Source organism: Lepidochelys kempii, chromosome 12 (assembly GCF_965140265.1).
Source record: "Lepidochelys kempii isolate rLepKem1 chromosome 12, rLepKem1.hap2, whole genome shotgun sequence".
NCBI classification, from domain to species: Eukaryota; Metazoa; Chordata; order Testudines; family Cheloniidae; genus Lepidochelys; species Lepidochelys kempii.
Genome location: NC_133267.1, coordinates 18059437 through 19212869, shown reverse-complemented (window position 1 = coordinate 19212869; position 1153433 = coordinate 18059437). Strand labels below are relative to the sequence as shown.

Genomic DNA, 1153433 nt, shown 5'->3' with positions numbered 1-1153433 from the left:
GAGGTGGGGTCACTGCCGAATATCGCGTCCAGCTCCGTGTAGAACCGACAGCTCATGGGCGCAGCAGTTTGCCTCCCATGCCTTGTGGTAGGTGTTCTGCAGCTCTTTCACTTTCAGCCTACACTGCAACATGTCCCGGTCATGACTCCTTTCTGTCATGCATCGTGAAATCTGTCCGTACGTATCATAATTCCTATGGCTGGAGCGCAGTTGGAACTGGACAGCCCCCTCTCCCCAAATGCCAATGAGGTCCAGCAGCTCGGCATTTCTCCAAGCGGGGGCTCGCCTGGTGCATGGAGCACGCGTGGCCACCTGGAAAGATACCCTGAGACCACTGCACACATCACCGAGCAAACAGGAAGGGGACTTTCAAAATTCCAAAGGAAGGTATGGGGTGGGGATGACGGTTGCTCACCTGAGGGCAGGGCAGTAGAGTTCAAACTAATGACCAGAGAGGCGAGAACAGGCATTGTGGGACACCTCCCGGAGGCCATTTGCAGTGCTGTAATTGGCCAGGGAGTCTACACTGGCACCACGGCGCTGTAGCCCCGGTGCAGAAAGCTCTACGCCCAGTGATGAGCTGCCAAAATCTTAACAATGGGTTCCCTCCTCACCCCACGAGGGGGTCGTTGCCCACCCCCACCTCCCAGGACACCTGCCCCATCCAACCCCCCGCGTTCCTTGATGCCCCCCCAGGACCCTTGCCCCACGCGCCCCCTACCCCTGTCCCCTGACTGCCCCCAGAACCAGGCAGGAGGGTCTCGTGTGGGTGCCCACCCCACCCCGCTCCTACGAGCCAGAGGCACCTGCCGGGGGGTGAGGTGGGGAGTCCTGGCGGTGCTTACCTGGGGCAGCTCCCAGGAAGCATCTGGCAGGTCCCTCTGGCTCCTAGGGGCGGGGGAGCGTAGCTGTGGGGGAGTAGGGGGATTCCCACAAATCAGCTGTTCAGCGGGAAGCCTGGGAGGGCTGAGAAGCAGGTGGCGGCTTCACACTCAGGCTGAAGGAGGTGGAGGTGAGCTGGGGCGGGGAGCGGTTCCCCTGCGCGCCCCCCGCCCCGGGTTACCTGCTGCAGGTGGCCCTCCTCACTGCAACTGCGCAGTTTCTGTGCACTAAGTGGCTTGGCAGAAAGCTGCTTTACTGCGCAGAAACTTGCCAGTGTAGACAGGGCCTAACACCTACATAGTGCCATAGAAGTTCATGTAGCCTAATAAACATAAAATGAGACAGGGCCCTGCCCCAGGGAACTTACAGGTACAACACAAATAACTTAAGGATGAGGAATGAGAGGGAGAGCACAATGGAAGGGTAGGCAAAAGCAGTAAGTATAAAGAGAGTGGAAGAAGGATGTGGACAAGGTGCTTTGTGCACAGGCAAGCAGAGACTGTTCCAAATGCAGGAACCTTTGTGAAAAAAGGCATGAAGCCGAGATTGTCAGGAGCCAGTTGTGCAGGAGCATGAAAGTGGAGACAGAAAAGGTTGTCTAATCACTTTTCCACGTAAGTATCAGAAAGGAATGGATAGCAGAACACACCAGTGTTTGGAAGTGAAGTGCTCTGGAAAAATTAGATTGGCCTAGATATTCTAAGTATGTGCTATGTTTATATGTGATATTATTTATCTAATCCTCCTGGGGCAAGATTACTCCACAATTAAAAATCTGTCAGAAATAATTTGATACAATGGCTACATTTCCCACCCCTCCACCCTACAAATACGTTTATCTTCATAGCACACAGTTACCATGGTTTCTAGGTGCTAAAGATAGCATTGGGCATAAAATTCAGGTACTTGTTCAGAGCCTCTTTTAATTTTGTATATCACTAATGACTTGGAGGTGCAAATAGCATGCAGAGACACAGGAAACCAGTGTCAAAATTATTGCATTGTGTAGATTTGGCTATCTAAACAATTTCTAATCTGTCAGATACTTTGATTCAAATTTTTTCAATCAATTTAACACACATCTAGTAATGACTCATAGGCTTGATTCTGGGCTAGTCTACACTGGCAATGCTAAAGCTGCTCCCAGCGCTCTTAAAAAAAACAAAACAAAACCAAACAAGCCCACCTCCACAAGGGGCACAGCTACCAGCAGTAGGAGCGCTGGCGCACTGTCTACACTGGCTCTTTACAGCGCTGAAACTTGCTGCGCTCAGGGGGTGTTTTTCATACCCCTGAGCAAGACAGCTGCAGCGCTGTAAAGTGCCAGTGTAGACAAGCCCTTTGGGTGATATACCAGGATATTTTTAAACTCTACTAACAACCTGCCAGTTTACTAACTATCAGGTATGTCTGGTGATTGCCATTAGACTAGCTATATGCAGTGTAATTATAACCAGGTCGGTCACAGGATATTAGAGAGATAAGGTGGGTGAGGTAATACCTTTTATTGGACCAACTTCTGTTGGTGAAAGAAACAAGCATTCAAAAGTCTCACAGAGCTCTTCTTCAGGTCTATAACCCACTAATCCCCTCTTTTTGTCCTATGACTGCAGAGGTGTTAATGGGCCACTAATTTGAATGGTCCCTTACAGCATGTGGTCACTACTTATGCTGAACGATCTGTTCCACCTTGCATTTTGCTGTGATGCTGGGAATTCCTTTCCTAGACCTGATGGAAGAGCTCTCTGTGGATCAAAAACATGTGTCTCTCACCAACAGAAGTTGGTCCAATAAAAGATATTATCTCACCCAACTTGTCAGACAAGATTTATGTTAAGGTCAAAGATTGCATCAATTCATTCCTGACTAAAACAAGGGACTTAATGTTGCCATAATTATATAACCTGTCCTATTTTTGTCTTGTGAGCCAAAATAGCTCTCATAACTGCTCCACGCATTACATCATAGTCAGCTATTCCTGAATTACTAGAGGAAACTGCATTTCTTCAATGCTAATTCATGGTGATGTTTAATTAATCACAAGACATTAAACACCAGAACTTTTAAAATCCCCAATATACAATTTATGATCTGACTAAATTATTAATTGTAATAGTTTTCATATGTCATTTTAAAACATAACAGCTAGATTTACAGTGCATAGGTGTTGACTTCCTCACTGACCTTTAGATGTTCAATCTATAAATCACAAATTAGCACATATCTGGTCCTATGTTGGCACCTTGTATAATTACAGTTTACAAGCAGCATTCAAATAAGTTTAAAAAAATATTGTAGTGGGTTTTTCTTTAAGTTCTTGTGCATCTAAAGGGGTAGATTTTACCCTGAAAGTAAAACACTCCCCTCTGAAAATTTCAGTTCACATTCTATATACACTTCATGTATTATAACACATTACTTGGGAGCTAAGAATTTTGTTGTGAAAAACAAATTGATGCCACAACCACCCTCTCTTTTCCACTGTGGAGTAAGCCCTAGGACATGACATAACAAACACAACATTCCTAGTTTTTCATGCACTCTTCCAAACATCAGGTACTCTGGGCATTATTTTTAGAGTAGATCTGAGAAAGAGGTTTGATTTTTTAAGGCCACTTTTGAAACCTTCCCCTTTATTTACAGTATTGTGTGTTTCAGAGTAGCAGCTGTGTTAGTCTGTATTCGCAAAAAGAAAAGGAGTACTTAAGAGACAATACAACCACCTCTGATTTACGGTGTCTATGAAGCAAAGACAGATAATTTCCAAAATACAAGGATGAGTCCATGGGCAAAGGATGTGAATGAGGATGGTGCATTTATTATATTTAGGGTGAGACTTTTCTATTGGCCTAATTCCGCTCCCAAAAAGCTAGAGGCATTTTAGCATTGATTTCAATGGGAGCAGAGTTAAGCTAATCCTGAACGCTTTTGAAAATCTCATCCATAGTGGACTTAAAAGACAGGATGTCTGTCACTACCGGGTATTTTTCTCTTTCTTCAGTACTCTATGCTCCAGGTACCATAGTTGGACACAGTTGGGCTACTGATCAGTTGGGCTACTGATTAGGGTGACCAGATGTCCTGTTTTGAACAGGACAGTCCAGTGTCTAAGGCCTCCTGCAGGTGTCCCAACTTTTTCTTAAAAATGGGTGAATTGTCCCATATTTTCTGCCTCCCATCCCCCGTCAAATCAGTACCAGCAGGTCCTGCTGCTGGCCAGATCACTGCTCACCAGCTGCCCACCCACCAGGTCAGTGGCGGGCGTCCAGTGGCCAACAATGGGGGTGGGTGTGCAAGGCTGGTGGCAGGGTGAAGCTGCAGCACGAGGGGCCAGCTGCTCCCCCCAACAGTCCATCAGCACAGCACCTGCAGCTCTGGAAGTGCGGGGAGGAAGAGGAAGCGATTTCCAGCCTGTTCCCACCCTGAACCTGCAGGCTCCACAGCAGCCCCCCCGCCAGGCAGGGGCTTAGCACCCTCTTCACCCGCTCCCTCCCCCACCACGCTAGGTCCTGCCCCCAGGGAACTCAGAGCTGCTCCATCCCTGAGGCACCCTCTCCCACAGAGCCACCTCACTGGCCAGGCTCCATGGCTGCTGAAGCCCCTGCAGCCAGGTTCTCTGGGCTTAACCCCTTCCTGCCTGCACTGTAGCCGGGGGACAGGAGGCGTCTGGGTTATGTCGGTGGCCAGAAGCAGTCTGGGGGTGTTAGCTGCCTTTTGACACTGTACGCAGGAAGGGATGAGCTCTGCAAAGACACAGGCTGGGTCGTCCCCCATCCTCCCCTGTGGCTGGAAGCAGCTCCTGCCCCTTCCCTTCTGCACAGCGCCAAAAGGGTGCTGCTGGCCATGTTCTGATATGAATCCTGGCAGAAATGGGGGGGGGGAGAATGTGATTCCACATGCCCTTCCCTATCCCCACCCCCAGCATTGCCTCAGAAAAGACACAGCGCCTGGTACTGGGAGAGGCGGGTCCATCCCAGGGGCCCAGCCAGACACAGAGGGTTGAGAGCACTGGGCAGGGAGGGTTGGTCGGTCCCCCTCCCTGTGAGAGAAAGAGAGAGAGGTGTAAGGGGAGGAGACGGGTGTGTCACCCCTCCCCCTGTGACCCCTGAAGTCTTAAAGGCAAGGTAAATAAAAAGAATTCAACTATGCAGCATTTCTTCTTAACAGGGGCTCAGTCAACTTGATGTTAATTTAAATGTTTGTACTGCATAGTTCTGATTGATTGCCATTGAACTTGCTTGAATATGAATAATTTTAACCAGGTGTCCCATATTCAGCATAGGGATATATGGTCACGCCCCTACTGATCGATCATACCCTCTATGGAAACATTTGCTCTCAATTTACATGAAAATTGTAAACTGGCTGGTTATTAAGAGACATTCCTAACACTAAACACCACTAAGATGCTTATTTCTACTAGAAATGAGAGTAAGCCTCTCCAGCAGAGCTAACTCTCTTCAGGCTTTGGAGAAATTAAAATGAGAATTGATGACTATGTTGGGCAGTTGCATGAGCTGTGGAACTATCCTGAGGACAAAGCATGTTGCTGATGTAGCATAGTAGAACAGTGTAAGGGTGCCCCTCTAATATATTGTAGGTCCTTTTCTCTAAACCTTCTTGCTTGTGTGTCAGACACAGTGTGAAAAGGTTTCAGGTGAGTGGGTTCCTCAGGCCATATCCTCAATGACAAAGAGAGCTTTTTTTAATACCTTGACTTGCAACAGTAGCACACAGCCTCTTGACGATGAGACTTGGTATAATAATAATCATCTTTTGCCTCTGCTTGCGTCTTGTGCAGAATGCCTGATCACTTGTGATCGTTTAACACCTACGCTGTCTTCTTTATTCTTTCCTCTAGCTCCCCATAAAGTGGTGCATTGATTTTTAGCTGGTCCCAGTGATTTACATTCCTTAAAAAAAAACCTCAGTATATTTGATCCTCATGCCCTCATAGGTATTTGCATTCTGACACCAAACATCTTTCTGAGGTGCCATCATTGCACCATAAGTTATCTGGTGACTGAGTCATTATCATGTTGGTGATAGGGTGTGCAATTCACCACTTCAGCCTCAGCCCATCCCACCCCACCCCACTTTCAAGATCTGGTTCTGCAAAATGCACTGCAGAGTAACAGGGTTCACTAACATGGATAATTTGCAGAACTGGAGCCTTTAAATAATTTATTGAAAAACTTCTTTTCCAGGAGTCTATGTTTTAAAGCATTCTCTGTCCCACTAAGACAACCCCTATGTAATGATACCACTTTGCTTTTACATATTGGATTTTCTTTTTACATTATAGGCCAGATTCTGAACACAGTTTTTATAAAAGGAACCTTCATTGGCAAGACTCTGAATTCACACTGGTGAAATTGAGATCAGAATCTGGGCTCATGTATTTTTCAAATATTTATTTTGCTAATCTTATTTTCATCCATTTGATTAGAGCCTATGGTCTGGGGAGGGGTGGTATTTTTATAGATGAGAATTTCACTATAGCTGTTTATGTGTATTATAGCTAAACAAACGTTAGGGTCCAGTTCTAACTATCTTCAATTAGGGACAGATTCCGATACTGTTATCCCTATTGGGTAGCACCTAACTTCACAATTAGCTCCATTGACTTCATAGAATATCAGGGTTGGAAGGGACCTCAGGAGGTCATCTAGTCCAACCCCCTGCTCAAGCAGGACCAATCCCCAGCTAAATCATCCCAGCCAGGGCTTTGTCAAGCCTGACCTTAAAAACTTCAAAGGAAGGAGATTCCACCACCTCCCTAGGTAACACATTCAGGTGCTTCACCACCCTCCTAGTGAAAAGGTTTTTCCTAATATCCAACCTAAACCTCCCCCACTGCAACTTGAGACCATTACTCCTTGTTCTGTCATCTGCTACCACTGAGAACAGTCTAGATCCATCCTCTTCAGAGCCCCCTTTCAGGTAGTTGAAAGCAGCTATCAAATCCCCCCTCATTCTTCTCTTCCGCAGACTAAACAATCCCAGTTCCCTCAGCCTCTCCTCATAAGTCATGTGTGCCAGTCCCCTAATCATTTTTGTTGCCCTCTGCTGGACCCTTTCCAATTTTTTCACATCCTTCTTGCAGTGTGGGGCCCAAAACTTGGACACAGTACTCGGTGAGGCCTCACCAATGTTGAATAGAGGGAAACAATCATGTCCCTCGATCTGCTGGCAATGCCCCTACTTATACAGCCCAAAATGCCATTGGCCTTCTTGGCAACAAGAGAACACTGTTGACTCATATCCAGCTTCTCGTCCACTGTAACCCCTAGGTCCTTTTCTGCAGAACTGCTTCCTAGCCATTCGGTCCCTAGTCTGTAGCGGTGCATAGGATTCTTCCATCCTAAGTGCAGGACTCTGCACTTGTCCTTGTTGAACCTCATCAGATTTCTTTTGGCCCAATCCTCTAATTTGTCTAGGTCCCTCTGTATCCTATCCCTACCCTCCAGCATATCTACCTCTCCGCCCAGTTTAGTATCATCTGCAAACTTGCTGAGGGTGCAATCCACAGCATCCTCCAGATCATTAATGAAGATATTTAACAAAACCAGCCCCAGGACTGACCCTTGGGGCACTCCACTTGATACCGGCTGCCAACTAGACATGGAGCCATTGATCACTACCCGTTGACACCTGACAATCCACCTTATAGTCCATTCATCCAGCCCATACTTCCTTAACTTGCTGGCAAGAATACTGTGGGAGACCACATCGAAAGCTTTGCTAAAGTCAAGGAACAACACGTCCACCACTTTCCCCTCATCCACAGAGCCAGTTATCTCATCGTAGAAGACAATTAGATTAGTCAGGCATGACTTGCCCTTGGTGAATCCATGCTTACTGTTCCTGATCACTTTCCTCTCCTCTAAGTGCTTCAGAATTGATTCCTTGAGGACCTGCTCCATGATTTTTCCAAGGACTGATATGAGGCTGACTGGCCTGTAGTTCCCAGGATCCTCCTCCTTCCCTTTTTTAAAGATGGGCACTACATTAGCCTTTTTCCAGTTGTCTGGGACCTCCCCTGATCACCATGAGTTATCAAAGATAACGGCCAATGACTCTGCAATCACATCCACCAACTTTTAGCCCTCTCAGATGCAGCGCATCCAGCCCCATGGACTTGTGCTCTTCCAGCTTTTCTAAATAGTCCCAAACTACTTCTTTCTCCACAGAGGGCTGGTCACCGCCTCCCCATGCTGTGCTGCCCAGTGCAGTAGTCTGGGACCTGACCTTGTTCGTGAAGACAGAGGCAAAAAAAGATTTGAGTACATTAGCTTTTTCCACATCCTCTGTCACTAGGTTGCCTCCATCATTCAGTAAGGGGCCCACACTTTCCTTGACTTTCTTCTTGTTGCTAACATAACTGAAGAAACCCTTCTTGTTATTCTTAACATCTCTTGCTAGCTGCAACTGCAAGTGTGATTTGGCCTTCCTGATTTCACTCCTGCGTACCCAAGCAATATTTTTATACTCCTCCCTGGTCGTTTGTCCAATCTTCCACTTCTTGTAAGCTTCTTTTTTGTGTTTAAGATCAGCAAGGATTTCACTGTTAAGCCAAGCTGGTTGCCTGCCATATTTACTATTCTTTCTATACATCAGGATAGTTTGTTTCTGTAACCTCAAGAAGGATTCTTCAAAATACAGCCAGCTCTCCTGGACTCCTTTCCCCCTCATGTTATTCTCCCAGGGGATGCTGCCCATCAGTTCCCTGAGGGAGTCAAAGTCTGCTTTTCTGAAGTCCAGGGTCCATATTCTGCTGCTCTCCTTTCTTCCTTGTGTCAGGATCCTGAACTCGACCATCTCATGGTCACTGCCTCCCAGGTTCCCATCCACTTTTGCTTCCCCTACTAATTCTTCCCGGTTTGTGAGCAGCAGGTCAAGAAGAGCTCTGCCCCGAGTTGGTTCCTCCAGCACTTGCACCAGGAAATTGTCCCCTACACTTTCCAAAAACTTCCTGGATTGTCTGTGCACCACTGTATTGCTCTCCCAGCAGATATTAGGGTGATTAAAGTCTCCCATGAGAACCAGGGCCTGCGATCTCGTAACTTCCGTGAGTTGCAGGAAGAAAGCCTCATCCACCTCATCCCCCTGGTCCGGTGGTCTATAGCAGATTTCAGTGAGACTAGTCATGAAGTAAGGTGCTGCTGGAATTATTAATTTAGGATACTTCTAGACATTAATTTAACCCTACACTCTTTTATACACAATTGCTGTAAACATGCCTAAAAGCCTAAACAACAAGCAATTTACTACATCCAAACAAACAGTAACAAAACATTTATAAGTAAGGCCCTACTTAACTTGCACTATTGCAGATTCTGCAATATTAGGCTACCACTGCAGTTTTGACACTGGGAGCTCTGGCCACCCTACGGCTGAGAGCAGGAGCCTCCACTGTCAGCTGGTGACAGCCCTAGGGCCCTGCTCTCAGCCCCAGGCAGTCAACAGCTGGACATTTTGGAAAATTAAAAATGGACTTGATTACAGCAAATAAGGTCCATTACTACTTTTCTGCAGTTTTCCATGGCTTTTGTCCAACTCAGCTGCAATTTTTTGCTAATCATCCTGAAATTCAAGTCGGGCCTTATTTAAAAGCATTTGATCAAAATACTCAAATGAACTAAACGCAGGAGTGCTTAGACCCATGTTGGTCAGCTCCAGCTTGGTCAGGCAGTTATTAGCAATGAACCCCTCAAGAGTTTACATTTCATACAATTAACGAAGTGATCTATTTTTTTTACAGGTTTTGGCCGGTTTGGGATCCTTGCTGATTAAACATACACAATCCTCTCTCATTAACTATCCCTGGTATCTGGGGCCTCTTCTTCCTTCTATCTTATCAGTTACCTTTCAGGTTCAGCTTTTCCAATTAAGTCATTCTTTCAAGGCTTTCCTACGACTTCTAACAAAATCTGCACTTAACACACAAAGTGCAAAGCATTTTTTCATTAAACTAAGCTAACTGAGCCTGAGGAAAGGGATTGGAATCTGGCCTACAGTCCTAATTACAGGTTGAGGTAGGGTTTCTGTACCCATGAGAAGCCAACCACTGCTAGGAATAATCCATTACTAAGAAATGGATAATCCTTTTCAAATTTATACTTAAAACAACAAAAGGGCTACAGGGAAGTATATATAAATATTAAACTTAATGTAGCCATTTATACTCCAGATCATGTAAAGCAGGGAAGTGGGAAGAATGGAGAAGAACCCAAAAAAGGAATCAGCAGACACTTGTATTGTAGTTGGGTTCTTTAGTTACAAGATTTAGTCATTGCTTTTCTTTCCCTTTGCTTCTCTTCTTTTTTTTATTATTTCAACCCTCTCTTTTCACTCTCAGTGATTTGTACAGATCAATGACACAAGATACCACACTTCATATAAAAAAAAACAAAGGGCCTGACCCTATTCCCATTGAAATCAATAGGAATTGTCCCATTAGTTTATATGGGAGCAGGCACATAGGCGGCAAGTTATATGGGCCCGTGGTGTCCGTGCGCCACCAATATTCAGGAACGTGGGCCCGGCTTCACCAATGTTTGAGCTTAAAATTTTCAGAGCCATCCCGTCCACAGGACAGAGTGAGGAACCGCCCCAGGCTCCACACCTTGGGGGGCCCCGCACTTCAGGGAGACACAGGGCCCAGGGCGGCCTGCACAGTTAGCGGGGGGCCTAGCACCGGCAGTAGCGAGCCACCCGGCCCTAGCCCACCCTGCTCTGCCCCGCCTCTTCCTGCCCCTGCCCGACCCCTTTCCCCAAACCCCCACCCCACCTCTTCCAGGCCCTGCTCTGCCCCCACCCTGCCTCTTTCTGGCTTCTGCCCCCTCCCCCGAGTGACACTAGGTGCCAGCAGGGTGGGCTGGGGCCAGGTTGCTTGCTGCTGATGGTGCCAGGTCCCCCACTAGCCTCCCAGGCTGCCCTGGACCCCAGGTCCCCCTGAAGCACATGGCCCCCCACAAAGAACAGGGCCCAGGGTGGTTGCCCTGGTCCGTATGATGGACGGCTCTGCTTGGACCCGTTCTAGGCACCACCAAAAATTATACTAATCTGGCACCCATGGGCATGTCAAGTGTTAAATTTTATTAGAGCCAAACAAAGTGTGCAAGGCAGGCAGGCGAGAAGGTGGCCTGAAGCAGCTGGAATAAGCAGTCTGTTCCAATAAAACTGACAGCAGTAGCGTCTGGTTTTCAGGAGCTTTGTCAGTGTAATGAGAGCTGAAATAGTGATTTCTCAGTGTTTTACACTGAGTGACCTACACTCAGTCTGTATGGCTGTGAAGCCTGCTGACTACCTGGGAAGGGTACACCAACTGAGACTGGCTCAGGAAACAAAAAACAAACAATGTTACATTTTGAATGAGATAAATATGAAAAACTAACAACGTATCAAATGAGAGGAACAAACGAAACAAAAGAGTGCGAGTCCAGAAGGACCCAGCAGTATCTTTGTTTTTCTTATTTTCAAGCTGCCTGGAGATTGAAGTGAAAAGACCTGTGGTGAGGACCTCCTGCTGGTATTACTGCCCTTGTCCTGCTGTGCTTAAGTACCAGACAGGCCAAGCCATGCCACCAGGTATTTCTCTTTATTAGGCAAAGGTCACATCTGCGTGATCATATTCTATGCAGCTAGATAGGAGAATGCTGGGGGAAAATTGCACCTGACAACCTGTAGACTTCCACACATGCTGATTTACTTCAGAGGAATGCTGTGAGCTGCTAATTCATAAGGGACAGATTCTGAATCCTTTATTTTTGTTGGATAACCTCTTACTCTCCTCTTAGTCCTAGTAAGGTCAGTGGAACTTCTTGTGAACTTCTTTATGCAACCTAAACAGGTATATCAGATTCTGGTCCTAACTGTTTGTAAAACACTAAGAACAATCTGAGCTGCTACAGAAATTATAATGTAATAAGATTAATTATTGAAGTATCATATACCATATTCTCTCATCTCACAGAATCCAGTGCAGTCTGAATAGACCTCTATGCTTTAAAGATATCAGTAATCAAGGATCAAAATCTTCAGACTTTCTTCAGACTAGTTCAATTCCCAGTGAACTCAAGTTCTAGAAGGTTGACTAAGATGAGAAAGCAGACATGATCACTGGAAATCTGTGAGGGCCTAAAAAAGGGGGAGGGGCCTTTAAGAAATGACTGGGGAGAGGGAAGGAGAACAATGGAAGGAGAATTTGAAATGTTTTAACCTTTGCCTCTTGTAACTTGACAGAAAGCCATTTTGTCTATGTAATGGTCCTCACTTAGGGGATGGTTGGGAAGTATGGCCTAGTGATCACAGCCATGACCCAGAACCAGCAGGGTTATTGTTGGTAGAGCCCAGACCCAGGCCTTTTGGAGCTACCAGTGGTCTGGCAACTGAGGCTGCTTAAGGCTGTCCTCCCTGGGCCACTATTCCCCACTCCCCTCTACTGGGCCAGCTCAGTCCAAGGCTTTCCCTGCTGGGGTAATCCACACCAAGAAAATAAAAAAGGGATTACCAATGTCCAGGGTCCATGCAGGGTAGAGGGGGATACTTTCCTCTCTGACACAACTGCCCCAAAGAGGCCCTCCTTGAGGGAGGACCCACCCCAGAAACAGAGACTAATCAGCCTTCCCTCTGTTCTGCTGGAGCTGTGAAGTGCATGTCTGCCCCCACATGAGCTGTTCCCCCCATCTTTTAATTCCTCCACCAGATGACACATTGGCTGCAAGTGTGGCAGGGTGGGGCTGGCTGAGCCCAAAATAATCCCTTAATTTCTTGTTGCCCAGTATAGGGTTTGTACACCCATCACACCCTGCCATGGAATAACAAGCTGCTGCTGATATTTCATGCTGCACTTTTCTGACACAGTCTTCTACTAGGAGAAAATCCATTAACCTTTGTGAGTAATAGGGATGACACATGCATTGCATGGCCAGAAGTGCAGCTTCTCCATTCATATCTATACACAAACATAAGAATCGGAGCTTTCTCTTCAGGGAGGAATGGTATTTCTGGTCAGCATCTTGAGTTTGCTCCATATGAGAGATGAGTCCCTTCACCTAGTTAAATTTATGGGATCAAGAGAAGATAAAGGAGATGGAAGCCTGAATGATTCAGGGATCTTCAGTATTAGTATGATCAGAAAAAACTAGGTTGTGAGCAAATACAAATTCAATAAGATCCTGATTCAGGACAGTACTTGAGCACATGCCTAATTTTAAGTATTGTTTGCAGTGTTGTTGTAATCATGCTGTTCCCAGGATATGAGAGACACAATATGGGTGAGGTCATATTTTTGATTGGACGAACTTCTGTTAGTGAAAGAGACATAGAACTCATTTAAATCAATGGAAGTATTCATATGCTTAAAGTTAGGCATGTGTTTAAGTATCTTTCTGAATCAGGCCCTAACAACACTTTGATGAACTGGGATCTGAAAGTGAATGCGAAAAATCCAGACAGGCTTTCACCCTAATCATTTCTAAGCACCTGTCCATTCTAGAGGTTGCATAGGAAACGAGATATAGAAAATACCACACTGTTTACAGGAGTGAATAAAACATACATACTTGGCACACTTTAATGATCCAGTAGATCAACTTACTTTCATTTCCACTGTTCCATTCTGTGTGACAGCCACACACAGATGATCTCCTGCTAAGTCACCAGCAGCTGAAAAAGAAATTAACTGAGGCCTCCTGTATGCACAGAGCTCTTTCAAGTTGGTAGAGAGCTGCAGGGTGAAAATGATGAGTAGAACAACAGTATTCACTGTCAGCTTTCCTGCCAGGTCTGAGGGAAAGAGCTGCTGATTTCAGAAGCAGAGCTGTAGCCAATCTCGCCTGTAACCAAGAAATAAAGAGGGAAAGGTGAGAAAAGAGGAAAGATGGGGGGGAAAACTAGGAGAAAAGATGAAGAAAATGCTTGTAAAAGGAGGGAAGAGCAAAAGAATAATGTGTAGAAAGCTGGGAAAGGTGGGGAGAGAAAAAGGAGAAAAGAGGTAGTGGAAAAAGAGACTATAAAGGACATCAAGGAAAGATTGACACAAATACAGGAAAATTGTTGTCCAAGTCCCCAGCAATCAGGATTCCATTGTTCTAGGCACTGGAACACTGGAATTGGCATGATAGCTGGAGGCAGATGGGATTCGGTACATAAGCAGAGTCATTTAGACCAGTGGTTCTCAAAGCTGGTCCGCCACTTGTTCAGGGAAAGCCCGTGGCGGGCCCGTTTGTTTACCTGCCGCGTCTGCAGGTTCGGCCAACCGCGGCTCCCACTGGCCGCGGTTCGCCGCTCCAGGTCAATGGGGGCTTCGGGAAGTGGCACAGGCCAAGGGACGTGCTGGCTGCCCTTCCTGCACCCACGAAAGCTTATGCTCCAATACCTCTGTCTATAAGGTGCCACAGGACTCTTTGCTGCTTTTACAGATCCAGGCTAACACAGCTACCCCTCTGATACTATATCTATATAGTGTGTGTTCTCTCTCACACACACACACACACACACACACACAATCTCTGTACACAGATATAATTTAATCTAGTCTAAGAAATTTATGCAGTTAAATGGGAAAAGAAAGGAGACAAAGTTAAAATGCCCCATCCCATTTATATTTGTTATTAATTTATTTTGTTTTAATTGCAAGATGTGAATTCCCAGTGAAATTAGAATGTTCTTATGAGATCTTACAACATGCAGCAAAGAAATTGTGTTCATAAACTAAATGTAAAACTTCATCTGAGTGAATTAAGTGTCAGCAAATTCCCTATTATTTTAATAGAACACATTTGCCCAGTGCTGATAATACACTATCACACTTCCTGCTCCCAGTCATTTTGAACCTTAACAAGACTGATGACACTTAAGAAAAGTCAGCCTAGCCTTATAATTCATGTAGCTTTGGAAACTAAAAATAAAAATCTATCCTGACTAAAATCCTGATCGTACAATTAGATCTCCATTGAAGTCCAAGTCTATTCCAGACCAATCCCCCATGCCCTTGGGAGGTTATTTCACATTCTGTTCAATTTAGGATATTTTTCCTGATATTTAGTCTAAATTTTCCTTTGCATAATTTGCTTTAATTACTCCCAGGATTATATGAAACCAAACAGCTTTGGTGAATGATCCCTGCAGGCCTGGTTTTTGCATAAGCAGCTTGAAAATGCTCCATCAACTACTAGATAGCAGAGCAGAGCAATCAGCAAGCTCCTCTGAAAATCCTTCTTGTGGATTTGGGGGACATTGGGCCTATGTTCCAGATATGACAGATTAAGGATGCATGCTAGCCAACCCCCAAGTATCCAGGAGGGGACCAGGATAAGATTCATGGGGTCCTCTGCACCTTTGAAGACTGCAAAAGTGAAGGCATAGGTATAAGGCCCACCAGTTGGATTGTGGGAAATGGAGTAAGTGGGCCTTGGAGATTGAATACTTTAAGTTTTACATGAACTTCTAGCCCATGTTTGTGCAAGCTGGGGAGAGCTTAAAATTTTGGGTACAGTTTCAAGTTTTGGGTGGGGAAAAAAGGAAAATTTAATGAACTTTTTTCCCTTTTTTTCTGAAATTCAAAATTTCATTGAAGTTTGAAAAATTTCAACCAGCTCTACCCAAAATATTTACATAGTAGTTCTGTCTTTTCTGCCCTGGGTCACCCTAAATATTTCTGTTGCCTCCTTTGTGCCTTACATTTTTCCAGTGTTTGTAGAGAGGTCTTCGGTTCTGAATTCTCTAATAATCAAATGTCTTGCAAAATAAAATTCTTACTAGGGAGCATGCAGGTTAATGGGAGTTACAGATGCTCAGCACCTCTCATGATTTGGCCTATAAAGAGGAAATTTTAAAGACAGAAATCTTGAAGAAAAAAAAAATCTTCATTTGCAATGAAAAAAAAAACAAAAAAAAACACAACCCAAAAACAACCTACCCACACTCCAAGCATGGGAGAACTATAAAACAGAAAACCATGCCCAACTGTCATCATCTATGAGCATTCTCAGTAGTTACCTGAGATTGGCTCTTTTAGCTAGCTTGCACAGAAGCTGGCTTGTGGAAAGATGCAATTGCTTGCTTGGCAATGATCAAAGTGCTGTTGCCAAATCCCAGTGTTTGAGTTCATTGCCAAGCAACTTTGGAATGTTACCATAGTGCTAGGTGTGGTCCCATGAACCCCTGGTGCCAGCTGGCAGAGAGCACAGGGGATGCACAGAGTTTTACAGGGATCTCCTGGGTCAGATCTAAGCATAATAATTCATTAGAGGGTGGCATGTGAGGTCTCTAGTGAGAGTCAGTAGTCAACTTGTCATCATAATCACTGCAAATATATGCACAGATAATATTTAAGAAGTTGTGGCTTTATTGAAAATGATGTTCTTAAGGCAAGTTACCAGGAGGTGATATACCTCAGGAATGTTCCTTTCAAGCAAGTGGTACAGACACTTATCTGCTTTTTGGTCAATGTGTAGTGGGTATTGTCCACCTCACAATGCATGTCTATTTGTATACTGAGCCTAAGGCTCAGCAGGAGATTGCGACACCAACAAGAGAGGAGAGCCACAGGAACCAGCAGGGGGGCTTCCTGTTAATGAATATGAACAATGGATTGTTAATATATCTGGGGCTGTCAACAGAGACCCTGGTCCTTTCACCAAGGAGACAAGCTACCAGTGTCTCAGGAACACAAGATCACAGTCAAGCTTGGCTGTAAAATGCAGGAAGAACTTGGTCGAGCTTTGCTCTATAAGACATGAAAGTATCTACTTAAGGAAGTCTAGGTTCTAGAATGTGCCTTATGAATATTTCTACTTGCTATCACTTGTATCTCTATACCTTATTGAATAAAACTTGTATTTGTTTTCCCTACAAAAGTGTCTAGGTGCTAATCTAAGGTGTAACTGGTAAACTGGGGTGCACTGCTTCTTTGGGAGCAGCAAATCTGCAAATATTGCACGTATCAGTGGAACAGGGGCTAGACTCTCCAGGGAGATGCTCAGAGGGCTCGAGGATTGGAGTGTGCCCTCTGCTAGCTTGTGGAGAGAGACAGCAGAGCCTGCTTAGGTCTAAAAGGGAGTGCTTGTGTTGGCTGTGGCCACTGGAGTCACGGAGCTGACCTCCAGCAGGCACAGACAGGGTTCCTCACACTAAGGGCAGATGGTAGCGAGATGTCTCACAATCCTGGGTACCCCTGCAAAACATCACTCTAGGTTGTTCATCACAGGTGAGGCAGCATGGGCAAATCTTGCACCACCATGCCAGTTGTATGGAGAGAGGATTTCAGTTTCCTCAATTGTCTATCCAGCATTTAAATTTCCCTTCGCAAAAGGATTAGATTTAGTCTAAACCAAGCCAGGGAAGTTCAATGGAGAAAGCAAACTATATACTGTACATATACCTTAGTACTATGGCTCTCCTGTTTCCCTTAGGCTTAAGCCCTCCTACATCCCACCCTTTCAAATTTAAAAAGGTATTTCCAACAAAATGGAGAGCAGTGACATTTCAGCCATTTGATTTTGCCTGAGGATATTAATAGTAAAACAGAACACACAGTCCACCATGTACACATAATTATGTCAATTGTCCAGTACCCAGGAAAAAAGGAAATATAGGACTACATTGCCATGGAGACAAAAGTGTTAATTTCCATCCGTTCTAATGATATTCAAGAGGACAAAGTGCTATTGTAGAAGCCCCTGAAGCAGTTTTAATGGACCAAATAAATAAATATCCCTCAAACTCATCACAATTTTTTTTAAACAGCAAAAGTAACATTATTTTAATTATATCTACATTTTACTGAAAAATTTCAATAGACAAATAGTAAATCTGCTCACTACAAAAAGTTAACTCTATATTCCCATCTGCCTTGTGTCATTTTTTTAGATTGGAATTTTTATATAACTTACTCTAATTTTCTGTAGAAAAACCTTTGTCAGTGAAAATGCACAATGCCTAGAGCCCTGTTCTCCCATGGCCTGTTACAAGTAAATCCTACTGAAGTCATTGGGGGAATACTCATATCCTGCTCTAAGATTTGAGCATTCTGACTTTAGGACAGCAACCATTTCACCATATCCTAAATTAATCTTAGGTGAGTTTAAAAGATCAATTTGGTGAACAGGTGCAATGTTGATGGTCATATTAGAAATGAAAACAAAGGGTTAGAGAGAGAGGGGAAAAATTAGGCATACTGATTTTCTACTGACCGCAAAGTTGTCTTCTGAAATGACAAACCCTGCACTGGGAAGCTATGTGATTTGTATAAACATAAGGAGTTGTGTGCATACGAACAGTGGCACGCTCAAAACCTGCAGATGTAATTCAGAGATCAGATTAAAATGTGACCCTGTAGTTCTACAATCCTACAGAATATCACTGGCAATTTATGCCACTTAGAAGAGTCCTTAGGAAGTTTTCTACTAGTAACCTTAAAAGGTAGCAGATGTGTCTGCTACGTATTAAAGTAGGTCTCTTCGGTGACACAATGACTGATGAAAAGACATGTTCAACTCTAGGAAAAGAAACCTTGATACAAATTAGAAATGCAAGGATCTGGAGTTAGATACTCAGGATCCAAAGCCCATTGAAGACAGTGGAAAGATTCCCTCTTACTTCTATGGGTTTAAATCAGTCCCTTAGTCCTGCATTAGTCCACCCATCTCCTTACAAATATGTAGCTGCCAACTTTAAGCAAAACTCTCTGCTCAGATCTGGATTGTGACTCCCATAGATTGTGTCGAGGTGTTACGAGGATGAACATTAGAAGATCATAGATGTAAACAGCAATTTACAGACATATAAAAGGGACATACCACTCATGTGGAGGTTTTTGTAATCTGAGTCAGGTAAATAAAAATCCAAAACAATAAAATATCAAGCATAAAATTGAACATTTTATGTCTGGAAGCTGGAAAGTTGTGAGAAAGCAATAGGTAAGAAAAGGTGATTTGAATAAAAGGGCAAATGTCCATCCCAGGACAAAAAAAAAAAAAAAAAAAAACCACACACAACCCACATCTACCTCCCCAAAAGGATTTAAAATGTAATTTCAGGAGTTCCCATTTTCCTCTGCAGAATGAGAGAAAGATGTAAAGTTATTTGATGCATCAAGCAAGGTGTATTTTATTCTGAATAAATGGGATATAGCTGAACCTTCCACTAGAATCATATCTGAGCCAAAGCTAAATTGTCATTAGGAAGCAGGTGTATTCACTAGCAAGGCGATGCCTTGACATTTTCTTCATGATAGGGAAGATGAGCTTTCTAAGGGACAATGAAAGCGTTAGTCACCGACACTTTCACTCTGCAACATAAACCCACTGAGTTACACACACACACACAGAAACTTAAACAATGTCTGCTCATGTACTTACTAAAATGCCATTATTTTGTCTTCCATTTCTTCTCCCTTCCTCAAATCAATGAGAAGGGCCAAAACCAGAACATCAAATCTGAATACTGTATTGCCACATTTCAGGGGTTGTCAGTTCAAATCCCAAGTTCCAAAGCTTCCGTTTTCTTATATTTTAGTTCTGGGTTAGCTCCATAACTGGAAGAGACCTCTTTTTCTACCTCTAATAGAGATAGAGCCAAGTGATAGAAATCTAATTAAAAGAAATCTGACTATGCATGATTTCTGCCATTTGATGCCAAAGTCTCATGAGAAGAGCTCGCAAGATTTCAGTGCCATCAAAACTAAACCCCAGATTCTCACACTATTCTGTGCGAAACTGTCATACTAGCAGAACCCTGAGGTGGACGTGGATTTGCACACTGCTTCTTTGACCCATCTGTGGCTAATTCTGATAAATGGTTTATAAATAATTCAGAAAAGCTTATTACATCTCTTCGCTTCCAACATGCCCAAATGCCATCTCTTATGAGAGTTCATTTTAAATCTTGCCGTTTTAAAAATTAACTCTCAGATGTTATCCTGCCTGCTCTAACAAGTCACAGACCTGTCACTTTTTGAAAAAAAACAGACTAATTTATTTCTATGGGAATCACAGATTTCAGGACACTAATCAAATATTAAACTCCATTAAATCCCAGTCTCTACATCTGTACCCCAGCAGCCCATTATGGAGAGAGAGTTACCATGTTATACAACCTTGTGTTGCTTCTTCAAAATTTGGTACCTTAGAGACTAACCAAATTATTTGAGCATAAGCTTTCGTGAGCAACAGCTCACTTCATCAGTGTAGCTCACGAAAGCTTATGCTCAACTAGTACTAGTACGCCTTTTCTTTTTGCAAATACAGACTAACACGGCTGCTACTCTGAAACAATGCTTCAAATTTCCAGTTCTTGGTCTGCAGATATTTAACTCTCTCAAGCAACAGACATGCAGTGCACAGCTGCTAAACTGAATTGCTTTGAGATACACAAGTAGACTTCTTTAAATTCTAAAATAAGGATGCTTTTATTAATCTGACTTGGAAAATATTAAATAGAGATGCAATCTCCCTGAAGACATCTAGCAAGGAGGACAGTGATTTCAGTTTGCAACTTAACTCAGAATCCACTTTGTACTCAGAGCACAGGAATATTTGTCAGTCACTCACTCAGCTGAACATTTTATTTCACAGAAGAGTAGAATTTTTTTTCCCCCCTTACATTGTTGTGGGGATTAATTCCATCTCTTTTCTCCCATATGAAACTGGACCAGCCATGACCATGCAAGGAAGGAGCTGATTCAGTCCCAGAGAAGGCATTCCCAACCAAAACAAGTATAAATAAGAATGCTAGAGGGCTTTACAACCTGGGACGGCCCAGCTGGCTGCTTTCATATGTACCATGTTCACAGAAAGGGTAGATATTTTCCCCACTACCCATATTAAGAACACCAAGTTTTAAAAGCTTCACAATGGTCACATCTACTGTCACATCTTTACATATATTCAGTGTATTTTATTAAATCTATAGAGTTTGTGTGTTGATGTGACAGGGTGTATGCATGTCATCTAGGAGTTTGGGAGGGACCCCACTGTCTCAGGAGATAACAGCTAGGGCAGACACTTGTGGTGAGACAGCAAAAGCATCCCAGCCATCAGGGCAATATGCAGGATTCACATGGGGATAGTTGCTCTTTAAAGGCCTGATCCAAAACCCATTGAATTCAGTGTAAAGATTCCCATTGACTTCAGATCAGGCCCTATACATATACGGGCCACAGGCCCCAGGTCCCACCAGTATTCTAGAAAGCAGGCCCAGCCCCACCAGCGTTTGAGCTAGGGTACAATCAGAATTTTACTCAGAAGGGGGGTGCAGGCTACCTTGCCAACCACCCCAAATTAGAGTGGTGTTTCAACCTGGCACATGGGATTGCAGTGCCTCTCCAATTTGGACCCGCCACCCCTCCATCATGCCATGCCTACGTAAGGGGCTTTACCCCCCGATGCCCAAGTACAGGAAGCTCTGCTCCTTAAACTCCTGCCAGAGGCCTTGGGCCCTACCAAAAATGTTACAACAAATCAGTTATAGTCCTATAGGACCCTTACCTGCAAATTGCAGGGCTGCTCCATCTTCCCTTGATATCATTGGGAATTGCAGCTGCTCATTACCTCTCTGGATCACTTATGGCCATGTTTCAGAGGAGCTCAGTGCATTAGGAGTGCACAGGAGACGGAGTAGTTTTGGAAATCTGGCCATTTCTGAGTAGCTTAAATGGAAGCCTGGCTCCTTTGAAAAATCCGGCCCTGACTGGAAGATGAATACTGCAAAATTGGTCCTGAGCGCTTTGCAAAAATCTAGGTGAGTCTAGGTAATTTCCCCTCTCTATTGGCTGGCCCACATAAGTGGTTAATGAGTCTGTTAGAGCCACCAGCTAAGGGATTTAGGTAAAGAGACATTTAAAAGCAGGAACCTTAGACACTTAAGTCCATATTTGGGCTCCTAAATAGTGTTCTGTTCTAAAGAGCCATAAACTAGTTTGAATTAGCAAGCGGCTCCTTTTTCCTCACAGGGTAGGAGCCTTCTGTTTTTCAAAGCTACCATTTTATGGGTTGTATTCTCATACCACCATGTAGGTATCTGTAAGGGATATACTTTGATAGATCAGTGCAATGTGCAGATCTTCCCATTGAAGAGATACAAGGAATAGGAATAGATGGTCCAGAGCATTTTTAAGTAACTGCTGCTATTTTCCCCACAAGCTACCTGTACACACTATACAACATAAGCGATACTGGCCCCTACAACAAAAGCAAGAGAATAGGCCGAGTCTACCCTGCATGCTGTGTCAGGAAAAAAAATTTGCTGGGCTTTCTATTTCTAAGCTATACTAGATTATCCTCTGTAGTAAACACAGAACTGAATGAGCTCACATTGGAAAAATAGCATTTATTTTAGTGAAAGGAAGTGTATTAGTACCTACAAATCAATTCCTTATGAGATGGAGGATCTGCACACACAGCTCCTTAGATGTTAACAGCAATCAATGCATTGTTTTATAACCACCAATCAAGCCAGCTGAAGCCTCTGTGTAGCTTGCACTCTGTCCTCATTAAAATGCAGATACCCAAAATCTACAGTATGGCATGAACTCTTACATTACTGAGGAACCAATTTAAAAGGACATGTATTTGCACATAGTATGCTTTCAACATAGCAAAATGCTTATTTAAAGCCATATAGTTCCCTTTGAGAGGGAGAAATTTATGCTTAACCTGATCACCTCCTATGCAGACATTGTCAGCACCTCTCCAGCCAGAAGGACAAGCCACTGCAATGTTAACTTTTGAGTGAGAAATAAGTGGGAATCCTATCCATGAATTATTTAAAAAAAAAAAAGTGACTGACGGCATTTTGAGGTAGCTCCACCATAACAAAAGAATTTGCTTTCAGGGGTAGCCATACCACAACAAAACAATTTGCACGCATATCACACTGAGAAAAAGTATTTAGTAAGGAAGCAGATTTTGGTTTAAAATTTCCAAGCAATTATGAATAAAACCAACTATTTTTAACATTACAGAAAGCACCTGGACAGAGTCCTATTGAGTCTTATATGTAATCATCTAGTACAGAAATAGAATGACATGCCTACAGTTGTCCAGCGACAATAATAAAATTACATCACTTCTATGTCCTAAATTTCAGCTAGTAGAGGAGGTACAATGTGATGACCTCCATATATACAAGCACCCAGTAGGAATATTAAGTGGCTCCAGATATGGAAAAGGACGGTTAAATTGAAACTGATGACTTTTATAATCTACGAAAAGCAACACAAGAGTTTCAAGAGAAGAAGTGTTACTGGTGATGGAAGATTTTAATGCAAAAGTAGAATTGGACTGGAATTCCTGAGCAGGAGCAACAGGCAGATTTGGACTTGGTGAAAAAAAATAAAAGGAGAAAAATTATTCAATTTTTGCCTGAATAACAATCTGGTTATAATGAATATGTTGCTTCAACAAAGAAAGCTGAAGAGGAAAAAGACTTGGTTATTACCAGACGGGCAAATGAAAACCATGATCGACTTTATGCTTGTGAATCGCACATAGAAATCAAGTGTATTGTCATGCAAATCATTTGCAGTCAATATCAGATCAGATCATAAATTAGTGCTGGCATCAATGAGGTTGGGCCTGAGAACAATCAAAAAAGTCCTGAAAAATGAGATTCATGATATGGACAAATTGAAAGTCAGATATCAGAAAAGAATACAAAGAAGCTGTGCAGAAAAAACAGGTCTCTGGTGAAAGAAGAAATGAATGTTTAAGAGACATGAAGCAGTATAAAAATGGGATTATGAGTGTTGTGCTACAAGGACAAAATGAAGAAAACAAGGTGAATTTCAGAGGACGTGCTGCAGTTGAGTGACAAGTACAGAAAGCTAAAAGAATAAAAAGGAAGATGCAAGTCTAAAAGCTAAGTACAATAGGTTGACCAGAGAGTTAAAACAGAAAGCAAAGAGACACAAACAACTGGATCAGTGAACAATATAAAGAAGCAGAAGAGTATGTGAAGAGAAATGTAATACAGGGGTTGTATTGCAAGGAAGAAGTAGTGATTGTGACACACGATTTGAAGATGTTGGCGAACACAGACAAGCACGAGCAGATAACTGAGGGCAAACAAAGTGATGGAAAGAATATTCTGGGGGGAACTGTACAACGTGCAGAGCTCAGGAGATGAAATTGAACTGAAGAAGCTTCCCAGGGCAAAAGAGAAGAGCAGATGCTGGACTACTTAGAAGTAAAGAGCTCAACAGAAAGTTGACAAAGAAAAAGGCTCTGGGAAGTGACAACATAACTGCAGAGCTGCTAGGAACACACAATAAAGGCAAAGCACAGGTTATTTAACAAGAGCTACAAACAAGAGCAAATGCCAAGCAAGTGGGGAAAAGTGATAAAAAGTATCAATGGGTGAGGAGGAGCGAGTGCAAGAACTACAGAAAAATTACCTTACTGAGCATGCCAGGAAAAACATTCGCCAAGGGTTCATCTACACTAGCAATTGTATTTGCGTACATGTCCAGAGTTATGCCATAATCCCGCAATGGTCCACACCTAAACCCCAGAAGCGCATGCCTGAAGGCTAGTGGAGGGCGGGCAAGCTAGCATGCCTAAGAGATATGGGCGAGTACATGCCTTAGGGTTGGTCTACACAGGGACTTTACAATCAGCAAAATCCACCCCCATGAGAGACACCGTTATATTGACCTATCCCCTGGTCCAGACAGTGCGGGGTCAACGGAAAAATTCTTCCATCGATCTAACCGCTACCTCTTGGGGGAAGTGGGTTACCAGTGCTGATGGGAGAACCCCTCCCATCACCATCGGTAGTGTCCAACTGAAGCGCTACAGAGACGCAGCTGTAGTGCAGCAGCCTTGCCAGCATGGTAGTGAAGTGTCCTGTGGACATACTTTGTCCGGGCACAGCCCGGTACCTGTGCCGGTTTGCAGTGGATGGGGGTAAGGGGCATGTAGGAGGTCTCGAGTTTCAGTCGTCCCAACAATGCACTGAACCCTTTTCTTCCTGACCCTTACCTGATCTATAAAGGTTCCTGTCCCCCTTCCCCCCCCCATCAGTAACAGCATGCTGCGCTGACCACATCAGAATCAGAAGACCTTTCCGCTGCTCTCTTTACAGATCAGTGCAGGGGATAATGGATTCAGCTTAGAGCAGCCACTTAGTCCGGCGACCACACGAGTACCACATCAGCATACACCATCCTCCTCACAACTTCAGCTGGAGCAGCAGGAAGATTCGCCTCCAGAGAGAAATTTCATAGAGGTAGGAGCAGGTGGACATTCAGAGGACTCTGGCTTCATTCCAGCCTCATTAAGCACTTGAGGCTCCTGTTCAGTAAGCCCGAACAGTCACTTCAGCAGACTTGTCGTACATGCCCCTTCTGTCAGGAGCTTGACCGGATGCTGTCAAGTGCTCCACGTACACAGCCTGAAGTGGCTCACAATCCCCACATTGTCCAATGGGCTGCCAGGGCCAGGAGGCAGCAGGGACCTGGGGGATGCCCCAGAAGACAAGCAGCATGTGATTCAGCACCTCTACCTGAAGAAGCCAGTTGAGGAAGCCCCCTGATGAAACTGAGGTGTCCCCCAAGCCACAGCAGGAACCAGACCCCAAGGCTGGTAAAGTACAACAGACCTCCATCCTCCCCACCATTATCCTATCTTGCTCTGATGCTAAATGCTGGGTTTTAAGATACAGGGCATTTGAATTACTGTACACTGACTTTTCCTGTCTGGACAGCGAGCCATGCGTTATGTCTCTGAGTCTGAATTACAAGTGCTGAAACCCCAGAATTGTCACACCCCATCCTCTTACCAGACTCCTCCAACTTTCTCCCTCATCCAGCCCTCACTCTGCTCTCCATTCCCCCCACCCCACACACACACAGAGTCCTCAAGCAAGACACAGTTATAACTCACTTGTGCTGTTGATTTCTGGTTAAACACTATCATGCATGCAGCTTCTAAAAGCACTTTTAAAAATAGATTAAGGGGAAAAAAATCATTGTGCCCTCGTGTCTGCATTTCTCAGCCAGCAGTCAGGCAGCCATGGTCCTGGGGCTATGCAGGCAGAGGCAAGGGAGGGGAGGATTGGAAAGGTCCCAGCTGGGGATAGGACAGTTGTGGAAAACTTATAGTTGGTTGTCTAAATTTAGTAAAGTAGTCTCCTGTCCCTTGAAAGGATACACAGTTTCAGAGCTTCTCCCGTTACCCCAATCTTACCTCCCCCTTACAAACAGGAGATGTGCAGAATGGGGGAGGTGGTGGGAACTGAAGAGGGAGTTAGGCCCAGGGTGGGGAAGGGAACAGAACACAGATGTAGAACACTGTGGCTGTCTGAAAAAAAGTTAGTTGCAACAGTCATTTCATCCTTGGAAGATTGCAACATTTTTACCATCCCTGTTCTTGTCTCTTCTGGAATGCTGAAACATATCAAAATTGTAACCTTCTACAGCCAAGTTATATGCTATAGGGAGATTTTTCAGCTTCTTCCAATAAATAAATAAATAAATCACAATGTTGTCACAGGGACCTCTCACTGCTGCACCCTGCAGGCTCTCTCTCACTCCAGGAGCTGCATCTTCCTCTATGTGACTTGGCCCTCCACGCAGGTCACTATGGTTCTCCCCTTCTGTGGTATTCAAGTCTTCCAAGAGCAACTGTCCCAGATAGTCTGCTTCCTCTTCTCTGGTCCATTTCACTTTCCCAGTGGCTATTAGGGGAACCTGGTCCTGCCCTAGGTTCCAGCTCAGGGGCCCTTTCATCAGCAGCCAGTGTCCGCCCTACCCCATACCTTGCTGCCTTTTCTACCTTGCTGGCTCTCCCCCCCCCCCCTCTGGGTTTTCCAGCCCAAACTCCCCCCTCCTGGAGAGTAATTGTAAACTACCTGTCTCTATAACCCCAAACATGCTTTCCTTCACCCAGGGAAGGACTGCAGACTACTTCTTTGCAACCCCCAGCTGCTCTCAGCCCCTGTGTTTTACACAGACCCTTCCTGTTCCTGTCCAGCTGAGCCCATTTAATCAATCCCTGCTCCCTGGCTCCTCCTCCAGGTGCAGGTTGGAGGGTTAATTGGCCCACCTGGCCACGTTAACCACTTCAAATCTTGGGTGGACACATTTTATCTTTGAAGTGGCCGGACCTTCAACTCCTAAGAGGGAAACCATGCCTCCAGGAGGGCAGGAGCATCAGCATAGAGACAGCAGAGGCAGACAGAGAAGGACTTGGAAGAACTGCTTATAGGGTTGGACAGGAGAAACCAGGAGCAGTTTGAGTTCCTTAGGGTACAGGAGGAATGGGCTCTTCAGCAGCAGGAGATACTGATGAGGTGATTCATGGAGCAGGAGGTACACCTTAGGGAATGGGAGCATTATTGAACTGGTGGTCAAACAAGATCAGGGTCTGACTGCAGCTGAGGCCACTGAACCAATATATCAACAGCAACCACCACATCCTCCTCCCTCCTTTTCCAGTTGCCGCCCAGGGTGCTGCTAAACCACAAGATCCTGTTTTAAGGATTACTTCACTCTGAATCACTGGGAGGAGAACATGGAGCCTGCAGGACTCTCAGGAGCTCATCCTCCACTGACATCCAAAACTCTGCACACGGGAATCCCCAAAGTGAACAAGAAGGGAATGATGAGCCAGTGGGAGTCCCTGAACCCACCCTCCAAAACCCATGCAAGAGACATCCCCAGTTTTCCCCATGAGTAAATGTTACCTATTGTCCCTCCTTGTGAGGAGGAAGGCAGTAACATTTGGGCAGTGTTTCCAGTTGTATTCCCGTACTTTTTTGAAGATTTGTGGTTGATCTTTCTTTTTAAAAATCTTTCAGTTACACATTGCATCTCATACTTTTTATAAATGTTATACATTCCTTTATTTGTGTGTAGCCTGTCCTTCCTAAGTATGATGAATTGAAGTGAAGATGTTTTAAGGTTCAAAACTGGATCTCACAATTCACAGCACATGAAATTGAATGGTGTATCAATATCTAGTGCCATTATACTAAAAACACTTTTCCGTCTCCCCATGCCAAAGGTTCAGAAATATCTGAAATCCCAAGGATACACAGGAGGGATGGGGTAAATGCAGTTAGTGTTATGTGCTTGCAGAAAGCACTCCCATCTTTCAATGCAGCAGAAGTCTAAAACACAAAAAATGGGGAGATGAATGTCTTTATGACTTAGTTCACATGGAGAAAATCTAAACACAATTCCAGTAACAATAGAGGCAATGACAGCATCTGCCACTATCCTGTACAAAAGTGGCCCCTCCTTCCACCACTCCTCCCCACCCCTGAAATCTTACTCAGTTTCAACCACAGTAGGGATTAGTGCTCCATAACAGTTACTAAGTACAAATAGCCCCACTGACACTGAACAGTCAAAAATCCAAATGGCTGCATACTAACCATCAAGCAAATCTTCACAAGCTCTTTAAGAGAGAGTGAGTGCTCACAATAACAGAGGTTTGTAAACAAACGAGAATAGTGAAGGCAGAAACATTGCATAATGACCCCATTACAACTCAGCCACCACCCTCCACAGAACAAACCAACCTCAAGTTGATAACCCACTGGAGGTGCTCTGTTATAATTGTCTTTACTGTGTACAACGTCACAGCAAATAACCTTCAGATATAGGGAAACAAAACCATCACAAAGCTATGTAGCCTCACAAGCACATACCAATGTTCCCTCATGTGCATTGCCAGCAGCTGTACAGCAGATGTCACCTTCTGCCTCCCAGCTGCCAAACTGTACGCACATATGGCATCCTTGATTCCCTTGCCCATAAGGAACCAAGACCAGTGTGCACATTGTTGGGATATGACTTTCTGAAATGGTAGTTCCAACATTGTGTAACAACACAACAGTGGCAGTGTAGACATGGGTATGAGCATGTGCACAGCATTATACCCATGTCCTGCACAGCATATGTAGACACTTAGCATGGGTATGAGGAGCATGTGCAAGCATATACATGATCCAATACACGAGTATGCACAGCAGTGTGGATGTAATCCAAGACTTTACAGAGAAGAATGAAGAGGTACTATACCTGGAAGTGGTGTTTGCAGAGGAACAGGCCAGATTCAGATCAGGACAAAGTACAAAGGATCAGCTGTTTGTGATAAGACAGATATCAGAGAACACGTAAAGCACTACCAAATCCATTACAACAGCTTTATAGATATCAAGCAGGCACTTGATAGCATTTGGCAGAAAGGGTTAAGGCAAGTCTGGAGAATGTATGGCATCCCCAAGAAACTGATCAAGCTGAAAGAAAATATCTACAGCAAGTCAACAAGTACAATGAGAGCAGACATGATGCTGACTGAATGGTTCAGAATGACTACAGGAATGAGAAAAGTATACATGTTATTGACAGATCTGTTTGACTTTGTATTGGAAGCAATAAAAGCTGTAGCACTGAGAGATGAAACAGGAGGAGTTAAGTTATGTGGGAGGACAGTGCATAACCTTATGTTCGCAGAAGATACTGATCCCATCGCATTGACCAAGGAGGATTTACAGAGAATAACTGACAAGATAGACCAGGAGAGCAGAAAATTCAGCCTAAAGATCAGCATGGAGAAGACAAAAATTATGACAACTGGAAGACAAGAGGAAGAGGTAAAGATGAAAATCAAAGACAAAGAATTAGAACAAATGAAAAAAGTGTATACCTTGAAGGACTGGTATCAAAGAATAGGAATTTTGAAGACAATATTAAAAGAGGAATCCAAATAGCAGCTGTTGCACACAGAAAACTCTGTAAGATCTGGAAGGCTAAAGACATTTAAAAAAAAATGAAAATCAGCATATATGAGACAATTGTCATGCCAATACTACTGTACGGGTCATAATGTTGGAATATGAGAAAAGACAATGAAAAAAATATATTGACTGCAGAAAAGAACAGGCTGAGGGGAACACTGAGAGTTTCAAGACTACAGAAAATAAAAAAAAACTGATAAGAAAATGGCTAGCACAAGAAATAATGCTGTCGCAGAAGATCCAGTCAAGATGATTGTGATGGTTTGGACATGTGTCAAGAATGGACCCAAAAAGAATACCATAAATGGCAATACATACCAGATTGCAAGGAACTAGAAAGAGAGGATGCATTGGATAGACAGGGTGAAGAATGACACAGATCGAAAAGGTTTAAAGATTAACTAAGCCATGAAGCTGATATAAGACAGAAAGTGGTGAAAAAAGTTCATTCAGCCCCATCTTCCCTGCTGAGATGATGAATAGGAATCAAAGAGGAAAGAGAAGAAAAGTTACTACATAATTTTATTTCTGTAGCTTTTTCTGAAAGAAGATCAAGAGTAAAAAGTGCCAACAGCAGAAGGATGAGCATGTCAGAGAAAGTTATTCCTTTTCTCCATTAGATCACATGTCCCAGTGTAATTTCCTCCATTTCTTTTATTTTGTGCTAATATTTTCTGTAGCAATGTAAGGGCAAGAAAACCAGGTAGATTGTCAGTATTAAAAAAAATGTTAATAGAAGGGTCTGATTTGCCAATGCCTTACACCCTGTGTAGTCATCTGTACAAAGTGAGTATAAAAGCTATTATTCTGATTGGGTAGAATTTTACACCCCTTTGCACATAACTACACAAGATGCAGTGAAGAATCAGGTTTCAGAGTAACAGAATCAGACTCTGTGTGTTTAGCCAGGTTGTGTTAAAAAAATTAATCAAAAACATTTTTGTTTATTTCCATTTACTAGAAACAAAACACTGTTTTCTATACAGCCCTTCACCAGAGTATCGAAATTCTAAAACTGAGACAAGTCCTGAATGCAGACAGGCAGACAGACAGAATCTGGAGCTGTTGTGGGGCTGCTGATATATTACTGTGGCTCTTTGGCAATGTACATTGGTAAATTCTGGTTCCTTCTCAGGCTCAGATTGGCCACCCCTGTCTTAGAGGGAGCTGAGATCATGTGCATATTTTTACATGATAAAGCCCGTGATATAAAAATGCCTGTCTCAGCACCTCCTCACCAAATGATTGACTTACATTCAAATCGTAGGAGGCAGTGATAACCATGGAAATACACAGCTATGCCATTATCACTAAAGTTACAGTGTGATCACAGCCACTGAGAAGGCATAAAAGGTAAATTGTTCAAGCCTTTTCTGAAAATTGAAGAGGCTCTGACTGTTTAGATATTGCAGTTCCCATAGAATATAAGAGATGTTTTGCATCGCTGATTTTTATGACATTCCAGAAGCAAACAAGTAAGCAAATACATTATGTTCTAAGTTCATTTGTAATCGAATAGCAAATATTTTACAAGAAACAGCAATACTTAGTGAATTAAATGCACTTTTCATTACCAATGGCAAGATGCAAAGCTGAACGATAGAACCAGCTGGCAATACGAGCTGAAGATCACACTGTTTGCACCTCCTTAGCAAATGAGCTGGCACCACTGCCTATCGTGATGATCAATATTGTCTCTGTTCAGTTGTGTTCCTGATCAGTCCGTCTGTATCCATCTGTTGCCTCATTTTATATTTAAATTGTAAGCTCTTTGGTGTAGGGACAATCTTTTGTTTTGTATTAGTACAGTGCCTAGCACAGTAGGGTTCTGTACCATGAACAGGGCTCCTAGGTGCTATCAAAATACAAATAATTAACAAATAAGGCATATAGACACAAATATCTCTACTTAGATATATATACTCAGGACCCTGTTCTGAAAAGTGTTGAGCACCTTCCACTCTTATTGAACTGACTGGGAAAGGATAGGACTCAATACCACACATGACCAGGCCAAAGGCACACACTGGGAAGTAGATTAAATCTATTCTAGAAATGCACACATCATAAGAGTGCACATCTTCTGAAATGACCTCCATACAGCCATCAGATGGTAACAACTAGAACTGGTTCAGTATGTTAGCTAAATACAACATTTGACATATATTGCAGGTATTTGTGGACTAGCAGGTTCACTGAATAGTGTTCAGCCTGCTACAGCACTGGTCAAATAACAGAAAAGATTATTCATAAATAAATTATTTGACAAAGACAGTGGCATTCATTGAACAAGATATTTGCCAAATACTATTTAGCCAGTTGCAGAAACAACTTGTGGGCTCTACCAAACTGATCTGTACTTGAATTTTGATCCGGTGATTTATTGTTGAGGGCTTTAAATTTCATTAGCCTATGTCAGAGTCATCTAATGCCCCCATTATTTTCCTATGTAATTTAAGTAAGTGGGCCTCTCAAGTCACCTCTTCTACCCCCACGCTAGCTAAGAATTAGTGCAGACATGTCAAAGATTAATGTGTGACACACAGAGGAAAAATTCATGCAGGAGACATGGCAGATTGCCAATACAGGTGCTAGTCTTCTGACAATGCAAAGCCTTGACAGCATTAACCTTGCATGCAAAATCCCATTCAAAGGAAACAGAAAGAGATTTTAAAGTAATGAAAATAATATGAAGGGTGGATGGGTGGAGATGTTACATGAGAGAAACATGAATTCATAAAAAACCTGAAAGAACAAATTACATTATGGATCTACTCACTTCTTATCATGCTTGCAAATCTTTCAGTGAAGACCAAATAACCCATCGTATATATCTCACATACTTCCCAGCAGAGCAGTTACAGTATTAGGATGTGTTCCTGTAAGTTGTTCCTTGCGTACAGGTCCCTGTGCCTAGAATATGGAGCTCCATTGACATCCATTGTGTTCTAGGTAGACACAGAAATCTGACCTTGTGGAACAGATTACAGGATCAGGACATTAATGTGAAATCAAAGTGGTACCACTAATGCAGCATCAGGTTCAAAATCACAACCCAGTACAACATCAATAGAAGTGGCTCATACAATGTATGAGCCCTAACAGTTTATTTGCCATCATATTGGATCCAAGGGAGATGCATATGGTACATAAGATGTTTATAGCCTCACAAGAGGTGGGGACAAGAAGGCATCGCTTGGAATCTGAATTAAGTTTAGGATATGATCTGGATTCAAGACCAAATGGGGAACAGTATTTGAATCTGATTGCACCAAAATCATATGATCTGATCTTGCAAAAATAATGAGTCCACAAAATAACAGAAATCTCATGATTATGTGAGATTTCAGCTGCTTGGTGTTTTCTATTTGTTTATTTCATTTTCTTTCTCTTTTCAAACTGTAATTATTTTGGTTTCTGTCACCCTTCTAGCTTTTACCCTTTTCACAGGTGAATTCTGATTCTGGTCTCCCTGATTGTAACCTTACATCCATACCACTTTTGTACTGTCAGTTTTCAGTACATTATTGAATTCCAGTCAGTTTCCTTTAACTAGAGTTACTCATTTCTTGCAGTAACTAGACAAAACTAAACAAGTTAAGAATGGAATGGCAATTTTAACTCTGAGTTTCCTTACCTTTGCCAGCTGAAATTTGATCTGTGACATTTAGCTAAAATATTTAAGAATGGCAATAATCAATTCTTCTCTCTGAATTAGCTAAGATGAATAAACATTGATTGCAGCAGGTGGTTGCTATACAGAGCTAGATCACATAACTCCAGCGGTCACTGTGCAAAACAAGGTTTTGTTTGTACAGTTGGTACAAAATTAGAAGTTGTATTAAGGACACAAAGGACTTGAGATACCAGCCTATTTCATATTTTTCTTAATGAGCTTCACACTGTGAATCTTGTATGTTAGATTTTGTTTTAATGGCTTGTACCAATATTTTTTCAGTTATCATGGTGCTGGAGCTTATTCTGCCTTTGGCAATTATTATTATAGCCACCACTGGACTAAGCAATTCAGGTAGGTGACAAGCCTAGAAGTCCGCGGATTTACAAACAATAGGCCAAATACAGCAGGGTGGGATTTTCAAAAGCATTCAGAGTTGGTCTAGCTCTGCTTTCACTGAAGTCAATGATAAAACTCCCATTGACTTTCAATGGGAGCAGAGTTAGGTCAAGGGTCATTCGTAGACCCTATTCAAGCAGAAGTAAAAGTGAGTATCACCTGAGCAGGAGCTGCAGAATTTGACCCAATGCAGTCAAATATGCGAGAGGATGAAGTCAAATATGGGATAAGATAGCATGTACATATCAGAGTTTAGTCTGGGCACTGTCCCAACTGCTGGAGTCCCATGAGAAGCAAGTGATATCTCTTGCACTACCAGGTAATCTATTCTGTTGGACCTAAACGCTCCCTTCCCTGGAGACTCACAACCGCATTAATGATGTAGGAATGGCATGGGGAGCAAGAGACAGGAAAAGGAAGGAAGAGAAAGAAGAAGATTTCCCCCTCCCTGTATTTGCATTCTTTGTATTTAAACAAGATTTTAAGAGGCATTCTGACAATTAAATATCTTTGCAATGATATTGTCAGAATGGTCACTCAACCACATTAAAAAATACCACATATTGGTGATTCAAACTCAGTCCAACAGCAGCATTAAACAGTCATAAATGATAACAAATGATCTCATCCAATACGTCAAAGGAACAGAAAACCTCCTTTCCATCCCCCACTACCTCTAGTTATGGCTTCTTCTGTATGGACACCCTCATCTCACAAACTTCATGTAACAGAGAAGTCTGTGTTTTGTAGTCCTTTATGTTTTCCCATCAAAAGCAAAAGAGGCCAAACTGAAATGAAAAAAGAACCTTGCTGAAATCTTAAAAGGCTCAATAGAATTAGGCACATCCATCTCAACCCAAACACTGCATTCCCAGGATTCAAGCAGGAAATGGAATTCTGTCCTTTTTGAGAGATGGATTGAGCTCCTTCTCTAACCAAACACCATTATATACAAAATTCATGAGATCCATTTCTAAAATCTCCAAGGAGTACAAAGCTCAATAAAAAGGAAAAGAAATGTATTGGTCTTACAAAAGGAAAACACATTGGCCATTCTTGGGACAGATCAATCTCTGAGATACATCCAGCACTCTCTTGCTTTCTAAATCACCACATACTGAAACTTTATAGATTTGTTCCTAAATTTTTTTCACTGGTCAAGGAATATGTTAAAAACTCTTCCTCAGTGGAGCATTATTTGTAAAATTCTAATATTAGGGGTCTGTGGAAGACCTTCTATGAGTCCTTGATGTGAGAATAAAGTTTCTGTAATCTATCTGTTTATTTCAGAACTTGAATTCAATATCCTTCTTCTTTTTTGAGAAGTCTTTACCTCACTGTAGTCAATGGTTATTTTACCATTGACTTTAGTGGAACCGGGATTTAAACTGTAATACAGTGACGAAGTGTTTCATCATGCATGTCTAGAACAAACTGACAAAAACCTCCTCCCCCTGCCCCATATGATTCCATGTAATGTGTAATTTAGTCCCGCAAATATTTTAGTGAAGTTAGCAATTTGAACAAAAAATTTCACCTATGACCTGAATAGATACCAATATGAGTGGGAAACAATTTATAGGTCATAGTCTGAAGGAAGAACATAGGCCTTACAGCACATTCTATTACTTGAGTAATATCAAAGGAGTCCCTGAGATTTAAATGAGAATAAATACTCTCTCTCTTGGTTAAAAATATACATCAGGTTAAGATGTATTACACAGTAAAATATATGATCAAATTCACTGCTTTTGAAAACATAAACTAAACTGAGAGAGAGAAGACTTATTCAATACAGATTTTTTAAAATAATAGATTGAAAATCCCCACGGACCTTTATTAAAATGTAGATTGGACACTGCTAAATACAATTCTGGAAAAACCAGAAAAGTGTCCAAACCATTGTGTAGTTCATTTAAATTCTTTTTCTTCTGCTTTTATTTCTAGGGTTGAAATATCTCTAGTGATCTGAGTTCTAATGACCATGATCCTCTTTCATAAGGAAGATTGTCTGTTCTGTTGTATAAGTGAAGTGTCACTACCAAAATGCATATTAAGTTTTCTCTTCAGAGCTCTGAAAATCAAGCCACTTAAGTGCCTAACTTTAAGCACCAACATATAAAATGTCCTAGAGTTTTATATCTCCCTTATTTTTCAAAGAGAAGTCAGTACATATTTTTAATTATTTTCTTCTGGGCAACTTTCATAGCCAGACACACATTGCCACAAATCATATTGGGCATCATAGAGAAAATCTTTTTAATTCCCTTAGGTTTTCCTATTTACTTAATTAAATCTCACCTCCCATGGATAACTGGCAGAAATGTCTGGTTTAGAATTGGCCGTTTTGCCAAATTCTTACATTTTCCACTTAACACAAATTTCAATACACAAATGTTGATACAAACAACTTTAAAGCCATTTTAAAGTGTAGCTATGTTTATGTGTAGTTTTTGTCCTTTCAACAGCCGTGCTGCTGCAAGTACTTTTTCACTAGAAATATCAGAGGTGAACTTTAAAACAATAAATGGATCAGATGATTCCAAATACGAAAAAATAGAGCACAAGGGCAGGCAAATTCACCTCTGTGGACTGCACTGTGGTTCTCTTATCTGGGCATTGAATCTCTTGCCAGCTCTTCATTCATTCCTTCTAAGGAACTGCCATTCATCAATAAGTGTGGAATGAAAGCAGGGTGTGACACAATGATCCTCAGGGTGGCTCTGAGGTGAATTTATCTTCATTTTTGTAAAGGGCCTTGGATTTTCATCAAGTATTTCCAGATGCTCTATTCAAATAAATTATATCAATCAAATAGGATGTTGTGAGAGGCTGGGCACAGCTGGCCAATCTAATGTCATTGGACAGGGAACCATATTCAACAATTATAGCTAATAAACTACAAAAAGCAAAGGATCCCAGCAATAAAAGGGTGAGCAACAAAGGAACGTCCCAGCAATTCCAGCTAATCAAAGATATGACCTCAGTTCACAGTGCAAAAGAAAAACTTCATAAATAACTCCATAGGCAAAATGTGCTGACTCACTGTGGGATAAGTCTTATTGCTGTTCATCTGAATATTTTCCCCTCTACAGCTATTATGGGCCCGGTCCAAAGCCCAGTGAAGTCAATAGGAATAGGAAGTCAATAGGAAGTCAATAGGTCCTAAACCAGCTATAATTTAATCTAGTGTCATGTTTGATTTTAAAGGCTAGTTTTAGTTTTTCAAATGCTTTAATTTCAAGAAGCACCCACATGGCACAGAAAGAACAGGCTTCTCTGGGTGCTCTTAGCACTCTGATACATCTTGGTGATCTTTTCAGAAATGAATTTCCTATGCCTTCCGGCTAAGGCTAGCACAATCCAGAGGGCTCTTTTTCTCAGTACAAGTTTGCTCACTGAAGTCTTGGTTTTCTGCTCACCATTTTTTAAGCCTTTCTCAGTGTTTCCTATTGCCCAGTTTATTCAGATGTGACACTGATGATAGAAGTCGTCAGGGAAGCAGTAGATCTTCCCCTGTGGAAACTGTTCTAACCCTTCTTTATATGCTTTTGGACCAATAGTCAGTTATTTGTAAAAGTAAAGGGTAGTTTCACCTGCTTCCTACACAGGCAGGTATGGTTTAAGCACAGCACTAGAAAATTTCAGGAAAGTTTTTAGATTAAAAAGACTGACTGTGAAAGCACAAAGAAAATAAAAAACTAAGAAGCCGACCTTTCCCCTTCACCTTTCCATACAACTGTCTCTAAGCTTTAGCACTGAAAGAAAAAAAAAACATTCTTTTCTTTTTAAGCCAGGGATTTATCTGTAAAAGTCCTCTGACTTTAATAGCATAAAACAGCAAAAAAGCCTCAGTTCACATTTTAAGTGGGAAAGCTAAAAAAATCAAATATGGTTTTGCAAAGTATAGCAGGTTAGTCTGCATGTAATGAGGTCACACTTTCAATGTCACTTCTCATTTGGTGGACTGTTTCACTTCTTGAGTCCTCCGCTTCTCAAAGGACCCTATACTGCAAACATGTATGCACGAGTGGCCCTATTTGCCTTTTTAAGTGGAAAAAAGTTATTAGTGATCTATTTATAAATTATGTATGATCCCTTTTGGATTATAGAGAGGAGAATGTTATAGCTACCTTGGAGATTTAATGCCCAGTTCCCATTAATTTTCATGGGAACTGGACATCCAAAACATCCAATCTCACCCACATACAAGGTAAAGCAGAGATGCCAAAATGCTCTCTGTTCAAACTGACTAATATAGAAATTAACAGATCCAAGTAACCACACATAATCACCGTCTGGACTGGAGAATCAGAAAAACTGTAGGAGATGTTAATTGTACTGTCATGTTCTATGTTCCCACAGAGAGTGAACTGTGTGTTTTCCATGATAAATAGAATTTGTAATTCATCATGCACAGATTGAAAACTGATTTTAGTTGCTGAACTATGATAGGTGTAGAAATGAATTATTAATAACAAAATAATAACAATATAAAATATCTTAATTAATCTCTCCTTCTTTCCACCTTCCCCCTTCCTCTCCACGGAGAATTCAGATACTTATGCAAAGTACAGGATTATCTAATGGGCTGGATTTATGTTATTGCCCCTTTTTTCCAGTGGAGGAGAAATCAGTGATCCTGAGTATTGGCACACCCTATGTGTAACTTGCTCTATTTACACATGTATACCTGCCCAGCAATGAGATGACCAAACAGCACACAGAACAATTCTTTCTTCCAGAATCTGAACCCAGTATCAGTGTCCACTTCCCAGGGAACCACTCTGCCTCATGAGTTTACTCTAATCAGGAACCAAAGCAGAGAACAAATTATATTGCACCTCTCACAGTTCCCTATCTCCACAAGCTGCCTCTACACCAAACTTTGTATAACCCAAAACTAACGACAGCACAGCATGTCTTTCCAAGAGTCAAAACTTGCCTGTATGCTAAGAAAAAGAATTTGGAAGACAATGAGTAACAGCATTACCTGGTGACACCTGCCATAACAACATATTTAAATTTTACCCACTCTTCATTGTGTTATCACTTTAAATGAATATTGTTTTAAAATATTGCCTGTTTTCATAGTGTTGGGATCAATAAATATCTATTATAGCTTTTGAAATATAAATTAAAGCATACTGGATATTGAAGGGATAGTGTCAAAATAAATGTGTCATGGTATTTGAAATGTGTTTTCTTATCCATGTCTCTAATAAAGCCATAGGAAATAATTGTGCCAATATACCATGACATTTGCCTGGTTTGGGGTTTTGTTACAAGTTTAAACATCAAACTAGGTTTGCTCATATTCACAAATCTTATGTGCAAAACCAGTGATATTAATATCTGTGACCTGGAGCCCAGGACAGGGATGATGGCACTGACCCAGCAAAGCACTTACGTGGTGCAGAACTTTAAGCACTTGAGCAGTCCCATTGGCTTTTAAAAAAGAATTAAACAAGAGAGGTTTTTGTAAAAGAAAGATTAAGGAGTATAGTTTCATATTAATGTAGCATTATTATTTGCCTAGCTCCCATTGATGCTAATGGGAACTGCATGCTTCAATCAATGCACACAAATCTGAGTATCTCTCAAAATGTGGTGGGTGATAGCTGACTGGACTATTGTGTTTACTACAAACAGAAAATGGATTTGAACTCTACAATTCTGCTGGCATTGTTTTTATGAACCTCTTTAACGCAAATCAGTTATAGCAACACTTTTGCTTCTATAAAAGGCTTTCATCTGAGAGGCTCCAAATGCCCATCAAGTGTAAACACACTGTCGAATAATGGGAAACAGATATGAACAGCTAAATGATTTGCCCAAGATTTCCTGTCCACAGCAGAGCCAAGAACAGACCACAGGTCTCCTGGTGCCCACTACTGTGCTTTAATGTTTCCTCTGGAATTAGTTAAAACCATGCTTTATAGACTTTGCAAACATGTTTGAAATTAGAGTCTGATTCAAAATACATCAAAGTCAATGGAAATCTTCAGGTTATAAATTGTCATAAACTGTTGATTTATAGCTATGAATGCTGCCTGTATGCACTTCATTACCAGGTATGATTGTGAGCATACTGCTGATCTTTTGTTTCTCTTGTATAATGGACTAATTATATTTTGTTTTATATTTTCATCTTTTTATAATTCTGAGCAGTTTTCCTGTGATGTGTTATGGATCCTAGGTCTATTCTGCTTTAAAGAGAGAAAATAAAGAGACATTGAGCTGCAGTATTATTCAATCCAAATCAAATGATGACAAAGATTTTCTTAATTTAACTTAAAATTAATATGTTCATCAGTTTAGATTGAAAAAATAAATCATTTTAGACTTATGAGATCTGCTGAATGTAAAAATTAACCTACTTAGATGTACTCCAGATATTCCATGGGTTAAAAGTTCTTTCCTATAATCACTGACATTTGGAGTAAGTAACAGGTGACTTCTTGGGCTAGGTTGGACATATCTGTTTCAACAACCATGTGTGTCAATATTTATTCAATTCCTGTTTACTGTATTTTCAATTGATAAAATATTAATAATATAAGATTTGGGGTTCTACCATCAGTAATTTGGAGCAATTACCTACTGCAACAAATATACATAGATACTTTTGTACGTGCAAATGCTCAATATGCAGATATAATTGCATGCAGACTTTGGGCATCAACTTTATGAAAATCAGACTCTTTCACTTAAAGTTTTCTTCCAGCTCTGAAATGAAAGAAAGTTTGTCTCATGTTCTAAACAGAGGCTGGGAATCACAGCTCTTGGTTTCCATCTTGTTGTGCCACTGACTTGCTGCATGCCCTCTGCCAACTTATTTCACTTCTCTCTGCCTCAGTACACCCATGTGTAGAAAAGATGTGATTTTTTTTCACTGAAAAACAACCCCATATCAAAAGGAACATTGTGCAAACTGCTTTCAAACAGAAACAATCCATAACCAAAGTTATACAGACTGGAGTTGAGAGGCAGACCCTCAGATGATGCAAGTTGCATAGCTCCACTGGCGGAGTGTAACATCAGAAAGAGAAGAAAGCTGGACGTTTTACATAATACCTGCCAATAACCATGGGAGACTGCCCTTTTACATCCTGTAGTTTAAAAGGCATTATTCAACCTCTCTACAAAGACATACAGAAAATTAAAATTATTGTCCAAACATAATTCACAGTAGAGATGAATAGATAATGGGTTAAATATTGTTCAACAGCAAATAAAATATCCACAATTAATAATTCACCCAGATCTGATGCACAGACGTTTCTCCAAGGCTCCACTGTCCACATGGTCATTTGTCTGTGCCTCTATGAGAACCCCAAGCCTCTAATAATTCTCCTTTCTCCCTTTATTTCTTTTATGTTTTGATCTAATGTTTCCTGATAGCTTTCTTCTTGCTGTTGATGAATTTGGGTTGAAACACATCTAACCTGCTAGGGAAGCAGATTCAACAAATGCTGCCTGTTTCTTCTGTTGTTTTTTTCTTTCTCTCCAGTTAGTATGCCAGCTATAGTCTAATGAATCATAGCAATGATTTAGTCTTCTAAAATGTGTTGATTTTCCTTGTGTGAAAAAATGCCCTTCTTCATTTCACCTTTTCATCCTATTGATAGCTCTGCATGGAATAAAACCGTCAGGTCAATTAAATTGGAGAGATCATTCTAGCCTGATTTTGACAGTAACTACAATCCTAAAGACAGTTTCCGACTCTGCATGATTGAAAGTGAACTGTGAATTCACAGACAGACTAACTACCTTATCATCATGAGACATACTTGGGATTTGATGTGGGAGGGACTGATGTCAAAGCCTGCACTTGTTGTTTACATTTACAGTGGACTGTTATGTCCCTTTACTTGATTGTCTTTTGTGCCTTTTACTTTTAGTGTCTCATATTTGTATAACTCTGATGTCTATACTGGAACATGGTGGGCAGTACCCTGTTTTCACCTTAGCCAGATCCAGCTTCAGTGTTCATCTCATATTTTGACATTTGTCAGTGTTTCTAGAACAAAATCTTGTCCTAGCCCTGAAACTTCCTCAAACATGAACCATATCTCTCTAACCTAAACACAGCTTCCACACTGCCATTTGTCATTGTAATTTATTCTGCATATGTATTACTCTTTGTGAAACATAGTACTGTCTGAGTTCAAAGATTTATGCCTATTTATTCCTAATGTCCTAGTTTTTCCAATATTCTCTTTTATCCCCCCTTGCAAATGTGATAAATGCATTTTTTCAGCTCTATAAAGCATCACATAAAGTCTTTACCTCCCCTAACCTGGCACTACTCACCTTCCTCCCTGTTTCATGTAAAAGTGAAAAGGTGCAAAGCCCAAACCATAATAAACCCTTGAGCCTTCCAACTGGAAACAAAAATAATAAAGCTAAATAGAACTGGTATACTGTCTCGTTATACAACATGGCACAGGGAGATCTGAAGCACTAGATAGTGCTTTCTCACATTACATCAAGTTAAGTCGAACTGCATTTATAAGTAAAAGCCTTTGGTTTTGTTCTGATATGTAATGAAGACAAATTTTGAAATTGTGGAATTTCCCACAAAATGGAAATTCCAGTTCCCACACAGCTCTATATCAGTGGTTCTCAAAGCTGGTCCGCCACTTGTTCAGGGAAAGCCCCTGGCCCGCCGGACCAGTTTGTTTACCTGCCGCATGCGCAGGTTCGGCCAATCATGGCTCCCACTGGCCGCAGTTCGCCACTCCAGGCCAATGGGGGCTGCGGGCCAAGGGACATGCTGGCCGCCCTTCCCGCAGCCCCCATTGGCCTGGAGCGGTGAACCACGGCCAGTGGGAGCCACGATCGGCCAAACCATCAGACGTGGCAGGTAAACAAACCAGTCCGGCGTGCCAGGGGCTTTCCCTGAACGAGCGGCAGACTGGCTTTGAGAACCACTGTTCTATATAACACAATATAACTAAACTTATAACCCAAAATGGGAAACATCCCCCACATAATAGCAGATGCAGAAGAAACACCATCTCACTACTCCAAATAGAACAACAAACAGCAACACCCAAATAAGAGGTGTCAGCTATTTAAAGGTGTAATTGCAATATAACGTTGACCTCCACACAACTGTAATTACAGTCTATCAACTTGAGTATTATCAACCATCAATTTCAAGGTGGGGGTGGGGGGAAGGAAGTAGGTAAAAATGGTTGTACATAGCATAGCAAGCATACACTGCATTCAAGCATGAAGTGAGGTGATTGATAGACACCTGGCATGCCTGAGAGCATTTATCATGGGCTCTTAGGACAGATTTGAAATGAAAAGAGTGAAATTACAGGGGCTTATGAAGGTCCCTGGATGTATGTGCCTTTCTTTCTTCATGCAGAATTTCCAACATAAAGGTGGATTGAGAAAATAAAAATACAGGATAAAAGCACGTGTTAATTGTATAATAGTGATGAATCTGCTCCCCGTAGCCCATTGTCTTCCCACTGGCCAGAACCAGCTGTGACTCCTGAGCTGGGCCTCTAGCTGGGGTCTCCATTCTCCAAGCAAATGGTTGGGGGTCCCAAGTACCCTCGCCAGTCCTCTGTAACAACAAACTCCCTCTCCCATCACCTCGTTAAACCCATAGCACCTAGGGAAACTGAGTCCCACCCCCTCTGCATGCAAACCATTGGAAAACCAAGAAAATCTCCCATAGGAAACAAGGAAAAACAATAAAGCATGGATAAAGCTAATTGGACCCTTGCTTGGCAAGAGGATCTCATTTCAGAATAGGCCAGCATTCCACAAGTCCTTTCTCTAACTCCTCTAAATCCATCTTACGTTGGCAATGCACTCGTGCTCATCTGAAATTAGCACACTGCCATTTTAACATATGGACATATGCATTAACATGCAAAAAAAAAAAACAAGCAAATGTAAGCACATCAAGGTCTCGGCACTGGGAACCAAGGTTCCAGCAAACAATATCCAGGGACAGCTTTGGAACATACAGGTCTGAAGGGAAAGAACATCTCCCATTCCTTCTTACAGCTGGAAAGGCTATAAAAATCCAACTCTTGATGCCATAGATACAGAAGGTGAATTTTCAGTGAAGCAGGGGGGAGCATATTAAAATATCTGTTCATGAGCAGCTCGCTGTGGAAAAACAACCCGTTGGTTTGGGGAAAGTAAAGATATGGAAACCAGAATGAGCTTCTAGCTCATTTCTGGAGAATACCAGCTACACCCTGAAAGGAGGTATTTCAGAATTATATATGAATGCTGGAATTCCTGGTTTGCTGTATTGTCAGCTCTGCTAGTTAGAATACTTAGAATCATAGGATTAGAAAGGACTGCAAGGGCCATCTAGGCTAACCCCCTGTCAGGATGCAGGATTTGTTGTGTCTAAGGGTACATGAAGAAGTACCATGTCACCTCTTCACCCCACCCCGACTTTAGTAATGCCCTCTAACAGGGCTAGGAGGAAACTTGTAACCAGCCAGTGGTGCTCGTGTTGCTGCCCACTCCCAACTTTCACTAATCTGCAAACCACACCAGTCTGCAGATTACTAGGTTTTCTACTGTACATTTGTTCAATGCAGAATTTTTTTTTAATTGTGTGCATTTGCATGCTCATTAAACAGTAAGATTCAATCATCTGTACTGGGTCTCCTTGCTAGTAGCACAGATCAGAAAGGTTCTACTTCCTTACCCATGAGAGTGAGAACAGTAATATTAAATTAAAAGGAATCATGCTATTTGTCTGGAGATGATGGAAGAACATCAAACAAAAACACCTGAATACATGTGGAAGTGAAACACTGATTTGTCAAAGTGGAGAAAAATAGTAGGAAATGAGTATGATAGAATTCAATTTCCCCTAATCATTTAATTAAGACCAGATCTATCTAATAAAAGCTTTTCATTTATTTAGTTAATAGATCTATGTATATATTCTCTCAAGCAGCACAAAAATCTGTTCTGGTTGCCACTGACAAAGAAAATACATTCTCCCTCAAGTATTGAACTCTGTTACTCAGTGCTGCTAGCGGAGACAAGAAGAAAGCTGGCATCTGTCTGAACAATCTGAAAGGGGGCTATTAATAAGTAAACGCTTTTTGCAATAATATGCTACAACTGAAAAGTTGCCTTTATATAAGACGACTTTCTGCACTGTGGCTATATCTACTTTAAGGAATTTTACAAAAAATACCACTAGTTACATCTCAGTACTAACATCAACAGGGGGCCTAGTGTAGGCAAGGTTCTGATCACATTCAGAGTTTTGATTATCATGTCAGTTAATCCCAATTAGAGATGTTTTGCATTTGTACTGCTTCAAATACCTGTATTTGGAATCCTTTGGTCAGACAGAATAATCAATAGGTGATGCTAAATGATGAGGTTTGTAGCATGTTTTTCCCCTTGAGATGTCAAGTCATTTCTGAAATAGGCTATCACCGTCAATTAGAGGTGCGCATAGAATTTGCATTAATAATTTGACAAATGTCCACCCCTTTTTTTTTTTTTGCTAGTTGCTTGTGAACAGATTGTGATTCTCAAAAGTACATGTTATTCAAAATTAGTTGCTGAATAATTTCTGCAAATTATTCTTGGGTGTAGCTCATTTGCAAAGAGCTTGTTGTGGTAACCACTTGAAATTCAAGTTGGCTTGCTTGGCTATGTAACTCACATGGTGTGTCTCTCACTAAGTGGTGATCAGATTAAATGTAAGTGTTTGTGATTACAAATTCAGAATTCCTGTCCTGCAAATATTGTACAATATTCACATAAAATGTGCTTGCATCAGTGAATGTTCCTACTAATGAACTCCTTCACTAAGACATTCCCAGAGAACAAACACAAAAGGACCACAAATTCTGTCAAAGTGAATTCATTTAAAAGTTCAAATGATTATTCATGCAGATTTTTTGCAGTTTTCACCCAGCTGTAAAGTCAACCAACATAGATTGGTCACAGCTGTAACATCAGGCCCATATTGCTTTCAACTACCTGAGAGGTGGTTCCAGAGAGGATGGTTCTAGACTATTCTCAGTGGTAGAAGAGGACAGGACAAGGAGTAATGGTCTCAAGTTGCAGTGGGGGAGGTTTAGGTTGGATATTAGGAAAAACTTTTTCACTAGGAGGGTGGTGAAACACTGGAATGCGTTACCTAGGGAGGTGGTAGAATCTCCTTCCTTAGAAGTTTTTGAGGTCAGGCTTGACAAAGCCCTGGCTGGGATGATTTAATTGGGGATTGGTCCTGCTTTGAGCAGGGGGTTGGACTAGATGACCTCCTGAGGTCCCTTCCAACCCTGATATTCTATGATTCTGTGATATGGGATTGATGTCTTTTACTGGCAATATATTCCCAAGTAATATCATAAATATAGTGGCCTCATAGAGTATTTGTGAGAAAGGTTAGAAGAAATCTCCATTCTGGACTCACTTTCCAATTGATACAAAAGTGTCTAGAATTTTTTAAACCTGGAACTCTAGAGACTTTGGAAATAGCCCAAATTTGGCAACTTTCAGGGTATGCTGCAAAAAACACCAGTTTAACAGGCTTGGGTTTTGCTTCCTAGATGATGTAATAGGTACGTGGCTGGCTGTCAAGTTCCTGTGGAACAGGTTTTAATGCTGTTGAAGTTTAATTTAATTGTACTTATTTTATTATTAATTCATGTTAAGGTACCTAGAGCTTTGCATAGGTGTCTTTGGTGTTCATTTGAAAATGAAATAAATAAATTTCACAGCAAATTGCTGGGTGCATCTGTTCCCTTGGGATTTCTCTTTTATTGTTTATTTATCTCATTTCTAATGGTGGACTCTATTCTATCTGTGTTCATTATATTGAGAGGGCCTAGTTTTCAAAAAGAGTTCAGTACCCACAAGCTCTAATTGAGAACAGTAGGAACAATAGCAGCATTAGCGTCCTGAGCACTTTTGAAAATCTGGACTTGAGTTTATTGTAAGCTGTTAATTATAGTAGTATGTTATATTGTACTGCATTAGTCTGTAGGCTATATTCTATTGTATGCTGCCTGAAAGCCTTTGTATCTGAATTTTAACTGTGTTAAAGGATTTTTACCCTGGAATTTTAATTTTATAGTGTTGGGGGCTTGAGAGTAACTGTGTTAAAAGAAATAAACATTACAAACAGCTAAATAGCTTAATAATTTAGTAAATACAGAAACAATCAGTATACTTTTTGCAATTACAATGTACAATAAAACAACATAACAAGGAAAATCTTACTACACTGTACACATGAAGCAATTAAAATAGAATTTCAGTGGTTTGAGCATTAGCCTGCTAAACCCAGTTGTGAGTTCAATCCTTGAAGGGGCCATTTAGGGATTTGGGGCAAAAATTGGGGATTGGCCCTGCTTGGAGCAGGGGGTTGGACTAGATGACCTCTTGAGGTCCCTTCCAACCCTGATATTCTATGATTCTATGACAGCTGAGTGGAGTGAGGCACTCCCAGCAATGGGGCTGCCATGTGCTCAGGACAGAATAGAGAATTTCAACACAGAGTGGAATATCATATGATGAATGAATGAAGATATGACTTCAACATTAATTTAAGTTTCCCATTTTCCCAAAAGATCTTTAATGCTCTTGCCATTCAGATCACTGTGAGAATCCATCTCATCTCAAAATAAAACCTATTTTGGTTTCCAAGCTGACTGAAATGCAAGAAGTAAATAAACAACAGAAAGAGTGAAAAGTAAATTGCATTTTTAAAAAAATTGTTCAGGTTTAATAGGACTTGTGAACACAGAGAAATTGACCAGAATTGCTCCTCCCCATGTGGACACTATTCCAGAATAAGAGTCAATCTATTACCAAATAATGAGGATTCTTCCAAAGTGGAATAAGTATTCTGAAATAAAATCTTTTTTTTTCCAAAGTAGAATATCTAGATAGGGAGCTATTCTAGTCAATTTCCCCTAGGTGGCAAGCTAGTAATCCAAGGTATTATTAGTAACATAAGAAAGGAAATGTGCTTAAAAGGTGTTTTAAACTGTCCATACCTATGCTATTGATGGACATGAGGCTTCTCAGATGTCATTTTTGTGTTATTCATCTCAGGTGAGAGCTGCATTTACTGGACCAACAGAAGACACAGCAAGATTCTGCCATCTGTCAGTTACCCATTTGAGGGTAACAGGTGTAACTGAGGGTTGAATTTAGCCCATTCTGTGGAAAATGTCAGCTGACTGTAGTGGGAAAACACATTCTGTACTGTAGCTACTATAGTGACATTCACCCACATACCCAAATACACTAGAGTCACCAGGAAAGAGCATGATTCAGGCAGCTCTGTGTCTCAAAAGTGACCAGGAGAGTAGGCAAAAAATAGTCTTTGTGATTTTCAAAAATGAAAACAATCAAAAAAATTCATGGAATATTTTGAAAAATTCAGAACCCAGAAGAATGAAAATGCCTTGAAATTTTTTAAATTTAATTTTTTTTAAAAAAAGTTGTTATTTTTCAACCAGCTCTAATAAACTAGACCTTTTGCTTCAGGGATTAGACGGAATTTATTCCTGCATCTTAGTCTCAGGAATCCACAATACAGTCCTCTCCCAAACAATTCAGAAAGATTCTGTACTTCCTCTCTTTTTGCCATGCTTTTTAGCACATCCCAGTTGGAAGGCTGTCCCCACAGGACCGGCAGCGTATGTTTCAGAATAAAACAAAGCTATTTTCTCAACAATTGATTATTATTAAGAAAAAATCAGCATGCATCTGTAACAGGGAAAGGAACAGTATAACTCACTACACATGAGAGATAACCTTTCAATTTACAGGAAAATGAGAAAGTGTTTGAAATCTGTATTAGCAAAATCTGCCATTCTGAGCATGCTGTGCATCTAGCATGTGTTTGTTCTTAGCAGAGCTTGAAGACTTCAGGGAGCATTATCGGGATCTAAAAAAAAAAAAAAAAAAAAAACTCTACACAGAGCAAAAAAATGTGGAGTAATACTTCACTTTTCTGGGAAAAATCTTTAATAGCTGTGGCCATCATGTCTCTTTAAACGGTTAGTACTAAAGGAGAATCAAGAGGTGATTAACCAGTGTGAACCAGTGAGAATCTCAAAAATCTGGCTTCAGGTTGTACACTACAGAAATGTGCACTGATCTCTCTGTACTATGTGAAAATTAAGGTATGCATAATGAGTTGAAGAATATAGCAATTATTTATGAAAAAACATCAAAAAAATCCTTCTCTTTTCTTTATGACTGGGAGTCTTGTTTTCTCTTCTTCGTATCTTTGTGCTATCTCCATGTATTTTATGCTCAATAGCATAATCAGCAGAAATTATCAATGGGCTTGATCTCATGCATATTGAAGTCAATGAAAATTCCCATCGGTCTTAATGAAAACAGGAGCCAGGCAGGCCCAACATCAGGTAATAATCACTATTAAACCTACCTTAATCATAGACTTAGAATTTAAGGTCAGATGGCACCATTATATCATCTTGTCTAATCTCATGTATATCGCAGGCCATTATATGTCAACCCATTACCCCTGTATTGAACCCAACAATTTGTATTTAACTAAAGTATAAACTTGTGTTTGGCTAAAGCATACCTTCAAGAAAGTCATCCAGTCTTTGTTTGAAAGCAAAATGATGGATAAACCACCACTTGATAGTTTGTCCCAATGGTCAATAACCCTCACTATTAAAAATGTGTGCCTTATTTCTAAAGTGAATTTGTCTGTCTTCAGCTTCCAGCCCTGGGTGTCTTGTTATGCCTTTTCATGCTAGATTAAGGATCCCATTGTTCCTGGTATAGTCTCCCCATGAAGATACTCATACACCATAATCAAGCTATCTCTGAGTCTTATTTTTGATAAATTGAACAGATTAAGCTCTTTTAAATATTTCATTGTAAGACATTTTTTCCAGCCCTTGAATAATTTTTGTGGCTCTTTTGTGCACTCTCTCCAATTTTTCAACATCCTTTTAAACCTTCTAAGGACTTTTATTTGTTTGTTTCCCTCCCTTTTTCATTGTGTGATTTTATTTATTTGCTTTAGGAAGAGAAAGATACAGAAGCATATAGAAAGGGTATTTTGCTTGTACATATTACACTTCAGCCTCAGTATCAGCATAAACTTGGAGGACCAGATCTCAAGCTAATGTAAATAGAAATAACTCCATTGTGTAGTTATGCTGATTTACACCAGCTGTGGAACTGTCATGGAATTTTTATTCCCAATGTTGATAAAAGCTAGCTTTGGGGGTATTCTCTCTGTGAAAAGGGGCCAGTTTGTGTTACTGAGTGCAAGCGTGCATGCACACATACAAAGATTAGGCAGTTTATTAAAACAGCTTTTCTTGTTTGCTTCCCCTGAGATCTATATGACTAGCTTGTTCTTCAGTGTCAGTCCAGTTGCTTTTGAATTTTGTTATTGCAAACTGCAGATTTATGCAAATCTCTTTTTTATTTTTTTAAAAAAAGAGAGAGAGATGTTTATCCACTCTGCAATGGCGTGCAAGGAATAAGTGCCTCCAATAATTGTCTTTGGCCAAACGCTGCTTGCCTTAATTACAAAGATGGGCCCATTGGAGTCAAAGGGACAAAAAACCCTGTCCTTTGAGAAGTGTGTAACTGTCACTGAATGAAAGCAGGATTGTATGCATGTATCTTAGGGCAGAACTTAGCTCAGTAGGACAACTCACATGAGTTGAGATGAGTAGGATTTCACCCATTAAAAGGATATATACCTTCAATCACAGTGGACTTCAATAGATGTTGTGGGTTCTCTAGAGCAATCCATTCTGACCCAATCCTCCTTCCATTGAATCTAGTGACATTCACTTCAGTGGAAGCAGGATCGGGCACTTAAACAGAAAGTGCAGCCTAAAACATTGTCAAATACAATGTATTTTGTAACAAAGCCCAACATAAAACTGATTGTCAAATAAAAAGCATTTTTCAAACAATAATTGCTCTTGGCTTCCCAAAGTGTCAGCTCTGGAATTTTTGATTTCCTTTCTGCCTGGTCTATTTTCTCTTTTGTGTACAAATAAATCATTTTTTCACATTTTCCCTTTACACCGCCAGGGTAATTGGAAGGGCTTCAACAAGGCACATTGTTCTAGCCTATTGTGTGAGACTAACTAAAAGTGTTAGTTCAATGTCATCTTTAAATATCTTTCAGTGGCTGCTTAAATCACTAGCCTTGTATAACACAGTTGCTGACTACTCAAAAGCCCTTAAAAAGGTTGCTCCATGTTGGTATTTCATAGTATTGAACAGAAAAGAAACTAAGACTTCCATCCTGAGCATTGTGAAAAGAGCTAAAAATAGAGCAAAAGTCACCTACACCAGGATTTTGCAATCTTTTTCTGGGCAACATGAACGATTCATTGAAGTAACTTTTGGTTACTGGCTCCCTAACTTTGTGGACAGCTATTCAGCACGTTGCCTGGATAGACTAGAGCTTTCTTTGAATAGAAGAGCCTGAGGTTCCAAGTTAAAGGCAATGACAAATAGAGACCAAAATGTGTCTCATGAAACTCTATCATTTCCCCCACTCTAACTGACACCATGAGATCCTAGTAAACTCAGGAACCGCTTTCGAAGTCTGTGAGGCCAGAAATCTGAAGGGACCCGACCTGGACAGATTCTGGCCAATGATTTGCAGTGCCTCAGGTTTCGGGTGCCCTAGGCGGGACCCATTAAAGGGGGTCTGACTTTTAGGAAGTCCTGAGCACCTGCCCTCTCAAATCACCCGTGGCCGGCCCCGGACTGCGCTAAGGCGCGGAACAGACGCAGGCGGGGGCTGGGATATGAGGGGGGTTGTACCACCCAAGCAACTCACAGCCCGCCTCAGGCTGAGCGCACTCACTGCGGGCGGGAACGCGGCTCTCCGCCGCGCGGCGGGGCTGCTCTCCTCAGCAGGCGACTTTGCCGCTTCAGGGCCGAGCGGGACCAGGGGGGCCGCTCCTCTGTGCCCAGTCCCTGCGCTGCTCCCGCTCCCACACTCCCGCCTGCCGGTCCCCGCCTCCCGCCGGCCGGCCAGTGGAGGAGGGGACGGGGCGGGGGATGCAGCCCGCCCTGGAGTTGCTCCGGCAGCTCGCGCAGAGGCTCCAGAGCCCGACTCGCCTTCCGAGCCGGCAGCGCCCAGCGAGCGGCTTCCCGGGCCGGGCCGGGATGGCGCGTACCTGTGCCGTGCCGCGCCCTCAGCCCAGGGACCTGCCCTGGCTCAACCTCTCCAGCAGCCCGGCGGCGCTGGGCAACGCGTGCGCGGCCGGCGCGGGGCAGCTGCTTCAGCACCACGGCCAGTTCTCCGCCGGCCTCTCGGTGCTGCTGGCCACGCTCATGGGGCTGCTGGTGCTGGCCACCGTGCTGGGCAACGCGCTGGTCATCCTGGCCTTCGTGGTGGACCGGAGCCTCCGCACCCAGGGCAACTTCTTCTTCCTCAACCTGGCCCTCGCCGACCTCCTCGTGGGTGAGTTCTGCGCCCGGCGGCGCGCCCGCGGGAGCCGGGCCCCGGGACAGGCTGCGGGGCGCGGGCTGGTCGGGACGGCCAGGGGCAGGGCCCGGCCCGCGCTGGGACCCCCGGGCGATGCGGAGCGCGCAGAGAGAGCCAGTCCCTGGGCGCTGCAGCCGGGGTAGGGACCGCTCCCGGGACGGGGCAGGGAGCGGGGCAGCAAGGTGCCCAGCTGGGGTCTGTCCTCAGGTTAAGTCCCTCGGGTTAACGCCCGGGGGGCAGGGCGCGTGCAGACACCGACCCCGCCTTTCCCAGGGCAACAGGGAGCCAGGCTGCAAGCCGCGGCTCAACCCCAGCCAGCTGCCATTAAACGGGTGGGTCCTGCCCCGATGGAAGTGCCGGGCGTTGTAACACAGGAGTACGCGGAGCCGGGGCCCGGGGGTGCTCCTGCGGCGCTGAGCTCTCTGTCCGCAGGTGGCTTCTGCATCCCTCTCTACATCCCCTACGTGCTGACGGGCGAGTGGAAGTTCGGCAAGGGCTTGTGCAAGCTGTGGCTGGTGGTGGATTACCTGGTGTGCACCGCCTCCGTCTTCAACATTGTCCTCATCAGCTTCGACAGATTCATTTCCGTTACCAAAGCGGTAAGGGACAGAGCCCTTCTACCATGACTGGAGCTCTACGCCCCTAGCTCAGCCTGGAGCTTAGGGGGAGACTCCTGGGTTAAAAAGGATGAGATCAGACATGCTAATAAATGCAAAAGAGAATGTGGGTTTTTGAGGCTGTCACTGCCTCGCCTGGTCAGCACGGTCTGCATTACCACTGCTTGCCAACCGTGCTCCAGCCAGCTCACGGGGACTGAATGCTACCTTAGCAAAACAAAGCAAAGCTTAGAGTGGTTTGGTTTGAGTCTTTAATTTAGGAGGAACTTGAACCTTAACAGACAGTTCACAGAGGGACGTAGATTAGCTGCCTGGAGGCTGGGTTAGAACAAGGGCAGAGAGGTATAGTCTCATTCACAAAAGGGTATGTCTACACTTTGAAATTAGGTCAAATTTATAGAAGTTGTTTTTTTAGAAAGTGTTTTTATACAGTTGATTGTGTGTGTCCCAAGGGTTGGGGTAGTGGTGGCTACACCCGCTAGAATGGCATGCAGTTCATCATAGAAGCAGCATGTCTGTGGCTTTGAACCGGAGCAGCCTGTTTGCCTCTCTGGTTTTTTGGTAGGCTTGCCTGAGCTCTTTAATTTTCACACGCACTGCTATGGGTCCCTGTTACAGCCTCTGTCCTTCATGCCCTTGGAGATTTTTTCAAATGTTTTGGCATTTTGTTTTTTCAAACAGAGTTCTGCCAGCACAGATTTGTTTCCCCATACAGTGATCAGATCCCATACCTGGCCAAACAGGAAATGAAATTCAAAAATTGGCAGGCCTTTCCCTGTCTACCTGGCCAGTGCATCTGAGTCAAGAGCACTGTCCAGAGTGGTCACTATTGAGCACTTAGGGATAGCTCCTGGAGGCCAATACCATTGAATTGCGTCCACACGACCGCAAATTCAATCCAGCAAGGCCAATTTCAGCGCTAATCCCCTCATTGCTGGTGGAGTAAAGAAAAAGATTTTAAGAGCCCTTTAAGTAAAAAAAAAAAAAAAAAAGGGCTTCGTTATGTGGACGGGTGCAGGGTTAAATCGAGGTAACGCTGCTAAATTTGACCTAAACTCATAGTGTAGACCAGGCCAAAGAAGCAGTTGTACTTGCCTGTACAAGCCATGATACAAATACTAATTAAAGGCCACAACAGGCATGTGAAGCAGGGAAGTTCCCTCTCCCTCATTTTATAGCAAGTCAAGGACCAGCATAGGATTACAATCACTGTTCCCTCTAAACTGTGTATGTGCATGTGCACAGATCCTAAACCCCGCGCACACAGTGAAACACTGCCCGCACCCAAATTTGCACAGAAGCACAATAATTTACACAGAAGAAAGTTTTTGCACACACAGCCTGTCAACAATTTGCACAGAAGAATTTTTTTTGTGCACAGGGCCTGTCAAAAATTAGAGGAAACATTGATTACAATTCAGGCTTCTGACCCCGCCCCCCCTTTGCCCATTGCTATAGCCCTCACTTCTCTCAATATTTGGGCGTTCACTGAAATACACATTGTGGATTGAGAACAGTCATTTTGCAGAAATAGCATGCACCTTCTTGCCTGGCCAAGTTTTCCTTTTGTCCTTCATGTCATTGCTTTTCTTTGGGAAGCAGGAAGTTTTCCCAACATATTGATTTTCATATCCAGTTTATTACAAGTCACAGACTGAGGCACTAATATTTGGAAGACATGTGGGGACCTAATAATTTTTGGTGATCATAACCTGTCATACCAAAATTAAACATTACAGCCTTTCCTACAGTTTAGTAAGTGTGTACGGAGGTGTTCTGTAAACTCAACTCATCACTTGAAAATGTAATACAAGTTACTTAACTAATGCCACAGAAGAAAATATAAAAACTAAGAAATGAAAATTCACTCCCACAATATCCCTCAAGCAGGCATCACAACTACAGCAACACACATGCGACCTCTGACTGGGGCTAGAATAGGATCCTTTCCTCAAGAATTCATATGTTTCATGCAGTCCGCAGCAGCCTTAGTCTAGCAGCTCTTAGGAATGGTGCAAGGTGCAATTCTTTTTGCACAGAACATGGACAAGCAAACAGCTAGAAGGGTGTCTCTTTTATTAAATGGTGGGTGTTGGAAAGGGAGTAGCAGGAATAGCTTTGGTTTGTTACAATGTGTTTAGTAAGGAAAGTTTTTCATTTTTGTGTGCCCAGCATGTACAACAAAAATAAAACAGGAATCCTTAACATTGTAGTTATAGGTTATTGGATTGTTCTGGGGAGCACAATCATTTGTTACTTTTTTCATTGCTTAGGTGAGTTACAGAGCTCAGAAGGGAATGACTAGAAATGCTGTATTAAAGATGATAATCGTATGGATTGCAGCTTTTCTTCTCTATGGACCAGCCATCATCAGTTGGGAGTATATTGCTCAAAAAACTATCCTCCCTGAAGGAGAGTGCTATGCTGAATTCTTCTACAATTGGTATTTCCTAATGATTGCTTCCACTATTGAATTCTTTACGCCTTTCATTAGCGTTACATACTTTAATATAAGCATTTACATCAACATAAGGAAACGCACTCCCATGAGAAATGAAAACCTAGCACCTGATCAAGAGGACTGTGAAACAAGTTTCCAAGGGAAAAAAAGAGAGCATGTAATATTTTTTGTAAAACCTACTGCCAGACAGAGAGATAAGAAAAGAAGAGCAAGTAGCCTTTCACCCACTAGACCCTGTAGTTCAAAGCTCAGCCTATGTAAACTTGATAACCAGACCCTAGATTTTAATGTCAGTCAAGATTTACCACCCTTACAGGTGGATGTTGAGACTAAAGAACCCAGGGGCAGTCTTTACAAAGCTATAGAAAACATTTGCAACACCACAAGAAGAACAGATATTGCCAACAGCATGGCAAACAGAGTTAGACTTTCCCGGGACAAACGAGTAGCCAAGTCTTTAGCAATTATTGTCTGTGTGTTTGGTTTGTGTTGGGCTCCTTATACACTTCTGATGATCATTAGAGCAGCTTGTCATGGGCAATGTGTGCATCATTCTCTCTACGAGACTTCATTTTGGCTTCTGTGGCTGAACTCAGCCATTAACCCTGTTTTATACCCACTGTGCCACATGAGCTTTAGAAAAGCTTTTATAAAACTGCTGTGTCCTGGTAAGGCTAAAATTCATCCCCGCATTTTTATGTAAAAATATATAAGAAAAATGAGCTTGTTATGTAGAAACACTAATTGCTTCTAAAAGGAACCTACTAGTGCTGCTTTGGTTTAGGTCCATGAATTAGGACTACCCCTGGTTACTTTAAGTCAGGGTAGACTTAGGAGAATTTAAAGATCAATAAAAATACAAATAAATCAGAGAAAGATTTATAACATTGCAATGCTAATGCATCACAACCAGAAAGTGATCCTATCTAGTCTGTTTTCATTCAAAGCAGAATGACATGCAAAAAGGCAAACAGCATTCCTATGAAAAAAATAAAGTAAGAGTTTGCAAAGTCTTTCACCTTTAAAACTTTCAGGTGTTAACAGGTTAGGATTTTTTCTTAAAATATGATCTATAACCTGATAAAATTCCCTTTAATTACTTTGCAATGATAAAGTGTAGACGACATCTGCAGGCCATAAAAATTCAGAGTACAGAAAGTAAAAATACTGCAAGAATTAATGTAAGCTAAAAAATAGAGTCGAGTTTGAAAAAAAGATGTATTTTTCAGAAGGAAGAAACTGGTTAAATTTACAGTATTTTTATCCATCCACTGATTTATCCCTCCATTAAAATAATCAAAATGTACAAAGTTTAAGAAAAGATAAGCTGTGTGTGGACCTATCAACGTGTAAGCAGTATTGCACCAAATTACTGTATGTACATTTATAAACCATGCTGCACTAAGGACCTAATTCAAAATTCACTAAAGTCTTCCTTGGCTGAAGTGAGTTTTGGATAGGGGACCAAATATCTGTGCATGTTTTTAAAAAGAATATCACACCATCGTGCTCTTGCTTGTGTATAATGCCATACCTAAAACACAGCAGCCTATCTATTTTATACCTATGTAAGTCTATAAAACAGAGTTAAAACTAAGTGAATACAGAACAATCACGAATGAATAAAATGTATTTGATAAGTAACAGAAAGGTTTAAGAGTTATTAACACTGGATGGGTATACGGAAATGTGTACTACTCTAAATATGAATGTTGATGTTGCTTATTTTGGGGCTATTGAGAGAAGAGATTAATAGAAGGAAGAAAAATGTGGGCTCATAAGAGTCTAATTCTAGTTTTGTTATTTTGTCATGTTAGCAGTCTGTTAGTACAGAGTCCAGCATAATGTCAATGGGCATTAGGGTCAAAGTTGCAGAGAAATATAAACATGTGCTCCAATTACATGTGGTAGTATAACAGTATATATTTACCCTACAGGCATCTTTTTAAATCTATGAACAGTGCTTAAAGTGATCCTAAATGTTTTTATACATCTCACTATCCACAATGATGGTCTCAAATAAAAATTAGTATTAGACTAAAATTGATTTCCTGCTACTGCAAGATTTTAAGTGAATGAAAATATGTTTAGACAGATATTGGCTGAAATTCATTTTTAAAAACTCAAATCTTTCAAAGCCTAGTTATATACAGTCAGATCAGACACATTCAGTGAAAATCCAGGGAAACACCCCCAAAATAAAGTAAAAAAATATAAACATGCAGTCTGAATCCTTCAAAATGTACATCCTTTTGCAGATAAAAATGGTTTGCCTTTTTTAAAGACTGTGTCCAGTGGCCCATCAGAAAGTTACCAGTGGTAAGTGAAACTATTGACACATCAGGCCCAATACAAATCCTTACTAATCTTTTATTCAAGTCCACCTCCTACCCTCCCATCCCCATCTCATCCAGCGAAGACTGTTCTCCGCAGAGTCTCTACCCAGGCGGGGCTTAGGAGATGGCAATAGGAAAAAAAAGACATTGAAAAAAATCTCCTTTTCTCAAATATTCGTATGGGAAACACTACCAATCAAGCACTTATATTATTTGGAGCAAATCCTGTCCCTAGAGGACAGCCATGCTGTGCATTGAGGCAGGCAGGGGAGAGAGAATGACCAGCCATGGAATGTCAGTGCATAGCCATTCCATAACCAATGAGGTAGTTGTGTAGCTCATCTAGATAATACTTTGTCCTGCCATGAGAGCAGGGAATTCCCTTCCAGGCCTATGAAATACCAGTCCCACTACTCTCGCCCTCCTAAACCTATCTGTGAGAGTGAAATGCAGGAAGCCCCCACAGAAGACAGAGCTCCACAGCATGCTCCCCAGGCCCACAAAAAGATACTGCAGTGGTTCTGCTGCGTTCAGGTGTGTCTGTGTTAATTGGAGAGGTGAAAGCATGATTTGGTTTTTTACCTTTTCAGTTCTCTCATCTTTCTCCCTTCACCTCAATGGGACAAGTCAAATATCGCTGGACACACTGAATGCCAGTCACATCTTCTACACTTTAAGCACACTGATCTGAGCAGTGAAACCCATGAAAGGATCAGTTTCTTAGCTTGCAGGAGAATGTCCCCCCATGAGCATCCTGTGTTGTTTTGCAACTACTTCCCCATTGACAAACTGAAAAAAAATCAGTAGGTGAATAGCAGTATTCATATTTGTCCATTACCATAGCAGACACACGTTAATCAGCTGTTAAGACCCATCTTGTATTATATGCGGCCTGTGAACCACTGTTTTGAAATCTGTTACTTACAGTAAACTTATTTTTTTTAATAAGTTTTATTAAATTAATTGTTTAAGTCATAAAATAGCCTACTTAATACTTATAGCAGCAGCCTGGTTCCAGCATACATGGTTACTTTGGAAACAGAAAGGGACATGGTAAAATGGACCTATTCCCAAGACTCTGTTAATTGTGCTCTTACTTGGATATGCAAAAAGAAAAGGAGTACTTGTGGCACCTTAGAGACTAACCAATTTATTTGAGCATGAGCTTTCGTGAGCTACAGCTCACTTCATCAGATGTTTACCGTGGAAACTGCAGCAGACTTTATATACACACAGAAATCATGAAACAATACCTCCTCCCACCCCACTGTCCTGCTGGTAATAGCTTAATTGCAAATGAATTGCAAATTGGATACTATTAATTTAGGCTTAAATAGAGACTGGGAGTGGCTAAGTCATTATGCAAGGTAGCCTGTTTCCTCTTGCTTTTTCCTACCCCCCCCCCAGATGTTCTGGTTTAACTTGGATTTAAACCTGGAGAATGGTCAGTTTAGATGAGCTATTACCAGCAGGAGAGTGAGTTTGTGTGTGTATGGGGGTGGGGGGGATGTGAGAAAACCTTGATCTATGCAGGAAATAGCCCGACTTGATTATGTAAAGAGTTGTCACTTTGGATGGGCTAGCACCAGCAGGAGAGTGAATTTGTGTGGGGGGGTGGAGGGTGAGAAAACCTGGATTTGTGCTGGAAATGGCCCACCTGTTGATCACTTTAGATAAGCTATTACCAGCAGGACAGTGGGGTGGGAGGAGGTATTGTTTCATGATTTCTGTGTGTATATAAAGTCTGCTGCAGTTTCCACGGTAAACATCTGATGAAGTGAGCTGTAGCTCACGAAAGCTCATGCTCAAATAAATTGGTTAGTCTCTAAGGTGCCACAAGTACTCCTTTTCTTTTTGCGAATACAGACTAACACGGCTGTTCCTCTGATACTTGGATATGCTTCATGAAGATCTAGCAGATGGGCCTTTAGGACTCCTAGGAGCAGGATAGGGTCTGTATTGTAAAACAAACGGTGACTCTTATTTCTTAGCTCCACACCACCATCACCTACAAACTCTTACGATAAAGATGACTCACTAAACTTTTCAGACTGAAGATTCGCTAGCGCTACAGAATAGAAGTTATGTTCACAGCTTTCTAGCATAAAAGTTTGTAGACAGACTGTTCTTGGAAGGCCAAAAGATGCCAACAATAAACTTTTCCATAGAGGGCACAACTGGTAATTTGTAATCAGTGCATCTCTTGCAGATTTTGAGGCACAGCATAAGGTATCCTTTCCAGAGCTCCACTATTAAGAAATTATACATTTAATAAAGGCACCCATCACCATAGCACAGAATCTGCAGGATCAAATCAGTTGCCTGGATTGCCAGAGATTTCTAGGTGGTGTTCTCTCACATGCATTAGCATGTCAACATAAACTTCTATACTAATTGCCCAAATGGGTCTACTGCTGCTATTTGTACAAGGCTAATAAAACAGTTTTTGGTAGACATTGGGACTGACTATTAGTCCTTAAATTGAGTCAGGATCAGGCAGAGGACAGAATTTTTAGTGAAATTCTGTTGCAGAATGAGACCACCAGTTTCTTAGACTGACTAGCAGCTAGCCCATTAGCCAATTTTGTAAGCCTCCTGATCTACTTTTAATTTTCCTCACCCCTTAATGGATAGGGTATCAGGCTGGGTACTTCCTTTAAATTCTAGTGGGGTATTTTATTGTATGACAAATCTCACAATAGGTATTCTATAAAACAAAAAATATATACACACAAACTTTGAGCCAGATGCTAATAAGTGAATGTGGGTTAGTGTTTCTTGGCTGAATTCTGATGTTAGGTAGCCATTTTATAATCCTGCCATCTGTATTCATTGAAACACCAGTGTATGCTCTCCCCATTAGTTTGAGTTAAACACACTTAGATTTTATGACCCCACCTGTGATTCAAGAAATTTACTTTTGCTTTTATTGTAACAAACATTAAATGCAACAGCAGACAGACATAAAACCAGAGTTAATAGCAACTTTATTGTTTCAATGGTGCAAAATCATGATACTGAATAAACTTGTGTAATGCATTTTCCCCTAAATTTACAATGGTTATACATATACTATATAGATCACAATTTCTCTATTTTTTTATACTATTTGAAACAAAATTATCTTGATAAATACGCCCTGTGCACAGTACTGGCCCTCACTGAATGTCACAGAGCCCTAATATGTAAAATATAATTTTTGTTTCTGAGCATGGTGTTTTAAAACTCTCTAAACATGCATTAATATATTCTAGTTTTTAGGGAAAATATTACACTTAGACTTAACTTGCACTAAAAGAAAAGCTCAAGCAGAACCCAACAAACAATAGCCCCCAAAATCAAACGCTCTATTAAAAAGAAAAAAAAAAATCAGATCACTTTGAGATGGATAGCCACTGTCAGGTTAGAGTTCCATAGTGCTACAGAAGCGACAGTGAACAGAGACAGAAAAGATAGGTCATAACTTGGAATAGAAGAGCCCTAACATGTCATATGAATTTTAAAGAAACAGGTCCAGTCATGCTAACATGATCAAATCTATAGTTGCTGGTCCAATCTGAACACCTTTTAAATTTGTTAACATATTGAACACAAGTGTTTGGAAGTGCTGAACTGAACACATCACATTTAAATGAATTGTAACCTAACTTGGCATTTCTGAAAGGCACAGTCTATTAAATCTATCATAATAAAAAGACATACTGTGTGTAAATGGAAAGACAGAAATAAGTACAGTGTGTGCATGTCTGTGCAAGTGTGTCTTCTTTAAAGGACAAGACCTTCATAAATTGGCCCTTCAGATTCTGGTGATTCCCTCCTCAAACGCAGGTGCTCCAGTGTGTTATGAAAATGTTTGTTAATTTGTTCAGTTTCTTCAGTAGATTCAAGGTTTGGAAGGTCTTCTCGTATCTTTTGTATGAGCTGATTCAAAACCTGAATTGTCACCTACAATAAATATATAAATAGCTAAATCCTACTATTAAATGACAACTGAGCACATTTAATAGAGATCTTAGTTCTTTTTACCCACAGACTTTGCCTCCAAGTAAGTGCAGTTAGGGCACAAGAGAGGTAATCTTGCAGCTCTACCAGAGGCTTGTGTGACAATGATTTTGTACCGCCATTTACCCATCTTTAAAATAGGTACAATGTTTACCTCACCTCACAGGAGTCTGCAAAGACTAATTCAACAACATTAAAATACTTCAAAATCCCTTGTAAAAAATTATAGGGCCAATTTTTATTTATTTCTAGGAGCTTTTCTAATAACCTTAGACTTAGAGCAGCTTCTATTGTAGAGAAAGCAGTCCCTGAAATCTGGGATTCTCAGTGGCGCTTAAAAAAGTCTGGCATCCAACTCACTGGAATTCAATGGGAATTGAGTATCCTTAAACTCATCCAAAAACCCACCCTAACCTTTACATAAAGTACAAGCCATACACAGGGAATCATTTCCTCCATTGTTAAATGCAGCTGCCTCTGGGGTGAAGCACAGCAACTATTTAACAAGACAGTACTACAGGACAGAAATCTGGAAATCTATTGGATTTAGCATATCACTGTAGTCAGATGTAAGAGAATTGATTTTCACAGCAGGATCTATTGAAAGCGTCCATGCAGTTTGGGCAAACCAGAGGAAAATGCTTCAAATAAATCACAGAAAAGGTAGGTCCTCTGAAACTAAGTTTTGAAGTTGTGCATCTTGGAAGGGTATGTTAATTAAGTACAAAGCAGCCTCTGAAGTATGTTAACCACTGAAACCTAATTAGGCTACAAACCCATGCAACCTGACTTCACAGTAGCATTATCACGAAGCGTACAAACTTCAAAGTTACCCCATACTCATTTTCACAACCACATACCATATTGCATCTGAAATCCATTTAAAGTCAGTATAATACCAGAAGCCCTACTGATAAAATAAAAGTTTGCATGTGAAACAAATTAGAACCAGTTCTCCCACTGGGAAGAATAGCTCAACATTCTCCTCTAACAGTTGTCTCTCTCCTTTCACATGCACACAAGCAAGATGTGCAAAATTAAACATGCTATCTACAACTAAATTAAAGTTAAACTTTAGGAGTTGAGTCCTAATAAATTATTATCCAGCCTTAGTTGCTTATTTTATATTCATCTTCACTTACAGCGGGCTAATGGATAATACAAGAACTTTTACTGAACATCTACATTTTATATTATAACCTGCTCTACACCTAAAAATAAGGCTGACCTAGCTACAAATCACCCAGGGCTGTGAAATTTTCAGATCCTATGAGATGTAGTTAGGTCAACCTAATCTCCACTATAGAATACTTCCACTGACCTAGCTACTGCCTCTCGGGGAGGTGGATTACCTACATCGACCAACAATCCTTCTGTCAACATAAGAAGCGTCTACATTACAGCAGCACAGCTCTTTCCTCCATGGAACTAGAGACAAATGGCAATTGCAATGACTTGGAAAAAAGGGGATCTTTTTCACAGACATAGAACTGATCCACTACTTTGTCAACCAAGCAATTCTAAGTAAGAGGTGCTATGAGATGAATTTAGCTCACATCATTAGGAGAGTTGGGTATAAATTGTAGTGTAAGAAAAACTTCAAACAGGGCTCTATTTTAAAGAAAAATCCTATGGTTCTCCATTACATCTTCACTTACCACATCATTTTCCTTTTCATAAAAATAGATGTATCTGTTCAGAATTTCTATAAAAAGCTGAACTTGGAGTGAAGGATCCATGCACTGATTTGCTATCTTTAGAGCCTTTTTCAAGCATTCCATTACTCTCTTTCCTCCGTGAAGCTAAAGATAGAGAAAATAAAATGTTTATACATAGGGACAAACATAAGCCTCCAATACCATTTCAACCAACACCTGAGTGGCCAACAGTCAAAAACACCTGTGTACCAGGAATCTTGCATAGCCTGAGCACAAGGACATGCAAAAACCTACATAAATTCACCCACCTATTAAGACGAATCAAGCACTCCTTGAGATAGAACTATGAATGTACCCAACACTTCTTTTAAAGAGCTTTATATTTACTGTCTCAGATCACTTTATCAGCATACACACTTGCCCACTGGCGTCCACTCTAGCTAAGGTGGCAAAAGCTTTCATTATAAACCCTATGAGTTTATCATCATACTAAAACTTTCTGAAAGAGTCACTAACTGGGCTGAAGTTTGTTGCTTGATCTTTGCAGGAAGGGGCCTTTAAAATTTAATTTGAGAAAAAATCCCTTCAACTACACGAGACTAAAGGGTTAAATTTTCCCCTTTTAAAAATGTAATTACAATCTTTTCTACATATGAAACAAGACCACAGTAAAGTCAGACAAGTATGCAACTTGGTCAAGTCCTCAACAAGGATTGCTGCTTTGAGTCTGAAAAAATGATTTTGGAACCCACTTGGTCATTTTGAAAGTTAACTGTGCAGTATTCACAATAAAATAAGTCTTCAGTAAACCTATAAATGAACACTTCAGTATGGCACTGTGGCTAATTCAGTACTCCCATCCAAAGTCAATAGTTTTTTCTACTATTTTAGGCAATACTGGGTCTGTCCTTAACTACATGCTTTTCAAAATTTGCACTATTCAGCTGTTCATAACATTTTAGTTACAGAGCTTACTTTACTTTGTAGTTCTCATCAAGCCAAGTTTTAGGAAAGTCAAATTTAGTTGTTTTGTAATAGATAATATAAAACAGACTTTACAAGATCATAGCTTATCTAAGGTCTTCATAGACATGAAACCAAAACTCTTAAGAAAGAGTCAGACACCCAAATTCTGGGAAAATACCTAAAATTTGCGTGAATATGCCCTCCTACCTCCTCTCCATTTTTGTCAGTGTTTCGGCCAGACCAAAACAGATGGGCACAGGTGCTTACAGCCCGGCACTGGTCTGGCTTCTTAAGCAGCTTTGAAGCAGCCAGTGCACACTGAGTCCTCAAAGGCTCATGGTTCTCCTCACTGAAGCATTTCATCCTTTCAAATGTTCCAATTATCAAGGTGATTGCAGCCAGCTGTGCTTTTGAATCACTGATTTCATCTTCATACAGAGAGAATGCCTAATACAACCAAGAGAAGAGAAGAGATGAAACAAAGTTACAATTACTGTTCTTTACTGCAATATTAGCAAAGGGAATGTAAGCGTGTGTTCTAAAAGCTCTCTGAAGCTTTGTGGGTGGAATTCCATACACACTTTCAGGCTGAATACTTAGTAAATAGGACAGATTAATTCCAGCATGGATAGAACCAAGCTAGAAAGCCAGAAACTGAAAAAAAAAAAAAAAAAAAAAAAAAAAAAACAAGAAAGCTTGTCTAAAGCTACCTAAGAGAGACGAAAAAAACTAAACGAAAAACCTAGTGGCCTACAACAAGTCAGCTTTAAAATACTCTCAAAGCTTTATTAAAGCTTTGTTTAACCTTTAGTTAAAATGCTACTTAAGAAAAGGAGCTTCCTATTACAGACGGCCCTTGGTGCAGGCTCCACTCTATGTCCAGAATATGTAAAATTACACAGGGGAAGAAAGCCAGTAAGGAGTAAATCAGTGACCCTGGGTAGTAAATCCCACTGACATGAATGTATAGCATTAAAACTATTTGTAAAGCAGCAATGCAAGTGTCTCATGAGGAAAAGACCCTCTTATTTAAAAAGACTGGGCACATACATACACACCTGACATCAGTCTCATTTTCATAAAACAAGATTCTATACACAAACTTTTAAAAGTCACACACCAGCCACAATTAGAAAGTGAAGCATAGCACATGCTGAATGTCTCAGCTATCCAGACCTGGCATTGGAAACACAAGGCAATCCGGGGGGTGGGGGGGGGGGGATCATCTTTCAAAAGGTTATCAAATGGGGGGGGGGTTAAGAGGAAAGAATACGTTGGCCTCAAACATTCATTGTTTTCCAGTAATCTGGTCAATCTGCAGTAAAGTTAGCTCAAGCAGTTATTCAACAGGGATCTATGAAATAAATGAGGTTCATTTTCAGATAAAAGGACTATTTGAAATAAGTTTTGTGGAGTTTAGCAGCAAGACCCAGTATGAAAACTCAACATTGCAACTTCTGAAGCTTATTGTAAATGTCTTGGGGTTGCGTCACATCGGACAGGTAGCTGGAGTTTTGGACTAAACCTAGAAAACTTGCTGAAGCAGCATTTAATGTAGAAGAAGCCCTATTTTCCAATGAAAGGACTGCTGGATCAGCACGTGGCACTGCTGTATTCCAGAAGTTGTTGAATTAAAGCACTTGTTCAGGCAGGGAGAAGCTAAACTTAACATGGGGCTGAAGGAGTAAAAGGGAAGATTTAGGGGTCTCTTCCTGAAGAGGATCAGTTGCTAGAATCACACCTTCAGTGATCTTTGCAGTTAAATGTCAGATTTAATTTCTATAGCCAACCAATAACAAAGACAAACTAGCCACACCAAGTTTTTAAAGCAATGCAGGTGAAGAAAAATATTCAGCAAAATCATTGTTACCTGGGACATGAATTCATAGGCCACTGTTTCGTGGTTTTCAAAACTAGTTTCTCCAGCAGCCAGTGCTCCTTGGAGAAAGAGCCGCAGAGGCAGCTCTGCCAATTCTGCTTTGATTAAAGCACTGATGGTCTGATGTGCAAATGAGAAGATCTTCTGGCATTTCTTTTCCCATTTGTCATCCTAAAGAAATACAGTTAAGTCAAAGCTTGGACTAAGCCATTGCAACAGCAAGAAGGGAAAGATTCAGGAAAGGGAAGTAATCAAAACATGATCATTACTCTTCTTCTCTTCCTCTCTCAACTGATCTCACTCAGCTTTGCATACTAATTAAGAAAGCAGAATGTTTAATCACATTAGAGCAGGTTTACCACACAAAATCTGTTTGCACTTCTGTATCCTGGTCTAGAATTCTCATTAGTCTTTCACAGAAAACCTTCCATTTATGACAGTTCAAAAGTAGCACTAAATATGACCTTCCCCACCACATTTTGGAGCTTGACTTTCAGAAATGTATACCCAATTTTTGGGCACAGTTACCGTGATTATGCTTAATACTCACAAGCAAGTCAGCCCAACCACAAAACAGTGAACGTGCACATGATGTAAAGAAAAAAAAAGTCGTGAACAGGGGTCATTATAAAATATAATCTTAAATTACGTGAGATTTCGAGGCTCACCCTAAAAATATTTTGATGAGGAATGTTCTAACATCTCCAATACCAATTAACATCATCATACAAAGTGTGGAACAAACATTTTACTGCAACAAAAAAGTCTTTGGATGAAGTGAGATTGCTAATTTTCAAGGGACCCAAAGTAGAGTAAACTCTGCAGAATTTTTTTTTTAGTATGTACAATTTAGTAACTACAGCATTATAATTAATCTGAAAGAAGGAATTATTTGCTTTCAAAAGGGCTAACATTTTTAAAGATAGTTTATTTTAACTTTATGCACTTTTAGAGCTATAGGTATCTAGCTTGATTTTAACAGCAATTTCATTGCAGTCACCTGAAGTATGCTCCCTTAATCATTCGCTGCATGATATCAGAGCATTAAAGTCAGCCACCTTCAGTCTCAGAACATAATCCAGAACTATCCAAGTTTACATCCAACTTTTGTTTCATAAAAATTTTGGGCAAACAGTTTTAGATAGGAACCTGAGTGGATTAAATAAAAAAACTTATTTCTCTCTTGACTGCTTGAGAAATTGATTTGCTTTCTTATTTAATATCTGCTTTAAGAAGATGAAGAAATCCGGTTTTAAGACCCTGTATCAAATTTTGAACTACACAGTAAACTTTAGCCAAACAGAAAGGATTTTTAGGAGGGCAGGACTAGAAGCAAGTACGCAAAATGTGCATATCTCACCACTTTGGAATTCTCCTTGTAGCGAAAGGCAAGCTGGTATGCAGCAAAAACCAAGGGTGCCAGTGTGAAACGAATACGTTGGTTCCCACCTGCGCCAAAGTGTTTCCGGGCAGTGTTCAAAATCTATAATGAAAAAAGGACTAAAGTTATTTTCGTAAGCCTAGAGATATTTCCATGTTTGCCTTAAAGAGGACTTAGAAAATGCACATTATTTTCTTTTCAATTTAATACCATACATAAAACTCTCCTCTCTACCGCGGCATTTTTAGTACACCACCTCCACTGTGAATTTAGTTTTGATTTAAAATTCAGCTCTCTAAACTTAGTTTAAAAATAACTAGTTGGATCCAGTGTCTGTTTGGGTTTATAATGATCACGATGTATATATTAAGAACAAGAACTCAAGTGGATAATGTACTCCAGATTCAGTTTACTGCTTACTGACTGCATGACTTTATTAAATCAATTCTTGAATACAAATGCTACTAATACCCAAAAAAACCCCACATTTGAAGTAACGGGAACATGCATAGTGAAAAAAGCCACATCACACTACTTGTATCACCCATGTACAATCACTTGATTGTAAAAGTAAAAATAAATCTCAAGAGATGCTTCTGTCGCCTTTTTACCTTCCTTTCCTATATTGATAGTATTTCACACACAAAAAAGTCAAAGAACATTAAGGTTGCAAAGTTGAGCATTCAGATGTTTGGATATGTCAGAATTAAGGTTCCTGGGCAACTTTATTAACAACCATATGGCTCATCAGCATGGTTGAGCCTTTACATGGACAGCACATGCCTCTGCCACTTGAGCTAACTGAGAAACTGGTAGAGAAGGCCAACCTATTACAGCTAAGCAAACCAGCAGTAGCGGGAGAGGAGATGCACGCTTTGCTAGTGGATTTCACAACTACTGGCTGACAGCAGAGGAATGGTGAGACTCAGAAAACGTGAGTTCCAGTCCAAGATCTGGAAGCATGGTCTAGTGGGCTACTTGTTCCATTTGGTTTTAACATTTAAAGACATGATCATGTCTTTATTTATTGTAGACACCTGTCCCATATAGATTTGGCAATACTGCACGTTGTCTATGACTAGACAGCACAAGAGGATAGATTCTCTGACTGCCTCTATGTTCACATATACCCAGCATACACTGGCAGATGCAAGGCAGTGCACAGATATTGTTTCTTCAATTTCAAACAAGACTGAAGGTCACTTCAGACAACTTGGCCCATATGACAGAATATTAACTGCTGTAATCACTCTTGGACTTCTGCAACACCAAGTTTTACACAAGAGTCAACTTGTGTATAGAGAAGTCTACGTGCTCTCCACCCTAATCAGTATTATTAAACTAAGATCTAAAAATTAGTTCCTTTGCTTACAGCTGCATTAAAATGTACCTTATAAACAAATGACGGTTTAAGTTATTACCACAGGTGACATGCTGAAGAGCATGAAATGCATGTGGAAGTGTTAAAACCATACCAGATACTGTTGATCAGGATCATCTGAATGTAGAAGATGAATAAATCTTCCCACAAGGCTCTGCTCATCAGCAAAGTCCTCAGGGTCAGGGTCTTCAGCAGGCTGATCTGGTTGGTCCTGGATCAGTGTTGACACCAAATTCATAATTGCATCAACCTGTAAAGAAGGCAACAAAACATATCCAACCAGGCTTAGAATGGTATCAAACATGTAATAAACTACAAACCTGAGCCAAGCCATTCATCAGATCCTATCAGCATAAAAAAGAGTTACTGGTCAGGAACATACAAACTCTTTACATTACTATCTTAAAGAGCAATTCACAGCACTCAAAACACACTGGGAAAAGAGACTTCATTATTATTTTAAACTAAGGAATCTTTATCCTGCTCTGAAGGGTGCCCCTCATAATACAATAGCACCCACTCTGCATGAACAGAAGATTTCATCTCTTCAAATATGTGTAAGGTACTTTTTTAAAAAGTTGTCTAAATACCTTCGATTAAAACAAATAAAAAAAAAACAATGGTAAATCTGCTTTTAGCTAGAGACTTTACATAGTCACCTCCCCACTTAACTCCCACTCATTAATTAGCCAATTTCCTCTGATCACATCTTGGAGGCTTAGGCACACTGGACCAGGGAGATGAGTGAAAACAACCTAGATAATTTTGGAGGGCGAGTGTAACTCTACCAAGCACAGTAAAGAAAATCATGTGCTAATTAAGCTGTGGTTAGACTGTGGTTTTGAGATACCACACACACTCAGCCACGTACATGAAGTCAGTTAGTGTTGGTTTCCAAGACTTCACACAGACAGAAAAAACACTGAAGTTTGTGATAGTTAATATTTAGCTGTATCCTTTCATACCTGTTCTTGGGAGACAATTACTGTGTTATAATCCAGTACATTGCTAAGCACGTAACAACTCATGCTCTTTCTTGACTCATAGTCAAAGTACTCAAAGAGCGGGTGGAAGTGCTTTAGTTTCAGAACGGTCAGGATATTGTTGTAGGTATCAACCGGGATCTTTAAAAGTCGTGTTAGCTCTTTTGAAACAGCACTGCTTGTTGCAATACTGGAATATAAGTAGACAAAAAAATTATTAGAAATCTCTTATGTTGACTGATATTAAAAAAGGAGTAGTAAAAGCTAAAGGTGGAAATAAGTGTTTCTCAACAATATAGTTTCACTGTTCAACATGTGTTCAACCACTTGCTTGTAGTGGGACAGAAAAATCCCTCTACACAGGCAATCTTTGATGGCAATTAAGGTGGAAGTTAAAGGCACAAATCCTGCCTCCAGCATACATCCCAAGTAGCAAGGCTACACACTAGGAGTTGGCCTCCCAGACCAGAGTGGTAGTAGAACTGCATTACAGCTATCATTCCAACTGGAGGACCAGAACAGCCGTGCCTATGCCATCCTCCCACCTCTTCTTCTCCTTTATGAGGAGGAATGGCCAATACACATAATTAGATCGTTGTGAACCTGTACAAAGGGAGGCCCTAAGATAGCGAGCTCAGCTGCATGTAGGTCACGTGAACCTGTGTAGAGACTTTCCAAACCCTGCCCCCACTTCACAGAATGGAATCAATTACACTGTAGCAAGGTCCTCTGTGCCTGAATGTGGGGAGGAGGGTTTGCCCATAAATTGTCTATTTACTGGCAGGAGAGAGGGGACCTGAGAAGTAGTATTTAATAAGATACCTGAACACCACGAACTGAGCTAAGCATCTTGTTCAATTTAGCAATAGTCACAGGTAAACGGGAATACAAGAATTCAAGTCTGTAATTTTTAGAGATTAAGAAATTTGTTGACATTACTTTAATACTGTACAGCGTGAAGGGTTTCCTCAACTCTTCCTAGAGTTGCATTTGTTGATTTTCTTCAGAAACCAAAAGGAAACCTTGAAGATCATACCATAGCCCTTTCAGGAATAATCCTGTATTCCTACAATGTAAAACTTGAATGCTGTCCACCCCCCAGGAATGTCTTATAAAAGATCTGTGTACCTAAGATAAAGGTTAGCACCAATCAACCACCTAATTTATTCAGGGTCTCTTCAATACGTGGTCTTCATCAGTAATTTCAGGATATGTCGACTCTGCATTTAGACACCCACAGCTGCCCTGTACCAGCTGACTTGGGCTAAGGGGCTGTTGAATTGCAGTGTAATCGTTCGGGCTCAGGCTGGAACCCAGGCTCTGAGACCTCACACGGTGCGAGGATCCCAGAGCCCAGGCTCCAGCCCAAGCCCGAATACCTGCACTGCAATTCAACAGCCCCTTAGCCTAAGCCCCACGAGTTAGTCAGCTGGCACAGGCCAGCCACTGGTGTCTAACCGCAGTGTAGACATACCCTTAGAGACCAAATCATCAACCTGTATAACACTGCATAACATAACATAACACTGTATAACATTTTACAGTCTACCAAACAAATGAATAGTTAAGATAACATGTCAATCTCCTCTTTTTTTGGCTGACAGGAGGGTGTTTAAAAAAGCCAAACTAAATACAGTTGCTCCCAGAAAAACTACAGAAAAATTTCATACTTAAGAAAATTAGTGTTCACTTACTGTTCCAGATTAAGTTTATTAAATATTTCCACAGTTGTCTCCAACACTTTATCAACATAGTCAACACGATCTGGATAGCATTTCATAGCTAAGTTAATAAGCGATACTTGCAATGACACCACGTCCTCTGAAGGCATATCTTGTCTAGACTGAAATTTGAGACAGCAGAAGTTAAATTTGAGAGAAACGTCTAGTTTGTTAAAAACCAGATTTGCATCTTGTATTCAGAACACACCTGTATAACAGTGGCCACCTGCTGCGAAAAGATGTCAAAAAGCTTAATATCTGCTGGGATCCCTGGTCCATCTTCACGGTGAGCAAATAAAGCTAACCTGTGAACAGAGGAAGGAAAGAAGCTCATTCAGGTTAGATTCTTCTTACTTTAGGGAGACAAAGGGTTAAATACACACAAAGAAAAGAGTAAAACATGTACATAGACTCAATGTATTAATACCTACTGGACATGAGTAGGAAGTTCGTGAGAGAGATCAGAAGGCACAGCAGTCTTCATAAAAGTAAACAACTAGCACAGCCTGGGAAATACTAGTCCCAAGGAAAGAGATTGAGAATGAATGGTGACAAACAGGGAGCAAGGAAAAATAAAATAAAGGAGGAGAATGGGAGGTCTCAGTATGTTTTTGAATTCATGCTCCTAAACATGGGGCATACATCCTGCACCTCCGCAGCAGAGAACAGTCAGACAATGGTCATATTCTAATGCAGCCACTATTTCATGTTATTTGCTGAGAAAACATCATTTACTTAATCTCTGTACTGGTCTCAAGAGAAAGGTATATTGGAGATAAATACTGACAGCTGGCTGTACACTCATGAAAGAAGTGAGATCAGCAAGTCCAGGACTTTCACTGCTTGTGCAGGGCAAAACATGGAGACAAGATTATGGTTGGAAGCAGTGGTGATCAATTTATTTCCATGTTATGGAGAGAATGCACATCTGCTAAGAATGCAAGCAAGACAAGAGGGGATGTTTATCTGTTCTTTATGTCATGTAATTAGCTGGAATTATGCCCAGTAGTTACAATTCATGCTCACAGCACTGTTTCAATATTTAAAGTTACAAGGGAGAACAGGATGTGTTAGAGGGGGAAAAAACCACTTCAAAAAGAACAGGAAGCCAGTAACATTTGCTCTGCTGTGCAACAACAATACAAAGACTTTGCCAAGCTCCACGTGTAAGTGGGGGAATAGTTCTGCTCTTGTGGGGAACTTTCCTGGCTTCTGCACTACCCCGGTGAAGTGGGCTAGCGAAAGGATCTGAGTCCTCGCTTTCACTTCCTTTACCCAGTGGCCTCCCTGCCCTTGAGGACTCCCTTTCCACTCTCCTGTCTGGCAGAGTCCTCGTAACCCCAACAAGGCTGGGCCTAGGATTCCTGGGGGGCTCGACCCCCAACCCTGCTGTGGTCACCTAGGACAGGGGCTAGGGTGCCCCACGCCGGGGTACTGTGTCTGCACTGGGCACTTCTCTGACCCACTGACCATTACATACAAGTTAAAGCAAATGCAAGTTATATAATCAACAATTCAATTTAAAAAGAATAAGGGAAAATGAGGAAGGTTAAAGGAAACATCAATCCGCTCTGTGGCAGGGAACATCACAAACAGAGCCTCTGGAATGTCAGGGCAGTTCACAGACTGTTCCTTGTAAGTCCCAGGCCACCTTCTCAGGCCCTGGCTGTGCTGCAGGGATGCTGTGCATTGGATACTTGCTCTGGTGGTGGCCACACGTTCTCAGGCTCTAAGTGGCAGGACCCTTCTTCCCAGTGTCCCCCCCTCACCCTGTCGGGGTTACGATCCAAGCCTGGCCTGCAGAGCCTCTTGGCTGAGGCGTCTCCCTGTGCTGGGCCTGCTGCCCAGGGTCCCCCTCACTCTCCTCAGCTGCTCATCGCATCCAGCTCTGGACTGCTCCAGCCCCAGCTCCATCACTCTGTTTCAGCACTGCTGCTCTGCCTCCAGCTCCCTGGGCTGCTTCTTTGGCCCCTCTGCCTCTGGTCGCTGCAGCTCTGCTCCCAGGACAGGTCTGCTCTGCAGGCTGCTTCTGTGACTCTGCTCCCAGCACTGACCTGCTTCCTGGGCTGCTTTTCTGACCCCTCTGGCTCTGGTTGCTGCAGCTCTGCTCCCAGGGAAAGTCTGCTCTCTGGATCTGGCACAGCTCTGCTCCCCAGCTCAGCTTGGGCCCCTGCTTTCTTCTTAGCTCAGCCCCACTCTGTCCAACCCAGGCAAATCCAGCTCACATGGACGACAGGACCTCCCTGGCTTCCTGACTCCCTGATTAGCCTGCTTGCCCTGTCATTCAGGCTGACCTGGAGCATTGGCCTCTCCCCACTGTTCCTGGGGGCTGTCAGGCTCAGGGTCCTGATTCCCCATCCACCCATCCCCCTTTTTAGTACTGGGAGCTAGCCATCCAGAACACCCACACTGAATGTTAGTAAGGGGGCAACAGTCCCCTTACACAAGCAATGCCACTTAATTACTTTCTAACCACTGTGCCATAGGAGTTCTTCCACTGCCTCACTAAAAGGGGTCTTTTGGGGGGGAGGAGAGGGAGAAAAGTCACCCTCACGGAGTGTGCATGGAATCAGCATGTGCCAGCAATGCCCCTCTGCCATGTACATTGGCCAAACTAGACAGTCTCTATGCAAAAGAATAAATGGACACAAATCTGACATCAGAAATCATAACACTCAAAAACCAGTAGGAGAACACTTCAATCTCCCTGGTCACTCAATAACAGACCTAAAAGTGGCAATTCCTCAACAACAAAAACTTCAAAGAGACTCCAATGTGAAACTGCAGAACTGGAATTAATTTGCTAACTGGACACCATCAGATTAGGTCCGAATAAAGACTGGGAGCGGTTGGGTCATGACAAAACCTAAAACTAAATTTCCCCCTACTGTTACTCACACCTTCTTGTCAACTGTCTGAAATGGACCACTCTTACCATTTCAAAAGTTATTTTTCCTCCCTTGGAATCCTGCTGTTAAGTGAATTGTCTCATTAGACTGACCTCATACTTGGTAAGGCAACTGACATCCTTTCATGTATTTATACCTACTCCTGTATTTTCCACTCCATGCATCTCACGAAGTGGGTTCTAGCCCACGAAAGCTTATGCCAAAATAAATTTGTTAGTCTTGAAGGTGCTACAAGGACTCCTCGTTGTTTTTGCTGATACAGACCAACATGGCTACCACTCTGAAGCTTTAAACCAGTTACTCATCTGCAATACTTGTGACATCTGGAACAGGATTTCAAAGTTCGCTCAGACTTATTACAGAAAAGGCAGGTGAGAAAGGTCCATTTGCCATGCTCCGTTTCCCAACGGAGGGAGAGAGAAGGGCCTCAATGATTTAGTTTAGAGGCTGCAAGGGTCCATGAGCCAGGATCAACCCATCCTCACACTTCGCACAGCTACAGGTGCATGTTTGCAGAGGAGCAGGCAGCTCCCTGAAAGCCAAAACACCGTCCCTTCCTGATTCTGCAGTGGCCTCAAGGCAGCTGGCCATGACAGTAGAATATATGTCAAGTGCTGCAGAATCCGAGTAGAGAAACAGTCCGACAGCACTGGCCACAGTATCCTGGCCAGCAGCAAAACAGAAGGCAGCATTTGCACACTATGGACAGAAATAATCATAAGTCAAGGACCCCAAAGCTACAAACCAACTTGACCACTTCTCGTAAGACTCCCTGAACAGAGGGTTCTGATAAGTGTGGTGGGCTAGAACTTCTAGAGGTTTTCCTCCCCACAAGCATCTCTCTGTCTCAACTGTGTTCAGCTTCAGTCAGTTGCCTCTCTACATCTTGAGATCATCCAGATACTGGGATAGCTGAACAATGGTACTATTTATGCCAAAATGTGTTGTAGAGCTGGGTCCTGCCTGCATAACGCTGGCATCTCTGACTATGCTGCCTCCCATCTGCCCCCAATGGCTTCCTGTAGATGTTATTATGAAGGAGGAAATGGGGGGACAACTCCGAGTGAGTGGTCTGCAGTGAAGGAGCCAATCCTGCTCACAGTCTGACTTGAGAAGAACCATGGGTGCAATCTCTGGGCTTTTCCATTAACCCCTGAATTTGCGCTGCAATTACACTATAATCAAAAGCATGAGTTGCCAAAGACAGATCCAGTAATAAGAGAATGGGCATCCTACTTTTGCCTTCAGCCAAGCAGGGGTGATCCACCAGCACAAACAGCACAGTTTATTTTCCATTCCTGGCCTGCATCCTGGCTAGGAGGTGTCCAGAACATCAGAAGTAGCTCCTTGCTAGATTCCATCGCCATCACAAAGGTTAGATACCAGTCAGCAGCCGATGAGTTCCATAGGATCCAGAGATTTTTTTCTTTTTTAGTTCTGGTCAGACTTATGTGATTTATGGTGGGAGATTAGTCTTCTGAGACGTTGTCATGAAACTCTCTGACATCTCTTGGTAATGAATCTGACCTCCAGCTTTTGCTGCACAACAGGCCTCTTTGTAAGAGATGGAAGGTTACAGAGCAAATACAAGAGTTCAGCAGCTAATCCTGCTACCTTCCATTACACTTCTTTTAATAAAAGGTAAGAGCCCAACCATAAGTACCACATGAAACTAAGCTGCATACCTATCCCTGCACACATTTAAGTCATATTTGATTGGACATGAGGCTACCATGTGGCTACATACCATAGATGTTACTATGGTCTCCATACTAGACTAACATTTCATGAATATGTTGGATGGTTATAGAATTCTTTTGTTCGGCTGGAACCCAAGACGCATAACCTAAATATCAAATTTTACTTGACATAAATGAAGCCATGGTAATCTCAGTCATCTCTGCTGTTCACTTCGGAAGCTTAGCCCTTTTAGTACTTAGATGTTTCTCTATTAATAAAGTAATATGTTTATATTGGAAAATCCGAAGAATAATAAGATCTTTGTTTTGACATGGCTGTATAGAGACAGCGATTTGACTCTCCAACTGCACTTCCCATTCCCACTGACACTCTGTATACACACACGACACAGAGTACCAATTTGCACCCCATATCCCCAAACTGTTGGATATGCCCCCTAGAGGGCACGGAGGAACATTCGAGGGGGAGCGACTGGGGCCGGGGTCAGGAAGGGAGCACCACCCAGCTCTACTCCTGGCCCCAGCCCCACCCCCAGCTGTGGCCTGAGACTCGGTCCCCTTACTCTTGTCTGCGTCACCCCTCCTGGAGCTGCAGCCCCACTCCCGGCTGGGAGGAAGGGGGCAGACAGGAGGTTGGGGGAGGGTCACTGGGTAAGAAGTTTGGGGAGCACTGCAGACAGCAATATAGGCCAAAACATTTTCTTTGGTTTATTCAGATATTTATAGTTCAAATAAAATCAATAGTTGCAATTAAAAAAAAATTAACAGATACCAAGAAGTGTAAAAAAAAAAGCTCTTTTAGGAACAAGAGGAGTAAAGCTCTGCTGATAGACTATGAAATTAAGAACAAAATACTTTTACCTCCTCAAAACATTCAAGACATACAAAATATGTATATACAAATAAATGCTGGGATCTCACAGATGCTCAAACAAGAGACTGCGTAATAGATAGTTTTGGATATGCAGCCACCTCTGATGTGGCTGCTGCTTTGTTTCATGAGTTCACATCAGAGCTCTTAAATCACTGTGACTAAGTTCATTCATTCATTTCCTGGAGATAACCAGAAAAATCCATCAACCAGAATTCACAAGTCACCAATTCTCCTGGATGGAAAATGCAAAGTTCAAAAAAGAGCAGACACAATCAGTTCTTTAAATACTATATCTATGACTAAGGAAATAAATATGAAAGCAATATACAGTAACATCCTTATCCAGTAACATGAAATCATTCAAGACCAGCTATTCATGGATTTTAATTAAAACTGAAATTTGGAAGATTCAGAAACAAGGACGTTAAATCAACAGTAGGAGAAATCAAAGAAATAAAAAAAACAGTAGATCCTCAACGGTTTGTGCTGAAGCTATTTAGTACTGTAAATTCTATTTAGTCAATATTTATTCCAGCTAAATCCTTCCTCATACTCACCTGTCAATTAAAGCGATGATAATGTTTTTCACATTCACATTTTGGTGTAATTCTGCACAGGCTCGGAGAAAAGGGTTAAGGGTCTGGAGATGAAATTCGTCTGGGAAAACCTAAAATTCATATCAAGAATTACCAGCCTTCACAGCAGTATACACCTTTAGTTATTCATCTCTCTGGAGAAGTAACATGATAAAATTGCTACTAATTTAAAGAAAATAACTGCAGGATAACTGCACTTCACACTATGCAAGAGAAGTCTTGGTGTCACTTCAGGGCAACAGGCAAAATGCGAAGCAGAAGTGGACTGGACATGAAATGAAGCAGATGAAGACTGCATAGGTCTCACAGCACACGAGCAAAGCTGTTACCATCAATCATTTGTAATGCAGACACCTTTGTTTGAACTTACAAACTTCCATAACAAAAAACGCAAAGGAGAGGAAATGGGATACATTAGCTGCAGCTTCGAGAGTCACACCTCCAGTTTTCCCCACAAGCTGCAGAGTGTCAAAGCATGGTGCTAGTACCAGGAGACTGAGAGGGCAGCATATGGGAACAGGGCTCAAAACAGTACATGATACTCCCAGAACCCCAAACAAAAACTGTTCCATCACCTATGAGAAAGGAGTGACAGCAACTATGGCCCTGTTAAGAATAAGAAGGGACTGGAATGAGGAAAATTAAGTGGCCTAATGCTCAAGAAGCAACATGCAGATTTAGCCAGTGGACCAAGATGAATATTTTGACAGCTAGTACAAAAAGTATATAGAAGAGTGAGTGAGTGTGTGTATGTATATATATATTACACACACAAAAAAGTACTACTTCCCAGCGTCAATTATATGGGCCAATAAACAAAAACCTAAGGAAATTCAGCAGTTTAGTGTTTTGTTTGTTTTTTTATGTAGAAACAGGTCAACTGCTTAGCCCCCACCCCTCCACCTCCCACAAAGAAAAAAAAAGACCCACCACACTGCAATACACCCACACACTTTACATTTATTTTAAACAAACATCAAGTGAATGTTTATGCTACTTTTTCTCCTTTCTGCAGCTTACCTGAATAATACATTCCATGAGATACTCCTGAGCTAGAGCATCCCTGCAGTTTACTACTTGCTCCAATATTCCAGGCAAAACTATCTGTAAAGGAAGGAAGATGTTGCAATATTTTTCCCCCCATTGACTTCCTCAGGCTATACAAATCCTGAATCAGATTTTTAAAATGTTATAAAGTTTCAGTCTGCCTACGCATGTACAAACTTTAGAGTTTTACAGCAATAGTCAGATTATCTCACTAGATATCAACATATAAATCCCGGCTGTACACTGACACTGAAATAGTAACGAAGAATTTAATGTCCATTCTTACTGAAAACATAAAATTAAATTTTTCAAATTGAGGCACATGCACACGCTCGCTCGCTTTCTCACCCTCACTCACTGGGCAGATTACAAACATACCAGTGTCCATTTATATAAAATCTCTCCCATTTTAATTAAATGTAATTGTCTTCAGTGGCATTTGTCATGGTTTACAAAGCATTTCTCATCTATTACTTGAGAATGTCCAGATAGCTCAGGGGACATTTCAGATTTTTGGATCATCTGCATTCTCTAGTATTGACAGTTTTTTTTGAGGTCTACTATTTTGAACAGGAATGTAGTCAATTGCTTGAATGCTTTGAAAGGTATCATTTTGTTCATCTTTTTGGCTCCTTTCCCTGTACACATGCATTGCATGTATGCTTATAAAGGGAACTAGTATTTCCCAGTACACAGATTGGGGGACTGGGAGGCAGGACCTCAGAGTCGAATGGCCAGTTCTGTGTAATCTTGTGCATATATCACTTTGTCTTGTTGCACCTCATATTAACCTACCTGTAGGTAGATTTACTTACCTCCTGGAGCATTATGAGATTTCATTAATGTTCTGAGAGCTTCAAATAAACAGCGCTACAAAAGCGCCAAATATTATAGTGATTTTTGTGAAACTAATAACTTTCATAGACAATGGAACTCTTGATTCATGTTTCATTCATCTGGTAAATATGGATACAGTTAAGTGTTAGATGAAAGAAAGCTCACCTGTTTATATCTCTCCACATTAACACCTTCCAATTGACTAAGGCGAACCAAGTTTGTTCCCACTAGGATTCTCAGTTCCTGCCTTTCCCGCTCCCTCTTTTCTCTATCTCGACTGTGTCCTTGGTGTTGCATTCGCACCCAGAGTTTGTTCATCTCAGCAAAGTTCAGCAGCACAAAATCCATGGAATCACTGATGTCGCCGGTGGTTTCTTCGCTGAAATCAGGTCAGTGGTTAAAAATAAGAATGTTTTGGCTTCTATCCTGGGGGGAGGGGGAGGGTTGCGCACGTGTTTACAAAAGATGCATGTTCCACTTTCCCCTTGAAAGGGGAAAGAACTTTAAAGTGAGATCAAGAGGAATTTTAGTTTTAGGAGAATGTGACAAAAGAGAAATCTACAACCAATCAAGTACAGATACAATAGACCCAATCTACATGAACACTTGAACCACGTTAGAAAAAAAATGGTGTGGACAGGGTCAGTAGCATAAAGAATAGTTTTTTTAGCACACTTTGTCCCCATCCACAAAGGCTAGAAAACATTTTGCAGACCAGAGATGTATTTGAAACATTAAATATTCTCTACAGTAGAGAGTTTATAGTCTACATTGTGAAGACTAGAGCCCATTTTATCTTGAATCCTACTTTTTACAGTTAGAGAAAACACAAAAAGCTTACATCCCAACCTTAAAGCCAATAAATTAGTTATTGGCCAAGTTCTATGAATATTTCTGGGTGCATGGGGGAAGGAGGAAAATGAGGATGTCGTTTTGACCAGTGAGGCCATTTTAAAGCTATACTTAAGGGTTTTTTTTGCCTAAGCATACAAAGCATGTCTTAAGGTCACCTGCCAGGAATTAATCCATCAGGTCTTCACTAGAGACTGGACTTTCATTGTCTATCCAAAGAACAATTACAAAAAATAAATTCTATTTAAAATATGCACCTATTTCAAGCCTTACAAGATCATAGAGAACAAACACTATTAATGTATTCTTCGTTTAAGGATGAAGCCATTCTGAGCTTGCATCACATTTCTCTTACTCTGTCTGTTCGCCTTCATCTGGTAAAATATTCCTGGTACACTGAAGAAGGTAGTTTCGAAGAAACAAGCCTCTTAGAGGATGCTGGACACCACGGCACATTTCCACCAAATCTTTCAGGATATCTTTTCTGGACTGAGGAAAGGACTTGACATAGACAACACCTACTGTTATCAGCAGATAGCTAGGGGGAAAAAAAACAGTTGAAGAAATTCTGATTAAAATGGTGGATTAAGTATTATTGAGAAAACTTGTATTGATACATGAATACAATACAGTAACCTGGTCAAAGGCAGGTCTACCCCTCTCGTCTCACAAGATACTTAGAAAGGATGAGAAAGAATTAAATGAAGTGTGTATGTGAAGTGTGGGGCACAGATTTTGGAGTGGGTGTGCAAAGAAGTTTATCTAAGTGTGGGTAGTAACAACAAATACTTGGCCCTATTACAGTACTGTATATATTCAAAGCATTGTACAGATGTTAACTAATCAGTGCCTACAATGCACACCCCTTTTGCCTGCTGGGCAAGAATTATTTTTCCCATTTACAGAAAGGGAAACTTAGGGCATGTCTACACTTATTGATAGATTGGCACTGCTCCAATCAATGAAGTGAGTGTCGATTTAGCAAGTCTGGTGAAGACACTAAATCAATGGGAGAGCACACTCCCATCAAATTTAGGGTGACCAGATAAAAGGGACAAAATATCGGAACACATGGGGGAAGCAAAAAAAAAAAACACAAAAACAACCACCAAAGTGGCCAAAGCTGCAATATCGGGACAAATATCAGTTGGGATGCGGGACAAAACTAAAAATCGGGATGGTTTTTAAAAAAAAAATTAATTATGGGACTATGATTTTAGAAGGGAATTGACATTGCGCAATACCTTGCAGAACTAGTTAACCTAACCCTACAAGCAACTCCTCTTAGGAAAACTTCTGTATTTGCAGAGTATCCCTGATGACTCGGCATGAGCACAGGGGTCCACTCACACAATACCGCTTGCAGGATCGGAAGCTAAATCAACAAGAGGATAAGGAACACTATGTATTTGGGGCAATTAATGAAGTTAAGACTTTTCAGTAGTCTCAAGTGTACTGTATCTGAGTTCAGTTATTGTATCATTGGATAAGCTGAATTTTTGTTTCATCTTCTTTAGTGAATCTTACTAAGAGATACTAAAGATACTATTAAAATGAAGATAGAGACATGCCACAGTTCTGTTTTTTAAAAAGTATGTATAAACTACAGGAATATTTAATATTATATTAAATGTGATATTATAAAGTGTTTTTTCTATTCCCTATGCCAACAACTGAACATAAGCAATTGGAAAAAGAGACCTCCCACTTATCTTTACAAATATAGGGCCAGATCCTCAGCTGTGTGCAATCAATTTACACCAGCTAAGATTTGGCACTTATGTCAATTAGGCTTACTAAGATCAGTACAAGATATTTGAAGAAGCAGTTAAATAAAAAATGTAATTTCTAACAGCTGATTTATATTAAAAATTAGAGTCAGTGAAACAATTTTTTTTTAACTTTATTTCACTAAATTGCTAATAAAACAAAGTACTTGAGTGGGAGAATCCAACTACTAGTTACAAAAGCTGCATTTGGGGCTTAAATATCTCAAAACAATCAGGGGGCTCCTGTGTTATCAGATAGAGATTTTCTTTAGAGTACTTTGAAATCCAGGAGCAGGAGACAACACAAAATCCAAGGCAAGAATTTTCCCTGAGCAAGAAGTTTTAGAAAAATAGCATTCATTATTTAAGAAAGTTTTGTCAGTGCTCATTTACTTACAGTCTTGGGATAATATTTCCAGCATACTGTACTAGTTCATAAAGATCTGCCACTTTCCTTCCCTTGGCAAATTCATCTGTCAGATATACCTCCAAATAGTGTAGCTCATCAGAAATAGCCATATCTTTTCTCTTATGGTTAAGGATTAAACATTAATATCACTACAACAGATATGCATACCCATTTACTTAACAGTACCAAGAGGAAGATACTGCCCAAGGAGCTTACAATCTGAAGCTAACAGACAAACAGTAGGAGTCCAGCACAGGGAGCTGAAATGGTTTCTCACAGGACATCACTACTGAAAGATTGAATTTACAAGTTGAAATATTTGAAGGAGAAAGGTATTCAGCATGCAGAGGAGTGAGAAAGTATTGAGGGCAAGGATACTGCAGTAGAGGGTGGAAGCAAAGGCACATAGGACTAGGCAAAATAAAGAGTGGTGCAGAAGGTCATGGCTTTCACAGAGCGATATCCCGATCCTTAGCAGCATATATAAAAAATTAAGGCTGTAAGAGTATAGAGTGGGGAAGTAACACCTCGCTTCTCTGCATGTCAACAGCATATTTGCTGCATGAAAAGTTACTAAATGTTCCCTCAATTGATATATCACATCAAAGAGAAGTAAATGTAGTAGTCTCCCAGCTTTTAGAAAGAAAAAGCTAAACCACACAGGGGCCAAAAAAAAGGAAGCTAATGCCTGCAGCATGTGCTTTTGGTGTAGGCAAGACCGTTGTATTGACTATAAAAAGACCACCTAGTTTTCTAGGCAAAATCTAGGTGCTCCATAGTTCTAACTCCTTGCTCACCACACTCTGTAGTTTTTAATAATGCCATACAGAATCTTCTAAGAGATCAGGCCCACAGAGTTCTGAAGTGATTACGGACTACTTTGTTCATTCTTGTTGTATAGTACAATCTCTTTCACAGTGAGCTGGTGTGTTTCCTTCTTCAGCTTATCTGGATAGACAACAGTTCCAGCAGAGATAAAGAAAACTGAATAAAGCAATGTTAGGAAAAAAAATGATTTTACAAGGAAGAGTCCAAAGGGATATCATGTTACTCCTAGGCGCACAACTACACAGATTGCAGTGCACAGTACCTCAAATATTCTCCCATCAACCATTCAAAAGATACAGAGTTCATAATAGCTCTTTGGAGATAGCATAGAAGTCCGCAGTTCACCAAGCATGTTGGAGGCATGTTTCAGAGCATCCATAAGCTTGTTTTTGTCCTAAAGATTGAGTGTAAGAACAAACATTAGCAGTGTTCACTTGTCGTTCCCCAGCCTAGACAACAACTGCAATTTGATTTGTGAAGCAAGTTAGCTTTCTAACATGTTAAAAACAGCGTTGGAAAACTAAATGGGTAAAAATGCAAAAAAAACCCAAACAAACCCAAAAAGCCAAAACTGAAAAACAATCTACTTCAAATCCAATTATTTTAAGTAACTTGTTCACCATCTAGACAGAGAAGTAGTGAGTGTTTAACAAAAAAAAAATGATGTAAGTTTTGTTTTGAGTGTCTTTTGATATGGGGATATAGTATACCTGTGGGCTAGTACATGAAACACTGGAGAAACAGCTTATTATTTACACTAGTGTGGCAACCCTCACCCCTCCTCTCCCCAACAAACACAATCCCACCCTGGAAACCAAAGCAAGACATCTTTACAACTCATTAAAGTTCTAGACCCAAGTCTGCTTTCCAGCTCAGTCTAGTGATGAAGCACAGCACTATGCCCTAACAGATAAAGATACAGGGTAACTCACATTATTAGTGGAAAACTCTGCAAGAATTTGGATTAGATTCCCATGTCCATCTCCATAAAAACACTGCTATTTTTAATGTGTGTGTGTGGGGGGGGGCAGGGGAGTAGTGTTTTATTAGATCGTCGAGAACAAGGAGGTATATTTAGAGAGTTCCATATAATTATCTGGACCATGAACCTGCATGCTTCTTTGTATGAATATAAAACAGACTACTGGGTGGCTAGGGATTAAGTCTTAGGTCTACAGAGTTTAGGAGCATGGGATTTCAAAATGTCTTTAAATAGTGGGACAAGTTCTCCTTTCAGTAACACGGATGGAAAATATAGTTGCAATTTCTCTGCGGGTTGTTTTGGAGATGCCAACACATCAAGATATGAACAGAGGAAATTCATAATTCTGTTGGTGCTCCTGTTTCATCCTCTTTGGCTGCAAGCACAAGACAGCAGTTGGCCAAGGACCACTATAAGCTTTCATAGACTCAAAGCTTCTCAAACTCATTTTAAATTCAGCTTTAAGTTTTATTCATTCTTTTGGAGATAAAGCCAAGTTCTTCACATATGCTAGGCTTCCTACTGTTTATGCACCTCTCATCTTCCCTCCAACTGTCTCTTCAAGTTTCATCCAGCAGAGGAAAAGAGATGAAGGGAGATCTCAGTGCAATGTCACTCATTAGTGCTTTGCATCACAGTACAATCCATTAAGGCTACGTCTACACTACCCCACGGACCAACGCTCCACGGAGCAATGCACTAGGGTCAATTTAGCAGGTCTAGTGAAGACACGCCAAACTGACAGCAGATCGCTTTCCAGTCGAACCTGGTATCTACCCCGAACGAGAAGGGTACAGTAAGTCGACGGGAGAGTGTCTCCCATCAACCCAGCATAGTGTGGACCCACGGTAAGTCGACCTAAGCTACATCAACTTCAGTTAAGTTATTCATGTAGCTGGAGTTGCGTAGCTTAGGTCAACTTACCACGGTAGTGTAGACATAGCCTAACTAATGCCACAACTGCAGCCCTTGGAAGGTCCCCAGTATATGCTATAGGAATAGTACTCCTGCACAGCAGCATGTAGAGGACTGCCCTGCTGAAAATAAATTCAGCAAAATTCTGCATCTTGACTGGAGGGAAGAGACATGGAAAAGCACTGTGCAGAAATACACACTCAACATACTGAAAGTAAGGGACAAGCAGGATGTGTTCTTACCATGTTATGGACTACTTAGTTTCACAAAAAAGGAAAGAGCAACAATAAAACCTTTGTGAAGATAATCTAAAGAGCTTTTAGGCTTGTAGGCACTTGCAGATTTCCACCTGAGAATACTTATTCCCTCACTTGCTGCATGGAATAGCAGCTACTCGGACATTTTTACATTTTGCTGAGGGAAACTAAGTCAGTAAAACTTCTGGCCTATGAAATGAAAAAAAAATATTCCTTCCATTTATTTCAGCAAGCAGTGGCACTAAAAGAAGTGCTCCAGTTTCACCCATTGCTGGAAGTGTCATTTCCATTGGATATGAGAGCTTTGCTGCCAACCTTCATACTGTGCTGGGTTTCCCCACAACAGGAGAGTCAGTCAATGCTTGTATGCTCAAAGCAGATTGTAAAGTTTATCATGCTTCCAACTGAATCCAATGCATCAAACTGCAGCTCATGGGGTAGGAGAGAAAGAGTTCCTTCCAGCTTCAAGAAATTACATTCCACTATTTTTAAAAACAAAACAAAAACACACACACAAAAACATTTCTTACCAAGCATCGCTTCATCTGGAAAGACTGGACCTTTACAGCCTGAATGGCTTCATCCAGGAGCTTTTCCTGTTCATCTTGAGGAGATTGCTGTGTTGTCGGCTAAGGAAAGAGAGAGAGACACAAGGAAAAAAATTGACTCAAGTGTAACTATTTATGGTTTGTTCTTCTCAAAGTTGCATTCCTACCATTTTGACTATGAAATGTCTGCTAGGCTTCTGCAAGACTAATCCCAGTTCTACAATTCAGAGTTATTTATCATTGTCCTTTCTCCTAGGGTATGTCTAAGCTCCTGAGACTACACAGGCATAGATAGGTCGGTATAGCCCAATAAACTCAAGCTGGAACAGCAGAGAAGGGCTATTAGGAATGAAAAACTTACCTTATGAGAGTAGACCCAAAGAGTGTGACTTGTTTAGCCTGACTGAAAGAAGTCTGAGGGGAGATATGATTGCTCTCTATAAATACATCAGAGGGCTAAATACCAGGAAGGGAAAGGAGTTATTTAAGTAAAGTGCCTATGTGGAAACAAGAACATATTAATATTAACTGGCCATGAACAAGTTTAGGCTTGAAATTAGACAAATGTTTCTAACCACCAGAGAAGTGAAGTTCTTGAACAGCCTTCCAAATGGAATAGTGGGGGCAAAAAAACCTAATGGCTTCAAAACTGAGCTTGGTAATTTTATGGAGGGAATGGTATGATGAGACTGCCTACAATGGCATGTAGCCAACCTGCAACTGCTAGTAACAAATATTTCCAATGGCTGGTGATGGGACACAAGATGGGGAGGGCTCTAAGTTACTACATAGAATCCTTTCCCAGGCTTCTGGCTGGAGGGTCTTGCCCACGTGTTCAGGGTCTAACTCAGGGGTCGGCAACCTTTCAGAAGTGGTGTGCTGAGTCTTTATTTATTCACTCTAATTTAAGGTTTCGCGTGCCAGTGATACATTTTAAGAAGGTCTCTTTCTATAAGTCTTTAATAGACAACTAAACTATTGTTGTATGTAAAGAAAATAAGATTTTTAAAATGTTTAAGAAGTTTCACTTAAAATTAAATTAAAATGCAGAGCCCCCCGAACCAGTTGCCAGGACCCGAGCAGTGTGTGCCACTGAAAATCAGCTCGCATGCCGCCTTTGGCACGCATGCCATAGGTTGCCTACCCCTGGTCTAACTGCCATATTTGGGTCAGGAAGGAATTTTTCCCCAGGTCAGACTGTCAAACACCCCGGGGGGGGGAGCGGGGGGGTTCACCACTCCCACAGCATGGGGAACACTGGACTTGCAGGTTTAAACTAGTGTAAATTGTGGATTCTCTGTAACTTGAAGTCTTTAAATCATGATTTGAAGTCTTTAAATCAATTCTTCAACAAAAAAAACTTCAAATCCAGACTCCAGCGAGAAACTGTTTGAATTGGAATTCATTTGCAAATTGGATACAATCAACTTAGGCTTGAATAGAGACTGGGAGTGGCTAAGTCATTATGCAAGGTAACCTATTTCCCCTTGTTTTTTCCTAAACCTCCTCCTTCCTCCTCACCCCCCCCCCCCCCCCGACGTTCTTGTTAAACCCTGGATTTGTGCTGGAAATGGCCCACCTTGATTATCATACACATTGTAAGGAGAGTGGTCACTTTAGATAAGCTATTGCCAGCAGGAGAATGGCGTGTATAAAAGATCTTCTACACTTTCCACGGTATGCATCCGATGAAGTGAGCTGTAGCTCACGAAAGCTTATGCTCAAATAAATTGGTTAGTTTCTAAGGTGCCACAAGTACTCCTTTTCTTTTTGCGAATACGGTTACTCTGAAACCTGTCACTTCTACAGAGGAAGAGCTTTTGGTTATGTAAGGTCATTTTTGGAAGCAGGAGAGGGGAGCACCATGGGCAGTCATAGTGAGAACATCCTCCCACTTTGCTTCTCTACAGCAAAGCCACTGGATATGATGGAAACAAGTCTAACACTCACCAAGGCTCAGCAGGGACCTGCGTGAGACATTTGGCCAAAATAAAGCATGGAGAGGCTATTGGCTGCACCGCCACTGCCATGCAGAGCGCATTCAGAGGCAACAGAGTATGGCAGCTGCTGCTGCTCCCCTCCCCGGAGCATTAAGAACAAAGTCCCATTCAAAACTGTAACATTTATCTTTGTGCAGAATTACAAGTTACTCGGATAGCAAAGTTTACCAGTACCAGATGGCTCTAACTGGGGCAAATATTAGAGAAACAGAATACTAAACAGATCACAAGTGCAGTATACATTTGTAGACAGTGAACATGTCCTCAGTAAGTGACCGTAAAATATCTTTCATGTGTTCAAGGACTTCTGCTCCCCCACTTCACAGCTTTGCACCCTGATGAATCCAGCAAGCTTCAGCTCTGAACTAATTTGGGTCCTTCTCTTTGATTTAGATATCAGACAACCCTTCAGAGCCCATTACTGTTTCAGCAGAGAACAACCAATCTTTTCACTGATACCAAGACTAAAGGGATCATGACATATCCATGGAGATACTAGAAGTCGCTGCGTCAGTAGCATGCAGCTTGGATGATAGACTTAAATATTTGGTACAATATCATGAGCACATCCAGACCAAGGAGACACAGATACAAGTACTCCCTAGCCCTACCCCAAATACAATCTCCCTTGTTATTTGCCAGGTTAAGATCTCATTTATTGTATCACATTTTCTGCCCATATACAGAGCAGAAAGAGACTTAGTCTTCTACAATGTTTTGAGGCTTTGTACATTAACACTGATCTTATATAAATATTAGTATCACCTGCGCCTTCACTTCTGAACTAGAAGAACAGGGTTGTGATTTAAACTGCCACATTCCAAAATCCCTTTCACAGCAAGCATCTTCTTTATTTCTCCATTGCAGAATTATAGTAAGTCAGTTCACAAACAGCAAGTTTGAAACTTAAGCAAAATATATTAAAGGCTGCAATATCCAAAATCCAGCCCAATAGATCAGTTTGTATTAAAATATTCAAATTTCTAACACATCACCCCCTACCCCATTTCCTGGGAAGTGGAGACAATTGTTTGCTTCAAGAAACTCCTTCCTATTTGAAAGCCTTGTCACTTCCTTATTATTATTATTATCCCTTTTTATAATAGAGGGCTACACTTATTACAAAGCAAACACCACGAGGAAAGGAGGAGGGGGAGATGTCTACTGCAATTTAGGAATAATTTAATTCACAAAAGACTGAAGCAGAACCACAAGCTACTGTTTTTATCATGACTAATTATGAAAGTTAAACTGCAGTTTTTTGTAAGTGTTATTTTTGTGTAACTAGTGACTGTATTTTTAGGGTAATGCCTCATTTCATTCATGTACAGATAAGCCTTAATTATGATTACCTAAGATTTCTACCCAAATTCTGTGCCCTATTGGACAGTCCAAAAAAAGGCATTGCTCCCTCTAGGCCAAGGACGCATTCTGGTGCAACACATCTTCCCCTACCTTGGTCCTGGCCAGGCCTTTTAACAAAGCAGCGTGACACACATACCTCTGAAACAGTTTAACGCAAGGAAATTTGTTTCAGGAATAAGATGTCCATAATTGCAAGAACACATCTATTTTCCCCCTCACTGACTAAAGTGTTTGGGTTTAAAAACCACATAATTCGGCTTTTCCCTTTTCATCTGAAAGGAGTGAAGTTAATTATATACCAGTTGTAAAAATTCAGGGCTGAAGATAAATGTTGTTCATACATATAAGCCACAAAGTATATAGTGCTAAAGCAATGTCTGCAGAGGGAGATAGTCACCTATCCAAAACACACAAGAATAACTGCAGAAAATTCAAAAGTAAATATTTGATGCCATTACAACTTAATACTATTATAATTCTACTGATTTTTATTCAATGAGTAAATCCAAGTTAATATTTTTATTTTAATAAACAGATGTGATGCAACTGACTCCCCAGCACAGTCAAGTCACTACCACTATTCAACCTATAATGTCATCAAAATTAACTTAGAGTCAGATATTCACATAACATTTTATGCCCATTCCCAATTACGTCTCTGAAGGACAGAGATCATTCCCCAAGGCCTAGTGCAGTCTCCAGCGTTAAAGAGAGATAATAAAGTAGTAATAACAAGTGCACTAAAGAAAGACACTTCATTAGTATGATTAACACATAAGCCTTGTCCATGCTAGGAGAAGAGTTGTACTAGCTATCACTATGTTTAAATATTGGATAGTGCAATGGTATATTGGGGTAGGAGGTCAATGCTAGCAGACCATAGAAATATAGGGCTGGAAGGGACCTGGAGAAGTCAGTTTCCAAGATGTAATTCCAGTCTGGTCAGGGACTTGGTGTGGTCCTGGGAAAGTCTGTTAAGATCAGTTCCCATTTTTAAAATGATGGGAATACTACCTCAGAGGGACAGGACTTGAAGAATATGACAGATGATAGTAGTGAGAGACTACTTACCAGCCAAAAAGAAAGATAAAATATGAGGTAAGAATCTCTATCAAAGAAATCCAGGGACAACACCACCCTGACAAGAAGCCCAGCCCTACTGGCCATCCTCAAAGGCTGGGAAGGAGGAAGATTCCTAGCAGAATATCCAACCACACATCCTTGTCTGTGCATTATAACAGCTCCCAGCTAGGATGCTAGATACACACGAGGCTCCATTCTTGCCCCCCTCATATACTAGAAAGAATGACGAGCTTTCCATCTTTTCTCCACGCTCCAGAGGATCCTGGCTGCTACATATAGCAAAGAGAAGAAAATGAATAGAGTCTCCACTGCTCTACTTCGCCCCCACGACTCATCTCCGTTTTGGGGGTTTGCCTCCCTGTAACCCCACAGTCTGCCTCTGACAGTCACTAGCTTTCCACAGACAGCAGCAGACAGTGGAGATTCCCAGGATTCTTGATAGCATCACTGGGTCCCACAATGTTCTTGACAGCAACACGAGTCAGTATTAATTTCACTCAGCTACTGCTTGGTAAAGCTATAAGCAACGTCTGCAGCCTGGGAAATCTTTCTACAGACTCAGGAAGACAACACTATATCGAAAGCTGTCTTTGTAATGGTAAGGGCTAGCTAGAATCCATTTTCTTAAATCAATAGCAGAAGTTAATGATGTGTACCAGGTCAAGTTCCTACTCATACAAGGCAGGGGGATTTCTTCAGGCACTGTTATACCAAGAGACCTGTATAGAGCTATGTATTTCAGAAGCTCTAATTTATGTGGTGTTCACTGTCATAGTAACTGACCACTTGGCAAATATGAATTTTTTTTCACCGATCCTTGTACCTTAGAAAGTATTAGCTGCATTTTACAGATGGGGCACCGATACAAAAAAATCTGTAAGAGTGGGAATCAAATTGACACCCGTTCCCTGTCCGGTGCCTTAACCACAAGACCATTTTTGCACAAGGACTAATTACTAGTACGACAGCAATTGCTAACAGATTTAGCACACTTCCTCAGAGAGTAATGCCAGGGTCAGGAAAGTTTGTTCTACAGTTTGGTCTGCTGGTGGACTTCATGGCACCCTCTCTCTCTGCAGAATATTAAAGTAATAAGAGCATCATCTTTTAGAGCCAAAATTTCAGGTGTACAAATGCACTCTGATTAGCATATGTAAATCAGGTGTTTTCATGCACACATGAAGAACTCTTCCTTTGCATACACAACCATAGAATTGTGCTCCAAAATTAGGCAAGCCTTTTGCAAGCTTAAGACTTCTAAAAATAAAATCAGGTTCTTACTTTCAATGTAAAATTACTAAGCCAAAGATGCAACAGACAACAAGACTGGCTGCATTTGAGTCAATGTATTTAATATTAACACTACATTTAACTGAAAGAGAAAAAAAAGTATTGCAAGTGACAGTATATTCTTATCTAACTCAATTGCTGCAAAAAATAATAGCATAATTTGATGTTCTACAAGGGTGCCAAATATACAGCTCAGGGGCTGGGTACTACCTGCATGATCTATTTGTATTGCTCACATGATAACCAGATTGTGCAGAATCTAAGCTCACGTGTACACTCTCTGCTATTTTCTTAAAAAGTTGTTTAGCCCTCAGGGCTGCAAAGAGTGCCTTCCAAATATGAACCACGTGTAACCAACTGCATGATGTCTGCCTCATTTGAGTATCAACTTTGGAACCCACTGACACTACCACATGAGCTGCTCCACTGCTCATCATCCTCACAGCTGAAACAGAAATTTTCAGCTTTGAAAAAGAGCTCTGTTCACATTCGAAAGCTTGTCTCGCTCTTCAGCGGAAGTGGGGCCAATAAAAGATACTACCTCACCCACCTTGTGTCCCTAATACCCTGACACCAACACAGCTACAACACTGCATACAATTATACTATTTTTGAACAGTCACAATTTCAGCATTGCTTATAATGTCCACTGTAGCTCTTCAACAGCAGAAAGTTAGTATATAAGCCCACTGAAGAGAAATATTTTCTGTTTCCATCCTATGTCAGCTGGAAAAGTCCCTTGCTGCAGGTTTGCTTTTTTTTTCTTCCCCCCCTTTTCCTTTTTAACTTCTGTATCACTTTGAAGTATTTATATTAATATGATCTGAACAAAGGTTGTTTTTTTTTATTTTTAATACTAATTTTGGCCTGCAAAAAGTGTAACTGTTCTAAAAACAGAGTGGTGAAGATACTAAGGTTCTTGTTAAATTTAGAAGCCTAGATGGAATAGTGAGCAACTGGAGTCACTGACAATTAAAAAGTGTGTGACTAGTTAGCAGAACTGTCTATCATTCAATAAGCAGTAAGCGGAGTTGTCAACTAGTAGGGGACTTTGCTTGGAAGAAGCTTAAAGACTCCTGGAAGGTGGGCCCGGGCATCTGATGTGGTTGTATAAAGGGTTAGTCTGCTTTACTTATTTTTCAGCCTTCACAACCTGCATTCACTAAGGCAGTTCATCTAGTTCTCATTCCAGCTGTAGTAAGTATGAAAGCTGCTGATGAAGCCTGCAAAAGGGTAACACAGTATATTACCGGGTATCAGAGTTTGACTCAATATCCTTAAAGTTTAAGGAAGTGGTAAGAAACAAACAACTGAATGGATTTAAGCACTGAAACTAAACTACAGCAATATAAACATTGCAAAGCATTAGAAAATGAGAAAAGATTCATGCTCATCTCAAATAGAAAACTGGGTCCTTTTAGATTCTTCAACATCAAAAATAAGAGAGTTTCATTCAGTATCTATTTGAAGATGAAGACTAGAACACTGATGAGAATTTGATGATCCAAGAAGTAAGATTTTCCAATGACATCAAATTCCAGCTCCGGTAAGTCACTGTTCCACGATGCCCAGCAATAGAAACTTTTCAACATGGACTATAGTGGGGGAGGGGGGGGGAATCAGTGTGTGTTTCTCTCACACACACATACAATAATGCTCTAAAAAAACTGAAAGACAAAGACTTGGACTTGCCATGACAGTATAAAAGAAGGTTGAAACTATCACCACCACCTTCAGTGCAGCATAATATGAGCAGCATAATGAAAAGACGGAAAGAAGCACTTTGCCCTGAATATAATCCTCCAGACAGATTTGAATTTACAGCTGTGCAGGTCTATTACTTAATGCTCTAAGTGATGAAACTGAGGTAAAAAAATTAAAGGAAGAAACCCCAAACCCAACCCCTCAAATAATTTGACATTGACATAAAATGGTTAATTGAACACCAGAAGCAACTCTAACAACTACAAGCATCTATGTAGTGAAAAGTGTGTTCCTATATTATGCTACTGCATTCAGCATATTAAAATAAAACTCCAGAATGTTATGTCCAAGGTGTTGAAGATGCTATCCAGGATGAGCACAGAAGAGTATAAAAAGGAAGTCTCTGCTGTTTGTTCAGACAATAAAAGATTGTAAGTTCTCTGACAAAACTACCCAGAACTTTTGGCATATGAATATTTACCACATTACTTAAACCTCATCAAGAAAGGAATAGCACTGCACAGTCCCAAGACACAACAGAGAAGGACTTTTGAGTTTCTAAAACCATAAGGAAGCAGATTAGCTGAGTGAAATAAGATTTATGCCTCAGGTTCCACAATATTTTGCAGAAGTTCCTAAAAGATTGTTTATCTACATTTATATCCGGCTACCTTGTGTTGAAATCTACACTGAAATTTGCACTAAGCGCAAAGACTGATCACAACATAAAAGTAATTTCACAAAAGCAACTGAAGGTGGCTTCAGATGGACTTGACAGATTACAAGATGAACACACCACTGTCAGTGTCACTGGAAATATGGCTGCATAAATTAACAAAGTTTTGGACCACATAAGGACACAGTTCAGAGAAAATATGGAACCTTACCATTAGTCTATATGACTGATCACAAACACAAAAGCCAATTGGTTGTCCCCAGACAGGGAAGAAGAGGAAGTTACACTACTAACAGAACATAATTCTGAGTTTCTTCCTTCTCTTCTACAGTTTAACATTACAAAGGGGAATGTGTCACATTTTGTTGCATCAAAATGCTGGAAAATTATAGAAGTCTCTATACTGAGCAGCTGAATTCAGAACTACCAGTTTTTAAAAAGCCTTACATTTGAACAAGTTGGAGGAAGGAAACTGGCCGAGTGATAAAATTCAGTAAATTTGAAGAAAGATCACTATCTACAGGCAGATACGAAAGAATAGTAAGCCTGATTAGTTAGTAGACTAGGATGCTAACTATTTACTCCTGGGGAAATTCTACGCCACAGCGCATGTGCAGAATTCATGTCTATCACAGATTTATTTGCTTCCTTGCAGAAAAAGGACTGCCTAACAGGGAAGCTGCAAGAGCAGTCACGGACCCACTCCCTAGCAGAGCAGATAAATCATTTCAGCACCCGGAGCAGCCAGCAAAGAGAAATCACAGTGGGGTTGGGAACACCCCACTCCGGACCTCTACCCCATACCCAGATCACCCTCCACTGAATGCCCTACACTCAAACTCCCACCCTGATGCCCCACCCCTTGCACCACCCTGACCCCCACGCCACTGATTCCCAGCTAGCTGCACCCAGACTCCCAACTCACCAACACCCAGACCCTCCTGCTGAGCCCCCCCACACCTAAACCCTCCGTTGAGGCCCAACTACCTTCACCTGGAAGCCCCTGCAGAGTCCCATTGCCTCTGTACCTGGAACCCCCCCAACAAGCCTCTGTGCATCCAGATCTCCTCACACCTAGACCCCCCACTGAGCTGCCTGCACCCAGATTGTCCCACACAGAATCCTCTCACCCCACACCTGGATACTCCCTGCTCCCTCCACACTTGGATCCTGCCTGGTTGAGGCTGCCTGCCCCACACCTGATGCAGAGGACCGGGGCCCAGAGTGTTTCTGGGGCAAGTCCAGGCCCTGTGCTGTGTCAGGGTCGGGTGCAGCCTCACCACGGAGTCTGGGTCCCGGGATGGGAGGCTTGCAGGGTGACCTCCCACCTTCAGTAAGCCAGTGGCCTGTGCTCTCCACTGCCATGCTGGAGCCTCTGCATTTATTTATTGACAAATAAAACTTGCAGAATTTTAAAATATTGTGCACAGAATTTTACATGTTTTAGCACAGAATGCCCACAGGGGTAAAATTATTGTTTTATTTACAAAACTACAACCTTTTCATTTTGGACAATATGTATCTTGTGTGAGGAATGGATTATTACAACGTGAATGATGTAGTGTAAGTCTGATGTTTAATTTAATAGGAAGAACCTGGTCATCCTAACCACCACCTATTCCCATTCTCCCCCAGAAGAGGTTTTTTTCAGATGGGTGGGGGGGGAAGAACCACAACAGCCAGGCACAGAATAGATACAGATTTTAAAATGAAAATGTTAAAAACAAAACAAAGAAAGCTACTGCTCTGCACTTCCCATAAACTTAATATTTTAGTCTGTAAGATGAAAATTTCTCTTCTGAACAGATTGTAAAGTTCACAGACCTTCATAAAGTGCATAAGTTAAAGCAACTTACTAGATTTTTTTTTAAAAAAAAAAGAAAAATATTCATCTGTGTAGCAGCTTTCATCGCTACACAAAAGAAAAGGGTGAGGTTACAAGTCCCCGTAAAAAGGGATTTGTAATGCCAATAAATCTTATGTTAGCATTACTTGGCTGGGCATGCAAGTCAGGAAATGATAAAGGAGGGTTGCATGTGTAATTCCAACTTTGCTCCTTTCGAAGGTCTAGTCTACATCTAAAAACTTAGGTCAACCTACAGCACTCAGGCCTCTGAAAAATTTCATGCCCTGCGTGATGTAGTTAGGTCAACCTAACCCCCATAATAGACGCAGCTAGGTCAACGGTTCTTTCATCAACGCAGTTTCTACCTCTCTGGGAGACGAGGGTGATTTACTACAACAATGATCAACCCCTTCTGTCACTGCAGTAAATGTCTACACTACAGCAGCATAACTGCAGCTGTAGTACCTGTGGTGTAGACATATCCTAAGTATGTATTTTCAGCTAGTCTCCAGGTGATCATGTACCGTTCCTCAAGTACAAAACGCATTTTTCTACAGCCTAACTAGGTAGCTAAGTTCCCTGTAAGCTGTGTGGCCACAGAGCAGCCTTTTAGCACTACGCAGGTGCTCAGGGAAACCACCCAGGCAACTGCCTCAGCCAGGGCACTCCTCCCCCAGCCCCAACCCTACTGTGGCCAGGGCGTTCCCCCCCCCCGGGCTCCAACTCTGCCCCGGCCAGGGCACCTGGACTAGTCAGTTCGCACCTACCCTGGCTCAAACATACCTGCAGCGGCCCGAATGCAGCCGCAGCCAAGGTGCCACTCCCCCGGTACAAACCCAGCCCTGGCCCGGACCTGCCAGGGGAGGGGCACCTAACTTGCAGCCCCAGCCCTGGAGCTGCTGCGGCAGGGAGAGGTGCCTTTCCCCACCAAGCCCAGGTGCTGCTACAGGGAGAGAGAGTTGGGTGGAGTTCTCTCTCCCCCCATAGCCCTGGAGCACTCTCCTACACCCCCACCCCAGAGCCCACACCACCAGCCGGAGCCCTCACCCCCTGTACCCAACCCTCTGCCCCAGGTCCACCCCAGAGCCCGCATACTCAACTGGAGCCCTCCCACAGCCCTGAGCCCCCTCCCACATGCCGAACCCCTCGGCTCCACCCCCACCACATGAATTTTGTTACGTGCACCAATCTGAAGGTGATGCATCACACATCACCTCCAGATTGAAGCACGTAACAAAATTCATTCCGCATGTGAGTGGGGAAAAATTAGAGGGAACACTGCAAAGTAGCATCTTTTTTTTGTTCTTACACGTTCACATGAATATCATAATGATCGCTATGAATTTATAAAAAAAGTTGTGAGTTTTCTTCTCTTAAAATACTGGTATGTATTTTATTAAATTTTGTCACTGAGTGTTTACTATATAAACACTTTTCAAGCTGCTTCTACTGTAGGTGGTATTCAGGGGATCAAACAATAAGCTACAGAACTAGTCTGGATAGTGAATGCTATATACCATTATAAAGTGTTACACAACAGACTACAGATAGAACATAAAAGTGGCCATATTGGGTCAGAACAAAGGTCCATCTAGCCCAGTATCCTGTCTTCTGAGAGTGACCAATGCCAGGTGCACCAGATGGAATTTACAGGTAATCCTCAAGTGATCCATTCCCAGCTGCTGGCAAACAGAAGCTAAAGACACCATCTCTGCCCATCCTGGCTAATAAGCATTGATGGACCTATCCTCCATGAATTTATCTAGTTCTTTTTTGAACCCTGTTATAGCCCTGGCCTTCACAACATCCTCTGTCAAAGAGTTCCACAGGTTGACCGTGCTTTGTGTGAAGAAATACTTCCTTTTGTTTGTTTTAAACATGCTGCCTATTAATTTCATTTGATGAACTCTAGTTCTTGTGTTATGAGGAGTAAATAGCACTTCCTTATTTACTTTCTCCACACCAGTCATGATTTTATAGACCTCTCTCATAACCCCCCAGTAGTCTCTTTTCTAAGCTGAAAAGCCCGTCTTAACAATCTCTCCTCATACAGAAGCCATTCCATACTCCAAATCATTTTTGTTGCCTTTTTCTGAACCTTTTCCAAAACCAATGTATCTTTTTTGAGATGGGACAACCACATCTGCATGCAGCATTCAAGATGTGGGCGTATCATGGATTTATTTAGAGGCAATAGGATATTTTCTGTCTTATTATCTATCCCTTTAGTAACTATGCCAAACATTATGTTAGCTTTTTTGACTGCCACTGCATGTTGAGTGGATATTTCCAGAAAACTATCCACAATGACTAAGATCTTTTTCTTGAGTGGTAACAGCTCATTTAGACCCCATCATTTTATATGTATAGTTGTGATTATGTTTTCCAATGTGCATTACTTTGCATTTATCAACATTGAATTTCATCTGCCATTTTGTTGCCCAGTGACCCAGTTTTCAGAGATCCTTTTGTAGCTCTTCGCAGTCTGCTTGGACTTATCTTAAGTAGTTTTGTACCATCTGCAAATTTTGCCACCTCACTGTTTACCCCTTTTCCCAAATCATTTAGGAGTATGTTGAATAGGACTGGTCCTAGTACAGACCCCTGGGGGACACCTCTATTTACCTTTTTACATTATGAAAACTGACCATTTATTCCAATGCTTTGTTTCTTATCTTTTAACCAGTTACCAATCCATGAGAGGACCTTCCCTCCTATGCCATGACAGGTTACTGTGCTTAAGAGCCTTTGGTGAGGGACCTCAGATGAGGTCTAAGAACAATTTGCAGTGTACTCGAAATTTAGCAGACTGTTTGGCATAAAGTGGACTAGTAGAAAGTATGATGAATTACTGAATGGTCCAGAGAAGGTACATCTCGTAACGCAACAGAACATTCAATGAGGGAAGGAGAGAAATTCAAAATCAGTATAAGGAAATACTTTTTTCACACATGTAATTAAATTGTGGCATTCACTGCCACAGGAAGTCATTGATGCCAAGAAGTGAACAAGATTCAAAAGGGACTGACCATTTATTTGGATATGAAGAATATCCACAGTTAATACAATTTTACTGAAGAGATATTAAACCTTATACTTCAAGGCTTAAGCCAGTGGTTCTCAACTTACTTACCATTGTTGGCCACATCCAATACTACCTGTATGGCTCTAAGGATGTCACATGGGTCACAGCTCTGTGCTGACTGGGCCACAGGTTGAGAACCACTGGCTTAAACCAGTCTCTATTAGGGACCTTAAAGGGGAGCAGATTATCCCTATCTGCTCACTGCAGAGTTCTTACGCCTTCCTCTGAAGCCTCTGGTGTCAGTTGGCTACTATTAAAAATAGGATACTTGACTGGATGAACATCTGATCTAAGTACTAAATATATAACAAAGGATGTAAAAAGTTATGTGATCATTTAGTTAACAACTACCACAATGTATTTGTAGAGGGAGATAAGGCTATACATTGAACTTGTATCTTGTCACTGCCTGACTGGAATGCTTAGCCACACAACCCCAAGACCTCTAAGCATGTTTCAAATGAAATGTACCCATACACCTTGATAGATTTACCATAGGGTTCCTGCCCTACATATCTTAGGAAGTCTGTGGGAGTCCTTTTTCTCCTGCAAAGTTTCAGAGCTATGTAGCTTTTACTTCATAAGATGTGCAGCAAATAAGACAAGCTCTTTACCTCATTCACTGAACACTACCACTAGTTTTTTCATTCCATAGCACAGTTAGTCAACACCTGAATGTGCAGTGCTTCCTGCCTTAACTGTACGTTACAAGCTTAGCAATAATACACAATGCAAAACATACTGAGCATATACAATTTTAAGCACATCACAACTTTCAAGTCCACTGAAAATAAGACGCTACCCGATGAATGCTATCTCCATGCCAAATTTCAAGTTTGTCTCCTCACCCACTTCAACAGTATGGCTGTTTGAAAACAAGAACAAACCTATCAAAATATTTTCACTGTACATGTGCTCCAATTAGTGAACTGTTTTTGTTCAAACTACCCAAAAGAAAATTCAGTTTTAGTCAGAGACCCAGACCGGAAACGATCAGCCTGAAAGATGAAAACTATGGAATATTATGAGTGACTGTAGACAGCACATTGGAGTGGGGACAGTAAAGCCATCCTAACCGTAGCTTAGGTATTACTAATACTTTTACTGTGCCACTCCTGCTACTGGCAAATTGCACTTAAACTTTAACCACAAAAGCATTATTAAGGCACTGCTATGATAAAATATATACATCCCATGTATAGTCAAATATTTAGTTGTGAAATTTAATGATACCTAGGTATTTCTCTACTAGTGGATTAACAGTTCTAATTTGCACTAACAACTCACATTTTAGTCAAGAATCTCTGAGAGGTTTATAAGCATAAATGAGCCCCAGGGAGGAAGGCAATCATTCTTCTACCCATTTCACAGCTAGGCAGACAAAGAAGTCACAGGCCAGATTTTCTCCTCAAAATATCAGCATCAAAGCCAGCCACTGCATTTTCAATGGAGTCACTGCAGAGCCACAACAACATAACAGAGCGCTCAACTGGACCAGACCCAGTAGCACCAAGCTAAAGGAATTTCAGCCTTAACAAAAAAAAAAAAAAAAAACCAGGGATTTTCCCACCTCATTCAAAGTATATAAAAAAGATCTCAGCCTCCACAGAAGTGGATTCACAGTCATCAGCCTCAGAGTGAGTAGAGCACTGGAGGAGGGAAGGAACCACTTAACACAACAGTGACATGATGGCAGAGGTGGGCTGGTTTTAAAGCTAGACCTTGCTAGGTTTGCCAAGCCGGGTGGCCCGAGCAAGGATAGCGTTGTACTGCACTTGTTCCTGCCCAGGGCACGCGGGCACAGACCGCCCACGCCCAGGAACCGCCCCGACCCCACTCCTGCCGGCACAGACCCCTCCAGGGCAACAGGGGGAACGCGGACAAGGCTGCCTCTCTCCCCATCCGAGAGCCAGGGCCTGCCCCTCACCCCAGCGCAGCAAGGCCAACCCCCGCCCCCCGGCAGGGCTGCAGCCCCCGCCCGCCTCCAGCCGCAGGCCAAGGCAGCTCCCAGCCTGCCTGAGCCCCAAGCCGCCGCCGCCCTCCAAGCTCTAGCCCGCAGGCCAGCCCCGCTCACCATGATCGCTCGGAGCCCGCGGCCAGCACCAGTCCAGACAGTGTCTCTCTGTCATGTGACTCCACAGCCTCCTCGAAGCCCCGCCTCCCTGCAACAGCGACCCCTCTTCATTGGCCGACTCCGAGGAAGTCAAGGTGTCAAGGCTGATTGGTTCTAGTGAGCCACGATTGACGCTCGGGATAGCCAATGAGTTTCAGAAATACGCCCCGCCAAGGCGGCGGCTCACCTCCCCCGCCTGTAGTGCACGTCACGCCCTCAGGACAGGAGCCGGTGTGCGGAAGGGGCAGGGCCAATTGTGGCGAGCGGCGCGCGCGGGGAAGTGCGGCCCATGGAGGAGCCCGGAGTGATCCAGCGGCTGGCGCCCAAACTGGGCATCGCTGCGCCCGGAGTTCTCAGGTAGCGGGCGCGGGACACGCTCCCCAGCGCCTCGGCGGGGCCGGATGGGACCCGTCCCCGGAGCCGCCGGGATGTCCTAGACGGGAGTGGGGGCTCGGGGCCCATTTCCCTGGGGCCCGGATCCGCCCGCCCGCCCGCCCGCAGTGGTCTCCTGCCCCCTCGCGCCCCCTGGGCATGAGGGGTGGGTTCGCGCCCCGGCGGTGGCGGCGTTGTGATGGTGGGTGGCAGGATCCCTGTGTGACGGGCAGCACCTTGGGTCCGACGGGAGCCATGGGAGCATCTCTTTGCTGTTAAATAATAGAAGGGATGATCGCCCGGAGCGTTTACACTGTAATTAGGCTTGGCAGAATTCGATTTGTAGTTATCGCTTCAGCAATCGCTGGTTTATTTATACGCATTTTTTTTTATCAGTTCAGATTGTCTCAATTGCAGAAAATTATGGGTTTTTAATTTTGTTTTAGATTATTTAAATTTTCACAGTTGCAGGAAATTATGCTGGGGTCAGACAAACAATGGCAGTAAAAGTTGATTCAAAAAGTTAAAGCTTGGTAGCCATTGAAACACAAATTGTCAGCATCACATGTCAAAATATACGAAGTAATCTTCTTAAATCAAACTTAAGTTCTCAAGCAGCATTTTTCATATGCTATCTGTAAAGTTTGATTGTTGATGGAAATTTGTTTGGTCAGTTTGTATGTGTACAGTGAAATCACAGTGGATTTTTACTTAGTAAAAAGAAAAACATTGATTTTTATCCACCCTGAGTGGAATCAATGTTTACCAGTAAAAATGTAATCTTTCCAAGCCTAACTACTAGCTTTTAAATAGCACTTTTCATTAGTAGATCTCAAAACACTTTATAAAGGTCAATATCTCCATGTTACAGATGGAGGAACTAAATCAGAGTCATTTACACATGCACACACAGAGGCTAAACTGGAACAGAATCCAGGTATCCTGAGTCCCAGTCCAGGGCCCTATCCTCTAGGCTATTCCCATAAAGCTCCTTGTGCAGAGATGCGATTCCTGGATATGTCACTTTATTCCAGAATAATTAGTATGCTCAAAGTGCACCAACTATTCTGGAATAATGTGTCCACACAGGAAGCTATTCCAGTCAATTTCCCCATGTAGAGAAGTCATAGTTCTTTGCTGTTATGGTTGTAAAAAAACCATAACCTGAATGTAACTATACAGTGTACAAGATAAATAATAATGTGTGACTGAGTTTGTAGGGAGCCTGACATTTATAGCTCTGATGTGTCAACTGCCCCACTTATTTCAGTGGGTGCTAACTCAGATACTAATAACTAATTAACTGTTGAAATTTAAAATATCTCACTGCTCAGAACATGTAAGAATGAGGAGGAAGTATGCTACTATCAGAGCTGTAGGGCGAATCGGGACAACAGCTCCGGGCCCTGCACTTTGGGGGGCCCCCTGCGATTGGCCGGCGCAGTCAGTCCCAGAAGACAATGTGCAGCAAATTCCCAGTTCCGGCCGGAGCCCTGAGCCACTATGGCCAACAATAGCTCCGCAGTAGGCACCGGCAACTGCCAGCAGCAGCAGGTGGCCCAGCACCAGGCCGGATCTGTCCTGCCATACAAGCTGCTGATGCAGAGTGGGGCCCCCAAGCCTGCGGGGGTGGATTTGCAGTGGTGCTAGAACATTTTTAATAGTGGCGGTGCTGAAAGCCATCCACCACCACCACCCTCCAGCTGAGGCAGGGAGCAGAGCCCCAGGCGTGTGGGGCTGGCAGCTGGGATCCTGGGGTTGCTGCAGCACCCTATGCACCCCTAGTTCCCACCCCTATGCTGATTTGACCTGGGCCCTGCACCCCCCTAGGGATGGCCCTGGCTACTGTGATTATAAACGCAACTTAGATTATGTCTGCACTTAAACAGGCCACAAAACTTCATCCACCCACTCATATAAGGGACCACTAGCCTCTGGCTGAGTTACTGAAGTCCTCAAATCACTGTTTAAAGACTTCATGTTACAGAGAATCCACCATTTACACTAGTTTAAACCTGCAAGTGACCCAGGCTCCAGGCTGTAGAGAATGGCAGAAAAACCGTGGGATTCCTTTTGCCTATCTCACCCCTCGGGGAAATTCCTTCCTGACCCCAAATGTGGCGATCAGTTAGACCCTGAGCATGTCGGCAAGACCCAGCTAGACACCTGTGAAAGAATGTTTGGTACCAAGTTTTACAGAAAATCATACTGCTGAACTGATGGAAGCTACTGGCTAAGCACGTGGAATGGGAGTTTATTGAAGTGCTAAACCAACTTTTGACAGCTGTAGTCTCTGTTTTCTTCATTTCAGTTTATTGAACTAGGTCAGTTCAACGATGAGTTCATTGAAAGTTAAGGAACCTTTTCTTTTCCAATCTATGAATAAAAACAAGGCAGGAGGATAAGATCTAGTTCTAAAATCTTGAAGGACATAGTGACCAGAAACAATCAGTTTAATTCATTAACTACAGATAGTTCTTCCTTTATTTAATAAATAAGTTTTCAATGCAAAACAGTTTTGATGAAAAATTTCATTGTGTCCTGAACACTTACGGTAGTTTTATTTAATAAAAACATGTAAAATGCTGGTTTTGTGCATTTTTAATTGTATTGAATTTCCATCCAAATAGAACTTGACACAATCACAAGTAAAAATGTATCATCTAGTAAATAAGAAATGCATCATTCACCATTTTCTGACATAATAAATGTAAAAATTAAGCTCTATAATTGCTTAAATAAATGCATATAGATATAGTGAATCCTCCCGGTTAGCAAAAAGAAGTACCAAATTTAATGTGAAGGCTGTATTTAGTTGCAAATCAACATGTTTTAATGGTTACCAACCATTGAGAATCAACTTTCTTTTGGAAAATAACTAAAGTACAAATACAAATATGATTTAAAAATTTGTGATCTAAATCAATCCATTGTGGTAGGGCTCCGTGTGAGTGCAGGAAGGAGTATGCTTGTGGTAAGCCTGTTGCAGTATTGGGACCACATTGGTTAAAATACTTGCAAGCAGATCTGTGCTAGGATTCCTGTCATTGCTAAGCCTCACCTATAAGAGCAATGGTGGGACACCTTAATGCAAAAAAGCAGAATCTTGTACAGAGAAGACCCTTGGCCTAAATGATTCTTCCCATTATCCACTTAAACTCTGCTGCCTTTTTAAATCTCTTATAGGGACGCACTTGTCTCTTATAGCTGGCCTAATCACAGACTTGAACTGAAATAACTACATTGGTTTTAATTCACACCTTAAATTAAATTTGAAATGAGAGAGTTCATGCATAGGCTGGCCCTGAAATAACTAAAGGTGTGAATTATAATAGATGTAATAGTTGAACATCACTAACACCTGCAACTAAATCCAATCTCTTAACTTCTCTTCAGTGCCTAATCCAGGGAAAAAGGTAAATTACTTTTAACACTACTCAAAATTACTTTGAATTCCTTTTAACTACTATTTGACTGACATTTCTGTAGGCTACAACACGCTACAGTGCATACACAGTTATGCAAATCAGCCTGCCAGTGCTTCCAGGTTTATTTAACTGACGTCCTATTTTTCGTAATCTTTTTTTATTTTGATTTAAAGCAGCCAGTCCTGGGTATGTATGTTTGCATTCCTGCAGATGTAAGTGCCAGCAGTCTGTATCCTCAGTAGTATTAACAAACGGCATTTTGTGCGTGTGTGTGCTCATGTGGGGCTATTTTATAGAAAAGCAGAAGAATATCTGCGACTGTCCCAGGTGAAGTGCACAGGATTATTGGCTCAGATGACAGCAACAAGCAATGCGGTGATGTGCCTGGACCTAGCAGCTGGCTATATGCAACACCCAGTGGACAAAGTAGGACACAATACGTGACATGGTTCTTTGTTCGTCCTAACTCTTACCAACTCCCATAAAACTTGTACAGTGTTTAGTGTATATGATGAGGCAGCAAGGAAAGACTAGTAAATTCCCATTTCCTCACATTACAGACCAGTCTGCAACTGGGTCCTTCCAACAATCCAGTACTATTCCAGTTTTCATCAGAGGTTAACAATGGAGAATTGAAGACTAGAGTCTCCATTACATTCTGTTGTGAATTGACTTCTACTGCCCCTGACTGAGGGTTCCTTAAGGGTGGTAAACCGTAAGCCGATGTGCCCCTTTATTGTGAGAAGTGATGCAAGGGGGCTCTTAAAGCTACCAAAAGGAAACAGTGGCTACATATGAGTCCCTCTGCCCCGTGGAAGCCTGTGGATGTCCATTTGCAGGACTGCCAGGCAAGACAACTGTCTTTTTTTTTTTCGGTGATGGTGGGGACAAAAGACATAGCTGATTGTCCATGTAATCTTTTTTAGATTCCTCCTCCATACATGGGAGAGGTTTCCATTGCCTAGATTCCCATGAGTAGCACTGACCCGTCATACAAATGCTCAGTGATCCTGGTATCTTAGTTCTCTAAAAGGCAGTTAAAAGGGCCAAATCATTTTCCAAACTGCAGCACCGGTATAACTATCTGAAGGTAACTCTGCATTGAAATGTGTGTTGTTCCTTTGCCATTGTGTATTTTTTTCCTCTTCATAGGGCAGCCTCATGTGTGTAACAGATCTAACCAAACAATGAGCAAACAACAACAAAACTATTTAAAACAAAAATAGAAGATGGATTGTATTTTATTCTATTTAGATGGGTTAAGTACCAGAAGGGAAATTCTGCTTACACATGAAGTTTTGTTTTGTTTTTCAAAGAGCTACTTAGTTAAACTCTCCGGTTTGAACAAGAGGACTTACCAGAGCTGTATGAAGTCTTTTGAGTGTTTGCTAGGTTTGAACTCTAATCTGGGAATCCGAGATTTGGCTGTACAGTTCTGCTGCATGGAGGCAGTGAACACCGCTTCAAAAATATTACAAAGGTAGGGCACATAACCTTTTATGGCCATCATTTTATCATCCATTTCTATTAAGAAATGGAAATGCTTTCTTTGTTTTTAAATAAGACTGCTAAGTGTGAAAAGCCTGATTTTCAGAGGTACTGAGCACCTGCAGCTCCCACTGATCTCAGTGAATGTTGAGTGGTCAGCACCTCTGAAAATTAGACCACTTATTTAGGAACCTATGTTTGAAAAATTTAGACCATTTGGGAATAGACTGCAGGACTCCTGACTCCCAGTCCAATTTCCTATCCACAGCCCCACACTTCCTCTCATTTAACCCTACCTGTAGCCCTTTCTCAGTCAACCTTGCAGTTCCAGAAGATACATACAAATGAAAGAAACTACATGTTGAGAGAAATGTATCCATTCCAAAATGAATCCTACATTTTCTTGGTCAAACCTGTTGAATAAGAAAACTTCACAAAGTTGAGAGTCCCTTCACTTAAAACCCTCTCCTCTGTGTAATATCCACTTTAACAAAAGCAATTGTTTAACAGGAAATTACAAAAAACCAATGACAACAACAACAAAAAATGGAAGAAGGGGAAGCCAGTAATAATGGCTATCAATTAGAAGATAGAACTATAGAAAATTAATCAAGGAAGCAAAGGGACATAAGGAGACATCTATGGCCAGCAGACTTAAGGGGGAACAAAAAGTAGGAACAAAAAAATCCTGACAGTGGGGTTGGTACATTGCTAAATGGTAGAATTATCAATAATAATGCAGAAAAGGCAGAAGTGTTCAATAAATATTTGGTCTGACAGGGTGGTCGTTGTGGATAATCAACTGAACCTGAGCTCCCAGTGTGACACTGTGGCCAAAAGGGCTAATTCAATCCTTGGATGCTTAAACGGGAATGTCAAGTACGAATAGAGAGGATATTTTACCTCTGTATTTGGCAGTGGTATAGATGCTACTGTCCAGTTCTAGTGCCCACAATTCAAGAAAGATGTTGAAAACTTGGAGAGAGTTCAAAGAACAGCGACAAGAATGATGAAAGGATTAGAAAACCTGCCTTCTAGTGACAAGCACAAGGAAATCCATCTATTTAGCTTAGCAAAAGAAGGTTAAGGGGTATCTTGATTACAGTATTAGCACCTACATGGGGAAGAAATATTTAATGGTGGGTTTATCCATCTAGCAGAGAAAGACATAGCACAATCCAGTGGCTGGAAGTTGAAGCTAGACAAATTTAGTAGGTAAATAAGGCATATTTTTTAACCTGAGATTATTAACGATCTACACAATTTAGCAAGGGTCATGGCAACTTTTAAATCAGATTGGATGTTTTCCTAAAAGATCTGCTCCAGGAATTACTTTGGGGAAGTTTTATGAGCTGCGTAAAAGAATATCTGACTAGATGAACATAATGATCCCTTCGGGCTTAGAATCTATGAATCCTGGGCTGCAAAGAACAGTCTTCACTTATGTAGCTGACACTCTTCATGGCTGCATCATATTTAAAGATTAAGGCGATTGAAACTTACCTGTAGATGTTTCCTTGTATAAACAATACACCTGTCAGTCTGACAACAATAGACTGAAATAAATGGTCTGTTGGCTGTTTCATAATACTCGGAGAATGAAATTCACCTCTGTGCTGAGAACCCGCAAAGCCTTCTGCCATGCTTAAGCCCTATATTAAGTGGGGATTAAATCGTTACAAGAACTATGGGCTGGCCCTCTGCACTGGGATGAATTGAATCCAAAGTGGCTTATCACATTTTTTAGTGATAATTTATAGATGTTAAATACTAGGTTCCATTGAGTGTGGTGAGTAGGTAGAATAGAGACTGTGCTGACTCCACCTTGTCCCCTCTGCCTGATTTCTTGATCTGAAATAAATATCACACCTCCCACCCCCCGTATCTCAGGATGTGCTGCCATCCCTTTCCCCTCTTTGCCCCTTTCTTCTGTTCTCAGCCAGGAGTAGAAAATGTTTGTCCCTGGCTGAGACAAAGAACTAAGCAATCTTGTACCAGGTCTTTGTTCAGCTCCAAAGTAATAAACTTCACAAGCTTTGTTTAGAAGCAAACTGGCTGTGTAGTAAACACCGCTGCTCTCTTTTAGGTATGAATCCAGTCTCTCTGAAATGCAGCAGATGGATCTTGATTTATCAAAACCCTTGTTCACAACAGCTGCATTGTTCACAGCCTGCAGGTATGCTCTTCATACAGTTACATGAGATTCCCCATTATTCTAACTGCGAGAGCACAAAATCACATTCTTGGATTTCCCCGCAACACATGCATGCTGTACATGATGATGAAAGATTTCACAAGTGTGAAGTGGCTGTTACAATGCAAACAGCTGCTCCAGTCCCCAGAATTCCTTAATATCCTGAAGCACCATTAGGTGGTTAAATGTATCTTGTAGCACTACTCTCAGAACCGCAGATAGTCTTGACAGCCTGCTGAGGCTAATGTCTTCCTTGTAGCAAAGTATTCAGCCTAGATTGTGTTTTGCCTTGGAGAAAGAAAACATTAAATCAAACACTTAGTCTTGTAGCCCAAAGGCAAATCACATGATTTTATAATAAATGTTGCCACTGGTACTTAAAGTATCAATGGATGGATGATTCTGTAATGTGACAGTCATCTGAAGATCTGTTGGGTGTGTTTGACCTTCTATCAAACCTTTCCCCATGTTAATTTTTCCCCTACTATTACTCACACCTTCTTGTCAACTGTTTGAAATGGGCCATCCTGATTACCACAACAAAAGTTTTTTTTTCTCATGCTGGTAATAGCCCACCTTGATTGATGAGTGTCGTTAGAGTTGGTATGGCAACACCCATTTTTCATGTTCTCTGTGTGTATGTATGTATGTATATATAATATCTTCCTACTGTATTTTCCACTGCATGCATCCAGTGAAGTGGGTTTTAGCCCACAAAAGCTTATGCCCTAATAAATTTGTTAGTCTCTAAAGTGCCACAAGTACTCCTCGTTCTTTTTGCTGATACAGACTAACATGGCTACCACTCTGAAACCTGTCAACATAAGAATGTTACTAGTTAATATCTTGCATTTGGTGGGAAGCTTGTTTATTTGCCAAGATGGACTAGAGTGTATTTGAGTTGGTCATATTACCAACAACGATGTTTGTGGAATGTGCAGTGGTAGTGAGATGTTTTGCATTCAAATTGGGAGCCATTGCAGAAAGGCTAAAGACTGACAAGCTCCAATTAAAAATAACGAGGAGTCCTTGTGGCACCTTAGAGACTAACAAATTTATTTATACCCAAATAAATTTGTTAGTCTCTAAGGTGCCACAAGGACGCCTCGTTATTTTTGCTGATACAGACTAACACGGCTACCACTCTGAAACCAAGCTCCAAATAGTCATCTGTTTCTCCACCTCCCCTACCCCTGCAGGCAATCTTGCCTTTGAGACATGGAGCCCTCTAAAGAGAGAGCTGCAACAGCCTGCAAGTTAGTGTCCAGCAGACAATGACTCAAGAAAACCCACATGGACTTTTACTGAACATGAATCTTCTCCCAAGCCAAGAGTTATACATGTTAGAAATCTTATGAACCAGTCTGGCTTTAGGGGTGTTGTACAGTTCATCAGATGAGCTTTAAAAATGAGCACCTGTCTACTGGGGTGAAAGTCCCATTTGACTCATTGCAGGAGTAGGATTGTTTACCCAGTGTCCTGGCCAAATTACAACTTGTAGAACTACTTTCTTCCTGTTTAAATTTCCCCCTGTAATTTCAACAAGGTGTGAAATTTTTCACTTCCTGTTCCAAATTGTTACATACTGTTAGGATTAACTGATCATCACAACTTCCCTGTATGGCAGATGGATATGGCTTATCTCCTTCTTTGCAGATGGAGAAACTGAGGCAGGGAGGAAGTCCCTTGAGCAAGGTCACAAAGTGAGTCAGTAGCCAAGTTGGATTAGAATTTTGGAATTCCAGGCCCCAGCCTTCTGCTTATTCTCCCAGGCAGCGCTGCCTATAAATGCATTCATTGACCTGAGTTATGTGTGTTTGAATGTTGCTTCCTTCAGAAAATAAACTAACTTCCTGTTTTAGGTGCTTGAAACTAAAAGTGGATAAGAAGAAAATGGTGGATACCTCTGGGGTGAAGAAGGCAATATTTGATCGGCTCTGCAGCCAGCTGGAGACAATTGGCCAGCAGATCAGCAGTAAGTGTTCAGTGCTTGCAGTCTCATGGTCTGGAACGCAGGTGATGTAGCCATGCTGTTGGGTCCCACAGGGCAACATCCTTCTCTCTCTGCACTCTTTCTTGGGGTGATCTCCTCTGCTCCTATAATTTCAACTATTCTTTTGGTGCCAGCTTGTCTGTCCACTCCTAACTTGTCTCCTTCAATTCACTTTCTGATCACTGCCTGTCTTGTTCCTCAGGGATGTCATGTCAGTCTGTCATCTAACTCACATAACGCAGGAGCCATGTCTGACTCCTCCATGGTGCTTACCCCACACATGGAGCAATACAAAACTTACAGCTCTTCCTCTGCAATAGATCAAGTTCTGGCCTTTTCTTTACTGCCACACAGCTAAAACTCTCTTCTAGGTCCTGCTCTTCTCCTGCCTTTAGTAGTGCAGCTGCCACCTCTGACTGACGCTCCTGTAGTCCCACTCCATTTCGTATAGTGCAGCTGCGAAGATCATCTTCCGTACTTGTCACAGAGCCCCTGTTACAATCCCTCTGTCTTGTCCCTCTCCAGTCACCAAGTCGATGTCCTCACCTTCCTTGTACAACTCTGCCCCATCATGATTTATGCACTTTTTCCTCGTACTCCACCATTGGCACCCTCAGCCCCCATCCCCTGTCATTGCACCTCCTACCATAATGCTCATCATGCAGAGAATGTCCCACTTGAACTTATCCATAAAGCCATTGCCCTCTCCTCCTTGAAAACCCCTTCAAGACCCACATCTGTGGCTGCTCCTACAAGAAATTAGCCCATTGCTGAAACAGGGATTGTTGATGCCACTTTCAGCTGGGAAGTTTGCCAGGGAAGACACTGTTCTTGTGTGTGTGGCTTGCACCCAGCACATTGCAGGTGCTACTGTAATAGAAATACATTGATTAAGGTGATGGAGAAATCAGAAGCAAGGGAGGGTCCTGCCAGAGTTACCAGCAAAGGTAAAGGGGGGAGGGTACATAAGTATGGCATGAATGTGAATCATTAGGTGCTCTAGTACCCCAATGACTGTCCACAATTAAATAAATAAAAGCAGCTTTCTCTTCTTTAATAGGAGACTGTGCTTCACTGACACCTCAGCCAACCCAAAGCCAAAAGACTTTGCTTGAATGCATTGAAAAGGAAGAAGGTAAGTTGTCTCCTAATTGTGAAATTAAGCTTTGTTCTTCTGCTGTTGCCTAATAATGGCCAGATGTTGGAAATGCTAAGAGAGCCTAGTGAAGTGGGACATGACCCCTATGGGGTCATGAAGGAACATTCAGGGTACTGCGCAGCAGGGCCTGAGCCAGCCTCCGGGGGAGGACAACCCAGTCCCACTCCACCTCTGCCACAGCTCCGACCCCCAGCCCAGCTCCGACCCTATTTGGAGCGCACTCTGCCCCCCCCCCCCCCGCACACACACACACAACCCAGTTGTAACTCCACCCCCAGCGCAGCTCTGCCCCCCGCCACAACTCTGCTCTGCCCCCCAGCCCAGCCCCGCTCTGCCCTCATTCCCTTTCTATCCCAGCCCAGCCCCGCCTCTATCCCCAGCTCTGCCTTAAGCCCAAGCTCCACTGCTCAGGAAGTCTTGGGTGTGCAGCAATGGAGGGGGGACACGGACCACAGGCGCCGGCTTTCTCCGGGCCCTGGGGGTGCTCAACATCCCGCTCCACCCCAGGCCCCACATCCACCCGACCCCTTCCCCCAAGCCTGCCCCGCCTCTTACCAGGCCCGCCCCCACCTCATCTCTTCTTCAAGCCCCCACCCCACCTGGTCCCACGCCGCCCCACCTCTTCCTGTCCAGTTCCACCCCTTCCCCCCAAGCGCATCCTGTCCCCACTCCTCCCCCTCCCCCACAGCGCCTCCTGCACGATGTGGAACAGCTGATTGTGGCAGGCAGGAGGCACTGGGGGGGTTGAGTCTATCCATAGGGCCGCCGGCAGATGGGAGGCGCTGGGGTGGGAAGGGGGGAAGCTGGCTGCTGGTGGGTGCTAAGCACCTATTAATTTTTTTCCACGGGTGCTCCAACCCTAGAGTACCCATGGAGTCAGCGCCTATGGCGCGGACAGATTCCATTACTAGTAAGCGGGGGGGCGGGGGGGGCACTAGAGGAAAAATTTGGGCATCACTGGCCTCGTGGAAGCACCATTACGTTTTTGTGGAGCAAGTCTAGTGGAACTAGGGTAGCCTTTTCCACTCAAACAAAAAGACAAATACGTGAAGGTCACAGTGTTAAACAAAACTGCAGCTTGATTTTTTTTCCCCAATGATTGATGGTAGTCTTTGTGTGCATGAAGTAGACTGGCATGTGTACATTCCAGGGGCCTGAGACTCAGCATTAGGCGCTCTCTGTAGGCAAAATATTATGCATGATAGATAGCGTTTCCTGAAAGTTTTTTGGGGTTTTTTTGCCCCCATAGAACATGAGGATGAAGTTGAGACCCCTCGCAAGCGGCAGAAAAGTGAAACCGAAGCAAAACAAGATTATGAAGAATGGAAACAGAGAATCCTGGAAAATGCTACTAAGGCAAAAGGGGCCAATGTCTGACTTCAGTCTCTGGAGTGCCACCAAACACTGTCACTGCCTCTGGTTTATAATTTTAAATCCCCCTTCACACTAGTGCAACTTGGTAGCAAGTGAATTTATGGATGGTAACCAGCAATTCTTATTTATTTGACTGGCAAGATTTTAAATTGTTAAGCCTGTCATTTTACTAAGTGGGACCAGCATTATTGTGACACACTATTACTACACAGTTGGCCAAAGTTTGAAAATTGACCCTGTGATGCCTTCCCCTCGGACCAGTGCAGACCTCAGCTCTAGGACATGGATAGCCTTGCTACTTTTAAGCAACAAACAGGCCAAATAATGGTGCGGTATTAAGTGATCTCTGAGAAGGTTGCACACTCTTGTATTCCACATTGAAGCTTAAGTCATGGTTACTAAGCTATATGGAAAGGGTCCGTCCATGAGGAAACAACTTGTGTCATCGGCAAAACAAAACTGAGGAATTGAGACTGTTAAAACTTTTTTATAGCCATAATATCTGATTAAATAAATTTTCTGCTGTGTATGTGGGACCTAAATGTTTTTAGAAAGCAATAAAGATTCTTTTTCTACGTCTGGATCTTTAGTTTAAGAATTTGTATATGGTCCTAGGGTTGCTTCTGTGACCTCCTATCACTTTTATTGTATAAATACCATCAGGATCAAAATCTAAATGGGTTTAAAGAAACTTTCTGTACTTACTTTAAATGTTCCTTTACGTCAAGTAATAAGGTCTACAGATCTGTGATAAGAGGTACTTCAGTCTGCTTGCAGCTTGGGAACAGAATCAAACCTGCCAGTCAGCGGCAGCAGGAGAATGCCCCATCCTCTGACGTTGGCTCCACTTGAGACCGCTTCCACAGCCAGCATAATTCAGTTTTTTTTTCTCCTACATTAGATTAACTATACTTTGACGAGAAAACACAAGTTTATTTTATGGCAGAGCATGGGGTTAACGTCTGAAAAAATAAACCCAAATCTTCGGATGTCACTTTCCATCTCTGCTCTGGGTGACCTGTTTGTCTCCAGGGTGAGCGGATCTGACTAGGCTCTGTTTCTCAAATAAAGGACCCTTTCAGGTAAGCCAGAACATTTCCTATTCATTGGGCTAAAAGACAGTGGGATTTTCACAGCTGTGTGCCTCCACTGTTGGAAACAAGGTCAGCCGTTGACTATTTACATTGAAAATGAGGTTTATGGAAAAGTTGTGAAGACTATTTGTCTGCAGCAAAAGTACAATCATGGGTCTTGTCTGGGAAAGCTAACTGAATAAACTTATCTGCATAAAGATAGTAATCATACTTCCAGTCCATTCATGTGGACATCATGATGACACCTACCCCAGGAGTTCAAATGGGGAGTGCTGCACCAAGCAGAAAGAGGTTCCACAGTTGCGCTCTCTACACTTGTGGGGCAGGAGTCACTGTAGTTGCCTTCAGGAAGCACAGAATGTCAGGGTTTGTACAAAACTTTATTTTGTGAACAGGCTGAGAAGACTATAGTGCTTGGATGCTAATACACCTTAGGGAGTTGGGCATTCCTCTGCTGCCATAGACTGATAGCTGTGGTTCTGCACTCAGGTTGAAGTAGCCATTGTAACAGAGCTGTGGAAATTAGTACAATAAAGTGAACGCCTGTGTTTCAGTCTCCTCTCGCCACCCCACATTTCCACACAGGGCCCTGGTATAAAGGACACAACTAGCTTTTACAATATAATGCATATATGAAATTAAAATGAGAGGCCCATCTCCAAGGTTAACAAGTAGAGAGCCAGCGCAGAACCTCATCCTTCAGAGCCACAGCATGGAATTTACAGAGGCAGGGTAGGTAATCCTGCATTGTCACCTTTGGGTCATCCTAATAAAAGGCTGCTCTGGGCCCCCAGCATAATTAAAAGAGCCTTGTACACCGTCTGAGGTGTGGCACCCTCACTCCACTGCCTTACAGGCTGCAGCACTGCCAGGAATGGCAGTGCGCTGGAGGGCTGCAGCCCCACACCAACACTGCCAGTTCATTGACACTTCACTTGTGAAGCAGTGTTCCTGGGGGAGCTTTTGGGCTGTCCTCCCAGAGCCTGCACTAAGGGAGTCCTCCCAAAGCTGGGAATGGGGGTGTTTAGGACCCTTTTATGCTATGGAAAGGGGCCAAAGTCTCTTTTAATCCACTGATTCATCCGTATGGGGCTGTGGAACAAAAGTCCCCTCTGATGTAATAAGGATGAAACCAAAAGGGGTTCTATAGAAACTTCTGGGTTTTTTTAAATAAATTGAAAGAGCTCTGCAGAGAGGTTAACCCCAGGAGATTGGGGGGGAAGGAGAGACAACTCTCCAAGTTGTGAAAGCCTGGCCTGCTACCATCTGCGGGATGGATATTCTGAAGGGCCTTTCATTTTAAGAATTAAGGTCTGATCCTAAGATAGGCAATTGAAAAAACTAAACATCAAGGAACAGGGTGCAGCCTGCAATCCACGTAAAACATATATCATGAATAAGGCTACGTTTTAGTCACAGATACATTTAGTAAAAGTCATGGGCAGGTCACAGGCAGTAAACAAAAATTCACTGTGCATAACCTGTCCATGACTTTTACTATATACCCCTGACTAAAACTTGAACAGGGGGCCATGGGTGCTTGGGGGGTAGGAGTGGCCCTGGGGGAGGTGGCCCAGGACCCCCAATGGTGCTGGGGGTGGCAAGGCTGGCAGGGGCTACCTACCCAGCTCTGCATGTCCCTGCAGCTCCTAGGCAGCAGATGGGGCCAGAGGGCTCCATGAGTTGCTTCCACCACAAGCACTGGCTCCGCAGTTCCCAGCCAATGGGAGTGGTAGGGGCGGGGCCTGTGGGCACGGACAGCACGCGGAGCCTCCTGACCCCTCTGCCTAGGAGCTGCAGGGCCGTGCCAGTGGGACCTGGGGACCCACACTCCACGCCGAAGTAAGCATCCCCCTGCCTCTAGCCATGAACCCCTTCCCACACACCCAAACTGCTGCTGGCCCAGGGTCAGCACTGACTACTGCAGAAGTCATGGAGGTCATGGAAAATCACAGACTCGGTGACCTCTGGGACAGACTTGGAGCCTTAAGCATGATTAAGTAAGGGCATTCATCCATTATCCATTTACAAAGACAAGATAATGAAGAAGAGATGCTGATTGACCAGCTTTTTAAGAGATAAGTTTGCTTTTCTCTCTCTTCACCCACTCTGCTCCACCCCATTTTAAAAATTTAAGCGTAAAAGTGGAAGCATTCCTTCCTGTCAACTTACATTTGTTTTGGGATTGGTTCAAGTTAAAATTTTAATAAGTTGATTCAGGAAGAGGCCAGACAAATGCCTGAGGAGCAGGGCAAACACTGAGCAGTCTCAACTCACTAAGACTAGCTGTAAAATGAGATTCCAGAATTTTTTTCTAAATCAGATTTCATAATATCAAAGGAGGGTCCACACTCTGGGCGAAAGTCAGATGTAGCAGGCTGAAATTCTGTTGTAAAGTGCTCACCAATGCTGCCTTTACTGTATTTCAGACTAGAGAGAAATAGGCCAGTTACATTTTTGCTGAGATTTATTAGTGTTAATGTCATAACTATGCATACTAACAATAACTATTTACCATGCAATGTCACTGGGGAGGGGAAATGTGAACAAGCTTGGGCCTTCACAGAAGGTGATCCATTGTCAGGATTTTTTCATGTAACTTTTGTTGCCCTCTGACATAATGCCAAAAGTGCTGTACAAGTCCAGTCCATCTGGAAGTGAAGGGAGACGTTCTAGAACTGAAAAGCTAGACAAGCTTAACATTAAACTAGTGTAAGCAATTTTTAAGGTCTTGATGAGGGCTGGGAGCAACAAACATTTTAGGCAATTGAAAGGCAAAGAGTTAATGGGAGTAAAATTGTGATTTGATTAGGCTGAATGTGCAGACGTAAGCTGCTACTGTTAGTGATAAATTATTTTAATCAGCTCACATAGAGTGGTGCAGCCTGTAGGTTAGCCACAAAGGAAACAGTGTGTCAGCCACCTCTACCAAAGTGCCTGATAAACACTAAGGAAGCACAATTGGTACTGGGATTGTGTTCTATGGGGTGACTCCAGTTTTATAAGCATCAGAAAAAAAAATTGGTTCTTGAAATTAACCTTTTTCTTGACAATACTAACTTATTTTTGTTTTTAAACAATCAGAAAAAGGGCAACAGCTCCCATGTGACTGAAACAGAGTCAAAGGCTGGCAATTCACTGATCCCCTACCCAGCAGCTGAACAGAAACAAAAACCAGTTCATCCGTTACAAAGCAGTAGTTTTTCTGTTACACTTCATGGCATTTGGCAAAAGTGTTGAACTCAGATATCAGCTTAGAAAACTAAGCATTCAGGTCCCAGCTACAGAAAACTATATTTAAAATGTATCCCCTGAAACTCACACCCAGAGGGGAGAATAAAAGAACCTCTGTTCCTGGGGAGGAGGTGACACCTAACTGCACTGTATTTCATCCACCAGATTGTCATCCCAATTGTTTTTCATTTGTGGTAGTTAAACCTAAATTCATACCAACACAAGGAGCTATTTAATCAGTTTGACCCATTATAAAAATATAGCAGTAGGGGACAATCTGTCTTAACTTGCTCCAGGTTTTAAATGCCTCTGAAAGCAGTAGGTTTTGTTTTAGAGGATAAGGTGGAAGACACTTTTTCTTTCTACTCTGACTAGTTGCCATGCATTATTGTGATGCTTTGGTGAAAAAAAAAAAAAAACAGGGGGGGGGAGGAGGGAGGGAGGCAGAAAAAAAATGAACCCCTTCAGAAGAAAATGTAGAAAAACTGCATTTCTCTACCTCAGTTTTGTCCCTGGGTATTTTGCTTTAAGTAACAATTATCTTTGGGGAAAATAGAGCACTATTATCCCTCCAAATCTATCACCACTGTGGCAATGCCCTAAAAGTGATCGTACAGCACCTCATTAACATAGAAAGTCCTAAGGTATCCCACTGCTGCTGACCAGGTGCTTGCTGCTATACTCCACCCTTTGGATTCATATCAATAATCAAAGACTTCCAAAAGAAGTGGGTCCCACTCAAGGAACTTAGCTGCTAATTATAAGCATATCAATATAGCTATAAGTGGAGTTATATCAGGAATATTTATGTATCACTATGTCCAGTAGCTGAGAGCTTGTAAAACAGAACTATGGAAACCCCTGTTTTATAAAGATTAGTAAAATTCATTCTATGTTGTTGTGCTCTGAGGCAGTTCTGGTACCTAAACACACGCCTGATACATCACATGAGGATGGCAGAAGTGGTGGTGGGAGAGAGAGAAACATCTAGTCCTTTTCTCTCTGCTTCATCTCTAGCTCTAAGGCTTATAGCTCTTCCACAGCAGCTTATGCGAGGTTGACAGACATGCTCGGAAACCTTCTCAGACGATTGGCAGCAGCTACCACGTAGAAATGTTTCTGTGAATGAAACAGAAAAACCTAAATGTGAGCATAACGGAGCCAAAGCATACTGTGCAATTAACATTGGGTTTTTTTCATTGAGGGACTCCGAATAGTAAATGCAGATTTTCTCTAGTTCCCAGACCTCTGCACTGAATACTACACGGAACAGTCTTCAGTTGTGTCACTCCAATATTGACTACCCATTAAAGACAGAGTAATGCACCTATGTCAACTGAAAAGTAGTGGGAGTGGAAGGTTCATGAAGTTTTCGGGGAACATTGGGGGACTAATCAGCACCAGTTCTCACATCTTCTGTTGTACCTGTCAGCCTTCGGGAAGCCAGCTATCTCTAAGTAAACCTCCATTCTTTTGCAGCTCCTAATTAAATCAGGGTTACACTTAAAATAACACAGTCCCCTTCCTCACAAGAGAGTCATGTAAATAAACTGTCATAGAAACAGCCACAATGGATTAAATAGCTTAATCTCCTGTCTCTGGATAATAGCCAGCGTGTTACCAACTCACATGCAACAGACATTAATTACAACACTTTAGGGACCCAAGGTGTCAGCATGATCAAAGGAAAAGCAGCTATCTGCCATTAGTGTAACATTAACAATGCTAGAAGAGTGACACTTGAATCCCCTCCAGTGGGAATCATGAAATGCTTTGTCCTAGAGAATCGACTCTTTGTGGCTGTAAAACAGTGTTTATACAATGAACAAATGGCTGTATGCATCTGTTAGCAAATGTGTAATAAAATAACTTGGGATGAAGACATTTTTTAAATGCAACAAGTAGCAGTAATTCTGGAGTCTGGGAAAGTAAATGACATTTGGTCTTCAGGGTCTAACTCATTAGGAAGGTTTTGCTACTCTCACTAGTGAGTTAAAACTGGGTTGGATTTCGTCCTCTTCCTATAGGTTAAATGTTCCAGGGTTGTGGTGTCCCTCCTTTGCAGAGTATAATTATTGATCACCTTTTATGGAAATTCCTACATATTTACTGAGAATGGTTCAAGAATTAGCAAGAGATTATCAGTGGTCCTGAAAGTATGCAACTTTCCATCTGGCTGGATTGTGACACAAGAAGGTCAAGTAATTTTCCCAAGGTTGTACAGTGAATGAGGGACTCAGGATGGATTTGAACTCAGCTTCTGCTTGGTCCTAGACCTTTGCAATGAATACTACACAAAATAGCTTTCTGTTGTTACATTCCAATATTTTCTATACATTAAAGACAGGCTAATGCAACTATGTCAACTGAAAAGTAACTGCTTTTGCTTGGAAGGTTACACGTTTAACATAAAATAAATAGTGTCTGAAGCCTTTGAATCCCTAGAATTTTACACCTAATTTTTTTTGAAAAATCAATCAGAAATAAGAGTAAAAATTTAGAAAAAAAAATATCTAAACTCAGAGATGCCATGACTTAAAAGGGGAAGTGAACACTCAAATCTATAACTGCAAATATAATTCCAAAATTCATACTGCAAGGGAGTTCTCCATGTTTAGAAGAGGACTATGACAAAGAAGAATAAGGGCCCTGACTGCACTGAACTAGTACGATCACTCGTCTTCGGAAATAAAGATGACAGATTTTGTATATTTACCTTCCATTTTCTATGAGCCATATAACTCTGTAGCAGCAACTGGGACTTCAGGCAAAGCTTGGATTTCTTGGCTTTGCCAGGCAGATCATTTAGCCATTCGTGTTTCAGACACTGTGCTGCACTCATCCTGCAACTGGAAAATAAAATTTGTGAAGGGCTGTGATGTAAATGTTGCTACCACTATTGTGATTTACAAATAATCTCTTTGTCTGCTTGCAGTGGAATGGTTCAGCTGCTCTTCACTGATACCACATGTGAAAGGTTGTTTTTTCTAAATGAAAATAAAAGTAAACATACAAAAAAAGATGGGGGTAAGGCCCTTTATAGCTGTTAGTTATCTCAGCGTAGAGAGCCTGCGTGAAGACCAATTCTCACTCCTACCCTCCAGGTGGGACTAAGTGGTGCTTAGAGGTGTTTTAGGTTCTTCTGCACTTGGGTTTATGCCTGAATATTGTGTAGCCTTGTTGCTCTATTTGGATGTGATTTTGGAATGTGAATGGTAGAACACATGGCATTTAGGTAGGACTGTGCCAAGAGCATCAAAGAACACAGAGATATTAATGTGTGGTGATATGTAGTCCATCTCCCCTGACAATGCAAGAGCGTTCCCTTCAGTATATTTAAGGAGGATCACAGATGCCCACAAAAGTCAATTAACACTAATGAGAGCATCCATGTGTAAACAAAAGGTATGGCTTTCAAGTATTCCTCCTGCAGCTGGCTGGAAACTTATAGATTCTGTTTCAGATTCAACTATCTGCACAGAGCTTGTCTTTGTGTTCAGTACTTTGAAGATGTGACAGCCAAAAGGTTGGTTTATAACTGAAACATAATTTAATTGTAATAAAAATAACTACGGTATGCAGACAATCAGCAAGGTGCTCAATCGAAGGTCATTTCCATAGGTCTTTGAAAACATATGGAATGCAAGAAAATCCTGGATCTTGTCTTTTGGGGCATCCTTTGTGCAATTTTTTTTCAAAATTTGAACTTGCCTTTGAACTTTGATATGAAAAGATAGGGCTAAGTCCTGCCTTTGGCTCACCTGCCACTCAAGGAAAAAGGTGTCAGCAGAACTGATGTTTAGCAGCCCTTTGCATAATGTGAACAGCCAGCCAGAATCCCTCCTGATGAACAAGAACATGCTAGGAGATAGGACAAGCTGTTGCACCAGGTCATCCCCAGATGTCTCAGGAGGGAAGAGTTTGCTGTGCACTGGTCATTCCTCTTTCTCCAAGAGAGTGAGCCACAGCCTGCTATTATGCCTAGTGAGCAGCTGGCAGATCCAACAATGCTTCTTGCTTATAATAATAATAATAATAATTAATAATCATCTGCCCTTAAATAGCATTTTTCATCCCCAGATCTCTAAGTCCTCTGCACAAACTTAAATCCTTATTAATTCCTTTTTACAGATGGGAGTCTCTCTCTGAAGTTAATATCCCACAGCAAGTCAGTGGCCATCAGGAGCAGACTCCTTGTCTTCTGACTCCTAGCTCTCTGTTCAAATCCACTAAATGACAATTACTCTTCCAGTTTAATGCCCATCTTAACTTTCATTGACAAGTTAGTATTAAGAACTTTATTATTAAATCTCATTTGCATAGTTTAGCTGAAAGCATAGGCCTGGGAACTCTGGGCACCCCCAGGTTTTATGCGGGACCACTGACCTCATGCCCAGGCCTCCACTCCTCAGCCCAGGGCTTGGGTCCCAGCCTCCGGCCCTGCTACCCGGCCACTGGCCCTGTGCCTGGCTCTCTGCACCAGGGCCATGCCCCGGATTCCACTCCCGGTCTCTCTCAGGTCCTGGCTGCTAGCCCCTCTTCCCAGCCACTCTTCGGACACTGGCCCCACTCCCTGGCCACTGGTCCAGGGCCCTGCACTCGGCCCCCCCACTCCTGGGGCTCTGCTCCCAGGGTCCTGGCAGCTGGCTCCACGGCCGAGGCTCTGCTACTGGCCCCACATGTGGGGTCCCAGCTGCGGGCCCCATGCCCGCCCCCAGCCTATGCCCTGTTGCCCTGTCTGGGTCCCCCCTCCCAGAGACATGGCACTGCTCCCAGCCCCAGCCTTGGGGGGAGTTGTGGACAGTGGTAAGGGGGCTGGCTTTCAACACCCCCACTATTAAAAGAGTTCCAGCACCACTGGCTGACAGTCTGGAAAAAGCCAGTGTTCTAAGAGTTCCTGTTGGCAGTTTTCTCCTAAAACAATGTGAAACATTCCCATCATTGGTAGAAGGAGTCACTGGACATATGTTCATCAAGGGAAGACGAGGCCGCTGGACCATGTTCTGTCCTGCAATGCAATGTATACAGCTCCCTTTGACTTCAATGGGAGCTGAGTGTATGACTCCAAGAACAGAATTAGGCCCCAAATGGTTCTTTGTACCTATCCAGTATATGGAAGGCACTTGGATTGGGAATTATGTCACTTTCATAACTGCAGCTACTGCTTATCACCTTTTGTATTTTGAGAGACATTTTTGCAGTTTGTATCAATGCTCATAAAGAAGCCAAAGTGATGACAGAACTAGCTCCTGGACATCTGTGAAAGGTTCTTAAAACAAAACAAATGATTCACATTTCCTCTGCTTCAGCTCTCTTGCAACAGGCACAGTTACTGGGAGAGCCTTTACCTTGATTGAAATACGTTGACATTTTTCTTTTAAAAAATGAGGTTTGTGTCACTACTGAGCTGCCTGGTAGACACAAACATGGCAAAAGAAAAGTCATAGTACTAACTTTCAATGATTGGCTGCCACACATACATTTAGCTAGGAAGGACTCATTCTAAATGGTAGGGCTGCCATGACAAACATAGAAGAAGATACCTCTTCTCCTTCACAAGGAGTTTGGAAATAAAGTCTTTTGCCTCTTCTGAGAGTTGTTCAAATGCTTCTGCATCAAAATCCCAGCTGCAGTTCACTATGTAATTCATTGTCTCTGCGTCCGTTTCTCCTAGGAACGGTGATAAGCCACTAAGCCTTTAAAAAGGAGAGAGAGAGAGAGAAATGGGCAGCTAATAATGGGAAGCATGCATTTCTCCTACGTATCCTCACTGTGCTCACTGCTGCTTTAGAATCACACCAGTCACTTAGAAAAGAGGGTTCCAGGTAGATACTGTCCCAAAGGCCAGTGCAACATGTGCTATGGTGGGGCTTGGCTACCTGGCTCAGTCCCTAACTACTCAGGTCAGTGGGTTTGTAATAACTAGGAGCATGGTGGCACAATAAAGCTCAGTCAGGGGGAAGGAATGCTTCACGTTGCCCATTTGCAATTCACTCAGCCAACTCCAGGGTCAGAGTGAATGGATACCCCAGGAATTGAACTCAATGCGATGTGAGCACATGATCAACTGCTTCTTCAGACAAGAATAGGACTGCTCAGTTGCCTAAAGCTAAGCAAGCACATAAGTGCTGAACTGAGGCCTAAATCCATATTTATTCTGGATTAAAATACTGTTTGAAATATAAAATATTGTCTTCAATTAGTCTCTAAGCCCAGATTTGTTTCTTCAATCATTTATGACTGGATTCACCTACAAATTTTTTTTGGCTTCTACATAAACTTAAATAAAAAATGACCCAGTCCACTGAAAACAGCTACAAAAAAATGTTGCAATGCTGTGTAGTTAGCGAGCCTGTAGAGATGACCCCCCCATGGCTCGCAGCCTAAACTCCGGGGGAGAATTTTAATCCCATTCGTGGCTGTGAAGTGAATTTTTCAGGCCCAGGAAGTAACTCCACACAAGACAGGAATAACTCTTGTGTGCATGTTGGGAGCAAAAGTCCTTTTGGATCAGGTTCCCAAGGGCCTGATTTAAAATGAAAAGATAAGTCTGGGACCTCAATAACTCATTGAAAGCAGAAGTTTTGTTAAGTTTCAGGCAACTGATTACACCTTGTCTAAGTAAATTAAACTTAATTTGTTTTGTTTTTATTAACTAATTAGACACCAAGAAGGCAAAGAGAAAACAGAGGGTTTAAGTATTTAGAATGAAGATTGATTGTTTTTCAGGTATTTAAAGTTGTTTGGCAGTGATGTTCCCTTTCTTTGCCTCTCTCTTTTGGATAATGAAGTGAGTGCAACAAGAAACACACTCTCCCTAGATGGGAATCTCTGAATAGGCTGCATTCCAGCTCTGCAAATACCTTCCACTGGCCTTTCTTACAGAGCAGATGAAGCCATGGCCATGACCCATACAGAAGCTTACTCACAGCATATACGTGATGACGCCTACACTCCACATGTCAGTTGGGAACGAAACAAAGTCATAGTTCACCACTTCGGGAGCCAAGAATTCAGGAGTGCCAAAATTAACTTTCAGCTTCTCACGAGGTTTGTACCTTCATCAGAAACAAGAAGGGGCATCAGCACTGACAGCAGACTAAGTACATGCACTGCACACTTGCAAAAAGAACTGTCACATTTTTCATACTGTAGCAAAGCTGGACAGGTACATTCTACATCTAAGTCTTCAAAGATGCAGAATTTCAGCCTGTGCATCCCCACAGAGAGTTTTTATAATTCACAGTCACTTCCAATTAGTTTGATCAAATGTTTAAGTGAATCAGCCATTTAAATCTGAACAAAATCAAAGAAACTAAATCATTTGTATTAACTTTTTGTCTCTAGTGAATCATGCTTCTGGTGCATATTTTAACTTTGGCACTCTGCTTCAATTCAGAAAGTCACAGTTATAAACAGCTCATTATCCATCATTTAATTTTCCTAATTTAGACAGGTGGTAGTATGGCAGGAGAAAGAGCCAGAGAAAGACTTAGGACAATAAAAATATGGTTGCAACTAAAAGTTGCATGATTACATTAGAATCACCGCCATGTCTTCTGCAAGCTGCTGTATGCCCCCATGTGGTGATTCAGCTAATAAGATCAATCCAAGTCACAGGAGCAGAGGTGGATGAAATAGGCTGAGGGCACTACAGTTGGTTTTCTATGTTATTACAGACAAAAATCAAATTGGAATAGCTAACATTCAGGCACATGTAACCCAACCTCTGTCACTTTTATAGATACTATGTTTGAGTGAGAAATGTCTGGCACAAGTTCTAAAGACATCATCCTCAAACTAGAGAGACAAGGTGGGTGAGGTACTATCTTCGATTGGACCAATTTTTGTTGGTGAGAGAGACAAGCTCCATCCTCAATCCTCAAATTGGCAGACACAGGGCTTAATTCGTATTGCAAGTACATGATAGAGTAACCTATACACCCCCATGTGGCAACAAGCTTTCCACAAAGAGAGGACAGCTTTAAACTCTTGCTGGTCTCCAGAGGAGACTCACGAGCAAAAGTCGTTCAGAAGATGCACTGAATCAACTTCCATTTTTAGGCAAGTTTGGAGATATTTTGCTCAGCAGGATCCCAAACCATAATTCACTGTGTAAAAGTGCTCAGATCACAGAGTTATGGACACAATATAAATGCCCAGATGGAAGCCTGAGAAGAGATCATTATTTGATTTTAGTAACCAGCAGGTTGGTTTTGCAGGAAGTGAAAGATGTTAATAATTTGCCAGTTAATATAAGGAAGGGCACAGTCTTGCAATCATCACTCAGTAATAACTCCTATTAAAGTTAATGGGAGTTTTGCCTATGTAACGAGTCAGATCAGGCCATAAATGTTTGTTGTTTTTAAAAGACTATTTCTTGCAAGACTATGTTTCCAAACTGGCTTTAATAAAACCTTTTCTATTGGGCACCCCTTTCCCTAAAGCTGTAATTTTTTTTTGTGTACATTTTTTTCTATTTTTATAAAATCCTTTTAAAGAAAAAAGCTCTTTGAGCTGAAAGTACATGGGTTTGTATAATGAGAACCCCACAATGTTTAGAAAATATTTTTTTAGGTAAATATTATTATTATTATGCTACCATAAGAAGTTGTTGATTTCTTCTCTGGAGGGACTAACTCATGCCCACACCTCCTGTTTTCACTCAAATATTCCCTCGCCTTTTCCTTTAGGAAAGAGAATCATGCTTTATAGCTGCTTATGTTTTTTCCCCCATATTCTTATTTTTTTTCTGTATATAAAACTGAGGACCCTCTTTCCTGGTCACTGCAAATATGTAATAATAGGCAAAGTCATAATGAAGAGGGCAAAGAGGAGTCCTTAACATAACTGACTCAGATGCAAACATCATCTATATCACTGAGCCACTTCTGGACAACCCTTTGGAGGTACAAAAAGAAATAAAAATCCTTGAAAAATGAAACAGCAGCATATGGGTTAAGATGTAATGTTTACATAAAATTTCCTTTGGCACAACAGCTATGCATCCTCTGGTAAAAGCAGGGCTAATGCTGGTAACATTTCCTAAGGTGAAACATAAAGAGTTAAAAAATTATTTTAGAACTGTTTAGTGAAATCCTGGTTCCACAGAAGTCAATGGGAATTTTGCCATTAATTGCAAGGGATCCAAGATTTTACCCACTGGCTTTCCTCTGGTTCAGTGCAAGTGAGGGCAAAACATAGATGCAATGGTAATAGCAAGGCCTGTCAAGCCCCTGAGAACCCGGAAAAAAGGATGGGTCTGGATTTTTATTTAAGTTAGAGTGGTCAGAATACAAGTGGCCCTGCAAGAGAACTGGGTCAGCATAGAATTGATATAAACCATGACCTGTTGTTTACCTAATCAAATAATCTCTACCTACAGAATTAAGTTAACATTTCCTCAGGATTCAACTATTATTCTGTTCTTACAAACTCATGGTCACTTGCTCCACTCTGTAATACCAGACTCTCAAAAGAGCTGTGCTCCTTTTAGATGTAGTTCCATATTAACTGGAGAGAGGGATGAGAGCTAGCAGATCATAGCTGCCACCCACCCAGACTTAGACCAAGGGACTTTTTCACAGTCTCCCTGGCTGTTTTGCAGAAACCTTCCCTATGGTATAAGACCCATTCCTGCACCAAGGATATAATTGGCCCTTAACAAATGATAAGTAACAGCTCTGCTCTCTCCTCTTAGTCTTAGGGAGAGAATGTGGGATGGTGACCAGGGAATATTTCCCCACATGCCTAGTGTTAAGTAATAAACCTGGGGCAGGCACAGAAACAACCAGGCCTCCTTCTAACCATGTCCATGTGAGAGGTGTTAAATCCTGTACCATTCGGCTGATGTAAATGACCAATGTAAAAACTGGACCACTGCTCACAAATGATGCTGTCTATAGGTCTCACAGGCTTCAAATACTGAACTATGTTAAACCAGAACAACAGAAAGTGAGCATTGGTACATCTTTTGCTTGACACATTCATAGGAGTTTGACAAAGAAAACACTTATCAAGCCTCCTATTAGTCCCTCTTCCTGCTGTTGCAGGAGTGTTCTAGAACATTCTCTAGTATTTTGTCCATTGTAATTTTAAATGTCCCAAGACGTGGGGCTTCTATGTTTTCCATGGACGGCCTTGCTAAAACTTAGTATCCCTCACTGTTAGGCTCAGATTGAGCATGCATTTTCCTTCCCTTAATTGCATTCTATTACTCGATGTTTCACCACTATTTACTGGACCAGCTAATTCCTCTCTCTCCTTGCTGTTTACCCTCTAAATATTTATAGGTGTTTATGCCTCACCTTAGCTGTCCTTTAGCCAAACTACCCATATTAATCTTTTTTGCCTTTCTTCTTAAGTCTAGTTTTCTGATCATTTTTATTCCTCCACTCTCAGTTTCCACCAATTAAGCAATATCTTTCTGGTAATGTGGTTTCTAGAAGTGAAAACAGTATTCCAGGTGCAGTCACACCAGTTCCAAAAGAGAGATCATTACCGCCCTGCTCTGTGATACCTTTGTGCGTAAAGGCCAAAACTGCATTCTCCACATTGCAGCCATTTCAGACTGCAAACTCATGGCTCATTTCCTATACACCCTCATCCCTTACCCTCATCCATGAGAAGCAGACATATTGTGGCAGATGAGGGATAGAGACTGTGGAATTAGAGCTAATCCACTGTATTCCTGTTTCAAATGAGATAGTTTTGTCATGCATTTTACCATCTGTCTTGGGGGTTTTAGACTGAGGCCCAGCGCTGCAGAATCTGAGCACCTTCAATATAAAATCAATAGCAAAGGTGAAGTCCCTAATGGACGTCAGAGTCGCTGGGGGAAAAATCTCTATTTGAGACATTATTGTGTGTAAATGAGAATACTAATACAACATTAGCCTGCACAAATGTCACTGGAAAAGACAACATGACAGTTAGTGCACTAAGTTGCAAATTCATGCCTGCAGGAGCATATTGCTTTGCTCCTTCATATTTCAAAATCACTTTAGAATCACTGAAATGTGTGAACAAACATCACAAGAATGAAAGAAAAGAAAATGTCAATGGAAAAGAAAATGTCAATGGATTTTGAGTGGCTCATAGTTGAACTTACCTCCTAGCTAAACCAAAGTCAATAATTTTAATCTGGTTTCCAGTGTGATTTATACATAATATGTTTTCAGGCTAGAAAAACAAAAAAGAATATTTTTAGTTAAATAAATGACAGTGAAATTGCACATAAGACACACTAACAAGAAGAGTAGCCAGAAACATGACCTGAAGTGCAAAGATACAGAACTATTTCAGGAAAAGATTTTTAAAACAATGCTAGTTCACTTCTTTGTTGGTTCACATGTGTCAATCTCACCTTTACGTGGTTTACTACAATGGTGGTTGTATTTTTCCCATTCATTTCCTAAGGCTCTGTTCTATCCTGGCACCATGTGCAGAATACATTATACTGATACAAATATATATTTGAGCCCAACTGTGGTGAAGGACAGCATGGTTCATGGGCTGGTTATGGGGTGCCTAGAGGGCTTGTATAGGAAAAATTACTCTATAAGTCTAGTTGGGAATGTTACCCACAGATCACTTGTTGAAATGCTCCCTTCATTTTTCCCCTTAAAGGGGAGAGAATCAATGATGTGGCAAAAGAAGCAAGGATAAATATTCAGAGGTTTATTGAGATCAACTTTTCCCCTTGGTCTGTTATTACCATGGGAGGGTGATTTTTGGGCCCCATCATCCTCCTAACTAGCTCAGTAAAATGTGTGGGCTTGGATCTCTCCTTCAGGGATTTCATTCCTTACTGCTGCCATGGGGAGTAACTATTTTCCCAGATTTGGCCATAGCAGAGGTATCACATAACATAATTTAAAGGGGTCCTTTTTAGGGGAGGACTGAATGGACACCTTTGTGTGGAATGGTTGAGCAAGCCAGGTGGTAGACGCTATAACACTGGGTTTATTCAAGAAAGTGCAGTATCTTGAGAGACCAGAATGCAAACAAGGAATGAGCCTATTACAGCTAAGTAGCATAGAATCATAGAATCATAGAATATCAGGGTTGGAAGGGACCTCAGGAGGTCATCTAGTCCAACCCCCTGCTCAAAAGCAGGACCAATCCCCAATTAAATCATCCCAGCCAGGGCTTTGTCAAGCCTGACCTTAAAAACTTCTAAGGAAGGAGATTCTACCACCTCCCTAGGTAACGCATTTGCTTTTCCATCAAAATTAAATTTGTGTGTTCTTTTTTGGTGACGTTTTCAGTCTCACTTGTCAGGAGGCGAATAGAGAGTTACTGGGAAGCCACTTAGCTATCCAAGGCTCAGCACCTCACAAGACCAGGTCCTCAGTCCAACTATTATATTTATTATAAATATTATAATTATTTCACATGGATATTGTGGTTAGGGCATTTGGAAAAATGTCCATTGAAACAGATTTTGTAAAGAAAATTGGATTTTCAACTAAACAAAGTTCTAAATGGGAAGTGGCTCCTTTCTGCAAATAATTCCAGCTTTTCATTGAAAAATCAAAAACAATTAAAATGATTTTCAATTTTGGGGGTTTTCAACAAAAAAACAAAATTTTCCACAAATCAAAACACCCACAACACTTTCCAACCAGCTATAATTACAGTAGCAACTGCACATCAACCACATAGGGCTACCATTGTGCTAGACACTGTATAAACATATAGAAAATGATAGTCCCTATGCGCAAAGAACTAGTGGAGAATTGTCACTAGAACATGTTAGTTTACAATGGCTCAGTTCCAGATTGTCAGTGGGAGACACAGACAAGGACAAACATGAGAAGAAGCAAAAGAGAGGACAGGTCTAATAACACAAATATAGAGGGGATTCTAAACCCTCTATTTTCTCAGGTGACAAACCAAGGCACAATGCAATTCTACACAGCTATGAAAAGCTTCTGATCTGAAAGCTGTAAAAGCAGAGGAACCTGCTGTTTATTTAATCATCTTTAAAATAAGCTATCAAATTTAAGAAAAGATTAAACATTAAAGAAAAAAATTAATTTTCCAGGGTTAATTCACAGTGGCCACTGAACTAAATTAGTTTATGTCATTCCAAGATGAAGGGGATGACAAATTACCCTTTATGCGCAGCTCCCATACATACAGACTCTCCATACAGCACAATGTACAGTTTAGCCAAAGACCTGATATCTGTAACTACTGACCTTCAGGTCTAAATGGAGAATATACTGCTGATGTATGTAGTGGACTCCTTCACATATTTGTTTGGTAAAAAGGATTGCATCCAACTCAGTTAGATGGTAGTTCTCATCTGTGATTCGGTCAAATAATTCACCACCATCAACACTAAAATATTGACAAAGAGAAATGTGAAAAAAATACACATATTCCTTGTTAGATTGGGGGTTAGATGCCTAGGCACTTTGGAAAATCCCACTAAGCCCCTATCTTCATCTTTAGGTGCCTAAGTCCCTTTAAAAATCTGGCCCTTTGTCTCTGTCCTGCTATTCTTCTTCACACTCTCTCTGTTCATTCAGTACTAGCCTTCTCAAAGTGTCACCAGACACTCTCACTGCTAGTGGTGCAAAGGCAATTCCTGACTTTTTGAACAGCGTTTATGAACCTCTCCATCAAAATCATTCCTACTTTTTGTTTCTAACTTCTCCAAAAACCACATTGTTTTCTCTCTTCTCTGTCTCTCTTCAGTTCCCTCTCCCTCTGCTATTTCTTTAATTTAACTCTCATACCCTTAAAAACTTTCTAGGTACAGTTCATATAGAAAATGCAGTTGTGTTGTATCTATGGGCCAAACCCGCACTAATGAAAAATAAAACATACTGATGTTTTTCTCAGAATAACAGACCTGTCTGAAATCCCTCTATACTCTCTGGGGTACAGCTGGTATTCTTACCATTTCTTTAAGTTCTGATATTGTCAAATATGTGATTTTCTCTTAAAGAGTTTGCTTCTAAAAATGAAAGAAGCCTTCACCCAGGTTGGGAAACACTTGTAGTATTCCCACCCCCTCAGCCCAATGTATTTTCCTCCATTTCTACTACTGGCTTGAGCAACCACCAAGTTCAAAAGAGCTGATGATTCCTAATTAATTTTAACTTACTATTGATTTTAACTTACTATTCCATGATCAAGGTGAGGTTGTTCTTGCATTCAAAAGCATCATAAAGCTGGATCAGATTCACATGATTTAACTGGTTCATGATGTTTATTTCATTTTTCACTTCCTCCTGAAACATTACAGACAGGAAGATAACAATAGTGACTAGCAACCAGCAGATGCTCCTATTGGAGCATGACCACGAACACTCTTGTGCGCATTCAAATACAAACATTCACACAAAAACTAGCCATTCCCCAAACATTCATGCCAACCGATTCCCTGCACACACCAGTGTTAGTGTAAGCAGAGTCTGGATGAGCTCTCCCCTGACATCTAGTGGTGAGCTGTGGAAAAAGACTTCAGAAGCTGATCTCATTTGCATGGACGCACCCACCCTGCCTCGCTGCTCATCATGATGGGACTGCTTGCCCAAATGATCACTTGTGGCCGGTGTTGGATCCCCAGTCTCCTTGTTATTGGGGCAGGAGTAATAAAGCGTTGCTATCCTTGTTGTGTGAACCGAGGGCAGCAGAACTGTACCTGCCATATCAAAATGGAGGGACTCACCCTCAACTGAACAGCACTCGCTAGACAGAGGACATGGGTTCCAAAGCCCAATGAGTTGAAAGAGTGTGGGTACATGTACCTGGTGGTGTAGACCCTGTTTAAGGGTCCATTTGACCCTTCTTCTCTCTATGGTATAATAAAAGAGCCAATTTAGACTCAATTGAGAGTCTTGTTACATGCTGCAGAGCTGAAATCTCTGGTATCTAGGTCTACTCTGGGACAGTGTCTCTACTGCAAGAGACTGCCCAGTGTGCACCAGCAATGAGTCTCCCCCACTAACAGCTGAAATCACTGAGAGCTGTGTTAAGTGTCGGGGGGCCCTGAAGACATCTTGGTGAGCAGGTAGCTGGTGGAGAGGCGTGGCAAGCGGCCAGCAGGGTGGCTGGCGGAGAGGGCCAGAGCAGAGCCCCACAGAGGCATGGCAATCGGAAGTTGGGGCAAGAGCAAGTGCCCAAGCAGTGCAGCGTGTAAGATGCCTCCTTTCCCCCCCACCCTCCACACAGGGTGGGAGGTGAACTCTGTGGATGAACCTCTGAACTCTGGGGCTGCACTGGCCAAGGACAGCAACTGTGAGTGGGGTATAAAGAAGGGACGGGAACATTAAAGGGACTTCTGGGTTGCTGGACTTAAGACCCTGAGGGGAAAAGGACACTGCCCAACTTACTTGGGGGTGGGTCTTTTGCTCATGGTTTGTGTTTATGAGCGGTGTATTCCCAAATTAATGCTGAGTTACTTCTCTCCTTTTATTAAAAGTTTTTGCTACACTCAAACTCTGTGCTTGCAACAGAGGATGTATTGCCTCTGAGAGGCACTCAGTGGGTGGTGTGTAATTGTCCCAGGTCACTGGGTGGGGCTCGAGCCAGTTTTGTGTTGTATTGTTGACAAGGAACCCCTAGATACTGAACCCGGCCCTTGTTGCTGCTGAATTCACCTGGCAGAAGGCTTACATTAGTGAACACCAAAATAAGAGGACATCAAACCTGGTCAGATCAAACAGTCATATAGGATTCAAGCAAGTAGTTACTAAGGCTGGTTTTGTCACACTTGATACAATGTTGAGTGGGAAAATACTTTAATAAGGAAAGCGATTCGCAGGTGCTTGTAATAAGCCAGATTTACAGTGTCTGTCCATGGAGGTTCACAAAACCATACTTACCCTTTCCTTTGCTCCTTTCACTTTTATTATTTTGGCTGCCAGGTTAAGACCAGTTGACACCTCCGTGCATTTGTGAACTTGACCAAAACGCCCCCTGTTGATACAGAGAGTAAAATGACTTTAAAGTAACTTGCTGCAGAAGCCTTTCAAACACCTATTCTTATCATTGATTAAAAATAGCCTGGTACAAAGTGAACAGAATCAGGTGGTCTGTAGCATGAATCTCCTCTTTCTCTCAGCTTATGAAGGATTAGTTTTATCTTTCCAGCCAGTTGTTCAATTCTTACATGAAAATATTATGCTCCATTTGTATTATTACATTACACAATGACATGGTAACCTGCTGATATTCTTTTTTGGTTCTGTAATTATACACTCCTGCTGTCCTTCAGTGATGCATAGTGGGGTATATTAACAAGGATATTTCTGGTCTGATCACGTAACTTTTAAAATTACATTAAAGCCAATAACTACAGGGCACACATTTATTGCATGATGTAAATTGTCTCCTACCTCACCCATGCACTTGATTTTTAAGCACCGTCTTTTCTCCCACTGCATCACCATCATGCTTGGACCTGTTCGGCCATATTTGCACTTAACTCCACCTGGAAATCATACTCTTCCAAATTACAAATAAGTGCAGAAAAATGAAAGGGCCGAAGGGAAGTGCTCACCTCAAGAGTGAAACCCAGGTGCTATGTCAAAATAATGTCAGTTTGAAAACTCAGCCATTAACACCCTTTAACATGCTGTTGTTTGTGTGACTGGGATGAAGCTGACAGCTTTGCTTTTGTTGGTCACTGGGCCACTTTCTAGAAGGAAGGGGGGGCGGCTGTATGAATGGAATGTCCTGCATCTCCCAGAGAGGGGGCTAATCTTCATGGATGGAGACTAGCTGGAGCAGCAAGGAAGGTGTTAAATGAACAACTCAATGGGAGGGTGCTACAGCGGTAAATACATTACAAATTTAAACTCAGTGAGTCGTGAACAATTGAACCAATGTGACAAGGAATGTGAAGAGAAGAAATTTTCAAGTGCTTAGATACCACTGCTTGGAGTCTGGGTAATAAGCAAGAGGGTTCGGAAGTTCTCAATGATGGGAAGAAATGTGCTATAATTGGCATTACTGAAATCTGGTGAGACAATAATGGAAAAGCAAATTAATGGATAAGAATATAATTAATGCCAGTAAACATGGTTTTATGAAAAACAGGCCTTGTCAAACAAACCTTATTTCATTCTTTGAGATTATAAATTTGGTGGATAAAGGTAACTGCATAGATGTACTATAGTTATACTTTTGTAAGGCAAATGACTTAGTACTGTATGACATTCTGATTAAAAAATTAGCACTATAAATATCAATAGTGAACACTTTAATGGATTAAGACCTAGCTAACTCCATCTAGCATTTCTAGTGGAGTACAGTACTAGGCCGACACTATTCAATATTTTCATCAATAATTCTGAAGTAAATATAAAATCACTGCTCATAAAATTTGTGGTTGACAAAGATTGGCGGAGTGATAAATAATGAGGACAAAGCACTTATACAGACATACAGTCTGGATCACTTGTATCCATTCTAACAAATGCATTTTAATACAACCAAATGCAAAGTTATACATCTAGGAACAAGGAAGGTAGGCTATACCCACAGAATGGGGACTGTAAACTGGAAAGCAGTAACTGAAAAGGATTTAGGGGTCATAGTGAACAAGCAACTCAGCATGAGCTCCCAGTGCGACTCAATGTCAAAAAGGGCTAATGTGATCCTTGGGTATATAAACAAGGGAGTAGGGAGGTGATTTTACCTCTATATACAGTGTTGGTGAGACCGATACTGAAATACTGCATACAGTTCTGGTGTCCACATTTTTAAAAAGATGTCAAAAAATTGGAGAATACGACTTAAGAGTTCAATCCATTTAGCTTATCAGACAGAAGATTGAGTGGTGATTTGAATACAGTGCATAACTACCTTCACAGAAAGAATACATCAGGCATTAAAAGGCAGGTTGGTCTAGCGGAGAATGGCATAACAAAAAACAGTGGCTGGAAACTAGAAGTGGACAAATTCCAATGAGAAAAAAGGCTCACTTTTTAGCATTGAAACAAAATTGAAACAAAATACCAAGGGAAGTGATGGATTCTCCATCTCCTGATATCTTCAGATCAAGACTGGATGACTCTCAAGAAGATCTGCTTTAGCCAAACACAAGTTACTGGACTCAATATAGGGGTAACTGAGTGAAATTTAATGGCCTGTAATATACAGGAGGTCAGAGTAGATGATATCAAAGTCCCTTCTGGCCTTAAACTTTATGAATCTATGCATTTACAAGGTCATCTAAGAGCTGCAGATCTACATGTGTCACCAAAAGCATCCAATGAAAACTATGTATTTGTAGATACTCTGTGGGCAATGGGTAATTGTAATCATCCTAATAGCTCTTTTTCTGTGTATTTAAGCTACTGCAGAGATGTTGCTAAGTGCACCATTCACAGCACAGCATTACAGAGAGACAGACTTACCCTCCTAATACTTCATGCCGGCACACTGAGTAGCACGTTGTTATCTCTGTGTGTTTGACGCTCACTATGCGATGGTCAAAGGGAGCAGGAGAAGGAGGGCTGTCATCTACACAGGAGACAGTTCATTCATTGATTTGGTTTTCCACAAATCATTGCGCATTACTTTCATCATCCCCCCCCAGTATTTTCACTTCCCAGGATACAGCTGTATCAAGACGTCAACCAAGGGCAACCTGATAGGTTAGTTAACTACAAACAGGCCTGTACCACCTTGGTCATGGTTGTATGCCTTTTGGCACCTCACTCACTCTACACCTCATCAAAGGTAACGTTCATCATACTCCCACCACTCAAATATCCCTGTCCCTCAGAGAGTCCCCCCAAAGCCAATCTGACCACTGAGACTGGCATCATCACCACAGTACCCCATTGTTTTCTGGAGCAGATGCAAACAGAAATATGGTTCTCCCCCATCATAGTGTTGTTCAGCACAGCTGTGGGTGAGCAGCCTGTACGGGGGAATATCAGAGGGCAACACAAGGACTCAAGATATCTTAGATCCAGCCAGACAATTGTTAGCCATTTGCTTTTAGCAATATTCAAAACAAAAACCCTGGCATTTAATAAGGCTCCCATCTTTCTTCCACCTTTTCACTTTACTAGGTCCTCTAACCAGCAAAGCACTTAAGCAGATGAGTAACCCCACTGTCTCCACTGGATGGTAGGAGTAAAATGTCATGAGTGAGGCACCTACCTAACACCTAATGACTCACAACCACTTACTCATTCAGTGTCAGGAGAATGCCTCTCCCAGTAGCAGCGATCACTGCCATTATCAAAAGACGAAATCAGTTCCTGGGGAGATGTCCCAATAAAGTAGCTGATCCAATTTAGCATGACGCAAATAAGGGCCAAATCCCAAAGTCAATCTATGCGTAGAACTCGCTTTGACATAACTGGGAGTTCTTTGTGCAAAGCCAGGGAGAGACTGGGCCATAGATGTTACTGATTAATTTAATACATGCTCATTATAAAATAGCTGCACAGTGTATATTACACCTTAAAATTCCATTTGCGCATACATGTTTGCACCTATCAGCCACTACTGTAGAACCCAGACCTTGATCAGCACACCTCCTGGGGCATGCTCCATCCACTGTGGGCAGAGAGTACTCCTGTTCTTGCAGCAACCAGAGTGTGATCACTAACGTGCTGCCCAGAAAAAGACTTATGGCCAGGGGTATAACTAGGGACAAAATGAGACCTTTCCTGCAATATTTTACACTCTCTTCACCTGCTAATATTAATGTGTGGTTTGTACACCCCTTCTCTTACGTGATAATAAAGGCTTTTATTCAAAGAAATAAAGCTTTAAAAGTATCTCTCCTTTTTCAAACACATAAAATTTCATCTCATTTTATTTTAAAAGGATTATTATTCCAATACAGCCTTTAAATTGAATCCTAAATCCAAAAGAACATTTATTCTGAGACTGCAACTGAAAAGGAACATTAGAATAAAAAGTAAGTCCCATGAATGTGAATAAAGTTGTTGTCTGATGCAGTCAAGTGTATGCTTGGTGCCTGAATAAATGCTCTCAAACTAAGGCCTTGGCTACACTTGCGAGTTACAGTGCAATAAAGCTGCCCAGAGCTCTGTACCTCACTCCCCATCTACACTGGCAAGGCACGTACGGTGCTTTGTCTCCGCGGCTCCAGCGCTGCTGGTTCTCCACCTCCCGCAGAGGAATAAAGTTTGTTACGCCGCCACTGGTGAGCTGCGGCACCAGTGTGGCCGCCCAATGCACTCTGATTGGCCTCCAGAAGTGTTCAGAAGTGTCCCACAATGCCTGTTCTAGCCACTCTGGTCTAGTCTGGTCTGGTCATCAGTTCAAACTCTACTGCCCTGCCCTCAGGTGACCAACCGTCAGACCCGCCCTTTAAATTCTCTGGGAATTTTGAAAATCACCTTCCTGTTTGCTCAGCCAGGCATGGAGTGCTCTTAGCAAATCTTTCCAGGTGACCATGCCTCCACGTGCCAGGCAAGGCCCAGTATGGAGCACTGGAGAGTTGTTGGACCCCATCAGTGTTTGGGGGGAGGAAGCTGTCCAGTCCCAGCTGTGCTCCAGCCGTAGGAATTACAATACCTTGGGGCAGATATCAAGGGGCATGTGGGAAAGGGGCCATGACCGAGACGCACTGCAGTGCAGGATTAAAGTGAAGGAGCTGCGGAGTGCCTACCGCAGAGCCCGTGAGGCAAACAGCCCCTCAGGTGCTCCCCCCATGACCTGCCGATTCTACAAAGAGTTGGACATGATACTTGGGGGCAACCCCACCTCCACTCTGAGCACCACCAGGGACACTTCAGAGCGGGAGGAGGAGGAGAAGGAGGAAGCGGGAGTGGGAGTGAGGGTGCTGGGGCAGGGGAAGACATTCTGGAATCCCTGGAGGCATACAGCCAGGAGCTCTTCTCAAGCCAGGAGGAAGGTAGCCAGTCACAGTGGCCGGTACTTGGTGGAGGACAAACAGAAGAGCAGGTTCCCAGTAAGCAGCTTTTTTTTCGGGAAGGAATTTTTTCAGTGCGGGCTCTTTGGGCGAGGAGGGTTAGGGCTGCATGCATGCCTAGATGAGGAATAACGCATTGATGTGGTCTATCACTTTGCGGTAATCGGCCTCGGTAATCTCTTCAAAAGTCTCATCCAGAACGTGGGCAATGCACTTGTGCAGGTTTATTGGGAGAGCCACCGTGGTCCTTGTCCCAGTTAGGCTAACATGTCTGCACCACTGTGCCACGAGGGGTGGGGGGACCATTGCTGCACACAGGCAAACTGCATATGGGCCAGGGCGGAAGCCACATTGCAGTAGAAGACCCTCCCTTGCTTCCCAGGTCACCCTCACAGCGAGACATCTTCCAGGATGAACTCCTATGGAAAATGTTGGGACAGCATTCAGTGTAGGTGCTCCCAGCAGCTGTTGCCTCTCCCCAAGGCACAGAAACCAAGAGGACAGTACAGCCGTGAAACAATCAGTCCCCCTTGACCCTGTGCTTACTTACCATTTTGGGGCTCCCGTGGGTTATGTGTGCTCTCTTCGGGATGGGAAAATTATTCTATTGTGTAGACTGTGTATGCCCTCCTTCAGTTCAGGGGAATCATTATTCTGTCTAATATAAACAATGCTGCCTCTGTTAAGTGTTGCATTTTGCCTTTACAGATGCAACCTTGAGATCTCAGCAGTCCATGTTATCACTGGCCGAGAGACTGCAAAGACTCAGGAAGAGGCCACGAAAAAGCAAAGAAGACATGCTGCAAGAAGTGATGCAGCAATCTCTTAAAGAGAATCAAAAAGCACAGGAGTGGAGGGAGAGCGAAAGCAGGATCCGCCAGGAAAACGCAGTGCACTGGCAGCAAAGCACGGAGCTCCGGCAGCAAAGCACGGACTGGCTGATAAGCATAATGGAGTGCCAAACGGACTCTATCCAGGCGCTCGTAGCCATGCAGGCAGAGCACTACCATGCCTGCCCCTGCCTGCAGCCACTATCCCAAAACTCTTTCCCTTGTGCCCCCATGTCACCTCCAACCCACTTTCCCCAACATCTGGGTTCTTATCGCCACCAGTTGCTTCACCACCCAGCCCTGAAAACTATGACCCTTACCCACTGCACTCAACCCCCATCCTGAATTATAGCCATCCTGAAGTGCAGCACTTATTGCACAGCACTCCAGACAGGAAGGCCGAGTATGAGAACAGGACATATGCAAATCTGTGATTGAACCGTTCCCCACCCCACCCCCTTGCCCTTTCTGTTTCCCAAGCAGTTGTGTTTCTTTTCAATAAATGGATTTTCTGGCTTTGAAAACATTCTTTATTATTGCATAAAGTAAAAGATGCCTTAGCCCAGGAAAGAAACAGGCACTGCAAGTCAGCTTAGCAAACACAGATTCCTACTAACATTGGAACGACTGTACTTCACTCCTGTGCAGGGCACCAGACATTACTGGTGGCTTTCAGCCTCAAATTGCTCCCTCAAGGCACCCCTAATCCTTGCAGCCCCGAGCTGGGCCCCTCTAATAGCCCAGCTCTCTGGCTGTGCAAATTCAGCCTCCAGGTGTTGAACCTCGGAGGTCCATGCCTGAGTGAAAATTTCACCCTTCTCTTCACAAGTATTATGGAGGGTACAGCTCACGGATATAACTGCAGGGATGCTGTGTTTGGCCAAGTCCAGCTTCCCATACAGAGATCACCAGCGGCCCTTTAAATGGCCAAAAGCACACTCCACAGTCATTCGGCACCGGTTCAGCCTGTAGTTGAACCATTCCTTGCCGCTGTCAAGGCTCCCTTTGTGGGGTTTCATGAGCCATAGCATTAATGGGTAAGCGGGGTCTCCAAGGATCACAATGGGCATTTTGACTTCCCCTACTGTGATCTTCTGCTCTAGGAAAAAAGTCCCAGCCTGCAGCTTCCTGAACAGGGCAGTGTTCCGAAAGATGCGTGCGTCATGCACCTTTCCAGGCCAGCTTGTGTTAATGTCAATGAAATGCCCACGGTGATCCACAAGCACCTGGAGAACCACAGAGAAATATCCCTTCCGATTAACGTACTCAGAGGCTAGGTGGGGTGGTGCCAGAATAGGAATATGCGTCCTATCTATAGCCCCTCCACAGTTAGGGAAACCCATTTGTGCAAAGCCATCCACAATGTCCTGCACGTTACCCAGAGTCAAGGTTCTTCTGAGCAGAATACGATTAATGGACCTGCAAACTTGCATCAACACAAGTCCAACGGTTGACTTTCCCACTCCAAACTGGGTCGCGACCGATTGGTAGCGGTCTGGAGTTGCCAGCTTCCAGATTGCAATAGCCACCCGCTTCTCCACTATCAGGGCAACTCTCAATCTTGTGTCCTTGCGCCGCAGGGTGGGAGCGAGCTCCTCACACAGTCCCATGAAAGTGGCTTTTCTTATCCAAAAGTTCTGCAACCACTGCTTGTCATCCCAGACTTTCATGACGATGCAATCCCACCACTCAGTGCTTGTTTCCCGAGCCCAAAAGCTGCGTTCCACGGTGCTGAGTGAGTCCGTGAATGCCACAAGCAATCTCGTGTCATACACGTTACATGACTTGATATCGTCGGATTCCTCACTGTCACTTTGGATCTTAAGGAATAGCTCAACTGCCAAACGTGACGTGCTGGCAAGACTCGTCAGCATACTCCTCAGCAGTTCGGGCTCCATTTCCCGCAGACTGAAACGGAACACAGATCGCGCTGCACAGAAACAGTTGAAAGATGGCGCCAAATGTGGACAGAAACACAGGAATTGCTGGGATGTGAAGCAATGCAACACGGGGTGTTGGGACGGGACCCAGAATGCCCCGCACCCCACACCCCCTTCCCACAACCCACGACGCCAGAATGGGAAGAGGTGCTCTGTGGGATACCTGCCCATAATTCACCACTCCCAATGCCGCTGCAAGTGCCGCAAATGTGGCCACGACAGTGCACAGGCAGCTGCCAATGTGGAGACTGCAGCGCTTTCCCTACTCAGCTGTACGAAGACGGGTTTAACTCACAGCGCTGTATATCTGCAAGTGTAGCCAAGGCCTATGACAATAGCACTAATGAGCATGTTTCAGCTATTATAGTGTATAACATATGCAGGAACCCAAGAATTCTCAGTGTAAAAGTCCCCAGGTATGATTGTGAGCTACTTACCAATGATTACTTCATCCTCCTTGCCAAATGCTTTGCTGGTTTCTACTGATGTAGTGTTTTCTGGGGCGTCTCCTGTATGTTGATTTGCATTGTCATCTTTTTGTCCTGTGTATGTGCTTTCTAATTCCACACATTTTAATTCTAATTCAGATCTAGCATCCTTTGTGGATTCTTTCATTGTTTTTGTTGTTTCTTTAGGGCTTTTCATTTTGCCACCGAGATCTTTTTTAGTATCATTTTCCGCTGTGCTTTGAGAGGATATGGACTTGCATTTTAATTCTGATTTCTCTAGGGGCTTTTTATCAGTCGAGACTTTGTTCAATAGCATCTGTGGCTTCCCTAATTTGGGTTCCTGTTCATTGTGTTTATTAGCAAGCTTCACCCCTTTTACTTCTTGAATTGGGTCAGTTCTGGTGTTTGGGGGGCACGGATTGTGTTTAAATTTGCCAGTCAGATGTTTAATTCCTTCAACTTCCAATGGTGAGGACAGAGGGGATTTTACTTTGGAACTTGTACCTCCATGATCACCTAGGCTTCCTTCCTTGGCCACTGGAATCTTTTCTTGGGTTTCAGTCATCTGCACATTGATGGAAATCCTGCAGAGCAAACATTTTCCTTTTTATACAGATAAATAGCCTTGCTAGAGTAGTGGAAAATATTTTTTACCCTTTGTTTAAATCCCAGTTTCGTAATAATTTCCCTACTAAAAATATCAGATACTGAAATTGCTAAAGACAATAAGAAAATGCAGTATTTCAGCAATACTTCAGGATAAATTTACAACATTCTGAAGAGACTCAGTCCCACACAATCTGATTTTAATAGCTATTTTAACATGCCAGCTTGTATAGATGTCTGCCCTCTGCTGGACATAAAATATAACATACCTAAAGCTCAGATTTTGTCATGGATATTTTTAGTAAAAATCATGGACAGGTCAGGGCAATAAACAAAAATTCACGGAAGCCCATGACCTGCCCATGATTTTTGCTAAAAATAGCCCTGACAAAATGGGGCAGGTGGAGGATCCAGCACCCACAGCGGCTGGGAGCTCTGGGGTCCCCCCTGCTGCCTGGTGGCTAGGAGCTGCTGGAGGCCTGCCGCCAGCAGCGCCTGAAAGCTGCAGGGCTGCCTGCTGACAGCTCCAGCCCCAGGGCAGAAAAGGTCACAGAGCTCTCTGGCAGGCACGGATTCCGTGACTTCCGTGACCACGGTGACATAATCGTAGCCTACCTACTCCAGCATTCACCAGCGCCTCTGTGGTGGGGAGCCTTTGTATTTAGCGCTAAAAATTGTGGTCTGGATTTTTAGAAGTACGTGCTAGCTCTTAAAAACCTGGGTGCGTGTGTTCTAGTCCCCCTGCAGTTAGCTGAGAGCGGAGGTGTGAGAGTCTGCATTCATGGGGTGTTATCGAATATTACTCTTTTCACAGTCTGCTATTGAAAATATTATGTTGTACACCTCGGCTCTTTTGGCTCCTCTGTTTTGTTAATATTATTTCCTTTAGCATTCCTGCCACTAGAAACTTTTAAACATTTTCATTAATCTTATGTTGTCTGGAGATAATGGGATTATAAAAAACCTGCTATATTCTGAAGTTCTCTCAGAGATATTCATATAATTAATAAACTTAGAAACAGCAGCAGGATCAGGCTCTGCAAGAGAAATTGTGGAATCCCCATAAATGGAGGTTTTTAAGAATAGGTTGGACAAACACCTCTCAGTGATGGGCTAGGTATACTTGGTCCTTCCTCAGCACGGAGGCGTGGTTTAGATCAGTGGTTCTCAAACTAGGGGTGCCGCTTGTTCAGGGAAAGCCCTTGGCAGGCCGGGCCAGCTTGTTTACCTGCCGCATCCACAGGTTTGGCTGATCGCGGCTCACGCTGGCCCTGGTTCACCGCTCCAGGCCAATGAGGGCTGCAGAAAGGGCAGCCAGCACGTTCCTTGGCCCGCGCCGCTTTCTGCAGCCCCCATTGGCCTGGAGTGGTGAATCGGGGCCAGTGGGAGCCGCAATTGGCCAAACCGGTGGATGTGGCAGGTAAACAAACCAGCCTGGCCTGCCAGGGGCTTTCCCTGAACAAGCGGCACCCCTAGTTTGAGAACCACTGGTTTAGATGACCTCTCATGGTCCCTTCCAGACCTACATTTCTGAGTACTGCAGCTGGCTTCAGTGAGGCGACTGGACATCAGTAAGGGCTGTAAAGTTGCATCTGAGGGACTATAAAACTGCAGGCAGAGAATGTCTCTGGTGCCTAGAAAAGGAAACACCTATCTAGTTTCCTCAAAAGTATTGTCCTTCTGTAACAAAGATGTTGAAAAGAAACCTTTTCTATCTTTTGCATAACAAGTCTGTAGTTTTGTTCTCATTTTTACCATCTCACTGTCATTATAAGCATGTGATAATGTTGTGATAAATGAAAGGGGAAGGGATAGCTCTGTTTTAGGGACACCCAGCCAGCCAGTTACCTATAAATCCCTCTTGGTAGTTGTTCTCTACTTGCTTTACCTGTGAAGGGTTAAAAAGTCTCCCTGCATAGGTAAAAGGAAGGGAGTGGGCACCTGACCAAAAGGGCCAATGGGAAAGCTAGAACTTTTTAAAATTGGGAAAAAAACCTTCCCCTTTATCTGTCTGTGTTGTTCTCCCAGAGAGCAGAGACAGGGCTGGAATTATGCTATAAAAAGCTTTGGGCCAGGTATGAAAAATCACCAGATCATACCTAGAAACTACTCATTTGAAACCCCAGATATGTAAGTAGATCAGGAAATGTCTAGGAAGATGCGATTAAGTTTATCCCTTTTATTACTTTATGGCTTGTGGACTTCTCTGTGCTAACCCAGGTGCTTTTGTTTTGCTTGTAACCTTTAAGATGGACCTCAAGAGAGCTATCTTGATGCTTAATCCTTGTAATTGTTATTTTTTTTTAATCTAGCGAAAAACCTAAGTTCCAAATGTATTTTCTTTCTTTTTGTTTTTAATAAAATTTACCTTTTTTTTAAGAACTGGATTGGATTTTTGTGTCCTAAGAGGTTTGTGTACATGTTGTTTAATTAGTCTGTGGCAACAGCTGATTTCCTTTGTTTTCTTTCTCAGCTCTTTCCCGGACGGGGGGTGGGCGTGAAAGGGCTTCAGGGTACCCCACAAGAAGGAATTCCCAAGTGCACCTTCCTGGGTTCTCAAAGGGGTTTTTACAGTTGGGTGGTGGCAGCATCTACCCATCCAAGGTCAGAGAAAATCTGTAACCTTGGGAGTTTAATACAAGCCTGGAGTGGCCAGTATTAATTTTTAGAATCCTTGCAGGCCCCACCTTCTGCACTTGAAGTTCCAGAGTGGGAAATCAGCCTAGACAAATGTATTAAGAATCTGTAGTTCAGTGGTATTAAGCTAATAAGTCAGCTGATGCCAGCTTAGAGCAAACATTGCTATGACTATCTAGACAAGTCTAAACTTGGCAGGAAAACCTGGGCATTTCTCTAACAATTCCAAACATTGGAACTCTGTTCTTTTTACGTTTCTGTAGAGGCCTATTGACTTCAATGAGAGCTGCACCCATGTAACCAAGCGCAGAATTTGGCCCACTCATTCAGACTTCACATACAGAAAATATCTCTGTAGGCACCCTGACTACAAACTCCTCCATAAATAAAGTGTAGGAAGATGCATGTTCTTTTCACATTGTTATTTAAGAATAAAAATGCAGAGTAAATTTTAAGTCTGATTATAATGAAATGTTGTGTGAAGTTTATCGAGACATCAAACAAACACACTTCCTTTGCATTTACAGCCCTTGTGTTCAGGGGGTTCCCACACCCCAATCATGTGAATTTGGGAAATGTGCTGGAATAACATTCCTGGAATCTTCTTTTACTTAGCCACACAACTGGTTATGGAAATGCAAGCTTCCCCCACTCTGCCCTGCCACATCCTTACACTGGACCTCTTCTAGAGGTAAAGGGAAATATAGTCTCCAAGCCCTGCCACAGCTTAGCCTTTCTTCTAAGACTGGGGTGCCAATTGCTGCCATTTGCAAAGATGTTTTTTCTCATGTGGATCTGTGTGTACTGAGAAGTAGACCAAGACCACTTCCATTCAGTTTATTAGTTTGGTTCTTCAGTCTCCGGCCTTGTCTACACTTACTGGGGGTTTGACATGCAGCGATCGATGCATCGGCAGTCGATTTAGTGGGTCTGGTGAAGACCCGCTAAATCAATCACAGATCGCTCTCCCGTCACCTCCTGTACTCCACCTGAATGAGAAGCGCAAGGGAAGTAGACAGGAGAGCGTTTCCAGTCAACATCACGTAATGTGGACCCCATGATAAGTAGATCTAAGTACACCGACTTCAGCTACGTTATTCACGTAACTGAAGTTGCTTAACTTAGATCCATCTCCCCCTGTAGTGTAGACAAGGCCTTAATATGCTTGTATTGCATTCATCTGGGAATACTCCAGCACCTGAAAATACCTGTAAATTGCACAAATAACTAAAGACTACCTAGAGAATAAAGTGCCTGTCTTGTATTTAAGGCACCAGAATGCATTTTAAAAGGAATATTTTCAAATGCACACATACAAAAAAGCAGTCAGTTTTTGGTCTGTGTTCAAATGCTGACTTGTGTACCTGCACATCGGGATAATTGTGTATACACAAAAATGTACATGAGCCTAAACTGAACATGCATGGTCATGCACAGACATGTTTTAAAAATGGGATCTCCATTTTCATTTTTTTCCCATAATGCAATTGCAAGTTAAATCACAGAACTTTTCTAAAGTCCTAACCAAAAAAAAGGACAAAAAAGGGTATCTGATACTAAATATGTCATATGTTAAAGAGAAAAAAAAGTTAGAAAAAGAAATGTTTGCTCACATCTTTGTATGGCCAATGCTTAAAATGGGCTGGGTCATGTGGTCACAGACCTAACCAAAAATACTGACTTCTTTGAGGTGTGCAAAGGACTATTATACATGGGATTGAACAACCTGCCCAAGCCCTGAAATTTTATCACACACTAAAAAAATTCTATCCTCAGTCAATGGCAGACTCCTCTTGCAGACCTATTAAGCCCCATGTGTGATATTTATAGAAACATCCATGTTAGAAAGGAGTCAGCCATTTACAAGGTTCAAGGAAATGAGACACACGTAGAGCAAACCCATTTCAAACCTCCCTGACTCAGAACAGATGTGTAATATTAGTAATTAGCGCTTATCAAGCACTTTCTATCTACAAACATTATCTTTGTATAAATTTATAAGCCACCACGCTGGGCCTAATTCGTCTTCAGATTAACTGTTTACATGGTTCCACAAGCTCCTTTTCTAACAAGGCTTTTTTTCCTACGGTTTCACATATGAGCAAGACTGAATCGTCCTTTTAATAATTTGCCTATTATTAACACATGGAATGTTTCAGATCACACAGAGAATTACAGACTAGATCACTACCTTGTACGTATCACTTCACACCCTGCTCTGGATACAGACTTTGATGTGGATGGCACGGCTTCCATGGACATAGCACTGAATGTAGAGGGTTTGTTTTCACTTTCTTTTGATTTCTGAGTGATAGGATTTCTGTGGTGTTCTTCCAGTCCTGGTGCTCTGTCCATATCAATTGCTTCAGCAGTAACATTCTTGTTCCCCACAGGGCCATGATTTATGAAGGGAAGACCATGGTTTGGAATCAAAGCTTTAATTCCAGTGCCTTTTTGTGGCTGACAATTCTTAGAGCTATTTGTTTTGCCAGAACCTGCTATTTTTTGCAGCTGTGTTGTCCTTTCTTTAACTTGTGGACTGGAGTCAACTTTGGAGACTACAGCGTCAAAAGAGTTTACTTTTTCACATGCTCCGTTAGTTTCATCCAACTTTTCTTCTCCTTTGGGCTCTAAATAAGAAATAGTATTATCGTAATGTCACAGCCTTCCCCTGACACAAGAAAAAATATTACATAGTGGTATAGGTTGTAAAAAATAGGGAGGTAGCCAGGGATGTTGGACTCTATCAAAAACCTACCATCATAGTGAAACTAGGCAATGATGCTCATGTGAAAGGACTAAAAGACACACAAAAAAGACTTAAGCTTAATAGAAGCATGTTTGACATTTCTGACACTGACACATGCAGGTTAATAAAATTACTTACTGGCATTGCTAGCTTTTCAGCAATGGTAAAAGTAAAAATAGAAACTGGATTTCTGAATAACTAAAAACCAAACTGATAAGAGAGAGATAAGGTGGGTGAGATAATATATTTTATTGGACCAACTTCTGTTGGTAGAAGGAATGAGCTTTGGAGCTTCACAGAGTCCTTCCTCAGCTCTGGGGAAGGTAACCAGAGTGTCCATGCTAAATACAAAATAGGACAGGTTGTTAGGCATGCACGTGTTGAAGGAGACTACTTAAAATGAAGTAGGCAATTACCACCTCTGCCCTAGGACAAAGGAAGATAAGTAGGAAGACCTGACCGGACCTGAGGAAGAGCTCTGTGAAGATCAAAAGCTTGTCTCTTACACCAACAGAAGTTGGTCCAATAAAAGACATTATTCCACCCACCCCGTCTCTCTCAGACCCTGGGACGAGCAGGGCTACAACAACACTGCAAACTGAAAATTGATAAGAGTCAATTGAAGGACGTCCAAGACTTTAAGTACTCTATGGGTCAACATGACATGTTGTTCGGACTCCGAAATCCCAAAAGGCACACCCATCCCAGTGTCCATACTATAAGAAGTAGCACTGACATTGCAAATTGGGACAGGAGGTTTCCAGGAGACACTAAGACTCAGAACACTGCCTCTCTCCCCTAGGGTTTCTTGGTCCCCACTGGAGCTATTCCAATAATTGCAACTGCTCTTAATTATTAGTGATGGTGCATAAAAAGGAAGGGCAGTCTAGATGGGACATGACTTCCATTTCATCTAGGTTTCTACTTGCGCAGGCCCTAGAAATCAATGTGATTTTTGTTTAATTTTTAGTTTAACACCTCAGCCCAAAAGTACTGAGGGCTTTTGAGTCAGAATTCTGAGCAGCAGATTCTTTAGTTTATGTTATTTTCTAAGCCAAGAAACCAAGACAATTTTTGGCCATGCTTGAGAGGAGCCTCTGGTGACGTGGGGAGGTGACTGTAACGGGGCACTATTCACAGTCACATTCACCCCGGTGTAACTCCACTGATAACAATGGATACAATGGATGACTGAAAGGTCTGAGGTCTGAATCCCTTTTCTAACCCTATCCCCTGAGACTTGTTGAAAATATCTTCGCTGACCACGTGAGACATTCCCAGTTCAAAAATAAATCTGTATTTCTGCTTCTTCACGTGCTTTTTTCCTCTATGACTTTACAGATTTTCTTTGTGTTCTTGCGATTGTATCCCTGGTGTCTTCCAAACAGACATTGCTCTCTTTTAATTAAGCTAACTACAACTGCGAAAGCAAAGAAATACAGCATTAACCAAACAAAGATAATGGCTGCTATTCATTTTAATGAACTGTTGCTATTGGATTTGGTTTGGCGGTTTGGTTTTTTTGGGAAAGGGAGTTGTATTTTTGTTTGTTGTTTTTTTGTGATGGTATCAAACATTCAACACACGCTTTTCTGAGTACTTGATAAGTCCAGGTACTTAGTTACAAAGGGATAATTCAGTAGTACCTACATATATAGGAGAATATTGAATCTTCTCTTCCCAACCTATCTCAAATTCCACAGTGGATATGTTTATCATACATACAGGCTTACATATACCTTCCAAAGACTCTTTGCTTTCAGCCTGGACTCCTCTGTTGCTAGATACATGCTTTGGTTTCGCACCCTTCTCTTCAGGTTGATCTTTAGTCTAAAAAATACAATTGAATACACAATTAATTAACAAAGTTAAAGATGTCCATTTCCCACTGGGTCCCTCTAATTCTCTACCAGTGGAGGCAGTTACACACTATGAAATTGGTGGTAACGACTCAGCTTCATTGCATTCTCAGTTTGCTGCTGCTTCTTTATTTCCCCCTCTATGAGGCTTCCTGGGGCTCCAGGGATGTGAGGCATCTCTCCACCATCTGCCATTACTGTGAGGAAGTCTTGTCTGTGCTCTCCTTGAATCAGCTCTCCAACTGCACCGGCACTACCCTCTAGACCTCGCAAGCCCTGCTGTCACCCTACAAGTTAGCAATTGGCACCCCTTGCCCAACTCTCAAGCCCTCCGAGTGTCTTCCTTGAGTGTCCAGCCCAAGTCCACTGGACACTCACAGTATTCAGATTTGCTGCTTCCAAAGAAACAGTGTACCCCAGTTTACCAGGTCCACCTCAGATCACTGCTCCGCTTGACACACAGCACAGAGGAGAGGAAAGTGATCAGGAACAGTCAGCATGGATTCACCAAGGGCAAGTCATGCCTGACTAATCTAATTGCCTTCTATGACGAGAAAACTGGCTCTGTGGATGAGGGGAAAGCGGTGGACGTGTTGTTCCTTGACTTTAGCAAAGCTTTTGACACGGTCTCCCACAGTATTCTTGCCAGCAAGTTAAAGAAGTATGGGCTGGATGAATGGACTGTAAGGTGGATAGAAGGTTGGCTAGATTGTCGGGCACAACGGGTAGTGATCAATGGCTCCACGTCTAGTTGGCAGCCGGTATCAAGTGGAGTGCCCCAAGGGTCGGTCCTCGGGCTGGTTTTGTTCAATATCTTCATAAATGATCTGGAGGATGGCGTGGATTGCACCCTCAGCAAGTTTGCAGATGACACTAAACTGGGAGGAGAGGTAGATACGCTGGAGGGTAGGGATAGGATACAGAGGGCCCTAGACAAATTAGAAGATTGGGCCAAAAGGAGTCTGATGAGGTTCAACAAAGACAAGTGCAGAGTCCTGCACTTAGGACGGAAGAATCCCATGCACCGCTACAGACTGGGGACTGAATGGCTCGGCAGCAGTTCTGCAGAAAAGGACCTAGGGGTTACAGTGGATGAGAAGCTGGATATGAGTCAACAGTGTGTCCTTGTTGCGAAGAAGGCCAATGGCATTTTGGGATGTATAGGTAGGGGCATTGCCAGCAGACCAAGGGACGTGATCGTTCCCCTCTATTCGACATTGGTGAGGCCTCATCTGGAGTACTGTGTCCAGTTTTGGGCCCCACACTACAAGAAGGATGTGGAAAAACTGGAAAGCATCCAGCGGAGGGCAACAAAAATGTTGAGAGGACTGGAACACATGACTTATGAGGAGAGGCTGAGGGAACTGGGATTTAGTCTGCAGAAGAGAAAAGAATGAGGGGGGATTTGATAGCTGCTTTCAACTACCTGAAAGGGGGTTCCAAAGAGGATGGATCTAGACTGTTCTCAGTGGTAGCTCATGACAGAACAAGGAGTAATGGTCTCAAGTTGCTGTGGGGGAGGTTTAGGTTGGATATTAAGAAAAACTTTTTCACTAGGAGGGTGATGAAACACTGGAATGCGTTACCTAGGGAGGTGGTGGAATCTCCTTCCTTAGATATTTTTAAGGTCAGGCTTGACAAAGCCCTGGCTGGGATGATTTAGTTGGGGATTGGTCCTGCTTTGAGCAGGGGTTGGATTAGATGACCTCCTGAGATCCCTTCCAACCCTGATGTTCTATGATTCTAGATATGTTTATAGTGAAGTCAAGTATAAGTGTATCAAACAAAGCATAGAGATTTAAATTGCAGCAAATAGCAGTATTGGAAACAAATAGTTACATGTGACATAAAATCATAACATTCATTCTATAGCCTAGATTTAATTAACTAGATACTCATGTCTTGTAGAGTCAGGCTCACCCCAAATCCTTGCAGCACTTTATAGCCACGTTAGCTGTGACCCTTCTTTCATGAGAAAGACGTGCTGTGAGTGTGCCTTCTAGGTGAAGGATTCAGTGTGTTTCCTGGCAGCCCAAGATATAACAGAACAATCCTCTCTCTTTTTTTTCATAAGCAGAACACACACACAAACCCCCCCGCTCTTGGTTTCATCTTGCAGATTTCACCATCTCTGATTTTGCCTGTGGCTCAGTATATAAATAGGCATACACTGTGACGCATTCAAGACACAATACACAAACCACCAGACAGGGAGATAGGTGTCCGTTACCTCCTGCCTGAAAGGAACATTTCCAAAGTATGTCACCTCCTGGAGACATGCTAAAACTCCGAGACTTCGGAGCATAAGTTTTAGTGTGGACACATAATTCCTTAATATTATCCATCCATACATTAGCTATGATTATGGCAAGCTGTGGGCCACTTGTGTTCATGACTTCACATGCCACCATTCAGTGAACTATTATGTATAGATATTTCCTAGGGGATCCCTGTAAAACCCTATGCACCACCACCACCCCCCAATGCCCTCTGCCAGTTGGCATCAAGGACTCCCTGGGTCACATCCACCAATTTTTTTTAAATCTTTTTTCTAAAGCAAAATCTTGTGGAATAATAAATTAGCTCATAGGTCTCAAAAAATGTTACTTGCCAAAACTACACCTGGGGTGATTTTTCTCCAATATACAGTTCTATCACATAGTTTTTAATCTAAGACAGGGGAGGCACCAGATGAAGAAAATGTTGGTTTCATCCCTTCTGGCTCTCACGGAGAGATAAACTGCACCTCTTTACACATTTAATGTTATTTTACCATGTAACCCCCAAAAGGACCTTCCATTCATTAAGCCATAGTGAAGTAATATAGACAGGCGGCTATCCCATTGGGCGCCAATCCTGCAAACACTCACCCACATGCTCCAGCCCATTGACCTGAATTCTGGGGTACTGAAAAATCTAGATCCAAATTATTTTTGGCTTAGGTTCATCTCTTTCTCTGGCTGAAGAGACACCAATCTCAGGTGGCGAATGTTTGTTGAATGCTTTCTGGGTGATACCCAATCCTTTCTTTAACAAAAGACACGTTGAAACCACGTCGACTGTTCATCCTAGCTCTAATATTTAGCCAATGATAATGCAGACCATAGAAGAACAGCAAAAAGTAGTGAAAATACATGTATTGGCTGGGAAAATATTAAATATTTGAACCAGAGAAAGGATAATTTAGAGTGGAGAATTGACCTGGTCTCCTACCCTACCCAACTACTGAGTGTGGCAACAAGCAAGAGCTTCTGAACCTCCTATATATTTGAACACACAATTCCAGTTACATGCCTTTTGAAAATCAAGTCCCATTAATATTAGCATAAGGGTTTGAGGTGCTATGTGTGTTGACCTTGTATACCCCAATGTTGACATAGTATAATAAGTTTTTTTCCCTCTCCCTCCACCCTCCACTAAAAAAGTTTTCAAATGTCATTGCCACTTTTAACTAAAACACTCAGTATGCCCATGACAATGGTGACACTGTGGGGATCTTTATTCTTGTCGAATCCCCTTCTGCAAGCGAGACTGCCATGTACCACACACTCCAGCATTGTTTTTTGTAAGTCAAGAGTCAGAAGTTTTAGACATTTACTTATTTTATGAATTTGAGGCCAACCCTGCATTCTCACGCAAACAGTCCTAAAGATGCCACTGAATCCTATTGTTGTGTCAGCAAGCAGCTACTTATAAAAATAAAAACATAAGACCCCCTCCGTCACTGATTCATAAATTCGAAGAAGATGATCACAATGGTCCTTAGTCTAATCTCCTGCACAACATAGCCATACAATTTCAACAAAATAATTCCTAGAGCAGATCTTTTAGAAAAAAACATCCAATCTTGATTTTAAAAAGTGTCAGTGATGGAGAATCTGCCATGCCTCCTGGTAAGTTGTTCCAATAGTTAATTACTCTCATTGTTAAAAATTTACACTTTATTTCCAGTCTGAATTTGTTTAGCTTCAAATTCCAGCCATTGAATCATGGTACACCTTTCTCTGCTAGATTCCAGAGTCAGTTGTCAAATATTTGTTCCCCATGTAGATACTAATGCACTGTAATCAGGTCACCCCTTAACCTTCTCTTTGTTAAACTAAATAGGTTGAGCTCATTGAATTTATCATTATAAGTCAAGTTTTCTAATCCTTTAATCTTTCTTGTGGCTCTTCTTTGAACCCTCTCCAATTTTTCAACATCTGTCCTGAACACGTAGTAACGCTGGATAAAACCACTGCTCTGCTATATGGTGCACTATCATAAAGAGATGGCTAGGAAGCAGAAACAAGCAAGTAACTGGTTATTTTATTTGCAACTGTAGTGCAAAAAGCCTTCTGGAACCTTTTGGGTTTTAAATTAAGTTCTTTATGCTCCAGTTTTACAATGTATACAGCAACACACAAATGAAGGGATGTGGCTGGTTAATTAACGTTGCCCACCTGTCCAATATGTATTTGCTTTCCTATAGGTTTCAGAGTAACAGCCGTGTTAGTCTGTATTCGCAAAATGAAAAGGAGTACTTGTGGCACCTTAGAGACTAACCAATTTATTTGAGCATAAGCTTTCGGCTCAAATAAATTGGTTAGTCTCTAAGGTGCCACAAGTACTCCTTTTCATTTTGCTTTCCTATAATATACTATAACCACATATGAGTTGTCTCTCGTGCATCACAGCCATGCTACCTTCAAAATCCCTCTTAAAAATATCTTTCTTCCAATAAGTCTTTCAGTGAATGTAGCAAAGAAAGAAATTTAAAAACTAGTTTACCATTTTGAAGTTGTTCTTTACCTGGCCATCTAGTGTACTATGTACTTGCCTGTCGAATTTGGAGAGTACACCCCATGAAGCAGGATCCTAGCTGTCTCCAGGTATTACATAGTTCCAAGAACTTTGCAAGTGCTAGTAATAATCATATCTTTAAACCTAAAGCACATCAATTTTTAGAACGCTTTTTTCATGTCTCCTACTATTGTACCACACTTCAGTTGGAACAGACTGCAAGTACTGGCACCATGTAAATGTCTGACGGGGTTTTTCAGTGATCTCAACCCAGTTTCCACTGGAAATTTAACCAAAAAAAAAATCTCACAATCTGGTTCAATTGTCAGCCTCTGAAAGAGTAGTGGTTCTTCATATCTGTATAGAGATGGACTGTTAGAGCTGTATCTGAAAATTGGCACAACACCCTCCTGATCTATACTGAGGTCTATTACAGTCTCATTTTTGTAAGAGCTCAAATTCACATTCCACCCATATATTTTAATTGTTGTTTTTTTCAAGTTATTTTGATTTGATTTTTGATTTTCAAGTTATAAAGCCAGGAGCATTCACAGAGTATTCAAATAATTCCATTGCAAGTAGAGTCATTCCTAATGCAATAATGTTTTTACCACCCCATGTTATGAGACCCCCAGGAATGAGACCATGTCCCACAAACACCTCATTGTGCAGATTATTCTTTGTTTCTCATGATGGGACACAAATAGTAGTGAATGATGACAAACAAGACTCAGTGAAACAACAGATATTCATTATAAGTGCCAGTTCATTTTTTTAAAAAGAAAACTAATGAATTCCAAAATATCCTACTGACACTATAAACCATTTCCTGCCCATTATGCTTCATAATTAAGAAATGGTTATGAGTTAGTGTCCTGCACTCTCAGCCCTATTGATCCAATGGTTCGATGAAGTCAATAGAATTGCACAGATGTAATTGGGAAGAATTAGGTCCATGTTCCATTGAAGTTACTGAAATTGTATGAACATAAATGAGGGCAGATTTTGGCCCTTGATGCCTAAATTGTCATGATCAGTTAGAAAACAGAATCCCATTCTGTCACTTCACAGTACATTAACTATTTATTATTCTTTATCTAGGGCTGGATTCCGCAACTAACTTGGACGTCATTGGCCAGGATGTAACTGAGGGCAGATTTTGGCCCTTAAATTGTCAACTCCTTGATGCAGAGACCTAGTCTTTACACCTATTTGAAACCTTCCTATCATGTTTTCTGCCCTATACCATTTATTCTTATGCCTACTACTGAGAGAGGAAAGCCTGAAAACACACATGCATTATGTACAAAGTTAACAGGAAAGCCTGGAGCCCTTCTCCTTAACAAGAAAAGGATCGTGAACAGTAAAATAAAACCAACCTCCATGAGGATTTCAACCAGACTCCCTTTCTTCCAGGGTACAATGCCTCTCAGAATGAAATCCACTACTTTAGAATTTTTGAATGTCTCTCCCACAAATGTAATGACTTTATCCACAGTATCAACCATTTTTTCTATCTTTTCCAGCCTCTCCCTGTGCTTCAAGGCATCTTGCTGTGTAGCTCTCATCAGCTTCAGCATTTCTGAGCACGCATTTTCGGTCTCAAATGGGCGAACGCTGTCCCCAGGTTTCAGGCCTCTTTTTGCTGCATCTGTCTCAGCAGCGGATGCTTGGGATGCTGTTAACTTGTCAATGTTCTTTCCTAGGTCGTCAATGCCTCGGTTCACCTTCTGTAGCTTGCCATTCAGGTCTTCTTGGGAACTCAATAATTTATCTACCTTTTCACTCAAAAGATTCAATTTTTTGTCCATTGTGCTTAAATGGTTCCCTCTTGCTGGCTGCAACCTAGCCACTGCATTTCCAGGCCCCTTTCCATGCTCCATGTTATCCTCAGACATTCTGCCCAGACAAGGAGCCAATGGCAGTGCAATTTACTTGGCTCCTCATTAAGTGTGTAAATTAGAGGGTCGTTCTCTGAAAGCTCATCTTCCTTAGTAACTTCCTTACCCTACAACCAAGGATAAATTCTTTGGCTTATTAGAGATGCTAGGAGTGTGTCATTGATCAGCCATTGTGTGAAAAGGTTTCATTTTTGCATTATCTGTTCCTTACTGTGTGCTTTCAATGAGGGAGTTAACTTGGCAATGGACTGTTTTTTCTTGGGCCCCCTTGACGTCACAAAACCATTTAAAATTCTTTCTTGAGAGGCTGTTGATAGGCAAGCATCTTAACAATTGACTACGCCCAAAGCGGATATCTCTGGGTGTGGGAAGGAGCAAGGATTTCATGCCAAGCCTTGTTTTCTGATATTGAAAAATACCCTTTAAAATGTTTCTCTTTTGCCACAGCAGAGAAGTATAAAAGTGAATTTAGTGGTGTCGTGCTAAGGCTGGGAAGATTTCAGCCTGGTAGAACACATGCATAACATCCAGCACAGACGCACGCTGTGCTCTTTAGGTTGGCTGGCACTTGAACTTAAAAATAGAGCACAATAATGACAATGATCTGAAATACGTATCTGGCACCAGGATGTCTCTGTCAACTGAAACGTCTAAAATTAAATTCTTTCTACAGTGCCATGAAAGTGCACAGTGTAAAAAAAAAAAAAAAAAAAAAGACAGTGAGGCATGTCACAATTGCTTTCATAATTGGCAGCAAAATAATTAGTCTGGAGTCCTTTATTTGCTATTGATACACTTTTTTTTTCTGAAGTGCATGAGTGCTGACACCACAAAAACAACCATTGTTCTTTGGAGAGAAGAGAAACCTCTGTTTAGGTTCAGAGATAGCCCACACCATGGCAGAGCTGAGCACCTCACAAACAGTGAGTTTATCCTCACAGCAACCGTGTGAGAAATGGAACTACAATTATTTCAGTGTCACAGATGGGGATCTGAGGCACAGAGCTTAAGCGACTTGTCTAAGGTTACAGAGGAAGTCTGTGGGAAAAGCATGAACCAAATCCAGATCTCCTCAGTCTCACTTCAGTGTTTCAGAGTGACCTTTCCTGTCTCCATACACAGTGAATTAAAGAAGTTCTGGTCTTTCACACCAGTCAGTGTTTGGGCCTGACCCTAAGAATGATGGCACATCATAATTCCCACTGAAATCAATGGGCTTTGAAGTGCTTAGCACCACTTCTGATCTGACTTTTCAGGGTGTGGGGAAAGTAATACTTTAGGTGAATTTAATTTTTCATTAGAAGTAGTTCTGGAAAGTAAAGTCCTCTATTTACCTACAGGAAAGATACAGAAGGGGGAATAACAATAGAAGCATCCCAACCAAATATACCAAATATACCAACCATCTTAACAATGTGCCACAACCTTTGTTCTGGAGGGACCACTTCTCTGAGTGAGAAAGTACATTTGTCTTCATGTCCACTATTCCCTTGGTCTGCCTGATAAGGCTCCAAGTAACTCCATTTGATGTGGTGAGTTCATGATGTCCACTAGGACCTGGTCACAGAGGTCACTAACTTCTTTCACAAAAGACACCAAACAGGCATCACATAATGATTTTCTGCCTGCCAGCCTGGGCTGGATTGAACACTGCGATAAGACTGTGTGTGAAATCCTGCCCCTTTGAAGTCTATGGGAGTTTTACCACTGACTTCAGCAGAGCCAAGATTTTACCCTTTGTTTACACTCCTGATCAAACCACTCCCACATTGTTTTTTCACTGTGGTCTTGATTATATGGAAAAAGGCAAGTTTAGTATGTAATGGAGATTTCCCTTGAATCTGAGCTCCTCACAGCTTGACAAATGTCTCAGTCTCTGACATCATGAGGCACTCCAAATCAGAAAAGCACTAAATTCTAGCTCAGCTGCACATAGAGACTTGCACAGCACAGTGCTTTCCTATACCATGCCTGACTCCAAGTTATTGACATCAAAGCCTTACTTGCAAGAGGACACCTACAATTTAAAATAAAGGTAAATATTGGAATTCCAGAGGAAGCTGGAAGTCGAGTGAATATGCTACATTTTTCTATGACTAATGAGTTAGATTCTGGAGCCCCCTACTTTCCAATCCAGGTCACACTTTGAATACATCTTAGATATTTATGAGGTGACAGTTTCTTCTCCCAAAATGGGTCAGGTCAGTTTCCAAGAGTAAGAAAAATGGATGTTTAAAATTATACCCAATAAAGCACCTAAACAGTCTCATTATATGATTATTTAGTGATATTGCAAGAAAATTTTATTCTATAGGGGGAAAAAAATCAGAGATAGGATTTAAGGGTATATACTCCATTAACTCCCAATGCCATTAACTGAAGTTACATAACAAAATAATTGCAATGCTATTTGTTAGTGTAATCATGCTGTTCAAGAAGCAGAGTGTCTGAAAATCAAAGCACAAATCATAAACTAATGACACACAAATGCTGTCATATTGATTTTCGTGTCTTTATTTGTTTTTTTTTTAAATAAACCAAAGACTAGAAACAGAGCGTAATGATTAATGAACAAAGATGTTTTGTTCACAGATCCAAGAAAAAAGCAATTAAGTCCAATACCATACTCTCAGTAGACACATTTCCACTGTAACTAGATAAAACATAGAGAAAGGAGAAAAGCTTCCTTTTTGCCTACATAGGGGGTTGCTATAGTTGCCTTAACTGAGGTGACAAAGTTAACAATGCACTGGCTAGTATGATTTAGCTCCAGTCTGAAGTAAATACATGCTGTGGCTCAGAAAGTTATGTAGGTTCCAAAACACTGATTGAGTCATTAAAATGACTGGGAACTAATATAAAATGCTATTTCAGTAAAACAGATAGCCACAACATTAGTTAAGCACACTAAACATAAAAACTCTCATTCAGCTCAGGAACTCTGCCCATGTGTTAAATATTTTAGATGCCTTGAATTAAATACATTCATGTAGCACCAGCATTCCAACAAAATATATTTCGAGATTAAATTCTATCAAGTGCACAAACAGTAGGTTTTGCTAGGAATTTCTTTACAAATAACATCTAACTTTGCACTGTTATGGAAAAAGAAAACAGAAAGGCACTAAAGAGTTCAGAATGCCTTTGTTTTGGTATATTTAAATCAGACAGTTAGTAACAAATACTTGAAAATGCAGGTCTAGGTACAAACAGGCACTTACTATCACATACCTACCTTTGTGCACAAATACACATAATTACCATGACTGCATTATCACAGTAATTGTGCATGCAGTTGGGATAATATGTAAATACAAACATAGGTGCACAATTGCACGCATGTATATTTGGAGGTGCAGTTCTACCCAATGGAAGATGTGGCCCTTATTAAACTTAACTGAATGTTTCACAAACGAAATTCCTTTGGTTTGGCATGGCAAACTAAACACCTACATTAGTAATGTCCCATCATCATTTATGAATGATTATTGTTGTGTTTACCAGAAAATAGCTGCTTACATGGAGTAAATGAAAGGCAGTTTTCAATTACAATTTATGATCACTAATCAGGGAAATACATATCAGGAAATTTTAAAAGCACCAGGTGAAAGAAGTATGATCCTGTGAGATTCTGGAGTGGAGACAGCATCTCTAGTGCTCTAGCAATAACTAGAGCAGGCTGTGGAGCCTACTCCAATTCCCGCTTTGTATAAGGCCAATGGAGGTGGCCCTATGCTGTCCCTCTGTCAGGCAGGGGAGGAAGGTGCATGCCCAATACACTCAGCACTACAGGGGATTCTGGGCTGCAGAATATAGGCAGCCTAGGATAGGCTGGTAAATTAGATGAACTCGTGGGGGCTACTTAACTTACAACAGGGTGGGAGAGGGTGAGTGGGCCACAGTGGCCACCAGCAGAGGCAGAATCCAGGCTGTTCAACCATGGCAAAAAGTGACATTTGCCCCTCTCCGTCTGGGCTGTGCCTTCAGGTGGGACAGCACAGAATCTGTCCCATTATACTTACCAGAAAGCTTAATCCTATCAGGGGTGCAAGAAAGCAGCACAGTACAGAGGATGTCCAGCTCTATGTAATATGCACTCCCTGCCAATGCTGTCTCATGCATAGAAGGGTGAAACATGACCACAGACTTGTCCCATCCAAACGTGCCCTTTTAGCTAACAATAATGCAACTTAGCTCCCATCCGTTGTGTGCCCATGTGCAGCCAGCCAAATTATGCTCTTCTGCTGACTCGGGGGTTGGAGAACATGGGGGGAAAGCATAATTTGTCCCGGAATTTCTAGCCTATAGTGAGAAGTTTCAAATGACTGCCACGTCAGAGCTTATTAAATTCAGCTGGGTCAATTAATGTTAGTGCTACGTATGTGAAGTAGATCCAGTAGGTAACAACGCATTCAGTTCTGGGGGTTATTTAGTAAAGAACTATCTTCACAAACTGAATTAAAAGTTGATGAAAAAAGAAAATTAATTGGACCAATGGATTTGGCTGGTTATTTTGTCTTTGGAAGGATAACATGTTCAGACACTGGTAGGAATCCTTCACTCATTTCACTTGGAATGACAATAGCACATATTTTTTAATCAGGAATTTGGTGTAGCGCTAAATTTTGCATTTTGCTTGAGTAGAGCTAGGAAGGCACTCACTTCCACTAAGGCCATGTCTACACTACCACTTTTGTCGGTATCACTGATGGCACTCAGGGGTGTGAAAACACACACCCCTGAGCGACATAAGTTACACTGACAGACGTGCCAGTGTGCACAGCCCTATGTCAGCAGGAAAGCGTCTCCTGCCAACATAGCTACTGCCACTTGTGGAGGTGGTTTTATTATGTCGACGGGAGAGCTCACTCCCGCTAGCATAGAGCGGCTACACAGGCAATCTTACAGTGGCGCAGCTGCATCAGTACAGCTGTGCTACTGTAAGCTCGCTAGTGTAGACATAAAAGAACCCTTCAACACATTTTTTAAAATACATTTAAATCACTGGACTTCATATTGTAAAGCATTGTGTGAAAATTTTTGGATAACATAAAAAAAAAGTAAATTACCATCAAAGGCTGAGTTATAGTTAATTAAAAACTCACTTTGCCATTGGCAGGGTCTACCACCAATAGAAATAATACTTATCACTTACAAATTACCATTATATGACGACAACCTTCTCTCCCCCCGAAATGTGAACCATCTTAAAGTGACATACCAATACTTAACAATGGTGAAGAGTCCCAGACTTGTGTATTGTAGTTCTCTGCTTATCTGCAAGCCAAAGTATATGGTCAGCAGTGAGCCAAACTGCTCAGCTAGTGTTCTGCACCTTAACCCAGAAGCAGCATTTAACTTCCTGCTAGCACCATTTATCCCAATTGACCTCTAATGACATTTCTCCTGAATGGTAACAAATGAGTACCAGGATTTTGCAGAATAGCCTACTGCTCTCCCTCCATTACAAGCTGGAGGGACTGAAAAGACTGTTATAGTACTTTCTAAAGATTTCCATGCACTAACTAAGCCTCCCAGTAGGGAATGAAAGAGGTCAGATGTAGACAAGGGAAAAATTCAGCCCCAACAGAGACCAAAAATGAGCAGCCATGAGATGATTTTAACTTTAATTCATTACTGTCATGGGCTGGATTTCAATCAACAGCCTAGCAGTAAAAGGGTTTTTATGACATTACCAATTGTCAAAGCCATTCTGGTATGATACACTTAAGTATTTTGTAATGCACTTATACATAAGGTAGAGTATGACTTATTCTAGTTATGTCTCTTTAATCTACGTGGAACACAAGACCTTCACCACTGGCTCCCATCTTTGGAGTCTTAATTTCTTCCTATGTCATTTTAATAGCTTTCAGTTCTGTTTCTGTTGTGCATTTCCATGTTGCTCTTGGTCTACTTCATCTCCTCCTATCCTTCGGATTCCAGTCCAGAGCTTGGGTTGTTAGGGTCTTTCCTCCACGTGTCCTAGCCATCTCTATTTTTGTACCATCATTTCCTGTCCTAACAGTTTGTTTCTTCCTCCAAACCTCGTCATATGTGAATTTTTTCCAACCATCTGATATTGAGGATTTGTCTAAGGCAGCTGTTTTAAAAACTTGGAGTTTAGCTAATAAGATCTTGATAGAGTTTCTAAGTGTCAGTGCCTTATAGTAAGACAGACTTTACAGTGGTGTTAAATATTTGAAGTTTGGTTTGATGGTCAAGGTTTCTGTTTCTCCAGTGTTGCAAGGGCACATCTGGCTTTTGTTATTAGGTAAAGCTTACTTCAAAATAATTCACAGATCCAATTTATTGTAATAAATTAGGAAATCTTAAGATTCCCTAGACATTCTTGATATGTTTTTTCTTACATTAACTTTTTTTTTTTAAACCTCTGAAAACCATCTTGAAAACTCTGCAGTTGATATAGTAACTTACAAAACACCCTCTTGTCAACTCTGGCCATTGCTTTGCCTTTCCAAACAAATGGACCTGAAATGTAATGCTATTAGGTGTTTGCTCAGTTAAGTACTGTGACAGGGTCAAGCCAGATGGCTACAGGAGAGTGGTGGAAGGTAGATACATTAGCCCCAGGTTAAGCAGGTCCCTTTTCCCTGGGTAAGATAACAGGGACTATTCCAGAACAATCAGGAACCTGCTAGACCTAATTAAGGAAAGCAGGCTAATTAGGACACCTGGAGCCAATTAGGAGGCTACTAGAACCAATTAAGGCAGTAGGCTAATCAGGGCACCTGGTTAAAAGAAAGACCTCCCTTCAGCTAGGGAGAGGCATATAAGGAGCTGGGAGTGAGAGGACATGCTGCTGGAGGACTGAGGAATACAAATGCCATCAGGAAGAAGGTCCTGTGGTAAGGACAAAGAAGGTGTTGGTGGGAGGTCATGGGGAAGAGACCCGGGGAGTTATAGTTGTCACACAGCTGTTACAGGAGACATTGTAGACAGCTACGATCCACAGGACCCTGGGCTGGAACCCAGAGCAGAGGGCGGGCCCAGGTTCCTCCCATTCTCCCAACTCCCTACTTGTCACAACAGGAGTTGACCTGGACTGTGAGTCATATCAGAGGGGAAGGTCTCAGGCCTGTCCCCAACCCACTAGACTATGGAGATTGTTCTCCTTCCTTTTCTCCCATGCTGGCCAGTGATGAGGTTAGCTGAGTGAATGGCAGGTTTGAGCCAGTGGCAAAAGTGGCCAAACTGAAGGCTGCAAATCCGCCGGAAAGCGCAGGCCCACCAAAGCGGAGGAGGAACTTTGTCGCAGTACACATATGATCTCAGAATCATTAACAATATTTTAAAAGAAATGTACATTTGGAAGCTCCTGAAAGTTCAGATTACTTTAACAGATGAATTATGATATCTCGATTACATGAAAATCCACAGGAGGTGATCAGATATTTCTAGATAACACTGTTTAGTATTTTCATGCATGACTGAAAAAGATATTCTATTGCTTTTCTCTAGGCTATTTTGCCTCTCAGAAGGCAGACTGACCAACAGAACACCTGTTAATGGTTCATATTCACTGACTTTGCCCTACAGCTTATTCTCACACAGGAGTCCGATATCAACAGCAAGCCGGAGGATTAATGTATCTTTCATTTTCAGCCTTTTCATTTTTTTTCCAGACAGCTGCACTAATATTCACTGAAAAAATTCAAGACAGCATGTAATGTTCTTCTTCAGTTGGGTACATTTATGTTCCCCTGTGTTTTCACATTCCAGTTACATCTTCATTCAAGTAAATCTCCTCTGAAAAGTGAATGTAAAAATGGCACTGCTGGGTTCTGACATTTATTATTTTCCAGTGACTCCATATCAGATGTGGTCAGTTTACAGTTTATATTAAAAAATGCTTAATCTAACTGCCAGCCATACAAATTTAATCTGGGATTTGGGAAGTGAGCAGAGTTATTTTCTTTCTCACTACTAACCGGAATTCTGCCAGCTATGAAGACCTGTTATGCTTTTGTGGGTTTCCACAGGTAACTGATTGGAAGCCATTAAACACTGATGGTGATGATACACAAGAAGAAAAATGATACTACTCACTCCATTAGTTGTGTAGGCTCTGCAATAAGGCCAACATGAGTAAAAAGGAGTAAAAAGCAGGTTTGTTGAGTAAGAAGGTGGTCTTTTCTAGATGGTCAAGTTTCAGAGTAAAATAGCACTCATATATCTGGGTCTTGCTCCAAAGCCCATGGAAGTTAATGCAAAGACTCTCACAGACTCCAACATGCTTTGGATCAGATCATCGAGAAAGGTCTCCAAATTGCCAGCAACATGTTCACTACTTGAACTGCTGGAAATCACCAGCTTTGCATTGCGTTTGGTATTATGCTTTATTTACCTTCTAATCTGGAGAAAACAACAAGGTATTTCATCTTATATGCACATTTGAATTCAGAAATTTTAAAATCAAGCTATTTTAAAGTGTTTGAATTTAATGCTGCAATAAGCAAGTTTTCTAGCAAGTGACATGGATCTTCTTATGTGGCATCTCCAATACAGGATGTATGCAACAACAGAACCCCATTCTAAACAATCTTCTGTTAATCTGTTTGTGGCTGAATAGTCCTTTTGATCGTCCCAGGATCCACTCCATCATCCATCCAAGATCATCTTTTTCCTGCCTCATGTTCTGCCATTAACTTTCCCTCCCAGTGCCCATGAACATATACTACCCATTGAACCCCTGAAAATGTGACCTGCAAATCAAATCTTTCTTTTCATAAATTCTCTTGTCTAGCGTTTGCTGACTTCTAGTCATCTCCAATAATGGAGATTACATTGATCATTTAATCACAATGCTTTGAACCAACTAATTTTGTATAACCCTCAACAGTGTCTTGATACAGTTTGCAAAATCACTGAAAAAAACATGTAGCAATGTTATAACTTTCCAATGTTTAGCAAACTCATTGGGGTTTATCTGTACCAAGACAGCTGTTAACACATTACTGTGGGAATATACTACCTCCATGATGATTCTTCTTGCTTATCCATTTGTTTTTTCAGTAAAAGTAGAAGGAATTGCTACAGCACCATCAGATCCTCTTCCATCAATGGTTACTGAGAAATCTCTATAACCAGCTTGGTGGACTATTTGATGTAAGTTTAATTTTCAGCAGTGTTTGTGCATTCTGGGTACTTAACTTGAGACATACAGCGTCTGATTTTCAGAGATAATGAACACCGACAATGCCAACTGACCTCCAAATCAGACTTGATGCATTTCAAGTTGGGCACCAAAAATGAAAGCTCCCAAAGTTAGTGCCCAATTTTGAAAATGTAACCCTTAAATTCATGGTGTGAACTCCAATACCAGACCACTCCAAGGCCAGACTCCACACCACATTAGGTTAATAATGTGTTCAATATCACCCATAAAATGGTGGACATATTCAGATGGTTATTTCTCATAATTGGACTAGACTTGGGAGTGCCACTATATGGTTTTGGAAAAGTTTACCAATAGACTTATTGTAATATAGAGATTAATTCCAAGCTGCACCATAACTTGAGCAAACTTGTATCAAATTGTCTCTTCCTCACATTTCCACCCCGCACATAGCAGTATCATTTTGTGTTAACAGCTTTTTTATTTTAACATGAATTTTTGATAAAGATATGCATGAGTTTTACTCTTCTCACTAATAACAGAATATCTATACTACTGACATTACAGAGAAAGTGTCTCTTACTTGCCATCTTTTCTATAATGAAATTTTTGTGTTCTGTGGCATATTCATTTGCTGATTTAGATCTCTGTGGCATTTTGATCAGACGTCATTCACAAGTACAGGAATAATTGATCAGTTCAGTTGGGGCTTAGTCTCAATAATGCATGATGAGTAACAAGCAGTTCTGTAAAAAGGATTGAGAGTAAGAGTCTAACTAACACTGGCGGATTTTGCAAGCTTCTCCCCATCAAAGAAAAAAAAACCTTAAGCCAGTGGCCATCACCACCAGTGAAGGTTAAAAAACATGGCACTGTATCTTCTTTGAAATACAAAATGCTGTATCCATTACTGGAGACAGTGAAAAGTTCTAGAGATAATTTCACAATCATTTTAGGAAAGTAAAAACAAAAAAAATATAGAAAACATAATAAAGGATGTCATCTTTAGAGTAGTTTAGAAAAAACAAACACACACCAGCCTCCAAGCCTTGCTATAGCAACAGCAGGAAGGCAATGCAATTGTGTTGCTTATTAAAGCAGACGCTCTAAAAACCTTTGGCTGTGAATATGGTTTGAATTAGAGCTTCAGTGATGTGTGTCAGAGCATCACATCCTTTTTCTCTTTCCCATTTGAAGTTAATACCCCATGGAGGTTAAACAATAAATAAATAAACCCTAAGCAACAACAGTTCTTAGTGCTTGTGCAGGCCTTTACATTTTAAAAGCACTATGTACACACAAATCACTCCTCACAACTTTCCTCTGACACTGGATAACATTAACAACCCTCTTTTTACAGGTGGAGAAGTAGGCACAGAAGGGATATACGAAGTCACTGTCAGAGCTGGGATCAGCATGCATGAATTCTTGGTTCCTAACCATTACTCAACCCACTAGACCATGCTGTCATAACCCAACTTCTAATACACCCCTGAACACTTGGGCTAGTCTATTTTTATGTGAGTTAAGCAAGTGCAGTCTCATTGGTGTCATGGGGAGAACTAATATGATGCCTGTCTACAAATGTAACCCCAAATCATATGGTCTTCTTTTGCCATCATGTTGCATTGCAAGCACATGCTACCACTCAGTGTGGGTGGAGTTGACATTACTGCTTTCTGTGTCCCTGTACCTACACAGAAAGTTGGAGGGAGGAGAAGGAAAGAGTCTGGAGGAGATACACAAAGTCAATCTATATGCACATGGCATGAATGCTAGCTGCAGATGCAGCATCTATATTGTCATAAAAATAAAGGGAAGGGTAACCACCTGTCTGTATACAGTGCTATAAAATCCCTCCTGGCCAGAGGCAAAACCCTTTCACCTGTAAAGGGTTAAGAAGCTAAGATAACCTCGCTGGCACCTGACCAAAATGACCAATGAAGAGACAAGATACTTTCAAATATGGAGGGGGCGGAACAAAGGGTCTGTCTATCTGTGTGATGCTTTTGCTGGGAACAGATCAGGAATGCAGCCCTACAACTGTTAGTTAGTAAGTAATCTAGCTAGAAATGTGTTAGATTTCCTTTTGTTTAATGGCTGGTAAAATAAGATGTACTGAATGGAATGTATATTCCTGTTTTTGTGTCTTTTTGTAACTTAAGGTTTTGCCTAGAGGGATTCTCTATGTTTTGAATCTGATTACCCTGTAAGATATTTACCATCCTGATTTTACAGAGGTGATTCTTTTACCTTTTCTTCTATTAAAATTCTTCTTTTAAGAACCTGATTGATTTTTCATTGTTCTTAAGATCCAAGGGTTTGGGTCTGTGTTCACCTGTACAAATTGGTGAGGATTTTTATCAAGCCTTCCCCAGGAAAGGGGGTGTAGGGCTTGGGGAGGATATTTTGGGGGAAGATGTCTCCAAGTGGGCTCTTTCCCTGTTCTTTGTTTAACACGTTTGGTGGTGGCAGCATAGGGTTCAAGGACAAGGCAAAGTTGTACCTTGGGGAAGTTTTTAACCTAAGCTGGTAAGAATAAGCTTAGGGGGTCTTTCATGTAGGTCCCCACATCTGTACCCTAGAATTCAGAGTGGGGAAGGAACCTCGACATATATAAATGGTTCTCTAGAGCATGTTTAGTTTTAGAAACATGGAGTTATTACCCAGAACACAGTAAATGAAACAAGGTGGCAGAGGTCAATCTAGCAAGAACCACACAAGAGTGTACAATTAACAATCAAATGTATCAGCACCTAGAAACAGAGCCAGCAGGCAGCAAGGAGGGACTAGGACCACTAGGAATGCTGGATTTCCAAATAACATATTTGCAGATGCATGAAAGCAGTGGAAACAAGAACTGAATCTGCATCCAGAGCTGACCATGGGGGATAAAAAGGAGAACATGAAGGCAAAATCTTTTTTTACTATTTCAGTGGGAGCAAGGGGAGGATGAGAAGTGAATGAGACACTATTTCCAGGAATAATGGCTGAAACACTGGAACAGCTGATAAAGGAGATGGATGAGTACTGTAACCCCAGACAGAGTGAGACTGCAGAGAGATACTGGATTTTTTTATCCTGAAACCAAGAAGCAGAAACGTACTTACATTACAGAGCTGTGAACCCTGGTGTCCACATGTAACTTAGGAGACATTAAAGATTCCCTATTATAGACAGGGTTGTTTGTGGGACATATTATCACACTTTACAGGAGAGATTATTGAGACACACAGATCTCACCCTAGAGAAATGCCTCCAAATAGCAAGGGCAGCTGAACTGTCCAGGGAAAGGATCAAAACAACAACAGCCATTAGTACAGAACAAGAACGGGATCAAGTTCAGGGAACCCAGGAAGTAGGATAGAGACAGACTGACTGAGAATGCAGGTATAGTCTAGTGCATGTATTGTGGAAAGCAATATGAAAGGCATAAAGAAAACTGCCAGCAATGGTATAAAGGGTGGGGAAAACAGAACCACTTTCAAGCGCTGCAGCTATCCCAGAAAGAAAAAAGCAGTAGTCCATGCACTGATGAAGGATATAGATACTTCCAGTGAAGAGGAGAATATCTACAGTGTGACTTTAGCAGATTCAAAGACTCTCAGATTAAACACGCTGCAGAAGGCTGCCAGTCATTCAAGTGCCATATTTGCAACTATGCTATTGGATCAATGACCAATTCAGTTCCAGATGAGTTGTGGGGCCAGCCACAAAATAATCCCAAAAACACTGATACACAGACTAGAGAAAAGTACAAAGTGCTGGTAATGGACAATAAAACCATTTTGAGGCCAGCTGGCAAATGCAGACTATTGATAAGACTATATGAAACAAGAGCTGTGATCGCTTGGAGTTTATAGTAGTTAACACATAGAAGTAACACCTACTGCTGGACAGCAGGGCAGTGCAAGCCATGGAATTGATCACAGTACAACACCAGAATACCCTCAGTGTGGGAGAGGAAGGAGAACAGGTACCAGGGGCCCTGCGCAGCATTCAAACAGAATTTAAGAAGATATTTAAAGGAAATGGACATTTAGAGGTCAAGCCGAAGTTGGAAATAGATCCCCATACGCAGCCTGTGAGACTGCCAAAGCAGAGTTCTATTAGCTCTGGTGGATCCGCTGAAGAAGAACCTGGCAAGCCTGCGAAGAGAAGGCATCATTACACCCATTGAAACTAGAACAGCGTGAATCAGCAGCCTGCTTCTGGTGAGAAAACCTTCCGGTAAAATGAGAACCTACACTGAACCAAAACCACTTAACAGAGCAGCGAAAAGAAGTTACTACCCATTACCAACAACTGAGGACATACTACCTGACCGTCAAGGGCAAAAGTGTTCACTGTTTGTGATGTCAAGACAGGGGTTCTGGGAGACTGATCTATCCAGACACCTCACAACCCTTGCTACACCTTTCACCAGGACAGCCAGGTACAAATGCCTATGTCCATCTGCCCAACCCCAGAGATGTTTGTTTGTGGCATTTGATCCTTGAAATCTGGCTAACTGTGGAGTATTAACCATTTTACTGCCTGTAGCCCATTCTGGTTTTTGTGTAAACGGAAGCAGGCACTAGAGAGGGACTCCCAGATATCAAGATTGTAGCTGATGACATTCTTATTGCAGGAGGAAATGACAATGAAGAAGCAATCTGCAATCATTATGCCAACCTGCTAAACAAGCCTCTGAACACTTGAGACAGTTAACACACAACAATGTAGCATGGGAATGGTCAGAGACCCAAGAACATGCATTTGAAAGAGTAAAGAAAATAATAAATGAGACACCAATCCTAACATACTACAGCCCTGTAAAGCAGCTGAAGCTGCAACATGATGCCTCAGGAGGTGAACTAGGAGCAATGCTGATGTAAAGCCAGCAGCCTATTGCATTTGCACATAGAGTCCTGACAGGCTCAGAGAGGGGATACGACTCAGATAGAAAAGTTGCAACTGGGTGTGCTATTTAGAATGGAACGATTCCATCAGTTCACTTGTAAGCACAAGGTGGAGATGCAGTCAGATTACAAAACATGAGAAAGCATCATGAACAAGCCACTGTTGAGTGCGCCCCAGTGACTACCATGCATGTTACTGACACTCCAGGGTTATGATGTGAGGATAAGGCACCGTGAAGGGCAGATACAATGAGCAGTGTATACCTTCCAGAATACCACACAGGCTGCTGTATGGAATAGGAGATAGAGCCTATCAATATGCTACAATACCTTTTCATTTCTAATGGGAGGCTCCAGGCAACCCAACAAAGCATCTAATAGGAGGGGGTGCTACTGGCTGCAGAACAGTTCACGCCCCTGGGCTGGCCAGTTTACCAATGCCACAGGAGGTCATCCCTCCTCCTCAGAGGGTGAGGGATGAGCTGTGAGTGCAAGATGGGATTTTGTTTGAAGCAGAGGCCCCAGGGCCAGCCTTATGGGTCGGTGACCGCCCAGGGCACTGTGGTAAGGAAGGCGCTGTGGTCAAAAGGCAAGGAGCAGGGCAGGTCTAGGGTGCAAGGCCATGGAAGAGAGTTTGGGGTGATGGGGGGGGAAGGCATGGGAGCCCAGAGGTGATAGGGGGTGCGGAGTCTGGGGAGGCAGCAGGGGCAAAGAGCAATGGAGGGACAGGTGTGGAGCCCGGGAAGGCAGCAGGATCCAGGGGCAATGGGGAGAGCCCAGGAAGGCAGCAGGACCTGGGTTCAGTGGGGGAAGGGTGGGGAGCCCAGGGAGGCAGCTGGGGCCTGGGGTGATGGGGGAATGGATGTGGAGGCAGTGGGGGCCGGGGCAATGGGGGGAGGGCCAGGGGTGGCAGTAGGGGTTGGGGCAATGGGTGGGTAGCTCAGGGAGGCAGCGGGGGCCTGGGGTACCAAAATACAAGTTTGCCCAAGGCACCATTTTCCCTAAGGCCAGCCCTGGGAGGCCCAGTATGACACCACTCAACAGATCAAAGACAGCAACATGGTGGAAGCAAGTCCCCCACCAACAGTGATGAAACAGAAGTGGGAGATAGACTTGAAGACCAGCGTACTTGAAGGACTATAAGGCCAAATAAACCACAAGAAGCTTGGTGGTAATAGCCACACCCAGGGGTTGGCTATGTACTAGTAACCTCCGGCCCCAGCAAGTCAGCAAACACCGGCACAAGAGACACAGCAACAAAAATTGTTCAATGGGACATTGTAGCAGCCTGCCATGGAACTTCAAGGGAGCAGCACAGGTTGCAGGAGGGATGGGTTTGGAGCAGGCATGAGGAAGTCAGTCAGTGCGCTCATGGCACAATCGCTAGCTGCGAAGGCAGCATCTCTGTGAATAGTTCTCTTAATAAAGAGCCAGTTTAGTGGCTGGTTTAGTGGTTTAGAAACCTGGAGACCTCTCATGTTATTACCTTGCAGGCAGAACATAAAAACACTTTTCACTGTATATCTATGTGCAATAACATGAATTTGCAGGTGCTTTGTAAACACGTTCCAATCACATGTGGAGTTGTCTGGTGCTGTAAATCCTATCATAACACATTGTACACAACAGTAATCTGAGCTGTCCACTTATGTGAGCAGCAGCAGCCCAGCAGATCACAACATACTAAGCCAGAAAGAGACAGTCTCTTGACAAGCAGACACAAACAGTAAGCTTGATCCCGCAACTACTGAAGTCAATTGCAAAACCCTCACTGGCTTCAATGTGTGCAGAATCAGACCCAAAGCTACAATCTACCATGTATCATATTAGCTGAGATCTGGTTAGCATTAATATCCAGCTTATTGGTCAAACTCTACCTTCAGATTAGTTCTCATTCACTTTAATAAGACCTGTGTGCATAAATCCAAGGGCAGAGGTTGACATTATGTGTTGCCCTCTTTAGGTTTGCTGTATGAAGACTATTAACCTTCCCCCATATGCAGAGATTCCTCTAGCATCACATGAATTCAGCTGTGAAAAATCTTAAATGGATGAATGTAGGGAAGGTATGACTGTAGGTTACCAGTGGTCCTGAGTGTTGTAGCCAAAGGTTTCCACAAACAAAGTTCAGTTTAGGACTCATGAAAGCCAATAACAATACATAGCTCTTTTATAGCTTTTTTAATCTGCAGAATGCAAAGAATTTTACAACAGAGGTCAGTATCATTATCCCAGTTCTTGAGATGGGAAAACTAAGGCATAGAAGGGGTGAAGTGACTTGCCTAATGTCATCCAGTAGGCCAGTGCCACAGCTGGAGGTAGAATGCAGGTGTCCTGAGTCCCAGTCCAGTGCTCTAGCCACTATACCACACTACCTCTAAGCAACAAAAATCCAAGCCACAAAAGCCCCAGGAGAGCACATAACTGCAGCTCTGGAATTTAATATTTACTCAGTACAACCCTAAGTGCAATTTCCTTCAATACATAAAAACCTAGATTATACCAGCCCTCACTAACATATTTTGCATTATGTATTAACTTCAGGAACATATAAATTAATTCCTCAGAAATCTGGCTTAATTTAATTGCATTTCTTTTTGACAGGAGTCATTTTAAAAACACTGCATGCTACATTTCATGTTTAATGTCACGTCATCATTCAACATGTATTTTACTGAAAGAGAAATTAAAACAAGAATATTAACAGAAAATTATTTCAAATTTTACCATAGGCAACTTAAAGATAGCATTAGTCACTCTTCATGAAAAAGCAGTTGGGTGGTATATGTCATTCAAATAAAGGGCCGAATTCTGCTTTCAGTTACACTGGTGTAACTCTGCTGGCTCTTTAACATAAGAACAGCCATATTGGGTCAGACCAAAGCTCCATCTAGCCCAGTATCCTGTCTTCCGACAGTGGCCAATGCCTGGTGCCCCAGAGGGAATGAACAGAACAGTTAATCAACAAATGATCCATCCCCTGTCACCCATTCCCAGCTTCTGGCAAACAGAGGCTAGGGACACCATCTCTGCCCGTCCTGGCTAATAGCCATTGATGGACCTATCTTCCATGAATTTATCTAGTTATTTTTTGAACCCTGTTATAGTCCTGGCTTTCACAACATCCTCTGGCAAGGAGTTCCACAGTAATCAAGAACAACCAATCTCCTTGATCATTCTTTGATTATTAAGTGATCCAATGATAAAAAATGTTTCACAATAGCTCTGGCTACATTAAAAGCATTACATTACACACAGTGGAGTCCCTTAAAATCTTCAGGTGAAATCTTGGCTCCATTACAGTCAATAGAAGTTTTGCCATTTACTTCAATAGGGTCAGGATTTGACCTTTGGTATTAAACATATTTATGCTATTTGTAATATTTACTGTACTTAGATTATGGTATTATCTCAAATGTCATGCACCTGCTTAAATAGTTAAATGAGATAAATGAAAAAAATTTAAATGCCTTCTGTAGGAAGCTATTTGGGCAAAATAAATGGATTTCTTCTTCCAAACAGTCTGAAAGAATGTCCAGAAAACAATTCTAGGTTCTGTTAGACTCCCATGTAAACAGTATGCCCTGCAACTTTTTAATAGTTCCTTAAAAATCTATATTCTATATACAGATGGGTTTTCTATTTCCATCCAATAAGGATATTTTCACCAAAGGAGAAACTGACTGACTGTGCAGTGAGATAGTGAAACTGACTGTATTGAAAGGGCTGTCAAATGTGTCAAGTAAAAACAAAAATAAAAAAACACAGAGTAAAATATTGTTTCCCCACTAACTTCCTTCCACTATAACAATCTAAGTGTTACTTGTAACTGTCGATCTAGGACTGAGAAGCAGCATAGTCCAATGGAGAGGTTACTGGATCGGGAGTCAGGAAACCTGAGTCCACTTCCAACTCTACCACCGACCTGCTGCATGACTTTGGCAAGCCATTTCACCGCTCTGTGCCCACTCCTCCTCTCACCCTTGGTCTGCCCTGTCTCTATAGATTGTAAGCTATTTGGGGCAGGTCATGTTTCTTGCTATAGTGTTTGCACAGTACCTAACACAATGAGGCTCTGATCTCAGTTAGGGCGTCTAGGTGTTACCACAGTATAAGTGATAATATGAAGTACACATTTTGCAGACATTCAGTATGCAATGTTCAAGTTAACTGTGTCCCTTTAGCAGCATGCCAAATAAGCAGACACAATTTGGCTGCTTGTAAAATTGCCCCAATAAGAGCATGATTGTGCTCTTATTTAAGTCCATGGTAAAACCCTTCTTTGATTTCAGCTGAAGTAAGGGGGCAGGTCCATTACTGTTAGTGACAAAATTGTCTCAATTTATAAGTATTTAGCTAATACTTAGGGGAAAAAATGCTCTGTTGTGATGCCCACCAAATCTGTGATTAATTTCTCTTTTCCCTCACAGTGATTATGTCAGGCTCTTGTAATTTTTTGCACAAGTATTTAGCTTTTATGAGCCACTTCTTTATTCTAAAATCTCAGACAGTTATGAGATCCATTCTAAAGCAAATAGCTGCAATAATGCAAACAATTCACATCCATGTAATTTTATGGCTGCTCAGCATACTAGTCAATATGTTTGTTACTTAGAACCTTGCAAAATAGACAATGTTTATTTCCTCATGTCAGGTACTACTCCCATTGACTTCAGTGACAGTTTTGCATAAGAAAGGACTACAATATTTGGAAGATAGTATCAAACTTACACAGTACTTACGAAAATGGTGACTAGTGTTATTTCAAAACTAAATTTAAAGTTTTTAAAAAGTCCCTTACCGTAAATCTTTTTATGTAATCAGACACACAAAATCCTCCCGTGCTCAAACAAAGGGATCTGTGCAGTGAAGATTCCTGATACAAAGCTCCCATTTTTTTTTAGCCTGCGTGGCAGTAACCCAGGTAGCCTGAAGCTTTTTACTGAATTAAGCAACGCCTAGTTAGATCTTAATAGAATTCTGTGTGTGTGATAAACTTAGCATTTCAACTTATCTGACACTACACCAGGCATTTCAATCATTTCACTTCCTTATCTGTAGTGCTAGGTTCTATCTGTATCCTTGCAGCTCATTTCCTGCATCACCGATAAGAGAGGAAACAAACTCAGCAGAAGACGATGGCCAAATCACTTGAAGTCAATCAAGAGTCCTCTGCTTTATTGTTTTTGCCCAATTTAACTTTTTGTGCTTATATTTAAAAACTTTGGTTGTAGCTGTCATTCACTAGCGTTGTTCCGACATGCAGTGACAGACATTAATGCAGTATTCACATCACTACAATTGTATCAGTACAGGTGACCTTTAGAGGGCAACAATGTCATAGGAATTGAGGAGATAAAGGTAAATTGTCAGCCTCCATATATGCATTCTAGAGAATTCCTCACACAGGTACATCCACCTGCATACATGGTTTAGATAATTTAATACCTGTGCTCAGACAAGTATTAATTTGCACCTGCAAAATCCTCCATGGTCAAGTGGTTTTACAGGTGTAAATTAACATTTAAGTACACACAGGTGATGAACTATTTCAAGTGCATTGCACCCATAAAGCAAGGACATGTATGTGTCAAGCAATTTTGTGAACACACAGCTGGTGGCCCATAAAGGCTCGTTTAAACATTTTCCCCAAAATTGAAGTGAAAAGCACATTTATGCCAATATGCATACAAACTGAGCCCCCAGTAAATTACTGCACCTTTATTTTGTTTTAGTAAGAATTTAATAAGTTTTTAGACGGTAAGTTCTTTGGAGCAGGGACCATATCTTTTCATATTTTTGCACAGTGCCCAGCACAATGATCCTCATGGGGCCTATGGACATTATTGTCATATAAATGTTAAAGTAAGACCACCAGCACATTTTCACAAAAAGAAAAAAAGACATTGGAAGACCTGAGAAGAGAAGTAAGTTTTGCAGAAGTAATGACTGAAATCTACTTGCAGTTCTGTGCTGTGGCTTCATTTTGCCTCTGTTAACGCAATAAATGATAGTAACTAATAGTTTTAGCTCTTTGCAGGTGTGACATTATCTGATTAAAATATGACCAGATAGATCATTGTTGCAACCACTGTTATATATTTGCAACAAATCTTGACAAAATGTGGCATGTAAGATGTCTACAAAAAGGTTATGATTTGCTGGTTATGATTATGCTATTTGTATGCATGGACCATTTTTGTATTTGAAGTTATGAATATTGGCCCCATACCTGGATTTCAAATGTTTGCTCCTGGGGTAACACCCACAAGGTAACTAGCCAGCACATCATGAAGGGACTATTCAAATTGAGTGGCCCATCAAAAGAACATTTAACTAACAATGGACCATGGGAGACACCCATCTACACTTAATGGAATTTCCTGCTGTGACTAGGTGAAATGCAGGGACATGGGACTTGCCCGTGTGACTCCAAACTCCATCTTGTTGCTATAATTTTTCACAGTAAGAACAATGGGATTCCCTCCACATGGCAGAAGATATAAAAGGTCCTGGAAACCCTTCCATTTTGCCTCTCTCCTGCTCCAGCCTCTGGAATGTGGACTTATACTAAGGTGAGCATTCTAACCAATGGACTAAGGGCCTTCCAATGATTTGGAAGCAACTAGAGACTTATTAAGCCAGCAGTTTATTCCATCACTGTTACAAGCCCTGAACCAAGAACTTTGCAATTACTGTATGTATTTGATTCCTTTATCCAATTTTAACTCACCTTTCTTTCTTTTTATGAATAAACCTTTAGATTTTAGATACTAAAGGATTGGTATTAGTGTGATTTTTGGGTAAAATCTAAGTTGTATAATGAGCTGGGTGTGTGATTAGTCCTTTGTGATCAGAAGAACCTTTCATTTGATGAGACTGGTTGTAAAGAACCACTCATCTCTCAATCCAGTGGTTCTGGAGGGAAATAAGAACTGGAATGCCCAAGGGGAAACTGCTTTTATGACTTCTTGTTAGCCAGTGTAGTAAAACAGGAGTTTACTTTGTGGCTGGTTTGGTATATCTTATGAAAGAATAACCACCAGTTTTGGGTTGTGTTTGCCCTATTTCTCAGCAGTTCATCCTGAATTTGGCATCCTCAGTGGTCACCCACTGAGGCACGATTACCACAAGCAATTATGTCTGCTTGGATGAGTGCATTGTAAGAAACTACTTACCTTAGATCAGTGGTTTTCAAACTTTTTTTCCTGGGGACCCAGTTGAAAAAAATTGTTGATGCCCATGACCCAGCAGAGCTGGGGATGAGGGGTGTGGGGTGTGGGAGGGGCTCAGGGCTGGGGCAGAGGATTGGGGTGCAGGAGTGACAGCTGTGGGGTGGGGCCAGGAATGAGGGGTTATGGGTGTGGGAGGGGGCTCTGGGCTGGGGCAGAGGGTTGGAGTATGGGAGGGGGTCAGGGCTCTGGGCTGGGGGTGCGGGGTTTGGGGTGCAAGAGGGGCTTCAGGTTGGGGTGGGGGCTCAGGACTGGGGCAAGGGTGTGGGAGGGGGTCAGGGCTCTGGGCTGGGGATGGAGGGTTTGGAGTGTAGGAGGGCCTCTGGGTTTGCAGGAGGCTCTGGGCTGGGGCAGAGGATTGGGGTGTGGACTTACCTCCAGCGGCTCCCTGTCAGCAGCGCAGCCAGGGTACAGAGGCAGGCTTCCTGCCCTGGCACCGCGGACCGCACTGCGCCCCAGAAGCAGCCAGCAGCAGGTCCGGCTCCTAGGCAGAGGCACACAAGCAGCTCCGCACGGCTCTCGCCCACAGGCACTGCCACCCCAGCATTCCCAGCCAATGGGAATGCGGAGCCGGGGCTCGGGGCGGGGGCAGCGTACGGAGCCCTGTGGCCGCCCTGCCTAGAAGCCGTACCTGCTGCTGGCCGCTTCTAGGGTGCAACACGGTGTCGGAACTGGTAGGAAAGAGCTTGCCTTAGCTGGGCAGCACCACTGATGGGACTTTTAACGTCCAGTCGGTGGTGCTGACTAGAGCCGCTAGGGTCCTTGGGTGCTGAGCAAGGTGACCCAGTGCCTTACATGCCATGACCCAGAACTGGGTCACAACCCGAACTTTGAAAAACACTGCCTTAGATTACATTGGGAAAGAGTAAAGTAGGATCCTTATATACAAAGTGATAGTCCTTTACTTAGGGCCAGTGACTACAGTGGAGATGCATGAGTGTCACTGAAGACAGCTTTTGGAATTAGCACAGGCTATGTCTTCACTGATGAAAAAAGGTGTGTTTTACTGTGGGGTAACTAATGAGCATTAGCTATCCTGCAGTAAAAACATAGTGGAGACAAGGCACTGTACTTTTATCATGAGGAAAAGCTGGTGAGGTTAACCAGGGGTGGTGGGTGTCACCTATCTCTCTTGTGGTAAATTCTACAAATGTCTTGTCTTTACTTAGGATTTTCCAGCAAGGTAACTATTGCCATTCGTTATCTCACTGTATAAAAAGTCACCTTTGTGTCAGTGCAGACAGCCAAAGAAATAACAGGTAAGGGAACGATCGTCATGTGGTTAAAACCAAGAGACGGACTGGTCCAGGACACTTGATATGCTGAAACAATCACGGCCTGTCTTGCAAATGGTCTGTATTTTGACCTTGCTAGGCATGTTTTTCAATTATGCTAACCTACATCAGAATAGAGGCCATTTTAACCTTCAGGTGAAGGGGTTGGAGGAGACCTGCAAATGGAGAAATCGGCTTAGGGCTTTGGATGGTGCAATATAAGCTCTTGGGGGGGGGGGAGCATATCTATTGTGCAATATTTACAGTACATCTTGACTTGTGATCTATACAGCTTACTCCTGACTAAATTACATGCCCTAAGAGTCAGGAAAGATGGGCTCTGGATCTGGTCATAGACTTCCTATGTGACTTTGTACTTTATCTCTGTGCATCGTTTTTCTCAGCTGTAATACTGGGTTATTAATACTTTCCTATCTCACAAAGCTTTACAAAGTTTACAAAGCTTTTGGAGATCCCAGGATTTACTATCTATTAATATTCTATATTATTCTTGTTACTATTATTAAAGATAGCACTAGACTAAAATCTGAGACCCAAAACACCACCAAAATTCAGGAGCTTCAAAACCCAAATCAGTACCCAGGTGCATATTTTGCAATCTAGGCAAAATCCAGCCCTTAGTCCTCTGCTATATGGACAGGAGAATTAGCCACCAAGAGAAGGGCTCCTAAGCTATTCTGCCTGCACAGGACAAGATAGTTCGGGGGCCCTAGGACCGCACACTCAGCAACATTCCTTACATCTGCTCAAATGAAGCTCAATGTATGCTTCCCTACCCCAAATGTCTGCTACCAGACAACACCAGGAACTCAGGAACCAAGAGGTTGAACACGGCCCCTGTCCTAGGTCTTAGGGAAGTCCTAGATTGCAACCCTCACAACCTTAAAGGTGCCCTGTGCAGGTTCTCATTTGATAGAGGCCCAGTTTCCTGATAAATAGGAATTGGATGTGGATTTAGGAGAAGGCATCCCATAAAGAAGTTCGGGGACAGGATTGAGGCTCCCAATGTCTGGTTCAGTGAGGAGACACCCCCTTTTCAACTCCCCCTAGTCCTCATATTAAGAGGGGGCCGTTGGATCCAAGCAGTGGGCTGGAAACAAGCTGTGGAGAGGTGAGGGGCAGGGGGCCGATGGCAGACCTCTACCAAATAGAAATGACTGTGGAAGGAATGATAACCTGCACTGTATGAGTTATGTTGGGTAGTTCCCAGAGGAGTTAAGTTAATTAAATAACATCCTAGTTTAAACCACATCCCTTGAATCTTGTGTTTCTTCCCGGATGTCCAGGACAAATGCATCATGCTTTATTCCTGCCTGGGTGCAGCACTGAGGAAAGAGAAAAGGCTCCTTGCATCCATACAAGATAGGACAAGGTTTTTATTCATACAAGGCAGAGTGTGTTTTATAGTGTCACAAATGATACACAATGAAAATTAAAATGCAGCTAATTTTGAGAGGGTACAAACAATTGCACTGTTGTTTTGTATTTTACAAAGATATTGTATTACTTAATGTGGCACCAAAAGCATGTAAGCATCAAGCCAACTGGGCAAGCTTGCACGACAAAGAGAATCCGTTAGGAAATTTGGCAGAGAGACTGGAACAAGCAATGTTCAGCCTGCAACCTTCCATTATCGGATCTAAATACAGAAGGGTAGCGTAAAATGATACCTTACTGCAGTATTATTAATAATTAAGAATATAATTATGATGCTCAGATCCACCAGCTTTTCCACTCTCTCCTTTTTAACATTTGTAAAGACTGAACATGAAGCTTACTTTTTACCTTCTATTTGGCTCCTGTAGTTCAGACTGTTGGATACTTTACACAAAGATGCTAAAAGCAACTAACAAAAGCGGTCATATAACAATAAGAAAAGGAGTACTTGTGGCACCTTAGAGACTAACCAATTTATCTGAGCATGAGCTGTAGCTCACGAAAGCTCATGCTCAAATAAATTGGTTAGTCTCTAAGGTGCCACAAGTACTCCTTTTCTTTTTGCGAATACAGACTAACATGGCTGTTACTCTGAAACCTGTCATATAACAATGACATTCAGTTTGCAACAGAAGAAAATCAAATGATCCAGTTTGTTGTACTAGATCAGCAAACAGAATAACAGACATAAGGCCATATTTTCCTCTCAAATGCACCTATATAAATCCAGACTAATTTGTCTGGATTTACACCAGTGTAAATGAGAGCAGAATTTAGTCCTCAGCATTCATATGTAGATATTCTAAGAGTTAATTACAAAAAGCCCCATTTTAAATGTAATATTCAATGTGCAGCCAGACAGTATGTCTAGAATAAATGCAAAGCTATTATAAAAATGACAGGGGACTGAAACCTTGACAAGTTGCTTACAAATTCCTGCTACTGTGTGAAATATGAAAACAAAAGTGACACAGAAAAATCAAGTTACTGCTCTAAAACAAAATATGGCCTTCATCTTTCAGAGACGCACATAGAGTCTGCTATCCTTAAACTGAAGTTTCTTTCTTTCATACAAGATATCTGATATTTCCCTTAGTCACTGAAGTATGCGGACATTGGTCAACAGGGTTACGATATGCAGAGTGAAGATTAATACAGGACAAAAAAGTAGATTAAGAGGTTTGGGTTTTTTAGAACCAGATGCTGTGAGGTGCTTAGCAAGCAACTCCCACTAAAGTCAATGCGAAATGAGGGAGAATTCAGTCCTTATAGGTGACTTCCCTCACCTCCCAGGATCAGGCCCTTACCAAGTGCTGACAATGTGCTCAATGCTCTATAGACTGAGTGGGAGCTATGGTCCCTGCCTCAAGGAATTTATCATCTATTATCGTTCTTTATCTACAGCAGGTTTCAACTATGTGTAGTTCAGAGCAGACGTGACGTAACTTGCTTGCAAAGAAATATACAAGAAGAAGCTTCAGTTCTTTTGCCCATGTTCTCTCCCACAATTCAGTATACAGACCATAGGAAGGTTAGCACTCCCTGCCCAAAAACTCAAGCTCTGATTAAATTTTCTGAAGCCCATATCAAACTCAAACTCAGCTTCCAAATTCTACCAACACTTACCCTTTCATTCCGCTTCCATCCACACAGAGTAGAACTGGATATCAGCATATAGCAGCGTTCCCAGGACAGACACAAGGACACTCAGATGGATGCAACAAATCACTGTGTATGAGAAAACTTTAAAAAAAAAAAAAAAGAGAGAGAGAGAGAGAGAGAGAGAATCAGTATCTGATCAGAGCAAGTACTCAAGGGTTTCTGAAAAGTTTTTGCAGATGAGACATCCTCTAAGAACAAGTGATTCCTGGATGTCAGAGTCTCACTATGAGTGAGCATATTTCTATAGCTGCTTCACTCAGAATGGATTAATGTTAAAGGTCAGGTCTGAAAGCCTCCCCACCTAATTAATATTTATTTTACACTGTGGATCCCCTTACATAAGAAATCTTCCCTGAGGCCATAAGACTCTCACATTTTATTCCATTGTTAAACCTTCAGTATCCTGCTCTCACTATTTGCTTCACAAAGGAAACACATTAGCAATAACAGCTTCAGTGGGACTTCTTCTATTTAAGTAACTGATACCGGGACAGATTCCTCCCTGAGGTAACTATTAGCTCATGCAACTTTACACCAGGGATGAATTTGCCCTGTAGACTACGAATAGTTATAATTGTTGGCAGTTTTCTCATTCTTGAATTACTCTGCCAGTGCTCTGTATGCCAAAATGGGTGGGCATTATGTCTACAGCTGAGTAAATTAGGGAAAGCCCATCCAGCTAGCAAACACTTTAAAAAATTAACTGCAAGCATGCAAGCCATAAAAGCAGATTAAAAGCATCATAAAGGCCATATTTTCACATCTTGCTCCCGTCAAACATTTGCAGCTAATTATACATGCAAAGCAGACTTTACAAAGCAATTCCAGCCCTTATGGCCAGGGAGAGGCTTCTGGAAGCAGACCTGGTGCAATTTCACTGAGCGAGGATAGAGGGCAGAATTGGGGAAACCAGGCGGCAGTTCTGTACCACCAAATGGCACACAGCCCTACTCCATGGGAGCAATCCTCACAGCAGCAGGCAGAGGATTAAAGGCAAGTGAGATCAGGGCAGCCCAGGGAAACAGATGTGAATGGGGAGGTATAAGGCCAGATATTATGCCTCTGCATGAATCTAGTTCTCCACTCTATGACAGAAACACAAATACAATCAGGTAGAAAAGGAGGACTTGTGGCACCTTAGAGACTAACCAATTTATTTGAGCATGAGATTTCGTGAGCTACAGCTCACTTCATCGGATGCATACCGTGGAAACTGCAGCAGACATTATATACACACAGGTTTCAGAGGAACAGCCGTGTTAGTCTGTATTCGCAAAAAGAAAAGGAGTACTTGTGGCACCTTAGAGACTAACCAATTTATTTGAGCATGAGCTTTCGTGAGCTACAGCTCACTTCATCAGATGTTTACCGTGGAAACTGCAGCAGACTTTATATACACACAGAAATCATGAAACAATACCTCCTCCCACCCCACTGTCCTGCTGGTAATAGCTTATCTAAAGTGATCAACAGGTGGGCCATTTCCAGCACAAATCCAGGTTTTCTCACCCTCCACCCCCCCACACAAATTCACTCTCCTGCTGGTGCTAGCCCATCCAAAGTGACAACTCTTTACATAATCAAGTCGGGCTATTTCCTGCATAGATCAAGGTTTTCTCACATCCCCCCCACCCCCATACACACACAAACTCACTCTCCTGCTGGTAATAGCTCATCTAAACTGACCATTCTCCAGGTTTAAATCCAAGTTAAACCAGAACATCTGGGGGGGGGGGGGTAGGAAAAAACAAGAGGAAACAGGCTACCTTGCATAATGACTTAGCCACTCCCAGTCTCTATTTAAGCCTAAATTAATAGTATCCAATTTGCAAATGAATTCCAATTCAGCAGTTTCTCGCTGGAGTCTGGATTTGAAGTTTTTTTGTTTTAAGATAGCGACCTTCATGTCTGTGATTGCGTGACCAGAGAGATTGAAGTGTTCTCCGACTGGTTTATGAATGTTATAATTCTTGACATCTGATTTGTGTCCATTTATTCTTTTACGTAGAGACTGTCCAGTTTGACCAATGTACATGGCAGAGGGGCATTGCTGGCACATGATGGCATAGATCACATTGGTGGATGTGCAGGTGAACGAGCCTCTGATAGTGTGGCTGATGTTATTAGGCCCTGTGATGGTGTCCCCTGAATAGATATGTGGGCACAATTGGCAACGGGCTTTGTTGCAAGGATAAGTTCCTGGGTTAGTGGTTCTGTTGTGTGGTATGTGGTTGTTGGTGAGTATTTGCTTCAGGTTGTGGGGCTGTCTGTAGGCAAGGACTGGCCTGTCTCCCAAGACTTGTGAGAGTGTTGGGTCATCCTTTAGGATAGGTTGTAGATCCTTAATAATGCGTTGGAGGGGTTTTAGTTGGGGGCTGAAGGTGACGGCTAGTGGCGTTCTGTTATTTTCTTTGTTAGGCCTGTCCCTCTGCCCCCCCCCCCCCCGAACTCACTCTCCTGCTGGTAATAGCCCATCCAAAGTGACAACTCTCTTCACAATCTGTATGATAATCAAGGTGGATGAGCTATTGCCAGCAGGAGAAAAGGAGTACTTGTGGCACCTTAGAGACTAACCAATTTATTTGAGCATGAGCTTTCGTGAGCTACAGCTCACTTCATCAGATGTTTACCGTGGAAACTGATGTTTCCACGGTAAACATCTGATGAAGTGAGCTGTAGCTCACGAAAGCTCATGCTCAAATAAATTGGTTAGTCTCTAAGGTGCCACAAGTACTCCTTTTCTTTTTGCGAATACAGACTAACACGGCTGTTCCTCTGAAACCTGCCAGCAGGAGAGTGAGTTTGTGTGTGTGTCCCTGGGGGAAAAAAAAAGGGAGGGGGTGAGAAAGCCTGGATTTGTGCTGGAAATGGCTCACCTTGATTACCATGCACATTGTAGGGAGAGTGGTCACTTTGGATGAGCTATTACCAGCAGGAGAGTGAGTTTGTGTGTGTGTATAGGGGTGGGGGGGTGAGAAAACCTGGATTTGTGCTGGAAATGGCCCACCTTGATTATCATGCACATTGTAGGGAGAGTGGTCACTTTGGATAAGCTATTACCAGCAGGAGAGTGAGTTTGTGTGTGTGGCTTTTGGAGGGGGGTGAGGGGGTGAGAGAACCTGGATTTGTGCAGGAAATGGCCCACCTTGATTATCATACACATTGTGAAGAGAGTTGTCACTTTGGATGGGCTATTACCAGCAGGAGAGTGAGTTTGTGGGGGGGGGGGGGGCGGAGGGTGAGAAAACCTGGATTTGTGCTGGAAATGGCCCAACTTGATGATCACTTTAGATAAGCTATTACCAGCAGGACAGTGGGGTGGGAGGAGGTATTGTTTCATGATCTCTGTGTGTATATAATGTCTGCTGCAGTTTCCACGGTATGCATCCGATGAAGTGAGCTGTAGCTCACGAAAGCTCATGCTCAAATAAATTGGTTAGTCTCTAAGGTGCCACAAGTCCTCCTTTTCTTTTTGCGAATACAGACTAACACGGCTGTTACTCTGAAACCTGTCAAAATAATCAGGTAGGTATATTTTAGGGGGTGGAGGGGTTTTCTTGGTTTGTTTATTAATTCAGGCCATAATTTGTGGCTGCTGAAAAATTTTATTTAAAAAATATATTTTTCCCCTTTCCACAAGTGCTGTTCCTCCATTTTAGAGAAATGACTTCATTAGATCAACAAGTGTAAACTCTTAATAGTGTTATGTTCAAAAACACATACAATAAATGCTGTGCCTTGACATCAGAATACAAGCAGCAGGCCACCTAATCATGTACAGATCCCAGAATGCACATGGGTCCAACCAGTCGCATTACATTTATCAATGAAACACAATAGGAAGTAATTTGTTTTGCTTTTAAATATGCTTCCAACATGGGAGAGGCCTGATTGTAAGCACAAAGCAAAGGGGATTTGTACTGCAGAACCTGGAGTCCATTGTTTCTTACCGGCCTCAGGCTCTGATTCCTGCTGAGGCTCGGAGCCCTCCTCAGACTCATCAGGGGAGGGGTTCTTCAACCATCTCCTCTGGCTAGAGGTGCAGGATCACATGTGCCACTTCAGGCTCTGAACTGGGAGCCCTTGACTTCACCCAGTCAAGCTGCACACAGAAGGGCAATCTACAACACGCCCTCCTCGAGAAACTGTTGGAGTCTTTTCAGCTCCTGTACAGGAGCCTTAAGTGCTTTATGCCTTCCCAGCTCTGGGCTGGAGTCCGCTGAACATCCACCTGCTCCAGCCACTGTGAAATTTCCTGGCAGACATGAATGTTCCTGCCGCTGCAGGTGAAATCATGGAGCACAGTGTACTCTGACCACACATTGATCAGCACCCAGGTACAATAGGCAGGTCAGGCAGCTGCTTTCAGAGCTGGATCCATTGTCACCTGTACTGAGCTGTAAAGAGTGCAGTGGAAAGCTATTGTGATGTAGTCAGCACAGCACACTACTATCAGTGAAAAGGGGCAGAGACCTTTATAGATTAGGTAAGGGTTAGTTGAAAGGGTTCAGGGAATGGGGGTAGAGGACTATTGAAACCTGAGACCCCGCACACGTCCCTTACCCCCATTCACACTGCAAACTGGCCACAGCCTAAGGCGTGTACTTACCTACACCCCTCAGGCATTCTAGCTAACTCACCCTTTACTTGCCTCCAGACACAGGCCTCTGGGGTTTAGGTTTGGATAATGGGGGGTTATGGTACAACCACATGCATGGACATGCACAGTCACGAGTGTGGATGTGGTGAAGTATGTCATTTTCTGTAATGCTCGTAACCGGAACAAGTTATTCAATAGCTGGTTATTTTTGAATGGGGAATGTCACAAGCTGTGTAAACTTCACTTGACTCTGAAAACACCTGAACAAAATCTGTGGTACTCCAAAAATAAAACAAAATGCCCCACAGTGAAAGTGTGGACACTGACCTTCTCACATGTGGTAATATTTTAGCTCATATACTACAGCAGCTCTTCTTGGTCTTGTAACAGGTTTTTCCAATGATGGGAAAGAAGAAAGGGAAATTAATTGGCTGTCATTGATGTTGTATAATAGATTTTCCCAGGCTCTCAGCTCTCGCTTGGTCTACCCTGTTCCGCATTAGGTATACATTTCATTAACACAATCTTCTTCTATGACTCTAGCCAGAACAACAGCAGCCACAGCAGTCCACTTGGTAATGAGTTCCTCTAACTCAAATGGTCAATCAACCACAGAAGCTGTGGTTTCTGTGAATGAGATGCACAGAAGTACATGTGAAATGTCGAAGCTTGTGGAATGCTGTACGTATAGGTGGAATTAGCTTCATTAATCTCTTTACATTTGGAGCTGGAATACGGAGGCATACATACTAGGTGTTCAGTAGCACACACACACTCTCACATCCTTGACTTCCAGTTGCACGGTATTTAAATTAGTGAGAAGATGTTCTGTTGGGAGACACGAATGAGGAAAGCTGGCTGTCTTTCCTGTCACATTACAGCCTCCTCACCAATCTAGCACCCACACAATTGCTGTTGGGATTATTCTAGGGCTGGACAGCTGAAATGAGAAATCACATCTCCTCAGAATGGATCAAGGCAGTAGAAGAGGTGACATTTCATTTTCCTGGCTCTGCATCCACAGCGGGAGGTGTTAACTAATTTAGTTTGCTAGGTGGGCTATAGGAGAAGGTATGATACCCAATGTTATGGCTGGGGGTAGTGTGAAATTGATTTTGGTACTGTAGGGCTGCTGGATATCTAGTCAAAGGAGAACATCACTAACTTTGTTCAGTCTAGCCCTTGGAAAGCTTCCTAGTAAGATGTGGTTCCTCACTCTGAATAAACTGTGAGAATTATTTGAGGATCTATTTTAATTAAGATGAGCACTTCTGAGCCCCCCTACTGGTGGGTGCATGGTCATCCTAACAACCTGTGAGATGCTGAAGATGCATTAACTTCTCTGTAGCCATCTCCACACAGGGAAAATCCCCTTTTGGGGCAGAGGATGCCCAAAAGATAACAGTACCAGGGGACGCCTAGGCAGTTCATTGCCTGGGAGCCAGCAAACGGGGGAACCCCAGAGGCATCAGGAAGAAATAGCACCTCCATCCAGATGGCCTGTGTCTCACTCAGCTCACACAGGGTTTGGGGAAGGAACTGCTGCCCATTCTACAGGGGAGAATCCTGCCCCTCCTTCCAACCCATTCTATCCTGCCCTCCCTGAATGCACCCTAATTATCTCTTCTCCAATCCCCCAGGCTTTCCTCTCTTCCCAAATATCCCCCTTCTGTTTGTCCTTCCAAGTTCCTTCTGACACCCCTGCCCCAATCTCGCCAAACATACTTCTGCCACAGAGATCTCTGAAATGTACACAAGATGGCCCCCCTCTACTCTACCCAACCCAAAATCCCCACTTGTCTCAGTCTCCTTCCCATCTTTTCCCCCTTAAATTCTCCTGTTATCCCATCCTCTGCCTCCCCACTGCCAGTTCACCCTAGCTCTGGTGTCTACCTTCCCCAAATCACCTCTTATAACCCCAGACTGATTCCCTCAGCTCTCCATATCAATACATCCTTGATCTCACCTTGCATCCCCAAGTTTCTGACTACTGTCTGGTTCCCTCCTCTCCCCAGCTCTCATTCATCCCCCACACAGCTCTCCCTTTGTGTCCTCTCCCTCCAACCCCAGTTCCTCTGAGGCCCTTGCTACATAAGCAAATTCCACAGCAAGTCATGCTGGCTAACAATGAGAACTGACCAATTAAACCCTAAAAATTACTCATTTTCCTTAGACACAAAGATATCTCAGTAAGCTGTTACACAGTTTTAATCTCTCCATGGCCCTTTAAGTCAAAGTGTTTGCCTTAAGAGTTGCTGTAGTCATAAAAACAGAACTGAGAACAAACCACTAACATCGCCTTAAAAATACCATAAACTCATGCAAAGAAACCCTGAAACTAATCATTGAACAACAACAAAGAAAATGAACAACTAGAAATAGGAAGAAAGTAAGCGTAGGAATATGCTTAGAAATAATAAGAATAAGCATAGAAATAGGAAGAAAGTAAGGTAATAATTTCACCTTCGGAAAAACAAATTTGTATTATTTTATGAAAGAAATTTGTAAAACAAAAAAAACAAAAAATTTGTTATAAAACAAATTTGTATTATTTTATTTTTATATTTTATTATTATATGAAAGTAAGCATAGGAATATGCTTAGAAATAATAAGAATAAGCATAGAAATAGGAAGAAAGTAAGGTAATAATTTCACCTTAGGAAAAACAAATTTGTATTATACCTCATACTTCCATTAATCACTCCAGATATATGCTCAGTGCCCCATTTTTGTGATTTTTCCCAAATTCTAAATTTTCAAGGTAATTTGGAAACCAACATGTTTAAGTGATCTCAGATGTTCAAAATGAAATATTTCCCCTCATCCTTTCCATTTACTGTGTATTTTTACTTTTGATATTTTTAAAATTGGATTTTTTTTCTGCAAAGTTCTCTCATATCAAATTTCACACATCCAATAAAGTTACTGGAAACTAACAATTTCACATGCCACATTCTCCAGTGTGTAACTGCCACCTGTTTTGAAATCATGGCTACTGAACATTATAACCAATATTGATATTAAAATATGTGTTTCCTGTTCTGAAGTCTGGGTATAACTTGTACTTCCTTAACCTTCACTGAACTACATTTAGCTGCACATTCATCAGCTGTGTGTGAATGCGAACATCCCTGTTACTCAGTAACAGAGTCTCTCTCTAGCTGGTAGATAGCACAGTGAATGTTGTAAGCAATACAACACAAGTTGCCAGCTTCATAATCTGGCCGGTGCCAAGACATGTAAGCTAAACATTTTGGATAGGATGCCTTTTAGATCTTTGTAAAACAAATGGGAGCGACAATGACAGACAAATACATTGGCTAGTGATCAAACTTCTGGATAATCCTGCACCCTCTGGGACACACTTCTTCCATATCAGGACTGCTACTGAGCATTTCTGTGGATTAACGTATCCCTGAATTTTTATCTTAAGTTATGTTTACTACATTTCCCCTAATTTTCACCTTCCAACCAAACTCTCCATCATCGCTTCCTAGCTACCAATTTTAGATACTTCTATCTATTTAAACTGTAAGGTCATATCACTAAAAAAATACAGTTACAGGGTTACGTTTCAATGTACTCTTTGAAAAATTAAAAAGTTAACTCGTCTATGTGTAAGGCCCCCCTGACAAACCAGAAAATATATTTCCCTGCCAATTTTCGTCAATTTTTTTTTAAACTAGTTTTCAACAGATTAGCATTCACCCTGAGTAAAACTACAGGCTCAGACCCTCGAACAATCCTGGCACAGATTAAGTCCATTACACAAAGTCAGCCAAAAAGGGGCTTAATGACAGCTTTAAGAAGGGAAGATGCAGTTAGTAGATGCAACCAAAAATCTACCCCAGGGCCCAGTGGGAGACTAATTTGGAATCAATAAACTGGCTTGATCAAAGTTAAAGAAACTAAGGTTAGTCCCATCCAAAAAATCACAAGCGGCTTTTCTGGATAAACAACAGCTCCTTGGGGCACCAACACAGGAGAATTCAGATGTAAAGAAATCTAACATATCTTCTCATGTCTAAAATGCCACATCCAGAAAGTGGGCACTTGCTTCTCTAGGTAAATTAGAGGTCCCAAAGTGTGGGGAACGCCCCCTTAAGGGGGCATGGAGGAACATCCGGGGGGGCTGCGGCATAACCCGGGGAGGGAGCGCTACTCAGCCCCTCCCCACCCCCAGCTGCATCCCTGACTCCTGGCTTCAGCCCCAGCCTATGTGCGGCTCCACTCCCAGCCCAGGGCCAAGGCTGAGCGCAAGGCTGGAGTGGAGCTGCACCTGATGGAGGGCTTGGCTGCCAGCCCCCACCACAACCTGGCTGCGGTTCCACTCCCACCCCAGCCTTGGCCCTGGTCATGCCCAGCTCTCGGCCCTAGACCCATCCCCAGCCTCAGCCCCCTTATCCCTGTCTGCACCCCGTCCCCCAGAGCTGCAGCCCCACTCACGACCCTGGCTCAGGGGGCAGGGGAGGCAGACAGGGATAAGGGGGGTGCGACTCTCAAAAGTTTGGGGACCACTGAGGTAAAGACTCTCCTTTAATATTGAAAGCTCTCTGTATCACCAGAAATAAAGGAGACAATAATAGAACTTCATCACTTTCTGAGAAGTTAACTGATCTGACAGTTTTGGCATAGAAGGAATTCTGCTAAGAATCCAATAGACTTCCCTCACTTGAAAACCAATAGACATTTGAACAAAGCCTGCATATTAGCTATTACTTCTTTATCATTCACCCCATCTTTAATGCTGAGTGATCCTGGGTTTCCATAGCCTCAGTTTTGTGACTTTGTTTTCCATAACTGTGAAGTGACAAGGTGCAAAAACTCAACGTAGTGCATGTGTAGCAAGTTTTCTCAACCAGGAAGCATCTAATCAATCTCATTGTAACAAAAAATAGAAGTCTAATGCCCAGTTGTGTGTGTGTGACATACCCTGCAATGTATTCCTGGTATTTCCAAAATCTATTCTAGCACCTACCAAAGGTATCTAAGGCAGTGAAAGAGTTCTAGTGGGACTTCTACAGACACGTCTTTCCCCATCACTCCTCACTCCCCAGAAAATGCAAGAGGGATCCCTAAAAGGAAGGCCATTTTCTTTGAATAGCCTCATTGCTAAGAACCAGCTTTGTTTACTTACAGTTTGGATTAGCACTAACAGAAATTGCCATCCTCTTTAGAGTCCCCAACATGCAGATTCTTCAAACATGGCACCAAGCCTCAAATGCTTTAAGGGTCTGAAGTGACTTCAGCAAGAGTTAGATCAGGCCCCAATTGCAAGCAATACAGTGTATAAGACTTCGCCTCTGGGAACGAGACCCTCCAGTGAGACAGTGTACACCTACAGGTCTTCCCCCATTAGGTGACAGTAACAGATGTTAGGAACCTTTCGAATTGCAGGTGGGCTGGTACCAGGCTCTTAAATCTGTGCCCCTTCAAATTTCAGAGACATGGTAACTGGATTCAAATCCCTGAGCCCACATGCTAATGTTTTGGTCCTACATCAGGAAACCAGTTTTGAATATAGCTGCACACCAGGTGAGCTGATTTCATTAGACTAAAAACTCTTAAGACTAATTCTGAAGATCTTGGTACCATCTAGTCTAAACCTAAACCCTAACTGGTCTGGAATCTGAAAGCTGAACCATTGCTAAAACCTAATCTGAATTCACATCTGAATTCAACTTCCTTGTCTCACCCATAACTGTAATGTCTGCATTTTTTCTGCTGTTGTCCAAAGCATAGAAATCAGTGAGGTAAAAGCAACAACAACATCACTCTGTAATTTGCAAGCCTAAACTGATGTTGTTAGGGAAGAAAGGCAGCCAAACTGCTTGAAAAAAAAAAAGCTGCCTTCTCGCCAGCATCCAGTCAAATTGACACAGCCATCGCATAGCAATCACACATCAAGATGTAGCAAAATAATCATTGTTTGAATATGATATATTCTATTTTTTAATTCATTTTCTGTTTGACATATAGCAGTGTGTGTATGTTCCGGTAAGGATCAGGAGTGGTTTCCTGGGAAAACAGAGAGTACTCATATATGCAGGATCTTCACTTTACTCCATTAAAAAGATACTAAAATACCCTCAGTTTAATTTCACTTATTTCTAAGTTGTTGACTTTCATTCTGCCCAAGTTGCTTAGCGGGTTTTAAAAAAAACAGCGTAGTATTTCAAACTTCATTCCTTTAGGAAGTTTAACTGTAGACACTGAGTAATTTTAATGAAAGCCCCAGCTGTCGCTAAACTATGTACAATAGACAGCTGTTCTTTCTTTCAACAGTTTCTTATGTTCATGTGTTATAATTTCAGTGACCGCTTGTGTGTTAAAGAAACAAACTATTAACATTATGAGTATGACACATGGTGCAGCTACTCAATACTGATTACATTCTCCTGTCACCCAGTGTATCTTTTGTGAGAAAACTGTAGCTGTAATTCATGAACAATGCTATCAGTGAAAATAAAACTAACTTATCCCTTTAGAAAGCTTGATAATAAAAACATATTTTAGCACATCAAGAATTTTAAACTTTTAAGAAAACCAAACTCCTTTTAAAAAAATGTTACCTTCCAATTTAGTGTAACCTGGCACAGTGCAGCGAGGGCCATAAGAAATAGCAATGGACCTAACAGTAGCACATTACCATTCATCTTAAGGAGTGATGTTACAAGATAGCCCAAAGAAATAAATGTTTGGCCCCAGAGTATAAGAGAGACAAGGTAGGTGAGGTAATATCTTTTAAGTTGGTCCAATAAATGATATTATCTCATCTGCCTTGTGTCTCTCAAAGAACTATATGGCATTGAGAATGAACTCCCTTCTCATTCCTTGGGTTGGAGAAGCACGGAGAGAGTTTACGCTATCGTTCTCCACCCATGCTGTACGTGCTCTGCAGGTCAAATAAAACTGTGTACTAGTGCTGTCAACTGGCACCTTTCACAAGCACTATAATGCATGTGTTTAGATAATTTTTTCTCCCACAATGGGCTGGCTTCCGGAAGTGCTGATTACAGCTAGTTGGAACGTTTTCAACAAAATGAATTTTTGCCAAAATGTGCAGTTTCATCAAAGCTGAAGCTTTTCACTGAGACAGAGCAGTTTTAATGAAGTTTTCACTGGGCAGGTTGAAAGCAAGCAGACACAGCTGGGATGTGGGAGGCTCAGGTTCAAATCCCTGCTTTGCTTGATTCAGTGATCTGGTATGAAAAACTCTTCTGAAAACCAGGCAGCAGAGCAGGGAGTAAAACCTGGGTCTCCCACATCCCAGGCGAATGTCCTAACCCCACGCTACAGCTACACACTCACACATATATGCACACCCTTACCTCCCTGAATTGAAAAGCTCAGGTTTTGAGCCAGAGAGAGAAACTGACACAATTCCATTTTTGCAAAAACATTCAACAAATTTTGTTTTTGTTCCACTGCAGAACAATAACTAATTTCAAACCACGCCCCCCCCCCAAATTGCCATGAAATAGGATCATCATCCACGGGTCAGCTCTAGCACTGAGCACATGGAATGGCCGTTGTTCTCAATAGAAGTTGTGAGTGTTCAGCACTTTCCAGGATAAGGCACGAAAGGAGGATGCCAAGCCACACCAAAAAATTAATTTAAAATATTTAACAATAAGGCTTTGAAGGGTAAGGAGAAGTGAGACACAGAAATAATTGCAGAAGAGTATGACACTAAAGGCAGCAAAGGGGCCTCTGCAAGGAAAACAGCACTCACCTCTGGTTCCTAATTATCAGCTGCAGTAGCACAAGCCCTAGCTCAGAAGATTGTGGCCCTCTCCCTACTGGTGGATACACCGAATAGGTGGCAGAGAAGAGAAGCTCACGAAAGCTCATGCTCAAATAAATTGGTTAGTCTCTAAGGTGCCACAAGTACTCCTTTTCTTTTTGCGAATACAGACTAACACGGCTGTTCCTCTGAAACCTGTCAGAGAAGAATATGTAACTGGTGAAATGCTCCCAGCTCAGGAGAAGCTGAAGGAGATTGAAAAGGAAACCAGTGATGATAGCACAATTTCAAATTCAAATCTGCACACAAATATGTTTGCTCAAATAAGAGCTCTCATTTTTCCAACCACTTCAATCTTTGGGAGGTGGGAAGGGGTAAGGAATGCACACACTACTGTGCCATGCCTTTCGTGTGAGTGACACTGCTTACCTTCCACATCTAGTTTCATCAACTAGCAGCTACAAGCAACACTTTGTAGCAGCAGGAAAAAATCTGACTTTTTCTAATGGTAATAATTTTATTTACTGATTGTAGTCAGCTCCATCTATATTTCATAAAGCTAGACACAAAATATGGTGCATATTCCTGGGGCGCCTAAGAATTATTGGAGTACATTAGTTAAGTCAATGTGTTCTGCTTCAAAATAATGGAAGCAAACGACAAGTCATTGGAATAGTCAGTCAGAAGCCATGTTCAAAGTAGACAAGTCAAAGTAAGAGAGAAACAAAATCCTCCTCTTGGCTCTCATCTCTGATGTTCTGCCCTCCCTATATTCTTGAATCATCCCTGGATGTTTAATATGAGTTCTGAAGAGGTAGGGAGAGCGGAATACTGAAGTCAAATTCAGCTGACTGGATCTGCAGGGAGAATTTGCCCTAAAATAGCTTGAAAATTTAAGAGAAATGATGGAACCTATACAGTCTAAAATAAAAGTACTTACAGAGGATTAATAGTGGAAGAACAATTTCACACACAGAGAGAGTGAAACAACTTGCTTTAATATTCTGTATACTAGTTTAGTGAAAGGAATCCCTCTCATTGTGATGAAAGGCATAATTCACTGAAGTAGGAGAATATGAAGTGACCAGCCATATAAGTTCCATCAGCCTCAGTGGAGGGATCGTAGGAAAAGCTAGTACTGTTGTGCTCACTTGGGAAAGGGGAGATTTTTTTTCTGTTTGTTCTGTTTTTTAAAAGAGGACGTTAATCTAAAAACCCTGAAGTTAAAAGTGAGGAAGTTAAAACCCTCAGACTCAGTGTACAGAAAACTTAATGAATCACAACTGAGTCACAGAAAGCAAACAAAGCAGGAAGGCAAGAAAAAGCAGCATTGTTAAATGGTGAAGTGATACAAGATTTAGACTAGAAAGGACAATGCGGGACTTCAGAGGCACCTAGTAAAACTAGGAAAATGGCCAGCATGCCAGATGAAATCAGCACGGATAAAAGCAAGGTATTACATCTTGACAGGAACCATTTGAACTACTTACAGATTCCTGGATTCTAAGTTATTTGAAACTACAATGATGCCCATGTCTTTTTCCTGAGTGGACAGTTCATTAAAAGTTTCTGCTCAATGCACAGTAACTGTCATAACATTTGGTTTACTTTTAAGTGTAAACAATGGGATAAAAAATATGCCATTGCAACAAATATGGCAATTTCCTGCAATATTTTTGGGAGATTTACTGTATTATGTTTATGTATCATTGTGGACCAGGGATTGTATCTAATTCCATGGGGTAGATGACCAGGAATGAAGAACAGTGATGAGGTGATGAGGCAAATTCACCCTGGTTATAACACCTCCAGAGAAGTACCACCATCATCCTGAGGGGCTCACCTATACTTGTTCAAACTGGATTCAAGAGATCAACAGACAAAGAAAGAACTTTTGAATAAATAGCCTGAGTTTAAACAGACTCAGGGCCTGCTTTCCAACCCAACAAACGAACTGGACCTTCTGTCCAAGGGGTGTCCCAATCCTTCCTGGGAAGGGTTGGAAGGACTTGGACCTACTGAGGTCCCATAAGATTGACAGGTGACCTCTGATAAGCTTTTAGCGCACATATAGAAACTTTTATTTTTATATATATTTTCTCTATAATGCTTTTACCATAAGAATAAATGTGCTTGTGTCTAAAGGCTGTGTAATAACTTATAACTGCTGGCAGTTACATTGTTCATAGCCTTTGAAGAGAAACAAAAAGTACATACTGACCTGTTCAGGCAGTCTGGCTTGCTGAGGATATCACAATGGAGGCAGGGAACTTGCAGCCTGGAAAACCCAGTCAGGAGGAAGAGAGATGCGAGTCTCCACCCAAGAGAGGTGATGGCTGAGAAGCCAAGACCTAGAGTTGGTGCCCTTGTGGGACCATAGGGAGAGAATATAGGTGCAGTTGCCCTGAAGCGTGACAGTCATTATATAGATCAGTGGTACGCTCTCATCTAGAATACTGTGTTCATTTCTGTGCACTCTATTGACAACGATATAGCAGAAATGGAACTAAAACAGAGATAGGCAACAAAGGTTACAGTCTTAGAAATATTTCCAAATTAGGAGAAACTAAAAAAAGTGGGACTATGTAGTTTAAAGGAGAGAAAAATAAAAGTGTGATTCTATTTATTCACAGTACAAGAATACGGTAACATTCAGAGAAAGTAATTTTTTTAAATGTATGAGAGAAAATGTATGTATTTTTATACTACACATAATTTGCCTGTGAAAATCATTGCCACATAGTAAGGAGGCCAAGAGTTTAGGATTCAACAAGGGATTTGACAGTTGTATGGATAATAAAAACACCTACATAAGAATGGCCATACCGGTCAAACCAATGATCCATCTAGCCAGTATCCTGTTTTACGACAGTGGAAAATGCCACAGTTACATTCTAGGCTAAAAGATTCATAAGTAATAATGATTAGCTCATATGTTAAAGGGACATAAACCCTCATCTTGCAGGGCAGAAACCAGCCATCAACTGATAGGATTGGGAAAAAAGATCCTCTATGAGCTAATTACTTAACAGCTGCCCACTACAGGATTTCTTGCACCTTTTTCTGAAACATGTAGTAGTGGCCACTACTGAAGAGTGGATTGTGGATTAGATGGACCTATGGTATGACAATCCCTAAATCATACAATAACATGCCCCTCCCATGTGGAATTTAATCTAATCACATTCAGTACTGTGATTGGGCTTGCTATATGGAAAATAACTCTCCTTAAAACGAAGGCTGCAGAGTTCTTATGTGGACTTCTTCCTCTGCCTCCTTCAGTGTTATCCAGACTACTGTTGTGTCAATACCTCCCTGAGACAGGTATGTATTATCACTGTGGTTGGAGTGGAACTGCTCTGGAGTAATTTATCAATATTATAAATTGACCTAGTTATTGGATTATTAAATCAACAGGGCTCTTGGGAAACAAACAGGAAGATGAAACAATGATTCTAGGTAAGACAGCACCCTAGCAAACTGTTAAGGGGCAATGCAAGATAACTTTGATGCTCTACCTCTGAGCCCCTGGGGAGCTCACAAAGTGGTTTTGGGCAGCAGTACAAAAGGACCCAAGAAACTGACAAAGGACTGCTGGCTGTCTGGAAAGTGATAAACTCTCCAGGGAAGGAGCAGCAGTTTGGGAGACAGTTAAGGGAAACAGACTAACATCCAGATGCCAGAAGCTGGGGTGACTGAAGAAACTGAGGCTGCTTAGGGTCTCTATCAAAGGATGGCAAGACTCTAGGTAAGATAGACATGTGTAGACCTTTTGTTGTTTTAAAATCCTATTTTCTTATGCTTTATTCCTACTGGTATGATTAAACAATACTTTGGTTTAAGCAGGTTGTCTGAGCATTATAGTCACACCACTGGTCACAGACTGCTGCAAAGAACCAGCACAGGTACCGAATCCAGTTGAACCTGCTGGATAAGCATGGTTGATAGACCAGATCATGGGCTAGAGTATCTTGTGTAAAAGTATGATTCCACCCCAGAGACGTTAAAGGCAAAGGCCAGTCAGCTGGAGGGGGTGCAGTCAAAATAGACCAGAGAGGGGACATAGGTGCAGCTGTAGCCGTTACAGTGACAATCACCATTTTACAAATGAAGAATGTGAAGCATAAACTGGTTAAGTAGTTTTCTTTGGGACCTACATCAAGTTTGTGGCAACATCACATAATCTACATCTCTTCATTTTAAATCTTGTCCCCTCCCCACAGGACCATCCTAACATGTCAAACACATTTTCCTTTCTTGTTTTCAGGATCTGTCCTATATTCAACTCCTTTCCTATTAGCACAGGAAAATGAGTAGATGTTTCTGAGAATAAAACAAAATAATTCTTAAGCATTTGCACTTTTTTAAGCCATATTTGAAAGTTAGAATTGCTCTCCTTTTATCTGTGATATTGATGGACAACAGATGGTAGAAATGAGCAATGATTGTCTATTCAGGTATTTCTGCACTGCAATAAAACACCAGTGGCTGGCCCATGTCAGCTCATTCAGGCTCATGCTGCAGGGCTATAAAATTGCAAGATACATGTCTGGGCTTGGGCTGGGGGGGTCCTAAAGCAGGGTCCCTGAGCCCAGTTCCAGCCTGAATCCAAACAGCTACACTGCAATTTTATAGCTTTGCAGCCCAAGCCCTGTGAGCCAGAGTCAGCTGATACAGGCCAGCTGCAAGTGTTTTATTGCAGTGTAGACAGACCCTCTGTGACATAACATCACAGAAACAGTTGATGACAGTCACTCATTTTCAGTTTGGAAAGCCACTAATAACTCCCATTAACAGCATTTCCAGCTCTAAACTTACAGCTAAGATAACCAAGTGCTTTTTTAAAAAAAACATTAACATCTTTGATGCACTTGCACTGAAAAAGCAAGCAAGCTAAAATGATTATTTCTAGTTCCAGTAGCAAGTACCCATGGATTTGCATTACTTTTCTAGAATTATGCTGCCATCTAGCAACAGAATAGGGCATATGCAAAGAAACCGTGAACTAGAATTTGAGTTATGCATCCATTCTATTTTATATTCTGACCCAGTAATACTGTATTGTAATATCTCTTGCAATATAAGGCACAAAGGCCAGATTTTTCAAAGGTAATTAGGCATTCTTCCACTCAATATTGCAATGCCTGACTTAAGTGCCTGAGCCACATCTGAAAATAGGGCAGAGCAGCGCAATGCCTCACTCAACACCTTTATAAATCTAAGCCAAAATGTCTTGTTTTAAAGCACATAAAGGTGTAATGATGGTTTTGGATTTCAGGGTTTGGCATAAATTTACAATTACACCGCAACAGTTTGGGACAGAAACAAGATCAATAACTGAGTAATGGTAAGTGAAGGAATTAAAGCAGATGTTAAAACAAAGTTTTCCACGACACGTTTGGCAAAGACTACAGCTCAGGGGTCTCAAACTCCTGGCCCAGGGGCCATCCTTGGCCCAACAACCTCCCCAATGTGGCCCGCGGGGCTCCACCAATTCTGGGGCCGGGTCTCTGCCTTGGCCCCGCCTGCCGCCCCCGGGCGCTCCCCCACCCACGTCCCCTGGGCGATTTACAATGGCCCGGGCCCCGCCCACCACCAGCAGCGCAGCGCCCCGCAGCTGAGCAGCTTCCCGCGCACTCACTCCACATGTCTGCTGGCCCCGCTCTGCCAGGGCCTCCGTGCACTGCCCCACCCCGAGCGCCCCCGCGGGCAATGGGAAGCTGCGGGGGCGGTGCCTGGGGGCAGTAGCGCGCGGAGGTGCCCCGGTCTACCGCGCCTGAGAGCCCCAGGGGAGCCCCGCAGCCCCTGACCCCGTCCCAGAGCCTACACTGCCACATACCCCCTTCTGCCCCCAAACTCCCTCCCAGAGCCTGCACCCCAATCCCCTACCCCAGACCTCCTCCCTCACCCAAACTCCCGCCCAGAGCCTTAGGCAGGTGGGAAGCGGAGTTGGGGGGGGCGCTTCTGGGCATCATGAGTGACATTATTGGCCCACTGGGAGGATTTGAGGACTGGCCCTGACCCTAAGCTAAATTGAGTTTGAGACCCCGGTATAGCTACTCAAATTGGCTCAGTTAAATGTCACAGCAAAAGGGAGGTAATCATAGAATCATAGAATATCAGGGTTGGAAGGGACCCCAGAAGGTCATCTAGTCCAACCCCCTGCTCGAAGCAGGACCAATTCCCAGTTAAATCATCCCAGCCAGGGCTTTGTCAAGCCTGACCTTAAAAACCTCTAAGGAAGGAGATTCTACCACCTCCCTAGGTAACGCATTCCAGTGTTTCACCACCCTCTTAGTGAAAAAGTTTTTCCTAATATCCAACCTAAACCTCCCCCACTGCAACTTGAGACCATTACTCCTCGTTCTGTCATCTGCTACCATTGAGAACAGTCTAGAGCCATCCTCTTTGGAACCCCCTTTCAGGTAGTTGAAAGCAGCTATCAAATCCCCCCTCATTCTTCTCTTCTGCAGGCTAAACAATCCCAGCTCCCTCAGCCTCTCCTCATAACTCTTGTGTTCCAGACCCCTAATCATTTTTGTTGCCCTTCGCTGGACTCTCTCCAATTTATCCACATCCTTCTTGAAGTGTGGGGCCCAAAACTGGACACAGTACTCCAGATGAGGCCTCACCAATGTCGAATAGAGGGGAACGATCACGTCCCTCGATCTGCTCGCTATGCCCCTACTTATACATCCTAAAATGCCATTGGCCTTCTTGGCAACAAGGGCACACTGCTGACTCATATCCAGCTTCTCGTCCACTGTCACCCCTAGGTCCTTTTCCGCAGAACTGCTGCCTAGCCATTCGGTCCCTAGTCTGTAGCTGTGCATTGGGTTCTTCCGTTCTAAGTGCAGGACCCTGCACTTATCCTTATTGAACCTCATCAGATTTCTTTTGGCCCAATCCTCCAATTTGTCTAGGTCCTTCTGTATCCTATCCCTCCCCTCCAGCGTATCTACCACTCCTCCCAGTTTAGTATCATCCGCAAATTTGCTGAGAGTGCAATCCACACCATGCTCCAGATCATTTATGAAGATATTGAACAAAACCGGCCCCAGGACCGACCCTTGGGGCACTCCACTTGATACCGGCTGCCAACTAGACATGGAGCCATTGATCACTACCCGCTGAGCCCGACAATCTAGCCAGCTTTCTACCCACCTTATAGTGCATTCATCCAGCCCATACTTCCTTAACTTGCTGACAAGAATACTGTGGGAGACTGTGTCAAAAGCTTTGCTAAAGTCAAGAAACAATACATCCACTGCTTTCCCTTCATCCACAGAACCAGTAATCTCATCATAAAAGGCGATTAGATTAGTCAGGCATGACCTTCCCTTGGTGAATCCATGCTGGCTGTTCCTGATCACTTTCCTCTCATGCAAGTGCTTCAGGATTGATTCTTTGAGGACCTGCTCCATGATTTTTCCAGGGACTGAGGTGAGGCTGACTGGCCTGTAGTTCCCAGGATCCTCCAGGATCCTAATCAATAGGAACATGTTAAACCAATATTATTAGTTGCATAATAGGATATTATATTAGAATACTTTTGGAGTTTGCCAGCTGGAATGGCGTTAAAAAAAAACATTTCCATTCCTGTTAATACATACCTCTTACCACAGGAATACTTACTGCTGTAATACTGTACTAATAGCAAGGGTTGATGTTACAACGTTACAGTTGTTTGTATGCCTACTTTGTTACAATATGCATTTATCTTATGTGAACATAACATTGAAGTCAAAAAGAATTCTATGAAGGTTAATAAGAACTATCCATTTTGAAGGGGAAAAACAAAGTAACTTAATTGAATAATGTAAGCACATTACAAGAAAATAAATATTTGTTTTACTCTCAGTGGGAATTAGGACCATGGTACCATAAAGGAGAATTAACTCAAACTGGGCCCAAAATGTGGGTATTATAAAATAAACAAGTCCAACAGAAGTGCTTCCATTTTTTAAATTCAAATTAAAACTTATTTTTTATGTTAAGACTCTCCTGTAGCGATTGCAACCTAAGTATAGAATCTGAAAGTGAAATGCACTGTAATCAAAAGTGAAACTGATTTCACTAGAATGAGTTGTCCAAACTAAGACAAAAAAAGTTAAAAGTAATGAAAAATAAATTGAACATACAAAATTCCAGATTTAATGATTTACAGGGGGATTAGTAACTTAGCTAAAGACATTTGTTAGTTTGCAGTATATAATTTAAGAAGACTGTCAAAATATGAGAAGGGTGTGATTTAGTGGTTTGAACATAGGACTGGAAGACAAGATCTTAATCTAAATTCTTGACAATGAACTGCTGTGTGACCTTGGGCAAATTACTTAATCTCTGTGCCTGTTTCCCCATTTGTAAAGTTGTACTATCTACTTCAGAGGGGTACCCTAAGGATTAATTTGCGTTCTGTAAAGTGTTTTGCCTATGAAAAGCTCTATATATTATTTTCATCCTTATTATGAAATAAATACAAGTGCATGGATAGACAAGCTGTTGGCTTAAAAATCAGTCTCTGAAAGATGCTCAATGGAAATAGGCAAGTTCTTAAATTAGTGCTGTCCCCATTAACCTGTCCTGAAGATGGATTTATTTTTAAAGCTATGATTTAAATTCCAGATCACTGCTGATTCTTTGCGCAATAACTCTCCACTGAACTGTTGGTGAAGACTGAACATTTATTTAGTAATTGTATATAGATAAGAAACAAAACAGTCCAAAAAGGCAAAGTGTCTTAGATTTCAGACAGAACATTTAAAAGTCTGGAAAGATGGTTCTTTATGTACTTTGCTTACTGATATGATCAATACCACTGACATCAAGATAAGAATGTATAGCACTATACTATAACCCAAGAATTAGCAAGTGTCTGAAACTAATGTATGTGAAATAACAACAGTGATTAAAAGGCCTCATATGAGCTCACTCAGATATGCCTTTGTATCAAAATAATCTAAATCTAACGAAGAGGTAGGTTAAAGTAAAGGCAAAGCAAATAGAGTATTTCCTGCTTTCTGCCCCTAACTATAATTGTATTCTAAGTATCTTTTGCAGTAGCAGTAGAAAAATCGGTCACACTCTTTAAAAGAGTCAAATCAACTCATTAAATGATCTGGAAAAAGTGTGAAAACAAAGAAACAAATTTCTTGCAAGCCTGAGAGGCTCAGAAATCAGCCAAATGACTTGCCCAAAGTCCAGCGATATAACCACGTGAACAGATTAAAAAAGGGATAAAGGGTGTGAACTTCTGCTTTCATAATATACCCCACATCATGTGTCTCTTAATAATTTTATTCATTACAATGTAACAAAAACACATCAGAAGTAATCACAGAATGACAGCATCAGTAAACAATTCTGGAATTCTTAGACATTCAAATAATTTTCCAGAATGAAAAAATATTGCATACGAAATACAACTCTAAATGAGCTTTTATGCCAAGCTATTCAAACAGATTATTGACTTAGCTGTTATAGATGTGGTGAGATTTCATGAGCAAATTCACAATGCATAATTTAACAGACTAACTTCCTCCACTTTGAAATTAAACAGTTTTCTTTTTAATTTCTTAATTATGAATAGTTTTGTGAGCATCTTATATACACTACATGTACTGTCCGTTAGTCTGTCTGGTCAGGTAAATAACATGGCATTGCTATGGCTTTCCAATTAGATGAGTATATAACCATTGATGGCAGGAATACTCTCAAATAAATAAAATAAATAACTATTTTCCATGAGTATGTGTAGGAGGAATGGTAATAGACTGTTAAGCTCTTTAATATTTTCTCTTGTGCACATGTGCTCTTTTAATATATCCTCTTGAGCTATTCATATGAATGATTCCTATTATTTTAAGATTTGGAAATTTTTCATTTTGGTTTTGAAGGACATTTGTAGGATGGATTAAGACTTGGCTCTAAAAGTGTTGTAGCTGAAACCTGATATTGACATTAACGATAACCAATTCGAACCAAACACTATGATGCAGTATTTCAGCACATGCGAACTAGGCTTATATACACAAACACAATCCAGTATGCAATCTTTGGTTAAAGCTATGTTCTGTTGTCTGTATGTGTCCAAAACCCTTAACCATGACCTAAGCTTAGCTTCTCACTTTATAAAATTAAAAAACTGACATATGCCACAAATCAAAGGCTTAAAAGTTTCAGCTTTGGCCTCTTAAATTCTCAAGAATCCTCAATAAGATTAGTTAGTATAGGTATCACCCCAGCTGCAAATATAGGTTAAGGTATGTGTGCTTATACTCAAACCTCTGATGGAGACATAGATTTGTCCATCTTTCATGCATCATTGGCATCTAACAGATTAGCGAGTAATCCAAAAAGAGCTGCAAGAATGCATGCATTTCTCCTTCTCATTCCAAAATTTTACCTACCAGAATCTGTGGTCTCCATTCACTGGCCACAGCAAGGTGAGACATAACGGTGCATGTCTGTCAGATTGTACAGATCAAGTTTGTCCACATACTACCAAATGTAGGAAGAGTTTAAATGAATGCAGAATGCCAGCTGTTTAATTTCAACTGATTTCATAAGTCTACAACACTAATTAGTATTAACTTTGTATGCTTTGGAAAATAAGTATGACCTCCCTTGAATTATACTCTGGGGATGGGAAGTGAGAAAGGAACATTGCCAGGTACTGGACAGACTGACACAAGTCTAACCTCCATGATTATCTGTAAATTGGTGGGCCAACCCACCAGCCAGGTAAGTGAAACAACACGCTTTATTTTGCTCAGGGCTTTAATAATTTAGAAACCGATTTTAAAAAATAAAACAAAGCAACTAACAACAGCCTCACTGCCTTTTAGGGTACTGTCATAGGGCTTGCCTCCAAGGCTTCACAGTCCTTTCAGTTTTCCATGCAGGACTTCCAAACCATCCCAAGTGGAGACTTCCAGCTCCTCCCAGCCAGCTCCTGCTTCTTAAAAGGTGTCCTCCTCTCAGACCTTCTACTGGCAGGTGTAGAGCCCCCATTACCTTGTACTTTTTTGACCTTCAATCTCTCCTAAGAGACAGGAAGCCTTGTGTGTATCTGTAAGGCACATGTCTAGGAAAAGATGGGTGAGGTCATATCTTTTATTGGACCAACTTCTGTTGGTGAGACAGACAAGTTTTCGAGCTACACAAAGCTCTTCCGAGGATGTGAAGAACTCTGTGTAAACCAAAAAACTTGTCTGTCTCACCAACAGAAGTTGGTCCAATAAAAGATATTACCTCACCCACCTTGTGTCTCAACTGTCCTGGGACTAATACAGCTACAACCACACTGCACAGGTGATTAGGAAAGGTTATGTGACCTGCAACTGTAGCTCCCAGTTTTAAAGGGTCCAAGAGGCTCACTGGAATCCAGGCACATGTGAACCACAACCTAGTGCCCTGCTGTTTCTGATATGGAAGTCAGAAGGCAAGATTAATTTTGTAGAATAACACACTTGGTTACGTAACAATGTGCAGGGGAGAAAGGGAGGTACCTATTCTCAAGATGCTGCTAAGGCAACAAATGCCAACTAAATGATTCAGTCCTCGAGATTTCTTTTTTACTCAGCAAAGTAATGTAGCAACATATCAGACAGTATTAAATGAGTGAATACTTTTATCTTAATTGCCCTGAATCAACTGAAAGGATAATTCACTTTCTCGTTTACATGCTATTTATAAACTGTAAAAGATTAAACGAAGCTCTGAGGAAAATTTTAGACTTCCAGATTAATCCTGAGAATTCTGCCTCCAGAACCTTATTGTTCCTCTAATTATTTTAGAAGACAATTGTGACCTAACATTTCCATTTACTTTCATCTGAAAAAATCTGATTTTTTATATGAAGATGGGAGCTAAAATACCCATAATTGAAGAACGCAAGAAATACAAATCTGGCTACTAAGTATTTTCAGAAGATTCAGAGGGAGGGCCTAGAACTCCGCACTAAAATAAGAGGTGTACAAAAGACAGAGTTGCATCTGAAAATGTTACACACTGTAGTCTTGCTTCTCAGAAAGTAAATGTTTTCCACTGAAGGCAGCTATTTTAAACAGGCGCAGCTACATTTAAAAGACATTGCATTCCCACCCTCCCACCCACCCCATAATTTAGCAGTCATTAGCTTTAGGTTACTGCTTTGTTGATAAGTACATGGATTACTGCAGTGCATTTATTTAGATTTCAATGCACTTTAAAGTGCATTCATTTACAATGATTTGCTTCAGCTACCAACCCTAGCAGTCATCCTATCATATGGAATTCCACTCAGCTAGTCTGTCTTCCCTTACTACTTGCCACTGTGGCCATACACAGATTTGGAAAGCAGAAAACGTATATGTTAAAGTGAAGAAAACTGTCTTGTTTGTGATTCCTGTATAGATCAGCAGGTTAAGTGTTGTTTCTTTAAAAGGACATCATTTTGTAATAAACAGTTTAAAATTAAAGTAATTTTCCATACATTTTACTTTTCCACTTGACAAATTTCCATTTCCTCTCCCCCTTGTGGTTCAATGGAACTGATATTAACATACCTTTTTCCTTTTAATCGTGTACCAGTATTGAAAATATCAGCAGGGTTTGGGAATTTTTTTGTTAGTAAATCTTTGTTCCCCTCTATTGGCTAGTTCTGCAGCAAGGCCTCATTAGCTATTGTTCACCATAAAAGAATACTGCAATTGTAACCCTTCTGCCCGTCAGAGTTGGCAGCAACAAGGGCCGGGTTCAATATCTAGGGGTTCCATTCCAATAACACAATGCAAACCGGCTCGAGCCCCCACCCAGTGACCTGGGACAAATATATACCACCCCCGCTGGGCGCCTCCAAGAGGCAATACTTCCCCTCTCGCAAGCACATAGTCTGAGTGTAGCAAAAGCCTTTTAATAACAGAGAGAAACAATGTGGCATTATGTTGGGGAAACACCACCAACAGGATTCATAACACAACCCATGAGCAAAAAAAAACCCACCCCAGGCAAATTGGGGCATGCCCTTTTCCCTTTGGTTCTTGAGTCCAGCAACCCCAAATCACCCAAAGTCCCAAAAGTCCAATGCCCCAAAAGTCTCTGTCCCTGGTCAGGGCAGCCCAAGAGTTCGAAAGTTTATCTGCGGAGCTTTACCTCCCAACCTGGGTGGAAATGGGACGGGGGTAAGAGGCACCTTACATGATCTGAAGCTGACCGCCCCATAGCTCCATAGTGGCGCTCCGCTCCGTCAGCCGCCCCACAAACTCCTTCGCTCAGCTGCACTCCGCTCCGCCAGCCGCCCCACGAACTCCTTCGCTCCGCTCCGCCAGCCGCCCCACGAACTCCTTCGCTCAGCTGCGCTCCGCTCCGCCAGCCGCCCCACGAACTCCTTCGCTCAGCTCCACGGCCCACAAGCAGCTCCTGCCATCCACACACTGATCCGCGTCGAACTGCTTCACCAGCCGTCCCGCAAACTGCTCCACCATATATCTTCAGGCTCCCCCACTACTTAACACAACACTCAGTGATTTCAGCTCTTAGGTGAATTCAGCTTGTAGTAGGGGAGCCCCAGTGCTGGTGCACTGTCAGCCCAAAGTGAGCTCAGCAGCCTATAACTAGACTTCTAATGAAATCAAAATTAGCTCTGATATTCCACAGTGGAGAGAGGAGGAAGTGCAATTAGCATGTAAGGCCCTCACCAAGGGGCCCATGCCACCAAGTATTAATACTTGTCCACAGCCTCTCTCTATTCACACAGTTTTGGAACCCATGACCCTTGCTTAGCGAGTGCTACTTAGTTGATGGTGAGTCCCTCCATCATAACAAAAGGCCACGTACAGTTCCAAGCACAGTTCCCATAATCTGGGTAATATCAATTTATTCTTCCTGCCCCAATAACAGAGACACTGGGGATCCCACAGCAGCCAAAGTGACCATTTGGGCAGCTATGGTCTCATTCTAGGCGTGGTGGGTGTGCCTATGCAAATGAGATCGGCCCCTGAAGTTCTTTTCCACAACTTGCCACACCTCACCACCAGATGTCAGGGTGGAGCTCATCCTGACACTGCTTACACAATCTTTTAAAAAAGCATTTTGATAAGGCTTTCTCCGAGACTAACAATATTAAGGGAGGTCTAACCTGAGATCTAAGATACTTGCCTGTATCCCTTGAAAATAGCCTCATCTTGAATAACACTGAGTGAAAGGTGCAAAAAATGTGAAGTGTCATTTAATGTTTCACAAAGACTTTATCATAGCTAGGAGAGAGTCAATTTAGTAGCTATGTTACTCCTGGGAGAATTCTTCACCAAAAAATTAAAAATTCTGTACACAATATTTTCAGATTCTGCAAAATTCTGCATATTTTATTTGTCAAACTAACACAATATAATCACACCAGTTTCAATTATTTTGGTCATTTATTTCAAAATACCTGTCAGCAAGTATGTCTGTAACAATACAGACAACAAAAAAGATTCAGGAAATGTTTTTTGCAAAGATTCCTTTTTTTGACAAAGATTCCTTACTGGGCATATTTATACAGAACTCTGAGTAATAATTCATTTAAACTACAATATAGAACCATATTTCCTGCACCCCTCAGCAGCAGTGCAAAGGCTTGGGGGAGTCGGGAGTAATGGAGGAGATGAGGGAGAGGGAAGTAATTGCTGGGAAGGAGTCTAGATTTGAACTTGGAGGGTCGTTGGCTATGAGTGGGAAAAGTATGGAACAGTTTTTTTGCAGGGAGCAGGGAGGGATTGTTATGGAGCTTCCCCCATGCAGACCCTGGCTGACCCCTAGCCTCTCCCATTCAGTCATGCACATCTGCCCTTGTCCCCTTGTGTTCCTGCCACTCCTGTCTACGTGTCCCTCCACCCCCACTCAGACATCGACTCCCTCATCCCCCTGTGGCCATCCCCATGTGTCTTTGTTCCTCCATTCAACCACCCCCGCATCCCTATGTGGCCCTGCACCCCCTCCCCCATCATCATGTGGCCCTGCACCTCCCTCCCTCCTGCCTGGTGGCCCCGTGCCTCCACTCCCATTCAGCCCCTGCCCCAGTCTGTCCTCCCCCACTAGCCTTTATGAATCTGTCTGACCCCCCAGCAGTCCCATGCTGTCTCCCCACCTGGCCCGACAGGCGCTGTGAAGAAGGCAAGCTCTCTCTCTTCCACAGCTGGCTGGGAGCTGCTGCTGTTTTACTGCCACAGCACCCTTTGGTAGGCAAAAGGCAGAACCACAGCAACTTTCCAGCAGCAGCTTTTTTCTTCAAAAAAAATTTAAAATATGCACAGCTCATTAATTATGCACACGCAGTGGCACAGAATTCCCCCAGGAATAATACTAGGTGTAAAATGAGCTGCAGCTACTCAAGTAGCACTGTAGTATTTAGAGAAACACTCTGTACTCTGTTTAACAAATGAGTATCAATATAATTAGGATGTTTTTCCAAAATCTATTTTTGACCCATAAGTTCATAGACTTTAAGGCCAGAATAGACCACCATAATCATCTAGTCTGACCTTGTGTGACCTCAGCCACCCACTCCTGTGACAGACCCCTAATCTCTGGCTTAGTTACTGAAGTCCTCAAAGATTTTAAATTACAAAGAATCCACCATTTACACTAGTTTAATCTGAAAGTGACCCAGACCCCATGCTGCAGAGGAAGGCAAAAAATCCCAAGGGTCTTCCCAGATCTGACCAGGGGCCAAATTATTTCCTAAGCCCAGATATGGTGATCTGTTAGACCCTGAGCATGCACGCAAGACCCACCAGCCAGACACCTGGGAAATAATTCTCTGTAGTAACTAAGAGCCCTCCCCACCTAGTGTCCATCACCAGTCATTGGAGATATTTGCTGCTAGCAGTCGCAGATCGGCTACACGCCATTTCTAGGTGATCTCATCATACAGTCTACCTCCCATAAAGTTATCAAGCTCAGTCTTGAAGCCAGTTAGGTTTTTGCCCCCACTACTTCCCTTGGAAGACTCTTCCAGAACTTCACTCCTCTGACAGTTTGAAACCTTTGTCTAACTTGAAGCCTAAACTTATTGATAGCTAGTTTATATCTCATTGTTCTTGTGTCAACACTGGCACTTAACTTGACAAGTTTCTACGGATTCATATTGATCAACATTCACATGTGAATGTTACTGCTAGAAACTGAACACTCAAATGACTGACTACAAAAATATAATTTAGACTCGGTAACAGGTACCAGCTTAAGATAACAGAGTGACTGTTCATGCTAGTCCTTAGTGTTGTTGTAGCTGTGTTCATCCCAGGATATTAAGACATACAAGGTGAGTGAGGTAATATCTTTTATTGGACCAACTTCTGTTGGTCCAATAGAAGATAACCTCACCCACCTTGTCTCTGCTCTTTCTAGAAATACAAACTAAAGAGAATCTAGTGGTTTGCCTGCACCATAGAAAAACCTATGTTCTCTCCTTAGAAATAATAAGAAAAGGGAAAGGCTGGGAAGATCCTTATAGTGGCGCTGAAACGGGGGGGTGGAGGAGACCTGGGGGCTGTAGCCCTCCCACTTTTTAAAAGTGGACAGGTCTGGCCTGTTCACTTTTCCCCCATGGCAGACCCTGCCTGCTTCCCTTGCCCCTCCCCCTCCCCCTCGGCCTCACCCTCTGACCAGGCCAGCAGCTGATGGAGCCTGGCTGGGAAGCCCGGGCAGTTGTGGGAGCCACATGGACCCTCTATCTCCTTGCGGTGCAAGGGGACTGAAAGCAACCCCTGGCCCATGTCCCTGTCCTCAGGGCTCCCCGCCTGGTCCAGGGCAGGTGTAGATGGAGGGTCTGCAACTCCACACTGGCTCCCCTCAGCTACCTGTGCAGCTCTTACAGCCAGGCTGCAGCTCCAAGGCCCTGTGCTGCAGCCAGAGCCGGGTCAGGGAGAACCACACAGGCACCTGTGGGGAGCCTGGGTCCCTCCACCTGCCCTGGGGCGGGGGTCTTGGAGGGCTGGGACACGAGCAGTGGACTGCTTTTGGCCCCACCCCGGGCAGTGGAGGCTTCCTGGTCCCACTGTTCTCTGGGAGAAGAGGAGGGGCGGGGTGATGCCTCAGGTGGGGGCAGGGCCTCCAGGGCACCTGGCCCTTTGTCCCCTCATTTTTTGGAAGGCTCTGATGGATCATTACTAACTGAAGGAGATGCAGCTGGCAGCTACCAGGTGCAAAATGGTTACTTTAGGACTTCAGCTGTTTGACTCTGCTAAATTTAAGGAGTCTGGCTCAGAAAGGCATATCTGGGATAAAAAGAGAATACTATATAAAGCGAACTCCGTACTAAGAAGAGTTCCCATGGAACATGAGTCACCACGCAAGGTGATCCTAAAAAAGGAACTGCTTTGCTTCCATGCTTATCCCCACTATATCACGTCTATAAAATGAAGAACCAGAACCACTGATCAAAATACTGATCACAACCATCTTCAAAATGAATAACCGTTCTTAAATTAAAAGGAAAATAAGGTCAAGACACCTTAAATAAGTCCTGTTACAAATGTACTTAATTTCCAGTTCAATAAAATATCAGAATATCAATTTATTAAAAGGTTAGATGAACTATACATATGTAAACTGTAATATAGTTGAAAAATCTGAAATATATTTAGTTCTAAAAGAAAATCATTCTTTCAGAAAGTATTTAAAATATTGCATTTCTGGGCAGCAAATCTAACGAAGTGCTCTGGAAATGGTGCATTCTCTCTGTGCATTCATCGAGCATTAGTCTCCAAAGCATAAAGAACTCAAATGTTGACAACGTCGCTTCTTGCTGATGTGTAGCACACAAAAGTCTGTGAGCTCCAAAACAGCAGCACAGTTTTAACAGGGAAAAGCTATGGTCCTGGTTGATGAAGACAATATGCCTCCTGGGAGTCCATGACACCTTGAAAATATGCTAGCCACACTGCATACAACAAAGTCAGTTGTATGTGGTGAGTTAGAGAATAAGTCTTTGATTGATAATTTTTCTGTTTATTTCCGCCAAGGCCACTGAAAACACGAAAGCCTTTTCATCTGAAAGGTTAGCATACATGTCAACTTCTTTTTCTTGTTTCTCTGTAGAAGAAGAAGAAGAAAAGTCACTATGAAACAAAAGCTTTTCTCCAGCTCCTGTATCAGAAGTTTGTATATAAATTACACAGATACTAAATTACTGTTATATGGGACAACATTCAATATTAGTATTGAAAAGTGGTATTAAAGATAAGCAGCTCCCGTCAGGGAAAAGAAGTCACTGAATCAACAGTCTGAAAATATATGACACAAATGCCTATTCTTCAGTGACAAGAAAAGATGACTCAGCCTAACATCATATGAATGATTCCTAACACACAAATGAGAGAGTAGTTAATGCTGCCTAATGCTTCTTCCTCCAGGTGAAAGACAACTCTCTACATGTTACATTTAAAGAGCACCTTTCTGAGAGGACATAAATGATGTATTACAAAATGAAGGTTTCAACACCTGTAAGAAGTAGGGTAGTCCTTTCCCTATAGTATAGGTAGGAGAGTGAGATTCTGAAAGGTTAAGTAAATTGTCCAAGATCACTGAGCAGATTAGTGGCAGAGCCAAGAGAAGAACCCAGAACTCATGACTCAAAGCCCCATTAGGGGTTTCAGATTTCTAGTACTTCAGGAACACTAGCCTTTTCCTGACATGGGACATGTTAATACCCCAGGGAGCCTGCTCCATCCAGACAAGCCAACTGAGAGTGGAGGGGGCTGCAGGTGGGTCACTTAAGTGCAAGAGTGAGCCATCAAGGAGCTCACCTGCTGCAGCACTCCAACCTTGCAAGGCTCTCCTGTGGCACACATAAGGTCCATAAAACGAAGCTTTGTCACAGCCACCTCTTTTAATTCAGCACTCCACCCACCCAGTCTATCCCGAGCTCCTCCCTGATAACTGCCCAGCATTACAGAAGCTCTTTCGTCAGCTTCTTTTTGTCAACTAGCCAGAAAGGGCTAAGTGAGGCTGAGCAGGGGCTAACATGCATTGCAGGAAGGAGAGCATACTTGGGTAGTCTAGCACTCCATGAGGGAATCTGCACAGATCCCCTATCTTCACCCCCTCAAAGCACTCCCTCACCTGGGTCTTTCCAGAGGACTGGGAATGGGGCTCACAGCTAAGGGGGATCACCACCGCATGGGCTTAAAGTTTGGCTTATTTTAACCTATCAGTGTCCCTGTAAGTATATAATGGTGTCCAGACACACTCAGTATTTAGATTTCAGTCTGGGACCATTTGCTGATTTAAGGTCTTTTCTCCCCACTCAATGGCTCAACATTAAAGTCTGTTGAAAGCTATTTAGCAACCTCAAAGCACCTACACAACTATGCTTCCCACGTTTCACTACACAGCAGCTTGCTTAGTGAGGTACTTGGAATATCAAAAGCCAGCACAGATGTTCTAATGCAAAGCTATAAGAAGGTTGTTTTAGTTAAGTACTAGCATTCAAAACACATTCAATTTTGGGAATACAAGTCACTGTAGCTGGATCCCTGGTGAGGTGAGATGCAGTACCATCTGCTGCATTCAGCTTGAAGTCAGGAACTAAGAACCAGAGTGAAGTGAGCTGTAGCTCACGAAAGCTTATGCTCAAATAAATTTGTTAGTCTCTAAGGTGCCACAAATACTCCTTTTCTTTTTGCAAATACAGACTAACTGGCTGCTACTCTGAAACCTAACAAATTTATTTGAGCATAAGCTTTCACTTCCGATGAAGTGAGCTGTAGCTCACGAAAGCTTATGCTCAAATAAATCTGTTCGTCTCTAAGGTGCCACAAGTACTCCTTTTCTTTTTGTTCCAGAAGAAAGCATTGTAAGTGCTAATTATTCTGTATGAAATACTTCTAGCTTGCAGTCATCTTTTTTCCTGTTTCACACTACTCTAACCCAAACAAGCTCAGCCATCCAAAATTGTTAACATCTTCAAAGAAGGGTTTCTGAGTTTCCTCCAACTCCTTTTTGCTAAGCATGGCAGGAGATTCAATGTATTCAAAATAAAATGTATTTGAAGTACCTCCTTTTCACCATGAACATTCACTTGGAATTCAAATGATTGTAAAATTAATTTTACAAAATTACTCTCATTTATTTACAGGCTTCTTAACCAAGTGAACATTTTTTCCAAGATGTTTTCAAATGAATAGCTATTCCAATGGAAATACAATTTTGAAGAACATAGTGAAAAACATTGCCAGATGATTCTACTATGAAGCAGTACCAATCATCAATGTAGAACTTGTAAGTTATAGCCATTCTTACTACAGTTTCATCCTTCTCACCAGCAACTATTGAACATTTTATAGTTGGTTGACCTTTTCCTACCGGCTACGTACAGCCTCTGATTTGGAAAAAACAATCTGATATCCTATTAAAACCTTCCTCATCTGAAGACAGTCTGACTCAGTTCTCTATTATTCACACTTGAGACTTCTCTGCAGGTATGCACAACTATTTTTGTAAGACACCAGAAATGAGAAGAAATCCTTTGCTGCCAAAATGGAAAATTACACACATCAAAATTTCAGCACACCAAAATAAAGAGAACTCTATCCTAGCTAACAGTGATCTTATAGTGAAGGGTCAAAACTGTGTAGGGCCTAGCACACCACCTCAGCAGCAATCAGAAAAGATTTTTTAAATGCTCAAGAAATACATATAAAAGAAACAGCCACACACACTCTTTGCAGGGTCTAGCAATGTGTTCTCCTCAAACACAATAAATGGCCCTGTCATTTCTAGAACCAAAATTCCAGTGAGTTTTGGATAAGGAATTTTAAAAAAAAAACAACAAAAAAACTCTAGTGAAATCACTATGGAAAAAGTTCTTTTGTTTTTACAGTGAAGACAAAATATTTAAGTTTCAAAAGACCTAAAAGGGCCTATTGCATAATATGGACTAATATCCACTTTTTTCCCCCACAGATGACATAAGATTTTGAAGTTACAACAGCACAGAAGAACAGCCCCAGCATGGTAAGCTTCCAAGAGTGCTTTTTACACTCCAGTAATGTTAAATGAAAGTTCTGGATGTTCTAAAACATGTAAGGGGAAACTTGCTCTTTCTTCACAAATCCTCATATTTGTACGCCAAGCTTTGGGATGAAGTGTTTATGGCCCAATTGAAATCCTCTAAAAATAAAAGGTAAATGAAACGCCAACAGGCTCTTGGTACCAGCAGTTCCAAGAGGCACAGCCACAAAGCTGCACAGTAAAGGGCTGAGAAGTACTTAGAGATGTGCATATTTGATGTCTTACAGTGTTGTTAAGCATCGAGACCGGGACAGATCCAACAAGATAAATTGAGGGTGGTTTTTTCAAAGCTGCATAAGTTACTTAGGAGCATTAATTTCATTAGAAGACAACAGGACTTGTGCTCCCAAGTGACCACTTTTGAAAACCCCCACCCTCTATTACTATTATTACCAGAAATATAATATAAGACAGGTCATAAGTTTGTCAAGAAGCTCTTGCTATTTCTGTCCAATTGCTCCTTACCAATCCTGACTGTATTATTTTCTTTGACAATTAATCAGAGCACCCTAGTTTGTGACTGCAGCGAATAAGGAGTTGGAATGTGTTTTCCTCAAACGCAAGAAAACTATAAAATCGTAACACCAATTCCTTTGGCACCTTCATTTGGAGCATCCCTATCTTGTCTGAAGTACCATGTGAACCAAGAGCATCTGAAGAGAACTAGTTGTGAGATACTTAACATACACTCTCATTATTAAGGAGAGTGTGAATCTCCGACATAGCCCAGTATCTTACTTCTAGCAGTGACTTACACTGGCTGCTTCAGAGAAAAATGAATCCATGTGGTCAGCTGTGTAAAGGTTCATCATGGAGACAGCAGGAAGAAGGAAATCCTCTCTGACCCCTGCAGACAATCTGCTTAAGCCTAGAAGCCTATGAAGGACCACTGGATCTTATCAGAAGCAGATGTTTGCAACAGTTCTTGCTTCTCTGAAGGAAATGAGTTACCCTTGCCATAAATAACATTACCCAAGTGTTGGTCTGGATAGGAAAACTAACAAGTCACTACAGCATGAGACATTTTTTCTTCCTTCTCATAGACGTTAAGGTCACAAGGGACTATCACGATCATCTAGTTTGACCTGCTGCACATTGCAGCAGGCCACAGAACCCCACCCACCCACTCCTGTATTAGATCCCAACCCCAATTGAGTTACTGAAGTCCTCAAATCATGATTTAAAGACTTCAAGTTTCAGAGACTCCACTATTTAACTAAGGCTATGTCTACACTGCACATCTGATAACGGCATGGCTGTGCAACTGCAGCCACGCCATTGTAAGGTGAGCAGTGTAGCCACTCTTTGTTGCTCCCAGCGACAAAATAAAACCACCCCAAGAGAGGGGCAGTAGCTTTGAAACCAGGAGAGCATCTCTTGCTGCCGAAGCACTGTCCATACCAAAGCTTTTAGTTGTTAAAGCTTTTGTCGTGCGGGGTCGGTTTTTTTTCACACCTCTGAGTAACAAAAGTTTTAACAATGAAAATGCAGTGTAGACAAAGCCTAAAACAGGTCGCCAGTTGGATTAATGACAGCATGCCATTAAAAAAAAACCCCAAAACCAAAAATAACTTTCCCCAAATAGGTTTTCTAATTCTCATACCTCTTTCTTCCTCACACTTTTTGGCTGAGGCACTCTTAGGTCTTCCTCGTCCCCGTCTGCTATGATCTGAATGGCTGTTAGATCTGGACCTTTTTCTGTTTTCTAAGTCTTTATTTACTGCAGAATTTATCTTCTCTCGCTTAACTCTCTCTGTTCGTCTCCTTTTGGCCTCACTCTTGTTTTCTGTATAAATGAATAAAGAAAATGTTTGCTTTTATGTCTTTGTTGTTATTCAGTTTCAGCACTTTCCCCACCCCACCTCTTCCCTTAGGTCTCTTAACAAGAATGATTAGTTGCCTGCACAGTAGTAACCTCTCAAGCAGTTCACAACACTTGACTGCATCTGCACACCATCCGCTGAGCTGAGAGTTGAAAAAGTTGTTCTAGGCAAAGGCACAGACATACCCCTTTTTTTTTTTTCATCACAAAGATCAAGTCTTAATTATGACGACATTTATGTAGCATTTTGCAATAAATAAGGATCATCTATTAGCAATACAGTGCATAGGAAATGCTTAGTTCTTAAGTCAGTGAAACTAACTGCACAGATCACAATTTTAAAATGTTCCTGATGTATCACTTCTGATGTACTGAAAGTCACTGCTTTCATTCCAGGTGTTCCCAATTACTATTAAGAAATGGATAAAGAGGCAAACACTAAATCTTCATTTTTTGTCTTGTTTTGCCATCACTCCTGAAACCATTCTCATATTATACAATTCAACATAAGACACCAATTCAACTGTACACTCAGTATGTACGACAGCAGCACCTAGAGGCTCCAACTACCATCAGGACCCATTGTGTTAGGGGCTGTACAGACACGGGCTATGGCTACACTTCAGAGCTTACAGCGGCACTTCCAGTGCAGACGCTCTCAGCGGATGGGAGAGAGCTCTCCTGTCAACTTAACTACTCCAGCCTCCGTGAGTGGCGGTAACTATGTTGGCGGGAGAAGCTCTCCCGCCAACATAGCGCTGTCCACACCGGTGCTTAGGTCAGTGTAACTTACGTCACTCATGGGGGTGGCTTATTCACACCTCTTAGCAACAGAACTTACACCGACTTAAGCTGTAGTGTGTACACAGCCTTAATCAAGCTGCCTTCACACTTTTCACATGCTAGTTTTGGGAAAAAACTTCCAAATTTTGCACCCGAGAGCTTTTGGTATTTACCTGTTGGATGTCATTCTACTACTTTCCTTTCGTCCCACCTCCCAATTTACTGTAGACTAGACATATGCCACAACTAGATGGCAGGACATAGCTTGTGAATATATTAGACAGGAGAGCCAGATATATTCACTTTCCCACTGTAATTACACAAGAGCCTTGCATAATCATAATAAACCCTTTAACGTATCTAATTGGGTTGGTAACTAGTTTCATTTATCAACCACTAGCTAAACAATGGAAAAAACACCAATCACACCTTCCAAAACAAGTTCCACAGTCATTCCCACACTGCCTCCAGCTTGCAAGAATCAACATGTCTGACATCACCACTTTATATTTTCCTAAAGCTCACAATTGGAACATTTTCTCTTCAGATTAAATTAAAAAAACTCTCTAATCTGATCATGTAAACCTTGTAAGTGAAGAACTTCTACAATTCTAAATCAGATTCTTTGGGGATCTTTCCTGAAGGGGATTTATTCTAATGTCCTATTAGTGGTAGACAAACCATTAATAAAGAACATAAAGGAGAACATGAATCATGCTAGAACGCACATCCAACTGATTCCTTTGCATATACATCAACAGAAAACCTCGAATTCGGGAAAATATATTTTTTTATTTTACTGCATACTTTAAAAATAACATCTTAAGTAGCTTTTAGTTTAAGAGCTTCCAAAATACATTTGTTATACAAAGCATTAAATGACATTCTGCTATTTCAGGACTGAGTTAATAAATTCAATGCAGCTCATTAAAAACAAAAATAGGAATTTACTTTTGAATAAAACAACTTCGGTCATCGAGTGCTATGAAATCTGGCTTCTCTAGACATTTATCTTCTAAGTAGGATTAACAGAAAGCTTTCCGTAGGGAGTATATTTGCATGGTGAATAAGTAAGCAGCTAACAGATAAACAATGAATAAAATGGCACGTTTCAGAGTAGCAGCCGTGTTAGTCTGTATTCGCAAAAAGAAAAGGAGGACTTGTGGCACCTTAGAGACTAACCAATTTATTTGAGCATAAGCTTTCGTGAGCTACAGCTCACTTCATCGGATGAAGTGAGCTGTAGCTCACGAAAGCTTATGCTCAAATAAACTGGTGAGCTGTAGCTCACGAAAGCTTATGCTCAAATAAATTGGTTAGTCTCTAAGGTGCCACAAGTACTCCTTTTCTTTTTAATGAATAAAATGTCACTACCACCCGTACACAGGAAGGAAGGCTGCAAAAACACCACCTTTTGTCTTTCACAGTTTGTGAAAGATTAACTTATATTCAAAGTCTGCCTTGCCCCAGTGTAAAGGAAAGAAGAACGGACAAAAGTCCAAGTTTATAATATAGGAGGCCATACGCTTTTCATTGTTTTTTTTTTTTCCAAAGCAGAAATATGAAAGGGAAAGCCCCTCAGTAAGGTTTACCTGCAGTGGGTGGTGATTTCTCAGCACGTTTGGCATGCAAGAGCTTTCGACTAATAAATATGTAGCCACAAGGGCACGATTTGCATGCAACAGGAACCTGAAAGAAAGTGGGGAAAATAAGGTTTTGAAATATCACAAGAGTTCCTCCGTTAAGAAAAAAAATCCCAAATACAAGGCACATGTGACCTCCAAGATATTCTTCACATTTTGTTTATACCCCAAACAGTATTCCGTGTTATTGTGCATTTCATAAAGTTTCATAACAGGGTGGATTTGATTTAAATCACTAGTCAGGAAGACTTGATTTAATAATGGATTTCTACATAAAAGTGCATTCTTGTTGGTAGTTATAACTTTAATACATATTCTTCACAACTCAGAGATAGATGTGGTTTCATTTGTAGAAGGTACACACTATACATTTTTAAAGTGATTTATTTTGAAAACTTTTCAGATTAGTTTTACAGCAATATCAGAAAATGAATGATTGTTTGGTTATTTCATTTACCAAAGGTAACTGAAGCAGATATTTATGAAGTCATTGGGAGGTGAACTATTCAACAGGTTAAACATTAATATTTGGAGGATTTTCTTGCCATGCTGTATTAGGAGGAGAACATCACCAGACAGACATTTAAATTGTTTCATTTAACTAAAACAACATTATGTATTCTGAATTTTTTTCTTCCACAGCAAACATATAATATTTTAACAAACCAAGCATATGAATGTTTGAATTTAGTTAAACATTCAAGTTTTTTAAAATCAGGTTTGTATTTGTTAAAATTGTTTTTAACTAAAAGAGTTAAAGGAAATATTAAAAAAATTAAATTGACTATGTAAGCCAGGTCAACATGAAAAACGTAAAATATTGGCTTCCGCAGCTAACTCAGTTGTCTTCACCTTCATTTTTCTGTTTGGTCATAATCTGGAAAAGAAAAACGAGCTTTCCTGCTTTTTCAGGTCCCAAATGATTTCTCAATTTGGAATGAATGAATTAGTCCAAAGTAAGAAAATATTCTCTCTTTGTACACTGGCAGAAGACACTACTGCTGTTAAATGTGAGATCATCACTTCAACCGTCTCTGAATCCACTGCTTAAGTGACTTCCACCAGTTCACTGGTGTGACTTTTTTTAAAAGATCATCAGCAAACATATATTTCTTGAATGGTTCTTATTCCCAAACTGGGTCTCTTTTACGGCCTGCTGCCATTATAGGTTTACCCTTCTAGAGAGAGAATGGTATGGTAGATCTCAAATCATATGAAGACTACACTCAGAAAGACCTCAAGACTTCTGGAATATGCTGTTCAAACAGTTTCACTTTTGTTTCTACTGCCTGTCCCTCCCTTCTCACATTTATCTTCTCCTTGTCCAGATCTATTCCGCCCCCAACAATCTTCTATTCATTGAACTTTGAAATTTAGCACTTTTAGAGAGAGGTAGAGGATTGAATCTGTGTACACAAATTTGCAGAGACACAACAGGGTTGAGGTCTGTTATTTCTCACCTCTATATATTATTTATTTCAAAACATTTTTTCTGTTAACAAGCATGTTATCTCTGGAGACACAAATCCAGTTTGAGAACTGCAAAACTAAGCATCTCTGATGGTATCTTCTAGACTAAGCACTGAGTCCCATTGGGTAGATAGAAAGATTAACCTAAATAATCTATACAGAAGCCCCTGGAGCCCCATAAAATTGGGTCCCTAATCCATGAACTATTGGAACTCATTTACAAAACTTTTCTTAAACATTACATGATTATATTGCCTGGTACTATAGTATTAGAATTTATGATCCCTATTCTATGATTAGATACCTTTGCGCTATAATGTATTTTAATTAAAACTATGTTTAGATAGGTTTTTTCCTCAAAAAGTATTTTATCAAAAAATCGGATTTACATAAAAAAATCTGATTTTTTTTTTTTTTTTAAAAACACTGATTTTTATCCACGCTGTTTCATAGTAAGTAGAGGAAACCCAGCACTACCCCATCTGGCTGAATACTTGCAATATGGAAGAATTTAGAACGATATGGGAAAATTCTAGAATGCTTACAGCTACAAGGACAGTAGCGTATTCCTTCCTTATTAAAAAAATGTTAACAAAAATTCTTTCCTTCAACAATTAAAAAAACAGAAAAAGTTACCAAAGCACATCATCTACATTAAACATGTTGCAAATCATGGCTTTAGGAGTCAATCAGGAGTGCATTGTGCTGCTTTGATTAGATCTGTATCAAGACAAAGTTATGCAAAGGACTAAAAAACACAGAGGAAACTAAAAAGATTTGGAAGAAATTAACGTTCAAATAAAACAGTGTTAACGCAGGATACCACACAAAAGAAAAAAACAAAAACATGAACATGTCAAAAACATCGAGACAAATCTCTTCAGGTTCGCTGCTGCTTCTTAAAACCATCAATAATGAAAGTATTTACTGTTTATACTTTACCTGATGCACAGGAAACCAATTTCAGTGTGCTTCTAACAGAAGAACAAAATGCCATAACCAAACTGCTGGTCCATACAAAGGAGAATTCTCCTGCTACACAGGCCACACAAACTGTGTTATTGCTTTCTGCAGCACAGCTACATTTTCTGTGCTTTGCTTCACACGTTTATAAGGACGTCACATTTAAGAAAGGTTTCAGAACAACAGCCGTGTTAGTCTGTATTCGCAAAAAGAAAAGGAGTACTTGTGGCACCTTAGAGACTAAATAAATTGGTTAGTCTCTAAGGTGCCACAAGTACTCCTTTACATTTAAGAAAAGCATTTTTTCGTTACCAAACTTGAAGCATGCAGTGCAATTCTACAAACAGTTCACTTAACTAGTAAGCCATGCAGCTCATTCAAAACGTAGTTGGTTATGTTTTTAAATTAAAAAAGTGTGGAATGGAGGAATACCTCAGAATCAATGGCATGCATTATTTTTACATACAACTCACATATTTTTCTGAGTAAACCTGGCAATTATTTAAGTTTTTTATTCTTTGAAAGAAACACAATTCTAGCAGGTACTTTTTCTTTTCTTTGTTTTTTTTTAATTTAACCCACCCACACAGTTTTAAAAAGCTGCATTCTTTGTAAAGCTGTCCCAGAAGTTTACAAATAAATTTTCATACAAATTTTAATCCTCTTCTATTGTGCAACATCTGATCTCATCCAGACAACTGTGAGGCAGTTCTATTAAAACTTAAAAGGGAAATTCAGGAAGTCCTTGTTTTGCTTACTTGTTCATGTGCCACATCAAAGGGGAACACATCTCTTGGAATAGCTGCAAATGTTGCAGAACCAGTACAGGGAGCACAAGATTTGATCTTTTCGTAGAGCCTACATAAATAGCTATTTTTAAACAATAACTTTTTTAGTCTAAGCTTGTTAGAGGCCAAGTGGCAGTTGGTTTCCTTTGCTGTACTCTTAGGCATCATCATCCTCATGTAATTTAGACTTAATAACTGATCACTTCTGTTTATACCTCACACTTTGATCAGGAGAAACCTCATATGAAATTTAAAAAAAATGTACATTCAAAGTATTCAAGAATACCATCCTTCTAGAGACCACTGAACCAATACTATTTCACCAGCCCAAAAAATAATTCTCAAAACTTGCTTTCACCAAGTCTTTGGTATTAGGATATAGCTGGCTATAATTGTTGTTTTGCACATGTAACCAAATTTTGAGAAGGCGGCATCAGATGGTTATTGAAAATTAGAATTTTTTTCTATTGTATCTAGCGGTTATACTGCCTAAGAGTGGTAAAATAGACAACTTGAAACCTAAACAATTTCAAAAGAGTTAAGTAGTTTCAGTTGCTGCTTCTACCACCAGTACCTCTGCCAATTTTTGTAATTTTCCAATCATTTTTACAAAAATGTCTCTCACAAATTATTGCATAAAAGACCCACACAAACAAAAGGAAACTGATTACACAGAAGATATACTGACCATACTGAAAATGCTGTCAAATGCATAAAACTTAAAAAATAATTTCTATAATTGTTCAATTATAGTAATCTTAAGTGTCACAATTAAGAGAAATAGGCAAAAAAATTCAGAGCAAGTGTGATTTTTAGATTGATGATTTAACTTTAATGGAAAGACTTTTTGTACACAAGGTTTGGCCCGCCCCAAAATCTGACTAACCTACCAGAGATTGCGTTTGCATTTAATAAGCCGATTGTCTGATAACTGTGCTGCAATATCAAGAACCAAAATAATATATTTATTTTTAGATATAGCTGAATGATTGATATCTGAAGTTAATTAAGGTGGCACAGGATTTCTATTCTACTCTGCTTTTGATCACTCCAATCTCTCTGATATTCACCTTTTCAGACTTAATCTCTGCCTAAAGGACTTTTTTTTTTTTTTGGGGGGGGGGGGGAGGCAGGGAGTTGAGCTTAAAGGGAAAATGATACTAGATGATTTTGAATATAAGTACAGGTTGAATTTTTACATAGTTGCTTTTCAGAGAAATGCTGGGCTCCAACATCTTTGAAAGGAAAGTGCTATAAAAGTGCAAAATATGGGTTAAAATTCTGTGAATGCTTACTAATAATACATAGTGAATCTATCCCACAATAATAGTCAGAGTTTGCTGGACCATACCCTACCTACTATTCTATGCCAAATTTTCATTTAATTCATTTGCATAACAAATATTAAAAAATAATCTGTTCTTTGTTTCACCCTATTAACGCCATTTGCCTTGGGCTCCCTGATTTACTCAACTATGTGGGTTTGATTTTGTTTTCACACCACATATGGTGAGTGGTTCTAAGCAAGCTCTTACACTTAAGGTGTATGCAGTCAATATACTAAATCGCCTCGAGAGTTTGAATTTAAACTATTTCCATGAAAAGTTCCACACACACATTACTGGCAGCACAGAATTCTGGGCATGTACCTCAACACCCCTGTTCTGAGAGTAGTTGAGAACTGGTAGCACAGACTGACTGCCCAAGATGAGAACTTCCTCTATGGAAGGACTGACAGATAGCTATGGGTGACTATTCTGGGGAATATATAACCTAGCCACTTACATATAAAGCTGTGGGTTCCATTGGTGCGAAGGCAAGAATTTAGCTTCTTCTACTGTGTGCACAAGGGTTCCGGAGCATTGAGAAACAATCAGGCCACACTAGCAGCCTTTGGGCTGGAACAGCACATATGCATGTAATTCCAGGCTAGCAGCAGGAAGAGCCTAGCACAGAAATTCAATTTGGACATGCATACCATTTACTTTAAGCAGAATGAATTTAGATTAGCAGGACCTTTAAAAAAACAAAAACAAATTAATTACTTGCTCTTATAGCATCATAAGCCCCCAACAATATTAGACTGCAAAAAGTCTTACACTGAAATACCTTTATTCATTTTAATTTCTTCTTTTATCACCCAGGATGACAATTGAGCATGTTACTTGCTTCTCCCAGAAACAAAATATAATGCCAAATTGAACATGTCAGCATATTTGCAAGCAATGCTCATATTAAAATTTTGTATTAAAGCTAATGTTAAAATTATACAATACACAGGTTAAGGAAACAGTGTCTGTTCATCTGGGTGTAGTGCTTAGATTAGTACAAAATCTAGTTTAAAAGTCATAAAATATATAATCTTACATAGTCATAAGTATATAATCTGCAGTAACCCAAATTTAGGTGAATAAATTTAACGATAGAGTTTAGCTATTATGCTCCAAATATTCAGGTACATCACTCATGAAAAATTATATAGAGTTGGTTGTAGAAAGCAAATACAGGAATCAGTGTAGATTGTCCCTCAGTAATTGAGCATTTAGGATAGGTTGTCCTTTAGTAGATATAATCCATCAGAGAAGTATTTCAGTTACTTTCTGATTTCACTTCTCATGACCCATAGAATCATAGGACTGGAGGGGACCTCGAGAGGTCATCTAGTCCAGTCTCCCACACTTTTTTTTTTAAAAAGTTGAAGTTTCATTTATTAGGCAGACCATACAAAGAGATTCACTTAGATTTCTGACTCTGTGCTTGTGCCTTCAACACTTTCACAACAATCTTCCGCTCCTCAATAAGGAAAGCTTGTTTGATTCTGTCACAGACACATTTAGCACACATAGCAGAGCCTATGGCGGTTCCAATATGCTTCTGTGTTTTTGACAGCCTCATAAGGACTTAAGGGCGCACAGCACGAACACCCCAAAGTCTTCCTGGACACACACCACATGCAGACTTTGGCGCCTTGCCAACTTTCTTAGTGTAAAGGTAAAGAATCCTGTTACTTGTTACAGGTGTCCGGGACAGCCTGGTCTTCTTACAGGCAGTGTTGTAGGACAACCTACAATGGTATGTCAGATGCTGAACCATTTTTTATATCGGGTGCCAGGACTAAGTATTATTCTAGCCCATTCCTGAGAGATGTTTGTCTAACCTGCTCTTAAAAATCTCCAATGATGGAGATTCCACAACCTCCCTGGGCAATTTATTCCAGTGCTTAACCACCCTGATAATTAGGAAGTTTTTCCTAATGTCCAACCTAAACCTCCCTTGCTTCAGTTTAAGACCACTGCTTCTTCTCCTATCCTCAGAGGTTAAGAAGAAAAATTCTTCTCTCTCCTCCTTGTAGGAACCTTTTATGTACTCGAAAACTGTTATGTCCCCTCTGTCTTCCCTTTTCCAGACTAAACAAACCCAGTTTCTTCAATCTTCCCTCACAGGTGATGTTTTCTAGACCTTTAATCATTTTTGTTGCTCTTTGTGGACTTTCTCCAATTTGTCCACATTTTTCCTGAAATGTGGCGCCCAGAACTGGACACAATACTCAAGTTGAGGCCTAATCAGCATGGAGTAGAGCGGAAGAATTACTTCTTTTGTCTTGCTTACAAAAATCCTGCTAATGCATCCGAGAACGATGTTTGCTTTTTTTTTTTTTTTGGCGCAACAGTGTTACACTGCTGACTCATATTTAGCTTGTGGACCACTATGACCCCCAGATCCCTTTCTGCAGTACTCCCTCCTAGGCAATCATTTCCCATTTTGTATGTGTGCAACTGATTGTTACTTCCTAAATGGAGTGCTTTGCTTATTGTGCTTATTGAATTTCATCCTATTTACTTCAGACCATTTCTCCAATTTGTCCAGATCATTTTGAATTTTAATCCTATCTTCCAAAGCACTTGCAACTCCTCTCATCTTGGTAGCGTCCGCAAACTTTGTAAGTATACTCTCTATGCCATTATTTAAATCACTGATGAAGGCATTGAATAGAACCAGACCCAGATCCGATCCCTGCGGGACCCCACTTGTTATGCCCTTCCAGCATGACTGTGACCCACGGATAACTACTTTCTGGGAACTGTTTTCCAACCAGTTTTGCACCCACCTTATAGTAGCTCCATCTAGGTTGCATTTCCCTAGTTTGAGAAGGTCATGCGAGACAGTATCAAAAGCTTTACTAAAGTCAAGATAGAAATATGAAAGCATATCCCAAAAAGCCTAGCCTCCCAAACAAGACTTGAGGATGAACTGAAATGCCTTAAAACTAATGTAAGTCTATTGCAAGTAGAAGCCAGGCAAGAATAAGCAAATCAACAGTTAACTGTCATACAATTTAAAATTTTTCTTTATAAAAATAGGACACTGTCTGATACAGGCCTAAAAATAAATCGGTTAGAGTTTTATAGGATCTAATATGAAATAGAAACATTTTTCAGTAAGTTAAAAAAAATTATTTTTATTTAAACATTCTCTTGTAGTGCTGTACCATTCTGCCAGTGGATTACAAAAGAGTGAAACTGACTAGTCATTTCCATTGTTCAAAATTAGTACTATGTAAACAGTAAATAGCAAGGACAAGTTAGTTAGAAATAAAATGGTAATAATCCAATTTGGTTATTTTTGCTATGTAATTTTTAATGCTGTTGCAATACAATTCATCCCCAGGGCAATACATCAGTAAGAGATGATCAACTTGTGGAGCAGTAGCTCACAAAACTCCCTACAGATTTGAGTCACACTACACTAGAAATCCTTCTGATTAAGGTCTCAAACTGGTAAACTGCAGCAAAGGGAAAGAAAACTACTGAATCAGTATCACACATTTGAGAGTATTAATCATCCAAAGGCAAAATTGTATTTGTACAGTTAATAAATTGTTTAAAAGTTACTAATATCTTAAGTGTAAATAATTATATATTCTTCACAAAAACCTTCTGCATAAGACAACTCTATAATGCTAATCAATATTTCCAAACGTTCAGATTATATTCCAGATAAAGACTAGAAAGGCAAAGGCTATATTGCACTAGAACACTGGCTCAGAATTAAGCACCATTTAGAAGTGAGTTTATTTTAAACTCAGGAAGCTAGCTCAACTTTTTCATAACTGAATGCATCTGGGCCACAAACTTCCTGAATTAACTTTGCAAAGGTTCAACACCCAGTCAACGTTTTAACTCAGAAAGTCAAGAGATGACTACTCTAACTATCAAGAGCTGGAGAGTGGACAGAAGCAACAGAGAACATTAAAAACATTATATTTAGTGAGGAAGTCCTTGTTGTGGAACACACCACACAAAGCGACCAGTCTTAAGACAAGTGGAAGCAGTGTGGAAAAGGGCTGTGACCTTCTGAACTCTATGCAACTAGATAAGAGGTAAGCCAGGATAAGCACATTGAACATGCCCTGTGCCATGCAAGGAGAGGGCAAAGCAGACTTTTAATGGGATTCTTGAATGATGATGAATTATGAGGTGAGAAGCAATTACTGAATAATAAATCAGACTTCCATTAAGAAAGGTGAACCAGGTTCTTGTGAAAACAACAAGGAGTCCTTGTGGCACCTTACAGACTAACAACTTTATTTGGGCGTAAGCTTTCGTGGGCTAGAACCCACTTCATCAGATGCATGGAGTATCAGAATCCCTTTTCCTACCACCTAAGCTGCACTGTGTTACTAACTTTTTCATACTGAGTGACTTGGACCTCATCAGACAAACAGAATCCCATTTTGTAAGTGGATGCACAGTGCAAAAAAAAAAAAAAAAGTTCTGGGTTATTTTTAAAAGCTCTGTTCTCCGACCTCACTCTGTGTCCCCCAGCTCTCCTCCGGTCTCCTCAGAGGCACTTTTCTCAGCTTCCGGAGCACAACACTCCAGATAAATAGCAAAGTAGCAGCATGCCCCTTCCCAAAACAACCTTGTAAATCCTAAAGTGCTGCAGTTATAAACGCATCTGTCCTGAAGGACGTTTTATTAAATAATGGAGGCGAGCGGGGATTGCAAAGGTGAGTCCCTCTCTTCCCCTGCCAACCCCTGATGGACATGTGCAGGGCGCTGCAGAGGTTTGGGATGAGGAAAGCAGCACTGCGCGGGCTTCTCCCTTACAGGGGGGCTGAACGGGGCAGGCTCAGTTAATGGGTGGAAGGGGGCAGGCTCGGTGCCCCTTGCCCAGCCGAGGTCTCACCTGCTGGTCGCACTCCGGGCAGGACTTGGTGGCCATCTTCACTTTCTTGGCCCTACTCGAGGACATGCTCTTTGCTGCTGCTGCGGCGGCGGCGGCGGCTGGGTGGGAAAGTGGCCGCCCCACCCCCAAGGGACGCGATGGAAAGCGGGGCTGGCCGGCACGGCGCGCGCCACACACCTCACGCGGCCGCCCGGGCAAGTGCACTCTCGCCCGCGCGACCTTAGGACCCGGCTCGCGCCCGAGCCCGCGCCCACTGCCGCGAACTCTCGGGCCCAAGCGCTCCCGCGTTACTCTCCTCCCTGCCGTCACAAGCCACGCCCCCGACGGCCGCAGCTGCAGGGCGGGATTTAACGAGACCCCGCCCCGTCAAGGGATTGGCCCGGGCCCGGACGGCAGTCTCAGGCAAGCGGGCTAGGGGGAAGTGGGTACGGCGGCGCGCGACGCTTCTTGCTCTGAGGGAAGGCGGGGGGCGCGGGCGGGGGGCGCGGGCGGGGGGCGCGGAACCGGCCGTGGGTTCAGATACAGCCCATTCCCATGCCACAGTGGTTCCGCGTAGGGCGCTGCAGCGTGGCCGCTCCGGGGCCGGGGAGAAGGGCGGACGCTTAGCCGCCCGTCCAGTTCTCTCAGCGCCCGCGGCTCCCGGCCGTTGCCCCCGGCTCAGCCAGCGGGAGAGGACGGAGCGCTGGGGCTGCGGGTGTAGGCAAAGAGGAGAAATTCAGTGCTGACAAATAGCAGGGCCTGTAACCAGGGAGAACAAAGAAATCGCGTACTTGCAACACCCACTGCGCTAACGCGAGTTTAATCTTGTCTCACGAGTACCGTTGCAAAATTCCTTTTGTGTGGAGCCCGGGCAGCTCCTGTCGTTGCTTCAGGGAAGGTGTGGAATTGGGAGTCGGAAAGTGGGTCTCCAGGAAGATGGTTTTCTGAAGTGGTTGAAACTAGAAGAAAAACATTTTGAAAATCACTGCGCTGTTCGTTTTTATAACGCTCTCAGCGCTAAGGGTTATCTCCCCCGATCCTTCAATTTCGATCTTACACAAGTAACACGTCATTCAAGGATGGTCACTTTAGGCATCTTCCTTTCCCAGTTGACTGTCCGTCCCATAACTATTAGCAGCAATCATAATATGAGGGAAATTAAAAGACAAGTTTACTCTTATTTCCAGTATTAAAGTATAGGCTAAGTATGAATAAGAAGAATAGGGGTAGTAAAACAGGAGTGGAATTAAAATCTTTTATATACAACAAAAACATTTTTTAAGATTTTAAAACAGACTATACAAGTCCTTTGTACCAAGAAATCCAGAACAAGAAAACTCTGGGGGTGAGAAGTGAATTTTTATTTTGCTCTATTCTGTTTTACTTTGATGTTTCTTTCTTTATTTTTGGGTGCCTAGTGCTTCAGCCTGGGTTATGCACACATTATACACTTGCAAATTCAAAATTGTTTCTTTTAATCCATTTCAGTCTATTTTCTAAATATTGTGCCCGGTATCTGTAGCAAAAAATCAGTAAAATTGTCCGGTAGATTGTTTTTATATATTAGTATTTTTGAGGGGGAAAGTATAGAGAATAAGTGTTTATACCATAATATAAATTTATTGCTGACCAAATTTCTTTTTGAATAAGCTTTCTAAAACAATTTGAGAACATAATTTAAATGTTTTTTTCACATTTGAAAACTAGGTCAAGAAATAGCTCTTAGTCTGAAACTGTTGAATTGTAAAGGGCATTTTTCCCCCTAAAAAAAGTGTTTATAGATGAGCTCAATCTCTGGAGAGAAAAAAGAGGGTGATAGTGACAGTGCTGACAACCTTAACCATAGCCTTGGATGACTTTTCTATATATTGTAAAGGGTGTAATGAGGAAAGAGGAGGGAAAGTCTCCATGGAAAATTCACGTTGAACATTATTGTTTAAGTTCTACTGAAGTAGAACTGCCAACAGTATTATCGAGCTGTACTGGGACTGCAATGCTTCCACATGGGTGGCAATCCATGTATTGTAAGGCTGGCTCTGCACACAATGCAACACAGGAAATTTGGAGTTACATCTCTATTTTGGACTTTAATTCACTTTGCGTTGTCTAGATATTGAAGAAAATCTTAGGATAAAGGTGCTCTTACTAAGAATCTTATCTGTGTTTTCCTTCAGGCAGAGAAACATAGGGACACACTGGAGGATACATTTTTAAAAGCTGATCTTTTTTTGTTATTGCTAGTTTATTGCTCAGTTAAAGTAATACATTGATAAGATGGCTTGATGCAGTCATTTAGTTCCTGGTGGAAAGGAATCAATACAGGGAGTGAGGTATTTAATTATTTACCAGGACAGTGCAGCTTGTTTTTTCCACTGGTCAGATTAAAAAGACACTGTTCTTTCTTCAGACCAATCCAAACAGAAAAGGATTAGAGCTTCTGTTAACTCCTCATAGGATAGATCTTCCTACAGTTCACAGGCCTACCATCCTATCTCCTTGCTGCCATTTATGCACAGACTAGTGCAGGGAGTCAGGTGCCTGGTGCAGTTAAGCTAGTACACCATCCTATAAGGATCCCTGTTGATTCACTAAACCTAATTGTTGAATTGCTGGCAACGGTTTCAGAGTTTCTTTCTTGGGGGAACGGGAGTAGGAAGAAAAAACAAAGAAACACCTACCCTGGACTGTTAACCACAACTTCCAGACAAAAAAGAACCAACCGTAATGGTCTTCTGCTGGAAGCTCATAGATCCAGTCAAGTTCTAAAAAACCCTTTGTAGGTACTTCCATCTGCTTTGTATCTTCCTTTGCCCATGTTGTCTTTTTGGAAAGCAGATGGGCATTGCGCAGGCCAGGCGCAATGCTAAAATGGAGAGAGCAGGTATAATGGAGGGCAGGTATTCTGCTGAAGAGAGCTGTGTTCTGAGCTCAAAACTGTGAGTCTCCTGAGTTCTGATCCCAGCAATGACACTTATGCCCTTTGTGGCCTTGGGCAAGTTACTGAAAACTCCCTGCCTCAGTTTACCTATCTGTAATGGTGATGATACTCAGAGTGTTGTGAATATTAATGAATTAATGTTTATAAGGCATTTTAAATGTGAAAAGAGTTAAGAATTATTCTAATAAAAAGGGAAGGATAACCCTTGTAGGTGGAGGCAGGGAAACTAATTAAAATTGGAACATATACTTTCAAGTAATTAAAAGAACATACATACTGTAGGTCAGCAACATATTCTTTATTGTGCATTTCTGCTAAGTGCAGACTTAAAATGGCTGTGCTTACTTTTTAAGGCAGACTGTGAAAATTTACTATATGTCCTATGAAGAGCTACGCTGAATACAAGACGTATAATACTCACTCTCATAAGCAGTTTACTACTGGGTGACCTTCTCCTGTTTATTCTAAGGGAGTCCACATACTGACTAGTTAGTACAAAGAAGATATAAAATGAAATGCAAACTATGGCTCAGGAAATAGATGGCTATCCCCACCCTTAGCAGTTATTTGAAACACAGGCCCAGATAGTCTCCTCCTGTAACAAAGTCCACAGGAGGATTTTGGAAAATATCTGCGGGGACCCCCTTGGGGAGATTCTCTCTCCTCCCACTCACACATATACTGTTGGGGGAAGAAATTGCCCGCCCTTGGGGAGGGAAAGCTGCTGTCCTGCCCCCAAACACAGTGGGTCCATGTCCACTTTTGACCCAGCATGCCAGTCCCTGCTTCTTGAATGCATGACTCCAGTGGAGCCACACTGCCAGAGACTGAGCACAAATGTCCTGCCTGAGGGCTCTTAAAAAAAGATAATATAGCCCCCGGGTGGCCATATGGGACTGGAAATGGGGGATGACTTCTATGACTGGACTTATTACTAGCCTGCCCAGCACCTCACCTCATCCCACCCCACCCCTTCGCTCTCCAGCCCTTCCCTCAATACAGTCCCGAAATCATGGAGAGCCTTTTATATTATCTAGAGAAGAGGGGCACATGGTGCCATGGAGGCAATTGAACCCCTCTCCCACACAGGGGAAGGGAGAGAGTTCCATACAGCCGGTAATTTCTTTTTATGTATCTTCAGTGTTTACAAGGGATCTATCATAATCTGCAAGCAGTCTACAATAATGAAGTCAATGTCAAACTGAATATGTGAGTGGTATGATAAGTGACATAATACTGACAAACTGATGAATCTATTCATATTTTGTAAGATGTATGGTATAAGGTAAAATAACATAAGAACATTATAAAACCCTTAAATGTTAACGTACCCAGGACCGGAATTGACTGATCTCTAGGATTAAAACACAGATTAGGGTGTGCCATAGCTATTCTAGGTCATAGTGAAGTTTTGAATCTACATTTAAAAACAGAATAGACAAAGTTTTTATGCTGATGCTGAAAATCTAGGTGATAAGCTCTTACATTATACCCAAAATACCCAGTTCAGATCCAGACAGGTTGTCAGGTCAATTGAAATCTCCGCATTGTTGCTGTCATTCCTTTAGGGATTAGTAACACTAATTTCACGGCCCACTTTGTCCATGGTTGCTGGTGTTAACAGAGACCCCTATCAGAGGTTTTCTATTCTTTCCTATTGCTTCTAGTTTTACTCAGTCTTTCCTCCTCATTCACTACCCATTTCTTATCCTTGCCTGTTAGTTGTTTTGGAGAGATGCCATGGCTTCTCCACCTCTTCCCTTTCTCGCATTGCTGAATAAATTTACCTATCCATATTAACTATCAAGTCATGGTTTTGATTATTCCCAGGTTTCAGGTCTATTAGATCATACTCTTCCATGTTTGCTAACATCTGTCTGCTGTGCTTCATGTCCTGATATAAAGTTACTGAATTGCCTACCCATTCCTTGTTATTCCCTTCCTTGAGAGTACACTGAAGCACAGATTTTCAAAGGTATTTAGGCAGCTAGAAGTTAGGTGCCTAAATGTCTTTGAGGATCTGGGTCCAGGTCTCTGAGATTGACTGTTCTCACAATGCATTCAGATTCAGCCTGTAGCACGTTATTACTAGCGTAGGCCTTTCTCCATACCTGCATAAAAGGAAAAGCATGTTTATCTTTGCTATAAACTGGGATTGTAACCAAAGGCACAAATCCATGCTATGCAGACAAGAAATTTCAGAGTTTTGTTTCTGAATCAAGATTAGGTTCAATGAGCCAGGAGTCTTATGCTGCTTCTGTTACAAGAGAGATGATTATTTATTTCTTTATTTACATGAATAGAGAATACATAGCGGAAACTGTTTTGTCACACAAGATTTCAGAGTCTTTAACAAAAACAGTAGTGTCCTGCTTTGCATGAAACATTATCTACTGGAGAATGAAAGTAATACATAAATCAATATAAATCTATTGAAATATCATTTATATCAAAACAAAGCATTAATGAATGATATACAGGATGCTGATAACGTTCAGTTTACAGTTCAAAAATATCAATTCAACTATACTGTTACAAATGAAACAAAAAAACGGTTCCCTTACTCCATGTAAAGCTGCTGGTATTCATTCTTTAGGCAATTAATTATTCATTACTGAGACCTTCTGAATAATGCATGTGGTTTTCAAATGCTTTCATTACTTTCTGGCTTTCTTCCCTTTTTATGATTGTGTTCCTTAATATATTCAACTGTTTCACATTCAAATGGAGTTACATTTGTTTAATACATGGTCTCGTAGATTCTGTCTACGGAGAAAACAAATCTAAGCTCTGAAAGTCAAATACTAGCACCATTTCAGACAGCAGCCCTGGGCCCAGTCCAGCATCCAGAAAGACACTAAGCGTAACTGAACCCTTTGGCTTCAACAGGAATTAATGGTACTCAGCATATCAGTGGAAATGCTGAGCACCTTGATGAACTGAGACCCATATGAAATGTGCCTCACAAGAACTTGAAATAGCAAGCAAAAAAGTGATGACACTATTTCCATCTCATTTTAGATCTCGTATGAAAAGTCTTTTCTTGTCCTTGTCTGTTCTTCTTTGTGTCTCTCTTTTATTATGTCATGTAATCTGAACACTGAAGTGTTTTGGGATTTAGAGTTTTTCCTTCCTTTGATTTATTGGAATGCTTTTATATAGAAATTTACGAAAAGAAGCCTCTGTTACACTACAGAATCTCCAAGTGTAAAAGTACTAAGAACAACACAAATCTAATAATTATAATATTAAATTATCTAATCTACAGATTAGTAAAAAGAACCACTGTATAAGTTTAAATAAAAAATGCCTCTTTTCCCTTCCCATCCCACCTCAGCTTCATCCCTCCAGATGAAAGAATTATTTATTATGTGCAAGACACTCCAACTGGAAACTGGCAGTTTCTCCCTCTCTCTGTGTGTTATCCCTGCCTGAGGGGAAATGATGAAGGCCTTACATTTCTAGGGTAACTTTCATAAAATATATTTCAAAAATACTCTGAAACCTTTCATAAAATATGTATACAATAAGTTCAGTTTCACTTCCTCTCAGCAGCTTTAGTCAATCTAAAAGAATTCTGTTCTTTAATACTGGTTTTCTATAGTCCAGAGAGGGGCCTGTGGACCCATGGGATGAAAGAGTTTTAGGTCACATCTACACTACAAATTTTGGTCAACACGAGTTAGGTTGGTGTACAGCCGCTGAAGTATATATATCACTCAGCTGTGTGCATACTCAGCTGCTTGTGTTGACAGTGTGCACTAGGAGAGTTTGTTGATGGACATAGTGAAAAAAACCTCCAGGTTGCTGGTAGTATTCACAGAGCAGCTGCAGAAGGTGGAGCAGTGCTTCTGGGCCCAAGAATCAAGCACTGACTGGTGAGATCACATCATAATTCAAGTTTGGGATGAAGAGCAATGGCTGCAGAACTTTTGAATGAAAAGGTCACATGCATGGATCTGTGTGCTGAGTTTGCCCCAGCCCTCCCTCACAGCAACACCAGAATTCACAGAGGAGAAGCAAGTGGTGGTCATGCTCTATACGCTTCCAGTGCCAGATTGCTATCTGTCGGTGGGAAATTATTTTGGAGTTGGAAAATCCACAGTGGGGGCCTGTGATTGGGTGTCCATCCTACACAAGGCTTGCATAGGTAAAAGGAGCAAATAACCCTTTGACAGGCTGCACTGGGAGAAGAGTCAGGGCTGATAAGTTCTAATTGATGATGAACCCTAGCTGCACAGGGGCAAGCTGAGCTAGTATAAGACCAGGAATTAGAGGACAAGAACTCCGCAGTCATCCCTGAGAGAGGAGGAGGAGGAAGAAGTCTAGGGGGCAGGGGCATGGGCCCTACCAATAATTGGCAGGGGTACAGAGCTCCACCGGGGTTGGGGTGGGGAGAGCGAGTTCCTTCAGCCCTGGGACTGCAGTGAGGGTACAGAATGTGCCCCTCCAAAAGTGGTCACATTTTTATTCCTGCACAAACCCCTGCTAGGGGGAAAGTAAGCCCTGGGATCCTGTGTTGGACAGTTGGACTATACACTCTGGCAAGAGTCTGAGGCGCGTGAAACAGCCACAGGGAGCAAATATAGCTTTGATGGTAACCTAGAGGCGGACTGGAGCTAGCGAAGAAAGGGAGAAAGCAGCCCAGAGAAACAGCAACGGGGTCTGGGATTGCATAGACTGTGGCTGGTAGTCACAGCCTGTTCCCTAGGCTGGAACCTGGCATAGAGGGTGGTCCAGGATTCCCTTACCAAGCCACTGGAGAAGAGGAATAGTCTGGGCAGTGGAACGGAAGACAGCCTGAGACAGATCATCCAGTGGGACTTTGATACCCTGGAAGGGGAAGTCTACCAGAGGGCCAAGCCACAAAGAGAGAGCAATTGAATTCAGAGAGAGACAGGGTGAGCAACCAAAGGAGGAGGCATAGACTGGTCCAGAGCTAATCCCCAGATGTGGCCACAGAGAGGTGCCACAGTGGTGAGTAGTAAACCCTTTGACAGAGCCCTCCCTTGTCGTGAAAATGTGTAAGGCTATTAATGGTCTCCTGCTAAGCAAGACTGAGTTTCAGTAGTGTGCAAGAAATACCAGTGGATTTGCACCAATGGGGTTCCCAAGTTGTGATGGGGCAATAAACAAAACACATATCCCTATTTTGGCACCAGCCCAAATTGCTACATCAACAAAAAAGATACTTTTCCATGGTTATGCATGTGCTAGTGGATCACTGGGGTTGCTTCAAAAGGTGCATGATGCTTGCACCTTTAAGAACAGAGGGGCTGTTCAGAAAGCTGCATGCAGGGACATTAATTCCCAAACAGTAGATTACCAATAACGATGCAGAAATGCCAAATAGTGATTCACAGCCTACCTCTTGCTCCCCTAGGTCATGAAGCCATAGATTGGCTATCTGGACAGTGCCAAGGAACAATTCAACTTCCAGCTCAGTAGGTGCAGAATGACTGTGGAATGTGCTTCTGGTCGACTGAAGGGACACTGGTGGTATTTACTCACTAGCTTAGATCTCAGTGAGAAAAACATCCCAATGGTTATAGCTGGATGTTGTGTACTGCGTAATATATGTGAGGTAAAGAGCAAAAAGCTGCTGTTGGGGTGGAGGTACAAGGTGAAGTGGCTGTCCGCTAAAGATGAGCAGTCAGACACCTGGGCTAGTAGAAGAACCCAACATAGAGCTATGTGTTTGAAGCAGGCTTTAAAGGTTCATTTGCATTGTCTGCCACAGTAGCATTCTCTCTTGCTGGCTTGAGATAGTCTGTCTTGGATAATTTAAATAATGTATTTTGGGGGGGGTTTGCCTGCTGGTGTCTGTTGTGTTGTGCCTTCTGCAAATGATAAATACTGCTGGACCTGGGGCTTTGCTTGCTGCTATGAATTGTGTGGACCTTGCTGTAAGTTTATAAATATGGCTGGGTGTTTTCCTGACACTGAATACTGTGGTGCATGGTGTGTGTTTATAGATACCGGGGTGATGGGGCGGGGGATTGTTTTATGACTACTGCTGTGCATTCTGTAATATCTGTTGTGACCTAATAAAGATACTTTGATTTTTCCAAAAATACCGCTTTGAGGGCAAAAATTTGGTATAAAAAATCAAAGTGCAAACACATACAATGTTATACAAACTTCTAACATAACAGGATGAAACTTTTGAAATCCCTATTGAAAAAAGAAGTAAACATTTATGTCCATTTGTGTTAACAAAAAGGTGATTTAGTATAGTCCATTGTGGCTACACATACACCAATCTGGTTTTCACAGGTCAGCTAATGTGACACTTTGGTTTTCCTTGTCCACTGGCATGGAGTGGTAGGGTAAAGATTCATTCCATAATACCACGTGGTATGGCAAGGGCTGTAGGGAGCAGCGACCATGGAGTTCTCCAAGTAGTGCAAAGGACAAGCTTTGGACATGTTTTGGACAAAAGTTTTAAGATTCTACTGTATGACATTGCTGAGACATGCTCCAAGTTTAGAAAAGCAAGCACAGACCAGTTCCTCAGAGATAAAAGGCAAACTGACATGTCAGCCAGGTGTCAACAAAGTCAAATGGATTATCACCTCGTTAACCAGCTATTCTTTGGCAGGAAGAAAGGTGTGAGTAAGAAATGTACATCTTGTCAGATTTGCTGTCACCTGAACCCCAGCTGGAGATGATTCTCAACAAGGAGGAAAAGATATAAAAATGAAGAACAGAGACCCTAAATTTCCTCTCTTCCCTCATTTCTACTCACAGCATCAACAACGTTTGAAAGACTAAAGAAGGCTCATTGAACTGGGGTATTGGTCCTGGCTGAAAGAATCTAGCCAGACTGCTGTAAGCATATGGTGAGAGAAACCTTTTGCTTTAAATTCACTTAGCTTGTTAAGCGAGATATTAGTTTGTGTTTTACCTTTTCTTTCTTTGTAACCAATTCTGACATTTATGCCTCATTACTTCTAATCTCTTATAATCTATCTTTCCATAAAATACCAGGTTTACAATGGTGCCAGTGACACCATGGCACCTGGCCCGCTCCACTTGAGGCCCCAGGCCCCACCAGTTTTTCTCTTCCCCAGTCCCTGCCCCCTGCCCACTGGCTGCCCCTATTGGCTCACTGGCTGGCTGAGGGCTCCTTTCCACCCCCTGGCTGGATCCCAGTGCAGCTCCAGCTCCTGGCGGTTTCCGCTACCTGCCACTTGGGGGGGAGGGGGGCCACCTGCCTCTGACCTCAGAGCCAGGCTGCCTGGGACCAGTGGAGAAGCTGGGCCAGTCTCAGCCAGTGCTAGGGGTGGGGGGGCTTGGCTTGGCCCCTCCAGGTAGGGTAGAGTGACCATACTTCCTTACGGGATGGCCAGGGGCTCACCTGAGCCCCCCTTACCCTCCCGCCCACAGGGCTCGCCAGAGCCACTGCACCTAGGGCTGACTCCCTGCAGCTCCATGCCCTGTGATGCCTGCAGCTGGGGCTGAGAGTCGGAACTCCGAGCCAGGCACTGGGGCTGACCCGTCCTGCTCCCAAGCTCTGCGAACTGCTGTCCGGACTGGAGCTGACCCCTCCTCCCCAAGCTCTGTGTGCTGCAGCCAGGGGCTGTGGCTGACACTACCCCTCCCCAGCCGAGTTCTGTGTGCTGCAGCCAGGGGCTGACTCCCCCAGCTCCGTGCTGCCCATAGCAAGAAAACTGCAAGAAAACCAAATTCTCTCTCTTACCACTATCGTGAGGACATGGAATATGGGAATTAATGTAGAACTGCCCTTTGCTAAACACCACTTGCTCCCCTATGTGCTCTACCATGGAAACTTGTGTTCATATGATTTGCACAGAGTACACAGATTGCTGGTTGGTCATGACAGTTGATCACATATTGACCAGTTTGCAAAAAGCAACCACCATTGACATCTATACATCATGAGCTTGTAATGAATGTATGCCATGGGTAGTTTGGTTCTGTACGACAAAAGTTTTGTATGGAGGACCAGCAACATAAGGATATTTTGCCGTCCTGTAGGGGATCACAAAACATTTTACAAATATTCATTAACTGAACATCACAAAAATCTTTGTTGGGGAGATGACGGTTATCCTCACCTTACAGGTGCATACACTGAGTTTGAGTGACTTGCCCAAGATCGCAAAGCAAGTCAGTGTTTACTTTTGGGGTGAAAACCTGACTCAACTAATGTCAATGGAGTTTTGTCATTAACATCAACAAGGCCAGGATTTCAACCCAGGACTCCAACTCCACCATATTGTCTGATAGGCACCCCTAGTTCCCCTCAGATAAAATATTTATATTTAAAAGTACATTAAGAGGGATGTACTATAGGTAGATGAAGGTATATTTATAATTATGATTATAAAACCAGCACTTATTTACCTATACTATTAAAAAAAATTACACCTAAAAGAAATTTAAGATCTTTTCATAATTCCTTCTATTTTTTTATCGTTTACTTTTTGCATTTTTCAGCTTGGAGAATAAAATGAAGCGATTCATTTTCATGTCATGTGCATTTAATTACAAGTCATTTGCACTTTCATGTTAACAAGTCCTATTCCAATGCTATAGTGCATGTGTTACAAACACAGAGGATTGTATTTATTCTTAAAAACATCTACTGGAATTTTAAACAATTGAAACATTTCTATTTGTTTGATAAAAGCTTATTTTAAATCACTTATTGTGCAACAAATTTGACCTTAAGTGTCCCTCTAATTCAATTTGAAACCTTTTATTTTAGAATTTTATATTGATCCAGCAATAAACTATTAATACTTTGATCTATTTCATTAGTAGTCAAAAGCAGGCTTCAATAAATGTTCATTTTTGGATATGTTAGTGAGGTATTGCTTTAAAGGAATGTTGTCAAAGTCAACAGGCCCCAAATGTGATCTCTCCCCTTTCAAACGATAAAAAAGTAGCATTACCATAGTCTTAAAATCCATTTTCCACTATGGAAGAGGTCATCAGCCTGTACAAGACAGGCTACAAGTATCTTAAAACATGAATGTTTGTTTGAACTGCAACCAAACAAATCCTGAATTCCTAACACATGGTGCTCCCCAGTGTCTCTTGTTGTTGATTTTGGTTTTTTTGGGGGGAAGGGAGAACTGTGTTGTTAACCCTAACAGCATAGAAAGTGTAGTATACAACAACAAACAGATTACAACATAGTTACAAAAGAACATAGCTAAAGAAGGTTGCGGGAGGGAGTTTATTGTAGGGACCTAATAAGCATCTCAAGGAAGAGAGTAAAAATACCAGGAGAGTCTTTGCAGCACATAAAGAAGGAACCCAAAAGAAATTTAGAGCTTACAACATTATACTGCACAGAACAGAAGACTAAATAGCCTGGTGATGTGGTCAAAGAGAGAATGAACCAACAAGGATCTCTATCCTATGGGACAGGGAGAGCAAGTGCAGCTAAAACAGAAAACCTCCTGTCTTCCCCAACAGCTTTCCTTCTATGCATCAGCTTGGAAAGAAGAACACAATCCCTACCTCCGAGCCAGGACAAATGAGAAAGGGCCTCCTCCCACATAATAGCCTGGAGAGGAACCATAGAGACCACATGCACCTGTCCACCTCCCCCTAGAAACCTCTCTTTCCTGCTCTTGCTCCCGGTCCCCCTGAAGTAAGTGGCCAAACTTCAGCTGATTTTAATGAAAATACGAATGAACCACCAAGAGAAGAAAAGAGCCTTGCCCTTCCCATCAGCTAGTAAGAATAAGCAGAAAGAGAGGAAAACCTTTCATTTTCTGAAGGGGGAGCTAGTCTAGGAGAACATGCTGGAATGGGAAAATGAGTGCCAGAAATTGCTACTGTTTCCTTGAGCACTTATTGTAATTTAACGTCCGTCCAACCTATGAGCTGGCTAATCATCATCAGCACGCGACAGATGCGGTGATATATAGATGAAACAAGAAATAAACTAGAAAGTCAAGTTAAAATTTAAACTCCAAGGAGATAGGAAGCAAGGGCTGGAGAGAGGGGATCGGTTTTTGCCAAATGGACAGGGACAAACATCAGCAGAGAAAAGAGATTATAATGTTCCTAATACGTTAAAACAACAGCATACAAAAAAATGAAATTGAAACAAAAGGAGTATGATCTAATACTTTAAGTGGGGTTTTGGAAGCCAGACTTGCTTTGTAATCCTAGGGAAAGCATTTTAACCTCTCTATATCTCAGTTTTCATATCCATGAACTGGGAATAACACTATTACTTACCCCAAATGTCTGTGTAGTTTAACGAACATCTGTAAGGGGCTTTGAGACTTTCAGATGACAAATGCAAAGTAATCGTGTTTCTAAAATGTAAGTGTCCTTTTAAAGTACTGCCTTACTCGGTCCTAGCTCCAAGATGATGCAGCAAAGGCTCGTACCAGTCTCCAAACCTGCTGCTAGCTCTCATGGAGGATACCGGATATCTCTGCTGTTTTTTTCTCTAAAGAGGGGTGGTAGCAGGGAAATAGCTACATTATTTATTCGGCAGTCGCCACCTTTATTTAATACCATACGGCATCTTTAACGTGCATCGGCTCCCTCCACCCCACGATTCCTTTTCAGCCTACAGCCGACACAAGGAAGATACATGACGTACGCAGCCCTGCTTTGAAGAGAGTCTGGATAGGGTAGTTTGTTGCCTCATCACCTGATGCTGTGGGCAGGCGCTGTGGAGAGTTTGTAAGAACTACAAACCCCACCAAGCAGTGCGACGGGTAGTCAGGCTGGTGCAAGCTCTGTTACTTTTTGCATGCTTGGGAAGCAGGCTACTAGTAGCAGAGGGTTTGGGCGTGTGGTGGTTTGCAGTTGTGAGCTAAATGGCTTTCCCCGGGACAATGTATTAATGCAGAGATCTTTTTTGCTTTTATTTTAATTTTTTCTCCAACGCTAAACTATTGCAATGGTGGGATTTATTGATAATCTGGTGGCACTGCAAGATCAATTGTGCCTTGCAATTAAGTTCCAAGAATCTGGATGTGGGGGAGACTGCAGAGAACTGAGCATGCACTTGTAACTGTGCCTGTCCACCGGAATCTCTTGTCGTTGCACCTTTTATTTGTCTGTGTAGATTTTTAATATTTCCAATTTGTAAAAATAATATATTATTATTTGGAAGCGACTACCCGCCAGGAGCATGCATCGGTTTGCAGTGCTTGCCAAGCAAACTGCGGCAAGCCCGGGCTGTAAAGGGCCACCCTGCAGGAATGGAAGGAGAGACGTGGCTTTGCGGTGTATTGCCTCGCTGGTGAAGGGAAAACAGCACCAGCAGCGCTTTACGCAGCGCACTTGTCCGGGGAGAGAAAGACTGGTGCGTTGGAACAGCGCTGCCAAGGCCTCTGCGGTGAAAATCAACGAGAAGACGAGCCGGGAGAAAATCCTGACGCTGGAGTCCATGAACCCCCAGGTGAAAGCGGTGGAGTACGCCGTGAGGGGCCCCATTGTCCTGAAAGCTGGCGAGATCGAGAAGGAGCTGCGGAAGGTGAGGCGCGTGGCGCGGCTGGGATGAGCGCTCGCGCTGGTTCCCGGACCACTTCCCTCCAGTCCTGGGTGCCCGGCAGAGGGCGATGGGCCAGGTGTTGCTCTCTATCTGCCGGGGGCCGTGCTGGGCCAGCCCCTGGCCCCTCCTCCGATGCCGCAGCTCCTGATTGGGGCTGGGGGAACCCTGGAAGGAAGGCACGTTCCTGCACGTTGATAACCAGCGGCAGAATTAGCAAAAGAAAACGTGGTAAATATCAGACACAGCCTTGGAACATCTCAGCGCTTTCTCAAGCCCCCTACTTCCCCCACGCTTGCTTCTCCTAACATTTTAGGAAATGGCTTTGTAACCACTTCTAGATAAGGCATTGACAGGGTGAAAATGCGGTGCGGTGAAGTTCTATATAAATGGACGGGCAGGTTAAAAATTAATACTTAAAACAATTTTCTTACCTTTGTTAGACTCTTACATTAGAACTTAACTAATTTTCGCCCCATACCACGTTTTGTTTGAAGTTGAGTGAGGGTGCTGCTGAATGAAAGCATGTTTTTGTTATCACCCATTTTTGTTAATGGATTTTGTGGGAAATGTCTTGTCATTTTATGTAACTTCACAATACCTAGAGTAATATAGCCCTCATCCTGATTGGTGACATGGATGCTAGGGCAGAAGAAATAAATAATATCAATACTTCCCCCCCCCCTCACTCCCCCCAAAAATACTCAGTTAACTGTCCTTGTTCTTTTAAAATCTTAATCTAATGTAGTGTAGCACTATATGTACAAGAAGTGTTGTTATAGTTACAAAACTAGCCAGGCCTCTTTGGAGGTGGAAGAGGAAAAAGACAATAAACAAATGCTCTCTCCAGTAACATTTGTTACTGTCTCCGGCATAATTGAACAGGTCAGCTGACATATACACTGTGAAAGTAGTATTATTTTTCTTTTTCTGCCTTGGCCCTCTAACTCTCTTTGGTGTAATCCAGTGCCCCTTTGTGTTTACACAAAAAGGTGAGTGATTAGTTTTCCCTATACAGTGGATGCATTTAAAATATTCACTCTGATTTTAGAGCTACTATATGTTTAAGTGGTGTTCCCAGTTTTAAATATCGGGAATATCTCTGAAACATGTATTATCACTAGAACTGAAAAGATCTTAATCACATCCACTATACCCATCGTAGTTTTGAATACTTCAGGTCCCTGCTATTCCCTTCTTCTTTTTTCAAGCTGAAGTCATTAAGGCTATGTCTACACTACAGCTTATGTCAGATTAATTTGTCACTGTGGGGTGTGAGTAAACCAACTCCGTGAGCAACATAAGTTACACCAACATAAGTGTTGATGTGGACAGCGCTGTGTTGGTGGGAGAGTTTCAGCTACTGCTGCTCTCAAGGGTTGAACTAGTTAAGCCAACCGGAGAGCTCTCTCCTGTGGGCTTAGAACAGTGGTTCCCAAATTGGGGGTTCTCGGGGAGGGAAAAATTCCCTAATGGCGGACAGAGCTGTCCCTAGGGACCCTGGGCAGCACAGGGCCAGCAGCCCGGAGCCCCTGGACTTCCAAGAGCTAAGCAGATCAAAGCAAGCATATCTCTCACACTGAGGAGATTTGAAATTCAAGACTCCTTATAAGAAATCGAAAGGGAGGTGGATATTTTTTGCTGTTTTTAAAATTAAATAGGCAGCTAGTATTGTTTTTTAAAATTATTATGAAGAACAAGTTAAGCTTTGTTGTAATGTGCGTTCTTTGCTTGGACTTCTCAAGACCTGAATGCTTGTGTAAGAGGAATACTTGTGTAGGATTTCTCTGCCTCTTATGCAGTTTGCTCCCTCTGTGCTATCCCTCCCATGCATTACATTCCAAAACATTTCTTGGGGATTGGCCTCTAAAACTTGCTTGCAGGATTCTCACCCTCACTCTGTCATACAATGGAACTCTGTGCGATCTCTGGTTTTAGGAACAAAATATAAACACTTCCAGCATATTTGGTGAGTGTATGTTTCTTTTGCTAACTAGTGTTGTCCCCTACCTTGATTATGGTTGGAAAAAGCCTTTTTATGTAACCTGGAAAACAAATGAATATATTTTCCCAGTTCTTCCATCCTTCTCTCTGTAAGCATATGCGTCCATGATACACAAACTACCTGAGAGTTCCTTGTTAACATAGGAAAAAGTCACTGCTAATGGTTTTTATAAAATGTAATTTTCACCTGTTTGGTTTCTGCTTATGTGGCAGATTTTTCCATGTAAAAAAACAAGTTTTTTTCTTTCTCAAAACAGCACAATGGAATATTATCAATGACCATCTGTATTTAGGTCCACATGACTATGCATCGGCTGAAGACAGATAAAACAAACATAGTTTACTGAGCCAACTAGTGCCTAGTGGGAAGGGGAAGGAGCAGGATATGTGAAAAAGCTGAGTAAGTGTATCTGCAAAGAACGTTGTGATCCACCTAAATATGCAAAAGCAGCTGCAGTCAACACTTTCCTCTCTTGCTTTTGTGCTCAAGTTGATCACTTCTTTCCTTGAATCCTTAACAGCATTCTGAGAGGCACAATTATGCACTTTTAACATCTATTTCTTAAACAAACCCCCAGCTAGTAGAATGCTGTTCTATACAAGCAGTGGGTGGCTTTTTATGAACAGAATGATAAGATGGAGAGATGGCAGATGGAGTGTCTTCCCCTTCTCTCTGTGTTGAGAAGGGATGCCAACCCCTTGTCAGTGAGGTTCATACCCCCCAGGCACCTCCATATTAATGACAGGTTTCAGAGTAGCAGCCGTGGCACCTTAGAGACTAACAAATTTATTTGAGCATAAGCTTTCATGAGCTACAGCTCACTTCATCGGATGCATGCAGTGGAAAATACAGTGGGGATATTTTAAATACACAGAGAACATGAAATACACCACACACACTGCAATGAGAGTGATCAGGTAAGGTGAGCTATTACCAGCAGGAGAGAGAAAAGAAACCTTTTGTCGTGATAATCAAGGTGGGCCATTTCCAGCAGTTGACAAGAACGTCTGAGGAACAGTGGGGGGGAATAAACATGGGGAAATAGTTTTACTTTGTGTAATGACACATCCACTCCCAGTCTTTATTCAAGCCTAAGTTAATTGTATCCAATTTGCAAATTAATTCCAATTCAGCAGTCTCTCCTTGGAGTCTGTTTTTAAAGTTTTTTTTATTGAAGAATTGCAACTTTTAGGTCTGTAATCGAGTGACCAAAGAGATTGAAGTGTTCTCTGACTGGTTTTTGAATATTATAATTCCTGATGTCTGATTTGTGTCCATTTATTCTTTTACGTAGAGACTGTCTGGTTTGGCCAATGTACATGGCAGAGAGGTGTTGCTGGCACATGCTGGCATATATCACATTGGTAGATGTGCAGGTGAACGAGCCTCTGATAGTGTGGCTGATGTGATTAGGCCCTATGATGATGTCCCCTGAATAGATATGTGGACACAGCTGGCAATGGGCTTTGTTGCAATGATAGGTTCCTGGGTTAGTGATTTTTTTTGTGTGGTTGCTGGTGAGTATTTGCTTCAGGTTGGGGAACTGTCTGTAAGCAAGGATTGGCCTGTCTCCCAAGATCTGTGAGAGTGATGGGTCGTCCTTCAGGATAGGTTGTAGATTCTTGATGATGCGTTGGAGAGGTTTTAGTTGGGGGCTGAAAGTGACGGCTAGTGGCGTTCTGTTATTTTCTTTGTTGGGCCTGTCCTGTAGTAGGTAACTTCTGGGTACTCTTCTGGCTCTGTCAGTCAGTCCTGTTAATGACTGCTCCTCATTCTTAGGAAGTGCATGTGTTCAAAGTTGCCTTTTTCCCCTCCCCATCTTCTTTTGCATAAGAGGTTGAAACTCTCTGTTTAATATAAACTGTGCCATAGTTATTAAGAAGTGACCAACAGTCTCATTAATTTTTTTCAGTCCAATTACATTTCATATTGGCATGTCAAGCTGAACACATTACCAAAGTATTAAATAAAAAGCCTCTCCCTCAGGCAGTCTGTCCTGGATAGGTGTCCACTGCGTTTTGGGAGATTTAGCCTGGTGTCTTCATCATTTTATTAGGTTTCAGAGTAACAGCCGTGTTAGTTAGGCTCTAAGGTGCCACAAGTACTCCTTTTCTTTTTGCATCATTTTATTGTACTTTTCTGAAATGGTGGCCAGTAGTGTCCTATTCACTTTGCAGTATCATTCTTTCATTTCAGGGTTACACGCCGTTTTTCCTCCTCACTTTTTGACGGAAGAGGTTTTGATTATTTTTGATAATTGAAGAAAATGTTTTTTCTTGAACTCCCTCCTATTTTGGACATTGGAGTTTGCTTATTTTTTTTTTAAGTTTCTCTTGCAGTGTAATGTATGTGGGTCTAACCCTGAAGACCACCTTGAAATTCCAGCTGGAATAGAATAAGATCGCTTGCTTAGTTGTGCAGGTGGAGCACATTGTATGTGAACTGCATGGATTTCACTGGATTCCAGCTTGCACCAATGTGAAAAAAAGTGAAGTTTTTAATCTGTAGATAATGGGCTGTCCGAAATGTTAATTTGGTTTTTGACTAAATGGAAATATATAAAATTTTTTTGCAAAAAGTGTCAGCTTTCTGCAAAAGATTTTTACTTTTGTTGAAAAACCAAACACCCCCAAAACTTTGGCTGAAAACTGATTTATTTATTGGGAGATGCCACCAGTTTTCTGTTGTCTGGGCTCCCCAGCTGGGCTGTGTCTCCCTTGATGCACCATGGTGGCTTAGCAAGCAGGAGAAGACTGTGTTGTATCATGGGAAATGTGGTCCAGCCAGGAGGACTGGGCCATTGAGAAGAGGTGGGCCATGAGGCACATGAAATGGAGCTCTCATGAGACATTGCAGTGGCATTTTCAAATAGAAATTTTTCAGATTTTGACCAAAATTTTCCGCAGGAAAAACGTCACTTTCTGACCAACTGCAAGATAAAATTTCCATGCTTTGGGTCAAGGCTACCATGTAGACCCTTTCCGTGTTTGAGCACCATTGTGATAGTGAGAGTAACTCTGCTACTTCTGGTAGTAGTCCCTTTGGTAGGAGTAGGTTTGAATTTCAGAAGGGATCGAGGCAGTGTGCTTTCAGGGGAGGGCCTTCAACATCTACAATTTGCTTCTCCCAACTGCTAGAAATTGCTGACTTTCGAGGCCTGGTGCAAAGTTCATCTCCTCACTTTGACTTTTTCCGAGGAGAAGACTAAGCAGCACATGGTGGTGGTATAGTGATTGGAAGAGGCAGGGTAGGGGGATTCTGTTTTGTTGACCCTTTTTAGTGCTGAGTTGGAAATGGATTTTTTAAAATAAGATATATGATGGTCATATTTTTAAATTAAAAATTAAACAGAATATATTGAAGAGCAAAATATTTGTTGTAGAAATGCATGCTCATTGTTGACCTCTCCTACTTTTCAAATCAACACATTCTTGGAATGGAATTTTCTTTGATCTATTGTTACAAAAGTTAATTTAATACAAATCACCATTGTATTCTGAAGGATTGAGCTCAAAATACTCCCAGTGCTGAGATAGTTTCATCATTGCCACCATCCCAGAAGTCTTATTTGCAATATATGTAGGAAGCATTTTCAGACCAGGGTGAGTAAAGTTCATCCCGTTGAACTCCACAATAGGGTCTGCAGTCACTCACCTTTAAGGAGACAGTGGTGTCCCATCTGATTCTAAGCACCCAATGCAATGTACTCCATTTTAATGCTGTTTTATTGTCACCTCCCAGCAATTGCCAGTATGTGTCCCCCAGCCTCAAATACATTCCCCCTAGTTTAGACAAAGTTTCAGTGCCCCTTTCCAGAGTAACAGCCGTGTTAGTCTGTATTCGCAAAAAGAAAAGGAGTACTTGTGGCACCTTAGAGACTAACCAGTTTATTTGAGCATAAGCTTTCGTGAGCTACAGCTCACTTCATCGGCTGCATACTGTGGAAAATACAGAAGATGTTTTTATACACACAAACCATGAAAAAATGGGTGTTTATCACTACAAAAGGTTTTCTCTCCCTCCCACCCCACTCTCCTGCTGGTAATAGCTTATCTAAAGTGATCACTCTCCTTACAATGTGTACGATAATCAAGGTGGGCCATTTCCAGCACAAATCCAGGTTTTCTCCCCAACAAACCCAAATATTCATTAAAAATGTTATTTCAGTTCAGGAATTAAGTACCAACTTCCCTCCCTTGCTCATGTCATTCACTGATTTTTTTCTCATGAATTCACCATCTTGCTATTTGTTTAAACCCCAACTTTTCTCTTATTCTAGCTACTGAAATGTGAGGTATTATACCTAAGCCTATGTACATTGGTTTTCAGAATGTGGGGATGGGATTTCTACCACTAACCCAACATCACTGGTGTTCTGTTCATTGTGCGAAAGCAGTAACATTTTAGTGTCTAACCAATTAAAAACATTTCAAGTCATAATCTCTTGAGTCCACAGAACATGTTCCTTTTGATTTATAATTCTGAAGAGTGATTATGACAAAACTCCAGGTTTCATCTCTATTGTGCCTTAATGATGATGTATCAAAGGGGCTGAAGAAAAAATATTCTGTCTTTTTAATGATTGAATAGGTATCACTTGCAACCTTTCTTCTTCCCCACCCTCCCATTCCCAAATCATGCTTGATCAACAACAAAGTTTTGGGATGGGGACTACATGGCTCAAGAGATTGGTAATGGGTCCTAAAGCTTTTCACCTATGGGATGCTAGTTTGGGTTGGTAGTGACTGTAAGTGGCTACTTTCTGATTGCTGCTTATTGGCTAATATGATATAGGAGGGATTGAGCAAGTCCATATCCCAGTAAACATGTGTCCTCGTCACAAAAAGCACCAACCTCTTGACACTAACTGGTAGGCCAAGGGTGGGGAAACTCTTGCCAGCATTATGCATCTGGCCTGCAGATTCATTTTGTCCGGCTCGCAGCAAGTCTCCACGCCGCAAGCCTGAAGCCTCGGTGTCGTCCTTCCCCCCCCCCCCCCCCCCCAAGGCTGGAGCCACAAGCGCCGGCTCGCCAGCATGTCTCTGCAGCCCTTAGGTGGAGGGGCGATCAGGGAAGCTCTGTGTGCTGCCCCCACTGCCAGCTATGCAGCTCCCATTACCCAGGAACCGTGGTCAGTGGGAGCTGTGGGAGTGGCACACACGGGCAGCGTGCACTGCGCAGAGCCGCCTGGCCCCTCCGCCTAGCGGCCGGACATGCCAGCCACTTCCGGGAGCAGCACAGAGCCAGGGCAGGCAGGGAGCCTGCCTTAGCCCCACTGCACCGCTGACTGGGAGCTGCCTGAGGTAAGCACTGCCCAGCCGGAGCCTGCACCCCAAACTCCCTCCTGCAGGTCTGAACCCCCTCCCACATCCTAACTCCCTCCCAGAGCCCGCACTCCCTCCCACACGCCAACCCCCTGCTATAGCCCTGAGCCCGCTCCTGCACTTCAAACCCCTTGGCCCCAGCCCAGAGCCCCCTCCTGCACCGCAAGCCCCTCATCCCCAGCCTCACTCCAGAGCCCTCACCTCCAGCCGGAGCCTTCAGCCCCTCCATTACCGGAGCCCCCTCCCACACCCCAACTCCTCATTTTTGGCCCCACCCCAGAGCCTAAGGGGAAGACCTGAACCTCCATGACCCGCCCGCGGGGCTGGAGCTGGAAGCACCTGCTTGCCCTGCTGCAGGGGGAAGCCCCGAGCCTCTGCCCGCTGTGGGTCTGTGTGTGGCTCCCGGCTGATTTTTTTTTTTTTTTTTCTGTGGGTCAATGGCCCCGGTAGAAAAAAGATTCCCCACCTCTATGGTAGGTAAAGAACTGAGTGGGCCTGGAGATTGAAGTATGTTTGAGGGGTAAGAGCTACAGCTCAGAATTGAAATGTGCAATCTGACAGTAGTAGCTTCTAAAGTGAAACTGTCAAATTAAGTCACACGTTGTATACAAATAGTTCTTTATTCAGTTGTCAGTAACAACTTATATTGGTTCAAGTGAAAAAATTTATATTCATTTTACTCTTCACTATTTAAGCCGTTGGTTTACTTTCTGCACTTAACTCTGTTTGGACAATGGCAGTAATGAAATCACTTCAACTTTAATAGTCCTAATTTCAGGTTTCATGTGCTGTAATGTTTGGGTTAAAAGTACTGGTGTGAATGTTTGTTTGGTAACTCCTTTTCTTTTTTTTTTTCTTTTTTCCTTTTGAGGTTTTTAAATTGCATGGAAACGTCTCTTCTGACTTACTAGCCTAATTTAAGGCTAAATGTGGGTTGACAGTGTCCTGGAGCTGTGGAAAGGTACAACAACCAACAGTTTAGACACTGACATGCAGATATATGATTTGACATTCAGAAAAAACCACAAATGAAATGAATTATTGATCACACTCAAACACAGGATGGCTAATTTAATATGAAAATTGATGTTTAGCCTAATATGTCCTGAGCAGGGGGAGAAAGCGATAGAGAAACCTCTCCTGGAGATAGCTGTTGACCTCATCAAGACAGTCAGAACTGTTCTTCCTCATTTGCCTGCACATGTTATGTAAAAGGAAGATACAGTAGTGCAGTGGTCTCCAACCTTTTTACGCCCACTTTTTGAATTTAAGGGCAACCCAGGATCTACCCAGCTCACTCCATCTCCCCCCTGCCCCGTTACTCACTCTCCCCCACCGTCACTTGCTTTCACCGGGCTGGGACAGGGGTTGGGGTGCAGGAGGGGATTTGGGGTGCTGGTTCTGGGAGGGGGGTCAGGGCTGGGGCAGGGGCTTAGGGTGCAAGAGGGGGTGAGGGGTGCAAGCTCTAGGAGGGTGTTTGGGTGCAAGAGGGGGCTCCGAGCTGGGGCAGAGCATTGGGAGCCGGGGGGGGGTGCAGGGTGCTGGCTCTGGGAGGGGGGTCAGGGCTGGGGCAGGGGGTTGGAGTGCAGGAGGGGACTGCAGGCTGGGGCAGGGCGTTGGGAACCAGGAGGGGGTTTGGGGTACTGGCTCTGGGAGGGGATCAGGGCTGGGGGTTGGGGTGCAGCCTCCCGCTGGCCGGCACTTATCTTGGTCGGCGGCGCAGCGAAGCTAAGGCAGGCTTCCTGCCTGCCTTGGCCCCATGCCACTCCTGGAAGGGGCTAACGCACCCCTGCAGTCCCTGCGGGGGCAGGGTGCACATGGCTCTGCACACTGTCCTTCTCTGCAGACACCACCTCTAAAGCTCCCATTGGCCACAGTTCCTTGTTCACAGCCTGCGGGGGCAGTGCTTGCAGGCAGGAGAAGTGTGCGGAGACCTCTGCTCCCTCGCACTCCTGGGGCTGTGCAGCCATGCTCTCCGCTTCTGAGAGCGGCGTGGGACTGTGGAAGGCAGGAAGATCGCAGTTTTCTGGGAGAGTCCCCGGGATTGACCAGTCGATCAAGATTGATGGGATTGACCACTGGAGTAGTGAAATCTTGCTTTCTGTAACACTGGTGCAAACTGATGCAGGTTAGGATGAGAAAGTTGAATCGTTTTATGATTTTGGTAAACGTTACTTGTTTGATGTTTTTCTGCATAAAATCACGTTGTGAACAAAGAGAATGTTATGCGATATGCCGTTAGTTTTACAATTTGCACAGAGACCTTATTTCCACTGCTTTGATAGTTAAATGGAAAAACGTTCTTCAGAAGAACATGCAACTTTTAAAAATGTTCCCCAAACTTCTAATTTATTTTTCCAGGGTAATTACACCATGCCCTGATAAACACTGCTATATGTGTTCAGCAGAATGCAATCCACAAGACACAATAATTCAGTCTTCTCATGAAATATAATGGCAAAATCTTTTCCAAGTTATTCCACTATAATTTAGGAGTTTCTTTAATGGAAGGCCTAATCACATGTCCTGAGTATTATGTTATTCCTTTATTTAAAAAATGTTATAATTAAATCTTACATATTTTTTTTTATGTTCATAGACATTCCTCTGACTGGAATCTCGCTGGTACATTTAAATAAAAATAATAATCTTTTGCAACATACTCCTGTTGTTTGTAGCGTAGCCACTGGCTTTTAGTACCACCAATTACCTCATCCTACTCCAGGGGACATTAAAGCTCAGCACTGCTATTTCAAGTCAGAATCCAGACTCCTCATTCTCTTTCCCCATCAACTACAGTTTTTGTCAGCTTGAATTACACATGCATAACACAAACTCAAAGCCATGCTCTGTGGTAAGCAGGTCAGGTTTTTTTGCTTTTGAGAGCTGGTTTAATAACAGAAGATTAGAATGCTAATTCAGGCCTTGAAGTTCCTATTAGTTAGGTGCCCGAGGGTGGTGCTTTTTAGGTCTTTTTTTTTTTTTTTTTAAATACTTGGCCTCTGGGGTACCCAGCTCAGTCGTGGTGAAAATTTTTTGTCTTCTCTTCCCATTAGTTATGTAGCCTTCTCTTATTTGTGCAATCCACAAAACAGACAGGCCTGGTTTATGTAAGGAATTAAAAAAAGAAATGGTTCTCTAATGTGGCACCGCTAGAGAGCTGAGACCTGTGAGAGGAGCGAGGAAGAGATGGAGATGAAGGTGAAACAATGAGAGAGACAAGAATGGGCAAAGACTGAAAATAAGAAGCATTTGCTGATCTGGCTTCTTAAGAGGTAGTGGGGATTTCAAAAAAAGGAGGAGTGCTGCAGCGGTAGAAGAGGCAAACTGAACCTATTCCAAAGGAGATGACCCACAGACTGAGGAAAGGGAATGTTAATGGGGATGATGGAACCTTTTGTTTCCAGGTTGCCTGTTGAAATCCAGCCCAAGAAGGTAGCAACTGAAAGTTATTGCCTGTCATAACTTCAGTCCGGTTCCAGTCAAAACCCACCATCCCTGCAATTATCCCTCTTGTTGACAATCTCAGCAGAAGGGCTAAAGAGCAAGCCTTTCATCCCCAGATTTGAGGTGAAGCACTTGGACACTTGCACAACAGCTTATTGTGTTCACTGGTTCTTAATCTCCCCTTCACCCGCCTCTTCTCCCCCTCCCCCAAAATACCTCTTCAGTATACAGAGCTGTCAATGCAGCTTCTATTTCAAGACCCAGACTTGCACAACTTCTGGCCCTTTCTTCATTTAAAAAAAAAGGGGGGTGAGACCTTGAAGCAGAAATGGAAAAAATTACAGTTGTGTTATGCATAAATTTATTCCTGTTTCCTACATTCCTCTGAAAGGATTCCACCGCTAACTGTTAACTCCAGAATGAGGAAAGGTGAGGGCATGTGTGGCAGACGGGGTTCCAAGGAATTGATGTTTTTTGTTGGTTAACTAACTAGGGCTCTCTCTTTACTGCTAAAGAAAGGTAGGTTTTTACTGTTAGATAACTAGTGTGCATTAGCCATCCAAGTGAAAAATCACAGTGGAGGCAAGGCACTGTAGTTTTACCATGAAGTAAGTTAGGTGAGGTCAGTCATCGTCGGGGGGGGGGAGGGGGGTATAGTTGACCTTGCCTAGCTACCTCATGGTAAAAGCTTCAGGTATCTTGTCTCTACTGGGATTTTACAGTGAGATACTTACTGTGCTTTTAAAAAACTACAAACCAACTCCTGCATACACTTTTTGGCAGGGAAGTCATAGCCTAGATTTAAGGAGCAGGTAATATATTTACTTTTCTGCGATTCAGACGCTAACTGCTATGAGGTTGGCTAGACCTCATTAAACTAATCTCTTCCCCTCCCTCCTGTGACAGGTTAACCTGGGAGCTCCGCCTTATGTGAGGAAAGGCTAGACTCTTGCACTTCACTAGATGAAGAAGTGGCTTCTGTAGGCCTCCTTTAAAAAAAAAAAAAAACAATCAAGGAATGCTATGGCATTCATGGATGAAAAGTGAGAAGATGGAGGGGTCTCTAGCTGCATGGCTTGTTTTTGTTGGTCATTTGTCTTGTTTGTCAAGATGTTTCTGTTCCAGTTTTGTTAATATATGGCTCGGGAACTGTCATGTGGTCCCTTTGAAATGTGTTTTACAGCTCAGAACAAGCATAATATAGTATCTTACTCTAAGGCAAAATTCCACCTCTTACACAGTGAACCAAATCCAGCCTCATTGTAAGCAAGAGCAACTGCCATTACTGTGAGTAGGAATTTTGGCTACATTTTCCAGAGTTGATTTTGACCATTTCTTTGAGCCTTTTTATTTGTAATTTTAAACTTAAAATCAAATGAAGATGGTCTTTGTTCTCCGTGGACCTCCAACTTATTTGAAGAAAGCAACATATTACCAATCCATTATTTTATTAGTCAGAAATGATACTGGATGCTGAGGAGCAGGAATGGATGTAATACAGATTCAGTAAAACTGCTGAACCCTAAAAATCAGATTTTGAATTATGAAGGATCTGTAATTCATTCCAAGCACTTCTCCTGTCAGCATTAAACCCAGAACGCTCTGTCTTGACAAGCAAAAAGGGTGTGTCTTTTAAATTGTGTTGACTTAAAATTTTGAAAAATGTATTCTTTGAGTCTATTGAATCGGGATAAGTTAAGACCTTCAGCTGCGTCTTCCCTCTCTACCTGTTCCATTTCAAAGGAAGCTTGAATGTTATCGTTTTCCTGTCTCTGAATGGCATCATCTGCAGTAACAGAAATCGACTAAGATCTTAAGAATTCACATGCCCATGGGGACCATTATTACCTTCACCACATCTAGTCTCTATGCTAATACCCACTGGCTTCTTGATAAAGAAATGTAACCGTAACAGTCCCGTTCATAACACTTGATGCAGACAAAAGAAGACAGTCCAATTGCCTGGTCCTACAAACCAGTGCACTTAAAGTTTTATTTTCTATTCTTTTTATCCTTTTAAAGAGAGCTCTGATTACAAGCTAGTGTTCAAGTGCTTTCCTTCTATTCTCGTAATGGATTCAATTCCTCATAGGAGAAGTATGGCTAGAAAAAGTAGCCAGCTGTTTAGATTTCACAGATCAAGCATTTTAAATGCTAGTGTTTTTACTATTAACTTTTACATTAGTTAACACCTAAAATCTCCAATCCTAGTATCTCTGCAAACACATAATATAGTACGACACATTTTCTAGCCATTGAGCTTGCAGTCTAATGAGACAAGACACAAACGTTAATTAGGCAGACAGTGCATAAATAAATAGTCAAAAGAACTAAACTTGTTTACATTTTTCCCTGTTTTTTATTTTCCTCAAGTCATCCTGCTTCCCCTCCCTTCCCTCTCTCCTGTTTGGGTACCCCAGTCAACCTGCTCCACCACTGATGACCCAAAATGCTCTCCTTTCATCCTACCCACCTCACAGATGTAGTTTCAGGTCCAGTCTGGAGAGGAAGAAGGCGGGGGGGGGGGGGAATAAGTTACAGAATGGCCAGAAATGTATAAAGGCCTTGTGGAGGATCTCTAGGGTAGATAGAGGCATTATGGTCTCCATTGCATCATCTGTTGACATTTCCTGACTGGCTTCTCTTTCCCCATGGCCCGCCAGCAGGTTCTATAACTATTCTTTTACCTGAGATAATATTATGGGGCAGGTGTGTAAGACACTTGTTGCTTTTGGGCAGGGTGAGTAATGCATGTGATTATGTGCAATTTAAGATTTTTATCTTTCCACAAAACTGTGTTCTGGTATGTTGGACTGCTTGTCTCTGGTCATTTGCAGTATGCCCCTGCAAACAAAGCTGTCATAGAATCAAAACTCTCTGAACCCAAAGGCTCAGTCTACAGTGGGGCTTTCAGCTGCGTTATAACACTGCTTTATGAGACCTGTTTAAAGTTGGCTGTGGCTGAGCTGGGTTCTGATTATGACCTCATGCTTCACTGCTTATTCAGACAAAACTGTTAGACTAAGAAGTATGTGGTTGGGCTCATGATTGAGCTGGCTAGTGTGGACAGGGGCCTGATGGATGTGAAATCCATTTTAAAAGTGTATTGTAGGCTTGGTGTCTACCAAGGCCACCATTTAAACTTGATTTCACCATAGTTTAGCCCTGTCAACAGAAGCTGGATCAAACTTTATCTAAAACCCAGTTGGGCCATAATAGAATCTAGCAACTAGCTATTGCTAAATTCTGTTTGTTTCGTAGTGCAGGAAACGTTCTCTCTAACTTCTAGGCATTGTTGGCAGCATGGTTCTTTAAACTTGGGTCAATACCTGTGTAGACTAGGCCTAAAAATACTTGTAAAATATTTCTAAACTCTTCCTAAACTGGCATGTAATGACTTCAGATATGTGCTTTAAAATACATTTATTTTACTAGAGTTTGTTACTCATTATGCCAGTGTAACACTATGGAGGTTCACCCAAACCAGTAAGAGGTTGTGTCACCACCTGCTGTGTGACCCAGAGTCCTTGTGACTCAGAGCCCTGATACCATGCTCCCAGCACAATGGCCTCAACCTGGCTTCCACCAGCCTGATTACTCCTTAGGGTGAGACCAACCGCCTTTCCAGTCTTGATCTCCCCAAAGCCATCTCCCCTGTAGTGTCCAGTCTCTCTTACTGGACCCTCACAGAAGTTAACTTTACTGCCTCCACAGAGACAGATCATACAGCCTGTTAATTTAGCTGAGGACTTTGTCTTTCAGTTTGATACACAGAACTGAGATGATTTTGTAATAAAACAAGAATATGTTTATTAACAAAGAACAGATATTTATGTGATAAGCAGGGATCCTAGTTTTCTATGATAAAAACCCCCAAATTCTCCAATAGAAAAACATAAAAATCTGTGTTTTTCTGCGATTAAAATAAAACACTGAACTTTAGTTTCCCTAGCCACAATATATGTAGGTATCAGTAGAACAAAATGTTTTATTGTTATATTTACAATTTTTAAGCAAGTTCGAAGCCTACCACCAATGTGAAATTTGTCCTTACCAAACTCAGTGACATGGTCTTATGGGGTGATTTTTTTTTAACGTTTTCAGCATCTTTTCATAACTTCAGTTACAATTACAACAGTAACGGAGGCTGAAGTGAAAAATGAGTTGCATTAAAACACGAATCCCTATACGCCATTGAATAACCACTGTACGCCGGAAGTGGTTTATTGGAGTATGTTTAGCTATGTAAATTTAAAGCACAATCAAAATTGATCACAAGAGGGGGAGGTAGCGCCCATTGTATAAGTGACACTGGAACTTTCAGTAAAATTTAGTTAATATATGTTTTTATTTTTTTCACAAAATGTAAAAACTAAAGATTCTCTGTAAAAATGCAAATTCTTTGTTTTTCCATCGCAAACAGATTTTTAGGATCCCTGGTGATAAGTAAGAATAAAAGACATAGATATGGTTAAAAGTAAAACAAAAGAAAACATGCTTTCTAGTGACTAAAACTTAACTTCAGCACGTTGCAGTCTTTGTTTAAGCAGGTTTCTCAGTTCCAGATACTCTTGGTTTTCAGGCCAAGAGGATCCACTTTTCATTAGCTCAATGGGAACTACTTTGTCCCCTAGACCAGTGGTTCCCAAACTTTGACAACCTGTGAACCCCTTTCACTAAAATGTTAAGTCTCACAAACCCCCTCCTAAAAATGAATATTTCCAGGGATTTTCTCCTTTACCTCAGTATAAATTATAAAAGCAGTGATCTTGGAAATATAAAATTTGTTTTTATGACATGCTTATTACATGCTATTTATTATTAATTATTTTTTATCGTTACAGTATTTTTATTATGAAAATGGCAACACTCTTCCAAGATCTCACTTTCGTAGCTTGTATCACTTTGAATAAGCCTGTTATCAGACAAGGCTCCTATGTTTCATCAAGGAGTATCAGATGTGAAACAGCATGGTGGTATTTAAGAAGCCAACTCATAAAGAGTTCCTCCTACACAAGCATTCAGGTCTTGAGCAGTCCAGGCAAAGAATGCAGTTTACAGCAATGCTTAAACTTGTTCTTCATAATAATTTTAAAAAACAATACTAGCTGCCTATTTAATTTTAAAAACAGCAAAAGATATCCACCTCCCTTTCCATTTCTTATAAGGAGTCTTAAAGTTTAAATCTCCTCAGTGTGAGAGATTTGCTTGCTTTCATCTGCTTAGCTCTTGGAAGTCCAGGGCTGCTGGCTCCGTGCTCCCTAGGGACAGCTCTGTCCACCATTAGGGAATTTTTCCCTGAGAACCCCCTATGACATTTCATGAACCCCCGTTTGGGAACCACTGCCCTAGACAATAGATGCTAACATGGCTCTTTGCCCTTGTTTATACTTCCCAAAGTCTACTGTCTCCGTTTCAAGAGCCAGGAAGGTTTTCTAGGGGTGCAGGCTCCATCTTCAATCATGATTATTAAAATGTTTTTTCCTGCTCATTTAGCTCTATGACTTTGTTTGCCTTCTATGCAAATGTATTTTTCATTGTCCTCTGAGGTATTACCTGGCTCAGTTTACATTGTAGACACAGGAAAAGAGGCAAAATAACTTTCCTTTGTCTAGGACAGGCAGGGCTTATGCATTGCTTGCAGAGTATCTTTAAAAAAAATTTTCAGCATACATTTATAATTCTTTATACATCACCTGTACATATATTACATGATCATACTAATAACCTGCAAGTTACTGGTTTGCGTATGATACCTTATGCAACACCTTTTATGACAATAAGGTGTTGATTCAATGAATGTGCCCAGCCTAATGGGAGTTGTGATATGGTGTGCCCTCTGCCAGTTAGTACTGAGGGGCAACTAGGGTCACAGCAGGATAGGGACATCGTTCCTTAACTAAGCACAACCACTGTTCTAGCTTAATAATAATAACAACAATTAATAAACAATAATAATTATTAGCATTAGCGGGGAAAGAGGGAAAATTTTTCCAAGGACATCAAAGTGCACCTTTTTTCTTTGAGTCTGTGCCCAGAACTACACACACATATAATTCAAGTCCATCTTTTGTATTGCAAATGTGTGGGTAAAACTAGAGGCCGTGCTTTGAAAATGTGTCCTGTTTTTCTTTTGTAAGGTGCTTTGAGATCTGTTGATGAAAAATGCAGTGAAAAAGATATTACTAATTATTGTTATTGTATTATAATAAATAAGAAATAAATAAGCTATACCAGTTAAGTGGTAAAATAAATGATAGAAAAACTTGGTGTACTTTAGAACTAACAGCGCATTGTGAATTGTCTCACTTCAGGGAATCAAAAAGCCTTTTACTGAGGTCATTAAGGCCAACATTGGTGATGCACATGCAATGGGACAACAGCCCATCACTTTCCTTCGTCAGGTAATAATTTTATAAAATAATATTGTTTCTAATTCTGTTTCCTCTATAGAATATCAAAAAATTTCAGAAACCGTGATTTGCTAGAAAAATTTCTTGTAGCTAGACATTTGATTCTCCCAATATGACTGTAATGCACACCTACTCAATTGTTTTTTCACTATGTTACCAGTTGTGCTTTATAGCCTATGCATGTTGCATGCTTAATTGTTTGTTTGCTTGTGTGAATGGACGTTACTTCCATACATACAAGGGATGTGACACATGGAGCTACCAGTTCAGCTTTTCCAGTAGTGCCTCTACCATCAAAACTCCATAGTTTGCCTTCTAGTAGTCCCCACTGTGGCCCTCTTTTGCATGGGTCCCTCTACAGTATTCTCCCTCTTTTATGCCCCTGAAATGTCCACCTCCTGGCCCTTTGCTCACATCCTCTTCCAGCAAACCAGTTATTGGTAATATAGGTAAGGAAAACATAGACTGTTTTTAATCCAACAGTGTCCTTTTAGGGCCTGACTTTTCAAAGGTGTGGACAAACAGTTGTACACACCCAATTGCAAGTGCCTGATTTGTGTGTTCAAATACCACTTCTGAGCCTGCTGACCAAGTATTTGCATATGCATGTGGGGAGTTAAATGCATAGCAGACCTCTGTTCACAAATAGTCAATCTGAGTGTGCACAAGAGGTATTTGCATGCATAAATTGGGTTGCAGGCATCTTTTAAGGACCTTAATATCTTAACATCTCTGGGCTAGTTTTGAAGAATGTGTTTAGCATCCAGGCATGAGTTATATTGTGGAAACTATACCAAAACAAGAACAACTAAAGACTTGTAGCTACAAGTACATTTTCAGTGAACATCTTGTGCAATTATGCATGTAAAATCTTCAAATTGCATTTTATTTATTAATATTATGGCATCACTCAAAGGTCCCAATCAGGATTGGGGCCACATTGTACTGGGCGTTGTACAAACACAGATGATAAAAACAGTGCAGCTCACCATGTGATATACATACATGCATTAATTCTGCTACCATCTCTGACCAGCCAGGATACTATGGCCCATCCATATCATCCTGGTGAATGCATGCAAAATGAGGCAGAGATTGAGACAAATGAAAGCTGCTCTCAGTAGGGACCTCTTGATTTCCCTCACTGTGGCTTAAATTTCTTCATCATAGTTTATTTCCTTCAGAGCATGGTTCCACTTCTACCTGCTGTTCTCCCTTCATTTCTTATTTAAATACCTTTAGCAATTCAAATTAGTAAAATAAAGACTGCAAAAGTTATTTCAGAGAAGTATGACTAGGGCTGGGAGACTGGGGTTCATTTCCCACTTCTTCCATAGACTTGCTGAGTGATCTTGGGCAACTCCTCTTATCCTCACCTGTAAAATGGTGCTAGAAATAGCTATTCCTTTATCCCTTTTTCTGTTGAGATTGTACATTTTTCAGGGCAGGAATGATCCCTTACTATATGATTGTACAGTGCTTAGCCCAGTGGGGCCCCAATCTCAATCAACTGTAATACAAATAAGGAAAAAGAAATTTGCTGCTCTTAGCATTATTAATTCGGTTCCAAATTCTGATGACAAATATGTACACTTTTTATGATTTTTGGGGGTGGGGGGGGATTTATTTTTCATTGGTTTGAGACCTAATCTATTGATATCCTTCACCTCAAAGGAGCTAACTTTCATATTAACAACTTAAACATAACCAGTGCCATTGAGCAACTGATAGCAATAGTCAGTTTACAAAGTTTTTCTTGGTACTGTAGGTGGTTGCACTTTGTACATACCCAAACCTGTTGGACAGCCCAAGCTTCCCAGAAGACTCAAAGAAGAGAGCGAGACGGATCTTGCAGGGGTGTGGAGGAAATAGCTTAGGTAAGATTTTTATCTAGCCTCATTTGTTTTTAATTATAGGTCTGTTATTTTCTGTTTTAATATCTTAAGCTTGTGTAGTGATGGGCCTTTTAGAAAGGATGTAATTAGATGAACTTGGGTGGGGAGGAAGTGGCCCAAGAATCGTGAACGCGGAGTGTTTACAAGACTCTCTACTAACAAGATGGGGTTGATGCAGAAGATGGTAGGCAACCATTGGTGCGTAGGCACCGACTTCTACTGTTCCCGGTGGGTGCTCGTCCCTGCCCCTGCCTGCCTCTTTTCCGCCTCCTCCCTTGAGCGTGCCGCGTCCCTGCTCCTCCCCCCTCCCTCCTGAAAAGTCCTAAGTGCCACCAAACAGCTGTTTGGTGGCGGGAAGCACTGGGAGGTAGGTGGAGGAGCAGGGATGCAGCACACTCAGGGAGGGAGGAGGAGGTGGGACAGGGAGTGAGAGGAGCTTGGCTGCTCATGTGTTCAGAGCACCCACTAATTTTTCCCCATGGGTGCTCCAGACCCAGAGCAGCCACAGAGTCCGCGCCTGTGCACTGGTGCATGCTGTTGAGAGGTCAAGCAGTAAGCAGACTTCTCAGCAAGATTGTTATTGTATACACATTTCTGGATAACCCATTATCATAGTATATGGGCACTCAGAAAAATGACCCAAATTCTGTTCATTTGTCTAAGGCAGAGGTTCCCAAACTGTGGGCTGTGGCCCCAAGGTGCGCCACCAGTGCAACTGCATTCTCCAGTCAAACTGTTTGGTTTCAAAGATCTTGAAGCATTTCTTTGAGTGCACATTACTAGGGCTTTCTATCATTATGATTTTTTACATTAAAAGGAAAAGGAAAAGTACATACTTTATTTACAGTGTTATAGTTTATATGAATATAATCATTAGTAATTTTCCTCGAGGTGTTAATAGTGAGGCGCAGTGCCTACTGGAAAAATGTTGGGGAGCCCCTGGTCTAAGGTATATAAATTGCACATACACCTGGTTGTAAAATGTATTCTACCATTGTCCTTGTAGTCATTCTAATGACAGCTGAAATCAACCATGTTTACAAGACAAAATAACCCTAAAAGAACATGTTGAAGCTCCAAAACTGTTGTCTTGAACCTCGTGTCCTCCCAAAGGCCCATGTGTGTATTTAGAAATAAATAAAAACAACTTGGGCTGTCGATTAATCACAGTTAATTCCCGCTATTAACTCAAAAAAATTAATCGCACTGTTAAACAACAGAATACCAATTGAAGTTTATTAAATATTTGTGGATGTTTTTCTACATTTTCAAATATATGGATTTCTATTACAACACAGCATACATAGTGTGCAGTGCTCACTTTTATTATTATTTTTGATTACAAATATTTGCACTGTAAAAATGATAAACAAAAGAAATAGTATTTTTCAATTCACCTCATACAAGTACTGTAGTGAAAGTGTAACTTATAAATATAGAATTTGTTGGTTACATAACTGCACTCAAAAACAGAACAATGTAAAACTTTAGAGCCTGCAAGTCTACTCAGTCCTACTTCTTGTTCAGGCAATCGCTGAGACAAACAAGTTTCTTTACATTTACAGGAGATAATGCTGCCTGCTTCTTAGTTACAATGTCACCTGAAAGTGAGAACAGGCGTTCGCATGGCACTTTTGTAGCCAGCGTTGCAAAGTACTTACATGCCAGATATGCGAAACATTTGTATGCCCCTTCATGCTTCGGACAACATTCCAGAGGACATGCTTCCATGCTGATGATGCTTGTTTAAAAAAAAAATGTGTTAATTAAATTTGTGACCGAACTCCTTGGGGGAGAATTGCATGCATGTCTCCTGTTCTGTTTTACCTGCATTCTGCCGTATATAGCAGTCTCGGATGATGACCCAGCAGAACATGTTCGTTTTAAGAACACTTTCACAGTAGATTTGATAAAACGCAAAGAAGGTACCAATGTGAGATGTCTAAAAATAGCTACAGCTCTCGACCCAAGGTTTAAGAATCTGAAGTGCCATCCAAAATCTCAGAGGGACGACGTGTGGAGCATGCTTTCAGAAGTCTTAAAAGAGCAACACTCTGATGCAGAAACTACAGAACCCAAACCACCAAAATGGAAAATCAACCTTCTTCTGGTGGCATCCGACTCAGATGATGAAAGTAAACGTGCGTCGGTCTCCTCTTTGGATCGTTATTGAGCAGAACGCGTCATCAGCATGGCCCCATGTCCTCTGGAATGGGTGTTGAAGCATGAAGGGACATATGAATGTTTAGTGCATCTGGCACATAAATATCTTGTGACGCCAGCTACCACCATACAATGCGAATGCCTGTTCTTATTTTCAGGTGACATTGGTTACAATTGACAGGAGATAATGCCCGCTTCTTGTTTACAAACTTTTTGTCTGAGCAATTGGCTGAAGTAAGGCTGTGTGGATTGGTAGGCTCTAAAATTTTACATTGTATTATTTTTGAATGCAGTTATTTTTTTGTACATAATTCTACATTTGTTCAGTTCAACTTTCATGATAAAGAGATTGCATTACAATACTTGTATTAAGTGAATTGAAAAATACTTTTTTTTTTTGCAGTGCAAATATTTGTAATCAAAAATAAAGTGAGCTCAAAACACCCAAAATATTTAAATGGTATTCTATTATTGTTTAACAGTGCAATTAGTCATGCAATTAATCACAATTAATTTTTTTAATCGCTTGACAGCCCTAAAAACAACCTTTACCTACTTGGGGTGCCAGTTCATTTTTGGCCATCTAGAAGCTCAGCCCACTGCTTGTATCTGGGAAGTCATATTTGAGTTACTATTTTAAATATAGGTTTCAGAGTAGCAGTCATGTTAGTCTGTATTCGCAAAAAGAAAAGGAGTACTTGTGGCACCTTAGAGACGAACAAATTTATTTGAGTCTCTAAGGTGCCACAAGTACTCCTTTTCTTTTACTCTAAATATAGTGCTCTAGCCAGGGCACAGAATCTGAAGAATCTGACAGACCCGATAAACTCCTTTCCAGTATGAAAAGAGACTAAGGGTGACATTTCAAAGTACATATTAGAGTAACTGATGTGTCTATTAATTTTTGTGATTGTAGTGCCTCATTGTTTTATTATTTTATAGCACCTACTACGATAGCAAACAGAATATAATTAGTGATTTGATTAGCAGTCAGGCACATTCAGAGAATGTCAAACAGTTCATCTAGTGTCAGTTCAGCTTTCATTTTTGTCTTTTTGTTTACATGTAGTTCATAATTTCATCTTTTTTTGTGTTGGTTTTTATGTGGTCTTCTGAACTCCTCTCCTAGTTCAATTTAGCAGATTTTTTGCTTAATGTTTTTACATTTTATGGAATTTGTTATAATCCCATATACTAAACCAGGGATTCCCATCGTGGTCTGTTGAGCACTTCCTGGTGGTTCATGGAGAAGAGTTTAAACACATGGTGCCAGCTCGCCTCACTTCCAGCTGCTAAATTGCATTAAAAAATAAAAATACTCGAGTCCTTTCCTATTAGGGGTCTCTTGTGATCTCATGCTATGAAACAGTGAGCCATGCTATGAAAAATAATATGAATCCGTCTGTGGATTAAACTGACCTTTTGTACAGCATGCCTATGCCTAAACTACAAGCTGGGGAAATGTTTTGTTTTGTGGCTCATAGGTGGTTAGTCACCGAGGTCGTGGAGGTCATGGAATCCGTGATTTCCAGAGATCTCTGTGACTTTAGTCTGTGGTGGTCGGGAACTGCAGGGTCCCACGCTGCCCACGGGGGCAGGGAGGAGGTGGCGGGGGCACCCCACAGCTCCTGGCCACTGTGAGGAGCGGGGGAACCCAGCAGCTCCCGGCCATCAAGGGCTGCAGGGGAACCCCCAAGCTCTGGGCTGCCAGGGGCCCCCGGAATTGTAGGCAGCAGGGGTGCCATGCTGCACCGCTCCCGGCCGCTGCAGGAGGCAGGGGTACCCCACAGCTCCTGGCCACCACAGGCAGCAGGAGAGACCTGAGAGCTGCGGGCTGCTGCAGGTGGTGGGGGCCCCCACAGCTCCCAGCCTTGGGCAGTGGGGGACCTTGGAGTTCCAACACCCAACCCGTCGTGGGAGCACCCAGAGCTCCCAGCCTCTGCGCAGATGCCCTGCTGCCGAGGTGTGGAGACCTGCAGATCCCCTATTATGTCACGGATATTTTTAGTAAAAGTCACGGACAGGTCACGGCTTCTGTTAATTTTTCTTTATTGTCTGTCACCTGTCTGTGACTTTTACCAAAAATATCCATGACAAAATCTTAGCCTTACTCCTAGGTAAGGCTACAATTTAGTCACAGGTATTTTTAGTAAAAGTCATGGACAGGTCATGGGCAATAACCAAAAAGTCACGGCCAGTGACCTGTCTCTGACTTTTACTAAAAGTAACCCTAACTAAATCTTACATGCTGAGGGGTGGGGGTGTTGCAGCAGATGTTGCTGCTCCTAGGGGTCGGGGACAGCCTGGGGCCCTGCCGCCACCGCTGCTGCTGCTCCTGGGGGTGGGGAGGCAGCCCAGGGCCCTGCCGCCACCGCTGCTGCTGCTCCTGGGGGTCGGGGGCAGCCCAGGGCCCTGCCGCCACCGCTGCTGCTGCTTCTCCAGGCTGGGGGCGGGCCGGAGCCCTATCGCCGCCACCGCTTCTCCAGGCTGGGGGCGGGCCGGAGCCCTATCGCCGCCACCGCTTCTCCAGGCTGGGGGCGGGCCAGAGCCCTATCGCCGCCAGTGCTCTGGGCGGGGGCAGCCTGGGATGCTGCTGCTGCTCCTGGACCGCTGTTCTGGGGCACCGTCCGAGACAAGTTGCCTGCAGAACAGTGGCTGGCCCAGGGCCTCCCCAGCTGCTCAGGTGGCCCTGGGGTTAGCCACACCAGCGGCTGCAGGAGGCCTGGAGGTCCTGGAAAGTCATGGACTCTGTGACCTCCATAAAAGACTTGCAGCCTTACTCATAGGTAGTAACAGGCACAGTGCGGCCTCTATATACTGCAGGGGCAGCTGATGCAGCTCTTAGATAATACTTAGCACTGTATAGTACTTCACATGTTTTGAGGAGTGTTGCAGACGCTAACTATTAAATCCTCCGAAAATCTTTGTCTTCTGCCTTCTCTTGGAGGTCTCTCTATTTGTAGAGCAGTGGTCTCCAACCTTTTTATTCCACTTGATCACTTTTTGAATTAAGGGCAACCCAGGAACTGCCCCGCTCCCTCTCCCCCCCCGCCCAATTTCTCACTCTCCCCCACTCTCACTCACTTTCACCGAGCTGGGGTCACGGGTCGAGAGGGGGTGCAGGCTGTGGGCTGGGGCAGAGGCATTTGCAGTCTGGGAGGGGGCTCCGGACTGAGCCTGGGGCAGGGGGTGTGGGCTCTGGGAGGGAGTTGGAGTGCAGGAGGGGGTGCTGGGCTGGGGCAGAGTGTTGGGGTGCAGGAGGGAGTGGGCTCTGGGAGGGAGTTGGGGTGCAGGAAGGGGTGTGGGCTCCGGGAAGGAGTTTGGGTGCAGGAGGGGGCTCCAGGGTAGGGCACAGTGTTGGGGTGCAGGAGGGGGTATGTAGTGCTAGCTCTGGGAGGGGGGTCAAGGCTGGGGCAGGGGGTTGGCATGCAGGAAGGGGTATGGGATGCTGGCTCTGAGTGGGGGGCAGGGCTGGGGTTGGGGTGCAGGAGGGCGGTATGGGGTACTGGCTCTGGGAGGCGTGCTGGCCGCTTCCTGGAGCGGCATGGGGCCAGGGCAGGCAGGCAGGCAGCAAGCCTGCCATTACGGCAGCCCCACTGCACCACCGGAGATTGCACTCAGCTGGGAGATTCTCTAGGATTGACCAGTTGATTGCGATCAACCGGTTGGTGACCACTATTGTAGAGTGAATCATAGAATCATAGAATATCAGGGTTGGAAGGGACCCCAGAAGGTCATCTAGTCCAACCCCCTGCTCAAAGCAGGACCAATTCCCAATTAAATCATCCCAGCCAGGGCTTTGTCAAGCCTGACCTTAAAAACCTCTAAGGAAGGAGATTCTACCACCTCCCTAGGTAACGCATTCCAGTGTTTCACCACCCTCTTAGTGAAAAAGTTTTTCCTAATATCCAATCTAAACCTCCCCCACTGCAACTTGAGACCATTACTCCTCGTTCTGTCATCTGCTACCATTGAGAACAGTCTAGAGCCATCCTCTTTGGAACCCCCTTTCAGGTAGTTGAAAGCAGCTATCAAATCCCCCCTCATTCTTCTCTTCTGCAGGCTAAACAATCCCAGCTCCCTCAGCCTCTCCTCATAACTCATGTGTTCCAGTCCCCTAATCATTTTTGTTGCCCTTTGCTGGACTCTCTCCAATTTATCCACATCCTTCTTGAAGTGTGGGGCCCAAAACTGGACACAGTACTCCAGATGAGGCCTCACCAATGTCGAATAGAGGGGAACGATCACGTCCCTCGATCTGCTCGCTATGCCCCTACTTATACATCCCAAAATGCCATTGGCCTTCTTGGCAACAAGGGCACGCTGCTGACTCATATCCAGCTTCTCGTCCACTGTCACCCCTAGGTCCTTTTCCGCAGAACTGCTGCCTAGCCATTCGGTCCCTAGTCTGTAGCTGTGCATTGGGTTCTTCCGTCCTAAGTGCAGGACCCTGCACTTATCCTTATTGAACCTCATCAGATTTTTTTTGGCCCAATCCTCCAATTTGTCTAGGTCTTTCTGTATCCTATCCCTCCCCTCCAGCGTATCTACCACTCCTCCCAGTTTAGTATCATCCGCAAATTTGCTGAGAGTGCAATCCACACCATCCTCCAGATCATTTATGCTTTTGAGTGACCTGCCCAAAATTAGTGGTAGCATCAGGATTAGAATTCATTGTCTCCTGATATCAGTCCCATGTTAGGTCTATTAGCCTGTGCAACCTGCATGTGAAATTCTTTGTGTTTCACAGAGTATGGATGATCTTTGAAAAATGTATAGACTCTGCAGGAATCTTTTCCCAGAATAAGTGTATTTCAAAGTATTTGCAGCTTGTCAGTGTAAGCAGGGTTCTGATTAAGATTGCTGAAAGCAAGAAAGCCATCTTCAGACAAATGATCATTCTGAACATTAGCATTTTAAAAAATATAAATGACTAAGCTTGCAAAACTTACACAAATGTCAATGGATAAACAAACATTTTGTATGTTAGTGACTGGAATGTGATTCTATAGTATGGTGTGAGTTAAAGAGCAACTGACCCTCTGATTAAGTGTAACAACAAATATTTAAAAACTGGCAGCGCAGATCTAAAAATGAATATCGGAATTTTTCTGTTTTCAGAATAGTGTGTCAGTCACCAATCTCACTTGGCTGATTAGCCCACTCTAAATACTTGTCTAAAATGAGGTGTGTACATTTTTCTGACTGGGAGCTGCCCCGCCATAGTGCTGAGGGTTCAACATTTCCTTTTTTGCTGCTTCTTCCTCTTATTTTTTGTGAATATGGCCCTTCCACACATACCTTTATGGTCTGAGGAACTGTGCTCAAATTACAGCTACAATAAAACTGGCTTCTTGAACAGGTTTGGCAGTCCAACGTGGAAGTGGCCAAACTGTATTTCAAAATCATTTCAAAATCAGCTTTATCTGGGCCAACCCATTCTAACTAACACTTTCCACTGTTGCTACCATTGAGGGGAAACTTTAGGGCTGCTGGTATTTTAACAGCTGTTGACTTACCTTGCTTAGAGCAGGTGTAAATGAAATGGTAGTTAAAAATGTTGTGTTTACAGTGTTTTGGGTGAAACCAGATAATCACTATACTCTTGAATGAACTGTTGCAGAAAAATGATTAAAAAAAAAACAAACCCACGATATTACTCCTGGGGGAAACTTTTCACAAAATGATCATTCCATATGTGACCTCTCAGTCCTCATCCTCAAAGAAAACCTGCACCACACCTTCAGATGAGCCGAATCCAATTACCCCACTCCATCCAACAATCTACTTAAAGCCAAGAAGGTCTTGCAGCTTCATGGCGTTGTGCTAAATTAGCTGTGCACTTACCACTTCAGCCTCCATCAGCTCTGGGCCTTATACCTTGAATTCATCTTTCAGTCTGCTGCAGGTTTATTTTTTCCGCATACTTAGCAATGGTGTATTTAGGACCCAATAAACTGCCTTTATTTAAGACAGTTACAACTGTGATTATAAACTTCATCAGAAGCTTGTGTACCATAACCTTACACAGTACTTTTGGTTAGCCTAGCTGCTTCACCTACAGATAATTGAAAAGCGATTTAGATTGGAAGGCAGGATGGTTCTCTGTTGTCACATGGTAATCTGAAATTAAAAGTCTTAAAAGTTTCAGCATGTTTTAAAAAACCTTTATTTTATTATTCCATTCACACAGGTTTCCTCCATTCCTTCCTCTTGTTATTTAAACAGCAGGTCATTTTAAAAATTAAATTGGTTGACCTTTTAGGTGTCGTTCAGTGAAATGGCTGGGTGATTGTCAGAGGGAAGAATTGGGTTTTTATCCATATGGCAAGGCAAACTTCAGATAATTCATATGGGCAATCCAATATCTCCATATTTATTTTGTCTTTCAGAGATGCTTATTTCAGGTTTACAGCCATGGCCGTGTTCCTCTTGCAGCCCTGTGAGTGTATTACCTCATTTCCTCTTTCAGAAAACTGCTGTGCTGGGGAAATAATAAAGCTCTCCTACATCCAAACTATCTCATAGATACCACTGTACGGCCCAAACCTGGGCATTTAAGATTTGCAGATTGTGTACATATGAATATCTTCTCATGTTCTCTGTTTCTCACAGGGTCTTACAGTGCCAGTCAAGGTGTAAACTGCATCCGTGAAGATGTTGCTGCATACATTGAAAGACGAGATGGAGGAGTTCCTGCAGATCCAGATAATATATACCTTACCACAGGGGCTAGTGATGGAATTGCTGTAAGTGTTAAAAGTTTGTGTGTACATGTATATATTGTGTGGTGCATTAGACAGATCCCTTAAGAAATATAGACTATAGAGCATGATTCTCATCTTCTTTGCACAGTTGTATGTCTGATCTCTCACATACGCCACGCCAGTGATCCTGATCTGATTTATGTTGAAGTCAGTTACGTTATGTGTGAGCAAAAGAGAGGAGTTCTGAAACAGGCCCATGGATACTAAAATCTTCATATGGCCGTCTAAAGCTTTTTAAGTGTCTAAATATGGATTATTAGCCATCTTGGCTTGAAGATTTTGCTGTACATGACTAAGGGCTTGGCTATACTTGAAATGCGTTGCTGTAGTGCTTCAGTTAAGATGCTACTTCTGCTGATGGGAGGGATGTCCCATCAGTGTACATAACCTACCTCCACAAGAGACAGTAGCTAGTAGCTGTATACGCTGGCTGCTAGATCAGCTTAACTGCACCACTCGGGTATGAATTTTTCACACTCCTGAACAATGTAGATAAGCCAACTTAATTTTCCAGCGTAGACCAGGCCTAAAATGTGGAGACACTAAAGCTTAGAAGAGGATGTTATTCACTGGAGGAACCAGACCCCACAGACTGAGAATTCTTGGAGAGCTTTAAGGAAACCATGTGTTACGTAGATTCAGTGGAACCCGCACTAAGGGCCACCTTCAGTAGCCAGCCTTCTTACATTAAGCGATTCACTTTAAAGTATCCCCAAAGTTTCCAAGGCAGTTTTTGTTTGTTCTTTAGCTGAAGATCATCTCTACTAGGTAACGAGTATATGTTGATCCTTTGCATGGTTGCTGAAGATAGATTTCCTTGTATTTGCTTTGCTGTAGTGCATATTTTAATTTTTTTAATTAGTTTGCAAAACTTTTAAAATGACATCTTGTGGCACAGTTTGGTATTACAGTACTCTGATTTATAGCAGCTTCATTGATTCATCCAGTGTAATGGGTTTCCCAGACTTTGCAATTCCAGGGGCTCTACTGGCAGTGTGACAGGAGTGTGAGCATCACATGTTTTTCCATAAAACTTTATCAGATATAAATGCATATAACTATATTTGATTATACCGGTACTGCCTTTGTTGCTTGTTTGAATTTGCCAGTGATAAGCCTGCAGTTGATGAGTTTCAACTTCAGCTGGCAGTTACAGCAAGAGGGCAGCTGTTGATTGTTTTTAAAGGACTCTCTATGTTGTGTTCGGCCATTGTTATGTGCTAGTAATTTTTGTTATAAAACACCTTAGCATTCTCCATCTAACAGTTGGTGTGAAATGTTTTTTGACTTAAAAGATAAACATCCTTCAGTATTCATAACTAGTAGTGTCACTGTCATGAAGGCTGGTAACTTTGTGCTTCTGTAACTGAAATTTGTCTAAGGCTTTGCGTCCTATAGAGCGGGAGAAAGTCACACAGCAAGTTGTTCCAGAATATACTGTGATTTCCACTGTCATCTGTTTTTTTGTTTTGGTTTATTTTTTTTTTTTCCTTTAAATTCCTAAACTTTTCCAGACTATTCTAAAGATCTTGGTCTCAGGCGGAGGGAAATCCCGAACTGGAGTGATGATCCCAATCCCACAGTACCCCTTGTATTCAGCAGCCATATCTGAACTAGATGCCATCCAGGTGAACTATTACCTGGATGAAGAGAATTGCTGGGCACTAGATGTGAATGAACTTCGTCGTTCCTTGAATGAAGCCAAAGCATACTGTAATCCAAAGGTCCTTTGCATCATCAACCCAGGAAATCCCACTGGTTTGTAATGGTTTCATTTAAATGTTTCAGAGTTTGTTTTGTTCACCCGTTTTTTCTTTTTGCTTTACATGCTTAGGACTTGCTTGTGACTTATCATTGCACATGTATAGCTGGACTTTAATGATAAAATTAGCGATTCCACTCTGAAACTTAGTTAAGCGGTTTTTAATTTACTGAGATAATTTACCAGCTAAGCAAGCAAGCCTGGGTTCAAAGAACATATAAACCCAGGTTTAAGTGTTGTGTGTGCATGCTAAAGAGGTTTGGGCTTACCCATGTAAGAGCATGTGTAAACTGCAATGAAAAACATATCCAAAGAAGACTAGTCTTACCCTCAGCTGACTTGTTGACAGGGGTCTAAAAATTAATGTCTCACAAATTCACTGTCTCCTATAATTTAGACAATACATCTCAATTGTGATTGGAGGTTCCCCACCCACCGCCCCCAGACATATTGTATAGAGTATATATAAGTGATTGTAATGAGTTTTATGTACCAACTTCCATAGCATTTTTTTTTTTAAGGTAAGAGGGACAGCTTATTGAAGAGGTAGCAGCCTTCCTGGTTCTAGACTGAAAGACTGTGTACATGTTCTCTACTAATTAACCTGAATTGCAACTTTTCTTCTCTCACTTTAAATTATAGGTCAGGTTCAAAGTAGAAAGTGCATTGAAGATGTTATACATTTTGCTTGGGAGGAGCAACTCTTTCTTCTGGCTGATGAGGTAGTAGAGCATTAAGACTACATACCTTTCTGTGGTGAACACACCTGCAGTGCAACAGAAGCACTAGGTGCTCGGTTCTCTTCCTCTGTGCCCAATAAGTGTGATTGTTGATTTCTAACATGGAGCATGGATTCTCCCAGTGTTACCAGACTAAAAGTTGTGAACAAAAAAGCCAGCTTCTCGGTCCTAAAGAGTTAATTTGAAAAATTTAGTGTGCTAGACTTGACCTAAGCAAAAAGGGTAGTGGCTCCAATAAGGATGTAACTCCAGAAAGAAACTGGAACAACATCTGAGTCTTGACCTACATAATATAGGGTGACATTAGCAATTGGTTTAGATAATTAAAAGGAGGGAAACTGAAGCCAGGGGTGGGGTGGAGATTGGGAATTGAGTACACAGATGAAAAACATAAAAGTTAAGAAATAATATACAAAATCAAAGTTCAATACTCTTCTTGCAAGGGATACTCAGTTAAATATACTGTAAGCTATACATTTGTTATGCTTGAAGTAACTGTAACTTCTCTTTTGTAAAAGCTTTCAAGCATTCGTACATCCCAAACTTTCTTCAGCAGCTTACATTCTGTGTAATATGCTGTCATTTATTCACATTTGGGCAGAGTGCATAATGTTTCCTCTGATTGTGTAGGTTTATCAAGATAACATTTACTCAGAAGAATGTCAGTTTCATTCCTTCAAAAAGGTTCTGTATGAGATGGGACCAGAGTACTACAGCAATGTAGAGCTAGCATCCTTCCATTCCACCTCCAAGGGATACATGGGCGAGTATGTCCATCTTCATTTCTTTATTGTATAACCTCTTGCACAGTATTTAGTAGAATAGCTTCCCCTTACTTCTTGTCAAGCAGGATGATTTTTTCACATTAGTGAGCTGAGTGTCATCTTGTATCTTCTGGTACTGTTACCTAAAAACTAGTAAACAAGGAAAATGCATGAGTTTATATATGGAACATTGTATAACTTATGGGCTGGCCCAGTGGTTTTGCAAACTTTTTATTTAATGGAGTAGTTTTTAAAAAAGAGAGCACCTATCACAGACCTGGAAAAGAATGTGAACCAGGCACTCCTTGATCTGCACAAGCTGGCAACTGACAAGAATGACCCTCATTTGTGTGACTATCACAGACCTGCCTCCCATCCCAACACCCCAGTCCTACATTAATAGGTTCCTAAAATAGTTATGTGTGCAGCCTACCAGGGATGGCACAGTGAACCTCTGGACTACTGACTAGTTCAAGATTCACTGGATCAGCCTGATTTTATAGAGGGGTGGAATGTGTGTGTGTTTGTTTCTTTTATGGGGGGATCAGGGGAGGGAAATGGCAGCTTCCTGATCAAATGGATTCTGTTTCTGCTGTACACGTTTGCTCTGAGGAATAAATATCCATGTTAATAGCTAGACTAACCTCGTATTGAAGCTGCATATGTTAATGTCTAAACGTCACACCCAATATTTTCTTTGATGGTACTTAGCTACCATTATACCTTACCCAAAACAGAAGAAGATATTTAAAAATGTAGGTTACATGTATTGATGCTAAGCAAAATGCTCATGATTAATATAAAGTTCAGCTGGATGCTCCCTCTTTTTCCTCTCTTGGGGTTCTTTTCAGTAATAAACATTCCAAATTATATTCATTTTTTTCCTCTCTCTCTCGCTCTCTATCTACTGTATTCTCAGGTGCGGCTACCGAGGGGGTTATATGGAGGTGATTAACTTGCATCCAGAGATTAAAGGACAGCTTGTTAAACTTCTCTCTGTTCGTCTCTGTCCTCCAGTCTCTGGACAGGCAGCTATGGATATTGTAGTGAATCCTCCAGTACCAGGGGAAGAATCTTATGCACAGTTCATTAAGGTCAGCTTTAATATTGTTTGTGTATTTCTTAACCCTATCCCATACATCACCAGGGTGTGATGAGAAGATACAGAAAGCTCCATCTCAGCTTTTCTTATGGTAGAGCCCTGTAATAACACTGGCCAACAGGACTACAGAGTAATTTCTAATACTCTTTGTACTAGTAGCTTCAACATCTTGGTGGAGCCACAGCTCTTCCATCACATGTTTGTGGCTTTTCATTGAGTTCATCTGCTTTTAAATATAATTTCTTTCCCCTGTGGCTTCCATGGTAAATGAGGGTAGCTACTCAACAAAGCTGGCTTCTCTGAAAACTGCACAGGAAAAATGAAGCTACTAAGTGAGGGTGACTTTGTAAGTGAAACCATATGGTACCCTTTTATATTGAATGCTTATTTGAACAAAGAATAGTAGCTTCTCATTTGTACAAATGCTCTACCAAAGTCAGCTCTAGTGTATAAATGGAGTTAAAAATGGATAAATGTGGCCCATTATTTTAAAAAGAAGAGTTTTTACATTACATGCAAAATCAATCTCATTGTAGTAGAGATCTGTCAAACAGAAAATGCTTAGCTGGTTTTAATTGTGTGTTTTGGTGTGCGTGTGTTTTTCTTTTTAAAGACAGCTCTTTTTATCTTGTAACTATAGCCTGGTGAGCAGCCTGGATAGCTTAAGATATTGTTAATTAGACATCACTGATTTGTCTTAGGATCACCAGCCCAGATTGATGGTGACCGAAAGTCATCATCATCTGAAGAATGCTATTCTGTGACCTTTTGAAAGGAGTTTCTCAGTACTGTTCCAAATGAACAAGTGTTCCTCTCACAAAAGCCCCACCTGGTATCCTGGTAGGTAGTCTCAGCAGAAATCCTAAAAACTGAATGAGTATGGAGACTGAACTACTCTCTCATCCCTGGAAATTGGTCCTGCCAAGTCAAGCTTGAGGCATATTGAAAATACAATTTGAGAAGGCTGACCTGCTGTACCTATTCTGTGGTTAAATAGAGAATTCCAGGAATGTTGTTCTAGAACCATTGTTCCAGAACCTTTCACAAATGCTAAATTCAGAAATGTACTTCCTTAAAAATGATACCATCTCCCCTCTACACACAGCCTGTGGACTAGGCCTCCCACTTGAATTCAGGGCCTTTCAAGGGTAGTGTCTGCAGCAGTGACTTGGCATCGGCTTTGTTACACATGCAGAACTTCCTCTTGGCCACAGAACCGCAGAAGCTCCGTTCCAGCAGTTTGGGGTGTTATACCAATTAAATAAAAACCAGCAGGATCTTATTAAAGGGAATAAGGCAAAATGCCACATTTATTATGAATACAGAAAGAATCATAGTCAGCAGTTAGTTATAGCTATAACATGCCATTCAATTTCATATTCATTCACACACACACACAGGTTCTGCAAGGTTGTTATCATAGTTACCAGCCTTAGAGTTGCTCGTGCCAAGTCACTGGCCAGGTGGCCTGGACACGAGGAGGGAGAAGGGCCTTGTCAGATGCTCATCTGATGCTCCTGGAAGTTGCTTTGCAGAATCAGACCCCAAAGTTCTCAGTTTCTAGAGTCCATTTTTATAGGAATTTATTCCTATGCCAATCTATAGGAATTGCTTCATCATGCTGTTGCTGAATCAATCAGCAGATGGCACATTCCTGACGGCTCCATGCTGCCAGATGTTATCTTGTTCTTTGGTTCTCCCATTCTTGAGGCTGTTGGGTGGATTCCAGTCTGCCCTCGGGGGTCCTCTGGTTGTTTCCACTTGACGCCTTCTTCGGCCGGATGGACACTGGATTCTTAGGCTGGCACCTCCCTGATCATTCATTTATTATCCACACCAAGCATCCATCCACATACATCCTCTATCTCTATTTTAATCACAATTGTTAACAAAGCGAGATGAATACAACAAAACGGCAAGGAGTCTCTGTGTGCTGTTTCTGTTGTTACAAAGTATCCCTTTGAGTCTTTCTCTGTGTGAATAGTTGTTACAAAGTATTGCTTTGAGAACAGACTCTGTCTTAGGATGTACTAACACAATTAACAGCTTGAAAGTTTCACACAGAGAGGGAGAGAAACAGTAAAAATACGAGACCAAAACCCAAGAGAGCTCTTAATTAGTAATACCCTGGAATTTAAACTATGGGGAATCAAACTTGTTAGGGGGCTTATTCCTTCACCCGCTTACTTCCCTGGTCCTTCTCGCATGAACAGAGAGCAACAATACCCGAAATCCAAAGGTGCAAACAATTCGATGTTTATTGGGGTGAACTTCCAGCAAGCATTATTCCAGTTTCCTTCCTTAGTATCCTCCTTCCCAGCTCTGACACCACAGAGCCTTACACCTGTGTCCCTGTTCCCATTCCTGCCCTTAGCCAAACATTATTCCAATTTCCTTACCCCCATTCCCTGTTCCCATTTCCCCCTTTAGCAAAACATGATTGCAATTTCCTTACCCCCATTTCCCCTCTTTAGCAAAATATGATTCCAATTTCCCCACCCCCATTCCCTGTTCCCATCTCCCACACCCACCCACTCACTTCCTGATTGACTGCAGGCTATATAGTAAAACTTGAGTTCTGCTTTGCTATACCTTAACCAATCATTTTCCTGAAATTTAACTAACCAATCCTAACATATTGTAACATGATTATGTAACCAATTATATCCCACCACCTTAATTAGTTTACACCCAGCAAAATGAATTATACAGCAGACAGGAACAATCACAGAACCAGACAGAGATTATACAGACAAACAATAGCAAAGTGGGAACTATAATGACAAAACAATACAGAAGTTAGGATTTCACATCCCAGCTATTGATAAGTGGGTTCTTGCCAGACAGGATGCTATCAAACTAAGTTTCCTTTTACGTTTTCTAGGCACTTCCCTTTCTCTGGAGGTGATAGGCACTATCAGGACAGGATTATATTCCTAAAAGCCCAATAGCACCTTATTTCAATGTGACTAGTCTGGAATGTGAGGAGGTGACCGGTCGCTTCCCAGCTTATAGAAAAGGAGTACTTGTGGCACCTTAGAGACTAACCAATTTATTTGAGCATGAGCTTTCGTGAGCTACAGCTCACTTCATCGGATGCATACTGTGGAAACTGCAGAAGACATTATATATACACAGAGACCATGAAACAATATCTCCCCCCACCCCACTCTCCTGCTGGTAATAGCTTATCTAAAGTGATCATCAAGTTGGGCCATTTCCAGCACAAATCCAGGTTTTCTCACCCTCCGCCCCCCCCCCACACTTATGGCTTCCTCTGCTGCTTAGCCAAAGGCCTTAGCCTAAGAACAGGGCCTCAGACTGTCACAGTAAGAGAAGGCCCTTACACCAGCAGACAGTGATTTTGATTCTTTCTTTTATACCTCTAGAACTAGCCAAGTGATAAGAATACACCTCAATTCTTAAAGTACAGGCCTTTGCAGAGAGGCCTGAATATCTACATCCTAACAAAACTCATTTGTGATTTTAATACAGAACTTCTTTAATATGATCCAGCATAACAGGGGCACTTTGATTGTATAGCACACGTCTGCAGAAAAGGCACTGAAATTACAATGATCTTATTCAGTGGGGGAAAAAACTGCAAGTCACAAAACTTGCCAAGACCAGAACAATGTTAAACCTTTGGGTTTGCATTCAGTGTTACACCAGTGTTACAGGAAATATATGCCTTTTGTCATCTTCCAGCAGAGGGTATTTAAAATGGAAGACTTAGATTTGACTAGTGAGTGACTGTTGCATTATGATTGACATCACTTTTGGTCCATTGCCATTTGTCTTGGGTATTTGTTATTGCTAATCTTTGATATATTCTATTTACCTCTTACCTAGTAAGGAGTGTTATTGCTAATCTTTGATATATTCTATTTACCTCTTACCTAGTAAGGAGTGAATGTAAGGAAACATTTTGTTTTACCAACTGCAAAACTATTGAACCAACCTACAATTCATCATCTAAGGAGAAATTCAACTGTTTTCTATTCTCCCTCCCCTCCTTTTCTTTTCAACAGGAAAAGGAGTCTGTTTTGGACAATCTTGCCCAAAAAGCCAAGCTAACAGAAGACATGTTTAATAAAGTGCCAGGAATTCACTGCAATCCACTTCAAGGAGCTATGTATGCCTTCCCAAGGATATTTATCCCTTCCAAAGCCATTGAGGCAGCAAAGGTCAGTCAGCCATTGTCCGTCTAACCTCCCCACATTGTTATTGGTTGTTATCCATGAGGGAATTTTATGCCCTGGAGTAGAACAAGTGCTTTCCAGCTACAAACAAAGACTGGCAATTGCTAAGAGATTATATCACTAATAAACAAGTGGCAGGCAGTCCTTTCATTTTCCAGTTCATTTCTGATTGGGGCTCAGTTATACCTGTGTTACTGAGACCAAAAGTGGGGTCCTTTGTGAATTTTATGAGCTGAAATAATGCCTCTGAATGACGTAGTATATAGACTGGGCATGTTGATTTGACTAACTTAAAATATAAGAACTTCCTCCAAATTATTATTCAGGTGATTTACTACTCAGCAGATGTTTTGGGAAAATCCAGTAGGAATGTCTAATTATTTGTGCTCTGGGCAATATTGTAAGGATAGGCATGTAGGAGTTAATTCATCAAATATTTTTAATACCTTTAATCTGTTAGACACTTCAGTGAAATTGGGTTTAGAACACCAAAAAACTCTGTTGCGAGAAGTTTCTATGTCTCAGTCAATCAAAGAAGGGAGTAGTTACGTAAAGACAGAGCGACTGGCTAATTCTGTTCTGTTGAGCTGGACTGATTGAGAGCCTACAGTGTGGAGTGGATCCATGTCACCACCAACGGGAGTTGCTGTGCATCCATGTAGTGAAGAAAATGAAAGTGCAGGAGAAACGTTTGGAAAGAAAAATGACCATAAAACTGTATTTTTTGCATTATGATTTCATGTTATGATCTGGAGATGAAAAATTACTCCAAAAATTCAGTCTCTTTTCTCAGGCTCATAAAATGGCCCCTGACTTGTTCTACTGTATGAAACTTTTGGAAGAAACTGGAATCTGTGTTGTACCTGGCAGTGGATTTGGCCAAAGAGAAGGAAGTTACCACTTCAGGTGCAGTATCTATTTAATAGCAAATTACAGCGTATTATAAGAATCCAGTTGTTAGAATCTTTCTCTTTACTAAATAAATAAAACTGTTAGAGTTCTTATGGCATGTCCATGGTATAAAAACAGACTTGGACTAATTCACATTGTTTGTGACACCAGCCTCTTTTTTTTTTCTCGGGCATACTCTATGTAGCTAATAATTATATCTAGAACAGTAGGACTGGTTTTTGCCATGTCATTCGGCTTCATACAGTATTTCCCCAATTTGCTGACATCAGTTCCAAATATACAGAACAGAGCACAGTGAGGTATCTAAATGAACCCTCAAGGGATCAGAAAATACTGGTTCTTAGAAGAAGTGATCTTTAATTCTGCTGAAACCATGGTCTACTTTTAAAATGGTTATCTTACGGTATGGCTCTATACTGAAAAGTGATAGTGAAAATTGCACCACCTCACTCAACGGTTGCAGTTCCTGTGTACCTTGAGTAATGTGTGCTCACTTTAATGAAATAAGGTGTGGGGTTTTTTTAGCTATTTTTGGGCCTGACTGCCGCTAATACTTGCACTAAGCAGCACCTTACTCTGCAAGAAGTATAGTTATCTTTTGGGGACTACTTGGGGAATACGGTGTTGCTGAATGTAAGTGTTGTAGAATCCAGACCTTTGTTAGTATTGCATAATTAGTATAACGGGGAAAATGAGCTGGATTGTATTTTGACTTGCCTGGCTCCAACAAAACTGTTAACTGAATTCCAATTGCAGGGCCAAATTTTGCCCTTCATTATACCTGTGGAAGCCCATGAAAACAATAGGGTTGCTGTGACCCAAGGATCTCATGATGTCAAACATATGGCACAGGAGTGCATAAGGGTTACAGTTATCCCCTAGGTCTGGTATTTACATTCTAGTTTGTCAAAGAGTGTCATGTAAAATTTCTACTGAAAGCCTGTGGTCATAATCTTAGTGAAATGTATGTGTGAATATATATTGGAAACTATATTTGTAAGGCCTTTTAGTTAAAGGCAGGTCACCCAGAAGTGTAGCATGCCTTGAGACAGATTCCACCAAACAGGAGATGGGAGACACTTATCTCCTTAGCTGATCATTGTGTATTGTATGTCTTACAATAGAAGTCTATTTGCATACTGAGTCAAATGCTAATGAAGAGATTGCTGGGACTTCAGAAGGCAAATTAACAGAAAGAGATAAACAGTGGGGGATGAGAGGACCCTGTTTTAGAGGTGAAGAACAAAAGACTGGGCTAGTATATCTAGGGGTGCAGAAAGATGTGTTGGGGGAGACAAGTTGCCAGCAGGCTTGATCTCATGAAAGGAGAGTCTCAGCCATGCTGGTTGAAAAACACTGTGAGAGGGAGTTGGGGTAAGCAGTACCATAATAGACATAAGAATGGCCATACTGGGTCAGACCGAATGGCCATACGGAGTCAGACCAAAGCCCAGTATCCAGCCCAGTATCCTGTCTGCCCACAGTGGCTAATGCCAGGTGCCCCAGAGAGAGTGAACCTAACAGGTAATGATCAAGTTATCTCTTGCCTGCCATCCTTCTCCACCCTCTGACAAACAGAGGCTAGGAACACCATTCCTTACCCATCCTGGATAATAGCCATTAATGGGCTTAACCTCCATGAATTTATGCAGTCTCTATGCAAAAGAATAAATGGACACAAACCTGACATCAGGAATCATAACATTCAAAAACCGGTAGGCGAACACTTCAACCTCTCTGGCCACTCAGTAAAAGATGGTTTCAGAGTAACAGCCGTGTTAGTCTGTATTCGCAAAAAGAAAAGGAGTACTTGTGGCACCTTAGAGACTAACCAATTTATTAGAGCATAAGCTTTCTGAGGAAGTGAGCTGTAGCTCACGAAAGCTTATGCTCTAATAAATTGGTTAGTCTCTAAGGTGCCACAAGTATTCCTTTTCTTTCAGTAAAAGATGTAAGGGTGGCAATTTTGCAACAGAAAAGCTTCAAAGACAGACTCCAAGGAGAAACTGCTGAGCTTGAATTAATATGCAAACTAGATACCATTAACTTGAGTTTGAATAGAGACTGGGAGTGGCTGGGTCTATTTCCCTAAGTTAAGTATCCTCACACCTTCTTGTCAACTGTCTAAATGGGTCATCTTGACAGGTTTCAGAGTAACAGCCATGTTAGTCTGTATTCGCAAAAAGAAAAGGAGGACTTGTGGCACCTTAGAGACTAACCAATTTATTTGAGCATGAGCTTTCGTGAGCTACAGCTCAATGCATCCGATGAAGTGAGCTGTAGCTCACGAAAGCTCATGCTCAAATAAATTGGTTAGTCTCTAAGGTGCCACAAGTCCTCCTTTTCTTTTTGGGTCATCTTGATTATCACTACAAAAGTTTTTTTCTCCTGCTGATAATAGCTCATCTTAACTAATTAGTCTCTTACAGTTTGTATGGCAATTTCCAACTTATCTGTATATATATATGTATCTTCTTACTATATGTTCCATTCTATGCATCTGATGAAGTGGGCTATAGCCCACGAAAGCTTATGCTGTAATAAATTTGTTAGACTCTAAGGTGCCACAAGTACTCCTATTCTTTTTATGAATTTATCTAGTTCTCTTTTAAATCCTGTTATAGTCCTAGCCTTCACAATCTCCTCAGGCAAGGAGTTCCACAGGTTGACTGTGCGCTGTGTGAAGAACTTCCTTTTATTTGTTTTAAATCTGCTGCCCATTAATTTCATTTGATGGCCCCTAGTTCTTATATTATGGGAACAAGTAAATAACTTTTCCTTCTTCACTTTCTCCACACCACTCATGATTTTATATACCTCTATCATATCCTCCCTTAGTCTCCTCTTTTCCACGATGAAAAGTCCTAGTCTCTTTATCTCTCCTCATATGGGACCCATTCTAAACCCCTAATCATTTTAGTTGCCCTTCTCTGAACCTTTTCTAATGCCAGTATATCTTTTTTGAGATGAGGAGACCACATCTATATGCAGTATTCAAGATGTGGGCATATCATGGATTTATATAAGGGCAATAAGATATTCTCCGTCTTATTCTCTGTCCCCTTTTTAATGATTCCTAACATTCTGTTTGCTTTTTTGACTGCCACTGCACGGACATCTTCAGAGAACTATCCACAATGACTCCAAGATTTCTTTCCTGATTAGTTGTAGCTAAATTAGCCCCCATCATATTGTATGTCTAGTTGGGGTTATTCTTTCCTGATTAGTTGTAGCTAAATTAGCCCCCATCATATTGTATGTCTAGTTGGGGTTATTTTTTTCCAATGTGCTTTACTTTACATTTATCCACATTAAATTTCATTTGCCATTTTGTTGCCCAATCACTTAGTTTTGTGAGATCTTTTTGAAGTGCTTCACAGTCTGCTTTGGTCTTAACTATTTTGAGCAGTTTAGTATCATCTGCAAACTGCCACCTCACTGTTTACCCCTTTTTCCAGATCATTTATGAATAAGTTGAATAGGATTGGTCCTAGGACTGACCCTTGGGCAACACCACCTCTCCATTCTGAAAATTTAGCATTTATTCCTACCCTTTGTTCCCTGTCTTTTAACCAGTTCTCAATCCATGAAAGGATCTTCCCTCTTATCCCATGACAACTTAATTTACGTAAGAGCCTTTGGTGAGGGACTTTGTCAAAGGCTTTCTGGGAATCTAAGTACACTATGTCCACTGGATCCCCCTTGTCCACATGTTTGTTGACCCCTTCAGAGAACTCTAATAGATTAGTAAGACATGATTTCCCTTTACAGAAACCATGTTGACTTTTGCCCAACAATTTATGTTCTTCTATGTGTCTGACAATTTTATTATTTACTGTTGTTTCAACTGATTTGCCCGGTACGGACATTAGATTTACCGGTCTGTAATTGCCGAGATCAACTCTAGAGCCCTTTGTAAATATTGGCGTTACATCAGTTATCTTCCAGTCATTGGGTACAGAATTTACCTGATTTAAATTGTCCTGATTTAAAGGACAGGTTACAAACCATAGTTAATAGTTTTGCAATTTCACATTTGAGTTTTTTCAGAAGTCTTGGGTGAATGCAATCTGGTCCCGGTGACTTGTTACTGTTAAGTTTATCAGTTAATTCCAAAACCTCCTCTAATGACACTTCAATCTGTGACAATTCCTCAGATTTGTCACCTACAAAAGATGGCTCAGGTTTGGGAATCTTCCTAACATCGTCAGCCGTGAAGACTGAAGCAAAGAATTCATTTAGTTTCTCCGCAATGATTTTATCATCTTTAAGTGCTCCTTTTTTATCTCGATAGACAAGAAGACAGCTTGTTAGCTGAGTTTAAGCTTTAGAATTTGTGTTATGATTTTGTTTTATATGTAACCCTTTGTTTCTAATATTTCTGTTTTTACTATCCTATGAATCTCTGTGTTACATACATTAACTTGCATTCTCTATAAACAAATCTAAGTGCTGTGAGTTAAGTGGAGCTGTGATCTGAGGTGTAACTAGTAAGCTGTGATGTGCTGTTCCTGTGGGAACAAAGGATCTGGTCATTCTATGAGAGTCCAGTGGATAAGGGGCTGGACATTATACAGGGACGTTCTGACGACTCAGGGGTTAGATTGTGGCTATCGCTAGCCTGGATGAGGGACAGCAGAGCCCAGGTGGACTGAGAGGGGAGTGCTTGTGTTGCCTATGGCTGGGAGAATCAGCCCTGGCAGGTACAGACAAAGTTTCCTCATTCTAAGGGCAGGTGTCCGGGGTTACTCATAAACCTGGCAAGTGTCACAGTTGTACCTGTGTAACTGAGAGCAGAATTTGTTTTGTAGAATTTTTTTACTGGTGAGAATACAAGAGCTGGAAGGAACCAACTCCACTTGCAGATAGCTGAGTTTGCAGGGCTGGCTGTTAGAAAAAACACATTTCACATGTAAACTGAACAAGCTTGATACAGAAACGTTAAAATAATAAACATAGTACCCCACAATGTAATTTTTGTAGTCTCTTTCCAGAAGTTAAGATTCACAAATGAAAAGTAGACTGTCTATTGGAGGCGGCACTTAATGAGGTTTTGCTCTATTTAAAAAAACTGAGATGACAAGCCCCTGAATTTTAATACACAGGTTAATCAAAACCAGGTGTTCTGTGTACAGTAACTGTAGCTGTAACATAAATTCAGAAAATAAGGGAATCTTTTTAAAAGCAGGTTGCAGGAAGTTAAAAGTTCTACTTTCTGTGCACCGTTTGGGAAATATATCTCTGGGGGGGTTGGGGTGTCTGTTTCTGGTTTCCATTTCTTTAATGTTTATTACAATGTATCTTATCAATTGTTTTGCAATAGTGTTTCTTCTCTTTCCCAGAATGACCATTCTCCCTCCAGTAGAGAAGCTGAAGATTGTGCTGGAGAAAGTGAAAGACTTCCACATACAGTTTCTTGAAGAATATGCATGAAAGAGATGCAGACTTCCCCCCCCAAAGCAAATGCAAAAAATGAACAATATGTGCTGAGAATGGGCTGTTCATCTAGTTAACTGCATTTACAATAGATAGAGCCCATATGTGGGTAAAACTTACACTTACCTGAACAATTAAACCTAATGTCTGGTGTGGGAGATATTGCTATACAGAGGTGGGTTGGAGGGGGAACATGAAGAGGGAAGGTGAAGAGAGAGTCTAGTAGACTATTTTGTGCCTTGATTGGAAGTTTATATTCTTGACTTACGCTTCTGGCCTAATTGGTTATGGAGGAAAGTCACGTATGAAAACTATTGATATCGTCTTCTACAAAGCAGAAATGCAGATGGCCAATATATTTGCTCAGAAACATCCATTTCCTGTTTGAGATTTTACCCCAAAAAAATCCTAAAATCTATATTCTGGGTGTGGTTGATTTATTATTGTTTGAGTATAAAGTGTTACCCACATCTGATCAAACTGGCAGTTGTTAGAATGTTCATAAAAATCTCTGGCAGATTATTTTGTGTGACTAAGTTCTATTGCATCTGAACTTTACATTATTTCTAAATAAAATCTGAGTGGAGACAGGCAGTTCTGAGGGCAGAGATAGTACATATGATGTGTTTAGAGTCTTAAGAAATTGAAACTCAGTGAATTATGACCACAAACTAGTTTATCCACACACAATTCAAGCTAGAGTAGACTAGTACGAGAGAACAATAGCATTGAGCTTTTCATCTCATAACCACTTTGTTAAAAATATAGAAAAGCTGAGGAGTCTCCTGTTCATATATGCCATTTGTGTATATTGATTATTACAAGCAACCAACTTCAAAGCAAATGTGAACACTGTTAAGGCTTAAAAATAATAAGGTCCAACACAAAAACTTAAAATTGCAGCACCTCTTGATCCTCTGAGAATGATTCTTTGGAACTTGATGATTAGGATATTAGTTATGGGAGAAGAGTCTTTCGCTTTTCTGGTTACTGGTTTGAATCTAGCCCAACTCTGTAAAGACTGAAAGATGCTTCCATCAGACAAATGTTTGTATGTAGCTTAAAGGAAATTAATTGGTGATTTCAGTCTTGTTCCCAGTGAAAGTGACTGTATTGCACAAACTACTATGTATGGCATTCTTGGCAGGGAGGTTAACGGCCAAATGGACATGCAGGATTGGGCACTCTGAATTCGAGAGGGCTCTTCCAGAACAGGATAAGGTATTGTATAGATGCTTGTACCACCTGTGCCATTCTTATTTTGTGGAGGAACAAAAAAATTTAGTCTCGAGGTAGGCTGTCAATTTGGCACCTTTTTCCAGCACAAACACAGAACTGAAAACTCCCACTACCAATCACGGAGATACCAAGTAACTTCATCAAGTTTTGTCTGAGTAGTTTGTGCAGATCACTGTTTAGCGACAGCATCTCATTTATTCACATATTAACTTAGATCTTATTCTTTAGAAATAAATTAGAAATCTTGTTTGTTTACTGACATTATTTTGTTAGTAATACCTGGCTCAGCATGTGGTGCTAATAAGGAAGTTAAAATCTTGGGAGTTGATTCAAGTACAGGGACTAGTGAATTAACACATTGGATAAAAGGATGCGGCAGTCTAGTGTGTTAAGGATAAAGATGATTATTGGCCACATCTCTTACAACAGCATCAACTGGAACAGACTGCAGTTAGAAACTATGAAAATATCAAAAGGATGCCCTATAGGGAATTAATCAGTGACTTCCTTTCAATTGCTAGTGGACAGATATCCAAAACACAACCTCAACTGAAAACGGGACACTGGGGAGTAGTGTTATCATGGAGGCCTGGAGACTGAACTAAACTTTTAACTTTGAAGAGATGGGTCTCATCTCATCAGTTGTATCTCACTGGGAGGGTAGTCTGGAAAAGCTCGTGTTGCTGCCACCCATAGATAAACAGAACGCTTCATTTGGCATCTTTCATAAGCACTAATATAACTACAGAAATTTAAAAGTAAAAAAATGTAATAAGAGGTCAAAACATTCACATTTAAATAAAAAATTATCCAAGTAATTACATTTTTTCTTGCTGTTGAAATTAGTCCCCAAGTCAAATCTGGTTTGGGGCTCACTGCTTGGAAGTGGCTGCCATAACGGACATGTAGTTTGAAAATTCTACAATCTAATAATGGAAGTTAGTATATTTTTTTACACTTTTGTAACAGCAGCTTTTTTTCATGGGGTAGTATTTGTAGTCTAACAAACCAATAGATTTTATATTTACCTTGTGTTTACACCTGATATTCCTGAAAACAGTCCAAGGTTTACAACATACGAGAGACATTCTATATGCATGTTGAAAGCTGCTTTTTTCCCCCCAGTCAGAGCAGCAATCCTTATAGGTAAATTTTAAATCTAGGATAGTGACCTAATTTTAGTTTTCTAAACATTATATGATGGTGCCTTTTATGTTTCTGACATTGCAAGGGAGAACATTTGTTTTGATGTATCTCCTAGAGAAGGGTTAGGGCTTTCTACTGTTCATCCACAATATTAGTATGTACTGTGGCAAGCTACAGTATGCAGGTACGTTTTTGTGGGACATAACTGAAAAACTGAGAAACAAAGACTTACATTTTCATTGTCTTCAATGTTTAACAGACCATCTCTATCTTTTAATGCATGTTTCTAGGTTTCATTTACCTACAGGTGCTCCTTAATACTGTACTTAGATTAACTTAGATGTATCAAAGATTTCAGAACAATAAAATAGATGTCAAAGATGTGGTAGTATTTAATCTTCTGGGTTGTTTGAAACCAAATGTCCAGTTTGTATGGTGAAATATTTATTAACTCCGTGGTCTCTCACAATAATAAATAATTTGATCAACATAATGTATGGTTGATTTCATACTTCCTCAGATACATCATTCAGTACACTTGTCAAACTTCTGTTAGCAGAGTTCCCTCTTTCCCATGCTGTAGATGGCCTTAATTAAGAATTAATTCAAAATTGAAGGGGGCTGATGTCAGAAGATAGTACTGAAGTCAATTGGCAGGAAGCAAAATTCAGCCCATTGATAGAAGAAAAGAAATCTATACAATAATTAATTTTAAAAAACCCTTAAGTATCTTTTTGAAATACAAGACCTGGGCTGCATTATACTACATATGAAACTGAGAGCAGCAGTTAATCTCCAGAGCTGTTCCTGGAGCCAAAGAAGAAAAGGGGGCTAGATCCTTGCAAGTTGGAAGAGGAATCTAAATGTGCTACTTAAGCAAAAAGCTAGCCCTTATTTCCCTAAATACCTACATGTAAGCCAGCAAGCTACAAAGTCCTTGCCTATCATCATCTATAGAAGCTCTTCAGGGAAATGTGGCAAGGGCTTTTGGAGCAGGAATTGTGTTTATCATCTGTTTGTAGTGGATTTAGCTTAATACCATCCTGATCCTAATGAATGATTTACTGAATAAGCCATTTAAACCATCAGTTAAAGAGATGAGTCATCCTAGTACCACTTACAAATGAACTATATGCTGTAAAAGACAGAAAAAGTTCTCTGCCTTGATCATGTAGTACAATGAGATAGACCCAGTGCATGAGAAGGAAATCCAGCCAGCCAGCCCTTTAAATGGATTCCTTTCTAAATCCCTGCTCCAAAGAGTGTAGGACCAAGCTGTTAATATCATGGTATACTCCAGTCTCCTAAACCAAAACAATTACTTATCTTCCTTTATTCTTATTGCTGAATAAAGAAGAAGGTGCCCTTATTTCTGCAGTTTGAAGTCTATGTTTGTAAGCTGATATTAAGTCAAAGAGGGTAGGAGGGAAAAGTCTGGCAAAAGAATTAGGTAAACAAATGTATTAATGGTATCATTGCCTGGACACCCAAACTCATAATTTTAAATGAACAAGTGCCCAATCACACACTCTTCTTTACATTATTATGTTTTCTGATTAAAAAATGAAGGTGAGGTGGGTTTATCCCTCCTAGCCCTGGGGAGGTGGGTAGAATCCCAGAGTGCCCCCCTCCTCTCGGCCCAGGCAGGGGGCGCCCCCCAGTGTGACCCCCTCCTCTCGGCCCAGGCAGGGGGCGCCCCCCGGTGTGACCCCCTCCTCTCGGCCCAGGCAGGGGGCGCCCCCCGGTGTGACCCCCTCCTCTCGGCCCAGACAGGGGGCGCTCCCCGGTGTGACCCCCTCCTCTCGGCCCAGGCAGGGGGCGCTCCCCGGTGTGACCCCCCTCCTCTCGGCCCAGGCAGGGGGCGCCCCCCGGTGTGACCCCCCTCCTCTCGGCCCAGGCAGGGGGCGCCCCCCGGTGTGACCCCCTCCTCTCGGCCCAGGCAGGGGGCGCTCCCCGGTGTGACCCCCCTCCTCTCGGCCCAGGCAGGGGGCGCCCCCCGGTGTGACCCCCTCCTCTCGGCCCAGGCAGGGGGCGCCCCCCGGTGTGACCCCCTCCTCTCGGCCCAGGCAGGGGGCGCCCCCCGGTGTGACCCCCCTCCTCTCGGCCCAGGCAGGGGGCGCTCTCCGGTGTGACCCCTGCTCTCGGCCCAGGCAGGGGGCGCTCCCCGGTGTGACCCCCTCCTCTCGGCCCAGGCAGGGGGCGCTCTCCGGTGTGACCCCCCTCCTCTCGGCCCAGGCAGGGGGCGCTCCCCGGTGTGACCCCCCTCCTCTCGGCCCAGGCAGGGGGCGCCCCCCGGTGTGACCCCCTCCTCTCGGCCCAGGCAGGGGGCGCTCCCCGGTGTGACCCCCTCCTCTCGGCCCAGGCAGGGGGCGCTCCCCGGTGTGACCCCCCTCCTCTCGGCCCAGGCAGGGGGCGCCCCCCGGTGTGACCCCCTCCTCTCGGCCCAGGCAGGGGGCGCTCTCCGGTGTGACCCCTGCTCTCGGCCCAGGCCGTGTGGAGCCCTGCGGGGGCGGCTCCGGCCGCTGCCCCCGCGGCGGAGGAGGGGGAGCCCCGCGGCTATAAGCGCTACCCGGGCCGGCAGGAGCGGAGCGGAGGTTGCGGCTCTCGCTCGCTCAGCCATGCCGCCGAAGAAGTACCTTGCCGCGGGCAAGAAGCGCAGCGCCGACTCCGGTGTGGAGACAGAGCGGGGCGCGCTGACCCAGGAGCAGAAGGACCAGCGGATCAGCCTCTTCCTCAGGGGCTTCAACCAGCAGGGTGAGGCGCTGCCCCGGGCCGGGCCCCTCCCCGCGCGGAGGCTCTGGCCGGAGAACGGGCAGCTTGGGGGGGGCTGTCCCCAGCCAGCCACTCGGGAGGGGGGCCGAGGCCGGGGTGGTGGCTGCTGGGCCTTCTCCGTTCCAGGCCCGCGCATCTTCCTCTCTCCCGTCCCGCCCGCTGTCTCTGGGGCCTCAGCCCGGGGCGGTCGGCAGGTGAGTCTCCGTGCGGAGCGGGCTCGGCGGGAGGCCGCTCTCCCGCCACGCGAGGGCTGGCCCAGGGTCTGGGGCTACCGCTGCTGGCCAGACGATTCGCCTTCCTGGGTATCGGGTCAAATCCGATCCCTCCCGCTGCAGGGCCAAACCGGAGCAAGTGGCTTCCCCTGAGCAGCGTTACTCGGGGGGGCGCCGGCCTCGGCCCGCTCCGCATGGTGAGGTGGGCGCTGTGAGGGACCGTCACGGTGACTGATGCCAGTTAATTGGTAGCGTGAGGGAGGAAGGGGGATATTGATCACACTGAGCAAGTGCATCCTTGCTCTTGTGGTGGGCGCTGCCCGTTGTATTAGTACAGAGTGGCCCACTTCCTATCCTCCGCTAGAAAAGGAGGCAGGTAGCTGAGAACAACAGCACAACTTCCAGTTAGAAAATACGACTTAAATGTTTGGTTTGTTTTCTTTACAATCCCTTCCTAGATTTCGTTCACTAAGGCTGATGCCTTAAAAGCGGAAATGGCGAAACACTTGAAAGAAAGACACAATGACAAATGGAAACGCATTCATTTTTAAAAAATGAACAAACATGTGAGCACTAGTAGATAAAGTTTGGATTTGTGCAAACAGGATGTAGATAAAGGGAGTTAGCATCTTCGTAGAATTCATGGGTCTGTTCATGTTCTTATGAATGTGGAAACTTTCCATCTGCACTTTCAACTTAAGCATTGGGGCACAGAACTACCCTGTACAACTTCTATTGGGATGACTATTGTCTGCAGAACGAATAAATACATGTATTTACATTTGATTTCTAACTACATAATTCATGTCTAGTTAAAAAAAAACATACATGTGACATCAGTCCTGATATGTTTCAGAGTAGCAGCTGTGTGATGAAGTGAGCTGTGCCTCCCGAAAGCTTATGCTCAAATAAATTGGTTAGTCACTAAGGTGCCACAAGTACTTCTTTTCTTTTTTCAGTCCTGATATGTAAGCTTGATGTTATCAGAGGCAACAAGCTGACTTATTATGGTCTAAGGATTTCTAATGAAATTAGTTGAACTAGACTTCTTGGAACTATTCCAGTAAAATCAACAGAGGCCTTCTAATATTTACTGACCATCTGCACTGAAACTAATGGGAAATGGCTACTGAAGTCTACATTTGATCAGATCAGTCTGGCAATTCAAACGGCATGCAATACAAGGATAAAGAAATATAGCTTTGGCAAATGCACAACTTACTAAATGTTAACATTTGATATTATAAACTGCCTGTCAAGGCACTTAATGACTAACCACCATTGAACAATAGCCTTCAAAAGAGGCCAAACTACTAGTTTAAGTTGCTAAACAACCATAGATTTGTTCAGCACCTTTGAAAAATCAACCCTTAGACTTTTCCTACTAGGTGTGACGCTACAAATTGGTTTGCTAACTCGTATGCAGGTAATAATAGCTTTATCATCACTCTCTTTAAATAAAGAAATACACTTTATTTACCTAAAATGTTGTTAAACTTAATTTTATGCAGTCTCTTTCCTTCCCTCCACTTAATGGCTAATGGCTTTGTAACCTTGGGCAAACTGGATAATCTATCCTTCTCTCATCTATCTGTAAAAATGGGATGGCTTTCCATATTTTCCAGGAGTGTCCTGAGGCTTAATTAATAGTGGTGAGACACTTGACGACTAAGGTGATGAGGACATATAAGTACCTCAATAAGGATAATGCTAGTTTTAAAACGTTGAATTGTTTACCAGTTTGAGGCCAGTCAGATACTAGGAACATGTAGCATTGCATAACTTAAAATCTGCATGCTACAAGGGGCCACAACAATGGTTCCCTCAACCCACCCAGCAATATTGTTAACCTATCCAGCTATATTCTCAGCCCAGCAGAAGCAGCTGTCCTATCTTGGGGCCTCTTCTTCTGCCCTTCCACCCCCACGAACATGATACAGTTCTGTGGTGACCTAGAATCCTATTTTCGACGTCTCCGACTCAAGGAATATTTCCAAAATACCTCTGAACAACATACTAATCCACAGAGGCCTCCCTACCAACATTACAAAAAGAAGGATTCTAGGTGGACTCCTCCTGAAGGTCGAAACAGCAGACTGGACTTCTACATAGACTGCCTCCGCCGACGTGCACGGGCTGAAATTGTGGAAAAGCAGCATCACTTGCCCCATAACCTCAGCCGTGCAGAACACAATGCCATCCACAGCCTCAGAAACAACTCTGACATCATAATCAAAAAGGCTGACAAAGGAGGTGCTGCTGTCATCATGAATAGCTCGGAATATGAACAAGAGGCTGCTCGGCAGCTCTCCAACACCACTTTCTACAAGCCATTACCCTCTGATCCCACTGAGAGTTACCAAAAGCAACTACAGCATTTGCTCAAGAAACTTCCTGAAAAAGCACAAGATCAAATCCGCACAGACACACCCCTGGAACCCTGACCTGGGATATTCTATCTGCTACCCAAGATCCATAAACCTGGAAATCCTGGGCGCCCCATCATCTCAGGCATTGGCACCCTGACAGCAGGATTGTCTGGCTATGTAGACTGAGACAAACACTTACAAGATCTCTATCAAGCATTCTTACAACTACAATACCCACCTGCGGAAGTGAAGAAACAGATTGATAGAGCCAGAAGAGTTCCCAGAAGTCACCTACTACAAGACAGGCCTAACAAAGAAAATAACAGAACGCCACTAGCCGTCACCTTCAGCCCCCAACTAAAACCTCTCCAACGCATTATTAAGGATCTCCAACCTATCCTGAAGGATGACCCAACACTCTCACAAATCTTGGGAGACAGACCAGTCCTTGCCTACAGACAGCCCCCCAAACTGAAGCAAATACTCACCAACAACCACATACCACACAACAGAACCACTAACCTAGGAACCTATCCTTGCAACAAAGCCCGTTGCCAACTGTGCCCACATATCTATTCAGGGGACACCATCGCAGGGCCTAATAACATCAGCCACACTATCAGAGGCTCGTTCACCTGCACATCCACCAATGTGATATATGCCATCATGTGCCAGCAATGCCCCTCTGCCATGTACATTGGTCAAACTGGGCAGTCTCTACGTAAAAGAATAAATGGTCAAGAATTATAACATTCATAAACCAGTCAGAGAACACTTCAATCTCTCTGGTCACGCAATTACAAACATGAAGGTCGCTATCTTACAACAAAAAAACTTCAAATCCAGACTCCAGCGAGAAACTGCTGAATTGGAATTCATTTGCAAATTGGATACTATTAATTTAGGCTTAAATAGAGACTGGGAGTGGCTAAGTCATTATGCAAGGTAGCCTATTTTCCCTTGTTTTTTCCTACCCCGCCCCCCCCAGACGTTCTGGTTAAACTTGGATTTATGCTGGAAATGGCCCACCTTGATTATCCTACACATTGTAAGGAGAGTGTAAGGTCACTTTGGATAAGCTATTACCAGCAGGAGAGTGAGTTTGTGTGTGTGTGTGTTTTGGGGGGGGTGAGAACCTGGATTTGTGCTGGAAATTGCCCACCTTGATTTTCATATACATTGTAAAGAGAGTGGTCACTTTGGATGGGCTTTTACCAGCAGGAGAGTGGGGTGGGAGAAGGTATTGTTTCATGGTCTCTGTGTATATAATGTCTTCTGCAGTTTCCACAGTATGCATCTGATGAAGTGAGCTGTAGCTCACGAAAGCTTATGCTCAAATAAATTGGTTAGTCTCTAAGGTGCCACAAGTACTCCTTTTCTTTTTGAATTAAGCTGAACTTCTAGTCAAACTGACTGACCCCTGTAAATACATGATCTTAACTCTTTAACTGGAACAAAGGTACTACCCAACAGGCAAACTATTAATGCACTTGGAAGTGTATTGTACACTGAGCAACAGGTCTGTTTGTTTTTTTTTATTTGAAGCCAAAGACAATCTTCAAGAAATGAAGAAAGAAATTGATTCACTTATGCAAACAGCTGAGAAAGCTTTTAGAGTGGAGTTACTGAAGATGCCCGTTGCTGTCAGAAAAATGAAAAGAAAAGACTTGCTTAGTAAGTGTGGTTTTCTTAGCATTATCCATGCTATCTATAAGCATGCATTCCATCTACTTTCATGTCTTAAGGGTAGCGCTAAACCTCCCTGTAAACCAGTTTCTCAAATGGGTTCGTGGACCTCTCGGGGTCCCCAACGGTACTCCAGGGCTTCTGTGGGCCCTGCTCGTCTACACCTCCCCTTTCCTTCCTCCCTCAACTCCTCTCCCTCCCTCCCAGCACCTGCACACTGGGGAACTGCTGTATCTCCCAGAGGCTACTGAAGCGAAACCGGGAGATTTTAGGCGCCAAAAGTCCAGAGGCGCAGTGGGGGCAAGGCAGGCTCCCTTCCTGCCCTGGCTCTGTGCCGCTCCCGGAAGCAGCCGGCATGTCACTGCGGCCCCTGAGGGAGGGCCAGAGGGTCTCCGTGCGCTGCTCCCATCCCGAGTGCTGACTCTGCAGCTCCTATTGGCGAACTGCAGCCAATGGGAGCTGCAGGGGCAGTGCCTGCAGGCAGGGGTAGTGTTTGGAGACCCCCTGACCCCCCTGCTAAGTAACCGCTGTCAGAGAGATGTGCTGGTCACTTTTGGGAGCAACGTGAGGTAAGCGCTGCCTGGCTGGAGCCCGCACCACTCACCCCCTCCTACACACCAACCCCCTGCCCCAGCCTGGTGAAAGTGAGTGAGCGTAGGGGAGCGCAAACAACACAGGGAGGGGGGATGGAGTGAGTGGGGGGTGGGAAGAGGTGCAGTGGGGCCTGGGGGGAAGGGGTGGGGCCTGAGGCTGAGTGGAGGAGCTTGAGGGTCCCTGAAAATTTTTATATCAAAATGGGGGTCCTCAGGTTGCTGAAGTTTGAGAACTGCTGAGTAGACTGTTATTTGCTTATTACTTTTTGATAGCTACTTCCTTGATTGAGTTAATTTATTACATTTTAATTGTGATGCAATCATACATAAAGACTAGAAATTATTATTCTGATCAGCTAGTCTGACCTGTATAAAACAGGCCATAGAACTTCACCCAAAAACTCCCGCATCAAACCTAGAACTTCTGTGTGAGCTTCTATATATTAGAAAGACACTTTGTCTAGATTTAAAGACTCCAAGCAATAGAGCCCTGTACTATCAAATCTTCTCACCATGTAAGTAACTAGGCTTAAGACGGTTTTGATTCCAACTTCTACTTATGAAATAATAGAATCAATTCCATCTGTGATAGACAGCAGCAGTAATTTGCTGCTATAGGAATATTGGTTTCAGAAGTTTCTCTTCCCAAGTGACAGGTTTCAGAGTGTTCTCTTCCCAAGTGAAACTCTCATATGGGACCAAATCAGGATATGCTTACGGAATCTAAGGTTAATCAAAGTGGATCTGGATGCCTAGCTTCTGCTAAAATCCCAGTCTAAAGTAGTTACAACTGTGACTAGTGCCTTAAATGTAAACTTTCCTTCCCTTTTCTTTCAGTTACAAACCATGTTTTGTGAGAATATACGTAGCTCCTTTAGAGGTATCAGTACCCTAGAATAGTGGGGAAAGCTGGTATCTGAGCTGTTGGCCTTCAGAATTGAAGGAATTATGAAATGAAGGGCTTGTCCAGATATTGAATTAGTGTATGACATATTGGGGTGTAAATCTACAGTGCACAAGCTTTCCGCACACTAACTGTCCATGTGGACCCTGTTGATCTGCACCATAAGTTCCCAGATGCACTTTGACCTACTCCAAAGTAGCAGCAAGGTCCACATGGATGGTTAGGGCATGGAATGTTAATGCTCTGTAGATTCACACCCCAGCTTGCTGTGCATTCTCTCCATCAAGACAAGCCCTAAAACTCTCTTTTCGGGCTTGAAATTGTACAAATGACATACCAACCCAATCAAGGTCAATTTCTTGCATCAGTGGTGCATCACAGCTTTCTCCCCAGCTGCATAACTTGTTCTCTTCCAGGCTCTCGCCTTCATCTAGAACAGGTGTGGGCAAACTACGGCCCAGGGGCCGCATCCAGCTCACCAGACATTTTAATCCAGCCCTCGAGCTCCTGCTGGGGAGCAGGATCCAGGGCTTGCCCCACTCCAGCCGGGGAGCAGGGTTGGGGGCTTGCCCCACTCTGCACGGCTTCCAGAAGCAGCAACATGTCCCCCCTCTAGCTCCTACACATAGGGGAAGCCAGGGATCTCTGCACACTGCCCCTGCCCCAAGCGCTGCCCATGCAGCTCCCAATGGCTGGAGACTGCGGCCAATGGGAGCTGCAGGGGTGGTGCGTGTGGACAGGGCAGCATGCTGAGTCAGCTGGCCATGCCTCTGCATAGGAGCCAGAGGGGGAACATGCTGCTGCTGCTGCTGCTTCTGGGAGCCGCTTGAGGTAAGCGCCGCCCGGAGCCTGCGCCCCTGGCCCCCTCCTGTGCCCCAACCCCCTTCCCCAGCCCTGGTCCCCCTCCAAACCCCTCCGACGCAGGCCAGAGTAACCTCCTGCATCCCCAGCTGAAGCCTTCCTCCCTGCCCCAGCCCAGAGCCCCCTCCCACACCGTGAACCTCATTTCTGGCCATACCCCAGAGCCTGCACCCAACCCCCAATTTCATGAGCATTCATGGTTTGTCATACAATTTCCATATCCAGATGTGGCCCTTGAGCCAAAAAGTTTGCCCACCCCGATCCAGTTAAGCAAATAGTAGTTACTGTAAACAGGGTATGTATGTTTGTTTTTTTTTTCCCCTTGTGTAACAGACCTGCAAGGAGGAGAGGAAGCTGCTGTTGTAGCTGCTGCTGTTGTAGCGGTAAGTGTTTGTAAATTGTAGCAGAACTTTAAATATGGAAAATTTTAAATTCTTACTGACAACATAAAGGAACTTTAAAGGGAACATTCTTTGCTATTAGCTTAATTTAAGGAAAAAAAAAAAAAAGTGCCAAACAAAAATACGTGGCAGGACACAATGGCCTATAATAGTGTGAAACTACTGCACATTGTATCTGACTCTTTTAGGGTAACTTACAGATATTGTTGCCACAACTTCAAGTTTAGTTATTCACTCCCATCCTGTCTTGTGCATGTGACTGAAAATGGATTTGCTGAAAGTTTCCAGCATGAGGTAAAGATTACGATCTCTGAAAACACGTTGTAAAACTTCACTTTACAAACTTAGTCACCCTCTCCACTAAGCTAACATAAATGTGCATCTTGGGGAAATTTACTGATTGTACAGATTTCACTTTGTTCTTTAAATATCTTCTAGAATGACTGCTCTGTAGAGGACATTCCAAATAGCAGGCTGGTGAGGAATTGCAGCAAAAGAGGTGAATGATTTCATGGCATGGATTACCAGTATCTGATTTATTTTTTTATTAGTGGTATGAATTTAGTGACTGCAAAAGCAGTATTGTTATTAAGACTCCCTTTGGTACTCTGAATGTATAATTTATTACAGTAAAGCCTACATAAGAACAGCCATACTGGGTCAGACTAAAGGTCTATCTAGCCTAGTTTCCTGTCTTCCGACAGTGGCCAACGCCAGGTGCCCCAGAGGGAATGAACAGAACAGGTAATCCATCAAGTGGTCTATTTCCTGTCACCCATTCCCAGCTTCTGGCATACAGAGGCTGTGGACACCATCCCTGTCCATCCTGGCTAATAGCCATTGATGGACTGATCCTCCATGAACTTACCTAGTTCTTTTTTGAACGCTGTTAGCCTTGGCCTTAACAACATCCTTTGGCAAAGAGTTCCACAGGTTGACTGTGTGTGTGAAGAAATACTTCCTTTTTTTTTTTTTTTTAAACCTGCTGCCTATTAATTTCATTTGGTGACCCCTAGTTCTTGTGTTATGAGAAGGAGTAAATAGCACTTCCTTATTTAGTTTCTCCACACCAGGCATGACTTTATAGACCTCTGTCATATTGCCCCCTTAGTAGTCTCTTTTTTCCAAGCTGAAAAGTCCCAGTCTTATTAATTGCTCCTCATATGGTAGCAGTTCCATACCCCTAATCATTTTTGTTGCCCTCTTCTGAACCTTTTCCAATTCCAATATATCCTTCCCCTTAGTTGTCTCTTTTCCAAGCTGAAAAGTTCCAGTCTTATTAGAAGTCCCAACAGATATTTGGGATTGCAGGAAGGGGGAAGCAGAGTGGTGCAGCATTGTGTTGGGCACTGTAAAAATATCTGCTAAGAGATTACAATCTGAATAAAGGGTGGAAGGGAACATAGGTGAAGTGAGTTTCCCAAGGTCACAAAAGTCAGTGGCAGAGCTGGGAGTAGAATGCAAGTCTCCTGGGGAGTCCCATTCCGGTTACCTATCTGATGGACTACTCTGTCTGTAAAAGAATAAGTGATCACTCTGTATCTGACCTATCAGTCCTCATCCTTAAAGGAAACCTGCACACTTAAAAGATGAGTTTGGGAGTTTACATTCATAACTTTATTAAAACCATGGTTTTTAGTCTCTAGCAAAGACACTGGATTTATGGCTTATTACAACAATCTGAACCCCACTAATCCCCTTTTGTCCTCTGACTATAAGGGTGTTAATGGGCCACTTCACCTTGAATAGTCCCTTAGAATGTGTGCTAACTACTTTTGCTAAACTGTCTGACCTTGTATTTAGCTGTGACACTCAGTACCTTTCTCAGACCTGAGCTCTGTGTAGCTTGAAACTTTGTCTCTCTCTGCAACAGAAGTTGGTCCACCTCATCTCTGTAAAAGAGTTTTTTTTCTTTAATCTCAGAACAGGTGCAGTAGAAATGTTGCACCTCTGTCAGGGTCTGAACCTACTCTGGAGGGGGGGTTCACCTCTAAGGGTGAGAGAGTCGCTTGGTATCCTTGGCATCCCAGATATGTCAATGAGGGTGGAGATCCATATACAGTAGTTATGATGTTGGGCACACTTGCAATCCACCTAAGCATTGAACTGAGTGCCAAATGGCCATCAAATGGTGCAATCAATTGCTATTTGTCTACTAACAGTCAATGTAGAGCTAAATGGGCTTGTTGTGGTGCCCATCGCTGGAGCTGTTAATATTCCTTGTATTTCTAATCCACTTTGAATTCTTTTTTTTGTTTGTTTGTTTTTTTAGTTAAGGTAACTACAATTGTTGAATATAAAGATGAGGAGAATGTGCCTGCCAAGAAAGCATCTCAAAAGGTATGTGTTAAAGGAAAATAACCAGGGCTAGAGCTGTCCTGAAACCTGAGACTACCTCAGTTGGTCCCTGGTCAGTTGCCTGCTTGTCATCTTAAAATAAACTATTTAAAAAAAAAGAAAAAAAAACAACTTAATTCAAAATTAGTTGTGGTCCAATATGCTTATTTTAATTAAATTTAATATAAAATCCTATTGTGAGCTTGTTTGGTAATCAACGGATAATGAATTAATAAAAGTATGTACAACAATCACCGGCTGTAAATTCAGTACTATTTAAGTCTCCTCCTAAAATTGAATAACTTTCTGGTAAGGGTCCATCCTACTGAATCATTAGGGGATATGATGGGACTCTAAAGTCCCTAACTTGATTTTTCTGTTAAAACATAACTGTTTGATGCCCACTTTATGTTCAGTAGATACCTCTCCATATTTGAATGGGTTGTTTTTAGAGACAAACAGTGATAAAAAGCATTGCATCTGCATCAACTTATCCAATCTAAACTCTGTCCCACAACTCAGGGACTTGGTTTTGCTCAATGACTTGCAAGTTTCAACTGGGCATTATGACATGGGTCTTCTCCCCCATATCAAGCAAAAAGATGTGCCAAAATGGCTCATTCGAAAACAGTGTTATGTGGTGTACTGAACTGTCAAGACAAGCAAGACAGTAAACCGTTCTGTACAATGAAGCTATAGCATAGGGATTTCATGTGCCTCAGTTTACTCATCTATAAAGTGGGTATAATTCCCTATTCAACAAGGGTTTTAGGAGGTTTAAGTCTTCATCTGAAAGTCTGTCCTATTACATTTAATGTAATTTATTCTAACAATGCTTTATTTATTTGTTTTAAGGTGTCTAAAACAAAATCACTGGTTTCCTTAGCTTCTGGCATACATCTCAAAGAAAACCACTCTCTCTCTCGGTAAGACCATGATCTTCAGTAGTTTTTGTAATTTATTTGGACTGAGTGGCTTTTCAAAGAAACAGCAGTGTAGATTTTTTTTTTTTTTAACTCTGCTAAGGAGAAAGAATTTAATGAACATTACACAAGCTGGATCAGATTTTGTGATGTACTCTGCTGAAGTAAATTTGAATCAGATGACCCCCCCCCCACTCCCCAAAATGGGGTGGCCGCTAAAGGGTTATAGTGCAATCCATTTGAATGTATACACTTGTGCATACAATTGTGTGTTTAATATAAAAATGTCTGGTTTCAGAGTAGTAGCCATGTTAGTCTGTATCCACAAAAAGAGCAGGAGTACTTGTGGCACCTTACAGACTAACAAATTTATTTGAGCATAAGCTTTTGTGAGCTACAGCTCACTTCATCGGATGCATGCAGTGGAAAATACAGTGGGGAGATTTTATATACACAGAGGACATGGAACAGTGGATGTTACCATACACACTGTAGTGAGAGTGATCAGGTAAGGTGAACTATTACCAGCAGGAGAGGGAAAAAAACCTTTTGTAGTGATGATCAAGGTGGGCCATTTCCAGCAGTTGATAAGAATGTCTGAGGAACAGTAGGGGGCAGGAAATAGTTTTATGTTGTGTAATGACACATCCACTCCCAGTCTTTATTCAAGCCTAATGTAATGGTGTCCAGTTTGCAAATTAATTCCAATTCAGCAGTCTCTTGTTGAAGTCTGTTTCTGAAGTTTTTTTGTTGAAGAATTGTGCCTTTTAGGTCTGTAATCGAGTGACCAGAGAGATTGAAATTTCCATCCCATGATCAACCTCCGTCTGGACCAGTCCACACAAGAGATCTACTTTCTGGACCTTACAGTGCTAATAAGCGATGGTCACATAAACACCACCCTATACCGAAAACCTGCTGACGGCTATACTTACCTACATGCCTCCAGCTTTCATCCAGACCACACCACACGATCCATTGTCTACAGCCAAGCTCTAAGATACAACCGCATTTGCTCCAACCTCTCAGACAGAGACAAACATCTACAAGAGCTCTTACAACTACAATACCCACCTGCTGAAGTGAAGAAACAGATTGACAGAGCCAGAAGAGTACCCAGAAGTTACTGACTACAGGACATGCCCAACAAAGAAAGTAATGGAACACCACTAACCGTCACCTTCAACCCCCAACTAAAACCTCTCCAGCATATCATCAAGAATCTACAACCTATCCTGAAGGACAATCCATCTCACTCACAGATCTTGGGAGACAGGCCAGTCCTTGCTTACAGACAGCCCCCCAACCTGAAGCAAATACTCACCAGCAACCACATAACAAAAACGCTAACCCAGGAACCTATCCTTGCAATGAAGCCCATTGCCAGCTGTGCCCACATCTATTCAGGGGACAACATCATAGGGCCTAATTACATCATCCACACTATCAAAGGTTTGTTCACCTGCACATCTACCAATGTGATATATGCCAGCATGTGCCAGCAATGTCCCTCTGCCATGTACATTGGCCAAACTGGACAGTATCTATGTAAAAGAATAAATGGACACAAATCAGACGTCAAGAATTATAACATTCGAAAACCAGTCGGAGAACACTTCAATCTCTTTGGTCGCTCGATTACAGACCTAAAAGTGGCAATTCTTCAACAAAAAAACTTCAAAAACAGACTCCAAGGAGAGACTGCTGAATTGGAATTTAATTTGCAAACTGGACACCATTACATTAGGCTTGAATAAAGACTGGGAGTGGATCTGTCATTACACAAAGTAAAACTATTTCCCACCCCCTACTGTTCCTCAGACTTGTCAACTGCTGGAAATGGCCCATCTTGATTATCACTACAAAAGGTTTTTTTCTCTCCTGCTAGTAATAGCTCACCTTACCTGATCACTCTTGTTATTGTGTGTCTGGTAACACCCATTGTTTCATGTTCTGTGTATATAAAATTTCCCCACTGTATTTTCCACTGCATGTATCCAACAAAGTGAGCTGTAGCTCACGAAAACTTATGCTCAAATAAATTTGTTAGTCTCTAAGGTGCCACAAGTACTCATTTTTATAATAAATAAAAAAAAAAAGTCTACAATTTAAAGATTAACTAGATAACATTTAATGGAGGAAAGTAGCCTTTTAAGTAACTTGAAATGTTACAGTTAATAAGAATAACAAACTGTACGGTAATACTTTTTGCTCATTTTTACTGCTGAAAGTGATTTGCATGAATATCAGTAGTGGAATATCTATTTGAGCTACTTACAGCAAAAATGAGCCGAAGTCTACCCTACTCTTCTTTGGTTTGCGAATCGGAGGGACTGATGTCTCCAGTCAAATTGGCATAAAAATCTGTGCAATTACGTATTGCAACTGTTCACTTTTTAAAAATCTGAATGTGTCCACTAGTTCAACATACACCTTCTGTCCTCTTTTAAAGTGTACTCTAGATGCTGAATCAACTCCTACTATACATGAGAAGAAAACTAGAAAGCCTTAACTAGGTTTAGTTATTCAGATTCCTAATTTAGTATTACAGATAATCTTCAAATCCGTAAAACTAGTCAGCTCCTCAGGCAGGCAAAACCTGTTGTGTCAGTCTCTGGTGTATGGTTTTTCCCTAATGTTCAGTAGCATTTTGCTCACACCAGGTCCTGAAGCAAACTCGCTCAATTCTGTGTGTGGGGAGGGCTTCAATCCCTCGCTCCAAAATCATCTTTATGGGCCCATTAGGATCCAAAACTAGAAGTGGCTGTTCTGACTGTGGTTCAGATGTGGCTTCTCAAGAATTCTTGTGAGAACTGATTTTAGGAATACTTCCTCCACTTTTGATTAAAACTGCCAGGAGACTGAATTGGAACCTTCACTTAACTATGTCCAGAAACTGTGCGCTCTCAGCCAGTTTCTAATACAAATAAGCCTATATTGCTTCTAGCCCCCTCGACTTAAATAGGCTAGATTCTGGTGGATTATATCTTGCTGTGTAAAGAACTTCACATTTGCTGTGCCCCCCAACCCCCCCCCCCCTTTTTAAAGCAACATTAAGTAGATAACTACAGAGTACTGTAACATTGTCTGATTTAGCAGTCTTCTGCTTAGGGAATTTAAAATATCTGTTTCATAACTGGAACTCTCTAGACTAAAAGCACTGTACTGTGTAAAAGCAAATGATCTTTTTCTGACAGATCTGCATGCTCTACTCCAAATGTGAGGCATTTTAAGGCTCCTACTTCTGATCGCACAGCTGCAAGCTATAAATCTGCTCCACGGGTTTCTAGAAGGTAAGCCTTTCAGGTCATAACACAACTGATCTTTTTTTTTTTTTCTTTTTAAACTCTCTTACAACCATATATATCTGGATACTAAATAAGGAATACTCCTTTGAACCATCTAAGGTGCCATAAGTACTCCTTTTCTTTTTGTAAGTACAGTGTCTGTCACTGCAGGATTTTAGGAAAGGTAGGTGGCTTTTATCTATAAAAGGGCTCTTGTTCATGGAGGAGGATGGGGGAAGAGACTGAAGTGGATACAGTTTACACTTGTGTTGAAATTCTGGAGGTACTGGCTATGTTTTCATCGTTAAGGTTACATTCTGAAGCTGGCTTAATGGGGCACAAACTACTCGCTTTCTCTACATGTGTTGACTATAGTTTATGGAAACACAACAGTTTAGAAACAAATTTTCAGTACTCTAATTTTAGCTGAAATAATTCACTCTTGGTTGAAAATACTTGCAACATTTTGTTTAAATTCATACAAATACTTCCAGTCAGTTAAACTATACATTGTAGCTGGAAATGTTCTTAAAATTGGTAATTCTGAACTTGCTTCTGGCAGAAACAACCTTCTGAAATGAAATCTTTTACAGTAAGATAGCTAAAATCAGCCTTGAAGCAACAAAGTGGTTCACAGCATTACCCTGGCCTGCTATTATTATGTCATTGTATCAAGAGTCTGTCTCCATCAGGTTAAAGATGCCTGAAACATTATACTTGCTCTCAAGTATTGGAGTCTGCCTTTTACTGAATCACATTGGCTCTTATGGCTCTCTCTGTAGGACATGAAATTGCAATTTATTAGAGGTGAAACTCTGTTCTTGTATTCCACTTCTAGACTACCACAAATAGCTGTCTCAAGAACTGTACCTGTGAGAGAAAAAGTCCAAGCCATGTCACTAAGAAGTAACTCAGTGCCTCGGGAAAAAGCTGTTCCTTTTGTAAATATACCTCTGGCTGATGGAAAGGTAGTAAACCTTAACTTTTCAATTTCACCTGCTTTAAATGAATCTTTCTGGCAGATACATAAACAAAGGGTATCTGGAAATTTTTTTTTCCTGTCTTTGCTAGCAGTAGTAGTTGCTAGAGTTAAGTGAGCAGCTTGTAAACAAAACGGCATTTCAAAATGGTCACTTTCTGAAATGACCATTTCTATTAACTTTCCATATTATAACAACGTAAGAATGGCCATACTGGGTCTGACCAAAGGTCCATCTAGCCCAGTATCCTGTTTCCTGACAGTCGCCAATGTGAGGTGCCCCAGAGGGGATGAACAGAACAGGTAATCAAGTAATCCATCCCTTGTCACCCATTCCCAGCTTCTGGCAGAGGTTAGGGACACCATCCCTGCCTATCCTGGCTAATAGCCATTGATGGACCTCTCCTCCATGAACTTACCTAGTTCTTTTTTGAACACTGTTATAGTCTTCACAACATCTTCTGGCAAAGAGTTCCACAGGTTGACTGTGCTTTGTGTGAAGAAATACTTCCTTTTGTTTGTGTTTTTTTTTTTAAACCTGCTGCCTATTAATTTCATTTGGTGACCCCTAGCTCTTGTGTTATAAGAGAGTAAATAGCACTTCCTTGTTTAATTTCCCCACACCAGGCATGATTTTATAGACCTCTATCATCCTTTCCCTTAGTTATCTCTTTTTTTTCAAACTGAAAAGTCTGAGTCTTATTAATTGCGTCTCATATGGCAGCAGTTCCATACCCCTAATCATTTTTGTTTTCTCTTCTGTACCTTTTTCAATTCCAATATATCTTTTTTGAGATGGGACGACCACATCTGCATGTAGTATTCAAGATGTAGGCATTCCATGGATTTATAGAGAGGCAATATGGTATTTTCTGTCTTATTAGCTATCCCTTTCTTAATGATTCCCGACATTGTGTTAGCTTTTTTGACTGCTGCTGCACATTGAGTGGATGTTTTCAGAGAACAATCCACAATGACTCAAAGATCTTTTTCTTGAGTGGTAACAGCTAAATACTGCATTAGTGTCTGTCTAGTAAATGAGTTAGATTCTTGTCTGAACACTTGGACCTATGATGAAGGTTTCTAGGTATCATTCCAATGACTATACTGACCAGGATTAGTGATGTGAAATAAGCATTTGATGTATTTCCCCTACACCTTCACAGAGCTGTACAGTCTAAAATAACTGAACACTTGGACTAAAGAAACTCTCTGTGAATAACTTGTTTCAGTCTGCACTACTGCTGACTTTGAAAGATGGGATTCTGGTTGTGAAAGTTGATGGATATTGGTTAGCTAACAAAACTTATATCTCACTGTGCCCTGGGTGTGCTGAGAACTCTTGTTCCTTGAATTATTTCCACTTAGATTTGGCTCCCTGACCAGCAGCAGCCCTAGTTTAATGGCCCATTAACTTGTGTTCATAATGTCAGTCATAACTAAAGCCAGTGATAACTTGGAAAGAGACATGTACAGACTAACTTTTTGGGCAGAATTTCTTTTGAGCCAATAAAGCTGTTCACTGAAGTTGAGTTAAGGCATATGTTTATGGTTGTAAGAAAAACTGATATGGTGATTCATGTGAAACATGCTGAATAGTTTTATCTCAAAATTAATAACTTTGTGATTATGCTCAGACTCTCTGTTCTGCTGGTGAAGACCTCCGTAACATCAATGTCGAGTTGCTTAATGATGACACGGTTCAGCATATTCATAATCTAGTGGTAAGTTTACAGAACCACTGTCTTGTAAATAGTCTAAGATTGCACAGCAGTCCTGGCACTTCGTCTTCAAATCACCTATGCAAGGAGCAAACTATTTCTAGTAAGGGAGAAATGTTGCTGCAACATTGTCCCCTTACTAGAAAGAGACAGGCTTTGTATAGGTCTATTATATTGAGTCCTGTCGGTGACATTGCTTCTAAAGAAAGGGCAGAATTTTTCTTCTCCTCATGCCTGCCTGCCTGCCATGTGAAGAAACTCTGCTTTTCTCACTAATATCAATGTGTCAATTTGCAAATCAAAACAAAGACAGCTGAGTTTCACATCATGTATACTGATGGAGTACATCACTCTCTGAATAAGAACTATAAGGGTCCCATCAAATCTGTACTAAGCTTGGACAGTAACTCCTCCCCCAACATTCTGACGGTGTGCTTATATACCTCTCTCCAGGAGAGAAATTGTACTCTGCTGCTAACCACCACTACTAATTTTATGCCAACTAGTGGCCATCCTCCAAGAGGTTTTTGTAATGGGGACTCTAAGACCTGGCTAGTATGTAATATTAGAAATACAGTGAAATATCCATAGGTAATGAGTACTATATGGAAAAGTGAGCCACCCTTATAGATGGTGGGACCTTACTTTAAATTATATGAATTATAGCAGACTGAAGATTTGACAGCTACAGTATTGGCATGCCTCTGTCTCTATTGCAAGCACAGGGTGGGGAGGTGTCTTTTTAAAAAGCTAAATACTGGGCAGCAGCTAGATGGTTCTGCCCTCTCTGCTAATCTGTACATTATCCTACTACTCTACTGCTGAAGATTTGCTCCTCAGTTTAGCTGTCTTGCAGAGTTTAATCAACTCTAGTTTTAATGTCTGCCAATAAAGTTGGTCTAAAATGGCTTTCTTTCCCCCCAGAGCCAGTTGACTGTTTTATGTGGAAAAGCAACAGTTAAACCAAGTTAATGGAGTCTACATGTGTATCTCTTTTTCTCTCAGTTGTGTATTATATAAATATTCTGTGCAATTACTGCTTGTCTGTTTTAAATGTTTACATAGAACTGAATATCTTTTTAATAAAGTTTTATACTGCATATTAAACTTTCTATGTATAGAAAGACTTAATGATCACATTGCTGTAAAATTAGTATGTTTTTACAACCTCAAAGCCATGTTACTAGTTGCTTCCTTAACTGAAAGATGAGGCTGCTTCCTATTCATGTTAGTTTAATGAAGGGACAATTTTGTATCCTTTCCAGATTGTTCATCTCTATTCTTGACCACTTGCGCTCAGTAAATTTTATACATAGGAATATATAGTAAAATACATCTGTTACATCAGAAGCTAGTTCCCATCATTCTGAAGTTATGCAGCATTAGTGCTAAGCACCAATTCAAGGTTATGTAAGGTGATATAAATTCACTCTTTTAGAACTGCTTAGACCTACCTATGTGCAAGTCTCAATTTGTAACTTGTATGCTGGGACATGCATGGAGGGTGTAATGTAAATTAAAGAAGGGTGGATGTCACTCTAAGCTCCTATTAGGCTGTCTTGGTATTTCTCTAGTCTAGCCCATAGTCATCTGACTAAGACCAGGCTACACTCAGAGTAAAACCCTAAGTTAAATGAAAGGCATTTGGGCTCAACTGTATCGATCAGTTTCTCACTAGGCTTCCCTAAATTCATTTTTGCAACTGTTCTAAAGTTTTCAGTTTCAAAACTCCTTGATACAGCACCCTGAAGCTTTACTTGTGTGTACTGTGTTGACATGAGCTGCCAGTTCTTTATCTTGTAACCCTTATGGGGTTAATGAGCCTGGAATTCGATTATCATCAACAGGATGTCATCAACCATTTCAGGTTTCCCTCTTGATCCAAAGAACAGTTGTCCCTTGCAGTCTTGATTATAAGAAGCCTCTATATTAGAGGAAGCTTTTCTTTCTGACATCAAGCTGTTGGATAACTAGGAGGACAATAGTGTAAAATTAGCAGTGGATTGTTTAGCAGTTGAAGAGTAAAAAATAGCAACCTTCTGAACAGTTACTCTGACAATCTATATCTGATAAAACCTTCCACTTGAGTTGACTTTCAACCAAAATTTTTTTGCATAGTAGGCCGTCCTGTAAACTTCCATTCAAGTTTGGAGCATAACTTACAGAAGCATGTTCCACTAGCTAAACTTTAGTGTTGCTTCTCACAACAACCTCACTTGGGTGCAAAGATGAACTGGGCCTTAACACAAGGGTCTGTGTTGAAATAAGAGCGGGACTGCAGCCTGATCAGTCTTACGAGAACTCTAGTAGCTCAAAGAAAAGGAGTACTTGTGGCACCTTAGAAACTAACAAATGTATTTGAGTGTAAGCTTTCGTGAGCTACAGTGGTCCTGTAGTGGCTTTTTACGTGGGTTTCCCTTAAATGTACACTTACTATTCTGCATATTTCCTAGAGTAATTCCTTCACTGGAAATAGGCATATATTTAAGTATGGTGAGAGGCAAAGCTGTGCTGCTGGAGTAGCTTTTTAAAACTAAGGGACTTTCCTAGTACTCTGCCTCTGTTACAGATCTAGTGCTGCTCATGCCAATCTGTGTCCTCTATTGGTAGAGGATTAGCAGTGGAAAGGCTGAGCTAATTTCTCTAACTTCAGTAGCCGTTCTTATGATCCTTTATTTCTGTTAAGAGCATAGGAAACTTTGTCACATTACCTCTACTTAATGCAGCTTTTGACACTTCTGCATCACTGGTGACCCTTTCCCACTAGAATCTTTACTTAAAAGGCATCTGCCTTGTCTGTCATAAAACTACATACATAACAGCTTCCCTTTCTGGTTACATGTTCCAGTTAATGAAACTAGCCTTATTTTCATCTCTCTTTTTTGCAGTGTAAAATTGCCAATTATAATCAAAGGGAAACAGTCCTTGCAGACTCTCAAACATAAACAAACAAAGGAGAATGTTATGTTGGGAAGTTGAGAATATTAAAAAAATAATTGTGTTCTCTTGGTTAGGTTGGGTGGGATTACCATGGCATTGGGGGAAGAGTTAGTTAATTTATTATCAGGGTTTATGTTCTCCTCCTGAGTCTCAGTAAAGTTGGCAAGAGCTTCAACCTTGGCCATAGAGTTCCTATAGTTAGTGGTAATAGACTCTTTGTTACTATTTCACTCCTTATAAGGGTAGTTTTCTCACACCTTTTGTATTTCCACTCTGAGGGCTTTTCTAAACATGGAGATTTTCCTGATTAACCCTGTAGGTGGACACACTCTGGGAATAAATGAGGAACAAGTCAACTTGCAGACAAGACCTAAGGTAAAAGGGGGGGGGGAACTCCTTTGGAAGTCAGAATTTTGGTACTTGTGATCTGTCAAAACAATCCTACAGCTCTTGACTGCCCCATTCAATACTAGTACAAACCAAATGTCCATGTCCTAATTTGCAATACCCCCCAATAAGATGATCCAAGCCATGTCAATAATGCCATCTCCACCACCTCAAGAAGAAGCATATAACTGTCCAAAGATGATGTATAGAACTAGGATTGCAGCTGTTCTACAGCTGTGGAATATCCTGAGAAGATATTACCACACATCTTGCCATTAATTTCAGAAATGCAAGATCTCCTTTTTCTTAAGTTACCTATTTCAGAAATTGAAGCTAGACGATGTGATGGTGGTAGGGCAATGCAGTAGGGGGAAGAGGAAAATGGATTAGAAAAAATCCTTATGCTCACAGAGGGATTGGAAAGGAGGTACAGTGAGTAGCTAGAACAGCTCAATTTTGATCAGTCTTAGTAACCTCCTAGGTGCTCAAATACAGCAGTAATATACAGTGTACATAAGTAAAATAACTGTACCCCATTTCCCAGAATATTCTTGAAAATGTTTCTTTAGGGTTGAAAGAAGCTTTTAATCCCTCTGTATGAGGTAGCAACACACTAAACCCTGATCTGCACTAAGAACTTAAATCAGTATAGTTTTCTCTCTTATACATCTCGGATTTTTCACATGCTTAAGTATACTGTTGTAAATTCCTAATGTAGACAAGAGGTCAATAGAATTCTTCTCCTGTTGGAATAGGTGCTGCCTATTGGGGAAGTGGATTACTTATGCTTATGGGAAAATCTTGGTGTTGGCGTAGGTGTAGTTAATGTCTACGCTGAAGGGCTATCAAGGTGCAGCTGCAGCATTTTTAAGTGTAGACATACACTTATGGTCTAGGCTTATGGAGGGTGAGTTTGTGACAGCTGGGCAAGATAAAGATAAATAACTTGGCATAAATGGTGAGTAGGTCCTCAACGTTAACACACTGTCTATGCTCTTTAATCCTAGTGGACCCTAATAAGTAATTCAGAAGAACCAAATTACTGCCAAGTGACATTATCAAGCTTGTTAGGACACTATCCTACAACACTTAGTACTTATCTTCAACTTGTTTCTCTTGCAAGTCATTACCCAAAACCATATAATCAAAATGCTGCACAATTGTTGCTAGGGAAGTATATGTTTACATGTTTAAACTTGATGTACTTAAACAAGCCTAAGCAAGTATTATGAACTTAAGCACTGATGTGGGAGGAGGAGTCATGTGCAGGTCAGTTCATTCTACAAAAATAGACTGCTCCTTTAAACATAAGTACTACTTACTTCCCTGCCTACCTCAGCACCTGGAGCTGATCAATACCCTTTTCAGTGCCTGGGTGGGAATCTAGACTCTTAAAAAGCAATCATGTTCTATTTCCCTATGCTGAGTACTTGTAATGATGCTGCATTATTGTGGTTCCACTGCATAAGCATAACATCACTAACCTGAAATAAGCAGTAAGATCATCTACACCAGGGGTTCTCAAACTTCATTGCACCACCACCCCTTTGTGGAGCCTGAGCCCTGATGCCCTGGGTGGGAGGGAAAAGGGGCCACAGGCCAAGCCCTGCTGGGGGGAAAGGGGCTTGCAGCTTGAGCCCCATTGCTCCAGGTTGGGTGGAGGGTGGAGCTTAGACTTTAGCTTCAGCTCTGGGTCCCAGGAAGTCTAATGCTGGCCCTGATGACCCCATTAAAATGGGGTCATGACTCACAGTTTGAGAACCACTGATCTACATTTTTAGAATTAGGGAGATGAGTATTACAACTCAATGTAAATATCTTGATGGAAGTACAAGAATTCAGTGGGGATGGGTAAAGCTAGTCTGTCCTGTCCTAGTTCTCTAATCACTCCTTCAGTATGTACTTTGGAGGATCCTCTTCATCCTTCCCCCAGTGCTTTTGGGGGAGGCATTGTGCTGTTTATCCCTTCTCTTGTCCCTTTACAGGTTCTCAAAGTAATCTCATTCAGAAACACCAATTCAACCACCATCTCTGCCTCCTGTCCAAAGTAAAATTGCACCCTGCTATCTTAATCTTTCTCCCCTCTCCCTGCTGCTACTTTCTTAATCGCTGTGGACAACACCATACTCCTGTCTGTCACCCAGGCTTATCACATAGGTGTCTTTCACTTGAACCGCTCTCGCCCCTTGCATCTAAGTCTTATTTCTTTCTGCATAACCTCTCTAAGAGATGTCCTTTTTAAATCATTCACACAGCTAAAACTCTTCTCTAAGATCTCATCTCATAGCTTGATTACTACAACATCCTCCTTTCTGGCCTTGACAACATCCAACTCTGCTCATATTCATTCAGAATGATACTGCAAAGATCATTTTCTTAGGCTGACATTTTGAGCATGTCATCTCTTTGCATTTCTCCACTGGTTTCCTCATCTCTGTTGCATAAAAGAAGCTGCTTGTCTTTACTTTGAAGGCCCACCCTACCTATCATCTTGCCTTTGCTGTTTAGATGTTGACTCCTGCCTCTGATTAGCCTGTTGTACCAGCCTCCATTACACACACACTAAATTTTCAAATGAGCATGTTCATGTTTTCTCTTATATTGACATCCTAGGTGGGAGGAGCTCCCTGTGAACATCTGCAAAACTAATTATTGTCCTTCTCACTGCTGTCTACAACTCAAGAACAGTTTGATGCTATACTGGGGCCCTGTCACATTGTCTTGTATTTTTTTTTTGTACTCCTATGTCTGCCTAGCTGTTGTTACTTCTTGTTTTGAACTTAGTCTCTGCTCCAAGGAACAAACAGTGTTTGGTTTGTACAGTGCCTCACACAGTTCAGCCCAGGTCTTAGTGTAGGACTCCTAGCTCCTGGGGAATATAAATAAATAGATCTCCCACAAACCTAGTTTTATACTACTGTATTTATATTAAGTAGGCATATTTTTGAAGATAGTTTAATGCCTGATCCTTGAATTTTATTTGGACTTCTGCCTACATGAAGACAGTTCTACAAAAAAAAATGCAATGAAAATTGAAAGTAATGATGTAGTGATGGAATTGTTCTAATTCCCATCTGGTGGTTTAGATACTATTCCCCCCCCTCCCCCTAGCCGCCTTACAGAAATAGGGAATGCAGTGTAGTTGTAGCTGTGTCAGTCCCAGGATATTAGAGAGACAAGATGGGTGAGGTAATATTTATTGGATCACTTTCTGTGGGGGAGAGACACAAGCTTTGGAGCCCTATAGAGCTCTTCTTCAGGTCTGGGAAAGGTGCATTTAGCTGTGATGCTCAAAGTAAGGTGGAACAGACTGTTTAGCCTTTAAAGTAAGTAGAACATAGTTAAGGGTCTGTTTATGCCAAGGGTTAGGCTAATTATCATATACAGTCTCTTAAAGTCACCCATCTTCAATTCTGGAAGGATGTTAAAAAAGCCTTGTTGCCACTCTAAGGACAGTGGATTAAAGACATATCTCAAGACTTGCCTAATATCAAAGGGGCACTAAAGGGGCACCCAAAAGCTAAGAGCTGTTGAACAAGGAACAAAAAAATCCTTAATTTTGAGAATAAAGAGGATTTGGTTTTGGATGTCAAAGCTATTTTTCTAGCATCTCCATATTGAGAGGTGAAATCTTTTCACGCATGTTTAAAGATTTAGAAGGCAAGGAATTCTAGTGTAAGATTGAAACCACCTGTATGCAGGCCAACCAGTTCTTATGTTAATAAATTCAAAAATACTTTGATTAATAAGGAAAGCTGCATGCAGGTAGAGGTACTTAGCACTGAAATGGCTTTTCATTTGATTGTGAACTCCGTGGGGCAGGGACAAAGGTTGTACATAATGTAGTCAAGTACAAGGCTGCGATTGTACTAGGACTCCTAGGCAGTATAGTAAAACAAATACCAAGGAACTAACCAGTTAGAATCAAGTTTAGTGTATCCTTTTAGATAAATAAAAGTGTGACAAGGGGAAAGGAGTATATTATACACCAACTGCTTTTATTTACTTTCAGAAACCTCACAAGATGGTAAAAAACTTTTACAACCACTTCTAATTTAGTCTTCTGTTGTTCCCAGTCAGCTCTAAACCCATTATGTGTGAAGCCCATTTATTTACCATGCATCTAAAATGATAGATACAGGCTATGAAATTCTTTATTCTATTGCAGCTTATGCAGGTGCAGCCAAATACCAAGCCTCAGGACAAGTTGTACACAAACTTTACAATGTAGAATTTGAATTTAAAATATGAAACTTAAAATCTACACAACTGGTAAAAATCAAGCACAGATACGAGGACAAACTTAAAACCCATATGAAAAGGAGTCTCGTCTTCCTTTCAAGTGCTTTATTCTGCTACAGAACAGTCAAAATGAAGATGTAAGCTTTGTGGTTAGTTTAAATTATACACTCTGTAGATACTATAGACCAATTTAAAGGTTACACATACAGCAATAGATGTCCCTCGGTTCATCTGGATTGCTTATACAATCCAGCTGGATTGCTGAAAACAAGTCAGGCAAAACTTGAAAGAAAATCCTTGTGCAACATTTTAGACAAATGTTTACTGATGGGCACACTGTACCCCAGGTCCATGATGAGTGCTTTCTTCATCAGAACTATCATTGTAGGCTTCACGTCTCTGACCACCTCCTGATCCACGAGTGTTATCAAATTCCTGAAGATCTACCTCTTCTGTATCACCAATTACAGTGGGAACTTCTGGTCTAGATGGCAGAAGATCTTCAAGTTCCTGCCAATAAAAGGAGTACAGTTAGTGGTATATCAAAGCATAGGTGTCAATATTTGGCACACATCTCTCCTGTGGGGGCATTCATGTTAGGTTAAGAATGTCTTACATAGTTATCATAAATGGATTAGCAATCTTAAAATTCAGCAGGTGTTTGCACCACTTTGCATTGGTTAAAATCCGTCCTTTTCACTAGTACAACTTTCTCATATAGACAAAGCCGTAAGCAGCAAGAACTGATGGGTCAGAAATAAAAACAGCAGCCACTTTCTTTCATTTGTCCTAGTAATTGCTACTATATCAAGAGAGCAGTTTTCAAGTGCTTTTATATTACACCTGCACCCCAGAACACCAACCCTCCTGTGGTTTTTCATGTAAACTAACCAACTTCAATGGAAAGTTTTAAAATCACTTGTGCATTGTAAACTACATTGAACAATTTGGCTGTACTCGAATCCAAATATAACTACTCGAAAGAAAGTGCGTGGGGCACAATACAATGAGCCCTTAAGACATCTCAAAAACACATTTTTGATCAAACTGAAGGAATACTTACTGAGAGCTTTTCCGGGCTAATCCAGTTATTTTCAGGAAACTGTACATCAAACTTTATGTAAAGATCTCCTTTTTCAAAGGGATTCCGATATTGTGGCATTCCTTCACCTCGAACTACACGAACACAACCTATAATTAAGGACAGAAAAAGATCAATCAGTTTAACGGAAACCTGTACTGTACCAGCTTTCCGTCTGACAAAGTAATATCTCTGCATTTCTATAACAGTGGCTACAAGTTGCAAGAGCATGAGAGGTTTCAGAGTAACAGCCGTGTTAGTCTGTATTCGCAAAAAGAAAAGGAGTACTTGTGGCACCTTGAGACTAACCAATTTATTTGAGCATAAGCTTTCGTAAGCTACAGCTCACTTCATCGGATGCAAGTGAGAATAATTTGATGATACAACATTTCAAATAGTACAACCACACATGTATCTAGATAAAAATTCTTATATCAAATCAAGGTTTACCTGGTTCAATTACTTTTCCAGGAGGATATTTCACCACAATCTGACGTCCATCCAGGTGTTTGAATGTGAACTGAAATCCACACAGTGCTTCAACAAGTCCTATCTTGTGTGTCATATGCAAGTCATTTCCTTCCCTCTGGAACACCTAAGAATGAGACAATCATCATCATCATCTTTATTCTAATACTTATTACTGTCAGATCTTTAATTTAATCCTGAAGTAATAAAATCCATAAACTATAAAATTTCTACTTTCGAAAGTTAGCATTCATGTAAAGATCAAACTACAGATCTACACCAGTTCTAGCTTTCCACAATTAAGCAGGTCCTAAGAGTTGCATGTTGTGCAATATGCAATAGTATATAGATGTTAATTTCTGCGACTCTAATTTGTTTCTAATGAATATGGAACCAGAGCTGTAAAATGCTCTATGACTGTAAAACAGACTGAGTCTTTCCCTGACCCAAAGATCTTCTAATCTAAAGACAAATGACAACACAATGGAGACCCAGTAACAAAATTATATATTTAAAGACTATTTCACTTAGCCTCAAAATGTTCATGTAGAAGCTAGCTGTTGATCATGCCACTATTTTCAGATTTAAAAAAAAAGGGGGGGGGGGCAAGACAGAGTGTTGTTCAAAGTCCTCAGGACTAAGCCCAAACCAGTTGTGGATAGTTGCTTTAACTCATCTATATATTCAAGCAAGATCACAGCTGCTTTAAATTTTCTGTAATGAGGCTTTTACAGAGGTGTGAAGTGAATGAAGGATTGTTAGCCCATTGGCATGAATCCAGAAAGGTTGCTTCTTTTTCCTTTCACACCTCCATTAGAGATACCTGAAGTTGTTCACTGCTTGCTTGCTCACAATGTACAGATATTTAGTGTAACAGCATATAAAACTTGGTTCATGACTTCATCCTCAAAGTTATCCTTTCTTGCACAGCAAAAAAAGACTTGCTGGAAAGTTTTTCTCCAGCACTTGTTTTTCTCCAGCACTGTCCTTGAAAATAAAATATGGCAACAGTTTTATGCTGACATGTGTGAGAAGACAGCAGAGTTTCTTCCCAAGAGCAAGTAGTTTTTGGAACCAGGAGATATAGTCTCAGCTGGCATATCAACCATGACAATAATTTTAGTAGTTTCATTCTACCTGCAGACTCGAACACATTCAAGTAAAAGTCATTTTCTCAGCTTCTAAACCCAAATTTAAGAACCTGCCAATATCTTAGTTTCTCCCATCTTGGAAGAAGTCAAGTGATTGAGAAGCATTTTTCAGTACCACAGTTGAGCTATTCAGGCCTCAAGCTCCAAATGCAGTTTAGCTACCATGATTTTACTTAGAGTCAAGTGGCAACAGGAGACCTGTATTCACCTTTCCTCAAGCTTTTCAGTACATTTAAACTATGGTACCAAAATGATTTAATGCTTTAGTGAGCATCTCTCAAACTAGGGCCCATGGGCCCTGCTGATCAACTCCCCCTTCTCCCTCCCAGTGCCTGCTGCATGCCGGGGGAACAGCTGTTCAGCAGTGTGCAGGAGGCACTAGGAGGGAGGGAGAGGAGCAGGTGCAATCATGTCTGGGGCTGCGGCCCCGTTGATCAACTCCTTCCCCTCTCCCCAATGCCTCCTGCACACTGTGGAACAGCTGTTCCCTGACATGCAGGAGGTGCTGGGAAGGATGGGGACTCGCTCAGGGGATGGGATGGAATCATGTCTGGGGCCAAGGGTCCTACTGACCAACTCCTCCCCCTCCCTCCCCGTGCCAGGAAACGGCTGTTCAGCAGCATGCAGCAGGCGCTGGGAGGGAGGGGGAGAAACGGGGACAGGGCATGCTGGGAGGGAGGGCAGAAAGAGGTGGGGAAGAGGAGGGGCAGGGGCAGAGAGGGGGCAGGGCGTCTGGGGGTGTGTGAAAAATTTGAATCAAAATGGAGGTCCTTGGGTTGCTAAAAAGTTTGAGAACCACTGCTTTAGGTTCCTCTCAAGCTCATATAAACAAAACACAATATCACCATTTCACCACCACACTAACAATTATGCTAGCAATCTTTTGTCCATATATTCTTAAACTGCAACATGCTTATTAAAACGCAACTGAGGACTGACCTACAGAGTTACCAGTAAATATGGTCATAGCAAAAAGGAGAAAGCCACAATATGTTTTACTGTCCAAGACAATACAGCAGCAGACATAGCTAGATCAAAAGACCAAGACTGAGAAGGCCTCTGCTTCAAATCCTGGAATTTCTGACCTGTCATTAGTGCTGGCAGTACCTGACACTTGAAGTCACATTGTTTATCCTAGTTGCCTTCCTTTCCCTTCACCCAAGCACAGCCAAGAAGTTGGGAGGAGCACAAAGTTGCAACTGAACACACAGGGAAACCAGACAGACAGCTGTAGGAGAGGCTGGGTCAAGTGCTTTGGTGTTGGAGTGCTACTCCAGCATGAATCATTTAAAGATTTTTCAGATACCTGTATTACTTCAGTTTTTAATTCAAAGCTTTCCTGATGGATGACTAGAATTTGATTACTGAAATATGTATGAACTTAAATTCACAATACTGCATTGTGTTTATGGAACACCAGAAAAGGAACAGCTTGCACCACACAATTTCACACAATAGTTTTATACGCTGTTTTCACAATACTGAACCATCACTTATGTTTCTTCATCTAATACTCTGAACTTTGCCAAAAATAGTTACCACATTAAAGAATGGAAAAATTCTCCTGGACTTTACTATATACTGCAACTTTCCTTAATTAACATGTTCCAGTAATTTAGCATCGTGTACTGTGTCAGAATCAGTTTTATAGTACCTAGTTCAAATGTATGAAAACCAATATTCTCCAAGGTACATACTGTGTAGAAATATGCCAAGACAGAATAAAAATGCAACTAGCCAAATGCAGGTCTACAGTTTGGGTAGAAAAGAGGAGGGGTCCTATGATGAGTGCAATATCAGCACGACCATACTACTTATCTGGGTTAATATCTCCCAACGCATTTGTCACACTTCCTAGGTTAACAGAAGCAGACAGCACAGTTTACAGCAAGTGAAGATTGAGGGAGATTCCCCATTTTCATCTGATAGCCTTTGGAAAAACAAAAAAAACAAAAAAAAACAAAAAACCCAACTCCCCCCCAAAAAATCAGCTGGCTTTATACTCAGCTTTACTTACTGTATGCCAGGGTTGAAGCAGGTGCACAACAAGGACAGGACATTCATAGTGGTAAGTCTGCCAAGGGTAACCCTGCTTCAGTTAGGAGAGTAACTTTTCATGACCATATTGAGACAGTGGGATGCTTGGTGTGCTCATCTGCATGTCTACAGACAGAACCTTCTAGCTCAGAATTATAGCAGTTACCACTAGGAACAAGCCATGTATGCTAAGTTCAGTTTCTCTCCCTCAGTTGTTCGTTTAAAGTAATCTAGGAAAGTGTATAACAGTTAAATATTTCTAAGGAAAACCCACCAACTTTACTTCACCTATCAAGTCACAAGTTACCTCATTCTCCTTTTCTTGGAGCAGGAGGACAATATCTCCCGGTTCCACTCCTGGGGCCTGATCTGCTTCTCCAGTAAATGTAATCCTCTGCCCATGTTTCATGCCTTTATCTACATGGACTTCAAGAATCTTTACTTCTTTGATCACCTTCTTCCCTTCGCATTTTTTACAACGGTCTTTTTCATTAATAACTTCACCTAGAGAAAGAAGGATTGAAAAATCTAGGAATGTTTTTCTTCCTTATTTGAGGATACAGTACCACTTATTTCACCATACATTGGGGAATGTGTCCAAGAGAACCAATCTCAAATCACTTTGGAAATTTTTTTCGTTTAGTGTTATTAGTGTGTCCCACAAGGGGAAAGCTAATAATTTAATGCTATCCTAATGAGAAGAAAGAGACCCAAAAGGCACTGAGAGGCATGAGATTATCTGCCATCCCACAAAATTATTTTGAAGAGTTACAACTCAGATTGTAAGCCTGATGGAACAAGAACCATGACTTCCAATTCCAAACAGCATGACCATTTAAAGAAAACCTGCTAGACAAAATAAGCTTTGTCTATGGCTTTTATTGCTCTTCATGAATAAAAACGGCCCCCTCCACTCCTAAACAAAAAGTTACAAGGAGTCAGGTTCTTCCTTTCCTCATTTTGCTTGGGAAACCTATGAAAAATCTTTGAGAAACCTGAATGGTAATGGGACATAACTGAAACTAAGATTCAGTTCTCCTTTCTGGGGTGTGGAGGCTGAGTTTCAGACCATGGGGAAAGGCTCTGGCAGGAGAAAACTACACTGCTAAACATAGCAGCGTAAAAGTGGGAGGCACTGCTTGGGTGTGTAGAGAGCGGTGTAGGGTATTTACCTCTGGCAGTTCAGGTATGTAGGGCACTCTACTCACCTAAGCTGTCTCTCACCATCTACACTACTATTTATACCTGTACAGATGGTGAGAGACATCACTGTAAGTGTACACGTAACCGGGGGGTGGGGGTGAGGGTGGGAACACGGGGGAGAGGAGAGAGAAAAAGCAGCAGGTCAAGTTATAGCTTAGCGTGACACCACCATTCAGGTTCTCCTGCAAAGAGGACCTGACATTCTTAGTGTATATGTTCACTCTTAAAGCATTTTTTACACCCTGACAATCAGTAAAGAACAAACAATTGTGCTTTGCCTTTCACCTTTAACAGGAGAACTTTGCCTTCTAGAAGACTGCAGGGTGGTTATCCAAAAAATATCCAATACTTCTTAAGAGCTTTTTTGTTTTCTAGTTTATTTGGATATACTTTTAAAGGACAGATATTTAATACGGAACTGCCTTCATTATAGTAGACCAGAATAACCAGAATGTATTGGCAAAATATCCTGTACAATCCCATCGCTTCAGTTGCCGGTACAGTGCCTATTGCTTTTTCCATTTAAGTACTGCAAGCAGAAGCAATTGTTATGTTCAGATATTTAGCTACTCAGAAATTAAAGCCATACTCCTATGTGAAACAAGTGCACAGAACATTAGGATGCAGCAGGTGTGTCCAGTCCTACAGGAACTATGCATTTACATTAAATCAGGCAAAGTGACAAAGCAGCTAAAAACAGGAAACCACACTGTTTTTCAATTCTTTGGTAAAAAGTTTGACTGGTTATAGAATAAAAACAGACCACCAAAAACTAAATTTTTATTGCAGTTCAGCATTTTCAGCTATTACGTCATAAGTAATACAAGCACAAGATTTCAGACAAATTAGTGGTGTTTTGTAAATTAAGAAAGATCCAGGAAATATATGCAAGGCGGAGGATGTTTAATTCACTACCACATATGAGCCCAAATCAGCAAAAGTAATATAGAATATAACACTACTATTTCCATCTTTCAGAAAGTTGTATATGGATTTTAACACTTGCTTCTGAAAGAGAAATAAATTGATAATATTTTGGATCGCTGAGAAGAGTGGATACAAAAATAATTGATTTTTGTATCCCACTTTCTCAGCGATCCAAAATATTATCAATGATTTTTGTAGCCAAAGAACTTTAAATTAAATACAGGTTTATTTTTAAAACTCTATTTAAAACTAAATTTGAGATGACATGTAAGTTTAGGCCTAAATTTACTATAATCATTTAAATAATTTAAAATAAAAAATATCAAGCAGTATGTTTGGTGCCTAGTTTGAAGGAAAGCTTGCTTTCCTCTTCCAAACTACGAATAAAACTAGGTGAAAGAGGATGAGATCTACTAGTTCTAAAATTTTGAAGGACATGACCCCAGAAACAAATCGATTCAATTATTAACTACAGATAATACTTCCTTTGTTTAATAATTTTAAATGCAAAACTGCTTCCATTAACTTTTTTGTTATATTTCCAGCACACTGAAGGTAGTTTTATTTAATAAAGCCATTTAGTGCATTTAATTGAATTCAAATTTCCATCCAGAGATTGACAAAAGATACAAGTAAAAAATTAGTCTAGTAAATAAGAAACGGATCATTCACCATTTTCTAACATCATAAAAACTATAAATTTGAATGCAAGTTTCCTAATTGCTTCAGTGTATAGATATAGTGCATCCCCTGGTTAACAAGAAGCAGCACCCAATTTAATGGGAAGGCTATATATAGTTGCCAATCAACATATTTCAATGGTTGCAAATAAATGACAATCACCTTCTCTTTTGGAAAATAACTCAAATGAACAAATGCAAAACATTGCTCTAAAATGCTTTGATTTAAATCAATCTATCCTGATGCTAAGTTAAATTTATCCCATAAAAGTAAATGTTTTTTTACAGTGCTAGCACCAGACAGCAAGACACTGGGGCAAGCATGTCCAAATATTTCTAAGCAGTAGCACCTGCTATTCAGGTTCCAATCCTCCTCTAAGCAGACTACAAATTTTGTTCCTGTTCTGATACATGAAGAAATATCCCTGACAGACTAAAATCAAACTTCACTAATTACAAACAAAATCTAATTCAGAAATCCTCCAGATGAGATATGACAATTTACTATTGAACCTAGATTCGAACCACATTAAATATTTTTAAAAGCACAGGAAACATTTGGCCTACCTTCTCCATTGCAATCAGAGCACACAGACTGCATCTGCTGAACCATCCCAGGAGCCAGCTGTCTGATCATGATACGTACACCTCTACCTCGGCAAGCACTACACTTCTGAACAGCTCCAGACTTCCCACCCTGACTAAATTGGAAAGTGCCAGTTAGATTATAATTGAAGTTATTTTGAGACTATATGGAAAATAAATACCAACCTTCCGTTTTACACCCCCAATTGCACTGATGCAGTGTCAGTTGCAATTAGGCTAATCTATCACTGAGATACAGAGGACAGCTCTTCAAGATTTCACAAAGAGCGCCATTAATTGCATCATTAAGTTAGATTTTGGTATCTTCATGCTTCAATACTTGAACCGGTTCCTAGCTTACATGTGACGAATTACTACACTTCATGCTATATACCAATTTGAATTAATAGTTTAACACATTTAAGAGTAAAAGCAGCCAAGAAGTTCTAGCACTGTTAATGAAAAATATAAAACTTACCCATTACATGAACTACAAAGGACATTCTTGCTAAGCTGTAGTTTAGTTGTCTTTCCATTATATAGATCTTCTAAAGACACTCTAGAAAATAAAGAAAATTCTCCAGTATTAGCATTCCAATAATCACTTTGGGAAAAAGTCATTCTAATAGTCTAGTTTAGGTACAAGCTATTGTCTAAGACAATTTAGGGTAAAACTAAAAATCACAGCAACTTTCAGCCTTGTCTACAAATACTTCTGAAAAAAAACAACAACCCAGACATATGTAAAAGAGACAAACAGGAAGTTTTTGAGCAAGTAAAATTCTGTACACCAACACTGTAACAAAGGCTACATTAAGATAAGCAGTTATTAAAAACAGAGAACCCAATCTTTTAGGATTTTAAGTCAAACTTTGCAGAACAGTTTCATGTCTGGTGAAATCCCATTAGAAACTATGCAACTGTAAATGTACATACTTCAAGGAAAAGCTTTAGATTAGTCAGAAGCCAGAGCTGAGGTTAGCTGTCTAGTAAAAGCCAACAGGAAACAAATTAGCCTAGTCTGAAGAATTAAGAAGGGTTTAAAGGAAATCTAAAACAAGTCTCTCAGATGGGTTAACACAAGGAAGACAATTCCTAGCAGTTCTGGATAATAGTTATAGTTTAATATTTTCCTTAAGAATTCACACTAGGAGTTTAATTTTATCTTATTCATTTCCATTGGAAAAGTGTTTTTGTTGATATACTGTTGGTATGTTTCCATGACCACTTTAGCAGTCAGATTTGCTAACATTGAACTACAAGGTATCTAATGCACTAGAAAAAAAAACCTAAAACCATTTGGGTCTTATCAGTATAGTTAAGCTACTTAAAAGTAATTGTCTAACAACATTAGTTCAGAATTTTGCATATTTCCAGAGACTTCAGAAATCACTCAATAATAAATGCAACTCAGTTTATTTTGAACTGCAAAACTTTGCTTCTGGTGTCAGGGTTTAGAAAGAAACAACTAAAAAGAGTCATGAGAATACAAAAGCTAATTTATAGTTTGCTTGTACAGTACTAGTTGCTAGACAAAGTAGCTGGCATGCAAAAATAAATATTACACTAAGCACTTAATGCGAGGAGTGGCCTAGCCCACAGAATAGCAGAGGTGAAGGTCAGAAAGAAGCTGGTCAGCCTGCAAAAAACAGCAGTGAAAATATGGTGTAGGCTTATGAAGATGAACAGGGATTCTAAAAATCCATTTGCCATGGAAAAAAAACAACAACACAGAATTTGCTTTTTTACAGGGAATCTTTAGTTTTTATATTTTGTAAAAAATAAAAAACACATTAACTAAATTTTACTGAAATTCCAGTGTCACTTATTCCAGTGGTGCCCAACTTTTTACACAAGAGAGCCACATAAATTTAAGCACAACCTTATGTGCACCAAACAGATTCTACACATTTAATAACATTTCAGCGGACAGTGGGAACTTTATATTTTGTGCATTTGAACAAAATTCTGAAAATACAGAATACAGAGATATTTGGTATATGTAAGAAATACAAATTGCAATTCTATAAATTTTGTTTTATTATAGTGATTGAAGGCACTCAGACTTCAAACTGATTTAAATATTGTAAATATATATCAATAAAACTGTGTTCAAATGATATATATAGTGGATAGGGAAACTAAAGTTCAGCATTTCATTTTAATCACAGAAAAACATGGATTTTTATGTTTTTTTAAATCGGAGAATTTTTTTTTTTTTATCATGGAAGACAAGGATACCTGAAGATGAGTAGCTGCAACTGATTTGCTGGCAGTAATTTCTGCTCTGCATAATTAATGGAAAATCATAAGATATTTGCACTTGTTTTCACACTGGTCCCAGGATAAGAGTATAAATACCTAAAAAAGTAACCCCATAACACACTCGTCACTCTACTTCCCCAAAAGATTCAACTAGTGAATACTAAGTTGTTCCATATGTTCTGACCTAAGGAATGCATGACTAGTTATGTTAAGAATATAACTAGAGAAAATAATTCTTACCAACCATTTATTAACAAGCTAATGAATGGGGCTGCAGAATTTCTAATCAACAGGATCCCAACAAAACATATAGGTTGTAGGCTCCCAATGAAATGAAAGACAGTCATTTTCAATTCTAAGGGAACTAATTCTCCATGGACCAAACTTCTAGGTCCAAATAAAACATTCAGGTTAGATGGTGAATACATATCACCAGATTACTCGGAGGCTGGAAGGCTAACATGTCCCACTGAACAACTTCAGGCATATTTATGATCAAATAATTTAAGACAGTCATTTGTGCAAATCAGTCAAGAATGGGCAAGATTTAAATGTTTATAAAAAGAAGCAGAGTTTATACACTGACTATAAAGATATGGACCTTAAGACTTGAAGTTTCAACCACATGTATTATTCTTTTAAAACACTACTACCAAAGGCAACCTTTTAATGCAGGAAGATCCATTTCTTTTAACTTTTGCTGAAATCTAGAAGTAATGCTTTCAATGAATTTGAGTTGGAAACAGTAGACCTTTTGAATGAACTGAGGCCCACTAGAGCATCAACGATTATCAGACAAGGTTCACCTTCACCATATCTTTTCGGAAACTTAAGTGAGAAGAATCATAGTATTAAGATACTCACTTAAGTGGATGCATCATATCTTCTCCTCTTCTTCTACCATTGCGACTTCTACTCTGACTACCCATGAAACTGAACAATCCACCACCAAAAATGTGGGAGAAAATATCGTCCATTCCACCACTTCCACCGCTACCTTCTCGAAGACCCTGTTCTCCATATCGATCATATAACTCGCGTTTCTCAGGATTTGACAGAACTTCGTAGGCAAAACTTATTTCTTTGAACTGAAAAAGAAGTCAGGAAAAAAAGCCTGTAAGTTACTTTTACATATATAAAAACAGATTTACTTGGAAGACAGTCACAAAGGAAATGCTAGCATCTGATTTATAGCCCCACTTTATCCTTTTATGCATGAGGGAGTGTACAACCCTAAATACTCTTCCACTTCAGAACATTCTATTGCAGTCTATATTTTGACCTTTAGAACAGGTAGATTTGGCTGTGCTTGTATGCATCCAACCCTTTTCTTCTGTTTTACCATGAAGGATGAATGTGTCATCCTCTTTACATCTCTCTATTGATTTCTCCTTCACTGCCCAAGTACAAACTTCTTATCTTTACCTCCAAGGCCTTGTCAAGACTGGGATTTAAGTATGTGTGGTTACCACATTAGCTAAGTATTAATGTTACTCTTAAAGTTGTAATCTAGACAAAGTCTAAGGTCCTGTCTTGATGGACAAAATGGATGTTTTAATCATGTTAGCTTAACAACTGAAGAGCCCTCAACAGTTGTTAAAACAATAACCTGTTGTAGTCTACACAGTCAACTAACATGGCTCCAGATATGCTAGTCTTCTTAAATATTAAGAGGACTTTTCCGTCATGTTAACCCAACACATTTGAGACATCACTGAAACATCTTTTTTCTTTCTCAAGACAGGTTACTTAACTAAGCCTTGCATGTCTAATCTATTTTATCTTGAAGGTGAGCCCTGTATTCATTGTTTGCATCTCTTTCAAATACCTCCACTTCCATCTCTTATGAGTGGAGAACACTTCCATGAAAGATCTGCAAAACTGCTGCCTTACTCTTCAGTTCCCTCCTAAACATTCACCTCTCCCATGATGCCTCAAAGCACAGCCAGCTGACTCCAGTTAGGCAGGCGGTGAATGGAGGCTTTTGCTTACTATACAGCAACTCATTTTATGTTACTTTGTCCTTGGCCACATTTGTCTCATCCACTTCAGAGACTGTTTCATAAACTAGATTATTATTTCTTTGGGTCACTGTCTTTTTGTTACTGTGTACATGAACAAGTCCTAATATCGCAGGGCCCTGAATCTCTTGTTTGGTGCCCCTAGATACAATGGCAATACAAATAAATACATTTCAAGATAAAAAAAAAAAAATCTTACTTTGTCTCCTGCATTTGGATTCTTATCAGGGTGGTATTCCTTGGCTAGCTTTCTGTATGCCTAATTGACAAAAAAATAAACACAAGTCATTAAGTCTGTGATGGATTCCAGGTTTCAAAATAAATCAAGTTGATTAACTGAACCTGTACTCTACAGAGAACGATACAAACATCTCCTGTAAGTGTACAAACAGCACCTACTTAAGTCAATAATCAGATACAAATATTCCAAGGTCAGAATTTAGCCATAAAGCAAAAGTCCACTAGAATAAAACAAATGAAGAGAGTCCTCTGCAATAAAACAGAAAGTACCTGATGTTTTATTTTACTGACTCAGTATTAACTACCCATTTATGGATTTGGCACATTAATGCAGTGCATAGAATAACTGAGGTACTACAAAACCTAGCATTTAACTGTTGATTTTCTGTATTCTGGTTTAGGTGTTACACTGAAACTGAACTCAACCAATTCTTTATACAGCATTCATTACTGACCTAAAACTGTAATTTCCAAATATGAATAAAGGGTGAGGATTACCATTAGCTGGAGGGTATGGATTTGCATACCCTAGTTATTAAACCATCATACTGGATGTAAATCCTGTCCTGATTTGTCATGCCCCTCAGAAGTCCATCAACAAAATGGCTGCCTCAGGTTCTCAACCCAACCAACCAACCCACCCACATAGATAGTTTCTTCATTCTCTTCCCTACATACTTCTCCAGAAAGATTTAGCGCCACTTTGAATTAAGTATATGGACAGAAGTAGTGGACTCTAATCTTTTAACGCAATTGTTCTGAAAGAGTAGCACAAGGAAGTAAAGCAGGATCTCTAAAAAGTGGTTTTCAAACTGCTTCTTTCCTTTTGAACACTTCTGGCTGTACCTGAGCAACAATATTTTGCATACAGCTTAGCATAACCTACATTCCTACTACCACTTCAGCGTTATGGAGCTGAATTTAGTTGGGGGAAGCTTTCACTACACTTGTCTCAAATCAGTTACAATAGTTACTTGTGATTTAGAGGGAAGAAACTTTACTAATATAAAGAACGAGGAGTACTTGTGGCACCTTAGAGACTTAGCAAATTTATTTGGGCATAAGCTTTCGTGGGCTAAAACCCACTTCATCAGATGCATGGTGCGTAGAGACTGTCCGGTTTGGCCAATGTACATGGCAGAGGGGCACTGTTGGCACATGATGGCATATATCACATTGGTAGATGTGCAGGTGAACGAGCCCCTGATGGTGTGGCTGATAAGGATAGGTCCTATGATGGTGTCCCTTGAATAGATATGCAGACAGAGTTGGCAACGGGGTTCTATTTTTAAAAATAGAAATTTTTAAAAAGTTAACTGCTCAGAGAGTAGAGACCTAAACTTCTCAAGAACAAGAAAAAGCAAGGTGTTGAAAAGGATTTACACATGTTTTTTCCTTTCTATAGTATAGTATTACATAAAATCTCCACGTCATTTTCAACTGACCTATTTTTCTAGAATGCTGCATTTGAACTATATTTGTATTATTTTCATTTAAACTAAAAGCTCTTGGGGTAGAGAACACATTTCCCTCTTTTGTGCAGGGATGACTAGAATGATACTTACTCCTTAGGGAATTCTGTGCCAAAAAAAATTAAAATTCTGCACCTAAAAATTATGCGCACAGTATTTTAAAATTCTGCAAAATTTATTTGTCAATAAATAAATGTGGGTTGAGCATGGCAGTGAGGAGCACAGGCCACTGGCTGCAATGAGGTGGAAAGATCACCCTGAAGACCCCCACCTCCCCCGGCACAAGGACTTGGCAGTGACGCTGCACCTGACCCTGACACAGTGCAAGGGCTGGGCCAGAAACACTCTGGCATGTAACCTCATGTGCCTCCCCATGCCTCACCTCTGTTTCGAGGGGAACAATCCCCCCGCCCACCAAACTTCCCTGTCATTTTCTGCAGGGAAGCACTGGAATTCTGCTGGGGGAGGGGCGCTGTGGGGCATTTTCTGCAGGCACGTGGTCACACAGAATCCCCCAAGAGTAGATACTGCTTTATAACTAGAGACCCATCTTTTCACTGCATAATTACGAAATATTCTGCATTCATGCATGTAAAGAGGGGATATGAATGCTTACTGTAAAACTTAGCCAGCGTAACAAAACAGAGCCTTGATTATAACCCAAATATTCTAGAATACACTGAAAAAGTCAACTGCAAAATCCCCAGGCCATGTCAACATGGAGTATACCAGTAAAACTCACTGTGTGGACACTTTCATTCTGGTATATGTGATATAAGCAAAACCAAAAAGTCACTTTTATACTGGCATAGAAGAATGTCCAAGTAAGGGGTTATACCAGTATAGTTATCAGTTTAAAAATAAAATCATACCTTAGCTCATCCTAGTATAACATTCCTGTTTAGACAAACCTTTACTAGATCACTATGGGTATGTCTACACCTCAGCTAGGAGCAAGCCTCCTAGCCTAGCTAGACAGACTCACACTAGTGTGCTAAAGATAGTAGTGCTGACATAGCTATGTGGGCTGTTGAGCCCACCCAACCTCCTGGGTCTGAGCTCAGGTGGCTAGTCTGAGTCTCTGCTGGAACCACCACAGCCCCACTGCTATTTTTAGCATGGTGGTTTGAGCCATTTAGTTGAATGGAATTACTCAAGTCCATAGTTATTCAGAGAAGTATTTTCAGGATCTGGGCCTATATTAGCATACTACTTCAGCCCTAGAAGATAAAAGATAGTACTTAGTACAAATTATTCAGCACTGAAGATTGTTTTGCCATCTCACCAGCATCATGATGATAAAGCTATTTTGCTTTGCTTTCACTTTTCTTTTCTGCTTTGGTGTAAGGGCTTGACACCAGATTAAAACAGTACCTAAATACATTGTCTCAGTTGCATTAGGGTAGCTTGTAAGTATGTTCTCAATATTTGGACACTCAGTTAAGTCTAAACTAATTAATGAGAGAGGATGCTCTTGGCACTGGTAGAGACAGTTGGCAACCTTACCATTAACTGCTAAAGTACTTTTTAAGCAATGTTGAATCTATATTTTGGACTATATAAGTGCTTTTATAGGTATTAAACAGTTGTGTTCCGAGGTTCTCCATTCATGTAACGAACAGGATACCCAAAACAGGCTTCTTTCTGTAGACTGATGATATTTGGCTATGATCAGCTCATAGCTTCCTTTCATCAAGACACTTCCACTTTGTTGTTTCATAATGATCAATACCCACCTCAAACAAATTTGGCTATTACATGGAGATATATAGTTCGCTTACAATGATGGGTGGTACTGCTACTGTGATCACAGGCAGTGAATAGTAACTACTTCGCCAAGGCTCTAGTGTAGTTTTTAAATGATGGGTAGTGCCGTTCTCTGGGGGAGTGGGAAGGGGAGGAGTGGCTTGTACACTAGAACATTAAATGGAACCAATAAGTGTTTAGATGTCAGTGCTGAGTACAGGGTAATGAAGATCACAAAGCTCTAGGCTCTTTTGTTCAGCTTCTTTGTTTATTTTCCCTAGGTGCTTTCAGCCTGGCAAAGATCAGCTCTATAAGGATGGGACAGGAAGACCCGAACGGAGCCTGTGCCGTTGCTGAAGCAGGTCAGACATTGGTACTGGCTGGAACGTATTGCACTCCAGCGGGTTTTACAGCTGAAGCCTTTAATTGTGAGGGGATCGGCCAACAGAGCACCACGGAGATCCTACCTTATAGAGGAATAGGAGACGGGGGGAGTCTCCCCCTGGTGCTCGGTTACCATTCTGGGCATCAAGTGAGGAGAGAAGAGCAGGCGGCTCTAGGGCAGGGAACCCTGGCGATCCCCTCAGGTACAGCGGGGATCCCAGAACTCCTGGCTAAGATCCCCTCCTCCCACCGGCCACCTGCGCCCCAGCTCCTTCCTGCTGGATGCCTTGGCCTCCCTGCGGCCTAGTCGCCTCCCCAGCGCCGGCCTGGCGGGCAGGCCCAACCGGCTTCACCGCACGGCCTAGCCTGGAGGCCTGGACTCCAGCCGGCCTCCCGCCCAGTCTGATCCCGGCCAAGGCCCGCGACTGCCCGGCCCGGGGCCTCCCCGCTTCATCGTGACCTCCCGGCTTGGGGCCTGCCCGGCCCGGAGCCTCCCCCGCCCGGCCCGGTACCTTCTTAAGCTCGTTGTCGGTGGCCCCAGGCGGCACGCCCAGGATATCGTAGAGCTTGGTGTCGGCCACGTTCGCCATCGCGGAGGGACGGGGCGGCGCAGGCAAGACAGGCCGAGGGGCAACGGAGCCGGCAGCGAGGACGAGACCGGGACCAGAATGAGAGAGGCCGCCACGACGTCACCCACGTACGGATAACGTCATCGCGCCGCGCGACGCCACCCTCCTCCTGCTGCTGCAGAGCCCCGCTCCTGCCTGTCCCTCAGGCAGACGCCCCCTACCGGAGAGCCGCGCCTGCATCTCAAGGCCACGCCCCCTCCCGCCCCCGGCTTGCCTCGTGGGTCAATGCTGTGTGCCGGAGCCGGGCAGGGGCCCGTTCCCCCGTCGCTGTCCAGCTGTGGGCGCGTCGGGGGGGCACAGACAGCGCCATGGGTCCCCCTAAAGACGAAACAGACTCCCCGCCCCTGAGTGCAGGCGGCCCTCGGCTGAGAGAAGACATGGAGCAAAACCTGGAGGGGATTGTGCTCTTCTTACAGGTGTAGTGAGTCAGGCTGTGCTACACCCAGAGTTACACTCAGGAGCGTCCATTACAAAGGGGCGGTTTTAGCTGTAGATGCGCCTCTCAAGCTTTTACCTTTCAGTATGAAATTTTCCGTGTTTGCTCAGCCCCTGATTACTTCCTTCCACATTTCATAAGCGTTATTGGAGTTTCCCCTGAGATGTGTTGAGATTTACCTCTACCCCACATAGGCTCACAGTAAATAATCAACAGGGAAAATGCCGAGCCATGGAATAGAAGTTCCAGAAAACTTTCGGTGGTGGTAAAAATGAATCCAATATCACTTCTGTATTTTTTTTAATCTTCAGTATTATTTAAGTTGTGTTCTCTCGTTTTGTGTCTTTCTCGTGCAGTTTAAAGGAAGGGGTCATACGTTAGGATTTTAGTAAGTTGAAAGCTATAGTTCCTATAATCTGTGTGAGTAAGTGGTAAACAATGCTTGCTATTTTAGGGAAGTTTCTGAGTTAGCTAATTCTGACACATGAAGCACCATTTAGAATGGGGTTTAACCATGAGATTTGAACCATATCTGAGCTTTTCCAGGGTAAAGAGGGTTTGGATAGTATGTTGATACACATGCATTTTACAAAGGTGGGTCAGTCTGTGCTGCAAAGTTTGGGTCTAGATGTGGTCCAAATTTCTCCAAAATACAAGTAGTTCATCTGCATCACATTACATATTATAGGTGATTATATTGGATTATTATCATTTAGTGCAGTAGATTTCATTTTTTTGCTGCTAGGATTGTATTTACTGCTTCAGAAACATCTTCCTAATATCTTGGTAGTTATAATAACATTTGTTTTGGCACCTTGTGCAAACATTAGGTATTATGGCAATGTTGCACTGGCCCACAGAGTAATCTCCAATGAGACTTCAACCAGACAAGTCTTCCCCCCCCCCAAAAAAAAGGGGGGGAGAGGAATCCTGTTAGCATTTAATGAAAGGCTTCTCTCTTTACATCTTGCATAAAGACCAGCTGCTTAGCCTTCTTCCCAGGTGAGGTTTCAGAGTAACAGCTGTGTTAGTCTGTATTTGCAAAAAGAAAAGGAGTACTTGTGGCACCTTAGAGACTAACCAATTTATTTGAGCATGAGCTTTCGTGAAGTGAGCTGTAGCTCACGAAAGCTCATGCTCAAATAAATTGGTTAGTCTCTAAGGTGCCACAAGTCCTCCTTTTCTCTTCAGAGGTGTTTGCCTCATTAGAGTGTTCTAGAATGCAGTGTAGGGGCTAGTAGCTCCAGGAAAGGGAGGCACTTGAGGCAGCTGTCTGTCTGCATATGTGCAGAGTAGCCTTGTAAAGAGGGGTGAAGAATTATCCAGCAGTCCTTCTCTTGCTCAAGTTTTGAGGGAGGGAGTTGGATAAAACCTTGAGTTCCCCCGTGTCCGAAGCCTGAGGTGAAGATGTTCCTACTGGTACCTCCCCTACTGCCTAAGGAGAAAATGTGAAGAGGCTAAGCCTTCAGAAGGGTATGTAGGAAAGGGAGAGCTGAAAAGCAGGGTGTTTTGTGCAACATGGCCTTGAAGAGAGGACCATAGAGGTACTTTGAACTGATTTATTGCTCTGGGGTGTGGGTATTTGAATTGATTGGCTGCTGTGAGGGAAGTGGATTTGAATTGATTCAACTGTCTGTCCTGTTCTCTCTCCACACATTCACACAAGAACCTGATAGGGATGTGCCGGAAGAAGCTTCATGCCTCCTCCCCCTAGTTTAGGAGGAGGGGGAGGGAATTTCTGGCCCTTCGGTAATGGATCCTGCTTGTAGACCTAAATGCTGTCATATCTTGTTTATTGTGCTTTTCACATGAGCCAGCAGGGAATAATCAACAGGGAAAATGCCGAGCCATGGAATAGAAGTTCCAGAAAACTTTCGGTGGTGGTAAAAATGAATCCAATATCACTTCTGTATTTTTTTAAATCTTCAGTATTATTTAAGTTGTGTTCCCTCGTTTTGTGTCTTTGTCATGCAATTTAAAGGAAGGGGTCATACGTTAGGATTTTAGTAAGTTGAAAGCTATAGTTCCTATAAAGTTCCTTTTAAAGTGAGTCAAATGGTAGCTGACGGGGACAGGACAGCAAGTACAGAGAAGCCTGTCTCTGCACATTTGAAAGAGACATGCCTCTCCCCAGAGATATTTCCCCTTCCCCACCTGTATGCCCGCCCACCACACTGCAGACTATTTGAGGCATGTGTCTTTTTCCTTGGGAGGCCCTTGTTGCCTCCTTCCAGTGCTGCATTATGCTGTGCATAACCAAATGTCAAACTACCACATAATCCAACAGCAAATACATAGAGTAAGAAAATAACTTTGAGAGATGAAAGTGTTTTGAGCCTACTTTGAAATGGAGTAAAGAATCAACAGCCTGGATGAGCAAGGTTTTACCAAACTAAAATAAAATAAGCCAAAGGCCAAATATTAAGCAATAGCAAAGAAGGATTTCCTTCTGCTGGTATCAATGCCAGTATCTGTCCATCAGGTATCTAGGTAAAATATAAGCCATGTGCTAAATGAAAATATACCATTTATATACCCCAGGTATTGTTATCTTTGTTCTGGTTCTGTCTCTACCCATTCTTTGTGTCATCCGTTCTTCTCTTACATCACCACCCCCAACAAATTGATAGTATACAAATATAATAATGCACTGAAAGGGAAATGCATTAAAACCATAGCAGCTGCTACATCAAGTAGCTGAGGAATTTCCTTAGTATTACCTTTTAAAAAGAAATGATACAGTCTTTACCACTGCCAAAGAGGTTGTGTACAGCAGGACTCGGTTAAAATGAATGGTACAATTCACATCTTTCGGCTGTTTCAGGCTGTTTGCAGACTTAGGTAGGCATTAGGTAGAAGCATTTTTTTTTTAATTAAAGCTGAGTTTCCAATTTCATCATGTGACTCCAGAAGCTGCTTATGACTTAATCTGACCCTGGCCTGTACCCAGATGCTCCTGTCCAGTTTTTACACTGAGCCCATTACAAGGTGGGACAGAACTTTGTGAGTTTAGAGAGTATGATGTGAAGGCTCAAATGCTGTAGACTTGATCAATAAGAATTACATTTGCAATTATATATTACACCTCTGAGTCTCAGTGCCATGGTTTAAGGAGCTCCCTGTAGCAAGGGTTCACAACAGATAACACTTTGCAGGAGGTACCCAGTATCTTGAAGGATCCCTAAGTGGCAGCATGATAAGGGCCTGACAAATAAAGGTAAAAGACAATTTTTAAAAAATATTTAAAGTTTCAAATATGGATCCTGTTCCTTCAAACACTTATACATGTGCTGATCTTTTAAGCATGTGAGTAATCACATTGAAATCAGTTGCTTAAAGTTAAGTGTGTATATAAGTGTTTGCAGGTGGGGACTATAATCCCAAATTTCAGTCAGAGAAAATGTAGCTAGAATTCTCATGGGAAGTAACCGTACAGGCAGGATTATAGAAGAGGTGACTCTATTTTGCATTCCTTGTAAACATCAAGCTCCCATTTGACTTGAGACGATTTTGTTTGAAAAGACTTATGAGGTTTCTTTTTTTTTTTTTTAAATGTGCCAAGTGATTTAGCAAAAAATCTACTAGGATTAAGAATGGTTTTATGAAACTTTTTTTTTAGAATTGTTTGTATGAGAACAAGATTTATTTCCTTTTTCAAATTTTAAGCATTCCTCTTTGGTATTGGAAACTGAGACATAACAGTATTTTGTTAGAGAATCAGAAAGTGAAACTGATCAGTCTTGTTCAGGGGTAGGCAACCTATGGCACGCAAGCTGATTTTCAGTGGCACTCACACTGCCCGGGTCCTGGCCACCGGTCTGGGGGGCTCTGCATTTTCATTTAATTTTAAATGAAGTTTCTTAAACATTTTTAAAACCTTATTTACTTTACATAGAGCAATAGTTTAGTTATATATTATAGACTTATAGAAAGAGACCTTCTAAAAACGTTAAAATGTATTACTGGCATGCGAAACCTTAAATTAGAGTGAATAAATGAAGACTCTGCACACCACTTCTGAAAGGTTGCCGACCCCGGGTCTTGTTTCACTGTTAAAGAAATGCAAAGTTCATAAAGTAAATAGATTGCAAAAATTGATGAAAAAATATTTTAAAAATATTTTAATTTTAATAGTCTACAATACTACTAGTAACACATAATAGTGCTCCTTCCTTCCTTTCCCTCCCTCAAAAATGAGAGCTGATGCAGTACCTTAAGGGCCTGATTGGTCTTTGCCCTGCTCCTTGTGTAAACATTATACCAGTGCAAAGTGGGTGTAAAATGCTACCAAATTAGAATGTTAGCATTTTACATTCACTTTCTAATCACTTTGCACTGGTGTAAATAATGGCACAAGGTGCATTTGGTTCTAAATCTTATACCTATCAATAAACCTCTCAATGGAAGAAAAAAGTTTATCTCCATTCCTGCAATGATATTACAAATACTAAGGCCATGTCTACTCTATGGGTGCTGTCGCACCATAGTGTAAATGCTTCCGACAGTAATAAAAGGGGTTTTTCCATCTCTGTAAGTAATCACCTCTCTGAGTGGTGGTAGCTAGGTCAATGGAAGTATTTTTCCATCAACCTAGCCACATCTACACCAGCTGTTGGTCGACATAGTTACAGTGCTCAGAGTGTGAATTTTTCACACCCCTGAGTGCCATAGCAATGTGGTGCTAATTTATAAGTAGATCAGGTCTAATTTTTTTGGGCAGATTTCCAAGTACCAAAATAACTGATAGATTAATGGGCGAAAGAAGCTGAACACGTAGACAAAAGAAAAGTTACTTTTTGAATTCTTTATAATATTCAGGGAGCAACTAACAGGATAGCAAAACCCAAGAGTTTTTAGAAAGTCTAACTCCTTTTAAGCATCACAACACACCTAAAGGTAATTATGTACTTTATTCATTAGAAAAAGAAAATAAGGGAACATCAACAAATAGTGAAAAGTAATGAGATTCTGTCTGTATTGCTTGGATGGGCTAAAGGGGGAAAGAGAGTCCAGGGGCTTCTTCCCTCTCACTCAGGACTTGTTTTCAGTGAGAGTTAGTGGGCATAAAGCCAGTGTATAAATGTACAGTGCACTAGACTGTTGTGCGTTAAGTTGTCATGTGGACCCTGCTACTGTGCACTAAAAGTTCTGTAGTGTACTTTGATATAAAGAAAACAGCAGTACGTTAAGGTGCACAACCTGAAGCAAATACTCAGCAGCAACCACACAACAGAACCACTAACCCAGGAACCGATCCTTGCAACAAAGCCCGTTGCCAACTGTGTCCACATATCTATTCAGGGGACACCATCATAGGGCCTAATCACATCAGCCACACTATCAGAGGCTCGTTCACCTGCACATCCACCAATGTGATATATGCCATCATGTGCCAGCAATGCCCCTCTGCCATGTACGTTGGTCAGACTGGACAGTCTCTACATAAAAAGAATAAATGGACAGAAATCAGATGTCAAGAATTATAACATTCATAACCCAGTCGGAGAACACTTCAGTCTCCTTGGTTACTCGATTACAGACCTAAAAGTTGCAATTCTTCAACAAAAAAACTTCAAAAACAGACTCCAAGGAGAGACTGCTGAATTGGAATTAATTTGCAAGCTGGATACAATTAACTTAGGTTTGAATAAAGACTGGGAGTGGATGGGTCATTACACAAAGTAAAACTATTTCCCCTTGTTTATTCCCCCACCTCCCACTGTTCCTCAGAGGTTCTTGTCAACTGCTGGAAATGGCCCACCTTGATTATCACTACAAAAGGTTCCCCCCACCCCTCTCCTTCTGGTAATAGCTCACCTTAAGCGATCACTCTTGTTATAGTGTGTATGGTAATAACCATTGTTTCATGTTCTCTATGTATATAAATCTCCCCACTGTATTTTCCACTGAATGCATACGATGAAGTGAGCTGTAGCTCACGAAAGCTTATGCTCAAATTTTTTAGTCTTTAAAGTGCCACAAGTACTCCTTTTCTTTTTAAACAACTTTTAATACACTATAGCAGGGTCCACATGATCAGCTAGTGTGTGACAAGCTAGTGTGTTGGAGATTTACATCCCTGCTTCCCATGCATACAGGCCTGATCTACATCTAAATATTAGATCAATCTAGTTACTTCATTTATGACTGTGAAAAATGTCATTCAGTGTGTGACTTGGTTAGGTTCGCTAAACCCCAACTGTAGACCCAGATAGGCTGAAAAACTCCTTCTGTCAATGCAGGAGGTGTCTATGCTACAGTGGTACAGCTGCAGGGCTGTAACTGGGCTGCTGTAGCTGCTGTGGTATAGATATAGCCTCAGGTCACCCCTCCATTTAACCACAGCACTTAGATACGTTTATAGTGAAAACAAGTAAAAGTTTATTTAACAAAGTATAGAGATTTGAGTGAGAGCAATTAGGAAACAAATGGTTACATATAAAATAAAATCATAAGATGCATTCTAGAGCCTTGACTTAATTTCAGTATATTCTCATATCTCATAAAGTATTGCTCGCCAGTGTTTTCTGGCCAGACAGGCCGTGGTCCCTTGTTTCTGAGACAAGCCACCATTGTCAGGTTATCTCCTAGGTGAGGGCTAGAATCTTGTTCTCTCTCTTCCCTTTTTTTTTTTTTTAATGCAGTTACAGACTATTGTGTCTTCCCCCAGGAGGTCTCCTGTTCAGAGTCTTATTTTTTGGGTTCCTTTGTCTTTGCAAATTCTCAGGCTCACACCAGGCCAAGACATTAAACACAGGTAGCCTGTGTCCACGGATGTTCATTGTTCTGTAAGTTGATGGATTTATTTCAGAGGCTCACATGGACTCAGATGACAAGCTTTACTTTAACAGTTTTGGAACTTATTTTACGTATCTCTTAAACAATTTTCTGTATAAACATTTTTCAACTATTATGACAACCAGTGAGCCACTGGCTCTTGGTAGAGACCTTGCATGCCTCCCTTACGTAAACTTAATATGTGTATATCTGACCCAGGGGATCCCTGAAAAACTCTTTGTATCCCTCTGCCAGGTAGCACCAAGGTGTTCCTGGGTCACGCTTCTGTAACATCATGTGGAGCAACTACTTATAGGATCTAATCCAGAAACAAAATATGCATGAGAAAATTTAATACAAAACTAACTGCAAATGAACAAATGTGGTGGTGGTGGTATTTTTTAAATTTGTATGTTCACAAATAATTTTAAGCAGAAAGGAGGACTACATTCATCAGATAAATTATTTGCAACGAATAACTCAGCCCACCCTGTTAGACTTCTGGAGGCTGTCATCCCTGTGGGGCTTTAAACTCTGGGCCAAGGTCAGCTGTATTCTCCTTCATACAGCTTGCATTACCAATGGGGATTATACTAGACAACAAGTCTTAAATAAGGTTATAGTGGGAAATAAATAACATTTTAGTTAAGACTTACAGTATGAAACAGTTGAAAACACTAGTAATAGAGATCTAACACAGGGCTCAAAATTATCCATGCCACTGGTGTGAAATGGTATTGCCAAATTTTGTAACTTTTTTAAAATTATCACCTTTAGCAGTTTACGTGGGTTGTTCTATTAATCACTTTTCTGTATAAACTTTATTCTCTTATCTTTTCAGAGTTTGCAGCAACAGAGTTTCTTTTGTTTAAGGAAATCCTCTAGCATTCCCACACTACGTAAACATTTGAACTGTAAGTACCCAGTCTTTTAATATTTTTCAACATTTTGGGATTACAAAAAATTGTCTGTATCCTTGGAACACTTTATTTTAACCTAATGTCCTGTGGATCCTGGTGCAACTCTTTCCTTGTAATTCTAATTAGGGGTACCACTGTTTCCATTCCTAGAAGAAGAATTTCAGATTGTGATGAGGTGCTCAGTATTGAAGTGTGTGTGTGTGTGTGTGTGTGTAAAAGTAGAAATTCAGTGCACATATATAGCCCCTGTCTTGCATGTGTGCAAATATCAGAGGTTGCATAAACATTGGAGTTTGTACATTCAGAAGTCGGGTGAATGTACGCTTTTGAAAAATCTGTCCCATTAGAGACTGTATTCTGCAGACCATACAAACTGGTTAAACTATGAAGGGAAATATTCCCATTGTTTGTTTTGTCTGAGGTTTATTTAGTCTATTATTTAATCTAGCTGAATGCATACTCTGAACAAACAATTTTCTGTGTTTTAGAGAAGCATAGGAAGGATATTTTCCAATGATACAAGGGAGTATCATAGCAATAATAAAATTTCAAACTTATCTAGCCTAGGGGTTCTCAAACTTCATTGCACCGTGACCCCTTCTGACAACGCACATTACTACATGACCCCAAGAGGGGGGACTGAAGCCTGAGCCAACTTGAGCTCTGCTGTCCTGGGGGTGCCAAAGCTGAAGACTAAGGGCTTCAGCCCCAGGCAGGGGGCCTATAACCTGAGCCCCACTGCCCAGGGCTAAAGCCCTGAGGCTTGGGCTTTGGCCCTGAGTGGTGGAGCTTGGGCTTCTGCCCTGGGTGGTAGGGCTCGGGCTTCAGTCCTCGACCCCAGCAAGTCTAAGCCAGCTCTGGCGACCCCATAAAAATGGGGTCATGACCCACTTTGGGGACCCAACCCACAGCTTAAGAACCACTGATCTAGCCCCATTCTTCCCAAATTATTTCATAGATATATAATACTGTATAAACTGTACATACATTAAGGTGTGCAGTGTTATACTAGGATCAACACAGCTACATTAGAGAAACAAGGTGGGTGAGGTAATAGCTTTTATTGGACCAACATCTGTTGGTGAAAGAGACAAGCTTTCAAGCTTACACACAGCTCTTTTTCAGGTCTGGGAAAGGTATTCTTAGGCGTGGTCTAACCTAAAAAGTTAGGTTGTCCCAGCTGTGTTGCTCGTGGATGCGAAAAATTCACATCCTTGAGCAATGTAGTTAAGCTGACCTAATCCCTGTGTAGACAGTGCTAGGTCACCAGAAGAATTTTTCCACTGACCTTGCTATCACCTGTTGGGGAGGTGGATTAGCTATGCTGAAGTGCTGCAGCTGTGCCACTGTAGAGTTTCAAGATTAGACAAGCCCAAAGTGTCACAGCTAAGTACAAGGGTAGAACAGATAAGGGGATACATGTTCAAGAAACTATTCAAGGTGAAGTTGGCAGTTAACACCTCTACAGTTGTAGGACAAAGGAAGGTTAGTAGGTTACAGATTGTTGTAATGAGCCTTAAATCCATGATTTTTTGGTATCTAGCAAAGTTATGAATTTAAGTTCTTAGATTCATCTTTTGAAAATGTTGTTGTGCAGGTTTGAAACCTGCGAGGGTCCTACACATGCCTATCACAACATGTGGTGTACCTCATCCAGTGCACTAAATGCATCAGCAACCTCTATGTAGGTAAAAAAGAGACAATTACTACACTCTCAAATGAACTCACCCAGAAAAATGATAAAAGACAAACACACCGTTATCACCCCATGTGAGTACTTTTTACAAATGAGCACTCCATATTTGACCTCTCTCCTCATCCTCAGAGATAGATATTATGGGATGTCTTGTTCCTAACATGATAGTGCTGCCATCTGCTCCAAAAGCCATCCTCACCTTTGTGCAATGTGGCTGTGAGAGAACCTGTGCAACAAGCAGACGCCAGTGCCGCAGGGAAGATTTGGTATGCGCTAATGCATGTAACTGGGACAGTGATGAGTGTAGCAACGGAGTATTAAACACAACAGACACGCGCTCTGAGGAAGAGTAGAAATGTTTTAGCTATGTGCGAATTACTGTGACTATTTCTGAGAGTAAATATAGCTTGAAGGGGTGTTGTGTTAGACAATCAGTAGTTCATAGTTGTATGCATGGGTTACATAAGAGTGCATGGTTATACTTCATTCGTACAGTATGGGCAAACAAGACATTCTGCAGCCCTTCTTCTAAGAGTCATTATTGTTGTATAAGCAGTTTACATGTACTGTCATATTCAGTGATAGTAGGGTGATAATTACAGTTGGACTATGTGTGCTTTAGACTTATTCTTCAGCCAAGCAGATAACATCAAAACTGTATGTTTTATAATTAGGGGGTAGGGCCTGTTTCTATGAATTATAGCCCTTTTTGTTCATTTTTTTAAATGGATTTTTTTTGGATTGTATGCCCGATAATGTTTAAACATTACGTGATATAGAAAAACGGCAGCACGTTCAGCATCTCCATCTACCCTGGTGCTGACTGCCAGATATGTGCCTAGTGCAGTAGCAATGAAATTTTCTAGCTAACTAGAAACTAAGATTTCTAATTAAGGTTACCCCTTAGTGCCCCAAATGGGTTCAGGCTGGTAGACTAAAACAACAAGTAGGGAACGGGGTAGATGCCCCTTGGTGATAATGGGGTATTGTGAGTATACACATCAGAGGTGCCCTGTAAAATATTTCTTTTGTATTAGGTCTACAGGGCTTCCTAGGCTCAATTTGCATAGCTTTTATCCAACCAGAAAGGAATTTTTCACTGCTTGGGGGGGAGAAGGTGGAAGAGGGGAGAGCATTCCAGTTTTCCTTAAAATTCAAGGTAAACACAATATTTCAAGATTTTGAGAAACCCTGATTTCTCACTGCTTTCACCTGCACAGCTCTGCTGCTAGAACAATTCTCATAATTTTACTGATAGGGTATGAGAAAGTAGTAACCACTTTATTAGAAGTGGAAGGACCTCAGTAAGCAATTATCAAGCATTCAAATCTTTTGTCATGAAAGCTTTCTGAGGAGTACTGTCTGTCAAAACCACTAGAGACTGAGGCATTCTTTAGCAATAATGTGTCTAGGGGCAAAACAGTTTACTTAAAATTATTTAATTCAGTGAATTCAGTCGGTTTCAGACTATTGTCAGCAAATATTGCTTTACTGGTATACGAAAATGAGCAGAGATCCTTTTTGCTGTCTTCTTTCAGTCACAAAGCAACAATTTTGACTTCTAGAGTTTCATTATTTTCTGGTGAGATGATCCAATAAAAGTCCTGTATTGGATACAGAGCTCCATGTACTGATACCTTAATGTAGCGTGTAGTCATGTTGTAAGACGGTTCCACTCTGGAAAACTCCAAGCCCGGGGCAACATTCCTCTAACCAATTAAGAAGTGGTGTTTCATAGCTGTACCCTAAAGGGCAAGTTGAGGCTCATGCATGAATTCTTTATGAGCTTATTGAACCGCCCCCCCCCCCCCCCCACACACACACTATTGACACTGTTTTAGCTCTAAAGGTTACATTGTGATTTGGACTTCAGCAGCAAGCAAGACTGTATCCCACAACAACTGTGGTGCTAACCTCAGCAGGAGCTGGTGCTTTAACATATCTCTCCTGGGTTTGCAGAATTTCAGAAATAATTTTTAATAACTAATATTAGAATGAGAATAAATTTTATCTGCAGTTTATTTTATAATATGGGCCATGTGTCTAAAGCATTAGATTTACCCCCTTGCTCTTAACTGCCACCAAACCTCATAGCCTTTGTGAGCAATACATAACTTATTTAAAAAAATCTTTACTACTAACCCCCCAAGTAAAACAAAATAAGTCTGCAGATATTCTTTGTCATTTAAAACAATGAACTACTAGTTCACACATCTGTTCCCTTTGTGTTTTCTGAGAAAACAAAAAATAACGGTGTTAACTTATATATCCTCACACTTTTCCTTGACTAATGAGTCATTTTTGACCTATAGTGTATAAAAAAGCCAGAACAGAAAGTCTGTTTTGTACTGTAATGACCTTCTCTGCAGTTCCAGAGGGAAAAAGGCCTGCAGCAGACCTAAAATGAAATCCTTTTTCCCACCAGCACAAAACACAATAAACTTTAATAAGGTCAGACAGCTAGCTAGCTTTTCAAATAGTAGCACAGCTTGGTTTTCAGACCCACAGTTTGTTGCATTCTTCATTTCAATGGATGGCAACAGATGACTGAGAGAATGCAATGAGATGGTTCTTTCAGAAGGTCAGGGATTCAGAAGATAATTTGCTCTCGATCTACAAAAGGCTGGTTTCATTCACAGACATGAATGCTACCAGCTACGAGTTTTGAAGACTCCTTTTCTAAGGCTGTGATGGTCTGTGGTCCATTGCATTTCTAGGACCATTTAGGTGGCAGGTCGTGCTCTAGAGAATTTTCCTCAATCACTGCCTCTTGCTGGATGCTGGAATTGTTAGTTTAAAACACTAAGAATGATGCTCCTTTTCACTACAGTATTATTATAGTGGCTGCAGCCTGTGCCACACCACAAGGTGTGTAGGAATGGCAGATGAGCCCCAAAAGAAGAAAGTGGCAAAGGTTTCCTCCTCTTGCTAACAAGCATCAAAGAAGTCTTCTGCCTTGTAGTCAGCCTGCAGCCAGGCACATTAATAGGGTCTCAAGCCAGTCTGGGATTGTTTAAGACCATCTCCCTTGGACGTGCAAAGAAGCTCCCTTTTCCCCTTGCTTCAGGAGGCTGAAAACTGCCCAGGGCTATTTTGGCAGCCAGTGTTCCTGATTACAGACCTTGTCTCCCACATTTACCTCCCAGGCCAAGGGATAAGGATTCAAACCAGGGAACCTGCAGACACCTGACAACTCCCACCAACCTCCTGGCCCTGCACCCTCTAAACTTGGTAGACCGTGTTCATCTGGGCTACTACCTGCTGTCAGTTAGAACATCCTCTGGATTCCTCTGTTAAGGTTCTCAAACCAACAGAAACGAGTGTCATGGGGCAGGCACCCAAAGGAAAAGCTGCAATTCATCCCCTGGGATATCCACAGGCAAACTCCTAAGCTCCCAGCCATTAGTTCCATCAGGACAAGAAAAAAGATCCCAAAAGACATGAAATAAGGGCAAAAATATCGCCTCTCCTAAACAGTGGGCGGTGTATTTCACACCCCCACCCCTCTGAGTCTGAGCCAGAGAACTCAGCTTGAGGAAAAGCTGCCCACTGTCCCTCAAATTAGGAAATGCTCCACAAAGGAGTGAGGATGGTCTTTTTTTCTTGGATTTCTGTAATGGGTGATGTGACCATGTTTAAAGTGATTGATATAAGCCATATCTGTGTGAAAGTGATTTGGAAGACTTCCTCATACTGACCTTATTAAAGCTATTTGAATTCTATTGCCTCATAGTGATGGGCTCTTATCTTTCCTTTACTATCATGTTTCTCTTTTCTCCCCATCTTTCCTCTTCTCTTGTCACTAAAGGGGTGACTTTCCCTCTGTCTGTAGTCTTGAAATTGACTTGGGGAAAAACTGAATCAGAAAATACTGTGAACTCTTGCTCTTTGATTTTAATTTGGTTGTTGTCAACCTTCCCTTGATCTTGCCACCAGAGGGAGCTTTTGTTTGCTAAATAATTTTACACACACACACGCATGCACACACACACACACCTTAATGTCAAAAAAGAAAGAAAGATCAGCAATTATTCATCTGTTGAAATTGAGCATTCTGGTATTTTTGTCATAGCTGATAAATTGTCTCCGCAGCAATTTAACCCCCCCCCCCATACACCTAAGAACAAAATCTCATCTGTTACATCAAATTAACTCTGGAGTAGTTCCACTGAAATTGGTGGGATTTCTCTTCATTTATGAAAGTGAGATCAAAATCTGTCCCATGATAGGTGGTCAAGTAGCTCTGGCAGTACATTACATTGTATTGTGCAGAAAATCTGTGTTTGGATGCAATCCATCACTCCTATCTTTGAGCTGGCATGGAAGATAATAGCAAGAAGAATAAGGTCAGAACTTCAAAAAATCTAAAGAATACAAGCTAGAATCCTATAGGTAAGATGTGGAAGGAGAAAATTTCCTTGATGAACTTCAAAAGATAGGAATTGGGGATCTGAGATTGACTGACTGATCTTTGGTATATATTTTGCAATAAAACACAAATTCAGAAATGTGCATGTGCAGTAGCATACAGTACAAAGGTGCCCACACTTTGGGTACCATTAGGCAAGCTGCTGATGCTTTTTAATTTTTTTTGCTTTAGTGTAAAATGTAAGCAGGGATGTTGTTTCAGGGCTCCTGAGTGTAGCCAGGGCATGTAACATCTCATCCCCAGATACCTTTGTTAGACCCTAATGTTATACACATACATTTGGCTCCCCTTCAATTCCAATTCAGTCATTTAGGGAGTGGGAGGAAGATTTGTCAGTCACTGACACAGGAGTGGAGAAGACTCGCATCTAGGGGACAAGGAAGGCCCCTAAGAGGAGGGCTTTAGGCCTTTTGTATGTAAAGGAGAGAGGAGGTTGTCAGAATTTGAGGAGACTCCCAAAATAAGGCTGGAAGAGCCGTAGCTTAGGCAGTTAGTAGGCAGTCCAAGGAGTTGGGAAGTCCTGGATGGAGAGGAGAGGGGCCCTGGATGTTTTACTTTGCATAAGATTGGACCTTCAAAAAGAGTCAGACTTCTTGAGGGAGTCTGTCACCTTATGTTCTCTTGACAGTGAACCTGAACCTTTCTGTGGACTTTATTCCAATGTTCGAACATGCACTAAATAGTTCAGCCCCATAGAGTGTCAGCAACTTTAAGTGCTCTAAACATTTTTAAGCAAGATTAAATTAGTCAGGAGGATTATCATGTATGGGGAAGGATTATGGTAGCTAATATACGTGAGAATCACATTATAATTCCTTTTGCTGCTTGTGGTGGTATTTTGAGGTTTATTTTCCCCCAGTTGAAAACCCAAGAGGCACATTAAAAATTAGAGAAAGAAATAGCCATCCTCCAAATGGGAGGAAGATTTATCAATGTTTCCATTACAAGGTGGATGCCAACAACCACCTACTGGCTAGTTGTACGAACATCCTCTACCAGCTAGTTGAGCTATTGAGAATGGAGACTGTGTTCCATTCTGCCATCCTAAAGTGTTTGGGGAAATATCTTTTGATTTGTTTCTGGTTTTATTTAAATAAGGGGGAGAGCTTAAGGGTCTGGTGAATGGAAGGCTGGGGAAGAAAGTAAATTTCACACTGAGAACTAAAATCTTTGACACAGGAGACCCAAACTCAGAAATGATCCCAGGACTTCCGTTTGCTAGGCAACAGACAGAGGTGATCTAACTGGCCAGGGTGGTATGAATATCCTCTTTTTTGTTTATAGTATTCCAGACTGTTAGGGACCTTTGTTCTGCCCTTTTAGAGAAGTAAGCACCATAATTGTAACCATATGTGAGTGGGAGAAATGAGAAGGAAATGGTATTAATAGCTCCAGAAGAAAAAGGCTGCTGGGAGAAAAGAGCCCCACTCTGTGGAAGGTCAAGTGTGGGATCATAGAATTTAAGGAGCTACTGAGTTCTGATCCTTCAGTTAGGATGTCGAGCACCCATCCTGAAAATAACATTTCTTGCAAGTGTTTGTTTCCGAAATTGTTAATAAAACAAATCCATCTTAATGTGCCACTAAATTTTATCACCTCAAGAGTGATGATAAAAAACAGTTTGAAACATGATAAATGGAGCATAATGGCCTTTTTACTCTTCTCTCCATATTCAGTTACAGGTTATAAATATCTTATCTTCCATTTCCAAGAAAAACATAACCTAAACAATTACGGTATTATATCAGTCACATTTTTGTTGTCTTTTTAGCTCACAATTAAACTAGATGTGCCCTTTGATCTATCACAGTTATCTTTTCAGTGCTAATTCACTTTATAGGTTTTTTTTTTTTAAACCTGGGAAAATTATATCTTTTTGTAATTTAGTTTTCACTTAGTATGTGTGAATCTTCAGCATTCAGATACTTTAAATTGGCTTAGCCACATACTTTTGTTGGTATTTTGGCTTTATTCACCAAAATAATGAATGAAATCCCTTTTGAGAGATAATTAGGAAAATTTTTTTTGTCATGGTGGAACTCCTCTTATATGGTAGCTTAAAAACAATTTTGCCTGTCCTGTACTGGGTGCTGTTTTCATCTAAATTACACTGTGAAATTAAGAAAGTTAGGGTTTTCTATTCTTTTATAGGCTATATATGTATAAAGAAAACCAAGTAAGTCCAAACATTGCAGTTGTAATTTAAAATATTCTAATGAAATATCTACTAGCTGGGTGCTGGACCAGCAAAGGACTATGATGGGTGTCACTGAGATCTGAGTGCCTGAGCTGTAAACACATTATCCATCTCCCTTAACAAAATGGTGCATGTTAGACATCTGGAGGGAATTAAACCAACATAGGGAGGATACAATAGTTGTTTACATATTTCTAAAGCCAAGTTTACCCAAGGTAACTCCATTTAAATCATTGTGGTTGTGTCCACTTAGGTCAGTGGTGAATTTGCCCTCTAGAATCTACATTTTAGAGTGTCTTTACAGGATGACAAATTTTGTGAGTAAATTCTGGTTCACACATAAGCAGGTTAGCATGATCACACTATATGCATAATAATCACAAGGGATTTGCGTGTCACTTAAAGCAAAAGTTATCTTAGTTGAGCCAACAACCTAGAAAAACTCTCTGCATTTTGCAAAAAGAAAAGGAGTATTTGTGGCACCTTAGAGACGAACCAATTTATTTGAGCTCATCCGATGAAGTGAGCTGTAGCTCACGAAAGCTTATGCTCAAATAAATTGGTTCATCTCTGAGGTGCCACAGGTACTCCTTTTCTTTTTGCGAATACAGACTAACACGGCTGCGTCTCTGAAATATCTCTGCATTTTATATTTCTCTCTGGTACTGCTACAAGATGAGGATCCTCAAGGACTAGTCTTTCATCGTTAGTAGTTTGTCAGCTAAAACCTGCCTGAAGTGAATTTTGTGATAAAACTTTAGCGTTTGATGGCCCATTTTAATATCCCGAACCACACAAGTTGTCAGATGTTTTAAACTCTATGCAGGAAATGTCTACAAGTGGTGTAGCAGATAGGTTACAGATCAGGCCCTTAGTTGTGCTTGCAGAACTGTGAGGAAGGATCCTGGTTAGCCTGTAGATTATTACTTTTTATGTGCATTGCTATTAATTTATTACCTTATTAAACTTTAATAGAGGTTGGCTGCTAATGCAACAGAAAAAACAACAGAATGCCAATGGCCTCTAATTCATTCAGTTCTATTAGTTAAAACCAAAACCAATCACGTTTAATCAACAAGCTGATTTTCTTCAGTCAATGCAATTACAGTACATGGATTTGGCACATAGTCAATTAACAGAGCAGCTGGCCTACAATGACTGTATTGATAATCTCTCAAATAAGATGCCCTGGCAGAGATAAAGCCTCATAACAATAAATATACTGCTTCCAGATGGTGAAATGAGTAATGAGCCCGGATGCCCTCCAGCACTGCTCAAGCCTGCAAATGCTCTACCTTCAGCACTGCGTTTCTTTGTCAACTGTGGGAACTTATGGACAGAATTAGCTAAATGCTCCAAAAGGAAGCATCTAAACTGTTAGTGTGTGACACAGAAGGGTTATAGACTGGCACTTCCATAACCCCCAGGGAAGTTCCATTGCTAGTGTCAACCTGACAGAGAGGGCAAAGAGCCTAGCTGTGATGCAGCATCAAAGTGAGCAAAATCAAATAATAATTTCATCCCTTGCTGGCAGAGTCTGTGACAAAAGAAGTGTGATGTGACTAGGGGAGATCAGTGGAAGAAGGAGCTGTCTGCAATGAAATGTTTTAATCTGGCTTTGGCAAGGAAATGTGTAAGTTCAGAGAAACAAGGTTTAAAATAAAAATGATTGCATAAAAATCAGAGGATATTTTTCTGGTAAATATTTGCTCACCTTCAGTGTTCATTATAAGTGAAGTGTTAGTAGTACTGACCTGGAGGAGGTGCTGTTCCGAGCTTTCCCATACATATGCTTGCGAAAACTCTTTTTCTGGCCTGCAATGCCTTTGCTTTCCTAGTTCTGTGCCTATGCTGAGCAGGGACAACCGATGTAGCCAATGTGTGGTGGTTCGGAGATTTGGACAAACATCCACTGGCAAATAGACTGAGACCAGATTTCACTTATGGGTTCCAGTCTAGGTTAGCTTACATCTCTAGAGTTATAATAATGCATTAGCCAATTGTTCCAAGAATACTCATTACAATGGATTTTAAAGTAATTTAGAAGTAAGACTTGAGGCTTTCTAAAGTGTGAACAAAAACCGACCTACCCGATCCTTGGGTGTACTAGACAGGAAAGAGAGCATAGGGAGACTGTTCCATCTGTTCAATTGCAAGAGAGGATTCTAAACTCAGTGCTTATTCGAGCCAAAATGGATACAAATTGATAATTCTTAAAAATAAATAAAAGGATTTTTAAAATCAAAACTAGTTTTTTTAAAATGTGCCTATTTTAAATTTAAAATAGGCAACCTGTGTTAAGCCCTAAATTTAGTATAATCTATTTAAAACCATTTAAATTAAACACAAAAAGTAATACTAAGTAGTACATGTTTGCTACCAAGTTTTAAAGAAAGTCAGACCGCTGGGCTGGTGGAAATCACTGACTGAGCACCTGGAACCAGAGTTTGTTGAAGTGCTAAAGCAGCTTTTGACAGCAAGTAACCTTTGCAGACAGAATATTTTCTTCATTTTAGTTTACTCAATTAGTTCAGTTCAATGACTAGTTAATTCAAAGTTAAAAAATCAATTGAGATTTGAAAAAGCAGGAAATTTATTCCAAGAATAAAATAAGAGAGAAAACTAGATGTGAGGATAAGATCTACTAATTCTAAAATTTTGAAGGACCTGATGACCAGAAACAATCAGTTCAATTCACTAGCTACAATTAATTCATTTAGAGTTGCCAATCCTCCAGGATTCTCCTGGAGTCTCCAGGAATAAAAGATTAATCTTTAATTAAAGATTGTCATGTGATGAAACCTCCAGGAATACGTCCAATCAAAATTGGCAACCCTAAATTAGTTTGCTTTTATTAATCAATTTTAAATGTAAAACATGCTTTAATAAATTTGTTAACACTTTTCTTATGTATCAAGCATGTTTAATTTGATAAAATATTTAAAGTGGTGGTTTTGTGCATTTTTAATTTAATTTGAATTTCCATTCAAGCAAATCACGTTTTTTTTAAAAGTCAACTAGTAAAAAGAAATGTATCATTCCCCATTTTGTAACATTGTAAAAATCAAGAATCTGAATACATGTAAGTTATACAGTTGCTTAAATAAATGTGTATAGGTATCGTGTATCCTCCCAGTGAGCAAAAAAAGCACCAAATTTAGTGTAAAAGCTGTATTTAGCTGCAAATCAACATATATTAGTGGTTACCAAGCAATGAGAATCAACTTTTCTTTAGGAAAATAAAGTTCAAATACAAAACATGATTAAAATCGATGATTTAAATCAAGGGGTTTCTTTCTTGCTGTTTTAAATCATGATTAAAATCAGTAATTTAAATCTTTTTAATTTAAATCCCATCTTTACCTTGATTAGAGCAAGGGGATAAGAAATGACTGTCAGTGTAATAGTCACAGGGGACCCTGGCAGCTCCAACCAGGCCATTTAAAAGTCAGGCCCCTCGGCCTCAGCCCCACCCCAGAGCCTGCACCCCTAGCCAGAGCCCACACCCCAATTCCCTGCCTCAGCCCAGAACCCCCTTCCACACTCTGAACCCCTAATTTCTGACCCCACCCCAAAGCCCACACCACAACCCTCTGCCCCAGCCCAGTGAAAATGAGTGAGGGTGGGGGAGAGCGAGCAACCAAATGGGGGGGCATGGAGTGAGTGGGGGTGGGGCCTCTGAGAAGGGGTGGCGTGGGGTCTTGGGGCAGGGGCGTTTGGTTTTGTGCGATTAGAAAGTTGGTAACCCTATGTATATCACAGGCCACCAATAGCACCCACACGCTAAATCCAAAAACCAGTAAGATGACAATAAGGAGAAACCCTTAAGTCCTAAATCCTCTGGCTTGTCCAGAGCTATTCCTTTTTAAAGGAGACCTGTGAATAGAGTACCAGTGTGATGTACAGTCTGCATCCATTGGGGGCATAAAAGCTCCCTTTCTTAGGTATCCAAAGCACCTGTTATGGCTACTGTGGTTTAAATACATGCTTAAATCACCAGTCAAAATTCAGTACACAAACTCCACAAAAACAAAATAAAAATGGCCATGCCAACTTTAAATCCACCCCCGCCCCCCAAAAAAAATCAAATGGAAATGAATCAGTAACAGATGTCTCTAAAATGTGCCAGCCATCTTGCATTAGCCATTTTCATATTACACAGATGCATACTTACACACCTCAGCTTGCTCTAGGATGCTCTGGGACTCCAGTCAAGAATCCCATTCATGGGAAATGCCAGGAATGTGCATGAACTCTAATAATACTGAACATTTTAACTAAAAATTGTGAAACAACTAAAATTCACATTAAATAAATGAAGGCATTTCATCTATACCGTCACATGAATCTTTAAAATTAGAATGCTGTGTCACCCCATGGCAATAAGTTGTTTTTTTCTCTCATAAATTATTCTGTATATTAAGTATTTATGATATCCATGGTAGAAGAGATCTGTATGTACAATATACACCACTTTAAGGCTTGTTAATCATCTTAATTATAGAGTCTGCTTTCCTCTCATAAAAAAGGCAGAGTTGTATTACTTTTCACAATCTGTCCCTATAAATTAACTACCTCTCTGTTTTTCCCATACATGTTGCAGTGGGGGAGGTTTAGATTGGATATTAGGAAAAACTTTTTCACTAAGAGGGTGGTGAAACACTGGAATGCGTTACCTAGGGAGGTGGTAGAATCTCCTTCCTTAGAGGTTTTTAAGGTCAGGCTTGACAAAGCCCTGGCTGGGATGATTTAACTGGGAATTGGTCCTGCTTTGAGCAGGGGGTTGGACTAGATGACCTTCTGGGGTCCCTTCCAACCCTGATATTCTATGATTCTATGTCTTTTACCATGCTGCTTTTTTTACTTATAAATAGACACTGTCAGATTTGTGCATAAGTAATTCGTTTATTTAAGTACAGAACAGTTTTGGACATCTAAAAATCTTTACATATTTCATTTCAGTATATTATGGTACACTCACATTCTGTAAAATCTTCCAAACAAAGCAAACTACATTGCACGAGGCTTAGTGACTTGATAATTGTCTTATTAACCTGCAAAAATTAAGGCACTCTGAAAACCAAAAAACCTAAGCCATGATGCTTTATCATCTGTTCACAGAAATAGCTTAAAAACTAATCATCACCCAGACAGCAAAGCCATGGAGAAAATTCATTAAGAGATCAGATTTTATGTAATTTAAAATAGGGCATTAGCAAATTGAGTCTTTTACGTACACTGTTATAGTGACCCTATGGGTAAATATCAGAAAAGGTTTGTACACAGCTCCTGCATTAGGGGATTCTGTTCTGCTCTCATAAAAAGGGAATCTTAGAACACAATTGGGCTTTTTTTTTTTTTTTTTTTGGTCAATAAAATAGGGGTTTTTTTGGTGGGGGGGAGGAAGGGGGACAGGATGTGCCCAGCGGTACATTGTGTATTCTATTCTTCCTGCTCTTGTACTAAGGGAAATAGATCAGTTATTGAATCAAACTTTTTGTTCTGTCTGTATAAAATGGACAATTAAGAGGGGAATTGAACTCTCCCAGACCTGAACAGTTTCAATGCTGATTCAGTGTTATGAATGATTGTAGACTGCTTTGCTTTTCTGTGTTTAAAAACCCTTATATATCAAGCTTAGCTCTGTCCGATGGGACAGAAGAAACAGTCCCTCCTCCTCTCCCAGCAGCAATATATTTACGGCCTAAAAATGTTCGATTGGAAATTCAAAAATGTTTGTTGTAACTGTATGCGTAATTTACATATATTATTGCTGCGGTTGCACCTGCAAACCTGATGTTTGCATGTAAATAGCCAGTTATACTACTAATTATTGGTTAAAAATATTTTAAAAAGTGAAGATTAAGAGACTTTCATGATCAGATTCAGTTTTCCCTGAATGCCACGTTTGGTCTTCAAATATTATGGAACATAAAAACGGCTATACTGGGTCAGACCAAAGTAGCCCAGTATTCGGTCTTCTGACAGTGGCCATTGCCAAGTGCCCCAGAGGGAATGAACAGAACAAGTGATCATCAAGTGATCCATCCCCTATCGTCCATTCCCAGTTTCTGGCAAGCAGAGGCTAGGGATTCCATCCCTGAAAAATCATTCATTCTTAGTAGTTCTGCTTTATACATTTAGTGTGAAATTCACTCCTAAGCAGAAAGTCCGCCCAAAATTTATGCACCGCGTAAATTCAATTTAAGCCCTGTATGTTGCATGGGCCTTATTCTGGCATTCTGCAAAGAGGTGAATTTCGCCTTAAGGACCTGATTTTGCCAACCTTAATTTGGAGTCAGTGAGCTCTTCGTGATGTAAGGTACTACTTTATCTGAATAAAGGTGGCTGAATCAGGCTCCAGATTATTTCATATTAAGTCTGTGTTAAGATTTTTAGTAACGTACAACTAAACGATACCTACATATGTCAGTTATCCCCTGCACAAATAAGTTCATAGCCTAGCCACTAACCAACTTGTAACCCACACTTAAATAAAACAGCAACAGACCATGTCAAGCCAGGTAGATACCATGCATAGATATTAGTTGTAACTATTTTTCTATCCCCGATATCCATAAACTCATTTTTATAGCTAATGAACCTTTAAAGAGAACTTATCTTGTCTATGCCCAACGAAGAGGCTAAAATCTTCCTTATATCCTAGGCTAATAAACAGACTTACTTAGGAATTACCATACTAGATCAGACCGATGGGCCATCTAGCCCAGTTTCTCATCTCTGACAGTGAATAGCACCCAGATACTACAGAGACAGTGCAAGAAACCTCATAGCAGGCAGTTGTGGGATATTTCTTTTAACAAAAAGTCTCATTATAATCTCTAATAGTTAGAAATTGGCTTACAGTGTGAGACATGAATGTTTTGTCAGTTCCGATACACTTATTTTTTAGCACTGACTAATATAACTCTGGGTATTCTTGTTATCCATATAATAGTCCAATTCCTCTTTGAATCTCGCTAAATTGTTGGTCTCAACAGTATTCCATGGCAATGAGTTGTAGAATCTATCAGTATTGCAAATTACTAAATGAAACAACATTAGTAGACATCCATGTAGGGCCCAATCCTCCAGTCCTAATGCAAATAAAACTCATGTGGGCCTTTTACCTGCATCAGAATCACTGTTCCCTATTAGCTGTGTGCATAAGCACGTGCACACACATACTAAACCCCACGCACATGGGGAAACACCGTGCGCACAAACATTTGCACAGAAGCACAACAATTTGCACAGAAGAAATTTTTTGCGCACATGGCCTGTCAAAAAGAGGGAACATTGATCAGGACTCCAGGATTGGCCCCAAGAGTTTAAATTAATCTTTTTCTTTTCTCGGTTATATCCCTGCCCCTTGATTCAGTGCAACACTTCATTTTTTTTGGTATTTATTTATTTGTTTGTTTATGGATATCTTTAATAAAGTCTCTCTCTGATCCACACCCTTTATAGTTTTGGCATAATCAATATATGGTTACTGCTGGTTTTGACTGGCTTTGCTGAAAAGCCAGCAGTTATTCCCCCACGCCAAAAAAACTTCCATGAAAACAAACAAACAAACTCCCCACCATCTAGAACAAAGGAAAAGGAGAATTGGTAATGCTTTTGCAGTTACATTTATGCAAAGGCTTGTCTGCCATCTGCTGACCTTCTCCAGTGTGGTGATGAAGATCATTTTCCCTTGCAATCTTCTTCAAAGCTTGACTGGCTGAAAACAACAAGATACTCATCTTTGATCTTGGTAAAAGCAAGTTGTCTCTGCTGGTGCCTCCTTGCTGATGAGGTCAGCGAGAATGTGAATGTGATTTTGTTGTTGTTTTAAACCAATTCAAGGTTGCATTAATGAACAGGCCCCAAAAGCCTACTCCTAGGGGGTAGCTATTTTGAGCATGTTATTTAGGAGATGGGTAGACTGCAACAAGGGGAGCCAGAGACACAGGAAGACCCTAAAGAGCAGCTAGCCAGCCAGCACTGGTCACATCGTTGCAGCAGTGCCAGTTTGCATAGGAGAGGAGCTACAGCTGTATGTTTAGTGGAATAGCAGAAAGTTGGAGAGGTTTGGAGTGAAGAGACTGGTTGGAGGGAGGAACTTCAGAGCTGGCTAGGGGAAGATGACAGTGTGGTGAGTGCACTGCAATTTTGGGTGCATCAGAAAACAAGGGGATTAAAATGTAAGGGTTAAGAAAACAGGATTGGACATTGGCTTGACCCAATTCTGATTGTACTTCCAAGTTGGTTTTGATAGCAGATGGCCTGATCATCCCCTCCTATTGGAAAAGACATAGGATGAGAACTTTCTAAAAAGAAGTCTCCATGAGGATGTATGGTATGTTGGGAGCTAAAATTTGACTCTCCACTGAAAAGCTACCCCAAACCTGGCACATCATCTTAGGATCTGCAGGAGGCCCTGTGCCAATTCAGCAGCATTGGTCCCAGTGGCCCTACTGTTTCCTTGGCAGCGTGGCTTCACTGGAGTCACAATACCAGGAACTTGCTTTGGTTGTAGTTTCCCCTGGATATCCTGAAGGTCAGGGGAGATGTCCAAAAATGTTAATACAGCCTAGTGCTTGTATTAACTCGTCTTTGTAACTTCCATGGGGTTGGAGGGGGATGATTTCCATTTCCCTTGGTACTGAGGTTCAAGTCCCCTTCCACATGTAGGAGTTAAGATCAGCGGTCCTCCATACATAGGTCTAAGAGTATAGGATTTGACCCTGAGCAGGAGGTGTTTTCTGTGTAATCTTCTGGTAGATTTACAGTACTTGGGCCAAATTGTGGCAAGTGCATAACGACTCCCTCAAATCATGTCACCCACATGGTGTAAAAACTGTGCTAATGTGCATCCATTATTCTTGCTGTGAGAGGCCACAACCCCATCACAGCCCACAACATGCACAGGAGGCTATATGCAAGAGCTAAAATTTTGCTGGGGACCCTGGACTGTGATTTTTTTTTTTTTTTGGTGCGTGTGCAGGGATGAAATTGAGCAACTTTTGTTATGGTTGTGTTTTTTCTTTTGTTTTGGTTATTTTGCTGTGCACACAGCCAAAATTTGTCCCAAGAACAGCCTGTGTTATTGCTTAAGTAACTGAGCTAAACCTCTTTTCTACTGCAGATTCTCTTTCACTTCAAGGTCTCCAAGTGACAGAGTGATCCTTCCTTAACTTCGGTTCTGCTTCAGTTGAAAGATCAATTTCACTTTTGTTTTATAGTTATCTTTATTTTCTGCTTCCAGTGCACTAACACTGTGGCATTAACTTTCCAACACTGCAGGGAAAAAATCTCTTTTCATTAACATCTCTTAAAAAAAAAAAACCCTGAAAATATCTGCAAAATTTTGAAAAATCTGAACCTTATTAATATTAGGGTTCATAAATATGATTTAAAAAGCAAAACAACCAATCAAGTGAATTTTGAGTAGAATTGGTCCAATATCAGAAAACATTTGCTAAATATGTTGTTTGGTCAATTTTGCCATTTATTGTCAATTTATAATTTGAAGAGTACTCAACTCTAATTTTGAGTTTAAATCTACTTGACCGAGTCTCTTAAATGTTAGAACAGGTAAAGAAAGAATAAATCACATGGTGATAATATTTTACTTTTAATGGAGCATGGGCATTGTTTTCAGTTCTGTAAGGCTGCAGGAAGGCAAGCCCAGGGCAAGGGGTTTGTCTTGTAGGGAGGTTTCCTGAGCAGGGGTAGGATCCAGGGATGAGGAGATCTGTGGAATGGATTGCTGCGGGGAGCCCTCCTCTCACAGGACATCTGAGTTGGGTCAACTGGGGAAGAATCATGGGAAAGAAGTGAGTCTGAAAACTCTCAAGTAGATGGCTTGGAGAGTTGGGTTCTGGGAACAGACTGGAGACAGAACTCGGGAGGATGAGCTGGAAATGATGTCTCTGTAAGGGGGCATGGAAAACCACTGTGATTCTGTTGTATCCTGGGATTTTGGGAAGTGTGGTTTTATCACAATGATTCTGTAGATTATATCATGGGTACATGAATAATTTATGCTTAAGGCGGGACTTTGAATGAACACCAAGAGAGGTTGTGTTCCTTTTTATGGAGGGTAAATGAAGGGGAAACTGAGGCAGATATAATGGTTGTGCCAAAGCCTGCCACGAGGGGATGCTTGAGATAGGAGAGCCATCTCCTTTGAGATATATGCAGGGAGGTTGTGTGAAAGAAGAGCTAGACGTTAAGGGATACGTAGGGTGTGTAGGTTCTCTGCATAGGGTGAATTTCATCCTCTGTATATAAAGAGGATAGCTTATGAATCTAATTATCGCTCTATTCTGGTTTATAATGACGTCAATTTGAGTGTGAAGTTACAGAGGAACAAAGTGGGGACCATAAATCTTCACTGAAGAAGAATCCTGTGACTTCTCTGGTGTTAGGAATGTTTTTATCACTCAATTATTCTTCCTTAATTTGCAATTTTCAAAAAAGACTTGAGAAAACTGAAAGGGAAATAAGAAAGTATGTACATAAGGTAAAAGAGCAAACTGTGTCTGAAAGATCTTCAGGTCAAAAGTTCAAATACGATGTCTGTTTATGGCATGCAGTTTTTTTAAATGCCCAATCACTTTATGCATGGAAGTAGAATAATTTACATGAGCAAATCTCATTTGCATATTCTGCTCCCTTTGTCTGCAGATTAAGTTTATGCTTCTATCACTTGCATGCAGGTGAGAGCAAAGAATATTGCATGTGTATACAAAACTGTGTGCCAACAAATAATACCCACATTTTGAAAATTTGGTCTTCATTATCATTTTATCTAGACATTTGCTCACGAACAGGTGCTGTCTGTAACAAAGCTAGTTTTGAAGAGAGATATTAATAAAATATTTTGCTGCCACCACTCTCTCATTGAGGTTATATTACTTATTCAATAAAGAAAATTCCCTGATCCTTCTTAGATCACTCTTGCAATGCAGCATGATATTATTAATGATCTGGATGATGGGATAGATTGCACCCTCAGCAAGTTTGCGGATGACACTAAGCTGGGGGGAGAAGTAGATTCGCTGGAGGGTATGGATAGGGTCCTAGAAAAATTGGAGGATTGGGCCAAAAGAAATCTGATGAGGTTCAGCAAGGACAAGTGCAGAGTCCTGCACTCAGGACAGAAGAATCCCATGCACCGCTACAGGCTAGGGACCGACTGGCTAAGCAGCAGTTCTGCAAAAAAGGACCTGGGGATTACAGTGGATGAGAAGCTGGATATGAGTCAGCAGCGTGCCCTTGTTGCCAAGAAGGCTAACGGCATATTGGGCTGCATTAGTAGGAGCATTGCCAGCAGATCGAGGGAAGTGATTATTCCCCTCTATTTGGCACTGGTGAGGCCCCATCTGGAGTATTGCATCCAGGTTTGGGCCCCCCACTACAGAAAAGATGTGGACAAATTGGAGCGAGTCCAGTGGAGGGCAATGAAAATGGTCATGGGGTTGGGGCACATGACTTACGAGGAGAGACTGAAGAAACTGGGCTTGTTTATTCTGCAGAAGAGAAGAGTGAGGGGGGATTTGATAGCAGCCTTCAACTACCTGAAGGGGCGTTCCAAAGAGTATGGAGCTAGGCTGTTCTCAGTGGTAGCAGATGACAGAACAAGGAGAAATGGTCTCAAGTTGCAGTGGGGGTGGTCTAGGTTGGATATTAGGAAACACTATTTCACTAGGAGGATTGTGAAGCATTGGAATGGGTTACCTAGGGAGGCCCAGCTTGACAAAGCCCTGGCTGGGATGATTTAGTTAGTGTTGGTCCTGATTTGAGCAGGGGGTTGGAGTAGATGACCTCCTGAGGTCTCTTCCAACTCTGATCTTCTATGATTCTGTAATATGGAGTGGATATCACAATTAGCTGAATCATTTTCTTTAAAAGAAAAGGAGAACTTGTGGCACCTTAGAGACTAACAAATTTATTTGAGCATAAGCTTTTGTGAGCATCCGATGAAGTGAGCTGTAGCTCATGAAAGCTTATGCTCAAATAAATTTGTTAGTCTCTAAGGTGCCACAAGTTCTCCTTTTGTTTTTGCGGATACAAACTAACACGGCTGCTACTCTGAAACCTGTTATTTTCTTTAAAGTTTACCCTAAAACTAAAGGCGACACTTTATTGCCAAAGGGCATGATGAATACAAGGGAAATATGCAGTATAAATACATTCTAAAAAGTGCAAGCATGTGTGACTGTTTAAAACAACCAGGAAAGGATTAATAATTGTGTACCTCTCACATGAGCCAGCAGCAGGGGATTTAAGGGAACGGTGTATTGTCCTTCCACCAGTGAAGACAGGCAAGGGTCAGGGAAAAGCCTCTGGGAACTGCAGCCAGGCAGGGCAGGGGAATTGCTTTGTTTTGGTGTTACTCATGAGTGCTCTGTTTAACCAATAAATTGTGTCCTAAGGCAATGGCATGACAGTGGTTTGTTCCAGGGCTGATGAGAGAGCCCACTAGCCTATGCCATACCTGATAAATATTTTAAAAAGTAGAACAAATATAAAGTATTGTGTATAATATCAAGCAAGGAAACAAAACAACCTTGGTTTTCAAAACGTATATGCATGCCTTGTTTGCATGTGTGCTTACATGCACTAATGCCCCTAATTGGTCATTGTGAGACCAAACACTGTACAATGGCAGTAATTATACAGGTAAATTTGGGCAAATGCATGTACATTTTTTTCTGAATTTGCATAACTATTTGAAAATTAAATCCTCAGATCCATACTGAACAGCAGGATTCTTTTAAAATAAAGTAATATTATATGTAAGGCTGCTTCAGCAGGTCCTTAACATTGCCTAAAATACTAACTGCAGGTGAAAGTAATTGACTTGTCATCTTTTCCCACACTATATATTTCTCTGAGTAATCTGACTACCTTTCTGACTGACCTTCACCCCTTGTCTCAGATCCAAAAGACGGCCCCTTTCTTTAGGGCTCCCGAAGGACTGATATCTAGCAGGCCTCTCTTCCTCCTGTTAACAATATTCCCTGGGTTTTCCAAGCCTCTTTCTTCCCTTTGCCCTCTCTCTGAGCTGTATTGGTGGCACGTGGACCTCAATACAGCTCCGTGTCACTCGAAAACTGGCTCAAAGATGCAAAATCTGCATACTGTGGTTACCTTAGCAACCCTCCAGTGTTATCCCTTTGGAATTTCCAGGGCAACAGCGCTTCATTCCCTCTTTCATTAAAAATTTGTTTTAGTTCAGTGTCTCAGTGCACTAGCTTTTCACTCTGGAAATATGGGTTCAAATCTATGTCTCAAAAGAACGTGTGTTCGGCTGTCTTATACATCCTTGTTCCTAGTGGAGAAAAATATTCGCTCACATCACAAAATCATTTGGTTATTTGGAACAGTCTTGTACAATTGGCAGCCTCTGGTTGTCAGAGCTCCAGGATCTGAAATAACATGGATTTTGCAGATCAAGATTGAGATGCATGACCACAGCTTGCAGGGGAAGCTTATTCAGCACCTGCCTGCCTTTTACCTGGTTTTAGATAATGTGTTTACAATATGGTTGTTGGTCCCAGCATATTAGAGAGACAAGGTGGGTGAGGTAATATCTTTTATTGGACCAATTTGCGTGTGTGAAAGAGACAAGCTTTTGAGCTACACCGAGCTCTTTAAGAAGCTTGTCTCTTTCACCCACTGAAGTTGGTCCAATAAAAGATATTACTTCACCCACCTTCTCTCTTTAGATAGTGCTTGTGAAGTAACAGCACTCTGTTCTCCCTCAAATCTTATCAAACAAAATAAAAAGATCAAATTAAAAGATGATAAAGGAGAAGTTCACCTTCTCTGTTTTTTAAAAAAAAAAAGCATACAGGGAACCTTTGTTTTATTTGTGTCCTTTTGAGTCTGCAGTTCCATGCTGGACAATGAAGCTAGCTTTGTAAGAAATCTTGGTCTGGGTGTAGGTATAGTTTTAGAAGATAAACAAAAAGTATCCGAACACTTTCCATACAGATTTACAAATTAGGTGTTAGATTTGTTTTTCCATCACAAATGTCTGTGTGCCAAGACCAGTGATTTGACAGCACAGTATTCAATATCTAATAAAATATATAAATAGTGATGAACTGAACTATGGGTAGGGTTACTATTAACCCAGCTTGAAGTGTCTACTCTAGGAGACCAGCAAAATGTGATTGCATGGGTAGAGGCGTTTGTTTAAATAAAGTTCAAACAGAATTGTACTGGAAACCAAGACCGAGTCAGAGGTGGCTCTGAGGGAGTACGTTGCTGCAGTTTACTTTAGGCATAGTTAGTATACAGTCTATAGAAAGAAAGAGCACAGGCCAGAATATGCAATGCACATTTTACATCGTGCTCTCCATCAGTAGAAGATGCATGGGAGCTGCTAGGTTTCCTGAGAAACATGAGGCAGAACATTGTTTTATGAGCCTACCTCACTATTTCATCTCTTCTCACTCTGTACTTTGATTTGCACCAACTGAGTTTCCCAAAGGATGATGATCTTTGTATTTTTCTGTTTCTATGTGGATTGTGATAATTGGCATGTTCTCCCTGAGTCTGTCTGCCGTATGTCCTGGCTTTTCCTTCAAGTCACTCTTTAAAACACATTTCTTCCAGGGAAGCATAAAACTCTAGACACTGCCTCTCTTTTAAAAATAATAAATAAAAAAAAATCAAAACCAAAAACTCATCACTAATAAGCGGCTTGCTGCATCTCTTATGCTTTGCGTTCATTCCATTTCCCATCTCTTGTCTCCTCATTATCTATTTAGACAGCAGGCTCTTTGGGACAAGGACTGTTTTTGTCTGCAATGCATCATATATGCTTTTGCTGCTGTGTTAATAACTGTGAAGCTGCTTATATTACTGGTTACGATACCTGGTTCCACAATGCACAATCTCGAAAGATGTGGCAAGCGTGCTGTGCTAAGATAAGGATAATTCTCCTCCACGAATTCATAAACCTGGATCTGTTGTTTGAAATGAGAATGATACACCACTAGCTGGTGGTCTGTGCCATGTCTTCATGTCTGTGCCAAAATAACCCTAACTACATTGCTGTGAAAAGAAAAGGAGTACTTGTGGCACCTTAGAGACTAACCAATTTATTTGAGCATAAGCTTTCGTGAGCTACAGCTCACTTCATCGGATGCATACTGTGGAAAGCACAGAAGATCTTTTTATACACACAAACCATGAAAAAATGGGTGTTTACCACTACAAAAGGTTTTCTCTCCCCCCACCCCACTCTCCTGCTGGTAACAGCTTACCTAAAGTGATCACTCTCCTTACAATGTGTATGATAATCAAGGTGGGCCATTTCCAGCACAAATCCAGGGTTTAACAAGAACGTTGGGGGTGGGGGGTAGGAAAAAACAAGGGGAAATAGGTTATCTTGCATAATGACTTACCACTCCCAGTCTCTGTTCAAGCCTAAGTTAATTGTATCCAATTTGCAAATGAATTCCAATTCAACAGTCTCTCGCTGGAATCTGGTTTTGAAGTTTTTCTGTTGTAATATCGCAACTTTCATGTCTGTAATCGAGTGACCAGAGAGATTGAAGTGTTCTCCGACTGGGTTATGAATGTTATAATTCTTGATATCTGATTTGTGTCCATTTATTCTTTTACGTAGAGACTGTCCAGTTTGACCAATGTACATGGCAGAGGGGCATTGCTGGCACATGATGACATATATCACATTGGTGGATGTGCAGGTGAACGAGCCTCTGATAGTGTGGCTGATGTTATTAGGCCCTGTGATGGTGTACCCTGAATAGATATGTGGGCACAGTTGGCAACGGGCTTTGTTGCAAGGATAAGTTCCTGGGTTAGTGGTTCTGTTGTGTGGTATGTGGTTGCTGGTGAGTATTTGCTTCAGGTTGGGGGGCTGTCTGTAGGCAAGGACTGGCCTGTCTCCCAAGATTTGTGAGAGTGTTGGGTCATCCTTCAGGATAGGTTGTAGATCCTTAATAATGCGTTGGAGGGGTTTTAGTTGGGGGCTGAAGGTGACGGCTAGTGGCGTTCTGTTATTTTCTTTGTTAGGCCTGTCTTGTAGTAGGTGACTTCTGGGAACTCTTCTGGCTCTATCAATCTGTTTCTTCACTTCCACAGGTGGGTATTGTAGTTGTAAGAATGCTTGATAGGGATCTTGTAGATGTTTGTCTCTGTCTGAGGGGTTGGAGCAAATGCGGTTGTATCGCAGAGCTTGGCTGTAGAAAATGGATCGTGTGGTGTGGTCAGGGTGAAAGCTGGAGGCATGTAGGTAGCGGTCAGTAGGTTTCCGGTATAGGGTGGTGTTTATGTGACCATCGTTTATTAGCACTGTAGTGTCCAGGAAGTGGATCTCTTGTGTGGACTGGACCAGGCTGAGATTGATGGTGGGATGGAAATTGTTGAAATCATGGTGGAATTCCTCAAGTGCTGCTTTTCCATGGGTCCAGATGATGAAGATGTCATCAATATAGCGCAAGTAGAGTAGGGGCATTAGGGGACGAGAGCTGAGGAAGCATTGTTCTAAGTCAGCCATAAAAATGCTGGCATACTGTGGGGCCATGCGGGTACCCATAGCAGTGCCGCTGATTTGAAGGTATACATTGTCCCCAAATGTAAAATAGTTATGGGTAAGGACAAAGTCACAAAGTTCAGCCACCAGGTTAGCTGTGACATTATCAGGGATAGTGTTCTTGATGGCTTGTAGTCCATCTTTGTGTGGAATGTTGGTGTAGAGGGCTTCTACATCCATAGTGGCCAGGATGGTGTTATCAGGAAGATCACCGATGGATTGTAGTTTCCTCAGGAAGTCAGTGGTGTCTCGAAGGTAGCTGGGAGTGCTGGTAGCGTAGGGCCTGAGGAGGGAGTTTACATACCCAGACAGTCCTGCTGTCAGGGTGCCAATGCCTGAGATGATGGGGTGCCCAGGATTTCCAGGTTTATGGATCTTGGGTAGTAGATAGAATATCCCAGGTCGGGGTTCCAGGGGTGTGTCTGTGCAGATTTGATCTTGTGCTTTTTCAGGGAGTTTCTTGAGCAAATGCTGTAGTTTCTTTTGGTAACTCTCAGTGGGATCAGAGGGTAATGGCTTGTAAGAAAGTGGTGGTGGAGAGCTGCCAAGCAGCCTCTTGTTCATATTCCGACCTATTCATGATGACAACAGCACCTCCTTTGTCAGCCTTTTTGATTATGATGTCAGAGTTGTTTCTAGGCTGTGGATGGCATTGTGTTCCGCACGGCTGAGGTTGTGGGGCAAGTGATGCTTTCCACAATTTCAGCCCGTGCACGTCGGCAGAAGCACTCTATGTAGAAGTCCAGTCTGCTGTTTCGACCTTCAGGAGGAGTCCACCTAGAATCCTTCTTTTCGTAGTGTTGATAGGGAGGTCTCTGTGGATTAGTATGTTGTTCAGAGGTGTGTTGGAAATATTTCTTGAGTTGGAGATGTCGAAAATAGGATTCTAGGTCACCACAGAACTGTATCATGTTCGTGGGGGTGGAGGGGCAGAAGGAGAGGCTCCGAGGTAGGACAGCTGCTTCTGCTGGGCTAAGAGTATAGTTGGATAGGTTAACAATATTGCTGGGTGGGTTGAGAGAACCATTGCTGTGGCGCCTTGTGGCATGTAGTAGTTTAGAAAGTTTAGTGTCTTTTTTCTTTTGTAGAGAATCATAGAATATCAGGGTTGGAAGGGACCCCAGAAGGTCATCTAGTCCAACCCCCTGCTCAAAGCAGGACCAATTCCCAGTTAAATCATCCCAGCCAGGGCTTTGTCAAGCCTGACCTTAAAAACCTCTAAGGAAGGAGATTCTACCACCTCCCTAGGTAACGCATTCCAGTGTTTCACCACCCTCTTAGTGAAAAAGTTTTTCCTAATATCCAATCTAAACCTCCCCCACTGCAACTTGAGACCATTACTCCTCGTTCTGTCATCTGCTACCATTGAGAACAGTCTAGAGCCATCCTCTTTGGAACCCCCTTTCAGGTAGTTGAAAGCAGCTATCAAATCCCCCCTCATTCTTCTCTTCTGCAGGCTAAACAATCCCAGCTCCCTCAGCCTCTCCTCATAACTCATGTGTTCCAGTCCCCTAATCATTTTTGTTGCCCTTCGCTGGACTCTCTCCAATTTATCCACATCCTTCTTGAAGTGTGGGGCCCAAAACTGGACACAGTACTCCAGATGAGGCCTCACCAATGTCGAATAGAGGGGAACGATCACGTCCCTCGATCTGCTCGCTATGCCCCTACTTATACATCCCAAAATGCCATTGGCCTTCTTGGCAACAAGGGCACACTGCCCTTTGAGAAGCAAAGTGTGTGTTGTAAATGGCTTGTCTAATTTTAGTAAAGTCCAGCCACGAGGAAGTTTGTGTGGAAGGTTGGTTTTTTATGAGAGTATCCATTTTTGAGAGCTCATTCTTTATCTTTCCCTGTTTGCTGTAGAGGATGTTGATCAGGTGGTTCCGCAGTTTCTTTGAGAGCGTGTGGCACAAGCTGTCCGCATAGTCTGTGTGGTATGTAGATTGTAATGGGTTTTTTTTACCTTAAGTCCTTGGACACTGTTACTGAGGTTGTCTTGAAGTTAACCACAATAGGCCAGAATCTGTTCTAATTTACACCAATGTAATCTGGAGTAATTTAATTGGATTTACATCATACCTAGATCAGAATCTAGCCTAGTAATTGACTGGGAGAAACTATATGAAAAGAAAAGACACATGGAGCCTGATACTACATTCACTTAGACATAATTCTATTGAACTCAATGAAGTTACAATGGCATGAAACCAGAATAAGTGAAAGAAGAAGCAGAGCTCATGATGTTGGGGGTGGGTATTTGTATCAAACATTTTGGAAATGGTGTAAATGAGCAGTTAGGTTTTTTTTTGGCAGTACAGTCCTTGAAATGATGCCAGGGTTGATGAGAGCCTGAGATCTCCTCCTGCTAATGCATTGGTTCAATTAAGGCTTCCTGGATTTGTCTTTAACCTGTGATTTCAATTCTGAACATACAGGCCAAGATCCTGGGCCTCACCATGGCCCCTTTGTAAAGCTGCTTAACCAACTAGTGGAAGATCCACTCCACCCAGTGTGTGGGAATCCTGGGGCGATATAGAGCTTTCTGTGCTGACTTTTACCACCTCCCTCACAGTCTCGAACATAGGAAATGTTTTGGGGCTGTACTACTTCATTCCAGTAATCCTCAGTTCACATAATGGCTGGCACGAGTGGCTGTCATAACTTGGTCCCTTGTATTGGTTGATATAAAGGTGCCATTAAGTCCCCTTTCTCCTCTCGGCTGAATGACTTAGAGGAGCGTGTCGGGAGCTAAGGATCAAGCCCTCAAAGTATTTGAGACGCATAGAGGGAAAATCTAGTATCCTGGCACACAGTGCCCATTGGCACTAATTCTTAAGTAGGTTCCTGAGTCACAGTTCATCAGGAACGTACATTGCAATTCTGTTCTAAATTCAGCTTTTGGTTTTATAACAATACATAAAATTAAAGCCCTGTCGTAGCACAATAAATACTAAGGTAAAACAAGAAACTCTGACCCTGAAGCAAAACCAAAAAGTTAAGAAGATAATTCTCTGCTTCACCAGCTCCTCCTTTAAAAAAAAAAAAAAATCAATCTGGACACCTGCCGTGGGTAGTTGCCACCTGCTGTTCCCGTTGCTTTATAATGGTTTCTTGGATAGCTATTAAGCAGATATTGTAATTACAAGATTATCCAGAATCCTCAGTCGTTGGTAATGCCATTAGCAGTTACCATTTTGTCACATTTATCCCAAGTGTTCTCATGTTGTTATAATTGCTGGGTTCTTTAAACCCCCGTGGAGGAGCAGACAACAAAAGAATCATATCAGTGAAGTCTCAACATGGCACAATTCAAATAGTGATAACATTGGCACTCCCCTGCAATGGGAGGCACAGAAGAAAACAAAACAGTAATGTGGGGCAAAAATGCCCTAAAATCGATGGGAGAAGAAACTGTGGTTCCACACTATTCTCCCTTCTGTTTTCAGAGACTGCTGAAGCCCCTCCTTGTGCACTCTCCAGGGTAAGCTAGTGGGAAGTTGATGCCACACACAGGAGCAGGTGGAGATGTGGAACAGCCTCTTTCCCAAATATGCCCCTGCTTTTGCTGAGTTCCACCCTTCCCGCAATCTCCTTATAGAAGGAGAGGAGTCTTGGGGATAATATTAATAAGGATGGGCCCAAGCATAAAGCACTGTAGTGCATGCTCGCACTGGAGTCAATGGCAGTTTTGTCTGCCAAAGGACTTCAAGGTAGGACCCAAGGAGATGCTATGAACTGGACAAAAGGAATGTAATGATTGTAAATACACAATGCTTCAGTTAAATACCAATTATTCTAATATTTTTTATATATATGCAAGAATGTATATGAGGACATTTCCACTTTGAGCTTCGAACAGCAAAGCATTGGGTAAAATGTTCAGAAGTGCCCAAGCGACTTAGGAGGTTAATGGCAACATTTTAAAAAATGCCCAAATTCCATTTTCATGAGGTTTAGGCTCCTGCGTGCCTCAGTCACCTTTTGAAAATGGGACTTGGGCTCCTGTGTCATTTAGACACTTTTGAAGCTTTCACCGTTAATCTCTGCTCTTGGGATTTATGATATCAACTGAATCCTTGTTCGAATATCCATTCTTATAGTAATCATTTTTACTTCTGTAGCCCCTTGTGCTGAATTTTACAAAATTTAATTAAGCTTTGCCTTTTGAGGTAGTATTGTTATCCCCATTTTATAGATGGGTAAATTAAGAGCTTTGTCCAAGGCTATGCCATGAACTAGGGTATATTTACTCTAGGAAAAAAAGCATTGTTTTTTTTTTAAAACCCAAGGAAAGACAAGATTGATTGCCTCAATCAGCTAACAGGTGCTACAATACAGCTTGCATGTCAACACTGTCAGGTTTTTAAAATGTTAGCGAACAGTTTTTTGTTTTGTTTTTTGTTTTTAAACCAACACTTTTATTTTAGCCTAGACATACTCCCAGGTCTGCAATTATGGGTAAAGCCTAGGGTTCCTGACTCCCAGTCCCCTGCTCTTTCCAGGGCGCAGCACTTCCTCCGAGATATGTTACCTGTAATATTTGTGACAAATGATTGTCACGGTTCCTGGGTGGACTGTGTTTCAGACCACTTTTAGTTCCTCTAGAGCAAGGGTGGGCAAACTTTTTGGCCCGAGAGCCACATCGGGGTTGCACCACTGTATGGAGGGCTGGGTAGGGAAGGCTGTGGCTCCCCAAACAGCGTGCCCCCCTACCCTCTCCTACTTCCCACCCCCTGACTGCCCCCCCTCAGAACCCACAACGCATCCAACCCCCCTGCTCCTTGTCCTCTGACTGTCCCCACCCAGGACCCCCGCCCCTAACCACCCCCCGGGCTCCACCCCCTATCCAACCCCCCCGTCCCCTGAGTGCCCCGCCCTCCGGGACTCCCACGCCTATCCAACCCCCCTCCCCGTTCCCTGTCCCCTGACGACTGCCCCCCCCCCCCAGAACCTCTGCCCATCCAACCGCCCCCTGTCCCCGGACTGCCCCCTGGGACCCTCTGCCCCTTATCCAACTCCCCCTGCCCCCCCCCTTACCACGCCGCTCAGAGCAGCAGGAGCTTGCAGCCCCGGCTCCGGAGCCAGCCACGCTGCCCGGTAGGAGCAGCGGGCCAGAGCGCTGGCAGCGCAGCAAGTTGAGGCTGCGAGAGAGGGAGGACCACAGGGGAAGGGCTGGGGGCTAGCCTCACCCTCCAGAAGCTCAAGGGCCGGGCAGAATGGTCCCACGGGCCGTAGTTTGCCCACCTCTGTTGTAGAGTGCACCCCTATGAGTACAGGCCTCACGATCTTCACTCCTCTCGGGGCGGAACCCTGCAGTTAACCATTCTGGGACAGGATTTCTGGGTGTCAGCACCACTCTTACCCAACTGTGTTAATGTGACGGGCCCAACTGGTAATGTGGCTCAAAAAACAGTAGAGGAGCAAAGAGATTCAAAATAAAGCACTATTTATTCTTTCCCCCAAAGATGCAGAGCAGAGGGTGAAACAGCAAAGTTCTGTACACATTTTCCCCTACCTACATCTTAATCTTTCCTTGCAGTCATTTGTAAGTTCCCTCAGCCCAGCTAACCCTCATCTCTGGCTGTGAGAAGTGCACTGTCCTGCCTGCAGCCTGTTCTTTGACTGTGTTTCTGTCAGCCTGGGTGTCTGCCTCAGTCTGTCCACTCGTACCCGCTTCTTCCTGATGCCAGTATCTTTAAGGATCTTTTAGGATCCCCTTTGTGCCTTGGCTTTTAGGCTTAGGAAGAGTAAACCATGCTACTCTGGTGGAAGCCCAGGAGGGGCATTCCCCAATTAATAACTCCACCAACTGCCATTGCTCTCTTACTGGCAAAGATAAAGCTCCTTGTTTTGTTTCCTGTTTGCTTCCCCCTTAACAGTCTATTTTTATTTGACTCCTGGCAGTCAAGCAGGTTAATATCACACAGATAACATGGGGGCACATTATATTTATTAAAAAAAAAATACACATAACTCCCTCCTTCTTCACAGTGATTAAAATGGGAAACTGCTGGTCCTGGTCTCTTGTACTCTGGGCTGGCAGGGCAGAAGCTGGGAGTACTGCAGAGGCAGTCCACTTAGCCCCAGAGGCAGAGTGTGAGCACTCAGGAGAGCCTGTGTTGCCTTATTTAGCACCAACTTTTGGCTAATTAAGAAGCAGCACTGGGAAAGGGAATCCCATCTATGGGCTGGATTCTTGGTTACTGTGGGGCAGGGTCTTTGGGAAAGAACATCTAAATAAAGCAAGGGGAAATGGTGAGATCATTCAGGCAACAAGAAGAATGCTTGGTAGCCTGTGGCTCCCAGGGAGAAAATTGGGAATTGCTAAAGGAATTTGTCACAGATGATCTTGAAATTACAGAATAAATGGCTGTTCATGCCCAGTAAGATGGAAGTTCTCTATTTCTGTGATGGAAATGTAGCTTATATCTGCATGATCTTCAGTGTAACTCCCCTGAGGTTATGTCCAGGATGAATTCGGCCAATTAAATGAATTTGCTTCCTATGAAGATGGGATTTCTGTAAATTTATGCATTGCTGTAGCATATTTGAAAAAGTAAGTACTTTGAAAAAAAATTTCCTGTCCAAAAACTATTAAAGACTGCTTTCTGTCAAGTATTTTAATTGAAGGTTTAACTGTTATGTATGATAGATGCTGGCTCTCTGCATAAATAACTCCTGCTCTCCTTACTTAAAAAGATATGTAGGCATTTGCCCCATTTGATTGACAGATTTCTTAACAGATACTGAGTAGGGTTTTGATTATGAGCAGTGAAATGATACTGGGATTGAATTTTGTGTTCTGTGCATCAGGTGAAATATCTGTAAGCAAATTAAGGCCTAGTCTATGAAGAGAACAGATTGCAAGAAGCACAACAAGCTGAATTTCTGACCTAATAATTTTAAAATAAGTACTGAATTAAAGAGAAGGAGCTGGAATCTGTCCAATTTTCAACAGAGGAAAAGAACTAATTTTTCCTCTTATCTGAATAGATATTTTTTGAAGACGTTTTTGAAGCTGTTTACTTAGGAAATAAGCTTCATTTGACAAGGTTCCCACAAATGTAGTCTATTAGCTTATGGAAGTTTATAAATAACATGACTGACCAAGGACTTTGATTACGGAGAAACAATAGAATTTCAGTTCAGCTATTTACCAATTAGCTAATTAAAATAAGGTCTATGACACTGCAATTTACTCTGAACTCCTCTCTCACTTTTAGTGAATTTGGCTTGAGAAGCACTTAAGGACAGCTCACTAGCTACATAATGATCCTTATATAGACAAGAACCTCCTGTCACTTTCCTTTTCTCCCTACAACACAAACAATGCTGCTAAATTTAGTTGGTCTTATTTCCACCCACAATGATTTTTTTATTGGGTTTTCAGGTTATACAGACAAGAAATATGTGAAATCTAAGAAGGTATAAGAGATGGATAAAGCAATATAATTATATATATCAGGCTTGATACTACATACCATCATACATAAAAAACCTAAACATTTTTATGTAAGTCAAAGCTGAAGGAGAAAAACAAAATTAGATTGGGAAGTAAAAATTGCTCACCGAAGTAGAAGAATATAAGCATAAAATAAAAGCCTAAAATAGAGCTAACAAAAGTAATGGACTTTTAGTATACCAGCTCCTGCTGGTAATAGCTGTAATTGTAAGGAGAGTGATCACTTTAGATAAGCTATTACCAGCAGGAGAGTGGGGTGGGGGGAGGTATTTTTTCATGCTTTGTGTGTATAAAAAGATCTTCTGCACTTTCCACAGTATGCATCCGATGAAGTGAGCTGTAGGTCACGAAAGCTTATGCTCAGATAAATTGGTGAGTCTCTAAGGTGCCACAAGTACTCCTTTTCTTTTTGCCAACCTATTATTTGTTTTCCATTTGGAACAATCGGACCTTTTTATGTGCCTTCACCCTGTGCTAGTCAGATTGCTGTAATACCTTTCCTCACGCACTTGTTGTTTGTGGAGAAGTCCCCTGCTGGAATGCTCCCTGGAGCTAGGATCACTGAGCACATTACTATACGCTGAGAGAACTCCAGAGGCATCTTCCAGTGCAGCAGCACAATTGTATTCCTTGTCTTGTGTTACTCAAACAGCACAAGAGGCTGAGCAGGCTCATTCTGAAACTCTTCAGGGTCACGGGTGTGTCCTTGACTCAAAGGACTTTTCCACTGTCTGTTCAGGGTAAGGTTGTGGATGATGCTTAGGCAAGTGAACAAAGTGCGGGAGAAGGTCCAAAGGAACTTTCTTTGCTTACACCTCTGCAGCCTCATTTGCCTCAAGGAGGCATAATACCTCCTGGAGCTCCTTGTGGTGCAGCTCTGCACTGTCTCCACTGTGGGCCAGTGCCTTAAAGACACAAATGACCTCTCAGCTGAGAGTAGCATTTAGGGTGAAATGAGTAAAATTCATCCCTTCTGTAACTCTCTAGTGAAACCAGTGAAGTTACACCGAGGGGAACATGACCCACTATGATTTGCTTCTTTAGCACCTCATCTTTTGATGTATGCTTCCTATGAAACTTCAGATCAGTGGGCCAAATTCTGCTCTGATTTATATCCCATGCGATACACCTTTGTGACCACACTGACATTATTGGTAAGTGAAGACAAAATTTATCCCAGTTGACTGGCTTGTTAATTTTACATCCAGTCTGAAAGTCCTTGTGCCAAATGTTGGAGTGCTTGCTCAGTTTTTATTTGGTTCTTAGGCAAAATTTCAAGTAAAGCCAATGGGAGTTTTGCTGAGTAAAAACTGAATCAAGACCTCTGGATTTAGCCTCACTGATGTTATATATGCTTTAAAATATTATTTGGTTTTACTCTGTTCAAAGTGCTTCCAATTGTTCACATGAAAAGTCCTGTAGAAGTGGGAGTGTGGTATGATGCCAGAAACATAGTCACATTTGCTTTTCTTAAGTTGACTTTTTTTCCTCTCCCAAATTTTGACTGCCACTCCAAAATAAATGAAAAGAGGAGCAGCTCTGTAGGAATCTGAGAGCACTGAATAGGAAAACTGGATTACCTCATATAATGCTCCTCATTGATTGATATTTTAGTTATCTTTTTTATATGACTTAATAACATTTAACATAGTAATTAAAATTTAAATAATACATTTTCCTGCACAGCCATCTAATCTTCATTAAAAATGTAAAGATCAACTAATAACATTTTGGGCATTAGACTGATTACCATGGATTTTAGAGTCGCAGTCAATTAGTTTATCACTTACTGAAGTCCTAGGATATTTATATATGCTCCTTGCAGTTTATAGAAGCATCCTTTGGATGTGTCGATTCCCTTTGTTGTTGAGTAGGTTAGGGTAGGTTTAGACTTCACAATGCCAACTATGTGGGTATTGGTAGTAAAATCAGTAGATTAAGAAGGATAAGTTGTTGTTTTTTGCCCAGTACAGTCACTGGATGAGATTCTCTATTTGTTTTACATTGCTTAGGCAATGCAAAGCAGCTGGAAAGCTGCCCTAATGGAGGCAGCTAGGAATTCATTGTGCATAGGGGATTTTCCAGATGGCCTAGCTAACTTTGTTACATGTTCCTAGCATTCCAAAACATAAGTGGTTTTCTGGGAGCAAGCTTGGTGGTAGAGGAGACCAGACAGAGTGTGCTATCCTAAGTTACTGGAGCAATCACTAGATGTGTTGGAGGCCATGCTGACCCAAGCACTAGGTGGTGGAGCCAAAAGCTACTGATGCTCCCACAAATGAGGATCTAGCCAATAAGAATTCTGTGCTCTTAGGTCCGTACCAGAGAGTTAGTGCTGTGGGTCGAATATATAATATAGGATTAAAAACTGAGTCAGTTGCCAACTTGGAACATGTGAATTGGTGAATCAGTGTTTTTAATGGCAGCTCCATAAACAATGTACAAATGAGGATGATTGATAATCACATTTAGAGCATCTTCAGTGTAGATCTGGATTCATTTAGGTCAAAATTAAAGGAGAATTGTGCAGTCTGTGCGGCACCAACTACTCTATCTTGCTGCAGCTAATTGCTGCAAATAGAGGCTTCAGAAGGATACTCGAGTGCTTTGTGCCATTGATTATCTTTCAGATCTCCGCTCTAAAGTGTAAAAACCTTAAGTATACATGCGGGAGTGTTTAAAAAAGCTGAGAGATAGGAGCTTATTTGGGTTAGATCACTGTCATGTTTTTACTAATTGGTCTTGTCCTACTTGTTGAGTTTCTTTTTTTGAGACTGTGTCCAGGAAGTATCTGACTTGTAGGTACAAATAGGAATCCAGAGATGGGAGATTACAATTTAATTCTGAGCTGCTTCAATATCAGTAGATATTTGCCCTGGAAAAAGTCTGTAAGAATCAGCAGATGTTTTGTCATCCCCTTATTTGAAGCTAGCACCTTCCAATCCTATATGAAAATCTGTTGTCTGCATATTCAGGTACTCAGTGAGAATTCTGGCACTATGGCAACGTTCTCAATGGCCCTTTATTTCATATTTGCAGAATGGGCCTTTAGTAGATTATTATGTGATCTCCTGAGGGAGCAAAGTGTCTTTACATCAAATCAGTTTGGAAAGAATAAAAAGAGATCAATATATACAGTATGCTCCCTCTCTCCTTTCCCCTATGGTACTGTGGTTTTGAGTCTATAAAATGTTATCATTTCCAAAAGTAACAAATTGCAGTTGCCCAATTATAGAATTTCTAGTTGGGGAGGCTAGTACTGGAGACTTGTATGGCCATTTGTTTTTATTTCTTGAATCTCAGTAAGCTGATGCTCAGTCTCTTTCTATGTCATATAAAATTGCTGAATAGCCTGTCTAGTTCTACTGCCTATTTGGTATAAAAGAATACTGAAAAGACTTGTAGGAAGAACAACACATAGGGAAGCATACTAAGTTTGATCAAATAGACTCAGGCACATATAGTTAACAGTAAGAAATGCTATCTTTTGAAGGCCTTGATGTAAGGTAATTAAAAGCACATGCAGATTTAGTTCAGTTGAATAAAGTGATGTCAGAGTGGATAAAAATCCGTGATTTAAAATATCTGATTTAAAAAAAACAATTAAATTAAATAACTTATTCTTTTTTAAAAATAAATTTGAAATTAAAAACCCATGTTAAGGCCCAAACCTAATATGCTTTATTGAAATAATTTAAATAAATTAATTTTTTTAGCATCAATGAGTCCTCCTCCAAATTTTAATGAGTTAAAGGTTTCTGCTTTTTAAAGTATATACAGAACCGTCTTTTATCTTTTGATGTCAACTCAAGCTTTATAAATATGTCACAATGTCATATACTGCATTAACTCTTTACATCAGAGCCAGTACTGGTATTTACATTTTTTCCAAATGTAAGTACTTTCAATCTGTTTTGTGCAGAAAAGTTTTTGCCTTAATTATTTTGGGTTTCAGTTAGCAGGTGCAGAGACAATACTTTCTTCATTTGCACTAGTTCACAATTGAGACACTGATTGGTAGTTGTAAAAGCAGAAATACTTTCTCCCCTCTCCAATCTATGGATCAATCAGTTGGAAGAGTTTCAGAGTAGCAGCTGTGTTAGTCTGTATTCGCAAAAAGAAAAGGAGTACTTGTGGCACCTTAGAGACTAACCAATTTATTTGAGCATAAGCTTTCGTGAGCTACAGCTCACTTCACCTGCTAATTCTAAAAAACTTGAAGGATATGGGTCAGATTTCCAAAACTATTTAGGTTTCAGAGTAACAGCCGTGTTAGTCTGTATTCGCAAAAAGAAAAAGAGTACTTGTGGCACCGTAGAGACTAACCAATTTATTTGAGCATGAGCTTTCGTGAGCTACAGCTCACTTCATCGGATGCATTGAGCTGTAGCTCATGAAAGCTCATGCTCAAATAAATTGGTTAGTCTCTAAGGTGTCACAAGTACTCCTTTTCTTTTTGCAAAACTATTTAGGCACCTGAAGAAGCAGATAGGCATCTAGTGAGATTTTTCAAAAGCGCCTAAGCAGGTTAGGTGGAAAGGAAATTAGACACCTAACCTGTTTTTAGGCACTTCTGAAAATCCCATTAGGTACCTGCTTGTATTTTTAAGCACCTAAATAACTTTGCAAATCTGTCCCATAGTGATCAAAAACAATCAGTCAGTTCAGTAACTACAGTTAATACTGCCTTAGATTAAGAAATTAGTTAGTTTTAAATGTGTTATGTTTTGATAAACTTATTTTTTCTTATGTATCCAGCACATTTAAGCTAGTTTTATTTACATAATAAAAACAAATTTAAAATTCTATTTTTAATTTTTAAATTGAATTAATTCCAGTTTCCATCCAAATGCAGCTTGACACAAATTATGAGGAGGAAAAAAGATAGCTGGTAAATCAGAAATGTGTCATTACTGTTTTTTAACAGTGATGGAAGTTGGGTGGCTCTCCACAAGAATGTCTTTGATCTATGGGCAATCACACCATGTCATTGAAGCTGTTGAGCTTGAGAGCTTGTTGAGCTTTTGGTTCAGGCTAAATAAGAGAACAATTAAATGTCCCTTTGTTTAGTGATAGCTGAAACAATGGAAATGACCTCCCATGGACTAGACCATATGCAAGAATTGGGCAGTGGATGAGCCATGGGGTCGAGGAGTTTTCCTGCAGGCCCAAGTGCTAATGCAGGCTGTGTATTGATTTGATTGCAGCCGTGTGTCTATTTCTGTGTGAACTGGAAACAACCATGAAGCAGAAAACCAAGGAAACAACAAGAGAAGCTTTTGTAGTGTGACCTTAAGAGAGAGATTTCTGAGCAGAGCGCTGGCTAGAAAGAAGTTTAGAATTGTGAGCAAGAAAAGTGCTTCTTGTTGTTTGAGTCCCACTGTGTTCAGGGAAACATGACTTTTTATTACAAAGAATGTACACACAGGATTGCATGAAAGAAATACCTGATCCTTATCAATTTTTCCTCCTAATGGAAACCCAATACAAGACCCACAATATTGGTTAACCTTTCAGGCCAAGTAGGGGGTAACAAATATTAAAAAAGCAAAAATCAAGAATCTGAATAAATGTGTGTTGAGCTAACTGCATAAATAAAAGTGTATAGATATACTACATCCTCCTGGTTAGCAAAAGTACCAAATTTAGTGTAAAGATTACAGATAATTGCAAATCAACGTGTTTTGATGGTTACACCAGTGAGAATGAGCTTTCCTTTAGGGATATAAAAAGGGCAAATGCAAAACAAGATTAAATTTGATGATTAAAATAAAGGTTATGTATTTGCTAATCTGAATCATGATTTAAAAGGGTGATTTAAATCAGTCCACCGTGGATGATATGCATACTTCAGGCATTACTCCTCTCTTTGTTCCACTGCTGTTAATTGATCTGAAGTCCATTCACCCTTTCATGTGGTTGTTTTGTGGAGACTTGCAAAGATGTTTTGATTCATGAAAATGTGCTGTCCATTACTGTGCTGAGGTCTAATTTAAAATATCTTGGTGATCAGATCATTGAGTTTTACACACAACTTGACTGTGTTCCTGATATGTCCTGTTGGTTTAGATCTGTGAGTTTTGATATCATAGACAGCAGAGTTATCTTCGGAAAGGATTTCATACAGTATTCAGAAAGTTATTTCTGTGGTGTAATGTTTGGGTATTAAAAAGTTAGCATATGAAATAAAGGTATTTACTGACACTGCTTAGAAGGTGTGCAGCATTATATGATCTCCCAAGTCTAATCTCTTACATTTTTGTTTAGTTCTCCGTGGTTTTGCTTACTTTTTGAGCCCTTTTTACTTTCCTGACAGAAGAGCACATCTAAAAAGTGACAGATTTCAGAGTAGCAGCCGTGTTAGTCTGTATCCACAAAAAGAATGGGAGTACTTGTGGTACCTTAGAGGCTAACAAATTTATTTGAGCATAAGCTTTCGTGGGCTACAGCCCACTTCATCGGATGCATAGAATGGAACATATAGTAAGAAGATATATATATATATATATATACACACACACACACAGAAGGTGGAAGTAGCCCACGAAAGCTTATGCTCTAATAAATTTGTTAGTCTCTAAGGTGCCACAAGTACTCCTGTTCTTTTTATCTAAAAAGTGATTCATCGTATTGCAACTCCGTCTACAGACATCTTTTTTTTCAGTGTGATCTTGTCCATATTGTTTATCTTTTGTACATACAGTGCTTGAGCTATTTTCTTTTGTGCAGGATTTTCCTTTGTGCAGGTGCAACTATATTAAACTAAGTGATCCCTTTATTGGGATAATTGAGAATAGGAAGGACAAGCTTCCCTGAATCACATCCCCTTCACAAACCTAGGAAAAACAGAGGACTGCCGTTGTGCAGGATGTTGAGTGCCTCTTAAGAGGAACTAAGCAATCTCAACTTCCATAGACTTCACTGGAAGTTGAGGGTGTTCAACACCTACCAGGATCAAGCCCTTGAGTAGGAAGAATAATACCTTAATAGCTAACTTTAAGGGAAGTTTCTTCTTTATTGCAAATTTGTTCTTTATTTAATCCTCAACCCTTGTTTTTTATTCTGTTGACAGAACCTTTGGTCACCGTAATCCGTAAGAAGCGCTAATCCATACTGGTCTCTGTTTATTTATTTATTTATCTCCATACAGTTCCCGTTTGACCTGTTGTATCTCTGAATTTAGCTAAGTCATAAAATATGAATTCAGAGCTCAATCTGTTGAGCTATCTTGATGTGTTTCCCCTGGTTTGCTATGAGAGCAATTCTTGGAATTTGAGCATTTTCTGTTTTAGGTAAATTCAGTACAAAAGGTCACCTAGAATTTCTTGGATTTTGTTTTTTGCTGCTGAAATAAAAAGCTGAAATGAGGATGCAGAATTTAATTAAATATACAGGACATTTTTGCCTAACTTCCTTAAGAGTTATACACATCTGAAGTCAGAATTTCGACCTATCTATCTAAGGGACTTGCATGATGTCTCTACAATTCCTGTAGCATCTGAGAGCATCACAATTTTTAATGTATTTATCCTCCCTATATATCTGTGAGGTTGGGAATTATTCCCATTTTACATGGGGCATCAAGGCACGGAGAGGGTAAGTGACATACCCAAGGTCACACAGGAAGTCTGTGGTGGAGCAGGGAATTGAACTTGGGTCTCTTAAATCCCAATTTAGTGTTCTGTGCACTGGACCATCCTTGCATTGATTGCACTGGGACTTGGCTGCACATTGGTGAAACCCATAGCCTTTTCAGTTGCTGTTTTCTTAATGCGTATTGGGGCAGCAGTGTGATATGGGGAGAGCAATGAAATCTAAATTCTGACTCCAGCGCTGACATGGACTTGCTGTGTGACCTTTGAAAAGTCAGTGCCTCCGTTTCCCCATCTGTAAAATGGGGATGATAATACTAGCCATACCTTAAGGGTGGATTGTGAAGCTTAATCAGTTAGTGATCAGTTACTTGTGCAGTCTCATTGAACTCAGTGGGGGACTACTCATGTGCATAACTGCTCAATAGTCTGAGAGTCACAATAAGGCCCTTAGCATTTGTGAAGCATGTTGAGATCCTCAACTGGAGGGTGCTATAGAAGTATTAATTTATTATGATTATGTACCCTACATTTGAACATTGCAGTTATCTTTTGTTTTTAGTTCTTCCAGCACTAGCAATGAATGCAGCAGAGAATCATTAAGGGAACATCTTGCACTGCATGTGATATAATGCTATATGAACTGCTTTCTTCTCTTATTTCCAGTTCCTCAAATGTACATGGGTATGGGAGATAGTTAAAAATCATTTTTATGCTAACCTGTTCATCTGTTCCCTTGATATCTATGAAAATATGTCTGTTGTTAAACCCCTTGTTGAAAGGATTGGGAGAGAAGCTATATATTTTAGAACTTGTAGTCTCTCTTTCTCACATTTAAAGTAAAAATGCACATATAACCTTTTGAGCTTCCCATTCTGTCATGGCTCGGAATGATCAAAAATGGAGTTTGCAGCCTTTGATCTCTCTCTTTTTACCTGCTTCTGTATCCAGCAAGTATAAATGAAATCTGTTTCCATTTTCTCTGATTTTCTGCCTAGTTTTCATCAAAGCTGACTTCTTCTACTGGCTTTAAACAAGTCATTATTTTGGTGGTTTTTTTTTTTCTAAAAACATGTCATAGGTTGTTTTCTTCAAGAAATGGCATTTATCTTGTATAGCTCAGTAAGTCTGGTCTTGCAAACTACCTTCTCCCTGGCATTGTTCCCTTCACCTTCCACCCTGTAGATGAGTCACTGGTCATACACAGAAAACAGTTTTTAGGCTCATAATACATAATTTGCAGTCACTGGTACATGTAGCAGTGATGGGTACCTCATGCTTTTGTGACAGTTGCTCTAAGCTCCACTTCCTTATTTTATGCTTTCTTAAGAGACCCTACCTTCCGTTCAACTGGGCACTGCCTCTTTCAATATAGAACTTGCTCCAAATTCCAATTTCACAATCAGACTTGAGATCACAAGACTGAGGTTTAGAATAGCTCAACCTCCATTGTGGGATAGAGCTTGCCTACTTAAATAGAGGTTGGGCACCAGCTGTTAGTGCTTGAGGTCTTACTCTTATGAACTAGTGCTGTTGCCTGGAAAGGTTTGGAACCACTGTCCTAATATACAGTAAACAACCGAGATTGTCCTGAACCAAAACCTTAGACTCAAACATCCCCTGTCCTGGGGAAATTCTGATCCAGATCAGAACTTTCCAGTTGGGATCCATCCCTGATAAATATTAAAGCAGGTTTATGGTCACACATATGTTTCCTCAGTGTTGCTGCACATGTCATCAGACTTCAGTTATTGCCCTAAAGTTCCAATGATCTATGCAGCAGAAGCAGATTTCACTCTGTAAATTGAAAACAAGCTAAAAAGCACAAAATAACCGTATAAAAATAATGTACAGGCTTACCAGAATTTACTGTCTGTCCCCAACATTTTCAGTCTCTTGGCTGGTACCAGCCTCTCTTCCCCCCCCCCCCCTTCTGTGTTTGTATCCGCTTAAATAAAATTCACAACTGATACAAAGCCATGCTGATGCTTTAAAGGTGTCTTGTCTCCATTTCTCTTTTTTCCTTTATTTTATCTTTCAACAATTCCTGCTTCCCTCAGAACTCTCAGCCCTTCCCTCTCTGGAGCTTGTGTGCCTATGCTTCCTACTCTTTAGAAAACAAAGGAAATTTATTTACCTTTTAATAGGCTCTTTCTCCATTCCAGGGCATGTTTCCCTCTCATCCTCGTTTCTGTGTGCAGACAATTTCATTTACTATTTTTTGTGGCACCACACAAGCAGTATTTTCAATAGGGGTATGCTCACAACTATCAGTGTGAGGAGTGGTGCCTCACGAAGGAGTTCACCATTGCCTTCTTTCTGCCAGGAAAGGGCACTTAAATTCGTCATCTGAACTCCATAAGAGACCCATTTGCAGAAGCTGCTGATGGACATGCTGAATCAGCACATCCCCCACCAGGCCACTCAGAATACAAGCCTGTGTTCGCACCTCCAATCTTTGAGGCTGCACTTGTCCACCCATGGGACACTTGGTGGGCTGTGAGTTGAGTGCCACTGAAACTTCCCTCTGGGCAGGCTTTTTGCCTCTGCATGTATAGTTCCCTCTATTATCGATTCTAAATTTACTGCCAATCAAATAGCCTCTTACTTTTCATATTATGGGAGGTGGTGAAAGAAGGAGGAACAGCTTAGATAGGGAGAAGACCTTTCTGTTTTTATATCTGTCAGGATCCCTCTATTATTTTCTGTTTCCAGCTTTGGTTGGTAAAGAAATCCCACCATCCTTCTGACCATTTTGGTTGTCTTTCGCTGGACCTCTTCAATCTAATGCATAAAAGAGCTTGTGTTATTGAATACTACATCCCCCCCCCCCCCCCCGCTTGAGTCTATCAGTTGTGACTTTGCCATCTAAGATCGTGGCATATTGCAGGCTCCCATCACAGTATCAGTAGAGATGGTATGTAGTAAAGGCTCTTTTCCATTTTCCCCCACCCCTACTTTTCCCTACACGGTAGAAAGCTTTCTGTAGTAGAAAGGAGTGAGGTAGTGACAGCACTTGTCCCAGTGACAAAAGCAAGTGCTCAACAGTTGGACGAGGGTATGTTACCAGAAAAAGATCTGTTCTTATGTATGCGGGGAGTCATACTCTTGTCCCGCTTTTCCCTTAGTGTCAGTAAAGCGGGGACAGTTATTTTGAATGTGCTCCTGAATTCACTATTTCACCCCTTGTGTTTTTCTGTGCTATGGAAATAGTGCTCGCTAGTCAAGATCAGTGTGTTTCAGAGGAGAATTTTATGGCCAAAAGTTTTCTTTTCTTTTCTTTAAATGATGTGAATGCGCTTTTCCAGGAGCATGATGCATACTAAAACTGGAGAAAACAAGTAGAATCTTTTCAGTGTCTAATGTAATGTGTGAAAGGAGGACTGCCTTGCTCAGGAAATGTTAAGTACTGTCAAACTATTTGTAAAGTAAAGGGTATGTACACAGTGACAGTTAACATTTTAACGCTGTATCTTGAAAACATAATTATGACTTTTCTTATGGGACTAAACATCTGCTTTAAATGTCAGCACAACAGTAAATCTAGCACTTTGAGTTAAGGTTATAAATATGAACCAAAGCTGTAAACAAAATGGCTTTAAAACGTTCTCCTTGCATGAGAATTTTGCAACCAAATGCTTCATCACGCTGAGTTGTTTACTGATGCTATTTGTAATACATATGCACAAAATGTTACATATGCACAAAATGAAAATAACAATGAAATCTAAGCTGAGCAATGTGTCTGATAGTATTTATATTGCAGTAAATTAGTATGAAGAAAATGATGCACAAAAACAAATGAGATCATTTGCTGTTTCATCTAGAAAAATGATAATAGTAAGCACAGTAAATTGCAAAGTGCTTTTACAAAGATGAACAGTAAATATTATTATTACTAGCCCAAGGTCACAAAGTGAGTCAGTGGCAGAATGGGCAGTAAAACCCAGGTCTCTGGACAGCAAGTCTGGTGCCCTAATCTAGTGGATCTTGGCTGCCTTCATCTAGCTCTGTTCAATCAGAGCTACCTTGTGACTTGATTGCAGTACAGCTTTTATAGACCAATTCAGTTATGCACAAAGAGCTGAATTTGAAACTTTTGAGCCCTCTGTTAAAAAATTCAATGACATGCTGGGCTTCTAGAGGTGGATTTCTGGAATTCATTGATGTTACAAAATCCCTGGTGGGTCATCCTCACTGCCCATTCACTTACTTGGTGCTGTGGATAGGTGCCAGAAATTCCGAGCTTCACAATGCGGCACAATGTTATCAGTCCCTGTCTGTCTGTCCCCTGCTTATTGCCTCTCTTGGTGCCTGTGACTCTTCCCAGAGGATCCTGGGGTAGTGAGGTACCTCACTTCCACCCGCCATTAGTGTGAGGAAGCCTTGTCTGTTTCTTCTGTGGGTCAGCTCTCCAAATCCAGCAGACTTGGGGAACACAAGCACTTCCCTCCAGGCCTACACAGGCTGTGCTCGCTCTCTACAGATTAGCAATAGGGCACATTTCAGTCCCCAAGTCCTCCCAGTATCTCCCTGGAGTGTCTTTCCCCTGTTCTTCTGGACACTTGCAGTATTCACAGATTTGCTACTCCCAAAGAAGCAGTACACCCCAGCTTGCCAGTCACAAGTGAGATCACTGCTCTGCTTGCCACACAGCACTTAGACATGTTTGTAGGGAAAATAAGTAAAAGTTTATTCAACAAAGTATAGAGATACAAGTGATAGCAAATACAAGTCTTAGAAAGAAATAGTTACATATGAAATAAAATCAAAAGATGCATTCTAGAACTTAGACTTACTTAACTAGATACTTTCATGTCTTATAGAGCAAAGCTCACCCAAAGTCCTTCCAGCGTTGTACAGCCAGGTTTGGCTGTGATTTTTTCCATTCAAGACACAAGTCACACTGTCAGCCTGTCTCCTCAGTGTCTGCTTACTCCCCTAAATGTCTGGGTGTCTGTCTGCTCTCCAAGATTATATGAAAACAATCCATTGTCCTTATTCATAAACAGAATGCCCTCTTGCTGGTTGTGTTTTCCTGTATATTCTTTTCTTTTATATTTCCCAATCTCTGAATCAGCCTCTGGCTCAGAATGTAAATAGGGCAATGTTGTGAGGCTCACTGTACACAATGACTAGACAGGGAGATAAGCGTCTGCAACCCTCTGCGTGAGAGGAACCTGTCTTAGACATGTCACGTCCTGGTTATTTGCCTTAAGAATATAATTTTTCACTATAGACACAACTCCTTAAATATTATCTGTACATACATGTAGCAATGATTATGCTGATGAGTGGGCTACTGCCTCTTGGTAGAGAACTCACATGCCCCCTTTTATGAATTATTATGCATATATCTGACCCAGAGGATCCCTGTAAAACTCTTTGTATCCCCTGTGCCCTCTGCCAGTTGGCACCAGGGGTTCCTGGGTCACAATGCCAATTAGGGCTTTTCAGGAGCTAAGAGGGAAATTCTTGATACACCTCCCATCTCCACCAGCATGCCAACTAGGGAGTAGAAAAGGAGAATCTGATTTTGCTCACTTACACCAGTGTAAATTAAGAGCAAGTCTAGTGAAGTCAGTGGAGGTATATAAACATATAACTTCTGTAAGTAGGGTCAGAACCAGGCACAGAAGGCCACTCTGTACTGCCTCTCTCCAGTTTGTAGCAGGAATACATTATGTGCAGTAAATATACAGAATTTTCACCATTTAGGTGGGAAACTGCATGTGCATAACTGGAGAGTGGATATAATGTGCCTTTCTCTAAGGCCATGACTATCTTCTGCTCTGCACCTCTCACCAAGTCATAAGAAATCAGAGGAGGTGGGAATTGATTAGGCTTGCCACACATCTCTCCAAAGGTCTGCAGTTCTGAAAGGACATGTTTATTTGAGGCATGACTTCCTTGTCCCTTATATAAAGCTCTAGGACAAGTCAGTGCTTGGAAGGGTGAGTTGTGTCCACTCTCCCATTATGTGAATGCTGCTTCCCCACCTTAAAGGATTTTTCTGGTTTGCATAGTTAGATACAATAGATGTCTCTTTATACAAGGCTACTCCTTTCCAAAGATTAATTTTAAAGTCAGTTGACTTGTGTGATGTGTAAAATTAGTAAAATATAACTGTTTTATCAGTATTCCTAACTCTTTCAAATTAATTAACTACAAATGAAACCTATTAAAACCCAAACGTGTAGTCATAATGTAAACGTAATCAGATTCGGCACATTTCCCCATATGCTTGAAATGATGGGTTATCCAAACTGCCCTGTTGGGTTATTAATTTCCTGGATATCCAGATATGTAGGTCTTTACTTCAGACAATAGACTGTTTTGCAAAACATTCGAGACTAACCAATTGATTTGAGCATAAGCTTTCGTGAGCTACAGCTCACTTCATCCGATGAAGTGAGCTGTAGCTCACGAAAGTTATGCTCAAATAAATTGGTTAGTCTCTAAGGTGCCACAAGTACTCCTTTTCTTTTTGCGAATACAGACTAACATGGCTGTTACTCTGAAACTTTGCAAAACATTGTCACTTCCTTCAGGAGGTCAGTTATATCTCCTTTGGCAGATTTCTCACTGTTAGGAAACCATGTTTTTGTTGTAGGGTCACTACAAAAACTAATTTCCCCCTACTGTTACTCACACATTCTTGTCAACTGTTTGAAATGGGCCACCCTGATTACACTGGCCTCATTACCACTACAAAAGTGATTTTTCCTCCCTTGGTATTCTACTGTTGAGAATAGCCCAATTCCACCTTAATTGAATTGTCTTATTAGCACTGACCCCTCCACTTGGTCAGGCAACTCGCATTTTTTTCATGTACTTTGTATTTATACCTGCCTACTTTATGTTCCACTCCATGCATCTGATGAAGTGGGTTTTAGCCCACGAAAGCTTATGCCCAAATAAATTTTAGTCTCTAAGGTGTCATGAGGACTCCTTGTTGTTTTTGCATGTTTTTTCTGACTTCCCCAGGAATAGCTTGTGACCATGGATTTTAGGCACTTCAAGGATCCCTGCAGAAAATACATTTAAAAGTGAGTGAAAAGGTTTAATACTGTATATAGGAATTAAATAATTCTGAAAACACATAACATTGTAGATACTGTAGGAATGTTTTTTAAAAAATCAGATGATAGAACAGACACCCAAAGGGCCACATTTTCGAAAGTAGCCCTTCTCAGTTGCATGTGAAAATTTCTCAAGAAGTCTATGGACACACTCTTACCAGATTGCGTGTCCTTATTTGTTACACGAATCCAGGTTTTTGCATGCAGAATTTCAAAAGCCTTCTTTTGAAAATTTGATGCAGGCTTCGTCGGTTTTTAATTTTCAATTCTTCCAAACTCTGCAAGAGCAAATGGAAACAATGTCTGCTGCTATTTCGGAGTCCTTCCAGGTTACATTTCCTTCCAGATAACTAAAGAGATCATCTTTCTCTTTCTCCATCCATTAAAGGCCATAATGCACATTTTTTGCAGGCACCACTTAGTTGCTTTTCTTTTAAAATATAGCCCTAAAAGTTACGAAGTGTCATCATAATAATTACCCCCTCTATTGATGGGCAGGACCAGACTTTAGCAGAAGAAAATCTAGCAGCTGTGTGGGATCTGCAAAAATGGCCCTATATCCTCCCCTGGAGATGGACTGGAGTGGGAAGTAGATAATGGCCTAATCCTTCCTTCCAGCTACATGGGCTTGTTAATTACACCAAATACAGGACAAGCGAGAGTGTTAGGCTCTGGTCAGATAAAACAAGGTGCATAGACAGGAAAACCCTGTTACTGGTAGCAAAGACATCAGATCTGTTCTCAGAGATAGCAGGACCCTAAGAGCAACCAGGCTTGGGTAGAATGCTGAATCTGAAGTTTGTTCTCTTTTTGTTTGTTTGTTTGAGTTACGTGTAAAGTCAAACTCCATGCAGAGAAAAGTTTAATCATATACATCATGTGTACACTTCATTGGAGGCAGTGTCCTACCTGTTCACAGGGACTTATTTATTTATCTAAATAAGTACAGTACCTGTCCCCCTCACGGCCCCCGTACTGCACCTTCCCCCTTGGCCCTCTGCCCCTTCCCCCCCCCGCGGGAGGTGCGGTAAGGGGGCCATGAGGGGGATGGGTCCCCCTGCTCCCGGCGCGACTGTCAACCGGGGCAGGGTGTCCAGGGTCTGCAGCGATGTCGGCAAATGCTCAAATAAATTTGTTAGTCTCTAAGTTGCCACACGTACTCCTTTTATTTTTGTGAATACAGACTAACACAGTTGCTACTCTGAAACCTGTTAAAGAACAGAAAGTCAAAGGAAAGAATATATCTACAGAAGAAGCAGACTTGTCTATGACTGCAAGGAAAATACTCATCCCTTCATCTCTTCTCAATAACATCAGAATCCCAAGGGATATCAGTTCTCCAGTTTGATGTCACAGAATAAAACCTTTCAATGGCATCAATATAAGAAAATTAGATCATGAGATGGGTGATAAACTCTACTGGTAACAAATGTGGCAAACATTGCTGTAAAACAGTGCAGTGTTTCAATGACACTGAAGTTATTTGGACTATATCAAAAGAAGCCTGTTATTTCCAATTTTCAGCTTTATATTGATGCTAGTAAGACTTATGAGTATTGCCTTGGGTTATAACGACAATCGAATTTTTCACCCCTTTCACAGTGTCATTGTGCATCTGATAGTTTTGTAATTTAACCTTCTCTCTCTTATCCAGCTATGCTCAGTCTGAAAGGGTTCTACACATTAGATATAAACCACAAAATCAGAAGTGGCATTTTTCTCATATAGCCTTCCTGTGGCTGCTGGGGAAAAAAAGAGAACCTTGTTTAATTTGGTTTGCTAAATGGCCCTTCAGTGAGGAATGCTGCAGTGCTAGAGATTAGCTATTAATACTGGGACAAGGTCTTCCTTTAAGAAATCAATAAACACATCTAACCTTAATAATCAGGTCTGCTTGGTAACCAATACAGTCACTTACATAATATATTACTGTTCATGACAGCACTGCAGATGGCCAGACTTGTCTAGAAATCTCTGAGCATGGGTGTGGATTCCTGTTGGAGAGTATTTTTTGTTATGCTCTGTGTTGCTATTCTCTGACCCTAATTCTCATAAAGGGCCCAATTCTTCTCTTGAAGTCCATAGGAGTTTTGACAGTGATTTCAGTAGGGACAGGAACTATGTACTGTTGTTATGGGTGTAATATACAATACCATGAATACTAAATAAAATTACCATAAAAAGAAAACGGCCATTTTAGAATAAGAGGAAAAGAGAGAAGACAGAGCTAGAATGAAAGATGCAGAGATCTGTTCATCCAAAACTTTTAGAAAATGCCTAGTGCAGCCATTTATTATTTTGTACATTGTTTGCGTCCTTCAGTAGTGGTGACTGTGCTCTGTCATCCTTGCTGTGTCATACAGTAGCCTCTTTAAAACTTGTCTCCTTTGTGAATATATCTGTTTAAATGTCTAAAAAACTAGTAGGGAGGAAAAATACCAACATTGACCCCAAGATGTATTTGGGTATTTGGTATGTATGACTGAAGCTCAGAACTGTCACACTCTTTTGCAGTTTCTTAGTCATGTTTGCCCCACCCTCCCATTCAACTTCCAGTCAAGCTCTTCCCCACTAATGTTCTTTTACCATCAACATTTTGTAATATTAAGATAGCTCTCAAAATTCATTGAAAAACGGATGGCATCTTGTTTACCAAATCAAGCCAGATTTGTACTTTCCTTCCAGTTGAAAGGCAGCATACTGTACACTCTTTTCTGTAATAACACTCTCCATTCACAAAAACTTCCTCTGTTAATTACATGGATCCACTAAAGAGCATCAGTTGTGTACAACAGCACTGGACTAGTCGAGCCAATTTCTGCTCTCACTGGGTTTAAATCTGGAGTTAGTTCAGACTAACATTGGTGTGATTGGTTTCAAAGTAGCAGCTGTGTTAGTCTGTATTCGCAAAAAGAAAGGAATACTTGTGGTACCTTAGAGACTAACCACGCATCCATGATGCATGCATCCGATGAAGTGAGCTGTAGCTCACGAAAGCTTGTGCTCAAATAAATTGGTTAGTCTCTCTAAGGTGCCACAAGTACTCCTTTTCTTATTGGTGTGATTGAGGTCAAAGTCAGGCTACTTATCTTTACCTCCACTGGAAAAACAGAGTTCTCTGTGGACCTGCTTTTTCTTACCAGTCCGCCACAGTCATTAATATTCTTTATGGAAAGTCTTTCTTTATTACTACAGTACTTATTTTTCCTCCTTTGCTAAAAATGTACAAATGTAGATCTGCTATATTGCTTATTTTCCATCTCCTCACACTTTGTTTGTCGGTCGGGATTCTAATGCTTTTAATTTCCACAGTGCTGCTGCCTGAAGCTATTGCCAAAATGCTGCACATACAGGCATTATCCTCTTGGAGATGTCAATGATGTAAATTAGCTGGGATACTGATAGCTTCTAAAAGCTCTTATGCTCAACAGGGCATTTGCTGTCCTGTGTCATTTCTTAAGTCACCAAAGACAGTTAGCTTTGCCTTTTATGATATAATTCACTTTCATCATTGCATGATCCCAGGATGACACATACAGTCTGTTGTGTCCATATTGCTTAAGTGACCACAATTACGATGATACAGAGTTCATTCTAGGACTGCACTTAGCAAAAGTAGTCTGTGTTTTCTGGTTATTGAAATCTAAAGAAGTGTAAAAAAAACTGTAAATGCTCTGTTTCCTTAATCATTGATTTATGAATACATAAAATAACAAAAATCTTTGCAATTCAAATAGTTCAATTTCAGTAGCTGTTAGAATGGCAAAAGGGTCATTTTATTTAGCTTATTTTCAGTCTTTTTTTTTTAAAACATTTCATTTCTGCTCCTTTTCCTGCAAAATACAGCACCAGATCCTTTTATCTGACTGAGCTGCACAAGGCTCTCGGAGGAAGTTAAGGTTGTTTTAAGTCACTTTTGTGACCTCTAAATCCTGAGGCCAATCTGTGCTGGTCCATGGCATGGTACAAGTTATAGCAGGCTAAGGGCTTCTCTCATAAATGTTAGCTACTCACAACCCCTTGGGGGTCTTTCCAGTTGCCTGGGATCACCAAGGTTGGGGATGTACTGCTTCCTCCTCTTTTATTTTATCCCTGGAGAAACAGAGACACAGAGGCTGGGATTTTCATGGGACCTAAGCGAGTTAGGAATCAAAATATCATTGAAAATCAATGATAGGTTTCAGAGTAGCAGCCGTGTTAGTCTGTATTATATAGCAGAGTAGCAGTATATCAGAGTAGCAGCCATGTTAGTCTGTATTCGCAAAAAGAAAAGGAGTACTTGTGGCACCTTAGAGACTAACCAATTTATTTGAGCATAAGCTTTCGTGAGCTACAGCTCACGTCATCGGATCCGGATTATTTTACAAGGGAGTAGCATTCTCGAGCAATTGGAGAAGAGGCAAGAAATCAGGACCTTAAGGGGTTTTATTCTGGGCTTAGCTGTTGACTTACTGTGAGACCTTGGACACATCTGGTAACCTTTGTTTGTTTCATTTTGCATAGCTGTAAAATGGTGATGATAATTCTTCCCTAACTTACAGGAGTATTGTCAGTTTTTAATATTTAGAAATAAGATACTGTAACCTTTTTGAAGGCTACATTGTTGTGTATGGGAGAAGGAATGTTTGAAAAGGACATACAGGATTAGATCGTGCCTTTCAGCCATGGGCATTGTAAACAGCAGCGCAGAACATCCCAAGGGGAGCATTGGGAAGCAGTCTGCCTCACAGAGGGAAAATGCATCCTGGAGCTCCCCGGCTTCACTATGGGGAGAGTGATTTGGTATAGTGCTTTTAAAGAGTACGGAATACTCCTCCACTGGCCAGTTCCGCTAGCTGTATTCTTGTGAGGGAGGAAGGAAACTGAGTCAGGGTTTCATGCCACTAGCTCCATTTCTGGTGAGTTGCTCATCTGGGGAGCAAGTTGGTAGCAGTCTTTATGCAAACCTTAGCACAATGACTGCCATTTTGGGCAACCCTTATGTTAGCTGCACAACAGGGTATCCTCCTTCCCACTGTGTGGACACATTTAAACCTGTCTGCCTTCCTTCTGGACTTTGACCTAGGATTTCAGATTCACTAGATTATTCCTGAGAGAAATTTCTGAAACTTTATATAAAATAGGAACTGCATAAAAATAATGGGACAATTTCTGCTTTCAGATGCACCAGTAAATCCAAAGTAAATCCTTTACACCAGCCTATCTCAGAATAAAATTTGGCCCATTGTCCTTTTAAAAACATCTTGTCTTCACATTTTCAAACAGCTTATCATTAAAGAAAATTCACTTACTTTTCAGGGAATACTATTATTTATGGTCAATATAGTATCTCTTGAGGTTTCCTTTTTCTGTCCCATGGGGCAAAAAAGTAATGCTTTTGGGGGAGAGTTTGAAATGACTGCTAGAACTTAAACTGATAATTGTGAGGTTTGCTGTACTGAATTATTTTAAAACTTACACCAGTGTAAATTAAGAGCAAGTCTAGTGAAAACAGGTGTAGGGGTTGTTATCCCCATTTTGCAGATGGGGAAATTGATACAGAGAGCTGCCCAAGCCCACACAGTATGTCAGTGGGAGAGTTGGGGTTTGAATGCTCAGCCCTGTGATCATTCATGCCTCTCTCTTATTGGTAAAGAGAGAGCTAGAGACTGTTAGAGGAGAGGAGAAAAAGTAATGAGAGAATATATGACTGATGTATCCGTGGAATAAAAATTGCCTTACAGACTACAAGCTGCCCTTGGCCAAGGAAACCATAGTTTTTTGTCCATATTGTTTTGATAGACTTTGAGGAAAGTGTGTGTGGGGTTTGGTTTCTTTAATAAGGTGAAGCTCTGGGGCAGGGATTGGTGTAGGGTAAGAAGAGTGGATAGAGAAGAGACTGGATAACCTTAAAGCTGACAAACAATCAAGGAGATGGTGATAGTTATTGTCCCTCAGCAACCAGAGCAACGTTTCACTGGGGATGGATATATGTCCCCTATGGAGCTGGGGGAGAGGAAGATTCCCTCAGAAGTGTCTGCTGAGTTGTAGTGAGACAAACCTTGGGAATCTGTGGAGAGTTATCCTGAATAAGGACTGAATGAAAACGGAGTTAAGGACTTAGGGTTTGGCCAATGAAAATAAAAGCAAATGCCAAGTAGGTGACTTTATTTTATTACTACATATAAAGTAGCATACAGATTTTAAAATCCACTTGGAATTAAGTGAAATGGAAAGGGACATATTTTTCTGATTTTTTTGGGGGGGGATCTCTCTTCCTGTCCTCCTACACACATTTTCCTCACCCTGTCCTTATCTCTGACCTCTTTGCCTTCATACCTCTTGGAAACTACATGGTTGTGGCTTTCAAAGACATTTTCCAACTGTTACATCATCTTAATGTGTGACTCAAAACCATCTGTTTTATGAAATGATGTGATGTATCCATAGATGCCATGTTAGGCTCTCTTCCGGGTGCTTGGTAAGCAGGCTTTATATGAAATATGGTCCCTTTGTGATGACAGAACATTGCAAAGGGGCCATAGCAGGGTGAAGAATTTGGTCCAAGAGTTCTGTTCCCAGATTTGCTATTAACATGCAGTGTGACTTTGGGTAAGTCACTTCAACTCTCTGAGCTTCAGCTTTCCCAGCAGTAAAATAGATATAATGATGCTTACCCTTCTTTACTGAAGCATTCTGGGAGCTATGGATGAAAAACACCATGCAAATGCTAAACATTGTTCTTCTTATATATCAAGTTACACTGTTAGATGTTAAAAAGGAAAAATCTCTCACAAGTAATGCAGATATAGTTTGGTTCAAATAACAGGGGAAATCATGATGAAGAAGGAGCTGAGGTTTTCAGTAAATAGTGTCTTAGTTCAGGTCTGGACTATTGCTGGCAATTTTTAACAGCACTTCAAATTTGTTGGTTTGACACTAATGGATTATAGTCCTGATTAACAAAAGCAACCAGGAGGATTTTGTATGTGACTGTATTTGTCAGAGATGATCTGATGGCACCATATGGCCATTTGAACAGTTTCCTATATCTTGGGATGAGAGCTTTTATTAGTGTTGACTGGCCAACTCCGTAATATATTTATTCCAGTGGCTGTAAAATAAATGGTTTGTGACTCTTTGCTAAATTAATTATTTTTCTTTTAGTAATGTTATCTATTTTTTTATTCATTTTCTGAAAGCATGTAATGTCGTTTCGGTAGACATGCTGTGAACATAATTGTGTATGTTGCAGTAACTGTTCCACTTAAAAAAAAACAACAACAAAAAACAGGTGTTAAAATATTTCAGCAGCACATGGTGTTTGTGGTGAAGTGATATCTTATACTTCTGAAAAGAAATTGGCTATATTTCCATGTTAAAATAGATATATATACCGTATTTCCTCATGGTTCTTTGTCATATTTCTCCACTCTGCAATTGGTGTGCAGACCTGGGAACGAACTGATCTTGCCATTTGCCCATGAGTCCTAGTTGTTGTTCCCCGAGTTTAAAAAAAAAAGACTTGCTTGATGATGATATTTGTTTTGTACTAGCACACAGGAGCCCCAGTCATGGACCAGGACCTCATTGTGCTAGGTCCTGTACAAACACAGAAGACAAACACAGTTCCTTTCCTGAGATTAGTTCTTTATCAGCTAGGCAAGGATTAAGATAGTATTCTTGTGCTCAGGACCCCACTGGAGCAGCAAGTCAGCAGTAGAAGGCAACATTAGAAGAGTAGAAGGCCCACACTGTTTGCTGCTATCTTAGATCCCAGGGAGGAGACAGAACACACTAGAGCCATGGCATCTTTTTCAATCTCTCCAATTGTGTCATGATGTGACCAAGAGAAGGGGAGGTGGTGAGTCATCCAGGATGCCTGGAGAGTCAGGTTTTTGGTAGATCCAAGTTATTTATAGTCTGAATCAATCCCTGGTTTTAATGAGGTCCAACTTGGGTCACCTCTTCCTGGTACTTGCTAATCTCATCTCATTTTTGGCTCTAAAGCGCTAGGCCAGGATTTTCCAAAATGGGTGCCTAAAGTTAGGCTTCTAAGACGGAAGCAGGGGACGGATTTTCAAAGTGCTTCACTACCCAGCAGGTCCCTCTGACATCAGTGGGAGTTACTCCTGTCCCTTCAGCAAGAAAGTAAGGCTCCTTAATATTTAATATTTTAACTGCCATATTAATCTGTCCTATTTAATGAGCTCTTCATGGTGGTATCTAGTGCCAACAAAATTACAGAAAGCAGCAACGGCTAAGGACTCTCCTCTCTCTGGTATGATGCAGTTGGGAAGTATAAGCAAGTTAACAGTATCAGATGTTTTGTTTTTAATTGTGCATTAGTTACTCTCTTCTGGATAGAAGTATTGCCAGGTCATTGAAATTGTTCAAAGGACACTCTGTATTTGCAGAAGCAAAATATAAAATTAATGTTACCGGTCTGAGTAGAGTCTTCTTGAGCTCATCCCATGTTGTAAGGGGGAAAGGAAGGGCCAAATCCTCCTCAAAGGCCTTTCAGGAATGGTTACTGGTAAACTAACAATGTGTTAGAAAGGTTTCACAGAATGTAACTGAATGCAGGTTTTAGTCCTAGCTGTTTCCACTGTGCCACATTTGGACTGTGTAGGAAAATTTTCCCAGAAGTAAACTATACAAGGTCTTAGGCAGTAAGTACATCTCATTCTGCTGACCCAAGCAAATGCCTGAGTAATAACTGAGCAAGAGTTACATGCCCAAGACAGATTATTCATGCATGACCTCAAAAGATCAAACTAGCTGCTGTAATCTGTCCATCATTCTTGTGAATGACATGCTGGATATTAACTATTGATGAATTCTCCATCCTTGATTGGCATTCAGGTTAGGTTTATTTTTGTCTATGGTGAAAGAGTCATTCCTTTTGCACAGGTCTGAACTGCTTTCTGAAATAATGTAGCTGTGGCTGGCTTGCAGTTATTTGTGTTAGATGTACCTTTGGCTGCATGCTGCAACAAACCATCCATTCCTGCTGTGCAGAAGAGGCATGAGGCAAAATAGTACAGGTGCAAAGGACAAAAGTCAGAACAGAGCTCTTGCTAGGGAGTGTCTCTTAATTATCTTGTTCAGTACTTAAGCAGTGCACCTTTAATGACCTGAAGATTTTCCTTTTACGTTTTTATCCTGCTGGGTAATTTTTGTGGTAATAAGATAAATGTTGTTTTTTAAGGTCTGGTATTATTTTATCTAAATCTTTGTGATTAAAACAAATAACTTAGAACAAGATGTCAAAGTACATAGCTGGGAGCAATGCCTGTGATATCTTAGGCCTTGTCTACACTGCCACTTTATAGCGCTGAAACTTCCTCGCTCAGGGCTGTGAAAACACCCCCCCGGAGTGGTGCAAGTTTCAGTGCTGTCAAGTGGCAGTGTAGACTGTGCACAAGTACTGGGAGCCACTCGCTTCGTGGGGGTGGGTTTTTTACAGTGCTGGGAGAGCTCTCTCCCAGTGCTGGTGCCACGACTACACAGCCACATTAAAAGTACCCATTGTGTTCTGGCTCAGTTAAGCCCCAAAGGCCATCTCTTCCTCCCCCCCCCCGCCCCCCCCCCCCAAAAGTGTTGGGTCACATTAAATGTAAAGTGTCCATAGCCGCAGTTTCGTGAAGGATGTTGTCCTACTATTTCCAAGCCCTAATCTCTGTTTTGAGCCACAACTCATTGTTTAAAAGGAACACATTAGTAGCTAACACTTTTCACCAAGAATTCCCTGCTTCTTTTTTCCTAGCTGCCTCTGCTAGTGACTGTTTTTCAAACCTGTTTAGTTCACAGGCTAGGGCAGTGGTTCTGAGCCTATTTACCATTATGGGCCGCAGCCAGTACTACCTGTATGGTCCTGAGGATGTTACATGGCCGCAGGTTGAGAACCATTTGTTTAGGGGCTTGATCTTTCAGTTGGGAGCTGAGTGCCCTGTATCTAACTGGAGACAACACACACCTCACAGGATTAGGCATTGCCTTTCTATGTCTATTTTGTGGTGGTGTCAGATATCCCTATAAAATCTTCTAAGTAACTGGATGCACTTAAGGGTTTTGGTAAATGCTTCTCAAATGATCAGCAGATAGTCAGACTTTAAAAAATCATAAGTAAGAGGAAATATTCAGAATAATTAATAAATTATACACCCCTTCCACCCTTCAGCTTTGTGAGTACTTGAAATGTGGCTCAGCATCAGAAATTTTGAAGATTGAGCTCCTCTCCGATAAAATAAAAACACAGTAAGAGCTGACGCTGGTGTAAGTCTTTCCATTCAAAGATCCAAGGTGCATAAACATATTATGCAACCCATGAAGCAGCCTTAACATACCACACTCATGGAAAAAACAGGAAAAGTAGGGGGAAGAAAAGAAGAGAAACTAATATCCGTTTTTGTGTGGCATTCTGGTGTACTCTCCCATCCTAGATGGGTTTGATGGCCACACAAAAGGACACAGGGAGTGTGGACTTCTAATTGTGTGAAGCTCAAAGGATCTGTGAGGAATCCTGGCTCCAACTCTATGGGCCTGGTCTACATGAGAAAATTTGGCTGGTTTAACTACATTGGTCAGGGGTGTGAAAAATCCACACCCCTGAGCTGGGTAGTTACGCTGACCTAAGTCCCCATGCGGACAGCACTAGGTCAATGGAAGAACTCTTCCTTCAGCTAGTTACCGCCTCTCGAGGAGGTGGAGTACTTATGTGGCTGGAAGAATCCCTCCCGTCGGCAGAGGTTGTACCTACACCGAAGCACTACAGCTTTGCCGCTGTTGCGTTTTAAGTGTAGACAAGCCCATAGAGTTTACTGCTCTGCCCTTCTCTGCTACTACAGCTGACTCTACTTCCAGGGTGCTGGTGGCCCTTGGTCCGTGGCTACTAGCCATGGAATTCAGTGGGCTTTGTATTAGGCTTTAGCACCCCCTTCAAAGAGATGGGGGAAGGAGAAAGGAGTAGAATCCACGCTTTTGTTTAATAGAATTATGGTTTTGGTTATTCTGCTATGGCTGCCCAAGGCCTACAGGCAGGCCTATCAATTGGTTAACTGATTACAGCATATATCTATTTTGTAATTCACACCTCTGAATAATTCATATCTTTAGACATACAAGGATGGGTCATGACCTGTGGGTCTTAGTCAGGTAAAATTCTCCATTGACTTAAGTGAGGAATTTCCCCTGAGTGAAGCCTGCATGATAAGGCTCTGTCTCTCTAAATTCATATATGTGATCTGCTTAGAAAGAAGACCATTAATCTGGAAATATTTTTTAAAATTCTACTCCCCATTAATTCTTCACAAAAGAAGAAGCAAAAGCTTGTGGGCTGCTTTTTAACTTCAGCTCCTGTGTCTAGTGGTGTTGCCATGGAACAGTTATTTGCCTTTAGTTGTGTTTCCTTAGGGGGGAAAAAAAAGGTTATTGAAAAGGAAGTGTTTTTGTGTTCTTGTTTCTCTTGTTGTTGAGCATTAGCATTCACCTGCTGTACAGTACTAGCTCTGTGGGTGCTGCTGAAATGTTGTCATTAATTCCTCCTGGTGTTACACATCTGGCATTCTGCCTAAATGCAGTAATATGCAGAAGTGCAGACTTCGGTGACAAACTAGCTATGTAAATCAACATTCAAAATAGGGGTTATATAAATACAATCATAAACAGTGCACAGCATTTTAAATCAACCCGACCTTTTTGTTTGGAGTTTTGTGACTGAGAAATGTGTATGAAGTACATTTGCTTTAACAAAAGTCTTTCCCCTTTTATTTAAGCTGATGTCAAGACCTGAAGCAAAATCACTTTGAGATGTCAACATGTAGAATGAATTCCTGTATGTGTTATAAAAAAAATTCGGAATTTTCACTTTACTAGTTTCATAAAAGACTGTTTCAGAGTAACAGCCGTGTTAGTCTGTATTCGCAAAAAGAAAAGGAGTACTTGTGGCACCTTAGAGACTAACCAATTTATTTGAGCATGAGCTTTCGTGAGCTACAGCTCACTTCATCGGATGCATACCGTGGAAACTGCAGCAGACTTTATATACACACAGAGAATATGAAACAATACCTCCTCCCACCCCACTGTGGGAGGAGGTATTGTTTCATATTCTCTGTGTGTATATAAAGTCTGCTGCAGTTTCCATGGGAGGAGGTATTGTTTCATATTCTCTGTGTGTATATAAAGTCTGCTGCAGTTTCCACGGTATGCATCCGATGAAGTGAGCTGTAGCTCACGAAAGCTCATGCTCAAATAAATTGGTTAGTCTCTAAGGTGCCACAAGTACTCCTTTTCTTTTTATAAAAGACTGTGTTTCCCAAACAAAACTGTCTCCATTTCCACTGTGATGAGCAAAACAGTGCAGGCTTTCTAAGCTTGCAGAGTTGATCACTGCTCCAGGGTCTTTCAAGAAAGAGTATAACTCAGCTTTCTGTTATCACTGCATTATTCTAACCAGTTTAAAATCTTGATTATTAGCATACAAGTGTGAGAGCCTGACCTAAATGGAGAAGTGGCTTGGAGAAAGTCACAACCTCTGTGATAGAAATTGGACTTTTTTTAAAGCCTACACAAAATATTTTCAAATCTGAGATACTTTTTAATTAATTTATGTTGCGTTTGATTTTTACATAGACCTTCTGTAGTGTCACTGTAGCTTGTGGAGTTCTATTCACAATCAATAATAAATGTTAAGGACTAGAGAAGATTAATAAAAATCTTGCACAGGTGCTGCTCCCTCTGGTAAGGGCAAAATAAACAGAATGTCTTTGCTCTACCAGATTGTTTTCCATCACAACAGGAAAAATAAAAATGATTTGGCTTCATCCTCAGGCCCTGACCTACTCCACTGGCTTATTAAACATACAGCAGACCCAAACAGCAAGTGCTATTCGATATGTCCCCTCTCTTCATGCTAACTACAAGTTTCACTACCATGTTTAAGAGACCTGGCATTTATTTATTTTTCATTTTATTTTTAAGAATCTCTTTTACCCTGGTAAATGTTTTCACGAGTGTTTCTTCTCCCCACAAATCAGTCTTTGAACCATCTTTTCAGGTACTAATCCAGCAGTAACTGAGATTGCTATCCAGTAAACAATTGGCAGCCTCAATTTACTGGATGTATTGACAGTGTTTAATGAAGTGAGGGAATCTAACATATTGCTTCAATAGAATTGTATGCTTTATTACCTTCAAAGTAATGCCATTAGATTCAAGGGAGAGTTAGCCATCACCTCAGAAAGGACAATATCCAGTGATTATGATTTAATTGTCACCTAGTTTGCATTTAGAATGAAGCATAATCTAGTTTCATGCCTCCTTAGGATTTAACCTTCTTAGAAGTTCAGGCTGGTGGCTGGCTTTGCCAATAGACCTGAAAGAAGGTTCATGCTTTGGATTGTTGTAGTTTCCACAGTCTAGTGCTGTAGAAGTTGAATACAAGTGTTTATGTGGAAATTGTCTGCTTTCTTTTTGACTTGTTCAGATGAGCCTGGTAGCACAGAACATGGACATAGTATGCTCCTAAAATAAATAAAACACTTGCATATTCAATGATAAAACTATTTCTCCATAATACAGTTCCAGACATTAACTGTCAAAGAATTGATTCATTTATTCTAATTTTACTATATTCATTTTAGATTAAGGGGAGACACGCTCTTGCGTCTCAGTTTTCCTTTCTTTAAGAAAGCAAACCATTTTAATAGGAAGTAACCCCTGGGAGCTCTGACATCTGGAAGGGCTCACCTGCTCTTTATCTGACATCTGGGGTGGGAAGGTGATTTTGTGTTCCGAAACCAGAATTTTAGCATGGTGGTTTTAAACACTGTGACAAACACCTGAAAAGCTGTGGTGCCCATTACATGGTTCAACTGTTGCACCTCCATTCTTGCTCCCCAGACACCTGTGCAGGAAGGGTGTACCAGGATGGGGTTCAGGGCCCGTCAGTGCACTCCATGTCTTTTTAGCATGTATATCTTGATCTGTCTTCAATCTCTACCCATCCTTCCAGCTCAGATTAATGAGTAATCTGTAGGTGGAGATGGGCATAGGGGACTGGTGTTTTGCAGGTGCCCTAGCCTGGCCAGAATAAGGGTACAGTCTAAGGCTTCGGACCTAAAGCAATCATCAGAACCTGTGTTTTTGAGTCAGGGGAGTGGAAGTGCAGAGAGCCTGCATCTTGTTCATTATCTTTCTAACTGCTGGCAGCATTGTCAGTCTCAACCATTCAAAATTCATGTCAGACTCTAAAATACAAGATTGGTTTAAAAATTATGAATATTGTAAGAATGTTTTATTTTTTAAATTAGCTTTAGATTTTCAGAGCCTTTAAGGGGAAGCTGCCTACCTTCAAATTGTACATGAGCATTTAAGATTCAAATTCAACCAGAAGAACATACACAAGAATGTGGGTCTTTTTGGTCACTGCTCCATGGGGGAATACACTAACCTTCTCCTATCCCAAGAGGTGGGGCAGCCGTCATTCTACCTCTTTCCTCCTCCCTTGTCATGGTTGTGTCTCTCTCCCTTTCCCACCTACTCTTCTGCTACACTTAATTTTTCTTCTGTGTTCCCCGCCAGTGTCTTGTCCCTAGTCCATTCTCTACAGTCACCTGCCATGTTTTTCCCTGCTTTTCCGCTATACTACCCCTCACATTCCTCTTTGCCCCCCCCCGTCTTCCCTTCTGTGGCTTTATTGCGGGGTAGAGAGTGAGGCTATTTTCTGTCCTCCTGACAACTGACCCAGCTAGGACCCAACCCTTCTCAAGTTCAGGTAAAATTGCAGAGGATTGCTTCTAAAATGTGACCCAACTGAAGTGGTTTTCAGAAACAAACTTTTTGGGCCAGACTGTGAGATTTGAGGTCAAGTAACCTGGGCTGTAACAGTAGAGGTGGCAGAGGGAAATTCCATGTATCTGCAATCTAATTTCTTCAAATTGGTACAGGTCTCCAGCCCCTCTGCGTGGGTGTTCCTAGGGGGTGGGAGCAGTACATGCTGCTCCCTTCACACCAGAAGTGACATGCAAAGGGGTTGGAACAGAAAAGAGAATCTGGCCTCATGCATTTATGTCCTACTCTACCCACTACCCAGCAGCAGCTCCTGGGCACAACCACCCTTACAGTTATGGAACAGGAGCCAGGAGCAGTAGGTGACCGTGGGGGGACAGCTACCAGCCAAAACCCCGTGACTTTTAACATTTATCTTGCAATGTGTATGTGCTATGTACCTGTTCGTTGGTTTTTCACAGCACTTTTCTCTCGCTGGTCAGATCTGACCCATAAACAACATGCATTTCTTTGATTAAAATCAACTGGTAGAAATGACACATCGGTAATAAAAAGACATACAAAGACATGAGGTCTTCACTTTGTTTGTCTCCAGGCTTGACTCTCTAGGATCAAATAGGCTTATAGAAATTAAGCTGTTTTATCTGCTGTATTTTGGATTATCAACAATGGCTAGATAAGGGAGAACAAATTGAGAATTCAAAAATGATTGTTAGTGGTGATATATAAAGCAGATGGAAAACAGATTTAGCTAAGCTGATTCTGTAAAATGGAGTGTAGCAAAAGAAACTGAGTGAAAACAGCCTTTCACAGCTACACGCATTTCGTATTGGAGTCCATTTTTATCAGCATTTATCTTCTACAGGGACAGTTAAGGGAAGAGAGAAGCAAAAACCTTGCAAATATCACTCAGCTAGCTCATAAACTGATAACACAATCACATTCAAAGCAGGAATAGACAGATGATGACAGATTTTTTTTATAGATAAACGTATATAGTATTAACATATGTAAATTACTTAACTGTTCCAGTGGGTTACAGTTAGGGTAGTCTTAAATGTTTCTCACTGTAACCCCAAACCATGTAAAATGTCTGTACGTTTGGCTTTGTGAGGGATTGGAACCTTTCATTTGGTGAAATGAGCAAGCACTGGGGTGATGCATGGATTTGTGTTGACACCAGGTGAGAGCAAGTGGCTTTGTCTGAATTTTGGCATGAGTATATTTGAATATGAAAAGCAGAGTTGAAAATAGAGGAGGCTCAAAGCTGAATAAAATGTTTGCATGAGGCCTGAATTGAAGTCTCTCATTTTCACTCTGCTCTGGTCCCAACTTCATTCTGGCTTTTCAGGCACCAGTGAGAAGTACTATTTCAACATTGTTGGTGAAGCATGTAGGCAGTAGAGCATGTGATGTCTGCAGCATTCAGCTATATAGGAAAGTTGAGCAACATATGATTTATTAAAAGAATAAGTGTCTTTTTCCTGAGTCACTGCTGATACACAGGTCTTTGCACAGTTAGGAAAGTCACTAACAGATGGATAAGGTGGGCTTTTCAGTACATAAAAATGATGTGAATTTTGGCACGAGTTTTGTTCTCAAAATTTGTTATGCAAATGATAGCTCTTCCGTCACTTCTTTTTAATTGTGTGTTGAATGTAGATGACAATATGTATACTGCTTCTTTGTCCTTAGTACACTTTATGAAGACCACGTTCTTCCTATAAAGCAAGAAAATGTCATACTTTTTCTGTATAAATTAAGATTCCTGTGATCCCTGAAATGCTGCAGCATTTTAGAGCCAATCTCGGTGTCATGATGAATCACAGCTATATACAACTCTAGATACTTCCCTGTACCCCTTCCAAGAGTCTTGGATTGTCCCTCTTATCTCATATTTATTAAAGGGTAAAAAATTGTAGGGCCAGTTAACAAGTAGTAAATCATGCAGCAGACAGTAGCATTGTGATGTTTAAGCTATCTCAGTATCAAGGTATAGATTGGGGTGGCCAAATTGTAGCTCACAAGCCACATACAGCTCTTTCACAGTTAGCATGGCTCATGGAGCCCCCCTCTGCCCAGGCCCCCTCCATTCTTCACCTACCAGACTTGGGCAGGGGAAAGCTTGGGACTTCCACCTTGCAGCAGGGCAGAAGGCCCAAATTGCGGCAGGCGTGCCCCAGCTCTTGCGCTTCTGAAGATTGTTGTGTGCAGCGTGGAGGGTCAGTAAGTTTGGCTACCCCTGGAATAGATGGCAGTATCAAAAGTACCACTACTCACTAAATGTTGGCTTTTTAGTAATGACTGCCTGGGGAAACACATCTAGCCAAATTCTGACCTGGTCTACACACATGAAACATACTGAGAACAAATCAAAATACTGCAGAAATGAGTGGATAGGAGAAAGGGTGGGAACAGTGCTATGGGCTCCTTGACGTTTTAAGCATCCAAAAGATTGTGTTTTTCTATTAAAGCCAAAAATGACTTCTAAAATGCATATCACCAATTACATCTGGGTCTAAAATCCTAACAGAGGATGCTGGATTCTCTTTTCAAATGGCTGGTCTTAGAATTTCTCTTTAGTGGCAGTGTTTTGTTTCACGGGAAATGGAATTCAGGATGAGAATTGTTTTCTTGAGCTGAAAGTCTTACAGATAACATTTCAATGAATGTCTGCACACTTTCATTTACTGTCCATGTATATTAGGTAAATTAAGCTGATTGCATTGCTTTGATAGAGTGGCATGTACCATTTTTAACAGATGATACAAGTAAGTTGAAGTTGTTCTGATTCTTGGGTTCAGTAATAAAGCAAACAGAGAAGGAGTGTTCCTAACTTTAAATAAACCCCATTGCTATAAAGGGACAGAAATAATAGTTTTGTTCCCCACCATCAAATCATACCTGGTCAGGAAATCAGCAATTAAAGTCTCATTTGTTTTAATCTTAAAAAGGAAAAATAGTCTGTTTTATACACATGCCCAGCAACTGCTATGTCCTCGCAGTGCAGAAACCTCCAGTAACTGAATTAAATTTCATTGCAGTCAGCACCAAAAAAAAGTTTGATTTATGTCTTTATGTACATTTAATACAGGATATGTCCAGTAACTGAGAACTGTAAGGTCACATTTAGTGAAAGAGTAACAGTTTCTGTGTTTAAAAAAAAAAAAAGAGTAAAAAGGCTAACGTATGTTAAGTATTCTTTACAAGTTACAATGTACACACCAATCACTGCCTGTTATTCAATGCTGCTAATGGGGACACTGAAAGAGGCTTACTGTACATGTGTTAAATCTTGATTTAATAAACAGTTTGTATTAGTATCAAATTACATCAAAAGAGTCTAAAAACCCATGATAATTATTTTACAAATTGTCTTGTGCAGTAAAAAAAAAGTCTAACTTGCAATTTAAAAAAAAGTATGAAATGTGCATTTTTGCAGCATGGACACAAGTGCTAGAAAAAAGTGCTAAAAAGCTCATTCAGTTACTTTGATTTCTCTTTGTCCCCAACAATTTCATACACCTTAGTTATCACATAGATCTCAAAGTGTAACACATAGCAGGCTTCATCCTGTGCTTTCTGTGCAATTCAGACACCCATTGAGTGTATCCAGCATGGATTTCAATAGGGAGGGTGCGCTGCATAAGGAATATAGTGCTAGGATCACTACAGGAGACAGAAATATATAAGTCAGTCAGTCAGCGGAGTTTCTTTATGCAAGTAACAGGAAAAAACAGAGCGCCTTAGTTATACACCTGTGAAATCAATGGAGTTGCATGGCTTTAACACATGGCAGAAATCAGCCCACCCTATGCTTTTGAAAATCTACCATCTTCCTGAAAGAAGCTTCTGTGTAAAGTCTGTATCTACCAAGACGTACTTGAGAATTGGGTTAAATTTTAATCCACAACCTGCAAAGGCCATATATTCCCAAAGATACTAAAATGAATACTGTATAGCCAAGATAAAATACTGTTAAAAGGCAATAGACCATTTCACATATTTCTCACGGAACACAGAGACTAAGGAAGCAATATAAAAACTAGTCAAGATGCAACATAACTCGTCTTAATTAGCATTTACCAAAGTAACTCTAGCTGCAATTTGATAAATATGCTCACAGACATCTGTGTCAAAATATGTGGTGCCTTTTACCACTTTTACTTAAACTAGTTGGTCTGAAAACTAATTATTTAACAAAGGAAGAGAGAAATAATATGAAAGGGAGGGCAGAAAAATAATCTAGTCATTTTCACATTTAGTTAAAAATATTCTTGATAGTTCCCATGCAAAACCTTCTGTTTTGTTGCTCAAACCAAGTGGCAGCTTGTGGGGGATGGGTGCAAAGTCCACCACTGCAACAATTATTGGTTATGAAGATCTTTCCTTTTAAAAATATTGGATACAGTAAGCTAAAAAGTGTGTGTACCTATACACACACTACATATGGTGTATTTTTATACAGACACAGTGTGTGTCAGATAAACCACACACCCACACATACCAATTTTACCTTTAACAGATTAAAAGTCAATAGATAATGAGCCTTGTGCAGCATCCTCTCGTCCTCTCACATAAATTTCACAAGGAATCTCCTCCATCACCCTGTCTTCTATTACCTGCTCAGGGCAGTCATGGGCCTGTTTAAATGTGTAACTACTTTTCTTGAAGGTGCTATTAAATGTTTTCATTGGCTGAGGTTGCGCAAAATCATTGCGGAAAGGAAGTTCCATGGAACTGAGATTGGTCCTGCTTTGTTTTATACTGGAAGCTTGAGAGCCACAGTGATGGTCATGAATACATCTCGAAGCAATAGAGGAGCGTCTCATTTTCTGATAGTTCTCAAGTTCTTCTGATAAGTCAGCCAAGTCTGTAGAAATCTCTTTATCCCTTAATGAGAACAGTTCATAATGTGGAGGATCAAATACTTCTTGGAAGCCAGCTTTATTAAAAGCAGTTTTGCAGGCCATAACCTTTTTGCGAGGCTGCTTTACTTGCACCAGAATTGAAATTATGAGAAGAACCAAAACTATCCCTGAAGTAATTCCAATGATGGTTCCATGAGTTTTGGTGATTTGTTCAAACAGTCCAGTTTTTTTCTTCTCTGCAAAAGAGAGAGAGGGTTAGCTTTTGAGTCTATCTAAAACGTCTGATCAGAAATAATTCAGTAAAATTTCAGGTTTGATTTGGTATGCAAAGATTTAAGATAATGAAAAGTGTAAATGATAGGGTGGGTCATATGCTGATGTCACTCATATGGGTGCAAATGTCTATTAACTATTGGCTCCATTAATGGGCACTGCATCCCTGTGAGGGAGAGCAGAATTTGGCCCTGTATGCTTTAAGTATTAGTCCTTACTCAGACAAAAATCACTGGTTACTCTGGAGTTTTGTTTCATAAGGGATAAGCAAGAACCGCAGGACTGAGCCCACTCAACAGCATGTAATTTCAGGCAAGTTTTCGATGCATAGGACCATGCTCTGCTCTCATAGAAGTGTGTGCTATTTTCCTGGAGGTTCGTACAAACATTCATGAGGAGAATATGGCCCATAGTTTTGGGGGAAAGAAGTTACATTAGAACAACCTTAGAAATGTAATGGACTTATAGATTTGTGGGATTTGCCATATTGAATCAGTGCAATGGTTCAGCAAATCCAATACCCCTGCCTTCAGCAGTGACAAACACCTGATACTTCAAAGGCTGCTGGGATCCTCCCCTAATCCAACAACATACCTATTTAATTGGGATGTGGGTTCCTTCCTGACCCCTGTGGTAATTAGTTTACATTCTGAAATCTAAAATTTGATTAAACAGCATATCATTACTTTAGCTTGTATAGCTACAAATGCTCATATACAAAGGGCCCAATCCTGCATCCATTGGTGCTCATGGCAAAACTCCTATTGATTTGAATGGAGGAAAAACCAGACCCCAAAATTATCTAGTCCTTTAAAAAACAATATAAAAAAATCCAACCATACTATTTATCTTGCCTTCACTGGATGGCTTCGTAACTGGACTAAATTGTACCTACGTATTGCATTGCAAGTTATTTAACATTCCACATCATAAGATCAGTTTAAAAAATAATTTCTTGATAGAACTTCCTATGGAAGTACACAAGATGGCAGTATCTGATTACAGCAAGTTTCCCACACGTAAGAGACAAATTTTTAGCAATATTTTGCTCTGGAAAAAGTATTTGTCCTGAATGACTAAAAGAAATTTGTATGAATACAACACACTGTTCATTAGAAAACAGTAAAAATATTTACTGCTTTCTGGGTTTGCGTTTTGTTTTTTTTCCTGTGATGCTAGGTATTAAGAATTCTGTTCATGTATAAAGCTAAAATATAATGGGGAATGTAGTTGAGCACACAGTAGTTAAAAATGCTGGGCAAGATGGTATTGCTTTGTTGCTATATATTTAATAAATAAATCTGTCATATTGCAGTAGGTTTGTGAAGCATTCTAGGAAAGGTGTATATTTCAGAAAAGCACCCATAGTTCAGGAAAACATCTCAGAAAACCATTTCTGATTGGAAATGTGTATTATACTTGCACAGGCAGAGCTTCAGGTGCAGCAAACTTGATTTTTATTATAGAAACTTGGGAGCCACTGATCAGTTTTGTTAACTGTAATAAATAAAACAAAGATGCTGTGACATGATACATTTTAGCTTAGTAACTACATTTATATTTTCACACTGTAACATAAAGGGGCCTCCTTCAAAAAACAAGGATTTTTCCCACAAAAGCATCAAGGTTTAGGAATAGATGGTAGCGGTACAAATCAGGCAAATACAGAAGCATATACTTAGTAGGCCCAATGTTCTGTGTAAAGTTTAAAATATACTTTGTGAAGGGCATGTGATGTTTCATTTATAGGGCAGGTACATTCTTCAACCCTGCTCACAGGCGTCTTGGTTTTAAATTAAAAATTTGGAACATCTCCCTGAGTTAAGTAGAATAGCTGTCTTCAGCACATTTGCAGGAAAAGATGTTTTATGACTTTCTTAAATGAAAGGCTAACCGACAATCCTGGATCACCAAGGTTATGCTTTGCACTATATTCACCTTTGCAATGATTTTCATCCCAAGGGTATGCACAGTTTTGAATGCCATTGCAGACCAAAGAATTATTGATGCACATGTTGCTATGGCAAAAGTAACTGCTGCCTGAGCATGGAGCTGCAGGAGAGAAGGAAAAACAAGTTATGAGTTGCCAAGAGCTCACAGAGTGCACAAAGTCTGTGAAGAAACTTTATATTTCTCAATATGCATATTCCTTCTTTCACTGACTGATCTAAGATTTCACATTAAATGAGTTTTCCTGCATATCCCTTATTAAGTAGTTTAGTATACGCCCATTTGGGGTTGCTTCTGGATGCACAACTGACACTATGAACAAAATAGTACTGATCCAAGTGGTTAGCAATAAGAGTCATACACTGGTTGGCCACCCAATGCATGTGATGGAAAAAGCTTCTATAGTCTTAAATGCCTGTCTTATAGCATTATATTGCATTCTGAATTACTTGTTGATTATTGAGATTGCAGTGGTGCCCAAAATGGTCATATGCTTTCCAAACTCACAGGAAGTCAGTTTCTTCCCTGAAGAGTATACTTCCTATCTATACAGAATACCATAAGTGCATCATGCTTTACAGATGAATGAGATATGACAAATTCCTGCTCTGAAACATTAAAAATCGAAGGGAGACGCGGTGTAGATCTGAGGCAGCTAAGGTTCCTACCCTTCTTCCAGCACTTCCAGAACCTAGGCTGTTAAGTGAAGGTCAGATTCCATTTCCTGCAGACTGGGAGCTAACAAGTTCCCCAGTTAAGGTCCCTTTCCTAAGAACTCTCTTCTTTCTCCTCCTCAGGAATTCAAATCTTGGCATTTTCAAAGAGAACATCTCTGCTGATATCAGCCATTGAGACAGTCCATATGAAGAGAGATGTAGCTTGGCTTCAAGCCCTATAGAGCTTTGTAGATTAAAGGAGATACCATGAATAGAATCCAAAAGCAACTGGGAGGCTAGTATAAAAAATACATTATATAGCTAAAGTGGCAATCCATTGGTAACAATAATAAATAGTAGCATTCAGCAGTTCTATACTGCCTGCCCTCTGATGATCTCCAAATGCTTTATAAACGTTTAGAAATGCCTGTCAGGTAGGCAGCAGTAGTGTAAACACTCTAACAAACCTGCCACCTGTGGCTTAATGGTTATTGCTATACTGTATACAGTGGTCATTTGGACCTTCATGGTGAAAGAGGTAAACTCCTGCTCATTAATGGGCCTTTTTTATTAGAAGATAATAGAGGGTTTAAGGAAGAGCAGCCTTTAGCTGGCAGCTGTTTATAAGAAATTTGAAGAAATAAAATAACTATACGTTCTCTCTAAAGAGGATTTTAAATTTCTATCATATTACACGCCCTTGACATTAGAACAGTGTCAAAGCATCCATTTTCATTAAATAAATATAATTTTCGCATTCTTTCTGCTTTTGATATTCTATCCATTATACAGTTTTCTGTTCCATTTTTCTACATCAGTGTAGTATTTATACACTAGAGATTTCTGTAAGTCAGTTACATATCAGCATTGATTTTAATGTAAGGACAGTGGTGTCCAGGAGAAGGTAGTGGCTTGTCTTGCTCACATGCCAGTTTATTACATATTTCCCAGATGATAACTCATGCTTGAGCATCTGGGGTTCACAAATGCTGAGGTGAACCCAAGAGGTAAGTGATGGAGAGGATGGCAAGTGGGAAAGGGATAGAGTTCTGCCATGTGTTCCCATCAGTTAAACCCCTGGACCCTAATTACTTCAGCTGGAGTTTTGCCTGAGGAATTAATGGAGGTTTTAAGCCTATATTTCTTAACCCTCTAAATTTGCCTTCCTTAAAACTGTCTTTGTACTACCACTTCACATGACCCCATTTCTTACTGTGCTGAATTCCACAGGCTCATGCGCACTGCTTCTGAGCTTTATTTTCATGTTATCAATCAGTTCCTCTATATTGGAAAGAAATAGATCCATAGACGATCATCTGTTTGTAGTCTCAACTCTTTGGATCATAAAGCTTTCGTCATACATAATTTAGGAACTTTAGAAAATGCATGTTACCCAATTTTTATGTTAATAGTAATGATATTTAAAAATACTGAAATTACTGTTTCACACACCTTCCTTGACTGGGTGTTGCAAAAATTTAAATATCTGGAAAGTACTTTGAGATCCTTTTGAAGAACAGTGCTTTATAGTATTAATAATTCATGGAAAGTTGTGGAGAAGAGTCACTGTATAAATTAACAATGAGAGGCTTAAGGCAGTAGAGGCGGAAGGGAATATGTGAGGTATTGCCTTTTCAAAGCAACTTCCACTTATCCATTTAATTTCTTTTTGCTATTTAGTTTGAATGTATAGTGATTTTGAGCTAAATATGCAAAAGAGCTGAGCACCCAAGTGTTAAGCATCCAAATAAGTGGCCACATTTTCAAGAAAGTTCTGTTCCCATTTAAGTGCATAAATAAGGGTCAGTTTGTTCTCAATGGGAGATGCTGGATGCTGAGCTCTTTTGAAAATCTGGCCATTCATTTATTTTAAGTGCCAATAGTGAAGAATAAGATCAAGGTTTTTGCCTGCTCAAACTCTGGCTGCTTCTTTAACTACAGAACCTAAGTTATGAACACCAGAGTTACGAACTGACCAGTCAACCACACACCTCATTTGGAACCGGAAGTATTCAATCAGGCAGCAGCAGAGACCTCCCCACTCCCCCATCAAAAAGCAAATACAGTACAGTATTTGCTTAAAACGTAAAGGGAAAGTTTTTAAAAAAAGATTTGACAAGGTAAGGAAACTGTTTCCATGTTTGTTTCATTTAAATTAAGACGGTTAAAAGCAGCATTTTTCTTCTGCAAAGTTACGTGTCAAAGCTGTTAAGTCAATTTTCAGCTGTCTTCAGTAAATGTAAACTTTTGAAAGAACAACCTCCATTCCCGAGGTGTTCGTAACTAGTATTTAACTAGTTACTGTTTTATTGGAAAGAGAACCTGTTCTCATGCTGGTGCCCAAGCCACATCCTTACATGCCCCTTCATCCTGAATGATAAGGAGGATAAAACTCATGCGGCTATAGCCTTTATGAATATGACACTGGATCAGCTACTGTTCTGGTTGGAAACATGGAGGTTAGACTGGATAGAACCAAGCACTGAATAGCACAAACAGAGAAGGACCTTAAGTGATTCAGACTGAGAAATGGGTGCATATCCAGCATTTCACATAGCATATATAAAGAGAAAAAATCTGCCCATTAGAGTGGAAATGTTGGAGATCCAGATCAAAGCTACACTATTAAGCTTCTTGGACTGAGAGCACATGTGGATGGAAGAACTGACTAGATTTTTTTTTTTTTTATATATTTAGAAGAGATAAAATTGATCACCTACTCCTGCAAGCTGTAATTTCTGGAACACCAAAGAAACATTAGTTGTTGGATAGAACTGAGTGCTTTCTGAGGGAAGAATAACTATGTGCTGGAAATGGCCCACCTTGATCATCATACACATTGTAAAGAGAGTGATCATTTTAGATAAGCTATTACCAGCAGGAGAGTGGGTTTGTGTGTGGGGTGGGGAGAAGGCCCTCCTTGATTATCATACACATTGTAAAGAGTGATCACTTTACATAAGCTATTACCAGCAGGAGAGTGGGGTGGGGGGGAGAGAAAACCTTTTGTAGTGATAAACACCCATTTTTTCATGGTTTGTGTGTATAAAAACATCATCTGTATTTTCCACAGTATGCATCCGATCAAGTGAGCTGTAGCTCACGAAAGCTTATACTCAAATAAATTGGTCAGTCTCTAAGGTGCCACAAGTACTCCTTTTCTTTTTGTGAATACAGACTAACAGGGCTGTTACTCTGAAACCTATGGGACATAGCATCAGACCAGGAATTTGATGAAAGCTGAATTTTTTTTTTTCAGTAATACTTTCTCTCAGCCATGTCATTTTGAGGTTGACTATAAGGTGTGAAATTTGACTTTGTTTGAAATATACCTGGATGATTTATTTTAAACAAACATTCTTTCCTTTTTCTGTCCCTAGATTTTTTTTTAAAGCATTTTGATTTTGAAATATGTACATTACCAAGAACTGAGAGAATGTCTTGGAAGAATAAAGAGCTTAGTTTCTTTTGCCAAGGAAGATCAGTTGAGTACCATGCAGTTTACTGCAAATGGAGAAGGGGAAAGTCTTTTGAATGAGAATTTAAAAACAGGTTGTGTGGACATTGAAGACCTTGACATTTTCCTCAACAGTAGAGATCTGCCCCAATGTACTTGGTCACAATTTCAGGAGACTCCGCTCATGATATTGGGCAACCAAGAGCCTGCTTACCCCTGTAAATGAAATTGATTTTTCATGACATGTTCAGTTTTCAAGCAATTATGAATGAACTAGGAGCCCTAGGTCTAGTTCACTGGTTCTCAAACTTCTGTATTGGTGACCCCTTTCACACAACAAGCTTCTGTGTGCAACATGCGCCCCCCCCCCCAATTAAAAACACATATTTAAATATTTAGCACTATTATAAATGCTGGAGGTGAAGCAGGGCTTGGGGTGGAGTCCAACTGCCCTGCTTCAGCGACCCCCCCACATAATAACCTCATGACCCTCTGAGGGGTCATGACTCTGTTTGAGAGCACATGGTCTAGCCATCATCATCATCATACCACCAGGCTCTTACATAGCATTTTTTATCTGAAGATCTTAAAGTGCTTTACAAAGGAGGTTAGTATCATTATCTCCATGTACAGTGAGTGTTAATACTTGGTACACTGATTCTTGTGTCAGAATGTTGTATATGGTAGATGAACACTGAATAGCATTTAGCTATGTTCACTACTTATCTTCAGATAGTTTAACGGTGCTTTTCTAAAAGAGGATGATGTCTCTCTGGATAGTTGCTTGTTTGCTGAATATGCTAATGAAAATGTCTTCTGTTCCTTTCACGAACTTAGGCCCAGATTGTGCTATTTAATGACAGGGGTGGTATATAGCCATCCCACCTCTCAGAAAACTAAAATAATTATGCCCCAGAATGCACAGTCTCCCCCTTTGCTACCGGATGTTCTGGGGAGTTTTTCTGCACCCAGCCAGCTTCATGGACTGGTATGGAGAAGGTGCAAGACTGACTTCTCTCTGTTGCCTCTTTCATTCTAAAAGGAGGTGGTTTGTAGTAGCACATCTGCCTGGATGGAACACACAGGCTGCACTCTACCCTCCCCATCACTTATATTGGAAAGTTGTCAAGAAGGGCAAAGGAATTAGAAGGCTCCTTGCAACCTCTCTTTGCTGCAAAAGGGGCAAGGACCAACTGGCCCCATCAATATATTCTCTTCTAATAGTACTAGCAGTACCATGTATAATACTTGGCTATCTATTCAGGTTGCGTAACATTTCCTATTATAGGACTCTGTTTTCAGTAGCAAGTAACTGTGCAAAACCCAACTATCTGAGCTGAAAATTTTCCATGGTGGGTGTCTGCCTCAAGCTGAATTTTTTGAAATGTCAGCCACAATGGTTCAGTTGTTTCCAAGAAGATGACAAAGTAAAAAAAATATAATTTGTCTGTTAAATTCGGAAGGATTTCTTCCCCTTTGAAATGAAGTTTTTTGGTGGTGGCCTTGTGTCAGGGATGTGACTTCTGCCATCCCTGTGAAAATCTGCCCAACTGCTAAGTCTCTGAAAACCAAAAAAAACAAACCCAGTTTGTACATGCTCAGTAGAGACTTAGATTACTAAACTGTTCTGTCCCTACTGCGTATGCTCCCAGCTCCTAGTGGCTGACTGGACTGCATATGCACCATCCCCACAAGAGTGACTAAGGATGCTTCAGTCTAAGGCTACAGGGGTAAAGCTGGACTTTCCTGGTAATTGCTGCTCCAGGCTTGGAAGTAGCCAGGCACTGGAACTGAGAGCCATAAGAATACTCCTACACAAAACTACACTGAAGAATGTTATTCAGGTTGCAAAAGCAAGCACTCAAAAGTTAGGGAATGCCAGATTTAAGGTTTCTGGTACACAAGTGTCTTTTATTACATGATCTTTTTTCCACAAGACCCCAGCTCTGGGGTGGAATCAGGGTTGTGTTGTAAAAGCAGCTTTTTTCTCTATAGGACCCTCTCTCATTTGTTGATTAAGTTGGAAGGTACCTACCAAATGAGAGGGAATTACAGGAAAAGAAAGGTGGATCTCATGGTTAAGAGAATGCCACTCTGGTGGACTGGATTTGATCCCTGTCTCTGTCACACAAAGTTCCTATGTGATGCTGGACATGTCATGTAAGCCAGAATTATTCACAGGCAGGTCACTAATTAAGAATTCCTCATTTTCTGGATGCCCCCACTTGAGACTCTGGGGCCTGATTTACAGAAGTGGCACTTGTTCACAACTGCAACTGAAGTCAATAGGAGCTGTGCCTGAATACAAAGTGCTTAGTACAGTACTCTGGTCCTAGGCATTTCACAGTCAGCACCCAGACCTAGTGGATAATTTTGACCTTTAATCTCCACGAGAAAACAGACTACAATACTAAGGTTTAGGGCCACACACTGAAAACTGAGGAGAACACAAAATTGAGATATGATCATTCGGTGCACTGAATAAGTGGAAAAAATAGTATGTAATCACTTCATTAAGATCATAACACATATGCACAACAAGGCTAAATTAAGGTTTCACAGGCAACCTTAATTCTGGCATTTCCTTATTTTTGAGTGCTTGACTTTGCAAACTTAAGGTTCTTTTAATATAGGTAGTTGTGTTCATAAACTGTATCAAGGGAAAAAACAAAACATTCTATTTTATCTCATCCCCTTTAGCTGAGTTACGCTATTTCAGTCACGTCTGCAATGGGTAGTTGTGAACTGAATATGTCATGCAGAATTAGTTCATTTACGTAAACCTCTTCAGAAATATTGATTTTTTTCATGGATGAATTCATATAATTACAAATCAGTAGCTAGGTAGAAGAGAAAGTGCTCAATGATCTGAAAAAAGAATAAGCACATAATTTCACTATTCTGAGCACTGAAGTTTGCTTATAACAAGGATATTTTAAAAATGATTTTTTTAAGATGCATGAAATGCCCTGTTTTATTGGCCTTATTTTTTTAAAATCAACTCATTATCTCTCTCCTTTTCCTGAGATATCAAACCTCAAGCTGCGAGATAGGCAAGAACAACTGTACATATCTTTACAGACTTGCTTTTGGCAAAGATTTTTTGATTAGCGATCGGCTTTTTCAAAGAGAGGAGTCTGTCTTTATACCTGTTCATCACTTCAGCTTGTTGGAGAAGCAAGAATGGAAAAAAAAAATCAATATTTATAATATGAACTGATAGTTTGACCTGTAGAAACTAATCTTATAATGTCAAAGCTAGAGCATAGCCTCACCAGAACTACCATTATTATTATTATTAATCATTGTAGCTGAGGAAGAAGTGAACTGAAGAAAGCAAAACAGCTTTTGTAATTTTGGTTAGCAACCAGTACCTAAAAGTGGTAGTTACAGAAAAGGAATGGAAAAGTATTAAAACACTAGACAAGTTTCTGGAATATCATCTGTAGTTGTTTCTTAAAGTAGAAATATCCTATTCCTCTTAAAAATTACCGTCACAACAGAAGGATTGTTTCAGGGCAAGTAAATTTTTATATGAGTGTATAACTTGAACTCTAATGTTTTATGAAACAATAAAATACCACTATAAAACAGATAAATTTAAAAAAGACCAACCCTGCAAGGTGTTGAGCAGTATCACTACCAGGATCAGGCAAAGAAACAGCAGCATTGTCAATTAGTTTTGCGCTCTCTCTACAACCAAACCTGTACAATATCTATTATTCAGGTCACAGTAGTTGGAAACTTAACATTAAGAAAAACGCAAGAATGATTGTGCTAGTGTCAAATGGCAGGCATGCAATAAGCAAACTCTGTGCTAGGTTTCCTGTGCTGTTCTTCCAACATACCTCATGCCTGCTCTACAGTTCCAAGCTCTGGCCTCTCTTGTAGTGAGCCTGCCAACTGTTTCAAATTATCTGGTGTGATATGGATGTGTGTCCACATGGGAACAGACTGAGGCTATGCAACTCATCCAGATTAGGGGTAAAGTATGCAGAATAAGGGGTAGTATATTAACCTACTATTAAATGTTGTCCCACCTAAAACATCTTGAATCATAAGTGTCGCAAACATCATCATTAAACTTTTTACATGCAATCCCTACAGAATCTCAGAACAGCATTCACAATCCTGGTCTTAACCTATGGAGTCCTTAACAGATTGGGACCTAACTCACTCAAAGGCTCCCTCACCATCCAAGAGAACTTTGCTCCACAGGCAACGCAGCAGGGGGAATCTAGATTTAGATTATCAGATGGTGGGGAAGAGCAGGACCCTGGCTATGGAACTCCTCTCAAGAAAAGGCTTAGCATCTGAAACTGGCTATTACTGGGTTCAAATGTAAGGCAGGCCTTTATGAGAAAATCTGCCCCTAGGAACAGTGTCCATGAATAATAATCAAGTGAGTATTTTGTTCCCCTCTGACTAGGGGGTGTGTGAACTGAGAATCAACTTTTTTGTTATGCCTGGTGCTCATATAACACAAAGCTGATGCTTTTTCTGAAATACATTCAGCGCTTGGCCACTAAGATAACGGAGGATGTACTTACGATCAACAAATGAAGTGAACAGCATTCTGAATCTGCTGAGTCTGCTACCCTCATCTGCCCACATCCGTACCACTCCTGTTCCCGTCTGCAGCATCACATCGTTTGCTACTGTGCTGCAAAACTTTGCCTTCAGGTTTTCAATGGAACTGCTTCCATCATACACAGCTACAAAGTTTCTCTTGCATTCATTTGAGTGCTCCATTTGGTAGTCCAGGAATCTCAAATAAATCTGTTTAAAACAAAACCCCACAACCTCTAAGAAAAGAGAAACAGAATGCCTTAGTAATAAAACAGGACAGAATTTTTCTCTTAGCCTCCCAGTAGACCTGGATTACACAGTATTCTGTCGTCCTTGTATAGGCACGAAACTCCAAGTTCACAAACTCTCGTATTGTATGCTTACAGTTTCAGAACCAGTGATTCCCTCACAAAATGACATCATTATGGAATATTATTTGCAATTATTTTATCCTAAGTATCAATAAATGACAAGAACTTCCCAATGAAAATTGACTAACTTGTTTTCTCTACGTAAGCGTACAAGAAAAGCAAAGCTTGTAATACAAAAAATGGTGCAGGCTGAAGAGAGCGGCTTTCAAGCACATTCTAGAACAGATGTAAGCAATATACAAGAAGAATGCATGAATTTATTTTTCAGGATTTTGGGAAAGGCTTTTTTCTGTGGAAGGTTTCTGAACTTTAGAAAGACTGATTTAAAAAAACAAACCAGAGAAATCTAGTTGAAGAATCCTAAAGTAAAAAAAAAGGAAACAAGTCCTTAAACTCAGCATGGAGGCAGACACAACCTAAATAGAAGCAGGAATGCAAAACACGAACGATTCAAGTTGAAGGGTAAGATTCAAGAGGTTATGTGAGCCAAACTGGTATCCCTCAGAGGCTGGAAATCCAACCCAAAGACAAGAATGAGGACCATATATTACAGCAGACCATACATAATAAGGAATAGGAAGACTAAGGTGGAATTTGAAGTGCAAACAGACAAATTTTAAACTATTTTCCTTCAGGTGCATCTGCAGCAGAAACCTGTGACCCTGCCACTGGGCACTAAAAGTTCTGTAGCGTGCTTTCACATATTGCTGTTTGTTTTGACATACTGCCATTTCAAACAAAGTGCGCTACGAAACTTTTAGGGTATGTCTACACTACAATAAAGCACCAGTGGCTGGCCTGTGTCAGCAAATTTGGGTTTGGGGCTATAAAATTGCAATGCAGATATCCAGGCTTGGGCTGCAGCCAGGGCTCTGGGTCTCTGCTGCAATTTTATATAGCCATACAACCTGAGTCAGCTGACACAGGTCAGCTGCAGGTGTCTTATTGCAGTACACTAAGGGTATCTCTAAACAGTAGCAAGGCCCACAAGCAACTTAATGGGTAGCAGGCTAGTATGTATTCCCCCTAGCACCCTAAGCCATTGCAACTCCCAGTGTTCTTCACAGGCAAAATGCGGGTAGTATGCCCCTTACGCACCATGTTTGAAAGCCAGTGTCTCCCATATTTTTTTTTCCCCTTAATGTGAGAAAATACTCTCTCTAGTAGTTTATATCTGAAACTTTTTCACTGTAACCTACTTCAGTCTGTGCTCAGTATTGCAAATTGTAAAGTACCATTTAGGTGAGTGTTTCATGTCTCTCCTCGCTGTCCCCCATTATTACAGCAACTGTAGCTTTTGTTCATATCCCGCTGAAGTCAGACAGCTGCAGGCGCTCAGCATTTAGCTGAAATATGTAACTCTCATAACTATTGAGTAATTGGATTTTTATTCCTGCTATGAAACTATAATGGAAGGAATAAAACATTAATACTCAAGCTAGCACTCACGTTGCACCCTTGCTCTGTGCTGTGTACACAAATCAAGGGCACAATTTTTTCCAAAAAGTTTCTGCTCAGTGAAAGATGCATCTGGTTTCTGTGCCTATTGAAAAGAATTTTCAGGATTTCTGCTGCCCACAGAGAAGTTAATACTATTAGAGGCTTCCTCATTAGAATGTTGATTAATATATTATAGAACTTTTCTGAATCCTTGAAGGTTATTTCAGAATATCAATGATGCATAAGCTTTTTTTAAAGTCTTCAGTGACTGTCAATTTTCAGATTTATTTTTTATTACAGAAAAAAATAAAATCAAATTTGGGAAATTGAAAACCTTTTTTCTTTTTCTCATAAAAGGACAAAACACCCAAGGCTGTTCCATACAACTGTTCAATGTCAGAATCCTGTCAAAACCAGAACTCAGGAGACCAATTTTTAGCTCAACAGTTTAAAAATAAGTGTAAAGCTCAAATCATTTAGAAAAATAATCTAGTCTCAAGAGCCACTCAACTACAGAACTGGCTTTAAGCAACATTCAATAATTATTAAAATAATTTAGGCATGGAGTACTCCAAATAGAAAACAAGACAAAAAATGATTTTTGAAAAATCATTTCTGGAATGACAATTTCTGTAACTCACTCCAGGATAGAGCTTTTGGGAGTTATGAGTCACTTCCTCAAAACGTGCAATAAAGTTATTTTTTTCTGTTGTTACCCGACTCTCTTGTCCCCTATTATTCTTATGGTTTAGGTAGTTATTTTTGGTACTATTTGGGAAGCTGGAGAACTAGGGCTGTTGGAAAGTTTTCTGTCTAAACTGATTTTTCAACTCAATTAAAGAAAGTGTCTGTTTTCTGTGAAAAACTTGAGTTTTTGCCAAAGGTTTCAGCCAAAAAAAAAGTTTGTTGAAAACCAATGTCCATTTTTTTTGTGGGGGAGGGAAAGACACCACCCATTTTCTGATCAGCTCTACTGAAGAATATTTATATCTCTTGCATATGTACCACAGAAGATATATTTGGCACCCTGGGTCTAATCCCACAAAGTGCTGGCTACCCTCAATTCTTCTGGGAGTTGAGGGTGCTCAGTACCCTGAAAGATCAAGCCCCCTTGACCTTCAACAACTGGTTTTATTTCCAATAGGGTAGAGAACATTTATTTCCTTTCCCTCTATTTTTTTTTCTTGCATCATGCTATTTTTTATCCTATCACAAGTAGGCATGCAGCTTAAACAGCTATTACTTACCCTATAGGAACTGTAGTTCTTCAAGATGTAGTCAGTGTGGATCCCACTGTAGGTGTGCTTGAGATAGGATTCTTTAAAAGTGAGGATGGAGGGAGAGTCATGGGATCCACACTGCCTACATTATCTTGAAGAACCATAATTAGTGTAGGGTAAGAAACTGTTTACAGCTTGAACTGTACTGTAGGGGACTAGTAAGCAGTATCCCCATTCCCCTCAGGATAAAGTTCCTGCTGCATCTATTGAACAATAATTGTGTACTGCTCTCCTGAACTTGGCATCTAACCTACCAGCTAAATTCCAGCAAGGTCAGTGGTTTACTCCACATCACTGCATTGCATATAAAATTCTCATACTTATACATTTCTGAAGCAGGTGGAGTGAGCCTTGATGTTCGGTGGGTGAGGTACACCAACTGTCTAACAGTGAGATTCAAAATAGTTAATTCAATGCAAGTCATTGTGATGAGATTACCTTGGCTATAGCCAGAAAGATGGGACAATAGTCTGATTGCTTCATTACATTGACAAGAGTAAACCAAAGTCCTGGATACATTTAGTGTGTGCAACTTTTCTCCTGTGTTGTGTGGTTTTGGTTTGAATTAATTTTGGGTGATGTCTTATTAGCATTATTTCGCTCTGAAACACTGCAGTAGGTGTCTAGCCATAAGCGCCTGAAGCTCACTTACTCTGCTGGCTGAAGAGATAGCCACAAGGAAGACAGTCTTCTGAGTGAGGAGCATTCTGTGAGCTCAAAGTGGCCCTCATGGACTGATCTAGCAGCTGTAGTTTGAGCCAAGTGTACCTGCATTTATAAGCCCTGGAAGAAAAGGTGGATCACTTCTATACAAAAGAGACATCGACCTTGATGGAGATCAGTCAGTCATAGGATGGCCAGGGTCTGAAGTCCAACATGAGGCATGGCTGTTGGTGCAATGCACTTTGCCCCTCTGCACAGGAGGATTAGCATTTATATAAATCTCCTTCCATGTTTTGAGAGTGTGAAGGTAAGATTTCTTCATAAATTTGGTGAAAGAAAATTTTAGAATATTGCAGCTTGGACACTCACCGGGTTCTGTCTCCCTGCCATGTTGAGTATGAGAGCGGAGGGAGGGACACAGCCACTCCATCCTTTATGCCCTGTTACGGGAGGACGAGGAGGCACAGGGGCTGTGCTCGACCCTAACTGCCACAGCTATTGAAAGAATCCAGTCTTGTGTGCATTAGGCACAAGTACAGCTACAATGACACATACTCAAAGAAGAATCTCAGAAACAGTTACTTGGTTAATGCATAAGATGGTAAAACTTCAGTGACACACTCATATGTAGTAATCCACAAACTGAATATGTAAGATTCCCACATGCTACAAATGTGACCAATTTTAGAAAGGAGGTTCAATGGTATATGTTTGTTAGCAGGCCTGATTCTTTTCCCACTGAATCCCATGGCAAAGTTCCCACTGACTAATTGGAGTGGAATAGGACTCTGTTTCTATACACAGACTCCAGTTCTGTAGGCACAGGTATAGAGGTTCCATAAATTCCCGATTTTGCTCACATATCAGGTAACAAACATTACCTAAGACTACCCTTTGTCTACAGCTAACTGTACCCATTAAACTGGAGGCCAAGTTGCAGGCCCTTTAAACATGTAACCCATAAAATTATCAAAGTGTCTGAACATTATAAATTTCAGGTCCGGGAACAGTAGCTGCATCAATGGACCTGCAGTTACATTTATTTCAGAAACAAGTATCTATCTTAATTTCCTCAACTGCCAATAGCTAATTAATTTAAATGAAAGTGAGACATTTTGTAAATAATTACTAATGACCATTCCCTATTACTAATGGGCTTTAGAAGCCCATTATATATTTAATGATATAAATGGCCTTGCCTTAGCATTTGGAGTAGCCTTAATTGTCCATATGCAGTCAATTGCTTGTCCAGGTTTTGTTTTCTCTTCTTGTTCTACTTGACTGGAACGTACTATTCCATCAGCTCCTGAAAGCTCAAACTGGCAGTCTAGAAAGAACATACAACTTGCTGTCAAATGCAACATGAGTGATTAAAAATTTCATGTACAAATAAATTGGTATTGTAATACTAGACCTGGGATGGGATTTAAAATACCTCCTAGGTAAGTGAAGTCTGGATCTGCAACAAAAGAAGTCACAAATCATTGGGGCTGGCAGTTGAGAATCACTTCAAGGTTTAACACAATCTAGAGACAATCTATTTCCTAACACACCACAAAATATCAAGTGCTAGAACAGATATTGAATCAATGGGAGAGATGTGATACTCTTGTTACCTGAGGCTTGATTCCATGATACATGACCATACCTCACTAAGATGGTTTAATATTTCTAATATAATGGAGGTGGTTAACACCACACTAGAATTTCCTTTGTTTTTTATTCCCACCTAATCCTATAACCTGATCTGCACTGATGGATCCCTGCACCTGTGCTGGCTTACACTAAAATCAACAGAGCTCCACAAGGGCACAGGGATATACCTGTGCACATCAGACTGCAGGATCAAAGGGTATATAAATAGCTCTGTACAGCATCAGGTAGAAGAGGTTTATTAGTTCAATTTGATGTTGCAAGATCAGAGTTCTGGAATTACTAGTTACTCAGGAACATTACAACAAAGGGTAAACAAGCAACAAGGATCAAGATTTTCCCTTGGATACACGTCTCCCATTGATGTCACTGGTAGCCACAGACATGCATCTAAGGACATAATTTAGCCCTAGGTTTCTCTTGAACTGTGTTCTATACATACCTGCCTGGAAATTGTACTGCTAATGAGTTCAGAGCAGATTTTTCCAAAGAGGTCCACAGCAGAGGAGCAACAGAAAGCTCCAGCATTTGTCTCTTCATTTCAGTGGAACCAGAATTTGGTCCAAAATGAGCATGCACCATTGCATGTGCAAGCACTCACATTTTCATGAGCAGTTTAGTATTTTTCCCCACACACAACTCAACAGGTGAGCCTTGCAAGTTACATGTGCATGTGTTGCACAGGCAAAACCTGAATTTTTGTATACCAGTGTTCCAGTCCACAAACAGCTCCACAAAGTGTGTGGGCAAATGGTAATCTATTATTATTGTGCAGATGCTAGTGTTTGCCCATGCAATGGCTGCATGTCCATTTTGGACCAAATCCTGCTCCCACTGAGCTCAAGGCGCAGAATTTGTGTGGGCCTTTATCTATAAAAGGGATTTACAGTTAAACAAAAAATGCATAAATCCTGATTGACTTAAATACTTAAGACAGTTGGGAAAATTCCATCCTTGCCCACTACCATTGAGCTATATAGTCTGGCACATATGTTCACTGTAGGGAAACCTCTGCAAGTCAGAGTTTCAACCTCCTTTCTGAATTTGCTCTTCCTTGTGAATTTAAGTCAATTACTTAGTGTCATTTAAGTGTTTTGTGAGGCTTAATTTCTTTTTCTGATTTTTGTTCATTGTCACTGGTACTTTAAATATTTAAACATATTGTGAAAATGTAAAAGAATGAAAACAGAATATAATGGTTCTTTCACAGTCATTACAGTCCACCACAAAAATAAATATGTGCGTGGCAGATTTAGAATACAAGCCCGAGCCTTGCTAGCACTAAGCTAACTTGGTTTTGAGAATGACATATTAGTTCAATTGCTTTGGAAGGTAGCTTGGCGCACACATCCATACAACCCCTGCAAGAACATTTTAGCACATCCCACACGGTTCCCAAAGGTTTAGTGACCCATGCTAATCGGAACAGCACGAGAAACTAAATCCACAGAAGAGTGAAAACAGTTCTGTTGAACACTTATACTAATGTATAATATTTTCCTATGATTCTGGAGATGAAGGGCATGTCTGGGAAAGAGAGGAAACATAAAGCAGTTACACCTGTGTATATAACACTTGTCGCAATAGCTGACATTTATATTTTGCTTTTGGTCCCAAAGGATCCTAAAGTGCTTATAACTATATGTACAGTATCTAAAATACAGCCACCTGGAGCAGAGCATTCTGCACAAGGACATTAGATCAAATCCTCTCTCACCAAAGGTGCCATAGGAACTTTATTTCCACACAGAGCAGAAATAACCTCAGTTTGTTTTTTTTTTAAAAATGAGCTTGCAACCAAAATATTCCTCTTCTCCGCCCTGCCCCCATAATGTGCTCAAATCTGCCTCAGCAGAACGAAGAGCTGAGTCAACACTCTTAGGATTTGAAACCACGGTTCCAGAGAATCTACGTATTTCAAAAGCTGATGCTTAGCCCATTAAGCCATTTTCTCCAGCTTTGCATGCCTGAGATTATACCCTAGTCCAGACGTGGGCAAACTACGGCCCGCAGGCCAACCCTCCTGCCTGGCCTGGGAGGCTAGTCCCCAGCCCCTCCCCTGCTGTCCCTCCTCCCCCACAGCCTCACCTCGCCGCACCACCGACACAATGCTCGGGGCGGTGAGCTCCTGGGGCAGTGCAGCTTCAGAGCCCGGCCTGACTCAGTGCTCGGTGCTGCATGGTGGCATGGCTGGCTCCAGCCGGGCTACAATCAACTGGTGCTCCAGGCAGCACGGTAAGGGGGCGGTGGATGTTGGATAGAGGGCAGGAGAGTTTGGGGGGGGTATGGACAGGGGTCCGGGCGGTCAGAGGGTGGGGAACAGGGGGGTTGAATGGGGGTAGGGGTCCCGGTGGGGGCAGTCAGGAAGGAGGGGAGATTGGATGAGGTGGTGGGGGGGGTTGAATGGAGACAGGGGTCCGGGGGGGGGCAGTCAGGAGACAGGGAGAAGGGGTGGTTGGATGTGGCAGGGGTCAGTCAGGGGCAGGGGTTCCGGAGGTGGTCAGGGAGAAGGGGGGGGTTGAATAGGGCAGGGCAATCAGGAATGAGAGGAGGGGTTGGATGGGGTGGTGGGGGTCAGTCAAGGATGGGGGTTCCAGGGACAGGTGAATGGGGAGGGGGGGACGGGACGGGACCTCAGGAGGCGAGAAGCAGAGGAGGGTAGATGGGGGGGACGGGGGGACACACATCAGGAGGCGGGGCCACGCCTGGCTGTTTGGGGAGGCACAGCCTACCCTAACTGGCCCTCTATACAATTTCCGAAACCTGATGCGGCCCTCAGGCCAAAACGTTTGCAGGCCCCTGCCCTAGTTGGTACATTTGGTACCAGATTCTGTTTGCCTCTAGTCAGGGGCACACAGCTCAGGATCAAAGAGGGTGTAGGGAAGATGCATTGGCACAGGGAGACAGCAGAATCCATATTCTTGAGCTCCTTGAGTGCAAGCTGCACTAATCCTATCACTTTACATAAGCAGGGAAGGGGAGAGAACTATGGCCCATTGCACACAGATTGAGCTACTGGTCTGAAGCCTGCAGAGGGACTATATGCTACACATTAAAAGGAGGCAGCAAGTAGGAACATGCTTCTTCTAGCACCTTCAGAGACAGTCTGTATGCCTCATTACAGCTGCTGAGGTAGCCCTTCCATGCTATATCCTCCCTGCTATTCCTGCCCCATGTAAATGATGGCTTAGAAGCCACAACATGGCCCTAGCTTTTGACTAATATGATGCATATTGGAGAAAGCAGCACAGTTTAAACGCTAGCCTTGCTACCCTCTTTTAAGCCATCTTAAATTTCTTTATCGTGTTCAGTTTCTTAAACTATGTTTGTGAGGAAGTTCTCAAGACTGGGTTAGCTTAGTGCTATTACGAAAAGTGATTGTGTGGTAAATAAAACTCTTACCATTCTTAGAGTTGTTAGATAGGCTGTATACAAGCTGTGAATCAGCAATTATGCTCTGTTGTTTCCAGGTTCTTACCATGATTTACAATTGCTTGTGTAGACAGGGCTACAGACTAATGCCTTCCATAGGCATGTTGCCCTCTTTGGAAAAAAATACATATTTACACTATTATACACGTATGTTTTTCTTCACAGATTAAGGTGGCTCTGAAAAGGACCACAAATGGACCGACTGAGGCATCCTTACAAATGTGGATTTTTGACCAAATGTTAAGAACTCTTGAGTCCATGTGAAAACGTGTCAGATCTTATTATGAAGCTCTGAAATAATCAATAGTGATTTGATGGATACCAATTTTAATATGTTTAAAGAGTTACCACATAGTCTCAGTAACCAATTTTCAAACATTAGTTCAGTCCACTTAGTATCTCTTTAAAAAAGAAGACATGAGATGGGCATAGTCCACATCACAGACTAAAGGACTAAATCGGTCAGGTGCTGTGCAACCACTATGAGGTACTGAGCACCCTCCACTCCCAGACTGGCTATGCCTAGGATTCTTTGTGCATTCCTTCAGTGCTATTCTAGCACCCGTGCTAAAAAGTTTGGAATGGTAGTGTAGACTGGCTGCTGCTGTTTTTGATATCATGTCAAGCTAACACAGGTAACATGGTGGGGAAATTTCCAGGGGCTAGTTTACCCCGACATTCCTACTACAGCACCCATGGAGCTGTGCTGGTTGTAGAACAACTGTGGGAGAATTCCCGAAAACCCTCAGCATTGACCTCTTTACTCTGAAAATTAGGGCCTGTAATTTTCCACCAGGTTTAGCTCCCCCAGTTTCAGCAATAGAGGAAGCTGTAGGGTTGACAGTGCTCAGATGTTTTTGGCCACCATGTTATCTAACCCTGCTCACAGCTGTACCAGTCACGAAATACAGCTCCCAACTGCCAGTATAAACAGCTACTGAGTTCATGGCAGTAGATGGAACTGAGATTTTAAAGTCTTGAATTTGTACCTTGATATTAGTTTGAAATTCTGTCCGAGCAAAAACAACAACTAGACGATGTAAGAAGCTATTTAATAAGGTATCTTTACCTGGTATAAACGAGTATTTTGCTTGAAATCCCTCTCCTTCTAGCTCCTCATCCGAAGTAAACTTTATCCACATAAACCTCCCTGTTGATCTAATTAGTGCAGGACTTTTCAGACCACAGTAACGATCGATGAGAGGGGAAAAACCAAAAGGTCCATCTCGAACTTCAAGGTGATCAAATCGACATTCAAATGAGGGTTCTATGTAATAAGGTTCATCAAAGGTCAACTCAATTCTTTGGCGTGGAGCAGCTACAACACAATAAAAGTTTCAACACAGTATTAATTGATAACGTATGAAACACTGACACTAGGCAGTGAAATAATGAAGCAACAAAACCCCAAAAAAGTGCAAAAATCAGAGGCATGTGACACTTCTCAAAGTCAGTCTAGTAAGCTTACTGAAGTAACTGACACCCTGTATAATTAGAATGCCTTCTGCATAATCAGGTAACCTTTGCATTTTTTCAGTAGGCTGTAAGGTTTTATTATTTTAATACGAACATCACAAAGACCTTTACCCCCCACAAAAAGCTTAAAATTATCACCTCTAACATACATACACAAAACACATTTTAACAGCCTTAGTATTAAACTACAAAAATCAAATAAGTCAGTATTTTACAACTAATGGGGAGATAACACAGACAAGGCAGGGAGAGAAAGGGGAAAAAGATGGGCGGGGAGGGAGTCGAAAAGGAGGTCTTGACTGACGGCTGGGTCCTTGGTGTTCATTAGTCAAATGTTTCTGAAAATGAAGCCCAGATTTCTTCCAACTCACTGTTTTTCAAACTCTTCAACTACATGGGTGGAAGGTGACTCTCAATAGTTCTTTTCGTAACTGAATCTTTACTGAGAGTTTAAATAGCTCCTACAATATACACCAGGATGCATATACACATTCATTATTCAAATGTGGGTGTCTAAAGTTCGACACCCAGGAACTTGATCTAAACCCCAATGGAGTCAAAGGGAGTCTCTGACTTCAATGGGCTTTGAATCAGGCCCTTCATCAGGCACGAAGTGCAAGTACCCAAGGTTCTTTTTTGTGCCTTTCTTGTGGCGCCCACCTACTCTGTGTATAGTTTGAAAATGCTTTGTTCTAGCAACAACACTGTATGGAATATGGGTGACCATTTATAAAATTATTGATACCAATATCACAAAGTTGCAATGAATCTTACAAGATATGCCATGTAAGGTATCAGTGGAAAAGTTATTTGCTAAATAGGATAATCTTGTTTATATGTATATATATCATCTTTGTATCCTGAGTTATTATAACTTAATATATGAGATATATTTGAATCTCAAATTTGTGCTGTGTTTCTGGGTGACACCCCAGACAGATTGGAATCAGCAATATCCAGCCTGCTTCATGGCTCATCGAGGGCAATCAAGAAGCAGCCAGGGGCTACCTACACCTATGAGTCAGCAGGACACGTAGGAACATGCCTGTGGACAGGGGACTCCACATTCTTTTCCATGCCCATATGCTGTGAGCTTGTGTTTGGGGCAAAGGATATAAAATGGAGAAAATGCAGCTGCCTTTTTGTCTTCAATCCTGCTTCTCACCTCTGGAGTAACTTCTCTACAAAGATCAATAATATCTTGGTCCTTTGAATAAAGGACAGAGTGACCCATCCAACCTTTGGATGTGTTCCAGAGGGACTTCACAAGCCAGCCAACTCACCAATGCTGCTAAAAATCTTATATATGGACTCTGAAGTCATATGTATGTATCTGATTGCTTTCCATCATTTAACAACACTCCTCTTTCCTTTCTTTTATAATAAACTTTTGTTTTAGATAGTAAAGGATTGGCTAGCAGCGTGGTATTTTGGGTAAGATCCAAACTAGTAGTGACCTGGCAAACTAGTAGTGGCTGGCCCTTTGGGGATCAGAAGAACATTCTGTATAGTGAGTAGAGTTTTAAACAAACAACTTCTCACTTTACTGGACCTATTTGCTGATTGGGAGCCAGAGATTGGGATGCAATAAAGAGGGCTGTGTGATTTAAAAGATTCTTGATAACCAGCGTGATGGATCAGGAGCATGGCGTGTAACTGGTTGGTTAATCTAACGACAATGTTAGCCACCAATTTTGGGAGAATCTGCTCTCCTTTTTGCAGCCTGCCCTGGGTATTTTCATTGTGGGCTAACCTAGGCACCTCAAGTCACACTAGGTATATACTATACCAAATTAATCTGTTAGACTTTGACTTGTGGAGTAGAGAAGCAAGGAGCTGCTTTAAAATCTACCAGCTGGCAGTGATACCTAAGGGACTATATACCACCTGAAAATTGCTGGAGAGCATTGTACTCGCCCATGCCCCCTCCACATCCTTGCACTGGGAGCTGTAGGGAGGGAGGCAGAGGAACCCGCTCTCTGCCTGTTGGGAACTCCCTCATGCCAGGGAAATTTCCCGCTAGGAGTCTGTGGCCAGTCTCAGCACATTCCACGTGGCCTGTGCAGGGCAAAGGGATCAGAGCATGGCAGAATATCTGCCTCAAAGTATATTCAGTCATAAATAAGACACAAAGGACCATAAATGCATTCAAGAGAAAACCAAATATACTATACTTATGGCTAAGACACCACTGAAACTGAAAAGTCACCACAGGATATTGTAAAGGAGACTTGCAGTGACACAGGAATACTTAGTTTCATCACTTGAGGTCTGAGGACAATCCCACTGAAGTCAGTGTGGGGGTGAGTGGGGGTCCTTTTATGGACTTAACTGGTTTTATATGAATCCCTATGAGAGGAATCTATTCAGTGTGGCCCAAGTCCTGCAGTCCTTATTCAGCAAACTCTCACTGCAGTACATTTTTTGAGTTAATGGGATTTTTTTTTGCCCCGTCACATACAACCTTAACGGGGAGCTCAGCCACACTGAAGCACCCTAAGTCTGCAAATGAACAGGCTACAGGACAGTCAGATGCGTGTCTCCCTGCGGATACAGGCGAGCACAAGGTCAGCTTTGAGATTCTGTGTGACACCGAGTTGGATGAAGATGGGGATAGATACTGTCTTTTTGAAGTGGTGGAGATGGCAGAGTGTCCCTTTCAGAGTGCATTAGTATTGTAGGTCAGTGGTCTCCAGAGTGGGGTGTGCAAGACTCTCCCTGGGGGTGCACAGCAGGGGGAGCTCAGTCTTCGGCGGCACACCGGCGGCAGCTCGGCTCTCCCTGCTCAGTCTTCAGCTGCAGCTTTTTTTTTTGCTTCCCCAGAGCTGGCCCTGGAGGTGCGCGATTCAAAAAGTTTGGAGACCCCTGCTGTAGATGATGCGACAGTGGGGAGGAAAGCTAAAGACTTCTCCTTTAAACTTGTTATTTCTATGCTTTCAAGGATTTGGGAGGGACCTGATACATCCCTAACTGTCACTAAATAAGGGCTTTGTGTTAATTCATAAATGTTTAAGTATTCCAGGAATTTGTAGTTACTGTTTTGCAGCCCAAACGTGTCCCCTCCTTACTCAGCCTAACATCTGCAGAAGCAAATGAACGTATTACCAATATTGTCCAAGTAACTTTACTTAATATAAACAGAATAGTAGAACAGTTCCACTTCCTATACTTTCAACAGTAAGAATACAATACACCAAAGGAGGAAGAGGATGTTAGTACCTTCCAAAATGTAGATACACTCCTGGTTTGGTGGGTACAAATTAGGATAGTTTGGTGAAGCAAAATGGCCTCCATTGCTTGTCCGAACCCAGTTGTCACACTGTGTAGATGGTATGTGATTTACTCCAATATTCTGCCCACCTTTAAAAAGAAAAATCACACGTGTATACTACAAGAGACAAACAAAAACCATCCATTTGGAACAGTATATCTTAGGGTGTGGCACTAACTGTCAGAGGGAAGAGACAGCTGGTGCTACCTGCAGATCCTCTTATACTAGCCAGCTGTCCCTATTTAGCAAAGGGATTTTATTTCTGTAAAAAGCATATTATAGTTTAGCAGCATGGCAGATCCCACCCACTATTTTGGAATATCAAATCTGCATAGTTATTACTGAGAAGTGGTAAGGAACCTGTGATAAGAGTTAGAATCTTGAGTACATTCTTCTTTTCAAGTCAGTCACTGTGGCATGCAATACTGCTATACTCCTTTACAACGAACTAAAATGCTACAGAAACCCCCCCCACTCAATATTACCACCCAGTTTTCTTTCACGCTCATATGCAAGTTTGACCTATTAAAGTAAAAGGGCAAGGCTTAGCAGGACTGGATCCTTGATTTCTCTGTTTACATTACTGCTGTTGGCCTGATTCAGGATTGCACTCAAGCACATACGCTTGAATTAAGACCTTCATCTATAGTATGTGGTTCATTATAATATTTACAATGTTTAAAATAGTTATTGCTAAACGTGGCAGTATTAATAATAAAACAAGTTGAAGTAATATTGCACTAGTGTCGAGAGGGTATGGCTACACTATGAAGTTAGGTCGATTTTATAGAAGTCAATTTTTAGAAATCGATTGCGTATGTCCACATTAAGCACATTAAGTCGGCGGAGTGTGTCCTCACTAACCGTGGCTAGCATCAACTTACGGAGCAGTGCACTGTGGGTAGCTATCCCACAGTCTCTGCCGCCCATTGGAATTCTGGGTTAAGCTCCCGATGCCTGATGGGACAAAAACATCGTTGCGGGTGGTTTTGGGTACGTCATCAGTCGCCCCTCCCTCCATGAAAGCAACAGTAGACAATCGTTTCGTGCCTTTTTTCCGTGCAGACACCATACCACGGTAAGCATGGAGCCCGCTCAGCTCAGCTCATCGTCACCACTGCTGTTATGTCCTGGGTGCTGCTGTCAGCAGATGATGCAGTACAACTGCTAACCGTCATCATCCATCGCTTCCGCAGCAACTCTGCTCTCCTGCTCTTGTAAATGAACTCCATCTCAATAGCAAATTTCTCCATGTTGTCGTCATCCACTGCAACTCTGCTCTCCTGGTGCCATGAATCCACCTCGCAGGTCCTCTTGTCGTTCTGTATAAATATCTCTTCTTGTGGCATCTGTCGTCATCCTCCGCTTCCGCTGCAACTCTGCTCTCCTGCAGACACCATACCACAGCAAGCACGGAGCCCGCTCAGCTCACCGCTGCTGTTGTGAGCATTGTAAACACCTCGCGCATTATCCTGCAGTATAGCAGAACTGGGCTAAAAGATGCCAGCACAAGGACGATTTTGATGAGGACATGGACACAGACGTTCCTGAAAGCATGTGCTGTGGCAATTGGGACAACATGGTGGCAGTGGGGCAGGTTGATACAGTGGAATGCCAATTCTGGGCCCGGCAAACAAGCACAGACTGGTGGGACTGCATAGTGTTGAAGGTATGAGATGATTCACAGTGGCTGCAAAACTTTCGCATGTGTAAGGCCACTTTCCTGGAACTCTGAGTTGTTTTCCCTCACCCTGAAGCGAAGGAATACCAAGATGAGAGCTGCCCTGACAGTTGAGAAGAGAGTGGCGATAGCCCTGTGGAAACTTGCTACACATGACTGCTACCAGTCAGTCGGGAATCAATTTGGAGTGGGCAAATCTACTGTGGGGGCTGCTGTGATCCAAGTAGCCAATGCAATTATTGATGTTGTGTTATCAAGGGTAGCGACTCTGGGAAATGTGCAGGTCATAGTGGATGGCTTTGCTGCAATGGGTTTCCCTAACTGTGGTGGGGTGATAGACTGAACGGATATCCCGATCTTGGCACCAGACCACCTTGCCAACCAGTATGTAAACTGCAAGGGGTACTTATCAGCGGTGCTGCAAGCACTGGCGGATCACAAGGGATGTTTCACGGACATCAGCATGGGATGGCCGGGAAAGATGCATGACGCTGGCATCTTTAGGAACTCCGGGCTGCTTGAGCAGCTGCAAGAAGGGACTTACTTCCCAGACCAGAAAATTACCATTGGGGATGTTGAAATGCCAATAGTTATCCTTGGGACCCAGCCTACCCCTTGCTCCCATGGCTCATGAAGCCGTACAAAGGCAGCCTGAACAGTAGTAAGGAGCAGTTCAACTATAGGCTGAGCAAGTGCAGAATGGTGGTAGACTGTGCCTTTGGACGTTTAAAAGCTCACTGTGCTGTTTGCTGACTAGGTCAGACCTCAGTGCAACCAAACATTCCCATTGTTATTGCTGCTTGTTGTGAACTCCATAATATCCGTGAGTGTAAGGAGAAGACGTTTATGGCGGGGTGGGAGGTTGAGACAAAATCGCCTGGTGTCCGATTTTGAGCAGCCAGACACCAGGGCTATTAGAAGAGCACAGCAAGGTATGCTGTGCATGAGAGAGGCTTTGAAAACCAGTTTCATGACTGGCCGGGCTTTGGTGTGACAGTTGTGTGTTTTTCTCCTTGATGCAAATCTGCTCCTTTTGTTGATTTTAATTCCCTGCAAACCAACCACCCTCCCCCCTTCGAAATAAAGTAACTATTGTTTTGAAACCATGCATTCTTTATTAAACAAAAAAAGGGAGATAACTGACAAGGTAGCCCGGGTTGGGTGGGGGAGGAGAGAAGGACCAGGCCACATTGCTTATTGTAGCCACACTACAAATCAAACTGTTTTAGTGACAGCCTTCTGTTGCTTGGGCCATCCCCTGGAGTGGAGTGGCTGGGTGCCCAGAGCCTCCCCCCACCACATTCTGGGGCATCTGGGTGAGGAGGATATGGAACTTGGGGAGGAGGTCAGGCGGTTCTACAATGGATGCAGCAGGGAGTCCGTGCTCTTGTTGGCTTTCCTTCAGCTGCACCAGACGCTTTATCATGTCCCTTTGCTCCCCCATTAGCCTTAGCATCACCTCCTGCCTCTGCTCTTCACGCCCTGCCTTTGCTCTTTGCGCTCACTTAATGCTTTCCTAGCCTCTAACACTGAATGCCTCCATGCATTCAGCTGTACCCTATCAGTGCAGGAGGACTGCATGAGCTTAGAAAACATGTCATTGTGAGTGCGGGTTTTTTTTTGTCTTCTAATCTGCGATAACCTCAGGGACGGAGATGATAGGGGGAGCCTAGAAACATTTGCACCTGGCGGAAGATAAAAAAGGAGAGTAAAATATAAGATGATACATTTCTGAGAACAAAAGGGGAGACTCTTTCACAGTGAATCAAGCAATTCACAGCAGACAGCACATGTTCTTTACATACAAGGTCGCATTTTGCCTTTTATATTGAGCACCTGCTGGTATGGGGACACATCACACATGGCTGGGGAACAGAATTCAGTTTCCTTGCAGCCACGGTAAGACAAAGGGTACGTGGCGTTGGCTTCTTATGCATAACATGTGGGAATGGTTTCAAACTTCAACGCCATCCTTTCCCATAGCAAGTAATGGGTTGGATTTCACATTTAAAAGGAGGGGCTGCGGTTTTCAGATGGATGTGCAGCACACATCTCCCCACACCCCACCGCATGGCTATTCTCCGGGATGATCCCTTTTAGCCAAGCGCAAACAGCCCAGCATGAACGGGGTCCTTTTACTGTTCCCTTACAAAAATCACCCTATTTCAACCAGGTGACCATGAATGATATCGTTCTTCTAAAGCTAACAGAGAAAGATATAGACTGAATGTTGCTTCAATGTGACCAAAACCCAGGACCATTTGCTGCCATGCTTTGTGCTGCAATGATTCCAGAATACTTTCAGAGTACCTGTACCTCCAGGAGAGCTTCATGGAGATGTCCCGGGAGGATTCCCGCTCCATCTCCGGACATGTGAACAGACTTTTCCCAGTAGCTGTACTGGCCGCGAAGGCATCCCAATTCTTCAGGGCAAATCAAACATTAAACACTATTGCTTTTAAACCCTGTACTGTAGTTACAAATGTGCACTCACCAGAGGTGCTCTCTAGCTTTAGGGTTGAGGATCCCGCCTTCGGAGGGTATTGGCTCCAGGGTGATGAAAAGGTCCTGGCTGGCGGGGAGAATGGATTCACTGCTTGCCTGCTGTGCATTCTCCTCATCCACAAAATCCTCCTCCCTGTTGCGTGAGACTTCCCCCTTGCAGGTGTCCACAGACAGTGGTGGGGTAGTGGTAGGGTCCCCTCCTAGAATGGCATGCAGCTGATCATCGAAGTGGCATGTATGGGGCTCTGACCTGGAGCGACCGTTTGCCTCCTTTGTCTTTTGGTAGGCTTGCCTGAGCTCCTTAACTTTCACACAGCACTGCTGTGTGTCCCTGTTGTGGCATCTCTACACCATGCCCTGTGAGATTTTGGCAAATATATTTGCATTTCTTCTTTTTGATCGGAGTTGGACCTGCACAGATGCTTCTCCCCATACAGCAATCAGATCCAGTGTCTCCCTTTTGGTCCATGCTGGAGCTTGTTTGCTATTGTTGGGGGGACTACGTGGTCACCTGTGCTGCGCAGTTTGCCACACTGATCAAACAGGAAATGAAATTCAAAAGTTCCCAGGGCTTTTCCTGTGTACCTGGCTAGTGCATCAGAGTTCAAAGTGCTGTCCAGAATGGTCACAGTGGAGCACTCTGGGATAGCTCCCAGAGGCCAATACTGTCGATTTGCATCCGCACTACCCCAAATTCGACCTAGCAAGGTTGATTTTAGCACTACTCCCCTCACCGAGGAGGAGTACAGAAGTCGATTTTAAGAGCCCTTTAAGTCGACGGAATGGGGTTGTTTGTGTGGACGCATTCATTTTAAAATTGACCTAATGTGGCTAAATTCGACCTAACCCTGTAGTGTAGACCAGGCCTAGAAAACTATGATCCCTGCCCTGAGGTTAATTGGTTTGATAAACTAAGATACCATACCAGATCACTCCCTGGAGCTATGCACACAGAAGGGGCCCTCCAGGCATAGATGTCCCTGCCACCTCTCTACCATCTTAACACCATGGATATCCCTTGGTGGAGTTTAAGATCTGCAGGCTTGGAAAGGGTAGGGCAGGACAACTGGGTTTCTGCTAGATCCTCCCATTCTCACAGGGGAAACAACCATAATGTACTTATGCAACTTTCCCTTATACACTGGAGAACTGGGCTTTTGAGGGGGATTCTATGGTGAAAGGAGTTCCTAGCAGCCTCTAGTAGGTCCCTCCAAAATAGATAAGAATCTTGGGAGAATTCTGGAGACTGAATTCTGCAGAAGAAGTCAAAAGAAATTCTGCAAGCGTCAACTCAGAGAAATTCTCTCTCTCCTATGCAGGTTATTCCAATCTAAGGGAGAAACTGGCTTGTAATGCCATTTGCCTCTTCCCTACCCCCAAATGGGGATTATCTCCTAACATTTTGAGGGAATGCAGACATATTAAAAAAATTGGAAAGGCTTGCTGACATACACAAAAAATGGAGGGCTCTGTACTGTTTTGTTCTACCTATAAGGACTGAACTGATCTGGATATGAAAAAGATAGTTGGTTATTTGCAGTTAACTTTTTTATTTTCATTAAGAGTTGTATTCATTTGGCAAAATGAAATGCAATAAATAAGGAAAAATATATATAAAAAACTGAAGTAAATCTTACAAAGTGAAATATCCTAATGAGAAAGCATTTTGGATTTCCGGATCTACCTAACTTGCTTTATTTACAATTACAAAAAACAAATTTCTTTTAAAGCAAATCTTATCAAAACTGTACCTTGTGTCTTCTGTGCCACAGCAATCCCTTCCACTACAAGTATTGTTATTAACAACACTGGTGAGAGAAACAGAACAAGACAGACATCAGTAATGAAAGCAGAAACCAGAAGTCTTTCTGCAGCCCTTACTCAGGCAACACCTAAATGAATCCAAATCACGAGTCAAAATACACATACCGGTTTATTAAAAGCAAATCAGTTATTTTAATTCCTAGGAAACTTAGTGCTCGTGAAAAGTGCTGGATTTACAGTCCTGAAGATAAAGGACTTTAATCTACTTTTGAGACAAAGAAGCTACTCAACATTCAGAGCCGTAGGGATGTTCCATATAGAAGTAGAAATTGAAGCATCTGGTATTTTCTTTGACAAAATCTTATTTACAAGGAACATACAAAATCCTGCTCCTCTGAATGCAGGAGGAATCAAGAACACAAACCCCAAGCCTCTGTTGCCAATATCAGACCCAAAGTACTGTTTAGTTTTCCCAGGGTCACTGTGCATACAGGCTAATGCTTGGCCTTCTTGCCTCTCTCTGTTCTAGTCTGTTCTCAGTTTGTGTGTTCTCTCAAACCCTTCCCTGCCACACACCCCTGCTATTCACAAAGCCCAGTGGCTATGGGCTAGTTTCTGGGCAGACTAAGGGTACGTCTGCATTATAAAGAAAAACCTATAGCACCAACTCTCAGAGTCCAGCGCAATTGACTTGGGTTTTGCTATTTTTTAGCCGCACAGCTATGTAGATGTTCCCACTCAGGTTGGCCCCTGGGCTCAGCCACCCATCACCATCAGCAGATTTCAGAGCCCAGGCTCCAGACCAAGTGGGAACATCTATATTGATGTTTTTAGCCCTGCAGCTCAATTGACTCGGACTCCAAGGTTCAGTGCTCCAGGTTTGTTTGTTTTTTTGATGTGTATGCATAGCCTAATATTGAGCAGCATGGTGTTACTGTGTTTGGAGGACGGATTGCAATTATGCCACTATAAGGGCAGCCGTTTCTGTCTAAACTAGCATTAATGATGCACAATACAGTGGTACAGAGTTTTACTCTGAATGGGTGCAATTGCTAGAGCTCACAACCTTTGTGCACCACTGCAAGCACTCATATATGCTAATAAATTGTGTTACTAGTGTGGCAGATGCTTGCACCATCAGCCTTTTCAAGTATAGGCTTGTTCCATGTTCTCTATTTGTATAGCCCCCCCAAATACAACTGTTGGATGAGGTCACCTTTGCTTCTCAAATTGCTTGTCTGTGGTCTTTAGGCTTTTCCCATGCATCATGTGAGTTGCAGCATGAGCATCAACAGCACCTATAGAGAAAGGATTCTAATCCAGGTCTCTGAGTGAGGCCTGAATGGGGCTTTGGCCTCAGAGTGGGGGAGGTCTGGAGTTTAAGGATAATTTACCTCACCTGGGACAACTCAAGAATGGAATATTCCTAAACATATTCATAGGCCACAAGAAGTAAAAGTAAAGTAAAACCAAGCATATTAGAAAAAGTGAGGGGAAAATATTCCAACGAACCAACCAACCATTTAAAAAAAAGCAGAATCATCTTTGGGCATGTATACACTAGAAATTTTTGCCACCGCAAATTACATCATCTTAAAGTTGCTGCAGTTAGTATACCACTTGTGCATGTGCAAACTTAACTCCTTGCGTCAGCGCTGTGTGTACTCACCAGGAGTGCTTGTGTTGATGAACAGTGGATACGTATCAGCACACTGTCTTCTGGGAAATGTTGGCAATGCATGGTGGGGCAGAAACGAGTCACACGGATGACTGGGAGCAAGGGGTCAGTTTCCTAGCATGCAACTTTCACCATCCCAAAATGTCATCTACATCCATGATATTTTCCCCCTTTTAAAAAAATCCCAAACACCTGTGTGACCATTCTTGCTATCCGCCATTTAAGACCGACGCGTAGAGTCCGCACAGCTCTGCATTAATGTCACGAGCGTTGCAAGCACAAGATGCACGATCCTCTAGTATTGGCAGAGCTGCAACAACAACAGAATTGGGGGGGAACATGACAATTTCATGGAGGGCAGATGGGTGTGGGACATAGGGAGAACCAATTCAAGGTGGTTGGTGTTTCTGGAGCAACCGCAGGTGGTTGAGTGCTGCTTACGGGCCCAAGAAGCAAGCATTGACTGGTGGAATTGCATCATAATACAGGCTTTGGATGATGAGCAATGGCTGCAGAACTTTCTGATGTGTAAAGCTACATTCCTGGATGCATGTGCCAAGCTCACTCCAGCCCTCCCGCACAAGGACACCAGAATGAGAGCGGCACTGACACTGGAGAAGTGACTGAAAATCCCACTGTTGAAACTCGCAACACTGGATTGCTACCAGTCAGTGGGAAACCATTTTGGAGTTGGAAAATCCACATGGGGGGGGGGGGCAGTGTCATGCAAGCGTGCAGAGCCAGAATTCATCTCCTGCTACATAGGACTGAGATTCTCAGCAACGTGCAGGACATAGGGGATGGATTTGCAGCAGTGGAGTTCCTGAATTGAATTAGATGGCACTCATATCCCTATTTTGGCACCACACTACCTTGCCACAGGGTGCCATCAACAGAAAGGGCTACTTTTCTATGGTTATGCAAGCATTGGTGTATCACCAGGGATGCTTCACCAGCATCAATATGGGTTGGTCAGGGATGGTGCATGACGCTCACATGTTTAAGAACTGTGACTGTTCAGAAAGCTACCACCAGGGACTTGCTTTCCCAACCAGTGGATTACCACTGGCGATGTTGAAATGCTAATAGCAAACTTGGGGGAGCCAACCTACTCCTTGGTGCCCTGGCTCATGAAGCAGTACACCAGCCACCTTGACAGCAACAAGTAAAGATTTAACTCTGGCTCAGCAAGTGCAGGATGACAGTTGAATGCACTTTCAGTAGACTGAAGAAATGCTTGCATTGTTTAAGATTGATTCTCAGTGGAAAAAAAAACATCCCAATGGTTATAGCTGCCTGTTGTGTCCTGCATAATATCTGTGAAGCAAAGGGAGAAAGTGTCACCTCAGTGGAAGTGGAATGGCTGTCTGCTGAGTTTGAGCAGCCAGATACAAGGGCTACTAGAATAGCTATATTTGGTTGGGGAGTCTTTGAAAGAGCCCTTTAACAGTAAGCTACAATAATTCATTGTGGTGTATTGTGCTCTACTTGTCCCTGCGGTTTGATGACTGGTTAGGAATTGTGTGGATCATGGGGCAGATCTATGAATATAACAGAATCAAGGCACCTATTAATTTTTATGGTGTACATTTAAGATGGTATTTGTTACTGGTCCTACGAGTTGTGTCATACTCAACAATAATTAGAACGTTCTTTCAGTACTGGTAGACATTCTGCAGCATATGTTGGGAATGTATAAAGATGAATTCTTTTCCAAACAATAGAATTTTATTGAGTAACAAAAACAGGGCAAAAAAAATTCTGTGCAAGTTAAAAGCAAATACATTAAAACTTAATAAATGTATGGAACAGAGCTAAAGAAGGTGAAGGAACATTCATGTCCATTTTAGATACACACACTGATCTGTGAGAACCCTGGTTGCAGTATGTGAAGTCAGCATAGTCACAACAGAAAGTGAAAGTTAAGATTTAGAACTTCATTCCCTTACTCCCTAAAGTTTTAAATTAGACATGCTTATTGACACTTCTATGACTGTAGGGCAACGGTACTGAATACTGGCACCATTTTCCACGGGCGGTAGAAATTTTAGCTGATACCTTACTCGACGGTGACAAAGGCACAGAGAGCACAGCTGCTACTGGCTTCCAGAAGGCACCTGCGTCCATATGTTGCTAGCCCGTTTACTGCAATGTTGCCCAAAGTTATCTCCAACTGGCATGGGAATGCATCCTACTGAGGAGAGAGAATAAGGTAGCCATCCTTAGAAGCCTAAGGGAGAGGATTGCAGAGTACCTCCATGAAAGTTTCATCGAGATCTCTCAGAAGGATTCAAGAGACATCCCTGCATACATAAACAGCTCCGCATGGCCCTCCCCTCTAATTGTACAGGGGACTGAGAAGCAGATAAAAACCTCTACCTCTCTTTGTTTTGGTGCTACCTCTTCTAGTAGGAGTAAATTAATGAAAAGTTGATAGCTGTGTCCTGTTAAGTTGGGGGTGCCATCAGCATAGGTGCCAACTCTGGGGGTGCTCTGCACCCACCACCAGCCAAGCTCCCCTCCCCTACTTCCTCTTCTCCCTCCGCCTGAGTGCCACATCCCCACTCCTCTGCCTACCTCCCAGCATTTCCCGGCCACTGCCAAACAACTTCGGGGTGGGGTGGGGAGAAGGAGCGGGAACGTGGCATGCTCAGGGAGGTGGTGGGAAGAGGCGGGGCTGGCGCTGGCATAGTCAACTGGGCAGTTTTGTGCAACCATGGAGGGCTTCTAAGATGTGCTCTCCAACCTGGGCAATCCGGAAAAGGCATTTTAAAAATTCATAGGGTTTTAAAGGGTGGAAGGAAGGGCTTCCTGTATCTGTGACCCCTCAGCAGCAAAGTTCACAATTGTGACAAGACCAGTCAGAGTCAAACATTGTGGGACAGCTGCTGGAGGACTGTTAGGGTCAACATAGGTAATGCAGAGTCTACCCTCGCACTGCATCAACCTCAGTACATCAACCATGGCTCAATGCCGCTTGAAGAGGTGGTGTTACTGTGTTGCCGTAACACAGCACTTACATCAGTGGGAGACAAATTTAGGTATACGCATGTGCAAAACTAGGCTGACGCAAGGCAGCTTATGTCAAACTAACTTTGTAGCACAGACCAGGCCTCAGTCCTAACCCTGTGTAGTAGCTCAGCCAGCCGAGGCATAATCTCGCCATTCCAGAACAATGAATTGCATTTACTCAGAGGTTTGTCATCTTTCATGAGGCTCTCCCCACCACCCTCCTGTCAACATACCAGCAGCTCAGTGGCTCACACTGAATCAGCCTTTCCCCACCTCCCCCCTGTGATTTTCCCCACATTGTTTTCTACACAGCTGCCAGTTGTAAGCTTTGAACTCTTAGACATGGTCAGGGTGGGTTTGCATTGGCATGTAAGCTAGGAGGTCATAGATCATATTCACACAGATACTACCTGAATGTTAGCAATGTAATCTGTCCCCAAAGCCTGATTATAGGTTCTGACTTTATTCAGGGTTATATGCATCTCTGCTCTCCATCTCCTATCACTTCCCATAATAATTTACCTATACAGGTACCTGCCTTCCCTCACAGACAACAGTTTTTCCCCCTGCTGGGCTGGATCATTACTGTGTAGCCTTTTGTGTCCCAACTGATTTATGAATCTTTCAAACGAGGGTACCATTCCTAGAGGCATCTCTGCCTCCCCTGGATTAATTCAGTCAATAGGACAGACTCGTCCATAGCCTCCAAATCCCCATGTGTACAGTGATTCCATATTGTCATTAATATGAATCTATAACAAATATAATTTCCCAACAGACGGTATCCCATATGTTACAGATGGTAACAGCCCTTGATCACAACTCATCTGCCTTGGACTTGGAAGAGGCATTATAGAGAAGAAAGTCTATAGCCCATTATTGGTCCCCAGAGCCAAGTTTTTCCACTAGTTAATTATTTAAAAAAAAATTAAACTCACACACAAAAAAAGCTATATTTTTGACATTTTAGTTTTCAGAGTCTACGTTGTCGATCTAATGGTATTTACTTTCTCTTGTACAGGACAAACTCCATTCTGTTTTCATATCGTTTGGGTCTTTTTGTTTATATCTTTTTAAATTGTGAAACTCAAGGACATGTAAATGTTCTACAGAGAGACTAATGATAATGCATATTTTTGTTCCAGATATATATTTGAACTCTAACCTGTTACAATTTTTCTCCACAAAGCAGCTTGACAGCTGCTATAAAATTATCTTGATTTTGATAATTTCTCTTCTATATTGTCTATAGGAACAGGAGTGCTAAACTGAACTTGGCTTGTATCTCTGTATTAGGTATAGTTCCACAATTCCATGTTAATAATATATCCATGCTGTGCTACTGAATTTATGGTCTCCTCTAAAAGATGCAGCATGTCTGAGCTTCTGCTGGGTAAGGATGCAGCAATCTCAGAGAAATCAATTTTACCCCAGTTTTTATAGCTTTGTACTTCTTCCTACAAGGCAAAAATTGGACAGAGTTTTTTTCAAAAAGAATGAATCACATATCATTAGAAAAATAGAGACTTTTCATAATTAATTCAGTATTTCAGACAGCCAGTTTCTCTCTTTTTAGGTACAGATATCTACTATGGCTGTCACTTTTATTATATGCCTTTCCCCCAGCCTTTAAAAAAGAATCAGTGGGTGTCAATGTTTATTTCAGTGGTACTTGCTCAGTGCCTCACTTGCATTCTGAATGAAGACAAAACTAGGCTCTGTATTTCAGTGCCACTATCCAGTGATTTCCCTTCTTTAAAGGGTGCTGTTACAGAAACAAACCTCCTGGAGGATTTAAAAAATGTGATTGGTTTTCACTACAGCTCATGCTGATTCTATAAATAGTTGACAGCTCTGTGTGCACGTGCGTGTAAGAGAACAGGGCACATATTCTGCAGAACAGCATGCAGTAGCAAATAAGCTGGCAATTACAGCAGAAAAGTGGGTTAGACCAGCAGTTTTCAAACTTTTTGAGCAGAACCCTCTCTTTGAGTTACAATTTTTGGTTGTGCCCCCCCTCAACCCAGACAAAACAGACCCACAGCCAGGGTGGCCCACGAAGGTGAATGGGGGTGGATGTGGCACTCCCTCCCCAAGCCCCACAGAATATTCCTCTGTGCCCCCCTAAAGGGGCACTGGGTGCACCCCACACTTCAAAAACCTCTGGGTTACATAGACATTTGCTTGCATTTACTTAATATAGGGCCACACTTCCCCTTTCCATTCATTCCTTTTCCCTCCCTATCTTTCTTTCTTACCTTCTTCCTCTTTATCCTTATTCCTTTCATCTCTTGCTATCAGAGACTCTCAGTCCTTGCAGATGTTTACAAGGCATCCTTTCACTGTTCCTCCTACCTCTGGTAATTATATAAGGGAGAAGGAGCCTCAGAGATGGAACCACATCAGCAGCGAAGACCCAGTTCTCTCAGGCAGCAGTTCTCAACTGGGGGTCTGCAGCCCCCGGGGGTCCGCAAACTGGTTTCAGGGAGTCTGTGAAGCAGGGTCAGTGTTAGACTGGCTGGGGCCCCAGGCAGAAGCCCCGAGGCCCTCCCCCCGAACCTGCAGGACAGAAGCCCCAAGCTAGAGAAAATCCAAGATCCTGTTGGAAGGGGCATTAGTGAGATAGATCGTTCTGAACTAGTCTCCCAGTATGGCATTTAGGGCTCAGAGCCACCATTTGGAGAAGATCTAAAGAGGTCCTGACTACTTGCATTAAAGGTCTCATGCCATCTTCCAAAAACAAGGCAGTTAAATTCCAATTTATCAAAGATAACAGTCATTACACTGTATCTGACTGAAGTGCCCTGCTTTTATAATAGGACACAGTATTATTCTTTCCTTCCTTTTTTAACCTATTATGTAGAGTTGCTCTGCACCAGAAAGAGCTGCATTTCAGTGGGAGTGCAAAATGAATTCATTATAGTATATAACCCCAAATTCCACTCTGATGCACACTGTACAAGGGAGTAACTGTCTACAAATACTGGGTGTATGTGGCTAGTGCATATGATTAGTTTCTCCACACCAATTCAAGACCACATTGTACAGATCTCAAGGATTTGGTTTTTTAGACAGTCATGGTTGGTTGTGGGACACCTAATAGAAGAAAGTAGGGGATGGGAGGCAGCTGCTTTAGGGGATGCTCCCCTGATAACCCTACAAATCTTTAGTTAGCAAAGATCAGAAAAGTTAATGCTACTTTGAGACAGCATCAATTCTGCCCCATGATGTGTAAAACCCAAGAGAGGCTGCTGGGGAACCACTGGCAGTATCGCTATTGAGCCAACCACACTTCCAGTGGGGAAGAGAGGACTGCAAAGGCACTTCCATTGTACATGGATCTGGCGTTTTCTGCAAATCTCAGTTCCCTGGTTGTGAAAGGCCATGTTGCCTGCTCATTCGACAGCAGGAGTCACATTACCAAAGGAAAAGACAAGTAATAGATCGCACACATTAAAAAAGAGGGCTGTGAGCTTTTGTTTTGTTTTCCTATCACTACTTTTTCTTTTTTCTCTCCTTCCTGACTTTGCGTGGAATCATTTAGCCACTATAGCTTTGGGATTCTTCAGCAGAGAAGGCATTATGATATATATTTTTATTCATTACTACTACTCAGGTTTTTTAACAGGCCTGTGTTGTGTTATCAAAATATTCATCTGAAATAAATTTTAAAAATGCATTGTTGGAGGGGGAGGGGAATGGCTTCTTTGTTAGCATTTTGTTGAATCATTTTAGAGAATGTACAAGAGATGAAAAATAAAATATTTGTTTCTTTATTGAAGTACAGAGAGTTAAAGTCACAAGCATCTGGCATCTTTGTATATTAAAAATAAAAATGTAAGTAACTCAGTTTTGCTCTAAAATAGATTGCAAGAACAAACTGAGTACTGAAGGACAGTGCTTAAAGAGATATGAGTGCATTGGGCACTTGATTTGACATATGCCTGTTCCTATCTGGTGAGAAGCATCCTCCTGATTCTACAGGCACAGCTCCACACTCCCATCTGCTGCATGGCATATCTCACCTCTGTGTTTACTGTGTGCTCTGGGGATTTGCACATACAGAGCCAGCAAAGAGCAGAGATGAGAATCTGCCATGTGGCTCAGAGCAGAATCTTACATCAATAATGTCAATGCGGAATCTGCACATGCAGGGAAATCTGAATATCAATCTTGAGAGCAGCCATGCAGACCTGAGAAACAGTATGGAAAAATTCTATTTTTAAAAGAAACACTTTGTCACTTAAAGAATATTCTATCTATATCTATATCTAGTGGTAGTCAGGATCCTAGGGATAAGAGTGATGCAGACACTGCTTACTGAAGGGTTCACTGTTTTATCTCCACGCTAGACCTTCTGTGCCAGGAAGTACCAGATATACATATAGCACAGACACAGTAACTGGTGAAACACAGGTCATAGATGTTACAGAGAGCCTTGCCAGGAGGTCTACTATTCTCTGACAGATACAGCAAAGAATAGCACATGCTTAATCCTAATGGAAACCACTTCTCCCCCTTTGGGAGCAAAGCTTTTGCATATACATAAATCTAGCTAATTTGGTCTGTGAAACTAACATTAATCCTAGCACGCTGTAACTGCTAAGAGGACTACCATAGCACACACATCCATTGATTTTTCTATCTATGTCCAACATTAATTTTAGCTGTTAACGTAGTGGGGGCATTTACTGTACACAATATCCCTTCTCCTTCCCTCCTCTTCTCCTTGTAGTAGCTCCTAGAAGCCCTAACCACCATTCGTCCCATGGTGCTATGCACTGTACAGATACCCAGTAAGACAGTCCCTACCTGGAAGGCATACCGTCTAAATAGACAAGAGTCCATGGGAAGGTAAAGACACACTGTGGAGTTTGATGAACAAATATCCTGAACACGGGGTCATCTCTTTTCCTTTCAGAAAGCTGGTCTGTGCACAAATGGCCTGCTTCATGCTGTGTTTAGCTCAGGAAACGGACAAGTGGTAACATCTGGGTCAGTAAGAATTCCCAGTCTACTGCCTCATAATTACATTGATTCTTGTGGTTTACCTAATGCACAGTTTCCCCATTTTCTTGTGGTCTCACAACATATTGCAAGCTGTTGAATGAGTAGGCATCAGAGCAGGTGACTAGAGTTTACCCCATGAGTAAGTAGCTCTAGTGGTTTATATTGGTTTTCTATGTTGCACAGCTCTATGTGGCAAGGGAATGACAGAATATGGTAGTAGTTGAGCAGGTGTGAACCAGGGGAAGATAAGTCTTTGCTGGTTTGTCATTCACCTCTGCCTCGAGCAGGAGTGGGCAAAATATGGCACACAGGCTGGATCCTGACCATCTAACATTTCAGTCCAGCCCGCCAGGCTCTTTGGCTGCCCCCTCACGATCTCCAGCGCAGCGGGGAGCTCAGGCAGGCTGCCTGAATGCCATGGCCCCAATGGGAGCTGTGAGGATGGTGCTAAGGGCAGCGCACAGAGCTGCCTTCCTCCCACCACCAGGGGTGCACAGAGACATGCCAGCAGCAGCTGGCCACTTCTGGGAGTGGCGTGGGGCCATGGCAGGCAGGCAGCCTGCCTGAGCCCTGTTGTGCTGCCAGCCAGGAACCACCTGTGGTAACCACCTGTGGCTCTCGCACCCTCTCCCACATCCCCAACACCCTGCCCCAGGTCAGAACCCCCTCCTGCACCCAAACTCCCTCCCAGATCCCACACCCTCACCTGCACCCTAACACTCTGTACCAGCCCAGAGCTCCCTCCTGCACCCAAACTCCCTCCCAGATCCCGCACCCAAACTCCCTCCCAGATCCCGCACCCCTCCATTAATATAGTGGCAATGTGCGGCCTATGATGACTTACCAAAACTCGTGGAGTGGCCCCCCCTGCAAAAATTATTGCCCACCCCTTGCCTAGAGCGAATCAAGTTTTCAGACTTTTTTTTTTTTTAATTTTGCACTACTAAAGCCTTATATCAAAAGTGAGCTTCATCAGCTTGGAAAGCTACTAGCACCTTCCCAAAATGCCAACTTTGGCAAGAATAAGGCATGCCAGTGAGATGTTTGAATGCACCCAGAGTTTTGTACATACTCATGTTGCAGTTATATGTCACTCCAGTTGTTTCCAGGATAATTCCTCTCAAGACAGCTAGAGAGGCAAGTGGGAGCTCACTGAAAGCAAGTTAACTGGTTTCAGGGAGTAAATACAGTTCTCCCAACCTCCTTTACTCAAAACCAGTGGCAGATCAAGCCATGCCTGAATGGATAGACTAATCCACATTTCTAATGGTCACCTTCAGTTTTCCTCAAGAGGGACAGCAAAATTTCTTACTCCCTCCTCCCCCAGAAATACACAAGCAACTGTAGGGTGCCTTGTTGTTTCAGTCAATGCAGTCCTGTTTACCCTTGACACATCCACAAGCATATCCTCTGTTGGAAGAAGAAAAACGTTCAGCTTCCAAACATGGGCTTTATTTTGTGAATGCATTTTTGTTCATTGTTTCTTCAGGCTGCCTGTGGCAGTGGGCTGCTGGGAAGGCTGCATATACATGATGTGCTGGCAAGGGGGCCCCAGAAAATTACTTGTTAAAATTCTGCCATCAAATTAAAGGGATGTCAGGGTGGTTTCCTTGCTGTTGATAGAGTTTACCTGCTCTCTGGCTATTGCTAGAAAGGACTTATTCCTGGGATTCCTAAAAATACTTCTGAAGAGCAGGTGTTTGATTTACCATATAAAGCAGGAATAGAACAGATTAAATACCTGACATTTACAAAGACAGGTACAAAGACTAACAGCGGCTTGGAGAAAGACATCTTTCTGTTCCCTCCTATTTGCATCCTCAGACTTTTTCCTTTACTATCAGTATAGTCAGTATATTTTTCAGGAGGGGGAATATGCCCAACACATTTCCAGCAAAGTCCACATGAATGAATTTGTTTGGGAATTGCTGTTGCCTCACACCTTGTTTGAGAACACAAGTTTGTCTAAATGGAAAAACGAATGATTTTTCACAGTCCCTAACTCCTGCTCTCCATGAGCAGACAATGGTCCTGGTTCCTGGGTATTATCATAGGCAAAGGAGGGAATTTTTGTGATGGGCACTTATTAAAACATTGGTTTTAACAGTGCCACATATCAGAGCAGGGACACTTACACAGGGTCTGTCCTGTAAGAACCAGGAAATGGAGTGGAGTTTATACCTGGTCAAATAAATGGGGAAAACCTTCACAAAAAACAGTTGCTTTTTTTTTTTTGTTTGTTTAAAATTTCCTTTAAAATTTTTATTTATTTTACCAGTTCCAAATTAAGCTAGTCTTCAGATCTTAGGATATGAATAATTGCTGGTAATACATTGAGACAGGCCACTTACATGGTATTCTATCTAATTCTGCAGATACTTAGAGACAAGCAAATTGGTGGGAAGTTGTTCTGCATGGAGGAGTGTGGCAGCAAGCTTATTTATAAGGCTTGCATCCCCATAGTATTTAGGGCACCATATATAAAAAGAGCATGTTTTGTTCCAAGAGGACACATGCAATTCAGGGTATGGTTATTTCCTTAAATTAGATTATTTTGTAAATAAGATTTTGCCATTTCAGGAACAATTATACAGTTTTCAGTAGTAATTGCTCCCAGAAAAGCACTCTATCTTCCACTGCACTGAGCTACGCAATTGAGATAGGTGAATATCAGACAGATGGAATGAGAAGCTGCATATTTTAATCCTTCTGTAAAGTCTCTCTCCATAAAATAAATTGGGGAAAAGAGAAATAGAAAATCATGGCTTTTTCATTAGTTAAATGATGATTTTTATTACATATTTCAAAATCTCCCTTAGCATCAATACTAGATCATTCTCTGTTCTCATTACAATTGTGGGGGCATGGATCAGCATTCACATCGCACTCCCAGTCAGTTCCCACCTGGGCCAGGTTGGAAGTTAATAATCCCAACAGTGGACCAAATTCGGTTATGAATCCTGGTCACATGCCACCCGAGGCACGTTGTGCATATGCCAAGACGACTACAATTGTGCAACCGAGTCACACACTGAATTTCTATAAATATAAAGAAGTTCTCAATAGTTTTGCTGTAAGATTTTTACCCAGTGCCTGTGCAGTTTTAGGGAAATTAGTAAATCAAATAAACCTTTGATTAAGTTAAACTACTATAAGAGAGCAATACCCTTCATATACTTTTAAGCTTGTAAATGCATTAACAACAAGAATGAAAAATACCACCAAGCATACGTAGGCACAAATAAAGCTGCTTTTGGGGCCCAATCCTGTAATTCACCTCCTGCTTAACTCAATGGGACCTGCTTGGTACTCAGCATTTTTAAGCCTTGCTGCTGAGGTCATATGCAGTTCCCATTATTTAAGTTCAAAATAAAGTTTTGTAATTTCTTGACTGCCCTCATTCTGAAATTTCCTTCATTTAACTTCACTGGGCCCTTGTAGCTCTTACTTTGATTTATAATTGGACAAATGACAGTCTCCATATCTTTAAATATTATTTTCTCTACTTAACTTCAACTTTATTGGCTCATTGTAGCACCTTTTGAATCTGAAAACAGCAAGATGGGATTACAAGCCTTAAAGTGGAATAAAGCATTAATCTCCGTTTATGGGTAATTAGGTATTAAAAATTATGCCAGAATGCAAATGATGGGCTGCGGAGAATGGCAGTGTTAATCACACCAATGTGATTTTAAGGTCCATGCTCTTGCAGCCTGCCAGAGATGGAAGTTAAATACTTGTGCATCTCTGAAAAACTGGGAATGCCAACTTTCAAGGGGTACAAATGTTTACTTCTAGCTCTGCTGTTTGAGAAATACCAGACCAGAAAAATCCCACTGATCCCTCTGGCTAGCACTGTTTTTTCCACACTATTCCAGGATTTAAAATTTACCAAGTACAATCATCAATTCATAATTTTATGTCAGTATTTATGTTTTTGGGTTTTGTTTTTTTTAATTTGAAGGGGTTTGGGTTTTGTTTGTAGGGAGTGTGTGTGGTGGGGAGAGATGCATGGGCTGACCAAGGGAACAAAACCACCCTTAATCTGCTACATTTCAGGGAAAATAAGATGCACTAAAACTAAAAAGATAGATATATTTAGTTTCAGGTTCTAAAGGATGAAGGAATCATGACCTTAATTATAAAAAGAGGCCTATGTCTCCCCCCTGAGAAATTCAAAAGAGTTGTAATATGCTATTTTAGAGTTTCCTCCTGCACTTGACCAGCTATGTTCCACGTACTGCACGTCAATCAAAATGGCTAGACCAGAGCATTTGAAGATCTCATTGAGATACGGTGAGGTGAAAGCATGTCACTTTCTCAGGCTAGTGGAGTATATAGGTTCTCAGATAAAAATCCCATTGGGAATTGGAGTCTGGTTGTTCACACAGAAGTAGTGTGCATCACTAAGAAAACAGGTCAGCATTGGTTGGGCTCCACTTCAGCAAAGCCTGCAGTGGTCATAACCTTAGCACTATCCTGCTCCACCATTTCTTCCAATAAATATTGGCTGTCACTTGGTGGAGCAAGGTGGGAGCATATTAATACCAGCTGCCTCAATAGACATAAGAATAATCTTCAGATCTTTTACTCAGTATTGTGTGTAAGTGGCATTAAAATCAGATTTGGGGGGTTATTTAAGTCACAGCCTGCATTACTGATAGTGAAGAAAGTCCATACAGTAAGCCCTGAGCAATCAGAATAAGATAAAAACTACAAACTGAATGATGGCCCTGATTCTTCCCTCAGATTTGCAACCCAAAATTTGTTTGATGGCTGACAGCAAAACACTTGTGTGTTTCACAACGCCAAGAACAGAAGAGCAAAATGTTCTGAAATGTTATGGAGAATGATTTGCCACTGAAATACCGTCAGATCTGATGGAAGATACTAGTAATTAATATATGTTCAAAGCAGGACTCTCCCTCAATTTCAACAGGAAGTTCTCTTAAAAACAAAAAAGATGGCAAGACAGCCCAGTATTCTCACCAATTCAAGTAGATATTTTGCAAACTTTTAAAATCCCTTACAACATGCAACTTAAAATAGTAAAGATTAATTTGAGAACTGCTCATAACAGTTCAGGCACATAGTTTTAATTTTAAAAGTGTTTATAGGAACCTCATTTTTACTTTGTATTATTAGATGTAATAATCTGGCTATAGAAAGATTTCTTCTGGAGAGGACAGAAGACAGCACATGATGTCAAGTAATCAGAGGCAATTTCTGGAGTCAGGGATGAACAGTGTATTTAGAATTAAGAGCTCACTAACATTTCAACTCTGTGCAGTTTATATATTTAACTGAGCATATTCAAGTCACAGACACCAAATAAAAACTCTTACAAAAGAAACTGAAAAGGGTCTTAAGAAAATCTTATAACAATCTACTGGAGACTCTGTAGTGTTTATAGAAGATTGTAGACACACACGTCTTAGGAGACAGTTTACACCCACACATACACAGGAAGCGCACCCACTCTACACATGCAGGATTAATTGCATTTGGGAGTATAATTCAAGAAGCGTTTATGCCAACTGTATTTTATGAACACAGTTGTCTTCGAGAGAATTTAAAAAAAGTCACTGAAACAAAGATTTTAGATTGAAGACACCCTCCTTTGCTGTCTAGCAACAGCAGAAGAATGTTAATGTAATAATTAAAGAAAATACATTACATTAAAGACAAAACATGATATTTGCAATAAATATTTACCTAGATGTAGAGGTAAATAAATGAGAAATAACTTAGTTTGCCAAAACAACTGTAGTGTAAGAAAAAGAACTGCATGTGATACGCATGTATTTTGGGTTTACAACAGACTTCTTTGCAACTTTCATATCATAGATCACTACACAAGAGATATTACTTTCCACCTGCAGTATCTGCCTTTGTGTTTTACCCTGTTTCAAGCAAGCAAACATTCCTAAACAGTATTTCCTAACAAAATGTTCTATCATTTAAACAAAGGATCAAAGGCTCCCGGATGGTTCAAATCAGCTATTGCTACAAAAGATACAAAATGCTGCAAATTATCTGTGAGGCAAAGTTAACTGTCAGGTCTGGCTTCATATAAAATAAACCTTCCTCCCCACTGTCGAGATACATAAGACATGCTATCACAGACACTGAGATGCTCAGATAAGGAGCCTGGTCCTAAACCTTTACCTCTGAACATGGAGGAGTAAAACTGAAGAGAAAGCCAAAACGAAGGTGGATCAGGAGGCAGATAGAACTGGGTAGTTTGTGACACTCTACTGATTGTGTGTTATTTTGCTAAAACCAGATCTTGCGCTAACAAGAGTGATAAATACCTGACCAGAGACACACAGCGTGTTGGAGTGTTAGCAAAACAGGAGTAGTTTAGTGGGAAAAGGAGGAATATGGAGTTCTTGATTTTCCTCAGATCCATACTATGCATTTCAGCAGTCACTGTTACCATAACCGTCCCTCTGGTCACCCCCACCCCCACCCACTCAGCAGAATAAAGGCAGCCGGCATCTGGCAGGGCTTCTGGATGTGTCCATACATGGTCCCTTCCCCACCACTCCCTATCCTGTTCTCATATAGCCACATATTCAGAAGTGGTCACTCCTTTGGGGCCGTCCAAGCTCCGACCGCGGGGCCCGATTTTCAGAGCTGCTGAGCACACACAGCTGCCCCCAGCTTCAGCCGGAAGTGCAGGCACTCAGCACCCTGAAGAGCCAGGCTCTGGTGTTTCCCGCCGGGCCCCCAACAGCAGCAAAAGCCACTGGGCTAGGGGTACCCTGAATACTCAGCTCTCCGCCCACCTGGGCTCAGGACGAAGCCTCACCCGAGCTCGGAGAGCAGGTAGCTGGACAGGGGAGAACCAAACGCCCGGGCACCAACCAGCGTCCGGAGCAGGGTCTTGCTCTGGAGCGGCCGCCCAGACCCTGCTCCCGAAGAGGCGAGGAGGACTAGAGCGTGCGCAGCCGCCGGGCCCGGGGAGCCGAGGGAGAGGGCGCGGCCGTCCCGGGGGTTGGCGCAGGTGCCGCCGCCCGTCCCCACGCTCTTCCCGCCGCGGGGCTCCTACCTTCCAGTACCGAGCAGAGTTTGTCCAGGGCCATCTTCTCTCCGGGGCGGGGGCGGCACGTCTCTGCCGCTCCTGGCCCAGGACCGAGCGCCGGGGTGGCAGCGAGTCAGAGGCGAGGCATAGCCACGTCCGCACGGAGCCGGGGGCGCCGGAGCGCAGCAGCGGGGGAGCTGCCCGGTGGCTGGTGCAGCTAGGCGGGTTCAGGTCTCCGCCCTGGCCATGGCCGGTGCCCCGGGCTCAGGGGAGCCGCCCCGCTGGCAGCGAGCTCAGCCAAACCCCTCCGAGCCTGGAGCCTTCGCTGCCGCCGCGCTCAGTCCCATCGAGCGGGGGGTGGGTGGAGGCTGCCGCCGCACAGAGTGCCGGGGCGCGCTGCTCCCCCCGGGGTCGGCAGCTCGGCGGCTCCCGGTTCAGCTGCAGCCGCTCACTGAAGCTCATTTAAAGGGGGGGGGGGGGGGGGTGTTTGCCGGAATGAGCCGCTTGTACGCATGTTCCCTCCCCCTTCCCGCGCCAGCAGGGCCGCTCCCCTCGGAACCCGCCCGGGCAGGGGGCGCCCCACACAGGGCTAGCGGGAGGAAGGCAGCGGGTGCGAGAACGGAGAGCTGTGAGGAGGACGAGGGGAGGCTCCCGGCGGGCACGTCCCAGCCCTGGGGCGAGGGGAGGCTCCCGGCGGGCACGTCCCAGCCCCGGGGGGCGCACAGGTGCCGGCAGCCCTGCCCCGCTCCCAGGGATTTCCCCCTCTCTGGGGAGGGCCGTGTGGAGCACGGGCAGTGAGAGGGAGAAGGTGCTGGGCCCGCCGGGGCAGGTCCCCGCCGCTGGGGAGCCCACGGTGAGGCAGGAGCCCGCTTCCTCCCTCCTCCCCCCCAGTTGGCCGGGGTCCCTGCCAAGTGAAGGGCGGTGTCCGTTCAGGGTGGAGCAGGTCCCCGGCGCCCGGTAGCTGCAGAAAAGCAGCGTCAGCAGTTCGGGGAGGCAGCGCGTGGCCGGCGCGGCGCCTCGCCCCGCTCCATTGTGCCGCCTGCAGCGTCGGGGCCGGGAAGAGCCCCGCGCACGCTGCTGCCTGGCGGGGAGTGACGGCTAAAATGGAGCGATGATTTTACATGGAGTTAATAAAAAGGCGCACTTAGCTGGCTGCCTGGCCCCGGCTCCCCGCTCTCGGGCTAGCTGGCGGGGGGGGGAGCTGTCAGGGAAGGGGGGAGAAGAATCTCCTCAGGCAGCGAGGGAGGCAGTGGGCTGGCTGGAAGGCACTTTCGTCGAAGCAGGGACATGATTATGGCTCTCAGCTGAGCGAGGAAACCGCGGGTCGTAGAATCAAAGCCTGGCCAGCAGAGAGACCTGCCCTGTGTCTACAAACTCGGCTTGGTTGAGTGAGCGCAATGGACGTGTTCGGCCGTTTCAGGCTTGTGGTGCTGAGCTTTTTTAAACAAATAATGGAGACATGAAATGGCACGTAGCGTGTTTCCACTCCAGCCACTCGCGGCTCGGAGGATGGGCACAGCTGTGAGGGGTTAGATTAGTAACGGGCTGTAAGTACTCTTCATATGCGCGCAAGTGCTTTCTCAGGTGAGCAGCTGGGCGGCACATGTAAATTCATTTAGTCCTTTTCCGTCTTCTTCAAATGTCACAAGTGAAATACATTAATTGGGGGTGTCTCCGCCTAGTTCACAGTGGACGTTTGCCTTCGTTCCAAAAGTACCCCACTGTTGGGTGGGCTTGACAACCGTTTGTTCAGGAACCGCAAGAAGTGGAATAACAGGACTCTATCAGGTCATAGATATGTGGAGAACCTTGCCTCAAAAGAGTTGCTAGTTACTGCAAGTTTTCTTTTGTTTTTATGAGCATAACATATCCTCCCCTTCGCTGTTAGATTCTCCCCTTAGAGGCTTCCCACTATTGCTGCTTGTCCCTGCAAATTTGCTACTATATTTTGTGCCATATCAGACTACAGGTGATATGTCTATCATGTTTAAAATTAGCATCTGGTCCCCTTTAGTCAAAACAAAAATAGCATTATCAGTTTCTAGAGACTGTTTAGTTCAATATTTGCATTTTTTTCCCAAGGGCAACCCATGCAGTAGTGTATTGTGTTGTAGTTCTAAACTTCAAAGTAGTCAAGAGCACCCTACTCTTGGTCCCTTCCTGCATTTCACCTGTCAGTGTTCCAGTACCTTATGCAGCAATTTGGAACTGACTTCAGAGCTAATAAATCTAGCAAACTGCCTGCAAATTAGATGGACACTTGCAACTGTTGTATTTTACATATATTTTGTACATATGTAGTAGTAGGATTTAAAATTATATAAAATACAAACATAAAATCCTAGTACTACTACACTGTGAAGCACAGACTCTACTGTGGCCATCTCAATGCAAACCTGAACTTGTTTTTGGCACTACAGTGATGGATACTATAGGAATATTTAAACTAGACAGAGTAAACTTGATCTAGAAGTGAGAGACAAACATGCCCCCCCCCATGATGCCAGTTCATAGTATTATTACAGCAGAAGCATACTTTAGTAGTGAATTTGTTGAACTTCTCATTCTATGATTAAAGGTGCTATAAATGTGCAATGTATTACAGCTAAATTCTGCAAACACTATTGAAGTTAGTGGGACTACTCATGTTTGTGAAGTTAAGCAGAAGCATTTGCAGGATCAGACTAATGGCACAGTTGTAACAGCTGCTGAGCTATAATAAAACACTGTCTTGCTTTTGCATTAAAACTGATTTTGTGCCGCCTCTCTTCCAAACGCCTCTACCCTAAAATTGCCAGAAGTCCTCTGTTTCAAATTTGCTTTGAGTTCTGCTTTGTTTTTGTTGTAATAGTGTTTGAAATAATGTTAGAGGCATGCTGAGTAGCAGATGGGTGCCTGTTTATTTTATAAATCACCAATAGTCTATAGCCAGTGGACAATTTTGGACCACATTTGAAGTGCTTAGGATATTCTGTGTTTTATGCTAGGCACATACAAAAATAGGTGTTAATCATAGAGAGTTGGAGAGGAGTTGGGAACTTGTTTAGTGATCATAGAATCATAGAATATCAGGGTTGGAAGGGACCCCAGAAGGTCATCTAGTCCAACCCCCTGCTCAAAGCAGGACCAATTCCCAGTTAAATCATCCCAGCCAGGGCTTTGTCAAGCCTGACCTTAAAAACCTCTAAGGAAGGAGATTCTACCACCTCCCTAGGTAACGCATTCCAGTGTTTCACCACCCTCTTAGTGAAAAAGTTTTTCCTAATATCCAATCTAAACCTCCCCCACTGCAACTTGAGACCATTACTCCTCGTTCTGTCATCTGCTACCATTGAGAACAGTCTAGAGCCATCCTCTTTGGAACCCCCTTTCAGGTAGTTGAAAGCAGCTATCAAATCCCCCCTCATTCTTCTCTTCTGCTGACTAAACAATCCCAGCTCCCTCAGCCTCTCCTCATAACTCATGTGTTCCAGTCCCCTAATCATTTTTGTTGCCCTTCGCTGGACTCTCTCCAATTTATCCACATCCTTCTTGAAGTGTGGGGCCCAAAACTGGACACAGTACTCCAGAACTATTTTATTGTCTGGGCTTGTCTGACAGACTATAAATGGCTTGTATGAAAATTCTTAGTGAGATACAGCCCCCAAATATGAGATGTTAGAGGCCCTTGTGTTTTCCATCTGCTATCATAATGTAAACATATTTAATGTCATGTTGAAAAAGTTATTCAGTGTAGAGTTAGGAACATCACAATTTAGCCAACTTCCTAAGTCTCACAGAGGCCTCCGGCAATCCTTAGAAAGTTTGCCAGACAGTTGGCCAAGTTGCAGTGCCCCCACATGCATACTCTCTGTCACGTAAAGCTTTACGGGATCATTGCTTCTTGCCTGCATACACATAGCCAGAACAGTACCTGAGAACAAACATTGAGACTTCAGGACAGGTTTATCTCATTAGCGACTTATTTTCCATTTTCCATTGGTTGAGTGAGTCCATCCTTCTTTATGGTTAAATGTCATCCACAGAAAAATAAATACTTTTCCAGGTTTGAAGGCAATCATTCCCCTCTCCTCAGTAGAATTTAATGTGTCACTGATTACATGTGCCTTAGGCCCAGAATGAGCCCAGCTCCTCTTCGGCCCAGCTCATAAAATGTGGGCAATAATGTAGAAACAAGGGTTAGTGTATGGGATCATGTATACTTGGCATCATAATTTTTTATAATAATGGTTTAAAGAGATCTACAGGTATTTATAAATCCATGTATAAAACTAATCATTGTGGTTAATATTTTTAAAGTGACATATGAAAATTTTATTCCAGCATCTTCTCCAAATTTATAGCCCCAATAAGAAAAAAATGTTGTAGAGAAGAATGGAGGATGGCAGTGGTACAGTCAGCAAACCACTGTAGTGGCTTTTCCCAATTTAAGATGTCTTGTAGCTGTAGATCTCTTTATCCAAAAATAACACCACCTAAAGGGAAAATGGAGCAGCAGGCGCAATTAGTTGTTGGGGAGAAATTAACTGTTGCATTCTGGGAGATGAGAACAATGAAGACTCATATTTATTTCAGCAACCATTTGTCAGCTGGCTAGTTGATGGTTTCTGCATAGGTGAGATTTCACATTGAAGAAGCCTCCAGCTAGCATTGTTCACCACGGTTGAGTATTGTGGATGTGTTCTGAAAGTTTATATAGTTAGAACAAGTTCTCACCACCCAATTACTGTGAAGAGCACTTGGAAATACACAGTCTAATTACAGTCACATCCTTGATCTTACTGTTAGTGATGGCAATCTTGCTGAAAATTTTTGTTTTTGACACCTGCAGTATGGAAAGCCTAAGTAAGGTAATAAACATCTTATTGTAACTTAATGTTTAACAATAAAACAGTATTTAATACTGATGATATGTAATGCTTAGAATGTATTGTTCATTATCATTATAGGGAAAGCTGTGTGTTGCAACTAGAATCTGTTTCATAATAAAGCTTTTATTAGAAAAGCTTCTAGTCTGTTTACAAATAAAACTTTAAAAACAATCTGAGTATAAACTGATGCAATGTTGGATTATTGAGTGTGCAAAATATCCTGAAACAAAATCGAAGAGAGGCATAGAACTGACTCATTCAACTCATTGAGATGTTTGTTAAGAAACTGACCAGTACACATGGGATATGTCAGATTACCTTATATATACACATACACAAGAAGCTGGTACCAGTGAAAGCTTCACAGATTAGTAGAAGTATATCATGGATGGTTCTCCTCCTCTTGTATGAGAGCTCATTTTTAAGTGTCATGACAGTTACAGAAATAAATTATTCTAACCATGATCTACGATGGACATAATCAGTTTAGTTTACTAGCCCTGTTTTCCTCTACTAACAGCTCAATGTTGACAGGAGAATATAGTATCAGAGGTTAATGGGTGACAACAGATTATGGGGCAGTGACCACTCATACAGTGAAACAGACCAACAAGGCTACAATATAAAGATAGCACCAACGATAATATTTGTTTGCACTTAAGCAACTAACATGCTTGATTTAATAAACATTTATTATGAATGCACATTAACAGATTTAAATACACAGTGAATCATGTAAATGCAAACCATTTTAAGAACAAAGGAAAACTGTATTACATAAAACAAAAGCATGATTGTTTTCAGGGAACATGTATTACCATTGCTGCAGTCTAATCTGGATGATGGAAAGCTATCAACATTTTGAATATACAGAACTGAGCTTCTCTTCAGACATAATCATCACTCTCTTCCTACAGAATTTGGGGACAGTAGCATAACATGCCCTCAAGTAAGAAGTTTACATCAAGGACTTGATATGAACTATAGAATACCTCAGCCCTTAATCATGAATGGCCTCTGGGGTGGAAACAGGCAGGCAAAACATAGGACTCCACCCCAGTCTCCCTTACAGGTTTTTCTATAAACTTCCCCCCAAGAAAATCAAATTCCATTCATAATCTTGATGGCTATTTGCTTTCATAATTAAATTTAAGTATAGTCACATTGATACACATCAGTACTCAAGCAAAATTCTTCTGATCACATCCATTCTAGGAAGGCATAATTTTTACATATTTTGGATTATGATAATTAATTTCTGTATAAACTTAGGTTTTATTTATTTTTTAAAATTTGAATGCTTCATGCCTAGAACTAATATACATCAACAGTACAGATGTCCAATGATTAGTTATTTGGCTATTAGCTTTGTAGATTTAATTTAGTCATTCAGTAAATAAATTCTCATCTAACTATTGCATGTAAGGATTAAAACAAAGGAAAAAAGATCTAGACACTTTAGATCAAGCACCCCAAGAGTACAGTTATAGTAATTGATGTAAAATGTCTCATCTGATAATCTGCATTAGGTTAATTTACAGACATATAATTTATATTGCAGAAATGACAAGACCAATTCCAGCGGCACTAAAGGATTCTTCTCAGTGAAATGCTAACTTTATTTACACGTTACTTCTTTTCCGTCAAATGTTGTACTGGAACAAGTGGCAGTATGTAAACATTGGAACAAATGCAAAAAAATCCCTTACTAAGAAAAATAAATTGACAGTGTTGTTAAATAAAGGCCAATAACTGCCAGTATATACAAATTGTTTACTGAAAGCTCATATTGAGACATTCAGGTATGATTTTAGTGCTTTTCAAATAAATACCAAATAATGCAACATGTACAAATAACACACTAACAATACCTCAGCTCCCCCAATCTCCTTTACAAGTTGGAATTTCGTATTTTGATTAAGCAAATGAATAGCAGCTCCTTCATAGATCTTAAGGCATGTTACATAGCATCAAAATGGAACCGATGGGCTTCTTGTCGTTTCTCTCGGTCATCTGCTTTCTGAAAAATAAACCATAACACTTTATAGAATACAAGAAACAGCATAGCACATACCTTGCATTCTAATAGAAAATTAGTTGTCAACTGCCACAGAATGGCTATTTTTTCAACTCTGTCATTCAACAGAAGACAAAAAGCTAACTATCTGCCTCAACAATTAATACTTAATAGGTGTCAGTTTATAATAGCAATAATCTGTTCAAAATTGGCTGCTGCCGTTAATGATGAGATGTTTTAGTATTAATGACCCAATGCTTTGGGTTATTCTAATGAACGTTTTTTTCAAGGATTATTGCTTAAGTGGTTAAATGAAAAATGCTTTGAAGTGCGCTTTTATGTCATCTGCCTTGTAAAAGATGATAAATATTATTAGGAATGGTGAATTGGCTCTGAAGCAACCACACGTGGTCCCAGCTCTTGTAATTTAAGAACTAGATTATTTTAAAATTACTGTTAAGAGAACCAAAATTGAAAAATTTGACAAAAGGGACAGTAAGACTGTAGCAATTCAACCAATAATAGCATTAAGAACTGCAGATGAAAAATTGGGGCTCCACTTTGTTTGTGGGCATATGCATGTGTATAAACAGTGAACAACTGGGAAGGTAAATACATTTCTTTCCTTATTTGAGTGCTGTACATGTAGATCTGTCAAAACAACAGTGTTACTGACATGTGTGTGTTTATGGATAAATAAGGAGAGTATTCAGCTTGTACCTATATCTGTATGGTCTCTAGTTACATGTAGTAATTTTCCATGTATTTTATTTCCTCTCTCCAGTCCAGAATATTTTACCTATGTACTTCTTTCCAGGGTTTACTAATGTTGGATTAACTTTATTGGGAACTGAGATTAGCCTTATGTGACAAATAAACTGTTTGTCTGCAGCTACAGAGTCCTAACAACATTTCTAACATATACACGAGCAAGCAATGAATCGCTCTTTCAATTTATCCGACTTGCAAAATTCTTCCTGCTTGCTACTTGAGGCTAATACTTTTATTTTTAAGAGTGAGTAAAATATTGTTGGCTTGTCACCATCATGACATAGGCATGTGCCTGAGCTGGTAACCTTTCACAACAATTTTACTAGGTATCTATGCTATATCTCTCTCTATATTTCTATAACGAAAACTAGGTTGTGGGAAACATGGTATCACCTGCTCTGGCTCCATTCCAAAGATTTCGTTGTCACAGACCACACAAGTGTACAATTGGGCATCCTACTGGATTGTGTTCTACTAGATTTTGCTGTTTTAGTCTTCTGTGACAGGCTTACAGTTCTCAGTGTAGTTAAAGCATCCCCCCCCTTTAAAAACAATTTCCATTCAGTTGTGTTCTCTCTTTCTTTCATGCATTCTGAAAGTGTTAAAGACGATTTCTGAATTGACAATAATAATACTGATAGTTAAGTTTTAAAGTGCTGTCTATGTAAACTGATTAACCATCACATTATTCCTATGTGGTATCATGATCACTATATAGATGGGGAAACCAAATCAGTGTCTGAGTGATTTGCTCACACAGCAGGGCAAAGGGAGGCTGAGAATGCAGGAGTTCCGGGATCCTTGCTCATCTGACACCTATCTGAATGTTTAACTGGCCTTTTAGTTCACAAACACTGCCAGGCATACCAAGTCAAAAATGCAGTAATTTTATTTGACAGCTGTAATTACGGTATGCTAGGTAGCAGCACTTATTGGCTATCCTGCCAGTTGAATATTATTGTGCACTGAGAGTGGTTAAGAAAAATGGGACCACTTTTCTTTTGTGACATGAAAGAACCCTCTCAAAATGCTTCTTCAAATCAATGAATTTCTATACACTGTAGTGTATTTCAGCTATATACAACAAAACAACCAGTATGTCCATGATAAAATCACACACACGGTCTTAAATGTTAATGTTAGTACACTCAGTGAGGACACAAAATGACAAGGGATGTTTCCCTTCTCTCTGAATTACCAGCAGAACTAAAGAAGTGTAAGCTGGGGGTTTACATGTAGTTTTATTTCCAGACTCATTCCTTTAAATTCTGATCAAAGGCTGAGAGTGCAAGATATTCATCCTGGATATGAACTAGGGTGACCAGGTGCCCCATTTTATAGGGACAGTCCTGATATTCTGGCCTTTGTCTTATATAGGCACCTTTTACCCCCCACCCCTGTCCTGATTTTTCACACTTGCTGTCTGGTCACCCGAATATGAACTGAACATTTTCCATTTAGTTATGAATTATGGTTTTCCCTGAACTATCAGCACTTACCTGTTACTGCCAAATTTCCATTTTTATGACTCAAAATTAAAACTAAATACCAAATATCTGTTTCTAAGGTTTCAATAAGTCCTAAATTTTCCTAATTTTGTGAACAATAATATAGTCTGATACCTTTCAAGAATGAGAGGATTATTATAGATTGATGAATTTAGTGAATATCCCCCAAAACTTTTCAAACTGAAAAACACTGTTCAAAACAACACAGCTTAGGGCATATATTAAAATATTAGGAAGTTTAAAGTACAGTAAAGATACATGTAGAAAATCATTTCCACTTAATTAAGCTTACCTTTTCTTGCCAGTGCAATATGCCAATTATTGCTAAGATAAAAACACAGACTCCAATTAGGGCTATAGCTGTGAGCAGCACAATGTTACTTGGGGTCAGGTACAGCTTGGCACTCCAGCTACACAGAAGAGGAGAAGCAAAGGAAACCTCAGTCACTCTTCATTAGGAGAAAGAGTAGATTCAATAGAGATTATGTTTACAAAAATATAAAGGTAGTACGGTGACCCACGACTTGGTCTTCAAAAGCCAGGGGCTTTACTGAAAGACCTCCCCTAATAATGTTTACTTACAAATATAGGGTTTAATATCATTGCCATTTCCAACTAATGCCATCTCTAAGCTTAGTTTCTATTGAACTACTCATAGAAGTGCTATGGTTAGCCGCAGGGACTGACTCTTTCATTTAGGCACTCCTTAACGTGGCACTTCTTTTGCAGTGGGCATGGAAGGGAGCAAAATAAAATGCACAGGATAAGCCTCCAAAAAAGCCGTGCCTGAGACTTAGGTGAAGGGAAAAGAGCAGGGAAACAGTCCACCTGGCATGCTGCCTCTTTTGCCAAGAAAGCCCCTTTGCTGCAACACGGCACTGCAGGGGACTTGGGGAGCAGTCATTGTACATTTCCATCAGTCATCTGCATATCTACACTGTTCAGAAATTAATGCTGCATTAAGTTCCTCTCTGTGCCTACGTAAGTATCAGAACCCACTGTACAGGCATGGCAAGGACAGCCAATGACAGCTGTGCTTCCAGGGAAAAAGAGAGGCCAGGCAGCATCATGGAGGGTCATCACACTGTAGAGTAGTACTTCATTTCCTTGTAGATAATGAAGTGGGGGTTTCATAGGGTACGGATGCCTTGCTTCCTGTCTCCTCCACAAAATCCTGCATTTGGAGGGGAAATTTATAAACAAGTCTGCCTGACAAACTTTGTGGAGTTTCCTGAGTGCTCTTGGTTTTACTCTATCAGGGAACAATGTGACTTTAAATCAGGTTACAACAGGGCATTTCTATGAGATACAGAAATAGCAACAATTTCAGTATTTGTGACAAACATTTTTGCACATCCCATACTAGTAGAGTGTATTAAGAGACAAAGTTACTTAATCTTTCTAATCTGTTTTATTCCACTTTTTTGTACTTGGGTATTCATAACAATTGATTTTAAATCATGTAGTAAGTACCTTATGTACAGTACACTACGGACTATGAAACTAGAAAGATTTTTCACATCAGAATAATTTTTCACATTGATAATAAAGGTGTTTAAGATCCAGAAAGCTTACTCCTGAGTTGTAGCACATTTCTGTGCCATTAAAGACTACGTCCAAAAATATAGTTTTATTGGTTTCATATCCATCAGATGTGCCAGTGTGATATGGTGTTTTATGAAAACCAACCCTACTGATCACAGGGAGTTAAAAACAAGATGTCAGTAAAAAGAAAAGGAGTACTTGTGGCATCTTAGAGACTAACCAATTTATTTGAGCATGAGCTTTCGTGAGCTACAGCTCACTTCATCGGATGCATACCGTGGAAACTGCAGCAGATATTATATACACACAGAGATCATGAAACAATACCTCCTCCCACCCCACTGTCCTGCTGGTAATAGCTTATCTAAAGTGATCATCAAGTTGGGCCATTTCCAAATGGCCCACCTTGATTATCATGCACATTGTGAAGAGAGTTGTCACTTTGGATGGGCTATTACCAGCAGGAGAGTGAGTTTGTGTGTAGGGGGGTGGAGGGTGAGAAAACCTGGATTTGTGCTGGAAATGGCCCAACTTGATGATCACTTTAGATAAGCTATTACCAGCAGGACAGTGGGGTGGGAGGAGGTATTGTTTCATGATCTCTGTGTGTATATAATATCTGCTGCAGTTTCCACGGTATGCATCCGATGAAGTGAGCTGTAGCTCACGAAAGCTCATGCTCAAATAAATTGGTTAGTCTCTAAGGTGCCACAAGTCCTCCTTTTCTTTTTGCGAATACAGACTAACATGGCTGTTACTCTGAAACCTGTCAAGATGTCAGTACAGTCAGATAAGGCTGTAAGATAACTATAGCCAATCAAATGTAATCTCATTCTTTCCTTAAGTACAAATTGTTTGATATTGATTTTACTTAAGTATTTCAGCAAAATTAGCTGCAAGTGCCTCATTTGTGGTGATGGGATATAATGTTTTCAACCTGCAAACATAAAAATGTTAGCCTTTTAGAGAGCTGACATATTAGGCATAATCTACAGAATTTCTGTAAAAACAGATGGATTCACAAGAAACTGCATCCCTCCCTATCCTGCAGCTCTCCAGCACCTTCCCCTTAGGGGGCAATTTATCAGCCTCCCTGATGCCCTTTTCTGACTTTGTCTATGGGAGGAGTGATCTGGGCTTGCGATGTAAAGTCCACGTCTGCAGTATGGTTAGCTTAAGTAGTTCATTTCCTGCATGTCCAAATATTAACACAAAACCCTCTGAGCCATAGGTCCCTACATCCAAAAATCTCAAGGCACTTCACAGCCATTTATTTAGCCTCATACCTTTTTTACCTATAAACTGAGGCACAGATTTGTTAAGTTTTTGTAACTTTAACTACTACTTGGATCTTTTAAAAATATTTAAGTTATTCTGAAGAAAGATAAATTCAAGCCCATCACAAGTTTGTCATATTTTCAAATAGGAATAATCCACCTTTAAAGCTCACATTATTTTAAACATTCAGCTCAAACTTTGTGACCAAATAAGACATTGCCATTCAGGCCTCGCCTTCCACTCTCTGCTTCAAACTCCAGTGGCAAAATCTTCTAAGGTATGTATTACTGCTTACCTCTTATTATATATGCTTAAAAGTACAGCATTTTTTGTTTCTTTTAAATATTACATGATTGTTGCATGTAGTAGTTCAGTGCATATCTTATTTTTTTAAGTGACTCGCTCAAAGGCAGAAATTAAATATAGACCCCTTTTTGGATTAAATCAAAATTTATTGACCAATAAGGTCAGTCTCTGTAGTCAATAAACCTTGAAATAGACTGAAAAATGAAACCAATGTGTATTTTATTTCTAAATAAATTTGCAGAAAACATTCCTTCAGAAACACAAGGGGGGCAAATAAAAGTGCCCAAGAGGTTGGTTGTAGCTGAAAGTGGTACAACAGAATTTATAAAAATATCAATGGCAGTGAGACTGTATAGAAACTTAATTATTGCTAATTTGAAGAACAGTACCCTTGCATTACTTGCAAAGTACGCTTTGTCAATGAGATTTTATTTTTAAACAGGATTCCTAATATGTTTACAATTTTTGTATTTGGAGATGTGCGCATGTATTGTTGGCATGGGTGACTAAGTGCTGGCCATGGCCCCAGTTCAGCAAAGTACTTAAGAATGTGTCAAATTTTAAGCATGTCAATACATTAATACATTTTAAAGTTGGAAGAGACTATCATCATCATCATCTAATCCGACTTCATGCACAACATAGTTCATAGAATTTCACCCAGTAATTCCTGCATCAATTTCTGTTTGCACTAGTGTGTAATAATCTTTTAGAAAAATATCTAAGTGTACTGCAAGGCAGGCTGTCTTTCTAAAGAGATATGGTCTGTCTCACTGAGAAGTTAGGGGCTTTATGTAGAAATCACTGGGGAAGTTCTATCACCTGCGTTATACAGGCTATAATGGCCCCTTTCTGGCTTTAAAATCTATGAATCCTTCCAGACCTTCTACTACAGGACTACCCACATGCTTAAACTTAGACAAATGCTTAAGTACCTTGCCAAACTGGGGTCTGTTTGCATAAACTGCTCAATATTCTCCCATTTGGAGTATTAAAATAAGCACTTGTGTAAGTCTACTTAGAGAGATGAATTGAGTTGCCCAGAGTCACCAGCAGGGCAACGCCAGAGCTGATAATGAAACTCAGCTATTCTGAGTCCCAGTCCAGTGAGCTATTAGGTCCCACTGAATTGAGTCAAGAAGCAAGTAATTTACCTGACTTCTTATTCTGGCACCATTTGTAGGCTAGCCAGTAAGAATCAACCAATTTTAAAATAGCTTCTAACACAGCTTATAAAATTAAGGAGATAGCCAAACAGATCATAGTGTTATCCTTGAGGAAATCCCATGGTCCAGTTACACATTTTTTTAAAAAAAGGGCAAAAGTGTCTTTTATATACTTTATATAATAGACTGTCCACTCAATTAAAAATTTAAGTCAGTCAATCTGCTAATATACAATGAATATTTGGTATCCTACAGATAATATTATATTGCATAGAAGTACAGATAGAAAGAAAAATGGATCTTTTAATACGTGAAGTACACATAGGCCTAATGCCACCCACTCCATCCAAACACCCAGAACTAAGGAGAGGTTCAGATCCAGAGCTGGACATATTGCTCATGCCTATGTCAGATTTGAACTCTTGGGGTGAGGAGACTTCCATCTATTTTTAATGATAGCAATGGAGCACATGGAAGGGCAAATTTCCAAAACAGGGTACAACTGGCGGACCTACCCAAGACGTGCACACACCCACTGTGGTTTAAAAAAAAAAGGTACAACCATGGGTATAAACAAGCAAATGTAGTAATAGTGTAGCTAGACTCTAAGGTCCTGCACCTGCAGTGGGCCTGTTTGTGGTGCACATGTGGGGTTTTACAAGTGCACAGATTTAACTTTGAAGCCTTATGAGGATGATTATGTATCAGTCAGCACTGTTCTATATTTCACTGCTGATCAATGCAGCTACTCTGGAAATGAGGGTGACTCCTGAGTAGTAACCTTTCCCCCTGGGATTTGACCCATCTGTTCTCAACCCATTGTGCTTAGCACTGAAATTTTGGCCCTTGATGTTTGGTCTTTGTTCACCCAGTCTTAAAAATGTTTTGGCTTTAAGAGACAGGGAAGGGAACTTTTATTATGAAGAAGGATTAGGGAGAAGAGTCTGATGACAAGGGTCAAATTTGTCAGAAAAGGGGGATGTTTAAGCTCCACTCAATTGCAGAATAGCTGGATGTTTCACCTAAATTGATCATCAGTGAAATAGTAAAGTGTAAACTATAAATCTTCATTAGGATTCAAAGTTAAAACCCCCTTGAGATGAATTAAGCAGTTCTCTCTAAAGTGATACTGTTCAGTTTGACTGGCTGCAGACTTGAGAGAACAGACCATTTTGTCCTGATAATTTGTATATTTGAAGAGAATAGAGGATTCATTCCTTAGGCAATTTCTTCCTATTTTATTATATTACTGGAGGAAAGAATCAATTCTGTCAATAGAAGAATGGATTAATATCCTTAATGCCTGTTTATCATTGGAAAAGGCTATTCAGAGAGAATGATGATTCACTGGGACTTTTGAGAAAATGTGGAAGTACTGCTTGGGGATTTAAGGAATCTGAAAAGGATTTAAATACAAATTAGGATTGCATCCCGTATACTTCTCTAGGCTGTAGAAATAATTTTTTTTTAAAGGGGTTTCTTTCCTGTTTAGGAATATCAGATGTGTAAAGTCTGGTCTTCCCTTATTTTTGTAGAGGACATCCTTGATGTGTCACAGCAGCTGCACTGTGTGCACTCTCATCTTAACTGAAAGCAAAAGTACAGAGGGATGCGCTTGAATCTGTATGTTTGACTCCGTAATAAACACTTCCTTTCACCAAAATGTTAGTCACTGAAGTTATATAAGAAAGTTTTAAACAGCCTGATTAAAATCATCTTCCTCTCAACTGCTCATCTTCTCTCTTGACTCATGATATCATTTCACTCGTTTTTCCCATCATTAAAACCTCCAGTCATGGGGTGTGACTGGAGCTCAAGAAGACATTCCCAAGCTGTCTTTAATTTAGCTATCTCGGATCCCGGAGCAGTTAAGTCCACACAGAATCCTGGTTAATTACTTGTAGGGCTAGTCTGCACTAAAGCACATGCTGGTGCAGCTACAGTACTTTGGGACATCAGGTAGCTAGATTACAGCTAGCTCAGGTATGTCACCTTGAGCTGCAATCATGCTATTTAAATGAAATCTGGATATAATCTTAGGAAATGTCTATGTGTAGTGAAAGTTTTGAATATGTATATTTCTCCTGTTTTCACATAATCTCCAATATTGAGTTCCACCTATTGTCAGTCTACAGTGTCCATATCTGCATGTGTTTCCTCTATGAGAAAACTAAACCCAATAATTTGAAAGCAAGAGGATTTAGAGAGATTTCTGTACGTGGGAATCTTTAAAATACATAAGGCTAGAATGTTAAATCTTATTCACCTGACTGATGTTATTCTTGTGCTTAATCACTAACGCAACATAGTTTATATAAAAGGGATGTCACATCTCATCTCTTCTCATATTTGATTCTACAGTAAAGTTATAATGCTGAAATTGTGATATAAGAATAATTTCATTATATATAAAATTGACTTCACTGCAAGATCAAGCAGAAGAGAAAGCAAGAATGTGACTAATCAAGTATTTATTATGAGTAGGGGTCTACCAAATTCGCAGTTGTGAAAATCACATCACAGAATGTGAAATCTGGTCTCTGGCTGCCCGGCTCTGAAGGCAGAGTGGAGAAGAGCTGTTGCTGGCCGGGTACCCAGCTCTGAAGGCAGTGCTGTGGCCAGCAGTAGCAGAGAAATAAGGGTGGCATGATATGGCCACCAGCAGCTGCTGCTCTCCGCTCTTCAATACCTCTGCTGCTGCTGGCGGCATTGCTGTCTGCAGAGCTGGGCGCCTGGGCAGCAGCTGCAGGTTTCCCGCCGCTTAGCTTCAGGCAGCGCCACTGTCAGCAGCAGCAGTGGAGAAGTAAGGATGGCAATACCACAACCCCCTAATAGGCTTGCAACCCCTTTTTGGGTCAGGGCCCCAGTCTGAGAAACGCTGTGGAGAAATCACACATTTTTCATGGGTTGGTCACAGTATAAATAGCAAATTTCGCGGATGTGTTACCCATCTGCGAAATGTGCTATTTATGTCCTGACCAATCTGGGAAAAATGTGTGATTTCTCCGTGATTTAAGTAGACCCCTAATTATGACAGATATATTCAATAACAGCAAAAGTAGCACAGAAAAGTGCTGGCCAAGTTCAGGTTTTTGGTATAAATGTTTTTATTCTAAATTGATTTCAATATGAAAGTCCTCCTTCAAGGAACCCTCTGACCCTTAGCTACAGGAAAATACATGTATCCATGGCAACACACACCATGTGTTGAAGGACTGAATAGAACCTTTGTATCTAACTGGACACACTGAATGTATATCTGATGAAACCAAAAAAAGCCTATTTTCCCCATGACAATGCTTGCTACTTGGTCAAAAAGAAAGTTGGCAGGTATGTTTTCATTTATTGGAAAATACTTAATGGATGCTCACTGTAAATATATAAAACATTTATGCAAATACCTGTATGTTCAATAATTTAAAGAGAAAATACCAATATTACTATAGTGTGAAATGCGCAATGTATTTTAAATTTGACTGTCATGATCCACAAAAGGAAATAAAGCTATATACTTATTTACAAGAATCTCTCATACAGATGAGGGAATACGTACACATATTCCACATAAACATGTACACATATTCTCTCTCCATCTGCCTACTCCCCAACAATTTAGCAATGGTCACAAATGAACACATCTATAATATACCAAGTATGACACACTGACAATATCCTGTAATAGCCTGAACAAACTTTATGGAATTAAGATAAAGTTTATTGAATTAAGTTAAACCTGACTGAATTAGGGTCAATACTTTGGGGTACATTGTATAAAAAATGCAATTGTGTGTTATTGTGGCATTGTATGTACCTTCTCTAGTAGGGAAAGGGGGATGCTAATGTACTTCCTCCGTTATCAACCCTTTGAAGCCACCCACCTGGAGAGGTTTGCACATACTCGTTCAAACTGAAATCTCCAGGGACCAGACAAAGCAATGGTTTTTGGACAAACAGCCTGGTTTTAAATTGGCTCAGGGTCTTCTACCTGATACAGCAAATGGACAGGATCCCTGGTCCATGGAGGGCTCTGATCCTTTGGGGAGGGTTGGAAGGACAGGGCCTCCTGAGGGCTCATGAGACTGAGTGCTTGTTCTGAGCTGAAGCTGTGATGAACTTGTAACCACAAGGAATCCCCCTTATGTGGGGTTTGAAGGACAGCTCCTGTAAGAATCCATGTTAGGATAGGGGTGAACTCTGGTAAGCTTATTAGCACGCATATAGGTTCTTTTATTGTTTTCACTGTGGAATGTTTTTTACCTTAAGAATGAAGTAGGCTTGCACAGGAAGTGTTGTGTTGTGCTTTATAACTGTAGCAATTACACCTCTCAGTCTTTGCAGAGAAAGCAGGCAGACATACCTGGGCAGCCTATCTCTGCTGGGATTGACACAGTGAGGACAGGGAATGGTGCAGTCTGGAAATAGCTTGGTCAGAAGGGAGGGAGAAACGTGTCTCCACCCAAGAGAGGTGACAGCTGGAGTGTCTGGAAACTAGAGTGGCTGCCCTTGATGGACAATAAAGGGGGAACACAGCTGCAGTTGCCCTGAAGGGACACACCAAGTTCTGAATATGCTAATCTGCTCTTCAGATGATCAAATGTAACTAGCTGCACATGAAAAGAAAAGACCTTTTCTGTTAGAATTTTTATTAAACCTTTTCTATAATCATTCCACCATCATTCATTCATAGTCCATGACACACAATTACAGTTCTGCATCCATAGTATCATTTTCAAAATCTACTTCAAACGATTACATTACCTTCGAGGAACGTTGTGTGGATATGGAATGACTATAAGTTGGGAGTTCGGGATGATAGCTGTCCATTCCTGTTTTCTTATGGACTGAAAGAAGGAATGAAGGTATATCCACTTCTTACAAACTAATACAAATTTTAAATATTCTGAACTTTTCTGATTAAGGTTATACAAGAAAAAACAAAAAGCTCAAACACAGTTAATTTTCCAGGAGACAGGAAAAAAATAGTTATAATTCTCTAACATGAATATAAAGATTTTTTTATCCTGAAAGATCCCAAAGCAATTTACAAACTGAATAAAAATGATACACAAGGATCACTTAATCCACCACTGAAATACCACAATCTCTGAGGTGAACCATGGCAGTGTTTAAAAAGTGCACATTAGCACTCCAGTTTAGAGCAGGAAGTGAAGAATACGCAGGGGTGAAAGTAAGTCTAGGGACTTACCGGTATGGGGCTGGGCTGGGGCCGGCTGTGGCCCCCGGAAGGGGCGGGGCTGGGGGAGGTCAGAGCCAGCTCCGGCCCACCCTATACCGGCAAGTGCTTCCTTCCCCCTCCCCAGGGTAACAGCGGCAGCCAGGGGCTCTAGAAGCGGTTTAAAGGGTCCTGGGCAGTAGCGACAGCCGGAACTCTGGGCCCTTTAAATCGACCCTGTCGCTGCTTCGCTAGGGCTCCGGCTGCCACTACCGCACCGGCCCTTTAAATCGTCCCTGGAGCCTGTTGGAGCCCTGGGGAAGCGACGGCGGCGGGGCTCTGGGGACAATTTAAAGGGCCCAGGGCTTGGCCACCGCTACCGCCCCATGCCCTTTAAATCGCCGCCCCAGCCCCACCGCTGCTACCCCAGGGCTCCGGCAGTGGGGCTCTGGCAGCAATTTAAAGGGCCAGGGGCTCCAGCCACTGCTGGGAGCTGCAGGCCCTTTAAATTGCGCCTGGGGAAGTCGATCCACCCTGGTACGGCGCACCGGCTCTTGCCGGTATGCCATACTGGGGCATACCAGCTTACTTTCACCTCTGAGAATATTATATCCAACTGATTCAGTAGGGAAATTTTATATAGGCAGAATTTAATTATCCAAATGTAGTCAGGACACTGGAGTAAACAGTCCTATTTTTAAAAATAGCATTGTGAGACCTTTCATCACCACAAGTTGTCAGGATCGTGGTTTCACATTTCATCAGCAGGAAGGTTCCTCCAGCAGAACCGTTCCCCTTGCACCATGCTGGTAAAGAGTACAATACCAATTCAGAGGGAAGCAGGTGATTCAACAGGTGACAGACATTGTTTTCCTGCCCTACCCTGGAATTCTTGAGTGTTTCCCAGCCAAGTACTGAGTCATGTGGGCCTCATCCACCTGGGGAGATCTGATGGGATTACAATATAAATTAGTGTGGTTGCTGGCATAATAATTGGATTCTTAGAGCAAACTGAAATGTTATTAATATAAACCAGCTCTATTTTTCTATGCAAACAGCACACAAACGCGTACTTCTCTGTTTTTCTCATGAGTGATATTTTTGTTTTATTGTTTACTTCAGAGGCTAATGAGTTAAACTATATGCTGGAGAAAATGGACACACAGTAATCTTCAGCAAACCGTTTTCAATACCCATGAAAAATGTTTCTTTATAATTCTGAGTTCTGAAAGAGAGCAGTCCTAAGAACAGCACCCCCCCAAAACTTCATTGGGCAAGGAAAATACCAGAAAAAATAGTTCACCCATGATAAATCTCAACTTACCTTTTCTCCTAAAGGACGAGGAATGCCAACATATAAGTGATCAAGGAAATTAGCACTGCGTCCCAAACCTAGCACATTGTAAGGCAACTGGAGAGCGAAATGAGCTGACTGGCTAAGTTGTCCAGCTAGAATTTAATTAAAAAAAAAAAGGTGTAGTGAATCTACTGCTTAAGACTTTCATCACAATAACATATTTTGACTGCAGTAATAATAATGTTTTAAAAATTATAAGTAAACAATACAATTATCTGTTCTTAAGTGACAGATCCTGCATTTCCAAATAATCTGTGGGCATTCAACATGAAGAATAAACTTATTCCACTAACAATTTCAGAACTAGCCACCAAATGTATACTGTAGACCAAATCTTCCTCTGATTTAAACCTGAGTTACATTAATTGCAAGCCAGGGCAGAAATTGGCTCCATTGGTAATAGATAATTATAAACAACTGAACACAAAGAACCATTTGCCATTAACTGAAATCATGAAAAAGATACACATTTTTCTTAGCTAGCTTTAGATTCATTAACAACATATGATCTCCAGATATATTACTTTCTGCATTTCAGCAAAATCTCTTACAATCTTTTCATCTTCTACAAGCACTTCTACAGCATATACTAACTTGGATCAAGTGTGTATCCTTTGTTTTCTAAAAAGCCCCTTATTAAAGGATTTGTTTATTGTTTCCATAACAGGAACAAGATAAACAATAAAACCACTTCAGCCCTTCACCAGGATAACAGAAATAATTTCAACCTGGAGAAGGGGACTGGCCGGTGACCACATGAGGTAAATTTTCAAAGTGTGAGAAGTAGTTTTCACAATTTTTTTTTTAAACAGGAATTTGAGTGTCAAATTCTTGCACTGCTTTGACATGCTCTGATAGGTTATATTTTAAATCAAGTATCTCAAATTAAGCAATAAGACATGACGGGTTGTGAATTTTGGGTGCAATAATTCACACCTTGTATGTTAGAGTAGGAGGCCGCAGGCTGAGTTCTATTTATGCAACTAGGCAGGAATTATTATAACATAATTCAATCCCTGCAGTCCTTTCTTAGACAAAAATAAATATACTCCACCACCAAGGGAAGTAATCATTGGCAGGATGGTAAAACTTGAGAGCAAAGAGATCAAGATATTCTGACATGTTTTCTATTTTATTTTATGGATTCTGAAACACTGTTGACTTTATGACCCTTGGAGTGTTTAAAGCAATTGAACACTTTCATTTTAATTTCAGTTTGTATTGGCCTGTCACTCTGTTTAGCGTTTAGCTGCATCCCTTGTTGCCACGAGTTGTCAGCGATATGTAATTTTACTAGGGTGGACAAAGCCTTCATTGCTTATCCTCTGATGGGGCAATGCCTTAAGCCCTGATCTTGCATCAGGTACAGCTGAACTCAGCTTTATTACAGAAAAAAAAAATTTCTAAAACTTAAAGTTAAACACATGGATACACTTTTGTAGAGATAAGGGCTTAGAAAGGAACCAGACTATCTTTGAAGAGCATGTTTTCAAATAACCAACTAGTTTTGTTTCTTATTTTAGCTCAAAGTATAGTTCAGTTAAGGGGGTGGGGGAAAAAACTAGATCAGAATCTAATTGATTTAAATGAGCTTGGTTTCAATCCAAGGTGTGGAAATTTCACAGGAGCTGTCAGCAGCATTAGAGCTGCTCCAATTAAAGGCAGAAGGTAAGTTCAGCCCAAGTCAAGATGCTGAAACACAACATAATTTGTATACATGCCTAAAGGAGTGGGAAGCTGATTTAAGATACCCATGTCACACTTTTTGCATTTGGGGAAACCAGATTTTTGGGGAACTCAGCTGAAGAGCAGCCACTCTTTACAGTGTGCTCCACATCAAGCCAAGACGACATATCTGCTGGATTTGCTGCTGCTTACCGCAGCAATGACTTTGACAGTCACTTCTGAGTTTCTATTTTCCAGCTATGTTCATACGGAAAGTAGAATTCAACCATGGCATGGTACCTACGTGACCTCTGCTGCATGACGGAGAGGGAACACAGAAGTGTGGTATTCTGAGACTCACAGGATGGACCCCCAGTTTCCCTGCAGATACGGAGTCTCTACCAGTTTGGGCAGGACATCCCTGGCTCCCTTTGCAAGGCGGAAAACCAAATACCTCCAAATATCCAGGGCCTCGCATCATGTATATTTTAACTTGAAGTTTAACTTTTTTTCCCTAGGGAGGGTACCATAGGCCCAGTGACTATTGTCTTGAATTGCCAGCTTGCCTTAGAGCTCTTCGGCTTGTAAGGCTTATATTACATTGTACAAGGGGGTAGAACTGGTGATGATTGCCACAGATTTAAGATGTTACCGTGTTATGACCTTTTCTTATACAGCTGTGAGTTCATGGATATCATTTCATACTACATGGTTTAAATGTGCAAATTGTGGAGTTTAAAAATTATCTATTAAAATGAAACTGCATTTTTGTATTCTTGGTTGGGAATCCCAAATATCAGTCAGGCAGAAATTGCAATTAACTCTACTGTAATAAGGATGAATGAATTATAGTATTTATCAAGGATACCACAACACTAAATAAAAAAAATATTAAAATGTTTGTTCCTAAATAAAGAAAGAAACTACATATGACATCTTTAATATGACATATGAATACACAGGCTGAGAAAAAAAGAAAATGATTATTTAAAAAAATAGATTTTTGGTAAAAGGATTTAATTTAATTTAAAAGGATTTAATGTCTTAGCTTGTGAGACAGGACTGAAAAATTACAGGCTTTCCCACAAGTCAGTGTGGTGCAGGAAGACAATTAGTCTTTTAAAAAAGAAAACTTCCTCTTTATATCATGGAATCTTTTATTCAAACTGAGGTGATCTGGTTAGTATTGTATTTATCAACGAAACTGAAAAGTCACAGCATAAAGAAGCAAATGAATTACAAAAGTGCATTGCAACAGTGAAGATTTTATTATTGGAATGCATAATAGCAGCAATAATGAAAAAATATCAGGGAATCTGTATAAGATGCAATACAAGTGTCAGACTTGCCAGCACATACTGATCTCAACTATGTCTGACTCAGGTCGAAGGATGTGAGAACATAAGAGAATGCAGCAAAAATTCAATCAAAAACAATCTTGGATCTTTCTGATTTTGAGCATAATTGTGTTCACAAATCTAAGAAGTGGACATTTTTCCAAAACATAAGGGTGGCTAACTCAATATTTGCCACAGGACTCTTTGCCGCTTTTACAGATCCAGATTAACACGGCTACCCTTCTGATACTTGACACCATGCAAGGCACTGCATTTAGCCGTATGGAGTGGAAATCCATCAACCTCATAAAGAAACTTGCACAAGTACAGACAGATATCATCTTCCTTTCCAAATGCAAACGGATGGACATCATACCAACTGAAGGTGAAAAATCCATTGCTATCTATATATTGCACAGACCACAGTGAGAGATTATGCCACACACTATCAAAGAAACTGAGGAACCACCTGATCAGCATCCTATACAACAAACAGGAAAGAGCTCTCCAACCTGGAGACTCTCATAAATAACCAACCTTCCATACAAACGGACTTTACTAAAATAAGACAGGAGATCTACATTACACACTTCACCTCTCGACAAAGGAAAAGGGACTGTAAGCAATTTAAAATCCTACCTGCCACATGGGGCCACAACAGTGGTACCCATAACTCACCCAGCAATATCGTCAATCTATCCAGCTACACTCTCAGCCTGGCAGAAGAGTCTGTCCTATCTTGGGGACTCTCTTTCTGCCCCGCCACCCCCACAAACATGATACAGTCCTGCAGTGATCTGGAAGCCTACTTTCGCCGTCTCCGACTCAAAGAACACTTTCAAAATAACAGTGAACAGCACAGTGAAATACAGATACCCTCCCACCAACAGCACAAGAAGAATTACTCCTCCTGAGGGTCGAAATGACAGTCTGGACCTATACATAGGATGCTTCTGCCGACGTGCACAGGCAGAAATTGTGGAAAAACAACATCGCTTGCCTCATAACCTAAGTCGTGCAGAATGCAATGCCATCCACAGCCTCAGAAACAACCCTGACATCAAAGAGGCTGATAAAGGAGGTGCTGTTGTCATCATGAACAGGTCTGACTACGAAAAGGAGGCTGCCAGACAACTCTCCAATACCAAATTCTATAGGCCACTTTCCTCAGATCCCACTGAGGAATACACTAAGAAACTGCACCATCTACACAGGACACTCCCTACACTAACACAGGAACAGATTAACATACCCTTAGAGCCCCGAGTGGGGTTATTCTATCTACTACCCAAGATCCACAAACCTGGAAATCCCGGATGCCCCCATCATCTCGGGCATTGGCACTCTCACTGAAGGACTGTCTGGATATGTGGACTCTCTACTCAGACCCTATACCACCAGCACTCCCAGCTATCTCCGTGACACCACTGATTTCCTCAGAAAACTACAATGCATTGGTGATCTTCCAGAAAACACCATCCTAGCCACCTAGCCATTGATGTAGAGGCTCTCTACATAAACATCCCACACACAGATGGAATACAAGCTGTCAGGAACAGTATCCCTTCCAATGCCACAGCACAACTGGTTGCTGAGCTCTGTGACTTTATCCTCACACACAATTATTTCAAATTTGGTGACAATATATACCTCCAGACCAGTGGCACTGCTATAGGCACCTGCATGGCCCCACAATATGCCAACATTTTTATGGCTGACCTGGAACAACGCTTCCTCAGCTCTCGTCCACTCACGCCCCTTCTCTACCTACGCTACATTGATGACATCTTCATCATCTGGATCCATGGGAAGGAAACCCTAGAAAAATTACACCACGATTTCAGTAGCTTCCACCCCAACATCAACCTCAGCCTCGACCAATCTACACGGGAGGTCCACTTCCTGGACACCACGGTGCAAATAAGTGACAGTCATGTTACCACCATCCTATACCGAAAACCCACTGACCGCTATGCCTACCTTCATGCCTCCAGCTTCCATTCTGGACACATCCACGATCCATTGTCTACAGCCAAGCGCTGAGGTACAACTGCATTTGCTCCAACCCCTCAGACAGAGACCAACACCTACAATATTTTCACCAAGCATTCTCAAAACTACGATACCCACACGAGGAAATAAGGAAACAGATCAACAGAGCCAGACGAATACCCAGAAGCCTCCTGCTGCAAGACAAGCCCAAGAAAGAAACCAACAGAACTCCACTGGCCATCACATACAGTCCTCAGCTAAAACCTCTCCAACGCATCATCAGTGATCTACAACCCATCCTGGAAAACAATCCCTCACTTTCACAGGCCTTGGGAGACAGGCCAGTCCTCGCCCACAGACAACCCGCCAACCTGAAGCATATTCTCACCAGCAACTACATACCGCACCATAGTAACTCTAACTCAGGAACCAATCCATGCAACAAACCTTGATGCCAACTCTGCCCACAAATCTACACCAGCGACACCGTCACAGGACCTAACCAGATCAGCCACACTATCACCGGTTCAGTCACCTGCACGTCCACCAATTTAATATATGCCATCGTGTGCCAGCAATGCCCCACTGCTATGTACATCAGCCAAACTGGACAGTCTCTATGTAAAAGGATAAATGGACACAAATCAGATATTAGGAATAGCAATATACAAAAACCTGTAGGAGAACACTTCAACCTCCCTGGACACACAATAGCAGATTTAAAGGTAGCCATCCTGCAGCAAAAAACTTCAGGACCAGACTTCAAAGAGAAACTACTGAGCTTTAGTTCATTTGCAAATTTGACACCATCAGCTCAGGATTAAACAAAGACTGTGACTGGCTAACCAACTACAAAAGCAGTTTCTCCTCCCATGGTGTTCACACCTCTATTGCTCGACGAGGGCCTCATCCTCCCTGATTGAACTAACCTCGTTATCCCTAGCCTGATTCTTGCTTGCATATTTATATCTGCCTCTGGAAATTTCCACTACATGCATCCGACGACGTGGGTATTCACCCACGAAAGCTTATGCTCCAATACCTCTGTTAGTCTACAAGGTGCCACAGGACTCTTTGCCATCAATATTTTCAAAGACTTTGATTTTATCTCAGTATTTTTATACTTGTAAATCCATTGCTTTCAATTAAACAAACTACAGAACAAGCAAAAAATAGAAAAACAGTGACCAATGTGTATTTGATAGTAGTGTCTTCTCGAGTCCCACATACGTGGGTGACATGATATTGCATTTGGGATTTTAGAAAGCACCAGAATGCTTTAATAATGTAAGCTACAGCATAAATAAATGCATAATCTATTATGATGATTTAGATAATGTATTTTACACTACTAACATGAACTGAGGCACTGTATTAGTATTAGGGCCAAGTATTTTGTGTGCTCATAACTTCTAAATTGCAATTTTTTAATCACTCACTGTTAAGAATACTACTTAATGATAATTTTCCTTTTGATCTTCTTTTGGATACTAGCAGCTAAAGAAATGTGTCCACACAAAAAACATACAAACAACAGTATATAACAAAATGTAGTTATGCATTATAAACTTCTGGAGACAGGGACTTCTATTTTCTGTCTGAGTCTGTACTATGATGTACAGAGCATACACATAGGTGCATAAGAATATCTGTGCTCACAGTGAGTGTTCGAAGGATAACACCATAGCATTAATTATGAATCCTTCTACTTTAAGTCAGTTTGTGGAAAGCCTGGTACTTGAATAAGCTATTTATATTCTGCATTTTTGATTAATGGCATCGCACTGCAACAGTAGCAGAACTTCAGCACGTGCTTGGTTTGATATTCAGAGTCAATTCTTTGTTGGGCTGTGAAGGGACAGTACCACACACTGTTCTCTGGGAACACCTCCAACTGACCAAGGACCAGCACTGACAGGTGGCAGTGAGAACAGCACCAACCCCATCTCTGTCAGATGGCAAGGGAAACTTGAGGGGGTGTAAAATGGGAAATAAGGAGATTTGTGGGGCTCTGAGGGCACTTTGAAAGAAATGGCAACCACAGTTTCTTCCAAGAATGTCTTTTGATGTGCCATAGAAATATCAAGTATTGTTGAGGTATATAATATAACCATAAGAACATGCCTATTGTGGAGACCATTTGTGCTTTGAAAATTTATGTTTTCCTCTTAGGACTAAGATGCTATAGCCTTGGCTGTTAGAAGAAAGGTGTTCATTGGGACCATGCACAACGCTCTGCAATACCTACTGTAGGATTAGGATCTTCTTATATTTTGAATAATTTATCTGTAACCTTAACAAGTCCAAAAACTCAGCAGCGATGTGTATCAATACCTTTTTTCAAAGCAGTGACCTTAGTGAGCGGTTTGCCCTGGAGACAGTCTGCTCACAGAGAGGAGACTTCACCAGAGTCCTGCCTGGCTTCGTAGGGAGCAGTTCCACAGCATCGCCCGGGGACTCCATGACAACTGGTGGCAGGATACTGTTCAAGGACAAGGCAAAGTTTGTACCTTGGGGAAGTTTTTAACCTAAGCTGGTAAGAATAAGCTTAGGGGGTCTTTCATGTGGGTCCCCACATCTCTACCCTAGAGTTCAGAGTGGGCAAGGAACCCTGACATGAGTGGAAATGGGCATGAATTATCAGTAACTGTAGATAAGACAGTAGTGTATATAATACATATGGAAATTCCTAGAAACTAATGTCAACCAATTTTCACTTTTCTCTCTGAAAACTACTGACATATGCTTTTGTGGCCGTATCAGCATTTGTTTCAGAAAATAACTGCAGTCTATTTTATTCAAGATGGGGAAGTATAGTAACTCCCCAAACGCAGCCTTGAATGTTTTTTTTTTCCTCCATAAATATTTACTGTTTCGAAGTCCAACGCTGGCACAGCATCCCTATATTTATTCTTTATGGGCTCAGGTTCTACTATATTTCAGTGAGAAAGAGGTTTTTCTTCTAGTACTGCATTACAAAGAGGATCTCTCTTGTAGAGTGTGAGAATGTAGAGGGAGAAAACGGTGAAGTCCAGAAAGGCTTAACAGCTATCTCAGAAGGATACAGGGGAGGAAAATTTTGAGACTCAGAATGTGAGTGGTATTATTTATCATTTTGGGATTGAGCTTTCACACAAAGATGGATATCACCAGGAACCAAACCTGTCAGATATCTATTTATAAGTTCACATTTGCACATCACAGGAGAAAACAATTTTTTCAATTAGCGAATAGGCCAAATACTTTTCTCAGTCTCTCTCTCTCTGTCTAATTAGGGGGATCTTGCCTTAAAGATGATACCTAAAGTTTTAGGCATATTAATTCATTGGGGCTGGCAGTTTCTAGTATGATGGTAATATTATTAGTACAAATGCAAGAAATAAGAGTTCCAGGGATGGGATTCTCAACTCTCAGATTTAACTGAGGAAGATCCATTTCTAATTTCTATTAAAATATAGTATTGGGTTTTATCAAGTTACTTTCTTGGGAACATTATAGTGATGTAAGAGAAGTTATCATGTAAATCCTGAGATTATATTTGATCACTAAAGTGAAGTTCTACTTACTGACATCACTGTTTTTAAAACGTGAGGGTAATGTAAGTGGTTCATTTTGGTTCTTGAAATTTTGTTTAATTTTGCATTTTTGCACCCCCTAAATTATTAATTTCTCTTCCCACTTTCAGGCAGAAGTCCCCTTCTTCCCAGCAGGCTCCTACATAATCATAGGGTTGGGGCCAGAAGCAGCTTCCTGTAGAGACTGCTTATGACGACTTCTGAGATGCCCAAGAGGGAAGAGAGAAAGGCATACTTTGTGGCTTCCTCCTTCCCCAACCCCTCCAGATAATCTGGTGCAATGTGAGGGAAGGCTGAGAAGAAATACTTTGCCAGGGTAAGACATCACAGGGGCTTGTGTTCCAGGATGGACAGGGGTCTTGGTCTCTGTTGGAGTTTCCCCGACTTGTTCCCTGCTGGGGTATTTGCTGCCTTGCAGAATGAGTAGGGGGAATCAACTCCCTGAATGAGATCCTGGAGGAGCCATAAAGGTCAGGTGAATCCTATGGTGGGTGTGTCTCTTTGAACTGTCTCCAGGCTCCCTGTAACCCCTTCCTCAAGAGCTGCAGTGTCAAGAAGTCCCCTACTGCCCTACAATTCCTGGAAGAGGAGACCTGTAAAGTAGGAACCTGTTAAGTTACTGCTAAGGGTTACAAGAATCATAACATAGCACTTAAATTTTCAGATGGAAATGTGATTTTTCAAGTTGATGGAGTTCACTGAACTATGGAGTCATTACAGCAGCTCTATGCACAAAAATGCAGTCAATAGCTATTCTGATACTTACAACGCTGTCTGATGGTTATATCTGAACATTTCATTTGTAGATCTGTAATTCCCTTTTTCTGGGGTGAGGAAGGAGTACAGGGTGTTTCTTTTTTTTCTCTGCAAACGTCACTTTACCTCAACTAAATCCATGTTTGTCTGTCTGAGCCACATATTAATTTTTGTATTATCTAGTGCAGATCGTATCAGCTGGCTAAACCAAAGCATCCAAGATCAACTGGATGCGTACACTGTGGACAGTTCTATGTTGGAACTTAAAGGGAATGTATTGTGATGCTGGGAACTCCACTTATTGTGGGCGTAATGTGTGAGCTGAGGTTGGTCTGAAACAGTGAGTTTCTTGCATTTTAATGACTGCGGATATGGGAAATTCACTTGAACAATCTGAAGTCTAAATTAATGAAGATTTTTTAGTTTGGAAATAATAAAATGCTGTTTTGAAACTAAGGTCTCTGTTTAAACCTCTGGAGTATCCTTTTCTTTATTACAGGTATTTTAGAGCTGCAATGTTTTCCTATAAAAAGGAGACATTAACTTTAATTTGAGTTAAATACATTGAAATAGGATAGGTAATTTAACAGTCAGTTTTCTACACAAATGTTTTTTAAGCCACAGTATTTCTTTAATGAGGTATAGCTGTGTTGTAGTATTTTATAAGTTCTTTGAAATGAAACATATTTTAAATTATTTTTATTGAACGTCTATAATCTGCACCACCGGATAATTAAAATATAAAAGCTGAAATATTTAACTGGGATTTATGCTTTCAATCACCTGTTATAAATGTAGGTATGTTAAGTGCATTATTAGGCTAAGGAAACAAGTCCACTAAGTTTAAACAAGTTTACATATAAAAGCAACTATTTATTAAGAAAAATTGTTCACTCTGCTGCTTCTTGTCCAAAGATAACAGAAATTGAAACATTTTACTTAAGTCCAGTCAGTCACCAAATTGCCATATTCATAATCACTGGAAAATGTGTTGACATTTACTTTAATTCCCATTTATTGGGAAAAAGGCAGGAAAAATACAGAAAATATACTGAGTTCATTTAAAACATTAGGAAGTCTTTATTATGGCTTTTAACAACAGAACTTCCAAATTATAGCCCAATTTTGCCAATGTTACTCAAACTTGAGTACTGTCTTACTCCACAGGTACTCTCCCTGCTTTCAGTAGGACTATTCAAGAGGTAAGATACTACTCAACATGAGTAAATGGCAGAATCAGGTCTTAGATACACTGTTAAACAAACCCTATTTGCTTACTCTTTCCTTTTCTAATCAGTAAACTATCTTGCCTTTCCTACTGCTTGTGTCATAAAACAGAAAACCTTGTAAAACCTAGAACGTACCCTGAATCCTTCCTTCAATCGTTCAGGGCTCCAGCTCTGAAGAGCCTGGGAATTCTGTGATCTCAAATAGGATCTTTAAGAGGTTACCACTGAAATAAACCTAAGACTTCACTCACTTTCACGAAGGGCTTGTATTAATAGAAGATGCACTGGTTTAACTTAGATCATTTTAGTTAAATCAGTGCAACTTAAGTGTGGACTCTCTTCTATCAGTTTATAACTGGTTTTATGGGTTTAGTTTGAACCTATAAATTTAGGCCTTACCTACATATGTGAGCTGCTCTGGTATACCAAACTGTTTTTTTTAAACAGAGGTATTTAAACCAGCCAAACCCCTTATTTCGGTTTAAGAGTAGCTCTTTAGGTTTAAATTAAACCTGTTCCCAATGAGTTAAGCTAAATCAAAAAAGCCACTCAAAGCAGGGTCGACATTGGGGACCAGCAATTTAATTATTGGTTTAAATTCACACCTTGTTTTATACCAATGCAACTTTGTTTAAACAAACCCTTACTGACACAAGCACACAAAGTTCCTATGGGTTAACTAAACCACTGTTAAAAAAAAAAAAATCACACCTTAAGTTAAACTGGTACAACTCTGTAGGTAGATCAGGCCTGTGGAATAACAGGTTTAAAGGAACTTTCTTACCTGGAAAGAGGTACTGGCATATATGAAAGAGAGAGATAATTTGAAGGTCTCTTGCTGCTTTCTTTTCTAAATTATCTGCCCTTTTTCTTCCTCTCCAGCTCCATCCCTTTCCCTCTGTTCTTGTTACTCTATTTTCTTGCCTTCTGCTTCTCTTTTACTCACTATGTACTCTCTCACTCTTTTCCTCAGTTCCCTCTCCATGTTTTACACACAATCTCTCTCCTCCTTCAAACTCTTCTCGCCTGTTTTTTTTTTTTTTTGGTTCTTACTCCTATTCAATCTCTAGAATTCTCCTCCCATTTCTTTTGCTTAAATGAGGGATGGTGCCAGGCCTGCACTATCCACTTCTCTAAAAGCTAACCTGACTTTTTATGGGAATTGTCAGCCTCTCTAGATAGAATTTTCTGTAGAGCAATATAGCTGTGAAAATGCAGAGTGGCCACAACCTGCTTTCAATGCACATTTAAGTCACTGTGCAGTGAGATACTCTGGATCAGCCAGAAAACTAAGGGAGAAGGGGGAAGCTCTTTACCAGAAACATCTGAATGATTAAAAACACAACAGCCACAAAAACAAACCAACCGAAACCTCAAGTTACCATGTATATTACGGATCTGTAATTACTTGTAAATTTGGAATCCGTTGTGGAAAGATTTCAGTGGCATCCGGCCATTGTGCAGCAGAAGTATGGACTGGTTTACACATAGTTTCTAAACAGATTTAGTTATCATTGGAGACCCCTTGTACTGATACTATTAGTTTAGATTAGAGGGCCCTAAATTAATTTATGTTAAATGCACGCCAACATTCTTGAACTCTGAGGATTTGGGGAATCTAATACTCAGCTCAGTGTCATTTTCTCACTAGCTAGGAGGTGTTAGCTGAGGAGCCTGAGCATCTTTCACCTCAGGGAGGAAGGATGGTCCACTGGTTAGGGTGCTACCATCTGACTGGGGAGACCTCAGTTCAAGTTCCTTCTTTGCCACAGGCTTCCTGTTTGATCTGGGGCAGTTACTTAGTCTCTCTATGCTTCAGTTCCCCATCTAGAACAGGATTAATTCTCTACTCACAGGCATGTAGGGAGGATGAATACATTAAAGATAGGCACTCAGATACAATCGTAATTGGTGCCATATAAGTACCTAAAATCAATTTAGCTTAATTAATTAAACAAACCAATGTAGGCTAAATTGATTGAAGCTAAGTCCATAAAAGGGGTTTTCACTGATACAACTAATCATTCTATATGGTTTCCTAATATTTTCTTTAAAACCTTATTTAGTTTCATCACTATTAAATTCTACAGGACTTTTCAGAAAGGAAACTGAGATACCGTAATACTAGGATATTTAGCATTTAAAGGAGAACTGTTAAAGGGGGATTTGGTTGAGATATTTAGGATTATGAGGAAACTGGAACTGAGCAGGCCCTCCTTTTCTTACTCTGTCCATCACACAAAAAGGAAATTAATGTCAGTTAAAATTAATAAAAGGAAATACCACACACAATGTATAGTCAGACTTAAGGTGGTTAGAGAATCAGATACTATAGCTGGGTTTTAAAAAATGCTGGATAATTTCATGGCTAATAACATTTGTCTTTATGCATGTTAAAATTAGGGAAATCAAATTTTTTGCTTCAGGGTGTAAATTGATCATTTGCAAAGATCAAGAAGGAATGTTTTCCTCTGCACAATCTTGAGGAAGTGGGTAGGTGCCTTATGATTTAATTTCTTTTGCTTTCCTTTAAGAGCATCAGACATTAGCCAATACTGGAATTAAGATACAGGACTTAATGGTTTAATGGTCTGATACAGTTTGGCTTGACCGTATATTTTTAAGTCGCTGACAACTCTCCTGATTTAAAAAAAAAATTACTTAAAATAAAAAGTATCTTATACAAGTTCGCAGGTTTCAAATATTTGATGTGTTGCATTTAAATCCTCTGTTGGATTTATATATAAGTCATAAAGGATTTGGTAGTCACTTATTATATTTTATTTGCATATTCTCATTTTTTGTGCTTAGAATTGCAAACTATTTGTTTGAAATGACAAATGTGTGTCTCAGTGATACGGCTGCAAGAACTTGAATCAAAGATTAAAAAGTAAATAAAGGGAAATTATTGAAAGCACTGTTTTAGTAAGCTGTTACAGCTTTTTGCAGTTCTGAGTCATTCCTAGTATGTGTTGGTTCTCCAATTAAAATATAAAAAGTTTTAATTAGATCTAAAAGCTGATATTTAATTTATTTATTTAACTATTGCAACTATGAACATGCCACTCATCCTTCAGGCAAGAAGTTGGGGGTTAGAAACCTCCAGCTTTCATCCAGACCACACCACATGATCCATTGTCTACAGCCAAGCTCTACAATACAACTGCTTTTGCTCCAACCCCTCAGAGACAAACACCTACAAGATCTCTATCAAGCATTCTTACAACTACAATACCCACCTGCTGAAGTGAAGAAACAGACTGACAGAGCCAGAAGAGTACCCAGAAGTCACCTACTACAGGACAGGTCCAACAAAAAAAGTAACAGAATGCCACTAGCCATCACCTTCAGCCCCCAACTAAAACCTCTCCAGCGCATCATCAAGGATCTACAACCTATCCTGAAGGATGACCCATCACTCTCACTGATCTTGGGAAACACGCCAGTCCTTGCTTACAGACAGCCCCCCAACCTGAAGCAAATACTCACCAGCAACCACACTCCACACAACAAAAACACTAACCCAGGAACCTATCCTTGCAACAAAGCCCGTTGCCAACTGTGTCAACACAGTTGACACAAATGGACACAATGGACGTGAAGAATTGTAACATTCAAAAACCAGTCGGAGAACACTTCTATCTCCCTGATCACTTGATTACAGACTTAAAAGTCACAATATTACAACAAAAGAACTTCAAAAACAGACTCCAATGAAAGACTGCTGAATTGGAATTAATTTGCAAACTGGAGGCCATTAAATTAGGCTTGAATAAAGACTGGGAGTGGATGGGTCACTACACAAAGTAAAACTATTTCCCCATGTTTATTTCCCCCCCTACTGTTCCTCATACATTCTTGTCAACTACTGGAAATGGCCCATCTTGATTATCATTACAAAAGTTTTCTTTTTTTCTCCTGCTGGTAATAGCTCACCTTAACTGATCACTCTCGTTATAGTGTACATGGTAACACCTGCTGTTTCATGTTCTCTGTGTATATAAAATCGTCCTACTGTATTTTCCACTGTATGCATCTGATGAAGTGGGTTGTAGCCCACGAAAGCTTATGCTCAAATAAATTTGTTAGTCCCTAAGGTGCCACAAGTACTCCTGTTCTTTTTGTGGATACAGATTAACACAGCTGCTACTCTAAAACAGAGCTTCTGAGATAGACACTACTGCTGCTTCATGAATGAGCAAGCGATATGTAGAAAATGTCTGTCCTGTCCCTAGTAGTGACTTCACCATACTTCTGAGATTTTGTTCAGCTTCATCACCTAGATCACTAGCACCTCTGCCAGAGATATCAAGCTGGCTATTCTTTATTACATAAATTAGTACTACTGCGATTATGAAAGCAGTTGGGTGAAATTTCTTTGACTTATTAAATTTTCACAATAGTGAAAATTTCCTCGGTTGATTAAAGATGACATTCCAGATACAAAATCCACTAATTTACTTTCAGATAGTAAAACAAACAAACAATACAAAATACTCATTCTAATTTTACAATGCTATAGAAAGTAGCCTGAAAAGGTTACTCAGTCTGCAGATCCTTGGGCAAGAAGAACCACTAGTGCAATTAAATTGCACTAAAGTTATAGGCCACCAATAAAAGTGACATAGGTTCATAGACTAGCAAAGAATAGTAAAAGGGCAGAGTATACAAGTAGTAATAAAAATCTTCTGTTATGATTGTACAATATCATTTGTAAAAAATTGTTTGTAAATAACCTCCAGTACTGAGCATAAGCATCGTGTATTGTTGATATAATATCTTCTCCCCTGTTATCTGTTTTGAGGGGCCAATTACTTTTTTAAACTAATAGTATCAACAACCGCAAGCATTCAACAATCTTGAGTCAGGCCCCCAAAATCAAAAGACCACCTTAAAACATGAGATTGTAATTAAGTTTTTTGCTTTTGCTTTTATCTGCTTTTTGATTTTTTTCACCTGAGGGGGAAGCTGCCAAACCCCAATTTGTGTGTGATAATCTCAGGTTCTTAATTAATCCTTCAATGCACACACAAAAAAGTAGGACTCTGTTTCACTTAACTTCTTATATCTACTGAAGCATGGGGAACTGCCTCACTCATATGCACCTGGCCTGCTCTACCCCAAATGTACTGTTCCCCACTTACCCTCTTTCTTTCCCCTCTTTCTTCTCAGTCTCATACCCATCACATTCTCCTGCTCTGCCATATCATATTTCCCTGCATCCCCCTCAGTCTGTCTCCTGTTCCCCCTAAACTCATCTCAATCTGCCTCCTGCTTCCCATAGTCCTCATTTCTCAGTATCCTGTCTAGTTTCCTAACATACTCCTTTTCCTGTTGCCTCTTCAGTCTCACTTACAGAACCTCCACAGTCACTGACCCCAGTCTGGCTCTCACATGAGAACTAAAAAGGCCACTATTTTCTTTGAGGGCAGCTGGTTGCTTCAGTCTCATTTACAGTACTGGGAGATGGTGGCCATCTTGGATAAAAACCTACACAACTTTGCAAACATCATTATGATCACCATAAAACAGCAAGCATGGGCAATATTGGAGCTAGGGCTGCCAGTTTTGATTAGACATATTGCTGGACATTTCATCTCATGACAATCTTTGATTAAAAATTCATCTTTAATTCCTGAAAACTCCAAGACAATCCTGGAGGGTTGGCAACCCTAACTGGACTAATTCTATTACTCAAATAATGGTCGAATCTCTTAAACAGAGCTTTTTAATTCTAATATCCTGAACTATAGGATTCCAGCTTAGGTTATTGTTTCAAAAGGCTTGGGAGGGGGAAAACACTTCAAGCAACGTTACTTCAATTAGTCACCAAAATATAAGATTTTAAGAAATGACTACTGATTTGGGGTTCCTAATCACTCTCTGAAAATCAGGTCTCTTAAAAACATCTCAACTTGGGTATCCAAAAATTGAGGCACTCAGTCACAAGTTATTTTTAAAATCTTGACTCTAATGTAGAATGCAAACTCCTCTTCTACACAAACAGCAAGAGCACCTTCCCTTTCTATTAAATCTGAAGCTAGATATTTCTGCTCTGTTCCCACTGTGGGGATGTTTAGTCTCTGTAAGCTTAATGGCCCTTGGCTGTGCCTCATGCTAAGCTGTAATGCCCGACAATTGGTTCCATTTCAAATGAAAAATGAAAAGAATAAATTAAAAAGGGACGACAGAGTCATTGGTGTATCTTGCTATTCTGAGGGGTTTTTTTGCTATTGGGGATTGGATCAGGATTTCAAATAGCTGTGTAGTCAACTCACACATTCTGCTCTACTGATGTTTCACTAAATAGGCTTACCTAAACTGTGATTGCACAATATCTGTACTCTGTAAACTGTAATTCCATTTATGTAGGTTCAACTAGGCTAGTTCAAAAATCCAATATCACACCTTATTAGTTCTGTTTAAAAGAACAATAGAAAATGTTGGTTTTAAATATAAATGCAATAGCCTTTCTTATACTAAGTTATATTGATTTCAATTAAGCAATGATGGATGGTGAGGTGTAGTTACCCTAAAATAATTACATTTCTTACCTAACCAACTACATACTTTCATATCTATTATGTCATAATCCACCTTTTTGTTTTAAGTCTATTAATATACATTCAGATTGACTGAAAACTTAGTATTACACTATCGTGTAGCTTTTGAACTAACTAAAATGTGAAAGTCACTATATTAAGGAATTGAAAATGAGTTGAATGCATGTTGGTAAGTACAATATGGTATGACCATCTAACACAATCTCCTCTTCTAGATGCTATATTTTGCTCCTCATTTACAAAATATTGCATTTGTCAAAGGCTGTGTTACATTTACCAAAATCCTAATTGACCAAAGATGTTTGTGTGAAGCAGTTTGTCAATACCACATATCCAAGCATTGCTGAGTTTTAAGAATTATCTTCATTTTCACTTGTTGACAAGACAGATGGCTTTTCTAGTAGCTATGATCCACCATGTAGAACACAGCATCAGATTGGTAGCCTGTAGGCCCAAACAGACTTCTATAATTCATAGATCACCATTTTGCTTTTACATTCAAGACAGGACATTCAAGTTTGCTTTTTCTAAATCTTGGACACATATAAATGAGTAAATATCTCAACTAGGGCTGTCAATCGCAGTTAACACTGCGATTAACTGAAAACACAATTAATGTGTTAATTTATTTAATATGTTCATCACAGACCTCTGGACCAGGAGGGAGGCATCAGCTGTGAGGGACTTGACAGTGTCTGGTCAGGTGCAGTAACCCAAGCCACCACTGGAGGGCAGGAAGAGAAGAGGACAGAGGAAGAAGTGGCTCTCATCCTGGCTGTGGCAGAGGCAGGGATCCTGACCCCCTCCTCCCCAGTGCTCTACTCCATTGTCCCTGGTCAGCCACTTCCTCCCGGGACCATACCCCGCCCCTCCCATGTGCCGTGCCCCATTGCCCCGGCCAGCCACTTGCTACTGGGACCAACTCCCCCCATTGCCCCTGGCCAGCCACTTGCGCCCAGGACCAACTTCCCCACTTGTGCCATGCCTCACTGCCCTTGGCTAACCACTCACTCCTGGGACTGACTCCCCCACCTGCGCCATGCCCCATTGCCTCCAGCCAGCCACTTACTCCTGGGACCAATCCCCCCACTGCACCGTGTCCCATTGCCCCATGCCAGACACTTGCTCCCAGGACTGCCCCCCCACACCTCCTGCACTATGCCCCATTGCCCCTGGCCAGCCACTCTCCCCTGCGACCACCCCCCATGCCATGCCATTGTCCACAACTGGGCCCTTGCTCCAGGGACCGACCCCTCCCCATGCCCCAATGTCCCCAGCCGGCCCTCGCTCTGGGGAATACCTCATAGAGAACACGGGCCTGGCAAGCTCAGCCTCCATGCACCAGCCTCTTCTCCCCCACTGCATGTGGAATCCTTAAGATATAATCCACCCCCCCTTGCAAACAAGGGCTCACTCTGCTGAAGGAACCCCACGCAGCTCAGTAAAAGTAGCATAATTGCACTGTTTAACAGTGTGATTAAAACTATGATTAATCGCGATTAATTTTTTTAATCGCTTGATAGCCCTAATCTCCACAGAACTGCAAATTAGTCTGGAAAAGCACACTCAGATAGGGTGGAATAATGCAGATGGCTGCAGTAGGCCACATACAATAGAAATAGAACAAAGCCAGTTCACACAATGGTGTCATAATTGCAGCTACAGGAACCCCTTCCCCACCCCACCCTTATATGTTGAAATCCTAGTGTGTGGTTTACTACTCCATCTTCAGTGCTGCATGGTGCACAGCAGTGATTCTTAAAGTTTTCAGGGTAGTGAGCCATTCAAAGTTTAAAAAGAAAAAATTCAAGACCCCCCTCACACTGATTATATAAGTCAGAGGAAAAAAGTATCAATGATAACAATAAGCCTATATAATTGATTTGTGTGTGTTTTTCAACAGGTAGACAAAAAACTTGACCTTGAAGGTTAAGGGTGTGCAGGGAGTGGAGGAGCAAGATTTTCCTTGCTTTAGTTTGTAATATAATTTCCAGCCTCCCTGCTTGCCTTTCTTGACCCCTTTGGGAACTGTGATCCACTGACTGAAGAACACTTGTGTAGAGCATGAGCTGAGTTCAGAGTTATGCAGTAATGATAACCAGCTCTCTGGGAAATCAGGATGGGGTGGCTCCCTTTGTTTCCACCCTGTCTGGAAAAAGTCACTGGTTCTCTTGTTCACCTGCTCTACAGCTAACTCCATCCAACCTCCTTCACAGACCCAAGCAATTCTGGAGGCAATTCCTTTCGTCCACCCTTTTGAGACTGAGTCTCTTCACTCAGGCTGCCATAGCAGGACAATTTGGGGCAGGTGAGAAAGGTGAAGGGGGGAGAACACAAATCAATGTTTGAACATTTTCAACTTACAAATCTAATGTTTGCAGTATTGTGAACTCTCATAATATTTGGTGTTTTTCTTAAAGTCACAGCTTTCATTTAAAAAAAAAGTTTAGGTCACATGATTGCTGAGAAGAACTGCAAAGTATATCCACTAAAGGCTTATAAACTACAAAACTAAAGAATTAAAATGTATTTATTTTACAATCTTATAACTTTTTGAGGCATGACTTTTATGATTTCTTAGTATTTAAGGATGGTAGTATTGTATTTGATATCAGAAATTAGAATGAGCTTCCTAATCAAATTATAAACACAAGTTTCTCTCTCAATAGAAACACCAAAACTCGTATTAGGTAACCATCTAAGAGACTAGTAAGAATTGTTTATCTAGTAGAGATGGATATTAAACAAACAAAATTGCACATGGTCCTTTCATTGCAGCTGCAGAAGTAGGGATAAGAAAGATATCACTTCACTTAAAAACACAGGTTAATGAAGAAAAAGCCACCCACAAAAACAAGCATAATATGGAAGTGTGATTCTCTATGTCCTCCAATTTAATATTTAGTTGTAAATTCAACTTATTCCACATTAACCCTCAGCCCCCTATTACAAACACACACACCATCACATTTAATGTGTTCTAAGGGAATACTGCAGTGTCATCAGATATCTATTAAAATATGGCATTACATTTCACTGTTGTCTAGTATGATTTGCAATGCACTGTTTGTGTTTAAGTATGTTAGTAAAATGGATGCAACAAATTTGTATGCAGATCACAGTCCAAATACAATGATAAACATAAGGACCCAATGCAGCAGTAAAATAATAGAGGCAATCCAAGTTGTGCAAGCCCAGGAGGGCCACAGGTGCTGCCTCAACAACAGGTGAAAGATTAGTTTGCCATGAAAGGTTTAAAAAACTCCAACAAAAACATAAAAGCTTGGAGTTGTAAAGGTGTTCAGAAGATAGTGCTGAGCCTCGATAAAGGGCAAGGTACTGAAAAGTTACCTATGTATAAAGGGTAGGGGTGACCTTGTATGGGGAGATTTTGGCAAACCAGTAAAGTGCCTGAAACCACTATTGCTTATTGCGAAAAACAGTCATGTCAGCAGGCTGTAAATTGGCTATGCAGCAGCCTGAGCTTAACCAAGGCAGGAAGGGAGGGGGGTTTGGGTGCCACAGAAAGGGCAACATGACCCCCGCATCCTTCCTGATAAAAATTGTGTTGAAATTGCCGATACATTGATTTTAGGGGCCTCAAGGCGTCCAAACTCTGAAAAACCACACCTGGTTAATCCATGACCAGAAGGAAACCTCTTACTTGACCTTTGAAACTGCTCGCTTAACAAGTTTTCTTTAAGTGACATGTCATTGTATTACTAATGTATAAATAAGGGAAAAAAGTTGGAGGTAGTGCAACTCTCTCTCTGGATGCATCTTGTGTTCCCCACCAGCAGGCAGGCTGTCGCTGTGCCACTCGAGAGCCACACTCAGCTTTGGTAATTATCGACGGTTGGGGGTGTTTTATTAACCTGTTACGGATGTGTGTAAGTGCTTGAGACTAAGTAAAGTTTAGCTTTAAGTGAAAGCACTTTTGTGTTGTCCTGTTTGTGCCAGCCATCTAGCGGTTGGACGGCCATGTCTCCCCTGATTTATTTCCTGACACCACCAGACTAAAAGTTACCAAGAGTTTTGGGTAGAAAGAACCCCAGGTAACAACCTCTTGTGCCCGTTTCTCATTGTCAGAGGGTCAACAGATAACAGAATTTAATGCTGATCAGTCATCTTTATGTGAATTCTTACCGTGCTTCCTCAGCAAAGTAGTACAGTATGGATGAGGAGAATCTATAGAGAAACTTTCTGCAGGGGTGTCAAGGTTCCTTCCCTACTCTGAACTCTAGGGTACAGATGTGGGGACCTGCATGAAAACCCCCTAAGCTTATTTTTACCAGCTTAGGTTAAAACTTCCCCAAGGTACAAACTATTTTACCTTTTGCCCTTGGACTTTATTGCGGCCACCACCAAGCGTCTAACAGGGAAAGAGCCCGCTTGGAAACGTCTTTCCCCCCAAAATCCTCCCCAAACCCTACACCCCCTTTCTTGGGAAAGGCTTGATAAAAGTCCTCACCAATTTGCATAGGTGAACACAGACCCAAACCCTTGGATCTTAAGAACAATGAAAAAGCAGTCAGGTTCTTAAAAGAAGAATTTTAACCGAAGAAAAAGTAAAAGAATCACCTTTGTAAAATCAGGATGGTAAATACCGTACAGGGTAATCAGATTCAAAACACAGAGAATCCCTCTAGGCAAAACCTTAAGTTACAAAAAGACACTAAAACAGGAATATACATTCCATTCAGCACAGCTTATTTTATCAGCCATTTAAACAAAACAGAGTCTAATGCATATCTAGCTAGATTACTTACTAAGTTTTAAGACTCCATTCCTTTTCTGTTCCTGGCAAAAACATCACATAGACATCCCCCCCTCCAGCTTTGAAAGTATCTTGTCTCCTCATTGGTCATTTTGGTCAGGTGCCAGCGAGGTTATCCTAGCTTTTAAAAGGGTTTTTCTTCTGGCCAGCAGGGATTTTAAAGGTGTTTACCCTTCTCTTTATATTTATGACAAGGGGTAATTAGGAGCTTGACCAGCGATACAAGATAGGGACTGCCGCAGGTAGAGGATGCATGGTACATCATCATTCACAGGGAACTCTCTTAGGGATTCAGTTATTAATGGCAATATTGGAGTAATCCTCTTTTTTTGTAGTCATGGAAAGTGGATGGACCAATTAAAACACAAACTTGTAGATTAAGCAGAAGCTTAGAAATTGATTCCTTTAGATTATAGGACTACATAAAATCAAAATAGGAAAAAAAATTAGATCACGGAGCTCATCTTTTCTCTGTGCAGGGATGCTATCTGAAGATATAAAGTGGATATCAATGGATTTGCAGGGCTCTACCTAAGGTACAGTACACAACAGAGGGATAATTTAAGAATCTTTGTACAATTCATTAACGCATTTGTTCTGGTTAATCCATACCTGTTGATTCTTAATTTAAAAAGGACCTGACTTTATTCATGCTGTTTTGGAAACACAGGAACATCTGTTTTGGAGAAAATCACTTCTTTAAATAATTTAGTGTCTAAGGTGCCACAAGTACTCCTGTTCGTTTTGTGGATACAGACTAACACGGCTGCTACTCTGAAACCTGTCACTGATTATTAAATCAAATGCTTTAAAGAACCATATATCCCTGAAAAGAAGGCTAAAAGGATGAATATTGGGGTTTCTACTTTTTACATCTTGCATTAATGATATGCCATTTTAATCAGCAGCAGAACTGTTAAATATGCTGATGACACATATGCAAAAATATTAGAGTACAGCAATAATTTTTAGCAGTACTGGTTCTATCATCTTATCTGCTTTGTCTAATTAAATCACTAAGCAAACATGTATTTAAAAATAAAAACAGAGGAAAGGCAACTGTTTCATTCAGCGTCATTCAGCTCAAACACTTTCTGAAACACCAAAGTTGACAATTAAACCTCTCAGCTAGAAGGCAGCTTGTTAAATAATCCTGACAGTTTAAAACAGTGCCCCCCCAAAGCAATATAAAAACTAAAAAAAAAGAAACTTCCATTCCCCCCTCAAAAATGAAATATTCGTAGAGGTTGTGTGTCATATTAACTAGTTTTAGCATGTCATGTTTCAACTGAACCTGACCGTGTGCTCCTTGGGGCAGTAGTTTAGCTTGAATTACTCTGTAGAACACTGTGAAAACCAATGTATAAATAAGAATGCCTACACATTAGAACTATGACAAATATCAATAAGACTAATGTCACTAATGGTGCAGCATTTTGTTTTATTTTTAGAAACCTATTATTACTACTAATTCTAATATGGCGAACAGAGGAAACATGCATCTGTGATCCAACCTAAGCCCTCCAAAAATTGATAGCACATTTTTTATGAGGAACATTTCAGATCCACTTTCAAACCTGCTTACAGTGGGGAAAACAAGATATTTGTTGAGTGAGGTGAGCTTTTCACCTTGAAGTTTAATGTTCTGAACGATTATGCTGCTATTGCTCCAAACGATTCCCTCTGGCTCCAATGACAGGAAAGAATAACCATTACTTACCTTGTTGCACAGAAAACCAATTGCTTAAAAACCCCCAAAACACCTACATCCCCGGGACCCCCTCAAAAAAATCCTGTATCCAGGCAATTTGCAAACTGAGTTTTCTTTGTAATTCTCTAGTAAAACATAATTTCCTGCCATGTAATTAAAATGTTGATTTTTACTATATAATAGCATTTTTAAAGAATAGGGTTTAAAAATGTTAATGTGTCAATAATTCAGCTATCCACTCAATCAGTTAACTTTGGTATATAAAAAGAGAGATTATTACTTAGTTTACAGCAATTTTTATATCAGTGCCTAAGTGACAATTTATTGAATGAATGCATTAAATTTAAAACGCTAATCAATGTTATCGTATGCCACATTCCATCTATGAGTAAAGAAGAGATAAAACAAAATTCCTTGATCATTTATACTTAATCACATGTTAACTGTTGAAAAGATGTGAGTGGGTGCTAAACATCTGAATCTGTTGCTTAGGTTTAACCTATAAAATGATTGCATGTAGGAGTTCTTTTAGACTACATCCAAAAGCATTATATGCTTTTTACTGCTAGACGGTCCTTTCACTGAAGATTTCTGTGGAGGACTGGAAGCTAACATCCTCATTACAGCAAGCAAAATCACTCATTATACAAAATCATTACTAAAAAAATTGTCCTCTTTCTATAGCTGGTTAGCTTTACTGAATGCACCTTCTTTTTTTCAGGACGGTTTCAATTTACTTTGTGCTCCGCTTCAGCTACAATACACTGACTGATGGCTTGCACTGTTGCTTAGAATTCTATTCTTCTGCTGCAAAACACTGTTAATATTATGTTAAGCATTTGTTCTAATTCCATAAAAGCACGGAAATTCAGAGTTAAGGCTGGAAATCCAAAGTAACATTCATCCTTAACCTACTGTATGTAGTCAGTTTAAAATATTAAAAAAGAAAATTCATTCATTTCTGGAAATAGTTCAAAATGTCTGGCTGAAGTCTCATTTTTTCAAATTTAAGCTGGATTCTGGGCAGATCTTGGGCACAAGGCAAATCTCAGGATTCTGGGGCACAAGCTTTAAGTCATTTTTGTGCTTCCCCAGTACGGAACTGTTGAGCCCAGGCTGGTCCATATGCATAGCTTAGAGCAGCCTAAAGACTGCTGTAAATTGTGCTGTGCCAGAGGTTGTACTGGGCTACAAAGGAGGGAATTGTTGGGGTGCAAGGAGGGAAAGAGGGAAGGTGTTGTAGAACTTGGTACTGCAGTATTCTGTGCCACCCAAGCGTCTCTTTACACAAGGTGAATCCTCAGATCCACTGTGTTTAAATCTGTTTTGTGCCAGGATGAAATGGTACAAAACTGAGTGAAAGCACTGGAGAACCATGGCCTCTAATTGTAACAGTTTTGCTGCAACTGAATTTCTCTCAAAGAGGTATGGGTGCAATGGTTTAGGCACAGGACCAAGATTCAGAACCAGCTCATTTCTAATGGCCATTCTGACAACTACTACCCCCCAGTAGCCTTAGGCCAGTCACCTTCCCCCCATTTGTAATTAAACAGAGGCTACTACTATTTACCAATGTTACAGGGGAATTGTGAGAATATGATAAAATTAGTAAAGAGTGTGAAAATGAAAATTCCATGCAAGTGCTAGTTATTCTTACTCTCACTTTTTACATTATTCAAAAAAAAAAAAAAATACAGTCCTGAAATGGGCTGGAGGAACCCTGTTATGAGTTGAGATAAAACGTCATTAAAACTGATGTGAGAATGCACCCTTCATTTAAGATAGTTGTAAAAGATGGCTAAGGGGCCACATCTAAAACAAGGCCTATTAAAATCTACCCAGAAACAAGTACCATGTGGGTTGGAGGTTCCACTGGGTATTGTGACCACATGTGGGTGTGCGAGAGAACACACAGAAACTGAGAACAGACAAGAACAGAGAGGGCAGGTGCAACAAACCTCATTGCCAACTGTGACCGCATATCTATTCAAGGGACACCATCACAGGACCTAACCACATCAGCCACACCATCAGGGGCTTATTCACCTGCACATCTACCAATGTGATATATGCCATCATGTGCCAGCAATGCCCCTCTGCCATGTACATTGGCCAAACCGGACAATCTCATCACAAAAGAATAAATAGACACAAATCAGACATCAAGGATTATAACATTCAAAAACCAGTAGGAGAGCACTTCAAGCTCCCTGGACACTCAATAACAGACTTAAAAGTGGCCATTCTTCAACAAAAAAAACTTCAAAAACCGACTCCAACGAGAAACTGCAGAACTGATATTAATTTGCAAACTTGACACCATCAAATTAGACCTGAATAAAGACTGGGAGTGGCTGGGTCACTACAAAAAATAATTTTCCCTCTGTTGATATTCACCCCTTCTTGTCAACTGTTGGGAATGGGCCACATCCACCCTGACTGAATTGGCCTCGTTAGCACTGACCCCCCCATTTGGTAAGGCAACTCCCATCTTTTCATGTGCTGTATATTTATACCTGCCTACTGTATTTTTCACTCTATGCATCTGATGAAGTGGATTATAGCCCATGAAAGCTTATGCCCAAATAAATTTGTTAGTCTCTAAGGTGCCACAAGGACTCCTAGTTGTTTTTGCTGATACAGACTAACACGGCTACCCCTCTGAAATTAGTTATGTTTCCAGTAGTCTGGCACCTCGTATCCAAGAAAAGTTTAGACTAGAATTTCAACATCTTATGCTATTTAATGGATAGCGCGAGTATAGAATGAGGGAGGTATTTGTATTATTATTTTTCTGTTTGTATGGATATAGAGTATACAAGAGGTTCCAAATTAACAATCCTGGAGACCTCCAGAAGGGGCTTAGCATAGGCCGTAATAATGAAAGTTTCTTCAAACTACCATCCTGATTTGCCTCAATCCCTGAACTGGAAGGATCACTATGGGATGACAGGGTAATTAGGTTGCCATGAACCACTCAGTTCTCAGCCTCTCTACTAAGGCTACCATTCTAAGGGTGTAATTTTGTGTGTGTGTGTGTGTGTGTGTGTGTGTGTGTGTGTGTGTGTGTGTGTGTGTGTGTGTGTGTGTGAGAGAGAGAGAGAGAGAGAGAGAGGAGGTCATATTTCAATTGGAAAATTAACAAAGGAGTTATTTGCTCATGATGACTTGTACCAGCTCTTTTTAGAGTCTACTTAGATAATGGATCATTTTTAGATAGGAACTACTGGATTTACTCACCTTCTAACTATACAAAATGAGTAACAATGATACAGTTCTTCTCAAACACTTTATGCCAAGTTACATCTAGAGCAAGATGATGCTAATTTTATAAATTCCAGGAATTGGTTTTTATTACAGAAACATGATTAGACTAATTCTTATGACACCCACAGCCTCCCTATGGTATTACCTCCAAACAGACCTTTAATCATATTTTTAAAGCTAGTATTTTCAATTCATCAATACTTAGATCCCAGGACTTCAATTTTGGTTAAACAGATTTGTGGCTTCATGTCATTACTGATCAGGAGATGCAGGCCAATGAGACACAGGGATGGATTTAAAACAGCAGGTCCCACTTCATTAACTTTAACAGGGGTGAAGGAGGCTATCCATATCCCCCTTCAAAATACAGGCATTTTATTGGGTCCAATGCAGAGTTAAATGGCCCCAGGCCTTTTAAATCTGGATTGGAACCCTTCAGACTAACCCTTTAAACTCAGCCACTTCTGAATCTTTTTGCCACTTCCCCCTCAATGGGGAATGAGAGACCTCAGCGTGGGAAAACTAAGGTTTCCCCTTCTCCCTACAAGGTAATACGAACACCAGCTGTATCGTGGGTCTCCATTCATGTTTACCCTGAGAGCTCGGCTTTTTAAACTTCTATCCACACTGGCCACAAGCTGAGATGAATTAAATATTTCCATGGTAAATGATTTTTTGTTTCAGTTTTCACCAAAAAGTTTAGTAGCAACTAGACATCTAACTTAATAAATGCCAGTGAATGTCAGGTAGGATCAAATGCTAAAATAGGGAAACAACAGGTTAAAAATTACTTATACAAGTTAGATGTCTTCAAGTTATCAGGGCCTGATGAAATACATCCTAGAATACTGAAGGAGCTGACTGAGGAGATATCTGAACCATTAGTGATTATCTTTGAAAAGTCATGGAAGATGAGTGAGATTCCAGAGGACTGGAAAAGGGCAAATATAGTGCCAATCTATAAGAAGGGGAATAAAGACAACCCAGGGAAATACAGACCATTGAGCTTAACTTCAGTACCCAGAAAGATAATGGAGCAAATAATTAAGCAATCAGTTTTTAGACACCTAGAAGATAATAAGGTCATAAGTAATAGTTAGCACTGATTTGTCAAGAACAAATTGTGTCAAACCAACCTAATAGCTTTCTTTGATATAGTAACAAGTCTTGTGGATGGGGGGAAGTGGTGGATGTGGTATATCTTGACTTTAGTACAGAGAGTACACTTATAAAGTTTGCGGACAATACCAAGCAGGGAGGGATTTCTAGTGTTTTGGAGGATAGGATTAAAATTCAAAATGATCGGGACAAACTGGAGAAATGGTCTGAAATAAACAGGATGAAATTCAATAAGGACAAATGCAAAGTACTCTATTTAGGGTGGAACAATCAGTTGCACTCATACAAAATGGGAAATGATTGCCTAGGAAAGTGTACTGCAGAAAGGGATCTGGGGGTCATAGTAGACGACAAGCTAAATGAGAATCAACAATGTAACACTGTTGCAGAAAAGGCAAATATTCTGGAATGTATTAGCAGAAATGTTGTAAGCAAGACAAGAAGTAATTCTTCCATTCTACTCCATGCTGATTAGGCCTCAGCTGGAGTATTGTGTCCAGTTCTAGGCACCATATTTCAGGAAAGATGTAGACAAATTGGAGAAAGTCCAGAGAAAAGCAACAAAAATGATTAAAGGTCTAGAAAACTTGACCTATGAGGGAAGACTGGAAAAAATTGTGTTTGTTTAGTCTGGAAAAGAGAAGACAGAGAGACATGATAACAGTTTTAAAGTACATAAAAGATTGTTACAAGAAGCAGGGACAAAAATTGTTCTCCTTAACCTCTGAGGATAGGACAAGAAGCAACTGGCTTAAATTGCAGCAAGAGCGATTTAGGTTGGATGTTAGGAAAAACTTCCTGTCAGGGTGGTTAAGGTGGAATAAATTGCCTAGGGAGGTTATGGAATCTCCATCACTGGAGATTTTTAAGAGCAGGTTACCAAACACCTGTCAGGGATGGTCTAGATAATACTTAGTCCTTCCATGAGTGTAGGGGACTGGACTAGAAGTCCTCTCAAGATCCCTTCCAGTCCTACAATTTTAAGATTTTACTTCCTAATATTAAATTTCTATCTATTCCTTTTAACCTAAAAATTGGGCCTCCAGGATGTGGTGAGGAAAAAAAAATCCTCCCCTAGACATCCTGTCCATTTGGCCCAGAGGCAAAAATTCCTTCCTGATCCCTAAACAGGTGATCTGTTCAGACCCATAGCATCCTGAAAACGGAGGCTGGCAATACCTCAAATATAGGACAGGAAGGGATAGTAACAGTAGCATTAAAATAACTGCTGGACATGCAGGAAGGCTTTAAATACAAAGGAGACTGTGAATGAGTGGTCAGAAAGTCAACTGTCTCATCTGCCACCAGCACATTCCTTATATGTATTCTGAGCCAGGAAGAGAAGAAATGTTGAAGTGAGACTAAGCATGTGGGCTCCTCCTTCCTATAGGACCCAACGGGTTGGCCCCCTGCTGGTCTGACCTGTGCCCACTGAGACTAGGGGGCCCTCCAGACATTTGCAGTTGTCTTTGTACTTCACATTGCCATAACTCATCATCTGCAAAGAGCTGCTATACATGGAACATAATATTTATTTCAGATAATCAAATCACTGTATGGAAAGCATCTGATGAAGTGAGCTGTAGCTCACGAAAGCTTATGCTCAAATAAATTGGTTAGTCTCTAAGGTGCCACAAATACTCCTTTTCAAATCACTGTAGTGTATACCAGTGGTGAAAGTAAGGCGGTACGGGCCAGTACAGAATACCAGTAAAAAGTGGCTGGCTGTACTGGGCCCTACCGCTTTACTTTAAAGCGCTGCCGTGGCAAAGGACCACAAAGGACCCTGCTTAAAGCACTGCTGCAGCAGCGCTTTATTGTCGCTTCCCCTTTTGCCCCCCCCAGGCTGCCAACTGGGGGGGCATAAAAGCTATTTGTAAGTAATGTGGGTTTAAAAAAAAAGGGGGAAGATTCAGAAGACTGCCAACTGGGGAGTTGCAAAAGGAGTACGCAAAAGCTTTTATGGATTAAATTGTGCCTACCTCTGCACAAGTGCATATATATATATTTGAGAACACAAGGAGACTCCCTCACTTGCATGAGTGTGGGCCGTGCAAAATTCTGGTCTTTGTGCTCCTGCTAAGCAACAGCTGGGGGAGTCTAAAAAACACAGTGGCACCAGACTCAAAGCAGGGAGAGGACTATCATCCCTCCCCTCTTACTCCACAGCAGCAGGGTATACTGGAACTACTCAGATCCATACTCCCCAAGTGTTCTCAGAGTCACTAAGCTTGTCTAGGACACAGTGTTTCTGGGAGAATGTGCTTCATACATCTTGCAGCCCATCATACATCCACCAATGTGAACAACAGTTTGGAACCAGAATCTTGCCGTAAAATAAAAACAAAACAACTCAATTAAAATAAAGAAGTTGGGAAACGCAAGCATTAAGATTCCTACGTCTCTTCAACTACATTGCACTTGTTTAGTAATTTGTATTCCTGCTTTTCTTGTTAAATATGCCAGAGTTTAAGGCCAGAAGGGAATATCAGATCATCTTATATGTCTTAATACGTTTTTATTTATGATGTTAATTTACAGACTCGCTTGCAAATTAACCAAGTAGCAGTCCCTGTGCCTGTCATTCCTGAAAGAGAGAATGTGCACTGTGAGGTCAAATAGTAAGATTTTTAGCAGATGCCTACTAAGCATGCACAAATATTTTTTCACTTTATTATTGTCCAACCAATTTGTTTCAAATGGGATTCTAAAGTTCTTAATTTTTTAAAGCAAAGACATTCACTTAAAATAAATCCTCTTCTTGTAAGCTTAGTCCTAAAATGAGAGCAAACCAGTGTCAAAAGAAAATGGAAAACCTCAGACAACATGGCTTTTATGAAACAAATGGAATCTCAGCCAATTGTCTTTAAAGAATATATGTCACAATTTCTGCTTTTAACTATGCTATTTTGTGGATCATAAAGCATCTTTTAGCAAGGACTTTACAAATAGAAACTAACAACGTATTTTTGCAAGCTGGTTGTTCTTTTCTCAGATATGAAAAATCACAATATGAAATAGCGCACTAGAATCCATTCTGCAAGTAACATTCCATGAAGTAAATGTTTATCAGTTTGTCTATAGTCTCCATTTTCTTCACTATTCTTAAAAACAAAGATTCATCTAAAATATTTTAGTATTTTGAACCCATTTAATAGGATAATAGGCTATGCTAGATGGATAGATCATTTAAGATTCTTCGCACAGCCCCTCCAAAGCAATATCCTTCCTTTCATATCATTCTACTTGATAGTTTAGTACCATCAACTAGTGCTCACAAATACTACTTTATTGCTTGAGTTGCTTTTTGATTGGCTGTTACATTAAGATTCCAATCGACTATGTCTTCTAAGGTAATAAGAATCTGCACATCAGTAACTCCGTTCAGAGGACCATTTGCTGTATTGTACAAGTCAGGCAGATATTTCCTGAAAATATCTTATAACAAAGTTTAGTTATAGTTTTATGGCTACATAATTGCTTCAGAAAATAAGGCTGTGGAATGTACACACAAAAACTATATAGCCTCAAAAATCTATTAAAGTTGGAGAAACTCATCAAAACCAACGTTATGAATTATCATATGGGATCACCATAATGGCCACCATGCACTTTTAATACAGTTCTGTTGTTCCTTAACGCTACCACCCAGAAGAAGATTTATCATGATTTGGTGAAGTTTCACAACAAGTGAAGGTTTGTGTATATTGCAATACAGCAGTATCTGCAGACACAGGGAAGTACTGATGTCATTGTCCAAGGCACTGGTAAGACCTTATTTGGACTGTGTACAATTCTAGTCACCCATATTCAAGACTGATGAATTCAAACTGGAACAGGTTCAGAGAAGAGGTACTTGATCAAGGGAACTGAGAGCTTAACTTGTGAGGAGACTAAAAGAACTTAGCTTGTTTAGCCAAGCAAAACAAAGGCTGAGAGGGGATATGTTTACCCTCTACAAATATATCAGGGACAGTGAAGAGCTATTTAAGCTAAAGAAGAATATTGACACAAGAACAAATGCGCATAAACTGGCCATGAAATTGAGCTGGGAATTAGAAGGTTTCCAATCACCAGAGGAGTGAGGTTCTGGAATAGCTTCCCAATGGGAACTGTGGGGGAAAATAACCTAATTAATTTTAAGGTAGAGCTTGATAAATTTATGAGTGGGATTGTATGAAGGTTGTCTGAAGTGATGAAGTATGGGTTTGGTGGCCTTGGGAGCTTTCAGTTAATATTCTATAGTTCCTAAAATCTGATGCTTCAGGACTTCAACCAGTCAACTATATGGATAAGGAAGGGGATTCCCCCCCCTCCGATGTATTATGTTTTTGTCTCCTTCTTCTGAAGGATCAGATATAGCCATGGCTGGAGATGGGCCACTGCTATGGGGTGGTAGCGAGAATTTAATTTTTTTTCTTGAAAACTCAAAATTTTTTGCCTGAAAAATCAAAGTGAAATATTTAGTTTCACATCAGATTGACTCAAACTGAAATATTTGGGTTTGTTGAACCAAATGAAAATGCAGAAAACCAGTAGAGCCCTTGAGTATCTGAACTCCTGCAATACTGCATGGGTTTGAAGAGTGGGGCCCAGTTTCCTTGTTGATACTGAGGGTATAATGCAGCTCTGGTGAGTCCATTCTAGTCGAAGTAGATGGTACTGATGAGGGTGCCTTGGGGGCGGTGCCAAGGATCTATAAGAAGCATGGTATCTTCCCAGTACCAAGGTCATCTTAGTGGCCAACTTAGATGTAGACTGTATAGAAGTAGTTGTGGGAACTGTCCTCTTAGAGAAGGAATTATTCGATGCTGTAGTGTCCTGCTTGTGTGGCACCGAAGGATTCAGTATTGTGGCATGCTTGCTGCCTTTTTTCTCTGTTGAGCACAGAGCCCAGGCACAGGATCAGTACCGAGAGTGTCTGGAACCTTAGATGTACTCACTGTGGGATGTGAGGTTTTCGCTGCAGTCTTGTTCCATGGGGACCAGTCTTTTTGAGGTGGACTCTTTCTGTGGAGAATGACTCTGTTTGCTAGAGGCCTTGTCCATGGATTTACTTTGGGTAGACCCAGGTGAACATGCTGAAGTTGGAGGGGCACAGTGTTCAGTCAGCGAGCAACATCCAGAGGTGTCTCCTGGCCTAGATCTGAGGCCATTTGGAGGGAATGCTGCATCATTAAGAGTCACAGTTTTAGCTCCTAATTTTTTCTTGCCCTGCCCTTAATAGCAGAGCAGATATAGAACTTTTGTGGGATATGAGACTCTCCCAAGCAGCAGATACATCAGGAATGCCTGTTGCTGACTGGGATGGTCTCCTGGCAAGAGACGCACCACTTGGAGCCTGAAGAGCCTGGCATACCCAGGGGAAATAGGACTGTATTATTATTCACAAGCAAGAGTGAGAAAGAGCCATGATTGGATAAACAACTGACCCAAGTGAGTATAATTAAATCTAAAGAAACATTATGTTGTGGTATATTTGATTTATAGCACACCTCACCCCCCAAAGGAGATAAAGCTGCTCAAGTTGGTGACTTTTGCTAATCTTTCCTCCCCCCCATGAAATACACAACTGTTTGCTAAAGAAAGGAGAGTTACTTATCTGCAGCCTTAGTTCTCTGAAAATAAGTAGTAATATGGTTATATATTCCTTGGTCACATGTCCTCTGGCACTTCATGAAGAAGTTGATTCATAGCTCAATAAAGTCTTTTTGCCTCAATGCACATCAAGAAGCAAATACACTCACTTCACTGCATAACTGTTAGTTTCTTTTTGACTTGGGTCCAGACCTAACCAATACAGTGACCTAACTTTAATGATGTAATCCAGGGATAATATTTTCGAAGACCTCAGTTAGGAATTAATTCTCAAAAGGAAGTGTTATAAATAGGTCCACATTTCTGGAGACTCACATAGCACAACAGACATACTGGACAACAAAAAGTATTCTATTAACAACTACAGGAGGTGCCTATTAGTGGACTCCAGTCCTTCAGCTTTATTTCCGTGTAAGAGATGGAGATACCCAAACAACAAAAAGATGAGTAAAACATATGGCCAGATGTAATTACCTTCCAAGCGGTTTTCAGAAAAGATGGAAAAAATAGATTTTTTTTTTTTTTTTTTTTTTTTTTGCCAGAGACAGCATTCAGATTTTAAGCACACAAGACCAAACATGTTTGTTGGCAACAAAACACAACGAAAACGCCAATCATTAAAAATATCTTTCTCAACACTATCTTAACAACATATATCTTAATAACCCTAACTTTCATGTCCAATACTTGCTTCTCAGTCATTCAAGCACAAAAGACAAGACATCCAGACACCAACTAGACAAGATGGGAAGAATAAGGCTGTCCAGTGTGAAATAAAGTAACAGACAATGTAGCATTCAATCTCCTTCAAAACTTATGCTGAGCCAAAATGGCTTTAAAGAAGAGTAAGCAAACTCTATATTTAAGATTTACCAATGTCTTCAAGTGTGATTGATCTGAGGTGGGCTACAACTCAGGCAGCTTTGACAAGCCTCTCAAGTTTTAAACTTGATAGAGGACAACAATTAGAGATGCAAGTTGTCAGTCAATAAGAAACTATCCCCTTAGGGTACAGTCTGATTTTAATATAGTATGTTAGTGTAAAATTAAATGAAAAAGTGTCTGAACTCATCATGGAGTTCTGAATGCTTCTAGCAGAAAATAAGAGTTCTTTTTAGATTCAGGTCATGAAGCTTGCTTTGCAGTGATGAAGATGGGAAATGAAAAACACCAGCAGAATGATTTACTAGTTAAGATGAATTCCGACTATGTATTAGGAAGGAATTTTGAATTAGCATGAAATATTACTTCATCTCATTAAAAATGTAGGCTAACATTTTCAAATTTAATTTGTCTGAAGTTAGGCACCTACATCCATATTTAAGAATGTAGGAAAACAGAAACTGCCATACTGTATCAGACCAGTGGTCCACCTAGTCCAGGATCCTGTCTAAGAGTGTTTCAGAGGAAGGTGCAAGAAATCCCACAGTGGACTACTATGGAATAACCTGCCCATAGAAGGTTTCTTCCTCTATCCATTAGTGATTGACTTGTATGCTTTAGCATGAAGATTTATATAGATCATAAAAAAACTATTTTTAAATTCTATCTATTGAAATGCTGGATGTTCTCAACCATACTAGTATCTATGACTTTTTTAAAATTTTACTAAGCTCTTCATCACAATGAGGCAATGAGTTCCACAGGTTAATTATGTATTATCATAGAATCATAGGACTGGAAGGGACCTCGAGAGATCATCTAGTCCAGTCCCTGCACTCATGGCAGGACTAAGTATTATCTAGACCAATGGTTCTCAAACTTTTTTTTTGCAGACCACTTGAAAATTGCTGAGGGTCTCGGAGGACCGCTTAATGATCTTTCCAAATGTTGTTTGTACCATTAGCTAAGTATTGTAAAGCGCTTTGGATAAAAGTGCTAAAAAAACCCCACACAAATAATAAACAACTTTTTTTGTTCTACAAATAAAAGCACACAACTCATATTTTAATATGAGTAGTCTCACCTTTCTAATGAGATGGATGTGCCCTCTCTCCCCCGCTGCAGAAGCCCCCGAGCTGGGGCTGGGAATGTGGGCTGTTTCTCCCTGGCAGCTGCAGCCCTGGAGCTGGGGAAAGTTGCCTCTTTCTCTGGCCACCGCAGCCCTGCACGTCCCAAATTTCCCCCACCCCCTCTTCTCACCTCACTGCCCCCTCCTGTTGGGTCGCCCTCAAAGTTATGTAAGTATGATAGAATTATAATTATGTAGTAGTAGAAATAAAGATAGACAAAAGAGTATATAGGTATTGTAAAAAGGTATGAACATCAGTTCCATGCTGTTGAATTTCACTCTGTAACAAATGCAAGGCCAAAGTGCTAATTATTTCAGGCCGGTACAGGACAAAAAGTCTGTGCTGGAAAGTGATAAGAACTTTGAGGAAACAATGCTGTTCTTTAAAACAACACCCTGATGCTCTTCCCCCTTGTCATGCCTATGTAAATCTTGGTATCCAAAGAGGGAAAAATAGATAGCGGAATAAAACTTGTTAAATGAATCAAGAGTCATAGATTGCGTTGTTAAGTAAAAGAATGAATGATGAGTACATGGAACTGAGAGCCTGAAGCAGGGAAATAATTGGTTAGTAAATGGTGCCAGCCCAATCCTAAGAATTTCAAACTTGGTATCGATGGGCCGAAGAATATGCAAAGTGGAGACAACCAGGTGACCCCCAGAGGGTGAACCGGAATCCACCCAAAACACATCAAGGAAGAACAAGAAGATAACACCTAGCCATCATGGAACCATCATGGATGTACCACCTGCTGATTGAGCTGATTGATGGTCATCTCAATTGTAAATTCAGCATGATGAAGCAACTTCCATAGACTTGTATTGAACCAGAGACCTACAAAAATTGGGTCCAGGGACTGTGTTCTTTGAGTCTGGTTCTACGACCACCCTCCAGGAGCATCGGATGCGCATCTGACAACAACTCGGCTCCACTCTCGTAACCAGGCCACCTGGCTAGTGACGTGGCACGAGCAACATCTAGGCTGGTAACTATAACAACCTTTATGTAGAACCTGTGTGTGAATGTCTGTGTGTGTGAATGGATCTATATAGAAATTGCATATAGGAATATTTTGTTGTATTTACAATAAATGTGACATTTGCCTTGTCCCTCTTACAAGATCCTGTTGATATCATTTTTATTAGTGTAAAACTCCCACCTACCCTCTATTCCCCCCAAGGCCACCACCTCACCTTACATGTGTGTCTTCTCCAGGGTCCAGGCACCTAATTAGTGGAGCCACGCAGGCGGGAGGTGGGAGGCCCTTCATTAATTAGGTGGGAGGCCCTTCATCCTCTCATGTGCGGCCACCCAGCTACACCCCTTAGAGAGAAATATCCACGAACCACCTGAACGAGGCTCGCAGACCACAGTTTGAGAACCTCTGATCTAGACTATTCCTGAGAGGTGTTTGTCTAACCTGGTCTTAAAAATCTCCAGTGATGGAGATTCTACAACCTCCGTAGGCAATTTATTCCAGTGTTTACCCACCCTGACAGGAAGTTTTTCCTAATGTCCAACACAGCCCTCCCACTGCTTCTTGTCCTATCCTTAGAGGTTAAGAAGAACGATTCTTCTCCCTCCTTCTTGTAACAATTACAAGGAGAACAATTTTTGTCCCTGCTTCTTGTAACAATCTTTTATGTACTTTAAAACTGTTATCATGTCTCTCTGTCTTCTCTTTTCCAGACTAAACAAACACAATTTTTTTCAGTCTTCCCTCATAGGTCATGTTTTCTAGACCTTTTATCATTTTTGTTGCTCTTCTCTGGACTTTCTCCAATTTGTCCACATCTTTCCTGAAATGTGGCACCCAGAACTGGACACAATACTCTATTTGAGGTCTAATCAGCATGGAGTAGAGCAGAAGAATTACTTCTCGTGTCTTGCTTACAACACTCCTGCTATTATCTCCCAGAATGATGTTCGCTTTTTTTGCAATAGTGTGACACTGTTGACTCATATTTAGGTTGTGGTCCACTATGACCCCCAGATCCCTTTCTGCAGTACTCCTTCCTAGGCAGTCATTTCCCATTTTGTATGTGTGCAACTGATTGTTCCTTCCTAAATGGAGTACTTTGCATTTGTCCTTATTGAATTTCATCCTACTTACTTCAGATCATCTCTCCAGTTTGTCCAGATCATTTTGAATTTTAATCCTTTTCTCCAAAGCACTTGCAACCCCTCCCAGCTTGGTATCGTCCGCAAACTTTATAAGTGTAAGAAAGTATTTATTTTTATCAGCTTTAAATTTGTCATCTTAGTTTTGTGTGTCTCCTTCCTCTCATACTCAATTAAAGGGTAAATAGAAGTACCCAATTTACCTTCTTTATAACTTCCTATCATTTGTTTATACCCATATCACATCCTCTCCTCTAAAAAGTCCCTATTTAACCAATTTTTTTCATGCAGATGTTTTTGACACTCATCTCTGGACCCCTTCTATTTCTCTTATATCTTTTCTGAGTTAGGGTAACCAAAACTGAACACAGTATTCCAGGTGAGGGCATACCACTTATTTGTATAATGGCATAATAATACTTGTCATAATAATGGCCCATTCCTTATATGTCCTAATATTTTGTTTAATTTCAACTGCTACACAGTTTTTCAATGATGTGTCCATAATGACACCTATGTCTTTTTCCTGATTGGTTACAGTTAATTTGGAACCTGGTAATGTGACTTAAATGAGAGATACAAGTACATGGCCCCTCAGAAAAATCAGGCCCCTTATTTAGGTGGCTAGATATGGATTTACATGGTTAACTTTAGGCATCCAATTTTGCAAATTTGACCTTAGCAGACAGTACATGAATCACCAGTACTAAAAAACTCAACGATCCTCCAACATGCATTGAACAATACCAGAAAAAAATCTACATTGTGTTTGTTAAATGAATTATCATACATGTAAAAGGGAATCAAAATGATTTTATTTAGTGAGTAGCATGTGCATTGTATTCCACAAAAATAAAGATCCTGACTGAAAGTTTCTAGCCCATCACTACCCTCGATCTTTTACAGCTTCAGTTCATGAAAGACTGAAATTATACCTAACAAACTTTTCATGACACTGCCCAGTGCTCAGATTCTGACAGAAAGTGGAAGCTATTCAAACTCTGTTTGCAAAGGACAAATGAAAGGAAGTAATTACAGTCGTCACAATAAATATGTAAGATGAAAACTGAACGGAAAACATACTGTATTTGTGCCTTGTATACTGAAAGAACTGTTCAGGAACAAACGGACCCATTTAATCTTTTAGTAGATTTTTTGTAACCTCCTGTATGTTGCTGATGATTACGTGCAGAAAGATCATAATTACATGTACAGTATTAAGAAATAAATACTGGTCCTACCTGAACCATTTTTCAGATACCCATTTGCATCTACAGTTGTGTACATGATATAAGGTCCAGGCTGATTCACACCAAAGGGCTGCAACACAAAGATGAAATTAAGCATCCAAACTTTGATTCAATTTTTTTCAAGTTTAGAAATTAGCACAGCTAAAATAACAAAATAAAACTAAAGGCGAATTTCTGTGGCTTCATGGTTAAGATCACACCTTAGATGTGGATATCTCTTCAAATGTTTTACTATATCAGAGTAGAATTCATTTTCAAAATATGATAATCATTTTGCTATCTATAAGTAATGATACTCCTTTCAGTTAATTCCTAAACACACTTTTCTAAAAGCTTTATTGTAAAAATACTTTTATTATACATGATCAAAAATGATAATGTATAAAAGTGTTCACTCTATCAAGTGCTCATTCCATCATAGTATCTTTAGTTGTGGTTGATTTGACTAAATGCAGTCAAATGAAACAATGAATCCAGTCAGTTTCATGTAAAAGCTAAGTCTGGAACATTCTGCATCATTTTCAGATGCTTTTAGTCAACGATGCAGAAAACAGTATTTCCAGTACTGATGCTGTTTCATCAACTACTGCAAGTGTAAAGGGAATGACTGACTGCAACCTGACAGTTTGATGGAACTGTAGAAACTAGTGTCAGAACTTAAATGAGTTGATTATCTAGGGTTTAAAGTCACAGACTGTACAATCTTATTAGAATCTATCTTAAATTCTTTCCCCAAAATGAAACCAAACAACTTGACCTTTTTCTTGTAAAGGACATAATTTTGAGCTACTTGGCCATTAGCCAAAGTAACATGCTAGCAATCACTATATAAGGTCTTTTCACAGTTTCAGTGTTAAGTATGGTTGCCCTGACAGCCATAACTTATCGGGACTAAAATCATACATATATACTTTACATAACAAAACCTTAAAAATTATTCAAATTATTTGACAATTTGAATACCTTCTCAGTGAGACATATTATGGAGTGGTGAGTGTCAATCCATAAGTAAGGCTGCAACTGAATTCTATTGTAATCTGATTTTCTGTAGTCCTGACCCGCTAAAATCCACAAACAAAGGAATACAGGCTTCAAAATTGATGTGTCACATCTGGGGCTGAGGTTTAATTTTTTTTTTCCAAATTGGAAGTAAATTCAAGAAGATATTACTGAATGATGACATCTCAGGAATCGAGGTATTTACCAGAGTTCAAAAATTCCATTTTTTTCTGCCATTTTGTAGGGAAAAAAAAGGAATAAAACTTAAGTTTACTGTAGATCTCTGGTTGAACTCCTGAGCAAAGGACTCACAATTAGTTTGATTAAACTCTAATTTTAAAAGATTTTAAATGGTAATATCAGAATGGCACATTGGCTCAGACAAGCTAAAAGTAGGTCTGATGACTGCTGGAAAAAGACTTGTACTGTAACTATTGCTCTTCAAGATGTGGGTGCAGACCTGTAATTCCACTCAGGTGTGCGCACGCTTAGTGCACTGAAACCGGAAGATTTTGCCTAGCAGTAGTCATATAGGTAGTGCTCACACCATTTGACTCTAGTCTCTCCCCACACAATTTAAGGGCAGCACTGCCCTGATCCCCCTGAGTTCTTTCACTCCGAATATCAGGAGTAGAGACTGATGTGGAGAGAATGGGAGATCACAGAATACATGTCTGCACCCACATCTCAAAGAACAATTTACAATACAGGCACGTAACAGTCTTTTCTTCTTCAAGTGGTTGTAGACGTGTATTCCACCTAGTGATCCATAAGCAAGCACTCACAGGAAGTGTGGTTCAGAGTCTACTTAAAGAATGATTGCAGGACTGCCTTCCTGAAGTTTACATCTGACCTAAATGCAATCTTAATCACATAGTGTCTGATAAAAGTATGTGTAGAAGACCAGGTAGCAGCCCTGAAATTGTCCACTGAGGAATGCTATGTATGTAGGTTCGGCACTCATTGAATGACCCTGCAATCTATGCGAAGGCGTGGTCTGAGCTATTTCATATGCTGATTATATGTAGGAAGTTATCCACCTGGAGACTGTTTACACAGAGACTGCCTGACCCTTCATTTGATCTGCATAGGAGACAAACAGAAGAGGTGATGCCCAAAAAGGCTTAATTCTCTCTAGGTAAAATGCCAAACATCATCTTGAATTGAACATGTGAAGTCATTGTTCATCTGCACTGCAGTGTGGTTTAGGAAAGAACACCAGTAAATAAATCAATTGGTTAAGATGAAGCTGTGAAACCACTTTTTGACAATTTTGCATACAGCAGTAGGGCCACTTTGTCCTTGAAAAACTGGTTCTAGAGGGACTCTGGCATTAAGACTTGTACCTTGCATGTGCTCCTTGCATATATTATGGCCACAAGGAAGGGAATCTTCTGGCACAGAAGTGACAGAGAACAGGTTGCCAGGGGCTTGAACTGAGGTCTTACAAGAGCAACCAGGACAGTATTAATGTCCCACAAGGGAACCAGTTCTTTCTCAGGCAAATGGAGACTAGTGACTCTCATGAGAAATCTTACTACCCCGGGGTTTGAGAAACTTGACTTCCCTTGGATAGGTAGATGAAAGGCTGAGATCACTGCTAAGTGAACCCTCAATGAGCTGATTGAGAGACTGGAAGACTAAAGGTGTACTAAGTACTACAAATGTTCTGAATGCAGGCCAGCATCAGCTGAATCTTCTGAGCAAACGACCAAACTGAAAATTGCTTCCACTTGGCAAAAAAAAGTCACCCTAGTAGATGGCTTCCTGCTGCTAAGCCACAACTGTTGAACAGCTTCCAAACATTGTTCCTTCTCCTCAAATACCCATGCAGCATCCACATCATGAGATGTACAGTGTTCAGTGCTTGATGCAAAACTCGACAGTGGTGCTGAGTCAGTAGGTCGAAATGAAGAGGAAGAAATATGAGAGGATGAATCAACAGATAGAAGGTCGGAGAACCAACATTGCCCCGGCCAAGCTGGAGCAATTAGAATCAGTTTGGCCTGATCCAACTTCAGCTTAAGAATGACCTGGGATGACTGGAATCAGGAGGAAGACATACCTCAGAGTCTATCCCCAACTGAGTTGGAAGGCATTGGTTAGGGACCCTGGGCTGAGACTTGCTTGAGAGCAAAATTGATAACACTTCTTGTCTCTCATTGCAAACAGGCTGATAATCAGAATGCCCCACTCTGCAAAGACTGATCTCAGCACACTGGTCTTCCGAGACCACTAGTAATCCAAGGGGAAATTCCTGTTGAGATGATCTGCCAGTTGTTTCTGGATCCCTGGTAAGTGAGTGGCTGTGGGAATTATGATCTCCTTGATACAGAGCTTCCAGAATTTCATTGCCTCGTGACATAGCTGGTGGAGAGCACTCCATGTTGATATTGAGGGAAACGTCTAGTTCCGACCACAAAACCTGCACCTTCAATGTCCCCAAATGCACTCCCCAACCTATTGAGGAGGCATTGATGACTGTCGTCCTGGTTGGAGGAAGACAAATAAATGGAACACCTTGGCATACAATGCCCTTAACTGTCCACCACTACAGAGAATACAGGATTGACTGAGGCACTCTGTTGTGCCTGTCTAATTATTGACAACTCAGGTGACAGAACAACCTTAACCATGGTTAAAGAGGATGAGGGCACAGTCTTTGCATGAAGCCATATGGCCTAGTACACTTAGGAAGACACAGACTGTAGTTGACAGTTGAGACTGCAATTGAGGAATTGTTAGAAACTGTTCATTCAGCAGAAACGCTCTCAAACTTGTAGAATCTAGTAGAGCCCCAATGAACTCAATTTTTTGAGTTGGTATTAATGTCAACTTCCCTTTGTTCAAGATGAGACCCAGACGATCGAAGAGACATAATGTGAACTGGACATGAGAGGATTTGCTCCCAGGACTAGCCTCTCACTAACCAATTGTCCAACTATGGGAAGATATTAATTCCTTTCTGAGGTAAGCTGTCACTACAACCATGCATTTTGTAAAAATGTGAGAAGCTGAGGACAGGCCAAAGGGAAGTACAGCGCACTGACAGTGGTGACCTCCCACAACAAAAGGGTATAAATACCACCCCCATCTTCTAGTCAGCAGGAAAGGCAATCCAGAGATCTTGTCTTAATGTCACCCCAACTTCTTCCTGTCCATCCCTGTAAACTTTCCCCCTTCTCCCCATCTGGGAGCCTTTAAAGGGGCAATGCCCCTTTTCTTCCAGCTTGCTGGACAAAGACCCAATCGTATCAAGGTTGCAGTGGGCACATTTATGTAACTATTTTATGCATTCATACGATAGCATTGGTAGCAGACTCACAGTTATGGTTTTGTTCAGTTTTTCAGACAAAGGGGGATTTACATCCCTTTTGACAGGCATGAAAATTATTGTTGTTAATAACCAAAAAGATATTATACTCTCTTAGGGTGAATAATTAATTTCCTGAAAAGTTACAAGTGCAATCAAGCAACATACTAGGAATTCAAAGGAATTGAAAATTACTTCCTTCTGAAAATTCACAGCCAGTGTATAATGCTTTCTCAGATTTCTCTAATGTCAAAGCTTTGTCTGAAACTGTATGTGCAAACAGTAGCTTAAAAATTATTAGCATTATTCATTACTATTGTTTTATTTACTCAATAAATGCTACTTGATAAAAGTTTGTCAAATGCCAATGTGTAAAATTTTAAAATTTGATGTTTAATGTTCTCTTCTGCGGGAGAAAAAAAGGTGTTAAAATAATAAAGTAATTATAGAAAACTGAAAGGGATTTGTGGATCATTGTACGATGAATGGTAACAAATGAGTTTGGAGGAGGAATGGGAAAGACTGTTGAATTATCCATCATATTTGCGTACACAGGAAAGGAATTGGAGAAATGGTGTTTAAGAGAGAGAGATGAAAAGGTTTGGTTTTTACTAAGTTGAGTTTAAGCTGATGCATTAACATTCAGCAACAGGTCTCTCAGAAAGACAGCTGCAGATGTAAGACTGAACAGAAAGGGAGAAGACAGAGGGAAATTTGGCAGTGATCTACATAAGTAGCGACATAAGTAAGGCCCTACCAAATTCACGGTCCATTTTGGTCAATTTCACGGCCACAGGAATTTTAAAATTTCATGATTTCAGCTATTTAAATCTGAAATTTCTCAGTGTTGCAATTGTAGGGGTCCTGACCCAAAAAGGAGTTGTGCGTGTGTGTGTGTGTGTGGGTGGTCGCAAGGTAATTGTAGGGGATGTTGCGGTACTGCTACCCTTACTTCAGCACTGTTGCTGGTGCGCTGCTGCCTTCAGAGCTGGGCAGCTGGAAAGTGGCAGCTGCTGGCCGGGAGCCCAGCTCTGAAAGCAGAGCCACCGGCAGCAGTAGCACAGAAGTAAGGCTGGGCATGGTATGGTGTTGCCACCCTTATTTCTGCACTGCTGCCTGAGGGCCCAGCTCTGCAGCCAGCAGCTGCCACTCTCCGGCCGCCCAGCTCTGAAGGCAGCAGCACAGGAACAAGGGTGGCATGTTATGGTATTGCCATCCTTATTTCAGCACTGCTGCTGCTGGTTGTGCTGCCTTCAGAGGCAGGCACCTGGCCAACAGCCGCCACTCTCCGGCCGCCCAGCTCTGAAGGCAGCACAGAAGTAAGGGTGGTAATACCTCAATGCCTCTAAAATAACCTTGTGACCCCCCTGCAACTCCTTTTTGGGTCAGGACCCCCAATTTGAGAAATATTGGTCTTCTCTGAAATCCATATAGTATAGGGTAAAAGCACACAAAAGACCAGACTTCATGGTGGGAGACCAGATTTCACGGTCCATGACACGTTTTTCATGGCCGTGAATTTGGTAGGGCCCTAGACATAAGTTGCATAGACGTAACAGTGCTGTAGACAAGCCCAGATACAGTAGCTGAAGTCATGAGAACAAGGCAAAGAAGAAGAAGGCAGTGACCAAAAACACTTATAAGAGGGACACTTATGAACAGTATGGGTGTGAGGAGAGCTGAAAGTACAAAGTGAGTTTCATGCTGATATTGTCATAAAAGGTTACTTATACTGTAGCAAACAGCTCCTATACTTTTTTGTAGGGGAATTATATTTACATTCAGTGTTATTTAAGTGGCTGCGATGGGGTGTCTACCCCACACAAGCTCTGCAGAGATAAATTAGGCCCATTAACCTTAGGCTGCACCTGGAGGAAACCTAGGAAGTGCTAGGGCCTAACTACAGATCAAGTCCAGCTAGAGGGGAGGAGCTGGACAGTATCTAAAAGAGAGGAAGTTGGCAGGCCGGAGGAAGAAACCTGCAGAGGCACTCCCTGATACACAGGGGAAGAGCACAAAGCTGCAAGGACAGAGTAGGAAGCAGTCAAGGAAAGGAGCAGAAAGGGCTGGGAGAGTAAAAGCCCAGAGCTGCTTGGCTGAAAGTCCCTGAACTAGAACGTGGTGTAGAGGATGGGCCTGGGTTCCCCTACCAGCCACTGGGGAAGTGGCACAGACCATCCAGTGGGCAACAGACTGCCTGGGACAGTTTACTTCAAAGGACTTGTGATCCCCCAGAAGGGAGAATAACTTTAATGTGACTTAGCCAGAGGGCTAAGCTATGAAGAGGACAGTGCTGCTGCTCTTCGCGCATGAGAGGCCACGGAGTAGCTGAGGGGAATGACAAACTGCGTAACCACAGGATGGGGTGTCAGACCAGGTGAAACAGCTAATTCCCTGGATGAGCCACAAGAAGGATACTGCTGAGCTGTGAGTAGAGCAGTCCCCGTAACAGTGGCACTGAGTAATAAACTTTCCCCAACATCTGTTTATTAATGTTCATTTCTGATGTGATTCCCTCTTTTTTATTCCTTCAGCTGACTTTTTAATATTGTGAGAATGGTTTGCTATTTCACATCACAAAATGTCTCCTAAATAAGTACATAGATTTGATTGGAAAGGTGGTTCCATATGTAGCAATTTCTTGACTCCTAAATACACTAAATACTCCTAAATACAGTATAATCAATGTCTTGTTAAAATGAAATTCTTATACATTATATAAACCTGAATTATTTTTAAAAAAAATCTGTTAATTTTACTTTCTTCAAGCTCCTTTTCCAGACCTAGTTGTACTGTGAATATGGAAAACTGCCAACTAATAATAGCTAGCTGGGTGGCTATTAGTGATTACTGATAGAAATTGTTCATTATCTTTTGTAAAAAGTCTGCAGATTTTGGATGTAATCAGTCTTGAGAACCACATGTACTTGTTAGTGTTACTCCTACTCTTCCGTTCCCATTCCCTTAGTCAGTTACACCCACTTGTTGCTCCTTGTCTTAAGTTAGACTGTAAATTCTTCCAAGCAGTGGCTGTTTCTTGTATGTTTGTACTGCAGTCAGGACGAAGGGGCACCATTCAGACTGCGCCCTTTAGAAATTAATTTCATTAACAATGTAAATAATTATACTTACTGTTATTTTACTAGGACAATCGTTAGAACAGAGGCCACTAAGAACTGTGGAAAAACAGAAACGGGGTTTATAGTTATTATATTGTCAAACAATTTTACATTAAGCATTACCTCTCTCTGAAATCTATTAGTGTAAAGCATCAATTCAAGCCCCTCTACATAGGTATACTTAGCTTGCCTCTCTTGTAAAATAGTTAATGAAGAGAATAAACATTTAAAAAGACTATTGATCCATTTAAATTATGTCACTTTGCAGAAGTTAATAAGCTAATCACTGCTCTATCACACTTATTACACTAACCAATCAGGTAGTTGCAAAGATAGATTTGCCACTTAAGAAAAATGCAAACAAATTAAAATGTATGCTAAAAATAGTTGCATTGTATACTGTGCTCATTATCCTTCATTTCAAGTATACGACTACTCCTACAGTTTACTTACTTTTTTTATCAGATTAAAAAAAGGAATCAGTAAACTTCAAGGTAGTAATAAAACTGTTTATATTTGTGAAAAATTATAATATATCTATCAAACAAATTCCTAACAATCATTTATCCCATCAGTTAGAAATTAGTCTTATTGACAAATGTATGTAGTTGCACGTAAAATGTAACTTCCTCGTGGCTTCCTGTAACACAAGTGAAAGTCTGCCTCTCAGATTTCAAATGGCTGCAGATTTGGGCTCTGCCATTCCAAACTAGGTCTCTGCTGTGTGTGTGGGGTGGGGTGGGGGGGGGGGGGGGGGAAGAGAAGTGCGAGCTCCAGACTTGAGGACACTCCAGTGAAAACACCAAACCTACAATGTACAGATAATTGACAGTTCTGTGCATCTATGCCATTGAACTTGGGTGATGCTGTTGAAAGTCTCCCCTAGTGTCTAGCTGAGATTTGGAACACCAAGTACTGACTTCAGAAATAACTAAAAAAAATTCACAGTTGAATCTTTGGCATCACAGAACACTAGAATTTAAAATGAATGGCAGGAAGTACTACTGGTCATTTCATTTAGCAGCACAAAGATCTGGAAAAAACCCAACAACCACCACCCCCAAATCTACTTATACTTGATTTTGAGCACTGACCTGATTCACGATGTCAAAAGATTTGAACTTCGTTCAAATATGTAACAGGATCATACTGTTAAGATGCTTATGTGTTTAGTCACTACTCTTAATTTACTTTACTAAGAGAAGTTTACTTACACAATACTTGGTCCCATCTATAAAAACTCAACTCAATGATTGTTTTATGGTGCGTTGTAAACCGTTACAAAAAGCATGCAACATAGAAATCTAAGTTTTTCCTGAGTCAAACTATCAGTTAGTCCAACTGTAGACCAGAAACAGCAGAATATTGTTTTCTGAACTTTCATTCAGTCTAATACAATGACAAGCTCTTGTTTAACTGGTAATCAATTTATGATTTCTACATTCATTATTGTTATGGAGGTTAATCTGTGCTCAAGTACAAAATGGCTAGCTCACTGAAAGAATGGTTTGGGTAAATTAGCTGTGTTCCTGTGATTGAACAATGTAATATATCATAGCCTAGTGCTCTAAATATACTGGGATATAAAAGCAGTGTCTGAATAATGCAAGAATATATCAAATTTACAGCTAGTATTTTGTATAGGACATACAACTGTAATCTACCTTTAAAAAGTAGTATGGGATTATCGGAGTGTATAATGAACATATTTTTATTATATAGGGTTAACACGCTAACAACATTTAATTTACCTTGAGCTTCTTCTTAAATAGTTACTCATTAGTAATGCTGGGGCCTGTTTGCATTTTTTAAAAAAATTTCTATGTGGTTTTAAACACATACAACTCCTTCACCCACAAAACAAAGCATGTGTACACAGAAGTATGTGAGACCCTGTTACCTACATACATGTATAAAACTGACTCATGCATTGTTATATGCAAACATGGGATTTTTGTAGAAGTAATGGTTGCCCCACCTTCTGATTACATGAAAAAAAGCAAACAATTGAAGGGTATATTTTTAAACAGATTTTCTTGAACATAGCTCTATTTCTATTAGCAGAAAGTTGCTCCCCTACCACACATGAACTTAATGAATCAAAAATATGAAATATATGATCAAACTTGTTACTTAGATAATATTGTAATGTAAACACACTTAAGTGTCTACGGTGTATGTTATTTATCTTTTAAAAAGCCAGTTTTTCTTTTCAATTTAACCAGAACCTTCTGAAATACTATTTTGCAGATAATTGGCTCATCATGTGAATTAATCACTTGTACGGTTAAATTCTGTGCTGCACCTCTGAGAGGCGTAGCACAGACCTTACAACCCAGGATGAGAACGAGCAAGGTAGCTTTGAAAGCTTGTCTACATTGTAAAGCTTTACCATTTAAACTAATATAGTTATACAGATGTAAGGTCCACATGGGTACTTTTTTCTAGTAAAAGAATGGAGTTATTTGGTTAAGCTTCCCAACCAACATGCAGTCAACTGAAAAAAGGCATTATGATACTAGAATAAAAGTGTCCATATGGAGGTTTATAGGCATATAAATATTGGTTCAAATTCACAACATAGGTTATATCAGAAATGCATTCCAATGCAGACCAGGCCTAAACATCTTTTTACTCTCCCAATCCTGGAGTACTTTGCAGGGGGATTATGTTGGATCATATTAAAGAAGTTCTGTATTAAAATCACAAATGAGTTTGAGTCCCCATAGTTTAAATTCCAGGGTATTACTAATTAAGAGGTCTCTTGGTTTTTGGTACTGTTTCTCTCCCTCTGTGTGTGAAACTTTCAAGCTGTTAATTGTGTTAGTACATCCTAAGACAGAGTCTGTTCTCAAAGCAATTCTTTGTAACAACTACTTACACAGAGAGAGACTCAAAGCAATACTCTGTAACAACAGAAACAGCACCCAGAGACTCCCCGCCCTTTTGTTGTATTCATCTCGCTTTGTTAACAATTGCGATTAAAATAGAGATAGAGGATGTACGTGGATGGATGCTTGGTGTGGATAATAACAATGATCAGGGAGGTGCCAGCCTAAGAATCCAGTGTCCATCGGCCAAAGAAGGCGTCAAGTGGAAATAACCAGAGGACCCCCAGAGGGCAGACTGGAATCCACCCAACAGCCTCAAGGATGGGAGAACCGAAGAACAAGATAACATCTGGCAGCACGGAGCCGTCAGGAATGTGCCATCTGCTGATTGATTCAGCAACAGCATGATGAAGCAATTCCCATAGACTGGCATAGGAAGAAATTCCTATAAAAATGGACTCTAGAAACTGAGAACTTTGGGGTCTGATTCTGCAAACCAACTTCCAGGAGCATCAGATGAGCATCTGACAAAGCCCTGCTCCCTCCTCATGTCCAGACCACCTGGCCAGTGGCTTGGCATGAGCAACTCTAAGGCTGGTAACTATGATAACAACCTTGCAGAACCTGTGTGTGTGTGGGTATGAATGAATGTGTGAATATGAAACTGAATGGAATGTTATAGCTATAACTAACTGCTTACTATGATTCTTTCTGTATACACAATAAATGTGGCATTTTGCCTTATTCCCTTTAATAAGATCCTGCTGGCTTTTATTTTATTGGTATAACACTTTGTGGTCCCCAGAGTACTTTAATCAGCCCTTAGGTGGCCTAAATTGCAGCAGTGCTGCATATGGTGAGGCTTAGTCCCTGACTGCCTTTCCTGTTCCGAGCCCCACAACCAGGATGCTCCCTTCACCAGGGCTTGTGAAAGGGTCCTTGGAACGCAGCCTTATGACTGTCTTCTTCAGTTTGTGTGCTGGGAGATCCTTCCCAAACTGGAACTCCCAGTGTAAAGTCTCTAACACAGAAGTAAAGCACAGAGCACCTGTGGTATTTTAAAAAGTTACCATTCCATTAAACTTAACTAATGTAGTGCTCAATACAGATTTTTTTCTGCTATCTTCCCCTTATATTTCCACAGTACTATTTATCCTTAATATAAAATATTTACTACTGTGAATGTATATTCAGAGCAGTAAAATATATTTATCTCTTGGACCTTAGATTCTAAGTTAGTCTTTCGTCTCCACTTTCTTTTAAATATTGTCCAAATTTAAACAAAATTACCATGGGCACTACAATCTTTAAGCACAACACTGTAGACTAGAGTTTCTGCCTTAACTTTGCATTTCCTTTCCCCCACCTCATTTTAAGACAAACTGTTAGTTTTTGAAATGTGGTGTTCAAAATGACCGGCCCTTGCCTCACATTAGAGTCAAACGGTGTCGTCAGATTACTCTCAGTAATTTTAAACCTTTTTTCTAAGTTTGAAATGAACTCAGTTAAAAAACCCAAGTTAATAGGAGTTTGATAATAAACCTGCTTCTGACATCCTGCCAATTTTTGTGGTTTTACAGTAATGTTTTCCTTTAAGGTATTTCTTTCTTCCCTGTTGCTGAGTGAAAGACCTACACAAACGAGGAACTGACTGAACACTCAGGCAAAACAGTTAAACTGACAATAGAAAGTGTTATCAAGGTGTGCACAATAAATAAACTTAATAAAAAAGGTATTTTCCATCCTAATTTCTTTAATTTATAGTAGCATTTGGTGTTACTTGAACAGAAGTGTGATTTTTAAGTTGCCCCTTTAAACAGTGATGTAAAGTCAATATTACATCTCTCTCAGTAACAGCTTGGGGAGACACATGATTGAGGAAATAGCTTGCTGACTATGAAAAAGAAGTCAAGGCTTTCATCAGCAGATTGCAAATTAATATCTCATTCACTTTTTATTTTCTTTGCTCCTTAATACCAACATCTGTTCCTGAGCATACTTCATCCTTGTGCCAAGACTTAAAACTGGTTCAACCATGTAAAACACTGATTAAATAACGATACTCTAATAACCTGGTGACAAATCTGTGATCTTTCAGAGAAATTCTGATTCTACAAAATTGCTCTTTTTAAAGTAATCAGTAGGTCTTCAATTTAAGATGTAAGAAATACCACTTTAAAAGAAAAACAAGGGAAATGACAAATATGCTTTTTACAGGTTGTATATAATTAATTTACAATTTCTACTTCCCAGTACATCCTTAAAAGCACTATTTAATTTACATTTTTGCATAGCTGGAATCTGGGGGAAGTAAAATGGTTGTGTAAAAACAATTATATACTACATTGAATGAATTACTCTCTTACAAAGTTAAACACTGCACAACAAATTAGTTTAACTAGGTGCACTGATGTAAATTAAGTTAGTGCTATAGTATGAAAACAGATCAAAGATAAGCTCCAAGTACACCTCTAACTGGGTGTCATCAACTAAAAGCAGAAGTTATAGGGGTTGTACTTTCAGTTCTTTTGGAGAGAAAGAGAGCCGAGAGGAGCCCATATGACAATGGATGGGGAAGCCCAAAGATACAGGTGGAAACACAATTAAGGCCATATCCACATTATAGGGAGTGTAGTGACACAGTTATAGTGGTATAATCGCATACCATCCATGTAGCCTACAGCAATGGAAGAGGTTTTTCTGTTGCTGCAGAAAAACCAATTCCCTGAGTGACAGTAGCTTCTTCCGTTGACCTGAGGGTTAGCTTGGCGTAGCTATGTCACTCAGTGGTGTGGATACAAGAGCCTCCAGTACTCTCCCTCAAATCAAGCATCGCTACCATTTCTTCTTGTTTTTTCCCTTAGCCGACAAACATAACCATATCCTTCTCTAAACTGTGATTAACCAGCTAACCCTCTTCCCAGCCCTAGCCATTGCCAGGCACTAGAAAAGACATATTCAAGCTGAATGACAGTAATAAAAAGTTATATGTCATCTGCATACTGATGGCACTGTCCTCACCTACCACCTCACATAATTACACTATTGCCAAATGCTTCCCTCACAAAAATAAAATAAAAAAAAAAAATTTGAAAGGCCTTTCTCTGTTATACTACAGACTAACATTCCAAATTTGTTTTAAAAATGGACACAAAAGAAAACGTTTCTTAGGACCAACACCAAGAACGTATGCCATCTTGATCAAATTATATTTGGATTACTCTACAGTCTCTGAAATACGTCATTACCTGTTAAACTATTCAACATCCAAGATCCAAGTACAGGGATTTATGCTACTCTTCACACTGTTTTAGATGTTAAGGAAATTAACTGTACTAGGGGAAACAAAGAACTCTAATTTATGTTTTTGCATATAAGAGAAGAATATTTTCAAATAATTTGTTTTAAAATATGTTTACTATATTTGTAAACTTTCAGTCCACATATACTCTGGTAGTGATTTCAGATCTCAATTTTTTTTTAATGTTACCCTGTAAGTAACCTTCTGCAAGAACCATGAATTCTGTTCTTAAGAGACTGAGATCAACTTCCTCATCTTCATGTATGAAGATCCTGAGTGTACGCTCTACTTTACTGAAGAAATGTACATTGGTACTGTTCACATAGTATGTGTGCTCAGAAGCAGCAAATGGTATTGATGTATTACTCTAAAACAGGGGTCTCCAAACTACGGCCCAGGGGCCGGATCCAGCCTGGGGCTTCCATTTGTCCGGCCCTCCAACCAACAGGGGAGAAGCGGTTAACAGCTGAGCAGGCGCGCCGTGCAGGCAGGGTGAGTGACCACCGGCAGCAGCTCACGCGGGGCGGCAACACAGCTAAGCTGTGTGGAGGGTTGAGTGCCTCTGGGAGCCAGTGTCCCCACAAAAGGGGAGCCAACTTAGGGGAGAATCGTTGCTGCAGCCGAGCAGGAGAAGCAAACAGGCAGGCATAGATATCCATCAGCAAAAAGCAGGCAGACTGATGAACATTTACAATCAATTTTGAGGACAGGGAACACTAACTTTGAACCACAGCTAAATGCAATTTTGTCAGAAAAACATCAGTACCATACTTCTCATTAATTCTAAAATAATATGTCTTTATTTTTGAATATGTGTATTTGTATGATACAAATGTGAGTTTTGAGAAATAAAATAAAAAAAATGTGAAATGATTTTTAATGTATTGACAAACATTGTGTGTGATTTCACAGTACCTGCATTGATTAACTTTTATACCTGATTTAGTGCAACACTGACACGAGTAGAGTAGTGTTGTTTTTTAAACAATTTTGCATATATTTAATTTCTTTCACAATTGCTTCGGCCCGCGAAGCCCCTTCAAAAATCTAACATCGCCCTTGTCTCAAAGTTTGGAGACCCCTGCTCTAAAACAATGCTATGTTAATGATGATGATAATTACCTCACACAAATATGAGCCATGGGCTACTGATAGTGCTATCTTCTGGAAAATGATAAGCACCTTCCTAGGATGTCAGAGGACATTCACAAATGTCTCTGTATTACTTAAGGCTTAGATGTTGGTGTTACAAGGGGGACACATCAGGGCAAAGTCAGCTGTAGCAAAGGACATCCTAGTGTTTTTACAAGATGGCCTGATTAGGGGGCTCAAGGCTGGAAAGAGAAGTAAACCACTGCAGAACATCACACTGTAAGAAACCCATGAGTATCTTTCACTGCTGTCAGATAACAGATCCTTGAGGACTACCACTCTTGTCAGCTCCGTGGAAATATTTGTGTGTCATGGTCTTGATCTGTGTTCTACAAGTTCTAATAAAAAACAACTTTCAGTTTCATGATTGATATCTCTTCCTCTTCTCCCTGAAAGTATCTTGCCTACTCTCCACCTACTGATCCAAGGGAGTTTTGAGGCTTGGCATGCTCTCAATGAAACTCCAGTTACACGTTCTAGTTTTGCAAACTATCCAGGCCTCCACCCCCAAGGTTACCACAATCTCTCATAAAATAGAAAGTAGTACTGTTGCTCTTCTGGTTGAACTCAAGCATTGTAAGGGAGCAGAAACACATAAATTGGATGTGAACACCACCTAATAATGAATAAAGATGTATATAGTAGAGGCACTTAAAGCCTCAGGTACAACTCCTCTCATTACTATGCACTCTGTTAGAACATGAGTGATTTTGTGGGTGGAGAGATCACACAGCTTATGAGAAGGTCTATAAGGCTCTTATAAAGTCTTACACTTACACTTCCTCTAATACTGTAGAGTTGACATCTTCATCCCTGCTGATGCAGTGTTTGATAGAAGGGTGTTATGGAACAGGTTGCTCATGTAACCCTTTTGAATTCTACATAGGTAAATGGAATCCTCCTCCCTCCTTCCCTAGAGATGACTTATTACTTTCTATTTCACACTGTGAAGGCTGTCTGACATGGAGGGGACTGAGAGGGGGAAAATTCTCTTTCTTGTGAAGTCACATTCTAGGATCCTTCATGTCAGACAGTCTCACCTCTCCTCAGATGATCACAATATATCCAGAATTGTTTTGTTTTTTTATGACTATTGCTTACTTGTTAAGTAGTTGAAAGGGAACACTGCATTTCATTTGAAGGCTTTGCTATGTATGGTTCTAATTGAATAGAGCTTTTTACTTTTTTTTCATCTTTAGAAGCTATCATTCTGGAGGCTTCTTGCTGAGTGGTGGTCCTAAGCACCATGACATCTGACTGGCCTCTATCTGTCATGGAGATAGAGAATGCTCCACTGTGACGACTGTCCGACAGAGGGGCCAAAAATGAAAATTCACAGTTTAGACAGAATTTTCCTTATCTTGCTTATGGAGTCTAACTAGCTAATTTTTGTAATGAGGAAAGTAGTATGGTCTAGTAGTCAGTATAAGACTACTAGTCAAGAGTTCTGACTAGGTGACAAGTTACTTAACCTCTGTGCTTCATTTTACCATCTGTTTAAAAAATAACAGAAATAGTACTTGCCTCCCTCACACAGGGGTTTAGTAAAGTTTATAAAACATTTTAGTATCCTTGAATGTAAAGTGTTGTGGAAGAACAATTATAATAATTTAATTCACTAAATAACCCCTTTCATTTATTTTTTTCTGTTCTGCTGTTTGTGTGCAGCTAAGTGACTTGAAAACTGGATTGCTGATGGTTAGGAGAGTCAGATGTTAATTGCCTCACACAAATATGAACCATGGGCTACTGGGAGATCAAAAGTGTGTGTGTTCCAGTTGCAAATGAATCAGGTCTCAGCACTGAGATTTGAAGGTTAATGAGAAGGGGATTATAATCACTGTTCCTTCACAATCTTTACCACTTTTAGGAGCTGCTGGGGGAAAAGCATATGAAGACACTTCTGAGATAATTGGACGAAGCCTCTACTTTTGAGTGTCTCTTTCTCATGTAGCATACCCATTTTGATGAGGTAGCTCAATATCAGATGAGGGCACAGTGTGAAGCACCCCACATGGAATGGAAGGGAAAACCTGCCCAGATTTGGGAAACCCCAAAACAAAAGAAGCTTTTGATGTTGGATGGTTTTCCAGAGAATCCCAGCTTGGTTTTCCAACGCTTAAGAAAGGCAACAATGCCCCCCGCTCCTCATGTGTAATCTCTATGCTGGACCCTGGAAAAGCAGCAGCTTCAAACAAGACACAAGCTAGAAGGAGGAAGTGCCATATTCCTGCGTTTACAGCCTTAGCAAACTGCTATGTGTGTCTGCTTCCCAAAGAGCTTACCAACAAAATATTTCTAAGATATCAGTGTTTAACCTGCAATTCCAGCTTCTTTAGGTGGACTCTTAGTTGCTCTCCAGACGTGTTTTTGGAAGTTTGGAATATACAGCAAATCAGAATCAGGTGAATCATCAGTTCTAGACAAGCTGCTAGGGAAATCTAGTTTCAAGTAGATTTTACGTAGGTGGGTTTTTGTGCATCAACTCACAATGGATTCCCAGTGGAGAACAGACTTCCACAATAAGAACTGCAGTCAATACTCTCAGGGCTGAGGATGACATATCCAAGTTTCTCTGGAAACCCACCCAAAACCAAAAGCTTCTCTTGTTTTTGGGTTTCACGAGTCATCGATTTTGGCCTGGTGTCAGTGTGGGAAGCTTCCAAATGCCTGCTCAACTGTCTCAGCACAGACTTCACCTGTATGATGGTTGGGAGCCAGCTTCTCTACAATCTCTTCAGCTGTCTCAGTGTGGACCATACCCACAGGCCAGCTGGGGGCCCCAATTTTGCCTCAGCCTGCTTAATTGTCTCTGCATGGACCTTGCTCGTGTACTGGTGGGAGTCAAGTTTAACTTCAGCTTGCTCAATTGTCCTGGTATGGACCTTGCCCACAAGCCAGCTGGGAGTTGAGTTCCTGCAGCCTGCTGTCTCTGTCTGCAATTGTTGAGTGGGGAAAAGGAAGAAAGAAGCAATGCTGGCCTTCAAATTCTCTTAGAAAGTAAAAAAATTTTGAGTTTAGCAGTTCTGAGAAAACTTTTTAAGCTAATGAAGAAGCAGAAAAATTTATTTAAGAATCTTAAAAGTTCTGTGAAAATTCTGCTATAAAGGAAAATATGGAGTCTGCTGCGTGTGCCACTTGTAACAAGAGAATTCTGGAGAGTTCCTCCTAAGGGACAAGCCTAAGCCCAGGCTCAGAGTGAAGATATGATCTGCCATGGACATGGAGAATGCCCCACTGTGAAGACTGTCTGACTTGGAGTGTACTGCAAATATTATTTTAAGATAGGGTTAGTCAAAATTTGTGTTTAAAATACTTGACAGTGTTCTTTTAAATGCAGATAATAGAATTAATTAAAATAGAAAAACAGGAAACAATGATAAATAACTTGTCAGAGTTCTGTATAGTATTTAGAATTCTTCATCTGCAATAGCCCCCTCCATTTTTAAGACTTACTTTTGATACACTAATACAACTATGCTTTTCTTTTCTAGCATTATCTCACTTAGTATAATAGTTAAAGTATTCATACTGCTTTCATGAAGTCCCATTTGTATATGATTTTATGGTGATCACTTACCAATAACTTTAACAAAATAAGCATCTGCTTCAAAGTTATTCTTTAATGTGTGGATGGCAAAGTCACTTTTGAAATAGCCTTTGCTTAGTACAATGATATCCAAGATTCCCTGTGAGGAAGAAATCAAAAGATTAGAATAAACTAGCAAACTAAATAACATCTAAATACAGTAAACATAAATCCTCTTAAAGAGAGAAAATATTTCTCAATTTATGTGCTTAGTGAGATTTATAGGATACCAAACAACTGTGATTTCATATTAGGATTCTAAATTATCTAGATTAAATAATTACATGTAACAAAATGGAATCCGTTTCCTTCTCCAACCTCTTATCCCAAGTCAGAGGAGAGGGGAAAATGAGACCATAAAACCGCTTTTTCAGTTCTGAACAACCTTTCCCCTTGACATCTCCATTCCTCAAAGCCATGTGCACCTTGGATAGCTGAAAATGACTCCCTCTGGAGCCCAGTGGTTATAGAACAGCAAAGGGGCGTTCTTCCAAATTGTAGGGAGAGTGGTCACTTTGGATGAGCTATTAGCAGCAGGAGAGTGAGTTTGTGTGTGTGTTTTTGGAGGGGGGTGAGGGGGTGAGAGAACCTGGATTTGTGCAGGAAATGGCCCACCTTGATTATCATGCACATTGTGTAGAGAGTTGTCACTTTGGATGGGCTATTACCAGCAGGAGAGTGAGTTTGTGTGTGTGGGGGGGTGGAGGGTGAGAAAACCTGGATTTGTGCTGGAAATGGCCCAACTTGATGATCACTTTAGATAAGCTATTACCAGCAGGACAGTGGGGTGGGAGGAGGTATTGTTTTATGATCTCTGTGTGTATATAAAGTCTGCTGCAGTTTCCACGGTATGCATCCGATGAAGTGAGCTGTAGCTCACGAAAGCTCATGCTCAAATAAATTGGTTAGTCTCTAAGGTGCCACAAGTACTCCTTTTCTTCTTCCAAATTCTGTTTGCTTATGAGCAAACTCTGTTCTCAACTTAAATTGAGGTGTTTTAACTATTTGCATATAAAGTAGGTACTATTTAAAAATATCTGAAATACCTGGAATAATTATAGTATCAGCTGGCAAATGATGAGTTTTTAAATATCTGCTATATATAAACAAACATGTAACCAAGGATTTTATTTATTTATTACAGTTGACACAATCAGCTTAGCTTGAAAACCTATCTACCTGAATACCTGATTCTAGTAATGTTTTTGTTAAACTAATCTTTGCAAGGACACATCAAAAAATTAAAGAAAAAATAAAACACCCAATTTTGTGTGGGAAATTAATTTAACTGGTTTACTACCTATGCAACTTTCAAAGCACAGGTGCTCATCAGATACTCATGAAACTACTCTGTCTATAAGCACCACACACTATGTCATCATGTCAACTCTACAGAGGACAATTTTACTTTTGAGTTGAGAGGCTGGCTGGGTGAATTACCAGCAGCTGACACTTGACTTGAACAAGGGACGGTGATCTCTCCTTCAGCTCGAAGCTCTCTAAGGAGTGAAATTGGAGATTAGAATGACTCAAAACCATCACAAAGTTTTACCCCAGCGGATCTTGTCTGAAAGGTATATTGGCTCAATGACGGCTGTGGAGCCAAATTAGCAGATATCCAGATACTTTTGAAAGAATGGCTTTCAAAGGTAGCAAGGTTAACTCCTCTGAGCATGCGCTTTGGTTTTCTGCCATGATTTTCTTGCATAATTTGTTGTTTCATTATTGTATATATTAATGTAACTAAATATCCCCAAATGAGTTACTTAAAAAGGAAAGGAAGAAAAAGATACAAAAACCATTTTTGACTACGTTTTGGACACAGCAAAGAATAACAGTTGGGAATCAGACATAACTGCCTTGAGGATGCCCTTCAAACAGAACTTGTTATTCAGAACTTGTCAAGAGTTATTTATGAACATAGCTTTTTAAGAAAAATCTAATTTAAAAAATGGTGTCCTATGAAATCGTGAATTTAAGACATACAAGTCAGTTTTGAAGTACTCTATTTTTAGGTACAGTAACAATGGAAGTGTCACTATTTTTTTAAAATCAGTTACAGACAATAATTTACACACAAATGTCTCTGGCTGAAACAGATTTTGTTTTCTAGGACCCAGCTGTCTCTAAGGCTCAACCCTGTGTAAGGTGTCTCACCCCAGGAGAAAACCAAGTAAGGAATTTTAGTTACTTCCATGTTCACTACGCACAATTTTTATCTTGGGGGGTTAGGAACAGGGAAAGGGGGAAATAACTTACTAAAGCTCTGAAACTTATTGCACTGCTGACAAGCACATGGAGGTGGGAGAGAGATCTACACTCTTCCTACTCCCTGGGGAGAGTATCAGGCACAGAGCCCCACCTTTTCCTCCTGTGACTGAGCTATGATGTGGGGAGACCTAATGGAGCCACATGGGGGCAAGGGTTTTACTCCATTTTACGACTCTATCCACCAAATAATGGTAAATTATAAATAACCTTGTTTAGGGCAGATTATGAAGTTTATATCAGAAACCTAGATTTTCAAAAATGAGTTCTCACAAAGCACAAAAATGTGTACTATGCAAATCATGTACTTCATGCACAAATGGCCAGTTTTTAGTATGATGGTTTGGGTGACTGGATTTGGAGCTTGTCAAAGGTAATGGTCAAGCGGAAGAAAGGAGTCCCTGCTAGATATGGGTTGGAGTGCTTCTTGAAATGCACATGGAAGGATTATAACAACAGACACTAGGGGTCGGATAGAGTAATTCTGGTGGTTGTAGCGGGGGTACAATGCTGTAATGAGTTTACTTGGTCTAAGATTTAATATTAATTGCCAAATTCTCTTAATGCAGCCATAAATTATTTTTCAGTCAACAGAGTTGTACATCTGGGTATTTTGGTTAAATAGTCATAGAATAAGCAGCCTTTTTTTTACTTTAGTGATAAGAATATCAAAGGGCTGCTGAACTCCCTTTTTAGTATAAATGTAAAAAATGTACACCAAAAAGTTAACAAACATGAATCTATTCAAGGTATTTGTATCACTTACTGTATCAATCAGGCAGTTCTTTCATGAATTCTATTGCTTACCCTTCAACTTTAAAGGACTTGTTTTATTTAACTCATTAGCTTTCATTAGTTTTTTAGATTTTCAAGTCAAATACTAAGTAGTAGTACTTTAGAATGAAAGCTCAAATAGGAATGGGCAGATGGCAATTAAAAGCAGAAACGCAGTGAAGTGTGTTGAACTCACATCTTCATAAATGTCAAAGAACGTTGCCAGCACAGCATCTTTGATTTGATTTAGATCAGAGAGCTCCCAGTAGACTTTAAACATACGATGTATATTCCTGCAGCTTGCATTGTTGCATGGAACATTCTCTAATAAAAATGCCTGCTGATTGCTGTAAAAGAAAAAGCCATTAACAGCTTATCCTATATAAAGAAAGTCTGTATATCATATTTCGTCTGTAATCTCTGCTAGCTTAAATATTTATAACTTCATATCTCTTGAAAAACGACTATAATAAAAAGAAGCTAACAACTGAAGGATACTTTAAATCTACATACTACTAATCACCCCTGTGAAAGGCAACTTGTTTCACTTTATCCCTGGAGCAGAAGTCATTTATACTAAAGTGATTAAAGGATTAAAGGGAGAGTGGAGAAGCCTTGTCCAGGAGTAGAAAGCACTGTTGATATTTTCCAAGCCAATTAATAAACATATTGTAATGCTCGATAATGTCCAGCCCAACTGAAAATATTTCCTTTAATAAAAAATGTAACTGACATACTGCATAAATGAAGAAAATTAGCCTCCACCCTTGTATCAATATATCAATGACTTCATGAATAAAATTATTCTCTTAAGATTTAGGAATTTTTTGTTCAAATTTAAGATTACACTAATTTCCTAATCAATACATTTTTCATTACTATTCTAAAACAATAACTTCTATAAACCAATGGTACAATAACAAACAAGATATAGAAATAAACTGAATTAGACATTTGCTATCCTCCAAAAAGACACATAATACAATGAAGTTGTGATAGGACAACAAGGAGAACAAAACCTGGGTACTAACTCATCAATATCATCATTCTACAGATTTAACAAATGCATAGACCTTTGCCTTATAAAGTCCCCCTCTCCCCTGTTTACACTAAGTTTTCTCCTGAAATTTGGGAGAAAGCAGCAGTTTTCTACAAAATCCAAAAGCTTGATGTTTGTAGTTTAAAAATGTTAAAACAATATCCAGAAAAGTTTGTGAAATGGGAGGTGGGGGCAAAGCTCACTCCATGCTCACAAGATCTTACAAGTTTGCCAGTGTATCAGGTTATTTGTTACATTTGGATATGATATGCTGTGGAGGGAAAAAGACAATGGGTAGACAACTGTAGCAAGACTGATAGATGACAATACTGGTGTTTCTATTGCACTATTCATGTCTCTCACACAGTGACTGACTCCTCTAAGATGGGGAAGGGTCCAGTGCACATAGATTAATTACCTGCTGTCCAGTGGGCTTAAGAGAAGCCCACCTGGGCTTTATAAAAGGGGAGACAGCTGCAAGTTGTTAGCAGATGCCCGCAGATATTTCAGGAGTAAGAAGGTTCCTGAAGGGCCCAGAGTCAGCAAAGGAAAGGCCTGTGGAGAAGGCCGAACTCCAGGCAAAAGGTGCAGCTAAGAAAGCGGGAAGACAGATCCCCAGGGAGGAGAGCTTGGTGCTCGGGTGAAAGAAAAGAACTTTTAAAGAGAGGACAGACCCTCAGGGAGGAGGGACTGGGCCAAGCTGAAACAGGGATGAAGACTTTGTAAGTTTAAGATGTGTTCTGAAAGACTTTGTGCAGGACTTAATAAACTGGACACCAGAAAGGAATGTTCTGAATATCTGGCCTGTGTGGACTTTTTAGGAGAGCCCAAATTAAGGGCACAGCAGAGCCATGCTAGCCAGCTGGGATGCTAAAAGGTGCTTGATAATCTGTGATGTACTTCACGAACATTAGCTAATTAATACTTACAAAACTTCTGTGAGGTAAATAGTATCTCCATTTTACAGAGCTGGAAAAAAGGTAAGCCAAAAAGCCAATGTGACTTGATGCCCAAAGCCATAAAGGAAGTTGTCACAGCAAGGGTTAGAAAAGAGGTTTTGTTCTTGGCTTCCAGTCTTGTGCTCCAGTCAAGCCTTTTTTTCGCCCTACCCCTCTTTTATTTTAATAAAATACAGGCTGGCTACTTGCTAGCCTCTCTTATTACCTGGCTACAGAATGAGTTTCACATTTAGGTTTAATTAACTTGAGAAGGATTTAAAAAAAATTTTTTTTAAAAAAAGTTGGACAAGGCATATTTAGTTGCCTGGTTCAAAAGCAGTATTTTAAAAAGGGAGAGAGATTCTGGCAACATATAAACCATCATGAGAATAAATAATTCTGCCTAGTACAGACATGGAGTAGCAGCGGAGGAGACTTTTCACAGCTGTCAATAGAAGGAATAATGTAGGCAACAATACACAATTCTGAAACATTAATATTTGTATTGTGGTAGTGCCCTGAGACTTCAATCTAGATCAGGTCCCCCTTTTGCTGAGTGCTTTCCAAACACATAGGAAGAGACAGACCAGGCCCTGAGGAGCTTAGAACCTAACTCATAAAATACAACAATATCCTAAAAGCTATGCATCATGTTACATCAAGAGAGAAGTACACACAGAGAGGTAGACATCTAACTATTACAGACAACATAATTTTAGGTGTTTTTAAACACTTGAATCCCCACAGTATATAGGTGCCATATATACAAATTAAAAGTAAAACTTCCATCTAAAGAGCTCTAATCTCTAACATTTATTAAATTTGCTTCAGAGTGACATTTTTGGCTGGGTCTCCATAAGAGACAATTCTGACTATTCTGCAGTCATTGGCTAGTGTAGCTGCAGGAACTCTCTGTACTGAGGACCGATCTAATAGAGATTTGGATGAGTCTGCATTTGAGGCACAGTTTATTACAAAGAAGTGAAATATGACAGGGAAAGGGCTTAGACTTGGACCATCTTGTAGGAAAACCAGAAGATGGCATGCTTGGTTGCTTAGAGATGATCCTTCTGTCTTGATCTCAGTAAGACAATGTTGTCCAAACCCTTGTGTGGGTCAAAAAGGCAGAAGGTCTGAATGAGTCTAAAAGAATCTGTACTGCTTTGAAGGAATAGCCCACCACATATTTAGAGTTTGCTGTTCAATAACCAAGCTTTCAGGCTCAAGTAGTCTGGATTGGGAGGTATGAGTGAGACCTGGGTTATGAGACTTAAGAGTGGAGACTTCAATGATATTTCCACTAGAGCTGAATACCACTGCCTTCTTTGCCAGTTTCGGGGTTACAGAATGGATAACATTTTCTCCTTTTTTATTTTCTGATCATTGTTCCCAGCGAAGAGTGCAGGGGACAGTAGATTTTGGCAATCTGTGACCCAGAGCACACATTCCCAGCGACCTCTGGTCTTCCCAAGTAAATAAGTTTCAGATTTGTCTTTCAGTTGGACATGAATACATCCACTGGGGGATAGCTTCCCTCCCCAGATATTAGCTGGGATACTATTTGGTTCAGGGACCATTTCACGCTGTCAGATTGTTTTTTCACTATGTTACTCTATCCTAGTGATCACTCTGATGAAGGCAATACCGCTGCCTGCCTAGGAGATAATCTGCATCTTTTTGGCATTTAGAGTGGAGTACTATATATTCCTTGTCAATTTATGTATGCTACAGTCATTGCCTTAGTTTAAATTGGGCAACATAAACCCCATCCTCAGGTGGTCAGGAAGAAAAAACCTGACTGCTCTCTTCCTTAGAAAGCTGGGGCTCTGGAGCATCTTTCACGTTGACAACATTATCTGTTTATTGCAGTGCCCTAAGAATGCTCCCCCAATCTCAAGGACTACCATCCATAGTCTATATTTAGGGGTGTGGATTGAGGATTTTCTTTGAAATCCTGTTTTCCAGGGCTTCGAGCCAGAACTGGAGCCTGGCCACTCAACTGCCATGGCTCTCACTGGCAGCCTCATGGAATCCATGGATGACTACCACAGGGCATTAACTAGGGATATTTTCTCTCTCATGGACTTAAATTTGTTGTGCTTCTGTGTGTGTGAGAGAGAAAGCTTTTTAGGTTGTCACAGCTGGACATTAGGGCCTAGAAAAGAATGCACTTGGCAATGAGAGCTCTAAAGGCTGCTGAAGAAGCTTCTAAGTTCCTCCTGAAGGGTGACTTTTATTCTTTCTGTGTACAATGTATTTTGGGATCAATTCCCCTGGTAGGAATATCATGCCCTTTGCCATGGATGCAACTGCTGCATCACCTTTAGGGAGGATGAAAAAAGAATATTGGAAGAGGGCATAACACAATGCTGAGAGAGCACAGATCTTCCTCCTGGGAAGAAAAGGCAAGTCACAAAGATTCCCTGCAAGTGTCTCCTCAATGAATAAGCACTTCTTGGCTTTCTGCTTGCCTCATTTAGCCTGCTCCACCAAAAGAAAGTTGAGAGAACAAGCGCAAAGAAGCCCATTTGGGAGGAATGCCCGTGAAACTTTGATCCCTTTTGGGGGGAGAAGAATGATTTTTGGGGAAAGATTTTGCTAGCTGCTGCCCCCAAAACAGATTTAAATGCTACATTTGCAATGGATAAGATGGCAGTACTGAATTGCTGCTCTGCTTGCAACACCACCAGCAGAAAATTTGGTAAAAAAAATCAAAGGGGTGTGACTGAGACCTACAACTTCCCATACTAGTCTGAAACGACCTCAAGTATCTACTGGAAGAGAGAGACAACAAAATGTCTAAGATTGGGGGAGAGGCTGAAATCCAGAAAAACAGTTTGTTTTTGTTTTTTAAAAAACAACCACTCTCTTATCTTGATCAATAGCGCACCTCAAACTGTTATGTGAATCCCTCTTCCCTGCTGTATTAATACTTCCTGTACAAAACAAATGACTCAATCCTTTGTTTATTGTTACCCTCCACATTTTAATGAAACTTTTATAAAACTATGAGCCTCCTTTAACAATTTTGTTCTTGAAAAATATTGTCAAGAATATTTTTGCATTTATATCTAGTATGACTCATCACCATTTTATTACCTCTGCAATTTTTCTGACATTGTACTGTCTAAACTGAATACCACACAGCTCATTATCATAAAAATGGTAGCATATTATAATTTCTTTCTGTATTATATTAGTACCTTGTCACGTAAGGCTATTATATGATACGGTGTGACACAGCTCGAGTATAACATATTGTTTCAATTTATCTTTTTCATCATATTTTGATACATTAATTTGTAAACGGATGTTTGTTACTTGGCAAGAAATTTTACGAAGAGGCTTTCTCCCAGTTTAGTTTCCAACCACAATATTCTGTTTTATCATTTAATGTAAGTGATTAGATACTAATGATTAAGATAGATGATTTTTCAGTTTTGAATTGTATCATAGTTCAAGAATGACTATTTACCCCATATATGATGGAAACCATAGAAAACTTATTTACTAATGTATGCTACATTTTCCTTTCTTGGTTGTCTGAATGCCTTTCTGTTGAAGCACGTAGTCAGGAAATATGGTACCATGCCAAAAGAATATATTAGAAACTCACAGTATGGACAAGCAATAATGGAAATTACATTGCAAAAAAAGAAACACTAAGAAAAGATATTAATAATAAAATGGCACTGAGAAAGGCAAGAAAAACTGGAAGGCAGGCAACATTGCAAATAAGCAGATGATGTAAAGACAAACAAATATATGTTGAAAGGTGAGAAGCGCACAAGTAGAAAAATGTCCAGTAGACTGAGGACAAAAAAACACAAATTCACAGATGCTGAGTATCTCTCATGGATGAGCAGAGACCAGAAACAGTAGTAGTTTACAGGCACAAATATAGGTTTTGTCTGTGCATATTTAGAGGTCATTTTTTTGTCTTGATAAAAAAAACTAGTACACAAAATTAAAGGATAAATAGAGTCCCTTGATTCTGAATATGCAAAAAGCAACAAAAAATAAACAACCCCAAGTAATAATAATGAAAGTAGTATTATAACTAACAAAATATGAACAATTGTGAAAAAGCCTCAACCATGATTAGAATTCTCCACCCAATTATTTAAGTAAGGGATAAAAAAAAAAATGTGTTAAGAACAACAATGTCTATTATGGCCATCTAAACATATGTAAACTCTCCAGTATTCACCTAAGTGTTCTTGGCTCTCACAATAAAGTCTCAATAGATTAAGAACAGCTATATCCCAGTTTTACAGCTGCTTGGTATATGTACAGTAATAACTTATAGCAAGTTTGTGACAAGGCAATTTCCTATGATTTTAATGACACTTGGTAGCTTTACTATCTCAGAACAAATCTTTTGAATCTGACAAAGGAAGAGAGTCCCTAAATGGCAAAATGATATCTCTTAGAGTCTACAATTCAAGACAAAAAAAAGGGGGGGGGGGAGAATGAGGGTAGAAAATGAGCAGACCATAATATAATGATAAAATGTCAAGTCAATGCAAGTTATGCTAATGTTAAAAAAAGAAAACATAGCAATTAAGTTGAAGTACTGATATGCAGCAGAGCAATATAAGCCCATCAAGCAAAGGAACTCTGATTTAAGACTGCCACATTACCCGTAGCATCCTACACACAACATTAACAAAATATTTAGCTCTCCAGCCAGAGAGAATACGCAGATTGGTATAACTAATTTATTTACCACCTGCATAACATTATTCCAAACAATTTATGAAGTACAGTCAAGGGAATGTAATGTCTAGTGTAGTGTTACCTTCCAATAAAAGGCTGTATATTGCTGCAAAGCTAGATTTAGCAGGGCCAAGGCTTAAATCAGAATACTTTTCTTTCATGGTTTTGTATAACCTTAACGTTATTTTAACATACCTTGGGGGAAATAGTAGTAAATATCCACTGCTAAGTTTCTGTCCTTGTGTCATTCTATGAACTTTATTCTGTGTACTTTCAAATGACTGCCTGTTACCTAAAGGAAATCTGAATAACTAATATCTAGCTCCAGACATTCATGATCATATATATTGGCCTCTATTTTTTAGATTTACTCAGTTCTAGGTTGCTCATCTAGCCTGTATATTAAGGGATATCCCTTGTTTTACCCTACATCTGACAGCCTGTAGCCAACAAGAAGCTACTAAGAAACATTTGATGAAATACGTTTTCAAGTAATGCTGATGCAAAGGATCATACAGAGTGTTGCAAATCTATTATTTTGTAGCACAAAGAGAATACCATGAAGAGAAGTTGCTTAAAAATATGCTCTGTTTTGTATTTTTATCTACTTATTGGTTATTTACTTCAAATATGGTTAGTCATGTTCAATTTCCTAGTTGTGAACTATCTGGTTCACTGCTCTTAGACTGCTATTCATGACTAAGGTCCAAATATATATATACACACACAGTAACGTGACGATATACTGTTAGTCAGTAAAAATGCTTAGGTTACTACATTTGAACAAAAATCCTTGGAAAATAATTTGTTAGGTTTTATGTTAATAGTTTAATACCCATTTTCCATGCTTTTGGGGAGGTTACATGAAAAGCTGTGTTGAAAGTAACTGGTTACCATTAATTTTATTATAGCTTAGGGAAAACTCCTAATTAGGAGACTGAATGTAGCAAATAATATAGAGATGCATATGCAGTACTTAAAAGAAGTTTTGAATATTATTAGAGTCTCTAAAGACAGAGTACAAAGAAATGAATACATTAGAACAATACTGAAGAGATTAACTGTTGTATAGTAACTGGATTTAAATCCTTTTATCTCTTTATTATCGCTTGAATATTAGAAATTCCAAGAATTTAAATACAATCCTACTCAAAAGAGAGAAGATATATGCATTTGTATTGCCTATTGTGACAAAGCTCTGTCCTTGCCTCCATGGGTCCCGCGTTTCCTGGAGGATTTTGCTAGCCTCAGAGGCTTAGTCTGACCCTCCACATAACCCTTCTCTCTCTAGAGACAAGGGTCACAGTCTACTGAGCCATTTTCATCATAAGCCAGCAAAGGAGGTGTCAAGGTTCCTCCCCCACTCTGAACGCTAGGGTACAGATGTGGGGACCTGCATGAAAACCTCCTAAGCTTATCTTTACCAGCTTAGGTCAAAACTTCCCCAAGGTACAAAATATTCCACCCTTTGTCCTTGGATTGGCCGCTACCACCACCAAACAAATACTGGTTACTGGGGAAGAGCTGTTTGGAAACGTCTTACCCCCAAATAATTCCCAAAACCTTGCACCCCACTTCCTGGACAAGATTTGGTACAAAGCCTCACCAATTTGCATAGGTGACCACAGACCCAAACCCTTGGATCTGAGAACAATGAAAAAGCATTCAGTTTTCTTACAAGAAGACTTTTAATAGAAATAGGAGTAAATAGAAGTAAAGAAATCCCCTCTGTAAAGTCAGGATGGTAGATACCTTACAGGGTAATTAGATTCAAAACATAGAGAATCCCTCTAGGCAAAACCTTAAGTTACAAAAAAGATACACAGACAGAAACAGTTATTCTATTCAGCACAATTCTTTTCTCAGACATTTAAAGAAATCATAATCTAACACATACCTAGCTAGATTACTTACTAAAAGTTCTAAGACTCCATTCCTGTTCTATCCCCGACAAAAGCAGCATATAGACAGACAGAGACCCTTTGTTTCTCTCCCTCCTCCCAGCTTTTGAAAGTATCTTGTCTCCTCATTGGTCATTTTGGTCAGGTGCCAGCGAGGTTACCTTTAGCTTCTTAACCCTTTACAGGTGAGAGGAGTTTTCCTCTGGCCAGGAGGAATTTTAAAGGGGTTTACCCTTCCCTTTATATTTATGACAGGAGATGAGGAGAAGTTATCCTTCCTTGCACAGTCTCTGTTGTGTCTCAGTGATTAATCAGGGGGCAAAGGTGGGGGGGGGGGAGCCCGGGCCCACCCTCTACTCTGGGCTCCAACCCAGGGACCCTAATAGTATCAGCTATGGTAGCTGACCTTTTAGAAACATGACATGTACAATTCCCTGGGCTACTTCCCCCACAGCAGCCCTCACTTCCTCAAGCTCCACTTCACACTTACCTCAGGGCCTCCTTCCTTGTGCCTGATATGGTGTGTACTACTCAGCCTCTCCAACAGCGCAACTTCCTCCCACAGCTCCTAACATGCACACCCACCTGACTAACTGGGAGGCTTTTAACTAGTTTCAGCCAGTCCCTGATTGGCTTCAGGTGTCCCAATCAACCTAGCATTCTCCCCGCCTTCTGGAAAGTTCTTAATTGGCCCCAGGTGTCTTAATTGACCTGGAGCAGCTGCCATTTCACTTATCCTGGTACTAGGGATTTGTTTAGCTTGGAGCTAATATATCTCCCACTACTTTTCTATAGCCATCTGGCCTTGCCCCATCACACTATATATAAATCTATAAATTGGGATTCTAATCTGCAGATTCTGATTCAAGTATTTAAGTAAATCATCCTTCATAGAAAAAAAAACATAGCAGCCCACTCTGAATTAAAACTCTTCAAGTATAAGAACTTTTGGGGTTCAAAGGCACATTTGGAAACAAAAAAATGAATTTATTTATTGAAATATATTCATGCTGTCAAAGTTACAAGGCTATTATTCAAAATCAATAGGATGTGGCAGGAGATGGAACAGCATGGTCTTATTTCAGATATGAAAACACTTGAGGCTAGCCATCATTTTTCTTCTTATTTACTTGGAAGGAGAGTGAACCCTGATAATCTCAAAACATAGTATTTCTACTCCAATGTTTTGCAGAGAATTGTAAAAACCCACTTTGAACCAATTTTTCAGAAGGATGTTAAAGGCATATGATCAGTTTTATCTTTATTCTTCCATGTCAGAAAGCCATTGCTGTAGATCAGCATGGTCTCAGATGAATAAAATGCTGCATGCCCCCTTTAATTCCACTAAATTACAATATCATAGCAATTAAAAACTAGGCTTCCTGGACTCTAGCACAGACTCAAGTCAAAGGTTTAGAAAAAAGCTCTTATTACTTAATCATAGTAATCAATCACTGAAATTAGATCTGTAGTAGTAGTATTAAAGTTGTAGGAAAAATAATTAAATAGCTTGATCCAAAGAGATGGTTCTTTAGTAACTAGCTGAGGTTTCTATTTTTGTTTTATTTCAAGTAGAGTTTAAAATTTAATTCTTATGGTCTATGTGAATTCCATGGGTCCTTTGAGCCAATGATGCATTTGTTTAAATCTGTCTAAAACAATGAATTAATAACACAACTAAAAGTAAAATATGACAGGGATACCGGGCCTGCAGAAAAATGTCGTTTTATCAAGGCTTATTCTATTTGAAAATATTAGGAAGCTGCTTCTGCGATTCTTATGCATACAGTTAAATATGCTGCATTTTTTCTAGTATTGTATTTCTCAGCTCTTAATTGCACGTCTGTGCTGTCCCCGCTAAATCTCTTTGCTCCTCTAGCCTCTCATTTTTTCCTGAGAAGTCTGACAGAACTCCCCAGCTCTCTGAGTTCCTCTGATCTTTCCTCACAGCTTGTCAGCACCCTTATCTGCAATTTTAGTTCCCTCGGTCAGACTGTGCGCCTTACAGCTTTGATGCATTAAAGCCTGCAAAGCATTTTTGTATGATAAAACCAATATTAATATCTGATACTTGTGATGCTGGATGTAAAAATAATATATAGGAGATAAATGGGAACTAAAATTATGTGTTCCAACAGGTTTCAGAGTAGCAGCCGTGTTAGTCTGTATCCGCAAAAAGAAAAGGAGGACTTGTGGCACCTTAGAGATTCACAAATTTATTTGAGCATAAGCTTTCGTGAGCTACAGCTCACTTCATCGGATGCATGCAGTGGAAAATACAGTGGGGAGATTTATATACTTAGAGAACATGAAACAATGGGTGTTACCATACACACTGTAACGAGAGTGATCAGGTAAGGTGAGCTATTACCAGCAGGATGGGGGGTGGGTGGGTGGGGAACCCTTTGTAGTGATAATCAAGGTAGGCCATTTCCAGCAGTTGACAGGAATGTCTGAGGAACAGTGGGGGTGGGGAATAAACATGGGGAAATAGTTTTACTTTGTGTAATGACCCATCCACTCCCAGCCTTCATTCAAGCCTAAGTTAATTGTATCCAGTTTGCAAATTAATTCCAATTCGGCAGTCTCTCCTTGGAGTTTGTTTTCGAGGTTTTTTTGTTGAAGATTTGCCACTTTGAGGTCTGTAATCGAGTGACCAAAGAGACTGAAGTGTTCCCTGACTGGTTTTTGAATGTTATAATTCTTGACGTCTGATTTGTGTCCATTTATTCTTTTACGTAGAGACTGTCCAGTTTGGCCAATGTACATGGCAGAGGGGCATTGCTAGCACATGATGGCATATATCACATTGGTAGATGTGCACGTGAACGAGCCTCTGATAGTGTGGCTGATGTTATTAGGCCCTGTGATGGTGTCCCCTGAATAGATAGGTGGACACAGTTGGCAATGGGCTTTGTTGCAAGGATAGGTTCCCGGGTTAGTGTTTTTGTTGCGTGGTTGCTGGTGAGTATTTGCTTCGGGGTGGGAAAGCTGTCTGTAAGCAAGGACTGGCCTCTCTCCCAAGATCTGTGAGAGTGATGGGTCCTCCTTCAGGATAGGTTGTAGATCCCTGATGATGCGTTGGAGAGGTTTTAGTTGGGGGCTGAAGATGATGGCTAGTAGTGCTCTGTTACTTTCTTTATTGGGCCTGTCCTGTAGTAGGTAACTGCTGGGTACTCTTCTGACTCTGTCAATCTGTTTCTTCACTTCAGCAGGTGGGTACTATAGTTGTAAGAATGCTAGATAGAGATCCTGTAGGTGTTTGTCTCCAGCTTTCATCCAGACCACACCACACGATCCATTGTCTACAGCCAAGCTCGAAGATACAACCGCATTTTCTCCAACCCCTCAGACAGAGACGAACACTTACAAGATGCCCCACTGAGATGTTTTTTCTCTCTCATGCTAAAGTTAGATTTTGATTATATTCAGATACATAAACTGATAAATTAAAGAACAAATTATTGCATTACATTCAACTGGCATTTATTTGTTCAACTTTTTTTTGTTTTTAAAAGAGGCATAAATACCATTCTCTGTTATTCCCTAGCTTCAGACTTAAAAGTGCATTGTTGTATACACTACAACTATCCTTTGTACTACTTGCCATGTGCACCAAAGTAGTGGTCAAAAAGGGAAAAATGTTAATCGGAGGCTTGGCAGTAAAATATTTAGACATCTATAAAAGTGATGGGATGTTTTGGAATGTCGTTATCAGAGAGCTCTTTATTTCCCTTTTCTTCCATATTTGAACATTTCTCACCAAAATATTTTATATGTCACAATCCTTTAGAAAGCTGCCCTTTTGAAAAATGATTCAACATTATTTTAATTAAACTTGTTTATCTGACCTGGCAATGAGTTATCCAACTTCTAAGCAAATACAAAATAGTCAGTTTATGTATTCCCAAGTATTGTCTTCCAATCCTTGTGATCAGATTTTAAAGGTTCCTTATCAATATTTTTTGGTTGGGAGTGGCACAAAAGGTCCATCTAACTAATCTAACTATGGCAAAACAATAAAATAGTTTACAAAAGAAAAATACAGCCAATTGAAGGAACTGAGTGGTAGGGCCATGGCTTCTTATAATACTTACTGTTTGAACATTTGGTATCATGAGAGAGCATGTGTGCAGCTCAAACAGTCAAAGCTTTCAAGAGAGTTTTGGTAAAGATGTGGTATGAGTAGGCACATATAGAAATTAGAGCTTACAGACAATACTCAAAGAATAATTACTGGTTTGGTTATTTCATCCTGTTTTTAAATTGATTTTTGTTTGAAGCATAGCTCACATCTGCATTCTAGCTATTATTGCCTTCCTGAATCTTTTTTCTTCACTTCCTGCATTTTAAATAGGTTGACAACTCTGAAATTATCTTTAATTAAGCAGCTGTGTTCAATTATATCTTAAAAGTCAGAACAATTTCTTTCCCTGAAAAGTAACATACTTTCTTAAAATTTTCAGTTAGCACTGAAAATATGGTCTGAATTAATAAAAGGACTAAAATTGTCTTAGCACAACTGTAATACCCCATACAAATAAGAATAATACTAGTTGTTTGTCTTGGTTCCTGCAGTTAATGTTTTCCTTTATTTCACATTCTTTTTTGATTATGGTGTTTCATGACCTTGTCCTTCATTTATTTTCTTAAGAGCTGTTCTGATGTGGCAATTACAGCATCAAGAAGCACACATTATATTTGAAAGAATGATACTTATACTACACATTAAGAGATCAGAGCATATAGCCAAAGAGCATAGATTGACACATTCAGGATGAATGTGTCCAAGAAGTAAATCCACTAATCAAAGCCTAACACCTTTTTTAGCCACAGAAACTCCCCACAATTTATACACTGAATAAAAAAAAAAAAGCACTATTAAACCCATTATAGTAGTTGGAAATTTCATTGACTTTTCCTATCAAAATATTACAGGGAAAAGGTCTACACAATATATTATAGAGGTCTTCTGATTTACATGTTAACTCAAATTAATGTTAAAGGGACATACACAAAACTTAATATACTCCTGTATCTCCTTTCACTTCAAGGGTGAAATCTTGACCCCACATATGTCAATGGGATTTTTGCCATTGACTTTAAGGAGGCCAGGATTTTACCCAAGATATTTTAAGAACTTCTTTTTCCCTGTCAGTATCAGTGTTTACTCACTTCTTGAAAAGCAAACTATAATCCAAAATTTAAAAATCTATTCGACTCTTTGATTTACCACTTTTCATATCAAACTGAATATACTTTGCTTGCGTGGCTACATAAAATAGCATTTTATATTTATATAGTATCTTTCTGACCTAAGTGTTTTATAGAACACTACTGAAATGCAGCCACCTCTAAGAATACCAGGCTGGAAACAAAAACAAACAAAGATAGGATGGGAGGCTACCAAAGCCAACTGATAGTGTTGGAAATAGTTCGGTGGTGTCTCCAACATTCATGTAAAAGCTGACGGCACTCAGCCTTTTAAGACGAACCAACCGCATACAGTGCACTGTATAGAATTTAATGTATTTACATCAGACGGATAAAAGGGCTCAACTGATTCTTTCAGACAGTGGTTCCAGAAGCCCTTCTTTAGCCAAGCACTTAAGCATATTCTTAAAGTTAGGCACATGCTTAAGTTATTTGATTAATAAAGATAGACTTTGCTGAATCAGGACCAGGAAGTGGAGGTATTTCAAATCTAATACTTGGACTTCTAAACTATAAATTGAAAAAATACTGAATAATTTTAAAAGGTCAGAACCAGTACTTCTGACGTAGCTTCATCAGATCATGATTTCACATAGCAAAAGATTTGCAATATCCTGCTAGGACAGGAAACGCAGCACTAAAATAATAGGGTAAAGGGACACACTGGACGTGACCAAGAAAGATTTCATTTGTATATATTATAGGTGTTCTTTTATTTGCAGAACTACAGCATTTACAGAAGCAGTTACTGCACCCAACATGATGATACCCTTAAAAAAAAAAAATTGCATGCATTCTTCCTACAAAGACTCTGTTGACCAAAGATGCAATATGTAGAAATTTTAACTTGACATAAGAAAATCAACTTTGATTTTGTCTGCAGCAAAACAATGTTTTCAAATTTTTATTTCTTGAAACAACCAGTTGATCATAAAAACAGGGTGGATGTAAAAGATAAATACATGAAGCAATATCAAAAGCATCTTCTTTTCCAAAATGTTAGACTATGTAGAAGACTCTGTGTGTATGTCTGTGTGGACAAAAAGAAGAGTTCTACTGAGGTACATTTCTTATGCAGCTTGCTGTGCTTGATACTGTGGTTAGGCAACCAGCAAGGTGTGTACTTCTACAGTACAGTGCCTATCATATGAGGATATCAGAAAGCTTTAAAAAACTTTACCCTGACAATCAGACTATGTAAAATTGACTTGCCTCACATATCTGAGCCTATGAGGCAGGTAATACATATACATCTGACAAATGGGGAAACAGAGAACCAAATTCAGAGACAGAGTCCATGGCAGATTAGGAAACAGAATCCAGCTTTCTTAATTTCCAGTCTTATGTCTTATCCACAATATCTCCATAATTGATAACATTTGCCAATCTATATAATTCTGTCATCCCAGTCACTGTTTGCCATGGAAGTCATCCTGGTTTAAGATGTTTCTAAAGCAAGCAAGCATTTTCACCAATCCTATTCACATTAGGAAAACCCTATTCTCCAGCAGCCTGGAATAGTCAAAACTCCAACCTGGACAAGTAAAATTAAAACAATGCCAACTGTTGATCTTATTAATTTGCGCTTCTAAATCTTGGAAGCAGTCAAGTATTGTATCCAACTGGAAATGCAAATGAAACTGGCATTCTCCCTCAATTTCTCTGTAAAAATTACTTAATAGCAAAAGAAAGTGAGTTGGTCACTTGGCCAGTCACTTCACTAAATTCCCCCACTGGCACTGGCGATATATTTATGCCATTTTGGGACAAATGAGCATAGTTAATTATGTATGTATTCTCTCTAAAGTAATTGTGAGCAACAATTGTTATTTTTAAGGTGGGAGGTCAAGTTTTCATTTTCAGCCACTGGCTGAAGACGCAATTTACTGAATGCAACCAGTATGTTTGAGTACAAGTGAAATCAGCAGTTTGTCCTTGGGGAAGTGACAGCTCATCCACACAAACATCCTACATTAATCAAAAATATTAGACCAACCCAATTTGAGGTCCAGACTATCTTTGGGACAATGAAATTTAAGAAAATTCTCAGATCATGGCTATGCCATTTCCCCCCAAATATTTACAATAGTATCTTTACAATCATAACCTGATTGAAAAATTATTTAGTAAGTCATCATAAAACGCTACATAGTACTTTATGACAACCACAGAGTAAATACATCAGCTCCACTGAAAACAATGATAGCTATAGAGCAACTTCCCATAACTTCCCATGTTCTATCCATCTGTATCTGAAAACCCCAAACTGTTGGAACTAAAAATACTGAGGGCGACATTTATTCAAAACATGTCCACAGATTTTCATCTCCCTATTTTTTTCCCAATACTGTATTTTAAAATAATGGCCACAACTGGAATAATAATTATCTCATGAAAATATGACAGAGACAGGAACAGATCTCTTGACTCTCAGTCTTAGACTTTTTAATTATGAGATCATATTTCTTCAAATAGTATGAGAAAACAAGGCAACACTTTTTATCTAGCAAGCTTAGCAATTTAAAAATCAGGGTTCTGCAGAAATTCATTCAGATAATTAGAGCTGATTAGTGTTGATCTATTACTCCTAGTATCACATATGATAAGTTAGATGCTTACAAAGTGTGTACACTAGAAAGAAAAATTGACATCCCCTAAAAATTTGATTCTACACAATATGGGTTATCTCAGATTGGTAACTAAATCACAAATGATCAGCTAACAATTAGAGTAGTGAAAGGCAAGCTCCTAAAGATACAACAGCAATTTTGAACTTCCTGCTTTCTGAACATATGTATTAAAATTAGCAGAACTTTTTAAAAATGCTTCTATTGTCTTCAGTATTTGTTACAGGTCAGAGATCAAACACATATCATACACCTAAACCAGATTTTGATTATTCCTCCTTTAGAAGAGTAGAGCGGAAGAATTACTTCTTGGATCTTTGCAAAAAGAAAAGGAGTACTTGTGGCACCTTAGAGACTAACCAATTTATTTGAGCATAAGCTTTCGTGAGCTACAGCTCACTTCATCAGATGACTTTTCTGATGAAGTGAGCTGTAGCTCACGAAAGCTTATGCTGAAATAAATTGGTTAGTCTCTAAGGTGCCACAAGTACTCCTTTTCTTTTTGCGAATACAGACTAACACGGCTGCTACTCTGAAACCATTCTTGGGTCTTGCTTATAATACAATACATCCCAGAATGATGCTTTCTTTTTCCAACAGTATTGTATTGATGACTATTTAGTTTTTGATCCACTATAACCCCTAGATCCTTTTCTGCAGTGCTCCCTCCTAGGCAGTCATTTCCCATTTTGCATTCGTGCAGTGGACTATTCCTTCCCAAGTTTAGTATTTTGTATTTATTCTCATTGAATTTCATCCTATTTATTTCAGACCATTTCTCCAGTTTGTCAAGATAATTTTGAGTTCTAATCCTGTCTTCCAAAGTGCTTGCAATCCCTCCCAGTTTGGTATCATCCACAAACTTTATAAGTGTATTCCCTATGCCATTATCCCTATAATTTATGAAGATATTGAACAGAATTGGACTTAGGACAGATCCCAGTGGGATCTCATTCGATGTGCCCCCTTCCAGCTTGACTGAACAATTGATAACTACAGAGTATGTTTTTCCAACCAGTTGTGTACCCAACTTATACTAGGTTCATCTCGGCTTCATTTCTCTAGTTTGTTTATGATAAAGTCATGAGAGACAGTATCAAAAGTCTTACTAAAGTCAAGATATATCTACTGCTTCTCCCCTATCCAGAAGGCTGGTTACACTGTCAAAGAAGGGTATTAGATTGGTTTGACATGATTTTTTCTTGACAAATCTCTGTCAACGGTTACTTATTACTTTATTATCTTTGGATGTTTACAAAGTGATCAATTGATTATGTGCTCCATTATCTTTCCCGTTCCCGAAGTTAAGATTGAGCTATAATTCCCTGGATTGTCCTTATTTGCCTTTTTTATAGATAAGTACTATATTAGCCCTTTTCAGGTCCTCTGTGATTCTCTCCTGTCATCCACAAATTCTCGAAAATGCTAATGACTCAGAGATCTCTTCAGCCAGTTTCTTAAGTATTCTGAAGAACTGGTTTGCAAATGCAATAATGCAGAATGCAGGGATGCCTACTCATTTGTCTTAGTTAGAAAACCCTGAACACATGTCATAAGATCATGTCTAGACATCTTGTAATAGCAAACAAAACTGCATTATATGCTGACTTCTGATTGTTTATCTCCTCTCATCTAACTTTCATCTTGGTTCTTATTAATATCATCGACATTCAGTATTATGTCCGACTCAGATGAATTACCAAATTTAAGAACTTATTATTTTGCAGTTTATAGTAATGAAATAAAGAACAAAATTAGTTTTGTGTAAAGTGGGGCATGAGAGAAAGAAAATATTCTGAGGGAGGTAGGCTGGGTGTTGTTGTTCTATCCTATATCATGCAGTGTATGATAATTAATGTAGAAAGTTTTCATTTGCCCACATAACCTATCTTTGTTATGTTCTGAGCATAGTGCATTCATTGATATGTTTTTAACCTAAATTAGGGTACGAATGAAAAAGGGTTGGTAACCTAATAGAGCTCCAAGACAACACTAATCCGTATCACAGAATCAACATCATTTGACACCACAAGTAATCTGTAATCAAGAGAAGCACAAGACTAGCTCACTGGGACACTGCAGTTGAGACTTCGGTTCATTGGCAGGGCAGGAATATGTGGAAGAAGGCTAGAAATACAATTTAGGAGACGGCCACATCAGCCAAAGAGCAATTTCAAAATGAGAAAGCAATGTGGTTAATTTTCTTAGGCCTGGCCTACACTTGAAAGTTTTACTAGCATAGCTAAATCGGTTAGGGTTGTAATTTTTTTTATTGACATTGTTATGCTGATAAAAACCTTACTGTAGATGCACAGATGCAAACTTATGACAGTTTGGGGAACATTCATACCACTGTAACTGTATTCACACTAGAGGTTTTGCTGGTATTCCAGTGTAACTATACATATCAGGAAAACCTTCCTAGTGTTAAGAAGGTCTTACTGCTCTTCCATCTTCCTAACTTTTAGTTCTTCTTCCTTTTCTTCAATCACTTTTCATGTAAGTACTTTTGTAAAAGCCATGTAGAATAGCACAACAAAAACAAAAGCAGAGAGGCAAATAACTTATCACAAATTATGCCACTTCACATAGTCTAAAAATAATTCTAATGTAAATTAGATGAGGGCAGAGCAGGTGGGAAACAGAATGTAGAGGATGGGATCTCTGTAGCACAGCTGCCTTACAGTTGCTTCATTACTCAGAATTAAAGACTTATTAAACCATCCAGGCTGCTCTTCAGGGGAGGGAACGTATACAAAAACTGAAATTTGGAGCAACCTTCAACATGTTTAAGGTACTTCCAATTCTTGGTGAAGAGGGGCATATTTGAAAGCCTTCTTCCCTCACTTCCACTAGTAAACTGTGTCTCTTTCACCTCTCTTTGCTCCCATTACCTCTATAGATTTGAAAATTTCCCATTTCCTTTTCTGTGTTCACTCTTCCTGGTTTTTCCTCTCTCATCCTTTCCTTCCTTCTTCCCCTGACATTCTCCTCCATTCTTTTTTTTTTCTGCAGCACAAGATCATGTTTGTTTTTTCCCCAAGCTCCCTCCTATCCTTCTTCTCCACCAAAAGAAAGTTCTAAAAGTACCACTTTTTAATTTTTATCTTAAAAATAAATTAAAAAATTAAAGAAGTTAACTATTTACTCTCCATTCCTTTAAAACAGTGTAATTTTCTTTTCCTTTGTCCATTTGTGCCATCATAATCGTAACAGTGAAATAAATTATAGACTAGAACTCTACAAGATTTCTAATTGTTTAATGGGTTTGATTTGCATAGATTCCAGTTCCTTGAGATTTGCAGGTTCTTGTGAAACTCTTAAAGGCAAACTAATTCAAATTACACCTTCTTTCCTTAAAATGCTTGACTCAATTTTGGGCTTGAGTAAGAGCAACTGAAAGAGGAAGCACTCTGAAAATAAATAGTAAAATGGTGGTGTAGGTAGTGGGCTACTTGTCCCTTGCAGATCATGAAAGTTTTGCGGAATAAACTTAGGGAAGTAACGTGTAAGCACAATCCCCACTCCCTGTGCAACGGACACCTGATGGTTGAGGAAGGGGAGGATTCTGGGACAGAGTTACTGTTCAGGATTTTCAATACTAGCAAGAGGGTTACTTCTAAACTGAAATTCGAATGTCACAAAACTAATTTCTGACGCTACTTATCCTTGCCCTGTATCTTTGTTCTTACATTCTCTCTGATATGAAGTACATCCCTATTAAAAGATCCAGCAAAGTCTACCTTTAATGACTGCTTAAGTATTGAATTGTTTGAAATAGCATAAGACACTTCCTGCCTCTCAGAAGAAGGAAGTTTCTTTTGTTGGTACATTTATTTTTTCATTCATAGAAAGAGCAATTGCCATACTGGTCAATCTAGTCCAGCATCCCATCTCCAAGCTTCAGAGAAGGTTGCAAGAAGTCCCTCCAGCAGACAGATGTGGAGTAATCAGCTGCCAATGGAAGTCTCATTCTAAGTCCTAATAACAGTTAGAGATTGGTTTAAGTCCTGAAGCATGAGGTTTTATATCTGCCCCCCCAAAACTATAATGTCTCTGGATAGTCTTGTTATCCATATAAATGTCCAATCCCAAGTTGAATCCGGCCTAATTCTTGGCCCAATGACATCCTACAGCAATGATTTCCACAGTTGAATTATGCAATGTGAAAACAATGCTTCCTTTATCAGTTCTGAATTTGCTGCCAAGCAATTTCATTGACTGATCCCTTGTTCTTATGTTAGGATCAGAGAGATCAGAAGCTCTTGATCTACTTTCTTAATATCCTTCCATTTTTAATACCTATATTAAGTTCCTTTTATTGAACTCCATTCTAACATAAACAGTCCCATTTTTTTCAATCTCTCATGATACAAAAGTTTTTCCACATCCCTAGCAATTTTTGTCACCTTCCTCTGAAACCTCCCCACCCCTGCTTCTCTAGAAATCCAAAAGATGAACCGCTGGGTAAATTTCCACCGATATCCATGGATGTTAATTTTTTTTTTAACTGGGGATGAATTTTGCCTCTTGAGATGTGACACCAAGTTGCCCGAAGGATTAAAAAGGCACTATTATCTGCATCTTTAAATTAAGAATTTTGAGCACAGAATAATCTCTCTTCCTCACAGGCTATATTATTTACATTCTTACTCCTTAATAATTCCTAACTGCAAGTCCTCTGGCTTTGTGGAGGCACACATGTAGAACAAGAGACATTTTTATTTGTAAATTTATTTTTACACAGTGGGGACAGATTAATTTAACAGGAACTCTCTAATGATAACATTATAAATGTAAGAGTGACTGGGAAATTGATCAGCTCCCTATTAATGTAATCCTCGAACACCCTATAGTTAGGCTTCCGTGTCTGTCATTGAGGTTGCGGAAGCCACGGATTTCTGTGACTTTCTGCGACCTCCATGACTTTCGCAGTGGCCAGTGTGGCTGACCCCAGGGCCATACAAACAGCTGGCTCAGAGGCCAGGGCTCAGGTGGCCCCGGTGACAGCCACAACGGCTGCTGCTGGAGCAGCTCCACAGCCAGCTGCTTGGGTGGCCCTGCAGCCAGACACATCTGCCGCTGTCCCAGTGCAGCTGGCCCCAGGAACCGCCCAACCTGCGGCCGGTGCGGCTGGCCCTGGAGGGTGGTGCTGCTGCCCCACCCCCCTCAAGAAAAAAAAAGTCTGTTGAAATATATCACAGGTGAGATATAACCAACCAGTGACCTAAGTGCATGGACCCATGTAAGCAGGAGACAAACAAACCCACCCTCAGAAGCAAATAAAATTATTTTCAGCAATTCCTGGGGTGACTAAATTGTAATCAAATAATATGGTTTAAAATAATCAAATGCTACACATTTATCAAAATATCTACCTTCTTACAGTATCATTTCATAAAAAATATTTGATTAACACTGCTCTCCCTTCAGTTACACTGAAAGTGGTAGTAGATATATGCCTTTGTTGTAACAATTCCTATGTAACGTTACTTAACGGAATGATTTGTTTGTCTGGAGAGACCAACATCCAGATTTACACATGGTAATACTTTTATGCTGTCCTGAGGGAAGAAGTTATGAACTATGTAAACAGAGTTCCCAAGTGACCCACCACTTGCACTAGCATTCAGGTGCTAGTGGCTGTCCAGAATTTGCTATGGCTTACTAAAATCTGTATAATCCACAAAGTAATAAACTAAGAAGAAGAAACTCAATCCATGTTGTGTTGTGTATTCTGGACCACCAGTCTTTTGTTTAGAAGCAATACAGATGCAGTGTCAGGAGTTATAGGCCCTTTATCTCTAGAATGGTTTGATAACAATTAAGCCACCTCTATCCTACACAAAATGTGTACCGTTTATGAGATTAAATTTTTAAAAATTTAATTTGCTTAACATTTTATTTAAGCTTTGGAAGGCAAAATGCTCACATGCAGAAAGGTCTGCCTGGAACAATGTTTTTATTGATATGTTTTCCCTTTACTCATGTCTTGTCTTTCTACATAGAAAGCCTATGTGAAGAGAGTAGAAGAGACAGTACAGCATCACTGAGCCCTAATGCAGAGCTGGACCCTTAGTGTCACACAATGGGAACTATGGGATAAAGAGATAGCAAGATTTTAAATTTAAAGCACCATTTCCTCTTAGGGAGGAGATCTATTCTTGACAGCCTGCTACAAGGTCTAATGCTAGCATGGCACACCATTCATTACCTGTGTTTCAGCCTACACATGTTGATGCCCAAGGATAATATAGGTTCAAACACTGGATGTGGCCAGAGTAACAATAATACTGTGGTTTGTAATATGTATGGATAAAAAATTAGATTAAGGTAAGTAACACTAAAGGAAGGAACATATATAGCATTTATGGATCTGTAGCAGATATAACACTTGAATAGAACTCCCCAACAGAATGATTTTGTATTGACTCAAAATCTTAAAATAGGTGCAATGAAATTTCAGAAACATGGCATTGACATTTTGGAAATATGTTCAGAAAAATTAAACAAATGTTTGAAGAACCAGTGTTGCATTTTCCATTACAACCATTGACTTTTTAAAGGTACTCTATGAAAAACAAGCAGTACAAGCCAATGACAAATTAGGTAACTGCCACACTAAAAGAGATAATTTAACTGGAATTCTTTCTATTACATTTATTTAGGGCTCTAATTCATAAGTGTTCTTCCTTTACAGCCTAACTTTTCTGAGCTATCGGAAATAAAACATTTCTCTTCAGTACAGCAGGATTGGATAAATATAAAAATTTAAAAAAATAATTTAAGTTTAATCATTCTTCCATATTTTATGATTTTGTTTCAAATGACATTTGAAAGAAAAAGGCTTCCTTCTTGTGTGGTACAATGTGGGTAACGGAAAAGTAGCACTGATTGGCAAGACAGGAGTGGGAGCCTGTGAGTTTCCCATTTGTTTCAAAAGGAGACTTGTCAGTGCTTTACATTATAATGGAGTATTTGACCATTCTGTGAGCAACTCTGCCATATTATACAACTGAGCCTTTAAAAAACAACAGCAACTTGATATTAAATCCTGATTAGAGTATGTAGTCCACTTCACTACACATACATTTGTGGGCTGAGGCCCCTCTGACAGATGGCATGGGACATGACTTGGATCCCAAAAGGAGAGGAAGTGCCAGAATGCTACTATAGGGAATATAAGATTGTTCATAACAGTTCTTTTAAAAGAAGTTTTGACCTGTGTGTGCTCCACTGTGATACTGAAATGTTGGCACTGTACAATGATTTACTATTGACTCACGCTGCAGGAAACTCATTAGACTAATTAATATTTCTCTTTATATGTAAAATACACCTTTAGAACTAAGAAGGATGAACTATGTGTACACAAGCAATAATACAATGAAGATATTTAAAACAATAAAACCCTAGTATCTTACAAACCATTTTTCAAGGAATAGTTCATTTATAACTAAGATATTTATTCTCAATTTCTGTTAGAGCTGCAAAGCAAAATGCTTAGTATTCAATAATGATTTTATTACATTTAATTATAAATTGTATATTACAGACTGATTCAATAACCATTTTTCAGGGGAAACAACTGGATGGCGAAATTCCATTCCAGGTAGCAACTTCAAAGGAAAAAATAATTGCCTCAGGAGATTGATTAAAGACTGAACAGACTTCAGTGAATTGCAAATATAAATTGGTTTGCTTGCTAAGGGCCTCTATCCATTAAAGAAGCATTTTATATGTTAATAAGTTAAATACGCAGGATTTCATCGATTCACACAGAAAACGTGGATTAAAGGTTACTCATTTACATTTAAGCAGGTGTAAAGATTTTCTCAGAACAATTAATGGTGGTAAAGATTCTTTTTGATCTCTGAAAGACTTTTTTTCTCAACTATTCAGGGGAAACTGTCATTTTACTAAAAAAAAAAAAAAAAAAAAGATGTCCATCACTCCCTCAAACAATGAGTATTACAGAAAACTAACCTTATTAGTTAATATGAGTAAAAACAAGTTACTTACCAGTAGCTGAGAGTTGCCTCTGTGCATTCACATTTGTGAGATTATATGCCCTGGTGTCAAGCTGCGGAACTGGTTTAAAAAACACTCTTGCTTGGGAAGTGCAGAGGAGATTTCATATGACGGCAACACTGTCCTGACATATATGAGGAAGTGTGCTCCCAACCACCTTGGTTTCTCTTCTCTAACCACAGAGTCCTGATAATTTATACATAACTCTGAGGCAGAGGGAAAGATGGGCAGGTAGCATATATGCACAGATGCTATTCTTGAAGAGGAACAGTTACTGATAAGTACTCTCTGTTCTTTGACGGTCTCTGTGCATTTCTGCTTGTAGGAGATTCGCAAGCAGTGCTCCACCAGGTACACAACACCACTCTCCCAAACAGGGTGTTGTAGCACAGTGCTAAATTCAAGGAGTAATATCTGGTAAAAGTGTGCACGGAACTCAAGTTGCTGCTTTATATCTCTCTGATATGGGAACCGGCCATTGATGCCACGGATGGTGTGATGGCTCTCGTGCAGTGGGTCGTGAAGCCATGAGATACTGGTTGTTTAGCTAAGATGTAGCAATGTCCGAAACATTCTTCCAACACAGTATGAAAGTTTCTTGTAATGTGTTCTCTCGTATCTCTCCTCATATGCTAAAAAATGATCCATTACTTTTTCTAAAGAGCTTGAGTCTTTTCCAGGCAAAATTTTTTTTATTAGGTCTTGGGTGGGGCCTTAATTGGCTCCAGGTGCTCCAATTACCTTGTAAGTAACCTTTTCCTAGTCCACAGGGAATAAGGTCTTGATCATCCTAGAGTTTATATACCTCCCTTCCACCACTCTCCTGCTGCATCACCAGGGTGAGAGAAGATAGATTTGCCCTTAACATAATTGTGATGAGCAAATATTTTTGACATATAAACCTTCATAAAGGCTAAGTCCTGAGTCTTAAGGTGTACAAGCTACTCTAGGACTGTAGAGACCACAGCTCAAGACAGAGTGAGCCCTTTACCACTTGCCTAGATAGTAAATAGTTTATATTTTTGTTTACAATATTTTAGGGTGGACGCCTTCCTGATTTGTAAGAGGAAGGCTTAAACCCTCCAAAGCAGAAACTATCTACATAAGTGAGCAAATCGTCCTTTAGGCTGCAAGATGGAGAGCCTCTTGGGTTGGGACGCAGAATCCTTCCTTTCCACTGAGACGAAGTCTGGAGACAAAGGCAGCATACACACTGATTCACTCATCAGCTATTAGAGATCTGGATACTGTGCTGACACCGCCATATTGGGGCTATTAGTAAAGTGTTTGCTCCATCCAACCTAATCTTCCTTATGACCCTGAGTATGAGGGGAACGGGAGGGAAGGTATATATAAGATGTTAGCTCTGGTCCAGCAGAAATCCACCAAAGATCTTTTGGTATTCTTGTGCAGCACACTTGGTATTTGGTGTTTTGTTCAGATATGAAGAGGTCTATTACAGGGTTAGCCCCAACTATAAAATAGTTCACTGGCAACTGCTGGTTTGAGGGACCACTTATGTTGCTCCTGAGACCACAGCTGAGCAATTTTACTTTCATGTTTTCCTCCCTTGGAAGATGACGACTTAATGGGTGGATTTGATTTTGGATGCATAGTGTCGTCTGTAAGCACCTATATTAAACGATGCTGCAGAGATAGATGAAAGGCTATGAGGCCCCACCAAACTGCCTCTAGACCTAGTATGTTGATATGGAGATTGGATTCCTAGGTGTTCTGTAGGCTGTGTACTTAGAAGTCTTGGCAAAGGGCTATGACTATCCAGTGTGTAGGGAGAGACCTGTAACCTAATGCTTCAGAGGTCTCATGTTCAGATGAGCAAAGGGAGTGACATAGGTTGATGAGGCCATCAGGCCTACTAGTCTTAGGAAAAATTGTGTTAGCTCTACAAATTGTTTCCAGAAAGTTATTGGAAAATTTCTTATTTTGGGGAAAAAAACAACAAAAACTTTCTCTTTTGGATGAAAAAGCTCTGGTTTGAATCTAGGGCTGCTCCAATGAAGGTGATTCTTTGTGTGGGATGAAAGGAGGATTTCTGCCAGTTGATTACCAGTCCCAAATACTAAAAGAGGTTGCACGTGTATTGGATCACAGAGGTGAGGTCCTGCTGAGAGACGGCGCTTAAGAGCCACTAAACAATGTAGGGGTAGACAAAGATTCCTTCACATCTGAGGAGTGCAGCAACCACAAGGAACTTGGTGAAGGATGAGAAAGGCAGCACTTTCTCTTTTCTTTCAGCTCATGTCCAGCTTGTTGGGAGATATGACGGGTGTCTGCACCTAAAATTGATGCAACCAGAGAGGTATTGGTACCAGGCAATTGGTATGGCAATGACAACAGTGCCAAATGAGGAATAGGCACCAAGGGGGTGCTTCCTGAGGTTGTCATAAAGGCTATTGAGGAGGCTTTAATAGGCAGTGTTGGTTTGATCTTTAAGACTGCTTTTAACTTAGCTGTGTCAGGCTGTGTTAAGTGAGGGATTCGCTCACAGTAGCGGGCTAAGCAGATGCTGGTCTAAGGCCTATGGTAAAACACAGCATGGAGGCTGAAGAGGCAGTGTGTCTTGAGTCCTGTGTTAGAAACTCTTAGCACAGACGCTGGTCTTAGTACTCCTGACAGGCATGGAGTATCAGGCTATTGGCACTGAGAAGCCAGGTAAGCCTGAAGTTTCTCTCCTTTCTAGTGTGGGGAATGACGGTTCAGCAAACTGTACACAGAGTTACTGAGTGGGTTTTGCCCAGAGGTCAGAGGCACCATATGTGGGCACTGGTCTATAGTATGACTGCTGGACAGGAGTACCAACTCTTCAAGCCCTTACAAGGCTGACTGCCCAATATGGTCCAGGTCTCAGGGCCAAAGGTTTATAGATTCACAGACTTGACGGTCAGAAGGGACCATCATGATCATCTAGTCTGACTTCCTGCACATTGCAGATCACAGAGCCTCACCCACCCACTCCTGTAATAGACCCCTAACCTCTGGCTGAGTTACTGAAGTTCTGAAATCATAATTTAAAGACTTCATAATTTAAAGACTACAGAGAATCCATCATTTACTCCAGTTTAAACCTGCAAGTGACACGTGCCCCATGCTGCGGAGGAAGGCGAAAAACCCACAGGGTCTCCCCCAATCTGACCTGGGGAAAAATTCTTTCCCAACCTCAAATATGGCAAATCAGTTAGACCCTGAGCAAGTGAGCAAGACCCATTAGCCAGAGACCTGGGAAAGAATTCTCTGTAGTAACTCAGAGTGGTCCCCATCTGGTATCCCATCACCAGCCAGTGGAGATACTTGCTGCTAGCAGTTGCAGATCATATTGTAGGAAGTCTCATCATACCATCCCCTCCATAAACATATCAAGCTCAGTCTTGAAGCCAGTTAGGATTTTTGCCCCCACTACTCCCCTGGGAAGGCTGGTCCAGAACTTCACTCCTCTGATGGTACGAAACCTTTGTCTAATTTCAAGCCTAAATTTATTGATGTCCAGTTTATATCCATTTGCTCTTGTGTCCGCACTGGCGCTTAACTTAAATAACTCCTCTCCCTCCTTGGTATTTATTCCTCCGATGTATTTACAGAGAGCAATCATATCTCCCCTTAACCTTCTTTTGGACTGGCTAAACAAGCCAAGCTCTTGGGGTCTCCTCTCCTAAGGTAGGCTTTCCATTCCTCTGACCTTTCTAGTAGCCCTTCCCTGCTCCCGTTCCAGTCTGAATTCATCTTTCTTAAACATGGGAAACCAGAATTGCACATAGTATTCCAGATGAGGTCTCACTAGTGCCTGGTATAATAGTAACAACACTTACCTGGCTCTAATGGAAATACATCGCCTGATACATCCTAGGACTGCATTAGCCTTTTTCTTTGGCTGCATCACACTGGCGGCTCAGTCATCCTGTGATCAACCAGTACACCCAGGTTTTTCTCATCCTCTTTCATTTCCAAACGATATGTCCCCAGCTTATGGCAAAAATTCTTGCTGTTAGTCCCTAACTGCATGACCTTGCGCTCTGAACTATTAAATTTCATTCGATTTATATTACTCCAGTTTTCAAGGTCATCCAAGTCTTTTTGAATGATGTTCTGGTCCTCCTCTGCATTGGCAATACCTCCTATCTTTGTGTCATCCACAAATTTCATTAGAACACTCCTATTTTTTGTGTCAAGGTCAGTAATAAAAATGTTAAATAAATTGGTCCCAAGACCGATTCCTGAAGAACTTCACTAGTAACCTCCTTCCAGACTGACAGTTTACCTTTCAGTATTGTGGAAGGAAGGATGACTATCTACACTAAACTATCAGACACTATTATATTTACAAGAAATCATTAAGCTAGAGAAAGGGAAGTTCTAGCATAAGGACATGAAGGAGAGTTCAGTTTATGTTGTGCAGCTGCAGCAAAGGAACTGAGGTATTTGGGAGAGGTGCTCCTTTACACAGTCTAGGGTGATGACATTACCCTCGTGTGAGATCTCTTGTGCACCACAATAGAGATAGCTTTTCAAGGGCTGCTCAACATTAGGGGTGCCTTCAAAGAACAACCTCTGATTAATTACATTATATTAATTATATCTATAACTAAAAAAAATTAATCGTGCTTAAAAAAATTAATTGTGATTAATCGCAGTTTTAATTGCACTATTAAACAACAGAATACCAACTGAAATTTATTACATATTTTGGATGTTTTCCTACATCATGTATATTGTATTCTGTGTTGTAACTGAAATCAAAGAGTATATTATTTTTTATTATAAATATTTGCACTGTAAAAATGATAAACAAAAGAAATAGTATTTTTCAGTTCACCTCATACAAGTACTATAGTGCAACCTCTTTGTCGTGAAAGTGCTGTAGATTTCTTTTTTGTTATATAACTGTACTCATAAAACAATGTAAAACTTCAGAGCCTACAAGTCCACTCAGTCCTACTTCTTGTTCAGCCAATTGCTAAGACAAATAAGTTTGTTTACATTTACATTTCTTCTTATTTACAATGTCACCAGAAAGTCAGAACAGGCATTTGCATGGCATTTTTGTAGCTGCATTGCAAGGTATTTACGTGCCAGATATAATAAACATTTGTATGCCCCTTCATGCTTTAGCCACCATTCCAGAGGACTTGCTTCCATGCTGATGACGCTCATTAAAAAAATGTGTTAATTAAATCTGTGACTGAACTCCTTGGGGGGAGAATTGTATGTCCCCTGCTCTGTTTTACGTGCATTCTGCCATATATTTCATGTTATAGCAGTCTCGGATGATGACTCAGCACATGATGTTCATTTTAACAACACCATCACTGCAGATTTAACAAAACGCAAAAAAGGTACCAATGTGAGATTTCTAAAGATAGCTACAGCAGTCGATCCAAGGTTTAAGAATCTGAAGTGCCTTCCAAAATCTGAGAGTGATGAGGTGTGGAGCATGTTTTCAGAAGTCTTAAAAGAGCAACACTCTGATGAGGAAACTACAGAACCCGAACCACCAAAAAAGAATATCAACCTTGTGCTGGTGGCATCTGATTCAGATAATGAAAATGAAAATGCGTTGGTCTGCACTGCTTTGGATTGTTATCGAACAGAACCCATCATTGGGATGGACGCATGTCCCCTGGAATAGTGGCTGAAGCATGAAGGGACATATGGATCTTTAGCACATCTGGAACGTAAATATCTTGCGATGCCGGCTACAACAGTGCCATGAGAACGCCTGTTCTCACTTTCAGGTAACATTGTAAACAAGAAACGGGCAGCATTATCTCCTGGAAATGTAAACAAACTTTTTTGTCTGAGCGATTGGCTGAACAAGAAGTAGGACTGAGTGGATTTGCAGGCTCTAAAATTTTACATGGTTTTATTTTTGAATGCAGGTTTTTTTGTACATAATTCTACATTTGTAAGTTCGACTTTCATGATAAAAAGGTTGCATTATTTCTATTAGGTGAATTGAAAAATATTATTCCTTTTGTTTTTTACAGTGCAAATACTTGTAATCAAAAATAAATATAAAGTGAGCACTGCACACTTTGTATTGTGTGTCGTAACTGAAATCAATATATTTGAAAATGTAGAAAACATCCCAAAATATTTAAATAAATGATATTCTATTATTAACAGTGCAATTAATCGTGATTAATTTGTTTAATCACTTGACAGCCCTAATTATATTGCAATACAAAAGAAATACAGTTACTAAGAAGATATAAAAATGTCCATAATAAATAAAAACCAATGTATTTTTTCCATAGATTTCAGATTCATTTTTATCTTCGCTGAAAATAAAAAGCCTAATAAGGGAGAAAATGTCTTCCCTGCAAGTCTGTTGCCACTGGAGATTGGATGTCAATACTGCCTTTTCAACAGAGCCTCAGGGGATCTGTGGTAAGGAAATGAGTATTACCTTTCCTCTGCAGGAAAAATATGTTGCTATATTTTAATTAACTTCACCTACTGATTTGCATTACACAGTAACAAATGCTATATTACGCTACAGCATATTACACTATGGCATGAAGGTAAAATTAATTCTAGCAAGCCATATGAAAATATTGCATGCAAATTATGTCTTTACAATATTTTAGTTGCCCTATGCTTATAAAATGTACTTGAAAATGTAATTACACATAAGTTAATATAATGGAAGAGCAGCAGCACTATTTGAGTCATGGTCTAAGGGCCTGATCCTCTAACCTTATTCTTTCCCACTGTTTAACCCTATCCTACCTTGCATCATGTCAAAAATTAGACCATAAGCTCTTCCTAATAAGGATATTTTCTTTCAATTTGTCTTGCAATGCACCTAGCATGCTTTTGGGCACCATAATAAGTAATAATAATCCTGATCAATTGGCATCAATGAGAGTTCTTTGGAAGGGTTTTTTTTTTTCTTTCCAAATGGGTAAATAAAACAATGTACTTTTCACTAATGTTCCCAGAAATGGCTGAACCATTTTAACTGGGTAGGGGAAGTCAGCCTGAGGCAGACATGGAATTTTCCTGGCATGGCATGTAAAATTTACATACAAATGCTTTAAAGTCAGCAAAGTTATAAGCCATTGAAAAGTAGAGTTGAACGAAAATTTTCCAGGGAAACTTTTTTTTCCCAAAAAAGATATAGATTTGGGTCTAAAATCATTAAGCAAACATTAAGCAAATCCATGCCCAATTCACTGAACCGTTTCAGTAAAATTTGCAATGTGTTCTTGACATTTTTGAAATTAAACATTTACTTTAAGATTAAATGACTTTTCATTTTGAAATGTACTTCATTTTGTTTTTAATAAAAGGTAAATCTCAAAAAAAGAAATGAAATGTTTCAGTTTTGGTGAACCAAAACATTTGGTTTGATCAGAAATGAATCTCTCCACCCGCCTCATGCCCCCCCGCAACTTTTGGTAAGGACAGCAAGCAGAAAAATGATTATTCACATAGCTCTACTTAAAACAAGGTCTTAAAATGGAAGAGTCAGGAAGCCACACTACCAAATCCACCTATAATTATTATTATAATTGAGCAGCCTTTGAAATTACTATTGGTGGGTACTACTTTTGAATGTGGAGGACAATAAAATGGATGGATTTTTAAAATTTGTACTACTTGCAAATACTAGTATCCTACTGGTCCTTACAGCAGGCTGACAGGATACTAAATATAGTTTTACATGATAGACCTTCAATCACATGCATTTTAAAAATTCCTTTTAATATGGATTAGATTTCATGACCATCTCAGTAATCTGAGTTTATGGAGCTTTTAAAATGTGGATTGTAGGGATTTTTGAAAGTATTACAGGGACTTTGAGATGCTTTTTTCTTTTCTGGTACTATGATAGCACAGAGAACTAAGCAACAGAGTGTGTGTGATATTACAGACATATTTTAGAAAATGATGACAGTGGATGTACTGGGAAAGCAGTTTGGGAAAGAAGGATTTTGTATCACCTGTTTGAAGAGCTTGAAGAGATGGACTGTAGGAGGATAATGGAAACTAACAGAGTTGTCTGTGTGAATGGAGCATTTGGGGGTCTCTTTCTGGCTGTATACCTGAACCTACTTTATATGCTGTAAAGAGCTACTGAGTGTGTGGAATTGATTTTGCTTCCTGTTTCTCTCGAACCTTTTTATTGTGTGATAACACAGTAATTAGGTAAAATGAGGTGTTTTATGTATTAAATCTTACTATTAAATCCTAAAGCACATATATGCAAGAAGTATATATGTACTAAGTACAACATTTGCATTAGAACATAAGTGACTGGGCATAATGTCTTCTGGAGTACTGTGTGCTCTGATTTCTTCAGCTGGTGCAGGCTATTAAAATCCAGAGAAATTGGCTCTTCTAAATAATCCTACTCTTCATACTACTATGTGTGGATCATATTGGGACAGCATTATTGTGACAAAGAACTGGAGATACTGAGCAGAGAAGTGTGTGACAACCGCAATAAAATGTACTTATAGTTTTCTGCATTAAAATTAAGTGGGTCAACAACTGTTTGAGGGTGAAGTAGCTGCCTACGGGGGAGGCGCACACTGACTACCTGAATGGAAAGGTAGCGCTGGGTGAAGGCTGATGAATCTTGCCCATATGCTCAGGGTTTAGCTGATCGCCATATTTGGGGTTGGGAAGGAATTTTTCTCCAGGGCAGATTGGAACAGGCCCTGGAGGTTTTTTGCCTTCCTCTGTAGCATGGGGCACGGGTCACTTGCTGGAGGATTCTCTGCTCCTTGAAGTCTTTAAACTACGATTTAAGGACTTCAATAGCACAGATATAGGTGTGAGGTTTTTTTTGTAAGAGTGGCGGGTGAAATTCTGTGGCCTGCATTGTGCAGGAAGTCAGACTAGATGATCATAATGGTCCCTTCTGACCTAAATATCTATGAATCTATGAATTTTGTGTAGGAAACTCACCTCCACTCCCCCAGTATGGGGACTAAGAGCTATGTGCTGACATCAGAAAAAGTAACTTCTCCATTATGATGCCTGTAGCACTCCTTGGGGGAAGAGTAAATGGAGAAAGAGAGTTGGGGCGAAGGAAAGAGGAAAGAAGCCATATTTGGGATTAAAGAACAAATGGGGGCAGAGATTGAAAGGAGAAAGAAAACAGAAAAACGACAAAAGTGACTGAGGAATAGAGAAGGGAGTAAAAGAAAATATGGAAAGGAAGGAAACACGGGAAAAATAAGACAGCGAAGATTCACCTTATCTAAATCTAACTGTAAGTGTCTTGGAGAGAAAGAAAAGATGAAAGAAAGGGAAATTACTGGGTTGTGAGATGGATTCAATATACACAACAAGGACAAAGACATCAAACCTCAGCACTAACAGAAACAAATGGCAGAAAGAAACCAGACTGCTGAACTTTGGAGACTGGAAAATGAGCTGAGCTTTCCATAAGTCATAATGGACAGTGAACTCCTATTTAAATCACTGTTCAGGTGCTCACTGAGAACTGAGGATAAGGCAGGTGAAGGAGACTCCAATGTGAGCAATTCATCAGACTGAAGCAGTGCAAGTTCAAGAAAAAAACTTGAAGATATTCACAAATAAATAAATAAATTCACACTCCCAGAGTTTCCCAGTTACCCCCTACACAGAATTATCTTCCCTATTAAACAAAAAATAATTGTATTGCATTTGAGAGCCCCTCTATTAACTTTAATTAAGCTTGGAACATACACAACTATTGGCAATATAACAGATGCCTCTAAATCAATTGCTTCCCCAAAATACAAGATGATCTGGTGATCTAGAACACTGAAGCAAGAAGTCCTTTTTCCCCTCTTAACTTCCCTGTGCAGTTGGGCATGTTGAGCCACAATCTGGCCCTATGCTATGATGTATTTTACAATTTTCATGCAAAATGTAAACCTTTTAAGAAGGAAAATGCTTAGTAAATATAAAATTAACTATTCATTTTATGAAGAAGAGTGAGGTAATCTAACACTAAAAATTTCATACACATTATTCTAATCAATGGTGTAATTCTTAAAATTGCATGAACTGATATTTGGATATATGTTTTGATAGTGTTTTTACTTTTAGCTTCATACATACTGTACCTTCCAGAAGTATTCCTTAGTATGGCAAGAGCATCTGGGTAGCCATCCATATTGTAATCTCCAATGTGAAGAGTAATTGGAACTGAGGATTGATTGTTTTCATACGGCACAAAACCCCAGACTGCATCCTTATTTCTGAAGTCCTGCAACACTGGTATCCACTGAAAAAGCAACAAATAACTGGAGTTAGAGGTGTACGTTTTATTTGCTAAAAGTATCTGATGCTATTAAAGAGATCATCATTTCACATCTACTACTGTTCTGCAGCTCTTTTCACCAAGGAATTCAAAACTCTGAACATTCCTGTGACGGAGGTAATTAATACATAGGGATTATTTTATCTGCCTCTGTAGTGGAACAAGGTAGCTGTTCAGCCCTATGAGGTAGGTGTGTGCCATCTAGGTGTGTGAGCACCCACGTGCACAATCATCAGAGATTTTTTGCCTTAGTGGTATCCATAGGTTTGGCTGTGGCACCCCTTGAGTGACGCACTTATGCACTGGTATATTAGGCGCGACCGGCCCTACGCCCTCTCAGTTTCTTCTTGCCGGCAACTCCAACAGAGGGCAGGTGGGTGGGTAATGGAATGGACATGAGCAAAACATCTCGAAGAACAGTTACGAAAAGTTGGTAACTGTTTTTTCATGTTTGAGTACTTGCTCGTGTTGATTCCATTCTATGTGACTCACAAGCAGTATCCTCGGAAGTGGGCTTGTAGTTCACAGTCTTGCGGCTTGTAACGTTGCTCTATCAAAGCCAGCATTGTCCCAGGCATGCTGGGTAAATGCGTAATGGGACGTGAATGTATGGATGGACAATCAGGTGGCCACTCTACAGATGTCCTGGATCAGCACTTGGGCTAGGGAAGCTGCAAAGAGTCTTGTACCTTTGTTCAATGGGCGGTTACGATTGCCGGAGGTGGCACCTTTGCCTGATCCAGTAAATGCAGGCAGTGATTTAAGAAGAAATTCTTTGAGCATACACTGGACGACCTTTCATCCTGCTGGCCATCGCAACGAATAATTATGTTGATTTGCGGAATGGCTTGGTCCTTTCAATGTAGAAGGCTAGCGCCCCTCTGATGCCTAGGGAATACAGCCAATTCGCCTCCTCTGACTTATGTGGCTTAGGAAAAAAGACACATAAATAAATGTCTTGGCCAGTATGAAACTATGAGACCACCTTGGGCAGGAAGGCCAGAGTGGCTGCAGCTGGACCTTGTCCTTGTAAAAGACTGTATAGGGCGGTTCAGAGCAGTGTATGTGCGGAATGAATTTTGTTATGTGCACCAATATGGAAGTGATGTGTGTGCACATAACAAAATTCATATGATAAGCGTGGGGCCGAGGGTTTTGGAGTGTGGCAGAAGATTTAGGGCTGGGGAAGAGGGTTGGCTTGTAGGGGGTGTGAAGGCTCCGGCTGAGGGTGCAGGCTCTGGGGTGGGGCCAGGGATGAGGGGCTCAGGCAGAGGGTTGGGGTACAGAGGTGTGAGGATTCTGGCTGGGCTCTGGGGTGGGGCTAGGGATGAAGAGTTTGGGGTGAGGAGGGTGCTCCGGGGATATGGCAGGGAGAGGACTCCCCCCAGTTCTTTCTCCCTGCAGCAGCACCTGGGCTGGGGAGGAGAGGCACCTCTCCCCGCCATGTTAGCTCCGGGGCTAGGGCTGCAGGATAGGTGCCCATTCCTTGGCCCCAGCTGGCCCAGGCCGGAACAAGGATCAGGCCGGGGGAGAGAACCCCGGCCTCACCTGGGTCTGGGCCTTCCTGTCTGTGCTGCGCCTGGAGCCAGGCCGCACTGCAGGATGTAACCTGAAAATATTATGTCAAGCACCCAATGGTCCGAGGTCAGCAGCGACCAGGCTGACAGGAAGGGGCGCAGGTGGCTGAGGAAAGAGTAAGGTGGATCCTGGAAAGTGACTGGGGCGCCATCCTCGGCACACCCTCAAAATGCCTGCTTCTGGCTACCTTGGCTTCTGGAAGGACCAGACTGGGCAGAGGAACGGGAAGACGAAGGGTGCTGCCACTTAAACCCCTTGTCTCTGTCCTTTTTTCTGTAGGTGCTTGTTTGGGAGACATACCAGGATTTCGGCAGAGGAGGTGGAGGACAGAACAGATTCCTAGCTTGTTGAAGGTGGCATGGGAGTCTTTAAGGCCATGGAGCCATACATTAGTTAACTCAAAGAAGAGCCCTGTTCCCTCAAACTGGAGGTCCTGCAGGGTGGTCTGCATCTCCTGGGACAGCGCAGAGGACTGTAGCCAGGAGCTGTGCCTCATGGCCACCGCAGAGGCAACCACCCTTGCTTGGCATGGAGTCCACTGGGGAGGGCTCTGAGGCAGGAAGAAGTGCATCCTCCATGAGGATGACCCTCAAGCAGATAGCCCGCTCCTTTTCAGTTTGAGGGCGAAAGCTTTTGCAGATCCTGCACTTGTCTTTTCTATGGGACTCCCCCAAACACTTTAAAAAGCTATCGGGGGGTTGCCTAATGGACATCAACCTGCTACACGATGAGCATGACTTAAAGCCTGGGGAACGGGGCATGCCCCACTCCGAGATGAAGTCCCAGCCGGGACGCTAACTACTAAACTACACTAACACTTAACGTAATGGTCTAACTAAACTAAATAAAAAGGAGACAGAACAATGGGCTGTAAGAACTGCTAACGCACTTGCAATGCAAGACAAGGTGCTCCTACCAACCATCATGGGTGGTAAGAAGGAACTGAGAGGGTGTAGGGCCGATAGTACCTAATATACCGAAGCATAACCGCAGCACTCAAGGGGGCACCACAGCTGACCCTACAGATACCACTAAGGCAAAAAATTTCCCATTACTGTGCACATGAGTGCGCACAAACCCAGAATGGAATTGACGTGGGCAAGTACTCGAAGAAGAAATATAATTCCACTATCTGGTATGAAGCCATGTCACCATGGTAAACAACCATACTCTAGTGAAAAGTTCCATGGGATCTTTAATCTTCATAAGTCATTTTACACTTCACTTGAAAGATAGCACTTCCAGCAGAACAGAAGAATACCACCCTAAGGGAGCCTTAACACCACTTCCTGTAGCCCGTAGGTGTTTCTTAAAGATCTCTCATCCTGACTTTCCTAATCTGGTAAATCATGATGAGACAAGTGCACAAAAGAGCAGTATGGCTGAAGGCCATCAATTAGATAGTTGCTCTTAAAATATAGGGCCAGAACCTGGTCCCCCACTTTGCCCTTTTACAACATCCCAGAAACTCAAAGGGACTGGTCTTATCAACTGAAAATTGCCCTAGTGTTGGGGAATCCCAGGTACTATAAAGCCTGTACAGTATAGTTGACTCATCATCACTTCACTCTTTCAGCGCATGCTGCAGATCAGTGGTCTCCAACTTTTTTACGCACAAGATCATTTTTTGAATGTACGATCAACACAGGATCTACCCTGCCCCTTCCCCGAGGCCCCACACCACTCACTCCATTCCTCCCTCCCTTCATCGCTCGCTCTCCCCCACCCTCACTCCTTTCACCGGGCTGGGGCAGGGGACTGGGATGTGGGAGAGGGTGCAGGCTCTGGGCTGGGGACGAAGGGTTCTGAGTGTGGGAGGGGGCTCCAGGCTGAGCCTGGGGCAGGGGGTTGGGGTGCAGGAGTGAGGGGTGCCAGCTCTGGGAGGGAGAGTTTCGGTGCATGGGTCATATGGTCACACTGCACCTAATCTCATAGAATTCACTGGACATTTCATGAGTTTTACTGTTTATTGGTATCATTTGTGGTTTATAAATACAAAATCATTTAGGGATTATCACAAGTCAGTGTAACATTCTCAGCTGTGGGGTGTGCATTGGCTGAGCCTGGGGCAGGGGATTGGGGTGCAGGAGTGAAAGCTCTGGGAGGCCGTTTGAGTACAGGAGGGGGCTCCAGGCTGCAGAGTTTGGGGTTCAGGAGAGGGTGAGGAATGTGGGCTCTGGGAGGGAGTTTGGTGCAGGAGGGGGCTCCGGGCTGGTGCAGGGGATTGGGGTGCAGGAGGGGGTGAGGGCTCTAGAAGGGAGTTTGGGTGCAGGAGGGGGCTCCGGGCTGGAGTGCAGGAGTGGGGTGTGAAATGCAGACTCTGCCTGCCTGCCCTGACCCCAGGCCGCTCCCAGAAACAGCTGGGTGCTGACACGTCTCTGCGGCCCCTGGAGGAGAGAGGGCAACGGGTCTCCATGCGCTGCCCTTGCCCACAAGTGCCACCCCTGCAGCTCCCATTGGCAGGTTCCTGGCTAGTGGGAGCTGCGGGGATGGTGCTGGGGACGGGGGCAGCACGCAAAGAGGCGTGGGGCCAGGGCAGGCAGACAGCCTGCCTGAGTTCCACTGAGACGCCGGACTTTTAGCAGCCAAGAGATTGCGATCGACTGGCAGAGGCTCCAGGATTGACCAGTCGTTTGCGATTGACAGGTTGGTGACCACTGCTGTAGAGATTGTGCTCGAAGTGTGGCTGAGAGAAGGAAGTGTAACAGGAGTTCTGTTGCATGCCATTTATCCCTGGATGCTGGAATGCTTCCTTGGGGCTGTAGTCAGACAGACACAAATTTCAGCAGTCCTAAAATTTTTCAAATTTCCACTGGAGCCAAATGAGTTCTAAGACTAGGAGGAAGCATAAATGGGACAGATGTTTTTGTCTTGCATGAGCACAACTCAAGAAGGCTTAAGGATTAGACCCATGGTCTGAAATACTGTTTTGTTATTGTTTCTGAATAGAAAATGTTTGCACATGCTATTTACCAAATTTGCACTATCATGAAGATATACAAAACTATTTATGATTGCCTAAATAAAAGGGTCAAAAATTAAAATAGAAATCAATAAGTAGATTCCTCTGTTCTGTTTTTCAAAAATTGTTTTGCATCCATATACCCATTTGTTTTGATAAATATTTTTTGGTTATTGTAAGCAGATTGACTTTTGAAAAGTCTAGGACAAAGAATCTGAAAATGAGAAACAGAAGGTGTCAATCTTAAGGGCATTACATGCGTACACCAAAGTAATAACAGATTCCCGAACATTAATTTGTCAGACAGAAAATATCCAGGAACTATGGTGCAAAATAGTATCTTAAAAAACCACTGGTCGAGTCAGAACAATGAATACAAGTTTTACTTCACATGGCATCATTCACTCATACAACCTTTATGGCCAAAACACAAGTTTCCATACCTGTGAAAGACCTATCATATAAATTTTCACATATCTGAAGTGATTTTAGAGAAACTAACCCATGTATACTCATTATAGCACCTCATTGAAAAGAAATTGCTGGGAGGAAATATGAATTATTATTCTGTTTTCACCCTCACAGGAATATTATTTCATAAACAGTAGCCTTATAAACTGCAGGCTCTGATTCCATGGGGTGCATATATTCTAAATTACCGAACACATTTAAAGTACTTTTATATGAGTCAATAAAATTAGCCTATTGTTTTCTTCTGCCAGTGATGACACAGCAGATTATCATTAGTCTCATTATTTGCTATTTTAGCAGAAAATGGTCTAAGGGGTTTTGGTGATTATTTTATTACTGTAAAACTGACATGCAGATTGATGGATGTAATGAGGACATTACAGTGCTACTGAAAATCTTCCGATTCTATGACTTCTGTTTACAATGTAGAAAAAAAATAGAAGGCCTCCAAAGAGGAATAAGTGTGCCTTAAAAACAAAATAAAACACAAAATATTATGAGACAGATAATAAAAGAGACTTATTTCTTCAATTCCTTTGTTAATTTCCATCATATGGCATCATTGGCACCATATTATCCTAAAACAATTAAATATTCAAACATTTTAAGTCCTGTATTTTATACAATGTATTTACATGCTTTAGTTTAATTTATTCTAGGCAATGCATAAAATTTAACTCTCAAACTCTAAGTGTGTATATATATATTTTTAAAGGAGTAAACAGGACAGTTGTTTATTCTAAGAAAGAAAATGGATTTACTTATAAGGGATGCTCTGTTTTCCTATTTATGAGCAACTATTAATGGCAAAATATCTAAGCTAGATGACAAAACTGAACAGAAAGATTTGAAAATAATAAAAATTCCAACCACATTTTTTTGTTATCTCAGTTTTCAAGACCACTTTACATAATTAAAAAATAAAACTCACCTAGGGTACAATTTCAAAAGGTGTCTTTGTGACTTAAGAGTAGAGCTACTGAAACACAGGATTTCTGTTTTGTAAGAAATTTGAGTTTGTCGGTTGGTTGATCTGTTTTAGAACTCAACAAAATATTTGAAAATTTTCATGACCTGGAATCGCTTCAAAAATTCATTTTGGAAACAGTGTTTCTGGACCAAAATATATTCCCCAGGGTAGGAGCTGCTGACCGAAATTGACATTCTTGCCAATTTGACCACTGCTATTAGCTACCTAGGCAAATAACACAGCGAGCCAGCTGATCCAGGAGACTGGAAGCCTTGGGGTCCCTAGCCCTGGAAACCCATCTCAGGACCTCCAGACTCCCAGATCCATGATAGTAATCCTGGAAGCTCTGAGTGTTCCCCAGGTTTCTAGGCTCCCTGCTTCCAGGCACCATAGAGACAGGCATTGAGGTTCCAAGAGCCAGGCCTCCTAGGGTTTCTGGAATTATCAGGGTCCGGCCTGCACAAAAGCCCTGGCATGGGGCGGGGCTAGTCCAGAACTGCAAACCCTGGAAGCCTGGGTCTGCGTCTCCAGCGCAGTTCACATGGCCAGGATCCCCTGTTGAGCTGCCAGGGAACCAGGAAAGTTTGTTGAACCTGACTGGCTTTTGTAAGAAATTTCAGGTTCAACAAACGCACATTTTCCAAACAGCTATACTTTGGCACCTAAATCCCAATTCCAAAAGTGACTTAGGACCCTAAATCTCCTTGACTTTCAGTAAGACTTTGGCTCCTAAGAGCCCAAATCACTTTTGATAATGGGACTTAGGTACAGAGTTGGTCACCTCATCTCAAAAATGTTATTGCAGAATTGCAGGGGGTGCATCAGTGTAAAAATGCATGTCTATGATTAAAAGCCATTGTTCAGATGTGTAAAGGGTGCAAAACATTGTGAAAATTTAGCCCCAAATATTTTGCTACTTGTGATAAATGTAAAAATTGACATATCCTTTAAAAACAGTTTATTTAAACAGGATACCTCAAATATTTCATTCTTTTCTATATAATCTATGCTAATGAATATTTTACATTAAAACAACTCACTTATTTAATGAGCATAGGTCATTAAATACTCATTTGATGAATGCAGCCTGAATTTTCCAATTTTTCAACCAAAAACTGGTCTTTAAAAGGCACCAATGCTACTACATTGCTCATTTCAGGCATCATTTTGAGTGGGTGGTAGGATACTGGTAAACCAAGTGCCACCTCTGGCCAAGGCTCTAGGCATTAGCTAAGAAGTGACAGACTCATAGATGGAAACCAAACGAGCTCCCCTGTATGTTAGTTTTGTACAAAATAAGTATTAGTCTTATAAGAATGTATTTAGACTGAAATTTTGTAAGTTGCTGCATTCATTAATCTCACTTTAATGTCTGTATTCCATGCAAAAGGAAATATGTAAGTTTTGCTTTATAACTTTGAAAACATTTGTTCTGATGTTGTGAACCCAGGCACAGGAATCGTCCCGCCCCTCCCCCCCAGCCCATCCAGGAGGACTAACATAAATTAAGTGGGCCATTATAAGACAAAAGCTTTGTTAATTGCCCCATCTACCCATGGACAAGAACATGCAGAAGGCCTCATCATTTTATTAATGGTATCAATAATATTTTTTTCAAGTATTTTTTCTTTTCACTAAGAAATAACGATGTCCTTGGTAAATAGTTTTTCTTCTCCCTTTAAAGATCTATAGATTGTATTCTATCAAGAACACAACTTCTAACCAATTATTAAAGAAAAAACATTTCTTCCCTTCATTACAAGCTAATGTTGCAGGAAATTTGTTTTGGAGTTCTTCTGGGTTGTTTTTCTTATTCCCTACATTAAACATGGTATTCAACTTTGTCTCTGCAAATGGAAGCTCAGAATACCTGATTCAGTCCTGGTTTAGATAAGTAGATGGCACTTTTTTGACAAATTACATCAGCACAGGCTGGCAGTAAATGCTCAGTTTGCCCATCCCCATCTGCCAAAAAAAGAGAAAAAACAACTTTATCAGCTCATTAATATTTGCAAAACCAAATGTTCTTCTAGAAGAACATTAAATTAACTGTGCATACAGAATAGCCTGTATAAATCTTGATAAAATATAAAGATTAGACAAGTGTCAAGAACAATTAGAATTTTTGAAATACTTAATCTTGTCAACATGTCATGTAGTTTGACTTTTGTTTGAAGCTGCAAGTGCATTTCTCTTTGTTAAAGAAATATTAATTTTGATCCATTATGCAGAAAAGTTCCCATTTCAAATCTTAAATGTAAAAATACATTTCAACAGAAGGAAAAAAGAGTAACTGACATTGGCCAAACCAGACAATCTCTACGCAAAAGAATAAATGGACACAAATCAGACATGAAGAATTATAACATTCAAAAACCAGTCAGAAAACACTTCAAGCTCTCTGGTCACTCAATTTCATACCTAAAACTGGCAATTCTCCAACAAAAAAAAACTTCAAAACCAGACTCCAGCGAGAAACTGCACAATTGGAATTAATTTGCAAACTAGACACCATTAAATTAGGCTTGAATGAAGACTGGGAGTGGATGGGTCATTACATAAAGTAAAAAACTATTTCTCCATGCTAATTTTCCCCCTACTATTACTCACACCTTCTTGTCAACTGTTTGAAATCGGCCACCTGATTATCACTACGAAAGGTTTTTTTCTCCTGCTGATAATAGCCCACCTTAATTGATTAGTCTGATTACAGTTGGTATGGCAACACCCATTTTTTTCATGCGTATATCTATCTATCTATCTCTTCCTACTGCATTTTCCACTGCATGCATCTGATGAAGTGGGTTTTAGCCTGTCATAAATATAAAGGGAAGGGTAAACCCCTTTGAAATCCCTCCTGGCCAGGGGAAAGCTCCTCTCACCTGTAAAGGGTTAAGAAGCTAAAGGTAACCTCGCTGGCACCTGACCAAAATGACCAATGAGGAGACAAGATACTTTCAAAAGCTGGGAGGAGGGAGAGAAACAAAGGGTCTGTGGGTCTGTCTATATTCTGTCTTTGCTGGGGATAGACCAGGAATGGAGTCTTAGAACTTTTAGTAAGTAATCTAGCTACGTACGTGTTAGATTATGATTTCTTTAAATGGCTGAGAAAAGAACTGTGCTGAATAGAATAACTATTTCTGTCTGTGTATCTTTTTTGTAACTTAAGGTTTTGCCTAGAGGAGTTCTCTATGTTTTGAATCTAATTACCCTGTAAGGTATCTACCATCCTGATTTTACAGGGGGGATTTCTTTATTTCTATTTACTTCTATTTTTATTAAAAGTCTTCTTGTAAGAAAACTGAATGCTTTTTCATTGTTCTCAGATCCAAGGGTTTGGGTCTGTGGTCACCTATGCAAATTGGTGAGGTTTTTTATCCAACATTTCCCAGGAAAGGGGGGGTGCAAGTGTTGGGAGGATTGTTCATTGTTCTTAAGATCCAAGGGTCTGGGTCTGTAGTCACCTAGGCAAATTGGTGAGGCTTTTTACCAAACCTTGTCCAGAAAGTGGGGTGCAAGGTTTTGGGAAGTATTTTGGGGGGAAAGACGTGTCCAAACAGCTCTTCCCCAGTAACCAGTATTAGTTTGGTGGTGGTAGAGGCCAATCCAAGGAGAAAGGGTGGAATATTTTGTACCTTGGGGAAGTTTTGACCTAAGCTGGTAAAGATAAGCTTAAGAGGTTTTTCATGCAGGTCCCCACATCTGTACCCTAGAGTTCAGAGTGGGGGAGGAACCTTGACATAGCTCATGAAAGCTTATGCCCAAATAAATTTGTTGGTCTCTAAGGTGCCACAAGTACTCCTTGTTTTTTATTGTCCTCATAGTTTGCCTTTGAGAATGACTAGTTTTTACAGCAGTCCATCTCCACAAACAATGCATTTCATTTTTGAAGTGATTTGTGCTGTGAGTGGAGCACTGGATAGACAGACATGCAAAAGTTTGTATATATAGACACCTACATGGGTAAAAAAAAAAAAAACAGTACTCAAGTTACGTCATTACAACAGACAGCTGCTCTTGGCTTCTTGCACAAGGCAAGTCTGAATTCACATAGTTCACAATTCTTCAAGAATGTCACTTTTAGCACATTTGTCCCATACATTTCCAAGTACTCAAAAGTAAAATTATCCCTATTTTACATATTGAAATGAGGATTATATAACTGCCCTATGAAAGTTACCATGAGATCGAGATGCTAAATTGAGGTGAGCAAGTAAATATGTGTACAGAACTCCAGATAGCTATCTTGCAGACTTACAAGATAGAAACATTATAGAGGCATACCACTGATACTTCCTTAGACCTGGCAGAATGAGCTGTAAGACCACGGAGCATGAATATCCAACTAACAGAACTCATCTCAATACACAACCTAATTCATTTAGACAAATGCTTTCTGTTTATCTTGAAAAGATTACTGACTTCCAGATGCCCTAGTTCTATCCAAATAGAAACTTAAAGCATATAGTAAAACACCTGTGAAATACTAAAAAATTATCTAAAAACTGAAGCCTGATAAATCTCACAATGTTAAAACTTTAAAACAGAATTTAGCTATTTCACTGACCATAAATCAGTATTACTGCAGATCTAATTTAACAGGCATGAAAATAACAATTCCACTAGTTTAACTACATCTCTTTTATTTAGCCTTTACATCTTAAAGATGTATAGATACAAATGGTAGACAGTACTGCAGCCTTTCCATTATGTAATTAAGATTTTTAGCAGGAAAATTACTTTATATTAAGAAAACATTTGTTAACAGAATGGCAGTTTGGGGTTGATTTATTTACATTTAAGCCTCACCAGCACCACATTTTAATCATGCACGAAAGGTTTATATTTACGTTTTCAGATAAGTAAATGGAGATCTGCAAAGTATAGCAAAAGGATTGTCCTGGATGTGCAGAAAGACAAGACACCAGGGATGTGGTTTAACTAGGCTGAAATTTTATTCACTTAACTCACCTGAAAACTATCTGGCAGTAACTCTTATGTGTAGCCCTCCTTGTCAGAGGGCTGCTGTCAGCACCACTTCACACTGGGTCAAGGCTGTTGCTGCAACCCCGCTGTCATCCTCTCATATGAGTTTGGAGCTGTTCCACACACTGAGAGCTCCAACCTCATCCCCCCAACTTCCTTAGGGGAAAGCAACTCTCTAAGTCTACTTCTAATTACAGTTTATCTGGGAACAGTCACCCCACCAGCCACCAGGAGGTGCCAGCAATTAGCATGGCTGCCTTCCGCCACCCCAAGCCGGGTTTCCATCTAGTTAGCAATTCTCTCCTCAGCATCAGCCAAAAATATATTCACTCCCCGATCAGACAGAAGTACCACCCCATCTTCCCTGAATAACTTGAGGCACTAAATATATTTTGAGTGTGTAACCACTGATCCTCCCTGATCATGTGCAAATTTAGCCACCTCCTAATTCACACATCTTCTGGCCTTGTCAACCCATGGAGGCCTGATGGCTCCCAGGTATACCTTCTGTTGAAGCATTTTATACCAGTTCACAATTACCCTTGGGAAAAGGTTGTGGATCTGCCCTAAATCTTTCTTTGTCCTGATGAAATTACAAAATCCCCTTACAAAATCCCAATTTGTTTTAATTCAGGCGCACAATCATTATTTCAGATGACTGCTTCATCTGTCATTTTAAACTAATAAGCATAACAAACTAAATAAGATTTTATGTCCAGAATCCCACAATTACCAAACAGAACATGGAAAAAGGACGTTCGGGTACTCCAAAAAATTTTTAATTTGAAGCATAAAAGGAAAATTCCACTGGGAGTGGTTTTGTTAAAGGGAAAATTCTGAGAAAAGTACAATTTTCTGCAGACAGGAGTTTGCTTGTGTACAGGATCTGGAGAGGATGTATGATGAGGTTTTACCATTCTAGGAGAAAGCAAAGCAGAACAAAAACATCCCACAACGGCTGTTAATGTTAATTTGGATCAATTTTCCCCAAATGCCACTTATGCATGGGGGGAAAAATACCAAAAAGTAACAACCCAAAAACCCAACACATCACTAAAATACAAAATGTACGCATACAAAAAGACCATCCCAAAACAAAATAAATCCAACCCTCCCACTTCCCCCCAAATCAAATAAAACATGTTTTTACATGGACAAGATTAACTATATGTGCAACAATCTATAGGCCACTCAATGTAAACTTTAGCTTGCTTTCATATAGATTCAAGTCCATGTAAATTGAACCAACAGTGTAGTGTGTTCTACATGTTCCTTGAATTAAAATAACTAATGGATAAAAGGAAACTAGAAAAATGTTTTTAACTGTCAGAACACAAATTTTTAATTATTACTAGACACTAGCACTCCTTTTCTTTTTAGCCAAAACTAGAATCTCAGTTTTTGATCCCTTCAATTTTTTTTGGTTTGGGGGACTGTGAACCATCCGCTGATACATTTTGGTTGTGTGCCAGATTAAAATTTGAAAGTGATTCCAGTTTGGATCTGGTGAAAATTTCATCCAATGAGATTTCAATCCAAAATTGAGGAAACTTCGAATTAATCTGAGTTGTAGCCTTAATTCAGTTTGGAGTCGTAACCACAACCTAAACATTTTCTGGGTTTGAAATCCACTACACTCTGGCCACTATCCTCTCCTAACACAGTTGACATTTTAACATGCATGTGAAAGACCAGTCTTAGCCCTTCACAATACCGTCCCCCAACCCATGGTACAATTTTGATCCTTAGTGTTGAGATTCAAATCATCAATACAGATAAAGTTTTGCAGAAAAGAATGGCAACACATACATATGAATTGTAAAATGCATACTTATCTCAAATTTTATAAAAATATATTACACAGACCTTATGAAACCCAGGAACAATTTGAGAAAAATTCAAAATTATTCACTAGCTTTTATGCATCCCATTTCCAAAAACAAACTTCATGGATGAAAAGATATTTTTATAATAACCTGCCCATCTCTGCAAATAGCAGGTACATTTATTAAATCATTTTATCAATCTGATCTCTAAGCACTGTGACTCAAAGTGTGTACTGTCTAGAAAATAATTATTGGGAACATAGCTTTAAACATGTAATGACAATAGTTCTATCAGAAAAATTACTTGCAGATGAAGTTTTCTAATTAATTATAAATATAAACACTTTCACTTAAATGGCTCAAATCTTTTCAATTTATCCTAAAGTCAGACTTGAGGGGATAATAATAAATGTTTGAAGTTAGATTATAAACATTACAGTTACTAAAGGAAAGTTATAATCTACTATAAAAAAACAAAACACAATATTATTGTAGCCTAAACATATCATACTCTAAAACAAAATCACATAGCAAGTGGTTTTCCAAAGAGACCTCCCAGTCACTTTATGAGATTCACTGCTCTGCTGGCATCTAGCTTTTCAGTAAATTACACATCTTCACCTTGGCATAGTCCTGTCATCTGAATTATAATGGTGACACTAGGATCTGTGTGGTTTCAGCTTGAACAGCAAAGAAATTGCTGCTGCAGCTTTGTTAATTTCTTTCCCCCTCAAAGCTGTAGCAAATGATAATCATCCAGCACTGACATAAACCCTTTGTCAAAAAACTGCAACCCTGTCAGCTTCATCGGGTAACAGCTTCCATTCTTCATGAACATGATGATCTACCCCATACATGTTATAAATTTTATGTAAACAATTATTTCTAATCTAGACAGGAGTTTGTGCAGCAGGCCGTGTAAAATAAACAAAATTACAAAGTCATCTACTGTCTTTTATTTGTAACTGATTCCAAACTTAACGTTGGTGTGTCAGCATTTGAAATGAGAATATACTCACTGACTTTATTTTACTGATTACAGTATAAGAACTAGTGTTTAAATGATATACCTCTAACCCAGGGGTGGGCAAACTTTTTGGCTTGAGGGCTGCATCAGGTTTCGGAAATTGTTTGGAGGGCCAGTTAGGGGAGGCTGTGCCTCCGCAAAACAGCCAGGCGTGGCCTGGCTCCTGCCTCCCTGCTTCTCACCCCGACGGCCCCTGCACCAAGACTGCAGCCCTATCCACGCTCCCTCATTCCCTGCCCCTGACCGCCCCCAGAATCCCTGCCCCGACTGCCCCCTGCCTCCCCATCCATCCCTGGCTCCTTCCTGACTGCCCCCACCCGGGACCCCTGCCCCCATTCAACCCCCATTCCCCACCCTCTGACTGCCCCACCCCCTGACCACCACCCCCAACTCCTCTGCCCTCTCTCCAATCACACCTGCTCCCTGCCCCCTTACCACGCTGCCTAGAGCACTGGTGGCTGGTGGTGCGGCCCAGCTGGAGCCAGCCACGCCACCGCACAGCACAGAGCACCGGGTCACGCCGGACTCTGCAGCTGCGCTCCCCAGGAGCTCGCAGCCCCATCGCCCAGAGCATTGTGCCAGCAGCGTAGTGAGCTGAGGCTGCAGGGGAAGGGGAACAGTGGTGGAGGGGCCAGGGGCTAGCCTCCTGGGCCGGGAGCTCAGGGACCGGGCAGGAGGGTCCCAGGGGCCAGATGTGGCCACAGGCCATAGTTTGCCCACCTCTGCTCTAACATGTCTCTGATTTGAAATTATTATGTGTATGCATTTAATACTATCCTTAATTACAATCACTAGAATTTCTGCAGGATCCTGCCTAATTTCAGTGCATAGGATGGGCTGTTGCATAATGAATCAAACATTTTTATAGTATTTACTTTTATCTTCACTGATCAAGATGTTGATTCCTACATCATTCACTGCACATTGTCCAAGTGCACTGAAGATGCAGATCCTGCACTGTAAATTCAGAGTAAGTCATTTGATATCAATGGATTTACACAATGGTAAAAGAAAAGAGAATTTGGTCCAACATGATGCATGGTTCCACAGAAACCCTGCCACTCTGCAAAGGTGTTTTACATGCTTTCCAACCTGTGCCCACAATAAAGCTGGAGACTTGTGGAAATCAGTACGTAATTGAAGCCTATATCATAAAGTACAGACACAATGAGCCAGAGTACATGTTAAGAGGATCACAGTTAGGTCTTCCATAGGAACTTTTGGAGTTGTCATCATATTACTTTTACTTTAACTGGGTACTCAGACCAGTTACACCTTGATCCTACTTTTGCCTTCCTTAATGTCAGAATTCAATTTACTCCTTTCTGAAACACCTGACAGTGATTACTACTCACAAACTACTCCAAATATGTTAGGTGAAAACAATGTTTTTGGAAAATGGTGAAAAATTTAAAAAAACCCATACACTAAATTAACAGTCTAAAACGCTAAGAGAAGTGTAAGCAGCTAGGTTCTAATCTGAGTGCAACATAATTGCATCGGAATCTTAGATACTGCAAAATAATCTGGCCCTGAGCATCTTCTATTCTCTTTGTCCTTGTGGCTATAGATGCTAAAAAAGCCTCTGTTGCGTGCTGCCTTGCTCACATATCACAAACAACAAAGGACTCTAACATACCTTTCTCTACAGTTCTTTACAGAGAGGTCAGAGAAGAAAAATTCTCCCAAGTACCAGAAGGAAAGCTGGTTGTTCTCCTGGGTGAAAGAAAGACTATGCAAGAGACATTTGGTTCTGAAAGTCATAGGTATGGAAGAGTTATTATTTCCATTTAACTGAAGTTATTTTTAATGCATTTTCATATATATATATATATATATATATATTATGACAGGGTCAGGCCAGATGGCAACAGGAGAGTGTTTTTTTTTGTGTGTGGAAAGCACTAAAGGCATTTTTATTTCACATACAAATAAAAAATCCGTACAGCTAAACAAAGCGTGGTGTGGGGCTGCAAACAGCGCTGCCCCACAGGAAAGGGCTAGCGGCCAAGTCCCTCCAGTCCAGGTCGAGTCCCCTCAGGAGCAGTGGGCCCTGCAGTGGCTGGTCCTTAAGACATGTGCTTTCCTCGTAGTTAGGCCCCATCTTGGGAAGCGGCGGGTCCAGGTTCCCCCGCCCGGGGTCTGGCCCAATCCCGGCTCCCTCCCAGGCCACAGCCACTGCTGGAGGCAGGGCAGCGGAGCAATGCGCTTGCCGGGCTCGGTCGAGGGGAAACAGGGACCAGAGCTACCAGCCCAGGCTCCCACCCCCAGCGTCATTGAGGCAGCTTCTTCTTGCTCCTCCTGAGAACCGCCCCCACCTCAAATCCATCCCAGCTTCGCTCCCCTGCGGGCGGGCGAGTTCTGGGGAAACTGGGCCAGGTCCAAAAGTTTGGGGGGTGGGTGGGGGAGTGCCCCCTGGCAGGGCAGAGGGAGGGGTGGCGCTAGGAGAGTGTTTGAAGGCAGATATGTTAGTCCCAGGTTAAGTAGATCCCTTTTCCCTGGGTAAGGTAACAGGCAGTTGCAGAACAGGCAGGAACTTGCTGGAACCAATTAAGGCAGGCAGGCTAAGTAGGACACCTGGAGCCAATTAAGAAGAAACTGCTAGAATCAATTAGGACAGGCTAGCTAATCAGGGCACCTGAGTTTAAAAAGGACCTCACTTCAGTTTGTGGTGTGTATGCGAGGAGCTGGGAGCAAGAGGCACTAGGAGCTGAGAGCGAGAAGGCACACTGCTGGAGGACTGAGGAGTACAAGCTTTATCTGACACCAGGAGAAATGTCCTGTGGTGAGGATAAAGGTTTAGGGAGGAGGCCATGGGGAAGTAGCCCAGGGAGTTGTAGCTGTTGTGCAGCTGTTACAGGAGGCACTCTGAACAGCAACAGTCCACAGAGCCTTGGGCTGCAACCCAGAGTAGAGGGCGGGCCCAGGTTCCCCCCAAACCTCCCAACTCCTGATCAGACACAGGAGGAGTTGACCTGAACTGTGGGTTCCACCAGAGGGGAAGGTCTCTGGGCTGTTCCCCGACCCACTTGATGGATCAGCAGAGACTGTGGGGATTGTTCTTTCTTTTCCCCATGCTGGCCAGTGACAAGGTTATCTAAGTAAAAGAGCAGATTTGAGCCACGAAAGTGGCCAAACTGAGGGCTGTTGTGAATCTCTGAGGAGAGCAAATCGGCCAATAAGCTCAGGACCCACCAAAGTAGAGGAGGATCTTTGTCACTATGTACATTAGTTCATTTTTGTTTTACTCTGTATATGGTTCATTCTTGTTTTCCTAATCCCTGTCACTTCGTACATTCGTTTCTTCCTCTTTCACCTTGATCTTGCCTTTTAAAATTGTAAGAACAGTAATAAAATAAGGAGGTAAAAATCCTGTTGTGACAGTGCTCAAAACACGAAAAATATTGTCCTATGGGCAGTCAGGAAGACAACCCACAGTACTGAGCTTTATATTCAAATAAAATAAAGGTTAACTTAGTGGCTATTAGAAAAAAGAAAAGGAGTACTTGTGGCACCTTAGAGACTAACCAATTTATTTGAGCATGAGCTTTCGTGAGCTATAGCTCACTCATGCTCAAATAAATTGGTTAGTCTCTAAGGTGCCACAAGTACTCCTTTTCTTTTTGCGAATACAGACTAACACTGCTGTTACTCTGAAACCTGTCATTAGTGGCTACTGATTATCTTAAATCTTTCTTCTAAAAAAGTATACGAGATGTGAATCACAACATCTCAAGCAGCTGTAAAGAGCTTTTATGACTGTGTCAAGGATCTCCAGGCATTACAGAACTCCACAGCTTTCTTGTTTTTAGAAGCAAATCAATTCTGATTCTCTAAAATCCCTGACTACACCTTTCCAAGGAAACTGTGCTAGCAGCTTGATAACAAGAACAGCATTTAACCATTGCTCAACTGAGAGCGGCAAACAATACTTCCCTGGGCAGTAAGGACAGGGTCTAACAGCCAAGGTCATGCCATAGCTGAAATGGTGAGATTTTAAAGAACAGAGAGTTAACTGGAAATTAAATAAAGAAGAGAAGCATGCATAAAAAGACCGATATAGGACATGAATTTCTGCTAAAGTTTATGCTGAAACAGATAGCCTGGCCACTGTTGAAACAGATGGCATAAGGCCTGGTTGCACAGCATGAAACTATCCAATGTTCTACAGATAGTTGACTGTTGTGACAAAGTGTACCACTATTGTCTGTGCTAGCAATAAAAACATGAGGAAAAGCAAAATGCTGACTGCTGTACTACTGAATTTTGGTTAAGGGATTTTTGTTATTGTTAAGCAAATAATATTGTCAATGGTATTTTCAATGTTGATGAGATCAGACTGTTTAACAAGGAAAAACAGACAAGGGTCATGCACTGTATCACCATGAGTTTACCGCTTGCAAGAAAGCAAAATAATCCACAATTGTGCCAACCTACCTAGCACTGTGGAAAAAATAAGTAATACCGAAGTGTTTTTTTAAAAGACATTTGCACCGTGCCAGCAACTTACACCAAATTGGCAAATGAGGGGAAAACAGAGAAAATTTTTCAGGAACAGTCACTGATCTGGAACCAAAACTCAAAACACATGGGCAAAAATCGTATCCTTTCTGCAGGCAAGTAAAAAGCTCTTTCAAGAGAGTTTGGGGAAAAAATAAATTAGGGCCCTTATTTTCTTCTCTGCCTATGCTGATGGAAGGGACAAAAACATAAGGGATCCCTGCTGAGAGGTATGAAAGGGAGGATGGATGGAAATGGTTGCAGCTTTTGCCATGGATGCTGCCTTCCCTTTCTATCAACGTAGCACCTCCACAGGGATCAGGACATGTGGAGAGGTGGGTAGGAGCACGCTGCTTTATGTGGCATCTTTCCCTTCCAGAAGATTAGCCAACAAATTAATGCTGATCTAGGTAGCATTGTTTTGCTGTTATTCCTGCCTTGTGCTGAGCTGCTCCCTAGGATGGAGTGTTGGCTTCCAGTGAAAGTGGCTGAAGAGTTTGTTGATAGTATTACATCTCCTGCCGGTGCTTTATGACTGGAAAGGGGTGGCTGCTATTTCAAAAGAAAAGAAGTTTCTGTGCATCTTGCAGGAGGAAGGATGGTTTTAAGGGAATAAAAGTTTTAAGGGAATTTAAGGCATGCACAAGAGAAAGAGCAACATGAGATTGGGAGGTGGGCACTCTGGAGGAAAGTGAGAGACTCATGAAGGGTGAATTGGGAATTTCAGGAAGGAATTTAGAGCCCATTTCTCCTCAAAGGTCACCCAATCCTCTTATGATTCTCTTACCCCCACCTCCATATTCCCCCCCACAACCTGAAGGTGGAGAAAGGAAAGCCATATGGGGAGATTGGAAGCGGTACAGTGTGTGGAACAGCATGAAACCTCAGAGTGCAGTTCATCATTCAACACTGTCACAATGAATATTTCCTTAAGTGTTTTAGAATACTGAAAGCAAAACCCCTCCACCCTCTAGTTAAATTATTGTTGTGATTGTAAATATCAATTGATTTAACGGAAAACCCCTCATTAGAATTTTTGTCCAAAAAAGGTAGAAATTAAAAAAGGTAAGGTTACACAGAAATATGAAAGTGTACAGTTAAGGTAAGTTAACAACCTTAACACTGTGTTGCTGCCTACAGAAAAACCAAAGAACAATTATAGCCTCAAAACCACACTTCCACATTGCTTCAGTGACTCCGCAAATGGAGTAGTTATCAGCCTGAAGTATCTCTGCACACTGCCATAGCACTGGAACTGAAGAGTACCTGTCTTCACATCACTAAAACTACTACTTCTTTCTTCTTTGAGACCACACAGAGTTGCTGGAAAAAGCCAGGCTTTTACATCTTTTCAGTCAGGACAATTCCCCCCAAATGTACAAGGTTTCAAACATAAAAGTGTTGTCTTACTGGATGTCAGGCTCCGTAGAGAGTCCTTTAAGCTGGAGACAGGGACACTGTTCATCCTAGTCACAGTATACAAACACATTTTAATTGGTGCAATTGTGAAAGGGAACAACTAAGTTGTAAAATGGCACAGGAGCACAGTTGTAATACAAATTTGTGTGTGGTTAGAAACCTCTTAAGGGAGGGAACAAAAATTAGGTGGACACAATGTGAAAGAGAAATCACACTTATTATATAGAGGTGTAAATACAAAACTAAAGCCACAACTCCATAATATGACTCCTTATGCCAGAGGTCTTCAATCTGTGGAGAACGTCCCCCTAGGAGGGCACAGAGGAATGTTGGGGGATGGGGTGGCTGCACCCTAAACCAGCCCCCCACAGGGGGTGGGGAAGGAGTGCCGCCCAGCTCTGCTCCTGGCCCCAGTCCCCACCCCCAACTGTAGCCCCAGCCTCGGCCCCTTTAACCCCTGTCCATGTCCCCCCCCATCTTGGTGCTACAGCCTGACCCCGGTTCCATGGGGGAGGGCGCAGACAAGGGAAAGGGGAGGGGGGTGCAAGGTAAAAAGTTTGGGAACCACTGCCTTAGGCAGATTGAACAAATATAGTGTATTTCAGATTTTGACAGCTATAGGCTTATTATAGATTTTAATTAAAAATCCTTCATCAAATTACATTTACCTTTCATGCAAGGTGCAACAGGTATGTTGGGTTAAGGACAGAGTTAAGGTTATTTGGGTAATCTCAAAATGTGCATTTCCATACTTTATAATTTGTTTACATTTAAGTATAATTAACTCTGAATATCCAGGCTAGCGTTTCTTGTTTTTATCATTTCTTTAAAAACATTCTTTTAGGCGTTTTTTTCGTTAAGTAACTTATATTTTTATAACCTTAATTTCACATTAATTATTGTGGGGGCAGGAAAGGGGGATTGCCTGACAATCATAATATTGTTATTGGAAAACTGGCTTTAACATCAAAGGAATCTAACCATTCTCAATTTTCTTTAAAAGTACAGCTAAGCAACTTAAATATAACAATGTCCCCAGCCTAGGCTTTGTCAGTGAGGAAAACTTTTCAAAGTTATCATGAATGAACATGAGCCTATACCATTCAGTAGGAGAGTACACAGATCAGGCAGCCCTAGCAGAAGCAAAGAAAACAACAAATGAGAATAATGATGAAGGAGGAATGGAAAGAACCAACGAGGAGGTTGGTATATGCTGCCCTCAGAAAATCATCAGAATCTTGTCATCTTTGTCTACAGCACAGACTGTGCAAACACAGCGTGAGCTAGTTTCACTTGGGGAACTACTTAACACAGTCAGCCATACAAACAGTACCTCTTCACAGTCTAAATAAAGCAGAATTACTGATTTAAGCGAGCTCAAACATTTAAATTAATTAATCAAATGTCCATGATGAAACTAATTTTTAAATCTCTACTGAAGCGAATAGATCTACTGAATGAACAGTAAGAGGCTCATTAATCCATGCAAATCAGTTTTTATTCACTTCATTTAAGAGACACACTTGGTTAATCTAAACTCAATGGCCATTAACAAAGCCCAATTATACAGAGTCTACATGCCCATTATTTTCATAAACTTTTCCACAATGGAGCCAAAGACAGCTTTCTATACTAACACGACTTAGCAATTATATAATGCTTTTTACCCAAAGAACTGTAAAGCACTTTACAAAACCAAGGTAAGCATCATTATCCTTATTTGAGAGATGCAGAAACTGGGCCACGGTGATGTGAAATGACTTACCTAAAGACATACAGTAAGTCAGTAGCAGAGCTGGGAAGAGAACACCTTAACTCCCAGTTCCGTGCCCTATTCATTCAACCAACTACTCCCTAATGAATTTGTTTCAGATTGAATAAAATAACGAACACTTATATAAGTTATATAAGCACGTAACTGCCTTGTTTACATATATGAAGAGCACAGACCCTGTACAAACTAGAAAACCTGATGGTAAATTGTGAAGATTATCAAACCCACAGAGGTTATTTTAAACGGTCAATTTAGGAATCACCTTTATACTCATATATTGCAACTTAATTGAATTTATTCTTTAACAACAAGTACCAACCACCTAATAACTTCCATCTTTTGTACTCTGGTGAATTGTGTAAATTTCTCATAATTTTGCTATTTGTATAGTATAAAGAGATGAGAAAAATATGTCCTATTAAACAGAAGAGCCAAAAGTTTCCAAACCTGGTTGTTTAAAGTTGGGCTCCAAAATCCACACTAAGGCATTTAAATAGAAATTGCTTGATTTTTCAGAGGTTCTCCCAAAATGTGAAATCCCAAAACCACTTTTTAATAACAAATTATAAAAGAATCATATCTGACAACCATGATTCATACTAAAGAGAGTATGGGTATCTCATGAAAGCCTCTGCTAACATAACAGACAGCAGCAACTGAAGAATTAATCATTTTTGCTATAGCAACCACTGCATTGCAATTACCATAGTGACATGGGGAGAATAGAAAAAAATAATAATGAAGAGCTCTTACTTATTTGGCTGACAAAGTGCTCCAAAGAAGAGTAGAATTCTCCAGCGCACAGCCCTTCTCACCTTAATCACTTCAGATGCCATTTATAGTAAATTCATATCTCAAAGCTTTCTCTGATTTTTACTTTTATTTTTTTTAGAAGGGCAATACAATGTTGTCAATTGTTTTTCTGTCCTTTTGGTCAAGTTAATTATAAACCATCACCATCATGTTCTAGACCAAAGAGCAATTTATTTGATAGAGTCTGGTTTTCATCAAGTTGAAGCCCTGAGGTCTAGTACATTTCTGAGCAAGCATTTGCATGCCTGTTTTGCATGCATAATATCAATAATCTTTATTAACTGATTGAGATATTTTAGGAATTTTACCTCAGAAATACTGCTAGAACAGTCTAGGGACACTGTTATTAAGGTTAGATGTTAATACTTGTGACAGATAACCATATTATGGATATATGGTACAAAGTTTTGCAGTAAACACAGCAGTATCTCTGTTCTAAATACCCACTTATATAAAAATAATTTCTACTTAGCATCCTTTGTCCCAGTAGCTCAGTTTAAGCATGGGGAACTTATCCAAGAAAAACTGACTGTGTAATAACCCAACAAAAGCCTCTTTAAAGATTTTTTCTTTTTTACAATAGTTAAGGACATCTGTGAGACGGGAAGGGGTCATTTAAAGAAATTATGCCAAATGTCCATACATAGTTGGAGACAGGAACTAAAAAATGGTTACAAACCTTCTGTTGTTCTTCGAGATGTGTTGCACATGTCCATTGCAGCATGTGCATACCCAGAGCACAGTCGCCTGAAATTTTCCCCTCCATGGTACCTGTTGGGGCAGATCAAGCGCTCTCTGCCAGCCCATCCTATAACACCTGTATAAAAGCGCCCAGTTCAGTTCCTTCTTTCTGGAAAACTCCGACGTGAGGGTCAGAAGGGTAGGTCGTGGAATGGACATGTGTAACACATCTCAAAAAACAACAGCTACAGAAGGTAGTAACCGTTTTTTCTTCTCTGAGTGATTGCACATGGGCATTCCATAAAACCCAGAATGCAGCATTGTAGGGAGCAGAACTGGTGATACTTTCTGTTGTACCTGTTTGAAAATAGGTCTATCCAGGGAGTCCCCCACTGCTGGAAAATGCCTCTTGCCACATCCAGGCACAGAGACCACTCATGATGACTGGAGAAAGACCTGTTGAGGTGATCTGCCAGCTCATTTTGCGCTCCCAGAAAGTAAGAGACCTCAAGGCTGATTGAGTGGGCTATGTAAAACTCCCATAGCTGCATTGCTTCTTGAAAAGAAGGGAAGAGTTAACTCATCTTTGCCCACTGAGGTAAAACATGGCTACAGTGCTGTCCGTGAGAAAAAACAAGCTCTGCCCATAATGTGGAGCAGAAAGGTCCAAAAGGCAAGACAAACCACTCTAAGTTCTCTGATACTGATGTGGAGTGAAAATTCCTTCAGAGACCAAAGGCCTTGAGTTCTGAGGGGCCCCAGTTGAGCTCCCTACCATAGCACTAACATGTCTGAGACCAGGGTCATTGACGGTTGAGGGCGTATAAAGGGAAAGCCCGCATAAACTGTGAGTGGGTCCAACAACCAATTTAGAGAGAGACGAGAACCCGTAACCAGTACAGTGTCCAGATGGTGGCAGTTTGGGAGTATAATGTGGCCAGACACACTGGAAGAAGTATGAGGTGCATCCTTGTGTATTGTACCACGTATGTGCACAAAGCCATGTGAGCCGAGAGCCACATACAATTTCAAGCTGTTGTGAGTTGATGACCTTTGAGGTGTGTTATCAGGGAACTCTGGGAGGTAGGCCCTGGCCCCAATTACCTCTATCCTTCGCATAAGAGTAAGGTTAGACTTTTCTACATTTATCAGAAAGCCTTGGGCCTTGAATGTTGAGTGGATGAGTCAAACATTGGACACTATCTGAGCCTTGACCAGCCCTTGACTCGCCAGTTGTCTAGATAAAGATAGACCGGAACCTCCCCAGGAAAGCCACCACTACTGCCATACATTTTGTGAACACCCACTTTGCTGCAGACAGGCCAAATGGGAGGGCTGTGAATTGGTAATGTGAGCAGTTCACTACTAATCTGACGCACCTTCTGTGTCCTTGGTATGTTGATACATGAATACAGGCATTTCTCAAATTGAGGGCGACGTACCAGCCTCTGGGATCCTGCAATGGGATAATGGATGCCAGCATGACCATGAGGAACTTTATTTTCTTGAGATAGTTGAGCTGAGGCAGATCTAAAATTGGTCTGAGACCTTCGTTGGCTTTTGGGATTAGGAAATAATGGGAGTAGAACCCCTTCCCTCTTAAATTCTGCAGAACCTTTTCCACGGCTACCACTTGAAGAAGAGACTGAACCTCCTAGACCAGAACTTCTATACGAGTGGGTTCCCTGAGAAGGGATGGGGGGGAAGTGGGAAGGAGGAGTAGAAATAAGCTGGAGGGTGTATCCTACTTCCACCCTGCTCAACACCCAACGGGCTGTGGTCATACGTAACCAAGCACTGAGGAAGTAGGACATACAGTTTGCAAATCAAGGAGAAACAGGGATCACAGAAACTGGTATGGCATCCTCAAGTATCCCATCAAAACACCTGCTTAGAACTCCCTGGATGTCTGGGTGGGGCATGCGATGATGTTGAGGTAGAAGGGGGTGTTGACCTAAACCCCATTTCTTTTCCTCTGCCGGTCCTGATGGGCAGCCAGGGCAGAGTACCAGAGGGGCAGCTGAGGCATAGAATTTTCTTTACTAGAACAGCTAGCTGCCTTGGCAAAATATATTTTATGCAGAAAAATACAAAATTATGCGTGACTGAGGAATTCTGCGCGTCCACAGATGCTCAGAATTCCCCAAGTAACACACACCTAGAGTAGAATGCACATGTGCAATCACTAGAAGAGCAACATTAGTTAAAACTACTTTTTGAAAAGAAATGTGTTTTTGTTAAAATGCAGGTATCACCAAGGTAAACCACTTTACTGGATCAGACAAGAGGACAATAAAAGCCCAAGATACTTAAGACCCTTGATAATCCACCAACTCCCTATTTAATATTTCAAGACTGCACACTAATGATCTATGTTCTTATGTGTAGTCCCAGCACTATGATCTCAGGAACGGAAACTGAAACTGGAATTAATGTACATAAAAGTTAGTTATTAACAAATACATACAACAACCAACAAAATTCCAATAAGATAGCCATTGAAGTCTAGATCTCAGAAATCAACATTTCATGACTTTTTCCTCAAGTTCCAGATCTGGTGAGTTAATCAGTCTGGCAAGCAGTCATCTTCCTAAATAAATATACATGTTCACCTGGGGAATATAAGAACATAATTTGCTATGAACAGTAACCATGGTCCCAGATTCTATGGATTCAGGTGTACCAATGATTCTTAAGTTGTTAATGTCTGATTTGAAGAAAACTTGTGTGGGTGGGTCCAACTTAGTATACGGCAGTGATAGTTAAACCCCATGTTCAAGAGCCATAAAACACTGCAATCCATTAAAAAGGGCTGGTAAATCAGCAGGAGCACCATGAAGGAATGTTAACAAACCTAACTGGCAATAATGCCTAATTCCACAAATAGTGGGGTATTTAAAAAAAGCAGCAAGGGACCTCCCTATACTGTTTCCTTGTTTGACTTAGGACCGCAGAAAAGCTCTACGGCGGCTGACTTATCTGAATGTCCATTATTGGGGTTTTTTTTGTATTTAAAAACATAACTGAGCTTTGGATGCAGAAAGTCATTTCCCCCCATTTTTGTACTTAAGATGAAGTTAGTTTTAGTTTACAATTAGATTACAATTATATATGTTCTTTTTTCTTGTGAATTGCACTGTCACACAGACTAGTGTATTTCACAAATCTGGTAGGTGTAGCTTTATTCTGTTTTACAGATAGCATTGTATTCTGAAATCAAGTAATCCATGTTACTGATTATCAATTTTAAGGCAACAAGGGAATTTTGCAAAGTATGAAACTTTATACATAAAAAATTAAAAAATCTTTGTACAGCAGTAACCATAAATAAATCAAATAATTAAATAATGTTGCAAAGCAATTTCCATTTCAGCAAAACAAATTAGAAGTGTTAATGGTAACAAGTTGCCATCTTTGCTATTTGATGATTCAGACAGCAGAAAGGACGGTCTGTAAGTGCTCAATTTTGATTTGGGCAACATATACTACTCCACCATACTTGTAAGGGATCCCAAATGATAGTGTGCAGCAGGGAACACTTCTCAAATTTCAACCCTATATTAAATAAGCAAAACAACTACACACTCCAGAATAGAGCTTCACAATGGTGTGACCTCTTCCTGATTTGTAAACCCATACTCTTCATCTTCGTTACATTTGTTAGTTGCTTGTAAAAAGTGTATTCTAGGCTAAAGTTCTACTTTTTCCAGTTGCACAGAACTTGTATATGTTTTAGAAATTTAACTCAACCTTCACTCCCTTAAAAAAAAAGAAAACCACCCAAAACAACCATTTTGGTTCTATTTGCAACTTTATCCCATCCACAATGAACAAACAGCTTAGAGGTTTAAGAAGACATACTTGAACATCTGAAGAATTGATCCTTCAATTTAAGCAATTTAAATTCTAAACAGAAACAAAACTGAAAATGTAGGATATTTTACTTTGAAAGAGAGCTATTGTGTATGTACAATAACTATTTCTAATAAGGATTTTTACTACACAGCTTCAATAAGTCTCCCTATTGCAGGTAAAACTGAAAGGATACATGTATAACATTGAAGTATCTAAATCTGTACTTGCACTACAGATATTAATCCCCCAAAAGCTCGGTTACATTTAATCAGGTGAATGTATTTCACAATTATTTACTTGTTACACTAGACTTGAACTTTTTCAGCTTCCCATGCTATTTAAATTTTTGTACTTAGTTTTAGCCAAATGGAAACAAAAATAAATGTTAGACAAAAAAGCACATAATCCCAAACAAAAACAAGAAGAAAATGGGAACTTTAGAATTAAGTTTATAGTTATAGCCTTCCCTTCAATGACTGTGCCGAGATATTGTCAGTGTAACGTTTACTAGAATATGGAAATTTCTTGCACAATGATAAAGGTTAAGGTTGGAGTTTTATACTTAAGTGCTTTTCTAAACAAATTTTAGAAAAAAAGTGTTTAAAGATCTAAAATCATTAACTGAACATGAGACCTTAAACTTACAGGTTAATACATACTTTTTGAAAATGAAATTTTTGTTTCCAGTTGGCAAAGATATGAGTTCAGAAAGCTGTGTGCATAATGTATTTGAAGCGTTTTGCAGAATATATGAGTTCTAGAAATGTGAAGTGCAAAGAAAATGGAGAGGGAACAATGCCCCTCTGCCCACTGTCTCCGTGGGGGAGTGAGGAAGTTTGACCTGATCAGTAGGAGAATGGTCCACACTTGGGACCCTGATAAGGGTAAGGTGGGGAGCGTGTATGTTCAAGTACACTGTAGCCTTTCCCTCACTGCATCTTTCTTCCTGCCTTAAAATGCATTTCAGGGGAGGGAGGAGAGCTTTCTCTGCCACCCTAGTAGTCCAGGTTTTAGATTTAAGGAATAGAATAGAAATGTAATGTTGGGAATTAAAAGGGAATGTCTAATTCATCTCAGCTTACAGTCAGTGTCCAATGTGGATAGAAGTCTGAAAGGACCAACTCCTTGGGTAAACACGAATGAAGACATAGAATCTGGCTGGTATTCCTAATAGCTTGTAAGGAGAAGGGGTAGACCGTAAGTCTTTGCAGACTGATTCCCATAGTGGGACAAGAGAATTCAGAGGTAGTCTGAGTCCAGTGAGTTAGGCTGAAGGATGACAACCCTGATTTATTGGCTATATGGAATAAGGCCATTTAATGCCATGCTGGACTCCATTCAGGTGTCTGGTACTGACAGGAGGGGAGACCAGGAGGCTGCACTCACTCCCATTGCTATTCCAATTAAAATGAATTAATAAGTTGTGGCCTCTGCTTTAAAATCCATCCCCGAATTTGTGTCTCATTCACCTGCATATCCCAGTCAACTACTATTTTGTATTAAACAGTTTTCTGTTCACCTTAGCCTTCATATTTCCTGACTTTGGTTAGTTCATCTACAAGCAATGTTTACTGAATGCCATACTTCTGTATTTGATTAAATTCCATATAGCAATACCACTGTCTCTTTGAACCAACAGTTTGAGATGCTCAGTTTTCACATATCTGGAATGTCTCTCCAGTGGTTCAAGTATATATTAAGGACGGTTATAAAATTAGATTCTTCTGGTCAGGTTTTTCTACTTTATCTTTCACACATTATCTACTCAACTTTTAATTTACTAAGATATTGATTTAGATTAGTCACAAAAAGATCAAAGGGAAGAAAAAATAATTATGCTTAAGAGTGCTGTTTTAGTTTCCAGAGGAAAAACAACCAAAGACACACTTCTGAAAGTCAGTTTGCTTTTAGACTCTGTACATTGCAACTTCACTGGTATCATCTTTTCAGAGAAAAAAAAATGACCAAGAAACCTTTAGCTGTCTCTCTCAAATCAAAAAGGATTTAAATTATTTTCTTTCTTTTACAAAATAAAAGTGCAAGAAACTTCTCACTTTTTCTGTCCTCTCAACCTAGCTATATCAAAAGAGCCTAAAACAATATATTGTTACATTGTTTCATAATCATGTTCAAATTATGAGAAGCTAAAGCTATCCCTGAGCTTTCTCTGGGACTACAGTATGTGAAAAGTATCTTTTCAGTTTGTCTCTATAACAAAGGGAACATGAAAATCTACAAAGCTTTTTGATAGTAATTAGAACCAAATTCTGCAATTACACTGTGGCTTAATATTGAACATCTAATTTTTTATTCTTCACTCAACAAGTTAGATGAACATACTTCTTATATTTCCTGAAAAATATGCTCACAAAATTAGAATAATTTAAGAATGTTCAAGATCCCAGATATCCTGGGATCTAAGTTAATTTAAATGTCTTATCAAATATGACAAAGTTTCTAAAATTATGATGCATCCTTTGGCCATATTAAGTCACTTCCGTTTGCTACAACACATGGTGAGAGAAATCCTATTTCAGATGGCTCCTTAGGACTTACATCTTTCAAAAGAAAGCTGACGTACACTTTGTGCCTATTAATATTCATGGCATCAATCAAAGCCATCTGCTTTTTGGAATCATTAACAGCCATGTCAATCAGGGCAATACAAAACTGTGAAAGCATGGATAAAAAGCATTTCGGAATATTTTGAGGTTTTGTTCTTTCTTTCAAACTGCATACAATATGCAAATGTTTGTAGATGGCCTAATTTTAATTAAAACTTTAATTTTTAATGACTTTTGCACAATACATTAAATAAAATTTTTTAGCATAACCTCTAAGTATCATTGAACTTCTACTTCACTTTGTTATACTATATATGAATTCTGTATTCAGCAGCCATACCACAGACCAGCAAAATTCAGTCGCCTAGGAGAGGTGATCTTTAAAGGTCAAACTAAACTGTGCTAAAAAATCTTGAGGATTTTTTAAGTATCACCATAAAACAGAGGAATCTTCTGGCTCTAATACGGGCTCTCTTCTTACTCCCTCAAGAGCATCACTGTAAATAAGGCAAAAATTGCTGTACCACACGTCAGAGCAACTGTCAGGGTTCCCTCCCCACTCTGAACTCTAGGGTACAGACGTGGGGACCCGCATGAAAGATCCCCTATGCTTTTTTCTATCAGCTTAGGTTAAAAACTCCCCAGACACAAATTCTCCCTTGTACCTTGGGTTTAAGTAACGCTGCCACCACCAAGTGATTTAACAAAGAACCAGGGAAAAGGACCACTTGGAGTTCCTCTTCCCCCAGCAATCCACCCAAGCCCTTACACCCCCTTTCCTGGGGAGACTTGAGAATAATATCCTAACCAATTGGTTACAAAATGATCAAAGACCCAAATCCCTGGGTGTTGAAACAATGGAAAAATCAGTCACATTCTTAAAAGAAGGATTTTTATTTAAAAACAAAAGAAAGGTAAAAATCATCTCTGTAAAATCAGGATGGAAAATACTTGACAGGGTATTCAGATTCAAAACAGAGAGGATTCCCCTCTGGGCAAAGCCTTAAAGTTATGGAAAACAGGAAAAAACCTTCCTATTTGCACAGGGAAAATTCACAATGAAAGATAAACTAATCCACCTTCCCTGGCTTACCTATACTGGTTGCAATATTGGAGACTTAGATGGGATGGGTTGGAGAAGACGGATTTCTGTCTGGCCCCTCTCAGTCCCAAGAGTGAACCCCCATACAAAACAAAGAGCACAAACAAAACCTTCTCCCCTCCCAAGATTTGAAAGTATCTTCTTTCCCCATTGGTCCTGTTGGTCAGGTACCAACCAGGCTATTTGAGCTTCTTAACCCCTTACAAGTAAGGAGGAATTCTGGGCTACCCTTAGCTGTATGTTTATGACAGCAACCATGTCACAACATCTAAATACGGGCTCAATCCTGCAAATACTCATTAATGAGGGTAAAGCTAACTATCACAAGTAGATCCACTAATATGCAGTAGCATTTGCAGAATCAGGGCCATAAGACTGCTAGTTACTGCAGTGGGACAAAGCACTATCTATGGAAATCATCTAATTCCAGAGAATAATTTATGTGTTTATCTTCTTTAATATGTGCATCACCTGAATCATTGTTTAAAAAATTGATAGCTGTAAATGCTACCGTGCGAACAAATAACATTTTAGCACACAGTCAAAAAACAACAAGGTGCTGAAATAAAAACATTATCAAACTGAGATCAAATGGATCACTACTTGAAATGCCTCCCAACATATTCAACATACACAATGTATGAGATTTTGCTTGATTATAAACCTTCAAATTCAAGTCCTAATGTAAGTTAAATTAAGTACAATTTTTGAATGGACTCTACAAGGAAAATTTTGATGAACAAAACAGAACTAATTTTAACATAATGTCCTTTTGACTATTAAAATATACAAACAAAAATCCATGCATTTGGAAGTATTACTGCTGAATGGAAAAATCTAGACTAATTGTTTCTAATACTCGCAAAAAAAAAAGGATTTATATACAAATTAAGTTTATACCTTTGTTCTAAAGCTTTCTGAAACAAACGTTGATTAAAATATTAAGAATCCTGATGTTTCAAGCATCTTTAAAGAAGTCATTTTAATTAATTTAAATGTTGGTCCTACTTTCTTATGCATATGAACAGTTTATGGACATTTGCGTAGATAATGTCTTCTGAACAAATTACTTCTTAAGGAAACAATTGTACGTCAAACAGCAATAATTTTTAAAAAATGGTAATGAAGAGCAACATGAATATTTGCATTATTTCTATTTGTTTATTACTGAGAGTGGCGTTCAGCCCTATACAGTACACAAAACCAACACGCTCTGTCCCAAAGAGTTTACACTCTTAAAAACTAGACATATGGATCTCCCAGTGTATCCTAAAGCTGAGGAAGACTTGTGGGATTTTTTTTTTAAAGTTATTTATCAATTCGTGTATTGTGACCATTGCAAGAAAAACTGGCTATTAAGAGGGTCATGAAATAAGAGGGCAGTGGCCTGATGAAATGGGATGACGAGGGCATTCCAGGTATGCAGGGTAATGTGACAAAATGCCCAGAGAAGAGGACTATGGATAGGAAAGATGAGGTATTATAAATGACAGAATAAAGGGGCAAACAGCAGAAGATGATATCCAAAATGCAGATAGAGTAGAGTTGTGAAGGGTTTTAAAGGCAAGAATGAGAAGTTTAAACTTGATGCAGTAGGTAAGAGGTTGGCAGGGAAGGTTTCAAATAAGGGTTTGAAATGGTCAGATTGACAGGCAACATAATTTTGGTGGCTACATTCTGACTAGGGTGGAGAAGTGTAATGTGGGTGAGTGAAGCTGGAGAAGAGGTGATTTTGATAACTAATATGTCCATATCGACATATTCAGTAGGTTGTGGAGAAAAGTGGCAAGATCTAAAATGCTGCAGCTGCCCCGCTCTAGCACTTCAGCGTAGACGCTCAATACAGAAACAGGAGGGGTTCTCCTCCTGTTGCTATAGTTAATCCACTTCCCCGAGAGGTGGTAGCTAGTTTGAGAGAGGAGAACTAATGCTGAGAGAGCGAACAGAAGACATAATGTGAAGAAAGGGGGAGTGATGAAAGAAAGAAACAGTGAAGCTGAGGAACATGGGGATGGGGGAAAGTCAGGAACAGGTTATGACAGATCCTGTTGTGAGCAGTTACATTAGAGTGGACAGGGCAGAAATCAGGATGGAGGGAACCCAAGAGGTTAGAGGAAAAAAAGTCTCCTCTCTATAATATTCTTCATAGTCATCTAATATTACAGTCTTGACAATTAAATACAATGGACAGTTGTTAGGGCACATTTAAACATCCGAAGTGACTCTGTACATAAGAAAGGATTCCCAACAGATGAACAGCATGACGTGAAAAAGCAAACCCCAGCTAGGAAAATAATGAGGTCAACACCACAGTAATCAAGTTCGCTGAATACAGCAACAAATTAAATTAATAAACTATGCAAAGTATTCAGTCTTTAAAATTCCAAATCATCTTTTACAAATCTGTTAAGTTTATTAATCTATACAAGCCATAATTAGTTAATGAAAATTTAGGATTAATTATCCTAAGAGATTAGGTGCATTTAAGCTCCTAAATGAAGCAACTAGAAGTCCAAGAGTGGTCATCACCCAGTAGCTGTTAGCGTTCTTAACTTGACTACATTCTGATGCACTGCTTTTAAAATATGATTTGAGTATATTTGATCTATTATTTTCCTCCTATATTCTATTTCTCATTGCCCAATACGTACTCCAATAATCTATACCTTTACTCAATGTTTAAGGGCCAGATTTTCATAAGAGTTTAGCATCCAAAAGCTTCTAATTAGGCATTCTGGAAACTGCGAGGTGCGGAGAACTTCAGAAAACTTACCACTTTATTTAGGTGCCTAAAGGGAAGCAAATGTCTTATGAAAATCTGATCAAAAAGGCAACAGAGAAATACATGGTTCTACAGACTTGCTATGTCCTCACATAGCTTTGAGCCATTTCATTTTTTCAATAAAATACTGATGAATATATGAATAGAATCTAATCCCTAATAAACTGCAAATATTTATATTGAAAATAAAAAGAAAATAATATTTTAGTTCATAATATGTTCCATTACTGCTTTTTAAAAAATAGTTATTATATCCAAGTTTAGACCCACTAGACAAAAATGTCAAAAATGTGCTTTAAAGTAGTCTTAATAGGGATTTAAGACTCAATCCTGCACACAGTTTACATGTGCTTAACCTCAGGCAAGTAAATAGTCCCACTGAAGTCAAGGGTTAGGGTTGCACCGGCGTAAGCAGGTACAGGTCTGAGACGATGAACTAAAATAGTCACTTCCAAATTATCAAATCCTTCTGCGTGCACAATACTCGTTGACTTCAACAGGTGTTCTATATATAGAAGGAAAGGAAGAGTGAAGGAATACAATACATGTATTATATGTCTACATGACTATGATGCCTGCAAAGGAACCACTGCAATCTGTTGGGTAAAAGCTTAACATGCGTTTTAAAATATATTATATATATATAAAAATATAACTAATTAATAATAAAAATAAATGTGTGTCAGATAGCTTAGGGGGAGGAATAAAGGAGGAATCTCACCAAAATCTGCAAACACTGATTGTCCAACAACCATCGTATCTTCAGGTTTTTGCTTTATATCTGTGACTTTGGAGAAATTCCCATCCTATCAAATACAATAAACATACACCATAAAAAATGACATTAATGAACTGTAAACAAAGCAATGAAAATTTGAAGTGTAAACTAAAGACTAAAAATAGTTTTTAAAAAAAGGATTAATAGGTGAAAAACGGTCTTTTAACTGAGAAAACTTGTGCTGTTTGGAATACTAGAGCCTGAGCCGCCAAACAAATCTGATGTGCAGACCCTTAGTCCTGCATGGAATCATGGAAGTCAACAAGACTCCATGAATGAATAGGAGTATGCACATTTAGATCTGTTCTTAGGAAAAGATTTAGTCACTTCATTGGGATAATCATACGATAAAGGTGTCTAAATATTCAAAACAATGAATATTAAATTACATTAATGAATTAAGACTTACAATTTATTAAATTACTCTATTAATATAGAAATTACCTTCCAGATTATTCGGATTATACTAGTGCTGTGTAGGGCTTGTTTCAACACCATGCAATATTATGAATTAAAACCTGATCCTGCAAAGCGCAGAGCCTCTTTCCAGTCCTACTGAAATAACAGGATTAGAGGGCACTAGGTATAGTGCAGGCTCAGGCCCCAGCTGTTGAACAAAAATGTTACATATTAAAATAAATAAAAAAAGATCTGAGGCCCAATGCTCCAATTACTTTACTGGGAGTTCTCCTCACCGGAGTACTTGAAACCTGTAAAACGCAACATATTAAGTAATATCTTGAGTCAAAATGTAACAGGTGTGACATCTCAGAAAACTACTGCAAAAACACCATGAAATATTTAACATTTCATCAAATCTGAAATATATATTTTGGAAATTTAGGAATAAAAAAATTAAGAGTTTCTCCCACTGATTCAGAGTTTTCTCAGTTGTAATTTATGTTCAAATTGGACCATCACTTATTTGGACAGTTTTTGTGTTTTAACCTCCTGTGTATCTTTATTACACTCAGACAATTTATCTGACTCATCTCCCTTTTAATAATGTTATCTGTTTAGAAGGTATATCCATAGAACTAGTTTTACATGAGGGATTAAAACTGAGTCTGATCGCTATTGTTACTTTGGAGATTGTCCATATTTTTCTAACTCAGACACTATTTAGATTTATAGACTTAGCTCTCTAAATGAGGTTTCGTTGGGGATAGTTTTCCCTTGACATTTGATTATAGCTAATTTTTTTCTTGGAGTATAATTTGTAACTGATAGTGGCTCAGAGGACAAATTAATCAATATGGATGCAAAAACAAACAGAGTGATTTCCCCAGAACGGTAAGCTCATATTGTTATCCATGAACAGCTCCAGTAGAATTATCTGACTGCAGTGCTGAGTCTGTAATCCTTACAGATGCTACTTATCTCATTGCAGTAACGAGGACTAGGCCCTATGTCAAGTGACCAGAAAAGAAAGAAAGAGGCCAATACCTCTAAAGCATTTTATGGTAGATTAAAGGAAGAATATACTTTGTTTCAGATAAATTTTTATCTTTAATCAGAAAGATGTATTATGTCTTAAAGTCTCTGAAGGATCCAGTATCCAAATTGTTCTTCTTAACTGACTTGAATAAATTTTAGATTTTACATTTGAGTCCCCTATAAATGCTGCATGTGGTTTTTATTTATGTGGTAGTTAGATTGCAGCCATTTGCACTGAGAACATATAATAAGGCCTTCCAAACACTGAATTCTCATGTCACCTTTGATCCCCTGATGACAGAGACAGAAATGTATTTCAGATTAAAAGGAAGAAAATACTTAGTTCCTGAAACAGTAAAATTTATGTTTCTGGGTGACTATAATTCTACTCAAAGACACAGATTTGAGTTATTGACTCTAGGTTTTCAGTAACCTTGATGCCAAAAAGTTATATTTTATCCAATAAAGCTTAGAAAGCAATGCCTACATACATATGCATGGACTGCACTAATGACAACATATTTTAAATTTATATTTTTTCTTATAATTAAAAATCATTACCACCAATTCTTCCCAACGTCTAAAACAGAAGCCAATCAACATATATGATAATTTAACTACAAATATTTATTTACTGGAGTTTTAATTACATGTAAAATATTCTCACTTTTGAGAATATTTCTCACCATCTTAATGATATGCAGTTTTTTATTCTAACTAAAGACTGTAGTATTTAAAAGACATTATGCTTTTTATTCCACTAGCCATTCAACAGTGTATGCTGGTTTTCAGGTAAGGGGAAAAGCTCTTCCAGTGCTGTAAAAGAAGCACACACACACACCCCCCACGAGGGGAGTAGCTACCAGCGCTGGGAACGGGTGCACTGTCTACACTGCCACTTTACAGCACTGAAACTTGCATTGCTCAGGAGGGTGTTTTTTCACACCCCTGAGCGAGAAAGTTTCAGCACTGTAAAGTGGCAGCATAGACAAGGCCTTAATTAATTGTACTTCATCCATCTTTCCTGAAATAGTTCAGTTAATTTAATACATGCAATGAATCATTCTATTTTTCTTAATTCTTTTATTCTTGTCTGTCAGATTTCTATAGCTGACATTTGTTTTTCCACTCCAAATGGCAAATATTTACTGGTTGAAGCCACAAAAAAGTCCAGACACCCCAGAAGGAGAACAGAAGGCTTAAACCCCAAAAATATACAGTTAAATCAACTAATTGTATACTATGTCATTGTACTACACAAATATATTTAGGAAAATCTTTTATGAAAGCTTGTAATGTTCTGAACTTGATAGTCACTATGAGAGATGTATACAGACCATGGTTATGAATTTATGTATTTGTGTATACAGAAAACTGTGCTCACAAGTTCATAGCAAGGGAGGGTGGGGAGCAATCCATCAGGGAGGGACACCTTCCAAGCCAATTGTTTACATGAAACCAACTTCAGGCACCCATCCATTGTCCAGCCCAGGAAAAGACAACGATGGAGTATTAGAGTTAATGGGAAAACATTGTGACATCACTAGAATTTCCCCACTTTGAATTAACAGGAGTAACCATGCCACCATTTTTATCTCAAGCAGATCTGGTGTGTCAACTGTGTGGAATGTGTGTGCCAAAGCAAACTGATAACAGGGGACTGGTTTCACACCATTGGGGGGGGCGGTGGGGGGGCTGCCAAACCAGCGAGGAATAGCTTCAGAACTCAGGAAGACTGATTTGTGGAGACTGGGACTGGAAGGGTTGTTGTCACCTTGCAAAGAGTAACTTGGCTGTGTCAGGCATTTGAATCGCAGATGCACAGCACCAAGGACCCTGAAGTTATAGGGCAGGCAGTGACACAACCCTTTACCAGTCTGGGTGTTCCCCAAAATGTCTCAATACCTCTGTTTAATTTCAGGACATTTTCCTGAAACTATGGTGATAGGAATTTGCAGTGGTGGTGGTGGGAACAATATCCTTGATATAGCTCTGGCATCAATACTTTATCACAGTGGTTTTCAAACTGGGGTACACGTACCCCTGGGGGTATGCGAGGAAAAATCCTGTAATGCCAGACAACACTTTATTTAGTACAGAGGTTTTCAAATTGTGGGGCACAGAGGAATGTTTGGGAGGGGAGGGGCAAGTGGCCTATTTCAAACATTTTGAGCTGAGCCCCTGCTTTGAGTTACAATTTTTGATTACATCTCCTTCCCCAACCGAGACAGGTTGAGTGGTCTGCTAAAGTGAGTCGGAAGTGTGTTGTACCAATAAAATAAAAACCAGCAGGATCTTATTAAAGGGAAAAAGGCAAAATACCACATTTATTGTGAATACAGAAAGAATCATAGTAAGCAGTTTGTTATAGCTATAACATTCCATTCAATCTCATATTTATTCACACATTCATTCATACAAACACACACACACCCACACACACAGGTTCTGCAAGGTTGTTATCATAGTTACCAGCCTTAGAGTTGCTCATGCCAAGCCACTGGCCAGGTGGCCTGGACATGAGGAGGGAGCAGGGCCTTGTCAGATGCTCATCTGATGCTCCTGGAAGTTGGCTTGCAGAATCAGACCCCAAAGTTCTCACTTTTTAGAGTCTATTTTTATAGGAATTTCTTCCTATGCCAGTCTATGGGAATTGCTTCATCATGCTGTTGCTGAATCAATCAGCAGATAGCACATTCCTGACGGCTCCAAGATGTTATCTTGTTCTTTGGTTCTCCCATTCTTGAGGCTGTTGGGTGGATTCCAGTCTGCCCTCCGGGGGGGTCCTCTGGTTATTTCCACTTGAAGCCTTCTTCAGCAGATGGACACTGGATTCTTAGGCTGGCACCTCCCTGATCATTCAGTTATTATCCACACCAAGCATCCATCCACATACATCCTCTATCTCTATTTTAATCACAATTGTTAATACAACAAAAGGACGGGGAGTCTCTGGGTGCTGTTTCTGTTGTTAGAGTATTGCTTTGAGTCTCTCTCTCTGTGAATTGCTTTGAGAATAGACTCTGTCTTAGAATGTACTAACACAATTAGCAGCTTGCAAGTTTCACACATAGAGGGAGAGAAACAGTACCAAAAACCAAGAGACCTCTTAATTAGTAATACCCTGGAATTTAAACTCTGGGGAATCAAACTCATTTGTGATTTTAATACAGAACTTCTTCAATATGATCCAACAAGTGGAGGTGACATTTCCTTCCCAAGCCCCGCTGGGTTGCCCTGAGCCACCTGATATCACCACTCCCATCCCCAACTGTTTGTCCGTACTCCCCTAAAGGGGTGGCCCCACAATTAAAAAACCTCTTAAAGATGTTGCTAAATGGAATGCATAAATTTGAGGGGGTTCACTGAACGGCAAACAGTGTACACAGAACACATGCAATCTACACTAAAAACTGTATTCAAATATACACAAAGTGCATGAAATAATATTTTTATACTTTTCATTAAAGACTTAAAGGGGCACATATTGTTCTTTATATTATTGGTATTTTAGGAAAAACTAATTATGAGTACCATTAAGTAATGTTAAAAAATACAGTCTTGATTGACCATTGCATGTCTCTCCATTTTACCATTCTTCAACACAAAGCAAAGGTAATTATGGTTAGATGAAGAAGGTGCATGTCTTTATTCTCATAATTTTGATGCAAAGCTGTGTTAAAAATTTACTACACAATACATTTAAGTGATAGTGTATTAATCTCCCCTCCCATGCTAATGCACATGTTAAGCAAGGCATGCATAAAAAAGGCCTTGTAAGAAAGTTCAAAGTAATATTATATTGTACTTAAGATTTTATAGATTTCTTACTTCTATTACAGCCTTAATTTACAATATAAACTATAAAAGGTGATCACTGCTAGATTTGGTAGCATGGCTGCAGCACATGTTGCTGTAGGGGAAGTTAAGATTTTAGTCTTAACTGAATAATAATCCTGAATCTAGATTCTCATTTATACGAATACCCTTTGATGTTCTGGTAGAGTAAAGGAGCTAAAAGAGCTCCCTGAGCCTTGGTCTATACTAGGACTTTAGGTTGAATTTAGCAGAGTTAAATCGATGTAAACCTGCACCCGCCCACACGATGAAGCCCTTTATTTCTACTTAAAGGGTTCTTAAAATCGATTTCCTTACTCCACCCCTCACAAGTGGATTAGCGCTTAATTTGGCCTTGCCAGCTCGAATTTGGGGTACTGTGGACACAATTCAACGGTACTGGCCTCTGGGAGCTATCCCAGAGTGCTCCATTGTGACCGCTCTGGACAGCACTCTCAGCTCAGATGCACTGGCCAGGTAGACAGGAAAAGAACCGCGAACTTTTGAATCTCATTTCCTGTTTGGCCAGCGTGGCAAGCTGCAGGTGACCATGCAGAGCTCATCAGCACAGGTGACCATGATGGAGTCCCAGAATCGCAAAAGAGCTCCAGCATGGACCGAACGGGAGGTACGGGATCTGATCGCTGTTTGGGGAGAGGAATTCGTGCTATCAGAACTCTGTTGCAGTTTTCAAAATGCCAAAACCTTTGTCAAAATCTCCCAGGGCATGAAGGACAGAGGCCGTAACAGGGACCCGAAGCAGTGCCGCATGAAACTTAAGGAGCTGAGGCAAGCCTACCAGAAAACCAGAGAGGCGGACGCCGCTCCGGGTCAGAGCCCCAAACATGCCGCTTCTATGATGAGCTGCATGCCATTTTAGGGGTTCAGCCACCACTACCCCAGCCGTGTTGTTTGACTCCTTCAATGGAGATGGAGGCAACATGGAAGCAGGTTTTGGGGACGAAGATGATGATGATGATGATGATGAGGTTGTAGATAGCTCACAGCAAGCAAGCAGAGAAACCGCTTTTCCCGACAGCCAGGAACTGTTTCTCACCCTGGACCTGGAGCCAGTACCCCTGAACCCACCCAAGGCTGCTTCCTGGACCCGGCAGGCGGAGAAGGGACCTCCGGTGAGTGTACCTTTTAAAATACTATACATGGTTTAAAAGCAAGCATGTGAAAGGATTACTTTGCCCTGGCATTTGCGGCTCTCCTCGATGTACTCCCAAAGCCTTTGCAAAAGGTTTCTGGGGAGGGCAGCCTTATTGCGTCCTTCATGGTAGGACACTTTACCACTCCAGGCCAGTAACACTTACTCGGGAATCATTGTACAACAAAGCATTGCAGTGTATGTTTGCTGGCGTTCAAACAACATCCGTTCTTTATCTCTCTGTATTATCCTCCGGAGAGTGAGATATAATTCATGGTCACCTGGTTGAAATAGAGTGCTTTTCTTCAGGGGACACTCAGAGGAGCCCGTTCCTGCTGGGCTGTTTGCCTGTGGCTGAACAGAAATGTTCCCCGCTGTTAGCCACGGGGAGGGTGGAGGGTTGAGGGGGTGGCCACGCGGGGGGGGGGGGGGGGCGGCAAAATGCGACCTTGTAATGAAAGCACATGTGCTATGTATGTAATGTTAACAGCAAGGTTTATCATGAAAGAAAGAGTGTAGCCACTGTTTTATAAAATGTGTCTTTTTAAATACCGCTGTCCCTTTTTTTTCTCCACCAGCTACATGTGTTTCAATGATCACAGGATCTTCTCCTTCCCAGAGGCTAGTGAAGATTAGAAAGAAAAAAAAAACGCACTCGAGATGAAATGTTCTCCGAGCTCATGCTGTCCTCCCGCACTGACAGAGCACAGACGAATGCGTGGAGGCAAATAATGTCAGAGTGCAGGAAAGCACAAAATGACCGGGAGGAGAGGTGGCGGGCTGAAGACAGGGCTGAAGCTCAAATGTGGCGGCAGCGTGATGAGAGGAGGCAGGATTCAATGCTGAGGCTGCTGGAGGACCAAACCAGTATGCTCCAGTGTATGGCTGAGCTGCAGCAAAGGCAGCTGGAGCACAGACTGCCACTGCGTAACCAACTGCCCTCCTCCCCAAGTTCCATAGCCTCCACAACCAGACGCCCTAAGAACGCGGTGGGGGGGCCACCGGCCAACCTGCCACAGAGGATTGCCCAAAAAAAAGAAGGCTGGCATTCAATAAATTTTAAAGTTGTAAACTTTTAAAGTGCTGTGTGGCATTTTCCTTCCCTCCTCCACTACCCGTCCTGGGCTACCTTGGTAGTCATCCCCCTATTTGTGTGATGAATGAATAAAGAATGCATGAATGTGAAGCAACAATGACTTTATTGCCTATGCAAGCGGTGATCGAAGGGAGGAGGGGTGGATGGTTAACTTACAGGGAAGTAGAGTGAACCAAGGGGCAGGGGGTTTCATCAAGGAGAAACAAACAGAACTTTCACACCGTAGCCTGGCCAGTCATAAAACTGGTTTTCAAAGCTTCTCTGATGCGTACTGCGCCCTCCTGTGCTCTTCTAACCGCCCTGGTGTCTGGCTGCGCGTAACCAGCAGCCAGGTGATTTGCCTCAACCTCCCACCCCGCCATAAACGTCTCCCCCTTACTCTCACAGATATTGTGGAGCACACAGCAAGCAGTAATAACAGTGGGAATATTGGTTTCGCTGAGGTCTAAGCGAGTCAGTAAACTGCGCCAGCGCGCCTTTAAACGTCCAAATGCACATTCTACCACCATTCTGCACTTGCTCAGCCTGTAGTTGAACAGCTCCTGACTACTGTCCAGGCTGCCTGTGTACGGCTTCATGAGCCATGGCATTAAGGGGTAGGCTGGGTCCCCAAGGATACATATAGGCATTTCAACATCCCCAACAGTTATTTTCTGGTCTGGGAAGAAAGTCCCTTCCTGCAGCTTTTGAAACAGACCAGAGTTCCTGAAGATGCGAGCGTCATGTACCTTTCCCGGCCATCCCACGTTGATGTTGGTGAAATGTCCCTTGTGATCCACCAGAGCTTGCAGCACTATTGAAAAGTACCCCTTGCTGTTTATGTACTCGCCGGCTTGGTGCTCCGGTGCCAAGATAGAGATATGGGTTCCATCTATGGCCCCACCACAGTTAGAGAATCCCATTGCAGCAAAGCCATCCACTATGACCTGCACATTTCCCAGGGTCACTACCCTTGATATCAGCAGATCTTTGATTGGGTGGGCTACTTACATCACAGCAGCCCCCACAGTAGATTTGCCCACTCCAAATTGATTCCCAGCTGACCGGTAGCTGTCTGGCGTTGCAAGCTTCCACAGGGCTATCGCCGCTCGCTTCTCAACTGTGAGGGCTGCTCTCATCTTGGTACTCCTGTGCTTCAGGGCAGGGGAAAGCAAGTCACAAAGTTCCATGAAAGTGCCCTTACACATGCAAAAGTTTTGCAGCCACTGGGAATCGTCCCAGACCTGCAACACTATGCGGTCCCACCAGTTTGTGCTTGTTTCCCGAGCCCAGAATCGGCGTTCCACAGCATGAACCTGCCCCATTAGCACCATGATGCATGCATTGGCAGGGCCCATGCTTTCAGAGAAATCTGTGTTCTTGTCCTGATCACTCACGTGACCGCGCTGACGTCGCCTCCTCGCCCGGTATTGCTTTGCCAGGTTCTGGTGCTGCATATACTGCTGGATAATGCATGTGGTTTTTAATGTGCTCCTAATTGCCAAAGTGAGCTGAGCAGCCTCCATGCTTGCCTTGGTATGGTGTCCGCACAGAAAAAAGGCGCGGAACGATTGTCTGCCATTGCTCTGACGGAGGGAGGGGTGACTGACGACATGGCTTACAGGGTTGGCTTCAGGGAGCTAAAATCAACAAAGGGGTTGGCTTTACATCAAGGAGTATTTCAGGCAGGACTTCACAGAGGGTTCCAATAAGAAATGGTGCACCTAAGTTATTGTTCTTATTGGAATAAGGAGGGTTAGTCTGGCCTCTGATTGATACATGGCTAGATTTACCTCGTTGCACCTTCCCTGTTAGTGACTGCAGTGTGACCTAGAGGAATGAGTCCCCTAGACGGGGGAGGAGACAAATGAGTACAAAACAAATCTGGTCTATTTCTTGTTTTGATCCACTCCATCTATCTTTTACATCTTTGGCTGGCAGCAGACGGTGCAGAAGGAGTGCATGCCATCCACATCTCATGGCTGCTCGGCAGAAGATGGTGCAAAGGACTGCTAGCAATCCGTATCGCCTGCCTGCTCACCATAAGATGGTTCAATAGGACTGACTGCAGGACTAAAGAGAATGACCTGGTCAAGTCACTCCAGATTTAGTCCCTGCACCCATGTCTGCCCAGGCGCTCGTGGCCGATGTGGCCAGGAGCACCTCGGACTTGACGATGACGGCTACCAGTCGTACTGTACCCTCTGCTGCCACAAGGCAAGGGGTTGCTGCTACTGTGTAGCAATGCAGTACCGCGTCTGCCAGCACCCAGGAGACATACGGTGACGGTTACCTGAGCGGGCTCCATGCTTGCCGTGGTATGGCGTCTGCACAGGTAACTCAGGAAAAAAGGCACAAAACGATTGTCTGCCCTTGCTTTCACAGAGGGAGGGAGGGAACGGGGGCCTGACGATATGTACCCAGAACCACCTGCGACAATGTTTTAGCCCCATCAGGCATTGGGATCTCAACCCAGAATTCCAATGGGCAGCGGAGACTGCGGGAACTGTGGGATAGCTACCCACAGCGCAACGCTCCGGAAGTCGACTCTAGCCTCGGTACTGTGGAAGCACTCCGCCGAGTTAATGCACTTAATGCACTTAGAGCATTTTCTGTGGGGGGACACACACTCGAATATATAAAACCAATTTCTAAAAAACCAACTTCTATAAATTCGACCTTATTCTGTAGTGTAGACATACCCTGAGAGTACTCTGTACAAGGGGCCTTCCTGTCATAAGGGGTCTATGGTGGCACTAGACCAAGTCTCGGTTGCAGGGTCAGGGCCTGAGTCATGGCTGGAGGGTACTGTGTGTTGCAGCTATTTTATTATTTAAACATGAATGAAAGGCATAAAATTTAAAGCTACCAAAACAACTTAGGACACCTTCATGGCTCATAGCTGTACTACAGCATCATTATCTCCTCAACCCCTCTGTCCCCACTCAAAACCCCCACACCTCCTCATTATTTCTATGTTTAGATGTTTTCACATCATTCTAGAAGTGCCTATCTTTACCAGACTGATTCCCAATTGAATTTTTCTCCATGTTCCACTCCCTCCAGGCTCAGCAATACTGCCTGAATTGCACAGTATTTCCACAAGATCTCCATGCCATTTTGTGCACAAAGCAATGGATAATGACATTATCAAATTATATTTTACTTAAAGACTGCCTATTCAAACCTTTCATTTTTATCTCATACTACCTAATGGTTTTTTTAATTAATTGTTACAAGCCAATCTGGATTGAATCACGGCTTTTAATAGAGACATCTTGAAAGCAGATAGTCAAGAAATGGACTTCCTGCCGAAAAAGATTGATGCCTTTTGTTTGTTTTTCCTTTTTACTCTGAGTTGTGCTGTGATAGCTACTTGAGAGTTTCCGATCTATAATTAGAGACATGTTCTATAGGGAAAAGTGTGTCATCTAAATATCTGACTCACAAAAGTCTTTTATTCATGCCTTGAAATCTTTTTAGCCACATTTAAATCAAACTAAAAATATCCATGCCTGGAGGCAACAAGGAAAAATTACTCCTTAGAAAAGCTTTTTCTTCATAAACCATCATGCTGACAAATTAAATGACAGTAACCTCTTACAACAGCTGACACCACCACAGGAGTCCTGTTAACATGTGCATTAGGGTAGACTGATTGGTTTAATTGGCAGTCATGCTAAAATCCTGCAGAGGAACTGATGCTGAGTGAATCATCTCCTCCAGCAATATTCAGCAGTTTGAATGCAACAGTGCAGCTACGATCTCTTAATGTCAGCTCTGTTTATTCTTGAAATCAGTATCAGGTGACCTCTTTGTTTTATATTTCTTAAAGCTATGTTTTAGCATAAGATGTTTGCTGTATTTTATTCCTTACCTTATTTACCCATGTTTCAAACTGAATTTGTTGGGAATTTGATAATGTTGTAAGGAACAAATCTGAAACAACAAATGTAATACAATTACAAGATTTAATATTTAATTATACATGTACTTTTAATCCTATATATATGTAAATTAGTTTACTTAGTAGTCCAGTGGTTTTCGAAGGCATAAACAAACAGATCAAAACATTGTAAAAAAAAGAGCTTGTTTTCAGCCCTAAGCCTCTACTTGTACAACTACAACTGTTTGAAAATACACACTTTTGTTACACTAATGCCTGTGAATGTATACACATACCTAAACAAAAACATAAAAAGATGTACACACAGAAGTAAGTGTTAGAAAACCACGTGTACAAGTGAAGAGTTATGAAATTCCTCATTAGGGAAGAGAGGTAAACAATTCTCAAAACTGAAGAAAACATCACACAGAATCTTTATCATTTGCTAAACATCATAATGTTTTTCTAGCTTCTCTGGCATCGAAATTAGCTCTACACTGATTAGCCCCCCCCGCCCAAAAAAGAGACATTTTTTCATCAGAACATTACTGCTTACAGAAGAATCTATACTTTTGATTGGAGGTATTTTGGGAAGATTTCCAAAGAGGGAAAACGGGAGGAGGGAAGGGAGAAGGGAAGTGGGGAAAGGATTTTGGAAAGAATGACGACAACCAAGTACTATATGTATTAAAACGTTTTAAACACAATCACCTTTCAGCAATCTGATGGCCCATTTTGTTATTTTTTCCTTCTTCCATTTACTATTTTAAATTTAAAATGGCAAAACTATTTCACTACTTAGGTAACAGAGCTCCATGACTGCGCTCAAGTGTTGTCACTATTCAGGCTATGATACAGTTGTTCCTTTGTATACAGTAAGAACCCTCAAAGAGTTACTGTTACATTCATGCTTTTCCCTGATATCATCCTGAAGAAGCAGACAGAATGTGTTATACGAAAATTTAAAAGCCACATTAAGGATAAGTGTCCTGTTCGATTAAAGAAACCTTTTTTAAAAAAAAAAAACCCTGAAAGCTACAACATTTACTCTATCTTTCTAGACCCTTAAAAATGTCTATCAAGCATTTAAGACTTATGAATGGATGACCGTCTGAAAATGTGACTCACAAAAAGATACCCAATAGTTAACTTTTAATAACCAATTGTTCTTTACAATTAGAGCTTTTAAAAATATTTATTTAAAAATACCAGCAAAGATGACAAACTAATTAAACATCCCAGTTAAACTAAGATGCAGTCTAGCTCCTAAATCATTCTAGTAGCTTAATTTATTATGTTAGTATAATGATAACATAATGACCATTTTACTCAGTGCATATAAATGGAAGACCTTAAAATGATAATTTGCTTTATTTGAATTTTAAAGCTGTATTAATCCTTATGAATTTTAAATTGAAATAATCAGGACTAATGCATAAAAATGTGATATGTCAGAGACTTTTTTCCCCCTTTTTTAAAATTTACTTATTGTAGCTTTGAAAACAGAATTTGAACTTGGCAATGTTTTACCTTTTGTCTGTGGAAAATCATGGTTTATATATAGAGTCACTGAACATGATGCTGATATATACATTAAAATATTAAGAACCTAGCCACAAAAGCAAGGATAATCACTTATTAGAGCCATGGGAATAATCCAGTGATTAGTTTAAAAAAAAAAAAGATATTTTTTCTTCACTTCTGCTGTACCTGGGTAAGGCGCTACCAAATTCGTGGCCATGAAAAACGAGTCACAGACTGTGAAATCTGGTTTTCCCTCATGGAATCTGGTTATTTGTGTGCTTTCACCCTACACTAAACAGATTTCACAGGGGAGACCAGCATTTCACAAACTGGGGGTCTGAACCCAAAACAGGGTTGGGGGGTGCAAGGTTATTTTAGGGTGGTCATGGTATTGCAACCCTTACTTCTGTGCTGCTACCTTCATTGTTGGGCAGCCGGAGGGCAGCAGCTGTTGGCCAGGCACCCAGCTCTGAAGGCTAGTGCTCACCAGCAGCAGCACAGAAGTAAGGGTGGCATGGTATGGTATTGCCATCCTTACTTCTGCGCTGCTGCTGGCAGCGGCTCTGCCTTCAGAGCTGGGCTCTTGGCCAGCAGCCGCCGTTCTCTGGACACGCAGCTCTGCTGGCAGCAGTGTTGCCAGCAGCAACAGTGCAGAAATTAAGGATAGCCGTATTGCAACCGCCCCTACAATAACCTAGCAATCTCTCAACTCCTTTTTGGGCCAGGACCCCTACAATTACAATACCGTGAAATTTCAGATCTAAAGATCTGAAATAATGAAATGTACAATTTTAAAAAAATTCTGTGACCATGAAATTGACCAAAATGGACCACGAATTTGATAGGGCCATACATATGTGGCCCAGTCAAACTCTCACTGAGAAGTCAATGAAAGACTTAGGGATTCTTAAAAGTAAGAGCAATTTTAACATTCAAAACATTAATATCCTCTCCACACTACAACATTTAAGCACATTTGCAAACAGTAATTGTCATGGTTGGCTCTAAACATTTTGTGTGTCTCCATACCACATGTAGAATACCTGGTGAGTAACAATGGCAGCTAACAGAGTTTCTTCTTTAGCAGAGACCTTGGCTGGCTGTGACACATGGCTAGAAAGGGTTACACAGCTTGCAGGCTGAATGACCCAAAGCTCACCTTTAAAGTCATGTTAGAAAGGTATGTGAATGATAATTAGGGCCATTCATGCTAAATAGGCTCGACCTTTGAAATGCAAACGTATATTGTTTGAAGTAATACTAATTGTGTGCATCTTAGATGCTATTCCTAAACAGACAGTTCCTGTCCCTCACTACAAGTACTGATTCAGAGATCAAAAGGGAATATTAACATTTGGATGAATCTTGGGTAGAATAATGTCATTGTCTATATGTCTCTTTGAAGTCTGTAAAAGACTGCCTAATGGATAAATTGCCCTATGTTAATTTGTGTAACTAATTACTGATGGGTTTGAGAGTGGTATCTGTATCAGCAAAAAGAATGAGGAGTACTTGTGGCACCTTAGAGACTAACAAATTTATTTGAGCATAAGCTTTCGTGGGCTAAAACCCACTTCATCGGATGCATGCAGTGGAAAATACAGTAGGAAATACACACACCCCATGAAAAAATGCGTGTTGCCATACACACTATAATGAGAGGTTTCAGAGGAACAGCCGTGTTAGTCTGTATTCGCAAAAAGAAAAGGAGTACTTGTGGCACCTTAGAGACTAACCAATTTATTTGAGCATGAGCTTTCGTGAGCTACAGCTCACTTCATCAGATGTTTACCGTGGAAACTGCAGCAGACTTTATATACACACAGAAATCATGAAACAATACCTCCTCCCACCCCACTGTCCTGCTGGTAATAGCTTATCTAAAGTGATCAACAGGTGGGTTGATCACTTTAGATAAGCTATTACCAGCAGGACAGTGGGGTGGGAGGAGGTATTGTTTCATGATTTCTGTGTGTATATAAAGTCTGCTGCAGTTTCCACGGTAAACATCTGATGAAGTGAGCTGTAGCTCACGAAAGCTCATGCTCAAATAAATTGGTTAGTCTCTAAGGTGCCACAAGTACTCCTTTTCTTTTTACTATAATGAGAGTGATCAATTAAGCTGTTTAGAAAGCAAATGATTACATCAAAAGCCTATTGTTTAACCAGGACTGTGTGGTCAAGTGGATGCTAGGACACTGTATACAAAGACCCTTGGGTCCTGATTCTGTCATCTCAGATCTGCTTAGGCTTCATTGAAGGAAGTTTGAGTTGCAAGACTGAGGTCCCAGTTATGCTGGTATGCCCTGAATATGATATTTTGACATTGGATTATGACCTATGAACTCAATTCTAAAGGAACTCTTTGCAACTACAAAGCTCACCATCTCTGCTATGAATCTGAACCTTAATGGACTGAACTCATGTCTGTATATATATTGATCTTTTAACCATACTCTCTCTCTTTTGTTTTTTTAATAAATTTTCATTTAGTTAATAAGAATTGGCTGTAGCATAAGATCTGAAATATCCAGTAATGTGGGAGGTAATGTGTCTGATCCTTTGGGATTGGTAGAATCTTTTCTTTTATATGATGAAACAAGATTTACAGAAATTTTCATCATATTTGACGTGGGTACCTGGATGGAGGCCTGTGGCTGGATCACTTTAAGGGAACTGTGTTGTTTGGACTTCTGAGTAACTAGTAAAGTAATAAAGAAGCTGTTTTACACTGGCTTGGCAAATTTAAGTATTGTAATATCTGCCATCTTTTTGGGGTTTGGCTGCCCCATTCTTGCAGTTCACCCTAATTGAGTGACCATAACTGGCTCTCAGTCACACTGGCAATATATCAGTCTTCACATAACCTGTTTGGTACACTTTTGCATAGTGCATATAAGACCTACATCCTGGTGCAAGTGCTAGAGAAGCCAACTGGGGGGGAGCTTTTCTTGACCTGCTGCTCACAAACCGGGAAGAATTAGTAGGGGAAGCAAAAGTGGATGGGAATCTGGGACGCAGTGACCATGAGTTGGTTGAGTTCAGGATCCTGACACAGGGAAGAAAGCTAAGCAGCAGGATACGGACCCTGGACTTCAGGAAAGCAGACTTCGACTCCCTCAGGGAACGGATGGGTAGGATCCCCTGGGGGACTAACACGAAGGGGAAAGGAGTCCAGGAGAGCTGGCTGTATTTCAAGGAATCCCTGTTGAGGTTACAGGGACAAACCATCCCGATGTGTCGAAAGAATAGTAAATATGGCAGGCAACCAGCTTGGCTTAACGGTGAAATCCTAGCGGATCTTAAACATAAAAAAGAAGCTTACAAGAAGTGGAAGGTTGGACATATGTCCAGGGAAGAGTATAAAAATATTGCTCGGGCATGTAGGAATGAAATCAGGAGGGCCAAATCGCACCTGGAGCTGCAGCTAGCAAGAGATGTCAAGAGTAACAAAAAGGGTTTCTTCAGGTATGTTGGCAACAAGAAGAAAGCCAAGGAAAGTGTGGGCCCCTTAATGAATGAGGGAGGCAACCTAGTGACAGAGGATATGGAAAAAGCTAATGTACTCAATGCTTTTTTTGCCTCTGTCTTCACGAACAAGGTCAGCTCCCAGACTGCTGCACTGGGCATCACAACATGGGGAATAGATGGCCAGCCCTCTGTGGAGAAAGAGGTGGTTAGGGACTATTTAGAAAAGCAGGACGTGCACAAATCCATGGGGCCGGACGAGTTGCATCCGAGAGTGCTAAAGGAACTGGCGGCTGTGATTGCAGAGCCATTGGCCATTATCTTTGAAAACTCGTGGCGAATGGGGGAAGTCCCGGATGACTGGAAAAAGGCTAATGTAGTGCCAATCTTTAAAAAAGGGAAGGAGGAGGATCCTGGGAACTACAGGCCAGTCAGCCTCACCTCAGTCCCCGGAAAAATCATGGAGCAGGTCCTCAAAGAATCAATCCTGAAGCACTTACATGAGAGGAAAGTGATCAGGAACAGTCAGCATGGATTCACCAAGGGAAGGTCATGCCTGACTAATCTAATCGCCTTCTATGATGAGATTACTGGTTCTGTGGATGAAGGGAAAGCAGTGGATGTATTGTTTCTTGACTTTAGCAAAGCTTTTGACATGGTCTCCCACAGTATTCTTGTCAGCAAGTTAAAGAAGTATGGGCTGGATGAATGCACTATAAGGTGGGTAGAAAGTTGGCTAGATTGTCGGGCTCAACGGGTAGTGATCAATGGCTCCATGTCTCGTTGGCGGCCGGTGTCAAGTGGAGTGCCCCAGGGGTCGGTCCTGGGGCCGGTTTTGTTTCATATCTTCATAAATGATCTGGAGGATGGTGTGGATTGCACTCTCAGCAAATTTGCGGATGATACTAAACTGGGAGGAGTGGTAGATACGCTGGAGGGCAGGGATAGGATACAGAGGGACCTAGACAAATTGGAGGATTGGGCCAAAAGAAATCTGATAAGGTTCAATAAGGATAAGTGCAGAGTCCTGCACTTAGGACGGAAGAACCCAATGCACAGCTACAGACTAGGGACCGAATGGCTAGGCAGCAGTTCTGCGGAAAAGGACCTAGGGGTGACAGTGGACGAGAAGCTGGATATGAGTCAGCAGTGTGCCCTTGTTGCCAAGAAGGCCAATGGCATTTTGGGATGTATAAGTAGGGGCATAGCGAGCAGATCGAGGGACGTGATCGTCCCCCTCTATTCGACATTGGTGAGGCCTCCTCTGGAGTACTGTGTCCAGTTTTGGGCCCCACACTACAAGAAGGATGTGGATAAATTGGAGAGAGTCCTGCGAAGGGCAACAAAAATGATTAGGGGACTGGAACACATGAGTTATGAGGAGAGGCTGAGGGAACTGGGATTGTTTAGTCTGCAGAAGAGAAGAATGAGGGGGGATTTGATAGCTGCTTTCAACTACCTGAGAGGTGGTTCCAGAGAGGATGGTTCTAGATTATTCTCAGTGGTAGAAGAGGACAGGACAAGGAGTAATGGTCTCAAGTTGCAGTGGGGGAGGTTTAGGTTGGATATTAGGAAAAACTTTTTCACTAGGAGGGTGGTGAAACACTGGAATGCGTTACCTAGGGAGGTGGTAGAATCTCCTTCCTTAGAAGTTTTTAAGGTCAGGCTTGACAAAGCCCTGGCTGGGATGATTTAATTGGGGATTGGTCCTGCTTTAAGCAGGGGGTTGGATTAGGTGACCTCCTGAGGTCCCTTCCAACTCTGATATTCTATGATTCTATGCACCAGTCCTCCTTCGTACCAGCTCTCAGTGCAGCAGGGCATCTTTGACAACATTATCCCATTATTGCTGGTGATGCATTGCATGTGCCTGTTTTCCATGAATTATGCCCTACTTAGCCAAAATGGGATGGCTGCCAATGCACACACATGGCTCACGGGCTGTTGTGAGGCTGAACTTTCATTTTGTTGTAAATGGGTCAGTTGATTGTGTCAATCTATTTACAAAACACTGTTGTGTTTTTAGTGTAGAAAAGCCAGATTCATAGGCTACGCAAAGTAAATTATTCTGAAGCTGTTATGAAGTTCTTAGTTCTGGAAGTTCTTGGTTTAAGGTTTGTTTTTATCCTAATTTTTTTTATTTGTAAAAATTAGCATAGACTGACAAAATTTTAACATAGTTATAGAGCTCTTTTACATAGACAATGAAATAGTTTTGCCATTTTTAAGCACAAATCATAATCAGGTGCCTTTGGTAATCTCATGATTCTCCCCATATGACAATATGGTACTGTACAGAGGCATAGCCAAATAGTTTCTCTCTTTCTCTCTAAAGTAGACTAAGATAATATGGATGGAGTGTGTTTACCAAAATTCCAAGAAATTAAATTAACACTACTGAGAATTAATGTATACAGTAAATAGTTAATTTAATCTCCACTCTTTGAAGCTTTCTGAGTAAGTATCTGTGTATGCCATTTTTTAATAACAGTCCTTTTTCCAAGCAAACCATTCCACTATATGCAGTTATGAGTTCACAAATAGGACATATTTGCAAGTTATGAATTAATAACAGTTGCAATCCTGACGACAGCTATTTTAAAAAACAGTCCATAAGACAGTCTATTCTTCATTAACTCCCACGAATGGGCGTTAAACATTGGACTACCCTCCACACAGCTCAGATCACCCCATTTGGAAATAATTTTTTGATCAACAAAAACACTCTTCCCCCACATTCCTATATTTTCATGCAGTTAACCCAAGAAAAACCAAACAAAGATGGGTGGCAGGCAGGGGAACTGGAACAATTTGTACAGTGGGAGTGCTGAAAGCCTTTGAACCAAACTGCAAACCCTATAAATGATGGAAACCGCTTCAAAGCAGGGAGTGCTGCTGTACACCTAGTTCCAGCACCTACAGTGGCAGGGTGCATCAATACATTAGATTTTACTTTTGGAAATTTGGATTCAACTCTAGTTAAGGTCATAAGCAAAAAATGATTTTGGAGGCCTCATACTAATCTTATTACAAGCACAACACGCAATTTGGAATGACTAATGGTCTTTGATCAGGTGAGGATAAAGACTGGAAAAGCAAAATGCCAGTAATGAGATATATGGACAAAACGGTGAAACAAGTTTCCCCACACATCTGCTTGCCATTAATTTTGGCCCGTCAATACATGTAAGCCCTCCTTTTCACACAAATACCATTATTTAAAATATAATGAATCTTCCTGGCTAAAGCTTTGCCTTCAGTTTGCCGGAACAAGTAAAACGTCTTATAATGTAATCCATCAAAAAAGGGATGACTCTTGCCTATAGTAATCCTGGTGAAATGAGGTTTACAGGATTGAAGCTATACATTAATATGGATGATGCAAGTCTGCCAGTAAAACCTGCAAAGGAAGTGTGGGCATATTATCTACTGTTAGAAAGTTAAACGCCCTAGCCATGAAATAATGCTTATAGGACTAACTGAATGTAATTACCCTTTTTTTTAAATTTTTTTTTGTTTTGGAACTGTACCGAATACCAAGTTATTTTTTTCTCTAAATTAGAAAATACATTAAACCAATTAAATCAATATTTTAGGCATGATTCCTTTCATCCTACAGAGTCTCTCATTCAATAAAGTTAATGGAAGGCCTGCCTTTTTTAGTATGGGATCAATCCTTTCTGTCTTCCTTGAGAATTGCTATATAAATATAGCTTGTCTTACTACTGGTATGTGTTTCACAATACATGCACCAACTAACTTCACACATGGCTCATCCTTGTTTTATAAAGACAGGTTTCAGAGTAACAGCCGTGTTAGTCTGTATTTGCAAAACGAAAAGGAGTACTTGTGGCACCTTAGAGACTGACCAATTTATTTGAGCATAAGCTTTCGTGAGCTACAGCTCACTTCATCGGACGCATCCGATGAAGTGAGCTGTAGCTCACGAAAACTTATGCTCAAATAAATTGGTTAGTCTCTAAAGTGCCACAAGTACTCCTTTTCTTTTTGTTTTATAAGATTATTTTGCATTCGATTGGGTCTGAACATCAGTTTACTCCCATGTTAGTTTGTATTATTTTCCTCTAATATTTGTAATTTAGAGTGCATGTCTTGTTCCGTAATATTTTCTAAATGCTTGTAGTGAGTGGAAATATGTGGTGAATTAGTTTTTTCTAATATAAAAATCAAAGATTTTCTTAAAAAAGTTTCAGCTTGATGCAGATTAAATTAGTCATGTTATACACGACTCAAAATATAATTTCATAATGGGAACAGAGATTTATATTACTGCTACTGGGAACTGCTGTAACACTAGGTGGCAAATTAAAAATAAAAAAGAATCTCATAAAATTCATGATGATAGGACCAGAATAAAAAATAGCTCTAAAATGAATTAACTACTGAAAAAACTAGAAAGAAAATACAATGGCTTGTATGTCACTTAGCCTAATAATACACATTTCAGCTATCTAGTGTGTGGGAGGAATAAATCTGGGGATTGAATCTGAGACAAACTACAAAAGCTAATGAAAAGATTATAATTTAATATGTCTGAATTGTTTACTACAGAGGTGGGCAAACTACAGTCTGTGGGCCACATCCAGCTCGCGGGAACGTCCTACCGCGCCCCAGAGCTCCTGGCCTAGGAGGCTGTCCCCCTTCCCCTGCCGCCACGCTCTGGGCAGCAGGGCTGCAGAGCCCGGCCTGACCCGGTGCTCCGTGCTGCCAGCCACCGGTGCTCCAGGCAGTGCAGTAAGGGGGCAGGGAGTGGGGGGAGGAGGGGTTGGATAGAGGGCAGGGGAGTTCGGGGGGTGGTCAGGGGTGTGGATAGGGGTCGGGGCAGTCTGAGGGTGGGGAACAGAGGTTGAAGGGGGGCAGAGGTCCCAGGGGGGCAGTCAGGAAGGAGAGGAGGGGTTGGATGGGGGGGCAGTCAGGGGACGGGGGATGGATGGGGCAGTGGTCCCAGGGGCGGGAGGGGGCAGTCAGGAAGGAAAGGCGGGGGGTTCGATGAGGGTGGGGGCCAGACCATGCCTGGCTGTTTGGGGAGGCACACAGCCTCCCCTAACCAGCCCTCTATAAAAAATTTCAGAAACCTGATGCGGCCCTCAGGCCAAAAAGTTTGCCTGCCCCTGGTTTACTATGTTAAATGAAAATGTGGAGGTGAATACATTTATAAAGTCCTTTTTTAGCTACTGCAGTATATTGGGAAGGTCTTCCATTCTGGATGTTTCAAGAAACCTTGGGCAAAGTTTTCAAAGGTGACGGCCTAAATTACAAACCAAAGTCATGCATGCCTGTATGGTTTGCACAGAGATCATGAGTAGCATACGGTCTTGGGTAGTAACTAAGTAACTTTGATTTATTCAGCACCTTACCAATCAATTCAGTATCATTCAGCAAAAAAAAAAAAAAAAAAAAAAATCCTTGCCCTTAGGGCCAGCATTACTTCTACCTTTTGTTCCCCTTTCTTCCACATCCTCCTTTCTCTATTTTCTCCTTCTTCCTGGTCTTTGAGACTTCTTCATTGTCTCTGCATTTCCCTGCATACACTGTAGTAACTTTCAGTTTCCCACTCAAGCCCTTTTCCCTTTTACCGATAAAATGAGCAAAACAATGTGACATACCAGGGTACAATCCAGACTAATGGGTAGCTCTGTCACCCCACCCTCTAATCTAGGATGCCCTTTAAAATGGGTACAGCATGCAAGTCACTCCCAGCTATGTCTCTGTCTGTGCTGCTACCAGCCACACCTTGGCTCTTTTCCAGTTTTAGGTTTTTCCTCAGAAACGTATGTCCTGAACTGCCCAGCCCTCTTCAGGACAGTACAAGTTTAGATAAAGCCCCCCATTTCATCAACAGAAATAATATGAGTACATCTTGTTGCCCCAAATGGAGTTTCCCCCACACTGCAATTTAAACACACTGGATTAGATATAAAATAATACAACACATTTATTAACTACAAAGAGAGATTTTTTTAGTGAGTACAAGAAATGACACACAAAAGGCAGAAATGGTTACAAGGAAAATAAAGATAAAACACAACTGGCTCCTAATTTAACACACTATGTGAAATTCAAAGCAAAGTTTTCTCATCACATCCAAGACCAAGAATTTCACACCCGAGTCACTGTTTTAGGCTTTATGCAAACGGGCATTGGTTTACACACCATTTACTTATCGAAGGTCCCCTCTGCAAACACGAAGGCTACAATTTTTCTTAAGATCCTGAATTTACCACCTGAGCCCCACACAAATGCATCAAGTGAGCTGGATTCAGTCCACAGACCAGCGTTTCACAACTCCGGGGTATGCCATTCTGCTGATCATTTTTGTGCAGTCTCAAAGAACTAAAACACAACCTGAAGGTCCAAAGCAAGTGAAAAGGAACTACAGCAGTGAAAAGGAATTAATCTCTTACACTGTCTGTGCCAACCCCAATAATGAAATTTCATTTTCTGAAACATGAGAATTCAACAAAAAATGATCACTTAGAATGCTAATTTAGATAAAGCAATTTTTATGTGCTCAGAGTTGCAGCTGTTTCTCTGTTTTTAGATTAAACAAAAAGACTGCTAAGCAAAACTATGCCATCAGTTCAAATAGCCGTCTTTAGACCGCCTCTAGTGAGGATGCTCCAAATGTGACATGAACTGGGAGATGGTGACAAAGGCTTTGCATTCAGTACAGCATCAACAATCCCAACTGAATACACAACTTTAATCCATTTCCTCTCCCTCTGACCCCTCTATTTTAAGGCTATGGCTACACTACAGTTTAGGTCAGCAGAATTTGTGTCACTCAGGTGTTTGAAAAAACTACCCCCATGAGCAACGTAAGTAACACACATATAAGTGCCGTTGTGGACAGCACTATGTTGGCGGGAGAGCTTCTGCCGCTTGTGGAGGTAGTTTTATTATGCCAGTAAGAGAGCTCTTTCCTGTAAGCATAGTGTGTCTACACATACAGCCGCTGCAGCGCATTTGGTGAAGACAGGCCCTTAAAAGTAGTAGCAGGTTCTCTCCCTGCAGGACCCTGATTATTGCACTGAAATCTTGCATGATTCTGGTTCTTCTTTAGGTACAGAAAATTATGACTGAAGAGGAAGCCTACGTCATATATGATTTAATAAAATTTTCGGGCACCATTAAGTTCTTTAATATTGTTGATGAAACCTGCTGGAGGGAAAGAGGAGTGGACAGACATCTGTCAGAATGAACAGTAACATTTGGGTTTCAGAATTTTGAAGAGCTACTAATATTAGTATATGTTATTCAGACTTGTACATGCATCCCTAGATTTAAACTGTAGAGGTCATGTTTAAAATTAACAATTTTGAATCATTATTTGCAGTGTCAACTAAACTTCACCCCTATTCTGACATACGTAGCATACTACAAATCCAAAAAACGAATTCACTAAAAACTGACAAGCCTTTAAGGGTGCCCTACCGTATCTTATGTCTGCAGTTCTGCTAAAAATACTAGCATTTGAATATGCGCCTTTTAGTCTGAAAAGCACAGAGAATGAAGTATTTGGCACTGGTTAAGATACTCCATTCAAATGCTGATGGGTTTGATGGCAGTAGACATAGGGATATTTATAGTCTAAGATTGGATAATCAACAAATGAAAGCTCATGTATATTAACTATCTGAATTGTACAGAAATTACATTCAACTAGTACACTACAGAGAAATGAAATCCTTGATACTTTGAAAAAATCTCAAGCCAGATGCAGGCAAATTTGCTGTAATATATGTTTTTCACATCCTAATCTAATGGCTGGAATTAAAGAAAGTATTACAGTCTGAAAAGGACGTTTACCACTCATATACATGTAAAGGAGATGGTAAATGGTGAAGCCTATGTTTTACTTTTATATTATTGGTTTAACAAGTAGCAATCAATATAAAGTCACAAAACTGATGGAAAAGTTTAAATTAAATTCAAAAGGTTTGGAATAAACCACGTGAACAAAAAATTAGCAAGTACTGAAAGTAGTATAGGATTGAACGCTGGCATTTTAAACAAACCATTCAACACATTTTTACAGAATAAGGTTGTGGTAGTCTCTGCCAACAGAAAAATGTGGTCTTGAGTGTTTACATTCAGCATCCTCACTTTTACAAAAAAAAGTGTCGGGAGTAAGTGACCGGTCTTGCCCAGTTTTTCAATTTAAGTAGGGTTACATGGCACAGTGGTGAAAAACCTGGCAGCCAGCCTACACTAGTTCTCTCTCACCACTGGCAACAACGCTGTGAGAATTTCCAAAAATCTTCAATCTAAATGCAGCCTGGGAGTTCTGCCAGAACACTGAAGTTAACATCCATAATCTTGTATGAAGCCACATAGGAATTTTTATAAACTATTCACTTAAATTTAGCCATTTTTAAGATTAAGCGTTTTAATATTAGTTTCAAGTTAACAGATACAAGTTGAACAAAGATCACCACAATTTTCACTAATCTTCACAAGTCAATTACTTAAGTGAATTAAAACACCTGAGTACAGTAACTGCCTGGTTTATATTAATGTCATATAAAAGCACAGTGTTTAACTGAATGAAACTTCAATAAATAGAATGAAAAGATATTTGAATTTGTTGGCTTTCAAGATGTTAAAACTACTTTGCAAGCTACCACTTAAAACTTATAATATGGTCAAGGCCCCTAATACTCTGGCAGGGCAGACTATATGGGCGTGAACTGCAGAGCACACCAAAATGTTGTGCTTTAACTGCCCTGTGTGGACACTGCTAGCACCAGCTAAAAGTTACCTAGTTCATAAGGACTCAGGACTTGTCTACACAGGCAATTAATGGTGCTGCAATTTTCTCGCTCAGGGGGGTGAAAAAACACCCGAGTGAGAAAGTTGCTGCGCCGTTAAGTCCCAGTGAAAAAACATCCCCCTCAGTGCAGCAAGTTTCAGCACTGTAAAGCGCCAGTGTAGACAGTGCCCCAGCGCTGGGAGTTATGCCCCTTGTTAAAGTGTTTTTTTTAGAGTGCTGTGCCACCACCACACAAGCCACATTTTTGTGCACTTTTTGCGCTTTAAATGGCAAGTGTAGACATAGCCTATGTTAACATGAACTTGGTATCTTTGAGTTGGATCCAGGAGCATCCACACAGGGCAGTTAAGAGTGTAACACTTCGAGGTATTCTAAAATTCACACCCCCATAGCCCACACTGTAGAGTAGTATAGACAAACCTTCTGTGTCAAGCAGGACCTAAATTGCCTGGCAAGATGTCTTGTTTCTGTTGTACTCTCGTGGCAGCTTCATTTAAAATCAACCAATCTTCAACAGTAACAGTCAATTCACAGATACGCCCAGAATAGCTCCCACTCCCTCAGATAGTGACTAGGCATATTTTCCAGAATAGCTCCCACTCCCTCAGATAGTGACTAGGCATATTGTAGCTACAAGTGTCTGCTAAAATGATCAGCCATGAAAGCGTTCAAGGTTGACATTTAAATATGACAATTAAGCTTCAGAGCTAACACCCTCAATGAGATAAAGGGAACAGTTCATACTTCTCCAAAGTATCATTTCAAGCCCAACTGAAGGTGGAGGAAGACAGTATTGCAGTGATTTATATTCAGTTCACATTTAGGAGGTTTTGCCCCACCTCTAAGGGCTAGAAAGGTTGTTTTGTTTGAAACAGATTCTAGAACACAGCTCTGTAGTCATGTTTGTGGGTGTGTGTTGACTTCACAGCAGCAGAAATCTTAAAAATTAAATACATATTTCAATGGCTCTGAGGGTTTCTCAAAGAGTGACCTGGGCAGAGTTTTTGTTAAATTGTGTACTGTGTGGTGCTCTTTTCAATGGTTTGTCTAAGTGTTGTGTAGGGACCATAATTAGAGGTAAATTAAAATCACCAAATGTTCAAACTTTTGGGTCATATGGAAATAATTTAATACATTTCTTCATTAAAAGTGAGTACCTAAACTGGATTTTTGTTCATTGGCACATACATTCTCCATCAGTCTGGTTCATAGTTACTGATGTGCCATTCTAATAAGCAAAAAATTAGATGTACTTCTGATTGTAACTGTGAAACTCGTACAATAAAGAAATAAATCCCAAGCAATTGGTTGTTAGCAACACATAAGTAACTAGATCGTTAACTGCCCTGAAAATGAAGACACAAAGGGTTCGTAATTTTGATCACATACAATCTATAGTACAGCAAGAGGGGAACATTATTAGAAATTTCAATTTGCACGTACATGCATATGTTCAATGCATGCACAAGCTTTTGAATTTACTACATATACAGTAGAAATTAACATATGTTCATCTGCTGGAACGTTAGAATTATGCAAAGTTCAACACAACTAAAGATTGTTCAGAATGCCACATGCTTCCCTTCAGTTCTTATTACTCCTTTCAGCTGTCTCACAAGATATTAGTGTAAGATCCAATTTTACTTTCAGTCTATGTACATTGACACTTGGAAGGATGATTCCCGTTGGACAATTCCTACTGCCTGTAAAAGGCAGCAGGATTTGTTATGGTCAGTAATAAAGTGCTTTGCAGGGAGGAAGTAAAATCCTTTTCCAGCTTCCCTCTGCAATTCCTCAGATAGCAACCTTTTATCTGCATGAAGAACTTTTCTCGTAAATGGGTTCATGCATGTATGTCTTCCTTCCATTGTATCTGCAGCAATAAAAGTCTTAGTGTAGATCACTATTTGCCTTTTAATTCTCAAAACTGTTATAAGTGGCAAAGAAGTGAAATTTCATAGCCTGAAATAGATTTTGAAATTAGGTTTTAGACTGATTAGAAGTGTTTTAGAATGAGCATTATTTATTTCAAGTACATTGGTTTTCTTCTGAATGATGTATACGTGTGTTTTGCAGAGGTCTTTCTGCATGGCTTGTAAATATGCAAATTTGAGTCATTTAATTTAGATATTATTGGCATACAGATACATAATTAAGTTAATTTCTTGGTTTCAATGGGTTATTTAATCATTGATTATGTTGTGGAAGTATATCAACACCTGTATCTAGGATCTGCGGCCCATTGTGGTTGGCACTTTACACACAAGTAATAAAGAGAGTTCCTTCCCGAAAGAACTTCCAACCTTAATGTATGATGAGACACAATAGGTGGATAAAAAACAAATATAGTGAAGCGGGGAGGGGAAGAGGAGGAAGACAATGTAACTGTGAAGCGATCATGATAAACATAATGACCAGTAGGCTCAGCACAATAATTGCCTACCTGTTTTTGTCAAATGTTTTCTAGACATCATGGCACAGGATAGTTTTATGATATTTGAAGGACAGTGTTGTAGTTTTACAAAAATGTGTCTGCAGGAAAAAACTGATGAGGGCAGAAGCCTGGATCATTGACAAAATGGATGACTTGACAATGTTTTAGAGCCAACAGGTACAGCAGAGCTAAAATGTCAACTACGATCAAAATTCCTGTTTATTCAGGTATTTTCCCTTTTGATTATACTTATTTTAGAATTTCATTCACAGTACTAAGTTAAAAGAACATTATTAAGTAAGATTTCAAAGTCTAGCACTCAAAAGTTCAGAAATGCCTGTGCAACCTTAATTCAGCCCCCGGAGGCAAATGCATGATGACAGAGTCTTTAATTATATGACCATATACTAACTTTTTCATAAGACATCAGAATCAACCAATGTCCAGAATGGACCTGCTCTGGGGATGAATCAGGGTTGTGTAACGAAGACTACCATCCGTAGGACTCTTGCTTCATTTGTTGCACAAATTGGAAGGTGCATCGTGAATGAGGTAGCAGATTGGTCTCATGGTTAAGGCAGACTAAGGCTGCTCTAGAGAATTGGATTTTACCGTTTCTGCCACAGAGTTACTATATGATGCAAAGCAATTAATGTAAACCAAACAGGTGGACATTAACTGTGTTCCTTGTTTTCTGCATGTCCATCTTGAAGCACTGGGGTCTCATTTGCAAAAGTGATGAGCACAATAGAGCCTATGCTATGAACATATACAGCGCTATATAAAGTTAAAGGTGCTTGCTGTCTCAAATTGGGGACCCAAAATTAGTGGTTACTTCTGACCTTAATCTCTGTCTCTAACTTCACATTTGTAATATGGGATAACAGTCTCCCTTCCCAAAAACTCCTATTCTCACATCTGAACTCCCTAAACCAATCTCAGTCTACCCTCTCTCCCAGCAGAGTCAATGCCCAGCCATTTCCAGTTTCCCCCTCCTGGCTCCTAATACAGTAACTCCTCACTTAATGTTGTAGTTATGTTGCTGAAAAATGAGACTTTAAGTGAAATGATGTTAAGCGAATCCAATTTCCCCATAAGAATGAATGTAAATGGGGGAGGGGGGGTTCCAGGGAAATTTTTTTTTGCCAGACAAAAGGCATTATATACATTTTAAACAAGCAACTTAATACTACAGTCATCATTGTAGCAAGACAGCAAGGCAGGGCCTCTGCTGTGCACCACCCTCAGTTGCTTTGCAGGCAGCTGGTGGCCTTGCAAGCACTTGGTGTAGAGCCCTATTCCCGAGCAGGGTCTTTGGGCCATAAAGCAACAGTGAATCACTGGGAGTGCGGGGGAGGAAGAAGCGTGCACGTCTTGTGTGTTTACAAACATACTGTACGTACAGTACTATAGTTGGGTGGTGCCCCCGCCTTACTCCACACAGGCACAGCCCACTGGCACTGGAGACAATGAGGCAGGCAAGGAGGCTGAAGGCGCTGGAGGCTAGGAGAAGCATGTTGCACAGCAGCAGCAGCTTCCTCTACTCTGCAAGCACCAGAGGCGGGGGGCTCAACCCTCAGCCCACCCACTCCACCCCTTCCCCCAAGCCCGCACCGTTAACCCACCCCTTCTTCCCCCCCCTTTACTCTGCACCACCGCACCCTCGCTTCCTCCCCTGCCTCCTGCCCATGGCAATCAGCTGGCTTGCGACCTTCAGGATGGAGGAGAGATGACTCGGCGCACAGCCTCCCCCCTCCCTCCCCTGCCTCCTGCCCATGGTAATCAGCTGGTTTGCGGCATTCGGGAGGGAGGGGGAGCCTGCACACCGAGTCCTTGCTCCTCCCCCATCCCTCCAGAATGCCGCAAGCCAGCTGACTGCCACAGGCAGGAGGTGGGAGGAGGAGGGAGAAGGCCCTGATCCCTGGGGTCTGCTGGTGGGTGGGAGGCGCTGGGGAGGAGGTGTAGGGAAGCTGATGGGGGGCTGCCAGCTGTGGGCAAAGCAGGCAGCCAAACAACATTATAGTGAAGCATTGCACAACTTTAAATGGAGCACACTCTGAAATTGAGCAGGGACTTAAGATCGAAACATTGTTAAGTGAGAGGACGTTAAGTGGGGAGTTACTGTACAATTTCTCTCTCCAGCTATTCCTGGCCTTCAGTTGCCCACCTCTTGATCCTCTCTCCCTGTTCCCCACTGGCTTCTTGTCCCAATCTCCCTCCCCAGACTACTTGTGCAGTGGTACTGGAACATTTTTTACAGTGGGTGTTGAAAGCCAGTAGTTCCCACCCCAAACTTTTTACCTTTTCACCCTCCCTTACTCCTGTCTGTGCTCCCCCCACCCTGCAGAGCTGGGACCAGGAGCAGGACCATGGCTGGGGGGGGGAAGAGAGGGAGAACAGGGGCAGAGGCCAAGGCTGGGACCCGTGTGTGGGGCCAGAGCAAAGCCCCTGCTGCAGGGCCAGTACAACCAGGACCCTGTGTATGGATTCCAGGTGCCGGGGTCATGAAGAGAGTGCTGGGTGCGGGACCAGCAGCAGCCAGGAGCTGAGCCCCTGGGCACAGGGCCAGGAACAGAGCCCCGGGCGCGGGTCCAACTGCAGCTCCAGCGACAGCTGGGACCCCATGTGTGGGGCTGGGAAAAGAGCCCCAGATGCGGGTCCAGCAGCAGCTGAGACCCCATGTGTGGGGTAGGAACAAAGCCCCGGGTGCAGGTCCTGCAGCCAGGAGTCAGGACCCCAGATGCGGGGCCAGGAGTAGAGCCCTAGGCCAGCAGTGCTGGGACCCTGGGCACGGCATGGCAGGCGGGACCCCGCACAAAAACTGGGGTTGCTGCAACACTCCCTGCACCCCTAGTTCCTTCGCCTATTAACTTGTGCAGCGTCATTATCGACTCCTGCACAGACTCTTTGTCCAGCCTGTTCCAGCTCTTCCTCCACACCTGAGCTCCTCATCTTATCTTTCTCCCCTTACCTCCCTCAGACCACCCCACTGGTTCTCAGGTCTGGTCTCTTCCCCTCCCTGGCTTCACATCCAGTAAGTCCCTCCCCAGCTTCCACCTACTGACTCCCAGTCCTCTCCACAGTTTCCCTTCCCAGTCTCCATGTGCAGCCAATATTAGTCTCCCCTTCAAGTCCCAATTTCCCTCATCAGCCTCCAGTCCCAGTCCCCCTCTCTCACCCTTGCTTCTTCTCCCAAACTATTTCCCTTACCTGCCCAGCTCTTGCCCTCTGTGCATTCATATCAGGCAGCTGCCTCCTGTACCAGTGCTGAGCTCAGCAACAGGTGGGTGGGTGGTTTGAAAGCAAAAATGATAGGAGTCTCCCTGCTCTCAGTTCAGGTGCCCAAACAGAGCATGGCTCACAGCAGTACAGGGTTGTACTTGCAGAGAAATCCTGCTCAGTCCAAGGCTGGAGCATGCTCAGCATGGATGAAATTTTGTGGGAATTTAGCTGCAAAAAATCTACAAAGTCTCTACTGAGCATGTGCAACCCGCAATTTTTCAAAGGTAAATAATTTGGCCAGATGTTTACTTAAACAGTGTAACTGTATGGCACCTACTTCTCACAAGCGCCCCTTCTGCGAACTGCAGCTGGTGCTGCGGGCTCCCCCACTCAGCAGCACCTCCTCCCCCCCCACCCCCCAATTCAATCAGGGGTATTTATGGTAGAAGTCATAGACAGGTCCTGGGCCATAATTTTTTATTTCTTGCCCATGACCTGTCTACGACTTTTACTAAAAATACCAGTGATTAAATCATAGCCTTAGCTATATACAGCTGAAACCAGGACTTTATAATGGGAAAAGTCAGGCAATCTCAATAACAGGCACTGTTACCAGTCCCAGCTACAATAATCTTTTCCAGTAGAAAAGACAGGCAGGGAAAAACAAAGGACAAAATTTACTTGTTACTTTCAGTTAGCATCTAATTATCCTTGTTATTTTTTCTAGTCTCTTCTTTGCATGTTATAAAAGCAGAATGCTATTTATAGGTTAAGATGAGTGTTCATTTCACTAATGATTGACTTGACCTTTCTCTTTAATGTCAAAGGGCTTTATATGAGAACTGAAACCTTCAGCATTTCAGGACCTTTACTATTTTTTTTTTTAAATTGCCTCCAGGTACCAAATGAGCAATATACATGAGCAGCATTTTAAAATTAGTTTTATTCAACTAACAAAAATATCTTAAAAACTGGATACATATGAAAAAAATAAACTGATTAAGCAAAGGAAGTATTACTTATAATAAGTGAATTTAACTTATTGTTTCTCATCAACATTTCCTTCAAGACTTTAGAACTATTAGATCTCATTCTCTCACACCTTGATTTTATTCACAGATTGGAAAACAAGCTTTTCTACTTTTTCCAACTCCCAATCACTTTCTCAACTTTGAAAGAACTAGTCACTGAACTAACTAGTTGAATAAACCAAAATGAAGAAACTACCCTCTGCAGCTGCAGATGAGGTTATTGTTGTCAAAAAGCTGGTTTATCACTTCAACAAACTCTGGTTCCAGGTGCTTAGCCAGTGACTTCCATCAATGTAAGAATCTGACTTTCCTTAAAAGTTCAGCAGGAAACATGTACTGCTTAAATATTAGTATTTCTATTTAATTTAAATGACAAATATAGAAATTTCAGACCTCAGCATATCTTGTCATAATATCAAATTTAGTTTTAAATAGATTTTTTAAAATATATTTAATTTAAATTAAAAATCTAATTTTTTAAGTTAATTTTTAATCCACTCTAATGTGGTGAGTAATTTTTGGGCCATAACTCCTTTGTGAGATGTTTGTTGCAAGTACTTGATATTCAGATTGTAACATGTCACCTGGAATGTTTTTATGGCCTAGGCAGATTAATAAAACTTTTACAATTCAGACTCAATGGCATACACACTTATACATTTGCAATTCATTTTCTATGAATATTTTGCAATATTTACATAGAATTAGATGTTTGATCAAGTTTTTCTTCTAGAAACTCATTTGATGAAGTATTCTTGGAAAACAAAAGGGATGATTTCAGAATACATGAACATTTCGAAGGCTTAAAAATTTAACAGTCACATTACCACAAGTTTAAACCCTATATCAGTGATACTCAGACCTCAGTGATTCACGAGCCAAATTAGCGATCAACATTACCAAGAAGAGCCACAGTAGTGTGAATTCATTGTTTCATTTACTGTAGTACTATATATTCATATTTAAACAGTATGAAGGGAAATATTTAGTGTGTGTGTGTCTATATATATATAAATAATATATATATAAATTCTCACAGCAAAATGACCGACCAAAGTATTATTTGATCAACTACCATTGGTTAATAACATAGTAAAAGCACCCTGATTGGTTAATAATTAAATCACACAGTGTTTTAATATCATGTGCTGCAAAGAGCTGCAGGAGACACATTAAAGAGCCACTTACTCAGACTGAGGCTCAAGAGCTGCAACACTGCCCTATATTAAAGTAAAGGCTCTAATAATTATAAAGAAATATTTAATTCCTTTACATTTTTAAGAATTAATGCAGCAAAAATGATATATTAACCCTCAAATATCATTTAAACATTCACATTTTTAAATTAGCTCTCTACAGATATATTATGTTTCTGATTATGTAAAGCAACGGGGACTCATCCTTTGGGATTTTAACAAAATTACGTCAATCCTCACACTGGAAACTCCATTGATACTTGGAATAAAGCTAGCAATATTTTAATGAGCACTCTGCATCAGCAGTATGAACAAAAATCTGGCTTTATATAGATCTCTGTAAGGCCAGTCCCAAATTTTTCAAGGAGAGAAAACTAACTCTTAAAATAAAAGGTGAAGGTTGCCCTTCTACCTTTCCCAAGCTGCACTATGGGCTAACTCTAAAACATATGTATGTCACAGAGCACCAGAAAGAGGGAAGATTAGATTTAAGTGTATACTTTACCACCACCCTCAGCTTGGTGACAGGAAAACACAAAAAAAGAATTCATTTTTACAAAAGTAATAAGTTTCATCAGTAAATAAACATTGTCTCTAACAATATGAAGCTCCTTGATTTCAGTCTTTAATAAAAAAATCCATTTATTCTATGGAAATAAGTCTCACATTCTAATTTGCTCAAAAGCATTCATCTGAAAGAGTACCCATGCTAAAGAAGGAATCCAAGGGCACGGCTACACTTGCAAATATAGAGTGCTTTGAGTTAAACCAGCCTTCGTGGAGTGCAGTAGGGAAAGCACTGCAATCTGTCCACAATGGCAGTTTCAAGCACACTGGCGTGGCCACATTAGCAGCTCTTGCAACGGTCACAGAGCAGTGCATTTTGGTAGTTATCCCATCATGCAAGTGGCTGCAACATGCTTTTCAAATGGGGGTGGGGAGGTGGGGTGGAGCATGACAGGGTGTGTGTATGTGGGGAGAGAGACAGTGGGTTTTCGGGGGGCTGAGAGCATGTCAGCATGCTGTCTTGCAAGTTCAGACAGCAGCAACCCCCCCCCGCCTCTCTCTCTCTCTCTCTCTCTCTCTCTCTCTCACACACACACACACCAGTAATGGTTGCTTTGTCTCGGAGCAGATAAGCATGCCAGCTGTCAGAAATGGAGCTTTCAAAGGGCATATCCGTATTCCTGCAGCGATTCCAAAACAATGACAAGAGTGGCCACTTGACTTAAGGGGATTATGGGATGTTTCTGGAGACTGATCAGAGCGCAGTAATGCAACACCTCGTTCAAACTGATGCCTGGGCGTTTCAGCCAAGGCGCACCAAGCGTTAATCTTCTCGCCGAGGTGCAGTACCAGGAGCACTCTAGCTGTGGAGGCTCTGTGTGTCTTGCCAGTGTGGACGGATAGTGAGCAAGGGTGCCCAGGGCTCCTTTAATGTGCTCTAACTCGCAAGTGTAGCCAAGCCCTAGGAGTGTTCTGCAGCCTAGACTAAATGACCACTAAGCTTTTTTGGTTCTATATTCAAACCAATGTGTCAAAACCACCTAAAGTTGCTAAAGAACAACAATGCAAAACCAAGAATTATAATGTAAAACTATATATACACATTTGTGTTTATCATCTTCTCAGATCCACACATGCTAGGAAACTGCAAAGTATGATTATTATGCAGCCCAGAATTAAAAACCGTGTAAAAAAAAGGGCAAGCGTGCCCTATAGCACCGCCTGTCGCTCAAGAGTAAATCTGCAGCATCCTGTGTCAGTTTACCCTTCTCTCATTGCCCCATGATAACTCCACACCATCCAAACATTTTAGATGCAATTCCCCTGCTGAGGCTCTACTCTATTAAGTCCAAATAAAGTCTCTTGCATAGAGGCTCAAAATAAAGTTTCTCTGGCCTCCAGTCTCTGTCCCCCATGTTCAGGGGATTGCGTAACTCTCCTTCTTGGGGCCTGTACTTCTAGACTCAAATCAGCTCCTCTGGCAACTTCCCCAGTTGCTTCCTTCAGGAACCCTTTCAACAGCTTTCTGTGTTTCTTTCCCTTACCTCCCTGGGCTGAAAGAGATCCATAGGCAGCAGCCTTTCCCCTGTCACTATCTCCCCTTTTGTAAGGCTCAGGTACCTTCCTTTAAGCCAAAGTGGGTAGGCAGCAAGTAACTATCACAGGCACACTGGACTCTGTTCCCTCTTGAAGGGGCCACTCATCCTGTGACAAACCTCTAGGCTCTCCTAGTTCTATACAATTCTCCAGACCCTGGCTTTAAAACTCTAAGAGGCTAGGGGTTGGTGGGAGAAGAGAAATAACTTTATATTGTTAGCTACATGCATTTTACTCATATGGAAAATACCATACTTAACATAATTCCTTACTCTGGCCATCTAATCTTGACACAATAGCAACAGTAAGGTCTACAGACTAAACAGTTAAGAGTCATTGGAAGAATAAAGTAGACAGCTATCAATGTTCTTAAACACTTTGCTCTGTAAACATTCTGACTTAGGGTACGTGTAGACTGCATAGTCCTTACAGCAGCATGTAGAGTATATATACACTTCATGCTCCCCTAGCACCCATATAAACAGCAGTGTAGACTTGAGGCATTGTTTAGCTAAGTAGAATAAAGATGCACCAGAAGCCTTAGGGTATGTACCCTACCCAGCTCTCTACATGCCCAAGCAATGCCTCATCCCATTTACCCTGTTATTTGTAGTTTATTTTTAGTATCCTGGTGCTTTTCCTGCCAGAGGGAAAGGCTCCAGCAACGGAGAAAGGCTCCAGCAACGGAGAAAGGCTCCAGCAGCTCCCCACTGCTGGAGCCTTTCCCTGTTGCTTTCCCTTTGCTAGAGCCTTTCACTGAAACCTGCAGCTAAATGCTGCAGTGGGGACACAGCCTGCTTCTCACTGCAACATGTAGCTATGTACCCTATGCACGTCTGCCAGTGGTGTGCAATGTAGACGTAGCCTTAGAGTCATCATTTTATCACTATTTTAGTGATTAGCAATTTTTAGGTGCTTCCGGATCAACCACATTCTTCTTACATATTATGTAAGATTAAAAGAATTTTAAATTCAGGAAGAAAGACAGACCAAGTGTGACTGTTATTTCCTGAGTTTTGCTGTGTCCAAACTTACAGAATCAGGGCAAATTTAAAGGATTTCCTACCAAAACACTAAGTCTTGTTTTCCAGCGGTTGTGCCTCCAGAAACCCACATTGCATGGCTACAGAGTTATAGTTGGGGTGCATATACACAGTCTTTGAGCCTCAAGTTTCACAGGCAACTGTATGAAGGGAAAGAAAGGATTTGGGCCCCTCCATGAACAGAATTTGAAGATAATTATATGACAACACCTAACAGATGCTCCAGAAATACATATCTGTCTTGCCAAGCTTTATGAATAACAAAGCAAGGATTATCTAGGGTTCACCTAATATGCTGTATTTTCATGCCTTGATATCAGGTTGATTATACTCATGATCAAAACCACACAACATTGTCTCATTTCTTACCCGTTATACTATATCAGCCCATTCCTTGAAAAGACTGAAAGTGTATAAGGGTGTAACTATATGATAGAAGACTTTGGATAGACTTAACTTCCTTTGCCTCAAGTGCTCCAGGTTATCCACAAACATCTTGATGCTTTCCTAAAGACCCTTCATCCTGAGACACATAGTACACTTATTTTCCTTTCTCCATTTGACATCAGAACTATTCAGTGTTCCTTTGTATGACCCAAGTTGCTCATGAAAGAAGCTATTCCTCCATTAAGAATTAGCTACAATGGTACACTTGAATATTGTCAAAAATGAAATTTTGTAGAACAATTCTATCTGTAATCAGGATATGGCAGTGAGTTAAAGGCTTTGTCATCAAGCCTTTTCTTCACTGAACTAACATATTGCTTTCTGCAACCAGGCAGAAACCACTGACCTTGTTTGTGGATTGATGCGTACCCAAATTTTGCAAAAAGAAAAGGAGTACTTGTGGCACCTTAGAGACTAACCAATTTATTTGAGCATGAGCTTTCGTGAGCTACAGCTCACTTCATCGGATGCATGCCGTGGAAACTGCAGCAGACTTTATTTATACACAGAGAATATGAAAAAATACCTCCTCCCACCCCACTGTTCTGCTGGTAATAGCTTATCTAAAGTGATCATCAGGTGGGCCATTTCCAGCACAAATCCAGGTTTTCTCACATATTCTCTGTGTATAAATAAAGTCTGCTGCAGTTTCCACGGCATGCATCCGATGAAGCGAGCTGTAGCTCACGAAAGCTCATGCTCAAATAAATTGGTTAGTCTCTAAGGTGCCACAAGTACTCCTTTTCTTTTTGCGAATACAGACTAACACGGCTGTTACTCTGATACCCAAATTTTATATCTAAAACCCTGCAAATCCGTGGACCCTGTTTGCAGATTGGATGTGGATATCCGTGGACCCTGTTTGCAGATTGGATGTGGATACAAATTTTGTATCGATGCAGGGCTCTACCCATAGTCATTCGCGCAAGAGGGGAAGGGGCAGGAGGGAGCTAAAGAGACAAGCAGCTCAGGACAGGTCTGCTCCCTCCTCCCGCTCTCCTCCTGTGAGCAATGCAGACTGGATGTCACCTCTACTCCTCTTTCTCTCCCCCACCCTGGCGTGGCGTTGGAGAGGGAGTGAAGAACTCCAGGAGGAGTAAACATGAATCTGGGGGTGGGCCTGAACAGATGGGGGGTGGGGCCAGAACTAATTTCTGGGCAGGGGATTGGCAAGAGCTCCTGCAGCAGGGGCCAAAAATCACATTGCCTAATGAATTTCAGAGCGTGGGCAACACTAAATTGTCTCACAGACACACATATGGGATGGGTGGTGGAATTAAGTAAAATCAGCAGTCAAACTAAAAAAATCACAATCTTTTTAAAAAAATCATGATATTGTGGGGTTTGACTCATGATTTTGATAGCAAGAGGGTCTCTATTCATGATTTTCATCTCTTGAGCTTGGCAGTACTATAGAAGTCAAACCTGTGTTACCATACATGTATGTCATGTCTATTATTACACATGAATAATCACACAGAGGATTTTTTCTGTTTCATTTTTTAAAAACAAGGCAATTACATGCAAAACTATGTTAAAAAAACATTAATAAGGTTGCAAAGTACACAAAAATTAGGAAATGCCAGGATTAAGATTGCCTGTGCAATCGTTCATTTGGTCCCGTTGTGTGTATACATTGTGATACAGTCTTTAATTATGTGATCCCATACTGCATCTGTCTCTGTGGAGTACCTTAGATTTTTTAAAAAGGATTTTTTTTTTCAGTTTGCATCATATGGACATCCACACAGATCATCAGTAGGATTGGAACCTTTAGATCTACCACACAGACCTTTGTCACTTGAGCAAACAGAATAATAGTTGTGGTAGGTTTTCATCCTCTGTGTGGACCAATACTAGAAGGGGATGGGACACTTTGCCAGTGGTTACACAGATATTTGCTGATGCCAGAGGAATGGGCAAGAGTTATGAATCTTGGGTTCTATTCCAGGCTCTGAAGGAAAATGTGCTTACTGGACAAAGATCTCTATTGCCTCCAAATGAGACCCCTTCTGCTTTGGCCCCTTCAACCTGTCCCTGTTACTGTCCATGTCTCCTCACTCCCCCTTCCCCCACAACCCCGGCTCCTCATCCTCATCCCATTTTCCACTCCTCAGCATTCTCATCCCAGTCTCAGTCTCCTTGCCCAGCAATTCTTAGTCTCACTGCTTCAGACCTCCTGTCACAGTTTCCACTACTCCCAAGTCTGAGTCTTCTTGCCCACCAATTCCATAACCCCAGTCTCTTTGCCCAGTCAGTCCATGTTTTCTCCCATACTCAACTGTTAAACAGGTCTGTTTCCATATCCCCTTCACCACCACATTAGAGCTTTGTCTACACAACAGACCTTACAGCAGCACCACTGCAGCGGTGCTGCTGTAAGGTCTCCTGTGTAGTTGATCCATGCTGGCAGGAGAGAGCTCTCTTGCCAGCATAATTAAACCTCCCCTAACAAGCAGTCTCCTGCTGACATAGCGCTGTCCACACAGCCACTTTTGTTGGTGAAACTTTCGTCGGTCAGGGGTATGTTTTTCACATCCCTGACCAACAAAAGTGCTAGTGTGGACAAGGCCTGGTTCTCAGTTTCAGTTTCCTTCATCTGTCAGGCCCATTCTCCCGTAGCTCTTCATCTGATGACAGTCTCTCCCGCCCCATCTGCCAGCTCTCTCTCCCTCTGTCCTGAGCATACCAGATGTGGATAGAATCTTCAGGGAACTTAGCTGTCAGCATCTAAGGGCTTGTCTGCACTGCCCGCTGGAAAGGCGGGCAGCGATCGATTGAACAGGGGTCACGTAGTCACGTAGCTGAAATTGACTAGATGGATCACCCCACCCTAGTGTAGACCAGGCTTAAGTCCCCACTGAACATGTGTGAATGGTTATTTTTCAAAGGGGTAGAACTTGGTCAGATGTTGGTGGATTTTCACAGGGACAGCAAAAGGCACATCTTTGATACAAAGTCCAGTCCCTCCTTTGAAAGTTCAAGTCCCCACTCCCAAGCATAGAGGTACTAGAGCTTTTCAGAGAAAGGGTAGCCACTTTTTTCTCTCTTTCTTTTTTTTTTTTTTTTTTTTTTTTTTTTAAAAGCATTGGTAAAACATTTTCCCCTTGCTCCATTCTCAGAAACAGCTAAACTATTTTGGCTGAAGTTTTCCAAAAAACTCTGCCTGTGGAAGATAACTGGCATTGGAAATTTCAACCCAAACAGTTGAAGTTTGGCAAAGTTATAGGTAACTGAAAACAGGGTCATACAATGTAAGTATCAGGCAACCTTAATAATAGATGGTGTTTCTAGCACCAGCTAAATTACTATAGCTAGCAAAGGAATGTGTGTCTATATGCCACCACCAAGCACAGAATGAATCTCTAAGGGCATTTCCATTAGCTACCTCCCCTCCGTATATGATTTTGAGTGTTGCCAAGAACTAATCCTGCCATTTGACTATTCTAGGCTAGGAGAGAGAAGTCGAAAAATAAAACCATATACTGTACGTAGATTTTAATATACCACCCTAAAAAATAATCACCGTACAAGTTAACTGTTTATAGGCCTTAACACTAATAAAAAATTCATTGCATAAGGTTTATAGAATACTTTGAACAAAAATGGCCATTGCTGAAACATAATGCACACTCTCCATACTAACTTAATGTATTTAATTCTTCCAGTTTGAGTCTCGCACATAAAGACCTGGTCCAGCAGTGTTTCAAAACTGCAAACAAACGTTTGACTGTGAGCTAGGGCAGAAAACTTAGTACCTGAGACTCAGAATGGAATTATTTAAATCAACCTGTCGACTCTTCTCTTTCCCTTCACGATCAGATTACTAATTGAAATAGACCACCACACTTTCATTTCTTAACTTCTTTTTTCCAAAAGTGTATTTCATACATTTATGAAAGTTACTTTATGAACGGAATACAGGCATCTACAAAGAGAACCTAGCAATTACAATACTCATTTGATATGCAGGGAACCAAGGCAAGACTAACTGTGAATGTGAGAGTGCGTTTGAACAGGTATAAGTCACATATGTACTACACAATGTACTCATTATGGTGACCTAAAGCTAAATTTTACATTTAAACTCATACAAAACACTGTACAATTTGTAAAGCTGAGACAAGTTATGTATAATATATGCATTTGTAAAACACTAAAATTTAAGTTGATTATAAGATTCTCTATTCAGAAATGGAGGAATTATGTAGAAGATAATGTAAATGAGAGTTTCACATGTAATCGCCCATGCATCAGTGGTAGAACACACTCCAATATAGAGAATATAAAATGGAACGGATAAAGAGATGTTAATAGAACCCTTGTGCACCAAGTCACATTTAAATCCGGTACCCTAAGCAATGAAAATAAGCATAAGCATCAATATTTCAAGTATCAAGATAAGGGAAAGCCCACAACAGAGGCAGTTAACTACTCAAGATTTTACACCTGGTACTTGACAACATACTTGAAGTGTACAGTCATATTCACAAATCACAGATCTCGTTATGTCTATATTAAAAATTTATGTGGGTTAAGGGGTTCCAATCTCATGAGAGATGTGATTACATTCAAGTTTCCCTTTTTTAAAATGCAAAAAAAGTTATTTTTTGTCCAAGATGGTGACAATGAAGGTGGTGGCAAGGGGAACTAACATTTCAGCTATCTGCAGAAAACAAACTAGAGACACTGTTTCTCTTTAACTTCCCATGACAGTGGGCACCTTTAACCAAGTATTCACAGTTACAAGGAGCACCGACAGAACCACTGGAGAGTAAGAAATGTGGTTTTAACAGTGGCCACTAAATCATCTCGAGTTAGCTGTAGTTGCAACATTTTGTTAAAGCGGAAAGATGGACGAAAGAAAGGACGAAAGGTGTGCTGGTTGGGAGACATCTTTTCTAAAAGCTTTTACTACCCTTATTCAATTTGGCAGACATTTTGAAAAAAACTGAGCCATTTAATTTACAGAAGTTAGTACCTTGCATTCAAAAACCTATAAAGCTTTGTAAAAACACGTTTTTGAACCACCGACACTTTCTGGAATGTATTTAAACTTGCTATCAATAATATAATAGTTGTAAAGAAAAGTAAATTACAAGTAACGAGTTACTTTAAAAAGAAATAATATTAATAAGGCATCCATTAAATTGAATATACTGTAGTCTATTACATTCCTTTTATCATGTAATTGTTCTTTCCTGTCTGACAGCTCAGAAATCTACTGTTTATTATTATTGAATGCAATAGATCTGTTTTTTAAAAGCAAGATTAGTATCTTTATGGCAATTAAATAAAACATTACAATATTTGTGACTCACCTGCAGTGAAGTCTCTATTCAAATCTATAAAAGCATGAGAGTGCGGTATGTACATTTTATTCTTAGTGTCCAATGCAGGATGCCATGATAAATTCCTGGGTGACAAAGAAAACAAAGCTATTCTTATGTGTTTACGATTTAGGACTTGTCAACCTTGATACCACTCTTTAAAAGATTTTGAAATACACAGTTCTAGCTTTTTGTAGCAAAATTTCACTAATATTCAGGTTTTTTATAGGTTTCCTAATATATTGAGAAATTCTTGACAATATTTACCTAAAATACTGTCAATACAATGGCTTACCTTGGGTACTTTTAACCTTGTTTCTTGTAATACCTGGCTATTTAAACTAACTTGATTCAGACTTAACGAAGAATTACAAACACCCAAAGGAAATGGAGCATAATTTCAGAAGTCTTACCATATTTCAAATCAAAACAAACAAAACTTGCTTTGCTTTCATAACCTGTTTTAATCAAATTATTTTGTGAAGTCTTTACCTTGGTGGCATTTCAAAAGATCAACAAAACCAGAAATAAACATGCTGACAAAAGTAGTTTGTGCCTCTTATGTTTAAGCACATTTGTTTTGCTAAAAAACTGAGTTTTCACAGTATAAGTAATATAATCTCATTAAGCAATAGACCAGACAGGTACTATAGTATCTGGGTACTGACATATTAAAATTATTCTGAGGCCGTTAAGAGTACCCTGCATGAGAATCCATAACAAGAAATGGAATGGAGTTCATTACCAGGAAGCCTTGGGTACAACTGAAGAGTCACTGATTTCAAAATAAGTAGGTTTGCAAATTACAATGTTCATTTATTTTAAAAATTCTCAAATTGAATTATGACCATGTTACATTAACCCTAATGCAACATTTCATAAAAGAGAGAGTCAAATAGTATTTTACAACTATGAATGATGAAACCACAGCAAATAAGGAGATCTGTGTTTTTGTCCAAGATCTGTCAGATTTCCTTGGTGATCTTGGTCAAGTCACAACCTCTATGTTCTGCAGTTTCATTTGTAAAATAGGGATAATCCCTAACTAGCTACCTGCCAGCAGCGTTGAGAGGTTTAACTAACTTTTATCAACTGTTTTAAGAGTCTCATGTGAAATGGGGCTGTAAAAGTATAATTATGCCTCCAAACATTACAAGAATATGGTGCTCTTATTTGAAATCTATTCAATGCGCCGTTGAAAAAATATCTATTTTTTTCATAATTAGAAAGCCTCTCACTATCACAGTTAGACAAAAAAAAGCCAAAGTGTAAAGCAAATAAGAAGCTGTATTTAATTGGTAGTTTAATTGATAGTCATAGACAGAATAGTGACATATCAAAGTTGTATAACATTTTTCATTATGACATCCTTATATAATTGCTTATAACTGACATGCATTAACTGTTTGGGCTGAAGTTTTCCATGCTCAGTCTCTGCCTCAGGTTTCTAATTTTAAAATTTTAGCAAAAGAGTTCAGAGAACTGTTTGAGAACAAGTCTAGTGAAAAATAAGTAGTATAAGTTGCAGAAAACCACTACTTGCACAGCAGCACTTGTTAGTAGCTTGCACACTTCATTTATTGAACGCTCCAACTGAACTGTGCATCTGCCCTTGCTCTGCAGTGGCCACACAATGGTACACAAATAAAACTGATCCTCCTTCCCTGATCCTCAGGGAAAGGTGCACCATGAGTTGAACGTCGTCTTTTCAACCAACTGGTTATAATAATTCTGTGCACTATACAAGACACACTCATTGAGCAAGTTCCCATATCACTGTCCTCTGAGGAACGCAAGTATTACGTCTCTCCCAACTCTACCCCATTTTACAGACAAAATATAAGTTGCACAAGGTCACTTCTTGCAGAAGCTGTGAAGATAACCTGGTTCTCCAATGAGGAACCCAAGTCTCATTCACTTCACATGCTAGACAGAATCTGTCACATCATTATGCTTGGTTATGATGTCTATAAAATGGGGCCACTTCCGCATAGTTAACCCACTGGTGAAGTTACATAACCCCTACTACTGCTGCCAAATAATGGAGTTAATGTTAACAACAGACACATGAACAAGCTTAATTCTATTACTTCCTAATTTTGAATGCCTGACTTGTCAACTTTAACATTCTTTTAACAGATTTTTGTATAGTTATGTTACAGTGGATTAAGAGGTTTCAGGAACAAGGGTTAGCTTACTGGACTGGCTTTCAACTAATTTTACATTTAATTATTGGAACTATTATTCAAAGAGACTAAGGCAATATTAGTCCCCTCCTTTGTTCCATTTTCACCCCTTTCTCTCTCATATGCCTACGTTTACCCTTGCAATCATTTTAAAGAGAAGGATTTATTGAGATCCTACATTAAAAAAAAAAAAATACACGGGGATGACTTTGGCCCAACATATCTGCCTGGAAGAAAGGGCCATTTGTTAAGTTGCTGAAACACAGTATTTTAAGTTATAGAAAAATGAATGTGCAGGAACCACTCTAGTTACCTAAGTAATGTGTTAGGAAAATAGGTAAAGAAATACTCAGGCTGCAACAAAGTGCACAAACTAAAATTAATGGGAATACAGATCTGGGAAAGCATAAAATAATCTGTCACAACAGTCCAGTCTGAAATTCAAGCTGTGCAGTTAGTTATAAGTTACCCAAAGTATGAACCATAAATCACCATAGCACCATATCAAGTCAGAACAAGGTACAGTATCAGAATATTTCTCAGACAATGAAAAAGTATCTCCTTCACTTGATACAATAGTTCAAAGGGGAAGAACCAAAACAATTTTGAAATTTTACAAGTTACAAACAGACTGTAATGCAGTTACTATTAGTCAGAAGGGGGTCTGCTTGTAATCCCTAGGTTCAGTCAGAAGTGGGCTTTCTTTGGTAAGGTTTATCTGTTGTAAAATTATTTGCACGCTAGGATCTGTACAACAAAAACAAAAACCTCAAACCCGGCACCCCAGGCAGTCACCTGTCCCTAAATCCAGCTCTTCCTAGAATAGCCATTTGGAGGTCTTTATTGGCTACTTTCAGGACGCAATACAAATCTCAGGTATTTGGCAGGCTTGATGTTGCCTGTTTTGTGGCCACCACCTTGTTTACTATTCCTTACTCTTAGTATGAATTTAGCACTGATTCCTTTCATCCATCATGGGATGACTTCCTCAAGGGCAACTGGATTAGCCCTTGTCCCATTTCGTTGGTTCAGATTAGCTGCATATTTGAATAGCTACCTCTTCAGGTTGATTTTACAGTTTTATGTTGTTTTGCCCATATCAACTAAAGGGGCACTCAATACAGAATCCCACAGCATTCAGTGTCAGGGGAAACTAATGCTCAAGCACCAATACAGAGAAACATGAAACCAGGGAATAGGAATCTACTGTAGCCTACCCCAGATTCCAGAGGTATCTTCCACAGAAACCACAGAAACGAACACAGTACCAAGCCAGGCATTGCCTTATGACGTGGTTCCTACTTTTCTCCTTGGTGCAGAGGAGGGAAACGTGTGCTGCAAATGGAGTTTCCCCATCTCAATGAGCTTGCTGCATGGAATCAACATAGACGTTGGTGCACTCGATAAAAGCACTCTCTTCTGTCTCATGCTGCTATACTTTTGGGAATGTGACCAAAAAGGTTTACGACAACCCTCAGCATCATAGCCTGCTACCTGAGACAGCTTTGTTGCGTTTCTGAGCAAAAGACTAAATTTGGGCAAAGAGTCCATCTGACTTCTATTGACTACTCTACACATAGACGCTGGAACATCACCTGGCAGCCTCACCAGTACCCTCCTCTTTTCACAACTGGGGCATTTTACTGGTATTTTCCAGCCCCCAAATCTTTATCAACTTCTAGCTAACAGGCGTTGGGTAAAATTAATCATTAGGGAGTTCAAAAAGCTACACGCATTTCACTTAGTCAAATACTGAATTTGAAGTGTATTCTATATTTTATACACAATTTAGATTTTGACGACTGAGAATGTGTTAAACAACTTTAATTACTGTATTTTAAGAAAAGTGTGTTTGTCTTTATAAAGTCATTTAATAGTTTTCTATAGCATTCACATCCAGGGAATGGTCATTGTTACTTATATAAGATAACGTTGTGTGATGCCGCACTGGGCCTGTAAACTGCACCACAGACGCCAACTTTCTATTGTGCCAGGGGATTCTCAACCCCCAGCTCTGCCCCAGGCCCCACCGCCACGCCACCCCTTGCCCCCAAAGCCCCACACCACCTCTTCCCACCCCTGCTCCACCCCAACCCAGCCTCTTCCTGCCCCATTCTGCCTGAGTGTGACGCATCCTCGTTCCTCTTGCCCACAGCTTCCAAACGCCACGGAACAGCTAATCGCGATGGGCAGGACGCAGGCGGGCAGGAGGTGGTGGGGGGAGGAGGGGGAGGTGCTGATAGAAGGGCTGCCTGTGGGTACTCAGCACCCACCATTTTCTCCCCCATGGGTGTTCCAGCCCCGGAGCACCCATGGAATCAGCGCCTATGAACTGCACCATTATTTTCAAATCACCAGTGCATCTCCAAGTGATTTTTCATTGCTGTTAGCATTATCTTCTATCTTTTTAAACCATTGTTTGGTGCAATAAAAGCAGCAGGGCTTCATTATGACAGTCAGCAAGACAAAAAAGGAGCTCTGGCTTGGGGCAGCACAACTGAATTTCACAGGGAGACTTGTCTTGTTAAGGTGTGGAAAGGTACAGAGTAGTTCTAAGGCTTCTTGAGGCCTCCAACTCCAAAATCTAGTGCAGAAATTTCAATCTTCTTACAATTCCTATTTTGGAGATGGGACTACAGGTTATGGTTGAGTGCTGATTGCATGCAGTGCTACAAAGTGCTACAGGTTATGGTTGAGTGCTAATATGCATCCACAAAGAGGATTTGGGGAGGGGTGGTATTTAAGAGAGTGCAAGAATTGCAGGAAATTAAACAGCTGCACCCAGCCCAGAAGTGAAGGCTTTGTCAGGGGCAGCAGGGGAAGGAATTCCCATGGGATCTTTTAAGACTTGCCTTCCCTGTTTATACCTCACCCCCCTAATGCGTGCACAGACTCCTCATAAACTTGGGAGAAGCAGGTAGTGGGACTTCTTGGCTGGAAAGAAGGGTGTTGTAGACGGTCTACTGGTTTATCCAAAGGGAGGGCTTATAAACCCTTTCCACTGCCCAAGTGTAATCCTGTGTCTGGCAGTAACAGCCTTCCTGGTCCTTCCCTTCAAATTAGGGTAGGAGCATATTTCTGGACCCTGCTGGCCACATTTTTGGAGCTGAGAAAAACTTTTTCTCCTGACTACCAGATTGGCCTGGGAGATGTGGATTTTTTTCACCTTCCTGTCAGCAGGCCACAGACCCAGCGGGCAGTTTAGGTAGTAAGGTGGTCATGTTTTTGCAGCTCAACAGATGTCCAGTGCATGTGAGATTCAGTTCACTGATGAACTGGAACTGAAATAAGAATTAGGGGAGGACATTTACTAAAGATGGTGGTAAAAAAAGAGATGGGGCTCTTCATGGCTGGTACAGCAAGGAGCCAGCCATTCCCACCCACAACATATCCTCAACCCTTGTCTGAGGGGAGGGTAGTGGAATCACAACAGTGTTGCTGGAACCAGGTTAAAGGTCTGGAGACCGCAAGAATGGTAGCAGCCCTGACTAAGGGCTCGTCTACACTGGCAATGCTACAGTGTTGCCGCGGCAGCACTTTAACATGGTTTGTGTAGTCACGGCAGAGGGCAGGTGCACTGTTTACACTGGCACTTTACAGCGCTGAAACTTGCTGCGCTCAGGGCAGGTGTTTTTTCACATCCCTCAGCAAGAAAGCTGCAGCACTGTAAATTGCTGAGTGCAGACAAGCCCTCAGATGGTGCAGATTACAGGAAGAAGGTATGCAGCAGAGTCATTGCCTGATAATTTCCCTAGGCTGCAACTTAAGTTAGTGAAGTTGCAGCCTAGTTAGGCCACATTCCTCATATGTCTTGTCCTTTTTTCCTCTTCAATGAATAAATACTACACTTCTAAATAAGTCTGGACACAATCTAGCAATGAGAACTGAGTTGCAAGAAGCAGCATACGCCTAACTCAGATAATATAAGGACCATATTTAAAGTGAATACAGAACACTGGCAGTTTTAGCTTTTAAAGCTCTTCATTTGTTGCTTTCTTTATTGCTACTTTCCACAGGCATGACTCATTTTTTGTTATCTAAAAGAGTCTACCTTTGAATGAGAGAGACAGAACCATTGTTCCACTCAAGTGGGTTTCCAAATCATTTCCCAGCTCCACCTATCTTCTTCAATCTATAAAGACTTAATATTTGTAAAGCTATTCTGGGGGTAAGTTACAATTCAGAGCAAAGGTGACCTGCTCTCCTTTGAGCTCACATTAGTGTAATAAAAAGGGAGAAAAACCAAGCCCTGTCTACAGTAGTTTTTGATTAAAACATGTTGTTCATGTCCATCTTCAGAAAACTAAACTTTTCTATCCATGGATCATACTTCTTTCAAGTGGAAACTACAAAGACATAATTTAACAGAACTAGAAAAAACACGTCTGTGATTATATGAATTGTATTTAATATGGAACTGTCTGAAGATTGTACTGTAGGTGATCATAGAAAATAGCTGCCTTAATTCACCGTGAATAGCTGCTCTTCGCTACATTTCTGCTCTTTCATGCTGCAGTTTGTTTAATTAGGCAGGCTTATTTCCAAGCTCTTATTAAAATGCTCACATCACCATCCTGGTTCATGTTTTTCAATCAAACAAATATCCACAAATATTTCCAAGCTTTCAGGTTCCAGCATGGCAAGCCTTTCAAAGGACAGTGTTTGAATAAGACGTTATTTTTCATATGCAGAAGTCTTAACTATTACATTTGGTAAAAATCCAACTCAATGTTAATCAGACACTACATGATGGGTGTTAGTAGTGATTCAGTTATTTCAAACATAGCTCTAATTAGGTTTTCCCCAACACCCAAAATAGTTCTCATTGTCTGTAGTTGTAAGGGTTAAGATCAGCAAATATCAGTATCCAAAGTGTATCTTCCATAGATTTAAGATTTAACTATGAAACTTTGAAACAAAACACAGAAAAAACCATCCTGTGCAATTAAAAACAGATCTACTGAAATTATATTCCAGAACATTTACTTCTAGAGAACTATAAAACAATTAAGAAAATGGAGAACTGTTGAAATCTCCATGACAAGCCTAAACTTTTTCCATTAAAAACTAAACATTGGTTTTGTAAGGAAATAAAATAAAGCTATATTTTCCAAACATTATCAAACAGATTATATTCTGACCTATAACATTCAACCTTCTTTTGAACTATTAATCTATTTCTTTGTACCAAGGTGCTGTTATAAATATTTCTTCACAGAATATTAACTGTGCTGTTCTCCTACAAAGCTGATAAAATCTTCCAATATAATCACTGCAAGGTTACACTTACTGTCATGAACACCCTTGGGGGAATTTGCAGGCTTTGTTCCATAAATCTCAGATTTAAATAAAAGTCAACTTGATAAAATTCAAGCTGAGATTAATGGTCAAAAAACTGTCTTTTAGAAGGGCATAAGGACTTCCAATTATACATTTGCAGGATTTAAAAATAATCACAATATTGTTTCCAGTCCTATACTGTAATTCTTTGTTTATCAAAAAAGATCTAGAAATCTTCAAATAACCCTGTACTAAAAGGAAATGCTCTTATTGAGAATGATATTAAAATGATGCTACTAGCAATGATTACATTTTGAGTAAATGGGTTACACATTTGCTAAAACCTCTTACTATCTATCTTGGACAACAACATATCAGACTAATATCAAGAATAAAAAAATTATTTAATTATACATTGCTTAAGGTCCAGGAAGATGGAAAGTTAGAAATGCTGATGTACGGTTTCTATGGAAACAGGTATAATCTGATTGACTTCTCTAGTTCTATTGGGCTTCTCTTAACACAACAGCTAAAAAATGCCCCAGGGAAATTCAAAACACTTCACAACAAACCATTTCTTTTAAAGTGATGAGCATCAGTGTTGATTATATACACAAAAAAACCCCAAACAGCTGTCAGAGACTAACTACATCTGGATTTACTATGCAGCAAATATCATTGTACATTTTCATATTAATACAAACTACTAAATAATCAGATGTTAGATAATACTACAAAGTTCCAGTTAAAAGCTGAAAAAACAGTGCGTTCTGAGACTCAAAACTGCTATTCATTACTTGTGATTTAATTTAAGCAGACACTACTAAAAAACAGAGGTGTGAACAGAAAGAGGGGGCTGTTCCAGTGAAATGATGTAATGCACAACTGATCTAGGAGCCTGTGTCCTAAATGCCTAATGAAATTGACAGGAATTGAAAGAACTCAGTACATCAGAAGATCAGACCTAAAGATGCACATATTAGTACATAGGTGCCTAAAGCTAAGTACTCACATTACTATTTGTAGAGGGAACCAAGTTTGAATTTTTCTGCTTGGGTGTGTCGGCCATTTTTCTTTTTAAAAGGATTTTGAATTGTTTTCAGAGTTAATATAGCTGTGAAAGTGAGATGTGTTCATTTCTACTTTCATGAACCACATTGCTATCGATGTTCTGATTCTAGACTCTTGTTTAGCAGTTATTTCTTTTCCTCCACTGGTAATGTATAGTAGGTGATGTATGTTGTCTGTATCTGTACAGGGTAGCAATATAATAGGCAGAGAATACAGCTTGATTTTCCAAATAGGTTAAGCCTTGTTGTTCAACAGGTATTCCCCTCAACCTTTGTGAAGGCAACGTGTTAAATTTTTCATTTTACTGAGTTACACCCAAACTAAATAAACTTTATACATAATCATGCAATATCAATTGCACAGTCAGGTAAATTCTCTTTAGAAAATTAAAACTTTAAATTAAATTGTTGGGTACAAACTAAATATTTCATATTTAAATGTACTAGAATGTTTATATAAATTACTTTAGCTGGTCAGGTCAATTCCACAGTTTTAAACACGTGGGACTGTTTTGTTACTGTAGTATTCTCTGTAAATTAAGAAAGTCCACAAAACTTCAAAAGAAAAGAAAAAAAGAATATATACAATGGGTTGGGTATTTTTCCCATGTACCAGGCTGCTAGCAATTCACATAGAAAGCTTCATGTGCTGAGCTCAAAAGAATTCACAAAGAAAACCATGATGGACTAAGGTCCACAGAAGAAAAGCAGCATATATATAACCCTCTCCTGAGGAAATCCTGAGCCCCCCACAACAGTGGGCTGTCTCTGCTGCTTTTCTGCTGCACAACTTTTGATACTCCCCCACCTTCTGCAGAGCTCAGGAATCCTACAGAAGAGAAGTAGAAGTGAGAACCAGAGCTAATTTGGGTTATCCAGGAACTCTGGATGTTAAGAGTTTTGCAAGTTACAAGGAGCAGTATGGACCACGCAAAAAGAACATTAGCTTAGATCGCCAACCAGTCAAAGTACTGAAGCATGAAACTTTTATGTGCATAAAACTTTGATGAGCTCAACTCATTGAAGTTAAGTGTAGGACCGGCTAGAGAATTTTAATGCACTTATCGTTAATTATTTTTAAATTTGTGAAGTTCATTACCCAAAAGTTGTTGGTTTTATACCTTGTTGCAAGTTATAAACTAAGTAATTATGGATTTTAAAAACTGAAAGTAAGTACAAAATGAATCTGATCTGAGTATGAATGATGTGCAAAACGAATCTGATGTAAATATGAAACAAGTTACATTACTCAAGCCTTCTCTGTGCTGCATCTCTCCCGAGTACCTCTCCAGTCACAACCGAAAGTCACATTGTTCAGCCAACTCTAACCCCTCCTTTCGTTAACTTCTCTCTTTCTGCTTCCAATTCAAAAACTTTGCCCTACCTTCTAAGCTCTATATAATTTTGCCTCTACCTACATCTTTGATCATCTCCAAGTTTTCCTGGTCATGACCTACAAGCAGCTGCTTTTTATCTTCACAGTTCCTTCACGTTCACCTCCAATAATCACCTTGGTCCCCATGCATGCTGTCCCCTAACCTCAGAATAAATTCCCTGATCACATAGGCCATGTAGCTTCTCTTTCCTCCTTCAATTCTCTCCTTAAAATCCAGTTCTGCTATCTTCCCAATTTGTACCATACTCTTGTAAAAGGCAAAAGTGTAAATTCTGAGTTTGGGCCTAGTTGCCTATTATAGAGATCCCTATTCTATACAGACTTCAGACTTTCTGTCTTCAATGAAGTTCCTCTATCTAGAAACCAGAATACTTTCCACATATAATTTCATAAAGAACATGAAGTGTAGGCTCTATATACCCTGCTTAACAGTTGTTCATGGAAGGATTATGCTAGTAACCCAGAATGACTCGAATTTATGTCCCAGGTAAGTCCCAGTCATAGTAGGTATTACTAGCTGAAGTGATCCTTTTCTTCGCCAGGTAGGATTCATAAACTAGCACTTTGGAAGGGTGAACGGTCTTTGAGCTGCTCCTCCAACTTGTTAAGCTGCAGAACCAGGACCATGTTTAAAGTAACTGAGAGCATACTGTGTCAAACAGGTTTTTGATCTAAATTCCCAAAGAAAAAGAAAAAACAGTTCTTTACTATTAGTTTTCTTAGCTAACCTCTCATTCTCATTTTCCCTATAGGCATTTTATTTTTTTAAACTGTCTCTACTATCTGATGGGGATGCATGTGCTTTTATCCTGCTTTTGCTATATTAGCCATGTCTACAACATCTTCTAATCACCAAGAAAGTCCTTTGCTCAGGGTATAACCAGAAATCCCAGATAAAGTTTAAATTTTTATTCCAGTATTCACTAGCAAGTCTTATACTGAAACCAGCTTTTTGTTGAAGAGATTCATATTCTGTTCCACTGTTCTTGAAATTCTAACCACCAGACACCCAACTATAAGTTTGCAGTTAGAGAAATACAGAAAAGGACTTTTATTTTCTCATTGCTGCTCTAATCCTGAGGAAAAATGCATCTCTCTTCCTTGATAGATCTCTGCTCTTTTAGGATAGGTCTGCATTTGAAACTTGGGGTTTTTAATCTGAATTCCCAAAGAAAAATAATGCAGTTCTTTACTATTGGTTTTCTTGAAGTATTTGGGGTGTGATTCCCAGGTTGAGACATACTTGCAATAGCTCTTATAGAACTAGCACACTAAATATAGAGTGTAGCCAGGGTAACATGGAGAAGGGGAGAAGAGACTAGTCACCCCAAATACTTACCATTCAAGACCCTAGACATATACCCTCTTACACATAATAGTTTCTCCATGCAGACATATTTGACTTGGTGAACATTAGATACTATAATGATAGGTGCTATAGAAAACCCTAAAAAAAAATATAAAAGGTTAAAGAACAGTCTTGGGGTAATTAAGTCAAGTGGTCTTCCCTGCAAATATATAAGATTAGGAAAAGGAAGATATAAACCATAACTGAATAAATATGGAACAGTTAACTTAATTCTGATGCATACATTCTCCCAACATCACCACACCCACATAACAGTATTTAAAAAGGAGTCAGATAAAGCTTTTAAAACAAAACAAAACCCCTACAAATTTGGAAGTAAATGTTCTCTTGTAAATTGCCTCTTGCTTAAATACAGCTATTTCAAAAGCTAAAATTCAACAAGGTATTACTGCACGGGAATTAGTACTGGATATTTAAAAGCAATTAAAATTCAATAAAAAATGGAAAAAACTTAATATTTTCATATTGTGCATTTGATCTCTTTGCTGTAGTGTAGGCGGAAGGTGCAGAGAGCCCCAGCCTATTCTTATACAGGAGACTACTCCCACAAGGAACCAACAAGTAAGTGGAAGGGAGGAAAAGAAAACAAGACAATTATAGACTTAGTCCAACAGTAATTGGTGTAAACAAAAACCCCAACAGCATTCACTCAGTTAAAATTTGTTCCAAAGGCTTTAGGCAACACAATATCAGGAACTAATTTCATCTTTAGGCAATATTTTACTATTAATCCCTGAACCAGCCAAGTGTACCTCTGTGTATGTCAAAACTATACATACTTTATGCCTCAATCTGAGCACATGAAAAATATTGCACACATTTTTCATGTCTGTTCCCTAATCACTAATGAACAGCACACTGGTATCTTCCGACATACTTTTGCATTTACATGAATGGAATCTTGGAGTGTATTAGGCCAAATATAAGTTATAGACTTCAGTGTGTACACAGATGACAGGTTTTTGTTACATATTTGCACAGCACCAATCAAAAAGACTCTGGCATCTATGTTCTACCATAATAAAAATAAATGAAATTGAATTCATTACCACTGTACACCATAATACACCTCTACCCCGATACAATGTGACCAATAGAACACAAATTTGGATATAATGTGGTAAAGCAGCACTCCGGGGGGGAGGGGCTGCACGCTCCAGTGGATCAAAGCAAGTTCGATATAACTTGGTTTCACCTATAACGCAGTAAGATTTTTTGGCTCCGGAGGATAGCATTATATCGGGGTAGAGGTGTAGTTGCAAGAAACCACCATGTACTTTCTCATACCAGCCACCGTTACTCAAGTTTTAGGTTCTTGAAACCGCCACAGAATTTCTAGTTTATTACACAGAAGTGCACAGAAATTAGATCCTGTGTGCCACAGAGTACACAGAACATTGCTCCTTAAGATATCAAGAGGAAGAGGGCCAACACAAGAGCTCCATGTCTATACACCACCCGCTCAACATGGAAATTTCATGCACTTATACTTACAGTAGAATTGGGTGTGCCAACAACTGATATAAACATTCATGTTACATGCTAATAAATAAGTAAACATTTTAGCTTACCTGCCTATCAGTATCTGAGGCCTATCTGACTCGTTTGTGACACCAAAGACATCAGGAATTAAATCACCATTGAAGCTGAAAATGTGAAAAACAAGCTGTGTCATCTTATCCTTTATTAAAAATGTTCAGTCTGACTATTCTAAATCATCCCTTTGTATTTGGGACTCTAAGAATTGAAAAACTTGATTCTGTGCATTCTTCTCTGAAGATTCAGTTCTAGTCTGCACTACAGTAGAACATCAGAGTTATGAACAGAGTTACAGACTGACTGGTCAACCACACACCTCAGTTAGAACCAGAACTATGCAATCAGGAAGCAACGGGGGAAGAGGTGGGGGGTTGGAGAGAAGCAAATACAGTGCAGTACTGTGTTAAGCGTAAACGACTAAAATGTAAAGGGAAAGTTTAAATCAACATGCCCACAATCCCTACCCTAACCAGACCTATTAGAATGATTACCTACCAGCCACCATCCTTTTAGCAGATCTCTGCGCCTGTCTTCTCCACTGTCCTACCTTAATCTCCCCACAGTCCTTATCAGTTGTGGTAGCCTCCCTGCTTCTCCTAGGTCAATGAGGACTTTTAACCTTTCCTACAACATACTCTGAAGTAAACAGCCTCAGCAAACATGAAATTTGAGTTCACCAATCACTGTGACTGTGCAGAAGGGCTGTTTATTTGAGGTTGCAAAGATGACATAAGTAGTATGACAGATGCATGGAATATCCAAAGACTATAGTATCTACTTTATACATGTAATATGTATCTGTTTGGTCTAGGGATTATATTCTAGCTCCACTGGGGGAGGTACAGGAGTTTCCTGCAGGAACTAAGATCACTTGGCAGGGACAGGGATAATTAATGCGAATCAGTAGGCCTGTAACAAGTCTAGAGAAACCTCCACCCTGGGGAAAACTGCATGAACTGATCTGATTGATGTCACCTGGGCAAACAAACAGTATAAAGTGACTATCTGGCTACATGGAGAGATTACTCTCACTGCATCCAAGCACTGACATGAGACTGTGACAAGAGATACAGACCTCATGAGAGGACCTGGAGTACTACGAAACCTACCACGGTCCTATGTAGCGGCCAAGTATTATCTGGTAAGCATGCATGTAAGCTGTTTATTGTTTTCTCTGTAATGCTTTTGTTCTGAATAAATACTTGGTTTTATGAACACTGGCCAGTCATTTTGTTAACCCTGTCACTGTCCCTGAGAGACGAGGACTGCAGATGTAGAATTAAAGACCAATCTATTGAGGTGATCACAGTAAATTGAAGCCTAAATGCCTGGTCTAGAGGCAGCAAGTCATGAGACTTCACCTCGAGGAAATGCGACAACCTACAGCCTGGATGATTTCATGTTGTGTTTTTAATATCGGGCACATTTCAGACTTAAGATATTAGGTGTTTTAATTTGACATTGTTAAATAAACTAAACACTTAAATGTTAAATATTTTTTAATATTTAACATTTATGTTCTAATTTATTTCTGCAAGTTTTGTTCAAGGTAAGATGCCACACATACTTACTCCATAATTAGAGGCTCATCATGAAAAGTTTTATTTAACACAGTCTTACGATTATAATCTGAAAACAGAGAAAGCATTCACTTGATTAAATTGCACACATTTTATGACATTAAGACACCCAGCCCTCATTATACTATATTCTTTATTAACTTTAGGTCTTCCAAAGCTATTTAGTGATTTTGTTTGTTGGGCTAGTGTACAGATCATCAAAAGCGCAGCCAGCCTTCAGCACAAACAATTGTCACAATTGTTCAGTCACAATTCAGTCACAAACAACTGACAGCTTTGAACTCCATGTAAATTTTAATTGCCAGCACAAAGAAGAAAGGCAATTCAGAGACCCAACTCTGGAACTTACCATCTATAGCAATGTGGGGGCTCAACAAAATTACAAAAATAACCCTTACTACAAAAGTCCATTTCTACCTAGGTTAGTAATCTTATAAAATAATACTAAAACGTAGATTGAAGCATATGAAAATATGGTTAATAAGGATAATCTGAACCCGTTGGGACAAAAACTTGTCCAGATATAACATATGCACAAAATGTACCTGAAAAGTATTCTTTATTCAGTGTTTCAGAGTAGCAGCCGTGTTAGTCTGTATTCGCAAAAAGAAAAGGAGTACTTGTGGCACCTCAGAGACTAACAAATTTATTTGCGCATAAGCTTTCGTGAGCTACAGCTTACTTCATCGGATGCATTCAGTGGAAAATACAGTGGGGAGACATATACACAGAGAACATGAAACAATGGGTGTGATCATACACACTGTAAGGAGAGTGATTACTTAAGATGAGCTAATACCAGCGGGGGGGTTGGGGGGAGAGAAAACCTTTTGTAGTGATTATCAAGGTGGGCCATTTCCAGCAGTTGACAAGAACGTCTGAGGAACACGGGGGGGGGGAGGGAGGGGAATAAACATGGAGAAATAGTTTTACTTTGTGTAATGACCCATCCACTCCCAGTCTCTATTCAAGCCCAGGTTAATTGTATCCAGTTTGCAAATTAATTCCAATTCGGCAGTCTCTCCTTGGAGTCTGTTTTTGAAGTCCTTTTGTTGTAATATTGCGACTTTTAGGTCTGTAATCGAGTAACCAGAGAGATTGAAGTGTTCTCCGACTGGTTTATGAATGTTATAATTCTTGATGTCTGATTTGTGTCCATTTATTCTTTTACGTAGAGACTGTCCAGTTTGCCCAATGTACATGGCAGAGGGGCATTGCTGGCACATGATGGCATATATCACATTGGTAGATGTGCAGGTGAACGAGCCTCTGATAGTGTGGCTGATGTGATTAGGCCCTATGATGGTGTCCCCTGAATAGATATGTGGACACAGTTGGCAACGGGCTTTGTTGCAAGGATAGGTTCCTGGATTAGTGGTTTTCTATTCTGTGGTTGCTGGTGAGTATTTGCTTCAGGTTGTGGGGGCTGTCTGTAAGCAAGGACTGGCCTGTCTTCCAAGATCTGTGAGAGTGATGGGTCGTCCTTCAGGATAGGTTGTAGATCCTAGATGATGCGTTTGAGAGGTTTTAGTTGAGGGCTGAAGGTGATGGCTAGTGGCATTCTGTTATTTTCTTTGTTGGGCCTGTCCTGTAGTAGGTGACTTCAAAAGGTTTTCTTCCTCCCCCGCCCCGCTCTCCTGCTTGTATTAGCTCATCTTAAGTGATCACTCTCCTTACAGTGTGTATGATAACACCCATTGTTTCATGTTCTCTGTGTATATAAATCTCCCCACTGTATTTTCCACTGAACGCATCCGATGAAGTGAGCTGTAGCTCACGAAAGCTTATGCTCAAATAAATTTGTTAGTCTCTAAGGTGCCACAAGTACTTCTTTTCTTTATTCAGTGTGTTGTTTAAGACTGTAGCACAATGTAAATTGGAAGGAGTAATTATTAACGAGGAGACTATGTGGAAGTGTAAACTGGCTGGGTGTCCAGCACTGCTCCCCCCACAGACCTCTCAAACGCTACATCCAACTGTCCCTGGCATATCTCTGTCCATCCCTGCTCAAAGCAGTCAGTTATATTGTTTCCTTTCACGCTGCACTTTCATTTGGACCCATCTTCTGTCCCCCACTTCCTGGGCGTGCACTAGTACCCTGCCCTTCCATCTTCTACACCTTCTATCTCCTGTAGGTATATAACCTCTCCATTAACACCATTCTATGCCTCTCATTCTCCAAGCTTTCAAGGTCCCCTAAATCCCCTCTCAGCCAACTGGCAAGGAGGCCTGCATCTTCCTGTTTGTACCTCACTCCATGTCAACCCTTCATATTCCTCCCAAATCCTCTGGTCATCTCATGTCCTTTCCTGGACATGCTCCAACCCATTTCCACACTCTGCTACTTCACAATCCATTACCCGCACTTGTAACTCAGCCCGGCAGCAACACTACTTGAAGTCAGTAGTAGCTCGATTTATACTTCACAAATATTTTAATATTGATTGTTTAAATATTGCTTTTAAGGCACTTAAAGACTCTTTAGCCTTCCCATCCCTCCCCAAACCTTCCCCGTAAAAGCTGCTTCTCAGCAAGGTCAACAAAAATTGAATAACTTGGAATTTCTAAACCAAACCATTTTATTAAATGTCATGAGCCCAAAAATGTTAGCATAATGTTGACAAATGAAGGAGAGATAAATTTTCATAACACTGTATCCTATTTCTTACGCATCTTCCCGAGATAAACTTTAGCCTAGGATAAAAATAATTATTCTTGTCGATGCGGGGGAGTTGGGAGGAGGTAGAGGCAGCAAGAAGGGATGGGGGGGGTAGAGAAAATAAGGTTTATATTAAGAAAATAGCTCCAACTTGAACTGTGAGTTGGCTATTGCTACTCCACAATAAAGAGACTGATTTTTTTACCCTCCTACCCACTGTAGTTCTACTACAAAATTTTATGCAGATGTGAAACTGCAGATCTGCTATAGATGTTTAATCAGTATTTCTGTTATAAACAAATAATGGTTATGTTGTCTAGTAAGTTATAAATAATAAAAAAATAATTAAGTTAACAATAGCACCAACTTACCTAATGTTTGATTGCGTCCCCAGAAAATAATAACTGATAGTTCATCGGTGACATGATTTTGTGGTTGTGTTGTCAGGAGGACATCCATTTGTGAATCACCATCATAATCTCCAGGAACCACACTGGTTATGACATCCTGATTTCTACAATTATAAAATTAAACATTTAAATGTGCAAATGGATGTGAGATTAAAATCTGTTGTCCCCTAAAATATTGAACATCCATAGACTAATAATTTCTTTTCTTTTTGCAATGGGTATATTACATGAAATTTTGTAGAATGAAAGTTTTAGCCCTAAGTCTTGGCAGACACTCTTCTCACACTCCCCAGTACTTGCAAAACTTTACTAGTCCCACAGTATAGCAACTTATCACTGCGGGCCCCTAAAAGCTCTAGTATAGACACAAGGAAACCTTCTAGTTTGATCCCAGTAGCTAGATCATAAAACATGATGTCTAAGCAGTTGGGACCGAAGCTGTAGATTGGGGCTTCAGAAAGCCCCATCTTTTCTCCTTTGTTGTGTCTTATTCCTTCTCACATACTATCTTTTGTTTTCTGCTGTCGTTCTTTTGGTCCACACACACATTGTTCCTTGAGTATCTGGGCTTTGTTTCTAAATGAGAAGCTTGAATGTCAGTGCACCCGTACTCATGTGTTGGCATGTGCAAATGTGTGCCTATTCTGTGCATGAGTACTCAGTTTGTTCAAACTCATATACAGTTATGCACATACATGCACATATGAAAGATGTAAATAAGGATATTCAGTTTTCTGTGCACACAGTAGATGGGCACTTGCATAGGAACTGGAAATAAGGCCCATATTCTCTATTAAATAAGTGAAGCTGAGAGGGGAATGTATCTAACTAAACATAAACCCTATAGATTACGAAGTTCTTATTTCCCCAACTTCTCTCAGAGGATGCATAAAATTTAGGCAAGTACAGAAAATACCAAATGGCCTTTCCTGACATCATTAAGCAAACTCATCTTTCAAGTTTAAGCTTGAATTCTAGCAAACAAACTGAATCATACACTTAAATAGACAAAAAAACAACGCAGAAAGAATCTTAATCATGCTCCCACCGAATCTTGCTTCCAATTCAGTCAGTCTTAACCAAAATGAATGCTTCCATCACATCATCATCAAGATATTATGTATCAATACTTACATTGACAACTTGACTTTGGGTTTAAAATAGGGCTCCTTTTGGTCTGCCAGAAAGATAAGTAATTCATTACCTAAAAAGGAAGCAAATATATAGCATTAAATGAACGAATAAACCCTATTAGATACTGGTTTTATGAGAATGAACACAATATTTAACAAGGTATGGTTGAGATGGTTTGCACTCCAAATATAATTGCTCCTCCCAGCTAATGAAGAAAAAATATTCAAAGGTGACCAAGTCTCATTTCTTCAGGGCCGGCCCACAACATTTTGGCACCTGAGGAGGGGAGCTGAAATGATGCCCCCATGCCTCCTCGCTTGGGCCAAAACTTTGAAAGGTCTCAATTCTTCTTCCTGTTCTACAACTCTCATGCTACTGCTCTGCTACCTACCCAATAAAGGAGAACAACTTAAAATACCCTGTTCAAAAATTTTAAGTAACACTTAACTTTCAAATGCCTGAACAGCAAACATAACTTTTCTTGTCTGCATGGTAAACACTGGCATTTTTATCTGTTTGAATAATCAAAGTGGTGCTTTCCGTGCCTTCTTGGTTGCAAAGATTTGAACTGCTTCCTAAAGGTCCACAGTCTGGATCAGCTCATGCTCTACTGAGATGGTTGCAAGGCCGACCAGCCTCTCCTGCGTCATTGTAGAGCGTAGATGTGTTTTTATTAATTTCAGCTTGGAGAAGCTGCGTTCTCCACTGGCAACTGTTACAGAAAGTGTTAGAAGTATGCACAGAGCAACAAAAGCATTTGGAAAGAGGGTGGTCATCTTATTTGTGCACATATATTCCAGAACAGCCTTTGGAGTTGATCCTGCTGAAATGTATCTTGAAAGGGCTTTCAGTTCATCACCTAAATCACTCGCATCAATATTGTGCATGTCATCATGTGTCAACACTGTCTCTAGTGCCCTGCACTGCATTCTTCAGGAATAGTGAGGAGTTTTGGAATATCATACACCATCCCAAATATACTGCTGTGTTTCCTGAGCTGCATGAAACACTTCAACTGACTCTATTGCACAATCTAGCACTCGGTTAAAGAATTCAACTTTGAATTGTTGTTTGGGGTCTCTTATAGGATTATCCCGTGCCTCGTAATCAAAATGTCTTCTTCTTCGGTGACTCTTGTATTCTTGAATGGGTGGGAAGATAGCTTCAGTATAAAGTTCCTCTGCCAGCTTCTGTGCATTCTTAAGAATGTTTTGAAATCCCTCATCTTGCTTTGTCCAGTTGTTCCATTGCTCCAGATATATCAAGGTCAACAGCTAGAATCATAGGATATCAGGGTTAGAAGGGACCTCAGGAAGTCATCTAGTCCAACCCCCTGCTCAAAGCAGGACCAATCCCTTGGAGTCTCTTGCTTACAACATTTATTTCAAACAGTATTTCATGCCACAACACTGAGCCACATGGAAATTTGAAGTTATGTATGTTTCTGGTGATTCCATTTCCCTCTGCCACTGTTCTCCCACAAACAGTTCCTGTCATAGCATTATCCTCCATAATGGCAATTATGGCATTATCTATCTTCCCAATTTGGCGTTTGATAGGGTTTATCACCTCCACTCGACTTTCCCATCACGTGGCACTCAGTGATTTCAGTGTCAGAGAGGATGTTCCCAGATGCTGCTTCAAAATTTGCCATCGATGAATTGATGCAGAGAAAAATACACAGATGCTTTGAATCACATTAACAAATTCAGAAGCCTCACTAGAAACTTATGCTGCATCACTGACCACCAAGTTCAATGAATGAGAACTGCATGGGACAAAAAAAGCTCGAGGGTATCACTCTTGGACCTGTGTTTGCACTCCTCTCTTCTTTCCTCTCATGTTGGTACTATTAGCGTAGCCCTGACCTCTCATGTCAGCTATCACAATTCCTGTATCTTCCAGCTTTCTAAGAAGCACATTTGCCACACTAGCTCCTGTAGTATCATCAATGTCAATAAATTCTAGAAAATGCTCTCTGACAGTCACCGTTGCAGGGACATTTTCACTGGGTTCTGTTGTTGTTACAAAACGCACCATTAAAGTAATTTGTTCCATATGGCTGATGTCAGGTGTGCAGTCCAGAACAACAGACTAATATCTTGCTGACTTCAGATCTGCCACAATCTTCTGTTTGACTTTTGTTGCCAGTAACTGTGTGATCTCATTTTGAATTTTTTTTTCCACGGTAGTGCTGAGTGTACATTTCTTGGGTGGTGACTCTCCTCAGATGCTCCTGGAGTACGGCATCAAACTCAGCCATCAGCTCCACAATTTTAAGAAAGTTTCCATTGTTTGGCACATACAGCTGATCTAAAGTGCCACGCAGTGCTAAGTTTTACTCTCAGAATGGCAACGAGCCTTTTCAGAACATTTTGCCAGTAAAGAGACTCTGATGCAATCTTTTCTTGATGCTGGTCATCTACGGTGGCCTTTAACCTTAGTCTCATCTCAAGCTCTTTCCACCTATGGAATGCTCTCTGGTGATTTGCTGCCTTCTCATGGCATGCCAGATTTCTAGCCAGTTTCTTCCAGTCCTTTTTTCCTGTAGAACCCAATGTGGCTGGAACAATAGACTGGAAGAGTTTGCAACAAAAACAGTATGAGGCATTCTGGGTTTTTGCACACATAAGCCATGGCCTCTCCACTTTGTCACCATTGGGGATTTCACACCAGTAATGTGTTGGATAGAAACTTCTATTTTCGTCGTCTTTGGGGAACATGAAGTTTTTCACTTGCTGTGGCCCATGCAGTACAGGGAAGTCCCTCAGGCTACTGCTCAAGAGTGTCCACAGTCCTGGATCATCTAGACTTAAGGAACTAAACTCAGCAGAAGTTGTTTCTTGCGCCTCCACCACACTCTTCTCTGATCTACACTTTTCTTCAGGAATGTGCATGGTTACATCCATTTGAGATGGAGATATGGATGCGGCAGTAGCTGCCATTCACCTGCACTCTGACTAACTGGAAGATCAGGCATCTCCTCACCACTCACACCCTCACTGAGGCCGGAAGGCTCACCGTGAACTTTTGTATATGTATCTCAGGAGAGCTCCTTCCTCCTTAGATAGAAAAGCTTCCTTTGCTTTCTTTTTTTCTCCTGAATGCTGCCCCAGAGGGGCGTTTTCTTCTTTCAGTCATGACTGCTGTTCTGTGCCAGCTATAGTGGCTCTCAACAGTCAATTGAAGGGGACAAATAAGCAGGTTGGTAGCAGGGCCTGAGTGAGGGAAGATATCAGCGTCTTAAGACCTAACTGGCTCCTACTACTTCAGTTGACTGCCTGTTCCCCTCAAAGTGGGTTCAGGAAAGCAGCAGGAAACAGGAAGCTCCCTGAGAAGCTGGTGTTAATCAGTCCAGGCTCCTCGGGGTGCTAGAGAGGTACATAAGAGGTTCCTCTTCCTCTCTCTGCCTGCAGCTCCTTCTGCTTTCTGTTATTCTCTCTCACCTTTTCTCCTGCCTGCCTGTTACGTCTCTTGGGCCCTCCTTCCTCCAGCACAGCACTCGACCATCTCTGTGCATCTAGAGCAGAGAGAATACATATGCACCACCAGCAGACACAATTTTCTACACTGAATCCTAGTAGTGCCCCCCCCCCCCCCCCCCAGGTACCCAGTCTGGTACCTGAGGCGGCTGCCTCAGTTCTCCTCAAAGTAAGGCCAGCCCTGCATTTCCTTTTGCTTCAAAAGAGGTAGAAGGGGAATATTTTTTCACCATGGCAATATGAGCTGCATTTCAAATGGAAGTGAACTTAACTCAAAAAAACCGCACATTCTTGCTTCAGTCACATCCAGATGCTTGATCCAGGTTTTTGCAGCAGAATCAGAGCAGCTATCCTGGGTTTTCTATTTAGTCAGTGAAACTACAGGGACAAAAATTGCCTAGATTCAGAAGGATCCAGGTGCCTGTTCTGGGTTTTTGTGGTACTGCTGCACCAAGGTCTGGATTTATTTGACATACTGGAAGCAGCTAGATTTCTTCTCTATTTCTGCAGTAGAATTAGAGATGTTGGGTCTGAAAATTGGCTAGATACAAGTGCCAAATTTGGGTTTTTGCAGTGCTGTTGCACCCGCATACTTTGGGATCTAAATATTCTTGATGCAATAGGAGCAGCTAGACTTATTCTCTATTCTGATGATATAACTTGAAGGCTGGAGTTGAAAAAACCAAACCAAAACAGTAGGCTACAGGTATCGCCAGCTTTTATGTTTAGCTCTGGTGTAAGAGAAATTTCTTTCTCCTTTCATATATCTAGGGGAGCGGGAATCAAGGTATCATGCAGTCACTCTAGTTTGAAACTAGTCTAGAAAATGGACCCTCAATTAGCGTCCAAAGACAGCATTCTAGAAGCAACACTTGGCCGCTGAAAGTACCCTGAGAATGATTAGAGCTGGCACGGCTCCTGGAGCTCTAATGTTACAGTACTTCCAATGCATAGCAGCCAGACCACCAACCCCCTCTTTGTACTGGTCTTCAGGTAACTATTAGTGAAAAAAGCTGTGTTATTTTAGTATTTTGCAAACCTTGTGTCAATGAAATTTTAAGTTCAGAGAATTCAAATAATCCAATTGGAAATAGCAATATTTACTTATTTTAGATGGACTTTTTCAGATAATGCCTAACCAGAAAAGAGGAACATGTATATGCAATTCTGCTGTGCAGAAGCAACCATAAGTTAGTCATCTTATGCAAAACCTTAATGTTTACATACATATATCTGAAAAATAATGAGCCAAACATCAAATATCTTCTAATATAATCACACAATTATCAGTATTCCTTTTAACTCTAAAATAAAATTTGTTCACTGCATAGTCCAGCTGAGTACTTCCATACAGCCATGTTTAGGACTGCTAGTATTTAAACAATCCAACTAAACTTTGAAATTAATTCACACCTTTGCTGCTGCCATTGTACATTTGGGAACAATTTTCTGAAAAGTTGAATGAGCAGAACATGACTCAAGTCATTTGCAGTGTAAATATCTTATAGCTGTGAAGGACAAAAGCTTCTATTTTTAACATGGCAGTTGGCATCTGCAAAAGACACTGAAATTTGATTAGAAAACTATGTATTTTGCCATTTGTATGTATCCATGATTTCCAAATGTCCTTTTTTAGCATGAAAACAAGTCTTTCATCTCAACATCAGTAGTTTGATTCTGATCTAAATATGCAGTAGTGATTGGACACTGTTACAATTTGGCAGCTGTTGTGTGGCCTAAATGAAATTTAACCCCAGCAGGTGGACTTTCCCATCATAACTTATACAATTTGACACCAAGAGTTTGTTTAGACTAGAATCCCAAGGCAACCTCAAAAGGCCAAAGCTGAATGAAAAGTGATTTACTCTATGAGCCTCAGAGATGCTTCTTCCCACAATAGGGTAATATATTAGCAAGACCAATAAGTAAGCTTGCCTTGCCACAACCCATGTTGTATATTTTCTGTCTTCACAGTTAGATATTTAGTTCATTTCAAAATCACTAAGTTTATTTAAAAATAAATTTAAATGATCTTACAGTATTTAATAAGATTTTAAAATTCTTAAGCATGTGTGTTTAAAGAGTTCTTTCAAAAAAGGTGCTGTAAATGGTTTCAAGCCTCAGAGGAGCAAGACAAAAATGATCACCGCTTGAGATTTCTCCTACGCCTTAGGAAAGTCACAGAATAGTAGAACTGGAAGAGACCTTGAGAGGTCATCTAGTCCAGCCCCCTGATATAGACCATCCCTGACAGGTGCTTGTCTAACCTGCTCTTAAAAATCTCCAATGATGAAGATTCCACAACCTCCCTAGGCAATTTATTCCAGTGCTTAATCTCCCTGACAGTTAGGAAGTTTTTCCTGCTGTCCAACCTAAACAGCCTTTGCTGCAATTTAAGCCTATTGCTTCTTGTCCTATCCTTAGAGGTTAAAGAGAACAATTTTTCTCCCTACTCCTTGTAACAACCTTTTATGTACTTGAAAACTGATATGTCCCCCCTCAGCCTTCTCTTCTCCAGTCTAAACAAACATTTTTTTTTTCAATCTTCCCTCACAGGTCATGTTTTCTAGACCTCTCATCATTTTCGCTGCTCTTCTCTGGACCTTCTCCAATTTCTCGATCTCTTTCCCAAAATGTGGCACCCAGAACTGGACACCATACTCCAGCTGAGGCCTAATCAGCATGGAGTAGAATGGAAGAATTACTTCTCGTGTCTTGCTTACAGCACTCCTGCTAATACATACCAAAATGATATTTGCTTTTTTTGCAACAGTGTTACACTGTTGACTCATATTTAGCTTGTGATACACTATAACCCCCCAGATCCCTTTCCGCAGTACTTCCTTCTAGGTAGTCATTTTCCATTTTATATGTGTGCAACTGATTGTTCCATCCTAAGTGGAGAACTTTGCATTTGTCCTGATTGAATTTCATCCTCGTTACTTCAGACCATCTCTCCAGTTTGGCCAGATCATTTTGAATTTTAATCCTATCCTCCAAAGCACTTGCAACTCCTCTCATCTTGGTAGCATCCGCAAACTTTGTAAGTATGCTCTCTAAGTCATTATCTAAATCACTGATGAAGATATTAAACAGAACCGGACCCAGAACTCATCCCTGCAGGACCCCCACTCAATATGCCCTTCCAGCTTGATTGTGAACTACTGATAACTACTCTCTGTGAACGGTCTTCCAATCAATTATGCACCCACTGTAGCTCTATCTTGACCGTATTACCCTAGTTTGTTTCTGATAAGGTCATGTGATCAGAAACAATATCAAAAGCCTTACTAAAGTCAAGATATACCATATCTACAGCTTCCCCCCACCCATTAGGCTTGTTACCCTGTCAAAGAAAGCTATTAGATTCGCTTGACTTGATTTGTTTTTAACAAATGCATACTGACAGTTACTTATCACCTTTTTATCTTCTAGGTGTTGGCCAACTGATTGCTTAAATATTTGCTCCACTATCTTTTTGGGTACTGAAGTTAAATTGACTGGTCTGTAATTCCCCATTTTGTCCTTATTTCCCTTTTTATAGATGGGCACTCTATTTGCCCACAGAACATGGGCATCAATCCTGCTGCCTGTTGCATGCTAAGCAAACATTCTACCACTTGAACAAATTCCCCTTGACGACATAACATTACTTTAATTTTTGTTACATGCACCTTCAGTATAATGCTGATTGTAGGATAAGACTACAACTATTAAATGACATGCCTTAGAACAGAAACCACTGATAATACAATATTGTCCAAAAGTCTCCCTCTGACCAGACTGACAAAAATGTCAATATTGTTTCACAAAAAGAAAAGGAGTACTTGTGACACCTTAGAGACTAACCAATTTATTAGTCTCTAAGATGCCACAAGTACTCCTTTTCTTTTTGCAAATACAGACTAACACAGCTGTTACTCTGAATATTGTTTCACAGAGATGAGAAGCCCTTGGCCAAAGGACTTGTTAACACTCACACCCTGTTTTATGATCGCAGATAAAATTAGGAATTAACTTGGGTTAGAATCAAGACCATTAATATTTAAGAGTTACACCCAGTACTTACCCCCTTATTACGTTATATAAGCATTATTGATGGGCCTGCCCATGAGGGGTGCACCATTCCCCAGCCGAGGGGCTCAGAGACCACAGAGAGAGGTGCGGTATGAAAAGAGAAGAGACGATCCATGACATTCACGCCGTTTCAGTAACCAGTGGACTAGCCCCATCTCTGCTGCTAAGGGGGCAGCCTCACCTCACCCCACCCCACCCCACTGCTCCTAGCGGTCGGGGCGCCCACCTCCCCCCACCCACTCTCCAGTCCCCCGGGGCCCAGCCCCACCAGCACTCACCGCCCCTCAGCACGAACAGGTCCGTCTGCTTATCCGAGTTAAAGTCCCCGAAGGCCACCAGGGTCCCGAAGGCCTCGGCCCCGAAGAGCTGGGCGGTGACGTTCTGCAGCCCCCGGCCAGCCCTCAGCAGCCCCAGGAGCAAGGACAGACCAAACAGGTAGCAGCGCCCCATCCTCCAGCACCTCCAACCCACTCGCAGGCCGCCGCCAACATCACTTACGGCAACGGGGGAGGGGCCGTCACAATCCCCTCTTCGCTTCCGGGACTGACTAGACGCCGCATTTGCGACAGTGTCGTGGGCGTGTTTACGGCCGGCCAGGGTAACAACGGCGGCCAGAGCCGTACTGTCGCCTCGGTCTCTTCCGGTGGAAAAGGCGCGCGGGGAGGGGAGTAGTAGTGGTGGGGCGTCCGCGCGATGGCGTTGCATCTGGCAGACGTGAGCTGGAGGATGTTGGAGCTGCGAGCCCGGTCCAAGCGCTCAGGTCTGACCCCTTCTCCTGGACAGGGAGGGGGCTGCGGGGGTCTGTTTGCTTGTGCCCGCGCTGAGAGAACGGCGCTCGCCTTGTTCCCTGTTCCTCTAACCCCTCTCAGGCGAGCCCAGCTCTCGTCCCCCCGCCTCAGCTGCGGCTGTCACTATTCTGGCTTGCTTGGCCCTGCGGCAGCTTCGCAGCTCACTCAAAGGGCAGCTGCCGCGGCGGAGCTGAAGACACAAGTGCTGCTACTGCTGCTGCACGGTTTTCTCCTCACCTTCTTACCTAACGCTGACCAAGTCTGAGCGAAAATCTGAGGCTTGTTCAGGGCTATGGTAACTCGCATTCTCCAGCCCTGTGGTGCACTTCCCCATTAAGCTGGATGTGTCCTTGCTATCGCAATAACTGACAGAGATGTAGCTCAAATTTAGATTCCTTTCTAGAGCCAAAGTCTTAACCCTTTTGTTTGCTTTTTCATCCTCACACCTTGTAAAAACAAAAAACGCAACCGATCCAATTAGTTTGGAAATAAAATCTTTTGGATTAATCTGAAGGTCATTTAAAAAATCTGCTACTCTGCTGATGCATAACTTTGCTGAGACATTTTAAATTCATGAGTTTAATGGGACATTTAAATTTCAGTAAAGTTCAGCTTAGCACATGTTGTAAGCAAAACTGGTTTGCTTCACACATCATTGTGTTTGACAAGCTGTTGAACAGTAATGTATTCTGAAACCACTAATATATTCTTACATCAAAATCATGAGCTTTGTCTAATTTTGCTGAGAACCACAGATTAGACTTGCATTCCACTCCCCTGAGATAGGTAAGCCAAGGATTTTTCAACAATTTATTGCCATAAACCAGTAGTTCTCAACCTGTGGCCCATGGGCCACTTGCGTCCCAGTCAGCACAGAGCTGCTGCCCATGTGACATCCTCAGGGCCATACAGGTGGTATTGGATGCAGCCCACGATGGTACAATAACCAGTGCCATAAAAACAAAATAGTTTGTAGTGACTTGTTACACTCTAAAAATTGCTTTCCTTAAAGGGAAGTTATCACCGCAAGGTGACCCACAAAGTTAGGTTTTGTCAAAGCTTGTTTGTAGCTCTGTATTTGTAGAATCATTCAGATAGTTATTAGAATAATTCAACTTTTAATGCTGACCACACAGTACTACTTAATTAAACTTACAAAACATGCAAGACCATTTTTAATCGAGCATAATTTTACAGTCAATGTTCCTATCTAAAAGGAAAATGCATATTTAACTATATACTTGACTGAAATAAATGTAACCACTTTTGCTTATTTAAAAGGAAATTACAAATAGTTTACACAAAGTATGTATTTAAATGGAATGTTCTGTGCAAAATTTAGTAAGTGTGACTCAAGTTTAGAGTCGAAGGGTGAGACTCACATTTTACAGTATCTTCTAGAAAACGAAATATCATTTAGGCCCCAGTCTTGCAGACACCTGTACATACTCCAGTTACACTTTAAAAGTATGAAAGTGAATTTTTGCTAGGAAAAACTTATAAGTACCAATGAATTAAATAACTGATTGATTACAGTTGTATTAGTAGGAATGTACTGCAGATAATACAGTAGTAGGCCAGTCCTGCAATCTGACTGGTACATAGCCTCACTGACCCTAGCAGGATTCCACACATGTGTAAGAGGGTTGCCTGCACAGCTTCGTCTGCAGGATCAGGGCCTAGTTTTCAACATCAGTTATGAAAACTACAGCTTGTTTTTGTGTGTTTACCCACCAAAACAGAAGAGACACCAATTCAAATAATTACTATTCTCAGCATTGTAATCATGGTATAGTACTGCAGAAGGAAACCAACCTGTAGATTATTTGTAGCCTAAAAATTACTGGGTTGCAATAGCTGTTTAAATGTGTATCACTTGCTTTGTTTTAGTACAAAATATTGCATCTTTACTATTAATGGAAGAAGAAATGCTTTTCTTTTGGATCAAGGCGTGGGTGGCGGGTATCAAGCAAGGGGAGGCTGAGCCTCCCCAAACAGCCCTGTGTTGCGCTGCCCATGCTCTGCCCCCAGACCCACTCCTGCTTCCTACTGGTGTTCTGTGACTTTTCCCCTGGGGCTGGGTGGCAGCCCAGGGCTCCAGACAGCTGGAGCCAGTGCTTGCACTGCCCAGCACTGAGCAGGAGTTGTGGGGCTGGTGGCCATGAGGGGGCTCAGGCAGGGGAGTGGGGTGGGGTGGGGACTAGCCTCCCCAAGCTTTAATTCAGTGCTGCCTATGGATCAAGGATTTATTTAATCTTGGAGTAGAATATGTATGGGCTTTATTCTGCACATATTGACATCAGTGGCAAAACTATTGACTTCAGCGGTGCAAGATCAGGTCATAGAAAGGGTAAATATTCAAAGCATTGTTATAAATTAACCAGGAATTTTACTTCAAAATAAAGTAATATTATTTTTATATAATATTCAGTATGGGAAGATTATGCATATCTGGGTCCTGTTACTTGGTTAGATGTTGTTTATTAAAACTAAGGCACAAGAAAACCAAGTTTTAGGGTATAAGAGGGAAAACATAAATAATAATAATTAATCTTAATTATCCCCTTGATTGTCCAGTGCATCATGTTAATAACTCTGCTAACACTGCTTTCACTAATTTAATGCTGATTGCTTCTAACCCTCACTGGACAGTTTTGAAAATTGCTGTAGTTTAGCCTGAGACGTTTGTGATTAGCTGCATCAGTTTGAAATGGCCAATTCGGACGATGACAAAGCGAGCTCTGCACATACTTTCTCAAGGTTTGGTAAGTGTGTGGTCTTTCCTTTTTTATGTTTTTGTGTCTTCCACTTTGAAAAGTGTGATTGCTTGTTGCTGCTTTCTTGCAATGTTAACATAAAAATGCCATATGTATTTTGTATTTAATTTGTACTGGCAGTTCTTTTATTTATAATTTTTTAAGAAAAATTTATGTCCAAGGATTGAGCTTCTTGTGGGGAAAGCCTTCCAAATTTCAAATCTCTTATTTTCAGAAGGAAAAAAAAATCCTTAATTATGTTGGGTTTTTTGTGTGTATTTTTGTTGTGTATTATTTATCAGTTCTTTTACGGTGACAGTCTTGGTTATGAACTTTCCTTTGTAATGACAGTTAAGTTAAAGGTGCTGTTAGAGCATTGTTTAGCTTCTTTTTTTTTTTTAGTGTTAAACCACAAATAGCTTCTTTTTTTAAGCATGTCTCATGTAGCTGGCTACAGTCTTAAGGCTTCTCTACGCTTGAAAATAAAATGCTTGGATTAAGATACAGTGTGAATGTAAAGCACAGTATCTGTTCATATACCACTCCACATGAGTATATAAGAGTGCCTTTTTCCAGTTTAGCTTAATCTACTAGATATTGTACTAGTAGCACAAATTTTCAGTGGTGACTCTCAGTCGGATTGCATCTGAAAGGCTTTCAGCTGTCCACTGCAAGGATCTCAACAGAAGAGCCCCGTAAGCTTCTGTTGTACTTTTCTTTCTCCATCCCTTCTGTGTTAAAGGAGCTACTTGGGTTCTTGCCTCTACTGATAATCTGGGTTTGTCTTCACTACCAGGGAGATCGATGCAGATGTCGATTTAGCGGGTCTAATGAAGACCCGCTGAATCGACAGCAGAGTGCTCTCAGGTCGACTCAGGTACTCCAGCTCCCTGAGAAGAGTAAGGCAAGTCAAATGGAGAGCATCTCCCTTTGACACAGCGCAGTGAAGACACCACGGTAAATCAACCTTAGCTATGTCAACTCCAGCTATGTTATTCACTGTATAGCTGAAGTAGTGTAACTTAGGTCGACTTACTCCGGTAGCGAAGACAAGCCCAGAGTTTTTCTACTTTCTTAATTTGTGTAACTACTCAACATTTCCTACTGGTAACTAAACAGATTTGTACCAGTTAAAAGCTGATGTTGTCCTGAAGTCTCAGGTTGAGCAATGGCAGCACAAAATACTGACATTTGAGTATCCAAAGATAGTTTCCTGTTTGGTTTGTAGCAATTTCAATGCCTATGTTTATGTTAATGGGTTTTGAGAATAAACTCCTGAGTTTATTGTTTCGAGCGTCTACTGTGTTACGTATCGTTAGTTACAGCAAGTTCTGAAATCCAGTGGTAAAGTCCGAGTACAGTGAATTACATAAACTGTTTCTTTTATTTCAGAAGATGAAGAGACTTAATAAGATGTATCAGAAGAAATATGTTTGGAGTTGGTTTCTCTGTCTTGTAAAGGAGAGTAATAGAGGTTTTAAAAGGGTTTTACACCAATGAAACAAGGGGTCATTGGCAGAAGTTAGCTTAATTTCTGGAAATAGTACAATTTGAACACATTGTATATTGTAAGCCTTGCAAACTCCAAAAACCTTAATCGCTTCCAAGGACAATTTTGTTTCTCTTATTTTAACTTAGATGATGCTTAGTTTTAAATGGCATGCTTTAAGGAATAGACTGGTAAAATACATTGCATGTTTTCCTCCTTACCATGGAATTACAAAGACATTATATGCATATGCACATACAAAATTCTTTATCACAAAAGGCTATTTAAAAGTTTGGTCCCTTTAAAAAAAATTAGTAGTTTTTTTTTTTAATTGGTTCCTCTAACTAAACTGTGAAAAGAATTTAAATAACTCAGTTTTTTTTCCTGGTAAAAGATAATTATGAGTTCTCCTGAGTTAGTAATTGCAGTTTATGTTCTCCCAGGTTAGTAGTTGAAGTTTGTTTGTTTGCAGTTTTGCATGGTAATTTACTGCTTCTCATTACTGAAATATTTATTTTGGGAATGGTGAAAAGCTAACACAAATAGCTTTACAGACAAGAATTCTTTGTAGTACTGTCCCAGTATTACCTTTATAGATGAAACATGTATTTAAAATTACTGCTAAAAGTGGGCTGCTTCTCCTAAAACTTTGCTCTCAAGCTTCAGCTATCAGGACAAGTAAAGCATTCTAAGACGTTATATCTATATATTTTAGGGCTTTATGTTGCCTCCCGTCATTGTAGTATCCGAGTGCCTTCCACCTAAAGTCAGTAGCAGTCCTGAAGTTTGTAGCAGACTCCATTGGGTCCCTGGCATTTCTGCGTTTTTGGGGACAAAACTCTGCTTATGGTCAGCTTTTGATTTTTTGGGAGGAGGGACCTGATTGGGCTTTAGAAATAGAAGAGGGTATTTGTATCATGTCACTTAAGGTGGAAAGGTGTCACTTGACTGGGATGTCAGTGGTCGTGCCTCATGGTTGAAGGTGGAGTCAGGCAGCCAAGAATTGGAGCTGCTGGTCATAAGTGGTACTCCTGGGGGAATTCTGTGCCACTGCGTATACAGAATTCATGTCCGTTGCAGATTTATTTGCTTCCCTGTGGAAAAATGACTTTCTGACGAGGAAGCAAAGAGAAGCCACGAGAGGTCACATGTCCCTCCCTAGCACCGCAGGCGCTTTGTTTTGAGCGCCTGGAACAACTGGCGGAGAAGCAAATGACTGTGGGGCTGGGGATGCCCTGGCCAGGTCAGATCGTACTGGACTCCCCCATACCCATATCCTACCACCAAGCCTCAACCGCGCGCACCCAAACTCCCACTCCACTGAGCCTCACCCCCTGCATCCGGAGCAACCCTGCACCCAGACCCTCCCCTGCATTCAGACTGCCCCCACCAATCTCCCCCCAACCCTCCCCACTGAGCCCCTCTCCCTTCCCTCCTGCATCTGGACCTCCCCTGAGCTCCTTCACCCAGACCAACCCCCTCTGAGCCCTGCACCTGGACCTCCTCTGCCTAGCTCCATCCCCCTGCACCCAGACCACCCCCTGCCAAGCGACACACCCCTGCATCTGGATCCCCACACTTGCACCTAGGCCCCACCAACTGAGCCCCCTGCACTTGAATCCCCACCCGAACAAGCCCCACTCCTATACACCTGGACCACCCTGATGAGCCCCACCCCTGGACCCTCTCTCTACTGAGCCCCAACTAGCTGCACCCAGACTCCCACCCCACCAAGCCCCACTCCTCCAGCACCCAGATTTCTCTGATGAGTCCCACACACACAAACTCCCCCTCCTGAGTCCCATCCCCCATGTACCCAATCTCCTCTCACTGAGCCCTAACCACATTCATCCGGACCCACCTGCAGAGTCCCATTGCCCTTGGATCCCACCCCCCCAACAATCCCCTGTGCATCCAAATCCGTCCCACTGAGCCATCCACACCCAGATTGCCCTCTCACTCCACATCTGGATCCTCCCACACTAAACCCCTCCACATTTGGATCCTGCTGGGCTGAGCCTGCCTGCCCACACCTGGTGCACCTGATGCAGAGAGGCAGGGTACTGGGGTGTTTCCTGGGCATGCTCAGCCCTTGCACTGTGTCAGGATTGGGTGCAGCTTCACCGCCGAGTCCGTACCTTGGGGGCTGCAGGGTGCACGTTGATCTCCCACCTCCATGCAGTCAGTGGTCTGTGCTCCTCACTGTTATGCTGGAGCCTCCACATTTATTTATTGACACACATTTTCAGAATTTTAAAATATTGTGTGCAGAATTTTTAATTTTTTGGTGCAGAATTCTCTCGGGAGTAAACTGGAGTCAGAAGCCAGATGCCAGAGCCAAGGGTCAGAGCCAAAGTCAAGTCAGGAACTGGAGCTGTGGGTCAGAGTTGCATGACCTGGGCTGAGGAAAGGCTGCGAAAAAACCTGGCACGGGAGTTATTGCAGGCATGGGCAAATGCTTTGAGCAGCCAGCTCCCGATTGCTAGTCATAAGGGTCTGCTGATCCCCTCAGTCATTTGGACAATTTGGCGTCTCAGTTGGGCCCAGCCGCACTCCTTAGACTGCCTGGGTTTTAGGTTAGCAGGTAAGCAGGCTAGCTGCAGGTCCTTACTCCTGACAAAAGTCTGTCTTGAAGAGGAAGATTTTCAGCAGAGTAACTTTGGAAGAGTTGCCGGATTGTTGGAAGCATTCTTGATGTACACTAACGCAGGAGCCAAGGTTATTGTTAAAAGCAATAATCCATCTAACCTTAAAGTGGAAAGAAAAGCTGATAGTGATATGACTGATTCCAACTGAACTAGTTTGGTCCCTGTATTAGATAATAGATGTAGTGGAAACCACAAGGACAAGATTTAAAAGACCTGTCAAAATGTCTTGCCTTAAGCCTTCTGTAAGAGGATATGGTGAACAAGATAGCTGTTATCTTTTACAGGGTACAATGCTGGTCAACCATGACTATTTTAGATTATTTGAAAGTGCATCTGGATCTTACCAGCAAAACATGTCAAGGAGCTGCCAATGCCACTGCTATTCAAAGAATATGAATAATTGCCATGTTTGTAGTTCAGTAAAGTTCACAGCATTTAGCCAGTAACCTAAATCCAGAGTGATGATCTTTGATCAGTTGGTGATTCAGACTAAAACAGAGGGTGCTTAAATTAGTAAACCCCTCATGTACTTTCATATAAAATGTTTCATTTGAATGATTGGTTCGAATTATATTTCTGAGTTGAAAGGGTTATAATTTTTATCTTTCCCAGTCCTAATTATTGCAATATGCTTTTGTTCTTTTAATTTATTAATAATACCTATATAGCATGTATAATACAGATACGTATGCTCATTGAATTTTTTGGGGGGATGAGTTGGAGTTAACATAATAAGTACCCATTCATCACTGAAAAATGGATTAAAGTCCTCTTTAATCTCATAGTTTTTGTTTCAATGAACATTAATTGAGGATAAAAGTTTGACTTTTGGATGGAGGTGTGGGGATAGAAGGTTACACTGTCATGGGACAAATTAGAAAAGGGGTGGCACAGATAATGGCAGATTAAATTAGGAAAACATGAGAGAGGGCTAGTTAATGGGTAGGAATGATCTTATAGTACAGAACTAAATTGCAGGAATGAGGGTAGAGAATGAGTGTCGGAATGGAGCTGTGACTAAATGAGTGCAGGTTGTAGAGAAAGTATTGGAAGGAATCAGATTTTTTTAAATCAACAACAAAAACACTTGGAGCCGAAAAGAGATGAGACCTTACCAGATGCCCCCTATTTCAACACCAAGTTGAATCCATTAGACTGCTTTTGACATTATAAAGTCAGGGCAGGTGGATATGGGATGCGTACAGGTCTAGGAGAGGCTGGAAGAGGAGGGAAAAGTAAAAATGAGAGAACCTACAAAAATAATGGACTCAACAAAACGTATGAAAACATTGCCTCAGTCTATTTACTTCTAAGTTTGCATCCTTTCTCCTATGCCCCATCTGTTTTTGTCTACTGAGGTTATTATGTTTACACCTTGTTACATGTACATACTCCCTAATGAGTATATGGGTAATATATACTGATAAGGTTTATCAAGTGCTTTGACCATAAAAAGGCCTATATATGTGCTAAATAGTATTAACTGTGACTATAAATTACAATACATGTTTGGTCTCAAATTATTACATTTTTCTTGCACCCCTACAACTATTTTTGACATGACATTGTCTTATTTCTCAGTGGCAGCTTTATTCCCGAACTTAATTTGGCCTTGCCTTTCTGATCTCCTTGTAATGTAGGTTCCATTTCTGCCAGTTCACCCATGTGGACAAACTCTTGCATCCACATGGATCTAGTTGCAGGAACAGGGCCATGAGATTAAAGAAGGAATCTAATAAATTGAAGGTTGGAAATTAGTATTCTGTGAAATTTTATTTTTCTCACTGAATATTTTAATTTAAATCTATAAAAAGAAGCATTTTTTCATTCAGTCTAAAGCCTTGATCTCTTTCCTCTTAGATTATTAAATTAGTAAAGAAAAATTGTACTTAAATAAAATGAAGAAAATAATCTGTCACGGATAAGAACCACATATATGAATTAGCATAATTCATTAATTGAATTCTGGACTTAGTCTTACAGGGCATGTCACAAATCTACATAATGTGCATGAGTGCTAGATCTTACATTTGAAAATTTAGTTTGCTAAAGTAAGCATAAAACATTTGTAACTGGATTAGGTATGCATCTAATTTTTTCCTGCCAATTGACCTTGCAATGTTCACTCAGTCAATTGCCTGTCTCAGATGCTGGTAACGAAATACTGAAAGTGTTTTGCTAAAAACACCTGCTGTTGTCAAACCTTACTCTCCCTTGGGAAGAACAGAAGCTGCAGGCAAATCTTCAAACATTTAACTTTACTTTTGAGAACTTCGAAGTTGAAATTTGGCCCTCTGTATAAGAACATAGTTTATGTATTACCCACTGAGTGGCATGTTTGTAAATGCATTGATCTACATACTTACGTATTTCTCATCACCATAGTGGCTGAATGTCCCACGATCATTAATGGCTTTTTATCATCACATCACAACATTAGTTTGATTTAAGTAGGTATTCTCCATTTTGTGTACAGAGAACTGAGGCACAGTGAAGATTAAGTGACTTGCCCAAGATCACACAAGAAATCTGGCTGAGCCAGAAATTAAAGTCCCATTCCCATTCACTAGCCACTACTCCATCCTTCCTACAGTATGAGGAATAAATTAGGACACAGAACTTCTTATTTTTTATTATTTATTATGAATCTTCAAGCCTTGCCAGACATTCTCATAATGGAAAAGCTCAGGGTTGAGGTTAGACAGTGACAATAACTTGTTGGAGATGTGGTTACCATTTCTAAAATATGAAAAAAGATTAAAAAAAAGTGACCTAGGAAATAGACATTGTTACTGTAAATCATGAAGTCGTTAGCCTTTGTTCTAATAACATATGGAATTAGAATTATTGAATGCTTAAACTTTTCTTGTATCAGCTCTTGTTCATAAAATTGTCATAGTTCTTGCCATTATGTTTTTCCTTTTATCTGCAGAGTTTTATAAATAAAGTGTATTGTGTTGTTTTTAAATCTTCATCAACAATATATTTCCTAAACTTATTGGTTGAGTTCCTAAGAAGTGTCTTCCTGTTCTAGATTTCAAAAATCTTTTCGGGTATAATACTAAGAAGAGAGAAATGAAGGCGATGTAATAATAATACTAAGCACATACATAGCACTCAACATTTATTTCTCAAAATATCTCAGTAAGGGAAATAAATATCCACATTTTACAGTTCAGGAAAGTGTGGCTGAGATGCTAAAGGACTTGTCAGAGACCATGGACAAAGTCTGTATCAGAGGTGTGACTAGAGCTCAGTCCTCTCTTCAAACAGTAACCCATACCTATCATGTCTCAGTATTTTCTCAGTTTGTGTATATTATTTTTTATAACTTCGACTGTCTGAAGCAGTTCTTTCTATAAACATGTATGTGTCTATATTTTTAATTTGTTTTTACAAAAATGTTTTAATGCGAAAACTAATTTAAAAAATCACGTGTGAAGCTTTACTTTAAGTTTCACTTTATATAGAGAAATCTTTGAGGAGGACAGATGCAAAATGAGGGTAGGTAGGCGGTTGCAGACCAGCCAAGCTGATTGGGGCAGACTGTGTGAGTTAAAGAAAAAGTTGTCACAGGGAAAGGATCTTTTTGGACCAAGGACAAGACTCCCATTTAAAAGCAGGAACTTCAGTGTATAAGGTAACCAAGAAACAGGCAAAAAGAAACCTGTGCTAGTCACACCCATGTGAAGAGACGACCCATACCTGTTGATAGTTGGGGGGACAGAGTGAGGGCAGCAGTTTCAGCAGACGTTACTGAGCATGCTCAGTACAAGCCAAGCAGCAACTCTGGGGAGGCACGTGACTCCATGTGCCCCCTCCCACCATGCCTCCTCTTCCCATTTCTGGCTAATGGGAAATATTTGTTCAGAACGTCTATTCTCAATACATTTTATGAATTGTTTGTGTTCATTACCCCTGGCTGTAAGGAGTGTTCTTGTAAACTAAGACCATCAGCCCATCAGAGAGGCACAGCTAGTGAGTTTATAATGACTGTGTTCTTTAAGACCCAAACTGTCTAGTTTGGGGAAGGGGGAAAGACATTTGCTAGAAATACTGCCAGGGAAATAAATTATGATCTTAGACACGTTGACAGTGCGTCTTCAAATATGCCCGTTAATTAGTTTACAAGGAGCTGATATTCTCAGAGGAGAAACATGAGGGAAGGAAAGGAGTGGGTCTCTAAAAGTAATTGGCATTTACATAGTGCTTTTTATTTATAAATCTTAGAACTATATTGGAAAAAAGTGAAGCACACACAAGTTAAGGATCTTGTCTAAGGATTTGTAGCAAGTCAGTAGCAAAGCCAGAACTAGAATCCAGATTTCTAATTGTTCTGTCCAGTGTTCCTGTCCAGTGGATCACAACTTCTAGTACACTTTTAGAGAAAAACTACATGAACTGTGAACATATAAAAGCCATACATTGACTACCAAATTATATTTTGCTCCATAACATTGTGTTGAAAGCCCACTGAGTTTTTAATTGGACAAGTGTTTCATCAAATAGGCTGTTTGGCTTGAAACTGAGACTTTTATTTTCACACTACTTTGTTTCCCGTCTGACAGTAGACATCTGTTCAGATGTCGTTTGGATGGATAATTTGAGAGTAAAAAGCGGGTGATTTTTCTAACTCAGATAGTACAGTGACATATTTTGCACACCTCTCAAACATCACTACAACTTGGTCAATGAATTTAAACACAGATTTCAAAGGAATAGTTAACCATAGTTTCCATAGAAACTAATGAGTGTTATGCATTCATTCTGGTTTCATACACTCTGTTCATTTTGCTTTGAATTATCTGTTCTTGTGTGGTAATGTTCTTGGAATTACAGGCAGCAATGCATATCCTTGTGCCTGGGAATAGTTCATTCTTAAAATAATGCAATTTGTTTAAAAAAAAAAATCTTGCTTACCCCTCTAAAGGCTTTGGGCAACCAGTGATGGTAGTTCTTGAAAAAATATTAAAAATACCCTGCTCATAGCTTTTAAATATTTGATATACAGACTATACAAATATAAATGTGAATTGAACGTAGGGAGAAAGGTGTCTTATTTTTCCCTGCTTTAATTTTACTTCTTTTAAAATGTGTTATCTCTAAAACATAATGCATGTATAATAGTGCAAAGTTGCTTTATAGATCATAACTTTGGTCCTATTGCAGAGCCAAGTAATTCTCATGTACAGTCATAAATCGATGCGTTTTGCAGCTGAATTCATGAGGATAGGTTGTCTGATTGTAAAAACAGGCTTTTTTCATAGTTTTCCTCCGTTATGTCATGATTAAAAATGACAAGTAGCACAAGGAGTTAATGTTTCACCTGTGTAGACCTGGGTTCATGGAACAACAGAACAAGGAATAATGGTCTCAAGTTGCAGTGGGGGAGGTTTAGGTTGGATATTAGGAACAACTTTTTCACTAGGAGGGTGGTGAAGCACTGGAATGGGTTACCTAGGGAGATGGTGGAATCTCCTTCCTTAGAGGTTTTTAAGGTCAGGCTTGACAAAGCCCTGGCTGGGATGATTTAGTTGGGGATTGGCCCTGCTTTGAGCAGGGGGTTGGACTAGATGACCTCCTGAGGTCCCTTCCAACCCTGATATTCTGTGATTCTATTAATCATAGAAGTTAGATATGTAAAGGAGCTATTAGATCATCCACTCTAATTCTGTGCAAGATCAACTAGTTTTCTACTTTGTCATCAACACTAGGTTCAAATGGGTCTTCGTCACAGTTGAGAGCACTTAATTTGTTTCATCCTAATCTCTACTAGTGCTAGCATGTATGAATCCAAAATACAGCTTTACACAGTTGGCATTCTTTATTCAGGAGTGATTTAAGACTGAAATGTTTTGTCAGTTGTATGGCAGGATTGAGGTGCATTGACAATATTTAGTGGAGTAGTTTGTATAACATCTGTCTGTATCAAACACTCTCTACTGCCATGTAGTTAGTTCCATACTTCACTTAGCAGTAAAATTAATAAAAAGTTTTGAAAATAGCTGCACAAGATTAGGTGTATGTGTGTTCCACGTGTTTTGTTTGTTTGTTTTTTAAAAAGGGCAACAAAAAGCTTTTTTTAAACACCTTGCCCAATTGCATGATCTTCTGCATAGTTACTGTATTTAATCCAAACTTTATTGTAGTTTACCACATGCTGGCATGGAATTCTTAGTAGACTACTCCTACAAGAACAAACTGTACCCTAGCTAGAAACTCTTTGCTCTTTGGTAATACATTCTGACAGGTGCTGCTCTGTAATCTTAAAAAACTGAGGAAGAGGATGGTGGGCCAGGAGATGATTATGGAAAGGATATGATATGGCCTAACCATCATTACTTAATTTTGGTTGACCTTAAACAGTACAGTGTAAAACATTGGTGGGCAACCTGCAGCCCGTGGGCCGCACATGGCCTGTCAGGTTAATCCGCTGGTGGGCCACCAGACAGTTTGTTTACATTGACCTTCCGCAGGCATGGCCACCCGCAGCTCCCAGTGGCCGCAGTTGTGGTTTCTCTCAGTATCAAAAATTGTTTATAAGGCACAATAAACATGTTGACATTATCTGTCATTGCTGCATGTGTGGATTTCACCTGCATGTTAATCTTATTTTTTAAAATGTTTGTACTTTATCAAAGTATCATAGCTGACAGCCATATTTTCTCATCTCTGAATGCTACTGTATTTCCATATTAATAAGTGACCATTGTTAGGGAAATCCATTTCACCAGCACTATGCTGCTTTATACCTCTAGCCAATTTCTGTGGGAAACTGTCACTATTTTTAGTGATCTTCAGACTTCAGGAATAATGGATTTGAGATGCTGCAACTTTTAAGTAAAGATGAACCATTATTTGAAAGGGCTGGGGGTCAATTGCTTAACATTTACTCAAAATATGGTTATATTTAATCTATGTACAGTATATATTGTAATATCAAAAATAATTGAGGATTTCATGGAAGTTGGGGTAAAGATCTTGAGAGGTCTTCTCATGAGATATTTCCAAAATCAAAATGATAACATCCTATGCTTTTATGCCCTGTCTGTTTCAAGCCACTTGAAATCCTGCTAGTTACTAACTTGCAGAAGTCCATTTCTGATGTAAGTTAATAATTTAGTTCTATAGATATTACTACCCAGCTTTTTGGAGGAAAACTTAGATTAATGCATCCATGTACTAGATCCAGATTTTGTGTTGGATCCTAATGTACGTTGTTGTTCAGTATTCTTTTACATTAAAGTTCAGTCTTCAAGGGGTAGTGAACATAACATAAGAAAATAGGTATTGAATGCATATGCAGTTACAAAGGGTGAACTACAAAACATGCAAACCAAATGTTTGCACTTTTTGATATGCAAAGAGATCTTGCAAGCCTTTTCACACTTGTTCATTTTGTTTTACTTTGTTTTTCTAAATGTCTTCACTCTCTTTGTCGTGAAACCTTGGTGAAATCTTCAGAGGACTTGTTGATGATGCAAAGCTGTAGTTTGATAGATGTCTCTTCCCCATAAATCAGTTTGGAGGGGACCATTAGATTGTCTAATAGTAAACATTCCCTCCCTTCCATATACTCCCTCTCCTCCCCAGTTTAGGGGATGGAGAGATGTGAGATCCCTCCTTTAATCTTCTAGTAAAGAAGGAAGTGAGTTCCTGATGTTTGATATTTCAAACATAAAATATGTGCAGGAAGAAGGGTGGTGTTTGAGGCCGCGTTTTACGTTAAAAAGGGGCAAAACACAAAAGGCAAAAACACTTTTTGATCTTGCTTCACACTACACTTTGATTTTTAAAACTCTGCTGACACACTAGAGAGCCCTACAGTCACCACCGCCTGTGTGACTTGCCTCATGAGCAGAGGAACCAAGCTCAGGAATAAGAGCGAACTTCAGCAATTGGGTCCTGCAGAGATTTTCCATCTGCAGTGCTGTAGGCAGGCTCGGTGAGAAAAGATGTGGGAAATCATTAAACAACAACACAGACCAAATGGGGGCTTGTCTGTCCTGCAACGTCCAGTAGGCTCTCCACTTTTTGCTGCTACAGCTGCTGCTTCTAGTATTATCTCAGCTGCTATACCAGCCTGGAGACAGAGAGTGATACCCTGTTACGCAGTATTTACCTATTTTGAATTTAAGTGCCTGATTGCAAATGCCAAATTTGTATACTCGTGAGATTTTTTTTCTGCTACACCGCACCTGCCCCAAAGTTCACCAGCCACCCGACCGCTGGTTATTGTCAATCCTGAGTGTTCATAAATCATGAGTCAGGGCCCGCCCCAAATCACATGATTGGCTTAAAAATGATTTTTCGTCTTTAAGTTTGTTGGCTCTTTTATTTACTTTCTAGTTTTTTAATGTTTATGGTTCACATTTTCAAGCATTTTTCCACAACCATGAGGGCTGGAAACTTCCTTTTTCTTTTTTAAATGAAAGTGGAGGTTATTACATGATAGCATGTCTCCAGAAGCTGGAGCATTTAAAAAAAATCAAAATATTATGAAATCCATGATAAACATTTATGACCCTGTAAATGGTTGACACAGTACTTACTAACTGTAAATAAAATACTGGTTCTTTTATAGTAGTTTCCTGAGATATTTGCTGTCCTCTTATCACCATTGTATCATTTAGTTCTTTGGGGGCTATATCCTGCTGTTGTGTGAGGCCCAGATCTTGAAAACCTTTATGTATGTGCTTAACTTTGCTACTGTGAGCAATCCTATTGATTTCAATGTTAAATATGTGCATAAGACTTTGTAGGGTCGGGGCTTAAATTGATAGCAAAATGTCCATTAACTTCAGTGGGTGCATGATTGAGCCTTTAATTAACAGCAATTTGAAAGTAGTGGAATGGTCTTTTAATTTTTCTTTCCGTATTTTACTGCAATTTTGTATTCTATTTTGTTTACCAACTATTGCAGAAGTAAATCAAGCTTTCTGTCTATAATGTAAAATTTTTAGTCTTAACTGACTTTTTTGCCAGTCATATGTAATCAATACACTTGCTAATGTTTACTGCTATTTGTTTGTTTGTTTGCCATTTTTGAAGCACTTGTGGCATGTATAGGAAGAATGAGTTATTTTGCTTTGGATTCCATTTATACAAACATAGTGGTGGAGGTTCCTAATTTTTCTAGCTTTTCCAATTTTTAAGGGTCAGATTATGGCTTATCTTGCCTGCCCATGCAGGAGAGTAAGGTGTGGTGTCATGCATCTCCTTATTCCCCTGTGCTGGGTACCTCCTTTTGGGGGTTGGGGGTGAGAGATGAGAAGGAAGTGGCCTCACCCCAAGAGCTATACTCATTCCTGCACAGGTAGGAAGGGTATATTTGTGTAGAGGAAGACAAGTGGCTCTGCCCTAGAATGTGTAGGGCAGAACCAACCCACCAGGTGATGTTCCTTGCACCTGTTGTACAGCTGACACAGAGTATGTCTCCCTTCACTTTTCCTCCTGCAGTAGCAGAGTCACAGTCTGCCTCCTGGACTCACCCACACCCTTTTCCCCACACAGGTTAAGAAATATCTGAAGTCCCAAGGATATGTGGGAGGGAGCAGAAAGTGCAGTTAGTGTTATGAGCTTTTAGAACCCACTGCTAGTTCTAAAAGCAGCAAAACCCACAATACAGAAAATGAGTAGATAAACATTTTTATGGGTTGGTTCACATGCAGAAAAACAAAACACAGTTCAAGTAACAATACAGTCATTTGCCACTGCCCAGTGATTAAATGGTCCCTCCTTCTTCCCTCACCCCCGAACCATGACCTGCTTCAACCTTATGATTAGCGCTCTATAATAGCTGCTCAGTGCATGAGTTAGCACTGCTGACAGCAAGGTTAAAAAAAGAATAGGTGTGCACACACTGTCCAAAGCAAATGTTGTTAAGGGAGATTGAGTGCTTCCCGTAACAGAGATTTGTAAACAAGTGTGAACAGTTGAGACAAAAGCATTGCCCAGTGACCACTTTATAAATTAGCCACCACCCTTCACAGCACAAACCCAACCCTAAGGTGATTAGCCAGTGGAGATGCCCTGTTATAATTATCTAATGTGTGAATTGTCACAGGAATGAACAGCTAATGACCTTTGGCTACAGGGAAACAAAACCATCACAAAGTTATGTAACCTCACAAGTATGTGTTCTGTCATGTGCTTTTCCAGCAGCTGCACAGGGTGTGACTGCATTCATCTGCACAATCAGATGTCATCCTGTGCATCCTTGCTGTTCGAAGATGTGGACACATGTGGCAGCCCTGATTTCCCTTGTCCACTGAGAACCAGGCCCAGTGTGCACATGGGTGGGATCTGGATGCATGGACAGAGTTTGTAAACCAGAGTTGTCCTCAGCCCACTCAGTGAGCAGCCCGTGCCAATTATATGAATGATGTTGGCCATATTGGCGTCCAGATGGGTGCATAGGCAGTGCCAAAGAGATTTCAGTCTGTCAAACATGCACTCAATGACCATTCCACAGCTACTTAGTTTGTAATTGAATTCCTTCTTTCCAGCATCACAGATGTCAGGGTACAGTTTAGTGTGCCAAATCAGGAGTAGGTATGTGGGGTCCCCCAAAATAACAGCTGGCACAGATACACTGTAGAAAACCATATGGTTTCTGAGGGATCAGGTCCCTTTTTCTGTCCTGATTTCAGCACCCTGCTGTGGCAGGAACTTTTCCAGTGTTTCCCATATTCATGAATCTGCCTCTCTGTTCCACTAAGCCTTGCAGAAGGAGTGAATGGTAACTTTTTCAATTCAGGTACTCACTTGCTCCATTTGGTGGGCAAAGTATTGGGATGAGGGTGACTTCAGTGGCCACTGTACGGGTTGGAAATCCCATGCTCTGAAATCCAGCTATTATTTCTGGAATTTTTCTAACGGAAACCACCCATTGATAGGTTAGTGTTAATTGCCTTGGAAACCTGTACAACCACAACCCTGGCGGAGGGCTTTCAAACTCCAAAGTGAATTACAATGGACCAATAGCTGTTCGAGTTGCAACCTTCGCCAGGGCAATATAGCCACCTGCTTCCTCACCACTATGGCTTCCCTGAATCGAGTGTTCTGGCACTAGAGGTTTGATGCAAGCTCCTCGCACAGCTCTGTGAGGATCTGTTTGCTCATTCAGAAGTTCTGAAGCCACTGCTGGTCATCCCAGTTTCCAAAAGGATCAGATCCCACCACAACATGCCAATTCTTGTGCACCAGAAGTAATGGTCCGCTGGTTGGCACACTGTGACAATGCCAACAATTCATCATATCTGTACCCGATGAGCTGAATGAATTGTCATTCATCCTCAAGGTCAGTTGTCTTTGGTGTGTCAGAAAGTTCTGCCCAAATTCCATCCAGCCTCTCACTGATTTTGTTAGTCCTACAAATATAATTATTTCTCCCACATGATTACTTCTTAAGAGTAAAACTATGTTATGCTTTAATCACTTTTATGGACTTTTTATCGCTTGTCTCTAACTTTTAATTCTCATGGTTTTCTATTGTGTATTATCAAAAAGTTGAGTAGTTTTAAATTATTTCTATTGCTAAAATGTCAGACACTTAAATTTAACACTATTCGTTGCCTGTAGGACTCTGACACTTCTATGTTTTTCTGTTCCACTCAGTCCTTTTTCTGCATAAACTTTTTATATGTTCCATTCTTAAAATAAAAATGAAATATATTACTTTGTGGATGGTAACTTTGTTTTGTTTCTTTGCTGGCCACAGAGGGTCACAGATTGTCCGGTGAGTATAACTGTTAGAACACAATCTGATCTTTTGGAATTTGAAAATCCCTGCAATATATATATATGCTGTGTTAGGTAAAGCTTCTTCAGTGGGTTTTAAAATAGATTCTGTACTAGTAAAATTATTTGACAAATGATTTATAATAGAATATTGCTTTGGTGAGCACGTGAAAAGTTACATAAACAGCTAAGTTACATTGCACATTCATTCATTCATTCATTCATATATATATATATATATATATATATATATATATATATATATATATATATATATATATATATATCAAAAGAGAGAGAGAGTCCTTTTTCAAAACTGAAGACTGAATATATATATTACCTGAAAGAAACCATTGGATTAATCATCTTACTTCGAACTTTAAAAAAATAGAAATGACTTAAGTGTGTATACACACACACATACATACACACACACACCATTTTGTATTTAGTAGTAGTATTATGTAAGTAATATCATTGAGTAATATTGTTTTATTTCCACATTGTAATAAAACCATTCTGTTTCAATTCACATCTCTTCCCTTAATTGTGTTTTAGTTGACAGACTTGCAAGAGTCACGCACAGCTATGCTTGTAAATTCATTAAATTAATACATGTTAACTCCATATTATTTTTAACCTTTGCTAGACAAGCTAAATACCATTCCAGTTTTTTAGCCTTTATTTTATGTCAAGTGATCTTTCAGGGACTATTTTGTGTGTTTACAGGAATAGGAGACAGCTGAGAGAGGGGAAGACAAATGAAAGCTCGAGGGGTTGGGGAGAGGAGAGGGAGAAAAGATGGAGAAAACCAAGACTTGATTCTACTCTGATTTGAAGTTACTGGAATTTTGCCATTTCAGTGGAAGACAAATTTGTCCTGTAATGATAGCGCACATGCGTAAACTCATGGTTTCTATGATATTGAAATACAAGTAGATTTTTATTTATAAATTAAAATTTCTATCTATGAAATAGTAAGGTTACCAGCTTTGAAATGCAAAAACCTGCCCCAACAACACAAGTCCACTGCTACCCTAACCACAAGGCAACTCCACAAACTCCCCCTTGAGCAGCCACTTGTATCTAGAGAGAGAACAAATATAGTTAAGATTGATAACAAATGGGTCTTTGTTTTATCAGCACATTTTGCCAGTCAGTCTTTGTACTCTGTATTGTGTAGCCAGTTGTCGTTGAATGTGCAATTTCTGATGTAATCCTTTTTTATTCAGGGTAGTAGTATGATGACTTGCACCATTGCCCTGATTTTCCATTATTTAATATTCCTCTCACTCTCACGTGACTCAAACCCTCTCTCACGCACACACACAATGCACTTGCATGTTAGTGGGCAGATAGCTTCTGAATTTTCAAGAGTGTTGATCTGTTATTTCTTAAACCGCAGAAACGGGAACACTGCAACATCTTTAGCTGAACACAGAAACTTTTAACATTGGATATCCCAGTATATTGTGATGATAATGCAGATATTTAGACCCACATTTAAAAAAAATAAAGACAGATTAAAGTATTTTTGTGGCCATTGGCAAATCCATTTAAAAAAAAAAACAGGCTGGTCAAATACCAGAGAGGTGGTAATCCTATGTAATAGCCACAATGTTTGAACAGTTCGTTCTTTTGTCTGAATAACAACATTTTTGGTAATATAGAAAAAATTGATGTGTATATATATCTGTTAGTTGGGTGGGTATAATCAACAGTGTTCAGCCATTAAACTTCCATTCTTTCTTTGTGATGTCTAGCGTGGAGTAAGAAAAGATGATGCAAATGAAGATGTTCAAGTCTATCAATAGGGAGCTGTTTTGTTTCAGACTATTCTTACCACAGGTTTTGTCCGGGAATCCATCTTGGTTGGAACCATTTCCCAGCATATGCTGAATAAGATACAAATTATTGTGGCATTATACATGAGCTAACATAATTCACTCTAAAAAATAATTGGTGTCTGGTTTGGGTATTTTCATGGTTCAGGGCTGGCTGCGCCTTTGATCTCTCTCTGAGTCACGGGTGATGGATTTTTTCCTAAAAGTGTGGGGTGGCATGAGGCCCCTCCCTTTCCATGGCCCCACCACCAGCCAAGCTGCAAGCTGGAGCCGGGTCGGGGAGCCCAGGCTCCTCCACCTGCCTGTGGGAGGAGAGGGCAGAGAGTAATCCCCAGCCTGTGTACCCACCCAGGGCATGTGGAAGGTCTGCGGCTCCCCACAGCTGCCCATGTGGCTCTTACCCTGACCTGGCTCTGGCTTACCGCCTGGCCTCAGGGTGGGGCCTGGCCAAAGAGACGCAGCTGAGCCATGGTAAGAGCTGCCCGGGCAGCTGTGGGCAGCCACAGACCCTCTATTTGCCAGGGGCAGGGACATGGGCTGGGGGCTGATCTTGGCCTCCCCTCCGCCCCCATCCTAGACAGGTGGAGGGTTTGTGGCTCCCCGGGCCACTCTTACCCAGCCTGGGCTCCAGGTTCTGGCCTGGCCAGAGGGCAGGCCCTCAAGGGGAAGAGGAGGGTCAGGGTGCTGGGCCTGTGGCAAAAAATGGATGGGCAAGGTCTGTCCACTTTCAAAAAGTGGGAGGGCCATGGCCCTTTGGCCTCCTCTATTCCGGTGCCTCTGCTCTGAGTCCATGTTTTCAAGCAGAGGATGAATCGTAGGCACCCAAGTGTGATATTGATGGCAGCAACTTGTCAGTGCTTTGTGCATTCACAGAGCAGCTGCATACGGTAGACAGTCGTTTTGGGCTAGAGAAACAAGCACTGATTGGTGGGATCGCATTGTCATTCAGGTGTGGGATGACGACCAGTGGGTACAGAACTTTAGGTTGCGTAAAGCAACCTTCATGGAGCTACGTGCTGAGCTGTCCACTGACCTGTGGTGCAAGGACACCAGATTGAGAGCTGCCCTTTCAGTAGAGAAGCATGTTGCAATTGCTGTGTGGAAGCTGGTGAATCCAGTCTGCTACCGGTCAGTTGCAGATCAGAGGCTAGCTATGTGAAATGGTTCACCAGTACAAAAGTTTGAGAGCCACTGCTCCATAACTTTTATCATCTGCTCTGTTGCTTGCCTAGCAAAAGCAACATTCTCTTTTCTGTCCTGCCTTTCGGCTTCCCAGCACTCTTTCCATTCCCTGGTCTGTCTCTCATCGCGCTACAGCACCTCGGAGAACATGTTTTCTTTGCTGCACCTAGGGTTTTTTCTTATCTGCTGAAGCCGGTCTGCAGGGATGCGAGATGTGTTCTTCAAAGTCTGTGCTGAATAGAAGGGGGATTGTTACATTCCAGCAAATGATTGAAATGTTTTAATAAAAAGTGCATTTTGCTAGTAGAAATTACTTTCTCTCTGAGACTCTAGGCAGGCACACAGCTCAGGGAGCACCCCAATCATGGTGAGTATTGGAGGTTGGGGGAAAGCGGTTGTGCGTATGGACAAAAAGGTCACGGCTTGCAGGGCAGCTTTGTAGGGAACTCATGCTAAAATTATCCCACACTTTTTCATATGCAGCCAACCTGCTGGCTGACATCTCGCTGCTGCGGGTGACCAGAGAAACCAGGGCACAGCTGCTGAATGCTTGTGGCTTTCACCCCAGTCTATATGCAGCTCAGCTATGTGCCACTTCGGTCCAGCTCCAGTGATTGCTAAATGGCATGGTAAAGTTTTCTACAATGGGGGAACTAACAAGGCTGTAATCCATTGGAATCTGTGGCAGAGGAGTAACAAGTAACTCTTTGAAATTTTCCAGAGCCTCTCTGGAGGATTCCCTGCAGGTCTCGATGTCCATCGATACCCTGCTTGGCCATGCAGATTAGCTACACAGAGCAATGTCCAGCTCACAGAAAACACTACCTACCTCCCACTTTTCGATTCCCTACACAAGCCTCAGCAACTTATCCAGAGTCTCATCTGCTTCCTGCTCGCCGTTGAGCACTTCTGGAGTGGAGAAAAGTTCCTGGCTGCCTGCCCCACCAGGCGACCCCGCTGGGAGCACCACATCCTCTTCTAGTTCGACTTCTTCATCTAGAATTTCAGCCTGCGGGTTACCCTCTTTCTGCTGCCTGCGAAGTATCCATGGGGCTATTGGCGATGGAGGAGGGGTCACCACCGAGGACAGCATTCAGCGCCTTATAGAAGCGGCAGGTCTTAGGCACACCACCGGAGCGATGGTTTGCCTCCCTCACCTTATGGTACACCTGCCTTAGCTCCTTTATCTTCGCTCTGCACTGCTGCGTGTCCCGATCATAGCCCTTTTTGCACAAGCCTCGAGAAATTTGCCCATATGTGTCCCGATTCCTATAGGTCACTCACAGCTGCGACTGAACAGCCTCCTCTCCCCATATACTGATCAGATCCAACAACTCAGTGGCGGTCCAAGCGGGAGCGCGTTTGGTGCGATAGCCAGCCATGCTCACCTGGGAAGCTCCTCTGGGAAGCCAGCAAGCAGGAAATGAGATTTAAAATTCCCAGGGCTTGTAAGTGGGAGGGGCGGGTTGGCTGCAGGGCAGCGGAGTTCAAACCACTGACCAGAGTGGCAGCGTGGGAATTGTGGGATTCTTTCTGGAGGCCAATAAAATTGCAAAAAAACCCTGGTGTCTACACTGCATGTTTGTCGACAATAAAGGGAGGGGAAAAGACAAAAGTCTCTTGCAGGGGTGGAAGTTTTTTGTTGCCAAAACTCGGCTTTTTTTCCGAAAAAAGGCCAAAGCCAGTTTTTGGCAACAAAACTTGCCAATGTAGACAAACCCTAAGACGTGTAGCAATGGAAAAATGAGTTCAGTTATTGTGAATGATTCATTTTTATATCACATTTTCTATTATATTTGTTTAAAATGTTACAGAATTGTTTTCAGTTATATCGTAGCAGCAGGTGCCACATGATTAATTTGGCAGTCTTTATTGCTAGTCTTCTTTCTCTATTAATATGCAAGACTGCACGTCATGCATGTTCACTTTGCAAACTACCATTAGGGTTGTTTTTAATTAGAAATAATGAACATCGTATTCATAGTAAATGAACTGCAGCATTTGCTCGTATATAAAGTACTGACCAGTTTTCATCAGTATGTAAATGATGGAATACATTTTTAGTGGTATTCCTTCTTCCCCACCTCCTTTTCTCCTTACCACAATCAAAGTGTTTAAGTAAAAGGAAGTGTGTCATTTGTTCTCCTGAGCTCAACTGCTGCAATAGGGAATATAAATCTATGGGGAAAGAACTTTAATTCTTTTGATATGTTTGAGGATATTCTGTAACTCATGGTCAAAAAGCTGGTGGCCTAAACACCATCTGTCTTTGTTAGTCTATTGAACTAAAGGAGATTGTAATTTTAACTCTGTGTGTATATTGCAACAAGATATATAATGTAAAGGAAAATAAAGTAGCTAATACTGAGCAACTTGTATATACAAGTGAATCCGAAGAAACTTTAACTTGCACATAATATCATTTTACTTACAAATGTCAGTAGAAAAAATGTCACATCACTTTTTTATTTTTAAAAAATTGACCCAAATTTTAGTCTCTTCAGATCTTGTTTATCATGGTGCACAACAGTCTCTGATTTTAATAAACATTTTAAGCTTGGGATTTTATGTTTTGTAATTTCTAAATCAAACACGGGTAAAGTAATTCAGAATTGTTTTAAATTTAATAGTTGTGTTTATACATGCGGGTTTTTAAGTGTATTTTTTCTAATTAGTGTTCCACTGTTTTTTTTTCCTGTTTCACAATTGAGTCAAACTTACGACCATACTTGGCATATAGTTGTCCAGTTTTTTAGTTTTGTTTTCTTTAAGCATCCTTGACATTTTGTTTTTGGAATGTCTTGACCCCAACTGTTACTTTCTCTATTAATTTATTCACATGTTTAAATTTCTATTCTTGTTCACTTTCTCTCCTTAATACCACAGTGGTGGTGAAGGGGCAGTATATTCAAATTCCATGGTTCTGTACAGACCTCAGGACTATATCTTAATATGAATTTTAAATATGGGCACTTGATAATGCATGGTAATGCAGTGAATAAACAGTAAAGAGTAAAACCAACCTCCATCGTGGTTAGAGAAGAACAGGTTGGTTTCATAGCACAGTGCAGAAGTGCCCCAAGTGACTTTGTACTGAAAGTGCCAGTTCTGCTGTCAGAATATACTAGATATCTGCATTTCAAACTACTGTATCTCCAGCATCGTATTTGTTCAGTACTGAGTTGGAGGGAAGAGTGTTGCTTGCTGAATCATCACTACCATTTCCAGCAGCACCCTGGGGTTTCTTTGTGGTTGAGGTGTTCCCATTTAAGTATTGATCAGACCTGATCCTTCTTATCTTGTGAGATGTATATGAGGAGTCACATTCTAGGTGGAGTGATTGAAGGTCTTTTCATGTTAAAGTCTTAAAAGTTCTTCCTTTAACTTGTTTAAAGTTTAAACCATTATTTAAAATAAACTAGAAACTAATATGATAGAGTACCCATCATAGTATCTCTTTTCAGGAAAATGGCTGCCAGGCATCTCTGCAAATGGCAATTGTAGCTAACTTCATTTTATACATTACTTTTCACTGTAGACAGAGGGAAGCACTCCTCACCATTTGAACTTTGATTGTTTGTCCTGGTCATAATGGGTGAACTATACTTCTAAATGCCTCTTTTGTCCTATTCGTTACAGGGACCAATATACTTATTTTTTTCCTACAACTGTGTTTGTTGGCAAATTACTCATTAAAGTTCTGAGACTAATTAATAAAAAGAATTATCTAAATTATTGATTGAAAACCTGACTGACTAAGAAACTTGCGGAGATAAAGGATGAAGGAGGCATGCCTCGGGGCCCTATTTCACTCTGGGGTGTTAGCTACTTCCCACCACCCAACACAGATTTAATGAGGTTAAGAGGTGTCCGTATAAAATAAGTAAGAACTAATAATTATTCCTCAAGAAAGGCTTTTAATGATTTCCGACTATAATAACAGCATAAACAAAACAAGAAAAGGAAAAGGAAAACCAAAGACCAGCACTGAATAAGGATTAATACAAAAGGCAGATTATATTGAAGACAAGCACAAGTACATGTAATATTGTGGACCATTTCATAGGTTCATAGATTCATAGATATTTAGGTCAGAAGGGACCATTATGATCATCTAGTCTGCGAGTTCCTGAACAGTGAATCTACATATGCTGGTCCTGGCAGGTTATAATAAAAGCCCTGAAGACAAGCATAAGTAAAGCTATTATTCACCAGCTCTATATTCCTGGTGACAAACTATTTCAAAGGCAACGTAAAGCTGATGAACGATAGCACTACATGCACTTGCTCGGACTACTTAAAAGACAAGCACTAATACATGCAAAGCTATTATGCATCAGCTACCTATTATTGATTTTATACTCCAGTATCGATACAACTATGATCAATTCAGCTCGAGCGACCAGACTTCTTTACTGCATAGACTTGCCATGCATTTGTCCGAAAATACGTTACCCTTCAGTCTGCCATTTTCCGCACTGGCCAGGTACAGACAGTCGAGAAGCACACGTCCCTTCAGTTCAGGGGGTGTGGGTCAGGTTACCAAAAACACACACACACAGTCCCGTGCCTTCTTTCTTTTTATCTGATCTGATGGCCGTGTTTTAGAACAGACCAACCAAATCAGGGTGGGCCACATTGTTTATGTGGTTGCCCTAATTGTATAATTGATGCGTATTTAATTTTCATGTCCAATTGTTAGTTGTTCGTATAATTGAGGCCTATTTATTTTCGGTAGCCAATGAGATTTTGAATGTGGGTAATTTGGGGTTGATAAGTACATAGGAGTCAGCATAAATTGTTATCTGGTTGCAGCGTCCTGACCACAAGCTTAAGCTTTGTTTTTGCAAGGCTTGCATTTCAAAGCATACGGAAGTTTGAGACCTAACATTTGCAATACTTCTATTTCATTCAAGCTTGACAAGGCAGTTGCTCAGTTTATTCACAAAACTGAATTGGCTAGTTAAGTATTAAAAAATAATCTTTTCTTAGATAAACTATGGCTATATTAGTCAATGTGGGCTATAAAGACTGAAGAATCTAAATTAGGTTTGTTACCTTGTCCTCATTTTGTACCTCAAATTGTCACTGAAGTATACTATGCTTTTGAGTAAAACTTAAACACTACAAATCACTTAACATAATAGCTCTAGATATTATCAAATTAAACACTCATCAGTGGTAGTGTATTCTTTGTCATACATCCATGTACAGAAAGGTATTGCGGAGTTCTGTCATAGGAAAATTGAACACTTACTTTCACAAAATGCAGATCCTCCTGTCGCTTGGAGATCAGGAAAGCGTACATTTCAGTAGTACCAGCTATCAAGGTTTTCCCATAATTTTAAAGAGAAAGATAATGAAACCTAGAATGCTGATTGTGGAAGGGAAAAATTGATTGCTTTTTGAGGAGGGAGGAAAAGAAATACTCCCCAATGGCATACAAAATTAGGTCAACCTCATGCCTGTCATAAGGATATAGATTCAAATATTGTGGTTCCCAGAGGCTCCAGTCAGGATTAGGTGAATTTATTTTCTGACACAACATCTCCGGGTGGTGGTATCGGTGTATCTTTTTTAGATATCTGAGTAGAGGATCCTGCATTTTCTCCATGTCCCCAATTTCTTAAGTTTATAGTTTTTAACCTTACCAAGTCGTGAATTCTTTACTAGCTGCAAAACATGCCACATAGTTCTTACTGGTTATGAGGTTAAAAACGTCATGGACATACAGAAGCTTGACTGAAGAAGTCTTAACTTTAAAATTAAACTAAAGCATAAGGAAATTAAATAATCATTTGGCCACTCATGGTCTTCTGGTTTCTTAAGCATATAGTGCTTCTTACCATAACAAGAATTCATTAATTCTAGCTCTCTCTTTTGAAGGAAGGCACCTCACAGCCTCTGACCTTATGAAGTGGTCACTCCTGAAGTAATTTAATTGTGGTGTAAATGTGCAAAGTTACACTGGTGTGCAATTTCTTTTTAAAATGGTTTTCATTTAATGCCGAGACTTGTCTTAAATGTATAGGTAAACTAGTTCTGAATAATACCTTTAATAATATATAGGACTCTTGTCCTTTCATCTCCTCTTCTAAATGCCTGGATTTAAATTCTGTAGCACCCAAAGAAATAGAACTCAAAGCTTTTTCTGAATGGAACTGTGCAGCTCATGTAGTAAAAAGTTCAGATTTCCAGTAATTGAATGGTAGCTCTTACCCTCGAGGCATTTAGAAAGTGATTGTTGGCTAAGAAGTGGTGTGAGAGCTTGGCTGTGCTTACAACCTGTGAGCCTGACATTAGTGTGTTTAGTATTGGACAATCATGTAAAATCAACTGGTTTACAGAAGAAGTAAAATTACATTTTTTAAGTGAATTGAAACTGAACGAAGTGTTATGTTTGTGTCTTAAATATTTATGCAAGAAAAAGCATGCTAAGAGTATTTTTAAACAATATTCCTATGATAATTTATGGAAATAATTTTGATGTTGATAACTGTATTTTTAAATAATTTTTTGTGATTTTTTTTTTCTTTAGGCTCTGTTTATGAACCACTTAAAAGCATTAACCTTCCAAAGCCAGAGGGAGAGAGTCTGTGGAATAAATTGGATCATTATTACAGAATTGGTAAGTAAAGTAAGGGGGACTCTTTGCAGTAATCAAAAAATGTTTGCAGTGTAACTTGTTAAAATTCCTCAACTGCCATAAAATTCTTATTTGTATGAATGACAGTTGAAAAAAAAAAAGGTATAATGAACTTGTTTGGATGTCCTCTATACCATCTGAAAACTCATGATCTTTCTCTAACTTTTTTCAAATCAACCTGTTGCTGATCAATTGCCATATTCAATAGGTCATACTGATTTTTATTGGATCTACTCTAAAAAATGACTACGTAAATAAAGCAACTTCTTATTCAGCAGAATGGCTCCGTAGATGTAGCTGTTTGAACCTAGAGATAGAAATAAATGTTTCTTATTTACTCATATTAGTCTTACAGAACCATTGCAGCTATGAGAGAGGGAGCTGGATTCTGTTGTTATGCATATTAAGTTAAGAATCACCTCACTGATTTGGTATTAGCTCACAGGTTAGTCTTTTAGCCTAATGAAGGGGCCAATATATATCTGTAACTTCTGTCAGTGTAGACCCTATTACTAATGTAATGATTCAGAACATAAAAATTGTGACATTACCCAGGGTTGAACAGCTATGTCCTCTCAGTTCTCCAACCTGGGTGCCTTTTATACTATTTTGCTTGGAGAGCAACCACTCCTGGCCTGCTCTCACACAGCCTCCAGCATATATATTACTCCCAGCTATACTGTATGAGTGCTTTGGCCAGTCACCCTTGAATTACACTGCAGAGCAACACAATCAAATTCCCAGTCCCAGACTTTGCCCCAGAAATGTGCATTTTGTATTGCCCAGCCCTCTCCTGGACAATACAAGCTCTTATAAGGTCCATTATTTTATAAATAAAAAGTGATAGGCACAAATCCTGTTATCTCAAATGGAGTTCCCCCAACCACTTTAGTCCAAGCACACTGATTTATTAACTACAGAAAGATTTTAAGTGATTACAAGTAATGAGGCATAAAAGACAGAATTTTTTTACAAAGAAATAAAAGGTAAAATGCAACTAACATCTAACTTAGCAAGCTAAACGATTTCAAAGCAAGTGTCTCTCTCACCACATATTTTAGCAGTCTTACTGGCTAAATTTCTTTCTGCCAGGATCCCTCCCCAATCCAGTGATGCTTCCTTTGTCCTTAAAGTGTTGCGATGCCGTGCATAGAGATGAAGGGAGAGATCTTTTGGGGCATTTGTTCCCCTTCCTTATAGTTCTCTTTTTTCTTTGAAAATCCTCTCCATTTGAGGTTCAGGAGCCAGCATGGCTGTGGGGGATGGGAACCTCCAGCTGTTTCTTTGCCAAAATGTAGATTTCTCACTGTCTTTTTGTCTCTGAGGAACTGGTTTTGTGCCTGCTTTTCTAAACTTGGAACATGTCTCAGCAATGTTATACAGTAGAATTTTATAACTATGTACAATGTTGCCACACACATTTTACCAGGACAATAATGATCAGCAAAGTATGAGTTTTCAAATGATACTTCACAAGGCATACTTTACACAACATTTATCATAATCTTCTAAAAAGAATGAACATAAGGATACAGACTGTCACAGAAATATGTAAGTACCATAAAACACAGACACAGAATGTCATATTTCTCAGATGCTGTCCAATATTCTGTTTAAAAAGAACAAGTGTTTCTACTGTAGGAATTTCTAAGTTTGGTTTGAAGTTATATTAAAATAAACAATAATTAAAACTAGATCACTCATTAATTCTGAATTCATTTATGTGTCTTATTTTATTCTCTTGCTCTGAGCCAACAGTGTAAAAGTTAGCAGCAAAACTTGCAAATGCCTTAAGATTTCATGAAAAGTAACTCCTGATTTTTTGGGGGGTGAAATTAGTACTTACTAGCAGAAGTCACAGCCGTAATCCTGGTCAATATAAAAATTTTCAACCATTTAGATTAGGATAGGTTATTATTTATTATTAGTTGCCTTTAAAGTGTTTGCTGCTTATTTTTAAAAGCTATGTTTATTATTTTTATTTTAAATTGAATCAGCCTATAAGAGAAGAGAACACTTGAGACACATTTCAATATAGCATCATATCACTTCTGTAAATTTTCCTTGGTGGTAATTAGTGTTCAAATTATGTGCTAAGCAATGGTGAAAATGATGGGCCATTATCAAAGGTTAGTCTTTAAATAGAGGATGGAAAAGTTTGAAAGAAAGAAAAAGCTGTCAAGCAACATTTAAGGACCTTGTGAAACGCCCCTGGATGCATAAAACTTTACAGAAACTCAGTAAGAGTTTCAGGTTATGCATAGGAAACCCTCTTGAGGATTCAGGTGTTTGGTTTTTTTAATAGATTTTCTATGGCCAAAATAAAACTGAAGACTTCAAACACAAAAGCAAACTATCTAAACAGGGCAGTTGCCACTAAGATGCAACTACAATTATTAGGACTTCCTATACTTTTCCTCAACTCAGGGAGGCACTCCCACAAATTCTGAAATTCCAATCTGAAACCCTTTCTGAGGTTGAACCTACAAACATTTACATCACTCTGTTTTTTTGGGGCCCTCCCCTCAGAGGAGCATGGGATAGGGTACAAAAGGATTTGTATACCATATCACCACAGTGAGCAAAAATCTTTTTTCTTTTTTTTTTAATTTAAAAAATGAATTTTCTAGTTTAAATTATTTAAATACAGGTTTATTTTTAAAACTAAACTGATTATTACATTGGAAATTGACAATGTAGGTTGAGGCCTAATTTTACTATAATCTACTAAAATAATTAAAATAAAATAATATTAAACAGTACATGTGTTCTGCCAAAGTTTTAAAGAAAGTCATTTGACTGAACTAAACAAACTTTGTCTAATTACCTGGAACTAGAGTTTGCTGAAGTGCTAAACCAGTTTTTGACAACAGTAACCACTTCTGCTCATGCAGAGAGAAAATTTTATTCCTTTCAGTTTATTGAACTAATTCTGTTCACCGACTAGTTCATTCAGAGTTGAGAAACCAGTCTGGAGTTCAGAAAACAGGAAAGACTTGTTTTCCTCTTCAGTCTATGAACGAAAATGAGATATACTCATTCTAAAATCTTGAAGGACATGTTCACCCAAAACAATCACTTCAGTTCACTAACTTCAGCTAATAGTTCCTTTGTTCAATAAATCAGTTTTAAAAGCAAAACATGTTTTGATAAACTTCTTGATATTTATGTATCCAGCACACTTAAGGTAGTTTTACTTAAATGATAAAAATATTAAATGCTTTTTATACATTTTTAATTTAATTTGAATTTTCATCCAAATAGAGCTTGACACAAACCACAAGTAGGAATATTAATCCTCATCTAGTAAATGAGAAATGAATCACTCACCATAATAAAAAAGTAAAACTCTGAATAAATATAAGTTAAGCTTTATAGTTGCATAAATAAATGTGTGTAGATATAGCTTCTCCTTCCAGGTAGCAAAAAGAAATGTAACGGCGATGTTAAGTTACAAATCAACATGTTTTAATGGTTGTCAACCAGTGAGAAATCAGCCTTTCTTTAGGAAAATAATCAGAAGTACAAATGCAAAACAAGATTAAAATTGATTATTTATATCAAGGTTTCCTGCTTGCTGATTTAAATCATGATTAAACTTGGTGATTTCAGTCAATCAATCCACTCCACACATCAGAGTGCTGAACTTGTGCTTTTGAAATCACCAGTTATAGCTTTTTGTTTACTGTTGAATTCCTTTTGAATACAAATTTGTTCTAAGAACTTAAAATAGTTTCTTAAATCTACTGTTTTCACACAAGTATGAGACCCTCGACACATACTCAGGGCAGCAAGCCCATCATGCTGGTCGCAAAGCTGCGGTACGTTCCAGTTTAAGGGAGCTAGCTTGCTGAGAGCTACTGCAGGTATATCCCCTTGATTTAGGAATCACACCTCCACCTTGACTCTAGCTGTTTTGCTATACTACTGGATATAATGGTGCCAATAGTTACAAGAATGAATGGGCTTATTGTATTTTCATAACATAAGTGACATCGATTTATTTAAATGTTGAAATACTTTTAGGTATCTATTCTGTAGTGTCTTCTAAATTGAATTATTTATCACTTTCTTCTAATTAAATTTGTGATCAACTGTAATCATACACACACTGTTTACTTAAAGGTGTAATGTTATCAAGAAATAGCTATAAAAATGCCTGTTGTCGTTTTTTAAATCAAGTCATGGTTGTGCGATTCACTGCCGAAATTTTAAGTTTAATCATTCATTGGTAGAGCACAGTAAACAAAAAAGATATGTCAGCCTGAAAAGGAGGGATGATACTCTATTAAAGCATGTGAAACCCCATGAAACCAAATTTCTGGTTCATGCTTGATCTGTACACATTTTATTGTTTTGTAGATTCATTGCTTTTGTCTTCCCCGTGGAGTGGATGGCAGTTCAATTTACTTTTAACAGTTGGCAATGGCAAATCTGTGCTGCTGTTCATCATTCATCTACTTCGGGCTCTACATGTACTGCAGCCAGTTTTCTGTTTCAGCTGAAAATGTGTTATTGAATTTAATCAATTCTAGAATGAGCTATATTAATGCTAGCAAAATGATTTGTCATAGAATATCAGGATTGGAAGGGACCTCAGGAGGTCATCTAGTCCAACCTCCTGCTCAAAGCAGGACCAATCCCTAAACGGCCCCCTCAAGGATTGGACTCTCAACCCTGGGTTTAGCAGGCCAGTGCTCAAACCGCTGAGCTATCCTGGCCAATGGGAGCTGTGGAGTTGGCACTTGTGGCGGGGGCAGTGCGCGGAGACACACCCCCCCCCCCCCCCCCCCCGGCCGTGGAGACGAGCTAGCTGCTTATGGGAGTGGCATGGGGCTGGGGCTGGCAGGGAGCCTACCTTAGCTGCCGCACCACTAGACTTTTAGCACCTAAAATCTCCCAGTTTGACTTCAGTAGCCTCCGGGAGATGGGGCCTGATTCCAGGAGACTCCCAGTGAAACTGGGAGGGTTGGCAATCCTAACTATAGTGCAATCTCTTTATCGTGAAAGTGCAACTTCTAAATGTAGATTTTTGTTTTGTTACTTATCTGCACTCAAAAACAAAACAATGTACAACTTCAGAGCCTACAAAACCACTGAGTCCTACTTCTTGTTCAGCTAAAAACAAGTTTGTTTATATTTACAGGCGATAATGCTGCCTGCTTCTTATTTACAATGTCACTGGAAAGTGAGAACAGGCGTTCTCATGGCACTTTTGTAGCCGGTATTGCAAGGTATTTATGTGCCAGATATGGTAAACATTCATATACTGCTTGATGCTTTGGCCACCATGCCAGAGGACATGCTTCCATGCTGATGGCACTTATTAAAAAAAATGCGTTAACTAAATTTGTGACTGAACTCATTGGGGGAGAATTGTATGTCTCCTGCTCTAGTTCACCCACGTTCTGCCGTATATTTCATGTTATAGGAGTCTCAGATGATGACCCAGCACATGTTAATTTTAAGACCACTTTCACTGCAGATTTCACAAATGCAAAGAAGGTACTAATGTGAGATTTCTAAAGATAGCTACAGCACTTGATCCAAGATTTAAAAATTTGAGGTGCCTTCCAAAATCTGAGAGGGATGAGGTGTGGAGCATGCTTTCAGAAGTCTTAAATGAGCAACACTCTGATGCCGAAACTACAGAACCTGAACCACCTAAAAGAAAATCAACCTTCTGCTGGTGGCATTTGACTCAGATGATGAAAATGAACATGTGTCGGTCTGCACTGCTTTGGATTGTTATTGAGCAGAATCCATCATCAGCATGGATGTATGTCCTCTGAAATGGTGGTTGAAGCATTAAGGGACATACGAATCTTTAGCGCATCTGGCACGTAAATATCTTGCGATACCGGCTACAACAGTGCCATGCGAATGCCTGTTCTCATTTTCAGATGACATTGTAAACAAGAAGCAGACAGCTTTATCTCCTGCAAATTTAAACAAACTTGTTTGTCTGAATGATTGGCTGAACAAGAAGTAGGACTGAGTGGACTTGCACGCTTTAAAGTTTTACATTGCTTTATTTTTGAATGCAGGGTTTTTTTGCACATAATTCTAGATTTGTAAGTTCAACTTTCATGATAGAGATTGCACTACAGTACTTGTATTAGGTAAATTGAAAAATACTGTTTTGTTTTTACAGTGCAAATATTTGTCATAAAAATAAAGTGATCCCTGTACACCTCATATTGTATGCTGTAATTGAAATCAATATATTTGAAAATGTAGAAAACAGCCAAAAATATTTAAATAAATGGTATTCTATTATTGTTTAACAGCGCAATTAATTTTGTTAATTGCTTCACAGCCCTGAATGAAACACTTTTTATTTTGTGACTTTTGTAGCTTCAGATGTTGGTAGGCTTTTTTGTATGAAGCTAAAGTTTTACACTTCATACTTACAACTGTGAGACATAGAAATTTTCCTTTTACTTACTAAAATATGTTGCTGTATCTGATTTCTGGGATTCTTCTTGGATGGTAATTACTGAGCACTGTTTGGGCTTGTCTACACTGACAAGTTTCTGCACAGAAAAGCAGCTTTTTGTGCTAAAAGTGCAGACGTGCACACACTGCAAAGACACTTTGTGCAGAAACTCCTCAGTTGCAACGCTGCAAAAAACCACTTCGCCGAGAGTCGTATGGCTATTTGCACAGAGGCTCCAGCACTCTTTTGCCAGAGTAGACACTTCATTGGTTTCTGCGCTATAACTGGCCTCCGGAGCTGTCCCATAATGCCTCATGTGACTGCTCTGCTTATGTGACTCTACTGCCCTGGAGACATGCGCCCCTTCCCTTTCAAAGCACTGTTTCTGACAGCTCTTGTGTGCTGTGCTGATCTGCTCCAGGACACAAAGCAAACCATTAATGTGGAATGCTCGTGCTGTTGAACACAGAGGTAAGGGTGTGTGTGTGTGTGAGAGAGAGAGAGCGCTCAGGGAGGGAGGCGGGGGCTGATGTTAGGGTTTCCCCCTCCCCCTGCCTCAGGACTGGTTGCTTCCTGCCGCTGTATCAATTTATGAGACAGCATGCTGACACACTCTGGCCCCCAAAACACACTCTCCCCCCACCCATACACTAGGGTTACCATATTTGAACATTCAAAAAAGAGGACACTCCATGGGGGGGGATTTGCTCATGCCCCCCGCCACTTCCCCAACTCTACCCTCTCCACCCCCATTCCAACCCCTTCCCCAAAGTCCCCGCCCCCTCCCGTGAGCGCATCGCGTTCTCCCTCCTCCCCCCTCCCTCCCAGCCTGTTTCACACCTGAAACACCTGTTTCGTGGCACAAGCTCTGGGAGCTAGAGGGAAAAAGCGGGCACTCTCTCGAATGATCAACATTCACTCTCTTTCTAGAATGATCAACTCTTCTTTGGGGAAAAATAATAATGGCAAAATGCTGGACATTTTTATATATTTAAAAATTCTTCCCAGATGACGATTTAAGAACCAAAAAGCTGGACATGTCTGGGAAAATACACTCTTCTCCCATGTCTCCCCCCACACATACACACACTTCAGTTGAAAAGGAGCTGGCAATGTAATAGGATTGGGAAACCTGCATCACGTGGTGCTGTGCCTGCCCCATGAGGCATTGCAAACCCTTCCCAAAGTACCCTATGGCCAGTTGCACAGTGTGATTGCTGTTCCTTAGGCGTCAGAGAGTGTTTACACTAGCAGCACTTCCATCGTCGATGAGAGCTGCGCTGTATGGCAGCTATCCCACAGTACAGCTCTCTTGATAGGTCTTGTGGGAAGCGGGGGGTGAACAGAAGGCGTTCTGGGTCCCTGCTCAGTGCCCCATGATGCACTGCTTCATATCCCATCAGCCCCATTACTTCCTTGTTTCTTTCAAGGCATTTTTTAAAATCCTCTGCTGTCTGGCTGCTTTTCCCACCACATCTACAAGCAAAGGAAAACGGAGTTTCAAACTTCCCGGGTCTTACAGTGGGAGGGGCGGACATCCTTTTACCTGGCGTCAGAGCGGTGGAGATGCTGCCCAGAGGGTCGCTTTTGGAATTGTGGGATATCCTCCGGAGACCAAAAGGTGTTTGCACAGGTGGAACATATCTTCACTTTCAGAACAGCACAAAAAGAACAGTGGAAAGAACTGTATGCCTCTCGTGAAGGTGGTTTTCTCTTTGCGGTGAACTTCTGAGTTCACCGCAAAAAGTCATTATCAAGTGTAGACACTCCCACAGTTTTAGCGCAAAAAAGGGACATTTTGTGCTTTAAATGGCAAGTGTAGACATAGCCTTAGTGCACAGTGATCAATGTGTATAAAAGAAAAATGCCTGTATAATCCAGAATTGTTTCTATTGGGCAAAGAGGATTTTTTAAACCCTGTCTGTCCTTGAAATCTTTTGGGGACAAATCAAAATACTGTAGACTTTCATTTAAATTAAATTTTAAAAAATGCAGTGCCCATGCAAGCAAATTCAGATTATTGGAGTGGCTTGCATTGAGTTGGTTTTAATGTAAATAGGCTGTGATATAGCTATAAACTAATTTTTAATCATAGAAGTTGCTTTGAATACTTATTTTGAAGAAATATTAGTGTAGGAGAGATTGATAAAAGCAATGGCATGTATGTGTAGGGGGAAAATTACCTTGTTTTTGGGTCTCTCGTTTGTTTTTGTTTTTTCTCTTGTTTTTATTTCCATTGTGTAGTTCTCTTATAGGTTGTCTGCAGTTTATTCCTAACTCCCCTCCTCCCCCGCCCATTAAGCTTAATTTAGGCTTGGAGGAAATTGAAATCTTAAAAAGATTTGTTTTTCTTTGCAGTCAAGTCAACGGTGTTGCTTTATCAAAGTCCAACTACTGGTCTCTTTCCCACAAAAACGTTTGGTGACAACCAGAAGGCAAAGGTGCAAGACAGTCTTTACTGTGCTGCATGTGCTTGGGCATTAGCACTTGCATACAGGTAAATTGCTTTTCTTCTGATGGTAAAGATGGTTAATAATTATCCCATGTTTGGATTTTATGGTGTTGCATACCATAGAAGCATCTAAGTGAGAGACATCGTGTATCAAAAATAGTTTTGTAAACCTCTGGAAATGAAAACGGTGTAAGAAGCATGGTATAAATGTGCATATTGCCACTTTAATAACAATGTCACTTGACTTTCATAAGTTAGAAAACTGATTTTTTGTTTGTTTTTAGCATAACCTTTTGAGATGTGTTGTCTTCACATAAGCGCCTCTTCTAAATTTTCACTGTCACCGATGTTCTGAGGCAGTATGATTAAGGCATGTTGTCAAAAATTGTTATGGTAGTGAACAATACTACAGTACCTGGAAGATAAACTGAGTTCTTTCCTTCTCAGGCATCCGCACTGATACATTTTGCAGGTCAAATTTTTGCCTTCAGTTACACCTGTGCACCTCCACTGTGTGCCTGTTGTATATTTGTAACTAGAGGCAGAATGTAACCCAATAATTGAAACTTAGTTTTGATTATAGATAAGAGAGAATAAAAACCTCATTCTTGGAGTGATGTCCCTATAGGTGCTCCACTGTAGGTGTATGTGCGCCCCTGCGCGTCTAATCAGAGATTTTTGGTAGCAGTGTCCGTTGAGCCTGCGCCTGTGCTCTTCTCCATCCCCCTCCACCGTGGTGGTCTGCCTTGAAGCTATCTAGCACTGCGCTGGTGAACCCCGCTCACTTCCTTCTCAACTGCCTTTGGCCTTGAACAGAGTGAGCAGTCGTCCCTTCTTTATCTGTGTCATTAGCATAAGTAGTAGCTGTTTTTGTTTTTCTGTTCTCCTTAATAGTTAGTTAGTGTTTCCTTTTTTCTTTTTTTTTTTACTTCTTTGCAGGGTGTCTAAAAATCAATGATTTAAAAAAAAAACAGATTTATTTTATTTAAATCAGATTTTTTTGATAAAATACATAAAATGTATCCAGCAATCATCCCTCCATAATGCAAACTATAATAAACTTCAGAGCTAAGGGTGAACCATTCAAGAAATATGTTTGATGATGATGTTTTAAAGAAAGTCACACCAGTGAACTGGTGGAAGTCACTTAAGCATTTGGATTCAGAGACTGTTGAAGTGATAATCCCCCTTTTAACAGCAGTAGCTTCTTCTGCCTGTGTAGAAAGAGAATATTTTCTTCCTTTGGACTAATTCATTCCAAACTGGGAAATCATTTGGTACCTGAAAAAGCAGGAAAGCTTGTTTTTCTTTTCCAGATTATGAACAAACAGGAAAATGAAGGGGAAGACAACTAAGTTAGCTGCAGAAGCCAATATTTTAAGTATCTCATGTTGACCTGGCTGATACAGTCCATTAAATTTTTGTGGTTTTTTTTTAAATATTTCATTAACTATTTTAGTTAAAAACAATTTTAACAAAAAAAAGCCCTGATTTTAAAAAAATTGAATGTTTAACTAAATTCAACAATTCATGTGCTTGTTTTGTTAAAATATTATATGTTTGCTGTTGAAGAAAAAAATTCAGACTACATAATGTTGTTGTTTTAGTTAAATAAAACAATTTAAATGTTTGTCTGGTGATGTTCTCCTCCTAATACAGCATAGCAAGAGAATCCTCCAAATATTAATGATTAACCTGTTGAAATGGAGATAGTTCACCTCCCAGTGACTTCATAAGTATCTGCCTCAATTACCTTTGGTAAATGAAATAACCAAACAATCATTCATTTTCTGATATAGCTGTAAAACTAATCTGAAAAGTTTTCAAAATAAATCACTGTTTAAAAATGTATAGTGTGTACCTTCTAAAAATGAAACCTACATCTATCTCTGAGTTGTGAAGAATATGTATTAAGGTTATAACAGCCAACAAGAATGCACTTTTATGTAAAAATCCATGATTAAATAGAGTCTTCCTGATTAGTAATTTAAATCTATTTGATTTAAATCAAATCCACCGTGCTCCTTTGGGATTTAAAAAAAAAAGAAAGTAAGTAAGTAAAAGAAATTTAGTTTCCTGCTCTATCTGGGGGCTTTCCCCTCTTCCCTCCCTCCACCCCCATTGGGCGTTTAGTATACTTTAATTTTTTTTTCAGTTTTAAAAAAAAAAAGGAAAAGAAGAGTAGTAAAAAAGATGTTTTTTCTGCATTCCTCACTGCTAGAGGATGATAGCTCCCTGCCCAGGGGCATGCCTGGCTCTCCCTGCTCCAAGAGGTGCATCTCCTGCAAGTAGTCAATTCCTGTAATGGCCAGACACTTTCACAGTGCCTGGGAGAGCCTCACAGTGGTGCTTGACCTGCCACAGCTAAAACAGCAGTCTGCAGGAACTGAGAGCTGAAGTTAAAACTCCTCCTTATGGAGAAGGCACTTCAGTCTCCAGGGAACTCTGGTGCTGACCCCGGATCATCCATGGAGCCTTTAACTTCAAAGGGAGTAAAGTTGTGGACAAAACCAGCAGACTCCCCCTGTAAAGGCTTATAAAAAGGGCTCCAAGTAGTTGGTCAGCCAGAGGGGCTCCCCAGTGCGTCCACCTCGGTACCAGCAGCTCTGAAGCAGGATACCCAGATGGGGGCCTCCGCTATGAGCTCTGCTCTGTGGCACCGGCTGCACCACCTGGAGAAGCCAGGGGCTCCGCAGTCAGGCTCTGAGGCAATGGTACCGCCCACTAAGGAGACAGACAATTACCATACCGTCTCTAAAAGAACGTCACAAAGAAACCCTTTGGTATCAAGTGTGACAAAACTCCCATCTATGGAGTGCCCCGCACCTTCCCAACCATCGGTACTGACAACATACCACAAACACTCCTCTGCAGTTCCAAGTGAGCCCATGGTACCACATGAGCTCTGGTACCCTGGAGATCTGTGGCCCTGGTATCCAGGGAAAGACCATGACTGTACCATCTCTAAAAGAGTGGCACCGACAAAACTTTCTCTACCAGGCACAACAAAACTCTCATCTGAGGAGTGCTCTGCATCTTCTCAACCATCATTACCGACAAAGTACCATGGACGCTCCTCCATGGGACCGAGTGAGCCCAGGGTACTACATGATCTCTGGTACCCTGGAGACCTGATGGTTGGGGAAGAACCGCAATCCCCATTACTTGGTACCAGGGTCCCGGTACTGAGCACATCCCAGCACCTGGGATCGCTCTTGGTACCGGGCTGTGTATCACCAATACCCCAGTTGGCGCTGCCCTTACCCAGTGACGAATCAGACAGTGGCCAGGAGGAGGTCATTTCTGGCCCCTCATTTTGGCCCACCGTCACAATACAAGGGTCCTCTCCAATTCCACAAATTGTGGTATGGGCCCTCTGGGGTAAGCCCCTTCAGCCAGGGGAGGAGGAAGCTTTCTCAGAACAGGAAGAAGGACTCGAAGGGGAAGCTACCCCTCCAGCATGCTTCTCCTGATTTCCACTTGATGAGGCTGTACTGCTTCCCCTCCCATCACTTGGGGATGATTATAAGAATTTTCTGGACTTTACCAAGTGGATGACATATGAGCTGCAGATTCCCCTACAGGAAGTTGCAGATACACATCACAAGTGATACACATCACAAGTTGGTGGATATTCTTCACACCTCCTCCTCATCCAGAATTGCTCTCCCAATTAATGAGGTGATTCTAGATCCTACCAAAGTCATCTGACAGACTCCAGCCTCCATCGCACCAACCAGCATCAGAGCCAAAAATAAAAATAATTTTAAAAAATTACTACATCTGTCCCAAAGAGGCAGACTTTGTTTCAACATCCGCAGCCCAACTCCATCATAGTGAATGCACGAAGCACACAACATAATGCCAAGTTGACCCCATACAATCGGGCTTGACAAGATGGTGTATTACCATTACATTACCATTTAGAGTCACGAATTACCAAACTGTCATGGTCAAATACAATTTTATTAATTATGGGAAACTCAGTGCATTTCTAGAACATTTACTGGAGATACAAAAAGAACAGTTTCAGACCATTCTTAGAGAGGGTTAGTTAATAGCCAGACTGGTGCTAGAGACAGCACTGGATGTAGCTGATACAGCTGCCCACCCAGTCTCCATGACAGTGGTACTGAGGCGGGCTTCTTGGCTACACCTTTGTGGATTGCCCAAAGAGCTGCAGAAGGCTTCCAGTTTGAAGGGCTCAAACTCTTCGCGGAGAAGACAGATTCTTCTCTCCACATCCTGAAGGATTCCCAGACCACATTACGCTCCCTAGGAATCTACACTGTGGAACAGAAGAGAAGATATACCTTTAGCCACAGCACAGGTCACAATCTCCTCAATACCCACCATCTCAGTGCTGTTACAAGCCACGGTGTAAGAGGACGAGGGCTCAAAAGCGGAAGCAGTCTGCACCCCAGTCTGTGACCTCTCAAACCGCCTCTTCTAAGCACTTTTGACAGGTTGGTCGAGGGCCTGAACAATTATACCTTGCAGTGTCAGCTGCCACCTACACACCTGTCATGCCCCTTCAGAATTCACCTGGCCCTACTTCACAGTAGTTGGGAGAATATCACCTCTGACAGATGTGTCCTGGAGATCATTTTGAAGAGTTACGCCATTCAATTAATGTCCCTCCCCCATTCCAACCCTCCTTCCCTGTCCCGCTTCAGGGACCCTTCTCATGAGAACCTAGTTCATCAGGAAATATATAATTTGTTATGCTTAGGGGCCAGTGAACCAGTCCAAGTGCAACTCAGGAGCAAGGGGTTTTACTCTCATTATTTCCTGATCCCCAAGGTGAAGGGAGGTTGGAGCCCATTCTAGATCTAAGGGCATTAAACAAATACTGGAAGGCGCAGATGTTAAAGATGGTCACACTAGCAGCCATTATTCCAGCTATAGAGCAAGGAGATTGATTGATTGATTGATTTCCAGCCGTCAGCCTACAAGATGTCTACTTCCATATCTCAATACGGCCATCGCACAGGAGATTTCCTATGATTTACGTTTGGGACAGGACCATTGTCAATACAGACTGCTCCACCCAGGGTATTCTCCAAGGTTGTCTTTATTGTAGCTGCACACTAACCCCGGTATAGTGACTGGAGTTTATCAGCACCAACCTTGATGTGGTACAAGCGAGAGCATTCCTCCCACTACGCAGACTCACCACCCTGGGACGGATGCCTCCCTAATAGGCTGGGGAGCTCACCTACACAACCACAAGGGTCAGGGCAAATTTCCTTCCGTAGAAATGACCTTCCATATCGCTCTTTTGGAGCTAAGGGCTGTCAGGAATGCCTGTTCACACTTTCTGCCTTTCATCAAGAACACTCACACACAAGTCATGATGCACTTAATATGACTTGTATGTTGTACGTAAATTGCCAAGTGCGTGCCAGATCTCCCTCCCTTTTCAAGGAAGCACTCAAACTTTGGAATTGGTGTATCCATCACAATGTGCCCATCTCAGCCTTCTGTCTACCAGGGATACAGAACGTGACAGCCGACAATCTGTTTGTGCGCCTGTGGCACTCCCAATGAGTAGATATTGAACTCCAAAGGGCTTCAAGATACATTCGCCGTTTGGGGAACCCTAACTACGAATCTGTTCGCTACTTACCGGAACAAGAAGTGTGCTTGTTACTGCTCCAGGGCCGGCCTGGGGAAACATTCACAGGAAGACGCCCTCATCCTCACATGGGACGGGGCCCTCTTGTATGCCTTTTCCCAGTTTCCTCTTCTATCCAAGGTCCTGTTGAAAATTCAAAGAGACAAAGCTAGTGTTATTCTGATTGTCCCTCCTGGCCATGACCAGTGTGACTCCCTTACCTGACACAGATGGCAGTATGCCCTCCTGTTCCTCTTCAGCGCGTTCCTCACCTGCTCTCTCAATACAATGGGCTGATCCTTTTCCCCCAACCTGCGGGTCCTGGTCCTCCACCTCCAGGCTTGGCTCCTTCTTAGTTCCAAGGCTTAGAAGCAGAATGCTCTGACGAGCTGAAAGATGTGTTGCTACACACCCAAAAGTTGACCACGCAACATACTTACCTACAAAATTGAAACAATTTGAAGTTTGTTGTCATTCTAAACACATAGACCCAACCTCATCTTCCCTCCCTCTGATTTTGCACGACATTTTAGACCTCAAGAGGTCAAAACTCTCACTCAGCTCCCTTAAGGTACATTTCCTGGTGAAAACTGTTTTCCACTAGCAGATAGAGATGTACTTTGGTGTTTGCTCACCCGCTGACGTGTAGATTCCTTAAGGGCATTTGGAATCTCTTCCCACATGTGATACCACCCGCTCCAGCCTGGGACCTTAACCTAGTTCTCAGGGCTTTGATTAGACCTCCCTTTGAGTCCATGGCAACTTGCTTTCTCTTACACCCGTCCATGGTGACAACATTTCTAATTGCCATCACCTCGGCTAGGCGCATAGGAGAAATAGCAGCCCTGATGGCTCACCCACCGTTAACGGCCTTTTTTAAAGATAAAGTAATTCTAAAGTCATATCCCAAGTTTGTCCCTACTTTCTCTGCACTTTCCATATGAATCAACAGATCCATCTCCCTGTTTTGTTTTTTTTCGCAAAACCACATTGTGACAACAGGGAGATGATTCTGCATATGCTAGATGTTAGAAGGACACAAGCATTCTACTTGGACAGGACTAAGGACTTTAGGAAATCCCCTAAACTCTTCCTTTCATCTACAGAAAGATCCAAAAGCTCTGTGATATTGGCTTAAAGACTATCCAGGTGGGTCTTTGGTTTCATTAATCACTGTTATCAAGGGCACAACCTGCTTCCATCCAGAGTCCATATGTACTCCATGAGTGGAAAAGGTAGAAAATTGAGTTTTGTTGTTGCTGAGTAGTTGCTAGAATAGGTCAAAACTGGAGATGTTATGCTTTGTTTTAGATGGTTTTGAAACTTACATTAAACTTTTGAAAAGATAAGTACTTAAAACTAGAAGTTTTAATTGGGAATTAAGGTACTTAAAATATATTCAGATGGTAAAGTACCAAAAATGGAAAAGGTAGTCTAATTAGGTATTTTCCCATATAGGTAAATCTGTTGTTAGGCCAAAGGCAAAATATCTGGAGAGAGAATATTGCCAGCCAATGTAGGAGGATGTTGCAGGTTTGCAAATTACATCTCCAGACGCCAAGAGACCTTTGATTTCAGGTTTTTGCAAGGATATCTGGTGACCAAGATTAAGGCATACCATATCTGGAACTTTAATTTTCTGTAGTCAGTTGTAATTTTACCTCTAAAAGTATTCACTGTGGTGGCATGCAGATCTTCCTGTCTTTAACTGATAACAGAGGGTTAAGAGTAAATTGAATTTATAAAGTGAAGTTGAGAACAGGGGAAGCAGAGATCTATCCAGTTTGATTCTACCTCTGGCTGTACTTCCAAATACATTATCATTCCCTTAGGACTTGTCTACATGGGAAAAAAGCCCAGAATAGCTAGTGTGGAATAGCTGTCCCTGAATAGCTATTCAGCATTAACTCCCTGGGTGAACACTATTATTCCACACTGAATGCCTTTATATAATTCAGAGTAATTGACTTTGGAAGTGAGAGATAGGTATTGTGCTTTAAATGCACAGCCTGGCTGTTTTGCACTATCTTCCATATGAATTTCCCATTTAGGCAAGCCGTTGTAAAGTTTTAAATCTTCTGTCAGGAATGTATGTATTTTGTAGCTAAACTTTAAGATTTGTATTGAGTATCAAATATGCTATTTAAAAGCTGTTTATAACTTTTTGTCTTCATTTGGTCCACTTCTTTCCTCATTTACCACTATAATTTTGAGTTCTTGAACACTGTTATAGAAAGGTCCTAACCACTTAAAATCTATGCTGTTGGTTTTAAAGCCCATGCCTCTTGCCACTGAGATCTAGATTTCCATACAGGAATTAAACCTAAATTATATGAGTTCTGGAGGCCTCAAAAGTCTCCTGGTGGATGAATTTTTATCTGTTTCAAATTATCAGCTCATGCAGACTCAATCAAAAATAAACAAACAAACAAGCTATACAGAAATGTCTACTTTTATGTATCTTTTTATTTGTCGCTCCTTTGACCTGACTTTTTGAAATGAGGTTTTGGGCTGAATAGCTTTGTAAAACTCCAGTTCCCTAACTTTTATAAGTATAGCTTCATTTGTAAATTTCTGTTGGGAGTATAGCCCAAAAACCTGTGACAATCATAATAATTAAAAAATTTAACCCTTTTTTTCACTCCCATAACATTATATAAACAGCTTTTTAAATTTTACTTACCAGGAACATCAAGAATATCTTGTGAGCTCCCTGTTTCACTAACCTATATAAAGGGTCTCCACAACACATTGATGGCAGTAACTTTTTTTCCCCTAAATTTTTTGCTGTGTAATTCCTTTTGACTTTAGTTGGGAAAGTATGGTTCCTGTTGTCATAAAATCATAGAATATCAGGGTTGGAAGGGACCTCAGGAGGTCATCTAGTCCAACCCCCTGCTCAAAGCAGGACCGACCCCCAATTAAATCATCCCAGCCAGGGCTTTGTCAAGCCTGACCTTAAAAACTTCTAAGGAAGCAGATTCCACCACCTCCTTAGGTAATGCATTCCAGTGTTTCACCACCCTCCTAGTGAAAAAGTTTTTCCTAATATCCAACCTAAATCTCCCCCACTGCAACTTGAGACCATTACTCCTTGTCCTGTCATCTGCTATCACTGAGAGTAATCTAGATCCATCCTCTTTGGAACCCCCTTTTAGGTAGTTGAAAGCAGCTATCAAATCCCCCCTCATTCTTCTCTTCTGGAGACTAAACAATCCCAGTTCCTTCAGCCTCTCCTCGTAAGTCATGTGTTCCAGATCCCTAATCATTTTTGTTGCCCTCCGCTGGACTCTCTCCAATTTTTCCACATCCTTCTTGTAGTGTGGGGCCCAAAACTGGACACAGTACTCCAGATGAGGCCTCACCAATGTCGAATAGAGGGGGACGATCACGTCCCTTGATCTGCTGGCAGTGCCCCTACTTATACATGCCAAAATGCCATTGGCCTTCTTGGCAACAAGGGCACACTGTTGACTCATATCCAGCTTCTCGTCCACTGTAACCCCTAGGTTCTTTTCTGCAGAACTGCTGCCTAGCCATTCAGTCCTTAGTCTGTATTGGTGTATTGGATTCTTCCATCCTAAGTGCAGGACTCTGCACTTGTCCTTGTTGAACCTCATCAGATTTCTTTTGGCCCAATCCTCTAATTTGTCTCGGGCACTCTGTATCCTATCCCTACCCTCCAGCATATCTACCACTCCTCCCAGTTTAGTGTCATCTGCAAACTTGCTGAGGGTGCAATCCACACCATCCTCCAGATCATTTATGAAGATATTGAACAAAACTGGCCCCAGGACCGACCCTTGGGGCACTCCGTTTGATACTGGCTGCCAACTAGACATGGAGCCATTGATCACTACCCGTTGAGCCTGACAATCTAGCCAACTTTCTACCCACCTTATAGTGCATTCATCCAGCCCATACTTTAACTTGCTAACAAGAATACTGTGGGAGACCGTGTCAAAAGCTTTGCTAAAGTCAAGGAACGACATGTCCACGGCTTTCCCTTCATCCACAGAACCAGTTATCTCGTCATAGAAGGCAATTAGATTAGTCAGGCGTGACTTGCTCTTGGTGAATCTATGCTGACTGTTCCTGATCACTTTCCTCTCCTCTAAGTGCTTCAGAATTGATTCCTTGAGGATCTACTCCATGATTTTTCCAGGGACTGAGGTGAGGCTGACTGGCCTGTAGTTCCCAGGATCCTCCTCCTTCCCTTTTTTAAAGATGGGCACTACATTAGCCTTTTTCCAGTCGTCCGGGACTTCCCGGATCGCCATGAGTTTTCAAAGATAATGGACAATGGCTCTGCAATCACATCCGCTAATTCCTTTAGCACTCTCTGATGCAATGCATCCGGCTCCATGGACTTGTGCACATCCAGCTTTTCTAAATAGTCCCGAACCACTTTTCTCCACAGAGGGCTGGTCACCTCCTCCCCATGCTGTGCTGCCCAGTGCAGTAGTCTGGGAGCTAACCTTGTTCGTGAAGACAGAGGCAAAAAAAGTATTGAGTACATTAGCTTTTTCCACATCCTCTGTCACTAGGTTGCCTCCCTCATTCAGTAAGGGGCCAACACGTCCCTTGACTTTCTTCTCATTGCAAACATACCTGAAGAAACCCTTCTTGTTACTCTTAACATCTCTTGCTATTCGGGTCTTTGAAAATGTACTCCTACTGGTATGTGTCAACACTTAAACTCAAGAATAAAATTATTCTTAGAGATCCTCTTTTAAAAGATACACTCATTGTTTCTAATTCTAGTGATACTAAATTTTTCTGCTTGCAAGCTAAATGGATTACATGAGAAGGCTCTTACCAGGTACTCGTTCTTTAACATGTTTCTAAGCAATTTCTTTGCTTCCAATATATCTCCTAATTGGGCTGTGTTCCTGATTGATGCTTTTGACCACTACTGTAGTATAAATAATAATCACAAAATATTGTGAGTTGGTAGGAAAAAACTAGCAAATGCAGGTGTGACGGGTTCGGTCATAGAGACCCCCTTGGGACTGTCACGTGATGTGCTGGAATTACCTCTGAGCCTGTTTTCCCTGGCAGCTTGGGACTCCAGAACCCTGCCTTGTTGAGCTAGACATTCTAGCCTGCTGTAACACAGACCTGGGTTTGGTCCACGCCCCCAAAGCTGCATGCTTTAACCAAAAACTGCTCAGCAGGTTACCTGTGTCCAGCACCCAGACACCCAGCTCCCAATGGGATCGAAACCCAAATAAATCCTTTTTACTCTGTATTAAGCTTATACAAGGTAAACTCATAAATTGTCTACCCTCTATAACACTGATAGAGAGATATGCACAGCTGTTTGCTCTCACAGATATTAATTACTTCCTCTGGGTTTACTGATACACAAAAGTGATTTTATTAAGTGTAAAAAAGTAGGATTTAAGTGGTTTCAAGTAATAACAGACAGAACAAAGTAAGTTACAAAGCAAAATAAAACACTCAAGGCTAAGCCTAATCCATTTAGAAACTGTTTACAGGTAAATCTCACCCTCAGAGATGTTCCAATAAGCTTCTTTTACAGACTAGACTCCTTCCTAGTCTTGGCCCAATCCTTTCCCCTGGTACAGTCCTTGTTAGTTTTAGCAGGCATCTTAGGTGAAAAGCAGGGTCTTTTTCATGGTTGGGACCCCCCTTTGTTCTCTTCCACCCCCTTTCATAGCTTTGGCACAAGGCAGGAATCTTTTGTCTCTCTGGATCCCCACCCATCCTTCTAAATAGAAAAACACCAGGTTTAAGATGGATTCCACCATTCTTCCTGGGCTGGCTTACAGGAACACAGGAAGGCTTGCAAGTAAACAGAGTCATTTACAACCAATTGTCCTAGTCAAGGGGAGGCATCAAGATTCTAAACCATCATCAGTGGCCCACACTTTGCATAATTACAGTAGTACATCAGAGTTATACTTTATATTTCTAGCTTTAGTTACAAGAACGATACATACATACAAATATGTTGAACACACTCAGTAGATTATAAGCTTTGTAATGATACCTTACAAGAGACCCTTTGCATAAAGCATAGTCCAGTTACATCATATTTACACTTATAAGCATGTTTCCATAAAACATTATGGAGTGCAATGTCACAGCATGCACCTTCTAAATCTCAGTTTCTCTTCATATAGATGTCTCTCTATTAATACACAAAAAGGTAAGGGAAAAAATATAAATAGTAACACAATTGTTTCCAAATAGAGTGTTTTCCAAAGTTTCTGTAAAGCAGGTCTTCAGTTGAAGTTATTGGGCTTTCCTGTCCACCTCTTGCCACTTAATAGTGAAAGTTAAGTTGGCATCCACCTTGACTTAGAATTTTTGGAGGTGTTCATCTGATATAGAATATTTAATGTTAAGTGTCAGGATCCGGTAGGAAGAGGCTATAATTAGGGCCCTACTAAATTCATGATCCATTATGGTCAATTTCACAGCCATAGGAACTGAAAATTGGTTAATTTCACGTTTTCAGATGTTTTAATCTGAAATTTCAGGATGTTGTAAACCGGCGGGGGGATCACAAACCTGGTGTAGGGGGGGTCATGGGATTGCCACCCTCAGTTCTGTGCTGCCTTCAGAGCTGGACAGAGAGGGGAGGAGGGGTTGCAGAGCTATCTGCATCTGGGAGAGATACACAAGAGCAGCCCTGCAGGGAAAGAGCAAGTCCTGTCCTGTCTCTCCCCTGCCCAGACTAGCAGCTAGGAGCCCCCTTTTCTGGGGCGCTCCCAGCAGCATAGGGAAGATCGGCTCCAACTCCACAAGCCTTCTCCAACTACAGGAACCTTTGGGGCTGCTGCACAGTCCCAGAGCATCCTGCTACAGGGGGAGGCACCCAAAGATGGGTCTGCTCTTCTCCCCCACCCCCCACCACAGTGGCTATGCAGGGAATGCACAAGTCCTGTCCCTCCCCAGCCCAGCCAGAGCTAGGAGCCTCCTTTGCTGGGGTGCTCCTACGAACAAGGGGACATCAGATTTCACAGGGAAAGGCTTTTTCACAGCCCACCTTGCGTTTTTCACAGCAGTGAAATTGGTAGGGCCCTAGCTATAATCAATGCCTGAATGAACTCCTTTCCAAATTTTACCCAAATCTTAGGTCTTCTGTTCCTTATACCCTTCCTTCCCAGCCCTAACTTGTTTGAACAGTAGCCTAGGAAAGTGAACAGCACTTGTAACTGAAGTTAATTTACAGTATGATTTGCAGAATTATGGGAGCCATGTTGCTCCCATAATTATTTATGGGTAATTCCTTGCAATTCATGCTAATGTGGTATTCTTTTAAAACATTACTTCTCCATGGTTAGTATTCCACATTCTTTTTCTAACAGACAGTGCTGAGCAAGATGGTGTGAGTTCAACTGTAATGTATTTATGAGAAGGGAAGAATGACATGAGAATAATGAAAAAATTTAGTCCCTACTAACAGTCAGCATCACACAGTAAGGAGATAATAATTTTTGCCAGCACAATTCAATTATATTTTTAGTTGAAGAGCTAATTATAATTCATTATAATACAGAGAATTTTTGTTCAAGTGCAGATGATCTATTATGTGGATAAAAAATGTGGGTTAGATTTTACCCTTCCTTAATCTATATTACTTATTGGTCAAAATTGTATATCTCTGTGGATTTACTTGAAAGATGGATTTAAAATCGTTTGACTCGTCAAAACTGCTTTTTTGCCTTTAATAACCGTTCATGTTACAGACATACCTTTGCATATCCTGTTTTTTTGACTACTCCCTAATTACTCATGGTGGCTGCAAATGAAAATAAAAAATATTCTTGACCAGCGTAGCATCACCTTAGGATTTTATTTTAATTAGCAGCTGAAATGGCTGCCCTTAAAATTTTTTATGTTTAATTTCACTCTTATGCTTTAAACATATTATGAAAGGCTAGCAATAAAAATATTAAAAGGGAGCCAGGATTTGTAAAGCGTGGTTGTTGCTTTTATTATCCACTTGTATTGAAGGAATTCATTACGTCTTCCTTTTCATTTAATCTTTTAATTCCTCCCCTTTGTGGATGAAGCAGAAATGTTGGGAAGATGGAAGAAACAGAGATATTGGAAAGGAAGGATTGGGAGGGGAGTGCTGAATACCTCATGTTTACAGTAGCTGACAGACAAACAAAGGCTGGTGAGAAAAGGGATGGTACAGATCTTGCTGGAGTGATGTAAAGTCTCTGCTTCCTGATATCTGGAGACATACAGCATGATATATGGGATTTATTTTGTACTTTGTATTAGAGGGGTAGCCGTGTTAGCCTGTATCCACAAAAACAACAATGAATCCGGTGGCACGTTAAAAACGAACAGATTATTTGCACATAAGCTTTCATGGGTGAAAAACCCACTTCTTCAGATGCATGGAGTGAAAATTACAGATACAGGCGTAAATATATATTGGCATATGAAGAGACGGGAGTTACCTTACAAGTGGAGAACCAGTGTTGACATGGCCAATTCAATCAGGGTGGACGTGGTCCACTCCCAATAATTGATGAGGGGGTATCAATACCAAGAGAGGGAAAATTGCTTTTGTAGTGAGCCAGCCACTCCCAGTCCCTATTCAAGCCCAAATCGATGGTGTTAAGTTTGCAAATGAATTGTAGCTCAGCAGTTTCTCTTTGAAGGATGACTACTTTTAAATCTGTTGTTGAGTGTCCAGGAAAATTGAAGTGTTCTCCTACTAGCTTTTGTATGTTACGATTCCCGATGTCTGATTTCTGTCCATTTATCCTTTTACGTAGAGACTGTCCAGTTTGGGCAATGTACATGGCAGAGGGGCATTGCTGGCACATGATGGCATATATCACATTAGTAGATGTGCAAGTGAATGAGCCTCTGATGGTGTGGCTGGTGTGTTTGGGTCCTGTGATGGTGTCGCTATAGTAGATACGGGGACAGAGAAGGCAACAGCGTTTGTTACAGGGATTGGTTCTGGATTAGTGTTTTTGTGGTGTGATGTGTAGTTGCTGGTGAGTATTTGCTTCAGGGTGGGTGGCTGGCTGTAAGCGAGGATTGGCCTGCCTCCCAAGGCTTGTGAGAGTGGGGGATCGTTTTCTAGGATAGGTTGTAGATCGTTGATGGTGCACTGGAGAGGTTTTAGCTGGGGGCTGTATGTGATGGCCAGTAGTGTTCTGTTGTTTTCCTTGTTGGGCCTGTCCTGTAGTAGGTGATTTCTGGGTACCTGTCTCACTGTGTCAATCTGTTTCCTCACTTCCCCAGGTGGGTATTGTAGTTTTAAGAATGCTTGATAGAGATCTTGTAGGTGTTTGTCTCTGCCTGAGGGATTGGAGCAAATGCGGGTGTATCTTAAGGCTTGGTTAGAGACAATGCATCGTGTGATGTGTCCTGGATGGAAGCTGGAGGCATGTAGGTAAGTATAGTGGTCAGTAGGTTTCCGGTATAGGGTGGTGGTTATGTGACCGTCGCTTATTTGCACTGTAGTGTCCAGGACGTGGATCTCTTGTGTGGACTGGTCCAGGCTCAGGTTGATGGTGGGGTGGAAATTGTTGAAATCCAGGTGGAATTCTTCAAGGGCCTCCTTCCTGTGGGTCCATATGATGAAGATATCATCCATGTAGCACAAGCAGAGGAGGGGCGCTAGGGGACGAGAGCTGAGGAACCGTTGTTCTAAGTCAGCCATAAAAATGTTGGTATACTGTGGGGCCATGCGGGTACCCATAGCAGTGCCACTGACTTGAAGGTATAGGTTGTCCCCAAATCTGAAATGGTTGTGGGTGAGGACAAAGTCACAAAGCTTAGCCACTAGGTGTGCCAGGGCTACATCAGGGATATTGTTCCTGACAGCTTGTAGTCCATCCTGGTGTGGAATATTGGTGTAAAGAGCTTCTACATCCATGGTGGCCAGGATGGTGTTTTCAGGAAGATGACCACTGCATTGTAGTTTCCTCAGGAAGCCATTGTACTTTGAGGGAAGGTGAGGTGGCAAAAATACTAGTGGTAAATTGTGTTCCCTTAGTGCAATTACACTTCTTTTGTGAGAACAGAGTTCCTTCCAGTCCTTTAATTGCACAACCAGTTTAGTGTGATTTGGGCATTCTTTGCTCTCAAGAGGTCCAGGGCTGGGTCAAAATATGTGCTATAAGCCAGAAATGAGTTCCAGTGTCGGGAAGATGGCACAGTTCTTTTATTGATGTTACTGTCCTTGGCTCTCCACAATGTTTGCTTACATTTCTTTAGAACATTTTGGGAAAAATAAGAAACAAAAAAATTCGGAGTAAAAAAATAAAATCAAGGAACTTGAGTTAAGGACTTTAATAGCGCTCTTCACTCACCCACTTACTGTGTTATACTTAGATTTTAAATAAATGTCTGTTGCAAACTATACAGTTAAAACAGTGGAAATTTACTCAGTTTGTATTTTTGTGGTCTTATTTTTGAGTGGGCTTGCTTTTCTTTTCCTCACTTGAGTTTTTTAAATGAAGATGTGTATTTCACTTTTGGTATATGCATCTGTCTGTGTTTGTAGTGGTACTATTTAAAAAACTTCCCAATGATACGTTTTCAGTCCATGACATGAGTCTTAAAGACACCACTGTGTTTATTGATTATCACGATGGCAAGCAGAATTAGAGCACATCTGCCTAGTACTCACTTCTCTAACAATACATTGCTATTATTGTGACTCATTCCCCATGGCAATACTCTCACACTTGCATATAGTGCAATAATCTTTAAACTAGCCACAGTTAAATTAGTGATGGTGATAACTAAGGTTAGTAATTAATCATCAAATATGTAAATACTTACAGATTGCACTGTTTTGCATATTTGTATCAGAGCCACATTGTGATTGGTGCTCTATAAAATATAGGAAAATACTATCCTTGACTGAAAAACCTAAAATGTTAGAGAGCAGGGGGAAAGATACAATATATGAGCAAAGTGGTCAAGGTAATGCAGACAAATATTAAATCAATTTTTATTTAAAAAAATAATTTATTTATATAATTTTTTGTAATATATTGAATTTAATTGTTTAAACCATTTGAATTCATAGCATAGCCATGTTAAGAGAGAGGTTTCTTGACATAAATAGCAACTGGTTGACAAACCATTAAAATGCACTATTATAACTCTTCAAAAAATTTAACTTTGATTATATCAATGATAAGCATTTTTGCAAAATTAAAAAGAAAGGTTGCAGGACTTAAGTATCCCAAAGAGTTCAAGAAGAATATATTTTGCTCTTGTAAAACAGCTGGAAAATTTTTCCTTTTCATTTTATTTTGTTTTGAAAGAGGAAAAAAAAATCCTACACTGAAAAATTTGCAGGCAAATTTGTAGCCCACAATTCTTGTTGCTAAGGCACACCATAAACTGAAAAACGTGGATTGTATCATGGAAAAATGGACAGAACTCTAAATGTATTAACATTAATGGGAGTCGCTATAATATAAGTGTTTAACTATGTGGTTAAGTACTTAATTATCAAAAGCACTACTACCTTTAACTTTTTTCCTAATGCATTTGCAGTTTGTTTCATGGGTTATCTCTCTCACTCAGGCGCATTGATGATGACAAGGGAAGGACACATGAGCTGGAACATACTGCCATAAAATGTATGCGAGGAATTCTCTACTGCTGTATGCGCCAGGCTGATAAGGTAAAAACACTGCAGTGTGGACACAAGCACTCACTTAATTCTAAAGGACTAATTTAACTATAAGCTGTAACATTTTCCAAATATAGATAAAATTAAAAAGGCAACATAATACTACAGTGTAGTCCAGCTAAGAAAGGACTGCTCTGATTTTCTGGGCCTAGCCATGTGAAAATGTGAAAGGTAAGAAGAACTTCACCCTGTGTATAAATGATGGAATATATTTCAAAATTATCTTTTTAAAATTACTATTCAAATTGGAGCCTATGACTGGCAGCCATCTAACTAAAATGTTAATAGTTTGTGATATAGTTAGTATAGTGGTCCTATGAAAAACATTCTAAGCAAGCTTCTGGCAGGACTCGTTATTAATGTATCGGTCATAACAATGAGTGATGTTTTCAGCATTTATGGCCTGATGTTCAGAACAGCTGAACACCAGCGACTACCACTGAAATCATTGAGAACTGAGAGTGCTCAGAAGGTTTCAAAATCAGGCCACTGGCTTAGTGATTTTCTATGGAAGGATGTGGGATTATCGGGAGCTCCTTCCTTTCCTGACTTCAGAAACGTGGAGAAAAGGAGCTTTCAACAACAGGTGGTACTTCCTTGCCACTGAATTTCGGATGTTAAGAGCAAGGTACCTCTGCTGTTGAAGTGATGCTGGAACTTTCTTGGTCAATTGGTCAGGCAGATCATGGAGTATACTGGTCATCACTTCTCTATCTCTTTGTGGCTTAGTTTTACATTGTAATAAATAGGTACTAGAGGAGCACCATGAACATACTCATCCCATGATCTCCCTGTTAGCAGACCCTGAATATTCTGGGATTATAACTGGGTTTTTTCCCCCATCCATAGTTAAGGTTCCTAGGGAATATCTTGAAATTTCAGAATGCTGTGTAATTACATTTTCTCACATAATACGCTGTTAGTGGTGGGGCTTTGGCTCTGTGTGTGGCTGTGTATGATGTAGGGGGTAAGGTAGCCAAAGAGAGTGGATGAGTTAAAGGGACTCTGTCAACTTGAAAATAACGTTTGTCTGAAAACTTGTACTTACTTATTCCAAGTAACCTGTAATATGAGTATAACAGAAAAAGAATAAAGAAGAAAATCCTTTCTTTTCCATTTTGTTTACTTTGGGCATTTGACTGTGCTTAATACATAGTCAATTTCACTGTTTTGTTTGATGGCCTGTTGTGCTTAGTGTCTTGTACTCTCCCATATAATGACATCACTGTCATGTACTGCTTTGTGGGACCTTACATACACTCTGTTCTCTGAGATCTGTGGGAAGGTATTCATTAGTAATACAACAGTAGGGTTGTTGCTTTTTCTGTGTTCCGGGTCAAAGGGATGACCTCTTTTCCTAGCCCCTGCATGGAGTAGGAAGCAGCAGGAACAGAGGTGCAGCTTAGTGAGCCCTTTTTTTCAAACTCTAGACTCTGTACAATGCTGAGGGAACAATAGGAGCCTGAAGATGATGAGACACTTCCACTCCCTGGAACCCTACCGAGACCCCAGGTGGCAACTGAAACCTGGGGGCAGGGAGACCCATTTTTTTCCCTTTTCAGTTTTCTGTGTAGGGCTGCAGGATGGGAGCCCTTCATTTCCCAATATGGGGCCATTGAGCAGTGAAAGGCACAACATACTTCTCTACAAGTCCCAGAAAAGAGTAAAGCAGTTGGGAGGCTTCCATGCAGTTGTTGCTTTTTTTTTTTTTTTTTTTTGAAGGTGAAGTAATAAACAGGAGTGTGACCAAGTGGGAATCATGAACATGTTTGATCAGTATCGGCTTGGATCTGTCCACTGTCTCTTACTTGAACAGACCCTTAAAGCATTTTTTAAAATTTAACTTTTGCGAATTAAATGTAAGGCATGCTATTTAAAAGATGTTCTGTCTGAAATTTATGAGTTTATTTTTAAATTGTTCAATGTCAAATTCTTATTAACATTGTCAGGTTAAAATAAAGTACCCATCCTTTCTGCGTGGGTTGATTTGACAAGGTGATGGGAAACTGTTGTAAGAGAGAGAATTCATGTAGGATTACTTATGAGCAGGTATCCCCAAGAGAGTGAGATTTGAACTTTATGAATGGAGACTTTTTTTAAAAAAACCAGGAATTTATGTATCCCTTTTATTTCATGTAACTTCTATTTCGTGTTCATTTCTAAAGAGCTGTGTTTGGCCACATGTGAGACGATGTGGGGATAAAGATGGAAGAGAGATGGATTTTTCTGTAGTTGCTTCTAAAGTTAAAATCTGCTGCTTTAAGTTTTTTATGTTTTTAAATGCTGCATATTTCTCTCCTTAACACACAGGAGTTTGTTATGAAGAAAGAATCAGAGGGGGATGTGAATAATAAACAGTAAATAAGCATTGATTTAATGTTATTTATATACTGGCTGTTATTTGTTACCTTGGTTACTACGTGTGGTGCTCTATTTAAGCAATGGAGTAGCAGAAGCAATGTGAGATGCCATTAGACACATAATTCCAATTGGAATTAACTACAAACATATACTGTACTTTTACAGTTGAGAAATTTATACTAGGAAAAACATGAGTATGTATGCCAAAAATGACCACACTTGAAATCAGTATATAATATTGTTTGTGGCTTGCTAATTACATTGATTGTCTTCCTCTTCTGTGATTGGAAAGGCGAACTATAACCTGAAGTATCTCTGTAATATACTGATATACTCACCGTAGTCTACACACATACAAATACATATTAAGTAAATTGTTTTATGCAGTTGTTCAGCATATGAATTCCATTCCTCATTCATAGGCTGTGTTGCATCTGGAATATGTACTGTGATAAATTTGGCTTGTTGATAGAACAAGAAGTGTAAGAATGGTGTTGCGATGCTGTAGAAGGTAGACCTTCTAGAGGCAATAATTGTGGTTATGGCACCAACTGTTCATTGTACTGTATTGCTGTACTGCTTGAAGAATTATGGAATGTGATCTTCTATTGGACATTCTGCTTTGGACATGGGAATGCTCCTCACTTGCCCTTCCCTGTGAGTTTGTTTTTTATTTTTATTTTCCCGGGATGCTGTGTCTTCCTCGCAGTTACCTGACAATCCAAAATAGGTTAGTAGTTTTGTGAAATAATGGAGTGTGTATGTTACAACAAAAGGGGAAGCAAAAGGAAGTTATGCGGCACCACCATGCTTCTTTCTTACTTGTCTGCTGTCCTCCTGCTGCACTTTACAAATCTTTCTCTCTGGCTGGTATTTTCCAAAGCACTTAACCGGCTTAGGTGCCCAATTCTCATTGAATTTTAATGGGAGTTTGGTGTCTAAATCCTTTAAACTGAGATTTTTCAAAGCAGTCATGTAAATTTCTTCCTCCTCCTCGTCCTGTCATTCTTATTTTCCCTACACAGCTTCAATCTAGACTTTTGTTTTCAAGCCCTTTTGTCTCCTCTACTCTTTGCTTACTTCTGTTTTAATTCTGTTCCTTCTCTTGATTCTGAATGTAGATCAGATCAGGAGCTGTACCCACATTCTAATAAAAATACACATAGCTCCACTGAAGCCAAATGACAATAGCCAAGCTTCTGGCCCATAGTTTATACCCATGCACCATGTAATGTTTTTTAAAATCTTTTCTATGTTAGTTTGAGAACACTAATGAAAAAAATCTTTGTTTTTTGCAGTCTCTTTAGGCCCTTCTTTCTTTCACTTTCCATTCTATCTTTTGGTTCCTTTCTTTCTTTTCCAGTCTTATAGCTTTTTACAAACACACATCCAATTCACTCCATGCCATCCTAACCACATCATAACTACTCGAAAATATTTTGCTTCTTTCCTTCAGAAAAGAAACTAGCTAAGTGGTATTGGGAGTGAAGGATAATGTACTTTCTGTTTTGGTTTCAAAGATGTACGTAAGAAGCATTGATGCTTGTGATGCTCCATTATTGGAGATTTTTAAGAGCAGGTTAGACAAACACCTGTCAGGAATGGTCTAGATCAGTAGTCTCCAACCTTTTTACACCCAAGATCAGTTTTTGAATTAAGGGCAACCCAGGATCTACCCCATCCCTTCCCCAAAGTCCCACCCGTTATACACACACACACACACACACACACACTCTCTCACACCCGTCGCTCGCTCTCCCCACCCTCACTCACTTTCAGCAGGCTGGGGCAGGGTTTTGGGAGGGCGTGCAGGCTCTGGGCTGGGGCCAAGGGGTTCGCAGTGTGGGAGGTTGCTCTGGGCTTTGCCTGGGGCAGGGGGTTGTGGTGCAGGAGGGGGCGAGGGGTGCAAGCTCTGGGAGGATGTTTGGGTGCAGGAGGGGACTCCAGTCTGGGGCAGAGTGTTGGGGTGCAGGAGTGGGTGCAGGTTGCTGGCTCTGTGGGGGGCTCAGGGCTGGAGCAGGGGGTTGGGCTGCAGGAGGATGTATTGGGGCAGGGCTTGGAATGCAGGAGGGGATTCAGGGTGCAGGAGAGGGTATGGAGTGCTGGCTCCAGGAGGGTGCTCAGGGCTGAGCGTTGGGGTGTGGTCTCCCACCAGGCGGCACTTATCTCGGGCATCTCCCGGTCAGTGGCGCAGCAAGGCTAAGGCAGGCTCCCTGTGTGCCCTGGCCCCATGTTGCTCCAGAAAGGGGCCAATGTGCCCCTGCAGCCCTTTGGGGAAGTTGGGGGGCACGTGGCTCTGTGTGCTGCCTCTCTCTGCCACCCCCAAAGCGCCCATTGGCCACAGTTCCCCATTCCTGGCCAATGGGAGCTGTGAGGGAGGTGCTTCCAGGCAGGAGCAGTGCAAGGAGAAACTGACCGCTTCCGGGGTCTGCCGCGGCCGGAGATTGCGATTGACTGGGAGAGTCCCCAGGATCGACCAGTCGATTGTGGTCAACAGGTTGGTGACCACTGGTCTAGATAATACTTAGTTCTGCCATGAGTGCAGGGGACTGGACTAGATGACCTCTTGAGGTCCCTTCCTGTGATTCTATGTTTTGGGGATCACCCAGACCAGTAAAGGGTTCTGTCACCGCCTATCTTGTAACTTTGGGTGCCTTAATGTTATGCTCTGTGGCTCAGAATCGTGACACTAGAAGCCAGCACATAAGCTTAAAGGTCTCATCCTGCCTTCTACCATCCTAGTTACTCCTTGCAGTGTGATCCCAACAGGTCTTCCAGTCCTGAGTCTCTGCAAATCCATCTACATTGAGTTTTAAACTGCCAGACGCTCAGAATTTCCCCCACCAGTTCATCACCTCAAAGGTATAAAAACAGCCCCCAGTTATCAGTTCATTTTGGGGGACATACTCCACACAGTTGGCACACCAGAGCCCTAGCTGGGATAAAAATTAGCAAGAAATGTATTTGATATAAAAATCACAGATTCAAAGATGAAATATTAAGGAGAAACAAACATATACAGGTTATACAGAAAATAAACATAGAGATGCAACCTCGGGCTTCACATTTCTATATTAGATTAATTCCCTTTTCTATATATGAGTTACCTATTGCCTCTGAACAGTTTCCCAGTGTACCCTGTGTCATAAAGAGGGATCCAGTTTTTCATGGGGTGGCTTCTGATTTGGAGGCTGCTCCTCAGTTTCTGGATAGACTGCTTTTGAAAGGCTTTTTTCTTTCCTGGCATGGTGACTCATGGTTTTTCAGAGTCGGGGGAATTCCCTGTTGCCTCAGTGTCTTTCCATTAACTCTAATGGTTCATCATAGTCTTTTCCTGATTTGGACATTGGATGGGTACTTGAAGCTGGGTTTGTGTAAACAACTGCCTTCAGAGGTGCCCTCCCTGTGTGATTGCTTCCTTACCGTGTTGTGAGGTGATGCTATAGTTGCATCAGCTACATTTACAGTTTTCTACATTTTTACATTGATAATCATAATCTGTATGTGTGTGTATATGTATATGTGTGTGTGTGTGTGTGTGTGTGTGTGTATGTATGTATATATATATATGTATATCAATCATAATGACTGTCAAATTCAGCACATTAAAAGCTTCCATAAAATAACTTATTTGACATATTTTTATACACAACAGCAATGTATAAAATCAGTTGATTCATTTGCTTATTCTTTGGGATTCAGACTCCCTGTTCTCACCTTTGCGTGTCTGAGCCCTGATTATCACAGTGCTGTTGCAGAAAAAGGAGCTATGAAATAAAATTTGATTCTGTGAGTACATTTCAAACCCATGAATTCAGAATGAGTGTGATATGCTCCAGTATATTTTTGCATAGCTTGCTACAACTTTGTTTGCAATAAAATGAGCTCTTTAGCCCTGCAGTTTGTTTAGCCAATAGCTGCTATGATGTACTTTTAAAAAAATGCCTGGGCTACACTACAGGGACGGGGTTCGAACTAAGATATGCAACTTCCGCTACACTGTTTGCATAGCTGAAGTTGAAGTATCTTAGTTCGAGTTACCTGGCCGTCCTAACGGCAGCGAGTCGACCGTGGCAGCTCCCCCGTTAACTCTGCTTACTCCTCCTGCCGAGGTGGAATACAGGTGTCAATTTGGGGATCGATCACTACCCGGCGAGCCGGTGGGTAGTGAGGACGTACCCTAAGTAAGGATAAACCAGATGCTTAGTATTCTGTACGTAATTTAGACTAGAGAAGTGATTACACAGATCTTTGTTTTTGTCGTTTCCAATCAGGATAAGAAATGCTGGATGTTTTCTCTTATTCTATACTATTTCCATGGTGTTGCATTTTGTTCCCAGACACCATGCCCCACTAATCTCTTAAATTTATAGAGTTTGTTTTTTGCTTAAATTTTAAATTAGTCTTTTTAACAGCTTCAGATCTCAAAGCACAGTTATGCAATTTCTTTTGAGTATCTTTAATCATTTGGTACTTGCTATTCCTTTGCATAGCGATTATATTTAAATTCTCATGTTGTGTTCCTGTATGTACTGAAGGAAAATGACAAAGCACCAAAATGTCAGTTGAAGCTGTTATTTAGTTAAGTCGGTAAGATCTGCATACTTTTGATCAGTGTTGAATGAAAAAGATACATTTTGATATAATCCAGGCACCTTAGACTGAAGCAACCAGAAAAGTATGTGTAAGACCTTAGGTGTAAAAAAAAGAAGTAAGTTTCCTGCTGCTGTGCAAGTAAAGAACTCTATAAGAATTTGTGTGTGCTTGTGTGTTTTTCACTGACTTCCTTTTGCAAAAGAGTTTTTTTAAATTACCTATCTATTTTAAGCATCTTCTTCTGGTAGTGATGCACCGGTGTATCTTGGCTAGTAAAGATTGATTCTTTGAGGTGACACAATTACTCTTTATCATCCCTTATGTTAAAAATGCAGGAGGTAATGATCCCAGCTAAAAAAAGCACATCATCAATTAAATCTTTGTCAGTGGTTCCCAAACTTGTTCCACCGCTTGTGCAGGGAAAGCCCCTGGCAGGCTGGGCCTGTTTGTTTGCTTGCCGCATCCGCAGGTTCGGCCGATCGCGGCTCCCAGAGGCCGCGGTTCGCTGCTCCAGGCCAATGGGAGCTGCTGGAAGCAGCGGCCAGTACGTCCCTCGGCCCGTGCTGCTTCCAGCAGCTCCCATTGGCCTGGAGCAGCGAACCGCGGCCACTGGGAGCCGCGATCAGCCGAACCTGCGGACGCGGCAGGTAAACAAACCGGCCAGACAGGGGCTTTCCCTGCACCAGCAGCGGAACAAGTTTGGGAACCACTGCTTTATGGAATTACTTTTTTAAAGAAAGAAATTAAGAAAATCCTAGGCATATTTCAAGGAAGGGCAAGCTTGTGTGTGTAAAAAAAAAAAAAAAAAAAAAAAGTGTGAAGACCCCAAAAATGAAAGTTAATATGGATGCAATTAAATCATACAGTGAAAGCATGGAATAAGATCCTTCACCCAGAGGGGGAAATGTGCATAAAGAAAACTTTTTTTCAGTCTACAGAATAACCGAACAAATGGAATGTAGCAGAAACCACTGTCTGAAATGTTGTCCTCATAGTCGATATCGTGTGACTGCTTAGCAAGTAGCACCAGAAAGGAGATGGAAATGACTAAATCTCTATGTAGCAATCTACTTGTGTTCACAGTAGAGAAACTCCTTGATTATGAAACCAGTGTATGGAATGAAATTACATGTAGAAAGAAGCCACATTCAAACTGAACAATTCTATCATTTAAAAAAAAATAATATAAACTATATATAATATAAAATATAATATATAATATAATATATATATATAATATATAATATATATATAATATATAATATAATATAATAATATAAAAATAAAACTTTGTTATTCGGTGCTAATTCACATAAATCTTTATTCAGTGTTAATTCAGCAATAGATTGACACTTGCATGACACCTTAAAATACCTATCACACATGGTGAACTTGTTTTTTTGGGGAGAGGGAGTGTATTTATAATCAATTTATTTCATTTTTTGAAAATTTGCCTCTAGGTTCAGCAGTTTAAGCAAGACCCCAGGCCATCCAAATGCCTTCATTCTGTTTTCAGTGCACATAGTGGAGATGAAGTCTTCTCCCATGAGGCATATGGCCATCTTCAGGTAAAAATAGCAAACAGTTCTCTTAAATGTGATTGCAGAATTGGGTGCCTTTATGTAATATTACTATTGAATCTAATGCTTTTTCATGATGGATGTTTCTTTATAGTTTGATAAAATTTACAGAATTTATAAATTGAGATGTCTGCTGTAACTTGTATTGAAAGGATCAAGCTGTTTTGAAATCTGACTTCAAGCTGTATATCTTGTGCAGAAGATATCAATGCAACTGTAAAAAAAAAAATTGTTTTGAGAAAGAAAGTGATTTTCAATAAATAACCCCAGCATAAAAAATAGTTTCTGCCCATACTGTATTATCAATAAATTGAGGGATTGCAATAATCTTATATTGGATACTGTATTTTTGTTAATGTTCCCAGCCACATTTTCCAGAAAGCTGAGAAGTTTTAATTAACAATTGTTTTATTTGTTTTTAATTTGTTATTCTCTATTGTCTGTGATGCTCTCTTCTAAGATTGGAAAATATAAATTCTACTTTTTTTTGTCCTTTTCCATTTGCCAGATATTGATTTGCCCTCCACTGTATAACCGTGATGTTTCCTATGTAACTGACACCAAATTCATTTCATTTGTGTTCGTTAGCATCCTTATTTATAAGAGAACACGCTGGCACAGCTCTAAGAACAGTGATGCTGCTTCTGAAACAGCAGAGCTAGAACCAAAGCACAAAATATTGTGTAGTTAATCAAGTGTGGTTGTTATACTGGGAATTATTTAATTTCTTGGTGCCAATATGGCCAAGTTATTCCCTTTATAAAATATACCCATTTCAGAGTCAGAAAGCTCTGTTAAAGACAGTTTCCTGCACATCGTTTCATGGATGGAGTGTTATGACCCAATCTGCTGCTGAATGAAACCTGCTGAACATGCACAGCATGGGGAAATTGCAGTGGCCTGATATTCTAAGCATCTCTTCCTCACAGCAGTGCTACTCCTTCTGGACTTGAGCTGATGCAGCTTCTCTAGCTGGTGGCTGTCATGAAAGCCACATACACAACAAAATGGGGATGTGGGATATAATCCTGACTAAGCTCAGTGTAATATTTTGTGATAAAATCCTTGTCAATTTGCAAGGGAACAATGCCATGGAAAAGAGCAGCCCTCCCTCGTACCTCCAGCAAGTCTCTTCCACAGTGTGGCACGTCAGCATCATGTAGTGGAAGTACAGGGGCTTCTGTAAGATTGAGGGGTGAAAAGATGGGAAGGGGCATGTTGCAAAATCACTACGGCCTCTTTGTCCTCATCCTCTTTCCCAGTCCATTGTGACTGTGTTCGGTTCCCTTTAAATTATGTTACAACATGGGAGCAATAGATTGTGATGGAACCTTAAAATGTAAAACATAAAATAAAATTGATAAAATATTCAAGCTACAAAGAATGTAGTTAATATGATCTGATATAAATCTTTATAACTTTTGGAAATATTTGGGAAGTGTAAGAGAGAGAGATCTACCAGTCTTTTTCTGAAATAGTTACGCTCTAGTTCTGCTATCCAGTTCTGTCACCCTAGTCAGTGGCCTGAAAACAATAGAATCTTAAAAGGTTTAGAATTTGGAGGATATTCTTCAGCATGTGTTAAAAAAATAATTCAAGGAAGGTCATGGTTTGGGTCCAGACTATTTCTGTAAATCCCACACACTGAAGTTAAGGCTTGTATTAATTTCTTAAAGCAAGTTACTGATGTCACTAATTTAGTCTCTGAAGCATCAAAATTATATGAATCCTATATTATACAAGAGTGGTATATCATGATATTGTTTTTGCTTCATTGATGTTTCTTCTGATATCCTGGTGTAATGGTACTCGTGTGAATGCTAAGGCAGTTGATAACAATCACTAATAGACTATTAGGTTAACAGAACAAAACAACTAATTTTTTCATAAATGTAATTTAATCATATGCTGAACAGTTGATTAAAATTAATACTTCTCTCCAGGTGGTTGCATTAATGCTTTGTTTGTTAGGACTTAAATGGTCTGTTTTCCAGATAGGCAGACTACTGTTTAAGTTTGCATCTTCTAGTGCTCCACTTTCCAATAACTTTGTTGTTTACATAAATTTGCAATGGCTTGTCACAGGTGACTGTGAAATAATTGCCTTTGGGTCAAAACAGTATTCCCAAGCAAAAATGTTTAAATATCATAGTTTTCAAGGAAAGCTTTAAAAACAAATGTTGTAGAAGCAGTTGTTTACAACAGTGCTTGCTGCAGTTCTCTTGATCAAGTGTTCCACATCAGTACACTTACATTACATGTGTAATACTACAATGGATGAAATTTCTTAAGAACCTAGCCACGTCATAGTAGAAAAGCCCCCTTTTCTCTGTCTAACATCACATTTTTGTTTTGAAATTCAACTGGTCTACTTTGACCCCATAAAAGTAAAGTATACTTTTTTTATCCTTTTCTTCACCTCAGATAAATGCTGTGTCACTGTTCCTGCTCTACCTGGTTGAGATGATATCTTCAGGACTGCAGATTATCTACAATACAGATGAGGTATTAACTGAATTCTGACATTAATTAGTTATGCATGTTGAAGTTTTCTGTTGGCTTTTACTTAGTTTATTAACCATAAAATTGAGTGAGTTTCTTCCTACAATTAGGTAATTTGTCATCTAGAGATGCATCAAAAAGCCACTTATTTTTTAATGATTGCCGTATTAAAGATAAGCTGAATATATAACCAATAGGTGGTAAAATGGCACAGCTACACAAGTGCATTTTAATATGATCTGATATAAATTTTAAAACTTTTAGAACTGAATGGGAACCATAAGAATGAGTGATCTACCAGTTTCTTCTGGGATAGTTATTTTATCCTCTTCTGTCTCCCTTTTCAGTGGCTTGAAAACAAGTTAATACCTGGATGTTCTCTTTTTTGCATCACTTTTTGCCCCATTCCCTAACAGATCTTCAAGTTACATGCATTAAAAAAAAATCAAATTTTTGTATACCACAAGTGAAGCATCAGTTATTACAGTGAAATTTTTTCCTACTTTGGAAATGGGTCAAATAAGAATGTTAGAAACAGCAGCTCTAATGCACGAAAAATAAAAAAAAATAAAAAATTCAAAAACCAGGAAATGTAGAGAAGTTTTGTAATATGTTTAAAGAAAAAAGGATATCATAGTAGGGCAACATCCCTTCCACGTGGCCTTCCTTGCCTGTAAATTGGGAGATTTTGCACAGTATGACATGGCTGAGTGGAGCCTGTAAACAAGAGGTAAAAGTGTTCAATAAGCTTTGATAAGAACATGTCAGGGATAAGATTGTCAATTTTGGTTGGACGTATTCCTGGAGGTTTCATCACATGCCTTAATCTGTAATTAAAGATTAATCTTTAATTCCTGGGGACTCCAGGACAATCCTGGAGGCTTTGCAACCCTAGCCAGGGATGACCTCACAAACTGTATAACAGAGGTTTAGTGGGAGACAGTGGGAATCACTCACTCGGATACATGAAGATGGAACTTATTTCAAGTTAATGATAATATACATGTGGGTGAATTATATTCAGTATTTTTAGTAGAAGTTTTAAACCATTTTATTTAAATAAAAGTAATATAGTTACATCAGACAAGTGTGTTAGTTTTTGAGCTTGAAAGGGACACAAATAGATCACAAGCTGTTATAGTTTTAGTCTGAGCACAAAGTGCTCTTCCCCAGAGCTTAAGTTTTATTTCATGACTCTCACTTATTTCACACTGTTCTCAAATTAAGTCTTTAATCAGTCACTTCTCTTGAGTTACAGCACATTCTTTCCAGAATTGCTGATATAAATCAGCTTGGAGGTGTTTCTGGCTTCCTTCAAATGGATGTGTTAGTATGTGCTTCGTACAATTATATAATGTCTTTAATCAAACACAGAAGACCCAACTTAGAACTTTAGGAGTATAGTGAGTTGTACTCGTATTAACATGAACCAGAATTGGCTGCTAATAGGTGTCCAGTTGTAAACATCACCCTAAACCAAACTTTAAGCAGTACACCATATTCATGTATATAAAATTTCAGGCAGTTAATTGTTGTTTGGCCTGTTGGCCATGATGCTGTGTTTAGTTAGAAAATATTTGCCACACTTATGCAGTCAAAATGTGTAATTTAAAATCTAAATATTTTATTTTTAAACTTCCTCTGGTGTATTAGAAAGTTGACACCAGATAACCTTGGTATTTTGGGCGGAATAGGACGGGAGAGAATGTACACGATCATCTAGGAATCCTACCTCTTCTTTGTGCTCACTGCTACTTAACCACATCCCAGTGAAATGGTTATAAGTAGTAGTTGTTGAACAGTTTGTGTGTTTACACGGGAAGACAAAATCTTGTCTAAAACTGTGTATTTATTTAGCCTGACATATTACATTGCTTTCCTTGTGTTATCACCTAATAAAGGTTTGCCTTTATTTATGCAATCTCAAGGACAAGTGATAGTGTAGAAGAGATTGGTTCCCTGTACATGAGACATTCCCATTCTTAAGGTTGGAATGTGGAGTCCACTGTTGTCTGAGTCCATTAATCAGCATTTACTTAGTGCATATCAACTGAGCACTATTAGTCTGTTTTGTGAGAAAATACAGTTGAAAGGCCTTTTTCTTTCCTCATCATTGTCATAAAGTGGGGAGTAAGCAAAAAAAAGGAAGAACTTTATTTTTCTTATTTATTTTGTAGTGCCCAAAACAGGGCTTTTTTCTCCTTTAATTTCTGATTATAAATGCGTGTTTTTCAGCTGTTTTATATTAAATTTCTTCAATGTTACAAAAACAAAAAGTGCATTTTTCTAAGTATTTTCCTATTTTTCAAGAATGTTCGCTTCTCCTCACTGGTTACCACCTGTTAATTGTGTACTTTTTAACTTTTCTTTGCTTATGGCTGATGTATGGGCTGCTAAAATCTGCCACTGTCATCTCATATTCCAGGAATGAGCAGGTCAGATCTCTGAAAGGGAAGGTGTCCATGTTAAGTGTGGGCATTGTTTTTTTAGTTTTTACACAGCACTTACATTCTGGGTAGTTTTTCCTCTCTGCAACCCAAATTAGAAAGGTCTGGGACAACATTTGTATATGATGCCTCCATAGAGCAAGTATTTGACAGTATTTGTTTGTTGCATTTTTAGGTTTACTTTTATATCTTCTGGTATCATTTTATAATTGGTTAACACTTTTGCGAATTTCTAATTTGCTTCATGATTTAACGTAAGTGTACCATGGAAATCAGGTTTCCTTGGCACAAGAATTAGGTTCTTTGTGCTGCAGACTACATTAAATGCTAAAATCATATATGCAATTGAGTTGCTTGATTACTAAAGTTTTACTAATTATGTTAATATCTTGTTTTTGACCCATATGTCAAAAAGCTAATTTACACCAGTCAGGGATGTGGCCTATACATTTTTTCCATTGCAATTCAGTTTAGCAGAATGGAGGGTCTCCACTGAGACAGAACATTCTGTCTAACTCCCTGCCTTTTCCTTTTTCCTCTTTCTCTGTGAATCTGTGATTGTCAGGCTTTGCCAGCTGAACTGTCTCCTCACCAAGGACTACAAGCCATTTTGGTGTTCATGGTCTCATTAGACTACTAACTTTCAGCTCACTGGAATCAGCTTAAGCACACTCTGTTCTGCAGGTGGCCTTGCCATGCCTGACTGATAGTTGATATGTCTGTTTCAGCAAGATATTGCTTGACACTGGAAGGAAAATACAGCAGCAGTAAACAGGCTTTGCTAAATGGTGCCATCCTGGACTTGCTATGCGTCCTCTGTGCTACTGATCTTTCTTCTACAATGGCTAATTCTTCAAGCTTCACCACAGCACTGGTGGCAACCCCACACATCTTTTTCATGTCAAGATTCCATACTCTTCATTCTTCAGTTTCACTCAAAGACCTACGTTTCAACTCTTTGAGGCTTCCAGCAGTATTCAGTGTCCTGTGAATATGTTATAGGAACAGAGCCTGACGTTTTAGCCATGAATCTCTAGATTCATGAGACCCACCCACAGCCAGACTAAGATTGGCTTATCTGGCTGGGGTCTATATGATATTATAAACACAGTTATCCCCCTCTGCAGTTGCCATGGGATGAAGAATGGTTCCTTGTCACTATTGAAGTAGCCTTCCTGCTTGTGAATCTCTACACACAGGATGATGAAGTTGGGTGCTTTGTCAGTCAAAGTGCTGCATTTTTCCATGATAAAGTACTTATCAGGACACTGCTACAATTCAGTCTCAATATATGCTTATCTCACCACCTGAATCAGATTAGTTTACATCTTTTTGCTATTTTACAATGGTTTGGCACTATTATTTGGATTTCAGAAGGGCATTTGGATGGCAATTACAGAATGCTATCAATATCTGAGAGAGACTTTTCTGTATCCATCTTCTTCATTGGATCTAGGGCAGTGTCATGGATAGAAACAATCTGCAGTCATGAAATTACCTTTGATTCCATTACCAAGTTCTATATGACTGATATGCATATATTAGCAAATAATGCATGGTTGAAGACCTCTAGGCTGCCATTCGTAACTTAAAGAACAAGGTGTGCTTGTGGCACCTTAGAGACTAACAAATTCATATGGGCTTTAGCCCACGAAAGCTTATGCTCAAATAAATTTGTTAGTCTCTAAAGTGCCACAAGTACTCCTCGTTCTTTCTGCTGACACAGACTAACACAGCTACCACTCTGAAATTTGTAACTTACTTTTCCTTTCTTCTTTTTCTTCTTTTTCTTTTTCTCTTTTTTCCTTTGTCTTCTACTGTTACTCCTAGCTAATTCTCAATAGCTTGCGTTGGTGAATTGGGTAATGTATTAAAGTGCGACTTTTTTCTAACCTATAAATTAACTTTCAAATAGAATACATAATCCTGCAGAGTGGAGTAATGTGAATGGTCAATAATAACATTTCAGTTCATATCTTAAGAGCCTGGGATCATTTTCTTGATTGTACTTTTATCTCCAACCTTCCTGGTGGTAGTGTAAAAGAGCTGTCTCTGACATTACTACATGACCTGACAGAAATTATTGGCGGATATTTTTATGCTATGAGAAGATGAATTTAGTGGTAAGGTACAAAATTGTCCCATTACAAGCAGGTATATAAAATGCAGCTTTAAATTCCTTTCCCTAATTAACTTAAATGCAGCTTAACAGTTTCCACTATTAGATAATGTATTTTGTAGGATACTGCATTTTTAAAGGGGGGGAAACCTTAATTCCTTATTCACTTGTGAAATGTTTCCCTGTTTTTTCTTCTTATATTTATGCCTCAACCAAAATTTCTTTTTTGTTTAAATATTACTCTGCTATTAAATATCTAATAGTTTTCTTTCACCTAAAGCCAAGAGAACCTTTATCACAATACAGGACACATTTTTCTGAAAGTCAAGCCTCCATTGGGCCCATTTTTGTGGGTTTCATTTCTTTCTCATTTAGAAAGTTAATTTGTGTAGCATGTGTATTGTACATTGAGTGCAGTGAAGTAATTCATCACTGCTATTTTTCCCCCTCAGAGATGAATGCGTTAGCTCTGTTAGCAGATGGAAGGGCTGAAAAGTTTAACAATTTTAGATACAGGTTTAATGGGTTTTGTTTCCTTGTGATTAATAGTAAGGTTAGTCAAACTCACATAAAACAGAGGTTGTGATCATTTTCTATTTGTTGCATTTTTATCACAAAACATGTAGTAGAACACAGTAACTTCCAAAATATTTAAAGTTCCAAGTAAGCATGGAAAGCAAGCCAGCAAAAAAAATCTAAAAAACCTAATGGTGCATGTTGCAATATTTCTGATCAAACTAATTATTTGGTTAAACAACTTAAAAATGAGGCCAAAGCATTTAATAAAATGCTCAAGTGGTTCTGAATTAAATAGCTAAATAAATTAAATTTTCCTCTCCATATTCCTCTTGATCATTTTCTTTCATGTTAAAAAAGCACCAAGAAGATTTCTGGGATTCCTTTTAACCTTGTCCTGAAAGTAGGATTGCAGGGTCTATGTTTCCTTCTTGGATGAGGCTTGATAAGGTTTAAAGTTGTTTAAATTTTAGTATTCTCTCTGCTTGTTCTTGCCGAGGACTGCATGCTACAGGTTTTGCTGTCATCTTTCATTTCTCGGAGAATGGTACTGAAACAGGGCTGCTATGGTTAAAGGTGCTGACAAATGCCCGATGTTCACCAAGCTGTCATCTTAGGAGATGTTTGTTGTACGCAAGTCTCTTTGCAAGGTGAAAATAATTGTTCACAAGACTTATTGTCAATAGTAGCTAAAAATGACACTGAGTTTGAGCAATGCCAATTGCAAAAATAATTATATTAGTCCTTCTATCTTGGAATCCTTAGCAAAGAAATCAGCATGTAATTGTTTGGTAGCTAGTTTTCATGCAAATGAATGAAATTGATCACAGTAGCTGCATAAAAAGCTGAAATAACAGCGGTGTTATTTTTCACTCATCCATGCTACATGCATATCCTTTACAATTGCTTGTTCTATACATGATTGATTTTTGAATATGTAAGGTTACCACGAACAATTCCTAATTTTTGTATGAGCCTTTTGGCACTGACTTTGTTAGATCAACACATCTGAGATGAGGAATTGCTCCATGACCATGTGGGTTGACAGCAATCTCTTTTTTCTGTGTGGCTGCTTGCTTTTCCTTAGTATTCTAAACACAAGGGTGCAGAATGTTCATAGGCTCTTGTAATCTTTACATCTTTCACCATTCTTTCACAACCATAATGGACAGCCGCATATAACTATGATTAATGACCTTATATGTTTATTCAGTGCTGACAAAGTACACTGCTTCTTCATGGAAGGTGCTTCTTGATGAGTGTATCTATGTCACCACATTGTAGGCTTCCATAGCTGGGGAAGGGAAGGCTTTCAGCCTAAGTAATCTGCATGTTACTGTCAAACTGAAAAGGGCATTTTACTTTAAAATTAAGCTTAAATTATTAGTCTGCCCTGACTATTCTGATTTTTTTTTATGGCACCACTAATTCTTCTCAAATGCTTGCAGACAGAATCTATCCTGAATCACAGTGTGGCTTCAGATATGAAAGGTCTACTATTGACATGATCTTCTCACTGAGACCACTACAAGAGAAGTGCAGAGAACAAAAAAGCCCCTCTACATAGCCTTTATCGATCTCAGAAAGGCTTTTGACTTTGTCAGTAGAAGTGAACTATTCGAGCTTCTAGAAAAGATTGGATGCCCCCCAGGCTCTTACGCATGATTCAATCCTTTCACGAAAACATGTATGGCACAGTCCAATACAACGGCACAATGTCTGAGGCTTTCCAGCTTCGTAGCAGAGTTAACAAGGCTGTATTCTTGCTCCAACCGTGTTTGGGATCTTCTTCTCTCTGCTACTGAAACAAGCTTTTGATTCCTCAACTGGGGGAATCTACTTTCACACAAGCTCTGATGGAAAGCTGTTCAATCTTTCAAGACTCGGGAGGTCCTTATCCAACACCGCCTCTTTGATGATGCAGCTGTGACAATCCAAAATGAAGCTCATCGTCAAAGCCTGGTGGACAGTTTTTCCAAAGCCTGCCAAGACTTCAGGCTTACTAAAAGCCAAAAAAGGCTAACATAATGTGCCCAGGAATTGAGGAAGCACCCTCCATCAAGATCAACAGCTATGAACTTGAAGTGGTGAATGAGTTCACACACCTGGAATCCACTATCGCAGTCAACCTTTCACTTGAAACAGAACTCAGCAGCCGCATTGGAAAAGGGACAACAATAATGTCTAGACTGAACAAGGGTATGGCAAAACAATAAACTGACAAAACATACAAAATCTGTGTGTATTGTACATGTGTTATCGGCACGCTTTTGTATGGGAGCAAGACATGGACCTACGCTCTCATCAGGAAAAGAGGCTCAACAGCTTTCCTAAGAGTTGCCTTCATTGAATCTTTGGAATCTCCTGGAGGGACAGAGTCACCAACACCAAGGTGCTCAAATGGGCCAGCATGCAAACACACCTCAGAGACGCCTCCGCTCTCTTGGGCATGTGTGCCAAATGAATGATGGGCGCATCCCAAAGGACCCCCTCTACAGTGAATTGGCATCTAGAAAAAGAAGCATAGGATGCCCAGAATTGTTTCAAGGATGTGTGCAAGTGAGACCTCAAAGAAATGGACGTGGATGTGGACAAATGGGACGCTCACACTCAAGACTTCAGCCTTTGGAAACAAGAGCTTAACAAAAGTCTCTGGAGTTACGAGATGAAGCAGTCCAGCTTAGCAGAGGAGAAAAAAGCTTGCAGAAGGCAAAGCCCAAAGGGTCAAATTATCACCTTTTAAATGTGACAGATGCAGCTTGTCTCTCTCAAGTGGGTCTCTTCAGCCACGTTCGCCGCTGCCATAAAACCAACTGAGTAGATTCTTTACCTTTCAGGAACACATACCCATTGTCTCTCAAGACTGAAAGATGCCTACTTCTCCCTGATCATGCATGTGGAATGGTTACTATATGTCATATTATAGTGAACCTGGTATTTTGCAGTAGTCCACTTGGAGATGAATGGTGGTGGCAAAGCTGTTCTTCAGAGCTAATTTTTGCATTGTAAATACATCCACAGCTGCTACTATAAGCTAATGTTCATGAAGAACGTTAAACCACTGCTAGAAACTAGGTCTAATATAAATGAATATTCTCTGCAAAAACTGCTAATCCTTTCACCTTGAGTTGTCAAAAGCTGTTATCAATAAAGTGGAGTGCCCCAGTTTTGCTGCAACTCTTCAGTTGTACAAACTCTGAGACGGCCCACCTCTCCAGTTTCTTCTTCCTCCTGCTTCCTGCAGTTTCTCCTGTAACCCATCTCTGCCTCCTTCCTTTCCATGGTGCTGCAACTCTTTCCCTAAAATTACCCCACTGCTCTAGCTATAACAATCCAAGCCCTCCTGATTGCTGTTACTAATTTGATTTCCTCTGAGTACTAAAAATGACAAAAACATCAGTGGTGAAGAGGGTCTGATCAATGCCAGGCCATTTCTCAAATTTATATACTTAGTCTCTCAAATTGGATGTTTTTTGCGTGCTATTTTGTTGTTTTTTAGTTAAGGGAAAAATGGGGGAGGGAGGAATGATTGGAAATAGGAGTTGATAACTTTTTCAGTGATGAGTGGTAGTGTAGACTCACCAATGAGAGAACCTTACTCTCTTTCCCTGGGCAACTTAGCTCAAGGAACCAACAGAGAGAAATGACCCAGCAGATCAGAATCCCCTAGGATTCTGGTTCCTGAATCATTTGGGGTTTCATAAATCATGAAAAAGATGAAGGATTGACTAGATAGTGTGACAAAGTTCCTCCTCTACCTTGGTGGGTCTTGCGCTTATTGGTGGATTTGCTCGCCTTGGAGCTTCATGGCAGCCCTCAGTTTTGCCATTTTCGTGAACCCACAGTCCAGGTCAACTCCTCCTGTGTCTGACCAGGAGTTGGGAGGTTTGGGGGGGAACCTGGGCCCGCCCTCTACTCCGGGTTCCATCCCAGGGCCCTGTGGAATGCAGCTGTCTAGAGTGCCTCCTGGAACAGCTCCACATCGGCCAGGAGCGCCTGGGCAGACATGGGCGCAGGGACTAAATTTGGAGTGACTTGATCAAGTCATTCCCTTTAGTCCTGCAGTCAGTCCTATTGAACTGTCTTATGGTGAGCAGGCAGGCAATATGGATTTCTAGCAGTCCTACTGCATCATCTTCTGCCGAGCAGCCATGAGATGTGGATGGCATGCAGTCCTTCTGCACCGTCTGCTGCCAGCCAAAGATGTAAAAGATAGATGGAGTGGATCAAAACAAGAAATAGACCAGATTTGTTTTGTACTCATTTACTACCCTCCCTCCCCAATCTAGGGGACTCATTCCTCTAGGTCACACTGCAGTCACTCACAGAGAAGGTGCAGTGAGGTAAATCTAGCCATGTATCAATCAGACGCCAGACTAACCTCCTTGTTCCAATAAGAACAATAACTTAGGTGCACCATTTCTTATTGGAACCCTCCGTGAAGTCCTGCCTGAAATACTCCTTGATGTAAAGCCACCCCCTTTGTTGATTTTAACTCCCTGAAGCCAACCCTGTAAGCCATGTCATCAGTCGCCCCTCCCTCCATCAGAGCAACGGCAGACAATTGTTCCATGCCTTTTTTCTGTGCGGACACCATACCAAGGCAAGCATGGAGGTCGCTCAGCTCACTTTGGCAATTAGGAGCACATTAAACACCACACGCATTATCCAGCAGTATATGCAGCACCGGAACCTGGCAGAGCGATACCGGGCGAGGAGGTGACATCGGCGTGGTCACATGAGTGATCAGGACATGGACACAGATTTCTCTGAAAGCATGGGCCCTGCCAATGCATGCATCATGGTGCTAATGGGGCAGGTTCATGCTGTGGAACGCCGATTCTGGGCTCAGGAAACAAGCACAGACTGGTGGGACCGCATAGTGTTGCAGGTCTGGGACGATTCCCAGTGGCTGCAAAACTTTTGCATGCGTAAGGGCACTTTCATGGAACTTTGTGACTTGCTTTCCCCTGCCCTGAAGCACATGAATACCAAGATGAGAGCAGCCCTCACAGTTGAGAAGCGAGCGGCGATAGCCCTGTGGAAGCTTGCAACGCCAGACAGCTATCGGTCAGCTGGGAATCAATTTGGAGTGGACAAATCTACTGTTGGGGCTGCTGTGATGCAAGTAGCTCACGCAATCAAAGATCTGCTGATATCAAGGGTAGTGACCCTGGGAAATGTGCAGGTCACAGTGGATGGCTTTGCTGCAATGGGATTCTCTAACTGTGGTGGGGCCATAGACGGAACCCATATCCCTATCTTGGCACCGGAGCACCAAGCCGGCGAGTACATAAACAGCAAGGGGTACTTTTCAATAGTGCTGCAAGCTCTAGTGGATCACAAGGGACATTTCACCAACATCAACGTGGGATGGCCGGGAAAGGTACATGACGCTCGCATCTTCAGGAACTCTAGTCTGTTTCAAAAGCTGCAGGAAGGGACTTTATTCCCAGACCAGAAAATAACTGTTGGGGATGTTGAAATGCCTATATGTATCCTTGGGGACCCAGCCTACCCCTTAATGCCATGGCTCATGAAGCCGTACACAGGCAGCCTGGACAGTAGTCAGGAGCTGTTCAACTACAGGCTGAGCAAGTGCAGAATGGTGGTAGAATGTGCATTTGGACGTTTAAAGGCGCGCTGGCGCAGTTTACTGACTCGCTTAGACCTCAGCGAAACTAATATTCCCACTGTTATTACTGCTTGCTGTGTGCTCCACAATCTCTGTGAGAGTAAGGGGGAGACGTTTATGGCGGGGTGGGAGGTTGAGGCAAATCGCCTGGCTGCTGGTTACGCGCAGCCAGACACCAGGGTGGTTAGAAGAGCACAGGAGGGCGCGGTACGCATCAGAGAAGCTTTGAAAACCAGCTTTGAAAATCAGCTTTATGACTGACCAGGCTACGGTGTGAAAGTTCTATTTGTTTCTCCTTGATGAAACCCCCCGCCCCTTGGTTCACTCTACTTCCCTGCAAGCTAACCACCCTCTCCTCCTCCCTTTAATCATTGCTTGCAGAGGCAATAAAGTCATTGTTGCTTCACATTCATGCATTCTTTATTCATTCGTCACACAAATAGGGGGACGACTACCAAGGTAGCCCAGGAGCGGTGGTGGAGGAGGGAAGGAAAATGCCACACAGCACTTTAAAAGTTTACAACTTTAAAATTTATTGAATGCCAGCCTTCTTTTTTTTGGGCAATCCTCTGTGGCAGAGTGGCTGGTTGGCCGGTGGCCCCCCCCACCGAGTTCTTGGCCGTCTGGGTGTGGAGGCTATGGAACTTGGGGAGGAGGGCAGCTGGTTACACAGGGGCTGTAGTGGCAGTCTGTGCTCCAGCTGCCTTTGCTGCAGCTCAACCATACACTGGAGCATACTGGTTTGGTCCTCCAGCAGCCTCAGCATTGAATCCTGCCTCCACTCATCACGCTGCCGCCACATTTGAGCTTCAGCCTTGTCTTCAGCCCGCCACTTACTCTCTTCAGCCTGCCACCTCTCCTCCCGGTCATTTTGTGCTTTCCTGCACTCTGACATTATTTGTCTCCATGCATTCGTCTGTGCTCTGTCAGTGTGGGAGGACAGCATGAGCTCAGAGAACATTTCATCACGAGTGCGTTTTTTTTTCTTTCTAATCTTCACTAGCCTCTGGGAAGGAAAAGATCCTGTGATCATTGAAACACATGCAGCTGGTGGAGGGAAAAAAAAAAGGGACAGTGGTATTTAAAAAGACACATTTTATAAAACAGTGGCTACAGTCTTTCAGGGTAAACCTTGCTGTTAACATTACATACATAGCACATGTGCTTTCGTTACAAGGTCGCATTTTGCCTCCCCCCCCCACCGCGTGGCTACCCCCTCAACCCTCCTCCCTCCCCGTGGCTAACAGTGGGGAACATTTCTGTTCAGCCGCAGGCAAACAGCTCAGCAGGAACGGGCTCCTCTGAATGTCCCCGGAAGAAAAGCACCCTATTTCAACCAGGAGACCACGAATGATATCTCACTCTCCTGAGGATAACACAGAGAGATAAAGAACGGATGTTGTTTGAACGCCAGCAAACATACACTGCAATACTTTGTACAATGATTCCGAGTAAGTGTTACTGGACTGGAGTGGTAAAATGTCCTACCATGAAGGACGCAATAAGGCTGCCCTCCCCAGAAACCTTTTGCAAAGGCTTTGTGAGTACATCCAGGAGAGGCGCCAATGCCGAGGCAAAGTAATCCTTTTACATGCTTGCTTTTAAACCATGTATAGTATTTTAAAAGGTACACTCACCGGAGGTCCCTTCTCCACCTGCCGGGTCCAGGAGGCAGCCTTGGGTGGGTTCGGGGGGTACTGGCTCCAGGTCCAGGGTGAGAAACAGTTCCTGGCTGTCGGGAAAAGCGGTTTCTCTGCTTGCTTGCTGTGAGCTATCTACAACCTCGTCGTCGTCATCATCATCTTCTTCGTCCCCAAAACCTGCTTCCATGTTGCCTCCATCTCCATTGAAGGAGTCAAACAACACGGCTGGGGTAGTGGTGGCTGAACCCCCTAAAATGGCATGCAGCTCATCATAGAAGCGGCATGTTTGGGGCTGTGTGGAAGTCAGCAGGGTACTTTGGCCAGGAAGGTGCCAGTACTCATGGGGTGCAGCCTTCCACATGCCTTCTGACCCTTTTGTGCAGCCATGTCCGCTTCCTCTCTGCGGGAGGGGAGCAAGATGGACAGGAAGCTGGGTCCTGGCAGCTAAGACAGCCCAACTGCTGTAGGGAACAGAAGGCTTTCTCAACTGCCACCTGGTTAATACCCCTTCTCCTCAGCCCATGAGTTCTGGGCACCCCTCTCTCCTCATCCCCTATGAGTAGTTGGCAACATTCCCCCTGTCTGCCTCCCTTTATTTTTAATTCTTACCAATTTTCTCCCATTTAAGTTTTTGAATATAAAATGATACATTCCAAGGAAATTAGAACAAACAGAACTAAGAAAAAAGGCCTTGCCTATCTATACTGTGTTCTGAATTCACAATGTTGTTATGAAGAGAAATCCATTGTTTGTGAAGTGCTTAGATGATAATGATTAGTGTAATAGAAAAGCTTTTAAACAATTATTTCTCTCCATCATGTTCATATACAATGCAATAGGGTTTACTGATTTTTCTGCCACTGCTGTGCTAGCTAGAGGCAGGAAAATCAGCACAGTTACAGCGTATGGGAACATAAGAGATAATTTTTTGTTTAAGTTAAATATATGGAGGTAGTATTTTAGTCAACTACTGAATGGGGAACTAGTTATCAACACCCCAATTTAGAGGAAGAAGATCTGCATGTGGAATTAGGACCTATCATTAGAGTAGAAGAAGAGAGGGCAGTAAATCGGTTAAAAAGTGGAAAGGCACTGGGTCTGGACAACATCCTAATAGAAGTCCTTAAGGCAAACTCAAAGAACATTTTAGACATTTTGTTAGGCTTCTTACAGATGATATGGGAAGAAGGAAAAGTACCAAACAAGTGGAAAAGTAGTCATATGTTGAGACTGCCAAAAAAGAGAGACGTAAGTCGGTGAAAGCTGGAGGGGGCATTTGATTGTTGTCTGTCCCAAGTAAAATACTTACACATTTTACCCTAGACCAGGGTTTCTCAAACTTCATTGCATCGCGACCCCCTTCTGACAACAAAAAAATACTAAAAGACCCCAAAGGGGTGCCAAAGCCTGAGCGCCCCCCCCCCCCGCCTTGGGGGGTGCTGAAACTTGAGGGCTTCAGCCCTAGGTGGTGGGGCTTGCACTTCATCTTCAGCCCCGAGCCCCAGCAAGTTTAATGACAGCCCTGGCAACCACATTAAAATGGGGTTGCGGCCCGCTTTAGGGTCCCAACCCACAGTTTGAGAACCGCTGCCCAAACTAAAGAAAGCAGTAGATTTAAGGCTATGATAAGAACAGGCAGGGTTCTGACAGGAGAAGTCATGCATAGATCACATAGTAATAGAATAGCAACCATCATCAGAGTGTTATACCAATAAAATAAAAACAAGCAGGATCTTATTAAAGGGAATAAGGCAAAATGCCACATTTATTGTGTATACAGAAAGAATCATAGTAAGCAGTTAGTTATAGCTATAACATTCCATTCAGTTTCATATTTATTCACACTTTCATTCGTACACACACAGAGACAGGTTCTGCAAGGTTGTTGTCATAGTTACCAACCTTAGAGTTGCTTGTGCTAAGCCACTGGCAGGTGGCCTGGGCATGAGGAGGGAGCGGGGCCTTGTCAGATGCTCATCTGATGCTCCTGGAAGTTGGTTTGCAGAATCAGACCCCAAAGGTCTCAGTTTCTAGAGTCCATTTTTATAGGAATTTCTTCCTGTGCCAGTCTATAGGAATTGCTTCATCATGCTGTTGCTGAATCAATCAGCAGATGGCACATTCCTGATGGCTCCGTGCTGCCAGATGTTATCTTGTTCTTCGGTTTTCCCATTCTTGAGGCTGTTGGGTGGATTCCACTCTGCCCTCTGGGGGTCCTCTGGTTGTTTCCACTTGATGCCTTCTTCGGCCAATGGACACTGGATTCTTAGGCTGGGACCTCCCTGATCATTCATTTATTTAATAATTTTATTAAGATAATGTTGAAATAAAAAGAAAATGGTACAGAGTTTAGGTATAGAAGTTTCTGGTTATCAGGCAATAAGGTACAGATTATCAAGGGGTGCAAAATTTGGTTTAGGAACGGGTGGCGTAAGGAATACATAATCTGCAATCTCCCTGATTGGGGATAAAAGTTTAACCTGTCAAAGTACAGACATTGAGATATGGGGGTATGTTGTCCATATAATGGCTATGTTCAGGTGTGGAGTATAATGGGTGGATACGATGATGGGGATGGATCTACCCTCATTTGGTGGGATTTAATGTTCAGTGAGTTTATGGTTCCAATTCATACAGTCCAATGGAAAAAGCCTCTCAGTCCCTTTCCCATAGTGGATGCACGATGTCATACTGGCTTACACCTCCTGGTACTGTCGGTGGCCGATGATGTGTTCAATGTAGATGTCCCTGGACCATCGGATGGTGTCCGAGACCATGAGGCGCTGCATGAGCCGTGCGTAGCGTCGACCAATCCCACAAATCCGCAGCACACGCTCATTGCAGGGGTCCCAAGCGCCCAGGGCTCCGACAATCAGGGCATCCATATGCACCTTGTAGCCCTTTGCTCTCAGGGTGTCCGCCAGAAGGGCGTATTTTTCCAGCTTACGAGCTCGGGCTTCTCAGAAGGCCAGGGTCCTGTTCTCTAAGGAGACCATGATGTTGACCAGGATGATCTTTTTCTAGGCCTCGTCAGTGATCTACACCAATCATCCATCCACATACAATCTCTATCTCTATTTTAATCACAATTGTTAACAAAGTGAGATAAATACAACCAAAGGGCGGAGAGTCTCTGTGCTGTTTCTGTTGTTACAAAGTATTGCTTTGAGTCTCTCTCTGTGTGAGTGGTTGTTGTTACAAAGTATTGCTTTGAGAACAGACTCTGTCTTAAGATTCATAGATTCATAGATATTTAGGCCAGAAGGGACCATTATGATCATCTAGTCTGACCTCCTGCACAATGCAGGCCACAGAATTTCACCCACCACTCCTAAAAAAGACCTCACACCTATATCTATGCTATTGAAGTCCTCAAATTGTAGTTTGAAGACCTCAAGGAGCAGAGAATCCTCCAGCAAGTGACCCGTGCCCCATGCTACAGAGGAAGGCGAAAAACCTCCAGGGCCTTCCAATCTGCCCTGGAGGAAAATTCCTTCCCGACCCCAAATATGGCGATCAGCTAAACCCTGAGCATATGGGCAAGATTCATCAGCCAGATACTACAGAAAATTCTTTCCCGGGTAACTTGGATCTTACCCCATCTAAAAACCCATCACAGGCCATTGGGCCTATTTACCATGAATATTTAATTACCAAAACCATGTTATCCCATCATACCATCTCCTCCATAAACTTATCGAGTTTAATCTTAAAGCAAGATAGATCTTTTGCCCCCACCACTTCCCTCGGAAGGCTATTCCAAAACTTCACTCCTCTGATGGTTAGAAACCTTCGTCTAATTTCTAATCTAAATTTCCTAGTGGCCAGTTTATATCCATTTGTTCTTGTGTCCACATTGGTACTGAGTTTAAATAATTCCTCTCCCTCTCTGGTATTTATCCCTCTGATATATTTATAGAGAGCAATCATATCTCCCCTCAACCTTCTTTTAGTTAGGCTAAACAAGCCAAACTCCCTGAGTCTCCTTTCATAAGACAAGTTTTCCATTCCTCGGATCATCCTAGTAGCCCTTCTCTGTACCTGTTCCAGTTTGAATTCATCCTTCTTAAACATGGGAGACCAGAACTGCACACAATATTCCAGGTGAGGTCTCACCAGTGCCTTATATAACGGTACTAAAACCTCCTTATCTCTACTGGAAATACCTCTCCTGATGCATCCCAAGACGACATTAGCTTTTTTCACAGCCATATCACATTGGCAGCTCATAGTCATCCTATGATCAACCAATACTCCAAGGTCCTTTTCCTCCTCTGTTACTTCTAGTTGATGCGTCCCTAGCTTATAACTAAAATTCTTGTTATTAATCCCTAAATGCATGACCTTACACTTCTCACTATTAAATTTCATCCTATTCCTATTACTCCAGTTTACAAGGTCATCCAGATCCTCCTGTAGGGTATCCCTGTCCTTCTCTAAATTAGCAATACCTCCCAGCTTTGTATCATCTGCAAACTTTATTAGCACACTCCCACTTTTTGTGCCCAGGTCAGTAATAAAAAGATTAAATAAGATTGGTCCCAAAACTGATCCTTGAGGAACTCCACTGGTAACCTCCCTCCAACTTGACAGTTCACCTTTCAGTAGGACCCGTTGTAGTCTCCCCTTTAACCAATTCCCTATCCACCTTTCAATTTTCCTATTGATGCCCATCTTATCCAATTTAACTAATAATTCCCCATGTGGCACAGTATCAAACGCCTTACTAAAATCTAAGTAAATTAGATCCACTGCGTTTCCTTTATCTAAAAAATCTGTTACTCTCTCAAAGAAGGAGATCAGGTTGGTTTGGCACGATCTACCTTTTGTAAAACCATGTTGTATTTTGTCCCATTTACCATTGACTTCAATGTCCTTAACTACCTTCTCCTTCAAAATTTTTTCCAAGACCTTGCATACTACAGATGTCAAACTAACAGGCCTATAATTACTTGGATCACTTTTTTTCCCTTTCTTAAAAATAGGAACTATGTTAGCAATTCTCCAATCATACGGTACAACCCCTGAGTTTACAGATTCATTAAAAATTCTTGCTAATGGGCTTGCAATTTCTTTTGCCAATTCTTTTAATATTCTTGGATGAAGATTATCTGGGCCCCCCGATTTAGTCCCATTAAGCTGTTTGAGTTTCGCTTCTACCTCAGATATGGTGATGTCTACCTCCATATCCTCATTCCCATTTATCATGCTACCATTATCCCTAAGATCCTCTTTAGTCTTAAAGACTGAGGCAAAGTATTTGTTTAGATATTGGGCCATGCCTAGATTATCCTTGACCTCCACTCCATCCTCAGTTTTTAGCGGTCCCACTTCTTCTTTCTTTGTTTTCTTCCTATTTATATGACTATAGAACCTTTTACTATTGGTTTTAATTCCCTTTGCAAGGTCCAACTCTACTTGACTTTTAGCCTGTCTCACTTTATCCCTACATATTCTGACCTCAATAAGGTAGCTTTCCTTACTGATCCCTCCCTTCTTCCACTCCCTATATGCTTTCTGCTTTTTCTTAATTACCTCTCTAAGATGCTTGCTCATCCAGCTTGGTCTACAACTCCTGCCTATGAATTTTTTCCCCTTTCTTGGGATGCAGGCTTCCGATAGCTTCTGCAGCTTTAATTTAAAATAATCCCAGGCCTCCTCTACCTTTAAACCCATAAATTCTTCAGTCCAATCCACTTCCCTAACTAATTTCCTTAATTTTTGAAAGTCAGCCCTTTTGAAATCAAAAACCCTAGTTGCAGATTTATATTTGTTAATCCTTCCATTCAGTTTGAACTGAATTAGCTCATGATCACTTGAGCCAAGATTATCCCCTACAACCATTTCCTCTATGAGGTCCTCATTACTCACCAAGACCAAATCTAAAATGGCATCCCCTCTAGTTGGTTCAGCAACTACTTGCTGAAGGAATCCATCAGCTATCGCATCTAGGAAAATCTGAGCCCTATTATTATTACTAGCACTCGTCCTCCAGTCTATATCTGGGAAGTTAAAGTCTCCCATGATCACACAGTTTCCATTAGTATTTACTTTATTAAAAACATTAAAAAGGGCTCTATCCATATCCAAATTAGATCCCGGCGGTCTATAGCACACCCCAAGCACTATCCCAGGGGAGGCTCTAATAGTTTTCTTCCCCAATTTAATTGTTGCCCAGACAGACTCAGTCATATCCATTTCATCGCTTCTTATTTCTTTACATTCTATCTCATCATTGATATACAATGCTACTCCACCACCTTTACCTTTATTTCGGTCTTTCCTAAACAGCACATACCCTTCAATACCTGTAGCCCAGTCATGACTACTATTCCACCAGGTCTCTGTTATACCTATAATATCTGGTTTCACTTCCTGCACCAGTAACTCTAGTTCCTCCATTTTGTTACCTAGGCTCCTTGCATTAGTGTACAAACATCTTAATTTTTGCTGTTTGGCCTCACTCACATTCTGTACCCTATTAGGCACGGTTATTTTACTACCAGTATAACCTATTAGACTTGTATCTACACTGCCCTTCCTCCTACCTACAGCTGTATCCATTCTTACTTCATTTTCTTTCCACTCTATGCTAAATTCTGGCGTGGAGATTACCTGGACATCTCCCAACCATCTCCCCCAAATTCCTAGTTTAAAGCTCTCTTAATCAGTTGTGCCAGCCTCCATCCTAGAAGTCTATTTCCTTCCCTACTCAGATGAAGTCCATCCCGAGAGAACTGTCCTCTATCCATGAATGCCTCCCAATGGCCATACATCCCAAAGCCCTCCTTATAGCACCACTGCCTAAGCCATCTATTGATAGTCATAATCTTGTCACACCTTTGTTGCCCTTCTCTAGGAACAGGCAGAATCCCACTAAAGATCACCTGAGCCTCAATTTCCTTAAGCGTCCTCCCCAGCCTAGCATAGTCTCCCTTAATACTTTCCAGTGAGAATCTAGCCGTATCATTTGTTCCCACATGAAGGATAATTAGGGGATTCTTTCCCGCTCCCTTTAGAATTCTTTTGAACCTCAGGTCTACATCCCGTATCTTAGCACCTGGAAGACAGCACACCCTCCTATTTTCTGGATCAGCTCTGGTTACAGGCCTATCTATTCTTCTCAGTAAAGAGTCCCCAATCACATAGACCTGCCTTTTCCTAGTGACGGTGCTATTCTCCAGTCTATCCCCTGTTCCCTCTGGCTGCAAGTTCTTTCCATTCCCATTCTCCCGTGTAATCCTTTTTAACCCATCCTGTATCCTCCTGGGGCTCATATTTGGTGTAATCTCCATTAACTCTTCCCCTTTTCCTATAGGACTAACCACTTTTCTCTTCTTCCTTGCCCTATCACCTTCAGTGACTACCTGCTGAGCCCCTTCTTCATTTTCCAACTCTGCAAACCTATTCTGAAGCTCTATTTCTCCTTCACTAGCCCGTCTTTTCCTCTGCCTAGTTCTTTTAGTCACATGCTTCCACTGACCACTTTCCTCACCCAGTCTCCCCTCAGAATTCCCTAGTCCTGCTTCCATCTGCAAGTCTGAGCTTTTCCCTTCAGATACCTCATGTCTTTGCTCCATAATCTGCTCAAACCCCTTCCTAAACTCTACCAGACTTTCCACCTGCATCTCCAAACCTCTGATCTTTTCCTCCATCAGCTCTATCAGACGGCATTTCATGCAGAGAAAACTCTTACCAGGTGCCCCCTCCAGGATCATGTACATACCACAGCTTCCACATCCAGTCATCTTCATTGTGTCATCTGCTACATGGGTCACTCCCACTGCCACCTCTGAATCTCTCATAGCCTTCCCACCTAAATCCTGTTAATCTGGGAAACACAAACCACACCAAAACACCACCACCCACAGCAAAACCAAACCCCACACAAGCACCACAAGACAAACTCCCCTTTCAAACTCCCACTCAAACTCCCCTGTTTACAGCTCTGTTCGCTAGCTCCTGTGCTGCTGCCTGACTGGCTGCTACCTTTATAGGACCCCCAGTCAGTGAAGCCCCGCCCCCTAATCAGGGCTCAGCTTCTCTCCCAGCACAAAGCCCCTACACATACAGATACTAACAATACAAAACCAAACACACACACAAATACCTTCTCCTCCAACAGAACTCCCACTCAAACTCCCCTGTTTACAGCTCTGTTTGCTAGCTCCTGTGCTAACACAATTAGCAGCCAAAAACCAAGAGACCTCCCTCTTAATTAGTAATACCCTGGAATTTAAACTATGGGAAATCAAACTCCTTTATGATTTTAATACAGAACTTCTTTAATATGATCCAACAATAGAACTGTTGATTGTATGGCAATCATGGCTTTACACGAATTTAATAGATTTCCAAAAAGTCTTTGATACAGTGGATAGAACAATCTTATGGAGTCTGCTGTGCCACTATGGAATTCCTCAGAAATTTGTGAATATTATTCAGAGCTTGTAAGAAAATATCACATGCCAAGTAATACGTAATAGAGAACTGACTCAGGGCTGGTTTAGACTGGGAACTTATATCAACATAGCTACGTTCTCAGGGGTGTAAAAAATCCACACTTGAGGGACCCGTTGCTCTGTAACTTGGCAATATTACATAACATTTGTTGATTAGTACTTATTCACAGGGTAAGAATGTCAGGTTTTCGTTTCTGGTGTCAGATTTAGGAAAATAATCTTGACTCTCTTCTCATATAAAATAAGAAGTTAGAATTCCAAACTACAGTGCTTCAGATTGTAGAATGCTGTCAAGGCTGCTGAGGTGTTACAGTTTCTCAGTGCTTTTGTTTTTGGAGCTTTGGTGTTATCAGCACTATCAGAGAATGCAGCCTACTAATTTAGCAGACCTTGATGTTACTCATAGAGAAAGGTGAGGCATGAATTGGTGACAACGGCATTTGGCCAGGTTTGTTGCCTTCAAAGCACAGTCCTAATGACTTGCACAAGTACGTTACCACATGAGTGCCCTGTGGCAAGAAGCAGCTCAGTCAGCAGTGGGAGGCTTTGCTGTCCCCTCAACCACCCAAAGGGTTATGGCAAGGCACCCAACATTTATAGACTAAAACAAATAACTGGGATGAACAACTTACATGTTTCATGACATTTGTTTACCTCCTCTTGTTCCTGATATCTCGAACAAAACTTCCCTATTCATTGTTCTGTCAAACCATCTTATCTTGTTCTAGATTGGGGTGTATTTGCACTAGCTTTCTAAAATGTGTTTACGTAAATATCTAGTGCCTAGTACACTAGCAACAACTTTGCCAAGTTCATGTACAGAACAGTGAACTTGTAAGCATTTACTTTAATACATGACCTGACTTTGGTTCACAGCCTTTGGTTCAGGCCTCATAATAATGATTTTTTCATGTTCAGGAAAGAAGTATTTCAGGAAAGAGTAGCAAAATGGCTAGTGTATTTAGGAATTAAGTGTTGTAGTTTGAGAAATCTGTGTTTTACAATCATTTGTACAACGGTGTTGTAGAATAATTACTCTGTCTTTGGTGCCCGTTATGCTTATGATTTTTTTTCTTTGGACAAGTTTTGTTCATGTACAATATTCATCAATTATTCCAGTGTTTTTAATATTCTTTCCTGTATAAATAATTTTGTCTTAATTTTAAAAGCTAGCATTAATATGTTTTAGAGAGCTAGTCTTTATATTACAAATGTAACAACCACTATCATAGCGAAACATGTTGATTTGCAATTACTGCAAATCCAAAGTATTTTGGAGTCCAAGATCTTAACGTTTTCCTGCAAAACTCTCTAGTCTGTCTAAGGAACTACTTAACATTTTCCTGCAAAATTTTCTAGTCTAAGGAACTACTGTATATTATGTTCATCAAACCTTCTAAATGTACATTTTATTTAAACATGTACAGCACTTGAGAAAGAGTATGAGGTTTTGTGGCCATGCGTTTGCTGTACTTATGTTTGGTTAAGTTTAATGTGTCTATATATGTTTAAACATATGTAGGTAAGTGGATTTACCCTGTTCCTAACACAGTATACTGGATAGTAGGCTAAACTTAACCCATGCAAAGGAGTTATCTTTATTGCTAAGATAAATAATACAACATAAACCTCAACCCAAACTTTCTTCTGAGCTAGGCTGTTCTGAGGGTTTCATTTTCTGCCAAACTCCTGTCCCTGCTCCTATCTCCCTCTGTGTTAGGGGGGAAAGACAAATTGTTTTATGCTCCTGGTATAGTAGGATCCATCTGATCTGACCTCAGGTTGTTATGAGTAGTGACTGCATTAATCTAGGGAGTGCTAGTACCTGATACCAATATGTGAGCAGAAGAGCTTTGCTTTTCCATGCACGATCTCAGAATATGACACCCTGTTATAGCATACTTTATTAGCTAGGTTATAATTGTAAAAGAATACTGTAGGACAAACAGGTAACATAACTGTTATTGCAATATTGCCTTACAAACTGAGTATACTAACACTGTGCAAAATGGGTAAAGATGTGACTAGTCTCCTAGTGATGTAGTCCCCAACAAAGTGTGTTTTCCCTTTTAGTTTCAAATAGCTGAAGTCTGATGATGATTGCTTGCTGACGCATCAAGCCAAAGAAGATGAACACTGCCAAAATTTGTTGGCAAAATACATTTTTGGTAATATTTGACTTATAGATAAATTCACTGACATTTAGCTGTTCTCTCATCCCAACTTATTTTGAAAAAACAAAAGTACTAGTAGGAGTGTCTATCTCTATCTATCTGCACGGATTCTCAAACTGTGGGTCGGGACCCCAAAGTGGGTTGCGACCCTGTTTTAATGGGGTCATCATGGCTGGGATTAGACTTGCTAGAGCCCAGGGCTGAAGCTGAAGCCTGATCCCCGCTGCCTGGGACTGAAGCCCAAGTGTTTCAGCCATGAGTGGCAGGAGTCAGGTTTCAGCCTCAGCCCTGGGAGGCAGGGCCCAGGTTGCAGGCCCCCCTGCCCAGTGTTGAAGCCCTTGGGCTTTGGCTTTGCCTGCTCCCCCTCCTTGCAGCTGGTCACCGAAAGGAGATAGAGGAATGGGAAACTGTCATCTGTACCATTATTCAGTGACTTCAGTGGCAATATCCTCTCTCCCCCAGACATGAATGAGAGTTAAGGAAACCTGCAGCAATGGGATCTGCCCCCCACTACCAAGAAAAAAATCAGCGAAGTTTTAATTCTGCTTATTTTAATATTGGAATACATAGGGTTCATCTTTAATCCCCACCATTCTTTTTACTTCCCTTATTACTGACTGCACCACCCAAGCGTGGGACGGGAAGATATCATTGTGATGGGTTCCCCCCAGGGTACCACCTGCACTGGGTTATGACTGAACCCCCCTGACCCACCAGCCTGTACACTGTACTTCTGTGACCAACCTACTTACAGATAGGGACACACCCAGCTTCAGTTACATGCAAATGTTGTGATCAGCTCTGCATGGAAAGGGTCCCGCTAAGGAACTTCCCAGCGACTCAGGCACACCTCTCCCCCACACTCCAAACTGGAGTGTAAACCCAGACTTAAACCGTCTTATGCTGCACAGGGAACTGTACAGCATAAGCTCATAAAATTCACCTCCTCCCTCAGTGTGAAGAAGAATATACAGCTTTCTGCCCTGAGTTATGACTCCCACAAACTGGTTTTAGACCAAGCAAAAGCAAGTTTATTAACTCTAAAAGATAGTCTTTACGTGATTATATGGGATAGTTAACAGATCAAAACAGATTGCTACCATATTTCCTAGGTAATCTCTGAAATGCTTCCAGTTCCACAGGAAGAACTGCAGGGTCTCAATGTGTGGATGAGATGATGGTGTAGGGAGCAGGGGTTAAGATTTATTAGCAACTGGGGAAACTTTTGGGAAAGGGGGAGCTTATACAGGAAGGATGGGCTCCACCTTAACCAAAATGGAACCAGATTGCTGGCACTTAAAATTAAAAAGGTCATAGAGTAGATTTTAAACTAAGGGCTGAAGGTAAAGCCTACAAGTGAGGAGGAGCACATGGTTCAGACAGAGACATCCCTTAGGGGAGGATCTATTAATGGAGATTCTCTATGTCCTAGTAAGGAGGAGAGGATGGAAGATGATAGAATATAGGTAGCAGGATCTGATGAGAAACAGTCAAATGAAAAAAAGTCCCATTCAATTACATCATGTAATGGCAGACAGCTGAAAATTGACACATTTTTAAAGTGCTTATGTACCAATACTAGAAGTCGAAATAATATGGGTGAACTAGAGTGCCTCGTGTTAAATGAGAATATTGATATAATAGGCAACACAGAAACTTGGTGGAGAGGGGATAATCAATGGGACACAGTAATATCGAGGTACAAAATATATCAGGAGGAGAGAACAGGTCGTGCTGGTGGGGGAGTAGAACTATATGTGAAAAAAAGAATAGAATCAAATGAGGTAAAAATCTTAAATGAACCAAACTGTACCATCGAATCTCTATGGATAGTAATTCCATGCTCTAATAATAAGAATATAGCAGTAGGAGTATATTACTGACCACCTGACCATGATGGTGATAGTGACTGTGAAATGCTCAGGGAGATTAGAAAGGCTATGTAAATAAAAAACTCAATAATAATAATAATTAATAATTAATAACAATGGGGGATTTCAAATATCCCCATCTTAACTGGGTACATGTCACCTCAGAACGGGAGGCAGAGATAAAGTTTCTTGACACCTTAAATGATTGCTTCTTGGAGCAGCTAGTCCTGGAACCCACAAAAGGAGAGGCAATTCTTGATTTAGTCCTAAATGGAGCACGGGATCTGATCTAAGAGGTGAATAGTCCTGGACCGCTTGGCAATAGTGACAGTAATGTAATTAAATTTAACATCCCTGTAGTGGGGAAAAACCATAGCAGCCCAACACTAGCATTTAATTTCAGAACTACAGTAAAATGAGGACGTTAGTTAAATAGAAACTAAAAGGTACAGTGCAAAAAGTGAAATCCCTGCAAGCTGCAGGGAAATTTTTTAAAGACACCATAATAGAGGCTCAATTTAAATGTATACCCCAAATTAAAAACATAGAGAACCAAAAAAGTGCCACTGTGGCTAAACAACAAAGTAAAAGAAGCAGTGAGAGGCAAAAAGGCATCCTTTAAAAAGTGGAAGTTAAATCCTAGTGAAGACAATGGAAAGAAGCATAAGCTCTAGCAAATGAAGTGTAAAAATGTAATTAGGAAGGCCAAAAAATAATTTGAAGAACAGCTAGCCAAAGACTCAAAAAGTAATAGCAAATTTTTTTTAAGTACATTAGAAGCAGGAAGCCTGCTAAACTACCAGTGGGGCCACTGGACGCTCGAGATGCTAAAGGAGCACTCAAGGACGATAAGACCATTGCGGAGAAACTAAATGAATTCTTTGCATCGATCTTCACGGCTGAGAATGTGAGGGAGATTCCCACACTTGAGCCATTCTTTTTAGGTGGCAGATCTGAGGAACTGTCCCAGATTGAGGTGTCCTTAGAGGAGGTTTTGGAATAAATTGATAAACTAAACAGTAATAAGTCACCAGGACCAGATGATATTCACCCAAGAGTTCTGAAGGAGCTCAAATATGAAATTGCAGAACTACTAACCGTATTCTGTAACCTATCATTTAAATCAGCTTCTGTACCAAATGACTAAGGATAGCTAATGTGATGCCAATTTTTAAAAAGGGCTCCAGAGGTGACCCTGGCAATTACAGGCTGGTAAGCCTGACTTCAGTACTGGGCAAACTGGTTGAAACTATAGTAAAGAACAAAATTGTCAGACATATAGAGAAACATAATTTGTTGGGGAAGAGTCAACATGATTTTTGTAAAGGAAAATCATGCCTTACCAATCTACTAGAATTCTTTGAGGGGGTCAACAAGCATGTGAACAAGGGGGATCCAGTGGATATAGTGTACTTCGATTTTCAGAAAGTCTTTCACAAGGTCCCTCACCAAAGGCTCTTAAGCAAGGTAAGCTGTCATGGGATAACAAGGAAGGTCCTCTTATGGATTGATAACTGATTAAAAGATAGGAAACAAAGGGTATGAATAAGTGGTCAGTTTTCAGAATGGAAGAGGTAAATAGTGGTGTCCCCCTGGGGTCTGTACAGGGACCAATCCTGTTCAATGTATTCATAAATGACTTGGAAAAAGGGGTAAACAGTGAGGTGGCAAAATTTGCAGATGATATAAAACTACTCAAGATAGTAAAGTCCAAGGCAGACTGCGAAAAGCTACAAAAGGGTCTCTCAAAACTTAGTGCCTGGGCAACAAAATGGGCAGATGAAATTCAGTGTTGATAAATGCAAAGTAATGCACATTGGAAAACATAATCCCAACTATACATATAAAATGATGGGGTCTAAATTAGTTGTTACCACTCAAGAAACAGATCTGGAGTCATTGTGGATAGTTCTCTGAAAACATCCACTCAGTGTGTAGCAGCAATCAAAAAAGCAAACAGAATGTTGTGAATCATTCAGAAAGGGATGGGTAATAAACAAAAAATATCATATTTCCTCTGTATAAATCCATGGTACACCCACATCTTGAATACTGCATGCAGATGTGGTCGCCACATCTCAAAAAAGATATATTGGAATTGGAAAAGGTTCAGCAAATGGCAACAAAAATTTAGGGGTATGGAATGGCTTAAGTATGAGGAGAGCATAATAAGACTGGGTCTTTTCAGCTTGGAAAAGAGACGACTAAGGGGGGATATTATAGAGGTCTATAAAATCATGACTGGTGTGGAGAAAGTAAATAAGAAAGTATTATTTACTCCTTCTCATAACACAAGAATTAGGTGTCACCAAATGAAATTAAAGGCACCTGGCATTTGCCACTGTCAGAAGACAGGATACTGGGCTAGATGGACCTTTGGTCTAACCCAGTATGGCTGTTGTTGTGTTCTTAAATAAACAAAACATGCAAACTACGGTTAATATACTACATAGATCCGATATAAATAGCAAATCCTCACCCTAAATGATGATACAAACAGGCTGCAGATTCTTAAGGGGCAAGCTGCACTAACTTATAACCTGGAGTCCCCAGGTGTTCCATTCACAGGCTAAAAATCCCTTTAGCCTGAGCTCAGCACTTTCCCCCAGTTCAATCTTTGTTACTCAGGTGTTTCCAGAAGTCTCTTTGGGTGGGGAGTCAGTGAAGAACCATGATGATGTCACTCCCCTGCCTTAAATAGCCTTTGCATCTAGTGGGAACCCATTCTTTCAAAGCTTGGTTCCCACACCAGTCAGTGGAAAAACACTGATATCCCAAGATGGAGTCCAGCACCAGGTGACCTGGTCACATGTTCCTATAGTGTCACAGCAGCCGTGAGTCCGAGGCTGTCTGCAGTGTTCTCAGGAAGGCTCCCCCGTGGGAAATAAGCTTCTTCTAAGGCCTATTGTTTTCTCCTAATGGCTAATTAACTGGAATGGGCCCTTCCCAGCCAGCCATATAGACTGAGAGCCTTTTGCCTAGTGGGCATTATCCAGGTATACCCACGTTTGTAATACAGATGCATAGTCAATTTTCCTAACTTCAGATACAAAAGTTGTACATGCATACAAATAGGATAATCATATTCAGTAAATCATGTTTCCAATGACACCTCACATGACTTATCTTGCATAAAATACATTATGATTGTTATCATATAATATCGCTGTGAAGAATATGGGGCACACTGTTACAATCATATTCTTCGTCGTCCTCCTCTTGGACACCATGAAGCAATGAAAGAGGCTCCCTATCAGCTGATCTCCTGGTGGAGGTAGGGAAAAGGACAAGTCAGTTACCGAGAAATACACACATGCACATATACTGCTGAGACAAGCTGGTAACGGCTGCTCCTTTTCCCATCCAGTGGAGCTAACAGCTGCAAAGTTAGATTGCTGGAGATGAAAGTTAGATAGTGGAGAATAGCAGGGCCATTTTCATGTCTGGAACAATGGAACTGTTCAGGAATGAGAACAATGTTTACTATAGTATCTTTGGGATGAAATGTAAAACTCATCTCTTCACCCTAGCTTTCCTAGGATCAAAAAAAACCTACTCTGTGGAACATGGAGGTGAGAAGAGAGAATTTTTGTTTACCTTTTCAGCTTGAGTTAATTTCATAAGGTACTCAGATACCACAGTGGTTAAGGTACAATCAAAACCTAGATAGAGAAACCCATAATCATGACTTATTGTCACCTATATCTATGAATAATTTCCTATTTTCTAGTAGATTTTCATAATCTAAGACTAGATGGTAATTGAATAAATTGTGCCATTCTTTTTATTTTCATGGAAGGATGTGCTGCATATATTTATATTGAGCTAACATGACAGAACTTGTTTTACATGTCAGAGCTGTGTTAGAATGAGTGGTTAGGGACAATGCCAGTGTTTCCACGCCCCAAACTTTATTTTAACTGTTACTTATAGGGCTTAATTTCTTCTGCTCCCTAACAGTTATTTTTGATACAATTCTTTAAAGATCAAGATGTTAGATTTTTTTTTTTTTGGCACTGATGTTCTAGCACATTACTTTAATACCCAATCATTTGCATTCCTAGCTTCATTAAGGCTTTGTGTAAATTAAGTTGCCAGTGTTTTGGGGAGTGTTTTTTACCATATTTAATAAAAATTGATTTTACAAAGAGGTGCCTTGAGGTTGGGAACACCATACTTCACAAGGAAAAAAAACATAATTGGGTGGCAAGTATAATTATGCAGTCTAAAAAACATACCATTTTCTTTTTAAAAATACAAATAAAAAATGTTGGCATATTTCAGTTTCCTTTGAGTTTTTTTTCTTTTCCTCATAGGTGTCCTTCATTCAAAACCTGGTGTTTTGTGTGGAAAGAGCATACCGAGTACCTGACTTTGGTGTCTGGGAAAGAGGAAGTAAATACAACAATGGCAGCACAGAACTGCATTCAAGGTAACTGGCAAAACTCTCAGTGTGTTTTGTTTATTTAAATGCATGTAATGTGAATGCAAAGAATTCAGGAAATGTATCAAAATAGAAATAATTGAAGTAGTGTTCCAATTTCTTCTAAAAATGTATTGTCTAGAGTGAAATTAGTACTCATGAAATATGCCACATTGAGGCCTTCTGGAGACTGAAGTCTATACCTCATGAGAAATATGAGCACAGTTCTATACCTACATTCCATGTGCAAATAACAAGATACACATGTAAGTAGTTACTTGTGCATCCAAATTGCTGTAATTGCAGCTGCATATGCATTTTTACTAAAATTTACCCAAAGCCTTCTGCTCATTATGGAGCAGTTATAGCACATGCTTTGGCAGTCTAAGATTCCCATTACCATACCACCTGTATCTGGAAGACCAGCTCTCTGAGTTTAGTGCCCACTGCACTGGCGAACTAAAGTGCAGGCTCCAGCCAATTTGGGGATCACTGCAGGAGCACCAGATCCTATGTAGAAGAGGGGGGCCACTGACGCTGGAACTGTTTTCTGTTTTGTCCTCCTCCAGAGTTCTTCATTTGTGACTCTTTTTTCTGGCCATCTGATATTGAGGATATGTCTAAGGCAGCTGCTTTTTAAAACTTTGAGTTTAGATATTAAGGACTTAACAAATATGCAAATTACAGCGCCATAGTAAGACCGACTTTACAACGGTGTTAAATATTCAAAGGTTAGTTTGGGGGGCAAGATTTCTGTTTCTCCAGATTAGCTGTAGAGTTACAAAGACATGTCTGGCTTTTGCTATTCTGACTTCGATGTCTAAGTGTGTTCCACCTGTAGTACTTACAGTGCTGCCAAGATGTGTGAAATATTGGACCTCTTCTATCTCAATTTGTATTTCTGTTTGTATTTCTTGTGGAGTATTGATTCTCATGGTTTTAGTTTTTTGTGTGTTGATTTTCAACCTTACTAATTGTGCATAGCCTGGAAGATCATTTGTTTTGGCTTGCATATATCTATATGGTGAGGGATAGCAAGTTGTCATCCACAAAGTCAAGGTACTCTAACTTCTATGTGAAAGTCGATTTGTATGACACTTGGTTGTTCTGTGTCTTTCTCATTAACCAATCCACTACCAGTAAAAAGATGATGGGTGACATAAAATGTCTTTTTCTGATGCCTGGGGAACCTTGAATGACTTAGTTAGTTTGCAGTTGTGTATGTACTTGGCATGTCATAGTTTCATAGAAGCTCTAAATGATGTTCACAATTTTCTGAGGGATTCCATAGTGTCACAGCAGCTTCCATAAGACTTTTCTATACACTGTTACAAAGGCTATTTGAAATCTATAAAATTCATATTAAAGTAATGGCTGCCATTCACTGACAGTTCTGGTAAGAGGTCCTAATTTGACATTCACACCTTCTCCTATCTCTGTGTCTGGCCACTGGCTCACCAGTCAGTAGTCCACTTAAGTACTACCTCCATATATTTAATTGTTCTGCGGTCTCATTGTTTTGAACTGGTTGATTGGTATGTGATTTTTCGTCCTGTCAACTGTAGTAATGTTGTACAGTTTCTTCATGTCATTTATGCTGCAGTGGTCTGTCACATCTGCTGCCATTTTGTCTATAAGTCTTTTTGTTGGAATTATAATTGACACCGGATATTACCATGACACTAATTTAACCATAAATTCCTTTATTAAATCCAGAGGTCAAAATAGTATTTGTACAATTGCTTTAAACTTGCCTAAGAAGTCAAAATAATAAGCAGTTTATTATGTCCAAACAGTAATAAAACACTTATAAACATTTGATCAAGATACTTACCAGTGGGCTAAACCCAGGGGTGCTTAAACCCACAATGTTCAAGCAGATATTAGCAATGAAACTTTCACTTTTTTGTACCCATTAACAAACTAGTGATGTCATTGCCAATTATCGGACCATAGCTATGTACAGATGAAGCAGTTTCTTATATAGCCAATTCTTTACTGCATCTGGTACCCAATTAACTGTTTTATTTCTCTTATTTCAGGCCAAACCTTAAATAAGATAACACTGGTATTTCAAAGTCACTACAAGTTTAACACAACAATTCTTCCTTCTCATGATTTCATTCTTTTTGATTCCATGCTTTGGGCCTTTTGTTCATGCTATTATCCCAAATCGATTTAAAACCATAGTGCACCCAAATCTAATATGGGCCTATATTCCTACACTTTCCTACACTCTTTTTTGGTCTCTTTGTTCTTCACAGTATATTCTTCCTCTAGTCGGTGTGTCTGTGATCTTGTTCTTGCTTGATTTAATTTCAGTATAATTTTGCATCTTCTTCTTTCTCCCATGTATCCTCAAATGACCATTTGTTTTGATGTTACTTTCTGAATTCCAGCAGTACTTCACACGTTTTAGTGAAAGTTCCTTTTACCTGTTCAGTTTGCTTTCTATGTTCCATCATCTTCGTCTTCAAGCACCTGGTATCTATTTGCTAGCTCAATTCTAAACTCTTCTTGTGTTGTCATCTGTTTTAGCTTGGTGATGTTTTAACATGTGCATCTCTGTTATTCAGATATCTTATTTGTTCTTATTTTTATTCTCAGTTTAGCTACCGCTAGTGCATGGTCCATTCCCACTATGCACATCTTCTAGTGGAAGAAGCAATGTTTGTGCTGAAAGACAAATGAAAACTTTTAATTTTTGTATAAGTTATTTAAATTCAAATCTGAAGCTTCCTCTGTTCCTATTTATTATCTAAATTCTTAAAGCATTGCAGCATTGATTTTATAAGTTGTCTTGATTTTTTTTAAAAAAAAATATTTGTCAGCTAGGATGCATGCAGCCTTTAAACATCTGGACTCTCATCCATCCACTTCCCTCTCTGAGATCATGTATCAGAAAATATAGACTATAATGTCCTAAAGCGCAGGCTGAAGGTATCATGAAAATCTGAAGGAAATCATTGTTTCCACCTGTCCATAAGTTCAGAATTATAATTTCTACATCCCTCCTATTACATCTACCTTGATCATCATCTCTAGAAACAAAAAAAGAAATACTGTGGGTACCTCTCAGCTACCTCTAGTCTGAGTTGAGGCTTCAGACGTCATTTGGTTTCTAGAGTAGTGATATGTTAAATGTCGGGTTGTTGACCTAACTCACTTCAAACATGTACAGTATTTGAATGTCAGGTTGAGCTCTTTAATTCCAAGAGTGTTTCAAGAATTGTACTACCAAGAATATCTTAACTTTCATGTGGGCACATCATAGACTACTGGATAACGTAGACCTCCAGAGTCTAATTGCTTTATGATGAGAATGTCTGTATACTTATTAGCTGTGATCTTTTTGTTATCCATGTCCTCTCAAAAGAAAACTCTGAAATCAGATACAAGCATTATTTGTGCTCTATTAGCTATAAAGTCAACAGAGCTGTGGCTTTTTAGATGACAATTGTAATAATTTTTTTAGAGAAAATGGGCTTACAAAGGTAGATTAAAAGAAACATGACGATAGTCTGACACAAATGACATCCATAGTATGTAGGATTTGCCATAATGGATCAGTACACTTATTTTAGTGTGCAGTAATTTTACTTAATTTAGTTGCATGATGTGGAACTCCATGTGTTGTGAATCTCATTGCATTAAAAACTGCTAATTATAGGTACGTCCTTCCTATACTTAGGTGAAGTCTTGTTCACATAAACTACAACACATACAAAAAACAAGCAAACAAAAATCTAAAAGATTACACTGTGTTGCAGTAGTTCCTCTTTCTTTTGTGGTATATGAAGTCTAAAAATGCCAGTCCACATCAGAGCTCACCCCTACTGTCATCCACTCATACAAAAATAAATTAAAAAAGCTTCCCATTGAAAAATCAATGCTCCAAGTTATAGCCTTCATTTGTCTCTCCCAGTGTTTTCAGTGTCTCTTTTGTGCTGTTTGTGTATTTAGGCTGCAAGCTCCTCGAGCCAAGGACCAGAATGTCTTTGTTGTGCCATATGGGACTGAGCTCATTGTTGTTCCCAAAATAACAATGATCTTCGTAGCTTGTTTTTCTAAGCTGAGAAATAGAGCTTTGACTTCTTTTATCCATCACAGAAAGGGTGTAAGCTGCTGCCCTGCCCATCTCCCTGCCCGTGCACAGATATCCTTACTCTCTCTAATTCAGGGATTGGCAACCTTTGGCACGTGGCCGGGACTGTTTGTTACCTGCAGCATCTGCAGGTTCAGCCAGCCACATCTCACACTGGCCACGGTTCGCTGTTCCAGGCCAATGGGGGCTGCTGGAAGCGGCGGCCAGCACATCCCTCGGCCCGTACCGCTTCCCGCAGCCCCCACTGGCCTGGAACTGTGAACCACGGCCAGTGGGATCTGCAATCGGCTGAACCTGCGGACGCTGCCGGTAAACAAACCGTCCTTCCAACAGATTTCCCTGACAGGCTGCGTGCGAAAGGTTGCTGATCCCTGCTCTAATATCTTTTGGAGGTTTTTTCCTTTAATTCTTCATGGGAAAGAGCTGAGTTCCAATTTCAGTCACAGATGAGGAAAAATGGGAGAGAAATGTGCATTGAGGGATCTGTGTGGATGAAAAAAAGAGACTAGGGTACTCCAAAATACTCCATGCATTGCCTCAATGTACGACCACTCTGGTCGAGTGGCATAGGAGAATATCGGAAATAATTCAGGAAATGTGTATAATGCTACTCAAGGCTGTAGGTGAATTGTTTGTCCATGCCTCTCTAATGGCTATGGTTTATGAAGCAGGCTCTTAAGCCTCAGTACACTTTTGACACTGGATTCTTGTCACTTAAATCTGAGTGATTATTCCTGCTCATAATTTGTGCTTTCTTTCAGAATTGGAAGTTAGTTCTTGTCATTTTTAATTGATGTAGGCTTCTTTCATACAGGATACTGTCTGATATAAAGTAATTTGAGTGATAACCAAAAAGCCCAGCCTGTGATGAAGAAGATGCAAATATCTTTGAAGTATTTACAAAAGGCTAGTGTTCTAGTTTAGATTAGTTTCAAGTTGGTGATAATTAGTTTCTAATTGCCACTGAATGGTGAAAAACTCTTTGGACCAGATCCTCACCTTTATAAAGATGCTACTACACTGAAGTCAGCTTTGTTGATGCAGTGTTGATTTGCACATGCTGGGGATTGAAGTCTCTATTTCTAACTAAAGGATTTTGAAGTTAGCACAGAAGTCAGAAATCATTGTGAAGCAGAAAGATGTAGAACTTTTTAAAATACTTTTACATAACCCTGGAAAAGATGGGGTTCCTCCATTCACAGTTTCAGGATAACTGCAGCTGTGTACTCTCTCTGTGTTCCAATTCAGGAATGAACAGTCAGGTCTCCAGCCATGACCTGTATCTGAGCCTGGACCCATGTCCCACACTCCCTTCCAACCAGGGGTTTTAAGGCTGCAGAGCCCCATGCCAAATATTATGATATACCCAGCAAGGCAGTCTGCCTGTTGGCCCTCACCTATCCTTTTCTTTCTCTCCAAGGTCTATGACCAGTGTATGCCAGTAGGTACAGCAGTGGTTCTCAACCCACAGGCCACTTGTGGCCCAATCAGCACATAGCTGTGGCCCATGTGACATCTTCAAGTCCGTACAGGTAGTATATATACTGTGTGGATGCAGTCCACAGAACACCGAGAGCTGCATATATGACCCACAGTGGTAAATCGGTTGAGAACCACTGAACTACCCGTTACCACACACACCTTTCTTTCTCAGCAAACTACATTTATTCTTAGGATAAAAGCATCATAGAGAAAACATTAAAAATAAAATTAAAGGGCCTATAATATTTACTAAATATACCAGAAGTTTTCCATCAGTCCTGTGAGCTCTAGTAGGCCAAAAGAATTCCTTTTTCTGAATCAAAAGAAAGACCCTTGAGTCTGTTTATACTCAGCTTTTATATATTCCAAGTTTGTTCTTTGACTATTGGTCTCTGGAAAACCTGTTTTGATTTGAACCAATATATGCAAATCACCCCAAGGGGTGGTACCTTTCCAGAGTTTGTTTACAGTCTCAGCAATTTGCCTTACTCACCATTCCGAGCACACACACTTTTTACTTCCTGAAGAAGCTGTGATAGTCTTCTCCACCATGGAGTTGCATATAATTCCTGGCCCAGAATGATATATTAACCATTCATAAACTTAATACAGTATGGTCCTCAAAAATACTTGATCTGCTTGCAATATCTGTCTCATCTCCATTCTTTTACTATTGGATTTCTCAATAGGGGAAACTCAGGTCTGCTTTTTTCTCTGGTTCAAAGGCAAGCATTGTAACACCTTTGAGAATAGTATGTTTCCTTACCCATGTGTTTGAGCTTCTGAAAAATTACTTTGTCCTGCAACCATTTGATCAAGATGTTCTCCAAGCATCTCCTGAGTACTTCTGCAAAAAATGTTTCTTTGACATCTGCCATTTGATAGGATGTTTCTAGAACACAGCATCTCCATATCCTAGGTCAAAAAGGCATAGGAATCTTGATCTTGTGCTTCTTTGTTGAGCATATCATATGCTGCTGTCATATTGTTTGCCCCTATTAAGATTGTTTTGTTGGTCTGCCTGGCTGCTTAAAATGGAGTGCCTTTTTAACATATATTTTAATCACACATATATATGTGCAATATCTCTATGCTATTGGACATTATTTCTGTCACCGTTTGTGATGTTCATTTTAACCCCACAACTTGTAGGTGCAGGAAAAAAAGTGCAGGTGTAGATGAGAATCCTGATATTCTTGGGTTTATCAAAGGATTCAGACAAATGCTAATTGAGGACCTGTTACTAAATTTAATGGGAACTAACAGTTCAAGCATTTTTCTTTCAAAATAATTTATGTGCATTAGGCTAAATACATGCTAAAATACATTATCTTGAACTGTTATGTTTAGAGGGAAACAATCCAAGCGAGGGGACCTGGAACTTTTTATTGTCTAAGATTTTGATTAGCAATTAGCAACAATGTACAAATTTTAGTGCCTGCTTTCCATTCTTTCCTTTAGTTTATGGGACAGATGTAGCAATTTAAAACTGTAATTAATGACATTTTAGTAACTCAGTTAACTTCGTTGTCATGCCAGTAGCATTATGGAATGCAAATGTTAGTTAAATTAATAAAGACATGGATTTAAGACCAAAAAAAAATATTAGATCCAGGTCCTGACTACCCCAAATCTCAAGAAGGGTTGGATCAGGTTTTGTTTTGAGGCCATCTACAGATAGGACATCTTTCACAATGAGAATAGAGTATACTGAGTTCCTACAACATGTTCATCTTGTGCTGTTGTCCATGCTAAAGGGGAAAAGAAGGAAAAATTCCTTAGAAGTTATGACCAGAGCTGTATATTTTAAGACCGTATTTCTTACGATATTAATTCTTAGGGTATGTAATGTACAAATGACCCAAGAGAAATGAACGTAACATCCCTAATAGCGGAAACCCTATTGTGTTTTATTTTTCTGACTTCTCCAACAAGAAGTTGGAGGATTGAGCCAAAAGAAATCTGATGAGGTTCAACAAGGATAAGTGCAGGGTCCTGCACTTAGGACAGAAGAATCCAATGCACCGCTACAGATGAGGGACCAAATGGCTAGGCAGCAGTTCTGCGGAAAAGGACCTGGGGTGACAGTGGACGAGAAGCTGGATATGAGTCAACAGTGTGCCCTTGTTGCTAGGAAGGCCAATGGCATTTTGGCATGTATAAGTAGGGGCACTGCCAGCAGATCGAGGGACGTGATCGTTCCCCTCTATTCGACATTGGTGAGGCCTCATCTGGAGTACTGTGTCCAGTTTTGGGCCCCACACTACAAGAAGGATGTGGATAAATTGGAGAGAGTCCTGCAAAGGGCAACAAAAATGATTAGGGGTCTGGAACACATGACTTATGAGGAGAGGCTGAGGGAACTGGGATTGTTTAGTCTGCAGAAGAGAAGAATGAGGGGGGATTTGATAGCTGGTTTCAACTACTTGAGAGGTGGTTCCAGAGAGTATGGTTCTAGACTATTCTCAGTGATAGAAGATGACAGGACAAGGAGTAATGGTCTCAAGTTGCAGTGGGGGAGGTTTAGGTTGCATATTAGGAAAAACTTTTTCACTAGGAGGGTGGTGAAACACTGGAATGCGTTACCTAGGGAGGTGGTAGAATCTCCTTCCTTAGAAGTTTTAAGGTCAGGCTTGACAAAGCTCTGGCTAGGATGATTTAATTGGGGATTGGTCCTGCTTTGAGCAGGGGGTTGGACTAGATGACCTCCCGAGGTCCCTTCCAACCCTGATATTCTATGATTTTAAGTAATTAATGATTAAATCTTCAACTGTCTGAAATTTAATAGCATTCCTAATGTGCATAATCTTATACTGCTTCCGGTTTTGAATAGCTTTTCATTATCTTAAGACATATTTGCTATTTCAATTGTTAAAATATATTAGCACTTTTCCTCTTTACTGTAGTATTGCAGGATCTTCCTTATATATTTGTCATCTGCAAAATATAGCACTTATGGCAGTCACAAGCATACAGTAGGGGAAGGGTCTGATAGACTATTAACATGAAGGAATATTTATTATATGATGGGGAAATGAAATCAGCCTTTTAATTTTAAAACACTGGTATTTTTATGTGCAAGCAGTGTTTGTGCAAGTAGTGAAATCTCCAAAGTATTGAATAAGCAAAGGTAGAAAAATACTGATGAGCTACAATTGGTATTGATTGTTTACCCAGGAATATTGAGTGAGCAAGTAAAAGTCATATAAGTTAAAGATATTCACTATGGAAGAATACATATTTTTTTATAGTCTCTCTGAGCCTCCTCCTCTTATCTAGACAAAATAAGGTAACTTATTCTGCCTGATGGTCGTTGCTCTTTCCCTTCCAGTCAACTATTACCTCTTAGTTTTTGCCAGTCAGTGTTTCTTGCGCTCACTCTCCAAAAATAGCTGCTCATGCGTATTGAAGGTGTTCCCCTGGAAGAAGAAATAGGGACTTCTCCATTAACGTGTAATCCAGTTATCAAAGCAGTGGATTTATCTTGTGCTCATAGAGCATATCCAGTTTATTTAGAGTATAGCTGTAACACCCAAGAAACATGATTTAACTAAGTTGCTATGCCAATTTCAGTTAAACCAGTTGCTCTTTCATAACTGTACTTGATAAATAACGCTACTAGAAGAAAGTTAGACTTGACTTGACACTAAGGAAATGGTTAGTATCGGTTATACCAGTGAGTTTAGCTTACTACTTCATTGCATTATCTGGGTAACAATAACTTTCTAATCATCCAAAGTTTTAAAAACCATGGGATTTTACCAGCCTTTGATGGCAGCTGCTCCAAGCAGAATTTTTTAGCTAACATAATCAACTTTCCCTTGTTGAACCAATTAGAATTAAATCCCACAAGCGCTTTTCTGGCAGTGTTTCTGAAAGGAAGACAGGTTTTATAAACCTGTTGTTGATGGTTTGAAAAAAATGATATAGCCTGAAATCAATTTTTTAATGGAATTGCTGGTAATGAAAACAGTCAAAGAGAAATAATGTGTGCTAAATATAGTACATGCAATTCTGCAACTAGACACGTTTCCCCTTACATTATGTTGAAAATATTTTCTGCATAGTTATAAGAAGCTCCCTTGACTAGGGTCTGATTTTATTTTTAAATATTTTTATTTTGAATATCCATAAATAATACAGTGGCAAACCTCTTTGAATTTTGAAGCCCCAGCAAGGTCAGAGGAGATATTTTTGCCTTATTGTAATAGCAGGTGAACATAGACCAAAGTGTGTGCTTAGAAAACAAAAACAAAACATGCACACTGAATCAATACATAGAATCAGAGGACTGGAAGGGACCTTGAAAGGTCATCTAGTCCAGTCCCCTGCACTTGTAGCGGGACTAATTATCTAGACCATTCCTGATAAGTGTTTGTCTAACCTGCTCTTAAAAATTTCCAATGATGGAGATTCCACAACCTCCCTAGGCAATTTATTCCAGTGCTTAACCATCCCGACAGGAAGTTTTTTCTGATGTCCAACCTAAACCTCCTTTGCTGCAATTTAAGCCCATTGCTTCTTGTCCTATCCTCAGAGGTTAAGAACAACAATTCTTCTCCCTCCTCCTTGTAATCACCTTTCATATACTTGAAAACTATTATGTCCCCTCTCAGTCTTCTCTTTTCCAGCCTAAACAAACCCAATTTTTTCAGTCTTCCCTCATAGGTCATGTTTTCTAGCCCTTTAATCATTTTTGTTGCTCTGGACTTTCTTCAATTTGTCCACATCTTTCCTGAAATGTGGCACCTGGAAGTGGACACAATACTCCAGTTGAGGCCTAATCAGCCCAGAGTAGAGCGGAAGAATTACTTCTTATGTCTTGCTTACAACACTCCTGCTAATACATTCCAGAAATATGTTAGCTTTTTTTTTGCAACAGTGCTACACTGTTGAATCATATTTACCTTGTGGTCCACTATGACCCCTTCCCTCCCCCCAGTCGCTTTCCGCAGTGCTCCTTTCTAGGCAATCCTTTCCCATTTTGTATGTGTGCAACTGATCGTTCCTTCCTAAGTGGAATACTTTGCATTTGTCCTTATTGAATTTCATCTGATTTACTTCAGACCATTTTTCCAGTTTATCCAGATCATTTTGAATTATAATCCTATCCTCCAAAGCACTTGCAACCCCTCCCAGCCTGGTATTGTTCACAAACTTTATAAGTGTACTCTTTATGCCATTATCTAAATCATTGATGAAGATATTTGACAGAACTGGACCCAGAACTGATCCCTGTGGGACCCCACTTGTTATGCCTTTCCAGCATGACTGTGAACCACCGATAACTACTCTTTGGGAACAGTTTTCCAACCAGTTATACACCCCCCTTATAGTAGCTCCATCAAAGTTGTATTTCCCTAGTTTGTTTATGAGAAGGTCATGCAAGAGAGTATCAAAAGCTTTACTAAAGTCAAGATATACCACATCTACCCCTTCCCCCATCTACAAGACTCATTACCCTGTCAATAATTAATATAAATCAGAAAAACATTATTTACTTAGGGTGAAATCACCTCTTTCTGCACAAAGCCTGAAAAACATATTTTGTGCAGTGAACTAATTATGGCATGGCCAGGACCAGCTCTAGGCAACAGCAAACCAAGCACATGCTTGGGACAGCACATGTCCAGGCGCGGCATTCCGGCCACCCTTTTTTTTTGCTTAGGCAGTTGCGCTCTCGGATCTTGGGGTGGCAAAAAGCCTAGAGCCGGCCCTGGGCATGGCTAATCCAAATGGTCAGGATATGGGTTCTGCAAATCCAGTAGCCAGTCTCCCAGCCTGCCCCAGTAGATCCCTGCATTCCTCTTCAACACTGAAAGACGTTCCTGCCAGTGTTTTACTGTGGGACATAAGATGGCACAGAGATTCTTACATAGGACTTTCAAACATGGGTGAATTTCAACCTCTGAGAGCAATTCATATTGATAATTAAAGCACAACTAGATTTTTGATTGTATGGATGATATTAAAAGCAACATATCAAATTGATGAGGATTCACTGATATAAAAATACTTCAGATAATTTATTAAATATAACCCATACTAAGATTAAAACAAATGGGATGGAAGTATTCGTCCCTATTTTTCATTAAAAAAATGAAATTAGAAATTTTTCTAGCAGCGTTACTCAGCATTATGCTGCTCCCATTGTTCTTTTTCGAAGCTACTGGCTTCTGAGGACTTTTGAAAATCTGGCCACTTCATGTAGATGCCTAAATGAGACATGAGCTCTTCTGAAAATCAGGCCCTGAGCAACTTTTCACATGTAGTAGGCTAACTATATCCATTACATAAAAATTTCAGAATTAACAAAGTGTAAAAAAATATGGATAATCATTTATCCAAAGATTATAACAACATTGATGTGGGAAATCATGGATAAAACATTTTGGATAATAAGTTCATAGCATCGATATGGCTCATTTTGGTTTAATGGATATAGCCTACTACACGGTGTATCTCAGTATTTATCCACTAGTTGAGTGAATGAGTTGACGATAATTATAGATGGATGGCTGACATCAGAACTGTGCAGTTTCTTTGGTCTAAAACTGATATGTGGTATTTAACTTTTCATCCAAGTTATTTGAGCAGAGGTTTCTTTTGTCACATTTTCTGTCTGAGAGCTGAGTATACAGAAATTGTGCAGAAAGTAAACCTGCTGTCCTACTAGCAAGGCCTTGAAGCACAGAATGCTAGATGTCCAACAGCAAAATAAAATCAGATGTATTTTTTCCAGATGATCACTGACTTTTAAAGACAAAGAAAAAATTGAAAAGAAAAATTCTGGAAAATAAGTACAACCTGTTGCATCATTGTTCATTAGCTTAGTGTTTAAACACAAAATACTAATCAAGAAGAGATTCTACTTCTGAAAGACACATCAAGTATTGATTTGTTAAATTCCAAGTTTGTAAGCATAACAAATGTCTTTCTTTTCTCCCCCTCAGCTCTGTTGGTTTAGCAAAAGCAGCCCTAGAAGCAATTAATGGATTCAACCTCTTTGGCAATCAGGTAGTAAAAACATTTGTTTGTTCATTCTATATTTTTAAAAAGTAACAGGTTGTTTTTTAACAAACTGTTTTCACCCCCGATCAATGGATGTGTAAAATTCATATAACAGAGTCAGTTCAATCTCAAAACTGGTACATTAATTTGTTACTTTTTCAGGTACAGAATGATAGCTGAATAAAATCAGATTTGTCCTTACGTACAGCAAGTTTTATTTCTCTTTCCAGTTGTGTGTGGTTTTTTAATTTTTTTTTTGGTTAACTCTGGTTAAAATTGAAATATTTACAACTTTTCTACTTCCCTATCACCTTTGGTCAAGATTTTAAACAACTCATCTTGTTTGTGATCTAACTATTGTCATTTGTGTTTTAAATCTCAAGTTGGTTGCACCATCATTTGAATCTCTTCTATTATCAACTTTGCACATGGTCTATTTATTTTGGATTTTTTTTATTTGATTTGGGTTTCTCCCCAACTTCCAGATACATTGAACTCCATTAAAAAACATAAGCTTTTCATCGTACGTTACCTCTGCCAGACATTCCCATTTTTACATTCTCAAAAATGATGGATATAGGTCTCTTACGATATTATACCCACAAAAGTCTAGACTCAAAAGAGTATTCTTTCCAAATTTAAGACTCTGAAAAGGTGGGTAATGGAGGAAATTTGTCACTGAGCCATGAAACATTGTCAGTCAATGGGGGAAAAGGGAGTTGTGGCTGTACAGAACTAAAGAAGAGGTGGATGGTTCCATACATGCTGTCAAGGTTCCTCCCCCACTCTGAACTCTAGGGTACAGATGTGGGGACCTGCATGAAAAACCTCCTAAGCTTATCTTTACCAGCTTAGGTCAAAACTTCCCCAAGGTACAAAATATTCCACCCTTTGTCCTTGGATTGGCCGCTACCACCACCAAACTAATACTGGTTACTGGGGAAGAGCTGTTTGGACGCGTCTTTCCCCCCAAAATACTTCCCAAAACCTTGCACCCCACTTCCACACCCAAACCCTTGGATCTGAGAACAATGAAAAAGCATTCAGTTTTCTTACAAGAAGACTTTTAATAAAAATAGAAGTAAATAGAAATAAAGAAATCCCCCCTGTAAAATCAGGATGGTAGATATCTTACAGGGTAATTAGATTCAAAAACATAGAGAACCCCTCTAGGCAAAACCTTAAGTTACACAAAAGATACACAGACAGAAATAGTTATTCTATTCAGCACAATTCTTTTCTCAGCCACTTAAAGAAATCATAATCTAACACACACCTAGCTAGATTACTTACTAAAAGTTCTAAGACTCCATTCCTGGTCTATCCCTGGCAGAAACCAGCATATAGACAGACCCACAGACCCTTTGTTTCTCTCCCTCCTCCCAGCTTTTGAAAGTATCTTGTCTCCTCATTGGTCATTTTGGTCAGGTGCCAGCGAGGTTACCTTTAGCTTCTTAACCCTTTACAGGTGAGAGGAGCTTTCCCCTGGCCAGGAGGGATTTCAAAGGGGTTTACCCTTCCCTTTATATTTATGACACATGCAGAGATAACCAAATTGCAAAGGCAAAGCACTCTGGCAGAGGATTGTCCAGAAGTGACTTTTGGCAAAAAAGTGAGTGCAGCAGCAGAGCTGTGAGTTTAAAATGTTTTAATGTTTTAAACTTGCTCCCACGTTGCATTTTTTCAAGTGTTAATTCTTTCAGTTATCAGGCAGTATTTGTCTTTCTAGAATACCCATATGTCTTCATTTCTGAAAAGAGAATATTAATAGATGTAATGTTTCAGAGTAACAGCCGTGTTAGTCTGTATTCGCAAAAAGAAAAGGAGTACTTGTGGCACCTTAGAGACTAACCAATTTATTTGAGCATAAGCTTTCGTGAGCTACAGCTCACTTCATCGGATGCATACTGTGGAAAGTGTAGAAGATCTTATTATATACACACAAAAAAAGCATGAAAAAATATCTCCTCCCACCCCACTCTCCTGCTGGTAATAGCTTATCTAAAGTGATCACTCTCCTTACAATGTGTATGATAATCAAGTTGGGCCATTGCCAGCACAAATCCAGGTTTTCTCACCCCCCCCCCCACACACAAACTCACTCTCCTGTTGGTAATAGCTTATCTAAAGTGACCACTCTCCTTACAATGTGTATGATAATCAAGGTGGGCCATCTCCAGCACAAATGCAGGTTTTCTCACCCCCCCCCCCACCACACACAAACTCATTCGCCTGCTGGTAATAGCTTATCCAAAGTGACCACTCTCCTTACATTGTGTATGATAATCAAGGTGGGCCATTTCCAGCACAAATCCAGGGTTTAACAAGAACGTCTGGGGAGAGGGGTAGGAAAAAACAATGGGAAATTGGCTACCTTGCATAATGACTAAGCCACTCCCAGTCTCTATTCAAGCCTAAGTTAATTGTATCCAATTTGCAAATGAATTCCAATTCAGCAGTTTCTCGCTGGAGTCTGGATTTAAAGTTTTTTTGTTGTAAAATAGCGACTTTCATGTCTGTAATCGCGTGACCAGAGAGATTGAAGTGTTCTCCGAATGGTTTATGAATGTTAAATTCTTGACACCTGATTTGTGTCCATTTACTCTTTTACGTAGAGACTGTCCAGTTTGACCAATGTACATGGCAGAGGGGCATTGCTGGCACATGATGGCATATATCACATTGGTGAATGTGCAGGTGAACGAGCCTTTGATAGTGTGGCTGATGTTATTAGGCCCTGTGATGGTGTCCCCTGAATAGATATGTGGGCACAGTTGGCAACGGGCTTTGTTGCAAGGATAGGTTCCTGGGTTAGTGGTTCTGTTGTGTGGTATGTGGTTGCTGGTGAGTATTTGCTTCAGGCTGGGGGGCTGTCTGTAGGCAAGGACTGGCCTGTCTCCCAAGATTTGTGAGAGGGTTGGGTCATCTTTCAGGATAGGTTGTAGATCCTTAATAATGCGTTGGAGGGGTTTTAGTTGGGGGCTGAAGGTGACTGCTAGTGGCGTTCTGTTATTTTCTTTGTTAGGCCTGTCGTGTAGTAGGTGACTTCTGGGAACTCTTCTGGCTCTATTTCACTTCCACAGGTGGGTTCTGTAGTTGTAAGAATGCTTGATAGAGATCTTGTAGGTGTCTGTCTCTGTCTGAGGGGTTGGAGCAAATGCGGTTGTATCGCAGAGCTTGGCTGTAGACGATGGATCGTGTGGTATGGTCAGGGTGAAAGCTGGAGATACGTAGGTAGGAATAGCGGTCAGTAGGTTTCCGGTATAGGGTGGTGTTTATGTGACCATCGTTTATTAGCACTGTAGTGTCCAGGAAGTGGATCTCTTGTGTGGACTGGACCAGGCTGAGGTTGATGGTGGGATGGAAATTGTTGAAATCATGGTGGAATTCAGCAGGAGAGTGGGGTGGGAGGAGGTATTTTTTCATGCTTTTTTTGTGTGTATATAATAAGATCTTCTACACTTTCCACAGTATGCATCCGATGAAGTGAGCTGTAGCTCACGAAAGCTTATGCTCAAATAAATTGGTTAGTCTCTAAGGTGCCACAAGTACTCCTTTTCTTTTTGCGAATAGATGTAATGTTATAGTTTTGCAAATTCCCTTTTAGTGTTGAAAATCATCCAAAACTTGATTTTTGAAACTATTATTTTTTTCTTTCTTTAACCACTAAATTAAACCTGCTACTGATAAACAGTAGTTCATGGAAAGTGTGTGATCCTTGAAGGGTTAAATCATTTTATAATGGGACCATACGTACTTGAAGTAGCATTGATCTAATTAAAAGTCAGAGGCTGGAGAAATATATCCAAATACGCTGAGAGGATTGTCCCAGCTGTACACTGAATGAAAACATCAAAAAATTAAGGACTGACTGAGCCCTGGGAATCTTATTCCAAAAATTTATTCTTGATGGTTTAAAAGGGAGGGCACTCTTTTTTTTTTTTTTTTTTTAATAAGTCCTGGTACTTTTCTGTTGCCTCAAAAGTCAGAGAGAGTGCAGAGTGGCAATCCTTGCCTATTTCAAAGCTTAAAATCCTGCTTTAATATACAGCTAAATTTGATTCCCATGGTGAACCCAGTGTGGGAGTTGGGGAGGAAATTTACACAGTTACCAAAGAAAAGCTTTGGTCTTTAAAGTTTTTCTCAATATTGTCTTAACTGAAGATCAGGGAGACTTGAGCATTTTTTTGTGAGTCACCTTTATTTAGACTTGCAAACCCAGGGCTGAGTAAATGTACTGACATAATGCTTTCCAGATGAGCTAGTGGGTTATTTATTCATTATTACTACTATTTTCTTATTTGTATTACTCTAGTGCCTGGGAGCCAGAGTCATAGAGTTGGATTCCATTGCAAGGCACTGTACAAACACAGAACAAAAAGACAGTCCCTATCCGCAAACAATTACAATCTAAATATAAGACAAGAGAGAACAGGAGGATACAGACAGATAGGAGTACATGAAAACAATGACTATATTATCTACGTAGACAAGACAGACACTGGGTGGGAGAATTGATATAACACAGAAGCCAAGTGAACCATGTGATAGCAAACATATTACAGAAAAAGCTGTGTTATCTGGCCCTGTACCAGCTGGAAAGCTCTATAAACTGGCGTTTATAATCTTCATAGAAAGTCCGGTTTATAGTCCAGATGGCAGGGGGCCGGCAGGTTCCCTCCATGGCTCCAGAAGTGGTGACATGTCCCTGCTGCTCTTAGGTGGAGGAACAGCCATGAGGGGTTTGGAGTGTGGGTGTGCAGGGGGTGGGGTGGGGTGGGGCGGGGCGTGGGTTGTGTGCAGGGCGCAGGATCTGGAAGGGAGTTTGGGTACGGGATTGGGGTATGGGCGTGGTGCAGGGCGCAGGCTCTGGGAGGGAGTTTGGGTGCAGGGAGGGTGCGGGGCTGGGGGTTGAAGTGCAAGCGGGGGGTGCCGGATCCGGGGGGGGCTCTCTCCTCAGGTGGCTCCCCGCAAGCAGTCCTTGTGGCCCCTAGGCAGAAGCACAGCTTCTGGAGCACAGCATCTCTGAGCACGCTGCCTCCACCCCGGTTTTGGCTCCACAACTCCCATTGGCTGGGAACTGGGGTCAATGGGAGCTGCGGGGATGGTGCCTGTGGAGAGGGGAAGCGTGTGCAGAGCTGCCTAGCTGCGCCTCCACCTAGGGGTGCAAGGACTTGTCGCTGCTTGTGGGGAGCAGCTCGAGGTGAGCACTCCTCACAGCTGGTGCCCCACATCCTCCCTCCCCCGGACCCCACCACACCCAAACTCACTCCCTCTTAGTTAACTGGAATTTTTCACTTACTGCACCTCCCATTCCCCCAACATGCCGGATGAAAAAGCTTTTGCTGAAGTTCCACAATTTCGTGGGGTATTGGAGGGATGAGCAAGGGAGGAGAGGGTAGGAGCGGCAGGTGTGGAATAAAGCGGAGCTGAAGGGCCTGAGGAGGGAGGGGGACAGTTGGTGCAAACAGCCAATTGGCACAGGGCAGAGAAAGTCAGAACATTCTGTAGTGTCCCCAGAGTCTGTGTGGGTCTTGCCTGCACAGTTCTGAGTCTGGAGGGGTGGCCCCAGTTGGGCCCCACATTCTACACCCCTGTCTCTGCTTTGGCTGTTCCTCTTCCTACTGGTTGGAGTTAGCACAGATCTAATGTTAGTATGGCACTGTGTAAGCTGGCGTGGCCATCCCTCTGCTTCTGCCTCTGGGGGAGGCCACCCCTCCTCCCAGTTTGGTCTGCTAGAGTCTTTTCCAAGCAAAGAAAAAAGAAGGGAATTAGCGGTTCTCAAGGGGCCCTGCCCTTGAAGCAGGGCAGGGCCGTAAAAAGTCTGTGCTCTTGCCTGCAACCAGGCAGAGTGCTAGCAGTCTATTCACCCCACCGTTAAACAGGACTCCAGCAGGGATGGTGAGCGCCAAGCACAGTCTATGGGGCTCCAGTAGGGATGCCCGAGGACCACAGGCTGTCTGGCCGAAGGATGGGGAGTATTGCCACCCCAGGAGTGCAGTGGCAGGGGGACGCAGGCCCGCCCAACTCCACCATGTCTCAGCCCAGGGCCCTAACAGCGGCTGAGTGGTCCATCAATGCAGGGATCCGCCCGCAACACACGGACCTTGTTTCAGGCCAGCTCCCAACCAGACTGTTGCCTGGTTCCCCTGGGCTGCTTCCTACTTCTCCCCCTTGGGCGTACCTGTGTCCAGAAGTCGTCGTCAGTCTCTCCGTGATACACTGCTAAGGGTATTGGTAGCAGCTCCTCAGCGTCAGGTGTGGCAGGGCTCTCTGGAAGCTCAGGCTGGTTCCCAGGGCAGAAGTGCTTCTCCTTGGCGTCCCTTTCCAGCAGTGGGGAAGAAGCATCTGTCTTCTTCGGCAGCTCCCTCTCAACTGAGCTGGGCCGGCCTTTTATATTTCCGCTTCCGGTTCCACCCCTCTGCTTCCGGTGTGTGAGTTGTGGTCCTCCTGGCTCCGCCCACCAGGCAGCTCACAGCGTTCCCTCCACTTTCACCTCTCAGGGCGGCCATGCCTCCTCGCTACTCACTGAAAAACAGGAGACCAGGATTCCCATTCTAAATTCTGTTCCTTATTGTCTGTATGATTTTTTTGAGTAAACCCCTTCAATTATTTGTTCCTTAGTTTCCCCATCTGTAAAATTGGGGATAGTAATACATACCTCACAGATGTATTATGAGGCATAATTAATATTTGTAAAGAATTTTCAGATCCTTAGGTGAAAGGTGCAATGTAAGTACCAAGTACTATTCTTCTTCTTACTAGAAGTACTTTAACTAGACAAAGTTTCTATAAAAAAATGAACTGTGCTTAATGTAGAATTTTCTCTCCTTATTTTACTGAAAGACAATATAGTACAAAAATGTAGATTATAGAGAGGTGTATTTGGCAAAACAAAATATTCAGGTTTTGTTTGTTTTTTTTAATGTCATACAATGAGTTTCTAAAGTCTGCTGCAGATTCCATTCTACACTGTAAGATTTTATAATTCTCTTTTAAGGATGCAGAGTATCACTGTGTAACTGTCGGTTTTTGTAAGTACACAGGCTTCTGGGCCTGAGTCTTGCACCACTAAAATCAATGCAGGTTTTGCCACTGACATCAATTGTGCATGGACAGACTCTTAATTTCACCTGTGGTAATTCCCGCTGAAGTGTAACCTTACAAGAAAATCAATTGAAAATATGGAAATTCACAATTACACTACTCAATCTTTTTGTAATTCTTCCCTCCTTCCCCCCAGATCTCTCTCTTCTTCCTTAGCAATCTGAACCTCTCATCCTTCCTTCCTTAGTTCTTTTTCTAGCATAAATTATTTTTGGATCAAAGACATTTTCTAAGACTTTTTTTAAGTTCACAGCTAGTGGCTTAGATTTTGAATAGTCACTGTATTTGTGCAGCTTACAGGTGAATATCCAAAATGTTCACTGCAGAATATTGCTTTATAAATGGTGTAATCTCTCCACTGTAAACGTGCTAGCTCTGTATCACATACTTCAACCAGTGGTTAGCAAGTGCAGTCAAAGGGCTCAATCTTTCATGGTGCTGAACACACTCAACAGCTTGTATCATTGGGTCTAGTGAGGAGAAGTGAATGATTATTATAAGCCTGCCTTTTATCTCATCAAGAATGTCTAAAGTAGTCTTGCCACTCTCTCCCCCCCCTTACCCCCCACCCCCAGCAGTGTGCGAATGCCAGAGTTGGCACAACCACTTTGTGACTAAGTAAATATTCTGTTTTTTTATTGACTAATAAGATGAATAACTTTCTATGAGTGGAAAAAGGTAGCTTGTGGTGTTCTTCAAGCGCTGATCTCTGTGTATTTCTTATGTGGGTACACATGTGCACCATGCACCTGAGTGTGGAGATTTAGTAGATAATAGTATCCATTGTCTGCTCATACGCAGTTGTTCTCCTCATGCTCCGAACCAAGGATATAAGGGGCAGTGCAGATCCTTCTTACAACTGCATGGCCTGAGTTGTAATCCTCTGTATCCACAGATTTCTCCATCCTTTCTTTCTCTTAACAAACCTGTAAATATATTGTAAATATTTTTAGTATTTTAGTATAGTTAGTATAACTTAGTTTTCTCCCTGCCTCAGGGAGACTCTCTCCAAGACAACAGACTACTCTCAGAGTCCCAGGGTTTAAGAACTGCATTTCCTGCCTCCACTCCTTCTCCATGAGCAATGAGCACCAATGCTGCCTCTGTTTTCTGGGTGAGGCATATATCTCAGTTAAGCACAGCATTTGCTGCTTGTTTCTCCCTCAGATCCACAAGGCTCGTGAGCTCCAGCTGAAAAAACATCTGGCTATGAAACCTCAGTTTGATCTGGGTTAGGGAGACCCCCTTGTATGTCAGTCTCAACCGATGAGGAGTACCCCTCCAAGCAAATGCTCAGGAACAAAAGTCAGAGCTGCTAAGCCCATAGAGTCATCATCCAGGGCTTCTCATGACACTGAGGGGCACTCTCACAAGTATAAGGCCATATCTCCTTCCAGATCTGCTTCCAGAAGAGATCACTCCCTTACTCCCTCCAAGTCAAGTGAATCTTCATAGGTGGAGCCTAAGGAATTAGATTCACTTAAATCCTTTGGCCATGAGGGGAAGGTGTAAAGGAAAAAGGATCCACCAGTACTACTGTTGTGTCTGATTTCTAAGCCGAAGGATCGGCACTTGCCGACAACATCTAAGAGTTCACTTGTAGACTCTTTGACAGTAGTGGCCCTTCCCTGTAAAGAACTACCATCCTGATGACTGTGGATGCACTGGATCCATCAGTCTTAACTACTGGAACGCCCCAGACTGACAGACCAAAACTTACACCTTGTCAGAGGATATCTTCACCCTTCCTTAGCCTCAGTCTCCTTTTCCTTTGGATCTGACCTTCCTGTGAGACATTGGCACACCAAAGGAGGAAATTACTTCCAGAAGACATGAGTATTCCCCTCCTTTCACCCACTGGTGCTGATGGCTCTACTGGTAGAACAGGAACCGGCATTCTCTTTGGAGGCTCCAGGTGATTCATCACCCCCACATAATGAGGTAAGTCCAGACAGAGACTCGCAAAGATCTGGGGTCTATCCCCCACCCAGATATGACTACTTAAGGGAACAATGGTATCCAATGCAGTGGGGTCCTCCTCAATTGATTGACCCTTCCTACTTGGCCCTATTGGGATCCATGGGACCCCTATGGTAGACATCCCGGATCAGTCCACCGTACCTCTTCTGTGCGACACCTACCAGCTCCATTGGAGCATGAGGAAGAGGGGATTTATCCGGATCTACATGTACCTACATGTGCTTTGTCTTCCTCACAAGAGTAGGCAGTTGCCCCATCTTTGCCATCCATATCTGACAACCCCAGTCAATATCACAAGCCTCTGCAGAGAATGGCGAATGACCTCCACATTCCACTAGACGAGGTCTAGGCTACCTGTCATAAATATAAAGGGAAGGGTAAACCCCTTTAAAATACCTCCTGGCCAGAGGAAAAATCCTCTCACCTGTAAAAGGTTAAGAAGCTAAAGGTAACCTCGCTGGCACCTGACCAAAATGACCAATGAGGAGACAAGATACTTTCAAAAGCTGGGAGGAGGGAGAAAAACAAAGGGTCTGTGTCTGTCTGTGTGATGCTTTTGCCGGGGACAGAACAGGAATGGAGTCTTAGAACTTAGTTAGTAATCTAGCTAGGTATGTGTTAGATTATGATTTCTTTAAATGGCTGAGAAAATAGCTGTGCTGAATAGAATGACTATTCCTGCCTGTGTGTCTTTTTTGTAACTTAAGGTTTTGCCTAGAGGGATTCTCTATGTTTTGAATCTAATTACCCTGTAAGGTATTTGCCATCCTGATTTTACAGAGGTGATTCTTTTTTACTTCTATTAAAAGTCTTCTTGTAAGGAAACTGAATGCTTTTTCATTGTTCTAAGATCCAAGGGTTTGGGTCTGTGTTCACCTATGCAAATTGGTGAGGATTTTTACCAAACCTTCCCCAGGAAGTGGGGTGCAAGGGTTGGGAGGATTTTGGGGGGAAAGACGTTTCCAAACAACGTTTTCTCAGGAACCCAGTTAAAGTTTGGTGGTGGCAGTGGAAGTCCAAGGGCAAAGGGTAAAATAGTTTGTACCTTGGGGAAGTTTTAACCTAAGCTGGTACAAGTAAGCTTAGGAGGTTTTCATGCAGGTCCCCACATCTGTACCCTAGAGTTCAGAGTGGGGAAGGAACCTTGACACTACCCAGTATCACCTCCTTGACATTTTACAATCTTTTGGTCCCCCCAGTAGGATGGTCCTCCTTGTAAATGATGCCATCATGGAACCAGCGAGGATGGTGCATCACACTCCAATCTCCTGCACCCCAACTGTGCTGAGAGACACATTTGTACCAGCCAAAGAAGCTGAGTTCCTCTTTACACACACAGGACCCAACTTCCTGTTGGCACAAGCAGCCACCGAAAGTTCTAGATTACAACATTCTAAGGCTACACTGACGGATAAGGACTAAAAACAACTTGATCTTCTGAGGAGGGGAAGGTATTTTCCTCTACAAGTCTTCAGTTCCCTATTGCTAACTACCAAGCTTTGTCAGGAAAATTATTTGAGTATCTGGGGCTTTAAGGACAAACTCTTCCAAGAAGACAGAGCCCAACAACAGTTAGATTCCGGAAGAATCTATTTGGGACCTTCCCACCAGTGGTGAAATCTGCACCACAGTAGGACCTCACCGTTGTACTGTCAGTACTTACCAGACCACCATTTCGACCACTGTCCACATGTTCTATGTGTTACCATTCCATGAAGGTCACCTTTTCAGTTGCCATCACTTTGACTAGAAGGGTGAGTGAGCTGAGAGCTTTCATTACTGACCCATAATATACTATAAAAAGAAAAGGAGTACTTGTGGCACCTTAGAGACTAACCAATTTATTAGAGCATAAGCTTTTGTGAGCTACAGCTCACTTCATCAGATGCATATCGTGGAAACTGCAGCAGACTTTATATATACACAGAGAATATGAATTATTCCCTCCCACCCCACTGTCCTGCTGGTAATAGCTTATCTAAAGTGATCATCAGGTGGGCCATTTCCAGCACAAATCCAGGTTTTCTCACCCTCCACAAGTCTGCTGCAGTTTCCACGATATACATCTGATGAAGTGAGCTGTAGCTCACGAAAGCTTATGCTCTAATAAATTGGTTAGTCTCTAAGGTGCCACAAGTACTCCTTTTCTTTTTGCGAATACAGACTAACACGGCTGTTACTCTGAAACCTGTCATAATATACTATGTCTTTTATGAAAAAACGTTTCACTTTGCCTTCACCTAGTATTTGTCCCTAAAGTAATTTCTAAGTTTCACATCAGTCCACGAAGGACACAACCAATTAGAAAATCACCAAGACCCTTTGTGAGTATAGTTGAATGGTTGCGAGGACAAGCATCTGCTTGGAGACTCTCTAAGTGTATCTCTGGCTGCATCATTCTGTATTACCAATTGGTAAGTATTCCTTCCCTGGATCGGGTGACATCCTTTTCCACTAGGGCCAACGAACCTCAACAGCATCTTTTAGAGAGGTGTTTATACTGGATATCTGTACTGTGGCTACCTCAAACCATATGTTCATGAAGCGTTAAACATTAGGTCAAGCCCTTTCGCCAAAATCAACTCTTGGGACTGTAGTACTACAAATATGTATACCAACTACGTCATTGTACCCCCTTTTAATCACCCACACATGGAATAACATTGAGACCTGCATTCGAAGAAGAAATGGAGGTTAGTTACCTGTAACTGGAGGGTCTTTGAGATGTGTGCTCCTTATCTGTTTCCACTCCATGCCTTCCTTCCCCTCCGCTTCAGATCTTACCTGATTTGCAGTAAGAAGAGGAGCTGGAGAAGCATTGGTCCACGCTGCCCCCTATACTTTTGGTTCAGAGCATGAGGAGAACAACTGCGCATATGTGAACTAACGGACACTACTTTCTAAAAATCTCTGAACTCAGGTGCATGGTGAGCATGCATGCTCACATGTGGAATACAGATAGGGACCACACGTGAAAAAACCTCCAGTTAAAGGTAAGGCACCTCCATTTTCTGATTTGCGTAGGGAATTACTCTGAATATAGGAGCAAAGTTGAGGTAGTTTGAGTACCATAAATAAATGTTTGTCCTTTTAAATGTTTGGATTTCTTGTAAATTTAACTCTGAATTTCCTGGGCTTTTAAGGGTTGTATTTTCCCTAACTACAACATTCCTGTAAGGCTTTTTACGCTTAGGATGTTCGTACGTATTGTCAACCTTAACTTTGCTCCAAAGAAGTTTTTGTGTGGAATTTCCTTAGTTTTTAAAATTGCCCCTGAATGTGAGGTTTGCAAGAGGGGAACCCTCTAAGATCTACAGGGAGAGAACTCCTGTTGGGCAGAATTTTGGGAGTACAATCTATAGAAGTATGGCTTTGTCTGTGTAAGTATATTAACAGCCAGCGAGCATTATAATGAGCCCGTTACCCTCATTCTCTGCAAGATTTCAGAGGCTCATTGATGCCCACAACCCTTCTGTACAATGAATCTTAGTGGGCTCATGCCCATTGCCCTTAGGTAAACCTTGGAGTCTCTTCATTCATTCATTGGAGGCCTACACACACACCATACAAGTCTTGGAAGGATTGTCAGGGACGTCAACTCATCTCCCCCAGGCCTTAGACTCATGGGGAAAGAGTATAGTGTCTGCATGGAGAAGATAGGTTGGGAGTCCAAGTAATTTCCTAAGGATTGTGGGGTTTGGGAAGAGGCTGATAGACCCTCATTGTGGCCTCACAAGAGGAGGCAGATGGGGTCCACTTAAACTATAGCCCCACACAAGGAGACTTTCTGAGACACACCCACAAGCCTCCTTTCATCCCCCAAAATACAATCAATAGTCATCTGACAAGTGTAAATAGCTAAAATGAGTTCTAGATTGTCAGCCTAAAAAAAAGGAGGGGGTGTTTGTCCCCTACAGAATGTTGTAAAGCTTAAATGGAATAACAGTCTTCTAAGGGAAGAAAAAATCAATTTTTTTTCATTGCTAAAAGGAAATGTTTTTTCCAGTGCTGGTTTTGAATGAGTTTGTGTATTTACACAGTTGAATCTCATATCCTAACATAAACTTTCCATGAATAATGAAGGCCAAATAATGAATGTTTAAATAAACAAAAACCCTTCAAATAAAAACAGCTAAATCTAGAAGCAGTGAAGGGCAAAGAATTTCTTATCAGATATGCCATTTCTTAATTGTTGTGGTTAGTGCCTAGATACGATGGTGATGGATGTGTTAGAAGTACTTGGAGATGAAGCAAAAAGCTGGGGAGGGGGTGGGGTCGGGGGTGGAGTTTGTTTTTGTTTTTTACCAAGTAGATGAACACATCTTTCTGTTACAGAGACTTTTCATACTCTCACAAGATTTGTTTTAATCTTTAAACTTCATCATGTAATGTCATACCCAACAAGTGATAACTACACCTCTTTTTATATAAATCTCCTCTCCATGCACGTGTGCATGTACGTGCAAACTTCCCCATACACTGATTTTTTTTAATTAGGATATTTATTTTTATTTCCTGAAGCCTTTCACACCATACACAGTTTAAGTGCAGAATCTTTCTGGAAGGGCTGGGTGGCTTCGTGTTTCCAGGCATCCTTCAGTCTGGTGGTATTAGTATAGTTTCAAGTGCAGGCAGGTTCCTCTCAAGATGCTCAGCAGGACTTCTCAAAGAGACTGGAACACCGTTGGAAATGAAATATAGAAGCTGTCTCTTCTTGTGCTTGACTTGATTTAAGAAATATCTGCAAAGATATTGGTTATTTCCCAGATGAAAAAATCATATATAAAGCCAAGACACTGGTGTTCTAAAGAGCATTATCCTGTCTATTATGCAAGTATATGAAGGATTTTCTCCATTTTAAATAATTAGTCTATCAGAGCTTTTAGTTTTTAAAAACAAAATGAATGCTTGAGACTGATTTCTCTTTCAGCTAAAAGACTAGTTTTGACAGTACAACTCTCTATTCAGTTCTGTTCAGCTTGTCCTGCATATAGTTAATAAAAGGACAGTTAGGTTAAAAAATCACAATTGTATTTTCAGATTTTTTTTTACCTATTTATCAATATGTTTAATTTTTCTTCCAATTTTGCAGTTTGAGTTAATGTTTAGTTTCCTGCTAACAGAGCCCTTTGGGTAGATAGCAAAGTTGTTGCTCCTGTGCTGCAATTCAAAATGCTGTTTCATAGAGAAGATCAGCTGCTACAATGTGTATTTTGAGATCATAGGCCAGAGCTCCAATTGGCTATATACATGGATATAAATTCATCTTTACCTGTTGAAGTCAATAGAGCTACACTGATTTACACCAGCTTAGGATCTGGACCATGAGGCAAATGTGTTCTGTATTGTTTTAATTAATGGATTACACCAGTGTTTATTAAGGTTGCACCTTTCTGACCACGGCTCACCAAAAGATAGCACAAATAAACCTGCAGCAAACCTGTTTTCACCAAAAGAAGTGTGACAGGATCCTTTCCCCCCCTCCCCCATTTCCATCCCCTCTCCCCCATAGGACGCAACAGCACTTTTTTTTGTCAAGAAAAGGTTGACCTTAACAGCGCATCCTTTTCTCCTGCATGGGGAGAGGGCCAACAGTAGAGCCCCCTTCCATCAGCCATCCTTTGCTTTTGAGCACATTAGATGATGTCATGGAGCAGGGACACCCTTGTGTGAGCCACGTTTACAAGTTTGTATCCCATTGGTGTTTAAGATGCAAAACACTGGTAGGAGTGTTTCTAGAACCAATTATCTACATTGTTGTGGTTTTTGTTTGTTTGTTTTGATTTTTGGGGAAAGGGGAGAGGAGACAAGGAGACAAACATTTTGAAATCTCTTTTAAAAAAAACCCTAAATGTGGGGATTAAAAAACGGGATATTTTCTGTTTAATATTCTCAAAATATTCATATCGAGAAGCTTTTTCATCTTCCTTATGGAAATGATCCTAGTGATCATGTGTCTGGTATTCATGTAAAGCATGTTACGGCTTTTACTTCCTTTATCCAAGATAGAGAACAACAGTGTTTCACTGAGATGATAATAGGTAGCAAACTTTTGTGAAAAAGTTATTTACAAGGCTAAACTGTCAGTTTGTATCACAATACTAAGCGAGGATAATGATAACCTCATATCGTATTACTACAGCTAATAGTTTTGTATAATAACATAAATCAAGTAATTGTCTTTCCATCCCCTTATCAAAGGAAAAAGATTTTTGAAACATGGCTTGAAAGCAATGTAAAGGAAGAGAACACTGCATATTCTAAAACATACTCTTTGCTGCATATTCTAACATTGTTTTGGCAGCCCTCTCCAGAAGGATGACCGTGAAATGGCTAACAGTCCTGGAACCCAAAAAATGTTTTAAAATTTACAATGCATGATAAGTAGCTTCTAAATATCTCTTCTTAGAATGTTGGTAGTATCTGTTGAAATATCTTGTTTGTGCAATACACATTTGTAATTAACAGTCGCAGAATGTTGTAATGTGAGTTTCAGAGTAGTAGCCATGTTAGTCTGTTAGTCAAATAAATTGGTTGGTCTCTAAGGTGCCACTAGTACTCCTTTTCGTAATGTGTGAGTGTTTAGCATTGACAGCATGTGTGCTAAGAGAGACAGTCCTGTAGCCCTTCATTTATTGAAAATAGCAGAAAAGTCTTCCAAGGCCTAAACCAGCTGTGTATCCAAGGGGTAGGTAGATAAACTGATATTTTTTATTGTTTTTTTTTTTAATCTTGGAAAAATTGCATTTGACTCAGGTCCTTTTAGCACCTCAATAAGTATTTGTTTGAGTGGAGGTTTTTGAGTTTTAATTCCAGCATCTCAGATAATGAAATCTGACAATATAAGCATGAAAGGTGAATCCCGACTTCATTGAAGTCAAGGGGAGTTCTGCCATTGACTTCACTGGAGCCAGAGATTTTACCCTAAGGCCCCAGACCTACAGTCAGATCCATGCTTGTGGACCTTTGTACTCAAGCCAAGCCCTAAGTGGCACATATTGTTTGGCAATAAACTCCTTTCATACATTTTCATGCATTTGTTTGTCAAAAATTGAAAGTTAGTAAAATTATATTCATAATGTAAATATTGTATTATACAACTTAAAATTCAAAAGATCCAAATGTGACTATTAAATTAATGTATTGGAATACTTGGGACAAGTATAAGGAATGTTTTGCTTTTAGGGCTTTGTTTCAAGTAGAAGAGATTCTGTTATGTCAAAGTGGGTTATTCTCCCTAATTTTTGCTGAGTTTTAAGTTTTTTTTGAGAGCCTCTTCCTTAATGAAATGAAGTGTAGTGTGATAACTGAAAGACAATATTTGTTTTGTTTTTGTAACTCCTATTGAGATGTAATGCATTGGAAAGATCTTCTCTTTTTGGTTGTCTCATAAGGGAGCTGTATGGTCTCTTTAACTTAACCATTAAATCTCCTTCTTTCTCCAGTCTCTGTTATCGAATTGCCTTTGTTTAAGAAGTTATGGAAAATGTAATCCATGTTACATCTTTGCTGTCTTAATTAAATGGTCCAAACAGTCGTCACTTGGAATGGGGAGCTAATGTTTTTGTATTCTCAGATTCTGTTCTTGCTGTTTAATTTCTGCCAATTGCATTTAATTCCTTTATTAAAAATATTATGTTCATTATATTTATTTAAAAATTTACATTTGATTCCTACTCTGGTGAAAATTATTGGCTTCTGATTTCTAGTTACCTTAAATTGCCTAAGTAAAACAAGAGAGCTGATAGCTTTACCAGTATTTGCTGTTCCAGAAATTTGTGTATGTTACTCTCCACCCCATCTCAACTTAACTTTCATATTCTCTTTATAGGGCTGCTCTTGGTCTGTCATATTTGTGGATCTTGACGCCCATAATCGAAACAGACAAACTCTTTGCTCATTGCTACCCCGAGAATCGAGGTCTCATGTAAGTAGCTTGATGGAATTCAGTTTAACAGAATATAGAAAAAATAAATTGGTGAGAACATAGTTCTTAGCTTTATTACCATTTTAATATCCTATTTAATAAAGGATATGAACTTGTTGGTTGGGAAGAAATTAGATTCTTCTGTTTAAATATTACTGCAGAATAGGAGCCATCTCTGCAATAGAATTATCATGGCCAACCTCTCTTTAATTTAAGAATAATTAGCGCTAGGTGAAAACAGTGGCCTAAATAATTTAAAACAGAAAGACCTATTGGTCTATGAATAAGCGCAGCCAAGAGAGATGTTTAAAGGGGTTTGAAGTCTCATGGGTGGTGTGCTTGTTTTCATCCATCTTGCACACTATATAGTGGCTAAAATATCTGCCGTTTTTAAGATATTTTTGTTTCATAGTAAACCCAAAGCCTGAGGTACTAAATTACTAACAATTTGAATTTGGGATTTCATCTGTTACAGAAGGTATATGAGTAAGGCCCGACCTAATTCATGGCCATGAAAAATATATCACGAACCATGAAATCTGCCCCCCCCCCCTTGAAATCTGGTCTTTTGTGTGCTTTTACCCTATACTATACAGATTTCACAGGGGAGACCCAACATTTCTCAAATTGGGGGGTCTGACCAAAAAGGGAGTTGTGGGCAGGGGTGGTCACAAAGTTATTTTAGGGGAGGTCACAGTATTGCCACCCTTACTTCTGTATTGCCTTCAGAGCTGGGCAGCTGGAGAGTGGTGGCTGTTGGCCAGGTGCCCAGCTATGAAGGCAATGCCTTTCCAGCAGCAGCGCAGACGTAAGGGTGACAATACCATACAATGCCACCCTTACTTCTGCACTGCTGCTCATTGCTCAGCCTATTGTCTCAATCTCAACTCCCAGGACTCTGGGTTGTCTTCTTCTCTAGGGCTCAGCTGCTCCCTCTCTGTGACTTTTCCAAGGTCTGTTAAAGTCTCTCTGGACAAATTGTCTCTCTGCTGTTCTGGGCAGTGCTCTATTCTACATCCAAGGCTCTGCCACTTCTCCAGTGGCTGGAAGGGGAACCTGGGCCCACTCTCTACTTCAGGTTCCAGCCCAGGGACCCTGTGCTCCACAACTGTGGTCTACTCACTCCCAGACCTGTTTGTTGCTTCCCTGGTCTCTGTCCTACTCCCTCCTTCTATTTTTTGACACCTCTGGGTTTACCACTTGTCTGAGCTTCCTCTGCTCTCCGTGGCTTCGTCCCTTTTTGCTTCTTGCCAAACCCTATTATCTCCAACACACCTCCCTCCTGTCAAGGATTGACTGCAGACTACTTCCCCCTTCTGTACTCAGCTTCTTAGCTTTATAGAAGCCCTGCCTGTTCCTGCCCAGGTGAGCTTCATCCTTAATAAAATGTTATTGATCCCTGGCTCCCCTCCAGGTGAAGCTGATGCAGTAATTTCTTCCTTTCCTCCCACCTTAAAGCAAGTTCATTTTTATTCTAGCTGAAGAAGACAGATTCCATACAAAGCTTTTAAGAAATTCTGGTTAACCGTATTTGCTCCTTAATCTTGCCAGCCTAGGTAATAAAGGTTCATGGTTGGTCTTGAAATTGGATCCCCAAATTACCAGTCTGTTCACTGGGCTAACTTAAAGGGTGCTTCCCCCCCTAAAAATAGAGATCTAGAATATCTTCAGTATATACCCCATGCAGGTTATCAGCTTAATAGTAGGTCAAATTTTGGGCCAAATAACTTATCTGTGTATCCTAGTTTTTAACGCCTATTTCTCAACAAATATTGTAGCTAATTAACTAAATACACAATTTCTTCTCTAACCTTATGCCTTTTTATTGTTGGGATTTTTAAATCTTCTTGTATTATTTTCCATGGTAGTTAAGTACAGAAAAACTGTTTTATCCGGCACGTCACCAACCAGAAAGCTCTATAAACCGGCATCTCTGATCTTCATTGAAATGCCAGTTTATAGTCTGGTTGGTGCAGGGCTGGCAGGGTGTGGGAGGGGTGCGGAGCACGGGCTCTGGGAGGGAGTTCGGGTGTGGGAGGGGACTCAGAGCAGTGGGTTGGGGCGTGGGAGGGGGTGCGGGGTGCCGTATCCAGGGGGTGCTCACCTTGGGCGGCTCCCCACAAGCGGCAACCCAGTCCCAGTTGCTCCTAGGCGGAGGTGCTGCGGGAGGCGCCGCTGCCCCATCCCGCCCTCAGTGCTAGCTCCGCAGCTCCCATTTGCTGGGAACCGCGGCCAATGGGAGCTGCGGGGGTGGCGCCTGCTGGCGGAGGCAGTGCACAGAGCCGCCCTCCATCTAGGAGCAGCCGGGACACTTCGCCACTTGCAGGGAGCTGCCCAAGGTGAGCGACCTACGGATCCAGCACCCCATACCTCCTCCTACACCCCAACCTGCTGCCCTGAGCTCCGTTCTGCACCCAAACTCCCTCCTAGAGCCCTCGCCCGAAACCCCAGCCCTGCACCTCCTCCCGCACTTAAACTTCCTCCCTCTTAGTTAACCAGCATTTTTCATTTACTGGCACCCCCCATTTCCCCAACATGCTTTTACTGTAAATAGTCTTTTTGCTTATATTCTGATTTCATATTTCATTCACTGGGTTAAGTTCTCTTTGATTATGCATGGAATGATTTCTAAGAGATGAAGAGAAATTAATTATTTTTTCTCTAGAACACTGATGCAGCACTTCTACCCTGCATTAGTTATCCTGCATTTGCTGTGGATGATGATGCTTTATACAGTCAAACACTTGATAAGGTTGTTAGAAAACTAAAAGGAAAATATGGGTTCAAACGATTTCTGAGAGATGGTTACAGAACATCACTGGAGGACGAAAATCGGCGTTACTATAAGCCAGCAGAAATTAAGGTAATGGAATATGTTACTGGAACACACAACATGCTTAGGGAGAAATTCTGCTCTTTGACATGAATGGAGATCTGGAGTTTTAAGTATTTGTTTTCAGAACAGAATTTGACATGTTTTTGCTGATGATTGCTGCTACTTGTTATGGTTTTAATACAGAGTTCTGCTTCTGCTCACTGCTGGCTCCTCCAGGTATCCTGTGAGTTTTGTCAAAAGCAGAAATTTTATTGAAAAATAGCTGAGTCCATTGTAATTACATGTATTAAAATGGTGCATTCACTATAGTTACATTTGTGTCAGCTCTTCCTGTATAGTTTTCTCTTTTCAAAGATTTTAACTAGCTTTATAAGAGTGTCTTTCAGGTTGACACTGGTCCATACATAATCTGATTTTGGTGTATGTTTTTTTTTAACCAAATTCTGAAATGTTAGTTTGGCCATCATTTTTATGGGTCCCACTGGTTTTCCAAAAGTAGACCTATTCTTATTGACACAGCTACATTTCGCCTGCTTGTTGCTCTCCGTCTATGGTGGATTCTTCTAGGCAACTATCACCTATCAGTGAGTTAATAGCTTTATCATGTCTATATTTTTTCCAGTGATATCCTTTAGTGCTGGAAAATCAGGCCTGTGTAATAGGACACAAAATTAGACTTCCAGCAAGAGTCTAGAGCAGGGGTAGGCAACCTGTGGCACGTGGGCCAAAGGCAGCACGCAAGCTGATTTTCAGTGGCACTCACTGGTCTGGGAGGGGTCCTGCATTTTAATTTAATTTTAAATGAAGCTTCTTAAACATTTTTAAAACCTTATTTACTTTACGTACAACACTAGTTTAGTTATATATTATAGACTTCCAGAAAGAGACCTTCTAAAAATGTTAAAATGTACCACTGGCACACGAAACCTTAAATTAGAGTGAATAAATGAAGACTCAGCACACCACTTCTGACAGGTTGCCGACCCCTGGTCTAGAGAGACCATATTGCGAAGCCAAAAAATTTAAAAATTTTGTTGTTTCCTCCCTGTAACCCTTTCCTCAATAGAGAGAGAGGTAGGGGTGTGTGTGTGTGTGTGTGTGTGTGTGTGGTGGGGCGGTGGGGGGTAGTCTCTCATTTTATATAATATAGAAGCAACCTAGTTGCACTATACTTAAGGCTGTTAAAGATTATATCATCTCTCTAGAAATAATATAATAAAAATGCTTAAATACATCTGTTTTTTATAAGGAGCTGAAAAAGACAGTTTTAAACTAGTCTTTACTTCAAGATGTCTCTGAAAAACAGAAGCAAAACAATGAGTGGAAATGGTTGTACTGAGACTGAGGGTCTTAACTTTGAATTACAGTCACTCCTCGCTTAACGTTGTAGTTATGTTCCTAAAAAATGCTACTTAAGCGAAACGATGTTAAGCAAATCCAATTTCCCCATAAGAATTAATGAAAATAGGGGGGTTTAGGTTCCAGAGAAATTTTTTTTGCCAGACAAAAGACACACACACACACACACACACACACACACACACACAGTATAAGTTTTAAACAGTTTAATACAGTACACAGCAATTATGGTTGTGAAGCTTCGTTGAGGTGGTGAAGTCAAAGGGTGGAAGAGGATGGGATATTTCCCAGGGAATGCCTTACTGCTAAATGATGAACTAGCACTAGGCTGAGCCCTCAAGGGTTAACACCTTGTTGTTAATGTAGCCTCACACTCTACAAGGCAGCACAAATGGAGGGAGGGGAGACAGGATGCCAGAGAGAGACTGTCATAAATATAAAGGGAAGGGTAAACCCCTTTGAAATCCCTCCTGGCCAGGGGAAAGCTCCTCTCACCTGTAAAGGGTTAAGAAGCTAAAGGTAACCTCGCTGGCACCTGACCAAAATGACCAATGAGGAGACAAGATACTTTCAAAAGCTGGGAGGAGGGAGAGAAACAAAGGGTCTGGGTCTGTCTGTATGCTGGTTTCTGCCAGGGATAGACCAGGAATGGAGCCTTAGAACTTTTAGTAAGTAATCTAGCTAGGTATGTGTTAGATTATGATTTCTTTAAATGGCTGAGAAAAGAATTGTGCTGAATAGAATAACTATTTCTGTCTGTGTATCTTTTTTGTAACTTAAGGTTTTGCCTAGAGGGGTTCTCTATGTTTTTGAATCTAATTACCCTGTAAGATATCTACCATCCTGATTTTACAGGGGGGATTTCTTTATTTCTATTTACTTCTATTTTTTATTAAAAGTCTTCTTGTAAAACACTGAATGCTTTTTCATTGTTCTCAGATCCAAGGGTTTGGGTCTGTGGTCACCTATGCAAATTGGTGAGGCTTTTTATCCAACATTTCCCAGGAAAGGGGGGGTGCAAGTGTTGGGAGGATTGTTCATTGTTCTTAAGATCCAAGGGTCTGGGTCTGTAGTCACCTAGGCAAATTGGTGAGGCTTTTTACCAAACCTTGTCCAGGAAGTGGGGTGCAAGGTTTTGGGAAGTATTTTGGGGGGAAGGACGCGTCCAAACAGCTCTTCCTCTCAATCTCAAATCTCAAAATGATTTCAGGTTAATCCCACTGCTGCCACCATGTCAAGGTTCCTCCCCCACTCTGAACTCTAGGGTACAGATGTGGGGACCTGCATGAAAAACCTCCTAAGCTTATCTTTACCAGCTTAGGTCAAAACTTCCCCAAGGTACAAAATATTACCCCCGTTGTCCTTGGACTGGCCGCTACCACCACCAAACTAATACTGGTTACTGGGGAAGAGCTGTTTGGACGCGTCCTTCCCCCCAAAATACTTCCCAAAACCTTGCACCCCACTTCCTGGACAAGGTTTGGTAAAAAGCCTCACCAATTTGCCAAGGTGACTACAGACCCAGACCCTTGGATCTTAAGAACAATGAACAATCCTCCCAACACTTGCACCCCCCCTTTCCTGGGAAATGTTGGATAAAAAGCCTCACCAATTTGCATAGGTGACCACAGACCCAAACCCTTGGATCTGAGAACAATGAAAAAGCATTCAGTGTTTTACAAGAAGACTTTTAATAAAAAATAGAAGTAAATAGAAATAAAGAAATCCCCCCTGTAAAATCAGGATGGTAGATATCTTACAGGGTAATTAGATTCAAAAACATAGAGAACCCCTCTAGGCAAAACCTTAAGTTACAAAAAAGATACACAGACAGAAATAGTTATTCTATTCAGCACAATTCTTTTCTCAGCCATTTAAAGAAATCATAATCTAACACATACCTAGCTAGATTACTTACTAAAAGTTCTAAGGCTCCATTCCTGGTCTATCCCTGGCAGAAACCAGCATACAGACAGACCCAGACCCTTTGTTTCTCTCCCTCCTCCCAGCTTTTGAAAGTATCTTGTCTCCTCATTGGTCATTTTGGTCAGGTGCCAGTGAGGTTACCTTTAGCTTCTTAACCCTTTACAGGTGAGAGGAGCTTTCCCCTGGCCAGGAGGGATTTCAAAGGGGTTTACCCTTCCCTTTATATTTATGACAGAGACAGAGACACACACCATGTGTGAGAGAAAGAGAGACGTGCATTGCCCCTTTAAGTATGCTGACCCCACTCTAAGTACATTGCCTTTTTAAGTAGATCAGCAAGTTGAGACAGCAGCTGCTGCCAGCAAGCTCCCTCCGTCCTGAGCCCTGTCCGGTCCCCCTTGCTCTGTGGAGATGGCCCAATGGAGTAAAGGAGCAGGGGGCAGGAGTGGGGTGAGGGGGACACCCTGACATTAGCACCCCCACCCTTCTCCCTGCACAGCAAGCAGGAGGCTCCCGGAAGCAGCTCCAAAGAAGAGGGCAGGAGCAGCACACTGCAGTCGGGGGAGGGACAGCTGAACTGCTGGCAATTGATAGCCTGCTGGGCGGCTGCTGCACAGGGAACTTAGAGGAGCGGGGAGCTGATAGGGGGCTACCGGCCCACCCTGGTTCCAAGCCCCCACCAGCTAGCTCCAACGGGCTGCTCTTTCTGCAACCAGTGGACAAAGCAGGCGGCTGCCAAACAACGTTATAAGGGAGCATTGCCCAGCTTTAAATGAGCATGTTCCCTAATTGATCAGCAACGTAACAACGAAACAAGGTTAACTGGGACGACTTTAAGTGAGGAGTTACTGTACATCTGCCCAGGGCAAGGAGGGCATTTGGTCTGGGCCTCAAGCTCAGGGGGGGCCTCAAATTTAGGTATTCGTTAATTTTTTTGCATTTGATCAGTTTCACAACTTGTTTTTATACGCATCCCTATCGGACCATAATGTGACACACTCTCTTAGCTTAGAGCTGCAAATTTAAGCAAATAAGAGATGTGATTTGATAAAAGACATAATTTTTTTATTAACTGATAGATTTTGTCATATTGTAGAGTTTAAAATATTCATAAATATTAATAAAAATGTGTCTATTCTGATGGCACAAGATGAGACCATGTGTCATCATTTTTTATTTTTATAATGGCTAGGGGCCTCAAAACCTGGAATGGCCCAGGCCTCTCTGGACCTCTGAGAGGGCCTGTGGCTCTGCCCTTTGTGGTCTAATGCTGGCCTTACTTAAACTTTTACTTTTAGTATTTAACTAAATTTGTATTTAGTATTTCAGAACATTATATTATTTTTTCTAGATCATATTCTTCTCACGTGAAAATGTGAGCTTCCAAGATTGAGAATGTTTCAGTACTTTTTTTTAGGAGGAAACAAACTGGAAAAACTTCTGAGTTATTAGATTACGCAGAATTGTGCAGTCCATTTGATTGAGATGTGTTGTATCTTTGCATGTGCTGTTCTGAGAGAATGTTAAGTCAGCAGTTTAATCATTGATTTGTCTGATGATAAATGTGCTTACATTTAAATTCAATGAACAGCTGGTTTCACATAACAAATAGGCAGGTTATTTATCACTTAATTTAATTTCACAGTTGGCTACAGTCTGGGTATATTAAAAACAATTTCACTGTGTTTTTGAATATTAATGTCTATCAGTAAAGGTTGTCTGAATTAAGTTTCCATTTTTCCTTCAAATACTTTCAGATGTGTCTTAATTAAATAAAAAATCTTCTGAGAATATAACTTAGACTATGTAAATTTATTACTTGAATATATGCTATAACATGTTAAAAGCACAATAAATCTCCATGAAACAAGAAAAATGATCTGTATTTTAAAATGAAGAACTAATGTACTAAAATAATAATTTGTATTCATTTTTATCCTCTGGTTTAAAAGTGTATTTGAATGCATTTCTTTTAAACTAAAATGTTGAAATTTTTTTTCTTTTTAGCTGTTTGATGGGATTGAGTGTGAATTTCCTCTGTTTTTTATTTTCATGATGATTGATGGTAAGTATGGCTTGACACTAGTGTTTGGTAAAGACATTAGAGGCTGGTCCTTAGAGAGCAGAAATGAAATTATTTTCCTTCCCTGCAAGAGTAAACTGTAATTCAGTGATACAAATGTCTCATTGATAGGTCTGCCTCATGAGTCAAATACAATGAATTATTTCAGATATTAAGGGTGAACCATTTCTTTGAATAAAATCAAAGATACAGATAGCAATCACTTAAGTTAATAATAACGATGCATGGTTCACAGACACAGTACACAATTCTAGAAGTTCAGATCCTGCTTCAATCTTTAACTAAACCTGTGGGAGCGGCTTAGCTTTTCCTTCGCCAGCAATCACCTCCCTTAATCCATGGGCCCTAAAATGCCTACCATTAATCTTCTTCCTTACTCTTGTCATCCATCATTCTTACTCTCTTTAGGTTATCAGGGACTCCACCATTGCAGTACCTGGCTGTGTGTTTACTAGAACTTGGTACCTCCCATTTTCTCTCTCTCAATGGACCTGAGATGCACCAAACTCCAGTGTGTGAAAGAGGTGAAAGTGGGGCTTCTAAAGAGCAGTATACAGGAAAGCTGGATTTTGCAGCAAATCTTTAAAAGAGTGGGTGTGCTGTGGTAAATCAAGCAGAATGCAGGAGAGGATAAATAAGCAACTCAGAGATCTCTTGGTGGCAGGAGAATACTAAAGCTAAATTTCTTTACAAGATGCCTGTAAGTTTCGGAGACATGTCAGAGAGGTTATTGGAATTGTTGAAGGTGTGGAGGAGAACAATGAAGGGAAGGAGGGAAGCAGAAGCTCTTATGGAGGTAGCCAAGGAAGTTTTGGAAAAGAGGGTTGAGTAGAGGGGATTTCAACAGAGTAGATCAGAACCTTCTAAAAAAGGTTTTGCCATCAATTTGTTTCCAAGAAATTCCCTTTATTATCTGAGCAGCAGATCAGATTTTCTATTTTGGGTAGGTAGACTACAGTGTGAGGAGTGGTAAGGATGCCAATACACAAATGAACATTTCCTTTAGGGATAGACATTTGCAGTTTTCACAAGGAAGCCAAATATGCTGCAGAGAAGGCTCTGATAGGTTCCCCTCACATGGAGCTTTAGACAAGCAGAAAATGTTTACTGTTCTACTAACTGTGGATGGGAATGGTTAAGAGAATGTTGTCTCTCTTACTTCTGTAAGCTGAGGGAAAAACTACAAATTTCATAGCTTTAAAAAACAGTTATAGCCTTTCGCTTCTGATACCTTCATCTTCTTGAATAAAATAAATGTGAATTTAGCTGCCTCTGTGCATGTGTGCATTCAGAGTACTAATATCTGCTGCTCTCTTTTTTGTAATATGTTTTGCCATCAAGATTAGGCTTCAAAAACCTCTACTACAAAAGGCAGTTAGGCTGCTTGGTGTCTTTGCCATAATGCCACTCTAAAAATAAGTTCTCTATTTGCATGTGGGAAAATTGCTATTTCCAAATTGCTCATTGGTCTGTAATATTAAACTCATGTAGTGATGAAAACAACTGTGGGTTAATAATGAAAATAGAATGTCCATGGCAGGCCAGAGAAACCTTCATCCAACTGCCACCCAGGAAAATATATAAAGTACCTTGTCCGCTGGTTGTAAAATAAACAAGTGAAGAAAATCAATGATCAAAGGAGGCAATTGGCTGAAAGACATGAAGTAAACAAGTGTTTCAAATTTTTGAATCAAATCTTATTACTTTATATCATGACTTAGTGGTAGAAGCCATAGTGGGATAAAATATTGGTCAGAATAACCATCACCACGAAAGAAAGTATATGTTTCTCAGTATGGGAGAAAAAACATCTCTGAATCTCCAAATCTCCACACCTAAAGTTAATACAAAATTTGAAATATGTAGAGAGAGACTAATAAAACTGGAAAGGGAAAATGAAATTTCAGAAAGAGTGAATTACCCCTACCATGAATGCTTACTCTGTTGGAAGCAGTTTGTCATCACGTAACACCCTACCCCCACCCGCTCTTATCTACAGGGGAAATTATTTCAGCAAAGGTACTCTGAGCTTTGTGGCTTGAGTGGAATAGCGGAATATAGACAGTGGTAACAGAGATTCTTAAAATCAGTCACTGATCATTTAAAAAAATAACCATCATCACAGCAATGAAATTCTTCTGTGCTCTTCTAAAATAAAATGACACATTTCCCAACAAATATACACATCTACAATAATTAATTTTGGCTTAAAGCATTTTGTTCGGTTATACCATGAGGTAACACAGGTTTTCCAATATTTTATTGATATACATGTCAGCTTTTCTGTTGTCTGTCAAATCACAACTTTCTAATGTTTGAAATTGGGAGGAGTGGATGAGATTCTGAAAATTATATATTCTGGAATTAGTTTTGCGTTTTCTTTTAACATTAACAGGAGCTGTCTCTTAAATTTCGCATATGTCACACTTATTATTTGCCCTTTTCCAGATGTTGTTTGGTATAAATGGCTACTGGATTTTCACATGCAGCTTGTGATGATTTTTATTTACTAACATCTGGTAATTGAAATAATTTGCAAATAAATGCTGTCAAAATATTCATTTCTTTGTCATGTCAACACAGTGCTCAAAAGTATGTTGATGAGAGGTCACTGTTCTATAGTCTCAATGTGTTTTTAACATACCCTTTTTCCTTGCACAAACCTTCACCTGCCAAGATTTGCAGTTTTGTTTTCTGTTGCATTTATTTCTCCTTAGCTCTTCTTACATATGCTGTATACGTAGCAATATTCCAAAATATATGGAAATACGTTTGCTAAGATATTTTCTTGCCCTTTAGTATTACAAAATTGGGTGAAAAAGAAAAACCCTCTAAATAGTGTGTTCAGAGAACTTCCCATCAACATTCTGTTATGAAGGTTGAGTTTAGACTTCTTTTCAAAGCCCTGGTTTAATTGGAATAGCCAGTTGGCCACATTGGTATGCTTAAAACAGATTATGAGAAGAAATTTTAGAGTTTAGGGAAATGTAGATTAAGAATTTTATATGTTTAATAAAAATGTGTTTGTTTAATTTTTTTCTGAGCATCATACTATTTTTTTTTCAGTTCGTGTGTTTTTAGTGGTCTATGTTTTCAGGACTCCCAGTGTCACACACAGATGTATTTCTTCCAGACTCAGTACCAGGGTACTTTCCTTGTGGGGCCTTTCTCAGGAGAAAATTATTTAGCAATTTTAATCTTTTGTGGATGAATCATAGAGTGTAGAAGGGGATTGTGCTAGACAAGCCAGTTTCATTATTGGGAAATGTCGTGCCCGTTTTCTGCTATTCTCTGTGATTTTTGGAAACTACAGAAATCCTTCGCGACAAGGGTATGAGGGGAACCTGATGGCAGAACGGAGGAGCAAGTATAAGATGTTATGACAGTTTGAAAATTGACTGTTACTATTCGTCAAAAGAGAATCAGCTTTAGAGCTCCAGAGTAGCGCTGATGTATATTAAAGGAAATTAGCACATCCCAAATTCCCTCCACCTTTCCTAGTTGGTAAACCGTCCCCAAACCCCTTCAAGACACAATTTTACCCCTTCAAGGTCAAGCGTAGTTGATTCCTCCCAACTTTGCTCTTGGTATTAAAGATACTGTGCCTTCATAAAATGTATTAAGGGTTTTTGGATTGGATTTTCAAAGGGGCATTATAGGATTTAGGCATGTGAATTCTTTTGAAATTCAATGGGAGTTGGACACCTAATTTTCAGGTATCTGAAAAGTCCATCCTAAAGACCTAGAGCTTGCCCAGGAAAGACTGGATCGCTCAGAGCATGTACAGTGGGATATAAAGTCTACACTGAGAATACTAGCTCTCTAGCTTTACTATTGGGTGGCTATTAAGAAGCCTATGTGAAATGAGTCTGGTAGCCTCATTTGACTTTTTAAAAATGGACACGTATTGCATCATTTAAAAAAAAAAAATTGCAGCTGGCACTTCCAGCCTCCTCCTTGACAGTCTCAGCAAAGGTCAAAGAATATGGCCATAGAGACTTTACTACCATCTTGCCCTTAGCCCTCCTCTGTGAGGGAAAGGTTTAGCAGAACTGTTACCTTGATAGAAGTCTCCACCCCCCACCATCCCCCATATAGACATCATTATTCTGGTATAAGAGTGGCTTTTTTTAGCTTAAACTTCTTCCCAGCTTGTATAAACTAAATTGAAAAAAGGCACTCATACTGAAATGGGTGACTGCATGTGCGGGTTATACTGATATAACTGTATTGGTTTAAATTCACAACTTAGGTTATACCCAAAAAAGCTTTCCTGCATAGACAAGACCTTAGAGTGCTCCCTCCAGGTCAGGACTGAGACATACTGGCAGGGCAGCATGGGGACACTGCTTTGGCACTGCCTGTGCTGGATCCATTCTGCAGATAACTCATTCGGGTCCAGTCATCAGCGATGTTAGTATAGACCTTTTCATGATTGCTAAATTCAAGTGTAAAAAAAAAAGTTGTTTATTAATTGAAATTTTACTTGGTTATTTGTAGGAATTTTTAGAGGAAATGCGGAACAAGTAAAGGAATATCAGGAGCTTCTGGATCCTTTGCTTCAACAGTCAGCTGAAGGTAGTGTGCGATAGTAGTTTCAAGGAATTGTAGGTTCCTTTGGGTTATCTGAACGTTTTATAAGTATACTTAAGTTTTCTAAATTTTTTTGCAAATACTGTAGCAACAGAAGATCAAAGTAATGTGGAAAGAATATATTGTTATGAGAGTAATGCTTCACAGCACTTAATATAATATATAATATCATAATTTTATTATAATTTATAATATAAAACCTAGGTTTTTTTTCTTCCGTAAAAACATATCTAATTAGAAAAGGAGTTCATTATCTGGGAAAAGAATTGATGATGGTTTAAATGCAAGGTTTACTCAGAAACCTTTTTTTGTTTTGTTTTGTTTCATTATTTACAAAGATTACGATGACTATGCTTGGAAAGTTTGGTTACTAATATTCCCAATGTCAAAATATTCCACTCTGAGACAAATATAAGTAACTGCTTTAATTATTCACTGGTTCTCAGCTTCAACAGCAAGAGTGCTCTAAAAATTATTCAGTATTTGAATATGATACAGATTCTAGTTTGGATTTAGCATGCTGTGAAAATAACAGTATTTTAGAATTATTTGGAATGTTCTGTCTTCTAAATCACTCGAACTACAGTTTTAGTGGAACTGCATACTAGGAAGCTCACAGATGGACTGAATGGGTATTTTTCCACAATGAATAAGGAGACCACGGATTAAATGAAAACAACAAAAATGGTCTGAATAGAGCTCAGGCTTAGACTATTGATAATCCAAGCCTAAAGTTTTGAGTTTCGTAGAATAATGTGTTTTGTTAATAATAATCAGATATTCTACACATCTATGGCATTGTGGATTTTATGGTATTCATTTTTGTCTATGCAAGAATCTTCTAGTCTTTGTATCATTCCTGGATCTTGCAGTTTTAATTAAACTGAGTCAATTGCTCACAAGAATTGAAGAATTGTCATACTGCAGCCGACCACAGTGCAAATCTTGCCACCTCATTAATCATCCTCTTTTCCAGATGATTGATTAATACATTAAGCAACATGATCTTAAAAAATAATCTTGTGTGCTGACTGTTAACCTTTGTCATCACCATTTATTTTTGATCTGAACTTTTCTGACTTTGAGCCATTTTCTAGTCCCTTAGAGTACTTCATATGTCATTCTATTTCTTAATTTCTGTATTAGCCTCTTGAGAGTGATTTTTTTTTCTTTTGTCCAGAGATATTGTCAGCTGATTTGCCTTCATTGGCTGTTCTGTTGAAATGCTCAAAGAAACCTAGAAAATTAGTGAGGCACAGTCTTTTTGTTTGCAAGGGGCTTGCTGGTTTGTCCAAATCATACTGTAATCATCTAGATGTTTTATAATTCTGTTTTTAAATGGTTGATTCAGCCAGTTTACATGGTAATGAAATAAGGTCTACGAATCAGTAATTCACAGAAACACACTTGGTAATTCCATGGGAACACCACTTTCTATCCTCCTGTGTGCCAGTGTAATAATTGTGCCATTTTGTTTCATGCAATTTCATAGAAGTTAAATTTTACTTAAAGCAAGATTTTGATTAAATATCTAACTTTGCACTGAATACATGCAAAAACTTGGAATTTACACATGATTTATTATAAAGCTATTTTTCCTTGAAAAGAATCTGTTTATCTTTATGATTTTTTTCACAAAATGGGTCTAATTTTGAGTTTGTAAAGAAATGCAAAAAACCTCTTTATTTCCAAGTAATTTTGATTATCTGTGAGTATTTTGCTAATTTCTAGACAGCATACCTTTTTTTGCTATCTATAAATAAATATTCATTCTGCTTTGCCCTGAATAGAATATTAAGAGACGGTACATTTGTTCAGTAAAGAAATCATGTAAAAATGATGTTCAGGCATAAATAAAGTAATGTTTAATATAGCTCTCAGTCTGCACTGCCTTGGAAGGATAACACAATGCTGGCAACCTTTCAGTTCAAACAGATTATCAGTGTATATTTTTTCCATTTTAAATTCACTTCAGTTTTATAAGGGAAATAGTTTTATATATTTACGTAATGTATTTATTTTAAAATTCCACAGGATATCCTGTTGTACCCAGGTATTATTATGTGCCAGCTGACTTTGTTGAATTAGAAAAGAAAAATCCTGGTAGTCAGAAACGATTTCCGAGCAACAGTGGACGTGATGGAAAGCTTTTCTTGTGGGGACAGGCACTGTACATCATTGCAAAACTCCTGGGTAAGAGGAAATGGATAAAACTAGATTCAAATCATGTTTATCACACTGCTAGTAATAAAACATATATTTCTTGTCAACATTTTTTTAAACCAATATACATATCCAGATTTAAGTTTTGAATGGACTCTGGATAGTTATTTTGTATGTGTGTGTATATAGATATGTATGTATGTATGTATATAAAAATCCGTCACTACCTCTCCTTTGATAAATATGTGGAGTTCAGTTCTGGAACAATCTTTCAAGGGGAGTAGTGGGGGCAAAAAACTAACTGGCTTCAAGACTGAGCTTGGTAAGTTTATGGAGGGGATGGTATGATGGGACTGCCTACAATGGCAGTGTACCTGTGTGTTTTCCCATGTTCCTTCACGTGTGAAACATCCTGTCAGCTTTTTAAAGTTTCAAGCTTTCCTCTGATTCCACCCCCCCATACACTTCTCTATCCTTCAGCCACTAACCTTTGCTTTCACTCCCCTGCCAGCATTATAACATCATATACTCCACCCTAATACATTAAAATCATATTCTGAACCAATAACTCCTTTAATAAAACTCGAAGATTGCACAATTAAGCACTCAGAACAGGAAATGCCAGATTTACGGTTTATTGTGCCAATGACTGGCCTAACTTCGAAACTCCTTAGAAAGTTAGGTCACCAATTAAAACTCCATAATGACTAAACGAATTAGTTATTTTCATTGAGATTGAGAAAATTGTCATTGCTGGTAAATTACCTGAAATACAAAGTCAAGGATCCGATGAGAGAATAAAGTTTGGGAATAAAGAAAAAAGAGTGGGGGGATATTCATAAGAATAAAGTTCTATCAACTTTCAAACACTTTTCAATATTGCACTGTGCATTAGGAGAGATGGCGCTTTTTCACAAAGTAGACATCTTCATAGAGGGTTGGTCTTGTGGACACATTTCTTCACAACTTGCCAATTATGATCCCATTCTTCTGACCAGGCTCAAAAATGAATGTGACTCCTCCCAGTGAAGCAATAAGCTGGCTAGCCAGGGTGAGACTATATTTGTACCACCACCCCCTTTCTACCTACCAGACCACGTTTGCTGCAAATTAAGTGAATAAAGGAGTTGTGTACTGTTTATTGTTTAGTATATTTAATTGTAATATTAGCAGTCAATCTTGTACTTAATGTTTTAGATGCCACTTCCTACTAAGATTGGTCAAATAGCTGGAAGAAATAGGTATTGAATATATTTGATGAATTCCAATGGTATTAATCTAATAGGTTTGCTAAATAGTATTTGATCGGCTCTGTAGCTGATGAATACTGGTAAAATAAATCAAATGAAATATTTGCCAAGCTGTTTGACCAGCTCTACTTGCTACATCCCCTTGCTTCTGTTTTACTTTCTTTCCCTTCCTGTTGTTACTTTTTCTGTCCTGTAATTAATCATGTTGAATCATTTCCTAAGTTATCATTGGTGTCTTTCCTCTTATCTTCTTATTTAACTTTTTCCCATGTTGCATTCGCTACTACAGGTTGATCACTAACAGTTATATGCAGGTGTTCAGTATGAATCATCACTGGTTGATTGGTCAGATGAGTAACATGATATTGGATGAATGCAAAAATTTTCTGCACAAATACTCTTACCTGAAAACTTATTCCATTTCTTCAACTACTCTACTCATAGTTTTGAATCCCACTGACTTGTTGATTGATTCCCTTCCCTGTGAGCTGATATAAGGTTCAATTCCAAGGAGTGAGAACATAATTTCCACTCACCATTAATACAGTGACCCTGCATCCTCCCCCTCCTTTCCTTTTTATTGACATTCAGGTTGGTGTTTTGTATCAATTGTATACACCTATTTTGCTAAACATTGTTATGTGGTTAGTGCAGGTGTGTGTGTGTGTGTTTTGCAGGCTTTCCATTGTGCTTAGGGCTATGGGTGACTGTCAGTTTTGGGATCAAAAGCGAATTTTTCTTTCAATGCCAAGCTGTCAGAGTTGAGTGTTTATAGGGGAAATTCACCTTCTCTTGTAGCATCCATGAGTGCCTGATGATTTCCTTGTTACAATAGGTATACCATCACGGCTGAACAAGCTATGTATGGCTGTTGGGCTTTTATACCCACTTCAGTGGACGTTCGCTGTTTTGGTCACAACTTTAATTGTGCCAGAAACCCCATCACAGTCTTGGCACATTATGGCTTGTCGCCTGTCTCAAACATGAGCATAGATCCAGGAACAAATGCAGCTGTAGGATGCTTTGGGGAAATTAACACATGGGAAGAGATGTTGTTATTGAGAAGGGATTTAAGGCAACACTTGGTCAGTTTGTGTGAGAAAAGAGTTTGGGAGTTGATTGCCTGTCTTTAGAGACTGTAGTGGTCCTTTCAAAATAGTACCTGAAGCTGCTATTTCTATGCTATGTGTCTACATTAATGAAAGTAATACTAATGGATTACATAATATTGGTAATAGAATACATGTTACCTTGAAAGTGCTCAGACTCTTTAATAATGTTTCAATTGTGGTTTACTTTCAGTTGATGGATTAGTAAATCCCAAAGACATTGATCCAATAGGGCGTTACATACCTCCACAAGATCAGCGGAATGTCAGCATGAGATACTCAAATCAGGTAAGCATATGCTTAATTTAATCTATTAGATTAAAATATTTTAGTTCAAAACAGCATCAATACTGTGTCAGAATTCAGGTTATTTTCCAAATTAAATGCATGTATTGTGCTTTTTAATTTATTTTTAAATCAATTTCCGGTAAAAATCAATGGATCCTTCTGAATGGTGGATTACTGGTTTTCTTTCAGATTTGTATGTGTGCTCTTTGACAGAAACTGATACTATGTAGTAATATGAAAATGTAAACCTCAGGAAATCTTGCTTCGGGTGAGAAGTACGTTCTATGTGAACTCTTAGGTATAGTAGTATAACAGCTTTAGTAGTGTAGACAGGACCTATGACGATTATGTCACTTGCAGTAGCTGTTTCTGGATACAGGTTATGATATAAGCAAGATGCCCGTGATTTAGGAAGCACATCACACCTAAATTATGTGGCAATCAAAGATGTCCATAGTCTTGCACACTGTAAGAGGTGCATAGGGAGGCAGGGAGAGACCTGCTCTTCTCTCGATCTCCAGATAAATTTTGGCTGTAGGTGTATAAAAGATTTTCTACATTGACTTCCTAAGACTTTTAGGAGTTGGGCTCTCTTCGATCCATACATCCAGTGATGAGCTGCCAAAATCTTAACAACGGGTTCCCTCCTCACCCCACGAGGGGGTCGTTGCCCACCCCCCGCCACTCCTGCCCCATCCAACCCCCCCCATGTTCCTTGATGTCCCCCCCCGACCCCTGCCCCATCCACCCCCCTCCCCTGTCCCTTGACTGCCCCCAGAACCGGGCAAGAGGGTCTTGTGGGTCACCGTAGTGAGTGCCTACCCCACCCCTATCAGCCAGAGGCGCCTGCCAGGGGGCGAGGTGGGGCGTCCCGGTGGTGCTTACCTGGAGTAGCTCCCAGGAAGCATTTGGCAGGTCCCTCTGGCTCCTAGGGGCGGGGGAGCGTAATTAGGGGGGGGGAACGGGAAGCGGCTGATCCCCCCACTGAGAGTGTAGAAAGAAAACTCTTATTGTTTAAATCAATTTAAGTTACACAGAGATGGCTGAGAAACCACATTTTAGTTCTGCAATTTTTTTAAGCTTTCAGAAACATTTTTCATCCAGATTCAGGATGAAAAAACAATAACTCAAAAATTTTCACAGGACTTAAAAACCCACTATTTTTTTTCCTGAAACACTGAAATGTGGTGTTTCCAAAACAAAATATGCTCACCAGAATCCTCAGCTGCCTACCAGCTGGGCTGCAGCTGAGCCAGGAATCCTGGAAGCCCTAGCAGCTGTGGACTGAAATTGACATAATTCCTGTTAGTTTCATGACTGCTCTTCAGTAGCAGGCAGAAGACTGACAAGAATTATGAATTAAGAATCATGTCAATTTCAGTCTGCAGCTCCATGGCAGCTAACCTGGTGGACTATCGGGGAGACTCGAAGCTCTCCGAGTACTGGCTGTCAAGTTCCAAGGCCTCTGGTGTGACCTGGCAGGAAGACAAGCAGATTTCCAGCAGTAATTTGTCAAAAGTAAACTGATTCTGCAAAAAATTTAGATTTTGACAAAGTGGAAAATTCAGATGAAAAATTGTTTTTTCAAAATTTTTCCGACCAACTCTATCTGTGCAGTTTGTATGTAGATGAGCCCTTTATAATGGAGGCAAGAGCCACATGCATGTAAAAAGTGTGAGGCAGGTGATTAAAAGCACATTCTGAACCTTTTACATTCTTGCAGAGAGACATTTCCTTAATCGAGAGTAACTTTTTTTCTTACTGTGCAGTGTTGTAGAAGAAATTGTGGAATGTTTATCAGATATTGATGTAAACTATTCTGTGGGAACAAAAGCTACTGTGTCTTGTGCAAATGAATGTGTATCCTGCTTCCAAAGCATTTCTTTTTTCTTGATTTATCCAAATACTCCTTACAAGCACTCAGTATCTTCCCATTTCTTGTTGCCTAGGCAATCCTGATGCCCGGGTGCTAGCTGATGATCTGTGAATGAGACTTCCATTGTTCACACTGCAGCACTTACGCTATGTTAATGTGAGATAATGGAAACTCAAAAAGAAAAGGAGTACTTGTGGCACCTTAGAGACTGACCAATTTATTTGAGCATGAGCTTTCGTGAGCTACAGCTCACTTTATCGGATGCATACCATGGAAACTGACAGTATGTATGGAATTTGCTTGTGTGTTTTACCCAGCACCTCAGGGTGCTGCCAGAAGAAGTTACATTGCACAGTCAGTTGTGCAGCACTAAAGTTGGATTCAGTTAGTTAGCGTAAGAATTACCTCTTGCTTTACAGCCATTCTCAATATGCATAAATTATCCACTACCTTGATCTTCCCTTGTATCCTCTTTTTTAGTTAAAAGAAAAGGAGTACTTGTGGCACCTTAGAGACTAACCAATTTATTTGAGCATGAGCTTTCGTGAGCTACAGCTCACTTCATCGGATGCATACTGTGGAAACTGCAGAAGACATTATATACACAGAGACCATGAAACAATGCCTCCTCCCACCCCACTCTCCTGCTGGTAATAGCTTATCTAAAGTGATCACTCTCCTTACAATGTGTATGATAATCAAGTTGGGCCATTTCCAGCCCAAATCCAGGTTTTCTCACCCTCCGCTCCCCCCCGCCCCCCCCAAACTCACTCTCCTGCTGGTAATAGCCCATCCAAAGTGATCACTCTCTTTACAATGTGTATGATAATCAAGGTGGGCCATTTCCTGCACAAATCCAGGTTTTCTCACACCCCCCCCCAAAAACACAAACACACACACACTCTTCTGCTGGTAATAGTTCATCCAAAGTGACCACTCTCCCTACAATGTGCATGATAATCAAGGTGGGCCATTTCCAGCACAAATCCAGGGTTTAACAAGAACGTCTGGGGGGGAGGTTGGAAAAAACAAGAGGAAATAGGCTACCTTGCATAATGACTTAGCCACTCCCAGTCTCTATTTAAGCCTAAATTAATAGTATCCAATTTGCAAATGAATTCCAATTCAGCAGTTTCTCGCTGGAGTCTGGATTTGAAGTTTTTTTGTTTTAAGATAGCGACCTTCATGTCTGTAATTGCTTGACCAGAGAGATTGAAGTGTTCTCCAACTGGTTTATGAATGTTATAATTCTTGACATCTGATTTGTGTCCATTTATTCTTTTGCGTAGAGACTGTCCAGTTTGACCAATGTACATGGCAGAGGGGCATTGCTGGCACAAGATGGCATATATCACATTGGTGGATGTGCAGGTGAACGAGCCTCTGATAGTGTGGCTGATGTTATTAGGCCCTGTGATGGTGTCCCCTGAATAGATATGTGGACACAGTTGGCAAAGGGCTTTGTTGCAAGGATAGGTTCCTGGGTTAGTGGTTCTGTTGTGTGGTATGTGATTGTTGGATTTGTGCTGGAAATGGCCCACCTTGATTATCATACACATTGTAAAGAGAGTGATCACTTTGGATGGGCTATTACCAGCAGGAGAGTGAGTTGGGAGGCGGGGGGGCAGAGGGTGAGAAAACCTGGATTTGTGCTGGAAATGGCCCAACTTGATTATCATACACATTGTAAGGAGAGTGATCACTTTAGATAAGCTATTACCAGCAGGAGAGTGGGGTGGGAGGAGGTATTGTTTCATGGTCTCTGTGTATATAATGTCTTCTGCAGTTTCCACGGTATGCATCCAATGAAGTGAGCTGTAGCTCACGAAAGCTTATGCTCAAATAAATTGGTTAGTCTCTAAGGTGCCACAAGTACTCCTTTTCTTTTTGCGAATACAGACTAACACGGCTGTTACTCTGAAACCTGTCTTTTTTAGTTGTTCTTTTGTTCATTTCCCTTGTAAACAACTTGGTTCTTGAGACCAATATCTTCTGATGATCATAGATGAACAGTATTGAAAATCTAGAAAGGATTTGCTCTACAAACCAGTGGAACATATTGCATGACTTAGCAGGAAATCTGTGTTAATTTTCCAGATGTGTAGGGAGAAACAGATTCTTCCCTAAGGACTTTGATTATCAGAGATGCAGTATGTGTTTCTTTTTCTCAACTAGAATCCTGTATGATTTTAATTTAATGATGGGACGTACCATAATGAATGATACGAAGAAGGTGAATTAGGCACTCGTATTTTGAGAAATGTGAAATAGAAGAACAAGGAAACATCAATGAAAATGAAAAGCAAAATTTTAAAATTGATAACGGGAATTTCATAATTAGCCTGTGGAACTCAGTGCCACAAGAGAGATTTAGTTCACGAGCCAAGTAAGATTGAAAGATTAGGTAATTGTATAGATAATAAGAGCATCCACAGTTATTTTTGGTAGGATAAAAAAGAATAGAGGATATAAACTGTTATGCATGGAGGCAAAAATGTAACCATTGACTGGGATTGGGAAGAAACTTCCCCATTGACCAAGTTATTCCATTACAGAGTTTCTTGCTCCTCCTCTGAAGCATCTGTTACTGTATGCTGTTAGAGATGAGATACTAAATTAGGTGGTCCATTGTTCTCATCCAATATGGTAATTCTTGTGTTCCCATTCAGTCCTCGGGAATTGCTCATACTAGCAGTACTGTAAATGACATTGTGCCTATTACAGGCAGGCTGGTAGCACCACCTTTTGTTATGGGTGCCACCACCTCCCCAGCACTGTGTCTCTCACAGACTGCGACCCTGAGCAGAGTCAGCCAGCATTAGAAGCGGCTCTGTACTGTCCCTTCAGCTTCCCACCTGGGCCCAGTGGAGCTGGAAGTGCCAGGGGTGGGTGATCAAGAGACACAGCAGGAGAAGGACAAATCCTCCCTCCCGCACCAGCAGACGGAGCAGAGCAAGCCCTGCAAGGGCATCTCTGTACTCTCTGAAATTGGGGGGAGGGGGGCAGTTAACTCTGCATGCCCCCTCTTCCCCCCCCCCGGCGTCACCTCCGATTGTTGGTTCCCCTTCTTTCTTTCTTTTTTGCTCAATATTTTTCTTATTGGCTTTTCTGTTCTGTATTTCACATCTACTCAAACAGTTAATCTTAATATTTGATTATGCCATTTTTATCGAATTTAGCTCAATTTATGCAAAATCAGTGTGCAAGTCTATTTAGTACTCACTTTGTGGTAAAAATGGAATATGAAACTAGAATACAACACATTTAACTTACTTATGTCTTCAAAAACCAAAACCAGCTTCTTTCCTTATAATGCCTTGTTCCTTTTCTCCACAATTAAAAAAATGCATTAAATTATTTCATTCTCTTTTTTTAAAAAGACAGCTATTTCAGAGCATTTGGCAACTTAGGGTTACTGAAACAAAATCAATCAACCCAAATTCAGTTTTAAAAAATAGAGCAATTTTATTAATTATTATTCCATTTGCAATAAAACAACTTAATCAGACCTAAATCTTGTTCCACAAAGATTTAGATAGACGAGACAACTCTAATTGCTATCTATATGAACTTGCTTTGTGTATAGTATCTTGGAAACACGTCTATCAAGAGACAGGCTACTTTATAACTGCAGTTCGAGTGCAGTGGTCTAAATGCAGGGAACTACTGAATTGTCTCAGATACAATTTTGTGAATACCTGTGGGTAAATATTAAAATTTCAGTGCTGATCACTATATACTACTTCTGCAGAGGCTCCCTCTTGAAAATGGTGATTATCTGTGCTGCAGCTCTGGAACCACCTAGAAAACAGTGACCATGTGGTTCATGCTCATATCCTCTGATGGATACAAACTTTCAGTGAAAGGCTATACAAAAGGCTGCAGACCCAATTTTTTTTCTCAAAAAGAAAAGGAGTACTTGTGGCACCTTAGAGACTAACAAATTTATTTGAACATAAGCTTTTGTGTGCTACAGCCCACTTCATCGGATGCATGCAGTGGAAAATACAGTAGGATGATTTTATATACACAGAGAACATGAAACAATGGGTGTTACCGTGCACACTATAAGGAGAGTGATCAGTTAAGGTGAGCTATAACCAGCAGGAGAGAAAAAAAACCTTTTGTAGTGATAATCAAGATGGGCCATTTCCAGCAGTTGACAAGAACGTGTGAGGAACAAAAGGGGGAGGGGAAATAAACATCGGGAAATTATTTGAATTTCAAAAATATTTGAAATACCAGTGCAGGACCCCAAATAATTGGGAAGGGAGACTAGGATGACCATGGAATTGCAAAGGGGAAATATACTGTGAGAACTACAATTACGGGTGAATTATTTTCTTTTCTCCAATAATTGCCTCTACAGATCCCTGCTTCAAGAGATTAGTTAACCCTCATAACCCCCTTGAAGAGTGTCCATTTAATTGTCCTTAATTTCACCGTGGTAATTTATCTGTTCACCACTCTTCATACTCAGATAAGATTCTTCTAGCAAAAGTAAACATTTCCATCTTCAAAAACAAAGGGTTTGATCCTCACTGTACCAAATCCAGCATACTGGACGTCACTGGGATGCCGTAACTATTTCTGAAGTGATCATATTATTTTTTACTTGTTGGAGCATTGCCATATTGTGACAGTCTGGCTAGTTCTCAGGAAAGAGACACTGGATGTCAACTGTCTTAAAAATTGCCACCATGTTTCTAGTCTGTTCTGAGGCAAAATCATTTGAAATGTGACAACATCCATAATCTACCAGCATCTGATCTCTTTTAACATCCTGGACTTTTTACAATCAGTATTAAGATCCAGCATGGCACAAAAACATATGTATGTTAGTCTGTGTTACTGCTGCTAACTCCAAATAAAGAAATATGAAGAAAAAACTCAATGAAAGCAGAAGAGTTTACTGGATAATTAAGATTAATTCCTTATAGCATGTCTTAAAATACTTAGGTATTGGTTTATTTTTCCCTTTAGTAATAAAACAACTAAAATCACAAATTAATAAATAAATGAGACTTAAATATTCAATTTTTTTTCACATCTTACACTTCAATAGATGCCTGATATTTTGGAGGTATTTGTATTTATCCCACATCTACTACTTATGTGTTTGAACCACATTTAGCCTTTGCTTGTTGAATAATGATAAACAAATGTGTGTTTAGTGTACTGAAGGAGCTCTTCCTTCCAGTTCACTAGCGTAACAAAGTTGGTACATAATTCAGTGCTCTATACTATGTGTCTCACATTTTGAGTCAAAATTCATAGACTTCTTTTCTGCTTTCTTTTGCTGAAAATTTGTTTAGAATACATCATAATACCTAGATAGTAAATTACATTAAATGTGACACTCTTTTTAAAGGAGCACTAATGTAGTGAAAAATGTTGGCTGTCCTTTAGCTAGCAAGATGTACAAATGAAGCCTAATGAGCACAAATTACTCTTATTTGAGGAACTGAAAGCAAAATTTTATTAAATTCTCAAAACACACTTTTCCCTTAGGTCCAAGAATTAGCACTGTATTGCAGATAAACTCTGTATTAGGATCACTTATTTTAAGTTGTAGCATGAAAGTTTAGTCTCTGAAGATTCTTTGTTGTTTAAGACCTACAATATGTTAAGTAGTATATAAAAATATGGTCTGGTTAAGTGATTTATAAAGGATTGCTTTGTAAATGGAGTATTATCTAGATGGAAGGCATTAGTTGTTATAGCTAAAGCTAAATCACTCATCTTAAAGCTTACAAAACCTGTAAGAACAAAACAACAGTCTTGTATGTTACAGAATGCTTGTGGAGCATAATGAGCAATATGACAAAGACTGTGTTAAAGTGCTTCAGTACAAAAACATAATAAAATAATTCAATTAGTGTACGTAGAAAAACAGTAGTAGATTGCTCTCCTAATTAATCCCGAAACTTTTTTTTATTTTGTATTGCAGCAAAAGGTCTGTTTATATAACATAATGTGAAGTCATCAATATAGAATTAGTCCACTACACAAACAAGGATTTTTACTTTATGTTCCAAAGTAGAAACAAGAATGACACCACAATCTAAGCCATTCTGGTTTGTGCTAATATTTTCATGTAAACCTCATATTTTGCTTTGTAGTGACATCTGATCATTATTTAGTGTTCTCTGTTGGACTTCATTTCCCAATAGATAATTTAACTTAATTATATATGGTTTCAGAGTCACAGCCGTGTTAGTCTGTATTCGCAAAAAGAAAAGGAGTACTTGTGGCACCTTAGAGACTAACCAATTTATTCGAGCATAGGCTTTCGTGAGCTACAGCTTACTTCATCAGATGCATACTGGAATGGGACCATGGAGGCCTGGTGTGTGAGCTGTAGCTCACGAAAGCTTATGCTCAAATAAATTGGTTAGTCTCTAAGGTGCCACAAGTGCTCCTTTTCTTTTTAATTATATATATATATTTTTCACTCATGTGCACTGTAGTTTTTTAATAGGTATAATGTAGGTGGTCAATAACTCTTCTTAAGTAATTGTTATCTTTTTGCAAAACCTTGTTTGGTCCCCTTTTGTTCCTGCTGGACCAAATTTGTTGCAACCGAGTGTTGATTATTATTTTTCATTTTGGGATTTTAGTGAATGAGATGGACCAGATTCTAGTGAGAAAAGATGTATTAAGGAACTGTCATGTCAAGGTTTCCCCTTTGCAGGATATGAAAGCTGATATTTTACTGTTTTGTTTATTTTGTTTGCTGTAAAATTCAAAAATGAAAACCTGATTCCACTGACCTAGTGTGAGCAATTGAGTTACTGATCAAGAGTATGTGCAAAACTTTAATTACTGACAGGTTTCAGAGTGGTAGCTGTGTTAGTGTGTATCAACAAAAACAAAGAGGAGTCCTTGTGGCACATTGGAGACCAACAAATTCATTTGGGCAGAAGGTTTCGTGGGCTAAAACCCACTTCATCAGATGCGTGGAGTGAAAAATACAGTAAGCAGAATATATATTATAGCACATGAAAAGATGGGAGTTGCCTTACGAAGTGGGGGGTCAGTGCTAACGAGCCAATTCAATTAAGGTGGATGTGGCCTGTTTTCAACAGTTGACAAATGGGGTGAATACCAAGGGAGGGAAAATTACTTTAGTAGTGCTCACGAGGCCAATGCAATCAAGGTCACCCATTTCCAACAGTTGACAAGAAGGTGTGAGTATCAGCAGAGGGAAAATTACTTTTTGTAGTGATCCATCCACTCCCAGTCTTTATTCAGACCTAATTTGGTGGTGTCCAGTTTGCAAATTAATTCCAGTTCTGCAGTTTCTCATTGGAGTGTGGTTTTGAAATTTTTTTGTTGAAGAATTTCCACTTTTAAAAATTGCCTCAAGGACTCCTCGTTGTTTTTAATTACTGAGGTTCTCTAACCTGAACAAATACAGCTAGAATACTTTTTTTTTTAAATTTGGGATGTTGATCTTTTGATTTGGAGACTGAAGCTGCCATTATTAATATTTGGGAGAGGGTATTCAAAACGTCACTTCTTGCATAAATCACTGGTTAATTTTATTTTCAGTGTTGTAGGTAATTCTCTATAAAGAATCAGCACAGATTACACTAAAGATAGATAGACAAGGATTTCCAAGATAAACAGAATCTGGATTATGTTTGTTTGTTTATACCACCCTCACTTTTATAACATTGGAGTGACTTCTCCATTATACTGGCCAGATCTAGAGAGCTGTTGAAACAGTGAACAAACCAAAAATTGTAAGCCTAATTCACCAATGGTATAACTCCATTGACTTTGACCATGTAGTTATTTGAGAGTTAGGGAATGGCTAGAGGATAAGACAAGGGTGTTTTTGTTTGTTTGTTTTTAATTATGTAAAGCATTTTAGGATGTGGCATATCTAATTTGATAGGTTAAAAAATAAGTATCCATGTTACAGAAATTTTTTTCAATATTCCATCTAGGTTAGCAGTTAATCCTTGTAGAGAGATGCTCAGAGTACTGTGCATTTATTTTCTAATAGCATCTATTATCTTAAAATTTCACTGCAGACATGAGTGGTCTTGGTGTGAAATTTTCTGGATCTGTGGCATATCCTGAATAATTTAAAAAAAGTAAGAGTTTCACTGACCCTTTTAAATGCTAAGTAGTCATTTTAAAGCCATGTTCTACCTCAAACAAATGCAAATAGCATTCTTTTGCCTTTGTGGATCATTTTTCCTCCATCCAATAAGTGATATATACAGTATTTGTCACAGAGCATCTGACTATTGTATTTAAGGTATGTTCTATACACCAAAACCAAATACACTTAACTCCCTGTATTTCTCTGGTCTTGCCTCCACTGTAAATGTTATCTGTAGTGCAAGCTTTGCATTGAATCTTTATCATAACTATATATCTTGAATACCAAAACTAAATTTGACTTCCATAAATCTTTTCTTCCTGTTTCTGACTATAGTTGGGGAAGCTATAATCTTAGGCATGTTCCTGTTTCCTTTTAGCTTTACTATGATTGTTCAAAATATTCAATGCTATGTTAAAAAAAACTAGATGTTATATATATTTTTAGTTTGAGACACTTCTGCAAGCTTGCACCAGCAAAATTGCCAAAAGTACGCCTCTTCCCCGATATAACATGACCCGATATAATGCGGGTTCGCATACAACGCGATAAAGTTCCGACACGCTGCTCTGAGCAGCGTGTCAAGGGTGCCGGGCCGGGCCGGGACTGAGGGGTTGGATAAGGGGCAGAGGGTCTCAGGGGCTTCTCCCCCCCAGGGTCTGGGAGGGGAGAGCTGGGGGGGCACTTTTGGGGGCCCCACAACCCCAGAGTGGCCCGGGACTTAGCTAGGGGCTGGGGTCAGCCCACTCTGCTTCCCTCGCCCCAGCCGTGTCGCTCGGGGAATGGGGTTTGGGGGAAGGGATCCCCGCAGCACTTACTGGCAGCGGCAGAAGCGGAGCAGCCCGGCCCCAGCCCGCTCTACTCCACCAGCTCCCAGCCGCAGCACTCTGCTTCCCACCACAGGTGAGTGCGGGACCTTTCCCCAACCCCGCCCCCAGCGACACGGCTGGGGCTGGGGCTGAGGCAAGGAAAGCGGAGCGGTCTGGGGCCTTTCCCCAACTTCCCCGTACTCACCAGTGGCTGGGAGATGGTGGAGTAGTGTGAGCTGGGGCCACATTACGTCACTTCCCGCTACTGCCGGTGAGTGCCTGTCAGGGGGTGAGGGGTGTGGATAGAGGTCGGAGCATCAGGGGATAGGGAGCAGGGGCATTGGGTAGGGGGTGGGGTCCTGGGGGTGATTAGGGATGGAGGTCTCTAGAGGGGGCATTCAGGTAACAAGGAACGGGGGGGCCAAAGCATGTTTGATATAACGCGGTCTCACCTATAACATGGTGAGATTTTTTGTCTCCCAAGGACCGCGTTATATTGGGGTAGAGGTGTATTGGGCATAAATTGTTTAGCACTGTCCAAGTACTGACTATGACATTCTGGGGTGCAATCCACACCAGTAAGGGGCTGTTACCCCTGCCCTGTGAACTTGGGTGCCTCACAGTGCTTTGCTGCTGTAGCTCCCACCTGGACAGCTCACAAACAGCCTTCCAGATAACACCCTGGGTATCTGTGGATAGCTGCAGCCTGCTAGCCATACATCAGTCACAGCTCTGGCTTCTACCAGTCTGGGTTGCCATGTGCTGGGTGACCCCAACACACTCCCTGTTCTGGATTTTTCATCAAAATATGTTTTCTGCGCTGTCTAGCCCTCTCCTAAACACTCCAGATATGTTAGGTCTGTTGCCCCTCTAAGGGGATCAGTATACAACAGTTTGCTATCCTAAATGGAGTTACCCACACAGTTCACAACACTGGATTAGTTTTGATTAAAGAATAAAACAAATTGATTTAACTACAAGGAGATAGGTTTTAAGTGAGTACAAGTCTAAGGCATTAAAGTCAGGAATGGTTACAAGAGAAATTAAGATAAAATGCTTCCTAATACTCAAACTTAATAAACCATACTTGATTCAAGGTGAAATTCCTTACCACATGTTTCCAGTAACATTGCTGACAAAATTATCAGGCCACGATCTGCTCCCAATGTCCAAGGGCTGTTTCTTTTGTTGTCTTAGGTGAAAGAGAGGGATGGCTAGGTAGAGATAACTTGGGGTGTTTTTGCCCCTCATTTTTACAGTTATCACCCTTTGATATGTATTTATAACATAAGAACAGCCATACTGGGTCAGACCAAAGGTTCATCTAGCCCAGTATCCTGGCTTCCGACAGTGGCCAATGCCAGGTGCACCAGAGGGAATGAACAGAATAGGTAATCATCAAGTGATCCATGCCCTGTTGCAAAATTCCCAGCTTCTGGCAAACAGAGGCTAGGGCCACCATCCCTGCCCATCTTGGCTAATAGCTATTGATGGACCTATCCTCCATGAATTTATCTAATTCTTTTTTTGAACCCTGTTATAGTCTTGACCTTCACAACATCCTCTGGCAAAAAGTTCCACAGGCTGACTGTATGTTGTGTGAAAAAATACTTCCTTTTGTTCCTGCTACCTATTAATTTCTTGTGGTGACCCCTAGTTCATGTTATGAAAAGGAGTAAATAACACTTCTTTATTTACTTTCTCCACACCAGTCACGATTTTAAACCTCAACCATATCCCCCCTTAGTCGTCTCTTCTCCATGCTGAAAAGTCCCAGTTTTATTAATTTCTCCTCATACGGAAAAGTCTTATTAATCTCTCCTTCTATACCCTAATCATTTTTGTTGCCCTTTTCTGAACCTTTTCCAATTCCAATACATCTTTTTTGAGATGGGATGACCACATCTGCACACAGTATTCAAGGTGTGGGCATACCATGGATTTATATCGAGGCAATAAGATATTTTCTGTCTTATTATCTATCCATTTTTGAATGATTCCCAACATTCTGTTAGCTTTTTCGACAGCCGCTGCACAAGAAGTGGATGTTTTCAGAGAACTATCCACAATGACTCCCAAGATCTTTCTTGACTGGTGGTAACTAATTTAGACTCCATGATTTTATATGTGTAGTTGGGATTATGTTTTGCAATATGTATTATTTTGCATTTATCAACAATGAATTTCATCTGCCATTTTGTTGCCTAGTCACCCAGTTTTGAGCGATCCTTTTGTAGCTCTTCACAGTCTGCCTGGGACTTAACTATCTTGAGTAGTTTTGTATCATCTGCAAATTTTGCCACCTCACTGTTTACCTCTTTTTCCAGATCGTTTATGAATATGTTGAATAGGACCCCGGGAGGGACACCACTATTTACCTCTCTCCATTGTGAAAACTGATGATTTATTCCAACCCTTTGTTTCCTATCTTTTAACCAGTTACCAATCCATGAGACCACCTTCCCTCTTATATCATGACTTACTTTGCTTAAGAACCTTTGGTGATGGACCTTGTCAAAGGCTTTCTGAAAATCTATATCCCCTGGATCCCCCTTTCCACATGCTTGTTGACCCCCTTCAAAGAATTCTAGTATCATAGAATCATAGAATATTAGGGTTGGAAGGGACCTCAGGAGGTCATCTAGTCCAACCCCCTGCTCAAAAGCAGGACGAATCCCCAATTAAATCATCCCAGCCAGGGCTTTGTCAAGCCTGACCTTAAAAACTTCTAAGGAAGGAGATTCCACCACCTCCCTAGGCAACGCATTCCAGTGTTTCACCACCCTCCTAGTGAAAAAGTTTTTCCTAATATCCAACCTAAACCTCCCCCACTGCAACTTGAGACCATTACTCCTTGTCCTGTCCTCTTCTACCACTGAGAATAGTCTAGAACCATCCTCTTTGGAACCACCTCTCAGGTAGTTGAAAGCAGCTATCAAATCCCCCTTCATTCTTCTCTTCTGCAGACTAAACAATCCCAGTTCCCTCAGCCTCTCCTCATAAGTCATGTGTTCCAGACCTCTAATCATTTTTGTTGCCCTTTGCTGGACTCTTTCCAATTTATCCACATCCTTCTTGTAGTGTGGGGCCCAAAACTGGACACAGTACTCCAGATGAGGCCTCACCAATGTCGAATAGAGGGGGACGATCACGTCCCTCGATCTGCTCGCTATGCCCCTACTTATACATCCCAAAATGCCATTGGCCTTCTTGGCAACAAGGGCACACTGCTGACTCAAGGGCACACTGCTGACTCAGTAGATTGGTAAGGCATGATTTCCCTTTACGAAAACCATGTTGACTCTTCCCCAACACATTATGTTCAACTATATGTTGACAGTTTTGTTCTTTACTGTAGTTTCAATCAGTTTGTCTGGTACTGAAGTCAGGCTTGCCAGGATCACCTCTGGAGCCCTTTTTAAAAATTGGTGTCACATTAGCTATCCTCCAGTCATTTGGTACAGAAGCTGATTTAAATGGTAGATTACAGACTACAGTTAGTAGTTCTGCAATTTCACACTTTTGTTCCTTCAGAACTCTTGGGTGAATACCATCTGGTCCTAGTGACTTTTTACTCTTTAGTTCATCAATTTGTTCCAAAACTTTCTCTAATAAAGCCATCTGTTTAATTCAGTACTTTTTGCAGTACTGACCCCTTTTCCTGAGGGTTACCCCTAGACAAAATTCATTCCTGCTGTGAGGACAGAGACAAAGAGCATGGTGATTAAAGAGGTTCCAGGTTGTTGTTTGCTGAGATGCAAATCTGTTTGTTCCTGCCCCCCTTCCTTGCCAGAGAATGGCCACATGATAGGCGATTGTTCATCAACTTTGACACCTGGCTAGAGGTGTCAGCTTGTCCTTTGTCTTCAAGAAACTGGTTTACTGATCTGGTAAACGCATTTCAGACTTAATTTCAGCTGATGTTCATAACTTTACATAGTTGCTACATATGTTTCACCATGATATTCTTGATCAGCAAGTTATTTGTTTTCAAATGATACCTTACAAGGTATATTTTGTGCAAAGATTATTACAGTGGTGTGTAGGGTATGAATATAGGGTCATGGTGACATCCACTGCATTCAGCTTTGATTGAATATAGGTAGTTAATGCTGTATCTATATATCTATATATAAACTCAATATAGTGCATTTAACTAGCATTCTACTATGTATGAAGCAGAAAGCAAATGTCTTTGCCTTTCACTGTGTCAAGGTCTGGGAGACAATATAAAGTTATAGATCTAGAATGTGCCACAGCATACTGTAAACACTGTTAGAATATTCAGTTAGAAGATGAATGAAATAATAAATATATTAATGAAATATATATATATAGAGAGAGAGCGCACTATAATTTCTGGGGACTGATAAATGGCTTTATTTCATTCATCTTCTAACTGAATATTCTAACAGTGTTTACAGTATGGCGTGGCACATTCTGTAAATTTATATTGTCTCCCAGACCTTGACACAGTGAAAGGCAAAGACATTTGCTTTCTGCTTCATACATAGCAGAATGCTAGTTAAATGCACTATATTGAGTTTCTTGCAGTATTTTTTGAAAGTCTTAAGTTTCACACAGCCAGGTCCTCTAATATAAAAATAACTGAAGCAGTAAGTCACTTAGAAAAAGATTGCTGCATCTACCTTTTGATAAAGTACTTCATCAGGTGCAGTAATCCATGAAATCCTGCATACCAGTAAATAGATTGACACGAGAAATAAGGGATCTGCAGTTTATTTTTAATAAACTCCCTTTTTTGTCCCAGACATTATTTTCTAGAGTCTGTACTAAAATTTTATAGCTAAAAATTATTTTACCTGTTTCTTTGAGTGGCAAGAATCTAATTACTCAACCAACTTAAATACACTGTCATTTGGAAATAAAGAATTCTAGTTAGAACCTGCTTTCTTCCTTCTGTCTGCTATATACAAATCTAAACATAATAACTTGACATAGAATGCTTATCCAAAGATCTTTCTCCAGACTTTCATTTCAAATAGTCTCAATTGCAATAGTCAGACAACCTCAATCTCTTACATGATATTAATAGACATAGAGCAGCAAAGAAACTTCCTAATTCTAATTCTGAGGTAAAGTTTGTAGTGGTTTATTATACTGTCCTGACATAAAGTAATTTTGTCTGTTTTTAATACCTTTACAAACAGTGTTAAGTCAATAAGAACTCCCTGTTGTTGAGGACACTGTTTTGTTATCAAAGTCTTATGTCACTTGAATTTCCAACAGGTCATTCTGGCTCCCATATTGTGATACTTATATTGAGGGAAAAAAATCTGGTTTGTGTGCTTAAAAAATGTAGGTTATAGTGCTTCTGCAACCTCTAGTAGAAGTTATTATTCATGTATTTTTTAGGACCTCAAGATTTGCTTTTCTGAATACAGCAAGTGCGATTTGGTTTGGAGGAGTCATAAATGCCTGAACTTGTCTTTTTACTTTAAAGACTTACAATGGAAAGAAATTATGGTACATTTTGGATGTAGACATTTAAAAAAGTTAACATAATTTTAACTTAATTTTTGCTCTGCAAATTCTGCAGTTTTTCTTTACATTGTTAAAATTAAAATTCCAAGTCAGGGGTTTTTACAGCTAAAACTGTGCTGTTAGAGAGAACCATCTTGGAAATAACACTGTAGTTGCTTCTGCTGGATACACCATAGCACTTCCCCTTCCCTCTTCCTTCTCTCCTCCCCCCAAAAATCAGAGTATGTATACAGAGTGCATTGAATACTATCAAGGAAATGAATGAGAGTAATGCAGACATTTTACATCTTAGCCAGTGAAGCATGTTGCCAGTTAAATCCCGGCCCCAGTCACTGATTTTAGTGCGGTCAAAATTTTACCCATCTGTTTAATTCAATACTGTTTGCATGTCTTTTTTCTGACCAAAATACTGTCATTTATTTTGTTCTTAATAACCTAATTAATCATAACATTAGAAATATTGTCACCCTTTAGAAATGTACATTATATCTTTCATACAACAATACAGTTAGCAACTGTCCAGTCAAAAATACTTCAGATTAAAAATATTAATGCTATTAGCTTGCATGTCATGTGTGTGTGTGCATTTTGTTTTTTGGTTGTTTTTTTATGAAGGCTATCAGTTATACAGTCGGTTGTGTGATTAATTCTTTACAAAGTCTATGCAGTATATCAAAATAATACTATGATATAGTAGGTATAAGGGGAAAATACCAAAAACATCAATAATATAACCTTGCATTTTTTCTGGGATACATACTGAAGGATTTTTACCATATATAACAATTTTTAAATAAATCTCTTACATGATTTGTCTTTTTTCCATTACAAAAATGTAAATGGTGGCAAAAGAAGAATTGGTCCCTATCTCTCCAACATGCATCATTCAAAATACCATTGACAGTACAGCCACTCACTTAGTTGTGAGATTTATGGCTTTTAGTTCTATGGTGTTCCATTACCCTGTCTACACAGTTAAATTGATTAACAGACAGTTGAGAGCAGGGAGAAGCAGCAATACAGTGAGTTGATGCCGATCGTATCTATGAACTGTTTAAATACTGTTAATATTGTTCTTGTTTCTTGTTGAGATAACAAACTGTTCTTGGTTAACTGTGTTAATAAAAGTATTTGTTTGCTGTTATTGATTTTAGGGGCCTCTAGAAAATGATTTGGTGGTCCATGTGGCCCTGATAGCAGAAAGTCAACGGTAAGACATTTACTTTTATTAAGAATTTGTATTTTAAGAAAGAATTGAATGTGACCGAGATCTACAGTCTGGCACAGGTTTTCAAAGAAGCAGGAGTGAGAATATTAATTCAGATTTAAATTGATGTGATATTCATGTTTTTGCTTCTTCAGTAATTGCTACCACAGCCATTACAAAATCAGACTGTAGTTATACTGTGATTAATCCCTGCATTTATTTTGTTTTATAGCCTGCAAGTTTTTCTGAACACATATGGAATCCAGACTCAGACTCCCCAGCAGGTGGAGCCTATTCAGATATGGGCTCAACAGGAACTTGTCAAAGTAAGAGATTTTGCATTAATGACTTATCTATGCTGTTCTTTTTTTTATTTTTTTTTTAATGCAATTCCTTATTTGCTGACAACCGGACTCAAGCATACTTATGTTGCAGCAAACTGTCTAGCTTTTTGTTTCATTTTAATTAAACTGTATGATACTTCAAAGTGTGCATTATTGATTTATAATGCATGCCTGGTTGCAGCATTTTCCAGTACTGCTGCTGCTTCCTGCCACTCCAGGTGAAGTACCATTGATGACCTGCTATTTTGTCTACTATGATTGGCCTTTCCTCTGCTCCAGTTACAAGGGGGAGAGGGGCCACCATGTTGGCTTCCACTTCTCTTACATGCATGCTTGGTGTTTCCAATAGGAACAAAGACACTTCATTTCATTAATGGCAGAACAGACATTAAAACTAATATCCCCTTTTGATGCCTGTGATTTTGCTACTGGTAACTCACTGTCTATATAAGCATGCTGGGCTGGATGGCATGGGATCATGCATTCCATCCACAAGCCTTGGTCATTCTTACCCCATAGCAAATATGGCCCTTCTAATACCCTAAATCTAAACTCCTCATCATGTCACAGCTATCCCATTCCTATGTGGCATTTGCCCTTGATATGATGTCCATGGGTTTGAGAAGGCTGGGAGTATATTGGTGTCTGTTCCTTTTGCATAGTCCACTTGCATATATAGAAAAGGCTGGAGTCTAATTATCCAGAGTCCTAGCTACCTTGAGTTTGCTGAGGTTTATTTTCCTTCTGTTTTTTCATCAGCATCTCACCCGCTCCCCCCCCCCCCCGCTTCTTGAAATAGAAGGGTGAATGCGTCCACATATTTCTAATTTTTTTCTTAACCGCTTTTGATAAATGGGCTCCAAGTGGCCTGTCAATTCCTGCATATGGTCCCCTGTCTTCAACGCCTATGTCCCCTATATCCTTCTCAGTAAAGAGGGATATGGTGTCTGATAGTCCACCTTTGTCTGCTAAGCACTCCACTGCTACTTGGTGTTGGGGTTCACAACATATTCTAGTACATCCAGCTTTTTGGACATCTGCTTCTGCAGTTCAGGGACCTGCTGAGAAAGACCATCTCTACTCCATACCTGTTCCAATAGTGCTCTTCCTCCTGAGGAGGAACTATCCATGTCAGGCAGGTGCCCTAGCCTTGCACACAGGAGAGGAGCCAGTGAGTCCACTAATACTACTAGCCCCTCACAGGGCTGCTTCTCAGCTGCTCTGCACCTGGGTATATCTGCAGCTACCTGTGGCATGAAGCCAGAAGCAGTGCTGCTGTTCATCTCCCATGTGTTTCCAACCCTACAGCTGAGGGATCCCAGCTGGGCTATTTGCATGCTCCTACAGGGAGGCTCTAACCCAATCACCCTTTGGTTGCCACTTTTCCCCGCCTCCATGCCTGAGTCCCATTGTTTCCTGATATAAGGACCTTGGGTCCTGACCCTCCCCTCACTCTTTGTGGTTCACTTTCACACCCCAATAGCAGAAGGAATTAATTCCTCCCTTTTGAAACCTGCTGAACGAGAGGTTCTGACTCACCACCTGCTGTCAGAATCCTGGGACTGTCAGTCTCTGTCCATCAGCAGACCTCTTTTCCCCTCGCTGTGGTGGTGGTTTCTTGCTTCCACTCCTTGATCCTTCCCATGCCTCAGCAGGCTCCCCCACACCTGTGCACAGCCAGCTCTCCTCACTCCAGAGGAAAGGTCACTGCCCCCTTCCGCTAGCCTGTAGGTACACAAATTCTGTTCCTTTTTGGGGGGCGGGGGCTGTCTAAAGCCAGTGATTGCTTCACAAAGCTCAGCAAAGAAGTGACTTCAGCCGCGGATCACAGGAGGGAATGGTTGGGTACTCCCGGCTTGGCAGTACTGGCCCCACCTGGCTGCCCAGACCCTCTGTAGCCCACTGAGGTGGAAGGCACCATTCTAATTCCTGCTGCTGTGGCCGCAGCCATTGCGCCCTCCGAGCATCCAACTGCTGATGCTACCCGTGACTGCATGGCTTCCATAGCCCACCACTGCTGTCACCTAGCTCCCTTTTCTCCCATGGGGGCAGTCCCAGAACTCAGCCATGTGGCCCCAATAAGCATGGGACAAGGCAGTCACAGAATCAGCTGCAGTAACGTGGCCCCCACTTGAATGCTGGAGGCAGGAGTCACAGACTTGCCCACAATGGGTGATCCCCTATGAGTTAGTAGAGGGCCAGCAGTCCTGGCCATGGTAAGGTAGCCACATAGGGTGGGGGAAAGGTGGGGCAGTTCTAGGCTGTCCTGCAGTACTAAAATGATCCCTACCCTTGTGATTGCTTGTTATCCACACATTGGCACTTGTCCCCTGATCTCAGCATTGCCCACTCTGGATGAAGTTATCTGGCAGCAGCTAATGGGCAAGAGGCTTTTGAAAACTCTAGGAAGAGTTTAAATAGATTGTGGGAGGGGACTGAGGGAGCAGCCAAGAGCCCATCAGCCCAGCCACTGGGAGGAGCTGAGCAGGAGGAGGGGCCCACTTCTGCCTCATCAAGCATATGCTCTTGCTCTTGCTTCCTCCCTCTCTTCCGGGCACTTACCAGTCCAGTCAATAACCCCTCTTGCTGATGCAGGGGATGTGTGAGGGGGTATTTCCTTCCCACGTCCCCTGCAACAATCATGGCGGGATTTTGTCTCTCTTTATTTTTCTTTTGTTTTTCTAATACTGTCCCTTCTCCTATTATGCTTTTTCATCTCTTTCTCCCTTCTTGCTTCATTTCCTTTTCCTGCTTCTACCTTCTTCTTTCATCATATTCACTGTATTTACTTACATTATAATGTAAAAATTATATAACACTTTAAAATGTATTTTAAATTAATGCATTTTATATTATAAAAGACTTTTTGTTGTTGTTTTGAACATATTCTGCTAAAAACAATCACAAAAGGTAATTTAAGGTACTTTTCCCAATCCCACTATAGCTATCTTTATTTTTCATATAATTCGGTTTGATGTTTAATATAGTTCAAAATACTTAATTACAAAATTGCAAACTAGTCTAGCCACCAGTGATGGCATATTAAAGCTAAAACTTGGGGCTGTGTCCGAAGAAATAGTATATATGAGAGAAGGAGATGAGGAAAAGATATGAAAGTAGGAATGTAAGAAGAGAAAAAAGTGTGTAAGGAAGGGCAGAAAGATAAAAGAAACAGTTAAAGAAGAGGAAGATGAGGTAGACAGGAGGAATGCTGAGGATAGGGAAATTGAAGCAAGTAGAATAAGAAAACAGATGGTAGCAAAATCAAAGAATAGAAAAACAGATGGCAGAAGAGTCCACTTTGGCTTTTTGAAAAGGTTTCTAGAATCTGGATACCCATTATCACTCCAGGCTTTTATAGCAACCTCCAGCTATCATTAATTCTTGCTGCACTGCATTGAACCAACTGGATAGAGAAGGTTAACTTGAAAAACTTCCATTAGTGAATTGTACAGTACTTGAGACATTTCTTGGAAATGAACTAGTGTTCTCGTGTTTTGAGCTAGGGGTGTAGTTGTTGGCTAAAATGTTGGTTAGCTTAAAGACACATTTCCAAAAGTAAAGAAATGAAGCTGAATCTGAATTGATGCAGTTTGTGTGTGTGTGGGGGGGTGGTTTATCTGTAATGGGTGAAGCAGGAGATCTATTATTGGAAGATGCAAAGTAGATTATAGAGCATAGCTGAATCCCCAAAGAAAGATGTGGTATTATAGGATTATTAGAATTCCGTTTTTATTAGTAGAGACAATTCTTTTATATGTAAAATGTTATAGACTGTTCTAGGGAGGTAGAGCTCCATCTAGTGTTACGTTATAATGTGCTTATTACTTGTCATTCATATGCTCTCCATACTATGTAAGAATAAGCAGCTTAACATGAATGGCAGTTTTTAATTTATGTTATGTACAGACACCATATTAAATGCATTAATATTTTTGACATTGAATGGACTCTCCAGTCTTTTCCCACCTGAATATAGTCATTCAGATTGGATAACTGTGGTAGGGGACATTTTGTTCATTGCATTGTAGCAGTGTGATTGACAATTCTATATCACTGTTTACAGTTTTGTAATGAGTGAAAATAGCCTTTGTGCTACATACGCAACTTTTTTTAAATACTAAAGCTAAACAAGCTGACTCCAAGGCCAATTTACATTGTACCTAATCTGAAGAACATGGACACATAGGTCAGGGAAGTGGGATTTTTTTTTTCCAAAATAAGGACGAAAAACTCCTTCCCTTCAGTTGGATAGACAGCTGGAGTCCCATGCCTGTTAGCTACTCTCCCATCAGCTTCAGTTCACTAGAGTTAGGATAGCCCGCAAAACGGGTTCTATTACATGACTTTCTTTCCCTGTTTTCCATTAACTCTCCTTTCTCCCTTGGTAGTTCTATCATACTTCATTGGGTAGAATTTTTTTTTGTTACTTTTTGCAGCAAGTTGACTTTTCTTCTGTAAGGTCATCCTTCTTTAGAACCAGTAACCACAGCTTTCTGTAGTCTGAGGCGCTCAAAAAGCCTCAGATGATTTGGGCTTGCTAGAGTTGATGTGTTCAGTAATACTTCATTGTTTTCAAATATTCTAAATAGTGAGATTTCTGCCCTTACAGTTAATTTACAGCTGCTATTGGCTTATCATCTCTTCTCATCACTGCAGAGTTAGGCTGGGTGATCGGCACATGGGTTAACCTAGCCCAGGTGTAAGCAGCCATGCTGCAAAATACTACCCAAGCTACCGTGTCCTCACACATGCTGCACTCCCCCACGTGTGTCTTTAGGACTTCTGGGGGCATATCCCATGGTTCTTTATGCTGCAGCAAGATGAGCCACTCTGATTCTTTCCCTGCCAATTGTGGGAAAATATTTGTCTTTCTGGGGACTTTGCGGGTGGGGGGAAATTGTGGAAAGGCATAGGAGGACTGTCAGCAGTCGCATGATTTATCCTGCATCTGCAATGCAAAAGTGGATGGGTTACCAGTCCAAGTGAAAGGGGAATCCAGGTTCTAGCCCACACCCCCAGCCACATGCAGTTTGAAAGCACCACTTAATGCCGGTGTGAGATTTTTGTGTATGGACACAAAAGTAAGAACCCAGGCTAATTCTGTGGTGAAGACATACCCTAGGAGATCATAAGTAGATAGTCATCTTTGTCTAAAACTTCATCTTTATTTATCCCTGAGAGATCTTCCTTCCTGCATTCAGAGAGAATGTGCCCAGAGAAATCTTCCTGATGTCACTTATAAAATTCTAGGAAATTTAGTTCCATTTTAATAATGGTGAGCTTGTCATCTAAAATCACCCAAACAGAATGGGAGTTGCAGATTTTTTTTCAAAGATTTAATTTGCATGTGTACTCTCGTTTACCCACAGCTCAATAGTTATGACATGTTTCTATTATACATTGACTAATCTGATACAGCACAGTGTTGTAAACCTCACATATTAATGAATACGTTACCATTACAGGAAAACGATATTTAAGTTAAAAATATTCTGTTGGTAAAATGGTATAAGCCAAAAATTAACGCCTAAATTAGCTAACATCAACATTTGCTTTAATGATCAATCTAGGGTAGATAGTTTGGTTAAGTTGGAGAAGTTTTGAGATTTCTGATTTGGAGTGAATCAACCTAGTCAATAGAACTCGAATTCCCATTACAATGTAAGCCCGAATTCTGAAACTTGCTTCACATAGGCAGGAGTCAGTGGTGTTGTGCATAGGTCCAGGAGTGCACCCAAAGCTCAAGGATCAGACCCTAATTCAGCACTGTGTGGTAGGCTCTGCTGAAGAGACTCAGGACTATAATTGCTTTGATGTTCAGGGCCATGATTGAGATCCTAACAATACAACAGTGTTAGCCACTCCTGTTCGCTAGCTCCTCTGGTTGCTTAGGAGTGGGCTTTTTAAAGCCCTGGACTTCCTGAGTATGCCCACCCCTGGTTAAGGGTTGAGGGGTGGTAAAGGGCTTAGGGATCAAAGCCTCGTTAAGAAGCTCTCAGCCTTGCCTAGCAGGCTGCTAGGCTCAGTGCACACACGGTCCCCCAAACAAACAGACCACAGGGTATATTTCACTCAAGCAGCAAGCACACCACAAACACACACACTACAGGCAACAAACTTACCTAATATAATCGCTCCTCCTTCACCTGGAGAACTCCCTCGCAAAACTCCCATTAGCTCCTGTTCACTAGCTCTCAATCAAACAAAGGAAGTATTTCTTCACACAGTGCACAGTCAACCTGTGGAACTCTTTGCCAGAGGATGTTGTGAAGGCCAAGACTATAACAGGGCTCAAAAAAGAACTAAATAAATTCATGGAGGATAGGTCCATCCATAGCTATGAGCCAGGCTGGGCAGGGATGGTGTCCCTAGCCTCTGTTTTCCAGAAGCTGGGAATGGGCAACAGGGAATGAATGACTTGATGATTACCTGTTCTGTTCATTCCCTCTGGGGCACCTGGCATTGGCTGCTGTCGGAAGACAGGATACTGGGCTAGATGGATCTTTGGTTTGACCCCATATAGCCATTCTTATGCTAGTAAAGAGCATCTTTGAGATGCTTACATAGCTCCTACCTCCACACCATGCTGATATTAGCAGCTGTTATCCATCACTTTGCTTTCATAAGCAATGAAAAGTAGGGTTGGAGGACTATATAGACCACAGGTACACAGCAGAAATATAATGAAATTCAGTGCTGGTGATCTGCCAGAGGTGATGTGGCTTTCATTATATTGAACATGGTTTGTCAATGAAGAGATTATTAAAAGTGAAGATAATTCACTTTTTGCTTCCTTACTTACTGGGCCAAATTCAGTCCTTGGGCTACACATTTAGTCAAGTTTTATCTGTTTTTCTCAGTTCTTTTACTGTGATACAGATGTATGTCCAAAAAGCCAATAACAAGAAAAAATTGTAATGGTTTTATATTTATGCCCTCCTCAAAAAAAAAAAAGCTGAGTTCATGTTTCTGGGGTTGTTTAATGCTGGGGGGAAAAACAAGAAGGACCTGAATTTTGCCTGTGTAACTAGATGGCCTTACAGTGTCACAATTATTATTTCTTTCAGGCTTACTTTCATTTGGGGATTAATGACAAACTGGGATTATCTGGAAGACCCGACAGGCCTATCGGATGCCTTGGAACATCAAAGGTCATTGCAAGAAGTGACTGATTTGTATTACTATAATTAGCATGTACTCCAGACAAATTTTGGATTATTTTGTGGAGACAGAATACTATTTAAATTGTTGAATTTACTAAATGTAATCTTATTTTCTGCATGTAAATCGTATTGTTTATTATAAAATGTTTTTAATATAGTTTATAAACTCATTAAGGACAGAGCATAAACTATCTCACTATTAAATTATTTCACGCCTTACCTAAGCAACTAGTTACAGCAATACTTACTCACCCAAGACAAGCTTGATCATGATTGGGTGAACCGCTGTGATTAAAAAAGAATGTGGATTTGCTCACTGTGTAAGAACAAGGATTCTTCAAATTAGATTTTTCAGTTGTCCTTTTTGCAGATCATTATTACTTTGACAATTCTGCAAGACTACATCTGTGTTTTCACTTTTTAAACTGTATTAATGTTAGTTTAATATATTTTAAAGAAATGGGTAATGTTAGCTTTTTCTTCCTACAGATTTATCGAATACTAGGAAAGACTGTTGTTTGCTACCCAATCATTTTTGACCTAAGTGACTTCTACATGTCTCAGGATGTTATGCTGTTGATCGATGACATTAAGGTATTTATCTGTTGTTTATCTTATGCAACCTGATGAAATAAGTCCTATATTAAGAATAAATTGTGCTGTTCTAAAGGTTTGTTGAAATGTAGGATTGGAAAAGGTGGATGAAAAAATATATAGTCTGTATACCTTACTATATAATGTAAGACGAGCAAAGTTATGGTGGGAAGAACAATGCAAATATTAGCATTAATATACTATTAGACCAGTGCAGACCCTAGTGGATGTTCTACGTTGGCAGAAATCTAACTCCAGGAGGGGATGAGAATGCAGTGGCACAACATGCACGAACCCCTGTTTTCCAGGGAAACTCAAGTGCAGCCCCAAAGACAGACAAATTTGGCAGGGGCAAGGGGCATGGCCAGTTCACTTTAGGGATGCTTTGATTGAAAGCCTCATCTGCTGGGGCTTTTCTGGAGCCTTGGCTACAAATTAAAATTTGCCTTCCTTGGGTGAAACACAGTTAAGGGCAGCAGTGTAGCTATGTGAATAACTGGTTGTTCAGTTTGCAGCAAGGACTGGAACCTGGCTATGACCCTCCCAAATTAGTGCCCTGGCCACTAGACTGTAGGGTCATTCCTCTCTCTCTGGTCTGTTGAATATTTAATTATTTATGCAAAGTGGAACGACATCAACAGGAGAAATTGAGAGAGACCCACCCTAGAATACTTTATAGCCCTGTAGGCAGGGCATTCATCTGCAAGTTCAAATCAGGCAGAGTGGGGATGTGAATCTGGGTCTTCCATGTCCCAGGTGAGTGCTCTAACCATGGGGCTATCAGGTATCAGACCACTGCCACCCCCTCTTCAGTTTCAAAAATGGCACCTAAGGCCCCTTATGAATCTATCCTGACTTTTTTTTTTATTGATGAAACTAATCAGTGAATTCATGTCAAATAGGGGATAGTTTCAGTTGACCTCTAACTGCATTTTTCAGCAAATATTCTATTTGAAAAAATGTCCCCCAGTTCTAGTGCCAGCATCACCTGCCCTATTCCCCCATCCTCACAGTGAAATGACCTGGGCTGCAGCACCTACTTCTGGTGTATAAAAGGTGCCAATGATCTCCCCTGCACTTTCACTCGCTATTCACATCAGAACCCTCTTTATACAGATCAATAGATGTAATCCAATATTTCATTCTGCTCAGACTGGTGACTTGGTTGGTTTGTGCCTAACCTATAATGAGAGCAATGTTGTTATAAAGCTGTGGCTATGCAGCGTTTGCAAATTGCTTACATTCTGCAAAAAAATAAATAAATACATAACTGAAAAAATTAACTGTTTGGGATTTGTAATCTGTTGGGTTTATAGCAGTACCCTTTATTTTAAGTTGTTTGTTATAGTTACAATATATTGTACTGTATGTTTCCTGGCATGAATCACATACACTTTTATGTTTACCTAGAATGCATTACAGTTCATTAAGCAATATTGGAAGATGCATGGTCGCCCCCTGTTCCTCGTGCTTATCCGTGAGGATAACATAAGGTATGGAATACATGTGAAGATCATTATTTGTAATGTGATTTTTCACATTTTTAATATTAATGTGTTTGTTTTTAAAATTATAGGGGAAGCAGATTCAATCCAATATTAGATATGCTGGCAGCCTTTAAAAAGGGAGTTGTTGGAGGAGTGAAGGTTCATGTTGATAGAGTGCAGGTATTTTTTTTTTTCCCTAAATGTTGCATTCATACTCTGGCAGTAGTCTGTGTTAGTCCATGAACTGTGAATTATTTCTACAGACATTTTATTCCATCAAAATTCTTTGGTTTCTCATGTGACTTTTTAATACCTCACTGAGTGTTATAAAATTAAAGATGAGATAAATCAAGGGTTCTGCTTTTCTTTAAAGCCCTTTGTTAAGTTTCTGTACACTGTAAATCATGCTTTCTCTAAACAGGAGCACAGGGCTTTGATATTTTCAACAAAGGTCCTTTTAATGTGGCAGGAAATCTATTTTATTTTTACTTCCAGCCATCTGTCTTGTGGAATTTATCACAAAAGGGCAAGCCCTTGATATCAAGGGTTAAGGGCTCTATTCTGGGCCATATCAACAGCAGGGAAAAGTGTGTGTTTCACATGTTAACTAATGTTAAAATTCTAGCCAGTTTTAATACATTAGCTGCTCAAGATAAATCTTAAGGGGGAGACTAGGGTTTACCGCAAGCAGCTAAAATGTTAAAATTACGAAGAGAACATTCCTAGCTCTAACAGTAAAATAAATGCTTTCAATGACCATTTAAATAAACATTTGTAAATTACCTAGTTCATAAAATCTCTGGCGATCATAAGTTAGAGTTCCTGATGTCAATGTCATTGCCATCCATGCAAAGCACTACCTGCAGGCTCCAGGGGGCTTTTGATGTTTATCTGGAATGCCTCCTGTTTATTACTTCGTATTTTATTAAATTGATATATTGTCACAAGAAACATTTCTCAAACATTATCTACAGTGTGCTCTTACATTATTTTACACATTGTACTATTTCAAAGTCCTCAGTAAACCATTGTTCCCCTCCACATTCAATTCCTTTCCCTGAAGATACTTTAAATAATTAATAAGCCTTTTAGAATTGTTTTATCAATTTGACAATCACTGCTGTTCATGTTGTCTGTCTTATTCATGAAGGGTGGAAAAACATTTCAATAACCTTTTTAACTGGCTCGGGTCTAGGATGGTTTTCATCGAGGTTGTGTTGTGCTGTGTCTTGGTATTCTGTGTGCTCTGGGTTTTCACCATCCAATTTCAATCATGGGCACCAAAAATTGGAGATGAGCATTGTTGATGAATGTGACACTAGTAAATAAAGTTATATACTATGCCCCACACCCCTGAGTATCTCTTCATGATATGTTTCTTTGAAAACCTACTGAGATTTTTCCAAGAATATATTGTTAAAGCAGCTGTGAAGGTAAGTAATCATTTCCACAGGATTCAGTATAATATATACTGACTAGGTTAGGTTTATAGTATATTAACTATGATACAGTGAATGTTTATTTCCTACTACAATTTTAAACTAAGGATGTGGAAACTGATTTGGGTGAAATAGGAATCATCTTGAATCTTTGATTCCTCTCTCAACTCTAAACTTTTATTTGAGGTTTTGTAGAGTTTTAGGAAGTCTTGTTATCTCCTTTCCCCCTCCTCACCCAAAATTTGTAGGCACTGCTGATCAGCTGAGGAGAATTATTTGTGAGACAGAAAATAATGTATATGTTCCTTTAGTCTAAGAATTGTCTTACAAACTTATCATACAGTTTGGTCAGCTGATATATTATGCCAAATGTGCAGAAAATGCAAGAATTTCCACTACAGGATGTGCAAAAGCTCAATCATTTAATCTCCTGAATATATTGTCATATTTTGGAAATTGTGCATTTCATTAAAGAGGAAAAAGTCCTGAAAAAGTGGCTGAAATTGCAAAGAGGTGGTAACGCATCATCTATTAAAACAATATACTTTATACTGCTTTTTCATAATTTATATTGAGCTTGTACATTTGTATGTACATGTCTGAACATGTACAGTTAGGCTTTAATATCTTAATTCACAAAAGGGGATGTACAATCTTTGCTTGTGACATGTACATTAAAATGTATTCATCCTTTCAGGCAACATATAATTAGGCTTGGCAGAATTCAGTTTTTATTTTTTCATAATTTTGACAGACAATATCTGTTTAATGACAGTAGATGTTGAGATTCAAAAAGTTAAAACTTTATAACCATTAAAACTTAAATTGTCCACATCACATGTCAAAATATACAAAGTAAATATTCTTAAATTAAACTCTAATAGTTCTCAAGCAGCATTTTTCTTTCTTTGCCTAACTGTAAATTTCACTTATTATCAATGGAAATATTTTTTGTATGTTTGTATGTGTCTAGTAAAATGGACAATTACTTATTAAAATCCTAATCCTTACAAGCCTACAAATAATTTGTATGGTTTCCAGCACTGTTCTTAATCATTTTTACTTTCATTGTCTGTAACTGCTTCCATCATCAGCCGTGTTCCAGAGGATTATGTGTCATAAAGATGGCTGGAGGACATCAGCAATAAAAATAAACAAAAAAAAGCAAGCAGCTTTTTATTTTCACAATCAACTCTTACAGTGTAATACTGTGGTATTTTACTATAAATTGTAAAATGAAAACTGAGTTTAAAAGTTCACAGGACATGCATCCAGTTTTTTTTCTCCTATTGACAACTATCAAAACACAATGCTTTTTAAGAAAGTCCTCTTTAAAACTGCTTTATTAGAACAGATTTTCTCTAGAAGTACATATATATGAAATTCATATGAATATCAAATGAATTAATTGTAATCAATAAGCATATTAAAATATTAATGACAGAATCTTAACGTTGTTAGAGAGAGCGCAAATATTTGTATGTAGACGTATGTGTACATATGTATATATGTATGGGGACAAGAGGGAGGTACCTTTAGACTAAGGAATGACCTAAGAATAAGGAATCCCAATAGATTTGCTATGCTGGGAGTTGGGTGAAACCTTATTCAAACTTGTGGGCATAACAGGTGCTCTTCATTCAAGATAAATGTAAAAAGCAATTAAATAACCCAACTCCAGGAATTATGGCCCTGGGGCTTCCCCTCCTTGGGGGAGGTTGACTGGGGGCAAGACCTGCTCCCCCACCCCAGGCACCTCTGGAGCTCCTGGGGGGGGGGAAGCCCCAGGGTCATGATTTCTGGAGCTGGGAGGCTTGGGCCCCAGCTCCCTGGATGGGGGCTGGCTAGCCACACAGTGGCTGCAGCTGGGCTTGGGGCCCCAGAGGGACCCTCTGTCAGGCATGCCAGCAGCTAAGCCTACTCTCTGCATCCTGTTGGGCTCAGATGTGCTAGGAGCCACCATCTCCAGCTCCTGCCTCTGCTGTCTATGGCCAAAGGTGGGCCTGGGTCCCCTGCCCTGTCCCCTCTTGGTGCACCTCTGCATACTAATGCATACTATAAGAGGAGAGAGTGGCTACTTTACAATAACTGTGATTCTTCAGGATGATGATGTCAGTATGTTCCCATGACCTGCTCTCTATCCCTGCTTTTTGGATTCCTCAGCAATGTGAGGTACCTGCACACCTACAATGGGAGCCACACTGACTACATCTCAAAGAACCACAATAACTGTAGGGTATGTAACCAGTCTTTCTGTAATTGTAGAAAAAAGGCTATTATGATTTGTGGTGATAACATACTACACTTGCCACTCATACTACACTTGCTACTTGCAGGAAAAGGTGCATGAAAACTGAAAAGAAACTGGTATTTTAAAATATAGCAGTTTCTTATCAGTCTAACTCAAATGTTCCTGTTTAGTAGGGGGCAATTTGTTATGTTGTTGATCTCAGAATTGGTATGTGCAATGTACAGACTGATACTGAGTGCTTGTTTTTTTTTTCCCTCCCCAGACATTAATATCTGGAGCAGTTGTTGAACAACTTGACTTTCTGAGAATCAGTGAAACAGAAGAGTAAGGATATGTGGGAGATCTAATTATGGTGTTTTTCACAATTAAAATATCTTCTGAAGTGTGGACAATTAAATAATTATTTTTTCAGGCCTCCCGAATTTAAGAGTTTTGAGGAGCTGGAACTTCCAAAACATTCAAAAGTCAAGAGACAAACTAGTACTCCAAATGTTTCTGAACTCGAACAACAACCAGAAGTAAATATTAATGACTGGAAAAACAGATCGACTTACGAGATTCTTGAGAAACTGAATGTAAGAAAATTGGAGAAATTGTTCTGTAGTTTAGTTCTAGTTCTCATCAGATGATTTTTTTTTTGTTTTAATTCTGCTAGTTAACAGCACGTTCTTCAGATGAACATGGTTAACATTGTCACCCCAGCAGCCACTCTCAACAGTTTTCTTGGCCAGAAACTTTATATTTCATTAAATGTTTGTTGATTTTTTTTCATAAACAGATAATGAAAAGTACAAAAAGGTAAATGACTTATGGCTAATATATGTTTGCAAATACCACGTGCTTCACAGGGTCTTTAATAGAATTATACAATAATGCAGTTTTACAGCTTGTCAAAGCTGCAAGACCAGACAAAACCTACACAGAGATAACATGTTAGCATGGGGTAATAAAACAGGAGATGACGTACATAAATAGGGAGAGTAGTGAAGGAAGGGAAAAGAGAAGGGCTTAGGTGGAGTGGAGGTCTGGCATTCTTTGAGCACCCATCAACATTTTTTATCTAAATGCATCTGGAAACAGGGTCAATAATTCTTTTAATTCATATAATTGTTCTCCACAGTTTTTAAATAGAACTAGTAACTTCTGGCTTCTACACTGATATTTGCTTCAAGAGTCTTCCCTCATTGTAGCCCTCTCCCCAGGTGCCACAGAACCCTCTGAGCTGCCACATTCCAGCTAACAGTTTTCCATACTCCCTTTAATAGAATCCATATTATTTTTTTTTCTGGTAACACCTGAAATATTGTAAATGGGGAGAGATGGTTGCATCCCATATGAATAAATACCTCATATATAGACTGCAGCTCCAAAAAAAAACCCCAAAAAACAAAAAAACCCTGAATGGTTGAAATCCACTAAGACAGACTGATGACCTTTTGGTGACTTTTGACGGTAATATCAACTATATAAGTTTCAATTGGGTATTTTTCCTGTACCCAGAAACCAACAATGAATGAGTATTTCACATTTCAATATTCTGTCTTAGTGGGAACTTGGAAAACTATCATGTCAGTTAGTCATCTGATCACAAGCATTTGTTTTGCAAATGGTAGAGGTCAAGGGCACTGAGACAGGAATGATCTTTCTGAGCTAAGTGGTGCAACTTTATTGAACCTTAATATATGTCCTTAAAAAAGCCATTCTAAAGCAGCAGTGAAAAGAGAATTCCCAAACTCTGTACCAGTGTTGCTGTGCCACTCTTTCCTTCAGAGGAGATAGAAAATGAAGACAGAGATAATTATATAACTGGGGTATCACTAAGGTCCTGATCTGGTAAGGTGCCGAGAGCTCTCAACTCCCACTGAAAATCTAAATTTGGCTATTTGGTTACCATTGTAGGGGGACCAAATGAAGATTTAGCATTTGAGGAGAGGGGAGACTTTCTCCTTGAAATGTATGTTGTATGCTACTGCTAAAACAATTGTCTTCTGGTTCGTGTGGAATTTGTAATAACTGTGATATCTTTTGCTAGTCATTTAAATCTGAAAGTTGTTCTTTTTTAGGACTGCAATTGCCTAGCAAGTCAAGCAATTCTGTTGAGTATTTTGCTCAAAAAGGAAGGACCGAATTTCATCACCAAGGAAGGTGAGATATCCTTTCATGTGACTATTCTAAATATTAGAGGAGGCAGTTTTCTGTGTAGTTCTAATGAACATGAATAATGGACATGGTTACAAAAAGTTGTGTAGCTATTTTCTTCTCTATTAAAGCAGTTTCTGCTTTAGATGGAAAATGCACATCAATATACTGTAGTGTGGAATGAGCTGTTAAATCTAGTAACTCTTTTAAATTGTTTGCATGCAGCATGTTGCCTATTCATAATTCTGAGCAAACAATTTTTGTCAGAAAGGGTTTGATTTTGTATAATAAAATGAAGCTGAAGACAGGTTGTGTGTGCCTCTGCCTCTTAGTCTAAAATGTATTAGGAATCTTATATGGATGGTTTTGTTTTATTTTCCTTATTTTGTAAAATCAGATTTTATTTCAAAATATTATCTATAGAGGTTATTCTGCTTCAGTTTTATATCAAAGTTTTGTATTAAAATGCAGAATTTAAATACACATAAGACATTGCGAAACATAAGATAATAATAATCCAATAATGCTAACCTAGATAATGGTAGATTGGGACCAGCTCTGCTTCCCTCAGGAAGCAAACGGATGGGAAGGGGAAAATAAGGGTTGGGGAGTGGGGGAGCTATGGCTCCATACAGGCCAGTGGTGTGATTGTACTCTTTCAAGGCTGCTGTAAACTGTTTCCCACCCCTCAACCCACAGACACATCCCAGAGAAAGAGGTGATCAGAGGTGGAATTAGGACTCTGCTTCACATTTTCTCCCTTGGATAATCGTAGGGTATTATAGTTTACCCACTACTTTATTTCACAGAGCTCTACCTGAAGATGGTCTAATTCTATGTTAGTGCACATGATGGAGACTTGGCACTTGTAATATAAATACACCTTATATGCAGTATCGCAGTATAATACACATCCTGGAAAGTACTAAAAAATACAACATGCTTCATTGTATTTTATTTTTTTAACTTTATTTTTATTGTTTTTATTTAACAATATTGTTTTATTTAACTTTATTTTTATTTGTTTTGTGTTTATATTGTAAATATATACAATATAAACACAAAACATTTATGAATATATTCACAAGATGGAAATATCATATAAATAACAACATTCAGTATTTGTTATTTGTAAAACCTGGAAAACAAAACAAAAACAAGCAAACAAACAAAAAACCTTAATCCATAGAGGTTGTGCAGGGCATCAATTACTAAAGTGACTAAATAGATAAATAAGTAAGAACATGAAAGTGAACAGGGGGTTGGACTAGATGACGTCCTGAGGTCCCTTCCAACCCTGATATTCTGTGATGTCTTATGAGCATCAGGGACTAATATACTAAACTGCAAAAGTATGCAGTAGTTTCATGTGTGACAAGACACCCTCATATTTCTTCCAAGTGTTTCTATTAGGCACAATCATTTTTTCCATTAGTGGAGTAGTAGAGAGCTCACTAAGCTAGTCGGTATATGAGGGAGGAATTGCAGATTTCCATTTTCTAAAAATAACTCTTTTGGTCACTAAAATAGTTACTGCAGTCAATTTCTTAATGTTAACTGGTAATACCAACTCATCCAAACCCCTAAAATACACAAGCTTGGATCAGCAAAGATAGCAACTCTTAAAGTTTTTGGGAGTGCACTGAATAGGGTGTTCCAGAACACGTGCATTTTTGACAGGTATAAAGGATGTGTGAAAGGTTGATTCATTGTATTATAAAAACATGTTTAAGGTTTTGTGAATTTTGGCCACTGTATCCAGACACGTGGTCTACTTCTGAACATCAGGGAGGTGTTCACCCTCCCACAACCCCAAATTGTCTGGAAAGTAATTTGTTGTGGGCTTAGACACCTCCGTAGCTTTCTGTGGTCATTACTCTGAATATGTAGTTTCTTGCTCTAATGGAAAATGTTCATAGGAAACCTCCCACATTGAAGGTTAGTTGCAACCAACACAATCACCTCATCTCCCTGATCCTCAGTTCATAATGAAGCAAGTACTCATCTGGAGACCTCTGGGATTAATACAATTCTTGCATTGCCTTCTGATCAGATAGTACTAATCTGTGCAAATCAGAGGCCTCATCCAAGATGAAGTAGTGGATAGTGATAACTTTAATAATTACTGATCTTGCATTAAACAGTACAAATCATTGACTAGAGTCCCTGGCCAGCTAATTTCTTAGGCTATCCCACACGGGCAGTGAGACTGACATTCAACACTGAATATGTGTTGTACACAATAAATAAATAAAATATTCTCTTCCTACCTAACCTCCACTTCTACCAATAATGGTTTGAAGGACCTAAGTCCTTCCAGTTGACATGCCCAGGGCCTTCAGATTTACATATCCACAAGCTATGATCTTGCAAATCAACTCTCTCATGCACCCTACATTGTCTATTGAAGGGAGGTTGCTGCTACACCTGGGGGGTGGATATAAGTGCATCTCATCTATGAATTTTAAATCTGATGGATATTTCAAGCCTAAGGAATTGAATGGTTATCAGCACCCACTCTGACTTCTCACTGAGTGGTCTCCGTGCAACTCCCGGTTCTCAATCCTTTACCATTGAGGCAAAATTAGTGCAGCAGGGCCTGTGGATTTGGGGGAAGGTGATATAGGAAACTAGTTCTGAGCAGTGCAATATTGTATAATAATGCATATTGAGCTATTATAACTGCTGCTGCATTACTAGTCTATTTGTAATAAAACTGTCAGACTTCATTTTCTGGACATTCTTACCAATGCCCATTTTTGGTCTATTTAAATCTTCAGACATCCTTCAAGGTAGTCATCAAAAAGAAAATCTTTGAAAAATAAGCCAATAATTCACATTTAGGAAAAGTTATTATATACTTAGCAACAGAAAAGAAACCAACTTTATTTTTTTATGTTACATGTATTTTAGCTGGCTGCTTATATGAAAATTATAAAATGCTGTAGAACATTTGATTTATTGAGTTTTCTTATGGTATCCCAACAGGTTTGACGAAAATTAGTCAGAGTTACTTGAGTGGTGTCAAAGGACACAGGTGATGACTAGGTGGCAGGTTAAATTTAAACTTTAAAGTTAAACATGTACTTAAGTGCTTTACTGAATCTGGTTCAAAATTAACTAACATCTCTATCAAACTTATTTTATTGTTGCTGAATAAAAGTCACTACAGCTTTTATTTTTTTCATGTGTTTAGGTACTGTTTCTGATCAGATTGAAAGAATCTATAGACGAGCTGGCAGCAAAAAGCTCTGGTTTGTATATAATATCTTTGTGTTTCACTTTTGTTTGACAGATAAATGTTGTTTTCTTCATGTTTACAAAACATAAGGCCAGATTTTTAGGTAATGTAAAGAAGCACGGCTCTGCTGACTTCAGTTCAGCCATACCAGTTTACACCAGCTGAAGATCTAGCCTGTATCTCTTAACATAAAGAAACAAATGGAAATTAATGTACATGTGATGTACCTTGTTCCTGTCACAAATATATCACAAAGCAGATGGCTCAGTGATCAGAGCAATAAATGTTATTCTTCATAAATTGGTCTGTAGCCATGTGAAGACCCATTAGTATAAACTGTGATTGTCGACATTGTCCCTGAAATCAGGGTGACTGGTATTACTTTTTCTTGTAGAATTGTGTTAAAATATGTCCATTTAACAAGTTGCATGGTAAACATACAGTACTAGTCAAATAAAAAGAATTAGAATTAGTAGGGTAATTGACATGATCATCTCTTGGGGAGAATGTTACAACAGTATAAAATAATGGCTTTCAGTAGCAAGGTTGGTAGTCAAAAAAATTAAATTAATAACAAAAGTAGCTACATTTATGCAGCTTACTGCTTATTGTTCCTGAAGACATTTGGGTTAATGATGGCTTTACCAAAATCATTTTTAAAGTGTTGGGAAAGTAAAGTATAGTATTTTACATGTAGTTTGAGTAATTGCTTTATTCAGACTGAAAGTTGAATAGAAATCTCATTATTTAGTATAGAAAACAAGATTTGAGCCTAAGATGAAGCCCACTCTCACCTTGTAAATACTGTTAACCAATAAGGTGTTTTTTGGAAAAGATATTAACTACATAAATACAAGAATTGATTTCAGTTTTTTAGTTTTAGTCAGTTAATAAATGAAATGGACCTGTATCCAATTATAAACCAAATGTTTTCATTGTTGGTATTTTTAATACTTAGAAAACTGAGGCATTTTATAAAACTAAAATATGTAAAGTCTTATTTTTTATTTCTCTTTTATGATTGTCATATGACATACCTAGGTTGATGGTACGCTACAGTGCTGCATTTACACAGAAATTTGCTTCCTCTATAGCCACACATATTACTACTTTGCTGGTACATGGGAAACAGGTAAAGTGCACAGAGGTCTTAAATAGTGCTGCTTGAGATTTGTTGGCTTACTTGCATTTTGATGGATCAGCTAGCGCAGTTTTGAAATGCTTTGCTCTTGATTTTGAAAGAGTGCACACCATTTTTCACAGAAGTCAGTATCAGTTGGGTTGAGGGATTTTGTACTAACTTTATTGAATATTGTAACTTGTTCATTAACTCTCTTGATAAATGATTCTTTGCAGCTACAAACCCCATGTAAGAAAAGCTTAAACTTAGCTTAAACTTCAGTTTCCATTTTGTCATGAAATTATGATTTATAAAGTTAAATATTACTTTTTAATAGTAATAATACCGTGTAATTCTAGTTATTTTTTAAATTTGCAGCCAGTTTTAAACCCAGCACTTTACATGATTCCCTTCTTTTCATCGCTTACATATAAAATATTGCCTGGAGGCAAAAATTGTCAAAAATGTCATTTAAATATTTGTTGCACATGCTGTACTTACTCTTACAACAAAATTTTTTGCCTAATCTTTCAGTATAACTTTCTGAGAAGTTAAATGCTTTATTTCCTTTGCAAAGAATGAGTAATATGGTTTGCTTGAAAATTTCTAAATCTTTCAAAAACAAACCAAAACATCTACCAAAGAGAAATTTTTCACTAATTGCAAATTGGTGGCAAACAAAAACATTGGTGGCAAACAAAAACAGACATTCTTTGATGGAAGAAATAATGATAACATGCTGTTTTCTTAACATGTTGTGAGAGAAAAGAAAGCCAGCTTATTATTTGCAGTCCATAGTTTAATGAGTTCTAACTGTTCCCAATACAGCTATTATTGAATACTTGCTCTAGTGATTAATAAAAAAGAAAAACTGTATGAAGTGACATTTCAAAAAATTATATGTATATTCATGGTTAGTCTTTTGGGACTTATCAAATGTGGTGACAAAATTCAAACACATATTTGAATTCATTAAACTAGCATTTGATATCCAGTGGGATTGCTCTGTTTTCTGCCCTCAGGTCTGTTGTGCGCTTCGCAGCAAGCCTTTTAGGTAAACTAGTGGACAGCCTTGCACCATCTATTACTAATGTTTTAGTTCAGGGCAAACAGGTAAGTCTGCATTTTTCAGAATTGCATTCAGCAATGGTGATCAAGAGAGAAAAATCTATATAGGCTCTTTCATTTTGTAGGTCTCAGATACTTTAAAAAGTACAAGACTCAAAAAGCTCATTTATTAAATAACAAAAGAACTGAGTAAAATAAAAATTAGTAAATAATGTTCTGCATATAATGTTCTGCATATACTTTTGCTAAGAAATGTATGCATATCTAATGAAGTTGAGAGCAACACAGAGTAGATAGTTGAGAAGACCAGAACTAGATGGGGAAGAGGAGAGAGACATGCTGCAATTAAAGTTAAGGGGGAATATATGTGAGAATTTTTAAGGAAGAATTAGTATACAAAAGGACATTGAAGCAAGTAGTAAAACATTATTTAAAGAAAAAGTTAATATATAGAACCTAAAAAGCTAAAAAGGATATTAGTAAATTGTGTACTATGAGTAGCCAGTGAGTGGGGAACTTTTCACCATTCACATTTTTCTGTCTTTACACCTCTGCCTTCGTCCTAGACCCTAAATTGGACTATTGTTTGCTCTCCTGGCACAAAAAGTTTAAAGTAATTATAATATGATTATAAAAAGTTTCTTTCAATTCGAAAAATATATATATTGGGCCATTTCATCATGAAGTTATTCCAAACACGAAGGGCTGGTAGCATGCTTCTGGTGCTATGTAGGAAAGTCAATGTGCATGTAGAGTGGTTTGTAGTTGCTTATTTTCACCTTTTTTTATTAACCTGTCCTGGGCAAAACATTTTTAATGTAGATTTTTTTAAATGTCAGGAAGAGTGTGTGTTTCTCTGTTTCACTTACAGTAAATGAGAAATTTTAAAATTTTACATTTTTAAGCATGTTTTTCTTTTGGCTAATTAGTCCAATATCTTGATTGCATTAGAATTTTAAAACCTAGAACACAATTTTGGAAAAAAATATTAAGAAAACAGTAACAAGAATCATGATTCCTTAATTTTAAGGAAGGCTTGCTAGAAAGCTATGACCTGGGAAAGGAAAGTATTATCTAGAAAACTATCCAAACTGTTCCAAAATAAAGTGATGGCCTACTAAGGTTTCTTTCTCTTGGGCCAGTTACTCTTACCAATCAGTTGACACCACACTATATTTTGCCCCGAATGCAGTTTTAATACTACCAGGAAAAGCTTAGACTATGAAGTCTAACTTATAATTGTCATCTGTTGTTCCTGTTTTTTCCCCTACATTGTTGCTAATATGTTCTTAGGTGACTCTTGGAGCTTTTGGCCATGAAGAAGAAGTTATTTCCAATCCCTTGTCTCCAGGAGTGATTAAGAACATCCTCTACGACAAGTGTAATTTACAGGATGAGAGGGAAGCTGTAATTCAACAAGAACTTGTCATTCATATTGGCTGGATCATCTCAAACTCACCTGAACTATTTAGTGGCATGTTAAAAATACGAGTTGGGTCAGTAACATGTCTTTGTTTCTTTTTTTTTATTATTATTTATGTGTATTATGGTAGCAACAAGATGCCCCAGCTAAGATCAGGGCCCTGGTGCGCTAGTGATTTATTTAAGCAAATATACTGAAGCTTTTATTTATTTATTATATTTTGCACTAAGTCTTAGTTTATTTTGCACTTAGTTTAATGTAACCTGTATTCTGCTATAGTAATATTTCCAGCTAAATTAGAGTTAGTTCAGGTAAATATCACGTACATGTTCTTTTTCAGAGAATATACTTGTCTTTCCAACCCAAACTTCAGATCATTCAGCAGGATATAGTTCTTCTATACTAGCTCTATTAAAACATTTTTATCACGCAAGTCACAGTAAGATTCACATTACTCTGCCAAGCTGTATACAGTGCGCAGTATAATGAGTATTACTTTTATGCAGTGTTACATGGTGGAGTCACTTTATTACATCTAAACAAAGCTTTTAAAGTGGAGGCTATTTTCCGAGATTTTATGATGCTATCTTTTCTTTCTCAAGTAGTTTCTGCTTGACTGCTGATTTACCTTTTTCAGATTCAATTTATATTATTTTTGTTGGATAACATCCTCATCTTCTGAATTACTAATTTTGTGCTGAAGCTTCTTAGATTTCGTGTGAACTATATTTGTTTAATTTATTCTAAAAATAGGTCCCCTGCTGTTTTATTTTTGCTTTTCTATATTCACCATATACTTTAGATGAGAAATATTACTTCTTTTCTTTAAATGCTATGTCAGTAAAGTTAAAAATTTAATTCTAGTATCATGTAAAATTGTATTTATGTACAGTAGAGGAGCATCATCATGAAGAAAAAACTTAATGGAAAGCTTAAACTTTCTTAGTTCTTGAAGTGATTGCACATGTACATTCCACTCTGAGTGTTGGTGCATCCAGTACATGACTGTTGTAAACTGCTTGCCTCAGCGGTACCAGTTGGGTGACTTGAGCTCATTCTGCTGCCGCACGCCACTGCGTGATGATATTAAAGGCGGAGCCACCCATAGACCTGCTCAGTTCTTTCTTACAACCTGAAATGGTCATTGGAACTCTGTTTTATACCAGAACAGTTTTAAATTAATCACTGCTACGCTTGGGAACCATATAGGAGGTTCCATGTGGTCTCTTTGGGAAAGAGAGAGACAGAGTGTGTGTGTGTGTTTAAAAAAAAAAAAAGAAAAGGACATGTTTCCCCCCCCCCCCCATTCCTGGTATTGAGGTATACCCCAGTCACCAGGTTTCAAGTCATGTGCTGCTTGCTCCAGGCCTCTGCCAGTGAGCGACCCGCACCAAAGCTCCCTGAAGTGCTTGGGGAAAGCACATGTGAAGGACTGGTTCTAGATTTGCAGGGTGTTCGAGCCTAGGATGAAGAAGGATAGGGAAGCTAAACTGAAGCTCCTGCTGACGGAGGCAGCTCTCAAGCTACCGTCACAGCTGTCCTAGTCTTACTCAGGGTCATGTGCTGCAGCTTAAGTGAGAGAAACACCTGCAGATATTGGCAAATCCCAGCACTGTTCTCCCTTACCTGTACCAAGGAAGAAATACAAAGCTTCCAGAGAGGAAACAGTCAAGGGAAAGTTTCCACCCTCTACGTCTGGGAAGAGGGTCAAGAAGGAGTCAAGTAGAGTGCGCCTGTCAGACCTCTTTCTGATTTCATGGTCACTGGGATGCATGTATTCCTACCCACCAATTCCTTTGATACCAGGAATCCTCAGGAAGATCAGACAAGATGCAGACCTAACAACAATAGCCCCAGCAAGGCCCAGGCAGTTTTGGTATTCCAACCTCATGATCCTGTCAGCATGGCTCCCCGATTGTGTTCCTGATACAACCAGATGTGATCACACAATTGGAGGGACAAATCTATACCCGAAGCCAACATCCCTGCATCTCACAGCCTGGATGCTGGCTGGCTGACATCCACTGACAAATTCTGCTCTCAACAGTTGAAAACATCCTGGTTTGCAGCAGAAATGACTCCACCAGACTTGCCTGTCCCACTAAATGGAAGAGTTTCTCAATCAGGGCATTAGATAATCATCTATCTCCCTTTTAAAGCACTGCTGTCTGACATCATAGAATCATAGAACTGGAAGGGACCTCGAGAGATCATCTAGTCCAGTCCCCTGCACTCATAGCAAGACTAATTATCTAGACCATTCTTGATAGGTGTTTGTCTAACCTGCTCTTAAAAATCTCCGATGATGGAGATTCCACAGTCTCCCTAGGCAATTTATTCCAGTGCTTAACCACCCTGACAGGAAGTTTTTCCTGATGTCCAATCTAAACCTTCCTTGCTTCAATTTAAGCCCATTGCTTCTTGTCCTATCCTCAGCAGTTAAGAAAAACAATTTTTCTTCCTCCTCCTCCTTGTAACAACCTTTCACATACTTGAAAACTGTTATCATGTCTCCTCTCAGTCTTCTCTTTTCCAGACTAAACAAACCAATTTTTTCAATCTTCCCTTATAGGTCATGTTTTCTAGCCCTTTAATCATTTTTGTTGCTCTTCTCTGGACTCTCTCCAATTTGTCCACATCCTTCCTGAAATGTGGCGTGCAGAACTGGACACACTACTCCAGTTGAGGCCTAATCAGAGCGGAATAGAGTGGAAGAATTACTTCTTGTGTCTTGCTTATTACAGTCCTGCTAATACATCCCAGAATGATGTTCTCTTGTTTTGCAACAGCATTACACTGTTGACTCATATTTAGCTTGTGGTCCACTATGATCCCCAGATTCCTTTCTGCAGTACTCCTTCCTAGGCAGTCATTTCCTGGACTACATGCTCATCTGAAAGCATCTGAACCTCTCCATCAACTCCGTAAGAGTATACCTGGTGGCTATCTCTGCTCACCATCCTGTACTGGGAGGCCAAACTGTCTTCTCTCATCCAAGAGTGGATAGATTTCACAGAGCTCTCATTCATGTCATCCCACCAAAGAGACTCCATTGTGCTGAGACCTCAACATTGTTTTAACAGGTTTGACAGGAGCTTCCTTTGAGGTCTTGGTGACCTGCTTCTTGTACCACTTCTCCATGAAGATTGCCTTCCTAGTTGCTGTAACATCAGTCAGAAATATAGGAGAGGTTCAGGCCTTTATGGAAGGACCACTTTGTGTTATTCCACAAGGACAAAGTTACATGAAGACCTTGCTAGAAGCTTTTATCTAAAGTCATTTCTGACTTGAATATAAATTGGATGACCCATCTACCTGTCTTCCTCTCCAAGCCTTGCATCACATGAGCAGAAGCTAAACTTCACACCTTGGATGTCAGGCCTCTTTCTTACTATCTGGACAGAACAAAGCTGTTGAGAAACTCTCCTAGATTGTTCATAGCATTTGTTGATAGAATGAAGTGACAACCAATCTTCACTCAAAGACTGTCAAAATGGGTCTCGGATTATATTAAGACATGCTACATGGTGGGCCACTTAGACCGATCTGGACAGTTTAGGACCTATTCCACCAGAGCTCAGGCTGCCTCATTAAAAGGTGTCCTTATTTTGGAGATTTGCAAAGCAACTACGTGGAGTTCAGGTCACACCTTCACTCAGTATTACTGCTTGGTATAGGGCTCCAGATATGATGCCCACTTCAGTACAGATGTCCTGCACTCACTGCTTCAGTAGACTGAGTACCCACCTCCATGATGAGTTATTGCATGTGAGTCACCCAAAGTGGAAGATATGTAGACAGTCACGCAAAGAAGAAAGAATGGTGTGTTACCCTACAATAACTGTGGTTCTTTGAGATGTTTGTCCATGTGTATTCTACAACCCAGCCTCCTCCCCACTACAATGGAGTTCCTAGCAATCTAGATAATCTTTTAGCGAAGGAACTGGAGAACAATTGCAGATGCCCTATCCTTTATGACCTCAGCCACAGGATGTGCAGGGCACAGGTAAGGCCCTAATGGACACTGCTACTGAAAAGGTTATGATTTTGTGTGCATGGAGCACATGGACACCAGAAGAGGAATACATGCCAACAACACATCTTGAAGACCACATTTACTGTAGGGTAGAAAACTGTTCTTTGGCAGACATTCCAGAAGGAATGTAATTGCAAGTATATGGATAATTTGCAAGGTAAACATGGGCAGTAGCAGTGTTTTCAAGTCAACTTATCTTTAGTCATACTAAAATACTGGTTTTATTAACAGTTCATATTTGATAGAGTCACTCATAAGTGCAACTGTTTTTTTCATTGTAAAACATACTTTCTGCAATGTCTGCTTATTCACATTACTCACCCCAGAATCTTCTTTAAACCAATCCCAGTGTGTCAGTGTTCCTCTCTGTTCCAAGGTTTCATCCTATAGATTCAATTTCATTTTACTGTTATCACCCACTTCAATAAGTAAAATTAACTTTCTCACAGAAATAGTATTCCAGTCTGATGATGATTTGATTTGGTGTCTCATTATTGATTTGTAGTCTGGCTTTGATGTTGAAAAAGATCAAGTTCCTGGCAGACCCATTACTGTAACAACCTCTAATCACCTGCTTTCTACCCAAGCTCTGTCACTCAGGTTTTAGCAGGAGATACTTCTAAAGGTTTATTATATCAGACATTTTTCATCTCCACATTTTATATGGTCAGAACACCTCACATAAGCAATTACAAACAGAAAATACCTTGTCGGTAAGTGAACTCCTATTGATGCCTGAACTGCATCTTTGTGTCTGTGAACCGATTCCAAAGGTAATTACTGTATTTTAGTAACAGGACAATGACATTGCTTTGTCCAGGCAAAGAAAATAAATGCAATTGATGTTCTGAACCCATAATCCACTAAAAGGAATTTCTATGAGTTTGCTTCTGACTTTTGATATGAGAGTTGGGGTAATGATAGATTTAGCCATGTAGATAGCTATCTTACTATCCATAAATCATCATATCATATGGCTGTCTGAATCATTATTATCCAAGTGCAGTACACAAACCTTCAAATTACCATGTTTTCATTGATAATATATCTCTTGTAGAATACAGCTTCCTTTCATGTGGGTGACACCTGTTTCTGTCTTTCACCCACACACTGAGAAATGGGGCACATCTCTCTCATTAACTCAAAATATCAAACCCTTGGTTGCATGGTGATTTTTAAAGATAAGCTTCAAATCTTTATTCAAAAACTTTGTGGAACATCCTAAATCACCAACAGACATGTATTTGTTAGTCTTTAAAAGTCAATATATTTTTTATAGTTGAAAATGACTTATCCTGCCATACGTCCTGACTTTGAGTCCCTTGCCACACTTGATGACATAACTAGCACAAAAGGGAATCAGGAAAATGTTCCTGGTTACTGACATCTATGGTGTCAGGGTGCTACTCAGGACTTGGCAGGAAAGTGAAGGAGGAATGAATGACTTTATATTCTGAACAAAATATCTTAAAGTGCACTTGTATTATTGAAGTCAGTGTTTCCCGTAAGATGAGGCATGCGTAAAGGACTACCCTCGGTGTGGAGACATGGATATATCTCTCATTTGTTTTCTAGAGTTTCAGAATTCATTTGTTTAAAAAGTCTCTAGTTATAGTTGCAGAGAGAACTTTCAGAACATGAAGTCAATGTAACTGATGCAATGCAGTGACATCTGTATGAGTTTGTAGAGTCTGAAACAATAGCTTTGAGGTGTGTGTTGTCATTGGAATGGGCTTTAAGTTAGGTGTCAATGATGAAATTTTAAGTGTCAACATTAACTATATCATAGCTCATCAAAGCATGTAAGAAAGAACATAATGTATCCTATTTTGAAGATCTACCTCAGCATTTCCCAAACTTGGGGCATGGGGATGAGGGGCTATAAGAACTATTTGTGGGGTGTGGGCAAGGAAGATGTATACACTAGGATGTCTGAACTTTCAGCAGTACATGGTGGAGTTGCAGGGTTGGGGCATGTAAATGGTTTTGTTTTCCTGAAGTGGGGACTCAGCATTCAAAAGTTTTATAAACAGTGATTCAGTCTACATGCATACACAGAAACTGTGTGAATAATTTAGGGTTTTAAATGGAGACCGCAAAGATTTCAATTTGTACTGTGGAATCACTCTTAAAACAGAGGCAAACATGAGTGAGTTTGTCTTGAGTTTATTTGAATTAATAACTTGTAATTTTGACTACCGGGGGAGGCTGGGGGTTTGAGACTGCAAGTTTGTTTTTTTTTAAAAAAGTCCAGTATACCCATCTGCTAATCATTTGTTGAAGGTGGTAACACGCAGCTCATGTACTATGAGCCCATCTTTGCCCAATGTATGAGTAGGCATTATGTACAGATTCTCAGTCTTGTTCTACTTCTTTTGCACTATTCTGGGGGTATAGAGGGGAGTGGAAAACAGCTACAATTTCCAAACTAGGGTTCCCCCCCATGTAGGAGGGTCCCTAGCAGGCATATAGGTAGCTCCTATACTACGCCCTCCTTCAGGCCCAGCATAAGGCTTATGACTGGTGTGGGGAATGGGCCTGGTCAGGATGCCCTGCACACTTATCAGTCACAAGTTAGCAAGTGGTCCCTTGGGAATAATTGTCAGATGGTGGAGTGTACAGCAGCTTATTGCTGGCACAGAAACAGCCAGAGAATTGGGAAATTATAAGCAGTTTCCTTTCCAATTCCCTGCTACAAACATGGAAACTCTGAGAGAACTAAAACAATATTTCTCTTCAAATAGCATTCCTCTTAAATATAACAATACAAAGGCATACACAAATGGAATATCAGAGCTACATATCAAAAGGTGGGCACCATTAAAAGTATGTCTCTTTGCTTCACGTTCAGTTATTGGCTGAAATAAACAACATCTGTCTCAGCCTGACTGAATGTATGAGCATATGAAAAATCAGACTTAATTGTTAGGTTATAAGTCTAGTATCTGTCTTTTATATTTTTAGTAACTATAACTTAAATTTCTCTGTAATGAAATCTTACACCTAGTAGAGGGGGAAAAAAACTTTATTTATTTATTTATTTATTTATTGAGAGACATTCCACTAAGTGCAAAATCTTGGATACTTGTTTTATATATTGTCCTGTTTATGTATGTAGGTATGGATATCAGAACTAACTTGAAGGAGGTTGCTCTTTTGTTACTTTATATGTAAGGCCTGGAAAATTGTATTCTGAAGGGCATTGCTCAAGTTTTTAGCCTTTCATAGAAAACACTTTTAAATTAAAACAGCATATGTATGACACAGGAATTTTGAGGCATTTCATTTGTGCCAGACCCAAACATAGCTTCCAAGTTTCAGTGAAGTCTTGATATTAAGTTTCTTATAGAGAAAGAAAAAGTGATACAGTCATCCAAATTTAATAAAATCTGAGTACCACATTATATAATGATTTAAAAAAAAGTTAATTTAAAAAAGGCATGAACAATAAACAGTGATGTATCAAAATACATTGTGATGCTCTACTGATGGTGTAAAAGTGCCATTTTACTGATTAGTTACATTCTTGAATACAGGGCCAGCAATGCCTTTTCAAGAACATATCTGAAAGATGTCAGATGTCAATTAAGTTGAGGCTAACTAAACAGTAAACACAAGCTCTTATTTTGTGTTCAATCTGTAAAGTAGAAGACAGGTGACTCAGTCCAGATGAGTTCCAGTGAGCAAATAATGTCATTCTAATTTATACTGTATTGTAATGGAAACATGCCAATTTTTATAAGCAGTTTTAATATTCCATTAAACAATCCAAATATAATTTGCTTTTAACATTTTATGCTTTTTATGACAGTTCTTCTAAAAGAGAGACAAGGTAGGCAAGGGATCAACTTCTGCTGGTGGGAGAGATGCTTTCGAGCTTACACAAAGGTCTTGCCCAGACCTGAGAGAGAGCTCAGTGTAAGCTCATTAGCTTGTCTGTCTCACCAGCAGAACTTGGTCCAATACAGGGACAGCCCCAGGCACCAGCGTTCCAAGCAGGTGCTTGGGGCGGCGATCTGCAAGGGGCAGCAGTCCGTGTGCCATTATGGCGTTTCCTCGGTGGCAGCAATTCTGCGGCAGCCTCTCTCTTCAGCCGCCTGCGGCGGCAATTTGGCGGTAGCTTCTGTCTCTTCAACCACTCACGGCGGCGGCAATTCGGCACGCTGCTTGGGATAGCAAAAACGGTAGAGCCGGCCCTGGTCCAATAAAAGCTATTACCTCAACCATCTTGTCTCTCTAATATGCTGAGACCAACACTGTATACAGGTTCTTTTAAATGGCAGCTAATATTGATAGCAGTGTCTGTATGGTGAAACTCACTTTTTTCAGCTATGCCTATACAGTACAGTGCATTTTAAACACCAACTCTTCCATTTTCCCTTTTTTTGTGACTATGGATACCAGCCTTCTCTGTTTTTTATGGAGAAGGATAATATGCAAAATCATTAGGGATAACAGGCACACCTTAAATAGTGTGTTCAGTACCAGATATCATGTGCTATCCTGTCTTTCCTTTAAATAAATAGATATGAGTAGTCATAGTTTAAATCAGTGGGACTACCTTTGTGATTAACTGCTGATCAGTGAGAGTCAGGAGGTTATAATGTGGTTATATCTGAACAAAGTGGACTAGTTTGGGAGGTTTCCAGATACAACTTTTTAATCTCTTGTCAATTTGTTCTCCTTTACCACGGTGAATTCTCTTCCAAGAAGAGACTATATAGCCTGTTATTCCTACATTGCCTGTTGATTCATATTTATTCTCCCTGTTTTGGGCCATTTCTTGACTCCTAATCAGGCTCTACACTGCAAAGCAATGTAGAATATATGTCCAGGTGTAGGAGTCTTGCTGGCATCACAGAAATATCACAGATAGATACTCTTATCTGTGAAATTGCAAAGTTTTAAGACTTGTAAATGTGTTTATATAAATAGACTGGGTACCATTAAATAATTTGAGGATGTGTTGTATTCTAAACAAAGTATGTATGAAAGTTGAATACAATGGTGAAAGGTGAATCCCTAAGAAATACTTGCTAGAAATAGACTTGTGTATTTCATTCTCTCTTCATTCCTTCACTATCGTGACTGGACAGAGACTCTAAGCCCTAAAACTACTTTTATTGTGTGTAATGTTACAGGATGCCTGCCCTAGAGGGCCAGAGCTAGTCAAATTTATTTTAACTAGTGACAGCAAATACCACTGTGTGCTGAAGGAACTGTGCTTAGTAAGAAAACAGGGTAGCTGAGTAATCCTACTTCCCAAATTGACCTAGCAATACAGTGTCTTTTCATATTCATTATTCAGTTGAAGACTGTAGGACTTAATTGTCTCTGTAAGATGTAAAATAAGCCATTTTCCATCTCCTTTCTAATGGTTTGCAAATTCTGCTTCCCTAAGACCTAAGGCTGAATGTTGAACAGAAAAATATGATTGATTCCATAATTATTTTAATTAAATCACAACAGCAAAATAATTTTAAATATTAACTGACTTTTTTAATATCAGAGGACAGGTAATGTTTTTTCAGTAAAGGTCAGTGATATAAGAGGAAATTCATGGGGCAAGCATATTTTCCATGTAAATGGCACATGTACAACAATATTATTTTACAACCCATCTCCTAAAACTGTTTCAGTACTACTTTCAGTTTGGATAAAATACACTGTGGGAATCTGAACAAACTCCATCACAAAGTAAAATTGGTATAATAGCATCTTGTTGACCTAGTTATTGATGCATCTCTTGGCAGCCCAAGTTACATAAAAATGATCTTTCTGGGTTCTGTAGGGGTATTGTATCAGACCATTTTGTTTTAGGAAAGTGCACTTTTCTTGTCTTCTAGTAAAAAGCATATGTTCTGTAATTCAGAATCCTATATAAACATATATAGTTAAACTCAAAAGGAACCACATGATGTTTTTTCTCCAGCTATCTGGCCAGGTAGAGGAGAACTATGTTATTAAAAAGTTCTGTTTCATACATTTCAAAAGGTATGTGTTTTTGTAATGTCCTATAAATAAATATTTTCCTTCTTATATTTCAGATGGATTATCCATGCTATGAAGTATGAACTAAAAATCCGTGCTGGGGATATGCCACCCATGGATTTATACCGGCTGTCGCCTAGTGAAGTGAAGCAGCTTCTGTTGGATATTCTTCAGCCACAGCAGCAAGGGAGGTAATGAGATCTGAGTTTGTATCTCATGCTGCTATTCGTAATAGATTGATTGCATAATCTTTGTGTTTCTGAAATAAATTGTATGCATCTTAAATCACTAGGTATCTGCAATCAATAATGTTTCAGTCATACATTATGTATAAGGCTGTGAGACAGTCACGGAGGTCATGGAATTCAGGGATTCCGTGACTTTCTGGGACCTCCATGACTTCTGCAGCGGCTGGTGTGGCTGGCCCGGGGGCCGCCTGAGCAGCTCGGGCAGCAGTACCAGCTGCTGCTGAGGCAGTCTCGGGCCACCGCACCCCATCATCCCCCAGGAGCAGCAGCAGAAGTTTGGGTACATATGGGAGGAGGTTGGGGCGTGGGAGGGGGTGAGGACTCTGGGCAGCGCTTACCTCGGGGGGCTCCCCAGAGGTGGCAACATGTCCCTCCATCAGCTCCTAGCTCTGTGCGCTGCCTCTGCCCAAAGGCATCGCCCCCGCATCTCCCATTGGATACAGTACCCAGCCAATTGGAGCTGCGGAGCGAGCGCTTGGGGCGAGGGCAGCACGCGGAGCTAGGAGCTGAGGGAGGGACATATCGCCACTTCTGGGGAGCCGGGTAGGGAGCCTGCCAGCCCCACCAACCCCCCAACACCTGCAGGGGTCCAGGGCTGCGCACCACTGCCCCCCACCCTGCAACACTGGCGGGAGGCGGGGAGGTCCTGGGCTGCTCCCCCCTAGCACAAATCTGGTCCCAAGATTTAGTCAGGGGTATATAGTACAAGTCATGGACAGGTCACGAACTGTGAATTTTTGTTTACTGCCCATGATCTGTCCATGACTTTTACTAAAAATACCTGTGGCTAAAACATAGCCTTAATTATGTATACAGAGGTAGTGAAGACACACATTGATTTGTTTGTTCTTTTAGCTGTCTGCAATTTTTCTGATTTTCTTTTACGTCTAAAATTCTGCCCTATTGCCCCATAATCCTTGTGTGAAACTTTACAATAAAGTAATATTTGATACCATAGACATTCGATGTGTAGGATTTTCCTCACCTAGCCTGACACTAGGAACCAAACAACATCCCAAGACTAGTTACTTAAGGAGTTTTCACCAGTCAGAGCAGGGTTTATTGACTGCTTGTTGATCTCCTACTGAGCTGTAATTATTCCTTGTTTAAATCCCCTGTCTCCTCACCATCCTCAAGCTCAGGTACATTGTCTGACATGTACCATCTCCTTTAAGGCTGTAGCACTGGTTTTTATTAGCTGCCAGAGAGATCATTTTTAGTTGGTGCATCACAAATGAGCAGGATAGAAGCTGAGGGCATTATCTCCATGCTGGTCACAAATTGATGTGGGAGACCGAGGTTACAAATTTCCTCTTATAGGCTGTGTGTTAGTTTAAATTTTTGCAATAAGGCTTGCTTACGTGGCTCATAATTTCTATAGTCCTTCTGGGCCATGGGTGACAGTCTTCCCTGTCAGTAAAGGAGATAGATACCATACATTCACTTCACAGTTCACCTACAAAGCATATAGAAATACATCTATGTCATTCCCATACCTGTAGCAAGGTAACCATTTAAAATCTATGCTGCCTCCTAAGGCTGGTGTTCAGTCTCTGTCCCCACTTACCAAATTGATAGGCACTGACTGTGCTGTAGCTTCAGGTCCAATTCATATCTTCATAGCTTCTTTCTCACACCCTGCTCACGGTGGTGCTGTTTCTACTCGTGCTGGCACTGGGCCAGCTCCAGTTTCTTTTCTTCCAGCTGCAGCTTTTCCTCCTCTAGACTCTGCTGATTCAGGGAACTCTTAATGGCATTTGGTTGTTTCTTCAGTCACTGTATACATCATCGTCCACACCAGGGGTTCTCAGACTTTTGTACTGGTGACCCTTTTCACATACCAAATCTCTGAGTGCAACCCTTCTTATACATGAATTTAACAGTTCAAAAAGTCTTTTGTGCCCGACTTCCGCCTGAAGCTCCAGCATGCCTGGAGGGAGACTTCACAGGGCTTGTTCCCTTAAGTTCTCGTGACTAGGATTATCTCTAAAGCCACTGCCTGCCTTCCTGCAGATCTGTATAACCACCCAGAATTAAATAAACTCTTTGATCCCAGGTAGCTACTGGCATCACAGTAATCAAATAAACAGAGGTGTATATATAATATTCGTAATAATAATACAGATATCTCTTTCGTTCTTCACAGAGAGTAAAGGTAACCGAAACTGGTGGCTATTCTGTTACTCTGTTCAAACACTCAAAATGTTATAAGGTGGGAGTGTAAGGGTGTAATAAATTTTCTAAGAGTAACAGGACCAGCTCGTTCAATTATAGAAAACTATTCAGCACAGCACTAATTAAAATTTAGGTTACCTATACAAATTGGTTACCTATACAAATAATTCATAACATTTAGTTTTCTGACTTCTCTGCCGCCAATGTCTGGCGCATGCATACAGGTTAGACATAGTGCTCTCCTAAAAAAGACTTGTTAATTTTTAATAAAACAGCTATATCTTTGAGCTGAGAGATAAAGTATGAAATGAGGCACCTGGTCCACTATTCATTTTCTTCTGCACTCCTTTTTCTTAATATTAAAATAACTGAGGAAAACAGCACTTACCCTCAGAGTTTAGTTTGGTTTCTCAGGAAAGCTCTCTCAGTTCAATACAGAGAGCTTGTACAAACTCCTGCTGCATGGGAAAAGATTTTCTCCTTCGAAGAGAAGACCTCTGAAGACTATACTGCTGCTAGGAAAGAATTTTTTTAAATAAATACTTAAATAGAAATATTATAAACTAACTATGAAATATTGCTACCATAGACTAATTTTATAAACTGAATTTACTCATTACAACCATTACCAGTTCTCACAGTTTTGTTGCTAGTCTTTCAGTGTTTGTCTTTCTTAAAGCCCCAGCCCTGGGAGTCATGTTTTTTTGTAATAATCTCACCTTTCTTTTAAAAAGAAACGTAAATTTGTAGTCCTTTATAATTGCAAAGAAAAGTTTGAAGATATGATCCACTAAAGGCTCAAAAACTGAATGACAAATAAACAGAATCCAAAATTTATTATCCTTTAAAATCTCATGATTAAGCTCATCTCATAATTCTGGGGGATCTGACTCATATTTTTCAATGTTTGTGGTTGGCAATACTGTACTACACTAGTCTACTAAACCCTTATGATTTTTTGTTAAATTAACTGTAGAATCAACTTCATAAATGTAGGTTTCTTAATTTCTTTAAAATTACAAATGCTGTAAAGCACTGGACATTTGGGATGAAGCACCAACAAAATTTCAGCTTACCAACTTCAATTTTTTTTAAATTACAACGTGCAAAAATGTCTCTTCAACTTAGTACACTTTTTGCAGTCTAATTTGGAATTGCAGGGTTTAATATGGAAGCTGTACTAGTACCGTAAATTGTATTACATGCAGTAGAGGGGATAATAAAGGAAAATTTATACTGTAGTTGTATTAGCATGGATCATGGTTTCTTCTTTATGCAACGTGTATACATTTTGGTGCCATACACATGTGCCTGACAAATTGTATCTCCGGTAAATTAAATGGCAAATTTGCTTTCCCTAAACATATATATGTTTTCTTATGTATTATAGGTGTTCTGTCAAATTCTTCCCTAGTGCCTGGTAACTTCATTGACTTCGGTGAAGTTACAGCAGAGTTTAATTTGGCCTATGTCCTGTTCTGTGTTAAATTGATTTAAGTGTTAAATTTGTTAGACCAGTTAATAAGATAACATTCCAGACTCTAAATCATCTTGCTTTTGTTCTCTTTAGGGTCTATTTTTATTTCCATTTAAAATATTTAACAGGAAATGCAACACACACTGTGTGTGTATCATTGATGGATATTTACTGTTGTTGCTTACCCTAATGGCTTATTTAAACCACAAAGAAAGCTTTGTTTTGAATCTGAAACAGATTGGTTTTTCAAGCCCTTCAGTCATTTTGTTTTGTCCACAGATGTTGGCTTAATAGACGTCAAATAGATGGTTCTCTGAATCGAACTCCCCATGGTTTCTATGACAGGGTGTGGCAAATCTTGGAGAGAACCCCCAATGGTGTAATAGTAGCAGAAAAATATTTACCACAGGTAAAAAGAAAATATTTAGAGAGTTGCACATTGGTTTTTAAATTACTGAATGCATTGCCATTGTCTTTTTCTTCTCTTTTCATGGAATGTTTGCTACAGCTAACAAAGGATTCCAGGTGTAAAATAACATATTGGACATATGGTGCTGGAAGAAGACTTTACATATAAGAAGCTTTGAGTTTACTATTTGCTTGTAACTGCAGTGAAAATATTTTAATATTCTGAAGGGGAAAATAAATCTCAGACTAGACTCCTAACAGACTGCCTTTATCATTGACTAGAAATTTGCTTCTCCTTTGATCCAACAGAACCCAAATTGTTAATGTTGGATAAATAATCCACAACAAATAATCCAACCAGTTCTATTAGAATTATTTTTATTGAAATCAAATGGTTAAAATATATGCAGCATTTTATTATTTGTTTTATTTCTTTTTCAGCAACCAACACTATCTGATATGACTATGTATGAGATGAATTTTTCCCTTCTGGTTGAAGACATGTTGCAAAATATTGACCAGCCTGAATACAGACAAATTATTGTAGAGGTCAGTATCATATGAGTAAGAGAAGTTTTATATATGTGACTTGTTCGTAACAATTTTGAGAGAGAGTAACTGAACCCCACAGAGAATTGAATTAACAGGAATGGCTTAAAATCACAGATAAGCACCTGCAGATCCAAACTACTATGGCAGTTTTTAGGACACTGTCTCCACAGATTTTTGTGTTTTATATTAAGCAGGTTCACATTAATGTATTTGGATAATGCATTTCAGGATGTTGGGGTCCCCACACTGCACCAAACAAAGCAAACAGTAGCCATAGCGTTAATAATACTGGGCCTGGGGAGCGGCAGACTTTTAAACAAAAAGCTAATTCCAAAATAGCACTATTTGCAGCCCCCAGCTTAAGCCATGGGATCCTTTCTTCAGAGCCCAACTGTTCTAAACACCAGTTCCACCTGCCAGATGATGACTCCTCCCTCCCATCTCTGTTGGGCAGTCCAAAGAGCCACACTTGCCCAATGAATCAACAGTATTTAACCACCAGCTACCTCCACCAGCTAACAAAGTGAGGCAATAGAGTCCTGCCATCCTGTTATGCACTTTTACCCCTAGAACCAAGCCCTGGGCATGCTGTCTGAGCAAACCAGGGGGCAGTTCTCCCTTCAATAGCTGCCAGAGTATTTGGCCTCTGTGCAGCCACTAGTATTTCTTGCCTGCAACTATGAATCTGTCCCTGGATATTCCCTGGCACTCAGGAGTTCAAAACTGTTTTGATCATGCCCAACAACTACTGGCATGTTGAGTACAACATCTCAACCTGCAGCTGAAAGATATGGCCTGGAGTCCCCAAGGACACAAATGATCAATATGCACTCCACCACCAATTGCTTGTCACACCCTTAAGGCCTGCAAAACAGTCATGCAAGTCAGTTATTCCCATTTTAAATGCTGTTATAGCTGCAAGTAATTCAGGATCCTTTGACTTAAATTTGTTGTTTGTTGCTTATACATATTCCATTGATAAGACATCTAGATTTCAGTTGTTTAATGTGTCTGATTATACAAATGCTTGCCCTTGCCTACAGCTAAGCCTTTATCTATTCCCTAGTATTGGTTATTTGCTCAGATTACTGTAATGATCTTTTGACTGTTCTACCTACTTCATCAATTTCAAACGTACATTTTTACGTAAAATTCTGCCTTTTCAATATATAGAAATTCAAAAATTATTTGTTTACACTGCCATAATGAAGATGTTTCTTCACGAATCACTTTATGGCTTGATTCAAGCATGAGCCTGTGTTTACGACGTCATCTTTTACGTAACCTGATTTCAAACTGGCCTAAAATTAAAGGTGTTTGTTTATTTTTTTTCTATTCTAGTTGTTAATGGTTGTATCTCTTATTTTGGAGAGAAACCCTGAGTTAGAGTTTCAGGATAAAGTGGATTTGGACAAACTGGTGAAAGAAGCATTTCATTATTTCCAGAAAGATGAGACCAGGCTAAAGGGAGTTGAAAAGCAAGTGAGTAAAATATTCACTTCATGTAAAATTTAGAGTTCTTCTCAATCAAAGACAAAATTTGGTAACAAATTGTAAATGTGTGAGGCTGAAAATAAAACAGACATACAGAACTCCCAAATGGAATCCATGAAATTTAATTCTATTTAAGTGTAAGCAGAGTCAGAATGAGCTCTACCCTGACATCTGGTGGTGAGCTGTGGAAAAGGATTTCAGGGGTTGATCTCATTTGCCTGGGCACAGCCCCCCACCCCCAGCATGATGGGACTGCTCACCCAAATGGTCACTTTGGATGCTGTGGAATCCCCAGTCTCTTTGTGATTGGGGCAGAATTGTTGTTATCCTGGTTATGTGAATCAAGGACAGTTGAACTGTACTTGGCATTTTATAAGTAGCACTCGCTAGGCAAGGGACATGGGTTCCAAAGCCTAGTGAACTGAAGAGGATGGGGACAGGTATTTGTACCTCGGAGTGTGGGCTCCTTCTGAGGGCCCTCAACACCACTTTGACCCTTCCTCTCTCCACTGTGTAATAACAGAGCTAATTTTGACTCCATTAGGAGTCTTGTTACATGCTGCGGAGCTGAAATTACTGATACTTAGGTCTAAGCATTAGACCTACTTTGGACTAGTGGTTCTGAGTGCACCAGCACTGAGGCTCCCCTACTAACACCTGAAATCACTAAAGAGCTGAAGTTACTGAGAAATCACTGAGAGCTGTTAAGTGGGCAGGGAGCCTGAAGACATATTGGTGAGCGGCTAGCAGGACGGCTAGCAGAGAGGCACAGCTGGCGGTGAAGACTGCAGTAGAACCCCATGGAGGGGTATGTCAATTGGCTGTTCACCCGAGCAGCAGAGCATGTAAGGTGCCTCCATACCTCCCCCCACTTCAACCCAGGCTGGGAGGTAAACTCTGCAGATGAACTTCTGAACTCTAGGGACTGCACTGACCAAGGACAGAATCAGTGGGAAGGGTGACTGTTGGGTTGCTGGACTTAAGACCCTGATGGGAAAAGGACACTGCCAAACTTACTTGGGGGTGGGTCTTTTGCTCATGGTTTGTGTTATGAATCCTGTTCGTGGTGTTTCCCCAACGTAATGTGTCATTGTTTCCCTCTTTTATTAAAAGTCTTTTGCTACACTCAGACTCTGTGCTTGCGAGAGGGGAAGTATTGCCTCTTAGAGGCACCCAGGGGGTGGTATGGAATTGTCCCAGGTCACTGGGTGGGGGCTCGAGCTGGTTTTGCATTGTGTTATTGAAATGGAACTCCTAGATACTGAACCCAGCCCTTGTTGCTGCTAACTCTGATGGGCAGAAGGGTTACATTTTGGGGGTCTCATCCAGGATTCCTGGGTCAGTACCCCTCACAAGCACCTGTTGAATGACCCACTACATTGGGAAACAATTGTGTTTATATGTTGAGGAAACTACTGTTTGTATAATGGCTAATATATCAGGTTTGTTGGGCCCCGGCTCAGCAGCCTCTAGCTCAGGGACCACAGCCTTGGCTGATGATGGGGCAAAAGCACTTGGGCAAACACTGGAAAAAGTTGTGCTGTCCCATGCTACTTCAAACTCTTGTCATAAGTTAAGGTTATTTGCTGGGGAAGAGGAGTTTGAATCCTGGTTAGAGCATACTACTGAAATGCTGCAAGAGTGGGCCATACCACATGCAGAAAAGCAAAGATGTCTAACAGAGAGTCTTGGTGGCCCAGCATTAGATGTGATTCGCACCCTGAAGCTCATTGACCCTGGGGTCAGTGTGAAGGACTGCCTAGAGGCCCTTGAACACACCTTTGGGAGCGTAGAGGGCCCTGAAGACAGCTACTGTAAGTTCCTTATTTCCCAACAGCAAAGGGGTGAAAAGGCTTCAGCCTATATACAGAGGCTGAAGAGACTGCTTCAGAGAGCTGTCATGAGGGGAGCAGTGACTGCTGAGCAGATGGATCAGACCAGACTGGCTCAAATTGTAAGAGGAACTCGGTATCAGAACCCGATTCTACTTCATCTCCAGCTAAGAGAATGACAGGAACATCCCCCAAGTTACTCCCAGCTGATAAAAGAGATCAGAGAGGAGGAAGAAAGGCAGGCTGCCAGCAAGTTTTAGGAAGCCCAAACATTGGAGCCAGCCAGCACAACACCACTGCAAACGCCCAGTGTACTGATGGTGAGCACCAAAGAGGAACTTGCCCAACAAATGCAGGTCCTGACAGAATGGATAGCTGAGCTGCAAAGCATCATTGACCGAGCTAAGACTTCCAGGAATAAGGAGCCTCAAACTGTGGCGATTGAGAAGTCAGCATTTAGAGCCACCATCCCACCCAGGCGAAGCGGGAAAGGACAGTTCTTCTGCTACCGATGTGGTCAGGATGGGCACAGTGCTGCCAAGTGCCATACTGAAGAAAATCCCTCCTTAGTGTATGGAAAGCTGAGGATCAGTTGGGAGAGATCCAGTACCTGCCAGAGGGTCTGGGGACAGGGACCATCCAGGCCTGCAGGGTTTGAAGATTCCCCCAGAAAAGACTGTCCAGCTGGGATCCCCACAGGACTGATAAGGTCCTGAGCAGAGGTCACAGTGAGGATTGAAGGGGCAGAGTGTAAAGCAGTGCTTGACACTGGATCTCAAGTGACTATTATATTTCAGTCATTCTACCAACAGATGCGTAGGCATCTGCCTATACAGCCACTGACTGGCCTTGGTCTGTGTGGCCTCAGCCTGGATGAATATCCCTTCCAAGGATATGTCACAGTGCACCTGGAATTCCCAGAGGAGGTTGCTGGGGTAAGAGAAGAGATAGACACAGCTGCCTTAATATGCCTTGACCCTAAAGGGACCTCTGATGTGTCTGTGCTGATAGGGACCAACTCCAGTCTCTTCAAGGTATTTGCGGATTACTGCAGACAATGGGCTGGGGACCAGTACCTGCATACCCTGATGATCCATAGGCTTTGTGCTGAAGCGTATAGGAAAATGGAGAGTGCTAAAAAGGAGATATCTGAGCTACCAATTGAGGCACTGAAATACACAGGCATGACCCCCTGAGTAGTGCCTGCAAGGATGGAGCAAGAGGTGCTTGTCATGAGTACCTAGCTGAAAGGCAGTAAAAGGGCAATAGCAATGGTAAAGCAGCTGGTTGAAAGAGAGTTCTCTGAAGGAGTTCTGGTCCCCAGTGGAGTCATGACCCTACCTGCGGAAGCCCACGAAAAGGTAATTATACTGATTGCTAATGAAACAAGTTGTGATGTTCTTGTGAAGCAAGGACAACACATAACAGACCTCTTTGAGCCTGAATTAGTTGTAAAACCCCAGTGTGAAACTCAAGTTCCAACAATAGACCCAGCAAAGTTTGACGTTGGAGATTCACCAATGTCCGAGGAGTGGAAGGATCGCCTGAGGAAGAAACTTTGTGAAAGATCCAAGGTGTTCTCACTGCAAGATTGAGATGTGGGATGTGCAAAAGGAGTAGAGCCCAACATCAGACTACATGACTCAGGGAGAGATCTAGGAGGATTGCTGTCTCCGAGATGGAAGATGTGCGACATCTTCAGGAGCTGGCTATGAATGGCATCATTACAGAGTTCCGCAGACCATACACCTCACCCATTGTGGTGGTCCATAAAAAGAATGAGAAAATTCAGATGTGTATTGACTATCGTACCTTAAACAGCCGTACTGTGGTTGACCCGTACACTATGCCTCGAGTCCAAGATGCCTTAGACCATTTGCTGGGAAGCCAGTGGTTCTGTGTTGGATCTTCAGATTGGATACTACCAGATCCCTCTGGGAGAAGAAGTTAAGGAGAAGATAGCCTTCATCTGCCCATTAGGGTTTTATCAGTGTGAACGCATGCCACAAGGATTTCTGGAGCACCTGCCACATTTCAGTGTCTTATGGGGAAAGTTGTGGGAGACATGAATTTACTGCAAGCGTTAGTTTATTTGGATGACCTGATTGTGTTTGGAAGAACCTTGGAGGAGAATGAAGAAACACTTCCTAAAGTGCTTGATAGGTTGGAGGATTATGGTTGAAGCTTTCAATTGACAAATGCCAGTTCTGCAGAACCTCAGTGAAGTATGTGGGTCACATCGTGTCCCAAGAGGGTGTGAGTACTGATCCCGATAAAATAGAAGTACTCACTACATGGCCATGGCCATGTCCAAGTAACTACAGAGAACTCAAGACCTTTTCTTGAGGGCTAGACAACCAGCCCACAAAGTTGCTTGAAATAAAGTGTGTCCTAGCTCACTGAATGTTAGAATGATTGATTGTTTTGGTAAAGCTGGAATAACCTGAATATTCTTAGAAAAAGTTGGTGTCTTAAAATGAAATGTTTCCTCTTTGGTAGGGGAGCAAGAAGCTAAGCGGTGGTGTTATCTAAATAGATGCAGGATATGATATTTAAAAACAGCCTGAAGTTAGAATCCTAAATCCATACTGAGGCACCTAAATAAGTGCCCAGATATTTAGAAGTGCTGAGTACCCAGAAACTTCAACTGACCTCAACAAGAACATTTTGGTGGTAACACAAACTCAGTTTTGCATCTAAAGTGTTTACCCATTGATTATTGATTCTAGAGGAGGTCGCCATAACCTACTGAGCTGTTTCTTCATCAATAGTTTAGGAAACAGCACTAGTTTCTAATTAACCACCAGTCCCTAAATAGTTTTAAAGAAGATATTCCAAAATGATATAGAAGTCTTTCTTCTGCAATGGCCTCTGAACATTCCCACTTACAGAATTTGATGCCTCTAGTGGTGAACTACAGAATTGTATACCAAAGTTCTATCTAATGGAGAAGAGCAGTAGCGTGCTCATGCTAGGATGACATGATTGGATCCATCTACATAAGGAAAGAGTACCTCTGACCATCTCAATTCCTTCACCACCACTGCAGAGAGCAAAACTGAACTACCTCTCGTGCACATGAGTTAATTAGCCTATCTTCTTGTAGTTAGTTCTTGGTTAGTTCCTTATAGTATAGTTAATTAGTTGTTGCCACTGCTTGCCTCAGACTGTGGGTCAATCGACTCGAGCTCACAGAGCTATAAAATTACAGTGTAGACGTTCTGACTCAGACTGGAGCCCAAGCCCAGAAGTCTACACAGCAATAAAATAGCCTCGCAGTCAGAGCCCCACAAGCCTGAGTCAGCTGGCATGGGCCAGTCGTGGGTGTCTAGTTGCTGTATAGACATACCCTAAGTTATCAAGCAAGAGTCACACCCTGCTTTCTTATACAAAGTGACCTGTTGCACATTGTGAGTGGATCAAGAGGTGGGTGGGGAAGCAGCAAGTTAAGACAAATAGAAATGACTGACTAAGAATGAAGGTCAAATTAGGCAAACTGCCTGTTACCCCAAGAAATCCAAACTACATGTTAAACTGTATATTGTTTTCCTTGTAAACCAAATATACCATGAGTAATCTCACTGCAGATTAAAAGCTGCACATCTGATTGCCTTGTGAGTCAGATCAATATCCTTCTAGATGTGAATACAGTCTTTGAAATGAAATCTTGTTATACCAATAAAATAAAAACCAGCAGGATCTTATTAAAGGGAAAAAGGCAAAATACCACATTTATTGTGAATACAGAAAGAATCATAGTAAGCAGTTAGTTATAGTTATAACATTCCATTCAATCTCATATTTATTCACACATTCATTCATACAAACACACACATACACAGGTTCTGCAAGGTTGTTATCATAGTTACCAGCCTTAGAGTTGCTCATGCCAAGCCACTGGCCAGGTGGCCTGGACATGAGGAGGGAACAGGGCCTTGTCAGATGCTCATCTGATGCTCCTGGAAGTTGGTTTGCAGAATCAGACCCCAAAGTTCTCACTTTTTAGAGTCTATTTTTATAGGAATTTCTTCCTATGCCAGTCTATGGGAATTGCTTCATCATGCTGTTGCTGAATCAATCAGCAGATAGCACATTCCTGACGGCTCCAAGATGTTATCTTGTTCTTTGGTTCTCCCATTCTTGAGGCTGTTGGGTGGATTCCAGTCTGCCCTCCGGGGGGGTCCTCTGGTTATTTCCACTTGACGCCTTCTTCAGCCGATGGACACTGGATTCTTAGGCTGGCACCTCCCTGATCATTCACACCAAGCATCCATCCACATACATCCTCTATCTCTATTTTAATCACAATTGTTAATACAACAAAAGGGCAGGGAGTCTCTAGGTGCTGTTTCTGTTGTTACAGAGTATTGCTTTGAGTCTCTCTCTCTGCAAATTGCTTTGAGAATAGACTCTGTCTTAGAATGTACTAACACAATTAGCAACTTGCAAGTTTCACACATAGAGGGAGAGAAACAGTACCAAAAACCAAGAGACCTCTTAATTAGTAATACCCTGGAATTTAAACTCTGGGGAATCAAACTCATTTGTGATTTTAATACAGAACTTCTTTAATATGATCCAACAATCTAACCACTTGTTGTTTACTGGATACTGATGGAAGCAACAGAAAAACTGAAAGAGCTGAAATCTGAGCATTTACTGGGCACGTACCCAATAGAAATCAGAGGATGGTCACCTCCATCAAGCCCTAAAACTAAGGTATATAAAGCTGAAGTCACCAAGTGCTCAAGAAAGTTGACTGAACCCATCAAGTAGCTGCAGAATCTTGAGTGCAACTGACACTTGGACTAGCTGTGTGGAAAGGACTCTTCTCCCATCTCAGAGTTAAGAAGGATAACAACAAGCGGTTAGATTTCATTTCAAAGATTGTATTTCCCCTTTTATCCTTTAACATAAATAACTGTAGTCTGCACTCTCTGGTGAGACCTCAAGTAACCATATTTTAGATTTTAACTCCTTTGTAAGTCCAAGCAAACTGGCATATGACTGAAAATCATAACTTTAAGTAAATGCTTTTACTATTCTAAACGTGTCCCTTTTTGATCAATCAAGTCAAAGAGTAGTGATCACACTCTTAAAAGTGCATCCTTGGAAGTGTGATAAATGTTAGGAATTGAGAATTTATGATAGTAAGTAAATGTAATAAGAAATCTTGGTGATTTGCACTGTTTCTTGATGTAACTACTGAGCCTCAATTCTAGTATGTGGTAACTGCTTGCAAGACGACTGGATGTGTAGTATAGACCTAGAACACTGGTTGTATCTATACTTTAGTGGTGAACCGTTGCCTATATACTGATGTGATTCTGGGTGAATTAATAAGTTGTTATTTAGTTAAGAATAAGCAAATGTTCTGATTTGAGAAATACTCTTCCATTTAAAAGTTGACCTGAAAAGAATCCAGTGTTTAAAACTATAAAAAACTAATACTCCCCTGACTCAGTAAAAAGGGGTTATCTTATTAGATACCATTCTATATTGGCTATTAAGTTATCCAATTGGCAAACCAAGTTGGTTAGATTTCAACATAAGAATGGCCATATTGAGTCAGACCAAAGGTCCATCTAGCCCAGTATCCTGTCTTCTGACCGTGGCCAATGCCAGGTGCCCCGGAGGGAGTGAACAGAACAGGTAATCATCAAGTGATCCATCCCATTGCCCATTCCCAGCTTCTGGCAAGCAGAGGCTAGGGACACCATCTTTAAAATGTAACTGGCATCTCAGTAAGTTCATAAAAATTGATCTTCTTTCACACTTACAAAGCCCTTCAGAAAATCTAACAGATTATGTGTTGCCACTGAGAAAACAGAGTCTTTCTCGTTGAATTAAAACGTGTACTGAGCATTGTTATACATTGGCCAAAGAACTGGTACCTCTGGGTTTAAAGACGCGTTATGTAGCTGCTGATGTAGCATGTCTGAGACAGATCCCGATTGTAGGGATTTGCAAAGAAAGAATAAGGAGTTCTGTTCATATATTCACTAAGCACTACTAATTGGATGTGGCACAGTGATCCAATGCTTTGTTTGGTAAAGTGGTGCTACAGTTTTTTCCCTAGAACTCCTTGCCCTTCACTGTCTATGGTGAGAGTGGGGGCACTGTGCTAATCTCCCATACAGAGGAATGCACAGAGACCCTTAAGGAAGTAATGAAGGTTACTTACTAATAACAGTTGTTCTTCAAGAGCTACCTCTGCATTCATGCTGCCTACCACCTTTCCCTCTGCCTTAGGAATCTGTAGGCTAGGGAGAAGGAACTGAGGTGGTCAAGATGAGGAGTGGGTTCCTCCTTATATATATTAAGCCAATGATGTCATCTTAGCAGGAGAGCACTACAGTGCCCCACAGCGGAAAATGCTTTGTTGTATAGTTCCACAGCTCAAGACTAGAGATGCCAAATCCCTAACTTGTGAATGCACGCAGGCAACTCTCGAAGAACAATAGTTATAAGTAATGCATTTTCCTTAAATACTAATTAATGGAACTTTATATGATTGTTTATGAAGAGAGCTCCTAGATTTAGAAAATGTATTAAATTAGCTCCTTAGTTTTAGGAGTAAGAATTGTTAACATAAAATAAATTAGTGGTTTGAAGCCAGAATGCACTACTTAGTAGACCCGGATCGGAAACTGTTTATCCACCCATGAAAATTCTCAACGTTTCAAAAATGTTCACGTTCCACAGCAGGACCAACCTAAGATCTTTTGGAAACCTTCATGAAAAAAACATAACAGAGACACCCACTCCAGCCTAGCTAATAGCACAGAAGCTAGGGCATTCACCCAGGATGTGGGAGACCCAGGTTCAAGTCTGTGCACCTCCCACAGTCTGAGTGAGTGCCCTAGCCACTAGGCTGTTAGCTAGGCTGGGGAGGGTGTCTCTCTCAGACCAGAAATATGTTTCAGCAAAAAAGTTCCAGTGTAGATGAAGCGACATTTCCCAATGAGAAATCCTTCTATCAAAAAATTCCTGACCAGCTCTACTTAGTACTTTTCTATTAATACTTCCCTATTAATAATTATTCCAGCACAGAAAGCTTCACACAGAATTAAGGTGCCTTACATTCATTCCCAAAACATACACTAAAAATACAGAAAATCCTTAGTTCAGGTTTTTTCACAAACTCTGGCCTTGATTCAGCAAGGTACTTATAATATTCCTAACTACCTTACTAAATCAGGACCTTTAAAAATTACTTCTTCTTTCATGTATAATATTAGACAATAGCCTCACAAATAAGGCCTGGCTTACATTTAAATTTGAGGTTGATGTAGCAAGAAAGGTCAGGGGTAAAAATCCATACCCTTGAGTGCCATAGTTATGCTGACCTAACCTCCAGTGTAGACGTAGCCAGGTCAACAGAAGAAGGCTTCTGTCGACCTAGCTGCCATCACTCCGGATGCTAGTGTTCCTAGAGTGATGGAAAGACCCTTTCTGTCACTGAAGGCTGTGTCTCCACCAGGGATCGGCAATCTTTGGCACGCGGCCCATCAAGGAAATCCGGTGGCGGTCTGAGACGGTTTGTTTACCTGCAGCATCCACAAATTTGGCTGATTGCAGCTCCCACTGGCCGCAGTTTGCCGTTCCAGTCCAATGGGGGCTGCAGGAAGCAGCGTGGGCCAAGGGATGTGCTGGTCGCCGCTTCCCGCAGTCCCCATTGGCCTGGAATGGCGAACTGAGCCAGTGGGAGCTGCAGTCGGCTGAACCTGCAGATAAACAAACAGTCCTGGACTGCCAGCGGATTTCCCTGACGGGCCATGTGCCAAAGGTTGCCGATCCCTGGTCTACACTAAGGGATGACGCAGGCGTAGCTACTGTGCTGTATCTATGCTGCTATAGTCTCTGTAATGTAAACATGGCCTAAGTATAAGTAAGTCATCAAATTTTTCATATCATCCCTAATTGAGCTTTTAAAATACCTGGACTCTTATGTGATGCGAGTCTAGGAAGAAAATATTTGTTTTTTCTTCTAAGGTTAATGGAGTAAGTCCCATACTTTAACTGCATTTTTAAACACAACCTTAGTCATGGAGTTGAAACCAGCCCCACTATAATGTTTGAAGAGAGATTACCTAACTAATATGTTTTGCAAACAATGTGAAGAAACTGACCTGTCATTAGGAAATAAAGAGGAAATTATGTGACCAGATTATGTAATATATTCTTTCACAAAACTGTGCCCGAATAGGTACACGCTAAGATTTCCAAGAAAGTCTTTAAGCAATTGAACATGTACATATTGTACCTTTAGAAAAATCTTAGATTTTAAAATTCCTGTTTGACAACTAATTGAACAATGAGTGTGTCATACAAAAAGACTTTCAAAATCAATAATGAGAATTGCACTTTTCACCTATAAAATGGTTTCAATTAACTTACTCTTTATCAAGGGTTAAACTTGATTCTTATCAATCAACACTTCGTTAGAAAAATACACTTTTTTGTTTTTGTTTTTATAGGATGACATGACTTCATTTTACAACACTCCCCCAATGGGAAAAAGAGGAACATGCAGCTACTTGACTAAAGCTGTGATGAATTTATTGTTGGAAGGGGAAGTGAAGCCAAGCAGCGATGATCCTTGTACCATTAGCTAAACTTCAGAAAGAAATATAGGAACCATTGCTTATTTAGGTTTTAGTGTTGTTTTGCATGTGATGTTTAATTCCTATTTTGAAGAGTAGTCATGGGCAGCAATATAAATCTGTACCATCCTTCACTGTGATAAACAGAATTGCTTAGGGTAGTAAATACCACAGCTGATTTGGCAATAAAAATAAATATATTTAATCAAGAAAAAAATCTCAACAGCAATCAGCAATCTTCACCTAAATGTCAAAATAGTGTGCTGACTGAAAATTATGCATGAAGCATGACATACAGTTCATATTAAATGAGCCCAATAATATTTAAATAAAGTTGGCTGGGCCTGTATTTTTGGTTTTGCAACTGTTTAAAAACAAATGATACGCTTAGTTATTTGTGTAATTTTGAACTAACAGTTTATGCAAGATTTATTACCTCTTTCTTCCATTTGTACTGTAGTTCATTACAAAATGCTGTAATTTAAATGCTGAGTAAAATACAAAATGCAAAATGTAAATGCTGAGTAAAATACAGCCAGAATTTTTAAAAAACAGAATACATTTGAACTAATGGTTAGCACCCAAAACAGATGGACACTTAACATAAAAGCTAGAGTGGTTTTGTATTTGGTCACCTTAGTCAAAGTGGAGGTAAAATAAAAACAATTTAATTTGTATAACGTATGAGAATTGTTTAGGGTTTTAATGACTTAGTTATAACCTGATTACACAGATTGAAGACAGCCAGAAAATGAAATACAAAATATGTAGAATTGCTTTTTATATTTTAAATAAATGTCATTGCAGCTAACCACATGTTCAAAAGTTTGTATGAGATTTATAAATTAACAGTGGAAACATTAGTTAATATGGGATGGAAATTTTTAAAAATGTATTTAATTGAAATTAATGTTGGGAAGATGATTGAAGAGAGACTTTCATTAAATATAAGCGTTTGACAAGTTCTTTCCTGTATTGACGGTTTATTTGTCTCCTAGGCTTGATTATTACAGAATCTACAGATTCGAACTAACCCTGCTTGAATTATTTTGAAGAAGGTAGTTTCCACGTTCCTTTATAAAAGCTTGCTTTTTCTATCAGTAACAATGCCCTTAGAGTCTGATCCAGATCTTGTGGGAAGGACTCCCATTGGCTTTTATTGGATGAGGCCCTTTTGAGCATATATCATCAAAACAGCTGTTGTGACAGAATAAAATATGTTCAACTGATTGAGACTTGTGTATAGCATTGGAAATCTAATAAATGGTGATCCACTACAAGTATATTTACAATAAGTTTTTCCTTTAAATCTGTATTAAATACATAATAGTGAAATTGAGCCACAGATATATGGTGAACAGAATATGAAAATGATGAAATGAAGATCAGCGCAGTTTAAGTACCTACGCAGAAATGAATTTAGGACAGGTGTTCTCTGATGATGGTCATGGACCTATAGTAATCTACAGACCTTTTCCTGGTGATCACAATTAAATAATTCTGGAACCACATGGTGAGGCGATTGATTGTTGAGTAGAGAAAGGATCCCTCTCTAAGTGGTCTACAGAATTAAAAACAAATTTGAAAACCTCTTGTTTTCAGCCTAATAGTAGGAGTTAAAAACAGGTGCCATTGGCCTTTTAGTTTCAAAATATTTTTAAACACCTGCAAGAGAAGTTAAGTAAAAATATTAACACATTTATCAGAACATTGCAAGACTTAAATCTGATTTAAAGTTTACAATCTCACAATGACTGATTCAGTGAAGCCAAGTTTATTCTATATGCACCAGCTGTTACAAATCACTGAACGAACAGCAGTTTGTTTTATTACCTGGCCCTCATAATAAGTCATTTTTATTTCATCACTTTGTGGTGCTATCAGAGTCCTACAATGTTGCATTCAACTATCAGAATTTTTTCAAAAACCAAATTGTTTCTAATATGTTTAAAAATGATGAAATACTGTCAGCTGAATATCACAGTGAACTCTCAGCACATTGAGTAGGAGGTTTTAAAGAGACTGGATTGCGGAGACAACTTCTTGCTGCGATTGTGTCATCAAGAGGTAGTCATCCAGGTATGCGATGACTGTGTGTCCTTGTTGTTTCATGTGGACTGCTACCACCATGAATACCTTTGTGAATGCTTGTGTCATCACGCTGCTGAATGGGAGGACATGGAACTAGTAATGTTGGTGTCGCACTGTGAAGCGGAGGAATTTCCTATGAGATGGGTGGATGTCTACATGGAAGTATGTGTCTTTCATGTCAAGAGCTGCGAACCAAGCTCCTGTTGGAGGGAATAACTGATGCCAGTGTTATCATTCAGAACTTTAACTTCCTGATAATGTAGTAGCAGGTGAAGAACTAAGATGGGTCTCCACCCATCACCCTTCTTCAGGATGAGAACGTATGGTGAGTAGAAGCCTTTTCCTTGGTATTGGGGAGGGAGGCCCTCTATTGCACCCTAGAGGATCAGGGCTTTGGCTTCCTGTTGAAGAATCAGTTGATGGGAGGGATCCTCGGCGGGGCTCAGGTGGGAGGGCAATGAAGTGGAAAGGAGAGAAACTCTGAAGTATCCATGGTGGATGATCTCCAGTACCCAACTCTCCAGGGTGATCTTGCCCCAAGGGTGAGCAAATCAGGCATTTCAGCAGCTGAAGATGATGGGCAGGTGAGGTGGTTGACATTGGAGGTGGGTCGCGGGCCACAAACTGCATATCAAAAGACATCCTTGCCCTGCAGCTGGGAGAGGGTCAAGGAAGTTGTAGTGGCAGAGAATTGGGTTCTCTGGGACCTCTGGCACTTCATTGATCTATGATGGATGATCGTAGTAGGATGGGTAGGTTGTGTGAGGCCGTGGTCAAAAGGGCTGCCTCGGGTTTGCGCCTCGGAGCTGGGATTCCCAGGGATTGCAGGGTGGACTATGAGTCCTTCAGAAAGTGCAGGGACTCATCCATCTTCTCACAGAAGAGGTTGGCCTCATTGAAATGGAGGTCTTCATGGTATTTTGGACCTCCCTGGGGCAACCAGAGGGTTGCAGCCATGAGTCCCTGCACATCACAAGGCCAGTGGCTTGCGAGCAGGAAGCAATGTCAGCTGCATCTACTGCAGCCTAGAGGGCCACCTTTGCCATTAAGCACTCTTCATCTATGAAGGCCTGAAACTGGGCATGGTCATCTGTAGGAAGCTCATCATTGAACTCTGCTAGCCTGTTGTATGTGTTAAAATCATACTTGGCTAGTAGAGCCTGATAGTTCACGATACAGATCTGTTGGCCCGCTGAAGAGAAGACTTTCCTGCCCAGAAGGTCCAGTCACTTGGAGGACTTGTCAGGTGAAGTGGACATCTGCAGTTGTTGCTAAGCCCATTCCATGGCCACCTGGACAACCAGTGAGGTGGGGGCCTGGTGCGTGAATAAAAAATCAGCCCCTTTAGCCAGCATGGAGTAGCATTTCTTGGACTCCCTTTGGAGTGGGGGAACACGTGGCTGGTATAAGCCACACTGGTCAGGCCAGTTCCAGGATGGCCTTGTTTATCAGGAGAGCCACCCTAGAAAGTCCTTGTGACTGGACAGTGCCCTGGAGATGATGTGGGTTCTGGACTTCTTCCAAGGAAATCTGCAGATCTGCAGCCACCTTCTACAGCAGTTCCTGACACTGCCAGTGATCGTCTGGGGGAAGGAGTGGGAGAGAGATGATTGCCTCACTGGCAAAGACGAAGCCCTGGTTGGGACTGTCAGTGCTGGAGGTACCAACTTGATGTCTTCCTCTTCGTACATCGATGGTGCAGGATGGTGCGTGGGGGAAGCACGGTGACCCTTGTGACAGCTCCGGACATCTCTGCTATGGGTCCCAGAATGAGAGGTCCCCCTGTCTAGGTGAGCCCCTGTCCTGAGTGGATCCTAGGCAGGAGGGTAAGGGTGCCTGGGCCATGTGTCCATGCTCCTACATGGCAGTGGTGATGCTGGCGATGCTGTGTCCAAGGACTCCTCAGAGTCAGATGGCAGTTCTGTCAGAAGAAGCGGTACTGCGGGTACCCAGAGGACTGCAGTGTGGCATAGAAGAGTGGGGCATTTCCTGCAGCAGCAGTAGGGGTTCATCCTCTGGTATGGGAACTCCATGGAACAGGGTTAGGCCTGAGAGAAGTGGAGACTGTGGGTATGGCAGAATTACCTCCTCTGTTGTAAGGAAGGTCTCTGTGCATCCAGCAATCCGGGGAGTACCCATAGTCACTCTGGAGGGGCTCAGTGAAGTAGCTGGAGTTGGCCCGTCTGTCTGGTGGTGAGACGGCACCATTGGAGAAGTCAGGGTCATGCTCGCACCTGGGCGGTCTGACTGTCTCCGTACTAGGATCACCGGCCGTACCAATGGATCCCATTTGTTTTTGGCCTTATCCTCCAGCCAGGAGGTCTTCGTCACTGGTCCTGCAAGATCTGCATGCAACATCTCACCCGACCAGGCACAGCTCAGGGAAGGAACACTGCGCTTATGAGCAGTTTGCTGTGGGGACCCTCTCTTGTACCCGTGAGAGTGTGTCTGGCTCTCATGATGGGGTTTGTCCTTTGTGGTGGTGGCTCCACACCTTGTGGGGTGCTCGGAGGGGCACTCACAATCAGCAGCAGCTGCTGCACAGGGGAATCATCCTGGGCAGGATCCAAGTGTACTTGGGGCCTCATTGCCTCTTCCATCAGGTACTTGGGGAGGCAAAGCTCACAGGCCTCTCTGATTCTGGGCAAGAAGGCCTTAGATAGCGCACATTGCCCAAGATGTGAGCCTCACCCAGACAATAGAGACACTGTTGATGCTCATCGCTGATGGAGACAGGAAAAGGACAGGAGACAGATCTTGAAGCCCAGGATCCCGGGCATAGTCCCCGGGGTGGTTAGGGGTTTGAGTCCCCTGAGCAGGGAAGTTATATACTACACTACTCTATGCTATTCAAGCTAAGTTAAGTAACTCTATAAACTACAATAGACTACAAACTATCTGGAAACACGAAGAGCAACTCTCTTAGCTAACTAAGGCGAAGAAGGAACTGGCTTTCTGAATCGGGCCATGGAGTGGTAAGAAGTAACTGGAGTGGTGTCGACCTGCATTGCCCCTTATACCCTCGGTCAAGAGTACGAGGAAATACACTACGCACATGCAGGTCAATGGACACTGCTTGGAAACCTTTCCAAACTCAGGTGCATGGTACGCATGCACAGTCACATGTGGAACACAAATTGGGACCATCACTCGAAGAAGAAGAATATTTTTTCTGTTCTGTGCAAACTGTGAATCCCACTGAAAGCCAGTTTCTGATTTTAAAGGTTATTTCTGAGCCACCAGGACGCTGCTGAACAGTGGCATTGATAGTGACACCAACTTGTATGGAGGCCTAATGTCAGAAATCACTTACCCGTTTCCAATGTGCAGTTTATTTAGTTTAGAATTGAAATCAAATATTAAGCTTTAAATAGCAAAGTTTTTCTTTTGCTTGTTACACCGCAGAGATGCTATTTTTGCAACTTGTTTGACCAGCTGGCCCCTGTTTTGACTGCTTCACTCATGATCCATTCTTTCAATACAATATTGCCAGCTATGATGAGTTTCAAGCTTGCTAATTTTAATCAGAATCTTTCAATTCAATTGATATTTTTTGCTGATGGCAAGGAATACTTTTCCTCATGCAAACTCTTTGGAATACAATCTGTGGGGAAAAAGGGTTCTGTTTTCCCTCATAACCTTCAAACCAACACAGTTCACACATTTTATAAAATTGTAATCGAAGTGATTTTTCAACTTCTATAAAGTAAGGATAAGTAACTGGAGTATAAAAGGCAAATACCAAAAACCAGCAGAGTCAGCACTCATTTAAGAAGCTCTCTCGCATACTGGAAGAACAGTGCCATCAATCTTCTCTAATTCTTCTGAAATAGCAACAGAAAAGGAGTCTGCCATAAATGGCTTCTTGTTTTGGAGCACTTCACCGTACTATAGATAGGTTTCTAAGTAACGTGGCAATTGAATTATGGTTTTAAAGATTGCACCACAGGCAACTAGATGGTGAAAAATTTCCTCTATTGTATCTTTTCAATGGAAATGTTTTCATACTTTATAAAATGAACTGGACTGATAGCCCCGAAGACTTAAATCCTCTATTTACCCACAAATCAAATAAAGCAAGGATCTGCTAGTTCAAGCTTTCTTACATAGTGCTATCAATATACCTCAGCCTGGACATGATGACCATCTCCAGTGATGAAATACTAGATCTATCACCATTGTCAGTCCTTCCCCACCTCTGCTGAAAATACCAACAAGGCTGCCAGTTGTGATGGTGTAATTCAGGATGTGGGCACTAACCAGCAGGAACCAGTTTGAGAATCTGTTACTCCTTATACAGGCCAATGAACAGCTGTTAATTAGTAACTAATGACAGGCTAACTTCAAAAGGTTTGGTAGCTTAGATCAATTTAGACAAGCCTACAAATATACAGATTAGTTCTTCTATCATTTCTTGAACTACTTTGGTGTGAAAAATCACCTCTCATGAGATTTCCAAGTTCTAATTTCAGATGAGTTGGAAACACCCCAAGAACAGATTCTTCTCGTGTTCTTTTTGTGTTTCCAATTCCCCTTCCAGACAAAGACATACAAAATAATTTTACTAAAGTTGTTTTGGGGGTTTTTTAGAGCTTCAACAATTTGGATCATTTCAGACTTGAGCTGAAGATTCAAGTTGGTTCTTATTTTATGCAAATTGCTTTGCTAGTCATAGTAATGAATTTCTTGATCACTAACCCACTGGGTCAGATTAGAAACCATAAGTTAGAGATGAAAGGCTCAACATCCATTTTCCAACTCTTGAGCTACTAGTTCCTTCTCAAAGTCCTGTAGAATCTTAAGGCAGTCTCTTGCCTGTTTTTCATGCATGCAACTTCCATTAATATCAATGAGAGTTGTGGGCATAGATTGAGGGCATGATTATACCCTGTAATTAGAGATGAGGGGCATAGTTTTAGCCTGTAAGAAATCACAATAAAACGAATCTCTGTGATTCAGAGCATCTTATGCTGCCAAAGATTTTTCAGGCTGAATCTGTCTTTTCAGTAAGGCAGCAGCAATCAAAGAAAGATACAAAGGTTCATCTACAGCCCAAGCATCTGAATCAGCTGCATACCACTAAGTAGGGTTCTGGAGGAAGAAAAGGAGTTCTTATTTAATCTGGTGACCAACTCCAGAGTGACCATTGGTCCCTACCAACTGTAGCCTATAGGATGGTTTAACTTAAGAAATAGAAGTTAGGCTAATGTAGGCACAAAACCTAAGTGCAGAGGAACAAGGGGGAAAATGGTAACTAACCTTCTGTAACTGTTGTTCTTCAAGATGTTTTGCACATGTCCATTCCACTCCACGTGTGTGCATTCTCCGAGCACAGTCGCCGGAAATCTTTCCCTTAGTGGTACCTGTACAGGCGGCTCAAGTGCCCTCTAATGCTCATAGCGCCAGTATAAAGGGCCCAGCCAACCCCGCGCCACCTCACTTCCTTCTTTCTGGAAGACTCCAATGCAGAGGGGTAGGAGGGCAGGTCAAGGAATGGACATGTGCAGCATATCTTGAAGAACAGTTATGGAAGGTTACTAACCTTTTTTGTTTCAAGTAATTGAACATGTGGATTCCACTCCAGGTGACTCCCAATTAGTTGTATAGATTGAGGGATCGGAGTTCATGGACACACAGACTGCAGGACAGTATGAACAAATTTGGCATCATATCTCAACTGCTGAGTGATGGCGTAATGAGAAGAGAATGTATGTATCGATGACCAGGTCGCTGCTTTACAAATGTCTTGGATAGGGATCTGTGCTACATATGCTGCTGAGGATGCTTGTGACCTTGTGGAATGAGCCATCAGGACAGCCGAGGCAGAACCCCCACTTGATTGTAACAAGACCAAAACGCATGATTTAATCCAGAAAAAGACTGTCTTCAAAAAGACAGAGAGCCTTCATCCTGTCTGCTACCACAAGGAACAGTTGCGTGGACTTTCGGAATGGTTTAGTCCATTGTATGTGGAAAGCTAGGGTTCACCTAACGTTCAATGAGTGAACTTATTGCTCCTCCCTATTTGCATGTGGCTTTGGGTAAAAAACAAGAAGGTAGATTGCCTGATTGTTATTAAATTGGATAGTTCGGTAGGAAATTGGAGCGAGGACATAATTGCACCTTGTCTTTAAAGAAGATGGTGTAAGAAGGTGCTGATGTGAAAGTCTGAGCTCTGAGACCTCCATGGCCACTAACAAAACCACTTTCTAGGAGAGGTAAAATAAGGAGCACATTGCCAGTGGTTCAAATGGCAGTCCCATGAGCTTTGTGAACCAAATTCATGTCCCAAGGAGGAATGGGCTCTCTTACTTGCAGGTATAACCTCTGTAGTTGGTGGCTGCGCAGGGAGCAAACTTTCTGTTGTGTCGGATTGCAAATAGATCTATCTAGGAAGTCCCTCCACCACTGAAAAGCTTCCCTTGCCACAGCTGGGTAAAAGGACCACTCATGGTGATTGGAGAAAGACCTGTTGAGGTGACCTGCCAACTCATTTTGCACTCCCAGAAGGTACAAGACCTCAAGATTGACTGAGTGGGCTGTGCAAAATTCCCACAGTTGAATCTCTTCCTGACAAAGGCAGGAAGAGTGAGCTACTCCCTGCCTGAGATAAGACATGGCAACAGTGTTGTCCGTAAGAACAAACAAATGTCTGCATGTAATGTGCAGCAGGAAAGCCTGACAGGCCAGGAAAATTGCTCTGAGATTTCTGGCGTTGATGTAGAGAGAAAATTCTTCTGAAGACCAAAGTCCTTGAGTTCTGAGGGGCCTCAGGTGGGCTCCTCAACTTCACAGTGATGCATCTGAGACCAGAGTCATTGATGGTTGAGGCCATACGAAGGAACCCTGGCACAAACACTGAGTGAGTCCAGCCACCAAATGAGAGAGACAAGGACCAGAAGAGACACTCTGAGTACAGAGTCCAGATGGTGGCCATTTGGTGAGTAGACTGAAGCCAGCCACTTCTGAAGAGGCCTGAGGCTCAGCCTTGCATATTTCACTAAATACGTGCAAGAGACCATGTGGCGTAAGAGCCTCAGACAAGTTCTGACTGTTGTTATTGGATGGCCCTTGAGGTGTGTTATTAGGGACGTGATTGTCTGAAACCCACCTCTGGGAGGTAGGCTTCAGTGGAGTTGAACACCACTCCAATAAACTGTATCCTCTGTACTGGAGTGAGAGTAGATTTTTCAACATTTATTAGGAGGTGTAGGGCCGTGAACGTTGACTGGAGGAGCTGAATGTTGGATGCTACCTGAACCCTGGACTGGCCCTTGATTAGCCAGTCATCTAGATAAAGGTAGACCTGAACCACTAGTCTTCTCAGAAAGGCTGCCACTACCACCATATATTTTGTAAACCCCCAGGGTTGCGAACAGGAGTATCACAAATTGGCAGTGTGCATGCTTCACTATGAATCTGAGGAACTTTCTGTGACGGTATATTGATATGTGGAAATAGGCATCTCTCTTAAATCAAGGGCAGCGTACCAGTATCCAGGATTCAGGAAGGGATAATGGATACCGGAGTGACCATGCAGAACTTTATTTTCTTGAGATAGCTGTTGAGGTGGTGCAGGTCTGGAATCAGTCTGAGACCTTCTTTGGCTTTGGGGATTAGGAAATAATGGGAGTAGAACCCCTTCCCTCTTAAATTCTGTGGAACCTCTTCCACATCTCCCACCTGAAGGAGAGATTGAACCTTCTGGGCCAGAAGTTTTTTGTGAGAGGGGTCCCTGAAGAGGGACAGGGAAGGAAGGTGGGAAGAAGGAACAGAGATCAACTGGAGGGCATGCCCCATTTCCACTGTGCTCAACACCCAACGGTCTGTGGTGATACAGGACCATGCACGGAGGAAATGGGAGAGGGTTTGAAAACAAGGGGGAAATAGGGTCTGGCATCATGGGAAGTGGTATGGTGTCTTTGAGTGGCCTGTCAAAAGATCTGCTTAGAGCCCCCTGGCTGTCTTAGTGAGGCAAGCATTGATGCCGAGGTATAAGGGGATGGTGGTCTACACCTAAACCCGTTTCTTTTTCTCTGTAGATCCTGATGGACAAGTGGGGGATAGAACCAAATGGGCTTTTGGGGCCTGTAGTGCTTCCTTGAAGTCACTGGTGTGCACAAACGCCCTAGAATCTTTTAACCTGTGAAGCTTTGCATCAGTCTGTTCTGAGAAGAGCAAAGCAAAGCTTCTTTGAAGTGTAGGTCCTGAATGATTTGCTGGACCTTCTACGGGAGTCCTGAGGACTGCAGCCATAAACTACTATGCCTGTCTACTACTGAAGCCATGGACCTGGCTGCTGAATCAATCACATCCAACACAATTTGCAATGAGGCAATCACCACTGATTTTCCCTCTTCCACCAGTGAGAACTCTTGCTTGGCCTCTTAAGAGAGCAAGTCCTTGAATTTCAGCATGAAGTCCCACATATTGAAATTATATCTGCCCAGCAGCACTTGCTGGTTTGCAATCCTGAGCTGTATCCCCTTCAGTAGAATAAACTTTTCTACCAAATAAGTCCAACTTCTTGGAGTCCTTTGCTTTAGATGTTGCACTCTGATGACCCTGCGTTTCTTTCACTGGCCGCAGATACCACCACAAATGCTGCTCATACTCTTTCTGGTGCAAATCCAATATAAGGAACCCCCACCACCACCATTGTGAGCCAAACATTTGATTCAACTGAATGTTTAACTAAAAGGACAAGGTAACAAACTCAAGCTCTATTCTAACAGCCACTGAAAATGTCCTATTTCCTGCATCCATATGGGCCTGTCAGCTTAATTGTCTCATGGGATCAAGTGTACAACAAGAGATGCAACTTCTAAAATAGCCAGTCCCAGACCCTTATAGTGTTATGTATAACTTGAATCGTACCTAGGCATAAATGGTAAGATGTTCACAGAGTGCAGGCCATTAAAAACTGACCATTTACCAACAATTACCATATCCCATAGTATCTTAGCTATGTTACACAAATGCTCGTGTGTATATGACTGTAATTACATCAATTCATTGAGCAAGCCAGCCGCACCACAATCTTCAAGGGCAATCTCATATAATGCCCATTTCAGGCATCCAGGTGTGGGGAGAGGTGTATGACTGAGGTATGCAACAGCATGGAAAACTCAACTAACTGCAATTTTTTTATTTTAAATGGCAAAAGCCCTCTCTGCTATTTGGGGGGGTCCATAAGTATGCTGAACTTACAAAAAGTTCCCTGGCACAGAGAGAACAAACTATACTCATAGATAGAACAGACACAATGCAGACAAATTATCCTGTACCTCCTTCATAGACAGACTGAATCTCAGCCTATTCATTGCCATACAAATCTACATCACAGCTAGACATGGCAAATCAAGGAAATTAGATCTATAACTGATGTAAAGGAAAGAAACAGCACATTAATAGCCAACAGTTCAAAATTCCAGTTTTGTCAATCTGTTTCATAATATTCACTTTGCATAATTTTTTCAGTCTAGGATTTAATATATGTATATTAAGGTCTTTCCTTATGCAGAACTTGCAGCCCCTATCCCAATTCTTCACAAGCCAAACTGTGATGGGGTGTACCAGCCCCTCACTGGTTCAGCAGGGGTTAATCCTACTCTGTGGGCCAAGAAGGCCATGCTCCCTCAGCTCTGCTGAGTATGCTTCAGCTGGAACACAGATATAAAAGGGAGCAACTCACCGCAGTCGGAGCTGACTGCTAAAGGAAACGGAGGTGCGCTGCAAGTTCCTGCGGAAGGACTGCTGGCACTTCAGGACGCGGAGGCCAGCCAGATGGAGATGACCCATGTACCCCAGGCAGCAGACGCCATGGAGGGAGGAGTTGCCATGGGAACCCTGAGACACAAAGTCATGGAGGAACAGGTAGGAAGTAACCTAGGGGAACTTAACAGGGAACCGGTCATAGAACCGGGGTTAGCTCAGGATGTTTCAGCAGGATCCCCACTGAGTTCGTGGCAGGCCCTGACCGCCAAGGCCATGGGTTGGGATCCGGGGGAGTAGGGAGGGCCAGGTCCCCCTACCTTGGCTGCCCCCCACCCTGAGGCAGTGCCCCCCCTGCTCCAACCACTCTGGCTGCTAGACCACATAGCCCTGACAAAGAGGACAGCCATATTGGCTCTGGCTGCTAGACCACACAGCCCTGACAAAGAGGGCAGCCCTATTGACTCTGGCCCTTAGGCCACACTACTCCGACTGAGGGTAGCTTTATGGATGCTGGCCATTAGGCCACACAGCCCCGGCTGGAAGGGCAACCACATTGACTCTGGCTATTAAGCTGCACAGCACGGCATAGCAGGGCCACCTTGTCGACCCCCACACATCAGCCCATACTGCCCTGAGAGTACAAGCAGTCATCTAAACTCAGCCTTGAGGGCAGAATACCCCTTCAACCTGCCCCCAGAGGGTGATGGGGTGTACCAGCCCTAAGCCACAACCTAATCTTTCTCTTCTGCAGTGGAACTCACCACTATGTCAGAACCCCTGATTCTTCCCCATCTTCTGACAGTAAGACCAGCAGTAGGGATAAACTCATGGCCTATTTTCCACCACTACTTCCTCACTCTTATTTGGCACCATGACTATCTGACAGTTAAAGTCTATTATTTCCCTTCAGTTCCATGGAGCTTCCTTAATAGTCTTTATTCAAAAAGATCACCATCCTATTGCATCTCTTAGAACATGAATATATAGATGAGAGTTCCTTGATCCAATCAAAATGGCTAATCATGGATTAGATGAATTGGAGAGTGCTAACAAAATGTGGACGTTTTGCCCTTAGGATGTACATTAGAATCCAAGCCATGTCAGCAATGATAATAAATTGATACTACTTGGCTTTTCAATGGCCCACATGAAATAAAACCAGTTCCCAGTGACCAAGTGACTACAGCACACACCGGCACAGTCTGCTCATTTATTAGCAGCCTCAACACAGAGCCAAAGCAATGAATAGGCATGGAGACTGAATACCCACTTACCAATAGAGTAAGTCACTCCAAGACAGGGCTGAGGAATACTGACAGAGCAGTGTGGAGAAATTTGCAGTGTCACTCCCTTTGCTGTGCTTGTTCTATAGATATAGAAGGCTTCAGTCTTCATGGCTTGCAGTCTAACATTTTGCAAGCAAGTTTAAAAATAAACTTTTAAACAATTAGTAAGTGGTTGATTGTGCTAACAAATACATTTGAGAGTCACTGGGCCATTACTCTATGCTTGTAAGAATGGACTTTATCACAACTTTTTATCACAAAAAAATAGCTTTTTTGAAGTGCATGAAATGCAATAAGCACTGAATATGCAGCCTCTGAGCACATGTTTCAGATCAGACTTTCACGATCATTCTGTTCACATTGTAGGAGTCACTTGCTGCAAGCTCATAGTATGCCTGGTCATGAAACATGACAGCAAACACTCTGCCCTTTCTCAGGTATTCCAACAAAATGCTCTGCTTTGTCTTTGACCAATAATCCAGAAACTACATCCTTCCCTTCTTTATTTGGATACCTCAGCATTAAAGATAGACATCTACATGTATCTTTATTAAGGTTACTTGAATACTTGAACAGAATTCTCTTTGTGCTTTTAGGAAAGAAAAATTTTAGATCCCCAAACTGAGACCATACAGCTGAATTTATTGTATCTTTTTTATGCCTGCATATTTCTTCTTCCTGTCATTTTGTGAACAATAGGGGTGGTGATGGCTTGAGCAAAGTGTCTTTTCAAGGTCAGGATGTAGCAGCAATTGAAAGGTCTAGTAGGTATGATCATACAATAAATAAAGTATAACTTCAGGGACCAACATCTTGGCTAAACAGCTTATTTTTATTGTTGCTGTTTTCAACTGCAAGGCTGCAGAACTCATGAAGCAGCCTGGCTACCAGAAGGGTTGAGGAAACTGTCTTGGTTTTTCAGAATCAGGAACAGGGTCATTCAACCCTGGATTCCATTATATCTAAACTACCAAATTACAAGATAGTTTGGACACAAGATGTCAGTTTATAACATCACTGGTTGTGGATGGTGCTCAGATATCAGTTATGGCTTTATTACATGTTTTTAGACAGATCAGAGAATGGATATTGTAAATAAATGCAAATTCTAGACCAAATCTCAGATGAAATGAAGTTTTTTAAAGTGAAAACTAAAATCCAGCTTGTATAGGTATTTAAAACAAATATAAAATTAATATATATTCAGCAGGCATTTTATTAGGAATGTGCAATTTATCATGGAACTCAATACCAGGTGAATCCAAGTATTATTTAGTTTCCATGCAATCATTTAATCTGTATCACAGGAATTACTTTATTTGAAAATAGTACATTAAATCATAGGTTTTCAATCTCTAGTGGATGAGGTTATCAGGAGAGTATGAGGACGAGATATGCCAACCCCCCAGAAAAAAACGCAGAAATTGGACTTGTTTTTGGCTTAATTGACTTGTGAGTTGCTTGTTGGCTAGTTTTTCGTTTGTAGCTTGGTCCTTATTTGGCTTTTAGCTTGTTGCTTCTTTTTTTCAATTGGCTCAAGCAGGGATGGGGGGGGGGAAGTCGGGTGCACAGCAGGACCACCACAGTCCCAGACTGCAGACCAAGGGGATCTAGTCACATAGAATGTTGGGATTCTTAGGGATTGGCTTCTTTTGAAATGGGATTAGCTTGATTTTTGGCTTATTGTGAAAGTTGGGGAGCTTATCTACTGCGTGAAAGTTGAGGACCTGATGTGAACATTCACATTCACAAAGTAAAACATTCCTTCATTCTTGCTATTTACTGAGGAGCAGGAGCCAGCAGAGGCAGCACCTCACCACAGGCAGGAGCCGTGGCAGTAGATGGTGCACAAGAGGAGGTCCCCAGAAAGAGCAGCTGGAGATTGAGCCTGCTCCTACAGTAGCTGTTACTGCCCCCTGCCATATGCCCTGGATACTGGGCTGGTGGGAGCAGGGGTGCTGGAACAATCTGTATAGGGGGAGTGCTGAGAGCCATTGACTGTAAACCCTGTATATATGATGGAAATCACTTCAAGCCAGGGGGTATAGCAGCACCCCTAATTCCAGCACCTATGGCAGGCAGCGCCAGGGTGGAGGAAGAAGCTGAAGCCAATGAGTGGAGTTAGCAGGAGAGATGGGCTGGCTAGTGCTGCAGGAGGGAACAGCAGGCTAGGAGGGTAAGAGCGTGGGGGTAGAGGGAAGAAGGGGTATGCATGGGACATGAATCTCCAAAGATAGGTGAAGAAGAAAACGTTTGGTAACCTCTGCACTAAATAAAACAACTTAAACATATTAAGTGTTTTTCTCCTTTTTCTAAAGCAAATTTCGCTATATAGGTACATACTTAATATCCATTGCTAAAGAGCCATGCTACATAATGCTATGATCCTGTCAGATTTCACAAGTTACGCTGGTTTGGGCCAGAATTATGATAAAGGAGCTAGTGTGGCTGTTACTATCTAATTCACCCTGCTATGTTTTCTGGTTTAAGTATTGTCCTGGCTCTTACAGTGATTTGTCTTGATCATGGCAGAGTTTATTTATGGTTGAAAGACAAGGTCCTATACAGGGAGTATTCCCTCTCAAACTCAGCACCCCTTATTTGCCATTCTTTACCTATACAGTAACTCCCCACTTATTGTCCTCTTGCTTAATGTTGTTTTGATCTTATGTCCCCGCTCCATTACAGAACATGCTCCGTTTAAAGTTGTGCAATGCTCTGCCATAATGTCGTTTGGCTGCCTGCTTTGTCCACAGCTGGCAGCCCCCCCATTAGCTCCCCTACACGCCCCCCTCCAGCACCCCCGACCAGCCAGCAGACCCCACGGATCAGTGCCTTCCCCCTGCTCCCCCCGCCTCCTGCCCACAGCAATCAGCTGATTTGCAGCATTCAGGAGGAAGGAGCGAGGACTTGGCGTGCAAGCTCCCCCTCCCTCCTGAACACCACAAACCAGCTGACTGCCACGGGCAGGAGGCAGGGGAGGGACAGGGGAGGAGCAAGGACATGGCATGTGGAGTAAACGGGGAGGTGGTGGGGTGGAGAAGAGGTGGGTTAAGTCTGGCTTGCAAATCCTGAGTGATGACGATCCTGACGGAACGCAGCTCCAAAGTGATTAGGGGAGTTAGTTATCTAATGACTTGCTATAAAGAAATTTACCAAGAAAAAAAAAGGGGGGAAAGCAAAACAACAATCTCTAGATGTGTTTTTTCGAGTTCAGAAAGTTCAGCAAGAGGAGCAGCCAGACAATCCACCCTCTGACTCCACCACCTCAACCAAGCTTCAAACTCAATGATTATAGTATTAAATTGTTTCTTTAAAATAGTTTAAAACTTATACCTGTACTAAATTGCTTGTTTAAAATGTATATAATGCCTTTTGTCTGGCAAAATTTTTTTTTCCTGGAACCTAACCCCCGCCCCCCCATTTACATTAATTCTTATGGGGAAATTGGATTCGCTTAACATCATTTCGCTTAAAGTTGCATTTTTCAGGAACATAAACTACAACATTAAGTGAGGAAAGGAGTACTTGTGGCACCTTAGAGACTAACAAATTTATTTAAGCATAAGCTTTCGTGAGCTACAGCTCACTTCATCGAAAGCTTATGCTCAAATAAATTTGTTAGTCTCTAAGGTGCCACAAGTACTCCTTTTCTTTTTGCGAATACAGACTAACACGGCTGCTACTCTGAAACCTGTCATTAAGTGAGGAGTTATTGTACTTCAAGACCTGATGCCTTTCTGATCCAACTCTTGCATAATTTAGTCTTATAGCACCAGACCAGAGGTGGGCAAACTACGGCCTGTGGGCCACATCCGGCCCGCCGGACCCTCCTGCCTGGCCCCTGAGCTCCTGGCCAGGGAGGCTAGCCCCCAGCCCCTCCCCTGCACCTCAGCTCACTGCGCTGCCAGCGCAATGCTCTGGGCGGCGGGGCTGCAAGCTCCTGGGGCAGTGCAGTTGCAGAGCCTGGCCTGACCGGTGCTCTGTGCTGCGCAGTGGCATGGCTGGCTCCAGCTGGACGTTGCAGCTGCAGCACCGCCAGCCACTGGTGTTCCAGGCAGCACGGTAAGGAGGTACGGGGGGTTGGATAGAGGGCAGGGAAGATCGAGGGGGCGGTCAGGGGGCAGGGGTGTAGATAGGGTTGGGGCAGTCAGATGGCAGGGAAAAGGGGGGTTGAATGGGAACAGGGGTTGGGGGGCAGTCAGGAAGGGGGGGTTGGATAGGGCAGCAGGGGGTAGTCGGGACAGGGTGCAGGGGGTGGTGGATGGGGCAGGAGTCCCAGGGGGGCCATCGGGGGCGAGAAGCAGGGTGGGGGTTGGATAGGGGTCGGAGGCTGGGCCATGCCTGACTGTTTGGGGAGGCACAGCCTCCCCTAACTGGCCCTCCATACAATTTTGGAAACCTGATGTGGCCCTCAGGCCAAAAAGTTTGCCCACCCCTGCACTAGACAGTCTCCTCTTGTGTTGTTCCCAATGCAACCAGGTGTGTCTCACATCCTTATGATGTTAAACCGTTTGTGGCTCTCATATAGGTTTATTGGACCTGAAGCTACAGCTGGTACCTCATTTCTCCAAGTAGAATTTCACTGGCCTTTCCTACTCTCAGTTTAGTTTTACTTTTTTCATTTAAACAGACTCATCATTTGATTTATGTTATTTTACAGTCACAGACCTGAAAATGTTATGTTTGGAAAGACAGCACCTTTAGAAATATTATTTTCTCCACAAAGATAGATATCTGCTGTGAATGAACTGGAATGAAATATCTATCAGACAAGCTTGCAATCTCCAAACATAAATTATTTAAAACCTACCAGACAGAGTTCTTAGTTTCTAAATTCTTGATAAAAGAGGGGAGGGAGGGATTTCTTAAAATAGTTTGTCTTTAAATTTACATGTCACTCATCTAGCTTCTTCCCCTCATCCCAACCTGCCAAACAAATGAACCAACTTCTTCACCTGCCTTCTTTCCTGGAAATATCACCAGCATGGTTAATTGGAACCTAACATGTGAATAGTATACATAACAGTAACTCAGCCAATTCAAACATACTGTAGATATTGACGGTCTATAGCAATATGTACTTGACAACTGAGTCATACAGTTTACAGTAAGGGGTGAGCAAACTATTAAAATACAAAAATCTATCTTTCATACTCTGCTATAGTTTCATGTAATCATAAAAGACAATATGGTAGTAAGGAGGGGAGGAATAGTACTGTATCTACAAGTCTGATTGCCAAGCATCATTCAAATATATTGTTATTTGTGCAGTGATAATGCCAAGGGGCCCCGATCAAGCCCTTGTGGTAGGCGCAGTACAAACACATAATAAAATGTGCCTCCCCAAAGAGCTTGGATCTGTGATGTATACATTATTTTAAGTGAGCTTCCTAGTGGATAGCAGCTCAAAGAGATTGTCCTGTTTCTTATTTAGATCCATGTAAGTAGTTTATCCACATTAGTTTGTTTTAAATCCAAGTTGTGTCTGTTTCTATTGAACTCAGCTGCCTTTTTTATAACTGCATTGTGTCTGTTTCTCTCTTGTTAAAAGCTGAAGTTCACTGATCAGTGAATGTCATAGCATAACTGGCACAATAAAAAGTTTAACAAGAAGACTTTAAGTACCCTCTTCGCCAGAAATAAGGCCTGGATGTTTTTCTTAGCAACTGCTTAGAGAAACTGAAGTACAGATTTGCTCAGGGATTTTTGAGTGATACATTTCAAATCCAACACTTTACGTTTAAAAAAAACAATCCTGAGGCTTTAAAATGTGAAATTAAGTGTTCCAAAAGCACACTGGTTGGCCCTGCTCTTATGCATTTTTAGATTAACAAAAAAAGCACCACAGTGCAGCTTGTCCACTACTTGGAATCTACATGGAATTTGCCCAGGCTATAATTCATTACAACCTGGAACCCAGTCCCTAGACCACAAGATAAAATCAGTTTCAGTATTTCTTGAGCTGGGACAAAGCTTGAATAGACATTTATTAATAATGCAATGTTTCTATTTTTCTTCTAGTTTAAACACATCATTCTCTGCTATTTTTGAGTCTCCTCTCCCAGGCTTCTATATTCCTCTCATTCACTAGCTTAAATCCTCTAGGTTGAGTATATGTTATGTTATTTAAAAGCTCTTTCTTTTAATTGCTAGAATTTGAGAACAAGTAGAAGTATCAGAATTAGGCTGCATAGACATGAAAGGCTACTTTTATGTCCCCCTCCCTATTTCTTTTTCCTAAAGTATATATCCCTGTAGGGTGGTGGACTTGTTAAGGGATATATAACACACACAATACCACATTCACCAAACAAGGACACGCCACCAGAGAAGTAGATCACATTATGGAATGGGACACACAAATATCCTGAGAGAACGTGCTTTAATACAGAAATAAAACCCCCCTCCAACTCCACACCCGTAGTTGTCACCTACCACCGCACATGGAACCCATACCGGGGTATCCTCAAACTACACCTATATTTGATGGGGACCTCATCCTGAAAGAAATCTCTCCTGATCTCTCCTCTGGCCATTGAACCACCCCCCCAGACTTATCGGAAGCAAGCTCCCCACGGACCAGAACACACTAACTCAAAGCAGGACACAACCCTGCCAGAACAACAGATGGAAAACCTGCAGACATATCTCCACCGCTACGATGATCAACACCCCCCACCTTCCAAGATTGATGGGTCCTACACATGCCTATCACAACATGGTGTACTTCATCAAGTGCACTAAATGCCCCAATAACAAGCATGTAGGTGAAACCAAACAATCACTACGCTCAGGGCTTAAATTTGAAGAGATTATTTCATGGAGCCCCAAATGGCCCCTCATTTGGGACTCTGGGTTTCAACTGCACGGTGGGGAGTGTCTCAGGGCTTTAGGCCCGTGAGGGGGGGTGCTGAGGCTCGGGGTTTTATCCTTGTGGAGCACCTTCGGGCTCCTGCCCCACGGAAGGCTCACAGTGCTCAGGGCTTCAGCCACCTGAGAGGTGCTGGGGCTCCTGCGGGTTTGAAAATATTTACAGGAGCTCTGCTCCGGCCAGCTCCAGCTGAATTTAAGCCCTGACTACACTCTCAAATGAACTCACACAGGAAAATGATACAAGACAAAAATACCATTTCACCTATGGGTGGGCACGGTTCATGAAGCCATCATTCTATATATGACCTATAAGTCCTCATCCTCAAAGGAAACCTGCACAACACTTTAAAAAAACAAGCATGTGAGCTTAAATGCATTAATTTGTTAGACACTAAAAATTAAGATCTTAATAAAAGATTTGTGTTTTATTACAACAACCTGTAACCCATTAATCCCCTTTTTGTCCTGCAACAACAGGGGTGTTAACAGGCCACTTCACCTGGAATAATCCCTTAGAATATGTGCTAACTACTTTTGCCGTTTGCTCTTGTATTTAGCTGTGACACTGTATGTTTCCCAGACCTGCAGAAGGGCTCTGTGTAGCTTGAAAGCTTGTCTCTCTCACCAACAGAAGTTGGTCAAATAAAAGATAATACCTCACCCACCTTGCCTCTTTAATTTTAAGAAGTGGTAGATTTTGTATGGATGAGAGAACCTCAAAAGTGGATCTGTACAAGCTCATGGAAACCTGCCTGTTTTAGCAAACTAAAACATTACTTCTTTCTCCATTACTTCTTTCTTTTAAAAGTTCTCCAGGTGGGGCATAGAAGAGGCACTTTGTCTCATGCCATGGATAGACAGAAAGTGTAAAAACCAGGCCTACGGATCTGCTTTACAGTCTATGTGCCCAGTCCAGCTAAGTGGTAGGTACCTCCTGCCAGGTACTGTGCAATGTCCCCCCTCATTTACTTTTTTGTGTATGGTAGACATGATTGCCTGAACCCAAGTTACTCCTTCCTCTGCCCCTTCATTCATTCATTCCCTCTACAAAAACTTACTCTCCCACCTCATTCATTCTGTACATCAATTTCATCATCTCCCTCCCTCCATATCCCACCCACTATTCTTCTCACAATTCCCAGACCCCTTCCTAATTTTTGCCTTGGGGACAGGGGGAAGTTGGAGCCTTGGAAGACATTTTCCATTTCCCTATACTGCCATTCCTGCCTATATGAACCAGAAAGCAATTCCCTTGTGCAACAGGCAGTTACTTGCAGAAGCATGGCTGAGTAACCATATGGCTTATGGGGGGCCTTTGGTACTGAGTATAGTCTGACCCCATTGTCTTTGTGGGGAGTTGAGGATGCTTAGCACCTCACAAAATTGGGCCTGATCTGGTTGCAGCATAGAACAATTTCTAATTCATGGGAAGGAGGAAGGAGATAAATCAGGAGGGGACGTAGCTGCCTAAAATGGAAGAATCAATGCAGTTTCCCATATAGGCCACTGAAGGCTGAATACAAGATGGTTACTAACCTTTCTGTAACTGTTGTTCTTCAAGATATGTTGCTCATGTCCATTCCAATATAGGTGTGTGCATGCCATGTGCACCATTGCCGGAAGAATTTTTCCCTTAATGGTATCCCTCGGGTCAACTTTGGTGCCCCCTGGAGTGGAACATGCATGGCACAGTATATAGGCACCTGACGACCCACCGCTGTGATATTGCCCTCTATATGATTTTATAAAAATATGCTAATGAGTGTGTGTCAAGGTTCCTCCCCCACTCTGAACTCTAGGGTACAGATGTGGGGACCTGCATGAAAAACCTCCTAAGCTTATCTTTACCAGCTTAGGTCAAAACTTCCCCAAGGTAACAAATATTACCCCCGTTATCCTTGGAATGGCCGCTACCACCACCAAACTAATACTGGTTACTGGGGAAGAGCTGTTTGGACGCGTCCTTCCCCCCAAAATACTTCACAAAACCTTGCACCCCACTTCCTGGACAAGGTTTGGTAAAAAGCCTCACCAATTTGCATAGGTGACCACAGACCCAGACCCTTGGATCTTAAGAACAATGAACAATCCTCCCAACACTTGCACCCCCCCTTTCCTGGGAAATGTTGGATAAAAAGCCTCACCAATTTGCATAGGTGACCACAAACCCAAACCCTTGGATCTGAGAACAATGAAAAAGCATTCAGTGTTTTACAAGAAGACTTTTAATAAAAAATAGAAGTAAATAGAAATAAAGAAATCCCCCCTGTAAAATCAGGATGGTATATATCTTACAGGGTAATTAGATTAAAAAAACATAGAGAACCCCTCTAGGCAAAACCTTAAGTTACAAAAAAGATACACAGACAGAAATAGTTATTCTATTCAGCACAATTCTTTTCTCAGCCATTTAAAGAAATCATAATCTAACACATACCTAGCTAGATTACTTACTAAAAGTTCTAAGGCTCCATTCCTGTTCTGTCCCTGGCCAAGACGACTACAGACAGACACACAAACCCTTTGTTTCTCTCCCTCCTCCCAGCTTTTGAAAGTATCTTGTCTCCTCATTGGTCATTTTGGTCAGGTGCCAGCGAGGTTACCTTTAGCTTCTTAACCCTTTACAGGTGAGAGGAGCTTTCCCCTGGCCAGGAGGGATTTCAAAGGGGTTTACCCTTCCCTTTATATTTATGACACGCCCCCCAAATCTCAGCTAGGGTGAAACACTGGCTGGGATTTCTTCCTGGAGCTCTAGGAAAACAGAGTTAATAAGACACATGCATCTCTAAATATACTACCAAGTACATAAAGACTAACAATATTTTCCACATCTCAAGGACGATTTTAACCAGTTGATTCTGGGAAACTTTCACGGGAGAGTGCATCAGCCACTTTGTTAGAAGCTCCTGAGATGTGTTGGATGTCGAAATCAAAATCTTGGAGAGCTAAACTCCACCGAAGAAGTTTTCTGTTAGTTTCTTTGACGGTGTGAAGCCACTTTAGTGCAGCATGGTCGGTTTGCAGGTGGAAACGCCGTCCCCAAACATATGGGCGTAGCTTTTCCAGAGCGTAGACAATGGCATAACATTCTTTTTCAGTGACTGACCAGTTGCTTTCCCTCTCAGACAGTTTTTTGCTGAGGAACACTACAGGGTGGAATTCTTGATCAGGTCCTTTCTGCATTAAAACTGCTCCCACACCACGCTCGGATGCATCTGTGGTTACTAGGAACGGTTTGTCAAAGTCTGGGGCCCTTAGTACAGGGTCAGACATGAGTGTCGCTTTAAGCTTGTTAAAGGCCTTCTGACACCTTCCGGTCCACTGAACAGCATTTGGCTGTTTCTTTTTGGTTAGGTCTGTCAGTGGGGCAGCGATTTGGCTGTAGTGCGGTACAAATCGTCTGTAATAACCGGCCAAGCCTAAGAAGGATTGAACCTGTTTCTTTGACTTTGGGACAGGCCACTTTTGGATAGCATCCACTTTGGCCTGTAGGGGGCTGATAGTTCCTTGACCCACCTGGTGTCCAAGGTAAGTCACTCTGTTTAGGCCTATTTGACACTTCTTAGCCTTAACAGTTAGTCCTGCCTCCCTTATGCGCTCAAGGACTTTTTGTAGATGTTCCAGGTGGTCTGCCCAGGAATCCGAAAATATGGCCACATCGTCAAGGTAGGCGACTGCATATTCTCCTAATCCCGCTAGGAGACCATCTACAAGTCTTTGGAAAGTGGCGGGTGCATTTCGCAGCCCGAAAGGGAGTACATTAAATTCATACAGCCCGAGATGTGTGATGAAGGCTGACCTTTCCTTGGCAGATTCATCTAGCGGTACCTGCCAGTACCCCTTGGTTAAGTCCAAGGTAGAGATGAACTGGGCCCTTCCCAGTTTCTCTAATAGTTCATCTGTGCGTGGCATGGGATAGTTGTCTGGGCGAGTTACAGCATTTAGCTTACGGTAGTCCACGCAAAAACGTATTTCCCCATCTGGTTTGGGAACTAGAACCACTGGAGATGCCCATGCACTTTCAGAGGGGCGGATTACACCCATCTGTAACATATCCTGGATCTCCCGTTCTATAGCAGTTTTAGCTTGAGGAGACACCCGGTAAGGGTGGACCCTAATTGGGTGAGCATTACCTGTGTCAATGGAGTGGTATGCCCGTTCAGTCAGTCCTGGGGTGGCTGAGAACGTTGGCGCGTAGCTAGTGCACAGCTCCTGGATCTGCTGTCGCTGCATACGCCCAAGGGTCATGGAGAGGTTCACCTCTTCCACACCACCAGCACATTTCCCTTCGTAGTAAACACCTTCAGGCCACTCAGCGTCGTCTCCTCCCTGGGCTGTAAACTGACAAACCTTTAATTCTCTGGAATAAAAGGGCTTTAGAGAATTAATATGGTACACCTTAGGCTTTCGGTTGGAGGTGGGGAATGCTATGAGATAATTAACAGCTCCCAGGCGCTCCTGGACCACGAATGGCCCTTCCCACGATGCTTCCATTTTATGGGCCTGGAGCGCCTTTAAGACCATGACCTGGTCTCCTACTTTGAAGGAACGCTCTCTGGCATGTTTATCATACCAGGCTTTTTGCTCTTTTTGAGCATCCTGTAAGTTTTCTCTAGCAAGGGCTAAAGAGGTTCGGAGGGTGTTTTGTAGGTTGGTTACAAAGTCCAGAATGTTAGTTCCTGGAGAAGGTGTAAATCCCTCCCATTGCTGCTTCACCAACTGCAATGGCCCCTTAACCTCACGGCCATATACAAGTTCAAATGGGGAAAACCCTAAACTGGGATGTGGTACAGCTCTGTAGGCAAAGAGCAACTGCTGCAATACTAGGTCCCAATCATTGGAGTGCTCATTTACGAATTTACGTATCATGGCCCCCAAAGTTCCATTAAACTTCTCCACCATGCCATTTGTTTGATGATGGTAAGGAGTGGCAACCAAGTGATTTACCCCATGAGCTTCCCAAAGGTTTTTCATAGTTCCTGCCAGGAAATTAGTCCCTGCATCTGTGAGGATGTCGGAGGGCCAACCTACCCTGGCAAAAATGTCTGCTAGTGCCTGGCACACACTTTTAGCCCTGGTGTTGCTTAGAGCTACTGCTTCCGGCCATCGGGTGGCAAAATCCATGAAAGTCAGTATGTACTGCTTTCCTCTGGGTGTCTTTTTCGGAAAAGGACCCAGAATATCCACAGCTACTCGCTGAAATGGAACTTCAATGATGGGGAGTGGCTGGAGAGGAGCTTTGACCTGGTCTTGGGGTTTTCCCACTCTTTGGCACACCTCACAAGACTGGACATAGGTAGAAACATCCTTGCCCATTCCCTCCCAGTGGAATGACCCCCCCAAACGGTCTTTGGTCCTGTTCACCCCAGCATGGCCACTAGGGTGATCATGGGCTAAGCTCAAGAGCTTGGCCCGGTATTTAGTTGGAACTACCAACTGTCTCTGAGGATGCCAGTCTTCCTGGTGTCCCCCAGAAAGAGTTTCCTTGTATAAAAGTCCTCTTTCTACAACAAACCTGGATCGATTAGAAGAGCTGAGAGGCGGTGGGTTGCTCCGTGCCGCCGTCCAAGCTCTCTGGAGGCTTTCATCTGCTTCCTGTTCGGTCTGGAACTGTTCCCTTGATGCTGGAGACATCAGTTCCTCATGGGATTGTGGACCTAGGCTTGGTCCCTCTGGAAGCGATATAGGGGATGGAGCTGTTTCTGTTGACTGTGAACCGCTCTCCGCTGGTGCACTATGTTGGGATTCAGGCTCCGGCTGAGCCTCTTGTGTAGGGTTATCAGCTGCTGCCAGTTCAGGTTCGGTGGGGCCCTCTGGTGTTGAGGTTGCAAGTACTGGATTCAGTGCTGACATGGGGTCTGGTGTTGGTTGTTCGGCTGGTTCCGGTTCTGGGACTGGTTCCGTCTGGGTCTCTGGGACTGGATCCACTACTGCTGTTGCAGACATTGGCCTGGGGTCCAGGTCCATCACCTCTGACTGGGTCCTGATAGAAGTTTCCGGAACAGAGCTAGGCCTCACGGCTTGTTTAGCCTGGTTGCGGGTGACCATTCCCACCCTCTTGGCCTGCTTCACATGATTGGCCAAGTCTTCCCCCAACAGCATGGGGATGGGATAATCATCATAGACTGCAAAAGTCCACATTCCTGACCAGCCCTTGTACTGGACAGGCAACTTGGCTGTAGGCAAATTGAAAGAGTTGGACTTGAAGGGTTGAATCGTCACTTGGATCTCTGGGTTGATTAAATTGGGGTCCACTAAGGAAGCATGGATAGCTGACACTTGTGCTCCGGTGTCCCTCCACGCGGTGACCTTCTTCCCGCCCACACTCACAGTTTCCCTCCGCTCCAAGGGTATCTGGGAGGTATCTGGGCCTGTGGACCTCTGGTGTGATTCCGGTGCAATGAACTGTAATCTGTTGGGGTTCTTGGGGCAGTTGGCCTTTACATGCCCCAGCTCGTTACACTTAAAACATCGTCCAGCTGACGGGTCACTGGGACGAGGAGGGTTGCTGGAGAACGGGGTGGTGGGACGATAAGGGGTCTGGAGGGTTCTTTGGGAGGTAGGTGGGGCTTTGGGCGGCCCCCGGTAATAGGGTGTGGTCTGGGGTGGTCCCTTCTGGTCTCCGCTCCAACTGCGACCAGTTTTCTTCTTCTCTGCCACCTCCACCCATCTGGCTCCAATCTCTCCTGCCTCGATTACAGTTTTGGGTTTCCCATCTATGATGTATCTTTCTATTTCCTCAGGAACACCCTCTAAGAATTGTTCCATTTGCATTAGGAAGGGCAAATTTACTGGAGATTCAACACTTGCTCCTGATATCCAGGCATCCCAATGTTTCACAATGTGGTAGGCATGTCGGGTAAATGACATGTCTGGTTTCCACCTTAGGGCTCTGAACCTCCGACGAGACTGCTCGGGTGTTATCCCCATTCTGACTCTCGCCTTGGATTTAAACAGTTCATACTTGTTCATGTGTTCTTTAGGCATTTCAGCTGCCACCTCAGCTAAGGGTCCACTGAGCTGCGGCCTCAGCTCTACCATGTATTGGTCAGTAGAGATGTTGTACCCAAGGCAGGCCCTTTCGAAGTTTTCTAAGAAGGCCTCAGTATCATCACCTGCCTTGTAGGTGGGGAACTTTCTGGGATGGGAAGTGGTACCTGGAGAAGGATTGCTAGGGTTTGTTGGTATATTCTGCTGGGCCTTTATCCTCTCCATCTCCTCCACATGCTTCCTTGCCTCCATTTCCCTCTTGTGGGCAGCCTCCTGTACCTCCTTCTCCAGCCGCATGAGTTCTATCTGTCTTTCATGTTCCCTTTGTTTTTCCTCAGCCTGAAATTTGGCTAATTCCAGCTGTAGTCGAGCTGAGGATTTGGTCATTCTAACCTCTCTGTTTTTAACTAACTTTACACCTGAGGTTTAGAAATAAACAAACAAAACTTGGCTGTAAAATTTTGCTGTGCTGGAATAGAATACCTATTCTCTGATAGTGATTGTCAGCCTACAGAAAAAGACAATTCCCTTGTCTCTGCTCTGGGCCCAAATTAAAGCAAAAAACCTCCAACTACTTGGAAACCTGCTTACCCAGCCCAACGAAGAAAAAAAAAAAAAATTTCTTTTCAAACCTGTGCTCCTTGTAAAACAAAAAAAAAAATCAAAATCCTAAAAAAAACCCTGCCACTTTTGTCTCCAGGCAAATGGGTAGAGCACACACCCCCTATTTACTTTTAGGAAGAAAAGAAAAAAAAAACAAACCTCTGGGTTGGAAGACTGTGAATTTCCCTGCAGGAGTTAAGTACCCTGCCTCCAGGCAAATGAAACCTGCAATTCACAAGATAATCCCCTTTTGTCTCTGCTTGGCCACAAAGCAGAGAGAAACCAAGCTGCTTTCAGTTTCAAAGCTGCCTTCTGGACTTCCTAAAAATTCCTTTTTAAAATCTGTATTTCTAGTTCAAAAAATCTCAACTGGATCTCAAAATGATTTCAGGTTAATCCCACCACTGTGCCACCATGTCAAGGTTCCTCCCCCACTCTGAACTCTAGGGTACAGATGTGGGGACCTGCATGAAAAACCTCCTAAGCTTATCTTTACCAGCTTAGGTCAAAACTTCCCCAAGGTAACAAATATTACCCCCGTTATCCTTGGAATGGCCGCTACCACCACCAAACTAATACTGGTTACTGGGGAAGAGCTGTTTGGACGCGTCCTTCCCCCCAAAATACTTCACAAAACCTTGCACCCCACTTCCTGGACAAGGTTTGGTAAAAAGCCTCACCAATTTGCATAGGTGACCACAGACCCAGACCCTTGGATCTTAAGAACAATGAACAATCCTCCCAACACTTGCACCCCCCCTTTCCTGGGAAATGTTGGATAAAAAGCCTCACCAATTTGCATAGGTGACCACAAACCCAAACCCTTGGATCTGAGAACAATGAAAAAGCATTCAGTGTTTTACAAGAAGACTTTTAATAAAAAATAGAAGTAAATAGAAATAAAGAAATCCCCCCTGTAAAATCAGGATGGTATATATCTTACAGGGTAATTAGATTAAAAAAACATAGAGAACCCCTCTAGGCAAAACCTTAAGTTACAAAAAAGATACACAGACAGAAATAGTTATTCTATTCAGCACAATTCTTTTCTCAGCCATTTAAAGAAATCATAATCTAACACATACCTAGCTAGATTACTTACTAAAAGTTCTAAGGCTCCATTCCTGTTCTGTCCCTGGCCAAGACGACTACAGACAGACACACAAACCCTTTGTTTCTCTCCCTCCTCCCAGCTTTTGAAAGTATCTTGTCTCCTCATTGGTCATTTTGGTCAGGTGCCAGCGAGGTTACCTTTAGCTTCTTAACCCTTTACAGGTGAGAGGAGCTTTCCCCTGGCCAGGAGGGATTTCAAAGGGGTTTACCCTTCCCTTTATATTTATGACAGTGTGAATATAATGTAACTGGGATATGCTTCATGCAAAAGGTCTCTTGTAAGGTATCATTACAAAGTTTATAATCTACTGAATGTGTTCATCCTATTTGTATGAATGTATCATTCTCGTATCTGAAACTAGAAATATAAAATATAACGCTGAGGGCCTATTGTAATTATGCAAAAAGTGTGGGCCATTAATGGTGGTTTGGAATCTTGATGGTTCCCATTAACCAGGACAATTGACTGTGGATGGCTCTGTTTTACTGTAAGTCTTCCTGTACACGTGTGTGCTGGCAAGTGGGTAATGAAGTCTTACAGTGACATGTGATCGTGTCAGCTGAACTGGAATCCATCTTTAACCTGGTGTTTTTCCATTGAGAAGGAAGGGTGGGAACCCAGAGAGGGACAAAGGATTCCCGCCTTATGCAAAAGATATATAAGTGGGTGGAACAGAACAAAGGTGGGGGGCCATCATGAGAAATCCCCTAGCTGCCATCTGAGCTGGAACAAGGGCTGTACTGGGGGAAAGGATTGTGCCCAGACTAGGAAGGCATCCAGTCTGTGAAAGAAATGTATTGAAACATCTCTGAGGGTGAGAGTTTATCTGTATTCAGTTTCATTACAAGTCTAAGCCTACTACAGTGTGTTTTATTTTATTTTGCTTGGTAATTCACTTTGTTCTGTCTGTTACTACTTGGAACCACTTAAATCCTACTTTCTGTATTTAATAAAATCACTTTTTACTTATTAACCCAGAATATGTATTAATACCTGAGAGCTGTGCATCTCTCTCTAATCAGTGTTACAGAGGGCGAACAATTTGAGTTTACCCCATATAAGCTTTATATAGGGTAAAATGGATTTATTTGGGGTTTGGACCCCATTGGGAGTTGGGCATCTGAGTGTTAAAGACAGGAAAACTTCTTAACACACTGTTAGTATGTTTGCTTTCAATTAAGCCTGCAGTTTTGGGGCACGTGGTTCAGACCCTGGGTCTGTGTTGGAGCAGACTGCCATGTCTGGTTCAATAAGACAGGGTGCTGGAGTCCCAAACTGGCAGGGAAAGCAGGGGCAGAAGTAGTCCTGGCACATCAGTTGGCAATCCCAAGGGGGTTTCTGTGATCCAACTCATCACAGTGGCGCAGTATATAGGTACCTGCTGACCCACTGCCTCTTCAGTTCCTTCTTGCTGGCAACTCCAACAGAGGGGTAGGTGGGCAGGTTGTGGAATGGACATGAGCAACACATCTCGAAAAACAGTTACAGAAAGGTTAGTAATAGTCTTTTCTTCGAGTGCTTGCTCATGTCCATTCCAATATAGGTGATTTCCAAGCAGTCAGGTGGTGGGATCAGAGTTTCTGTTAGACATGGACTGAAGGACCGCTGCACCAAAGGCTGCATCACGTCTCGTCTGTTGAGTAGGGGCGTAATGTGCCATGAACATGTGGATGGAAGACCAGGTCACCCCCTTGCAGATATCTACAACTAGAACATGATCCATGAATGCAGCTGATGAGGCCTGCAATCTCATGGAGCTTGCTGTTAAGCATGGGGGAGACACCTTTGCCAGGTCACAGCATATGTGGATGCAGGAAGTTATCCAGGAAGAGATCCTCTGCACCAAGACCGGGCTGCCCCCTTTCTGTAACAGCAATGAATAGCTGGGTGGACTTTCGAAAGGGTTTGGTCCTCTCTATATAAAAAGCCAGAGCACGTCTAACGACAAGAGAGTGAAGCCTCTGTTCCTGTTTATTTGCATGGGGCTTAGGAAAGATGTTATTACTTTGTGGAAATGAGAGATCACTTTCAGAAGGAAGGACAAGTGTGGACGAAGCCAAAAACATTGTCCTAGAAGAAGACCATGTAGTGTGGTTCGGATGTGAGGGCCTGGATCTCTGAAACCCTCCTGGCCGAGACGATGGCCACCAGAAAGGCAGTTTTTCAGGATAAATAAATCAAGGAACACATTGCTAATGGCGCAAACGGCAGTCCTGTCAACCAAAATAGCAACAGGTTGAGATCCCAAGGAGGCAGAGGCTGATACACCTGCAGATACAGGCGCTCCAAGCCCTTTAAGAACCAAGGGTTAATCAGGTTGGAGAACACCGATCTGCTGTTCACCAATGGGTGGAATGCTGAGACTGCGGCTAAATCTGATGGAAGATACTGTCTGACCTTCCCTCTTCAGGTGAAGCAGATAGTCCAGGATAAAGGAAAGTGTGGCCTCCAAGGGAGGGACTCCCTTCTGAAGTGACCAGAGTGAGAACCTCTTGCTAGATAGGCTGTTCTGGTTGACTGCTTTCTACTACCCACAAGGACTGCTTGAACCGGTGCCAAGCAGCCCAGTTCCATTTAGCTCAGACCACAGAGATGCCAAGCTGTCAGATGCAGGGATTCCAGATTTGGGTGGAGCATGTGGTTGTGGTCCTGGGAGATCAGATCTGGCCACATCAGAAGACCAACTGGGTATCTATCAAAAGGTCCAGGAAGGTTATGAACCAGCTGGCGCGGCCAAATGGGAGCTATGAGAATCAAGTGTGCTTTGTCCCTTTTGGACTTTGAGGAGTACTGTGTGGATGAGGGGTGTGGGAGGAAAGGCATAAAGGAGCCTGCCCCCCATGGCAGATGGAAGGCATCTGAGAGGTAGCCTGGCTGTGCCCCAGATACGAGCAGAACTGGGGGAAATTTCCTGTTGCTTCTGGTTGCAAACAGGTCCCACTAGGGAAACCCCCACTTCTGGAAAATAGCCTCCAGGATGTCCGGCCAGAGAGACCACTTGTGATGACTGGTGAAGGATCTACTCGGGTAGTCTGCTAGCCCGTTCTGTGAGCCCAGAAGATAAGCGGCCTCCAGGTGAATGGAGTGGGCTATGCAGTAGTCCCAGAGCTTCAACACCTCACGGCACAGGGGAGAAGATCGGGCTCCCCTTGCTTGTTTATATAGAACATTGCTATGGTCGTCAGGGAGAACTGACACACATCTGCCTTAGCACTTGAGGCAGAATGCTTGGCAGGCAAAGCACCCTGCCCTCAGTTCCCTGACATTGATATAAAGGTGTAACTCCTCTGGTGTCCAGAGACTGTGCGTCCTGAGAAGCCCCAGGTGGGCTCCCCGCCCCATATCTGAGGAGTCTGTGACTAGGTCTACCGAAGGTGCAGGTCTTGCAAAGGGAATGCCGGCACACACTATGCCTTTATCCACCCACCACTGAAGGGCTTTGAGAGTTTTTGGAGGAAGAGTAACTACTCTGTTTAGCGGGTGATGATCTGGTATGTATACCGATGCCAACCATGGTTTGAGAGCATGAAGTCTGAGACATGCATGCTGCACAACGTACGTGCTAGAGGCCATATGCCCCAGGAGCTTCAGGCAGTTCCTTGCTGTAGTGGTGGGGTATGCTTTCAAGCTTTATATAAGAGCTGAGATGGCCCTGAAGTGGCTCTCCGGTAGGGAGTCCCTTGCCCAATTCGCATCAAGAACCACTCCTGTGAATTCTTTCCTCTGGACGGGCATGAAGGTGGACTTCTGTTCATTGATCAGGAGACCCAGGCTCTTGAAAGTGAACAGTATGAAGACCAGTATTATTGCACTCGTACCTTGGACTGACCTCTTACCAGCCATTCGTCCAAGTAAGGATAGACCTGCACCCATCTGCTCCTGAGGAAGACTGCCACTACTAATAGGCCGAAGTGTAGAACCATGAACTGATAACTTTGGTTTGTGGTAAATGCAAACCACGATCTTCTGTGGCCTCAGAGGATAGCTATATGGAAGTAAGTGTCTTTTAGATCAAGGGCGGCATACTAATCTCCTGGATCTAGGGAAGGAATAATCGAGGCAGGAAATATCATGAGAAACTTCAACATCTTTAAGAACTTGCTGAGGTTTCTGATGTCTAGGATAGGCCTGAGATCCGCATTGGAGGTTGGGATCAGGAAGTAGCGGGAGTAAAACCCCTTCCCTCTTCGCTCCATAGGAATCTTCTCCACTGCCCCTGCCTTTAGGAGTGTGATTGCATCTCCTGACTCAGGAGATTTTTGTGAGAAGGGTCCCTGAAGAGGGACAGGGAAAGGGGGGGAAATGAGAGGAGGAAATAAATTGCATTGTGTATCCCACTTCTACTGTGCAGAGCACCCATTGGTCAGATGTGATGTTGCCCCATGCCCAGTAAAAATAGGATAAATGGTCCACAAACATAGGGGTAAGATCCAGGTTCTTGACTTGTACACACCCTCAGGCACACCCTCAAAAGTTTTGCTTATTGCCTGACAGTTGTTTCGCGGGTGCAGATGTTGAGGCTGCAGAGGAGTGAGGCGCCTGTCTTTTCCTGAAACCCCAATTTCTCCTCTGCCCAAAGTCTTGCCTCTGATGAGACTGGTAAAAACGGCCCATGGGCTGCAATTTATAATGTTTCCAAGATGGGGTCAGAGTGTGGAGGCTCAACAATTTCAAGGTTGCCCTTGAATTTTTTCAACTATGCAGCCAGGCATCTGTTTGTTCAGAAAATAAGGACTGTCCTTCAAACAGGGGATCCTGGACTGTCTGCTGGACTTCATAGGGGAGGCCCAATGACTGAAGTCAAGAACTTCTTTTCATTACAACTCCAGTGACCATCGCCTGGGCTGCTTCATCTGCAGTGATTAGGGCTGCTTGGAGGGATGCCTTGGCTATGGCTCTACCCTCTTCTGCCATGGCCGCAAACTCTGCCCTAGAGTTAGATGGCAGGAGCGCTTTGAATTTCTGGACTGCTGACCAGGAATTAAAATCATAGTGACTAAATAGAGCCTGGTGATTCACAATCCTTAGCTGGAGGCCCCCTACGGAGTAAATTTTCCTCCCAAGGAGGTCCAGCTTTTTGGCCTTTTTAACTTTCAGTGATGGACCCTGTTGCTCTTGCCTCTCCTTCTCAGGGGCAGGAACAACCAAGAAGCAAAATGGAGGGTAAGTGAACAAATATTCATAACCCTTATGGGGAGGGAGAAATACTTCCTCTCCACCCATTTGGCTGTAGGCTGAAGAGAGGCTGGGGTGGGCCACAATGCCCTTATGGGCTGTAGGATGGCCTCTTTCATGGGCAGTGCAACTCTTGCTGGCCCTGAAGAAGTCAAAATGTCTACCAAAGCCAGAACGGTGACCAGCATCTAGGCGAGGTGTGGAGCTGCTGCTGCGAGTGTGACCTCAGTTCCAAGTTTTCTGACAATGAGAGGGATGGGAGGCAGTGCCTTGCCATCTTTGTCGGCTTGCTCAGGACTGGTGCTTGCTCTCTTATGGCTGGGCCCTGCAGTGCCAGACTTGTTCCTTGCAGGCCTTGGTTCAGATAACGTGGTGCCAGGAGGGTTAGGAGGTTCTGCAACACCTTGTATGCCTCTGATGTCGATGGTACTGCCAGGTCATGTCCCCTTCTTGGCTCACCCTGTGTGGAGAGTGCCTTGATACCGGACTTGATGGTTACCCTCCCGAGGCCAGAGTCAATGGAGCCGGTTGAGTTGCACCTGATTGAGAGTGGTCCACCATGGATCACACTCTCTCCATAGTCTTTCTTGAGGGGGAACGCCCTTATTCAGACTTCTTTGTTCACTTCTTCAGCACTGGTGATGGGGAACAGTTCTGTGTCATCGACACTGACTTCTTGGGCATCAGAGAAGCATGCTGATGTCGAGAGGAGGCCAGTGCCGGGAAGCCCAGGCTATGCTGGGTGTCCCAAATGGATGCTGGCGCACTCCTGGTAGAGGAAGCGGTCAATGCCAGGTCAGGTTGCTGCTCTGAAGTGCGACAGAGTGCCATCTCCATAAGTAGGAATTTCAGTCTATTGTCTCACTCTTTTTTGGTTCTTGGTTTGAAGTTCCTACAGATCCAGCACTTATCTTTAGATAAGACCCTCTCACAGGCACTTCCAACAGCTCTTATGAGCGTCACTAAGTGGCATGTTCTTGCCAGCATTCTGCACACTGCATGCCCTGGGGCCCAGGCAGGAGAGCCCCACAGGGCAGGTGCTTATCAGAAAATTAACTATTTACACTTATCTATAATCTATTTACAGGAAGAAGACCACAATGGGGATCCCTTGTTGAGCAAGAGGTAAGAGCATTCCAGCAACCACCACAGACAGAAAGAACTAAAGGCGGCAGGTCAGCAGGTGCCTATATACTGTGCTATGGAGGCGCCACTCCAGGGGGCACCAGAGTCGACCCAACAGACACCACAAAGGGAAAAAAGTCTTCTGGCGATTGTTGGGAACACTGGGGCATGGCCACTAGGTAACTCGAGGGGATGGAAGACCACGAGTGTCGATGAAGCCCCCTCGCACTAGGCCCCGGTGTCCTTGCCCCCCCCCCTCCTGCCTGGAGGCACTCGCAGCAGCTCTGTGTGCTAGGCCCAAGTGTCCTTGGCCCCCCCGCCTGGAGGCACACACAGCAGTTATGCTGAGAATCTGCAACAGTATGTTGCAGAGTCAGACTGCCTGAAACTAAGCAAGGCCAAACAGGGGAGATATGGAAGAACAATGCTGAATAAAGCAGCTTTATGTATAGTTTAACAAATGATACAGAGAATCAGGGAACTAGCTGGAAACTGGATTGGCTGGCTATATGGATACTTGGGGCAGCTTGCTATTGGATAAGTATGCTGGAAAAAAGGATGTATAAAAGCCTGTGTAACTTCCTGCTCTGTTGTGCAGGATTTGAGATTTTATTCTCCCTGTACCTTTTTGCAGCTGCAAATAAACTTTTCTGCTTCTCCACCCCGTTGTGATTATTGGGTGTAGCACACCAGGTAACGAACCACTCCAGCTGTTGTTCAGCCTCTCGGCACTGGGTGCCGGCAACAGCTTTTGGCGTCCCTGGGTGGGCTCGAGGCTGCAATTTAGCCTTGCCCGGACCCCTCCTGGAGTCCCCTCCTGGAGGTCGAGGATTGCGGCGAGAACCGACGCCCAGCGCGCACTGGTGAGTTCATCGGGGGCCTCGGAGGAGACACGATTTGATCGACCCCGGAGGGCACAACGGTGCAACGCACTCATATAGTGGAGAAGCTGTTGTGGACCACGGTGAAGAACCGGTCCCTTAGACGTGGGGGAGGAGCAGCTGCAGGGCCACGGTGAAGAACCGGTCCCTTGGATCAGGTAGGATCCTTTTAAAATCCGGATTATATGCTCTGTTGGAACCTGGGGACGCCCAGAGTTACCCTGTAGGTATGGGACAGGGACAGAGCTCAGAGGTTAGGGCACGGTGTACGCCCCTAGAGTGCATTCTAGCAAACTGGAAGGTATTTGGTGCGGATCTGATGACTAAGAGCCAATTAAAACGATTCTGTACAGTTGACTGGCCTCAATATCAACTAGAGGACCAGGAGTGGTGGCCACCAGGAGGGTCAATTAATTACAACACGATCCTCCAATTAGTTTTGTTTTGTCAGTGAATGGGTAAATGGAATGAACATATGTATGCGCATTTGTTTCTGACTTTATGTACTTGACCAGATATTTTACAGCGCTGTAATCTGACTCCAACTGGTTCGGTAGCAGCTAATGTTAGTCCCCAGACCCCAACCCCCACTGTAATGGCAGAGCCGGTGTCCCCTTCGGCCCCCACACTCCCACCTTATAAGGGTAGGATGCCTCGGGTTACAGAGATTGCCCCCTCGGTGGGACTCTATCCTTTGCTTACCGAGACTGTTGTGGCTTGCCCAGGGGCAGACGGACGTCAGGCTACCACTATGCAAGTTTACACCCATGTGCCATTCAATCCAATAGACTTAGCAGCTTTTAAAACACAGGCTGGGGAATTCTCAATGAACGCAAGCAGGTTTATTTCAGTCTTTAAGGGGTGCCTCAGTAGTCACAAGCCGATTGAGACGACTGTAATATCCTCCTGAGAACCCTGTTGTCTGAGGTGGAGAGGGATCAGGTTACAGCTAAGGCAAGGGGAGCGTCAGCGTTCAAGCGAAAAAAAAGAAAGGAATCTATCTGTCAAGTTCCTCTCCAAATAATTGTAAGCGGCTCAGGGCATTTCTGGGTATGGCAGGCTTTTGCAGGATATGGATCCCAGAGTTTGGACTGTGGGCTAAACCCCTGTACGACTGTGTAAAAGGAGCAGATCATGACCCCTTCTATTGGACCCCAGAGGCTGACAGGGCATTTAAAATCCTGAAAAGAAAATTGATGGAAGCCCCGGCTCTGGGCCTGCCAGATCTCTCTAAGCCGTTTCAGTTGTATGTACATGAACGAAGGGGGGTGGCCCTAGGAGTGCTTACACAGCTGTTAGGAGCATGGAAGCGTCCTGTGGCTTATTTTTCTAAGCAATTGGATCAGGTTGCAAAGGGTTGGCCGGCATGTTTACGGGCGATCGCAGCTACTGCCCTATTGCTTGAGGAAGCCGAGAAGCTAACATTGGGAGGGGTTATGCAAATCTATACTCCCCATATGGTCCGAGCCTTATTGGATGCAAAGGGAGGGCTTCGGCTCACCCAGGCTCGGATTGCTCGGTACCAGGCTAAGCTGTTAGAGAACTCTGAAGTCACCCTACAGCCTTGCCCCTCCCTTAACCCAGCCACTCTCTTGCCAGAAACAGAGGAACAGAAACATGACTGTTTAGAGATCATAGATGTCCAGTACTCCAGCCGTCCGGATTTAAAGGATGTACCTCTCCCAAATGCAGATTATGAGTGGTACACTGATGGTAGCAGTACTGTAATAGATGGGCAAAGGAGGGCGGGTTATGCTGTTGTGACCCTCCATGACACTGTGGAAGCTGAAGGTTTACCTGCTGGGACCTCTGCCCAGCTTGCCGAACTAATAGCCCTGACCTGTGCACTTGAACTGTCAAAAGGAAAGCGGGTCAACATTTTTACTGATTCAAAGTATGCTTTTGGTGTGCTGCATGCTCATGCTGGCCTATGGAAGCAAAGGGGAATGCTGACAGCCCAAGGCTCCCCAGTCAAGTACGGGCCCCAAATCCTCCGGCTCCTAGAAGCCGTACAACTCCCCTCGGAAGTGGCGGTGGTACACTGTAAAGCCCATCAAAGGGAGGATCAAGATGTGGCCAGAGGTAACGCCCGGGCAGATAGAGAGGCTAAGCATGCTGCCACCCTGCCATCCCCTCAGGCTGAGAACGCCCATATGCATGCCCTTATCCCATCAGTAGGGGAGCTTCCAACCCCTCAGTACTCTGGGGAGGAGAGACAGCTAACTGACAAACTCAGTCTCCGGGAAAAGGAGGGATGGCTCCATTCCCCAGAAGGGAAGGTCCTCTTACCAAAGGGCCCAATCCGGCCAGTGCTTCAGAAACTACATCGAACCACTCATGCTGGCAGGGAAGCACTTATCCAGCTAATGGGAAAATATTTTATCACTTCCGGACTCCGACCCCTGGCTGCCCAGGTACAAGCGGACTGCTTAGTCTGCCAAAAGAATAACCCCCGACCGGGACATCCTGTGCCACCAGCTGCCCTAGAACCCACTCCGGGCCCCGGACAAGTGTGGCAAATAGACTTTACTAAGTTTCCCCGGACCCAAGGGTTCAAATATCTCCTTGTTATAGTGGATCGGTTCAGCGGATGGCCAGAAGCCTTCCCATGCCGTAACTGCACTGCCAGAACAGTGGCCCTCAAGTTTGTTAAGGAGATCATTCCTCGCTTTGGACTCCCCCTGTGGATGGAATCTGACAATGGGACACACTTCACGTCAAAAATCATCCAAAGCATCTCACATGCCTTACAGATCCCCCGGAAACTCCATACGCCCTGGAGACCGCAAGCCAGTGGTGTAGTGGAGCGTACCAATCAGACCCTTAAACGGCATCTCTCAAAAGTGTGCCAAGAAGCCTCACTGCGATGGCCTGATGCTTTGCCCCTCGTCCTACTCCGTATCCGCGTTCTCCCAAAGGGTAGATTAGGGCTCAGTCCCTTTAAAATTATGTTTGGAAGGGCATGGCCTATGGCACCCCGGTTCTGTCAGGGGAATGGGAGTTGGGTAATGTTTTTTTGTCACAGTATATGTGTTCCCTGTCTGCTGTTCTCTTGTCTCTTCACAGGTATACCACGGATTCCCAGCCTCTCCCCTTGGACTCTCCCGTTCACTCCTTACAGCCCGGTGACTCTGTGCTTGTTCGCACCTGGAAAGACGAGCCTCTCCAGGAAAAGTGAAAAGGACCCTATACCGTCCTGCTGATCTCCCATACAGCGGCAAAGATCGAGGGACACAAGAACTGGATCCATCACTCTCGTCTGAAGGCAGTACCTGCCCCCTCGTCAGCAGAACCGTGGACCGTCCAACCTGCTGACTCCTCATCTAGTGACAATCTCGGGCTAAAGCTACTGTTTAAAAGACACAAATAGCGGGCTGGGGTTTGTCGTCTTGGCTTGGTGGTTTATTTAGCCTGCTATTGAAATTTCTCTTTCCTGTACTGCTTGTATTACTGGTATTATGCTGTGCGGTATCATGTGTCAGGGCCCTTTTGCAAAAGTTAATAAGTTATTCTCTTCAGGGCTATCACAAAGTGCTTATGCAAAGTCATATTGTAAAGAAATAAGTAGCCCAAGTGAGAAAACTCAGAGCCAAGGCTGTTGAGTGTTCTCAAAGGGGGGAGTTGTTGGGAACACTGGGGCATGGCCACTAGGTAACTCGAGGGGATGGAAGACCACGAGTGTCGATGAAGCCCCCTCGCACTAGGCCCCGGTGTCCTTGCCCCCCCCCCCCCTCCTGCCTGGAGGCACTCGCAGCAGCTCTGTGTGCTAGGCCCAAGTGTCCTTGGCCCCCCCGCCTGGAGGCACACACAGCAGTTATGCTGAGAATCTGCAACAGTATGTTGCAGAGTCAGACTGCCTGAAACTAAGCAAGGCCAAACAGGGGAGATATGGAAGAACAATGCTGAATAAAGCAGCTTTATGTATAGTTTAACAAATGATACAGAGAATCAGGGAACTAGCTGGAAACTGGATTGGCTGGCTATATGGATACTTGGGGCAGCTTGCTATTGGATAAGTATGCTGGAAAAAAGGATGTATAAAAGCCTGTGTAACTTCCTGCTCTGTTGTGCAGGATTTGAGATTTTATTCTCCCTGTACCTTTTTGCAGCTGCAAATAAACTTTTCTGCTTCTCCACCCCGTTGTGATTATTGGGTGTAGCACACCGGGTAACGAACCACTCCAGCTGTTGTTCAGCCTCTCGGCACTGGGTGCCGGCAACACGATGCTGCATGCTTTGCACGCACATCTATACTGGAATGGACAAGAGGAAGCACTTGAAGAACTGTATCTAAACAGAGTCCAAGCTGGGTGGGTGAAAGGACACATGGGTTCACACTGCTGCAGTTCTCCTGTTCTAAATCTTTGCAATTCTTCAAACTTGGAAGCCCATTCTGATTAATAATTGAAGTAGGATACAGTTGAATAGTGGGTAGACAACAAGGGGAACAGTTTACACTAAAGCTGATCAGAAAACTAGATTTTTTAAAGTCCATTTTTGTTGAAATTTTGTTTTGTTAGAAACTATTAGAAAAAACTGTTAGAAAAGCTATTCCTTTCTGCTATCTGGGTAAAGGAAGTGGGAATCTCAGTCTCTCAGCTGCAGCTCCCAAGATAGGTACACATCACATTCCCAGACAAACTCTCTCACATAGAGGATGCTACTCAACAGGGTACTTTAATACAGAACCATCACCTTCAAATTCTGGATTACAGTGACAGTTAAAAGGTGTCATGTTCACAGACAGACATTTCAAATAGCTCAATTCAATTCAGAAGCCATGAAATTAATACAATTTAAAACTGACTCCAAACATGACATTTTTACTAAATTCACTTAATTTTAATCTGTTTCCTTGACATGAATCTTCACTCTCATTCTCCCCCCACTAAACACACCCTGTTTGATATAGCATTTCTGCTTCTAAGTAATGTTGCACAAAGTTGTTTTATGTTTAAAAAAAAAAGTAGACTGCCAGATTTTTAAAAAGTGCCCTGAAGTGTTTTTCCTGCTATTGTGTTCGCACAGGGCTGGGTAAAGCAGTAAAGGACCCTTTTCTAGGTGCTGGGAAACTTTGGAAGCTTGGGATCTGTAAACCTTCTGACATCTAATGTCTGACTTTTTTTTAAACTTTCTCAGTGGGGGTGTTACAAATTTGACATAATGAGCTCAAGATCCCTGTGGTGATATCATTGGAAATTGGTCATTCTGCTTTTGTAATGTCTGTATGTCTCATACTATACTCTGTACTTTAAACCACTTTTGTTTATTGTATTTTCAGCTTATGTCTAGGGGAATCCTGTGATGCTGTGCAATATTTTGGGGTGTAGCACCAATCTTTTAACATTGGAAGCACAACCAACAGTTTTCCACAGAAAGAACTTTGGTCAAGCTTCCCTTGCTGGAAGAAGAGCTGTGTTCACCAAGATTGATATAACCTGACCCTTTTCTGAATAATATTACTCCTGACAGAATTCAACTCAATCCAGCCCAGGCAGTGCATTTGTTTCAGCATGCCTGGAGCAGCTTCAGAGATGCAAATCACTGCAGGAGAAGGGGAGCTGGGCATGCATGCCTGAGTGGGAGATATTGATCACTGCCAGGGGGCACGGCTGGCCGACACGCAAGAGAGACTGTCCCTCTCTCTTGATACTGCAGCTTGAGGAGTGTGGAGGAGGGTAGGTCTTTTTGTTATGCAGAAGGAAGGCTCTGTCCCCAAGGCAGAAATGTGGCAGCCTGCCTGCCTAGTAAAATGCAACTTCTTGAGAATTGAAAAAGCACTTAAATATTAGTATCATGTTACTGAAAATTGTTTGTTTTTAAGTTAAATAATTTTTGTAAAAAAACAAACACATTTTGTTAATGTTGCTGTTGATAGTTAATTGATCTCATTCTCTGAGGCAGAAATATAGCAACCTGTCTGCAGAATAACATTGAGAATGGGAACAGTTAACTAACAATTGAATAATTAACAGTCAATTCCCTCAGGAGCATAAAAACCTGTAAAAGTTTTAAGGCCCTTACATTGCCAGAGTGATGTAAAGCCTTATAAATGACAGTAAGGGAATCAGCTAGGAAGATCTATGCGCTGTGTCACTTTTTTCCCTGTGCCAAAGTGGCACAATGGGGTTAGATTTTTACTTACCCATTTAAAAAAAAAAAAAAAAGAGGGCAAATAAAACATTTACCAAGCAGTCAATAAAATGTCAGTACAATCAGAACCAAGCACTTCCCAAAGTCCACAGCTAGGTCCAGGACAATGATTAGCAAAACTGTATGACTTTCATGTGTGACAGTTTGAGCAATTTAAAATGACATTCTACCCCCCCCCACCCCCCACCCCCCCCCGGTTTGGTGTTCTGTAATGTAATTCAAATGAAAATCCAGGATTATAACTGGAATGCATGGTATTAGTTACCAAGTATTTGTAACTTAGCTTTCACATGTTTAGGAAATGCTGAATAGTTATTGTGACTTTTTTTCTGTATTGTAGTTTAAATCACTTACCAAAACAATTGAAACTGTTGTGATTATATTGCATTATTTTGACAAATAAAATCTGCAGAATTTTAAATGTTTGGTGCAGAATCCCCCCAGGAGTAGAACAAGGATAATTTTTGTTGTCGTCTTGATTAGTTCTAAGAGAGCAGCTCATTCCTTCAAAGAAAGAAAAATGTTTTATTCCAGGTGGCAATCCTCACCAGGAGGTAATAAATATTTCTTCTGGATCAACTTTTAGATCTTGCACTTCCTTACTTTTCCTGTCCATATACCTGAGCTTAAGGTTTAAAGGCCCGATACAAAGCCCATTAAAATCAAAGGAAAGACATCCATTTACTTCAATGGACTCAATCAGGCCCTGAATTAGCACCAGCTCTGCAGCTTCCATTGGCCAGGAACTGCAGCCAATGGGAGCTGTGGTGGCAGCGCCTGTAGGCAAGGGCAATGCACGGAGCCTCTCTGGCCACCCTTGCACCTAGGGGCTGCAGGGACATACCAGTCACTCCCGGAGCCTGCAGCCCGACCCTCTGCCCCCCTCACACCCAAACCCCACACCCTCTCCCGCATTCCAAACCCCTCAGCCCCAGCCAGGAGCCCCCTCCTGCACTCCAAACTCCTCATCCCCAGCCCCACACCAGAACCCACACCCTCAGCCGGAGCTGTCATCCCCTCTCACACCCCCAACCCCAGTCCTGAGCCCCCTTCCTCACCCCAAACCCCTTATCCCTGGCCCCACCCCAGAGCCTGCACCCCTAGCCAGAGCCCTCACACTCTCCTGCACCCCAATCCCCTGCCCAGTGAAAATGAATGAGTGAGTGATTGTGGGGGAGAGCAAGCAATGGAGGGGGGGGTGGAGTGAGCGAGGGGCAGGGCCTTGGAGAAGGGCAGGGTGGGGGGTGCACCAAGGGTGTTTGGTTTTCTGCAGTCAGAAAGTTGGCAATCCTACTTACATACATGCTTAACTTTCCTCTGTTTATTTCAATGGAATGACTCATGGTAGTAAACTTAAGCATACACATAAGTGTTTGAAGTGTCAGGGCCTGAATTTCCATCATCAATAAAGCAGACTGAAAATCAGAATTTCTGTCCCATAGGAAATTGTGATATTTTGACTTTTTTCATTCCAAATATCAAAATTTTCCATGAAACAAAGTTCCAAAAAATTTTGGATTCAGAAATGTTTTGTTTTGACATTTTCAATCAACACAACATTTCAACATTCTGGAAATTAAATTTTATTTTAATTTTTGAACTCAACTGAAATGTTTCATTTTGAGCCAGTTCCATATCAAACTGTATTTTCCCTATTGTGCCACACTAGCTCATGGGAGTTGTAGTTCTGGATGCATCAATCCTCATTATCTCGTATAGCTGGGCTCCCTGACCAAACTACATCTCATATGAGGACTATAGTTACATGACTATGACTTCCATAATGCACTATGCAGGTCAGACAGGGGAGACTGCATGATGCATCATGGGAGATGTAGCCTGGCCAGGAAAACAAAATGTTGTGTCAATTTTCTGTTGCAGCAATCAAAATTTTTGACAAAAATCAAAGTTTTCACACGGTAAGATCTGGGTCTTAATGTGGACATAGGGTAGCAACTATTTATACAAACAGACGTATACACTAACACTAGGATGGCCTTTGTGGCATGATTACTAATGTTAAAAGTTGCCATTGCTAGAGTCAGCAAGATTTAGAGCACAGTATCTTTGTGTAGTTTTCTAGCATACTGAATTTTTCATATCACTCCAATCAATGAACATAGTGTTCTCAGCATTGTGTTCAAGTGTTCTCATGGTGGGGGTCTACTTCTTGAGAAAGAATTGGGGTAGCATTATTTCTTCATCAATGAAGGAAAAAACAACTGTGGCAAACAGTGAAACTGAAGGACACACATTAGGTCATTACAGGTCTCATTCTCCTCCCCTAAACTGGTACATGCAAGCTGCTCTTTAAGAGTTTGGTCAGCATGGAATCATGTTTTATTCAGGATCATTCTGTTAAATCTTGGCAATAATGAATATGAATACAATTTAGTTGCAGCTGTTCATGGATACCAGGTTGTGAAAGGGGGAGAGTGGTTGTTTATGCTCCATAGTTGGAGTCTTTAAAGTGATAAATGCCTCATGAATAATGCCATGCAGTCAATCCTTAATTATGTCCCCCCTCTATTCTGAACATCTACTAAAATTGTAATACACACAGTAGCTTTGCTGAACTAGGTCTGTGCCTTAAAACCTCCTTAGTGGTGTATGTGATCCTTTTGTCTTGCTACCCACAGTGGCTACTCTTATAGGATTTTGAACATGAGGGAGTGAAAAATTCTCTCAGGGAGGGCACAATCCAAAGCTCACTGCAAACAATGGAAAGACCCTCATTTCAATAGGCAGGGGATTGAGCCTTATACAGAATTAGGCTCTATGGGTCAGGGACTATCTTTTACTTGTTGTTTCTTTGGTTGTCCAAAATCTTGACAGATAAAAGGAGATGCAACAAAGTCGGCCCATAAGTGATGCCTAGAAATGGTATGGGAGAAGAGCCCAATGTGCAAGTGGCAAACATTCCCACAGTGGCTACAGGTCCACTCACCAGATGGAGGTTGAAGTATACTCTGCTTCCTAGCTAGCCTGCAAGTTCAGCCTGGGCTCTCTAATGATTCTCTGTGGTGACTGCACCTGCCTTAGCCTGGCTTCTCCAAACTGAAGAATTGTGGGCAGAATTTTCCTAGTTGTCAGTGGGAATGCTGAACTTCTTGAGACTTTGCTTGACCTTGTTGCTGTATCAGAGCTTTGGCATTCCTCTGCCTCGTGAGTGGTTCTTAAGCTGGCCATAGAGCACAGCCTTCAGCAGGTGATCATGAGGCATGTGGTCCATATAGCCCAATCAACGAAGCCTGCAAATATCCACCATAGTCCACATAGTAAGCTGGTTCTCTCAAGGAACTCATTATTGGTGATCCATTGGTCCCAAGGAATTCCAAGGATTTTTCTAAGACAGCGGAGGTGGGAAAACGTTCAATTGCTGCTCCTGCTTGGTGTAGGTAACCCATCTTTCAACACCATAAAGGATGGTACTAAGGACACAAGCCTGATAAACAGACATCTTTGTGTTGAGAGTTAGCAACCTGTTGTTCCAAACACGTGAGGTAAGTTTGCCAACGGTAACAGAATGTTTGCCGAGTCTAGCATCAAGTTCCCTATTGAGGTTAAATGAGCTGGTAAGAATTGAGCCGAGATAGCAGAAGTGATCGACATTATCCAGAGTTTCATTACTGACAGATTTTAAAAGGAATGTTGGTACCTTGTGACATGACAACTGTTTTCTTGATACTGATTATCATGACAAACTTGGTGCATGCTTCAGAGAACTTGTTCATCATGACCAGCAATTCATCAGGTGAATTTGAGACGAATCTGCAAAAAGCAGATCCTGAATAGTGAGCTGGGTGGCATGCCTTCTGCTCTGCAATTGTCTGATGTTAAACAACCTGCCATCCATCCTCAATTCAATTAGTATGCCAGATTGATCACTTCCAAAAAGGTGTACTTAAGAAAAATAGAGAAGATGCCAAAGCTGGTGGATGCTAAAATGCAGCCTTGCTTCTTACCAGTATCAATACTAAACTTGGATGTTTCATTTTTATACTGGATTGTTGCCTTCATTCCCTCATCAAACTCCTTGAATAGGGACAGCACCTTTTATGGAAAACCAGTTTTCAACAGGATCTTATAAATGCCATTCCTGCTAAGGCCATTTTTAGGTGAATGAATGATAGATAGTGAGTTCCTGTTATTCACAGCCTTTTACTTGCAACAAATGCAATTTGAAGGACATGTCAGTAGCAGAGCATCCAGCTCTGAACCCTTTATTTTTATATAGGGTAATTATCTTTGAATCTTTCAGATCCTGGGGTATGTGGCTTTCTTGTCAACAGGTGCAGAGAAGTGCATAGATGTCACTCACAAGCTTCCTCCCCCCCACCTTTAGGAGCTCCAGAGGTATCTGATCATTGCCTGCTGCTTTCCCAGGTGCAATCTCTTTGATATCTTTTTCTACATCTTCAGGAGTTTGGTCCAGCTCCTGCATCGGTGGAACCTGGGGAATGGTAACTAAGGCAGTATCACAGAAAATGGCATCCTTTGAATAGAATTGTTTGTAATGCTCAGTCCATCGGTCAAGTTGTTCTTCCTCTCAGTCAATATGGTACCATCTTTCATTTTCAGGTTTGCAGACCTTTTTATAAAGGTGGATGAAGTGCCTCTTTAATTCCATTATAGATACCACAAAGATCCCCTCTTTCAAAGCGGACCTGAATCTTTTTGCACGTCTTGCTAAAATTTCTGGGCACATGCTCTGGTGGCATTCTGAACCACAGCCTTAGCCTCCTTAAACTTGAGAGTTCTGAGCTTGGTTGGTTGTTGAAGTAGAATTAGGCAAGCTTGCTCCCCCCCACCCCCGTCCGCATAAGTGAGAGCAGCAGATGTTCAGATGCTGCAAACCAGTCAAGTTGTTTTTTCTTTGTTGTTCCAGACATCCTTGGCAGGAGACAGTGTTTTATTCTTAAAATTTTCCCACAAGGTGTCATAATCAAGGGAATCAGGTTGATCATTTTCAAAACACACTCAAGCACACACTGAAATTTTGCACCAGTGTCAAAGTCCTTCAGGTTAGTGATGTGGAGGTGAGATTTGCCATTTGGCTTTGTATAACAGATCTTTTGAAGATGTAATTGGAGCTTAACCCTAACAAGAGCAAGATCAGTGTCGCAAACAGTGCCATACATTGATGAAGCATGCAATACATCATGAACGTTTCTGTGACAGATCAGGATAAGGTCAAGCTGATGCCAATGGCATGCAAGGGTGCTTCCATGTGACCTTACTGTGGCTGTTGCCAGCAAAATAGGCATTCAAGTCTATAAGCTCACAAGAGGCACAAAGCTCCAGGACACACTGGCCATTTTCACTGAGGCTACCTATACCATGTTGAATAATGATGTGTCCCCAATCCTTATTCACACAGGCATTGAAATCACCAAGAACAGTAAGTCTCTTTTTTGCTGGGACATTCTTAATGGTTTGTTCCACTTGAGAATAAAACTCATCTTTTTGCTGTTTTGGAACAATCAAGTGTTGGTCCATAGATGGAGAGAAGAGTCAGGGTTCCAAGTTCATGTTTACATCCTCTCATGTATGCTGCATGATCCTCTCATTGATAGGTATCAGCGGGATACATGAACTGAGAACAGACTTCTTGACAGCAAATCCAACACAATATATCCTTGGTTCATAGTCAGGTTTCCCAGACCAGTAGAAGTGGTAATTTACTTCATCTAGTGATCCAATTTCTGAAAACCTTGTCTCACTGAGGGCTGCAATATCAATTCTCAATTGATGTCGTTCTCCATCAATTATGGCTGTTTTCCTAAGTTCATAGTCTTTCAGTTCAAGTCCGGTTAACATATTGTGATTGTTCCAACAAGCAATGATTAGTTTAGAGCCAGGAAAGAAGAAGGTGGAAAGAAGCTTTTTTAGCCCACTTTTTCTAGGGCCTTCCCCAGGTCGGGGCAAGCAGGCCACCACTAAATAGGGCTGCTTGGACATCTGAACCACTGCCCAACGCCTGGGTCCTTCCCCATCAGAATGGGTGACCATCGAGCACAGACCCTCGACACATATGCCTAGGCAAAACAAAGGAAGGGGTTGCCTTGGGCCCTCCACCTTCTCTCTCACCAGAAACTATACAGCTCCAATAGCAAAATGAAGGTCAAGACGATTGTTATAGGCATGCTGCTGCTTCTAACTGAAACATTCCAAGTTGAAGAAAGCGCCCTATCATGTCTGCAACTGCACTTTCTGGATGGGTATGGTCCCAATAGTGTGGATACCATCGGCCAACAAAATTCTGGCTCATCTGGTTTTCTGGGAATATTTCATTCACCCAGGGGTTCCACTACCCCACCTTTAGGCACTCCTACACCCAAAGCCATTGGAACTTCCCAAGGGGAGACAGGTTTATTAACTGGCACCTGTCATTGCCATTGCATTGCTGGCTGCACTGTTTACGCATTCAGTGGTGAATCCCAGGAGAGGGACTGGTCAGACAGCGCACTTTGTGTTATATTACAGCTAACACAATGGGGCCCATATTCTGACGGGAACCTCTGAGCACTACTGCAACAAAAAATAATATATACCTCAATCCCTGCCACCAGGAATCAGCAAAACATGTCTGTGATGGGAATACAGTACTGTGAGATTTTGATGGATGCATAAGATCAATGAGTTAAAGTGTATGGCCCAAATTCTCTGCTGGTGTAAATGGGCACAGCTCCATTGACTGTAATGGACCTGTGCCAATTTATACCAGCTGGGAACCTGGGCCAATATGTTTATACTATATTCTTAATTCAAAATTGTGCATGAACGTAAAGATGTATTTTATAGATCTACAAAATGGATTTACACCTGACCTTTGACATAATATACTCTGCCATTGATGTGTGCACATTTTAACTGAAAGCTAACTATTGTTAAGTCAAATAACCTGAAAGAAAAGTAGGATTAAAAAAAGTGATTTTTCCCCCTTTCTTCCTCTAAAGAGCTCAGAGACCCTCACTGGAAGCATTTATCTCTAAAATTATTTTTAAAGAATAAAATGTATCTTAACCAGTGAAGCCAGAAGTATAATTTTCCATTATAAATTAATATGCTAAGAAGTTATAACAAAAGTAATAAAGGTAAATAACCTACCATTAGTAAATGTGATGACAAATGATAGCACATCTGTCATACTTTAATGATAAATAGGTGTAGACATTACAGTACTTTAGTATATGATTAGGAAAATACTTTAATAAGTCCAGTACAATATAAATCAATATATTCAGAGCTTTTACCTGGAAAAGTTTTTAAATGACAGTCTGCAATAGAAAAAAAAAAGTTTAAAGGGGTAGGGGAGATGCAGCAACCAGATACCTGCAATGTAATTAAGTAAATTGCACTTCAGTATTTTAATCCAGTCAGGTCTGAGCAAATGATCCAAAAATCAGTCAAGATAATGATGCTTGAGTGGATTTTTATACAGTCATGATCTCCAGACTCCTTATTAAATCTATTTCACTTTTCCTAAAAGTGAGATGGTCTTAAGTTCCTTTGATGAGCCTAAAACTAGTCAGCATGGGAGAAGAAAATGAAGGGAGTAGAAAGGTGCACCACAATGGCAGAGCCTAGATTGTGAGTAATGGGATGTTCCAAGACATTGCTAAAACCACAGGGGAATTCCTTCTCTCCCTGGTGTGTGTAAGCTACTTTCTCCTACACTCCCTTCCTGCTTGGTTGCTGCAATGGGAAACAGAGCTCCCTGCACAACAGCCAAGGAGGAGTGCAATTATCTAACCCAGGGAAAGGAAGGAGAGTTCCCTTGTGCTGTTAGGAGAGGTAGAGGAGTTGCCCTCCCATTCACTCCCCTTTACTTTAACCAATGGTTGAGAGTAGGGAATTGGAAGGGACTGTTGTATGTTCCCTCCCACTTTTTCTATACCTTTAACCTTTCTAGGCAACATGGTTTGAATGGCAAGAGCAATAAAGCACTAACTGGTGATTTCCAGCCATGCTGCTTGTTGTTTTTGGAGATTAAATATAACTGGAGAATAGATGTAAAAGTACAAGATGTGGAAAAATTATCTGTGGTGGGTGAAATGTCTTCCCCATGAAATAAGAGTGAGCTCCTAAAGGCTTTACCAGGGATTTTCTCTTTGTACAGTCTACCAACATTTCTCATTAAGACAAAAATTATTCTATTTTGTTTAATCTGAAAGAATTACTAAAAGTGGGTTATAAAAGTGGGTGTTCACAAAATATAGCTACATCAAGGCTGAAAAGAAGGTATTTGGTATATATTGCACAGTATACTCCCTCCCAGCTCCAGACAATAAGGAGCAACCTCACATGAACCTGTTTCCTAAAGACAACAAACAAGGTATGACAGTATGAAGCCTGGGCAGCCATATGATGCTAGCCACTGGTGAATATTTTCAGTGATAACAATGGAGCCAGACAGACAGAGAAATAGTAGTGACCCAAAAATAGGAAAAATTGTAAAGTCTGACAAAATTGCTTGTAACTCAACTTTCCCATTAGTGAATATACCTGAAGTGATAGAGAGAAAAGACACCTGGAGACCCCATTCCAAACACATGACAAAAACTTATACACTGCTAATAGTCATGGGGAAATAAGTCACGGTGCTTCACATTTCTTTAGTAACATAGCTCTAAAACTGCATGTGCCTTCCCCAGTGTGGGAAAATAATGGAGACGTCATTTGGCTTACCAAGAAGTAGTTTCAGTCTCCACAGATTAATCTCAACAACAGTGAGGCTGATATGCTCTAAATGGAGAAACATTGACCTTGACCTGACTCTCTTAAAATGGACACACAATTTAAATATGCAAATTTATAACACCTCTGTCTCTGTTTATGAGAAATTGTTACACAAATAACTGGTCTGTACAGCACCTTTTGATTATCAATACAAACAGAACCCAAAAAAGAATGATTACTTACTGTGACAATCAGGGTCCAGACACCCCAAAGGGAAAACAGAAGGTTTGAACAAAAAAAAAAATGCAGTTAAATCAACTGATACTTAATAGTACAATAGCATTATCTAGAAAGATTTTATTCTGAGAGCTTGTAATGTTCTGAACTTGATTATGATATATGTATACAGACAATGGTTATGAATATAAGTATCTATAGAAAACTGTAACTGTGGTGCAACAGGGTGGTGAAGCACTCAGGCAAGGAGGAGTGACCACCAAAGCGAGGTGTTTACACAAAACCAACTTCATGTACCTATCCATTGCCCAGCGCAGGAAAAGACGATGGTGGACCATTAAAGTTAATGGAAAGACATTGAGACAAGAAGGTTACTCAGAGTGAGGGAAATTCCATGAGTCACCTTCCCTGGAGAAGTGAGACAAAAGCCTTTGATAGCAAGCTTGAATCTGAAGTTTTCATCCAGAAACTGTGGGCCAGCATATAGGCTAGAGACTATGTGAAACACTGAATTCCCCACTACAAAGAGAGAGGGGTACACTAGCAAAACGTGAAAAGGCAACAGGTATTAGAAAAGGGATTTTTACTTATATAGAAGTGAGGTTGCCTGAGGTTGTCTATTTATTAGATAACTTGTATATGTTTGCTCTCCTTTACTACTCAATCTGTGCTTTTTCTGTTAAATAAACTTTGTCTACTTCTACCCCAAAGAGGTGTGCAAATTGGGTGAACTGTGTTTGCCAAAGTGAGCTGATAACCAGGAGGCTGGATTCACATCTTCAGGGGTGACAAACAACTCAGGAAGGATGGATCTGGGGAGACTCAGGACTGGAAGGGCTGTTGGAGTCACCTGGCAAGGAGTAACTAGGCTGGAGAAAGCCAGGTTGAGACTTTGTGCTTGGGAGAAGGCTACTGGGGTCAGGGATCTGAGCCACAGCAGCAAAGCATAAAGGCATGCCACTGTTACAGGACTGGAGGTGACAAAACCCCTTACTGGTCTGGGTGAGTCCCCAAACCTCACACTTACCCTACAGTAATGTGGCTCTTCAAGTTGTTCTAGTTACTGTGGATCCTACTGTAGATGCGCATGAGGCTCATGAATCCAACACCAAATTTTTCTTGACAAGCAGTGTCTGTCGTAGTCACATGAGCATTCTGCACCTCTTTGTGATCCCATAGGAGGGCATAAATTGCACAGCAGCCCCAACCTTTCAATTCAAAGCTAGCCTTCCTGAGGACTCTGAAAAGTGAGGATGGAGTGCGAGTTGTGGGATCCACACCAACTACTACATCTCAAAGTAACCATTCTTTCTTCAAATATGTATCAGTGTCGATTGAATCATAGGTAACTGACAAGCATCATCATCTCTGAATGGTGGTAGTGAGGATTCTTGGCTATATTCGTTAAACAGAAATTGAAGTACTATTTTTTCTCAACTTGACATCTACCCTAGCTACCATGGCAAGTGCATAAAGTTTAACAAAGATCAGTGGGTCACTCCACATGGCTATCTTTCTGAAGCAGGCTGCTTGTGTCCTAATTGAGTGTGCCTTGACATTCAGAGAGAGAAGCTCTCCAGCTAACTGAAAACTGGAGAAAATACACTCTGTGATCCACTTCAAAATTCTTTCAGACAAGATACCTTGGGCTTTTGATGCACCAGATACACAAAAAGGTAGGGAGAGAGCTTGAAAGGCTTAGTCCTGTTGAGGTATTAAAACAGGGATCTGAAGATGTCCACAGTTTGGAGCTTCTTTTCTCCTGGTGAAGACTGTGACTTCAGGAAGAAGACTGATAAGGTATGATACTGGTTCAGGTGGAATTCTGAGACCAATTCAGGGATGAACTTAAGGCATGGTTTCATCATCACCTTGTCCCTATGGAAAGATGTTATGGTAATTGGGCCACAAAAGCTTGGAGCTCACTGCCTCTCTGTGCTGATGTGATGGCCATGAGAAAGACTGCCTTGATTGTGAGGTGGTATAGTGAGCACCCCAACATAGATTCAAAGGGATGCTCAAAGCTCGTAGGACAACATAGAGATCCCACATGGGAGTTAGGTCCCTAAGTAGAAGGCAGAAATAATGAAGGCCCTTAAGGAATCTCGACACTGTATGGTATAAGAAGACCAAATGAAACAATATCAGAGCATGACACACAGATATTGCTTTTAGTTGGACTGTATGAGAACTCAATGCTAGTCCTGCTTGTTTCAGGAGATATATCTATAAACCAGAGTCTCTGGTATTGGGTCCTGTGCTGTGTTCAAGTTGTTTTGAGCAGTCCATTTCGAAAATCTTTTTCACTTTGAGGAATAAATCTTCCTGGTGTAAGGTTTCCTGCTTTGTATAAGGAATTTCCTGAACCTGTAGGGAGCAGTCTCAGTCCTGCTCATCCAACCAACATCCAGGCCAGAAGATGTAACGACTATGGGTTTGAGTGCACTATTTGGCCGTGGTTCTGAGATATTACCTTTGTTCAGATAGGAAAGTGTAAGGGAGGTTGGCTGGATATGTGAAGTAGATCTGACAGCCAGAACTGTCTTGGCCAGTGGGGGGCTATTATGATGACTGTAGCTTTTTCCTGTCTGATCTTGGATACTGTGCTGGGGGTCTGGAGAACTGACGAGAAAGCATACAGGAGTCCTTGAGACCACTGGAGGAGGAAAACATATGGTAGGGAGCCTGGAGTCACATCTGCTCTGGAGGAGAAGCACTGGCACCAGGCATTTATCCATGTGGCAAATAAATCTATTGAAGAGAGGAGGCACTGCTAGAATATCAAGTGTAGGATGGATTTCTGCAGTGATCATTTGAAGGTGGTTATATATACCTGCTTAAAAAGTCTGTTAGCTTGATGCTGATCCCTAGAAAGTATAAAGCCAGTGAGATCCCCCGGTTGATGACACCATTCTCAAAATTCAACTGCTTCTTGACAAAGAGGGGATGATTGTGTGCTTTCTTGTTTATATAGTGCCTTGTCGACTTGTTGTCCATCAGGGTTTATACCTTAGAGCTCTGAAGAAGTCAGAAATACTATACAAGCTAGAATGATGGCCCTCAACTCCAGAATGTTCATGTGTAAAGATTCAAATGGTCCTGAAATCACATACCTTGCAGCTGAAAGTGGTTCAGGTGGGTGCCCCAGCCTATCCCTGACATAACTGTGACAAGCATCACTGTTGGGGAGGGGACCAAAAAAAGTACCCCTTTCCTCACTTTCAGGAGGTCTAAGCAAGCTCTTGTAGGACCTGACGTGGAACTGTGACCTGTTTGTTCACGTGATGTTTGGAGTAGATGGTCCTCAGCTGCAGATGAAGTCTGGCAAGCCAGTTTCACATAGATGCACCCAGACATATGGCTTAAAAGCACCAGGCAAGTATGCAGGGTCATCGCTGTGCCTGTCCATAGGTTGTGTGTAATGGACTGAAGGAACCCTAACCTGTCCTCTAAGAGACAGGCCCTTGCTAATCTGGAGTCGAGTAGGGCTCATATGAACAGTATTGTCTGTGATAGTGTGAAATATGATTTCTCATGGTTCACCAAGAGTTCCAATTGAAAGAACAAGAAACTAATGTGATCTTGATCTCTTCGTGGGACCGGCCTCTGATCACCCAGTCATCTAGGTATGGGTTGACATTAATTCCCTGTTTCCTTAGATGTGCCGTTACTACAACCAGCACTCTTGGTGCTGTGGAGAATCCAAAGGGCAGAACCCTGTATGGATAATGATTGGGCCTTCCTATGAATCTGAGGCATAGGCAACTGCTGATGGGGGCCAGGGGGCACAAAGGCAGGCCCCTTGCCATCACAGTCACGGTCAACTTTATGGTGACTGCCAGGCACCCTCCAGCAACAACCTCTTGACCACAGTGTCTTCCTGACCACGGCATCCTGGGTTGTCACCCATGTCATCTACCCTAAAGGCTGGCCCTGCCAGAGTTAGACTTAGAGAAAATGGTGCCTAAGGCAAACTTGTATTTTGGCGCCCAGACCTTCGCCCCCCTCCCCATTGCCCCTGGCTCCTGTTGCCTCACCTGGTCCCCCACCTATCCCTCAATTGCCACTGGCCCTCCCTCTCATCGCCCTTGACCCCTGCTGCCTCCCTAGGCTCCCCACACCAACCCCAGCTCCCCGGGAACCCGCTGCCTCCCTCCCATTGCCCCAACTCCCCGAGTGTCACACAGGCTAGTACAGATACATACTTGAGCAGATAACTGTGGCTGCTGGCTGGCGAAGAAAGGATGTGACTCAGCAGGTTTCCCCACACCCCCTCTGGCAGAGAGCTGTGCTGCCAGCCCAGTCTTGCTTCCCTGCTCTGGGTGGCACCTAGTGGGGCTCAGCAGGAGCGCTCACTGCTGGTGCCTTTCCCAGGCACATCCCTTCAGCCGCACTCAGCCCAATTCCCACCCAGGCAGAAATCTGGGTGGGGAGGGCATGTGGGGTCTCTCCCCCACACACGTTGCCTATGATCTGAGATATTTCCTCCTGTGAGCAAGATGGACAGCAATGTGGAAGTATACATCCTGCAAGTCAAGAACTGCAAACCAGTCTTGAACTTGGAGTGATGGAATGATGGGGGCAAGCACGACCATCCTAAACTGGAGATGGTATGTGTATTTGTTGTCTCCTCAGGATAAGACTAATTTTTTCTTCAAAATGAGAAAGTATCAAGAGAAGCCTCTTTCCTTTTATCTCTGAGAAACTTCCTCTATGGCTCCTAAACAAAGCAACAAGGCCACTTCTATTTGTAAAAGACTCTAAGAAGGGTCCCTCAAGAGGGATGGAGATGGATCAGGTGGAGAGAGGGTAATGAATGGAACTGGATGTGGTAGTCATGGGCAATGATCTCTAGCACTCATCTGTCTGATGTGATGGCAGACCATGTCTGGTGGAATGAAGCAAGGTGGTTTCCAAAGATTGAATGCTGTGGACTGGATCTGGTGCAGGACTTGACCATCTCATCAAATCTGTTGATGTATCATATGTGCAAGTGCAGTGCCAAGTTTGAGGAAGATAAATATCTACATGGGTAATAAATATTTAATAATGGGCTCTTCAATCTAGCAGAGAAAGATATAAAAGGTTCCAGTGGTTAGACATTGAAGCTAGAAAAGTTGAGACTTGAACTAAGGTGTACATTTTTAACCATGAAAGTAATTAACCATTGGAACAATTTAACAAGGTTCATGGTGGATTCTCCATCACTGACAATTTTTAAAATCAAAATTGGATGTTTTTCCAAAAGATCTGCTCTAGGAATTTTGGTAGTTCTATGGCCTGTGTTATACAGAAGGTGAGATGATGATCACAATGGTCCCTTGTGGCCTTGAAATCTGAATCTAAGATTATAGCCCCTATACCACCTCAGGTGTTTCTTGGCATGGTATTCCATCTGCCAGTGGTAAGACAATACACACTGTCTCTGTTGATGTTGAGAATGAGGGCTGTAGTATGGCTTATGACAAGATGGAAGGGTATGGTTCCCCAGGGAGTGGAAGGTCACTTTTGATTCCTTCAGCAAGAACAGGGTGCTGTCAGTCCTCTCACTAAAAAGTTATGAGTCTTTGAAGTTGTGACTTGCACTTCTTGAGCAATACTGGAGTATGACTTCCTCCCAAACAGCCTGTGAAAGTGGGCCACAATAACTCTAGTAGGAATATGGAGGCATTCTGTATGCATACCAGGGACTGGCAAGTTGTTGATTAGACCAGTGCCACTATTGGGAGGCCAATGATTGGGTGCTATAGAAGTCCTCTGGTCTCTCAGTTCATCACTCATGGACCTGAGAGGGGATGGGTCCCTGCTAGATGCTGTAGAAAAGGTTTGTATCCTGGACATGCCAATGACAGTGTGTAAGGCACTGTTGGGATGCATTTGTCCATTGGAATCCACATTGACACATACCTGTCAGAATCACCATTGGTTGATATCACATGATTACAAGTTCAGTCACTTTTTAGGTTACCTTTAATTACTATATTGTTCCACGAAGAACCCCAGTTCAGCAAAATATTTAAGCATGTGCTTAAGTCCATCCTTATTCAGCAAAGCAATTAAGATCTACTTAACTCTAAGCATGAACTTACATCCCATTACAGTAGCTGGAACTAAAGTAGGTGCTTGAATGATTTTCTGAATCGGAATTAGGGCTGTTGATTAATCGGAGTTAACTCAAAAAAATAAATCGTGATAAAAAATTAATTGCACTGTTTAATAGAATACCATTTGAAATGTATTACATTTGTGGATGTTTTTCTACATTTTCAAATATATTGATTTCTATTACAACACAGAATACAAAGTGTACAGTGCTCACTTTATTTTTATGACAAATATTTGCACTATAAAAACTATAAACAAAAGAAACAGTATTTTTCGATTCACCTCATACAAGGACTGTAGTGCAATCTTTTTATCATGAAAGAGTAACTTACAAATGTAGATTTTTTGTTACATAACTGCACACAGAAACAAAACAATGTAAAACTTTCGAGCCTACAAGTCCACTCAGTCCTACTTTTTGTTCAGCCAATCGCTAAGACAAACAAGTTGGTTTACATTTACAGGGAACACTGTTGCTGCTTCTTATTTACAATGTTACCTGAAAGTGACAACAGGCATTCACATGGCACTTTTGTAGCTGGTGTTCCAAGGTATTTACATACTAGAAATGCTAAACATTCGTATGCCCCTTCATGCTTCATCCTCCATTCCCGAGGACATGTTTCTATGCTGATGGTGTTTGTTAAAAAAATAATGCATTAATTAAATTTGTGACTGAACTACTTGTGGGGAGAATTGTATGTCTCCTGTTCTGTTTTACCCATATTTCATGTTATAGCAGTCTTGGATGATGATCCAGCACTTGTTTGTTTTAAGAACACTTTCACTGCAGATTTGACAAAACACAAAGAAGGTACTCCTATGAGATTTCTAAAAATAGCTACAGCACTCAACCCTAGGTTTAAGAATCTGAAGTGCCTTCCAAAATCTGAGAGGAATGAGGTGTGGAGCATGCTTTCAGAAGTCTTAAATGAGCAACACTCCGATGCGGAAACTACAGAAACCGAACCACCAAAAAAGAAAATCTACTTTCTGCTGGTGGCATCTGACTCAGATGATGAAAATGAACATGTGGGTCACTCTGCTTTGGATAGTTATTGAGCAGAACCCGTCGTCAGCATGGATACATGTCTTCTGGAATGGTGGTTGAAGCATGAAGGGACATATGAATCTTTAGCACATCTGGCACGTAAATATCTTGTGATGCCAGCTACAACAGTGCCATGTCAACGCCTGTTCTCACTTTCAGGTGACATTGTAAACAAGAAGTGGGCAGCATTATCTCCTGCAAATTGTAACCAAACTTGTTTGTCTGAGTGATTAGCTGAACAAGAAGTAGGACTAAGTGAACTTGAAGGCTCTAAAGTTTTACATTGTTTTGTTTTTGTGTGCAGTTATTTTTTGTACATAATTCTACATTTGTAAGTTCAACTTTCATGATAAAGAAATTGCATTACAGTACTTGTATTAGATGAATTGAAAAATACTATTTATTTTGTTTTTACAATAAAAATATTTGTAATAAAAATATAAAGTGGGCACTGTACACTGTGTTGTGTTCTGTAATTGAAATCAATCTGAAAAAAATGTAGAAAACAGCCAAAAATATTTAAATAAATGGTATTCTATTACTGTTTAACAGTGTGATTAATCACATGATTAATATTTTTAATCACTTCACAGCCTCAATAGGAATGTTTTTGCAGCCTCACTATAGACACCATTCCACAATAATCTGGCTAGACTATTCCTTTACCAACTAGCAGGAGCCATTAAAAGGTTGGAATGATTTTCTTTGCTATGTTCAATGTACCTGCAAATAGATGTAATGATGTTAGGTAACATAACAGCAGGTTGGCTGTTATAAACTAGAAAATGTGTTTTCACCTCCCCCCCTCATTAAGCCACACCAAAATGCACAGGTATTCAAGCAGATATAACTGGATCTGTGCTGGATCTCTCTCTCTCCCCACTTTTTATTATCAGTAAGTTTGATCTCATTATGACATATTTAAATATCCCCTTATTTATTACTGAGGAGCCATGAAGCTGGGGTGATTTTAACTGGGGAAGTTTTAAGTGTTTCATTGAATCTCACAGCAAAATACTTATTTCCAAAAGGGAGATACTTGAAAAAACAGCCTTAAAAGGAATGCAAAATGTGGGAGTCTCAATCACAGAGAAGCAACTTTTGGTTGGGCATATTACTTGCCATTGTGTACAAGTGAACAGGTATCAATCATTGTTACAATTAAGGTTTCAGAGTAACAGCCGTGTTAGTCTGCCTTTGCAAAAAGAAAAGGAGTACTTGTGGCACCTTAGAGACTAACCAATTTATTTGAGCATGAGCTTTCGTGAGCTGCAGCTCACTTCATCGGATGCATACCGTGGAAACTGCAGTAGACATTATATACACACAGAGACCGTGAAACAATACCCCCTCCCACCCCACTGTCCTGCTGGTAATAGCTTATCTAAAGTGATCATCAAGTTGGGCCATTTCCAGCACAAATCCAGGTTCTCTCACCCTCCGCGCCCCCCCCCCCCCTTCCACACAAACTCACTCTCCTGCTGGTAATAGCCCATCCAAAGTGACCACTCTCTTCACAATGTGTATGATAATCAAGGTGGGTCATTTCCAGCACAAATCCAGGTTCTCTCACTCCCTCACCCCCCTCCAAAAACCACACACACAAACTCACTCTCCAGGAGTGAGCAAATTAGGTCCTGGTGGTCTATAGCACACCCCAAGCACTATCTCAGAGCAGGCTCCAATAGCTTTCTTGCCCAATGTAATTTTTGCCCAGACGGACTCAGTCATATCCATTTCATTGCTTCTTATTTCTTTACATTCTACCTCATCATTGATAGACAATGCTACTCCACCACCTTTACCTTTATTTCGGTCTTTCCTAAACAGCACATATCCTTCAATACCTGTAGTCCACTCATGACTACTATTCCACCATGTTTCTGTTATCCCTATAATATCTGGTTTCACTAGGCTCCTTGCATTAGTGTACAAACATCTTAATTTTTGCAGTTTGGCCTCACTCACATTCTCTACCCTATTAGGCATGGTCATTCTACAGCCAGTATAACCTATTAGACTGGTATCTACACTGCCCTTCCTCCTACCCACGGCTGTATCCTTTCTTACTTCATTTTCTTTCCTCTCAATGCTAAAATCCGGCGTGGAGATTACCTGGACATCTCCCAACCATCTCCCCCAAATTCCTAGTTTAAAGCTCTCTTAATCAGTTGTGCCAGCCTCCATCCTAGAAGTCTATTTCCTTCCCTACTCAGATGAAGTCCATCCCGAGAGAACTGTCCTCTGTCCATGAATGCCTCCCAGCGGCCATACATCCCAAAGCCCTCCTTATAGCACCACTGCCTGAGCCATCTGTTGATAGTCATAATCTTGTCACACCTTTGTTGCCCTTCTCTAGGAACAGGCAGAATCCCACTAAAGATCACCTGAGCCTCGATTTCCTTAAGCGTCTTCCCCAGCCTAGCATAGTCTCCCTTAATACTTTCCAGCGAGAATCTAGCCGTATCATTTGTTCCCACATGAAGGATAATTAGGGGATTCTTTCCTGCTCCCTTTAGAATCCTTTTCAACCTCAGATCTACATTCCGTATTTTAGCACCTGGAAGACAGCACACCCTCCTATTCTCTGGATCAGCTCTGGTTACAGGCCTATCTATTCTTCTCAGTAAAGAGTCCCCAATCACATAGACCTGCCTTTTCCTAGTGACGGTGCTATTCTCTAGTCTATCCTCTATTCCCTCTGGCTGCAAGTTCTTTCCATTCCTATTCTCCCTTGTAATCCTCTTTAACCCATCCTGTACCCTCCTGGGGCTCATATTTGGTGTAATCTCCATTAACTCTTCCCCTTTTCCTATAGGACTAGCCGTTCTTCTCTTCTTCCTTGCCCTTCCACCTCAGTGACTACCTGCTGAGCCCCTTCTTCATTTTCCAACTCTGTAAACCTATTCTTGAGCTCTATTTCTCCTTCACTAGCCCGCCTTTTCCTCTGCCTGGTTCTTTTAGTCACTTGCTTCCACTGACTATAATCTGCTCAAACCCCTTCCTAAACTCTACCAGACTTTCCACCTGCGTCTCCAAACCTTGGATCTTTTCCTCCATCAGCTCTATCAGACGGCATTTCATACAGACAAAACTCTTACCAGGTGCCCCCTACAGGATCATGTACATACCACAGCTTCCACATCCAGTCATCCTCATTGTGTCTTGTATGAGGTGAATTGAAAAATACTATTTCTTTTATCATTTTTAAAGTACAAATATTTGTAATAAAAATATAAAGTGAGCACTGTACACTTTGTATTCTGTGCTTTAACTGAAATCAATATATTTGAAAAAGTAGAAAAATATCTACAAATATTTAATACATTTCAATTGGTATTCTATTATTTAACAGTGCGATCAATTGTGATTAATTTTTTTAATTGCAATTAATCGCATGAGTTAACTGCAATTAATCTAATATTAAATTTATAAGAATGTGTTTAGATTTTACGGAATGCTTGTAGGATAACATCTGTATCCCATGTTATAAGGTAATGTCTAAATGTTTGCTTCATAATTAGAAAAATGTTTGCTAAGATTTCAAATTCCCCACTGTCAGGAGAGAAGCATTATCAAATGTGAAATGCTAGTCTACCACAAGAGGTGTTATCTCCTCCCCAACAAAAGAAGGTCTACAGACATCAGACAAGCCATTATGGACAAAAAACTTTGCTGATCACTATCCTCACATCCCTGAAGAGGGCATATGCGCAAGCCCACATCCCATCATAGCTTGAATGTTAGGGGAAGGGTAATAAAAACGCCTGTTAAAGAGAAATTGATATCTTTATGCTGTCTGGACTCTGAAGGGCAAAGATTCCTACACATAAGCAAAAGATCTCCAAGCTGCTTGGCTTGGGTTAGCCCTAAGGCACACAAAAGCTTGCTTATGATAGAAATGTCTGTTACCTTTTGAACTTAAGATTGTACCTCATTTATGTGTGTATGTTTACCTTATTTAACCTTGTAAATAACTCTCATTTCTTTTTCCTAGGTAATAAACCTTTAGTTAGTTTGTTACATGATGAGCTACAAGTGTTGTCTTTGGTTTAAGATCTGAACACAACTGACCTGGGGTAAGTGACTGGTCCTTTGGGACTGGGAGCAACCTGCACATTGTTGTGATTTTTGGCATAAGCAACCATCTATCACAAAATCCAGCTTGACTGGGTGGCAAGATAGACTGGAATGTTCAAGGGTATTGCCTGTGACTCCATGGTAAGACTGCTGTGGAGTGTTAGAAGCTCACACTTGTTACTGGGTTTGTGAAATCTAATTATAGAACATATAACCAGTTTGGGGGTTTTGCCCTGCTTCTTGCCAGTCTGGCCTGAGGTTGGCATTCACTGTCATGAGCCACTCCAGACAGTGTGATATGTGTCTACCTCAGTTTACATATAAGTAGTATACAGGAATCTCACGACAACAGGGAGCGGAGATGGAAGGAAACAGAGCAAATTTGCATTTCAGCAAACACACATGAGAAGAAATAACATGGAGCCTCCTTCAGCATCAGACTCCATGTCTCTTTCTTTACAGTTAGAATAAACTTCTGCTGTGAGGGGTAACCCTCAGAAGAATCCACTTCAAAGTTTAACTGGACTATACAAGAAAGAGACAGAAAGCTCCAAATGCATTCTCTCTTGCTCTCTCACCTACAACGACAAAGGAACCAGCCCTTTGACTTTGCGGGGGAGATCCTGACCTGAGAATTTGGTTATCCATGTTGCTGGGAACAACACCTTGTGTAGCTTGTTAAGTTTTAGCTACTAGAAAGCATTTTATCTTTATTTCTCCTGTAACCTTTTCTGATTTCAATACCCAATCCTTGAATTTACTTAAAACTTCTTTCTTTGTAGTTAAATTTATTTTATATCTAAACTAATCTAGTGTTGTGTTTAAACTGAACTGTTTGGTATCTCCAGTGAAAGTAGCAAACTGTTGAATATTGACCCTGTACAGGGGCAATGGACTTTTAATACCTGAACTGTCCAGGAGAGGGCTGGATATGTTTTGGGGAAAATTCATGACTGGGAGTGTGTTGATGTCACTGTGCAAGTACTAGCCAAGGCTGGTGGCAGCCAGAGTGTGACTGGAGTGTTGCTGACGGGCTCCTGGGGTCAGAGCTGTTGGACCAGGGCTACAGCTATACACAGACACTCAGGGTGTGACATGCATGCTGGCAGGCTGCTTGTGAGCAGCCCAGGTTGGGAAGTACAGCAGCAAAGCATTGCAAGGCACCCAAGATTGTGGGGCAGGTGATGACACAACCCCTCACTGGTCTGGATTGCACCCCAGAATGTGACACTTCCCTATTTAGCAAAGCACTTTCGCATATATTTAAATCCCAGTGAAGGGAAAATGCATAGTGTGACAAAGTTTCTTCTCTATCTTGGTGGGTCCTGTGCTTTTTGGCAGATTTGCTCACCTCAGAGGTTCACAGCAGCTCTCAGTTTGGCTGCTTCTGCTAGAGGCTCAAACCTGCCATACACTCAGCTAACCTCATCACTGGCCAGCATGGGGGAAATGTAGAAAAATCTCCACAGTCTCTGTTGTCCCACCTAGTGGGTTGGGGACAGGCCAGATCCCTTTCCAAATTAGACCTTCCCTTCTGGTGTTGTTTGCAGACCAGGTTAACGCCTCCTGTGTTTAATCAGGAGTTGGGAGGAACCCAGGCCTGCCCTCTACACCAAGTTCCAGCCCAGGGGCCTGTGGATAGCAGCTGTCTACATCTCCTGTAACAGCTGCATGACAGCTACAGTTACAACTCCCTGGGCTACTTCCCCATGGCCTCTCCCAGCACCTTCTTTATCCTCACTACAGGATCTTCCTCCTGAAGCCTGATCGCACATGTACTCCTCCAGCAGCACACCTTCTCATTCCTTGCCTACACTCCATTAACTGATGGGAGGTCCTTTTTAAACCAGGTATCCTGATTAGTCTGCCTGTCATAATTGATTCTGGTATGTTCTTAATTGGCTCCAGGTGTCTTAATGATCTTGCCTGTCTTCATTGGTTCTAGCAGGTTTCTGATTGCTCTAGCGCAGCCCCTGCTCTGGTCACTCAGGAAACAGAAAACTATTCATCCAGTGGCCAGTATATTTGCCTTCTACCAGACTCCTGTACCCCACTGGTCTGAGTCCGTCACAATAGGCATGCAAGTGCATTAGTGAATAGGAATGGACTACTCAAACGTGGGCCCAAAGAGGAAACTAAGCAAAAGACAAATGTTGTTTGCTAAGTTGGAAAATATGTCTGTTTGTCCTTGACCCAGTGAGATGAATGGTATGCTCTCCTACATATGCTACAGGGTATTGAATGTTGCACTTTCTGAAGATAAATTGTATTTCTGTAAAATTCATAAAAGAACAATAACTTAACAACATTCTCAGAAAATAATCTCTCTATCACACTCTTTTACACAAAAGAGCACTATTACAATAGGGCATTAATGGGCTGCCTTCCATTCTGAAAACTATGGGTATGTCTACACTGGAAACTTCAAAGAGCTGCAGCGGGAATGCTCCCTCCCTCCACAAGGGGATTAGCTCTGAGCCCTGGGAGCGCGGCTCCCAGCGCTCGGAGCCTGTCTACACGAGTGCTTTAAAGTGCTCAGACTTGCTGCACTCAGGGGGGTGATTTTTCACCCCCCTGAGCCAGCAAGTCAGAGCGCTATAAAATGTAAGTGTAGACAAGCCCTATTATGTGAAAACACAAGAAGGATGAAAAGAAAAATGGCAGGAGATACAAAGTAGTGTGTTTTGGAAAAACATCAAATGCTCCTCAAGGCAAGGACATACAGATATGTAAATAAAGAGAAACAAAACTGCTTCTTAATGATGCACTAAAAAGAGGCATTTAGGGTTCACCATCTCTACATTCATGCCTCCAGATTGCTAGTGCTTGCTTAATGCTTTCTTCTGAGTTGTTATATTCTTAGCGCTATGAACCTCAAGGATTTAAATACAACTGAAATGAATGGCCACCTGAGCTGTTTTATTCCCACTTCCAGTGAGGCTTTTCACCTTAATATATATTATCTTTATTTTCCTTTCTTTTCATTGTCCAAACATGAAAGCACATAAAATGTGTAGCTCAACAAGTTGTTAACTGTTTAATTCTGCATGTTTTCCCTCTTCCCCTAGGGTATTTCTTTTAGGCTATGTCTCCACTAGATTTGGGGGCGGGGGAGGGGAAGGGGAATAGCCAACCAAAGCACTAACAGTTATTATTATTATTTATTCGTATTACTATAGCACTTAGATGCCTTAATCATAAACCAGGACCCCACTGTGCTACACATTAAATCAGAGAGTGATCTCTGAAAAGAATCTAGTGTAAACAAGGCTAAGTGGGTAGCAGCACCATTTCAAACACAATATACATGCTCTAGTGTTGGAATCTGACTTGTCCTTCATCTTAATGTCAGTATGACAAATGACTAGTTTGTCTGTGACCCAATAGCCTTCTGTCTTCACATTCCCCTTCTCTTCAAACTTATGAGAGATTTTTATTTTATAGGACACTTAATCCTGTTCCCTTTGCCATCAATACCACAGCTCCTGTTGATGTCAATGGGAGCAGGATCCAGGCTCACCGAAATTTGTTCTAACAAATTTCAAAGGCCACAGCTAAGAAAGGTGTTACATTTTGTGTCAGGCCTGATAGGACTTTAGTAACAAAGCCTCAAACCAGACACTTAGTGTTTGTGCCCAATGGCAAAACCATCTGTTAATTAAGGAAACTATTTGCAATGTTTAGATTCCAGAGACACAAAACACTGGGGATTTGTCAAAACCAGTGATTTTTCATCACTAGGGTCTTATAAAACTAATGAATCTGTTACTTTTATATAGAAAACATTGAAACTTTCTGTTTTCAAAATTGAACTGGTAAAACGTACAAGTTTCACTCAAGTTTCATGAGACTGAGTTCACATGAGCTGAAAGCTCAGAAGGAATCTGAGTACTGGGAAGTTAGCACAATTAACCAAATCTGACAATCACTATATAACTGTTTAAAATTCAAACAGAAATAAAAACTAATTGTGAATGAGTAATTATTTTTACTCCCTTGGTGACTTCAGAGTGGGAAGGAAAGCATTACATATCATATGTAGTTCTCCACATGGCAAAACATCGCTAGCTCTCAGGTTCCTCAGCGTATCCTGTATATGAATAATTTCTGGCAACACTTCTGATAGCAGTTTTATAAAGAATTGCATGATCTTTTACGCAGGCCCTGCAGAGTGCATGTGTGTTGTTAAGATTTTGTCTTTGGTTGGCAGCAGTTAACACTGGCAACAGAGCAGTTAACATTATTTTTTAGAAGCTACTTTCGGATGTTTGTACACTTTCTCCTGTATCTATTGTGACAAAGTTCTTCCTCTACCTTGGTGGGTCTTTCACTTATTGGTGGATTTGCTCGCCTTGGAGCTTCATGGCAGCCCTCAGTATTGCCGTTTTCGTGAACCCACAGTCCAGGTCAACTCCTCCTGTGTCTGACCAGGAGTTGGGAGGTTTGGGGGGGAACCCGGGCCTGTCCTCTACTCAGGGGTTCCAGCCCAGGGCCCTGTGGAATGCAGCTGTCTAGAGTGCCTCCTGGAACAGCTGTGCAACAGCTACAATTCCCTGGGCTACTTCCCCATGGCCTCCTCCCAACACCTTCTTTATCCTCACCACAGGACCTTCCTCCTGGTGTCTGATAATGCTTGTACTCCTCAGTCCTCCAACACTCTGTGTTCTCACTCTCAGCTCCTAGTGCCTCTTGCTCCCAGTTCCTTACACGCGCACCACAAACTGAAGTGAGCTCCTTTTTAAACCCAAGTGCCCTGATTAGCCTGCCTAAATTGATTCTAGCAGCTTCTTGATTACAACACCTGCAGCCGATCAGCCTGTCTGTCTTAATTGTCTCCAGAAGGTTCCTGATGGTTTTGGAACCTTCCCTGTTACCTTACCCAGGGAAAAGGGACCTACTTAACCTGGGGCTAATATATCTGCCTTCAATTACTCTCCTGTAGCCATCTGGCCCGATCCTGTCACACTATGTTCACTTTGCACCAAGATTTCTGCTGAACAGTTTCACAATTTATAGGCATTTTAGATTTATCCATTCATTCTACATTCTGCAGGCAGACAAAGGCAAAACCATTGCAATTATGGACAAGACTGACTATTAGAAGAAAGCCCCCTGGAGAAACTGAATAGTACTCTACACATTAAATCAAATGAGTAGGTATTAACATCAGTTGTAAACAATTTACACTCTGATGTTGCTGCTTCCTTGCCATATTTCCTTAAGAATCAGATGTGAATTTCAACTTACCTTGTTAGTTTAAAAAAGGAAGTGTTCTTAAAAACTGCAGCCATAACTAGAATGAAAGCATGTATTGAAAATCCATTACATGAAAGCATGCCATGTAAGCAGTAACCCTTTCAATATATGAAATATGTATAAAATGTACAAAACTGAAAATTATTATTACTGATTCTTTTAGTTTAAAATAAAATGATCAGCAAGTCTGGATTTAATAATTAACTACAAACAACAGCCAAATCCTGAGGTCTTAATTTAGATTTTACTCAGTCATTTGCTAGGCAACTCAATCTTTGCTTAGACAGAAGTCTCATGACTTCACTCGGAGTCAGCATAAGGAATGAGTAAAAACAGAGTAAGGGCCTTAGGGTCTGGCACAAACTTTGGTGGATGATTGCTCATGAATGATTGCTACAAATCTCCAACACTCTACACTGTATGTAGTGTGGCAGAGCTCCTTTTCCACCTCCGTGAATTCCTCTTAGCAGCTGTGGGGATTCCTCTTTCCCTGGGAATTTCCCCACGCCTCTGGGTTTACTGTTCCCACCTTGTTGGAGCAGGGGTTCCTCCTGGCCTCCCTGGCAGGGGAGAGGGAGGGCAGTCTCTTAGTCTCTGGTAGCTCCTCCAGGCGTAGTGGCAGCAGGCCAGATACCCAGTTCAGTCTCTCCCTTCTGGCGGGTTCTCACCCCTCTGGGGCCCAAAAAGGCTGTTCGCCCTGTTGGGCAGGGTTTCCCCTGCTCTTCACCTCTGTACCTGTGAGGTCTCCCTACTGGCGTTTGTCAATGTCTGCACCGACCAGCTCTCCAGTAGCACACCTACTCCCCACAGCTCCTATTGCGCGCGCCTATCTGACTGGAGGGGAGGCTTTTAACAGGTTCTGGCAAGCCCTTGATTGGCCCCAGGTGTCCTAATTAACCTGGAGTAACCTCTTGTTCAATTACCCGGGGAAAAAGGACCTGTTTATCCTGGGGCTAATATACCTGCCTTCTACTACTCTCCTATTGCCATCTGGCCTAACCCTGTCACATATCCCTCCCCCTGCTCAACACCATGGCGTTGGGAAAGTTGGGTCATCAGGCAATGTACCCGTGACAGGCCATCCATATTGCCGTGACTGCTTCCGGCCCTGTGTTTTATGCTGAATTGGAATGGTTGGAGGGACAAGAACCATCTGGTCACCCTTGTGTTCTTCTCTTTGTCCTGCTGCATCCACTGGAGGGGTGCATGCTCGGTCACGAGGACAAATCACCAGCCTAGTAAGTAATAACTCAGAGTTTCCATGGCCTATTTGACTGCGAGGCATTCCCTCTCCACCACTGCATATTTCTGTTGCCTTGGAAGAAGTTTTCTGTTAAGATAAAGGATTGAGTGTTTGTACTTTCTGACCATCTGTGACAGAACAGCTCCCAACCCCACTTCAGATGCGTCCGTCTGTAAAATGAATTCTTTGGTAAAGTCTGGGGCTATGAGCATGGGATTATTGCAGAGGGCTGTCCGTAGGTCTGTGAACACCCTCTTTGCCGTGTCCGTCCACCTCACCATGTCAGGACCCCAAGCCTTTACCAGGTCCATTAGGGGATTTGCCCCATGGCAAAGTGGGGGATAAATCACCGGTAGTTCCCCACTACGCCTAGGAACGCTCTGACCCATTTTTTTCTGGTTCAGCTGGGGCCAGTTTTGGATCGCCTCCAGCTTATTTAGTTGGGGCTTTACTACGTCTCTCCCTACAATGTACCCAAGGTATTTAGCCTCGCTAGCCTTATGGCGCACTTATCAAGATTGGCTATGAGACTGGCCCGCCTTAGGGTATTCAGCACTGCTTCCACTTTTTAACCAGGTGGGTCTTCAAGTCTGGGGGATGGATGATCACATCGTTCAGGTAAGGCGGCTGTGTAATTGGCATGGGGGGCACAACAGCTCTCACTGGAAGGTGGCTGGGGCCCCAGGTTGCCCGATGGGGAGAACAGTGTACTGAAATAGTCCCTCTGGTGTGGAAAACAAGTCTTTTCTTTTGCTTCTTTGGCTAGGGGAATCTGCCAATACATCTTTGTCAAGTCCAGGGTGGTCAGAAACCGGGTGTTGCTCAGTTGGCCAACTAACCCATCTATATAGGGTATAGGGTATGCATTGAATTGGGATACCTCATTCAGCCAGCGAAAGTCATCGCAGAATCTTGTGGTGCCATCAAGTTCAGGCACTAGTACAATCGAGCTGGACCACTGACTGTGGGATTCCTCAATGACCCCTAACTTCAACATTTTCTTCACCTCGGCTTTGATTTCTTCCCTTTTGGCCACTGGGATCCAATAGGGCCTTAACGTCATCTTGGCTCCGGGGTTCGTGAGAATTTGGTGATATGCCTGGTTTTGTCAAGAACACATCCTGGTTCCGGTTGATCATCTCAGACACCTCAGTCTTTTGGTCCAGCAGCAAGTCGGGGGATATCCTCACCGGCTCATGCAGGTTGCTTTCCTGGGGCAGGGCCTCTTGGGTGACAATGCATACCTCTTGGGTGTGCCAAGGCCTTAGGAGGTTGATGTGGTAGACCTGCTCCTATTTCCAGAGTCCCGGCTGCTGCACCTTGTAGTTTACCTCCCCAACGGGTTCAACCACTTTGTAGTGCCCCTGCCACTGGGCCAAGAGCTTGCTCTCTGTTGTGGGTACCAAAACCATCACTCAGTCTCCAGGTTGGAACCACTGAACCTTTGCCTAGCGGTTGTAGTGGGTTCGTTGGGCTAGCACTCACATACAAACCTTTATATGAGATGATCCAATAGAAATTGCTTTTGAGATCAGAGTCGGGATTGCACCATTTTGGCTGTCTGGCACACATTTGAATGAAGCCTAAGGCATATCTCATTCTGGTTTGCTGAATGAGGCATGCCATAGTCAAAAAGCTTGCTGGAAATAGGCTTTAAGGGCACTGACAAGAATGCTCTATCACAAAGTGCTGCAACCCTAAAGGCAAAGCATTGCCATACACATTGGTTTAGGTGTGTACAATAATACTGTTCAGTTGTATGTAAATTGTAATTGTACATTGAAACCTCAATCAGGATCTGAGTCCAATTGTGCTGGATGCTTTACAAACATACAAAAGACAACAGTGCCTGCTCCAAAGAGGTTACAAACTAGGACCTAGATTCTGAAAAGCACTTAAATGTGTGGTTAAATCCCATTGACTTCAATGAGACTTAAGGACATGCATCTGCTCAAGCATCCTTCCTGAAAAAGAATGTTTTCCTGAAGTGGGCCTCAAAACCACCAAGACATGACAGATGGCTAAGGAGAAAGACAAGGGTGCATGTTAGCTGAATGTACAACTTGGAGCCTTTTTAGTTATTTTTAAAAATTAAATAAGCTAATTGAACAAGAGGTATTAATGAATCACTAAAAAGCCACCTGCTAAAAGGATTACAACAGTGTGTAACTATATATGTAGATAATGATTATTTTGAAAGAGAATGCATGATCAGAGTACAAGGATAGGCATCAAGTTACTTCCATGAGAGCAACTATGTGAAAACCACAATGTAGTAATAGTAAGGAGTGACTATGCTAATGTCAGTATTAAAAGTCTGAACGTGCCCACTGTAAACTTTATTCCAGAAGCCTGAGCAAAGTCAGAATGAGCTGAGTCCACATGCATTGCATGCAGATAGTAAGAAATGCTGTGCCTCTCTCCTGATAAAGCTGACCCTAACAATCTTACTGCTTCTTCCTGAATTACATTTCCAAGATCTGACCTTTCATTTGTGTCCATGCTGCCAAAATTTTGTCCAAGCCCTGATCATCTTGTGCCTTGACTAAAGTAATTTCCTCTCCGGCTTTGATGCCTGCAACCCCATTCCATTCCATTCTATTCAAAATTCTGTTGCTAAAACATACTTCTTGTCTCTTTGCTTTTACTGTTTCACTCCCTTCTGTAAGTCCCTCCAGTGGTTCCCCCTCTCACACCACATCAAACACAAACTTCTTTCAAAGCCCTCCACAATTTAGTCTCACCTGCCCTAGCCAAGCTTTTATCTTATACCAAGGGCAATGCTCTGCCACTGAAGGGAGTCTTGATTGACCAATTCTCTGTTTCTCTGGCAAGCACTGTTATGCTTTGTTTCATGCTGCCCCTTATGAGTGAGAAAAGCTCCTAGTCAAAAAACCACAAAGTTACTACCTTAACCTCTTTCAAGGTCCTCCTCAAAACTCACCTCTTCCATAAAACAAACAATAAATTATAATTTGATAACAGGCACACAGGTGGCTAGTTGCGATCACTGTGGCTGATTAATAGGATGTGTGCAATTCTTAGACATTTTTGTTGCCCTCCTTCTGCCTCCCTCACCCCCACGTGCTTATTTCTTTACATTGTCTTTTAGATGGTGAGCTCTTTGGGGGCAGGCATTGTCATTTTGTATATGTTTGCACATTGTGCATAGGACAATGTGACCTTGCCCTAGCTGGCCTCTAAGTGCTACCACAAAATAAACATTATATAATAATGTAATTGTACGTTACTGAATGGAGAGTTATCTATGACATATTTGAGATGGCTGCATTACACATAAATGCCTTTACAATTAGCCCTAAAATTCTATATGATACCAGAGACCAAGGACTCCCTGACTTCTTCCTGAAGGTCACTGAGGTTGTGGTATCCCTCATTGGCGAAGGATATGGTGATGTCTGCTAAAGGTGATTTTTCCTTCCAAGTTCCAAGACTGGGAAATAGCAACCCTTGGAAGGAACTTCAAAAAATTTTCATTGGCCACCAGAGCTTTTCTGGCAACCATATGCTTATTTGGGGCTACTATATTCTGGCACGATTCCTTAAAAAAACATCATCCCCCCAAACCACAATGAATGAAGATCAATTGCAAAAAACCTCAGCAACAGCATTTGTCATTAAGAGTGCATGGATTCCATTCAGCTGAGACCTAGAACCATGGCAGCACACTCAATGGTCAGGCACCAACTCTGGCTTAAACCCTGGAGAGACGACAATTATTTAAACCAAGTTCACCATGCCTCAGCTTCTCACAGGAAGTTTGTTCAGGAGAAAACCTATATCAGATGGTGGCTAACAATTCAGAGGAGCCAGCATGTTCAGTCCCCTTGCTAGCAGATGTAGATGCTCCTTTCATTCTTATTTGCAACAAAAGGCACCAGAGGAGATACTCATCTTATCTCAAAGGTAACCCTGGATTCTATACACAGGGGATGCCTAGACCTTGAAATAGGACTAATCCCTCCTTCCAATCCAAATCCACACCATAGCCTGTCTCCAAAGACCAAAAATAGGCATTGGTGGCAGACTCTTTTTAAGAATTTGTAGTCAGTTGACTTCTGGGATTTGGTACTAGAGATAGCACAGCATGGCTGTTTTCTGTAGGCTCCTCCACATTGCTTTCTCATATACTCCCAACCTTGAGAGAGGCTAAGAAACATCACACCATTTGAAAGCTGGCTCTTGAGAATATCCTGGAATGCCTGAAGAAAGAGCATGTCCAAATACAATCAGAGAATACAACAGTAGCATATGTAAACAGGCAAAGGAGAATAAAAACTCAAGTCTATACTGGATAGAAATACAGATCATTTAGCTTCCATCTGGGCGATCCACATAAATGAGACATTGTACACAAAAACAGACTTGCTAAGCCATTGGCAGCTAGACAGCTATGAATGGTCTCTGAACATGTAAGTTCTCTCGCTGGTGCCCAGGTGGACCTATTTGCATCTAGGTTAAGTTTTACACTGAAATTAAAGTTTCTTCCACCACTTGCGTTTAAATTACCCATAAACCTCTGTAGCAAATATATCTGGTAAGGAATCCCAAGCCATTTTTTTTGGGGTAGGGTGGGGAATAAATCTTTATTCTAATATAGCTCATTTTTAGAATAAGACTCTCCCCCCCCTCAGATTGCTGGCTCTTTGAAGGCATTTGTTATTAGAGAAGCTTCTTACAGCTGTCCCCTATATGACACAGGCCAGGCTCATCAAATGGAGGAGCTGATTTTTTTGTAAAATTTTAATGAATAAATAGCATTCCCACACATCAAGTGTCTAATTCCTGAGGTTAATGAATAGTGGTAGTGATAATTATACCTGTCTATAATTATAGGAAGCTGCTACTTCATAAATATTGAATTGAATAGAATATGTGAATTATCTACATACAGTATGTGCCTGTTTTATTTCCAAAAGAATTTTCTCATCAGGGTAATGATGTATCCCTAATATGCCACCAAATAGCTATAGGCCAAGAACCTTAGCACTCCTGGTAGAACCAGTGAGTATTTTGTAAGTTTTTCCTGCGTATGAAGCCAATAGCTGGGGCTCTACCCATGGGCGGCGCGTAAATTGCCAGCTGGGGGAGGCTAGCTCCAGCCCCGCCGCTTTGGCCCCATCAGAGCCCAGAGTCCCCCCTTCTACTCATCCCCCCGCCAGAGCCCAGAGCTTCGCCACCCCTCCCCAGAGCCCCTCCCACCGGCCCAGTCCTGCGGCTAGCCCCCCCCAGCCCCAAAGAAGTGCCAGGAAAGCAGGAGGTGGCCCCAGCCTCCCCAGCCCCAGAGTACTGGGAAGGCAGGCGCCATGTGGCCCCAGCCCCGGAGCACAGGAGATGCGTGGCCCCAGCCCTCAAGCCCTGGAGCATTAGGAAGGCAGGCAGCGCATGGCCCCAACACCAGCCGGAGCACTGGGGGTCTGGAGCTGGAGGACTGGAGACACACGCAGGGAGCGGTGATGGGTCGGGGTCATGCCTGGCTGTTTGGGGAGGCAGAACCTCCCCCAGTCTATGCAACCCGACGCCCATGGCTCGACCATTAAATGGTGTCCTGTGTGGCCCTATGTCTATGCCTGGTTTTATTTTACCCAAGACTGTATTGTCAATAAATCACTGCATTTAGGCCCATATGTTACCTCGGAATTTGACATTTCTGCATGTTCCCCAGAACTTGACAGTACTACAGTCAGCCATTTTGTATGTTCAGCCACTGCCAGCTGAAAACCAAATATCACTTAATCTTAGGTTTTTGTGAGACAAGGTCAGATAGCTGCATTCTTGCAGTTTGTTAATCAGAATAGAAGGATGGGACAGAAAATTATGGAAGAGAGTGAGTGAATAGCGACCTTCATTTTAGGTGCCCCTAATATATTATTGTTTTGGCTAGAAATACCAGAAATGATTTGAGAGAATGAGTAGTTTGTTGAAATTAGGAGAATTGGTGATCCACTCGGAGTCACTATAGGTTATGTGGTTTGTTAGAGTTAACTATAAAAGATTAGGTAACAGTAAAATACCTTGGAGCAGTCCAAGGGAGCTTTTCTTAGGGCAAGGAGCTGACATCTAAACTCTCCATCAGCTGGATGGAAAATGTCCCTGGAAGCGCAGTTGGCGATCACTCAAAACCATCTCAGACTGTAGGTAACTATATCTGGGATGTCCTACACCTATTGCATATGTGTATGTGTGCTTAATATCTAATAAATAGTAGTTTTAGACACAAGTAAGCATGCTTTTATCAATCATTTATCAGATGGAAGCACTGTGTTCCCATTGATTTATTCCTGACACCATCTGGAGGGAAACAGTTAAGTTACCATTGCTTTGGGTTCTGAAAACCCCCAGATAACATGCTTGCACTTAGATTTAACACTTATAGGAATAACATAACAGCATAACAAGGGACATGGTATTATATCAGCAAATTACTGATAGGATAGCAAAATAAGCACCCTTTCTTTGGTTAAGTCAGAGAGTTTTTTCTTCTATAGAGTTTGGATCTTAGTCTAGAGGAAAAACTGGACAGATGGTTAGTACTAGGGCTGTTGATTAATCAGTTTTAATAGCCCTGTTAAACAATAGAATACAAATTGAAATGTATTAAATATTTTGGATGTTTATTGTTTTTAGAGTGCAAATATTTGTAATAAAAATAATATAAAGTGAGCACTGTACACGCTGTGTTCTGAATATTTGAAAATGCAGATAAACAAAAGAAACAGTATTTCCAATTCACCTCATACAAGTACTGTACCCTTTATTGTGGAAGTGCAACTTACAAATGTAGATTTTTTTTGTTACATAACTGCACTCAAAAATAAAACAATGCAAAACTTTAGAGCCTACAAGTCCACTCAGTCCTACTTTTCATTCAGCCAATTGCTAAGACAAACAAGTTTGTTTACATTTACAGGAGATAATGCTTCCTGCTTATTATTTACAATGTCACCAGAAAGTCAGAACAGGCATTCGCATGGGACTTTTGTAGCTGGCATTGCAAGGTTTCTACATGCCAGATATGCTAAACATTCGTATGCCCCTTCATGCTTCGGACAACATTCCAGAGGACATGCTTCAATGCTGATGACACTCATTAAAAAAATAATTCATTAATAAAATTTGTGACTGAACTCCTTGAGGGAGAATTGTATGTCTCTGGCTCTATTTTACCCGCATTCTGCTATATATTTCATGTTATAGTAGTCTCGGATGATGACGCAGTACATGTTGTTCATTTTAAGAACACTTTCGTTGCAGATTTAACGGAATGCAAAGAAGGTACTAATGTGAGATTTCTAAAGATAGCTCCAGCACTCGACCTGAGGTTTAAGAATCTGAAGTGCCTTCCAAAATCTAAGAAGGATGAGGTGTGGAACATGCTTTCAGAAGTCTTAAAAGATCAACACTGATGCAGAAACTGCAGAACCCGAACCACCAAAAAAGAAAATCAATTTTCTGCTGGTGGCATCTGACTCAGATGATGAAAATGAACATGCATCAGTCCACTCTGCTTTGGATCGTTATCAAGCAGAACCCGTCATCAGCATGGATGCATGTCCTCTGGAATGGTGGTTGAAGCATGAAGGGACATATGAATCTCTAGTGCATCTGGCACGTAAATATCTTATGATGCCAGCTACAACAGTGCCATGAGAACACCTGTTCTCACTTTCAGGTGACATTGTGAACAAGAAGCAGGCAGTATTATGTCCTGTAAATGCAAACAAACTTGTTTGTCTGAGCGATTGGCTGGACAAGAAGCAGGACTGAGTGGACTTGTAGGCTTTGAAGTTTTACATAGTTTTATTTTTGAATGCAGTTTTTTTGTAGATAATTCTACATTTGTAAGTTCAACTTTCATGATAAAGAGACTGCACTACAGTACTTGTATTATGTGAATTGAAAAATACTATTTCTTTTGTTTTTTACAGGGCAAATATGTGTAATCAAAAATAAATCTAAAGTGAGCACTGTACACTTTGTAATCTGTTATAACTGAAATTAATATATTTGAAAGCACGGAAAACATCCAAAATATTTAAATAAATGGTATTCCATTCTAACAGTGTGATTAATCGCAATTAATTTTTTAAATCGTGATTAATTTTTTTAATCGTTTGACAGCCCTAGTTAGTACATTTCTTCTATCTACAAAAAGAAAAGAAGTGACTGATGGGGATCAGAGTCATCACTATGGAATGCATTTTCATTTTTAAACTTAAACTATTTGTCTCTCTTTTTCCAGCACAGATATCTTACAGCAAACATGAAGCAGCCCTTCAACCCAACACATCCACTTGCATTTTGGGATTGCAGTGCAGAGTAACTCATGTAAATGGACAAGGAGACATCTGTTTAACAAGCATGATATAGCAGAGCAGCACTCCCTCTTAGTTTGTCTAAACAACATATTGTTTTGGTAACTTCCATGCCACATATAACCATGTCATTGTTGAGGGTAATTAGGTATTATATACTACATAATTGCACAGCTTGTAGAGAGCTATTTTCTTTAAATATGTTAAAATAAATGGCTATTGGGAGACCTTAGGAAAAAAATTTTGGAGAGACTAAAATATGTGCTCTTAATTTACTAAATGTATCTTGTTAAACAGAGATATTGGAAAATAAAAATATCTCACAGTATTTTATTTTTCATTCCTCTTTGAACATATTTCTGTAACTCTCCTGCTATGCAGACACAACTAGCCCAGATTGATCCCTTTTATCATGTTGACTTTATTGTCATTTTGGTAGTATTGGCCAGGGCACTAAAAAATAATCATTTCATTTTTTCAAAATACAACCTATTGTTGTGAAATGAGTTACACTTTCTTCATAACATAGGCTCTCTAAGCTAGTACTGCCAGCTTCTGGGTCTGTTCCACTAAGATAACTGAGCACTGAATCAAGCCCTCAGTGACAGGCTGAAGTGACTGGTTTTCAAGTTGTTGTTCCAGCTGCATGAATATATCTATATAGCCTTTTGCGTGGCAAATAGGGCATTGCTGAAGGCTCGTGCCTTGAGTTGGCAGTTGTCTAGATACGGATATATCATAATTCCTAGTTCACAAAGATGTGTTTATACCACAGATGGGACTTTTGAGAACACTCTGGGTGCAGATGATAGGCTGAATGGTAGTACCTTCTATTGAAAATGGTCTTGACCCAGGGTGAATCTCATAAAGCCTCCTGTGGGATGGTTTGATCACGATATGAAAATAAGCATCTTGTTGGTTGAGTACCAAGAACCAGTCTCCCTGGTCCAAAGATGAAATTATTGCTGCTAATGTAACCATCCTGAATCGTTGTACCTTTACGTATCTGTTGAGTGAACTCTGTTCCTTTTTGGCAACAGGAAGTATTTGGAGTAGAAACCTCTTCCCTCAGAGCTGATTAGGAACTGGTTCTGTAGCACCAAGGTTTAGGATATTGTTTATTTCCTGATGTACCAGGTGATCGTGAGAAGGCTCTCTGAAGATGAATGGGAAGGGAGAGCGGATAGGAGGAAGAGAGGTAATGTGGATTGAATAACCACTGGAGATGATTTCCAGTATCCACTTGTCTGATGTTATCTTTTCCCAATTTTGTCAAAAAAGAACAAGGCCGGGTCTGAAAGGCTGTAGATGATTCAAGTTTTGCAGCAATTGATGGTAGGAGTGGTAGCTTGGAGCCTTGACCAATGCATCAAAACTGATGTTTTGACATTTACGGTTCTGAAGTTTGGGGCATTATTGGTCTTCGTTTTTGTATCCCTTGCCTCTTCCGCTGGGTTTTATAGTTTCTCTGGGGTGGAGGGAACTGAGCAGGCCAGAATCTTTGTGATGTCTGAGATTTACTTTATGTCTTTTTCTGTGCAGATGAGTAGATCCCCAGAAATCAAAACATGGCTCTTGTGTCTTTTAGAGTCTGTTCTTTCCACATTTTGACTTCTCTTGGGAGGCCAGAAAGCTGAAACCACAAAGCTTTCCGCATTACTACATCTGTTGACATGGAGCATGCAGTTGTATCAGCAGTATCTAACATGGTCTGTAATGATGTCTTCACCAGAAGCTGGCCCTCTGCAATGATGGCTTGATATTGCTTTCTCTAATCATTTGGGAGCTGTTCAATAGAGGTGCTATGTTTCAAATAATTGATATGATTGTACTTCACCATAAGGACCTGATAATTAGCAATCCTAAATTGTAGTCCAGCCTTTTCCGGTCCTTGTCATAGGGTGTTGATTTAGCATGGTGCTATCTGCCACGTTAATTTACAGCGTCTACCACAAGGGAACTGGGGGATCGATAGGAAAACAGAAAGTCCACGTCTTTAGAGGGCACATAATATTTTTGATCTGCCCTTTTGCATTTGGACAGTATTGTGGCTGGTGTTTGCCAGGTGGTTTTGGCTGGTCTAGTAGGGCCCCGTTGACAACTAATGCAATATGAGCTGATGAGGACATATGTAGGATGTCAAACAGCTTGTGTTGCAACTCCTTCATTTCTTCTAGGGAGATCTGAAGTGTCAAGGGAGTCAGTGGTACCTGTAGTCTTCTGTGGTCCAATGAGTGGCCAGAAGATGGTGCTCTAGTCTTTTGCGTAGTGGACATGCTCAGTACCGAGACTCTCCTTGTCTCTGGAGGTGCCATTTTAGAGGAGCTACTGTGCTCTCTACCACTCCTTTCCTCTGACAAAACCTATGTCCCTGAGCCTGTGCCCTTCAGGTCTTTAGGCTTACTTATGGTACCAGTATCTGAGGAGCCTATAGTTTCATGGGCACCCAGTCGCAGTTCATTCGGTACCGAGTTGAATGATTCTGCTGTGGATCTCTTTTTCCTGGTCAAGTATTTAGTCTGAGGACTTGTAGCCTTCTTTTCTTGAGGTTTTCTGAGAGAAATCACCAGATTTCCTCTTTGAAGCCACCTAAGTGTGAAGTCCTGAGAATTTTGATGGTTGCATTACAGACTGTTGTTCTGGAGGGGTCCCAAGCAATGCTCCCTCTAATTTTTGATAGGCCGTGTGTGCAAAAAAATTGTTCTGTGCAAATTTTTGAAACAGAGTTCAAATTTGTGCACCATGAGGCAAATGCGCCCAAGCGAGTAAAATGCTGATACATTTAAAAAGTTTTAATTTGCAATTTGTGATGATAATAGTTTTACACCATGTTATTTTATAAATGTCGTTTTTAAATACTTAGAAAAAGGAAATGTAACCATTCTTCAAGAAGCAGAAGTTAGTTTTAAGCATTACGCTTTATGACCTTTTTTATAGAGAATCACAAGCATATATCAAGCACATAATAAACATGATCATTATCAGTCCATAGGCTTCTGCCCATTGGTGTCCACTTTCACCTTTCATTCTATACACATGTCCGAAAAGATTTTGATAAACATATAATAAAGACAATTTAATAAGTATGCCATTATGTCAATTTATATGAGTTTTCAGATAGAGATATCATAAGTAAAAAAAAGAAAAACAAGAGTTTGTGTTTTAAATTTAAAATTTTCCTAAAAAAATCAATAAATGATTATCAGCCAAGAATAAGATATGTAATTACAAATGCATTTTAATTTCCTTATTGGTCAAAATGTCAAAGACTGCTAAAGTAACCTTACTGTTTTTCCCTGCGATCTTTTTCCTTTGCCCATTCAATATAAACTCTGTCCAGATCTATCAGTCCTCCATCCAGCTGGTAACGCTTAATACACGACAGCATGTCCAAATGATCTACTTGTAAACGATTCCGTAGTTTGTTTTTTAGAGTGTTCATTAAGCCAAAGCCATGCTCCCAGTTTGCAGTTGGTGCTAGGAATGTTCCTCCAATATCCATCAACTTTGCAAGATCCTGAAACTGTTCGTTCTAGTGAGCAAATGTCACCATATCCGGGAAACTTAAAACCAATTGGCTTTTGATTCTTTCGGCTACTGCAGACTTTGTCATTGTACTGACTATAACAATCTCTTCAGCAAGAAAGTCTTTGTATTTTGAACATAGGGATTTGACCTCTTGAATTCCAAAATTGAAGTCACACTTAACTATTGCTGCACAATCAAAAGCGGACCACTCCTGGACTTCATCCTCTGGAAATCTGTCTGCCAAATGTGCACACAAGATGTTTATGAAAGTTATTATGGAACTGGTATCAATTTCATTATTTTCTTGAGAGCTCATGTCTAAGAGAGCCTTAACTTTGTCACTCCATAAGACTGAATCTCCAAGGTACTGTCTTCTGATCTTGTTCAGTTTACCTGGGGCAAGGTGAAATGCTTCAAGAGGTGTAAGGCCCCGTTTCTGGAACAGCGTGGATAGTGAAGCCAGCTCTGAGAAAACATCATTCAAAATGTCTAATGTTGTTTGGTATTCCATGGTATTCAGCTTTTTGTGGCAGTATTTAGAAACTGGATCAGTATCTTTGTCTTGCTCAAAATATTCCAGAAGAGGATTATAGTTGTGAATAATTGCTTGAAGTGAAAAGTGTCTAGATAATCAGCACACTTCATTGAGTGCCTTGAAAGCCACTGACTCACATTCAGAAGCATCCACTATTTCCTGAAATTTGCATTTTCTCCTGGATGACCGACAGAACACCGTGTAGACAGTTCCCATTAAGGTTTTGATATCTCTTATCAGCTTGACCTCTTTCCATGCATCGGAAATCCCCAAGTCTTCCCGATGTGCAATGCAATGTTGCTGGACTAAGTGTGGAATATCATGTTTTAGCTGAGCCGCCACGCCACTGAGTTTGCCCAACATCACGGAGGCACCATCAGATGTGAACATCACCATTTTCATTAGATCAAGTTGGTGTTTCTTATAAAACTCTTTGATTGCAGACACTATTGAAACAGCATCACATTCTTGCAATCGTTAATAGTCCACCAAATGAAGTTTTATAGTCTGCAGAATTTATGGATCTATATTTAAAGTAGAATATCAAGTATCTGTTAATGGATATATCAGTGCTTTCCTCAACTAGAGTATGACACATTGCCGATGCTTTTTCATGCATGAGGTCATTTTGGACAATGCAGTTGATAATTTCAAGAAATTCAAAAGCATAATTTTTACTTCTCCAGCTCGCTGGCATGCGCACATACTTTTCCATATCATCATTCATATCCTGAACAGAAAGCACTGAGCTGTTCATTTTAATGGCCAACAACACACTGTCAATAAGTTCCTTGATTTCTTCTGGGTTTGAGCGCTTGCGTTCAAGATGAATTTGCCTCCTCTGCTTTTCAGCTGGACTCTCAAGAATCATGCTAAGCAATCTGCTCGGTAAGGAAGGGTTTTTGTTTCTAAGTCTTGTTACACCATCTATATAGGGCAAACGGGAGATAATTCAGATCAGGATACCAGAAGTTTGTGCATAGCTCCGATCATATCCATCCATCTGCAGCAAAAAAACGCGGGGAAAGTGGTAAAACATCATGAGTAAATGTATGTAGTCCAATGCCTTTGAAAGATTTCAAACACGAAAACAACACTTACCTTTGTCCATTTCTGGGAAATCTTTGCAACTACGGGAAGTTCCTTAGCAACTACGGCCAGGCATTTTGACTTATTCACACGTACTTGAGTTTGTACACAGCCAAATGAATAGACTACAAGGAGATGTGTGGGTCCCGACCGTCCCGACGTGATCAATGTTCCATGTTCGAAATGCTGGGAGGGAGGAGTACAATTCATTGCCCTCTCCCTTTCCCCCCTTTGCCAGTTAGTAGAATCTGGCTGTGTTGATAGATGGCGGGTGAACAATGTCAAAAGTCGCCCATAAATGATGTTTCAGCCTGGCTCCGATATAGTATTTCATTTTTTATGTGCACAGTGTTTCGCCGTGTGCGTGGGGTTTAGGATCTGTCTGCGCGTGCATATGCACACAGCTTAGAGGGAACAGTGGTCCTGGAGCGGAAGTCAGGAATGACAGGGGTTGGATGGGGCGGCAGAAGATGGGGCAGCAGGGGGAAGTCAGGGATGGGAGGTACGGGGGTGGTCAAGGGACAGGGAGCAGGGGGTGGTGGATGGGGTAGGAGTCCCGGGGGGGGCTGTCAGGGGATTGGGGGGTCGGATGAGGTAGGAGTCCTGTGGGAGCTGTCAGGGGGCTAGAAGCGGGGGGGTCGGATAGGAGGCAGGGGCCGGGCCATGCCTGGCTGTTGGGGGAGACACAGCCTCCCCTAACCGGCCCTCCATACAATTTTGGAAACCTGATGTGGCCCTCAGGCCAAAAAGTTTGCCCGCCCCTGCTGTAGACTACTGTGAATGAAACACAGTGAGACACATCAGTGAGCCATACTGCACAAGAGTGTCGACAGCAGGGTCAGAAAATTGTAATTATGTACATGTACAAGATGAAAGTATTAAAAATATTAACACTTTTAAGTACTTTCTCATTACAACTCCAAAAATCCACTAAATTTGCATGTCTTCTACTTGCAATTTTGCATTCAAATACAATCCCAAAACCTTTTGTCTACTCTTTAAATAATACAGGTTTTCTTTTGTGTGGATAATATACAGTACTGTTGGAGAAGGATTGGCCCATGCATGTTTTTATGGGCAGTTTGATCTGATTTGGAAGGGGAATCTAAACATTGTAGAAACGGGATATTTCTATAAATGATTCAATAATGCATATTCAAGTTGTAGAGATTTTTGAGGTGGTATATCTGAGAGTGATGTAGAAAATGGCATGTCCACCAGTAAGTTTTTTAAAAAAAACAAAACATGATCTTATTATTGTTTCATCCTAATAACTAGCAGCCACTATCTCTTATTTTAGTTTTTTGTGTTGTGTTGCTTATTTCCTATTTTAACTCTTGCTGGTTTTCTGTGGATTTTTCCTCATTTATTTTTAACTCTTGGCTCTTAATTTTTGTTTTTTTATGCCCATGGGCACCTATGTTCTGCGTGGGCTGAATTTCTTGTGTGACTATTACATATTCTAATTTACTTTCAGATTATTACTCCCCCCCCACCACCATAGGTACAGTCACACAGAAGCCACATTGAATGTGTATAGAATGAATCAGAAAACAAATGTTTTAATCTGTCCATATTGTCTAAGAAGGCTTTGACAGATTGAGTCATTCTGACAGTGTATATAGCAGTGGTTCTCAACCTCTTTACCATTGTGGGTCTCATCCAATACTACCTGTATGGCCCTAATGATGTCACATGGGCCGCAACTGTGCGCTGATTGGGCCGCAAGTTGAGAACCACTGGTATATAGACTTACCTGCAAGTGCAAATACATGCATACTACAGTTTCATGTGACACAATATTTCTATGTCTTCATACCAATTTCAGACCTATAATCCCATGGAATTCCACATACTAATGTAGACTTGCAGGCCTTGGGTCTCCTCCTCCTCCCTGAAAAAAATTTGGCCCTAGGGTCCTTATCGAGAATCCTTACACTTTGGTAAAATCACTGAAGTTAACAGAGTTACAACAATGTAAAACAAATGTAAATGAACGCATAATCAAGCCTTAAGTCTCTGATGAAAGTGGATGCTATTGTCATTTTGCTGTATTCATACATATTCTGCCTTTAAATATGATTAAAAATACATGTAAAACAAAAATATGCCAACTAGTTTGAGAGAAAGGTATTATACAAGACTCCTGAATGTGCTGATATAGGAGTTGTTTACATAACCGAGGTGTCGATTTGTTTGTTTTGTATATGATAGCTTTTCTTTGCTTTTCAAAACAGCCTCTTTTTTTCCCCTTAAAAACAATGTTTCATGTCACCGCAGTTTTGAGAAAACCATTCTTTCAAATTTCACAGCCAACTGGTTGGTTCTGTCATGCTATGTTGGATCATGTCAGTCCCATTATGTTATATAATAGGACATGACTGATGCATTCGGACATGATGCGTCAACTGCAATTTTTTTTAAAGTTTCAACATTTTCTCAAACCAAGAAAAGAATAAACAGCAATTTTCACAGAACTGGAAAAATATTGGTTAAAAACCCAGTTATACTAGTTTAAAAATGCAAAATACTGGCATGGCCCATTCCACTTCCTGAACTGGAATAAGCTATACCAATATAACTTCATCCACAATACCCAGGCCTGAGGAAAAGCTCTGTGTAGATCAAAACCTTGTTTCTTCACTGACAGAAGTTGGTCCAATAAAATATATCACCTCACCCAACTTGTCTCTCTGCATATACACTAGTCCCCCCCTCCCCTCGCCCCCTTTAAACTATACTGGTAAAATTAAAGCAATAAAATTTTCTAGCATGGATAAGCCCTAAATCTGCCCAGTAGTTCTCCATCCAGTCTCTTTCTGGTACATGAGTCATTCTTATCTAAGATTCATAAAAACATAAGGAATATTAGGTCAGCAAAAGGCAAAGCCCATAGTGCTAGCCCATTTTTAGTGTATCTGCCTTAATTTAGTGTAATAGTGTATCTGCCTAGTTTACTCCTTTTTCACCTTTCCAGTGAAGAAATCTAGTTGTCTTTTGTATTCTTTTTAATCATCTTCCCTAGGAATTTATTCCATGTTTTTTGCCTTTTGTTTATTGTTCTGCCAGAAATTCCATTTAATACTAACATCAATTTTTAGATTATGTTCTCTAGTTACTGTTCATTACACTGTCTCATAGTTTTGACACTGTGGGAAACTGGTACTTCTATAAACGATGCTGCTGAGCTGAGTGGTCAAAATGACATAATGTATCTCCCAGTAGCACAGATTTTGGGTGTGGTATATCTGAGAATGACACAGAAGATGGCTTGTCTGCCAGTAAGTCACTTTTTTTAAACTTGATTTCATGCTGAACTTTCCCCTTTTTAATATTGCTTGATCCTTCAAGTCTCCTCTTTTTAATGAGAATAAAAAACTCCAAAAACCTGTCCTTAGAACTTACGTTCTCCAGTCCTAGTACCATTTTTATTTCTGTGAACGGCATCTTTGCTAAATCAGTAACATACTTTCTATGAAATAGAGACCAGCATAGCACACTGAATTCTAAACTCAGTTTAACAAGTATAGTCTGTACACTAGGCTGATAGTTTTAATGATTTTTTGTTTCTGTACTAACCCACATATACCTTTTGTGATCAATGGGTTGGATGAGTGTCCCAAACAGCACATATTTCCTAGCTTGGTTCTTTGCTCCCATATTATTTCACAATTACCTTTATCTTAAATGACCTGCATTTGCAACTTACTGGCCACTTAACTACATCGGAATCTTTTGGAATCCTGTTGCATTATAACTCCTTTGGGGGAATCTCCAATTTCAGTATCTGTAAATGTAGATGCCTTGCTTTCAATCTGCTCCTCCGTCATCACTATACACCATACATAGACAGCAGAGACACTGAAGTTTAAATTAGTGGAGGTGCCTCTGGGGCCTGGTCTACACTGGGGGGGGCGGGGGGGATTGATCTAAGATGCGCAACTTCAGCTACGAGAATAGCATAGCTGAAGTCGACATATCTTAGATCGACTTAGAATCACTTACTTGGCGTCCTCGCGGCGTGGGATTGATGATGGCCGCTTCCCCGTTGACTCAGCTTCCGCCTCTCGCCATGGAGGAGTTCCGGAGTCAACGGCAGAGCAATCAGGGATCGATTTATCGCGTCTACACGAGAGGCGATAAATCGATCCCCGATAGATAGATCACTACCCGCCAATGCGGCGGGTAGTGTAGACGTGGCCTCGGATCTATTATCATTTTATCTGTTTGCCACATTTAATTGTTAACAGCAGATAACCTACAACTGGTATCCGAGGTACTAAAATTACCCCTTGCCACCTTGAGCAGTTTTTATCTGTAGCTCTTATTTATATCTTGCTCTTAGCCAGTTTTCTAACCTGCACACAGACCTCTCAGATAGAGCATCTTTGCAAGCAGGCTGGCTAACCTAGTGAGGAAGGCTTTAAACTAGGTTCACCGGGGGAAGGAGACCAAAGCCCTGAGATAAGTGGGGAAGTGGGATACCGGGAGGAAGCACGAGCAGGAGCGCGTGAGAGGGGAGGGCTCCTGCCTCATACTGAGAAAGAGGGGCGATCAGCGAGTTATCTCAAGTGCCTATACACAAAAGCACAAAGCCTGGGAAACAAGCAGGGAGAACTGGAAGTCCTGGTACAGTCAAGGAATTATGTGATTGGAATAACAGAGACTTGGTGGGATAATTCACATAACTGGAGTACTGTCATGGATGGATATAAGCTGTTCAGGAAGGACAGGCAGGGCAGAAAAGGTCGGGGAGTTGCACTGTATGTAAGATATCAGTATGACTGCTCAGAGCTCAAGTATGAAACTGCAGAAAAACCTGAGAGTCTCTGGATTAAGTTTAGAAGTGTGAGCAACAATGGTGATGTCGTGGTGGGAGTCTACTATAGACCACTGGACCAGGGGGATGAGGTGGACGAGGCCTTCTTCCGGCAGCTCGCAGAAGTTACTAGATCGCAGGCCCTGGTTCTCATGGGAGACTTCAATCACCCTGATATCTGCTGGGAGAGCAATACAGCAGTGCACAGACAATCCAGGAAGTTTTTGGAAAATGTAGGGGACAATTTCCTGGTGCAAGTGCTGGAGGAACCAACTAGGGGCAGAGCTCTTCTTGACCTGCTGCTCACAAACCGGGAAGAATTAATAGGGGAAGCAAAAGTGGATGGGAACCTGGGAGGCAGTGACCATGAGATGGTCGAGTTCAGGATCCTGACACAGGGAAGAAAGGAGAGCAGCAGAATACGGACCCTGGACTTCAGGAAAGCAGACTTTGACTCCCTCAGGGAACTGATGGGCAAGATCCCCTGGGAGAATAACATGAGGGGGAAAGGAGTCCAGGAGGGCTGGCTGTATTTTAAAGAACCCTTATTGAGGTTACAGGGACAAACCATCAGGGACAAGGCGACCAGCTTGGCTTAACAGTAAAATCCTTGCTAATTTTAAATACAAAAAAGAAGCTTACAAGAAGTGGAAGATTGGACAAATGACCAGGGATGAGTATAAAAATATTGTTCGGGCATGCAGGAGTGATATCAGGAAGGCCAAATCACACCTGGAGTTGCAGCTAGCAAGAGATGTTAAAAGTAACAAGAACGGCTTCTTCAGGTGTGTTAGCAAGAAGAAGAAAGTCAAGGAAAGTGTGGGCTCCTTACTGAATGAGGGAGGCAACCTAGTGACAGAGGATGTGGAAAAAGCTAATGTACTCAAATCTTTTTTTGCCTCTGTCTTCACGAACAAGGTCAGCTCCCATAGTCCTGCACTGGGCAGCACAGCATGGGGAGGAGGTGACCAGCCCTCTGTGGAGAAAGAAGTGGTTCTGGACTATTTAGAAAAGCTGAACATGCACAAGTCCATGGGGCCAGATGCGCTGCATCTGAGAGTGCTAAAGGAGTTGGCGGATGTGATTGCAGAGCCACTGGCCATTATCTTCGAAAACTCATGGCGATCGGGGGAAGTCCCGGACAACTGGAAAAAGGCTAATGTAGTGCCCATTTTTAAAAAAGGGAAGAAGAAGGATCCTGGGAACTACAAGCCAGTCAGCCTCACCTCAGTCCCTGGAAAAATCATGGAGTAGATCCTCAAGGAATCAATTCTGAAGCACTTAGAGGAGAGGAAAGTGATCAGGAACAGTCAGCATGGATTCACCAAGGGCAAGTCGTGCCTGACTAATCTAATTGCCTTCTATGACGAGATAACTGGTTCTGTGGATGAAGGGAAAGCAGTGGACGTGTTGTTCCTTGACTTTAGCAAAGCTTTTGACACGGTCTCCCACAGTGTTCTTGCCAGCAAGTTAAAGAAGTATGGGCTGGATGAATGGACTATAAGGTGGATAGAAAGCTGGCTAGATTGTCGGGCTCAACGGGTAGCGATCAATGGTTCCATGTCTAGTTGGCAGCCGATATCAAGTGGAGTGCCCCAAAGGTCGGTCCTGGGGCCGGTTTTGTTCAATATCTTCATAAATGATCTGGAGGATGGCGTGGATTGCACCCTCAGCAAGTTCGCAGATGACACTAAACTGGGAGGAGAGGTAGATACGCTGGAGGGTAGGGATAGGATACAGAGGGACCTAGACAAATTGGAGGATTGGGCCAAAAGAAATCTGATGAGGTTCAACAAGGACAAGTGCAGAGTCCTGTACTTAGGACGGAAGAATCCCATGCACTGCTAGAGGCTAGGGACTGAATGGCTGAGCAGCAGTTCTGCAGAAAAGGACCTAGATGTTACAGTGGATGAGAAGCTGGATATGAGTCAACAGTGTGCCCTTGTTGCCAAGAAGGCCAATAGCATTTTGGGATGTATATGTAGGGGCATTGCCAGCAGATTGAGGGACGTGATTGTTCCCCTCTACTCGACACTGGTGAGGCCTCATCTTGAGTACTGTGTCCATTTTTGGGCCCCACACTACAAGAAGGATGTGGAAAAATTGGAAAGAGTCCAGCGGAGGGCAACAAAAATGATTAGGGGACTGGAACACATGACTTACGAGGAGAGGCTGAGGGAACTGGGGATGTATAGTCTACGGAAGAGAAGAATGACGGGGGATTTGATAGCTGCTTTCAAATACCTGAAAGTGGGTTCCAAAGAGGATGGCTCTAGACTGTTCTCAGTGGTAGCAGATGACAGAACAAGGAGTAATGGTCTCAAGTTGCAGTGAGGGAGGTTTAGGTTGGATATTAGGAAAAACTTTTTCACTAGGAGGGTGGTGAAACACTGGAATGCGTTACCTAGGGAGGTGGTGGAATCTCCTTCCTTAGAAGTTTTTAAGGTCAGGCTTGACAAAGCCTTGGCTGGGATGATTTAATTTGGGGCTCGGTCCTGCTTTGAGCAGGGGTTTGGACTAGATGACCTCCTGAGGTCCCTTCCAACCCTGATATTCTATGATTCTATAACTGCATTGTTCTGCACATCCTCCATTGGAATGGTTCAGCCTCCATCTTGCAGCACTGCATTCTCAGGACAGGGGCTACCAACCTGAAGCTCTGCCCCCTCTTCCCTTCCCTTCCCTCCCCTCCACTCCCCTCTAAGCAGCAGAGAGAGACCTGGTGGGGGGAGCTGCCCAGGAGACAACAAGAGATTTCAGAAGAGGAATGAAAAGGAAGAGAACTGAATGGAACAGATACCCTTTTCACCATAGGGATTGGCGAAGGAATGAGCTGAAAGATCGAGCTCTGCTCACTCCTCCCTTTTCCCTTCTTTTTTATCACGCCCTTTCCTTCTTACCCTTCCCCTACCTGAAATCCTGTGTTGGGTCCAGAGCAGCTCGCCTTCCAGGCCTGATTCTGCATCTTGGAAGGAAGAGCAGACCAGGGGCCCAGAGCTGAAACAACCAAAGCAAGTGGGAGTCTCTGGACACGAGCACAGCTGCAGAGGTGCAGCAGCAAGGTAGGGAAGGATTAACTACATGGGGAAGGAGAAAGGTGATGTGTATGGTGAATGCTGTGTAATTGTAGGATATGGGCTTTGCATTAATTGTGGCAGGTGGGCAGTGGTGTACATGTGTTGGGCAGCCTTAACAGAGTCCCCTCCATCCCTCCACTTAAGTGTCAAAATGTTTTGTTTTTTGGGGGGCTGGGTTTTGTTGTGGGTTCTGCCACAATTTATATATATTGTTATTTTTAAGTATAAACCCTGTGCATGTCAAAATAGCCTGCTTTACAATCTGTACCAGGTTGATTGGTTGGAAAGAGATTAAGCCTTTTAAAGATTAGATAATTGGCTGAGTTGTTTTACACAGTGAGAGAAAATCCTTAGAAATAGGTTTTATACTTATAAAAATCATTATAATCTGACAATTGTGTTTCAACATGGAACAAAACAGGTGCTACAAATTTGAGCTATTTGTCACACGTCAGTGACTTACATTACACATGGACATGTTTGGAAGCTGAGAGGTATGCTTCAGTGAACTGCAGCATGTTAGTTAAGCAAGACATCCTTTGTGGATGAGAGACAAGCTTTCAAGCTTACACAGAGCTCTTCTTCAGGTGTTAGAAATGTATCCCGGACCTGAAGAGCTGTGTGTAAGCTCAAAAGCTTGTCTCTCTCACCAACAGATGTTGGTCCAGTAAAAGATATTACCTCACCCACCTTGCTTCTCTAATATCCGAGGGCCAACGTGTCTATAACACTGCATAAAATAAAATGAAGTAAGAATTCCATAGCAAATAGTAGAGGAGAACAAAAAGGCAAAGGGCTAGGGGCCTATTAGAAGGTGATAACTAGTTGAAAAGGCTTTATTGCATGCTTTGAGGAGAAAACAATGGCAATTGAAGAGAAGAGGATTCGGGGAGCCTGTTGGAAGATAATACTCCTGGGGGAATTCTGTGCCACTGCACATGTGCAGAATTTATGTCCCCTGCAGATTTCTTTGCTTCCCTGCAGAAAAATGACTTTCTGATGGGGAAGCAAAGGGAAGCCAAAAAAGCGGTCATGCAACCCTCACCAGCAGTATGTTTCCGGTGCCCAGGGCAGCCGGCGGAGAGGTAAATCACTGTGGGGCCAGGGTGTTGCACTGGGGAAGACCCAGCTGGTGGCTCCTACCCTGTGCCAGGCTCAGCTGCTAGTCCCAACTGGGCTGGGGAGGATGGGACTTCCTCTTCCCCTACAAGGCATCTGGAGCCATCTCAGATCCACCCCCAGATTTCTCCCCTGGCGGTAGAAGCTCTGCAAACTCCCCCTCCCACACACACACGCTTTCTGCACCCATTGCTCCTCAGCTGCAGGGGGAGGGATCACTGTACAGGGAGCTGCTCCCCTATCTGCCCAACCCCAGTGCATCCAGAACCCCTCATACCCAGACCATCTCACCAAGCCATCAGCTCTTCTAATTTCCTTAATATTTCAAATGCCTGGCACTTTCAGGAAAACAGGTAGATAAATCAACAGCTCAGCAAACAACATATTCAAGCATACCTAAACATATCCACTGTTCACTGACTTTGCTTAAAAAAAATGGCTCCATATAGGTCAATGGTAAAAATGCAAAAAGAAATGAGTCCATTCATATAACTTACCTGGCAATGTTCTGGATCCCTCTCATTAATCTTATTGGTGGAATCACTTAAACTCCATACAGATTATTTTGAAAATGTGTAGTCATTGCAAGTGTGAATTGGAACCCATTATTAACTTTACAACATGTCTCATGCTAAGAACCACAGAGAATGTAGTGTAAAGATTAATATGAAAACATTTGGTCATCTATAGGGTTGGCAGCCATCCCCACCTTGAAGCACATCTCATCACCTAGAAGAGAAGTAGAAAATCATTATTCATTGGAAACTGTCTCTTTTCCGTTTATCTTGAATCAGTCTTACTTTTCCTTCTCATCTGCTCTTAAACAGCTGAGAGCCATGTGGCAGCATGGAATCCCCAGGTAAGAAAGTCCATCAAGTATCTTTACTGCCACAATATTATTTTCTTTAACTGGACTATTCTTCTAACCAACTTTAATTGTAAAGTGCATTTATATGCTTCCAAAGCAAGGGTCCTTCTGCAACTCAAATTAAACAGCTTCTGCCAAGAAGAGAGGAAAATCAATATTCAGTACTTTGAAGATGTACCAGATTAGTAGCTGAACTGTCCACTACATTAACTGATTACCTTTTTGGAACGCAAAAATTGGTTTTATTAAAAAAAAAAACCCAACCCCCAACCACCCTCCCCACTTAAGATAGAATTGGGACACAGGGCCTAATTATTACTGGAGTTGAATACTAGTTTTATTGCTGAAGGAAATAATTTTAAAAACAAGAATCAAATAAACAATCCTTGCATTGCTCAGTTTTTCTGTCTTGACTGACCTGTTTGATCTTCCCATATTTTAACAATAACTGCAGCTCTGTTCCAGCACATACTGCTTGTCCACACCTTGTGTTGTACAATTCTTAAGTGTATGTGATTATTCTTGGAGAGGATCCTGTGCCAACATTTTAAAAGCTAGCTCAGGAGTGCAGTCTTTTTCAGTTCACTTAGATTACCGCTCAAAGGCTATGTCTGTCAATTATCCCTCCGTCTTAGGCTATGTCTACACTACTGTGGTAAGTTAACCTATGCTACGCAACTCCAGCTACGTGAATAACGTAGCTGGAGTCAACGTACCTTAGGTCTAGTTACCGCGGAGTCTACACCACGGGGGATCGATGGGAGAAAATGTCCCGTTGATTTACCTTACTCCTTTACTCTTCTCATCGGGGTAGAGTACAGGGGTCTACTGGAGAGCGAGCTGCAGTCGGCAGGTCTTTACTAGACCCGCTAAATCAACTGCGGGTGGATTGATCTCAGAGCATCGATCCCTGCTGTAGTGTAGACCTGCCCTAAGAGAGACTAAGTGTATTTCAATACAAAAAGAGTGACTGTCAAAAAAAAATTGTAGCCACATTTAATATTAAATGTAAGTTGTAAAACCAGAATAGTATTGTCTTATAACCATTCATGTTTGCCATATACAATTTGATCCGGTAGCCACTTTGGTAATTTTTATGTGGTTTTAAAACTACTTTTAATGTTGTTTTCGGCAGGTCAGTTTCAGTGCCTGATCCTACACAGTCCCTACCTGGAATTTAGGGAACTTCCTCTAAGACAGTTTTGCCATTCCCTTCAATTCAGAGCTGAAGAGGTCACCAGCTGCAGTCTTTCTATTAACTTTTTTTTCTAATTGTGTGTCCAAGTCATTCCTTGCCTATATATTCAGAATTGTATAGGAAAAAGAATCCAAGTTACCTGGTCAATGGCCCTCTGTTCATTTTCATCCTCATTACAGATTTGCCTTGAGAATATGCAGAAAAAATTATTTCTAATTGTTTTGACTGTGAAAACAGCCATTTTGCAGAAGTTTCACAAAGGAAAATTTGGGTGGGTGGGAAATTATGGTTGCATTACACAAAATAAAACAGTCACATAAAATTCCATGAAACACAAATGCTGAATTTCATATAACTGTATTTTGGTGACAGTCCTGACTTCAGTAGTTTCAGTCCTGACTTCAGTAGTTTAATATTTTATTCTTCTAGGCCTGGGACTTTGCCAATCTGCCATCTAAATTGATTTGTGCTTGAGGAGCATCTTAAGATAATGTTCTTGAATGTACAATGTGTCTGAAAATGATACTATATATAACAGTGATTTTCTTAGAACACCATTTTGACAAAAGGCCAAATCCAAAGCCCACTGAAGTTAATGGTCATGAAGCAGGCTGCAAGATTGTTGTTCTAAAGTGCTTGGATTTCCATAGGTGACTTGAACCAGAAAAGTCTAACAGGCTAGTTTAAGCTACTCTTCATACTGAGCTCACATGCATACCACTGTTTAGATTTAATCTTCATAAAGGAGCTGGGTGTAAAATAATGTGAGGACGGTGGTATAAAGTAAGCAGTTTGTATCTAAGACCAAAACAATCTAAGAAGCTCAAAGGATTCTCTTAAAACCTTGCCCATTGCCCTAATTAATATTTCCACAAAGAAATAACATTAACTAAAAATGAAGTATTCTTATAAGAGAAAATGGTAATATTTAAGGACAACCCCAATGTATTTTAGATATTGTGTTTGGAGGGATTCATTGGATTGCAGGTGGAACATGCTATTAAAAACAGTAAATATGGTAAGGAGTCCGGTGGCATCTTAAAGACTAACAGATTTATTTGAGCAAAAGCTTTTGTGGGTAAAAACTCCACTTCTTCAGACGCATGGAGTGAAAATTACAGATGCAGACATAAATATACTGACACGTGAAGAGAAGGGAGTTACCTCACAAGTGGAGAACCAGTGCTGACACAATTAGATCAGGGTGATGTAGTCTGCTCCCAACAATAGATGAGGAGGTGTCAATTCCAGGAGAGGCAAAGCTTCTTCTGTATTTTAGTTCTGCTGTTTCTCTTTGAAGTCTGTTTCTGAAGTTTTTTTGGTCAAGTATAGCTACTTTCAAATCTGTTATGGAATGTCCAGGAAGACTGAAGTGTTCTCCCAACTGGCTTTTGTATGTTACCATTCCTGATGTCCAATTTGTGTCCATCTATTCTTTTACGTGGGGACTGTCCGGTTTGGCCAATGTACATGGCAGAGGGGTATTGCTGGCACATGATGGCATATAAAGCATTAGTAGATGTGCAGGTGAATGAGCCTGTGATGGTGTGGCTGATGTGGTTGGGTCCTCTGATGGTGTCGCTAGAGTAGATATGGGGACTTCAGAAACAGACTTCAAAGAGAAACAGCAGAACTAAAATTCATTAGCAAATTTAACACCATTAATTTGGGCTTGAATAGGGAGTGGGAGTGGTTGGCTCATTACAGAAGCAGCTTTGCCTCTCCTGGAATTGACACCTCCTCATCTATTGTTGGAAGCAGACTACATCCACCGTGATCGAATTGTGTCAGCACTGGTTCTCCACTTGTGAGGTAACTCCCGTCTCTTCATGTGTCAGTATATTTATGTCTGCATCTGTAATTTTCACTCCATGCATCTGAAGAAGTGGGGTTTTTAACCACGAAAGCTTTTGCTCAAATAAATCTGTTAGTCTTTAAAGTGCCACCGTACCCCTTGTTGTTTTTGTGGATACAGACTAACACGGCTACCCCCTGATACTTGAGTAAATATGGTGATAGTCTCAATGTAGTATGCAGATTACCTGCTAGTGGGTCTAATTGTGCCAAAGAAATCAGGGCATAATTACTATTGATTATTTACTAATTGCTAATCACCATTAACTATTTACTGTGTACACAAAGGAAAAATAGTATTACACTATTTTACATTTTTATAGCACCTTGCACTGGAGGATATCAAAGCATTTTACAATCATTAAGCCTCACAACCCCTGTGGAAAGCATACATTGTGATCTATGTCATAGAATCATAGAATATCAGGGTTGGAAGGGAACTCAGGAGGTCATCTAGTCCAACCCCCTGCTCAAAGCAGGACCAATCCCCAATTAAATCATCCCAGCCAGGGCTTTGTCAAGCCTGACCTTAAAAATATCTAAGGAAGAAAATTCCACCACCTCCCTAGGTAACGCATTCCAGTGTTTCACCACCCTCCTAGTGAAAAAGTTTTTCCTAATATCCAACCTAAACCTACCCCACTGTAACTTGAGACCATTATTCCTTGTTCTGTCATCTGCTACCATGGAGAACAGTCTAGATCCATCCTCTTTGGAACCCCCTTTCAGGTAGTTGAAAGCAGCTATCAGATCCCCCCTGATTCTTCTCTTCCGCAGACTAAACAATCCCAGTTCCCTCAGCCTCTCCTCGTAAGTCATGTGTTCCAGTCCCCTAATCATTTTTGTTGCCCTCCGCTGGAGGGCATCTTTCCAATTTTTCCTTCTTGTAATGTGGGGCCCAAAACTGGACACAGTACTCCAGATGAGGCCTCACCAATGTCAAATAGAAGGGAACAATCACGTCCCTCGATCTGCTGGCAATGCCCCTACATATACATCCCAAAATGCCATTGGCCTTCTTGGCAACAAGGGCACACTGTTGACTCATATCCAGCTTCTCATCCACTGTAACCCCTAGGTCCTTTTCTGCAGAACTGCTGCCCAGCCATTCGGTCCCTAGTCTCAAGCGGAGCATGGGATTCTTCCGTCCTAAGTACAGGACTCTGCACTTGTCCTTGTTGAACCTCATCAGATTTCTTTTGGCCTAACCCTCCAATTTGTCTAGGTCCCTCTGTATCCTATCCCCACCCTCCAGCGTATCTACCTCTCCTCCCAGTTTAGTGTCATCTGCAAACTTGCTGAGGGTGCAATCCACGTCATCCTCCAGATCATTTATGAAGATATTGAACAAAACCGGCCCCAGGACTGACCCTTGGGGCACTCCACTTGACACCGGCTGCCAACTAGACATGGAGCCATTGATCACTACCTGTTGAGCCCGACAATCTAGCCAACTTTCTACTCACCTTATAGTCCATTCATCCAGCCCATACTTCTTTAACTTGCTGGCAAGAATACTGTGGGAGACCGTGGCAAGAATACTGTGGGAGACCGTGTCAAAAGCTTTGCTAAAGTCAAGGAACAACATGTCCACCGCTTTCTCCTCATCCACAGAGCCAGTTATATCATCATAGAAGGCAATTAGATTAGTCAGGCATGACTTGCCCTTGGTGAATCCATGCTGACTGTTCCTGATCACTTTCCTCTCCTCTAAGTGCTTCAGAATTGATTCCTTGATGACCTGCTCCATGATTTTTCCGGGAACTGAAGTGAGGCTGAATGGCCTGTAGTTCCCAGGATCCTCCTCCTTCCCTTTTTTAAAAATGGGCACTACATTAGCCTTTTTCCAGTCGTCTGGGACTTCCCCCGATCACCATGAGTTTTCAAAGATAATGGCCAATGGCTCTGCAATCACATCCGCCAACTCCTTTAGCACTCTCGGATGCAGTGCATCCGGCCCCACGGACTTTGTGCTCGTCCAGATTTTCTAAACAGTCCCAAACCACTTCTTTCTCCACAGAGGGCTGGTCACCTCCTCCCCATGCTGTGCTGCCCAGTGCAGTACTCTGGGAGCCGACCTTGTTCAATGAGGTTGCCTCCCTCATTCAGTAAGGGGCTCACACTTTCCTTGACTTTCTTCTTGTTGCTAACATACCTGAAGAAACCCTTCTTGTTACTCTTGACATCTCTTGCTAGCTGCAACTCCAGGTGTGATTTGGCCTTCCTGATTACACTCCTGCATCCCCGAGCAATACAGATAATTACAGAAAATTAGTGAGCAAAGGTTGGTGAAGTAATTTCTTTTATTGGACCAACTTCTGTTGGTGAGAGTGACAAGCTTTCGATTTGGCTACAACAATACAATTACATATAATTAAACAGGTATAGAGAAGTTAAGTGGCTTTTCTAGGGCTGCACAGAAGTCTTTGGATTAGTGAGGAATGGTATCCAAATATCCTAACTCCCTGTCATGTGAAGCAACAAAAAGACCAAGGGAGCTATAAACAGAAAAACACCATATGAACGAACAGTTCAGCACAAGTGGTATGTGATGTGGTAAATGATAATCAAAATGACTACATAGGTAATGGTCATCCAGTTTCTCAGAGAGTATTACAGCATATGGAGCACCACACAAAGTGATTAACTAAAGTCTCAGGCATAGGGTGCCTACAATATGCTTCAGAGATTTGCACATGAAAATATCAACTTTGAATGCTTTAGACATAACCCTGTCTCTGCACATACTGAGATTATTTCCCAAAGTATGACTTGGTTTTGGCACTTCTAGTTCCAGCCAGCATCAGATATTGTAGAAGAAACATGGAAGTGTTCATATTTAAAGTTTTAGGTACATTTTTAAGCTTCATCATCCATGATAGTTCTTGGTCTCTGACATCAGAGTGGGTTGTTCTTGATAGCACATAAATACTTGACAGCATATACTGTAGCATCACTGGTTTCAGAGTAAAAGCCGTGTTAGTCTGTATTCGCAAAAAGAAAAGGAGTACTTGTGGCACCTTAGAGACTAACCAATTTATTTGAGCATAAGCTTTCGTGAGCTACAACTCACTTAAGAACTGTAGCTCACGAAAGCTTTCACTTAAGAACTGTAGCTCACGAAAGCTTATGCTCAAATAAATTGGTTAGTCTCTAAGGTGCCACAAGTACTCCTTTTCCTGTAGTGTCACTCTTTTTTACACTGAACAGAATACTGACTATATATATATATATATATACACACACACACACACTTTTACACTGGATATGATTTTATCTTCAGTCTGTTGGCTAAATTCAACAGGATGTTTTTTGACTCATATAGTTTGTAACTTTTATTCTGATCCAAAATAAGTAGCACTGTGTGTAGAATCAACAGTGGAAATAATACTGTATTGAATAGATCTTATACAATGTATTAAACTGATTCTTGCTCTTTGGATATTACTATCCAGGAACTGTAATAGAGTAAATGAGGTGCACTCCATAAATTTCATTTTAGATGGCAATGGAAATCCACCATGCTTGGCTTACATATCACTGATCATCACTATTACTACATTCATCTGAAACACATTTTGTAAGAAGGTGTCACCACCTGACGGGCTTTTCTTTTTCCTCTCATAGCTTTTTATATTATGCAATTCAAAAACTCCTGTATGGAGGATGGAGAATCCCCTAATCAATATAGCACTTGGTATTTACAAATCTAGGATTCCATTTTAGATAAATGACCTTCATGTGCTTCTTGGTATCCCCTGGCTATCTGTAACAACAGTTCTAAAGCGTTGAGCAACTGATAACGTATCACTGACTCCCTTCCACATTAATGCCTTATTCCATTTTAAATTCTAGCAAGCATATTTGTAATCAGTTGATATATATATAATAGATCATAGAGAAGAAGAGAGACATGATATGTGTACTATAAAAATAATTGTGAGCTACAAGCAAGGCCTTGGAATTTCGCAGTTCTTTACTGGGCCAGTTTCTGTAGCACATCTTGCAGATTCCTCACTTTCCTATTTCTTTTATCCCTACTCCTCTTTACCCCTCTTTTCTTTTTATTCTCCTTTACATGCTCCTGGTTAAATTCAGCTGGTGTCAATTGTCATAGATACATAGACTACATCTGATAATTTATACCAGCTAAGCATCTGCTTCTATTTCTCTTGCCTTTCCCTCTCCATCTCCCATAGCTATTTATTACATCCTCTTTTTCCTCTGATTTCCTTTCCTTGTGACGATGCTCACTAATGCACTTTAACATGGGTTAACTGGCACTAGTGAAGGATGAGGCCAGCCAGTTTCAGGTGGTGTGGTAAAAACCCAGCCTGAGCAGTCCTTACCCCTAGAACTGAACCATGTCTGAAAGCTTTTATTTTCAGGTTTGGATCCAGTGAAAGAGTGATCCCACATTCTCTCCCCAGTTCCGCTTCTGCTCCTCCTCCCTATTAACCTCCTACAAGACTACTGATTTACCCTTGATTCCTTTCCTCCATCTTCTCATAGACCCCTGTCTCCCTTTTCCTCCCATTACAATTCAGTATAATTAAGGAGAGTTACGCATGTGTGTCAATGAGAGATTATACCCTTAACAAATAATCTTCAAAAAAGTCTTGCTACTTGAGTAGATAGTTATTTTTTTGATGTTATGCACTATGTACATGCCTTGTGATAAATTTTATTTTTATAGTTTTTCAGGTGATTTTAAACATTCCTCAGACAAATGAAAGGGAAAGGAAAACAAGAACAACAGTTTACTTCTAAACAGATAGGACATCCATCCTCTTGTGGGGAGAAAATATCTGGCACTATTCAACTAAGTCTATTTTTTCCAGAATTCTGTTCAAACACAGCGTGAAATCTTCACTAACAGAAAGTAGCTTTTCCATGTAAAGAGATTTGTCATGGAACGTTCACAGAGTGAACCTTACACTTTGTAGCCAAACTTTTATACATGCAAAATGAGGTTGTAAACCAGCTCCTACATAGTCAAACTCCATATAGCCCTGGTGATAGAGAACCATCAAAGTTCATATTTGAATGTTTATCCAATTCTATGAAGGCTCCATACAGTCCTCCCTTCACAACTAACTTGTGTTATTTTCTTGCAGAGGATCTGCTGGCTTTCACTCCCACACATCTTTTGTGGATGGACCACTTGATGTCTTCAAGGGACTACTGGGCAGGGCTATTGTTCTTCTGAAACCCTCAATAGTCTTCATAGTGGGTAAAAAATAGCTCTCCCTACTGCAGCAGAAATTAACATACAATACTACTCTGTGATGCTGCTACTCCCTCTGAGAAAGTGAGTCAAAATTACTTAAGGGTATGTCTACACTACGAAATTAGGTCAATTCTATAGTAGTTGATCTGTAGAAATCAATTTTATACAGTCCATTGTGTGTGTCCCCACTAAGTGCATTAAGTTGGTGGAGTGCGTCCTCAATCCCATGGCTAGCATCGACTCACGGAGTGGTGCACTGTGGGTAGCTATCCCACAGTTCCTACAGTGTCTGCTGCCCATTGGCATTCTGAGTTAAGCTCACAATGCCTGATGGGGAAAAACATTGTAGTGGGTGGTTTTGAGTACGTCTTCAGTCTTCCCTTCCTCTCTCCTTCCCTCCATGAAAGCAATGGCAGACAATCGTTTTGCGCCTTTTTTCCTGGGTTACCCATGCAGACTCCATAGCACGGCAAGCATGGAGCCCGCTCAGCTCACCGCTGCTGTTGTGAGCTTTGTAAACACCTCATGCATTATCCTGCAGTATGTGCAGAACATGGCTAAGAGACGCCAGCACAAGGATAATTGTGAGGAGGACATGGATACAGATGTTCTTGAAAGCACAGGCTGTGGCAGTTGGGACACCATGGCGGCAGTGGGGCTGGTTGATACAGTGGAACGCCAATTCTGGGCCCGGCAAACAAGCACAGACTGGTGGGACCGCATAGTGTTGCAGGTATGGGATGATTCACAGTGGCTGCGAAACTTTCGCATATGCAAGGCCACTTTCCTTGAACTTTGTGAGTTGCTTTCCCCTGCCCTGAAGTGCAGGAATACCAAGATGAGAGCTGCCCTGACAGTTCAGAAGTGAGTGGCGATAACCCTGTGAAAGCTTGCAACACCTGACTGCTACCAGTCAGTCGGGAATAAATTTGGAGCGGGCAAATCTACCGTGGGGACTGCTGTGATTCAAGTAGCCAATGCAGTCACTGACGTTCTGTTATCAAGGGTAGTGGCGCTGGGAAATGTGCAGGTCATAGTGGATGGCTTTGCTGCAATGGGGTTCCCTAACTGTGGTGGGTTGATAGACGGAACGGATATCCCGATCTTGGCACTGGACCACCTTGCCAACCAGTATGTAAACTGCAAGGGGTACTTCTCAATGGTGCTGCAAGCACTGGTGGATCACAAGGGACGTTTCACTGACATCAGCGTGGGATGGCTGGGAAAGTTGCATGACGCTCACATCTTTAGGAACTCTGGGCTGTTCGAGCAGCTGCAAGAAGGGACTTACTTCCTAGACCAGAAGATTGCTGTTGGGGATGTTGAAATGTCAATAGTTATCCTTGGGGACCCAGCCTACCCCTGGCTCCCTTGGCTCATGAAGCCGTACACAGGCAGCCTGGACAGTAGTAAGGAGCAGTTCAACTATAGGCTGAGCAAATGCAGAATGGTGGTAGAATGTGGCTTTGGACATTTAAAAGCTCGCTGGCGCTGTTTGCTGACTAGGTTAGACCTCAGCACAGTCAACATTCCCATTGTTATTGCTGCTTGCTGTGTGCTCCATAATAATTGTGAGAATAAGGGGAAGACGTTTATGGCAGGGTGGGAAGTTGAGGCAAATCGCCTGGCAGCCGATTTTGAGCAGCCAAGACACCAGGGTGATTAGAAGAGCACAGCTAGGCGTGCTGCGCATCAGAGAGGCTTTGAAAACCAGTTTCATGACTGGCCAGGCTATGGAGTGACAGTTGTTGTGTGTTTCTCCTTGCTCCAAACCCACCCCCTTTGTTGATTTTAATTCCCTGTAAGCCAACCACCCTCTCCTCTTCGATCACAGCTGGCAAAGGAAATAAAGTAACTATTTGTTTTGAAATCATGCATTCTTTCTTTATTAATTAAAAAAAAGTGAGATAACTGACAAGGTAGCTCAGGTAGGGGGGAGGAGGGAAGGACAAGGCCACATTGCTTATTGTAGCCACGCTACAAATCAAAATTGTTTGAATAACAGCCTTCTGTTACTTGGGCCTCTTGCCTCTGCTCATCGCGGTCACTTAATGCTTTCCTGGCCTCTGCCATTGAATCCCTCCATGCATTAAGCTGTGCCCTATCAGTGCAGGAGGACTGCATGAGCTCGGAAAACATGTGATCGCAAGTGCGTTTTTTTCGCCTGCTAATCTGCGATAACCTCAGGGACGGAGATGATAGGGGGAGCATAGAAACATTTGCACCTGCGGGGGGATAAAAAGGGAGAGAAAAATTTAAGATGATACATTTCTGAGAACAAAAGGGAGACTCTTTCACAGTGAATCAAGCAATTCACAGCAGACAGCACATGAGCTTTAGGTACAAGGTCGCATTTTGCCTTTTATATTGAGCACCTGCTGCTATGGTGACACATCACACACGGCTGGGCAACAGAATTCGGTTTCCAGGCAGCCATGGAAAGGTTGGCTTCTTCCAACTTCATAACATGTAGGAATGGTTTCAAACGGCAGTGCCCCCCTTTCCTATAGCAAGCAATGCCAATTGGGTTTCACATTTAAAAGGAGGGGCTGCCGTTTTTGGGTGGATGTGTAGCACACACCTCCCCCAACCCCACCGCTTGGCTATTCTCTGGGATGATCCCTTCATCCCTCCCCCTGCCACGTGGCTATTCTCCGGGATGATCCCTTTTAGCCAAGTGCAAACAGCCCAGCATGAACGGGATCCTTTTACTGTTCCCTTACAAAAATTCCCCTATTTCAATCAGGTGACCATGAATGGTATCACTCTCCTCAGGCTAACACAGAAAGATATAGACCGAATGTTGCTTGAATGCGACCAAAACCCAGGCCCATTCGCTGCCATGCTTTGTGCTGCAATGATTCCAGACTGCTTGCTTCTGGTTTGGGGTGGTAAAGTGTCCTACTGTGGAGGACGAAATAAAGCAGCCCTCCTCAGAAACCTTCTGCAAAGGCTTTCAGAGTACCTCCAGGAGAGCTTCATGGAGATGTCCCGGAGGATTCCTGCTCTATCCCCAGACATGTTAACAGACTTTTCCAGCAGCTGTACTGGCCACAAATGCATCCCAATTCTTCAAGGCAAATCAAACATTAAACACAATTGCTTTTAAACCCTGTGCTGTAGTTACAAATGTGCACTGACCAGAGGTGCCTTCTCTGGCTTCAGGGTCGGGGAATCCCGCCTTGGAAGGGTATTGGCTCTAGGGTGATGAAAAGGTTTTGGCTGCCGGGAAGAACAGATTCACCCCTTGCCTGCTGCTCATTCTCCTCGTCCTCCTCTTTCTCCCCCACAAAATCCTCCTCTGTGTTGCATGAGACTCCCCCCTTGCAGGTGTCCATGGACAGTGGTGGGGTAGTGGTAGGGTCCCCCCCTAGAATGCCATGCAGCTGATCACAGAAGCGGCAGATATGGGGCTCTGACCCAAAGCGACTGTTTGCCTCCTTTTTCTTTTGGTAGGCTTGCCTGAGCTCCTTAACTTTCATGTGGCACTGCTGTGCATCCCGGGGGTAGCCTCTCTCCACCATGCCCCATGTGATTTTGGCATATATATTTGCATTTCTTCTTTTTGATCGGAGTTCTGCCTGCACAGAGTCTTCTCTCCATGCAGCAATCAGATCCAGTGTCTCCCTTTTGGTCCATGCTGGAGCTCATTTGCGATTGTGGGGGGACTGCATGGTCAACTGTGCTGCTGAGCTCGCCATGCTGACCAAAAAGGAAATGAAATTCAAAATTTCCCGGGGCTTTTCCTGTGTACCTGGCTAGTGCATCAGAGTTGAAAGTGCTGTCCAGAGTGGTCAGATTGGAGCACTCTGGGATAGCTCCCGGAGGCCAATACCGTTGAATTGCATCTGCACTACCCCAAATTCAACCCAGCAAGGTCGATTTTAGCGCTACTCCCCTCACCAGGAAGGAGTACAGAAGTCGATTTTAAGAGCCCTTTAGGTCGATGGAACGGGGTTGGTTGTGTAGATGCATTCATTTTAAAATAGACGAAACGTGGCTAAATTCAACCTAACCCTGTAGTGGAGACCAGGGCTCAGTTGAGCATTCTGGCCATATGGAACAGGCTTATCCAATCAGCAAACCAGAATCAATGTCATATGACTTATGACCATTATCAGCTAGGCAACCGTGTTTGAAACACAGGTCTTGATCCTGCAAAGAGTCTTGTGAGTAACTTTATTTATGTAAGTAGATTCATAGAAGTCAATTGGAAAACTTGCATGAGTCAGGTTAAGTTCATGCATAAATGTTGTCAGCATGGTCTATGGCCTGGGGTATGTTTTCCAGCACCCTATCCCTTTTACGTTTGGAACTTTACTGAAGAGGTCAGAGGGACACAGCTCTAGTGAGCAGCTGTCGGTCACTAGAGTTTGGTCTTTCCAGCAGTGGGGCTTATGCAAACTGTTTGGTCCTGACAAAAGTTTTAATAAAGCACTCCAGTTTAACACAGTACCTTAATCTTGCAGTGTAACATCAGGAACATGAAAATAGTGAACATATTTTTAAAGCATCTTTTTATGGTTGTCCTAATAGCTAAAAATCTTCTATGAATTTTTCATTGAAAAATATCTAATTTAAAAAATATGAGTTCCAAAAAAAATCAATCCCAGAAAACAATCATTTTTTGCTGAAAATACTTTACCAACATTTTGTCTTCCCTCAAATGAGTTGTCATTAGCCTTAAGAAGAAAAATGCTTTGTTTTGTTTTTCAGAATTAATGTACTGTAAATTTTAGCATCTTTGTGTTTGTAGGTGCTGTTCCAACACTCACTATACTCATCCTGCAGCTACAGCTGAAATTTACAAGAGTTCTAAAAATTCTGCTACTGGCCACCATTTCCATGAAAAAGGGCAATTTAAAATAATCACTGTTTTAAAACTTTCAATTACCTTTTTTTTTTGCTGAGCTGATGTCTGTTTCTATGGAAACTGGAGTGGTAATAGTACACAGCTGCAGAGCTGTTAGAATTCTCTCTTGTACATTTTATTTGTGGCTATCTGCAAAGAGCTTCAAGGGCCATTTCCCAGATAACATATCTACAGGTTTTGGTGTATAATAGTGTGTAAGACTTATTTAGGGAAAAATGTAAATCTTTTAAATAATTTTTGTGAAGATTTACATCTAACAAACATGCATCTATACCAGATGCCTCGGAATGTATTACGATACTCACTTTAGAGATGGGTACAGTAAAGTGCAGAGAGAGTGAGTTACCCAAGGCCACTTAGCAAGTCAGTTGCAGCCCCAGAAAACAAAGATAAGCTAGCATCTGTACATATACCCAAGCAGAAGATTACACCTCCAGTTGCAGTGTCGATGTACCGAAGAATGGGATTTTCAGAAGGGTTCAGCATTGACTTCAATGGGAACTAGAGTGAGGCTAATGGTGAACACATTTAAAAATCCAGTACAAAGTTTTCTAGATCCCAGTGCTCTGTTGAAAGTACTGAACCAAAATTCATTATGTGCTCATTTTAACATAATGTGAATATATTGGTGGTAATTATGTACTTTTTACCTCAGCCATAAAGGACTCAGTACCAAAGACTACTGTTACCAAGGGGGCGACTTCAGTGAAATCCATGAACCCCTCAGTATTGACATGAGTGCCATGGACAACAGCATCGGGGGTTGGACCAGTTCTGTTGTGCTGCCAGTACTTCAGGAGTTCTGATATCTGAAAGACCTTATGATCCCGAACGAGTCTGAGTCTCCCCTCTTTGCGACCTCTGGACACCTCTTGGTACCAAGGTCTGCTGGGTCATCAACTGCTCATGTTTTTGTGAGACTTACCTCTTCCCTATTTTCTACTATCTATGAAGAGGGGTTGTCACCTCCTGTACAATATGTGGAGGAGCATCCCGTCTCAGAACTTTCCATTCAAGGCTCTCCAATTTACTCCAGGAGATGTTATTCCCCGATGCAAGAAAGGCAGAATACCAGACCCCTACCTATTAACACTTGGGATGACCAATGCATAACCTCACCCTTATGGTCCTCCTTAGTGGCCTTATTGGGATCCATGACAATGTACTGCCAGCTATTTTTAAAGACTCCGATTCAGTCTCATAAGGAACAAAGAAGGCCTCATTCCCTGGTACCCTCCATCCCTCCCCTCTGATCTCAGTCAGCAGACAAGACCTTTGAGGAGCAAGAGGCAAGAATAGACAAGGAGGTTTCCCTTCTTACAAATATATCTTGGTCATCACCTGACGAGGAAATAATGCCACCACTACCATTAGCTGATGACTTTCGGCAATTCCAGGACCTGATGAAGCAGGTCGCAAACACCTTGCAAATTCCCTTGGAAGAAATCTAGGATTCCCATTGCAAGCTCCTGGACATATTGCACACTTCTGCTTCACCACTGGTGGCACTGACAATTAATGAAGCCATTCTTGAGCCAGCCAAGACCATCTGGCAAACTCCAGCAGTGACTTCCCATACATGGTAGTGGGCTGATAAAACATACTATGTCCAGGCCAGGGATTCTGAATTTTTGTTTTCTTGACCAGCATCAAATTATCTGGTCATGGATGCAGTCAATGAAAGGGACAGGCAACATTCCCAAAAAGCCAATCTATATATTAAGGACTAGAAAGATCTGGACCTTTTTGGTCATAAAAGCTACTCTTCAGCAACATTACAGTTTAGGATAGATAATCACCAGGCACTGATGTCAAAATATGACAGCTTGAACTATGAGAATTTTAATGCTGTTATTGACCATTTGCCACAGGAACACCTAAAACAATTTAACATCATAATAAAGGAAGTTAAGCTCTTGGGTAAGCTTCCTGCAGGTGTCACTTTATGCAGCAGACACTGCACCCAGATCTATATCCACCGCAATAGTAATGAGACAACGTTCCTGGATTCAATCGTCTTGATATTTCCTCATTCACCCACAATTACATTCCTGAAAGATCTTATGTATCTTCTTCTGCCGATTAGAGCCCCTACACCACTTTGGGATCTCAACCTTGTTCTTAACCAGCTCATGGGGGTTGGACTAGATGACCTCCTGAGGTCCCTTCCAACCCTGATATTCTATGATTCTTTGAGCCAAAAGACTGTGCTCACTGCTATATCTGTCTATGAAGATGGCCTTTTTGGTGACCATCGCTTCTGCTCACAGGATTGCAGAGAGGAGGGCTCTAATGGTAGGCCCTCCATTTACTGTATACTCCAAGGAGAAGGTGTCATTATGACCCCATTCAAAATTTTTACCTAAGGTTTTTTTTGAGTTTCATATTAACCCAACTATCTACCTTCCAGTTTTCTTTCATAAGCAGCATCAGTTTACACATGACTCTGCCTTAGATATGCTTGATGTTAAGAGGGCATTAGCCTTTTACTTGTACAGCACTAGGCCATTCAGGAAGCTCTTTAGACTCTTTGTTTTTATTGCAGGTAGGTCTAAGGGAGCCGTGTTAGTCTGTATTTGCAAAAAGAAAAGGAGTACTCGTGGCACCTTAGAGACTAACACATTTATTTGAGCATAAGCTTTCGTGTAGCTCACAAAAGCTTATGCTCAAATAAATTGGTTAGTCTCTAAGGTGCCACAAGTACTCCTTTTCTTTTTGCACAAGGTGAATAACCTCTCCTCATCAGTGATGAGGCTGTTTATATAAGGAGTTGTCTTTATCTGAGAATCTACTCTTCTGCAAAATAAAATTGCTTTAAACATTTTTTTAGTAAGGGATAGTTCTGAATATTACAATCTAATTGCCTTTAAAGATCTGTATATGAGATACAAATGAAACACACCAAGAGTTGCCAGTCGATTGATTGCAGGCATTTTTCAAAAAATGAAGCAGAAATTGAAGAACAGATTCAGGAATTATTCTTAGGCATTGTTAATCTCTTACACATACATTTATTCTTTCCTATAGATAGACCTGAGTGTCTCTGGATTAAGTTTAGAAGTGTGAGCAACAAGAGTGATGTAGTGGTGGGAGTCTGCTATAGACCACCGGACCAGGGGGATGAGGTGGATGAGGCTTTCTTCCCGCAGCTCGCAGAAGCTACTAGATTGCACGCCCTGGTTCTCATGAGTGACTTTAATTTTCCTGATATCTGCTGGGAGAGCAATACAGCGGTGCATAGACAATCCAGGAAGTTTTTGGAAAGCGTAGGGGGCAATTTCCTGGTGCAAGTGCTAGAGGAGCCAACTAGGGGGGGAGCTTTTCTTGACCTGCTGCTCACAAACCGGGAAGAATTAGTAGGGGAAGCAAAAGTGGATGGGAATCTGGGAGGCAGTGACCATGAGTTGGTTGAGTTCAGGATCCTGACACAGGGAAGAAAGGTAAGCAGCAGGATACGGACCCTGGACTTCAGGAAAGCAGACTTTGACTCCCTCAGGGAATGAATGGGTAGGATCCCCTGGGGGGACTAACATAAAGGGGAAAGGAGTCCAGGAGAGCTGGCTGTATTTCAAGGAATCCCTGTTGAGGTTACAGGGACAAACCATCCCGATGTGTCGAAAGAATAGTAAATATGACAGGCGACCAGCTTGGCTTAATGGTGAAATCCTAGCGGATCTTAAACATAAAAATGAAGCTTACAGGAAGTGGAAGGTTGGACATATGACCAGGGAAGAGTATAAAAATATTGCTCGGGCATGTAGGAATGAAATCAGGAGGGCCAAATCGCACCTGGAGCTGCAGCTAGCGAGAGATGTTAAGAGTAACAAGAAGGGTTTCTTCAGATATGTTGGCAACAAGAAGAAAGCCAAGGAAAGTGTGGGCCCCTTAATGAATGAGGGAGGCAACCTAGTGACAGAGGATGTGGAAAAAGCTAATGTACTCAATGCTTTTTTTGCCTCTGTCTTCACTAACAAGGTCAGCTCCCAGACTGCTGCGCTGGGCATCACAACATGGGGAATAGATGGCCAGCCCTCTGTGGAGAAAGAGGTGGTTAGGGACTATTTAGAAAAGCTGGACGTGCACAAGTCCATGGGGCCAGACGAGTTGCATCCGAGAGTGCTAAAGGAATTGGTGGCTGTGATTGCAGAGCCATTGGCCATTATCTTTGAAAACTCGTGGCGAACGGGGAAAGTCCCGGATGACTGGAAAAAGGCTAATGTAGTGCCAATCTTTAAAAAAGGGAAGAAGGAGGATCCTGGGAACTACAGGCCAGTCAGCCTCACCTCAGTTCCCAGAAAAATCATGGAGCAGGTCCTCAAAGAATCAATCCTGAAGCACTTACATGAGAGGAAAGTGATCAGGAACAGTCAGCATGGATTCACCCAGGGAAGATCATGCCTGACTAGTCTAATCGCCTTCTATGATGAGATTACTGGTTCTGTGGATGAAGGGAAAGCAGTGGATGTATTGTTTCTTGACTTTAGCAAAGCTTTTGACACGGTCTCCCACAGTATTCTTGTCAGCAAGTTAAAGAAGTATGGGCTGGATGAATGGACTATAAGGTGGGTAGAAAGTTGGCTAGATTGTCGGGCTCAACAGGTAGTGATCAATGGCTCCATGTCTAGTTGGCAGCCGGTGTTAAGTGGAGTGCCCCAAAGGTCGGTCCTGGGGCCGGTTTTGTTCAATATCTTCATAAATGATCTGGAGGATGGTGTGGATTGCACTCTCAGCAAATTTGCAGATGATACGAAACTGGGAGGAGTGGTAGATACGCTGCAGGGCAGGGATAGGATACAGAGGGACCTAGACAAATTGGAGGATTGGGCCAAAAGAAATCTGATGAGGTTCAATAAGGATAAGTGCAGGGTTCTGCACTTAGGACAGAAGAACCCAATGTACAGCTACAGACTAGGGACCGAATGGCTAGGCAGCAGTTCTGCGGAAAAGGACCTAGGGGTGACAGTGGACGAGAAGCTGGATATGAGTCAGCAGTGTGCCCTTGTTGCCAAGAAGGCCAATGGCATTTTGGGATGTATAAGTTGGGGCATAGCGAGCAGATCAAGGGACGTGATCGTCCCCCTGTATTCGACATTGGTGAGGCCTCATCTGGAGTACTGTGTCCATTTTTGGGCCCCACACAACAAGAAGGATGTGGATAAATTGGAAAGAGTCCAGCGAAGGGCAACAAAAATGATTAGGGGTCTGGAACAAATGACTTATGAGGAGGGTGGTGAAACACTGGAATGCGTTACCTAGGGAGGTGGTAGAATCTCCTTCCTTAGAAGTTTTTAAGGTCAGGCTTGACAAAGCCCTGGCTGGGATGATTTAATTGGGGATTGGTCCTGCTTTGAGCAGGGGGTTGGACTAGATGACCTCCTGAGGTCCCTTCCAACCCTGATATTCTATGATTCTATGATTCAGTATCTTAAAGGGCAAACAAATTAAGGCCTCAGTCCTGCAAGGACTTCCTCATGGGCGGATCCGTGCCTCATGCAGAGCCCCATAAGTTTCAGTGGGACTCTGTGTTGGGACAGGAATCTGCCTGCAAAGAACTCATTGCAGGATCAAGACCTGAGATTCAAGTTTTGCCTCTATAAGCACTATAGGATTGGGTCCTACAGTATGTGCAGTATATGTCTTGTTTTATAAATAACATGAATTGCTTATTTATACAGTCAAAAGCCAAGGATTTAATAGATTGCACAGAGGAGATATTTTCTCTTTCTGAGCCTGCCATTCCCAGATTGATCTCCTGTCAACACATTCTAAGTTGTTTATAAAAGCACTAGCATGGCAGCAGTGTTGCAATAATGAGAATAAATAGACCCCAATGAACCTATTGTTCTCTATTCAGACTAAAATGTTATCTTTAAAGTAAAAGGCTAAATGTAAGGAATAGTGTCTCTAACCTCTGTTTGTCAGAGGGTGGAGATGGATGGCAGAAGAGAGATCACTTGATCATTACCTATTAGGTTCACTCCCCCTGGGGCACCTGGCATTGGCCACTGTTGGTAGACAGGATACTGGGCTGGATGGACCTTTGGTCTGACCCAGTATGGCCATTTTTATGTTCTTATGTTCTTTTGAATTAATATTAAAAAATTAAGTTCCAGCTCATCTTGCAAGCCATTTGTGAACTTTGAAATAAATATTAACAAACTGTGGCATTGGAGGCAATGCTCTGAATAAACCAAGTTGGAAAGTTTTTAAAATTCAATTTCTCCTGACTATTAATAGATTGAGTTTTGGGTTTTCTGTACAGTAGGCATAATGAGGTTTTTGGGGGTTTTTCAAATAAATAGTTTTAGTTGACATTGGTCAACTGAATTTAAAATATGGTTTATACCCGTGCACCCAGTGACAATCAGAGAGTTGCATATTTAAATGTTTAAAAATAAATTCAACTCTTAAAACACTTAGGACCTGATCCTACAAGGAGCTCTGCATTGGTACCCCTGTAGCCAAACAGCACCCCATTTAAGTCAAATAGTATAACACTGCAGTATATAACATAAAACAGTAGGGCACTATGGGGCACAGGAATCTGCTGATGGGGAGCTCCTCACAGGATCAGGGCCTTAGTTAACCTTCCTTTGTAGTTTATGTTTAGGAAAGGCTAAACACTGTTATATATTATGTCATGAAGATTAAGTGAAACAATGTGATTGAACAAGACAAACTTTCAAAAGTGATCTATTTGTTTGTATGTACAAAATACACATGCAAAATTTTAGGGACCCAAAATCTCAGATTTTTGCACAGACATGGAGTAGTTAGAGAACTGTTTTGGGCATGCTAAAAATCTGCAGATCAATTTTTAAGTGAATAAAATTAGAGGTCAGGCTGAGGCCAATGAAAATATAGCCCCAAACATTTTCAAATTGCTCTTATTTTTCTATTAGCCAACCAGTGATGGTTTGGTTGGGGATGATTTGGGGGATAACTGATGGATTTATTTAAAAATACATCTAAAGTCATTTGCAGTCATGAACCATAGCTATGTTATGTAACCATGTAAGGTTGTTATTGTTACACTTGTCTTCCCTTCCACCTTTCCTCCTTTTACTTGTCATTCTAATTTGTTGCACCTTATGTCAAATTAGATTGCAGAGTTTTTGGAGTAGATGTTGTCTCTTAATATGCGTCTGTACAGTGCCTAACAAATAGTTGTACAAGTCTGTTTGTGTCCTCTTGGTGCTAGTGTAATACAAATAATAATTAGTGGTAATATTTCATAAGTGATTAAAAGAGGCAGCTGATATTCAAAAGCCAACTTATTTAAGTAGTGTCCCTATGGGTGCTCCACTGTAGGTGTAGTTGCATCCCTGCGCCTTAGATTGGAGATTTTAGGTAGCACTGTCCATTTGGCTGGCACACGCACTCTCTCTGTCTTGTGCTCTGCCTTGAGGCTGTCTACCACTGTGTGGGTGAACCACCCTCAGTTCCTTCTCAACCCTGCGATGGCACATTACCAGAGTTCGAGTGACAATTTATTTCTGAACATTATTTCCGGTTGATAGTATAGCTAGTAGAGTTTCTTTTAGTTAAATTAATACTATCCCCTTTTCCTTCCTTTTTTTTCCTTAAAAAAAAAAAGGGGGGGGAGAGGCGGTGTTCGAAAACTTATCTCCTTGTCCTTAGTTGATTTTCATCATCTCTTTCCCTTTGGGAAGCAAAACTCAAAAAGTGGAATGCCCAGCTCCCCTGGGTTTAAATGTTGTCTCTCCTGCAGAGAAGCTATTCTGGTCAGAGACAGCCATTCATGCTGCATTCACTGTCTTGGCGGGTCTCACGTACTAAAGAAGTGTACTTTCTACCTGAAATTAAAATCAAGGGCAAGAAAAAACTGAATTGAAGCTCAGACTCCTCATGATGGAAAGTTCACTTAGATCAGACTCCAGCTTGGGACCACTGTTCTCTCTAAATTGTGTGCGTGTGCATGCGCACACAGATCCTAAACCCCGTCCACATGGTGAAACACCGTGCACACAAAAAATGAAATACTATATTGGAGCCAGGCTGAAACATCATTTACGGGCGACTTTTGACGTTGTTTGCCCGCCATCTATCAACACAGCCAGATTCTACTAACTGGCAAGGGGGGGAAAGGGAAAGGAGGGTAATGAATTGTATTCCTTTCCGCCAGCATTTCGAACATGGAACATTGATCATGTCAGGACGGTCGGCACCCACACATCTCCTTGTAGTCTATTTATTTGGCTGTGTACAAACTCAAGTACGTGCGAATAAGTCAAAATACCTGGCCGTAGTTCCTAAGGAACTTCCCGTAGTTGCAAAGATTTCCCAGAAATGGACAAAGGTAAGTGTTTTCGTGATTGAAATCTTTCAAAGGCATTGGACTACATACATTTACTCGTGATGTTTTATCACTTTTCCGCGTTTTTTTGCTGCAGATGGATGGATATGATCGGAGCTATGCACAAACTTCTGGTATCCTGATCTGAATTATCTCCCGTTTGCCCTATATAGATGGTGTAACAAGACTTAGAAACAAAAACCCTTCCTTACCGAGCAGATTGCTTAGCATGATTCTTGAAAGTCCAGCTGAAAAGCAGAGGAGGCAAATTCATTTTGAACGCAAGCGCTCAAACCCAGAAGAAATCAAGGAACTTATTGACAGTGTGTTGTTGGCCATTAAAATGAACAGCTCAATGCTTTCTGTTCAGGATATGAATGATGATATGGAAAAGTATGTGCGCATGCCAGCGAGCTGGAGAAGTAAAAATTATGCTTTTGAATTTCTTGAAATTATCAAGTGCATTGTCCAAAATGACCTCATGCATGAAAAAGCATCGGCAATGTGTCATACTCTAGTTGAGGAAAGCACTGATATATCCATTAACAGATACTTGATATTCTACTTTAAATATAGATCCATAAATTTTGCGGACTATAAAACTTTGTTTGGTGGACTATTACGATTGCAAGAATGTGATGCTGTTTCAATAGTGTCTGCAATCAAAGAGTTTTATAAAAAACACCAACTTGATCTAATGAAAATGGTGATGTTCACATCTGATGGTGCCTCCGTGATGTTGGGCAAACTCAGTGGCGTGGCGGCTCAGCTAAAACGTGATATTCCACACTTAGCCCAGCAACATTGTGTTGCACATCGGGAAGACTTGGGGATTTCCGATGCATGGAAAGAGGTCAAGCTGATAAGAGATATCGAAACCTTAATGAGAACTGTCTACATGGTGTTCTGTCGGTCATCCAGGAGAAAATGCAAATTTCAGGAAATAGTGGATGCTTCTGAATGTGAGTCAGTGGCTTTCAAGGCACTCAGTGAAGTGTGCTGGTTATCTAGACACTTTTCACTTCAAGCAATTATTCACAGCTATAATCCTGTTCTGGAATATTTTGAGCAAGACAAAGATACTGATCCAGTTTCTAAATACTGCCACAAAAAGCTGAATACCATGGAATACCAAATAACATTAGACATTTTGAATGATGTTTTCTCAGAGCTGGCTTCACTATCCACGCTGCTCCAGAAACAGAGCCTTACACCTCTTGAAGCATTTCACCTTGCCCAAGGTAAACTGAACAAGATCAGAAGACAGTATCTTGGAGATTCAGTCTTATGGAGTGACAAAGTTAAGGCTCTCTTAGACATGAGCTCTCAAGAAAATAATGAAATTGATACCAGTTCCATAATAACTTTCATAAACAACTTGTGTGCACATTTGGCAGACAGGTTTCCAGAGGATGAAGTCCAGGAGTGGTCCGCTTTTGATTGTGCAGCAATAGTTAAGTGTGACTTCAATTTTGGAATTCAAGAGGTCAAATCCCTATGTTCAAAATACAAAGACTTTCTTGCTGAAGAGATTGTTATAGTCAGTCAGTACAATGACTTAAAGTTTGCAGTTGCCGAAAGAATCAAAAGCCAATTGGTTTTAAGTTTCCCGGATATGGTGACATTTGCTCACTAGAACGAACAGTTTCAGGATCTTGCAAAGTTGATGGATATTGGAGGAACATTCCTAGCACCAACTGCAAACTGGGAGCATGGCTTTGGCTTAATGAACACTCTAAAAAACAAACTATGGAATCGTTTACAAATAGATCATTTGGACATGCTGTCGTGTATTAAGCGTTACCAGCTGGATGGAGGACTGATAGATCTGGACAGAGTTTATATTGAATGGGCAAAGGAAAAAGATCGCAGGGAAAAACAGTAAGGTTACTTTAGCAGTCTTTGACATTTTGACCAATAAGGAAATTAAAATGCATTTGTAATTACATATCTTATTCTTAGAATCATAGAATATCAGGGTTGGAAGGGACCTCAGGAGGTCATCTAGTCCAACCCCCTGCTCAAAGCAGGACCAATCCCCAATTAAATCATCCCAGCCAGGGCTTTGTCAAGCCTGACCTTAAAAACTTCTAAGGAAGGAGATTCTACCACCTCCCTAGGTAACGCATTCCAGTGTTTCACCACCCTCCTAGTGAAAAAGTTTTTCCTAATATCCAACCTAAACCTCCCCCACTGCAACTTGAGACCATTACTCCTTGTTCTGTCCTCTTCTACCACTGAGAATAGTCAAGAACCATCCTCTCTGGAACCACCTCTCAGGTAGTTGAAAGCAGCTATCAAATCCCCCCTGATTCTTCTCTTCCGCAGACTAAACAATCCCAGTTCCCTCAGCCTCTCCTCATAAGTCATGTGTTCCAGACCCCTAATCATTTTTCTAGCCCTTCGCTGGACTCTCTCCAATTTATCCTCATCCTTCTTGTAGTGTGGGGCCCAAAAATGGACACAGTACTCCAGATGAGGCCTCACCAATGTCCAATAGAGGGGGACGATCACGTCCCTCGATCTGCTCGCTATGCCCCAACTTATACATCCCAAAATGCCATTGGCCTTCTTGGCAACAAGGGAACACTGCTGACTCATATCCAGCTTCTCGTCCACTGTCACCCCTAGGTCCTTTTCCGCAGAACTGCTGCCTAGCCATTCGGTCCCTAGTCTGTAGCTGTGCATTGGGTTCTTCTGTCCTAAGTGCAGGACTCTGCACTTATCCTTATTGAACCTCATCAGATTTCTTTTGGCCCAATCCTCCAATTTGTTTAGGTCCCTCTGTATCCTATGCCTGCCCTGCAGCGTATCTACCACGCCTCCTAGTTTCGTATCATCTGCAAATTTGCTGAGAGTGCAATCCACACCATCCTCCAGATCATTTATGAAGATATTGAACAAAACCGGCCCCAGGACCGACCTTTGGGGCACTCCACTTGACACCGGCTGCCAACTAGACATGGAGCCATTGATCACTACCCGTTGAGCCCGACAATCTAGCCAACTTTCTACCCACCTTATAGTCCATTCATCCAGCCCATACTTCTTTATCTTGCTGACAAGAATACTGTGGGAGACCGTGTCTAAAGCTTTGCTAAAGTCAAGAAACAATACATCCACTGCTTTCCCTTCATCCACAGAACCAGTAATCTCATCATAGAAGGCGATTAGATTAGTCAGGCATGACCTTCCCTTGGTGAATCCATGCTGACTGTTCCTGATCACTTTCCTCTCATGTAAGTGCTTCAGGATTGATTCCTTGGGGACCTGCTCCATGATTTTTCCGGGGACTGAGGTGAGGCTGAATGGCCTGTAGTTCCCAGGATCCTCCTTCTTCCCTTTTTTAAAGATTGGCACTACATTAGCCTTTTTCCAGTCATCTGGGACTTCCCCCGTTCGCCACGAGTTTTCAAAGATAATGGCCAATAGCTCTGCAATCAAAGCCGCCAATTCCTTTAGCACTCTCGGATGCAACTCGTCCGGCTCCATGGACTTGTGCACATCCAGCATTTCTAAATAGTCCAGAACCACTTCTTTCTCCACAGAGGGCTGGTCACCTCCTCCGCATGCTGTGCTGCCCAGTGCAGTACTCTGGGAGCTGACCTTGTTCGTGAAGACAGAGGCAAAAAAAGATTTGAGTACATTAGCTTTTTCCACATCCTTTGTCACTAGGTTGCCTCCCTCATTCAGTAAGGAGCCCACACTTTCCTTGGCTTTCTTCTTGTTGCCAACATACCTTTAGAAACCCTTCTTGTTACTCTTAACATCTCTTGCTAGCTGCAGCTCCAGGTGTGATTTGGCCCTCCTGATTTAATTCCTACATGCCCGAGCAACATTTTTATACTCTTCCCTGGTCATATGTCCAACCTTCCACTTCTTGTAAGCTTCTTTTTTATGTTTAAGATCCGCTAGGATTTCACCATTAAGCCAAGCTGGTCGCCTGCCATATTTACTATTCTTTCGACACATCGGGATGGTTTGTCCCTGTAATCTCAACAGGGATTCCTTGAAATACAGCCAGCTCTCCTGGACTCCTTTCCCCTTCATGTTAGTCCCCTCAGGGGATCCTATCCATCCGTTCCCTGAGGGAGTCGAAGTCTGCTTTCCTGAAGTCCAGGGTCCGTATCCTGCTGCTTACCTTTCTTGGCTGATAATCATTGGCTTGGCTTATTCTTGGCTGATAAACATTTATTGATATATTTTTAGGAAAATTTTAAATTTAAAACACAAACTCTTGTTTTTCTCTTTTTTACTTATGATATCTCTATCTGAAAACCAATATAAATTGACATAATGACATACTTATTAAATTGTCTTTATTATATGTTTATGAAAATCTTTTCAGACATGTGTATAGAATGAAAGGTGAAAGTGGACACCAACGGGCAGAAGCCTATGGACTGATAATGATCATGATTAATATGTGCTTGATATATGCTTGTGATTGTCTATAAAAAAGATCATAAAGTGTAATGCTTAAAACTAACTTCTGCTTCTTGAAGAATGATTACATTTCCTTTTTTTAAGTATTTAAAAACGACATTTATAAAATAACATGGTGTAAAACTATTATCATCGCAAATTGCAAATTAAAACTTTTTAAATGTATCAGCATTTTACTCGCTTGGGTGCATTTGCCTCATGGTGCACAAATTTGAACTCTGTTTCAAAAATTTGCACAGAAGAATTTTTTTGCGCACACGGCCTATCAAAGTTTAGAGGGTATATTACTTGGGACCCCTCCGGAACAACAGTCCGTGACACAACCATCAAAATCTGGTGATAACAGTATTTGATACCATCTAATATTCATTTGGATAGGCGTTGTTTGGAAATGGCATGCCCTTTGGATAGTTCGGTGATGTATACGAATAATTTTGGAGACTTATGAAAAGAAAAAGATTTTGTTCTATCGATATAAAAGGCGAGAGCCCTGCAGATGTCCAAGGAGTGTAGTCTGTATTGTATAGTCTGTATGTGGTTTCGGAAAAAATGGTGGTAAGTATATAGGTTGGTTAAGGTGAAAGGATGAAGCCACATTAGGCAAAAACTTAGGATGGGGTCTAAGCGATACTTTATCTTTAAAAAAGATTGTACAGGGTGGGTCAGTCATAAGAGCAGCTCCCACCCGCCTGGCAGATGTAATGGCCACTAAAAACACAACCTTCATAGAGGAAATGTAGTAACAAGCTTGTAGCTATGGGCTTTAAAGGGGGCCCGGTGAGGGCGCAGAGGACTAGGTCAAAGTCCCATGGTGGGGCGGGTTTTCTCACTTCCAGATAGGAGTTGGAGAGACCCTTTAAGAAGTGTTTAGTAATGGGATGCGTGAAAATAGAGAATCCATCAACTTTATGATGAAATGTTGTGATGACAGACAGGTGTACATGGATGGAACTCATGGAAAGTCTCGTTTAAGTTCCAGTAAATAGTCTGAGGTAAGGAGGCTGACAGAGGTGCCAGGTGCTGACACCATGATTTGAACAGTTTTCAGTTATGTCTGTATGTGAGTTGGGTAGTTGCTCTATGGCTGTTTAATAATATGTTCTGAACTTCTGTGGAACATGTCATTTCAGATTCCAAGAGCCATGTAATAACCAGGCTTTGAGATGAAGTTTTCGGGGGTCTGGATGAATGATGAGACCTGCATCCTGCGATAGAAGCCAAGGCAGAAGTGGGAGCGTGCGTGGGGGACAAACTGACATGTGGAAAAGGTAAGGGTACCACGTTTGTCGCATCCATGTGGGGGCTATTAGGATCACTCTGGAGTATCCAATTATCTTGTGGAGTACATGGGCTAAAGGGGGGGAAGACGTACAGGACAGGATCGCTCCACTGGATGAGGTAGGCACTGCCCAGAGACTGTTGACCGAGTCCTGCTCTGGAGCAGAACTGGGGGCATTTGGAGTTTTGTGTGGTTGCGAAGAGGTCTATCGTTGGGAATCCCCACATCTGGAAAATATCTTGGATGACCCATGTGTTCATCTCCCGTTCGCGGTCTTGATAAAACTTCCTGCTCAGGGCATCTGCTGTGTTGTTCTGGCTGCCAGGTAGGTATGAAGCTATAACATGGACATTGTGTTTGATGCACCATTGCCAAAGATGCATGGCTTCCACCCATAGCGAGTGTGACCACACTCCCCTCTGCCTGTTTATGTAGAACATAGTGGCTACATTGTCCATGAAGATCTGTTCTGTTTTGTTTTGGATTAGCGGTAGGAAATGAGAACAGGCATTTTGAACCGCTTGTAATTCCAACAGATTGATATGAAACTGGGACTCCGCTGGAGACCAGCGGGCCTGTATGGAATATGCCGGTAGATGTGCCACCCAGTCTAGGAGGAATGCATCCGTGGTGCTGGTGAGCTCTGGTGGATTCTGCAGAAATGGCACACCCCTGCAAATGTTGTCTGAATTGGTCCACCAAAGCAGGAAATCCTTGACTGCATTGGGCATGGTGAGGACTTTGTTTATTCTGTGCCTGTGGGGAGCATAATTTGTCCATAATCAGACTTGAAGGCACCGCATGTGTAGCCTTGCATGTTGGACAATGAAGAGACATGAAAATATGCGTCTTGTAGGTCGAGGGTTGAAAACCAGCTCCCCCCCCCGCAGTGCTGATATGATGGTGCCTAGTGTGATCATTTTGAATCTTTGTATTTTTACAAACCTGTTGAGTTGCCATTGATCGAGAATAGGTCTCCAACCTACTGTTTTTTTCTGCATGAGAAAGTAGTGGGATTAGAACGCCTTCCCTCTGTACTCGATTGGTACAAGTTCTACTGCTCCAAGGGATATGAGATGATTCACCTTTTCCCGCAGCGGATGTTTGTGAGAGGAGTCCCTGAAGAGGGACAGGGAGAGGGTGTGGGAAGGGGGTTTGCAGGTAAGGGGGATGGAGTAAACAGGTTTTGATTATTTCTAATACCCATGTGTCTGTAATGATGGACTGACAGATGGGGTAGGAACGGAAGTAGGCGATCTCCAAACATGTTGCCAGTGGCAGATGGTGCCAGCATTGAGAGAGATGGGATTCTCGAGTCCTTGACCAAGCTTCAAATCTGTTGTCTAGAGGTTGATGGCTGAGAGATGATAGTTGAGGAAGCGGACTGCCTTCTCCTCAATGTTTTCTGTTTCTGCCCTGGTTGGTCGTAATACCTATTTCGTTGAGTATACGGAGGGGATTGGAACTGTTGAGTTTGGTAATTGGTCTGCCGTCTCTTGTTCCTAGGTGCATGAATGCCCAGAGACCGCAAGGTGATCCTTGAGTCCTTCAGGGTATGCAATGACTTGTCCATTTTGTCCATGAAGAGTTTGGCGCCTTCGAACAGTAAGTCTTCTACAGTGGACTGCACTGGCTTTGGGAAACCGGATAACGATCGCTGTTGCTATGGATCTCGCTGTGGAATCAGTGGCGTCAAGGGCAGTTTGTAGTGCTCTTCTGGTGATAAGCTGGCCCTCTGTGATGAGTGCTTTTTACTGATCCTTTTTGTCATCTGGAATAAAGTTTATAAATTCCGAGAGACTTGCGTAATTATTGTGATCGTACTTTGTCAGTAGGGCCTCAAAGTTGGCAATTCTCAATTGTAAGGTCGCAGCTGAGTATGCTTTGCAGTCGAATACATTGATCTGTTTCCAGTCTTTATCATACAGGGCATTTCTATAGTATTGTTGCTTATCCCGTTCGTTCATCACGTTGATAACTACTGAATTTGGCATTGGATGTGAGAAAAGGAATTCAGTGCCCTTGGCTGGCACGTAATACTTCTTACCAGACCTTTTACAGGTAGGTGGAATTGTTGCTGGGGTTTGCCAAAGCAACTTCACGGGGTCCATAATTGCATCATTCATGGGAGGGGCGACTTTGGATTAAGTGGATGTGTGTAGTATGTCTATTAGCTTGTGGCGAGATTCCTGGACCTCTTTCAGAAGATGCCTAGGGAAGTGGTCACTCTCTTGTAGAGATCCTGAAACTGTCTGAAATTGTCCACTGTGGTGGGAGGTGGAGGCATAATTATGTTATCCAGTGAGGAAGATGAAAATTGAATGTCAGCTGGTTTGTCTGGGTCCGAGAATTGCTCCTGTTCTTCAGCCCCTTGTTCAGAGCCGGCAGAAGGTGCCTTTGATGGCAATATGGGTGGTTGAGGTGCATCAGTTGCAGGCAGAGTGGTCGGTACTCCCTGTTGTTGCTGTTGTGGATATGGAGCCCATGGCTGCCAGAATGGCCATTGGGGTTGGAAGGGCATTGTGGGCATCCAGGGTTGGCTGCACCAGGATTGGTTTGTAAAGTTTGCAGGGAAGCCCAAGCTTGGTGGGGCCTGTGTGGCAGGAATAGCCACAGGAGAAGAAAGCTGTGGCAAGTGTCCTATATCCTCCTCCCCATCATCCTCCCCATCATCCTCCCCATTAGAGAATTGCGTTGAAAGCTGTGGAGAGCAGGGTTGGTTAAGTACCACGTGTATCATCTGTACCGAGAAAAGGAGACTGCAGTACCGATGAGACAGATAATTCTGTGTGACACAGGAACTGCTGTGACGTGCACAGTCTTGGTACCAGTGGGATGATGGAGCTCGGTACCATGTGCTGGAGTGTATTTATTGGCACAGGTGTGTGGCTAGAATGCATAATACCAGCAGTAGGTCGCAGCATTAGCACTGGGATGCTCAGTACAGATGGCTTGCTTGCTGTTGCTGGTGCCATGGCATAGGGTTTCACTTTCTCCTTAACACCGGTGGCAGAGCTTGACTGCTTCGGAGCTCTGGGTTTCTTAGTACCGTAGGTACTGGAGGGACCTGGTCTGTCAGCCGGTGCAGTCGGTAGTGGGAGCGTTTGTCCACTATCGAAGCATCTTTTCTTGGCCAACTCCGGAATCAGGGATGTAGTGCCCCGTTTCTTTGCTGCCTTCTTGGCAGGTTGTTCAGGATCTTTTTCCCTGAAAGAGGGGCCTTTGTCCGAGGAGGCAGTTGGCAATTTCTGGCCGGGAGGGGTTTGTACTTCAGGCTCAGATGCCGGGCAAAGAGATTTCTCCATGAGGAGAAGCTTTATCTGTAAATCTCTGGCCTTTCTCATGCAGGCTTTCAAGTTGTGACAGTGCAAGCACTTCTGCAGTATCTGTCCCTCACTGAGACACTGGACACACTGAGAGTGTCTGTCTGAGAGGGGTACTGAAGGCCGTCAGATAGTGCAATGTTTGAAGCCTGGGGAGCCAGGCATGCCCCTGAGGCAGCATATTCTCTCAGTGATGTGGAGAGGAAGAAGACTATAGTGCTGCTGCGATCGGGGAGAACGGAAACTTACGGTCCTATGAGGATAAAAAATTGCTCCTTTCCCTGCTGCTGCCCCTCCCGGTGGGAAAAGGAGCAGAACCCCCAGCCCTCTCCTCCGGTGGGGCTGCTGCTGTGTCTTTAGGTATGCTGTACCGGTTATAAATAGCTTGCTGGTATGGCCTACCAGAGTGTACTGGCCTACATGCACTGCTAGCTAAAGGAAAGGGGATTATTTCTCACTGCGAGGCACTGCTGAGTGCTCTGACTCAAGCCAATGGCGGGAGAGAAGGAACTGGGGCGGGGGAGGGGTTGGTCGCACAGCGCCAGTTAACTGCCTGAAGCGGCGCAAGATGGGGACTGCACATGTGCAGTCCAAACGGGGCACTGCTACCATAAATCTCCAGCTATGAGTGCAGGGGTGCAACGACGCCTAAAGTGGATCACCGACAGGGACACCATTCGAAGAAGAACCTCTGATGTACGGTATCTAATGTAAACTGATGACACACTGGTCCCAAAAATCATTGCATGATGTATGTATGGATGTGTACAAAGAGTTATAGGAGTGTGCTGGAAATATGTCCTTGAACTGTGTTTGGAAGCACATAAGCTCCAGCTTGCCCTACATTGTCATAAATATAAAGGGAAGGGTAAACCCCTTTTAAAATCTCTCCTGGCCAGAGGAAAAATCCTCTCACCTGTAAAGGGTTAAGAAGCTAAAGGTAACCTTGCTGGCACCTGACCAAAATGACCAATGAGGAGACAAGATACTTTCAAAAGCTGGGAGGAGGGAGAGAAACAAAGGGCCTGTGGCTGTCTGTATGCTGCTTTTGCTGGGGATAGAACAGGAATGGAATCTTAGAACTTTAGTAAGTAATCTAGCTAGGTATGTGTTAGATTATGATTTCTTTAAATGGCTGAGAAAAGAACTGTGCTGAATAGAATGATTATTCCTGTCTGTGTGTCTTTTTTGTAACTTAAGGTTTTGCCTAGAGGGATTCTCTATGTTTTGAATATAATTACCCTGTAAGGTATCTACCATCCTGATTTTATAGAGGTGATTCCTTTACTTCTATTAAAAGTCTTCTTGTAAGAAAACTGAATGTTTTTTCATTGTTCTAAGATCCAAGGGTTTGGGTCTGTGGTCACCTATGCAAATTGGTGAGGATTTTTACCAAACCTTCCCCAGGAAGTGGGGTGTAAGGGTTGGGAGGATTTTGGGGGGAAAGACGTGTCCAAACTACGTTTCCCAGTAAACCCAGTTAAAGTTTGGTGGTGGCAGTGGATCCAGGGGCAAAGGATAAAATTAATTTGTACCTTGGGGAAGTTTTAACCTAAGCTGGTGAAAGTAAGCTTAGGAGGTTTTCATGCATGTCCCCACATTTGTACCCTAGAGTTCAGAGTGGGGAAGGAACCTTGACATACATAAAGGAATGTCTATTTACTTGTCTGACCAGCTTGATCACTAGCAGAGGACAATGAAAACGAATTTACACATAAAGTGAACAAAGCCATCAAGCTAACAAGCAGGGGAGAAGACTGCTTAACGATCACACCTGGGGATAGAATCTGTATTCTTGAAATAGAGACAATAGACTTTGGGTAATATAAGAGGGGCGAAGAGACATTTCAGTTATCCTTCACTTAGGGGATGATAGCATACAGTACCCTTTTAGCCTATAAAAGCTGAATCTTCTTGGACTAGAAGGCAAGAGTTGCTGGAGACTTAATGTAAGTGAGAAACCTGCTTACACAAAGATTGTAACTTGTTGAAATTAAGTTTTAGTCACTACAAAGAGTATTTTGTTTTGTTTGTAACCATACCTGTGTTCTATTCGTACTTCTTAGTATCACATTAAATCTCTGTTCTAGAGAGAGAACACAAGGGCTCACAATTCTGGGTACCCCAAGCAGAATGTCACAGCATTATTCCTTCATTTTTTACATTTTAATTGCGTCATCTCCCCTTCCTCCCTCCCTCTGCCCTTCTTTCCCATTTAAAAATAGTGCCTATTCCATCTGTGCATTTAGAGTATAAAGACACTAATTTTTTGATTCCTTGCTTTTCATTTAAAATGTTAGAAAATAAATTCAAAAAAATTTAGAATGGTAGTATGAATTACACATTTCACATCAAATCAGTGTCCTATGCTAGGTAGGAAAAAAAAAAAGTTTGAGGCACATCTGCTTTTCCATTCTTCAGCTTGTTGAGCTAAACATGGAGGACCACATGGAGTACTTTGTTTACCTGAGTAGGGATGTCCTTTTTATCCTCTTGAGAGATCTCCTTGAAACTTTCATGGAGATCCTCTGAAATCCTCTGCTGAACATTTATAGGGATGGTAGCCTTGTTTCTTCCTCTGAAAGAGGAGACTTTCTGATGAAACTCTGCAATGAGTTCCGCTTGCGCCAGTGCAATAGTCAGGTTGGTAGCACACAGGCCCAGGCAGCTTCAGGATGCTTTTAGCAGCTGGTTCTCTGCAGTCTGTCAGGAGTGAAATATCAGCAAAAATCACCACCACCTCTGAAAATATTAGCAATATTCACTGCAAATTCCTTATACTTTTACCCAAGGAGACCACCATCTAAACCTTGCAAATTGCCACTGCCCATCCATCTGATGGCTTCAGCTGCAGAGAGGTACTGTAGCAATGTGCTCCAAAGCTAAAGTGAAATTAACTTTTCTTATTAAAGGTATTTATGGGAATAACATAAGGGAGTTTTGAGATTTATCTTTCCCTTTCCATTGTTACTATAAATCTAATGGTATATCTCTGTGTTTTAATCAGCTGTGTCTGGCATAGTGCCCTTGAGAGGAGCCCCCGCCACCCCTGCCAAACATCTGACTCTGATCAAGTGGAGAAAGAAGTGGACCAGGAAGAATATGTTCTGTGTGACCTACCCGCCCTCTCTTGATGCTGATAGAGAATATAGGACTTGTAGGAGCCATGTCTGTGATGACAGAGGACCAAGTTTGGAGAGAGTAGTTGCTGCAGGAGAGGGAAATGGACTGAAAGATACAGTGGGAAGTGAACCAGGGCATCCTGGGTTTGCTCAGGCAACACATTCAGATATTGCAGAGCGTTACCAAACTAAATGCCCAAAGACCCCAGATGCAGCCTTTCTAATCCGTGGAAAGCTCCCTGGTTGCTCCTCCCTGTAATCCCCCAATTTATCAGGGGCAGCATAGGTTGAACTCTTACTCCTACCACTCCATGCCAGGGGAAAATGGGAACTATAACTACACACACCCTGACTTGTGAAAATCACAGGATTAGCCACAATGCACAATGTGCTTTGTAACATGACTGAAACATTGTAATATGTTTAATACATAAACTAAATATTCCTTGTTTACAGATGCTCCCCAACTTACGCAATCATTCCGTTCTGGAAAGCCTTGCATAACTCAAATTTTGCGTAAGTTGGAAACATATAAACAAACGTTATGTAAAAACAAAAAATAAAAACCCTAAAAACCTCCTATTTCTAGCTTACGCAACTTTTTCTGTAAGTGCAAATTTGCGTAAATCGGGTCTTGCATAACCCAGGGAGCATATGTACTTGCATTTTATTTGGTTTTTAGTGCTGCAAAAATATTTTTACCTTGTGTATTTGCACTTTAACTTTGTTTCCTGTTTCTTTGTATACAATAAAGTTTTATTTTCGGAAACTCAGAGTTTATTTATTAGTTTACACCAAGCATAACTGTCGCATTACATAATTTATAACAGGAATTATTTAACATAAAATATTTAAGCTCCATACACACAAAAGTTCACTATTCATAAAAGCATCACATAACATTACTGTGGCTGACAGTTAATACAATCTTTTAACGCCTCCCTCAGTCATATAGCTTCATGGTTGGCTCTTCTAATAGCTTGAGTCTGGCTGTTCAATTCAGCAGATAGCTGGTCCACCTCACCCTTCCACTCTGGCAGTAACCTTTCCCGCGTCACCTCACAGATATTATGCAGTACACAACATGTAGCTATAACAGTGGGTATATTTGCCTCACTGAGATCCAATCTAGTCAGCCAATGACCCTTTAATCTATCAAATACACGTTCAATAGTCATCCTGACCTTGCAGAGTGAGTAGCTGACTCTCTCTTTGGTGCTGTCCATATAGCCAGTCCACAGCTTTATGAGCCAGAAGAGAAAGGGGTAGGCTGGATCCTGCAGAATCACTACTGGCATTTCAACATTGCCAATCAGAGAAGAATGTGCGTACTTGGAGCTTTTGGAAAAGTCATATAATCTTAAAGATGTGAGCATCATGCACGTTCCCTCACAAGTCCACACTGATATTAGTGAAGTGTCCTCAGTGATCCAATAGCACTTGCATAATGATGGATAAGTGTCCCTTTCTGTCTATGTACTCTCTTGCAAGGTTGAAAGATGCCAGAATAGGATATGCATGCCATCTATCAGCCCACCACAGTTTGGGAACCCCATTGCTGCAAATCCATCCACCATTTCCTGACATAGCAGAGAGTCACAGTCCTGTGCAGCAGGGTGCATTTTATGCACACTTAGATGACAACTGCTCCACTGTGGATATTCCAACTCCAAAATGATTGCCCAATTACCAATGGCAATCCAATGTTGCAAGCTTCCAGACCATTATCGCCACTCACTTCTCCCCTGCCAATGAAGCTCTCATTCTGATGTCCTTGAGCGCTGGGGCAAGCTCAGAACACAAATTCAGGAATGTGGCCCTTCACATTCAGAAATTCTGTAGCCACTGCTTCTCATCCCAAACCACCAGTATGATGCAATCCCACCAATCAGTGCTCATTTCTCAGCCCAGAAGCAGCGATCCATCATGTACAACTGTTCCATGAATGCTAGCAGCAATTTGGCAATTTTTTTTTGCAGCCCATCATTGTGGTTGAACATCATCTCCTCCTCACCCACTCAGTTGCAATCATACTAACTGCATATCCCGTATTAGCAAAAGTTGTGATGACAATTGCGCTGACTCTGCAAGGTCTGTGCTTCTGCCAGAAAGATGGGCAGAGATTGAAAAGCTGTGCTCAGGACTGTGGAAGTTTTTAAAAAGGCACAAAAATTATGGCTGGAACAATTATGAGATTGAGAAAGTGGAATTACGGGAACTTCACCCAAGTTCAAATTGCTGGTATCCCCAAGAGCACTGCAAAAATGTCCCATAAGGGACTGTGCCGCATGATGGTCTAGGGCACATTAGGACACCTACCTTTTCATTGACACAACTGCTTGTGGTGAGCACATGCAGCGCCAACATAAGCAGCCAAGTGTGTGTGTATCTGAGCAACATAAAAAAGTTGGCAGCCATACACTGACATAATTTACATCAATCAAACTTTGCAGTGTAGACATAGTCTGATGCTGATCACTTCCTTATTTTTACACATTGGAGTGGCAGTCATGGTGACATAAGGAAAAATTTTCAAAAGTGCCAGACTTATTTAGGAGCCTAAATCCAATTTTCAAAAGTGACTTAAGAACCTAACTCCAACTGAGTGACAAGTTTTTAAAATGCTTATATACAAATGCTAGAAATCTATATAATAAGATGATAAACTAGAGTGTCTCGTATTAAATGAGGATATTGATACAATAGGCATCCCAGAAACTTGATGGAATGAGGATAATCAATGAGACACAGTAAAATCAGGGTACAAAATATATCTGAAGGACAGAACAGGTCATCCTGGGGGGGAGTGTCACTATATGTGAAAGAAAGCATAGAATCAAATGAGGTAAAAATCTTAAAGGAACCAAACTGTACCATAGAATCTCTGTGGATAGTAATTCCATGTTCTAATAATAAGAATATAGCAGTAGGGATATATTACTGACCACCTGACCAGGATGGTGATAGTGACTGTGAAATGCTCAGGGAGATTAAAGAGGCTACAAAAATAAAAAACTCAATAATAATGGGGGATTTCAACTATCTTGACTGGATACATGTTACCTCAGAACAGGAGGCAGAGATAAAGTTTCTTGACACCTTAAATGACTGCTTCTTGGAGCAGCTAGTCCTGGAACCCACAAGAGGAGAGGCAATTCTTGATTTAGTCCTAAGTGGAGCACAGGATCTGGTCCAAGCGGTGAATATAGCTGGACCACTTGGTAATACTGACCATAACATAATTAAATTTAACATCCCTGTGGTGGGGAAAACACCACAGCAGCCCAACACTGTAGCATTTAATTTCAGAAAGGGAGACTACACAAAAATGAGGATGTTAATTAAACAGAAATTAAAAGGTACAGTGCCAAAAGTGAAATCCCTGAAAGCTGCATGAAAACTTTTTAAAGACAACCGTAATAGAGGCTAAACTTAAATGTATACACAAATTTAAAAACATAGTAAAAGAACAAAAAAAGTGCCACCATGGCTAAACAACAAAGTAAAAGAAGCAGTGAGAGACAAAAAGGCATCCTTTAAAAAGTGGAAGTTAAATCGTAGTGAGGAAAAAAGAAAGGAACATATACTCTGGCAAATGAAGTGAAAAAATATAATTAGGAAGGCCAAAAAAGAATTTGAAGACTCAAAAAGGAATTTTTTTTCAGTACATCAGAAGCAGGAAGCCTGCTAAACAACCAGTGGGGCCACTGGACGATCGAGATGCTAAAGGAGCACTCAAGGAGGATAAGGCAATTGTGGAGAAACTAAATTAATTCTTTGCATCGGTCTTCACAGCTAAGGACGTGAGGGAGATTCCCAAACCTGAGCCATCTTTTTAGGTGACAAATTTGAGGAACTGTCAAAGATTGAGGTGTAATTAGAGGAGGCTTTGGAACAAATTGATCAACTAAAGAGTAATAAGTCACCAGGACCAGATGGTATTCACCCAAGAGTTCTGAAGGAACTCAAATGTGAAATTGCAGAACTACTAACTGTAGTTTGTAACCTATCATTTAAATCAGCTTCTGTATCAAATGACTGGAGGATAGCTAATATGATGCCAATTTTTAAAAAGGACTCCAGAGGTGATCCTGGCAATTACAGGCCAGTAAGCCTGACTTTAGTACTGGGCAAACTGGTTGAAACTTTAGTAAAGAACAAAACTGTCAGATACACAGATGAACGTAATTTGTTGGGGAAGCGTCAACATGGTTGTTGTAAAGGGAAATCATGCCTTACCAATCTACTATAATTCTTTGAGGGGTCAACAAGCATATGGACAAGAGGGATCCAGTGGATTTAGTGTACTTAGATTTTCAGATTTAACGAGGTCCCTCACCAAAGGCTCTTAAGCAAAGTAAGCTGTCATGAGATAAGAGGGAAGGTGGTCTCATGGATTGGTAACTGGTTAAAAGATAGGAAACAAAGGGTATGAATAAATGGTCAGTTTTCAGAATGGAGAAAGATAAATAGTGATGCCTCCCAGCAGGTCTGTACTGAGACCAGTCCTCTTCAGCATATTCATAAATGATCTGGAAAAAGGGGTAAGCAGTGAAGTGGCAAAATTTGCAGATGATACAAAACTTCTCAAGAGAGTTAAGTCCCAAGCACACCGCAAAGAGCTACAAAAGGATCTCACAAAACTGGGTGACTGAGCAACAAAATGGCAGATGATATTCAGTGTTGATAAATGCAAAAGTAATGCACATTGGAAGACATAATCCGAACTTGAAATATGAAATGATGGGGTCTAAATTAGCTGTAACCACTCAAGAAAGAGATCTTGGAGTCTTTGTGGATAGTTCTCTGAAAACATCCACTCAATGTACAGTGGCAGTCAAAAAAACGAACAATATGTTGGGAATCATTCAGAAAGGGATAGATAATAAGTCAGAAAATATCATATTGCTTCTGTATAAATCCACTGTATGCCCACATCTTGAATGCTGCATGCGATGTGGTCACCCAATCTCAAAAAAAGATATATTGGAATGGGAAAAGGTTCAGAAAAGGGCAACAAAAATGATGATGGGTATGGAACAGCTTCCGTATGAGGAGAGATTAATAAGACTGGGACTTTTCAGCTTGGAAAAGAGACGACTAAGGGGGGATATGATAGAGGTCTATAAAATCATAACTGGTATGGAGAAAGTAAATAAGGGAGTGTAATTTACTCCTCCTCATAACACAAGAACTAGGGGTCACCAAATGAAATTACACCTCTACCCCGATATAACATGACCTGATATAACACGAATTCAGATATAACGCGGTAAAGCAGTGCTCTGGGGGCAGGGCTGCGCGCTCCAGCGGATCAGCGTGTCTGGCTCCGACATGCTGCTCTGAGCGGCATGTTAAGGGTACCGGGCCTGGGCCGAGGGGTTGGATAAGGGGCAGAGGGTCTTGGGGGGCAGTCAGGGAGCGGGGGGGGGTTGGATGGTTTGGAGGTTCTGTGGGCGGTGCAGTCAGGGGAGGGGGAATGGGGGCGTTGGATAGGGCGTGGGAGTCCCGGGGGGCCTGTCAGGGGGCAGGGGTGTGGCCAGGGGACAGGGAGCGGGAAGGGGGGTTAGATGGGTCGGGGGTTCTGAGGGGTCAGTCAGGGGACAGGAAGTGACTGTTAATAACAGAAATGCTCGAGGCCAAAGCAAGGTGGATATGACGCGTTTTCACCTATAAAGCGGTAAGATTTTTTTGGCTCCCGAGGACTGCGTTATATTGGTCTAGAGGTGTAATAGGCAGCAGGTTTAAAACAAAGAAAAGGAAGTATTTTTTCACACAACACACAGTCAACCTGTGGAACTCCTTGCCAGAGGATGTTGTGAAAGCCAAGACGATAACAGGGTTCGAAAAAGAACTAGGTAACTTTGTGGAGAATAGGTCCATCAATGGCTATAAGCCTCTGTTTGCCAGAAGCTGGGAATGGGTGACTGGGGATGGATCACTTGATGATTACCTGTTCTGTTCATTCCTTCTGGTGCACCTGGCATTGGTCAGTGTCGGAAGACAGGATACTGGGCAAGATGAACCTTTGGTCTGACCCATTAGGTATGTTCTTATGAGTTTCAATTACACATAAATTTCTAAGTGACATACATGCTTCTGAAAGTTTTACCCAGGTCTATTAAATTTTCCTTCTTCATTAGGACAGAAGGAAGCTAAAATAGCCTTTGTGTACTAAGCTGGGGTTCTCACTGTTGTGAAACAAAGGAAGGAATGGATTCTTGGCAGGGTCTGATAAGGCTCCTTAGAAGAGGTAGCTAATACTAACATGACTGGCAAAATAAGGCAAAGATGATTTTTTTTGCCATGAATTTCAAATGCTCTGCTACCTATGGAACAGAGACATTGACAAAGTAGGGAATGTACTCAGTCCATGTGAGCACGTTTCTTGCTAGTGGTAGATACCAGTCAGGATACAAGACTATTATTTAGTGGTAGACAACAGTGATTCCTTTAGCTTATATGATGTGACAGGGTGTACCAGGCCTTTTAAGGCCTCCTGCTGGAGACTTTGAAATCCCACTACACCCCGCCCCAGAAAAGGAGCAGTAAAGGTGGGTCCTCCAAGCCTACTTACAGAGGCTGCAGGGAAGCAGCCAATCAGAGCGCAGCAGGCTCAGTTAAAAGGAGCTGCATGGACTGAGCAGACCAGTTGCTTGCTCGGACCAGAAGAGTGAGGAAGGACTGGAAGGCTGTTAGACTCTCCAGGTCAGAAGGCCTGGGAGAGACCCTGCTCAAGCAGGGAACAGATGGAGAACCATGAGGTAAGGGTGAAAAGTAAGGCGCTATGTAGGAAGTGGCCCAGGGAATAGCAGCTGCAACTATTATAGGAAGTAACACATGGCTGCTATGTATAGGGTCCCTGGGTCATGACCTGGAATACTAGGCAGGGCTGGGTCTCCCCACCCATCACTGGAGAAGTGGCATGAACCCTGAGAAAGGGATAAGGCTTGTTCAGAGAGCAAGTAAAGGGCAGGACTTAAGTCTACAGGGAGAAAGCTCTGGGGGCGATGCTCTATATCAGGGCAGAGACTTAAAGCGAGCCTAGAAGGGGCTGTGAATTGAGCCCAGAGACAGAGCTGCAGACACCAACAAGAGCACAGGGATAGGCCTTGTTGGACCTTTTACCCTGGTCCATGTTCGTTCATGTGTTAAGCTATGCATGACTTAGCCAGAGGACTGAGCCACTGAAGACCCACCTGATAAGGTTAACAGCCGACAGAGGTTGCCAGGAGTAGAGAGTGCAAGTACACACCTGACTGACAGAAGGCACTTACAAGAGGTGAGTGGCCCCTGTCACAGGCTTTTGATGCTGAAGTTCTCTGTTTCACTCCTTGATGACTCCTGTGATCTCTGTACCATATGGCAGCCACAGTTCATTAGAATAAGAAATGTTAGTTGGTCCCTCCAGTTGCTAACAAATATACCACAATCCAAAAGTGTGCATTGAATAGAATCAACACAAGTGCATTCAGTTGTTACAATACTAGTCCTCAATTATGTCTAGAAATTTACAGTAATCCTAACACACCCTCCAATCACCCCTATATTCTACACACCAGTTAGGAAAAGCAATAAGGCACTCCCTTATCATCTATTAACACCTTAAAAAGAATGTAAAATGGGTACCTTGTCCTGAATGTACAGTGTCTGCTGCCATTTAGGTGTCTTCTCTCAATAGACACGTGTAACTCTCATGAGTACTAAGGCAAGTTAAACATGTACCTAGTCAGAGGTGAATACACATCTGTACCTTCCAAGTAATGATGTCATATAAAATACTGACATGTCATATAAAATATTGTATATAAATTAAGGATGGGTGGATTAGTTCAGATACAATAAGAATGCATCCGAAACTTTGCTCCAAACTCACATGAATCAAAATAATTTGAGATTAACATTTTTCTTCTGATAATTTTTCAGTTTCACACACTTTTGCACTTCCTGGTTCCATTAGAAAGTTCTGGCAGTTCTTGTGAAACATTTTCAGCCTAAACAGAAATAGGAGGCACCAGACAGTTCAGAAACAAGATTTTTCTCCCCATACTGCCAGCTGGTTTAGCATATCCAAGAGGATCAGCTAAGATCAGAATTTTTAGGAGTGTACTACAGAACCTCTGACTTTAAGGTTTTGGGTTTTTTTAAACAATTTCAGTCCAATAAAGTATCATGAAATTTCAAGATAAAGCTTAGTTTGATTACATGTGAAATATAGTACATAAGTGCATTAATTTACCCTGGGTCTCACTTTGACTATGCGTCTGGGTTATTCCTAGTAAAGTGCACACCTATGTTCCTACCAAATGTGCCTCTGGGTATGTCTACACTACGAAATTAGGTTGATTTTATAGAAGTCGATCTTTAGAAAGTGATTTTATACAGTCTATCATGTATGTCCCCACTAAGTGCAGTAGGTTCGTGGAATGCAGCCTCAATACCGTGAATAGCATTGACTTATGGAGTGGTGCACTGTGGGTAGCTATCCGACAGTCCCCGCTGCCCACTGGAATTCTGGGTTAAGCTCGCAATGCCTGATGGGGCAAAAACATTGTCATGGGTGGTTTTGGGTACATGTCTTCAGTCTCCACTCTCTCCTTCCCTCATTGAAAGCAACGGCAAACAATCATTTCACACCTTTTTTCCTGGGTTACCCATGCAGACGCCATAGCACGGCAAGCATGGAGCCTGCTCAGCTCAGCGCTGCTGTTGTGAGCTTTGTAAACACCTCACGCATTATCCTGCAGTATGTGCAGAACTTGGAAAGAAGACGCCAGTACGAGGACGATTGTGAGGAGGACATGGACACAGACGTTCCTGAAAGCACGGGCTGTGGCAATTGGGACATCATGGCGGCAGTGGGGCTGGTTGATACAGTGGAACGCCAATTCTGGGCCCAGCAAACAAGCACAGACTGGTGAGACTGCATGGTGTTGCAGGTATGGGATGATTCCCAGTGGCTGCGAAACTTTCACATGCGAAAGGCCACTTTCCTTGAACTTTGAGTTGTTTTCCCCCACCCTGAAGTGTAGGAATACCAAGATGAGACCTGCACTGACAGCTGAGAAGCGAGTGGCGATAACCCTGTGGAAGCTTGCAATGCCTGACTGCTACCGGTTAGTCAGGAATCAATTTGGAGTGGGCAAATCTACCGTGGGGGCTGCTGTGATCCAAGTAGCCAAGGCAATCAGTCACCTTCTGCTAGCAAGGGTAGTGACTCTGGGAAATGTGCAGGTCATAGTGGATGGCTTTGCTGCAATGGGGTTCCCTAACTGTGGTGGGTTGATAGATGGAACGCATATCCCTATCTTGGCACCAGACCACCTTGCCAACCAGTACGTAAACCGCAAGGGGTACTTCTAAATGGTGCTGCAAGCACTGGTGGATCACAAGGGACATTTCACTGACATCAACGTGGGATAGTCGGGAAAGGTGCCTGACACTCGCATCTTTAGGAACTCCGGGCTGTTCGAGCAGCTAAAAGAAGGGACTTTCTTCCCAGACCAGAAAATTACTGTTGGGGATGTTGAAATGCCAATAGTTATCCTTGGGGACCCAGTCTACCCCTTGCTCTCATGGCTCATGAAGCCGTACACAGGCAGCCTGGACAGTAGTAAGGAGCAGTTCAACTACAGGCTGCGCAAGTACAGAATGGTGGTAGAATGTGCCTTTGGACGTTTGAAAGCCCACTGGCGCTGTTTGCTGACTAGGTTAGACCTCAGCACAACCAATATTCACTTTGTTATTGCTGCTTGCTGTGTACTTCATTATATCTGTGAGAGTAAGGTGGAGATGTTTATGGTGGGGTGGGAGGTTGATGCAAATCGCTTGGTGGCCAATTTTGAACAGCCAGACACCAGGGCGATTAGAATAGCACAGCTAGGCGTGCTGCGCATCAGAGAGGCTTTGAAAAACAGTTTTATGACTGGCCAGGCTACAGTGTGACAGTTGTGTGTGTTTCTTCTTGATGCAAAACCGCTCCCTTTCTTGAATTTACTTCCCTGTAAGCCAATCCCCTTCCCCCTTCGACCACAGCTGGCAAAGGAAATAAAGTAGCTATTGTTTTGAATCCATGCATTATTTATTTAAAAAAAAAGGGAGATCACTGACAAGGTAGCCTGGGTGGCATGGGGGAGGAGGGAAGGACAAGGCCACTTTGCTTATTGTTGCCACACTACAAATCAAAGCTGTTTGAATGACAGCCTTCTGTTGCTTGGGCCATCCTCTGGAGTGGAGTAGCTGTGTGCCCGGACCCTCCCCTCCCGCGTTCTTGGGTGTCTGGGTGAGGAGGATATGGAACTTGGGGAGGAGGGCAGGCGGTTATACAAAGGATTCAGTGGAGGTCTGTGCTCTTGTTGCCTTTCCTGCAGCTCCACCAGATGTCTGATCATGTCCGTTTGCTCCCCCATTAGCTTCAGCATCTCCTTCTGAGTGCTCACTGAATGCTTTCCTGGCCTCTGCCACTGAATGTCTCCATGCATTTAGTTCTACCCTATCAGTGCGGGAGGACTGCATGAGTTCGGAAAACATGTCATCGCAAGTGCGTTGGGTTTTTTTTGCTTTCTAATCTGCGATAACCTCAGGGACGGAGTTGATACAGGGAGCATAGAAACATTTGCACCTGCAGGAGTGATAAAAAGGGAGAATAAGATTTAAGAAGATACATTTCTGAAAACAAAAGGGAGACTCTTTCACAGCGAATCAAGCAATTCACAGCAGACAGCACATGTACTTTAGGTACAAGGTCGCATTTTGCCTTTTATATTGAGCGCCTCCCGGTACGGTGACACATCACACACGGCTGGGCAACAGAATTTGGTTTCCAAGCAGCCATGGTAAGCCAAAAGGTACACGGGCTTAGCTTCTTCCATCTTCATAATATGTGGGAATGGTTTCAAACTGCAGCGCCCCCCTTTCCCATAGCAAGCAATGCCGGTTGGGGTTGCCGTTTAAAAGGAGAGGCTGCGATTTTGGAGTGGATGTGCAGCACATTCCTCCCCCCACCGCATGGCTCTTCTCCAGGATGATCCCTTTTAGCCAAGCGCAAACAGCCCAGCATGAACGGGGTCCTTTTACTGTTCCCTTACAAAAATTCCCCTATTTCAACCAGGTGACCATGAATGGTATCACTCTCCTCAGGCTGACATAGAAAGATAAAGACCGAATGTTGCATGAATGCGAACAAAACCCAGGACCATTTGCTGCCATGCTTTGTGCTGCAATGATTCCAGACTACTTGCTACTGGCTTGGTGTGGTAAAGTGTCCTACTGTGGAGGACAAAATAAGGCAGCCTGCAAAGGCTTTCAGAGTACCTCCAGTAGAGCTTCATGGAGATGTCCCTAGAGGATTCCCTTATAATAATAAGTTCAAGTCCCCCATCTGCCTTACAAGGAGAAGGGATTTGAACAGGGATCTGCCACCTTTTAGCTAAATGGCCTAATCACTAGGCACTATGCAATAAAATATTGTTATGTGGATCGCCTTCAATCTTTCCTACAGAGGTTCCCGTTCCATCCCCAGACATGTGAACAGACTTTTCCAGCAGCTGTACTGGCTGCAAATGCAACCCAATTCTTCAGGGCAAATCAAACATTAAACACAATTGCTTTTAACCCCTTGTACTGTAGCTACAAATGTGCACTCACCAGAGGTGCCTTCTCTGCCTTCATGGTCCGGGAACCTGCCTTGGGAAGTATTGGCTCCAGGGTGATAAAATGTCCTGGCTGCCAGGAAGAATGGATTCTCCGCTTGCCTGCTGTGCATTCTCCTCCTCCTCCTCTTCCTCCTCCACAAAATCCTCCTCTGTGTTGCATCAGACTCCCCCCTTGCAGGTGTCCATGAACAGTAGTGAGGTACTGGTAGGGTTCCCCCCTTAGAATGGCATGCAGCTGATCATAGAAGAGACATGTATAGGGCTCTGACCCAGAGTGACCATTTGCCTCCTTCGTCTTGTAGTAGGCTTGCCTGAGCTCCTTAGCTTGCAGGCAGCACTGCTGTGTGTCCCTGGTGTAGCCTCTCTCCACCATTCCCTATGTGAGTTTGGCATATACATTAGCATTTCTTCTTTTTGATCAGAGTTCTGCCTGCACAGATTCTTCTCCCCATACAGCAATCAGATCCAGTGTTTCCCGTTCGCTCCATGCTGGGGCTCATTTGCAATTCTGGGACTGCATGGTCACCTGTGCTGCTGAGCTCGCCATGCTGACCAAACAGGAAATGAAATTCAAAATTTCCCGGGGCTTTTCCTGTGTACCTGGCTAGTGCATTGGAATTGAAAGTACTATCCAGAGCGGTCACATTGGAGCACTCTGGGATAGCTCCTGAGGCCAATACCATCAAATTGCACAACGCTGCATCTGCACTGCCCCAAATTCGACCCAAATAAGGTTGATTTTAGCGCTACTCACCTCGTCGGGGAGGAGTACAGCAGTCGATTTTAAGAGCCCTTTAGGTCGACAGAATGGGGTTGGTTGTGTAGCCGCATTGCTTATAAAAATCGACCTAACACGGCTAAATTCGACCTAACTTTGTAGTGTAGACCAGCCCCCTCTGTGCTCTTTGCCTCCTGCCTGCACCACAACACAATAGTTCAATATCAATAAAAAGACCAGAAACATTCCTTTCAGCCTTCATGTATACAGAGCATGGACAGAGAAACACACACTATTGTTTACTTTAATTCAAACCACAATTCAGTTACTAAACTAGTGTAACTTACATTACTGACAAATAAAACTTTCCATCTGTTCATAAGAATTACATGCCTACCAGAAGAAAACCACCACATTTAGGCCACCTTATTAAACAATGATTATCCCGTCCAAGTATTCAACATCTTTAATAAAGGTCAGCCATAAGTTCATTTTAACCAAATAAGTTTCTTTTCTTACCCAACTAGTCCTCCTACACCTGGAGACTTGAATAAGATACTAATTTTTATCCTCAAGTTACAAGTCATACTGGTAGCATATCTTAAATCCAGACTTCAGATCTCATTATACTAAGTTAGGAGTTTATAATTTTTCTGATAAATGTAATTTGCACTGCATGACAAATAAAAGAAATACTTTAAGACCTGACTTGAAAAACCAAACCAAACTATGAATTATGTAAAATGACTATATGGAGATAATGTATTCAGTATGGAAAACTCTCCCTTCTTTTTACTAAAGCTGCATCCATCAAAAATGATCAGTGCACTGAAACTTGCAAATGAGGATATACCACTGTATGCAGTATAGGTATCTGGAGATTCAAAATAAACACGTAACTGTTGAGTCTATATTTTCTGTGGCCACGACAGTTCTGTTCTCTCTGATATTATTACACTGGGATTAAAAGTGGAATACTTACTTATTATTTTTCATCTTCAAAGTACACTGCAAACACTACAGTAAATTCACCCCCTCTAGTACAGGGAGGGGGAGGACCAAACTGAACCCTATGCACTAGCAGTGGCTGCTATGCCTTTGGGGTGGGGTTCATTCTTATCCTCTCAATTTATGTTTACATCTTTGCCCTCATCAGGCTTCATGCAGATGAGAGAAGCTTGTGCACTACTGTACAGGAGGGTCACCAGGGATGATATATAAAGGATATGCTGAATCAGCACATTTTGGATGCCCTATCACTTCCTGCTCACTGGCTAGGGCTGTCCACTTTGGAGGTGCACTGGAGCTAGGGCTGTGGGTACCTTCCACCATTCAGATCCCACACCTTCCATGACATCTCCACATTTTCATGTCTGTGTGGTAGAAGATCCACTCCTTCATTCATGTTCCACAATCTGTCTGGAAATTCCTCCATGAATCACTGGTGATCTTAAACTCACCCCCCCTTGTAAACTTACTCCTCTCCCTTTAGCTTCTTCATTACTAGGACTCTTGCTCTCCCTGCAATAACATTACTATGTTGTTTTTTTTTAACAACCAATTTGTTTGTCTACTACTTTGGGGATAGGAAGGAAGAATGTTTAAGAAATGAGAACTGAGGGTTTGGTTTCGCTCTGAGAAACTGCAGTAAAGAACCTTTGAACATGGTCTTTTCAGGAGTAACACAATCCAAAAATCATCACTCAGGTGTAGAGGTAGACTCAATAGGCAAAATATCCAAAGATAGCCTCTGATTCAAATGCTGAAATTGAAATAAGTAGCACTTATCTGTGCCAAAAAGTGCTGTTGTGGGGCTCATTGTCTCCCCTCTTCCCACCTCTACCTCTGTCATAACCTTAAGAAGAAAACAGTACCTACTGTTCTAAGCATTCTTTTTGGTAAATGCTCTCTCCCTTTCATCCTGTCTTCTCCTATCAGTTTATTTAGTACTCAGTCCCTACCTCACACATACTTTATCCAGAGAAGCTCTAATATGGGACAACTTACCATCATGATATTGTGATGACAGACAGATTATAAATATATGTGAGAGCAAAGAAACTAAAAAAAAAAAAGGGTCACAAGAAACGCTATGCTGCAGAAATGTTTAAATGATGTGGAATTAGTTCCTTAAGCATGAATAATACTCTCTCTAGACTGATTCATCATTCCTTACTTTCACTCAAATATTTTTTCATTCTTAATATAAATAATTTAAAAGCACAGGCCCTATATCTGTTTTGTGTTGTAAAGAAGCAAATTTGGGTTTAAAAGGATAGATGCCTATCGTAATAAGAGATTTTTAAGAACAAAGCAATAACAGCACATTGAGAACATGAACATAACTTAGTAATATCATGCTAGTACTGGAAGACTTCAGCCACTCCATGATTTTTATATTGGTAGCAATCAGAATTTCCCAGGATTTGATTGGCATGACTTTCAAAAGATGCTTTATGCATACTGAGTCTCATCCAGTAGCCACTGAAGTCTACGGAGAGACTGACTTCAGTAGGTTTTGCATTAGGCCCATTATTTATTGGGAATGCACTGGGCAAATGGTAATAACCTCTGGAAGCTTGAATGGAGTTGTTAACTGTAATCTGATTCTCTTTAAATATTTTACTGCATCATAGCTTGTTTTGTTTTGCTTTTGAAAGACTATAGCTATATTTCTTCTATCATTTTTGCAACGCAGTTTTCTGAGCTGTTTATTTCAGCACTCTGCTACATAAATGAAAATACCAAAGCTCACAATCAAAACAATATCAATAATATGCTTTAGTCTGTAAGAAAATAATTTTTTAAGGTTAATTTCAGCTTTATTTTATTGCATCACTCTCATCCTTCACTTTGTAAGGTTCTTAAATCAGGATATTTATTACCAAGTAATAGCCTGCTGTTAAGAATTGTTTTTCTATGAGCCTAGAGCAATTCTCTGTGTACATGTGCGCACAAAGGAAAATTGGACATTTTCTGCACAACACAGAAGCTACAGATTTTATTTCTAACCCTCAAAAGAATTAAGTGAACAGCAGAGTCCCCCAGAGCTAGCATACTAATCTCCTCAAAATGCATCTGAGAGGAGAGGTACCTATCTTTAATATTAATAGGCTACTGTTTGGCTCTCTGGAAGGATTTTTACAGGCTTGTTCCCTTAAACAATGTTTGAATCTTTCAAAATAAAATACTATGAAAACAAAATTGTTACTAAGAAGGCAGTGCATATTTCTTAATTCTTTAAAATCTAATAAATATCAATGCTCCACATCTTACTATTTTTATTATACTAAACCCCCAAGAAAAGATGTTGCATGGAATATGAGCATATAGGGTTTGAAACCCAGGATTAGTTATGAAAACAACAACTAGAATATTTGGGGTCGAATGCCTTTGGCAAAACAATGGGTTCCATTAATCTTACATATGATATGTATTAAAGGTATTTCATTATCAGTGTTTGCTTCTGAGCTCATCACAGTTGTGGACTGGTACTAAATAGCCATGGAACTTTCAAGTTTAGAAATTACTTCTTAAGCAGTACTCTTAAAAGTAATTGTTGCAAAATATAATAAGGCAGAGAAGTATTTTGTATTCTTGCACGACGGAAAACTCCAAAATGCAGATACATCAGTAGGGAAGGAGGGCAACCCTTTGTAATCTAGAGGCACCTCCTCTAAGGGTAAGAGGCATGAGTGGTTGAACTAACTACCCTATCAGTCAGTGGCATCTCTACTGAGAGTACAAACATGGTTGTCAGTGCCAGTTATGGAGAGCATGGTCTCTCCAGTTCCACATCATAGAACTGGACAGACCACCAAATCAATTTCATATACGCCACCATTTTGCATACCTTGACTGAACCCCTCCCTTGGGTAAAATGAAGCCAATCACATCCATCTTTAACTCTACCATGTATTCTTAAAGATCTCCCATCTTCATTTATATATCTTCTGTGAACCACTTCCAGCTATTCCATTGCTTCCTCCCCAGAGGGGGACATGCCACACTTGGGGAAACACTAATATAACCCAAGCAATGGATTACTACTTTCAAACAGTACTGATATGGGCTGGTGTGGAGAACATGGGAGATTTCTGCATTATTTCTATGAAAAATTCTGTTTCTTGGTTTATCTATTTAATCTTGCGCTGCTTGTTATCTGACCTCAGGGGGTTAATGTCTTCCCAGGGACGCTCTTTGGGAGCAGGGAATAGGCCAGGGGTGGCCAAACTGTGGCCCGTGAGCCACATGCTGCTCTTTTACCATTGAAGTGCAGTTTGCGGAGCCCCCCATGTCCCATCCCCATTCTCCACCTACAAGACTCGGGGGCGGGGGAGCTCAGGACTTCTGCTTTTCAGCGGGATGGTGGGATAGGGGCTTCTGCCCACCAGGGTGGCCCTGGCTCCCATCAGCCACTGAGGAAGTGGCACCATAGGGCAGTAAATGGAAAGACTGCTGAAGAAAGACTTTGATTCCCAGGAAGGGGGAAACACACATAATGACCTAGTCATAGGGCCAAGTCATGAAGAAGGAGCAGCCAGAGTCACAGAGAGAGGGCATGCAGTATGTAATGGTGAGTAGACCCCATGACGTGGATAATACAATTCGTATGCTAAAGAAAATGGTTAAGCCAAGAAAACTCCTTCTGCCAGGAAGCCTGATAACCGAGTAACAGATCATCTGATCGGGGACTATGATCACCAGAAACATCTGATCTGGGGGCCCATGACAGAGGCAACATGCATTTGATAAAAGGGCAGGAGTAGCTCTAGTCACTCTCTCTGGTCAATTCAAGCACGCCTGCTTTAATTCGGAGAGCTTGCTACAGGAACCTGAGGAGACAAGGGAGGATCCTGCCTACCTGAACGCAGATGGACCTCTCAAGAAAAGGTGAGCTAGAGCAATGCCCTTGGCACTTTGGTGTTTGAGGTTGTTTTCGAAATGATCTGTGACCTTCTTGTGCTGTACTGCTATCTATATGCAACGTGTGCATTTGGTTTAGAATTCCTTTTGCAAAGTCTGTCTCTATTTGGTTCAACTATAACATGTTCCTGAAGGGACAAACTTAAACCAGGGTGCCCCAGAAGTGGTTCTCTAAGAAGGTTAAGCTACTGAATAGTTTGGGGGAGTCAGCACTAGTCTCAGGGCCTCACCAGTTGGACTGAGGAGTCCTAGCTCTCAGAAGGGTAAGCTAGGAGAAGGATCTGTACCCCAAGAGCATGCCACACAAGTTGAGGAAGTTTGTTTGCCAGCATTTGTCCGATAATACCCAAAGATGCAGTGCCTGGACTCTGAGCACACTCAGCAAGCCACATACATATGGGTCCAACATGTGGAACCAAACACACTAGCCTAGTGACTATCCAGCGAGGGGAAACCTGATCAGGGCTGTGAGAGCTGGATTTGATGTGATGAGCCAGAAGTGAAAAGAACAATGCCATTACTAATTCCTTCAGTCATCTAGTTCCCCATCAGCAAACAATTTGTAAAAGCTAAGTATACTAGAGTCTATAGCTTAGGTAAGCTTAATTTAAGTATCAAAAAAAATGAAACACCAAAATCAGTCCTGGAGGAGCCATAGATGATAGTCTTCAATGACTGAAGGGATAGGATGTTTCAAGGATACAGAATGACATGCAGGGACTACAATGAGGTAACAGGACTGGTTTACAGCTCACAGAACAATCCTCAAACAACAGAGCAAAAATAATTATAGACGCCCTGCTTGATAGTCTTCAAAGGAATGCCAAAAATAGTCTCTCACTGGTATTACTTACAATTCTTCACCACATTCCTGTCCAACTTAGGCTTCTTAAAAGTAGTTAATTTTTCATTGATAAAGAATCCTAGATATGTATTTTTTTAAAATAAGCATCCTAAACATATTGTCTTGCACGGTCTCCACTGATAAGGACAAACACAATTGTCACCACCAATACTTCCTCTTGTACCCTTTCTGATGAAGACACTACTCCTTTATGGTGCATGACTTTCCTCCCACTCCTCATCTGAAAACAAAGCTCAATAAAGTGATCCTATTCTGAACATAACCCTTCATTTCAGTAGCACTGTTGGCTCTGATGCTTTCAAAAATGTAAACATAAAGCTGGATCTATGCCTGGAATATTAATCTTTTCCCCCCTCGTCTTTGTTAAATGTCCCTTCGGTCTCAAGTTGAAGATGTAAACATCTGCAATCCTGTGACCTTTCAAGACATTATTCACCTAGGCATAGTGAGTGGTTAAAAAAAGAGTGTTGCAGTTCTAATCAGTTATATGGAGTACAAGCTACCCTAGCGGCCTGATGACACTCACTGACCTTAACAACTTCAATGAGCATATAAAGTTTTTAAAAATGACTAGGAGATGGACTACTAAGCATGTAGGCTACTGAAGACTGACACTGCTAATCAGTCCCATGTTAGTTGTGGAGGAAAATGTATAATATTTTTGAGGACAGGGACACTTGATTTGTTTTTCTGTTTTCACATTAAAGAAGTAAAATAAGTTTTCATCCTTGGTTTCACTCAATTCTATTTGCTTTAATGTAATTGTCTGTTCGGATCCATTGATGTTGAAAATTGCATTTGTCCTGATCAGTAGAGGTAGTCTAAAAAAATAAAAATAAAATTGAGAATTTCAAAAGGCATACAGCTTTAATCCAAATAAACTCAGTTTATCATCTTTAAACTGATACATCTTACAAATCCCCAGGAAAAGGCAATAATGCATTTTTAGATGTACTGAACTGGTTGTTTATAAAATAACATATTATATGCAAGCCACAAAAGTTTAGGAAGTTGTTTGTTTGCTTGGAATACTACATTTGTCCTACAGTACAGAAGATGCCACAGGCCCAAAACTTTACGGTACCTGTTCAAGCATGGACCTCTTCCTGTCCACCTGAGAGGAGTGGACATGAAACCATATACTTGCCAAGGTGACATAATGTCTCTTGTACTACTATAACTCCTGCAACATTATTATAATTTTTATTTTAGTAGTCCTGGTCACGGACCAAGAACCCAATGTGCTAGGAGCATTAAAAAAAGAGTCAGTCTCTGACTGCCACAAATGACTTTATACTTCAGCAGATAAGGGTGAGAAGTTCAGAAGGAGTATGTAAGATAAATAGAATGGCATTTTTTCCACTGTTCTATCTGTCTATTGATTTGCTTTGCTCCAAATATATATGATACTTCAGAGGTAAATGTTTTGTGTGTTGCAGTATTGTTTCCTTAGCTGGTATCTGATACCACTGTTATTATTCATGTCGTTATTTAAACAGCTTGTACTGTGTCAACAGTTCAGTTTTATTTTTAATAAAATATTAGCTACTAAGAATGCAATGCTTCCTGTAGGGGGAGCTACTCAAATATCTATATTAAACCAAATCCTATAGGGCTTTAGTAACTCCTATGATTTGTTTATGGTTGAATTCATATTATGGAAATGAATGTCATTACATTTTTTCCAAGTCATACTGAGTTCCACTTGTAATAAAAAAAGAATTCCTAAGGCTAAATCAGTTACTCTGTTGAGGTCGTTCAAATGGAAAAATAAATTGCTTAGATGTAAGCAAAAGAAATTCATTTTTTAGTTGACTTGCAGAAAGTTTGTTGATCCTTGTTTTGAATAAAAGTATTGTTTAGCAAAATGATTGCCCCATAAGCCCATTATATTTTCAAGAGACTGCCCCATTTCTGCTTAGGATAGATGCGGTTGCAAACAGTCATGTGAAAAATTCATGCACTGTCAGCTGACCACTAGGTATAAAAGCTCTCCTTTTGTTAAAGATCTCAAACTTTATAGTCTCTTCAATAAATCGTTTCAAAAGCTTATTAAGATGGAAAATAAGGATTTCTCCCTGGGCTCCTTTGCCAGCACTCTTAAATAGTGGTAACTTATTTCTTGCCTTTAATTGTTAACAATTGTACGTCGAAGACAAAGTGGATGCAGAATGACCATTGTGCAGAAGGAATCATCACTGTAAATGGGAAAAAATCGAGGAGGTTGACAAATATATTTACCTGGGTAAGCAGCTGAGCAGAAACAATTCGTTTGAAGGGGAATGCAGTAGGAGGCGAAAGGCTGGGTGGGCAAGTTTCAACAAAATAAAGATGTCTTTAACAGATGATGAACTGCCCATGAAGAAAAGGAAAGAACTGTTCTGCCAGCAATGATATACGTAGCAGAAAGCTGGTCAACGACAAAAGCGGAGGAAGAAAAATTTGCTGTCACCCAGAGAGCAATGGAAAGGTGAATGTGTAAGATATTGCTCCGTGATCATATACTGAATGAGATCAGAAGGTGTAGAGGTGACCTATGTAGTGCAGGCAATGTACGACGCAAAGCAAAGATGGGTGGATCATGTAGTCCGCAGGCAAGACAATAGGTGGACCACCCTCATCAGTGACTGGATCCCCAGAGACCACAAGCAACCACTGGGCAGACTGAAAACGCACTGGGCCGATCCCATGACAAAACTCTTTGGCCAGAAATGGAAAGAATGCGTTCGCAACAAAATGGTGTGGTGTTGACTTGCATTCATGGACAAGGACAAGCTGGACAAAGGACAAATTGTTCACAAATATTTTACATGAGTATTTATGAAATCTATGGCCTGAAATAACTCTCTCAGCTTTGACTAATTATTTACATTTAATTTGACTGGAATACATAGGTTTCATTATCTTAAACTGAGACATGCATCACAGGCTATGCTGGGAAGATCTGAAACTAAAACCTGTATCTCCAATTGAAGACTTCCTCTATAGTAATCTAAGGCACAGCAGGCACACTCTATCGCAAAATGACCTGGATCTCCCTGGGAAAAAAGTAATGAAGGCTCCTAAACATGGATTGGAGATTCAGAATTAAGCTGATTCAGAATAAGCACTTTTCATGATCATCCCATCTATTTTGGCACTTTGCACCCTGGAAGGCCAGTGGAACTTTCCATTCCTGAGAGCACTCACAAAAATGTACAGCTCACTGTTTGGAAACCATAGTTACTTTCTGTGTAACATCAAGAATTATCAAGAAAAGGCTTCACTGTCTGTTTAAAATCCAGGTTTGGGGGTGGTGGTCAGGAGACAGGGAGCGGGGGGGGGTTGAATAAGGGGTAGGGTCCTGGGGGGCAGTTAAGGATGGGGATCCCGGGAGGGGGCGGTCAGGGGACAAGGAGTGGGGGGCAGGGTTGGATGGGTCAGGGGCCTGTCAGGGGGCAGGGGTGTGGACAGGGGTCGGGGCAGTCAGGGGAGGTTGGATGGAGGTGGGGGGCGGTTAGGGACAGGGGAATCCCAGGAGGGGGCGGTCAGGGAACAAGGAGCATGGGGTGTTGGATGGATCAGGGGTTCTGAGGGAGGCAGTCAGGGGACAGGAAGGGGGAGGGGGCGGGGGCCAGGCATAGCCTTCCCTACCCAGCCCTCCACACCGTTTTGCAACCCTGATGTGGCCCTCAGGCCAAAAAGTTTGCCCACCCCTGTGCTAGAGGCTGTGCGTGAACAGCCCCCGAGTGAGGGTTCTCACAGCAGAGCAGAGTAAGGCTGGCTCCCTGAGTTGAGAACTGGACTGACCTAGCAGATCACCAGTCCAGATAACACCAGGGGAACGTCACACTCTCCTCTGGATATGAGTCTGCACCAAATATACTTTCACTTCATAAACCACTACGCATTACACAAGGTATCAATCAGGTAAAAGAACGAATAATGAACTCATAAAAGTTATTCAGCCATAGAGCTCCAAAAGCCTTGAATAGTCAAGAGTCTTTCTGACATTATATAGTCCTGAGAGGGGCATATTCCATTTGCTGAGAGTGACCATGACAGAGTCAGATTATATATAATTAAAAAAAAAAAGACTGATCTATGGACTCTGGGCATGAAGACCATCTGGAAGGAACCACGTTGGAAGTGGGAGAGGGTTGTTTGTTTTTTTAAACAAACATTAGCTTTTCAGTGCCTGGGGGAGGGATGGGGGTGGGAAACAGGGTATTTTTCAAGTTTGTTCCATTGGTTAGTGTTTCTAGAGCATCCTGAGGTGCCTCAGTCTCTTCTGCACAACAGTCAGAAAAACATTCACTCTTTTAATCTTAACTAATGTACTAATAATGTTGAATATAAAAAAAAAATTAGTGCCATGCTTTTGCTTCCATCTGTGACTTTTGTCAGTCTAGAACCTGTGGCTTGATTGCGGACACATTTATTGTCAGAAACATTTAGCTCACAGAATGACTCTGACAACAAATAATTTCCTAAACTGGTGAAATGCTTGGCTCCTTCGTTTTTAAATAGTTTGGTTGGTCTGTGACTACGCAGCACGAATACTGTTCCCTTTAGCAGGACCAAACTCTGGCTGCCAGGTTGAGGCAGCTCGGAGAGCATTTCAAGTGACTTGAGCTAATTTATAAACTTGCACTTGCAATCATTCAGTTTATGGTCAACACACCCTGCCCCAAACATGGTGCGGGGGAAGGGGGCACGACGGAACCGCGCGAAGCATGGCGAGCTGTGGGCAAGCTAGCTGAGGCAAGCTGGCGGTTGCCCTGGACCGTTGAAGTGGAGGCTGGGTGGAAGCCGGGCTGTCGGGTGACAGTTGGTTGCGTGGGGCTGGTGGCTGCTGAGGGACAGCGGGGCTGCGTGGGTACGTGGCAGTTGGAGAGCACTGGCAGTTAGTGTGGAGAGGGGGGGAGGGAGTGCGGGTAGGGGAGCGACTGCCCCGTGTTGGCGGGCTTGGGGGGAGCTGGGGCTGCGTGGGTAGGTGGCAGTTGGGGGGCACTGACAGTGTGCGGGGGAGGGGGTAGTGCGGGTAGGGGAGCGACTGCCCTGTGTTGGCGGGCTTGGGGGGAGCTGGGGCTGAGTGGGAAGGTGGAAAAGCCTGGCACCGCTACGCCCCCCACCTGAGTCGGCGGCGGCTGCTGCTACCACCACCACCCTCCGACCGCTGCCGGCCGCCGCCCACGGAGCAGCACTAGCGAAGGCGACGGACGCCCGGCTGCCTGCTCCGCAGGAACCACAGCGCCTTCAAGCGGTCAGAAGGCTCAAGCACAGCTCAGTCCCACCCCCAGTTTAGCCCAATGCTTGAGACTTCCCGGCGCAGCCGTGGGCCGGCTGTGAGATGAGTGACGTTCAGCAGCCCCGCCAAAATGTCTTCCAGGGGCTCAAATTCATTTTTCTGGTACACCGGGCCTCAACTCCCGAGTGTCTGAAGTTCTGTGCTCGCGTGTGCACAGCTAAATGCCTTAATTTGCACCTGCAGCTTTGGCTATTTGCATGAGCAATTTGCCTGTTAGATGCATACTTTGTCGTTTCCGCATACAATTACTTGTTTGGCATATACACCTGTGATAATTACACAGGTAAATTAGACACAACTGGATGTCATTTTTACACATGCACAATTTACAGAATCCTCAGCTCATTAATTTCTTAGCAAACTCAGTACTCATTGCTTCCTTCTAATAGCAACAGCGCCAGGAAAAAGGTGTGCCACTCCCATCCAGCAAACTGGAAAATCTAGCTTCTATAGACTGAGAGCGCATAGAAGGTTCTGTGGTTCCAGTTCTGTTCTTCCATCTAGAAGTAACAGAAAAAAGGAGTAATGCAACGTTTTTAGGGTAATAAAATAACTTCCTTCCACTAATCAGAAGTATCTGACAGACAAACTAACACCCCCCCAAACAAAAGGAAAAGTCACCAAGATCTGGGTGTAGTAGCCATTATTATGTAAAGTTGTGGTGCAGGGCTATAAAGACAAAACAATAGCCTCCATTTTGGAAGGCTGGGTTCTGGAGAACAGAATGGAGGACAGCTGGCTGCTGTTAACAGCAGGTGTTTCTTGGTATGTTTTTCATTGACAAACAAAAATCTTAATTAACACAGTTTATGTTTCTCCAGTGGTGCTACATGCCCTTTGAGTACACAGAATTCAGCTGAACTCAAACTCCAAAGTAGGAAATGAAGAGTTAAGGTGATACAAGCCTAAATCTCTGAAAAGCAGAACATATGTTAGTGGACATGTCCTCCTCCCTGGCAACACAATCTTATTTCTGCCCCCTAGTGATGACTACAGTGCGCTTGTGCCCCTAGTCAAAGGTGGTCACAGACCCCACAAATGAAATGTCCACAATTCCACCTAAGCTGCTGAGAGGTGCACATTTCCTCTCTGTCTTGGGGAAACCTCCTCTGATTGGCAGCCAAGGGGAAAGCAACCAATCAGGACTGCAGCAGAAGCAGAGAAAGGGGCACTGATTGCCACTGGCTACTGCATGGGTATGCAAGAGAGGGGAAGAGTGCAAAGAGCGTTACCTCCCGCTGTCTTGTGTCCCTGCCCACAAACTAATCAAAGCTGCAGGCTCAATGTTTTCCTGAGTGCAGAGAATGAATGTTCTCTACTATTGCCCCTCAGGACAGGAGGCACCATTTGTACAGAAGGCAGGAAGGAGTAGAAAGAGTTTCAGTGGCTTGGGGTTGCTCTGCTCTTCCCCTTCTTCTGCTCCTGTGACAAAGGGAGGGCTCTTGTGTCTCTCCCCTTGTCTTCATCCCAGCACTAGGGCCATCCTTAGGCATACAAAGCATACTCAGCTGCATAGGGCACCTGAAAATTTGGGGCACCACTGGGACCGCAGGTAAGAGCGTGTCAGCTCTCGCACACCCACCGCGCGCTGCAGTCTCCTTGGGCAGGGGCCGTATTCACAGAGCCAAATGCGCTGGTGCAGCACATCCTTTGTGAGGGAGAGGGTATGGGGCTCTCTGTGGGGGACTGTGACTCTCCACGGCAATGAGGTGGGCCGGGCGGCTCGGTATCCTTTGGGGCTTCGTCCCTTCCCCCCGGGCTGCTGCAGCATCTGCTGTGTACGAAGCTCGATGTGTGTCAGCAATGTGGGTGGGGGTTCTTCTGGGGGTCTGTGGGCGGGGGGTGGTGACTGTGCCCCAAGTCAGACATAGGGACACCAGTTTAATAATACTGTGTAGGGCCCCATAAATCCTAAGAATGGCCCTGCCCGGCACCCCCTCTCCCTGACCTGTGAGTGGGGGGTTAAGAGCCCCAGGAACTGCAGAAGGAGCAAAGGTGAGATAGGATGAAGAACCAATGTGGGATAGAATTGGGAGGGGCAGAACTGATGTGGGGGCTGAATTGATGGAGGTGGAGGGGAAGAACAGATATTATATTGACTTCATTTCTGTAGAAAGTGATAAGACTCCCCACTTCTTTAAGGCCCCTTTTAGCAGTAGCTACTGGGTATGGTTCAGGAAGGAGGGGTGCCATTGTAATTGCTAGGACAATGTATGGTATTTGGCTTGTGTTCCACAGATTTGAATTGCAGCATTTATTCTTATACACTTCTGCTGTTATTCACTATGTTAAGTGCAGCTGTATTGAATGATAGATTAGTTGGAGCGTGTTGGCAGAGATGTTACTGAGAATGATGAGTCACCTGTGTATATATATAAAGTCAAACATTTCCTTATTTCAGTATGCTTTTTCAGCAGAGGCACACAATGGTGCTATAGGGATTGTCAGTAGTCTGGTGGTATACATGATAGTGGCCTGTGGGGATTAGTGAAGGATAAATGAAAGCAATATCTCAGAAGGAATTCTCAGGGCAAGGGTGAAGTGGTGATACAAACCACCCTCAGACATGCAAAATCTGTGTAGTGAGTTCTGTGTTTTGAGTATTGGCCAATTCTTGTCACCTGACCTAACTCCAAGTTTGCCATAGTAAATAGAAAGGATTGTAGTTATTTCTATACTATGGCACTACTGCAGCACCATAGCTATAGCATATGCTTCCCACAGCAACAGAAGGGTTTTTTCCATCGCTGTAATGTTCCCTCTAATTTTTTACATCCATTTTGCTATGTGCACCAATATGGAGGTGATGTGTGGCAGGGGTGGGGCCGAGGGGTTTGGAGTGTGTGTGGGGGTGAGGGCTCTGGCTGGGGGTGCGGGCCCTGGGGTGGAGCCAGAGATGAAGAGTTTGTGGTGTGGGAAGGGGCTCAGGGCTGGGGCAGAGGGTTGGGATGCGGTGGGGCAAGGGCTCTAGTTAGGGGTGCGGGCTCTTGGGTGGGGCTGGGTTGAGGGGTTTGGGGAGCAGGATCTCCCCAGGCTGCAGCAGGCAGAGAGGACTGTACCCAGCCCTCTCCTCCCAGGGGGAGAGGCGCCTCTTGCCACCTATGTGGCCCTTGATAGCCTGTTACGCGGCTGTGTAGCTTAGAGGGAACATATTATCACTGTTATTAATTCACTTCTCCAAGAGGAGGTAACTAGGCTTAAGGCGGTAACTCGGCTGATGGGAAGAATTCTTCCTTGTCCATCTGCATCTACGATGTTAGGCTGTTTAACTAAGTTGCTCAAGGATGTGAATTTTTCTGAAATTTTTGTACACCTGAGCAAGGTAGCTAGGTCAAGCTAACTTTTAAATGTAGGGAGGTCTCAGACTTTGTGGTACAGTGCTCATGTGTTCTGTAGCATCTGTAAGGGTAGCATGCTAGTATATATGCTATTGGCGTGTCGGGGCATTAGAAGGGGTGGCATGTACATTAACTCTATATTTTCTGTTTTTCAGAAGTTTGTGTTCAGCTGAACTCACTGTTCTGGAAGTGCATATGGCACCACTGGGCAACTGTAGTTCTGTATTAGTGACTGTCCAAGAGTTTTGTTGTTGTTGTTATCATTTTGTGGTAGATAGATATCATGTAGGTTTGCAGGTGTAACTGAGGCTACATAAAAGATGTTATGTAGTTCCTACCGAACCATGTCCATAGCTGAATCTCTTGATCCCATATCAGCTCTATAGGAGGCAGCACCTCTTCCTCCCACACCCAAGAGAATGTAGAAGGGGTCCCTCCTCTACTGTCAGTAATTAGCCACATGTCAGGACATAGGATAGGTTATGTCTCCCTTACCTGCCCCAAGCAGCCTGATGCCTTTGTCTTTATGTTTCCTGTTTCCAATCACTTTGCACTATTATGGAGTGGACCTTTTCAGGCTTTGTCCTTTCCTAAAGCACAGCAGGAACAACAATACCTTGCCCAGTTGTGTGAAGAGCACACTTTTTTCATGTCCTGGGCCTCTGTCCTATCATCCCCCACCCACCTCCAGATTTTCACCAAGTTACTATTCAGTATAAGAATCTTAGAATTTAATGAAAATGGACAGAAAAGTGAAAAATACAAAAGAAGGAAAGTCTTGTTTTTGGAGATCAGGCAGTTATTGAGATTAAAGAAAGAGGCTGCCTGGTTGGCTTTGAAAATGCCAAAGGTTCAAATAGGGTTAGCCAGTTTGCCAACTACTTGAATTTTTTTCTTCCAGGCTCACAAAACAGAGCAAATCTTTAATTCAGGCTCAACTGATTATGAATGAATCTTTCACGCATTTATAACTTGTTTTAGAATCTACTGCTGTTTTAACTTTTAAACTTGTGGTATTTGCACTAATAGTGAACTACAATGGATGTTTTCTGAGTGGCCGTATTCTCACAGATAGCTGCATCCTCTTCCCCTCCCCTCCACTACAGCAAATTAATACCTACCCATACCTTTTCAGGCCCTAGTCCAGCAAAGCACTTAAGCATATGTTTATAGTTAAGTACTTGAGTATTTTACTGAAATAAACAGGATGGTTTATCTTCTTAAACATGGGTTTTAGTTCTTTGCAGAATTGAAGCATTAATGAGTCATTTGCTTGACAATTCATTATCACAGAATTTCATACAACTTGTCACTTGGATTATTCTGTCAATTTTTTTTAATGAAATGCCTACAGCAAATTTTTCTGAGCCAAAATCCAGACTTGCTAAATGGCTCTTTTAATCTCAGCTCATATATACCATATATAACACATTCATTACTGTAGCAAATATAACTGAGTAATTTAGATATCACAATCTGCAAAGCAGAAAAGGATAGAAACTTAGAGGACATATGTCAAGATCATCCAGGGTCATAATCAAACAAAAGGAAAAAAACCACTAACATTCAAACCGTATTAAAGGTGACTATAATATGGGTGTTATTTGTACCAAGAGTAGCCTATCTCTACCTCCATAATGGTTTTAATAGCATATAGAAGTCTATAATTTAACTTGCTTGAGCATGTTATCGTTCAAAAACAAGCAAATTATGCAAATAAGAATATTATTAAAATGGTACTAATTTGAGTCTTCTAAGAATACAAAGGTACAGCTCAAATGTTATGTTCTCATTAGTCACACACAGTAGAACATGATGCAAAGTAGGTATTTTCTCTCTCACAAACAAAACAGCTTGAGCAAACAAAAGATTGCCCATCAGTTCATTGGAAAAAAAACTTGTCAGCTTAAAGGAGTGGATCCTATTAAAAAAAAATTAGTGATAAAATGAAAAAAAAAGAGGTTGCTACTGGAAAGGACAGTCACTCACACTCTCTCCACAGAGAAAAACCAAGTGCCTCTATGCTCAAATAAATTTGTTAGTCTCTAAGGTGCCACAAGTACTCCTTTTCTTTCAGCTGTCTTATTATTTTACATCAAACATAGAAACCCAAAACTTGCTATAAAGATAGCCCTGCTTTTACAAGTACTCCATCACTCAGTGCAAAACGAATGTAGGCAGACTCTCTGTAGCCTTAAAGAATAGCTAATTTACTTCAAGCCCTAAAATTAACAGCTATGGCTGTATCATTGCAATAAAGCTCACGAAAGCTTATGCTCTAATAAATTGGTTAGTCTCTAAGGTGCCACAAGTACTCCTTTTCTTTTTGCGAATACACACTAACACTGCTGTTACTCTGAAACCTAGGAAACTACAGTGACTATTACGTCAAAAGTAAATAAGACCATAGACATCTACTATAGAAAACTATGAGCTTGAAATAGCACACCATTATTCTCTTACTCATATCTGAAAAGTGGCTCATTAGTCTTCCAGTGGAAAGATTACTTTTTAAAAAAAAATATTTCTCTATACTGAATTCTGAGCTAAAAATGTTTTATTTTTGAAGCTGATTGTCATATTTAGCAGTGTTTTAGTGAAATGTTTCATAAGACAATGTTAATTTACTGAGAATTGTTGCAGATGTTTGGGAGAAGTTTGTGCAGATGTTCAAAAATAAAAAATTATTATTTTAGGAAGAGAAAGTAATGGATTTAGCACATCCATGAAAAAACTGAAAATCTTTTGTTCTCTGGTTTTGCTTTCTTGGCTTATGCTGTTGCACAAGAGGTGCTGTGGTGTTATTTCAATATAAATGACTACTTGCCTCACCATTCTTTTTATGTGAATTAATGAGAAAAATACATGGAAAGAGTTACAAGGCCTCTTTAGAATGATGTTAGTTCTTTATTAAATGCGATGGCAAATGCAGAGGATCTGCTGCAGAGCCCCATGGAACAGCTCGAGAATGGAAGAGGTTCCACAGGCTAGTATAGACAATCAAGTATTTTGCCTTTTCATACTGTCTTTGAACTAAAGACACATCCCTTTTGTTTGTTGTCATTCCCAGAAGAATAACTCTCCATAGATACACTTCTAGGAGTAGCATCACTTCATCTGCGGGCCACATGACATCCTCTGGAGATATAATGCCTTCCATAGAGTTGGCATGCTATACCAGGGCAGGGCCACAGGATATTAATTTTTAACTCAGTTAATGAACCTCTGGCATCAATCAGTATTTATTTAATATAAGTACAGCATTATATGAGTGCTAAGTATTAATAATAAAGTTGTGACCAGTCTAGGCAAATTACATTGGTGTATGCAGGTCTGCTGTCACATCAAAGGCAGTAATAACCCTTAGCATGTATTCTAACACAAACAATTACATTACGGTGAAGTTAAGGTTGCAGGCACATACCAGAATGGATGTTGCCCTTCCACAACAAACCACAGAACTGCACTCAGATAACTACCATATCCTTAATTACCCTAGTAGAGTTAAGACAGTATGGCATTCTCAGATAGATTTATATATATTCAGGAAGATTTTGTGTTCAGTTGGGTATCTTTAAGTGAGAGAAGTCAGTTAAAGAAGTGCTGCTGAAAATATTATGCAGCAGTTGTCCAGTTCTAGTTCATTAATATCTGGCCTGGAAGGTTATTTGCAGTTGTTTTCTGTGGGTTAATCCCAGTATAATAAGGCCCACTGATGATGACTTTAGACATCTGTAACTGCTAGCTTATGGAGATGGGAGAAATGGTTCTATAAATCATTTCTGTTTTGTTGTATGACTCAGTCATGCATTTATGCACACGAACCTTGTTTTTAAAATTATTTCTTACTACTTAAGAAAATATCTAATTTTAATTAAGAATTCACACAGTGTTTCTCCATTTGAACTTTTAAAAAGAGGACCAGAGCACATTTCTGCTTTGTATTTTAAAGTGGTTTTCCCTGTGTGCACCTTGATGGAATGTAACATAGTTTTTGGATGTGTGTATGGAAAGTGAATTGGTTATGGAGTACATCTTAAAGTATGTTTATTACAGTTACTCTTCAGAGAACCCAATTTCTAATATATGGTTATAACCACTTTACTTGCACTTCCTGCTATTAGTTGTAATGGCATGCTGTCTCCCTACGGCTGTGAGTTTTAGCTTTTGTTGTCTCTGCTGTTAATGTTCTGGTGGTTATCTGAGGGTGAGTGTAGCTTTCTGTGAAAATGCAGTTGTGACACTTCCCAGGCATGCTCATGATTTTGAGAAACCGCACCACCACCTGCCCTTAGTGTGAAGCAGTCTTGCCTGATGCTTGCTGTAGCTCTACTCCCTGAAACCAGAATCTCTGGCCACAGATAAACACTGACTTCAGGTCTCCATAGACCTTGCCCTCTCTCATGCATGCTAGTGACACACACTAACTCATGAGCCATTCTGCCAGCATCCCCCATGTGCAGTATCCAGTCCCTGTCTCTGGACTGTTCCAGAAATAACCAGGTAAGCTGTCTCTGAAGAGACAGTATATGCGAAGTTTAGCTGGCATAACTCAGGATCAGGTCACTTATAACAACATAGAATTCAAATCTACTTATAGTGAAAACAAATATAACTTTATTTGCAAAGATTAAGATTTAAGAGATATTGAGTAAGGATAATACCAGGTTATGTGAAAAACAAAAGGAATATCATGATTCTTAGATCTAAACTTAATGTTAGCAGGCTAAAATCCTTGTCCAAAACAGTTTCTCACCTAAAGCAACCTCCCAGCATCACTAGTCCTTCATGTCCCAAATCCAACATTCATGAATGCAAAAAGCACTGTCTTTTTTCCTTTCTCAGTGAAAGATAAGAAAGGGGTACTCTTTCCTTCCTTTTATATCTCAATAAATCTTTCAAGTGCCCCTTCTGACGTACCCCCAGATAACTCTTCTCCCCCATTGCTTGTGCTCTGGTGTGCTCCCCCCTGTTGGTTTCACATCCCCTGTCAACCTGTTTTTCCTGTGTTGGCTTAATTTACATGTGGCAGTAAGAGGTCTCTTGTCTAAGGAAAACACTGTTTGTCAACTCTGTCTATCTTTCAGTAGGTGCAGATATACATATATAACACAATGCTTATGATCAGTAATATATAAGCTTTCATTTGATACCTTATATGACATTCTTTAGAGATTAATATTATGATAGCAATGTGTTAAGTAGGGTGAGTTTGTTGAGTAGGAGTTGCTGTAAAAGGACACTGAACCCTTTGCAGTTGACACTGAGGCGTTCTTAAGGTCACAGCAACCTTAACTCTGAATTTTCTGGCTTCCTAAATATTCCCTTCAGCTATCAATTTTCCAGTTCTGGTGCCTTCTGCAGTATTATCTATCTTTCTTGTTCTTCATGGTAATACCAATTAGGCAGTGGTGAGCTGGAGCCGGTTGGTTGTTAAATTTTGAAGCAGTTTTAGAACCGGTTGTGAACCCGCTTCCCTGCAGGGGGCGCTGAGGCTTTGATGGACTCCGGCCGGGAAGTGATGTAATTCCTCCTCCAGCTGCCAGGGGCGCTTTGCTGCGGGAGCCATGTGGGCTGCTGCCTGGCCCTGGGCACGAGCCCTGTTGCTGCTGCTGCTCCCCTGGCCCTGGGGCTCCCGATGCTGCCTGGTGGGTCCCCGGCTGCTCTGCTGGGCCTGGGCTGCGTCCTGCTGCTCTCCCCGTGAGTGCCCACCACCCTGCCCGCAGCCAGCCCCTGCCTCCAGCCACCCCCGCACCCCCTGCCCTGCCTCCAGCCACCCCCGCACCCCCTGCCCACAGCCAGCCCCGCCACACCCCCTGCCTTGCCCGCAGCCAGCCCCTGTCTCCAGACACCCCCTGCCCTGCCCGCAGCCACCCCTGCACTCCCTGCCTGCAGCCACTCCCACAGGCAGCCACTGCAGCCTGCCTCCAGCCACTCCCGCACCCCCTGCCCTGTCTCCAGCCACCCCCTGCCCTGCATGCAGCCAACCCCTGCCGCACCCCCGGCACCCCGTGCCCGCACCAGCCCCTGCCGCACACACCCCCTACCCTGCCCTGTCTCCAGCCAGCCCCTGTCTCCAGCCACCCCCGCACTCCCTGCCCTGCCCGCAGCCAGCCCCTGTCTCCAGTCACCCCCGCACCCCCTGCCTGCAGCCAGCCTCTTCCGCACCCCCTGCCCTGCCCGCACCAGCCCCTACCGCACCCCTTGCCCTGCCCACAGCCAGCCCCTGTCTCCAGCCAGCCCCGCACCTCCCTGCCCTGCCTGCAGCCAGCCCCTACCTCCAGTCAGCCCCTGCCCTGTCTCCAGCCAGCCCCACACCTCTTTGCCTACAGCCAACCCCGCACCCTCCTGTCTCCAATCAGCTCTGCACCCCCTGCCCTGCCCGCAGCCAGCCCTGCACCCCCTGCCTCCAGCTAGCCCTGCCCCACGCCCCTGTCTGCAGCTGGCCGCACATCCACTGGTGCCCTGCAGTTCCCAGGGCAGTAACCCTGCACACCTGCTTCAATGAAGGGGGCAGTGAGCAGCTGGGACCCACACATGTGCACACCCTAGGGTGACCAGACAGCAAGTGTGAAAAATCAGGACGGGGGTGGGGGATAATAGGAGCCTATATAAGAAAAAGTCCCCAAAATCAGGACTGTCCCTATAAAATTGGGACATCTGGTCACCCTAGCACACCCCCAGGGAGTGGCAGGGACCCACACATGTGAAATGGAGCTCATTTCTAGTTCAGGCCCATCTTTTTAAAAAAGAATTTTAGGCAGAGTTAACATACATCCGTATTTTCCCGGACAGGTCAGGCTTTTTGGTTCTTAAATTGCTGTCTGGGAGGAATTTTTAAATTTTAAATTTTAAAAGAAAAATACGGACGTATGGTAACCCTGTTGGTACAAAAAATACATACTGGGGCACATCCCTTAAATCAGAACTTTTTGTAGAGAACCGGTTGTTAAGATTTTGGCAGCTCATCACTGCAATTAGGTAAGAAGTTTCTAAGAAGAAAAGGTCTGTTCTCTGCTACCTATGAGATGTCAGGTATAATTCAGACAAATGGTGGTGAATAGAAGCCACAGAGGAAATTTGTCTCTCATATTTAGTTCTTACACCAAGTTTCTTTTTATATTGATATATCAAAGGTTGTTCTTTTTAATGTGGTTGCAGATTTGGACTGATTATCCAGCAATCATTGCATGGACATAAATCAGTTGTTCATCCTAATAATCTCATCTATATCTACTTGACAAAAGCTTCATCAATATTCCTAAACAAGGTCCTGCAAAGAACAGAATATTTCAACATCGATGTTCAGACTGTCTTGGGCAAGATATTTTCATAATTTAATTCAGCAGAGTCAGTATCTTATTTGTCATTTGGACATATGTAACTTGACATTTCCCCTGCATGTCTTCATCAGCAACATATCTGATATCAGGCCTTTTGACTTTATTTAGGATTTTTCTTAACTGGCCTTAGATATGGGGTGTTGGCTTTTGTTTAGTACAACTCAGGTGCTTGACCTGCCTCTGTGGTATTTTTTTTTTTTATTACCATTGCAGTAAAGTTGTTGCCTTCCTTCATCCCACAGATAAGGGACAAAATCTGATTTTAATTAAAAACAGTTCAGCTCAGATCCAGATTTCTTTGTAGCTGTCTCTGATAAATTCTTGCCCAGTATGCTGTCATCTATATACATGGTCTATCTACTTTTGGTGTAAATCTATGTATGTAAAATCTCACCTCCAGACTTACACCATCTGTTCTGATTTGCTTTTGCTTTGACTACAAGGTATCTAAGATTACTATTGCAGTTATACTGGCAAACCTGTCAAGTTAGGGAGTGCATGCTACCCCTGAGGCCATGGAGCCAAACTGCACAGAATAGAGCTAACCTTAGATTAGTTGTCAGAGCTATTTCATTAATTTCCCTTATTCCATGTCTTAAATGTCTGCCCTGTGAGTTTTCTCTGAGAGTCTTGTTGTTTTAGTTCAAGTACTCTAGAGGCAATGCCATCATCAGGGTAGACTGGCTCAAGGTGCTTAGCATACTGAAAGCCTCCTGACCTGTCGTGTAAATGGCCTGAATTTTCTTCTGTGTGGGTACAATTTTAACTTAATTTTTTGACTGTTTCCAGTCCGACAAATATATAGGCCATTCCCTGGACAAGGAAAGATGCCTTTAGGGGAATCGGTATCAGGGAGAAGGCTTGTTAGAGGTCCGAAAGGGTGAGGATCTGCACTATGAAGAAGAAATTTTCATTGTGATTTGTATTTGTAGCAAGCATCCTAGCCTGTGACACAGACAACCTGCACTAGCCCACTATCCAAGAGATGAGGTTTTGGTAATGAATCCGTCTTACTTCAAATTCTTTAGGGACAAAGAATAACTTATTTAATTAAATGCTATCTGAATTTCATATCCTGAAATAGTAGTACTATTGACTTCAATTCCACCCTCTCCTATATCACTTAGGTCTAGAGAAGAGCTGCTGTTACACAGCTTGGATGCTTGCGGGACTTAATTTTTCTGTAATTCTTAGGAAGTGACATGTAAAAATTACTACTTTGTTATTTATTTTATGAAAATTCTTTAGAAGCAAACTGATCAGTGTCTAATTTTGTTATGCCAAAGGACAGTAAACTTTTGTGTAATGCTGTGTCTTATCCTATATAGTGGGGGTAATCAATTGGATTTGGCCTGTGGCCCCCTTGACTGCCAGATGCTTTTGAACGGACCCCAAAATCATTATATTTACTCATTATTGTTGTTTTTATTTTTTTTTCTTCTCTGGAGACTGGTCCTTGATTATACCTTGACCAAGAAATTTGGACCTTGACAAAAAATAATTGACTCCCCCTGCTATGTAGCTAAGCTCCATCTATGGCAAATTGTTGGTGTAATTTTTATCTTGCTCATGTTTTAATATTTTATTTCTAAAGAAGGGAGCATTTTGCATTCTTTGCTTCCTTCCGTATGCAATGTGAATGCACATTAAATGAAAGCAATGCATTCTGTATTATGTCACGGATTCATGACCTAAATGCATTATTGAGTAGATCCATTCACAGTACATAACCTTTATGATATACATTGTCATGAATATCTGTTAATAATTTCAAATTCAGATACATTTTAATGGATATAATTCCCAAAGGATCTAATTACGTGAGGATAACAGGTATGTTTGTTTATATAAAAATATGTAGCTTGCTATCTGTCTCTCTTAATAGAGAGAGATGGTAGTATGTAACAGTTTTATTGGCACAAGTGTGGGATGGCTGCATTACTCAGTTAGGCCCTGATCTTGTGTGATCCTCAACTCCTCATGAAAGGGTTGGAGATTCTTAATATTATGCAGATTATCCAATACAATTGCTAATAAAAACCTTTCTTATCCACCACTACACACCACCATGTATTGGGGTGGGGGAGAAATGTTTTTAGAAGGTGCTTATTATTTTAACACTTTTTTTTCTGTATGCCTCCACCTGTAAAACCACGCTGTTTTTGTTACTGTGGGTTCAATGCCTGCAAGAAGCTGAGCGCTCCCAGTTCATATTAGATGTCAGTGGGAGTTGAAGGTGTACACAGTGCCCGGGTTGAGCCACATGTGACAGCATCACAGCGAAGGAAAATATATTCCTTATACATTTGTAAAATCTCTTTATTTTATTTATTTAAATATTTTGAGAACCAGGGTGCTGCAATTTTACTGTTTGATATCTGAGAGGACTGGAGAAGGGCATGCATAGTACATATTGTTAAAAAGCGAAATAAAGAGGACCCGGGCAATTAGAGACAAATCAGCCTAACTTCGATACCTGGAAAGATACTGGAATAAGTTATTGCATAATATGCTCATAAGAAGCTAGAGGATAATAGGGTGATACAATAGCCAACATGTAGTTGTCAAGGACAAATCAGACCAAACCAACCTCATTTCCTTTTTTTGACAGGGTTACTAGTCTAGTGGGTTTGGGGGAAAGCAGTAGATGTGACATATCTTGATTTTCGTGAGGCTTTTGACACAGTGCCATGTGACATTCTCATAAGCAAAAAGCAAACTGGGGAAATGTGGTGTGGATGAAATTACTATATGGTGGGGGCACATCTGGTAGGAAAAAAAATTCTCAGAGGAGGTTGTCAATGGCATGCTGTCAAACTGGGAGGTCATATCTGATGGGGGCCTGTCTTGGGTCTGGTACTGTTCAATATACAGTATTCATTAATGATTTGGATAATGGCCTGGAGAATATGCTTATAAAATTTGTTGATGATGCCATGTGGGAGGGGGTTGCCAGCACTGTTGAGGATGAAATTAGAATACAAAACAAACTTGACAAACTGGAGAATTGGTTTGAAATCAACAAGATGAAATTAAATCAAGTGTAATGTACAGCACTGAGGAAAGAAAATCAGATGCACAAATTCAAAATGGGGAATAGTTGGCTATGAAGTAGCACGGCAAGAAAAGGATCCAGGGGTTATGAGTCCAAATTGAGTTACAACGTTGAATGTGAGTCTACAATGTGATGCAGTTGTGAAAATGGCCGATATTTCAGAGTACATTAACAGATGTGTTATATGTAAGACATGGGAAGTAACTGTTCCACTCTACTCAGCACTGTTGAGGCCACAGCTGGAGCACTGTGTCCTGTTCTCAGAGCTACACTTTAAGAAAAATGTGGAAAAATTGGAGAGAGTCCAGAGGAGAACAAAAAAATTATAAAAGGTTGACAAAATTGACCTATGAGGAAAGGTTGTTGTTTCTTTTTAAAAGTGGGCGTATTTAGTCTTGGGAAAAGAAAACTGGGGGGAAAGGAGCAGGGGGTGGGTGGAACCTGATAAATCTTCAAATATGTTAAGGGTTGTTACAAAGAGTCTGGTGATCAATTGTTCACTATGTCCACTAAAGGTAGGACAAGAAGTAACTGTCTTAATCTGCAGCAAGCAAGATCTAGGTTAGATATTATAAAAAAATGTTCTGGCTATAAGTACATGTAAGTACTGCAATAGGCTTCCAAGACAGATTGTGGAATCCCCGTTACTGGAATCTTTTTAAGAACAGGTTAGAGAAACACCTATCGGGGATGATCTAGGTCAGTGGTCACCAATGCGTCGATCACAATCTACAGGTCGATCCTGGAACCTATGCCAGTACATAGCAATCTCCAGGCTGCTAAAAGTCCAGTGGTGCAGCAGGGCTCAGGCCAATGGGAGCTGTGGGGCGGTGCTTGTGGGCGCGGGCAGTGCACGCAGGCAGTGCATGGAGACCTGCTGCCCCTCTCTCACCGCAGAGGCATGCTAGCAGTCAGCCACTTCCGTGAGTGGTGTGGGGCCATGGCAGGCAGCCTTCCTGAGCCCCTCTGCGCTGCTGGCAGGGAGCCGCCTGGCACTCTTACCCCCTGCTCCAGCCCCGTCCTGCACCCAAACTCTCTCCCAGAGCCCTCACCCTCTCCTGCACCCCAATACTCTGCCCTAGCCTGGAGAGACCTCCTGCACCCAAACTCCCTCCCAGAGCTTGCACCCCTCACTCCTACACCCCAACTCCCTGCCCTGTTGACCAAAACAGGAACTAGAATTAACAATGGCCAGGAGTCTCGGTCTCTGGTTTGTCTCCCTTCCTGAATCTATCAGTGTGGGTTTGTGTTCCCAGATATGACTCAGACAGGCTAAAGGTACAACAAGATTTATTAATGGGGTGGCAGGGACTCCCCAACTACCAAGGTGAGACACATAATAAAACAAGGCAGGCTGTATCAATAGGGATCTATACACAAGGATCGAAGTGACAATGACAGTACCATCTCTGGCAGCTTGATTCAGTGGTGTCTTCTCCTCTTCAGGATGGATGCAGCACGACAGGACAGCTGGATCCCTCAGATGGGAATAGGACCTCAAGGCAGGAACAGATGAGCATCTTCTCAGGTAAGATGAGAGTATTCAGGTAGTTAAATCCCTCCCCCTCCCTGTATCTGTGTCGTCGTGCGTGGAACAAGCGATCACTATAGGAGATGGATTAGGTGTGTGTAGGTAAGTATATTCCCTGCTTAAAATGACCCTTGTGGGGTGAATGGCCTACCCTCAGTCACTTGCTCTGCCTCAAACAGACAGCAGCAAGACTCTGCCACTCAGGCGGGCAGCCCCGATCTAATCTGAGCACCCCCTTGTATAGATATAGGGTTGCTAGGCAGATTACCTGCTTGACAGTAACTATATTTTCCCGCCTAAACGTAAAAAGGCGCCAAACTCGGAGTGAGGAGGGGACAAGAAGGGCTTACAAAATGGATGCTTAGTTGTCCTTTAGGGGATCCAAGATGGCCTTGATATTTTTACCTCTACAACCCCAGGCTCAGCCAATACACACCCTACAGTTGAGAATGTTACCCTGATTTGTGACGATCCCTGAAGGATTTTGGCTCTGTAAACCACAAACGACGCTAATAAGTAAAATTCATGAAATGTCCAGTGAATTCTATGAGATTAGGTGAAGTGTGACCCTATGATCCCTGCGCCCAAACTCCCTCCCAGAGCTTACACCTCTCACTCTTGCACCCCTGCCCCAGGTTCAGCCCGGAGCCCCACCCATACTCCAAACCCCTCGACCCCAGCCCACAGCCTGCACCCCCTCTCACACCCCAACTCCCTGCTGCAGCCCATGAAAGTGAGTGAGGGTGGGGGAGAGCGAGCGACAGAAGGAGGGGGGAATGGAGTGAGCGGGGCGGGGTCTCGGGAAGGGGGCAGGGTGGATCCTGGGTTGATCTTAAATTCAAAAAGTGATCTTCTGCGTAAAAAGGTTGGAGACCACTGGTCTAGGTATACTTGGTCCTGCCTCAGCCTGAGGGGTGGGGGGTGGACTAGATAAAATCTGGAGGTCCCTCCCAGCTCTACATTTCCATGTTCTTGTGACACATCAGGGCTAGAAATACGTACTGCTGCTTATAATTGGAAATCCAGTAATTTCAGCCTTCCCACCAGACAAGCAGATGTTTGATTTTTCCCCGCCTACTCTCCCCAAAAGATCCCACACTAAAATGGAATTCAGGGTGAGATTATGTATAATTTAAAGGCAAGAAACTTTGCAGGGATGTGGTAATTAATCCAAAACCCAAGTGCTGTAAACCAGGAAATTCAGAGTTGAGATTACAGTTCAAAGAAATCCAAATGTGTTCAGGTGAGAAATGCACAAGTTAAGGCAGCCAAACAACCTTAATTCTGCCCCATGGCAATAACCATACCATTATGATAAGGTATTTGAGGATTTTTTCATATTTTCTTCCCTCATGGGATCATTGTGATGAGTCCCAAGGTGTCTCTGCTTTAAGGGCTCCCTTTGCACTTCTGCCTGCTTCCCCGTAGCGGTACTGCCTACGTGGAGCCGAGGAAGCAATGACATAGGAAGCCTTTCCATCACTGATTGATGCATAAACAAGTATGCACCCACAGAATCTGTAAAGGATATTGACGGTAGGGTCATATAATCTACCAGTGAAAACACTTGACACACATTTCCAATCTCCATCATAACACTAAGTCAGTGGTTCCCAAACTTGTTCTGCTGCTTGTGCAGGGAAAGCCCCTGGTGGGCCGGGCCGGTTTGTTTACCTGCCGTGTCCTCAGGTTCGGCCAATCATGGCTCCCAGTGGCTGCGGTTCGCTGCTCCAGGCCAATGGGAGCTGCTGGAAGCGGCGCGGGCCGAGGGACATACTGGCTGCTGCTTCCTGCAGCTCCTATTGGCCTGGAGCAGTGAACTGTGGCCACTGGGAGCCGTGATTGGCTGAACCTGTGGACACAGCAGGTAAACTGACCTGGCCCGCCAGGGGCTTTCCCCGCACAAGCGGCGGAACAAGTTTGGGAACCACTGCACTAAGTCATTACAACTAACACAATTGTTACGTGCAGATTAGTTGCTTCTGAGGATATAAGAATGGTTATACTGGATCACACCGATGGTCCATCAAGTCCAGTATCCTGTTCCAACAGTGACCAGTGCCATGTTGGTCGGAGGGAATGAACAGAGCAGGGCAGTCACTGAGTGATTCATCCTCTGTTGTCCTTTCCTAGCATATTGGCTAGTAGTCATTGATGGACCTCTCTTCCATGAACTTACCTAATTCATTTTTGAACCCAGTTACAGTTCTGGCCTTCATAACATCCCTTGGCAATGAGTGCCATGGGTTGATTGTGTGTTGTATGAAATACTTCTTTATATTTGTTTTAAACCTGCTGCCTATTAATTTAATTCACTGACCCCTGGTTCTTGTGTTATGTGAAGGAATAATATTCACTTTCTCCACACCATTCACAATTTTATAGACCTGTATCATATTTCCCGCTCCCCCAAGTCGTCTCTTTTCCAAGCTGAAAAGTCCCAGTCTTTTTAATCTCTCCACATATGAAAGCTGTTCCATATCCCTAATCATTTTTGTTGCCCTTCTCTGTACCGTTTCAAATTCTAATACATCTTTTTTGAGATGGGGTGACCAGAACTGCATGCAGTATTCAACGTGTGGGCGTACTATGGATTTATATAGTGGCATTATGATATTTATTGTCTTATTATCTATCCCTTTCCTAATGGTTCCTAATGCTCTGTTAGCTTTTTTGATTGCTGCTGCACATTTGAGCAGATGTTTTTAGGGAACTGTCCACAATGACTCTAAGATCTTACTTGTGTGGTAACAGCTAATTTAGATCACATCATTTAGCATGTACAGTTGTAATTATGTTTTTCAATGTGCATTACTTTGCATTTATCAACACTGAATTTCATCTGCCATTTTGTTGCACAGTCAGCCAGTTTTGTGACATTCCTTTGTAGTTCCTAGCAATCAGCTTTGGACTTAACAATGACCCCAGTTGTGAATTACCTGGGATGTAGACCTGAACATGTCTATAGCCTACACTAAAGTGACACATGCTTTCTTGCTCATATAGACCAAGCTGGCAGGTAGTAGGAGGGGCAGGAATGCAGTCTCTGTCCCTGAATTTGTAGCAGTTGTATAGGATATTGCTACTACATTTAAATTTAGTAGCATGTCATCTATGCCACTTCTCTTCTTCTCTTTGTTGTTTTATCAATTTCATATTAATTTCTCCTTGACGGTGCCTGTTTGGTGCTGCAGAGAGAGGAGCTGGAGCATTGTGACATGTGAAGTATCTCATCCAATCATCCATCACTCCCCCAGTAACACTAACCTTCACTTTAAACTGTAACTCTGCACCCTTGTTGTCTCTCCCCTTGACAGTGCCCATTTGGCTCTGTAGGTGGAGGGATCTCTCTGCCTGCAGCCCCAAATTAGTGCTGTTCACATTAACTAAAATAGATTTTGCTGGGGAATGATCTTGCCTGAATCAGGAGTAGCAAGGAGGGACACACGATGCAAATCCCTAGCCTTGCTCCTACTCAGCCAATATAGCTCCTGATCTGAAATGGCTCTCATTATTCTAGTCCTGAACCCTAGCTCTCCCCAACTCTGTCAAAGTGCTTCAGTCCTGACCCACAACTCATTTGCTGACTTATTTCAACCAATGGGATTGAATCACACAAATGAACTAGAGGGAATGAGTGGTGACTGGATGAATTACCACTGATGTTGCAATGGTTCACTGCCTGCAGTACCAAATGGGCACTGTGAGAAAATCAGGCTTTTCTGGTGTTCTGGTTTTCCAGTTGTTTTCTTATTGATGCCTAGAACATTCCCTGAAATTTTTGAAGTGTTCAGATGCAACTTTAAAAGTTGTTTTACAAATAGACAAACAGAAATGCCATCAAGTTGATTGTTAGGTCTCACTTTGCTTGGCCAATACCACAGCAATTACATACAATAATTAGTAATAACTTAGTGTAATGACACTCTAATTTATTCAAATATGGACTATGCAAGATTTAAATTATTTTTAACTACGTGGAAAATATAAAGTGTCTGTTCCAAATTAAGGTAATTTGGGACACAGAAAAAACTGTAATAGTCAAATTTCTTAAAGGACCATTTAGCTCAAACCGTCAAATTCATTTGGTACTCAAAGAGTAAGTGCTTCAAATCTTGGCAGGATAAATTTTACTGTTCATACAAAACAGAGGTTAAATCCCTGCTTTCAGTGCACAACTTTAACTATGAAATGATAACATCAGACCTTCAAATTGTCACATATCTATATGAGAGTTCTGGTTACTACATATGGGTATATTTATGGAATGTCATTCTGCAGAAAAATAACTTAATGGAGAGAGAGTCTGGTAATAGCATGCATACAACTTTCATTGATATAAACTCAAGTACAGCACAGAGACTGAGGTTAGAATATGGCTCCAAACTGAAACCCCTTTCTATCCCCACTGAATACTGTGGTACAACTTAGATTTTTAGACAGTGGGTAACTAGACACATTCAGTGTATTGTAAAGTCTAGGCATGATGGAGTGAACTGAAAGTTTTGGTCTTAATTATGAATTTTCCTCTCTTTGTGGACATATTTTTTGTGGCTTAACGTGATCAGTTGTTACTTTATCTAGTGTATACAGTTATTGTTACAGATGTAAAGAGGCATAAGTATTGAGGAAAATAGCATTTAGCATAATTTCTAATTATCTCATTCAAGCTCTTTGTTTGAAGACATTTGTCAAAACAGCTAGAAAGCTGAATGGACAAAGAATACATCTGAGCTGAATTGATGTAGCATGCATGTTGATTACAATTAACTGAGTTTGTTGTTGGCGTATATTAAATGGAACCTGCAGCTGAAAATGATGCAGTAGGAGCTGTTTTTGTCAATAGCTGTATACTTGAATTTTATTGAGCTGTTTCTCTGATGTACAAAGAAAGGCATTCTTATTATTTTCCCATATGGAGCACATTGTCCTGTGGGAATAAAATGCTTATAATATAGTTTGTGTAAGTAAAAACCTTTTAATCACTATTTTGCAACTATTGTCTTTCCGTGTATGATTTAATGTTGGAGGATTTGTATAGAAAGCTAAGAGATTAACATATTCAGTGCATGGCAATGAGTCTGAAGCCTGAGATATATCATAGATGAGGCTCTAAAGTCAGAGTTTCTGCTAAAATGATCATTACTAAGCTGGAGAGTTTGGCTAGTTCTACATTACAAACTTCTGCCAGCATAGCTAAGTCAGTCAAGGACAGGCTGAGGTGTGACTTGTGACCAATATAGCTGGCGCAGTGGAAGGGTCACAAAGGGGACCAGGATTGAGTCCTAGGGCCTGATTCTGATCTCCCACGGGTGTAAAAATCAGGTATAATTCCATTGACATCAGTGCAATTACCCTGGTGTATAAACCAGTGTGAAAAGAGAATCAAGCCTGTAGTAGTAATCATTCTGCCTTGAGTTTTTACTTGTATGCATTCTTTAGTAGAAATGTAAAACAATGGGGAATAAGAAAACTAGAAAATGTTATGACAGTGATATGGCAGAATAGAGTATTTCTGGAGCCAAGAAAAATTTACTGTTATAAAACAGATAGACAAATTAGAATTTGAAATGTATAAGTTAATAGGCAACAATATGGAATAGTGGGGGTGGTTGGGTAGTGGGGGACAGGAACTCTCCAGCAATCCTCAGCTGCTCTAACAGCCCCTTGGGGTTGTGGGCAGTTGGCACAACTTAAAGGAGCCCTGAGTTTCCTCTATATTGTGTCTCAGGATTGGTTCCCAGGCTTGGGAGAGCATAGAATTGTAGGACTGGAAGGGATCTTTTAGACGAGTCTCCTGCACTCAAGACAGGACTAAGTATTATCTAGACCGTTGCCTAACATGCTCTCAAAAATCTCCGATGATGGAGATTCCACAGTCTCCCTAGGCAATTTATTCCAGTGCTTAACAACTCTGAAAGAAAGTTTTTCCTAATGTCCAATCTAAACTGCCCTTGCTGCAATTTAAGCCCATTGCTTCTTATCTTATCGTCAGAGGTTAAAGAGATCAATTTTTCTCCCAGCTCCTTGTAACAATCTTATGTACTTGAAAACTGTTATCATATCCCCTCTCAGTCGTCTTCTCTTCTCTAGACAAAACAAATCCAATTATTTCAATCTTCCCTCATAGGTCATGTTTTCTAGACCTTTAATAATTTTTGTTGCTTTTCTCTGGACTTTCTCCAATTTGTTCACATCTTTCCTGAAATGTGGCGCCCAGACCTGGACACAGTACTCTAGCTGAGGCATAATCAGCGCAGAGTAGAAATAAAGCATAAAGCCCTCTTTATGCAAACATCCCTTCTGAGCTGTGCTGGGCACAGAAGGGCTTGCCCTGAGGATCTGGTCCATGAAAAGTTCCAATAAATACTGTTCATTCAAAAGTTACTCAGTAACAATTAAATTATTAACCACAAATCCTGTATGTGTGCTTATTGGGAATTAAACTGTTCTACTACAAAAATGCTGGCAACTTCATATTAATAAGTTTACACGTTTTTATAAAATTAGTATGAAGTCTTAACATAAAAATGATTTTGTAAAGCTCATTTGCAAAACACCATATACATAGTTCCCTAAAAGAGGTCACATAGGCTTTTTGTAGTTTTAGTAGTCATCATCTTTTGTTTTCCATTCCATTAGATATTCTAATGCATCCAGAAATGCTGATGGAGGAAAAGAATGCCTCTGAATGATATTGGAAATAAGTGTCGACAAATTAGAATCTGTATTTTTTCACACATGCTGCATACAAAACAGGGTTAGACAAAAAAGTGAGTTCTGTAATAATACATGCACAGTTAAAAAAAATAAACATGCATAGTCATTTAAAGGAGTCTTATACAAAATTTACTTGTATCCTGCTTTGTAAAATTATACATAAATGGTACATAAGCCTTAGAATCCACTAAGGTATTTTTTTCCTGCATGCTGTTCCAAGGGGAAAGGCAGGAAATAAAACTCAATATAAAGGTAATATTTAATAGAATTGTCTGTTAATTCTGATGATTGTTGTTTCCGATAGGAGGTTCTTTGTGAATTTAATGAGCAGAAAAATGTTTGTGCTCTGCAGTTGATGGATTAACCTCTAAACAAGCAATGTCTGGAATTGTCAGCTTTTTCCTTTAAAAAAATTATTTCTCTATACACACCAGAAGTCGTATTACTGTACTGCTGATGAGAAATGTTGCAGAAAAAGTTTTCTTGTCTTTTTAATTTGCTTTGCCCAATATATTACACTAAGCTGTAGATGCTGGTAGAGACATTAGATTAAGGAAAGTTGTTGTTTTTTTGTTTGTTTTTTTTTTACCTGTACAGGTATAAAACAAATGACTGTCAGTCCAGTGGCTCAGCATGGCATGATTTCAAGATCATTTTCTTAGTTTTGGTATCTGTTTGACAAGCAATTTGATTATTCCCTTCTCCCACTTACAGAAAATTTGCTTGTCCCCGAAAAGTCAGTTCTCAGAGCAATTGTTCCAACAATGGCTCATCATTGTCAGGGTTTCTCTGTCTGAAAATCTTCAGTCTTACTACCTTTCCACTATAGCCAGTGGATGATATTAATGGCAGATAGCACAAGAAAGTGGAAATCTGAAAAAATAAGATTAGAAAATCAAACTATATGAACAATACCTTTGTCTACTCATATTGAGCCAAATTCAATCTTGGTATGACTCCCTTGACTTCAGTGGCCTTACACCGGGTGGGAATTTGGCCCATTAAAATCTTCTTAATACACTTTTCCCTTTGTCCTACAATTTACTCATAATTCCAGCATTGTTCATCTTATGAAGGAGGTACAAAGACCAATTAGGGAGGAAAAGAAGACGCCTCACAAACCTAGTTACCAGAAAGCAGTGCCCTTTCAGGATTATAGCATGCCACTGTTGTCAAGGTTATGTCAGAAATTCCATGACAAGCCCTCCGTTTTTAAGGATTAGTTGTAATGTGGTTGTAGAACATTATTATTTATATAGCACTATAGCCATCCATGATACTTGACTCATATAGGTCTCGGTTCCGGGGTCTGGCTGAGCTGTCTTTGGTGCAGGAGGCTGGTGGGATGGAGGGAAAGCTGATGCTAAGCCAGCTTTTCATTTCCTGAATCTTGGAGCTGTTCAGTGGGAGATTGAGCTCTCAGAGTGATTTAGAGTACCCTGAAGGCCAATACAAACCACCTGCCTGTCTGCTAGGAGTCACCAGGTTGCAGTGCCCTCTGGCTACATCCCTACTTTACCCTCAGCATGCCTAGTGTATTCAGGGTGGCCCAGGTCAGATGATACAGAGATGGTTATGCTCACTTCACACTATCCAAGGATTTCTCTACAACAGAGGAGTCTCCAGATACCCTGCTAGGGCAGCTTAGCAATGCTTGGATAACATAGAGCGATTGTTGTTTGTATTAGCAGAGTGTCTGGGAACCCTAGTCATGGGCTGGGACCCCATTGGATTAGGCACTGTACAAGCAGAACAAAAAGGTGGTCCCTGTCCCAAAAAGCATACAGTCTACGTATACATAAGGCTGCAAGTCTGTCACGGAGGTCATGGAAGTCACGGATTCTGTGACTTTCCATGACGTCTGCTGGGCCAGTACCAGCAGTTTGGGTGTGTGAGTGGGGGCTAGGGCAGGTGTTTAGGAGGTGCAGGGAGTGCTTACCTGGGGTGGTTCCCAGCCAATGGGAGCTGCAGCAGCCGGCGCTCGTGGTGGGACCAGCGGAGGAGCTCTTGTCCTGACCCCTGCCTCTGCCGCCTAGGAGCCGCAGGGACGCGGAGCCAGGTAGAAAGCCTCTGCTAGCACCGCCAACCCCCTAGTGTGGTCCCAGGTCACCTCCCGCAGCGCCCCCAGACCGCCCCCATCCCCCTCCGCCAAAGTTTTAGTCACAATGGGTATTTTAAGTAAAAGTCCTGGACAGGTCATGGGTCTGTGAATTTTTGTTTATGGCCTGTGACCTGTCCATGACTTTTACTTAAAATACCTGTGACTAAAACATAGCCTTACATATAAGACAATCAACAACATACAGAAAATCAGATGGGGTAGTATAAGATCATAATGAGACAATATTGGTCAGCATGATAGGCAGTGTCATCTCTGCACAGCAGTGGCCCAACCATTGTCAATTTTTTTTCTTTGGGAAGCATCACAGCAAAAGATAGTTTTTAAGGTGGGATTTGAAGGAGAATAATTGAGCTCCTCCCAAGGCTTAGGGCAGCATGGGAGAACACATAAAGGTGCTTATTTGAAAATTTAACAAGTGGTCAATGGAAATTGGCCTGACTGGAGGTGGGAACTGACATTTTGAAACTGAAAGAGAAGTTAAAACTAGGGTGAGGGTAGACAACAGAAAGCCTTGAAAGTGTAGACAGGGCTGGAGGACCTGGCCCATACGCAGAATATACGAGATCCCTGTCCTGAGGAACTTACCATCTAAATAAATCTGCAGTGAAACACAGCCAGGCGTGAAAGTAACATTGAACACTTACCAGTACGGGGGCCGGCTCCGGCCCCCAAAAGGGGCAGGGCCTTAGGTAGAAGGGGCTGGGATGGGGTGGATCCATGTCCCCCAGCCAGCGCATCCGCACCGACCGGGGCTCCAGCGATGATTTAAAGGGCCTGGGGCTCTGGCTGCTGCCGCAGCAGCCTAGGCCCTTTTAAATCGCCAGCCCCAGGGCAGCTGCTCCTTTTGGGCCCCGCCGCATTGGTGGCCCGGGCGCAAAAGGGGCAACAACATTTAAAGCGGCAGGCTTTAAGCAGGGTCCTTTGCCGTGACAGCACTTTAAGGTTGCTGACCCCTTAAGGTACAATATAAATAAATGTTTGAATCTAGAAGACAATATTGAAACCTTGTATTTCTAATTCACTTCCCCTTGAAGTAATTATAAAATCAACTACATAGTATAGTATATCACTACAAGAAACGTTTCAAAATAATATAGAAGGTTTCATATAACTGTCCCCTTTCTATTACTGATGGTTTCATATTAGTGCTGCAATATCAAGACATACTGTATTTTCAATCTCTATTTAATGTTTTCATTTTTAGTTGTTTTTGATAGTTGCACAACTCCTATATTTTTCAATATCTGCTATAATACTTTTAGGGCCCATGGTATGACAATCCCAAAATCTCTTGGCATTATTTTAAACAAATGTATTTGGTGTCCTTGCAATCAGAACCCCATATTATAGCAAATTAACATTATCAGGTGTTGGTTTTATGCCATTTAAAATTATTTTACTCTCTGGGCTGTCTGTAGAATAGCCCAGGCAATCCTGGGCCATATATAGTCTTTTCTTATTCAGAAGGAGATTTTTGTTCTAACAATAAATACATTTTATTCTAAAAATAAATTTACATTCACAATAGAGAGACAGATACTGTTGACCTGACAATTGATGCTCTCAATCTCCAGTGCCCCATTAATAAAGAAAGGCAAGGATGGTGCTGGTTTATTGGGCTCTCAAATAGAAATTATGGGTGAAAACTTAGTGTTCATGGCTCTTAGCAGAAACTGTGCTACATTTATTTTTCATTTTATCCTCTCAGCTCCTGTGGAAAGACCTTCTAAGTCAGATTCAGATCTGAGTTAAAGTGATGTAAATTTACTTCCGTGGGGTTACTGCAGTTTACACAGCTGAAACAGACTGCACAGTATGGTCCATTATCTTCACATTGCCCCCTTTCATGCTGTTAAAATCTTCCTATATGACCAAACATCTGATGTTTTTAGGTATAAACAGAATAGCTGGCTGCAGAGATAATAATTATTTGGGGGACAGAGCAGTTGATATTTCCCATAACCGAGGGGGGATCCATTGCAAGAGTAAGCTATCTGGCTAGAAACTCTCCATACTCAGGAACCCCATCTCCAAAGCACAGGTTGCAGGAAGAAGCATACTGCTAAGGAGACAAGCTCCCTGCCTAGCCGGCCAGAGAGGAAGGCAGATGTGACCTAAGAAATTGTAAAAGTGGACCCAAGAAAGGAGTAGGAAAAGATTACTTTTCTTTGACTCAAGGTGAGGGTGGAACAGGGCTGAAAAAAGCCCTTTGTCCAGTGTACCATCCAGGACTGGCTGTGTCAAACATTCTCCTAAATAAGGACCAGAGAGACTGCATGAAGAAAGCCTGTGTTTCTATTGCATCTGTGGCACTATAAAGGACAATTAATATTTTGTTGGTGTTTGACTAGTATGAATGATTCAAGGGAAAGATTCCTTGACTGTATTTTCAGTTGTTTCTCTCTATGTACAGTTAATCTGCTGTATGTAACTTCATTAATATTTATGAGCAAGCAATAGGCTGCCCAAAAGGAAGAGCTCTTAGTGGTGTAAGTAATGCAAATGGCTAATGCGGCTGATTGTTAAAGAGGAGAATAGAAATAGTGCTTTTGTTTTCACAGTCTGGCTCTGCAATGCAGTATGAAGTCATCTTTTCTGGTCACCAGATTGACATTAAAAATTGATTCAATTGACAATTTATTTGCTACAACCGCTAGAATCAAAACAATTGAATTTGGGTTTTGATTATTTTTTTAATTATAATCAGTGAGCAGTATGAGGATGTTTTTAAGCTGAAATTTCATTAGGGATGGGAAAGATGTTTGTTAGTCTTTCCTATCTGTGAAGCACACCATAGCTTTGGTGCTGTAGTTATGCTGCTGTAATCCTGTCGTGCAGATCAAGATTGTAGTGACAGGATTTTTCCATCACTGTATGGATTTCACGTCCTGAAGTTGCAGTAGCTAGGTCAACAGAAGCATTTTTCTGCCAACCTTGTTGTATCTATACCAGGGGTTTGGTTGACATAACTATGGTGCTCAGGGGGGGTAGATTTTTTTTTTATTTTGCACCCCTGAGTGCTGTAACTATGTCAACCTAAGTTTTAAGTGTAGACAAAACCTTACTAATGAAAGCTGCCTATGTGTGACCTTCCCATTCTTCTCTGGAGACTTACAGGTTGCAATTGTTCTTACTTAATTGTTAAAACTCAGCCGAATATTTGAACTCTAGATAAGCATAAAGAGATTAGGTTAGTTAAGAAATCCTTTTGTCGGTATTAAAATCTCCAAGTAACATAAATTTGAGTTTCTGGGAAGAAGTATTGGCAATTTATGAATAATGAAGACTGGCGCTATAAATGAAAATTAATACGGAAGTCCAATTCAATGTTAAATATTGTTAATTTGGTGAAAGGACTGTGTATTATAGTACTGATATTCCTTTCACTTACATTGGTGTAAATCAGGAGTAACTCCAATGAAGTCAGTAGAGCTACAGTTATGTAACTGAATGAGAATTAGGAGTCAGTGTTCACAGGGGCTCTGTCACACTTGAAACTACATACTAATTCTCCAGAGTTCTGGATAATTTTTGAGGCAGGAGTTACCTTTTATGTTGTTCTGCCTCTTCTTAGTTGCTGCCTCGAAGAAATATCTCTCTAACCCTGCCTGCCTTATTTGTAATCTCTCTTGAAATGGTTATCAGTGTTGTACATCAGAGAGATACATGAAGGAATCAGTGAAACTTTCCAAAAGGTCCTGAGAGAATATGAACAAAATAGATTGGACATTGGAGCCTGTCTGTGTTCAGAGGAGCCCATCTAAGCCCTAAAACTGATGTCTCAAGGGAGTGCTACATATTCTGGAGTTTGTCTAATTACAATTCTTTATAAAAAGAAAAGGAGTACTTGTGGCTACAAGTACTCGTTTTCTTTTTGCGAATACAGACTAACATGGCTGCTACTCTGAAACCTACAATTCTTTATGTAATTCATACTTTATTTGAAAGGGGACATTTATCCTCAGGAATGCACATTAGTCTTTGATCTCCCTTCTCCTCCCCCTTAACAAACTTTGGAAAACTGGATAAATGCAGAGTTTAGTGACAATATAATCTGTGAGTTTCCAGTGGGAAATGGAAGGGAGACCCCATAATCTGACTTTGTGGTTGTGTTTTGTTTGTCTTCTGGAAAGGAAGTAGGAAATACATTGCAGGAAAATTGGAATGCTTTTAAAAGTCTTCAGAACACAGTCTTATTAGTGAAAATAGGGCAGCTGGCAAGCTGTCCTTTCAAGGAAAAGGGCTAACATTCTTTTTTTATATTTAAATGAAAGTTGGGGTTTTCCGTTTTTATTTTAATCTCCTCAGAAGTTGGGAATGTCAGTGTGGCTTGTGGGCATATCAAGGCCAACTCTGGTTTTAGATGAATAGTGGCATCTGCATATTGGATTCTGCTGTCTACAAGATAGTCAATATTAAAATGACTACACACAGTGGAGTATCGGGGGCAACAAAACAAAAAGAGACTTATCCTAGTCAACACTATGGTTTCCCCAGAAATGAGCATAATACTGTGCAATGTCTTTCCCCTAGCTTTTTGCATTTTTCATAAATTAGCTTTTTAAATTGCTGTTTTTCAGAAGTGAAGTTTGGGTGGGGGAGGGGGTTGTTTTTGTGTGTGGTGTTGTGTAGTTTTTGTTGGGTTTTTTTTGGTGAGCCTGACATACGGTAGACAACATAATGAATCAAACTCAGACTTGGAAAATGTGAGTGAGAATTCATTGGCCCTCGGTGGAGTTTAAGCTGCTTACACCAAGCCTAAATTTGGTCCATTATTTTAACTACATTTTAAAAACGTTTCTTAAAAGAATACTAACATTGCAAAGTCAAGCACTCAAAAGTTAAAAAATTCAAAAGTTAAGGTTACCCTCTTTGTGCGTATGCATTATAACAGTCTTTAATTACATGATCACATACCACTTTTTCTGCAGAAGGCACACCCCAGACATCAGGGCGCACTGCTGCCAAATTTCAAGTTCCTGCTCCAAAGCATGGAGGCATTAAAGCTTCTCAGTGAAACAGCTGTAAGAGTTTTTTTAACATGGGCATAGATGTGGTTGGACCACTTTAGCTGAAGCTTTCCAAAAAAGTTCAGCCTGAGGCAGACAGCATGGAAAATTTCAGCCCGAATGGTTTAGTTGACAAAGTTGTAAGTAACTGCCTTATAATAAGTTCCTGTTTTCAATCCTAGCTATAGACATTGCTACTTGCAAAGCCTATAATTAACTGGCCAAACACTGGAAACTAGATTCTTGTGCTGCTCTGGCCACTTTGCATGGCTAGAAAGCAGTTAGATCTGGAAAGCTGAGGATTGCTTCAGAGTAGAGGAGCTCTTCGTTGGCACACAGCTGATGTGCAGCTTGCAGCACCTTCCCACCCAGCTGCAAAATAGGCTGCCTATGGGGTGGGATAATCACTCCAGCTATCCCGTTTTAATGGGGTCACCAGGGCTGGTGTTAGATTTGCTGAAGCACGAGTCCCACCGTCTGGGGCCAAAGCCCAAGCCCTACCACTCAGTGCTGAAACTGAAGCCCAAGGGCTTCTGCCCTGGGTGGCAGGGCTCAGGTTACAGGCCCTCCACCTGGGGCTGAAGCCCTTGGGCTTCGGCTTTGGCCCCTCTACCTGGAGTGGTGAGGTTTGGGTTTTGGCCCCCCAACCTGGGGCAGCAGGGCTTGGGCAGGCTCAGGTTTCGGTCTCCCCTCCTGGAGTCATGTAGCAATGCAATGAAGTTTGAGAACCCCTGCTCTAAGGTGATATAGGTTTGGGCTTATGGCATTGTTTTGGAAAATAGTACAGATGGCCAGAAGTAGAAAAAGAATTGCAAATCTGCTAAGTCTGGGTTCTGATGTTCTGCAATAAATGGAAATGTCCAAACTTGCAGAACCCCAGCCCTCCGGTCTTCTCCTCTTAGTAGCTGTCACCAGCCCCAGAATCTCCTAATTTAACGTAAGCGCCCTTTGACTGAGCCTTCCCACTGTAACACTCCTTTATATTCTGCCACCTCGTCAACCCCTGCTTTGATTTTCTGCAGGATCTCACAAAATTCTTCGCACAGAAGTTCGTATAAGTGCCAGATCTTGTTCCTATTTTAATCAATGGGAAAACTGCCACTGATTCCAGTGATGAAGGATTGAACAATCTAATCTGTATACTGAGACCTGTGAAAATTAGCACTTTACAGGTATAAGACCATATGAAGAGAATACTAGAACAATAACAGTCATGCTGTCTGTATTAATAGTAGGCTAGCATACTTTTAGCGTTGGAGTAGAATGCAGCATTTGGGAAAAGAACATAGAATCAGAACTGGGTCATGGGTGTTGCAGGCATTCAGAGTTGGAGTGGGACCTATGTCTCTTCGTCGCATGCTTCAGAATATCAGGATGTGCTAACACTGCCCTGGGGTGACATGGGCTGTGATAGATGCATCACATAGTAAGTGTTAAGAAAAAGGTCTTGACCTTGAGGGTCTGAGACTGGTAGCTGTGAGAAGATACAGCTTGTGGAGAATAACTGGAACACAGTTTGGCTGCTAACAAAGGGGTATAAAATTGGAAAACAACTGGGAAGCAATTTTCCACAATAAGACTATTTGACAGAAACATTGAGTATAATATACCTGTTGGAGACATTAGTACATGAACTCTGTACTTGTGAAACTGCTTTTGTAGGTAATTGAATGTGGAGATTAACTATTGTTAGCTTACTATGTCATTTCATGGATGAGATTTGATTTTTAGCTCAAGTTATTGAGGCATTTCTTTGCACTGTCAGGATTCTATTGAACTCACTCTTTCTTACATGTCATCTTCTATTTCTGTAATCACTCTTTTGGAATGCTTGCAGTACAGCACCATACAAAGGAAACCAAGTTAGCATGATGATGTTTTTGGATTTGCTGCACTTACTTTTATCTTTCAGGAAGGAACTTTGCATCTGAGACATCTACGTAGGTGTCCAATACTGTTGTCGAATAGAATTTTATGTTAAACAGACAAGCAAGTGAATGGAGTGAGAAGAATATTATTTTGGATTTTAACCCTAAGTATCCCCAAAAGGCAATAAGCCAGATCATTTATCTAAAATATTGTCCTTTATGCTGCCAGTAATGCAAGATGATGGAACAGCACCAGGGGACTGGTACAGCCAGTGTAAGTAACAGGAGCCTTGAAACTACTCTGTGTTATGCTGAGGGTTAGTTTGACCCCCAGTAGCTCCAGGGATCAGGGAATGCAAAGATAGCATATAGCCACTTTTGTGGCAACTCATTCTTTGCAGGATCAGAGACAAAATATCAAAGTATACTGAAAACTTTGAATAAAAAGGGAATATCGTATACAAAAATCCTGCTAGATTTGTGAATCTGCCATTCCAGTCCAGGAGAAACTTCATCTGTGACTAGAGCTGGTTGAAGTATTAATAGTAAACAGTTGATTGGCTTTGACCCTCTTTTCTATTCACTCTCTGTGAACCAGTCATTACTTTTATGTATTTGTCATTGTAATTGTTTGAGGAATAGTTTTGATGAACGTATTTAGACCTGTGGAATTGTTTGGTGTATTTGGCAAACTACACATGGTGCAATCTATTTGATAGTTGGTCTGTGTGACTGACTAAGACATTTTATATATTTTCTATTCCATAAATGGATGTCCAAATGTTATAAATAGCAACAATATCTAAAGAAGCCATTAGAGGTGAATGTGGGTACCATTTTAAAGTGAGAGCGACAGAGGAGATAAGTGAGCCTTGGAAATTTTAGAACACTTCGTATTTCTTCCTATACTCTTCTGCATTAAGGGGATAAAATTTGGGGGTATACATGGACACCAGAGTTAAAAATCGTTGAGTTCTTTGCTGGGGGGGGTGGGGTGGGGAGAGCAAGAAGCCAGATTTGTTAGCTGTTCAGATGACTCTGTGTTCAGTTTCCTCTTGTCACATTCCTACCAAGTGCTACAATTTATGTCTGTATGGTGAGTGACTGGGCAAGCACTCCTGATGCAATCAGTTACACTTAAGTCTATGTTTTAGTCACGAGTATTTTTAGTAAAAGTCATGGACAGGTCATGGGCAATAAGTAAAAATTAATGGCCCGTTACCTGTCCATGACTTTTACTATATACCCCTAATTAAAACTTGGGCCGGGGGGGCCACGGGTTCTCTGGGGGGTGAGCCGAGTCGGGGGCGGCACACAGCCCAGGACCCCTGCTGGTGCTGGATGGCAAAGGGTTGGCAGGGCTGGCAGGCTCCCTACCCGGCTCTGACCGGCATGTCCCTGGAGCTTCTAGGCAGAGGGACAGCCACGGGGGCTCCGCGTGCTGCTTCCGCCACAAGATATATAGTGTGTGTTATACAGAAGACAAGACCCCCTTGCCTATTCTGTCCCCATATCTACTCTAGTGGCACCATCAGAGGACCCAGCCACATCAGCCACACCATCAGGGGCTCATTCACCTGCACATCTACTAATGTGATGTATGCCATCATGTGCCAGCAATGCCCATCTGCCATGTACATTGGCCAAACCAAATAGTCTCTACGTAAAAGAATAAATGGACACAAATCAGACACCAGAAATGGTAATATACAAGAGCCAGTATGAGAGCACTTCAGTCTCCCTGGACACTCAATAACAGATTTAAAAGTAGTCGTCCTTCAACAAAATAACTTCTGAGAAACTGCAGAGCTACAATTCATTTGCAGACTGAACACCATTAATTTGGACTTGAATAGGGACTTGGAGTGGCTGGCTCACTACAAAAGCAATTTTCCCTATCTTGGTATTGTTACCTCCTCATCAATTATTGGGAGTGGACCACATCCACCCAGACTGAATTGGCCTTGTCAGCTTTGGTTCTCCACTTGTAAAGTAACTCCCTTCACTTCATGTGCCGGTATATTTATGCCTGTATCTGTAATTTTCACTCCATGCATCTGAAGAAGTGGGTTTTTTTTATCCATGAAAGCTTATGCCCAAATAAATCTGTTAGTCTTTAAGGTGCCACCGGACTCCTTGTTGTTTTAGTGGATACAGACTAACACAGCTACCCCTCTGATATTTGACAGAAGACAAGATTTCCTAATGAAAAACTATCATAGGATATCAGCATTAGATCTTGCAGAGTTTGTGAGCTGTTCTGGAAAGAAATGCCTCCCCAACTTCAGTTCTTTACAGAGAAATCTAATTCATTGTCTTTAAACTGATTACAATTGCTGAGTGATGCCATCCATTAAAACTCTGGTTTGCATGAGATCTCTTAAATCAGAATTACTCTCATTAAAATAAGAGCTATTTCATCAGACCAAAAAAAATCTAAATATGATCTTGCTGCTCACAGCTTAAATTGTTGTTCCCATTTAGTATTCAATACTAAGTTTGATTTTTATCATTAAAGCAGGCTCCATTTTGTCTATTAGGCATTTGGAATGGAGCATCATGTCCTTTCTGAGAGTCAGAGGGAGAATCCATCTGAGAGCACAAAAGCACCCTGGCTCAAATAGATAAATACCCCCTTCCCAGTGATGTTTTGAATTGTTTCCTTTTGTTTTACTTGCTGCGGTTTAATGGCTGAAAGACATAAGTGGCCTGGGATCCTAGGCTTTGAGGTGCATGGTATGTTTTTGTTTTGTTTTGTTTTATTTTTGTTTTTTAATCCTGTTGTTGGCCTGCAATTTTGTCCTTCTTTAGGCTTTAACTTAACTATGAAGTGTCTCTAAGCCAGGGGTCTCAAACATGCGGCCCGTGGGGTTCTTTTGTATGGCCCACCAAGCTCCCCGCGCCCCCCGCCCCTCTGCCCACCTCCAGGCCACGGGTGGGCAAACTACAGCCCGCAAGCCCCGCGCCGCTCCCTGAAGCAGCTGGAACCATGTCCCTGGGGGTGGGAGGGTAGAGGCTCCGTGCGTTGCTCTCGCTTCCAGGCACCGCCCCCCCGCAGCTCCCATTGGCCGGGAACGGGGAACCGCGGCCAAAGGGAGCTTCGGGGGGAGGTACCTGGAGGAGTGACAAGAGCAGCACATGGAGCCCTGTGCCAGCCCTCCCACAGGGACGTGGTTCCGGCTGCTTCCTGGAGCGGAGCAGGGCTCCAGGGCAGGCAGGCAAGGAACTTGCCCTGGCCCCGGTGCGCGCCGCTGTCGCCCCGGAGCCACTCTAGGTAAGCGGCACCGGGCCGGAGCCCGCATCCCTCTCCCCTCCTGCACCCCAACTTCCTGCCCTGAGCCCCCTGCCGCACCCTGCACACCTGCTGCACTCCCTGCTCTGAGCCCCCTGCCGCATCCTGCACCCCGACCCGCTGCCGCACCCTTCACCCCTCCTGCACCACATACCCCAATTCCCTGCCCTGAGCCCCCTGCCGTATCCTGCACACCTCCTGCACCTCAATTCCCTTCCCTGAGCCCCTGCCACACCCCGCACTCCTCCTGCACCCCATGGGGGCAGGGAGGGGGCAGAGTTGGGGTGGGGACTTTGGGGAAGGGGTGGGAAGAGGTGGGGCAGGGGAGGGGCCTCATGGAGGGGGAGGAGTGGGGGCGGGGCCAGGGGCAGCGAGGGTGGGGTGTCAGTGATGTGGCCCTCAGTCCAATGCACTAGTCCTCATGTGGCCCTCATGGTCATTTGAGTTTGAGACCCCTGCTCTAAGCCATCTTGACTGAGGTATATCATGCACTTAAGAAACCAAATCACTATGGTGATAGTGGAAATATTTCTGGGGAAAAGTGTGATCAAATGTTCCATTTACATATGGGCCATTTATGTCTTAGAAGCCATCTGGTCACTTGCAACTACTCCATATTTCTCTCTTCTGCGATGTGCATCTCTAGGTTTCTTGAGATCATAACTAGGAAAAAACACTGGCAAAGTGAGCAACGTATCAGATTTATCTGAATGTGGTGTTAATATATGGAAAAAGGAAGAAGCTAGACCTGACCTCAAACTAGCACATGAATTAGAACAGTAGCTCTCCACCTTTCCAGACTACTGTACCCCTTTCAGGAGTCTGATTTGTCCAGCATACGCTCAAGCTTTGTCTCACTTAAAAGCTACTTGCTTACAAAATGAGATATAAAAATACAAAAGTGTCACAGCACAATATTACTGAAAAATGGCTTATTTTCTCATTTTTATCATATAATTATAAAATAAATTAATTGGAATATTAAACTATACTTAACTTTCAGTGTATAGTATATAGACCAGTATAAACAAGTCACTGTCTATATGAAACTTTAGTTTGTACTAACTTTGTTCGTGCTTTTTATGTAGCCTGATGTAAAACTAGGCAAATATCTAGATGAGTTGATGTACCCCCAGGGGTACGTCTACCCCTTGTTGAGAACCACTGAATTAGAATACAGGACAGCATATGTGTTATATTAAGAAACTTGGTCTGGAAACAACTAGTTTTGAAGGGTTTGTGTTTTTGGCTGAAAAAGACTTACTGTTAAACTATGTTTTCCTAATTACAGCATAAATTAATGCAATATCGATGCTGCTGTTATAGCAGAGAAATTTAGTTCTCAAAAAAAAAATTGAAATTCTTTGCATGACTAAATGATTGCAAAATATCCAGATAAATTCTCTGGTGGTTAAATGTTCAGGCATTATGCACAGATTACCTTTTCCTGGTAAGAACACTTAAAAATATTCAATTTAATTGTAAATTCATTAACTAAAGATCTGTGTGTATTTTACTGAGTTACTGTAAACACTGACAGACTGTAGTCATCGGCGGGCAGGATTGAACTCTGAGACCCCTGGAGCTTAGTGTATGAGCCTCTACTGTATGAGCTAAATGGCATATGGCTATTAGCTAAGGCTGTAGAGCAGATTCATAATCTCTCTCTCTCTAAGTGGTGTCAGTGCCACTAGATGGGACAGAACACCACAACCAGGAGGTGTGTTGGATACATAAGCACATTTGTTTATATATCAAGGATGAAATCCTGACCCACTGAAGTCAATGGCAGTACTGCCATTAATCAGTGGGGCCAGGATATCACCCCATGCCTCCTTAGTACCCATAGCTCTGTGTCCTGCCTCTCTATGATGCACTTATAAGTGTTTCAAGGAGCAATGTGGTAAACAGGCAATCAAAAGTCATTTAGAGAGTTGGGTGTCACGATTCATCCAAAACAGCCCTACAGATATTTGAAGTGGCTAAACTAAGTAGAGTTCTCAGGAAGATATTACCCAAGCTCTTTCAAAAACCTGAAATTCAAGTGCTTCCTGCTTATTATCGGTCTTATATTTGAGGAAAATAACAATCCTAGTTCATTAGACAAAGAGCAATTATGTGATGAGTCATTAAGTGACTGCCATTTAGTTGCAGTCTGTGTGTATGTGGGGGGAATCTCTCTCAAAAGTTTGGAGTCTAATTCAGATGCTTATCCAAATCTTTGAGGGTTGTCATGGAGACCTTACCTGCTCCCTGTGTTAAGGCAGCTATTGCCTCAGTTCCTGTCTTGGTATTCTAATTGGTTCATATCTCCAGCTAAACTGAAACTTGACCCTTTCTAGATTAACAGAAATCCAAATGAAAGTCCAACCTTTCATCCATTCTCTCCATTGGTCACAGCCCTTTCTTCAGGAGTCAGTGTCGGTCTTCAAAACTTCTCCTCACTCTTTGTTTACCAGAGGACCCCCCCCCAGCATCTGTCCCAGCGGAAGGAGAACTTCTGCTTTCCCTGTTCCAAAGATTTCAGTCTTGAGCCTTAGACAACAAAGTAGATATGAGGTCTGAGAACTGTCCCCACTTTTCTTCCCCCTCAGCTACTTCCTTTGGTGCTGCTATAAATCATTAGATTCCTCCTGGGGAACCAGGAATTGTATATGTCTATATCCCTGTCTAGTGACAGATGTCTCATTAGGGCACTTTACCCAGCATCTGGCTGTTTCTTAGGTCCCTCCTATGCCCTTTCATTGGTGCTGTACATTAGAGTACCTCCTCCCTGTACTGGGCAAAGTGAGCTGCTTATATACAGTCTCTCTTTGCAATGAGGCCTACAAGTCCCAGGAACCCTCCTGGACTACAGTCCCAGTGTGCTTTGTTGCTAGAGTTGCCAATTTTGGTTGGGTATATTCCTTGAGATTTCATCACATGACATAATCTTTAATTAAAGATTAATCTGTAATTTCTGGAGACTCCAGGAGAATCCTGAAGGATTGGTAACCCTACTTGTTGCAGGAACTAGGATTGCCCCCTGGGATCTTTTTTTTTTTTTTTATTTAAGGTAGGCTGTCCTGAGAAATGTGTAAGTTTGCTCAGTACACACTGCCAGCAGGGTGGATAAAAATCAATGATTTTTTTTATTTAAATCGGATTTTTTTGATAAAAGGTTTTTTCCTCAAAAAGCATATCTAAAGATAATTTTAATTAAGATACCTTATAGCTCAAATATATCTCATCATAGAATAGGGATTATAAATTCTAATTCTATAGTATGAGACAATATATTCATGTAATGTTTAAGAAAAGTTTTGTAAATGAGTTCCAATAGTTCATGGATTAGGGACCCAATCTTACGAGTTCCAGGGGCTTCTGTATAGATTATTTAGGTTAATCTTTCTATCTACCCAATGGGGCTCAGTGCTCAGTCTAGAAGATACCATCAGAGATGCTTAGTTTTGCAGTTCTCAAACTGTGGATTTGTGTCTCCAGAAATAACATGCTTGTTAACAGCAAAAATGTTTTTAAATAAATAATATATAGAGGTGAGAAATAACAGACCTCAACCCTATTGTCCCTCTGCAAATTTGTGCACACAGAGTCAAGCCCTTACCTCTCTCTAAAAGTGCAAAGTTTCAAAAAGTTCAGTGAATAGAAGATTGTTGGGGGCGGAATAGATCTGGACAAGGAGAAGAAGTCTGGAGATAAATGTGAGAAGGGAGGGATAGGCAGTAGAAACAAAGGTGAAACTGTTTGAGCAGCATATTCCAGAAGTCTTGAGGTTTTTCTGAGTGGAGCCTTCATTGATTTGAGATCTACCATACCATTCTCTCACTAGAGGGAAAACCTATAATGGCAGCAGGTGGTAAAAGAGACCCAGTGTGGGAATATTTTAATTAAGTTCCTCTACCTGTGAGTAAGACAGACATGAGTGCAAAATGCAAACGCTGCAACAAAGAAATACAAGGCCTGGTTGCCGAATAAAATGACAACATGAGAAGTGTTCCTTCTCAGGAGGAAGCTGCATTGAAGATGATGAAAGGGACATGTCTGAACATGTAGGATCTTCAGGTTGGTAAACTTTTTTATTTCATACTTCTTTCTTAAGGACTGCCTGTCTTCCTTCTGGACTATTCTTGAATTCTCATGTTTGAGCAAAAAATATCATTGTTACTCTATGGTACTATCATTTTAGCTGCAGTTGTGATAAAAAATAAAGAGCTGAAATAGGCAGATCTTCGTTTTACAATTTCACCTTTGAAGTAGTACTGAGTGTCCGTGAATGCAATGAGTAATACTAAATGAGCAGTATGGTGGTAATAATTAAATAACTGCATTGACTTATTTTGTTAGGAGAATCCATCTTCAACGTACAGGATTCTGAAGACTATCCACATTCAAGATCACCATCATTTTCTATAGTTTCAGAGTTATCTGCCAATGATAGTATTTCAGTCACATCATGTATGTCACATAGCCACAGTATATCACCTGTAGCGAAAAGAAAAAAAAATCTCCATCATCCAGAAACAACCATAGATAAGTTTGTGATAAGAACCTGCAGATTAGAAAAAGAGGTAATTGATGAAAAAATTGCCTGGTTTGTTTATTCAACAAACTCTCCTTTCTGTATGATTGAGAACCCACCCTTCTTTAACATGGTTCAGCAATTAAGACCAGAATACAGTCCACCCCACAGACCAGATGTCGCAGGCAAATTCCTGGATAAAGTGTTTTGAAAGAGAAATTGAGTAGTGTGCAAAATGTCTAGAGGGTGAAATTGTTAACCTGAGTCTTGATAGGTGGAGCAATGTCCACAATGATCCTGTTGTATGTGCTTGTGTGACAAAAGAAGAAAGGAATGTCTTCCTTACAGAAACAATTGATAAATCAGGAAATGCACACACGGCAGAATACTTATGTCATAAATATAAAGGGAAGGGTAAACCCCTTTAAAATCCCTCCTGGCGAGAGGAAAACTCCTCTCACCTGTAAAGGGTTAAGAAGCTAAAGGTAACCTCGCTGGCACCTGACCAAAATGACCAATGAGGAGACAAGATACTTTCAAAAGCTGGGAGGAGGGAGAGAAACAAAGGGTCTGTGGGTCTGTCTTTATGCTGCCTTTGCCGGGGATAGACCAGGAATGGAGTCTTAGAACTTTTAGTAAGTAATCTAGCTAGGTACGTGTTAGATAATGATTTCTTTAAATGGCTGAGAAAAGAATTGTGCTGAATAGAATAACTATTTCTGTCTGTGTATCTTTTTTGTAGCTTAAGTTTTTGTCTAGAGGGATTCTCTATGTTTTGAATCTAATTACCCTGTAAGATATCTACTATCCTGATTTTACAGAGGGGATTTCTTTACTTCTATTTACTCCTATTTCTATTAAAAGTCTTCTTGTAAGAAAACTGAATGCTTTTTCATTGTTCTCAGATCCAAGGGTTTGGGTCTGTGGTCACCTATGCAAATTGGTGAGGCTTTTTATTCAACATTTCCCAGGAAAGGGGGGGTGCAAGTGTTGGGAGGATTGTTAATTGTTCTTAAGATCCAAGGGTCTGGGTCTGTAGTCACCTAGGCAAATTGGTGAGGCTTTTTACCAAACCTTGTCCAGGAAGTGGGGTGCAAGGTTTTGGGAAGTATTTGGGGGGGAAAGACGTTTCCAAACAGCTCTTCCCCAGTAACCAGTATTTGTTTGGTGGTGGTAGCGGCCAATCCAAGGGCAAAGGGTGGAATATTTTGTACCTTGGGGAAGTTTTGACCTAAGCTGGTAAAGATAAGCTTAGGAGGTTTTCATGCAGGTCCCCACATCTGTACCCTAGCGTTCAGAGTGGGGGAGGAACCTTGACAACTTACAAGAAGTAGCAGTAAAAGCTATAACAAACTGTAAAAAAAAATGCAAATATCTAGTACGCAGCTTGGTCACAGACAATGCTGCAAATGTATCCAAGATGAGAAGAAATTTAGAAGAGAGTGAAGAGAGTCCCAAGCTAATAACATACAGTTGCAGTGCTCATTTGATGCACCTCCTAACCAAAGACTTCAGTGTTCCAGAAATAAAGGCTAATGTTGTTGAAATTGCAAAATATTTCCATAACAACCACTTTGCAGCAATTGCTCTGAAGAAAGTGGGAGGAACCAAGCTAACTCTCCCACAAGACGTGTGATGGTCATCAGTAGTGAACTGTTTTGAGCACTATATCAAGTACTGGCCTAATCTGATGACAGTTTGTGAACAAAATTGTGGAAAAATAGATGGCACTGTCACAGCCAAAGTTCTCAATATTGGGCTTAAGAGAAATGTTGAACACACGCTGAGGACCCTGAAGCCTATTTCTGTAGCCTTGAACAAAATGCAGGGAAATAACTGTTTTATTGCTGACACTGTTGAAATTTGGAAGGAACTGAGTGAAATGTTAAAAAGAGAAATATGCAATGACCGAGTTAAATTACAAGCATTAAAAAAATGAATGGGACAGCTCATTTTCTTGCAAATATTCTCAATATTCGGTACCAGGGTCAAATCTTAACTCCTGAAGAAGAGGAGTTGGCCATGACATGGATATCCAGCAATCATCCCTCCATAATGCCGGCTATAATAAACTTCAGAGCTAAGGGTGAACCATTCAAGAAATATGTTTGCTGATGATGCTTTAAAGAAAGTCACACCAGTGAACTGGTGGAAGTCACTTAAGCACTTGGATTCAGAGACTGTTGAAGTGATGATCTCACTTTTTACAGCAGTAGCTTCTTCTGCCTGTGTAGAAAGAATATTTTCTTCCTTTGGACTAATTCATTCTAAATTGAGAAATCTTTTGGGACCTGAAAAAGCAGGAACGCTTGTTTTTCTTTTCCAGATTATGAACAAACAGGAAAATGAAGGTGAAGACAACTGAGTTAGCTGCAGAAGCCAATATTTTAAGTTTCTCATGTTGATGTGGCTGACATAGTCAATTTTAATTTGTTTAAATTTCATTTAACTCTTGTAGTTTAAAAACAATTTTAACAAAAAACCCCCTGATTTTAAAAAACTTGAATGTTTAACTAAATTCAAAAATTCATATACTTGTTTTGTTAAAATATTATATGTTTGCTGTTGAAGAAAAAAATCCAGAATACATAACATTGTTGCTTTAGTTAAATAAAACAAATGTCTGTCTGGTGATCTCCTCCTTATACAGCATGGCAAGAAAATCCTCCAAATATTAATGATTAACCTGTTGAATTGGAGATAGTTCACCACCCAATGACTTCATAAATATCTGCTTGAATTACCTTTGCTAAATGAAATAACCAATCAATCATTCATTTTCTCATATCGCTGTAAAACTAATCTGAAAAGTTTTTTCAAAATGAATCACTTTAAAAATCTATAGTGTGTACCTTCTAAAAATAAAACCTACATCTATCTCTGAGTAGTAAAGAATAGGTATATGTTATAACAACCAACAAGAATGCACTTTTATGTCGAAATCCATGATTAAATTGAGTCTTCCTGACTAGTGATTTAAATCAATTTGATTTAAATAATGATTTAAATCAATTTGATTTAAATGGAATCCACCCTGGTTTTAGGGGCTCAGGATCATCCTGGATGTTCAGGTTTTTTGTACCTCAGAAGTGGCAACCCTAGCAGGAACATGATAGTGCTGGACTGTAAGCCTGTCTTAAAAAGCCAGAGCACCCTGTTACAAAACTCCAAAAGAGACCATATTGACTCTGTTGTCCTTCTGTTGGTGAGAGAGACAAGCTTTCTAACTTACATAAAACAACCCTCGTTTGTCTCTCACCAAAAGAAGTTGGTCCACTGAAAGATATTACTTCACCCACTTTCTCGCTCTCATTACATTGAATAGTTATTCCAAGAGGAGTTCAGAGCTTATTTAAAAAATTTTTTAGCAACTATAAAACATTTACACTTCTAGGATTAAATAAGGGATGGGTTCACTCAATAAAATGTGCTGCTTTTCCTGAAGTAGAACAGAGACGGTGCTTTTCTTTCTTTCCTTCTTATTGATTTATACAACTATGGTTGATGCTTTTTTTCCCCCTGGATCATTCTTGTTAACTAGAAAAATGCGACCCAGCAATCTAATGGTGCAACGTATATTTTTGACTATTCCTATTAGGAACTATGCTGTACTGACTGAAAAGTAGTTCGATTTCATTTTATGCTTAGTTGCTTTCAGATTTTAATAAAGAGCCCATAATATCATTATATTCAGCAAGGGATTTTAAGAAGCTTGAGGAAATGTATACAAAAGAACAAAGATGAATTCTATTCAATGGACTGTTAACTTTTGCTAGTATGCTAATGAAAAATGACAGCCTTACTTGAAATTTCAGTCCCTTGTGTCCTTTTTACTTTAAAACACTAATTTAGTTCATAGTTGAATGTTTCTGTAATTCTGTACCATTTGTCTTATAGAAGACAATGAAAGGTGCTTATAATTGTATGCATGGAGTAAAACCATTTAGCTTTTAATAAATAACAGTACCCTATAGAATATGACAATTGTGGGTGTTCAGGCAAGCTTATATAATACTTGCTTATGAATCCTTATCTATTTATCTAGGATACTTGTATGGCTTGCCTTACCATAGTATTGGAGTGTTTCATAATCCTTAATGTATTTATCCTTACAGTACCCCTGTGAGGTAGAGAAGTGCTGTTATCCCATTTTTACAGAAGGGAAAGGGAGGCCCGGAAAAGCTAAGTGACTTGCACAAGGTCATGCAGGAAGTATGGTGCAGCAAGGACTAGAATGTGTGCATCCCAGTTCCCAAGCCCTAACCAATAAACCATTCTTCCTCTAGTTACCCAACTAGAATGCAGTGAGATTACCTGAGCTACCTGTGATATGCTGATCTTGAAATACTGTTCTAGAAATAAAAGTCCTAATTTGTGTCAGAGTCCATGCTACAGGTGTAGTGTGTTGCATTAAGCCTTTAGACCAGCGGTCTCAATTTACATTAGTACCAGTCCTCAAATCCTCCCAGCGGGCCAGTGACGTCACTGAAGATGGTGTTCAGAAAATGAAATGTTTATATTGTATTTTTTATTTAGAATTTCTCAGAAATAATAAAACTGTCATACAACTTTATACAATTCTTTACCTGCCAGAGAGTTTTTAGTGTTTGCCAGACACCTGGCAACGCTTCAGTTCTGTCAGTTTGTTGATGTTTGGTCTCAGTGACTGAGCAGTTGAAACCTTCAGGATTGCAGTAAGGTATGCATCAGATAGTTGTGTTTGGTATTTTGACTTGTTAAATTATATTCATTGTAGAAAAAAGTGATGCTGCCTCCATGGATAGCTTGGCAACTAATGATGGTGCCTCTATGGATGACTGTGCCCGGCAACTAGTGATGGTATCTCTGTCCCTCTCCCCCAGCCAATGGGAGCTGCGGGGGGCAGCACCTGCAACAGAGATTGCCAGCAGCGTGTCTGCCGGAGTCTCTCCTCCGTGGGCCGCCGTGGGGAGGTTCTCGGGCTGCAGATGGCCTGCGGGCCGGGACTTTGAGACCCCTGCTTTAGACCCCAGTCTTGCAAATGCTTATGCATGTGCTTCTCTTTACACGTGTGAATAGTTCCATTGATTTCAGTGGGGCTACTTAAGTTAAACACATGCATAAATGTTTACAGCATCAGGATCTTAGTGCCATTCAACATACTGTGTACCAAAAGAGCACTGTGGATGGATACTATAACTTATATGTAGAAATAAACCTGAATGCCTTTAAAAGCCATGAGCTTAGGAGCACTGTAGCATAAGGATTTGAGTTGTACAGTAAACATGATATTTCCGTAGAACATCCAGCTCTCAGAGCGGAGGCATGTATTGTGTCCAGGTGGGTAGAAGTAATGGGGACTCCATCAATAAAATAATTTGAGCCTGAGAACATCTGCCAGAGAAAATCACTTGGTTGAAGGATTGTACGCTTTCTGATCTTTACTTGTAAATGCTCATCTATCCAGTGGTATGTTTTTTTCCCAAAGCAGTGAAAAACTCACTAAGAAGGCAGGTACCAATACTGGAACACCAGCTCTGCCTGTTCTTGCAATCCCAGATCTGCATCCCTCCCTCTCCAGGCTCTTTGCTGTCTACTGAGAGAGCACTGCTGCTCACCAGGGAAATGTTCAGCTGCCAGAACCATGTTGCAGCACATACAACTTATCACTTGACATGCATCCCCCAACTCTTCTGTGTCCAGCAAGTTTAATTTATGTGAAATGAAAAACCAGTTTTTACTGGCAAACCTTACTGTCCACTAATGGTGAAAATCCAAAGCTCCTCTGACCCAATGTTTGTGGGTTTGGTTTTTTTAGCATTGAAAAGGTGTGTGTGTGGGGGGGGGGAGAGAATATCAGGGAAAAACAGAGAGCTGCATTAAGATCTGTGAGTTTTCCCTGCTGCATCTAGCATATTTATGAAAAAATCTTCATTTTTGCAAAGTAGTAAAATTCCCTATTTATTTGTTCCAAAATGAAGGCCCAATTCTTTCACTGTGTTCACTGTTGTGAAGTCCCACTGAAGTCAAAGATTTGTCTCTTGCTTTGTTAGGAACAGGATCTGGCCCTGCCTGCTATAATTTCAATGAGACTCAGGGAAATTCACATTGCATTCCACAGACGTATTAGTTCAGTTGCAATCATGCAGTCATAAAGAACTAAAGACTGGAACGGACCCTTGCTTTATAATTTGTTATGGCATGAAAGGAGGGGATAAGGAAACATGACTTTCACCAAGCATACCTGTTTTCCCCTTATAGGAAAGAGAGATGCTATGTATACCCTGCCACTAGGATTGGGGGAAGGGTGTTTTTTGAGCTTTTCTGGATGGGAAGAAAAACACCTGCAGTGCCCAAAGAGAGTCTGGGCTGTCATTCCTTGAGGGAGGGGCTGACAACTGTGCCTCATTAGGGAAATAGACCTTTAAATGAAAATGTTTTGCTCTGAGAGGATCATCAGGTTATGCCAGGATTCTAGGCCAAGGGGACATTTCCCCCTGAAGTCTGGGCCTGACTGCTTAGAGACTGAGAATCCACTATCAGCTATAGTACTGTTGGTATAGAGTCCCTTGAGCGTTCAGGAATGTTCATGAGTAGGGCCCTACCAAATTCACGGCCATGAAAAACTCATTACAGACTGTGAAATCTGGTCTCCCCTCATGAAATCTGTTATTTTGTGTGCTTTTACACTATACTATACAGATTTCATGAGGGAGACCAGCATTTTTCAAATTGGGGGTCTTGACCCAAAAGGGAGTTGCAGGTGGGTCACAAGGTTATTTTAGGGGGGGTTGCAGTATTGCGACCCTTACTTCAGCGCTGAGTTCAGAGCTGGGTGTCTGGAGAGCTGTCGCTGTTGGTTGGGCGCCCAGCTCTGAAGGCAGCGCCCCGCCAGCAGCAACACAGAAGTAAAGGTGGCAATACAATACCATGTCACCCTTACTTCTGCGCTGCTGTCTTCAGAGCTGGGCAGCCAGATAGTAGCAGCTGCTGACTGAGGGCCGACCTCTGCAGGTAGCAGCACAGAAGTAAGGGTGGCAATACCATACCATCCTTACTTCTGCGTTGCTGCTGGAGGTGGCTCTGTCTTCAGAGTTGGGCTCCTGGCCTGCAGCCATCCCACTCCAACTGCCTTTATCTGCAGGCAGTGCTGCTGCTAGCAGCAGCGCAGGAGTTACGGTAGTAGTACTGGTTTCAGAGTAACAGCCGTGTTAGTCTGTATTCGCAAAAAGAAAAGGAGGACTTGTGGCACCTTAGAGACTAACCAATTTATTTGAGCATGAGCTTTTGTGAGCTACAGCTCACTTCATCAACCCCCTCCCCCCGAACACACACACACACACAATAACCTTGTGGACCCCATGCACAACTCCTTTTTGGGTCAGGACCCCTACAATCACAACACCGTGAAATTTCAGATTTAAATAGCTGAAATCATGAAATTTACAAGTTTTTAAATTCCATGACCATGAAATTGACCAAAATGGACCATGAATTTGGTAAGGCCCTATTTATGACTTAACAGCTGTTTAGTATTCCATACATATAGCTGTGCAGTGCCTGGGCATGAATGCAGTTTCAGGTGCACACAGAGACCATGGTGGGGCTGCCACACACCTTTTATCCCACAATAATTCATTGCAGCAATTCCATCAGCGTATGATGGATATTTAAAGTAATAGTTGTCGTATACAAAGTATGAGACACTGTGGGTAATTCAGTATACTTTCAAACTAAAGACCAGTATTATTACTGGTTCTAATAATTTTCCACTCATTTTCTCCACTTCTGCTTTTTGCTTTTTTTTTTTTTTTTTGGTAACAGTTTTTTAAATTCATATTACTGCTGCTTTCAGACCATCTGTCTCCTGGGCATGGAGTCTGTTCTTCCAAAAATACCATTTCCCATCTGTGTATGATTTATGATCTTACAAAGGGGAGATGGTGATTTCAGGACTGCAGGACCAGTGTCAACACAGACACCCCAATGAAATATGCCAATATATAAATAAAAATATTTGCATACCATGACAACTGGCATCAGAGATTTAAAATATCTGCAATGACTTATTCACACAGAGCCTTAATGGGAAGCTAGGCAACAGTAGTAATGTCTTTTTGTGGCCACCCTCACTCATCAGTGTTAGCATTTTTGCTTAACTTGCTTTACAGTGCGCAGTTGGGTTTATCTGATTGTGCACAAGCTCTCATCCTTGCTGGTGTGCTTCCCAGAATGGTATGACAGGGTGATTAACCAGATGGGAGCCTATGCAGATGCATACTTTGAGCTCCCACTGAATTCTGTAGTTGCTGTATAAGAGCGCTTCAGTCTAAGGATAGAATTAAGCCTTTTCTATGAAGCATATATTTTATAGTTTTGTTTTTCTCACTTATTTTTAAAGCTAAACTCTCTCCGTTATCATCCCCTTGATACAGCCAAGTAACACGACTTGATGTAAAAGACTCAATATGAGGGAATCCATCAAAGACAATAGTCTCCTTTACCAGTTCCCCTCCACTCTACAAATGCCAATAACCTCTGGATTCATGGAGCAGATGATCTACTGGCCTCACCTTCACTGCTCTTTGTCTTAGCCTTCTAAAAACCAGCAAATCTGTTGGAACTGGGCTCTATACACCCAAGTGGACTGGAACCTCTCACTAAATCTTATCTGCCCTTATTCAGGGGAACAATGCTTTGTTCTGCTTGTGCTGTATTTGGGGCCCTTGTTGTCATGGAGTAGGTGGCAGGATTCTGCTGCTTTACATTATTTCTGAAGCTTCTTGATCACCTTCTTACTCGTAAACATGACCCTCAAAATCAGGATCAGCTGTTGTTTTCATTGGCATTTCTCCAGCATAGTACATGCTCTGGTTTTTCAATTTCACTTTTATTAAATCAGCAGCATATGGTTTGTAAGGTCCCGGTAAAGAGCTACTGCACAGTGCAGCTGTGGCAATATCACCTGTCATAGTGCTTTAATTACATCCCTTCTAAATCAGGAGATATTTAAATATGCTAAATGTAGGTGTTTGGAGTCAGTAATCCAAATCCTCCCTATTCATGCAGTTGTCTGAGTTTGTTTTACAGTGTGCAATCTGATCTCTGGTAAATAACCATAGAGGTATAACAACACTGAATAAATGCTAGTTAGATAAGAAGCAGGTGTGGGATTTTATTATGTATGTAGTGTGCTAGGGGCTTTACAAAGAAAAGACCATTGGGCCAGAGTCTCAGCTGGTTTAAATTGGCATATTCCATTGACTTCAGTACCGCTGCACTGGTTTACACAAGTTGAGGATTTGACTCACAGTCCCTGCCCTCAGAATTTACAGTCTAAGGGCCTGATCCTGCAAAAACTTTTGGGCATAGAGTTTGCCTCCACCGTGAGTAGTCCTTTTGAAGGTGTTAATGTGGGACTAAGGTTCAAAAAGCATTATGTCTGATCCAGAGAGATTTTTTCACATGCAATAGCCTGATGGCTAAGTTACTGGCTTGTGGAAGGGCCGTGCTCAAGTGTGATCTGGGATGAAAAGCTGCTTTGAATACGTGAGAGCTGGGACTTGAACTTGAGTATCTTACATCCCAGGCCAGCACCCTAACTTCTAGGAGAGACGTGTATGCACGCTCTTTCTCTCAGGCGTGTTGACACTTTTTCCCAAATCGAAAATGGAAATTTCAGCAGCATTCTGTTTTCACAAAAATGCTTAAAATGTTTTGTTTAAATGAATTTCTGGATTCACTCCTGTGATTTTGATACTTTCCGGATGGTCCCATGCTTCACTCCCCCAGAGATCAGTGAAGAAGGGAGTGAAACAATAAAAATTGCCATAAGATGAGACAAAAGAAAAAATGGTTCTCCAGCATGTCCTCAGGGAGGAGCACTATAGAGGGTCAGCAGAGGCAGGGACTAGTAAAAGGCACAGATTATGCTGAAATACAGAAAGCTCTTCCAAGATGTCACATACACAAACAAAGGTGCTATTGCTGTCACTGATGGTTTTCAAAAAGCTTTGAATTTTTGGAGACTGGTTTTGTTTTTACCACTGACCAAAAGAATTTCACAAAACACTGAAAGGCTGTGTGTCCAAATTTATATGATAATAGAAAAGATGGGATGGTAATTGGGTACAAGACTGAAAATTGAGGATGTTCTTTCACTTCTGTTTATAAATAGCAGGAGAATGTCCACTTTACAGCAGCTTTTGTTTTACTAACACTGGTTTTCACCCTTTTTTCATTTGTAAAAATAAAAATATTTTGAATGGAGGTGCGGACCCATTTGGAAATATTAGACATAGTCTGTGGACCCCCAGAGGTCTGCGGACCACAGGTTGAAAACCACTGGACTAACAGTTCTTTAAAAAATGCTTTCAATGAGTCATTTATACATACTGATAGGTACACAAATCATTTAAAAAAGGGTGTATTTGAAAGCCAACGTGCCTCATCATGGCATAATATAATTTTTTTGACAAATGACATGGCATCACGTTGCCTTTTTGGTGCATCAAAATTTAAAGTAATCCAAGCCATTATTTGTTCAGATCATGGGATTGTGCATGCTCCCTAATTTCAGTTCTTTCCAAGCTGTTTAACTTATCTCCATTCAAAATGTTAAACCTTTAAGCATTTCACAATAAATCCATCAGTAGTATCTTTTTGTAGGTTAATTTAAACACTCAATCTTCATCAGCTGCGAAAAGTTATGTTTGGACAACATTTGATTAAAAAACAGAAGAGGGATTTTGGGTTTTGGTTTTTTTTAAAGCCATTGTATTTTCACAAGGCTTTGGAGGAAATTAACATTGACAAATGTACCTCAGAAAAAAATTTGGATCACAAAGATTATGTAACTCACTCTTTCCTTTAATCTTCTTATTACCTTTTTTTTTTTCTTACCTGAATTTCTCCTTTAGGGAAGTCCCTGGATACTATGTGTTAAGCAATATCTGCTATTCGTGGGAATTTGTGGGAACAATGCTTTATTCCTCAATAGGGTTGCCAGGTGTCTGTGTGTTCAACCAGAATTCCCGGTTGAAAAGGGACCCTGGGCGCTCTGGTCGGCAGTGCAGGAGGGGGCCAGGGCTAAGGCAGGCTCTCTGCCTGCCCTAGTTTCATGCGGCTCACAGAAGCGGCCGCCAGATCCCTGCAATGCAGCCCTTAGATGCATGGGTGGCCAGGGAGGCTCCGCACACTGCCTCCACCCCTAGTGCCGGTTCCGCAGCTCCCATTGCCCGGAACTGTGACTTCCTGGTAAGCGTTGCTGGGACCCCGCAACCCAATCCCTTCCCCCAGCCAGAGTCCCCTCCAAACTCCCTCTCAGAGCCTGCACCCCCACCAACACCCAGCCTTAAGCCCCCTCCTCCCACCCCAAATCTCTCATCCCCAGCCCACACCCCAAGCCAGAGCCCTCTCTCCCTGCACCCCAACACCCTGCCTCAGCCCAGAGCCCCCTCCTGCACCCCAAATCCCTCATCCCCAGCTCCACCCCAGAGCCTGCACCCTGAGCCCAAAGCCCATACTTCCTGCTGCACCCCAACCCCCTGCCCCAGCCTGGTGAAAGTGAGTGAGGGTGGGGGAAAGTGAGCGACGGAGGGAGGGGGATGGAGTGAGTGAGGGTGGGGCCTCGGAGAAGGGGCAGAGCCTGGGCAGGCCTCGGATCATGGGCGGGGCCTTGGAGAAGGGGTGGGGCAGGGGTGTTTGGTTTTGTGTGATTAGAAAGTTGGCAACCCTATTCCTCAACCCAGCTACTGTGCTTCAATACTGTTGTTTTAGTGTTCACCTCTGTGCTTGGACTTGTGTCGCATACTGTGCTTTCAAATAGCAACTTATACTTCTGTTTCTAAGTGCAGTCTAGTGTTTCTAGTTACATAAAATCACTTTTATTGAAGGAGGTTACTTGGTGGCAGTGATAAAATCTTAGATCTTTTCAAGGGAAGAAACTTTTGAGAGGCAGATTCTCAATAGATATAAATTGATATATTCTGCATGGAAGTTAATGGAGCTATGTTTATTTACATCCACTCACTATCTGTGTCTTAGCTTTTATGGCATGTCTAAACATTATTCTGTTCAATCTACTTATTTCATTAAATTGAATAAAAGAAGTCTGCTTGCAGAAGGAAGCTGTGTGGCTTCTGTGTTTGGAAACCAATATAGTATTCAAAGTGAAGAAGGGAATTATAAAGGTTTAATTTAATCTAAACAGAAAACACAAATGCACAATATGACAATAATGGAGAAATCAAGCAAGATCTTAGTTCACTCAGTCAAAGTTTGCACCGAATTATCAAAGTGAAGCCTGGTTTTTCACCTTGGAGAATGAAATTCCTAAAACTATAGAAATGTGAATAAATTCAAATTCCTCATAAATGTGCATTGAAGATATTTTTCAGTTTGAAACAACTTGCCATTTAAAATAGATAGCAAGTGCTTATTTTAAAAAAATCTTGAATTTAAAATGACAGAAGCTATTGTCTGTTGTAGAGCTTGTTAGTAAGGAGGTATTTCTGTACTTGAAAGAACTAAAAACAGGGGTCAGGCCCCCAGGTGGTGTAAATCAGCAGGGCTCCCATTGCATCAGTGGAACTATGCTGACTTACACCAGATAGGGATAGGTCACCAGATCATTACACTTCTCTATAACAGATAATTGAAGAAGAAATCATAAAACTATGAACTTCTAATGTCACTCTGTATGTATAGTTCTATGAGAAACAGCTTCTGAGATACACCTTTAAACAGTAATTTAATATTGCAGTATCTGTCTGCAGAAGAAAAAAGATCATTTCAAATGTTTAGTATGTGGGTGCTGGCAAAATTATATAAGATATAAATCTTGAGTTTTGTATTCTATAAAATGATGAAAGGCCAGATTCTCAGTTGGTGTAAATCAGCATTGCTGCAGTGACGTCAATGGCGCTGTGCTTGCTTACACCAACTGTTTTTAATTACTTCAAGTACTGGAATATCTCCTTACTAAGAGATCTGACTAAGGGACATATACTGAGCCCTTGTTACTGCCATAGAGATAAAGTTGTTGCAGGGGAAACAAATATATATATATTTTTAGGTCATCATGTCAACAAAATGTATATAGGTAGACAACAGTGGGAAAAATATTACAAAATGCTACATGTACGTTAAGTAGCAGAAAAATATAATATAATATATTTGAGAAATAATGTTTGCTTTGATGATTGACTATCATCATCCATACACAAAAAGGGGTAGAGTTAAGTTCTTCTTCGAGTGATTGCTCATGTGTATTCCACAATAGGTGTCCATGCTCGCCACATGCACCGATGCCGGAAGTTTTTCCCCTAGCAGTACCCATAGGGGGGAGCGCCCCCTGCGACCCCTGGAGTGGTGGCTGCCTGGTGTGGTATAAGGGGAGCTGCGCACTCCCCCCACCCTTAGTTCCTTCTTGCCGCCAGTGAAGGTGTGTCAGAACTGCTCTGCTCCAGCTTTGCTCTAGCTCGTCCCCAGAACTGTTCATTCAGCATTAGTACCTGTAGTTAGTTAGCTGTTCAGTTAGTGAGCCCAGGCCAGGGCATGCCCCGCACCCTGGGGTTTAAGTCATGCGGCTCTTGTAGGCCTTCTATGACAAGAAGTGACCTACATGCAGACTGTTTGCGCTGCTTGGGAGAAACCCGTATCAGTGAAAGGTGCAAGATTTGCAAGTCGTTTAAGCCTTGGACCAAAAGAGAAAGGGACATTAGGCTCCAAGCCATCCTCATGGAGTCAGCGCTCACCCCGACCCCGGCATGCCGCTCCGAACTGGTACCCGGCACCGCGGTGTCACTACGTGGCATACCTCCAGTGCCATCGACCAGTTGGCACTGCTTCCCATCCACGGGGCATGTCAAGAGGGCCAGGAATACTCCCTCTTCGCAGCAGCACCGAGGGAAGTCTGGGATAGAAGCTAGGCTCATGTTGGGCAGTCTTCAATCCCCACCGGGCCTCAGGCCTCCGACTCATGTTGAGCCGAGTAGCCCAGCCCCTTTGGAACAGGTCTCTCCAGATGTCCAGATGCCATCCACACCTGAAGCCCTCCAGACGGCTCAGGATGTTATGTCCATGCCGGTGCCCGGAGTGCCGCCGATGTCGGCCCTGCGCTCCAGAGGCAAGCCGCCACTGGGATCTCCACAGTCGCCTCCGGCCTGGTACCAATCTTGGTCAAGGGAATGTTCCCGATACCTATCATTGCCCAGCCATCGCTCAGGGCAGAGTCCAGGTGGATCACCCTCGATGCCGATCAGAATGTCTGGCTGGGTTCCGTCCGGCCAAGGAAGCGAATATCGGCGGGACCGCGGCAGGCGTCGCCATTGGTCCTCGTCTTGGAGAGGGTACCGCAGTCGACCACGGCACGGTCATCAATGCCATTCCCACTCGGACTCCCGCTCCAAGTCTCCGCCAAGACATCGCAGCCCCGGGCATCGATCACCGGCATTTCGTCGTTGCGGGTCCGCCCGTCGAGGCCGTTCATGGAGCAGCTGTTACCACTGGTACTAGTCCTCCCGACACCGCTGCTCCTCCCAGTCCAGAGACAGCAGCAGATCTTACACCAGCCCAGTCTCCATTCGTAGCCGTCCTTTGATGGGCCAGGCCAGCCAACCCAAACAGCAGGTGCAGTGGCACCAAGTGTCATGGCTGGCCTAATGGTACCAGTGGGCACCGTGGCCTCTGGCGCAGCCCCCGGTGGGAGCTCGCTCGGTGCCTGGAGCTTCAGAGGCACTGTCGGCTTCCCTCTCCAGACCCCCGAGAAAGGAGGCGTTGGGACGTGTGTGCTCAGTACTGTGCCCGGAGTCCGACCAGGTGGTGGACCCTCCAGTGCCGGTCGACACCCAGAGCACTGCACCAGCCTCTTCGCCCTGCCCAAAAGAGGCGATTGTGGCCCCGCACCCCTCCATCCTGCAGGAGGACTTCAGGGCCCACCAAGAATTCTTAAAGAGGGTGGCAGCAAGTCTCCACCTCCAGGCAGAGGAGATGGAGGATCCCTCCGACTCCCTGTTTAACGTGTAGTCCCCATTGGCACTGGGCAGGGTGGCCTTGCCTCTCCATGAAGGGGTGGCTAAGATTTCAAATGCCCTGTGGCAAACACCGGCCTCGTTGGCCCCCATCTCTAAAAAGGCGGAAAGCAAGTACTTTGTACTCGCTAAGACGCGTGAGTACTTGTATACCCATCCTGGGCCCAACTCCCTGGTGGTTGAGTCAGTCAACCACAGGGAACGGCAGGGTCAGCCAGTCCCAACCCCAAAGAACAAAGACTCTCGGAGACTGGACTCTTTTGGAAGGAAAGTTTATTCATCTTCAAGCTTCCAGTTATGAGTGGCAAACCATCAGGCTCTCCTGGGCTGGTACGAATTCAATCTGTGGGGCTCTCTGCCCAAGTTTGAGGACTCCCTCCAGGAGCGCGATAGGAAGGAGTTCAAGGTGCAAGTGGAGGAGACGGGCGTAATAGCTCCTGCTCTCTGGGCTGTCCAGCGAGGAGAAGTCTTCCATGCAGGATACAGGAAAGCTCTGTTTGTGGTGGAAACAGATACAAGGCTGCACGGCATGAAAGACTCCCGCATGACCCTCCAGACTCTGGGCCTCTAAGTCCCGGCTCCAGCAAAACCTAAGTTCAAGACTCAGCAGACTCCTGCCCAGGCTGCCCTCCCAAAGTACGAGGCCAACCGTAAGAAGCAGTGGGTCTATAAGAGACTACCTCAGAGGCAGTCTTGGCCTGCCCCCCAGCCTGCGTCCTCCAAGGGCAAGTTTTTGACGGGACACTCGGGGGCACCCCACCAGTCCTCATCAGGGATCCATCCCCAATAAAGCTTCCCTTCTCCAACCGGTTGTGTGCTTTCCTCCCAGAATGGTCATGGCTAACCTCAGACCAATGGGTCCTCAACACTGTGACGGAAAAAATGTCCTTGTGTTGTGTTTGGATCAGAACCAGTTTGAGGCCTTTTATTTCAAGCAATGTGCATTGCAAGGAGAGACAGGCAGGGCTGCTCTGCTGAATACAGAAATACAGGAGCTTATTTAGTTTAAAACCACAACTGGTTACACATATTTTTGCACTGATATTTTGCCTTGTTAGGAATCTATCAAAACAAGCTTCCTTATTTGCGGTATAGAAAAACAAGCTTTTTCCTGTTATTCACAGGTGTTTCTTTTGTGGTTTAACACTACTGTTGTGGTTACACTTTAACATGCCTGTCTGTTACAAATTGTTCTGCTTAAAACTTTCTATTTTGCCTTCCCTCCTGCCCCTTATACACAGAAACAAGCTTGACCATTATCTAAGGCCTAGACAGGCTTGACCAAAGTCTGAGGCCTATTAAATTTTCCTTCACAACACCATCTCCTGGGGTTACACCATCCAATTTACTTCCTCCCCGCCCAACCACCCCCAGCCCCCTTGGGGGACCCCTCGTATGAAGATCTGCTCGAGCAGGAGGTTGGGCGGCTCCTAGCTCTAGGAGCGATAGAGGCGGTGACTGAGGAGTTCATGGGCAAGAGGTATTAATCCCATTATTTCCTTATCCTGAAGGCCAAAGGGGGGCTCAGGCCCATCCTGGACCCCCGAGGTCTGAACCTGTACATGGTGAAACTCAAGTTCCGCATGATCTCCCTGGCCTCCATCATCCCGCCAGACAGATTTGAGACGCTGAAAGGTCTCATCAGCTCTGTCACAAGGTTCCCTACAACTCTTGGGTCACATGTTGGCATGCACGAATGTGGTCCGTTACACCAGACTCAGGATGAGGCCCCTCCAGCTCTGATTGGCCTCGAAGTTCTCCCAGGCCACGGACAGGATGGATAAGGTCCTCACCATGCCGGACTCTGTGATCACCTCCTTACGGTGGTGGTCCACCCCAAACAACATGCTTCAAGGGGTCCCGTTCAGGGACAGGGCCCCGTCGTGGGAGCTGGTGTCCAATGTGTCGGACCTGGGTTGGGGGGCCCATGTGGGGAACTTTCAGACCCAAGGCTTGTGGTTGGCTCAAGGCCTGACCTTACATATAAATGCCAAGGAGCTCAGGGCAGTGTGGCTGGCGTGTATGGCCTTCCGCTTGCACCTGGAGAGCAAGGTAGTCAGGGTCCTCACGGACAGCACGGCCTCAATGTTCTATATCAACAGGCAAGACGGGGCCCGATCCTCTGCCGTGAAGCCTCAGGCTGTGGGACTTCTGTATAGCCCACGACATCCACCTGAGGGCCTTCCACCTACCGGGCACCCAGAATGAGAGGGCGGATCACTTGAGCAGGGACTTTTCCTCGCAACACGAGTGGTCCCTCCACCCAGAAGTGGCCCACCGGCTCTTCTGAAGGTGGGGAACTCCCCAGGTGGACCTGTTCGTGACTTGGCGGAACTGGCGATGCCCCCGGTTCTGCTCCAGTGGGGGTCTGGGGAGGGGTGCTATCTCCAATGCCTTTCTCCTGTCCTGGTCAGGCCGGCTTCTCTACGCCTTTCCCCCATTCCCTCTAATCAGTAGGGTCCTGGAGAAGATAGAGATGGACAAGGCCCAGGTCCTCCTGATTGCCCCGGCATGGCCCAGGCAGCATTGGTACGGGACCCTCACAGGGCTGGTGGTAGCACTGCCGTGGCCGTTGCCGCTCCGCCTGGACCTGCTCTCTCAGGACCAGGGCCGGCTCCTCCACCCCAACCTGGCGGGTCTTCACCTCGCGGCATGGCTGCTCAGTTGTTAGGTGGAGAGGAAAGAGCGTGCTCAGAACAGGTTCAGTGCGTCCTCCTCGAAAGTAGACGGCCCTCCACTCACTGCGCTTCTTTGGTGAGGTGGTCTCGGTTTTCTAGGTGGGCGACGGACCAGAATGTCTCCCCGGTGACTGTCCCGATCCAGCTTATCCTTGATTACCTCCTCCACTTGAGGGCCCAGGGCCTGGTGCCCTCATCAGTCAAGGTGCACCGGGCAGCCATATCGGCCTTCCATCCGCCGGTGCAAGGGCACATGGTATTTTCCCATGCTATGACTGGCCGGTTCCTTAAGGGTTTGGACCGTCTTTTTCCGTATTCTAGACCCCCGGTCCCGCAGTGGGACCTAAACTTGGTGTTGGCTCGTTTCACGGGGCCCCTGTTTGAACCACTGGCCACGTGCTCCTGGTCTCACTTCTCGTGGACGGTGGCCTTCCTGGTTGCAATCACATCGGCCAGGCGAGTCTCAGAGCTCAGGGCACTGACCTCCGAGCCGCCATACACAGTCTTTCATAAAGACAAGGTCCAGCTCCGCCCACACGCCGCCTTCCTCCCAAAGGTGGTCTCTGCCTACCACATAAGTCAGAACATTTTTCTACCGCTCTGCCCCAAGCCCCACGCGTCCAGTGGGGAGCGCCGTCTCCACATGCTCGATGAGCGGTGGGCTCTGGCTTTCTACCTCAAGTGGACCAAGCCATTCAGAAGGTCCTCGCAACTGTTCGTCTCCTCAGCTGAGCGCGCTAGGGGTCAGACGATTTCCACTCAGCTGTTTTCCAATCAGATCACTTTGTGCATCCGTTCCTGTTATGAGCTGGTGGTTGTTCCCCTGCCACCCATTGTGAGGTCACACTTGACTCGGGCGCAGGCCTCATCGGCTGCCTTCGTGGCCCATGTCCCCATCCAGGACATTTGTAGGGCCGCCACGTGGTCTTCGGTTCACACGTTCACCTCACACTATGCAATTGTCCCCCAAACCAGGGATGACGCCAGGTTCGGCAGGGCTGTCCTCTGTCCTGGGAACTTGTGTCCTGGGAACTCTGTCCTACCCACCTCCAACAGATATAGCTTGGCATCACCTATTGTGGAATACACATGATCAATCACTCGAAGAAGAAAAGACAGTTACCTTTTCCGTAACAGGTGTTCTTCGAGATGTGTTGCTCATGTCTATTCCACATCCCACCCTCCTTCCCCTCTGTCGGAGTTGTCTGGCAAGAAGGAACTGAGGGTGGAGGCAGCGTGCAGCTCCCCTTATACCGTGCCAGGCAGACGCCACTCCAGGGGTTGCGGGGGGCTCTGCACCCTACAGGTACTGTAGGGGATAAACTTCCGACACTGGTGCACGTAGCAAGCACGCTCATCTATTGTGGAATAGACATGAGCAACACATCTCAAAGAACACCAGTTACAGAAAAGGTAACTGTCTTTTTGCAGAAACAACCTTTACATTGTTATTTCCTGATTTTGCATGTTTTAACAATGCAACTGTAAAGTTCTATTAATGTACGGGGGTTTGTATGGAATGAATATATATTATACATATACATATTACATTATGGAATATATCAGGGAATTATTTTTGAGAAACCATAAAAGATATACTCTGACTTCTTGAGAATCTGCTGTTATATTATAAAAGTGGAAAGTTTTTATTGCTTTCTAAGTAGCAAAAAGGGCAGTATCTTTAATAAAATTTCCATAGACCGAACCTTATCATGCATGAAATATTTATCATTTACAAACTTTAGAAGATTATTTTTTTCCTCTAGGAAATCATGAGTGTCTTCATTGGAATTCACATTATTGTTAGAAATTATGTTACTGTTCACTGGGTACTTGTTTTTATCATATTCCTTTTTCATTAAATATTTAAGTTTGACAAGGCACGAAGGCAAATGTCACTTAAGTAGCTAATGTTGTCAGATGCTAGAGAAGTGGCTGAAGCAAATTAATATAAACTGGATCATTAATGTCCTTTCTCTTTTGATAACCAAAAGGCAAAGTTCAGTACAAGAGTCAAACTTTGCAAATTCAGCCTCTTTGGATAATTCTAATTAACAGTGTGATAATTAGGTACAGATGGTTTAGAGGTGGGAGATGGCAGTGGTCTTTTTTTTAAGGGTTGTGCAAGATGTCATCTACTTTTTCCATCCTAAAAGAAATGCTTTGGGGGACTGAGCCAAAGCCCATTGATATCAGTGAAAAGATTTCCCTTGACTTCAGAAGGCTTTGGCTCAAGCCCTAAATTCTGTCACCATACATAGTAATATGTTTCTGTACAGCATGAAGGAAATAATATGTAGGATTGCATCTTCAAAGCATTGTGAGAACATTAAGAGCCAGATTCTGCTGCCTAGCGTGTAGGTGCTACTTAAGATGAGTATGGTTTATGGAATCTAGTCCTTATTAATTAAAGGCTCAGTCTGCCCTGCTTACTCACACTGAGTAGATGCTATTGTCTCGTCTTCAGTGAGTCCCAGAGTAGCACCAAAATGCTAGAACCTGAATATAACTGGCTAGTCACCAGACTATTACTGAAATTCTAGAGTCAGACTTTCAGATATATAACCAGTCAATTTTAAATATATCTGTATATTATGTAGTAGAAAACACTGACATCTGTGTCTGATGGTATTTCCTATATCAGATCTCAGTAGATGTGTACCTTCTCATAAAAGTGTAAGGAATTAAAAGAAAGACAAGAGTGAACAGTTTTATCTGAATGGAGTATGCGTGTGCTTCTGTTACAGGGATATACGGGGCATGTATGAAAATAGGATTCAGTTAGGAACATAACACAGCCATTTTCTTAAATCCACTAAACCAGACTGACATTTGTTGGGAAGGTACGGTTAAAATATATGAAATGATACGAAAGAAGTCTGTCTCTGACAGAGCAACAAAAATACATTATCTATCTGATAAGGCAAACTGAACTCAAATGGTTGGGTTATCAATAACGTATTTGCAAATATGTACCTGACTTGTGCATGCAGTTATTGAGACTGCAGTTGCACTTTTGCATGCACAATTATGCATGCTTCTCTTATACTCAGATCCCAAATGTCCATCCTTTACGTAAACAGTTTTCAGCTTTTATCTTTAGAATTTAAGACCTAGTGTAAAGAGAACATATCCATATCCATAATTATACACAGTGAGCTAAGATATTTGGGGTCTTTTCTCACATTAATCAGATCAGGTTATTTCCCATTCATACAAAACATGGGTAAGAAAAAGACTGACACCCCCATGCCCCCCCACCAAAAAATTGCATGAATTATGTCAGCTGGCAGTGAAATAGTGGTTATTAAACACGTTCTTTCTGATCCTAAAGGCCATTTGCAATAAGGCATCCTGTAAACACTTTTCACATGTTTCACTTTACACACTATGAGTAGCCCCCCCTGAAGTCAGTGGGGCTATTCACAGTGTGTAAAGTTAAGTGTGTGAGTAAGTCTGTGGGACCAGTCATTAAAGGTGTTACTTAGCTAGTCAAAACAGCTGTTAGGAGAATTATATACAAAATCAGATTCCATTCTCATTTACACATGTGTAAATTGGGACTAACTCTATTGTCAATGGAGTAATGGGTATAAATAACTGGAGATTTAGGCTCACAGTATCATTCCCTGTGTTCAATGAGTAAAATATCTATTGAATTCAGAAGTTGGATGATATCTTCACTTGGAAAAGTATCTAAAAATGTATCTGAGCTTGGAGTTTCCATAAAAATGGAAAATAAATTCTTCTCTGAATAGCCTGACTCCATTCTACCCCCTCGGCACAACTGTAAAATGCAAAACTATAAAGTAGCTGCTCCACTAAAGCACTTTAAATATTTTTGTAGGAACCTGTAGGAAAGCTGAGAAGTCGTCTACGCTATCATTAAGAAGCATCTACATAAATCTGTGCCAAATGAAAAGCTTTTAAAAGGAAGCAATTAATATTATACTGTAGAGTGTTTCATTCCTTGTATATAAGTCACTTGGGGATGTGGGCTTTTTGTGGATTGTATATCAGTTTGGAAAGATTGATCTAGGTTGGAAAAACATCAAGGTTAGAAGAACTGTTTCATACCTTTATAGTTTTTACTGTCATATATTTACTATATATAAAATTCACATTGAAAATAATTTGAAAATATTTATTCATAAGTAACTGATGTTATTTTTTAAATTAACTGCAGCTGAATTTTAGCCTGATCAAATGTGTAAACTTCCTAGCAACTTAATACCCAAAATACAGTATAAATTGTTAATACTAGGATACCTATCAATGCAGAAATTTATTTTACAGTAATGTGGTATTCTTCAGTAGAAGTCACCCTGCAGGACAGATATAATGTTAAGTCTTTCTCAAAAGCTTCCAGAGAATACTTTTTCCAATTTCAGTAGACCAATTAAAATAATGAACGGCCCCTCAACACAGGCACTGTATTTCATGAGCCAAATTCTGCTTTGTTACACCTGTCATATGAAGGATATGTTGATGTGAGGAAGTCCTTCTATGGAGGAGATAGCAGCACAAGCTGTGCTTCTAGTATCCCTGGCTAAAGGGGCCTCACTGACCTAGAAAACTTGAGTCCTGCCCCACACAAACCCAACGATTCTGTTCAGGGTGACTCAGAGGCATACCACAAAATCTGTCATTTTATAAAGCTTTCTCCCATAAAACAGGATTAATAAAAACCTATTAAAATAATTAAATAGATTAAACTTTATAATACCTGATCCATGGGGTTTAATTTTTTTATTTTTCTTTATAGCTGAAAGTGTCATGGCCTGGGGAGCAATGTTTGGCAGTGTCTGTTACTTTATGGGCCAATCCTGCAATTCTCATGAATAGATCCATAGATCCATTGGGCCAGATACAGTATAAATGAGCGAACTGCAGCCCCATTGAAAACTGGGATTGGGTTCTTTGACTTTAATAGAATTATAGGTACAAGTAAGGTCTGGTAGGACTGGGACCAAAGTGTGGAGACTGTTTTTAGCCCAGACTTCATCCACCCTCTGCTGATCGTCCGTATCCTTTTCGATAGAACTGAGCGAATAATTGATTTTTTTTAGGTTCGATGAAAAAATGGCTTTGAGTCTACCCAGAACAGAATTTTGTCAGTTTTGCTTGCTGAAACAAGAAACTGAAGAAATTTTGTCTCAGGTTGAACAAAACATTTAATTCAACCTGAAATGTATTTTTCTTTTCTTTTTCCTTTCCTTTTTTTGTTTTGTTTTTCAGGTGTGCTTTTAAAATAAATCTAGATAAATTTCTAAATGAAACATAGGTTTGAAATGAAAAGTCAATGATTTTATTTTAAAAAAAGTCACCATAATTTTTTTTTATTTTTTCTATATTTTTTGAGCTGAAACAATTTGCCAAATTCAGCTCAAATATGCAAATAGTTTCAATTGATCCGAAACTGCAGTTTTCAGTAAATAAACTATTTTTCAAAAAAGCTTTCACCGAGCTCTACTCTGAAGTCCTTGTCTATACAAGAGAGTTGCACCAATTTAACTTAAATTGTTTTTTAAAGCAATTTAATTAAACTGGTGAAAACCCCTCTGTAGACACTCTTATTTCACTGCTCAGTTTTCACTGTGCTTTTATCTTGTGATAGCTCATGTCCATTCATTACTCTGAGGTAAAAAAATACACCTTTTTAGAAGTGTAGGCAGAGCCTTAGACTCCAGTACCAAGATTTATCCACTATTGCTGATGTGGGCAGGGCAGGCCAGACCTGATCTTCTGACATTGACATGTCTCCATCGTAGCAGCAAAGATTTCTTGTTTAAAATTATAATTTAACATTTATGAAATATCCTACGCATCCCCAGTGCTTTACAAATGCAGAGAGGGTTTGGGCAGATCCTCAGCTGGTATGAATTTTCATAGCTCCACAATGGAACTATGACCATTCACACCAGCATGGGATTTGCTCCTTTATGTCTGTCCTGGGGAGATCACAGGATAACAATTCAAACACATGATGATTAGGGGCTAAATGCTGAAAAATGTAACTTAACAAATGCACCTCATCCCACCCACGGTGTTGACCTGACAAACAGAATGCAAATGGTGTTATTGTTTTAAAATGTATCTTTGATAAAGACTTTGCTGCACATTTACATTCTGACAATGTTTAACCAGAAGTTTTGAGCTCTCTGCTATTCCTTTCTCCTTAGCTTCTGCTGCTTTCCTTCTCCTCTCAAATTCTGTCTTAAACAGTGAATCCATATACTGTTAGCTACTCCTCCTACCCCGCCCCCTTTTGTTTTCTTTCTTTTCTTTAAAGAACACTTTGTGCTGTTACCTATTGTCTGTCTTCTAATATGTGGGCATGCTGCGTAGTCAGTTTGGGATAGAGTTTGTCTTAACTGAATTGTCTTGCCTTTGAGGTTGTGAGTGTGTGTGTGTATATATATATTAAACTTATTACTTTGTCAGTTTCTGTGGCTTAACACTAGTATGTGGAAGATTACACTTTGCTTTGATATTTATAATATGCATGCAGTGACAAAATGGTCTTGTCACAGCATATTTTAGCCAAAGAGATTTTTGTTCCATGTTATTTTAACAGATGGACTTCTCATTAAATATTCACATCACATGTACTGTCATTTTTGGATCAAGACTGAAATTTGATTCTAGCTGCAGATAATTACTCTTGGACTAGCCAGGACCCTCATATCAAAGATCAGCACTCAAAACATATCAGATCCTCCTCCTCCTTCTCTAACACTCCCTCCCCCTCAGCATTGTTGAGAACCCTTGGAAAATATGCTAAATTTCTCATCCATTAACATCTATACAATTTCACATAAAAGTTTATGTATAGATTAAAAATGCAGAAGCACAAAAACTTGGAATCTATGTGGCTCAGTGAACAGAGCATTGGACTGGGAATCAGAAGACCTGGATTCCATTTTCCACTCTGGCTTTGGGCAGATCACTTTTCTGTGCCTGTGTTCCTCTCCCACCCTTAATCTGTATTCTCGGTTTACAATGTAAACTCTCCAGGGCAGGCATGGTCCATTATTATATTATATAACAAAATGTGGAGCCACCAGAAAACATGAGTTTGTTCCATCCACAGAGTGGCAAATTCAAAGCCAAATTATTAGTCATGCCCCCATGAAGGGAGCATAATTTATTTCCTGAAGCAGCATCATAAGTCACAACTGCATAGCTGCCCTGGTCAAACTCAGATTTATGGAAAGTCTGGATTCAAATGGGTACACATGGAGCCAAGTTTTCAAATATGGGCACCAAAATGAGATGTCGAGTTCCTTTGTTAGAACACATCAATGGGCACCTAGGCATGTAAATGCCCATTTTACCTTCCAAGGGTCTGTTTTAAGCATTGCAGTTAGAGGCTGGAATGTCCCACTAAAGTAACTATATTTGAAAACTGAGCCTTATGTCAGTTCTTACTACTTGATGGTGATTCTGAACTGTGTGAAGGTTAGTGTGTGGTGTGACTGATGTGCTGTTCTGGTGCCAGTCGGAGTTATAGAATTGTTTTTTTTAGTTTTAGAAATTTTCAGAAAGGAAAGGAGTGTCATTTAAAGCGGGTTGATTAGAATGTGGTGTTTTTTTGTTTGTTTGTTTTTTTTTTGGAGTGAAAGTGTTCCATGCTGAATGGAAGGGAGGATTGAAAGGAAACACTCTCTTAACAAGCTGAGCACAACATTATTGCAATGAGACTGAAACAAACCCTGGCATTAACTTTTCCTGGTGCTCATTAACTTCTTTTGGGATAGGTCTTCCTTCTGTACCCACCCTTGATTGCCCTAACTCCCCCTCTTTCCCTCCCCTTTGCATTAGGCTTTTCTGACAGTCCAACTGTTTACCTAATAAAGGGGAAAAGTCCCTTAGTTATATTGAGAGGTCCAGTTTCACCAGCCTCTGCATCTCATTCCCTCCTTCTTCTTTCCAAGTCAGCTTTCCCTGTCCCAGAATGACACAGTTGGTCTGCCAGACAGCTTCATCCTTTCCCCCATCCTTCCTATAGTCCAGTTTGGAGCTACATATCCCATTTTTAACTTTCCCTTTGAACAAAACACTCATCCTAACACTGTTTTAAATTTGTTTCTAGGATATGATTAACTCTGTATAAATAAATAGCACGGCCTTATAAGAATCATGTCTCAGGCTTGTCTACAGGCTGGACCTAAGGCATGAGCCTATAATAAAATCTCAGTAGTCCCTCTCCTAGATTGAATAGCAAGTGAGACTGTGGGTTGGTTTGTTTGAGGCTACAAAAGGATAACATCTCCATCCTCAAGGTAGGGAGACAGTCACAGTTCATGAGCTTAGTTAGGGACCAGGTTACTGTTTACAATCCAACATCATAAAGTTCTGGTGTGTGATTACATATTAGTTCCTATGAAAATATATCTATTTGTTCTTTCAAACCTAGTTTATTTTTTTCTTTTCTGTTTGCATGTCTTTGTATTACCCAGTACAAGTGTAGATAAATTTGATCTTTCAGTCTGTTTTCCCCTATCATATGGAGAATTTCTTTTAAAAAAGTCTCCATATGCTCAGTTTGTTGAGCGGTGAGGGTATGCAAGAAGTGTCTACAGTAACTGCCTTCAAAGTGTGCTAGCCCGTATTATATGGGGATCTAGGGAGATACCATTAATCTTGGAAAATGTAACAGCTTAAAAATAAGGGTTAAGTTGGCAGGAGTTACATTCCAATTTATTTTATCCTGCACTAAATTTCATTGTGCAGCTGGCTGATTAGCTGTGGCCAAATTGTGCCTGAAAGGCACAGTACTACACAGTGGGCCGTATTTCCATCTTTTCTGTGCTTCTGCTATCCCCCTTTGGGGTGGCTTGCACTCCAAGGAGCACTGAAAGAGGGATCAGTCTTTGTATTCTGGAGAATGTGCACTCCTTTCACTTTTGTTACAGGGGCCAGGCACCATCTGGCCCTTAGGAATCAGAGGATCTAACATGCAATGTTGCTGATAAATCCTTAGATCATCCTAATTAGTCATGTCCTAAGTGTGAGATAATCAACCCCGGGCTCTTGCCCACCTCCAGAGAGGGGGCAGGTATAGGAGATGCTTCTTTGCCACTTCATTATCACTACCGCAGTTGTTAGGAAGACTCTGTGGATGTCTCCCAGTTGCTATAGAAACACTGTTCTTGCTTATCTTCGTTTCTCTGGTAACAATCCCCTACTTTCTGACTGCAGTCATGCTCTCTGTTGCCGTAATAGTCCCTAGTGTGGCTTAAGTTGTATGTTAATCACTTATATTGGGTCATCCCATAGATTCATGCTCGTAGCTTCTTCCTTGTACTGTGGATTATGGGGCAGCTTGTTTGGTGTTATTTCAGAAGCTACTGAGACAATAATAGGAAAAGTTACCTTGCTACAGTTTACAGAGGAGTCTGGCAGTAAAGCTATTAAAAGCTAGATTTCACAATTTCTTGTGGTAAGTGGGTCTAGGATTCATTTAGGAGAGTAGCGTGACTTGGGGCCAGAGAGCCTGGAAGCCTTTAAGGGAGTATTATGCTTGAGTTCTGGTTATTTGGGATTTCATGAGGAGAACATCCAGACTTTTGTCCTGAGGTCCTGTGAGTCCTTGAGAAGAGCAGCCAAAATTGAGGCCTTAGGGCTTGGGATTCTGTGAAAGGTGTTTCAAATACACTTGCTGGATTTAATTGAATGTGAGGATAATGGGATTATTGCTGGAAATAGGGATTGTTGTACATGTTTGTAGATGGTTACATGGCTAGTTTTTCATAGCACTTTCCATGGTGCTGGATTTTCAATTCACTGAAATGCTTCGACATGCTTCATTGTTAGAAACAATAGACCAGATTCTCAAGTGTTTGTGGTGTCTCTTCACATTAGTGCCACTAGCAGAATCTGGCTCTCCAGCTGTTCTAAGGAGCCAGATTCTGCTAGTGGCACTAAGGGGCCACAAGAGGGTTACCCTACTCAAGGGAGATACTCTGGTGGCAAAAAGTCAGTGTACAGATGCCTATCTCACCCACCTCTGAGACTGGTATAAGAGGCGTGTGTGGGGATTCCTTACATTCCCTCCCCACAGTCCTTAGCTGCCTATGGCAGATGATGTAACACTGGGGGAAAAGCCTTGCAAAAAAGCCAGGATGAATGAAAAAGTGAGCACTGTGTACTCCTTCCCCCATCCTTTGCTGTGTACATCTCAGCTGTAGGTGAGGATCTGGTGCAAGGGGTTTAAAAGGAGAAGGAAAGTGATCTTTTGATTATGATTAGAGTTAATGTGGGCCTAAACTCTTCAAGACAAACTGAAAATTGATCAGTCTATAGTATTCTCATGAGTTTTAGATAAGGAATTCATTAATGAGTTGTTATGAATAATTTGGTAGTTTAAGAGGATCTGGAGATTTTTTTGCTGTCTTTAGTTAGCAGACATTTTAGTGCCCTTACAACATCTCTTACTTGGGTTACCTTTTATGGAGCTCATAATTAGGTGACCATTGTTAATGTTTATGGGATTCATTTGTATTAATCTCAGTGTTCCATTCACTGAATTTACCACACTATCCTGAAAGTAAATACAATTTACTCTTCATGTACCTATAGAGAAAGGCATGTTTACCTTCATGTAATTCATTGAAATGTTAACCTTTGGAGAGATTAAACCACTATTTTTAATGTTTATGTGTAGTTTCTCTATTAGCCCTTTTGGAATTTATGGGTGGATAGATACTGAATATTTATATATTACTGCCTCATAGCTCAAACAGTTTATCATTTAACCCTTTTATGTGAATTAAGAGTAATATGCTTCCTCTAATATCAAATCAAACTTGGTATCCACTGTATATGTAATATAATTGTATTAAGATAAATTTGGATGAGTTTGTGAATTAATTTCTTCCATTTTCACAAACTACTTTATCTTCTCCATTATCACTGTTGTCTATGCTGCTGTATTGGGTCTGTGTCCGGTACAATTATGTAGACTGAATGGGAAAAAAGGTAAGAAATGAACTAATAGAGTAGTTAAATTTGTTGTTCAAATAGATAGATGCTTGCCACCAGTATATTCATTCGATGCTACAGGACCATTGAAAACAAGTCATGTAGGACAATTTGGCTAGACTTACAGCATTGAAGCTGGTGGCACTGTTTGGAGAAGTGAGGATTGCTTACATACGTTTTGCAGAATTGTGTTGCTTTTTGGTTTTATATATATTGGTTTAGGAGAACAGAAAATAGAAGAGATCAGCATATTTGCAGATTTGTAATACTAAATCAGATTTATTCCGTTATAAATGAAAACATTCTTCTGTCATTCTGTCAGGCATTCTCTTCTTATTTTCCATGACACACAGTACAGTATTTACCTGCTGCTGTGAACTACCTTTGAGCATATCTTTTTGTGTCATCTTTGCCTATCTACTTTCCCATGTCACCAGTCTCAAGTGACATTGATTCATTAAGTAGCAAATCCTGGGAGGATGTTCTGTCAGCATGTCGGGCCCAAAAGTATCTCAAACGATATGTTGGCACTTCAGTGGGCAAAAGCAGCAGAGATCTTGTGAAGGTCCCTGGGTGCTGCAGGTGAGATCTTCATGATGCAAGGTGGAGGTGGAGTATGGGCTGGCCAGGTGCATGTGCACTTTGCAGATCTACTGGGCCATATCCATTATTTTCCCCACTACAAGCTCATGGTAACTGCAGCCCTTCTGAATGGACTTTCTGGCTAGCTGGAGCTGAGGATTCCATTTCTCAGGCCTGAGATTCTTTTACACTGAGAAAAGCCCTTATACTGAGGTTTGTTTCCGTTATACAAGATCTGCCTTACATGCAGATGAATTTAAGTTACTCTTTAAACACGAGCAGCCAAAGATGCAATAGCTGATAATGCTGTAGTGTCATCAAGATGACATTTTACAGCCATTGTATATTTTAGAGCACACACAAATCACCCTATTCATATTGCCACAACTTCAGTCTTTAGTAAAAGCAAGATCAGAGCATAGCTACTGAATGAGACATGAGAGTCACAAAATGCCGCTCCCATGATTTGAAATAGTAGGACAATTAAATTTAGCCCTCTCCCCCAGGAATATGTTTGCCTGTCCAATCCAAGTATCTTAAACATGCCCAGGAGTATGGTTTCTGAGCACAGACCATGTAAAATGGCAATGTTTAAAAAAAGACACTTGTTTAATATTATGTATTGTAAGGGACTCTTAGAAAAAGGTGCAGTTGTCACAGTGGTTCATATGAATTTTGCAAGATTTTGGAGAAAGACGCCTAGCAGTTTATGAAATACTTTTTTTTTTAAAGTAACAGGGTCAGGATTTCACTCTGTGTCTTACTGGGAGCATCTGCAATGATTTTGCCTTATCTCCATTCTTCATCAATGTGATTTTTTTTCCTTTGACAAAATGTTTTGTTTACTTGCAGAGATCAAAAAATACATAGGCCTGATTCTTCTTAACACTAAGGCTCCTTTACACTGCTCTAGCCATGTACAGAGACCTTACAATGGGTGCAGATCTAACTTGTGACCACTTTAAAGTCCCCAGACACAGCCAGAGGGTATAATGGATCCTTAATGCAATGAGATTAAGGTTTATGTATCTTTTTCTGATCCTTATGGAGCAGGTTGTTCTAGGCTCCCTGTTGAGTGTTCTCTTCTGTATAATGAACTGTAGAATACCTACCAAGATTCACTTGGCAGATATCCCAAATTTCATATTTCACAAATGTCAAATCTGTCCCTATACTTAACAAGTTTTCACTGTATCCTCTGATAGGTTCCAAGCTTACATATACCAATTGCAATCTCTATTGAAATCTCATTGGGTTTTTAGGCTTGTTTCAATTATGCTAGTGTTGTTTCTAACATACTCTCCTTGGTCCTTGCTGTCTACAGTCACAAGTCCCAGTTTACAAAGAATAATGGTTTTATCCGCTGGAAATGTTTGTGCTGAGTGCAGCAACAATTTTTCCCCCCCTTGCCCGTATAGGTTTTAAAGCCAGGTGACACAAGTCACTTCTAATCTTAGTCGTGTGATTTTTGCAGACTATCTTTCTTCAGAAGGGGCATCAAGCAGGATGGCATCAAACAGGGCATCAAGCAGGGGCATCAAGCAGGGGCATCAAACTGTTGGGCATGGTACTCTGTATACAAGTCATATAAACAAATGTTATGTGTGGGATTGCCATGAAAAGTATTTACTGACCTTATGGATGGTATTTCTCACCTAATTTTTTTTTTAATGCTAGAAATTCAAAGCACTATGTAATATTGAGTTGTCACATGTACCAATCACCCACTTCCTTTTCACTGATGCTTTGGGTTGGAAAAATCCTTTTTTAATATGGATAGTCATCAGAAAAAATCAGAAAACCACAGGGCTCAACTCTCAGCCCTGCTCTGGTCCATTTGCACGACTCCTAGAGCACAAAGAGGCCAGAAAGTATTTGGATCAGGCCAGTGGGGAATTCCTAAACCAGTATGTCTGTTTACTGTTAATTTTACTGCTCTGATGGTCCACAAATCATTTATGGTAACTAACTTCACTTCTGATGATGATAGCTCACTAAATAATATTGCTCTTTTTATCTCACAAAGTCCCTTATGATGGTTTCCATTGTGTAAATTAGTGGTTCTCAACCAGGAGTACACATACCCTGGGGGTACACACAGGTCTTCCGGGGGTAAATCAATTCATCTAGATATTTGTGTGATTTTACAACAGGCAATGTAAAATGCACTAGTGACGTCAGTACAAACTAAAATTTCATACAGACGATTACTTGTTTGTACTGCTCTATATACTATACACTGAAATGTAAGTACAATATTTATATTCCAGTTGATTTATTTTATAATTATATGTTAAAAATGAGAAAGTAAGCAATTTTTCAGTAATAGAGTACTGTGACACTTTTGTATTTTTATGTCTGATTTTGTAAGCAAGTAGTTTTTAAGTGAGGCGAAACTTTGGGGTACGTAAGACAAATCAGACTCCTGAAAGGGGTACGGTAGTCTGGAAAGGTTGAGAGCCACGGGAATAAGTCATCCAACAGAGCTGTGATTTCCCTTACAGAAGAATCCTACAGAATTTAATAGTGATTAAATCAAAAGGATTCTATAGAAATTAATTGTAAATTTGTAGAAATCACTCTAAAACTGATAGAATGGCATCCTTTCTATAAAATGTATATCAGGGTATAAATTTATAGAGAATTATACCTCTGCAATACAATCTATAGATATTAAATTCAGTAGGATTTTTCTAGAAGGGTTTACTTTCTATTGCATATTGTTTCTAATCCCTTTCATTGTCACTTGGTGTCTTCAGGGTACAGAACAGCTCACTTTGTTAATCAACACTGGGAAAAAAAGACTCCTGTGTTCCACACATTAAGGTTCAGGAGTATATGTCATCTTCTCTCATTTTAAAACCATGTTTAGGCAAGAGGCATCAAAATAATCTTTAAAGCAAGTTAAATTCCTAGACATAGAAGGCATATTTCTGTAACAAGTAGCAAACTGAAAGCATAAGTCATTATCAAGGACAGACTGTCAGTCGCTTAGGTCAACAGTACTTGTAATATATGACCAGTACTGACATTATTGCAGATTGGAGTCTGAAATTGATTTTTTTTTTTAAATCCAGGATTTCTTATGATGGAACAAGTCTATAGTGAGGCACTTGATTTATTGCAAAAATTGTACTGGATAATAAAAATGGAAGGGCTTTTTTTTTTTTAAGAGCGATATATACTAATTGAAGTATTTCTCCAGAGAGATTTATTAACTGTCTTTTTAACTTTTTATTATTAAGATGCTGATTCTGCAACTTGATCCACATGGGTGGATGCCATGGGTGGACACCTCTTCAGGTGCAGAGCACCATATACTTCAGTGAGAATCTGTGTAGGGGATGAGGGGCTCATCTGCATGGATTGGATTGCAGGGTCAGCTGACTAATGAGGCTGAAACACATTGGAGGAAGGTGGCTTATAGAAGCCAATGGGCATCTGACAATGACATGAGTGAGATACAAATGTATTAATGATATTACCTGGAGCTTGTTTGTAATTACTTTTCAACATAGAGTTGGAGATTTTTCAAGGGCACTCAGTGTTCATCTAACTCTGCTCTCATTGAAGTTGAAGAGTTTTACCATTGACATCAGTGGCAGCAGTTAAACAAATGCTTTTTGAAAATTATGAAACTATATGTTCTGTGTAAATGCCACAACCTTTAGAAATGATCAGGAGTGTGAATCAAAAGGGGAAAACCAAAGAGAAACTTTAAATATCAACTCATCTGTTTGCTAAGCATGTATGTTAGTGCAGGTCCTTATAGGGAATTATTTTGAATTTCAGTTAAGATCTATTCATTTGGCATTTTCATTAGGTTTCTTTGATAGACAATCTGCAGAAATTCAATCTAACTTGAGACCTCCATCTGTGATTCATTTGATTTAATGTTTTGAAAGAGACTTATTATTTTGACTGGAATGATTTTAAAATCCAAATAAGAGCAATTGAATGAGTCAAGTTTGGGTCTCAATCATTTCAAACAGCCAACCATAGCATTCAAACACCTGAAGTAGCATTACTTGATGTGCTGTTTTTGGCAATTTAATTCTGATATCAGCTGAGTTTAATGCTGGTCTTTCAATACATTTTTGTCTTGCTTTTTAGAGGAAAAATATTAAACCAGGGAAATAACATTAAAAGTGAGCAAATATCCCTAAATGTTTACTAAGGATGTATCTAATCTCACTAACTGTACTTCTCTAATTCCATCAAAGGTAGCCTACTGTAAAGTGTTCCTATTAAACATCACCCCAACTACAGTATATAGTCATAAAGTTTAAGGCTGGAAGGGCCACCAGATCATCTAATGTGATATCCTGTATATCACAGGCCAGCAGCACCACCCAGCACCCGGATCCCAACAACTAAAATATTACCGCCCACAAGAGACTAAACTATTATGTGCCACAAGCAGAGAGCAGGCAGGACCAACATGCAGCAGTGCCTGAAGCCTCTGAAATGGCTGGTAATTAAGTGAGATATACCCAGATAATCCTGACAAGTGAGCCACATTCTGTGCTGCAGAGGAAGATGGAAAAAGTCTCAAGATCACTGCCAGTCTGACCTGGGGGAAAAGTCCTTCCCAGCCCCACATATGGCAATCAGATCCTGAGTATCTATGCAAGAGCCAGTCAGCTGAGCACATGAGAGACAGAGAGAATGCTCAGTGTAATTTTGAGCACTGGCCCAGCCCATCCAACGTCTCATGTCCAGCTGTGGCTATCTCTGATGCTTCAGAGGAAAGAGACTCAACTCCCCCCGAATACATTGGGTGGGGTTAGCTTGCAGTAACTTTACGCAGCCTGAGGATCACGTAGTGTTCCAAGTTGGGACACAAACTCTCTAAAACTCAATGAAAATAGTCATTTCCCCCCCCCAACCCACAGTTTCCACACCCACCTTATATCAGGCCCTAGGATCCTCTGACCTACTTACGTCTTTTGGAGGGAAGTGATTGCCTGCAATCCCCTTCCCCTATGATGTATTCAGAGATCTGCTACCTCACTTCCTTCCTCCATCAGATTTATAAGAAAACAGACAACATAGGGATTGGGACATGATCTTCTAGTAGCTGCTGCTGTTCTAAAGCTTATTACCTATTTACATGTCAGGGAAACAATTGTGGGCATGGAGGATGAGACGACAGCAGTACAATTAAAATGTAGCTGTGAACGTTCTTGTCATAAATATAAAGGGAAGGGTAACCACCTTTCTGTATACAGAACTATAAAATCACTCCTGACCAGAGGCAAAACCCTTTCACCTGTAAAAGGTTAAGAAGCTAAGAAAACCTTGCTGGCACCTGACCAAAATGACCAATGAGGAGACAAGATACTTTCAAAGCTGGAAGGGGGGGGGGACAAAGGGTCTGTCTATCTGTGAGATGCTTTTGCTGGGACCAGGTCAGGAATGCTCTTCAGAACTTCTGTTAAGTTAGTAAGTAATCTAGCTAGAAATGCGTTAGATTTCCTTTTGTTAAATGGTTGGTAAAATAGGTTGTGCTGAATGGAATGTATATTCCTGTTTTTGTGTCTTTTTGTAACTTAAGGTTTTACCTAAAGGGATTCTCTATGTTTTGAATCTGATTACCCTATAAGGTATTTACCATCCTGATTTTACAGAGGTGATTCTTTTACTCTTTCTTTAATTAAAATTCTTCTTTTAAGAACTTGGCTGCTTTTTCATTGTTCTTAAGATCCAAGGGTTTGGGACTGTGTTCACCCATGGAAATTGCTGAGGATTTTTATCAAGCCTTCCCCAGGAAAGGGGGTGTAGGACTTGGGGAGATATTTTGGGGGAAGACGTCTCCAAGTGGGCTCTTTCACTGTTCTTTGTTTAACATGCTTGGTGGTGGCAGCATAGGGTTCAAGGACAAGGCAAAGTTTGTACCTTGAGGAAGTTTTTAACCTAAGCTGGTAAGAATAAGCTTAGGGGGTCTTTCATGCAGGTCCCCACATCTGTACCCTAGAGTTCAGAGTGGGGAAGGAACCTTGACAGTTCCCATGATAGATTTTGTAATGAAAAACTTCTTTATTGTGGGAAGATAATCTGCATGCATATAGATTCATTTTATCCGAAAATAAATGACCACAGTGCTCCACAGATACATTGTGTCCCAACAGTACAAACTTCATAGTGTGCTAATTCTACCACCTTTTACCCAGTAAACTTATTTCTTCGCTGTTGGTCCGCAACATTTATTTTGTCTGCAGTATTCTCCTGTCAACTTTTTATCAGATTCTTTCCAGTCCCCATTACCTGTAGATAATATTCTCTATAGTGTATTACATGTTACAGTGATGTTTAGGTAGATTCATTTGTGGATTGTCTGCCTTTCTAAAGGATTATTGTAACCTACTTTTTTAGATAATATTTTTTTATTATAAATAGTGTTTGACAAAGTTGATAGTAGTCTCTGGTGATTCCTTGTAGTGGCAGCCATATGGAACTCTAATTTCAAAATCCCACAGATCTCATTTAGTTTTATATTATGTCGGATTACATGTCAAAGTTGTTTTTGTGCCATCTGTAAGATTTCTTACACTCTGAATGGCATTACTCTAGATTCTGTTATCTGGAGATTCATTCTTTACATCAGTTACCAAAATTAGATTTCTTGTGAAAAGATACTGTGCAGCTTAATTTATTCCCCTATCTCTAGTCCTGCAGACTGGGTTCTGGAATTTATGTGAAAATCAGAGTGACTCCAGAGATGAGTTAACAATCAAGTAAGTGAATTTGGTAAAAAGCAGCAATTTAGTCATTTTAACACCAGAACATGTGGGCGGGTGGGAAGGGAGGAAATGTCATTTTGGCGTGCTACAGTGCAGCAGTATAGTAGAAGTTCACTTCCCCTTAATGCGTAATTGCTTGGCTTTCTCCATCTGTGGCAGTTCAGTCTCAATGGGACAGAGCTAAAAATAACATCACTGTGCCCATACTGAAACAGAAGAAACGCTTTCTGGTGGAAAAAGAAGTTTAATTAAATGATCTAAAAAAACCCCCAACCAATTGCTTTACACTTTGCCTTTAGGAAGTGAGTGTTTGTCAAAGCCAAGTGGGTCACAGCTAATTTTTTGTTTGTAACCTTCAGTTTTGTCTAATTAATCTATCTTTTCTCTTAGTGCTAGTGCCCACAGGGTCAGCCATTGGGATGACTCAATAGCACTTGAAGCCTGTTCCTGCAGGCTCTGCTAGGCAAAATCCCCATGGCAGTCAGTGAGATTTTTGCCCAGATAAGGACTTCAGGACTGGGCCTGGCATGTGGGAATGCCATGGTGTTTTGTAAATGTTTAGAAAGTTTTGGAGGAAGGAAAAATACCTCTGGGTGTTTAGCAAACTTTCAGGAGAGTGTTTCTTTTTTACAATGGCTTGTGAAGAGTTCTGGAATGAAAGGTCCAGAGCCTGTCTTCCTCTATATGTTCTCAGAACAGGTACAGTTCAGGCAGTGGCAATACATCTGCTATAAATATCCAATTCAATGCATCTTAACTCTCCTGGGGTGAAAACATAGTTTAGCATCTGGTTCCATGCAAATTAAATCCCTGGCCTTTCTGCTGAGACACCAGAAAGGGGGCCATTTGTCACAGTAGGTTTTGTAATATGTATGCCTGTGCAGGTGTGAGACCACAAGCTCATTTAATGTGAGCCAATGAATAGCTACCAGCTGGGAAAGATTTTTTTTTTATCTCTGTCAACCCTATTTTTATGTGAAGTGCTAATCTACAAGTTACCACCTATCCCATAAACCATACACTGCACTGGAAGAGTACGAGTGTCTGATAGAAAATTACTCAGGATGCAATAAAGATCCCCCCCCCCCAAAAAAAAAACCCTTTAAAACTCCTTCAAGATTTCACAAAACAATTGTAGCAGGCCCATAGGCACTAACAGTTGCCAGCACATGCTCATATCATTAGGGTTAGAAACTCAGATTTTTGGCTTAATAAAATCAGGCTTGTAGTTTGCCTTATGGATAAGGAGAGGCGGGCTTGGTTACAGTGAATGCAAATGGATTACTTTATTGGACGTGCACAGTTTTTGGCTCTCCAGTTCTTCCTGTCTGTCTAACTAAACACATCCTGTATCCTTAGTATCACATAGTGTATCCCTAACAGAGGCGGTGCCAGCCCATTGGGGACCCTAAGCAGGAATATTTTTGCCCCCCCAACAATAAAAAGCAAATGGGGGCCTCTTGGAGCTGCTCAGGGCCCTGAGCAATTGCTTAGTCTGCTTATGCCTAGTGCCGGTTCTGCTCCCTGAATCCTAGCCTGGGCCATGCAGTCATGAAAGGGGCGCTTCCTTATAGTACAGGCCTCTGTTGTTGTTTTGTTTTTATTTAAGGACAGACAATGTACTTGGAACTGAACTGGACACAAAATGAGACCGTTTCTCTCCAAGTAACTTACAATCTGAAAACTTGAGTTAGGGCTTGTCTACACTGGCACTTTACAGCACTGCAACTTTCTCGCTCAGGGGTATGAAAAAACACCCCCTGAGCGCAGCAAGTTTCAGCACTGTAAAGAGCCAGTGTAGCTAGTGCACCAGCGCTGGGGGCTATTCCCCTCGTGGAGGTGGGTTTTTTTTAGAGCGCTGGGAGAACTCTCTCCCAGCACTGTGCTGCGACTACACAAGCCAAGTTAAAGCGCTGCTGCGGCAGCACTTTAACGTTGCCAGTGAAGACGTGCCCTTAGTTAACAGAGAAACTACATTAGTTATCAGCACAGTAGAGCCCACTTCTTTTATGGGCCAGCCTCTAGAGAATGACATGAGCCAGTACATGACAATCTCTGCAGAGAGACTGTGCATTGTCATGGGAATATCCACACAGACTTTGAAGTTCCTTTGCACGATTCTGTTGGGAAAATTCGATTTTATCTGCATTAATCAGAACCTAGTTTTCATTGTCTGTGTTGTGAATAATCCATTTTTTTAAAAAGGAAGATTATAGCTTTGATGGTTGAATGAATCTTACTGGGTTAGTCTCTGATCTTGGCCTTCTGTTTTGCTAGTTGCATCTCTTCTTTTCAGTACTCAGAGGTTCATAGGAACCTTTCTGTGGTCTTGATTCATCGAAGTTGTCACCCTCTCAGTTTTGCTTTGAGTTTGGTGTTCAGACAGTTTCCAAAACTTCAAATGTGACCTGGTCTATACGGATGAACTTTTTTGACACAAACCTAATAATCAGCTTTGATTCATAAACCTGTCAGTGCACCTGTGCTGAAGTTTTTCCAGTTTGTAACAAAATCCAATACCAAAATATCTGCATATTGAACTTTGCCAGGGAGAGTTCTTTCCCTGCCCCTAACCTCAGGCTCAATGAGGCCTCTCTGTTTCTTAAGTAGTTTTATGTGGTGTCCATAGTATCCATACTCCTTACAAACTTTTATATATTTATCTGTACAATGTGCTGTGAGGTAGGGCAGTGCTATTATCTACAGTTTAGAGAGGGGGTCCAGAGGCACAGAGAGGCTAAGTGACTTGCACAAGGTTATACAGGAAATCTGTGGCACAGCAAGGACTTGGACCCAGGTACCAGGATAGTTCCCTAACCACTGGATCATCCTTCCTCTCCCCCAGCCATGTGAGCTTGGGGAAGAAAGAAACTCCTGGGAGTTGACACTCAGACAGCAAAAGCAGACACAAGCAGCTGCAGTGGGGACCTTCAGATGCTGATGCCTGTGCTGATTGGCTGTTTGCCCCAGTCTCCCTCCCACATCATCCTTGCAGACTGTTCAACTCCCTCCATACTTCCCACCTACCAATACTCAACTCCCCTGTTGCTAATTCCCCCTCCTCAAAATCTTTTCTCCCTTCCTTTGCCTTTGTTTCACTACCTCCTCTCAGCAATACCCCACGTCTCAAAAATTAAAACCAACCAGCAAGCCACTCAGACAAAAAATGATGGCACTAACATGACTGTTGCAGATCATCACACTGTTCCTTCTGCTTATATTATATCCTCTCCCTCCCACCCTGTGTCTATTTTCTCTGTTTAGATTGTGAGCACTTTGGGGCAGGGAATGTCTTACTCTATGCTTGTATGGTACTGTAATGCTGCTGGCAGTGACTCTAGAGTATGAGTACCAACCTCAGGGCAAACTGTGAGGAACCAGGGTACAAACCCCAAATTGGTTGTGAGTTCTATACTTAGGTTTCCCCAACTAATTATGAAGTGTAAACTCCTCAGGCACTATAACAGCCTTACATGAAGTCACAGAGAGTCCCCTTGGGTATGCCGATCTATCTTGCCACCCAGGTGAGCATATCTTTGTGATAGATGGTTCCTTACAACAAGAATCACAGCAATGCATCCGATGAAGTGAGCTGTAGCTCACGAAAGCTTATGCTCAAATAAGTTAGTTAGTCTCTAAGGTGCCACACGTACTCCTTTTCTTTTAGCAATATCCAGGTTACTCCCAGTTTTTATCCCCCTCCTGCCAAGTGCTTTTAGCTGCAAGCTCAGCTGATGGGAGGAGTCCACTTGCATGACTCATCTTCACAAGAAAGAGGGCAGAACAACAAAAGTATTTTGTCCTCTTGTTGATGGTATGAAGGGAAATTCCAGTTGCAATGTTCCCATTCCCCCCTCCCCCCCTTTTGGGAAAGGTCCAACACCTTCTGTTGAAGGTTAGCCCTTCATACTAAATAATGTCTCTCTCCTGTCTGGTGATTCTCATAGTCACAGAGGCACAACCGCGCAAATATTATCTTACAATAGGGGATACAGATATTATAAGTGAGATTAATGCATGCAGCAGCTCACAAGCATTCAATAAAATCTAAGCACATTCTTATACTTCTAATACCTATTTTAACAATACTAACACACAAGTGAGCCAGTCTGATTCCACCTATGTATTTCTCAGTGTATGTTTGAGACATGGGAACCTTGGCATGAGTGGGCACTTGATCTGCCAGCGTCACTGGTATCTAGCACTGTGGGACCCTGATCTCAGTTAAGGCCCTGAAGCGCTACCATAATACAAATGAATAATAGTATTTGGCCCATATACAATTGTTGCCTTTCTTTTTTGACTAAGATTCTGGTGCGATGATTTGAAAAACACAGCCCAAGTCATATCACAGTATTCATTGTAAAGTAAACTTCAATGGTATTTTTAGTCACATCACCCCCATGGAGACTTCTTACTCATTAAGATTTTAAATGACTTTTCACTTCTGCATATTGTGCTCCTGCCTCCATCTTTACTTGGTATTACTTCTGCTACTCTCAAATCCCAATATTCTTTTAAAATACTTGAGAGCTTTTTCATGCTTGTCTGGTGCAGTTTTAAATTGTTCAAAACCATATCTATCAGATAAGCAGCAATTTATTCTATGGGCTAGCTTTTTGTTCTTCTGTGAGGTTACTCTATGCTGGCTGTTTCACAGGAGTCCATTCAGGACCTATTACTACTAAATATTTACAGTTTACGCTGGCTTTGAGACAGGCTATTCACAGGCACAACGTTTGGTTGCAATGTTGTGTACTGATATGGATGAGAAATAGATTCATTGGTCTGTAAATCAGCTAAACAAAATCATGCTATGATTACCATAATAAGTGATCAGCTGGCTGCTACCAAAGTATGGATGACCACCAGTATAGGTTATAAACAATAAAAAGTTGGGATAGTAGAAACTTGGTCAGTGCTAGAGCCTTTGTTTTGGGTTTTGATTGATATACACGATCTCCAAAAATAACAGCCTGGAACGCTGATGCTTTGTTCTGGAATTGAAGTGTTCTTCTAGAATTGGGTGAAATATGGTCTTGTGGTTAAAAAGTAGGCCTGGAAATCAGATCAAGTGATGTTCCCAACAATAACATAGACCTCCTGTGTGACTTTGGGCATGGAACCAAGTGATTCAGTTTGACAAACTACACTGCACTCTGTGACAACTAGGGGGATATGTGTGTGTCAACTTAGGAATTCCATTCTGGTTTTGTGAATGACATGTTATACTTCACCATCCATTTTGTATGACTTTAGCATTCAGTAGTAACTTTTGGTGTGACTTGTAGCATTTATTTTGTAGCAGGAACTTGACACCCAACGGAAAGACTATATCGAGGAAGCTGTGACAGAACAATCAGGGGCCTCTGATGTTGAAATGGCTCTACCCTAACAAAACAATGGGCTTGTTACCAGCTGATTCATTGATTTTGAACAACTCTGTTCCCAGAAGCCGACATGCCGGCAGGGAGGATGTTGGAGTCTGGAAATTCGCCAGAGAAAGTTCATGGGTAGAAAAGGTGGCAGAGGAATGCTCTCTAATCAAGGAAAATGAAGGAAGCCAGGCCAAGAAGGTTAGAAGAGTTGCTTGGCCTAAAGGAGTCTGACCACATCCTGGTCTCATAGGGTTGGTGAGGGGACAGAGGGGTGAATTCATTGTTTTCTGTAGATCTGTAACTGTCTTGTCCTTTTGAGAAGTAAAGTGTATGTGTTTAAGAAATTCCTTTACTAAGTCTATGTTCTTTGCTTTTATGCCATGTTGTCCATGAAGGGTATAACTAGGGAACTAGACTTCACCAAGTCAGGCAGACTGTGGGGGGAATGGTGGCTCAGGAGGGCTGTTCCAGAGTCTAGGCAGTTAGATTGCAGGGTACCACTGCCCAAGAAGGATGTCAGATATGGGGTCAGCACCTGGGAGTGCTCTTAAGAGACCCAGAGCTAGAAATAGTGACTAGTCTCTACCCAGATCCAGGGGACTTAGAAACATGTAAGATTCAGTGGTTGGATCCAATCATAACACACTGGTGTCCATGAAGAGAGCAGGACTGGAACCAGCTGTGACGCATTCAACAGTGATTAGGTAGTTGGTGTACTGTAACCACGGCCAATTATGCTAACCATTATTGTTTCATCGTTGCCATGTGCTTTCTTCTATCTGTTATAGCCATCTGTTGTTTCATCTGTTATATGTGGCTTGTAAGTTCTTTGGGGCAGGGACTGTCTTTCTGTTCTGTGTCTACAGCACCTAGCACAATGGGGACTGGTCCATGGCCCTACCGCAACACAAATGAATAAATAACACCAAATTTGTAATTAGTAGAAGTATTTATCAATCAAGCACTTCTATATTACTGTGTATCGAAAAGCATTTTACAAATGTTAATGAACTTAGTCTTAACATATCTGCTGCCAGAAATAAAATGCATTTCCATGGCTATCTCCCTTAAATGGCACATTGCCTTTGAAGTGGCAATTTCCAAGTAGAGAGCCCATTCTTAAAAGGAAGATGCTGAATGTGCCACCCAGGGTTAGTACTAACATTAGCAATGAAGAGGCTAAACCATCTCATCATGCCAGCATGGTGTTCATTTTCTGCATTGCCACAGAGGAGACTCTGGTTTGATTTTTCCAGTCTCCTGCCTTGCAGTCGGAGAGTGCTTTGGAAACCCTATTTAACTCAGGAGTGTTATCTCCTGCCAGTTAAGGAATGTCATTAAGGAACTCATTAGGATTGGGATCATGAGGCAGGGTCCAAGATGGGGAGGATATTCAGGTATGAGAGAATTTCAGTGGGATGCATGGACCCTTTGTAAGAGAAATTAGCCCTTTCCCCAGCACTTGAAAGATGTGGCTGTTCTTCAACTGTATATATTCGTTTCAGATATTTTGGAGAAGCTTATTCATGCCTTTATCTCCCCTAGATTAAATTACTGCAAATGCTCTGCTTGCTTGTATACTAAGTAGCTTGATGATTAATATTCTGCTTGTGCAAAATTCTACTGCCAGTGTAGTATTTCATGCAAGAAAGCACAGGCATATTTTTCCAGTCTCTGTGCTTGCTGCCTATAAAACAAAGGATTGATGTTAAAATCCTTTTATGAACCTCAATCTCATCACAGCCTGAGCCTTGACTTTCAATACATTGTGTATGTAATTATAAGAGAGGCCCATTCTAAGTCCCCGTGGTCTGCAGCTTCCCAATTATTTCAAATTACAGTTACTTGGCAATGAACGTAGGATGTCGGGGCTTTCTGCCATCTGCCCCACAACTGTGAAACAAGGGGTACATCTGAGGGCTGATAGCTCCATGCCTGCTCATGAATGTAATTTGAAGATATTTCTTTATTAGTATGACTGAGCCTAGTACCCTTCAGGTTGTTCAGCCCTGTTTCCACAAAGGTCCTCGCTAGCCTTGCTGCAGCACTAGTCAGGGAGGAAGACTTCATCTTGAGTTCTTAAGTGGGGGAAGGGTCTTGGTTAGAACGAGTGGGTGTCTGTTAGGGATCTGTGAACTGAATAATAAGTCTGATGAATAGCGCAAACATTGGTGCTCTTCAACAAGTTCAGTATTGCCCTGATATCGAACTTCTGGCCATACTTGGTATGAGAACCTTTGTCTGAGGAGTGGGTATGCTGCTGTCCTAGAAAGCATCAGATTAAGGGTTGGTCAGTGAACATCCGGCTCAATGGATCTAGCAAAGGAGGGCAAGCACAATTCAGCTCCAGAACTGACAACCAACCTCAATGTCCCCCTCTCCATCCTGAACTTTCAGGGAGGAGAAAACCCACCTGCCTGTTATCCATCCTTGTATGGAAGGATAGTAAAGCTTCCAGCACTGTTGCTGGCCTTATCTAGAGGAGGGTAAGCAGAGCTATTATGATGGCCACCATCTTGACTGAAATACTTGGGATTGAAGAGGGGCCTTCAGAATTAAATATACTAGTGTCTACTGCTTGAGCTATACAGTCCGGGCTTTTTAGCTGGGGCTGTAATACATTCCTATCCTCTGTGGATTGATAGAGCCCAATGGGAAGTGGGGTAAAGGTCCTGTGGATCTGCGGGTGTGAATGGCACCTGAATATTGGAATCCCTTAATATGAATCTTCTCCCAACCTGACTAAAAGATGATCTGCTCATCCTACTATGTAAATGGAAGAGAGAGAACCAGAAAGACTTCCTCCTACCATTTTAAAGTAGCTTGTTAATGTTTCCTTTCTTATGGTCTTTGATTGGATAGTTATCTCTTAAATATCTCTAAACTATGGGTAAAAATACCTACATGTATGTCACCCATATGTGCACCTGGAGCTAAATGCATTATGAATTCATAGCTGTTGTCCTTGCTCACAGTCATTTGCTCCTGTGATATAGAAAGTACCTGTGCCTGTGTTGTAATGTGTGACTTGTGGGGTCCCTTACCTTTTTCATCATTATATGTGTTTGTTGTTTTGATCCTTATATAACTTCTGTATGCTCTTACAATTATATGCACAATGTCTTTAAATTCTGTTTTGTCGCCTTTTAGAGGGACACCATAAAGGTTGCTGGGTCTGAAACTTTACCTGGTGCAGGATTTTTACATTCTGTTTTCAATGCCCATATATGTCTTCACGTATTTTCCCCTTTAGACAGACACTGCCACGCTCATTGCAGAGCCATAGAACTATCATATTTTGTAACAGTTTGAAAAAGCAAACTCTTGAGTCAGTATGTTAATATCTTTCATGAGCTTGAAAGCAGATTTCACTGAGGTATTTGGAGTGACTGCAGATTCAGATTTTTTAAATGACTAAAGCCACTGAGAAATTTGGGGGAACATCAATTAAGTTTTTATTGTAATGAATAGGACTTATTTTAAAGTAGAACTTTGAAGTAGTAGGGTTTGCAAGATTATTTATGCATTGTGTATCTCTCTCTACTCTCATGCTACTTGCTGAGTGACCTCTAGACCCTGCTACTCCCTCCTACTGCTTCTCTTCTTTTCCCTTCCTCCATTTCATGTTCCAGCATGCCCCACTAGCTGTCTGTGTGCTAAAGCTGAGGAGGTAGCTGAAATGGTTGGTAGGGTAAAAGAAGGGCTGGGGAAAGTACTGTGTGTGTTTGCACCTCTCCGAAATATATGAATTTCTGCACGCAGCAACTCCCACTGTCTTGGATGGTAGCTGCTGAAACCCGAGCTCTTTTGAACATCTAACCCTATATATGGAACATTGTCTTGAATGTGGATGTGTCTGTTGTAAGAAACACTGAACTGAAAACAAAAGGCTTTTGGTGGGGGCGAGGGGAGACATTCACTTTCTGAAAGTGAGTCCTTTCTTTTGGAATATGTGAATATTTGTGAAAAACTGGCAAATGACAGAGGAAAGCCCATATTCCCCATTCTCTGCATCCAAACACACATTTAACACAAGAATTTCATAAGAAAACGAGATATAAATAAACCAAAAGTATCAGGGTCAAATGCTGCCCCCTCCCCACTCAGCAGGCATAAAAGGCACTAAATGTGGCTCAAGCAGCACTGTTTCTCCATGTATAGATCCAGGTTGTGGGAACGGTTTACCCCTGCCTTTAAGCTAAGGAGCACTACTCTGCATCAACTCTTCTGCTCCAGTGTGTGTGAAGAGGGTTTAGGCCCTGGATTAACCCATACCAGATGAAGGGCATGGCCTTGGCCTGTTCATCCACCAGAATTAGCATGTACTGGCCAAAACCCTTATACACAGGGAGGATAAAGAAAGCACTGTGAATAGTCCATGGGTTAGTGTAGCAGCTGTGACGTGACTTCGGGTATGTCCTCGTTGCAAGGTGAAGGTGTGATTGTAGCATGGTAAAAATAGCAGTGTAGACATGTTGCTTGGCAGCTAACATGTGCTGAAGCCCAAGAATACATACTCAGGGTCCCTGGAGAACTGGGATACCACATCTACACTGGTATTGTTAGCTTTAATCTAGCTGGTATAGGTAACATTGGTATGCCTACCAGTGCCACAATCACACCCTTACTTTGCAGTGTTGACATACCCTAAACGGGTGCTCGGCAGCCTGAGGGGGGGACAGGTGAGTTCTAGGATAATCCTCTCTGCAGAACCTATTGGTGAGAAACAGGATTTTGCCTTTAATTTTAATGGCAGCTTCCTGACTATGAGCACTTTTTTTTTATGTATTAGCTTTCTTACCAATAAACCAGAACTGCATGTAAACAATAAAACTGCCCCACCAACTCCTTTGAAACCAGCTGTCTTCATGATTTTAAGATTTCTAGGGTCACTCTGTTATAGTAGTTCAGACACAGTCTTTGTTCTCAGCTTTTTTTTCCCTTCAAAAGAATCATCACTCTTTAGTATTCTAAGGCTGGCCCTTGTGAATCTTCCCCACAAAAAGTCTCCCTTTAAGATCCTGTAAACTATTTTCTTCTGATCCCAAACATACTGATAGTGTAAATCTCACAGTCTTTCATACAGATTGTACTTTGTGCTCAAAGACCATGTATTTGTGGATTAAGGCCATATATCCTCTTTTATCTGGAAAGAGTTGGAAGGTGTACAGTAAATTAAGCAGGGAACTGCAGGAAGAGGAAGGAGGGTCTCATGGGGCAGTTGGATACTGCCCTGAAGAGCTGGATTCTATCCCTGCATCTGCCACAGAGTTCCTACATAATGCTAGGCATGTCATTTAAACCAAACTTTTCACAGGTGGCCACTAATATGTGTTTCTCATTTTCTTGGTGTGTGACTTGAGGCCCAGGTGTCTAATTTGCAGAAGTGCTGAGTGCTCACAGCTGCAGCTGAAGTCAATGGGAACTGTGCTTTGATTATATAAAGTCTATATAATACTAAGTACTCTGATGAATCAGGTCCTAGACATCTCAGATTGGGCACTCAGAAATGGTGGATTCTTTTGACCTTAATCTCTTAATCTCTCAGTGCCTAAATTGCCCATCTGTAAAATTAGGATAATGCCACCCCCCTCACTTCATAGGGGTGTTACAAAAAATTAATTAATGTTTGTGAAGAACTTGAATACTGCTGTGAGGAACACCATAGAAAAGCACAGAAAGAAATTAATAACTATGTCCTCTGTAGCAGGATTTTGACTAGTGTGCAATGACTAAAGTGTGAGGCCATAAATGTGCAGAAAACAAAATATTAAGTAAGCACAATCCATCCTGTGCACTGAATGAGGCAGGGGTACGGTAGAAAAAATGGTATGTGATCATGTAATTAAAGATTGTATCATGATGCATATGAACAAGTGCATGGAACTGAGGTTGCACAGGGAACTTTACATCTGGCTTTTCCTGACTTTTGAGTATCTGACTTTGTAACCATAATAATATTCTTTTAATGTAGGTTTTTAGTGTAATAATTATATATGATGGGTGAAATTCACACTGGTTTGCAAGGTTTTTTACAACACTTGAGCCCCACACAGCCAGCTGAGCAGCCACACAGGCAGCTACATAGCCCTTCTTTGTCCTGCACCTGTCTCTGTTGACCTGGTGTGAAAGGTCATTTTGGGAATGGGTCACAGCGGGTTCAGGGGCAAGCAAGAAGAAGAGATGAAGATCTGCTTTCATGCAGATCCATAGACCCCTGAAATATAGTCAGCCAGCATGGAGTTCGGCCACTATCCAAGCCCCACAGGCTGAGGGAGCAGCTGCAGTGAGAGCTGCAATGGCAGCCGTCCACCTGGCACTGATTTGCAAAATGACTCTCGTCTCCCCAAACTCTCCAGAGATTATAGGCATAGAGCTAGAGCATTCTGGTTTTATCCACATAGAGCGAAATTCGCTCTTACCGATATTCATAGTATAATGTTTCTCCTTCTTCTGTCATCAATCTCCCATTCTGGCACCAGTGTCAACCCTTTGCTGAGTGATAGTAGTTGTCTATGGCCTGGCAGGTCAACTTCTGAGTGGAGGAGAAATCAATGATGTGGTATCTGGATATATTCTAAATGTACCTTGTTTTATTTACACATGCATGCCAGTCCTGGGACAATGGTGGTCAAACAGCATGCAGAGCAATCTCTTCTTGAAGAAATCTCAGCCCAGTACCACCGTCCAGTTCCCATAGCCTCACTGATACCAATCAAACTCTCCTGTTACACTCACAGCTTCCCTCTCTCTAAGGACCACTAACTCTACACCGACCCTTGCATAACCAAAATAACAACGCAGCTTATTTTTTCAAGACTGAACATCTGCTTGCATGTTGAGACAAAGAATATAGAAGACTGTTAAGTGTCAACTGGTGGTGCCTGTCGTCATAGCAATATTATGGGCCGTTGTATATAATGGCCCATAATATATATGTATACACACACAAATACTAGCCATAAAACACTTGTTGAAAATATAACGTGAATGATTACAGACAGCTATGGAATATTGTTGTTTATTGGAAATCATAATGCAAGAAGTTCTGTATTGTTCAAGGCTGCAGCCTCTGGTACACAGTCCTTCACATGTCCACAGATTGAGGGGAAAATTTTCCACGTGAAGAGAAGTGGGGGGAAAGTGTCAGAACAGTCAATGTGATTGCACAGTGATTCATAGCACTAAATCATAATATAACTACATCTGTTACCCAGTGACAGGAGTCACTGCTCAGTCAGGTCAATGCATCCTTACAATATGAACACCCAATTTTCAAGTGTTAATGTGTCTCAAACTAAATGCTTCAGAGACCTGTAAATTAACATTCTTGGCTGAGGTGAATCTGATTCTACATGATTAATGCAATTAATGGCATCACTGGGCTACCCACTGGGTAATGCAGGCTTCTTATTTTATTTATTTATGTATGTATTTCTACATTTACATTAGTTGGTAACTGTTTTAAATAAAAAGGCTTTTTTACCAGGATTGTTTTGTTCCTTAGTGCTTGCTATGCCAGATAATGTTACTAATTCTATTTCTCCTGTAAAATGTAACAAAAATCAGGAATAACTTCTGATTGCCGTGTTGTCCTTTTCACCCTTAGGGAAAAATCAAGGCTTAAGAAATTCCAAAATGGAAAAAAGTTAACCCATGAATTTGTTATGAGACAAGTGCAGAAAAGGGTGGGTAATAAAATAGCTGTTATCATCTTTGCAGGTATCTGTCCCTCATTTCTACACTCCAATCGATCACACAGATATTTCATTTGAAGGCAGGACTGCCAGAATGGAAACAGTTCTGTACAACAAAAGGGAACAGAGTCACCCTTCCAAGTAAGCAATGGAGTGGTAAGGCTAGCATTCCATTGTACACAGAAAGTGGCTGGAGTTTTCAGGTTTGCAGGTCACAAAATGGTTGTTAGTACTTCTAGAGTGTAACAGTGAAGCAATCCTCTGTTGTGTGCTGTATGCATAGAAAGTGCATGAACATCACTAAAAATATTTATTCAAGAGAGACTGGAAGTGAATCAGATATGAAGTTTATTGTAAAGCACCTACCTATACCTGCCCCCTCAATTACCTGATGAACTGGCAAAAAAAAATTATTGGCTCACCATAGAGAGGCTCTTCTCTTGTATCAAGCAGAGCATGAAGTAGAGATACTGCCTATGGTCTGAGAGTCCCCTTTTGAGTCTTACCTGCTTTTATTTACATATGCTTATATAGTGTATCAAGTCAGTTCTGCACAGCATTGGTAGGAGAGTGAGGAATAATGATGTGAAAAGGATGCAGAGAAATACTATACATGCAAAAAGAACTAGGAGTATTTGTGGCACCTTAGAAACTAACTTATGTATTTGAGCATAAGCTTTTATGGGCTAAAACCCACTTCATCGGATGCATGCAGTGGAAAATGCAGTAGGAAGATTATCTCTCTCTCTCTCTCTCTCTCTCTATCTATATATCTCACACACACACACACACAGAACATGAAAAAATGGGTGTTACCCACTATAACGAGAGTGATCAGTTATGACAAGGTGAGCTATTAGCAGGAGGGAAAAAAAACCAAACAAAACCCAACCTTTTGTAGTGATAATCAGGATGATCCATTTCCAACAGTTGCCAAGAAGGTGTGAGTAACAGTAGGGGGAAAAATAAGCATGGGGAAATAGTTTTACTTTGTGTAATGACCCATCCATTACATTACATCATTACACAAAGTAAAACTATTTCCCCATGCTTATTTTTCCCCCTACTGTTACTCACACCTTCTTGTCAACTGTTGGAAATGGGCCAGCCTGATTATCACTAGAGAAGGTTGCGGGTTTTTTTGTTTTTTTTTTCCCCTCCTGCTGATAATAGCTCACCTTAACTGATCACTCTTGTTATAGTGGGTATGGCAACACCCATTTTTTCATATTCTTTGTGTGTGTATATCTATATCTTCCTACTGTATTTTCCACTGCATGCATCCGATGAAGTGGGTTTTAGCCCACAAAAGCTTATGCTCAAATAAATTTGTTAGTCTCTAAGGTGCCACACGTACTTCTCATTCTTTTTGCTGATACCTACTAACACGGCTACCACTCTGAAAACTATACATGCAGTTACAGCATTAGATCAAAACATTAATGTTTCAGTTTTGTCATGTTACTTAGCAAATTCCACAGCCTGTAGGCAACTTTGTGGTGTTGGGGTAGAAGGTGGCACCATCTTGTCCAGTAAAGAATCAAGATGGCGGTAGCATCCAGAGTCTGCAAGATCACTTATACTGATAGTAAGGTTATTTCAAGATGCTCCTCAATTGTCCTCCACCTACTGTCCCTCTTCTGCTTGAAGTGGGTCAGAAAGTTCCAATAGGGCCACCTTCCTTCAACCAAGAAGAGATCTGAATTGCAGATTGTAACATCACCCTGAGTTGATGAAGACAGGTGAGAGAGTGTTGTACTATGGCTGCATAGGCTCTTCCAAGCCATCTGGCACACTAATAATATTATCCCCAATGATAGGAAGAAGGGTGCTGTTCTGCCACTGTTCAAAAAGGACAATAAAGCCAAATTTTATTGAGGTATTATGCTGTTGTCTGCCCCAGGGAGAGTCTTTGCTTTTGGGTTAATGTCTCAAATCAATGACTTGCTTCATAGCAAATGTTAGGATACTAAGTGCAGCTTTAGACCTGTTCATTTCACTGTCAACCAGATCTTTACCTTGAGACAGCTTTTGGAGAAGATGGCTGAATTTAATAAGCCCTGCACACAGCAATTTCTATAGACTTTTTTGTTAGGCCTTTTATACAATGCTTTGAGAAAGTTTGTGGGATCTGATAAGGCAACTCAGCAGATAGCTGTCGGTTCCATTGTGCAGCTCTTCTATCAATGACACTATTTTCTAGCTAATGGTAGATACACAGAATGGTTTCCTATTTTTACAGGAGTTAGGCAAGGCTGTGTATTGTCAAAATTATTGTTCAATAGAGACATTGATTGGTTGATGGATACACTTGAAGAGGCAGCTGTTGGTGGCATCAAGCTGAACCCCATTTTGCTGTGAGATCTCAAACACACTGATGCTGTTGCCTTATTGTCTCAGTCTGGTAAGTTGCTGCAGCAGATGGCCAATTTGGTCAGACAAGAAGCAGCATGTATTGATCTGGTTATTAATCCAGATAAAACTAAGTCCGCGGCCATTACTATCAAGAAGCCCCCTACTCTAGATTACAAACTGATTAGTATTAACCTGTCTGGATGGATATTTAGTAGGCATCAACTGTCAAATACTTGGGAAGCATCATAGACAGTGCTGGAGGATGTTTGAAATATGTGGATGCTCCTAGAGCAGCAGCCACTGCCATGTTCCCGGCCCTTCAGTAGCCTCTGTGAATACATGGTGACAGGTTTCAGAGTGGTAGCTGTGATAGTCTGTATCAGCAAAAACGACGGGGAGTCCTTGTGGCACCTTCAAGACTAACAAATTTATTTGGGCATAAGCTTTCGTGGGTTAGAACCCACTTTATCAGATGCATGGAGTGGAAAATACAGGAGCAGGTATAAATACATGAAAAGATGTGATTTATCTTACCAAGTGTGAGGTTAGTCTAACAAGGTAATTCAATTGAGAGCAGGATACCAAAGGAGGAAAATAACTTTTGAAGTGGTAATGAGAGTGGCCCATTTCACACAGTTGACAAGAAGGTGTGAGTAACAGTAGGTGGAAATTAGTATTGGGGAAATTAGGTTTAGGTTTTGTAATGACCCATCCACTCTCAGTCTTTATTCAGACCTAATCTGATGGTGTCCAGTTTGCAAATTAATTCCAGTTCTGCAGTTTCACGTTGGAGTCTGTTTTTGAAGTTTTTTTGTTGAAGAATTGCCACTTTCAGGTCTGTTATTGAGTGACCAGGGAGATTGAAGTGTTCTCTTATTGGTTTTTGAATGTTATGATTCCTGGTGTCAGATTTGTGTCCATTTATTCTTTTGCGCAGAGACTGCTCGGTTTGGCCAATGTGCATGGCAGAGGGGCATTGCTGGCACATGATGGCATATATCACATGGTAGATGTGCAGGTGAACAAGCCCCTGATGGTGTGGCTGATGTGGTTAAAGCCTATGAATAAAGACTGGGAGTGGTTGTGAAAACATTGTGACATCAAGCTTAGTGTGAAGCTGCAGCTCTGTGGGTCTACAGTTTATACCTACTCTCTCCTGTACAGCTGAAGCGCATCAGATTGACATTTTTGATTCCTCTTGTCTTTGTCAGATGCTCCATAATAAGTAGCAGGATAAGATCAGCAATAAGCATATTTGAAGCCAAACCCACCAACCTCCTCTATCAGTACTGGTTTCGTTTTGGTGACTTCCTTGGTACAGACATATTTTTGGGGACCAATAAATTGCACAATGTGTTCACCAAGGAATGCCTCGAAGTCGTCCGTGATCATATGATGATCACTGTCTGTCATTGGCAACCTTAAGAACCTAGCTAGAGATCGATTTGGATGGCGCTCAGTCTTCCAGGAGGTTACATGCCTTTTGAGATTTGCCATGATGATGTTGATGAGTCGCTACAGTTGTATGTCCCCAAATGTGTTAATGCCAGTAAGGGGGAATGTGTCTTTTGCCTGAAATCAGGGTAATTCTTTCAAGCTTGTGTTCTCTTTGTAGAGCTGGGATTTATTTTGACTGTATCCTCCTACAGAGCAGCACTCCCCCTATCGGACAAGGACAGAAATACACTGGGTTGACTGTGACTGTATGAATCCTTCCTACAATCACAGATTTGGTGCCACATCTCCTTTTTAGTTCCAATGGGAGCTGCACTGCTTGAAAGGAGAAGGGAATTTGGCCATTCATCTACTTCTTGAAGTTCAGATGACTAGTTTTCTCCCAGACTATCATTCCCTGCTTTAAAAAAAAAAAAACATAGTTCCTGCCATGTCTTTCTGTGCAAAATGTTCCCTCTGGTTGAGTGTACAGACTGTAACTACCTTCTTGGATTTGCATCAAAGCAAATGAGCTGTGATGCTGCTTGCCTGTTTTAAATAAGTTAAGCGTTGTTTCTCTAATGAAATGCTAAAGAATGCTGTGCCCATGGGAAATATTCAGGCTTTTCATGGAAGGATAGCTAAAAAGAAGAATATTTTAAAATAAATATGATGTCCAAAACGTAGTGAAAGTTGGTGTAGGCACGCATGGTTTAGCTTTGGCAAAGCCTAAGTAACTGTTTTGGTTAGAGCTGACAGAGGTCACAGCTTCTCATAATCAAGTCCTAGCTGTCTCCAATGCGATACTCACAATTAAGGGACATCGCTGAAAATGTTGGCCTTAATCTCACTGCCTTAGTTCTCCCATTTGTGAAATGGGGAAAATAGCTCTAACATAACTCGCATGGGGTGTCGCTGGGTGAGGATTACTAGGTTAATGTTTGTATGGAGCTTTGAATATCAGCACAGTTTTAGTAAATATTTTTAGGGTCTATTTAAATGTCATTTTAATCAAATGAATTGAAAATTCGTTTTATTGTGTAAGCTCTGGCTGCTGACTTTTAGTTGTTTAATGCTGGTGCTAGTGTCCTGATGCTTCTATATTCTCCTCTGAACTAGAGTCTCATTTTTAGACCACTTGAGAGGTTTGCTTTATTCCTCTACATGTGTTTGGAAACTGCTCATTCTGGTTTTACATTTCTCATTAATCTTTCTACATTATTTGGAGGTCTCCTGATAATCTGCCGTAGAGTATCAGCTCGTTTTTCTGCATGAATACAGAATACGATGTAGGCCTGGTGTCTCATTAGCAGGGATGAAGCAATATTTTAGGACTGTAATTGATACAGCTGACTCCCATAATATGCAGGTGATTAGTGTGTAATGGCATCTTGGAGGTTACTCTCTGCAAAGCGATGTGGCCATATTAATTCTCATGGAATGTGTCTTTGCACTTTTGGATGTACGTCTTGTCTTATGTTTCTTCTGCTCCTGGTGATATTGCCTAGAGCAAGTGATATTCTGCCCCAATAAGGAAGAGGGATGCAAATAATTAATTCTGTGCCAGTAAGCGTTCTTAAAGTTAACTTTGTCATGGGGTGAGAAATGGCCTAGTTAAGAATATAGAAAGTGTAGGAACCTATCTATTCATTTCTGAATATTTTGACTTTGTATGTGTACTTTTCAGAGAGATCTGCAGACAGAAAGCACCAGTAATACAAATTCTCTTCTATCCACAAATTAATTAAGCCTCACACTAGTCCTTTGTGGGAGGGCCCCACTTTATATGTGGGTTAACTGAGGCACAGAAAAGTGAGGTGCCTTGCTGAATGTGGCACAACAAATTGGTGCCAGAGTTGGGAATAGAAACAAAAGGCCTTGCTCCCAAAACCCTACAGTAAGCAAAACACTACACTGCTGTAAAATATCACTTTCGAAAAAGATAAAAAGGCAGGAATGAATGATGTGGGAGGGTAGAAGCGTAACAGGATTTGGGAATCCAGCATCTTTCATGGATGAGTCAGATGAGTAACTTTGAGAAAACGTAAGAGATTATGACATCACTACATCATAGCATGACATAAGAAGTGGGAAGATACCTCAGGCAGCCCATATAAAGTCTGTGGGATTAACAAGGTAAATTTTGTGTCTAATCAGTTAAAACTTTTTTTTAATTGGTTGTAAGAGGGTTGGAGATTGAATGTAAGAGAAAGGGCTGTAACCATGCCCCCTTTGCCTCACCTGTAAAGGGGAGTGTGGCATAAGCACTGATAGACACAGACCCTAGGAACTGATGAAGTCAACAACAACAACTGGAAGAGGACACAGAGAGGCTACTGTGACCTACCCTACTTGAGCTCAAGCTCCCTGGAGAGACCCTTCCAAATAGCATTAGGCTCCCCTTTAGGTGGAAGTAAATTCGATTGAACTATGAGGAATATGATAGCAATTCTGATCAATTCCAAAAAGGAATTTTGTCTTTTACATGTGTTGTATAGTCAGGGACTGATTTGTAAAATTGTGAGTGCGCAAGTGAGCATGAAAAAAGTGCATGGGTAACTGCACACCTAATTTGCATTTCTTTTTGCCACAAGTATATGCACTCAGTGGATAACGGCATAAGTGACCATTTATGTGCAGAATTATAGAATTTTTTGCATACCCAGTTGTTAATTGTTCATGGAAAACTAGGGGTGAACTTTTGCCTGTGCATATTTAAAAATCAATCCCATGGTGCGTAATGGGCTTCTTAGAGTATATGTGCCATTGCTCCTGCAAGTCAGGGCTGAGGTACATAGGCAAAGCAATGTACAATAGGGATGGAGTAATGGAATAATAGTGAGGGTGTTGCAGGTTACACTCTTCATTTCATTAGCACCTTTCATTCAAGCACCTCAAAGCACTTTACAAACATTAATTCACACAATATCACTGTGAGGTGGAAGAGCAGTGTTATCATTTGCATTTTACAGAAGGAGAAACCAGAGAAGAGAGAGGTTAATCACATCACACAGCAAGTAAGGGACCAAGCTGTGAATAATTCAAAATTCCTGATTCCTAGTCCCATTCTGTAGTGTGATACAAGAGGGCCAGGGAGCAGTGGTAGAGTGGTCCTTTTGAGCGCCAGGATGTGGGAGAGTGCCCACTGCTAAAAGCCCCTCCCCCAGCTTAGGGAGGGGCTACTAAATCCAGAACCCAACTGAGTTTGGGGGAAAACAAATGCAATAACGGGAACAGGTGTGGGGGTCAAAGGGCCAAAACTAGGGAACCAGAAGGGGACAACGAGCAGAGAAACCCGGACAGCACCCACTGCTCCTCAAAAGCATCGAGAGAGCCGACAGACGCTGCCCAGAGGAACTCTGCCTGGATATGTGAATGGATAAAGGAACGAAAAACAGCCCCACAGTCGCAGCCACCCTCCTCTCCCCCGCCAGCCTCCTCTCCCTGGTGTTACGAATGGCCACCATGGCCAGGCGGAGGTTGACGAGGTGGTCCCGCGACTTTGTGGGGCCTCGAATCAGGTGTGCATAAATAAACAAGTGCGGGGAAAAGTGTAGCCAGAACCTCAATAAGAGGTTCTGGAGGAGCCAGTAGAGGGGCTGCAGCCTGGTGCACTGAAGATACGCATGTGCCACGGTCTCCCTCACACCACAAAAGGGACAGGCTTCAGGGACAGAGGTGAACCACACCGAGTACACGCCCATGCTCACGGCTCCATGGAAGAGCCGCCAGCTGATATCCCCGGCAGGCCGTGGGACTAAGATGGAATATAAACTGGCCCACTGGGTTTCCCCACTCTCCACTGCTGGTAAAAGGTCCCGCCACTTTGTGTCAGAGCGGGACACAAGGGTGGGGTAATGGAGCGTGTGCAGCATGGGCACGTATAGGTGGTCCCTTAGCGCAGTGTGGAAACGAACCGGCTGCATAGCATGCAGCTGGCTTGAGGTATGAGGAAGGAGAGGCTGGGAAGGCTCATGGAGCAGGGGGCCGACGGAAAGATCTGGAGGGCCTGGAGTGAGGGGCGGGCAGGGTGCACCCTCTCGCAGGAACCGCTTGAGGAAAAACCGAGCGTGGGAGGCAGGGCTGCCTCCACCTCCTGGAGTACACGCCAGTGGAGAGGGTGGAGAGCCCCAGGCGCCAATTGAGCACCTGGGGATCCACCCAACGCCCCCCAGTCGTAGTCTAGGAGGTCTCCGATCTTAGTGACTCCTGCCATTGGTAGAGTGGTAGAGGGGAAATATATAAGCCCTAGGCTAATTAAGGCATGGTTCTCTGTAGATTAGGGAGGGTTGCTACAGGTTAATTGGAGCACCTGTAGTCAATTAAGGCCCTGTCAGGAACCTAATAAAACCCCGTGCTTCAGGGAGGAGGAGGAAGGAAAGAGGACGGGAGCTTGGAGGTGTGTAGTGAGATTTGAAAGATCAGAGAACCGAAGTAAGGGAGACCCTGTCCTGCCAGGGCAGGGAGACTCCCTCCCCCAGCGTCTAAGGACCAGGCGTAACCCCACCCAAAGGGGAAGGTGGTAAGAAACCTGCAGGGGTTGAGAGGGGCTGGGACTCACAGTGAGGAGCAAACCCAGATCCCTCCTCGGCTTCCCTCCTCTATCACCTTCCCGGGCCACTAGCGGGGCCCTCGGCACCCAAGAGCAGGGGTAAGGGGTGGCGTCTTAGGCCCCTGCAGCAAGAAAAGTGCAGGACCCAGCATACAAACATTGGCCATCTTGTCACAGTAGCTACTCTCCTGAGATACATTGGTAGAGCTAATTTGTGGGGATGAGAATAGGGACTTGGGAAAGCAATGGGTCCTGTGAGAGAAAGGGTGGTGCACTGGGAAGTCTGAGAGGGTGTGTGAATTACAGGTGCTGCTGTCAGGCAGGACTGAGATGCATTGGAAGAGCTGAATTTTCCTTTTTTTTAAGAGGTGGGCATCCATAACTAGACCATTAGGGGATGCTGCAAGTCAGAGTTTGCTTTAGAGTTCTGACATATTTACAGGGTTTTACCTCTGACATTCCCTTGACAAACCTCCAGCCTTGGATGACACTTTGATATAAATAATCCAGCTGTCAGACACTAAACTGGAAAACTGAGGGAGTGGGGGAGAGGGAGGAGAGAGAGCAAAATTGTGGTCTCACATAAGGCTCCTTATAGGAATTCCCTTCTTTCCCCCAGTCTTGGGAATAAGTCAGCTCCTCTGACCATGTGCTAGAAGGTGGGGGGGAGTGGAGAGTGCAATTGGTGGGTGTCTACCTTTTTAAAAAATATGGTAATTAAAAAAATGTCCTCTGCTGGGATGAAGACTAAAATCGCTTGCTTGTAGAGTGATCAGAGATATAGATGGGACACAGTAGCAGGACACATGTAAAGGAGAGTTTTGAGATGCCTTTAAGAGGGATATAAATGGATATTACAGATAATATTGAGAGAGCAAGAGTCCACAGGTAGAATTATGGTTTGTCACAGAAATAATGAAACTCATTCAAAGTGGATAAATGAAAAAAGAAGGGATGTCCATTAAAAGAGCATTGGTTCTTGGAGAGCCTGCTAGTTGGAAGAAACTTTTCTCTCCTTCTTGATGTTACTCTCTAATAAAATAAGGAAATTAATACTAGAAGGAACCGAGCGTATGATTCTATGGTGACTTGATTGTAATATCTTTTGTTTTCTTTGTCTACTTTCATCTTCCTTGACAGTAGAAATGGTTGGGAAAGATCAAAATAGGAAGATTGGAGCAAGTCTCCTTGCCAGTGTGCTTTTCTGACATCTGGCATGGAAATAGGAGGTCATGTCTTGACAGCCACTGTGTTTGAACACTGGGAGGGAGTAAAAGGTTGATCTAAAATGACACCACTTGTTCCTGTGAATGTTACAACAGAAGTATCCCCTGTCAAAGAAAGAACTAGAATATAAAAAAATTGTTTGCTCTGATGAGCCCCTTGACACAGATCTGACTTCTGAATACTCCTAGCAGGTAAAATTATCAGAAAGGGGAGAAAATTATGCTGTTTTTTAAACTCTCATTTTCTGAGAGATCTTCTGCCTCACCCCCTAATTTGCAGAATGCCATTGTTTTCACTGGCATTAAACCAGCACAGAAGAATGCCCTTTAGCTGTGGTATTCTTGACTGTTGAGTGGGTAACTGATTTAAATTATACATTAAGATTAAGCACTTATTTCGTATTTTGCATTTAATTTCCTAGATGTTTTTAAAAGGGGAAGCAGGAAGTTCATAAGCATAAACATTCATGTGTAGACTGTAATGAGAATTTTTACAAAACATTACTAGTATACAATTTTTCATAACTTTATTAAATTAAAACTTTTTTTTACTTAAACCATAAACTCATGCCACGTATCACTTTTCAGCTGGGTTGGTTTTGTTTTGTTTTTTTTGGAGGGGGAGCCATAGCCCAATCCAAAACCGGGTCGTTAGAATTTTTCTACAGTGGAAAAAAAATACTTCCCCTCCACTCTTTCATTGCGGAAAAATGGATGAAGGGACTTTGCTCACAGTTCCCCAAAATAATAACCTTTGGGAAAAGATCAAGTTTGCAGAATTTCATCCATAAAAGTAAATTATTTGGGGACATATAAATGCATGGAAAAACAAGGGATTTGTACCGAAAAGTCTTGCAACCTTAAATGTAGCAGATGCTGTTGGCACCCATCCTAATAATGCTTTTATATAGTGTGATAAAGTTCCTCCTCTGCCTTGGTGGGTCCTACGCTTACTGGCAGATTTGCTCGCCTCAGAGGTTCACGGTAGCCCTCAGTTTGGCTACATTCATGGCTCAAATCTGCTGTTCGCTCAGTTAGCCTCATCACTGGCCAGCATGGGGAAAAGGAAGAAGAACAATCTGTGCAGTCTCTGCTGATCCACCTAGTGGATTGGGGAACAGGCCAGAGACCTTCCCCTCTGGTGGAACTCACAGTCCAGGTCAACTCCTCTGGTAACAAGTAGGGAGTTGGAGGGATGGGGGGAACCCGGGCCCACCCTCTACTCCGGGTTCCAGCCCAGGGCCCTGTGGATTGCAGCTGTCTACAGTGGCTCCTGTAACAGCTGTGTGACAGCTACAACTCCCTGGGCCACTTTCTCACAGCCTCCTCCCAACACCTTCTTTATTCTCACCACAGGACCTTCCTCATGATGTCTGATAATGCTTGTACTTCTCAGTCTTCCAGTAGTATGCCTTCCCACTCTCAGCTTCTTGCGCCTCTTGCTCCCAGCTCCTCGCACACACACCACAAACTGAAGTGAGCTCCTTTTTAAACACAGGTGCCCTGATTAGCCTGCCTGTCTTAATTGATTCTAGCAGCTTCTTGATTGGCTGCAGGTGTTCTAATCAGCCTGTCTGCCTAAATTGTTCCCAGAAAGTTCCTGATTGTTCTGGAACCTTCCCTGTTACCTTACCCAGGGAAAAGGGACCTACTTAACCTGGGGCTAATATATCTGCCTTCTATCACTCTCCTGTAGCGTCGCGGGAACTCCTGGTCAACCTCCTCCTGGCCCTGGTTAAAATGGCCAACTATAAAACCAGGGTGAGGAGCTTTGCTGATGGAGTCTCCTGTGACTGTGGGGCCTATTTCCGATCCTTCGTCCATTCACGTATCTGGGCAGAGTTCCTCTGGGCGGCGTCCACTGACTCCCTTGACACCTTTGAGGAGCAATGGGCGCTGTCCGGGGTTCTCTGCTCGGTGTCCCGGTCTGGTTCCCTTCATTTGACCCTTTGACCACACTCCTATCCCTGTTATTTCATTAGTTGTCCCCCCGTACTTATTTGGTTTCCAGGTCCTGTGGATCCCCCTCTTAGGCTGGGGGGGGATCCTTTAGCAGTGGATCCACTTCCCAGATCCCACTTCCCAGATCTCATGTAGCCATCTGGCCTGACCCTGTCACAATAGAGAAAAACAGATCATGTTCCTGCAGTCACTCATATGTTGAATGTCATTTTCAGTAGGCAAGACTATTATTATTCTTTTTTGTTTTAATTTTTTTTGAAGTATTAAAGAAACTTTGGCTATAATCCAATGAGAGAGGCCAAAAGTCTGGCGTGGAAGAATTTGATGGTATTCAGAGAGATTAAGGGTAAACATGTTGTTTAACCATATCAACTACATTTTATGCTGCTACTTTGTTGTTTTGATACAGCAGATTTTGGGACATAAAGAGGAATGCTGCATAAACTATAATGGGATAAAGCAATGTGGGTTGAAGGGGGAACAGATAGGAAATGGAAACTGCTCAGTGAGAAATTGTATTCCCAAGGGTTATGAATAGCAGACTGCAATACATCCAGCAGGATCAGCAAAGGTCAACGTGAATGAACAAGGACCAGAAAAAGTAATCAAAGATAAGAAAATGGCATATGAGAGGTTAGATATAGAACATCAGGCATAAAGAAAAATGGGGAAATGTACAGAACCAAGCTAAGAGAGTGTAAAATGTGATAAGCAAGTTTAAAGTAGATAATGTAATGAAGATTGCACAAAAAGTAATAAGAATGTTGAAATACATTAAGAATAAGAGATTTGTAAAATTAAAACAATTAAACAAGTCTGTTGGGCTTCTAAGAGATAATTTTAGAAGGGCTAATTTGGTGACAAGGCAGGCATGGCAGCAAATGTAAAATAATTCTTTGTCTCTATGTTCACCAGGGAGAGTGAGAGACTGGTGCCAGAAAATGAATTAGATTTTCACAGTAGGAAAGAGAATTGGTGAAGGAATTTAGGGGTCACATCTGAACATGTGATTCAGAAACCAGACCTAGTGGAGATTAATGCATTGGGGTCAGAGAGAGGGTCTCTCAGAATTCTGAAATTGGTGCTTAAGGGTATTTTATGATCAGATATTTGAAACCTCTTAAGAAATGGGGTGACCTAAAGGATAGGAGAGAAGCTAATAGTCTTCTTTAAGGTAAGGATAAAGAGTGAGGAAATGGAACCTGTAATTCTCACTTCAGCAAAAAGCAAATGCTAGAGATCCTGCTAAGGCCTCGTCTGCACTAGGAGGGTTTTGCTGGTATAGTTATACCAGAGTGGTTTAACCAGCAAAAACTTCTAATACGGCTGCAGTTATAACCACTTTTAGATCAATACACCAGTATAGTTTATGCCAGTTCAGGGAACCAGCATAAGCAGTTATACCAATATAACTGCATCTACGCTAGGGCTTTCCCCAGCATAGCTATGTCTGTAAAAAAATCACATCCCTAACTAACACAGCTGTGCTGGTAAAACTTGTAAGTGTAGATAGACTGTGTCTTAGATAAAGGACAGAGCAGTAGAAACTTCCCTGCATTTTGCTTCAAAACTCACTTGAGGGGAGCACTTCCAGGAAGAATTTTCTAGTGGCATTGCTAAAACCTTGTCTACACGCTGTTCTTGTACCAGTATAATTATTTCACTTAAGGGGTGTGGTGGTTTTTTTTTTTTTGGTAACCAATATATTTACAGTTGTTAGTGTGGATACAGTTATGCTGGTATGAAAGTGCCTTATACTAGCATACCTTGTTTCTCTGCCTATATGGGAATAATATTGTTATAACCATGAGGGTAGGTTGCCATTTTAACTATACCAGCATTGTCAAAGTGCTGCAATTTTTGTGTGTTGATAGGGTACTAATTGTGGTTAGAACTGAGCACCCTATTCAGTATGAATAACTTCCTTCACAAGTGTTGCCTTTTTCTCTGTTTGAAGAATTGCAAGTAGGTTGTGTTGTGTTTTTATCAAATTTATTTGGCACATTTTCTTGCAAATTTTTTCTTGTCTATGGATTGGTCGAATACAGTTGTTTGATACTCCATATAACAGCTGTGATGTCTAGCTGTGATATGTTACATAAATTGTATGTAATTCTTTCTGTTTCCTTACTGGATGAACGTAACTTTTATAACCTGGTTCTCATTTGAATATTTTGACATGCAAGCTTCAAAATTGCTTTCTGTAGCTGTTCATGTGTGAGAGCTTAAAATTCACGTTCTGTGAGTACTTGTGTGAGTAAAATCATTCAAACAAATGTGAATATACAGAAAACGCAGAAGAGTCAGAACACAGTGGAACTGAGTCTGTTTAAATTCACATGAAAATTCACAAAATATTTGTGTTTTCCCATCTTTATAGTCCTGAGGAAATTCTGTGCCACTGTGCACATGCCGAATTCATGTGCCCCGCAGATTTTTTTTCTCTGCAGAAAATACATTCCGCCAGAGAGACGCTGCTGTTACACCTTTTTTCCAGTGGGGCTGCTGAGGCTCCAGAATAGAGGGCAGCCAGCTGTAGCAGTTGCGTTCCTCACAGTGCCCTGCCCGCAGAGCCAGGTGAGAAGGCACAGGATATGGAGAGGGACACAGACAGAGCAGGGTACTTGGGGCTACTGGTTATATAGACTGGGGTTCAGAAGGGCTAGTAGGGGGATAGACTGGGGTGGGGGATGAATTGGGGTGGGGTCGCAGGGACACATGGAGATGGGTGGGTGCAGGGACACATGGGGACAGGAGCAGATATGCCTGACTGAATGGGAGAGGCTAGGGGTCAGCCAGGGTATGCATGGGGGAGGCTCCCCAACTTCCTAACAATCCCCACCCCCCCCAAAAACTCTGTTCCATACTTCTCCCACCCACACCCGACAACCCTCCAGGTTCACTCCTGGCTCTTTCCGAGCAATTACTTCCCTATCCTTCAGCTCCTCTGTTACCCCTAACTCCTCCAAGCCTTTGCACTGCTTCTGAGGGGTATAGGAAATACATTTCTGTATTGTGGTTTAAGTGAATTATTACTCAGTTATGTATTAATATGCCTAGTAAGGAATCTGTCAAAAAAACCATTTCCTGAATCTTTTCTGTTGTTTGTATTGTTACAGACAGACTTGTTGGCCCTGCTTTTAGCAGGGGGTTTGACTAGATGACTGCCTGAGGTCTCTTCCAATCCTAATCTTCTATGATTCTATGATAGGTATTATGAAATAAATTACCAAAATAATTGAAACTGGTGTGATTATATTGTCTTATTTTGATAAATAAAACATGCTGAATTTTGCAGAATTTTTAATTTTTTGGCACAGAATTCCCCAGGAGTTATCTTTACTTGTGATGTACACACTTGCTTACTAGGAACAGGAATGACACCACCAATGTATCTCACAAAAGGCTTCAAATAACCATTGGAAGATATTTGGCTATTACTGAATGGATTTGAATTGATGACTTAGGGACTGATTCAAAGTCAGTAGGAATCTTTTCCTTGACTACAGTGGGTTTTGGATTAGACCTGAGATAAAATGTTTCATAGCTCATTACCAACCTTCTGAGCTTTCAGTTCTCCATAAATCCTTTTCATAAAGTACCTGCCTCTGTGTATTCTTGTAGCATGTATTCAGTATCTCTGCTCCTGCATCACAAGTATTCTTAAATGTTCTCTTCATCTTTGTAAGTAAATTATTTAATCTGCAGTCTTATAGTTTATGGAATGCATTAGTGTATGACATGTATTATTCTGTGATTAATAAAGCATATAGGGTGAAAAAAGGATAGAAGGAATTCCTTTGATATAGTTTTATCCAATGCTGTCAGCATGGATACACAGAAAGAAGATCAGATCTAATATAGAATTTATTCATGGAGATAATTTACCTGGGTCTTGAGCAAGTTTGTTACATTAGTATACAAAAGATGACTGTATGCAATGAGCAGTATGGTAGAAGGTCTCAGCTACATGAGTGCTGAAGGAGCCAGTTGAAGACTAAGAATTAAGGCCTTTGTGAGTGGGAAAGAGGTAATGCGGGGAGCCTTTTAAGTAAGTATTTAAGAGCAGCTTTGTTCACTGTCTATATTAAAAGATCCGGTGGAGGAAAATCTGGATCCCACACAAAGACCAAGTAGCTTGGTTGGTCAATGGTGAGATGCATGGTGACAGACGGAGAGGGGGAATCTTACCTCTAGGTCATAGGGCAGTAATGATGCTGCGTTCAGCTGCTGACAGGCCTTCCACATTAAGCTGAAGAATTTGAAGCGCCAGTCCAGTGGCTTAAAAATCGAATGATGGTGATTGGGGCCAATGCCTACAGTGTGATCGAAACCCAGTTTACTTTGGTGTGACATTGGATAGGTCAGTAACATACTGCAGTCACTTGAGGAAGACAGCAACCAAAGTCAGCACTCAGAACAACCTGCTCAGAAAATTGGCCGGTTTAACCTGGGGTGTGAGTGCCCAGACACTTAGAACATTGGCCCTTGCCCTCTGCTGTTCAACAGCAGAGTACTGTGCTCCTGTCTGATGTCTCTTGTCTCACACAAGGCTGGTCGAAGTCGAGCTTAACAAAGCTATGTGTATTGTTACTGGGACTTTACATGCAACTCTGTTGCCATGGCTGCCGATACTTCGTAATATAGCACTGCCCATACTCTACGGTGAGAAGGCCTCTGTCATGCTTCTGGCCAAGATCCTTTGTACGCAGACATCTTCAACCAACTGCCAGCTCTCCTGTCTTCTAGATGCCCTTTATGGTCATTTATGCCGCCGCAGGACAGGACAGTGGAATCTGCTTGGCGTAATAAGTGGTCAGTGACAACCATCATTAATCATCTCGTCACTGAAACTATTTGTCCACCAGGTTTTGATTGGCCAAAGTATTTGTGGTCCTCTCTGAACCTGTTTTGAACAGGACAGGGCAACTGTGCAGCCAGTCTCTTTAAATGGGGTTTTTCTAATGAACTGCAATGCAGCTGCGGTCAACTTCACACTATGTCACATACCTGTGCCCACTGACTTATTTAGATGATGGGCAACTGGCTCTTCACCTGGCTGATGATGATGCCATCAAATGGCTGAGCACATTGCACATACACTGACAACAGAGCAGTTCTGCAGCCACTCCATAAAGGCTGAATAGGAATTGCCAGACTGGATCAAACCAGTGGTCCATCTAATCCAGTATCCTGATACCAATCGTGGCAGGTACCAAATACTTCAGAGGAAGGTGCAAACAATCCTGCAATAGGCAGTTATGAGCTAAGTTACCCCCAGAGAAAGATGCCTCTTAACTCCCAATAGTTAGTTTTTGGCTCATATTCTGAAGTAGGAGGGTTTGTATCCCTACTGACATTCTTCTTTCATTTTTATTTCATTCCAGCTGCTGAGGTACTCTACACATGGCAGTCCCACAGTCTTGCTCCCAACTGGCTCATATCCCTGCTTGTCTCCCCCAACATACTGATGCCTTAAGGAAGCTTTCATGGTGCAGTTCTCTGTGCCACGAAGGGGTGTGTGTGGCTCTTCTGCCTTCATGCAGTGGAACCCCACTGATTCTGCTATACAGGCACCCTCTGGCCACGGTGAAAGAGAGGCAGCTAAAGCAGTCTAATCTATAAATGCCACAAAACCAAGGATAGAGGCAGTTATTACAGAGTTACAGCCCTGATCCAGCAAAGCATTAAGCACATGCTTTACTTTACACACAAGTAGTTCTGCTGAAATCAATGTTCTGTGTTGTACAGCGCCATGTACAGTGAGGTCCTGGTCCATGATTGGAGCTCCTTGGTGCTAGGGTAAAACAAATAATTAATTATAAAAATAATGGTAAAACTCCATGTTAAGTCCTGATCCGGCAAAGCAGTTAGGAAAGCCACCAGATTCAAGAATGTCCAGGCAAAGTACACACTGGCATTTTTGTTGAAGAATTTTGGGAATTCAGCTCAAAGGTATAACTTTTCTAAACAGACCTTATTTTTATGTATAAATTAGTTTTACTTGATTGGTTCTCATTAAATTATAATAAGAATACTTGTATGCAGTGGTGTAGCTGCATTGATCCTAGGATATTAGAGAGAGAAGGTGAGTGAAGTAATATATTTTACTGTATTTATGATGTATTTAATTTATTTTATTGAAGTTGGTCCAATAAAAGATGTTATGTCACCCACCTTGTGTCTCTAATAAGAATACTTAGGGTTTATACCATGATTAGGGGCCTGACTCAAAGCCTATGGAAGTCAATGGGCTGGATGAGGCCCTTCGAGATGGAAGGTGGTACTGTAATAAAGGCACTGGACTAGCACAGTCTGGGTCCTCCCACAGGCTTCCTGTGTCAGCTTGAGTCCCCACTTAATCTCTCAATAGTTCAGTCACCCATCTGTAAAATGGGGTAATACCTCCATTCTCCCACCTTTTGTCTGTCTTGTCTATTTAGAATATAAGTTCATTGAGTCATGGACTGCCTCTTATTGTGTATATGTACAATGCCTAGCAAAATAGGGAGCCAGGTTTGGTTTTGGCCTCTAAACACTACTTCCACACAACTAATACTAATCCTCAAAGTACTTTCCATAGTGTGAGCTGGATTATGCAAGGTGCTGAGCACCTCCTTAGAGGTTCTGGGCAATTACAAGAACTATTCAAAAGTGTAGGGGTGAAAAAATGTATAAAGAACTAGATATTATGATAAATTTTACCTTCAGTTTTTACGGTTTCTAAAGAAAAAAATGCAGAATTCAAAAGAGAATGTTTAAAGAAAAACAAAGGAATTTTGAACTATATTTTCATAGAAAACTATTTGCCATTCCTTTTAGTTCTGGTGACTGGTAACTGCAATGTTGGAAATGAGAAGTTTAAGAATAAAAACAAGTTTTAAAAAGAACGTACTTAACCTCATGTAGGGTCACAGGAAAATTGCTGGAATAAATAATTGCCACAGAATAATTGCTATAGTTAATCTAGTCAGATTAAATTTTAGAACGTTGTTTTGTTTGCCCATCAATTAATTTATTGGCAGACATAGTCACCAACAACTTTGTAACAGGCAGAGGCTAATTACCAATGGGCATTATGCTTAAAATCTGGCCAACTCAGTGATAAGAAAGAATGTTCATAGAAATAATTAGCAAGTGCGTGCATTCATGTGCACAATAACAAATCTCAATGTTTGGGCTCCTGATGCACTAACCAAATTATTACTTATCTATGGATCTGTCAACATGGAAACTTTGTGAGCAGCAAGCCAAGATGTAAAGCAACAGAGCGCTAGCTTATTGCACGCTAATTGGTTGTGTGGACCTTGCTACTGCATACTAAATGTTCTCTAGTGTGTATTGATGTACTGCTGTGTATGTCAAAGCACACTACAAAACTTCTAGTGCACGGTAGCAAGGCCCACGTGATGACTTAGAGTGCTGTACATTTGCACCCTGGCTTGCTGCGCATTAAGTCTTTGTGTAGACAAGCCCTGAGTAAGTTTTACCCTTCATTTATATAAGGAAGCACTAGTAAGTACTTTTCAAGTAGAGCTGGTCTGAAAAATTCCAAGAAAACTTTCTGTCAGAATTTGCTAATTCATCTAAATCAAAACATTTAGTGAAAAGTGATTAGGAGTGAAACAGCCTAAGGCCTTGTGTACTCGTGGGGTTATTGCTGTTTAACTCTTCCTGATTAACTCCATGTGCAGACACTCTCATTCTGGAATAAGAATGCCTCGTTCCCATTTATCTTAACCCACTGGTGGGCCATTTCCCCCCTCCCATTCTTTTCAAATGCACCCAGTGTAAACCTGTATTTTCATTTTTCAATGTACTTATTTTTATTTAAACAACTCAAGTTTTAAATGTCTCAAATAGGCCTTCTACCACATCCTTGAGAGACTAGATGGCATACATGTCTACTTTACAAGCTCTACAGCACTGGAGCTATGCCACTGTAGAGCTTGTAGCGTTGACATTTGGTAAAGAGAAGGAAGGGGTTTTTCTGTCGCTGTAGTAAATCCATCCCACTCAACCTTAGAGTGGTAGCTAAGTTCATTAAGGAATTATTCTGTTGATGTAGTGGTGTGCATAATGGGGCTTAAGTTGGCTTTACTATATTTCTCAGAAGTTTGAATTTTCACACTCGTGAGTGATGTAGCTAGGTCTTCCTAAATTTTAGGTGTAGACCAGGCCACAGTATAAAAGATAATCCTTAGTAAACTTATACTGGTATTCATTTTAAATTGCCTTTTCACTTCATCCCATTACTCCTAATTACACATCTGAAATATTTGTGATCTATTTAGTTTAACCCAGTAGGGACATAACCTAAGAGTGCCTAGTTTCTTCTGGAATAAGTGTGTCCACACAAGGATTTAGTCAGGAATAATTGTATAGACAAGCAAGAGGTGGGGTTTTCAGCAGTGCTTAGCATTGACTTATCTCTGTTCTCTCATTGAAATCAGTGGGAGTTTCATCATTGACTTCAGTAAGAGTAGAGTTAGGCCAATGCTGAGCATTTTTGAAAACTCCACCCTAAATTATTGTGGCTGCAGCAATCCTGTGGGGCTCACTGCACCAGCCAGAGATCAGATGGCCATGCTATATGCCTTCTCCTATTCTCTCCCTTTGCTCAACTCTCACCAGCGTGCAGGACTGGAGAGCTATGCAATAGGGCTCTGCCACATTCTTCCAACTGGGTCCAAATGTAATTGCTAGTCTCCTATGAAGCTATAGACAGCTTCATAGGACAGCAGTTTTGCTTTCAGAATTTACACAGTGTGCCTTTTGACATTCATTTGGGGCTTATCTTTCTCCTGTTAATGTTCCTTGATCCTGAAACTCCTCGCTAATATAGAGGAGGCACTGTCAGAACACATTTTTATGCACCACATAAGAATTTCGTCTTTGCTGTCACCTTCACTTTGTTTAGTGTTTCATTAACTTCATTTTCATTTACATGGAACACACTATGCTCTCTGAATACTAAAGCAAACATACATAGATTTGTTCACCATTCATTGCATTTAGAAGTCCTAGTTATTGATAAATCAGCAGAAATTTGTGTGTCTTTTAGACCCAGGCTTTTGTTCAGAAGGGTGGCTTTAATGATGTGTTTTTAAACTTCACAGTGTATTGTGCAAAATGTTACCCCTGAAATTTACCAGTAATCCAGTCTGAAGGATATTATTCTCCAGTGAATAAGATAAAATGCAAATACTCTTGGTATTGCATAAATTTTCATTATTGGCTGCATTCAGAATATGGCAGGTGGCTGATAAAGCACTTACTGGAATTTTCCATCTTTTTGTTATTTGCGGAGTGTACAGTTTTTTCTCTTTGAACAGTATGTTTTATGTCAAAGGAATTTATGTACTGTTCAGACTTCTATTTAATCTCATCTACTCTTACATGTGAAAATGCAGCTTTTGAGTCTTTACCATTTTATGCATTCACTGGTTATACAGTAAAATGCTCTGTCCAGCTTGAGCCCATTTTCTAGAGCTATAACAGAATTTCACTCTCAAATGCCTTACTTTATGTATTTCTTCACCCAAAAAATGCAAAGTAAGGTAAGAATTTTTGTTAAAGTTCATTTAATGTCATTTTTCAGTGTCCATCTGACTGAATTAAAAATACATATGTTTAATATAAGCATCATGAATAAAATTGATAACGAAATAACAAAATGACAAATAATTTATAGCTGAAATACAGTCTTTGTTCCAAGAGCTTTTGAATTTATAACAAATTTTCTTCCACTGAAATGCACTGTGAGTCACTTCCATTAATGATGATGTGAGCTAGGATTGTAAATGGAAAAACCCCAAGAGATCAAAAATATTTTCAAAGATAATGGCCTAATTCTCAAAACTGCAGTTTTGCATATCCTTAATAGTCAAAAGTAAAAGGATTTTATTGCACATTAAAAGCCACAGTCTGCCCTCAGATATGTATATAACTTTCATTTATTTAACTGGAGTTGTGTGAACATGAGAGAGAAGGATTTATCCCTAAACATATAGTATTGAAAGAGGAAGAAGAGCTCTACAGCTTTCTATTTTGACTAGCTATACCTAAATGTACGCATGATATTTTCATTTCCCCCTCCTGAAGCAACAAAAATAATAAACCTGAAGAATGGCCTTTTGTTAAGGCACTGAGCTGAGACTCGGGACATCTGGGGCCTGATTCTCCATTGCCTTGCACTTTGTGTAATCATACAGAGAAGTGCAAAATGGATGTAAAATCCTAACAGTCAGAATAATAGCATTTCACACCCACTTTTCACTGGAGTAAATGACTTTATAGTGTGCAGAGCAATAAAGAAGCCTCTAAATCCTATTCCCTACTGTACTGCCAACTTCTTGTGTGGCCTTAGGCAAATACCTTCACCGCTCAGTGCCTCCATTTCCCCCATGTGAATGATAACACTTCCCTATCTCCTGAGGCATTGTGCCTTTTCGTCTAATGTTGGTGAGGTAATCAGGTGCTACAGTAATGCGTGCTATAGATAAATAAATTGTTGTTGGGGTTTTGGTTGGTTTGCTTTTTTTTGTTTTGTTGGGGTTTTTTTAAAGTATTTTGCCAAGGTTTATATGTTGCAGGGCCAAATTCTGCTCTTGGTTACACTGTGATTAACAGACTTGCATGCATGTAACTAAGAGCAGAATTAAGCCCTCAGGACATAGCCACAAATTGCAAACATTGGTTTTGGAGTCTTGTTTTATATCATACAGTAGCTTCATTCAAGCAGTAATCAATTGAAAAAATATGGGCCAAAGTCCTCTGCTCTCAATTACTTAAGAGTTACATTAGTGTAAGAGAGAACAGAATTGATCTCATAGACTCCTTTACTGGGGAGTGCATAGGAATTAAGCAGTTTTGCATTACACTGAAAGTGTTGTACTTGTTATGATTCTCACACTGCTAAAATTCTGCTGGTATCAAAGTCTCTGCCTTCACATTATCTACTGTTCATGTCATTGGACATTTCTGCATGATAGATCAAGAGGCACATATGATGGATTTTCACATGCCATAGTAAGGAAAATCCATTTTGTTTCCCAAAAGATGAATTTACTGGTGCTGAGTTTCACTCACTGTAGCTTATTGCTTTGTGGTGATGGAGTTTTCAAAGTGAATTCAACTAAATTGATAGAGGCGAGGAAGCAGTTCCTGGATATAATTCATATTGTATTTTATCACAGAAGGGAACTCAGATAGAAATGGAGGCTAGGATTTTAATTCCTTTTGCTCATTCATAAATGTGTTTGGTTCAAGGAAATAGTTGCAACATAAAAACATGCACGATCCATGCCAAATGATGAGGGAAATTCTGATTCAATGGAGAATGGAATATGAAAAGATTATCTCCCTAATACTGGGAAGATTGTCTCCATTGAGTGTTTATTATTGGTCAGACAAGTGTTGGTTACAAGAATTAAAGAAGAATCTAACTTTTAGAAACTATTCTGAACACAGCTGTAGGAACTCTTGTAACAGTTTTCTTGGCTTTGATTTAGTTACAAACCTGGAACTTGGAACATGTTTGCTGCAGTGTTCGCCAAGTTCTATTAACCTTTTGATGAGTCTAGGGCCCTGGGGCAAGTTTTGGTTAAACTTAAACTGAGTTTTAGGGGTGGGAAGAGATTTGTGAGTTCAGAAGGAAACTTGGGGCTGTGGAATGCCAGTTAAAGGGTGGGGTCAGTGAGGGTGTGTGTGTGAAGTCCTGCCCCCAAGGATGGGGAAGAAGACAGGAGGGGAGATTGAGGATGAGGAAATGTGAGATAAACTAAAAGTGATTGAGAGGAGAAGGTAGAGAGATCAAAAGGATATGGGGGAAGGAGGGAAAACACTAAGCAGGCAAAGTAGGAGGAAAGGAACTGAGGTAGATGGAGGGAGAGTGAAGAAAGAGAAAATAATAGACATTGAAGAACATGAAGAAATCCAAGAGAAGGAAAGGAAAAGTAGGATGAAAGAGGAGCAAGAGCAGCATTGCATGCAGTATAGCAGCTTAGCATTTCACAAAAATCATTCAATCAAAGGTGGAATGTCAAACATTTCAATAAAATAAATATAGGGGATGTCAGGCAAATTCTCCATTGTTGTCCAGCCAGAAGTTTTAGGAAAAAACAATTCAGTAAAAGTATTTCTGTATTAAGTAACATATTCCCAAATTCTGACCTTACTAGCTAGAATTCCTAAGAGAAAATTAGAAATGTCAGTTTTGTAGTATGACTGCTTTTGCAGCCAGTCAGTAATGCTTATGTCCTGTATTTTCCACAAGCATTTGCTTCAGCAACATCATCAGTTGATGGAAGAAATTTGTCTTAATTTAAGGAGGGCAGCTAATTTAATTTGATAGAAGAATGGCTGCATTAGATAGTTTAGACTTTTCCCTGAGCTGAAAGCCATATTTATCTTATTTTCAGTTAATGCACATTTCTGCAATTAAATATTATCTGATAGTACTGTATTAGTAAAATCTATAGTTAAATTAGTGCAAGAGTTAAGGCAACAATTTAGCTGCAAATCTGACAGTACAACTAAAAGGTTGTGAATTCCTCAAACAGATCTAATTTTTTATTGTAGCCATAAATCAAAATCAATATGATAATCTAGTTGTATTCTAGTGTTTTTGACATGCCAGCTGGTAAAGTGAAAATAACTGCATCCTTCCAGAAAATGTACAGTGCCATAATCAGCCAATAAACTGTTTAATTTATAAATGTAAGGATTCAAAACTTGATTGCCTTACATAGACTTCAAGATTGTATTTAGTAAGGGAGTCAGTCATTTTGTGAATGTCAGTGTATGTTTCACACTGGTGGGTCAAAGGCACAGTGACACAGATAATGCCTTTGATTAGTATGCAGGTGTGTGCTCTGAGCATTCATTGCATCCCACAGTGAATATTTATAAAACCAGCGATGAGTCTACACTGTTTTTTCTATACTTCAGTCTTTTAAAAAATAATAGACACGCACCCTACCCCCATTCACAGGTAGGGAAATGGGTACACATTTAAGTTTCAGTGGAAAAGCAATCCCATTGAATGGCCATTTTAATTGACCAAATGTATGTCTGTTATCTTTGGATTTCCCAGGATAAAACTACTTTCTTTATTTCTATCTAGCAGGTGGCAATAAAAATTATTTTGAATATTAATTTCCCTTCTCCATTCAGATTTTTTTATTGGTTATTTTTTTCAGTACAGCAACTTTTGACCATATTTGGACGGATCAGAGGGAAAATTACAACATTTAGGAGAATCATCGTAGCAAAAGCTTTTAAAAGCCTAAGTCAGTTTGCACTCAGATATCCTGGTGTTGCGTGTGTCAAGAGACGGGTTCCTCCTCTCTTTCTTCTCTCTAACAGTTGTTTAAATTTAAATTTAATTTTTTTTAAATGAATGCAGAGCTTCTGAAAAAATGCCATGTGTAACAATGTGGGAACTCCACAAAATATGCACAGCATGACCTTTGGGAGTGATGCCTTCCCAAGTGACACAATACAGTTTCCTCAACCTGGTTAGAGCAAAGGTTGGCCTTTCAGCTTACCCAGTTCAAGGGCTCAGTCCCATATGCTTTGCAGTAAAGTCAGTGGGAGTCTAGGGTAGATGTGGAATGCGGGAACAGTCCCTTAGTCTCTAAATGTAATTACTGGAATATTGATGCTTATGAGTTTTGTTGTCCACTAAGAGCTAGAAGAAAATCACCAATTCTATTCACGTACCTCAGGACACTGAACAATCAGAATTTGATTACCACTCAATCACCAGCACCAACAGGCTGTTTTGGAACCAGAGACTTAAAAGTTACACTGAGGAAGGCACCATGTCTGACTACCAATGGCTTTTCCAAAAATTTAGTGGTAAATAAAATGGTTAGTTTAATAATTTGGATCTTTCATTTGTATCGCTACCTGCTTGTTACGTTGGTAAACTGTTTTGAGATCTGCTGTCTCTTCCTAATGATGTTCTGAGCTGTGTAACCTTTTTGTTACTTTGAAAAATTATTTAGATTTGTTTGTGCCATTACCTCTTATAATTAATTAATGCATAATCTTAATGAAACAGTAATTGGCCAGGAACTGCTCTATTATGGCTCAGAATACTATTACAATTACCTATTCATATAAGATTTAAAAAAAAAAGGAAAGAAAGAAAGAAAGATGTACAATTTCCTGGATCTCCATCTTGAATGTAAATTCTATCATTTTCATTAACCTTCGTCATGACCCTCCTTTGCAGTGGATATTTAAAAACATCTGTTAATGATTTCATTATTTTCTTTCCTCTCCTATTTCAGAATACAGGAATGAATTGCATCTGGACCTGAGATTGTCAGACTGTAGGATCTTGTTTCTTGTTCTGTCAGGATTGTGATTTTTTCCACCTCCCTCTCTTTTTCCTCCCATGGGAAATATATCTGTTTCCAGCATATATCTACCCTTCTATGTGAACACAGAGCTAAAGAATCCATTTAATTTCAAGCAGTATGCAGGGACATAGCAAGAATTCATTGCAGTTGGGCACACAATCCAATCCGAGATTTGCTTTATAAATAAACTTGTATTCCACTTTACTCTGCACAGGTTTTCAGGAAATTCATTTAAAGAGAACCTTTGCTTTCCACCTATTAACTCTGAATATTTAAATGTGAATAATTTAATTAAAAGGAGGCATTTCCCTCTGTAAACTACAATTCCTCATAAAATCCTTCCTGTCCACACAGCTCTTCTCACCCTTTCTCTCTACATACCTTATAGTCTGTGGTTTTTTTCATGGCAATATTAGAATATGACTTCCTCAGAGCCCGGACCATTTTCTTTCTGTTCCATGTACATTCAGTGAGGATTATATTGTGACTGGCCCTTATGTGGGGTACAAGTGGGAAGGTTTTAATAAGCCCATAGCTCAAGGGCCAGTCAAAAATCATTTTCTCTCCCCTCGCTGTGGATAGCAGAGGACATTGCACCACTAGTACAGTGTCTGCATTCCCCTTTGGGTGGGTTGATTCTGCCTTACTCTGGGCCAAGTCTCCAATGTATAAACTGAGCCATAGACACTTAATTATAATTTCTGACTCAACTGCTGATAGTCATAATTTTACTGCAGTGGTCTGATTAGCAGCAGAAACAGTATTGGATCCTAGCATAGAACAGATTCTCTTCTGTCTTAACAGTCCTTTAGTGAGCAGATGAGCAATTTTATCCTTAAAAACTAAATGTTGCTTAATATTGCAGAATAACACATCCTAGTGATTGTTAAATCAAAGTCTGTTAATAGCAGACTGGATGCCATCTGATGCTAGGCCCTTTGCATTTGACAAGTGTTACTTGACTCCCCCTGTTTCTTTTGGCCCACAAACAATTGTAGTTCCCTTAGGGCTAAATTCCTTCCTTGGAGGTATGTGTATGGTACCCAGTGCAGCTTATATTCTTTCAGTGGAATATAGAAATTGAACATGGAGGCACTTAATTCTCTGCTGTGGCTCAGGAGTGCTCATGTCAAATGACGAAATGGGATGTGGCTTTAAATGTGCTTTACTGATCCCGGGACGCTTCTTTACACCAAGTTGCTGAGGGATGCTCTGACTTGTATTGAGTGTCTCGATATGTCTACAATGCAGCTACGAGCATGCTTCCCAGCCTGGATAGACAGATGCACACTAGCTCCGCTGAAGCTAACATGCCAAAAATATAAGCATGGATGTGGAAGCAAGTGCCATCAGACTACAGACCCCGAGTATTGGATGGGCTTGTACTCGGTGGCTGGCCAGTGCCACTGCCTATGTACAGTGTTCACACTTTTGTTTTTAGCACACTAGCTCAAGCAAAGCTAGCATGTCTGTCTACCCAGGCTGGGAGGCATGCTCCCAGCTGTAGCGTAGACACTCTCAGTGGTCCCAGTTGGCTGTTGTGGAAGCTAGAGTTCCCAAGGACCCGAGAATGATCCAACTGTATTCTTATGCTGACTGCTGGGGGAGCATGGGAGCTATTACAATGGCTCTTCACCAATCACAAAAACCTCTGTGCTGTGGAGGTGCATCCTTCCGTGGCTGCCCAAGTTACCCTGGAAAATTAGTTTCTCTTTGTAATGCTATCAACAATATTGTCTCCACTGATTGTAAACTCAGAAAGGAGTTTGAGGACATATCTACAATAGAAGAGCTACATCAATGCAGCTGCACTGATGCAGCTGTGCCGCTGTAGCGCATCTGGTGAAGATGCTCTGTGCTGACGAGAGAGTGCTCTCCTATTGGCATAATTACTCCACCTCTGTGAGAGATGGAAGCTATGTCAGTGGGAGAGCATCTTTCGCTGACATGGTACCAGTGTGGACAGTGCTTAGGTTGCTGTAACTTGTCACTCGGGGATGAGGGGAAAAGCGGTGGCTTTTTCACATTCCTGAGCGATATAAGTTACATCAACTCAAGCGACAGTGTAGACCTTCCCCCAGTATTTTGAACATATGTTACTGTACAACTTTCTGGCTTTCAGAGAATGTTTTTTTTCCCCCGAAGCACATGAAAATAATTTTGGCTATAAAACATTTTAAAAGAAAAGCAAATGGAAATATAAGTATTTTTCTTCCTTTAGCTCTAACAAAAGAAATTTCTTTGTCCCTCAAAGGGAAACAGAAATACCCATTCAGCAATGGTTATGTAATCTCTGTGTATGTCCATATTTGGTGGTCAAAAGGCTAATGTGTTTGAGGAAAAAATAATCAGTGCTGAAGATTCAGTTGAGAAAAATGCATTTTATAGGCAGAAAGCTTTAGGGTACTTGACAGAATTTTCACAGAGTGGAAAAATGAGTTTGACAGTATGTGTTCTAACTGAAGAAGCTTACAGCTTTTGAAAAGTCAATCATTTCTAGCTTTAGAGGAGACTGTTTCTTCATTCTTTCTGCATGTTAAACCCTAAGTGCTCTATTCTGTTTTGTTGTACTACTTATGCATACATATAGTTTTTCTCCCACAAATTTCTTAGGAAGATTTACAAGTGGGAATGCTGTTTGGTATTCTGCATATCAGCCACTGAAAATGCACAGGCATGAAAGTGCGCAGGCAACATTTGTACATAGATAAGGCTAAGATTTTATTGTGGATATTTTAAGTAAAAGTTATGGGCAATAAAGAAAAATTCATGGAAGCCCTTGACCTGGCCCTGACTTTTACTAAAAATATCCATGATAAAATGGGAAGAGGCTGGCCAGCTGCAGGATGGCTGGGAGCTGTGAGGATCCCCCCCTCCTGTCCCAGCAGCCAGGGAGCTGTGGAGATCCCCTGCTGCCCACGGCGGCTTGGAGCTTGGTGGCCCGCTGCCTGAGGCGGTGGGCATACCTCACAGGTCCCTACCACTGTGGGAGGCAGTGGGATACTGCAGCTCCCAGCCCCTGGGGCTGAAGTCACTGAGGTCTTTGAAAGTCATGTGTTCTGTGACTTCCATGACCTGCGTGACAAAATCATAGCCTTATACATGGACAGAATGAACTGTGAATATAGTCAGAGGAATTCTTTGGATCTTAACCATGTTTAAGGGGGGGAAAGGAGATACTTGAAGGCAGGGATGCAAATTTTATGTATCATGGACTTGCTGTAGCTTTGGAATAGTCACTTAACCACTCCCTGTCTCACTTTCCTCATTTGCAATAGTTTAGCTCCTTTGGGGGTATTTCGAGGATTCATTAGAGTGAATGCTGAGGTAATATAAAGAGGAATGGGTACATAGGATCCCAGATATTAACCTCGGACTCCACTCTCCTCCCCCGTGTCCCTTCCACTAGCAATGTCCTGTTGCCACGTCACTTTTCCAAATCATAGGGAACCATATTGTATAAATTATTCCAAACATGGGAACATAGGAAAGTACCTAATTTGGATGTGTTTTGAGATGTTTCTCCTCCACTCAGCCTGCTCCCTTTGTCCACAACCTTGGAGTTATCCTTCACCCTGAACTCTCCATTGTCCCTCATGTGTTCTATATCTGTAAATCTTTCTATCACGGCCTCCACACATTGTTCTTGTAAACCACTGTCTTGAAAACAGGTCCCTCTGCTAAACATCATCCTTGCCTTTCATTCTTCTAACCTTGACTATGGCAATACTGTCCATTATGGCTTCTCCAAATTGCAGTTCTTCAGACTCCACACCACTCCACATGCAGGGTGCTTTCTAACTTCTTGCCTGCACCATATTACTCTCATCCTCAGACACTGCCACTGGTTCCCCATTTGAGGATGTAGTTCAAAACAATTCTTCTTGTTTCTGGAACTCTCCATGGACTTGGTGTACCTAAGTGACAGATTCTGTCCCTGTCTCTCTCTTTCTATACTCCTTTCCACATTCCCTCTCCTCATCTATTGCCTGAATCCTCTCTGTCAATTCTTACTATCTCTCCACCTTTGTTACAAGAGCCCGCTTCTCTGCAGCTTCTGCTGTTTGGAACAGCATTTGTGTATCTCTATACTCATCAGTTTCCCATTGCTAAAGATCTAATCTGGAAAAAAGTGTTTACTTCTGGGTCTAAGGTCAGGACTGGAAGCCAGTAGTTCCTAAGCATTTAAATCTCTGTTTGGACACTGGTTCCATCTGTGGCCTTGGACAACAGCTCTGCTTCTCTGTAAAATCTGTAATAATAATTATCTAACTCAGAGGGATATGGTGAGGGTTATTGTTTATAAAGATTAAAAGCTAAAGAATGCCTAATTATTAAGGGTTGTATAAGCCACCCATATCCTTACTATGCAGGTAGTCTCACTGACAGCAATGAAACCACTCACATAGACAGGTATTACTCAACTGAGTAAGGGAGGCAGAATCAGGCTCAGAATGAAGAGCGCAATGGACAGTAGCTTGTTTGTACATGATAGAAAATGTTCTGAGGATAGATGCAAACATCAAAATGTCATTAGAACCTTTAAAGTTTAAATAAAATGTACATAAATGGTTTTATTTCTGATTATGGGTTTGCTGAATTTCACACAAAAATGTGAGTGAGCGGTATGAAATTTCTGTTACTAGTGCTGACTGATGAGAAAATTCTGGAGGAATTTGGATTTGCTTGGTGTGATTAAAAACACTATCCAACCAATTCCTTTGGCAACAGCAGTGTGGGACACATATTTTAAAACTATCCTCAGGCTCTTTCTTATTACATTTTTCAAAAGAAAAAGGGAGATTAGGAGGAGCAGCTTTCTGTAAATTGCATGTGTTTTTATGTAGATCTTCCAAAGAATCCACTGGCTACTGCCTCCAGCCAGGCATCTCCCTGAGATGTGCACTGACTTGATGGAGGTCAATATAATTTAGAAGGTTAAAAAAAATTTAAATAAATCATATGCTGCAAAGCAGATCTCAAGTTACACCAAAATCTGAGATACTCCGTGCATAAGAACTGGCCCTTCATATCAGAAGTGAACAGCATCAGGGGCTTGGCAGGAACATTTTATTTGCGTTGTCCCACCACACCATTAATTCATTTGGAATTCACTTTGCTTCACTGTGATAAGACTGTTCATAATAAATTCATTTTGTATTAATGTAGTGGGTTCATAGCTTTCCAATTCATCCCCTACAATATTGATTAAGTACTTGTAGAGATCGTATCTCCTCAACAAAAGTACAACTGTGGTTGACCATCTGAATTTATATAAATATGCTTTCACCTATGGGCCTTAAACATAGGAGATGGTTCATGTCCTTTTTATATACCTCTTGCATACTTTGCAAGATAAAAGTATAGAACACCTTCCTTCTCCTAAAACACATCTGTCTAATCTTCAATCCCTTTTCTCCTTCAGAAAATATAATTGGAAACCTCTTTTTCATGCTTCCAGGAATTATATTATTACTTATCTAGCACTGGCAAAGAAGGCAGGGAGAAAGGGCATCACATTTTGTGTATTTAAAATTAAGGCCTCAGTCCCAAGGATTTTCCAGTCTAATTTATACAACTAGCATAAGAGTAAAAGCATCAGATCAAAAGAGTTGATAATGAAGGGGATAACTAAAGTTGTGGAATTTCTGAATTTTCAAAGATTTTTTTAACTTATCAAATAATATGACTTTGCATTTCTATAGCACCTTTTATCTGAAGAAATCAAAGCATTTTACACAGTTATGTGATTCGGATTACTTCCATTTTACAAATGAATGTCCTTAGCTAAGTCACTTAATCAGTGGCAGAGATGTGAATAAAAAGCAGGTGTCTTCTGTTTCTCTGTCTCCTTTTTGGGAGAAAATTGGGAAAAAATTAGGAGGGAGGGTGAAAATCTTGGATTGTAACTGACAATGGTGGGTAATTTGTAATGGGGATCCCAAGACTGTTTTTTTTTTTTAATTTGGATCTGCTTTTTGAAAGCTCTCCCCAGAATTACCCAGGAGGCTCATTTTTCATCATAAACTCACCATCAGGACCAAGCCAAAAATAAATAAATATAAAAGCTCTCGCGACTGAGCTAAATAGATAAATGGAGGTATTTTTGGCGGTCGGAGACATGGCGGGGAGGGCAATGAGGCTGTTGAGATGGATGATTTCACTCAGGATGAAATCTCTTTGTTGTGTGAATGTGCTTTTTATTGGTTTGTGCAGGGTGAGCCTGGGACTAGATGAAAGGTTCTGTCAGAGATTGTGACAAAAATATTTATGACACAGGAGGGAAAGGGAGGAAAGGTGGATTAAACTACACTTAAGCCAAATACCTGAGATGAGGTCTGGAGAGTGCACACAATGTGAGGAGCATTCTTTAAAGAGCTTTTGTTCTAGCATATGGGAGACAGAGAGATGCAATAAGGGCTGAATCTCAAAACACATGTTTTTTGTTTGTTTGTTTGTTTTTCAGTGGGACATCCAGGACAATGAGGATGTTTCGCAGTAGAACTTTTACATGCTTCTTTTTTTTTTTAAACTTGCTGTCAAATGTGGATGAGAACACAACACATCCCTTCTGAGCACTATTTTGGATAGTGAAGTATAGAAGCTTGGATAGGAAGAGCCAAGGGAGCCCCAAAACAGCACCTTTCCAAGAGCTTTCCTTCCCAAATGGTCTGCAGCCCAGCTGAGGGACTTGCCACTTCAGCATAATGAATGGGGAAAATAAAGTAATAGAGCTGTCCACAGCCATATGGCTCCTGCTCCCACAGACTCTGTAACCTCAATCAAACCTGAGTTAGAGGGACAGGTTAAATCTCTGCTGCATGTCAGACTGCTGTTCAGATGCTACTGTGTACAAGGCAGATCTAGAAGCCTGAAGCAAAACAGCAGCATAATAACATTGCTTCTGAAAAGTCATTTGCTGCCTCAGTTGCATAAAGTCCTACACCAAATATTAGGTGTATTAGATGTGTCTTGCTGCATCATTGACTGGAGAGGCCACATGTGAGTTCAGAGAAGATAAAGCTAATGGGACAATTGAAAAACAAATATGGAACGACAAATTACCTTGGCGAGGAAAAGTGTGGAGTGTGTGTGGTCTAGATCCTGCCCTGTGGTAGGGCAGGCTTGTGTTGCTCTGGTGGTACAAAGGGGTTTTAACGATGGTTTAGTCGGCCATTGGAAAATTTTCCCAGTGTTGAGTAGTACGGAGCCCCCATAATGGCCCCTGTGCGGGCTCTCCTTCCAATTGCTGCTGCAGGGGTGTGATCAGAAAAAAATGGCATGTGGCCATGGTCTCTTCATCCTTGAAACCCTTTAGCTGCAAGAACAACTCCATAGAGGCCATAGGCAGCCAGTGCAATTTATAGTGGCCTTCAGATTTGGTCTAGCTTGCCCCAGGGATTGGTACTGTGATGCTCCATGATCAGAGGAGGGGGAGGGTACAAAGATGGCTTGAAGCCAGCTTTCACACTGGCTCTCCTGGCCTGCACTGAGGGCTTCTTGGCTGTCAGTCAAGATCTGCGTCTGTGTGAATGAATACATATGCATACATCAGTTACCCAAATGGAATTATGTGGGCTGAAGCTCTGTTCAGAAAGGAATCAAGAAGTGGTTTCCACGTCCAGTTTATATTAATCAAACTTTTCTGGGTTCCCTTAGAAATACACTGAAAAAAGCACTCACTGTATTTCACAGGAGATCTGAGTATGGTTAGTTTTGAACATGTCAAACACTTTAAAAGCTTAAAATACATAACTCATACAAAACCTGAAATGCCATAGATTTAAAACCACTCTTGTGCAGTAGAAGGCATCTTATTCCAAGGACTCTATTGTGAATTTTTTTTTTTGTGCCTAAGTTTATGTTTTACTTTTGCTTTGAGGCTGTAGGCAGGTGTCCTGGATGCACCATTTTCTAACCTTAAAGCACACATTTGACGTGATCTCATCACATTATATGATCATATTCTGCTGAAAGATGAAATTCCCTGTCTATGCGTTGTTTCTCATTGCATATAGAGCATTGTTATAGGAAATGCTAGTAGGTCATCTTTTTAACAACACTTTCAACTGATGCATGAATGTTCTTTGAGGATGTTCTTCACAATGCACGAGATGAGGTGGTGTGTGAGTCCAGTCAGTAGTAGCCGCTGCAGAAGCAGCGACTGCTTTGATAAGCTGAGGGAGTTGGTGAGAGGTGGTAAAATGAGGTACACCACTCCCAGCAGACCCTGGCCCCAGAAATGTGAAGGGGACTGGCTTCACATCAGGTGACCTTGGGGAAAAACTGCTGAGGGGAGCCAGCCAGAGATGCCAGCTGGTAAGAACAGAAGAAGCCAGAGCTGAATGTTCCTTTGGACATTCAGAGGACTTTCCACTGGACTTTGACTGGACTTTTTTTCCCCTGTGCTAGCTGATTGTTTGTGCCAACTCTCTTCTCCCTCTGAGTCTTTAAACCTCAGCTTCTCTACACACCTTATCCGCTTCTCCACTTCCCTGTCTCCTTTACCCCCTTCCCTTCAGTGTCCCATCTACCTTCACTTTTATTTCCATTTGCCTTATTCCTCCTCAATAACCCTCCACTCCACCCCACAAGAAATCTTGGAATGAACATGATGTAGGTACTACTGTAATAAGCATGATTAATCATATTCACTAAAGCTGATTGAATGCTCCTGGTTACTGTTCCTACAGAGAAAAATTAAGCTGTGTTCTCATCTAATATTCCTGCTGTTGCTGCTGCTTCTACTTCTTCCTGATGGTTGGCTGGTTACAATCACTTTGACATCTGCGGATGATGAACCTGCCATGAAATCCTAAAATAAACTAGTGACATGCACAAGCTCTTCTATAGCCAAGAGGATGAAACACAATTTCACTTGTCAAGAATCTGAAAACTCCTGGTGTGGAAGATATCTGGAGCAGCAAAGAGGGATTGTGCCAAGAAGACATGGAGGACCTGGATCTTACCTGTCACACTATTCTCGTCTGTCTTTAAAGAAAGACGACAACATGGAACACAAGTTGAGGCAGTGTAATCCAGTGGATAGGGACTGGGACTCAGAAGACCTGCTTTTATCTATTCCTAGCTATGCTGTTGACCTGCCGTGTGACTTTGGACTGGTCACTTTACACCTGCATGCTGCTTTCCTCTCCCACTCTTTATCTGTCTTACCCGTTTAGACAGTAAACTCTCTGGGGGCAGCGACTGTCTTTTACTACATATATGTGCGGTCCCTAGCACAATGGGACCCCAATCAAGATCTAGGTGCTACTGTAATATGCAAAATAGTAATAAATAGAAAGATTTCCAAAAACTACTTCAGATAAAGATGAGCCTGAGCTGCCAAGTTCAGATCTGAATCCAGATTTCACAGTGTGTTTGAATTTGTGGGTTTTGTGCAGTCCATTATAGTAAACTAGTGACGTGCTGTGAAATTCTAATTTATATCTAGGTTCAGATTTCATACTGTCCAACACCAGAACCAAACTTTGGGGTAAACTTCTGGCCAATCTCTAATTACAAGGAAAATGGTAGAACACACTGCTCTAAAATCATCTGGAAGAGTCTCCCAAATGCGGAGGGGCCGGGGAAGGGGACAGAGATCTATTACATGGTCAATTTCTTGCAAATAAAACAGTTTTGGGGCTTCTTGGCTCT

At 41.3% G+C, this 1153433-nt stretch overlaps 11 protein-coding genes and 1 pseudogene across 39 annotated transcripts; 5 read left to right on the top strand and 7 right to left on the bottom strand.

Annotated features, from left to right (window-relative positions):
- The first annotated feature begins 51763 nt into the window (after positions 1-51763).
- On the top strand, positions 51764-57280 carry LOC140896259 (histamine H3 receptor-like). Its single transcript, XM_073307762.1, has 3 exons — positions 51764-52169; positions 52626-52792; positions 55084-57280. Exons 1-3 carry the CDS (start codon positions 51764-51766, stop codon positions 55972-55974), a joined length of 1464 nt encoding a protein of 487 aa, XP_073163863.1. The 3' UTR covers positions 55975-57280.
- A 3297-nt stretch (positions 57281-60577) lies between these two features.
- Positions 60578-101310, bottom strand: VPS35 (VPS35 retromer complex component). Its single transcript, XM_073307760.1, has 17 exons — positions 101225-101310; positions 86084-86182; positions 83697-83793; positions 82560-82683; positions 80749-80931; positions 79707-79920; positions 78678-78761; positions 77619-77728; positions 71787-71883; positions 71552-71700; positions 69840-70047; positions 68969-69124; positions 67473-67595; positions 66104-66283; positions 64441-64680; positions 63268-63411; positions 60578-61552 (listed from the first exon to the last, which is right to left on the bottom strand). The coding sequence occupies exons 1-17, from the start codon at positions 101225-101227 to the stop codon at positions 61373-61375; spliced, it is 2391 nt and encodes a 796-aa protein (XP_073163861.1). The 5' UTR covers positions 101228-101310; the 3' UTR covers positions 60578-61372.
- Positions 101311-101490: 180 nt separating this feature from the next.
- On the top strand, positions 101491-113853 carry ORC6 (origin recognition complex subunit 6). Of its 3 annotated transcripts, XM_073307757.1 has the most exons (7): positions 101492-101620; positions 105360-105489; positions 106380-106543; positions 108638-108727; positions 110608-110720; positions 111799-111873; positions 113147-113852. In XM_073307757.1, the coding sequence occupies exons 1-7, from the start codon at positions 101553-101555 to the stop codon at positions 113272-113274; spliced, it is 768 nt and encodes a 255-aa protein (XP_073163858.1). In that variant the 5' UTR covers positions 101492-101552; the 3' UTR covers positions 113275-113852. The 3 variants fall into 3 exon arrangements, with proteins under 3 accessions (XP_073163859.1, XP_073163858.1, XP_073163860.1); XM_073307758.1 differs by lacking the exon at positions 108638-108727 and having other exon boundaries at positions 101491-101620; positions 113147-113853; XM_073307759.1 differs by lacking the exon at positions 101492-101620 and having other exon boundaries at positions 105433-105489; positions 106216-106543.
- Positions 113854-116814: 2961 nt separating this feature from the next.
- On the bottom strand, positions 116815-156233 carry MYLK3 (myosin light chain kinase 3). Its single transcript, XM_073308467.1, has 13 exons — positions 155715-156233; positions 149434-149524; positions 147137-147575; positions 141691-142286; positions 135980-136085; positions 133442-133535; positions 131736-131845; positions 130805-130946; positions 128710-128780; positions 124529-124657; positions 123143-123295; positions 120316-120448; positions 116815-118718 (listed from the first exon to the last, which is right to left on the bottom strand). Exons 1-13 carry the CDS (start codon positions 156231-156233, stop codon positions 118647-118649), a joined length of 2655 nt encoding a protein of 884 aa, XP_073164568.1. The 3' UTR covers positions 116815-118646.
- Positions 156234-211769: 55536 nt separating this feature from the next.
- C12H16orf87 (chromosome 12 C16orf87 homolog) lies at positions 211770-242447 on the bottom strand. Of its 3 annotated transcripts, XM_073307734.1 has the most exons (6): positions 242086-242447; positions 229715-229882; positions 224541-224771; positions 219484-219580; positions 216890-217072; positions 211770-212307 (listed from the first exon to the last, which is right to left on the bottom strand). In XM_073307734.1, exons 3-6 carry the CDS (start codon positions 224559-224561, stop codon positions 212189-212191), a joined length of 420 nt encoding a protein of 139 aa, XP_073163835.1. In that variant the 5' UTR covers positions 224562-224771; positions 229715-229882; positions 242086-242447; the 3' UTR covers positions 211770-212188. The 3 variants fall into 3 exon arrangements, with proteins under 3 accessions (XP_073163835.1, XP_073163834.1, XP_073163833.1); XM_073307733.1 differs by lacking the exons at positions 229715-229882; positions 242086-242447 and adding an exon at positions 228945-229356; XM_073307732.1 differs by lacking the exons at positions 224541-224771; positions 229715-229882; positions 242086-242447 and adding an exon at positions 228945-229357.
- On the bottom strand, positions 224791-227595 carry LOC140896249 (large ribosomal subunit protein eL34 pseudogene; annotated as a pseudogene).
- On the top strand, positions 231857-289134 carry GPT2 (glutamic--pyruvic transaminase 2). 4 transcript variants are annotated; one of them, XM_073307728.1, is made up of 15 exons: positions 231857-233070; positions 235199-235327; positions 237245-237305; positions 238463-238703; positions 242978-243340; positions 260446-260535; positions 262313-262421; positions 271218-271351; positions 272884-273127; positions 273774-273853; positions 274502-274638; positions 275555-275729; positions 279769-279924; positions 280733-280845; positions 286194-289134. In XM_073307728.1, the coding sequence occupies exons 4-15, from the start codon at positions 238701-238703 to the stop codon at positions 286282-286284; spliced, it is 1695 nt and encodes a 564-aa protein (XP_073163829.1). In that variant the 5' UTR covers positions 231857-233070; positions 235199-235327; positions 237245-237305; positions 238463-238700; the 3' UTR covers positions 286285-289134. The 4 variants fall into 4 exon arrangements, with proteins under 4 accessions (XP_073163829.1, XP_073163830.1, XP_073163828.1 ...); XM_073307729.1 differs by lacking the exons at positions 231857-233070; positions 235199-235327; positions 237245-237305; positions 242978-243340 and adding an exon at positions 251556-251645 and having other exon boundaries at positions 238116-238703; XM_073307727.1 differs by lacking the exons at positions 231857-233070; positions 235199-235327; positions 237245-237305 and having other exon boundaries at positions 238117-238703.
- A 2002-nt stretch (positions 289135-291136) lies between these two features.
- LOC140896254 (borealin-2-like) lies at positions 291137-533551 on the top strand. Of its 9 annotated transcripts, none has more exons than XR_012154487.1 (15): positions 291258-291426; positions 295571-295699; positions 298403-298452; positions 298909-298969; positions 300743-300810; positions 301663-301733; positions 304928-305023; positions 305856-305985; positions 307634-307720; positions 331444-332591; positions 340230-340302; positions 474807-474900; positions 481483-481669; positions 482819-483024; positions 487771-488781. XR_012154487.1 is itself a non-coding variant. In XM_073307754.1 (11 exons), the coding sequence occupies exons 2-11, from the start codon at positions 292186-292188 to the stop codon at positions 308687-308689; spliced, it is 777 nt and encodes a 258-aa protein (XP_073163855.1). In that variant the 5' UTR covers positions 291336-291426; positions 292115-292185; the 3' UTR covers positions 308690-308983. The 9 variants fall into 9 exon arrangements, 3 of the variants coding, with proteins under 3 accessions (XP_073163857.1, XP_073163855.1, XP_073163856.1); XR_012154486.1 differs by having other exon boundaries at positions 481480-481669; XR_012154489.1 differs by lacking the exons at positions 481483-481669; positions 482819-483024; positions 487771-488781 and adding an exon at positions 476063-476488.
- DNAJA2 (DnaJ heat shock protein family (Hsp40) member A2) lies at positions 315022-332269 on the bottom strand. Its single transcript, XM_073307753.1, has 9 exons — positions 332059-332269; positions 327904-327963; positions 326548-326771; positions 323897-323977; positions 323401-323534; positions 320331-320527; positions 316818-316962; positions 316350-316477; positions 315022-315796 (listed from the first exon to the last, which is right to left on the bottom strand). Exons 1-9 carry the CDS (start codon positions 332134-332136, stop codon positions 315608-315610), a joined length of 1236 nt encoding a protein of 411 aa, XP_073163854.1. The 5' UTR covers positions 332137-332269; the 3' UTR covers positions 315022-315607.
- On the bottom strand, positions 402957-455237 carry NETO2 (neuropilin and tolloid like 2). Of its 9 annotated transcripts, XM_073307744.1 has the most exons (11): positions 454175-455234; positions 437408-437464; positions 431419-431559; positions 427793-428041; positions 423053-423097; positions 422838-422965; positions 422008-422133; positions 417866-418094; positions 409191-409304; positions 406625-407215; positions 402957-403829 (listed from the first exon to the last, which is right to left on the bottom strand). In XM_073307744.1, the coding sequence occupies exons 1-10, from the start codon at positions 454206-454208 to the stop codon at positions 406635-406637; spliced, it is 1704 nt and encodes a 567-aa protein (XP_073163845.1). In that variant the 5' UTR covers positions 454209-455234; the 3' UTR covers positions 402957-403829; positions 406625-406634. The 9 variants fall into 9 exon arrangements, with proteins under 9 accessions (XP_073163845.1, XP_073163844.1, XP_073163846.1 ...); XM_073307743.1 differs by lacking the exon at positions 402957-403829 and having other exon boundaries at positions 405166-407215; positions 454175-455233; XM_073307745.1 differs by lacking the exon at positions 402957-403829 and having other exon boundaries at positions 405166-407215; positions 423074-423097; positions 454175-455233.
- ITFG1 (integrin alpha FG-GAP repeat containing 1) lies at positions 459665-672051 on the bottom strand. Its single transcript, XM_073307742.1, has 18 exons — positions 671734-672051; positions 663897-663966; positions 662724-662866; positions 659685-659742; positions 658146-658220; positions 645265-645359; positions 614673-614734; positions 603237-603321; positions 577057-577151; positions 569009-569169; positions 534654-534804; positions 531407-531515; positions 520556-520599; positions 513103-513181; positions 474107-474231; positions 472368-472450; positions 463607-463724; positions 459665-461038 (listed from the first exon to the last, which is right to left on the bottom strand). The coding sequence occupies exons 1-18, from the start codon at positions 671903-671905 to the stop codon at positions 460979-460981; spliced, it is 1785 nt and encodes a 594-aa protein (XP_073163843.1). The 5' UTR covers positions 671906-672051; the 3' UTR covers positions 459665-460978.
- Positions 672040-881834, top strand: PHKB (phosphorylase kinase regulatory subunit beta). 6 transcript variants are annotated; one of them, XM_073307739.1, is made up of 33 exons: positions 672040-672215; positions 674896-675008; positions 690859-690876; positions 700443-700532; positions 709348-709486; positions 726609-726708; positions 735135-735242; positions 737679-737759; positions 766940-767055; positions 779587-779650; positions 796563-796658; positions 799324-799521; positions 804787-804844; positions 809363-809440; positions 811490-811648; positions 814171-814265; positions 831726-831781; positions 832011-832104; positions 839193-839276; positions 839778-839882; positions 841293-841375; positions 844972-845044; positions 845322-845383; positions 845472-845634; positions 847123-847204; positions 850395-850452; positions 852582-852672; positions 853921-854123; positions 864134-864268; positions 868257-868386; positions 868827-868934; positions 870279-870419; positions 880744-881834. In XM_073307739.1, exons 2-33 carry the CDS (start codon positions 674954-674956, stop codon positions 880879-880881), a joined length of 3261 nt encoding a protein of 1086 aa, XP_073163840.1. In that variant the 5' UTR covers positions 672040-672215; positions 674896-674953; the 3' UTR covers positions 880882-881834. The 6 variants fall into 6 exon arrangements, with proteins under 6 accessions (XP_073163840.1, XP_073163836.1, XP_073163837.1 ...); XM_073307735.1 differs by lacking the exon at positions 844972-845044 and adding an exon at positions 841459-841549 and having other exon boundaries at positions 672041-672215; XM_073307736.1 differs by lacking the exons at positions 844972-845044; positions 852582-852672 and adding exons at positions 841459-841549; positions 851481-851571 and having other exon boundaries at positions 672041-672215.
- Positions 881835-1153433: the final 271599 nt, after the last annotated feature.

Bases quoted from the DNA above. Each gene is read 5' to 3' on its own strand.
- MYLK3 (XM_073308467.1), bottom strand. From the start codon at position 156,233: ATGTCTGAGGATAACATGGAGCATGGAAAGGGGCCTGGAAATGCAGTG. The intron at 142,287-147,136 runs GTAGTGATCTAG...TTTGCTCTGCAG, and splicing joins TGTGAAGTGATACGTACAAG to GATTTCCATCAATGTGCAGA. The intron at 130,947-131,735 runs GTAAGTTAAAAT...TCAATATTTTAG, and splicing joins CTCACCTTGATCATGGAATA to TGTTGATGGTGGTGAATTAT.
- NETO2 (XM_073307744.1), bottom strand. From the start codon at position 454,208: ATGGCCCTGGACAAACTCTGCTCGGTACTGGAAG. The intron at 437,465-454,174 runs GTAGGAGCCCCG...TTCTCTCACCAG, and splicing joins ACTCTGCTCGGTACTGGAAG to TGTTGTTAATAACAATACTT. The intron at 428,042-431,418 runs GTACTAACATCC...ATTGTGTTGTAG, and splicing joins GTGTATCTACATTTTGGAAG to CTGCTCCACGCCAAAGAATT.
- ITFG1 (XM_073307742.1), bottom strand. From the start codon at position 671,905: ATGGGGCGCTGCTACCTGTTTGGTCTGTCCTTGCTCCTGGGGCTGCTG. The intron at 603,322-614,672 runs GTAAGGAATAAA...TGTATTTGATAG, and splicing joins TTGAAACATGGGTAAATAAG to GATGGGAATTTCTCCAAAGT. The intron at 463,725-472,367 runs GTAATGTAATCG...TCTTCTGTGTAG, and splicing joins CCACACAACGTTCCTCGAAG to CTGGAGTGCCAAGCTGTACC.
- PHKB (XM_073307735.1), top strand. From the start codon at position 674,954: ATGGCCAATTCGGACGATGACAAAGCGAGCTCTGCACATACTTTCTCA. The intron at 796,659-799,323 runs GTAAGTAGCTTG...TTTTTTCTCTAG, and splicing joins CCCGAGAATCGAGGTCTCAT to AACACTGATGCAGCACTTCT. The intron at 847,205-850,394 runs GTGAGATATCCT...TCATGTGTTTAG, and splicing joins GAATTTCATCACCAAGGAAG to GTACTGTTTCTGATCAGATT.
- LOC140896254 (XM_073307756.1), top strand. From the start codon at position 291,291: ATGCCGCCGAAGAAGTACCTTGCCGCGGGCAAGAAGCGCAGCGCCGAC. The intron at 298,453-298,908 runs GTAAGTGTTTGT...AATATCTTCTAG, and splicing joins TAGCTGCTGCTGTTGTAGCG to AATGACTGCTCTGTAGAGGA. The intron at 298,970-300,742 runs GTGAATGATTTC...TTGTTTTTTTAG, and splicing joins GAGGAATTGCAGCAAAAGAG to TTAAGGTAACTACAATTGTT.
- VPS35 (XM_073307760.1), bottom strand. The intron at 83,794-86,083 runs GTAAGAAATGTT...CTCAATCTTTAG, and splicing joins TCCAGATGAAGCGATGCTTG to GACAAAAACAAGCTTATGGA. The intron at 71,701-71,786 runs GTGTGTTCTGAA...CTCAAATTTCAG, and splicing joins AGGTGGCCACTGTTATACAG to TCTAGACAAGATATGCCTTC.
- ORC6 (XM_073307757.1), top strand. From the start codon at position 101,553: ATGGAGGAGCCCGGAGTGATCCAGCGGCTGGCGCCCAAACTGGGCATC. The intron at 105,490-106,379 runs GTAGGACACAAT...TGTTTTTCAAAG, and splicing joins TGCAACACCCAGTGGACAAA to AGCTACTTAGTTAAACTCTC. The intron at 106,544-108,637 runs GTAGGGCACATA...GCTCTCTTTTAG, and splicing joins GCTTCAAAAATATTACAAAG to GTATGAATCCAGTCTCTCTG.
- GPT2 (XM_073307728.1), top strand. The intron at 262,422-271,217 runs GTAAGATTTTTA...TGTTTCTCACAG, and splicing joins GTGTGGAGGAAATAGCTTAG to GGTCTTACAGTGCCAGTCAA. The intron at 271,352-272,883 runs GTAAGTGTTAAA...AAACTTTTCCAG, and splicing joins GGGCTAGTGATGGAATTGCT to ACTATTCTAAAGATCTTGGT.
- LOC140896259 (XM_073307762.1), top strand. From the start codon at position 51,764: ATGCAGCCCGCCCTGGAGTTGCTCCGGCAGCTCGCGCAGAGGCTCCAG. The intron at 52,170-52,625 runs GTGAGTTCTGCG...CTCTGTCCGCAG, and splicing joins CCTCGCCGACCTCCTCGTGG to GTGGCTTCTGCATCCCTCTC. The intron at 52,793-55,083 runs GTAAGGGACAGA...TTCATTGCTTAG, and splicing joins TCATTTCCGTTACCAAAGCG to GTGAGTTACAGAGCTCAGAA.
- DNAJA2 (XM_073307753.1), bottom strand. From the start codon at position 332,136: ATGGCGAACGTGGCCGACACCAAGCTCTACGATATCCTGGGCGTGCCG. The intron at 323,978-326,547 runs GTGAGTATCTTA...TTTATTTTCTAG, and splicing joins GATATGATGCATCCACTTAA to AGTGTCTTTAGAAGATCTAT. The intron at 316,963-320,330 runs GTAACTTGTGAC...TCTCATTCTTAG, and splicing joins TCCAAGAAAAGGAGAATGAG to GTGTTCCAGAGGGAAGGAAA.
- C12H16orf87 (XM_073307732.1), bottom strand. From the start codon at position 229,010: ATGTCCTCGAGTAGGGCCAAGAAAGTGAAGATGGCCACCAAGTCCTGC. The intron at 219,581-228,944 runs GTGAGACCTCGG...ACTTTCTTTCAG, and splicing joins GCCCGGAGTGCGACCAGCAG to GTTCCTGTTGCATGCAAATC. The intron at 217,073-219,483 runs GTAAACCTTACT...TCATTTATACAG, and splicing joins GAAATCACCACCCACTGCAG to AAAACAAGAGTGAGGCCAAA.